The sequence below is a fragment of the Diabrotica undecimpunctata genome, chromosome 2, assembly GCF_040954645.1.
Source record: "Diabrotica undecimpunctata isolate CICGRU chromosome 2, icDiaUnde3, whole genome shotgun sequence".
Classification (NCBI taxonomy): Eukaryota; Metazoa; Arthropoda; class Insecta; order Coleoptera; family Chrysomelidae; genus Diabrotica; species Diabrotica undecimpunctata.
Window position 1 is genome coordinate 23,199,111 of NC_092804.1, and position 1,132,426 is coordinate 24,331,536.

A 1,132,426-nucleotide genomic window follows, 5' to 3' on the forward strand; every position below is an offset into this window, starting at 1 on the left:
AACAGAAACGTTATTTTACTTTCAACGATGCACCACCACAATTTGCTAGACGAATTAACGGGCAAGACAGAAATCATCATTGACCATAATAAATTCAAAGGAGGAATAGATCTAGTTGATAAACTGTGTGCCGCCGAGAATTGATAATGAGATAGATAAAATGCCTAGAAGACATTTTCTAGAAGCTCTTGGTATGGAACTAGTAAACGATCATCTGCAACGTCGATTTTTGAAAAAACGTATTCCTAGACCAATTAGGTCAAGAATAAAAAAAAACTGCCGTATTAAAGAAAAAATTCTTCCAGTCCCAAATCCACAACCTAATCGTCGAGGTCGTTGTTTTTACTATAGTAAACAAAAAAATAGGCGAACCAGATCTACTTGTCAAAAATGCCAAACATTTGTATGCTTAGAACACGCAAAATGCATTTGCTTCGACTGCCTACACGATGGTATTTCCGAAGACAGCAGCAAAGATTGACTTATTTCCATGTATCTACTTTGCGCATCTTAAACATTTGTTTTTTATTTAGTCTTTGTTTAATTTCTTAAAAATAGTTGTTTTGTATTTGTTTAATTTGGGTTTTTGTGTTTTATAATACTCAAATTTTGAAAAAGATATATCTGTTAACTTTTATTTTTAAAGCATGAGTTTAAATACAAGTTATAATAAATTTGTGTGCAACTGTTTTCTTGTCTATTTTAATTAGATATATATATATATATATATATATATATATATATATATATATATATATATATATATATATATATATATATATATTTAAAGAATCGACCGTTCTCAGACCGTTTTTCCGAAAATATTTGTTTTTTGGACCTTTTCTAGATTTACGGACTGCTAGTCCGACGTTACATTTTGTGTAACATCATGTCACGTTATGCCTGAAAGGTTAATATCTACTCCGAATTTATTTTCAAAGAAGCGTTAGATGAAGAATCAGGCATTAGAATCAACGGAATTAATGTCAACAATCTCAGAGACGCTGACGACACGGTACTGATTGCTTCCATTGAAAAAGAGTTGCAACGACTTATAAACAAGGTGACCAAACCATTTGTTGAATATGGGTTAAAACTTAATACTTTTAAGAGAAAACTTATGATTGCAAGCAAAATAGAGTTATAACCAATGAACATCAGAGTGTATGTAATAAAGAGAGGAAGAGTCCACAATATCACCTATTTGGGCGCCAATGTTTATGTATCATGTTGGGATATGAGCAAAGAAATAGAAATACGCATTGAAACAGCGAGAACCGCCTTCTATAAACTAAAAAAATTCTCATTAATAGAGATTTTACATTAAACCTTAAAATATGTATCATTATGCACGCCGTTTTTCCAAGCTCCAGGAATAATATTACCAGTATCTTTGGCTTTCCAGTTTGTATATTTTCTCAAATAATTATGTAAACAATGTTACATTAAAAAATATCTTTACGATATACAATGAGTTGCCTAGCCATAAGGCCTCTGTTAATTTTCGCTAACGAAAGAATTTCCCTATCTTTGCTGGGTGACGGGGCAAGGTCGCTTTAGTCAAGGTTTCGAATCGAAGAAATTTTATAATTTTGAAGTGAGCATTTATAGACCACTGACCGATCGACCATATTTGTTGAGATTATATTATTGGATTATTTGAGAATTATTTTATGGATCACATTAAGTGATTAAGTTATGCTATTAAATTATGTGATTATATTATGGAATATTAGTCAAAGCCTTAGTTAGCTGTAGTCGTTTTTTGTATGGAGCAATAAAACAACGAGTCTCTTCTACAGGAATCTTCAGAAGTATATAGAGTAACTGGATATGGCCGTAAGTTTTTTAAAATATAAAAAGGTGGATTTCCAGGTAAGTAACTTTTTATATTGATCCAGAGTTTGAGCGTTACGTGGAACTCCAGGTTAGTGACTTTTATATTGATCCAGATATGGAGTGTTCGATGGAATAAGTTCAAAATTGTGTTTTTTTTTCTTCTGACAGACAATTTAATTTTACGAGATCTCTAGGGACCTAATTTTTATTTAAACCTCTTCAAGGTTATTTTTTATATTATTTTTCCTTTAATAAAACCTTTAGTGATAATTACAGGATTATATTTATTTTGTACCACATATATTTCTTTTCGTATTTCGTTAAGAATACATGGTTCTTGTTTTACATTTATTTTGGTTTATTTAAAACTTTCACATATTCTGCATGGCGCCCATTGCATTCCTAAAATCTACTTAGAAAAGATCATTGCAGGCAAGCACTTTGCATTCTAAGCCACCTCAGAGAAGTCTAAAATTTCTATTTAGTCTGATTTGTTAGTGTTAGAATGGGCTAAAGCCTGGAGTTATTACAACAAATACAGGCAGTTACAATCATCTGCGCTTTCGATGGGTCAAGTTCCATTATTTTCCTAAAAACTAGCTCATATTATTTCGAACACGTTTTGTGACATTCTTGGTGCCCTTGAGAGACTATAATTAAATATTCTCTCGTGTGCTTCTCTCCGGATAAGGTTTCATCAAATGCGCTAAAAGTGGAAAAGCGTTTTAACCGAGAAATACATAAGGCATTGGTGTGGTTCTACCTGGAAGCTTTCGATTATTAAAATTTAAATTCGGACATCTTTTTAAAGTCAGTATTTTTGAAAACACCGCCTCATGATATGCGTTCCTGGCAGCCAACAGATATACCTCTAACACTTCATAATAAGCCTTGGCGACAATATAAAGAACTATGCTCAAAAACTATTTATAATAAAAAAATTCTGTTGTGTTGTGTTCTGGTGATTGAATCATAACATGTTTTCCATCCATTACTCCTTTGGATTGTGAAAAATTTCAAATATTACTTAAGTGTGTTGCCATTACTTTCCACTCTTGTGTACTTTCGAGCATCTGTAATAAAGCAATAGACAAAACTAAGTTATAAGTAAAAAGCAATTCATAGAAAAAAAGTTTTCAAAGAAAAAAAAAATAAAATATTTCATTAATTTTAGGACTCTTATACAGAAAAAAAGCATTGAAGTAGGAGTCATTCAAAATCAATCAATAAATAAAAAAAAAATAGAGGATACAACAACCCAACCATCACCGGTTCCAACACGATTAGATCAACAAACAGGGTATTCAACAATATTGCAAACTATAAAAAAATGGGCAAGGCTCAAAAAGAAAGCAGACAGTTTCTGACCAAAGGCAAGAGGAAGCCTAAGAATCCTCGCAAGAGATTCACTTTTTTTAGGAGTTTGTTTGAAGCTTTCAATTCAAGATATGCTCAAAATATGGCAAAGCATGTGTTATCCAATATTTTCCTATAGGCAAACATCGGAAAATATGACTCTCCTGCTACTAGAGAAATGATTTCATCTTTTGCGATTCAAGTGTATCCACACACGCATATTCATCGTTAAAATACTCAATATCATCACAAGCAGAATACACAACCTTCCATCCACAACAAACACACGGTGCAATATTCACACAATCACAAATAATACATGAACCACTTACGCCACAATATCTATCATCAGTGTCTTCACCCTCATCAAACTTGCAAGATATATCAGAGCAAAGAGAATAAGGTGCATCAAATATTCTATTTGAGGCTATTAATGATTATATAAATACATTTGGATAATTTTTTATCACATTAATTATTCTCATTTTTTGTAAACGAATTGTTTGGTTGACAAAACTCGTAAGTTTATAATAAACATTTATCATAATAATAAAATCCAGTTACCTTTTATTTGATCTCCTAGAGCTTCGCATAGTGAGAGATAAACTTGTGGCACGATTTTTTAAATCGCCTTATATTAACATAATTAAAAATTTATACAATTAAGAATACAAAAAAATATAGTACAGAAAATATCGTCTCATCAGCCTTTAAAATAACAAAATTGGTCCAAAAGACATGATATCAATTGTCCATTACATTTAATATATTCGTAAATGAAGCCAGGAAATAAAGGAAACAATAAAATGGCTTAAAATAGGTAAAAGCGCAGGGGAGAATGGAATCCCGGCGGAAATTTTAAAGGAAGGAAGGGTCACACTGCAAAACAGCTATGTAATTTGATACGGAGAGTGTGGAGAGAGGAGAAAATGCCAGAAAGATGGAGTAATGCCGTAATTTGCCCAATAAATAAGAAAGGTGAAAATTACAGAGGGATAGCGCTACTGGATGTTGTGCACAAAATATTAGCAAAGATCATTTCGATCATACGTAATAGATTAAAAAAAATACGAGAATGGCATAGTAGGTGAATACCAAGTATTGTTTAAAGCAGGAAGATCGACAGTGGATCAAATATTTACCTTAAAATTTATACAAAATAGCAGTTACGAACAAAACTTAGGACTCCACACGCTCTTCATTGACTTTAAACAGGCGTATGATTGATTATTAAAAATGTCGCTAACAAGTACAAACAATAGAGTGGTCATAGAAGGAAGCATGTCAAATCTGTTTTCTGTTACAAGAGGATTAAGACAAGGGGACCCACTTTCTACTGATCTGTTTAACTTTGTCTTGGAGGCAATAATGAGAGAAAGTAAGATCCAAACTACGGATACCATTTTCCACTATAAACAGCAATGTATAGTCTACGCAGATGATGTAGTCTTCTTAACCTCTTAACAAGAACAAAAAAGAACTTGAACACATATTTAAGAACTTTGAAGATGAAGCAAGAAAGTTTGGGTTGTATATGAATGAAGCGAAAACAAAGTATATGGAAATGCGTGGTGAGATAACAGAACACAATAAATTCGTCACACTTAAAACAAAAGGAAAGGGTTACAAAATTGAAAATGTCATCCAGTTCGAGTATTTGGTTGTAACAATAACGAATAAAGTGGAAGAAGAAAAAGAAATAGAAAAGAGACTATTAAAAAGAAGTAGAGCAAAGGGCGCATTAAACAATATTAAAAAAAAATGTATGTAGGGCAGCAAAAATTCGAATATATGAAACAGTCATTCGGCCAGTGGCAGTATATGCCTGTGAGACCTGGACTATGAATAAGAAAGATGAAATGAAAATCGAGATCTGGGAAAGGAAGGTGTTGCGGAAGTGTTTTTGGTGGTATTAGGGTGGCGAAGTATTGTGTGAATATATAAAAGAAAGGTAAGCTTTGAACGATACATTTTACATATATTAAGCAGAAAAAGCCACTAAGGATATTGTTATGGAGAACAGCTGTGATTTATATTGCAATGAAAAAATCAATAAATGGAAATAAGATTACACTGAGTTTTTGACAAATGTTTATAATACCATATACATTTATAATAATTTTAACAATAATTTAACATGGAATACTATAATTATATTTACATTTTATTCTAAAAATATAGACTCTGGGGTATCACAATGACGGCACTGCAAGAGATCCAAAATGATCTCGAAAAGTGTCGTCCATAGGATTTCAAACTGTTAACTTATATCCCATGTTGTCATTTGCAAGACCCCAGTTGCGCACATAAAGTAAATAACGAGAATAGGCCTTAATTACTTTTGTGAGGTGGAAAGTCAGTGTATGTAGAAGTACTTGAAATTGGTATAAAAGCTTTTTCTTGTTGTTAACATGCTGGTATTCAAATGTGCAATATATACAGGTAAAGTGCATTCTCACTTATATTAGAACCTTAAAGATTAGTTGAAATAAGTTTTGAGATGTGAATTTTGGTAACATGCTTTATAATGTACAAAAAAATGCCACTTAAATGCGCTGTAAACCAAACAACACAATTGTGTAAAATAATGACTATAACTAAATTAACATTACAAACAATCCCATTGAACCATACTAAACAACTAACTATAATCAATCTACATCGTAATATTTTCAAACTTATATGTGCATCAAAAAAACTGATCAGCAGCCACCGGGATTCTTACTAACACGTTCAATGTTTTCGTGTGAAAGTCGCAAATTGCTGTCGTCCAAACATAACCTCAAAGCTTAAACTTCTAGTTACGTCTACGTGTGTCACTCTTTGAATCCATGATATTCGTAGAATTATTCTGTAACACCAAAATTCAAATGCAGCTGATTTATTCATATGTACTTGTTTTAGTATCCACGCGTAGCGTAAAAAAGAATAGACATCGTTACACCAAAGCATTTTTGGACGTATCTGTAATCTTATATCCCGACTACAAAGGACCTTTTTAAGTTTAATTAATGCTGTACCTACTATATACAATATGTGTCTTGATTTTTTCAGTTTGACCTCTTTTTCATTTCTAAAAGTACCGTTTTGATTTCGTATGGAGGTATTTCTGGCATTAATTCTGGTCCCTTATTTATTTCATACTGTTCAATTATTATGTCTTTATGGCCTATGGGTCTTTGGAAATTATTATAGTTTTAGTTTCTTCGATGGTAATTATTGTTTTATTGTTAAGCGGTGGTGTAAAATTGGCGCAGCAGTATCTGAAGGTCGTCCACTGAAAACCCACGAAGCACTTTTCCTAAATATATATAGCTACGAAGCAACATTTTTGACATTCTTTAGTATTGTTCATCACTATAAAATAAAAATTCTGTTCCTTATTTTATTTGCTGTTTAACACTTATATTTCCGCTTAAATTAACTTGAAGCTTAAATATTATCATTTTTTTTTTGAAACAATTGATTTCAGCGTATTTAATTGGCATATGTTTACAGCGATATAAAAAAAGTAACAAGCTAAGCTTCTTTTTCTTTCCTGAACAATCCCAAAACACATGCAGTTCGTCTACCTCTTTTCAGAAAAGAACAGATGACAACTTTTATTATTTTACATAGTGAAAATCGTTAAAAGTGAGAAGAATAGAAAGATACAAAAAAACCAAAGCGTGGGTATATTTAGATGCAGAACACCATGCATTTAAAATTTAGGGAGCACTACAAATGTAAGATGTCCATTTATTTCGATTTACATTTAAAATTCTCCCCGTACAGAAAATCCATAAGGAATATTTTATTAATGGATTATATTATATAGCCACCCTGTATTTACATCTGTGAAAGTAAAGCTGTAACTATGGCATTGACTGAAAAATTTTAATATATCTATGAACATATATTAGGCGATACTAATAGCACCTTGTTTAATGCCTAGAATATATTCGGCTGAAACTGTTTGGGGTTATTGTAGTGCATATAATATTAGCCATAGACATATAATACAAGAAACACTGATCATTGCAATATCTTTGCGTTCCTTCAGTGCGACAGGGAAAACTAACGCAAAGCGGTCCCTGCATATCTTTCCAATGGGCCTAGTTTATAGACCACGTGACATTCTCATTGGTCGTTTAGGTCACGTGGTCGATAAACCCGGTAAATAAGAAAGATACAGGAACGGCTTTGCGTCAGTTGTCTCTATCGCACTGGGGGAATGGGCTTCTATTGCAACGCTCAGTCTGTCTTCTATTATATATCTATGATATTTATATATTTATGTTTATTCACAGTACTAATTTAGATATAAAATTGAGCGCTTTTACCTCTAAGAACCCGTTCGCACAAGCGTTTTATCAATGTCCTTTAAAAACGGTTGTAATAAAATAAGTGGATATCAGAGGATGTGGACTTCGGTTGAAATGTCGGTTAGATTTCCTGAAATTTTGATTGTAATTGTGGTTGAATCTAGACTTTTGCTATATTCAAAATTATTTATTCGCGCACAAACAAATTTCTGAGGAATTATCTCTTGGATGAAGTAGCAAAAAAGATCAGAGAACTGGGAAACACTCAACAACGAATAAGTATATTTTTCATTTTAATTAAAATAATATAATTTTCTTCATTCTCTATTTTTATCAAATGCATGTAGATTCAACCATAAATTTTTTATTTGGAATTCTATCTGTAAAATATTTTGCCAAATTATTTTCAACGTCCGAACCACTATGGCCATTTTTAGGCCTATCAAATAAGGTGTTATCAAATAATGTATCATCGAATTAAAATTGCCTATGGTAGAACAGACGTTAATTGCGGAGATTGTGAGATCGGAGATCGGAAAATATTACATCCTTATTTAAAACTCTCCACTTTTTGAATGTATATCAAACCTGCATTCTATTACTTTGCCCTCCACTTCTAATAACTCTCCTTCATCTCACATAGTTCTTGTTTCTACATTGGACGTGACCAAACTATTGTAGTCTTTGTTCTTGAACTATCCTGATCTTGTTCCTTCTAATCTTATTCAATATCCAACATCCACTATAACATTTTAATTTCAGCTACCCTTATCTTTGTTTTCACAACCTTATTGCCATCCCACACTTTATTGCCGTACACCAACGCAGGTCTCACCACACTCTTGTATATCTTTGCTTTTAGCCCTTCCCCGATTTTTCGATCACAAAGTATACCGTTTAGTTAAACCAACCAGCCTGTATCCTGTGGACAATTTCTCGATCTAGTATGCCATAAGTCTTCTCTCTTTAATAGCCCTTCTCCAACCCTCCAGCTTCCCCTCCAAGATTTCTTTGCTCTCCTCCACTGACATGATATCATCACCAAATAGCATTAACCAATGAGGCCGTTTTCTTACCTTCTCTGTCACTATATCAATAACAGAAAGATTAAGTAGGTAGGAACTCAGTGAATCTAGATGATTGAGTGAGTAGATAAAAATCAACCGTCACTCGAAAACTTTAGATGAATCCGACATATGTCTTTACTTTGGTGTAAGCTCTGTCATACATATCCTTCACGAGCCTTACATACTTCTCGGGAACCCATTTCTCTCTCATACATCTCCATAGCTCTTATCTAGGAACTCTTTCGTACGCCTTCTTAAGATCTATAAATACCAAATGTAACTCTCTTTTCTTCTCGCCTTATTTCTCTATCAACTGCCTCAAAGCAAACAAGGCACCCGTAATCGTCCTTCCTGACATAAACCTAAACTGTTCTTCTTCTATCGATATCTCTCTTCTTAACCATCGCTCTACAGTTTTATCCCAAATTTTCGTGCGACATTAACTTTATCCTTCTATAGTTCTTATACTCCTGAATGTCCCCTTTATTTTTATACAGTGATATCATCAAGCTCTCTCTCCATGCAGTAGGCATCTTTTCTTCGTCATACATCCTACTCATCATTTACCACAACACATCAATCCGTTTTTCTCCAAGAGCATCTAAATATCCACAGGTATTCCATTAGGTCCTACTGCGTTACAGTAGCGCACCTAGAATTTGCCTCTGGGGGGGGGGTTTTGGTTGGTCACCAAAATTTTTTTTATGATGTTACCTCCATTTTGAGTCCTTAAAATGTGTAAGTAACAGTGTCGGAATAGGGTCCTGGGGGGGGTTTTAACCCCCAAAACCCCCCCCTCGGTGCGCCACTGCTGCGTTACCATTCTTCAACCTATTTAAAGCCTCGAGAGACTCGAGAGCATTATCATCAATACAAGAGGCATTAGTTGTCCGTTTGAATAATTTTTTTTTAAATTGTGATTCATTTCTTCTAGCAATAAATATTGCTGTTACTAGTTATTTAGAAGAGTACATTTCACTTCTTTATGCAGCAAAAAACGTTATAGACATGATTGTAGGACGCTGATACGAACAAAGATCCCGACAATGCCAACGTTTTAAAAGCGCCGTCAAGTTTTATCGCCACATTTTTTAAATTCTGTGCGAACGAGGCCTAAATCTCTGTGCGAACTCTAACAGGATCATTAAAAATTGGTCATATCACAATTTGCAGTTTTCTTTAAATGTGCAAATCGTGCAAACATGCTTGAAACTGATTACTATAATATTCTCTAAAATGAGAATTACATATACTCTCTATATTACTACGAATATTGTACTCAAACACATGGTCTGTAAAGACTGCTTATATATATATATATATATATATATATATATATATATATATATATATATATATATATATATATATATATGTTCAAATATAATAGATACTTACTATATAGTGTCATACAATGCTAAAACCTCATGGTAGAGGCAGTTTTCTAAGATCATGTACTCTTGTACAATATTTGCAGCAGTATAAAAGGAACAACTAGAACAACGTATGCAAGAAAACTAAATGCTCAAAAATACAGGGTGTTTAAATATCATTGCAAATAATAATATTTGACTACTCGTATATAAAGAAAATAAATTTTAGAACTAGTGAGCATTTATTTTTTTACAGTAGTACGAGCTACTACTGAGCTTTTTTGAAAATACGTTAGTCATAACGTTAACTTGAAGACTGAAGTTATTTTCAAAAAAAATGAACACTAAAATGATATGAGAAATGTTTTAGGTATGACAGTTTCTTGATATGCTACAAGTGAAGGGTCTAAAAATGAGAAACTAACTCTTATATTAAAGGAATGAAAAATATATCAGATGATTCTTTCGATATTTAAAAGTTTTTTTTTTATTCTCAAAAACATTTAATGTCAATAAAATTTTAATTCAATATGGAGTATTGTACAGCTATACCCAATATTGAAGGCCACACTAGGTGTTTGGAGGAAGTTTTCGGAACTAAACAGATGAATTGTTAGTGCTATGTCAGTAAGGATTTAAACAAGAATAAACAATATTCTCTTTTATTATAATTAAACACGTATTAGTGTATAAAATTCACATCCTATATTTAAACAAAAATCGAGTCTATCTTTTTCTTTCGGTGGAAAGAATTAAAAAAAGCATTTCTCAAATATCGAAGAAAAAAACAGTTTTCGCACTGCGCCTGAAACAGGTGAGACCTGAAGAAGGCTAACGCCAACAACCCATGAGTAAGATGTTTGATACATGCCTAGAAAGCTGATCGAAGAGTACACAAAATGGAGTTTAAAAATAAATACAAATAACTGAACATCTCTTCTCAATTCACTGTTTACCGTTTTTATATTCGTCCTTGACCATGACGACGTGATCAAACAATATCGTGTACATATATGTAAGCAAGGATTACATTGGATTACCTGCAACTATGCAAAAATGATGTGTTTGCTAAAGTTTTGTATTTACTAAACTGCACCCAGTTAGGGCGTCCCCGATTCTTGATTAAAAACAATTCTAATTGCACAATGAGAAATGTAACAATATGACTAACATTATTTAAGAATTTTAATATATTAGAAATAATATCACATTCAATTTCAAAATAAATATCATCTGTTTAACCTGCACACAAGAAAGTTAAAGAACTGACAGGACTAAGAAATCAAAATTCCACTGGTGCACTTCTGGATATGCACGGGACTACTATAAGACAGACGTACGAGAAAGTACAAAGATAAGTAGAATATATCGACGAACTGTTCGATGATGAAAGAGGAGAACTGGAGCACATAGAATTTACGTCAGAAGAAATAGGTCCATATATTACAAAAGAAGAAATATTACATGTATTAAAAACAATGAAGAGTGGGTAAAGCCCTGGACCTGACATGCTTCCTATAGAAATTATAAAAATTCTAGATGAGAAGCACATTCATATTTTAGTAACACTCTTGAACCAAAATTATAGTTCAGGCGTATTACCCAAAGAGTGGTTAACGTCGATTTTTATTTGTCTCCCCAAAAAGAAAAACGCAAGATAATGCAGCGATTATCGCACCATTAGCTTGATGTCTCATGTGCTAAAGTTACTACTAAAAGTCATCCATAACCGAATATATCACAAACTGGACATACACGTTAATGATACACAATTTGGTTTTTGCAAAGGACTAGGAACGCGTGAAGCTCTTTTTTCACTTAATATACTGATACAAAGATGCCTGAACGTCAATCAAGATATATACGCATGTTTTATTGACTATAATAAAGCATTCGATAAAGTACGACATCAATTAATAAACAATTAATAAATGTCCTGAAATCAAAGAAGATTGACTACAACGACCTCAAGATCATATCAAATTTATACTATAAACAGCGAGCAAAAGTACGTGTTAACGAACAGCTGTCAGAAGAAATTGAAATTAGACGTGGAGTGAGACAGGGATGCGTATTGTCGCCAATTCTTTTTAATGCCTACTCCGAAGAGATCCTGAAATAAGGGTGAAACAGCTGGAATAAAGGTAAATGGAGTTTCCATTAACAAGATTAGAGATGCGGACGACACTGTGATCTTAGCCGAAAATATTGAAGATCTTCAGCAGATTAGCGAAGTATGAAAAAGATTACGGTCTTACAATGAACGTCAAGAAGACGAAATTTATGAGAATATCGAAAACTCAGAAATAACGAGAATCTTCTAATAAACGGAACCAACGTCGAACAAGTGGACAAATATGCATATCTGGGAACAATGATTAACTCCACAAATGATTACATTCAGGAGATCAAAATCAGAATAGAAAAGGATAGAGCAAATTTCAACAAAATGAGAAGAGTGTTATGTACAAGGGATTTAAAATTGGAACTAAGAGTTAGGTTGGCGAGGTGCTATGTTTTTTCGACTTTGTTTTATGGAATGGAATTTTGGACCTTGAATGCGACATCAATGAAAAAACTGGAATCATTCGAGCTATGGGTGTATAGAAGAATTTTGAAAATATCGTGTACAGAACACGTCACAAACAAAGAGGTTGTGAGAAGGATGAACAAGAAATAGAAATTTTAAATACAATTAAAACAAGAAAAGTGGAATATCTCGGACATATTATACGTTGAGAGAAATACACCTTGCTCCAACTGATTACGCAGGGAAAGATCCAAGGAAATAGAAGCATAGGGAGGCGTAGAAAGTCATGGCTGCGCAACCTGAGAGAGTGGTACGGATGTACATCAAATGAACTTTTCAGAGCAGCCGTCTCAAAAGTCCGAATAGCTATGATGATTGTCGACCTCCGCCGCGGAGATGGCACTTAAAGTAGAAGAAGCCCAATATATTATTACACATTTCGATACAATAGCTCTTGAGAATTCTCTCAATATAAGGTTATACTACTTTACACCGAGTGTTTTACGAGATATGGCCAATTTTGTTATGAAACAGTGTCCGATGTGACACCTTCTATCTTAATAAAAGCACGAGTTTTGAATCACCTTGTATATTATTTTATCGAGTTTCATCAAAAGAGACGATACTTTAAAAAATTTAAACCTAACAAAATGTTGGAAATTTTATCATTTATAATACAGTGTGTCAAATCTGACACTGTTTCAAAATTAAATTGGTCACATCTCATAAGTTCGCATAACCTTATAATAGGAGAATTTGTAAGAGCTGTTCTATCGAAATCAGTAATTATATACAGGGCATTTCCCCTGTCAAATTTAGTCAAATCAGGAATCACCCTGTATAAAAAATACTGCAGTACGAAGTTAAGTTTGTTTCAATACCAATACAGTAGTTATTTTAGGAAATGGAAAAACAGATAGAGCAATAAAATCAGCTTGTTTGTCTTGTGGCAGACAGGAACTAAAAAATCTAATACCCTGACTTATATATCTAATATCTAATCGAATACCCTGACTAATATCAATTAGACTATATACAAAAAAATGCTAAAACGTGGAAGCCGCAATTTCAAAACATAACTATTACAACAATTAAACAGTGAAATATCTTCAGTAATGTTAAGTGAACTTAATTCGTAAGTAAAACGTAGTTTATACTACATCGATTGAGAATATGACATATAACGCCAAAAAGTACCAAAAAACACAGTATTATAGGCTGTTACTCGTTTGAAGCTGGAAGAGAAAATAATGATCTAACTATCAAGAGGTTCATGTAATGCCCTGGTCTCAAAAATTGGGAAAAACTTATAATATATAATGATTCTCCACTCATAACCCTGCATTGCAATTTTATTTAAGTTTTACGTCCCTTGCACAATAAAGCTAATAAATTTTAATGTTTGCCAATCTATATTAGAATCATCTAATATATTCAGGAAACCATATTAGTAACTAAAAGAGAAACCAGTTAATACTAAAACAAGCGATAAAACAAACCTACTTAGTAACTTTTAAACTATTCTTTTATTGTCTAAGGGTCAAAATGGTGTAATCGTTAAATATTTTTCTTTAGAATCAACACTGCTTATTATCTTATAAACATTTTGATTGATGATGAGCACTAGATAAAATGATTGTGATTCTTATGGGTACGTGATACATTCAACTCCGGGATAATATCTTTTATATACTACTTTATACATTTTATACAAAAGACTTGTTAGTACCCATAAAAATGTTATTTTCTAGAAAATGACTTTATTAACATTGCTTCAAAAAATTGACCGGCAGATTCTTGGATACAATAGGTATTTTAAGAGATATTTCAGTTTGGATGCGTATCTACAAGCTCAAGCTGAATAGTTTTGATTTAAAACGGAATCACTTTGATTTGACCAGAAAAACGTCTTTTTATAAAGTTTTTTAAGTCAAATTGTTGAAAATTTTGACTAACAAAACAGAAATAGAAAATAATATCGAAAGGATGTGCAACTGGTTCTAGATCATCATTATTCTCATTAGAGTCTACAATAAGTCATACAATTATCAATCACCTTCATATGTCTTGCGTTCCTACCTCCAACTAAATATTTTCTGGTTTTTCTTTCCTACTTTTTTTATGAACTGGACATTAAGTGATCCTTGAGTGATTATCATTCGGCTTGTAAAGTGCCCTAACTAGCTCAACTTATGCTCTCTCCTTTTGGCATGAATTGTTGTTATAACGACACTTCCTCTAAGCACTTTTTTTGCAAATTTATATATTTTTTTTCATTTTTCAACTGGCCAGCTTAGTGCCATACATTACCGATGGTCTTACATGGGTGTTAAATAATTTACTTGGAAGTTTTATTGGAATTTTTCAGTTACACAATTCGACTCCTTCTACTTTATCTAGTAATACCAATCCTAAAAGCCTTAAACCATTACTTTTTACAATCATTTCACCATTTAAAGTTACCATCTTATTTGTAGTAGCAATTCTGTCTTTTCTATTTTGAACCTTTTTCTTCAAAGGCAAAGAAAATATAGGGCAAATTAGACTAGAGAACGATATTGAAGTTATAAAAACCTTCATCTAGGAGACGAAATAACTATAGAGGTAACAAAAGACGCAGATATATAAAAAAAGAATATTGAAGGGCAAAAATACTTATTTTTTCAGAAGACCAAATGAAAGGCCATCGAAAACGTAAGAGAATAAAGTGGTGATTTAATAGGTAAAGTTGGAGGTCCAATTAGGGCTTCAGCACCATTAAAAGAAGCGCAGTTTTTGATTTTTTGAAGTAATATTGATATTGATCGAAGACAATGTCAGAGAAAAGTATTTGTTACAGATGTTTAGCATATTTTTAACTTCAATCATTTTGACGTCATTATTAAAATATTACGTTAATATTGTTATACAGATTATGCTGTTTTTATTCTTTTGTCCACTTTTTTGTATGAATTATCTTCTATACTAGTTTCCGAATAGTTTTTTTCAATAGGTTTATCACTTCATTTTTCTTATTTCTGTAGAATGTGAGCACTCTTTTTTTGTCTTAATCTATTTCTTTTTATTTGTATTTTTATCTTTTTTATATCCAGTAATTTCTTGCTATTTTAGCATGAGCATACCACAACAGAGGAAAAACCAATGCTTTTTATGTGTACTCTATTCTGACTTAAAATCATTCTTTCTTTGCTTTACTTGGCATACCGTTTATTCATGTGTCTACTCCATATTAGACATTTCATTTTTTTTTGGTAATATTGCTTTTATTTTCTTCTTATTCTTATTTATCACTCATACTTCCGCTACATACGACCTGAAACTTCGTACATTAGAAGTTAATGTCACACTTTATTGTATGTTCACTGTATTAACTGTAATATATTTTTTTTCAGACTATATACTGCACTGATCTTATTACCATTCGTGTTAGCTTCCGTCATCGATATCTAAATGAAATTCTCACCAAATTAAAAAAATTGACATGATAAGTACAAGAAAAAAAAGCTAAGGCACTAAAATCTTTATCGCGTTGGAGCTTACCATGTCAAAATATACATTGTCAATAAGGTTAAAAAGATTCTAAATGAGCAAGAGTAAAGTATGAGCTACACGGCATTCACCTAGTTGTAGGGTTCTCCAAATTTAACCTACCAAGACAAAGACAAGTATCTATTTATCTACTTCTTTGTCTGCATGATTAAGCAATAATGCAACTAGATGAATTAAGATGCACAAATTTTCGGGAAAAATAGAATTTTTCTATTTATGGCATTAATAAATTTAGTGCTATTATGATAAATTATATTTAGAGGAGAGGACAAATTTTGTAGCGGCACGTCTCAATACCATTTTATCAGACGCTTTATTGCTTGTGTTTTGATATGTGAGACAGATCATATTACGAATCTTATTGCTAAATTTGTCAGCTCACACTTTTTTCCATAAATAACCTTCCCATTAATTGCGATGATTTTTGTGAGTATTTTAATTTTCGATTTTTATTTAAAAAGTCGGTTCAGATGTAACCAGTGGTTTAATGGAATAAAGTATTTTAGTCGAGTGTGCCTGTTGTATCCACAAGTTGAGCAAATTAATACAGTTTTCTAAATCAAGCAGAGTAGAAACAATCATTTACCTGTGCTTAGTATTTACTTGAAAGCGATTAGTAAGAAATAAACAAAAAAAACTAAAAAACAAAATATTTGTCAGTATGTTATATTATGTAAAAATGTGACAAAAAGTGACTAGCTAATCGAGATCGCTTAATTTCACAACTTCTTGGTAACAAAACTGACATCTTAGAAGAATTGGACAAACCTAAAAGTGTTTGATACGCTGAATAAGAAATATTGACGACACAACGGCGTTAACAGATAGTGCAGATCTCCTAAACTTCTACTAAACAAACTAACTAGAGAAGGCGGCGATTTCGATCTGACAATTACCTAGAACTAAGAACAAAGATAGAAATAGCAAGAGCAACTTTTCTTAAGATGAAGATCCGGCTCAGATTTGTCAAATGATACGTGTACTCTGTCTTGTTGTATACTATAAAAGCTTGGACCAAGTCGGTACAATGAACTGCCTTGTGTTTCTCGAAATGTGGATATATCGACGTATGCTTAGAATATCCTGAGTGGATCACAGGATCTCAGAAGTTTTGACAATATGGAAGAAAACAGAGAGCTGTTAACATTATTCAAGATGAGAAAGAGCGCATACTCCGAACATATATCTCGAGACCTGAAATATAAACTCCCAAAAGTAATCATAGAAGGGCAAATGGAGGGTCGTAGAGGACCTGGCCATCTGCAGTGTTCCTGACAGCAGAACGTCCGTGATTTTACAGTAGTTAATTCAACTCAGTTCGACGAAATTGTTGCCATCCTTCACTGATAAAGATGGAACTTGAAAAAGAAGAAACGTATTGCGTACAAAAATGAGCTTGAAGGTTATAGTCAATTTCAAGACTTTGCTGATGAAGACCCTAAACAATACTTTCTCGCACTCAGAAGGTACAGAAAGTCTTTTAATGAATTGCTACATAAAATCAAATTGGTTATCCACAACAAACTCAATATAAAAATTTCAAGCGATATTATACTATGAAAATGGCGTGTTTAATGTACACGCTATAATCGATACGCTTATACTACATAAATATATCGATACGCTTATAGTCGATAAAAATATGGTGGAGGAGACCTATTCGATCCCGAATATCATGAGTTTTACTGACTTGGCTTGGCCGTTTTACTCAATCTGCCAGACAGCTCGACTAAAATGAGTTAAGTACCAAATTGCTCAATCACACGACTCAATTAGTGGTCTTGTGGGAAGCAAGTATTTTGAAAGGAACCGCTAGGAATGGGCTAAAATCCTTGCTTTAACATTTCTTGCTTTATTTGATATGTTGTAAATTTATGCGATATGTAATATAATTTTTAGTATTATTTTGCAATAATATTACTTTTGATTATATTTTAAAACTTACTATTAAATTTGATTACTATAAAATCACATTTATATAAAAAGTGTACTGAGCAGTTGACAAACAAAATAAAGTACCGATTTCTAAATACTTTTGCAGCACCGTAATCGTATGAATTTTTCCAAGCCTTATTTCGGTGACACCTTCAAGTAAGTGACTCACTTAAGCCTGTTAATTTAAGTTAATAGAGGCATCGCTTTTATTTTTCTATTGTTTATTTTATAACTCAATTTCAGAATTTTTCTGGAAGTTTTGAATTATTAAAATTTAGGTTTTTGTCTGATTTGGATTTTAGTTGTCAACGTCCTAATGGATACGAAACTTTAAGCAGAAAACCATTTGTTACCTATCGGAAGACTGCCAGCTCAGAGAAAACGTTGAGGTCACAATTAGGAAAGCATTATTTTTCTAGTAACTATGTTTGAATTGCCTTTATTTTTTAGTATTTAATGTTTTGGTGATTATTGTACTATTTCTTTAAATATATGACATTTCCTCTTAAGAATTCTCAAGATTTTTGTTTCTTATTTTTAAGGCTTCTATTAGACTACGTTATTGGTCTCGAAACTAAACTTCCACTAGTGACACATTACCTCTTGGGGCAATTAAATGAATGAAAGCAAGACTAGAGCACTGAACTGAGCACTGGTACCACCACCATAAATGTTTGCCACGCTGCCAAATGTTAATATAAGAATTTAGGGGTGGTAATACTAAAAGCGAACCTGGGGAGATGAAGGTTGGCACATGTCATACTGACGATAAGAAGGGAGGAAATTGGGGCGGATGTAGTAATAGTATCCACAACCAATAAAAAGATTACAACCAAAGGGAGATGGATTGTAGACAAGAAGCAAGACGTAGCAATCTATAACAAAAACAGAGAAATGGGAGTAAAAACATGGAGAGATTTGTGGTCCTGGACCTCGGAATGTTCGTCCTGGTGGTGACCTACATCTACCCGAATACAACACTAAGAAAATACAAGAAAGTCGTGGAAGACGTGGCTAGTCATGCAAGAGGGAAAAAGAGATTGATTATTGCGGGTGACATAAATGTGAAATCTGTACTATGGGGGCACCATAGAATGATGGCAGAGGAGATATGTGGAATGAGGTTATCCATGCAATGAACCTACCGGCCCCTAGCAATGGCAAACCAACCTTTGTTAGAGGGAATAGCTCCGGACTCATATAGATGTCACGCTAGCTACAGTGACCATGAGGAGGAAAACGGCTGAATGGGTTGTACTGGAAGGGGAAATATTAACCAATCGTAGACACATCCTATTCAAGATAAGATAAGAAGGGGATGCATTGAACTGAGAAGAAAAGTCACTAGAGACAAAAAAAAGAACCAGTTGGTGTAAGAACTCGCAAACGAAATTAACAATAAAATGCAAAGGTGCTGGAATGAAATGTACGATTACCTCGAGAATGACATCAGAAGTGGTTCGTACAAAATCGAAGAAAGCCAAAGAAGAGAGCTGGCAAAAGAGCTATTCCCACAGAGAGAGAGAGAAAGAGAGAGAGAGAGAGAGATAAAGAAACTCACACCTTTGCATGTAGAAACGCCGGCAGTAGACTTCTCTAGAGAAGAGCAGATGGAGGCGGAGAAAGTACCAAAGGCCGGAAGAGCATCTGGACCTGCCAGAGTTTTATTAGAAACTGTAAAGATAATCATAGAGAAAAAAGCACCATGAGTGAAAGAAATCATGAATGACCTCCTAAGAAAGCAAAAATTCCCAGAAGCATGGAAAACGGCAAATCTCTTACTTATTCCCAAACCCGGTAAATAATTTGCGAACCAAGACTGATCTAACTATGAAACACAAACGGCATGATCTTCGAAATATTTATAAAGACGAGACTAGAAAAAGAAGTCATAGATAACGGGGGCTTGTCTGAACGCCAGTATGGGTTTAGGAAAGGGAAATCTGCAATAAACGCAGTCAGTTGGATCACGAAATAAACTGTCACACGAAGGAGTAAGTGGTTGGTGGCCTTCTTTCTGGACATGAAAAATGCCTTCAATTGCGCGAACTGGAGAGTAATAACTGAAATACTGGAGAAATTGGAAATATCCCCATATTTACAAAACATAGTGGAACATTCTTTACAGTGACATACTAAAAGAAGATTTAGAAGAACGCACAGTCTATGGTTTACGCGGATGACCTGGTCTTTCTAGAAGAGCACAATGAAAATAGGCTTATAATAAACTCAGCCAATGCTGTAATGGAAGGAGCGAAAATGTGGTTAAAAGACCGAACGAAGTTGACACTCGTTACGCAAAAAATAGAAGCTTCGATACTAAAAAGACCTAGAAACAGAGATCACATCTCCTTCACCTCGAGGGAGAAAGAATAATGCGGTCCGAAAAGGTTAAATACCTAGGAGTAATACTGGAGAGTAAACAGATATTTGGCGAACATGTCAAATATGCTGCAAACAGCACCAGTGTGCCATAAAGTAAACAATAAACAAAAGTACAAACAAATTTTAGAGAAGGCCCAAAGAAAAGCCTTACTAAGGGCGGTATGCACCTACAATACGACCTCAAGGGTAGACAGGCAGACAAGACCTTCAAAAGGGGACAGGCGTTTCGACAGGCGTACGCCAGGTACGATTCACCTGGTACGATCTTTAGAAGATTTCCACTCTAACACAAAAAAAGGCTAGCAAATGTTTGGATTCTGGGCTCGATCTCCATCAGTGTAAGGCCGCTACTAGACTAAACCACGGGTGTTGCAAATAGTGCAGCTACCAACTTAAAGCAGCAATCAATTATTGCCCATGAGTTGTGGAGTGACCGATAACAACTATTATTATTTGGTTTTTAATGTGATAGCCCCATTAGTTGCCTCAGGAGTGGCTAAGTACTTTTTGCATGTTTTCTATTGCCAAATAAAGTTTATCAAAAGCTTTATATTTAACATTTTGTTTCGTTAACTATAAATATAGATATAAATATGAGTTATTGATATTCGTTCGAATAATCTGTTTTAAAATAAAACAGTGCTGGACTAGTATTTGTATTATATTACACAAAACATTTAAAAGCTTATTCGATTTATATTAGGATAATTTTTTTAAGCGATATAATTGACATCAATTTCGTAAATTATTACTTTGGTTTCGATTTTGAAAGCTTTATTTTTTGGGAAAGGTTATTTATGTAGCACTAAGATTTCCGCCATAAAGTTATCATATGTAAGGTTTGTTTAGCAGGTACCATTCTTCGCAGGTTATACATTTACGTATCCGTTTATCACTTTGAAGCAATGTACTTTGAAAATAGGGGAATCTGATGACATTAATTGGTTATTCTACGCATCGAAAATAATCATCACCAGCCTATTGTTTCTAAAAAAATCTCTACCTCATGCACAGGCGTGAAAGTAACAAGACTAAGGGGACGAGCAGCAGCGAAACAACCGTGTCTGTCCTTAGCGGACCAGTTTTTTGTGCTGAGTTGCACATGTCCTCCTCACAAAAGCACATGTGACCCGTTCCGCTACTTTCCATCATGCACACATGGTCGACCATGAAGAGATTGATCTGTAGTTGGGAAGTACACGTCCTTCGAACCACTTCATAGGCTAAAAAATAAATAAGTTTATTATTTTTTATTAATTTAACTTAAAATAAAGTAACAATTTGAAGGAACAGTGGTAAGTATTATGAAATAAATGATAGTTTTTTTGTTATAACTATTTTTGCTTTTGAATATTGATATGACTAACGGTGTATCGATCATCGAAAGTGAGATATGAGTGAGCATATTACAGAGATCTTGTCGATATGTTTGGTAAACCTAATTGATGATTTATAGAAATGTTATGTACACTGTTGATGATTGTTAATGATGGATTTACAAACAATTTGAAACAGGCATTAAATAGCATCCAGTAGTAGTGGAGAAAAGGGCTTAAAGTAGGTTTGAAACTAAATGGGTTAAAAAATTAAAAACTTTAGAGATGTCATCGACTGACCGGATTAGTCTTTGTCTCAAGAACATCTTCTTTCAGTGCCTATTCGTTCCGAATATTGGCAATCATTCTGGCTATAATTATTTTATTGACTGATGCTTTAAATAGATTCGTTGTTGTTGTGGAGAACCATTTCCTCAGGTTCTTCAACCATGATATTCTCCTTCTCCCAATTCCTCGCTTTCCGAATACTTTACCCTGTAGGATTACCTTCAGTAATCTGTATTTAGTGCTGTTTCTCATTATATGTCCGAGATATTCCAACTTTCTCCTTTTAATGGTATACATCACCTCTCTTTCTTTGCCCACTCTTCGTAATACGGTCTCGTTGGTTATCTTGTCTGTCCATGATATCCTTAGAATTCGCCTGTATAGCCACATCTCGAAGGCTTCAAGTTTTTTCTCCATTGTTTTAGTTAGTGTCCAGTATTCAACTCCGTAATACAATATTGAGAAGATATAACATCGTAGGAGCCTTACTTTTATCTCCAGATTAAGATTGTGGCTTTTAAAGAGTTTGGCCATGTTATTGAATGCACTCCTAGCCTTCTCTATTCTACATTTTATTTCCTGTGAGTGATCCCATTGTTCATTTACTGTTGTTCCAAGATAGTTATACTGTTTTACTCGGTCCACTGGTGTATTATTGATAAGTAGTTGAGCGTCTCTAACTTTATTTTTGCTGATGATCATAAATTTAGTTTTTGTTATATTTACTTGAAGTCCAAATCTTTCACTTACTTCATTTACTTTGTTTATCAGTTGCTGTAAACTGTTCAAACTGTCTGCAAAAATAACGGTGTCGTCTGCATAACGGATGTTGTTTAGGCGTTCTCCCTTTAGAAGTATTCCATGTTCGCATTTTTCCAAGGCTTCACTAAATATTTCCTCTGAATATAGATTAAATAATATAGGTGAAAGTATACAACCTTGTCTAACGCCTCGTAGAATCTGGATCATTTCCGTTGGTTCACCTCCAAAATTTGTTCTTATTGTGGCTGATTGGTTCCAGTATAAATTTTGTATTATACGCCGATCTTTATCATCCATTTGGGCTTTTGTTAGAATATCCATCATTTTTTGGTGTTGAACTGTATCAAATGCTTTTTGGTAGTCCACAAAGCAGGTGTAAATATCGCAAGTCATATCTCTGCATCTTTGAAATAATACTTGTAGACTAAACAGTGCATCTCTTGTACCTACGCCCTTCATGAATCCAAACTGTGTGTCTTGTATTCTCTCTTCGCATAGCTTGTATATTCTACGATGTATAATTTTAAGAAAAAGTTTTAATGTATGGCTCATTAGACTTATTAGCCTATATTCTCCGCACTTTTTTGCTCCCTGTTTCTTTGGTAAGGTAATAAATTCTGAAAGTAGCCAATCTTTTGGGATATTGCCTGTGTCATAGATATTATTGAAGATTTTACATAGTACTCTTAAAGATTCATCATCAAGAAGTTTAAGAAATTCAGATTGTACTCCGTCTGGTCCTGGAGCTCTACCTTCTTTTAGTGATATTATGGCTGCTCTTATTTCTGCCACTAGTATAGGTGGTCCTGTTTCCGTAGGTATTGGGGGCTGGTTCTCTCTCTCATCAAAAAATAAATTTCTTATGTAATTTTTCCAGGTATCATTGATACTCTCTTTGTCCACGATTATCTCTCCATTGTCATTAACAAGTTTACTTATTCTTCTGTTTTTACATTTACCTGTAATTTCTCTTACCTTCTTATGCACGTTGAAGTCGTCGTATTTACTTTGGAGAATTTCGATTTCTTGGCATTTTTTCTCCAGTTCTTTCTGTTTGGCTTCTCTGATCTTTCTCTGTATCTCTCGCTGTAATGTTTTATACATGGAGTTATCGTTCTTGTTTTTCCTTCTTTCTTCCATTAATTACTATTTAACTGGGAATAAGCCACAATTAAAGGTTAAAATACGTTTATTGACGTTTCAATTTCCACTTCGGAAATCGTTCTCAAAATACTAATATTTGTATTTTGAGAACGATTTCCGAAGTGGAAATTGAAACGTCAATAAACGTATTTTAACCTTTAATTGTGGCTTATTCCCAGTTAAATAGTAATTAATTTAAAATGCCACAAGAAAATAGCTTCAGAACAATATTTCTTCCATTAGTTGCAGAATCTCTGTCGTCATCCATGTCTTATTCTTACCTTCTTCGTTCTTCATAAAATTGTCTTTAATGTCGTCTATTGTTTTCTTAAGTGATTCTATCTTATCTTCTGTGCTTTCCGTTGTATTATCGATTTCTTTAAATTTTCTATTTAATGTTTTGCTGACTATTTCTTTTACTTCGCTACATTTCAGTTTTCTCATGTCATGTTTTTTTACAGTTTTTCCGCGTATTTTCTTTAACTTAGTTCTATACACGCCCACTAAAGGATTGTGGTCAGATTGAATATCAGCGCCTGGGTAGGTTTTAATACTGTTGAAACTATTTCGATATCTTTTGTTAACAAGCATATAGTCTATTTGATTTCTAATAATAACGTCTTCTCCGTTGTCTCTAGGTGATTTCCACGTATACAGGCGTCTAGGCGGTAGTTTGTAAAATGTGTTTAGCACGATTAAGTCATGCTCAGCTGCAAAGATACTTATTGTTTCTCCGCGTTGATTTCTCTCTCCTAATCCATGTGGACCAATATGTTGCCCTTCTTTTCCGTTACCTATTTTTGCATTGAAATCTCCCATGATTATAAGGAGTTCGTGTCTCGGTATATCTCTTATAAGGTTGCTTATTTGTTTGTAGAATTCTGATATTTCTTCATCACTATGGTCTGCTGTGGGTGCATAGACTTGTATGATGTTTGTGTTCACCGGTGACGTATTTATTTGTAACAGGAGGATTCTATCGTTCACTGGTATGAAGTTGTTGACTTGTTTGGCTATACTTTTATGCGTGATAATTCCAACCCCATTCTCATATTTACCATTTTCTGATCCTGAATAGTATACTCTGTAGTCTTCTATTTCACAATAACTTGAGTCAGGCTACCTCATTTCACTTATGCCCATTATTTCTATTTTCATGCGTTCCATTTCTTTAATTGCGCATATTTGCGCAATTTCAAGAACATAAAAATCAGAAAGGTTTTGATTTTCCTCAGATTCTGTTTACTATTGAAAGTAGTTTACGCATAAACTATATTAACGAAAGAGAAAAAGTATGTGGTGGTTTAATAAGTCACCTCTTTTACCGACTAGATAACTGCTAGTCTCAAAAAAATATTAGTTCTAGAAAGTCTAACCGTTTTTTGCTATACATGTCAAATTAGAGCACGATACAGCCATTCGTATATTTTTGACAGCTGTATAAATTCGACTTGTTTGGAAAAATGATGCATATAGAAACGATTTTCTATCTCTCATTATTATTTGAGAATTAAAACGGCGGAGAAGTCAAAAGTAAAGCTGGATTATTATTATGGAACTAATGCTCCCTCAGACTAACCTGTCAAATTTTGGTTCCGTGAAACAGTTTTAGCTAATCGGAAAGTGAGGGTGCATGAATTGGTAGAAGCCACACGAATTAGTAAAGAATATGAAAAAATTATTCTGCCGATGGGTACCGCGTCTGATTATTGAAGAAAAACCGCCGAAGCAAAATTTTTGGCATTGGTTGGTAACCGTTGATTAAATGTGGATCTACTACTATACACCAGAGAATATAATGAACGCGCGACAGTGGACTGAAGGCGGCAAAAGGGCTCCGAACCGACCGAGAGTGGCTCAATGTGTCGGAAAGTTCATAGCCATAGTATTTTGGGACTAAAAAGGCATTGTTTTAATTAAGTGTCTTGAAAAAGGTAAGTCTATCAATAGTCCATGTTACTGTGCACTATTAGATAAATTAAAGTAAATTCTAAACTTATGTCTTTAAATCAATAAAAATTTGTTCCTTGCTAATGAAACATTATTTCTTTGGTTGAAACTTGTTTAACTCTTAGAAACTACCCCTCTGCTAATAACAGTACGAATGACTTAATATTATTTGCTGTTGCCCAGATATTTATCTATAAAACTATTTTATACGTACTTTTGATATGTGAAAGCTCCAAAATACGTATATTTCGCACGCTTCAAAATTATCTCCCAAAAATATCACTGGGGTTTCTTCAATAAGTCAGTTAATTTTTAAGCTTTGATATATGTGTGCATAGATATTTGAAAAATAATTTTAACTACAAGGCTTTATTAGAAAGCTAAACTACCCTTCAATTTTGAAAAATTAAGGTTTGAAGCATTCGGAACAGAGGGTGTTCACACCAAGTCATACAATTTTAATCAGTGATAACTCCATTGATTTTTACCGATCAGAAGTTTATAAAAAACAAGAATATATATTGAACGAATAATGTCATTTTTGTACTATATTATTGTTTGTGTATATATTATAGTTTTTAAGTTATTTTGAAAAAAAGAAATTTTTTTTACAAATTTTCAAAATAGATATAAATAGATTTTTGTTTTAAAAAATAATGAAATTTAAATCAAAACCAATCCCAGCCTAGATATAATGAAGAACACTAAAATAAAATGTAGTATAGAAGAAAAACCATTCATTTTTATTCTGGTGGATATTAGTTAAATTATACTGTTTTTTTTCCATAAAATATTCAATGAATCCATTTTTAACGAGCTTTAACTTAAAGGTCCTTTTATATATATATATATATATATATATATATATATATATATATATATATATATATATATATATATATATATATATATATATATATATATATTCAGGGATTCTACAGTATTCACTGCCTTCCCTCGCTCAACCGTTTCCATCTCTCTCTGTTGTCCCATTCTCCATCGTTTAGGCCTCTCTTACTCATGGCGTCGTCTACTTCGTTCCTCCAGGATATTTTCGGGGTCGTCCTCTTTTCCTCCTTCCTATGGGGCTCCATTTGGTTATTCTCTTTATCCATCTGCTGTCGCTAGTTCTTCTTATATGACCATACCACTTTAGTCTTTTTTTGTTCTGTATATGTTAGTATGTCTGTTTCTATTGATGTTTTTTGCTTTATTTCATCATTACTTCTTCTTTTGAGGACCTTTAAGGTCCTTTTATTGACTATAAAGAACTTTAATATTATTACCCCGACAAATCAACCCTTTTCTTACAATTTTAACGTTGAATACATTGATCTAAATATCCCCAAAAAAAATGTCTCATTTCAACGACCATATCAAACTTTGTAATGTATCTAGAATAACTTGTAAACAATGAATCTCATTCTTGTTTTATAAGCTTCATTTTTGTTTTACATACTTTTTCGATCAAAGGCATATTTTTTGAGTTATTCATAAAAAACCGTTAAAAAACGTTACTTTTTTCAATGAAAATTTGCTGTTTTCAACTATAAAAAGCTCAAACAGTATTTTTAAAAAAAAAACTCTATAATACAAAAGTTGCTTAAATTTTAATCCTCTATCAATACCGTTGATTATTTCGAGCAAAAGAATTTCCACCTACGAAAAGGGGGGGGGCAACCACCGCTGGGGAGGAAGCACACATCGGCGTTAAATAACTTTTGTTATTTAAGCACTTTATCATCAACTCGCCAAAGTTTAAGTGAATCGGAAAATTGGGAGGTGACTAACCCGAGTGACTAGAGTAATGGGGCTTCTAATCAATGAAAACAAAACTAAATGTATGTATATGAGTATATATAGTGTATATGAGTATATAATGTATGTATATGAGTAAATGAGTATGTATGTATATGAGTGAATTTAAGTAATTTGGAACAACAGTAGCTGAAGACAATAACGGAACACAAGAAATAAACAAGAGCATACAAGTCGGCAAGAGATGTTTTTATGCCCTTCAAAACCTAAAAAATTGAAACAACTAACGAGACATACAAATATACAACTATATACAACAGTCATACGACCCGTAGTGATGTATGGTAGCGAAACGTGGACTAAAACAAAGGCAAACGAAGAGCGATTACGTGCTTGGGAAAGAAAAATCCTAAGAAAGATGAGTCGTGGTAAGAATCAATATGTATAAGACATACGTAGTATAACAAGACTTGTTAGGTTCTTTTAGCTTTTTTAGTAATTTATTTTTGTATATATCCCCATGTCGTAAATGTATTTCAATTAATTTTAAGATGCCGGTATTAGGAAGAAATTCATGAACAGCAAATAGCGTGTCTTTGTAATAAAGTAAACTTTTGCCCTATATTTTAAACTTTCGATTAACCTTAATCTTTGACATTAATTCTTATAAATGTCTGCTAAATTTGAAATCGTGACTGGGAATAAAGTTGGCATCAAGTTGGCCTTTGCCAAATCAATAGGATGTCAGATATAAATAGAATAAGGATTTCGTATTTTACAATTTCTTATATTTGATAATCCTTATGATCCATTAATATTAAAATGTTGAGGAATGATAAATGCAAAATTTTGTGTTATGTAACCGTTTAACGACTGATAAATATACTAAGAATATCTAGGAAGAAATAAATTATGAAAATATCAACGGAAAAACAAAAAGTTTGTCACAATTAAGTAATTGGATTCAAGTGACTAAAAACGACCACGCTATCGAATATTAAGAGCTACATAAATACAATAAAAGTAAACCTCTGAAAAGTACGTGAACTGATTCTTACGGCTAACATTTCTTCTTCTTCTTCTTCTTCTTCCTCTTTATAAGCAATTCTGCTTGTTCATTGGCGGATTAATACCTCTATGGAAGGTTGTCACTCCATCTGTTGCGCGGTCGTACGATACTTCTTCTGCCGATTGGTGACTTCTTGCTATTTTGACGACACAGGTCTCCTCCATTCTGCTTATGTAGTTATTCCATTCTTTTTTTTTCTATTTTGTGTCCATTCATTTATACACTGTGCGTTACATTTTCCTCTAATGTCTTCACTTCTCTTTCGATCTCTCAGCGTATTTCCTGTAGTTCTTCTCAGTACTCTCATCTCTGCCGTTTCTAGTAGCCTTTGCGTTGTGGCTGTGTCGGGTGTTGTTTCTGAGGCGTATGTCATTGGTCTTACACTGGCTTTATAAATTCTTGACTTCATCTCAGTGTTAATGTGTCTGTTTCGCCATATAGTGTTATTATTGCATCCTGCCAGTCTATTTGCTTTTTGTACTTGATCTCTCACTTCTTTGTCTCCATAGCTAGACAGTGTAATTCCCAGGTATTTTATTTCCATTACTTATTCAATACTGATGACATCAATTTCTATTTGACATCTGGTTGGTTCTTTACTGACTACTATTGTTTTAGTGTTCTGAGATAAGATTTTCATATTAAATTCTTTTGCTCTTATGTTAAATCTGTGGACCAGTCTTTGCAGACTATCTTCATCTTGGGCTATCAATATTGCGTCGTCTGCGTAACAGAGTATTTTGATTTCTTTGTTTCCCATTCTGTATCCTCTTCCTTTGTTAACGGTTTTGATGATTTCATCCATGATCAAATTGAAGAGCATGGGGCTCAATGAATCCCCTTGTCTTATTCCGCTGCCTATTTCTATAGGTTCTGTAAGTTGTCTATCTATTCAGACTTCCATTTTGTTATTTTGGTAGATGTTATCGATAGTTTTTATATTATTTAGAGGAACTTCTCTATTATACAAAAGATGGATTACATCTTTGAGTCTTACCCTGTCTAATGCTTTCTTTAGGTCAGTTAGACACAGAAATGCTGGTCTATTATACTCTAGTGATTTCTCAGTAATTTGCTTTGTAACGAATATTGCATTTGTACACTATCTTCCATTACGAAAACCCTGTTGTTCATCATCTGCTAAACTTATCCTCTGATTTATTAGCACTTGTAAAATTTTAGTTGTAAGTTTTAGCGTAGTATTTAACAAGTTTATACCTCTGTAGTTTTCTGGCTGTTTTTTATCTCCTTTTTTGAATAGTAGAATTATTTCGCTCGTTATCCATTCTTCCGGTATTTTAATGTGTTTTATAATTTTATTAATTAATGTTGTTAATTGTTCTGTCATTGCTGCTCCACAATATTTCAGTAACTCGTTTGGTATCCCGTCTTGACCTGCTGCTTTTCTGTTCTTCAGGTTTTTAAATGTTTTCCGAACTTCCTGTACATTTATATTAAGTTCTTCATTTGTGGTAATTTCTGGTGTTTCCGGTTCTAGCGTCGTTTTTCTTCTTCTGCATATAGCTTTTTTAGGTAGTCAATCCACGTATCTTTTTGTATGTGTTTTGGTTCTATTAGTTGCTTTACCTCCGTTCTTTGACCTCTTATGAAGCGCCATATTTCCTTTTGCAGACCGTAAAAATCATATTCCATTTCTTTCGAAAAGCGTTCCCAGTGATCATTTTTTATTTTATTGTCTTGTAATTATGGTATGCCTCTTGTATTTTGGTTGACATGTATTTCAGGTAAGCTTTTTTCTTTTCTTTACATTTTTCCTTCACTTCTGTACAAAACCATGGGGTTCTTCGCCTTGGGAACGATTTATTTTTATTTATATTTGTTTCTCCAAGAACTTCCTTGACCAAGGCTAAGATATTAGACTTAATTTTTGCCCAGCTTTCTTCGCCTCCATCACTTTCTGTGATATATGTATTTCTGCTTTTTTCGGTTGCAACACGAGCAGTGCAAGTACAAGGAGAAAGATGTCGGCAGAAATGATCTAGTGAGGTGGGCCGAAGATATACATACTTCTCTAACCATTGACCATAAATGAGAAAAAATTTAACAAGTCATCCTATCAGTAGAAAAAGAAACCCTCAAACTACTTGGAGAAAAAGAAAACAGAAAACGTAAAGCAAAAGACCTAAATAAATACAACTAAATTTAAGGAAACATCAGAAAAAAAATTTGGGATGCAAAAGAGAGGTGACTCTCCGACAGATACAAGAAAATAGAAGATTTGGATAGAAAGGATGAGAGCTTTAATTTACACAAAAAAAAAAATAAAAGGAATTACAGGTTGTAGAAATACTTGGAGATGCCAGTATGTTTTTTAGACTTAAAAGAAGGATAATAACAAGCAAAAATATTAACATTAGTAAAACTGATTATCAAGAACGCTATGACCACTATGATCCACTAAGGACTAGCTGACAAACTGGGACTTCTCCAAACCGACCATCTTCCTTATTATTAATACATCCCTGACAAAATGCTTGAAAATAATAACTACAAGCTATACTGGGACCGTACTGTGCTCACAGATCAACCAGTGGCACATAATAGACCGGATCTCATACTAAACTTAGGTAAACAACATTGATGTGGCGATACCTAACACCGATAATTTTGCGTGTTGAATACAATGAAAATTACAGAGATCTAGAAATACAAATTAAGAGACAATGGAGAATGGAATACAGTACCCATGATTATTCTATCTACTACTGGTGTTATTCCCAAAAACCTCCTAGAGAACATAAAACAACTGGATCTAAATGAACATCTCTATAAGGCCATGCAGAAAGCTGTACTCCTCGCGACGTCCAGATGTGACTGAAAATTTTTGGTAGATACTCCAACACCAAGTCACCTAGGACCCGATAACATGGAAAGAGTCCCACCAGAGCTCAATCCTTTTGATACCGTAGGTATCTGGGATGAGTGAATTTGCCCCTTAAAGGAAGTGTGAGCCATATGGCTAAATTATGGGAGCCGTATGGATAACATTACAATTACAATGGATAACATTACAACTTATTATGCAAGACAAAATTCGAGGAAAGCAGCGAATATCCTGGCTTAAGAAAACGAAGGAATTGTTTGATGCAGTAGTGCAGAACTATTTATAGGGGTAGTCAATAAGGTCCGCATAGTCATAATGATTTTTAGAAGATGAAACTTGAAGGAGAAATATTCAGAGATCTAAATAATCAAGTCTAATGTGAAACACTCTGTATAGAGTATGTGTTGACATGAAATAATAATCCGTTAACTAAATAAATGAGACATGAAAGGAAATGTTACGAGTATAATTCAAATCTAAAATTTAGCTTTCAACAATATATAAATTAGTGTTATTACTGTTAAATTCAAAAGATTTGTTAAGAGAGTAACTACTCTTTATTATCTACATTGTCCTATAGTAACATCTCTTTAGACTATTACAATCAATATGTAATTTCACATTATGACGATTGTAGTAGATATGCCTGTGCAAATAAGATCACATTTCCACGAATCACTTTATAATCCATCTTTTCCTTCTCAACGCTGGTTTTAAAAATTACACATGAAATAAAATATACAAAATATAGAACTTACGTGATTTAGCGTTTCTGACCATTTTGACACAACATCCATTACACGTCATGAGTGGCGGTTGGTCCTTTGGCAGGGCTGTGTAATTAAAAGGGTCCTTACATCTCATATCTGACCAAGAGTCGCATTCGTAACAGTAAATTTGCCTCGCTGAAATTACATTACACTTTACTCATCACCTAGAATTGATTTTTTGTGATATTGTTTAACGACAAAAAGTCTTTTAACAAAAAATATTTTTACCGCTTTTCAAATATTTAACTGATATTAACTGGTTGAATTGTAAACAAAATTATGTTTACTGTTTCAAAATTTTTTAAATACAAAAAATATAGAATGACATGTGTGACGAAATGTGTGATAAAATCAGAAAAGGAATCATTTGAGAAAGCATGTAACTGATCATGATATGAATGTGAGTTATACACTCAGGTGCAAAAAATCGATCCATGGGTATTATTTGCTGAAAAAAGAAAACGTTTGAAGATATTAGTTTTAAATCAGGTATATATGTAAAAGTATATGTTAGATTAAAATAATTTTTACAGATTATCCAAAAAAATCATTTATTTATAGAGACATACGCCAAAACTCAAAAATACAAGAATATTTAAAACTTTCTGAAACTTAAGAAAAACATTGATAATAAATCAATATCTAGTGTTTCCCCCTCGGGCCCTTATAACAGCCTGTACACGTCTGGGCATTGAGGTAATTAACCTCTGGATATCAAATTGATCCAATTGGTCCCATATTTCTTGAAGAGCCGCTGTAAGTTCAGCCAAGTTATTTGGACGGGGTACTCGTGCTCGAAGACGTCTTCCCATCATATCCTATAGATGTTTTATGAGATTGAGATCAGGACTGTGAGCTGATCAGTTCATACGGACAAGTCCTACCTCCTCTATATATTGGTTGACGATTCTAGCACGGTGAGGACGCGCGTTGTCGTCCATAAAAATATAATTAGGTCCAATGAAAGGAGCAAAAGGTACCACATGCTGATCTAAAATACTTGTTATGTATCTTGCAGCAGTCATATAACCTCTATCTACAATAACTAAATCAGTATGGGCTTCTCTTCTCGGCCGTCTGGTGACCTTAGACAAAATCTGGACTCATCTGAGAACAATACATTGCTCCAATCTGCATCACTCCAGTTTTCATGTTCTCTTGCAAAAGCAAGGCGAGCTCTGCGATGTTCTATGGATAGTATTGGAGATAGGGCTGGCCTTCTGGATAACAAATCACCTTCTACAAGTCGTCGACGAACTGTCCATCTGCTTACATCCACATATCTCACTTCGCTCAGACGATTTGCCAGTTCAACTGAAGTTAGATGCCGATTTCTCAAACATGATGAGACCAGAAATCGATCGTCTCTTTCGGATGTTACCCTTCTACGGCCTGATCCTGGTATTCTTGTGAAGTTACAGATGTCGCTAAAACTCCGAACTGCTCTTTGTACCGAAGATCGACTAACACTCAACATTTCAGCTGCATAATATTGGTTACGACCATCTTGAACTAAAGTCACCGCCCTTGCAGCATCTGTTGGAGTTAGAGACTTTTAGGAAGAATAATTAAATAAAAATATAACACGTTTTGAAAATAAAATCACTACACTGGTATGGTTGGTGAATTAAAAACAACATTCAATAAATATCTACTTGCTTCAGACCCTTTTTGACAAAAACCTGAAATACCAATTTGTTTTAAGAAATATAAAAAGCAATATTAAAAATATTATTTTATTTCTCGTATACGAGGGTACACCTAAATTTAAATACGTAATTTAATGTCTCTAAAATTATACAACCTCAAATAAATAAGAAATAATGAATGGATCGGTTTTTTTGCACCTGAGTGTATATAGATGAAATAAGTAGGGGTGTTTCAAAACTTCATGAACCTTCGAAATACGTATGCTCGAAATAAAAAAATGGATCCTAAAACTATTAACTATTTTAATTTTATAATGAATTAAATTAAACACCGTTAAAAGAAAAAAAAAAAATACATACTCCAACTATTATACTAATGAGAAAATTAATTTGATTCTGTCTTGCTACGAGAACGCACTGCCGACAATTAAATGTTTTCAGTAATGTCGGATTTTATAGTTTCGTTCGTAGATTGACGTTACCAAACAGTAAGTTAGGTTCATGAAATTTTGTAGAGCAATACAGTAAGATCTCATTTTATGCAGTGGATACGCTCCACAGAACAGCGCATATAAAAAAATCGCATGAAAAAGACATTACTTGCATTGAAAAGTAGGGATACGTCTGAAGCCTTCTAAAATTACATAAGACCAAGACAAAAACAAAAAAGTTTGCAGAAATTAAAAAAAAAGGCTGCATGATCAATGTTGCATGAATATCTGAAAAAAATTCATACAAAACCATAAAAAAACTTGTATTATAAACTTTAATAATTTCATTTTATGGGAAAGTAATAGGAACATATAGTTTTACATTTACATTTTTAATCATATCGCTATCTGATAATGGCTTGCACTCTGCGAAGTGGCTCAAAATCATCTTCATCGTCAGAAGAAACTGTCTCTGCAATAGATATTTGCGGTAAACACGATGGATTTTTAAAACTTTATTCTCGTTCCGTGTAGCTCTTCCTTTTCTGACAATTTAATCAGTAATTAAACTTTACGATGATAATGCGAGTAACTTTTTACGTAGCTCACAATATCCTGTCATGCAGTTTTGCAGCTCACGTTGTAATTTAAAGGCTCGTTTGGAATTGGTGTCATTAATAAGAAAATTATTTTCTAATTTACTGCAAAGTTGAAGACGTTCTCGAATTAATTTGGCAGTGACGGGGGTTGGTTTTTCTTCCTCATCATTATTATCTTCTAGACCCACGATGCCATCTAAAGTTAGATCCAAAGTTTGATCAATTATATCATGGTCACTTAATGCATCATCCAATTCATCTATATCCTCGTGACTGAAGGTATTAAAACCATCTCCACCAATTTCATGTGCCAAATTAATTATTTCATCTGATAGTGTCGATGTTTAAATGGTTGCATTGCTTGTTACACATGCTGGCCAAACCTTTTTTCAACAGACATTTAAAGTTCTTGGTCTTATTTGAGTCGAAGCAGATGCAACATGAATCAAACACTCTGTTTGGGAAAGTATGTAGTATTTATTTTCATATTTTACCATTTAATATTTTTCTCTTACTGTACTATAATGTGATCTAATTCAATGGCATATTCTAACGACTTTTTCGTAAATTCGCATTGTTAAACTGGCTAGCTCATTTATTCTGTTTTAAGTTCAGAGAATTTTACTTTCTCTTTTGTATTTTGTGTCGCCAATATACACAAAACGCGTAAAGTATCATATTACTGTTACCATTGAACTAGATTGTCGGTATTCAGAAGCGCCCTACGATAGGGTTGATTTATGGGATGCATTTGTCCATGAACCAACTAACGGCCAGAGGGTCTCTGACCATCTCAAGTCTCAAGACGACAGTTGATCACGAGGCAGCGTACAGTAAGTATATCGAGTGTATCGGTTAGGTCCTCTTTAAAGCCTCGGCGCCGGGCGTCCTTTAACGCCGTGACGCTAAGCTTCTGCCTGCTAAGCTCTTTAACTAGCGACCTCTAAGTTTTACACCAAACACACTCAAAAATAGAAAATTGCTTCCACACGTCTTTTACTGTTAAGGGCTCATTTTTTAGTTTACTCACAATGGATTTGTAAGTTTTTGTAACTTACGTATAAAATACTTGTAAATATTATGTAATATTTTTTAAAAGTTGCAATTATGCCTTTATCTACTGGCTGGATAAGGCTTGCTGTATTGGGCGGAAGAAATACTATTTGAACGTTTGGATGTTCTAAGTGTGGATGACTTACTGCATTGTCAATAATTAATAAAACTTTAAAATCGAGAATTTTTCCTTTATATAGGCTTCTGTGTTATGTCTTCCCGGTCGTGTTCTATGGAGCAGAGGCATGGACCACAAAGGAAGCCACCCTGAAGAAACTAGAATCCTTTGAGCTGTGGATATATCGCCGTATTCTTCGGATATCCTGGACAGACCACATCACTAACGTGGAAGTAATGCAGAGAATAGGCAAAAGCAAAGAAATAATCTTCACCGTAAAGAAACGGAAGCTTGAGTACTTCGAACATGTCATGAGGCATACTAAGTACCGGCTGCTACAGTTATTAGTCCAAGGAAGAATCGACAGTAGGAGGAGACCGGGAAGAAGACGACACTCATGGATGCATAACCTGCGACAATGGTTCGGACTAACATCGACCGAACTGTTCAGAGGTGCCGTAAACAAAGTCAAAATAGCCTTGTTAATAGCCAACGTCCGAAACGGATAGGGCAAAGGAAGAAGAAGAAGGCTTCTACTTCTGACACGAAGCAATTATTAAACCATTCTGTAAAAACAGCTGCTGTCACCCATGCTTTCTTGTTAGCCATCCAATGCACTGGCAGTTGTTTTAAATCAAAGCACGTGGTCTACGAGATTTATTTATTAAAAGCGATTTCAACATCCGATCTCCTGATGGATTGATACAAAGTGATAATGTTACTCGATCTTTACTTGCGTTATGTCTACTTGCAGTTTTTTCATCCTTTACGATGTAAGCACGGTTAGGCATTTTTTCCAATACGGTCCCTTTTTATCAGCGTTAAATACTTGACCGGCACAATAGTCCCCATATTCAACAATTTTCGTTAGCTCCAGTGGAAATATTTTTGCTGCTGCTTCATCTACTGTAGCACTCTCTCCTGTAATCTTGATATTATGAAATGCATTTCTTTTTATAAACCAGCTTGGGAAGTAAAAGTTGGTGGCTCCGACTGTTTCATTAACTCATAACACTTTCTTCTTTCTTTTGTACTAGAAATGATAGATTTTCTTATAGCAACTTTATTCTATTTAATTGCTCTTACAGTTGATTCGCCTAAATTAAAATGTTTCCCAATTGCCGTAGATCCTTTTTCTTTTCCTGAGCGATCTTAGGATGCAATTTTCGTTTACAACGAAATTGATTGTCTTTGATGTTTTTTTCTCCATTGGACCAAATAAAATATTAAAAAAAAGAAATAAAAAAATTTGAATTACGATATTGAGATGACAAAAATCTCTTCTAATGAAAAATAAAACTTTACAACACTCACTTGAATTGTTTCAATTCAAAATTGTGCTGCTTATTATACTGCAACTTGGAATCAGCAAAATTTTAAACAACTTATTATAAAACGAAGCACCGCCAAGGGAAAAATTATTTTAAAACAATAACAGGTTATACCTTTTAATGCGAAACTCGCAATGATGTAATAGGGACTTCATGTATCAAGGGAATCCCCGAATTGCAAAGCTCACTTTACTGACATCTTAAACTGTAATATTTACTGACACAACTTCAAAAACGCAAAAAAATAATCCGCATAAAAAGAGACCTTACTGTAAATAATTTAGTAAATATCTACATGAGGTATTAGTGTTTACTTCAATTGTAACACTACAAAATCAAAAATTGCTTGCTGGATTTCTATTATTTGATATGTTTTTAAAGTTAAAAGAAAAATACAATTAATAACAAAATACTTGAAAAATAGAAGAGTGGATAGTTACTAAAGACGTCAATAAAACAGCAATAAAAAATAAAAATAAAAGACAAACAAAGAAAACCATATTGCTTAACTTTAAAAAAAACCTATAAAATATGTATTATTTAGCCACAAACACTAGAAAATCTTTAGACACTGATGAATAATGTAATTAATCTACCAGAAACATAAAAAATGGTGATTTTTTAAAAAAGAATCCACCATGGAGATAAAATATGCATGTATGCTAAGACGACCGAACAGACTCGACATTAGAAATACCTTAGCACCCTAATGAAAAAATGAGTTGGATTTTGTAAGCATGCAAAGCAAGATCTTTACGCAAAATCCTCCATAAAGTCGATGGACACCCATCCAACTGCTGTGCACGATGGCAGATAGACTGATTCGGGTCTTCCTGTATGCTACGCTCTACAGCAGCCATAACTTCTTCTGTACGCACTGTACGACTTGTCTGTGGATGCATATTATCATTTAGAGTAAACGTGATGCAAAAACGTTCTATGGTCAATCGAATTACTTGCTCTGATGGAATATTATGTTGACGATAAAATGGACGTAGTACGGGATACGTATTTCGAACAGAAGTACAATTTTCAAAATAAATTTGTACTATTTGGGAGCGTTGTTCAGGCGTTAACATAAATCATTTGACAGCTGTCCAAATGGCCTACAGTTAAAAAAGTGTTACCTACTTACATTTCTATACCTCTTAAAAAACACCCTTTCCATTTGTAGCAATTTAATTAAAACAAATTTATATAATTAAGTTTTATATCATTGCACGTATAATATATTATTATCAGCAATGAATTATGGAAAAAATAAAAATATTTAGATGGATCGTATAAGATAAAAATCATAAGAGAGACCATAACTAAATGAACAGACTGGATGATGTCGAATACACAAAGTCTGACAGGCATAAAAGCTGTTATAAAGACGAAATGATAATAAGGCGTTGGATAAGGAACGAAAAGAAAGAGTAATAGAGAGAAAGTGAAGGAGAAAATGGAAAAGAAAAGGAAATAAAATAAAGAAATTCGTATTAAAATATTAATATTACTAAAAGACTTTTTGCAACCATCAATTAAACAATTTAAACTATTGTTGATTTAAAAATCTTAAATGTCAGTTACATATTTTCTTTCTAACTAAAATGTACTTATAATTTGATAATTTGTAGACACCTTCAACCTAACATATAAAAAAATAAAAACTTGGTTATTTCTCTATGTACTTGATACTATAATATAATATACTTAAAAAATGAAAAAAAAATTATATTATACTTCATCGATTAAAGCTTTTTCAATTTTCCCTGTAATAATACTAAATGCAACTGACAGTAGATGAATAAATAAATTAAAGATGTTCCACTTTTATTAAAAGAAGTTTTGACCCGATTGGATCCATATTTTAAAGTAATTTAGGTATGCTAGTGCCAATAAAGATAGTTATGTAAAAAACCATGAACGTGACATTTAAATTCAAGTAGAATATTTGGCCAATTGTTTTACTTATTCCAAATAATTAGATTCGAATCTATATATTATTAGGCAAGTAAAATGTTCGTTAAATACAAATATTTTTAGTACTGAATTAATTATTTTGAATGGCTAAATACATGCATAGCCTAAGGCCACAAAACATTAACTAAACAAACTATTAAAGTTACCTAATGAACGTTTACAATAGGCATATTTTAGAACGGCTGCTATTAGAAAAACTAAAGATGGTAAAGCTGTAGGGCCTGACAAATTTTATACAGATTTCCTGAAACTTATGGACGAACAAGGAATAAAATGGATAACGACTATATTTAACAGAATATATATAACTTGAGATATTCCCCAAAGCTGGTTAAAGTCGACCTTTCGTAACTATACCAAAAAAATTAAATGCAAAAACATGCGAAGACTACAGAATAATTAGCCTAATGAGACACTTACTTAAAACGTTTTTAAAAGTGATACATAACAGAATACATAAAAAATGTGAAGAACGTGAAGAGAAGAATGTGAAAGTGTCATGGACACAATTTGGATTCCGCGATACCTTAGGCAGCCGAGAAGCTCTATTCGCTATACAAGTGATTATTCAGAGGTACAGGGATGTCAACTGTGATGTATATATTTGTTTTATCGACTACAAAAAAGCATATCATAGAGTAAAACATGCCAAGCTCATATGCATCTTGAAAGAAGCGGGCTTGGATGATAGAGACTTGCGAATTATATATAATTTATATTACAACCAAACTGCCAACATTAAAGTGGATGACCAGTTGACAGAGACAATCTCCATAAATAGAGAAGTGATACAAGGATGCATTCTGTCTCCAGTACTATTTAAAATGTACTCGAAGCGTACTGGGACAACTACAGGAAGGCGTCTTAGTTAACAGAGTGCGTCTAAACAACATTAGATATGCTGACGACGCAGTAGTTTTTGCAAATAGCCAATAGGTTTACAAGCAATAATATCGATCATAACAGATATAAGTCGAGAATATGGGCTGGATCTCAATACAATCAAAATAAAGTACATGGTAGTTGGTAAGCGCGAAATATTAAATACACATCTTTTGGTAAACCAACAGCCAATTGACAGGGTAAACAGCTACACACATCTTAATACTAACATAAAAAACAGTCAATGGGATTACTCTACTGAAATAAAATAACGCATAAGGAAAGCAAGATCAGCGTTCGTAAAGATGAAGCCTCTTTTCAGAAGACACGATTTACCACTAAGTACCAAAATCTCTATCATCAGATGCTATGTATTTTCTAAATTACTAAATTCTAAATTATTATTATACGGAGTAGAGGCATGGACGCTCTCTGAAGATTCTTTAGGAAAGCTTGAGGCCTTCGAGATGTGGTGTAACATGCGCATCTTACGAATTTCATGGGTGTATCGTGTGACCAATATTGAGGTCCTACGTAGAATGGGCAAGGAATGTGAGATCACTAACACAATCAAAGAGCGCAAATTAGAATATCTTGGCCATTTTATGAGAAATTAATACAGATATGACTTATTGCAACTCATTCTTCGGGGTAAGGTATTTGGAAAAAGAGGACCAGGGAGAAGAATATTATCTTGCCTTCAAAACCTAAGGAAGTGGTTCAATACGTCTACAACCGAACTATTCCGAATAGCTGTAAGTAAAGTTAGAATAGCTATGCTGCTCGCCAACATCTGGAAAGGATTGGCACCGTACGAACAAGGAGAAGATATCTTAATTGACTAAGACTCAAGATGTAATTACTTCTGTATAGTTTGTATTCTATAAAAAAAGAACTAAAAAGAAAACGTACCACACCACTTTGAGATGTCCGGCCAAAAAGAAGTGTTTTATCTTCGTGAAAAATAAAGATCCTAAGAAAACTGTATGAGAGTACAAGAAATCAAGTTGATATATGCAGAAATGAAGAGCTCGATGTACGGTAAACACAAAAGATATTTTAGATCATAGTGTGGAATTGTCCGCATTGCTAGATGTAAACTATTTAATCTAAAGAGAAAAGAAATGCCTAGAAGTAAACGACCTCCAGCAGCTTGGTGTCAGCATTATATTCAAGGCCATGAGGATGAAAAGAGAAAGGAAAGTAAAGCAATAAAATCAATTAAACATTCTGTAGACGCAGGCTATGGAAATTTTTGTATTTCATTGGTGTGTGTCTAAAGCACCAGGTACATTTAGACACACAGAAAAAAAATCTGTATATCAAAAATTATGTGCAGTCACGTTTATGTTTTTTATTAATTTTATTTATAACTGGATTAAACATTTTTTGAGAAAAAATCTTTTTAGATTTACTGAAACATCATTAATTTAGTGCTTTTTTTGATCATACCACCACAATGGGAAAAAAACAGGGTCACTCATAATGTTCATGCAAACTATTCTAGTCAAATTTTAATAACTATCGTGATTAGGTGCATTGTGTACTTTAGTGAAAAAATGGTCATATTTGTTCGTAAGTTTATCAACAACACCACTTTTATATACAAATTATATCTAGGTATATATCAGTGTATATGTATCTTTCGGTTATTAAAACAACTTTTAGTCATTCGTTTATAAACTTGTGTAAGTTATCCAACAGGCGCAGACAGTAGGATTAATAATTTGCGATATTATTAGGCTTATTTCTATGCTGTGTTATTAATATACATCAGTAGCTTAATGAATTATTAAAAGTTATAATATTTATTATGAAAACAAACTGTAAATTACTTATATGATGAATGCATGAAAATCTTACGAACAAATATTTTTTAGGAAAACCGGTTGTGACAGTGAACGTCTAAGGTGAGTTTACTGAGGTGTTCAGTTGACTTACTTTATATAGAAAAAAAATATCAAATTCTTATTTTTGACTAAAAGTCTCAAATGAGATTATATTAAATACATGATAAAACTAAGTGAGTTAAACATAGCATAAAAAACTTAAAAAATCATAATAAATAACTAATAAATGTGTGGAAAGTTAAAAAACAAAAAATGAAAAAAAAATTAAATTAAAGTCAATATTAAGGATCAAAGTTACTAGAAATTTATTCTTGTATAAACCTATAAATATATCTATAATCTATAAATAAAATTGATCTAGGGTCTCAGGAAACTGAGGTCTGATCTTTGGAGCGGTATTGCAAAGTATATTTATGTATATCTTTGTGCGCATAATGTATTTGTTATTCTTTTATTATATTGCTAGCATATTTCTACCAATCTTTCACTTTTCCATAGTGTCTTACCATCAATTTTTTCAAGTGTTTTCATCCCTGCTGTTTCTAACATCCTTTTTGTCCTCTCTGTGTAAAGGCGTGTTTCTGCCGCGTATGTAATTATTGGTCTGATGACTGTTTTGTAAATTCTGCATTTCATTTCTTTTCCGATATTTTTATTTCTTCACATTGTTTAATTTAGCCGTCTACGGTTCCGTTTGCTCTATTCACTTGATCTTCCACTTCAGTTTCGAGCTTTCCATAGCTAGATAATGTGATGCCTAGATATTTAAACTCCATCACTTGTTCTATTATCTGACCTTCCAGCTCCAATTTACATATTAGTAAATTTGCTGTTGTAACCATGCATTTTGTCTTTTTTTTGGGGAAATTAACATGTTAAATTTTCTAGCGGTTATATTAAATTTGTGCAGCATACGTTGTAAATCGTCTTCACTTTGAGAGAGTAGTACTGCGTCGTCTGCATAGCAGATTATTTTAAGTTGTTTTTCTCCCATTAGGTATCCTTTTTTATTCTTTTTTTTTATTATTTCATCCATAATCAGGTTGAACGATAGAGGACTCAGGGACTCTCCCTGTCTTATCCCATTTCCAGCTTCAATAAGGTCGGCTAATTCTTCTTCTACTTTTACTTATATTCTGTTATTTTATTCAGTTCAGTTTATTTGTTATAACATTGGTTGTTATTTTTGTTTACTAAATTAATTCCTCTTTAATTTTCCGGTTTCGATTTGTCTCCCTTTTTGCAGGAAGGTTTTAAGATGCTCGATTTCCATTCTTGAGGAATTATGTTTTGTTCTATTATTTTTTGGATTAGTTTTAATAGTTGTTTGGTCAGATCTGATCCTCCGTACTTTAGGAGTTCGTTCGGTATTCTGTCCTCTCCTGGTGACTTTCTATTTTTTAATTTCCGTAATGCTTCCTTGACCTCTTCTTCCTCAATATTTATTTCTTCGTTTGTCGTCACTTCTGGTGTTGGTGGTTCATTATCGTCACCTTCAGCAAATAGGGACCGAAGGAGTCCACCCGTGTTTCCTTCTGAATGTGTTTCATTTTTATCAGTTCGTTCATCTCTTTTCTTTGTCCTCTGAATATTCTACACATTTCTTTTTGTGTTCCGTGGATGTCGTGTTCCATCTGTTTTAAGAAGCTCTGCCAGTGTTCCCTTTTTATTTGTCTAACTAAAGTATTCGTTTCATTTATGATTCGTTTATAGTGGTTATATGCCTGTTCTGTATTGTAAAAAGGCTTTCTTCTTTTCTTCACATTTTGTCTGCACTTCCTCTCTAAACCAAGGAGTTTTCTTTTTTGATATGTTAGTGTTCGTTACTTTCCTCTCTCCAAGTGATTGTGTTGCTGCGTTAATTATGTTATTTTTGAGTTTTTCCCAGCTTTCCTCGATGTTATCGTTTTCTAAAATTTTATTCCTAGCGATTTTCTCTGATATTCTTTTCTGTATAAGTATTCCGTGGATTCCGTATTTAGTCCTTAACTTTGATTTTTGTTTGTGTTGGCACCGCTCTTTTGGGCGTGAAAAATTTCATACTGATTCTTATTTTACACAATACTAGGCTATGGTCGCTACCTACATCTGCTGAGTTAAGGCATATTACGTCGATTATTTTCGATGGGTGTATATCTTTGTTGGTTATAACATAATCTATCACAGATCTTTGTCCGATTGTGTTATTAAATCCTTTTAGTTGCAGGTATATTTTAATAATGCGTTCATTGATTCTTTCCTGATTTAATTTATTGTTTATATTGTATACTATTATTAATGTTGCTGTCTTTGCGTGATATGTTTTATCTACCCCACTGAATAGTGTATATAGTTATGTTTTCACCTTTTCCCTTCTTTTTGGTTTCTTATATTATTGTTACGTCCAGCTTTCTTTATTTGATTTCCTTCAGTACTTCTTGTTGTTTAGTTCTAATGCCTTGAACATTTCATGTTTCTATATTAATATTCCGTTTTCTTTGTCGTTTTCTTTGTCCGTAAATCTGATCTATAATCTGAGGCTTTAGCTATTTTTTGCTATTTTTTTACCGAAGAAGAGATGCTGGACCTTCATTTAAACCCCCAAACTTGGAGGTCCAGGGTTTTTTATCGACTTTTTCTAGTCTAGTCTGTTTTGTCCCACAAATAGTATTTGATATCTTATCTACTCTGCCGATACAGTCGGTGCGGGCGTTATCCTATCCACCACCTGAGGACCGGCTGGGGAGACAGATATTTTCATAGCTATTCTTCAATCTTTTTTAAATTACTATCGACCAAAGTATTTCCAATTATTCTCTCCAAGAGCCGTGAGACTTTGTCGTGAAGGTGTCAATGAGGTTCGTACGACCTTAATTACGGGTATCAGGCAACACTTAGGTTTAGTTAGCCTTCTCTGGACAAACTAGTTTCTGTCTGGAGTGATTATTCATTTCCTAGCTCCATGTGGAACAAACTATGAAAGAAAAACTATTAACAGAAGTAGTCAGAAAAATCGTGATGACGTTTAGCAACGACCAAAAAAGGTCTAGTGAGCGTAGCGATACAACGATGACAAGATTTAAATACTAGTAGAAGCAGAGCCTCAACTCAAACGAAGCTAGAGGGCAGGTGATTAAAGCTATCAGAAAGCGACATATAGATGCAGGGGTTACAAAGATCTTTAAGATCGTAGTGTAAAAGGGACATGAGGCCAAACTACTCCTTTATGTTCAAAGTTAGTATTACACGATAACTCAGAAAGATTTAGAATATCAGGATCTATTAAAACTTTAGAAAAAAACTCATAAATGTCGATTTATATCTCGAACTAATTTCATACCTTAGTGGTACCAATAACCAACAAATAATTCAAATAACAAATACGATAACACGACTGGTTGATTTTCTTTGTACTCAATACAAAAAATATCTTGTCAACATAAGTATATAAACTAAATTTTGAAGAGGTTTATAAAAATATCTTTAAATAGTAACATAAAATGCAAATAGAACCCGAAAAAAGCCCGAAAAAATAACCAAAAAAGTTATATTCGACTATTAAAACTTTGTTTTTCTAAACTTGTTTTATAAACTATAATCAAATTATAGTTATATAAAAGTAAATCAACTTAACCTGTGCTGTGAAATCTATACGTGTTTTAACAACTTCCAATAGTGTCTGATATGATGTGCAATTTTTCAGTGATGTCAAGTTTCTGAGAAGTAGATTGAAAAGAAACTTGCTGGTTTATTGCAGTTAACATCTTAGTGTTGTGCTAAAATTTACTTTTATTGAAATTTAATACTTTAAAGTTTGTTTCGAGATCATTTATTTAAAATATTTATTATAACTTTTATCAGTCCAATAATTATTTTTATGTAGTTATAATTACTCCAAAAAGAAAAAAAAGCTGCTACAAGAAGAGAGGAATGAACGAAAATTGATGAACTAATAGATATCTCACATACATAGTGTGAAAATTTTAATATACCGATTTTTCTTGTGATTAGTAAGTGGGTCGTTGGTGTTCTAATGAGATTCAGAAGAAAGTGAGCAAAATCGATAAAACACATCGGTTATAAAAATCGTAAGTTCTAGATACACCACAATCAATTTGGTATATTTAAAACCGCCTAAGTGACCTCTATTCACCATTTAAGTATTTCCGTTTCCCAATGAAACATCATGTATAGTCCACCAACACAAGATACTAAATAATTAAAGATATAAATACTAAAAAATTTTGAATGTAAAGAAAATTGACAATAAAATGCCAAAAAAATACTGGAAATACGCTAAATAAGCTAAAGATACATTTATGGAAGAAAATAGATGACCACAAACTTGGTTCACAGCGACATCGACGGAACTTAAATAGAAAAGACTATTTTGAAGGAATTTAAGGGAGGTTTGCGTCCAGCAATGGATACTTTTTATATACATAATTATAGTCGAATTATAGCCGATTGGTGATGATAATAATGTCATTGCTGGGTGATGATGATGATTTTGAATTAATACGTTTTCACAGGAAACCAGCGTACCTTCTTGTCACAAGTTGCAATGATACTGTTTGTACCACACGACGAGCTTTGATTTTTAATTGTGACCTATCGTTTCGGTCCATTTACTGAAATAGTTTTAAGGTTAAGATATCACTGTTTTCTATGGAAACAGATTATGCATAATGCATTTTGTGCAATAAACATAAAGATATAATTGTCTGAGTTAATCCACTTTTGATCGGGATGTGCAAATTAGGTTATTAGTATTTTATAACTATTTTGGCCTCTACTATTTCCATTATTCGTTTTGTTTTATTTGTTTGTTTGTTTCTACGTATTATGTCGTTAAGTGTGTCTGTTACTTTATTAGATTCTGTAGTTTGCTATCTTATTTCATTTTTCGTATTGCTTAGGCTGAATATCTCTATCACCAAATAACAATTAATTCACAATTTACATCATATTATCGGCTCTTAAGAAATGGTTTATTTGCATTGTAGTAAAAATAATTATTGTTAAAGTTTGTTTTTTAATAAGTTAACGCCATAACGAAGAAGCATTAAATAATTTTTCCCCGAATTTCCGATTTATTGTGGAGTTTTGAAAAAAAACTTCAAGAACATGGAAATAATTTTGAGATACTCTCTCTAAAGCATGTAAAATATATACATTAAACTAGAATTCCGTCGGTGTCGAAATTAAAAAAGAATAACAAGTAATATGGCGAATAAAAATCCTATAAACAAAGTCAACAATGCTCAAAAACAAAAACTTAACATAAACTGTTTAGATAATTACCGAACTGTAAAAGTAATCAAATATTTCTTCAAATGTTTCATATATCTATGATTGACAGTCATTTATTAAATGATACAAACTTTAAAGACATTTTTGTTTTAAAATAAGTTTTGCTTAGATGAACATTTTAGTGTGAACTACAAAATCTTTCTAATTATACAATTTATGTTTACCAAATTATTGAATTTAATTTTGTTAGAGCAACTAATATGCAGCTCGATAATTAGTAAATTAATCGATAACTGGCAAATGATAATGAATAACTAATTGCCAACACCATTAGCTAATTAAATATTTCACATATTTGCAGAGAAATAATTAGGTAATGCAGCACTTTTAAAATGAATATTATGCAGCTGATATATTTTTAGTTATTGCTTGCATACCAACAGAAAATTTTTTACAGAGAATAAAAATCGAATTGACAGAATACGGTATATTATCTGTACATGATCGAAACAAACAAATCTAGGGAACCGAGGAATTCCTCAAACAAATTTGGCTCACTTGTCATTAATTGTCCTTTTGGTATTGCGTTATGGTATAAATGTTCGTTATTATAGTTCTTTCAACCAAAAATATAGTATTTTCTAGAGTTTTTCTTGGTGGATTTTAAACACGTTTAAGAAAAATCAAAAATAATTCAGTAGAGCAGCTCCAACTACGGGTGTAACATATTAACTAACCGTTATTATAAAAGCTATTACTTTTCGATTTATCGTACCTACGATAATAAAGGACACATTCAAATAAAGGTACCAACGATACTAAAGAAAGCATTTGATTTATCGAATAATAGTTTTTACCAACGATATTAAAAACGCACGTTGGAATAAGTTGTACAATCTCCGCAAAGTTTTGTTGAATTTATCTAAACTAAATGTTATAAAAGTTACGATAGCGTATATGGTAGCTAACATGATATCCAACGATCGATAACGGTGATGGAACTAGAAGAAAAAGAAGAAACGGTATTCAAATATTAAAATATTTATATCTTCTTCTTCTTCAAGTGCCATCTCCGCGGCGGAGGTCGGCAATCATCATAGCTATTCGGACTTTTGAGACGGCTGCTCTGAAAAGTTCATTTGATGTACATCCGTACCACTGTCTCAGGTTGCGCAGCCATGACATTCTACGCCTCCCTATGCTTCTCTTTCCTTGGATCTTTCCCTGCATAATCAGTTGGAGCAAGGTGTATTTCTCTCCACGAGTAATATGTCCGAGATATTCTAATTTTCTTGTTTTTATTGAATTTAAAATTTCCATTTCTTTGTTCATCCTTCCCAGAACCTCTTTGTTTGTGACGTGTTCTGTCCATGATATTTTCAGAATTCTTCTGTACACCCACAGCTCAAATGATTCCAGTTTTTTCATTGATGTCGCATTCAAGGTCCAAGATTCCATTCCATAAAATAAAGTCGAAAAAACATAGCACCTCGCCAACCTAACTCTTAGTTCCAGTTTTAAATCCCTGGTACATAGAACTCTTCTCATTTTGTTGAAATTTGCTCTAGCCTTTTCTATTCTTATTTTTATCTCCTGATTGTAATCATTTGTGGAGTTAATCATTGTTCCCAGGTATGCATATTTGTCCACTTGTTCGACGTTGGTTTCGTTTATTAGAAGATTCTCGTTATTTCTTTGAGTTTTCGATACTCTCATAAATTTCGTCTTCTTGACATTCATTGTTAGACCATACTCTTTTCCATACTCTGCTATTCTGGTCACCAGTCTCTGAAGATCTTCAATGTTTTCGGCTAAGATCACAGTGTCGTCCGTATATCTAATGTTGTTAATGGGAGCTCCATTTACCTTTATCCAGCTGTTTCACCCTCAAGAGCTTTTTTCAGGACCTCTTCGGAGTAGGCATTGAAAAGAATTGGCGACAATACGCATCCCTGTCTTACTCCACATCTAATTTCAATTTCTTCTGACAGCTGTTCGTTAACACGTACTTTTGCTCGCTGTTTATAGTATAAATTTGATATGATCCTGAGGTCGTTGTAGTCAATCTTCTTTGATTTCAGGACATTCATTAAATGTTTATGTCGTACTTTATCGAATGCTTTATTATAGTCAATAAAACATGCGTATATATCTTGATTGACGTCCAGGCATCTTTGTATTAGTATATTAAGTGAAAAAAGAGCTTCATGTGTTCCTAGGCCTTTGCGAAAACCAAATTGTGTATTATTAACGTCTATGTCCAGTTTGTGATATATTCGGTTATGGATGACTTTAAGTAGTAACTTTAGCGTATGAGACATTAAGCTAATGGTGCGGTAATCGCTGCATTCTCTTGCGTTTTTCTTTTTAGGGAGACAATTAAAAATAGATGTTAACCACTCTTTGGGTAATACGCCTGAACTATAAATTTGGTTCAAGAGTATCACTAAAACATCAATGTGCTTCTCATCTAGAATTTTTAGGATTTCTATAGGAAGCATATCAGGTAAAGGGCTTTTCCCGCTCTTCATTGTTTTTAATGCGTGCAATATTTCTTCTTTTGTAATATATGGACCTATTTATTCTGACGTAAGTTCTATGTGCTCCAGATCTCCTCTTTCATCATCGAACAATTCATCGATATATTCTAATATTTATATATTAGAATATATTAGAATATCTTTATTAATATTTTATATCTAAAATATTTATATAAAAAAAGCTAATCAAAAGTTCAATCGAATTTAAAAGGGCAATGACTTTGTGTTACAGACTGGTACATAAATTTGACAGTTGTGCTAAAGTTAGTTTATGGCGATGCCAATTTCTTGAGCAAAATGTGATTTTCTGCTAAAAATTTCAGCTTATCGGTTAGATGAATCGATAAACAAAAAGCATTTCTTGTATTTGAACATCCTCATCTTATTTCAGGGAAGGATTTCAACAGTGAATAATGAACACTTCTTGTGGCTGTCTAATATAATATCATTTATAATATTAGTTGGTCAGATAGCCAAGCGGGCCAGACAGACGAATCACATTCATTTCACTGTAAATTAGTTAGTGGTTGATGGTTGGGACCCTCGTCTGAAACGACAAATTCTAACGTAGTAGTGTAAATTTCAAATGGATCTGCTACTTATGCTAGAATAAATCTCCGATAAGCTGGTATAGTATTTCCGATACGCTGGCATATCGGATCGACCTATGGATGAGCAGTAAAGCAGAAAGAAGGTGTACGCTTAAAACCCAAAATATAGACAATATAATATCAGTTAAATAGAGAAAAACCCAAAAGGAGAAAAGTACTTACTTTGTTGAATTAAAAACAGTTCTTGACTTAAGCACCAAGAAAAAATTGGCTATTTTTACAAGGTTTTTATAAGGTTGTTTAGTAGGACTCATAGTAAAATATATTGTAGCATTTTATTTTCTCCATGTAAATCATACATAAGTACCGAAAACGGTTCATATCTATTTGCGTTCTAAAATTATTAATCTAAACAACTTTGGAGTCGGAATCTCTCTACTTAACACGGCGTACAAATTATTATCGAATATCGTATTAAGTAGACTTATTAGAGAATACCAAGCCGGATTCCGGGAAAATAGATCAATCATAGATCAGATTTTTACCCCAAGATAGCTACTTAAAAAGGGATAATTCAATAGAACTATCCATAATCTGTTTATAAACTTCTGACAAGCATACGACAGCATTAAAAGGAATCAGATGTGGAATGATTCCTTGGATGCGATGAAATACCAGTCGAATTTTTAAAAGTTTTTAACGAGAACAACCTGAATGTAGTATTAGAACTGTTTAATAAGATATACGATACTGGTCAAATTCCATCGGACTGGTTGAAATCTACATTTGTGCCCCTTCCCAAGAAATCGAATTCTAAGACGTGTAGTGAATATCGCTTTATAAGTTTAATGAGTCACACCCTTAAAGTATTCTTGCGTATTATCCATTCCAGAATACGAGCAAAATTAGAACACAGCATAAGTAAAACACAGTTCGGTTTTAGATGCGGTTTTGGAACTCGAGAGCCGCTCTTTGCAATACAAGTCTTAATTCAAAAATGTCTGGATCAACAGAAAGTGTTTACGCCTGTTTTAAAGACTATGAGAAAGCATTCGATACTATCAAACATGACAAACTCATAGAACTATTACATCTTACAGGACTTGACACTAAGGACATCCAGATTATAAAAATTCTATATTGGAATCAAACAGCCCCACATGAAGAATGGACATATGGTGAGTGAAAACGTAATCATTTCGAGAGGGGTTAGACAGGGCTGTATTCTTTCGCCACTGCTTTTCAACCTGTACACGGAACAAATATTTCTAGAGGCACTGGAAGAGTACAACGAGGGCATCAAGATTAATGGTGTACCAATAAGTAATTTTTGATATGCAGATGATACTGTTATACTGGCCGATAACATCGAAGATTTGCAGATGATGCTAAACAGAGTAAATACAACTGGCAACCAATTTGGCCTGAAGATCAATAGAAAGAAAACTAAATTTATGGTGATCAGTAAAAAGAACATTCAACATATCGACCTGAATATTGAAGCCGAACGTATTGAAAGAATACACCGATTTAAATATGTGGGATATACAGTAAATGATAAGTGGGACCCAGATGTAGAGATTAAGATCCGAATTGAAATAGCAAGATCTAAATTCATCAAAATGAGAAAGCTCTTAAGCAACCGCCACCTAAGCGTTAACCTCCGATGGCACGCCACGAAATGCTACGTACTCTCTACGCTACTTTACGGAGTTGAAGGGTGGACGTTAACAGCAGCAAATATAAAGAAGTTAGCGGCTTTAGAAATGTGGCTGTATCGACGCATACTGAGAATACCTTGGACATACAGAGTGACCCACACAGAGGTATTAAGACGAATGGGTAACGAGGTGGAATTGTTAACAACTGTTAAAAGGAGGAAAGCGTCATACCTGGGCCATGTGTTCCGTAATGATAAGTACAGTCTGCTACAGCTTATCGCGGAAGGCAAAATTGAAGGTAGAAGAGGTTTGGGCAGAAAGAAGAAATCCTGGCTGAGAAACTTGAGAGAATGGTTTCAAATACCAGAAGCTGCGGCACAAAACAGAGAAACCTATCGTTTGATGGTCGCCAACCTTCGGTAGAAGACGGCACATAAAGAAGAAGATGTGAAATGCAATTGCAGAACTCTCGATTCCAAAAAAAAACTTATCCAACTTGTTAAAATACGTGTAAATAAAATATGCCTGTCTGGATGGTTAAACCTTTCCATAGGAAGTATCTCAATGAAGTTAGCCTATGTTGACAATATAACATCGAATTATTGGTTAACAAATAAAGAAAAATATTTTTGTAAAAAAACCACTAATCAATCAGCTAAAAAAATCTAATATAAGCAAGATAATAATTTAATTAATTTAGACAATTTAAAAAATGGAGTAATAAAATAAGAGAAATAAAGTAAACAAAAGCAAAAAAAAATTCAAAAAAAGAATGGAGAGTTAAAAGGCATTTAAAAATAAACAGATAATACCATTATCCAACGCTGAGCGGGAAATTTTACTACACAAATATACTCAAGTCTAGACGATTATTTTTATATTTTTATTGCAAGTACGAATAATATAAATCAACACCATGATATTATAGGAATATTATTCATTCACAATGAAGGGTGATAATGTTGATTTGAAAGATATATCTGGCACGCAACATGTGGAAACGGTCAAGTTTTGGAACATAAACCTAAATATAAACCATAATATTTTAATTTGAAAGAGTTCAGTCACCTTTAGAATAAAATTGATTATTTTTCGTTGCTTTGTTGGAAACATGAGAAAATGTACGAGGAGTGGTTGAAAAGTTGTTTTATTTTTTTTTCACTATTTTTTAGCAATACCGAAAACAACGCCAAGGAATGTAAAAAACAATAAATTGAATGAGCCATTCGCTAAAATTATTTTTAAAAATTATTTTTCTTCTTCTTCTTGTGCACTGCCCGATTATTGTGCGTTGGCTGTTAAATGAAGTATCCACTAGAAAACTAAGTTCCTGTAGCTGGCTGTATACCATGTATCACAAAAAAAATTTATTTCAAATCTTTAGTAAAAGGTATAAATAAAATACCCAAACGGGCTATATCACAAATACAGAACGTTTTCGGAATGTAAATTCCATCATCAGTGTAACAAAGTGTACATGCTATGAGCCACTAAAATATATGGGGAAAATATGTTACATTATATGTTATTAAAAATTAGGTTGTTGATAACAACTCAGTTGTTATCAACAGGTCCTCGAAGACACTTTGTCTCAGGACCAAGTAACCGATGAAGAGCCATACGTTGCCATGTTTCCAATTCCAACGGTAACTTAAACATCCTAATTTTTAATAACATATAATGTAACATATTTATAAATTAATAACATTTAAAGGGTTTTCAGCCATATATTTTAGTGGCTCATAGCATATACACTTTGTTACACTGATGATGGAATTTATATTCCGAAAACGTTCTGTATTTGTGATATAGCCCATTTGGGTATTTTATTTATACCTTTTACTAAAGATTTGAAATACAAAATTTTTAGATGAAGTATATTATTTCTCTCTGGGTGATGCATAACATGGCCACAGTATTCCAGTTTAAGTGGAAAAGTTACTGAAGTGGTCAGAACAGTCAAAAATCGCAAACCAACAAAATTGCCTTAGATGTAATTACTGGGCACATGAACTATGTTCGGGAGCTGACAAGGACAGTTTTTTTGCGATTTTTGAAAATATTTTCAATTTATTAGTACTAAGTTGCTAAACTATGTTTTTTTAAGTAAAACATTTGCATGTGATTTTTCTTCGGAGTCCATATTTCTAACGCACCGAGTGATTTTAAAACTTGCACCAAATTTATATTATATTTATTATTTGGTTTTCCCAAAGATTTTTTAAATAAACAACTCTTCTGTATTATTAATACATGTTGAATCTAAGTAGATTTCCAATTTCACATAATTATCATGAAGGAGAAGAAAAATATTTTGAAAAAAAAAACAAAATGGGCCCATATTAGGACCTTCTCCTCTGTTTTTTTTAGCAAATATTCAATTTTGCGTTAGCTCACAACAAAACCACTTGTTTATATTTGGCAGAGTCACGAATCTAGTATTTTTTTCAACTAACCCTTCTACCAAAATTGGCTGCAATACAAATGATTTAAAACAAGCGGCTTCCGAAAAACCCTTGTACCTACTTAGTTAGAATTATTTCTGATTATTTTAAATTAAGTTAATGTTAATAACATTGTTTTCCTTTTTTTTTAGTTTCTTTTTTTTTACTGTTTCCTTCTACTCTTTTATCTAATATATTAAATTATAAATGATTCTGTAGTTTACCACTAAATTGTGTACATAAAACAAAACTTTCATTAGTACTCCGGTCGCCAGAGACGAAAATGTCACTGAGCCTCTAAAAATCATTAGCACTAAATTTTGCTAAAAATGTCAATTTTGGGATCCCAAAAGAGGTGCAAAAAAGTTTGCCTCTCCTTCCAACGGGTTTCCCACACAACCCCCCTCGAAGGGAGGGAAAAACAGAAAACATGTATTTACCAAGAATCTATATGCTGCAGAAAACGATGTTTCAAACAACAAATATAACTGAGATAATTTTGAACAAAAATTTTTCTTACCTTTTTTTTTTGTAGAATGAACTGTTGTCTCAGAAACAGCGCTTGAAGTGACCGACGATTTTGATCAGAGTGTCCTATCGTCAAAAATCAAAATTCGCTTTAAAAGTCAAGAGTGAAATTTTCGTACGCAATTTTTGCATTTTGCCTCAAATAAAGTCAGATTCTATAAAGTTCATTTTTTACAATTCTTATTAGACCAATCACTTCCGTCAACCTGTCACTATGGAATTTTCATTGTTTAGCCCTAATCTTTCTAATCCATAGATAAATAATATAGTATATAGAAATTTCTAATCTTTAAAACATATATCATGTAATTTCGATTCTGAGTTTTGGCAACATATATACAAATATACATATATACAAACGATTTAAAATATTTACAATTGCTTATTTTTGACTGCACAAGTACGTTTTTCAAAACTATACACCTTAGCTACAAATTACACTCAATGCCGTCAATTCTTTCACTCAATCGTGGAAGCATTTCTCGTAACATGAGATCGCTTGTAATGTGAAAGTTTGAATTCATCGTGTTTTAGGCATATTTCATGAATATATTAAAATAGGCATATTTGATGAAAAAGATTTTGTAAGTATTAAAGATTTGCTTTTCAATGTGATATCAAATTCTGATTTTGATCAAGTTGTCTTTAGTTTACATATAGTATATGAAAATTCATATAAGAAACAGAGAAATATACATTTAAATAAATTTATTATTATTTTAGAACAAAACAGTATACATACTATAGATAATCTCAATAAAAATAATGACATATTAGCGACAGCTGTTAATCTATCAAATAGACATTTAAATGCATCGGAGAGTTTAATTCTGTCAAAGGGTCTAAACTTTGCTGTTACTCATTCATCTATTCCAAAATTAGACATAGTGGAGAAAATATCTTAATATTTACCAACCCATGTAAAAGAAGAATACAGAGTACCTATTATGTAAACATAAATTGGAAAAGTCTATTAAAATTGAACAAAACATAAGCAAAGAGGAACTAAAGGTTATAAGAACTTTAAAAAATGACGACTCCATAATCATTCTACCAGCAAACACGGGGAATGCAATTATGATAATCAATAAAATTCATTATGAAAACAAAATTAAAGATCTAATAACAAATGGACCTTATACAAAATTAACAAAGGATCCAACAAAGCCTTTGGAAAACAGAATGTATAGAACTTTATTCAAGTTTAAAGATTGTTTAACAAATCATCAAAGAACATTAATTACAGTAAGACCCCTCATTTTTATGGAGTACCGAAAGTTCTTAAAACGAACATATCACTTAGACCTAATTGTAGTACAAACCATGAATTCTGAAGCTATTAAGGCCCAGAAAAACAATAAATCCCCGGGAGTTGACGAAATACCAGCAGATTTGTATAACATGGGTGGCGACCACCTAGCAAGTCACATCCATGCGCTCATCAAAGACATATGGGAAGAAGAAAAAATACCCGACGACTGGAAGAAAAGTATAGGATGCCCGATCTATAAAAAAGGAGACAAACTCCAGTGCAAAAACTACCGTCTCTACTATTTACAGCATATAAAGTACTCACGTATATTATAAACCCGCTGCTCCAACCACTAGCAGAAAATATTATTGGAGAGTATCAGACGGGCTTTCGACGGGGAAGATCGACACTCAATCAAATATTTACAGTCAAACAGATCTTGAGTAAATCATGGGAACATGACATTGATATTTACAATGTGTTTGTAGATTTCAAACAGGCATACGACTCAGTCAAAAGTAACAAACTCTACAATATATAGGCTGAATTGGCAATACCGTACAAGCTAATTAGACTCATTAAAGCCACAATGGATGGAACTTAGGCATGTGTACGAATACAAAACCTCCAAACAGAATTTTTCAAAATTTCGTAGAGATTAAATCAGGGAGATAGGCTGGCCCCAACTTTGTTTAACCTGGCACTGGAGTATGCGGTTAGGTAAATGCACACTGAACGAGAAAACATACTGACCAACCGAACGGTTCAACTGGCCGCTTATGCCGATGATATTAATATTACGAGTAGAACATCAACAGGAGCACAGGAAACATACGCAGAGTTAAAAACGCAAACAAAAATGCTAGGTCTGGAAATTAACACAGAAAAAACAACAATAATGATACAGACGAGAAGAAATATAGTCTCACAAAATAATTTTACATGAAGATGACATTGAAACGGTTGGAAAGTTTACATACCTGGGAGTAGAAATATATGCCGACGGATCAGAAGATAGAGATATACGGAAGACAATAACGCAGGCAAATAGAGTTTATTTTGCGCTCTCCCATATATTTCGGTCTAAAAATGTCCACCGAAATACAAAGATGAGAATCTATAAAACCTTAATTCGACCAATAGCATGCTATGGTAGTGAAGCATGGGTCCTGAAAGAAACATTCAAATGCAAACTCGATACATTCGAAAGGAAAGTACTGAGGAGAATACTAGGACTTGTGAGGGAAAACGGAATCTTCAGAAGTCGATACAACAACGAGCTTTATTAACTTTATAAGGAAGCACCACTGTCAGACTTCATTAGAATACAAAGATTGCAATGGGCCGGACATGTGATAAGAATGGGAGAGGATAGGTTACCAAAAAGAGCACTGAATGCTAGAATGCAGGGAAAGAGACCCGTTGGAAAGCCAAGAAAGCGCTGAGAAGAAACAGTAAACAGCGACGCACAAGCCCTTTTAGGAGTCCGTGCATGGAGAAGATCATCCACAGACAAGCATGGGTGGAGGCAAAAAATAAAGGAGGCCAATGCTCGATTTGGGTTGTAGTGCCGTAGAAGAAAAAGACCATGAATTCTCCTTGTAGTGAACTGTCAAATTTTTTTTTAGATATTATACAACCATTTGCAAATAAAAATGACACATTTATAAAAAATACACAATATTTTTTAAATAAATTATCAAATATTGAATTTAACTTAAATAATATTTTAGTTAGTTTTGACATTAATAGTTTATTTACAAATGTGCTATTAGATAAGATTTTGAATATAACCAAGACAAAATTAGAGAGTGAATTGAAGTGAGGAAATTGACACATTGGCAACTAGAACAATACTAAATATTTCAGTTATAATGGAGTTATCGACATTATGTACTGATCATCCATATTTTCAACTAAATAATGAATTCTATAAACAAAATTTTGGTCTAGCAGTAAACTCTAGTTTATCTCCATTATTAGCCGATAAATTTATGGAAGATTTTGAAACAAATATTATTTCTAAACAAAATTTAAAACCCACAGTACGGTGGAGATATGTAAATGAAGTATTCTCAATATGGTCTTAAGGATCAGAGTTGTTGGATACATTCCGGAATGATATAAAAGATAAATAAGGGACCATAACATTTACCATGGAAAGGGAATTTAATAACACTACCTTTCCTAGATGTTTTAATCTCTAAGAACGATACTGGATATGAGACTCAGGTGTACAGAAAACCAACACACATAAACAGATATTTAAATTACAAATTAAATCACAATATCAATATTAAAAAGGGAATCATTAAATCCTTATACGATAGAGCCAAAATTACTTGTTCTAACGAAAATTCGTTCTTGGAGGAAAAACAGTTGTTAACATCTGTTTTATTAAAAAATGATTATCCTTTATCGTTTTTAAATAAGGAGTTTTCAATAATCGATAAAAGAGATCAGAGCAACTTAGAACGAGATCCTACAGTGTACACAACGAATAATACGAGGAAAATAACAATACCATACATAAAAGGATTATCAGAAAAACTTAAAAGGATAGGAAATAAATTCAACATTTTAACAACAATTCAAAACAACAAACACATTGGGATCTATTTTATCTAAAACTAAACCTAACAATAAACAAGAAAGAACAAAGAATTGTATTTATAAAATACCTTGTGAATGCGATCATTTCTATTTAGGTGAAACGTCAAGGCCATTAAATGTTAGAATAAGTGAACATCAACCTTATATTAATAGTAGAGAATTTGATAGATCTCAAATATGTAAACACGCATGGGTAAATGAACATAGGATTCAATGGAATGATTCAAGTATAGTCCTAAAAGAAACAAACGGTAAAAAGGGATAAATCATAGAAGCGGCTCTAATTATGCTACGTTTTACTATGTAGTCCAAATACTTACCATATCGGCCTCAGAACAATAACAACATTAGCACAAAAACTTTCTGATGCATTATACTCATAGTGATTCGTTATTGCATTTCAACGTTTTGCATTATAACACGTAAAAAATCAAAAATTATGAAATCACAAATAGCGAATATTGATCAGACTTTAGTTTGATTTGAAATAGCACATACTAAAACAATTATTAGGACAGAAGACAAATTAATTTTAATTAGAAGCGGGAAAATTGGAGAACAGTGGTCAGTTGCTATGCTTTGTAACTGGTGATGAAAAATCTGCTTTCTCATGTCATTCTCATACAAGATGTAAAGATGATTTGATGGATTTAAAAAAATCTGTTTTGGAACGACGGGTGTCATTTTAAAAATCACATGTTAGGGCTGCGATTCTCTGGAGTTCTTCGTGAATTAATAATAAATTAATAAAATTTGTTGGATTATTACACCTGTGTTTGTCTAGAAATGTTTGTTTTCCTCCGTCTTATTAGTAGTAATATACAGGGTGAGTTTCCAGTGAGACATTGGTCGATAATTTTATAATGACACAGAATAAAATTTTTCGCCAACTAACAAAAAACAAAATTTGATTATTTATTGTTACAATAGATGATGACGCATCGTATGGCTCAGAACTGTAAACATATTTATTACTAATATCTTTTCTATTCAAGTATTTTCTAGATCACACACCGGCCGGCGGAGACGCAGGTAATAACCGATGGCTCCCCATCCGATAAAAAAACCAGCCTGAGTTCCCGTTCATTCGAGGCAATTCTTGTCAAGACCGCCACGACCGGTCTTCCCCAATGTTCGAACCAATTCATGTCTGCTTCTAGGGGATTCCGAAACTAACGGAGTTTTATATTTAAAGAGGAATTTTGTTGTAAACAAGACAGTGAGTTTTTGAAGATTGCGCCGCGTTTTAAAATGTAACGCACGTATTTTAATAAATATACATAAATTATATAATTATTGGTGTAATATAAATTAGATAGATTGTGCAAATAAAGACTTTAAAAAAACTTTTAAGTGTTATAAGTCTAGAACCTTGAATAATAAATAAAAACAATAAATTAGACTTATAATAATATAACATTATTAATGTTTGCATTTTGAGAACGATTTCCGAAGTGGAAATTAAAACGTCAATAAACTTATTTTAACCTTCAATTATGGCTTATTCCCATTAAAATAGCATCTACTTTAAAATGCCACAAGAAAATAGTTTCAGAACAATACTTCAAATGTCTCATATTTGTTGCCAAAACTCAAAATCGAAATTTCATGTTATGGGTTTTGAAAATTAGGCTCTAATGAAAATTCCATGACCGGTCAATGAAATTGACAAATTTTATTGATCTCATAATAAGCTTTATATAAACTGACTTCATTTTCGGCCAAATGCAAAAATTATATACGAAAGCTGCACTATTGACTTTTAAAGAGCATTTTAATTTTTGTTGATATAGGACACTGATAAAAAGATATCGAATTTTAACCGTTGAGTTGATACACATTTTATTTAAAAAAATGATTTCGCACGTTACTAACATTCGCTTCAAGCGTTGTTCAAGAGAACGATTCGTCGTACAGAAAAAGTGCTAATACCTAATCATTTTTATTCACAATTATTTCAGCTACATTTGGTGTTTAAAATAATTTTTTCTACGGCGTAAAAATTTTTGGTGAATCGATGTCTTCGGTTTTCCTCCCGTACGAGGGGGGTTTTGGTTGAAAGCCGGCGAACTTTTTTGGAGTCCCAAAATTGACATTTTCATTAAAATGAAGCTTGTTCGTCTCGTTTTTAGAGATCAAATCTCTGATGACTGGACTAAGTTAAACCCATTTTACTCAATAGCACTTATACAAAAACGTAACACATCACAAATTACAAATATATACAAAAAGTGTTAGCTCTGTGTAGTGTAGTGTTTTAAGTGTAAGTGTGTGTACAAACAGATAGAAACAGTGCCTTACTAAAATCTAAACAAAAAAGTCCACTAATGAAATGGGAATATATCAAAAAAAGCTTTCTATGTATATTTGTCAGAAACAATTATTATTAACACCAAAATACACATTGAACGGCAAACATCAAGACTTACTTTGGCATTCTGCTTTAGATACTGTAGCAATAGCTATCAATAATATCACTGAAAAATAAAAAGCATACGAAGTATTAATTTGTTTGATGCCGAGGGTTTAGCTGAGCTTCTTTTCAAATAATTTTTTAATCGATCGTTTCGTTTCCTTCTTAAGGCAATTCAACCACATTAAGCATGATATTTGTTCCACGTTTCGACCACAAACAAAAATTATCACTAGCGCAATGATGCTTAAAAATAAATTAAATAATTCAATAATAAAACTAGTATTTTATAAATATTGCAGACTTAAAAAAAAACAAACCTGAGAAGTTTATAAACATATAAAAAGTTTACTCTTATCTGAACCTAACCTAACCTAATCTAACTCATAGACATATAATACCTAGACTGTGCGCTGCAGTCTAAACCCATTCCCTAATGCGACAGAGAAAAAAGATACGAGCATCTCTTTCTAATGGCTGGGGTTTATCTATCACGTGAACTTTCCACTGGAGATTGTTTGGTAATGGAAAGGTCACGTATTCGGTAAACCCCGATCATTAGAAAGATATGCAAGGACTCTGGTATCTTTTTTGTTTGTCGCACTAGGGGAACGGGTTTAGATTGCAGTGCGCTCACGTCAAGGTCACGTATTCGGTAAACCCCGATCATTAGAAAGATATGCAAGGACTCTGGTATCTTTTTTGTTTGTCGCACTAGGGGAACGGGTTTAGATTGCAGTGCGCTGTCTAAATATTATATGTGTATGGTCTAACCGAAAATAACCTAAAACCGTATATTTAACGTTTAAACTAATAATTTGTAGATGCAAATTATACATATAGCAGTAGGGGATACTTAATCATACTATATTCTTTGTTATTTAACATTTACAGTGCACATACTTTGTTTGTAGAGCATGGCCATAAATTCAGCATAAATGGCAACAAAATAAAATATCTGTAAGCTTAAGATATAAAATGATAAGTAAGAGCAATGATCTAGGGATTAAATCTAAATGTTGGAATAAAATGTCAGTGCAAAGGGTTTAAAAATTGACACAAACGCAGACACTTCTGTTACAAAAAACTGATGTCAAATACTGTCAAAATATCACTTAGGGGAGAGTAACATAAGATGGGACACTTTTTTTGTTCCAACGAATTTTAAACAATCATTAAGGCAAATGAAAAAACAAAATATGGAAACAGAAACTTTATAACATTGACAAGAAACATTTTCATAGATAATATGTAAAAAAACAAAACTTTTTTTTCTAATTTAAAATGCAAAAAACTTTGCAAATGTCCCATTTTAGGCAACCTATATCCTAAAATGGGACATGGGGTTACTCAAAAAGGGACACTAAGTACAACAGTTGATACATGTGAAATAAAGTTCATCTAAAATTCCACAAGTTTCATTTGCCCAAAGGCAACAGTTTTTGCACTGATACCAGTCCTCTTTGCTAGATGCGTAAATACATTTACACACTGCACACAACTCCTTTTCTTCGCGCTCTTTTTTTTGTTCTGAGTCTAGCTTTCTTTTGCCTTTTCCACTTTTATTTTTTGTATTTTCATTCGCTTCAAGTTCATTTTTATACGGAGACTCAGTAAGAATGGTTGATGGTAGGGACCTATTAGAATTCATTTTCTTTTTTCTGCTCCGGGCTACTGGAACAGGACTTATCTGCAATATGCTGATATGCTTTTTCTGAGATTTTTCACTTTCGTCCTGGATTTTTGATGTTGAAGGTTGTGGATTATTTAAGATTCCGGCGTTTTCCTTTGATTTTTTCTTATTCGGGATATTTAGTGACTGATCTTTACCCAGAATGGACACTTCATTGGTGTTACTTTCAATAACTAGAGGGGGAGGGGCTTCAGTTCTGTCGTTTTCTTCCAAAGGTAATTCTGTCGTTTTACTTGGGGCAAATTCGTATTCCTGAAATATGTCGGGGTTGTATGGCCATATGCCAGCTGCTCTAAAACCATTCATAGCAGTTTTAACAGAGGCTGCCTGTGAAAAAGCATCAGTTACCGCTGCAGCAACCTGATATATGCCAAAAGTACGTCCAGGGTGGTTTTTCATCCATCTATTTAGCCCAGCGTCGTAGAATGTCATAAAAGGTTTAAAAAATGACACATCTAATGGCTGCATTTTGTGCGTGCAATGAGGAGGCAAGCTTAAAAGGATAAGATGGTTTTCTCTTGCAAAATTGATTACGACTAAGCTTTTGGTGTGCGAGACATGACCGTCTAATATTAATAGGACTGGTTTTTCGGCAGTAGGTCTTACATTATCCACAAAATATTTCAAATATTTCAAAAAAACGTCGCGGTCCATCCAGCCCTTATCTTGAGCAAATGCTACACTTCCATTGGGAGCATTATCCATAAGCTCAGGTTTTATCCTCTTACGAGCAAAAATAAATGCTGGTGCTAGAAAATTTCCCGTCGCACTCATTGCACAGACGAGTGTGGTGTTCACTCCTCGTTCGGCACTTGTTAGCCCTCCTACCTGTCGTTTACCTTTCTGAGCTAGTACTTTAGACAGCTTTTGTACTGTTGTTACTCCTGTCTCATCCACATTCCATATTCGATCAGGAGACAAATCATACTTGGCAAAGATGGCTTCTAAATTTTTGAAAAATGTCGAGACAGCATTTTTGTTGAAGCCCGTCGCCCTTGCGTAGGACGTTGCTTCTGGTTTTCTAAGAGAAATGTTCGAATGACGGGACAGGAAACAATAGAGCCATTTTTTGGAAGCCATTCTTGTCACTTGGTTGAAGTTGTTGGGGATGCCGTTAATTGCAGCGAAATCGAAGGCTAATCGACGAAGTTCTTTATAGGAAACTCCAAAGAATCTTGATTCCATTTCCAAAACGTATGCTATAATTTCCTGTTCTTGCTGTTCATTGAAAACGCTACGAAATCTGCCCAGATGTTTTTCGCTGTTCTGTACCGTTTTATTTTTATTTCCCGTTCTTCTTGCGAGGGTACTTTTTGGCACATTGTAACGTTCTGCCGCGTCTCTGATGGAAAGCTCTCCTTTATGGACCTTGACAATCGCCTGCGACATATCTGTTTGAGACCACTTGCCGCGATTGGTTTTTCTAACATATTTGTATTTTTCTAAGTTGGGCATCTAGAAACAAGAAAAAATGCTGTTTACTATTCACATAGTAACTCTTTAAATAACCCTACTAACCGATAACACTTTATAAAAATATGTTTTATTTTTATTGTAATGCATACCAAATATAAGAGAAGAAAATAGAATAAGTTACCTAAGATGGGACGTCTCGACTTAGGAAACTTCTTTCTGTCCCATCTTAGGAATAATGAATATACAAAAAAATTTCATAACCCTACTTATCAGCAGTCGAAAATAAAATCATGCAACCATAGCAATATGTACAGTATAAAGTACCTAATGTTATGCCAAATAAAGAAATAAAACGCACTTACATTTTCCGAGTAAAAACACGCCTCGAATAAACCAGAATATTTTAACGAATGGCACGATAACAAGCAACGGCTTCTCACAGGACACTGCGAGATCGATGATGGCCGATATTCGTAAAACTTGTTCATACTGAAGGAAGGTTTCCGCACGGGACGGTAGATGTCAGTAGCCTCACAGAATAGACGGGCAAATTACGTGTCTCATCTTAGGTTACCGTCCCGTTTTAGGTTACTCTCCCCTATTTTCAGGTTGTTATTAATATTCCGTCCACAAAATACTTTTTTCATTCGGAAGCACACTGCTTTGGCCTTTTCAATGCGGATTTTTATCTCTTTGACGCTCTCTAAATTTCTATTAAATCAAATTTAAGCTTTCGAAGTGGGGTGTATCGAAGACTGCTATGCATAAACTGGGGTAACAGAGTGACAAATAAAGATGTATTACTACCTCTGAAGATCAATCCGAAGTAGTGAAAATCATGAAAATACGAAAAATACGAGTATTTTACTCATGTCATGCGACACCAAGAACGATATAGTTCTTCATTTTATTATTCATGGGGCAAAGTATGCGAAGAAGAAGTCGAAGAAGAAGGTCGAAGAAGAACATCATGCCTTTGTAACCTACGTGAATGGTTTAATCAGTGTTCGTCGTAACTCTCCAGAGCTGCGGTGAATAAAATTATTATAGCCAACGTTCAGTAAGAAACATGATCCGGAGAGAAGAATATATTTTAAATTTTTTCTAAGTTCTATTGGCTCCATATTTAAATATAAATAAGATAATATTGTTAATGTTTCTTTATATCTATGATAAATTTGGCTTTTTTGTATTTGGTGATAGACCAAATTACCTCAAGTCTATTATTTGCATATCGACTATTACAAATAAGGAGGCCGTCAATTTCTATTCTAATTATTTAATTCTTCAGGGCTTTCTTAATTTGTTATTTGAATAGGTATAGAACAATTCAGGCAACAACACACAACCCTGCCTGACGCCTCCATTTTTTTTTATTTGATCCGGTATATTAAATGAGTACTTTAATTTCTTGCTCCTACTAGAGATTTTGTATTATTCAGATATTATGCCATTATGCTCTTATGCCAATGTTTTTACCTTTGAGTAATTGCGTCAATGGTTTATGTTTTACTGCATCAACCGCTTTTCTTAGTTTATATTAAGACATCGCTCTGATAAAAGAATAAAAGCAAGCAAGACCTGGGATAGACAATGACATTTTGCAGGGTAGTTACTGCTTTTATATAACTTTCACTTAAAGTTTATTGTTTTATTACCACTTACTGTTGCCATTTTGTATTTTACATATTTTTACTGGGTGTAATATAAAAATAAAGATTGGAGAAGTGACGTGAATTGAGGGTAGTTTTATCAACAATGTAAGTACAATGACGTGTCGTCTTTTATTACAATTTAAAACTTGTAACAATTATTGCATTATGTAGTGGAACGCTTTCGATTAACAAATTTTAAGAAATGAAAGTTTTACCCCGATGCATGACTTTTCTAATGAAAAATATAAGAATTATTTTCACTAAAGTGCAAACAGTTTTTTGAATTGCATATTTCTATCAACGAATAAAAAAATAATGAATTGGCCAATGCTCTGTTTAGCCACCAAAATCTAAACAGCAACAAACGCGACGTGAAAATATAATATCACCGCAGAACTTGTCATTACATGGTGAAACTTAGTTACTTCACCATTTGTATGGACACGCGCGAAAATATTTCTTTTTAAGTTTTACAGAAACTAACGGGGTTTCACTTCTTAATATTTCACTAAAGTGCAACTCTGCTTATGCTTTGCCTAATTATAGGCATACAAAAATACTAAAAGATCATCGTAGTTACAAAATCTTATGATAGTAGAAATACTAGATATCTTAGATTAATCGAAAGAACATATAAGTGGCAATCAAGATACACCTGAACAGACCATTCTGATAAATTCAAAAAAGATTCAGCAGTTGAAAAAAGATGAAAGCCCTAACAAATGTGAAAATAAAAAAAATTATCAGAAATTTTACAAATATTAAAAGAGATAAGATATTAATAAGAGAATTACGTTAATTTAAGCCTGGGAAACAACACCAGAAAGCTGATATAGTGATATTTTAATTGCAATATTAAAGAAAGGGTATCCGGTACTTTGTAACCAGTACCAATACCAAAGGTATGCTACTTTTGGATTAGAGTTACTAAATAATCCGATTTAAGAATATGGGAAGGGTAGGGTAGGCAATGAAAAGATCATAGAAGTATATAAAGCAGGATTTAGGAGGGAAAACTAAAGAATAGACATTAGCTTATTTTATACACAACTAATTTATTTCAGGCAAGCATATGATATAACAAAATAAATAGCTAGAAAATGTACGTAACGATGAATCAAACATATCAAAAACATTCATTAAAGAGTCAAAACTGACAACGAAAAGTGGCAGTACAAGGACAGAATTCAGAAACATCTAGAACCCATCGCACAGTACTACAATATTTACCTTAGGTACACTATATACATTAAAAAACAATGTTTGGGTTATGCAGACGACTTAATATCGATCGCGAGATCATCACGAACTTAAAGAAATCACAAGGAGGTTAGGAAGAGCAAAAAGGGAAGCAGACTTAGAAATAAATGAGGACAAAATAAGATTTACGGATTTATGAAAAATTAACTATGAAACTGACTATCTAGAAATTATTGAAATATTCAAACAACAAAGCAAACCAGTTAAAACATAGATATTTGTACTACGCGCTCCGGTAAGTACTTAGTCTCACCGACGGATGGCGCCACTATTGCAAAAGAAATTTATCACCAGATTCTTGTAGACGGCTAATGTCAAAATTTCAGCCGAATCGAACGGTAGTTCTGTTTGACCGCGTATGGAAGCAGGCGTGTCCGGTATTTGAGAAAAATCCGGTGATTCGATTCTTGTTTTTGGAAGGGAAATCAAGCAGTGAAATCAAAGAGCGTTTGGGTGCTGTATATAGTGACTCTTCTCCTTCGATGTCAATTGTCAAACGAGTTTGGTTTAAAGAGTTTTAACGTGGTCACACGTCGGTTTTTGATAAGTCACGCGGTATCCCAAAAATGGCTACCACGAAGGATAACATAAAAAAAATCCACAATCTCGTATTCACAGACCGCCGATTGAGGTTCACGAGATAGCTAAGACAATAGGCATCTTAAAAACCGAGTGTGTCATATCCTGTATAAAATTTTGGGAATAGGAAAGCTGTCAGCTGACGCGTTTAAACGCAATATAAAGGAGTTTCTGCGTTATTTTGTGACTACTGATGAAAAGTGGATCCACTGGTACTTACCAGAGACCAAGGAACAGTCGAAACAATGGACGTTACCAGCTAAATATGCCCCAAAGGAGGCGAAGGCTGTCCTATCGACTGGAAAGGTGATTGCCATCGCCTACCTGGAGAAGGGAAAAAGGTCACAGCGCCCTACTAGCCGAATTGCAGAAAAAACCGCACTGGCTCACACGTCCGCTGTCGCCACGGTCAAATTGGACGAACTGTAGCCTCAGACTTAAAAAAGTTAATCGCCGGGTAGAAATTCAAGTCAAATGAGGAGCCCATCGCTACCACAGGAGTTTACTTCGCAGACCACGAGAAAACATACTTTTAAGACTGGTTAAAGAAGTTGGAGGATCGCTGGGTAAAGTGTATGTACCTAAAAGGAGACTATGTTGAGAAATAAATCGCCAATTTTCCAAAATTTTCGTTTTTCTTGTGTAGGCTAAGTATTTATCGGACTGCCCTCTTATATTATATAAAGATAATATATGTAAATAATTATATATCAAGGAGTCTATCAAGGAAAACTAACCGACCCTATTGAAGCTGGAAATGGGATAAGACATGGAGATTCCCAAAGTCCTCTATTGTTCAACCTGATTATGGATGAAATAATAAAAAAAGCAAGAACTAAAAAAGGATACTAATGGGAGAAAAGCAACTTAAAATAATCTGCTATGCAGACGGCGCAATACTACTCTCTCAAAGTAAAGATGATTTACAACGTATGCTGCACCAATTTAGTATAACCGCGAGAAAATTTAACATGTTAATTTCCCCAAAAAAGACAAAATGCATGGTTACAACAGCAAATTTACTAAGATGTAAATTGGAGCTGGAAGGTCAAATAATAGAACAAGTGATGAAGTTTAAATCTCTAGGCATCACATTATCTAGCTACGGAAAGCCCGAAACTGAAGTGGAAGATCAAGTGAATAGAGCAAACAGAGCCGCAGGCTGCCTGAATGAAATAATTTGGAGAAATAAAAATATCGGGAAAGAAACGAAAGGCAGAATTTACAAAACAGTAATCAGACCAATAATGACATACGCGGCAGAAACAAGATCTGTCACAGAGAGGACAAAAAGGATGTTAGAAACAGCAGAGATGAAAATACTTAAAAAAGTTGATGGTAAGACACTATGGGACAGAGCTAAATGTACAGATATACGACGTAGATTCAAGGTGGAGAACATCAAGAACTGGGTTAGAAATAGAAGAGTAGAATGGAACGATCATATAAGCCGAATGACAACAAATAGAGTAGTAAAGACGGCAAGAGATGGTTCCCCAATAGGAAGACGATCAGTAGGAAGACCACGAAAACGATGGAACGACAACTTACGGGAGGTACATTGAAAAACGGATAGTCATGTCTATATAAAAAGAAGAAGAAGTTGAAGGAGTCAACAAGGAGCTTCACGACGAATTCTAAGATCAAAGGATGTCTCTAAGAAATAAAAAAGAAAAGTACTAACATAAATCTACAAAAAGGAAAAACAATAGACATATATAAAAGATGAACTCACGAAAAGCCATGGTATGCCAGAACTCTTTGGTATGCTATCATAATGGCAGAACTACGGGCACAAAGGATCTTATGACTGGGCCGTGTAAAAAACCTTCAGTAATATAGAGAGAAAAAAGTACTACTTAGAAAGTTGATAGAAAAAAAAGAAGAAACAGACAAAGAAATAAATAACTTTTCTAAGTAATATACAATCTAACCTATACATAGAAAAGTGTTTACAAGCGTTTATTATTAAGTAAACACATATACCGTGCGACATAATATACTGATGAAATCAATAATAATATATTTTTATTATTTAAAAGCTATAATGGGTTATGAGTTACAGCGAAATCGGTCACTTTAACAATAGATTATGAGTTTTAAATTGAAAAACGTAAAAATAGTCCATAAAACTGCACGAAAAAACACTTATTTTAGAGACCGAATCGTACTACAGCACAATCATTAAAGTAATAAAAAAAATATAAGGTTATAACAAAATTTACAATCAATCTGCATATAACGATTTTTTACATAACGCAAAGATAAGAAAAATTGCTATGGGGCGAGCAGAAGAGTATAGTAAAATATACACAGACACAGACATAGGTCGTACTATGAATCCAAAAACAATTCCACTCAAGAAATATCCAAAGAAAAACTAAAATTATTATATACAGAACACTGCTGAGACCGGTCATCACATAGCAGGGCGGAAACATGGACTCTAACGCAGAAGGATGAAAGACTTCAAAACATTTGAAGCTATGAAATAGCTAAACATATGAGATAAATAAGAAAAATTGCTATGTGGTGAGCCGAAGAGTATCGTAAAACATACACAGACATAGACGTAGAGTACAGATGGCCCAATTTCACTTAGCCGTATTATGCGCAAATCAAGAAGAGAGGGCATGGCGACCTAGACAGAAAATATTGTCTCTCCTCTGAGAGAAAAGAGTTACCCTATCCTGGCCCTTAAAATATTACTGCGTATCTCAAGGTCAGAGACAAAGTGAATTTGGACAGCCTTTTATATATCTTTATCTATAGATACAGATAAAACAAGGTTTTGGAGAGAGAGAGACAACGATAGCGACTGTTCTAGTTGAATATTCAAGAAGGATAACTTCTTTAGTGTAAGTATTTAGCGTAGATAGACCAAAATTAAAAAAAAACTGTCAAGGTTACCGAACACCCTAAGGATTTCAATGGCTTTCTTTAAAATATAGAGATATTTGTAGTCCCAGAGGCGAAAGTGAAATATAATGAATATGTCGACTAAAGTAGCAGACAACTAGTGGCAGTAGCATGAAATATATAACATATCCTACTCTTATCTATATGGAATAGCACTAAAGCCATAACAACAGCTAGTTGTACTATATATGTAGTTTCTGATAGCTTAAAATATTATCAGAAGCAAGTGAATAATTTTTGTTTGATTCGACTTCCATAAAATTCGTTAAAGAATCGTTAATGGTAAAAAAGCGCCAATTGTTTTTTGTATAATGCCTTGTTGTCTTTTGGAATAAAGAAAACTGTTTTTGGTATTTTCGATGTTAACAAAATTGAGAATCGTCCCTTTTCTTATTGTCGTAATAATCTAATAATTGATTCTGATGTGCAACCTCCATATACCAATTGTTCCATTATTTTTGAAACATTTTTAGTTCTTTTTAGTTAATTAAAAACTTCTTTTTTCATTGCTTTACAAGTTGTATTTTTATTGCGCAACAAAAAACCTCAATTAAAAACAAAACTTGTAAATAAGGTAGGTACAAAAAATTAAATATAACAAAAAATATGGAACGCTTGGTATATTTTTAACGACAGATTTAATAATTCTCCAATAAATTTTCATTTCTAAATACTTTTTGATAATTTACTAAAGAATTATTATATTGTCCTTATAACTGTTGTAAAGTACACAATTTTTTATTATATTTTTGAAGTGTGTTGTTCATTCATTTAGGTAAAAAATTTAATTAAACATACTGGAAAAATTGTTGTAATAATAACTTCGTGTGTAAATTAAAGGATTTGGTTGACCAAGTAGGGGATTTTTGATAGTAAGTGTCCTTATTTTTATAGTAAATAGGAAAGTTATAGTAAAAACTATCTAATAAGCTGATTATACTGACGGGGGTATTCTAAAGATTTCTTGGCTAAAAGACATAAATAAGACATTGTAAAAGGCAATCTTGTCAACCATATTCTTACAACATCCAAAGCTTCAGTAGCTAGATTATATAATAATTATTTAAATTAAATATATACTTAGCTTCCTAAGAACGGATTTTCAAGATCATCTATATGCAAAAAGTGTATAGGGATAACATCTATTAGCTTACTTATTAATTTTAAGGTGCTCACAGTGATATTAAAGTGGATATGTACTTATGGAATAGCAACTTTGCTACAAAAACAAAAAAATGTGTTTGGCATACTAAAATACCATTCAGATGATAATATATATTTGTTTTTATTTTATTATTAGGTAAATTTTGACATTGAGGGTTTAAATATAAAAATTTATTTTTTACAATAAATATAAAAATATCGACCTATCAAAAATAGAACAATATAATGTTCGTTATTTCTGGAAAATGTTATTTTTGAAATAGTAAGAATTCTTTTTTAAGATTGCTCTCTACTAATATACCGCTTAAATACTAACAATATTACAGTAAAAAGAATAGACTACGAGACCATCGGAAACATATCAAAACCAGAAAGGATTATAAAGGGACAGCTTCAGCAGTTTTCATTTAATTTTATAATCGACCGAATAATAGAAGCTCTCTTTCTTAGTGTACTGTACTTATCATTACGGAACACATGGCGCAGATATGACGCTTTCTTCCTTTTAACAGTTGGTAATAATTCCATCTCTTTACCCATTCGTCTAAATACCTCTGTGTTGGTCACTCTATCTCTCCAAGGTATTCTCAATATTCGTCGGTACATCCATATTTATAAAGACTAACATTTTTATAGTTAGTTTTGAAATTTATTTTCTTTCAGTTGATCTTTAGTCCAAATTGGTTGTCTGTACTAATTATTCAACTGAGCCATAAAAATCTTTGATGTTATCGGTCAGTATAATATCATCTGCATATCGAAGATTACTTATTGGTAAGCCATTAATTTTGATGCCTTCATTCATGTACGATATCAAAATCGAAGCAGACAAGAAAGAGAACAAAAGTATATTTGACAGAGACAAAGACTAAAATTTAGAGTGAGTATATGGGAGTGACAAAAAAACCGCTTTTTGTATAACCATATAGAAAGAATGGATAGAAATATATTGGTGTGAGTAGTACTTAAAGACAGTTATTCATATCTAATAAACGTAATATTGATTATTAAATTTGTATAAAAAAAAAACAGTGGAAGATACGAAACCCGATTATCCAGGTCCAAAACCAGAAACAATACCGCGTAGCTACACGTCTCGACTTATTACATTAAACATGTAAGATATTTAAGTTGCTGCCTCAGTTATGTTGGGTAGTGGGAAGGTCACGTTGGCAATAAATACCGCTCATTAGAAAGAGATACAGGGACTGCTTTGCGTCATTTTTCCCTGTCGCACTGGGGGAACAAGTCTATATTGCAGCGCTCGGTCTGTGTATTATATGTCTATGGTGCGTTCTAAAAATTACCTAGCCTAACCTTATTAAAACTAAAAATTATCACAAGTTTGTTCCAAAAAGGATACCCAGCAGATATCAATACCAACAAAATCAAGGCAGAAAGCACCATTAGAAGATGATTCGAGTACTTTTACATAAAACACCGAGGCAGTTAAAGTATATCGGTAGCGCTTATACGAGTAAGAAGATCAAAAAGGAAGCTCAGGAACATAAGGGAGTAGTTCTAACACCAATACGGTAGTCAACGGAAACCTTTAACTGTTTTTCGAGAGGATTAATGTGATAAGGCTGTTTAGTAAAATACCTCTACAAGACGAAATTACAAAAGATCTAGCCTATTGAAATGAATGAAATAGGGGTCTAAAAAAATTATCTAATAATGGGATCCTGGATAAAGAACACTCATGGTCCGGGGCTGTAACTTATTATATCTTAAGTACGGATTTGAAGGGACATTCACCTTCACACAACATTAATGAGCTTCTCTATTCAAAGAACACTCATGGTTGGGTACTTTGGGTTAACATATGTTAACTGAGGATCTGAAGGTGATATTAACCCATCTTGTTGGGCAAAATTAAAAATCTATAGTGGAGTGCTGAGCAATCCTGGACTCCAATATCACTGCTAATAAAGGACTTTAAATAGAAAAGTAGTCCGAGGAAGGATTATTTGCAGTATCACTAGATAACTCAATTCTGCGAGTTTTATTCAATTGGATAAAAGAAGTAAACTGAGAATACTAATATACCGAAGCCTGGACCAATTATTTTTAAGTAGCAGACCGAAGGGAAATCAATGTTGACGGAAAAAATATTGTAGGGGTAATAAACTGATGATCCAAAAAATAAGAGAAAAATTTTAGGAAAATGAAGCTGATTATGTTTATACCAGACACTAAAAATGAAATTTATATCTTTGGTTAATCCCTTAAGATCAAGAGAGCCGTAAATCTCTCACAACAAATTTAATAGCTTTAATCTAAAGCAGGAAACTTCTTTATCCAGGAAACTGGATAGGTGGAGTTCAAAGGAAGGGCATGTTTAGGCACAAGGGTCTTTTAAACAAATGCTAAAGATAAGTAGCGTCTCATCATCATCATCATCATCAACCTGTATGCGTCCACTGCTAGACGTTTTGTTAATCCGTTGTCTGACAATCTGGCGACGTACCCTGTCCATTTCCATTTTAGCGACGCAATTTTTTCGATGGCGTCTGTTGTTTTTGTTCTACGACTTAGTTCTACGTTTGGGATTCGGTCTCTCAGAGAGACACTCAACATCTGGCGCTCCATAGCCCTCTGAGTAAAGCTAATGTTTCCGCTCCATAAGTAAGTACAGGCAGCATACATTGGTCAAAGATTTTTCTTTTGAGGCCTATGAGTAGGTCAGATTTAAATACATAGTTTAATTTACCAAACACTTGGTTGTGTTTGGTAGTTGAAAGGTCACGTTGGTTAATCCTATGTGACGTGGGAGCTCACGTGTCTGGTTATCTCTGCCCAACCAAATTTCATGTCCTAAGGACTTATACGATGTAGTATGCACAATATCCCTTCCATCAACAGCAATATTTCGATCCAGCACCAGGTTACTCACTATTTGCATCTTGTTCATATTAATCATTAGTCCGACCTTCAAGGAACCGTGATTATAATTTTTCAAACATTTTTAGTGCATCATCCATACGATCGGCTATAAGAACGATGTCATCTGAAAATCTTAAATAACTGAGCTTCTCTCAATTTACGTTGATACCATGCTCGTTCAGTTGTGTCTTCTTACAAGTATGTTCTAAAAGCGTCGTGAGTAGCTTTGGAGAGACGGTATCTCCTTGCCGTACTCCTCTGTATACAGAATTTATTTTTTTCTTGTTCAGATAATCTTATGCTAGCTGTGGCATTTTGGTACATATATTTGATTATGTTAGTGTAGCGATGGTCTATTCGGCATTCTGTCAATGCTTTTAACATTTTCTGAGTGTTTATGGTATCGAATGCTTTCTCGTAGTCCACAAATATCAGTGCCAATGGTTTGTTGTATTCTGCAGACTTCTTCATCAGGTTCAAGAAGTGTCTTACCCGAAAGAAAAAGACGAAGAAAAAGGAGAAAGAATATGGAAACGATCTCATAGAAGACCACTCTTAAAACTCGAAACCGGAAAAGACATTCACTATAAACCTAGATTAGCTTATATATGATTATATGTTATATATGCATGTTCAACATTGTACCTTTTTTTAAGGAAATGTCTTTAACTTTTACTTATACATATATGCTTTTATAATGCGAATACATTATTGCAAGGAAATACAATAAGAAAATCAATGCAATTAATTCTTTTCTGAAATCCCTAAATTTTGTAAAAGTTCTCGGTAATCATAATATATTAGTTATAATAGATATTAATACAACAATCTTTCACGCAAAAATAGTTAAATAAAATAAAAAAATATACGTTTCTTTAAATATCTAAAAATGTTAATAAAAAATTTTCAGTAAAGTCGTTCAAAAATTGTTATTGTTAGGAATTAGATATAAAAACATTTTATTCGCAATTCTAACAGTAGTAAAACCTTTTTATATTAAGTAAAGCATTGTAGTATTAAATGTTTTATGTGTAAAGGTAAAAATTGTGTACCCCAAAGCAGTTCTCGTAAAATGAAATAATTTGTGCCCAAAAAATAAAAACAAAAAAACTCGTCATAATTTAATGAATCTGTTATGTTTGTACAACATTTTGTAAAATGTGGTTGAATTTATATTAATATGTTATCTAATTTAAAAAAGAATTTAATGATTTAAATTTTACAAACAATGTTAACTAGGCGTCTATCAAAAATCTAATTGAATGTTAGTACTTCAAGCAAGGTACAGGTATGTAGTGTAAATTATTTTTTTACTCACGAGCACATTCCCACTGAGCACTTCCAAAAGATATAAAACAGACTGGAATAAAGTTAACCAAATGTATTAACAAAAACGCGAAACAGGAGGAAATATTCTTAAGTAAAAATTATTTGAAACAATTTAAAGCTGAAACATCAAAACATTATTTATGCTACACAGTAATTAAACAAAAAAAAAAAACAACAAAATCAGTTATACAGTGTGTCCCAATTAACTTAAAGTTTAACGAAATTCAATAAAATTTATAGGTACTAATCTACTCTGCTCAATAACTAACCGTTCATATCAATATTAATGTTTGTCAAGTACTAAGAACGACCTTAATAAAAAATAAAAGGACAAATTATTCATTTTAAGTTTGTATCTTGTTGTTGATACATTATACAATTCATTTTATGGTCCTTCGAGCCAGATAGCAATAAAGAGAAGCAAAACTCAATCCAAACAAATAATTCCTGAGCGACAACGCCATCGAACGCAACAAGCGGCGAATGCAACAAAGGGTGAGTATGTTCTTTTTTCCTCCCATTCCTAGATTTATGTAGACAATCATCATGATTTTCCTGAGACAAACGTCAGCATCCGTAGAAGTAGAGTTAAACGATTTAAAAACTGCACGTAAGAATTTGAAGGCAGCAACAACTAGGTTTTAAACGTATTTGGATACATTTACTAACGATAAAACCCGACCAATAAAAATAAAACGTGGGATAAGGCAAGGAGATATTTTGTCACCGAAATTATTCCTTACGGAATTGCCTTGAATGCCTTGAAGATGGTCAATTGAGACCACAGAAGAGTAACAATAGACGGCGAAAAGCCTAACCTCCGTTTCGCAGATGACATTGTCCTTATCACAGATAATTTAGGAGAAGCCACAGATAGGTTTAATGAATTGGACTTTGCATGTTCGAAGGTGGGCCTCAGAATTAACTTGACCAAAACTAAGTTATGATAAATATGGTCCCCAATAACCATTTAACTATTCAAGACAAAGTGGTAGTTATGAAATTAGAATCAGCAGGGATAACCAAATATGAGAAATCCAAAGACGAATTACTTTAAGGTGGGCAGCCTTTAGAAAACTGAGAGACACACCTAGGGCCAACATACCAATTAGCCTCAAAAGAAAAGTATTTTACCAATGCGTATTACCGGTCATGACCTATGGGGCCGAAACTATGACTCTAACCAAGACTACGGCTTTGAAATTGAGAGTGACACAGAGACGAATGGAACGGTCTATGCTGGGAGTGACGTTGTGGGACCGAATAAGAAACGAAGATCTGCGAAAAAGAACGAGTATTGCTGATGTTGTGAAACGCATCTTCTTCTTAAAGTGCCTATCCGTTCCGGATGTTGGCGATCATCACGGCCATCTTTACTTTATTTATTGCAGCGCGGAACAGTTCAGTGGTAGTCGTGTTATACCACTTTCGTAAATTTTGAAGCCAGGAAATGCGTCTTCTTCCCGGTCCTCTCTTACCATTTACTTTTCCTTGGAGAATCAGCTGGTGAAACGCACAGCGGAACTAAAATGGAACTGGGCAGGTCATCTAGCGAGAATGCATACGATAGACGAGCAAAATTACACGTTGGGCTAACGACATCAGGCGTATCACCAAAAATTAGCAACAAACAGCACAAAATCGTAAAGAATGGAAAAGTTTAAGGGATGCCTATTTTCAGCAGTGGACATGATAAATGAAGGCTCATTTTTGTATGATGATGAAGATAATGATGACTAACGATAAAGTAATACAATTAGAAAAAAGTTAAAACTTCAAATAGTCTATCAAAATTATCGAAATTTATCGAAACACAAACGGGTATCGAAGATTTAGACGATTCAGAAACAGATACTAAGTAATTAAAAAACTTTGAAACAAAATATTATGACACAATACAAAGACCATTAAAATGTATTAAATCAAACGAAACTGACATTCAATGTACTCAAATCACTAATGAAAATGTATGCGAATCAAACAATAACCAAAATAAATTTCAGACCATCGAACTAAAGAAAGCTCTAGGGGGATTACGATAAGTGGCCTCAATTTAGAAACATATATCACACTCATTCATGAGAACTCATTTATACAGTTTGTGAAATTAAAAGACAATTTTTATTTTGGCTTTAGGGCTATATAATCACTAGGCAAACCTGTAGAGTCATGGGATTATTGATTCATTTATTAACTTTCAACTTGGATTCGCATACAGATAAATGTTGAAAAGAGTTGAAAAGTACTAAATATAAACAGCGTGTTCATCATTTAATGATAAAAAATCAACTAATTCAAAAGCACATAAACTTCATAAATCCTATGGCCGCGCCAAATGATATTCCAAACCGCAAACCTTCCTAACGTCTGAAATTAAATGTGATATAAAAACATTAAATATCTATCCGTTTCCTCCATATTGGATGAAATAACAAAATTAAAACTGTCAAAATTGTTTACATGCCAATTATAATGTAAGGGATTGCACCGCACAAGGGTGTAAGGTATGTTCTAAGCATCATACACATTGACACGCTATCTCAAGCTTCTATCAATATTGCCATTGCCTTAATTCTTCTTCTTTAAGTTCCATCTTCTATCGAAGGTTAGAAATCATCATGGCTATGCGGACTCTGTTGACTGCCGCTCTAAAAAGTTCTGCACTACTGCATTCAAACCATTCCCAAGTTCTTAAGCCAGGATATTCTTCGTCTTCCCACATTTCGCTTTTCTCGGATTTGCCTTACATAATAAGTTGTAATAATGCGTATTTTTGCCCTCTCATCACATGTCCTAAGTACTCAAGTTTTCGTCTTTTGATAGTTAATATAGATTTTCGCCTCATTTCCTATTATTCTAGTTACTTCCACGTTTGACATTCTTTGAATCCATGATATTAGTAGGATTCATCTGTAACACCAAAATTTAAAGGCGGCCAACCTATTTAGATGGACTTGTTTTAGTGTCTACGCTTCCAAGCCATAAAGAAGAGTAGAGAACACGTAAAATCGAAGCATTCTCAGGCGTAGTTCTAACCTTATATCCCGACAACAAGCCTTAATTGACAATTGCCTTAATAAGCTCTTCAAAAAACAGATTTAGGCAAATACTTTTATCGACTGCTATGGTATAGGCAAAATATATTAACGGAGATCTGGTACAGTGTAGAGCTCTTTTAGATAGCGGCGCACAACTTCGTAAGTCAAGATTTATTCGATAAATTGCGTCTAAAATCAGAAAAACCAAACGTACCAATAATGGTTGTTGGTAGCACATTTATTAACATAAATATACGTGCTTCTATTTCCATATCGTCTATTAATTCGACATTTAACATTAGCTTAAACTTTTTGGTAATTAAACGTGTAGCAACAAAGCTACCTAATGTTTCTTTTTCCAAAAATTCTATCGATTTTCTGAACAAAAACGTATCTCTAGCGGATCCAGATTTTATTCACATCGTCACTTCCTCAACATCGTCACTTCTTCATTCTTAGAAGAGATTTTAGAAAGATTTTGAACAACTGAAGATCTACGAATACGAAAGGTACGAAGAAAACTTCAATACCACGGTTCAACGTGGTACGTTCATGACTCTACATTCTTCTTTGGAAATTCATATTAGAATGATTTGAAACGTATGCATGCTATGGAATACCGATTTCGAACAAAATGTACACTTTAAAAGCCTTTTTACCTTTATTTACCTTTAACAATTGTGTTTTCTCACCATCTTTTAAGTGCAAGCCTACTTACAAACGCAAGACATACAAAATATCAAAGTTATTATAAATGTTTATAAGCTAAACAGCCCTTTTTCAAACAGTTTTTTAACAACAATTTTGATAAAATGTTAAAATTGTTTTAATACAGCTTAAAATTGAAGCCTCAAAGAATCGATTGCGATCTGCTAAATCATCTAGAGTCACTATTTGGGCAAGTACAGTTTTTTAAAAAATCGCTCTCCGAGATAAATAAATTGGATAGTTTGCGAACTATTTGGTCGATCTTGCTGAGATTTAGCACACTTTAATAACTTATTAATTGCCATAATTTTGAGTAAATATATTATATATCATTATTCAAAAAACAGTTATTAACATTTGTAAATTACTAAAAAAAACGGTCAAAAACGAATTTTTTCACTTTTTATGATATACCTCTCTATGATATAACTATCCCTCACCCTCATATACCTCTTAGATCCTTCAAAAACTTGTAAAAGATTGTTTTAGCTTTTTTCTTCTTTACTGAACTGTAATCCCAATCAATCCTCACGACTCTTCCTTATATTCTGTTTATGTTATGTGTTTATTCTACTCACTTCTTTATATTTAATGCAGAGTTATTAATATAACAGAGTGTAATGTTCGTACACCGATCATTTAGAATTTTCTATGGCCTATAACATTTTCTAGAGTAATATTGTCAACTAGAATTTCTTTAATAATCCGTTTCGAATTTTCTCCTATCGGGACCTTTCCTATTCTTAAAATTCTATAAGCCTTTTTTTACGTCGTAAATTTAGATAATAATATTTTCATTTATATGGAATCACCATGTATTTCAAACCACTATTTATTTATTTTGAAAAAACTTATTATTGTTGCGAAGAATAAAGGTTTTTATTGAAAATAAACAAACCAATAAAAAAATTGAACGAAAATAAATAAACTAACTTTCGCTTTCAAAAACTAAAATATGCCTCATGTGGGGTTAACGGATGTTCAAAGGGAAAAGATTATTGGTCTTGCAGAGCATGGAATGTCTCAGAGGATAAGCGTAACACAGAGCGTTGTGTCAAAAACCTATGCTAGGTATCAAGAGTGAGGAACGGTTAAGAATAGACCAAGATAAAGTCGCCAAAAAGTAAAACGGCTTGCCACGATCGTTTTATTATCCAAGTAGCTAGAAGAGACCCAACAATTTCTCACCCGCAACTCCTAAAGCAGCTTTTGGAAGGTACAGATGTAAGTGTTTCAGTTAAAACAATAAAAAGAAGACTTCGTGCCGAAGGACTATAGAGCAGTTACGGATTTCCGAGTTAACCAGGCAGCACAAGAGTGATCGCCTAAATTGGTGTCTTCAATACCAAAACTGGAACATTGGAAATTGGCAAAATGTGCTATTTTTAGACGAAACCAGGATTTGTGTAAAATCATATGACCGATGAATTCGTGAACTTAAAGGGCGAGAAAGATAAGCAAGAACGGAAACAGTCATTTCTGTTCAGAGATATAAAGGAGGAAGTGTAATGTTCCGGGAAAGTAATATGGTCGGTGAAAAAACTCTTTTAATTCCCATTCAACCAACTTTAATAGCTCGCTGGTATGTTGATTTGATTCTAGAAACTGTAGTTATACTGAAAAAGTGCAGTGGGAAAAAAATTAATTTTCATGCATAATAACGCACCTTCACATACCAGCAGTCATTACAAACTTCCTTGAAACAGAAGATATCATTATTCTGTAGTGGCCTGCTTGCTCACCCGACCTTAACCCTATAGAGCACTTGTGACATATGCTTAAAAAATGAATTATACTTCGCCGGGATAATCCACAAAATACCGTAGAGCTGGTATAAGCTGCTATTGAATAAAGGAAACAACCTACCACATTAAAATATTGACAATTTCTTTAGGAGCATGCCCACGTAAATTGGAGCTTGCATAAGGCCTAGGGTTAGTAACACCGACTACTAAAAAAGCATAAATAAATAAAAACAAAAATAAATACTTTTAGTTTTATTATTTAAGCATTTATGGGGTTCTTTGACTTCATAGGTTGATTTTTTAAATCGGCTTAAAATAATACGAAACATCAGATGATTCCATATAAGTTTATGCATATGGGTTTTTCCAACAAGCTGTAAATTACCATTCATTCTGAGTACTGTATTTTAATTTTCCAGTTTTTTGGTTTCTTGCAAAGCGCATAGTAATGTTCCTTTATTGGTGTTATACAAAGAGTGTATGTTTCGTACTTAGACATAAAGAATATCTTCATTTTTAACCTCGAAATTAATTAGTACATTGTATTCCGAGTAGTTTCTGATACAGTGAGGGTGTTTTTTCCTTAGGTACGGTGCTAACCTAGATCAACACCTTTCTGATTTATCCGGTTTGGGCTGTTCATATAAACCTTAAGTCATTTAAATAATCCAATGAGCATATAATTAATCATCAAATGAGCATTTGAAGATGCTCAATTCAAAAACTCAAATATTTCAACTACTTTCCCTTTTCTATTATGAACGAAGTTGCGAAGTCTTGATAAACTTTTAACAACTTTAGACGAATTTATGTTGGCGATAAATTATGCAAGATAGAGTGCAATATGACGAATCGCCTAGTAGCCCAAGCTGTGGATAAAAAAGGTTGATTTCATATACTAATTAAGGAATTTTTGAAACCTACTCTGAGATTATTAAGGGGACGTCAGGAACAACTCCTTAATTTGTGCAACAGAAAATTTTTGGTTAATATGAGACTTTGAAGGGATAAAATATACACTTTTGATTATTGCAAAGCAGCATGTACCTACTTGACTTTACAAAATATGGTCATTAAAACATAAAATTAAATTAAATAAGCTTTAATTTAAACCTCTACAAGTTTAATTTAAATAATTACAAAATGTAGAAAAATTGAAAAAAAAGAGAAAAGGAAGAACAACACAAATTCATAAAAAATATATCATTATTTATTGTAATAGCCCGTTTTCTAGAGGGCGCCTAGGTTAATACCTCAAAATAAGGTGTCCGATGGCGGACATTAATTCTCAGGATTTATACTTTATACATCTTAACAAAAAATTCAACAGGATTACTTAAAGAAAGTGCTCTTGCAAGACAATTAACCACTTTTAATTAAAAATAAATATCAAAAAAGAGAATCGCGGACATTTAAAGAAGAAGTTGCAAATAATCAATTATTTTAACAATTTTTGCATGTCAAAATTTTTTTTCGACTTTTTTTTTAAAAAGATAAAATTAATTTGTAAAATTTGCTGTAAAGTAGTATCAGTTTTTGTTAAGGATAATTTAATTTGGGATGCGCAGTTTAATTTTTCTAGATTGGAAACATTTATATTTTCATGTGATTTGTTTATACGTGTAATAATAATTTTCCAAGAGATTTTAACATTATATATGTATAATTGTATTAAACAAATTTGAATTTTATTTATTTCTTTCTACTCCTGTTTATTATCTCACTCTTTCACTCACAGGGAGTACAAGTGCAGACCTATTTGAATAATATAGTAATTATAATAAGAGGAAAATACGGTGATGTCGTATGCAGGACACTCCAAACAACATTAAAGATCCTTACCAGGTGGTGCGACAGGGAAAAACTATCTAGAAATTCTAGCAAAACAGTAATAGTCAGTTTCGTAGCAAAACTTCAAAACGAGACGGAACCTAGATAACATATAGATGCCAGCTCTGTATGGAAAAACTATCAAGTAGGTGTATGAGGTCAAATATCTAGGAGTAACTATCCAAAGCAAAGCTTTCTCTTTGGACATGTTGAAGAATATAGATAAAGAGATGTACTGGCTATATATGACTGTAGTCATACCAATGCTTACGTATGGCGCTATGCGTATGGTAGCCTAAATGTCCATAAAATACTACCAAAAATAAGCTGAATAAGCTTCAACGAAAAGCATGCTTAATAAGAGCGATATCGACTACCCCAATTGCCTCCATGGAGATCATTAACTCCCTCCATTACATATATGTATGGAGAAGTAAATGAAGACAGATGCATAAAGAAGGCGGATAAGATTCCAGGCAGTAGAGCGAGAGGATTGAAAGGGCGAAAACCGGGATGAAATCTGGAGAGATAATAAAAAATCGTCCAGATTTGGAAAAGGTACCAGATGCAATGCAACCTAAATATAGTTTTGAAAAGCCAATTATCGTCATCTTTTCAGGAAAGGTAGTAGGAGCCGAACAAACGAATCTCATAATGGCAGATTCATACTGTTATACAGTCGGCTCTAAATTTCATGAAAGACTCGGAGCTGGAATTCTCCTGGTGGTACAGTACACCAGGTAAACTAAGGTAAAATTTAGTTAATGCCTAAATAATCACTTCACTATCATCCAAGCGAAAATTTATGCTATAGAGATGTGCCTGCAGGAACTAAAAATGAGGAACTGCAGGGAAAGATCTATAAAAATTATATCGAGTAGCTAAGTGGCATTTAAGACACTAAAATCAAATCAAATTGACTCCAAGTTAGTTTGCTACTGTCTTCGCAATATGGTTTGAATCAGAATAAGTTTACTCTGGGTGCTTGGACAAACTGGTATTGAAGGTAACAAAAAAGCGTACCTATTTGCTCGTGAAGGGGCAAAAGAATCATTCATAGGCCTACAACCTTTTGTTGGCATAGCAAGAAGCGTAGTCAAAAGAACCATACCGGATTAATAGAACGAACGGTACAAAAAAATTGAGAAATTTTTAAAGGCTTTTATACAAAAACCTTTGAAGAAAAGAGATTCAAAAATCTATTATATATGAACAGCAATGATTTGTCAATTATCGTAGGTCTCCTATGGCAAAAAATAGTCACCAAGGGTCATAATAGACTTTGTTAAAAGGGCTGTGCTAAAAGCGCAACTTTAACCTAGATATGAGATACAATATACCTGCCAGGTCGAGTGAAAGGGTAGTTAAGGGCTCACTGATATTGACCTTGACCTATTGACTGAACTTGACCTAACCTAACTCCCTTTTAATCTTGATGAGGTTTGAAGAAGTTTTAATCTTGAAGAAGACAAAGAAAATGCTAATTTGAAAACGAAGAAAATACTAAATAACGGAGGTTCTAGCTTGTAATAGAAAATGCGCCTAGAAAATTATTATTTTTAATCTCTGAAATATAGCTTTCTACTTACTTTAAGACTTTAAAAAAAAATGAAAGGAAAGACTTCGATATGAAAAATAAAGTATCAAGTGAAAATTAAGAAGTATTAAATTTTGGAACAAACACAAAGAAAAACAAATAAAAATCAAATACAAATATTTGATTTTGATAAACATTATGTACTTAAAGAGTACCGTACTGTCATATCCCAAAATGAGCTCAGTTTCTCTTAAAATAGGGCAGGAAATGTTTTAGGACGACCTTGAATCTAAATTTATGATCTAAAATGCAGTTGAACGACGCGGAGGGGTTTCGCTTGAAGGTCACTGTCAGCTGTCACTTTAAAATTTTAAAATCTATACCTATCTCTTTACCCTATCTAATCTTAAATACCTTCTTTATATAACTATATTTTTCATCAATAAAAATTTATTATAAATAATTTTATATATTATTTAAGAATATCCGTTAATTGAAAGTAAATAATTCATTAAATTAAAAGTAACTGTATGCAAATTGTTGATATTGCAGAGGGTTTAGATATCGTACTGGTCAAACAATAGTCGGCGATGTTACATCTAACCTATGTTTACTTATTAACAAATATATTATATGTTGAATAATACAAAATAATTCAATATATCGAAATAATAGGTTTTTAAAATGCGCAAAATTTAAAATGTAGAAATTTTGACTGCTAACGATCAGTTGAAAAATTTAATATATCAAATCGTAGTTTAAATACGAACTATAGTGCAACATACCTATTTGGACACACTGTATAACATATAACAATTAAACATTTGACTTTTTAATCACATATATGAAGAACCACAATCTAACTATATTACCTAAAGTTACCAAGATTTTATACATCTTGGAAAGAAGATATTATCACAATCACATGTATCAGGTACTAATTCATTGCTTGTCTATATACACTAACTTATTCTACTTTACATTGTTACTATTTTAAACGACAATTTGGTTTTTAAACGAACTATGTGGCGGGTGCACATTTTCTAAACCACCAACGTCTATCTCTCTGCTTCTCGGTATAGTTGGAGTGTCGGAAGGTATATGGTGCTATTGATTTTAGCTTCTGTCCTTTTTCCGACGAGAAAACGCAGTGCCGTTACGTCATACAAAATTGGTCTAAGCTGTGAGAGAAAACGGAGTTTTTACGTGGTACTTTGGTGCAGTATAACTGTATACCGACTCCACAGGGGATATATTTTCAAGCCCGACAACAACTAATACAATATATTATTTTTTTTATACGTCGGCATTGAGACAAAACGAACATCAAAGGTGTGATATATTTATACGTAGAGACCTGATTGTAAGTTTAAAAAAATAAGAAGATGAATTATAGCTACAAAATATTGCCACAGTGTTTCGAAAACATGGGTTACCTCAACTAAAATTTTATTATCACTCAATAAAACTTTGATATAACAACAAACAATTTAATAAAGAATAGAATATCATAGAAAAGTCTTAACCAAGTAATAAATTGTATAAATTTTATGATATACAGTGTGGTTGCTGAAAAAGGGGTATAACGTCATAGTGTATGACAAAATATAAAGAATCATCACCGTCAGTCCCCTTAAAATTCACTCCTGAATTTATAGAAGATGAATAGGCCTTTCCTTCTTCTTGTAGTGCCTATCCGTTTCGGATGTTAGCGACCTTCATGGCAGTCTGTTTTTTGCAAACTGTTGCTCTGAAAAGATTTGTGGTTGTTGTGTTGAACCACGTACGTAGATTTTTCAACAAGGATATCCTTCACCTTCCTGGTCCTCGTTTTCTTTCTAATTTTCCTTGTATAATTAATTGCAGCAACCCATATCTTTCGCTGTTCCTCGTGATGTGACTGAGGTATTCGATTTTAGCTGTTTTTATTGTGGTTAACTACTCTTGTCCTTTTTGCATTCTTAATAAAACGTCCTGGTTAGTAACGTCATTGGTATAGGATATCTTCAGGATTCTATGATAAAGCCACATTTCGAAAGCCTCAATTTTCTTACAGGTAGCGTCTGCGAGAGTCCATGACTCAACTCCGTACAGCAGTATAGGAAATATATAACATTGTAGTAACCTGATTTTTATGGGTACTGATAAATCATGGCATTTGAATAGCTTTGCCACTTTTTAAAATGCAGAGCTTGCTTTCTCTATCATACATTTTATTTCTAGGGAATGGTCCCAATTTTCATTGACGTTCGTACCAAGGTAAGTATACGTTTTTACTCTTTCTATTGGTTGACCATTTACACTGATTCTTTTAATTTGCTGTTCCTTCTTAGAGATAATCATACATTTTGTTTTCTTAATGTTCAGTGAAAGTCTATATCTGTGACTCACTTCTGTGATTATATTCATTAACTCCTAGAGGGCTTCATAAATGGCAGCGAATACCACCGTATCATCAGTGTATTTACTGTTATTGATACATTCTCCGTTAATTCGAATTCAGGCTTCAACATTCTCTACTGCTTCTTGACAAATTTCCTCAGAGTATATGTTGAACAGCAACGGTAATTGTATACATCCCTGCCGAGTCCACGTTTAATTTTGATATCATTGAATTCTCCTGCCTCTATACGGATAGACGATGTTTGATTCCAGTAAAGTTTATTCCAATATTTGTTAATATCTCCATCAGCTTGTCGTGTTTTACTGTATTAAACGCTTTATGATAACCAATGAAACATGCATAAATATCGCAATAGACATACATCGTTGAAATAGCACTTTTATGTTAAGGACGGAGGTTATTCGGACCTATTCTGCCGTCCTCAATTAAAACGCGGTATCTTCAAAAAAATTGAATATCGAGTTTTTGCTATATATGGTGTCCTTGTGACCCTATTTATGTTTCTGCAATGTCTGAAAACCGTATAATTTTATTTACTACCAAAATAACAAATTGGAATATGCCGTATGTGCTAAATTTCAATAGTTGCTTAATTAAAATGCGGTATCTACAGAGTACTCAACTAAAAAGCGGTATGTGCTAGCGAGTATCATGTACTTGTCGCGAGTTAATTGAGCACAATGCATTTACCGTGTTTTTATCGAGCCTCATGTAAAAATCTAATATTCGTTCAGTGGTATTTGCATTGCGTTTAAGGTTTCTTAAATTTAGCTTTCAATTTGGCGCTTATTTTGTGGTATTTTGTGTTAGTTTTTATAGTTGTGGTTTTTTGCGGTTGTTTTTTGAGATTTGATTGCTCATTAGATGTGTCACGATAGAACGAAATATATATTATTTATGGCTTTGGAGATAAATGGAGATCTATCTTCTATGAGGATAGTGACTCGGTAAACGTATGCAAGACATTTTATTTAACGCCATTGGGATATAAACCAAATAACGACCGCGTGTTACATGATACGTTATAAAAAAACCTCTAAGGGCCAGCTCACACCACTTCAACATGGACGCATAGGACAACGCTCCATCAGAAAATTTGACGACTCAGAAATAAATGCTCACATTGAGTCCTTTCACCCGGAGGTTTTCCATTATTGCAGGGAGCACACGCCAAACACCTGATATCTTGGTAGCGATGTATCAATCACCCTAATGCATAAAGGCTTTCAAGAAAAGTTTCCAGATGTAAATGTTTCATATGACACTTACCGGAGAAAAGCCAAAAATATCTCGTTCACTAAGATTAGACATGAAGAATGCAATATATGTGAATCATTTAAACTTCATGGACATAACGATGAAAGTTTTCAAGAATCGTATAACAAATATGTTTTTAAATTTTTTTTTTAAATTATTGTACATATACATCACTTTATAAATGAAATATGGCAAAGAGAAAAAATGCCGATAGAATTTCGTGAAAGTCATATAGAACCTGTCCACAAAAAGGAGAAAAATATATGTAGGAACTATAAGGGAATATCATTAATTAAATACCAACAAAGTTATGTCCATTAGTTTACTGAGAAGATTCATTCCTTACGTAGAAGAAATACTAGGCGATTACCATTATGACCGGTAAGGTAAACAATAGACCAGATTTTTATCTTGCACCAAATTTTAGAAAAGAGTTAGGGATACAACAAAGATGTACATAAAATTTTTGTAGATTTTAAACAGGCGTATGACGCTATAAACAGGAATACACTCTGAAAGGTAATGGTAAAAATGAGAGTATCCAGAAAGCTGGTAGCATTAGACCAGACGTGTGTACACGATTCATAAGCACGTATCAAAATTGGTAGCAGTACATTAGATGAGTTTCAAATTAATCAAAACGGGCCTAAGATAAGGCGATCCACTTTGCCTTTTTTTATTCAACTTCGCTTTAGAGCACCCAGTTAAGAAAACAGAACCAGAATTAATAAATTGTGTTACGAAACAGATACTTAGATTTTAAGTCAAATTTTTTTATTTATTTTTATTATTTTAAAACCAATTAAATAATAAAAAAATAAAATATACTAGTATTAGTAAGGGCGGTTGTGTTAAAAATGTGCTGTGAGTTTATTAGGAGTGCAGAAATCATAGGTAACACCTACTATTAACATTTAATATTTATATTTAAATCAACATTTTCAGTGGATATAATCAGTATCCATATCCATTTCCATACTCTCAATGTCCAACTTCGAGCCAAATCAACCTCGGCAATCAAAACTTACCAAATTAACAACTAGGATATATTCCACAACAAATGCAAATGGGACGACTTCCAGCATCACAAATCCGAAAAAAATTTCTCTCCAAGCCAGCCAAACTAGTCAATGCATTCACCTCAACCTCAATACCACTATTTAGTACAAAGTACCGTAGTATCACCCATGAAGCACAACTAAAACAAACACTGCCTACTCGCATGAAACGCTACAAGGACCTTACGAAGGGAGAACTATACAATTCTACCACTAAGAACAGAAACAGAAAAATGAGCGAAAAATCCACGAGAAAAAGTCGAAAATACCTACTACAAACTTCTTATTACAAATAAGAGATTATTTCATTACTCGCAAAACCTTATCAACTAGAACTTCCTAAAACAAGATTTAAAAAAAAATGAAGTAAAAAATATTATACAATACAACATGGGACCAAAAAGGCCCCAGGATACGACCTTATTACTGGAGAAACTCTATTTAACTCTATAATGAGATTAGATCATTTCCCACCACAATGGAATTTAGCCCAGATAAGAATGATACTAAAGCCAGAAAAAGAACTAGAAAATGTACAGTCCTACCATCCTATTGGTCTTCTTCCAGTGGTTTCCAAAGTTTTTGAATAGCTGACTCTTACTAGGCTAATGCCTGTACTAGAAAACGAAAAGCTAATACCATCACACCAATTTGGGTTCATAAAACAACATTCAACAATACAGCAGGTACATAGAGTTATAGGGAGAATCAATGAAGACTTTGAAAATAATATGTAATATTTATATCATACTTGATTTGCGCATATTACTGCTAAAGTAAAACTGGACCGTCTTTAAGTTTTCTTCTAATTCAGGTAAAAGGGCCAGCTGCTAATTCTAACTTCAACTAATTGCTCAAGGGCTTTAGTGTTTTACTTTACATAATCTTTAATGTAAATTAAAGAACAGCAAACAACTGAAAAGCCTTTGAGATAACTCATTTCTCCTTCTGAATTAATAGTTAATTTCATTTGATCGGGGTCCCATTGCTTTTGTTTTGTCTTTACTCGTGGTATTTTTGTTCTGAAGTAAATATTTTTTTTATAGTAATATGGGCTTACCAATATATGTATTAATAGAGGTAATTTAGTTCCTAATGGATCCATCAAAGACACAAACCCTAAACATTCGTTGACTATTGTGACTCCCAACCTTGTAGAAAAAGCACATCAAATTCAATACAACAAGTAATAGAGATATACACCATAAATACAACTATAAAACACTTGTGCAGAAGGGAAAAAATAAATAATATTAAAAACATATGTGAACAACTAGGAAAACATGCTGACCGCTAAGAATCTAGCGAATTTTTCTCAAAAGGTAAACATCTAGCGAGAGAATTCAAAGCGCAGGCACAGATCATCAAAGATAATAGTGGAAATACCATAATAGATCCAGAAGGTATCGCAGTAGTGTAGAAAAACTATTGCAAAATACTGTTCCCTAACAAGGACGCAGACAATAATAACCACAAATATTGAAATCGGAAACTGAGAAAATCTGCAGAAGAAGATGATCGAATAACAGCTGAAACTGTCAAAGAAATTGAAGAGATAGGGATTTAAGTAACAGGTACTTGGAATCTGAAATGAAATGTGGAATACTGGAAAGTGGCCAAATGACTGGGTTAAGCTTACTTTTATTCCAATATATAGAAAAGGTTCACCGACAGATTGCAGCAATTACCATAAAATAAATAACATTAATAACCTGTGTGACCAAAGTACTCCTTACCATCATCAATGAAATACTAAAATAAATACTTCTATAACATATTACCCACGAATAATGTGGACTCGTCCCAGGTAGAGGTACAAGAGAAACACATTCTTAAGATTCGTCAAACCGCCACTCAGTGTACAAACTACTTTAAAAGACTATCATCTTGCCAACGACCTTCTGATGCCACCACTGCTTAGAAGCAGCCTTAAAAAATTGGATCCTCTAGATCTTTGCACTGCTAGGAACTAAATAGAAGTTTATTTAAATTGTTAATAGTTGTTGGTATAAAAGTGAAAAATTTGGTAATGTAAACTAAATATAGGTAAAGGGTGCTCACCACTGGGTACTCCCACTATTATATAGTTCTATTGTACAAAAATCCCGAGAATTTAAACTGGAAACACATTTGTAATTTGATGACTTCTTCAAGGCCTTTAATAATGTAAAACTGGATAAAATGTAACATCTACTTAGGGAAATGGATACGCCAGAACATCTTATCTATTTATTACAAGAATTGTATATAAATAGTGCCGCCAATATAAGAGTTAATAACGTACATTTGAAAAACTTAAAATTTAAATGTAACGTTAGATAAAGATAGATAGTTAAATAATATCCCCCATTCTATTCAATATATACATGAACACACTGTTCGTCAAATTCTTGAGAAATGACAAGATGGAGTAATAATAAAAAGACGAAAAATCAAAAACCTTAGATATCCTGACGACAGGATTATATTGGAGTCTTTAGCAGAAGAACTGGAAAAAATTAGGAATGCATTTGGCACAGTGAGTATGGAATATGGTTTGGAAATAAATATGAAAGAACACTAACATTACAAAAAACACAAAACTAAGCCTTGTCCTAAGCCTATCGTCACCTGCGCTTCAGAAAAATGTACCATCGAAAAATCCCATTCGAAGCGTATGATGGCATTTCAAATGTGGGTCTACCGTAGAATATTGCGCATACCATGAACCACATATCACAGAAATAATTCAATACTAGAAGAACTGAAATAATAATAAAACATGCTCCAAACGTTCTAGTTTGTTTTCCTAAATTCTGGGTGCTCCGATCTTTATCATTGTTCCCGTGACCTCTTCATATCTTAATATAAAATCTTGTTATATAAAACATTTTGGAATTTTAACTCTCTTTTATATATTATCAGATGTAACGCCTATGACCGCCACAGTTTTCTTTAGCAGTGACAATTTATTTCATAATTTATGAGCCATCTGTAAAAATATTTATCACACGGAAGATCGAGAACGTTGCTTTTTAGTATAGAAAAATTGGAAGATAAGTGGGAGTATTAGTTTTTTAAATATGTAATGGAAAGGCGCAATACCTCTAGCGCAGGCGCAATCCAATTGATTGGTGCAGTTCTTAAGGAACGTGCTTTTAAGTGTCATTGTCTTTTTAGATAATATGTAAGATGTAATACATTAAAATACATAAAATACATTAAAAAAAACAATATTTAAAGAGATGAATATTATAATCTTGACATAACGAAATAATAATGGCTGGTTCTTTGTTCATTTTAAAATTTTTAAACTATCAACAGCGCAATTTAACAAACTTATGTCGAATCTAATGAAATATTTAACATTTAAAAAGTCTCTCGGCTCCCACAGTCATAATAGCCATAGACATAGGTGGGGGTCACTAGATGACGAATAGATAAAAAGGTACTCGTATTTTTACCTTGCGTTTTTTTTAACTATAATTTATGGTCACAATTTGATTTTTTGTCTATAAGTTTTTTCCCTTATATTTTAAATATACGGGGAGAAAAAAAAACGGAGATATTTGCAAAAAAACAGTTTTTTTTGCACTAATTTATAAATTTTAATAATTTTTTTATTAACAAAATAAAATGTTATTAATACATTTGTACATCGAGGAATTACCGTCTTTTAAATTTGTGCGAAATTTCCCCCCGATCGGTCAAATAGTTTAAAAGTTATTTAATTTATTTATCCCTGAGGCAAATTATTTAAACTATTGAACTTGCCCTATGAATGATGCTAGACACATTTAGCAAATTTCATAGGATTCTTTAAGACTTAAACTATCTCAGAAGTTAAATGCATATTGCGTTTTCATCGAAATTATTTACAAAATAAACGTTTGAAAAAGGGGTATGTTTTTTACTTAAAAACACTTGTAATAACTTTTATATTTTTTAAGCTACATACTTGTACGTACAACCATTGGATAGCTGGTAAAAAACTCACATTAAAAAAAACCTTCTATGACCAATAGGAATGAAGTTACGGACTATTTTTAAAAAAATCATATCTCCATCGTTTATAAACTCGTATTTTTACCTCACCTTTTCATCTATTCCTCATCTAGTAACCCCCACCTATGTCTTAAAAGCTTCAGATATCTGCGAAAAATTTTGATGTGTAATCGATTGATTTTTACATAACCAGACTGGGCTATAAGGTTAACTTTACTGATAGGTATAAAAGATCATATACGGTAATAATATTCTCTATATACTAGCCAAAGAATCTACATTATTTACAAATATTTCTCTTAATAATAGCGAATTTTCGGATTTAATCAATATCGGTAAAAATATTGTTCTGACGTTTTTTTAGTATTTTAATATTATTCTCTATCTTTAATGGGAACTAGCCACAATTTCGGTGACGTTTCAATTTTACTTCGAAAATCGGCCTCAAAATAAAAATTTAACAAATTATGTAATTTTGTTAATTTCTTAAAATAAAAAATTCTAATAATTTAATTTTATTTTACTCGTTCATACGCATAATCCAGACATATAAAGGTTGTTTTTTTTAGAGGTATAGAAATGTAAGATGGTAACACTTCTTTAACTGGCGGCCATTTTGACAGCTGTTAAGTGATTTATGTTAAGTTTGGTTTGGCATTTTAGCATGAATTGTCTTGACGCCTGAACAAAGCTTTCAAATTGTACAAATTTATTTTGAAAATGGTGATTCTGTTTGAAATACATATCGCGCACTACGTCCATGTTATGGTCAACATAATAGTCCATCAGAGCAAATAATTCGATATCCATGGAACATTTGGGCACCACTTTTACTCTAAATGATACTATGCATCCACAGACACGTCGCACATTGCGTACAGAAGTTGTTGTTGCTGTAGAGTGTAGTATACAGGAAGACCAGAATCAATCTATTTGCCATCGTGCACAGCAGTTGGATACGTGTCCATCCACTTTATGAAAGATTTTGCGTAAAGATCTTGCATTGCGTGCTAACAAAAATCCAACTGATGCAAGAATTGAAGGTTCATCATCACCTAGCAAGGCCTAGATTCGGGGAGGGGGTCCAAAACGAGATTGCCGTTAATTCCGATTTTCATTAGCGAATTTTGCTTTGCGATGAAACTCACTTTTGGTTAAATAGCTACATTAAATAACAAAACTGTCCCATTTGGAGTTAAGATAATCTTCAAATGTATGTTGAGAAACCATTACATCCAGAAAACTGATTTTTGGTTGTGCTGAATCATTGGACCGTACTTCTTCAAAAACGATGCTGGCCAGAACGTTACAGTCAATGATGACGGCTATAAAGCCATGATTACTACCTTTTTCATTCCCCAATTGAACAACCATGATTTGCAGGAGCTGTCATTTTAATAAGACGACGCAACATGTCTCACAACTCGTGCCACAATTGATTAATTGAATAAAACGTTTAGGAACCGCATAGTATCACATTTTGGACCGTGAATTGGCCTCTAAGATCGTGCGAGTTAACACTGCTAGATTATTTTATGTGGGGATATGTGAAGGTGCTAGTATACGCCGATAAGCATGAAACGATTGACCACTTGAAGGACATCAGCCGCGTTATTGCCGATGTACGGCGAAAATTATTGGTAAAAGTGATCAAAAATTGGACCTCCAGATTAGACTACGTCAGAGTCAGCCATGACGGTCATATGTCAGAAATCATATTTAAATTATAATGCCAAAAGATTATATTTTGAAAAAAGCAAATCTCATGTCAATTTATAAAAATCATCTTCCTATTCTATTTCAAAGTTCTGTACCTTTAAAAAAACACCCTTTACTATACATTTTAAAATAGATAACTGAAAAAGGATACTGTCAATATTTTTAAGGTGCATTCCTGAGGTGACTTTATTGGAAGATAGTTAATTTATCTCAGTTGTCGTTCAAAAGGTAATTATACCTAATGATGACAGGAACATTTGGTCGTAGTAATTTCATTGTAAATCGTAAGCAAAAACCAGGTAAAAACTCATGATACTATCCTGGCATGGGCAGTATTTTGTCTTAAATTTAATTTACTCTCAATGTTGACATCAAACTACAATGTCTATGTTACTTTAAAACGTAAATGGTATATCCTTGATATTGAAATGATATTTATTTAACTGCTGTCTTTATTTAATTTATAATGTCTTTATTAAAAGGTTCTTATTTTAATTTATTAAAAAGCACGATAATTTATATAAGTTTATTAATTACTAAAAATACATAATTTATTTAAAGGCACACGTAACAATTAAATCGCGACCGCGAATCTTCAAAAACTAACTGCCTCTCCATATAAAATTTCTCTTTTATATAAACCTCCGTTAGTTCCGGAATTCCCTATAGCAGACTCGAACATTGTTGGTGGTGGTGACAAGAATAACGGGAACGCCATCGAATAAACTAGAAGGAGGTCAACAGCTAAAACTAGTTTTTCAACTGCTTGAAACCCTCGAGATGGATGACTCATCATAATTCGGGTCTAGAGGCTTCTGATAAACAAACGCCGAAATTTCTACAACAAAACAGAATTAGTCATAATATTTAGGGTCAGAATTTATCGTAACATTGCCCCCCTCTTAAAAGATGGTTCCTCCTGGAACCTTGTCGGGACTGGAACCGGAACGGTATGCTGGTATCGGCAACTGGACCCTCTTTTACAACTTCCAGTTGTATAAAAATGACAAGGAACGGTTTTCTCTCCGCACCAGTAACTATGCGGATTGCAACAGACTAACACCTGGACTTCGGTGTCTTTAAAGATCTCCTCCACCATATTTCGGATAACCCTCCAATCTAATTGGCGGCACTCCAACTTTGGCATGGCTAACTTTTGCACGTTGGACTCTAGTACGTGCTCTCTCAATTGAAGTAAGGCTTCGCATACATCTCGGTAGGTAGGTTGGTCACGGGCAGTGTCTTTTGTTACCAGATAGAAAAGGTAACGTGATGCATCTTGGAGTTTCAAGGTTTTACCGGGAGCTGGCACCTGGCATTGAAGTTCTGCAACTCGACCAAGCTTCCTTCGAAAGACGGATGCCAACCCTGGTGCGTCTTTGATACTGGCCGGGATGGTAAGTGCCAGCGAGTAGTCATCGGGGAGCGCGAGAAGATCTTGCTTTTCTTCAGTGGTAACACCATGTCTCGCTTTACCGGTACCTCCATAGGCACCCATGAATTCCTCAAACGTGAGGTCAGACACATCTTGGACTTGGTTTACTTCCACTTCTTCATCTATGTCGTGGTCACCTTCGAAAGACGCCAACCGGTTATGGTGTACTATCATCGGCTTTTCCCTCGGAATCTTGCTTATTCGGTAGATGACATCGTTGATCTTCTCCATAATTAAGTATGGGCCTTCCCAAAACTGCTGCAATTTGGGAGAACAACCTTTTCGCTTCTTGGGATTATATAGCCAGACTTTGTCGTTCTTCTTAAAGCAACCCTTTTCGGCTTGTGTATCGTACCGTTTCTTCATTCTGTCGCTAGCGATCTGAAGGTGGGAACGGACCAACTCATGTACATCGTCCATTCTTCTTCGTAATTCGATCACATAATTTTCACCTGCAACATCTTCTCCAGGTCGACACCCAAACTCTAGATCATAAGGTAGTCGCATTTCGCGTCCGAATAGGACTCTGGCTGGTGTCTGGCCTGTTGATTCGTTAACAGCAGATCTGTAGGCCATTGTGAAGAACGGAAGGTATTGGTCCCAGTCTCGCTGATGATCGGACACCATCTTTGTTAAATACTTGCCAACTGTCCTATTCATTCGTTCTACCATACCATCCGATTGCGGATGATACGCGGTAGTTTTTGTTTTCTTCATGCCTAGTCTATCACATATTCCTTGGAATAGATCGCTTTCGAAGTTCCTGCCTTGGTCACTAGGGATCTCCAAAGGCACTCCAAATCGGCTGATATATTCTTGGATCAACTTATCTGCAACGGTGGCGGCCTTCTGGTCTGGAAGTGCGTAAATCTCGACCCACTTAGTGAAGTAATCCATTACTACCAGCATGTACTTGCCTCCATTTTCACCTTCTGGAAATGGCCCAGCGATGTCCAAAGCTATTCTTTCAAACGGGCTTCCAACATTATATTGTCTCATAGGAGCTCTCCTTTTTCGGTAAGGCCCGTTACTCGTGGCACAAATAGTACATTTCTTACACCAGTCTTTTACATCGTCGGAACTGTTCATCCAATAAAACCGTTCCCGAATTCGCTGAAGGGTTTTCCTTACACCAAAATGCCCTCCCGATGGACTGTCGTGTAACTGACGAAGTACTTCGGCTATTCTGCTCTTTGGGATCACCAACTGTCTTCTCTTCTCTGAACCGTCATCATTTTTCAGGACTCGTTTGAGCAAGCCATCTTCCATGATAAATGAGTCCCACTGGGCCCAATACGTCTTAACTACTGAGCATAGGTTTGATATTTCTTGCCAAGGTGGTCGACGGTTTTCCTCTTTCCATTTTCGAATTTTCTGTATAACTGGATCTCTTTCTTGTTCTTCTCTGATCTTAGTAGGCGTCCAGTCGTCGTTGACCATCGTTGTTCTTAGCACTGCTGCTTCCTTGGATTCCGTTTTGTTGCAGTGGGAACACTCTGCTGGGCATGGCCTTCTAGAAAGAGAATCAGCGTTTCTGTGGCTAACTCCGGCCCGGTGCTCAATCTTGAAATCGTATTCTTGGAGTCGTTCAATCCATCTGGCTATCTGACCCTCTGGATTTTTAAACTGCATCAACCACTTAAGGGCGGCATGGTCGGTTCGGATTAAAAACTTCCTTCCATAGAGGTATTGATAGAAGTGCTCTACTGATTTCACTACTGCCAGAAGTTCTCTTCTCGTGACGCAATAATTCCGCTCAGGTTTTGAAAGAACTTTACTAAAATATCCGAGGACTCGTTCCTGTCCTCCTTGAATCTGAGATAGCACTCCTCCAATTCCCACATTACTTGCATCCGTATCTAAGATGAATTCTCCTTCTGGCAGTGGATACCCTAAAATTGGTGCTGTTATTAAATGCTTTTTCAACGTCTCAAAGGCATTATGGCAGTCTGTATCCCAGCGGTAATCTCTTGCTTCCTCCGTAAGTCGCGTTAATGGCTTAGCGATATCTGCAAACTTCTTAATAAACCTTCGGTAGTATGTACATAGTCCAAGAAAACTTCTCACTTGGTGTTTGTCAGTTGGTTTTGGCCATTCCTTAATGGAATCGATTTTTCCCTTATCCACGGCCACTCCTTCTTTACTGACTATATGACCCAGATAATTGACTTTACCTTGAAATAGCTGGCACTTCTTGGGGTTTAACATCAATTGGGCAGCTTTAAGTCGATTAAAAACGTTTTCTAAATTCCTCAAATGATCTTCGAATGTCTCCCCCAAGACGATTATGTCATCTAAATAAACCAGGCATGTTTTCCAAGATAACCCTCTCAACACATTTTCCATCAGTCTCTCAAATGTCGCAGGAGCATTACAGAGTCCAATTGGCATAACGTTGAATTGCCACAATCCAGATCCTGTGGTAAAGGCTGTCTTTTCTTTATCTACTGGGTCCATTTCTACCTGCCAGTATCCAGACTTCAAATCCAAAGTAGAAAACAATTTAGTTCCAGCCAATGTGTCCAATGTGTCATCGATCCGAGGCAGAGGATAACTATCTTTCTTGGTAACGTTGTTCAGCAAACGGTAATCCACACAGAACCTCGTCGTTCCGTCTTTCTTCTTAACCAGGACCACCGGAGAGACCCATGGGCTCGTAGAAGGTTCTATCACCCCGTCTTTCTTCATTTCCTGAACAATCGTTTCAGCTTCCTCTCTTTTCGCCTGTGGTAATCGTCGAGCTGTTTGACGAATTGGCTTAGCATTACCAGTATCAATTTTATGCTTAACAACGGTAGTTCTTCCCGTCTTTCCTCCTTTCGGTACGAAAATATCACGATACTGCCGAAGAAATTCCCTTAATTTCCTTTTCTCCATCTGATTTAGAGACTGTCCTAAAACTGCAACCATTTGGTCGAATTTGTCGTTGGAATTATCAGATGTTGTCGCCTGACGGATTATGGATGTCACAGGTACACAAGTTCCTACCTTTGTCTCTTTCTTGATGGTCACTGGGTAGTCGTTGACATTGATAAGGCTCACAGGAATTTCTTTATCCGAAGTCACCAATTCCTTTCCAATTATGATTCCACGGCCAACCTCATCGTCGTGGTTCCAAGGCTCCATCATAACAGGTGTCCCTTCGTCTACAATTCCCTGTAGTCGCGCTACTATGATCGTTTCGCTTCTCGCAGGCACGACTGTATCTTCTGTAATGGCTGCTTGCACAGTGTTGTTATTATGTGGATGAAGAAATACCTCCTCGTTGCCAACTTTGATTACCTTATTCTTAAAATCCAATTGGAATCCATGCATATTCATTACGTCCATTCCTAATATAACATCCTCTTCGATGTCAGCAACTATAACAGTATGGACGAACTTTTCTGCTCCAATTCCCAATTGTACCTGGATTTCTCCATGAATGTTGGCATTTTCACCTGTAGCGGTCCGAAGTCGCAACTTCGTTGGTAACAGTTTCTTTCGGCTGTTTATAACTGTCGGGCGTATAATGGTTCTGGTCGCTCCGGTATCCACCAACAACGTATGCTTTTTACCATTTATGTCTCCATCTACATAGACACTATCTTCACGACATTTCAAAGAAGCTATTAGTATGAGAGGGTCTTTGGAAAAGTTCTGGGTCGAAGCTGCTCCCCTAAGGCTGACCCGTTCTAGTTTTCCTGATGGTGAGTTTCTTGATTGGCGTCGTACCTAGGGTGCTTACAGGAGCTTCGTACGTGTCCTATTTCGCCACAATTCCAGCATCTGATGGTCTTCGTTTTCTTGTATGCCATGCTTTTCATCATATTAACAAGCTGGTCAAGTTTATCTTCATCTCCTTCCTCTTTTACAGTTCTAACTTTACTGTACCCGCCAGAGGCCTGCGTAGCTGACTCGTATTCGAGGGCGGCGGATAAGACATCAACCAGCGTTTTGTGCCGCGCTAATCGCAGTGTTCTCTGCATTTCATGATCACGAAGACCATCAATAAACGTCTGAACGGCCAATTTTTCCATCATGTCTTCGGGAGCTGTTGGATAAGCATATCGTACTAATCTGGCAATATCTACCTCATATTCTTGAAGAGCCTCATCTTTCTTCTGTCTACGATTTTTAAGCTCCACTCCCTTCAAATTTAGGCCGTGTCTCCAACTTACATTTCGTCTCGTCTTCTTTTATCTCCACTGTAATCGGATTGTTTCCTCTCTCTGCTGTCCCTGTTTCCTCCAGCTTCTTTTCCATCTCTTTCCATATCTTTTCTTCGAAGGCCAACATATCGGCAGCAACTTGGTTTTTTAACGACGACATTCTATCGTCGAGGGCAGACATCTCAGAAGTGACTTTAGAGATTTCCAAAGAGATGTTAGCAGAAACTTTGCTTTCCAAAGAAGAAATCTCGTTAGAAACTTTGTTCTCCAATGATGCGATGTCACCAGAAACTTTGTTCTCTAATGATGCGATGTCACCAGAAACTTTGGCTACATCACCAGAAACTTTGGCTACATCACCAGAAACTTTGGCTACATCACCAGAAACTTTGGCTACATCACCAGAAACTTTCGAAATCGACGAGAGGACAGCATCTTCAAATATATAAGTCTCTGGATCTAGTCCTTCTAGCAAAGCGTTCTTTAGTCGTTGGACTAACTCAGCCTTTTTTCCGGTAGAAGCTAATTCTCTGTCTTAAAGATGTCTTCTTAAATTAGTCACTGTCAGCTCATAAATCGTAGCCATTTTTACAATTTATTTTATATTCACTTCGCAACAATACTTGTTATGATTACTATAAGTCTAATTTACTTTTATTTCACTTCCGACACCATTGAAATGATATTTATTTAACTGCTGTCTTTATTCAATTTATGTCTTTATTAAAAGGTTCTTATTTTAATTTATTAAAAAGCACGATAATTTATATAAGTTTATTAATTACTAAAAATACATAATTCATTTAAAGGCGAACGTAACAATTAAGTCGCGACCGCGAATCTTCAAAAACTAACTGCCTCTCCATATAAAATTTCTCTTTTATATAAACCTCCGTTAGTTCCGGAATTCCCTATAGCAGACTCGAACATTGTTGGTGGTGGTGACAAGAATAACGGGAACGCCATCGAATAAACTAGAAGGAGGTCAACAGCTAAAACTAGTTTTTCAACTGCTTGAAACCCTCGAGATGGATGACTCATCATAATTCGGGTCTAGAGGCTTCTGGTAAACAAACGCCGAAATTTCTACAACAAAACAGAATTAGTCATAATATTTAGGGTCAGAATTTATCGTAACAATATATTATGACTGATTTCTAATAATGGTATTTTCTTTTTATTGATTTTTTATTTTAACATTTGTAACAAGTGTCTACTACATTCTGCCGAGAAATTTACCACATATTCTGTATCAATTACTGATATTAAACGGAATCGTGAAACATTTTTATCTCATCTCTTTAAGAACAATCACACATTTAAAATATCTTTGATAAATAAAAAAACTAATTAGTTAGTGACCCAAGATAATAAAATTGATTTTAAATTTCTTTTCATCTCTTTTATCTATTCTCTGTACTTTCAGTAGGATATGAGATACTTGGGCTACGCAGGACGAGACATTTGAACTACTCTGACGTCACTGTCGGTAAGCGTTGAACCTGCATTACTGACCGAGCATGAACCTTACCCAAGACCGGAACCATTTGGAAACTGTCAATGCTTCTTCTTTTTCTTATCTAATGTCAAATGTTAATTCTTCTTCGTCTGTCAACTGTCAATTTTTCTTCTTTTCTGTAGCTAATGTCAGAACGAAACTACCGAATAATGGGAATAAAGTCCTATCCACAACAAAGTCCCGTCAACCAACGCCACAAACGATTATGGAGGATAATATTAATAGATGTACAAGGCATTAAAAAAGAAGGCCTTACAACATATGAAACATTAAATGAAACGACGCGTGGCATATGACACAAGCATGATAGATATATTTTTCGGTACTCTGTACTCTTTTCATGAACATACCATTGTATTTTCTAAATAACCATGTAACGTAAATTGAACCTGTATGGAAAGAAATGTTATGTTCAGAAATGGAATATTATTTTGGGTAATGAAAAAATTAAGAGATGCAATGCTTCTTCTTCGGCTTTTTCCCATTATGAGTTCACCGTTTTCGTCCTCCATAGCACTCTATTTTCCCAGTCATCTTCTCTGAGGTCTCCAGACATAGCATTTCCTATGTATGTTTTCCGTCTTGTAGCAGGTCTTCCTCTCTGTCTTCTTCCCGGCGAGTCCCAGTCCATTATTCTTTTTGACCACCTCTGCTCTACATTCTTTGTAATTTGTAACTTTTTTAATTGAGCATTCTACTTCGATCATGTTCCGTATTGCCCCTTTTCTTATTCTATCCGTTCTGGAGATTTGTAGACATCTTCTCATAAAGTCCAGTTCAACCGTTCTTATTTTATCTTATTAGGTTTATTTTATTGGTAAATAATAAAGTACTTGTCTATAAAACAATCCTAAAACTTATGTGGAGTTACGGAATACAATTTTGTGGAATGGCACCAATCTGCAACATTAAAACATTGGGGAGATTTCAGTCAAAAGTTCTGTGCATTATTACAAATGCTCCATGGTATGTAACAGATCATACTATTAGATACAACCATCAAATACCAACAGTTAAAGAAGAAATTGGTAACTTCGCTAGAAGATATTAAGACAGATTAACAGAACACTCCAACATATTAGCGACAAACCTGTTAGGACAACCAGTTAGGCGCAGGCTTAGACGGAATACACCTAGTTATCTATAAGCAAGATTTTAAATAATGTATAATATATTATGTTTATTTTAAAATTGTATATTTTACGATAGAAAATTCCTATAAATTTTGAGTCTAAATTTTGGTGAAAGCGCCAAATATTCTTCCCTACGTCTGTATATCTTAGGAATGATGTAGCCAGGGATATTAGACGCTTTCACTAGTCAAATTACATTGTAATTTGTAATAATCGTAAAATATATTTATACTCGTAAAATATACCTCGAATTAAGCCTTTGTGTCAGTCGCCATTTTGATTTTAAAGGAGAACCGTTTTGCTCAATATCTCCGTCATTTTCCACTTTTCGAAAAAAATGGTACGAACTAAAATTGTTGCAAATGCGATTTCCTACAACTTCTTTTTTTTTGTGCGGTCGATATTTTCCGAGTTAAGGGAAAAAACATTTTAATGAGGGGGGGAGGCATAAGTATCGAATTATCTCGTTTATTATTAACTTTACGACATGAATGTAGATAAACAAAAAATGAAGAGAATTATATTTTATACAATTTTGATTTCCTTCATTTTTTTGCCAAAATCAATATCTAAACGCGTAGGTTTGTTCGTGTTTATGGCTTGCTGCTGACGACGTCATCGTTTAGGGTTTGTGAGACTTGTTGGTTTTTGCCATTACTGATTGTCTTCAGAATAATTATTCCTTGCGTTTTGCATCGCAGTGTCACGGCCATATAAATCATTATGTGATTGCAGCCGTGAGTGTGTGATGTCAAACCAGGTAAATATTGTTTCAAACAGCCTTGATTTAGTAATGTAGTGATTCTTTAAGTTTTTTGGTTTATTTCTCAATTTTTGGTCTTCCTAAGTTTGGTGTATTCCAAAATTTCTTTATCTTTATTCCATTTTAATTCCTTTCCTTCAAATTTTAGATTTCATATACCTAATTTTAGTGTTGTCCTTCCTTTTTCTCTTCTTCCTTTGATATTTTTCTACTCGCAGCCTATATTCCTCTTTCTATTTTTGTTATCTCCGACTCTATGTGTATGCTATACGGGACTTCTTCTTCTTCTTATGCCGTCCCTATTAACGGAGGTTGGCGACCACATTTTTTAAAGCTTCTCTGTCTTTTGCAACGTGGAATAATTCGTCTACAGTCATGTTTGTCCAGTCTCGAATATTTCGCAGCCATGACTTCCTCTTTCTACCTATTCCCTTTTTGCCATCGACTCTACCCTGCATGATGACCTGCAGAAGACTATATTTATTATTTCTTAGCATGTGTCCAAGGTATGCAGTCTTGCGTACTTTTATCGTTCTCAACAATTTTTTGTCTCGACCCATCCTTCTCAGCACTTCCTCATTGGTGACCCTGGCAGTCCATGGAATTCTTAACATTCTCCGGTATATCCAAAGTTCAAAGGCTTCAATCTTTTTAACTATTTGCGCTTTTAGTGTCCATGTTTCTACCCCGTACAATAGTTGCGACCAGACGTAACATTCAACAAACCTCAGTCTCAGCGCAGTATTCAGATTTTTGTCACAGAACAATTGTTTGAATTTTAAGAACGCTGCCCTTGCCATTTCTATTCGTACCCGGATCTCTTGGTCTGGATCTAATTCTGTGTTGATGTAAGCTCCCAGATATTTATATTTTGTCACTCTCTCTATTTGCTGTCCACCAAGAGTTAGTTGTTCATTATTTATTGGACTCCTTGATACTATCATAAATTTGGTCTTATCTGTGTTGATGACGGGACTATATTTTTAAATTTGCTTTTATTTTTCAAATTTATTTACTTTATCCGCCAAATTTTCTATTTCAGTGAGGAACAATTTGTCGCCTATTTTGCTACCTTCTTTCAATTTATTGTTGAGTTAAACATTTGTTTCTATGAATTGCTACCGTTTATCTTTAGTATCTCTTCCATTATTAGTTTTCAAATCTAAACCTTTAATAATTATATTTCTTTTTCTTTTGTATTTCTCCAGTTGTTCAATTCTCTTATCTACTCCATTAAGTCCCTTTTCTAGTTCTAAATTTTTCTCCTCCAATTCTGTAATCAAATGTCTCTTTTTGTTCTTTACGCCGCTTTTTTATTTCGGCGATCATATCGTCTGTTATAATCTCGATCTTATTTCCAGACCGCTATCGATCCAACATCCCAGATACTTAAACTTATTAACCAGTTCAAAACAAGCCCGTCTAGTGTGCACGTTTATTTTTATTTTATTTATTTATAGTCCCGAACTGGACATAATAAAGGATATATAAATTGTTATTAAGATAAAACTTTCTGAGTTCGCTCTGATGAAACCAAGAGGTAGAAATGTGCATATCAGCGAATGATGATACGCTGTAATGAAGTCAAACCTAAACAATCTATTTTGTTATTATTTTTTATTATTTTACTCTAGTATTGAGTATTAGGAAATCGTTTTCACGAAGGGATTTCTGTCTAGACAAATTGACATGACGTGGATACAATTATAAATCCCCATGATAATGCATTTGTCGTCTGTGTAACAACGTCTGTGTTTTGCAACGTGTAGAAAAAACAGATTTAGGCTGAATCCTAAATTCGATTTCCGATTTATATATTCTCACCTTGTTTTCAGTTTTTCCATGGTCTTGCGATTTGGGTGTTAATATATTTAATTTTGTGAAGCAATTTATAGTTTTATCTGTACTGATGCACCAAAAATGTTATTAATAACAGTAGTTTATATTGATTCGCAGCACTTGATGTTTATTTCATATTTTCACGTACTTTACCGCTTAATTATTGAACAGCAGGTATCATCAACAACACCTGTTCCCCTGTTAGAAACTATAATAGTATTATTCAAAATAATAAAAACCACACTACTATGAGCACAATATTTATTAGTGAATATCAAAATGTATAACATAGAATAAATTCCAAACTCGAGAATACAACAAAATCAGACATTTTTGAAGACATTCGAAAACATTTAAAATTTAACGACATTAATTTCTGTTGCATATACTTGCAACTAATATGTTTGAAAAATATATAGAACATGATCTTGTACGACTAATCACAATATTTTTAAAACTAAGGATTTAAGCAGAAGCCTAATTTAAAATTATAAAAATTTATACTCTTACAATATAACAGCGCAACGGAAATTTACAGGTACAGACTATATTTTTCAGTACTCTAAAAATATTGGAAACTATAAAGACTTCTTTTAATTAGACATAAAATCAACAAACAGAAAAACTCGCCAAATGGTATAAAAATAATAAATAATATACTGAAAGTAAGTAGCCTATGTGCATTCTAGCTTAAATTGGGCAATTTTTCCTTGTGAATATCCATAAAAAATCTAAGCTCCATTCTGATCATTGTAGCTTCAATTCAAAGTCCGAAGGTTTTCGTGCCAGACAACTTTTTAAAGGTTTAACCACTGGTTTAAAAGCACCTATGAAACGAGGTCCACGATATGTTTTATTACTTGTAGATTTTTCAGAAAGTTTCTTACTGTAACACAGCATGTTTTTTGTGACAAAGAAAAATGATGGACACTATTCCGATGAAATAAATTTACCAAATAATACCCGTAAAGAGAGATTCCCTAAGAATTCCTGGAATAATGCTGCAATCAAGGAATGGCTAGTGGAAATAGACTTTGTTTGTAGGGGTGCTATTTGAAATCCGAGCTATTAAAAGCAGCGCGAGCTTTTAAAGATCGATACGTTAAGTATAATCTTGACGAATGCATTGCACAACATAATGTTTTTATTTTAAGCGATATGTAGCTTTTGAAAACAAAGAGGTGCGCCAGTTGATCGACGACGGTTTCGTAAGCATAACAAAGCAAAATTGGCGCAATTATGTCCCTCATATAATTGAGAAAACGGAAACTGAAATGTGGACTGCGGACAACCTGCAAGATGATCTAATTGATATCTATTGATATATTGATATAATCTAGACCAATTGATGATATACGCGAACACAGGGGAAAGTAGCGAAAGCGAAACCAACATCTTGGATGTAGAGGGCGACATTAGTATAATTGAATATTTTGTAGTAAGTAATCTCGATTATTCTATAACCAATGAACTTCATTTATCCAATCAGAGTACGAGGTTTTCGGGTATTGGGCTGGGTGTACAGAAATTAAGTACAATTCTTTGTAATAGAACCCCGACGTAAAGATCTTTGTACGGTTCTGTAAGTGACCACTATTTGGACCTGTTTGTGTAACCAAGCACATGGCATGAAATCTGGCAAGTGTGCATACCTATCCTAACTGTATTAGTGTGAATTTCACTATATACTATTTTCTTCCCCACATCAAAATTATTTCTTGTTTAAATTATCATATTAAATCCGTTAACTCCATTTGCAATAATTGATAAAATCTTTTATTTGGTTTTTCTATTCAGCTTCACTGTTTTCAACTTTTTATTTAGCATCTTTCTCATATACCAAATTATCATTCAAATATTAGCCTTTTCAAATACTTTATTCATATCCAATTAAAGAAAAAATCCTTCCTTTGTTGAAATTCGATCCACTAACCTAATGTTCCAAAGTCGGGTGCGTTATCATTGCTGCACCATGGTATTTAATGAGAGGTTCAAATCTCTACAGAGAGAAGGCTTCTTCTTTAACTAAATATGAAAAGTGTGTTTCAAATGCCGAATATTTGAATAATAATTTAGAATACAAATGAGAAAGATACCAAATAAAATGATAAAGATGAATTACAAGACTTAGTTTAAATGTTGGAGTTAGCATTTAATATTCCTACAGTTCGGATGAAGAAAACTCTTTCGAGTAGGAACTTATGTTTTCTGTTGGAAATCCAATTCCATCGACATACTGCCATATAATTTAATATTTTCAAGTATGTATTAATCCATGTAAATCCAACCACTGTTTGGTTTTGAGGTTATTTTGCAAGTAATAAAAAGTTGACTAAAGATGGACTGATTAACGTTCGAAAACGTTCTGAACTTAATCTTTTGAATTTTTAAATTTAATTTTAATTACACTATTTACAAAAAAAAACTGTTTTACTTCCATGTTCAAGATTTTCAAATAATATTATTTTAAATTAAAATCGTGGCTTATTCCTTTGGACTTTGGATTTAAGGTACAAAAATGACCACAATGAGGCTTAGATTTTTCTTATGGGAATTTATATGGGAAAATGATCAACTTTAAGCTAAAACTCGCTACTCGCTAGGCTATTTACTAGTGAAAGATAAATAAAGTAGTTATTAAATTATAGATAGATGCAACATAAAGAAACTAACTCTTATTGTAAATTAACGTAAAATAAAAATATAAAAAATATAGTCCGTTTATTAACAAAATACATTGAAATATTTATCACTAACGGTGCCTTAGCAATAGAAACTCTCTTACAATGGTTTAGTGATTAATGCAATAAACTTTAATCAATCTGGAAATTAGATGTAGGATTTATAAAATATTATCTATATCTACCAGGGTTAAAGTATTTTAGATCAATTAGGTATATATAATAAAATACTGCTTTGTGACTTTCAATTTATAAACCATGAGATTCAGAAAAGGGCTATGCACATTTTGTTTTATAGATTTTGAAAAACCATTTGATAGGGTACGTTATGATAAGCTGAGAGACATACTTGGAATAAAAATATAGATAATAAATACCTGCGAATAATTTTGAATTTGTAGTATTGGAATCAGAAGGCTAATATCAAAATGAAAAACGAAACATCTCAAGAAATACAAATACCCAGAGGAGGACGACAGGGGTGTGCCTTGTCACCATCATTGCTATTGAATGTCTACGGTTAAAGCCCTGTCAGGAAACTTAAATTTAGAAAGTATCAAACTGCAAGTACTTGAGAACTGAAATAAATGATACTGGAGACCAAAACAGTGAAATAAAAAGACTTATCGAAATTTCCAGGGCAACTTACATTAACATGAAAAAATTCTTCTGCGATAAGGACATAAGTATCCATATACGATTAAGAATGCTGGGAGGCAATGTATTTAACACCCTATTACACAGAGTGGAGGCCTGAACTCTTAAACAGAAAATCATAAAAAATCTTGAAAGCTTCGAGATGTGGTGCTACCGTCGATTACTAAAGATAAGTTGGCTTGAGAAACGTGAATGTGCTATGTTGTATAGGAAAAGAGCTGGTAGTTATGTTAACTATAAAGTGAAGAAAACTCAAATATTTTGGTCACCTAATGCGAGGACAAAAATATGCATTACTTCAAAATATCATCATCATCATCATGACATGGTCGACAACCGTTTTCAGATCCAAGCTTATTCCAGGATTCTTCTCCATTCTGATCTGTGTCGTACTTTTTTCTTCATTTTTTTTTATTTTTGAGGTTGTTCTATGTATCTCAGCTTCGATCTTCCTCTTATTCTTTTTCCTACTGGCACTTGTTTGCTTAGTTTGCTTGGTATTTTGTCTTCTTTCATGGTTTCTACATGTCGCATACAACGCGGCCGTCCTATTTTAGTGAATGGTACGATATCTGGGTTATAGTTCAAAATTCTTTGCCAAATTCCATTTTCTTTGTGCCTTTTTATATGTCGCAAGATGTTTTCTTTCATAGATGGTTAATAATCTTTCCTCACTTTTAGAGAATGTTCTAGAGTGAATAATTAGAGAATGAATTAGATGTTCATGTTTCTGAAGCATATGTGAGTACCGGTCTTATTAAAGTTTTTTGCGACGTTATCTGATCTAAGATGCCTAATTAAGCCGTGGTAACATTTGTTGGTAATGAATATTCGCCTCTTTACTTCGTCTGCAACGTTGTTATCAGACGTAACTAGGGATTATCTTACGACAACGTAAGGAAAAGCAATCTAAGATCTATAACATCTAAAGAAAAGGGATCTCTTTAGATCAGCTGTAAATAAGATCAGGACAGCCTTGATGATTTCTAATCTCCAGTTGGAATTGCACAACAACAAGAAGAAGTGGAACATCATTAGGTATGAAGGCGTAACTGTGATGTAAAGGTAACATGGTTACAAGTACAATAAAATATGAGAGATACACTTAAAAGTTAGGTTAGGTTAAGTTTGATTAGGCATAGAAAGTTAATCGAATGAACAATAAGAGCGTGTTAATATATATCAGAAACAACAATAACAGATTACAACTAAATGAATGTAGAAAATACTCACCTAAATATCTAAAAAATGTCTAGAAAAACGAGTATTTCAGATAGTGTACGTGAAAGTATATACGTATATAGTTGATGTCCCAAATCACATTTTCGCATCAGAGAGAGGCATATAGATAGTATTTATTAAAAACATTATACAATGTGGTCACTCAAAATATGGAACTTGTACTACACCAAATGCTAGGATAGAGCTAATATATCATAGTGAAGATAAGCTTGTTCCAAGACATTGTAAGAAAAGCCATCACGGTATTAAAAATGACAGGGCAACTGAATCTGGACCAATATGTGGCGAATTCCTCAATAGTGACACCGAAAAACAATACAGGTCGATGACAAATTTTTTTATTTGTATAATTCGGTATCCCATTTACAACCAATGAAATGTACAACACATCTCCTCAATACATAAAAAAGATTCTAAGAAGGAACCAAAAACTAACGGTATTTCGGTAACTAAGAATGTACACTAAAACCAAATTGTTTTCGTTCATGGCCGTTAAAGTAGATGGCGCTTTTGGTAGGTTGCCCCTTGTCAAAAATCAAGTGATTGATATAATACGAAAAAGGTATATTTAGGGCAAACATGGTAAAAAATATGTACTTGGACATGAAAGGAAGGAAGTATCCTATAGAATACAATTTGGAGAAATATTGCCAGTATTATTAAAAATACTGCTATTGAAATCTTGAAAAAATCTTAGAAAAGACGTTTGAGAATAAACAGATTTGCTGGTAGTCAAAAAAAGTTTAAGAAAAAATAAAGTAGAAGAAGAAGTAGCAAAAAAATTGGTCTGATACATATCTTGCAAATCTATACGATAGCAAAAAGGATTATTACCCTTTACATATTTACATCTTACACATGCAATAAAAAGTTTGTAGTACCAAACAATAATAGTGACAAAACATCGAAGATAACCAGAAGATGCAATACATCGGTTAAATCAAGAGTGTAGGTACTAAATACAATCTCAAAATCTACTTAACAAAGAAAATCCTGTCAATGTTCCATACGGCATTATAATAAATAACTAATAACATAAATGATCAAATACAAAAATGAAATTCTATAAGACTGTGATCATACCTTTACTTATGTACGTGTATTAAGTATCGAATAAATTATACAAAAATATTAGCATACATATATACAGGATAAAAACGACAAGAAAGCTGATAATAAAAATAAATATATACATGTTTGCAGGATAGAAATAAAAGTACCTACTCCAAACATACTCAAATATAATCTAAAAGACGATGAAAGAGACGATATATAGAAAGACGACGAAAAGTTTCATGGTACTTTTGTAAAGACTAAATAAAACGAGGCTAATTTCTGTAGTAAAGAAAAGTCTGAATTAGTTAAGAAAAATAAATTTCAAGAGTGATTGGAAGACAACAAACACCTTTCACCTGCTAAACAACAAAAGGGACTCTTGCTAGGAAAGGTTTAAAGCCTCTATCTCACGAAAGTTAATGGAACCCTATTTTCAATAATATTTTCAAAAGGTCAAAAGACCTTTACAAGTGGAGATTTTTGTCCAAAAATGAATAGAATAAGAAGCAAAAAAGCTATATATGTAGGTACATATTACGAAATGTTGAGTATAACTTATAAGCATGTCTTAATTGAAAAACAACAACGATTTGAAAATAAACGAGAATTGAATTAAAGAGGTTCTGAAACTGTTTTATTATGGCTTTAGTTTTGATGTTTTGATTTCCAATCTGAAAATTGTTTCAAAAAAACTTTAAAATAAAAACTATTAATGATCTTAACCTGTACTTAAATGTTTATAAATTTAATATATATTGAATAATTAGGTTAAGGTTATTAATAGTTGAAAATTGAATTAGGTAGTTTACCAGTCGGCGATTATCATATTTAAATCAAAATTGACATATTTGAAATTATTAACCATTGCAAGAAAGTTCTTAGCTTGATGGCACCACGAACACTTTTGACATCTGACAGCTGAGTTCTAACCGGCATCTATTTTATAAAAATCTACAATTTTGGACGTAAAGCTTTACATATAGGTACAAGGCGAAAAATTTCTTAAAATATGACTACCATTGTAATGTACAATATGTTTTATTTTACAATTAAAGCTTTACAGCAAATTTTTCCCACTTTTTAAAGTGGCAGTTCACTATTTTGATATGATAATCCAGTCAAACGAGACAAGAAGGTAAATAGATTCAGAAAGAAATATATTATTACTGTTATTTATGATATTTTCATATATATATATATATATATATATATATATATATATATATAATTGTATTTATATAATATATTTATATTGGTAATAACTCTTTTATGTGACGAAATCAATTTTTTGATAACGTAATAATAACTGCTTATTTTGAAATAATCAAATCTATTTTGACTGGACTATAAAACATTGAAGGGGTCTCAAAAAACATAAAATTCTTTTTTATCACATTGTGTGTTTATGTGTATCGCAGTTTAATATGGACGTCTTTAAATATGTTTCTTTAAAATGGGTTTTTTTAAATTTTACCTGTTCCAAAAAAGTTAGTAAAAAAAGTTAGTATATTCTCTTCTACAACGTCCACCAGAATAAGATAAAAATATTCGATGTAAATGATGCCCAAATAAATAAAAATATTTTCTGTACTAGGAAATATACTATAACATAACATTTTAGAGGTAATATTATATATGACATGCAAAGAGTGCATTTTTAGGGAGTATCTAACTTGAACTAAACTTAAATATCTTTAATGGTACGTCTTTTAAATACAGACTTATAGCTCATACATTTTTTTTAAATACATTAACAGGTGTTTTATGTGCAGACAGTATGTTTGTAATAAGAATCGATTGTGGACAAATCTGTAATAGAAGTGTAACATAAACTAACCTGAGAAAAATATACAGTATCTAAGAACAACAATTAAATCCGATCCCCAATTAGTAGTACTCGGGTCCAGCTCTGATTCAAAAATCGCATAAGAAGACTATGCTAATAATAATAAGACTAGAATAATACTAATTTTTGGTTTGTAAACCAAGAAAACAGCCAAAAATATCAATACTTTTAAAATAAAGTTTGTTGTGTTACACATAACTTGAAAACAATAAAAAACTATCTAAGATCCTCTATACTGGAGAAAATAGCCAACAATTTAAAGAAGATTATTTTTCCAAGAATAGAATAGAATATTAAAGGAACTGTCCAACATTCTCATCTCTCCAGCTTTATGTGGATAATTCCATGATGATAACAAGAAATGGTGCAGATATGCACCATTTCGCGACATAGAACGGCGGTTGGATCGGAAGGACCAGTGCAGATCTAAGGGAGTTATATGGGGAGCCCAGCGTACTAGTACTCATAAGAACCCAACGAATAAGACAGCTAGGACATATACAGACGATTACAGAAGATAGATTACCGAAAATGTTACATTTTCTTCTTCTTCTTCTTCTTCTTTGACTCAGACTCTGTCTGTTTTTCAATGTGCCTCCAGCAAGTTGTGGTTCCATCGTTTTCGTGGTCTTCCTACTGATCCTCTTCCTATTGGGGAACCGTCTCTTGCCGTCTTTACTACTCTATTTGTTGTCATTCGGTTTATATGATCGTTCCATTCTACTCTTCTATCTTTTACCCAGTCCTTGATGTTCTCCACCTTGCATCTATGTCGTATATTTGTACTTCTAGCTCTGTCCCATAGTGTTTTACCATCAATTTTTCTAAGTGTCCTCATCTCTGCTGTTTTTTATATCCTTTTTGTCCTCTACCTCAGGTGGTGTCTCTGCCGCGTATATCATTATTGGTCTGATGAATGTTTTGTAAATTCTGCCTTTCATTTCTTTTTCGATATTTTTATTTCTCCATATTGTTTCATTCAGACAACCTGCGGCACTGTTCGCTTTATTCACTTGATCTTTCATTTCTGTTTCGAGCTTTCCATAGCTAGATAATATGATGCCTAGATATTTAATCTCCATCACTTGTTCTATCGTCTGACCTTCCAGCTCCAATTTACATCTTAGTAAATAAGATGGCGATTATATTGAATTGGTGCAATATGCGTTATAAATCAGTTTCACTTTGAGAGAGTAGTATTGCGTCATCTGTTTGGTATCCTTCCTTCAGGAACTCAGGGAATCTCCTTGTCTTATCCCATTGCCAGATTCAATAGGGTCAGTTAGTTTTTCTAATTTTACTTTTATTGTGTTGTTTTGGTAGATATTTTCGATCGTTTTGATTATTTTTAAAGGTATCTCTATTGTGTATATTAAGTGGATAACGTCCTTTAATTTGAGGCGGTCAAATATCTTTTTAAGGTCCACGAAACAATGATATGCCGGTTTGTTGTATTCTAATGATTTCTCTTATATTCTCTTGTTCTCTATGTTGTATTCTAATGATTTCTCTAAATATAGCGTCTCTGCATGATCTTCCCGACCTAAAACCTTGTTGTTCTTCTTCTTGTGTTATAATTTCATTCAGTTTATTTGTTATCACTTTGGTTGATAATTTTAGTGTTGTGTTTAATAAATTAATTCCTCTGTAATTTCTGTTACTGTCAAGTACAATAGGAGGACGTCAGAGAAGAGGTCGACCCAGAACAAGGTGGTAAATAGATGTAGATGATCTAAAAAGACTCCCAAACATCCCAAATTGGAGGATGAAAGCAATGGACAAGAAGAATAGTCAATCAAGCCATATGCCTACTAGGCTAGACATGCTAATTGTTATTATTAATTCCAAATGATTTATATCTTACTAGCTGACCCGGCAAATGTTGTTTTGCCAAATAAATTATTTCTCGTGGATATTTTGGTAGCCGAATAAAAAATAGTTAACTTATTGTACATATGTGGGGTTGAGGTCTATAACTGAAAGAAGAATGGAGCACTGTGAACGATGACGTCTCACAACCAACTATTCATTATTGACTAATTGCCGCATTATTGTGAACATTTTTCGGTTGCTCTGGACTATGTCATTTGAAAGTATGAATTGAATGTGCGAATTGACTTCAGAAATAGGTTTGAATCTGGATCCGTACCTCTAAGTAAGCCGTACAATGGTTCAGGTAGCGTTTCAATTTCGGGAAGTTGCACTTTTCCTGACGCCTAACACATCCCGGCTAACTAATTTTTGAATTTAAGTGCATGGCAAGGGGGACTTTCTTGTCCACAGTACTAGTCTTCACTTTCTAATGAGAGTAATACTCAATATATGGTTCATACTTAAATGCTCGACGAAACGTGTCGAACGTACTTGATGGCTTTGTCGATTATTTGCTCTGCGAGTATTAACTTGGAACTATCGTGCTTATCTTTTTTCTAATCATCGTTGTTGAATTCGTTTAGCTTATGCTTCTTCTGATTTTGAATCACGTAATTACGCCATGCTCAAACGTATATTTTCATTATCTTGTTGGATTTGTTTTTTGTACTCTTCTATTTAGCATGATTGTAACTGTATTCGTTCCACGGCCCAAATTGTCACCTTAACGTCTTGCTAGCATTATTCACTGTACATCATATACAAACATATATAAAATTGAAGCAGTGGCGGTTCCACACATTTGCATAGGGGGTGTGACTTTTAACTTGGGGGGGTTCCAATGAAACACCAACCAAAAGATATACATAAGATAAACCCAAACTACATAAAAGACATAAATATTAGGTTTTCTTTAATTTTGGACCTTCTTGGAGAAGTTCACCATTTCCCTAGTGTATCCGTCACTGTATTGAAGTACCTAATGATGAAGAACAGTATACTGTTGTTCTGAAGCTATTTTCTTGTGGCATTTTAAATTAATTACTATTTAAATGGGAATAAGCCACAATTAAAGGTTAAAATACGTTTATTGACGTTTCAATTTCCACTTCGGAAATCGTTCTCAAAATACAAACATTAGTAAATTTATTTACTAATGTTTGTATTTTGAGAACGATTTCCGAAGTGGAAATTGAAACGTCAATAAACGTATTTTAACCTTTAATTGTGGCTTATTCCCATTTAAATAGTAATTAACAGTATACTGATAATGTGTTCGTTCTTTTATTAAATTTTATTTGCCAAATCATAATTAAGTAGAAAAAACATTTAAAGAGTGCCACCCTTATCACCAAGGGATATAAAAAGTAGCCTGCGATCTATTCTCAGAGTTATCGAGTATACATAAAAAAAAATATCAAAATTGGTCAAGCCGTTTCAAAGAAGTTCGATAACAAACACTTAGTCCATGTTGTGAGGTAGCTTTCTTAGGAAAAATGTTTATGATTCGGTTTATTTGCGGATTCTTCTTAAAAAATTTCCCCTTAAGGGTGCCGGGCGAAATTTTTTTAAACAAATTACAAAAATTTTGTTTTTTGCCCTCAAAAACATTTGTCCGGGTTTTTGTGTCATTTGAAACTGATATACGAATTATATTTAATTTTAGGTAATATTTACGTTATTAATATCATGAAATAATTCTAGTTTATATAGGGCTAAAGTATTTGGAAAGCATTATACTGGTGAACTGTTGTAAGATAGAATAAATATAAAACATCTAACACGATCGAAGCATAAAGAAGCAAATTGTTAGGCAAAAATTACATTTTATAATGTAATCTAATAATGGTGTGTACGTTTATGCTTGGGTTCCTAACGCTAGCATATTTATGAGATTCTAAAAGTAAAGCATAAAATTATTTTGATAAAATCAATTTTTAAATGTAGATAGAAACCTTTTTTTTAATATTCTGTATAAAAATTATGCATAGTAATAAATCAATCAGTTACTTGTATTCTATTGTCATGCCTTCCTTAGATTTTAAGTCAATTTTTACTAATTAATGAAGATGTTCTTAGATTCATAGCTGCACTTTCAAATTAATATTTTCAATTTATTAAACCGGTGCTGGACAAGTATGTATTTCATATTTCTAGAAAAACATTAAAACTTGACAAAAGTAACAGTTCTTAATCAGACTAGTTCTTCTTCTTCTTCTACTTATTCTTCAGATTAGTTCAATTAGAATCTTTTGTTGATAGATACTCAAGAAATATTTAAGGTTGGAATAAAATGTTGTGTGAAATTTGTTTTCAACGACTACAAAACAGCCTACGACTCTGTGAATAGAAGCGAAATGTTCAAAGCAATGGAAGAGCTAGAAATCCCAAATCAGTTGGTAAATTTAACAAAACTAACTCTTGAAAAAGTTGAATATAGAGTACGAATTCAGGGGGAACTTTCTGAACCTTTTAAAACAAATAACAGACTGCGCCAGGGAGACTCTCTCTCCTGTATACTGTTCAATCTGGCTCTGGAAAAAGTAATACGTATGCCACAAATCACAACCACTGGTTCAATATATAATAAATCCGTGCAAATCCTGGCCTATGCTGATGATATCAATATTGTTGGGAGAACGGAACACGCTGTACGAGAGGCGTATGTATCATTAAAAGAATCAGCTACAAAAATGGATTTAATAATAAACATCAACAAAACGAAGTATATAAAAATAAGCACGTAACCACAAGTCATACGACCACTTGTTATAGAAAACGACTTCATCGAAGCAGTGAACGAATTTGTATACCTGCGAACGCTTCTTAACACTGAAAATAATACTACTGCAGAGATAAACCGCAGAATTTGCACAGCCAACAGATGCTATTTTGGGTTCAATCTTCTCCTTAAATCCCCAGTCCTAGCATATGGTGCAGAGACCTGGACTCTAACAAAAAATAATGAAAACATGTTAGGATGTTTCGAAAGAAAAAGGCGAATCTATGGAGCAGTAAATGACAATGGAAAAGACGATACAACTTCGAACTTTATAGAATATATTAGAAACTTAATATCGTCAAACATATTAAGATAGGATGTCTGAGGTGGATAGGTAATGCGAATGGAACAAAATAACCCAGCTAGAAAAACGCTCCTTGATAGACCCATTGGTCAGAGAAGAAGAGGAATACCCAGAACAAGGTTCCTGGACATCGATGAAGACATGAGAAATATGGGAATACGTGCTTGGTGAAAGAAAGGCGATGAATAGGGACGACTGGAGAGAATTTCTTGAGGAGGCTAGGAGCCACGCAGAGTTGTAAAACCAGAATGATGATGATGATGAAATTTGTTTTTTGTTTGAGATATTGACAAAAATGATTACCTACTACAAATATTTATCAAGTCGTTTTTTACTTTTGGAATTTATTAGCGAGTTTACAAATTAGATAGTTATAGATTTATCTTAATACTTAACAAATGTTACTTGACCAGTTTTTATTCTATTCACTGCTGCAGACTAGACAACTAAAGCAATGCAGAATACATTGCTTCTAAACATTGGTAAAAAGGTCAACAATTTAAATATAATATTCAACGAGATAAAATACAGAAATCAAACTTGGCTAGTTTCAGTCGGTAAAGGCCATCAAGATATAAGCAATGACGACATTGTTTCAAATTTTGGGATTTTCATGGTTCACTGTATTATTTTGTATACTCAAACGTCTGAAGGTTTTTGGAAGGTAAATTAGACGAGTAGTGTTTATAAATATTAAAGAAGCTTTAACACATCGTTTCAGAAAAAAAGAGCTCTTGGAATTACTTTAAATTTGGATTTATTTTTAAACGTTTTAGTCTAGAATACTGTAAGTTCAATTTTAAATTCAGCGTTTTTGAGAAGATCTTATCTTAAGAAGCGACTTCTCATCTTTGGGAAGATTATAAGTCGCGACGATTCAAGAACAGTTATATATAATAGACAGACCATGCTAATTGCAATTGACAATATATTTCTAAACATTTTTGCGGTCTATCAATTTGGCAGTTGATTTACTTAACGTTGATCATGCGGGAAAACAGCCATACTTTGAGTAAAAGTATGCTAGGTTTTGTTGTACCCTCGGATTGTTCCTGCTGATCTTGGGTATAAATCATGTATATATACTCTTTTGAAATTGAGAATGTGTCTCTGACCTTCTAAGTCATTAATGTTGGTATATTTTTATTGCTGACTTCTTCTTTCAGTATTGGTAAACAGCGCCATTTACATTCTATTGATAAGTTTGCTACACATTTTTAGGGCTGCTTCTTTGATTCACCCCTTTTTGCTGTCTGTTTCTTTCATGGCTAGTGATAAATCTTTCCAATACACTATGTGCTTATTATTACAGGCATGTTTGCGTATCTGAGATCTGTCGAAGTGTCTGTTTTTAATATATAATTGATGCTCGGGTCTCAGTGCGTTGGTTCTTGTAATGTTGTTCCATGTTGCATGTTCTTATAATTTATTTATTTCCTAACCTTATTAATTTTTCTGATAAGCTTTTTACGTATGGTACTGTTGTTATCTTCAAATCCTTTCTTGTGAGCACTTCTGGATCGTTCTTGGTGTTTTGTTGTTTCCTTTGTGAACTTTGTTATTATTGTCACAAGAGTCACAATATCCTTGTCCTAATAATTCATTTTAGCAACATTTAACATTTTTCATATAAAATATTTAATTATAAATTCTGTTCAATCACAAATTAGTCCATTAATTTTTAATTTCACATTAATCTTAATTTCCTGAATTTGCATATTTTCACCGTGTATATTTGTGAAACATATCGACTAGTAGCTTAAATACAGTTTGTTCAACTTTCTGCAAACTATAGATTGCCCAATATTTATTGAGTAAATGCCTGTAATCATTTCCTCGGTTCAAATTATATTGGCCAGCTTTCAAAAGTCAAAGGTTTTTGTTCTATGCAGTGGGCAATACACTTATTTGACGAATCGTAGTATTTTAGTGCAATTATAGATATAGCTTTGGGACTAGGTTGGGACGCAGTCTATTATAAATTTTTACCTCAACAACAACTATAGTCTAATAATTCAGTAGCTGTCAATAAAACTATATTTTATTCCAGATTTCTATTTTATCGTCGTTGATCGAGAAGAATCGGATACAGGGAATTAGAAACAATTCGAATATTCGAATTTGTCCATTGGTTCTTCGAGCCGGATATAAACCAACGAACTATGAATATACAGTTATTCAAATTGCATGTTATCCAAATTTCACGGTTCGCAGACTAAATTCTGATTTATTACTTTGCATAAATATTCAGATTATAAATATTATATCTTAGATAGGCTTTAACTGGACTTCCTGCCAGCATGTTTTTAAAGTTGATGATATCAATCTTATCATTATTTTTAGTTTTAAGCTTGTTGCTAGATTTGTAAAGCAAATCGCAAAGTTGAAGTTGCAGTTTGAAATTAAAACTCTAGAAGAACGCAAACACATTATTTATCATTTTAACAAAAAATAGTGAACATATTTCATGTTTTTAAAAAAGTCTTCATCCAGCAAGTTACATCAATTTCACAAAAATATATTCATCACATTAAAATTAACATATATTCAGCTTAAAAGTAACAGTTTACATTTAAATCTACACTACACATGTTCCTAGGTTGTCCAGTTTTCATATTTCAGTGGTATTATAATGGGATGCTCCATTTAGCAAATTCGTCCAAAATGCCCACATATTCGAAAATATTGTAGTTATATATAAAAAAAGAGTTAAATGATTAAATTTAAAAAGTACAGAAGAACAAAACGCAAAAATATCGAAATAAACGATACAACTAACGTTATTATGTCACTGAAAGGGGAATGTTGTATTATTAAGAACTTTTAGTTAAGGGAGTAAATCCAGTTAAAAATTCTCAGTTCTTCAGCAAGGGAGTTGGAACGTAACTAAAATGTCAAAAATAAATGACTTATGAATTTGGTAACTGGAAATATACAGAGGATAAGAACGAAACAATTACAAATATTTAACAAAATCAACAAAACTGGCATTAATAGCTATCTTACAAAAAAACTAACAAGGAAAACAAGAGAAATTAAAAGATAAACGAATTACTGCATTTATACAACGACGTACATAACAGCGACAAAAAAAAAAGATGAGTTTCGTTTGCAATTCATTAGTAATGGAGAAAATGTATCAAACCAGGCAAGAAATAAACGGAAGAATAATACTAATTGAAGGTATAGTCCTACAATCAATTGAAGAAAGTGGCTCTTTGGCAAGACTTAAATGTTAAGGTGCGCTTACATGGGTAACAAAAATTGCTCAATTGTTAGCGAGCAGTTCATACTGCACTCTGCAAAATCTGAAAAACGGAAGCAAACTTCATTGTGTTGTAAATTAAATGATATTTTATTCAAAAACTTTATTAGAATGTCCCAAAGTGATTTGAATTTCTATAAATAAAGTTAGCTCATTTATTACGAAACAGACGACTATTATGGAAGAACCAATTCCTGCATTAACAAAACTTACCTTAACCCTTTTATTTCTAGCCACTGGAAATTAATACAAAAGTTTAATGTACCTGTTTAAAATTTCTTATAGTTGCATTTTACTATTGCAATAACGAATTGACTTGAATTTCTATATTTACTGGATATTCGGCAATTCGTATCAGCGACATTAAGCAATATGGAATATAGGATTAATTAGTAGCAATATTGCCAAAACAATTACCGCATTTTAAAATGAAATTGCTGCATATCGTTCTACTAATTACTCCAGCTTGATCTACTCGTGTTGTCAAGCAATTATTGTTCAAAAAATTTCCCGTATAAGCGCACCGTTAGTTTTTTTAGGATTGGGATTGACATATTTTATTAGAAATTAATTTTATCGTGATGTCTCTGCAGGTATCTTTGTAGTTCGTTCTGTGAATTTCTTACTTACCTTGCTTCTTGTTTTAGGATTATTCCAGGAATATAAGTAAGTGACTTTCTACGAATAATGCTGTTCCTGAATTAATTTCCTATATTCATACATATCATTGAACAATGATTCATGTTATCTAAAAAATTGTAATATCATTTTACGCTTTTACCACCTCATCGACAAAACAATCATTGGTCCCTACTATCAAAAAGCAAATTTGTGCTACGACGACGTTTGTGAAGATCATATTACCATCGAATCTTACTTGTTTTCATATTATATTTTTGTTGATTTTTAAAAATTAAATGATCTGATATTATTTACTAATGTATTGGGATTTAAAAAGCGGTTGAAAGCCCGATTTTACAATTCAGTGTTTAACTTAAGACAAAATAATAAGTTGAAGTAAGACGGTAGAAATTGATATACCAAATGGTAGAAGTGCACGATATCTCACGTAAAAAACCCGTCTTACAAGAGGAAAACAAATTATCTAAAAGATATATAATGGACTAAAGAACAATATATTCAACGGAAGCTGTGAGTCAAAATTCCATTTCAAAGGTGAAAATGGTATCATGTTAGCAAAGTTTGCCAAGCTAAAATAGTAACAAATGATGCTCGGTCAGTCTTTCTTAAAGGTTTATCGACAGGATTGTTAGTACTCTCAGGTAAGGAACAGCGCCTAATTGTCGCCCATATTGGCAGCGATACTGTTTGTAATGTTTTCTGCAAAGTGGTGCCCTTGTTTTTATATCGAAAAAAACAGAACAGGGCACTATAATGAAGACACGAACTCCACACGATTCGAAAAGTGGTTAGAGGACATTCTTCAGCGTGCTGTTAGTAACTCTGTTATAGTGTTGGATAAACCATCTTGTCGCATTCCAACGATCGAAAATCGGTCATTATAGCTAGCTACAAGAACAATTGTCATTTACAGACGATATGTTCAAAGCAGAACCAACGGCAATAATTAAGGAGGATAGCGGTAAATATCGTCGATATGCTTTTGCAATTACATTAATGTGGATTTAAATAAAGGGATATGTGGCTCAAGAGAACGTAATATTTAGAACTGGCGATGCAAGCGCCTATTACAAACTAATATTGATCATAATATACATTTCACAAATTAGAAAAAAGTTTTCAAATGATGCAAAGGTTGCCAATTTGAGTCCATAATACTGGTGTGTAGGAGATAGTCAATTTCTCACAATCTAAGTTCTAACTCTTTTATATAATTCGTCCAAATTTGAACTTTCAATTTAAATTTTGATCTAGATTGTGTGTATACAATCGTTGTATACTACAACGAATGAACAATTTATATTGTGCATATTCTCTTATTAATTAAATTTACATTTCTTATAAAGTTGACATTTTATACATATATCAATTTTCTTACTTAATTAAGGTTGTAGTTGCTGGCATAATTTTGATTTACTTTAGTTTTGACTTTAACTTTTGCTTGTATTGTGTGTTTATTGTTTGTTTCAGGTTGTTTTTAGCTTTTTGTTTATGTTTGGGAAAGTATGTAGTATTTATTTTTAAATTTTACATTTTTTTACTTTCTTTTACTGTACTTTAATATGATCTAATTTAATGGTATATATTCTAACTTATTTGTTTTAAAATATATTGTTTCCTGTTATTCAGTAAAATCTCATTGTTAAACTGGCTCAAACACATTTAGTTTGTTCAAAGAATTTGACTTCTTTTGTTATTTGGAAATTATGTCGCCATTCAAAAGCGCATTACAATAGCGTTGGTTTATGGCATGCACTTTTCCCACGAACCGTTGACCACCTAAGCGTGGCCAGAGGGTTCTTTCTGACCATCTCAAGAGCTACCGAGACAGCGTACAGTAAGCACGGGACGTTCCTTCTTTTTGCGTCTCGGATGGCGTCGCGACGGTCAACGCTACTAATCTACTCCACTGGCTACGATTAAATATACGAATATACCAATGGGTAACTCTATGTTCTTTTAACTAACTCATTACGGTCAACAGTAATGAGTTAAAGCTAGTTAATTCTCGCAATTTATTCACAATTAAATATTTGCTATTTTCGCTACTTTTATTTACAGTCAAAATATCACATTTTTTCTTATTATTTAACATTTTCAATATTTCATTATTATTCTAATATCATTTAACCAGCGACTTCTTAAGTATTATAAAAAACAGTTTATATTAAAACTAAGAACTTTGTACTGTGCCCTGATGATGGGGCATATATTGTAAGCCTCAAAACTGATTTTAATCCTAATGAAGCCTAAAATTTAATTACAATAAAAACTACCTAAAATTGTGAGAAATTGACTGTCTCCTATACACCAGTGAAAGAAAGTTATTTTCACTTTTGGATTATTTATTCAACTATTTATTGATCTTTCTAAAATACATAAGGGGCATATTTATGCCTAGAATAAAATTGTTCAACAATCGGTATACTTTTCATGTGGCAGTTAATTATCTAAACAAATTATTTAAAAAACTTTATTAACCACCTGTTTTAATTGTTTATAATAAATTTCACAAACAATACATTTACGTGCCTTTTTGAAACGCCACTGATAGAGAATAAACAATTAAGGATACAGATAATTTGTGCCGACCAAATTTTAATTTGATAAAACGCATCCTGAATACGTGTGTTGTTACAGCTGGCTCACTGTAAAGGACCGCTTATTATATATTGAAATGTAAGGGGAGCTGCTACAATATTGTGAAGGCATAATATTTTGATTTTCTTATTAGCAAAGACGTATTTAATTTGACCCCTGTCCCGGTAGTAGATTCTCTTACATGTAGGCGCTATCCTCCTCAATTTCTTGTTGTTGTAAGAATAGTCATGGGGCCTAGGTAGCTCAAGGGTGAGTGTATTTGTTTTTGATGCTGACTGATGTAGATTCGATGCTCGCTACAAAAATCGCTTAATTGGTCGGTTCCAACGCCCAAAAAAACCATTAAGTCGTAATCTGTCTAGTACAGATCCTCTACTTAGTCGTTCGGATTCGATTGCTTCGTTAAATAGTAGGTCCTCTATCTTCTTCTTCTTCAGCCTTAAGTAATCCAACTTTGGGCATATACCTCCCACAAATCGATCCAGTGTTTTCTATTTTCCGCCACTTGCTTCCAGTTTTGTCCTCCGATCTTCTTAATATCATCAGCCCATCTTATTTGTGGTCTTCCTCTGCTTCTATTTCCTAACCATGGTCTCCATTGTTGTATTTCGTGGTTCCATCTTTTATCCTTTAGTTGGGCATTGTGTCCTGCGAAGCTCCATTTTAATTTGGCAGCATGTTCTCCTGCGTCTTTTACTTTGATTTTGTTTCTAGTCCATTTGTTTGTTTTTTTTTTGTCTATAAGTCTCACCCCGAGCATTGATCTTTCCATCGCTCTTTGTGCTTTTACTATTTCATCCATATTAGACTTGATGAGTGTCCACGTCTGTGAACCATACGTGAGTATAGGGAGGATACACTGATCGTTAGTTCTGGTTTTCAAATATTGTTCTATTTTAGTGCTTTTCAAGATCCAACTCAGTTTTCCAAATCCTGCCCATGCTAACCTTATTCTTCTGGTAATTTCGGCAGTTTGATTTTCTTTGTTAACTTTCATTATCTGTCCCAGGTAGATGTATTCGCTTACTATTTCTAAATTGATGTCGTTCAACGTTATTTCTCTAATGTTCGGTGTATTTGTCATTATTTTTGTTTTTTTTTTCAAGTTCATCTTAAGACCTACTTTTTCCGAAGTAGGTCCTCTATATATATATATATATATATATATATATATATATATATATATATATATATATATATATATATATATATATATATATATATACATATGCAGTAAAGGTACTCTACAGAGATAAACGCCACAAGGAGTTGCCTATGTTCAAATTTGGGTATGCCACCTTAAGAAGTTTTAATTGGAACTTATAGACAAATGACTCTGATGTTACAACCAAGGAGAAATTGACATTTCTAATTGGAATATATAAAAATAAGTCTGGATTGACTGAAACCGTTCTGAAACACAAACCGAAAACACAATTAACATGGAAGTAGTAGGCGGGTATAGTGATGATAGATGATACATTAAGCGACAATGAATACAGATTGAAGGCCTTTGTTAGACGCACTAGGTGTAGATATTAAATGGGTTACCATAACTTCGACCATAAACTGAACACAACTTACTATAAAGATAAAGTAAGTAAGTAATAGATTATTTTATACAACAATAAACCTCGAGAATAAAAACGTTGGACGTAAGAGTATATAGAAGACCAGAATGTGGCAGTGACCACTGTCTTGTAAAAGCAAGATTTCTATTGTCATATAAAAGAAACCAGATAAAAGAGGAAAATTTCCCGGACATAAAGCTAGCAAGTATATATAAAATATAACTTACAAAGTCTCAAACATGAAATAAGAAAATTTGCTACGTGATAATAAAGCAGAGCAAAAAAATATATAGGTAAGACCGCAAAGGAAGCATTAGGAATAACTGGCCAACAGAAACAACTAGGTAAAGCACGAATGCTGATAAAAAGGAATAGAAGAAAAAGTTTCTAAAAAGAAGTTAGTATATTACATATATACCTACAGCTATAGTTAAATGACATTAAGAATAGAAAAAAATATATGTAAGATGAAATAGGGACATAAAAAGAGGAAAACATACGTTATTACAGGCGTTATTAAAAAAAAAAAACAAGATAACATTAAAGCCAAAATGTGTCGAAAACTTACGAATGTTCAATCCTCTGTTATTAGATTGATGATGATGGCGATGAAAAACGTATTGAAAAACTACAATAGTTTCAAAAGAGTTTGCAACACGCAGACTCAATTTCAAGATGTGTATACTCAAAGTATACTTATACTTACCGAATATTTTCCAGAGAAAAATGAAACTCAAGACATCGATCTAAGATTTAAGATTTAAATGTATTTTGCATAAATTAATTGTACTTAAACTCAAATATTAAATACTTAACCATCGTAAACATAGTTTATACACAGACGCATAAGCGTATATATTATATACAAGGTGAATAAAAAATTAAAATTTGCTTCTACAAAAGTTTAAATATTTGGCAGTTATATACAAGTTATCTAATCGCTACTAGGGAAGATACGTTAAATTTCTTTATAATATATAGTTTCATTTGGAATAGTTAGTGTTTTTTAAATTTGTTTTTAATTTTTTTAATGTTACTTCTGAACATTTTTTGTCCACCTTGCATGGTTCATAAATGCCTAATTACAATAATCAACAATAGATATATAGTTTCCACAAAATTTTACTTATTATTTTCATGTTTCTACAGCTTTCAGTTCTAGAATGTTCTTATAATATATAATTTACTAAATTTCTAATATCTACTTGTACCTAAAAGTGTTTGAGAAAGTTGTATGTATATTAAATGAGGATTGACTTGGCCCCTACTTGTTAGGCAACACACGTAACATTGTTTAACGTAACATAAATTCTAGCGTGGGGTGTTATTTCAGTTTCCATTGTGGAATAAATTACTTCTTTTTTATAGGTACCTTCTAAATATAGTATACATTTACTTTGTAATACATAAAATTGTAAAAATATATGTAACTCATCGTTTTTTGTGGTGCCAATCCTTTTGTACATAAAAATTTGCATGGCAATTTTCAATATACTAGTTAATGCTGGAAACAATTCAGTAGTTGGTACATTAAACCAGATTTATGAGTTTTAAATCCATTTTCTTCTAGCTATTCTTTCAGATATATCTTCCAGACTGTAGTAGATATTAGAGATTTAATAATTTTTTATTTAGTTTAATTCCTTTAACAACACAATAAAAGCTATAATATTTAACCCCCTTTTATTTAAATGCGAGATTCATAAAGAAGATTTGTACGCGTGCATAATATTAAAAATATTTGTGTTACCTACTTAAGACTATAATTCGAGATTTTTATTTAGCATTTGGCTGTATAATCTATTCTGTACGGAATGCAATACCATTGTTGTAACGTTACAGAATATTAATGAAGCCTATGAACCTTTCCACACCAATTTTATTTTATTGAAAAATTGCTTATTAATTTTCAAACCACGATTTCACAGAAAGTAGCTAGTTATGACTTCTTAGTGCAAGATATGGCATCGAGGTATACTTACCGTTAACAGTTTAAGTTTCGAAGTTGTTCATTACAGTAATGGAACAACGTTGCCATATGATGCATCGTTAAAATAAGATACACACAAGTCCCCTGGCTTTGTCTCGCTATGACGTCATGCGCAAAGTCGATTAAAATTAGAACGGCAAGTGAGCATATCTTGTTTGTTATAGTATCATGGGCAAAGACTACCCAAAAAAAATTGCTCCCTTTTTTTTTCTCTCTTTTTGTAGCATCACAACCCTTCGTGAATGTTTTCTGTCTATGCGAATTTCCTCCCCCTAGTTCATACTTTGTCCTCATTCGGTTTATACCGGAGCATGGAGAGTTTTTATAAATATTTTACTACTTATCTCTACAATTGTGTCAATGTGTCAATGAATTGGAAGCACAGACACATAAGAATAGAATATGAACAATTCAACTTGAAATATTAACAATTGCATATAAAAAATGTAGTATATTTATGATTACTGTAAGAACGCAATACCATTTTGGCAGTAAATTCAACATAACTCCTCTTTCGCTGAACCAACTACAAGTGTTTTTTGTCGCAAGGTTTTAACTAATTGACATCCATGTTCTGTATTCACAACAGGTAGTAAAATCTACTGGTTCACAAAAAAGACTCCATACGTAATTACTCTTGAGTGACAAGTACTCTGAGGTAGTCTTATCCTAGTCCTAGGCTGACATATTAAAATATGCCGATCTATGATATGCTACACCTAACTAAAATTCAGAGATAAAATATTAAAACAACCAAACAACTCCTATCTAAAAGGTACAGATTAAGTGAAGCCGAGTGCATTATTTGCATATAGGCTTCAAACAATTTTACAAGTAATGACTTTTATTAGTTTGATTTCTTTGCTAAAACTAAAAACATAACCTAAAAATAATATTATCGACTTAAATTAGATAAGAAAGGTTTTCCAGCGAATTCAATAATTGTTTTAATATGATCATTGAGTAACAAAAACCAACCTAGTGATTAATAGAATTGCATATATGTCTTTATGGAGTTTCATATGCATTCGCAAGTATGGAAAGATTCATAAGCAATATTTCTAATGTAACGTCAGCCTTTAGCAGATCAAAGTACAAAGTAGATCATACCTACTATAACTAATAGTTTTATAATATTTTATGTAATATTTTTGTATCCAAATTTGATAGAGGGTTAAATAAATTAAAATCGCAGATCGTATGAAAATTAAGTTCCTACTCGCCTAATAATGGTGTACATTGTTTTAAAGGAATTCAGTTCAAGCAAAATATGGTCCCTATAGTTTTTCTAGACAGTATACTTAACTGTTTAATTCTTGTTTCTAACAGATATTCTATAAAAGATTTTACAGCTAAAATTGATATATTTCAAATATTTCAACATTTTGAAAACTAACTGCAAGGTCTAAAAGACTCAACATACTACTGTAAATTCTAAAAACTATTTGCAGTGGTGATTTAAGATTTAAAAAAAGCGTGTCAAATTGTAAAATATTAAATTAGACCAGACTTAATGTAATAATTGATGAAAGAAAGCATACAAAAAATAAGGTTAGGTTCAATATGAGCGGGTGCTTAATTCATAGACATATAATACAAACAGACTGAGCGCTGCAATACACTCGTGCTGCCCCAGGAAATGTGCATCCCTTTTTAATTTGCCAGGTTTATCGACCACGTGACCTAAATAACCAATCAATGTCACCTCGGGGGAAAAAATAAGGGTCTAACCACCTTCTGATATCCCCGGGTGCTCTGTAGAGGGCTTCGAATATACTGTCGAGAGCTCCTCTACTTAAGTCCATTTACGGGATATGGACTTGGAAAATATTTATCTTCGGTGTCCTGCCTTGAAAAAGACAAGATATATCTTACATGACAATTTCTTCGTCGAAATAAAACACCAAGTTAAGTTGAAACAATTCTCAGCCACAGAGTATGGAAAATAAATGCAGGAAGCAGAGCCCCGAGAGCACTAAGCTCTCGGAGAGCCCGTGAGGGACTGATCTGGCTGACCTGAAAATCGCCAATATTTATATGTGCTGTTCGAGCGATAAATAGGGATTTCCAGGTCAAGAGCCAATGGGAAAATTCGAGGCGGTGCGATGCGCATCGAAATGCGTACTAGTCCACAGACTATGGCATTCGATGACATGAAAAGATCACGTGGTCGATAAACCCGGCCCATTAGAAAAATATGCAGGGACTGCTTTGCGTCAGTTTTCTCTGTCGCACTGGGGTTATGCGTCTGTATTGCACCCCCCTTCCAGTAGGTCATAGTGTAAGATCTTCCCTGTACATTCTTAGGTTATTGTTGTCCCTTCAGCACAGCCTTTTTAACAAAGTCTATTATGGCCTTAGGTGACACTTTTACGTAGTCATAGGGCTAGAGTTTCTTTTACTATAAGCCAACACTAACTAAACATATACAGGAAGAGCGTAGAAGCTTTTCGATGTTTACAGATATTAAGTAGCTTTCTTTGGATATTACCTACCTCCTTCTTCGCATCGAAGAAGTAAGTTATTAAATTTTGGAGAAGCATTTCTACTTGATTCTCAACTATTATTACTACATGTAATAATACAAGAAAACATGTAAGGAAAAAGGGTAATAGAAGAAAAAGGCTGTCATGGCTGAGAAATTTGGAGAAGTGGTTGTGATCTAGTTAAAACAATTATTGCAAGAGCAGCAATATAGTCAGAATGCTGTATATTCTCCCATAGGAGACAACATTTAAAGAAGACAATACCCAACTATGCTATGCTTTCAAGCCTTTCAATTCTTATTAAGTTTGTTCGATTCTTGTTTATTTTGCAGTCGAATCATACAATGGCTTATTAGACAGACTTACGTAAGTAATATAAATCAACTATGACCAGTCATTAACGTGGTGTACTACCTTACATATAATTTTATTGGAGAGGAAGTTTGTTTATTGAGGTTTATTTGGAGAAATCGCATGGATCATCTTCAAACTGGCTTATAAAATAAAGCTTTTGTTTTGACAGCGTGTGGGACTGGGCTGACCACGCCAACGTGCCTCAAATACGGCTACCACGGAGGATAACGTGAAAAAAATCCAGGATCTCGTATTGGCAGGCCGCCAATTGAAGGTGCGATATAGCTGAGACAGTAAACATCTCAGAAGACCTCGTGGGTTATATCGTGTATGAAATTGTGGGCATGAGAAAGTAACCGTGAGACCACTTTAGAGCAATGTTTGATCAATCAATTAGATTCTGCGTCGTTTCGTGACCGTCGACGAAACGTGGATCCACTGGTACCCACCAGAGACCAAGGAATTTTACACGGCGAACATGCTCCGAAGAAGGTGAAGGCTGTCCTATCGGCCGGAAATGTGATCGCCACCGTTTTCTGGAATCTACAAGCTGTGATCTACATCGACTACCTGGAGAAGGGCAAAACGGTTACAGGGTTTTACTATGTCGAATTATCGGACCAATTCGAGCTAAATCGAGCGATATCGAGCTAAAAGGAGACTATGTTGAGAAATAAGTCACCACTTTTCCAAAATGTTTATTTTTCTTTTGTAGGCTACGTAGGTTGTTTTGCATATATCTATAAACACAAAAAATATATAGACTTATTATTAGTATTTTATTGATTTTCAAAATATGTTCCACCAAGATCGATACACTTTTGCGTACGTTCAAACCAATTATTGGTAAAACAGTTATTCCAGTCTTCAGTTGACACCTGCAAAACCGCTGTTTAAAGACATCGATTGCTTCTTCTGGAGACTGGAATCGCTGCTCACGTATTGAATTGTTGATCTTTGAAAACGTAAAGAAGTCGTTGGTACTTAGGTCGGGGCTATACGGTGGATCGTTTAACAATTCGATGTTTTGAAGCTACAAAAACTGTATTGTCTTTTCGGCAGTGTCAGCACTTGCATTGTCCTGATGTAAGATGATACGGCGTTGTGTGTTGCTTCGTAGGAGTTTTGCGATAACTTCTGGTAAACAAACAATTATATACTAATCAGAAGTAACAATCCTTCGATCTTCTAAAGCAAATGTAGCCAGATAACCAGATTTTGACACAAAAATTACGACCATTTTCTTTGACACACTTCCAAAAGGGATCACTTTTGTTGGTTTTTCTTCATCGTGAAAAACCCACACAGCGGATTGGCGTTTATTTTCCGGTTAGTACGAGGTTCATTGCCACTAAAAATACTATAAACGTTTTGGGTATTCTTTGCTGAGCCACTTTTTGCTCTTCTGTGAAAAACGAGGGATCCAACGGGAAACCAACTCCGTAACACCCAATTCTTCATGTAGGATCTTCTGGATCGACGTCTTTGAAATGCCCAAAGATGCCTCTATTTTCTGGTATATTATACGGCGGTATTCCTTAATTAACTGACAAACCGTATCAATGTTTTGCTGTGTGACTGTTATTTTGGATGGACCTGGCCTGTATTTGTCGCTGAGACTGGAGCGACCATGTTGAAATTCGCAACACCAGCGGAAAATAGTTGTCTGCTGTGATTCTTTATTCTCAAATACAGAAACCATTTCAGCGAGACATTGCTGTTGGAATAATCCTCTCCGAAAATTGTAAAAAAATAGTGCTCGAAAATGTTCTCGGCTCAGATCCATTTTTCGACCGACTTTTGCTAATTTCAAAAATTCACTGTATCCACACAACTTATTGTATCGCAATGAAATTCTCGATTTATGTAAACAAAACATTGAGGTTACATTTGTGTTGGAAGGTTTTATTGGTGGCGCCCTCTAAGCGGCTATATGCAAACGTATGTACTTCGGGAATATGCGCGCCGTGCCGTATTTCACCAGTGGAAAAGAAACAACTTTTATTGGAAAGTTGTGTAGGTACATTATATAGTATTATTGTATATTTTTTCATATATCAAATATAAGTTCAGTAATATTTCTATTGAACCATAAGTAATATCTTCAACCATAGCTTTCATGTTATGTATTCTTTTATAATAAGGTGATTGTTTTTGATGATATATCAATTTGGTCAAGTTATGGCAGTCTTTTTGAGTTTTACAATTTGCAGAAATAATTGGATGAAAAGTCTATTATTAGTGAAATAATTTGGAAAAATTTTGATAAAAGAAAAAAGTATATATCACTTCTATACTCTTAATGTTTTCAAAATGTTTTCAAAAGGTTGAAGTATTCAAAAACTGACCCAAGCAAAATTTTCTATGTCGTAATAATTTAATGAATCGAAAAAGCGTCAGCTACAATTATCTATCTTAACATTTAACGAAAATAAATAAGTAGAAACATCTAAGTAGTTAACACGTAAACAACAGTACATAGTCTTTTAATTTATACACTTAGAAAACACACTACTGCTACCAGTTTTCATAATGTAAACAAAACAGTTATAATTTTTTCGACTCGAATGTCCCAAAATTAAAAATTTTGGTTTTTAAATAAATATAAAAAAATTAGTCTTTAGCCACGCATATTCTACTGCATATTCATAAATGGTTAATAGTACTGTACTAGTATTGTTTGATGAATTTGTTTTTTATTGTAAATAATTTATGATTCACCAATCTGGATTTAACTTGTTTAACCTTGGATTTGTGATCAATTTGCTTCGCTGCGGAAATAAGGTAGAAGATAATTTAAGGCCGATTAATAAATAAAATATATAATAAATTAAATAAACTGTAAAAATATGGATACGGTATTACTGATAGGGATATAGAGAGCAATATTGTGGGGGTTGTGATATCCCGGACAACTTTCAGGTACATCATAATCATCATCAATCAGCCCTGAGTTGTCCATTGTTGAACATAGGCCTCCTCTAGACTTTTCCATCTGCTTCTGTTCTGCGCCTCTGCTATCCAATTGGTCACGATTCTTTTGAGGTCGTCGGTCCATCGCGTTGGGGGTCTTCCTCGGCTTCGCTTGCCAGCCCGTAGTCTCCACTTAAGCAATTTTTTTGTCCAACTGTCGTCTTTCATTCTTGCAACATGTCCTGCCCATCTCCATTTTTGCCTTGTAATATGTTCGATAATGTCTTCCACTCCGGTTCGTCTACGAACTTCCTCGTTTCTTATTCTATTTCTTAAGCTTATTCCAAGCATTGATCTCTCCATCTTTCGTTGTGTCCTTCTCAATTTTTCGGCTGATGTTTTTGTGAGAGTTAAGGTTTCTGCTTTGTATGTGAGAACTGGTAGAACGCACTGGTTAAAAGCTTTTCTTTTTAAATGGATCGGTACAAATGGATTTCAGGCACATGGAGATAGCTAAACATATCAAGTTCTCCTATCTGGCTAAGAAAGGGTACCTCCCGTTAAGATGGGCAGAATGCCTCACTCCCAGAATTCAATTGTTTTAATTTTTTTACATTCTTGATTAAAAAATAAGGCTCAGCATAATTTTAGCTCACCAACCTGTGAGCTGTTAGAAACAGCCCAGATGAAAATACTTAGAAAAATTGATGGTAAGACACTATGGAACAGAGCTAGAAGTACATACGACGTAGATGCAAGTTGGAGAACATCAAGGACTGGGTAAGAAATAGAAGAGTAGAATGGAACGATCATATAAGCCGAATGACAAAAAATAGAGTAGTATAGACGACAAGAGACGGTTCCCCTATAGGAAGACGATCAGTAGGGAGACCACGAAAACGATGGAACGACAACTTACTGGAGGCACATTGAAAAACAGACATAGTCCTGTCTATATAAAAAGAAGAAGAAGAAGATTTTATAGATAATAATACGAAAATGTTAAGAACCAAAGTAATTACTTACCAAGGATGATTCTAGATTTCTTGTTCTCACCGACTCAAAACACAAGCGACCATAAGAGCGATATTGTAAAATGAAGGTGCAAGAGTTTGCAGTTCAGATATTGTGTCCACATTTGATATCTGTTACACATTAGAGGAACTATAGGCACTTAGTCAACTAACCCCTTTAGTCAACTAGCCCCGGTTTGCCCTATATACATAACCTAAAAATGCGTATAACCTTTTTTTGGAGGTGGATGCAGGACCAATTTTTTTTTATTTTGTATATTTGATCAAAAGTTATATCTCTAATTTTTTTTTCAGATTTTTTCGTATGGTGCAACATCTTCAAAAATCCAAAAAAAATTGTTTTTGGAGGGTTTGGGGGATTTTTCTTCTTTTTATCAAAATGGATCAAATCAAGGTTTTTTTATAGGTTATATATTTTAAATTAAAATCTTTAGAACATTCAAAAATTGAGCGAAACTTCTTTGAACCCCCTAAAAACCATGTTTCCAGGATTTTTAAGGGTTTTGGCGGGGTTAATAATTTTATTTGAGAGCGAAATACACTGAATAGATTTTTTCATATTTAAACATTTTATGTGATTAAAAAATCACTGCTTGTTATAGTATCATGATAAAGTCCGTCATCTTTGGACTGGTAGAAGCCAACAAAAGCCAGCCTTTATTCTCTTAACGTCAACTTCTAACCTTCTAGAAGCATGCAGTCATTAATTATTTACTTCTTCGGCCATCATCATCATCATCAGTGGCATTACAGCTCGCTATGAGCCAAAGCCTTCTTCAGAACAATCTTCCATTCGCCCCTGTCTCTGGCAACTCTTCTCCATGCTTTAACTCCGATGGATTTTAGATCATCCTCTATGTTATCTTGATACCTAAGTTTTGGTCTTCCTCTGGCTCGTCTTCCCACTGGTCCTCTTCGGTCGAAAATTTTTCTGATCGTTGCATCTTCATCTCGCCTAATTACATGTCCTACCCATCGAAAGCGTGCTAATTTAATACATTTTACAACGTCAGGTTCCCCAAAACTTCTATATGACTCGGTTATATAACCAACTATAACTAAGTTGTAGCGACTACGCCACAAACCCTGTTCGTGGATTTCTCCATATATTTTCCTTAGAATTTTTTCGGCTTTTACTTCTTCGGCCATTAACATCAACAATGATTAATTTTGGTTACTCTCTAATTATCTAATTGCGATTTATTCGTGGTATGATTAAACTTTAGAAATCAACTGAGGTATCTACTGGGATGACCACAGTCTACTTTGACTTGATAAGCTGAACAGGATAACCTAAAGATGTAAACTGAATGTCATTAAACGGAACGTATTTGCCAAGCTCTACTGTTAACAAAAACGTTGCCTCTGAGTTCAGTCGAGTGCTTTCAGACTTGAAAAATACTAATAATGATCGAAACCTTACGAATTTTGTTAAATTTTATATACAACTAAAAAAATATAAGTATAATATAATTTTTAAATTTGAGACATCCAGTCGATAAATATGATTTGTTATTTATGTATTTGTACAACGGAAAAATAAAAATAATACTGACACCATGTATAACTTTACACAAAATATATAGCATAAATAATATTATTGTCATTTTTAAAAATTAAAAATATTCGAAGACTAGAGATTAAGGAATAATTTGAATATTTTAATATCACTTTCAGGTAAAGGTTAATAGGTTTCTACCTACGGAAGAATCTGAAGAAGCCTTTGCCTTTCTCTGTAGGAGGTGCCATCAACATCGGCACTTGGTTCTTGTGAGTGATACGTATCTAAAACATTTGTAATTTTATAATACACAAAAAATGTTAATCAATATAATATTATTTGTAATTGCATATACAACATTCAATATGTCGTCGACTGTATGCAATAGTGAACACAAAAACTGGTAATTTTTCAAAAATGGGGTTTAAAGTTTTTTTGCCAATAATTTTTTCTTATTTGTTTTGGGATTTTTGAAAAAAAAATAAATTTTGGTTTATTTGGGAGAGCCTTTAATAAATTGTAATACAGAATTTTGAATTCAACCCTTATTTTGAGTTTTGCCACTATTGAACATCAACATTTTGTCTTTCAAGACTAATTAAAACTGGCATTTTTTTGTTATTCCTATAAACTGAAATAAAGGTTCAATAAAGAATACTTCTTCTTCTTCTCGTGCCACTCCTAGCGGAGATTGGAAATCATCATGGCCACTGCGACTTTGTTAGCAGCGCGCCTAAAAAGTTCAATCGAACTACACCCGAACCATTCACGTAGATTACGAAGCCACGATATTTTTCTTCTTCCCACGCTTCTTTTGCCCTTAATTTTGCCCTGCATGATATTTCTTAAAAGTTCGTACTTTTCACCTCTCACAATGTGTCCCAAGTATATAGAATACTACAAGTTACTTATCCGAGAAAATGTGTTTATTAACAACTATAAGAAGAACGAAATAAAAAAATATATATTAATAATAATAGGAAAAGTTACGATTAACAATGCTTTAAATGTTGGTAGAAATCAGCGTGAATTGGTGGAACACTCTTGTCTTCACAAAGATAAGTAAGGTATTTTTTCTTCTTTTCAATTTTTGGCAGACTGCCATTGTTTTCTATTTTTTTCTAGTTCTATAGTATCCAAGTTTTCCAAACCTTTTCTTGTTTTTTTTTCTTGGTGGTATTAACAACTGATCTGTACTCCACTTGTGCAAATGAAGTTTTAAAATAGTAGTGAGTACCAGATGTTTTTACATGAATTTCACAATAATTGTTGAAATTAAAAGTACTTCCTTGAACATGTTCATTGAAAATTGTCGCTCTTTTAGTATTTTACTTTTTCAGGTCAAAAAAATGGTTATGACATAATTCGTTTACTTCGAATGGTTGTTTGCAACGAGCAGTTTGGATTAGCATAGCGTAATAAGTCGGTAGATAAATAGGCCCTCCTTTTAAAGCTTTAGTGATATTTCTTTCCATTAAAGAATGACAGCTGTCACCCTCATTTTAAATGTGGCCGAGAACTAAATAGCGATGAGTTATAGAAGAAATTTTGAAATAAGTTACAGCGTACTGATACATTGAAATTAGGTACTCGTTTTTTCCTTGGTCACCACAATTGTTTGAGTAAAATATGAATTTCAAATCGTCAGAATAGTTTTTTTCCAGTCCCTTTTTCAGAAGTTCACATATAGGGAAATGATATGTTGATAGCTTAGATTTATAATAGAAAGCAGAAACGTCTCCTTTTGGTGGCGATAGAGCAGCTTGTGGGTCAAAACAAGAACTTTTTGTAAGTTAGTCAGATTCTCGTGATTTTAGCTTCCGGCTTAAGTTTTTCTCCTTATGATGGTTATTATAAGCATCTTCTAGGTGCTCAAATTTTTGCAATTTTCACAATACCGACATTAATCTTTTTTTGGAGAAAAGAATGCATAGTTAAATATATAATTACAAAGTTTACGATATAAACGAATTTTTACAAATTCGTCATTGTCTCTTTGGCAATCAGCTTTATAATCATTGTACAGATCTGTCAATGTTTTGCCTTCTTCTATATATTTTTTGAGGTACTACTTCGACAATAGTGACTCTCCATTGTCAGAATTGAAGAAAGGTGAACCCTGTTCATAGTTTCGCTACAAAATGTTTTATACATGCTATGTTTACCTCTTTGATCGTTGCTATACATCTATCGTAACTCCAATGGTGGATATAAAAAATCTTTTGCACACTCTTTTTTTTCTGATCACGGTTTTTCAAATAAAATGCATGATTATAACCACGGCTTGATGTGTCACCTTGATCTGTATATCGATATGTTGGTTTAATTATAGACATGGATTTTAGAATGTAACTTCGTTGTTAATTTATATTTCCCATTGCCCAATATTTTTCAAAGATCTGTGTTCTTTCTTGTATCGTGAATTTTTTATCACATTTCAGACTACATGGATTGCAAGATGGACCTAATTTTAAGCCTATACAAGATTACCGTTAACATTGGTGTATTTTTGGCCTGACATTCTAAAAAAACTTTCTGACAGTTCTCTTTTATTGGTCTGGACAAGCCTTCTTTTTCCTACTTTTAGGTTTATTAATCGTCACGTCTTCTGGTACTTTAGCCTCCATATTTCCATCAGAGACCTCTGTAAATGTAGAAAATACATCATCATCATCATTCACGTAATGAGGGTCCGCATCAGAACTGAAATGGGTTTATTTTTTGTTTAAAGCGGTAGATGTAATCAATAAATCGTCTAAAGTTTTCTACTAAATCAATTATTTGGAATTATACATTAAAATAATATTGATATTATTACTTACGTTACTCCGGCTTGAGATAGGATTAATTCACTTCCTTTCTGATAACCCTTTTAATCTGACAATTTTAAAACAATAAATTTACTTCTTTTATTTAATGTGACACAACTCCAAAATTCTTACTGATATAATTTGAAAATATCTAAAATTATCTGCTATAGTGGCACAACCGGCAAAAAGTGCCGGTATTGCATAGAAATTTATATCGACAAGGTTCGACTTCCAGTGCACAACTAAAAAGGGCCAGTACTGCAAGAAACAATTTATCTCAACCGAAATGTAATAGCGGCACTAGTGACGTCTAGCGGAAATTTTTGCCATTATTATCGTGCCAGTTTTGTAGCTCATAAATAAGGCTTTTCAAGCCGTCTGGTGATGTTAACTCAATTTTGTCAATTTTTGAGTTATGCCACTATTGCATACAGCCAACGATGTATCTGACATAGAGTTGAGTCCATGGTTTTTACCCGTGCGTCATTAATACCTGGCGAGATAAAACATATAATTTTTATCTAGCATCATTGTCTTCCACGCATGAAACTAGCTACCACCACATCTTGAAAGACAAACCAGCTACATACCAGCTACAGTAAACACACATGTTATTTTTATGAACACTCTAGATTCAGTACATCGAAAAGAGATGGGTACAACAAAGACGATTGAAGACGTTTTCAGATTTTAAGTACAATTTGTGACGTTCCTGGTTTACTTGTGGCTGCCAGTTTGTTGGATTTTTGCAGTTTTTTGTCCTGTTTTTGCATTTAGAAGTTATTTATATTACACAAACAGTGGTTTTCACAACTAATTTTATATTGGAGTTTGAAATTTTAGGGTAAGTATATTTTATGTTGCCGTTAAATACATACAAAGTTAACTTCATTTACACAGCTAAGGAATGGTTTTGTTTAAGTTTTTAAGTTTCTGCAAAAGTGAAAGAAATGACAAAAAGAAAACATTTTATTGAATTTTTTTAGATTATGCGTGGAAAAACTCTTACCTCATAAGCACAAGAATTCGTTTTAAATTTAATCGAGGACTTTGAATTAGAAAGATCTCGTTTAAAAACGAAAACTACTGATTTACCTGAGGGCAATAAAATGACAATTCGAAATACAATATATAATATGTACCAGGATAGTAAGTAAACCAACTTTCTGTTGAGAATTACGAGTAGGACTTAACATGTTATAGTAAGTAGTAAATTAAAATAAATTGCTTTTTAGAGAAACATGTAACCCGTGAAGCGATGATTAATGAGCTGCAGGCTAAAAAAAATATTTCTACAAGTAAAATACCCTTAAGTAGAATATTAAAATATTTGGGCTTCAAAAGATTTGTTGTTTGCAGCCTTGAGAAGAAAAATGAAGGAGATACGATATCTGTGCACTTTGTTAGTGTTATGTGCCATTGGGTGTGGTGCCATATTTTAGGTTATACCACACTGTTGAAAGTTTGTAATTTTTTTGGGGCAAATTTTTTAGATATGTGTGTTTTGAATAAAAAACAAACAAGCATTAGAAGACAAATTATTTTTTATCATTTTTCTATCGTTTGACATTATATACATCTGAAGCAGTTTAGAAAAGAATTACCGTTTTGAAAATTTGGCTTGTACTGATAAGACAGATTTATTCGTATGCGATAATTTCTTGTGCACTGGTGGCACGACAGTTTTTTAGCATTTGGCAGCGAAAATGTTAAACAAATAAAGTATAACTTACTGTAGTTGGAGGTTGCATCCAAGGTTCACCATCAATTTGCATGGGGAAAGTCTTTTTTGTCTTGATCAAAACTGAGGAACATTGTGCCAATCTTCTGCCACTAGCTCTCAGTCCTGTCCGCACTTGGCCCATATGGAGACAATTTTCCAGGCCTATCACTTCTATCAACCCATCTCCGATATCTGCAATAAGCATCAAACATGTAAAGAGACACAAAAAATAAATGAATTATAAAAACAACTCAAATTAATTTTAATTGCATGGTCACAGAATAAATAACAATCAGAATGCACACTCTCCGATGCTGCCTTTGTGTTAGTGTGACTCGGATTGAGAAATTTGTGACAAGCTACGACAGAACTATAATTTAAATTTTTAGAGAATAATAATTTAGTAAATTTTAAATAATTTAATCTATTTTTCAACTAAAAGTACGACATAAAATATTGCATATTATGTCTATGGTTGCCGTAAATCAATTAAACCGGGTTAATTTTTCTATGCACACCAGATAAAATTTTATTGATCAGCACTGGTTCCGTTTAAAACATGGCTGATTTCGTCTGCGCGAATGAGATACGCGTACTTATCTTGACAAGCAGAGTGGGCATTCTGATTGTTTTGGTATTCTGTGGCATAGTGCTATATCTTGAAATAAGTTCGTAGTAATCACTATAAATCTGATCGGTTGTGACCTGTCTCTTCATATTAAACTTTTTTTTCTATAATAACTTCTACTTTTTCGCTTTTTTTTCTTTACAACAAAGCAGATTCATGATGTCATAGATCTCTTATGTACAATTTTCTTTAGATATCATCTGCGGATCAATTAAACAACAAGATATGTTTTCTTCTCCTTATAGGCTCGGTAGCGCAGTTGACAGAGCAATGATCGATTAAGTTTTAGGTCAGTCGATAGCAAGTACAAGTTCGAGCAGCGAATTTTTCTATTGAGTAAAAAGCTCTGATGACTTTGAAAATAATGCTCGTCTAGAGGAACATTTTTATTCTTATCTAATAAGTGACTCTTTGTGAAGACAATGAAACTGACTTTACTTAATAGATTTGTAAATCTGTGGATTTCAAAGATGTCGATTTGCTTCACAGACCTTTTTACAATTCGACCTGAAAGATCCTTGGTGTATATCCGACAACTATGCTTACTACACCAGATCTTCTAAGGGCTTCTAAGAGAGCAAATTATCAGTTTAGGATAAACATTTGTTATCTGGTCAGATTCTAAAAGGATATATTCTAGATTCTTCTGGCTTTGGCGAGCGATTGCTCTGCAATTAGAGACAATATATTATGTTCGCCCGTTTCCTCTGTATTTTATTAGAATTTGCACGTTGCTCTGTGTCCTTTTTTATTTTAGATGGTATTTGAGTGAGCAATGTCTAGTGAGAACACCTTTGATTACTCTAAGTACAGTCTTCCGAAGCTGTAAGAGTATTCTTGCGTAACGAGCAGAAGGTTATAATAAACTTTTTGCTTGTCTTTGGCCTGACGTATTTTCTCAGTAGGCTACACTAAGTTTCTTTTTCATTTTCGTATATCCTTTACCACGCGAGTTTTTGGTATACCGCAGAATGTCTCTAGTACGGTAAAAAAAAGTTTCCATTCAATAGCAAGAGTATAAAAATCTAACTACCAACAATTTCTTTACTCCATTGCACGCATTTGTTCTGCTAGTTATTTAAGTGGCTGCTTGCAGTTCCAAGCTAATACGACTCATAGGTTAAATATATCAGATCCTACAATGCAGCTTGGTCATTTGAGACAATAAGTATTTTGTCTGAATTGAGATGTTTTCAGGAACTCTTGTGCACAAAAATCAACAGTTCTACTTGAAAGATTCTAGTAGAGTGATTTGGAGGAATATTCTAAGTTTGGTGTTAGGACCATTAACCTGATCTTGTATTATATCATAACTGTTTTGAAATGTCATGGTGAATGGAAATCCTCACAAGCGACTGAAAGCTACACTGACAATTTCATAAACAATAAAAATGATACAACTAAAAAATCAAGCAAGTAAATAATCCTAATTATTATGCAAACAATAAAAACATTTTACAAATAATCAAAATATTAATTTAGATGTAGGTTCTATTAGTCTTATTAACCTAACAAATTATTCCAATATAACAAGTAGCTTAAAGAATTAATATTGAATTGTAATCAGTTATCAGCCGTAGGTGAGTAATTAATTAATCACCTCCGGCTCGTGTCGTAAACTTCATCCTTGTGAATAATAGCCATTATTATAAACGTATTAAATAATATTCTATTATTCTCATAAGCAACACCGACAATACAAAATAATTGTATCATCGACGACAATAAGTTTAACAATTGAGACATAAATTATGCCAGATTCTTCTTTTTTCATACTGAAACACGAGTCGATAACAGTAAACTGTGACGAACCTACTTTTTCTGAGTAAATAGTGTCAACTATAATCTACAATCTCTTATCACTACTTTTTGATCCTTAAATAGGAGGCCAGATAACGCAATTTCCTGCTAAAAAATAAACAATTAAAACAGTGCAGTTATTCTATACCTTGTATCGCCACACTAAGATCCACAGAATTGAAACTGCTCGTACTCAGTTCTTTCTGCTTCTTTTTCGGCTTTTTCCTTCTCGTGCTTGACAGGTGCTCTCCCCAAAGATTAGAACCTCCATGCGTATATGGAATATTCAGTAGGGCTATTCCCTGTAGAGGTGGACCGTTCGCCAAATCCAGACTTTGGTCGTCACACTAAAATAGAAGATTTGCTTAAAACATTAATATAATGAGAAACGTATAAAAACTTACGCTTATTTCAATATGCTCGTGCAGATTTTTGCAAGAGGCCGAAAATTGTTCCGAAGTAGCGTATTCGAAGTACCAAAGTTTATTTTTCATTCTACTGTTAAATTTTTCCGGATTCTTTTCTCGTTCTATGTGAAATTTGACACAAATAGCAGCATCCTAAAAGGACAAAAATTAAATGCCAATCTCTTTTTAAAAAATATACAATGTTGTTTGTAATTAAAAAATTTAATATCTAAAAATAAAATACCTAAAAATAAGGACAAAGTGGTCTTTTATTGAGACATCTATGTGATCAGAGTGTAACGAAAAACAGCCCAGGTGATCAAAAAGAAGATCAGATGGAAATAAGCTGATCGAAATAAGCTGAGCAAAATACGTTGTGGTCATAGGCGATATTACGCATTTTTTAAATAGTCTAGACTCACACAGGGTTGATCATATGGGAAATAAAAAATCGACGTGGCTTGGTACAGAACCGTCACAAGTTTTAAATTTCAAAAATTGAACTTTTACACAAGGAAGAGGACACACAAAATATGGAACCACCAAGACGTTATTTAGACATTTTAGTATACGTCCATATGCCGACCTAATATCCAAGCAAACAATTTAAAATATGTTTAGTCATAAGGAGAGACAGGCACATATTCCAAAGAACACTCAAACAACCAATAATTCCCATTTTTTCATTTAGGTTTGGTTTGGTTTAAGTGAGATTAAAATAAACTAAACGCAGAGAATGGGAACTTTGTTACTTACCACTCCTATAGAAAAATAGTTATTAATAATATTATATGGGATTCTGGTATCTGGTATTTTCTGATCTGGATCAGGAGGTGACGTATCAAACAAATCGATCATCCATCTGTCTAGCATAACGGCGGAAGCTCTAGCAATTTTGTGTAGCATCTTATGTATAGATTCCCCTTCGTATCCACCACCCCAACGAAGGCATCTCGCTAAGTCGTTGCCTGTTCCTAACGGAATCACTGCTACTGGTGGTTGACATTCTAGTTCGACTTTATCTGGAGATAAAATTGTTTATAAGTTCAAAAAGAGGCTCGTAACAGATATAAAATTATAATATTGATTAAAATATTGAATGATTAATTCAGTACTGTATAATAATTTTTGACTTACTTATACCCCTTTTGGGCCTCCCCTCTGCATATATCTATGCTATATATCATTAAATGAATACTCAACAACCATACGGGACCTACAGTTTAAAGCAGATAATGAATGACTAATTGTATACTACTCAGTGGTTAGTTGTTCTGTGTTTAGTGTTTAATCAAGCTCACATCATTCGGTTTCGTAGGTTACACTCAACTATAGGTTTCTACAGGCCGTACCAGGTCGTGTATTGTTAAGGATGAGCTGGCGTATGTTGGAATAAAGGTGGAAGAGCCTATCCCCACGCAGTCTCCACAGAGGACGTGCTTACAGATACACCCATAGTTTCCAGCCTATGCTGTTATTCCTAACCTAACCTACCCTAACTAATATTTTCTTGTGCTCATCTTTTCGTAGGTTTACCCGCTTCCTTTAACATCAGATGGATAGGTAATCCACCTATCCACCGCGGATAGATCCGCAATCACTTGTATGCTCACCCATAATATTGTTCTGTATGGACGTGCTACTCTTGGTAGTGCTTTTCTTTGGGCTATCTATAGTATCCTCCTATATTTCTTGATGTTAAGCACTTGTTGTCGTACAGGTGCCGCGTAGAGTACATTAGAGTGGATTACCTCCATTAAAATTCTTCTTTTGGCAGTGCCTGGTCCTCCCACGTTGGACATTATCCTTATCACACCGAAGTCCTCTACTTTGCCTTGCGAACGACGTATTTAATGTGCTAATCTATTAAAAGTCCGCCTCGTAACTAGGGCTACTCCTAAGTACCTTACGTTTTTGGCTTTACTTTTTTGCCTCCCCCAGGACAAAAACTACATGGTCTCTGGACTTCGGATTCTTAAGGATCATAACTTTAGTTTTCTCGGCAGCTAGTATAAGGTGCTTCTCATCCATACCTTCACTTTTTTGAGGGCTCGGTTCCCTCTATGCATCATTGATCAGTTTATGTTGTGCTCCACCAGCACTACCAAGTCATCCACAATAGGCCTTTGGCCTGTATTAGGATGATCTTGAAAAATGAAGAAAAAGTATATAATATATTAACTACGCGCATACCTTTTCGTTTTCCTTTAAAAATTTTCCGTTTTTTTGTCTAATTTCACTGAATTTCCATTTCTATATTCACATAATTAATTATCTAATTATCTTTTAAACAATTTTGGTTGAATTTTCTGTTTATTAACTACTAAAATTTTAATAATTATAGACAGGCGCTGAGTGTACATGCTCTAATATTTTTCATATAATATGAAATACTTACCCATAGTTTCTAATACCCATCCAACGGTACCATCTCCTCCGCAGCACACTACTTTAAAATTAGGAACGTCTTTGAACATGCTAAGACCAGCCATGGGACCACTACCACCGCCCAGGATATGTACTTGTCTCGGATTGAGTATGTATTGAAACTTTCTGAGGATTCTGGAGCCCTGTCGGCCGCCTGATTTCGGATTGATGAAGACCAACAGAGGCACGGAACTTGGGGATATCGTTATTTGGAATGACATGGCCGGTTGCTTGTTTTGTGATATGGTGCCCTTTAAAATATCAAACAAACAGTTAAAATATGCTTTATATAACGTTTATAATTACTATGTTGGATAATTTTACTCGACTTACATTATCATGTCCGTATTTGGATCCCCGTTTTTGTACAGATCTTTGTCTATCTAATACAATGGGACATATGGAGACTGGTGGTAAAATATGGACGGCATGTTCTCCAAGTCCACATTCCGCTTTAACTTGGGCCACACACTTATTGTGTAACTAGAAATTTAATAAAAGAAAGTTAGATAGGAACGTAGAAATCAATAAAAAAACAAAATTTAGTCTTTGAGAAATTCTTAGTATTAGATGGTTAACGGCTAGATGTTAAACATGCCCGAAACCTCATAACCTATGCTCACGCATTTTGGCATCAATTGGTGTCCCCCTCCTGGACTTTCCCTAATACGTATATATTCTTCTTCTTGTATTGCCTATCCGTTTCGGATGGTGGCGGCCATCATGGCAATCTGCATTTTGCAAACTGCGGCTCTGAAAAGATTTGTAGTTGTTGGGTTGAACCACGTACGTAGATTTTTCAGTCAGGACATTATTTGCCATCCTGGTCCTCGTTTTCATTCTAATTTTCCTTGTAGAATTAATTGCAGCAACCAATATCTTTCGCTGTTCCTCATGATGTGACCGAGCTATTCAATTTTGGCTGTCTTTCTTGTGGTTAACAACTCCTTTCCTTTTTGAATTCTTATTAATGCGTCCGTTGGTAACGTGGTCGATATAGCACATCTCGAAAGCCCCAATTTTCTTACAGGTAGTGTCTGTGAGAGTCCACGACTCAACTCCGTACAACATTATATGAAAGATATAACATCGTAGTAACCTGATTTTTATGGGTATTGATAACTCGTGGCATTTGAATAACTTAGCCATTTTTTGAAATGCAGATCTTGCTTTCTCTATCCTAGATTTTATTTCTAGGGAATGGTCCCAATGGTCACAACTTTATCTCTTCATATTATACAATATGAATATGAAGCTTTGGCCTTTATATTATACAATATTTTTGTACATTCTTTTGATATTCTTTGATTTTCTTCTTTCTTCCATGATCTTATTATGAGTATATATGATCAATAATACGTCATGTTCTCAAATTATTTTTGAAACTAATACATGGTCTTATAAATAAACAACTGCAAGAAGGAATAGATGATAGTCAGTTTGGGTTCAGAAACGTACTAGGAACCAGAGCGGCGTTCTTTGATTTTAATGTGATAGATTAATATGGATGTGCTAGTTTTTTATGTTAATTATATATATATATATATATATATATATATATACAAGCATAATTCAATTGTTTATTTCCATTGGCAAACGACGCGACGCTAGCCAGATCAAGTGTTATCCTTTTTCAATCCCACGTCTTTCGTGAAACTTAAAATAATTATTTAAGTTTTTCCACTAAGATATATCATGTGTCATTATAAGTTAACTTATCCAATTCACCCGCATAGCCCAGGGCATGATATCTGTCGTTGCTGAGTCTAGCTTTAAGATCATTCATGACCAGATTTCACAAGAAAGGAGATACAATTTCTTTTACTGATACTTATCCCTCCGTAATTTTACATATATCGTATCGAAACTGTTTCTCAGCATGTATTCTAGCCATCTGTTACATGATGCACAAATAGGTTAAACGACCATTCTCACTCTGTGACTGTGGATAACCACAAACCATGTTTCATATCACAGAACAGTGACTCACAAGATCCTATCACGGCAGGTCAGAGGATTTCCTAATGGCGACTCCAGAGTCAAGAGATTATACAGGGTGAGTCATGAGGAACTTTACTTTACATACATCTACCACATGTAGAGTCCCTTAGGGAGCATATCATGTGGCCACTAAAAAATGTCAACTCCTCTTCTTTATTAATTAACAGGGCGATTTGTGTAATTGACCATTTATTTCATTTTACTGTAGTGTTTATACGGCTCATTTGATTTTTTTAATTTTTGCATGATACAGTACACTACTATCAAGCATTCGACTGATATTAGCTAAACTAAAAAATTCCAGGACTGGCTTTGGAAAAATTAATTTAGGAATTCGTATTAAATATTACACCCTGTATAAATTTTTTTTAAAATGCAATAAGTGATTTTCAAACTACATAAATAGCCATAGATAGGTTGCTAATAATAGGATAAACTAACAATAGATAGGTTGGAATTTTGTAGATGGATTAACAATAATCGACCAACGCTATACAGGACACTATTTACAGATGAAGCCCAATTTACCAGAGACGGGATAAATAATTCACGAAATTCACATGTGTGGGCAGAAGAAAATCCCCATGCTATTCGAGAACGTCGTTCTCAGTTAAGGTTTTCGGTTAACGTGTGGATTGGTGTCATAAATAACCAATTAGTAGGTCCTCACTTTTTTGATGGTCCTTTAACACGGCAGGTCTATTTGAACTTTCTACAAAATCTTTTGCCGAATTTGCTTGCCAACGCGAACGTTGCTATCCGAGGGATGTATTTTCAGCATGATGGGGCACCCCCACACTTTTTACTGGCAGTGAGACAACATCTCAATAATGTTTATGGCAACAGGTGGATAGGACGTGCAGGTCCTATTTCGTGGCCTTCAAGATCCCCTGATTTCAATCCCGTTGATTACCATATTTGGGGACGATTGAAGCAACTAGTTTACGCAGTGAATATTAATAACCGACAACAATTAATTGATAGAATTATACATTGTTGTAATACTATTTATTAGAAACGATCCCCAGAGTATCCGTAATTCAATACGTCAATTAACAATTCGGCAACAAAAATGTGTACAGGCTGCAGGGTTCCATTTCGAAAATCTATTTTGAATTATTTTTATTTTGTTACAATTATTGTATCTTTTCCAGTTCTAATTTATGGGTTTATGATAACTATGTACATATTTTTAGTTTTTTTTTTTTTAAATTGTTCTTCGTTATTGTTAGTAGTTACTGTTTTTTGTTGTGCAGTGACTCAGTTTATCATTTCAATTAAAATGTTTGAAATTTATAATATTTGTTTAAATTAATTACCTTATAATTTGATACTTCATTATGGTTGTTCTATTTTTGGTAAGATTTGATCTTTCACTAAAAATTTAATAAAAGTGCGAAAACATTGTCGCATATGTCGTTTTCATTGGCTATTTATGTAGTTTGAAAATCACTTATTGCATTTTAAAAAAAATATATACAGGGTGTAATATTTAATACGAATCCCTCAATTAATTTTTCCAAAGCCAGTCCTGGAATTTTTTAGTTTAGCTAATACCAGTCGAATGCTTGATAGTAGTGTACTGTATCATGCAAAAATTAAAAAAATCAAATGAGCCGTATAAACACTACAGTAAAATGAAATAAATGGTCAATTACATAAATCACCCTGTTAATTAATAAAGAAGAGGAGTTGACATTTGAGCCACATGATATGCTCCCTGAGGGACTCTACATATGGTAGAAGTATGTAAAGTTCCTCATGACTCACCCTGTATAAATAAGTTAGAGGTTCGTTTGTAAACACATGTTTCATTTTTTATACAAAATATATGTAAATTTAAATGTAAATGTGTCAAGTGTCATACAATGAATAAATAAAATAAATTTAAAAAGCATATCAAAATAAAAATGGGTCACATTATGTTTACGGAGTTACCACATACAGGATTTTTCTTTCTAAACAAATATTTTGGACTTTAATCGCGGATGTCATTCACCACCACTGATTTTGTAAGTAGGTTTAGAGTTAATTTTTTTACCAACCATTTTTATAAATGCTAACTTTAAAAACTGACGATTTTTTAATAATTTTTGGAAGTGAATATTTAAATAATAAATACGGTAATTATTCTATACATACCTTTGACTGAAATATAACATTTTACTTTTCTCTTATTTTTTCAAATCCAGAAAGTTTATACAAACATTATATAATTTTATTTTGATCTTAAAGCCAAATGGAAATTATTCTTGTTGCTTTTGATACAAGCGGCAGCATAACTTCCTCGTTTAAAGAACTCATTTATATTTTAAATTAAATGAATGTTAATGAAAAACGTTGCTCAGATTTGTTTGATGTTTTATATTTCCTTGAACAACATTAGAATAACAGGCACGGTTGCCTTGATACAGTTGAATATTTTTTCGCAGCGAGGGAGTTTCATGATGTGGAACAAATAGATGGCAGCAGCATCGAAAAGTTGGAACTTACAAATAAGGAATTTATAATAAACTTTTAAATAATAAATACATCTTCGAAGTCTGAGAAAGATGTATTACACGAAGTCCACCGAGTATACTTCCAAACGCAACATAAATAAATAACGTACGTATATCTAAACTTGTTTTTCCACTTTCCGTACATTAGGAAAATACTAATGTAAAGAATTAGATCAGACAAATATTCTGAATATTTTCAATAAAGTGCATGAATAAATATTGAAATCATAGTATACTTTTATGATTTTTTTTTTTTTATGGCTTCGGCAGTTTGCCATACAGCCAGTTACATGATCTTTTAATCTCATTAGGTACAGTAAAGTTTTTAAGTTATTTGCAATCGAATAGACTAAAATAGATAAATTTACAACATTTAACAAAAAGAAGAGAAAAAATATAAATAATACATACACATATATATCCATAAACATATACAATTAACATGGGTCACTCGTTTCACGTCCAGGGGACTATCAGGACATTATAATATATAACATACACAGGAGAACTAGGCCACGGTAAATAGGATTAAACATATAAAGGAGAGAAAACAAAGGTAAAAAGTAAAAACCACATTACATTTGGTCAAAAAATCGATTATGCAATCGTAAATTAATCTATTTTGAGTCGCTAGGGCAGATAAAACGTTAAACGGAGATTTACCGGTAATACGAACTATATTATTATATAATAAGGTGGATTCCAAATTATATTTGGCACAACCAAAAATTACATGATCTAGGTCACCTTCTACTCCACATTCCACACAGTTTTTACTCTCGATCACATGAATCCTTGCAAGATGAGCAGGAAAGCAAGCATGTCCAAATTTAAGCATAGATATGGTTGTTATATAACGCCTAGGGACATTATAAGTTCTGTGCCAATGTGCAACAGGGACAGTTGTGTGTAAAGAAGTGTATCTATTTGGGTTGGTAAAACAAAACTCAGACCATAGGTCACTCCATTTATATTTTAAAACTGCCTTGCGTGAAGCAACCAAATCAGAAATACTGGGTAGAAATCCTGTGGTATCCACTGAATAAATACTTAATTTGGCTAGTTGGTCCACATGTTCATTATGTTTAATTCCACTGTGTGCTTTGGCCCATATAAATATCACATTTTTTTTATTTTCCTTAAAGTGTTTAACTAATTTTTTAATTAATATTATGTAGGGATTGGAGTATGAGGTTGGAACAAAAGGTTGGTTAATGGCTGTGAGAACTGACATGGAATCTGAAACAATAATAACGGAGGAATCTCTGTTACAAACAAAAAGTAGGGCTTGATATATGGCAATTGCTTCCGCACTAAATATGGAAATATTTGCTTTTAATTTGAACATTTTTTCTACCTTCTCCATGGGGATGTAAAAGGCACATCCTGTACCGTCTTCTGATTTGGAGGCATCCGTGTAGATAGTACTGTAGTAATCCCAATTTGATAAGATGCTTGTTATTATGTTGTTATTTGCTCTTCCAGTGTTAACATAATTTGGTTTAATAAATTTAACGCTATAAAAAAGAGCTTCAAAATCATTTATATCTGTGTGTGATTTTAAATTAATAGCTTCATCAGCACAAAATGTGTTTTCTCTAAGAGCTTCACATAGGGTTGGAGAATTTTTCTTAATCCAATATTTATTCGTTAAATCATAATTGTTTAAATTTGTTAATTCGGTATAAAGGAAAGTGTTCTGGTGTTTAATTTTCAGTAAAAATTTTTCGGCCAAGAAATGTCTTCTAAGAGAAATTGGAGGCTCACGTGCTTCAACATAAAGGGGCTCAATAGGAGTTGTCTTCATGGCACCAATACAGATACGCAAACACTGGTTTATAAATATGTTTAATTTGTTTAGTAAGTTCTTGCTGGCAGATCCATATAACCAACATCCATAATCTATGATAGAGCGAATGTAAGTTCTATAAAAAAGTAAGGAAGTCTGAACATCTGTTCCCCACCAAGTTTTAGTTGTCATTTTCAGAAAGTTTAGGCCTTTTTCACATCTATTTAACATATATTCTATGTGAAATTTCCATGTGAGCTTGTGATCCAGTATAATGCCCAAATATTTAATTACCTTTTTAAAAGGAATTTCTCGCTGTTTTACTATAAATGTTTCGATATTGGGAATATTATGTCTACTGAAAATGGTCACTGCTGATTTTGTGGCCGACAGCTGAAGGTGATTTTCTTCCAACCATATTTCTACAACGTTGTAGGTATCCATTAAAAATCCAAAAGCTTCATCTCTCTTCTTTGTTTCACAGTAAATGCAGAAGTCATCTGCATATTGGATGATCTTAAAAGGATATTTTTCCAACTTTAATTTATGTAGGTCAGCTGTGTATAAATTGAAAAGAAAAGGACTTAAGACAGCTCCTTGTGGAATTCCTGTGAAAACATATCTTGGGCCTAATAAATGGTTGTTAAAATCCCTGACATAAACATGTCTTTCTGAATATAATCCGATAATAGCATACACTATTGCCTTAGGAATGTTAAAATCAATAATCATTTTTTTACTCAAAATATTTAAGTTTAAGGTGTCATATGCTTTCTCAATATCAATAAAAATTGTTGGAAGAAAGTTATTTCTAGAGAAATTATTTTGAATATTTGTTACTAAGGTTGTAAGTGCATCTAGCGTACCCACTCCTCTTTTGTATGCAAATTGACAGGGCGTAAGCAGGTCTTTTTTATGTAGCCACCATTCCAGCCTATGTTTTATCATACGTTCGAAAGTTTTTTGCACACATGATAGCAGAGAAATTGGTCTATAAGAATGGGCCAAGTTAGGGTCTTTACCTTGTTTAGGAATCGGTGTGATTATAATTTTCCTAAAATCTTCAATGCACTCACCTGCAAGCATCTCATCAAAAATTTGTAGAAGAAAACTTTTTGCTATAATTGGTAGGTTCTCTAACATCGGATACTTTATTTGATCAAAACCCGGAGCAGTACTTTTTTTATTTCTTAAAGCATAATTTAGTTCATTAATGTGAAAATTATTTGCCAAAAAATGTTTTTTATCTAAGATCGTATGTTCGATATTTACAGTGAAAGGAACAGTCTGGGGAGCTACATGATTAAAAAACTCATCTATTAAATCATCATTATGTGCATGTGCATATTATAAATATCCTTTTCTTTATCACTAATGACCTGACGACTGGTTTCAGCTGTTGTCTCAGAACTTAAAGTGGTATCCATGTCTTGTACTGGGACCGATAAATAATTTTCTGACTCCGCATCACTTTTAGAGTTATTTGCACTCATTGTCTGGTTAATATATACACCTAACGGCGTCTTTCTTTTTAAAGCTTCCCCCATTTAGGGGGGAGCTATTTACACTCCGTACACGTTAACCACCGTACCACTCCGTTGGCTACCTGAATGGGAATCTTGAATACTTATTAATTGTAATATAACTATTAAATACTGTTTAATATACACACAATTATTAAAAACTAATAGGAGAACTTTTAATTATCAAGTTTAACTTTGACAGTTATTTGACGTATGTACTTTTATGATACTTATAATAATATATATTATTAGTAAACAAAAATCTGTATTGCAGTGGAATGATGTAAGAGTTCTCCGAGGAATAACATGTGGATCCGATCACTACTTAGTAAGAGCGAAAATTTTGTTCCCATTTAAGATAATACACGGAGACCAAAATCTAGAAGACAAGCAAGACTTGCAGACAGTAGATACTCCGAAGTACAACTTCAATAGTTTTATAAATGATAGTACTAAACAGCTATACCAACGACGACTGGATGAAAAACTACGAGAAATAGAGGGACAAACATTTTCAGATATTTACGAGAATATTATTGCTAGTTTACACCAGGCCTCTAAGGATACACTCGGGACACAGCAAAACCAAATTAGTAACAAAATATGGTGGAACAAAGAAATCGAATATATGGTAAAACAGAAAAAAGAACAGCATCTAAAATGCCTAAATACAAAAAATACTGAAGACCATCAAGCTTACAAAGAAGCCGATAGACAACTACGAAAAATGATAAAACAAGAAAATAATAAAAAAAAAACATGGGATCAGAAATGTCAAGAAATCAATACATACATCGGAGGGAAGCAATGTACAGAGGTATGGAATTTTATACAATCAGTAAAAAATACAGGAAAAGACAAAGCACACATACACACCATAAAACCAAGACAATGGAAAGATCACTATGAAAGCTTGCTGACAGAGACAAGACAAGAATACCTAGCGAACTCCCCAACACAGTCAGTACATATACAAGGAGAGAAAGCGAGGGTAGACATCGAAACAGTAAGGAAGGCTGTAATGACCCTAAAGAATGGTAAATCCGCTGGACCTGAGGGAATCTATGCTGAAATGCTTAAGAACTCATAAACTATTTAAAATATTAACTTATGTGATCAATCAGTGTCTAAATGGACACCCAGTACCAGAACAATGGAGAACGGCATACATGTCCTCAATACACAAAAAGGGGGACAAAAGGAATTGTAATAATTATAGAGGCATATCGGTAACCAGCACCCTGAGCAGACTGTATGGTCTTTGCTGATGACCAGGTAGTGCTAGCGACCGACAGGAAAGACATGCAGTACATGCTAAGAAAACTGATAGAAGAATATAGCGACTGGGGAATGAATGTCAATACAACAAAAACCAAATATCTTTGTATTGGAAACGAGTCAGATAACATAGACCTCGAAAACGGACAACATATTTCCTGCTGTCAGAGCTATGACTACTTGGGTGTTGCCTTTGACAATACAGGAACTGATACACGGGAAATAGAAAAACGAATCACTCAAGCAAAGAAAGTCTTAGGATGTCTCAATGGTATACTGTGGAGTAAAGAGATAACGAAAGGAAGGAAATTTAATATATATGAGACCATGATTAAAAATACTCTTCTTTATGGCGCTGTAACATGGAGAATTAGTGAAAAGAACAAAAAGCGAATAGAAGCAGTAGAGATGGATGCAATGAGAAGATCTTTAGGTATTTCCAGACGAGACCGAATCAGAAATGATGTAATAAAACAACGTATGGGAATAGAAGGAAATATAACTCAATATATAGAGAAGAAACAATTAAGGTGGTATGGGCATGTTCAACAGATGCCAGCATCAAGACTCCCCAAAAAAGTAATAGAATGGCAACCGATAGGTCGACGGAAAAGAGGAAGACCCAGATTAGAATGGCAACACGGCGTAAACAAGTCCATGAGCGAAAGAAATTTAACAACAAACGACTGCGAAGATAGGAAGAGATGGTGTTTAGGTATCGGACAACGTCGAAAGACGTTCTAAAACGATGTATATATATATATATATATATATATATATATATATATATATATATATATATATATATATATATATAAATATATATATATATATATATATAATAATCATCAAGCTACTACTTGAATTGTTTCTAATTATCTTTTAAGATATATTGTAACAAATCCACTATCCATTTAATATTTATCAAGGAGTGCAGGCTTTAGCCACTGCTGTTTTGTAAAAAAGGTAGCCGTTTTTCTTTTCTAGATTTTAATATTTCAAAAACCGAATTCATAACTTCAAATTCATAAAAGCCGCAATATCTCCGGTTCAAATTAACAAAAACTGATTTTTTTTTCTAATTTGGGGTACCTCGTTGCATATATCATAAAAATTTAATTAGTTAATTTGAGAATTGTTTAATTAACCGAGTAATTTGTTCAAACAATTTAAAATAAATATTTATTTTGCAAAATTTTACTTTTTTTTATTATTATTAGTAAAATAAATTATGAAATAATAGGCAACTTAAATATTTATATACACATTATGGGATGACAGACAAGACGGAGTAAGACTAGGTGGAGAAGTAATCAACAATATTAGATACGCTGACGATACAGCCATTCTTGCATAAAATTTACAAGATCTCCAAACATTACTAAATCTAGTCAGTGAAGCAAGTTATCGGAGAGGCCTAAAAATCAACATTTCAAAGACAAAGTGGATGGCAGTTGAAAAGATCAATATAGATCAAGGTCTGATTTCTCTTAATGGAGAGGAGATCGAAAGGGTAAATCATTTCAAATACCTTGGCAGCTGGTTAAATGTAAATTGTGACTCTGATGAAGAGATAATAACCAGGATCGAAATATCACGTAGGGCTTTTATGACTTAGAAGCCAGTTTTATGCAACAGAAACCTGTCGATGAATATTCGTGAGAAGGTCCTCAAATGTTATGTGTGGTCCATCCTATTGTATGGTTGTGAGACATGGACGTTAAAAACCACAATGTCAAACAAGTTAGAAGCATTCGAATTGTGGTGCTATAGACGAATCCTAAAGATATCGTGGGTTTCGCACACTTCCAATGAAGATGTTCTTCAAATGATCAATTCAGAACGTCTGCTCATAAACACCATAAAAAGGAGAAAAACATAATACTTCGGCCATATAATTAGAGGAAATAAATACCATCTACTTCGCCTTATAATGCAAGGAAAAGTGGAAGGAAAGAGATGGATTAGTCGAAAGAAACTTTCATGGCTGCGTAATATTAGGCAATGGTGTGGTTCCACAGTAGAAGAATTATTTCGCGCAGCAGCCGACAGAGAAAGGTTTCAGGAAATTGTAAACATGATCACGGCCAACGTCTGAATACGGACACGGCACCCAAAGAAGAAGATACACATTATAATAGTTGTAAATAATATCTTTTAACAATTAATTAAAAAAAAATAAATTTTTATTGGAGAATCAAATCTATACGTGTACATTTTTCTTGAATTATGCTTATTATTTTTAAAATTACTTTTCTTGGGCGTAAAACAATACAAATATATTTTAAACAAAGTTGTTATAAACTTTGTATGATTATAAATACAAATTGTAAAATTTGTGTGTGTAAATTGTAATATGTTAATTACACTTGAAGCAAAACAATCGGCTCAAAAGCGAGATTTGAGATTACACCTGCTGTTCAAATGTAAGAAGTATAAAAATAAAAATATCTAGTGTGCAAACAATAACTTTATTATCAAACTTACAAAAACTGTTATCGCCTTATTTGGACGACGCATTATGAAAACAATATGCAATACGAATAGAGTTTCCTAAATGTTCATTATTGGAACGAACGCAAGAAAGACGATTTGAACAAAGAAATCATCAATTACAAAAAGGAATTCCTTTATTTTTTAGTATTTGATAGTACCAATCCTACTTCTAATTACACTTTCCAACCTTTGTTTAAGCTCATCCCAAACATACTCTATTGGATTTAATATCGTATTCGATATCTGAGATCGGTATACCGATCTCAGTCAGATAGGTGGTGGTGACTTGTGCGGTATGGCATCGTGCATTATTGTGCATCAAAATAAAGGCGTCACCATAAATCCCGCATATGGAACCACACGTTTCTCCAAAATGTTTCAGATGTAACGATCCGCCGTTAAACCTCTACCACATCCCCAACCAAGCACGAAAACCAACTCCATGGAAATGCCTGTCCAAAATATACAAGAAACGCCTCCATATGAAACAGTTTTTCGTACACAATATTGAGCAGATAGATCTTCTGCCCTTCTATAGACTCGACGCCTCTTGTAGTTGCCGTGTAGGTAGATCCTACTTTCGTTGGAGAATAATACCTGACTCCTTTGATAGTCGTCCCAATCCAGATGTTCGTGAGCAAATTCTAATCGCCTTTGTTTATACGCTGCAGTTATCTTGGGACAGTAGTTGCCTTTTTGGTGGCAGAGTGGCTGTTTTCAGTTTCTTTCTGAATTTCCAAACACTCGTACCCACGCCACGCCTCGAACCTCTCTAAGCTCTTCTTTAAGATTATCGCCATTCAAATGTCGATTTCTCAGGGATTCAAGAAATCGATTATCTCCCTCCGTCGTTTTTCGTCTACGGCCTTCTCCTTGTCGGCGGACATAATCACCAGTATCTTGGTACCGACGATTCACTCGGAACACAGCTCATTGGCTTAAATTTAGTCGATTTCAGTCAATACAGGCTTCTCTCAATAATGCTACTGCTTGAGCTGCTTTGAGGGATGTGGTATCCATTTGTAATGCACTTGCGAACTTCGTAAAAAGGACTAATATATTAGTGGGTTGCTATGGAAATTGATGTGTACGATGTTAACTGAAACAAATCGCTGCGTGTCGATTTCAATGAGTCAAGTTCTGACCCTCTCTCTAAGTGTTGTAATCTCTAAGTGTTTTAAATCGAAACAGGAGACATACTTCATAAAATAATTTTTAATCGATTATTTTTCACTTAAGTGTATATGTAAAATTTATTTATTTTTTGTTTAAGAAGTCGGAAAACCTCTCTTCGATAGCGAATTAGGTGAGCCGCGAGAGTTGGCACAACTGGAAACATGTGAAGAACAATGGTGGAATTAGAATTAAAATAAAATGCAATCTTTTACTTTCAATTTAAGTGTTTTCTCTAGGTAAAGAGTGAAAAAGATAGTGTTTTCAAAGGTGAACTGTAGACGCATGTTGGCATAAAAGGTTATTCCTAGTATCGTTCAATAGCTTTTAGTAAGAGGCTTTAAATTTACGGTTTACCTAATTCGTCATCGAAGAGAGGTCCCTCGAATTCGATTTGAAATGAAATGCAATTTTTTAGCTTCATCAAAGGGTTATGAATCATGCTAATAGTTCGTTACTGTTTACATTGGTGTTACATTTTTTATTTCTTCCACCAATTCTATTTGATTATCTGAAGCCAATTTTTTTTATTTAGCTTTACGTGGCTCGACACCGTAGGTCACTGACATTACAATCGATAAAAAAATACTTTACATGTTGATACAATTATTAATTATTAACTTTTTAACTACATTTCTTCTTCTAAATTTCCTGGTAAAGCCTGGTTTCGTAGAGGAAATTAATAAGGTTTTAGAATTGATCTGGCGAGTTGAGAATATGTTGTAGGTTTCGACTTAAACGATTTTTTTTGTTGGTGTTGAAATAGAAACAGAGTAAGATAATATGTTAAACAGTTAGAATGTTACCACAGTGTGTATATGTAGTGGGGAAATCATTAAATGTTTATGAGTTAGTCTTGTATGGCCTATTCTAAATCGGCGAATTAAAATTTAGTTTTTTCGTGTCATGGAAGAAAACTCAAGTTTTTAACCATGGGATGGATATCTTGGAGCTTGGAAGGGATTTTATTTCAGTGATCTTGCCAAGACATGCTTTGCAAAGAGGTCGGCTAGTTCATTACCAGGGATTTCTACATGATACGGAATCTAGATCATGATTATAAATACTCTCAGTGCGATTAAACTATCGAAAGAATTTTGAATAGCTTGAAGCAAAGTATATACCGTATACATACTTTTGAGAGAATAGATAGACGCTAAAGAGTCGCTACATATTGCTACTTTTCCATATTCTGGTGCTAGTGAGTTTGCAGCTTGAATAAAAGAAAATAATTCAGCAGTATGTATGTAGCCGGAAGAGCGGAATATTGCAAGATATGATTAAATCTGTATTTGAAGTTTCAGCACATCCAACAGCTATAGGGCTCTTAGAAGCATATGTGTATACAATTTGGTCAAATCTGTTGTTGAAGCCAATTTGACACCTTTTATAACTGCATGATTTTTTGCGTTTTTCTGTTCTAGAATATTATTTCATTTATTGATTTCCGGAAGCCCACTTCGACCTATTATCTTAATAGACATAATATCAGGAAGAAATAATTACAGACAGCATAAGCATGGAAAATGTTGTTATTTTTATTGTGAGTGCCACCGGTATAAAAGTGATTTCGAAAACTTTAACAATAAAACAGAATATTTTTTTTAATATTAATAAAGATAATTAACTAGATGTGTAAAAGACTGACAGCATGCGATGCTTCTACTACATACACAAGCTTGAAACAATATAAATCACTCACCGTTATTTGACACCACCTACAATGCAATCCTGTGATGCCAGCTTTCACGGGTTTCCTACATCTGGCACATTTTCCGTGACAATTTCCTTCCACCCAGTGATGCTGTAACGTTTGGCAAGACTTTTTGCTTTTCACGTAGGTTGCTATGCAGCTTGCTGGAGCTCTAGCGACACATCTTTCGTGAACAGTATATTTGCAAACTGAAAATAAAGGTACGTCATATAATAAATTAAAGAATCTGTAATCGTTTTTTGAGGTTTTATTAATAGTTTTTATTAAAATATGTAGATTAGTATTGAAATATATAATGTAATTATACATTTTTTATGTTTCCATGTTGTAATTGCCATTAACGCTTTAATTATATAATGAGGCACTTTTATGGAACGATTGAATCATTTCCGAACTGTAGTAATTACTTATAAATAAGAAGTAATGTATCCTAAATTGCTATAATTCTTGCAATTAAACTGTAATAAATTTTGTATCCTATATTCTTTACAACAAAAGTCATTATCATGAAAGCTGTGCTGCAAGAATATGTAAAATTATTGACGATGTTAAAATATTTGCTTTAAATTTAAAAAAGATGATCATCGAAGAGCTTTAATTAAAATAATTCATATCGCAGCACAACGAGCGTATTTCTTACGTAAATACATGGAAAACAGAAATATTATTCTTCTAAGGGAAATAAAATGATGTTGTGACAGGATGACGATAGCAGAAGTGTACGTAAACCAGGTGGTTATGATCGAAAAAGATTTATTGTGGTTCATGACGGTTCAGCAAAAGATTTGACTTCAGACGCCAGTTTGTTATTTTGTTTCAAATCCTTGACTGCTTTAAATGATGACGCACGGGTAAAGAACCATGGACTCAACTATAGATATGGATAAAGTCCTCTTAACTAAAAGAAAACAAGAACGGAACCGGTACAGAGAAAATAAATGATTATGTACATTTATATTTAGTGGCATTTTAAAATACGAAAGAGCTTAAAGATGAGAATCAGTTTTAGTACACAGAAAATATAAACACAAAATGACTGACTTTAAGGCAATCGACGTGAATATAGTAAGAGTAAACATGAAAATAAATTAAAGAAATATTTCGATACTTGATATTTAGGCAATCACTCATAATACCGTACAACAAAAAAGATAAATTGTTAGAGAAATTTAATGACAAATTGGAAATACAACAGAGTGGTTACTTATAATTAATTGGTCAACAAAAGTCAACTTTTTTTTGTGACATGGATAGAACATGGTGTTATTTAGGTAAAATATCAACAGAAAGCCAAAAATAAACTTTTCTATCGAATTTTTTGAATTTTTGCTATCACCCACACTTTATTTGCTACTAAGAATAATTGTGAATAATAGGAGAATATATCAATTTTAATATGTTCTTCGAGGTTTAATAGGACTTCATTTACTACGGTAAAGCTTTTCCATGTCTACAGCGTCTTGGTGGAACCGTTTTTCATGTTCATTACCTAAGCACCTAAATGTTTTAAAAATAAATTCAAATTAGGTAAATTTTTAGAGACATGTTACATCTTATTTGTCCTTAGGTAATTCAGTGACAAGATCTTTGTAATTGTCAGCTTTGACATTGCGAAGAACATTGGACACAATTATTTTAAAAGCTTTGTCTTAAACCATTAAATTCAGCCTGTAAAATAAGACGGGGTTTTGAGAAATATTTTGGTTCTTGAAATACTGGATCATTGTCTATTTCCTCTTCTAATTGTATATCACCAGAAAGAACCTTAAAATTTTCAAGTTCTTCTTCGTCCACATTTAAAATGTTTGGTGGTTTTGGGATAGAAAGATGTTCGAAGGGACGGAAAAGCTGATGATAAATAAGGATACTGCACAGTATTCTTGGACTTCAGTCCTATGCACAGAATCTTCGTGAGACAAAAGTAACAATCTATAACATGGGCTGTCGGTTTTCTCCATATCATTGGTACTGCAAAGCGTATTCGACGTTTTCTAGCTTTAACCTATAATCCGTTCACAAATTGTTGAGAGCACGAAATGTGCCTTAAAGTCATAAAACGGACGTAAAATTTGTATCATCATACGCGTTCCTGAGGTGTTTATTCATTAAAATTAATGCGTTTTACATTTATTTTCCTTTCCAAAATGTTTATCAATATTATAATGTTAATACTAATATATTTAGCAAAAAACAATTAAAACTTTCACGGCTAATGTTGGTTATTATATTATATTAATAAAAATAAGAATTTAATCATTAACAATTTTGTAAATAAGAATACCTTATCTCTTTGGATATTTCAATACTAATCTTCGCGTTTAATCACTTTACTAGAAAACCTGGAATTCACATCCGAAGGTACTATTCGTGGCAAGATAATTAGGATGGAATTCCCCAGATTGTTAATAATATAATGGGTATAAAGATGCCGGCTTTGGCCACGTGCCTCCTTTGTTCAGTTTATATTCGAAACTTAACTTGAAAGGGTGAAGTTATTATGAACGAAAACAATTTTTTTGTTTAGTACGTTTTTGATCGCATGTAATTTACGGCTCGTCGGTGTTTCCGCGTCTACGGCAGTAATTAGCGTCTCGAATATTTTTTTTGCGAATTATATGCAGTGCGTGAGTGATTTTTTATTCCATATACCTACGAACATATACGTATCTTTCGCTCGTGCTCGTTTTGTTGGATTGTTTGGCTTCATCATCAACATCATCAAGTTTTACATCCGTACTGTTGCGTACAGTCAGTAAGTCTGTCTATTCACCAAGAGAGAAGACTATTGTCCTGAATGTTCACGATGCTCTGGTTTCTCAGAATCCCACAAACACTGTTCGCAACATAGTCGAAAGTTGTGCCAACAACTGGGTGTAGGGGAGTCAACTATATATAGGTTCCTATCAGAAAGAAAAAAAACACGGTATAGCTAACCCAAACATAAACGAGCACTTAAATAGAGGGAAAAAGCCTATTGAAATTGATGAATTTGCCAAAAATGGTATTCGAAGGAAAATTAATGGATTTTTTTTTTCAAAAAAGAAACACCAAACCTAAACAAAATTTTACAAGAAGTTAGAGACGACCCGGATTTGCCTCATATCGGACGAACTAAATTGTGGCAAGTTTTAAAAGAGTTAAATTTCCGGTGGGAGAAATCAGACCGAAAATCATTTTTGATTGACCGGGAGGAGATAATATGTTGGAGAAGAAATTATCTAAGATCCATACGAAAATTTCGGGCTGAAGGAAGGCCAATCTTCTACCAGGATGAAACGTGGGTAAACTCAGGTCTCACTCTAAAAAAAAATTTGGTCAGATAAAAATATATTAAGCTCCGCAAGCCTTAATGGAAGGTTGGTCTACTGGTATCTCCCCACCTTCTGGTAAAGGCAGTAGATTAATAATTTCTCACATTGGCAGTGAGAAAAAATACGTCATATAAAATACAAGCTGTACGTGAATTGTTATACGAGTCTTTACAACATATTACAGAACAAAACTGGAAAGATGCAGTAAGACATGTAATAGAAGAAGAACAAAAAATGTGGGATCTTGATAACATAATTGATGCGACCGTAGAGACACAACCGCTAATTATTAACCCTCAAGACGACTCGGATTCCGAAGTTGATCCTATTTATTTTGAATTTGAATAGTTTTCTAATCGTAATTATATAAGGTAAGTAATAGTAGTTGTAATCGTATGGTATTAAAAGGGAAAGGCGCAAAATGTCGCCTGTCAAAATGTTCAATGTGTTTTAAATGTATCCATTTATTTACAAATCCTTAGAAAACTAAAAAGCATTTTTGAAAAATTTAAAGGCAGAATGAAATATTTATTAGAATAAATAAAAAGTTTCTTTTGCATGCAATATTTTCAATTAAAAATTATACTATATTTTCTCTTTTATTTTCACCCCTGTTACATAAGATATTAAAATAAACATTGTAGAAGTTTTCAGGGACTTTATGCCCTCAGTTATAATGTAATCTTTCATTCTGCGTTTATTTTTTTCAAAAGTATTTATTAGTTTTCTCCGGATTCGAGTTGGTAGTTACCCCAATCCAACCCCCTTGTCATTCTTTTATCCACGACCCAGTTCTCCAAATAAACCCTGAGTGGCCGTTCGCCAAAGTTTAGATTTTTTTTGCTTGCCCTATCTCCATTCTAGTAATTTTTGTCTCCATTTTTTAATCCCCTATAATAATACCCTATGTGGTAGGCAAAAAGGGGCTAATGGGTTTCAGGCTGAATGAAAGAAACATGGTAAACATAATGATGAGAGGAGGGAGAGACTGGAGAGAATGGATAGAAGTACACTGTCTAATCCCTGGAGTGATTAAGAAAAAAGAGTAGTAGGAAGGAAGAGGAAATTGAACAAGGGATCTGAAATCTTGTTTCTTTGTTTTCGAGAGCCAAGAACCGGTAAGTATCAAAATTAGTTTAGTACCTCAAGAAAATATTTTTGTTCCTTTGTTTTCTTTTGGTAATAGGCAGTTCTTAAACTTTTTTTTCTGATTTATGGTGGTAGGTATCGTTAGTTTTAAGTTTACCTTAATAATATAATATAGTTATTCGTCTTTTAAGGTGACGGTTAATATATAGATTTAAGTTTCTTGTTGAGTGGTAAGATCACTACTCTGGAAAGGTGGTTAAGGTTTTAGCTGGAACACGGTTTTTCCGGCACGTCTGCTGGCCTAGTGTCATAATAGGGCCGGAAAATGCCAGGGTGTCTTGCCCCGTGACAATAGATGTTTAAAAAAGATTTATCCACCGTTGCCTGCCAGAATTCAATGGATAGCTTCGTAGGCTCTTACTGGGGTCGGACTTTAGGCTGAACATGTCCTTTTTATTCTTTCTAATTTCCAGCGCACCGTATAACAAATATTTGGAACTCCCTGTTAAAAATAAAAATTGTATATGAATTTCTATGAACAATAATTTTACAATAATTTACTATTGGATTTATAAAAAATTTCGTAATAATTGATGTTTATATATAAATTGTTTATTTGTGCAAATGAAGTAACAATAAAATATTAAAACTCATACAAATTTCATTGAAACTAAATTTTTTATCAAACTTTGTCCATGTGGAAGTTATAAATAAATAAACCACCAAATACATTTAGCATTGTATTTTAAATAAATTAAACTCATTTATTTTGAAACAGTTTTGATGTCAGCGCTTTGTTCGTATTTTTTTGTATTTGTAAATTACTTTGTGTGTATTGCTTTGTACATTTGGTACAATGAAATATTTTAGTAGTTAAATTGACTGACAGATGCATATTATTGCGTTTTGTTTAACTTAAATTGTTAATATAATCAATAGGCACGCTCAAAATTTCTCTAATGAAAATTGTAGTCCAAAATCGACAAATATTTTTAGGATATTCTTAAGATAATTTATGCAAATTTTTGAAAAAGTGACACAGACACACAAGTTGAATGGACAAAAACGTTTAGTTCGGTAACTGAGGTCTTTTGTGTCTGTTTTGTTTTTAATTTGAATTGTGTTTGTTTCTTATATTTTAATTGTGAACGGAAATTATACAACTAAATGTTACATGTCGAAGATAGCTGCAATCCACATTGTACCAACAAAATTTTTACTTGATGTTATTAAAATAAATCACACTGCCGTTAACCTCAATCAACTCTCATCTGATGATGCCAATGAAAATTGGCGAAATATAATAAACTGTTGAACAGAGTATACTTGGCTTTCAATCAGCTGTATACCCAATTAACCTCAACCCCCTTTTTCATCTACCAGATCAGCGATTTTAGAGGATATATATATATATATATATATATATATATATATATATATATATATATATATATATATATCATTTAAAAATTTAAAATGTTGGATAGCTCTTCTGTTTCGTAATTTTATACAGCATTGTGTAGAGGAATATACAATTATGGAGAGGAAGGCAGCTTGGTGTTCCATTGTACCGCTGCTTTACTGTTTTGTATAACTCTTGCCCAGCGTTTATATATACGCCACGAATACGCTCCTGTTAGTTTTTTCGTTGCAATATATCCCCTATTCTAATAATTATAAAATATTAAATAATCTAATTAGAAAATTCCTTTAAATTATCTGTAGATGTCATAATTTAATTAGTAGACTGGCCACGAAAATAGATATTCATTTTCACAAATAATGTAATATCAATTATATCGTAACATATCATCACAATTTTAATTATTTCCAGGTAAATCTCTAACTAGATTTCCAGCTTAACCCGAAATAGATACAAAAGCGACCTAAATGTGATGGATTCTCCGACGTTGCTGCTTCCCCAAAGGGCATTTTGTTGACACATTGTGGGTCAGCTTAGATTATGGATTACTATTAGGAAACATAACTTATATTAAGGATAATGTTACCCCCAGTTCCTTTGTCACGGAACTTTCATGAATACCCGGGAGATTATCCGCACGAATGTCAACACAATATAATAAATTAAAGAGATGGTTTATTAAATAAGGATCCTGGGTTTAATGGTCCTTAATTGATTATACAATTTCTAAAAGCCAATGTTATTAAGGTAATAAAATATTGTTATTTACATACTCTATAGTCTTTGGGAGACGGAGTAATAAATCAAAATTATAAGGAAATTTACAACATTTACTAAAAACGTTGTGAGTTTAAGATCTTTACCTTTGCCCACCAGTAATGACTCTTGTTAACAATAGCCGATTCTAGAGTACCCCTTTTAGTACTCTGACGGGCGCACTTTTGGGAAAATTCTGGGATGTTCGTATGAATTACTAATTCTAATTGTAATAATTTTAATTCCTGAAAATCTGAAGACAGATTGTTTATTCACTCGTTTTATATTTTTTGCATGTAAATACATTTGTTGGCTATAATGTCAAAAAACTTTTAACAGCATATTGGTTGTAAAAATAACTAAAAACAAATATTGACTTACTGTAAAAAGAATTGAAGAAATCTTAACATTATAAACTTTTTTTGTTAAAATTACTTATTAAAAGAAAAAAACTGGGTTTCATTTATAAAAATACGAATTTATTTAAGGTTTAACCTTAAATATTACTAAATAAATATTTTTACAATAAACTAGACATAATCTTCTTCTTCTTCAAGTGCCCTCTCTGCGGCGGAGGTCGGCAATCATCATAGCTATTCGGACTTTTGAGACGGCTGCTCTGAAAAGTTCATTGGATGTACATCCGTACCACTCTCTCAGGTTGCGCAGCCATGACATTCTACGCCTTCCTATGCTTCTCTTTCCTTGGATCTTTTCCTGCATAATCAGTTGGAGCAAGGTGTATTTCTCTCCACGTGTAATATGTCCAATATATTCCAATTTTCTTGTTTTAATTGTATTTAAAATTTCTATTTCTTTATTTATCCTTCTCAGAATCTTTGTTTGTGACGTTTTCTATCCACGATATTTTCAGAATTCTTCTATACACTCACAGCTCGAATGATTCCAGTTTTTTCATTGATGTCGCATTCAAGGTCCAAGATTCCATTCCATAAAACAAAGTCAAAAAAATATAGCATCTCGCCAACCTAACTCTTAGTTCTAATTTTAAATCCCTTGTATATAGTACTCTTCTCATTTTGTTGAAATTTGCTCTAACTTTTTCTATTCTGATTTTGATCTCCTGAATGTAATCATTTGTGAAGTTAATCATTATTCCCAGATATGCATATTTGTCCACTTGTTCGGCGTTGGTTCCGTTTATTAGAAGATTCTCGTTATTTCTTTGAGTTTTCGATATTCTCATAAATTTCGTCTTCTTGACGTTCATTGTTAGACCGTACTCTTTTCCATACTCCGCTATTCTGGTCACCAGTCTCTGAAGATCTTCAATATTTTTGGCTAAGATCACAGTGACGTCCGCATTATAATGTTGTTAATGGGAACTCCATTTACCTTTATTCCAGCTGTTTCACCTCGCCTCGTAAATCTTTGTTGATTGTCTCGGCCGTTAATGGATTACGTAGAGACGCTGTATATTAAAATTAAAGACCACAGATAAAGATATTAAAATAACAAATATCTTACTTTTTTCGTGCCTTTCATTGCTTGTTATCGAAACCATTGCAATGTTCCGTGCAAAACTGTTGTAACTTTGTTACATTAGAATTACAACAGTTTTGCACGGAACTTATGTACAAAAACGCAAAATAGTTAGAACTGCTGTTATTGTAATATTTAGCCGGTTAAGCATTTGAAAGTTACTAAAGTTTTACAGGGGATAGATATGCATGTTTATAATCGAATTCCATGATTACTTCATTTTCATAAAATTTTGAGTTACTGCAGTCTTGCTCTGAGGGTGCAATATAGTTACTGTGTTGTCACGTGAATTAGCTTCTGTTTTAACCTTTATTTCACTTAATTAACTTGATCTTAATATAAGAAAGTTAATATAACTCAGCTAGCTATTTAATAGACCATTCATTAATACTAAGGCGGTACGGAGTTTGCTCTACGTAGTTAATTATAAAAATGAACTTTCTGTTAAGTGCAAACAGCAAACATTATTTTTAAGACGTGTCAAATGAAATAGGCAACATGTCTGTCTTCGATATGATATCTTTACATCTAAGAAGAAATAATAAAAGGCATATGAAATATTTTGTAACCGCATAATGCCAAAGAATGAATCAACAACTAATATAACCAGTTTACTCTGCCAAAATATTTCTCAAGATTTATGATCGTTAAATAACTGGCCTAAACATATTAGTCACAGATGTATAAGTGTCGAGGTATTGGCCGGAACAGTAATTAATCTTGTGGGTGTAAACCGAGTACTACTAACCACTTAAAAGCAGTCATGTAGTTCTACTGGCATGTGGTTAGTTGGACTTAAACATTAAATAGCTATAACTACATTTCACCTACAACTGTGGGTGTTATCACGAGACTTTTTTGCCGACTGTATTACTATTTAGTTTTTGTATAGACAATACATTAGGCCAGAAGTTAAAGTTATTTGAAGAATAGAATTTACAATAATCGATATTGAATTAGCGATGCAATAAGTTTTCATGTTACGGCATATTATGGTTATTTTACAGATGGACCTGCCCTATTTTGCTTATATTTTAAAGATAAATTATTTATTAGATTAATTAAGGGAATATATTCTAGAGCGTAATAATTTATATCCTAAATAAACTTATAATGTACGTTATGACTTGTTCGCGTTAAAAGATACAAAACAGTTTCGTTATTCAAGTATTATGTTTATGAAAGCAACAGCCAGGTCCATAATGTACATCCGGTAGCATTATTGAATCTTTAATTCTGCTGTGATCTCCTTAGACGTTTTGTGTTCATGTAATTCATGTTCATTCCATCTCTGTTATTGTTGAGTCTATCCTCGAAGACATTAACATTTATAAGTATCGAAAATAAAAAGCAAAAAGAATAATAAGTTTTAAAGAATAGGAATGAGGTGAAGGCCTTAGCGCAAAATAGAACTCGATGGCGCGTTTTCACTGAAGCTCTATACTCCACTTAGGAGTTCAAGAACCTTATATATATATATATATATATATATATATATATATATATATATATATATATATATATATATATATATATATATATATATAAGAATAGTGTAGCAAAATTATAAATAAAATTTTGTTTAATTCGACATTATATATCCTTGACCAAAATAAGTTATTTGTATTTCAACAGCATTGAATAATGCCCGGTTCACATTATTCTAGTCCAGTAATCCAGTCCAGTGTTGGTCTGGATTATCGTCCACATTACTACAGTCATTCACAAGCTGTAAGATCGGAGCAATAATGCATGTTCACTGTTCAACTTATGATCAAGCACTGTAATGGCCGTTCACACTACTCCAGTGGCCTTGAATGGGCGAAAAATAGACCGTCATTCCAGCCAACTGGACTGAATGGTACATTCCAGCGCGAGTGGAATGCTGTGATGGAATGCTACTGGAATAATGTGAACCGGGCATAAAATTAAAACGTTTCTCAAATATACAACCTTTATAGATTTTTCTACGTATTCCGCTTAAATACATTTTGGTATACTTACATACACAACTCAATCCTTTCTTTCCTAAACCAACTAACATGTTGAGACAAAGGTTGCAGTAAGCTGGTCTACTGAAATGCTTTAGCCGCCACAAATGGTTGCCATCTTCTTTCACATTGGCGTCCAAACCCAATAAAACTAGAAGAGGTATTGTTGTAAGTCCTCCTCGTTTCCATTCTTCCAACGACACCGTACCATCTGCGTCGTAATCTATTTCTACCATCATATCCTGAAGAATCTGTAACATAATTAATAGAATATGAGCCAAATTCATCAAAACAACTACGGAAAATATTTGATTATATAGCACAATATATCATTAAACCTCAACTACATACAGTAAAACCCTCAAATAGCGACCACCCACGGAGAATCAAAAGTGGGTCGCTAAAGAGAAGTGGGCATTTTAAGAGGGAACATTAAGAGAGACTAGTCCGAATAATAAAAGAGTTAAGACAACAGGATCCTTTAAAAGATGGCGAGAGAGCTGAAAGTCTACGAAACAAATATGACTATAGCCTTAATATCGGACAAAAACGAGCCTAAGACCTAAGATATGAAGAAGATAAAGAGAAGAATTTTATTTCTTTTTCGCTTCTTATCTTCTCATTTTAGTTCTTATAATCCTTTTATTTTTTCTTCTTTCTTCTTCTTCTTTTTACATAGACATGACTCTGTCTGCTTTTCAATGTGCCTCAAGTAAGTTGTCGTTCCATCGACAACAAATAGAGTAGTAAAGACGGCAAGAGACGGTTCCCCAATAGGAAGACGATCAGTAGGAAGACCACGAAAACGATGCAATCCTTTTATTTCTTATCTAAAAATAGAAAGTTTAAGAGCTCTTTTATATATATTTTTTTCAAGTTTTCACATGAGATTTTGTGTGTACATAATTATAAACAATAGAGAAGGACACACAAGTGCATAAAAATGTAGACAAAGTGTATAATACAAATTTATTGTATATGTATTATTGCTTGGGAATCAAAAAATATTTGTGATACATAGAATATTTCTTTCATTATAATCGAAATAGCGTAAGTATTCTCCATTGGCCTATTAACCACTAAATATTAGTCTCTTGTTTATAGCTATATGCAACACAATGCCTTTTGGCCCGAAGCTCACAATTGCAACATATATTTCAGAGCACATTTGTATAATACTCTCCGATAATGGGCTTTTGTACAAAACAGAATAATAGTGTATTACTGAAAACTTCGATCTCATTCGGGGGATTGTTCGAAACGCGTTTAGTTAGGGTATCGGTAACTTATTATGCAAACTATTTCGGTGAATTTGATTAAAAACTATGGAATGGCTTTCTTTGATCCACAGTGGGACTATAAAGTCAGTGATTGTCTGTATATACGTATAGGGACAGTCTAGAGACATATTCATAGGGACTGTTTATATTGAAAAACAACAGAGCCCCAGGAAAATACGGCATGTGGATAGTATTAAGGAACGAGGGAAAAAATCAATTTACGCTTCCAAAGGCCATAAAATATATGCTTAGCCTGAAGTATCAAAACGTCATCCAACAATGACATGATATTCATGCATAAAAAAGACAACCCCACAGATCTTAAAAACTACCGCCCAAACAGTCTTATCTCCGACGTGTACACATTATTCTAAAGATACTAACAAAACGATTATCTCCCAAACTAGATTTATATCAACCTAAAGAAGGGCAAGGAAAATGGACCTGAGCTAACAGTAGACTTCCTTAAACTCATTGATGAAGAAAACATTAAAATTTTAGTTGACTTTTTCAATTTGATTTATTTAACTGGAACTATTCCAAAAAATTGGTTGTTATCGATATTCGTAACACTGTCCAAAAAAACTTCAAACAATGTTTCGTCCATATAATTGTCCTCATGAGCCGACTCTTAAGGTTTTTTTAGAGTTATTTACAACATAATATTTGAGAAAGTAATCTCCCTAATCAGCAAGAATCAAATAGTTGGATATAAATAAGGACCTATATCTATGATTTATAGACTTAAAGAAAAAAACATTCGGTATTTATTTATGTTTAAACTGGATCTGGTTCTCATTTTATAATTTGGTAAATATTAATGTGTCTAAATATTGTAGTTTTTAACAGTCGAGTTATTTTTGGTTCCGGTATTAAAAATTTCTATTATTAAAATCAGGTTCTTATTTTATTATTTGGTAAATATTAATACCTGTATCCATTACAGGTGTTTATTTATGTTTACACTGGATCTGGTTCTCATTTTATCATTTGGTATATAATAATGTGTCTCAATATTCTAGTTTTTAATAGTCCAGTTATTTTTGGTTCCGGTATTAAAAATTTCTATTGGGATGAGTTGCTAACTCACAGCTTTAATAAGGACAAGAACTATCGGATGTAACAAAAATAAAAAAGTGAGATAATATTGTATACTCTCAGTCCTACTCGTTAGCTTGAATTTAGAGGACATATTTAAGGAAGCCTTATTGAAGACAGCAGAAGCAATGGTGTAAGCGTGAGGACCTTTAAAATGTAATGAACGAAATAAGCCAGACCAGTGATCATAATGGATTAAAACTAGATGTTTAAAGTAAACTAAATATGATATCAAACAAGCTCAAAACGAACCCAAGCAACTTGGGTAAAAATGAGAAACATTCTTTGCAGTCACTATCTTAATACTGACCTTTGAGTTTTATATCTTTCTTTCTTTGAAATATGGTAAACAGACAACTATTAAAGATAAGATGGGAAGACAGAATCTTAGCGCTCTTACATCCAAAACTTGTAAAGGGTTTAAATCTTTGTTTGATAAAATTTAGTCTAAAAAAATTTTGTTCTTGCTCTTCTTTTATCTAGGCTTATTATTTTTTTTTCAACATTGCCTCATATTCTATTAGAGTTTTGTCATGTCACCTCTTATTATTCTCTACTTACAAGCATGAACGTTGGAAGTCGAGATATAAGAATCATATTCAATCTTTATTGGAAGCAAACAGTAAAAGTTAAAGTGACTGATGAGCTATCTGAGAAGTTAGAAAGTTTCCGTGGCGTTATACAGGGTTGTATTCTTTTTCTGATTTTATGTAATTTATGAAGACGAAGCTGCGCTAGATCGAAACTGGAGAGAGTTAGAAACGAAGAAATAAGAAACGAAATGAAAATGGAGCGAAATATCAATGATGACATAGAAAGAAAACAATTAATTTGGTTCGGACATGTTAAAAGAATGCCAGAGTACAGATGGCCTAGAAGAGTACTGGAAATGATCCCTCCTGAAAGAAGAGAGAGTGGACGACCATGGAGAAGTTGGCGCAACGATATTGATGAAGCAATGGCAGCAAGAGACTTAGAAGAGGCAACTGCATATGACAGAAAAAGATGGAAATTGGGGGCGGAGAAGCGGCGACAGCCGTAATAAATCCATTATATATATATATATATATATATATATATAATATATATATATATTATATAATTATTATATATAATGTAATTTTATATAATATTATATATAATGTAATTTATGCAGTGAATCCATTAGTAAATAACGATCGTAAATGTAACTGTTAATGGAGAGGTTTTAAAGAATATGCGATATGCGGACAACACAGTTTTGATAACATATAATCTTCACAATTTAAAAACACTTGTAGAGAGATTATACTGTTCATCTAACCTCTCCTTTATGGGTCAGTGGCCACTCAGGAAAAACTGAAACGAATAATGCTTATCAATGCTGATTTGTAGTAATGAATCGGTCTCCTCAGATTCGAATCCTCAGGTCGGATTAGAGATTGCTTTATATTGGGTTAATTCAAGTTCTTCAAGATGGAATATTTTTGTGGCAAATCGGGTAGCAGCTATACAGTCAATAGGGAAAACTTTTCTCTGGCACCATGTGAGATCTAATTGGAATCCAGCAGACTTGCCTAGCAGAGGTGTAGTAGTGAAAAAGCTGTTGGTTCCTTCATATATGTGGTGGCATAGTTCTCCAATTTGATCGTCATAAAATATAAATTACGAACAATTTAGAATGAATTTTAGTTTAGAGAATATTTCCGAAGGAAACAAGGTCGTCAAATATTCGAGTAGAAAATAGCTTTTGGTTATTAGCTTCGGAAAGATATTCTTCGTTTAAAAAGATTCAACGTATTTTCTCATACGTTTTACGATTTATAAAAAAATTTAGGCTGTTAAAAACTGATCTAATTCGACTTACGGAGGAGTTCTCCCAGAGAATTAGATAGTGCAAGAAATCTCATAGTACGGCAGCTTAAAAAAATATTTTAGTAAAGAGTTTGTTTGAGTAAAAACTTGGCTGCATTGACACTCATGTACACTGAAGAGGACGGGTTCTTACGTGTGGGTGGACGATTGGAAAATGCTGACCTCCTATATGATCAGAAACATCCTATTTTGTAGCCAGCTAATAATGGTTAATAATGGATTAAAGCAGTTAAGCTACGCTGACGATATCGTACTAATCCAGATTGAAGTCAAATGGCTTTAATCTGGATAATATCAAATAATTATTCGTTTTAAGACTTTAAGATTAAGAGGCAAATAATAGTTTGTCAAAATAAAATTAAATTAAATTTTCCATATAAATATTTCATGTTTACTTACTGGTTTAAGTTCTGAAATATCCCAACCAAGATATTCAGCCACCGTCATCATTTGATTAACGATACAATCCATTTCATTCTTGTCTAAAACACCATCTCCGTTGGTGTCGTATAATCGAAACATAACTGAAACAAAAAATACATATTTTAAATAAACGTAAACCACTCTTTTATGTATTAATACTTTTATTAACAAATATTTTGATCACTATAAAAATATTATTTATTACGAAAGAATTTATTTATATTGCACACATTCTAATATGCAAGTTTCTTTTCTTGCATTTAGCGTCTCTTGTGGAGGTTGTTGATCAACATGACTGTTTGCACTTTCGAAACTACTGTACGAAATAATTTGACTGATGTCATTCCGAACCATTCACGAAGGTCTCGCAGCCAAGAAATTCTTCTACCTCTCACGCTTCTTCATCCATCTCTATTTCCTTGCATTATAAGCTGTATCTATTATCCAAGCTTGCATTAAAAGGGTGATCCAACTGACCTCGAGAATTACGAAGTAATTCACAATGATAATAACAAGTGAACTGTAAACAAAATTAAATTTTGACCGACCTAGGAAACACGAAGGTTTTACGGATATCTTTGGTACTAACGACCCCTCCACTGCATAAAAGGGATTATGGAAAAATCCATAAATCAAACCGACCATTCATCCTGGCTTTCGCAGAGTTTCGCAAAGCATTCGATACGATACGATCGGAACTACAAACTGATAGCAAACATATATAATAATGCAACCATGACCAGAGTACCCAAAAGAGGAACCAGACAAGGAGATAAGTTATCTCTCAATCTCTCCGGCAGTTCTTGAACATGCTTTCAAACAATTGGAGTGGGACGCCAAAGGAATCAATGTCGATGCCGAAATGATCTCCCACCTACGATTTGCAGACGATATAGTTCTGATACAGGATAATTTAAAAGAGCACAAACCCTTGGATTTACCAGATATAAAGTATATTGTTTAGAATATAAGAATATTTTTTAAATATTAATTTTGGTTAAATTGATTAGACATGATTTTATGGTCACCGCAACATGTTTTTGTTTTCGCTTCATCTTCATCTTCTCGAAAATAGCAACTCTCTTTCTTTTACATCTTTGTTTGGAAGTTTCACCATCTTCTTATAATATATGTTTCTGTATTCACGGTAGTATAAAACGTATCTTCTAGTTAACATATTTCTTTTGGCAGTATCGTTCAAACCTTCTTCTTCTTTGAGTGCCTCTCCTATCGGAGATTGGATATTATTAGGGCGATTCTAATTTTATTCACTGCTGTTTTGAATAATTCGTTGGTGGTACAGCCAAACCACTCTCTTAAATTTCTCATCCAGGACATTCTTCTACGGCCTGGATTTCTGCGTCCTTGGATTTTTCCTTGCATTATATTTTGTAGGAATGTGTACTTTTGTCTTATCATCAGTTGGCCCAAGTATTCAAGTTTTATCTTTTTTATATTCAGTATAACTTCTGGATCGTTATTTATTCTGCGTATTACCTCTTCATTTGTAATTTTATCCACCCAACTTATTTTTAGTAGACGGCGGTAGCACCACATCTCAAAGCTTTCAAGATTTTTAACATTCTTCTGTTTAAGAGTCCATGCCTCAACACCGTAAAGCAAAGTACTGAATACATAACATTTTAACATGCTAGTTCGTAGCTAAATACTAATATCACGATTAAAAATAATTTTTTCATTTTTATAAAGGTAGACCTGGCAATTTCAATACGTCTTTTTATCTCGTGATTTTGGTCACCTGTTTCAGTAATGAGAGTTCCCAAGTATTTGTATTCGTTTACTTTTTCGAGTTGGGTACCGTTTATTACGATACTAGTGTCATGTATTGGATTCTTACTGAAGGTCATATATTTGGTTTTTTTGACGTTCATCCTTATGCCGTTGTTATTACATATCTCATTCATACTTTCAACTACATGTTGTAGATCTTCCGCTGTTCTTGCCATTATCACAGTATCGTCAGCATATCGAATGTTATTGATAACTTCTCCATTTACTATTATCCCTTCGTTTGCATGTGAGAGAGCTTCTTGGCATATTTGTTCGCTGTAGATATTAAACAAGGGCATGTAGAAAGAATGGAAGAAGGCGAAATACCAAACAAAATATTCAAACAGATGCCAGTAGGAAAAAGAACAAGAGGAAGACCGAAACTGAGATACTTAGAACAAATAGAAAATGATATAACAACCTTAAAAATAAAAAACTGGAGAAAAAAAGCACGAAACAGATCGGAATGGAGAAGAATCCTAGAACAGGCCAAGACCCAAAAAGGGTTGTCGAGCCAGTGATGATGATGATGAGATATTAAACAAGAGCGGTGGCAATATACAACCCTGTCGTACTCCTAAAATCAAACCTCGTTCAAACTACCTACTCCTAACTTTTGTGACGACCTCATCGTAATACTACTTCTTCCAAACACTTCTTTTCGTTTTCGCACGAGCTTTACTCTTTGTTAATATCCTTCTGTATTCAGGATACTGCTAGCTCTTTGTGTCATCTGGCCCTCAGATGCCTTATTTTGTTATTTGATTTACAAAAGTTTGTGTTATATTCTTTCAATTTTTTAATTTTTTTGTTTGTTTTATTTTACGTTCATCTTAGTCCCATGCAGAAGCAAGGCTGGTCTTCAGTGGGATTTTGCTGGTATTCCAAAGGAATCGTTTGTGACCACATGTCGTACGGCCATGCAGCTCTCGGCACGATGTCTTCCAGCTCAGCTTCCGGATTTTTTTTGCAGAAGGTGACATTTCGTGTTTTGCTCCAGGTGCAGCAGTACCTACTCCCAGTACTTTTCGCATACTAGGTCCTCCATGTACACCTACGGAATAAAAGGAATACCGGTTGGGAAGAAATTGTTTGAGTATAAGCATTTTATTTTCTATGTATTATACTTCTATATTCTACACTTTGGGTACCATAAAAATGTCTAGTAATACATATTGTTCTGTGTAAGTAGCTAAAGTATTCATCCAAGACGTCCATAACCTAATATAATAAGGATTTTTGTTGATGGCTTGCTATATATGAAAGTATCTATTATATACTAGTTCTTATTTTATTTTCAAGATAAGGAGAGATATTGGCAGTTGCCACTCAAAATAACCGTTCAGTAACTCATTTTCTCTTGACACCTAAAGTCGAAATAATTTGGAAAAGTTTGTGTCGTTTCAAACATATCAGGAAACAACTATTGGGAAATACTTCCTAATTCTGCTGCTCGAACAACTTCGAAAGTTTCATTTAGAAAATTGGGTCGCAAAAACAAAATAAACTGATAGGAAAAAGTTTGGTATCGTTGTGTGAACTAGTTTTAAAAACTTTTTCAAAGAAAAATAATCAAAATATAGGTAAAATTATATATGACAGAAAGTTTTAATTTTAAAATTGATTAGATCCCGCACATAATTTTTTATTCCAGTTTGTCATTTCGACTGTTTGACATTAGTTTTAGTAATAGGACACTCTTCCGCTACCACAATATAAAATTGGACTGAGCTGATTTATTTTTTATTTATGAGAAAGAGAGAAGTCTGCAATATTTTTATACTTATACCTAAAAATACACATTTCAGTACATGTTTTCTTGGATCACATCAGTATCCTCTTAATAGACATGTTTTGTCTAATCGTCTAATCGTCTCTCACCAGATCTTTTTTGGTGGGAAAAGGTTATCGAACTCTCCATTCTGTAGAATAGCAAATCTTTGAATATTATTTATTTATGAGACTTTGGAGGTAAAATATGTTTTTTGGTTCATATTGTTGCGAAGGCTAAGGTGGCCTTTTCTCTAATGCATGGTCATGAAAGTAAGATAACTGTTCTATTAAAGGAGATGATCTATCTTATAATATGAAATCTTTTCAGGTTGCAATTTCTAAATGAAAATTAAACTTTACATTTGCGGTTTAAATCCAGTACAGACTTTATAAAATATAGCCATTATATTATAGAAGTATATTAGACAAGCTTTAATTGACGCTTTTGCAAGTTTAATTTCGATCAACTGTGACTGTATAATTAATGCTCAAGGTTGGAAAACGGCACTTCATTAAAATAACCATATTTTTTGTAAAAATGCTTGTATAATAATTTTTAAAGTTTTATTTTAAAATCTTAAAATATATATAATTAAAAAGACCCTTTCGAGCTACATCACCGAACGTTTTCGGACTAAAAAGTTCAAATACTAGTGTATTACCAGGTGTACATGAGTCAAACCATTAATATTTGGGTAAAAACCCTTAAAATAATACAAAATTTATTCTGTTATCTGTTAAGTTTTTAACAGATACCCTGCATGGTAACGTAGGACTCCCAATGCTGCTGACCCTGAGACAATGTCTCTGTATGGGCTCTAGATGGCATCTGAGGCAAAAATTATTTTTGAATTATTCGTTTAATTTGTGACCAAAAATAATTTTTATTTTTTTTTTCATACGAGGCTATGTTTTTATACAAAAAAAAAATAAAACATCTTAACGCGTATGTTTCATGTCTTCACATCTACAAAAAAGGTTTAAAATTATTTTCCTGAAACGTGACACAAGCTGCAACTATTAGCCTTTTTCATACGAGGCTATGGTTTTATACAAAAAAAAAAAAATAAATAAAACATCTTAACGCGTATGTTTCATGTCTTCACATCTAAAAAAAAAGGTTTAACATTATTTCCCTGAAACGTGACACAAGCTGCAACTATTAGCCTTATTCGTTGTCGTATTCATGCAAATATTCCTGGTGTTTTCTTATTTACTTATGTAAAAGTGTTTCAATTAAATTAGCGGAAACTTTGCAGAGAGTTTAGATCATGCTGATCAAAAGTGCTCATTGCCAGAAGTTTATGGCTTATAGTTTGGTAAATTCAAAGCAATAAAATATTTTACGACCGGATCATAAAACCTTTTATAGAGAATAGAAGATGCAGGTGTATACATAAGGTAAATTCACTTTTTTCTGTCTTGGAGACCATGTCACTTTTAATAATAAATTTTATTTCCTTCCTAATCTAGTCAGTTGGCTGGTTCTAACTGTTGGACCAAGTTCTTCTTCTTTCGGTAAGGAAAAATGTATGTTCCCTTGAAGAGAGATCCTATAACACGACCTGGCGTCATCACAATTTTATAATATAATATCTAAAGGTTATTATACCTGGATTGGTAGCTAGTTTCAACTACTCTCAAGATCTAAGTATTTTCCACATGCTTAGTAATTTACCAGTCAAAACTTTACTTTTTTTATTATTAATTTAACGTGGAAATATTCACTTGTAGGTTTCACTGATGATGGTCCAACTGAACCGAAAACTTGTTAAGCTGTTTGTTCGGGCTGTTAGGCCGTTGTCTCCTGAGATTAGTCCTCGACGTTTCGCCAACACTAGGAGTTGGCATCTTCTGGAAATGTTACTGCTTCGCTTGTAATCTTGGTCATTTTCAGCTTACAAGCGAAGCAGTAACATCTCCAGAAGATGTTAACCCCTAGTGTTGGCAAAACGTCGAGAACTAATCTCAGGAGACAACGGCCTAACAGCCAGAACAAACAGCTTAACAAGTTAGACGATGGCCGTGAAAGCCTAACGCATTTTATCATGAACCGAAAACTTTTTGAAAATATTTGTAGTCCTAGTGAATAAATTTTAATAATAAAATATACCATCATGCATTAGAAGTTTTTACTTCTTTTTTTAAAATAATAATATTACTTAAAAATAATGTTAGTGTCATATTTTCTAATTAAAGTTACTAAAAAAGTAACCAAAAATGAAAAAAAATCAACTTTAACACATTCCATGTCTCTGCACAGTGGTATTTAATTAAAACATATGCTGGTCCAGATGCATATAAGCTAACACTTTATAGTCTGTATCCTAATTTAATAAATGTCTGTAATAAAACATAATTTTTAGCATAACAATCCATTTCATTATCTGCCAGATACTGATTTTTTTTCAATCGACATTATTAATTATACTTTATAAAAAACTGATGATTACTTTTTTTCTTCTTCCAAAACCGATATACAATGACGTCAAACATGTAATATAATAAAAACGAAGCACTGTCCTATTGTAGGAAAAGATAAAATATTTTCACATTTTCTTGCAAAAAATATCGTCAGATGGAGTTTTACTTACATTCTAATTTGTCCTCTGGTCGCCCCGCTTCCAGCAGTGACAGATAACAAACGATGTCTTTCAAAGATACCTTCACTTGATTCACATCCAGCATGCTTGCCTTCCTCACAATGTGTCTCATTTCTACAACAAAAAAGGAAAAATAAATTTTGTGTATTTGGTTATTTCACGGCAATAAACACAGAAACGGTTTTTTTGATAGGTCTTTTGTTACCCACACACATAGATACACACATATACACACTTAGATATACGGCGTGTTCTATTAAGAATCGTACATAAAATATCCAAGGGTTTCAACAATAAATGCTTAGGTAAAAGTTGCTTTTTTCGAAAAAAAAAAACAGGTTTCGCAGTTGAAAATTAAAAAAAAATAACATGGACAATATTCTTTTATTACATGGTATAATTTTTCTTAATTTGCTTAATGTGTTATAAGATACAGCTGCTAAATTTTGTTGACTTTACTATACCAGTAACGAACAGCATGCACAAGCAACCTCTTTTTCCTTCTAACGGTTACACTATTGACAGCGCAATAATTCCGACTACAGTTTTAAATTTTTCTATATATTCTACGTAAATTATTCGAAACGCATAAAATGGCAGGTTTTCGAGATATTCGCACTCAAAAGTGAATATGTTTCATTTTCATTTTTTCGATCAGGCCTAATTGAAGGGGTCAGTGCAAAAAGTAGCTAAATCCATATTTTTCTAGAATTGAATTAAGTGGCGACATCTATATAAAATTATGGGTACTATAAGCTGGCAAAGTCAGATTTCTAATAAAAAGTGTCTTACTGGGTAAAATCCCATATCTTAAAATTTTAATCAATCATAATTTCAGTGCAAGAAGTTGCTAAGTGTCAAAAAGTGTCCAAGTCCAAGGACTTGACATTTACGTGTAACTTTGATCTGTGAATTTTTTGGAATTATACGAAAGTATCGTAGAGAAAAATGTCTGATTTTGTTAAGAATATTTTACATATTATTTATGATATTATATTAAAAATAAATAAGAACTTTGAATACATGAGAAATACAATATTACACAATAAGCATAGCTTAGTAAAAATAATGATTTTAAGGTTATTTGTTTAGTAAAGTACATTTTTTATTTTAGAATCAAGTAGTTACAGTGAAGATGTAACCTCGGGAAGAGAGTATGATCCTCACGAAGGCAGTTCTCGCATTAGTAGTAGTAACCATCCTGCGATGGTTAGTGATTCACGTAGCAGCAAGAATGAAGGAGACGTTGTAGAACCAGAAAATATAACCTATAACTTTGTTCCTATTGGAGGGGATTCCGAGAATTTGTATTCTGTTTCAACAGGAAAGAAACGACTTAGAAACCCAGAAAATGAATCAGAACTTTAAAACAGAAAAATCCTTTTACTGAAAAGAATAAACGTCGTGAAATTACGGCATTAGAGTATGCCTTTAAGATGGTCAATGGACCACAAAGGAGTAACAATAGATGGCGAAAAGCTTAACCATCGCCGTTTCGCAGATGACATTGTCCTTATCACAGATAATTTAGGAGAAACCACAGATATGTTAAATGAATTGTGCTTTGCATGTCCGAAGGTGGGCTTCAGAATGAACTTGACCAAAACTAAGTTTATAACAAATATGGTCCTCAATAAGAATCAGCAGGGATAACCAAACTTCCAAAAACGAATTACTTTAGCGTGGGCAGCCTTTGGAAAACTGCGAGACCAACATACCAATTAGCCTCAAAAGAAAAGTATTTGACCAATGAATATTACCGGTCATGGCCTATGATGCGAAAATTATTTTTCTTACCAAGACTACGGCTTAGAAATTGAGAGTGGCACAGAGACGAATGGAACTGTTTATGCTGGGAGTGACGTTGAGAGACCGAATAAGAAACGAATATCTGCAAAACCAGACGAGTACTGCTGATGTTGTTGAACGAATAGCGGAACTGAAATGAACTAGGCAGGCCATGTAGCGAGAATGCACGACTCACTAAGGATGAACAAAATTACAAATTGGGGGCAGACAAAGAGCAGACAAACGTAGAAGAGGAAGACCACCTACACGTTGGATTGACGACATCAGGCATATCACTAAAAATAGGCAACAAAGAGACAAAATCGTAAAGAATGGATGAGTTTTAGGGAGGCCTATGTCCAGCATTTGACGTAATAAATGAAGGCTGGATGATGATGATGATAATGACGATTATGATGAATATATAATTTATAAGTAGTGGGTTGTCATTTTATTTATTTTCCTTGTTCCATATACCATTGTTAGTACTGCAACAATTTGGTGGGTTTGGAGTTGTAGTCTACTTTAGACGTGGGCCGTGGGGCAAATTTACCTGACGCCAAGTTAACATCAACTCAATTTAAAACAGAAATGTCAACAAATCCCCCATCTCCACTGGAGAATCTACGCCTTTGTTATCATCCGACAGCCAGTGTAACAACTTACTCTGCATTTAAATTAATATTTAAAAAGCGCACATGTATATCTTATATAGTAAGCAAATCTGTGCTAAGGATCAGTTGGTAATAAATATTATACTCTCGTAAAGTGAAAACCTAATAAATGTTCTCTTATCCAAATCCCGTGAATGGAAGAGTAACTTACTCCAGTAACTGCAGATATTCTACGTGTGCTTAGCTCGGAATCGATAGTGACTTGGCTTAAAATTTCATCTTCTATTCTTACTGACATCAATTTAGGACGCCAGGTATCAAGTTTTGAGCGAAATATACTGCTTTCACCTAATCTGTCCTAGACAGATAAAAATGTATATGTTCTAGTTGCCGTCTGTTCAGATATTCTTGCGATGAATATCTCACAAAATTACCTATGTAACACAAAAATGTTTCTGTGCGTAAATACAAACTTAATTTCTAGTTTGAAAAATTTGTTGTGGCGCGATTACATGTAGGTAATCTACTAATATAACTGATAAAAAATTTCTAAAAAACAAATACTTAATAATTTTAAAATAGCAGTGATTTTATTTATAAATTTAGTATATTCAAAGCCAATTACCCAATAACTGCTTTTAACCAGGGATGGGAAAAACCTACCGGTTTTAACCGAAAATCGGTTTTTTTTACTTCGCAATAACCGGTTTTATCGGTTGTTTTTTTGTCCCGGTTATAACCGGTTTTTTATTTTTAAAGTAAAACCCGGTTATTAGGTTTTTACGGTGATTAGGATTAGGTAAGGTATTATTTTGGATCCCAATCATAATTATTATTCTCATGTAATTGTTCCAAACAAAAACATAATTCAAATTTTATTTTATTTTATAAATACAGAAGCAAACTGAAAGTGCAAACTCACATCATCCAGAAACAATTAAGTTTTATTATAATATTTCGTTGAAAAGGTACTTGCAATCATAATAGTTACGAGTATTATCGAGTCGAATGAAGTATCGCAAACTAAAGTGCATTGTAAGTGTAACTTTGTAACCTATTGGATTAAAAAACCGAAATACGGTTTTTGAAAAAACCGGTTGTTTTTGGCCAGTTATAACCGCCTGGTTAAACGGTAAGCAAAAAAAACCGGTATAACCGAAAACCAGTGTTTTGTCAAAAACCGCCATCTTTTCTTTTAACTTTGCTACCAATGCAAAACAAAAAAAATTACAGTGCACCAATACGCATTACAGGCCTAGGGATAAAAGTTACATTTGTATAACTTTCTGTTATTTTTCACTAAAAGTTCTTGACGGTACTTCCCCCCTTTCTTCTGTTTTCTGCTTCTCTTCACAAGTCCACTTTTTAACGCATCTGGTCTTTCTCTTCTTTAACTTTCTATGTAGCTCCTACGTATGACTATCTTTGACATTTTTATACATATCTAAGCATCTATTCTTTTTGTTTTTTTTTATCAAACATTATACAACAACAACTGGAGTGCGATACATCCCCTAAACGCAAACAATGGATAACACAAGAAATAAATGAACAATAACAAGAAAAAACAGAGAATTGTACAGAGTACAGAGTTGAATTGAACAGAGGATTGAGAATTGAAATACCTTGGGAATGCATTAACATTAACATATTTCACGCGCGTATCAGCGTCGCTTTAAGAGATATTTTTGAGAGAACAGTTTTAAAGGTGGTAATAAAAATTTTTGTTTAAAGTTGTCTCAGCTACATATTTTCAAGTTCTGTATCAAGTACAGAACGGACTAATTATATTTACGGGCAAGTTAAGGGAAGTTTACAATAATTATATATAATACTGTAAAAATTGTTATACAGATCGTTTTGAAATCTGACAAATACTATAAACTTGGAAAAGTTAAATTTCAAATATCAACAACAATAACAAAATAATTCTCTTGTATCGACAATCTTTGAAAAGCGGTGAACAAATCTATAGAAATAACTGATGCCCTGCTTACCTTCTAGTTTTCCGTTATTTACTAAAAGGGAGTTATTTGACTTCTTAGATGAATTTCTAGATATCTGACTGTGGGACGGGGAGGAATCTGTGCTCTTTTTTCCGAGGACTTCGTGACAAGAATACGAAGTGTGCGTAACCGTTAACATAGGATGAACTGTTCCTGAAAAAGAGAAAACATGTTAAAAATAGGGTTTAATTCTTATATGGAGAACAGTCTATAAAGGAGTAATCATTTCAAAGAAAGTATTATGATGATTAGTAGTTTACATTTGTGTTTGATGGAGTGCATATTGTGATACGAGGTAATAATAGATTTATTAGTCATATAATGAAAGGAAATGGCGATCATGAAACAAAAAATGGAGAAAGTGGAAATAACTATAGAAGTATGCCAGAAACAAAATAAGAAAAAGAACTTAATAATAACAGGCTTACCAATAGATATATCAGATGAAGAGCAACTAAAAACGAAATAGAAAACATTAAAAACAAACAATTTGGGATAATAACAAAAATAAATAGAGCACAAAAAAATAAATGATATGATGTATGTCAATCAATTTAAAAATTCGAAGAGATATTAAAAGGCAAAGGTAATTTAACAATACCGAGTATACATTGAATGTGACCTGACAATAAAATAGATAAATAAGCAAAGAAAACTTAAGAACATAACCGCTAACGAAAGAGTAAATGGAAAAAAGGACAAAAATCAGTTATGGATTCATAATTATAAAAGACACAAGATGAAAATGGAAGTACAAAATAAACATAATAGAAAATATTACAAAGAATATAGTACCACCCAGTTCAAAAAACTCTTCTTCTTCATGTGCCGAGCTCGATTATCGAGCGTTGGCTATCAAATTGGCTGTAGTAATTTTGTTGACGGCAGCTCGGAAAAGAGATGCAGGCAGAGGATCTGTTAAACCAATCTCTCAGGTTTTCAAGCCATGACGTTCTTCTTCGACCTGGCCCTCTTCTTCCGTCTACCTTGCCTTGTATTATTAAAGGGAGTATATATTATCTCTCTGGGTGGCGTATAACATGGACAAAATATTCAAGTTTGCGATTTTTAACTGTTTTGACGACTTCCGTAACTTTTCCGATCCGATGCAAAACAACTTCGTTACGAACTCTATCCACCCAACTTATTCGTAGGATTCTCCAATACACCCAGATTTCAAAGGCTTCCAGTTTCTTGAGAAGTGTATCCGTCAAAGTCCAACCTTCGACACCATACAAAAGAGTAGAGAACACATAACATCTCACTAATCAAATTTTCAGACTTAAAGTAATATTGTTTCCACATAACAGTTTCTTCATCTTAAAGAATGCAGCTCTGGCCTTCTCTATCCGTATTCTAATTTCTTTGCTCATGTCCCAGTTCTCATTTAGATTACAACCAAGGTAAGTGATACTGTTAGTTTTCTATAGTTGTTCACCATAAGCTGTTACCACTTCCGGTTGTATTGGCGTTTTACTGACGACCATCACCTTTGTCTTTGCGGTGTTTAGCTTAAGGCCATATTCGTCACACATTGTGGTAATCCTATTAAGTAGATGTTGAAGTTCTTCGTAATTGCTTGCAATTAACACTGTGTCATCCGCATATCTCAAATTATTAATATTGACGCCATTCATTTTTATACCACATTGAACATTATCCACTGCTTTATTGAAAACGAACTCAGAATAGATGTTAAAAATGCAGCCCTGCCTTACTCCTCTTCGTATTTGAAGCTCTTCAGAAGTGTCCCGGCCAATCCTGATGTTTGGACGTTGATGCAAGTAAACATTTTTAATAATGCGTAGGTCTTTATTATCAATACCTACCTGCTGAAGAATGGCTATCATTTTAGTATGTTTTACTCGATCAAAGGCCTTCTCAAAGTCAATAAAACACATATAAACTGGATGTCCGACATCTCTGTACCATAACCTGAATACTAAATAGTGCTCTCTTGTTCCAAGGTTATTGCGGAATCCAAACTGTGTGTCACCAAGTTGTTGTTCTATTTTTTGGTACATACTAGAGTGCAAAATTCGTAGAAATATCTTTAAAACATGACTCATCAAGCTGATGGTTCGGTAGTCACTACATCTTTTTGCATTTGCTTTTTTAGGTATCGTCACAAAAGTCGACAGCCGCCAATCCGTTGGTATATAGCCAGTTTCATAAATTTTATTAAACAGATGAAGGAGAGATATTTTACCTGAACTTTCGAAGAGCTTTATTATTTCACTCGGTATTTCATTTGGTCCCATCGCTTTTCGGGTCTTTGCTAATCTTGCTTGTTCAATTTCGTCAATTTCAAAAAACTAGTGGAAGAAAACATGTGTTCGGAACCGGAAATGGAAAAAACTTAGAAAAAAGAATAAAGACGTGAGTGAATATAAAGATGATAATAGAGACAGAACTAAACCACTAAAGGGTAAGATAATGACAAACAAGGAGAAGACCATTTTAAAAATGGCAACATGAATTGTAAGAGGCGTAAATGGAAGAAAATAGCACTGGGGAAAGAAACAGAAGATAAAAAGATTAAAGTAGTAGCTATAACAAAAACAAAAAGAAAAGGAAGAGGAACCACGATATTGAAAAACGGATACTTACTAATATACGGGGTGTTTCAAAAAGGTATATCATAAATTAAATCACGCATTCCGGGGACAAAAATAAATTGATTGAATCCAACTTACCTTAGTACAAAAGGGGACACAAAAAAGTTACAGCCCTTTGAAGTTACAAAAAAAAAATTGTTCTTTTGCATTATCTCCTAAACTACTTACGTTACTTTCTTGTTCTGAAAGAATTTTTCATACAAAATAAAACAACATAATCTAAGCGCACAGACAAATTTTAATGGGGATGTGCAGTCCTAAATCCCAACTTTTCAGTACGTTCAACTCAAATGAATTTTGTGGCATCATTAGTTTAACACAATATTTTTAAAATTTTTTTGCTTTCACTTTTTTCAAAAAATAGTTTTTATTGAGTTACGGCCCTTTTCATTAACCTTTAAAAAATTACGTGCAACTAAATAAATGGTTTAAATAAATTAATAAGTATAAAAAATGTCTATAACCTTTATAAATATGATATTATAATAAATGATCAAAATGACCCACATTTTCTTCAATACACATTCGGTATCGTTTTAATAAGGAAAACCGAATGCGCTGAAAAATCATATTTTTCTGACGAAATTGATTTGCAGCTTCAATTATTCTAACCCTCAATTGTTGTTCGTCCTCTATTGTTACATAATACACTTTCTCTTTAATAAACCCCCAAAAGCAAAAGTCCATGGGGTTAAGACCTGGACTTCTGGGTGTCCAAGAAATAGGTGCGTCACGACCCCTTCCATACCACCGACCAGGGTACTGCCTGCAAATGTATTCCCGGACTTTATAACTGTGATGCAGTGGAGCGCCATCAGTGTTTTCCATTAACAACCAATTGCAAAATCCAATCCTTTTAGGATAATCTTCAACCAATAACTCTTGAACCGTTGTTAAGTGATAGGGTTTAAGCAGCTGATCGTTCAAACGCCTCCAAACCCTTACGTGAGGAACATTTAGTTGAGCAGCTATTACCCTTGTACTTATTCCAGGGACTTCTACAATGAATGTCTTCATCAGTTGCATACATTATTGGACGACCACTATTGCCAGCAACTTGCAGTTGAAATGTACCCGTTTCCCGTAAACGACGATTAATGATCAGAAATAATCGTCTATCGTGTGTACTTCGATTATGGTATTTTACTTCATAACACCTTGCAGCTGCTACACTATTTTCTTGACATTCACCTACGATATTCCCGATAGTTTATTGAAATCATAATTTAATCTGATCCAACTTACCCAAAGTTAAATGCATATCTGCCATTTCCTGAAATGTGTAGGCCATTGTAATATCAAAATTTTTAATATTAATCTTATTTACACAATAAAGGATAGCTTCAAATTATTGACTATTATTGATGGAACTGTTTGTAATTATTGTATCCGAAGAAACTAATTGTAATTTTATGGCCAACTAGGAAAAAACTAGTTTTTCGAAAAAGTGATAAAAGTCAAAAATTTTTTAAAAATAATGTGTTAAACTAATGATGTCACAAAATTCATTTGATTTGAACGTACTCAAAAGTTTGGGGGGATTTAGGACTGCACATCCCCCTTAAAATTTTTCTGTGTGCTTAGATTTTGTTGTTTCTTTTGTATGAAAAATGCTTTCAGAACAAGAAAGTAACGTGTCCATTTTTATTACAAAATGTCAAGTAGTTTAGGAGATAATGCAAAAAAACAATTTTTATTTTGTAACTTCAAAGGGCTGTAATTTTTTTTGTGTACACTTTTGTATAAAAGTAAGTTGGATTCAATCAATTTATTTTTGTCCCCGGAATGCGTGATTTAATTTATGACATACCTTTTTGAAACACCCTGTACAACAGAGTAGAAAAGACAAAAAGAGAGCGCAGGCAGAGATAGCATGCTTAGTAAAAAAAATATCATTAATTTAAGTAATTATTTAAGTAAGGAATTGGATATATTTCAATGAGCGCATATTTAGAGTAGATATAGAAATGGGCTCAAAGAAAGCAATTACTAAAATATGAAAAGAATGAGTTCTGGGACAAACTGCAAGAAGTAATAATTGATTGCAAGCAAAAATAGTAATCACAGGAGATATAAATGCTAGAGTTGAAAAAGAAGTAGAAAAATGAAACAATGTTATAGGACCATATGAAGAGGATAAAATCAACAAAAATGGAAAACTTTTACTTGAATTTTGTTTAGAGAATAACATAATGATCGTAAATACATATTTCCAACATTAAAATGTACATAAGATCACGAGGGAAGTCATATCAAGAAATGAACAATCAATAATTGATTCATTGAGTATAGTCAATAATTATTTGTGACTATACTGTGCATAGTCATAAAAAGTGCATAAAATAGAGGAACTGGATAAGAGACGAAAGGATGAAAAGAAGCTATGAAATACACAGTGAGCACTGCCTACTGCAAATTACATTTAACAGCAAAGGAATAGAAATAAAAATCACAGAAGACAAAAATAAGAAATACAAGGAAATAATTAAAATACATGAACTAAGGGAAGAAACAACAAAAATCAGATACAAGGCGGAGTTAGAGAAGAAAATTGACAAAAAAGTGGAAATGACAGAAGTAGTAAAAAATGAATGGGGAAAACTTAGAAACGCTATGACAAATGCAGCAAAAGTAGTATGTGGGACCACAAGAAATAATAGGAAAGAGAAAATGACATCGTGGTAGAATAAAGAGGTAGAAATCGAAATGAAAAGAAGAAATTGTGTAAAGAGTACTTACAAAACAAAACGCAACAAAAATATAAAATATACAAAATACGTAGATTAAAAGTTAAAGAAATAGTCAAAAACGAGACAAAGAAAAGCTGGGACAAGGACAAAAAATGGAAGAAAGAAGTAAAGAAAATATAAAATTGTTTTATATTACATTGAAAAACCTACGAAGCACCAAAGAAATAAAGCTAAAACAAATGACCAAAACCAATGACCAAAAACGGAACAATATTAACCGATGACAAGGATATAATGGAAAGATGATGATCCCCCAAAAAATCTCAATAAATTCATGTACTTCACATTTTTTTTATTAATTCCAACTAAAATTACAATCTATCCAAAAATAAAAAATAATAAGTAATTTGTTTGTTTACATAGCTTGCAAGAACCTCTTCCAGTGGAGAGTTCCTTTTCTTTATTTGGCAACTGTAAACGTTATTAATTTATTGTGAATAGTTTAATTAAAAAGTATGTAAGTTAAAAGCAATAAAATAATAAAACACAATCAATCACCTACATATCACATAATTGAGGTAGAATTTAAAATACAGTTGATTTTGGTTAAACATTAAATCTGTTTGGGATACAACTTCTTTTACTGAAGGCACTTCCAGATCTTTTTCTATAGAGGAGGATGTAAAATACCATGGAGTATTTACTATGGACGTTAACATTTTATTCTGGAAGTATTGGAGGATTGCAAGATTAGAATTGTTAGCGGTGCCCCATAGCTGAATACCATATGTTCATATGGGCATAAGGATCGCCTTGTATATGAGCAGTTTGTTATCCAAGGTTAATTTAGAGTTTCGACCAATTAACCAGTACATACGTTTACATTTAATGCCCAGCTGTTTTCTTTTGGTAAAGATGTGCTTCTGCCAAGTTAGTCGTTTATCAAGATAGATACCTAAGAATTTTGTGTCGTTCGCCTTACTTAATTGCTTGTGACCATAGGGCATTCTCTTCGTTTCATTGTGAAGGTTGCATGTGTTGATTTGGTCTCATTTACTCTAATTCGCCATTTTTTTTTGCCAAGTTTCTATTTGATTGAGGTTTTCTTGTAAATTTTCTGATGTTTTTGTGGGATGCTTTAATGGTTCATGGCCACATCGTGCTGCTTTACCAGGAAGTATCTATCTGATAGGTAGGACTTTAGAAGTGGAAAGAAAGGATATGGCAATTGTATCTTATAAAGTAGGCGTTCATGTCAAACATTATCGAAGGCTTGACTGACGTCTAGGAAGGCTGCTGAGAGGTAGGATTTAGTTGTTAGTGCGTAGGAGATTTTTTTTAATATTGGGGAGTAGTTTAATATCGTGTAGGAGATTTTTTTATAGTTATTTAACCAACAAGTGTATTAATAAGGGCGATTAACAATTGAGATAGTTTAACGCGTGAGCGAAGCGAGCAATTTCGATGTTCGAAATTGTTAATCGCCATTTTAATTCACGAGTTCGTTACAAAACTTTTCCGTCGACCGAACTTTTCAGAAATAAAAATATCTTAGTTTAAATTTTTATTTTTTATTTACTTGCCTACACCACAGGTCACTGCCAATCACAGAGCGTTAAATGTGGTTAAATTAATTTATACGAGCAATGTATGTGGTGTTGCATATAATAAAAACGTTCATTAATAGAAAATCATTCATTAATAGGGGTCATTAATCAATGATTTTGAGGGTGTTAAAATTAATCATAAATGGATGGTCGACGGAAAAATATTTTTTAAAATAAATAAATATATTTAAAATATATTTTAAATCCTGGGGCTTTTATTAATTTTGTATTTTTTATAATTGTGTTTCTTATTTTTGTCAGCGTGAAGTTTTTAATCGATAAGTCCAGTTGAAGCAGAGCTTCTAAAAAATTATAAATCTGGCTAAAATTGTCGTTGGGATCTGGTTCGTTTGGTTCAAAAACTTTTACTACGTGTTCAGCAATGGATGCTGCCTTTTCTTTGTTATTTCTGGCCTATTTACCCTACATGTTTCTTATTGGATGCTAATATTGTTGTGGTTGTTTTAGCTTTTTTTGTTGCCTTCCAAAGTGAGTAGTCTGTATCTTCAGAGGCTACAAGAGAATTAGGTAATTCTCGATACCTTTTTTTGATATTTTTTAGTAACTTTGTTAGATCTTTGGTAGCTCTGTTTAGTTTTGCTTTACAGCTTGCTCATCTCGATATCTGCCATTTTTTTCGTAGCTGTCTTTTCTCTGCTTCACATAGCATCCTAAAACTAGCATATTTTTCTCGTCGTTACTGTCATCGTAGTTTTTAATTCAATTTTAAAAATTTCAAACAGTTTGAATTTTTATTTTACGACAAAATTTTAAAAACATAACTTTATTATAAACATAACTGTTATACAAAACAACTATACAACCAATAGTAATATACTGCAGTGAGACATGGACAATGACAAAAAATGAACAACATTTACTGGAGATATGGGAAAGGAAAATCCCGAGGAAGATATATGGAGGAATAATAAGGGACGGTTTATGGATAAGAAGATCAAATGATGAGTTAAAGAAATTATATAATCAACCTAACATAATAGGAGTCATAAAGGCACAGAGACTAAGATGACGAGGTCACCTAGAAAGGATGCCGAACACGAGGACTCCAAAAAGGGTACTAAACTACACTATAACTTTAAAAAAGAGAAAAGGAAGGCCAAAAAATAGATGGAATCAGGAGGTATAAAAAGATATGGAAGAAATTGGACTAGAAGGCCAGAAAAGAAAAATGAATAACAAGAAGGAATGGAGAAAAATCACATATCGAGCCAGAGAAGATCTCAGTACATAAAGGAAAGCGGAAATGAAGAAAGAACAAACTTTTTAAGCCATGGGCCTCTAAGGCCTTTAGTGCTATTCTATATATATATATATATATATATATATATATTATAAACATTAAAGACCTTCCAAATTAAAGAAGAACTACCAGAAGATGAAGAAAAGCATTAAATTTTTAAAATCTGTCGTTTCAATAACATTTTATAATAAGAAACTAATCAGCGAACACTGAGTATAAAAACCAATTAAATTACCTGTTTTTCCTCTGGTAGAACAGTCACTATCCGATCTATGATGACCCAGTAATTTTTCTCCAATGCCATGAATCTTCTCAACAAGCATTTCTCCATATGTTGTTGCTTTTTCTTCAGTGTGTTTTGGAGGATCTCCAATCGAGTTAACGTTTGGGGTTGAACCTGCAAGCAAAATATAGCAAAAATTATTAAAACTAATAAATTGTTGTTAAGTTTGACATCTGTCAAAAAGATAGGATTTCATCAGATTAACTGCTCCTACTTCTAAACTGATATATGTTATAATAGAGAATAAAAAATTATGGTTAATTGTATTAACAGTTTTTAACTAGTATAGGAAAATTAGAATTGATATTTTGTTTCAACCATAGGCTCCAAAATATCTTTGTTTAAAAGATATTTTGGATAATATATTAATAAATATTTAATAAGCAGGGAGACAGCTATTTCTGATTCTAAATCGGACTGCATCAAAGGAATTATATTGTTATTTTTTAAATGCAAAGGTTTCATCCCTAATTCAAAATATACATATACAAAGTAAATAGCTTTATCTATTTAGGAGTCAACATCACAAAAGACAAAATTGACGGTGCAGAGCTTAGCAGAAGAATTATCCTAGCCAATACAGCTCACTTTATAAACCAGATATATAAATCACGAGACGTATTACCACTTCCACTCAAACCTAGAGATTAACTAATAATAACTCGATAGCGGCTAGGATATAGTGTGCTAAGCCATATTCACCTAAACTCCTCAATATAAACACAAGCAAAACTCTAACACGTTTAAAAAGAAGACTTCCTTAATTACTTGAACGGTATATCATGGTTGGATCAAAACCTATTCGTGCCACTTCATACATCACACTGTTTTATTAGAGTTATTTTATATATTTTCTACTATATTAAATGTGATTATTAATGATTTAAAAAGAAAATAGCTAACGCTTTTTAAGACTGACAGATTTATTTAACAATCGCGATTAACCGTTATAGATAAATAATATCGATTAATTTTTTCTGCACAAGATAACTATACGTATTGTCTAGTATAATTTCACTAAAAAAGCAGTAAAATAATTACTACAGATTTTATAAGCACACAGTTCAAGTGTGTTCTACTACCTGGCGAAAACTAACATTATTGGGCAAACTAAGAATTTGAAATTAAAATTTACGCAGCATATAGGGGCTAAAATTGTTCGCAAAAATGTAACACACGAAAAAATAATACTTATCGATAATCTTATGGACAGCACGCACGAAGCTGACTAAGTAGCAAATATACATTTATAGCCAAACATAAACTAAATCTATAATATGAAAGTTGAGTGAAGAAAATCAATAAAAAATACCAAAAAGTGTGTTTTATATTATATTTTTATTTGCTAGAAAAATACCTCGTTGCCGGTTCCAACTCCAGTTGAGAAAGGAGGATGGTGAATGGTTAGTAATGGGGTTTTTAAACTGATACTGATTGTCTCAGCCTAGGTGTATTAAACCAGTACGGTCGTAATAAAATATGTTATCTTCCCTGGCATCTAACTTTTACACGTGACTGATAGTTCACAAGAGGGTTCTGGGCATAGAGATGGTGACTTTGGTTGTTGTTTTGCCAACTTATTAACATCTACTTACTAACTTAGGTGTTTTGTAGCTTATCAAGCCTGTGAAAAGGCTTCTTCTTATGGTGCCTATCCGTTACGGATGTTGGACACTAACATGGCTATTCTGACTTTGTTGACTGCTGCCCTGAAAAGTCCGATAGTGGTTAAGTTAAACCATTTTCGCAGGTTATGCAGCCAGGATATTCTTCTTCGTCCTGGACCTCTTTTCCCATGCACTTTACCTTGAAGTATGGTCCGAAGTAGGTTGTATCGTTGTTCATTGCGCATTATATGGCCCAGGCATTCTAGTTTGCGACGTTTTATGGTTATGACTAGTTCGCGCTCTTTACCCATTCTATGTAGTACTTCTTCGTTGGTAACTCTGTCTATCCAAGAAATCCTCAACATGCGTCTATAGCACCACATCTTAAATGCTTCGAGTCTCTTTAGTAATGCTTCAGTTAAGGTCCACGACTCCACGCCATATAAAAGAACGGAGAATACGTAGCATTTTAGTAAACGAAATTTTATTTCCAATTTTATATCGTGGCTGTTAAAGATATTTTTCATTTTGACGAAAGCTATCTTATGTTGTTCAATCGTTCTCCGTTTATAAGTATTTGTAGTAATTCTCCTGCGACAGCGATGTATAATGGGGACAGTATACATCCCTGTCGCACACCTCTTTTTATCTTTATGTCGTCTGTTAACTGATCCCCAACTCTAACAGCTGCAGTTTGTTCGTAATAGATGTTGTTTATTATACGGCGATCTCTGCTGTCTAGACCAATTGAATTTAATATTTTCATCAGTGAAAAGGCAAGGGCCGATAATTTTGCTGGTCCACAAATTTGTTAAAGATGAGTATTTCATCAGAAAAATGTCAGAAATTGAAAAGAAAACAGCTTTGTTGCCGTTAAAAGACATTGCGAAATACTTTTTTGGAAATATACGATCACAGAATTACGCTGAAAATATCCAATGTCGTGGAGAGTTTTAACATAAAAATGAAATTGCATATTTAATATAGCGACCTTGCTAATTTTCAGGAGAATCTTGGTGCCATCAGTGATAAGCAGCATGATATATTCCACCAAGATTTTAAGGTCATTATTGCACGGAATTCATACATACAAGGTGTATATGATGGTTAAATATGATATTGGAGAATCAAGCAAGAATATCGAAATATATTTGGACATGCTGAAACGCACATCAGAACCTATTTACTCAGTATGTTTTGGATGGAGTATTGTTGAGATTCTAATGAATTCAAAGCTTTCTCCGTATAGTTTTAGGTAAATCAAAAGTTAGTCAAAAACAAGTTATATATTTAAAAAAAACAAACATTCCCGAAAGATCATTCAGGCACAATAGATTACATCTTGTCGTTCTTCGCTTTTTTTGGGATAATTTCTACCGCAGTTTTATACGAAATATCAAATCAAAATTGATTTCTGAAGTCTATATTTTCAAATATCATTTGATATCAATTTTTTTTAAAACAATATATAAAAAGGTAAATTTGAAAAAAATGATGATATATTTCAACGAATGTTCAAAACAATCATCTAAGAGGAAACCATAAAAGATGACATAAAACACTGCCTAAAAAATAGAAACGCGACAGGAATCAATAAAATTTCAATAAAGCTAACATTACGACACACTGATCAGAGTGATATAACGTTTTTTATTTTCGATTTACTATATTTTTACGATATACTAAACATATATTTTATTCGTACCGTCATGTGAGTGTTATACTAACATAGGTCTTAAACGATATTTCCAAAAGTAGCAATAATATTAAAAGAGCGTAAAAGAATGAAATGGAAAATGTGAAATTATGTATTTTAATGAAATATCGAAATTGGTATTAAAATACACACATTAAAATAATTTAGAGGAGAAAAACAAAATGTGAGATTACAGAAGGATTCCAAATAATTTATTTTAAACATTTTTAATAAAAAGTTATAACCAAGTGTCCCGAATATGAAATAAACATTTTTTCTTAAACCTAAAAAAAATAAAAAAACTAATTTGCTGCCTCTCAATTTCAAACAAAGTAGTCTTTACGTTAAGTTAGTATAGTCTATGACCTTCATGATTGTTGATTACTCTCTAATATCTGTAAGGCAAACTCATGATCACATGGTCAATGACTTGATGCGGTATTCTATTAAACTCCATTGAAAGGACCTCAAACAGTTGCTGTCTTGTATTGAAGGCAATATTTTGTTGTAAAATGCGTCTGCACAATATGTTCCATACATGCTCAACTGGGTTTAAATCTGTCGATTGTGCAGGCCATGGTAAAACCTCAATTTCATTATCTTCCAGGAATGTTCACACGACCCTGGCAGTTCGTGGACGCTCATAGTCGTGCATTAATTGAAATTGGAGATTAGCTTGTTGTGCAAAGGGTATAAAAATAGATTCAAGAGTAATATTGCGGTAAGCTGTTGAATTTAGAATCCGTTCTAGACAAACGAGGTTGTTCTTTCATTAAGCCTTGCTGTCTATGAACCTCCTGCACGGTGGCCAATCGTTCAGCATTGTCAGATGGTCTTCAAATTTTTGTTTGTCTTGTATTTGGTGAAAATCCAAATCGGGATTCGGATCGGATTCGGATTTCCTTTGGATAACACAAGAGCTCTCACAGATCGTCGAGCATTTAACTCTACTTCATGCAGTCTACTTCTAATGGTTTGGCTCTTACAAAAACCTGATTGGTCTCTTGTAGCATCATTTGTAATTGTGATGCAGTTACAGTGCGATCTCGCAAAGCCTGCAACCTAATAACACGGTCTCTAAAAATATTACTTTTTGTCTTATAGACAAAGGATTGATCTAACTATCTTAGCCTCCTTTCAGACGAGGATACTGTATCCGAGATACGCGTATCCGAGACGCAGATATTACATAGACTCAAATGGAGCTTTTCAGACAAGACGCGCGAGGGATACAATATGCGAGATACCGAATTCAGTATCTCGGACCCTCCTGTCGCCGACGACTGAATGCGTATCCCAGATACAGAAGAAACATTACGTTAAATGAACGCTTTCAGACACGAATACTTTTGCACCACATTCCATAGACGCGCGATTTTCTGTCGAATAATTGTGAATGAGCAACGAAAGAAAGACGGTGTTTTCTGAATATATGTAGTTATACGTTCCCTTGGTTTCTCTTAATTCTACAATAGGATGAACCCACAAATTACGTCGTCTTTTCAGTTTCTTTTTCTTTTTATTTAATATGTACCACAGCATAACATACTCTTCTACATCCATACTCCAAAAATATAACCGCACTGCACTGCTACTATTTTCATACTGACGAGCATACCCGTGAATCCGATACAGTCGCCATCGAAAATTCTGTATCTCGCATACAGTATCTCGCATACAGTATCCACGTCTGAAAACCCTCTTAGGTTACTACAGGCAAGCAAACGTGCCAACCTCCTCTCTGAGCACTACTCTCATTCTCTTGAGCTAAGCCTATTCTATTGTAGTACTTCAAGTAAATTTTATATTTTCTTTTGTATTGGTTACATTCCCTGTTATTTAACCATAAATCTTACATAATTTCTAATATTGGCTTCACCATCTCAGGCTTTTCCCTTTTAATGTGCAACAATTAGCCATCCCTTTTTTAATTCGTAACATTGGCGGTTACGGATGCCGCCGGAGTGCGCCGGAGTGCGAACCTCGGTCCAAGTTTTGTTAAATTTTTTATAGCCATTATTATCAGCATTACCGTCTAAGTTGGTACAATTATCGACACAACAAAAAATATTAAAAACATAAATTTATTTTTGTAGTTACAGCTACTAACATTGATTTAAAGGTATTAATATAGGTGTCCCTTAGATTATTTTGATGTGTGTACGATGATTGCAAATTGTATACAGGGTTACGAAAAAGTCTGGCAACAAGGTGCTATATTTTAGATGAATAGTAAAAATATGGTCTAGCCTCCTATTTCCATTAAGACGCATCAATTTTGATCTAATTTTGGAATTAACCTCTATATATTCCCATAAAAGCAAAGGACTTTCTACTCCAAATTTTAAAAATTATTTGGTCACAAAAAGCATTTCCAAAAATCTGGAAAAATGCCGTTGTTATTCCAATTATTAAACCAAATAAAAGTAAATTACAACCAGAATCATATCGTCCTATATCATTAACATGTTCTTCATGTAAACTTATGGAAAAAATAGTCAGCAAAAGAATAATGGAACCTAGAAAATAATTATCAACTTACCATCGAACAAGTTGACTTTAGACCAGGCAGATCTACAAACGACAACATTATAGATCTAGAAAACGCTATTTACAAAGCTTTTAAAAATAATCAAAAATGTATGGCAATTTACTTTGACATAACTAAAGCATTTGATACAGTATGGAAACATCGTATATTGAATACTCTAAAAAAATGAGATATCACGAAAATATTTTGGCCTACATAAACAATTTTTAAATTCAAAGAACATTTCAAGTCCGAGCGAATGGTGCTATATCCTATCTTCTTCTTCTTCTTCTGGTTCCTATCCGTTTCGGATGTTGGAAATCATATTGGCAATCATGACCTTGCTCGCTGCGGCTCGAAACAGCTCCGTTGAGGTTTTCTTAAACCATGTTCTTAAATTCCGCAGCCATGATATTCTCCTTCTACCGGGTCCTCGCTTACCTTTGACTTTACCTTGCAATATAGACTGCAGCAGGGAGTAACGGTGCTGATTTCTCATAACGTGTCCCAGATATTCCAATTTTATGCGTTTGATCGTAAACACAATCTCTGGTTCCTTCTTCATTCTTTCTAGAACTTCCTTGTTCGTGATCCTTGCTGTCCATGATATTCTCAGCATTCTTCTATAAAGCCACATCTCAAATGCTTCAAGTTTTTTAATAGTGGTGTCTGTAAGCGTCCATGCCTCCGCCCCGTACAACAACACAGAGAAAACATAGCATCTCAAATGTCTCATTTTTGTATCTAGGGATATGTTGTGACTTTTGAAGATGGCGCTCATTTTGTTAAAGACCGTTCTTGCCTTTCCTATGCGGCACTTTATTTCCTGTACATTGCTCCACTGTTCGTTTATAATAGTTCCAAGGTAGCAATACTGTTTTACTCGCTCTATCTGCGTCCCATTAATGTATAGATGAGCCCCATTTATATTCTCCTTGCTGACAATCATTTGTTTGGTTTTGTGGGTATTAATGTTTAGTCCGTACTGTTGACTGTACTCGTTTATTCTGTCCATTAGCCTCTGAAGTCCCTCTAAACTATCTGCTATCACCATGGTGTCGTCGGCATATCTAACATTGTTTACTCTTTCACCATTTAGAAGGATGCCTTCGTCTATTCCGTAAAGAGCCTCGTTAAAAATTTTTTCTGAGTACATATTAAATATCAACGGCGATAGAATACATCCCTGTCTAACTCCGCGTAGTATTTTTATGTGATCTGTTTCTTCTCCGTTAATTTTCATGTATGCGGTCTGATTCCAGTATAGTTCTGAAATTATTCTGAGGTCTTTGTCATCCAGGTCTGCTTCTTTTAAAATGTTTATCATCTTTTGATGTTGAACTCTGTCAAATGCCTTTTCATATCCTATCTTAGAGAACAACAAAACGGATTCCCACAAGGGTAATTTATCAGTCCTCTTCTATTTTTATTAGCAATAAACAATGTAATAAAAATCATTGCGAAACCAGTTCATTCAAGACTATATGGGGGGACTTATTATTTACATCAAAGGCAAGAATGTTAATCGTATAGCGTCAATATAACAAGAACACTTAAATAAATTAGTAAATTGGTCTCTAAGTACCGATTTCAGGTCTTGCTCTAATAAAACAAAATGTATAAAATTTTCAAAAAGGCAATCGAGGATAAACCGAATCTAATGCTTGAAAACTAAAATCTTTTCTATACAAATGAAATCAAATTTCTAGGATTGATATTTGATCAACAGTGAAATTGGAAAAGCCATATCCAGCAGTTAGTTCTTTCACGTCTAAGTGGCCCTAAGTTGTTAAAGTATCTAGCTAACAAAACTTGGGGCACCGATGGTAAAACACTACATGTTATACAGATCCTTAATTAGTTCCAAAATTGATACGGATGTGTTGCATATACATCTGCCATATACGTTAAAACTTTTGGATACGTTACATAACACCTCCCTAAGGTTTATACTTGCAGCGTACAGAACAACTACGGTAAACACACTACAAGCTATACTAGATACTAGACTAAATACACTATAGCGTACAAGCTAAAATAGGTGAACCAACGCTAGAGCTTCGTAGGCAGCTATTAACCCTTAATTACCCTTCTAGCATAACCCTAAAAAAAGAATTCGAATAAATAACATTTTAGACATATCAATTGCTAACGACTCTTCAAAGTTTAATCTCCCATATTCGCGCAGAATTTATCATATAATGAACCTATTTAACTGAAAGCAATTTCCACCCTTACATCAATACAAAAATATATTTTCATCTTCACCTTGGATTATAAAAATTCCAACAGTTAATTGCAGTCTATTACAATTCCAAAAAAATAGTACCAACCCTAATCTTATCATACAACTCTTCAGAGATCTAATTAACTCCCATTTCGATTACATAGTCTATTATACAGACGCGTCTAAAACTGAAAATGGGGTAGGAGTGGCAATAATTAACAGCACAGAGATTCTCAAACATAGAATTCCAGATACTGCAACTATATTAACAGAAGAACTCTATACAATTTACCAAACGATACTACATGCAAATGCAAATAAGATGAACAAAATATTAATCGTGACAGATTCTATGTCATCACTACACACAATCAGGAAAATATACACGCAGCATCCATTAGCTTTACTAATAAAGGAAGAACTAAATAAATTGCATACCAAAGATACAAGTTTCTCTGGGTCCTACTGGTTTCTCTGGGATCACATGTTGAAATAGCAGGTAACGAAGCAGCAGACAAAAATACCAAAGAAGCTATAAACGACAAAATTATCCCCATGTCACCCCAATCTATAAGTATGGATCTAAGAAGCTAGTTCATAAACACCTGTTCGAGAACTGGAACAATAAATGGAAATCCACGCCATCAAAGCTTCAGGAGTTCAAAAATAAGACTGGACCATGGTAACCATCCGAGGTATCCAGACGAGAGCAAATAAATCCCGTTTACGACTTGGACATACCCAGTTTTCTCATGAACATTTATTTAAGAAGGAAGAACGCCTAATTTGTGATGAGTGCGGTTCACCCCTTGCGGTTAAACATGTGCTAGTGGAAAAGTGCGAAAAATTCAATCGTCACAGAATTAAATACCATTTAGCAAACAATCTTAAAGACATTTTAAATTCAAAAATACTATAAATAAACTACTTCTGTTTTTAAAAGACTTTAATTTACTAAACAAAGTGTAATGAACTGTTTAATCTTATTAGGTAGAAGCGGGTTTTTTGTAAATAAAAAAATACCTCTATTTACCTTTAACTTTAAAATATATCCTGTGCCGAAGTGGGCTTTTATCTTGGGGGTAAAATTTACCCCAACTGGAAGGTTGGTATCTTTATATTGAAATTAGACTCAAAAATCGATAGAAAAATATATATCGTAATAAAAAAAAATTCTATAGAGCTTTTTCTCTATTTCAATTTTTAAAAATGGGTTTGATATTTTGTATGCTCTTCTATATGTAAAAAAAATTGAAAATATCTAGAAGTTATAGTTTTTGATCTGCATAATTTTAAAAATTATTCATTTAAAAAAATTTAGATTGCAAAATTGTTTTGCAAAAACTATTAAATCGATTTTAATTAACTTTTGTATGATGATTAAACATATTAAAGACTTTTCTTTTTCGAAATATGATGGTTCTAACTTTGATTCTAGTATAGAAAATAAACTTGCAAAAAAACCTTTTTTTAACTGATTTTTTTATGTGTTTTGGAGTATTTTTTTCAGAAAAGCCCAAAAACTACCCGAATAACGACTTTTGACTGATTTCGAATTAAAATAACATAAAACCATAGGAGAGGAGATCCACACTCTACCTGGTACCTCAAGAGCCATCTCGAAAACCACTGAGTAATGACTTTCAAATGAAAATAACATAAAACTTCAGAAGACGAGGTTCATCTTGGGCACCAGGTCACTCGAGGACCATCTTGGTTATCATATTCGTGATCAATGACATCGAAAACTCCCGAGTAAAGGCCACCAGGTATCTCGAGGATACAAATACTGAGCAACTCGAGGATACTGAGTTGCAAATTTTTTATTTTCCATGTATTTTGGAAATTTGCATTTTGCTTTCATTTTACCATTATGAATTTTCCCATTTTTGGCAACCAGCCAACTTTCCTGGTACTTTCCCGATTCAAATGTAAAAAGTTGGACAGTGATCTTGTTACGGAAAATTTGTAAGTTTAGTGTTTTGAGTGCTTCATTTCCTCGCCCTACAAACTGTCAAGATACCTACTTACTTTAAAAAGTAAATAAGTATAATGGTCAATTTGTCAGAAAAAAAACCGAATTCTAGCACCAATATTGGTTGGATATAGTGAATACTAACGTACCTTTGAGTGCTCTTTTCGACGACCGAATTAAAAATTGCAAACTTAGTGGATCTGTAGTATCTAGTTATTTTAAATAATAAAGTCAAAACATGGCTCTTTTCGAGTTTTCTCTAACTCCACTGAAGTTAATAGAAACAAAGAAAGTAGTCACACAAAATAATTGCCAACTAAATCGCGAAAAATATACGAAGTCGCGTTTTTAAGATTCATGGAATGAAAGATGAAAAAACATGCAGTTCTTTCTCGGAGACGGTGTTATTGGCTTATTTTTCCATCGACGGTGTGGTCGAATTATTCAATGATTGGAATTATGTTTAAATCCAATAATAACGTACACATTTCAAAAAATTTCAAACTAATTACGTTTCCGAAACAAAATGGAAAAGGTTACAGACCCAAGAAAGCTGCGATTTTTGTGTACACAAAAAATTTAAGTGATAACCCTGCTGTTTGCGCTCGTATTTGACAATTTTTTAGCTGTTTCTTCATTTTTTTTTTATCTTGGTACATTTAGATTTTAATTGACGATCGCAAGTGAATTAAGAGGTAGTAGGATTTTATTTTGCGTTTTTTTAAATTTTTTATTCAATAGTATAAGAGTATGCAGTTAAAATTTGAGAGTGATCGGAGCAAAATTAATGGAGTTATAGGCATTAGGAGTAAGTGAGTTGAGTGAGTAAGGTAAGTGAGTGAGGTAAATGAGTGAGGTGCGTGAGGTATGTGTGTGAATGAGGTAAGTGAGTAAGGTAAGTGGGTGAGATGAGTGAGTAGGGTGGGTGATTGAAGTTAGTGAGGTAGGTAAGTGAGGTGAGTGAGTGGGGTGAGTGATTGATTGAGTGAGTGAGTGAGGTGAGTGAGGTGAGTAATCGAGTTAAGTAAGCTTCTTTCAAAAATTCTTTTTTTTTTAATTCTAAAATTTGAAAGAATGATAAAATGAATAATCTATCGCCGTTGCGATGAGAAAAACTCGTAAACTAACAAAATCTTTTTGGTTTTTTATCAACAGATGATCCAGTTATGAGTTACGATGAACACCGTAAAGTAACTTTTTTTTTCATTTTGGAAAATTAGCTGTAATTTTATTTATAAATAATAAACCATACCCCCCTCAATAAATTTTGGATAAGAGTTGTATAAATGCTAGTGTGCTTGAGGTATATTAAAACACTGACAACATCTTCTGCCTTATAAATATTTTTAAATAAATTAACTATTTCCTTCAAGGTTAATAGGTTTAAAGCAGAAAAGTTTCTAAAGAAATTGTCGATTTTCTTGTTTTTTTTTTTCTTATTTTTGTTTCTGGATTGAAATACACTACAACTAGCTGAATTGACATAATGACATTGCTGTAAGTATTGGATATTGTGACTCCCAATAATAACGATGAAGATTTAACATATTAGATGGGAAGATTATGTCAATGAGGCGGTTTGGTGAATCTCTTCATTTTTCATACACAAACGACACCTATCTGCAGTTAATTTAGCTGTTCACCTGTTGAATGGTTCACCACGAAAGAAAACGCAATGCAAAGAGCTTAACGATTACCAACCACAACGTTGAAATGTTACCTTTTTTTAAAGAGAGACTTGACAACATTATATCCATTTTAAGTTCAGCGTTAAGTCAAAACCTGTTTATTAAAATAAAAAGAATAAAATACTGTTATGTTTCATTTTATCAATCAAAGATAGAATAAAAATTTTATTTTGTTATAGAACGCGGGCACATAAATTTGCAACGCCTTGTACATCGATTTGTAAATATTTGTTATAAGTTAGTTTTAAGCGGTGGGTTTATCCATGATGAGTTTTACCCTGAAGGACTGAAAAACATTAGTAAATACTTAAATGTGAATAGACAATTGTTTCCCGGTATTTGTATATATTATATTTTAAAAGCCTTTGGTTTTGTTTCGCTGGAAAGGCCAAAGCCATCAGGTAGTTATTGTATTTAGAAAGTATAAGATAAAATTAGCATTTGCAAAGAAAGTTGTTTAGAAGCGATGCTTGGGTTTTTCTGATGTAAAATAAGAGAAGAGATATAGAAATTTTCTGATTGGTTAGCGAGTTTGGAATGGGGATGAAAGAGAGTGAATGTTTTGAAAGTTTGGAGTAGAAAAGATTATTATGTGATGGTCATCCGAAAGAAGCATTTAAAGTTTTGTGTAGTCACTTAAGAAGCAAGTGCCAGTGGTGTTAATTAGAAGTGGGTGGCTGAAAGGTGGAACGAGAGATAGGTCAAAGTTGAGAAGTCGAATACTTCCTTGATTCTATAAAGTCCAAGTGAGTAAGTCACAAGAACTATAACTATTAAAAATATTTGCGACACCAAGTAAAAAAATACCTGGGTCTTAGGAGATTGTTAGTATATGAAAGAGAAGAGAGAATTTTGGAGTTTGTTGAACGAGTACTGGTAAAAGAGGCCTGCTCGTGTTTTGGAGAAAGAGTTGCTGGTATGCTGATAGTTTGATACGTAGAACGGAGAAGGCTTTGATTGGTAGCCTAACATAATCAACAAGAGGGAGCTATTTTGGTCGAAAGGAGACATCGTCGTGTGTGAATTAAAACTTACTTAACAGACATGTTAAGTAAGTTTTTATTATTCGATACATAGTCATCATCAACTAATTAGCCAATATTACAAAAATAGTAATGTCCGACCTCTTTGTATGGCGTACATAATTATCATATATATCAAACCGAATTAGACGCCAAACTAAATTGTAAATTAAATTGTTAAATCTTTAGAGATAAAAAGAAAAAAAGAAAAAAAATGATTTTCTTTTTTTTTCTCTTACGACAAAGCCAAAATTCTAGAGCTTACTAAGATATATATAAATATATTTTTTAAAGTAGTTGTCAGTGTTATTTACCGAATCCATTTTTATCAATTGCGGTTTGTACTTTTTATACTAAACAAAGCTTTAGTTTGAAGCATTTTGTAACTTTTATTTTGTTAGGTATTCCCTAAGGTGGTTAAAGTTCCCACAGACACATAAATTATTCAAAATAAAAAATATTCGAATATCTCATAGCAAAAAAGCGAGCAACATAACTTTGGGGCGTATCATTCGGTATATACATAATACATTCCGCTTGTTCCTCAAATACCTCGAGAAATATTCGCATAAAATCGGTATTGTGAGTTTCCGCCTTAATGCACAATCCTTGGTCGTCTCGTATATTCCGTGCATATGAAAACTCTATAAACTTGAAACAGGAGGAAGTTATTGGATGTATATATTGAGGTTTTTTCGACTTGCTTTTTCATTGTATTCGTTGTAGTGGAGACAACAGACAATTTTAAATCAAGTGGGTGTACTTTATAAGAATTGGTCGATTGTAATACAAAACAGAAGTCTGTTCTTAACTTTCTTTTAAGAAGGGAACTTTCAAAATTCTATAATATGATACGACTAGAAAGTTCCAGAATTTTATATTTTTCGATGTATTATTTATATATAAACATATTCGAAATTTAAAAAATAGTGCAATAGACTGAACTTAGAAAAAGTACAATATATGAGAGATTTAAGAGGATAAATTACTTGAATATTAATTTAGCAAGTACCGGATAAGATTCGTGCAGATAATTTAATCGCTTATTTATACAAAGATTTTATAAAATTATAAAATCCTTGTCTAGGTAACAAAAATTAGCTAGCAGATTTATGAATCCATTTAATCTTTCCCAAAAACGTATTTTAGACACTAACATCACTTAATAATTGACTGCTGTCCTAAAAAGTCTGGTAGTGGTTAAGATAAACCATTTTCGAAGGTTATGCAACTCTAATATTCTTCTTTTCCTGGACCTGTTTTTCTCATCTTGAATCTATCGTTGATAGACGAAGGGATTAAATGGTTTATCAATAGTAGTTTTTTTATATTGAATTGTAACTTTTGTTTTGTATAAAATTGTAATTTTATATTGAAATGTACTGTTAACCCCCTCTAAGTCTAGATTATTTAAACAATTTACTAATATCAAAATTGTTAAATATATTGGATTAGAAAACGGACGATTGTTTTTAAAAGTAAAAGATAAGCCTGCAACTTTTTATAAACCCAATGTTATCTACAAGTTGCCCTATTCGGATGGCTTCACAATGAGTTAAACAGAGAATAACACAACACAAAAGTGACTAACATTTAAATGAAGTGATTATCATTTAAAGACTGCGCAATATTTTGACTACTTAAATGTTAGGATTTTGAAGCAAGAAAGTAATTATGAAAAAATATTGTTTTTGGAAATGTTTCACGTTAATAAAGAAAAAGAGGAAGTAAATTACAAAGCAGACACGAGAAAATTAAGCAATATCTAATGTAATGGTCTAAATATTTTAAATTAATTTTTTTAATTTTAATTTTAATTTTTCTGTGTAAAAACCAAAATTTTAACGATCCTGTATATATATTTTTTTATTTACAAACTCGCATCAGCCTGTAAGGTTATTAGCGAAAAAAGAAAAAGTATTAACAATAATTGAACAGTGTAACAATTATATTTTGTATAAATAGTTTATTGCTTTTAGATATTGCATAATCACTTTGGCACCGCACTTTAAGCCGCGTTTACACGATGACAATTGGCGAGGCAATTGTCAGAAGACAACTGACGCATGAAATTATTGTCTTCGTCTAAACACTCCAGGTCAATTGCCTTGTCAACTGCCCTCACAATTGGCCCAAAATTCAGTTGTCTCTGGGAGTAGACTGAGGAATGAGCTGCGCCCAGTGAGCCCCCCCCCCACCACTCGGGTGGGGGGCTCAATTGTCGGGACAATTGGCGCCGTGTGAACGGTGTAGGCCAGTAGTGCTGTTTTGTTTTTTACCAGTTCCCTCACCGGACACAACAGATAACGTACAGTCGGCCATGTTTTAGCTGTCTACTGCCATGGCAATAGTTGACCCCGTATAAACATCTTCTCGTTCAACTGGACTGGCCTCCGACAATGCGCAACCACGTGATGACAATTGGCGAGACAATTGTCATCACGTGGTTGTCTCGCCAATTGTCATCGTGTAAACGCGGCTTTAAGAATAGTTCTCTCAAATTCTCCGGGATTCCGAATTTACTTATTTCAGCACTGCGTAACGGGCACTCCACTAGAAGGTGTTTTATTGTTAGCGGGGTCTCGCAAGCATGACACTCCGGTTGTGGATCCCTTGTCATCAGATGTCCATACGTAAGGCGACTATAACCAAGCCTTAGTCGTGTGATGATAACCTGAAAAAAACGATTGGTGGAACTATGAGACCATGGTTGAAATATTGGTTTTATCTCAAGTAATTTTGCCTGTTTTTTACACCATCTGCTATTCCATATGTTGACTATTTTGCTGTGGAAATATGATTTGAGATCTGTCGCTGGAGTTTTTGGATAGAATTCAATAGTTGTGTCTTCTAATTCTTCTCGTGCATATTTATCCGCCAGATCGTTTCCCGTGATTCCAACATGAGATGGCACCCACAGGAAAGCAATGTTTCTGTGGTTTAGGTTCTGCAATTCTTGTCTAATGAGTTTGGTCACAGGATGGGAAGAATAGATTTTTGAGATGATTTCTAGAGAACTTAGAACTAAGTTAGTTTCAGGACATTTTGTAACATGACATATCCTGTATATTTTGCACGTATATCAAACTGACTAATTTAAAATTATTAAAATAGGAAAGCTCATGCCTTTGAATTTTTATTATACAATACTGCTAAAAGCAATAAAGAAATGAAGCTAAAATTTAGAAGAAATTAAGAATACCGTGAACGATACACTCCATAAATACAAGAACACAAAACAGACGTAAGTATTAACGGAGAAAACACACACGAAAATATTATGACACTTAATATTACCAAGCAATAAAATAAGAAGAAGAAATTAAAAAGTTATAGGGTAAAGAAGAGATAAACCATAGACATATAATACATATACATATAATACAACTGGACTGAGCGCTGCAAAACAGGGCGGCTCCCCCAGTGCGGCAGAGAAAACTGAGGCAAGGCAGTCCCTGTATTTCTCTCTAATGGGCCGGGTTTATCGACCACGTGACTTAAATGACCTATGGACAGGTCGTCTGGTCGATAAACCCGACCCATTAAAGAGATGCACGGCCAGATTTGCGTCAGTTTTCTCTGTCGCATTGGAAGAACTTGACAGTATTGCAACATTCAGTCTATTTGTGTTATATGTCTATGGCTTTACCTATACATCTTTGGTTATGGATATTGTATAGTTCATTACATTTTTTTTTCTGTTACAACTGGTCATACCTTTTTTTAATTTTATGATAATTTGACTTTTTCTGGTAAATTTACTTTTTTTAGATTTTTCTATATTATTCAACTTTCAGTAAACCGAATATCAAGTTAGAAAGACAATGTAGATCGTTTTGAATAATCGTAATGTAAGGACGAATCGATGATATATGTGTTTGTTAAAAATAATGTGAAAACATTCAGAATACATTACAAAATATACATTTGTTATGGCATTTGTGTAATATATCCTTCTTGTCTGCTTAATTTGGACTATATCGCTATTTCCATAAATATCCGGCATTCTGCCGTGTATCCTCTTGGTGCGTGACTGGTACATACAAATCATTTGTAAATGGCGACAAACGACATCATCTCGTATTCTCTTTGGAATATATTCTGGATGAAAAATTAAATTTACTTCACTTTGAATAAAAGATATGTAAAATTGTTAAAGGAGTGCCTTATTTGAAAAAGATGGGCAATGTTCGGAGTTCAAAGTCTTTTGAAAATGAAACTGAAAGTGTAACGGTCGGCCTTAGAGTCAAATATGATGATTAAAAAACTCTTAATCAAGAAGGAGGACCTTTGAACTAAGCCCTATTACAGTTTTCAAAATACAGCTGTTTTGTAGAAAATAGTTTTCAGTCTGGAAGCCGAAAAATAAATATAATCAAGTGATATATTTGATGTTTAGTTAACGGGTGAAATTAAAAAAATGAAACAAATAAATAAATTGTTTGTAATATTATTCTAAAAACATGTTTTACAATTCTTTTTTATTTTAACACGTTTTTACAGGTGGGAAATAAGCAGAGAAATTCGCTGGCCATTCTCTGTGTAAATGTGTATCTCCTGTATGTAATAAGGCAGCTTATAAAAGAAATATGGACACAGAAATCCTTCCCCAATGATAGAAATATTGGAATACTTTGCACCATGTACAAAAAAGAAGATATCTTTGAATGCTCTAACCACAGAGGAATTACGCTTCCAAATGCAGCGTAAAAAATATTTTCCACAGTACTATGTCACCGTATAGCACCATATGCAGAACATATAGTAGAAAAATACCAGGTTGGTTTCAGAGGTGTAAAATTTACAATTCATCAGATTGCAACCCTAAAACAAATTTTGGAAAAAACACTGGAATATGACATTGATACTCATCACATATTTATAGACTACAAAGCAGCCTACGACTATGTATATAGAAGAGAAATATTCATAGCAATAAAAGAGGTAGAAACAAATCAGTTGGTAAATTTAACTAAACTAACTCTTGAAAAAGTTGAATGTAGAGTACGAATTCAGGGGGAACTGTCTGAACCTTTTAAAACAAATAATGGGATGCGCCAGGGAGACCCTCTCTCCTGTATGCTTTTCAATCTGGCTTTGGAAAAAGTAATACGTATGTCACAAATCACAACCACTGGTTCAATATATAATAAATCAGTGCAAATCCCGGCCTATGCTGATGATATCAAGATTGTTGGGAGAACGGAAAACGCTGTACGAGAGGCGTACGTACCATTAAAAAAATCAGGTACAAAAATGGGTTTATTAATAAACACCAACAAAACGAAGTATATAAAAATAAACACGCAAACCCAAAACCTACGACCACTCGTTATAGAAAACGACGTCATCGAAGCGAACTAATTTGTATTTATACCTGGGAGCGCTCCTTAACACTGACAATAATTGGACTACCGCAGAGATAAACCATGGAATTTGCACGGCCAACAGATGCTATTTAGGTCTTCATCTCCTCCTTAAATCCACAATTATATCGAGAAATACAAAAATAAAACTCTACAAAACAATAATACGCCCAGTCCTAAGATATAGTTCAGACACCTGGACTCAAAACCTGGAACAAAAAAATAATGAAAACATGTTAGGATGTTTCGAAAGAAAAGTACTAAGGCGAATCTATGGAGTAGTGAATGACAATGGAGTCTGGTGAAGACGATACAACTTCGGACTTAATAGAATATACCAGGAACCTGATATCGTAAAAAATATTAAGATAGGACGTCTGAAGTGGATAGGACATGTAATGCGGATGGAACCGAATGACCCAACTAGAAAAACGCTCAGAGAAGAAGAGGAAGACCCAGAACAAGGTTCGTTGATAACATCGATGAAGACATGAGAAATATAGGAATACGTGCTTTGCGGAGAAAGGCGATGGATAGGGACTACTGGAGAGTTTATGTGCACATGGCAGCGTAATCCGTATGCTGTCACAGCTGCTAAATCTAGAACCTGTCATCGAGACCTTCAGCAGACCGGATACCTTCTATGCGACAGAGATACTTTCAACAGACCAGGATTTGTGGAAATCAGAAGTTTTCAGAATCTATGGAAGTACTCGGAGTAACTTTCTACCCTAACAGTATGTGGTTAAAGGCTCCATGTTGGCGCCGGCGTACTGGACTACCAGTAGACAACCGGAACGCATTAGCCAAAGGAAACACGAAGACCAAGATTAAAATGAAGTCGTCAAAGTAGATTACACATTGACCGAGGACGACACCTGCGAGAGGAGATAAGAGATTACCGTCATCGGGATTTTCTGTCACCCAAACACCATCTATGTAGCAGATACCTTTGACAAAGCAGGACTGCCCAAAGTCAGAAAGTACGGGAGTCCCCGAAGTCAGAAATTACAGTCCCTGAAGCAGGTTGTGCCCCTATCGATGTGTGGTTAAAAGCCCCACGTGAGCAGAGACGCATTGAACTACAAAAACCAGAAATATTACCCAAAGGAAGCGCAAAGATCAAGAGGAAGACCAAGTTCTTCGACGGAGGTGATCGATGCTGACTGAGGACGGCACCCGCAAGAAGAAAAAATGAAGTTACCATAGAGCTGTTGTGCTATATTGTATTTTTTAGTGTTTAATTTGTTTTATCTTGTAAGTAAATTTGAGAGGGATGCCATCCAGCACTTTTGACGGCAACTGGTTATTATTATCAAAATCATTATAAATTATTGCTCCAGTCTGTTTTAAATTCATTTCAATATTTTCTAGCATCACATCATCCTTAATTCTGCAACATTAAATCCATGACTAAAAGGAATATACAAAAGTATACTTGATACAATTTTACTTCCACATAAATTTTGTTAGTGTCACCGATACCAGCTCAAGATTATGATCATTTGATTTTCTCCTTGCTGATTTTCACGTATTTGTCAATTGGCTATCGCCTATCAATTGACCCTATCTCACTGCCTAATTTGCATTGTTATTTATCTTTCGATAATTAAAAAAATTAATTTTCTTTTATACAATCATTTTATAAATTTAAAATTAACACATCGGAAATATTTACAGCAACTCCATCTCTAATATGTTCTGTACCACATGCGACCGTTCGTGACAAAGTAGAATCGAACTTAATTTCGCAGCAGTGTAGAATATATTTTTAAGGAGGAGGTGTCCTGCAAGTTAATTTTATAGTAAGAGATCTAAGAAAGGATTAGAAATCGCAGTGGGGAATTGGGATTACGATAATGAACGAAAAAGCGTGAGGGATTTGGTATAAAGTTGTGTGATACATATAAAACACCTTTTAGGTTAGTGTAATGAGAATATATGAGAGGGAATCTAGTCTGTGTATTTAAATATACTGAAGGACTGGGATTTTTATAGGAGGTAATTACAATAATTATTGTGTTAGATATAAATCAATTAAAATAAAACGGCTAAAATTTTATAATATAAATATACTATTTACTATTTACGAAGAAAGGAAAAATAAAAACTTTTGCAGATGACACAGCATCATTATAATATAAATCAGATACTTGGACAAATTTAAAGTGATTAGCTGTGTGTAAGCGAATTAAAACCTACTTTCTTGTTGGTACTTTTCAATTTTTGGTTTTCCCTGCCACATGTTCCGACATCTTTATTTTAGCCTCATTTTTAAAACTCACAAATAATGCTGTTGAAAGAAAACAACTCGTTGTGTATATTAAAAAACAACTAAAGAAGGATAACTGATACAATTAACGTACAATACATTACGGAAAAAAGGAGAACGAGATTCGCTCGAGCAACTTCATAACAATGATAAATGAACTCATAGAAGACACGCGCAAAGTGGAAAAGAAACTTAAGAACAGTCAATCACAAGTACACAAATGAAGAGCTAGGAAATTCAGTCGGAGATCTCTCATAGAAAGTCCAAGCAGTAAAAAGAATTAACAAACATAACAAAGGCTGAAACTAACAAAGACAACTATGATCCCGATCTGATTATTTACTTTCATTTCAGGGTTTTATTTTGCCAATTAATACGACTATTACTTAAATTTTAACCAAATTTATTAACTAATATAACACAAAATACGTTTTGTAGACAAAGGTGTCTGTTCCATCTGAATGTTGAATTCCGTCCGTCACCTGTCACTTCACTCCGGTTGGAAGTCAGTTCGCAACGTTCTTACGTTGTGTAAAAAGTAGAAGTGAACCAAAACATAAACAAGCATCATAAACATACGAATATTTACAGATGATTCAAAAAAACAAAAAAATCAAAACCTTGAGGAAGCCAAAACGAACATAGGAATACACATACCTGGTATAAATTATTCCTTTTCTGAAAAAATTCCTTCGCTTATTAATATCTGTACAGCTGAAATAATAGCTATTCAAAAGGGCCTAATGATTTGTGTGGAAAAAAATTCTGATAAAGCTATAATATCTACGGACTAAAAAAGCTTTGTAGACAAAATTAATAACAATATGATAACTGCAACAAAGGACTACAGAGTCTTGGAAGTTAAAAAGAAACTATACTATTAAAATAAATATGGGAAAGATATTAGATTATGTTGGATTCCTGGACATAATAATATCGAGGAAAATGAAATAGCTTACAAATTGGCAAAGGTTGGGGCTGAATTAAATATTCCTGCTAAAATTAGACTAAGTAACTTGGATATCATGCCATTACTAAAAAACAAAATATGTTCTATACATCAAAATAATTGGTTAAATTATTTTTAATATAAACGTAAGTGGTTTAACAACATACAAAAATTTTTTCCTAATAAACCATGGTTTGACAAAATCCCATTCATATTACTTCCATTATTACTACCAGGCGGCATATTACTACCATTATAAGAATGAGGACTGGTCATTGCCTGACAGGAGTACATTTATATAAAATCAAAATTCGCTATAACCCATACTGTGAATGTGGACAAATGGAAACATTAGAACACATATTTTGGGAATGCTCAATAAACAAAATTAAAGATTATGTCTATCAAGAACTGATCCAAATTAATATTAAAACTCCAATTAACATACCAATGCTTCCATGCGAAATTAACCCTTAAATTATCAAAATTCTTCTCAGATTCCTACAGATCAATAACCTTCATAATAACCTATCTAATATTAACATTTAAACCATTTGTAAGAAAACATAAATAAAATGTAGATTTCACAGATAATATTCACCGATAATAGACTTACGACAGTGGCCCAAAAATTAACAAACCAAATGTAATGGCTGATTATTGAGTAAAATAAAAGCCCAAAAGAAGAAGAAAAAGCAACATAAAAAGTCCCAAACAAACTAATACTTCAAAAAACTAATAAAGAATAAAAGAAATAGTAAAAATGGGGGATCAGAAATTGGCTATGTATTAGGACAAGAATATGAAGAACGTAAGAAAAAAACAATAAAAAATCAAAATTAAAAAACAGAGTAGGGATCGGAATGAAATATTAAGATTCTATTGAGAGCTGGAAAAATAGAAGAGCTGGTAAAAGTGATTAAAACCTTACCGTTACTAGAAACACGATGGAAAGCCATAGGGGTAATGGTAAAAAAGCAATACACAATGTTGTATTCCGGAGATATAAACAGAGTCATTTAACAGCTTTCATAAGTAACCGTAAACTAAGGCACAAGGTGATCGATTTTAAAGTAATATGTGGAGGACTGTCCTACATCAGAATAAAAAATAATCTCAAATAAACATTCAGTAATATATTATGAAAAGATACTTAAAAATGACATACTAATAATAATTATATTAGGTTAACGTAATGATAAGAAAGAAATAATTAATAAATACTAAAAAACGAGTGCATTATGGAATACTCAAAGATTATTACGTCAAACTTGTTACAGACAATTTGAAGATATTAGGGAAATGCAATAAAAATTACAAGAAGTAACAGGGTGAACAATATGAATGGCAGAATTAGAGCAAATGATTAGATATATAAAGAACGGAAAAGCATTATAGACCAGCGTGGATCTTTGCAGATTTTTGCAGAAAAACTTGTTTAATAACTAAAGTAATAATAATTAATTTATCCTAATGAAAAAATTAATATATTTAAAAATTATCATTTAAAATTAGTATCATTTAAATTTTGTAAGTGGCAGGTTGCAAAATACTGAAACTGGAAACAATTTCATTCATTGGAAGGAAACAGGATATCAGTTGATTAATAATGATGTTCAATACTTAATAAAATATGTTCATTTTAAACAAACTTTCTGTATCTTGAAAACGCTCATCTTCACAAAGTTCGTCAAAATAGCATTTCACCTGCCTCTGAGAAGTTTTAGAAGACTCAGCGTTGGTGAACCACTTTTCTGCTACAATGTTTACTTCCTTTTTGAAATTTAAATTAATCTCGAAACCTTTTCAATTCTTCCAAACTAATTTTCAAACGTTTTAAGGCATTTGAAAGATCGGTGACTTTCGAGAGACTTTCGGTGACAATTCAGCCTTTAGAGGCTGAATTGATAGTTGTTAGAATTTTGCAGTAAAAAAATCAATAACATAATAAAACTGTAGTTTTCAATCTTCTTCTTAAGTAAAATAGCTTCATTTCTTTTATCTGATTTGCAATTTAACAGAATCGTTTTCGTTAGTGCTTTTTGGACTTTACCAAACTGAACTTTTAAAGCAAAAATAGCATCATAACGTCCCATCCATCTAGTAGGGTTCAATGTTTTTAGTGTTATATAAAGTGAAAACCCTCTTTCTTTATTAGATATAAAACTTGATAAGATATTCCATCTTTTGAAACTGTGGCCAAAAAAATTATAAATTGTTTGAACCGTTTCAAAAAAATGTTTTGCATGTCAATAACCTATTTTACTGCATTATAAAGTAATAGATTTAAGCTATGAGCAGCACAGTGAACATACCGCATTAGGTTCGATTTCTTATGAGGTTTTGAACTCTACCATTTTGTGCCAAGTGCCTTTTGTTGTGTTGCACCATTATATCCTTGTCCTCGACACTTATTTTGAGGTATATTTTTGTCATTTGTAGATTTAATAATTTGGTTAGACATGGTTAAGGCTGTTTTGCTCCTTCATCATCATCCAGTCTTAAAAGTCTACTGCTGAACATAGGCCTCTTCCTCGTATTTCCAACCCAGTGTATCTTGCTCCACTCTCATCCAGTTTTTAGTTTTTCTTCTTAGATCGTCAGGCCATCGGGTGGTTGGTCGACCGACGCTTTTCTTGTCTTCCCTTGCTCTCCATTCCAATAAACTCTTTGTCCATCGCCCATCCGTCATTCTAGCTATGTGTCCTGTCCATCTCCATTTTAGTCTGACTCTTCTGGTTCTTCTCCAGATCTCTTCGTTTTTTTAATTTGCCCGTTTCGTCCTTAACTTCATGAAATTCTAGGAAGGACTTAATAAGGAGCACCTTTGGATATCTGTTTTTATCTTTCTCGATCATAGAATAACGGTAAAGATCGTAAATTTGATCTGTTTTTGAAATATCTTGTGCATTTTCTATTTATAGAACCAGAACAGACATACGCTCATTTTGTATTTTTGGGCGTTGCCGGTTGTTCTGCAAACAAGATCAGTGTCCAAGTCTCTAAGTCGAAGACATCTTCATTCAAGTTTGTGGTGCGGATGTGGTAGTGTCCTTCAGGAATGCATATTATATAAAAAATGCGGTGAGAATATTTTGTTATCTTTCATATATCATAATACCTTTCAATACAGCGGACCAGTATTGAAAGGTGTTAACTGTGATCATTTAATTATTAATTTTTGTGAATGGGTCTAAATGGAATGGTTTGGTCTTATATACTTTTAACTAAAATAAGTAGATAGTAGTAGATAAAAATCTTCTAAATTAAACCGTTCTACATAAATGTACTCCAGCAACTTTCAAAAAGAATTTTAATATGTACAATATTATGAATAAATCGAATTACAGTGAACTCCCAATGATTCTACAAAAGTCTCGAATTTTTTAGAAAAGAGTACCTTGTACCTAATCCGACACATTAGAAATTAGACAATCTATTTTGAATCATACTACATAACTAGTATAATATATATTATATATTGAATATAACAAATTAAACATTACATTCGAGAGCTTATATTTTATTATAAAAATAGCGCGATTAATTCTATAAAGGTTTTTTTCCAGTGTATCACATATCATAGTTGAAATCTTCAACAAAAAGTAGAAACATACAGGCCAAACCTTCCAAAACGTTTATACCCAATAAATTCTTGGTGACTCATGAAGTTGAGCATTTCTTTTACTTTGTGACAAATCGTAAAATAAAAAGGAGGTTCTTAAAAGTCAATTACTAAGTAGTAAAAAATTCCACCTTGTTTAAACTAACGAATTAAAATACTTGCCACGCTAGAATAATCCAGTTAATTCGTACCGCCCCCAGAATCGATGACTTTTATTGCTTCCAACTTCGAAATGTAGAACCAAATGTAATATTAAATTTAAAAATCCAAAAGTATTAACTTCAAAACGTTTTCGGACTAATCAGTCTTGCAAAGTACTTACAAAATAACCTTAAAACGAAACAGTGGTTGGGTTTAAATGGATTAAACCATATTTGAAAATGTTAAATTATATTAAGTATTTTATCTGGTTCTTTGGTTTACAATAATTCTTGTAAAAACGGATCATATTTTGCTAATAACTCAACAATATTTAAAAAGTTTCCTTGGGAACTTGGATCGTTGCTATCTGCCTTTTCTCTGTGGCCACAGAAGGCTAAATTACACGCTGAAAGAGTTAAAGTAATATCAAGGAGTCTAGAGAATACTTGGCGCCAAAAAGATTTTTCTTTCTTCATCATGTACTCTTGCTCTTCATTTAGTGTTCCATGTAACACCCATTATTGATACGTAAGTCAAGAATCCAGGTGAATTTTCAATGCCATGGTTTACAAAACGCCTTCTGAAGTATTAAAGTATAGGATAGCCATGTACATTCAAGTTTCACACTAAACTTGGAAACAATATATAATGTCTACATAGAACAATATATAATATATAATTTATAGTAATGTTTTTCTGGGTAATATCTATTATCACTGTCTTTTAAGAAAGGACCCTTAAGTTTACAATGTAACTTTTAATGCATATTCGTCTTCGCGGAATTGTCATCCGCTATCACATACCTTTTAGAACCTTTAAAAGCCCGTTTAAGATTTTTTCCCGAAATAAGCAGACGTGTAAAAATGTATGGGCAGCATTCGGAAGACCCTCATACGTACTTATACCTCAAAGACTTCGAACCAAAGTGTTTAATTCCTGTGTCCTATCTGTACTTACATATAGAGGTCAAACCTGGACATTCAATAAAATAAACATGGAGAAGATCAGAAAAACTCAGAGAGCTATGGAACGACAGATGCTTTGTATCTCACTCAAAGACCATAAAACCAATGAAGACATTCGTAATAGAACAAAAGTAAAAGATGCTGTCGAAGAGGCAGCTAAACTGAAATGGAAATGAACTGGACATAACGAACGTCTTAAGGATGGCCGATGGAATAAAGAAATCGTGAATTGGCGGCCATATGAAGCCAAAAGATCACGAGTAAGACCGCAAATGCGCTGAAGCGACGATATTAAAAGAACTGCAGGACCAATGTGGAAACATCTTACAAACAACAGAGATAAATGGCGAGAAGTAGGAAAGGCATATATTCGGCAATCCGAATAGAGAGAAGGGCTTTAAAAAAAATTTGATTTTTTCAGCTATTTTTTTTCTTCATGAATGGGGTATGAGCACCGCGAAAAAAATGAAGCAACCAATGGATGCGGTCTAAAATTGATCCTTTTCTTATGAATGGTTTTAAATCTTAATTATTTATTTGAGTTTGTATATTGGTTGTATCTAGCGGTAATTGATTTTAAGAATATAATAAAATTTATATTTTTTACTAAATTTTGTTAAAAATATTAGGTCACTTGTGAGCTCGGACCATGGTCCCCTTCAGGCATGGTGTCCATGGCACTTTGCTACTCTGCCAACCCATAGTTACGCCACTTCTCCAGTCGTCAGAGACGAAAATGTCACTTAATCTCTAAAAATCATACGAACAAGCTAAATATTGCTGGGAAGGTTAATTTTGGGTCTGTACTGATACCCCCGGCTTTCCGATAAAACCACCCCCCTAGTAGGGAAGGGAAACAGAAAAAATCGATTGATTAAGAATCTGTACGTCGCAGAAAAAAATATTTCAAATAAAAAATGTAGCTGAGATTATTTTAAACAAAAATGTTTATTAACACTTTTTCTGTAAAATGAAACACTTCCAAAAATAAGGCGCGTGAAATCAATTTTAAATCGGCAAAATTTGATATCTTTTGATCAGAATGAACTGTCAGTAAAAATAAAAAAAGCGTTTTAAGGTAAAGAGTGCAGCTTTCATATACAATTTTTGTATTATCACTTTTCCATTAACCAGTCACTACGGAATTTTCATTGTTAAAGTACAATCTAACCAAAGACTATGGCATGAAATTACGATTTTTGGCAACAAATGTGAAGCATTTGAAATATGCCTAATAAAGGCTGAATTTAAACTTTCAGATTACAAACGCTTGCACGCCACGGAAACGGTATTAAGTCTGTAAAAAAATTTGTAGCTGAAGCTGAAGTTGCGTAGTTTAGAAAAACGTACTTGAATTTTCACTGTAAAAAGATTTCGAATTTTTACAGTGGAATTGATATAAATTTTATTTAAAATTGATTTTGCGCGTGTAGCGAACATTAAAAATCGCCAGTCGCTTCAAGCGTTATTTTTGGGAGAACTGTTCATTTTACACAAAAAGTGTTGATTAACATTTTTGTTTAGAATTATCTCAGCTACATTTTTATTAAAAATATTTTTTTCTACGATGTACAAATTCTTGACAAATTAATTATTTCATTTTTTCCCTATGAGGGGGGTGGTTTGAAGAAGCAGTCGAGGGTAGGAGTAGTACATTTTTTGTGCATATTTTTTGGAATCTCTAAATTAATACTTTTAGGGAAAATTCAGCTTGTTCGTATAATTTTTAGAGGTTCAGTGGCACTTTCGTCTCTGAAAACTGGAGTATAAATACATTTATTTATAACAAAACTAGAACATCTTTGGGATATAATAATGCGTTTGTTAGGTGTCTCTATTCGAGTTATATTAAACTAAAAGAAAAATAAAGAAAGTTGCTTCATTAGAAGCCTAGAATAGTATTATACTTTATGAGGCGGAGAAGCATGACTTTTCTTGACGCGCCCGATATTACGCGCCGAACGAAGTGAGGCGCGTAATAGAGGTCAAGTCACGAAAAGTCGCTTCTTTGCCGAATAAAGTATAGTATTTTTTCTTCAAACGTAGCAATTTTCAACCATAAATAGTACAATTCATACGCTATTTTTACTCCAAATTAACTGTGACAACTATCAAAGTCGTCTAGATGTTAGAAATTAAAATATTTAAGTCGTCGGTGGGATTTGCGTCTCCCTGGTTACAGTTGTTTGACAGTTTTTTGCAATTATTAAAGACAGCTTATTGTTGTTGCAACCGCAAGCGCAAATTTAGTGCGAAAATGGAAAACTTAAACGAAATTGAGTCCGCGGCTAATGATGCAGTAGCACGTTTGGGGCCCTCCAAGTCCGATAAGAATGATAATGCTCAAAAAATTTTAAACCCTCATGATTCGTCAACATCGGGAATGATTGCTGAAAGTTGTTCTCGACCATCAGTATCATCAACAATTGCCAATGCGTATCAAGAGTCGGGAACATTTTTGCACGGTTTCAATTTTGAAAATGCCTCATTAACTAATTGTACTTTTTATATTACTATAAATAAAAATGATGTTTAATTGTTGTTAATGACATTTATATTGTTGCTTTGTGACATGTTTCATATTGTTGCCATGACAACATTTTTCCCTCCGCCGTAAAGAAATGGGAAAAAAAAACTGCTGCCGGCGGAGACACCAAACTTTGACAGGATCAAGTTAGATAAGTAATGTCATCATTATTTGACGTTTGAAGAAAAAATACATTTTTTACGTATACCGATTTTAAACTTAAAATTCAATTTTTCAACCTAATTTTTTTGTTATTTTTATCGATGGTTTTTACTATTATAGTACCTTTATTTGTAAATGTTATGACGATATGAAAATTTTTATCGAGAAAGAGCTCCGAAAGAATAAGGCAATGGGTTATAGATTGTCATCCTATTCCTTATAATTTTTTTGCGCCTTACTGCCTTACTGAGTCTATTCCACCTGCATTTTCCTAAAATAATTTAAGCTATTAATGACCGAGATGTTCTATTTGTTTATAAGCTACAAAATTGTTTATAATTTGAAAAGATTTCTGAGGCCGCCTATATAATCCGATTTTAATTCCATACAGTACGTTAAATAGGTAAGGTGCTTTTTTATAAGTAAAAAAATTGGCAAAATCTATATGGTTTAGTTTTTGTTGTGCTAAATTTTATAAAAATTAATTTTTTTTAAACATTATGACGGTATTAGATTTTTGTTTTGATACAGGGCAGCGACAGCCGCTTATTCGTATTTCGACCTCTTTAGGTCTCCTCAGAGCGGTATAGCCACTACTCTGAACCAAAACAAAAATCTTTCCCGTCCTAGACAATAGTTATCAAAATAACTATATACGGACGTTACTACGCCATCTAAAAACAAAAAGAGAAATCAAACGATTTCTACCTGGCGAAACCGAATTTAAATTTTTACCACTGCGCTTCCTAAAACTTGCGAAGCGAACAGCTTGATGAATTATTCGGCAAGGGAATCTAAAATTGCATTCCGCATGCCGTTCATCATGGTCAAAATTGGTAGTGAATTCAGTTTCTGGTATTCCAACGGAAGTAAAGTAATAAAACATAATGACGGTATTAGATTTTTGTTTTGATATAGGGCAGCGACAGCCGCTTATACGTATTTCGACCTCTTTAGGTCTCCTTAGAGCGGTATAACCACTACTCTGAACCAAAACAAAAATCTTTCCCGTCCTAGACAATAGTTATCAAAATAACTATGTGCGGACGTTACTACGCCATCTAAAAACAAAAAGAGAAATCAAACGATTTCTACCTGGCGAAACCGAATTCAAATTTTTACCACTGCGCTTTCTAAAACTTGCGAAGCAAACAGCTTGATGAATTACTCGGCAAGGGAATCTAAAATTGCATTCCACATGCCGTTCATCATGGTCAAAATTCGTAGTGAATTCAGTTTCTGGTACTAAAACCGAAGTAAAGTAATAAAACATAATGACGGTATTAGACTTTTTACTAAACTAGATTTTTTTTTAATTTTTTTTTAATTTCAGTGCCAATTGTTTATTGTACTTTGCAGACTTCTCTATCAGGTTCTTTATCACTAGTAAGTGGTCGTTAGTGGTGTTTCCCGATCTAAATCCAGCTCGTTCTCTAGGCTGATAGAAGTCTAATTTAGCGTCTAGTCTTTTTTGATAATTTTTGAGAAAAGTTTATAGGTATATGTATGAAAGGAAACTGATAGGATGGTAGTTTTTTTAAATCTGTTATATCTCCTTGCCTTGTGTAATAAAGTAATGACTGCATTATTCCATTGCGAAGAAGTTTTTCCTTGGTATATGCATTCGGTGAAAAGCTTGGCCAAAGCCTGGATAATTTTATTTCCACCTAGATCGCTTCGATCACTACTCCGTCACCGTCTCCGTCATCGTTTGTTATTTTTCATTTCTAAATATATATATTTTTATGGAGTTATTTTTGGCATAACAGGAGTAATCTCCAACAGTGGTTTCTATCCACTTTTTTAACACTACTAAAGAGAGCACAAGTGCCAAATTTTTTTACAGATTAAGATCATGGATAATGTTCATTTTACAATTTTTTGAAAACGATTTTTATCGATTTAACTCTGGAGGATAAATAATCGTACCAGTTTTCGTTTTTTTAAATAGAAGCGTTTTTGAGGTATTTAAAAAAAAACTAATTACAAGGCACCATCTTGAAACAGCTCCAGCTCCCTTAGGAAACGGTGAATTGGATTAAATTGTCTTAAAATTAACCAAGGAATTTCCGGTCTTCGTTTGTCAGCAGAGTTTTTGGACACCCTGTGTAAGCTGGCAAATACGTACTAAAACAGCAATATGAATACCAAATATAGCAATAAATTAGTTCTAAAAGCTATCATTTTGCATTGTATAACTTTTTGATATTCCCGATATAAAATAGAAAATTATCTCTATATTCTTACATATTTTAATACTATTAATAAAACAAAAGCAGAAACACAGTTTGTCGTATATACTAAAATAAAAGAAAAACAATCCAAAAAGTTACCCAACAAAATTCAAGTAAGAGAATGCAAAATGCAGTATTCACGTCGCTTTTTGCAAGCACAAAGATCCATTGCTGCAGTTGAAGCTCCTACGTCTCCACTGCACACTGCTCGTGAAGAATTTTGTGCCATTTACATATAAATGTGTTGAAAATATATGCCCGGAAAGTTAGCTCAGTTTTATCCGTTCATCCATTACCTAAACAATTTCAAAGCAAAATGCCTTCCGATTTTTTGCGCTGTAGATATTATGTAATCTTTTACAGTCAGTAATTGAAAACATTTTTCAGCATCAAAGGAACAGACCATATTTTTAAAGTATAAGGTATTAATTTATTATACACAAATTTTCAACAACAAAAAAATAAATAGAGAATAGGCTTATTGTTCTAGTAAAAAATTAATGTACAGATATTTGGAGATAAAATTTGTAACTAATCTTGTAATATCATCATTATAAGCAGTCCAAGCTATAGAAACAAAAATTAATGATTTTGAGCATATATTGGTGAATTTTTCAAAAAACGATGTTTTTTGATTAATTTTATTTTATTGTATCAAACCAACATTTTAGGGTAAATTGGTACAATATTATAAAAGTATATAAAAATAGCTTTAATTTGAGCAATGCTACATTAAACTTGGCCCAATAGTTTTTGCAAAATTAATGGTTGTTTTGTATTGTAGTAATTACTAAGGTCCAAAAATGTAAATTTTTCTCCATTTTTTGCTTTTGAAATAACTTTTTGTAAAAATTATTTTTTTCATGCAAAATATATTATATTTTAGTTCTTTTAATTATAAATGGAATGAGACTTTGTAAGATTTTTTTTGTAACTTTTTTTGTAAAAAAGATCTAATTCAAAACGTATTCTCTTCTTGGTATATTATATTTTTATGTGAAAAAATAAAAATACAAAATTTTTCAACCCCTTATTTTTTGTGTTAACTTATTGATTCTTATAGCTGAACTTAAGATAAAAATTTAAATAAACAAAAAGTTTTTGACAACCAATAGAAACAGAGCTAGCTAAATGTGTTTAAAACATCGCAGATGCTTTTTGAATAACCATTAAAAATTAAAATTAGCGCCATTTTATAGTTAACGGCCTATATTTTCTGAGGACATGAGGACAAAATGTATAAACATTTAAGAATTTTTATAAACAATTAAACGGTGCTCGAAAAGGAATAGGCCGATCGGATCTAACAAAGTCACATTGGATTTGTAATTGAAAGGGCTACAATATAATGCTTTTTACATAAATAAGAATGTTTACAAAAGTTATTTCAAAAATAAAAAAAACGGGTGTGGTAGTCCAGTGGGACTGCCGGTAGAAGTTATACTTCTATACACGCGTTCGTCGTTACAAATTTATATGGGAGTCAATCTGCACAATCATTACATATGTAAAGCTGTAGGTAAGAGAGAGCAGAAAGAGAAAAATAATTAGGTATACAGGTATATGGTGCATCGTTTGCTGTATATAAACATTTGACCTGTAATAGGAGTATAGTAAGTAAATAAAGGATTGAGTCAATATTTTGATGACAATATATATTTTTATTTTCATACATGTATAAAAGGAATGAAATTAAAAAAAAATTTTACACGTACTCTGCAGTAAAATTTATTGTTCATTTTGTTAATAATATAAAAATACAACACAATACACTGCAACATAATTCAATATAATAATACAATACAAATTAAAATGCAATATTCATAAGTATTTAAAAATGTCAATATATATAACTTACTTACGCATATGTTTAATTTACCATGATAACAATATTAATAAAAAAAATATTGTTTGGTGATACAACTGTCAATTTATGACATTGACAAATACAATATTTAATTGTTGTTTGTTGTGTATATAAGTACACATTTGAACTTTCTTGGGATATTTACAAGTTTTAATTTATAATTTAACATGCCTAACGAGACTTGTTACTCCCGGGCAAAATTTCCGATTCACTCCCGTGCAAATTTCCAAAGTCGAACGCGCGTATAGAAGTATAACTTCAAAAACCAACAACTCGGATTATGTTGTAAATTTTCATTTTATTTTAAAATTTAGCATTTTTGCGTATATTACATATATTTAATAAAATGAACGTCGGGTTTTTAAATATTTCAAAAATAAAAAAGTAAATTTATATTGGGATTCGAACTCGCATACACCAGCGTATGAACCAAACACGTAAAACATTTGCCAATTAGACATTACACAAACGTATTTCAAAATTGACAGTTCTCGGTCTTACAGTGATTTATTGAGATTATTATTTAGAAATACAAAAGACTAAAATAATTATGAACATTTAATAAATAATACAAAACATATCACATAAATAATAATATTAATAAATATTATATTATATATATATATATATATATATATATACATATAATATTATATATATAATATATATAAAATTAAATATATATACAAAAGGAACATTTTTTTTCTCGAGAGAGGAAGAGAGAGAAAATATATCTTCTGTCTCTCTCGTACTCATTATCTTACATATGTAATGATTTCACCGATTCACTCCCGTACAAATTTTCAACGTGGAGCGCGCGTATAGAAGTATAACTTCAAAAATGGCGAAAAATGTCAATTTTTGGACTTTTAATCTGTAAATTTGCATAAACTATTGGGTCAAATTTAATACAACATAGCTCAAATTAAAGCTTTTTATATGTTCTTTTGTAATATTGTACTTATTTTACCCTAAAATAATCCAAAAATATCGTTTTTTGCATCTTAAAAGTGCCATAAAAAATTATAATCAGCAGTTTGGAGTTGCAAACACTTGGAAGTTACTCCAGGCATTGTACTTCAAAACGCTGTGCTCGTTTCAAAAATTCACTACTTAATGCACGTTTTTCTCGCTACAGCTTGGGCTATAGGTGAGTAAATATTGTTGAAAACCTCTTTAGAGTATTAAATAGAGTAAGTACAAAAACGAGAACTTAATTTAAAGTTTGATTTTTTACTTATGGAAGCTATGTCAAATATAAAAATTGAAGCTTTTTGTCATCCTTTTTAAAACAACCTTGCTTCTCGGATAGTAGTAAATCGCCAATAAAAACGCCAACATAAAAGACCATTTTCCCATTATCTCACTATATAATGAGCCTTGTACAGTAAAATCTCGTCGGGGGGTCGAAAGTTCGGTTTCGTGCTTTCAACTCTTTGAAATCCGATAGCGACCATCACGAACCGAATGAGTTTGAGGTCTCAGGCCTCAAAGACCATAATCCGTTACTGTCTAAACACGCATTAAAACCTTTGAAGGCTCATTTCATACGGGTTGTCCGTAACGAGGGTGTAGATCCAGGGAATTGGGGGCGATCTGAGATGTACAAACAAGTGGGTGATTAGTGTTTGATCAAGAAAAAGTGCAATGACAGCTTAACAGGGCGATATTATATTTTAATTAATTTTAAATCTTGACAGGAACAAAACTACGGGTAAAAAAAGGAATACTATCTTTACAGTTGAAATAATTGAGTTTAATGATGGGAACAGAAAATACAAATTTAAAACACGTTATGAAGAGGGATAGAAAACACGTTCAATAATACTTGTCAGAAAAAGGATAATAAAACTAGTGCTCATTGAATATATACCATCGAAATTCCTTAAATAAATATCGACAGAAACGATACAGAAAAAAAATGTAAAACAACCATCATTAACTTTATTGGCAGCGGCGCGGAAAAGCTCTTTAGTATATGTTTGAATCCATGTCCTCAGGTTCTTTAGACAGAAGACTCTTCGTCCAAAACATCTGTTACCAACGATTGTGTAATCCATCCATCTAAGCTCTGACAAGATCCACAAATACTATAACATCAAAGTTACAAAACTGAGCATCTTAAAAATTGAATTTTTATTCTAATTCTACCAGGATTTTGGTGGTAGACAAACTTCTGTGATAGAAACTTTTTATTGTTTTTTTGGCCGCTGGTTTTTACAATCTTAGAGATACCATTAATAAACCTAATGATTAGTTCATTTTCCTTCTTTTGTTTGTTTCTAGCTTCAAGTTTATTTAAAACCTTATGTAGCTGTTCTTGCTGAAGTTTGCCGAACACCACCATTTGTAAATTAATTCTTTGACTTGAGAACTTGGCTGGAAAAATGGGAATTACTTGAAATAATTTTAAGATCTCTTGGTCTAGAACTTTGGTCTTGTCAGAACTTTCTTGATATATCATTAGAAGCATTTGGTAGAGGTTTGAGTATATCGACGAACTGTCTGTTATTATCCATTATTTTAGAAAGGTTATTTGCACTGGGCTCTTTGACATTGTATAACATAACATTACTAGCACGTCTGGAACTTTCATTGCTCTGTCTTTAAAAAGGTTATTCATATTTCTAGTACTTGACTGTTCAAGAGTTGTGTCTAATAAATATATGTCTGATAAACCATATTGCGTTTTGAGTTTTCTATTTTCCTCATCTAGTGACTCAAACTTCTGAAGAATTCAAATCTTTTGGTCAAGGGTAATTATCTTTTGTTCCAGAGTATCCATCTTTTTGATAAGCAGAGGAATTTTAGAAAAATATGATCTATTAGAATGTGGAACGTATATTCTAGAACGTATAATTTTCTAACTAAAATGCTTGTGTTTTGTCAAACCAAAAATATTCTATGCAGATTTATTTTGATATTATGAATGAATATGAAAAAGAAGCAGAATAAAACGTTTTCAGACGCACAAAATAGTACACTACAAATAAGCTATAATATCGTGTTTGCCACTTAGTAACAAACAGACTTTGGTCTAACAGTCGTCATTGTTTCTCCAAGAGTGGTAAAAACAAAAAACTGATTGATTTTTTTTATCTTAATATATTCGTTATGTCCTCCTCTTTTATTTGATATGTTAGGATTCGATCAGTTGTTTATTTTGTACTTAGCCAGAGGCCTTCTTTTAAGTCAATAAATCAAAATTTGTGTTAAAGTAAATCTTTTTGTATCCATAGCGTCCTCTGATATCTCGTATGTCGATATATGTTCATTAATAACAAAGATGGTGAGTGGTACCCTTTTGATAGTCGCTTTGTTTGTTTTTCCTATGTTAATCGCCTTGTTTGTTTTTTCTATCTTAATATAATCCACTTCCCTTTCATTTAGCGCATCACACGCACCAATCGGACTAATAACAATGGATATATTATGATGTAATGCCAGCGCTGGTGTTTTCGTAACAGACAGACAGACAGACGGAATAAGCAAATTATATATACTGATACTGTCATCTAATATATCGTATGTCGCTATACGTTCATTAATAACTAAGATAAGGTGTAGTACCCTTTTGGTAGTCGTCTTGTTTCTTTTTCTATTCTAATATAATCCCTATCCTCTCTTCCTAATCCTTATCCCTGTTATTTAACGCATCAAAAGTGTTTTAATTAGCTAATCAATTTTTTTAATCGATTTTTATTAAGATACCTGTACGAAAAGAAACAACGAAGCGGTGTCGTTATGTAGTACTGTGTGTTGCAAGATATTTCGGATTTAATCTTTTAGATATAGTTGTATACAGGGTCGGACTTATACACTGATACATTTTATCAAAATTACGGCAATCCCACAAAGTAAAAGAAAAATACATATAAGTAATACTTTTATATTAAAATATAATATATTTAACATAATGAAAAATACACAAAAAAAATAATTTTAAACTTAACTATCGTCTACATTTAAATCTGTATTACTATCATCGCTATCGTTTAAATCTATAACTGCTCTATGTATAATATTTTGGAACTGTAAGTATTTTTCTTCTAGTTTTTTGACATGCTCTATACATTTTTTCCAATTATCTGCTGTAATATTATTACATTTGGTCGTAATTGAATCTACAACTAAGTCGAAAATGATTTAGAAGAAATATTATTTTGACCCACATTACTTTTTAATTGAGACCACAACCATTCTATTGGATTCAGTACACAGTAGTAAGGAAATAATCTTAATACTTTATGGCCATAATTCTCAGCTATCCTGTCGATAACATAATTTTTTTTCAGATTTAACTAATTTTAATAATTCTGCAAGTTGTTTTTTTTTTTGTGTAAGAATACATAAAATATATTTCATGTTTTGATAAAGATTCTTAAATTTCAGCTTTGTTTGAATTATTGTTTGGAATTTTACTCTTTAGTCTACAATGATTCGGAGCATTGTCCAAAATAATTACGCTATTTCTTTTTAATTTAGGTAGTAATTGCTGCTCAAACCACTTTTCAAACAAAGTACTGTCCATATCTTGATGATAATCTAAGCGACAATCACTTACACTCTTAGCAGAGAGTAATAAAGCATCTTCTACCTATCCTGATTATCCCCAACAATGTAAAATACAAATTCTCTTCCCTCTGGAGGGAGGAACATTGATGACGCAATTTTTACTACCATCGGTCCAACATTTTTTAACTATATCGTAGGTGTCGAACCAAGTTTCATCCAAAGAATACAAGTTCTTCCGTTCACTCCTACAAGACCTTAGACCCTCTTAATAAACGAACCTCCACTTTATTTAACGGCTGGATTCCATACGTGCCTGCCGTTTATTCACTGTTTTAAACATAAAACCATTAGATTTTATAAACTTCCAAAAAGTAGTTTATGACACTCGAGGATTATTTCTTTGTTTCTTAATTCACTTAAAAGTTTATTTAAAGTTGGTAAGTTCTTCACTGAATACATATGATATATTGTTTCCCGTATAGCTGATAAATGAAAATTCGGTAATATTCGATGGGCACCAGAATCCTTTTTTTTTCTCGCAACACTGGACCGTCTTTTATAAGTTCGTGGGGGATCGTGGAACTTGTGTCAAAAAAACCGTCTTTTTGATCGCGTCTGATTTAACCATCGTCGAAAGAAGACCTAAGAAAAAATATGTAATTTTACTTTTTAAGGAATTTTGCTCAGAATTTTGTGTTTTTTATGAATTAATTAATCGGTAAATATGATTAACCCTCCTAATACCGGGTGGGGCAAATTCTCGCTCCAGGTCTAACTTTTATTAATATCTGTAATTTAGTATAATCAATCGCTTTGACGGTTTAGAACATAGGTAGTTGATGTATTAAGAGCACAAAGAAGTATTAAAACCCAAAATACCGCGAACAGAAAATTAAATATTCTCGTCGGATTTCGCGGAAATGTATGTGGGGAGAGAATTCGCCACACGTGGTATCGAGTGTTTTTACGTTCTACAAATCTAATTTTATCAGTTTAGACGAAAGTTTTGGAAAATGGTTACTAATGACTAATGTACTAATTACTTGCCATTATGTGCAGTCGCATTCTTTACATATTAGCAGTTGATTGTAATGTGTTTCGTTTATCTTTGAAATTCCATTCTTGCTATTACACAGTGGGAACTTTTATAATTCCCCTATTAGCATATTTTTGTCTAGATTCTTCGAAGCATCACTTTCCAGTTGGGATTGTCTCTCTAAGAATTTGTAAAGTGCAATTAGCCCTAAGTACGTCTGATATCTGATAACTGCTAAAATTACGTGTTTATTTGGTGAGTTTCTGATTGTGACTGTCTTCTGTCTTTGATTTTTAATTTGTTGAATTGGTACTAAACAAAGTATACAGACAATAAAGAGTTAAAAAAATAGTAAGAATAATGAGATACATAGAATCGTTGCGCTTAAAAGTGAACCAAACTACTGAGGCGAGAAGTCGCCCCACCTGGTACTGGTCGTTTTAAAATTTACCTGGTATTAGGAAGTTTAACTAAAGAGTATTTTTAACGAGTACTTCCCATTGTAAACGTTAAGCATGATTTGCTTTGCATCGTGTGTGAGATGAATATAACCAGAACGTTTTTCAGGTTCAGACTCGTCTTCACTTCTATAAAATTCCAAGAAATTTTCTAATCTCTTATAAACACTGGCTTTACGTACCTAGAAATGTGTAATTCTAAGTTCCAGGTACAAATGCAATTAACTTAGGTACACAAAATTATGCTTAAAATTTTATTTACCAATCGTTAACAACTTAAAATTGAAATACATACCTGGCTACACCTACTTTGTATCATTTAGTAAAGTACCTTTAAAATTTGGATAGAATTTAAAATTGAACCTAATGTAATGAAAGACTAAGTGAGTTTTATTCGTTACAGCACTAAGGGAGTCCAGTCATTTTGTGCTTGATATCGGCTCAGTCTGTTGATCTGGGGAATTCCATCCGAATTATCTTGCAACGGATAAGTTATTTTACTAATTTCACAAAGCCTTTACTTCTTTATAAACAACGTTATTTCTTTATAAAATAAAAAATATTTATGTAATAAGTATTTCTTTATAATAAATCAGTGACATAATTGTGTGATAGGTGGCGCTGGGGTTTTCAATACGAAAAGACAGACAGAATAAGCAAATTATAATATTAATTATTCCGATTTGATCACCAGTGATATTTATACAGTCAAAAGCAGAGATAAATAGGCATTGCCAAGTGTTCTTTATTGAACATTGCGTTACCTAGACGAATTTCGAATCACATTATTCTAAACCAATAGGATTTCTCTGTTATTTTCAGATACTTTCTTTTTAACTTTTTCGCATACGTTACATATATAAATAAAACTAAACAATATTTTATAACATACTAACGGGCGTAACAACAAACTAAGTAAATAGGTAGGTTATTAATGGTTTTGAAGTTTTCGTTGATACTTGATACAGATCAACATTTTCAATATGCTTTTACAAAGTTTCGAGTAGACATTGTGTTCGTTATTAATAAGCTTCTCAGAAGTTTTAATGCCATTATAGATCTTCCGGAGTTTTGTATGAGTTGCAGGGATTACCAATATCAAAGCAAAATTTTAATAAAATGACCTGCTTTCATGTTTTATTCTGGGTGTGGAGCTTTTTCGTTTAATTTGTCGTTTACTATAACGAATGGTGGCAAACGAAAGAACTTTTGTTTTTGACATCAAAACGTTTTGATTAAACTTTATGAAATACCCTTAATTATTAATCAGAGTAATTAGAGAATATTTTTATGCAACTTTTATAAAATACCAGGGGTAGTTAGAAAGTAACTAAATAAAGTGTAGGCAAGGAAGATTACTGGTACGTTTATTTGTGTCTGTGTTACAATTTATTTTCTTTTTATATGGCATTGCTAAAATTGATCAAGAGATTATTCTGAAAAATCGGATAAAGATCAATAATCAGGGCTCTACCACAAGTAACTACGATTTTTTTTTTTTGTATAGATAGTTAAGAGAATATCAAGGCGACACGTTCCCACGAATTAAGGCGAAACGATAGCGAGTAGAAAAGTACAGTAGAACATATTTATGTGTAACCGCGACCAAGAGAAGCGGCAGAGAGGGTTGCGACGTTGCCAAATCGATTATTATTTAAGAGGTTTGTTTTTGAACTGTAAAATTAGGTAATTGATAAAATAACATATTAGGTGAGGTAGTAGTCATAATTCATAATTATTAAAGTAAACAAAATTCTAATAAATTAGAAAGCTAATAATAAGCTATTTAGGCAAAATAAATTGTTTTCAACGGTAGTACTTATAAAAATATACTTACCAGTTTTTATTTTTTTTTTTTATTTCAAATTACATGTCTCGGCTGCTGTGGCCATTGACACGAGGAACTGTATTACAGAAAACAATAAATTAAGTTACATTGATATCTAAAAAAAAAAGAAAATAAAAAACTAGCAGATGAATACAAAATTGAAATATAGATAGGTGGTACAATTACAACAGGTGATATAATTTACAGTTTTTAAGGAACTCTATCACATTAGACATATTGTTTTTGGAATTTAAAATATCACATAAACTTCCGTGGATACCATGTTTGATCCGTGCTGCTGCGTACTGGTTACATTCCACAAGTATATGGTGTACACTTAGACGGGAGTTGCAATATTGGCAGTTTGGAGGTTCTTCTGGAACCATCAGATATCCGTGGGTTAGCCGGGTGTGCCCAATTCTAAGCCTTCTAATGATGGTCTTCGATTTTCTTTCCGTAGAAAAAATTCTAGGTCCTAAAATGTTTGGTTGGATGGACTTTAGTTGGGTAGTGCACCTGTTCCATTGATTTTGCCACATTGAGGTAGATAACTTTTTAATTTCAATTATTATATCTTGAAACAATTGGCATTTTTCATCTGTAAGGTCAGAGCGACGTGCTTCATTTGCTGCGTGGTCAGCATTCTCATTTCCTTTAATACCAACATGTGAAGGATTCCATATCATCGAAACCGAAGTGTTGGATTTAGCAAGTGCTGTACATCTTTCGTGAATCTCATTAACTAAAGGATTTGATGTGTAGATTTTTCTAATGGAATTTATGGATGATAATGAATCTGTACAGATTGCTAAGTTTTTGGTAACCTGCATTGGAACCTCTAGAGCTTTAAGTATAGCGTAGAGTTCTGCTGTGAATATACTGGTCATCTTGGGTAGTCTATACATTGCTAGTCTGTTATTTGTGGAAGTAACAGCACATCCGACACTTTCTTCGTCTTTAGATGCATCTGTGAATATTATGTTATCAAACTTGCCTCTATTAATTATGTCATTAAAAGTTTGTTTCATGAGTATCGTGGAGGTTTCCATTTTCTTATATCTGCACAAATTTACGTTAAAGCCAGGTAATATTTTTAACCAAGGTGGAGTATTGGGCTGATTAATGGGGGTGGTAAGATTTAGGTCAAAATTTTCTAAGAGTGGCAATAGAAACTGTAGTGATGAAATGGCAGTAGTTCTACTGTGTGCTCCTGTTAATTGAAAATTTTTAATAAGTTGGAATGATATATTATTTGGGTTTGCAGAGACCTTAGCAAAATAGGAGTTTAGTAGACGTTGTCCTCTAATATTTAGAGGGAGTTCACACGATTCGACATATATGCTTTCTGTAGGGCTAGATCTGAAGGCTCCAAGGCATATTCTTAATGAAGTTTTTTGAATTGTATCTAGTGATTTTAAATAAGTTTTAGGGGCAGACATATATAATATCGATCCATAGTCTAACTTAGATCTTATTAGGGCTCTGAATAAACTTAATAGGACTTCTTCTTCGGCTCCCCATTGTCGATTGGCTAGTGATTTTAAGAGATTTATATTTTTTGAGGCACTGGCTTTAGTTTTTTCTATATGTCTCTTCCATGTTAATTTTTTGTCGAAAATTACCCCTAAAAATTTGTGATTTTCAACTACTTGTAGTGGATGCTCTTTTAATTTTATGAGTGGAAGAGTTTGTTTATATTTTTTGCTAAAGTTAATCACTTTAGACTTTGTAGGCGAGAAGCTAAAACCAATGTTGATTTTTTTTAAATATCATCAAAATCGCAATTTTCGCTGTCAGAATTTGATTAAAAATCTTCGCTGTCTAAAACTTTGTCTACATTGATAACCATATTATCCACGACTACATCAATTAATGGCTCTTTTAATATTAACTCACGCTTAGTTGATATGACTTTTTCAGTTATTTTTTTCCAAAAGTCATTAGACAGCTGCTGTATTGATGTAAATATAAAATCTACATTTTTGGCTCTCACGCAGGATTTCAAAGTTGCTCAAACCATTTCAATAGAGTTCAAATCGGGATGGTATGGTGGGAGTCTAAATACAACATGTCCTTGTGCTAGTATAATTTTATCGATTGCATATTTTACATAACAAGGTTTATGCAATTCTATTATGTTAAACAGATCAGGCTTCGACATAGAAGCAGTATATGGAATATTTTTTTTCCAAGCCATTTCTGCATAACACACTTCTTCGATGAGGATATGGATATGATATATCTTCCTGTGAATTATGGTTTGGTGCATTATCCAACACTATTACACTATTTGGAGACAATTTACTTAAAAGTTGTTTTTCCAACCATTTTTTAAAATTTGTAAAGTTTATGCCATCATGATAGTTTCCAGATCCACCCTAGGGGGACGCACCACAGGTTGAGAATCACTGGATTACCACATATTAAAATTTTTTAAATCAATGCTGTAAAACAGGTGATTCTATGTCATTCTGGAAGACAACAAGAGCCGATGGAGGCAAAATAATGACCTCCTTGCTCAGGATAGCGTCCTGGTCCCCAATATCTTTAATATATACACAAATGACCAACCAACACCCGATTATACAGAACACTTTCCTTATGTCGATGACTTTTCCATCACTGCGCAAGGGAAAACCTTTTGAGAAAGTAAAAGAAAAACGAGCAGGGACCCTCTATATCATGTCGAATTACTAGAAGAAAATAGAAGACTTTAAGTCCTATGGGATATACTTAAACTCTCGAACACATGGAGAATTTAATCTACCTAATAAGTGATAAGCTAGATAGGTCGTTGACGTACATACACCACAATAAGGATACACTTTAGAAAGTGGTATCAAGAAACAGTATTCTCCAAAAACTCTCCAATAGCAGGTGGGACACTAGTTCCACCGTCTTGAGAATCAGTGCCCGCTTGATCTGCTACTCTAGGACAGAGTACGTCTGCTCGGTTTGGTTCAGATCAGCCTGTGCAAAAAAAGTTACTGTCATTCCAAACGAAACATACAGACTAACATGTATGTTGTAAGTAGCTAACTTCAATATGAAAACTTTATATGCTCTATATAACTCTTTAACTACCACAAAAAGCACACAAATTCATGGAACGATCCAAGCAGATAATTAATGAACTTTTCTTTTAGCCCCGGAGATGACTACTTACTCGTCGAGTAAGTATCTAGTGGCGAAAACTCCAAATGGCCAGTATGGAGAGCACCGATAAGAACCGACGTGGCACCAGTTGAAACCAACTAAAGAAAGTGGGATCCTAGACAAGTAAATGCGATTGCGGCTCAATACTGAATATGCATCATAATACTGACCTGCGTAATTGCTCCAGTACCTTCAACCTCGGTGATTTATGGCTTAAGAAGTAAGAAGCGTTGGATGTGGCCAGTATCGGGCCGAAATATTTGTTTGTTTTATACACTATTTTATAAACTGTTTTATTGATTTTTGTTTTTGTATTAATATCGAAACATTTCCGATTTTACACCATTTCTTTAAAATTATTTACATGAAAATCATGTATTTAAAAATTTTCCAGAGATAATTAATAAAGTCATTAAAATTCAATAGATCATCATCATCATCATCCAGCCTCAAGAGTCCACTGCTGAACATAGGCCTCTTCCTCATGTTTCCAACCCCGTCTATCTTGCGCCGCTCTCATCCAGTTTTTATCGAGTCTTCTTAAATCGTCAGTCCATCTTGTAGGTGGTCGACCGACGCTTCTCTTGTCTTCCCTTGGCCTCCATTCCAATAACCTCTTTGTCCATCGCCCATCTGTCATTCTGGCTATGTGTCCTGCCCATCTCCATTTTAGTCTGGCTATCTTCTCGATGATGTCAGTCACTCCGGTTCTTCTCCTGATGTCTTCGTTGGTTATTCTGTCTCGCAGAGTTATTCCTAACATGGACCGCTCCATTCTTCTCTGCGTGACTCTCAGTTTGGTAGCTGCTGCTTTTGTTAAGGTAAGTGTTTCTGCTCCGTACGTCAAGACTGGGAGGACGCACTGATCAAATACCTTTCTCTTTAGGCATGTGGGCAGCTCACTTTTAAAAGTTTCTCTCAGTTTTCCAAATGCTGCCCACGCAAGGCCAAAATTCAATAGATATACTAATATAAATTTTAATTACACATTATGCTCAAAATAATTTAAAATTTTACGTTACGTTGACATGCTATAAACTAAAATGCAAAGTATTTTATTCCAGGTTTAATTTTAAAACACATCGTCAATTGTATAACTTCAATTCCAGGAATAAAATGGATATGGAGATTAGGAGATTGTGTTAATTCTAGGTATTATAAAGTATAATTAAAAAGTGCAAATGCTGAAGGCGCGGTCTCATGAGTCAAATTTTGTTAAACGGTTTTAGTTGAACTGCAAAAGTTAAATACAAATAGTAGTGACGTTTATTCAAATGAACTCACTGAATCAACAAAAGTTTAGTCCAGTAAAAATAACTTTTTCTAGTCAGAATTTATATAACAAAGCTGATATTCTACCAGAAATATTCCTCTACAATATAAAATGTATAAAAGTTTAGATGTTTAGTTTTAGAAATAATAGTCCGGTCACCAGAGACGAAAATGCCACTAAACCTTTAAAAATCATACGAACAAGCTAAGCTTTGCTAAGCATGTTGATTTTGAAACCCCAAGGAAGACTGCAACTGATACTCACAAACTTCCCTCTAAAAGCCCACAAAATTTGGAAAGATAATTTTGAACAAAAATATTTATTAGCACTTTTTGTGTAGAATGAACCATTCTTTCAGAAACAACGCTTGAAGCGACCGGCCATTTTGATTGTCTGTTACGTGCACGAAATGAGTAAGGCAACAGTTGATTGTAGGAGTTACAGAGGGGTAGATATCAACAGTGACCAAATACTAGTAATAGCAAAATTAATAAGAGATTTCCCAATAATTTCAAAACCTGTTAGAGACAGATTAAATTACGAATTAGAATTAGAACTAAAAGAGCGCCATAAAGAGAAACTGGTAGTAAACAGACTAGAGGAAGAAATAAATAAAAGGTTGGAGAATTTAGTCAAGCAGAAAATAGAAGAAGAATGGCAGACCATACAGACAGCCATGTCGAAAGTAGCGGAAAAGTGTATGGACAGGGTGCACATAAAGATACGTCAAGACTAGTTCAAAGGTGAATGTAGGGATGCTTTGACAAGAATAAACAAGGCAAAAGTACAGTGAGACAGAGAGAATACCCAGATCGAAAACTATGTGGCTAGAAGAAGAGAAATTAGAAGAATTTACAGAAAGAATAAAAGAGAATAGCTAGAAAGGCAATTGAAAAACATAAAAGAAACCTACATAAATAAAGAGGTAAAAAAATTTTATAAAGAAGTTTTGTTAAATCCAAAAAATTAAAAAAAAAATAATAATAAAAATTATTGCAGAAACAAAAAAGGTTTACTTATAGAAGAAACTACATCAAAATTACACATGGGAGAAATATTTCCAAAATTTTTTAAATACAGACCAACAAGGGAAACTGGAGGGAAATGAGAATTGGCAAGAAGATGAAGAGGGGACGTGCGAGGAACCAACTGAGAATGAAGTCGAAGAAATAATAAGAGACCTAAAAAATAACAGGAGGGCATTAGAAAGTGGTATTCCAGCTGAGATTTTTAAGGAAGGCGGAGAAAAATTGAAAAGAACAATATCTTGCTTGACATTAGCAGTTTGTCAAAAGGAAGAAATGCCGAAACAATGGAATGACGCTCTTATTGCCCGATCTACAAAAATTCGACAAAACGGAGTGCGAAAATTATTAGAATATATAGCACTATTAGAAGTAGTCTATAAAATATTAGTAATACTAAAATACTACTAAATAGTCTATAAAAATAACCATTATGATTGCCAACCTCCGTAGGGAGACGGCACTCTAAGAAGAAGATAAAATACTTGCAAATATTATTTGAAAATTGGAAATTAAAATTATTAATAAAATATGAAAACAAAGTTATCTGAAAATTTTAGGGAGGGTTTAGATCAGAAAGAACAACTACTGATCAAATAAGTATGTTATTATTAATTTAAAATAATAGCTACGAACAAAATTTAAGATTCTTCTTCTTCTTCTTTTTATATAGACATGACTCTGTTTCTCAATGTGCCTTCAGTAAGTTGTCGTTCTATCGTTTTCGTGGTCTTCCTACTGATCGTCTTCTTATTGGGGAACCGTATCTTACCGTCTTTACTACTCTATTTGTTGTCATTCGGCTTATATAATCGTTCCATTCTACTCTTATATTTTTTAACCAGTTCTTGATGTTCTCCACCTTGCATCTACGTCGTATATCTGTACTTCTAGCTCTGTCCCATAGTGTCTTACCATCAATTTTTTTAAGTGCTTTCATCTCTGCTGTTTCTAACATCATTTTTGTCCTGTCTGTGTCAGGTCTTGTTTGGTCTGATGATTGTTTTGTAAATTCTGCCTTTCGTTTCTTTTCCGATATTTTTATTTCTCCATATAGTTTCAAACAGGAGGCCTGCGGCTCTGTTTGCTCTATTCACTTGATCTTCCACTTCAGTTTCGAGCTTTCCATAGCTAGATAATGTGATGCCTAGATATTTAAACTCCATCACTTGTTCTATTATTTGACTGTCCAGCTTCAATTTACATCTTAGAAAATTTGCTGTAGTAACCACGCATTTTGTCTTTTTGGGGAAATTAACATGTTAACATCTTCACTTTATTTTATACTTCAGTTTTATGACCAATTACAACAAGTAGTAGATCAAGTCAGAGGGAAGATGATAATATTGGGGGATTTTAACGCTCAAATAGGCAATCAAGTAATACTCGGAATTTAGCAAAAAAATAACGAGGATGTCAAAAACGAAAATGAAGAACAGATAAAGATGAAAATTTAAGATTATGTATGTTATTTCTCGAATTTAAACAAACATACTACTCCATAAACCGAAGGATGCTATATGAGGCCATGAGAATATTGGAAAAGCCAGAAATGGTTATAAGGCTAGTGAGAATGACGTTTAGGAACACAAAGGAATGAGGGGTGAGAAAGGGTTTAAAACAAGAGGATCCGCTATCAACGAATTTATTCAACCTAGTATTAGAACGAAGTTTTGAGGCGTATGCATAGAGAACGTGAACTCACAGAAATTGTCAAGAAGCGTAAAACGTCTTATCTTGGACACATATTTAGACACGACAGGTATAACTTCCTTCAGCTTATTATAGAAGGGAAAATAGAAGGCAGACGCGGCCCGGGTAGACGACAAATGACCTGGCTGCGTAATATCAAAGATTGGACAGGATTAGACTTTCAAAGTTTAATAAGGAAAGCCCAAAATAGGGAAGACTTTGCAGAGGTCATCGCCAACCTTCGCTAAGAAGACGGCATCTAAAGAAGAAGTATTAGAACAAATTATAAGATCAAACATGAGCATACATAGGACTATTTTCAATAACAAGAAACAGTGTATAGCGTGCGCGGATGAGGTGGTGATACTAGCGAGAAAGAAAAAACATCTAGAAAAAGTTTTTCAGAAATTTAAAGAGGAGAAAAGATACCAGTAAAACCGCAATATATGGATATGTGGTGAGACATAACATATGATAGCAAATATATCAAAATGAAAGTAGCAGAGAGTTTTGAAAAAGATACAGAATTTTATTACAATTTTAAGTAATCAGCACAAATACGGGAAAAGAAGGAAAAGAGATTCATAAATGGAAGCGGAGTGGTAGGGTCACTAAATTCTATCAGACAATTATTACGAGACAGTAATCAGACCCACGGTGATGTATGACACCGAAACATGGATTAGAAATTAGCAGGAATAAAAGAAAATAGAGATCTGGGAAAACAAGATCTTTTCTAATAAAATTTTTTGGGAGAATATAGACGCAAGAAAATAATAGGAGAAGACAAACAAATAAAGATATAATAAGGATGTATTAAAAACCAATAATTACGGCAAAAATACGAGCCTAAAAAGCTAGATGGCTTGATTACATTATACGAATGCTAGAGAACCGAAATTTTAAAACAATACCGAGGTGAGAGAAATGGAAAAGAAGAGAAGAGGACGTCCAATGAAAAAATGGTTGGAAGCAGTAAAACAAGACTTGCCAGAAATAGGCGTGAGAGATTGGAAAGAAAAAGCAAGGGATAATAATAATAAGTTTTTGGAAGCAAACGTCCTATGTGCTTGTAGAATATAGTGATTCTTTCTTCGTAATATATATAATATATAATAATAATACGTAAATTTCATCATGGCTATTATTGTGGCATTTTCTACATAACGGAATATTTGAATTGTTTTGTCACATAGTTTCTAAACTTAAAATAGACGTACTTTTTGTATTGGTTCTAACATTTCTATAATTAGTAATAATAGCAGCAAAATTGTAACTTTGAAGTGTTAAAACTGGCGTAAACTAATATAATTTGTTTTTGATTAATAAACTTATGAGTTAGTTTCAAAGTTGTCGCAGATCAATCGTTTTGATTCTGTCTCTGATTCGAGCTATGCTGACTTTGGCTGAAAATACCGTGTAAATTGCTTAATTATCGACTAAGATATTGATGAAACGTCGCAAAAGTGGATGTAAATAGGACCCTTCGAGGGTTAATTTTCCTAGAAATTTGTTCGAGCTCACGTACTTCAATTTAAGGTGAAATGACGTGAATAAATATCTACACTTCAAAGGTAACTGTGTTGGATATTGTACAGAGAATTTCGGGGAGAAAGTTAAGTCTTTTATGTAACGTACAAAGAAGATACACGTTACGGTTCATTTGGGGGTTTTTGAGTGTTAAAAGCAAATAATGTTCTAACATTAGAGGCAGTTTATATAGTGAGTTAATTATTATTCTTTTTATTGTGCATTCTCTACTACTGAAGTTGTCTGCGAGAATATTGTCGAAATTATTTCTACTTTTAAGTTCTTTTAAGTTTAGTCTCCTACGTTTTTTACTTATAAACAGTTTCTTATAAATAGTTTATATAAATGTATTTTCGCATAAAGAAAGTGAAAAAAATTAATAACAAATGAAGCAGGAATAACAGCTGAGGAAATATAAGCATGTATATAAACACTAGGGAATACTTTTGTTTCTATGCTCAGGTAAACTTTTTACAAGAATATGTGCAAAAACATGTGCATGAGTAATAATTGCACATGTTTTCATAGTCGAGTGTTGTGTTTTGTTCTCTAATGACATGTAATGTGTGTTTCCCACAATATATATATATATATATATATATATATATATATATATATATATATATATATATATATATATATATATATAGTTTCTAATGTATAGAATTAGAAACTATAGACCGATCAGCTTGCTGCCTGTGATATACAAGGTATTCACCAAAATCATTAACAACAGAATACAGAACACACTTGACGCTGCACAACCCCGAGAGCAAGCAGGCTTTAGAAGTGGCTTCAGCACAATGGATCATATTCATATAGATATATTCATATACAGTCCTAGAAGCTCTTGTCGACCAAGGAGTAGATAAACCATATGTCGAAACGCTAGCAAATATATACAAAGAGGCCACAACTAGAGTAAGCATATATGAAAATACCCCAGAATTTCCCACTCAGAAAGGAGTCCGACAAGGAGACACCATATCCCCTAAGCTCTTCACTGCAACCTCAGAAAATATCTTCCGGAAATTAGACTGGAACAACCAAGGTCTATGTATAGATGGAGAATACCTAAACCATCTTAGATTCGCTGATGACATCATTCTAATTGCTAGAAGTCCTGAAGAATTACAACTACAAATTAATGACCTTAATACAGCCAGCAATGAGGTAGGCCTAAAAATGAACCTAGCAAAGACTAAAATAATGTGCAATGATCTGATCGCCAACGTGGAAATAAAAATTAATGAAACCTCGCTAGAAGTAGTAGACGAATACATATACCTGGGACAGCTCATACATAAATCGGGATCACTACTTCCGGAAATCAACAGACGAATAAAACAAGCGTGGTCAGCATTCGGACGAAATTCCATAGTCTTCAAGTGCAAAATGCCACTATACCTCAAGAAAAGAGTATTTGATCAATGCATATTACCCGTCTTGACATATGGATGTGAAACTTGGATATCAAAGAGAGAAATAACGTCGAAACTCCAAGTAACTCAAAGAGCAATGGAAAGATGTATGCTAGGGATAACAAAGAGGGATCGTAAAAGAATTGAATGGATACGGAGGCAAACCCAGGTGACTGATGTAATCCAAAGAATAAAATCCCTGAAATGGCAATGGGCAGGACATATAGCAAGAAGAACAGACAACAGATGGGCTACTAGAACAACTATGTGGTACCCCAGAAACATTAAGAGACCAAAGAGGCGCCCGAATCTCAGATGGGATTATGATATAAGAAAATTTAACAGGAACAACGTGGTCTCGAATAGCACAAGATAGAAAAATATGGGCACAAATGAGCGCAAATTATAAGAACAACGAATAACTAAGACATCGTCGAATAATAATAAGGACATAGAATAACATTGAAATAAGGGAGGCTGCACCGTAATTGGAAACTGTTGATAAAGCTGCACATGATAATATATATATATATATATATATATATATATATATATATATATATATATATATATATATAAACCTAGAGCTAAGATTAATACTATTACAAGAATTATAATATTAAACTCAACATTCTGCCGGGTTGAACCGTGTCGATTACCATTAGGCCGAGCTTTCGACATCCTCTTTGGTGTCTTCGGCAAAGTACCTAGCCAAAACTCTACTACCTCTCGCCGACAATGCTTCATCCCTCGTCAAAAATTCTTTTCATTTCATCGAACTTCTTAAATGATACCATACCTCACCGTCAGACATCGAAACAATTATTTCTTCTTCCAAAATCAATTCTACAGACAAATAAATGGTGCCCCAATGGGCTAGCCAGTATCTCCACTAATTGCCAATATCTTTATGGAAAACGAACGAAAGACTTTTGACAGTTCGTTTTTCATTCCTTATTATTTCTTAGTTCGTTTTTTACAAATATTCTCTTCCGTCTGTATTCCTCCGAAAATTTTCCTGAACACTTTTCTTCCTTTTGTTCATTATTCATGTTTTACTGGCACACATCACCGTGGGTCTGATTACTTTATCGTAAACTCGCAGTTTAGCTATTCTTGATACATTTTTTGCTTTCGGAGTCCGGATGCCCGGAAGCTGGGGAAACCACAAGCATTTCACATCTAGATGTAAAACTTAGAATCAAGAACTTAGCAATCAATGCTTGACAGACCAAGTGGAATCAATCAACTTCCAACCTACGAGAAGTAAAATATACGATATTACCTTGGAAATCAACCTCAAATAAACATTTACATTAAACCATCCTTTTTCGTCTGAGAATAGGCCACACCGCCACCACCTATAAACATCTGCTGAAGAGTGAATTAAAATCACAATGCTGCGTATGTGATATTGTCCTCAGTGTTCGCCATATTTTACTGGAGTTTCCTTTATATTACATGGAGAGACTTCAATATAAGTTATAAGATACCTTCTGATATGAAAAATTTGTCTTTAAACTTATATTTCACAAATGTACTAAATAAATAGTAAAACTTTAAATTGCTCTAAACCAATTGACCCCTTGAAGTTAAGGCATACATAAATAAAAAAAAGTAATATATTCTTCTTCTTCTTCCTACTTTATAAATAGGCAATATGCCTGTTTTACTTCGGTTTTTAGCCTCAATTGACGCTGTCTGACCATCTTTTCCTCGGTCGTCCCAATGATCTTCTTCCATTTGGCGATTTGTCTCTTGCTATTCGTACTATTCTATTTTCTGTCATTCTTGTGCTGATTTCATTCCACTTTTTTTCTTTTGGTCCACGCGTTTATTTCCTCTATACCACATCTCGCTCGTATTTCCTCACTTCTTACTCTGTCTCTTAGAGTTTGGTTTGTTATTTTTCGTAAGACTTTCATTTCTGTTTTTTCCAGTAGTCTTTGTGTTTTCGCCGTATCTGCTCTTGTTTCCGCTGTGTACGTCATTATCGGTCTTATTGTTGATTTATATATCCTGGTTTTTGTTTCCTTTGTGAGGTATTTGTTTCTCCAGATTGTGTTGTTGAGACATCCTGCTGCTCTGTTTGCCATGTTTACTTGTTTTTGTACTTCTTCTTCCACTTTTCCGCAGCTTGACAGTTTTATTCCCAAGTATTCAATTTCCCTCACTTGTTCTATTATTTTGTTATTTACGACTAGTTTACATCTTCTCGGTTCCGCTGATATCGCTATCGCTTTAGTTTTCTCTGTTGAGATCTCCATGTTGTATATGAGCGTCGAATTCTTTAATTAATCTTTGTAGGTCATGGGCTCAGCGAATCTCCTTGTCTAATGCCAGTTTCATATTTGATAGGTTGCGATAGTTTTCCTTTACATCTTACCATATCTATGTTATCTTTATATATATTCTCAATGGTTTTTACTAAATCCAGTGATATTCCCTTTTCATATAATAAATGTATCGCGTCCCGAATTCTCACTCTATCAAACGCTTTCTTGAAATCTATCAGACACACATATGCTGGTTTGTTGTATTCCAGTGACTTTTCTTTTATTTGTCTTATTACAAAAACTGCATCCGTGCATGATCTTCCTATCCGAAATCCTTGCTGTTCCTCTTGCAAAGATATTCGTTCGTTTATTTTTGTCTCTCACCTTTAAAAGTAATATAATAATATCGTGAAATGAAAAACATAATTTATAAATTTTTATTAATTATAATTTTTTTTAAATTAAAAGTTAATTCTTTTTGCAAATACTGTTTTTCAAATACTGTTACTCATATACCTACATATTCATTATTAATACTACCACAAATACTTTATCAGGACCATGTATTGTCATCATTTTTCTGTGAAGTTTTTTCGTTAATGGCAAACTAATCTTTATAATAAAACTAATAAAAAAAATATTAAAAAGAGTACTTAAGTATTTTTGTTATAAAAAAAATTATAAAATAATTATTAAAAAAAATTAAATAATCCATTAGAGCATTGAATTTCTAAACATTTTGTAGAAAGTGAACACCCCCCCCCCCCCCAAAATTCTGGCTACGTCACTGGTTTGAGCATAGCTATGGAATATTTCATGGGTCACTATTGATATATTATGCATTGGTTTAAAGTTCAAAAATGAAGCTATTGTAATAAAAATTAAGTCATTGTGGTCAAGCTACATATAAAATATAAAGCACGCTTGACATGTATTAGACTTTTCCATGTCACGTTTTCTAGATGTAGATTAAACAAAGTCACGCCTCTGAACAGAAACCTATTATTCATTACTCATTTATTCGATTCATTCCGTATGAACGCCTAATCCAGCAGGGTTGAGTAGAGGGGAGGGCCGTATACGCTTCAAATTAAATTATGAATACTCGTTTACTTTGCTTGAACTAAATTTTCAATATGGTAGCTTAAAATAATATTACAATGTGCGGTAGTCTGCTGTAATGATGCATGTAGGGTTTTACAAAAGGGGTGTGAAACAATAAAGAATGTCGTTTAGAATGAGTAATGAACAACGAAAAGTTGGTAAATGTGACCGAGTTTTGGGTTTTTGTAATTAAAAGATTTTATTGTTAAAGGTGTTAGGACACAAAAGACAGGTTTGAATGCACTAAAATGCTTTTAAATATCATTTTAGTAAATTAACAATGCATTTAATACCTAACACAACAATTTAAATATAATTTTTGATAATAAAACCTTTTCTTAATTAGTGACTACCTGTATTATCGTGTAAGGACAAACGTTCGTAAAGGTATCGCAGCCGTGTGGAAACAATATTGCGAAATACTATTCTCTAACAATGATGCAGACAATCATACAGAGGAAAGAAGTTGTGAAGAAAACTACTGAAATCAGAAATTAAGGAGGCGATAAAAAAGCTTAAAATTCGGAAAAGCAAAAGACGAAGATGGAATAACAGCTGAAACACTCAAAGTAATGGAAGAGATAGGGATTAAATATTGCAACACTTACCGTATGTATGTACAGTGTTAACAGGCCTTTTAGGCCCATTGCTGGATGGATAATTTCCATCGTTTTCTATTCTTAGCTAACAGCTTCCAATCTCTGATTCCCATCTCTCTGACATCTTCCATCACTACATCTCTCCATTTTTTTCTTGGTCTTCCTCTTTTTTTTTCCCCTCAGGTACTCTCCAAGCAATATTCTTGACTAGTCTATTACCTTGCATTCTTTCTAGATGGCCGAGCCATTCTAGTCTACGTTTTTTCACCACTTTTGTTATTGTAGGGTTAGCATACAACTGATACACTTCTGAATTAGTTCGTCTTCTCCATTCTCCATCTACTACTTTTTCACCAAATATTCTGCGAAGTATCTTTCTTTCCCATGCTTCCAATGTGTTCTGTACGGTTTTGTTCATAGTCCATGTCTCGGCAGCGTATAGCATTGTGGGTCTAATTATAGTTTTGTATACTCTTATTTTTGTATTACGAGCTATATCTTTGGCCTTAATTATTTTGCTCATGGCTCCAGCACACCTGTTGCTCTTGGTCAGTCTCAGGTTGATTTCAGTTTCTTCCTTACATGTCTGATCAATAAGAGTACCTAAGTACATATATTCATCCACCTTCTCGAATTCTACAACTGATCCATTCTCCACCTCCAATTTAAAGGATCCCCTGGTGCTTATTTCTTTTTTGCTCGAGATCTTCATGTACTTCGATTAAACACTTACCGTACAGTAGCATTAATCTTATGCGAGCTAAATACTTCTTACCATTATCAATCAGTTCTCTTATTACAGCTTCGCGAAGAATAATACTGGTTCGTCCCAGGTAGGGAAACAAAAGTACATATTCTTAATATTCGTTAAATTATAGAAAAATCATAGGACATATAATCAAGAACTGTCGGTAAATAATATCGTTAATGCAAGAGTTAATAAGGTGATTTGGAAAAACTTTAAATTAAACTCTGGAATTCGATATAGATGTATAATACTTCCCATTCTATTCAATATATTATACAGTGAACATATTATGCATAAAGTTTTTGAGGAATAGCAAGGTGGAGCAACAATAGGAGCAAAAAAATCAAAAACTTAAGATGATGACACGTCAATGTTGGCGTCTTCAGCAGAAGAACTGGAACAAATTAAATGAAAAAGTTGGGCACGGTGAGTACGGAAAATGGTTTGAAAATAAATATAGGAAAAACCAAAGTAATGATCATCTATAAAAACAAAAACAACCAAAAAGAGATAAGAAATATGGCAGGATACGAAGTGGTCAGACAATTTAATTACTTAGGTTCCGTCATCACTAACAATGGAGGGTGCGAAGACGAGATCCGTAGACGCCGATCAAAAGTAAGTATTTTTCGAGCATTAATATTGTTATGTGACTGTAATTACGGACTTGAAATATCTCGAAAATCCTACTTGGCGTTCTATCAATGCATTATTCGCGATACTTTCCTGGAATTTCGTGTTAGAAGCGCTGGCAGCTTAATCCCTGAACTCACAAAAAAACGTAACACTATTTTCTATCGCCACTTATGCCTCACAAACATGGACGATCAAAAACGCTGATTCGAAGCAATAATGGCATTTAAAATGTGATTCCACCGTAGAATGTTGCGTATGTCATGGACTAATCATCGCACAAATAACTTAATACTAGAAGAACTTGACATAAAAACTAGACTTAGCACAACTATCAACCAAAATATACTAAGATATTTTGGACATATAACTAGAAGAAGAAAAAGCATGAAAAGAATGATAGTTGAAGGCAACGTACCGAGCAAAATATCCAAAGGAAGATCTCCAGCACGATGGTCGGACTAAATAAAGGACATGGCCGGTTACTCAGAGAAATAGTCAGAAGAAGGAGGACCTGTTTAAAACCACACAAAACACAAAGAGAATACATTAAGAATCTAAGTATAGCACGTGGGAATCTACAGTAATCTACTATAGATGAAAGAAACAACAACTATATAAAAGTTCTCAAAAAATTATACATATTACAGAGATTATTCCAAATTCAAATGAAATCAAATTTTTCTTTATGTGTTTGGTTTTTTCCTTTGTAATTAATGCAAACGAAACATTTCTACAAGTTACGCCAAGATATGTAGTTCAGTACACAAGATTATAGTACAGTGTAATTCGTAATAAAATTCAGATACCAGTAAACGGCATAGTAAACGGTACTCGATGTAGCAGCAATGTAATATTGGCAACAAATATGTAGGTTGTACTTTACCTTAATGACAGCACCAATGAGAGAATCAAAACTAACAAAAAGTCTGGTAATATTTTAGCAATGTTTGTGTATAATTGCAAAACTGCAACATCCTTTGAGACAGATGGGAATTGCACATGGGAAATGCTGCTCATGTTAGACCTATTCGCCTCCGTATTTTGTGTGTTTGATTGTCTTATTTTAATCTCCGAGTGTCCGAGATATTTTTCTAAAAGTTTATTTTTAATCCGGCTGTGTCAGAGTTATAAGAGTCATCTAGAGGATTTAATCTTCATCTCATAAACAAAATCGATACTCACCACTTTATACGATTCGACTCTATTCCTGATCCTACTAAACCTGTTCTTGATCTCACTTCCTACGGCTTTCAGTCCATAAAAAAGTGGATCTCCAATCATGATAATTATAAACTGAAGATATGTAATCCACATTAAGAGAGAATCGTTCTTTTAATAGCCATTAATTTTTGTGTTTCTGACCTTGAGGTAGAAAATTTGTCATCAAATTTTTTAGACGTTTTAAGGTCTAAAGTTTTTCGTACAGCACGAATAAACATGTGACCATGTTGCCTTTATTTTGTAAATTAGCCATTGTTAACTAAAACTAGATTGCATTTCTACGAACATTATTATCAATTTCCGAAAACAAATAAAATTTCAACGTCACAATTTATAAACAATTAGAAAATTCGATTTAAAATAGCTTTTTCAAGTAATTTTAAACTTATAATAGTGGTGTAGCAGATGGTAACTCCAAAATAAGATTTAACCTAATTAACTGTATTATTTCGTATAAATCATCTTTAAAACAAAATAGCCAATCTTCCTAATTAACCCAATTCAACCGTTGTTTTATTTTGGAACATTTACATTTCTATTAAATCAAACTGACATTTAAATGTCTCTTTTCTCGGAGATCGCTTAAATGACTGAAAAGAAAAAGCGTGTCCGATTGAATACTAAAGCAGAGCCCTTTGTTAAAGGAAAGCGTGAATTTTTCGTTGCCCTAAGAGGAAAAACCCTGTGGGATACGCTGCGAAATTGGATCACTGAAATGGGCTTTTCTTGTATTTACATCATCAATTTTTAAGTATTATTTCCCACTTTTCGCTTGTATAAGAGAAGAATTACCGAGGTTATATAATTAAATTACATAACAGTCTACACATTTATCTTGTCGACGACGTTTTCTGGCAAAAACGAAAATTAGGAGTAGAAGGAACGGTATTGCCGCATAAATCCAAAATGAAACAGGAAACATTTATTTTAATAATTAAGGAAAACTAGGGTCTTTTCTTGGCGGTGTCTGGAATAAAAATAATTCTAAAATGGCTTACAGCTTTTTACGGATTTCCCCAAATTAATTTAGGTTAAGTTTCCACAATTTCTAAAACTTTATATATATATATATATATATATATATATATATATATATATATATATATATATATATATATATATATATATATATACTTTGGAAATACTTTGTATACTTTGGAATGACCACATCACCCGAAACACAAAAATTAGGAGATACAAAAGTATCATAGGAAGCATTGCTTCCTATTCATAGCTATTCATAGGAATACTGAAATCAGAGAGCGTATGGGTATAGACATTGACGTCCTGGAAACTATAGAATGCAAAAGTCTGAAATGGTATGGCCATGTAGAAAGGATGAATGATCAACGATGGCCAAAGACAATGTTACAGTGTTAAAAGTTTAAGATGGAATGAAAAAGTGGTATCTGACTCTAAAACTCTAAATACATCTGGCAGGTACTTTAAAATACGAGTGGTTCAGAGTCGTATCTTAAATATCTGCCATGGTGTATTAAAAAAACAATTTAATTTATTAAATTATGATATATATTGGAAAGACCTTTGATGTTGGTCTTATTATCGACAGATTTTTTTTATGTGACTCATCCTCCATATGAATCTTTTGTTGTAGTTTTGTTCTTTTTACAAAATCTATACATTTTCAAAATTAAAAGAATGGTTTTTTTCTAAGTTTATGCTTAACTAAAGCGGCAGTTGGTTTGTACACTATGTTTGTGTACAATAACCATGCTATGTATATATTGGTGTGTTTGTCCAATATATGTTGAATTGCGTTCTTTTGCATTGACATATTTTGCCAACATTTTCGACAATTGTTCTGAGAATCCATTACTGATGGTAAGGATATATATATATATATATATATATATATATATATGGTTTGTTTGATTTAGTGACATTACTAATAATATTGCCAGGTATGGTTTGGATTGGTATCGGAATTGGATTGATTTCTGATAAGTCAACTTCTTTTTTTAATTAGATGGTTGTAAAATTCTGGTGGACGATTAAAAAATATAATTAAAAAAGAAGTTGCATTATCAGAAATTAATCTAATTCCGATACCAATCCCAAAACAAACCCAAACCATACCTAGCAATAATAATAGTAATGTCACCAACTCATGCAAATACATTAATGGATTCCTATCCTTCCTATCCCTATCATACATTAATGGATTCTCCGAACAAATTTCGAAAATAATCGCAAAATATGATATTAATGTTGGAAATAACTCATCAAAAAGGCCCGGAAAATATTTTTCAAAATTTAAACCCAATATTAATAAAGATCATCAGTCGGATGTTATTTATAAAATAAATTGTAAATACTACAATTCAACATATATTGGGCAAACACACCATTATCCACGTAGAAGAGTTGTTGCACACAAACATAGTGTACAAATCAACAAATTAAACACTATCGCCTTGGCCAAGCAGTCTCATAAAATGGAGCAAATAACAAAATGTGGACGACAGGACTGAATTTGTTCTCCTCTACTATATAATGTATATGCACAGTAGATATTCCAGATAGCGATTTAAAACCAAGCAAAAGAGATAAAAGCAAACAGAATGTTATGCTGATGACACTGCCGTAGTTACAAATAAGTTACATGATGTACAAGAACTTTCGCATAATGTCGACATAATAGAAAAATTAATAGATATACGTTGAATATATTTGCAGTGTTGCAGTAGAACAATTTGTAGGTCATAGATTTGCACATTAGAATTAACAGTAATAGTTCAGCACAAATATATTTATCAGAATTGTACTCCTGTTTACAATTATTATATTTGCACAGATATTGTACAGAATTCTTATGGGAGCAATCCTGCTCATTTTCTTTTTTCCCGTGCCTCTCACAGTTATCAAAATCAGGTTTGAGACATAATTTCTAACGTCTTCACTTTATCACGTGGGGTGCTTCAAAAATAAATAGAAGGCCAATAAATCTGTCAAATTCTTTCTTATAAAAAGCGAGAATTTAGTAGCAGTCTCATTAATAGGTTGGGCTTCCTTGATAGTTTCGGTAAGTGTAATGTCCATAGTTTGACAGTTAAACAATAAATAAAAGTGTCTTTTCACTATAAAAATTTGAACTCTGTTGTGTCAGTTCTGATTTTACTTTTTGAATTTTAATCTTAGTAAGTTTCACCTTTGAATTAAACGGAATTTTAGTCAATGTGGTACCATGTTTTACGACATAATTCGATGTGTCAGCTTGCTAGGGCACAAAATGCTCTGCTTTTCTAAAGGAAATCATATGATGTATTTCTTTATCTTTTGTGATAAAGTTCTTTCTTTAACGTCCCTAGAACTTCATTATAAATCATCGAAATAATCGCTTATAACTTTGTATCAGTCAATATTTTTCTATTTCTCTATTTTATATTGTTATATTGTCATCCATTATTAGTTTGATAATGCACGAACCATATACAACGGCTAAGCAGTAACGACTAACGCTAGTGGTGTGTGTCTGCACCACGGATGGCCCTTCCGTTTGGTAAAATTTTAACTGCGTTATAGACGGAGTCTGTTACATAAAAAAACCCGTCTTTAATTAAAAACTTTGTGGGAAAGTAAAAATATTTTAGGTGTGCATACGTAAGAAAATATCTTGGAAATAAAATAAGGTAAGGACGTTTCTAAAATGTAACTAAAAATTATTATGTATACTCGGTTTACTAATCTCATTCCCAACTGTCCAGTAAATTTAGTAATTATTTTTTTGCTACTTTGCTGTTTTGGTTAAATTTTGATAGACTGGAAGTGAGTGGAAATTACTATACAACCCATAGACATAAAATACTAGATATACTGATCGTTGCGATACCCGCCCGTTCCCCCAGTACGACAAAAAAAAATTGTCGTCTCCGGTGTAATTAATAAACGTAGGAAAATGTGTTTGCGTCTTGGTGCAAGTTTCCCTGTTTATTAATTGTTCTAACTATTGCGCAATATGGTGTAATAGAGTAATGGTGTAATAGAGCCGGTACGCTCTTATTGTGGCATTGTCTTGAAGAGACAATGCCTTTATGGTTTTATTGGTGGTGGAAATAAAACACAGTCTTTCTAAGAAGAAAAAAACTCAGCTTCAGAGTCTTAGAAAGTTTGCAGAGCCCTTCGAGCAAAGTGCTTTAGGGAGCTACCCTACACGGGTAAAACCATGTGTTGACACTGACTGACTTGAGATCCGAAAATGTCCGATATTTAAAGATAAATTAACTTTTATATGAAACCTTTTCATTTCTCAACCAATTAAATTTAATTATATGTTCCAGAAGGAAGGGCGATGAACATCGAAGTGCGTGATTGGTGGCACTTGATGATAAACTAACGCAAAGCAGTCCCTACATCTCTGTCTAATTTGCCAGGTCTATCGACCACGTGACCTAAATGACCAATAAGAAGGTCACGTGGTCGATAAACCCGGCCCATTAGATAGAGATGCAGTGACTGCTTTGCGTCAGTTTTCTCTGTCGCACTGGGGGAACGCAACTATATTACAGCAGTCAGTCTATCTTGTATTATATGTCTATGATACAATCAAACACATATGTGCTCATAGCCAATATTAATTTTAACCTAAAAACAAAAAAAAAAATATTTACATGCAGTTTATTAGTAGAGAAATAAAACTGAATAAGACTAAATTTTATAGTACTTTATAGATTAGTAAGTATTTACAAATAGACAGTTTTTAATAAAAATGAATGATTATACACTTTACATTCTCATCATTCAATAATTTGTTTTTTTTTTTAATGAAAAACGACTGTAACAGTAAGTTTATATAGTTTATTAATAGGACTTTTCATCAGCCGCCATCTTTTTCGTACAGACAGATTTGACAATGACGTGTAAAATACACTGGGATGCAAAATTAACCGGACACTCAGATTTTTTTGTTTTTTGTTGGTGTTTAGATCTAAACTTGTTTAATTTGTTTGAATTGTATTTTATGCCTTATTAGTGATAACGTTTTTTTCTTGTTTGAACCTGTTTAGATGTTTTGTGCGAACAAAAACATTTTTACACATACGTCTTGTTATTAATGTGAAATAGTGGCTTATTATTAATTTAAGTTTATAGTGGTACTGTACCTGATTATACATTCGGCTGTAGGTTTTTGTATGGTCTCCTGTTTAAAACTTGCATTAAAAAAATTATGACACCAGAAGTAGCACAAGCTGTTGCTTTACAGGATGATAGGCAGAGCATTCGTTACATCGCAAATGTTTTAAGAATTTCTAGAAGTACAGTACTTAATGCAATATAAAGATTTCGGGAAACAGGACAATACACCAGTGAGCCAGGTCAAGATAGATGAAGAACCACAAGTCAAGTTGAAGATTGCTTTCTTAAGTTACAAGCGTTAGGCGATCGTACATTATCAGCACCAGTACTTGTTCAACGATTAAATGATGTCCATAGAAACACAGCTTCCATTTATACCCTTCGAAGACGCTTAAATGAATATGGATTAAGGTCCAGAATACCTATCACGGGACCTGTATTAACAGCAGATCATCGGAGGAAACATTTACACTTCACTCGCGAACATCTTAACTGGGGTGTTGACGATTGGAGTGACAGATGAATCAAGATTTAACAGATACTCATCATATGGGCGGCCTAGGATATGAAGAACAGCTGGTGAACGTTATTAGCAATGTTGTTTTACTCCGAAAGTTTAATTTGGTGGAGGTGGTATAATGGTATAAGCTGGCATTTCCCTAGAACACAGAATACAGAATACAGAACTTGTTACAATTCAAGAGGGCAATTTACTACCATAGTAGGAGCATAGTACCATTCGCCCCATTTTGTTGGAGAAAACTTTCGTCTGATGCAAGATAATGCTCGTCCGCACATCGCAAGAATAACACGGGATCACTTGGATGAAATTGGGATTCGTTTATTACCATGGCTCCCAAGGAGTGCAGACTTAAATCCAATAGAGCATGAATGGGACGACGTTTTCCACGTAACCATGGTGAGTTTTAAACCATGAATGATTTGGAGCAAGCAGTTCGTGACAAATGGGAGCAGATCCCTCAAGCAGACTTTTCTCCCGTAGTCCGAAGTATGCCTGATCGAATGAGAGCTGAATTAGGGCTCGTGAAGGTAATTCATTCTACTAAATATTGTTTTCCATAAAAAAATGTTTATATTTAAAAAAATAATTTTTGTTTCTTTAATCTTTAATAATGAAATAATTTATTTAATAAAGCATTAAATAATTACATTGCTTATAAAGAAATAAAGGCTTTAAAATTTTTTTTCAATAATATATGTATTGTCTTTAAATCGTTTAAAGCGAGTATCAATCTTACATATTGTATAATAACACCGCTTCGTTGTTCCTTTTTGTACAGATATCATAATAATATTCGATTAAAAAAATTGATTTGCTGTGTGGCACTTTATTTTTTTCAATCACTAGACAGTTCTCCCCTCCTCAACCTATTTCGTTTAAGACTATAAAGTGTAAACACATACCAAAAATAGATCACTAGAGAAAGGAACTATGCCAAAACATCTGTAGTGATAAGCTATTATAATAAATTTTGTGGAAGTTTTGAAAACAAAGTTTTCAGTGTTTTATTGTTATATAAAATGAATTTCCATCAAGTAATGGTCGAATTCATCACTTAACTAGACTTTCTTTGGCATTTTTATAGTAATTATCTATATTATTTATATTAATAACCCAACCTGTTTGTTTACAAAATGTCTGTTTGAAATAAATGGCTGACACTATTTTTCGAGCTGTAACAATTATGCTTGGGACTTTTGTAGTCTCTTCGGTCTTATCAAAAGTAATATAGTAACATAAGTAACAAAATAATAAAAAAAAACACAAATAATAAAAAAATCCACTATAATAACCAAGTTATGTTGACCCAATAACCATTAATTGCTTTACATGTATCCTTTTACATTCTAGGTACGAATTTTTAAGATTGTCCAATCTATTATTACTAAGGCATAGATTTTCTTTACTTGTAAATCACATCCTTCAATTACCCCTAACGATGTTCCGGGATTTTGACCTTCCAATCCGATCCTGGCTCTCGTTCCTAGTATCGAGAGAAGACCCTTGAGACAACCGATTGAGTCATGTTTAACTGACATGTACACCGTCGGCAATATTGCATTCGCCGCGAAGCTTTGGTTTAAGCTGTGGCTGGTTAGGTATCGATGTCTAAAACAGATGAGGTGCTTTTGGGCTTTACGCAAGTATTTTCACTTTTATTTTTAAAATGAAATTTCTAAATGAATACTAAAGATAATCAGTGCGTATTGTTTAAAAAGAAGGTAGATGATTTTATAATTTTCTTTCCTGTTTAACATAAATCGTAAATGAAGAATAGACGGAATGAATAGTGTCGCTTAAACTCAAAAATGGCTTCGCCGATTTGAATATATTCTTTTTTGTTTTTTCTCTTTATTACGGGAGTAAAATAAAAATAATAAAAAAAATCCTAAAGAAAGGATTAAAATATCATAACGGTTGTTTTCTAGTTTTGTATGGAAAATCGCCAATCTGACATGCTATATAAAACTCTGACTTCGTCCACCGCCTTTTTTGATTATTTTTAATAGATGGCATTTGTGGCCTACAGTCTTTATAGTTTAGTGACCAAACTAGATCACCGTGGCCTTTTGAATTCTAATATATTTACCCAAGCTTTTTTTATGTATTTTTGGCTGCTGATAACGAACTTCCAGAGTGGATTTGGATCCGAGTAGTCAAACATTATTGTTATAAACAACTGAATTGTTTATAAGGTTCTAAATCTATACATTTCCGTCATATTTTGTTCGTTAAACGATATGGCTGATTTATTGCTAATTCATTCATTCAATACAAAAAATAATTGATGATTCAAATATTTTTTTAGTATTCGATAGTGACGAAGACAAAGAATTACACATGGCGGCATTACCAAAAGGACATTACATCATATCTACGTTGTTATCGATCTGTATGATGTGTTAAATGAAAGTCGACGATATAACGAATATATTATATAGGTTGATTTTTTACAAAACTTATAAACAATTAACGATTTTGCAAAGTTTCGTAATTTTACCTTAAATAATAAGCTTTTTAATGGTAAGCAAACATTTTTTACACCAAACTGTTAACAAAAGACGTTGTTAAAAGGAGCGGGATGGTAGAATATTTCGCGAAATAAACATCGGATCGAAAAACTGAAAAATACCTATTACATATTTTTCAACAATCTATCGAACAACACCAAACACGACTCCCCAGCCACACCCTCTAGAGAGGGGAAGAGAGCAACTGTAAAATCTTAAGCCCGCTTTAGTCTGGTGGGGTCTAATAGAGCCATTGGTTCAAATATCTAAGCACCATTTATATGTATCTGCCTACGTCTAGTCGAGACATCCATAGTCAGTGCAATTTTAATTGTCGAGCAACGCATTGGTTCTCAGACTCCACCAGACCAAACAAGAGGTATATTTTTTTGTGACTGGTAAGTTTATTTTTGAGTAATTTATATTCACCAAAAACGAATAAACCGCTATTCGAAGATTAACTTTATGCGTAAAATAAATTCTATTAATTTCGTTTCACCAACTAAAAATAGTTTTCAGGATCTGAAGCTGATGATTTTGAATTTGAAAGCCACCTATTAGAAGCAGGAGAAAATGACCTGGATTCTGAAACGGATGAAGTAGAAAGCGCACAGACAGATGAACCTAATGGTGATGGATGCGTTGAAAAGGATGCGCATTGTTCTTTGTATTATCTTGAAAGAGAAAAAAAGATCAAGAAGATCAAGATAATATGATAAGTGAAACTGTCATTTACATCAACAAGACGATTTAGGAAAAGTCCTTAGCATACTCAGAAAACAATAAATATATAGGTAGTATAAGAAACAAATCGTCAAGAATTACGTTCTTTATTTGGCCTTCTTTATTTAGTTGATTTTTACCGTTCTGGTCGACAAAATTTAAACGACCTTTGGGCAACTCATGACACTGGAGTTATGATTTTTAGAAAGGCCATGGCACCATATAGGTAGATTTCAATTTCTCTTAGCCTGCCTACGTTTTAATGACTTCGAAACTCGTGCCGAGCGAAAAAAAACAAGACAAACTAGCCCCTATTAGAGAGATATTTGATCAGTTTGTATCAAATTCCAAAGCTGCTTTTTCACCAAGTAAGTATTTGACCATCGCCAAAAAGCTTGAAAATTCTCGAGGAAAATGCCAATATATTCCGAATAAACCGGCCAAGTATCGCCTTAAAATGTTTGCATTTGTAGATGCTAGATATTTCTGTACGTTAAACAGGAAGCTTTATGTCGGTAAGCAGGCCGAGGAACCTTTCCAGCAGAGCAACACAGGTGAATACATCGTTATTCGTGTAATTGAGCCAGTAAGTAAAACTGGTCATAATATAAGCTTTGATAACTGGTTTACCAGCTAAAACCTTATGATACGCCTCTTATCTGAACACCGATTGACTTCAGTGGGAACTATTCGAAAAAACAAGAAGTTGCCGCCACGTCTACTTTTTACAAAAGATCTGAGTGTGCCATCTAGTATGTTTGGTTTCCAGAATGATTTATCAGTAGTAAGTAACATGAGCAAAAAAAACAAAAACTTCATAATTTTTTCCACGTTCCACCAAGACGATTTCCTTGATACGAATACAGAAAAACAAACAAAGCCACATATAGTTACTTTTTTTATAGTCTAACAAAGGGAGGTATAGACATATAGTCGATCAGTTGTAAACAATATATGCTGTATCCAGTAACTACTGGATAGAAAGACTACAAAACGAAAGACTACCTAAACTTACCACCAGTAGGAGTGTGCCGGTAGACAGTGAAGAAAACCCTAAGAAACAACGATGCGAAATGTGCCCACGAAGATCGGATAGAAAATCGCAATATTTTTGTATTGAATGTAAAAAATCAATATGTATTCCGCATTTCGTTATGACATGTAAATATTGTAAAAACGGACAAGCCGCAGATAATGCTACCAATTAATTTGATCTTGTTATTGATTTGTTTATTTAGAAATATAACTTTTTTTCATTGAGTATTGTTTTATCAAAGAAAACAAACATACAATTTTCAATATAACTTTGGAGCTACGGCATTTCAGATAGTTGATTCTACCAGACCCCACCAGACCTAAGTCGATAGAATTAAGTACCAGACTAACTGAGGGTTAAATAAAATCTCCCATTTTTATTGCAGATTTGGATTTCTCATAAAGAAATAACTAACTTATTTAAAATATTTTTTCGGATTGTTCACAGATAATCACAGATGCGTTATAATAAAAAAAAAACGAATTATCGCGATACCCTAGAAAAATTCTACCGAAATCCAAAATCTACTGAATGACACCAAACGCGACACCGCATTCTCACCTCCTGGAGGTGTGGCGGCATGCAACTTTGAAATATTAAATAGGGACTCTCATTTTTAATTGCAGATTCTGATTCGAAAAAACATTCTTAAAAAACTGTATCCAGTACCATAAAAACTAATTTACGGATTTCGCAGACTTCGCAGATCTGTACCTATATATATATACATATATATATATATATATATATATATATATATATATATATATATATATATATATATATATATATATATATATATATTCTTCTGTAATTACAGCGTTATCTATGGTGAATCGAAAAAAAAAATTAGATACAACTTGTTATTTTTTTCAGGGATAATTCTAATCTGTAATAAAAAATGGGGGTTCCTATTTAAGATTTCAAAGTTGCACCTCTTCCCACCCCCAGTGGATAGCGATGCGGGCTCGCGGGCTTTTAAAAACTATTAAACACGTGTTTTTTCGTTTTTAATTTCGAAGTGTATCATGATATATCTTTTTTTCCGATTTTAAAGTCATCTATCAACAATTCAAAAAAAGTGAGATATTTTTTTATGGAGAATTGAAATCTGTAATAAAAAATGGAGGTTCCCATTTAAGATTTCAAAGTTGCCACCCTCCCCGCTCCGGGGGGTGTGGCTGGGGAGTAGCGCTTGTTGTCATTAGATAGATTTTTGAAAAATAGTTTAATTCGCGAAATACTCGCTTCTTTTAACACACACTATATAATTTCTTTACTAATTTTTACTTAATCGCAGAAGCAACTCCAGATAGGAAATTAGTTTTATCTAAACCAAATCTTCCAAACATTAATATCCAATGAATTTTTAGTGAATCATAAAGTGGGGCATTTCTTATAAGACACGACAAATCGTAAAATAAAAGGAAGTATTTAAAAGACGATTAGTATAAAACAGGTTTGGGATTTCTTATGCTAGCCAATGATATGATGGTAAGCGAGAATCAGTGGGATGAAACTTTTAGTTACGCCTCTTTAATCAGTGTTTTTCATTACTGTAAAGTTAGGAATGTATGTATAACCAATTGTAAAACAGTAGTAAAATAATTTACAATTAGTTTATAATATACTAAAGTGATATTAATATACTACTATATTAATTCTAAACAAGAAAACTAGGGATATTTTTGTAACGTAAAACAAATAAAAATAAATTAAAGTAGTCATTTTATTATAGTATCGCTACAAATTTACTCTGCCTACTTTTTAGTCAACAAAAAAAAATCAAAAATGATCACGGCTATTTTATCAAGTAATAATTGAAGAATTACTAATATTTTTACATAATTACATAATTTTTATATTTCACTACTTAGCGAAGTAGTCGAGTATATCGAGTTGTTTCGGTTTCATTCATATTAGATACTTATTGTTTATCCGTGTTTTATAATGAAATGACAGGATTTCGTGAGGATTCGGGGGAACAGATTACGTCTACATTAAAATAGCTTATTGAAGCTGAGCACACGGGCATCTTGCACTATGTCATAAGTCGATAAGAGAACGTTTTTGTAATACTGGGGGTCTTGCTATAAGCAACACGCTGAACGTAGATGTGATACAGGTAATACAGATTTTGTTTTAACGGCTAAAAGGAAACAACAATTATAGCTATCTATCCTATATATACAGTGTGCGGCATTAGTGCAAAAAAGTTCAATTACTCATTTGTCGTTAGAGATACGAAAAAAAAATATATTTAGGTAAATAGGTAAATTATTTAGGTAGATAGGATCATACTATAAAAATATTTTCAAACATACAGGACCATTCATATTGACAAGGAAGAACAAACTTATTTTTTTTTAATATATAGAATACCCTGTATATTTTAATACGAGGTAATTTTAAAGAAAATTACGCTTTTTCATCAATTTTGTAGCAAAATTAACACCCTGTAGAATTGTAGAGATTTGATAAGATATATATTTATGTTTAAAAGATTTTTAATATAGCTGCTATTTTCTAAAATTATTAACATAGCAAAATATTTAATTTTGATATACAGGGTTGGTCGAAACTCGGAATGAGTATTTTCTGAGGTTTCTTAAACGGAACACCTTGTATTTTGGTATTGTAATGAAATGTTATTTTATTATACTTTATTATTTATTAAGCATTCTCCATGCCTAACTGCTTTAATTTGTGAGTAATTCGGGATTTTTTGAACCAAACATTAATTGCAACAAAAATTTGGTAAAATTTTATCAGATTAGCCGTGAAAATCTTCAATAAAAACATAATAATCTAGACTACTGATTAATTTGTTAATATTGGATGAGATATCAAAATATTTCACGTTGGTTAAAAAACAATAAGTTGACTCAATCCAAACGGCAGACAACCTCTCAGATCTTCTATATTTGCCTATCTTTAGAATCACCAATAATGAGGCTACAGTTTTAGTCATGTTGGAATGGCTGTCACCGATCATATCCTATGCACAGAAAGCATTATGGACAGGTCCGAAGAGAGCTGTTTCATAAGTGACTCAATAACTTCACACCATCTACCCTCCTAGTCAAATCTGAACTATGAACTCCCAGACCAAAAGTACCCTACATATACAAAAGAGATTCCAAAAGGGCAATTATATATATATATATATATATATATATATATATATATATATATATATATATATGTTCGGAAAGATTTCCGCGGTTAGTAGTAGTGGTTGTAGTGATGTTGAATAGTGATCAGTGTAGTAGTGTCTGGGGGCTCGGGAGACTGAGACCTCGGAAGCACTTAAGAAGACATCATAGAGGATGTCGAAAGCTCGGCGCAATGGAAATCAACGCGGCAACGCGGTTCAACCCGAAAGACTGGTGAGTTTATTATTAATTTTTATAATAGTATTAATCTTAGCTCTAGGTTTGTATTTCATCCAAAAATTTCTATTATTAACTATTTATAACGTTTGAAATTCGGGAATTCCCTTGTTACATGATGTCCCTTTTACATCGTTGCGAGTTTCACACTGAAATTTTTAATCTGTTATTGTTTTAAAATAATTTTTCTCTTAGCGGTGCCTCGTTTTATAATAGATTGTTTAAAATTTTGCTGATTCCATGTTGCAGTATAATAAGCAGCACGGTTTTCGAATTGAAAGATTTCAATTCGAATTCCTGTAAGTGGTTATTTAATTCAGGAAAAAGCTCGTCAGTTTTATAAGTTCATGAAACAGTCAGAGCCACCAACTTCCACTTCCCAAGCTGGTAAACAATTTTCAGCTAGCAAAAATTGGCTAATCGGGTTTATTAAAAGAAATGCATTTCATAATATCAAGATCACAGGAGAGAGTGCTACAGCAGATAAAGCAGCAGGAAAAATATTTCCACAGGAGCTAGTGAAAATTATTGAAGATGGGGAGTATTGTGAGGATCAAGTATTTAACGCTGAAGAAACGGAACTGTATTGAAAAAACACCCCCCATACAAGCCGCATTCATAACCCCAGAAAAAGTTAAACTTCAAACAGCGATTCCGAATAGAGACCGAGTGGAACATAGATTATCTTCTGGAAAATTCAAGCCCCTACATAGGGCCCAACCATCACCAGATACTGACCCAAGTAGAGAGTGAGCAGGTCACTTCATACACAACGCATTGATCGAAACAGCAACCATCACTTCTTATGCAATTAATAAAATAGGCAAGCTATTGACACCTTTCTAGATATAAGGACTTAGGCAGGGGACCCATTGTCACCGTTGCTGTTCAATTTTGCTGTTTAGAATATTTAATAAGTAAAATATCGTCTGAGCTGACGGGAGGATTTGCTGATCAAGGATCAACACTGTTGCTGGCCTTTGCTGATGATATAGATGCAGTCACGCATTCTACAAGTGACGTGAGAGAGGTGTTTTCACAGCTCGAGGAGGAAACAGGTAGTGTGGGTCTCCGAATAAATGAACAAAAGATGAAATACATGGTAGTAACCAAAAATCCAAGACCAAGAGTTAGGCAGAACATCAGTATTAATGATCAAAACTTCGAAGTAGTAAAGGAGTTTAAATATCTGGGGGCGATAATCACAGCGGACAAACACATAGAAAAAGAGGTCTCAGCAAGGATAGCTGCGGGAAATAGAGCATTATACTAGCTTTCAACATTATTAAGATCGAAGCTGCTAAAAAGAAAATCTAAATTAACACTGTACAAGTCGATTATTCGTCCAATTATTACATATGGTAGTAAAACATGGACTGTCAACCAGCGAGAAATCAATAAGCTTCTAGTATTTGAAAGAAAGGTTCTCAGAATAATATTTGGCCCTCAAAGAGATGAATTCACAGTGGATTGGAGAAGACGCCGCAATGCTGAATTGGTGACTCTGTATGGAACTGAAAACATAGTTAGACATATCAAGGTAAACCGAATAAGATGGGCAGGTCACGTGGTACGATCAGAGGATGACAGAGTGTTAAAGACAGTGTTTTTTGAAAGACTAGATGGTAGAAAATCAGTAGACCGACCGAGAAAAAGACAAAAGGATGATGATGAAGCTGATTTATCTAGAATTGGGGAACAACACTCGGAAATAGAAGCGCAAGATCATAGAGGATGGAGGGCGATAGTGGATGCGGTGAAGACTCACCCCAAGTTGTACAGCCAGTGAAGACGAAGAAAAAGAAGAATATTTAGTTCTAAATGCGCAATTTCTGAAATATAGAGACACAGAGATAAGATCTAGAATCAAAAGATAAAAGAAAAAAGTGAGTTCAAACACGTGGTAAGACAGAAGTACGCTTTTTACATATTTACGTTTTTACGGCATTTGATTAGGACAGAGTCTAAGATAAAATTCAATATTATATATATAAATAGAACTGTTTTAACAAAGCTGTCCCAGGTATTGTTGACTACCCATATTATTTTACTGATGTATCCAGAGAATGTAAAAATTGAATGCAAAAATTTTGCACTAAAAATAATTATCTCACATTTAATAATAGCATAACTTTTTAAATTAAAGCATTTAATTGCGCCTCAGGTGTCTGTTCTAAATATTACTCGCGTTCCCTCTGTGCAATCCGGAATGACCTTTATAATTAAATAAGCATCTACCAGCCCTACTCATTAAAAAATGATTAGTTGCCGATTGTTAGGATCTAGCTACAAAATTATTAAGCAATTAAAGCAAAGCCACCTTTGTTATGCGACGTTACGGGAGCACAAGCTGTCGTTGAACTAAGCACAGTCATCTCCTTGAAGGCTTTACCTTCGACTTTCACCCCGCGTCTGACGAAAGATAGAAATAAATGTCGACACAGTTCTTCGGGTGTTCGCACCTCCAGGAACGTGTCGAGGAATTTGTGGAAGCCTTCATAGTCGATTTCCTGAAACAAGAAAAAAGTAATTAATATAATGTCTTTTTTGTTAAAATATTAGGTAAATAATATACAAAATACCTTAATGTACATAATATTATTTATATTTATATTTTATCGGTGTCTAATGAATTTTTTTTTAAATTACATTTTGCATATGGTTTAAAAATAATAATTTCGGTATAAGTATTTCGAGTAGATATCAGTGTATTCTGTCCAAAGCCAAGCCAAACAACACACAGGAAAGATCAAAGAACTGCATCTATAAAATACTTTGTAAATGTAGCAGTTTGTATGTGGGAGAAATCGCAAGATCGCTACCTATCAGGATAAACGCGCATGAATCTAATATCAAAAACAGAGACTTCGACAGATACAAAATATACAACATGCCTGGGATAATTAGTACAGAGTACAATGGAAAGATGTATTAATAGCCATGAAAAAACAGACACCAAAAAGAGAAAGAAAAAGGAAGCAGCCCTTATCTTACTCAATGAAGAAACATGTATAACAAACCCATCAACAGAATATAGCACGCTCTGGCTATCAGTACTAAAAGAAGAAGTCAGCAACAAGAACCAACATTAATAATTAAATATAAAGTCAGAGACACATCATCTACAATTATACATAGTACATATTGCATAAACACATAATACATAAACACACAAAAAATTAGTATTTTATATCAAAACCGAGGGTATAATACCACCGTCCAAATTTCAACTCAAAACATGGCTATTTGCCAACAACATCAAGGCCAAATAAGTCATCTGTCAAATTGGTCAAACAAAGCGCCTATTATTAACATCTGCAACAAATAGCTCATTATATTTTTCTGAAGCTATTTTCTTGTGACATCTTAATGCAATTATTATTTTTATTGGAAATAAGCCACAATTTAAGTTTCAAGAAGTTTATTGACGCTTCAATTTTTACTTGGAACATCCAGAGTTGTTTTTGCCATTGGTACTGGTTTCACTTCAATTTCAAAAAAGTCCCAGAATTTTTTTTTGCCTATAGTGCCAGTATCATCTCCAGTACTACTACTACCACTATGCTGCATTAGTAAATGCTGCTGCTTTTTTCTTTTGCTGCTACTATCACAGACGGCTATAGTTTCACTGGTTTTAGTTTTGTTATTCTCGATATTAACACTGGCACTAGTAGTTGCGTTTTGGTAAATATTCTGAGCCAGAATTGGAGCCAAATAACTATATTACAGCAGCCATACTATTTACTGGAGAGTCACTCTCACTCGTGGTAAAATAAGAGATAATTTTAATATAATGTACTCTTTTATCACCAATAATCACAAACTCGCATTATAAATATAACGAAACCTGTGCAGACTACCACTTTGTAATATTAACCTTACTTAACTAAAAGGAATAAATTATGCAACTGCATATCAATTTTGCGTTCGTCAGGAAACAAATGCAGATCGCGAACTCCCCGGAGTCGGAAGCGAGTAGCAGCGGAGTCAACAGATGGCCGTGTTAGCAGGAAATGCAATAAAAAGGTCGCTGGGGAATCACCGAACCGGATAATCAAAAAATTTCAAGATTTTGATTCAAGACAAGATATAAGATGTCAAGAAAACGTCAAGATAAGATTTTTTTAAATTTCTTGTTTTTTTCTCGAGACAAAACAAGAAGTTGTTATCAAGAGAAGAATTCTTGCCTTGTCGACCCTTAGCGCTGACGAGTGATGAAGAGTATCGGAGGAGTATATGAGGAGTGAGAGGATGGTTTCACTCGGGTGCCCTAGTATGAGAAGGATAGGAAATAAGCTATAATGTACTGTTACGATAATAAATACCATGGCCTATAAAACTGTAAATATATTATGACTAATATCTTTTCTGATCTAGTCATTTCGGCGAGACTTGTTTACCGGCCGATAGAAACCTCTAGTCCCTTCTCCGAAAAACCAGCCTGAGTTCCCGTTATTCTTGTCAACACCGCCAACAACCGGTCTTCCCCAATGTTTAAGTCAATTCATGTCTGCTCTAGGGGATTCCGAAACTAACGGAGTTTTATATTTAAAGAGTAATTTTGTTGGGAAGAGGACAGTTAAGTCAAAAAAGAAGCTCGCGCTCGCGTTTAAATTGTAACGCTCGTATAGATAAATTATGTAATTATTAGTCAAATAAATTGTTGTACAGTGGTTTAATAAATTGATAATAAATTATCGTATTTTAGTAAATTAAAATAAGAACAATAAATTAGAATTATTAAAAACATTACAGTACCATTACAGCTTATTTCTTATTATGTATTCTTTTAATCCAACGCTTTTTGAAAGCAACAAAGAATAAAAATCTCTATTGTCTTCTATAGTATTTATCTAAAGTTTTCCTTAAAATAAATGTTTATGTATATTAATGTAATGTATATTAATATTAAATGTAGATCTTAGGAAAACAGACTGGTAGTTAGTATGTTTTTTTTTAATTTTTTTTCTATTTATCAGCGTCCATTGGTTTTTTAGCAAAAAAAAATGGCTTAAAATAATGTCAACGTACCTATATTAATTTTAAATTTGTAAGGATTTAGCCCTAAATTCTTATCTTATTGTACAATGAGTTCAGAAAAGCTGTCTTGTTGGCGTTATATTCAGATGTGGAATACATCAAATTTAACTTATATGGATAGTCATTTAGGATTTTTTTATTTGACTTTCTGACCGAATTTTGTAAATATCAATTGTGACGAAAGAAGTTGAAAGGGGAGGAATAAAAGTTTTTTATTTGTTTCGAGAGAGAAAAAGTTTCTGAATCTTAAAATTGAATTTATAAGTCTTTAACAACTTATTCCAAGAATTGCTTTTTTGTCTCCACTTCGATTCATTATGTAGTTTAAGATATTTCTTATTAAAAACAATTTATATAAGAGTGATAATTTCCATTAATTAAAAACATTTAGTCTTCGTTTATCAAAAAGATTAATTCGTTTAGCATGTGTTCGTATTTTTCTTTGCTTATAATTTAAGTAACTTATAAAAAAACTTATTTGAACAAATATTATTTTTTATAATAAATGTAAAAATAAATAAATTTGGATTTAGAAATAAGCATTCGACAATTGACCAGGTGCATAGAATAACTGCTATAATTGAAAGATCATTAGAGAAAAGAAAAGTCTGTTCTGCAACCTTCCTAAATGTGGCACAGGCGTTTGATAAAGTCTGGCATAAGGGTTTGGTACATAAACTTAAATCATTCATGCCTAAACAATATTCAAATATATTACAGTCATATCTAGCGAACAGACATTTTAGAGTTAAACAAGAAGATGCATACACTGATCTCAAGGATATTGAAGCAGGTGTTCCACAAGGGAGTGTATTGGGTCCAGTCCTATATCTAATATACACGTGTGATATACCTGAACTAGAAGACGACACCATAGCTACCTTCGCAGATGACACTGCTGTCTTAGCGGTAAGTGACACCGTCGAAGAAGCTACAGAAAAACTACAAAATTCAATAAATAAAATCCAAGAATGGACCAAAAAATGGAAAATTAAACTGAATGAGCATAAATCAGTCCATATAAATTTTACCAATAAGAGAATTAATAATATTCCTATTAGAATAAATGATGTCCAAGTGCCTATTGCAACATCAGCAAAGTACTTGGGGATCACTCTTGATGCGAAACTTCGCTGGAAAGCTCACGTGAAGAAGAAAAGAGAAGAACTAGGCATCCGCTACAAGAAAATGTATTGGTTAATGGGAAGACATTCCTCTCTATCCATAAATAATAAACTCCTAATCTATAAACAAATACTGAGACCAGTATGGACCTATGGCTGCCAACTCTGGGGCTGTGCCAAGCATAGTAACATCAAAGTAATCCAGATATTCCAGAATAAAGTACTGAGGAACATCGTAGATGCGCCTTGGTACGTTAGGAACAACGACTTTCACCGGGACCTCAAGATGGAAGACGTCAATCAGATAATCAAGAAATTTGCAGGGAGCCATGAACAACGACTCCATCATCATGTAAACGTCGAGGCTATCCAGCTCCTCGACAATACGAACCTAGAAAGAAGGCTCAAAAGAACAAAGCCTTTTGAACTGGTATAATGAGTGAGTGAAAAGCAGAGTAAAGTGTTGTGCGAGTATGCATGCTAAATTTAATGCTAGTTATTAGAAATAATAGGAAAGATACTAGTGAGTAGACACCTAATTTTAAGATTTCATTAGTAATTTAAGTTAGAAACAAATTGATAATTGGTCTTACTGACCAGATTTTAATGTAAGTACACTTCTGTGTCTTTAGTAAAAAAAAAAAAATGTAAAAATAAAGTAAATGAAATCTTTTTGCTATTAGTCTACATATTTATGTTCTTTGTAGATGTATTGAAAAGCATTATCTTTACAAGAATTGGAAGATATAATAAATGATCCTTATTTTATGGATGCTAAAGAGATTGATGTAATAGTGCTACCAGAGGAACCTGATTCTTTAACCTATGAAGATGAAGCCTATGTTTACAAGAAACAACCGAAGTAAATGATAAGCCTAGTACTTTGTATGTTACATTATATTGCTGAATCTGCAAGTCACTGGGTATTTTTTGATAATTTATTTACCAGCAGAGATTTAATTTTTTTTTTAAATGGCATTTAACTTTCCTACTGTCTGGATGTAGTAAAACTCGTTCGAGTAGGGACTTACGTTCCCGGTTGGCAATCTAACAGCATCGGTATTCTGCCATACAATTTAATATCTTTAAATATGGTTTCATCCATTTAAACTCAACCACTGTTTGTTTCTGAGGCTATTTAGCAAGTACTTCAAAAAAGTTCACTGAAGATGGAGTGATAAGTCCAAAAACGTTTTGAACGTAATCCTTTTGGATTTTTAAAATTTAGTTGTGTAATGTGTTAAAAAAATAATATATATTTTCGAAAATGTGAATACCAAGCAACAGGAACCTTGTGGGAAAATAGATTATCAAGTGTCCTATACAAGATACAAAAACCCTTGGTAAAGAAGCTCGTGTTTCATATGATTGTTGGTTTAATGTAAATGAAGAAATACTTGTGAAATAAACGATAATAACTATAGTATTGTTCTGAAGCTATTTTCTTGTGGCATTTTAAAGTAATTACTATTTAAATGGGAATAACCCACAATTAAAGGTTAAATTACGTTTATTGACGTTTCAATTTTCACTTCGGAAATCTTTCTCAAAATACAAACATTAGTAAATTAAACAAATTTTTGTTTTTCTGTTATTTAGTGAACAATTCTTCTAATAATTTAATTTTATCTGACTCATTTATATTGACAATTCAGACATACATTATACATTTTAAAGTAGACGACTTTAAAATGATATTGCCAATACTGTTGAGTTCCGCTCCTGGGACGACTTTACTTATAAGATAGTTCATTCGATTACATGAAATCAACTTTAACTTGAGAATATTCATCAGAAAAGGTCATAGCATGCAATTCGTCTTTAAAAAGACAAATACATGCCATGATGATAGTAAAATTCTCCTGTTAGTGATTTCATAGTAAATTATGAGGGAAAAACCAGAAAAAAAACCTCATAATACTATCCCGACATGGTAAGTATTTGGTCGTGCATTTAGTTTGTGATGGGTAGCTCTTTCGGGGCAACAGACTCAGTAAAACACAGGTTTGAAATAAAAATAAATCTATTAAGTATATATATACAATAAATAAAAACTAAAAAAAAAGGAATTCTACGTTGTATACTTATAAAACAAAAATAAAATGAATTCTACGTTTCCGTCTGGGTCCCGCGATGAATGAATTCCCCGGCAAACGTCTATAAAAGAAAAGAAATTAATTAGTACTACCAATATACTCGCTTTCGCTTCAATTCAGCGAAAGCTCCGAATATGCTCGCAAACAAAATATTTAGCTGTGCAGACCCACGGCAATGTTCAATACACAATGCCGACGGGTTCCGCTTGGCTAAGGACAGAGTATGATCCTCAATACGGAAATCTCTGTCCCGGTTGGTTCTGTGCAGATCCACGGTAATGCTCAATACGCAATACCGATGGGTTCCGCTTGGTTAGGGACAGAGTATGATCCTCAATACGGAACTATCTCTGTCCAGAATGGCCCGCTGGTTCACTACACCGGCGAGTCAGGGAGCCTAGAGCGCTAGCTACAAGACTGTCTAATTCCGCTATTCACACGCCTTAAATAGCCGTCTGAATACCACTACGCCGTCACGTTGTAGAAGTGGATGCGCAAATATTGACACTCCCACGGTTCGAACTGTTAAACGATCAGGGCATCGTTACAAGTTTACCTTCAATAAATACCAAATTCTGATTTTATATGTTTGTTATTTAAAAAACATAAATGATGTATGCTCTATATGTTACTGACTTACTAATAATGGTATTTTCCTTTTAATAACTTCCTCTTTCAATATGGGTAACCAGATCCTACTACATTCTGCCGAGGAATTTGCGACACAATTGGTCTCATTTAGCATAATTAGAGCCGCTTCTTTGATTTTCCTCTTTTTACCATCCGTTTCTTTTAGGACTATATTTTGATCATTCCATTGAATCCTATGTTCATTATCCCATACGTGTTTACATATTTGAGATCTATCAAATTCTCTATTTTTAATATAAGATTGATGTTATTGTTATTGACTTATTCTAACATTTAATGGCCTTGATGTTTCACCTAAATAAAACTGATCGCATTCACAAGGTATTTTATAAATGCAATTCTTTGTCATTTTTTGTTCATTGTTAGGTTTGGTTTTGGACAAAATAGGGAGTTTTCAACAACCGATCGAATAGAACAGAACAACTTAGAACGATATCCTACAGCATACACAAGGAATAACACGAGGAAAATAACAATACCATACATAAAATGATTATCAGAAAAACTTAAAAGGATAGGAAATAAATTCAACAACATTCAAAACAACAAACACGTTAAGATCTATATCTATCCAAAACCAAACCTAACAATGAACAAGAAATGACAAAGAATTGCATTTATAAAATACCTTGTGAATGCGATCATTTTTATTTAGGTGAAACATCAAAGCCATTAAATGTTAGAATAAGTGAACATTAATCTTATATTAAAAATAGAGAATTTAATAGATCTCAAATATGTAAACACGTATGAGATAATGAACATAGGATTCAATGGAATGATTCAAATATAGTCCTAAAAGAAACGGATGGTAAAAAGAGAAAAATCAACCAATTGTGTCGCAAATTCCTCGGCAGAATGTAGTGGGATCTGGTTACCCATATTGAAAGAGGAAGTTATTAAAAGAAAAATACCATTATTAACAAGTCAGTAACATATAGAGCATATTGCTATAGAAATTGGTATGAGTTTAATTTAGGTTATCTATCTTTTTTTTTTAATTTCGTTCTGTAGCATTTTTAATCGATGAAAAGACTAACTCATTGCCCATGATATGGTACTTAGCAGCATACTTTCGTTCGCTAATATTTTATCGTCCTATTTTTCAGGGTCCATCCAATATTCGCTAACGATCCATAGGTTGGGAAATGCCGCTATAGAAACTTCAATTATAACACCCTTTTATACTTTTCTATTTTTCAGTAGGATCTAGTTCTCGCTAGTCGGCGACTCTCCAAAGTTTAAATTTTTATCACGTTTTTCTTCCTTCTCTAACCTTGATTCAAGAGATCGTTTTGATGAAATTTAATGAATTAAAAGGAAGGAATATATCAGTAATTATCGAGTTTTTCCGACAAGAAATAATTGAAGGCGCACAAGATAAACTGATGTATTTATAGAAATCTAATTTTTGCAGACAAATCTAACAATAAAATGACGTATACTAAAATTCGATTATTCTCAACTATAAATAACCGTTCTAGGAAATATTCTCGGCCAGATTCAATTACCGCTAGGAAATTAAAAATTATAATTAACTAGGAATAGCGGCAAATTAAATAAAGTTGTTTCCGAAGTTCAAGTTCGACCGATGCAAGAGTATACGGATGCATTTGGCATTTAGCCAGCGCTGATTCGAACAATCCCCACCATTGTGCTTGGGGGCGCGCTTGTATACTCGTAATTTGTGTGTCTATCAAAAAGCAAACTGCCGACTGTTGTGATTAATTGCTCTTTTATTTTTCGCCACGTCAAAAGTTTGAAAAGCATTTGGGTATCACAGCAGAAAAAACGGGTGAGAAGGCTTGTTGGTTTAAGCAGTTTTCTTTATGATTTTCTAAGGATGCGTGAAAATAAACGAATATCAAAATTGAAATTAAAGGTTAGCAGTTTAGTAAATTTTCATCATTTGTAAATGTACATTTGCAAAAGTATACAAATATGATTTAAAACTGCTTTTACCAAAATATATGCTAAACCACTGTTTTATTCAAAAACAAAAATATATCATCTTCTACATCTCTCGCATTTAGCATTACTACAAATAAAGTATACTTAATTTACTTAATCAGTAGACCCATTTGTACCTTTCGGTGTTGGGCCGTTTATAATACAATTCATTAAATTATAATATTTTACAGTCTTCTGAGGTTTCCTAGCTCTTAACGAACTTACTCCATTCCTTCCTATTGGATGCCATCTGTGTTGCTTCCTGCCAAGTCTTACCCTTACACAAATAAAGTATAATTGTTACAAATTGGTCTTTGTTTCCTGTTATCATAAGAATAGGATATGTCTATTTCTTTGCGTTTATCAGAAAATAATAATTTTCTAACAATGATACACTGAAAACTTTTGTTTTTAACACTTCCGTAACATTTATTTTAAATTATTATCACTACAGCTATTTCGGCAAGAGTGCCTTTCTCAAGTGATCTATTTTTGGTATATGTTTACCCTCTATATTCTTAAACTGAATAAATTGAGGAGGGGAGAATTGTTTGTCTCAAGTTGGTCATTCAGAATTATGTCTGTATTTTTTAATTTCTTGATTGCCATAAATTCTAATAATGATAGCTTAAGGCCTTTATTTTGAATGTGAAGAATTTGAAATTCGACATTAAAAGAATGATTATGGCCTAGAACATGAAGTGCATACATAGAGTCTGTTTTTCTATTATTGAAAGCATTTACATTCTGCTATACGTATAGCAGACGTATATAATTTGCCTAAGTTGTTGTTTGTTGTAAAAGCTGATGTTATTCCTTTCTTTTTTATGTGTTTGGCTATTTTTTTAAAAGCTTGCCTGTATATGTAATCGAGCAGAAAGTACTCGGTTTTTCTCTGGTGATAGAAATACTAATTTAAGGTCTTTCTTATGTAGTTTTTGTTTTTAAAATTTTATTTATTGTGTGTTCGTTGTACCCATTGTGTAACGAATATTTTGCTTACCACATAGGGTATTATAATAAGGGGTTGAAAATTGGGGACATAAGTTATTCGGGTAGAGATAGGGCAAGCAAAATAAACGAAACTGTTGCGAACTGGCTCTCAGGGTTTATTTGGAGAACTGGGCCGTGGATAAATGAATGAAACAATGGGATTGGATTGGGGCAACTACAATCTCTTGGAACAAAGAAAACACAAGAAGGTCCTCTAGCTATTTAAAATGGGACCCCGCTTTGAGGAAACTTCCTGCTGGATGAAAGAAAAAGGCTCTTCCCTCCTAAAAAACACAAAAGAGGTTATAAACTTGTTTAAAATAAATAAACAAAATGGTTTGGGGAAAAAATTACACATTCATTGTTGCCTCACCACAAACAGTTACAAATATAGATGGTATAAAAAATTACAAAATATCAAAAACAGACTTACTATGTCCTATCCGTTTACAACCTCTAGAAGTTGGAGATTCTACAAAACTTACAATTGTTACTGGGCGATAATTTGTAGCAGTAATAAATTATTACAAATAAAAAAATATCTTTAAATGAAACTATACATAGAGGTTAACCTTTTTCTAAAAACAAAACAAAAACAAAGATCTCAATTTGATTATATAATTATCAACTGTCAAAAAAAATTAAGCTAGCTGTCAGATGTCAATATTAAATTTTAAAACAGAACAAATAATATGACAGCTATGGCCGGTAAATGGTAAATTTCGTCTGGTATGGCTTCATTGTTATCTTGGATTTACAAGTGATTGGTTTTGTAATGTTGTAGCAGCTAAGAAATCTTGATCTGTAAATACTTTTGGGTTGAGTGGAAAAATGCCAGCGTATTTAAAGCCAGATTCTCCTTTATTTATGGTCATCATCATCATCATCATCATCATCATCATCCAGCCCCATTTTCACATCCATTGTTGGATATAGGCCTCCTCCAAACGTCTCCAGTTCTCTCTATCTCTAGCTGCTGCAATCCAGTTTGTTTCTATTCTCCTTAGGTCGTCGGTTTATCGGGTGGGTGGTCTGCATCGACTTCGCTTGTCGGCTCTTGGTCTCCACTCCAATAATCTCTTCGTCCATCTTCCGTCTTCCATTCTAGCAACATGTCCAGTTGTTGTTCCAACGTGATTCGTCTATTTAGCTCGCAGGTTTGGTTGTCTCTGGTTATTCTAATTTCATGACCCAAGTATGTGTAATTATCGATTAATTCTACCTTGTTGTTATTGATCTGTTTATTTATGGTCGCTACTGTAGAATATGCTTTATTAAACAGACCAGCAACATCATATGGCGTGATATTTCGCATAAAATGTGTTTTAATAAACAAATTACATTCATTTCGATATTCAGCTTTAAGAGGCCCATAAACAACAATATCCAAAAGTTGGATCTTGTGAGATGAACGAGGCGGAATTGAAAGCATATAAATATTATTGGCTTTGCAATATTCATAAACTTTTATTGATATGTAGCTGGAATGGTTATCTGTAATTAGAAGAACTGGTGAGGTTTCACTGGGTTTTGAGTATTTGTGGAAGTGTTGCAACCATTCATAAAATAAACCTTCATCAATCCAACCATTATTTGAACATTTATATAATGCCTCCGGAGGTCCACCTTTTTCTAAAAGAGGTGTCAGTTGTTTTCGCGGAAAAATAAACATGAGTGGAATGTATCCCCCAGCGGCATTCATGGCACACATAACTGTGATATTTCTACCCCTCTCTCCACTGGTTGCAAAGTCCACCCTTTTCTGGCCTTTCGTAGCTAAAATTTTTCCAGGATCCTGAACTGTACTAATTCCCATCTCATCGGCATGGTATATTTGTGTTGGACCAAATTGATATTTTGTCATTAAACTTTCTAATAGCTTAAAAAACAGGTCAACTTCTTCTTTATTAAGAGCTGTTAATCTGTTTAGACTCGTGCCTTCTGCTTTGCGTATGGATACTGTTGGATTTCTGCGAAGAAAAGGTCGTAACCACTCGACACCAGCTAATCCTAAGCAGACGTTAAAATTATATTTTTTTTTTTTTTTTTTTTTTTTTTTTTTTGGCTTAGACTTATCGTCATACAGCCAGACACAAAAGGACTAAGACAGTCATCATTATAATTTTTACCTAAATGCCCTATCAAAATAAAAGATTATTACATCGATATTAGGAGAACAGGGACACACTCTTCTCGCCTAGGGACCTATCAAGGCATTTATTTATATAAGACACAACAACACTAGGTCACGGGTAGGAGGAAGTTATACAAATGGTTTAAGACAAAGGTAACAAGATTAACTAAATGATTTTTAGAGAATTATAATGATAATTTGCTGTCTTTTAAAAATTTAATTAAGGAGTTGTAAATATCTACAGAGCCAAGTGATAATAAATATAGTATATTCCAAGGAGCTGCTATTTTATATTTTAATAAATCATTTATAAGTTTGGATGAGAAGACTCTGTTTTTAGAACAACCAAAAAATATATGATCTAAATCACTTTCCTCTCCACAATGCTCACATTTGTCATCATCCAAAACCTTTATTTTAAATAAGTGCTTTGGATAACATGCGTGTCCGAAACGTATTCTAATAATGGAGGTTATGTGCCTCCTGGAAGCTCTAAAAGACTTGTACCAAGGAAATTTGGGAATATCTGGCTGAATTATAGAGTATCTATTTGGGTTCACAAAAGAGTATTCCTTCCACTGGTAGCTCCACTCTCGAAATAATGTTAACTTGCAAGAAACAATACTGTCAGAAAGCGTTACTTTATGTAGAATACCAGTATCGGTTAAAATGCTTTCTTTGGCTAATAAGTCGACATATTCATTATGTTCAAATCCTGCATGTGCTTTAATCCAGAGAAAATGTACATTGATTCCTTTAGTTAAAAGAGTTTGAATAATATGTTTAATTCTATAAATGTATGGGCAGTCTTGTAAGTTAGGTAGTCCATATTTACCAATGGATTTTAACACTGCTAAGGAGTCCGACAAAATTAGAATATGGGCAAACTCAAATTCAGCTACATATAATAAAGCTTCATATATTGCAATAGCCTCTGCTGTATAAATCGAAGTTTCCGGGTTCAGTTTGAATTTCTTTTCTATATGTTCCGATGGTATAAAAAAAGCGCATCCGGTTCCATCTGGAGATTTAGACGCATCTGTATATAGAGCTATTGCCTCTTTGTATTTGCTTGTTATAGATAGAACAATATTTTTATTTAAATATATATTTTCACTATAATTTGGTACAATAATATCTGTATGTAAAAAGAAAGAAGAGTAATTTTTGAATATGTAGTTCGTTCTATCTATATTTTTTAAAAGTGCTATATTTTGATTATACGCTTCGCAAAGTAAGGGAGATTTCTTTTTTTGCCAATATTTATTTGTCAGGTCATGGCAATTCAAAGTGACTACCTTTTCGTATAGAGATGAGTTCAGTATGTATACTTTCATTAAATATTTTTTGGACAAAAACCTTCGTCTTATATTTAAAGGAGGTTCTAAGGCTTCCAAATATAAAGCTTGTACTGGAGTGGATCTCATGGCTCCTAAACATATTCGTAAGGCTGAGTTCTGTAAAACGTTAATTTTATTTAGTAGTACATTACTTGCTGATCCATACAAAACACTTCCGTAATCCAAAATAGATCGTATGTAAGCTTTGTAAAATAATAAACTTACTTCAACATCCGATCCCCACCAAGTTTTATTAATTGATTTAAGAAAGTTTAATCCCTTATTGCATCTGTTCAACATGTCATCAATATGTAACTTCCAGGTCAATTTCTGGTCGAGTATCATTCCCAGATATTTAATTGTGTTTTTAAGGGAAAATTGGTGCCCACCTAAATTGATTGTACTAGCATTAGGAAAGTTATGTCTGGTAAATAAACAAACTTGTGATTTACTGCAGGATAATTCGAAACCATTTTTTATAAACCATTTTTTATGGAATCCGTACACTTCATTCAGGTTTTCAATAGATTGCTGATATTTTTTGTGTTCTGTATACAAACAGAAATCGTCAGCATATTGTACAATATTAAATGCAATATTAGTAATAGTGATGTTGTGTAGATCTGCTGTGTAAATGTTAAACAAAATAGGACTCAAAACGGAGCCCTGAGGTAATCCTTTGTTATTAAGTCTAGGTCCTATAAGAGTATGATTATCTTTTAAATAAATTATCCTATTTGTGTACAAGTTCACAACGTTAGAAGCAAACTGCGCTGGAATATGAAAAAATTTAATCATTTTTTCTTGGAGAATTGTAAGAGATACCGAGTCGTAAGCACCTTCGATGTCTAAAAATAAAGCAGGTACATAACTGTTCCTGGAAAAACTATTCTGAATGTCTACAACAAGTGTTGTTAAGGAATCTAAGGTTCCATAACCTTTCTTAAAGCCATGTTGGTTAGCGGGTAAGAGACTTTGATCCCTTAGCCACCAATCTAACCTAATTTTAATCATCCGTTCAAGAGTCTTCAATATACATGATAATAATGATATAGGTCGGTAAGCTTCAGCTAATTTAGGGTTTTTTCCCGGTTTGGGAATAGGGACAACTATAATACGCTTAAAATCGATTATGCCTTTACCCTCAAAAATTATCTGGTTAAATATATTTAAAAGTAATTCTTTTGCGTTATCTGGCAAATTTTGTATCATAGGATATTTGACTGCATCATATCCTGGTGAGGTACTAACGCGATTATCAAGGGCAAACTCTAATTCAGCTCTTGAAAAAGGTGTTAAGAGAAAATGATTCTGATCAGATGAGAGAGTTTCAGATGGTATTACATCTATCTGATTATTTACGTAAGGTGGAGCTATTTTATCAAAAAAGTCGTCTACCCATGTGTTACTTAGAGGCAGTGGAAAGTTAACTTTTTTCCTGTTCATTTTCCTTGCTTGGTTCCAAATAAGACTAGATGGAGTTTGTTTATTTAATTTTGAACACCATTCAACCCAACTTTGTTTGGCCTTTAATTTCAGGAATTTTTTGACACGAGCATTCACTTCTTTGCATTTACAAAAATTTTCAAGAGAAGGATTTTTTTTGTAGTTTACTAATGCTTTCTTTCTTTCCGCAACGGATTCATCACATTCCGAATCCCACCACGGAGCGGGAGTACGTTTACATTTAAATGATTTATATTGACAAATTGATTGTTTAGAAGCTTCATTAATACAGTCAATAAGGAAATTATATTTTTCTTGCGTGTCTGAGTAGGCGTGAGGGTTGTTAGTTAATAAGGTTTCAATAAACTGAGAGTATAATGACCAATTGGCTTTTTTAATGTTCCACTTACTGCTGGGATAAATGATATTCGCATCAGTTCCCAAGATATCGATTACAATCCTTATAACGAAGTGATTTGATCCCAAAGTATCAGTATCTACAGACCACGAAATTTTATCAAAGAGAGAAGGTGAGCTAAATGTGACATCAATCATGGAATCTGTGTTTCCTGGTCTCGTTTGGCAAGTTGGTTGTCCATTATTCATTACCACATAATCTAGATTCTGAATTGTCTCCACAATTTGATGGCCTGTTTTATCATTTTTAGATGAGCCCCACAGAGAATTATGTGCGTTCATATCTCCTCCAATGATACAAGGGTGTTTTAATTGAGAAAATAACTTATCCCAATCTTCGGTGTTAGTTTTAGCTTTCGGACACCTATATACAGAGAGTAAAGTTAAATGACTTTTGTTATAATTGATTTTAATACCACAAGCAAGCAATTCTTTATTATAATTTTTTTTAATTTTTATGTTTTCAAAGGGAATACCAGTTTTAATTAAAATAGCAACTCCGGAATAGCCGTCATCCCGATCTTCGCGTATTACATTATAACCTCTATAACTATAAACAACATCCCGTTTAAACCAAGTTTCACTTATTAAAGCTATATCAATATCTTCGGTTATTAAAAAGTTGAGAAGGCTGTTTTTGTTAGCAACAGCTGATCGAGCATTCCATTGTATTATTTTGAGTTTAGCTTTGAAAGTAATTAGATTAGTTATTTTTTAAAAATATTATCTAAAACATTATTAATACCTTTGGCTAACATATTGATATCAAGTGATTTTGCCTGTTCTAAACAATTAATATTTTGAATAAAATCTGAGAAAAGAATTACTAAAGAATCTACTAATTTATTTTTATCATTGTCTACAGTTGAAAAACTTTCCTTGTTTAAGGCTGGTAAAGGTTGAGATGGTCCAAATCTAAAAGGGATGTGAGGAGATGTAGGATATTCGGAAGTTGGAGATGATACTTTTCTTTTTTTATTTTCTCTATAATCAGTGCTTGATTTACTACAACTTGGTTGACTAATATTTTTGGTTTTCTGTAAATTAGGTCTCAATAGGTTGGAATAAGCAGGTTTATTAACTTCAGATGTGTTAGTTAATTTTGGAAACTCTCTATCTGAATTTGACAATATTTCAAATCTGTTATTACAAATAAGACCAGAAAAAGAAGAATCGTTTAAATTTTTGGCCTCCAAATATGAAATTTTATGTTCAATCATGATATTTTTTATTTTTTTTTGATGTTCGAAAAAAGGACAGTTTTTAGAGATCGATATATGCTTATCACTTTTACAATGTATGCAATACATTTTTTTTTCATCACATGTATGTGTATCAGTTTTTATTTCTCCACATCGTATGCAGTATTCCTGTGTACCTTTACATTGTCTAGAAATGTGTCCAAATTTGAGGCATTTATAACATTGTGTAACTTTACCTAACAATTTTTCAACTTGAAAATATACATAATTAATTACAACATAGTTTGGTAAACAATTGCCTTCAAATGTAATTATAACATTACGTCTAGGTACATATTCTGTATTTCCATCTTTTTCTATTTTCCTGTGCATTCTTTTAATATCAATAATTTCTGAACTAGAGGTCATATATTTTTTCAAATATTCAATGTTGTATTTGGTATCGACATCACGTATCAGCCCTTTGATTTCTAAGAGGTGATTGGGAATGTACGCCTTTAAATTATCGTCTTTTAAATGACTATTACTGACTAATTTATTTGCATCCAAAATAGATTTGAGGATTACTTTAACACGGTTTCTTCCTATACTTTTAATTTCCTTAATATTGTTGATTTTTAATTTTTGATGTAAAATATCACCCACAACCATAGGGTGCAATCGGCCTATATTCTGATCATTGGTCTTTTCAACATATACACAACAATTTTGAAAGTCGTAATTATTAGAATTAATATTAAAAAGTTTTACTTCCCTCGTAGCAGGAGAAACGGTGGTATTAATTCCTGTATCCATATCTTGTTCACTAACAACTTCAGCAGTATTTAGTTCGCGCATTGGCGTCTTATTGGTATTCTCCCCCATCAGGGGAGAATATTTTCACTTTTTATCACTATTTTACAATAATATGTAAATATTTTTAAACACCACGAAATTTAAATATTCTAATTGTCACAAAAACTGGGAGCTTAATGACTTTATCGATAAACACGTCTACCCGATATCAATGTATCGCTTTGACTGAAAAATTATATTTAATGCTGTTTCTTTCAGCAAACTCAAATGCTAATTTTCTCAGTTCTTGTGCTGTTACGCCATAAAAAATAGAAGCTAAATATTTTATTTGTGTGGCTATTTCAGCTTCTTGTTCGGCAGAAAATACCGATTTTCTACCTAATGACGCATCTTGAAGATTTTTTTTATTCTTTCTTGCAATGTCGAAAAAGGGATAACATATGCTTTTGCTGCTTTTCGCATAGTCATGTCACCATTTCGATAAGCTAAAATAGCTTTTTTTAAATTCTGTTGACTCCATTTTGCTTTACAAGTCGTTCTTTTTCGATTCCTTGAAATATAAAAATTCCCTTAGGATTAATAGTACAAACTGTAAATTAATATAAGTCAGCATGGGGGTAATACCGGTCAATTGGACCGGCATTTCCTCCTGTTGACATTTTTTTTCTTAGAATTTTTTACTCGTAAACATGTATTAAATTATTGATCTTTAAAAAAAGAATGGACAGCTAACATAATTATAATCAATTTTAACTAATTTTAGGATTTACAAGTGAATAAAAATGAATTAAAACCTTATATTAATAATAATAATAGTCTCCCGTTTTATACCGCTGTCGCGGCTTTGGGAGTATAGCAGGGTAGTCTGCTATATCTAGGGCCTACGGTATACAAGGAAGGTAACATGGCCAGTGCTACGCTTCAACCGTCTATTATTACCCCTGGTTTTACCCAAGGTACTCATTTTTATTCAGGCTGAGTCGACCTGGGGCCTATAGACATTTTTAAAATGTCTAGATGTTCTTGCCGGCGGTGGGATTCGAACCCCGGACCACCGGCTTGCGAGTCAAGCATCCTACCGCTTGCGCTACGCAGGCCCTAAAACCTTATATTACTCATCGTAAAAATAAGATCGAAAACACTGAAAACAGGTTAATAATATTTCTATGACAATGGTATGCGCCAACTCAATGCTCGTCGGCAATCTGAATACAGAGTTTACCCTATATATAAAAATATAATGTATATATTCAAATTATTAAAAAAAAAATCCAATTGTCAAGATTTCCGATTAAAATGTATAAAATGATGAGTTGCAACAATGAAACAAATATTAACTATAGGACTTATTATAAGAGATTGGATTTTGTTGCGAAACCTAAGCAGGAAATTATTTTTAATTTACACTGAGTACAAATTTTCCGTGAATTCGTCCCAATGAAGAAAAAGATCAGTCGAGAGCATCAATTATTATTTGTCACCTCCATAACCTCGCCCGTGTAAAGAACTAAGGTAAATGTTAAATTGTGATATTTAAACATCAGTATCAGGCAATCTCAGGACAAAATTATCTCAAGTGTATTTTTCCTGGAAATACTACAAATTACACTGGCAAGTAGAGCGTGATTTTTCTTTTTTGTGTTTTTTCTCGTATCTGAAAACTCGATTAGACTTCCCGCTAACTCGTCTGGCTTCTTTCCGCTGGTATATCTCGACAGGAATCTTACTTACTCATTTATACGATATTTGCAGAAATGAAATAAAAGTAAAATAAAATCAACCGCGTTTCATCTCGACCTTAGAATCAGAGGTAAAATTTCCACAAGGGAATAGAAGTAAGCTTTATAATAATATTGATGAGTAGTATGGTCTTGATAATTTCAGAAGACTCATACATAAATAAAATGTTATAACTTCTTCCTTTTACATATAAACAGAAGGATCTCTTTTAATTTGGTATTTGATTTACAGGCCTAGATATTTAGAGAGTTTAAATGACGCTGTAAAACATATTATTTTTTATTTATTGGCACAATTAGTTAAAAGAAAAAATATTGAAACTATTGTAATATTTAAATATTTAAAATTTTAATACAAATAGTAATATTTAATTTGATAGCAACTTCATCAAGCTGTGGTCCAAGTAACCAAACTTCGAAATGGAAAACGTATCTTACGTGTCAGAAAATTATTCATAATCAGTGTTCTAATTCAGATACTTAGTCGTAAGCCTTCCTCATGTCCATAAATACCATACGCATATAATTATTTTTGGACTTTTTGTGTGTTCTCATGTGTAAATGTGCTCTATGCATATCTAAATCTCTATTATTTTTTTTTAAATATTTATTGTACTCTGACAATAAATTGGGGAGGTTGACTCATAAATGTAACATAAATGATATACTAGGTGTACGAGGTGCAAATCAAATATGCGGTTTAATAATTAGTCATTGGTCAGCACAATTAATCCGACTTCTTAATTATTTAATCTCTATCAGCGGCGTTTCATGGAGCCATCTTAAAAGTATTGTCATTTTCAAACAATAAAATTTGAATTTGAAAAATAAAAATAGTCAGACAACAACGTTTTTTTAAATAAGTTGTTTAGATAATTAATTGCCAAATTACAAATATAACGGCTATTAGTAAAATCTATTTTATTTATAACTATTTATATTTTGGTTTTTTAAGCAAAATCACTTGACATACATTGTCATAATGGTTCAACCGGTTAAAAATCTCAATAATTATATGGATACTTCTTCTTCTTCTTCTAATGGCGCTACAACCCTTTGTGAGTCTTGGCCTGCTTAACAATGTTCTTCCATTCTGCCCTGTCGGATACTTTTCTTCGCCACTGCCTGATGTTCATGGTTTTAAGATCCCTCTCTACGTCGTCTATCCATCTTTTACGGGGCCTTCCTCTTGTTCTGTTTCCTTGGGGCTTCCATCTCTGGACTACTTTTACAGCTCGATTATCTGGCATTCTTTCTAGGTGACCAAGCCAGTTTAGTCTTTGTGATTTTACAAATCTGACAATATCTGCGCTCTGCATTAGTTCACCCAGCTCGTGGTTCATTTTAATTCTCCACGAACTATCGCTGCATTGGGTTGGTCCAAATATCTTCCTTAGTATTTTGCGCTCAAATATTCTCAGTTGATTTTCATCAGTGGTTGAGAGGGTCCACGTTTCACATCCATATGTGGCCACTGGTCTAATTACTGTTTTGTAGATTCTCAGCTTAGACTCACGATTCAGTAACTTACTTTTCATTAAGTCTTTGTATGCATAAAAACACTTATTACCGCTAAGAATCCGTGCTTGTATTTCTTGACTGATGTTGTTGTTATCATTTATTATTGAGCCTAGGTAGGGAAAAGTGGAGGCATATTTGTAGGTATGGTTGTCTACCTTCAGATTCTCATGTTCATTCGATTTTGTGCACTCCATATATTTTGTTTTGCTTTCATTTATATATAGACCAAACGTAGCAGCTTCTCGTTTCAGTTCTATGACTTTTTCGCTCAATACCCTTTTGTTGCGGCTTATTATGGCAACATCATCCGCATATGCGCATATTTGCATAGATCTTGTATTAATACAGCCGTTTACATCCAGTTTTCTAACAACAGCTTCTAAAGTTAGATTAAAAAGTGTTGTTGATAAGGCATCCCCTTGTCTAACTCCATTTTCAATATCAAAGGCCTGCGTCATATCTCCATCTATTCTCACCATAGCTTTGGAACCCTCCAGAGTCATTCGTATAAGTTTAACCAACTTATTGGGTATCCCTAACATAGATAGTTGCTTTAACATCTTTTGTCGATCTACTCCATTAAACGCCTGTTTGAAATCGATATACAAGTTGTAAATAGGTATGTTATATTCAACACATTTTTCATGTATACCTCTTAACATATGTATTTGGTCTATAGTTGACCTCTTTGGTCTGAAGCCACATTGGTATTCACCAATAATCTCCTCCGAAAACGATTACAGGCGGCTATATATAATTCCTGATAATATCTTGTAGATGACATTTAAAACTGTTATGCCCCTATAATTTTTGCAGAGTCGTTTGTCTCCCCCTTTGTACATAGGAAGTATCATTCCCACTTTCCAATCTTCTGGGATGACTTCTAGTGTCCATATGCGGTCGATTAGTTTGTGGATACGCCTCCATTGCGCATGTCCACCATTCTTTATCAGTTCTGCAGTTATTCCATCTGTGCCAGGTGCTTTGTTATTTTTTAGATGTTTTATGACGTTTATCGTTTTTTCCAATGTTGGTTGCTCAACTAGTTGTTCTGCTGTGTGGTGAATTATCTCTTCTTCTTCGTTTTGTTCTTTAATTATATGGACACAAAAAAATAAATTTTATAGTATCTGGACATCCCCATTAGATATTAACCAATACCAAGCACATATCAATAATAAGCTACTACTGCATGAAACCTCCAAAAGAACGATCTTAACGACTTAAATAATTGCACCATAAACGCTTAAAAGAAAGTCACCGACTGCACTGTCCTAAAAGAAAATCAGATAGTAAAATAAGTCGCTATACTGAAACGAAAAGAAGACAAATAAGAAGCGATAAGAATGGGAAAAGCCACACTCTAAGAGAAATGAATAAAACTGTTTCGAAGGCAATCGAAAGAGATTTAAGGAAATTTAAAACCGATAATATTAAAAATTCATAAAATAAGAAACAAGCAAAATGAAATATTATCACGTAGAGACGAGTTAATACACGTCGTCGAAGAGTTTTACGAAGAATTATATGGAAGTATACGGGAAGATCAAACAGGTATACAAACAGCCATTTCAAAGAAGATCATGAATCAAGGTTCCGAACTAATGCCGAAATAAAGATGATGAGATTCGACAAGCGTTAAGAAAAATGAAAAATAACAAAGCCCCAGAGGCGGATGGAATTGTAGTAGAAGCTATCGTAAACGGAGGCGATAGGCTATTAAATAAATTAAGGAAACTGTTTAATCTATGTTTGCAGCACAGAGAGGTGCCCAAAGAATGTAACAATGCTATAACGATCCTTTTGTATAAAACAGGCGTAGACAGGTCCTAGCAAATTATAGACCTATTAGCCTGTTGAACCACATGTACAAGCTCTTCACTAGGATAGTGACGTCAAGAATGGAGAAAAAATTAGATTTCTACCAACCGAGAGAGCAGGCAGAATTCCGGTCAAATTATGGTACCAATGATAATCTCCATATAGTAAAGACACTTATTGAAAAATCTATAGAATGCAACAAATCTCTTATCCTCACTTTCATAGATTTTCATAAAGCGTTCGACACGATCGATATAGACAGCCTTATAGAAGCAATGAATGACAGCAGGATTGGCTAGAGGTATAGTGAACTTATTTACAATATTTACAAAAATGCCACTATGACTGTTAAGGTACACGATAAAATCCAACCAATAAAAATAAAGCATGGGATAAGGCAAGGAGATACATTGTCAGTGAAATTATACATAAAGGCATTTGAGTATGCCTCTAAGATGGTCAATTGGGACCACAGAGGAGTAACAATAGAAGGCGAAAAGCTTAACCATAACCGAAAAGCCACAGATATGTTAAATGAATTGGACTTTGCATGTTCGAAGGTAGGCCGCACAATGAACTTGACCAAAACTATGTTTATAACAAATATGGTTCCAAATAACCATTAAACTATTCAAGACAAAGTGGTAGAACTGGTGGAGAAATATACGTATTTGAGTCATAAAATAAGAATCAGCAGGGATAACCAAACATGCGAAATCCAGAGACGAATTACTTTAGCGTGGGCAGCCTTTGGAAAACTGCGAGACACACCTAGTCATCATCTTGGTGCTACAGCCCTTAGAGGGCCTCGACCTTCTCAAGCTTTCTACGCCATTCTATTCTGTACCTCGCTTGCATTTTCCAGTTGCCGACTCCGATCTTCTCGGCATCTTGTGTTACCCCGTCCATCCACTTTAGCTTTGGTCTACCCCGTCTTCTCATTCCTACGGGTTGCGCTGTTAGAATCTTTTTTATCATGAGACACACCTAGGGCCATTCGAAATTGAGAGTGGTACAGAGACAAATGGAACGGTCTATGCTGGAAGTGACGTTGCGAGACCGAATAAGAAACGAAGATCTGCGAAAAAGGACAAGTATTGCTAATGTTGTCGAACGCATAACAGAACTAAAATGGAACTGGGCAGGCCACGTAGCGAGAATGCATGATTCACGATGGACGAGCAAAATTACAAATTGGAGGTCAAGAGCAGACAAAAGTGGTAGAGGAAGACCACCTACACGTTGGGCTGAGCACATTAGGCGCATCACCAAAAATTGGCAACAAAGAGCATAAAATCGCAAAGAATGGAGCCTGGAATGAAGTTTAACAGAGGCTTATATCCAGCAGTGGACGTGATAAATGAAGACTGGATGGTGATGATGATGGTAATGATGACATAAAGCAACTTTTCGTTGTTAGAGATTTTGTCTACAATTATACACATAAATAAACCAAATAAATAAAAAAATACAGAAAATAAAATAACCGCTCAATTAATTCAAAGTTATAGTTGTGTTAGAAGTAAGATTATTCATTTAAATAATATATAAACTAAAAACAAATTGTGGAGTTTTAATAGTATGATACTGAATTTGTGATGTGTATTCGGGACTATAGTGCATGAGTTGTTAATAAGTTGTTCGGTTTTCGGTACACACTAATAAATATACAGACTCACCCTTTACCTTTCCCTCTAAACTTTGATCAACTTAACATGCTCCTAATGAATATCACGGGATCAACAGATCCTATATCCACAATTCAAGAATATACCACAGACATATCAGCTTTGTCCCATATGCTCAGTCAAGTTTACCCCCATTTAAAGGAAAGATCCATAAAACGTAAATTCACGTCCATAAGTAAAAAAATCCATAATTATCTTGGCCAGTGAGGCATCGGACGCGGAAAGTGATACATCTCAATTAAGCCAACATTAAAATTCAAGTCTCTACTTCAGTGAAATATTGATGGATTTTTCCATCGCCTTGCTATGCTTTAACATCTAATTGGTGAACAATCTCCTGATGTATTATGTCTACAGGAAACAGAGTGTCGGAGTGTCGCAGCCGATCTAAAAGTTTATTTCAAAAATAAGGTGTTAAGTGTGTGGAATCGGGAGTGGAATGACTCTAGTTCGAAACTCAGAACCATCAAAAGTGACATTTTTTCATGGAAGTCCACAGCCAGAAGTAGAAAATGCCAAACTATTATTACACGTCTACGACTTGGACACTGTAGGTATACTGACGCCTATCTCTTCTCAAATAGTGAACCTCCAAAATGCGAAACATGCAATACAGTAGACAGTATAAAGCACTTCTTGATAGACTGTCCTAAATATGTAAATCAAAGACAGTCTTACAATTTGCCAAATAACCTGAAAACACTCCTCAACAAAAGTTTAGTTCCGGACAATTTATTAGGTTACTTAAAATATAAAAATATGTTACACAAAATTTAACTTAAATAATTGTTACAAATGTTCAGTTGTTCACAAATTGTAATTAATTAATTGTTACAATGATTGATTGTTGCAAATGTTAAATTTAATATTATTACAAATGTACATATACAGGAATGTCGCTAATAACCTTTGGGTGGATGCGACTTTGTCTCTTTAAATAAAAGTATCTTATATATATATATATATATATATATATATATATATATATATACAGACTGTTCAAAAACTTTGCTTGTGTTAGATTAACGATATTGTTAAAACATCGTACCGTGAAGAGCAGTTACCTGAACTTATAAAGTGGGATGAAAATTCCAGTGTATAAAAGCACTTCGGAAACAATTACAGAAACTTCTTCTCTACAATGAATAGAATACCGAAAATCTTCAGCCATCAAATAGTCCGTTAACCTCAACTATAGGCGTTATAAAAAAAAGGATGATTACCGCTAGCACAAAAAACACGATAGTTTGGATACCCTCTCCTCATCTAGTTTATTTTCTTTCCACGACTTAAAAAGTGTCTTATCTACACTAAACAGAAAACCAAAAATTTTCAGTCAGTCAGACAACAACCGAGAAGTTTTTCGTTTCTCAAAAGGTAGGAAACTGCAGAACTTATTAGAGATATAGACAAACAAGGGATCATTAAGGAACCATAATTTTGTGGAACTCAACTGTAGTTTATGTAAAGAGGAAGGATGGTTATCCCTTGTACAGATACATTGTATACTCTACCTGGGTCTCATTGATTCAAGTCAAGTCAAGTCAAATTTATTGATCACATGCGACATTATACAAAGTACATGTATGAGACAAGTTAAAGTTACAGACATACATCTTAAAAGTATATAAATATACTTAAAAGTTATTTTTAGAATATGGCTCTAGCTCACAAATGTATTGATGTACACACCTCCGAAAGTTTGGCTGATGTAAATTCATTCGTATATCTATTGGCAATTTGTTAAAGAAACTTATGGCTGCATAATATGTGCTACCTTCCAACAAAACAGAACGAGGGTGTGGAAGCATAAAGTGATTGTCTCTGAATCTTGTTGAATAAACATGGTTAAACTGAAACTTATTAAATTCATAAATTTTGCTATGTAAATACATTATACACGAAAATATATACAGACCAGGAATTGTAAGAGTATTGTTTTGTCTAAAGATGCCTCTACAAGAATCTCTAAATTTCATTTTATACATTATCCTAGTAGCTCGTTTCTGAAGTACAAATATCTGCTCTAATTCAGAGGTACAACCCCAGACTTCAATGCCATATTTGGCTATTGAGTAAAAATGGGTAGAGTATACTGTTTTTAATATTGATGTATGAAAGAGACGTGAAAGAATTCTCAATGCATAACATGCGATTCTACATCATCGACTTAACAAGTGGATATTAGGAAGTAGAAATGGAGGGAATTTGAGAGAACAGCGCTTTCGCGATAGGAGAAGATTTTTGATAATTTACAGTTATGCCTTTGGTATATCTTTTTATCTTATATGTTTTAAAAAGCAGTTATACAAATAAATAAATATTGTTAATACATAGTGTAGATAAAACGGACCACTCTTTTAATTTAACATCACGGTTCGTTTTGGAGTTGTTTATCGTTTATGGCTGTTCGAAACATTCTTTTGATTATTCGGTGTTTAAGATATTTTAAACTAACCAAAATATTTTCTACAAAATTCTAAACATTCAACATAAAATAGCCCTCGTATACTTAATAAAATCAGCTCAGCATGTAATAACACCACCAGTTAGAGATAAGTGTCGGTAATTTAAATTAGATTGTGTACATACGCTTGGATGTTAGTGAACAACCTTTAGATCTCTTCCTACTGAGTTTAATGGTGTAATGTGGGATTTTAAGAGCGATCTGGGTGTAATTTAATCAGTAAACAGTTAGACGTCGAGACGCCACTATAATGTTTGTCATAAAATCTGACTGCTCATTCAGATGGCAATGCTCGTGTAACTCATTACATATTACTTGTGATTATCCAGTTTGTTACTTGGGTTTTAGTCGTTTTTCTTTCATATATGCCACTTTGAGATTAGCGCCGTAATGAAAGCTGATCAATGTTATAAAAAATTTTGTAAAAAAAGTTTTCTTACGAAAAACATGTAGTGTAAATTCACAAAACTGGTACAAAAACAACAAAAAAGTGTTTCTTTTTATGCATCGGACTGAAATAAGTCCTCTCTCATGAGACTTACATCTTCTTTATTTTAATTCAGAACCTGAACCTGAAATGATGTAAAACTCTCGAGAGAAGACTTTTTTCAGTCCGATGCATAAAAGAAAAGACTTTTTCGTTGTTTTTGTACCAGTTTTGTAAATTTACACTACATATTTTTTGTAAGAAAACTTATACAATTTTTTACAAAATTTTTTATAACATTGATCAGCTTTCATTACGGAGCTAATCTCAAATTGTAAGTAATAGTCCAGGAAATGAAACATTTCACCTCGCAATTTTTTCGTCCTGCGTGGATTGACTTGAAATTTTAACAGAAGGTAGGTAATAGCCTAAGGATTAAAATCTATATCGAATTAAAGTGCGCCAAAGCCTTGGGGGTGGTTGCCACCCCATCTCGGGGGTGAAAATTTTTTTTACGTTTTAACCACAGGTTTCGCTTAAAAAAGTGATTCTAAACAAAAAATATTCCATACATTTTTTTTGTAAAACTGATATTTTTCAAGTTATTCGCGATTGAAAGTAACAACTTTTAGACGAAAAAATCGACGTTTTTAATCGATTTTTCGCGAATAACTCGAAAATGGTGCATTTTATCAAAAAAATTCAAGAGAACAAATTTGTAGCTTTTAAAAAGACAAATACAATTCATTTTTTAAAAAGTTTTTTCGATATAATAGGAACCGAAATACGGCCTATCAATGTTCAGCGGTTTTCTTCAAATGCCAAATTTGAAAGATTCAAAGTCAAATATCGGGAAAATGATACATTTTTGGAAGAAAACTCATAGAACCTTTTTTAAAGAGCATAAATAGACCTATCATAAAAAAAAAGACTCTAGCTCAAAAATTGAGTGGAACTGAATAAAAAATCATTTGAAGAATAGTACTATTTCGATTAAAGACTTAAAAAAGAAGAGAGACAATTTAATGTCGACATACAGAAGGTAAAAAACAAAAGTAGAGACCTACACAGACTGTCACGGACCTTAGGAAGGGCTTTTGTCTGCGGTACGTTGCCGTCCGTGCTCATCGGCTGTGCGCGATGATCTGTAGAATCGCCGATCGTGGGAAGCTGCTATAACACGCTTTCTCAAAAATCAACTGGTATCAACTTTAGTTTTTAAGAGATTTTGCAACGATTTAGATATTATGTAAATTAAATAATAAGTAGGTATGAAAAACACTCATTTGTCTTCTTCGTGCTCTAGAAATAATAATATATGTGGACTAACAGTAGTCCCAAGGATAGTGAAAAACCACACCATGCATTCCATTTATCTTTATATACATATGTTATGTCATATGTCTCCAGTTTCAGTTGCTCTGTTATTTTTCATCCTTTTAGCGCATTTCTTATTTCGTTTTGAGATATCTCTGCAACATGTGTTTGTCTGTCTCTTACTTTGTTAGTTGGGGGAGTTTATAGATACCTGTTTTTGTCGTTCATTTGTATTGGTTCCATCTTTATCCCTTTATGGGTATTCTGTCTGAAGTTCCATTACATTTTTCATGCCTCCCTAAGCTGTCTATACCTTTACATTTTTTTGCCAAAGTTGGTATTTCGTAATTTCATAAGTTACTTTTCTGTATTCTGATTTGCTGTAGTCACACATGCTTCTATTATTTCGTTTCCTTTGACCTTTTTCTTTAATTCAGTAACCGAAAATTAAATTCCAAATTATAATTGTTACAGAATTTTAAAAAAGGACAAACAGTTGCAGCTGAAAGTAATACAGGAGTAATGATTCAAAAATGTAAGACAAACGCGATGTTTATACTCTAAGTACAAAATACACTGCCGAACTCAGTTGTAACTGAACATAAAATGTACAATAAACATTAAACCTACATCGATCTTTCTGACCAAATACAAAAATATATTACTTCATTGAGAAAAGGAGTAAAGTGGTATAGAAAGTTAGCAATTTAACTGCTTGTGAGTACTAAGTTAGAACCCACTTTTCAGGCTGTGAGAATCAAACATTGGTTCACATATTTCAGAGGTCAAATATAGTTTATGTTGCTTACAGCTGTCTACTTTTAAACTGCATTAACGATACATTCATATGAGAGGCCACAACTGCTTCTCGCAACTTTTATAATTTGTGATACGTGAGAATCGATATTTGATTCTCGCGGCTGTAAAGTCATATTACCCGTGCATCACGTTATGCTTCTCATGGCAGTGAAAGTGTTAAAAGATTCTTGATATTCATAGTCTGTTCATTCCAACATCCTATATTCCTTGTCTGTCTTCACTGATGAGTTTTTTCCCGTTTATTTCCGTGCGGTATCCAAGCCTTTTTTGTAAAAACATTAATAATTATTATATTGTACCCGCATTAATTCAGTAAATTGGACGTAATCAAAAACTTCATATAGTGTATATTTATTTATATTTAATGTTATAATAATATTTTATATAAATTAAGTAATTTATATATCGAAATTCAAAAAGTTAGAAAAAAATCTCTTAACCTTCTACATTTTACAAATTACTAAATTAACCTCGTGATGGAAAAATCAGGGACCAGTTCGATACAGCAAGTTACACTCAAATTAGCATATTAAGTGTCTAATTCTCCTTGACTCCGCTTTCTTGCCATTATCCAGCCGTCTTCCTTTTGAATGGTAGTAACAATCAGAAAATTATTTAGACGTGAAGACATTGTAAAATATTTGATATACCTATTTCGCCAAATCTAGTTTTCTACTTCCCGCAAACTTAAATGGCTTTTCCCGAGGATTTCTGGAAAGGGTAATTACCCCTTTACTGTACGTCTCTCTACATCTTTGGGAGCAACTCTATTTCGTAAAGCCATTTTCGAAAAGTATACGATATCACGTTTCTCGATATTTTCACAATCTCATTTCCGTTTTATTCCGAACTGCACATATAACACTAAATTCAGTGAAAATATATGTTACCAACGCTAGATAGCATATCAAGAAAACAAAGTATGTAATTCTAAACTTTAATACCAATATAGGGTAAGGTACTTTGTATTGTCCTCCACTACATACAAAGGAGTTATCACAATGTGTAAAAGTTACCAACACACATTACACTTATTTTAGTTTATATCGCTATAGTTTAATGTTCTCGTTATATCTAGCTTTTTAAAACGTTTGGGGATTTCAATGAATTGGGAACTGATACAATACGAAATCGAGGAATATATTACCATTGGCTGACAACAATGTCGTGAGCTGATTATGTACAATTATTATGCATGAAACAATAAAAGATACAGTACAAATAGTATACAATACAATACAGTAAAGTACAAATACAGAATATACAAACACACACACAAATAATACTTCTAATTTGGACTTTCATAATCCTGTCTTTTCTAGAACGTTACAATTGTAACGATTATTTTGCCTACCACATAGGGTATGACTATAGGGGGTTGAAAATTGGGGACAGAAATTACGGGGCTAGAGATAGGACAAGCAAAATAAAACGAAACTTTGATGAACGGCCAATCAGGGTTTATTTGGAGAACTGGGTGGTGAAAAAGTGAATGACAAGATAGGATTGGATTGGGGCAACTATAAAAAGTAAAGCAAAAGGTTACTTACATAAATCTAAATATATAATAATGGATTGATTACGGCTGTCGCCGCTTCCCTGCCCCCAATTTCCTTCTTTTTCTGTCATATGCAGTTGCCTCTTCTAAGTCTCTTGCCACCAATGCTTCATCAATATCGTTGCGCTAACTTCTCCGTGGTCTTCCTCCCTTTCTTCTTTCAGGAGGGATTCATTTCAGTACTCTTCTAGGCCATCTGTACTCCAGCATTCTTTTAACATGTCCGAACCAGATTAATTGTTTTCTTTCTATGTCATCATTGATATTTCGCTCCATTTTTATTTCGTTTCTTATTTGTTCGTTTCTAACTCTCTCCAGTTTCGATCTACCGCAGCTTCGTCTCAGATAATCCATTTCTGTCGTCATAAGTTTGTTTCTATTAGCTTTGGTGACGTCTCATACTTCCGAACCGTAAAGTGTAATACTTTGGACTATACTACCGTAAATGTGTTTTTTGGTTTCTCGTCGAATTGTTTTTTGCCAGAGAAAAGAGTTTAAGGCACGGGTCGCTGCTCTGCCCTTGTTTATTCTTTCCCTGATTTCATCTGCGCTATTTCCCTTCTTGTTGAAGATGACCCCCAAATATTTGCAGGATTGCACGCCTTTTGTCGTCTTCCAAGACTAGGTCACATATTTCATCTGTTCCCACTGAGAGATATTCATATTTTGTCATATTCATGTTTAGACCTGCCACTTGATATTCTTCTTGCAGTTTTTTTACCATATAGCTAAGATCGCAGCTGTCTTCGACAATTACTACCTGGTCACCCGCAAAGAAACGTGTATATAGCGTGTTTTCTTCTACCGTTATTCCCATGTTTCTACATTTTTACTCATTTCACTAAGAATATGTCCAAATAGATTTTAAATAAGGTGGGTGACAGACAGCAGCCTTGTCTTAGTCCCTTTGTTGTTTGAAAAGGAGAGGTGATTTCTTGTCCCATTTTAATTCTTGCATAAATCTTCTGGAACAAAACACAATACAAGAAGGTTCTCAAGCTATTTAAAATAAGGACGGCGCTTTGAAGAATCTTCCTGCTGGATGAAAGAAAAGGCTGTTCTTTCCTAAAAACACAAAAAAGGGTTAGAGAGTTAGTTAAGAGAAATAAACAAAATGGTTTAGGGAAAAAATTAAATATTTATTGCTGTCTCACCACAAACAGTTATCATCATCATCATCACTGGCTCGACAACCCTTTTTGGGTCTTGGCCTGTTCCAGAATTCTTCTCCATTCTGATCTGTTTCGTGCTTTTTTTCTCCAGTTTTTTATTTTTAAGGTTGTTATATCATTTTCTATTTGTTCTAAGTATCTCAGTTTTGGTCTTCCTCTTGTTCTTTTTCCTACTGGCATCTGTTTGAATATTTTGTTTGGTATTTCGCCTTCTTCCATTCTTTCTACATGTCCTATCCAACGCAGCCGTCCTATTTTAATGAATGTCTGGACAAAAAGTTATAAATATAAATAATAACAATAAAATACAAAATATCAAAAACAAACTTACTATGTCCTATCCGTTTACAATTGTTACCGGGCGATAATTTGTAGCAGAAATAAATTATTACAAATGAAAAATTATCTTTTTAAGTGAAACTATGTATAGAGTTTAGCCTTTTTCTATAAAAAAGCAAAACAAGATCACTGCTATGACAGGTATTAAAACAATTAATATGACAGCTAAGAGCCACACCCTAACATCTATAATTTTTATTATTACAATTTCTTAAACTGTTATGAAAGCAATTATTATTAGAAAATGTTTATTTTTCCTTTAAAAATCAACACAAAAGAGTTACCTGGATTTTACTAAAATTTCTGGGGTTAGGAACTGGACTTACACTCTCTGCCATACGAGCAAATTCATCTCCAAACTGCGAAAATATTCTGAAACGGCTTCTTAGGACAAACAAATTGAGGCTTAAAGTTATTGACTGGGACGCAAATTAGACTCAGCTTCTTAAAAAACTGAAATGGGTACAACTGGACAAAATGGCAACATGTGATTACCCTGCTGATACAAATTTTATTGAACATTTTATTGAACGTTTCTAAGAGAACAGCTCACTTTACACACAAAATGCTTATAGACATTTTTGTTTAAAATAATCTCAGCTACATTTTTTATTTGAAACATTTTTTTCTACAGTGTACAGATTCTGTGTAAATCTATTTATTTGCGTTTTTACCCTCCAGTGAGGGGGGTTTTAGGGGGAAGCCCGGGGGTAGAAGGGGTAAACTTTTTTGCATCTTTTTGGGGCCCCAAAATTAATATTTTCGGTAAAATTCAGCTTGTTCGTATGATCTTTAGAGGTTCAGTGGCATTTTTGTCTCTGACGACTGGAGTATTATAGCAGCCCAGCAATAACTTTTCAAAAAATGGACCTAACTGTACGTCAGAATAGATAAGTAGGTGATCTTATGAAATGATTACGAATACTATTATGTTCTATGAGATGATAGATCGATAAAACAAACGCTATTTGGCAGTTGACAACTCTCGACTTCTGACTGAACTTGTTATTGAATATTGCAATTATTTTTAATTTTCATATGGCAAAGAAATACTTTACAATTGCAATTATTAACACAGGTTAATTTTTCTCGTTTGGTTGGTCTAATTTTTCTCCACCTTTTCGGGTGAAGAATCCCACAGCACATTTATTATGCTTCAGCTTTATTAGCTACTGACCACTATATTGTGCAGTCCTGTCCAGCGACATAAAAACAACATCTGAAGCAATACTTAAGTATCATTTACAAATATTTATGTAAAGCTTATAGGCAAGATTTGTTTTGTTTAATTTTAATTAAATATTAAAATTTCAATTTTATATTTATTTCTGTACAATAAATATGTTTAGTTAATATCATAGTTTATTTGTCCTAGCCATACTCATTTTTCATATTTACTTTTAAGATAAGACGTTATCACACTTGAGAGACAGAGCTAAACGAGGCCTAACAATTGGCTCCCAAAGAAAGTTGTGAGTTTTATTGTTCCACATTGGCTCCCAACTTTCGGAGGTTTTTGATGGGTCGTTCTTAGGTTACAAATTACAATATTCAAAACCACTATTATTAAAAATGATTAACATTAATAAAAATTAAGTTTTAACAGAAAACTGGTCAATGTCGCGAATCGCTTCTACAGTGAAAGTATCCAAATAAACAGTTTAGCGGTATTCTATCAACTGAGCGCTCTGTGTCTAAGTTTAAAATCTGCTAGTGCGCACAGAAGTTTCGCCTATTCACCTTTGCGCTTGCACCTAGTCGTATTCTCTTTGTACTTAAAGAGTAAAAGCAGCATCTATTGATGATTAACAGATAAAGAAGTGGAGTATTTTTTATAAGCAGCTGTTAATAGATAAAAACTTAAAATATCTTAATTATGATATATTATATGTCTCGTTATATTATTAAAAAAGATCTGTATTCTTGTGTATTTTTAAGTAATAATAAAGTAAATCTTTGTTTACTAAGCCCTTACCCAATATTTTCTTATATCTACCAGAAATCCCATATGGCAGTATATTTATAATAGCGATATAATATATAATAACAATAATACCTTTTCGCTTCATTTTCTTTTTCCACCTCACTAACTCAATTATTTCCAGTTGTGAAATCCACTGCTTTTCAATAACCATAAGGAACGACATTTTATTACATGGTATTTTTCATTTTTATAGGTTTGTTGACTACTTTACAGATCGTACGGGTAATGTACTTTATAAATAAGTATAATAAAATACACAGTTTAAAACTTTTAATAACATGCCACTACTAAAAGATTAAAGTTATGATTACAAATATAATTACGTATTTTAATAAAAGTAACTCGTAATCTCGTATTATTATGATATGAGAGCGGGAGCTTTTACATTAATAAAAATAAAATATACCGAAAAGGAAAAAATTGATTACAATTTTTTGTGTATACTTTTCTGCTTACAAATTTTACGGCTAAGTAGATTTTTAGATGTGGGATGTAAGGGATAGTGATGCGCAACGTATAACCTCTCCGATCCAAATGTCAACCTCACCTGCCCGTGTAATGGTTTTGATCCTGACTATTCGGTGCATCCTGCCAAACAAACGAGGCTCTGACGTCCGAGAGATTGCCGGTATAAGCAATCCCCACACTTACTGGCCAACGGCTTCGGGCGGATGAGCTGGTAAGTGGCAAAGCACTCCTTTGTCCTAGGGTTCGGAAACTGGCCCTAAAGGCGGATGAGCTAAGACATTAGCCAACGGCATAAGAATACAGAAGGCAACGGGAAACCACTGTAAAGATCGTAGGATATCTCTAGTCGAATCATCATGAAATAAGAAGACAGAGTAAGCAGATGTGCACTGATCATGGGTATCGAAGACCAAAATCCGGCAGGAAAGGAGTAAGGGCTTTTCAGGTCGTCAATCCCTACCAGAAAAAGGAAAAAAGCAGACCGTGAATTTAAAATTGGAACATGGAATGTGACCAGCATGTTGGAATCCGGAAAAACACACAATGTAAAGCAAGAAATGAAAAGAATTAACATCAATATTTTAGGAATAAGTGAAACCCGATGGATAGGAAATGGAAAATGTAAAGTTAGAGACCATACGATATACAATTGGGGTAATAATAACACACAACTTCGACATAGCGTGGCAATAATACCGAACAATAAAATCTCACAACACGTCCAGAATTTTCTACCTTTTTCCGAAAGAGTTATGCTACTACAACTAAAAACGAAAGACAGAAAAATAAACATAATTCAAGTCTATGCCCCATTGACCGAAAAAGACGACAAAAAGGAGGAATCTTTCTATAAACAAATTCAAGAGGTGTTGAGAACTACCAAAGCACGTGACGTCAAAATAATAATGGGTAACCTGAACGCCAAAATTGGAAAGGGTACCACAAGCAACGTAATGGGAAATTTTGGATTAGGTAATAGAAATCAAAGAGGAAATAGGTTGATACAATTCTGCCAAGATAATAATATGATTGTTACAAACACGTTCTTTGAATTACCTAATAGACGTTTGTACACGTGGAAATCGCCAAGAGATAATGAACATCAGATAATAAGAAATCAAATAGATTACATAATGATAAAAGAAAGATAATCTCTTAGTAGCACATATGAAAATTAAAATGAAAAGAATAGAAAAGACAGCAAAAGAAGAAAGAACTGATATAAATGCACTAAGAGATATAGAAATAAGAGAAAATATCAGTACAGATTAAAGGGGAATGCAATAAAGAAAACATCAACAAAAACTGGGAAAAAATAAAGGTTGACTTAATAGAACCTTCAAACAAGTATCTATGCAAAACCAAAGAAAAGAAAAAATATTGGGTGGCGGACGAAACACTATGGTATGGGCAAACTATATAGAACAGCTGTTTAACGATAAGACAAACGAGACAAAATAGATAACGAATATTTCGTTGAAGATACTGGACCAGAAATAACAGAAAGCAAAGTAAAACAAACAATTAAAGAAATGAAAATTGGGAAAGCAGTAGGACCAGACGAAATACCGACTGCAATATACATATTGTTGTCGAATTATTTAATATCATATACAGAACAGGTATATTACCTAAAGAATGACTTCTATCAACATAGTTGCGATCACCGTACCATCAGTCTAATGTGCCACATACTAAAAGTATTCCTAAAGATTATTCATCGTAGAATATATAAAAAGTTAGAACAATTCATTGGACAAACTCAGTTCGGATTTAGAAATACTCAAGGAACCAGAGAAGCATTATATGCAGTAAATGTGATAATACAGAGATGTTTAGATGCAAACCAGGATAGCTATGTCTGCTTCCTAGATTATAACAAGGCATTCGATACAGTGTAACATAATCCGTTGATAAAACTACTGAGAATAAAGAACATCGAGACACGGGAGACAAGAATAATAAATTATAATAATTTAAAAACTAATAAAATAAAAATCAAAAGGTGTGTTAGACAGGGCTGTGTCTTGTCGCCATAACTGTTTAATGCATACTCAGAGGGAATATTCAAAAAAGCATTAGAAGATGAAGTAGCAGGCATAAAAATAAATGGCCTACCCATACGTGAAATTAGTTATGATGATGATATATTATTAATAGCAGAAAATATTATAGATTTGCAAAGAATTTTAGATAAGGTTGTTGTAGCGAGTGAAGAATTTGGTCTGTCAGTAAACATAAAGAAAACAAAATTCATAGTTATATCAAACAAAAATTAGATACATTATTAGATACATCAATCTACACGTAAATAATTAGACGATAAAACGAGTTCAGAATTATAACTATTTAAGGGCAAACATTAATGAAACAAACGATTATACCATAGAAATTAGAGGCTAGAAGTGCATTCAATAATATGAAACAAATATTATGTTGTAGAGACATCAGCCTAAATCTTAGAAAACGCGTACTAAAGTGTTATGTATCTTCTGTTCTTTTGTATGGTGTGGAGTCATGGACTTTAAATAAACAATGTCTCAATAAATTGAAAGCATTTGAAATGTGGACATATCGAAGAATGATGAGAATCTCCTGAACAGACAGAATAACAAATGAAGAAGTACTAAGAAGAATAGAGAATATTCCATCAAAATAAGAAAACTACAATATCTGGGTCATATAACACATGGTCACAGATATGAATTCCTAAAACTAATGCAGGGAAAGATTCAAGGAAAGTGCATCATAGGTAGAAGAAGATTGTGCTGGCTGAGAAGCCTCAGAGAATGGTTTGGATGCAGCTCAACTGAATTCTTTCGGGCTGTAGTGTCAAAAGTTAAAATAGCAGTGATGATTGCTGCCAACCTTCGTCGCGAAGATGGCACGTAAAGAAGAAGAGATTTTTAGACCAGGGAGCTAACGATTTTCCCATGTATCTCACAACTGCTTTTGATAAATTTTGTAATGACGATATATAAAAAAAAATTTTTCAAAAGAATAAATGTCATTTTTTACTTATAAATAATACATAAACAAATATTAACAAAATTCTTAATAACTTTTCTAAAAATTATGTTGTAGAGACCTCAGCCTAAATCTTACCACGAGTACTAAAGTGTTATGTATTTTCTGTTCTTTTGTATAAAAAATTCAATGAAATTTTTCACATTTTTTTGAGTTTTCCACGATTTCTTTCAAATAAATTTGACAAGAAATTTTTGTAAAATATTCTCATACTATATATATTTATTATATGAATATATATATATATATATATATATATATATATATATATATATATATAGAATATATTTAACGATAATGATATGGTTATACATAATATCTGCATGCCTTATCACAGTATTTTGTACAGAATGTCCTCCACTACATTCAAGAGTTTCTGTCGGAAAAATCAAAGACTTTGGGGCAAAAGCATCAAATGTCGCTATCAAAGCAGCGCAGGAGGCAAAAGCGGCCCAGGATGCTCAACAACAAGCAGGTTTTCAAGCTGCCAAACAAGTAAAAGAGCAACTAGCAGAAAAAGCGATGGAGGCAGAAAAAGCAGCTGAAGTAGCTTTAGCAGGAAAAGAAGCATTAGTAGAGGAGATTCAAGCAGAACTTAAAGAAGCTGAGATGGTAGTCAACGAAGAAACTTTCAGTCTGCAGTAACTTCAGCAAACTCTTCAGTCTGCCAATAAAGCTGTTCAGCAGTCAAAAGCTGAGTTAAAGCTAATTCAAACCACTTTTCAGTTGGCTCAAGGTAATGCAGCAAACTCTCAACAGGTTTTAAGGGTGTTAATACGCAATTAAATGAAAAAGAACAGTTACTGGAAGCAGCCAAATCTAAACTATATCAATTAAATAAACAGTCAATGGCAGCTAAAACTGATCTGGCTAAAACTAAAAAAGCTGCAAAGAAAGCGAATACGGCTGCAGCAGAAGATAAACAAAATACCTCTAGAAATAAGAGAAAGGTAAAAAGAAACAATAAAAAGAAATAATTTATTTTTATATATACATGAAGAACTAAAGTTAGTTTAATTTTATTATTATATTGTTTAATGGAATGATTCAAATATAGTCCTAAAAGAAACGGATGGTAAAAAGAGAAAAATCAAAGAAGCGGCTCTAATTATGCTAAATGAGACCAATTGTGTCGCAAATTCCTCGGCAGAATGTAGTAGAATCTGGTTACCCATATTAAAAGAAGTTATTAAAAAGAAAATACCAGTATTAGTTAGTCAGTAACATATAGAGGATACATCATTTATATTTTTTAAATAACAAACATATAAAATCAGAATTTGGTGTTTATTGAAAGTAAACTAAATGCACGACCAAATACTTACCATGTCGGGATAGTATTATGGGGTTTTTTTCCTGGTTTTTCCCTCATAATTTACTATGGAATCACTAACAGGAGATTTTTACTGTCATCATGGCATGTGTTTGTCTTTTTAAAGACGAATTACATGCTATGATTTTTCCTGACGGATATTCTCGAGTTAAAGTTGATTGCATGTAATCGAATGAACTATCTTACAAGTAAAGTCGTCCCAGGAACGCAACTCAACAGTATTGGCAATATCATTTTAAAGTCGTCTACTTTAAAATGTATAATGCATGTCTGAATTGTCAATATAAATGAGTCAGATAAAATTAAATTATTAGAAGAATTTTTCACCAAGTAACAAAAAACAAAAATTTGGTTAATTTACTAATGTTTGTATTTTGAGAACGATTTCCGAAATGGAAATTGAAACGTCAATAAAATTAATTTAACCTTTAATTGTGGCTTATTCCCATTTAAATAGCAATTATTTTCTAAAAATGTACCAAAACTGTGATTACGCATGAGAATAAGGAAAATATGACAAATATTCAAGTTTACAAATTTCAAGAAGATTCACTTCATAGTTATTGCAAAATTGAAGTTGTTTATCCCAAAAAGCTTTTATCTAAAATGTTGTTATGCGTAAACTATTGCGTGTGTTTAAATTTTAAAAGCGCCAAATTGAAGAAAAAGACGTTTATTCTAAATTAAAAAAAGTTTATTTTAAATATTGTAAAATGGGTTTCCAGACGCAATAACACGTAGAAAGTTATTTTCTTATTCTCCATATTTGCATTTCTACACGAATTAGAGAAAACATAATGTTCTATGACTCTTAGAACCCGAGTTAGCCCTTTTTTCAAAAACTCACTGAAGATTTGCTTATAAATAATAAGCAGTTTAAAAAGAACCATTTGAAAGATTCAGAGTTCAAGTTTTGACAAAAAATTTAAAAACGTTTTTTTTTTAAATGAGCCGTCCATGATGCGCCAAAGATAAGGCTTTAAAACCGAAGTTTATTGAAAAATTACATCGAGATTACATTTTTGAGAGGACGCAATTTTATCTTTTTGATATGTGAAGGTGGTTCGTATAAGCCATGGAGTCGCCACCCTTGTCCCCCGGCCGCCATCTTTAAAAAAAGGGGACAAAAGGTTTTGTATCTCATAAATTAGGAACCCTAAAGATGATCATTAAAATGAATTATTTCTGTTCTTACTCGTGGCGAGATGGGTTTGGAGCTGTGACTTCTACATGTCTTATTAGATTTATTTTTTTATTATACAATTTTCGCATCATTTTAGTTGCAGTTGAGCTCCAACAAATCATGCAAAAATTGTATAATTTCTGTTAGGTAGTCAATATTTACTACAATTTATATTTTGTAATCAATTTACTTTCTTTAATTTGTACTTACATTTCCATCAAACATCAATATCATAAAAAGGATACCTATTATAATTATTGTTGAAAAACGTCTTAACGGCATTTGTTTAATTCTGGCCCGGATGCTATGTAAATGAAGACAAGCAGATACCTAACTTAAATGTCTGAGCCAACAATATGGTAATTCAACAACCTCACTGTTTCGAGTGTTTGCAGTAACACGATGAGATCTATAATGTCTATCGATCAATTCAAGCTCTGTCATGCCAGAATCTGAAAAAACAGTAAACCGGATTTAAAACAGTGGCAATTACGACGAAGATAACATAAAAGTAATAAAGAAACCTTTAAAAATATAAATCAATATTGAACAATTAAACATTGTATTGCGTACAGAATATATATCAAATATTATATATTCTATATTTGTAACAATAAAATTGTAAAATATTTTGTATGAAAACATCAGAAAATAACAAATTTGAAGCTGTGAACAATATCTAACATATTTTATTTATTGATAGCAAATTAGAGAGGTCTCCCGACTTTTTGTTATTTCGTATAGGTGCCACTGCTAGAGTACCAGGCTGTTATTTTAATTATAATGGCCAAATACTAGACTGTGTTTTATTTCAGTTTGACGGGAATAGCCATCCTAGACATCGAGAAGGCATATGACACGGTCTGGAAGAAGGCACTAATATACAAGATGGACAGAGCTAAGCATCTTGTATATTAGTGCCTTCAAGATTTCAAGTCTCCGCTGACCAAAAGACGTCGATGCTCCAAAATTATTACTTGGACCGATAAATTAAATGGTCATTGGAAGTTAAATTCGACAAATTTCGGATTCTATTACTAACCATATTGCACTCTCAATGTCAGTGTACTTTACACTGTGTAAATTTTTACTATAGACCTCAGTCTGCCTGCTTTGCTTGTTTCCCTCATTTTCGAAGTATTGTTGATAAGTTGGGTTCGCATTTTGTGCTTTTTGTACATGAAAATATTACATTTATTTTTACAACCATGGGTTCGAAGAACAAGATGATGTATATTAAACTAAAACGTGAAATCATTGAAAAACATGAGCAATGTGAACGAGTAACTGACTTGGCGAGGATGTACGGGCGTACCACATCAATGATATGTACTGTACTTAAACGGAAGGAGGTGATAAATGGTATAATGCCAGCTAAGGGCGTTACAAAAATGTCTAAGCTCCAAACTTCTCTCCTTGAAAAGATGGAGAAACTACTAATGGTGTGGGTGACAAAGAAGCAGCTTCGAGGAGGAACCTTAACACAAAGCATCATATGTGAGAAGGCACGAGCGATTTACGAAGATTTGCTGAAGCAGATCCCACACACTTCCACAAATGATGAATCGGAACACTCTTTTAAAGCCAGTCGGGACTGGTTTGAAAAATCTAGAAAAAGGACCGGCATTCACCCCGTCGTCAGGCATGGTGAGGCAGCAAGTTCGGATGTGAAAGCAGCTGAGGTTTACATCAAAACGTTTTCCGAACTGATAGAAGCCAAAGGATACATCTCCCAGCAAGTCTTCAACTATGACGAGACAGGGTTTTTCAAGAAAAAGATGCCAAATAGGACTTACATAACGGTAGAGGAGAAGATGATGCCAGGTCACAAACCTATAAAAGATATATTAACTCTACTACTTAGCGTCAATGCGAATGGCGACTGTAAAATCAAACCTCTTCTAGTGTACCATTCAGAAAATCCCAAAGCCTTTAAGACACATAAGATTTTAAAAGAAAAACTGCCAGTTATGTGGGGGGCAAATCCAAAGGGGTGGGCCACCAGGAAATTCTTTGTGTGTGGATAAACCTGGTGTTTGCCCCTTCTGTTAAAAAATATCTACAACAAAATAACCTATCCATGCAAATCCTGCTTATCCTCGATAATGCCCCTTATCCCCTATCAAATCTCGAAGATCATTTACTCCAATAGTTCAAGTTTATAAAGCTTCTCTACCTATTAGCCAACACCACTACTATCTTGCAGCCCATGGATCAGCAAGTGATTTCTAATTTTAAGAACTTGTATACCAAGCACATTTTTCGGCGCTGCTTTGAGGTGACGGAGAACACAAACCTTACCCTTCGAGAGTTCTGGAAGAACGACTGTAACATAGTAATATGCCTACGAATTATTGAGCAGGCCTGGCTAGGTGTTACAACAAGGATCTTAACCTCTACATGGAAGAAGCTGTGGCCTGAGGCTGTAGATGAAAGGGCCTGCGAAGGACTGGGACCCGAAGTGTCAGTGGTAGATGAGATTGTTTCTATTGGAAAATCCATGGGTCTGGAGGTGGATAAAAGAGATGTGAACGAATTTGTCAAGGAACAGTCTCAGGAGCTGACAGTCGAGGAGTTAGACGAACTACATTCGCAGAAGGGCCTACAGTGGTTCAACAAAACATTAAATTTGAAGAGGAGCTAGAATTGGAAGACGTTATCTCTACAAGAGATATAAAAGAGATTCTGGGAATGTGAGAGAAAGTTGCAGAGTTCATGGATAAAAATCACCCCGAAAAAGTTACAACTGGCCGTGCATCAGTGTTGTTCAACGAAACTTGCGTAACACATTTCCGAAATATTCTAAAATGGACGAAAAAACAAACCTCCTTGGACAGTTTATTCAAACGATCTGCAGTGAAAATGAGCAAAGTGTGACGAAAAAAGAGAAGACCACTGACGAAAAATAAACGCTGTATATATATATATATACATATATATATATATATATATATATATATATATATATATATATATATATATATATATATATATAGAGGATAGTATATCTTCAAAAAATGAGGTTTCGGAAATGCTAGCAGGCATACGTTCTGGATCTGGCTTTTGATATGCAGACAATGAAACATGAATCGACATTTACTGCTGGCAATCTATCTGCAATCTATCTATCACCGGATCTTTCCAGAATTGCCAGTTTTATGTTCTAAAGTACTCAGTATAATTCCGCTAAATAATGTTATGTAGTTATAATTTAATTCCAGATTTTGGTAATACAATAATAAATGTTAAGAAGTTACCAACATTGTTATTAAGAAGTTAGTCGGTCAGATAGCTAAGATAGCCAAGCGGGTCAGGCGGCCGACTTTCATTCGCTTCACTGTCGAATGGTTAAGTGGATGTGCGTTCAAACCCTGGCTCGGTGTACAGAAAAATAAAAAAGGCTAACGCAGCAGTTTAAAATTCTAAAAAGAATCTGCGGTTTAGACTAGAATATGGTAGTGTCTGATCGGCCTATGGTGGAGAGCAGTACGGCAAGGAATAAGAGCTTGCGGCTCGGTGATACTCCTCCATAGATCCCTACCGGAAGTGCGTGGCACATAATATACCGCCCTATTGTGTCTGTGCGGACCATAAAGTGCACTTTATGACCGCACGGGCATACAGTATACTATTTTGTGGTTGGTAACTAACCAATATTGAAGTAGTATTACATAATATGCACGGTCCTACCAATAAGATACATATCAGAAGAGGTATTCGACAGGGAGATACTATGTCGCCTAAGTTGTTCATTACTGTACTTAACATGCTTTGAAGTCACTGGAACGGGAAAGTAAAGGAATAAATATTGATGGTGAGATACTTAGTCATCTGCGATTCGCAGATGATATTGTTCTGATTTCAGATGACCTAAAGGCTGCCAGTGATATGTTGAATGAACTCAGCGATGCAGCACGTAAAGTAGGTCTAAATATTAACTACCAAACGACAAAAATGATGACAAATTTAGTTCCGAGCCATCCTTTAAGGGTAGAAGACGTCGAAATTGAAATTGTTGACAGCTACATATACCTTAGACATACGGTAAAAATTAGCAGAAGTAATCAAACTGCTGAGCTGTTAAGAAGAATAACACTGGGATGGGCAGTATATGGAAGACTGCGTGATATTTTTAAAGGTGATATACCTATCAGCTTAAAAAGAAGAGCCTTTAATCAGTGTGTCCTGCCTGTCCTTACATATGGCGCAGAGACACTTACCCTAACAAGGACATCTACGTTAGGCATAACGTTGCGAGATAGGATAAGAAACGAAGAAATCCGTAGAAAAAGTGGTGTAGAAGACATTATAAAACACATAGCCAAAATTAAATGGATGTGGGCAGGATACGTCGCTAGAATGAAGGATAATAGGTAGACCAAAAAAATCTTGGAGTGGAGACGGAGAGCGGATAGACGAAACCCGGGAAGACCACCCACAAGATGGACTCACGACATAAAGAGAATTTGTACCAACTGGATTGCAGCAGCGCAAGATAGATCTGAATGGAGGTTTTTCGAGGAGGCCTATGTTCAGCAGTAAATGACTATGGGCTGATGATGATGACGATTGCATAATATAATAAACTTGTCTTATTTCATATTCCTCAAACCCAAAAATCAATATTTTACAAATTTCATTTCATTAGGGGAAGCATCTTGAAATAAAGCTACATTGTATACTTTTACAGAATACGCTGAAAGCTACTTTGTTGTATGTATTATTATTAATTAAGTTGTATTATTAAAATATATTACGCAATATATTTTTCAAATAACACTGTTTCACAGAATAACCAGCCCTAGAAATATAACATTATGTAGCTGCAGCACAAACGCTAAACAGCTAGAGCAAATCAACAATAAGCAAAGAAGCAGTAAAACTAACTACGTTTTAAATTCAGTCCATCCCAGAAACGGACGATTTAATTTCAAAGGAATTTTCGACGTCGACTTTGTTGTTTTTAAGCCGGATGCAGGCAGTTTTATTTTCTTTTACTCTTATTTTTGATTGTGTAAACCACAGACAACAATTATTTTAAAACTTTGTTGATTCAGTTTGGACAACAAACAAAACTGAACAACAAAAAGTAATTATCTCGGATAAATATTGTTTTTTGATTTGGGTTATTTCGATTGATGTTTTGAAGCAATAAAAAATGAATAAATATTATCCCAAATGAAAACGTTAGAAAACTCTTTGCATTTTATCTTGTTTTTTTTTTTTCATAAGTTATGAGTATTTTAAGTATTACGTAACGCAATTTATGAGAGAGGGTCTCGTAAAACGTTAAAGTGCGTTACTGGGGCAAAAAGAGGGTTCAAACAATTCGTTACGTAAAATTGTTGTTTTACTTAAATAAAAAAACTATGGAATTAAAATCTACCAAGTTGGCAATCTTTTTCGTTTATATTTTACGGGACATTCATCATCATCGTTGGCTCCACAACCCATGGTTGATCTTGGCCTGCTCAAGGATAAGTCTTCATTCTCTCCTATTCTTCGCCTTGGCTTTCCAGTTTCGTACTCCCAACAATCTCAAGTCTTTCTCCACCTGATCCTTAAATCGTGCTCTGGGTCTGCCTCTCCTTCTCACTCCATCTATTCTTTGATTATAAATATGTTTAGGCGGCTCCATCTCATTCATTCTCTCTATGTGACCTAACCATCGCAGCCGGTTTATTTTGATGGATCTAATAATATCAGGTTTGTCATACAGGCGGTAAAGTTCGAAATTATGGCGTCTGCGCCATAATCCGTCCTCCTGTACTCCTCCATAGATATGCCGGAGGATTTTACGCTCAAAGCATCTTAAACGTTCTTCATCGCTCTTTGTCATCGTCCATGTTTCCAACGCGTAGGAGAGGATGGGCTTAATAAGAGTTCTGTATATCAGTTTCGTTCTTTTTGTAACTAGGCTTGTTGTTAAAATTTTTTTTAATCCATAATAGGCTCTATTTGCCAGATATATCCATCTGTTAATTTCTGCACTTAATGCATTATTCTGATTAATTTGTGAGCCTAGGTATATAAACTCTCTTACTCCTTTGAAAGTATATGTTCCGATCGTTAGATCTTCGGGTTGTGCTGCTTGTATATAATTTGATACTTTCATATACTTCGTCTTACTACTAGTGTTAACCTCTAGTCCCATTCTTTTTGTTGCTGCTTCAAGCGCCTTGAATGATTCGACCACGTCCGCCTTTCTTCTTGCAATAATGTCGATGTCATCGGCGTACGCTAATAATTGTACGCTGCGATTAATTATAGTTCCTCTGGTTGTTATTCCAGATTCTCTTATCGCTTTCTCTAGTGCAATATTAAATAGAAGGCATGATAGGCTGTCTTCTTGTCGAAGTCCTATCTGAGACTGAAACTTTCTGGAAACTCCGTTCTGCACTCTAACTTTACACTTGACTTTTGAGAGGGTCGCTTTCACCAATTTTACTAAGTGTACTGGTATTCTGAATTCTATCATGGCCTTGTACAGTGCGTTTCTTTCAATACTATCATAGGCATAACTAAAATCAACAAACAGGTGATGAGTATCAATGCCATACTCATATGTTTTTTCCAGAGCTTGCCTTAGAAGGAATATTTGATCGGTCGTTGATCTTTCTTTTACGGGACATTACTTGATTGAATTGTACACTATTGTTATTTTGTTCTTTTTGTTTATGTTTTACATGCAATCCTTCGACTGTATTGTACGTCCTTTTTATTTTGTTTTGGTTGTCAGTAATACACCTAAACACATTACTGTAGTTAATGTTGTTAAAGTGAATTCATACTGTAACGTCATAAATAAATAAATAAATAACATCACATCTACTGATCCATTAAAAATTAAAAAAGACAATAACATAAATTAACACACTGCATCCCAAGAAGAGCAAAAATTTGCTTCATTACCGTATGTCAAAGAAATCACTCCAGCTTTAACTAGAATATTTAAAACCGTAACAGATGTAAAAATTGCATATAAAATAGTTCTAACCATAAAGTGTTCTCAAAATTCAAAGATAGATATCCTAAAGAATTAAATACAAATATAATCTACAGTATCCCTTGTACAGATTGTAATAAAGAATATATATATATATATATATATATATATATATATATATATATATATTTATATATATTTATATATATATATATATATTTATATATATTTATATATATATATATATATATATATATATATATATATATTTATATATATTTATATATATATATATATATATATATATATATATATATATATATATATATATAGGACAACGTTCAGGATCCATAAAAGATCGGATTACCTACCACAAAAGTGACTGTAGATTACACCCAGAAAGATGCACTCTTACCACACATGTACGTGATTATAATCACACTATGGATTATAATTCCTTTAAAATCTTTGGTGTTGAAAATAACTATAGTAAGAGAATCTTTCTAGAGATGGCTTTCGTAGCAGAGGGTGATAATTGTATCAACAAAAAATCAGATATTAAACATTTGAGTGAATTATACTCCTATTTACATACTAGCCTTGGACAATAATAAGAAAACCAAAGTTAACATGTATGCCTAAAATCTGTCGCTTAATTATTAATAATATTGATTGCTGATAAACTACTTAAATCCGTGAAGCTATCGAAATTGAAAAAAGGCTTAACAGCTTAAATACACGCGATGACGCTAAGTGACTACCCCTGGCAACATGGCGACCCCTGCTTCAGCAACCTCCTGGCCACACCGCTCAGGCCACGTCAGCTCAGATCACGTCAGCGCATACCGTTCCCGCGCATACTAAGAGTATAAAAGCAGCCACACAGGGTAAGATCTGCCGTCACTCGACACTGAGGACTAGGCAGATTGAGACCTCAGTACCGTTTGACGGTTCTTGTATTTATACAGAACAAGATACTGGTACGTCACGAGTGAGGGGAGTAGGCAGATTGAGACCCCGAACTCGAACGGAACCGTATCACTCTTGATAATGGCTCCAAAATGATTGCTGAAACGTGGAGTTTTCAATTCTCAACGCGGTTCTTCCCGAGAACTTGAAAATTTTCATTCATCTGACCGCGGAAATTTATCCGAACATTTTATTTGCCTCTACGGGGAGGAATTTTTCATTATAACTAAATCTTTTTCTAATTTTCTAACACGAAAATACCGTCTTCTCTGTGACCTTGCTTTTCTTAAATCATGTCGTGACCATCAAGTCATTCCAAAGTCTCTTCAAATTAAACATCACACTAAATCTCCATCAATTTCCAAAATTCTTAGAGCAAGTGGTTTTTCGCTTCTTCAAAATTCAACTGATTCCACACGCATCTTAGATACAACAAACTACCAACTTTTCAAAATTTACAATGACATCCACTCATTTAATATCCATCCGTTATTATGGAACACTTTCGATCGTCTTTCTCACCAAAAAGCCCAACACATTTCTGACAATAAAACTCAAACCGAGAAACGCAAACTGGACTAACTTATTTCTCAACAAAATCCAAAGCCCATTTCGAATCAACAACCTTCTACTGTTGTTCACAATTTCTCAGATATTCACATATCCGATTCAGCTACCAAAGCTCCGTCAAATGCAGCCGTTAGAATAGAAGAACGTTAACTTGGAAAAATGATCACATAATCAATTTGATATAATTTGGGGAGTAATAATAATGTCTGTGGAATAAAGCTTTAAAAAGATTTTTTGCTCTATTTTAATCTTCACGATCTCACAGATATCTGAAAGGTATTTCAAAAGAAAATTCATGAAAAAAGTAGACATAATAAATCAGAGTTATTTCATAAAAAGAAGCGAACAATTTAGAGAAAAACCAGTAGTTGTAATTATAATAATGGTTGATCCATAACTGTTTAAGTCTATCATTTTCATGATTTAATTTCTTAGCAATTTCTTCACAATTGAAATATAAATTATTTATAAGTTTTCCATGACTTAGATATTTACATTACTTGAAATTTGTGATGTTTTATATTTACTTAGCGTGTATATTTTAGCTACATTTTTAGGAGGATATTATCGTATCAATTCATCATCGTATTAATTCATCGTTAATAACCCGTATAGGCGACGGTGTCCCATTCAGGGAATTCAAGGCCCGATACTTAAACATTGCTAAAAAATGTAAGACGTAATAAAAACTTTTCACATATTTCTTGAAACTGGCAGATTGTTAATATTTTTTAAGAAATACCGACAAGGGAATATGGTGAAACTTTTCTGTAGAACATGCTGAACTGTTATTACTTTTATCTCAGAGAGTATTCGAAACATATAAAAAGTTTCAGTATCAAACTTTTCTTCCTCTCTTCACTTTTGTAAAACGAAAATATTTGATTTATTAAAGCGCACAGGTGTTATTGCAAATGTATAAGTAAAATGGAACACAGAATGTACTAATGATAATATCTTAAAATAGTAATTACTATTTAAATGGGAATAAGCCACAATTAAAGATTAAGGTACGTTTATTGACGTTTTAATTTCCACTTAGGAAATCGTTCTTAAAATACAAACATGTGTGGAAAAAATCTCAATTTCACACACAGTAGCCACACGGCATGGAACCTTCTAAGTAAACTAGACTCTGGTACAAACAACGCTACAGCAAACTCTACAGCCCCAAAAACCGGAAGACATAGGCAAACGCATAGTCAACCTTTCAAAACCAGTAATAGAAAAAAATCATAAAAGAGAAGTTAAATTTCAGTTGAAAGAAGCCAAAATTGCTCAACAAGAAAGCCTACCAATAATGAAGTCTATCGAGCCAGAAGAACTTGCAGAAGCTCTAAAATTAATTAAATGCCGCAAAGCCGCACGAGTTGACAACATTTATCCTGAATTTATAAAACACATTGGTCCAAATACCAGTAAGTGGCTTCTTGAATTTTGCAATCAAATATTGACTAAGCAGAAGTTTCCAAAATTCTTCAAAAAAAAGTAAGATCATCGCAATATCTAAACCTGGGAAAGACCCTGCACTACCTGAGAGCTACAGACCAAACGCTCTTTTAAGCGTCTGCTATAAGATATTTGAGAGGATAATCCAAACGAGATTATTTTACCTCTCCTTAACAACATTTATTGAGAACGGATTCCAGAAGAACCTTAAAACAGTAGCAGCTTCCATAGACTTGACGTGCGCCTACGACACAGTGTGGAAGAAGGGTCTTTTATTTTAAATATACCAGATGGTACCATGCCAAGTAACAGACTTTCCCAAGTACACCTAAATGGGAAAAACAGTAAGTTCAGAAATCTGCAAAACGGCTTAACACAAGGGTCAGTTATGTCTCCTCTTCTTTTTAATATTTATACGTCAGATGTACTAACTACCACATCGCGCCTATTTATTTATGCCTATAACTTGGCTCTGGGTGCTCAAGAAGAAGATATAAAAATCGCCAAAACCACCATAGAAGCAGATCTAAACACTGTTAACAGATACTTTAAGAAATAAGGCCTACAACCAAACCCATCGAAGACTGAAGTAACAGCTTTCCATCTTAACAACCACAAGGCAAATTACAGACTAAACATAGAATGCGATGGAACCATTCTAAAGCACAGTTCGAACCCAAAATACCTCGGTGTAACTCTAGATCGTACCCTAGGTAACATTCAAACAATATTTGGAAAACACATCAGCAAAAATAAAGACCTGCAATAACATTATTCAGAAATTAGGGAAAATACATCATGGGGGTCTAATGCAGAGTTCATCAGAACGAGCGCGCTGTCCTTAGTATATCCTACTGCAGAATATTTCGCTCCTGTCTGGCTAAACAGTCATCACACAAACGTCATAGATACCCAGTTAAACCAAACAATGAGGCACATAACGGGAGCTCCATCAGCAACAAGACGACTGGCCGCACTCAACACCCTAGTTCAAAAATGCCAACAAAACCCAGCACTACCGATAAATACAGACATCGCTGAGCTAGACCAAAGAGACTTAAGACTGAAATCCAGACATCCACCTACTAGAACTGCTACAAGATTGGCTGATTTCAGTACTGAGGAGCACTGGATGGGCGAATGGAATCCAAATACCAGAAATGCTAATCTCATAGAAAACCCTACAATTAAACCAGACCGATTTTCTCTTCCTCGTCGTGAATGGTGCAACCTTAATATAATTCGAGTTGGTCATGGAGTTTATAACAAGTCTCTGAACCAGTGGCATATAAATGCCAGTCCGGGATGTGACAAATGCACCGCTGTTGAAAAAACAATTAACCACATCGTCTTCGAGTGCCCAGCCACCAAGTTCGTTGGCAGTCTTCAAGAAATCCACCAACTCTCTCCCAAGGCAAGAGATTGGCTTAGAGGCTGTAACCTTCGACTTTAATAATTTTTATTATATATGTTCTATGTTTGTAATTTCTTATTTATTATTGTTAGTATCATTATCTTTTTAATGTAAAACTGCAATGTGTAAAGTTCATACAAATATCTATATTAAAAAAAATGTAACAAAATATGCAAAACTATGAACAAGTGGTTAATGACACATATATTTATTTTATACCTAAAATTTAGCAAAGTGTTACACATTATGGAGAACACCAGTGCAGTTAACGTGCCTTTTACTACAACGAAAGGTTTTCTGCGAATTCCGTTAATCGTTTAGAGGTGTGAGTTGGTAGAAAGTACTGTATGCTTTGTTAATGCTTCGTTAACAGGCGACGTTAGGACTGAACATAATAATTTATTGAATTTGTTTAAAATATAAAAAAAAATAATAAAATTATTTTATTTAAATCGGTAAGATAGTTTCATAGCCTAGAACGGCTATGAATAACTATTCTGATGAGACTTTTTAAGTCGAAATACGTATCAATAGATACATAGACGCTTTGAACGTGAAATCAAATCTTTTCTGTCTTTTTCATTTTATTTTATTTAATTTAAAAAAATTTATTTAAATTTTTAAAATGCAGAAAATTTAGTATAAAGCTTCGCCCTAGTCTACAGTACCGCCTACTCTTCCACTTTTTTTTTATCTTGCAATGTATAAAACCGTTTGTTTAATTTAAAAATTGTATTTTCAACTTCCTGATTTTGAGTAAATTACAGAAAAATTTTCAAAAAATATATTTTAAAAGGTAATGTATGTATATATGTAACATATTAGCAAACAACTTCGAGGGAGGAGAATTAAATTAAAAATATGTTTCTGTGATTTATCGAAACCCAATCTTCGACTTTGCTTTCACTTCAGTTCAAAGGTTTATCCCTGAACCCACTTTCCCGGATCATTTTCCTAAAGAAATAAAGCTAAAGCAAATACGTCATTTCTATTCATAAAAAATCCTGACCACGCATTTTTATCTTTTATTTCGCAGAGTAAAAGAAGTCGCATCATCGCTACTGTAAAAGGATGCTTGTTCTGAATTCCGCTTTTGACTCCTACAAAAAGAGCTTTGTTTGAGGCGTTGTGTTATACATTGTCGCCTGTAAAACAATGTTTCTTTTCTCAAACACTTGAGGCAAACGCCCGTTAAATTTACAATGGTGTTTGTGAAGTAACTACTGTGATTGATCCTCTTTTTAGAGTCGTCGGGCGAAATGCAAATATTTTCTCATACGCGAAAGACACTTTTAAAAACGTAATTAAAGAAAAGAAAAAAAAATAGTAGAAGGTTTACAATATATCTTCGGCAAATGAATCAAACTTAAAAATTACTATTTGAAATTATGTATTAGATCGTTTTTCATTATTCAAAAGAAAACAAAATAAAATAAATATAAGTTAAGATATATACTTATTATTGAGCAATACATTAAATCTTACACAAACATTATCAAACCATTCATTAATCATCAGAATGTTCAGCTTAGTTAGATCCTGTAAGAATGTAGTGTTTTGCACGTATGGTATTCTTGTTAACCTTATTTTCAAATTTTTAAATAAGCATTTCAAGTATATGTTGAATAGTGGAGCTCTATGAGCTCTGTCTCACTCATCGTTTAAAGCGTCTTCCATGATCAATACCAAGATCGTCAGTATAAACAAAGATCTCAGCTTCAAGGTTTATTAGATGGTCGTTGGTATACATGTTAAATAGGGACGGGGCCAAAACGCTTCCTTGGAGTAGGCTATTTTTCTTAGTTCGCCATCTGCAATTCTTTCCATTGCGCACAACGTATAAGCGTCTATTATATAGCAATGACCTGATATAATCTCTACTAGATCGTAGTTAAGCACACAAAATATGCTTCAAGCGTAGTTCAAAAGATTGCGTGATATTTTTATGAGTACAAAGCCATGCAGGTCTAGTAGCTGATGAGAGAGTTGACCAGTTGATGAAATTACAAATAGTGAGACCTTACATATTATTTTTTTAAGAGATACACAATATTAATTAAGTTAATATTAATAAAGTATATGAAAAGCAATGGGAGAACATTGGGAGGAATTCAAAAAAACACTTTTCTTTTCATCGTCATTTTCCTTTTCCACCTGATTTTATCTTCAATTAGGGGAAAGCAGCCGAAATGGTACCGGTGCCAATATTGTATTTATCCGTTATGAGGAAGCCAGAGCGCTCTTATGTCGTTTAGTGGAACTAGTTATTATTATTACCTAGAGTTGAGTGCTGAAGTTTTACAACGTTCACCATTGGCGCACCCAAGGGGGGTTGGGAATTAATCCCCCACCCTCCAGGGCACTATTCCCACACTGTTACTCACAAATTTTAAGGAATCAAAATGGAAGTAGCATAAAAAAAATTTCGGTTCCGATCTAAAAACCGGCCAACAGCAAAATTCTAGGTGCTCTACTGACGTTCACATTTATCGATTTTGTTTTATCGATTTTTTTGTATTTCATGGTTTTTCAGTATAGTTTTCTAGTTCCATACGTAAGGTTACAGCATTTTTAAAGGTAAGTGCAAACCATTTTGATTCATAAATACAAGAAAAGCATGAATTTGGGTGTATAAAACTGAGTTGTTTCCCTTTGCCGGACCATTTTTAGGTTAGGAATCGTAGTTTATTATTTACATAAGTGCAAGTTTCCCATATTGTACCACGCCGAGTTGCCTATATGTACCGGTACAATTTTAGATACCATTGGGTATTTAAGACCTATTTATTTTTAAAAATAAACAAATAAATAAATAACAAACACAGTTCTTGTGTGTTTTAGATGCCCAAAGGAAAATATGGGACTTGGAATGTGGAAGATGAGGCGGGCTCTTTAAACATTTCTTAATGGAGACATGGGATTAAATGAATGCTGCAGGCAAATGGAGTCCCTAAGCCTAACTTGCTCCATCACCTTAAGGGCACCAATGTCAAGGCAAATGAAGAAAAGAAAGCTTTTGGCCAAGGCGGTGTGTTACCAACAGCAGTGGAGAAGGAGCTAGTTGATCACATTTTAAAACTGGAGACGTTGATGATTGACCTCACGATCAATGATGTTCGACGGCTTGCATTTCAAATCGTCGAGAGAAATCAAATGCCACATAATTTTAATAAAGAATCCCAAATGGCAGGAAAGAAGTGGTTTTATGTTTTCAAAGTTTATCATAAGGACATAATCTCTCTGAGAGAACCTCAAGCAACGTTCATGAAGGAATGTTTACGTCTTTTTTGACTTTCTGGAAAAAATTGTTGATGAGAATAATATTGATGCAACTCGCATATTTAACATTGACGAAACGGGTGTCAGCACTGTGTAGAACAAATGCCAAAAGGTTCTCGCATAAAAAGATAAAAGGCAAGTTGGGTCAGTGTCCAGTGGAAAACATGGAGTTAACACGACAGTTATTTGCTGAGCAAGTGCTTAGGAATTTATGTTCCAACTATGCTTATATTTAAGCGTATGCGAATGAACAATGATTTGAGGGCTGGTGCTCCACCAGGGGGTATGGTTGAGATATCAGAATCAGGATACATGACTAGTGATCTCTTTGTAAAATGGCTCTAGCATTTTATTTATTCTGTAAACCCAACAGTAGAAAAAAAGTTCTTTTAGTACTGAATGGGCATACAACGCACTTCAAGAATCTTGAAGCAATTTTACGTGCTAGAGAGCATGGTGTAATAATGCTACAATTTTGCAGCCTTTGGATAGATCATTCTTTAACCCTCTCAAAGGCTACTACACTCAATCAGTTGAAAAGTGGTATCGTTCTAACCCCGGATTATGTGTTACACAACTTCTCGTAGCTGGCTTGATTTCTGAAGCTTATGGGAGAGCAGCAAGCTAAATAAAATTGCAGGTAATGGTTTTCGAACTAGTGGAGTATGGCCTGTTGATTGCGTGGTCTTCAAAGATCATGACTTTTGTGCGGCTAAAAATTTAAATGGCCACGAAGGCAGTGAAACTCGGGAAGATGGTGAAAATTAAGAGTCTAATGAGGCAAACAAGGAACAACTTAGGTCTACAACAGGAACTAATGTAGATTACGAAATAATCTGACCTAAACTACCTAGTTCTAAAGAAAGTTTAGCTACTACTAATACACCCACTACTAGGCCTACTAAAAAAATTCGTGAAGCAAGTCCAAAATTTAACATTTCAATTCATTCAATTTCCGCGATACCGAAGCGGATCATCCAAAATCCAAGAAGGGAAGAGCACAAAAGGGACAGGAAGTCACTATAAAAATGAATTAGAAGTAGGTAAACAGCTACAGTTAGCGCAGGAACAGATAAAACAAATAGAAATGACCTAGGGGAAGGTTAAACCAAAATGGTCCAAGAAACTTGTAAGTGCTCTAAAAATAAAACTAGAAGGTAAAACTAGTCTTAAAAGGAACAAAGAAGCTGAGAAGAAAAACTTGCAAAAAAGAAATGTGAAAATTCTAAAGAGTCTGTTCTTCTAAATGCCGTGTCAAGCTCAAATCAACCAGACGTTGTCATAGAGATTGTGTGTGAATGAGTAGTTCTGTTCAATTTGCAAAGAAAAAAGAATTGAAACAAAGGCCGTTTATGGAGCCACGAACATTGCAGGAGTCCAACCCGTAACACAAACTTTTTCTTGCTTTGAATATAAATAAAAATATGTACATTAAAACAGAATAATTTCTGATATTGAAAAATAAACTGTATTAAACAAAACATGATTGATGCTATTTACACTAAAATTTATTTTACTATACACTGGTTACTAAGGAAACCTATGGTACAATAAAGGCAACTAGTTTTCTAAATTGTACCACTTGCAACCTACCAGGAAAACATACTTTTTTAACACTAAAATTAATGATTCAAGTTATCAAGTGTGTGTAAATGTTTATTATTTGTCCTAATACATCGTTCAGTTAAATATTGACGTATATTATTCAAATTAAAAGTCGAAATATGTTAAGTGGTACAATATTGGCAACTTTCCCCTATAATCTACCAAAATACTATATTTCTACCATTATTAGACTAAAAATAAAACAGGGAAATTATTTAGCACACCTATAGAAATTATAAATACTGAATTCTCCAGTTCCCTATAGCAATAATGCTTGCCATAAATCTGAACCATATTTTTTTGAATATTTTTTGTTAATGCGATAAAAACTAGTTCTTAGACCTCCTAAATAATGCCTTATATAAAGAACAAAAGACATAAAAGAAAACATAAAGAATAAAATCTAAATTTTTAAATATGTTGTATTAAATATTTATTAAGCTTACATGAAATAAAAAAACCTGACTTATTCATATAAATATTATATCAAACAAAGAAATATCATAGAAATTCTTAGTGAGTCATAAAGTTGGACATTGGTTTATGAGTTGTGACAAATCATAAAATAAAAAGAAAGTGCTTAGAAGTCAATTGGTAGAAAACAAGTTCCTCCTTCTTTATGATAGCTAATTAAATGATACGACATTCGAATTAGTGGGGTAAAACTTTTAGTACTGCCTCTTTAATCGATGTCGTCTACTATGAACTAAAGTCAGTAGTGGGTAACCAATTGTCAAACAGCAACAAAATAATTTTATTAAGTTTAATAAAACTTAATCTTTCACTAGAATAATTGGCTGCAGTTGAAGCAATATGCTGATTTGTATATTAGACAATAATTTTTACATATTTTTTTTTGTTGGGAATAACCGGCATCAACCATAGAAGGTTATTAGCGGTGGTACAATATAGACTAGAATATATTATAATGATTAATATAAAATATAAACTATAAAGTTTTTACAAAGTTGATTATAATTTAGAATTATTCTTGAAGTATCACTTATATTTAATTATACAATTTCGTTTTCTTTAAAAACCTAATGATTTTGTCACAATCCGCACTGTCTAAAGCGCACTTTATATCACTTGGTAGTCCAGTAACTTGTCTTTCCATTTGATATAATGGACAGTCTATAACAATGTGGCCTACAGTTATATTGGTGTTACAGGCGTAGCATATTCTGTGAGGTTCCTTTCTTAGTAGGTGTTCGTGCGTCGGTCTGGTATGTCGTATTCGGATACGATGTAGTACAACCTGGTCCCTTCGCTTTACTAAATTTGTTGTTTTTGCTGATAGATCTGGGTTTGCTTGCCGCAATTGATTATTTGGTAAAAGTTGTCATCTTCGTAACCATAAGTTTTGTGTACTTATTGATACATTTTTTCATATCTGAGTGAGGAATTTGGTTAGTTCTATCATCGGATCTCTCCATTTTACAAGCTTCTTTGGCCATTTGATCAGCTATCTCATTTCCTGGTATCCCCACATGAGATGGTATCTACACAATATGTAGTTGTTTATGATTATTTTGTACAGTCACAAGGCCTTTTTTAATCTGTTCTAAAATCGGATGAATCGGATATATTTTCTGAATTCCATTACAATGTCTAATTTTTTTAATGTTGAGTCCTTAGCTGAATTATATACAATTGATCCATAATCTAATTTACTGCGGATTAAGGATTTGTAAATATTTAGTAGCTGTGTTGTGTCTGCGCCCAAGTTATGATTTGCTAGTACTTTAAGAATATTTATGTTCTGTATACATGATTTTTTAAGTAATTGGATGTGTTTGTTCCAAGTAAGTTTTGAATCAAAAATCATACCTAGAAATCTAAGTTCCTCAACGTTTTAAGAATATTTATGTTCTGTATACATGATTTTTTAAGTAATTGGATGTGTTTGTTCCAAGTAAGTTTTGAATCAAAAATCATACCTAGAAATCTAAGTTCCTCAACGTTTTCTAAAACTTGATCATACAGTGTTAATTTTGGAAGATTTGCAACAATTTGATGTTTTCGAAGAAAAGAAAATTACTTTGGTTTCAACCGTAGAAAATTTCAGTCCTGTTGTTTTAGACCATTCTTGTAGGGAATTAATAGAAAGTTGTATAATGTTTGATGTCATATTAAGATTCTTATAAGAAATATAGATTACAAGGTCATCTGCATATAGGATTGCTTTAACAGGGTTTCGGATACTGTTCTCGATATCGTTAATTGCAACTAAAAAGAGTGTTGCGCTTAGTGTAGATCCTTGGGGTATGCCATTTTCTTGTTTATAGTGTTCTGAAAATTGCTGATTTGGTTTAACTTGGAAATTTCTGCCATCTAGAAAATTTTTAACGAATGCTAGAAAATTTCCCTCTATGCCCCAATTCTGTAATTTAACAATAACGTCATATTTTCATATTGTATCATAAGATTTAATTATATCAAAGACGACAGCTATAACTTGTCAATTAGTTGTAAATGCCTTATTAATTGCCGATTCTAGCGACACTAAATTGTCAGTTGTGTTTCTCTTTTTCCTAAAGCCGCTTTGCTGATTAACTATTAGATTTTTTGATGCTAAAAAGAATTGTAAGCGTCTATTTAAAAATTTTTCTAGTAATTTACATAAGGAAGATGTTAAGGATATTGGTCTATAAGATTCCGGGTTTGACTTGTTTTTGTTAAGTTTCAAAAGAGGAAAAATTGTTTAGTCGAAAATAAAAAAATGAATATATCTAAGAGTAGATGCTTAGCAGCTAAAGGAAGATTAATTTAAAAACAATTTGGAATTTCATCTGGTCCTGGGCTAGAGTTTTTTTCAACAAAACGACAAACAGAAGACTGTCGATGATATGACAGTTTTAGTTTATGACTTTCAAAAAGTTTTGCCTTATCTTATTGGACATTCAAATTCATTATATTACGTCTCAAAGTTAAAAGTTTTTAATTTTAGTATATTTAAATTCAAATCCGCAGAAGGAGTCTGCTATTCGTGGCACGAGGCAGAAGGTTTGCGAGGTGCGAACGAAACAGGAACATGCCCATTTAAATATCTTTCTAATAAAAGTATTGGAGCAGATTTGAACATAGTTTTTTACTCTGAAAATTATTGAGGACAAAACAAAAACAAGTATATACTTGCCCTTTATGTATACATGATCAACAAACTAAGAATCAAGTCTATCACCCACAAATTTTTCGTTAAGGGACATAGCCAAAATGAAGGAGATAACGTATATGCCAAAATCGAGAATGAGATTACAAAATATATAAAGTCCAATCACATCTTTGTTCCTGATCAATATGCTGTAATAATCAGACAGGCTAAAAAACGGGCAAAAAATATCAGCTGAACGAACTGTGTTTCACAGACATACTTGATTTAAAGAAATTGTCTTTAAATCTGTACATTAATATTTCAAATCACGTCAAATTTTCCACTCTCCGAGTTATTAAACTGCAAAAATCTGATCCCACTACCTTGTTTTATAAGTACTCTTATGGCAAAGAAAGTTTTATGGAAGCCGAAATTATTAATCACAGAAAAAATATTGAATTTGATAATATAATAGAACTTGCTTTTGGAAACAAACCAGGGGTTTCAGACACAAAGAAAAAGGGGTTACTGGAATTAACTCAAAAAAAAAATGTGTTCCGCATTATTACTTAGATTTCTTTAAAAACCTTTGAATTCTTTTGGTATTCGCTGTATGTTCAGCTTTAAAATGCCAAAAAATTATTATTTAGACAAGCATTTATTGCTTATATATATATATATATATATATATATATATATATATATATATATATATATATATATATATATATATATATATATATTTATATATATATATATATATATATATATATATATATATATATTAATGTGATATCTAGAATTTTAATTTTAAAACTTTTTAAAACTAATTTTAAAACAAAAAATATATATAAAACATTATTAAAATTTTCGATCGATGATTTATATCACACCTTTCAATTTTGTTATCTCAGGTTTTACTCGTGCTTCAATATCTATACTTTACAGCTGATGGGTTAGGTCCAAAGAATAACGGAATAAAACAACATAATATAATATGAAAATAATGTAATAAAATAAACTGATTAAAATACCTCCAAAAATTATTAGCATACAATGTTTATCAAACAAAATTCGTTCTACGTACGTGAACCTTCAATAATGCATGGATAATATAATACAAGTACAATCTAAGATACAGCTTATTATTCTACATAAACAAATCAAATAATATTCAGTGTCCTTCCTAATGCAATTTTGATATAACGATTGTACCAAGAAAAATTTGTATGAATTATACAATTCTCTCCACAGCTCCGTGTCCCCTCTCAGAACAAATTTGATCTCCTTCCACTATCGACAACTTATTCACACGTTACTAATATGATATAATATTTTTTAACCCAAAGTTCTCAAATTTAATATATTATGAATGTTTCTCCCGTTGAAACGCTTCCTCTGCCTTGAGTTGTCCAATTCCTTGTTCTATGCAAAATGAACTATCAGTTCTCAGCAGCCTCCTATGTAATTGGCAATATTAAACAAGATATTGCAATTTAGTGTCTTCAATGCTCTCCTTCGAATGCACGTACCTTTCCAATGATGCCAGCCTCTTTTCCTCTCGCCAAACTTAATCTCTCGTTCCGAAATAAACAGCGATATGTAGAATACAAGTAGGAAAAGTTTACTTACAAATTTGTACCAGATCAGCTACCGTCGGACACAATTACTTCACCAACTCACAACTTATTCTTTATCACTTACTACCCTTGGATACCACCTCGAAAGCCAACCATTCACTTTAAGAAACTGGAACTAACTAACTCTCTCATCTCCTCTATTCATCCATACAACCTCTCATTATACACACCCACATCCACTTTCCAAATTCTCAGCCAATCAGAAATTTGCATACCACTCCCACATAAAATCAGAAATACCTACAAACTTTCCTAATTCATATTATTTCTACAAGGACACTTAATTTCTACTGGGTATTTACATATTCCTAAAAATCATTTATTTATTAACTATTTTTATTGTCCTTTTCATGACGCAAATCCGGCTTACGGAACACTTTATGGCTTATGGGGAAAAACCATCGTTAACTTCTATTCATTGTACCCACTATTCACTTGTTATATTTATACAAAAGATTATTTATGACTAAGCTTATCTTTGGTTAATTCCAGGCAGCTCGGAGTATTTTTATTTTCTATAATCTCTGAAATATTGATTTCATCGTACATTTAATATTTTTACTCTTCAATTTTGAATACCACAACAATATATATATATATATATATATATATATATATATATATATATATATATATATATATAAATTAAGATAAAAATAATAACAATTAAATTTTTTATAGTTTCTAAAAATCATGAAAATTTGAGACCTTATAAAGATAATCAGACTAAAAAAACTTAAAAGTATTGACAAAGCATCTGAACAGCCATTTGAAAATGATATAAATCTCTCATCTCTCAAATGGGATAAACAAATATAATTGTTTAAAAACTACTTGACTGATTGTGCCCATCTTTTGCAAATGTGGTAACTACATAAAAACTCACATTATGAAATGTGTTTAAAATGTTTTTGTTGTTTATTTTAATAATTATAAACAATTGAAAAACATGTTTACTTTCGGGTTTAATTTGCAATAACTTATTATATAACATTAAACTATATCCCTAACTTATGCCTCGCAGTTTATATAAATTAGTTAATTATTTATGTAAAAAAACTTTTTCAATTGCACATAAACATGTTTACTAATAATTAACTAGTAAAATTCAACATGTTTACTAATAAATCGTTATTTAACAATACCCTTAAACTCAAAAGGGGTTAAAACATTGGAAAACAAATTAATTAAATAAAAACCACAGTAGTAATTAATTTTAGTGTTCGAGAAACCAGATATAAAAAAGCTGTTTCCGAAACTCTTATCAATTCCGGGTCCAAGCCGTTAGAGGTGGAGATAAAAAAGCTATTCCAAGATCGAAAAATTAGGAAAACCTGGAAGAATGTTATCAGCAAAAGAGTAAGGAGAATTAGAGGAATTAGATTGTTCGAGTTAGTTTTTTCCTTCTTTTTTTTTAAGTAACGTATTCAACAAAAATATTTACAAGAAAATTATAAAGGTATTTTAGATACTAAAATAGCATTGAGCATTGAGTATAAGTTTGTAGCAACATTACATACGAATTGTACACAATACTTCTTATAATACTGTACGGAGTGTATTAAAATATATACAGATATGGAAAAAAGTAAAAAATTTATTTATATTAAATATACTAAAAGTAATATTGTTAAAATGTATTTATCATTTTTGTTGTTTTTCAGACTGACTTTAAATGATTACAGTGTATGTGTTTTTGAAATATTCATTGATTAAGGAAGATAAAGCTTTTGCAGGGTATTAAAATAAACTCATATGTTTATTTGAAACGTGATTTTTATTTTACAACGAGTCGTCGATGTATGGATGTGGTTTTCCACTCCCATGTCGTTTAAAAGAAGTTATGATTTGACTGTCGACGAAAATACTTGCAGAAAATCTACAAAAGTAAGACCCTGTATACAATTCCGGAAATGTTATTTGGAAATTTGAAATAAATGACAATCCAATTTCCCATCTTTTCAAATTCGTTTATTTGGATTCTTTGGAGGTACATATTCCTTCTCTAATACTTCAGATATAGTTGAGTATTGATTATGTTCCATCCTACATTAAAAATATTTTAATTCAATTGTGCTTCACATCTTTGTTTAATTTTGTTTCTGTATTGTTTATAAGGGACTTCTTTATAAAAAGCGAAAATTTTAATATCAAAAGTAGTATATAAATATTTTATTCCCTTATTACCCACTTATTTAGCCACGACAAATCCAAAAGGGACACAGAGAAAGGTTTAACGTAAAGGGTCGAGTGTAGGGCCTCTTCAGACCCACTCACTTTAAACCTTATCAAAACAGTTGTCCCCGTCCTTTCATGAAACGTCATTTGCCAAAGATGTAAGGTATTATTTAGAAAGTATCTGCATTTGATGGCGTTTATTTTTTATTCATGAACTAGGACATGTAATATACATTTAAGAATCAGAGAAATACCAAAAAAATTAAAAAAAAATTTTTGGTAAAAAATTGGACCGATATATAAGTGGAACAAGGATAAAGCAAGCACGGAAGGTATTACAAAATTGAATCGGTGAGTTAAAAACGGTACACATTCCAAAAAATGCGTACTTAATTTAAACTGAGATAGCCATTTTGTTTCTAAAGTCAAGTTCCATATATGGAGCTGAAAAAGTACACATTACATTAAACAACATCACCTATGCAAGGGTCAAGTATTCCGTTGAGTTGAAGAATGGACACATTTCTGGAATGTGTACCAACACTTGCTAAAAGGAAAGCAACCGTGACAGACTTGAGGGAGTATGACAAACAGTTCATTCTATCCTTGAAGCTTTTGCAGAAAAGGCTTAAACAGGTGTACGAGTGGACTAGAAGTGTAAGTTCTCTCTACAGAATTGTAAAAGATTTGGGATTTAAATGGAAGAAAATGAAAGATAATCGACGTTTATTAATTATGTATATATATATATATATATATATATATATATATATATATATATATATATATATATATATATATATATATATATATATATAAGCGGGGATCCTACAGCTTCGGCCGCTTCTCGCATTTCGATCGCCATCTTTTTCTATCTCTCCAGGTGTCTTCATGAATGGCTCTGTCTTTCATGGTTTCCATAACATCTTGTATGAAAGACATGGCTGGTCTTCCTCGTTTCCTTCTATTACTTGGATTATATTCCATAGCTCTTTTTGGCCATCTGTTGTCGTCCATCCTCTGTACTTGTCCATACCATATTAACTGTCTAGTTTCTATTCTTTCAGAAGTTGTATGTACTCTATCTGTTTTTCTTCTAATTTCAGAATTAGGTATACGTTCTACTCTTGATATACGGCAAGCTCTTCTCAGGTAGTCCATTTCAACCGTGTCAACTTTTTTCTTTCCTGTTACTGTCATTTGCCAACATTCTGCTCCATATGTAAGAATGGGCTCTACAATTACTTTGTAGATAGTCATTTTAGTTCTCATAGTAGCTTTGTTGGACCAAAGTATCGAATTCAGAATTTGAACACTCTTCCTGCTTTGTTGCACTCTATAGTCTATATCTCGTTCCGTTGTTCCTTTACTGCAGATAATACTTCCCAAATATTTGTAATCGTAGCACCTTTTCATTTGTCTAATTTCCAAATCCGGGTCTTCGTCTTCACTGCCTATTCGCATATATTCTGTTTTAGACATATTCATACTCATCCCCTATTTTTTGTATTCATCTTTGAGATTTCTAAGCATATAATCTGCATCTTCTTCACAGCTTGCAATTAGTACTTGATCATCTGCAAAGAACAGCGTTGTCAGATAATGGTTGTTAAGCTTCAACCCCATTCCCGCACATTTTTGTCTCCACTGGTGCAGTGCTTCTTGGATATATATTTTGAATAGGGTGGGGGAAAGACAACATCCTTGTCTCAAGCCTTTCGTTACTGTAAATACCCTTGAGAAAGTATTTCCTGTTTTTACAGTGCTTTGAGGACATTTATAGATGTTCAGTATTGCTTTTAGATATGTTTTACTAAGGTCCGTTTTCGTCAAGACACTAAATAAGAGTTTTAAAGGAACTGTATCATAAGCCTTCTCCATCTATAAATACCAGATACGTAGGGAGGTTTCGAGCTGTTCGTTTTTCAATTACTTGTTGAAGGGTAAATGTGTTGTCCACGCACGATCTTCCTGCTCTGAAGCCGCTTTGTTCTTCAATTTCTTTATACTCCTCTTCTATTTTTCTTCTCAATATACGACCATATAACCTTCCCAGCGAGCTAGTTACGCTAATGCCTCTATAATTTCCGCATTCTTTTCTGTCTCCCTTTTTATAAATGGGACTAATGTGGGCCAAATTCCAATCGTCTGGAATCGTTTGGCCTTCAATTAAGCAGTTATTAAAAATATTCACTAAGCTTTCCAAAAGAGCATCCGGTCCATGTTTCACCAACTCGATATTCGTGCTATACGCATTAAATATTTGGACAAAATTAAATATTACAGAAGTGAAGGTAAGTCAATATGTCGATGAAACCTATGTACATGCACGACACACTACGCCAAATAGCTGGACAGATGACAGTGGCAAAGGATTGTTCTAAAACATTTCAAAAGGAAGTAGGTTGGTTATCGTGCATGGTGGTGGGGAGATGGGTTTCATACAGAATGCCCTTTTGATTTTTAAGTCAGGAGCTAAGACAGGAGCTAATCATGATGATATGAATTTAGAAAATTATGAAAAATGGATGAAAGAACAGTTAATTCCCAATTTGCCTATTGGATCTGTTGTTGTTACTGATAATGCGTCATATCATAATGTACAAATTAATAAAGCACAAACCAGTAATTCTATAAACATGGATATGATATCGTGGTTGACAGAAAAAAATTTACCATTTGTAACGTCAATGTTAAAACCGCAATTGTATGAAATCATCAAACGAAATAAACAAGATCATATTCAATTTAAATTTAACAAAGTGCTGCAAGAATGTGTACATGTTTCTTTAAAACTTCCGTCATATCATCCAGACTTGAACCCTACAGAAATGGTTGGAGCGCAAGTAAAAAATTAAGCTGCAAAATAAAAACGTTTATTTTAAGTTAGAAGATGTAAAAGTGTTGGTGGAACAGGAATTTGCTAGAGTAACTTAAGATAACTGGAAGAAAGTATGTGAACATGTTGTCAAGATTGAAGATAAGTATTTGGAAAGTGAACGTCGCATAGATGAAGAATTAAGGATTGATTTAAATGATTCTAGTGACGACGACAGTGCATCTGATTATGAAAGTGTACCTATGTAACCTATGTGAATATAAGTTGTCCAAACTGTCTTGTATGTATGTATTATTTTTTTACTTTATTACAATCATTTGGTATATTCTTCTATTTAACTTTGTGACGTTTAAGTGAGTAATAATATAAATAACAAAGGTTTTAAAGTTAAACAATCTTTGTAATTAATATTTATTATTACTGTAATCTGTAATACGTATCTATGGTTTCACATACAGACAATATATGTATGTAATATAATATAATAATATGTATTAAAATGTAGTACGATATTGCCAAAAATATAATCTAATATCATTGTTTAATAAATTGTGTGTACCTATCTTTAACAATTTGATTTAAATCATAAGTATTTTTTGGAACGTCACTGATTTGCTTGGTGAGGCTTTACTGTTCCTAGAAATTTCAGACACTACAGTTGAAATATACTCTACCTGACAATAGGTCATCAGACCTTTGGCTGACCAAGTGAATTTGAATGTATCATTTTTACTAGTAGTATTTGTGGTTTCTAGCTTATTACGTGTTACCTATAGTAATGCTTCTTTATTATTACAAGTAATCTCTTGAGCTCAAGCGACTCCAAATTCAAATATATGCTGAAATAAATTGGCAATAAAAATTCTCTGAATTTAAAACATGCCGAATATTTAACACATTTATGGTTTACTGATCACGTATGCTTCGATCTATACTAGTATCAATTTATAAAAGATTGGCTTTAGAATTATGTATTACCGGCACTAGGCTGCCTGGAGGGAATATATTGACGAAGCGATCGTCAATTGGAATAATATCATTTAATCCCTGGAGCGATTCTAGATTAAGATAAGCTTCAAAGTGGAGGGGCTAGATATCTATAATAATTAAATTTTATGAATGTTTGATGTGCTTGAGCGGAACTTAATTTTTGAGGTAAAAGAGCCTGTGGCTTGATTTATATTTCTTCTCATAAAAAATATAGTATATCCGAACCTAAGCAGGGAAAAGCTTCATTTATTTTATTTTTGGCAAATTAATGAAGTAATTCTCTTTTCAATAGTATTTTAGACTTTGGGAGACTTAAGAATTATTGCAGAATATTTAGAAAGCAAATATCTTTGTTTTAGTTTTTCATCTATATAAAAAATACTAGATAAATTGATAAATTTCGATGAATATTAAAATGAACCGATGTCTGCTCCAGGGTAAGTTTTGGCACACAGTATAGAATTACGAAATCTTTGTCTAATGAGGACAAAGAAAATTTGATTTCGGATTATTCTATTCGTTGTGTTACCGGGAGATTTCCATGTATACAATCTTCTTTTTGGTAGCTTAAAAAGTGTATTAGCTATTACAAAGTCTTTCTACTGGCAAAATTGTATGAAACGGACACCACGTTCATTTCTATCTTCTAGACCATATTCCCCCACATATCCATCCACTCTTCCCTAGCCAACTTTGGCATTGAAGTCGCCCATTACTATTGTAGTGTGATGTTTCTTCATTGATTTTAAGACTTGTTCCAAATCATGGTAAAATAGTTCGATATCGTTGTCATCTGTATCTGCCGTAGGAGCATAAACTTAAATAAAATTTACTATACCTTTTTTAGACTGAAGTTGTATTGATAAGATCCTATCAGAATAAGGAGTAAAACTTCTCACAGAGTAATTGACTTTTTTTTGCAACTAAGATAGCAACACCATAGCGATGATTGATCTCGTTGTTACCTGAATAATACATGGTTCCATTATTTTTAATTTGTTTGCCTGAACCTGGCCACTGTACGTCACTTATATCTAAAACATCAATTTGGAGGTTTTCCATTTCAAGCAATACGTTCGCTAATTTACCACTTGCGTATAGAGACTTCTGACATTCCAGGTTGCTTAAACTCATGTCAACCTAATCGAATTGATACTATTATAAGAAATAGATGTAAAGTGAACAAACCATAAGAGGCACTATGTTGATATAGTTATTTTTATACACAAATGCTGAACAGGATTTTAAGAATTTTATTTGTTGTTATATTCAGTAGTTAATTAGGACGAATTTTTAATATTCTTGAGACGACTATATATTTAAGAAAAAAGACCGAAGACGAAGATTTATGCTCCTCCACAGAAAAAAATACCGTCGACCCTGAGAAGGACTTAAACGAGTAGAAGTGGGAAACCGAAGCGGAAAACGAAAAAGGAGCTTTATTTATTTGTTCCTTAATGATAAGTAATTGAAGTAGGCTGTGACATCAGGGATTCCGTAGAAAACGAAGCGATTCTCGAATAAACGACTTAAATATTTTAATTTTAGTATCCGAATGCGGCTTTCTTAATTTTTGCAATAACGTGAGCACGAATAGAGATGCCAGATTTACTTTTTGTTTTAGTTAGTTTACTTAATCTTGTAAGGAAGTTATAAAAAGGAAAGGAAATATTTAAGTAGCATTTCAGCGTTTTGTAATATTATGTTTATTTTTAGAAAAGTTTGCTCGAAGTTTAAAAGTTGAAGGAAAAATAGTTCATTTATAATAATTGTTCTTTTGAAAAGTTAATATTTTGTTAAATATCTTAAATATAATAAAGTTGTTAAATATAATAAAAAAAAATAATATAGTTGGCTGTATACCATTGTTTAGAAAAACTTACAAAGAAGTAAAGACAAAATACCTAGAACGAAATGGAAACCTAATTAATGAAAACAAAAAAATTGTAGAAGAATTAACTGAAACATACAGACAAGAATCTACAAATGAAAATTACAGACATACTTTCTTACGATATTGGGAAGAAGAAGAAACAAATCCAATAGAAATTATAGCCAATAACGATGATATAAATACTCCAATTAATAAAACAGAACTATTAGAAACAATCCAAATGTTAAAAGACACATCACCAGGTCCAGATGACATACCCGCAATATTCTTAAAACAGTTACGTAACGAAGCTTTAGACTCTCTATTGAATCTTTTTAATACAATCTGGTGTAAACAAAAATTTCCTGACTTATGGAGACAAGCTATTGTCATCCCTATACTAAAACCAAACAAACCGGCTACAGCAGCAGAATCATATAGGCCAATATCACTTACATGTTCTACTTGCAAACTGCTAGAGAAAATAATAAATAATAGACTTATGTGGCATTTGCAACATCACAATTTACTTATACCGGAACAAGCTGGATTTCGTCCTTTGAGATCTACGATAGACAATGTTTTACATTTAGAAAGTCAAATTAATGAAGCCTTCTGTAACAAACAGAAATGCATAGCTATTTACTTTGACATCCACAAAGCATTTGACTTAGCATGGCGACACAGAATATTAACAAAGCTGCAGACTTGGGGAATTCAAGGAAACATGTTGGAATTTTTGAATAACTTTCTAAATGAACGCAAATTTTCAGTACGTAGTAATGGAGAACTTTCTAGTATTAAGTCTCAAGACAATGGAACACCACAAGGATCTGTAATTAGCCCTACACTTTTTTTAATAGCAATGAATGATGTTATAAAAAATCTCAAGAGACATGCACAGGCTAGATTATATGCTGATGATATGATAATGTTTATCAAAGGAAAAAATATTAACTCAAGGGTCAAACTTTTACAAGAAGAACTAAATAAAATCGAAAGTTGGTCTAATGGGAGTGGGGTCTACTTTTCAGCTGACAAGACACAATATATTATTTTTTCCAAAAAGCCTATTCACACTAACATACCTGCCTTAAAATTCGGCACAAAGTTGTTAAAACGAAGTACAGAGATAAAATATTATAACATTCGACAAAACTTTAAGTTGGAAACCACATATTAAAAAATTGGCGATATCACGTCAAAATGGTATAAATCTTCTTAAATGTTTAGCCAACAAACAATGGGGTGCTGACGAAGATACATTATTACTGTTGTATAGAAGCCTAATCCGATCAAAATTGGACTACGGATGCATTGCATATTCTTCAGCGTCGAAGTCAAATTTAAAAATCTTAGACATTATACACAACAATGCATTACGCATAATCTCTGGAGCTTATAGAACAACTCCTGTTGCTAGCCTCGAGTGGGAACTTGGAGAGCCATCATTACATGAACGACGGAAATTACTTAGTCTATCTTACGCTTCTAAACAATCATCACTACAACCTGACAACCATTTTCTTACTCAGTCATCGTTATCAAATATCAATATAAGAACACATTTACCATTTCAATTAAGGATCAAAAACATTTTAAACTCTATTGACATTTTTAACTTTCCCTCAACACATTCAGCAAACGTAAACACGCCACCTCCCTGGTTAATACCTTTGCCTACTTTAAATTTAGAACTTTCATCATATCATAAATCTGAAACTAATCCACAAATATTTATAAGCAATTATAATAGAATACTTTCTTCTTTCCCTGAATATATCCAAGTTTACACAAATGCATCTAAAACAACTTCTGGTGTAGGATCATCATTTGTTATAAGAGACATAATAAAAAGTTTCAAAGAGCTCTTATTCACATACAAACAGTCAAACCAGATAAATTCCTTATTATTACTGACTCAATCAATTCCCTCCATACACTGTCAAAAATGTACACTTGCAACCCGATTGCTAAATTAATTTAAAACAAGATGCAGCAGCTGGAAAACAAAACATTAGTCTTCGTGTGGGTACCATCACATATAGGCATTAAAGGAAACGAACTAGCTGATAAAAATGCTCGAGAAATAGCAAATTCCCCAAATATCAGACCGATAATAAAACCATTAGCAGAAGATCTCAATCCGTACTTTAAACAAAAGCTGATATGTAGTTGGACTAAATGTTGGGAAGAAAAATCCTCAAAGTTAAAAGAAATTAAACCAAATTTTGGACGATGAACTAACAACGTCCCTAGCTGTTTCCTTCAGATTGTATTAACCAGACTCCGATTAGGACACAGCAAACTCACACATGAATATCTCATGAAGAAGGAACCTCAACCAAATGTACGAGTTGTGACGTGCCGTTAACAGTGAAACACGTATTAACGGATTGTCCCAAATACAGTGCTGAAAGACTAACTAATAAAATTCCATCAGTTATAAGAGATATTTTTAGTGAGTGTACCAGTGAAAATATTGTGAAATTTTTAAGAGACTTTAACATATTGAACCACATCTAAGTATGTTATTTATTTGTTATTTGTAATCATTATTGTTTGCCATTAAATTCATCCGCTAATAACCAATATGGTTGATGCGGCTGCCTTTAAATAAAAAAAAAAGTTATTATGACACAAGGTCAATGTTATAGGATATCAGTTTCAGGGAACATACATTTTCCCTGGTCTAAAGAAGGACAACTTCGTCCAACGGTTAAAACCAGTCAACTGACTAGATCGGGGAATCCCCTCACTAGTTTAATCTGGCTTTAAAATTGCTCAATTTCTTCATTTAAATTTTCAACAGTTGGTGTATAGACTTTTATTAGGTATATTAATATTCAGTAATTTATTTTGCAGCTGTATCATCACGATGGGATTATTGAGAGGGACGAAATTTCGAATACAATTACCAATCTCTAGCTCAATTTCTAGCTGAATATTTTGTAATTTCGCAGATTCAAAAATTCAACGTACGATCCTTTATTGTGGATTTCCACGACACGAGGTTTTCATGGGTTGACGACCTAGGAGGCCCCGCGGTCTGGTTGTGATCTTCCGAACTTTATGGTCATTAAATGTATGTATAAATTTCCTTGGCTGTCATGGAAAGGTATACTGGAGATATCCATAAGGATATTTAACCCATTATTACTTAGTGTGCCACACATGGTACAGAAAATTTTACGGTATCTAAAAATTTATTTCAGATTCTCTATAAGATTTAAATGTGTGCAACCCTCATTTCACATTAATAGGTATTTTAAGTTGCCAAACTGATGGTGTACACTTAATTGAGATTTTGTAAAAGGTATAATACAGTTTAATAGCCTAAAAAGTCTTGAAACAATTGTAAAAATAAATATGGCCAGTTCTCGAACGTAAATAAATAATTTCTACATTTTTCAAAACTAACGTTTTATTTTCATTATGAGTATCAAGTGAGGTATAAAGAATGGTATGATAAATGCATTTCAGTTCAATTATATTTTGTAATTATTTTATAAGCCTTTGTTTATTAGCGCACTCTAGGCTATCGGGTGTGTTTTTTTTTTAGTTTGACTCTTTAAGTACTTACGAACATCATTGAATCTGACGAATGATGGAAAGACGATAATGTTTCTTAAGTATATATAGCTTCATCCAACGAACACAATGTGTCAGATGAAGATTCAGCTGATGAAGACTCTGGATGTTTGATAGACAATTTGTCAAGCCATCAATGACAAGCACAAGCCGAAGCTGTTTCCGTAGGCATTAGAAGGATAAGTTATAAACAGCATAAAGAAAATTTACCAACTACTTGTCAGATTAAACAGAATAAAGAAAATAATACATATTTATATATATATATATATATATATATATATATATATATATATATATATATATATATATATATATATATTTGGGCAAAAGATACAGGCTTGTACCCTGAGAAACAACAATTTTCCAGAACCGATTTATACGCAATATCGAGATATGACAGCTGTGGGTATTTTCGAACAATTTTTTGATAATGAAGTATTGAATATTTATTGAATAAAAGTAATAAATATGCTTTGTATTATAAATTGTCCGAATCCAAAGATTACGTTGGGCGAAATGAGATGTTTTCTCGGTATACTCATTGTTTCTTGATATTGTGATCTTCCTTCTCTAAAAGAATGTTTTGGGATTCAGGTGAGTAAGAAACAACATGGTCTATCAAGCTATGAAACGTGACCGTTTTGACCAAATTATGGGATTATGGGTTATATATAACCTATTATACAGGATGTCATGTCGGTCACTGTTTCAAAATAAAATTGATCACATCTCGTAAAACACTCGGTATAAGCTAGCATAGTCTTATATTTAGAGAATAGTTCGATCGAAATCTAACAATATATAATAATAATAGTAATAATACATAGGGCATTATATGTAAAATAAGGAAGTTTTAGTCAACTTTCGGTATAACCGGAAGTGGTAGGAGATTCTGAATTTTTAGAATAATTGGACATATTCAAAAACCCCATATCCTTAATTTTCAGATAATACTTATTATGCCAATTTTCTCTAAAACGTCTAATTAGAACTCCCAAAGGGTCACCCTGTATAAAGTTAGTGGATTTTGAAGCAGTATATGAGTATTTATTTTTATTTCCCTATTTTTTGAACAGATCTTCTCGAGACAGCTTTGATTGATTAATCTCTATTATACAAAAAGTTGCATTGGCTTCCAGAATTGGAGCCATATTTTATAAATTATGTTCCGGGTTTTAACCTTAGAAATAATAGCTCCCGAGAATAAGTTTTTATATGATAAATGGTAAATATTCCATAATAGTTGAATAAATTTGAATAATTAAGAGAAAACGCTGAACACAGGTGTTTCTGTTTAGTTGGTTTTCTATTTACCTAGTTTTCCAGTTTTACAAGACAGGAGCATAAACCTTTGTTCACCTTATTGTAAAGGATGAAACTTTAACGACAAATAGAAATGAATATTGAAGTAAAACTGAGAACATTATATGAGAAAAATATTCAAGAAGCAGCGTGGTTTGCTCTTCAACTTTTGAATGATTTTAATACAGAATTTGGGGAGATGCAAAAAGTGCTTTTAAAAAGATTTAAAGAAGGCACGCAAGAGTATCTACAAAGATTTTTACCAAAACAAGTAACAGATTGGGCATCAGCCACAAAAGAACTCCAAAATCATAAAATAATCTAAAAGTTAAAAAACATCACCAGTTCATGGGTTACAGATAATAAGGAAATGGCTGAAATCCCCTAGAATCACTCTAAAAAGATATTAACCATTCATATCTGAAGTATTTTTTTTATTAACATCTAAGATTTTTTACGTAAAATTTTAAGTAAAATTGTTTGTCTTTACAATGTCAGAGAGATGTAAGGTCCAGTGACCAAACCATCATAACACAAATATTAGCTTGTTTACCGGTGGGATGCGCACATACACAGATACGCGAACACGAATACCAAAAACGGCACAGATTACAATGGCTGGGCGCTGTTGAAGGTATAGCTTCCACTACTGTAGGCACTGTCAGGAACGATTTGGTAGGTCCAAGGGATCATACCGCTTTAATCTCTTTGTTTGTTGGTTGTGGAGAAGATTGTATCCCAGGGTGTTAGGATGCACGCGCAACCTGTTTTGATATTGTTCAGAAATTCTTTTGCACTCTTCAGAGACTGTTAGTACCTGAAGATCTCTATGTAAGGCGTCATTCTGGATATACCAAGGGGCACTAGCGATAGTTCTTAGAGTTTTAGATTGAAATCTTTGTATTTTCATAACATTAGATTTGCTAGCTGATCCCCAGAGCTGCGAACCATATGACCAAACGGGTTTTATTATAATTTTGTATATCAGCAGCTTGTTGTCGATCAATAGGTGTGAATGTTTTCGCAGCATCCAGTAAAGTTTTGTTTTTGTCCAGATGAATGCCTAGATATTTTACGTCAACCTTTTGCAGTAAATGATATCAACCGAGGTTAACTTGTGGACATATACCTCTTCTTAGAGTAAATGGAATGTGTGTGGACTGAGGTATTTACTTTAATTCTCCAGAGTTTAAACCATTCATTAGTTTTGTTTAGATGTAGTTGTTGTATCTCTGATGCTGTTATTGGATTACTATGAGATGTTAGGAGAGCAGTATCATCTGCAAATGTTGCAAGTGTAGGGTTATTGCTTGTTGGTAAGTCAGCCGTATATAACAAGTACAAGATCGATCTGAGCACTACCTTGAGGTACACCAAATTTGATAGGGTAGAGTTTTGTGTGGGCTTCACTATACCTTACTAGATGTCTTCATTCTGTAAGGTATGATTTAAGCAGTTTGAAGTAAGTGCAAGGCAGGTATTTCTTTATCTTGTACAGAAGTCCTATGTGCCACACCTTGACAAAAGCTTGAGAATCATCTCAGTACAGTATTTCTTGTTTTTGAGACTAGTTCTTATTGTTGTGTATAAATATCTTGTGGCTATTTTCTCATTATTTTCTCTTGTGGCTCCTCATTTCTTCTGATAATTTCTTCAAAACCTCGTTTTTGCAGCATCTTGGGTAATGCCATGAAAATGTTCTGGGCCCACATAGCTGAGCCCACTGGAGCCTTCTTTTGCCAATAAATCTGCTCGTTCATTCCCATGCATCCCTTCATGACCTGGTACCCATATTAAAAACACGTTATTATCTTTTGCCAGATTGTTAAGAAGATCTTTTTAGTTCTTTACCAGTTTTAAATTGGCGAGTGGGTTTGAATTGCCAAAATAGCCGCTTGGATATCTGTATAAATCTTGACTATCTTTTCCTTGAGGTCTCCATCCATGATTTTATTAACGCGGGCCATTAAAACAAAAGCTTCAGCCTGTAACCCAGTTGTATATTGACCTAGGTCATAAGATTTATTATAATATCTACCTAAAGTATTCTAATCCAGAGTCCTGGACAGTTTTAGATCTATCAGTGAACCATATTAAGTCTCCATCAATAGTTGGGACTTTTTGTTCTCTAGATGGTATAATTGTGATCTTTTAAGTGAAGATTTGTTCTGGTGTCATCATATCTGCGTGTATTACGAAGAGAAATTCCTCTATGGTTATTCCATACATAAGTCGGCTTCCTACAAATATATAATTACAGATGAGAAAGCCCTGTGATAGCCTCTAAAGATGCCGTTCCTGTACTGTTCAAGGCTCCTGCTGAATTTAAAAGCGCTTTGTCTTTAGTGAGAAAGCGCACAAGATTGCAAAACTGTCTTTTTTCCAAAGTACTGAACTATAAATTACATTTGCTACATTTGATTTTAACTCCCAGGTTTTACCTACAGCTCTTCTCAGTTCCAAAAGAGTCACGTAGCCCTGTTGGTTATATGGTTAATATGAGTGCTCCAATTGAGTTTATAATTCACGGTTAGTCCTAGACACTTGACCTCATTGGTTCTTTCTAGTTCCTCTCCAAATATGTAATTTCAGCTCACCAAATCCAGTAAGCTTTCTTTTATTAGTGAAGGCTACTAACTTAGTTTTGAAAGAATTCACAGAGAGGTTCTATTTCAGAGACCAATTCTATATGTAATGAAGATCATATTGCATTTGATTCGCAACAGTACTGAGAAAGTTCCCTATAGTTAGTATTAAAATATTACTTGCGAAACCCTGGACCCAGATTCCTTGACTGATAAGCCTATGAATAAGGTCGTCACCGCTGTACCTTCTATGTCTAAAAATGCAACAAGAGCGACTTCTTCTTGGTGTAAACGCCTTTCACGTTCTGGCAGAGCGACTTCATCTAATTTTCCTGCTAGTACGACCATTGCTGTTGGTGCAAGTGGGTTTTTATCAAGATTATTTTTCTGGATTTATTCATTCAAGATTTTTTTCATGAATAAAGTTAGACTTACAGGCTTGTATGATTTTGCTAGGTGTAATCTGTTTTCTTTCTTGTGTATTATTTCCACATAATTTCTTTTCAAATTCATGATTAAGAAACAATTTAGATTATTTTACTTTTAGATTCTATGAATAACAGCCATTAAGACAAACTCAGATCAAATATATGTTATGTAATGCTCGTGAAATAAGCAGAAAAAGTACTCAGTTTGTGACATTGAACCAGCTAGGCAAACGACAGTTGTTTTGAATAGTATGGACCTCTGTAACAAAAACCTATATAATAAATTAGACTTACTCACAATCAATTTAATTTAACTAATCAGACGACCGGTTTCGCTTTCTACAATATGCAAAGCATCTTCAGGTCACGATACAAAGTTGAATAAATGATGCCGGTACTCTATTAATTGATGGTTGAAAGAACATGGTTCAAACTATCTTGTATTGTTGATTGGAGAACTTAAGTCAACTATTGTAATTGTTTAACAGTAAACAGGATTTTAAAAGAACTACTGTAGTTCTTTTAAAATCCTCCCCTTTTAAATTTAATGTCTGTTTCGTCCCCCCGTTTTTTAAGTGTTTTCTGTGTGTTTTCTGTGTGTCTTAAAGTGTCTCAATTTTAATTTTTAACTTTATATATTGGACTTTACAACCATTTGCCACATATTGCAACATAACTTTATCAAAGAAATTTGATAATTACAAGCTGATATTATTGCACACCCACACAATTTGTACATCTATTCTTATTCATTGTCTCACAACTGTCACCTTCCAAAACAAAAATAAAAATCTCAATAAATAACACACATTTCATAAATATATCTCCAGAATAAATATAAATAACTTTAAAGAACTTAATGGTATAGAACATTACTTTCATCAAACAAACAATTACATTTACCTATCTCTACTTCATTGGATAAAATCTGTCTCCTCAAGAACTTCCTCGTTTACTGTTAAACAATTACAATAGTTGACTTGAGTTCTCCAATCAACAATACAAGATAGTTTGAACCATGTTCTTTCAACCATCAATTAATAAAGTACCGGCATCCTTTATTTAACTTTGTATCGTGACCTGAAGATGACCTGAAGATGCCTGAAGATTATTAACAAATTAAGGTCAAAAACGGTAAATTTTCACTTTTTGAATGAAAGACTATGATGCTACAATATTACAGTAAAAAGTTTACCCAAAGTTTACCGCGGAAATCTGCTTATTTTAAACAAGATAATAAATTGGTTTCATATAAAAATGAAATTTTTTATTTGTTGAAAAATTGTTTTAATAAACAGCTTTTCGTGATAAACTTTGGGTAAACTTTTTACTGTAATATTGCAGCATAATATTCTTTATATTAAAATAAGATTCAGCTGGTGGGTAAGAAATAAACAATGTATTTGAACGTTAAAGTTTAGATATTCGTCAAGTTTATATATTCCGAAACACAACGGTACATCGATTTGTTTATGGATATTTGAAAGTGATTTATGCCATATAAAATTAAAATAGACTGGCGCATTTTGAATCCAATGAACTTAAGCTTTCACTTCATATTTTTTGTTTTTTGAATTTAATATCCAACCTGAAAATTTTCCATTGGGAAAATTTTTCCATTGAGAAAAATTACAAATCTCAAATTTTTATTAGAGATTTTTTATTTCCAAAACCATAGGTACGTAGATGTAATTGAATAGGATAATTTGTTTTATTCATAAAATCTATTATAAATAACTTATTTACGACGTTTATTGAAGAAGTATATATTTATTATAAATATTTATGTTTTACAATAAAAATTACTTAAATGTTACTTAAAAAAATAAAAAATAAATAAAAATTATTAAAATAAATTAGATGGTATATTTAACAATTTTTTTATTTAAATAATACATATTCGTAATTTACGCACAAAGTACATACAAATTAAAAAGGGATAATATATAAGGGAAAGAACCAGAGATGCAGTTAACATGTTCTTTCAAATGATGCTAATTATGTTTCCTAATTGTTATAAACAAAGATTCTGTCAATTAAAAAAAAAGGGGACTAACTTGGTCCTAAATTGTCCCAGGATAATTTTTTTTTAATTTATAGAAAAATACAAGCTTTCTAAATACGGAAAATAATTTTCCTGCAGTCAATAGTTAAAAAGTTATTGCAATTGTTTATAAGCAAAAAATCGATATGTTTTTGAAAAAGGATTTTGCAATATTTAAAATAATTTTTCTTCGTTTTTTTTAATAATAATTTTGATATAATGATCCTTTTTTTTTCAAAAATTATCCGGAGAATTACTGTAGCTTTATAATTTTCTGACTTAAACTATTGCAAAAAAATTAATTTGGGATAAACAAATAAAATAACTTTTAAACAATTTAAATAATAGCTTTAAAATTTTGACCATATTTTAAACACTACAAGACACATTCTGTGTAATATGAAGGTTCTATGTTCATTTAAAAAAAAAGTTATTAATATTTATATAAAACCGATATTTTTGACTTATTTTGCAACTTTGTAAGCAACAAAACAAAGTAAGAATAAAAACATTTAAAAATGCAATTTTTAAGGTTTTTATATATGGCTTATAAGTTTATTTTTCTTAAATTTGTTTCAAGTGCTTCATATTTTGCCGATAGACAAAAAAAGTGGAACTTTGCCGATTTTTTACATTTATTTGTTAATAACTAATTAAGTCCAAAAAAGTAATAGACTGCAGGAAACATACTACTCAAAACAACTGTCGTCGGTTGCCTGGCCGGACGAGGGTCAAGAAAAAAATCACTTTTCCCTGGACTATATGTATTCTTATATTTTATATATTTTTTTGAAAAGCTATAATAATTTATTGCAAGCACATATTCTAGATTTTGTTGTTTGTTTGGGTTTATATGACTGCGGACACTAAATCCATTCGCCAATCTTAAAATTTTTACTCATTTTTCATTAGTCATTGTTTCTTATACAATCTTATCCTAAATCTATTACTAAGTAGTATTGATCTCTAATACATAGTCGTTTTTTTTTTGGTAATTTGTTTCTAGTTTTTTTTTTCTATCAGGTGCTTTTTAGTTATTTATATATAAAATAGATAATGAGGTCCTCAGAGTTCCACAGCAAACTCTTCTGCAGCTATCTACTTAATTCAATAGCTACTTTATTGTGGACTGTCCAAGTTCCTCATTTTTTAACTTTTTTTATTTTTTTATTTTTTTTTTATTTTTATTTATTTTATTTTATTTTTTTTAATTATTATTTATTTGTTATATTTTTTTATTTTTTATTTTTACTTTTTTATTTATATTTTAATTTTCTTTTTTTTATTATTTTTTTTTATTTTTTTTTTATTCTAACAATTTACAAAGAAATACTTACTCTATATTTACAATTACAATTTGAGTTTAATATCTAAAACATCTAAAACAGTTTAATATAAAAACTCATTGTTTTCTAATGTTAATAAATAATTTAAATTAATGGGATGGTGGACATCGGTAAAAGAATACAGCGAATTTAAAAAATTATTAATCTTATTAGATATAAGAGAACAGTCCAAAATTTTATGTTGTAGGTTACCTATCTGACCACAAGTACATTGTGGACTGTCAGCTAGGTTCATTTTAAACGATGGTGTAAGACAGTGGTTAAATCTCATTTTGCATATAGTTCTTGTCATATCCTTTGTCGACTCCATTTTAGAAAACCAAGATTTATCCGTAATATAGTTTCTGATTGCTTTGTAATGGTTTCCTGTATTTATATTCTCATTAATATACCTTTCTTTCCATTCTTTCTTAAGCTCTTTGTATATGTCTGATTCTATATCTCTAGACGTACAAAGATAATGAGTTAATACTCCTTGTGTAACCGCGTTTTTTGCCAATTCATCTACTATTTCATTTCCAGTTATTCCACAGTGGCTTTTAATCCATGCCAACTTAACAGTTTTGCCTTGTTGCTGAAGTTCTTTAATTTTATTTATTATATATAATTCAATGTAATTTACTTTTGATTTAGGATTTATGGCACCAATTTTACTTAAAGAACTTTTGCTGTCACTATAAATTATAAACTTTGAATGATTTATATTAGATAAATATTTTAGTGCTTCCACTATAGCTATTAATTCAGCTGTGTATATACTCATGATGGAATTGAGTTTAAACATTTTACTGTTTTTATTATTGTTATCCCAGTATGCACATCCCACACCTTCAATACTTTTGGATGCATCTGTATATAGCATATAATAACCTTTGAACAATTGTGAACTGTCAGATATAAACATTAATTTTATTAAAGATAAAGGTAAATTGCTGTAATCCCTTAAGAAGTATACCTGAACTTGTTCCAGAGTGTTAAAGTCAATATTGTAATTTGGGTTTAAGTCATATTTATATAGTTGTTTATCATATATTGTCATTTTTGAATAGAAATCTACTATATTTAGAGTTTTCTTTTTTATCCAATATTTTTCTGTTAAGTCTGCTAAGAAGAGCTGGTGTATTTTGGATATTAAACTTTACTTTTTCTCGTACAATCTAACTAAAAGTCTGATGCCAAGTTTTTTTCGTCTTATATCCATTGGCATTTCACAGCATTCGACTTGTAGGTTACTAATGGGTGTACTTCTTAGGGCTCCTATACACAATCTAAGGCATTTATTAACGATTTTGTCTGTTTTGTTTAAATGACACTGTGATGCGTCACTGTATAATATTGATCCATAGTCGATAATAGCTCTTATATTATTTTTAAATAATAACAAAGAAATATTTGGATCTGCTCCCCACCGTAAGTGTGACACGAATCGAAGAAGATTTATTTATTTATATTCTAGATAAAAAAAATAGTTAATACAAAGGCACTGATACTATATCAGAATATTAGATAGTTTATTTGGTTGTTTTTGAACATATTTTCCAACAAAACACGACGTCAAAAGTCTACTAATATGTTATAATATACAATTACCATATATGTCAAATTATGTGCAACTAACGTGCATCATTTTTCCTTGTTAAAGTAAAAATGTTGGCTTGGGAAGTTTTAGAAATCTTTTTGCACTTGTTATCATACATTATAATGACATTACTCGGTTACAGAACAAATAAAGGTTCAACTTTCATATCAAAAAACAATGGCAGAAAAGCGTTCTTCCTTTTCCAGACCCCTGCTCGCTGTGTAAATTCTCTTTGACGTCATAGCTGATGACCTACATTCCCTCTCCGCTTCCCGAGTCCATCGGCACGAAAATGCTACCCCTTTTGCAGCCCTCATATGACGTCACTTGGACCCCGAGACCGTCATATCGATTGCAGAAAAGCTGTCGGCAAAATTTTCTTTGCGATAAACAAGTTAAGTGGAAACTGTCGTGAGAAAATAGACGAGGGTTTAAGGAAATGGATTTTTTCAAGAAAGTTAGATGTTATTTTTTGTTAAATATTTAAGAAAACGAAGTCGATTAACTGTTTCGGATGTTTTAGTATATATTAATTTTAATAGAATGTTTCAAGTATGACGTCAAATATTTATAACCCACTATTAGAACCTTTGACACATTCTAGCAGCTGTCGAGAAGAGAAGGGCAAAAATATTTATAAACGATTATTTCCGGTCTTTATTTTTCTTTATTTTATTTTTATTTATTAAAGTACCCAATAAAATAATTTTGCAATTTCTACAAAAAAAGTTAATTCCATATTATTCTCAGATCTATTTTATGATTAAAGATAAACAAAGTTATCTAGATTTAAATTGGCTAATAGGAATAGGATTAGAAATGTAAATGATAAGTATGCCATTAGAAATATGACTTGTGATAGGAATATGGGTATGGGTAAAGGCTTACTAACAGTAGTGATAATATTATAGTTAGGGGGAATATTAAAAATGGGCATAGCATTAGTAATGAAGGTAGGGAAAAATTAAATATTAGCATTAGAAATAAAAACGGTAATAAAATAAATAACGGATATAATGTTAAATCAAAAACCAGGGAGCATGAAATCAACGTTAACACCAATAATGGAGAAGAAGAATACAGTAATAAGGAAATACATCTTAACAAGACAAATCATATAGGAATAGCGACATGGAATGTGACATCTCTGGCCGGCAAGGAAATGGAAGCTACGGAAGAAATGGAAAAAATGAACGTACAAATAATGGGAATAAGCGAGACAAAAAAGATAGGGAAAGGACACATCAATATCAATGAGAAATATAGTCTATATTATTCCGGAGTACCACAGGGTCATAGAGCAAAAGAAGGAGTCGGTATAATAGTTAATAAAAGAATAGAATCAAGAATAATAAACTACGAAGCAGTATCATCTAGAATAATCACAGCCCAAATAGAACTAAACGACAAGATAGGAATATTACAAATATACGGACCAACAGAAGGTAATGAAGAAGAGATAATGATAGAATTCTACAACGAACTCCAAAACGCATTAGACAAATTAAGAGAGACAAGAGAAAAAATAATAATCTTAGGCCATTGGAATTCAAGAGTAGGTAAGGATATTAACAGGGGATTAGGATGCATTGGACAATATGGGGAAGAAACATTAAATAGAAATGGAATTAAAATGCTGGAATTCTGCCAAACCAATGACCTGATAATAGGAAACACATTCAGTGAACAAACCATTAACGACAAATATACATTTGTGGCTGAAGAGAGAAATGCGAAAAGCTTAATCGACTATATAGTCTATACGAGAAACCTAGAACAAAATATAAAAAACATCTTAACGGAAAAGGAACCCAAACTGTCTACACAACACAGTATGGTCACTGCAAAACTGGAGGATGAAAAAATGGAGGAAGTGGAAAGAAAAGAGTACAAGAAAGTAAATGTAAACAAACTAAAGAAAAAAAATGTGCGAGAATTTACACCGAGGAAACTAACAAAAGACTGAGACAAATAGAGTGCCAAAAAGAAACATGGACAATGGAAGAAAGATGGAATACATACAGTGAAGTATTAAAGACAACAGCAACTGAAGTGTGTGGAATCAAAAAATATAATAAACAGTTGAAAAGGACAAGATGGTGGAATAAGAAGTGAAGACAGAAATAAAAAAGAAGAAAATAGCATGGAAAAATACATCGAAACGGGATTAGAAGAAGATAAAGAAAAATACTATAGGCAGAGACGATTGGCAAAAAAGACAGTCACACAAGCAAAAGCAAAAACATGGAAAGAATTTGGAGAAGAACTTCAGGAAGAATATATAACAAATAATAGAAACTTTTGGACGACAATACGACACATAAGGCAGGGAAAACGAAAGGAAATAAACGCAGTAAGAGATACTTCAAACCAAATACAAATAAGCCCAGAACAAATAGCTAGGGCATGGGAAGAATATTATGAGAAAAAATTTGATACCGAAGTGATAAAGGAAGACAATATAATCAATGAAGGCGAAGAAAACACAGAGCCAGAGCAAATAAGTAGAGAAGAAGTAATAGAAGGATTATCAAATACAAAAATAGGCAAGGCAGGTGGAGATGATGAAATTGAACCGGAAATGGTAAAATACATGGGAGAAGAAGGAATAAACTGGCTATGGAAAATATATAAAGAAGCGTGGGAAAAACAAACAATCCCTAAAGACTGGCAGAACAATATCATCGTGCCAATATACAAAAAAGGAGAACATGTAAACTGCGACAACTATAGGGCAATATGTCTGTCATCGGTGTGCTTTAAAATATATACGAAAATAATAGAGAAGAGACTGAGACAAGAAGTAGAAATGGTATTGGAAGAAGAACAAATGGCATTTAGACCGGGAAGACAGACAAATGACAACATATATATCATTAGAAACCTAAAAGAAAGAAGCATAGATACGGGGAAAAACTAGTATTAGCATTCATAGACCTAAGAGCAGCATTTGACACGATAGAAAGAAATATTATAGGGAAATGCTTGAGGAAAATAAACGTACCTAATGCATTGATAAAAATTATAGAAAGTACTTACAAAGAGGTATAGTCTCAGCCCTTTGCTATTCATAATAGTAATAAACGAATTGATAAGAAACACTAGAGTCAGAACTAATCAACTACAGACAATAATAGGTTACCGCAGATTACAACCGGTAACAATAGAGTCCGTAATGTATGCAGACGACATAGTACTAATAGCAGATTCCGAGAATAAAATGCTGAAACTAATGGATATATGGGTAGAACAAATAGAAGAACTTAAAATGGAGATAAACGAGGAAAAAAGTAAGATAATGATAATCAGCGGCAAAGGAGATAAGGAAGATAATCAAATAAAGATAAAATGTAAAAACTCAGAATTGGAAATAGTAACAACTTACGAATACCTGGGAACTATAATAACTAATGATGGAAAAATAGACTGGGAAATAACAAATAGAGCAAAGAAATCAAACAAGTTATATTATGCGTTAGCCCCAATAATGGGAAAAAGAGAACTTGCACGAGAAACAAGAATAAAAATATATAACACAATAGTGATACCGACTGTGCTCTATGCAAGTGAAAACTGGACAATTCTGGAAAAACATAAGAGCAGGATAAACGCAATGGAGATGAGACATCTAAGAGGGATAGTTGGAAAGACAAAATGGGATAGATTAAGCAACGAGACTATTAGGAGAATGGCCAACCAGGAACCGATAATGAATAAAATAGCAAAGAGACAAATGAACTGGTATGGGCATCTGATGAGGATGCAATCCAATAGAATAACAAGAAAAATTTATGAAGCAAAAAACATCGGAAAAAGAAAAAGAGGCAGACCAAGAAAAAAATGGATACAGCAAGTAGTAGAGGCGGGAAAACTTAAACAAAAATCACTCGAGGAATTGAAAATAATGGCAGGAAACAGAAAAGAATGGAAGAGGTGGGTAAATGGAAATTAAAATAGCTAGCCCAAATCCGACACCCTGTTAGGGTAAAAGGAAGGGGAGAAAGAAAGAAAGAAATTGGCTTAAAAGTGTTTACTTATCACGATAAATTAGAATATGCGCAAACAATTTAATAGTATAGTCTTAACTGTAGCGAAATGACTCGAAATATAAATCATATAGTAAGAAATTGACATAAATTGATAATTAATCATCATTCTTTTATTCTTCTTTGGTCTTTATCTCCTACTTTTTTCAGGAACTTCAGCAAATTAGCTATTGTTCAAATTCGTGATTAGCATCTCGACGCGACGTTGAACATGTCCTAATTATTGTTTACCGATTCTATCTTATTATCGTATAAATGGTTGTCATCCCTAGACTTGTCCTAATATATTATAAATTCTTTATTTTAAGTTGTCTGTCAAATTCTACATTTCATAAACTGACCAAGTATGTTTTTCAAAGCTTTTTGACATCCTTGTCGTGAAATATTATTTTATAACTTTTGTCTCGGATACATCTAATCTGAATAAAATCTTTTGTTTTCCTTGCTTCATGGTTGGCTATTTTATATATCTTTGATTATATTTTTTGATTAACATAATATAATTTATAACATTTGATTAATATAAAGATTAACATATATCTCCAATACAACAGCCTAGAAATACAATATGATAATATCAGCAGAAAAAACCAAATGTATGACAACATTTAAATACCCACTACGATATAAAATCAAAATTGATGGGAAAATAATAAAGCTGGAAGCAAGGTTTAGACATATGGGAATATATAAATATATATATATATATATATATATATATATATATATATATATATATATATAAAGAAGTAAACGTTAAATAGTGGGTTTGCAGCAATTGCTGCAAACCCACTATTTAACGTTTACTTCCTTACGTTGTCAGCAAATACTTCTGGTTCATTATATATATATATATATATATATATATATATATATATATATATATATATATATATATATATATATATTGTGATGATGTATTATTTGTGAATGATTTAATGAGCAATGAGTGTTTTTTAATAATATATATATATATATATATATATATATATATATATATATATATATATATATATAGGGTTTTTATTGTTCTCAAAGAATTAGTTTGTAAGCACTTTTTGAAATTATCTTTATTATATCTATTATGAAACACACATATATATCTAACATAGCCAATGTAAAATTAAAATAAACTTATCTTTAAATTGAAATTCTTATGAAACTAATTAAATTATATAGACAATGTAAATTTTAAACAAACTATCTTTAAAATTGAAATTGTTATGACACTAACTAAATTATATTAACAAAAGTTTGTACCTTTCTGTCACTGAATGCCTAAATGAAACTGTTCTCCAAAATAAAGATTTTAATCACCACTCAATATCTGCGTTCTCAGCCTCGGTTATCTTTCTTTTGTAAACTTGCCTTGCCAAATACTCCACAATATTTTAATTATCAGCTTCCACCAATTTAGAATATTTTTCTTCTTAATAGCATTTATATTTATTCTTCTTTTTAACCAATACATTATAACTTGATTACCTAACCATTATAATTTGATTTCTACTAATCTGCAATCAATATTCTTCTAATATACTTTCCAATACTATCAAATTTTAATACTAAATCACTGATTATTGCATACTTTATACTTTCTTCCTAATTCTGACTGACTAATGACCTACTAACTTAATGACTTTATACTGACTGCTTACTAACTGTGTCCTCTTTTCTTTATACTGACTTTACTATCTTGAAAATCTCCCCAACTGACTAACTATATACTGACTGCTTACTGACTGACTGACTGACTTCATACTGACTGCTTACTAACTGTGTCTCACTTACTAACTGTCCCCTTTTTTTCAAATCACCGAGTATTTATATCTTTTTAAATGTTCCAGAATCATCTGGAAAGAAATCATATTCGAATTGTTCTCTTTCCTAAATATATGAATTTTCTCGAATACTCTATTTCGCAAACAGGGTTAACTTCCGTGTTCTAGAAAATTCTTTACTTTTCTATCGAGAATTTTATTGACATTTAGGCTTCTCAGATCAGAATATAAACTTATATGTAAATTAAACACCTTAAATTAATAAATAACCCTACTTTATATTCGTAACTATTATTTAACTGTCTGTCACTTATTCAGAGTATATTTGGTTGCCTATGCACATGGCATATTTACAATATTATAATTATTAAAAAAAACTTTTTACACTTATTATATGCTAATTTCTTAAGAATACCCTCATATAAATAATTTTTATAATATTCTCTAGTATATAACTTATTAAAATAACCAAATACTTTTTATATCTAATATTATCTAGTGTGTAACTTATAAATTATTATTTTTTTAAACACTATTTTTCTTTCTCCTATGTTTAATATCATGTCAATATATATATATATATATATATATATATATATATATATATATATATATATATATAACTAGTTAGGGAGATGTTGAAGAAGAAGTACGACAACAAAGCTTTAAAGCAAGTAAAGCGGCGGGATCTCTTAATGACACAATCTGGAAGAACAAACACCTAAGACATGACACAAAAACAAGAATCTATCAACAGGGATGAAAATACTCCGACGAATATCAGGGAAAAGTCTGTTGGATAGGGAGAGAAGCGAAAACATCAGAAGAGCATGCAATATAGAAGACATAAATGGATGGGTGACAAAACAGAAACAGTAATGGAATGAACACATTAGTAGAATGGCAGAGGATAGGATAGTACGAATAGCACGAGATAAGTCACCAATTAGACGAAGGAGTATTGGCAGACAAAGAAAAAGTTGGTGCGATAATTTAAACAATTTAGGAGGCTAATATTGAAGAAGAAATAGGCTTTAAATCCTACATACAAGAAGAAAGAGGAAGAAGAGTATATCTTTGATACACTCTCCCTCTTATCAAGTTGATTATATAGATTTGTATACGTTTCGGCTTTAGCTTTTGCTACTGCTATTTTAGCCTTTATTTTTGAAGACCCTATTTGTCTGTCTGACCTATTTATTTGCCAGTTGTTACATAGTTTTCTTTTTTTTTTATTTACAAATAAAATCTGGTTTTTTTCAAGTAAAGCATTTAATTTTTCTATATGGTCTTCTACTTGCTCAACACATTTGTCAGTTTTATGAGTCTGAAACACTGAAGATTGTAACAGCAACCAACGACATTAAATGAATGAATAGTCAAGATATTACAACAGGTCCAAACAAAATAATATCCACCACATAGAAAGGTGAAAAATTAAAGCAACCACCCAAATATCTTACAGAACAAAGACTACACATGAAGAAGAATAACAATATAAACAAAAAATCCTCGAGAAAATAAATCAACTCACAAAGGCAATCAGAAATGACACAAAAAACTATAAAATAAAAGAAAAAACATACTAATAACATTAGTCTACCAAATCTTTCTTCCAAAAAATCATAAAGATATCATAAATATGACTAATCAATGCTCTAAATATGTCTCAGTTAGCCCGATCCTGTCTATCATCCTATCAAGATTAGGTTATTAATTTTTCTTTTTAAAATATTTAAAATTTATGATTTTTTGAATTGGTTTTTTGCGTTAACACTATACATGTTGTATATACATACAAAATGGGTTTTAGCAAGTAGTAAAATAAAGATAGATTCTTAACTGATTTTTTGTATATGTGTACGTATCGTATCGTAAGTTTTTCACAAAGTCAATATTCTTTATATTATTTATTAATAGACATTAAAATATTTTATGTGCACATTATGTATTTACTTAATAACTGAGCTAATAAGTATATAGGGTAATTCGAGGTAAGATGGCGCAGGAGGTAAAGGTGGATATCTACTTAAATATGTATTAATTTATACATATGTGATCCGGACGGTACAAAAATGTTTTTCTAAATTCCTTCTTTGTGCTGTCATCGAATGCCATAGTCTGTGGACTTGTGCGCATTTCGATGCGCATTGCCCCACCTCGAATTTTCCCATTGGCTCTTGACCTGGAAATCCCTATTTATCGCTCGAACAGCGCATATAAATATTTGCGATTTTCAGGTCAGCCAGGGCAGTCCCTCACGGGCTCCCCGAGAGCTTAGTGCTCTCGGGGCCCTGCTTCCTGCATTTATTTTCTATACTCTGAGGCTGAGAATTGTTTCAACTTAACTTGGTGTTTTATTTCGACGAAGAAATTGTCATGTAAGAAATGTCTTGCCTTTTTCAAGGCAAGACACTGAAGATAAATATTTTCCGAGTCCATAACCCGAAAATGGACTTAAGTTGAGGAGCTCTCGACAGTATATTTGAAGCCCTCTACAGAGCACCCGGGGATATCAGAAGGTGGTTAGACCCTTAATTGTTCCCCCGAGGTGACAGTGCTATTGGACTTAAATAAATTTAATAATAATTTTAAGTAAAAAAATTTAAGTTTTCATACATAACCTCAAAATTGCACATATTTCCAAACGTGTTTAATTTTTGAGGTGCATCATCTCACCTCACATGAGTTAGTTGGACAAACAACAGTTAGCCGAAGCCATTCAAGCTGTTAATGAAAATAGTATAGAAATTAATGAGGCTGCTCGAAATTTTAAGGTACCGGCAACCACTCTACGAAGAAGAAAATTGAAAGAGAATGTAAAGAAAGGTCCTCTTAGACGTTCTCTCACGTTAGGCGAAATTGGGGAAGGGAAGTTGGCCAAACATATGCTAAAGAAACGGATTTTCTCCTATTCGAACTAATGTGAGAAGTATGTCTTTTCAATTGGCCGAACAGTTGGACATTAAACATCATTTTAATAAGAAATTGTGATTAGCTGGTTTACCATGGCTGCAGTTATTTCTGCAGAGAAACCTAAGGTTTTCAGAGAGAAAGCAGAAGGGGATAGATTAATTGATCCTTGAGTATGAACAAAAAATACATTGGGACCTACTTTCAGCTGCTATAAAATACTTTGATCGAGAACGATCTCATGAATAAACCTGGACATATCTACAATATGAATGAGACGGATTTACAACTAAATAATAGGCCGGTACATGTTATTGCAAACAAAGGATCTAAAAACATTGCAAGTATCAGCTCCGGTAAAATGGGAGAAACCATCACCGTTATAGTCTGTTGTAACGTTGTAGTCTGTTGTAGATGTTTTTCTCAACTCAACCTGCGTAATGAAAGGGAAGAATAAGAAGCAAAAGTTCGAGGATGGGATGCCTCCAGCATCCTTGGTCTACATGTCGGAAAAATCGGCCTATGCCAACAGTGACACATTTTTTTAGTGGCTCAAAGATCATTTCGTTTCCAGAAAGCTGACGGGATTAGTTTTGTTAATGTTTGATGGTTATGCTTCACACTGCTATAACGTTCAGATACTAGAAACACAACATCATACCGCTTGGCTTACCAAGTCATACCACACAATTTTTATAACAGCTGAATAGATGTGTTTTCAGATCGTTAAAATTAAACTACTACTTAGCTTCCAATTTATACATTAAAAATAATCCTAAACGAAAGCTCACTAGACTACAATTTGAAGTTACTTGGTGAACGATGGAACAAGTCTGCAACTGTAAATAATGGAACTTCGGCATTCAAGGCTACGGGAATTGTGACATTTAATCCTTCTGCTATCCCAGATGACACCTATTTGACTGAAAATAGTATTGTACTTGAGGCCCCTGATGTAGGTAAAAATTTTAGACAGTGGTTCTCAAAGTTTTAACAAAGCTTGATCTGATGATGATCAACAACCTTGCTGCAGTTATCTATTTATTTGTACTATTTTTACATATTTATTATAGATTTTAATAGAATTGAAAAAGTTTACAAGTTTTATAATGGAATACCCTTGTCATGGAAATGGACTCTTCATGAATAAATGGAACAACGGGAACGAGGAAGACAGGCAACAAAATGGATAAATGGCGTCGTCAAGGCCATGTCTGAAAGAAATCTTAGGAAAGAAGACTGCCAAAATAGAAAGAAGTGGCGATTATTATTTACAAGGCGCATTTCACTTCTAATGTCAGAAAAAATTTAGACATTTTGATAAAAAAATCTAAAACAAACAGCAATTCCATCATAATAATGGATTACGTCATTTTTAACTTAAAGTCACCATTTTCAACAAATCTTAAGGCTAACAAACACTAAACAATCCAATAGTATATTATCATCGAATTTATTTACATTAGACTATACTTAAATATTTAGGACTACCAATTTTTGTAAATTTTTACATTAATATGCAAAAAAGCAATAAGCGACAATCCTCTAATTAAAATTTTGAGTGAATTTTCTGCTTGTGCAAAAGCGGTTCAAATTTATAAGTAGCACGTCTTGTATAAAAAAATATTCCCTAAGCCTGTTTTTTGCATAGTGCCGCGAAATCCTCTTAGAATTTATATCGAAGTGAATTTTTATATTTCCTTCATCTGTATTATATTATTTGATTTTTCTTTTCTGATGATTGTATTTCGACACCCACAATCGAATCTGCCCACACATTTTTTTTAGCATATTATCCGGTGACATCGACAGGACTAGGGGGAACTAATTTTCGTGGAGATTGATGACAATTCCAGTGAAAATATGCCAATAGCTAGACCATTTATCCTCGACGAAAGGTCTCGATTATTTTGTCAATAAAATTCCTAAGAATTGACTATAATAGAGAAAATATTGAGATGAAGTGATTCCTTAAATTAATGTTGTAAGAATAGATATAATAATATGTCTATTAATATAGTGGATAATATAAGTTTTATTAAAAATGTATAAAGGTTATTCATGTACATATAATTTTTTTAGAGTTGCAGAAATCCTGAAAAAAAATCCTAAGGAGAAAAATGAATAATTAAATAACTTTCATTTCTGAACATTTCTGAATAAAATTCTTTTTACTGAGGATGCAACTTAATTTGCATCACTCATCACTTATTATCACATCACATCACATCAAAGGAAATTCCTTTTGGTGCATTATAATGAGTGATAGGTTACTGAGTCCATTTAAACGAACTCCAAATTTAATTGATAATTCATAATTAAATTTTTTAACAAACGACTAATATTAATACTTTCTCTTTTATTAACCCTTGAGTAGTCAAGTGGGGCCTGTGAGACCAGCGACAATTTATTTCTAGTGTCATACTGCTTAGTTTATGTTGGAATGCGCTGCGTTTGTCAGTACCTTTCCGTCCAACAACAGTAAAAAACGAGGTTTGCATTAGTACATTATAGTTTGCTACAAATTTGGACTTTTCGTCTGTCAGACTCTACCCGACTATTCGAGTAACTTTTGTGAGTTCGACAGGTAAATTTATTTTCCTATTTTTGTGAAGTATAACCTACATGGAGTAAGTATTTTAATTCCTATGGTTATATATAAATATAATAATGTTCCAGCATTTAATTTTTTTCTCTTGTATTTCAGATTTTAGTGATGGATCCTTATCCGAAAAAGTTCAAAGATTACAACAGCTCTATGATGAAGTAGAAGAAGAAAATATTGAAATACATAAACTCTCACGTCATACATAAATGTAATGCAAATGAAAACGACCTAATTTCGGAACGAAGATTGTTTATGAAATCAATTGGCTTAGCCTTGACAAGAGAGAACTTGTCAAATGTCAAAAATGGCTATGCTTAAACCGTATTCATTTCACAAATTCCCAATGGTCAATAGAAGCACGTGAAAGCCAAACAGGGTCGTACTGATGTGTATCATATGATTTTTAAAAATATTTACTTTTGAAACTGTTAGTGTTAGAATTTCTTGAAGTTTAATCATTATATCACAATTAAACTAAACTCTAAAAAATAACACGACCAGTAAATAACTTAACAATAACTATAACATAAATATAACACAACATATTAACTTAAAAATCAACACGATACAATTTAAATTTAAACATGCTGGCAAGTTTGAATCTGTAACATAAGAATCTGTCTGGCTTAAGGAAATAAATTATATTTAATAGCCTCTTGATGAATGAGATGGCGAATATCAACACGTGCTCATATTTACAGATGGGAATTTGCTAAATGAATGTACTTTAGAGCATCTTAAACCGATTTGCGACGACTACAATGAAAATTGAAATTAGGATTAGAATTCTGTTTATTAAATGTAAGAGAAGTAGATTTTTGTTAATTTTTTTTGCATTTTCTTAAAGATGTTGTTTATTTTATCATTGGGTTTAAAATGGTTAAGATGTATTTAAAATGAAATAAAAAAATATTGTACATATATCAAATAGTTAGTTTAATCGTTTTTGATGTATTGTGTAAAATAAAAACTGGGCCTCACAGATCCCACTCCACTGTTCATATAATTTGCATGTACCCGATTACTCAAGGGTTAATGCATACAATTTTCTAGATAAATACTAGTCTCTTATACTCAGTGTATGCTACTGGACTTTCGCTATATATGAGTATATAAAGTTTTTTCGATAAGTCAATATTTTTGGAGTTGTTTGTGACTGAAAGTTCACAAATTAACATCAAAAAAGCATGTTTTTAAAAGGTTTTTGCGAATTCGTTTGTATGTAGATTATTTATTATAACTGGCAAATAGACTTTCCGGTTAACCTTTAAATAAATAAAATCATTGAACAGTGATATGCAAATATTGTATTCAATAAAATAAACAATAATTAATAAAAAAATGTATTTATTTATACATTTATATAAAGCATATTATGTTGATAAATGTTATAGAGATGTAAACAAGCTTAATAAATATTCTGAAAATCAATAAAAATATTTATAAAGAATGGTTAATGCACACATGACACTGATAATATTTTTCACTTTAATAATCCTGCAATATTTCCCGGTGCGCCAGAAAATGACCGTTTTGGAGTGTAATTTTCTTCGTCACGACAGATTTTCTTGAAAATTTGGATTTAGGTTCCTATAACCATAAAACACTGACAACTTTGTTTTCAAAACTTCCACAAAATTTATTATAATATCTTATCACTACAGATGTTTCGGAAGAGTGCCTTTCTCAAGTGATCTATTTTTGGTATGTGTTTACACAAAGTTTTCACTGTTTTATAGTTATAGAAAATGAATTTTCATCAAGTAACGGTCGAATTCATCACTTATTTAGGTTCCTCTTACCCTCTATTTCACTTTTGGGCTTTGGAATCCAGGGTTGCTTCTACTTGGGGGGGGGGATGGTGAAATAATACGTTCAAATAAGTCCAGAAACAAATAAATAAATAAATAAATAATAAATAAACTAACTAATTTTAAGCAACATTTGTTCCATAGAGTTTTTGATTAAGTCAATTCTTTTTGAGTTACTTGCAAGTGAAAATGTTTATTACGACGTTTTCAAACGCTTTTGTCTTCACTTAGGAAGTCTGTAGACCGAGTAGAAGTAGAGTTGTAGCTCATGAAAATTAGGTTCTTGTTTGTCAAATTCCAAATCGAATATTTCAACGTGAAATAACCAAAAAATGAAGCACTTTTCGGGGAAAATTCATCAAAACTTTTTGAAAGTGTTTAAAAAAAGCTTAATTTTTCTTTTTTTAAAAAAGCTTGTAGCATAAAAACTTAGCGAGTTACGCTCAAAATAAAATTGGTCCCTTTTTTGGTAAAAACATCGTGAAAATCACCCCCTTATTAGCACCCCAAATAAAATTAATCATTACCGCTTTACAATTCATTTTATTTATGTGTTGTTTATACGATCTGAAAGTTGGGCCGGTTCAAAGTGCTTAGTTTAGAAATGATTTGGTTTTAAAATGAAATTTTTTTTTTAATTAAAAAAATGCCTTTTTCCAAAACAACTTATAAAATGTTAGTGATACGTAAAATCTTGAGGAGCAAAAAAATAAAGCTTTTGCTTTTCTGAAAGTTTTAGTTATTTTTGTTTTCTGTAAGACAAAAATTAGTTAAAATATGGCTGTTTAAAGTTTGTATAGACTCGTGTTTAGTGACAAAAGCTCATCAAAAGATGATTTCAATCAAATAATCGCTTTAATTTACAATTATGTGATTTTTTTATTACAGGGGTAGTTTTCACACCCAAAAAAATAAAAAGCAACCAACGGCACAAGTCCAAAAGTAAAGTCGAGGGTAAGAAAAACCTGATTACTAATTACTAATTTTTATGTCATTCGGTGGTGACAAGAAAAATTACAAGGTATCGCGATATTTCACGTTCATTTACTGGCCTACGGTGCATTTGTCTAGCGAAATATTGAGATCTCCGGTGCTAAGGAACTATAAAAGTTTTTTAGATTAATTTTGGTTTGTTCCATTCGATGACAAAATATTGCTTTTATTTCTAAGAGTAACACAATAACCCAAGATTATTGTGTCATCATAATTCTCTTCTAAATTATCGCTGTGCGGTGTTGGATTCACTGATAACATTTCTCCTCCATAAGTTTCTATCTTGAGTCATACCAATATCAATTCCGTTTACCGACATGTCCTGCCTAAACTTCTCCCCCCGATTCTCATGAGATCAATAAAATTTATCACTTTCATTGGTCGCTGTGTAATTTCCATTGATAGAGACTAATCTTTAAAATTTATAGCATAAAATTTCGTTTTTAAGTTTTGACAACAAATATAAGGCATTTGAGGTTTTTTAGGGAAATATAAAAAACGCTGAATTTAAACTTTCTTATTACAAACGATCTTATATCACGGGAAATGTTTCCATGAAAACGACATTAGGTGTAATGTGTTGCTGAATTTGAGTAGTTTTAAAAAACGTACTTGTGCAATCGAAAGGGGTTTTACATCGTTTGAATGTGAAAGTTTGAATTCAGCGTTTTTAGGCATAGTCTCATAATTGTTGCCAAAATTCAAAATAAAAATTTTATGTTAAAGGTTCTGAAGATAAGGTTCTAACAATGAAAATTCCATACTGATCGGTCAATGGAAGTGATAAATTTTATTAATCTCATGAGAATCCAAAAAAAATTCGAATATCGCACAAGTTTATTTATTTAATAGCTTTATAAAAATTGATGCAAAAGTTGGGTATGAAAGCTTTACTCTGCACCTGTAAAACGCATTTTGATTTTTGTCGATAGGGCTCTTTGATCAAAAGATATCAAATTTTTACCGGCGTGTTGATACAAATTTTATTTAAGAAATTGATTTTACACGCGTAACTGACATTCAAAATTGTTTGTTTTGTTTGTTCAGCATTGTCTCAGCTACATTACTTGTATGTATCATTTTTTCTGTGGCGTGCAGATTCTTGGTAAATCGATGTTTTCCGTTTATCCTCCAACGAGCGGGGTTTTAGAAGGAACGCCTAAGATAAAAGTGGAAAACTTTATTACATGTTTTTTAGGGTCCCAAAATTGACATTCTCAGCCCAAAATTCGTATAATTTTTAGAGGTTCGGTGGCATTTTCGTCCCTGACGACTGGTGTATATGTAATCTAAGGGTTATTGGACTTTACTATGTGGCTAGTTTCAATTAATATTAAGATTTTTTCACTGATGATAGTCTGGTCAGGCGAAAGACCCGAGAAAACTAACGAAATCATCCCTCCTACATCACCGGAGGAGTTAAACGAGCTAATTAAAAATAGCTCACCAAAAAAAAGCACCTGGTCCAGATCAAATGACAAACAGGGCTCTAAATACCTACCAGCGAGAGCTATAGTATATTTAACAAATATTATAAATACGATGCTAAGATTTAAGAAATTCCCAAAGAGATGAAAAAAGGCCCATGTCATAATGTTACCAAAGCCAGGAAAAGACAGTACATTCCCGCAAAATGACAGGCCAATAAGCTTACTTTCTGCAATCAGCAAGATTGTAGAGGAAGTAATACTCAGCAGACTCCAAGCTGAAACAGATAGACTAGACATAATACCCGAAGCACAATTCGGTTTCAGATCAGAGCACTCCAGTGAGCTACAAGTACCAGAATACATAGCAGCTGGATTTAATGACAAACAATATACAGGAGCTGCCTTCCTAGACGTAAGCAAAGCTTTTGACGGAGTCTGGCATAAAGGGCTGATTTACAAAATGAGAAGATACGGTTACAGGGAGGGGGGATGACAAGACTTATCTCTTCGTACTTAAGCAATCGTAGTTTCAGAGTTCGAATAGGACAAGACCTGTCTGAACTCGGGAACCCGGAGGCTGGAGTGCCATAGGAAGCGGTGCTGTCACCTCTACTACACAATATACACAGCACACATACCTAGAACATCAGGTACATTACTAAGTCTATATTCCGACGACGCAGCAATAGCGGCCAAACATAGAAACGTAGACATAGCGGTAAACAATCTACAAACAGCGTTAGATTGAGATTGTTAAAGGCACCAACAATCAGAAGAATAAGTGACTATGCAAAATAACCCCATCGAGTGTAAAAGCGAAGCGAAACGATGGCTAAAGCGTCAATAAGAGGCCTACCATTAATAAATAGTATAATTATTCCTATACTAGCATATACATCTCTCGCATGGGGACACATATGCAATTTATCAAAAAAAAAATACAGACGAGCGGCACACAACAGCAGCCTAAGAGAAGCAGCCAATGTACCAAGATACGCTGCAGAAAGATTTCTCTTTAGAGAATTGCAGCAAAGTAGAGTGACTAAAATAATGAAAGACAAAGCAAGGACGAAGTTCGTAGAGATAGAGAATCATCCAAGTCACATAATGCGAGAGATAATGAGATACACTAATTATGATTTTTGTTTCAGGTGTCCTACAAAAAAAAATCCACAAAACAACAAACACACAACAAACACACAAAAAACGCCTTAGGCCAACAAAAAAATCAAAAAAATACTAACAAAAAACCGGCGCAAACCACCAAAAAAAATTAACAAAAACCACAAAAAACCCGGGCACGTAAGGCCCAACCCCTTGAGCACCAAGCCTCCGAACTGAGCCTAGCTCAGATCGGAGACTTGAGGCGCAAGCATGCAATTTTAGTTCGCGGATAAGTCACATTAAGATAACAGAATTATAGCGACAATGCACTGTCCTGAATTTGATTCGGTTAGGAAACCATGAAGAAGTTTTTACTTCATTGTAAGTTCTTTTTAAATTATGACATACAGCCAACCACTATAATTTCCCCTTTATTAATAAGTATTTTATTATTTTCATCCCATATACAACTAATCTCACGAATATTTAAAGCTACATAAGTTAAAAAGACCCTACTGGTACCATACGTTTAGTTAATTTCCCTTTTTTGTTATAAGCAGTATGTCTAGTTTATTGTAAAACCAACAAAATATCACAAAGAATACCCCTTAACATCAAGCTAAAAATCCTACCATTCATTTTAAAACCACTTTGACAAGTAAATTCAGAAATAATAAATTCGCAGAAAATACAGATATACTTTTCCAACAAAATACGACAAATATTTTTGTAACGACGAAAGCAATTTAACAAATACTATTCAGCCGTTCCCAGAGTAGAATAAGAGGATTTGGAAAGCATTAGAGGAATTTTATCAACAAAAACGATGCGGATTATAATAGAGGATTATTTTTGTATATTTTGAAAATGTTTTTTTGTAAGAAAATATTCATGAGATGAGCTCTAAATCTACAAGACTTTAATATAGTATAATATTACAATATTCAGTAACATCTTCTTTTCCTTAGGCTAGTTCTCAAATTGTTAATGAAGTTAGCAAGTTTACTATAATCCGTTTCACCGTTTTTGGTCGATTTGACATTGAAAACCATTGAAGTAAGATGAAACTGTCTATAAAATTACCAATGGCGGAAAAAAGTATTTTTTCTAAATTACGCATTAAAAGTATGACTTCAAAATTATTAAATGGCGGAAAAAAGTATGTTTTCTAAATTAAAATTAATCAATCGCAAGTTACATCGTTTGTCCAGTAATATAACGATGCCATCTACGAAAGAAATCTGAACTACCTACATTTGACATTTCAATCATATTTAGTTCTTGAAATGATACGTTTAATTATTAATACTGTATTAATTATATATTAATATGATTAATAATTAAGTTTAATAATATTTTAAGGTATAATTTAATACAAAATAATTTAAAGTTTTATGTCAGTTTAGATTTAAAATCCTAACGCCATATGAACAAAGAAATCTGAACTACTGACATTTCAAGCTATGAGTCAATTATATTTTGTTTTTAAAACGATACTTTTAAATAATAATAAAAAAATATTAATTACATATTAATATAATTAATAAATAATATTATTAATATTTTTAAGATACGATTTAATACAAAATAACTTAAAGTTTTATGTTAGTTTAGATTTAAAATTCTAGCGTCACCAAGGAAAGAAATCTGAACAGATAAACTGACATAAAATAAATTAAAATTATCTGACACATAAAATATTTATTTGCCAAATAAAGTACTGAATAAAAACTTATCTGCAAAATAAATTGTGTATTGTAGTTCGTTATTATGTTGTAGGTTATCGCGAAATCAAAAATAGAACCTAAATATTGTTGTTTAGTGTAGGTTAGAGATAAGGATATTAAAAGATTTAATAAAATCGGAGAGTATGATCAGTATGATGTTTAATGTTTGTAAACTGTTTTTCATTAACTTTGTTTAGGGATTCAATCTTTTCATATTCTTGATTATTAAAAAGTGGATTTATTAACCTTTTTCAAGAGATATTGGTGCTATTGATTCAATAATAGTAGTATCGGATTTCAAAATGAAAAATATGCACATAGTACCACAGAATAAATAACAATCAGAATGCCCACTCTCAGATGCCGCCATTGAAGTTTGTCAGCACGCGATTGCCGTATTTTAAACGGAAACACAGACTCGGATCGAGAAATTTGTGATAAGCTTGTAACAAAAGTGTGTATAACTGGGAGGTGTAGGACGCCAATATAATATAAAAATGTGTATGTGTAATATAACACCAGTATTTGGAGTAATGTAACAAAAACAAATAAATTAAAGCTGGCTAGCAGAAGGTGCCGGAGAGTGACTACTTGACACTCAAAAGAGGATTCGGCCAATTTGCATGCCCTAAAGAGACAGTAAAATGAGAAAATTAATGACAAGGTAATGAAAAAAAAAATAGAACTAATGTAAATGAAGGTGGTATACTATGGAAGTTGCTAAAAGTATTAACATATACCTTGCAAGGTATCTTGTAAAGCTGTTTGCTGAAATAAAAAAAAAGGAAAACAGGTATGAATTGAAATATTTAATTCTCACCACCAATTTAATACATAGTCAAATATATACAATATAATTTATTATGCTACCACCACCATTGTATGTACAGTTAACCTAGCTACTAAATTATTTATATACTAAAAAAAATTCCCTGGTTCTACAAAATTAATCCTGGATGATCTGAAGTTACAAATAATAAATATAAGAAAAATTTAATGACTATACCTAAAAAGGTAATTTACTTGCCTACTAGAGATGTAACTCTGTACTTCAGCTTTCAATTAAATGTCTTAACAAGTAATAAGGACACTATCCTGATGGGATAGATGTCCAAAGGTTTAAATGTATAATAATAATGAAATATCAATAAAAAACTCTCTGATTAAATGTGTACACATAAAACCGTACAACTGGGTTAAAAGGGAGGATTTAAAATCTCAACCTACTTAGTCCCTAAATATGATTTGCTATTATTTTAGAACAAAAAAATGACGTCTTTTTTTTATTATTATGTAAAAATGGTATGATTTAAAGTTTCAAAAAAAAAGTACAAACTTAATACAGGTTTACTATATTCTAAACTCTGAATAAGGCAGATACTTCCCGCTGGTTTCTTAGTTGTCCGGGAATAATAAGGTCAGATCTGGACCTCTGGTGGAACAGCTACGATAAAAAAAATCAACCCTGGAACCAGGTGTAAATCCGACTAGATACTAACTTAAACCTTCTTCTTTAAAAGTTATCCAAAAAAAAAAAATCAAAATAAATGATTTCTTCCCCTGACTTCTGCTCGACTCCTAGGCGGCTCAGAGTGGCTATAAAACAAACAGGACACTCAAAAAAAAACAAAACCAAAACTTTCTGCTACTTCTTAAAAAAAAATTTTAATATTCTAAAAAAACCTTCTAAGCCATCTCTGGCCCCTACTTTTAACCCCAGTTAAAAGTAGGGGCAAGTTTTTACTCGTCAAACGTCAGAGCAGAAGTGCGCAATGGGCACTGGTTTTGAGTTAGCTAAGCTATGGTTGTCAAAATCTCCGCTTGGTGTCGCTGTTTAATACCAACTTAAAATTTAAAAATTAAGAAAATTATTAAGAGGATATGGATTTAAAAGGTTTATTTAAAATGATTAAAGAGTTATTGAAGTGACGGACTCGTTACAAGCTACTAGAGAAACAGAATTTAAATTTTTAGAGATTAATAATTTAGTAAATTTGAAATATTCTAATCTATTTTTCAACTAAAAGTACAACATAAAATATTGCATAGTATGTCTATGGATGCCGTAAATCAACTAAACCGGGTTATTTTTTCTATGCACACCAGATAAAATTTCACTGAACAGCAATGGTTCCGTTTAAAACATGGCTGATTCCGTCAGATGCGCGTATTTATCTTGACAAGCAGAGTGGGCATTCTGATTGTTATTTATTCTGTGATAGTACCTAGATTGTCAGATATTTTAATAAGCATAAAATACATTCAATTATATATCAAAAAGACTCAGAGTAAGTATACAAAATATCCAGCGTGTAGTAGGAAATTTTTAAAACTTTCAAAAAATCTTCTTATAATATATGGAATATTGATTTTAAATTCTGGCAATTTTGTGATACCTCTTGGATATTTTTTTAGGTACCTACCAAGTAGTAATAAACAATTCGGTATTTTTGATAAGAAGTTTAAATGGAGACAATAAAAATGGGTTCTTACAAGGAGATTCTCATTATAAAGTAAAGCCATTTTTAAGAAGTCCACTGAACAATCTAATTTCTATATTGAATTTTATATTAGAATCAGATCAGAACTTTTTATGTATAGAAGAGAAGGTTTAGGTACTATTTTATCCAGTGCAAGTGGCTGTAAGGTTGAAGAGATACAACTGTTCTACTCTACAGCAACATTCTATAACCTAGCGAGAGATCAAAATAAAGCCAACAGCAAAATCAATAATCTATATGTATTATAATTTTATATAAAAAAACACTTCAGTAATAAGAATATGTAAAATTTGATTTGTTTATAATAATTAAGAGATCCTATTAACGTCATTTGAAAGAACATAATTTAAAGTTTCAATGTGCAAAATTAAAAAAAAAGCCTTTTAATGGAATCATTCACAAGGCTTTGCTAAATATAATTTTAAAGTAGATATTGGAGATTAGAGAAAACACAATAAAGCCGTCCCTCACTCCATGCATGATTTTTTATATTCGGTATGTTCACCTTCAATTCAAGTTTTGAAGTCTGATTCCAGTAACGGTTTCTAATTATTTTCAGATCTTTTGCTTTGTTAAAACTTTTAGAGCAAAGAAACTTGACTGAAAATATATTTACATTATTTCAAATCTCTACTATGTCAAACACCCGCAGTTAGATAGAAAAAAAGATATCTGAAGATATCATCATTCATCATCATCAATCAGCCCTGAGTTGTCCATTGTTGAACATAGGCCTCCTCTAGACTTTTCCATCTGCTTCTGTTTTGCGCCTCTGCTATCCAATTGGTCACGATTCTTTTGAGGTCGTCGGTCCATCGCGTTGGGGGTCTTCCTCGGCTTCGCTTGTCAGCCCGTGGTCTCCACTTAAGCAATTTTTTTGTCCAACTGTCGTCTTTTATTCTTGCCCATCTCCATTTTTGCCTTGTAATATGTTCGATAATGTCTTCCACTCCGGTTCGTCTACGAACTTCCTCGTTTCTTATTCTATTTCTTAAGCTTATTCCAAGCATTGATCTCTCCATCTTTCGTTGTGTCCTTCTCAAGTTTTCGGCTGATGTTTTTGTGAGAGTTAAGGTTTCTGCTCCGTATGTGACGACTGGTAGAACGCACTGGTTACAAGCTTTTCTTTTTAAATGGATCGGTATATTTGTTTTAAATACGTCTCTCATTTTTCCGAATGCAGCCCAACCCAGACATATTCTTCTGAGTAGCTCGCATGTTTGGTTATCTCGCGTTAACCTTATTTCGTGACCCAAATACACATATTTTTACACAAGTTCTATGGGCGACTTTTCGATTTCTATTAGAAATCTGAAGATATAGAAATAAATAAAAGAATTTTTCCGGGTTGGGTGCTTTCGCCAATCCTTTTTAATACGAATTTGGAAAATATTATGAATAAAGCATTGAATTCATGAATAAGATTGTTGTGGTTGATCTTTGTAGTAGTTTTGCACAGAACATTAATTTACGAGGTTGAATTCAATTAAATTAAGGCTTAAACTTGATATTAATTATTCACGTTATACTATATAACATATATTATATATATATATATATATATATATATATATATATATATATATATATATATATATATATATATATGTATATATATTAAACTATAAAATAATAATTTTAGTTTGTTTAAAATGATTAGGTTAACAAAATGTTATGTAGTCCATTCTGTTAAATTAGTTAATTAGTCTAAAACACGATATTGCACATTAGCCATATATTAATAAGTTGTTGCATATATGAAAATATTATATAATTAAATTATGGAGAAATATTCATTTTAAAATATTTTCATCATTCAATATTCGGACGGGATTAAAATGTATGTGAAATATAACAAAATAGGTCATTAAATACCTTGTAAATATTTATATGGGGGTAAAATTTAAATTATTATTAAAATATACATAAACATATAAATATAGCAAACCAAATGTGTGAAGCAAAGAAATCCTAACCTTTACATCATCATACTTTCCAAAAATATGGGAAAAGAGTCCAATGAAGTAACGTCTTATCGACCCATCAGCCTACTCCCAACCGTAAGCAAAGTTTTTGAAACATTGCTGCTACAAAGGACATACGGAGATCATAAATTACTAACATTACTAACAAAACATCAATTTGGTTTTCGGGAAAATCATTCCATTACTCAACAAGTCCATCGAATGATAAATGAAATATTAAAAAGTCTTGAGGGAAAGAAATACTGCAACGTTATATTTCTAGATATCTCACAAGCGATTGACAAAGTCTGGCACAGAGGTCTGCTTTACAAAGTAAAAATAGCACTATCCAGTAACTATTTCCTCCCATTTAAATCCTACATATCAATCCAACAATCCAATCTCTGTCCTATCAACTCCGGAATTCCGCAGGGTAGTGTTCTAGAGCCGCTGCTTTTTTCACACTACACAGCCGATATACCAGAGACTAATAATACTACAATCGCTTCCTTTGCTGACGACGTAGCAATACTAACTGTAAATGAAGATCTCATACAAGCCTGCAACGTCATCTCAACATACTCAGTGATTGATATACGAAATGAAGATCAACAGTAAATAAAACAAAATCAACTCAAATAACATTTAACACCCTTCACAACATGTGCCCACCTATAAGAATTGAAAATGTAAGAATATCAACAGTAATAGATGCTAGATACCTTGGCCTCCATGTTGACTAACGTCTTACTTGGAAGAAACATATCCAGACCAAAAAAAGACAGCTCGACTTAAAATCCAGGCAAATGTTTTGGCTCCTTGGACGTAAATCAAAACTTAACATCCAAAACAAAATTATTCTATACAAAGCGATACTCTCTGGTTCTATGGACTACACCTATGGGGCTGTGCAAAGCCAACGTCGCTGAATATCATTCAAAGATTTCAGTCCCAAGTGTTTAGATCGATAGTGGATGCACCATGGTACGTAAGTAATCAAACACTTTACTACGACTTAAAGATTCCTTTTATCAGAGAAGAAATCCATCGAGCTACGGAGTCACAAAATGAACGTACCATTCACCATGAAAATAAGCTAGTAAGGGAATTATTTAACAATGGTCCAGCCACAAGAAGACTAAATAGAAGCTGGCCCCAAGACCTACTTGAAAACTAAACCAAAGTAGATTAAGGTGAGACATCATTGGACGTCTTTCCTTCACGCCCAAAACCTGTAACACGTTTACTCTGTAATGATGTAAATTGTAAATAAACATAATTATAAAAAAACACCAACCTGAACCTTTTTTTGTGGGAGCTTTTGATGGGGGCGAGGGGGACGTTAGTTGCGAGTGAGTAGTTTTTTGGAGTGGTATGTGGCTATAGAACGGGGGCTTTGATAGTGGTAGTGTAGAAAAGGAGGGCTATGAGAGAGACTATAGACTAGCCAACCAAGTTATCAGCAGAAGGTACCTCCTGAAGGTGGCAAGGAGTCCTTAAAGTTTGCTTAGCTCTGTTGGACCTAGCTATTGTGCTGAGAACGAAGCTTTTATTGAGGGAGCAGACTCTGTACTACATTGATGATAGATTCGCAATTTGCTGAATGACGGATAATCTTTACGTTTCGTCCTGCACTTTCTGAGAATTTTTCTTTTTGTTGCTATAATGGTGTTGATTTGTTTAGCAACGCGTAGGCACAGTAGTAAACATTAGCATGTTATCGTGTTAAGGGGCAGCATACTAAAGGTGCTAGGTACTAATAAACAAAAAAAATTTAATAATTATTGTTTTCTTTGTGTTCATTGTGCAATTGTGCTATTCGAAATGTTTAAAATCAATCTTTCAGAATAGTTTTCTATTCCTTAGATGCATTTACTGCATGTATTTAAGCACGCGTTTATGTTTGTTTAATTAAAAAAATATATATTTTGAAAGCAGCTATATTTCGGAACAAAATATTTTAAGATGTCATTAAAAGCCAGTTAAGGCTTAAATATCTTAAGCACCTATCTGGTAAATTACCATAAATAAGAGTTGAGGAAAATAATCCGATCAATAGAAATTAATATTTTTATATAAGTAAATCCAATATCATTTTAGTTCTCATAAAAATCGAATACGACGAATAAAAGAAATTTAGAGAAAGATTAATATGTGCGCACATGGCGGCGAATAACATTTTGCTCAAAATATTCCACCGTTACTGTCGTGTTAGAGTGGGTAGTTGAACACGTTTATTCATGCTTTATTCTCAATTTTGCACCAAAATAAAGATTATAATCGGTTTCTGTTCTAACATTTTACTAACGTTAAACAGGACGAACAGGATTCTAGCTATAAAATAAGTTATTTGATCGAGGCAGTTGTAAAGTTTAACGTAGTAAAAAGATGAAACCAGATGAACATAAACACATTTCAGCTTTGCATGTAAATTACATTATTATTGCTTTGGTAGTAATATTTTTGCAAAAACAGTAGACGCACGACCTAGAAAACTTGATATAAGCAATAAACTTTAAGTTAATACTAAATATATTTAGCTGTAACAGTTAATATCAACACATTGTGTCATACTGTTAAGTCAGAGTCTTGTTTAAGTTGTTCATTACAATCTAGAAACTAAATCAAAATTGTCGACGACACTGTCGAGTCGATCTTATTATCTTTAAAAAAAAACGATCAACAAGAAGTTTTGTCAGACAGCGAGAAGGACAAGGAACCAGGCAGACAAAAATAGAGCAAATAGGCTAAACAGAGAGGTCAAAACAGCACTACAACAACACCGTAGTAAAAGCTGGGAAAACCACATAAGAGACATGGAGGAGCAAGGACCAAATATGCAAAATATTTGGAGGCTCCAGAGAATACTGAGAAACGACAGAAAGCAAATCCCTCCATTACATGGAGAAAACGGAATAGTCTACACCACAGAGGAAAAAGCAGAAGTAATGAGGAGTACTCTTGAAAGAGAGTGTACATTAAATTACCATCCAGATGAGGACATCGACTTCATAGAAGAAGTCGAAAGACAAAGAGGAAGACCCGAAAACCCGAACAAAATCATCCCTCCTACATCACCGGAGGAGTTAAACGAGCTAATTAAAAATAGCTCGCCGAAAAAAGCACCTGGTCCCGATCAAATACCGAACAGGGCTCTAAAATACTTACCAGCGAGAGCCATAGTATATCTAACAAATATTATCAACGCGATGCTAATATTCAAGAAATTCCCAAACAGATCTAAAGAGGCTCATGTCATAATGTTACCAAAGTCCGGAAAAAACAGCACATACCCGCAAAACTACAGGCCAATAAGCTTACTACCTGCAATCAGCAAGATTGTAGAGAGAATAATACTTATCAGACTCCAAGCTGAAACAGACAGATTAGATATAATACCCGAAGCCCAATTCGGTTTTAGATCAGAACACTCCAGTGAGCTACAAGTACTCAGATTAACAGAGTACATAGCAGCTGGATTTAATGACAAACAATTCACAGAAGCTGTCTTCCTAGATGTAAGCAAAGCTTTCGACAGAGTCTGGCATAAAAGACTGATCTACAAAATGAGACGATACGGTTACAGCGGAGCAATGACAAGACTAATCTCTTCGTACTTAAGCAATCGTAGTTTCAGAGTCCGGATAGGACAAGTCCTATCCGAACTCGGGAACCCGGAGGCTGGAGTGCCACAGGGAGCGGTACTGTCACCTCTACTGTACACGATATACACAGCAGATATACCTAGAACACCAGGTACACTACTAAGCCTCTATGCCGACGACACAGCGATAGCGGCCAAATACAGAAATGTAGACATAGCGGTAAACAACTTACAAACAGCGCTAGACGACATAGAAGAATGGAGTTTAAAATGGAAAATCGCTATAAACTCCGAAAAAACACAGGCTGTACCTTTCGAAAAGAGGCACCAACAACCAGAAGAACAGGTAACTGCGCAAGACAATCCCATCGAGTGGAAAAGTGAAGCAAAATACCTCGGAGTAATCATGGACAAAGGCTTAACGTTTAGCAAACATGTAGAAGCTACAGTACAAAAAGCCAACATGGCAAGAGCATCAATAAGAGGCCTAGCAGAAAGAAAAAGCAAACTTAGATTGAAAACAAAAATAAGATTAATAAATGGTATAATTCTTCCTATACTAACATATGCATCTCTCGCATGGGGACACATATGCAATACATCAAAAAAGAAAATACAAGCGGCACATAACAACAGCCTAAGAGAAGCAGTCAACGTACCGAGATACGTAGCAGAAAGATTCCTCTTTAGAGAACTACAACAAATCAGAGTGACCGACACAATGAAAGAAAAAGCTAGGATAAAGTTCGCGGAGATAGAGAACCACCCCAGCCACATATTGCGAGAGATATTGAGGTACGACGCTTTCCACAGATGGAAGCACAAAAGACCCAAACAACAAATAGTAGAATAAAATCATAATACTAGAGAGAAAATCAATAATCACACCAGAGAGAAAACAAAACACCAGAGAGAAAACACTTCAAAAAACAACAACAACGCACAATGAAGATAGTTCGTAGCTCATAACCCTTGTGGACAATCGCAACGTACAGCGTGGACCCAGTAAATTTTATGTAGATAATTTATTATAATAATATGCACTAATTTTGATTTTATGTTTCAGGCATCCTACAAAAAAAATCCAAAAAACAACAAAAAACGGCTTCGGCCACCAAAAAAATCAAAAAACTACTAACAAAAACCGGCACAAGCCCCAAAAAAATATTAACAAAAACCACTAAAAACTCGGGCATGTAGGGCCCAACCCCTTGAGCACCAAGTCGACGAACTGAGCCTAGCTCAGAGCGGAGACTTGAGGCCCAAGTAAGCCATTTTGGTTCGCGGATAAGCCACATTAAGATAACAGGAATATAGCGACAATGCGCTGTCCTGAGTTTTGAATTCGGTTAGGAAACCATGTTGGGGTTCTATTACCCAGGATCTCTACACGAAGAGCATTTGGCTGATAGTTGTGCCCCTATCGCGCATCAGAGTGCTATAGGGGGGAAAGGGATGGTCTGGAGCATTGGAGCGCGATGGAGTGACTCCTGTTTTACTCGAGTTAATACACCTCGCTCCAATGAATTGTTACACCCGAACGTAATTCTTAGGGGTAAACATTTCTCACAGGCTGGGTTTAATTAAATTGCTTGCTTGCTTGCAGAAGTTTTGTATGACATTACGGTAAACACTACTCCTTATCTTAGTTTTTGTTTTCAATAGACGCTTATAGTTCTCTTATATGGTTGATTACACAACTGATACTTGGTGATATTGTTTTATTATTTATTTAGCTCTAAATCGGGTAAAACATGAAAAGAAGTCCTAATACAATTTGATATACACGAGCCACTTGATACTATAGTCAAAGCCACAGTTGCGCAGCCACAGAATGTAGTGTTGGTCTTACGGCGCGCAGCGATGCCGCTCATGTAGGCACTGTTATAGGTGTGTGGTAGTTTGGCGATAGACTAAGAAATCAGGACCGTACGCGCTTCGTTTCAAAAATCTTTACTCAATAATTTAACTAAGTTAATAAGGGCATAAACAAAAAAAAAACAAATTAATTCTATAAAAAATGTCTGTATACATAAAATATCTAATACCTCGTAAATACCTATATATGCAAGTAGTTTACTCTATACGATACGGTAAATATATATACATAAAATACACAAGAAGATCAGAACTGAAATCTACTGTACGTATAGTACTAAAAAAACCAATGAGCATTAAATCTGAGATATCTCTCGTTAATTAATACTAATCGTAATCCATATCTAAATCATCCTCACCGTCTGAATCATCTCCTATGAGGAAGAAGAAACCAAAGACCTGTTTGTGTTGAAGCTTTCAGTCCAGTAGAGAGCCTCGTGGATTCTTGATCATTGTGTCCCTCTATTCCTTTTTGACTGAAGCACCGACGTTAGTCCAAGACTCATCGGTAACAAGGTTTACATTATCCTTCTTCCTTAATGTTTTAATTTGTCTGAGGTACTTGTGTCTCCAGGATATGATATATTTTCTTTCCATCATTATCGAATCCGATCTCTTCTATCATATTCACAACAAAAAGCTGGTAGGTCCTCATCATCCATCGTTCTGTTCATTATGCTGTCGACAGTTGGTGGTATGTTTTCCGTGAAAGAAAATTTTACTACATCTTTCGATAACCAATCGCCATTTTTCTCGGTCCGCATGTTAGAATTAATGTATCATGCATAATTTGTCGTCAAAGTCAATCTCAATTTCTTAAATATATTTCAAATTTATTTTTACCATACACAGTTCGTCCTGTCATCACCTATTAACTATCCTCTATCACGTCTATCGGAGCAATAGGTACCCCCATTCTGCGTTGTTATTAATTCTCGGCTTTTCATTTTCGAATTCAGTTGTGCTTGAACCAACGAAGGCGTTTGTAAGTATTTTAGATTTTTAGTTCTTTTTGTGGTAATGGTTGTTTTTTTTTTCTTTTGTAGAAAAAACGTAGTTACGTCCGGGCCTTTTCCTATAGGCCTTTTAAGTTGCCTAAATGTACCTATTTTATGGATTTTACCTGTTACCGGTAACTTTTGGATTTTGAGGATTTGAGGTTAAAACTCCTCTCTGAGGATACTTTTATGGCTTATTTCTAGTATTCCTGTATCGAGGCCGTGATTTTTATGGTTTGAGCAGATTATTCCGGTATTGAAGACATTTCGTAAGGTTGGCTATGACCAATCTACGTTTGGAATGTGGCAATATGGTTGGAATATGTCTTAAGTTTAAGTTATTATCTGTACTTTTTTGTTGCTTTTCATTGGTTAAGTGTTTGATTTACATTTTGCAATAAACCTTATAATTAAATTATCTAACATTTAAAACGAGCTTGTTAATTTTCGGTTAAATTGTTTGACATATTTATGTTAAAATTTGATTTTTACGTTAGGGGTTTTTAAATATAAATAATAATTATAATTTGTTAATTTTTTAAGGTTATTGTTTCATTTTTAGTTTACCTCAGGATGTATTTTGTTCAAGGGTGATCTATTAACCATAAATATTTTTTTGTGTCTTAATATTGAGTACATATTTAAATACGTGGAGGTATTCACAGGTTAATAAATGAATACCTGGCACTCATACAGAATATTTATCGGTTAGGGGATTCCTTTTTGAACCTATAAGAGAATATTACTAAGAGAATACTCCCCTTGGAGTTTAAGAGTTCTCAATAAATTTTTATTAGTCGGAGTGTTGCGTTTGAGTAAAGTTTTGATTACTACCCCAATAATTAAGGGCGAAAGTTTTCTTAGCGTAACAATATATAAAAGGTCATATAAGTTCCTCAATAGGTTTTGTTGTGGGTGTTTAAAAGCATCAAGGCTCAATATTTAGCCCTCATTAACTCTCATTAAAAAATGGACTTCCCCATGGCTCACTACTTGCACCCCTTCTGCTTAATCTATACATATGTTTCAGATCTTCCACACACTACTTCTAGTGTGGTATTGGGTCCCTTCCCCACCTAGACCAGCCGATCATCTATGTTGCACTTCGAAAAATAAAGGTTGTACCTTTTCTTCAACTATTGATAACTCAACATTACATCGTAACTCGGGTCAGTTCGACAAGGAAAACAAGAGACAGTATCTGATTTCACTACTAACAATAATGAGTAATAAATAATAATATTGTAATACCAACAGTTTACTAAAGGATTAGACGTTCGGAACGGCAGGAAGAGTTCAGCCTGGGTCCCAGAAATGCCGAAGACCAGGTCCCTATAAGCCTAGTGTATGATAGGGATGATAAAATGGACCCGTCTTAGGAGGTCTAAGTGTGTGGAGGGCTCACAAATAGGACCTGCCCCGATCTACTATAACCATAACCATAATACCAAAAGTGGTCACGCAAAGTTTTTGGTTATTACTATATTATATCCATGTTTTAATAACAAAATGCAACTAAGAAATATCAAAAAATTACTGTTGGATCTTCCACACTAGTTAGTTTTGCAATGCCGATGATATAGCACTTGCGACTAGGCAAACATCTATAGAAACTACAGAACAAACTCTAAGACTTAGCGATACACCAAGATATTTCCGATTTGGAAAGGATCAGGCTGAAATCTACAAACGCACTTTTATTAACCTCCACGCCAATTTTGATGAAAGACTATTGCAAGAATAAATGGAAAGAGAACATATAATCACTTATTCGTACAGTACTTCATTCTTATAGCTGGTCGCAGGTTTTGATTAGAGTCACAAGACATTGGTACTAAATAGAATCAGGTTTGGGTGCGTTAGATGTGCTGAACATTCTAGAGAAGTGGAGCAAAGCTCCGTCTTCAGCTTATGACTTCGACCATCCAAGATATTACCATACAACACCTTACATAAACCATAAACCAACACATTACCTCTGAATGTCCTCTCTGAACATATCCAGGTTCATGGGAGTACTTTCTTGAAGCAGCATTAGAGACAATAAACTGTTATTTTACTCGGCATTAACGTTCATATCTATATTTTGACTATATCTACCTATATCTTAACATCAATATATCCCTATACGTAAAGTTTGGTTTTAGTTTTGTATACTTGTTTTTATTTGTATTTTATATTTTCTTTATTATTATTATTATGCCACACACTAAGTAAATAGTGTTGGATCAGATAAAAAGAAAACTGCAGGGTAACATTTCCCATTATTAAAAGTTTTCTGAAGATGTAATGTTAGTAGGAAATACTAAAAAGGATTTAAAACAAAGACTAGAACAATTAAGTGTGACGTATGACGCACAGAGAGTTTGGAATTTCAAGTTAAATTCGATTTTGCATGTATTCTATTTGAATTTAGTTGAATGCCCAAACGTGATATTAAGAAAATATATTATTAAACATGCAAGTGGAACTGTTATAATAATATAGTGTATATTTAAACATAACTGACCTTGTGTAAACAACACAATTCGTGTATTTAAAGAGAAATGTAAATAGACAAAGATCAATTATTTAATATTACTGACAGCGTTCGTAATCGAGTATGCACCCCAACCTGGACTACATTTGTAATTGTTAAGTTATCCAATAATTTAAAAAAGTAAAATCTGCACTTCTTTTGGAAAGTGAACATGGAAAATCAGTTGGGCTAACGCAGCGGGAGCTCGACATCACAGAAGACAAGGTCTTGAATAAAAATTAAAAGTAGGACAAAAACAGAGTATTTGGAATGCAAATAAGATAACAGTTTTGGATGGTGATTTGGACAATTGTGAAAATTAATAGTTTTAGGTATCTAGGATCGATACTACAGAGTAATGAGAAAATTAATTTAATTAGACCATCTGAGATGAAATAGAAGGAAGGAAATGGTGTATTGTGTGACAGAAATATGCCACAGAAACTGAAAGCAAAATTCTCTAAAATTACAATAAGCTTAGCTATGATACCTATATATAACTTAATGTTGCATAGTTAAAACTAAAGCAGAACAATAAATGTAGGAAGGGAAACTAGAATGCTGAAAAGCATTCTGAATCTTGGTACAAATCTAGGAATAACACAAATTGATTCAAAAATGAGAGAGTATCACATTTAAACAAGACTTTGTGAGAGACTCTTATGCAGAATATGTCTGCGAAGGGGACTGATATTGCTATGACCCAAAAAGAAACTTATGGAGACATGAAATTAGGGAACTCGACTCGGATAAAAACAAAGAAAACGATGATGATTTGTGTAGCTGAAAATATGTAGTCAATTATTAGTTTTATTTGTTGACCTATTATTATTTCTTTATATATTTGTATTATTATTCTTAAGAATGCTACAACTTTTTAATTAGTATATTACTTTCTGTATAGATATTAAACTTCTGTCGTTTCAATATATCAATATAGATATTCATAAATAATACAATCTAAAACAAACTGATATTGTAATTTATTACACAACGATATTAATTAACAAAATGGTAGTTTTATTAGGTCATCTTTTACTGTGACACTAAGAAACCAAAACCCTTTATCTATTAATGTATTTCCACCGTAAATTCGGAACTAAAACATCCACCGCCGGATGTATCCACCTCGCTCAACAATTCTCACTCTATTCTATTTGGAACACATCTCATCCAGTTATCTCCAGCCAATCTCTTTATGTCATCAGTTTATCTCGTTTGGGTCTCCATTCTATTATACGATATATCCGTCTGTTTTCTCGGTGAGCGATGTCCTGTACACCTCAAACCCAACGTGAAGTCTATCAGTGAATATTATAGAATTTGATATATTATGATATCAATGTTTCCGGTAAAGTTATGACCAAATGCAGCAATAAATTCAATAAACTGATTTCTGAGTTTGCGTTATATATATATATATATATATATATATATATAATTTTATGTGTATTGTTTGGTCAACAAGACAACTATAAGAGGACAGAAAATAAATATTTTTTTATTCGACATATCCGGTTTTTACACAACATTATTATTTCGACATATCCGGTTTTTACACAACATCATTATTTTAGGATTATTTTATGATATAAACAATTCAACGCAAAATACCAAGATAAAAAAGGAGTAAATCAAAATTCTTAGGATTCATCTTCACCTTTTCAGTTGGCTATGTAAATAAGGAATCATAATATCTTGGATCCAGAAATGTTCTTATCCAAGTAGGGTGCAAATTTCAATATATGTTCTAATTTCTTTTTCTTAATCGGAACTCTAACTTGAGGATAGGCCAAGTTGACAGGCCTAGCCTCAAGGCATATCAAATGTATGGTTAACAATTTCATCAATAAATTCACGAGCAACAATTTGACCTTTTGCCTGCGAGTTAAATGAATTAGTTTCTTTGAGAATATGCTTACCTAGTGATCCTTATAATAAATCATTTCTTTTGTAATATCTAGTCCCCCAGGACTTATAATCTTTGATAATACTATTATCACACTCGATCAGATATACAGTGAAATTTCTTTTAGTACTAGCAGTTATGAGTTCTACATTCTCTTTTAATGTGTAAATCCTATCAGCTCTTGATATTGTTCTCTTTGCTACAGCAAAGTTACGGTCATAAGGCATAAACGAGTGGCGACGAATAAGGTAGTACTGGTTCACCATTTCAAATCTTCTGAGATACACTGACTGTCAGTTGAATCAGGTAAAATGTATCTTGGATAGGTGTTACTTGTAGAAATAGATTTTGCATATAGTCGATGCATATTCCACTTAACGATGAATCCACTTTGGTAAGGGCCTCTAACGGATCCATTTTAACAAAAAACTTTTTTGATCGACGCACCATCTTTTTAGTTATTGCTACACTCTTAGCATCATCATTCAAATATTGGGACTTTATTTTTAGATCTAGTTCTTCACATTTGCTGCATGTATCAATCTGAGGCCTACCGAAGCGTAAGTGATTAAAGACAGCTCTATAAAATCCATATTTAACGGAGACATCTGGAAATTTTTCCGCAAATAGCGAATGCATTATTTTTATATTCACTTTTTTGTATACTGGCAGGATACCTTAATAACACTGTATGGCAAAACAGACACATTAATACTGAGATAAAGTCAAGAATGTATAAAGCCTGTGTAAGACTAATAAAGACATATGCCTCAGAAACAAGACCTGACACAGCCACAACGGCCGAGATGAGAGTACTGAGAAGAATTACAAGAAATACGCTAAGAGATCCAAAGAGAAGTGAAGACATTAGAAGAAAATGTACGTTACATTCTGCATGAACGTGCATGAACAAATGGACACTAAATAGAAAAAAAGAATGGAATAACCATATAAGCAGAATAGGAGAGATCCGTATCGTCGACTTTTATACTATTCATTTTTTCTTCACGTTCTGCATTAGCTGATTTTTGTTTTTCTCTAATGTCAACAGGTACTTTTTCTAAAAGCTCTATCAACCTACCTACTATGTGTTTCGTTACAGCATGCAGACTTAAAAATGCAGATTTAAAAACAGAATAAACTTCTGTACTTGTTGTCACTATGTACTAAAATGAGTGTTCGTGTGGTTTTCTCCTGTTATCGTCGCAATATTTCAATAAGGGACTGAGTAAGCGTCTTAAACACTTTTGCTGTCTAATTTATAAAATTTGTAAAAATCTCTTCTCTACATTCATGACGAATCGCAAGACAACATTTGTTCCTGCATACACAATGTTATAATAATAAATTTAATACGAAGTAAATATTTAACCAAATTTGAGGTTATAAAACATGGCCGCATGGTTCTCCAATAGTTTTGCTTGGAATAGTACGACTTTTGTAATCACTTTTGTCCAGATTATCTTGCTTTTTACTTAATAGCAGCCTTCCAATACTCTGGATTTCGCCTTTTTTGCTATTTAATTCGAGATTCTCATCTTGTACACTTTCGATAGTAATGCGTATAGACATACGTAGTAGCTTTTGTAAAAAAAAAGTTGTCATGTCCAGGACTGATCCGGTTTTTCCGCAATATCATAGTCACTAATACATATAAAATAATTATTAGTATGAAGATAAGATAAGATTTGATTTTAGGCATCTAGAGTTTCCCGTGAGTTTGGCATTTGCAATGATAAACAAATCGCGAGGCCAATTGTTGAAGTTTGCGGAATTACCTAAGCTTGTCATATTATCATCCAGAATATCTAAGTTTTCGTAACTGTTTACTGTAACTGTTTAAGTTTTGTGGACCAAATAACAAGAAAATAATACGAAGAAGTAAGAAATTGAAAAATTAAAGCAAAAACAGAAAGAAATTAAAACTTATTGTTACATGGACCAAGACTTAGAAATTCTGTAAAACCAAACATGATAATGGTGACCAACTTAAGGCAAACATTCCCTACGAAGGGATTGTATGGTAAAGATTCGGTTAAATATATCGATGTATAGGGTGAATCCCAGGCATACAATGGTATTAATTACATTTAACACACCACAAATATTATAAATGTATATATGGCTGCATATGCCTCCGGAGATCCAGTTGGCTATTATAGTGATGGTTCAAAAATTCGTAAAAAGTAGCTTAATAACTTTTGTAACATAAAGGTAACTGACAAATTCAAGTAATCCTATTTTCTAATAATGCATGACTAATAAAAAATCAAACTTAAATGAATTATCGTCTTAACATTTCCATCGTTCGTTAAATAAATTTCGATAATTTATTTTTCGATATTCTCTCCTCTCGGTCAGTGCGCAGTGTTCTAAAATTTCATTAACGACTTTAATTCGGAGAAGCGATAAAATTTTATGAACTACTAAATCTTAGAATTAATCCATATTATTTCTCTTTGATGAACAACTTGCAAAGAACAAAGAAAATTCGTTCTGTTGTTTATAACTAAAATAGAAAGGCGAATGATTGATGCCGCAGAACGAGATTTAGTCTAGTGAAATCATAGGCCTGACAGTACTTTAAATACAGATATTCAAAATATGCGGCCCTTTATTAGACATAATATATTTAGTTTGATAGATTAAATTTGGTTATAAAATTTGGGATTTTAGTCATAAAGGTATATTAGTATAGATAATGCGTATGTTAATCTGAAAGACGCTGTAAAGATCTAAATCAATCAGTTGCTTTCATCAAGTCCTCGTACACACATCTTCTCAGGACCAGCAACTTCACGTGGAGTTATACGTCGCCATGTTACCAAATCCACTGGTAACTTTAACATCATAATATTTACCACCATATAATGTAAACTAAATTTAAAAAAAACAACTTTTAATGGGTTTTTACCCACATATTTAGTGGCTCAATACATGTATACCCACCTAGTGCACTGATGATGAAATATGGATTCCGAAAACGATTTGTGATATAGCCCGATTGGGTTTTTTAAATTATATACCTTTTATAAAGGATTTTTAATAATATTTTGATATTAATCTATTATTTGATTTTAAAATATTTGTTCATCTACAATTTTTTTAGATATACTTAAGAGGCTGTGCAGAATAACATACGTTTCACTTTGAAAGTCTTAATAGACTTTCAAAGTGAAACGTAAAATTTTTAAGAAAGTCTTAATAGACTTTCTTCAAAATTTAAAAATATGAGGATAGGCAAAATAAAATGATGAGTTAAACCTCGAAATAAATACTTTAATAAACAATTGATTAATTTGTTAAAAAATCGTAAATAGAAAAAATTGCATAATTATAAAATAAAAGGAGAAAAACTATGTACTTAACCGTTATTATTAAATTAATTGAAGGGGTTATTGCTATATAACGACAAGCCACATTTGTTCATTTTCTGGATATTTACATTACTCTGTTAAGAAATATAATGCTAAGCTACAGGGTAAGTAGTTCTGAAATCAAATCACAGATGGCAGTACAGGAACCGTATCACATTATATTGCACAGGCAGTGGTGTTTCTGTGAAATATTTTATGCAGATAGTGACAAGCCACTTTTTGTCCGCTCTACAAATCAACTCACCTCTTTCATTAGAGTTTTCATAAACTCTGAAACTAAATTCGCCGATGCACTCTCGAACGGTATTAAGATCGAGGGAGAACGATCGAAATGCGAGATTCCAAGATCAAGCAATTCTGTTCCTGTTCGACTGTTGCAAAAGCGGACACCTCAGCAACGAATGCTCCGAAAAATCATTTATTCATTCTGTGGACAACAAGACAGGTCTTCTACATGACCCACGATAGGTGATCCCAAATGTCCCAACTGTAATGAAGGTGACCCGGCATTTTCACAAAAATGCCCACACCGAAAAATCCAACCAAAAAACACAAAACACAAAACACAACCCGTACACACTCCCAAACAAATCCCCTCATACGACCTATTCTCGAACATGAAATCCCTAATCCACTTCACGTCCATGATCCTTTTTAATGTCTTCCCTGAAAAGAGGAGTGACACAATCCGTTATCTAAATTAAATGTCCAATACATTGTATAGGTACGCCATATCAAACTCCTGCTACAATAATTCCATTAACCAAACTTTCACTCAACTCCTCACATAAATACACAACACACACATTTACTATTCATATATACACTTATCATTTACCTACACACATTCATTGTACATATATACACTTATAATTTACCCATATACACATTTTACCTCCATCAAGCTCACAAATCATAAACATATAAACACCAAAAAGAAACAAACCAATAACTACGCAAATCCGCACATCCACACACATCAAACACCAAACAGTGAGCACTCCGTACACTCCTTAGGAGTCGCATTCAAAATCATAAGGACAGGAAGACATTGGTTTTCTGTCCACGCGTTTAAACGGAACAAAACAAAAAGGCCAATAATCTGAAAAGGATCGTTTTTCCCAATGGAACTTATACTTAGTGGCAGGCTAAACAAGGTTTAAACGTTGGTCATTATCAAGCCACTTTCTAATATAGCCGCCGGCTACTCGCCTTTGACAACCTGTGATGATAAAAACGGTGTTTTTTATGATCACAGGTTGTTTTTATCATCATATTTTTGTGAAAATATGAAGCAACTAGATAGCACAAATAGCAATAATGATGGACATAGTGATCCACCATTAGATGATAGTGATCAAGATCCAAATTATGATCCAGATTTAACGGTAAGCGTATTTTTTGAAGAGTGGCTTATCATATTCTACCTTTTAAATATTTTAATAACTATTTTACGACAACATTTTCCGTTTTTATTGTGCGAATTTGTAAAAATAATGAGAATGACAACAACCATTATTATAACAAGTTATTATGATTTTTACTTGTTTATAGTATATTGTTCTTTGTTAACCGTATCTTGTAGAATTTAGTGTGGCTTGTCATTATATAGCATATCAAAAATAATCTGTTTTTTTTTTCAGGACGATTCGGAAAATGTTTCGAGTGGGAACATTTCCAAAGGCAATAATCTAGAAAACGAAAATCATCTGAATACAAAAGAAACCAAAGAAAAGTAAAACGTAATAAGGGACAGGAATATTAGAGTGAAAGTACAAATAAAGTGATGGGAGCTCGAGAAATTGGACTACCTTGCCTTTGTTTAAGGCAATCTGCAACAAAACTTAACGAAAATCAAGAAATTATTTTTACGCATTTCTGGAATCTTGGGTCCTTTAATATTCAAAATTCGTACCTATTTAGATGCATTAAAATTTGTAATAAAAAACGACATTATCCAAAAATAACTAAACGGGCAGTGTCTGGAAGAAAACACAGTGTGAAATACTATGTAACTGTCAATATAGAAACCATCAAAATATGTAAATCCGAATTTGTGTCCATTCATGGTCTTCACGATCTAAAGGTAGAATAATTATTATTGTATCGCAATTGGTTTCAGGTACTCCTGTGCCCAAAATGGATGGTCGTGAAAAACAATATAATAAACCAAACAGAATCAGCGATGAAGCTATTCAATATGTTAAAGACCATATTAACCTTATTCCTGAGTATCAGAGTCACTATAGTCGATCTGATAATCTGGGAAAGACTTATTTATAGTGATATGTCAGTAACTCGTTTATATGAAGAGTTTTATGTTCCATGGTCTGAACGTAAGGGTATACCATCTGTTTCTGCATCGACATATAGGAAAATCTTTTGTAACAATTTTAATATAAGTTTTAAGTTGCCAAAATCCGACACCTGCAAGACATGTGATGAATATATATATATATATATATATATATATATATTTAGGGATTCTACAGTATTCACTGCCTTCCCTCGCTCAACCGTTTCCATCTCTCTCTGTTGTTCCATTCTCCATCGTTTAGTCCTCTCTTACTCATGGCGTCGTCTACTTCGTTCCTCCAGGATTTTCGGGGTCGTCCTCTTTTCCTCCTTCCTATGGGGCTCCATTCGGTTATTCTTTTTATCCATCTGCTGTCGCTAGCTCTTCTTACATGTCCATACCACTTTAGTCTTTTTTGTTCTATATATGTTAGTATGTCTGTTTCTATTGATGTTCTTTGCTTTATTTCGTCATTACTTCTCCTATCCATTCTTGTTACTCTGCAGCATCTTCGCAGGCATTCCATCTCTGTTGCTATTATCTTACTGCTGTTTTTCTTGTTTATGATCCAATTTTCGGCCCCATATGTCATAATACTTCGCACTAATGTTTTATAAATCTGCGTTTTTGTCTTCATATTTAGGTGTCTATCCCACCATACTGAGTTAAGTTGTCGGATTGCTGTTCTTGTTTGTCCTAATCTTTGTGTAATTTCTTCCTCTGTTGTTGCCTTTTTCGTGATTATAAACCCCAGGTATTTGAATTTATCCTTTCCTTTGATTGTTACGTTGTCATCAATCTGTAGATCTTCTATGTCTTCTTCACTTGTAGATAGGTACTCTGTTTTCGCGAGGTTAATATCTAGGCCAGCCTTGGTATATTCTTCTTGTAGTTTCTTCATCATGTAGCGGAGGTCGTCTTGGTCTTACTCCCATGCCTTCGCATTTTCTTTTCCATGTAGTCAAGGCTTTCTCTAAGTATATTTTGAATAGGGTTGGAGATGTGGAACAACCCTGCAGGAGCCCTTTTGTTGTGGTGAAGTCTCCTATGATTCTTGTTCCCATTTTAATGGACACTTTATTTTCTTTATACAGAGCTTTTGTAGCTTCTATGAGTTCCGTCTGTATTTCTAATTTGTACATTGCCTCCCATAGTTCTGACCTTGGTACATGTGATGAAACGCTGATTAAAATAGAAGCAGCAAAACTTGAGAGTAATGACGAATTAACAGCTTCTTTGACGACAAATTTAAATGTTCACAAAGCACGGGCAAAAGCAATGCAGGACTTGCTAAAAACGGTAACTGCTAATACAAAAACTAATGATAAAAAATAAGTTGTAACATTTGACAGGCCCTACCAGTACCGAAACTGACTACAGGAGTAGCTTTTTACTGCAAAAAGGTATTGCTTTATAATAATGGTATACATGACTGTGGTTCGGGAAAGGGGTACATATTTGTATGGACGGAAGACACAGCTAAATAAGGTAATGATGAAATTGGAAGTGCTATTTTAAAGTTTTTATCTAATAAGTCAGGCATTGATGGACTGGTGCTGTTCACTGACAACTGTCCGGGAAAAAATAAAAACTGGACGTTAATGACCTTGTGGTTGCAAATGGAAAAAAAAAGAAATTTTAAAAAAGTACCCACCACTTCCTGGTTAGCGGCCACACGCACCTACCATCAAATCGGGACTTTGCTCTCATAGAAAAACACCATTGGAAATATGCTCCATTAATATATGCCCCATCAGACAGGTATAATATTATTTAAAAAAAATAAAAAAATCGTTTTGAGGTCACAATAATGGAACAAAATGGCTTTAAACACATCAGTATACTACAAGAGAATAACAAAAAGAGCGACCAAAACTGATGACAGTAACAAACTTAATTTTTAGGTGTGTTTTTATTTAGGTTCGACATTAATACTCCCAATGCTTGTTTTGTTAAGTAAGGGAAAGTAGCCTAATTTCGGATACCATTTACAATTAGTGTCATATTTTTCACCTAATAACACATTTTAAACTTTTATCTACTCAAGAGTACTTGCAGAGTAATATAGAAACTAATTTTATTATCATAGACAATTTATTGAAAATCTTTTTTACAAAAAATATTGTTCAATAAAATTAGTGCTTTTGTATGTCAAAAATTTTAGGGCTCCTAATTTCGGATACCCTATCCGAAATTAAGACACCATTTTGTTCATCATAAGAATAGTTACACATCTTGACAAAAGTCGCAAATATAGGTTTTCTTCTTATCAGCATTGGCGCACATCTCATGACACCACTTGAAGCACTTTATACACCTTATCCACTTCTCACCGTGTGTATCTTCGGAATATAAACTGTCACAAAACATACATTCTGTGTCTCCATCTTCATCGTCTACATCCATATCAGAATCATCATCCAAAATAAGGTCATCACCAGGATGTGAAGTGTCACTACTACTCGATTCAATTTTTTTCTTTTGCTTTTTTTGGCGTGGAGTTTTTTTTCTGTTGACTTGATTTAATTCGTTGCTTATTTTTGGTTTCTTTTCTTTCAAAGACTTTTTTCTTTCTTGTTCGGCTACACTTCGTTCAAGTTCATCTTTATAAGGTGTACTAGTTATTATCCAACTAGAACCTTTTCGAGGATTTTTTTGTTTGTTTGTTTGTGAGGTATAACTGCAAGAAGGCAGTGGACTAATATCCTCAGCTCTTATCATAGTTGCCGTAGTTTCAGTTGCATTTCCATTGGATGATTTATTTGTTAAGTTATGTTTTGGAGGTGTTCTTTCGATAATGCTTTGTGGTTCTGGTCTTGACTGACCTCTTGTTGGTAATACTTCCCCATGATTTTGATTTATGGGTGGTGGTGTTCTTTCTCTTTGTCTCTCCATTATAAAATCGTGATCAGAAAAGTTATTTTTATTAAAAGGATATATTCCAGATTTGCGAAAACCATTCGCGGAAATTTCTGCAGTAGCACTTTTCAAATATGCCGGGCACATAAGCTTACAAATTTGATACGAGTTTATGGTGCGTCCAGGATTTTGCCTTAACCACATCTCAATTTGTTGCGAATAATATGTTTTAAATGGTGACATAAAAGACAAATCTAGAGGTTGTAGTTTGTGTGAACTGTGCGGCGGGATACACAAAATTGTAACGAAATTTGCACGTCCTGCTTCTATCACATCTATATTTCTTGTGTGGCTGTAGTGACCATCAAGAATAAGCAGCACTGGGTCTTCACGGGATGGTTTCACGTGAGCTACGAAATGCTGTAGCCATTGGGAAAAAATGTGCTGCTGAATCCAACCTGATGGATGGCAAGCTGCAATAGAGCCAGGCGGCGATCCATCTAATAATTCCACTTTCATGTTCTTTCTTGGAAACACGAATAATGGAGGGACAAACCCACCAGCAGCATTCATACAAAATACAACAGTAACTAATGCGCCTCTTTCAGTCGCGGTAACAGATCCAACCTGTTTTTTTCCTTTTAATGTTATAACACGAGTATTCTTGGACTGAACCGTTGTTATGCCGCTTTCATCAACGTTATAAACTCTTGCGGGGTTGAAGTTAACTTTTTCCATTGACGTTTCTAAAAGATCATAGAATCTGCTGACATTTTCTGGGGTAAATCCCTTAATTCGGGCTTTCGAGATTCCTTGTGGTTTTCTAAGGGACAAAACTGCGTTTCGCCTCATAAATCCCCTTAACCATTTTTTACCGGCAGATTCGGCATGGGCAAATGGATGACGAAGACCATTTCGTAAAGCTATTTGATATGCAAGTCTCTTGATATCAGCGGTCCCAATTCCGTAAAATCGCCGGTCCATTTCTAGGCAATACGAGACTAAATCTGCTTCCATTTCTGCAGAAAGTACTGGTCTTCTTCCAATTTTAACAGCAACCAACTGCTCCGGAGTTTTATTTTCTTGCTTAACATAATCTTCCAGAGTTGATTTCGGAACAGCAAATAACTTCGAGGCTTTAAGATACCCCATTTCCTTTCCCCTGACGGCACGGATAGCACGTATCATTCGGTCTGGATCCCATTGTTTATGTTTTTTACTTGTTTTTGGCATTTTCTTCTGAAAAGAAACAAAAGTTTTTATGCTAACATGATCATCAATTTAAGGTTCCTAATTTCGGATATCCGAAATTATGGGACTTGTACTATCCGAAATTAGGAATTTTATATTTTTAAGGTTAGGGCTCTCTAATTTATATGTGATTAAAATCTGCTTTAAATTAGTAGCAAAATCAAATAAAACAGGTTTCTAGCTTACCCCTGCCAAAAGATCAAACTTCAAACAGGAATAAAAACACGAAAAAATAGGCTTTGAAATACGACCGAAAAAAAACTGCACAATAACGTTTGGTGGTTTCGGCACTGCCATCTAACGGGGAGCAGCTCTACTACCTAAACAATTTAAGATAATGTTCTCTGTGGTATTCAGCGTGACATACGTATAGGTTTCTGTTCGCAAATAAAGAAACTTTTTTAGATACACCGCTATCCGAAATTAAGACACTATCCGAAATTAGGCTACTTTCCTCTACGCTGTTAATGGTGCATACCAGGAAGTTAATTTATTAAAAAAAGGAAGACCCGCACTGCTACCGCTCGATTCTTTAACACTTAAATACAAAGAACTTGTAAATTATGAAAAAAAAAAAGATAGAAAACATACAATCTTTATTGCCTATATACCGCCCCTATAACACAATTATTATGAATCCCTTCAGCCTGACCAAAATGAAGATGGTGAAGCAGAATTGCTGGAGTAACATAATTCTAGTTGGTTCATGTATATCAAAAAGTGTTTTCTTCTTTTTGTTACAGTATGACAAGCCACATAAAAAATGTTAATTCGTGTTTGTGGGCATGCCAATGCAAATTTTAAGTTTCTTTCTTAAGTTTTTTAAATTTCGACATAGTCAAATGTAGAATAAATATGTTTCTGATCTTATACAGTCGGAAAAATGAAATATTACCCATGAACGATCACTTCAATTACTTATTTTGTATTTGCTGTCTTTTTCTATAACAAATGTTTGTTATTTGTATAAAAGGCGGCAAATTATACAAAATAAATGATTGATATGATCGTTCATGGGTAATCTTTCATTTTTCGGACTGTAATTTTTATTTAAACTTTAACACTGATTTACTCCCGATCACCATATTGTGGCTTATCATTATATAACAATAAGCCGTTCAATTCGATTTTTATTAGATCGTAGGAAATGTTGAATTTTGAATGTTTGTACTGTCAGTAGTTGATGCTGCATATATTATTATGTAAAAGAGTCCAAAAAGAACCCACATACTATGTTCGTCATATTTCATGTGTTTAAAAATTTATTGTAATGTTATAAACTTTAACACAGTAATTATCAATATTTTATTTAGAAGCTTTATAGTGGGCACGTATTTCTGTCGCTGTAAAGATATTTATTAAGGGAAAAAAGCATTTTGATATTTTCTACCACCTTTTTTAAAATTTAGAACTCGGTATTTCTTTATTAACCAAACCCCTTACGTAATTAACAAGAAAAAACTCCATATTTTAACATTCCACATCCCTGGTTAGAGCTTTCCCAGTTAATAAGGATCAAATTCTGATACCAAACACCCAAATTGTGAAAGGGAAATGAATACAGTTGAATAACCCTGTAATATAGAGGGAAGCTGCTAATTAATATCCGCTGTCAAGGCTGGCAAAAGAGTAATCTACAACTTCAGATTGTAACATTATCCCTTCAATTAATTTTGCGGTTGCTTTTGTTTCTTCTAAAGCAGAAATTGCATGCAGGGCAATTAGTTACCCATCGAGTGGCGTGCTATACGATACAATACAACAGAGATTGCTGTATAAATATACACTGCTCAACCCTCATCAAAAGTAATTTATAATTAAAAATTCATAAATTTCCCGAAATTGTCAACAGGAGATTCTTGTTTGAGGACAGTTTTTATGTGTATATTTATTGAATATTGCAATAAAGTAACTAGACTTCAGTTTAAAAGTTTGACAGAAATAAAATTCTAATCAAAACAATAAACTTTCTTTGAATATTGTTATTAACAAATTATAAAGATAGTGAATATACAGAATCTTCATTTGAGATTGTATTTACCAATCAAAACACGGAAGTAACTTTCAAAGTTTGAAAGAAAAAGAAAGTATTTATTGAGGGGTTAAATGTTAATGTATTTGTAATAGTAAGTGTACGCGATTATTATCAATTTAACCGTAAATATCTTGCATTGTTATTTAGAGAACCGATCTTTTTTATGTAATAATAGGAAAGTTTGATGTCTTGCTTACTTGGTATTTAATGCATGTTGATAATATACTAGTAGTAGTTCTTCTTCTTGTAGTGCCTATCTGTTTCGGATGTTGGCGACCATCATGACAATATGTATTTTGTAAACTGCGGCTCTGAAAAGATTTGTGGTTGTTGTTTTGAAACACGTACGTAGATACATGTGACCGAGGTATTTAAGTTTGGCTGTTTTGATTTTTTTTGGTAACTAATTTGATTTGAAAACCTTATTTTTATGGGTACTGATAAATCGTGGTTAGGTTTATGTTTTTACTCTTTCTATTGGTTGACCATTCACACTAATTCTTTTAATTTGCTGTTCCTTCTTATAGATCATCATACATTTCGGTTTCTTAAGGCACAGTGAATGTCCATATATCTGACTCACTTCTGCGATTCTATTCATTAACTCCTGGAGGGCTTCATAACTGTCAGCGAATACCACCGTGTCATCAACGTATCTGATGTTATTGATATATTCTCCGTTAATTCGAATTCCGGCTTTAACATCTTCTACTGCTTCTTGAAAGATTTCCTCAGAATATATGTAAAACAGCAAGGGTGATAGTATACATCCCTGTCGGACCGCACGTTTGATTTTGATATCATCGGATTCTTCTGCCTCTGCATGGATAGACGATGTTTGATTCTAGTAAAGATTCTTATCCAGTAAAGATGCTAAAAATTCTTAAATCACAGGTATTTATTCCAATATTTGTTAATATCTCCAGCAGCTTCTTGTGTTTTACTGTATCAAATTCTTTATGGTAATCAATGAAGCATGCATAAATATCGCAATTCACGTTTCTACATCATTAAAATAGTACATGTATGCTAAATAGTCTCTCTGCCATTAAAAAAACTCATCAGCATGATGATAATACAGGCTGGACGTTAATTCCAAATAAGAAGCGTCAGCCATCAGAAGATAGCCCTCCGCATAGAATTAAAAAGCAAACTACTATTCAGGATTATTGGTTGCAGAAACCTACGCCAACGACCAATAGATATAGCCCTTTAGCTATTGATGATATACAAGAAGAAAATAAAAATGCCGAATCCAAAAAACCTATACCAATATTCATTCAGAATGTCGAATATATAAAACCGCTACGCGAACTGCTTGATGAAAAAATACCAAATCTATATACCATTAAATGTCTTAGGAATAACCAAATTAAACTCCAAGTAGATTCACCTGAAAACTATTCGGATATTATTAAAAGTTTAACAGCAAAAAAAAAACGCAGTTTCACACATATTAGATAAAACAGGAACGTGGATTTCGAGTGGTTATCCGCAATATTCACCCCTCAACAGAAATTAATGATATTAAAAGGACACTCGAAGAACTAGGACATTCAGTCAAAAATATCTCCAACATAAAACGAAAAGAGGATAAAAAGCAACTACCACTTTTCCACGTAGAATTGGTTGCTAATGCAAACAATAAAGACATTTATAAAGTCAATAAACTACTTAACTCAATAGTTGAAGTTGAACCACCACATCCCAAAAGAGAAATTCCGCAATGCCACAGGTGTCCACATTTCGGACTCACTCACAAATATTGCAATAGAATGCCACGATGCGTAAAATGTACAGCCAATCACTTATCATCCGAATGTCCAAACCCAACACGAATTAAAGATGTGAAGTGTACAAATTGCCAAGAGAATCATCCTGCCAACTACAGAGGCTGTTTGGTCTACAAAGAGCTCCAAAGAAAACAATTTCCAAAGTTGAGGGAGAAAATACAATCTCATTGCCCTCCAAGTTCCTCAAATACTCGTCGTCCATCTGTTACATATGCAAACGCTGTGGAGGGACCAAATCATACTACCGCATCTGTCTCAAATACTACACAGGAAAAACTGAATACATCGTTGAAATAGCACTTGTTTGCTAAAGAGACACTCTTTCGTACCCACTACGTTCCGAAAACCAAACCGTGTACGGCTGATTTTTTCTTCGCATAGTCTATATATCCTTTGATGTATGATTTTCAGTAATAACTTAATGTGGCTCATTAAGCTGATGGTTTGGAAATCATGCAGGATACGGATTTTGTTTTCTTTGGTAGAGCAATAAACGTTGACTTCAGCCATGATCTTGGTATTACTCCATTTAAATATATATGTCATTGAATATTTTTGTTAGTCGTTGAGTACCGTCGGTGTTAAATAGCTTTATAAGTTCAGCATATGCATTGTCAGGTCCAGGAGCTTTGCCATCTTGTAGATGTGATATTGCTTTTTCTATTTCGTCTGATGTGATTGGTGTGTGGCCATTACATATGTAGGACGGAAGTTTTTCGGACCTATTATCATCAAAGAGTTCTTGTATGTATTTGGCTTGTATACATATTTCTTTATTTTTATCTGTGATGATATTCCCCTTTTGATCTTGCTATCTATTTTGGATTTTTGAAGACCAGCTGCTTGTTTTACCTTTTTAATCATATTAAATGTATCGTATTTTTGTTCCAACAACTCTTATCTCTTCACACTGTGTTTTTAACCAATTTTCTTTAGACTTTTGTATTTCGGTTCCCTTTTGTCTCTGAATATTGTTGTACATTCTTTTGTTATTCTTTGATTTTCTTCTTTTTTCCATGAGTTGCAGTATAGTGTCAGTCATCCAACTTTTCCTCCTCTTTTTATTTTCTATTAGATGTTATTCTCTGATCTTGTTAAAGGTTTTACATATATTCTGGAGTGATTCTTCTGGATCATTTGTTTGCTCCATGTCACTTAGCTTTTTTGAAAGAATACGTGCGACTGTCTCCTTTGTTTCCTTATCTTTTAGTCTTCTCATATCACATTTTTGGTTACTACTCTTTTTTGTAACCTTTTTAAATCTAAACCTAAATTTATCAATAACAGGAATATGATCTGACGATACGTCAGCACCGGGGTAACTTTTAACTGATAGGCATCCATTACGGAATCTCTTGTTCACCATTATTAGTAGTAGTTACTGAAAAGGAATTGCTCTTAACAAAAAAGTTTAAACCTTAATACGATTCAATCATAATATCAACCAAAAATAGAGTTAAAACTCGTTATTTTTGGTATTCTTAACAATATTATTTCATTTTGCTTAATCAACTACTTCTCGACTCCATAACCTGATTCTTGTAACTTCTCTCTCTTCTTGTAAGTTCTCCTACACATCATCTATCTATCTTTAGCGGGATACTCATGTGATTTCTTCTTCTTCCATCCTATTATCATTTTTACCCTGAAACTGCCATTATATTCTTTGTAAATTTCCAATCCAGTTTAGCCTTTTTGACGTCACAAATCTAACGATATCTCCGCTTCGTATTAGTTCGTATATGTCAACGTCTATCTTTTTTGCAATAAGTTAGATCATATCTATCTATATAAAAGGCTAAGACGACAAGTCACACTGTTTGTCCGGTAGGGTAACTACGCCATCTAGGAAAAAAATCTGAACTACCAACACCTGACATTTTAATCATATTTTGTTCTTCAAACGATACGTTTGATTTATTGCTTTATTCTACAAAAATTATTTATTTATTCTACAAAATTGATGATTCAAATATCCTTACTCGGAAATTTTACTGCTTCATCAGTAATTAAGTTTTTCGCCAAATTGCTAAAAATATTTGTTACTGTTTGGAGACGTTTGCATCTTGCTTACGGTTTGCGTAAATATGTGCAGCACAGTTGCTTGTGATGACGCTTACTGTTTTCAGTTTGACGGATGAGAAATTTGACTTCGAGATGTGCTATGTTTAGCTGCAAGTTTGTACAAGTTTTCATAACAATATCATGAGACAATAATGGTTTGCTAGCATCTTACATCTTGTTTTCTTGTAGCAAAATCAGGAAAATATCATAATATCGGAGAACAACTCATTTTGCCAGCTGTTAAAAAGGTATTAAAAACTGTTCTAAATCCAGCCTGCACACGATATTCTCAGAAGAACTCCTTTTGGTCACAATACAGTTCCAAGACATATTGATAAACTTATTTGCAAACAAACCATTTTTCAATTCAGTCGGAATTCTCAAAGTTACCTACTCGTAGTAATGAAGCACTCTAATGGGTATATGCTTGTTTTGTTATAGATCAAAAAAGACAAGAAAAACTTTTTTTACAATTACTTTGAAATCAAAACATTAAACGACGGAAATTTTGCCAGGCATTACGTCTGAACTTGTAATTTGTCATTGTTAAATGTACAGAATGATGACGTTTTAGTGTAGGTTCAACATTTAAACGCCCTTCACGTAGATTTTACTAGCACATTTGAAGAAGTTTTGACTATATAAATACGTTAAAGTTAATAAGTTTTTTTTAGAGTTGAGCACATCAAAAAATTCAACTCTGGGAAGTCTATAGAAACCAAAAATATCGTTAGGTCGTCTACGGAGCAAAAATATTAATAGCAAAAATAGTAATGGGTATTACAATACTTTAAGACGGAAAAATGAAGATATCAGAAAAGATCCAAATATCTACTCGTTCATAAAAAATGCCGTGAATGAAAAAGAAGAAGAGAAGGAATAAAATAGTAATACTTCCCGAAAAACAGAAGTATTTCGGTTACAAGAAGCAATGGTATTTTGCTATATTTATATATATTTATATTTATGATTAATATTCAATTAAAAACAGTAAATCGTCTTGATATCCTTACCCAGAACTATCCGCTTTTCTAGAAAATGATTTTCTTCACTTCACTTACCTAAAAAAAAAACATAAATTTTTATATAATTCTCGAAAATTAATTCAGTATTGTGTTTATATTTTAACAAAAAAAAAAGATTTTTAAAATATTTCGAAGAAAGTTATTATAAAGACAAATACTTAAAAACTTATTTCTATGCTGCCAAATAAAATGCTGAAAAATATATTTTAAAATCTGTTTTCTTTAAAATAAAAATTTAAAGAAAACAAGTGGATTTAAGTGTTCCTACCTATTATTCTGCTTTCAAAAAATTCAAAGATATTGAATTTTTTTTTTTTTTTTTTTAGTTGTGTGTTGTTAAATATATAATTTGTATTACCCATTTTGTAATTTTTATTCATTAAGTTAATTTATGAATGAATTAACGATATGGTAACGGTAGACAACCCCATTTTAGAAGTGGCAACTTCACAACTTCACGCAACGTTGTGAACACGCTTTTAGTAACTGCAAGAACTTGTTATTGCTGACATTGGGTCGACGTTAACTCTTTTTGAAGGTTTTACTCAAATTTTAAAAATTATAGTAAGAGTTACAAGCCTTTGATCCGTCTAGAGTCTCTCTCTCTCTCTCTCGTCAATTCTGACCCCCCGGAGGGAGTGTAGTGGTCATCGTGATGTCATATATTGTCCGTTTACAAAGATCGTCTCTGGTCATTTCTTTTAACTCATGTATAGGTCTTTTGCATATGCCTGTAATTTGATCGATCCACCTTGTTGGAGAAGAAGGGTGAATTCATTAGCGATATGGACGAAATTAAGAGAACCTGGATGACATATTTTCAGGAATCACTAAACAAAGGGACACAACCACCATTACAACAACAGAGACAGCAACAGGCACGGCAGGAGGTACAACAACAAGAACTGGGGGAAGATGGAGAATAAAATGAATTAACTAGACCTCCAACGCTAGAGGAGGAGGTCGTATTAGCTGGTACAGATGTACCAGCTAATACGAGAGATATGGATAGAAGAAGAAATCCCCCAACAATGGAAGAAAAGTATAATCTGCCCTATTCATGAAAAAGGAGACAAACTGTTGTGTAAGAATTATAGAGGCATCTCTTTACTTTGTTCGGGATACAAAATACTCACAAACATCACTAATCGAAGACTCTAACCTCTCACGGAAAAAATCATCGGGGAATATCAAGCAGGGTTTAGGCAAACTAGATCTACCATTGACCAACTATTTACAGTTAAACAAATACTAGCCAAAGCATGGGAATATGACATGGACGTTTACAATCTCTTTGTAGATTTTAAAAAAGTCTATGATTCAATAGATAGAACAACTCTACCTAATATATTGGAAGAATTTGGCATACCATCAAAATTAATACAACTAGTGCAAATGACAATGACAGAAACAAAAGCATAGGTGTGTATTCGGGGACAGATCACTGATGCGTTTACGATAACGCAAGGACTGAAACAAGGCGACGGACTGGCCCCAACGCTCTTTAATCTTGTTCTTGAATATGTAATTAGACGGTTGACGGTGAGCGGAAATAACACACTTACAAACAAATCTACCCAATTAGCAGCATACGCAGATGATATAAACATAATGAGCAGAACAGTGAATGCAGCGGACGAAACCCACGTTGAGTTGAAACAGAGTGCAGAAGCAGTAGGGCTATAATATTAATAATAATAAAAACAAAACTACTCATACAAACCAGATCAAATAGACCAGCGCAACAACACTCTATTGACGATATAGAACATGTGAATAGATTCACATACCTAGGAATGGATCTGGTCGCAAGCAATGAAGAAGAACCGGAAATAAATAGAAGGCTTATGCTGGCAAATAAAGCCTATTTCGCGATGGGCCACATATTCAAATCGCGAGACGTACACCGGAAAACAAAACTCCGGGTCTATAAAACAATAATCAGGCCCATAGTAAGTTATGGTTGTGAAACATGGGTGGTGACACAGAAATCTGCCAATGCATTAGATGCGTTTAAAAGAAAAATATTACGTAGGATACTGGGCCCAATAAGTGAAAACATGAACTGGCGAATTAGGATTAATAGAGAAATATACGAGCAATATAGCGAACCAACCGTATCACAATACACTAAACTGCAGAGATTACGGTGGGCAGGACACGTGGTCCGCATACATGAGAATAGAATCCCCAGAAAATTACTAAATGCAAGAATGCAGGGAAAAAGACCTGTTGCAAGATCTAAAAAGAGATGGGAAGACGAAGTCGATGAGGATGCCAGGAACTGCCTGGGAACGTGTTCATGGAAAAGAACAGCGGTCAATCAAAATGACTGGAGAAGCCTGTTGAAGGAGGCCAAGGCCCGATTTGGGCTGTAGTGCCATTGGATGGATGGATCTTGTTGAAGATCCAGTATTATTAAAACTTGGTTTTTAAATTGTTATGAAAAATACTTACAAAAGGGTATTTATAGATACTTATTCTTTAGTTCTAGACCACATTTTGTAATAAAAGTATTTCCAGTTTTGTAATATAACCTCATAAATATTGGTGTTACCGTATGGTATCACTAGCTGGTCCAAGAAAGCCAAAACACGTCTTGACCGACGAGGATTCTGGTGATGAAGATGGTGGAGGATTTCTAGATAATTTAAGCGGTCGATAGTTGACACCAGCAGCTGAATTAGTCTCTCCTTGTGGTGTCAGAGCTTTTATCGACATACCTGAATCACAGCCAGTTTTAAATATCGTACGCCCTGGGTTAGAAAAAATATCCTGGATATGTGACTTTGTAACTTTTAAAGTGTGAGCAGAAATTTTCCTAAACCAGCTTATAGTAAATATAGTGATATGGACTATTTAGATATCTTCGAGATGTTTCTTGATAGAGAAGTAATAATTAAACTACTTGTGGACGAATCACAAAAATACGAACTTTTCTGCAATAAATCGTATTCAAAAATGTTTAACGAAGAAATAAAATGTGTAATTGGGATTATGATTGTTACAGAATATAATGAGTTACCTAGAAGAGTTTTTTACTGGGATTTCAAACAAGATATAAAAAATATTGGAGTCACTGACACTGACATCTCTTATCACTCTATGATAAGAGATCGGACAACTGGATACCTGAATAGAAGTTAAATTACGATGAGGCTATGGTCAAATGTAAACAGTTTATTCGGAACAAGCCCATCAGAATTGGGTATAAAATGTGGTCTCTAAACTCTGCTTCTGGTTCTTTGGTAAACTTTGGTATATATGACAAAAAAACACAAAGGCAAACCCTAATATATACACTCATGGACAAAAGTATCGAATATTTTGGAATTTTCCAATTTTTTGGTTCCAATATTTGGTTCTTAATTATTCTACACGAAATCGCTCATTCACATGAGGCTAAACAAAAGAAAAAGCAAATTAAAAGAAGCAAACTTAAAGACCAGACGCCCTGCTCAAGTTCCACGTCTTCTCCAAAATCATAAAACTCGTCGTTTAGAATTTGCAAGAACACATATTCAGTGGAATATCGGCAACTGGAAAAATGTTCTGTTCCCTGATGATGCCAGAATCCTATTATGGTAGCCAGATGGTCAAAACCACGTCTACAGAAGAGTTAGAGAACGATTCGCCATCTGCAATCTCGCCCAGACCATTAGTTTTGGAGCTGGTGGCATAATGCTTTGGGAGCTTTGGCAAAGTATTAGTTGGGAGTTACGTACTGCACTTATGAAAGTGATTGGACGGATTATTGGTGACTCTTACGGTCAAAACATGTTTGCCTGCAAGATCATGTTTTACCATATGTTAGTCACATAGGATATGACAGATTCATGATAATGCACGATAATGCTAGACCACATGCCTCGGCCATAGTGAGTAATTATCTTAATGAGGTCCAAATTCGAAGATTGTATTGGACACCGTTTAGCCAAATTTAAATTCTATAGAGCACATTTGGGATTAGCTTAACCGCCGCATGTGACAAAGAAATCCTGTTCCAAATACGATACATCAGCTTCAACTTGCTAGAGAGGGAAGTACTTATTACTGATCATGTATATCTTTCAGTTAAAAAGACTTGTGTAGGCAATTTAAATCAGCATTTAAGTTTAGAGGAAAATAACCTTATTTACCTAATATTAAGCAGTAGTTTTTCGCAATTTTCTCCGCATAAAAACTTAAAATTGTTCATGAGACATTGTTAAAATAAACTCTTCGTTACAATAAACGACTTGATTGACCAGAATTTATTTTGAAACAACAAAAATTAGAAAATTCCAAAATATTCAAAGTATGTATGTCTTTCAGTAACTATTTCCTCTAACAACAACAAAAAAAAGGCAAAAACGTGTTAACATAAACAGTGTCAATTCTAGATAGATAGGAAATCAAATCAGTTCTGTTAAATGGACCGAACGAAGAAGAGTTCGTTGTTGATTTTCTGATCTGTACAGTTCATCGGTGCAAGTTAAATTTTCAGTTTGATAAATTATAACGAACACATCTGCTTTTACTAATGAAGCAGACTCAATTCAACAACTGGAACTGATTACCTAGTTTTGAATAATTCAAAACAATGTAGATGGAAAGTTGTGCGTTTTACTGCGGTGGCATAAGCCTCAAACATTCCGTAAAGCTTTTTGGGATGTGGGGGATATTGTTGAAAGATACATTAGACGCATTCGGTAATCCGAGAAATTCTAATGTTGGTTTAGCTATAGCACTATCGTACAGGGTAGTTAAAATGTATGAGCTTATTCTGTTGAATTTATGAGTTTTTTACAGTAGGTAATAATACTATGTGAATAGTAAACGTTCAACCATGTAGCGTTTAATGTAATTTAAAAAATAAATTAAACATTACTGGATTGGATGGTGCATAGTAAATTCCAATTTTTCAGCAAAATTATGCGGTTATAAATTTAAAATTGTGATTATTAGTATGCCTTATTTAAAAACAATAAACATTTTTTTTTAAACCAGAGGGCACAAGAAGCAGAGGACGACCACGAATGAGATGGATTGATGATGTGGAAGAAGACCTACAGATTCTAGGGGTTAGAAGATGGAGGGAAGTTGCCAGGAATCGACAGGAGTGGCGACTTCTTTGTGAGCAGGCCAAGATCCACAACGGATTGTCGAGCCACTTATGATGATGATGAAACATTTTTTTAAGGAAACAAAAGTAACGTAGCCTACTAAACAATGTTTTGCAAAACAAATGTATTTTCCTATCATTATAGAAACATTGAAAGAAAGATGCTACAATTTCTTAAGCGAATAAAACGTCTTAGTCTTAAATCAGAACAGTTCAGTCCGACCATGCCTATTCATGTAAATTTCCCTCCCTGGATGATTAAATCTCCAAAAATAGATACGTCTCTTAAGGCCCGTTTTCACACTACGTCTTGTTGTACGTTTTGTGGGTCATATAAAACGTACGACAAACTGTACGTTTTGTCCAGTGTATACACTCTACGTTTTTCCTTCCGTTTTCTACCTCATTTCTAATTCAGAGTCTTGAGTTGTGTGAAGTTTCTTTAGTGTTTTTTTTTATTATGGAGGAAACACGGCTGCATTCTTTTATTTTTTCAACTATAAAGATACTACGACTGAGGAAAAAGGAGATGAAGAGGGAAAAGACAAGATGGTCAAGAGAGTGGGCTTCTAAAAAGAAGCCAGTATTCCCACGTCTCGTTACTAAAAGAGGCGAACCAGATGACTGGCGCAATTATTTGCGAATGGACACCTCAGCCTATTGTCAATTGCTAGAGTTGGTAACACCATACATATTGAAATAAGACACCTCATGAAAAAAGCCATTACACCCCATAAAAGACTCACAGCAACTCTCAGATATCTTACAACAGGACGCAGCGTCAAGGACTTGGAGTTCACAATCATAATATCCAAACCAGCGTTAAGCTAAATAATTCCTGAAACCTGTAATGCAATCTACTTGGTTTTAAAACATAACTACTTAAAAACTTTTATACAATTCAATAAATTCCCCGAGAAAATCGTGGGTGCATTGCCGCAAATCTGACATTATTAGGCTTTTTTTGGGAAAAATGAAACGAACTGCAGTGGAACTAGTCGTCAAATAAGTCAAGATCGGACGACTTGTCTGAACATGTATTTTCACGTAACGTTTTATTCTATAAGTTCTCGCAAAACTATGCTGCTCCCATCACTTCTACGATCTGACCTTGGATTTCATTTCGATTCGACAAGACGTACGTTTTGCTGTTTACATGCCACGTTTTATTGTATAGGATTTGTCCTATCCAACAAAACGTACAATAAGACGTAGCATGTTGCATGACAAAAAAAACAGGTAATGGATAATGCTCCTTATCATAGCAGGAAATTGAAGAAAGTTCCTACCACTGCTTCAAATAAAGAAGAAATAAAAACATGGCTTCTATCGAAAGATATATTTTTTGAAGACAATTATTTAGAAACTGTACTGTTTGAAGTTGTCAACAGTTATAGGACAAACTACGATCGATATATATTTGAAGATATTGCACAACTACACAATTTGAAAATGTTGCTTCTTCTGCCCTATCACTGTGAGCTTAACCCCATAGAGTTGGTATGAAGCGCAGTAAAAAGATATATTGCCGCACACAACAAAGATTTTAAAGAAGAAAAAGTCAGGAATTTAATTACAGAGGCAAGTGTTTGTAGTCACAAGTTACCCAAAAAAAATTATATTAAACACGTAATATCTATATTTCTAAAGCTAAGTTTTAGATTCATCATACAATCTTCGTAGGATTTATTGAATTATTTTACATTTTTCATCCATCAAGCCATGAAGATCTGCCGTATAAACATTAAATAATAAAGGACTTAGAATTGAACCTTGTGGGAGACCGTTATATAATATTCTTGGACTGTGTAATACATTCTATGGTCACGTACATATATTTTTCTGTTCACATACAAATTTAATATAATAAAATAACGAATAGAAGATTACGTTAAAAATATTATTCAGAAGCAGAAAATAAAATAATTACTGCATTTACTATAATTATTATATTTAAATTATTCCTGTAGCTATACCGCATATTCTCGATTTTATTGTTATTGTTACTTTTAAAAGGGCCTCTCTAAAAGAGTGCATAAGATCATGCTTAATAGCTCGGCTAATAAAACGCTGTTTTAACTTTCCTTTTACCATTAAATTCCTAAAAGTGAGCATTTTGTCGCATTAATTTAAAAAAGCCATAAAAGCACTTTCTGTGGCATGAATAGGGTAAAATGTTGGCGCATTCAAAAGGTTAAGGGAATTATAAGGATTGCCATAAATGGATGATATTAATGTGTTATAATCACTGTTTGTTTAAGTTGGTCGGTATTTTATTAGTATCTCCTATAGTCTAAAAAAAGTGATTACTCAGAAATTGAATTATTTATACAATATTCAATAAACCATAAAACACATAGAATCGCCTATTTTTGTTTATTATTAATATTTATAATTACTCTGTTTATAAAAAATAGAAGACATGGTAAATAAAACAAATATAGACAACATAGTAGTCGTGCCACATAGGATACCGGAACACCAATATCACGGGTTCTTTGCCATCAAAAACACAAAAGAGGGCAAAGTTACTAGAGCAGATTATGTGCCCATCGAATTATTAAAACTCATTGATGAAGATGTTATTGATGTAATAGTTGAACTCTTTAATCTAATATATAAGACTTCCACAATCCCCAGACAATGGCCGCAATAGACCTTTGTGGCAATACCCAAAAAGTCAAGTGCAACATCCTGCTCAGATCACAGAACAAAATCTTTATTGAGTCACACACTTAGAACATTTTTAAAATAATACACAGTAGAATTGTTAAAATACTTAAATATGAAATTACTAACATACAATTTGGCTTTAGAAATGGTATGAGCACAAAAGAAATGCATGATCATAACTAAATCAGCAGATGCAAACATCCAACTTACTATTCACTATTCTTCTTTATGGATTGGAAGCAAAGAATGTCAAACGCAGAAGTTTAGAAGAATAGGAAATGAAGCAGAAATGATATTGACTATCAAAAGAAGAAAACTTAAGTACTTACGCCATGTGATGAGAGGGCAAAAATACTCATTATTGCTAATTATGCAAGGCAAAATTCGAGAAAAGCGAAATTTCCAACCTTCATGGATAACAGAAAATGGAACTTAAAGAAGTAGTCGTGCCAAACAATTCTCGCATGGAAACCATACAAAGAACCATGTTTTGATATAAGTTATAAACATAGCTTAAAAATTAAATTAAAATAGTAATAAACAAACCAAATCAAAATAAAATATAAAGTAGACGACTGAAAAATGAACGTAAAAACGAAACACAAAAATTCTAATTATATAGCAGATGCATAAACAGACCAACATTTATTCTTCTTTTCTCTAGCACTACAGGCCGGATTGGGTCTTCGCTGACTTAACAATCTGCCTCTATTTGCAAGGATCCATCATTATTTCCTCTACTTGTTTAACATTTAGAGCGCGAATACATCTCTCCACCATATCCTTGGTCTTGCTAGAGGTTGCTTTCCTTTTGGATTCTTTTCTCAGAAAAGCTTCACAGTACGGAGATCTTGTCTCTTGACATGACTTTTCTGCCTTTATTGTTTTTACCATTTCTGGCTGGTTATATAGTGCTTCCAATTTTCGCTTAGTTCTCAATCTGTACTGCTGTGTGATGTTATATTTAACTAATCCAAATAATTCTTTAAGAATTAAAAAAAAAAAAAAGAGGTTAGTCTTTGTATGTGGGTATATTTTATTTTATAAAAACCCTTAAAAGGGCAACATTACAAGCACGAACGTTTTCGGAACAACTGTTCCATCATCAGGTTAAAATACCTAAAATAAGTATAAACCATTTAATTACAGCAAACGTGGTTTAAAATTTTGACTAAGGTTAAAAAACAATAAAATGGTTATACTTACAGGTTACCATGCCTGAGCCACCAAAATATTTGGGTAAAAACCCTTTAAAATGTAATGTGTTACCAAAGATTGTACATGTTGTTAATTATATTATATGATGTTTAATATTTTAATTAGATTTTACTTCAGGTAACATACACCCATGCTTAAGTGAGTTCCCGTGTCCGGAGAGTAAACCTCTTCAAACGGACTACGGTTGGCAACTGATTGATAAAATACCAATGAATGGTGTCAAAAACAAAATGTCAATGAACCATGAAACAGTGTTAGTTAAACATTATATTACTACAGCCAATTAATATTAATATTAATAAGAGACAACTCAAACTATTGAGAGAGGCTGCGTTCCCCAGAGACTTGACCATTAAACCTCATTATGCTTCCTTACCTTACCTTCAAGAACGTCTTTCTGGAGATATCAGATATATCCTAAAAAGATCTGTTGAGAATACCCACATTTCTTTTAAAGTCCTGAACAATCTAGGACAATGTTTAACCAATTCAAAAGATTGCATCAACTACATGGATCGTAGTGGTGTTTACAAATTACAGTGCTCTGATTGTGATGCTACATATATAGGTAGAACCTGTAGATCACTAACTTCCCGTTCCCTAGAACACACTAAAAAAGAGAACACTTCAACCTTCTCACAACATCTTGCACAACATAAACATACCCTAAACATACCAGAAGACGTCTCTTTGTTACATAATATACCCCAAAAAAAAATTTTCTAAAATTAGATCTATATGAAGACTTGGAAATAGTCAAGGAAAAGCAAAGAAGCCCCAACTGCGTTAATCGCCATGTATCTTTCAACCGTGACTTTCAACCCTTACACCGACAACTCTTCTCATAACCCACACTTCTCAAATTTACCCCATCTTCTTTATCTGACCTTCCTCTATAAACATCAACACCTTAATTCTTCTCAACAATCGTTGCTTTTTAAAACAACCATTCTCTCTACACTACTGTCATAACACTCCCTCCAAAAAAATTTTTTTCAGCCCCCTATTGTTAACATCATATCTTTTATACCTCACTATTTCATTATTTCACAATCTTCACGTTTACATCATATTCCTGTCCATTCTTTTTTCTTTTGCTAGTTCTCTGTCTTTTCATATATCTACCATCCACTCATTAGTTCTAAACACAGTAAACATTTAAACACAATCCAGCAATTCATCAGAATACACTCTCTCCCACTTTACCTAAACCCTTAATCAACCATTGCTCCCCCCTCTCTTAGTCAACAACTTAGTACACCATACTCACAGATAAAATTTCAAGCTTTTATGTGTCGAATTTAATATAACCAACATATATTTTGTTCAGGGTGCTAGATGCTTTAAGCATGAAGGACCTCTATCATCTCTAATTTTGTTGATTAACTCATTCATTTCCCTTTGACCCACTCTCCTTTTATTCTTTAGTCATTTCATTTACTTTTATTCCTGCCAAGTCTCTGAGGATCTCAGTCTTTCCAATAAAATTTTTAAAATTTAATCACATATATTATAACTTTAATTCCTTCAGCCGGAAGATTTTCAATCCCTTTTTTCAATCTATTGGACTCACTTATATTAAAAAAATTTTTACGATACAAGCAGTATTAAACAATTTCATCTACATATGAAGTCTTACATTAGCTACAAATATATACTATTTATTTTTCCTTGTCCTAGATGTAAGCAACATAAAAGGACATTTCCATATATTTCAGCTAATTCTTCACAAATTACACCTTTTAGACCACACTCCATACGATAAAGAGTAACATAAGCTGCCTAATGCATACGTCATCCTCTTAAACATGCACTCAAACAACACCAGTAATTTACATTTTATATCCAATATTAAATAATTATAGAAAAATTTTTTAAATCCCAACACCTGGATTGCTGTTATCATTTTAACATCATCAAAGTTTTTTAATCTTTTGGCTGTAGTAATATAATGTTTAACTAACACTGTTTCATGGTTCATTGACATTTTGTTTTTGACACCATTCATTGGTATTTTATCAATCAGTTGCCAACCGTAGTCCGTTTGAAGAGGTTTACTCTCCGGACACGGGAACTCACTTAAGCATGGGTGTATGTTACCTGAAGTAAAATCTAATTAAAATATTAAACATCATATAATATAATTAACAACATGTACAATCTTTGGTAACACATTACATTTTAAAGGGTTTTTACCCAAATATTTTGGTGGCTCAGGCATGGTAACCTGTAAGTATAACCATTTTATTGTCTTTTAACCTTAGTCAAAATTTTAAACCACGTTTGCTGTAATTAAATGGTTTATACTTATTTTAGGTATTTTAACCTGATGATGGAACAGTTGTTCCGAAAACGTTCGTGCTTGTAATGTTGCCCTTTTAAGGGTTTTTATAAAATAAAATATACCCACATACAAAGACTAACCTCTTTTGTTATACGTGGTATACAGCCAGCTACAGGAATTATTTTCCTTGTGGATTTTCTTTAAGAATTCTTTTTTCTACAATTCTAAATCGGTTCTCATTTTGTTTTATCATCGTCCATGTTTCATATGCATACATTATTACAGGTCTTATGACTAAATGGTAAATTCTTATTTTTCTACTGCGAGATACATTTTTGGATTTCATTATTTTTTGTAACGCAAACCAGTAGCAATTTTTATTTTTGTATTCTATTAACAAATATAATCATTTCAATCATCAAACAATCAATTCTATTGGACATAATCTCTTGAAATGTTGTTGTCACAGTCAATCATAGCTCATAAATATTTAAACTGTTAAATCCTTTCAAAATTGTACTGGTTAATTGTCGTTCGGTTCTTTTTGTAGCCATATATTTTATATTATCTTCAATGATTTAGAGACGAATTTCTTTTGCAGTATTTCCCAGTTTAATGAAAAGTCTTTGTTGATACTAATAGTTGTATTTCCAACTATATCTATAGTCGATAGTATAGAGATTTTCTGGGTGTATTTTTGTTGGAGGACACTATTTATTGTAAAGAAGGTGGACAGTTTTCCTTCAGGTCTTACTACACTTCTAGATCACTCTACGCAAGCTTTTGTGACACTAATTAATTTTTTAGGTGTGCTTTTTCCTCTATATCATTCCCTAGGTCCACTCGTATGATGCTTACTCGTACAGCGGAGGAAAAATTTTTGTCGGATGATCTTTTTTATCTGGGCAGCGAGATGGCCGGTTGGACCTTCGAAATGGGTCGATGTAGCGGCGTTTTACACCACAGATATAGGCTGGAGACCACAGGCTTTTCACCGAATGCATTTACCGGGGAAAAACCAGTTCTTAATGGAACAATGCATTTATTGTTTTATTAAACAAGAAACGAGACATGGCTTAAAAAAATAACCGTCCCATTAGTTTGCTATCAAACATAAATCTAACTATCTATTCGTCTATTCTTAAATGACATAACGAAATAGTTTTAGAACAAAAGACACAGTGAATCAATAAAGTAAAAAAACAAAAGTTTCTTAACTTGAGTTATACCGTTCTTGAGATGAATTTTAATTCCAAAAATTATTTAAAAAAAAAGTACATGATTGTAATATTATAATGTAGGAACAAGTCGTTGACAAAATCTTAACTTAATCATAACTCAAAAATTTATGTAACCATTTATGTCAATTTATTATACAATTTTTAAACGTAAAAAAATGTTAACTCAAATATTTTCAATTTTTAATTTTCTTAATGGAAATTTAATCCGGATACGGGATTGTGGTGGGAATTAAATTCAACCCTTCAGATTCGGGTTATCGCCACTTTATTCTCGACTGTATTAAATTTTTACACTAACCTTTTTCAATTCACTAATCTAGATTAATTAAAAAAGTGCAACCATGCTTGCTGCTCTGCCCGTTCAAAAACTGGAACGGTAAAGAATAGAAGTAATTTAGTATTTTTACGCTAAGAGCAAAACGTTTAATATATATACAGTTTAAAACGTAAATGAGTTGTGGTTTCTTTAGAAATAAAATTAAGTGTTATAAAACGCTTGGATAAAGGTGAGTCAGTAAAGAAGGTTACTGCTGACCTAGGTGTTGGAGAAGTGACTGTGGGAGATTGGAGACATAAACGAAAAGATATTGAACAATGGGTTAATAAAAGTGTAAGTGGTGGAAGTGATTTGTAGCGGAAAACTATGAAGAAAGGAGGGTACGTACAGACTTCTGAAACCTTATTTCTATGGTTTTCTAATCTTCGAGAGTTGGGAAGTACAATTAGTGGCCCCATGCTTCAAGCTAAGGCTGTCGAGTTTCACAAACGGTTTAAAGATGACGGGGAACATTTTACTGCAAGTGATGGTTGACTCGACAGATGAAAGAAGACAGCTGAATCTTTCGGGTGAAACACTTTTGGCCGATTCATTTGAAATTGAGCAGTTTAATTTAAAATTAAAAGATCTCATTTTAGAACATAGCCTCACGTCAGACCTAATCTTCAATTGTAACGAAACGGGCCTCAATTTGAGAATGCTTCCAACCAAAACATTCAACCTGTGAGGATCTTTGGCAGCCTCAATTCTGGCATGATAATAACCAAGGCATGGTAATCTTTTGTAACATGCTATTTTGTTTTATGTATTGGTAAGTTTGCTTGCAAGTAACACTAAAATGGCCATTTTACCACCACTATTTCCTAATAATTATATGTCCTTTTTTCTTGTTATAGGCAATCTCTTTAAACTTAAGGTGTTAGTTTTTCTTTTGATTACCTACTTCAAGCGTTTCGTCACATTCACTTCTTTAGCTTCTTTTAATTTGTTTTATTATAATCTTAACTTCTTGTCATATTTCTATTATTTTTACATTCAGAATATAAAACACTCGGTCAGATAGCCAAGCGGGCTAGGCGGCCGGCTTCTCATTCGCTTCACTGCGAGTGGTTTAGTGGATGTGGGTTCGGTCCCCAGCTCGGTGTGCAGAAAAAACAAAAAGTCTAACGCAGCAGTTTAAAATTCTAGATGAATCTGCGGCTTAGACTAGAATATGCTGGTGTCTGATCGGCCTATGGTGGAGCAGTACGGCAAGAGATAAGGGCTTGCGTCTCGGTGATACTCCTCCATAGATCCCTACCGGAAGGGCGTGATGCCTAAAATACCGGGTATATATATATATATATATATATATATATATATATATATATATATAACACTAAAGTGTGTTTGTATCTACGTATTTTTTTTATTTTTGACTAGACTTGAGTTGTAGAAAGTTTTCTACAATAAACGCATTGCAGAAGAACTTTATCTTTATGTTTAGTATAACTGCTTTTTGAGTATTATTGTTAACTTATGTAATGAGATAAATTTACAAAATAATTTTTGTTAAAATTAAAATATACATAGGAAATTTTGATGGGACAACTTCTTGCATGCTACTCGTAAAATAATTATACAATTTACTTATTGTAATATTATTCGAGATTGTAAATAAATGGTCAGTTAAAAAAATATTATAATATACTGACTGAACATGAATTATCTACCAGGAATAAAAACGAATAACGAACTAGCAGCATACTCATAAAACAACGGTTGGTATGCATGCTATACATATGTAGATAATTACTTTTCTGTCAAGCCTTCATGACTTCCTCACATTGTTTTGAATAACATTCCTCACATTGTTTGTAAGTACAATTTTTTAGTTCATTAGGTTTGCTAGTAGGTACTGATATAACAATAAACCATAGTTAATCTCTTCAAATCGATTCGTTACAGTAAGCATAAAACGTGTTCATATATTATAACAATTTTCCCAATCGTTGAGCTAAATTGTTTCTGAGAAAATACCGCATAATTATTAATAACTTTGTTTTCAGATTTATCAGATTGGAACTCAGTTTTCAAAAGCTTTTAACAATTTGCTAAAGCTATTAAATCTGCAGCTGAAAGCAGCTGAAATAACATTATAATCCGAAATAATATTTTTCCCAACATTAATTTTTGACTTTTAACGACTTTTTCAGTATAATTATCCTGACAATGTAAATTGCAGAATTTTAGTTTTCGAAATTTTAGGATAATTATCCTGGAAATGTATGGTACTAAATTATAGTTGTCTTTTAATTACTATTACTGATTTTAAAGTTTAATTTAGACGCTTTCCATGCCTCTTCTTTTTCAGTGCCCATGGTAGTTAACTTAAACCATTTTTATAGGTTGTGAAGCCAGGATATGATTTTACTTCTTGAAAACTCTTCTTCCGTACATCTTACCCCGTATTACGATTTGACGCAGGTTAAATAGTTGTTGGAAGCCTTGACAGACTGCCGAATTGACTATCGGTATATAAATATAATTAAACACATATACCAAAACGCAACAGCCAGTGTTATAGTGGGTGATCGTCAAACGCAGAAATTCCCGATACAACGTGGAGTACGCCAGAGGGACACCATATCGCCGAAACTGTTCACTACGCTTTTGGAATATATATGTAAAAGGGCAAAACTGACCGACAAGGGCATAAACATAAACGGAGAAAAGCTTAGCGATCTAAGGTTTGCAGATGATATTGTACTAATAGCTGATAGGATAGATGAGGCCAAAGAACTTTTAAATCAGCTCTAACTTTCCTCGCTAGAAGGGGGATTGAAAATAAATATATCTAAAACCCAGATGATGACAAATCTTGTAGTCAGCGAAGATATATGCGTAGGAACAAGATCCATAGACCAGGTAATGGCCTATAAATACCTAGATCATGAGATTCGCATAGGAAAAGATAACCAAACCGTTGAGCTTCTCCGTCGTATAAGACTGACTTGGGCAGCCTTCGGCAAGCTGAACCATATTTTCAAATCGTCTGATATACCAATATGCCTTAAAAGAAAAACGTTTAATCAGTGTGTTTTGCCAGTGTTAACTTACGGTGCGGAAACGTTGACCATGACAAGGAGAACAGTTCAAAAGATCCGTGTGTGTCAAAGGGCGATGGAGCGTGCTATGTTGGGCGTTTCACTAAGAGACAAGATCCCAAATCGCCAGCTACGATAAAGAACAGGAGTGGCTGATGCAGTAGAGAGAGTAGCAACACTGAAATGAAACTAGACAGGTCACGTGGCTCGAATGACAGATAATAGATGGACAAAACGGATACTGGAATGGAGACCAAGAGATGATGCCTACCGAAGCAGAGGTCGTCCACCAACACGTTGGACTGACGATCTAAAACGTTGTCATAGGAATTGGATGCAAGAGGCACAAGATCGAAATAGATGGAAAATTATGAGGGAGATCTATGTCCAGCAGTGGATAAGCGAAGATTGAATAATGAAATAGTTGTTGTTATAACGAAATATGCATGAGTATTAAGCTGTAGTAGAACGACAAAGTTGGTTGGGTCGTAAATTTGATCGTCTGTATTGTGACAACGACAAAATAGTACGACTGCAAAAAAATCATTTGCGGGTAAATTTCGAAAATGGCTTATACCGACAAGTTTTTGAGAGATTTTTTTGACATTTTTAAAGAACAATAGAGTGTTTTTGGAAAATAAAATCGACATGATATCATGATAAAACCGCTAGAAAAAAAGCTATGAATATTTTGGTTGCTAAATTTCAAGAAGTGAAAGCGGATGCTAATGAAAAGTTAGTAAAAAGAAAAAATGATAATTTTCAAACATTTTACAAAGGAGAATTAAGATTAGTAAAGAACTGTAGTAGATCCGGTGCAAGATCGGAGAAAATTTATAAGCCAAAGTTATGGTATTTTCAATTGTTATCTTTTTTGGGCGATCAAGATTTACCAAAAACACCTGTCTCTAATATGTCTGATGAGGAAGACGTAAGTAAATAAAAGAAATATATTTATATTATAGCTTTATTTTGCCAGATTACAGCTCCTTTTATTATTAAAATACTCCACAAAATTGTTTCTTGTGATCTTTCCAATCTGTGACAAGCTTCTGTTGCGTGAACTTTGTTGTAGATCGATAAAATCATTTTAGGTAGCTTGAGGACCTATTGTAACTGTTCCAGATTTATGACGTTCGGAAATTCTTCCATTTGTCCCAAAACTTGTAGTAAATAATTTCATTATTGGCATTTGCTATAGCCATAAGCATCAAACTGTAAAATCCTTTATAATTATGAAAATAGGAGTCTGAATTAGCTGGTGGAACTATCTCAACATGCTTTCCGTCAATGACCCAAACAGCGAAGAAAGTTCTATTTTTCCTTGAAATTATTTGCAATATGCTTCCATTTGCTTTCAGTTTTTGGAAACTAGACAAAAGATATTCTATCAGAACCTGTGCAAGAATATAGCACTGTCATCAGTAATATTTTTGAGTAATTACACACGTCTGGTTGCTTATTATAGTGGTTAATTGATTGATGAAATATAATCATGTGTTAAATTTTTAGATAACTGATCACGAAAGCAGTCGCACTGAATCAGTACTTTCACTGTCAGGTGAAGAAAACGAAACTGAAACTTCCAAATATCTGAACCTTCTGTCCTACTAGCAGATACTTCCACTTATAGTAAAACTCCAACTGGTTGCAGAAAACGTGGGCGAAAATCAAATCCTAGGAATGATCTTTTGCTTACAATGAATGAGAAGGTAAACCTCTCAAAAGCAGATGGGTATGAAAGGGATAGATTTACGGTTTATGGAAAAAAAATTGCTATGAAATCAAGGGTTCTTCCAACAGATCAAAGGAATATGGGTAAAAAATTAATTAATGGCGTTTTATTTGAAGCAGAGTGCAACAACTTAAACAGGCAATGGAGATTACAACCACCTTCAACTGCTGCTAGTTTACCTAGTATTTCCCAGAGAACATTCAACGACAATCGCACAGTTACTGCTGATTTATTTGGCATATGTCGAAGTACATCTAATGATATAAACACAGCTAATATTGTTCTGCTCTCAAGCTATTTTCTTGTGGCATGTGGCTACATTACTATTTAAATAGGAATAAGCCACAATTAAAGGTTAAAGTACGTTTATTGGCGTTTCAATTTCCACTTCGGAAAACGAAAACGATTTCCGAAGGGAAAATCGAAACGTCAATAAACGTACTTTAACCTTTAATTGTGGCTTATTCCCATTTAAATAGTAAACACAGCTAATAGTTACAGCAGCTTTACATTTAGGCCATGCAAGTCTCATGCTGTGCAAGTCCGTCTTGCATAGAATATATCTTACATATCATATCTATTTTCGTGCTATTTTAAGACACCACTCACTGTTGCCAATAGAAGAAATATATCAAAACATTAACTTTAGATATTTCACTTAGAATTTTCAGTCCAGCATTAAGTATATTAAAATACAAATCACAAATTATTACATCCAGTAATTAACATTTATCATACGTTTACACTTACCTACACAATAAGGTTAAGTTTTATTCTAAACTATACATTTTGTTATATTGGCAACATGAATTTTGAGAAAAAAATGCATCAAAATAGCATGAAAAATAGCATCTTGCATAATAGCATGACAATTGCATAATCAAAAGTCGACTTTACACAGATCTCCGACAGACTCAGTGCGATAGCAGTTATTTACGCAGTTTTGTGCATCCGAATTCTTGCAAATCTTGGCTGACAATGATAATAATTGGTTCTTTAATTTACAATATTGTTACCAAACATTTACCTAGGTCATGTTTTAAAATGTTTTTACAGCTATAGTAGGTTTTTGTTGTTTTCTGTATTTTTTTAAGTAGACTTTCTTCAGTTTGTATTTATTATAAGATACTGTTTTATCTGGTATTAAACGTCATTTCATAGTTTTTATCTGCCTCTCATATATTTTATTGCCTTTAGATAATCCTTTGCAAAAAACTATGTAAATTGCAGCACACGTTTCGAGTATTATTCTGCCCAAAGATTGAGGAGAGATGAAAGAGGAAAACTCGTAGCTTCTTCCCATTGCTAAAAATCTAAAATTGTAATAAAATTCTTAATACAATTTTTTAAAAGTAAACCCCAGTTACATTATGCAATTTTTATATATATATATATATATATATATATATATATATATATATATATATATATATATATATATATATATATATATATATAAATATAAATATATACATATACGCATATATATATACATATTTCTAAAGTATTCAACTAGTGAATGCAGAGGTTTAATCGGTCATTCAGGTAAATCTTTGGATTTACTCAAATCCATTCTCATTGATAACCATATCCATCATCAACAGATATCTTTTCTCTAAAAGCTATGGTCATTCTATTTCGGAAGCACCTAACGGTGCAATACTAGCCTCCAGATCCAATAGCATACAGACGAACATTTCCCCGTTAACCCCAAAACCAGCCACAAAATATGCTTTTCTTCCCTATTTCCCACAAATTACGAACAAGCTTACTAAACTATTCAAAAACTTACCCTTCAAAATATCCCTAAAAAATACTAAAACCATTGGAAAGTTATTCTCCAAGTCTAAAACTCCACTAAGCTCGTTAGAGCACACTAATGTTGTCTATCAGATACCCTGTTCAGAATGCAACTCCTGCTACATTGGCCAGACCAGTCGATCTCTTCTAGGGCGTAAAACTTCACACAAAAGCGACGTCAGACTTTCCAAACCCTCTTGTGCCCTTGCACAACACGCCATTTCCACTAAACATCACATTGATTTCACAAATACCAAAATACTGGCGAAACAAAATAACCATCAGAAACGCTCCTTTATTGAAATGTATGAGATCCTCAAGAACTCATCGGCAATAAACAAAAGAACAGACATCGGCAATTTGAGCCAGGTTTACCACTCTCTCATCTTACGAAATAAATGATACCAATTATTCTTCAGTTAAAAGTTGGCGTATTTTCCATTCAAAATAATAACAAAATCATCCCCTATTTCTAAGTTTCATTAAAACATAAATTAAAAATAATATATCAAATATTTCCGCCATACAAATCCACCCGTCCAACTAATTATGCAATTTCCCCTGTAGAAGTTCATAATTGTCTCAAACCTTGGAATTTGGTGACACATGGCCCTTAAAAAAAATTTTCGGTATCGCGGTTAAGTTGTTTGCTTAGACATAGAATAACCGAACACCGTTGTGTGTTCGGTTATTCTATGGCTTAGATTGCAATAAATCAGAGCTTTGTTGGTATTCAGTGGAGAACCATCTAAATGAAGCCAAATGTTCGTTTAAAAATTTTTAAATCTTCATATCTACGAATATGAACATTATTTTCTGTAGAGTTTGTGTGTTTTTTGTTTTTTTTTTTGTTTTCCTTTTTTGGTTAGTTTTAAATAATGAATAAAGTTTACAGTAGATATATGATAACATCGATAATATACTACATATTGAGTTGTAAGTTATGAACTATAAACATCTGTACCTATTTCTTATAAACTCTATGTCATTTGTTATATTTTAGAGAACTGATGAAGCTTTAGAAATATAAAGCGAAACGTCTTCGATAAACTTATGAAATAATACTAGTTGAATACTTTAGAAATATAGATTGACGGTCGTAGTCTTTACAATATATATATATATATATATATATATATATATATATATATATATATATATATATATATAATTATATTAAATATATAGTTGGTAATTACCTTAAAGTTGTTGACAGTCTTTCATGTGGTGTGTTATTGAAGAACGCATAACGGTGTCCTGTCCGGTAAGAGTTGTTAGTACTGATAACAATTCAACGTAAGTGGATTCATCCATTCGAAGATAAATTCTCCAATCATCTGAATATAATCGCAATTCTCCTTATAAATGTACGTGAATGTATTTATGTCTTCTCAGCAACCAATCTTTGCACCACCGCCTACGTTTCTTGTATTTTTTCGGTTATATAAAGAGCATTTCGATTGTATTGCAATTGCATTCGATAAAATCGTACTGAGATTGGGCTTGCGTACACTCGGTATAAGCTTAAAAACCAGAATATAGATAGATATATCGTTGTTTCTTATGCATTATATAATCTATTCCAGTTTGCGTGCTTAAAACAACAACTTATCCTAACTAGCTCAAAATAGTGGGTTCTATTATGGCAAACAGTTCTAAGATAATTTCAGTATATGTAATTTCCTTTAGGACAGTTATGTTGTTGTTTTTCTTGTATCGGCCGTCTTTATTCGTTCTTTTACCTTTATTGGCTGGCTGAAGTACTGCGTTTAAAAACTCCATTCCCTTCTCAAAACTCCGATTATATATCCCAAAAACTTTTTATTTATTTTATCTTTTTATTAAAATATTTCATAGTTATTTTTAAGATTAAGAAATTATTAGCTTATTTGGTTCATTTTAATATACTGCTACATATTTTCGGCAATCCAATATGAAAAAACATGCATTCAGATTTTCAATTTCAGCCGGCACAGTCATCAACATAAAGTTTTTCGCTTTGAAATGTCAGTCACTAACTTTCCAAATCTTTATAAAATAGCTGTTAATAAAAAGCTTATCGTCGCCTTAACGCAGGCAATGAGGTGGAAAAGATACGAAAAGCGTTGATAGGTCTTCTCTTTTCGCTCTTTTGCTCGACAGACATCAAAGTTAAAAATAAAAACTCGTCTCTGACTCCCAATTCACACTTCATTGCTTCATTAATTTTGGATTTTAGTATTTTTATCCTTTGTTTCAAGAAAAGAGTAGGTTTTCGTGAAAAGTTGGTATTCGGTAGGAATTTAAATTCAGCTTTTACTTTTAGCTTCATAGTGGTGGCTTTTATCTAATATAGAGGAGTCTATAAAGGAGAGAGATATAAAGCTATAGTATTTGAACAATACTTTTTGTAACTAATAGATAATCATTAGAAAAAACACAAATTTTACTTAACTGTGTTTGTTTTCTGATCGGACAATCGTGTAAAAACACATTTGTCAAAAGAAACGAAATAGTAGTTTTACTATGGATTTTATTACATAAACAAAGCAATATTTTTGATGACATAATGACCGAGTACAATATATTTTTTTTTAAATTTAGTGTAATATTATAACAACATACCAACTTATGCAACAAAACTGTAGTAATTCAATTTTTGTAACTTGAACTACCTTACCTGTAACATAGAATATTGTGGTAACTCTAGCGGCTGTATAGGCAACTTAAAATACACAATTCATTTTTATAGTATCTCAAATAACCTACCACATTTTCAACGATAACTGCATTAAGATTAAGTTGAGTTACTGTAATCTTCGTTGCATAATTATCATATTTTTTAAACAATATTTGTCGTTTGTTGAGTTACTACAGTTTTCTTTGCAAAATGTTTAGATAGTGCTGTGTCTTCTTTGAGTTACTATTGACTTATTTGCATTTTCGTGAATAACTTTTTGAGGTTATGCACCTACATAAATATTTGCTTGAGCTTTGTGTGAAAAGTGTTTGAAGTTTAAAATATGAATAGAATTAAACGTATATTGGAATTATTTAAGGCACGATTTTCACATTTGGTCCCATTGAAGATAGCTACAAAGGAGCTGTCAATTAAATTCACAGAATAAATTTTTGACGTTTGACTGTGTTGTCATGTCTTTATAATGTATATGTTGTAGGCTTCAATTACAAATAGAGAAGCTTTAAAAAATACATTTTTATTATATTATTATATGAATTATGCAATTTTTTTTATATACAACACGAACGAATAAATACTCGTTTATTCTCATATTAATCGCAGTTAATTATTACAACATTTTTTTGGCATTTGCCTTTGATAATAAGCTGATAGATTTGGCAATCCTCAAACCACCAGTTGCCAGATTGTTACAGATGGTCACCAGATGTCTGTGGAAAGTACCTGAATACTATTCTTATTAATTTTTGAAAGAATTTCTTTTTTACTGTTAGTTTGTTAACGTTCTATTGGATTTTTATTAATTATAAATCACATGCTCTTTCCTCTTTCCCGATTTATTAAAAAAACATGGCAACACAGTCAAACACCAACATTTCTATGAACTTTAATTGACAGCTCAATTATAGCTATCTTCAATGGGACCAAATGTGAAAATAGTCCTATTTAAGAAAATTATTGAACAATCTGACCCTGGTAAATATAGATACAAAAGCAATAATATTATGACTTTGGTAACACTTCAAATTTCCTTTTGCATTCATAAAAGCTATTAATACCTAGTAGGTACTGCTTATATCTGAATTCTTATGACTATCAGAAATATCATAAGATATAGTTTAGAAGCCATATAGTTTTAACTCTTCTTTCCGTGATATCCGTGAAACCAACAGAAAAGTTAGAAAGTGATTTTATCGTAATAACCTAGGTGACAAATAAAATTATTAAATATGCAGAGAAGCAATGTCCTTTCAACTATCAAGATATCGAAAATTCCGACTGTTCTGATGAGGATCCACATTATGTTACTACTGATGATAATGCTGAATCAGAAGGTGAAAAACAATATAGTAGTAATAAACCTAAACTAAAAAAAAATGGCAATGACAAACACAAAAGGAAGAAAGCGTGTAAGAAATCAACAGGAGAGGAAAGACAAGAAAAGGCTAAAAAAACTTAATGTAGGAAATAAACATGAAAATAGACCAGGCAAAGTAACTCCATCTAGGATCATGAAAACACCATGCAACGAGAAATGGATGCACGGAAAAATATTCGGAAAATAAGAGACAAAGAAAATTATTGGAGACTAGCAGATCATACCAGACAATGGGATTTCATCACAAAATGTGTTCATCAAAGAGAAATGAAACAGGTAATAAAGAAAACTGAGTCAAGGCGCAATTTTTCCCGAGAATATAATTTTCTGCTTTATAATAAAAGAATAAAAATTTTTAAAACGATGTTTTTAAACACGCTGGGTATATCGGAAACCTGGGTTACAACTGCCTAGAAAAAAATTTGAGAAGGTGGCACTTTGCAAGAGGATATGCGGGGACGCCGTACTGTAAGACCCAATAAAATTGCAGAAGATATTATGGAATGTGTGAGAACTCATATTAAATTATTTCCATTTGAAATTTGAAGATGGTTTAAATATTATTAAAATGTACAGAATGTACAAAAAGCATACTGGAACCAATTCAGTACAGATTGCAAGTTAACGGCAATATCGTGAAATTTTCAACTCAGAATTCAATATAGCATACTTTAAACCAAAAAAAGGATCAGTGTCAACTATGCACAGGTTATACAGATGCTGATAATGACATAAAATTAAAATTGCAAGAAAAATATGATTAACACTAACAAAGTTGCAGTCCGAAAATTGAAAGATCTGGATAAAGAACTAGCTACTGAGGATAAAACTTTATGTGTTGCGTGTTTTGATCTGCAAAAGATATTAGTTATCCCTCAATCAGAAGTAAGTACATTTTATTATAAAAGTAAAATTGCAACCTATGTATGAAGAGGTGGCGAAACGGGTATCAAATGAAATTAGTAGTTGCTTGTTAGACTTTCAGAGGACCCAAAAAACTAAAGGGATTAAAAGTGTCATCTTATACTCCGACAATTGTGGGGGGCAAAATAGAAACCGTTTTATTTTCTCCATGTTTGCATAGCTTCTAAAATTCTCAACATATAGATAACACACAGGTTTTTATATAGTATGCATGCAGTAATAGAGATAGCTAAAAAGCAACAGGGTGCTGTCTATACCCCCAGTCAATGGATCACATTAATAAAAATGGCGAAAGTAACTGGCCAACCCTACACAGTAAAAGAAATAGTAAGTAAAATTTTCTGAAATGGTAAAAAATCAGAACTGGAGAATGGACGAAAATTTTAATCCAGTAAAAATTAATAAAATGCGGGAATTGTCGTGGCTACCAGAAGAACCTAATACTGTTCAATTCAAATACGATTTTGCAGAAATCCCAAGAATTCTATGTCTGAAAAAAAGTAGGCGTAGTCAACTTCAAACTCATTCCACTGAGTTGCCGAAATTTTATAATTCTCCTCTACCTGTTGATAGTAATAAATTGAAAGGTTTATTAGAGCTTTGCAGAGGCGATCCACCTTCAATACCGAGTTTGTACCATAACTTATTTTTTTTTCTTTACGGTCAAAGGAGGAAACACAGACGGAGAATGATATAAATCAAGACTCTAAAAGTTCTAGTAGCAGCGAATCTGAAGAAAATGACTTTGAGTAGAAATAAATCTAACCTATTTTGTGAAATTTAAGATAAAATTATGAGGTTTGTATTAAAATGTTTCTTTTAAAATGATAGTGTCATTTTTTTCCTAAATTGTTCCGACGAAAAATGTAGTAACTCATATAAAAAAACAGAATATATTAAGAAAAAATATAATTTTTTCGTGATAAATTTTGGGAACTGCATTTAATTAAACATACTTACAAAAGTTTTGTTTTCAACAGTTTATTTTTGGATATTTTAAAAACTCCTAACCAGTATTTATACTTGTAAATTAATTTTCTTAAAACTATCTAAAATGACTTACTACAGTCTTCGCTGCATGAGTCGATATGTTGTTATAATACTGAGGTCATAACCTTGTCAACAACTTTGGCGATTATACACTCTTTTTTTCAAAACATTTTGAAAAAGTCTAATTTATTTAGTTAAAAATGTAATTATTATAATCAATTGTGGCTTAGTCCCATATAAACACAATACTTAACATATTTTAAGTTATTTTTATCTACAGATTCCGTAATGCACTGTTCAGAAAGACATCAACGACTTTTTTAATATCTTTCCTTGCCAAACCAATAAATTTATATGGACTGAAAAATGAATATATTATGGTGACGGTCTTCATGTTTTTCCATAACAAGTGTTTGTGACAGAGGACGCAACATAAATATAGGTTCATGAGTGATGGGGGTAATAATGGCAGAATATGTTGCAAATAAATTTTGATATAACTGAAATAAATATGTCTTGACCCACGCCATTCACAAACAGGGTTTTTAGGGTCAGGTCAACCTGCATTGTGTGTTATTTTTAAAAAAGTATCCACTGAACGTATCTCTAATAATAGTTGTTTAATGAGTATTGTAACTTTTTCTAGATATTATCTCCAATACTACAATAAATAATAACAATAATATTTATTTAGGAAGCTTACATTATAATATGGATTACAAGTAACAAAAAGCATATTAAATACTACATAAATAAACATAAAACTCACTTAAATAGAGCTACTATAAAAGAAGCACCCCTTGTGCGTGAGACATAAAATATATGTTCAAACAAAGAAATACTTAACAATTGCATAAATATAAATAGTACTTAACTAACATATGCGCACTTACATTAATACATTAATTTTAATTTTAATCTAGCATGTGACACATGTAAGTACACAAACGTGAGTACATCATATTCACTGCAGTAAATTCAAGAAATGTTGTAGTTGGTAATCAAAGTCTATTTAGATATTTATTATTTATTACTATTGTCATTAATCAGGTTTTCATAGAATTGTGTTGTTTTGTTGTCAATCCATGTTTAATCTTATATTTAGAAATTTTATAATTTCTAATTTGTTTTAAATTCTCTGGTAGACAATTGTATAATTTGGGCCCTATGTAAGCAGTATATCACTGCAGTATATAAATTGCATTATTTTTTGAATATCTAGTTTGACAGGCATGATTGTTTAAGTTTAAAATTATATTTGTTTCATGTATATGTATAAGGGCTTTGGAAAAGAATAATTTAAGTTTTGTAACAGTTAAAAAGACTTTCATTATATAACAGCTCGTTACAATATCTTAAATTTTTCCCATAAATAATTCTAATTAGCAACTTCTGAATAATGTTTATAATAATACAAGTAATTATTTCTAGACATAATAACAGATAAATTATATGCCATAGGAATTCCAGAAGATGTTATTGCGAACCTACTGAAATTGTACCGAGATAGAAAAGTGCATCTAAAAATTAATGGAATGATAGGTATGCCTAAATCAACATCAGTTGGATTGCTACAAGGAAGCATCCTAAGTTCATTATTATTTATGTTATACACTACGGTGAACAATTAATCAATGTCCTGAAATCAAAGAAGATTGACTACAACGACCTCAAGATCATATCAAATTTATACTATAAACAGAGAGCAAAAGTACGTGTTAACGAACAGCTGTCAGAAGAAATTGAAATTAGATGTGGAGTGAGACAGGGATGCGTATTGTCGCCAATTCTTTTTAATGCCTACTCCGAAGAGGTCCTGAAAAAAGCTCTTGAGGGTGAAACAGCTGGAATAAAGGTAAATGGAGTTCCCATTAACAACATTAGATATGCGGACGACACTGTGATCTTAGCCGAAAACATTGAAGATCTTCAGAAACTGGTGACCAGAATAGCAGAGTATGGAAAAGAGTATGGTCTAACAATGAATGCCAAGAAGACGAAATTTATGAGAATATCGAAAATTAAAATAAATAACGAGAATCTTCTAATAAACGGAACCAACGTCGAACAAGTGGACAAATATGCATACCTGGGAACAATGATTAACTCCCCAAATGATTACAATCAGGAGATCAAAATAAGAATAGAAAAGGCTAGAGCAAATTTCAACAAAATGAGAAGAATGCTGTATACCAGGGATTTAAAACTGGAACTAAGAGTTAGGTTGGCGAGGTGCTATGATTTTTCGACTTTATTTTATGGAATGGAATCTTGGACCTTGAATGCGACATCAATGAAAAAACTGGAATCATTCGAGCTGTGGGTGTACAGAATAATTCTGAAAATATCATGGACAGAACACGTCACAAACAAAGAGGTTCTGGGAAGGATGAACAAAGAAATGGAAATTTTAAATACAATAAAAACAAGAAAATTAGAATATCTCGGACATATTACACGTGGATAGAAATACACCTTGCTCCAACTGATTATGCAGGGAAAGATCCAAGGAAAGAGAAGCATAGGAAGGCGTAGAATGTCATGGCTGCGCAACCTGAGAGAGTGGTACGGATGTACATCAAATGAACTTTTCAGAGCCGCCGTCTCAAAAGTCCGAATAGCTATGATGATTGCCGACCTCCGCCGCGGAGATGGCACTTGAAGAAGAAGAAGAATACACTACGGATGTTACCAGTTCTATAACTGAAGAAACCAGATTACTTTAATAGGCAGATGACTTTTGCATTTATATGAAAATAAGTCGATCGAAGCTTCCATCAATGCATTTAAAACCCCACGGAAAAAATTTTCGAATGGTCGCAAAGAAATGGATTCTATCTCTCAAGAAAAATCAGTCTGTGTTCATTTACAAGAAGACGATATTATCCATCAAACCAAATTAATATAGAACCATTGACATTTCCATACAAAACATCAGTTAAATACCTTGGCATAATTTTAAATCAGAAGCTCTCTTGGAAAGAACATATTCATCACTTTTTAAAAAAATGGGAAAACGCAATAAATGTACTAAGAGCTTTTAGTCACACAAAAAGGGGAGCAGACCCAAATATATAACTAATCTTCTACAGAGCGCTAATACGTTCAGTAATAGACTATGGATGTATCTTATATGGAAGTGCAAGTTTGACTCAACTGGAGATATTGGAAAAAATAAAAAAATCCTCGATGTTTAAAAAGCACACCAACAAATATTTTAGAAATCGAAGCAGCAGAGCCTCCTTTGTATCGTAGACGACAATTGTTGTTTGATGTTTTTATGTCAAAACTTCTAGCACAAAAAAGATCTGACAAAATGGAGGATCTCAATTCCATAATAAATAGTTTTTTCTGGCAACGTAAAAATCATCAAAAAGTGATAAACAGTTATCAGCACCTAATTCAATTTAGTAGCGAGTTTTACAGAAACGACATTCTTCGATCCTATAATTGTGATTATAACCTATTAGAATTACATATCCCTTACTATTATCTAAATATTGAATCACATGTAAATACATTTAATATAAATGCGTTTATTAACCAAGCAATTCTAAAAAAAATGGCCAGAGTCAGATTGTATTTATACAGATGGGTCCAAATTTCACGAATCCACTTCCAAGTCAAATGTCTATTTACACTGTAGAGCTCATCGCAATTCTTTAGGATTTGAGGTATATTATTGCCCATCACAAGAGTAAGTTTGTTATATTAACAGATAGCCAAAGTTCGGTAGACACAATAATACAAACTAAATTATCAAGCTCTTCATCAGTAGTGATTATAAGAATTTTAGAAGAGGTCCAGTCACTTACGAATGAAGGTAAACAAATTTCTTTGGTTTGGATTAAGGCCCATTATGGAATTAACGCAAATAAAATCCACAAGGAAACAAAGTTCCTGTATTTGGCTGTATACCATATATTAAAAAATTTTGAATAAAATCCTTTATAAAAAGGTATATAAAAAACCCAGTTGGGCTATGTTGAATTGACAAAACGTTTTCGGAATAAGTATTCCATCATCAGTGTCCTAAAATAGTATTTAACCACTTAATTAAAAAGAACATGAAATAATTTAAGTTTTAAATAAATATAAGGTTGAATGCTCGAATAAATGAACTTTGATCAGATAAAAGGCATATATCGAGCACAGTTTAATTAAATCTTGCCCAAGTACTTTCGATCCCTAGATCATCTTCAGGGGCATTTCGTCAATTGACCTGTACTAGTGTTAATGTACCTAGTGTTGCTTTATAACAGATAGGGCCTTTTCTCAAGTTATAAGTTGAGTACTTTACGACCAATATATTACAAAACCACTTTCAACCATCAAATTTTGTCCATTTCATACTTGTCAACACACAAAATATAACTACTTCACTCAGTTTGTCAACATCCAATCAGATATTCATATTCATGAACTTGCAACTCAAGAAGTTTTACATTTTCCAGGTACCAAATGTTGTTTTTTGACATACAGGGCCTAATATAATTGAGTTACAAGTCAATTTTTACATGAACTTTATATCATAATAGTTTTATTTCATTCATTGAACAACATCCTCACATATTAAATATATCAATTCCTATACTTTTTCAAGAACCCAACTTTCCACCAGTGTCTAGTTTCCATTTTCCAGGTACCAAATGTTATTAAAACATAAAGGGCCTTATATTAGAATCTTTTCATCACACCACTTGACACTGTATAGTTGGTTGCCTAACTATAATCACATAATTTTCTCACCACAATTTCATTTCACATACATAATTTAAAACAATAACATTGATGGTTGATACTGTTATAATTTTATTTTATTTCAACTTTCACAATTTTAAACAACGCTGGCTTCTGTCTTAAATAGACATATACAGTTACACTGACTGCTCTGTCATAAGTATTAACCACATTTTACATTAACCTTAGTCAAAACTTAAATTATTTCATGTTCTATTTAATTAAGTGGTTAAATACTATTTTAGGACACTGATGATGGAATACTTATTCCGAAAACGTTTTGTCAATTCAACATAGCCCAACTGGGTTTTTTATATACCTTTTTATAAAGGATTTTATTCAAAATTTTTGCAAATAAAATAGTGTATAAACTAGCAAAGGATGTTACTACAACAGGGGAAACGATAGAAGAACCATTAATGCCAGTCACTGATCTACGACAATGGTTTAAGAAAAAACAAATGGAACAGTGGCAACAGGAATATGACATCTCATTAAAAGGTATAAGATTTCATGACCATGAACCAAATATTCATAGAAAACCGTGGTTTACGGTATTACAAATCGACACTTCATTAAGATCTTAAACAGAGCAAGGAACAAATATGGTTTATATCCATCCCACAAAAATAAACTAGGGTTAGCCAATTCTCAAAATTGCACTTGCGGAGAGTTGTGTACATTAGAACATGTGATTTTCGATTGTGCAAACTTCCAGATACTAAACCAAAGGTTATACAAAAATCTACAAACAGCAGGAGCTACTCTACCCAACAATTTAAATTCCATTCTATGTACAAGTAATATAAATTTCTAAAAAAATTAATTCGAATACGAATACGAATTTGGTTTCGAAAACTTAGTTTACGGATTTATTATCAGATGTCGCTATTTGCGTCCATACGAAGCCATATTAGAGTTGCTTCTCAAGACAGGAAAGATTTATTTTCACGTTCAGAGCGTCTGTGAATAGCCGTTCTGATAATCCCTTTTAGGGTGAAATAGGTATAAGCGGATTTACAGACGCACTATACGTGAAATCAAATCTTAACTGTCTTTTTCCTTCTACAAAATTATTTATAACCATCTTCAAAATATGAAAATTGATAAAAAAATATTAAAAAAAGAATAAGAATAAAATAATTATATAAAATAAAAAAAATAAATAAAAAAAATAATACATATATGAAAAACAAAACACAAAGCGGGCCTAAACCTCCGAGGTGTTGAATCGCGTTTAGGTCTTAGCGCTGTGGAAAAAATAGTTAGTATTTAGTATTTAGTTTTAGCATTTAGTATTAGTTATTATTAGTATTTATTAAAATATAATGCATCCCAGCTAAAGCTAGGAGATTGTATCTATGGAAATGATAATTTTAATAAAATTTTGAGCTGAACAATTGGTCTAAACCAAGGTCATTAACTGCTCATAGATTGTGCCAATTTGATCCACATATTTTTCATTTATACAATAACTATAATTTTTGTCTGTAACTATATATCTTAACTTATTCCAATAAGAAATATAATAGGATATTACATTTAAAAATTTAAATACGTCACTTCGTATACAGAGCAAGTTATTTCATAAGAATATTCAATGTCAAAAAATTATGTGCAAAGAGCTTGGTGGAGGCAGTCAAATCGATTACAGAACGCGCTGTGCTAGAAGTGTGAAACATATTAGGAATGCCAAATTTGTTTTGATAGTTCCACTTTAAATTCGCTACCTTTTTTACTTCTTAAAAATTCAAGCATGAATTGGCTTCGAAATTTTCATTTTTTGTGATTTATAGAACTAACGAAAAGTATATTTTGCGTAAACTTGACATTTTTTAACTAACAAAGAAATATATCTGATGTAAAAACAGAAAACGTTAGTAACATATTATCAGATTGTATTAAAGAATTTTAAACATTATTTCTTAGCTATAAAACTTTATATAAATTTGCTATTTTATGGTTTGATATGTTAATTGATATCAATATATCCATTTATCCTTTATATACTTTTTTTGTACATTAGTTTTATGACCTGTGTTTATATGTTAATTGATATCAATATATCCATTTATCCTTTATATACTTTTTTTGTACATTAGTTTTATGACCTGTGTTTATAGGTAATGTTTAAAGACCAGATGTTTTGTTATCTTTTTGGTGATCCTCTTAGGAACCTTCTTTAATTTGGTTCCCCATCTCTTACAATTTTTGCAATTCTATTTGAATGACATATTTCAGAAATCTTGTAAGTTATACTATAACGGAAATTTAGGTTATGTTGGGTATGAGTTGTAAAAGATCATGTAATGCAGAAATCCTGTAAGTACCGCATTTGAGGGGTTTCTGTACTACTTGGTGTTAAACTATAAATACTAAATTTCTTATTAGTGTTCTTCAAACAGTGCAAATGAAAAAAGGAAAAAAAATGAAGAATATTAGTGATTGTCAACAAAACAATGAAAATGTTGTGAAGAATTGAAAGAATACCAAAATTTTTACCCACAGCTCCAAGCCATAATCTCTCTAAAGGTTCGAAAATCTATGTGATGTACCTTTGTCTTGTTAAAGTTTCGTCAATAACCACCAATTCCGTGCATCCAACTGTCAGAATACTTGCCCAAACATAAAACTGCCACCAGAGAAAAGAAGCATGGGACGGGCATGTAATAGTTGTGCAGCTTTTGATGACTCTCGCCAAACAGGAGTTCTCCGGCTATCACTATTTAAACAGATTCTGGTCTCATCTGAACAAGCACAAAATTCCAAAACTAATGAGGAAGCTGTATGTGTTCTTAACTCTTAACTACAAACATTCCATTATTACCACGTAACAACAGAGCCCCGGTATTTTTTACCGGTCATTATAAAATGGAGTCAAATATAAAGTCAAATACAAAGTTAATAAAAAAATGCATTATGTATTTTTCTGTAGTGTCTAGATATGGGAGAAATAGTGAAATGAGTAATTTTAATAATAAAATACAAGATTTTTAAAGAATAATCTATTAAAGGATAATTTTAGTAACATTTTTGGTATATTGAAACAAACAGCCATAAATGCTATGAACAAAAATTCAGATTTTTTTTATACAAATAAACCTAATATAGAATCATAAAAGAAACATAAAATAGCATTTTAATTTAGCATTTAAATTTTCTTTTATGATTCTTTATTAGGTTTATTTATAAAATAGTATGAAAATCTATACATCCATGAGAAAAAATCTGCAAGATGTAAAATTGTCAAAAAAATTAAGTGGCACATTCCTTGCAAACTCTTGCCATGAATTGCAAACATATCGGAGTCTTGCACATTATGCAAATACAAGTGGTTTTTTTTCTTCAGTGATTCAATATCATGGTCTGTTGGTAAATACCCTGTATCTAAGTCCACATCACTTGCACCAGAATCAATTTCCTCATTCCATTTTTTGCAAAATTTCTTCAAAATTTTTATCACCAAATTTTAACACTCTTTAAAGGTCCATGATGACTTCCAGCCCATTTCTTTACTCTTTTTCTAAAAGCACAAAAATATAAAAATATAAGACTAATTAAAAATACTTATCACTGTTATACAAAATACTTATCACGAAATCCGCGTTTTGGGACCGCTCACCGGTAAGAAATACCGGATCTCTGTAGTTAAAGGTTAAGCAAACTGGAGGCAAAAAATAAAAATATAAAACGTGCACTAAAGCTTAATATATACAGAACCTTAATAAGAACAGTTTTGATATATGGGGCTGAAACGTGGATCTTATCTCAAAATGATAAAAGACTTCTTGGTATTTTTGAGAGAAAAATTCTTAGAAAGATTTTTGGGGCCGTAAATGAAAATGGGCTATGGCGTCGAAGATACAACTTTGAACTGTATCAGTTATACACCGATCCAGATATTGTGAAATTCGTTAAAGTGCAGAGATTTAGATGGGCTGGACACATTGCTAGGATGTCAGATCACGAATACACGAAGAGATTAACATTTTCAAAACCAGAGGGCATAAGAAGCAGAGGACGACCACGAATGAGATGGATTGATGATGTGGAAGAAGACCTACAGATTCTAGGGGTTAGAAGATGGAGGGAAGTTGCCAGGAATCGACAGGAGTGGCGACTTCTTTGTGAGCAGGCCAAGATCCACAACGGATTGTCGAGCCACTTATGATGATGAAACTGGAGGCAGTACAAAACTTGTCTAGGTTGTAGCTGAGGAATTCTCGTTATAGTAATCAACGGTACTTTGACTCCTGTAGCATTCTTGAAGTCTCTTTGGAAGGCTGCTACAGACAGAAGAATTTCTCCAAATGGAAATTCCAATATATCTATTCTATTACTCATTACTAACTCGGGGTCTACCAGAGCGAACCCTATTCTATATCGAATTTGTCTCCAGAAACTTATTCCATATCCGTGACACATCACTCTAAAAAACACCCACTCTTTCCGCCACGAATCGCTGTGAATTGCATTCTTCAACTAAAGCGATAATTCTTGCACGGTTAACTTACAAATTAAACTACGATTTATTATAAATCCCGTTTTCACAAATTTTACCAGAATAAATATTTCAAATGTTTACACCTTAGCAAAACTAGATCAATTAAATGGGTATTCAAATAAAATAATAAAAAACAAAAAACGTGTATTTTATATGAAAAAGCCCTATCCCAAGTATGTGATAAGGATTCGAATTTATGAAAGTGTAAAAATCGTGGATACAAGGAGTAATGCTTAACATTGTGATTGAAACGATATGTATTTTAATGGGTGTCAAAATACATATTATAAAATATTATTGACTAGTATAACGGAGTATCTAAGGACCAAACAGCCAAACGTGTATAATATGTTAACGTAAGAAAACTACAATTTTGATATGGGAGAAACCTCAAGACCATTAAGTGTTAGGATAAGCGAGCATGAACCATACATGAAAAACAGACTTCGACAGACCTCAGATATGCAAACATGCTTGTGACAATGAGCACAGAGTACAATGTAAAGATGCATCAATAGTCAATAAAGAAAGAGTCTGCAAAAAAATAAAAATCAAAGAAGTAGCCTTCAACTTACTTAATGAAGAGAAATGTATAGCACACCCAACGGAATGTAGTAGACTCTGGTTATCACCACTAAAAGAAAACGACAGCAACAAGAATATACCAACATTATTGAATTAATAGGAGGCCAGAGATACATCATCTACAATTAACTGTATAAACACACAAAAGTCAGAAATCTTCCCACTTTCAGTGGTTCGCTGTTTTCTAAACGCTGTTTAGGCATGTGGTTTTTGAATTTTGCAAGTATATGCTTTACTAATTAATTATCTTTATTGTATATAAATTGAAATTAAGAATTTTTATGATTCTACAAACGCAAGGGAAGAATGTTTTCAATTATTGCTCAAATTAAAATTGGTTACTTCAATGTATAGTTCTTTCAGAGACTTAAATTAGTTCCAATAAAATCGACAGCTTGTAACGATAAGACTACCAAAGAGAATTGAAGTACTATTGTAAAAATAATACCTCAATCAACCTTGGGAGCTTATCGTCTATACCTTGCCTAGCTCAGTATCTCAAGGGTGAGTTCGTCTTGTCTTAAACTAGGGATTGAACCTGAGTTCTCAGTTGATAGCAAATAAGACAAATTTTAACCAAACCTCTAGGGCAATCCTCTAAGCCCATTGCTATGAGATATTTTTATAGATCATCTAGAGACAAAGATTTCAAAACATCCCATATTCAAACAGTTTTTATATTGGTGGAGATACGTAGACGACGTACTGGTATGTTTCACAGGAACTAACAGGCCATTCGACCAATTTTTATCGTATATTAATTCACTGAATTTACAATAGAAACAAAACAAAATCAATCCATAAATTTTTTAGATTTAAAAATTATTAGACTTAAAAACAAACATGACTTCTCCATATTTCATAAACCTACCCATACTGACACGACTATTCACAATTCATCATCCCATCCCACACAACATAAACTGGCAGCCTATCATAGTATGTTACATAGATTAACAGAAATTCCGATGTCAAAATACAATTTTGAGACAGAATTAAATATCATTAAGCAAATAGCAGTAAACAATGGATACAACGAACAAACAATTAATAAAATGTTAAATCAAAAACTACACAAGAAAGCCCTGAACTTGGTATTTCCACCATCAGAGAAAAAAACGGTAAAAAAATCGGTAAAACTGGTAGAAATTTTAATAAACGAATAGCAGAACATAAAAGGACTTTCAATAATAGAAAAACAGATTCTACATACGCACTTCACCTTCTAGATCATAATCATTCTTTTAATAACGAATTTAAAATTATTCACATTCAAAATAAAGGCCTTAAGCTATCTTTGTTAGAATCTATGGAAATCAACAAATTAAAAAACACAGATATAATTCTGAATGGCCAACTTGAGACAAACAGTTCTCCCCTCCTCAACCTATTTCATTAGAGACTATAAAGTGTAAACGCATGCCAAAAATAGATCACTTGAGAAAGGCAATCAGCCGAAACAGTTGTAGTGATAAGAGTTTAGAATAAATTTTATGGAAGTGTTGAAAACAAAGTTTTTAGTGTTTTATTGTTATATAAAATTAATTTCCATCAAGTAACGGTCGAATCCATCAATTATTTTAGATACAGTTCACGATATTTTTTTATAGCCATTTTTGTGTATCCCTTAGATTACCGCATACAAGTTAGTTTGTTATTAAAGGAATTCCACTATAAATGCAATAAATATAATAAAATTTTTAAATTTATTGCAAAATGTTGAAAAAATATATTAATAGTAAATTTTGTTAGTGACTAAAACTAATAAATAAATTGACAAAACATATATTAATTACCTAGTATGTGTTTACTTTAAGGAATTTACAACGGTTAATAAAAAACCTAATAAAAACAAGTCAAATCATTATTATCTGTTATACCATTTATCACCCGCTAGCTAAAACCAAAAAAACGGATAACCAGAAAGCCATCTACTACGTATCGGCAGGCAAAAGCGTGCATAAAACTGCAAATTTAGCGGTTAGCGCGTAGGAGTAGGTCGACTTCGTCATTCGTCAAGTTCCCAAAATCCCAATATTGGAAGATAACGACCAAATGGCCCGCCTTGGTGGTCCATCAGCATCCGGATCGGGAATGACGTTCCATTTTCTCGCCAATCAATTGTTTCACCACACAGCAGATTAATGCAGAAGTTGACCTGTGACCTTAACTCGGTAGAGAGAAAGAGAGCGATATACTGATACTGCGGAACTCGCGCGAGGCATAAAAAGGGAACTATTTTAGGTTGCAACTTTCAACGGATTATTATAATTACTATTTTTGTGTTTCCAAGTTTGCAATTCATATGTTACGAAAAATTACAACGAATTTATAGTTGGATTAATAACGAGGGCGAAACGTGGGAATTGTGTAATTAGTGGATTAACACCTACGTAGAGTTTTAAGCTTTTTTAATTTATTATACTTTTGTTATGTGTTCCTGTAATTTGTATAGTTCACCATAATTTACTCATTAAATGGAAGGACTCAAAAAAGGATTTTAAAAGTTACATAATTCCAAAAGTTACATATTTCCTAGTATTTTAACGTTCCTCTTGCCTGTTATTTTTATCTATATAATAAATAAGAATTTTTCTTTTTTCTTTAAAGTATTTTTATTTTTTTTTAAAGCCTATTTTTAAAGTAAAATAACTTTCTAAACTAAGTACTGGCGGGCTTAATCGGTCTGATATTCTTGGCAAGCACGGTTGCCAATTCCTAAATTTATACATAACAGAATCCTTATAGACTACAAGCCCATGGGACATTCATTTTTAAAGGGTCATTTGACACACCATGAATTACATATAAATCAATACTACATAATAATGTAATAACAACTTTAGAAACTAAATGCCGTAATTTTTTATCGCTACGGATGACTACACATCCATCCAATGGCGCTACAGCCCAAATCGGGCCTTGGCCTCCTTCAACAGGCTTCTCCAACCATCTCTATTTACCGCTGTTCTTTTGCGGATGACTACACAGGTAAGGTAAATTTTCCACTCAAGGGGGGTGGGGGGCATTTTAGCCAAACACATTATTCTACGGCATTTATAACTCTTAGGTAGGTAATACAAAAATAATGACCTGCGACCGAAAAAAGTTATGCGACCAAATATATAACTAAATAAACATTTTTGAAAACATCTTCTTTTAGGCCTTATAACTGTTTTAACCATTTTGCGATAAAATGACATCAAAGCAATATTATAGAGGGTTTTTCAAAGAATAGTTTTCACTACAAATAATTTCATTGTGCAAAATCCATCAGTTAAAAATGTATGGCATTGTTTTTTTTTTATTTGTCGACTTTTAAATAACTAATAACAGATAGTAGTAGAGATAAAAACAGCCAGAAAACTACAGAGGTATAAACTTGTTAAATACTACGCTAAAACTTACAACTAAAATTTGTCCTACAAATGTAGGACAAGTGCTAATAAATCAGAGGATAAATTTAGCAGATGAACAACAGGGTTTTCGAAGATCGTGTACAGATGCAATATTCGTTATAAAGCAAATTACTGAGAAATCACTAGAGCGTAATAGACTTGCATTTCTGTGTCTGAATGGCCTAAAGATAGCGTTTGACAGAGTAAGACTCAAAGATGTAATCCATCCTCTGTATATTAGGGAAGTTGTCCTAAATAATATATAAACTATCTAAAACATCTGCCAAAACAACAAAATGGAAGTCAAAACAACTTACAGAACCTATAGAAATGGGCAGCGGAATAACACAAGGGGATTCATTGAGCCTAATGCTCTTTAATTGATCATGGATGAAATTATTAGAAGCGTTAACAAAGGAAGAGGATACAAAGAAATGAAAATACTCTGTTACGCAGACAGCGCTATGTTGATAGCCCAAGATGAAGATAGTCTGCAAAGATTGGTTCAAAGATTTAACATAAGAGCAAAGAATTTAATATGACAATCTCATCTCAGAAAACTAAAACAATAGTAGTCAGCAAAGAATCAACCAGATGTTAAATAGAAATTGATGGCATCAGTATTGAACAAGTCATGGAAATAAAATACCTGGGAATTACACTATCTAGCTATAGAGACATGGACAAAGAAGTGAGAGATCAAGTACAAAAAGCAAATAGACTGACAGGATGCCTAAATAACACTATATTGCGAAACAGACACATTAACACTGAGATGAAGTCAAGAATTTATAGAGCCAGTGTACAAGACCCGACACAGTCACAACGCAAAGGCTACTGGAAACGGCAGAGATGAGAGTACTGAGAAGAATTACAGGAAATACGCTGACAGATCGAAAGATAAGTGAAGACATTAGAAGAAAATGTAACGTACACTATATAAATGAATGGACACAAAATAGAAAAAAGAATGGAATAACCACATAAGCAGAAGGAGGCGACCCGTATCGTCAAAATAGCAAGAGATAAGTCACCAATCGGCAGAAGAAGTATCGGACGAACGCGCAAAAGATGGAGTGAATACCTTCCATAGAGGTATTAATCCACCAACCATCCACCATAATACCACCAGGTATTAAGCAGAATTGCTTATAAAGATGAAGGAGAAGAAGAAGAAAAAGAATAACAGCCACAGTTTTTAAAATATAACATAACATACATCACAGGGTGTTTTAAGATTTGTTCAACTTTTAGATTTTTATTTTTTGTTTTTTTTTTTAATTTAAATTTTTAATTTGTACCATTTATTATAACCGGCTATAAATTAGTTTTATAGCTTTTAGTTATATTTTGTCAAAAAAGTGATTACCGTACAATAAATAACTATCTTACCGAAAAAAACATTTATAAACATTTGCAAGAATCATAACTTTTAGACGGCATAATTGCCACAAATTCTTTTACGCATCAAGTAATAATTTGGAATTAATGCCGTAATGCCTAGATTTCTCACCGGTGTACCAGTCGATATGTACGGCATTTAATAACCTAAAAAGTAACCTAAATAACGATCCGAAACTATGTGTACCTACGAATGCTGTACTGTATCAAATTGCCGAAAATGGGGTCAAAATTTTCTGAAAATAAAAGATTGTTCCTGCTACTATTAATATTTTTGTACGGCATTAGGTCGCAGGTCGTTATTTTTGTAAAACCTACGTAAGTCATAAATGCCGTACAAATATGTTTGGCCAAAACGCCCCTTCCCCCTTGAATGGTAAGTTTCCCACACCTGTGTAGTCACCTGTACCGATAAAAATTGACGACATCGTTTCTAAAGTTATTGCATATTGTCGTATTGATTTATGCTGGGTGAAATGCTTCAATGTTCGTTTTACATTTTATTTACAATGTCAACCCTGACAGTTTATATAACGAAGTGAAGAATACATAACATTTTAAGGCGCTTAAGACTTAAGGCTCCTGAAACTTAAGGCTCTTAACTTAAGTAACGTCACGGATAACAGTACTTGTGAAGCTGCTTTAATTATTACGCTTCTTTTATAATCAATTTAAATAAGATAATGATTTGAAATTAAATTTTGGAAACAGTAAACTTTTTAGCTATGTAAAAATCAGTAGAAGCAAATTACTGCACAACTACAGACCTAGGTCTCTAAATAGGGTTTGTTGATGCAGCCAGATGAAGTTCTGCTGTATAATAATACTGGAACTGACAGCATATACAGTATCTGTTGTGGATGAATAAAAACCTTAATTATTATTAAGGGCTGCTGCCGGAATAAAGAAAAAATACTAGTTCGTGGAAATATAACAATATTACTGATGAGGAAGGTTTTATTGACATGAGAAACTTACTTAACCCTTTATTGGAAACGTATGTTATAATATAAATAATATATTAAAAAATTTTTATATAACAATTAATAGTATTTGAAACATAGTTCTTGGCACTGTATAGTTGAGTATACACTACCGTAAGTAGCCGAAAGTTATTAACAATCTATATTCTTTGTTATTAATTTCGCACATTTAGTTCTGACGGCATGGATACAATCTCGACAAAATGGCTGGGCAAGCGTGTTGTTCCAACCAAGTGGTAAGTGTGTATATTAGTTTATTGTTTTTTATTATACAGTGCTAATTTTTTGGGAACTTTTTGAAGCATTATACTGATAATGTATAAACAAATTTTTGGTAAACTGTAAATATTTTTTCAGCAAATCGAATCAAAACTTTTTGTATTGTATAATATACACCGCCCGATCTGGCCTATTTGACATTAATTTTTTTTAGACTAAAAAAGGAGAATTGATAAAATAATGGCTCTTTTGCCTCCAGTTGGTGCTAAAGGCGACTTAAAAAGTAGTAGTGATGACTAACAAGAGGTATTATCTCGTAATTTTTTGAAAGAATTCACAGAAGACACAGATGATGTTAAAGAAAATATAACTTCTGAAGAAGATATAGAAGAAACTGTAGGAATATTACCTGTTTCAGTCAGTAAACCAAGACTAGCAGCAGCTACTCCCTGAGTAGTGTCACAATTTTCTTCAGTAGTCCAAAAATAAGCAACTTCTTCAATAAAACGGAAGTCGACCTTCATTCAACTGGATGACTGATGGTTTTGAATATAAGGAAACAACAAAACAAAGTAATGATTTTACAAAACCCCAAAATATTAAAACACCTTTGCAATATTTTAAAACCTTTTTTAGTCCACATATTTCTGACTATTTCTGACCATTAATCGTCGTTTATGGGAAACTGGCACATTTCAACCGCAAGTTACTGGCAATAGTGGTCGTCCAATAATGGATGCAACTGATGAAGACATTTTTGAAATCATTGAAGAAGTCCCTGGAACAAGTACAAGGGTAATAGCTGCTCAACTAAATGTTCCTCACGTAAGTGATTGGAGGCGTTTGGAGGATTAGCTGTTTAAACCCAATCACTTAACAACGGTTCAATAGTTATTGGTTGAAGATTATCCTAAAAGGATTGGATTTTGCGATTGGTTGTTAATGGAAAACACTCGAAATGTTAATTTTATTAGAAATATTTTGTTTACCGACGAGGCTACCTTTAGTAGAAATGGAATAACAAACCATCATAACGAGCACATTTGGGCCGACGAAAATCCTCACGCCAAACAACGACTCATCACCAAAGGACTTTCAAAGTTAATGTTTAGGCAGGAATTGTGGATAACAATCTAATAAGCCCAGTATTTCTTCCCAACAATTTAAATGGTGATAATTATTTGCAGTTCTTGGCAAACGATTTACAACAGTATTTGGAAGAAGTGAATATTGCAATAAGATAAAATATGTGGTTTCTTCAAGATGGCGTTCCACCACATTACAGTAATGAAGTCCGGGAATACCTTTGCAGGCAGTATCCTGGTCGGTGGATCGGAAGGGGTCGTGACGCACCTATTTCTTGGCCACCCAGAAGTCCAAGTCTTAACCCCATGGACTTTTGCTTTTGGGGTTTATGAAAGAGAAAGTGTATTCTGTAACAATAGAGGACGAACAACAATTGAGGGTTAGAATAATTGAAGCTGCAAATCAATTTCGTCAGAAAAATAGGATTTTTCAGCTCATTCGGTGTTCCTTATTGAAACGATACCGAATGTGTATTGAAGAAAATGGTCATTTTGAACATTTATTGTAATATCGTATTTATAGAGGTTATAAACATTTTTTTTACTTGTTAATTCATTTAAGCCATTTATTTAGTTGCACGTAATTTTTTAAAGGTTAATGAAAAGGTCCGTAACTCAATAAAAACTGTTTTTTGAAAAAAGTGATTAGAGCCAAAAAAATTTTAAAAATAATGTGTTAAACTAATGATGCCACAAAATTCATTTCATTTGAACGTACTTAAAAGTGTGGGGATATTTAGGGCTGCACACCCCCGTTAAAGTTTTTCTGTGTGCTTAGATTTTGTTGTTTCTTTTGTATGAAAAATGCTTTGTGATGTTATGTTACCATTTTTGAGTTGTTTTTGTAATAAAAAACCAATATATATGCTTATTTACAGGTATTCAAAACTTTACCATACAAATATCATAACTAAGAATTATTATGCAGCTGATTTATAAAATCCGATTATCTTGAAAACCGTTAAGTTTTAAAGGCATTAACAAGTATACCTTTTTTTTTGTTGAAATAATTTATCTTAAATATTTTCTGACAAAAGGGCGCTCTAACTTAAAGGGCAAAAAAGTTAAGCGTAAATATATGCCAGACATGTGGCATATGTGGCGCCCTCTATTATCTACTTAAGAGTGTGGTTCAGAATATAATTTTTCATACTCAATAGCACCCAGTTGTAAATTTTTACACATAAATGTTCAAAAACATGAAAGTTATAACGAAAAATAAAATTTTAAATTTCCACTTTTTTTTTTAATTCCAAAGTTGGCTAAAATCGTAATATTTGTACCACCCTGTATATACCTACAGCTCAACAGGCCATAGAGGCCATGGCTAATACACTGGACTAAGATTATTTAAATGCGATTAAGTTCGAAAAATTTTTTTGTCTCGTTTAGTTTTTTTGATATGATTTTTTGTATACATTTTCTTGATACATACAGGATTTATAAGAATTCTTTCATAACTTGGCAGGAAAATTCATTATCTGAAAACAAATAAAACTAATGAGATTTTGGCTGACTTTATCCACAAACTAATTTTTGGACCCATTGATTTAGTTGGTATTGCGGATCTTCAACAAAATAGGAATTTCATTAATAGCTACAGGCGATGTTTTTGTTTCAGAACACAAGTTTGTCACACGAAAACAATATTAAAAGTCGGCTCTTATTTGTGGAGTACGTCCTTGATCTCTTTGTCCTTTCAATGCGTCCTGCTCTCTACTGTGTTACAAATGACTCGGTAATATTTTTCTATTGTCAGGAATGTAATTGATTTTTGCATGGGCAAGAGGAAGAGGGTAAGTGACGAATGGTGAATGGCGAGTTGGAAATTTTATTGCTTCAATTATGTGCCGTGAATGGAAAAACAATTGATAGCCATGGGCGGAGGTTCCACTGCATAGTCAATATTATATATGCTAGAGAATTCCTGAATATGCACCGTTGGATCAACTAAACATAATAGACTAAATATTACATTTAGAAGATTTTCAATTTGTTTAAAAAATGAGTATTCTATCTTAAAACTATTTACAGTATGACAAGCGAGAAGTGACTGATCATTTCCGCGGCAATAGAAAAGTCATGCTTGTTCCAAATGGTGGTGTTGCCGTGTCAAAAATTTAGCTGTATTTTGAATATTACGAAAACAATGTATATTAAATATTATTATTTAAAAAAATATTTTACCAAAGGTTGTGGTTGATATTAAATTTAGTTATAGAAGAGAAAAGAAATAGAAATTTAAAACCTTACTTCAAACTGAAAAATTGATATTCTTGGTCCCATAATCCATCCTAGTCAATTATCAGAATGAGCTTGTTTTGTACAAGAAACAAAATAAAAAAAACTTAAGATCTACTTAAAGTATGTCTGATTTAGCTTGTTCTGTAGTAAACTTAAACACGTAATTATCACATACAATATCTTCTTCTTCTTCTTGATGTGCCTATCCGTTACGAATGTTGGCGATCATCATGGCAATCTTTATCTTATCTACAGCAGCGCGAAAAAGCTGCACAGATGTTGTATTGAACCAGATTCTGAGGTTTTTTAACCAAGATGTTCTTCTTCTTCCTGGACCTCGTTTTCCAAACATTTTTCCTCACAGGATGGCTTAAAGGAAAGCATATCTGGATTCATTTCGCATAATATGTCCAAAGAACTGTAACTTTCGAGATTTGGTGGTGGTCAGTACCTCTCGGTACTTCAGTAAAAAGTAAGAAGCAAACCATATTGCAGTGACAGTACAGGTTAATATGTATGTAACAAATTGTTAGAGTCTAAAGGATATCTAAAATACGCGTGATCATAATTAGGAATATTTGAAGTTTAAACATTCGACAAGCTGTATGTCTTCGTGCTTTATTGTGACAATGAAATCGAAAGAGAAAAATAAAAAACACTTGAGAAAAAATATTTTTGACGAAAGATAATTTTTTAGATAAAAAATTGCAAAAATTGGTTTGCATACTGCGGTATGTTTCCAGAAGTGAGATGAAAAATTTCTTCCCGGTAAAATAAAAACAGTCAGTCAGGCTTCCTTGAAAAAAATTGCAATCAAATCGCAGCCAACTTTAAGTGAGGAAGTGGTTATTAAACAACAATTAAAAATATTGATTGCAAAAGATCTTCGTCGACAGAATATAGCAGAAGGTAATTTTTATTTACATTTTTTATAACCTATTTTCAACTTAATTTATGCACTTTATATGACGTGGATTATGATTCAATTTAGACATACGAGCGTGAAGAGACCTGAGTGAAATTAAGTCGCCGTGAGCGTGCGTGAACGGGAATGAAAAATTACTCACGCGCTCATCCCCAATAGATACCAATGATTTTGTGCTGAGTTTTAAGATCAGACTGTAATGTTTATATTGTGATCGCACAAGACGAGGATGACCTCAGTTTTATAATGAGAAAACTGGAGCAGAAATATACAAAGAATGGGATGGAAATAAACCTAAAGAAAACTGAATACCTAACAACGGAGAATACAGAAATAAAACAGCTGGAAATAGACGAAAAGGAACAGACAAGTATAAGTATTTAGGCTTCATAATATCAAACAAAGGAACAACGGAGGAAGATATAAAACATAGACTAGGACAAACAAGAGACTGCATACGAAAATTGAACCCGGTACTATGGGATAAGAGATAGAATAAATAACATGGAGATTAAGAGGAGAATGGAATGAACTCCGACATAATAGACTACATTGAACAGAAGAGGTTAACCTGGTACGGACATGTCAGAAGAGCAAACCAAAATCGGTGGATAAATAGAATAACAGAGTGGAGCCCGATAGGAAGAAGAAAGAGAGGCAGACCCCGAAGATCTTTCAGAGATGAAGTGGACGAAGCAATGAGTAGAAGAAACCTACAGGAAGGGGACTGGCTAAACAGGAAAAATTGGAGAAAACGGTTGAGTGAAGGAATACAGTGAAAACTGTGGAAATTCTTGTATATATATATATATATACTGTAATGTTTATAAACGTCGTACTCGGTGTTTATAGTTAAATAAAATAACTCATTTTTATCCACATTTTATGAATGGTAGTTTATTTGCTTCTAATCAAAAAATATTTTCATTAGCAGAAGTAATTTTAATTATATCATAGTTTAAATAAATGTAACTGTTTATTTATTTTTTGCACAGTTGGGTTTTATGTCAAATATCCTCCTTTATGCATATTAAAACATCTCTAAAAGGTAGTTATTTAATCTCTTTTTGCATGATTAATTTTATATTTTCCCCTTTATCTTTTATATTCATCAAGATAGAAATTCATCTTCTCTCGATATATAATTAACGTTGCCCTGATCTGACAATTTTCAAGTCTTTCTGAAATAATGACACAAAGAAAATTTAAACAAAATTAATTGAGATTATTAATTATTTTGTGTATAAAATTCGAAAGTTTCAGGGTCTGCTTAAAATCGAGGAACATATAATGCTGAAGCCACTGTTTCTGCTACCGCACACAAAATTTGATTTTTGTTTTAAATTGTACTGCCTTTATACAATTTTCAATATAGGAAAAGTAAAATTTGTTTTACATTGTCAGTTAAAACAGGTATGTTTGTTTATCGTGACAGAAGTATACTGGAACGTTTTGATACTGCGCAATAAATACATATTTCTCTAGACGCAGCAACGTACCAATCAATAAAACTATATATCTAGTACATTTTAGATATAAAGATAAGGATATTATGGTTAAGAATGTAGAATAATACGCTAAGTTTTTAATACGCTAAGTTTTTAATACGCTAAGTAACTGTTCCAAACAATAGAACCAGAGAAGTACTATTTAGTATTCAGGTTATGGTGCAGAGATGTAGAGATGTCAGCAATCTAGTTTTATTTACTTTGAGAAGGCATTTAATCGAATAAAACATACTGAAATAATAGACATTCTTCAGCAGCGAGGTATTATGATAAAGACCTACGTATCATTAAAAATCTATTACTGGCATCAACGTGCAAAGTCTTGAGTCTATCCACGAATGTTTTTGATCTAAAAATCCTGTTTTCTTCCTACACCTTTACGGCCTATTTTGTCATTAACGGTCAGTTTTAGTATTCCATATCAATTTTCTCTCACTACATCCCGAATAAGACATTTTTTGGTCTTTAGCAGACTTTAGCTTTATCTTTGTTGATCCTCCTTAGTATTTCCTAATTAGTTTTTGTTGCTGTCCAAGGTATCTTCAGCATTATTCTATGAATCAACATTTCAAATACTTCAATTATGTTCATGCTTGGTACTTTTTGTGTCCACACTTCTGTTCCATACATAATTACAGACCAAATATAGCACTTAACCATTCTTTGTCTTAGTTCTAAACTGGGATGATTTTTATAAAACAATGTTTTTATTTTAAATTTAGTAAATTTTTTTAACTTGGACTCCATTTAATTGAAGCTTTGAAAAATGTGTTCTTGTTTAGTTTATTTTAATGCCCATTTCCTCCCCTACTTCGTGAATACGACCGCGGAAAATTTGTAGTTCCCCATTGATTTTTACGCCATATTTCTGTCTCTCTAGTGCCTTTTTAAATAACTGGTTCTAGTAAACATTGAACAATGTTGGAGACAAAATGACAACCTTCTATGAGTCCTCGTAGTATTGAGATTTCGTCGCTGTAGTTATCTCCATTTTTTAAAATAGCAGTTTGATTCAAATACAGATTTTTAAAAACACGAATATCTTTGTTATATATATCTCTATTTTTTAGCATCTGCATTAATTTTACTTTATCGAATGTCTTTTCGAAGTCCACATACATATACATATACAAAATACATATTTTCATTGATCACGGCATTTTTGTAATGGGATATTTAGCGCAAAATGTGTCTCCCTAGTTCCCATAGCATTTAAAAAAAAAACACATTGGATATATTCGAGATCTTCGCATTTGTTTATAATTCTGTTGTGAAGTATTCTTAGAGCTTGTGTGGCTTATTAGTCTATAAGTAATCGATATAACGACAAAGATCAAGCCAGTCTGTAAGAATTTTTTCAGTGTTATATATTGCCTCATAAAGTTTTACTACTACTGTTGTGTTTTCTTCAACTATTAGCTTCAGCAACTCAGTTGGTGTATCATCTGGACCACAAGTTTTCCTAATTTTAGCATTTTTTATAGCATGTTATCTCTCTGATTTCATAATTTCTGAGCCAGCAGTACAATTTTGGTAGAATTCGGTAATATTATTTCTGTCATCATCAAACAACTTTACTATCCAGCTTAAATAACTTTTGAACTTCTAATTTTTAGGAAAAGCGCAAAAATACATCAATTAATATTTGAAGGGAGAGATATTATGTCATATTCAAGCTTGCTGGGAAAGGCATCCCCTCACCCCAGGTATAGACGCTTTATTTTGTTTAAATTATTTTCTCCTTTTTTAAGAAACAAAAAAAAAGATGTGTTAAGCAATGTCAGGGAAGAATTTCAAAATAGATTGTGCTATTATATGGAAGTGAATGGCTGTAATTTTGAATAATTATTGTAAACATTGTTGGTAGTGAAATGTTCATTCTAAATATTTGTAATTTTTGTTGTTATTGTCAACTAGTACAAAGCAAAGTCGTTTTTTTAAATATTTTGCCTATTTTGTTTACTTTTTTGTGCACATTAAATGAATATTTCTAGTCAAATTCATAACCAGGTTATACCTAATCAAAGTTTTTAAAGTAATTATGCAGATTTCACACTTTGAAGTTTTATTTAGGTCATAAAGAGCAACAAATTTATGCAGTAAAAAGTCTTGATAGTAATATTTGGTATAGTTTAATTAATTTTAAAAAATTCTCTCTTTAAACGAAGCATTTAAAACTAGGCATTGGCCGAATATTTCACAGCAACTCATCAACGAAAAGCAAAATATTTCGTCAAATACAAACATCACATTTCGCCTCTTCTCCCATTAAAATAATATTATGATTCCTGTTTATATTTCATTTGAAATCTAAACGAAACGTATGAAAATGAAAAACACATTTCATAAATCATCCCGACGATTCGTCTCTAGTCCTTTAACACATTCTGCCACATGCTCGAATACGGATTCCCGAATCCAGAATGCCGTTGCTCTCCTCTTCTTTCTTCTATTTCCGTCTAACCATTGACGTCATATCGTTTGCTTTTGTGACGTCACTCCATAACGCTAACGATATATTTGTAGAAGGACGAACTATTAGAGAAAGAGGCAAGGTCGGAGTCGGTATTTTTTGTCGGAGGTTTATGGAGAAATTTTATATCGAAAACAGTCTAATTTAGACGCATAACATATATTTCATTATATACAGGGTGTATTTCTTATACTCATATCTAAAATAAACTTCTCAATTGTTATTAGTACTTATGTATTACGTTATTCATTATTATTTATCTAATATACAACAAATTAAAAGACTGATATGTTTTTGTACACACTTATGAGAAATCAAAAGTTAGAAGTATTTTTAAAGTGTGTAAAAGATTTTAATTCCTAGCTGAGGGTTTTCGACTTACAAAGACATCTTTGGAGCGATGCTACAAGAGAGAAATGTAATTTACTAATTTTAATTTAACAATGATTGACTTACCTAATAAATGTTTGCACACGTGGAAATCGCCAATTGATAATAAACATCAGATAATAAAAAATCAAATAGATTACATAATGATCAAAGAAATATATCGGAATAGTATTACTGCAGTCAAAAGACAACCTGGAGCAGATATAGCATCTAACCATAATCTCTTAGTAGCGCATATGAAAATTAAAATGAAAAGAATAGAGAAGACAGCAAAAGAAGAAAGAACTAAGAGATCCAGATAGAGAAAATATCAAAGAAAAAATAAATGAACGTCTAAACACCGTACAGATTGAAGGGGAATACAATGAAAAAAACATCAACAAAAACTGGGAAAACATAAAGGCCGACTTATTAGAAGCTGATGGGATTATCAGATGATGACCTGTGCAGATTCTGTCACCTCGAAGAAGAAACAGCAAAGCACATTTTATGTCAGTGTGACAGTCTGGCAAATGCGCTGTTCTTTGCATTAGGAGAAGAAAATCCACTGGCAAATAGCTACATGGAAGGTACAGTCTCGAAGCTACTAGACTTTATAAAAAGGGTCAGGTTAGAGAATGTTATCTAGGACTAGAGGACCACAATAGATCTGAAAAGGTCGCAGTTGAATAGGCCGAAAGGCCACCTCTTTTAATCTAATCTAATATAATAAAACCTTCAAAAAAGTATCTACGCAAAACCAAAGAAAAGAAAAAAGATTGGATGACGGACGAAATACTAAACTTGATGAACAAAAGAAGAGTATATAAGGACAAAAATAAATCATTGTACTAGCAAACACAAAACGAAATACTGAGACAAATTCGAATAGCAAAAGAAAATTAGTTAAAAGAAAAATGTGATGAAATAGAAATGCCACAGAATAAACATGACATCTTTAATTTACACAGGAAAATAAAAGAATTAATAAGAAGGCCAGAATATAAACAAAATATACTAGTTGATGAAAAGGGAGACGCAGTAATGAAGGCCAATAGACACAGATGGGCAGGGCATGTGATACGCAGTAACGACAATCGCCTTATAAACAATGTGTTCTGGGAAAGGCCAGAGAGAAGAAGGTCTGTAGAGCGGCCTAGAAAAAGGTGGAAAGATGCAGTCAAAGAAGATCTAGAAAAAATGGGAGTGCGACAATGGGAATTACTGGCACAGGACCGACAAATATGGAAGGCAATAGTAAACGCGGCAAAGACTCACGAAGAGTTGTAGCGCCATTGATGCTGATGATGGTGAATAATGGATACAGAAAATAAATTGATGGTATGGGCAAACTATATAGAACAGCTGTTTAACGACAAACGAGACAAAATAGATAACGAATATTTCGTTGAAGAGACTGGACCACAGATAACAGAAAGTGAAGTAAAACACACAATTTAAGAAATGAAAACTGGGAAAGCAGTAGGACCGGACGAAATACCGACAGAAATATTGCAACTTATCGCCGACTGCAATATACATGTTATTGTCGAATTATTTAATATCATATACAGAACAGGAATATTACCTAAAGAATGGCTTCTATCAACATTCGTGACTATACCGAAAAAGAAAAACGCCAGTCAATGTTGCGATCACGGTACCATCAGTCTAATGTGACACATACTAAAAGTATTCTTAAAGATTATTTATCGTAGAATATATAAAAAGTTAGAACAAGACATTGGACAAACTCAGTTCGGATTTAGAAATGCTCTAGGAACCAGAGAAGCATTATATGCAGTAAATGTGCTAATACAGAGATGTTTAGCTGTAAACCAGGACATCTATGTCTGCTTCCTAGATTATAACAAGGTCGATACAGTGAAACATAATCCGTTATTAAAACTACTGAGAATAAAGAACATCATCACACGGGATATAAGAAAAATAAATAATCTGTAATATGAACAAGAAGCTGTCATAAGAATAAATAATTTAAAAACTAATAAAATAAAAATCAAAAGAGGTGTTAGACCTGGCTGTATTTTATCGCCATCACTGTTTAATGCATACTTAGAGGAAATATTCAAAAAAACATTAGAAGATGAAGTAGCCGACATAAAAATTAATGGCATACTCATACGTGAAATTAGATATGATGCCATTACTACTATTATCCAATGAAATGTAAAGTGTAGGGTTTGATAATAAAACCTGATTAATAGTAGCTTATATTACCAAATTTGAAATATGGTAGCAACAACGGAAATATGACGTATTATTTAATTTAACCCGTGACTGGTGATGAGGGGTCATACGAGCCCAACAGATTAGTAAAGTGACATACGTCCTAGCTTATTTAGCGCGACTACTTGACCGCCTTAGTACCTTTCCGTCAGTGTGTTGTGTGATATCGAGCAAGATAGTCGTGAGCAAATAGGTAAATGTTTACAAATTATACGGAAATAACTGCGCCGTGGGGACACTATAACCCCACCTCATCGGTTACGTTTTTTTTTTAATAATTAGTTTCTTTTATTTTCAGTTGAAAATGGACCTGTCACGATATAATAAAATGGATTCCGATGATCCTAGGTTTGAACAATGGGCTCAAAGTATTATAGATGCGGATGAGAGTGATTTCAACGGTAACGATGACTCAGACAATGATCCCGACTATGTCAGCGAACACGAAACTGATTCAGAAATTGAATGGGAGCCGGAAACCGTGGAACCTCTATTGGATGTTGAAGATAATATCCCACAAAATGCAGCACCTTTGGAGGTTAATTCGGACTCGGATCCACATGAACAGCAACAAACTCCAGGCCCTTCGAGAACGTACTATGGCAAAAATCGATACAAGTGCACTGCAGAAGCTCCACCTTCAAATGTAAGAACAAGAAGTTTCAACATTATCTCTCATCTTCCTGGGGTTATTGGGCCAGCCAAGTCTCTTAGGAAATTGTGTCTCCAGAAAAGTGCTTGGGAATGTATAATAACTAACGATATTTTAGAAGAGATTGTTCTTAGAACAAATGAAAAACTTGCCAGAATCTTGCCAGGATTAAAACGAAATGTATCGATAGTAATAGAACGGATCTAAAAGATTTAGACAATATTGAACTTAGAGTGTTTATCGGTTTGTTATTTTACTCAACCATATTTAAATCCAATCCGGAAGACTTGAGTTCGATATTCGCCACCGACGGTACTGGTAGAGAAATTTTTAGATGCACCATATCAGTAAAACGATTCTTAGTACTTTTGACAGCGCTTAGGTTTGATGACGAAACTACGAGGGAAGAACGTAAAAAAACCGAAAAACTTGCCCCCATTTCATCAATTTTCAATAAGTTTGTAGAAAACAGCAAAAAAAATTATTGCATAGGGCAGTATACTTCTTTTGATGAAATGCTCATTGGTTTTCGGGGAAGATGTTTATTTCGCATGTACATGACTCAAAAACCCCGAAAATATGGCTTAAAGATAATGGCACTAACTGACGCCCGAACCTATTACTTTTTGGATGGGTATGTATATACAGGTGCTGAAAGTGATGGCCAAACATTGTCACAATCACATCTAGTAAAATGTATTAAGGGTTCTAACAGTAACGTAACAGCAGACAACTGGTTTACATCCTTAGAAGTGATAACTGAGTTGAGGAACCGAGGCCTAACTTACGTGGGTACTGTTAAAAAAAATAAAAGGGAGATACCTATTTCTTTTTTGCCAACTGAAACGAGGCTCATGGGATCATCTCTATTTGGATTTGGCGATAGAGTTACATTAGTTTTGTATGTACCTAAACCACGAAAAGCGAAAAGGTACTTTTGATGTCTTCAATGCACTACAGTAATGCAGTAAACGATGAAACAAACAAACCCGAAATTATCGAGTTTTATAATCAAACAAAAGGAAGCGCCGATACATTAGATGAAAAATGTAGAGTGTATTCTACACACCGTAGAAGTGGAAGATGGCCTCTTACTTGTTTTTATACAATTTTGAATATTTCTTCAGTCAATGCGTTCATAATATACTCATCGCTCCTGGATTCCCCCAAAAGTCGAGGTATGAATTCATCAAATTTTTGGCACGGCAGCTTGTGCAGGATCATATCGAAAGAAAACTAACTATTTCTCAAATTCCAAGGCAACTGAGACATAATATCGCTTCCATTTTAAAAACAGTCGTTCCTGAACAGAAAAATGCTATTTTAGAAAAAAGAGTAAGGTGCTCAAAATGACCACGATCATTGGATAGAAAAACGAAGATAGTTTGCGTTAGTTGCAAAGCGCCAATATGCCACATGTGTGAAACACACATTTGCAAAGATTGCCTCTAAGAATGGATTGTAGTTTTTATGATGTTTTTTGTTTTTGGTTATTTTTTGTGTTGGTAGGTTAGATTGAATGTTTAAGTTTATGTTTTAAGAAAAAAAAAATTTTTTTTCCTCAGTTTTTTGTTACATGATAATGTTTAGTCTAGTTACAAAATAACTCTTTTGCAAAACAAATTGGGGCCAGTGTGACCCAAACTCACCATACACGTAACAAAAAATGGACCTCACCAGTTACGGGTTAAATATAGTCAAAAATATTTACGAATATTATAAAAGTTTAAAGTTGGAAATTAAAAAAAAAACATACTATTCATAAAGCAGTGTGTAATGACATTCGTTTTTATGTTATACCTTTCTCAGCCATTATTTAATAAACTTAAAATAACCAAACAACCTGTGTTGATTTTGTGATAGCTATTAAAAACAAAAACTGCAGTAAGTACGTCACAAAATTAAAAGTTGCGGTCTTTTTCTTGCGTAAATTCGTGTAGAACCCGGCTGGATCGACAATTTTAGAACGTGTATGTTTATGGATTTCGAAAGAAAACGGAAAACAGTTTACGTGCTATAAATTCATTTAAGTGTAGTAGAAAAATTGCCGTGTGATTATTAAAATCTTTTGGAAAAATATACTCTCCGACAGGCTGTTTATATATAGTGATTTGCTACCGCTGTAATGGTTTTACTGTTCAAAAGATTGAGGTTAATAATAAAAAACGCTATATCTATGATAATATATAAAAAAATTATTGATATACGCTAAGTTCTAGTAGAAAATCGCATTTAAATTACTATTTATTGGGAAAATGCAGTTTCTTACTTTTTCTCCTCATATTCGTCTGTACGGCATAGTCCTACTTATTCTGTCATTTGATTATTTCTTCTTCTTCCTTTGCCCTATCCGTTTCGGACGTTGGCTATTAACAAGGCTATTTTGACTTTGTTTACGGCACCTCTGAACAGTTCGGTCGATGTTAGTCCGAACCATTGTCGCAGGTTTTGCATCCATGAGTGTCGTCTTCTTCCCGGTCCCCTCCTACTGTCGATTCTTCCTTGGACTATTAACTGTAGCAGCCTGTACTTAGTATGCCTCATGGCATGTCCGAAGTACTCAAGCTTCCGTTTCTTTACGGTAAAGCTAATTTCTTTGCTTTTGCCTATTCTCTGCATTACTTCCACGTTAGTGATGTGGTCTGTCCAGGATATCCGAAGAATACGGCGATATATCCACAGCTCAAAGGATTCTAGTTTCTTCAGGGTGGCTTCCGTTGTGGTCCATGAATCTGCTCCATAGAACAAGACCGGGAAGACATAACACTTGAACAGTCTTAATTTTAGTTCCATTGAGATTTTGCTTGTAAACCACTTTTCCATATTGTTGAATGCGTTTCGCGCTTTTTCAATTCGTGATCTTATTTCTGTTGACTGGTCCCATTTTGTGTTGACTGTGGTTCCAAGGTATGTGTATGTCTCCACTTGTTCTATTTTTCGGTTGTTTAATGTCAATTGCATCGGAGGTTGTTGTGTTCTGCTGATGAGCATGCATTTAGTTTTGGTTGTATTGAGTTCTAAACCATATTCTTGACTTGCTGTGTGTATGCTTTGCATGAGTCTTTGAAGCTCGTTGCAGTCATTTGCGATAATAGCTGTGTTGTCATAGCATATCTAATATTATTGATTGCCTCTCCGTTTACTTTGATACCCTCCGAAACTTCTCCCAGTGCTTCTCTGAAGATTTGTTGAGAGTATATATTGAACAGGAGCGGCGAGAGGACGCATCCCTGTCGTACACCCTTTTTAATATCTATCTTCCCACTGTGTAAGTTGCCCATCTTTATCTCAGCACTTTGGTTCCAATAGAGACTGGTTATTATGCGCAGATCCTTGCCATCAATATGCATCTTCCTGAGCATTTCCATGAGTTTATCATGTTTGACCTTGTCAAACGCCTTGGAGAAGTCGATGAAGCACAAGTGGACGTCCTTGTGCATGTCTCTGCATCTTTGAATTAAAACTTGTAGACTGAAGATCGCCTCTCTTGTGCCCAATGCGCTTCGGAATCCGAACTGTGACTCCGATATATTTGCTTCGCATTTGTTATATATTCTATTGTGTATGATTTTGGTGAAAACTTTGGTAATGTGATTTATCAAGCTTATTAAGCGGTGTTGATCACAGTATTTTGCACTTGGTGTTTTAGGTATGGCTACAAAGGTCGATCGAAGCCATTCCTCCGGAATCTCCCCTTTGTCGTAAAAGGTGTTAAAAAGGCCTGTCAGAAAATTGAGGAAGTGGTCATCCGTTTCGCATAGGAGTTTTATGATCTCGCTCTGTATGTTGTTGGGACCTGGTGTTTTGTCGTTTTTTAGCGATGAAATGGCTTTTTCCACTTCAGACCTTAGTATTTCGGGTCTAGTCATGTCGCCATCTTGGTCCACTGTCGCTCTGCGTTTATCGTTAAAAAGTCGTTCAACGTAATCTTTCCATGTGTCAATGAGCTTCAAGTCGTCTGATATAAGATTACCGTCTGCGTCTATTAGTGTCGGGTGGGGATTATTGGTTTTCTTTTTAGTTGTTAATTCTTTGATCTTTTTGTGCATGTTGTGGTAGTCATATCTTCTGTCGCACTCTTCGATTTCATCGCATTTCTCCTTCAGCCAGCGATCCTTCGCTTCCTTTATCTTTGTTTTTATATTGTGACTTGTTTCTTGATACTTCACTTGATTTTTGCATTTGTGTTGTCTTCTTTCTTCCATCATATCAAGGATTTCATCCGTCATCCATTCTTTTTTCTTTACGCGCTCCTGTAACAGAAGTGTCTTGTTTGTCATTTCAACAGCTCTTTTTATTTCGATTTCGATTTTGATTATTTACGATGATGATACCTAGCTATATCTTCTAGTTATCAAACGAATGTAAACTTTCGCAGCTGATGTTTTGTAAAGGTACATTGTTATCGGGATTTATTGACTGTGTTATTGTTGTTTCGTTTGAAGCTGCGGTAGACATTATCAAAAATGATGCGAGATCCAACGTAAAGGTGACCTCGATCATTCCCCTTCTTAATTAATGATCTTTTCCGAGTTTTTGCATTATCTGTAGTTGTCGTGTGCCTCCCGGATCTGTCGTTTGATCTAAATCGGTATCAAAAAGTTCGGTGCATCTGTGTTTTTATATATGTTTATTTCCTACTCTTCAAGAGTAATATTAATTAAGTTTCGAATTTTGATAGCCTCTTTGACCAGCCGATAATAGTAGTGGAATGTTTTATTAAGTCGAGGCAAGAGGGAAAATGAACCACCAACGATTCTTAAAGTTAAAGATGCAGTTAAAAAACTAGCCAGAAACAAATCACCCAGAATAATTAATATCCCAGCTGAACTATATAAAGAAGGTGGCCATGATACCATTATGGCATTACAGCAGCTTAGAAAAGAAATACGGACACAGGAATCCCTCCACAATGATTGGAATATTGGAATATTTTGCATCATACACAAAAAAGAGGATATCTTTGAATGCTAACCACAGCTTATACTAGACACTAAGCTTATAAATGCAGCGTATAAAATATTTTTCAACAAGACTAACATCTGCTAATTTGTTAATTCTTCTGTTTTCTTGTAAGCAGAATAAGTTCCTTTGTAATAAAATGTTTCGAGGTATATTTCTGTTTCTATGAGCTCTATGGTTTTAAAGTCTATCAGTAGCGTGCTAACCTGGCTGTAGATCCCCTCCTTCTTTATCCGGGATTGGAACCGGCAACAGTTCTGTCAAGCTACTCGATCCATCCAATAAAACTGCAGGCGGGGTAAGAAAAATAAAAAATGATTACTGGGAAGGCTTTTCGGAAGAAATGAAACGTGATTTTTACGGTCTGCAAAAGGAAATATGACGCTTCATAAGAGGTCAAAGAACGGAGGTAAAGGAACTAAAACAGAGGAAGAACAAATGACGCTAGAACCGTAAACACTAGAAATGACCACAAATTAAGAACTTAATATAAATATACAGAAAGTTCGGAAAATACTTGAAAACCTGAAGAACAAAAAAGCAGCAGGTAAAGATGGGATACCCTACGAATTACTGAAATATTGTGGAGCAGAAATGACAGAAGAATTAACAACATTAATTAATAAAATTATAAAACACAATAAAATACCGGAAGAAGGTAGAACGAGGTAACTAATTCTACTATTCAAAAAGCAGATAAAAACAGCCAGAAAACTACAGAGGTATAAACTTGTTAAATACTATCCTAAAACTTACAACTAAAATTTTACGTGCTAATAAATCAGAGGATAAGTTTAGCAGAGGAACAACAAGGTTTTCGTAGTGGAAGATCGTGTACAGATGCAATATTCGTTATAAAGCAAATTAGTGAAAAATCACTAGAGTATAATAGACCAGCTTCTGTGTCTGATTAACCTAAAGAAAGCGTTTGACAGAGTAAGACTTTAAGATGTAATCCATCTCCTGTATAATAGAGAAGTTCCCCTAAACATTATAAACTATCGAAAACATCTACCAAAACAACAAAATAGAAGTCAGAATAGATGGACAACTTACAGAACCTATAAAAATAGGCAGCGGAATATGATAAGGGCGTTCATCAAGCTCCATGTCATCAATTCAATCATGGATAAAATCATCAAAAGCGTTAACGAAGGAAGAGGATACAAAATGGGAAATAAAGAAATAAAAATACTCTGTTACACAGACGACGCAATATTAATAGCTAAAGATGAAGATAGTCTGCAAAGACTGGTCCACTGATTTAACAAGAGCAAAAAAATTAATTATGACAATCTCATCTAAGAAAAATAAAACAATAGTAGTCAGCAAAGAACCAACCAGATGTTAAATAGAAATTGATGGCATCAGTATTGAACAAGTAATGGAAATAAAATACCTGGGATTTACACTGTCCAGCTATGGAGACCTGGACGAAGAAGTGAGAGATCAAGTACAAAAAGCAAATACACTGGCAGGATGCCCTAATAACACTAAATGACGAAACAGACACATTAACACTAAGATGAAGTCAAGAATTTATAAAGCCAGTGTAAGACCAATAATGATGCCTCCGAAACAAGACCCGACATAACCACAACGCAAAGGCTACTGGGAATGTCAGAGATGAGAGTACTGAGAAGAATTACAGGAAATACGCTGAGAGATCGAAAGAGAAGTGAAGACATTAGAAGAAAATGTAACATACAATGTATAAATTAATGGACACACAATAGGAAAAAAGAATGGAATAACCACATAAGCAGAATAAAGGAGACCCATGTCGTTAAAATAGCAAGAGATAAGTCACCAATTGGAAAAAGAAGTGTTGGACGCCCGCGCAAAAGATGGAGTGACAACCTTCCATAGGGGTATTAATCCGTCAATGAACAAGCAGAATTGCTTAAAAGGAACAAGAAGAAGAAGTTATAAAATGTCAGAGTAATAGTAAACAATTTTTTTTTATTGAATTGCATTATTACAATTGGCATTGGTAAAACTTTCATATTCTTTCCATTCCATCTTATTACCCCGACATTCGCGACCTGATCTACCTAACTTATTTTCAAGATTCTTTTATAGATCCGTAGTTAAAGAGCTCCAATTTCTTTTTAATTTCCTTCTTTATTGGCCAATAGTCCTTTACATAGAATAGTTTGCACATAATACAAGCACACAAAGATTGCGAACGCTAGAAGCTCTTTTTTCTTCAAAAGCACTTACACAACTATGTAGAGAAATAAATTTAGATGGCACACTTATCGTCGGTATACCAGCTGTTATAAAAACAAAACTAAGATGTTTACTAATAACAGGTTTTACGATGTTTTCAATCTAGATAGATGATTGTTAAATATATATTTGTTTAGTTAAAATAGATCTGTATGATGTATTGTATTACAGAATTTATTTGCATAAAATTTTTTCCAAAAAAAAATATAAAAGAATGGTCCATTTGCAAGCAATAACAGATTTTCTGTAGAGAAATATAATACTTTTTACTTGTGGTAGGCATGACGGAAATCAATCATCTTACTATATTGTCTTTACTAGTAAAGCAGCACAGCGGTACAGAAAGAGATAAAAAATTCCGTGAATAGTATAGCAGGCTACAATAAAATGTTTTTGTACGGTTTTTTCGCAATTACGAACTCCATTAGGATCGAAATTCTCCGATGAACTAGAACAAATCCCTTTATAACTTTGGATGACATTTCAAACCTCGGAATTCGAAAATATCGCTATACGATCAGAAGTTGGAAACGCCATTAAAAAACACGATACGTATAACATGGAAACACGCTCAGGATTTGCAACTCTTTCGGTAACTAATTTAAAAGTTTGGTGAATGCGCCGGCATAAAAACAGGTGTTAGATAAAAAGTTGTTAGTTTTTCTGGTGCGTAGGTTAATATCTAATATGCTTTAGATTGGATGGGGTTTTACTCTGCAAGTGTCACAAGAATAAACGTTATATACATAGTTTATTAAACTCATACCTGGACTAGTTATATTTTGAAAAAAATAAACATTTTAAAGGTATACTGTATCCAGAAATTTAGTGTCTCATTATAAAAGTTATTTTAATAACAGCTGTAAAACTGAATAATCCCTTGTAAGTACTCTATTGTTGTATAATTATCACAGCTATCCAAGCTGACAGGACCGGCATATAGCCAAGTCAACTGTAGGTTAGTACATATAATCAGATCAAATATTATCATTCAAGCGTAATCTCAAAAAAACTCTTTTTATAAACATACAAATTTCCCATAATTATTGTATTCTTTTATTAATCATTATTTTAAGTCTCAACGAAATAAAAGCGCCCAAAATTATGAAGATCTCAATTTAGTTAAATTGACTGGACCGGTGGTGGAAATTAATAAGTTTTGGGAAAACGGGTAATATCCCAAACACATTAGAAATGACAAACCCGTATATACAGTTATAATGAGTAAACGTTTAACTTAATTGACCTATTAACAAATTACTTGCAATTTATATAACTTTCTACCTGTTAGTTATCGTTAATTGTTTTTTAATTTGAAGAGAGTTGTACGATGACAAACTAACACTTAAAAGTCTGCTTCGACGGAATTGGTTGTAAAGTCGTTTGAGTGTTCAGTTTGTGCAAAAAATTAGTTGAGTATTGTAATAAAAGTGTTTATTTTTTTAGAGTGTGTACACTTGCCGGTGAATCCACGTAGTCAAATTTACCTTTATTGTATGAAACAATGTGGCGTCCCTGGAGTCCAGAGGATAATAGGGCAATTCTGCCAGTTAATGAACCGGAAGCAAATCGACAAGGAGGTGATCTCATTCAAGTATTAGAACCTGAACAGCGCCAACGAATACATGTATCTACTGATGCAAAACAAATTATTGCTAATGTTTTTCAAACTCTTGTCGAAAAAAATATGGACAGTAACGAAGCCTTACATGAAACGGCAACTTTGACTAAAAAACCATTATCCACAGTCAGAAAAATTGTAACTAATCCTATTATCCCAAGATTAATAAGACGGGATAACAGTATTTCTCGGAAGCTCGATCGTGCAGATGAAGATCTTATTCGTCGCAAAGTGTATGCCTTGTATGAAGAACAAATTGTACCCACACTAGATATATTAGTTGACAGGCTTCACGTCGACAACACTGAAATTAAGTGCGGTAGAACAACTGTTTGGAAGTGTTTGCAACGTATAGGGTTTAAATACAAAAAAGTAGATAAAAGACACGTACTTATGGAATCCAATCGTTTACGGATATGGCGAATGGAATATTTAAACAAAATTAAACAGTGTCGTCGAGAGAATCGACCGAGATTTATTTAGATGAAACGTGGTTTGATACACACGATACACAATCTAAAGGTTGGGTAGATAATAGTCAATCTTGTTCAACAAAAGCGCCTTCTAATAGAGGAAAAAGAATAACAATATTCCATGCTGGATCAGTCGATGGATGGGTTCCAAATGCCTTATCTCTATCAGCTAAAAACATCAGTGATTCATGTCTCGATTACCATGACAACACAACTTCAGATATATTTGAAGACTGGTTCAAAAATAAGTTAATGCCCAACATACCCCCTAATAGTGTTGTAGTTATGGACAATGCAACATATCATAGCAGGCAATTAAATAAAATTCCCAGTTCAAGCGATACGAAAATAACAATACAGAATTACTTGTATGACAAAGATATTTATTTTCACATAGATAATACTAAGAAGGATATATTGGACATTTTAAAAAGTTTCGCATTGAAAAAAGAATACTTTTGTGATAATTATGCCGAAAACATGGGTCATACGATTTTAAGACTTCCACCATATTACTGTGTATTTAACCCAATCGAACATATGTGGCATCAACTTAAGTCAAGAGTTCGAAGAAATAATACTTCGCCACATTTAAATGCATCTGTCCTGCATTTAATTGAAAAGGAAGTACTCAAAATTAATGCGAATAGTTGGAAAAATGCAGTCTCATATGTTATGAAAGCTGAGAATTCATATTTTCCTATATATAATATACAAAATATTATCATCAATTTAAAAGACAACAGTGATAGTGACACAGATTTAACATAATATATATGTGATGTAATATTTATACTCGTTTTGTGTGTGTGTGTGTGTGTGTGTGTGTGTGTGTGTGTGTGTGTTTTGTGTTTTATTGGCACTGGTTTTCACAACCAACTGGCCAGTCAATTTCATAATGATTTTTTTAGACTATAACTTATCACTAACTCAGGGGAGTAATGTGTAGTCTCTGTGTTAAGTAAATGTCTTGTTACTTTAGTAAAGTCGACGTCATTGTCTTTACAAAGGGACCCTAATTGTATCCGAACGTTTGCGGTCCCTCACGTGAGTACCGATTTACTCGTTTTAAAAGGTTCATATTTATTCATGTTGACATTTTATGTTTAACTTTTCCGTTTCATGTCTGAAAAAGTTGGCAAAAAATGATAAATTTCTTTATTAATAATTTCACGAAAAAAAAATTATTCTTCACTAAAGGTTGTGCATCACATAAAATTATTAATCAATAATCTTATAAAATATTAAGTGGTAGATAGGGAAACTCATAATTATTAATTAATACTGAAGTAATTTTAAATTTAGATATACAAGAAAATGTTATTTTAAAATGTTTGTAGGTATTAAAAATTATGTCCAAGTTTAGATTCATGGCCTTCTAATAATTAAATAATACATTTAAAGTAAAAAGTAAATAAAAAAATACTTTTGCATTTGTTGATTTTGTATATTGAATAAGTTATCAGTTTATGTATTTTCCCTTAATTATCTAGATATTTATTTAAATTAAATATGTAATGTAAATGCCAAATAAAATATAAAATTCGTTAAGCCGGTCCTTTTTACTATTTACCTGAAGAGGCAAATCTATTTATGGCGTCGACTTTATCAGCGGGATACTTTTAAATTCTACATAAGTCAGTTCTTATAATTGTAAATGAACTATAAATACAAATTTTGCAATCAACGAAAAAATAGTCAAAGAATTTAGTAAAATAGATTATATTAAATTAGATCAGTATTTTAGCAAAGTAATTTGGAAAATATTTGGAAAAAAATATTTGAAAAAGGAGGTCCAGGAAGAAGAAGAACATCTTGGTTAAAGAACCTCAGAATCTGGTTCAATACAACATATGTGCAGCTTTTCCGTGCTGCTGCAGATAAGATAAAGATTGCCATGATGATCGCTAACATTCGTAACGGATAGGCACGTCAAGAAGAAGAATTTGGCTGGATTTAGATAGTTATATAATGACTAGTGATTTTGCCCGTCACCATGCGACGGGGGATCCAATAAATTGCATTTACAATGACTCCACTTAATTTCTCTTCCTATTTAATAATGTCTTCCTCCTATTTAAGGCTAGGACGACAACAGAATAATATTTTAACTTTAACTTTTGAACTTACGTACTCAACGTATAAAACAAGTGTAATTCTAGTTTGGCAATGTATTTGTTTTGTATTATATTTTTTACCGATCACCAAATTCCCAGCCAATTTTTTAGGATCAAAAAACATTTTCAAAAGAATTAAAAATTAAATTTTTAAATAATAAACTTCTTGCATGAAATGGCCAGTCTTTTCACTTCCAGATAAATATTGTCCTATCTGACAGATAGTTATCTGAAGGATAAACATTTATTTATAAAATAAAATGTAATAATAAAATGACTTTTCACGTCAAATCATGTTGCGGTTACTTATCTGTAAAATAAATGTAAAATTTATTTCGGAACACACTAATACTTAATTAATTATCAAAGAAATTATAATAATGTTTTAATATCTCTTAATTATACAATTTTTGGTGCTAGAAATAAATTAAATTATGTAAAAAAAAATTAATAACAAATAAAAAAATAATACATGTTTAATGATCCTTCTCAGGTTTTTCCATATCACTAAAATATTATATAAGGTTAGCTCTTCTTCTTTGAGTGCCTCTCCTATAGGAGATTGGATATCATTAGGGCGATTCTAATTTTATTTATTGCTGTTTTGAATAATTCGTTAATGGTACAGCCAAACCACTCTCTTAAATTTCTCATCCAGGACATTCTTCTACGGCCTGGATTTCTGCGTCCTTGGATTTTTCCTTGTATTATATTTTGTAGGAATGTAGGAATAGAATACATAATGAGGAACGCACTCGATGGATGGAGAGGCGGCATCTCCATTGCAGGAAAAAAGATCTCAAACTTAAGATTCGCAGACGATACAACACTGATAGCAACATCTGAAGAGGAGATGTCGAGACTGATAAAGAGAGTAGAAACCGGAAGCAACAAGTGTGGGCTCAAGATTAATAATCAGAAAACAAAAATCATGATTGTGGACCACGCGAATATCCTCCAAACAACAGGCGCCCTAAATCAATTCAAGAAAGTAGACGAGTTCACGTATCTAGGATCTTCCTTAAGCAATGCAGCCTCCTCCCATACGGAAATTCGCAGAAGAATAGGGATGGCCAAGAACGCGATGAGTCGCCTGTCAAAAATATGGAAGGACCGCTCTTTATCCAAAAAACTCAAAATGAGACTGGTACGGACACTCATTTTTTCAATCTTCAGTTACGGCGCCGAAACATGGACAATAAAATCAGAGGATAGGAAAAGGATTGACGCATTCGAAATGTGGTGCTGGAGACGAATGCTACGCGTCTCGTGGACGGAGCACAGATCCAATCAGTCGATTCTCGAAGAGCTAAACATTCAGACCAGACTCTCCTCTCAGTGTCTTGCAAATGTTTTAAAGTTTTTTGGCCACATTGCGAGAAGAGACAATGGCAACTTAGAAAGACTAATTGTATGCGGAAACGTAGAAGGACGTAGAGGCAGAGGACGCTCACCTATCCGATGGTCAGATCAAGTACAGAAAGCCACTGGAGAGACGTTTTCTGAGTCCATGAGAGCAGCCCAAAATCGCAAGAGATGGAGAGAATTGACAGCCCGCATTGTAGGAAATCACGATCCTCAGCAATGAGGAAACGACAAGAGAGAGTACTTTTGTCCTCTCATCAGGTGGCCTAAGTATTCAAGTTTTCACTTTTTTATATTCAGTATAACTTCTGGATCGTTATTTATTCAGCTCTTTATTTGTAATTTTATCCACCCAACTTATTTTTAATATACCGCGGTACCACATCTCAAAGTTTTCAAGATTTTTAACATTCCTCTGTTTAAGAGTCCATGCCTTAACACCGTAAAGCAAAGTATTGAATACATAGCATTTTAACATTCTAGTTCGTAGCTGAATACTAATATCATGATTACAAAATAATTTTTTCATTTTTATAAAGGTAGTTCAAGGTTAGCTCAAACATCTTCAACTTCAAAAATTTCAGTAAGATCTTCATTTAGCAATTTGTCTTCAAAATTGTCTTAATTTTGATCTCTCGCTAGGTTATACTCGTAGAATGTTGCTGTAGATTAGAACGGTTTAATCTTTTCAACCTTACAGCCACTTCCACCGGATGAAATAATACCTACACCTTCTCTTCTATACATAAAAAGTTATGTTGCATATCTTGTTCTAATATTAAATTCATTTTAGAAATTGGATTGTTTAATGGACTTCTTAAAAATGGCTTTACTTTATAATTGAATCGGTCATTTTAAAAACCACATATATCCAGTAGTAGTGCTTTTGAGAAAAACGAGAAAAACTGTTTTAACGCAGAGACCAATTATTGTGGCTTGGTACTAATGTACATAATATATGCAATGCTTTCTAATATGTTGCAGATTTTAACATAATACTTTTTTCATAAAAAAAAAGAGGTTATTCTTTGTATGTGGGTATATTTTATTTTATAAAAACCCTTAAAAGGGCAACATTACAAGCACGAACGTTTTCGGAACAACTGTTCCATCATCAGGTTAAAATGCAGGTTAACATGCCTGAGCCACCAAAATATTTGGGTAAAAACCCTTTAAATTGAAAAATGTTACCGAAGAATGTACATGATGTTTATAATATTATATGATGTTTAATATTTTAATTAGATTTTACTTCAGGTAACATACACCCATGCTTAAGTGAGTTCCAGTGTCCGGAGAGTAAACCTCTTCAAACGGACTACGGTTGCCAACCGTAGTCCGTTTGAAGAGGTTTACTCTCCGGACACTGGAACTCACTTAAGCATGGGTGTATGTTACCTGAAGTAAAATCTAATTAAAATATTAAACATCATATAATATTATAAACATCATGTACATTCTTCGGTAACATTTTTCAATTTAAAGGGTTTTTACCCAAATATTTTGGTGGCTCAGGCATGTTAACCTGCATTTTAACCTGATGATGGAACAGTTGTTCCGAAAACGTTCGTGCTTGTAATGTTGCCCTTTTAAGGGTTTTTATAAAATAAAATATACCCACATACAAAGAATAACCTCTTTTGTTATACGTGGTATACAGCCAGCTACAGGAATTATTTTCCTTGTGGATTTTTTCATAAAACACCATTTAAGTCGATGGATATATGTGGTTTTTAAAATGACTGCTATTTTTCGAAAAATTTTCAAAATAAAACTACTTTTTCGCAATATCAACTTAATAATATATTTTACATATTAAACTAATGTATACAAAAAATAATAATTTTACTAATCGTCTTTGTACTCTACTGTTGTTGTAGGCCAGTCAAAAATTTCGGACTAAAACTCTTTACAGTCTTCTACTTCTTCATTTTCTACGTAAGGCTTAAACTTGCATAAATTTATCATTTTCTTGGCTTTAATACAAATTTTTTGGTCAGGGTAAGCTTTCTCTACAGGAAAACCAGAAACAGTATCTGTTATTGAAAGTTTAAACGAATGTTGTGTAAAACCATCTATGAAGTCACGTGCGATCACATATCCTTTTGTTTTATTAGAATTGTAACGTTATAAACGTCACATCTCTATTAATTTATATTTAAATAATTATTTCATTTTAATTTGTTTATTAATTTATTAATTTCTTTATCTTCAGTTTAATTTTTACCATTTTTTATTTATAAAAGTAGTTGGCACCCTATGTTTTTTCTTTTCTTCCTCTGTCTTTATTTTCTCTCTTTCTGTTCCGTAGAATAAATATTCGCCCTCTCTCTTTTTGTTCGGCAGACTATTCTGTTCCGTGTTGACAGACAAGCTAGTTTCATGATATCTATAGCAACATCCTATGACATATGTGCTAACTTCATTCAGTCTCCCACTTTCTGTCAAAACAACTTTTCTGTAGTGGGATTATTTTTTGCCTCTTTTTGAAATTTATAAAAGAAGACAAAAATTATTATAAGACTCATTTTTATGGTCTACAAATTCTCTTGGGGTAAGTACTTTCATTGTGATATTTATTTTATAATTCTGACCACATTTCCAATATTTGTAACCTTACTTTCTTTCGAAAGCACATTTTTTTTCTGATATATGCATTAGGACTCTTTAACAGAATTTAACTAAGTAGTAACATTCATATTTAATTTTATCCTTGCCATACGCTATTTGTTTAAGTGTAATTTTGTAAGATGGCAAGGAAGTTAAACCTTTCTTTTTGATGTGTTTCTAATGCAAGTTGTTCCTTATCCTTTTAGTTTATTGGTTTACTGGACAGTTTATTGGTTTACTGGACATTTTATTGGTTTATTGGATTTATTGGCTTAATATCAACCACCTTATTTGGAATTCAACAATTGGTCACGACATAAAGCCACGTGTGAATGCAGCTTTCCAGAAGCCACAAATTCTAATTGGAGGACCCAACAGCTAGAACACACAAGCAGCCCATCGAAGCAATAAGTAACACTTATTAACTGTTAAGCTTTGGCAGGGTTAATTATTGTTTTTTTTTTATTCATTTAAATAAATATGTTTGGTTAAAATTTGTCTTATTTGCTATCAACTGAGAACTCAGGTTCAATCCCTAGTTTAAGACAAGACGAACTCACCCTTGAGATACTGAGCTAGGCAAGGTATAGACGATAAGCTCCCATGGTTGATTGAGGTATTATTTTTACAATAGTACTTCAATTCTCTTTGGTAGTCTTATCGTTACAGAATAAGAAAAGTGATTGAACGATGCAATGGTGAATGCTTGCTTTGGATCTTTTGGTACATCTCTGCTAGAAGTTTCCACGGATAAGTACGTTTTTTTTATAATATTTAGGCCACCATCGTTTAAAATCCTTTGTGAGGCTGTTATTTTCAATCAAAAATACGGTAAAATTATTTTTCTGACTCGATGACAATACTAGTTCCACATACTGAACCTACAGTAAGAAACAATATTTAGGTTATATTTTTGATTTCGCTATAACTTACAACATAATAACGAACAACAATAAACACAATTTATTTTCCAGAAAACTTTTTATTCAGTATATTATTTGGCAAATAAATATTTTATATGTCAGATAATTTTAATTTATTTTATCTGTCAGTTTATTTGTTCAGATTCCTAGGTGACGCTAGAATTTTAAATCTAAACTAACATAAAACTTTAAATTACTTTGTATTAAATCGTACCTTAAAAATATTAATATTATTTATTAATTAATGTTTATTATATTATTAATTAAACGTATCGTTTTAAGAACAAAATATGATTGAAAGGTCAAATGGTGGTGGTTCAGATTTCTTTCTTAGATGACGTCGTTAGTTTACTGGACACACGGTATGACTTGTCATCATAGCCTTTTATATAGATAGATTCTTGGAATTATACATAATATACAAATTATGTATAAAGGAATAGATACATATTCTTTATCGGCTGATCGCAATGGGCAAAGAAAAAAACCTTTTATGGAAAAGGACAAGGAAAAATCTATCTAAGGAGAATATACGTATTCATAGACAATTTTCCAATGTTCTGACAAAAGAGTTAAAATTGTCGAGAAGTAATTATGAAAACAGAGTTAATTCCAGAGGTCCCAAAGTGTTTTAAAAGCACGTAAGATCAAAATTTTGTTCAAAAATTGGTATATCGTTATTAGAAAAATCTAATCGTGACATATGTTTAAAAGAAGAGGTTTGTAAATTATTTGCCGAAACATTTTCCAGTGCATTTATAGTTGACACGGATTCTATGTTTTAAGATGTTATTCCTACTGACAGAAAAATGGAACGTTTATCAACAATTGACATCTCTACTGAATTGGTTAAAGAGGTATTAAGTTCTTTACAGACTACTGTCCATCACCATTACTATAACTGTTTAGTTATAATTGTGTAGATAGTTTAGCGGCTTCAATGGCATCTTTACTGGTTAAATCTTTGCAAACAAATTAAATCCCATCTTCATGGAAATATGGTATAGTAACACCGATATATAAAATTTTACAGATTAAAAATTAAATGGAACGTTTATTAAAAAAAAACAAATAAAAAAATGTCAATGATAACAAATGAACGACTATTACATTAATAAGAATAATTGTTCGAAAATTGCATACTCCATTGCATTTTCTTCATTTGACAAATATTAATATTAGTTTTCTTGAGGTTTGAGATTTATTGTACCTACTGTGCACATCGTATTTTTAATTTAATATTTTTAATTTCTTTAGGCATCCTTTATTATCTTTTTTATTGAATTAATTACCAAAAAAGTATTCAGGTCAAGTACTTTTAATTATGAACCAGGCGTGAGTGGATGAAGAACGAAAATAGCGCAGTTGCGGTGAGCGGAACGTCACAGGGATTACATTTAACGATAGGGCCGATGAGCAGGAATCTGTTGGAAAGTATTTTATGAGTTTATGAGTGAAAAATTCTCATTGAATTCGCTTTAATGTAACCAGTTAAACGAATGGCCACCGGTTTGTGGACACTGTCAGTAAACGAGCCAGTTTCCAGAATAAGCTTTTTAACGTTGAGTGAGAAATAATCTTATAGTAATATAATTAGGGAGCTAACGATAATATTATATTCTTTATTTGATTTAAGAAATATTGATAAAATAAGTTGCAAACTGATATGATTTGAAATAGGTAAAAGAAATAAAATTAGACTTACTCACAATCAATTTAATTTTACTACCAAAACGACCGGTTTCGCTTTCTAAACTTTGCAAAGCGTCTTTAGGTCAAACGGTACAAAGTAAATTAAATGCTGAAATTATAAAAAGCCCATATTAGGGTGCTGTCTTATAAAGATATAGATCAAAAAAGGTTATAGTAATTATGTAAATATTACATGTCTGTGTTTATTAATATGCATAAAATTGATTTAGCAGACAAAGTGAAAACCCACAAATTGGTAAGAGATAATCTATTGAATTTTAATAAATTAGAAATAAACAAAATACTACTTACATGCCGGTACAAGAATTTTTAGATAATGATTCATGATACATAGTTCAAACTATCCTGTATTGCTGATAATGGGTGATCTTCGGTTAATGTTGTAACTGTCTGACAATTAACGAGGAATTTTCTTGAGGGGAGAGATGTTAACAAATGAAATAGGAGTAAGGTATATGTGATTGTTTGTTAAATGAAAGTGAAGTTTTATATTATTTAAATTATTAAAGTTATTTATATTTATTTAAGAGATATATTTTAGAAATGTGTGTTATTTTATTGAAATTTTTTACAGTAAGAGGACAGTTATATGACAATAAATGAAATTAGTTGTACTATTTTGAGGGTGTGTAATTTCTTTGACTTGTAATTATCAATTTTTTTTTTTTTTGATAAAACGCATTTTATTTCTATTTTGGCAGAAAATTGTGATGTCAAATGTTAAAATTATAAAACTAAAAACAATTAGGGACAAACAGAACACAATTAAAAGGACAAAACAGACATAAAACTTAAAAAAGGTGGCTTATTGGCACTACATCACTTGATAGAAGAGGAACTGGTAAAATTGAGTTTTTGTTGTTGTCTACTAGTATTTTAAGAGGTTAATTTGACAAGCTAATGTAGGTTAAAGTGTGACAGTTCTTCTTCTATTTCTTAGTGTTGTAACTAAAGAAGTTAACTAGTTTGCTTCAAAAACTAGTTAACTTTAGTTACAACACTAAGAAATAGAAGAAAAACTGTCAAACTTTAACCTACATTAGCTCGTCAAATTTACCTCTTAAAGTGATCTACTTTAAAATGTATAATATATGTCTGAATTGTCAATATTAGTGAGTCAGATAAAATTGAATTATTAGAAGAATGTTTTACCAAGTAACACAAAATTTGTTTTAATTTATAAATGTTTTGTATTTTAAGAATAATTTCCGAAGTAGAAATCGAAACGTCATATAAACTTATTTTGAAGTAAAACTGTGGATTCTTCCAAACAAAAATAGTAAATTGTATTAAGAAACCACAAGAAAATAGCTTCAGAACAGTATACCTAAAATAGTTTTAAATGATTTAGCAACAGCACTTAAAAGGAGAATAGAAAAAGCTCAAATAAGAAACAAATAACAGGTGAAATATGAAATCTAGGAGAGCTATCTTTTTGAAATGGGTGGTGAGATTTGGGGTTGTGTGGCAGTTTCTGGGTTAGGATGTTTGAATTTATTAAGAGTACCGTAAAGTCTTCAAAATATCAACAAATACTTCAAAATAGCCTAATACTAAGCATTGTGAAATTAAATGTTTGCGAGAATTATATTTTTCAGCAGGAGTGTCATACTAGAACCACAAAAAATCTGATTTGTAAACCATAATATAAACGTCATTTCTTGGCCTTCTAACAGTGCTGATCTTAAAGTCAATGAAACAGTATGACACAAAATAAAACAGACACTAAGGAATAACCCAAAACGGGCATTAAACGAAAATAGAGCAGATTCTAGTGGTCACAAAGTCGAAGGGCGATGCTATTCTTTTTTAAAAATTATTCGTTTTGTCTCGATATTTAGTTGCCAACAAAATAAACAATTAGTTCTGTTAGAGTAATTATACAGTGCTAGTCAAAAGTCCGTTCCCCCACTCGTATCTTTTGACCGGTTATTGTTATAATAGTGAAATTTGCAGGGAGGTAATAAACAGATATAGGCTTCTTAATTAGTCATAACAGGTTACGTAATAGTGACAGATAACGTTACAGCGTCACTGTGACAGATAATTTTAAAAGGGACCTTATGGCAAATGACACCTCGTTTGAAAGGTATTGAAAATACCTATTCAATCATAATAATTTTGTTTTAAGTTTAAACTCATTTTGCCGAATAAATTAAATAAATACTAAAATTGTAGCTTCTCATTTCATTAATAAATATTTAACAACCAGCTCTTATAGTAAGTGTTCAAAATGTGCTCCATCTACTTCCTGACAGTAATGCATCCTATTTCTAAACTCTTGCCGTACACGTTCAAATGTGTAGGGGGAAATTGTTTCAAAATGTCAATATTGTCGGGTGCTGTAGCGTAAACTTTAGATTTCAAGTATCCCCACAGAAAAAGTCTAATGGTGTGAGGTCCGGTGACTCAGCTGGCCATTTTATCGTACCTCGTCGACCAATCTATCTACCATGATATTCCTCATCTAGGTAACGTCTTCCTGCACCATAATGGTGTACAGGAGCACCATCTTGTTGAAACGTGATTTCCAAGTTGCCGAATTCATCTGGATTATCCTCCAGAATTTCAAGTATTAACGGTTCAATTGCATTTTGTAACATCTCCAGCTTAGCTTGATCAAGGCACGAAAGATTGGATACCTGGGCCACATCCTGAGAGGGGAAAAATACGCAATCCCTCAACTAATTATACAAGGAAAGATTGAGGGCAAGAGAGGAGTAGGTCGCAAACAAATGTCGTGGCTGCGAAATATAAAGAACTGGACAGGCGTAACTAACACTGGCGAACTTTTGCATGCCGCAAAAGACACACGTCTGACCTTAAGATAATTCGCCAACGCACTATAGGTGCACGGCACCATAAGAAGAAGAACATCTCCAGATACACTTCACCGGTTAAGTTAGTATTGAGACGAAAAGGCATAACCATCTGGTTTCCCAAAATACCTGCCCAAACATTTTTTTTTTTTTTGAAAATTGATTATGTGTTTCACGAAAGACGTGAGGATTTGTGTCGCTCCAATACCTAACATTGTGTGTGTTAATCATTAAGAGAGAAAGTACTTTCGTCACTAAAACAAATTGTTTTTATGTAATCGGGCTGTTGGTTAATTTTATTGGACATATTTTCACAGAATTCTAGTCTTCGCTCGGGGTCATCATCTAAAAATTGGTGCACAATTTTTAATTTGTATGGATGAAAGTTGTTTTCAGCCAACACTCGATGTACTGTCTTTTGACTGATTTTATAGATAGATGCAACTTGGGCTGTAGAAGAAGTAGGGTTCACTACCATTTCTGAAATTATGTTAATTTTTTGTCATCACGAATTGTTGGTCGACCAGATCGTTTGACATATTAAACACTACCTGTTTGTTTAAACTTCCGAAGAAGCTTCCTCAAATAAGCTCTCGATGTAGGGCGATCGGGGTATCTCTCATTAAAGAGACGTTCCGCTGCATGGAAATTATTTCCACATTTACCAATTATTAACACAGCTGCTACTTTTTCGGCTACAGTACGTACCATTCTGCCTTTGTAAAAATGTAAACGTCTAAATTGAATTGACTAAACTAAGCAGAAACAGAAACTAAATATTCAGGTATAAACTCGTTTACAAACTAAAAATAACTAGAAAATTGACTAAACTAAGATAAAACAGAAAATAAATATTTAGCTATAAAGGCTTTTGCAAACTAAAAACAACTAGAGAATTGATAAACGTCAACTTTTTTGACAAATAATCAAAGGCGGACGTTAGAATTTTTATTAATTCAATGCCAAACTAGAATTTTAGTATTTATTTAATTTATTCGTCAAAATTATCTTAAATCCAAACAAAATTAGTACGATTAAATAGATATATTAAAATAATTGTAGTTTCGCATTTAATTCATAAATATTCTAACGTTCGCCTCTGGTTAATTATCAAGGAAGTTGACGTTGACGTAAATGAAATTAGAGAATTGAAAAACGTCAACTTTTTGACAAGTAATAAGGGGAGGAGGTTTTAATATTTAATTTATTTATCAAAATGAGCTTAAACTCAAATAAAATTAGTATAATTGAATAAGTATTTTCAATACCTTTCAAACGAGGTATCACTTGTCATAAGGTCTGTCACTTGTCATTTAAAATTATCTGCCACAGTGGCGCTGTAACGTCATCTGTCACTATTACGTCACTTGTTAGGACTAGTTAAGAATCATACGTCTGTTTATTACTTCCCTCCAAATTTCACTATTACAAGTATTTTTCTTCTTTAGGTGCCGTCTTCTTAGCGAAGATTGGCGATGACCTCTGCAAAGTCTTCCCTATTTTGGGCTTTCCTTATTAAACTTTGAAAGTCTACTCCTGTCCAATCTTTGATGTTGCGCAGCCAGGTCATTTGTCGTCTACCCGGGCCGCGTCTGCCTTCTATTTTTTCTTCTATATTAAGCTAAAGGAAGTTATACCTGTCGTGTCTAAATATGTGTCCAAGATAAGACGTTTTACGCTTCTTGACAATTTACAAGTATAACCGTTCAAAAGATACGAGGGGGATAACGGACTTTTGACTAGCACTGTATTTGGTTTTGTGTTGCTGATTGGACCTATATTATTAGTAGTTAACTAATTACATAGTATTAAAATATTATTAGAAAAAAAATAAACTGTAAACTATCTGAGTTACGTGTGTATTTTAGTCTGCTCCAATATATAGCTGTTCGGGCTCGTATATTTTTTATCCTTTATATTTTGTATCCTCAACAGTTTCCTTTTATTTGATTACGCTGTGAACGTTGGCATATTATTGTTGGCAAAGTTCCTGACTAATTTTAATTTGACCGGTAAAATCCCTTACACTTTTATTAATTATTTTTTAAAAGCCCTTGTGGTTATATCTCAAATATAACCCTAAGATTTCTTTAACGAGTATAAATTTCCTCGGGCGGTCCATCTATCACTACCCATGTTATTTGTCTTTTATTATACTTACGTTTCACGGGTTTCATGCATTTTCGACAGAACTAACAAAAGATATATCTATCTGAAGCGGATATGAAAGTGTTGGGAATATCCTTTTGAAGCTATCTCCCTTTATGGCCCGAAAGCTATAGACTTCGTGCCATTTATAGAATTTAGTTGACGGCGATATGAAATTTCAATACTTCGGTCGATTTCCAGATCTGTAAACAATGTATAAACGTGGGATTGATTGACACGATATCGACAGTACTTTGTAAAGTAATACCATATTTCCTTTTAAATTATTAATCATGGTTAAGTGGAAAAATGTTTAAACATTTTCAAAGTAAAATAGTTTTTATCTATAAAAAAATATTTGTTCTACAAAATAAAGTTTCATCAACGAACACGAACAAATTTTTAAATAGGAAAAAAATACCTGTCAAAAATGAAAATGTAAAAATAGATCTAGGCTATCAAATATGAAGCCTTTAAAGAAATTCCGTCTTTTAAAATGACAGATTTTTTCAAAATATCTTTTTGCCGCTGTAATAAATTTATTATACTTATTAATTTATTGGTTTCCCTGCTTTGTCCCCGGATGCGTTTATATGACCCTAGGTGAAAAAACTAAAGTCTTGACACCTTAAAATCAAAAGATTAGAAACGTGTACGATACACTACCAATCTCATCCCATGGAAAATGTAAACTTCGCAAATTTCAACAACACATCAAAGAAATTCACATGTCTACAGCTAAACAATCAACTTCAATGTTTATAAAAGATGCTCAGTCAACTCTTTAGGACATATCGTTTACCTCCAAACAAAATATTCTCAGATAGGTATATAAACGGTTTATACATTGCAAGATCTTTATAACTGAATGATGACTCCATCATACAACAAGAACTGGCAATAATAAATTATACCCACAGGAAAAATTGCTGCAAGATCAACATTATCCAAAAAACAGAAAAAAACTGGATGTGGCCTCAGGGAGTGACCGACGAGGGGAATTTAAGCTTTCTTATCGTGGTCTACACACGCAATATATCTATATGCAAACGCTCAGCAATAGCTTAGATATAGAGCGATATAACTGTTATTTCTGTGTCCCCATCTCTTCAGTTAGCAGAGCCAGAGTCACTCAGCCCGAGTGACTGAAGAGATGACGACACCGATACCGACATAACAGTTGCTTCTATTGACTCCAATTCAAACGCGAAAGGTTTAACAAATGTGTGCTCCAAATTACTTAATTAAAATTAAGGAAAATTTAATAAAAAATAAAATATATAATCGTACTATCTTGTATGGATAAAAAGAATAGTAAAAAACATTTTTCTCTGAAGTAGATACATCACTATCATTATTAACCATGATTTTATCAAAATGATATACACAATTATAACTTTAAGAGAGCATGTGTCTACAACAACTAATAAGAAACACGCATGGGACTGCGTTTACTACTTCACGTAGTATGTGAGCATGACAGAGAGATGCGATGAAAGAGACTGAGTGGGTCATGAGGGGACTGATTCTGTAACTATACATAGAGCGTTGTATATATAATGTATATATCTATAGGGTATACAATCTGTGGTTCGTGCGATCTGTCATCAGAGTCGTTTGAGTCGAGTCGTTCATCTTTTTCCTATCATATCTGCACGATTTACCGTCCAAGAAAGCTATGTTTCCAAAAAAAAAGATTCCATAGAAATTAAATCAAAACTATTCTTATCCTAAATAAGAGGAAATATCGTCATCATTAGACAAGACAAATCTCCGTCGATTAGAAATTAAGGGTAAAAAATAAGCAAGAGGTATCAGCCTTATTCGCCGATAAACTTACCTCTTCTTCTGTTTACAATATGGCTGAAGCTCAAATTGAGCCTTGACCACCTGTAATTTCTGCCTTCAATAAACTGTGCACGTCCGCTGCTACTTCGTTTTCTCATCTGTTACGTAGCCTTCTAGGTTTTTCTGGATTTTCAGTGGCTCAATATTACTTAGGTAGGTATTTGGATTACAGCTTCCTCAGCAACCCGAGATAAATAATAAAGAACCAAGATCCGAGTGATCGAGACATTGGTATTTTATTGTGTTTATTCGTATTCCTAAAATCTACTAAGAATAACTCATCCTAGGCCAGACTTGTGTAAGTCCTCGTTATGCCTTCTTACCTACCCCAGAGTCTCTAGTCTCTAGTCTCTAGTCTAGTTCCTAGTCTCTATAATATAATCTGATTTTGTTCGATTTTTGTTTTGTGTGCTTATAGCCACAATATTTATTATAAATCAAGGCTTTAATATATAGTTCGTCACAGTATTTTGGCGTCCAACGTGGGGCCAGATCTTGTATTTTTTGTCGGTCGGACTATTAGTAGTAGTAGAAATAAACTGTTTTGGGAGCACAAATGGATTTTAGATTCGAGGTCTTTTTTAACTTTAGTTGTGTTTATGTGGTTTCAGAGGGCTCTTGAGGTAGACATAATGTAGGACACCACTTGGATCATTGTTACTATTTTGGTTTGGAAATGACTTCTATCGTAATGGAAATAAAAATCTCTTTTGAATTTTTGGAATATAAAACAGCTTGAAATTTATAAACGTAATTCCATTAAATAAACAACCGTAGCATTGAACCCAATTTACTATATAGTATTTTTGTTTATTTAGTATTTGCATGAAAATTGGGTTCTTAAAATGTTCAACAATCTTGATAACTTTAAAAATAAAAAATACTTTTTTAGAGCTTCTGTACCAGTTGCTCTGATGAATCCTGGTAGGATGAAATAGGTATAAGCGAATATAGAGAGGCACCATACGTGAAATCAAATCTTAACTGCCTTTTCTTTTCCAGTTGACCAAAGACTTTTGCTTAGATGAGGAGATACGTTGTGGAATGTAATTTTTAGATTCGCCATGTCTTTCTTACATCTTTTTTCGTCGTCTGTTTGCCTTGCAATTCATAGAAGGCACAGATTAAATCAAAAATCTGAAAATTTGTTTCGTCTACCAAAAAATCTTCGCATTTCTACTTTGGTGTTTTACTTTTAATTATCTTTGTTAAATTTATTAGAAAAAGTGCTAGTTTACCTGATCCTCTATGCATAAATACAATTGTGCTAACATCAGGAAATCGCAGAAAATCTCATTTTTATTCAAAAATATTTACCACGCTAGAGTTTTACTACACTAAATAATCTCATACAATATATAAACACAAGATGAGGAATCATAAAACCGCAAAATTATGTAATACCTTCTCCTATATTAGAAACTATCAACTATGTATACACATATTTCAGAAAGCGCCATACGGCTCATCGTTGACAAAGAGAATTTCTTTCTAAGATTTATGCCTCACATAATTTCGTTAATTTAAGAAGATGATGATTAATAATAAACGAAAACAGTTCCCTAGAGAGAGTAAGATAGAAACAGAGAAGTTATAATCTCGATCTTAACGTTGCCAGAACGAGCTACAGGATATAAGGCAGCGGCGGGTGGGGGTTCACGAAGTTTGTATGTACATAAAAAATCTTTTGCAACATTTAAATGATTAAGGACGGAACGTCTTTTACGAAGAATATCTCCTGTAATTAGCTTGTGATGAATTGAACAAGACTTTAACTTCTACGAAGTTTCATCATCAGAGATAACTTTGAACACAAAAAAATCAAATAAAAAATGTATGAATTACTTTATTTTTAACTGTAAAGTGTCTAATATAATTTGTATAAGTGGAATTAAATAAAAAAAGTAACGCTATATTTTCTTTTTAAACATTTTGCAACTTTTTTATAATAATCAGTTTTATTCATATCCATAATGAATTTATCTTCTTCTTATGGTGCCGTGCACCTATAGTGCGTTGGCGAATTATCTTAAGGTCAGACGTCTGTCTTTTGCGGCATGCAAAAGTTCGCCAGTGTTAGTTACGCCTGTCCAGTTCTTTATATTTCGCAGCCACGACATTTGTTTGCGACCTACTCCTCTCTTGCCCTCAATCTTTCCTTGGATAATTAGTTGAGGGATTGCGTATTTTTCCCCTCTCAGGATATGGCCCAGGTATCCAATCTTTCGTGCCTTGATCAAGCTGAGCAATTCTCTCTCAGTATTTGCTCTTCTTAGGACTTCCTCGTTTCTCACCCTATCTGTCCATGGTATGCGGAACATTCTTCGCAAGGGCCACATTTCGAAGGCTTCCAAGGAAGATATTTTCAACGTCCATGTCTCCATGCCGTATAACAATATGGACCATACATAGCACTTAACCATTCTGTAACGGAGATTGAAGGAAAGATTGCGGTTACAAAGTAGCGGTTTAAATTTAAGAAAAGCTTGTCTTGCTTGTTCGGTACGGCATTTTATTTCTTGTTGAGGATCCCATTGGTCATTCACCATCATTCCCAAGTATTTGAATGTTTTCACTTGCTCGATTGGAGCATTATCTACGTGCAGTTGTACTCTGAAAAATGCGCCCTTTCTTATTGTCATGCATTTTGTTTTTCCAGCATTTATCTTCAGGCCATATGTTTTTCCTGTGGTGTTTATTTTATTTAGTATCAACTGCATATCATGTTCGTTATCTGTGATTATTGCGGTATTGCGGTGCAATTTATAGTTGTATTCATCTATGTATGTTACCAAATGCCTTTCGAAGTGTACGAAGCAAATATCTATGTCTTTCTCTATTATATTATCAGCTCTTTTCTATTCTCTGTTGTTAGTCCAGGCGGTATCTGTTTAAGTTGTGTGTGAAGCGTTTAAATGCAGTTGTTTGTATAAATCGCTCCAAAATATCATTGCAAATACTAATTGCACTATGCGTGAGTTGTATATTGTGAGCTTAACTTTTTATTAAACAAAATATGAACTAAATTTAAAAAATTCGATATTTTTCTTCCTTTTTTCGCATATATCTCTTTTTATTCGCATAACTTTTGGTTTTAGAATAACTTTGAATAAAACATAAAAGTTTTGTAATTATATTTTACATAAGATAAAAACTACAAAAAAATATTACAAAATATAAAACGGATATTAAAAGTGTTTCAAAAGACGCTTCAAAAGAAAGAAAAAATAAGATGATCGATTTTTTAGTTCCGGAGTTATGATTGGTTAAATTTGACTGCGATTTGCAATAAAGTATAAGGTTCTAAGACCTGTTTTTTAAATAAAAAAACCTTTAACATACAAAGCACTAATTAAGTACAAATTTACATTGGCTACAGACTACTACAAGTTGGTGAAAATGTCAATTAAAAGTAATCTGTCCGTCAAAACGTTGATGGGAGAGCTGCTGTCGCAGCTAAATCGAAATTGATTTTACGCGTTCAAAATCGCGCGTCGCGCTTAAAAATTTCACTTATCTCCGCTTCTATTAAACGAATTTTGATGTTTTTTTAATCGAGGTCTCGCGAGTTAAAAAATTAAATATCGCATTTGCAAATACGTGTTAATTAAATTAATAAATTTTATAATAAAAAAAATAAAAATAAAAAAATTAAATATCAATAAAATAGTTGCAATGATGCTTTGAACAGGCGCAGATAATTCTCAGAAGATCCCCACAGGAGTGTCTTAAAATAAATTTTTCAAAAAAAAACAATTTATGACCAATTTATTCCACGGCAAAAATATTTCAGGTGAGTACAAGGATATCGAGCCAGGTGACTGCTATAAATATTTGGGTCATATAAGTCGAGATATTCAAACAATCGGAAAGATCAATTCTCGGCATGATAAAAAAGACAAAATAAGGAACCAAGACTTAAGGAAAAGAACAGATATCAGTGATGTCGTCGAACGTATAGCCAAGCTGAAATGGAATTGGGCAGGTCACATAGCGAGACTGAAAGACACAAGATGGACCAGAAAACTAATTGACTGGCGCCCACGAGCAGACAAACGCAGCAGAGGACGACCACCAACACGCTGGATGGACGACATTAGACGAATATCCAAGAAATGGCAACAAGAAGCACAGAACCGTGAAGAGTGGCAAAAAATGGGAGAGACCTATGTCCAGCAGTGGACAGAAGAGGTTGCATGATGATGATGATGAACCAAACAATCGAGCTAAAGAAAAGAATAAACCTAACTGGGGCTAATTGAGGCTGAATTTGGAAAGATGAAGGATATTTTTAAGTCAAAGATTCCAATGTGACTGAAAAGATTGGTAGTTAATCAGTGCGTTCGGCCAGTATTGACCTGTGGTGTAGAAACTCTCTAACACTCGCAAGACCAACAGTGAGTAGACTATAAGTTGCGGAAAGGGCAATGGAGAGAATAATGTTAGGAGTTTCTGTACATGGTAGAATACATAATGCTACTATACGCAAAAGATCAGGAGTACCAGACGTTATTGAAATAATAACAACACTAAAATAGAACTAGGCAGGTCATGTAGCAAGAGCAGTTGATGATGGGTGGACAAAAAGAATTTTTAAATGGTGACCCCGAATACAAGCCAACAGAAATAAACTTTAACCCCCGACTGATTTTAAAGATGGCATAAAAATAGTGGCTATAAATTGGATTTAAATTTCCCAAAATTGGAACAAGTGGAAAAGCATACGACAGGCATATGTTCAAAAGTAGACGTTGCAGCCTAGATGATGATAATGAATCAGAAAAAACCAGAAAAAAATATCATCTTAATGCTGTCTTTAATTTGTAAAGTTTCGTAGTTATAAATGTCAAGGAATAATCAAGATCTCATCTAAAAAAGCATTTTGTTTTGAATAAGAAATTTCAAGCTTAACACATCTAGAAAAAGTTATAAAACTATTTTATCATACGTCATTTATCTTCTTCTGTATCAGTTGTATTCGACAGGAATGTGTTATGTGTCTATAACATATGGGACAATATGTATACACAGGCAGTCCAGAAACTCTCCAGACAAACGAAGACCAGAGATTCCACAGATAATTTTAGAAAATTTAACCCAATTCACCTAGTCTGACTCAACTCGAGGCCCAGTTCTTTTAAGATGACTCTTGTAATTAGTTTTTTTAACTACCTCCAGAACGCTGCTATTTAGGAAAACGAAAAATGGTACGATTATTTATCCAAATGTAACTCCAGAGTTGAATCGATTCCGATTGCGAATTTGTAGTACTGTCATAGGCGTCCGATTTTGGTTTCTAACTTTTAAGCATTCATAAAAGTAGGTTATTAAATTTTCAGGTATATTAGTACGAAAAGGTACTCTTACTTAAGTTGGTGGCATACACCGTTTTCTATAAATAGATTGAAAAATTTTTCGTTTTTCGTCATGAAAGTTTAATTTATAGGTACCTTAATTAATTTTAGAAATTATCTTTTGCTTAGTTTAATAAATGTAGCACACAATTCGTAAAAAAAGTTTGGAAAAAGAAGCAAAAAATCAAACACAATAATCGTAAGGATAGAAATCCGGCGACCTTACTGGCCAAGCAAGTGGACCGCCTTTTCCAATCCAGTCTTCGTAGTTTGTATTAAGAACGTCTCGTACATTCCTACGGAATTGGGCCGAACAGCCATCATGTAGAAACCATAAATGTAAGTAATCAGCACTATTATCAGCTACTCCTATCCAGACGTTTATGTCAAACCTATGCTGATGCTAAAATTCTTGAAAGACGTATGGATTGTCACCAACTTACGAATAATAATGTACATTATATACATTAAAAATTAAACTTTTTGAAAATTTAGCTTCGTCGCAAAACAAAATGTATCTGAAAAAAAATCTTCATTTTGATTTTTCTGATTTTGTAACCAACTAGAATTTTTTACGGACAGGAAAATCTCCTTGTAGCACTGCTTGTACATTTGTAAAATGAAAAGAATATAATTTATGTGATACATGGCAGATAAAAGTTAATTTCTGGATTTTTCCCAACCTCCATTAAAATAATATCTTCATGTGCTGCTGTTACATCAATATGTCGCCCTGTTTCACTATTTTTAGGACCACTGTTTCTCCTAATTGTTGATGAAGAGCTGTAAATGTTGAGTGAGTGGGATGTTCACGATTACGAAATTTTTCAGCGTATCTACATTGTGCTGCTCGAGCTATACACCTCATTTTGCCATAAACTAAATGCATCATATAAGCGTAATCCTCATTAGTAAAAACCATTTTTCTTGAATTGAAATTGTTGTGTTTGAATGCCACAAAGTAAAAAACTAAAAGATAAACATCGCGATCTGACAAAAATTTGACAATGAAAAACGTAGGTTATACTACTGTTGACAGTTCAAAGCCAACTAGTGCAAAAAATATTAATTTAACTTTAATGACGAAAAAACGAAAAATTTTCAATTCGATTTTTCTAGAAAACTATGTATCATCCTACCGACTTAAAATAACAGTATCCTTTATTACTAGAATACCTGAAAATTTAATATTCTAGTATAACGAATGCTTAAAAAAGGACAAAAAAGTTATACGTTAAAATAACCGTTGACTTACCCAAAACGGATGAATATGACCGGTAATAGAAATTGGAAACTGATGGAATCGATTCAACTATGGAAAACAAATAATCGTACCAGTTTTTGTTTTTATAAATAAAAGCGTTCTGGAGGTATTTAAAGAAATCTAATTACAAGCGGCCATCTTCAAAAAGCTCTAGCTTCCTTAGGAAGCATTTTCGGACTATGTGAATTGGGTTAAATTTTCTTAATATTATCTGAGAAATTTCTGGTATTTATTTGTCAGAAATCTTTTTGGACACCCTGTATAAAAATAAATGTTGTCGGAACATAATTTTCAATTAATCGTCATTTTATAATTTGATGTTTATTATTTTTAAAATTTTTTTTAATAGCACATTAGTGAACTTGTTTTAAACTATTTATAGTAAACCTTACCAAAATATTATTACGCTTGAAATGTATTTTGATAATATTTCTAGAAAATATTTTTTATGGATGTATCATATTTTCAAATAGTTACAAATAGTAACTTCGGAAATGATTTTTGAATCGTTGAGAAAGATAAAACGCCAAAATTATGCGTTGAAAAACTTATAATGGGTTCTTCTTCTTCTTCTTGAGCCCATGTTCGTCCACTACTGGACGTATGCATCTTCCATTTGTTTCTATCGATGTCTACTCTTGGCAATTCTCATCCATTGCTTGCATACGATATGTCTGATGTCGTTTGTCCTCTTCTGCAGCCTGCCTTCTTCTCTCCTATTCTCTTTTGGTCTCCAGTTTGTTATTCTTTAACTCAATTTTCATAGAAGGGCTGCAAAAACTTAATGAACAAAATAACGGAAACCAGTAGAGCATATGGACTGGATATAAACACCAGCAACACCAAGCTAATGATCATCAGCAAGGAAAACATAACTGGAGCAAAGCTGTATGTGAACCAAATGAGAATTGAACGTGTCTCACAGTACAACTACTTGAGAACTATAGTTAATGAGTCGTGGAACAATACCCAAGAGATCAAATGTCGCGTCGGAAAGGCAAAAAGTGCATTCTTGACTATGAGCTCTGTGTTCAAGAGCCATGACCTCACCCTAAAAACAAAAATAAGGCTCCTTAAATGTTACATGTACTCAGTGCTTCTGTACGGAGTAGAAACGTAGACATTGAAGGCGGAAATTGTATCAAAACTTCACGGTTTTGAGCTTATATATACAGAAGGATCCTGAAGATACCGTGGACAGACAAAGTCACTAATGAAGAAGTAATAGAAGGATGAACACAACCGCGGATTGGGTCAACATCATGAAAGGCCATAAGCTGCAGTACTTGGGACATATAATGAAAAATCAAGGCAGATAAGAGCTACTCCAATGCATTTTGCAAGGTAAAATTGAAGGAAAAGGAGCCCATAACGAAGAAGAATATCCTGGCTTGCTAACCTGAGACCATGGTATAGAAAAACCTCAACACAGCTATTCCATATAGCAATCAACAAAGTCATCATAGCCAGAATAATCGCCAACGCTCGGAACGGACAGGCACCCTAAGAAGAAGAAAAATGTAGGTATGGTGTATGGTGAGTAAGGTAAAGTACCTTAGTTTAATACCTAACTCTAGCCTTACTTGAAATTAGCAGATATAAAGAAAAACCTAGAGAGTGGTGACTACTTTCGTAGAAGCTAAATATATTCATCGTAAAACCGTATAATCCAAATAGGTTAGATTGGATTTATAACGTGGATTGGATTTATAACATTTAATATTAATTTTTGATATTTAAATCTCTAAGTCGATGATAATTTATTATTTCTAAAGCTCAGCAGGGTTTGTAGGCCTAGAACTAAAAATATCTTTAGTTTTAATTATTTTTGATCCAATTATTCAACACTTTTTTTTACAATGTTACTTTTTGTTAATCTTCCCATGTGCTGCTCTTCAACTTATTTATTTATCTACCTTCGTTTCTTTTGTATATTGGCTTTCTCGAGAGTTCCACTTTCGACATACTTTTTTACCCATTCTTTCGATGTATCTTAAATTTCGTATTCTCTGTGCTTTTATTATAGTCCCTTATTTCGTTTACTATTTCTTGTTGTGTAGGTATTTCTATTAATATGTGATCATCTGTTTTTTGGGAGGTAAGAATCTTCAAAAGACCTCTGGATTCGGACGACTACGCCTCACTTTAGTTAACCGCCTACCAACTAAACTCACCCACTCTTTCTCCAACCGACGGACCCGGACCGCTCTTAGCCAGCATTACCATCTGACCCGTCAGCTTTGCTGATATCTCCCATGTGTTGCTCTCCGTCTTCGCTCCGTCATTGTCATAGCATTCCAGTCGCGCCACCCCTCCCACGTCTGCACCGGAGAGTCTTTGTGCAGAGTCTCTACTCTCTCCACTGTTCCATCTTGAACTTACCGAGAATGGTCAGACAATAGGTACAAGCAACTCCAGACAATCATACTCCACCCTACTATGTGATCATCTACAATTTCATGATTTGTTTCCAATACTACTTCGTTTTTATTTACCAGTTCTGTAAAATAATTTTGCCAATTGGTCATTATTGCCCTGGTTCAGGTCATATGTAGATCTCTCTTATTTATTTTTTTGAAATTTTCTTCTATCGCTTTCAGTTTTGTCTCAATGTATTTTCTTTTTTGTTTCTATTTATTGTCTGTTCAAAATTTTACCAATCATTTTCAATTACTATTTAATAGTACGATTTAGAATTTCTAATTTAAAAATCCATTTTATTAAATTGATCTAACTTTAGTTTTATCTGACTGAACGTTTTTCAAATTTTTACTATATTGAAAAGTAAAAAATTACCTTTATTCAATATATGTTTTAGCTGTATCTAGTAAATAGTACACGCCACTTTCAATTACCTATCACCGACTTTAAAGGCGGTTCTTATACAATTGCTAGATGCGCCAGAATATGCAAATTAGGGGATATCTGAAATGACGAAACCTATACATCGTTGTTTTTCAAAATGTAGCTTAACTTGTCAATTACACAGGTCTACAAAAAATAACTCTTCGAAAGATGTTTTAAATTTGACAAGTGATTTTGTATAATTTTGGTGCGCTGATTCCAAACCTGCAAATCAATTTTTTCTATCACGTAAAATATTTTAGCAAATTAAAAAATAAAAAAAAAACACTGAATGTACTTATAAATACATTTATTAATATATTTTAAAAATAAGAGTAATGCTCAAAATAAAGAAAACTACATATTTTGTATAGTTGTGCATACAAAATGAAATCTTTTTTTTTTGTCAAAAAAAAGCGATTGGTAAAAATTTTTCTATAAATTTTGTCAGGATTATCACGTTGTAGCATCCAACAGTAGTCTGCCATCATGGATACGCTCCATTTACCCTAATAACGTCTTTTCATCTGCTTAATGTCTTGGTGGAAACGTTCCCCTTGCTCTTCGCTAATAGCTCCAAGATTTCCTGGAAATTGGCCTAGATGAGCGAATAAAAAATGTACTTTTAAACTTATATTGCATCCTAAAATACGAAAATTTTATAGCATCTGTGTGACAATGTTCTCATAGTCTGGAACTTTCTTATTTCCCAAGAACTTTTCGATAACTTCTTTAAATGAAGTCCACGCTTTCTTTTCGATAAGCGTCATAGAAGTTTTCGTCTCTGCATAAAAATCTAATGTCGGGACCAATAAAAACTCCTTTTAATTTTGTATCGGACAACTTGGGAAATTTTGAACAAATATTTTTAAAACATTCTCCGTTTTTGTCAATAGCTTTAACAAACTGTTTCATCAAACCCAATTTTATATGCAGAGGGGGTAATAAAATTCTTTCACGATCAACTAAGGCATTGTGTTTTATGTTTTTACTTCCTAGCGTAAGATTTTCTCTTGTAGGCCATTCTTTTTGGGTCCAATGTTTATCTCGTGCTCGGCTGTCCCATTCACAAATGAAGCAAGGATATTAAGTATAACCTGACTGTTGCCCAAGTAGCATACCCAGAACTTTTAGATCTCCACAAAGCATCCAGTTATGGTCTCGGTATTTAATTTTTTCTAAGAGAAGTTCCAAGTTTTCGTATACTTCTTTAAGGTGAACAAAATGAGCGACCGGAACAAAAGTCAGTGTATTACCATTGTGCAGTAAAACACATTTTAGACTACTTTTGCTAGAGTCAATAAATAGTCGCCATTCTTCCTTTTCATAAGAGGCAGCTTCTAGCTTAATAACTAAGTCGGAGATATTGTTACAATATACTAAAGAATTATCTCGATTTCTGTAGAAACTGGTTGATGTACCTGAAGCCAGCAAATTTTTATCACGAAGTCTAGAGGCTAGAAGTTCTGAGGCATCTTTCGGAAGATTTAAGTCTCTTATTAAATCGTTTAATTCCATTTGATTAAATAGTTGTGGTCCTTTTTCTGCTTCAACAGTAACGTCGGGATCTGTGGTCAAATGCAGACTGTTCCGAATCAGAAGATAACGCATTCTCTAACTCCTTTGGTGGAATAGGTATGGGTACATCAGGTCCATGAGAAATAAGCCTAATAGCAGATTTTAGGTTCGGATATAAAATACTTTTTTTATTCTTAAAATTAAATCCCTTTAAATCGCAGGAGCAAAAGTAGCAATCATCAGTATGGTTTTGTGGCTCACGCCACACCATGAAAACTCCAAAACTCAATTACTTCTTTCTTCCTTTTGTCCAACTTCTTAAAGCTTCTATACAAACTTTACATACAATATGTGGTGCCCAAGATTTGTCTTGTTCTCTTATTTTCACTCCAAAATAGGGGTGATACGCATTACGAATAAATAAGGTTATGCAACCACAAAACTGACACAAATATAACAAAAGCAGTCTGCATTATTAACACAATGTCTCCTTTCCATAGCTCGAAAAAAGAATATAATAACAAATAAATAGCACTAATTCGAAACACAGCGATAAACCTCCTCGAACTGCTAAAAACAAACAACTGATTTTGATGCATTTTTAGAGTGTTGCCACATTTCAGAACTTTATTAAAACTTTTTTTGGACAACTGTTTGAGCCATATATATTTACACTAAAAACCGTTTTTCTAATTTTATATGTAAACTTTTCGTATAATAAAGGAATTTTTATAAGATCTCGATTTGCGAAAAATTGGAAGGTGATAGAAAAAAACTAATATCAGTTTCGGATTCAGGAAGTCAAAATTACCTAACAAAGCATGTTTATTTTAAAACATCAAATTCATTGTTGGCCTGTGTAATGAGATAGTTTGTAGATTCCTCATTATTTTGGATTTTTGAAGGTTCATTTGAAACCTATTTTATTTGGCTGTTCATTTAATTATTTTAACATTTGTTCTAGTTTCTTAATAAGTGTACTAAATAATACTATGTCATTTGCAAATCTCAAATGACTCAGATATGCTTCATCAATGTTTAAACCTTTTCCATCCCAATCCAATTATTTAAATATATTTTCCAATGTGGAATAAAATATACCATTTTTTCATAATTAAAACATAACCCCCTTAAACTTATTAAGCTTACACCGTTACCGATTTAATCAAATTTAATTTTCCATTATTCCACCCTTAACTCCCTGTTACACCGTAACTTTTGCCAGATATTGTCTCAGGGTATCATAAGATCAAACATCGAATTCCGTATGCCGGGATAAAGGCAAACAAACTAGAAGCTATATAGCGAGAACTTGGTTACCTTTGTGGGATATAAGGCAATGTACCCCTATGTACATGCAGTATTTAACTAGATAAAGCAAGCCACTGTTCTGCTTGTGCTTGTACTTATGTGTATGTTGTGTTGTCGTGAGTGTTTAAACAAGCAAAAACTACTGTTTCGGTAGAATAAGGAGAGAGTACTATGTAAACAGTGTGATTAGGTATAAAATTTAATATACAAAAAGCGAGATACTTCCTTTAATGCGCCATATCACAAATGATTTAGAGTGCAAAGAAAGCAAAAGTCAAATGTATGTATGTGTATATGTCTTCCCTTTTAATGAATAGCTGACCATAAACTGAATACTTTTTCAAAAAAAATCTGCAGTAGAATTTATAGAAAAAATTTAATAAGAGATTTACATATCGGATTTTAGGAACTGGTCTGCGAATCAGCTAATTACTAACAGGTGGGGCAAAAGCAATCACCATATTGGAAAACGATATACCCTTTGAGAATGAAGCCAAATGTGAGTTCAGGATTGACATTTGTGAAGTAAACAAATGCAGAAGACAAATCGACAAACCATGAATCTGTTTACTCCGCAAGAACGCGGAATAATTATTTCCATTTTTTTTGCAACAATTTGTCAGTTGTGTTGGCGTAGCGTGGTCCAACACCAACTGGACAAACTCTGAAGTAGCCGTTGTGCTAAAATATCGCTGCTATTATCCAAGATGTCGAATAGGAGCCCGGAAGATCGACAATACGATATGCCACGCAATTGGACATTAGCCGACGATCCATACGCAGAATTTTGGTAACATATTCGACGATGTTTCCTTACAAAATGCAGACAGAGCATGAGCTGTTAAATGTTGATCGTTAAACTCGTCTAACCTACGCTCGAACCATCCTAAATCTCAACTAAGAGGACGATTTTTCATCGAAAATTATCATGACCGATGAGACTCATTTCCATCTTAGCGGTTACGTGAATAACCAAAGTTATTATTTATGAGGCACCAAAAATACGTGTATCACCCACAAAGAGTCATTACATCTGCTCAAGGTTACTGCGTTTTATGCTGTTTACGCAGGAGGACTCATTGGACCATTTCTCTTTAAGAACGCAGCAGGCAAAACGACGACTATGGACAGCGCGCGCTACAGAGCCATGATTACCGAATTTTTTCTTCCTCAATTGAATGAATTGGAACTGGAGATAATGTAGTTCCAACAAAACGGTGCAATGGCGCACACTTCTCAAGCCATAACCGATATTTTAAAGGAAGCATTTCCGAGTCTAAGCGATATATCGTTTTGGTGATTTGCACTGGCCGGCCAGATTACCTCATTTAACCGTTCCAAACTGGTTTTTATTGGGTTTTTGAAGTCACAGGTTTAGATCTACAATTTACAGAGTCTTAAAGCCCTTAAGGAGAATATTCTCTAGAAATGCGAGAACCTGCGCCCAAAGTTATAGCAAAACTGATCGAAAATGCGATCTCCTGGCGACCAAGCGATCTAAAACATTTAAAACCGCTGCGTTTCTATTGTACAAGTACGTTTTTCGAAACTATATAACTTCAGCTACAAAGTTCACTTAATGCCGTGTTCGTGAAAGTATTTCCCGTGACTTGAGATTGTTTGTAACGTGCATGTTTAAATTCAGCGTTTTTTGGGCATATTTCAATTGCTTCATATTTGTTGAGAAAACTTAAAATCGAAATTTCATATGATAGATTCTTGCCGTACAGATTCTTGGAAGGAAATTTCGAAAATTTCAGGTATTAAGCTCTAGCAATGGAAATTATACTACGACTGGTCAATGAAAGTGATAAATTTTATTGATCTGACTTCCTTTGCGGTAAAATACAAAAAGTGCATAAGAAAAGCTTCACTCCTCAACTTTAAAACGCATTTTAAAAATACACTTACCAAAAGATATCGAATTTTTACCGTTGAATTGATACAAATTTTATTTGTACCAATTGATATTCTCAGCAAATTTTAGCTTGTTCGTATGAGTTTTAGAGGTCAAATCTCTGATGACTGGACTAGTAAAGTTTGTCAAACAAAATAAAGGACAAAAGTAATATTAGACAAAAGAAATTCAATCTACACCTAATAATATTAATCTGAAAAGGAACTTTCATTAGAAGTCCGAATACTTTTAAATTATTACCACACTTTTGTCTGTTGTAGAAAATTGAGTTTTATAAGCTTTTATTTGTAGCTAAAATAACAAAGGTAAAGGCTACAAACCCTGCGTAATGTATCAATAGGAGAAATTACTGTAAATTGGGCTAGAGTGTAGAAAATGAATCTCTCTACAAAGAGATCCAAAATACGAAACATTTGCAGATTGTCGAGCAGCAACAATGATGGTTATTTCTCCAGTTAAAAATTTAATAAAACTCTTTTGAAGAGATAGAGCAAACACTACGGCGACTTGTCGGTTCGAGAATTCAATGCACATTGCATTTAATTAAGATTGTATTAAAATACATTGATTTAATACACTATACATTTTTTTGTGTATACAATATGTCCCACTTGAGTTGAAACAATTTATGGAAATCTTTTTTATTAAGAATATTACGAAAAAAAATATTCTTCATAAAAAGTTCTGCATGTTTTAAAATTTAAAATACAATCATCAGATATTACAATCATCAACTACATACATTTACATTAAAAAAATGTATTGGGAATTTGTCTTGCAAAAATAGTCCAACCTAACCTAGACTTTGGAGCTGTCGGTTGAAGTTCTAGACCTTCCTTCACTCGAAGTGGTAACGCCAAGTCCCAGTTATCTAAGCCTATCAAGATCTGAGGAACAGCGTTCTTATATGATTTGAAAGGCAAGTTTTTTAGATAGGGAAAGCTTTCTTTAATTGCCTTTGCAGCGAGAGTTACTTTTGGAAGGCCTAATTTTCTTACTGTTCTGGTTAGTCGGTGGTAAAATTCTTTGGCCCTATTATAATCACCAGCAATAGAAAAGAATACTTTTTCTGACGCATCTTCTAAGCGTTGTTGGTTTCCAGTCCATTTTAAGAAAAGTTGTTCTGGGTTTCCCATTATATATAGCATTTTAGCAATACTTTCTTCTAACAAAGTAACGGAATACCCTTCATCTAGAAAGGCAAATGTAGTGACCTTCCTACTTCAATTTCTTAAAACAACGGGAAGTATTCGAAAGCGTGTTCCTTGATGTGCATTACTTTCTTCATCTGCAGATAATAGGTGTGATTCTACTGTTTGCATATCGCTTTCCTTTTTGTTATGCTTTGTACTTTTATTAGGTACTGTGAAAATTCATAATGAAGAGGATGATGCTTCCTTTGGCATTCTTCTTTGTTGCATTTTACAGGATACTTACAGGGAAATCTGTGTTTCTTTAAGCAAAGCCTACATAACTTTAAGGCTTTAACAGCCTCCTATCTTTGAGATAATGAATACCTCTGAAATTCTGGACCACCTGCAATCTTTTTACAATCTCTCTGATTACACAGTTTAAAATTATGTGTTTCACTGGGGGTATTTGGTTCATGTATATTAGCATGCGCATTATTATTAAATTGCCTTTTTTTATTACTTTGGTCATTAAGGGCTAGTGTATGTAGAGCAGAACAAATATTTGTTGCTAGATTATACAACCAATCAGCAAGTTCACTTAATCCCTGAAAATTTTGAAAAGCACTGCGATATATCGCCCAACTTTAATTTGTTAAGGTAGTGTCTCTAATCGTTTATGCATAAGGATAGGATTATTAAGGTAGTCTTTTAAATTAGATGCTTCCAATAAAACACATAAATTTTTAACTGCTAAAGCCAATTCTACCAGAATTTCGATTTTTTCTGGTATAGGAGGTGGTATTTAGGTATTTAGGTGGTGATATTAGGAGTGGTAATTTGAAGCACTGACTCTTGCTGGACCTTTTAAATATTTTTGCAATCTTAATAAATTCTCATGATTATCTACTTGACATAGCTCAGTAGATCTTTCAAAACTACTAATAAAAACAGGCCAGTCATGTGGATTGCCATTAAAAATAGGGAGGTCTCCAGGATCCCTTCTTTTATATAATATACCTAAACTTTTATCGTTATAAGTTGGCAGAAGTTTACCAAGTGTTAGAGTTAAAGGGGCAACATTATCGATAAAGGGCTTACCTATATTTGAAGAAAGGAATTTTTTGACTAAAGCGTTAGTTTCAATTGTTTCCTCTTCACTATCATTCGAGCACTCATCTTCTATAATTCTCCTAGACTCCTTGGTTAACTCTCTTTCTTGACGTAATAGATCTCGTTCTTCCTGCAGATTCTTCTTCTCGTTATTGATGAGGAACTTTTTAAGGAGGTTGCGAAACAAGATTTCTTGGTTTTGGAACGTTTTGGGTGAGACTTCTTAGTGGCTGCGTCTACACAAAAAGGGCACTTCCACCTGTCATCGCCAATTACTTCGGAATCATCCTGTACATTTACGCATTCAAAACAGCACCATTTTTTACATTCTGCACATTCTACCATCCGTTTTTTACGATATGGTTTGTCGCACAAGGGACATAGATCAATTTTAGTTCGTCCAGCAACTGATGGACCCATATTTGTAGACCTTGTAAGATTGTGCGATTAAGCAATCGCGTGTGATGAACAGAACCTGAGCTTGTTGAGAATTTGTCTTTATTGTACAGCCAGCAATTGACGGATTTGTAGTAAACTGTTTTTATTTGCGAAAAAACAACTCAAATTCCTGCAATATATAAAATTAACAATATTAAAAACTAATTTAATTCCCATTACTCACTATTCTCTTGATGTCTGCAAAATTATTTAAATTTTTCCCTAATCGGTGACAGTTTGTTTTCTACAGTTTTAATATTATACCTGACGTAGTCTTTAGAACAGAAGCAACGGGAAATTTTGGGTAGCATGATAAAACTAAAAAAAATTAACCAAAGTACAGGGTGTTTAAATAAATATTCCATACAAATAATAAATATTCGTAACAATCAGTTTTCTTATTTTTTACTAATCTTTTTATTTTGAATGAACATTTTTGTCTCTTGTGATCAAGAAACACATGATAACCTTATCGTTTCTAAATGTTTTCTAACTATTTTGCAATTTAATCACGTAATTAATGCATGTGCATTTATTTTACAAATAGGAACATACATAGCTTGTGTAACTAGCAGAATATTATTATTGGAAATAAATAGATATTTATTTTCCGCTCATTTTACTAATGCCTCGACATATCCACCTTCTCGTTTAATACATTTAATCATTTTATTCACGCAAATTTACGTAATACATTTCTTATCATTTGTAGAGAAATTTCCTGGCATGTTTCTAAAATTATTTTCTACAAATGGTTAACATCTTAAAACGGCGCTTTCTGGCAGACATTTTGTTTCGTTTCAACCCCATAAGAAAAAACCAAAGGGGCTTGGTCAGGGGATTTAGCAGGCCAAAAAAAATCAGAATATTTGTGAATAACTTTTCCATGAAACATATTTTAAGATATTTTTTAACATTCAATGTACTGTGGCATGTGGCACCATCATGTTGGAAATAATTACATATTAACACGTAGTTAATGCATGTGCATTTATTTTACAAATAGGAACATACATAGCTTGTGTAACTAGCAAAATATTATTATTGGAAATAAATAGATATTTATTTTCCGCTCATTTTACTAATGCCTCGACATATTCACCTTCTCGTTTAATACATTTAATCATGTTATTCACGCAAATTTACGTAATACATTTCTTATCATTTGTAGAGAAATTTTCTGGCATGTTTCTAAAATTATTTTCTACAAATGGTTAACATCTTAAAACGGCGCTTTCTGACAGACATTTTGTTTTAAGTAACCCCATAAGAAATAACCAAAGGGGGTTGGTCAGGAGATTTAGCAGGCCAAAAAGATCAGAATATTTGTGAATAACTTTTCCATGATACATATTTTAAGATATTCCCTAACATTCAATGTACTGTTGCATGTGGCACCATCATGTTGGAATTAATTACATCGGCGTTCTTGTAAGGTTAGTTCGTACATGAAATCATTGATATGAGTTAGTAAAAGCTGCAAATAACCTTCGGCGTTCATAGCTTGGTGGAAAAAAAAGGTCCTATTAACCTGTTATTATAAATGCCATACCACACGTTCGTCTTAACTGAATGTTGGTCACCAGATTTAATACTATAATTTGGATTTTCGTCAGACCACCAGCGATAATTGTGTGACGAGACCGACCCATTTGATGAAAATGTTGCTTCATCGGAAAAAACTATATGCCTTGTAAAAAAAGGTCTTCTTCTAACTCCTCTTGGACGTGATAGCAAAAATCAAAGCGCCTATCAAAATCCCTTTCTTTCAATGTGTGAATGATTTTTGGTCTAAATGGTTATTTATTTAGTTAGGAAATTCTTGCTATTTTATTTTTATTTACAGTTTGTTGCATCAACGATTTACTCTTGCATTGATATTGTAAACAAAAAAGTGGATATGTCAAAGTATTAGTAGAATGACGAAATATAACTATGTATTTCCAGTAATAATGTTACGTTAGTTACACTAGTTATGTAGGTTCCTATTTGCAAAATAAATGCACGTGCATTAATTAGATATGTGTTTAAATTGCAAAATTGTTAGAAAACATTTAGAAACGATAAGGTTATCATGTGTTTCTTGATCACAAGAGATAAAAGTGTTCATTCAAAATAAAAAGATAAGTAAAAATTAAGAAAACTGATTTTTTTAATGTTAATGTATGAAATTGTATATTTGAACGTAGTTTTTAGTTTTGATCAACATTTCTTAATAACAATTTTCGATATTGTTAAATATAACGGTACTTTACTCTTTAACGAAATTCATATTTTTTGACATACCCTGTACACTATTGATAAAATTTAGTATCTGATGATTGTAATTTAAATTTTAGAACATGCAGAACTTTTTATGAAGAATAATTTTTTTTCGTCAAATTAATAATAAAAAAGTTTTCTATATGGATCCAACTTAGTGGGACATACTATATACCAGAGTCAAGAATTAGCTACCAATTCCACATTGAAAAGATTACCTTATTCTCACGTAGACATTACCATTGTGACACCACTCTAATTTAAATTATCAAGTATTGCCACAAAAGCAACATTACTTGATAAAGCCCTAATTTTTATCACAGTAAACTTTCAACTTTGACGCTAACACTATATTACTAGAGGAAAGAAGCCACATTGGCTCGAAATTAATATCTTTCGTTTTTAGTTCTGTACTTCAATATTTCTTTTCTAAAAATAATTTATATTTTACTTTACTAAAATTTAAAGTATGCATTTTATATATTCAAATCATTTTCTTATCATAATTTGCATTTGTTGAACTTATAAATTGCACTTAAATACCGGCAATGTTATACATTTCTTTAATTTATCTACGTGATTTTAATGTAAATCAAGAAAACAAAGCAATGTTTTGATAAACCATCAAACTGTCAAATAATTAATGCGTTACAAAATGTTGCAGTCGCTAGGTGGCGTCAATGTCATGCAAACTGCCAATTCCTTTATACAATTCGGCTCGAAGTAGTAGTAGTAGTCACACACGTTCCTAAAAGTTTCAACAAAGATATTTTTTACCTCTTGACTTTTATTTTTTGACAGTATATCTTGAAAGATTAGCTGCAGTAGCAAGTAGTAAGTCATAAGTAGTTTTGTAGTATGATATTTTTGATAAGATATAGTCTTGTCGTTGTTGTGTGAAAGGGTCCATTTTTGGCTCCAAAATATGGACTTCTTTGGATTTGTATTTAGTCTTGCAACGTGATTCCATTCATCGTTTATTGCAGTGCTGAGATAGATTTATATATCTCGGTTCTTTGGAGTCATGGCCAATTTGTTCCTATTTTTATTGTTCTTATTATTCTTCGTGTTCCTATTCTTATATTTTTGTCGTTTATCAATTAGGTCCAGAATTTCCTGTGTCATCCAAATTTTTTTATCAATTTGTGATGATCAAGCAAAAAATAATTATTCTTAGGCGGAGAGCTATGAGTCCCTTAAATAACTACTAAATGAATTTTAATATCATGTGTACGAACGTAATAAATATGTCTACTAGACCAGGGCGGATCTGTTCTGAGGTGGATGTGAGAGGTGGCATTCGGATTTTTGCAGAAAAAGTTGTGTAATAACTTCAGTAGGTAGTATTATTATTTAGTCGGTTACGTATTTAAAAATTACTAAAAATTTCGATTCTTTTCTACTTTCTTTGCGCATAACTTTAAAGCAGTTTATTTAGGAGCAAAGTCGTAATGAACTTGAATAGCGGCAAATGAATTTTCAATAGGATACGGCTTGTGTTAAAAAGGTTTTAATTTATTACCGTTGCAACAAAATAGCAATAAATACAAAAAAAAGAGGGGGGAAACAAACCTTTTCTTATTCAATGTTTTTCAACCACGTAAATTATACTTAGGAGCTTCACAATTCGTCTATTTTAGATAAACTTTAACATAGTAAAACAGTTTTTCAAATTTCATTAAAATCGATTTACACAATTCAAAGCACAACAAAAACTAGACCGCATAGAAGTTTGCCAATTTTTTTACTTATAACACAGAATACACCACAAAACAAGAAGGGAAAGCTTTTTCGGTACCTTTGATGTTCGTATCACAAAAATTTCGGAGGGAGAATGACAGTTAGACTACTTAATACACTAAGAAAAGTAATGAGGAAGTGGTTCAAAACAGTAGTAAAGTTATAGTTACACTGAGAAACAAAGTAATTATTAAAACTAATGTTTCTAAGTAGATCTGTTTTGTATGAATTGTATTTTTTTATGTAAAATTTAATATAACCCCTATATTAATTCTGTACTGATAAGTAAAAAGATCTTTAAGTCGAAAATATTGATTTGTTTTTTTTTTAACAAAACGTACTAAAAGAATCTTAGTACGTTAATAAACTGATAAAAAGCGATTGAATTTGAGAGTCAATTTTAACTTTTAACTCAGTCGATTTCTATTACTTTTTATCGATTTTTTTAAGGTATTAAAATATGTGTATACAAAAATATGTATACCAGTATTATTCTTTTTTAATATTAAACAACACACACGAAACAACACTTCTCAATATGTAAACAAACTTCAGTTTTTATAGGTTGACAGATAAACTATTTAGAACATGCCGGATTCTCACAGAAATTTGGATTGCAAAAAGCCCTTCGTTTCGCTTCTTGTTGAATGGTGTATTCTGAGCTTATAAAAACATACTTCACCTTCTAACGTACTTTATGGAATTAAAATCGGATTATTTGGACAGTCCACGAATTGTTTTAAAATTATAAACAACTTTTTGGTTTATAAACAAATAGAATATCTCGTTAACTATTAGATTAAATTAAATTCAAGAAACGGTATTGGAAACCACTTGGCAAGACGTTTTTTATAAAAGATGAATTACGAGCAGTAGGTCTTGAGATACAACTGGTCAAATTTGACAGGCATTTGCCACGAAGTTATAAACAATAGGATAATAATCTTTAAATCATTACCGTTCTCTTTTGGTGATCTTTCTCGATAAACATTTTATCTTTATGTTTATTATATTATTTTATTATTTAAAATATTTAAGATATATTTATATCATATATTATAATAATAAAAGCCATCGGCAACTTTAGCCATCTAAAAAACGTATTACCAAATGTGGGAGATGCTGTAGTTTTGCTAGAAATAGCTTTCTATTCCTAACCCCCTTAAAACCACCACCATCGTAGTGGAAACGGAAAAAATCGATTCACCAAGAATCTGCGTCGTAGAAAAAATACTTCAAATAAAAAATGTAGCTGAGGCAATTTTGAATAAAAATTTTTATTGGCACTTTGTGTGTAAAATAAACGGTTATCTCAAAAATATTTCTTGAAGAGACGCGGCTACGCGCGCGAAATCAATTTTATATAAAATGTGTATCAGAGTGATGAAAAAGACATGTTCTATGAGGCACTAGACTAAGAAAACGATGAGTGCCCGAAAAATGACATCAAAATAATAGCAGGAGACCTTTCCAAAGTCGGAAGAGAGAGCCTACACGTAGACTCTAATGATAACCGTCTCAGAATCATAAGCGTTGCGATGTCTAAAAACACGGTAATAGCTGGAACACGATTTCCGCATAGAGATATACATAAGGGAACTTGGAAATCTCCTGATATTAAAACGATTAACCAAATAGATCATATAATCATCATCGATGCAAGACAGTACTCTAACTTATTAGATGTTAGTTCTTTTAGAGGAGCAAACATAGATAGTGATCACTATTTAGTTAAAGCACTATTTAAAGAGAGAATATCCAATTTAAAAAAGGAGATCGGGAGAAGGAAAGAAAAAATCGACATTAAAAAACTAAAAGAAAGAGAAGAAGAAGACGTTAACCAACTATGGTCAAATATACGAGATATTGTGTTATTGTTTGATCATGAGTGCATGTCAAAAAACCATCGACGCAGGTTGTACACGGAGAAAAAAAGAAGAGTATAGACGTCTTAGAAGAACGGAAAAATGTATCCATCGACGTAAGAAGAGGGAATACGAAAAGAACACTCTCAATGAGATACAGAGTTTATTCGATAAAAATAAAACGAGGAAATACTACAAATCCCTAAATAATAGCCGTCGAGAATTTAAACCACGATTAAAAATTTGTAAAGACACTAACGATGAAATTCTACATGATAAAAAGTCAGTTCTTAATAGGTGGGCACAACATTTGAGCGAATATCTAAATATAAACGATATTGAAGGAGGTTATAACATAGAAAACCAACAAAATCTACAACGTCAACTACACAGTGAAGACCCAACAAAAGAAGAAGCGTCAAGTGCCATCCCAAAACTCAAAGACAACAAAGCCCCAGGAATCGATAAAAAATCTATTCGGAAATGTATAAAAAAGGTGGTGATAAACTTTTTGCAGCAATCCATAAACTAATAGTACTTATATGGAAGAATGAATTGCTACCAGAAGAGTGACTAAAGGGAATAATATGTGGGAATAAAGTTTGCGGACGCGGCAAGTGAATTAGGACTTGTGGTAAACGAGTAAAAAATCAAATATATGATGGTTTCTAAAAACCCCCGAAATATCAACAGAGAATTCAAATTAACAACCATACCTTTGAGCAAGTCAAAGAATTCACATATTTTGGATCGCTAGTAAACGCAACAAACACGACAAGCGACGAAATAAAAAGACGCATAGCAATAGCAAACAGAACTGTTCACGGTCTCCAGAAACATTTAGAAAATAAAAATATAAAACGTGCAATAAAGCTGAATATATACAAGACCTTAATAAGACCGGTTTTGATACATGGGGCTGAAACGTGGACCTTATCTCAAAATGATGAAAGACTTCTTGGTATTTTTGAGAGAAAAATTCTTAGAAAAATTTTTGGGGTCGTAAATGAAAAGCATTAAGGTTATTTTAAATACCTCACATTTCTTGCTAAAACTCAAAACTAAAATTTGATGCCATAGGTTTTGAAGATTGAGCTTTATCAATGGAAATTCCGTAGTGACCGGTTAATGGAAAAGTGATAAATTTTAATGATGTCATGAGAATCGTAAAAAATTGCAAAAATCGCGCATCGTTATTTATTTAACACTTTTATAGAAACTGATTTTAATTGCAGCAAAATACAAAAATTGCATAAGAAAGATACGCTATTCACCTTTAAAACACTTTTTGATTTGTGTCGATAGGACACTCTGATCAAAAGATATCGAATTATACCGTCGAATTGATACATATTTAAAATTGATTTCGAGCGCGTAGTCGCGTCGCTTCAAGCGATATTTTTGAGAGAACGGGTTTTATTTTACTCAAAAAGTGCAAATAACGATTTTTGTTCAAAATTGTCACATTTTTTATTTGAAATATTTTTTCCGTTTTTTTCCCATACAGGGGGTGGTGTTAGGAGGGAAAAGCCGAGGAGTAGAAACAGTAAGCTTCTTGCATATTTTTTTGGGTTCCAAAATTAACATTTTCAGAAAAATTCAGCTTCTTCGTAAGATTTTTAGAGGTTTAGTGGCATTTTCGTCTCTTGCGACTGAAGTGTAAATAAATTAATTTATTTATAACAAAATTAAGCCATCTCCGGCATTTGGTAATGTGTTATTTAAATGGTTCTATTCGAGTTACGTCGGATTAAAAATATGGTAATTTGTAGAACAATTTTAATATTTGTTACCAATTAAGATTTCGGTCCTCTAGAAATAATTCCTCATGACTTTTGATGTAAAATAATTAGGGAATCAGGAATTCAACTGATTATAATTTACCATTGAGTGTCTTATGGCCCGTCTGACGATTCACCACCCGGTATATATTTAAATATTCAGATATTTAATATTCCCAAGATATATACACGTATAAACGCTTAATGATATTAATAAAACTTGCAAAGTGCAATTAAACCAATATTTATTGCATGTTTTGTTTCGTTTAAAATACTCCCGCTGTTTTAGATTATTTACCATTACAGTTACAAAATAAACTGAAATGTCTTCAATACGATCATTGGTAAATATCAATTATTTCTTTTGAAACGTTTCTATTTTTATAGCACTCAACATGTCGAGATGAACGTACTAATCTATATCAATTTATAAATAAATCCTTCCGACTGTAATTGGGTTCGGGATCTACAGAACGTTCTGAATTATACGACTAAATGGTTAACCAATTGACTAAAAGAAATAATTTTAGTTTTATTAAAACATCGAAACCTATAGGTCAGTATTACCACTACTTCCAAAATATTTTTTTTTTTATTTAAAACACTTATTACATACCAACCACGCAAGGTTATTAGTGGGATAATTTTTCGACTGTTCTAACTGGAAGAGCGTGTGTGAAAGATTTTGAGAATTTCCCGTATAAATTTATTAAATAAACACTATAAACAACAAACTAACTGTATAATATAATAATTTAAATATAATTTAAATATGTCTTCATTGAAGCGGGGGTGTAGTCATTCTCCTGTTCATCTCGGCGTAAGCAACCCTCTCCGATGGAGCGTGTTCGGTTCGATCGGGGTGTATCGTGACGCAGGCGCACAATTAGTAGGGTTTAAACTACGATGTGCGCGAGCAGGTCCGTACTTAACATATACTCCCCCACCTTGAAACCCCAAAGACCGGGTTTCAATATTAAATAAATAGTGTTTTTTTAAAAAAAGTGTCTAAGATCATGTTACTTATAGTCATAGAGAATTTATTGCTCTTGGTTTGGTAGAACACAAATTTTCACAACCGGTCGTTTAATGTCACCAGTGTTTGTTTTTATTATAAACGACCGCACAATATTGTCACTATCGGTGTAAGTTTTCAAAATTCTACCTAACTGCCACTTTAAGGGAGGACGTCCATCATCCTTAACAAGAACCATGCGTCCAGGCTTGATCAGCTGTTGGCAATTCTCCTTCCACTTGACCCGCTGCTGAAGGTGGGATATGTATTCTTTGGACCATCTTGTCCAAAAGTGCTGCAATAACTGTTGCACCCTTTGAAATCTTGAAAGACGATTTTCATTCATGTCGATTAAGTTTTCTTGTGGTATACTCGTCAATGAAGATCCGATTAACAAGTGTGCAGGAGTAAGAGGATTAGGGTCATTTGGGTCATTAGAAAGAGGATAGAGTGGTCTGGAGTTGAGGCAAGCCTCTATTTGATATAAAACTGTAGAAAATTCTTCATATGTTAGGATTGCTTTACCTACTACACGTTTCATGTGGTGCTTAACTGATTTAATATTTGACTCCCATAACCCACCAAAGTGGGGAGCGCGTGGAGTAATAAAGTGCCATTGAATACCGTCGATTGACAGGTCTGTCGTAATGGCATGAGAGTTTTTGTCAAAAAATTGTCTAAGTTCGTTATTTGCTCCCACGAAAGTGCTGCCGTTATCTGAAAATATTTCGGAGCATTTACCGCGTAAAGAAGGACGTAAGTAATGAAACTTTTGAACATTTGAAAGTGAAGTATTATCATTAATAATGGAATTAAAACTGTCGCGAAAGAAAAGCCATTGATCAAACGTTCCATCAAATGTAGGTAAATTTAATGAAGGTAATTTAATGTTGCTTGTATTTGTAGGACTAGCTGTTATTGAACCAATGACACTGCGTGAATCAGGCGAAACAGTAGGTTGTCTAGATAAGATAAGTTTTTTAGTGTCAGATATTATTTTAAAATATTTGTCTTCAAAAGACTGTCTTTCAATAGGATGTATTGTATCATAGTTTATCTCACAGTCAGGGTCATTAGTTTCAATAAGCAGTTGAGCCTCATTAAAAACCTCTAAAAGCTCTTCGGCTTTGGATAACCGATTTTCCAAGTCTACGAGGTCGATAGTTTCATTATGTTCTATGTTTCTAAAGTATGTTGTAAAGCGAGTAAGAGCACCTTTAGCGGCTATTCTCTTAATTTTGTTTTGATCAGACATGATAAATATGTGAAGATGTAAATAATAAAATAAATATGTATGTTACTATAAGGGATAAAGTGTAATGTGTGTAATGTAATTATACTATATTATACAGGTTTAAATTACGAAAATGTGTTTGTTGTTTAAGAAATAAATATCTAGGCATCTAGGTAAGCTTCTATAAAATTGTGATGAACTATGATTGTAAAAGTGAATAAAAATATGTTTAATTCAAGTAGAGACAATAGCGATAAATGTTTTAGTTATTAAAAATATTATGTATGTATTAACGATTGTATCAGTTAAAATTTGGGATAATAAAATCAGTTTAGCACATTCACAATGAATACGAGAGTAGGTAAGATATTTAATGTAAATTATATCACTATTCCAAATAATAAAATCTATTAATTTGGTTTGAAAACCATGTAAAATAAATCAAACAGAGACCGTAAATGTTTTGAAAATGGTAAAAGGAATGGACTGACCTTGTTTTTATCCAGTTTTAGTGTACCCAACCAATTTTTAGGTAAAATGAAGCGTCGTGGGGTTGTTAGTCGGCAAATATGGCGTCGTATCTTGAAGAATAAAGATGTTGTTTTCTTTATAACTGCTGGTAATAGTTATTTATTCGTGCTGGAAGGACCATGGAAGAGCGTGTGTGAAAGATTTTGAGAATTTCACGTATAAATTTATTAAATAAACACTATAAACAACAAACTAACTGTATAATATAATAACTTAAATATAATTTAAATATGTCTTCATTGAAGCGGGGGTGTAGTCATTCTCCTGTTCATCTCGGCGTAAGCAACCCTCTCCGATGGAGCGTGTTCGGTTCGATCGGGGTGTATCGTGACGCAGGCGCACAATTAGTAGGGTTTAAACTACGATGTGCGCGAGCAGGTCCGTACTTAACACTAACAACCATTCAAATTTCGTCATTTTGTGTCATGTGGAACAATTTCACCCAATCATGTCAACATTAGACTGATAATTGCATTCAGTGCAATTTTCAATCCCTATGACAACACGATCGAGTTTGACAACTTCATCCAAATAAATTTCAAAATGTCACGTTTTGAAAAGGACACCACAACAAGATTATAAATATTATGCGTGGTAATAGATCTTCTATAGTAGAGAACAGCAACGAATCTAATGTTAACTTAAATTTTAATAATTGTACTTTCACTAACTGTACTTTTAATAAATAAATGTTTCGTTATGATTTTTTTTTTCAAAAAATTATCCGCCGAATATCCCTCGGACATTGATGAATGCCTCATAATTTCATGACAAATTTCTCAAGCTCGTTGCTTGGTAACATCACTCAGCCTTCGGCTTCGTGCTGTTACCAAGGAACGAGCTTTCGATTGTCATGAAATTATCTCGTCTGTTATCAATGTCCTAGGGATATTACTACTGATAACAAACACAATAGTTTGAATATGATTATGTGCATTAAATAGTATAATACAAATTTATATCTCTTAAATAATTTAATACATTTAAATTTTTATCTGTCAGGATGGATGTCATTCTTATTTGATTTTGGCAAGATGGGCAGTCAAGTAGGAAGTGTTTCATTGTCAATGAAGTGGAGCAGTTGTTGCAAAATGGTGGTGGATCTTCACTGATTAAAAATTTATGTGTGATAGCAGTATGATCAATTTTTAAACGGTTTATAATTACTTGATCTCTTTTACTTGTGGGGTTATTCAAAGAGCTGTTCACCTTTGTGCATATTGGTTTTAATTTGGTTGCTGAATTTTCCTAGTAGTTTTGCCAAATGTTTTTGCAATGAACTTTAATCAGATGTTTCATGTCACTATAAGGATATTTTGTAATTTTTGTTGTAACTTCTACATTGATACGGCTTGTAGTTGCTAGTTGATCTAAATGATCTGCTTTTTCATTTCCCCAGATTCCAGTGTGTAATGGTACCCAAATGAAAACTGTGTTCTTTCCCATGGAATGAAGTATTTCTGATTTATTTTTGATTGCTTGTATATTGAGATTTGTTGCATAAATTTGATTTAATTTCAATAATGCATTAAGTGAATCTGTAATGATGAAGCACTTCATCGTTTTAGTCGTTTTGAAAAAAGTTAAGGCTTTTAATATAGCTGTGGTCTCGCCTGTGAGTATACTACAATTTGTAGGTAAGTGTATGCTGTAGGAGTTTTCTTTATCACGGGTTTCTCTCTATCATCTGGGGTTTTAGATGCGTCGATAAACTCACGACGTGTATTTTAGGATAAACGCAGTGAATTATTTCAAGTGAATTATTTCAGCGTGTCTAAGATTACTTATCGATAGGGGGTAAATAGATTTATAAGAAAAAAAAACATTTTTCTTAAAATTGTACAAACTAGTTATTCCTAATATTATATTTTCTGGAATAGAAGTAAGGATTTTTGAAAAGCATGTGGTTTTAAAAGTTTTTTTTAATGTAGAACTTGGATTTCTTGACAGTGTCGAACACCAAGGGTCGTATTTTCGAATTCAATCGAATTGTTCCGTATACTACTTAACTGTATGAATAATTTCGTATACGAATTTGAATGTGTATTTTTGAACGACCTTTGAAAAAATATACGTATACTAGAAGAATTTGCGCCGCCAGCACTGCAAATTCGAACAACTAAAACTCGAATTAAAAAAAGTAAAACAATTGACAGTTTTACTTAACCTATTTTATGGTGATTTTGTCATCTAAAATAATTCGTTTCTTGTAAACAAGCTGAAAGGAGTAAAAAAAGGGCATGAAACATGGTGGTTCAGTGTCGGCTAAACAAAAAAAAAAGATATAAGCAATATACCAAGCTTCATCATATTAATGTCAACCTTAAAATTACTTAATAATTACTTAAAATTACTTAATAATTACTTATAAATTAAAATGTGATGATTGTGATGCCTCTTATGTAAATAGAATCATTCGAAAGTTATCCACTAGAATCACAGAACATTTGAAAAGACCAAACTCTTCAATTTTTGGTCACCAGTTATCATCCAGTAAACAATATTTCAATATCAATACTGGTTCATCTATTTTACATGACATTAGTAGAAAGAGAAACTACTTCTAGTTGGATTTATTGGAAGATTTCTTTTATAGGAAGGAATATCGGGTTTGCAAATTTATTAGAGAGAATTAGAGATTGTTTTATGTCAACAGAAAGAGAGGTTTTATTGATAATGGCTTTTGTTGTTTTCTCCAGATAGGTTGTAGGATTATTAGGAATTGGTCTATAGTGTGAGTATTATTGAGATTTGAGGGTTTACTAATGTAAGACGAAGTGTTTAGGACGACTATGCCATTGCCTTTATCGGCGGGAAGAATGACTAGATTTGGATTTGACTGAAGTTCTTTCATGGCTTTTTTCTCGGATTGGCTAGTGTTCGGAGTAAGAGGCTTTGAGTTTCTAAGAACTCTAGAACTCTATACAATACTATATATATATATATATATATATATATATATATATATATATATATATATATATATATTGGTTTAGTTTAAATAAAAGATTCATATTTGTTTGTCCTTTTCATGATTGCCAAATCCAGTAATTGAAGTAATTGTTTCAGTTCGAACGTAAATTCTTATTAATTCAATCGTCAATTAGTTGTTTTTAAATTTTTGCAAATTAAAATAGAAATATGGCAAATATTGAGGTCATAGGGGAACAAACATTTGATCGCCAATGCAAACATGTAAAAAATAACTAAAAAATATACGTATATTTTATTAGATATGTCTACAAAAGACAAGCAACTATTAGAACAAACCTTATAGATATTTATTTTTTGTACTGACAACTTATATGCAATAATACTGACAACAAATATACACTGTACTATATGCAATATTGTCTTTGCATATTTTGGTTGTACTCGAACTGAATGTGTTTATGTAATCCTAATACTAATCCCGAGCATTATTGGTTTTATCTGTTATAAGCCATTGTTAATCCTTACCGTACGTAAACCTCATGAATTAGAAGGAATAGTAAATTAATTAGGTGGACCTAATAATGTCAGTGATAATTCAGATTCAGTGGCCCTTTAAGTAGATATTCCGTCTGTGTCAAATATACAATCTACTTCAATAATTCTCCATTGCATAGCGAACACACAAGATATTATACTGGTACATACCACTTATTAATTAATGGAAATAGGTTGAAGTAATTTCAAATTATATTTCTTTATGGGGCAAAATGCATAAAACTATTAAATCTTACCCTGAAAAATACAAAAAAAAAACAAAGTACAGAAGATCTGAAGCTTTTGAAGTAATTATAATTAATAAAGCTTACAAATTAGGAAATCTTTTTAAATAGTCCAAAAATGAAGCGAGATAGGTGTATAAAATAGTAATGGGCTAAACTGTAATTCTGCAATCACAGGTATAACTGTGATCGTAATTTTTAATGCAATGTGATTTTTACCTGTGATTGTGATTTAACAGAGTAACGGAATAGTCGATATGTTAAACTCCGAATAAAAATTGTTGCCATTTTGAACCATCACAAAATTCTACACGTGATATTATTTCGGTATATTCGATATGGTCGGATGTTTTAGTTGCATGTGTTTAATTAAATTAGATGTGCTCGTTTTACATAAGACAACTTGTCCTTAGAGATATTGCATTACGCATAATTATCATCCCTTTCTATAAAAAAATTCCATAAATTACTAATTTTTCTTTTTTTATTTGGCACTGGTGGCAATTTTAAACTGTATGAGAATAAAAATTAGGTACTGAATATCAATACAAACACGAGGAGTTACACAAATTCTATAAACTGAAACTCTAACTACCGTTTTTCATTTTCTTCAAATAATATTTGTTTACGTGCTAATATTACACTAAACTCCAAAGATAATAAAATATTGTCTTTGCTTTTGCATTTCTCATTAGAAATAGACTTCACAATACCGCCGACTACCTCTATCTCGTTCCTTATTATCCTGTTACACGTCTCTCATTTCACAACTTTGCGACTGAAACGAGAACGTGAAATATTCACGTTTTGGCGATCAAGGACTACAGACATAAAAGGGAGAATAAGACCGAAATCACGACAGTATGTTTTGTTGATATTCACAGATCGTGATTGTTATTTTCTAATCACAGCTGTTTAATCACAGGATAGTGATATTTAGCCCACCTCTAGTATAAAACCCTATTATAGATTGGAAGCTAAGTGAATTTTCCACATGATATAAAAATAAAATACAGGGTTTTTAAATTAAAATAAGTACGTTATTACAGTTCGAATTTAATAATAGAACCATCTATTTTGAACACCCTATAAAAATTTTTGTTACAATAAATATCTATTTAAGTGTGACAAATAGTCTATTATCAAATAGTCTATTATTATTAATTTTAATAAAAATGGAAATAAATCAAAACACCCTCTATTTAGCTATGAGGATCCCCTATAAAAGTATAGCTTATTTTTTAAGGATAATTCAAAAATGTCATTAAATACAGAGTGTTTTTTTGGAGGTGTATTTTTGGAGCACCCTGTATAATTCACATTATTTTTAAATTGCAGTGTTAATGGCCCTGTATATTTGCATGAAGATAAAAACTTGGATATTAAGTCGTTTTCCTTACAGAGACTGAGGCGTAGAGGATGGGCCACACTGTATATATAGATTTTGCTCTTTATTTTAATTTCTAAAACTTTTAAGACTTTTTCGATTATATTTTAAAAAAATGAGTATTTTAAATATATTATTTTAATTATTTACTCTTATATGCATGTGTAAAATTAGACATAATTATTAACAAAACTGGTCATGGTGTTCAATCGATGCTTTTAGTACAAACCCAAATAAAAACTGTATTCTAGACATTTTGATTTGATGCCTCCGTACGTATCAAGGTATAAATAAATCTGGTATATCTATTGCAAAACAGGGACTACGACGGTGAGTCACAAATTTACATCATGTAATAAGATGTTTACAGTTTTTTTATGAAAAACACGATATAATCTAAGTTTCTTGCCCCTCATATTTTGAATATATTTTTAGCAAGCGGGCTTTTTTATCATCCCACATTTTATTTAAATTAGGACGACGAATTGTCCGTGTCAATGTGTAGAAAATTTATATACCATTAGCGCTACTAAAACGTTTATGACGAAAAATTAGGTAAATAGTGATTTTATTCATTCCTTAAAAGCATTTGTATTAATACCATTCATAAAAGCGGCTTAAGGATCTATAAAAGTCAGAACTCTAATCTAGACCTACCCCAATGTTTAGAAAACTGAGATTCCTTATTTGTACATACACTATCTAATGTTGTTAAGGTGTAATATTTTTCTTCTTGCAGGACCTCTACTTTCCATAATTGTTTATTGCCTCACTCGATATACCAAGCTGTACTTTTCTACATGCTTCACTCTCTGCGCCAAATGAATTAATTTTCGGTATTAATGGTATTCTTTCATTTCTTAATTATTTCCTTATATTTCTTCATTATAATTGTCAACTTTTGTCAACCCAACCACTGCCAAATATTTTTCGAAAACTTCCTGAGTTTTTTTAAGCATGGCATTTGCTACAGCCTATGCTTCTAGTCTGTAGACTAGCACAAAAAACATATATATATATATATATATATATATATATATATATATATATATATATATATATATATATATATCAGTTTACCTATATTCTAATCTTCAGTTCCATATTTATAGGACGCGCACAAAAAATTATGTTACCATTGAAAGTCGATTTCTATTTTGCAAAGATTGGCCAAGAGTTTTATCCAAGAATAAGCTTAACATGTGCGGAAAATGCATTATGTAATTTTCTTGTAATATCAACTGAAATTCAAAGTCAACTCCGGACTTTTTTATCAATGACTATAGTTTTCTTTATTTTATGTCTTACTTTTTAATTTTTGAAGAATAATTATGCCTTGAATTATTCAAAGAAAAGAAAAACTTTAACAATATGTATCATTAGATTAATAGCTTTATATTCTTTCTACTCTTTGCTCTTTAGTTTTTTGTGTAGGAAAGAAGGTGTACATTTAAACATTAAGACTCATGCCAGTGTCATATATTGTATTGTAGATGATAATCAGCAGCACTGCTATTTTACTCTTTTAAAGCATTGTTATTACTTTTGTCAGTATGTATATTCTTTTTTGCAAAAATAAGTAAATACCCACGTACGGCTGATCGCAGTCGATGATGTATCAAACATTTCCTGACAGAGTCCAATAGATTTAAATGCGATCTCCTTAATCACTATGACAATTCGTATTAAGGCTTTGTAAAATAGTTTATAAACACATTGCAGCTATCATAATTTACGAGCAAATGTTTTTTGTTCTTCTTTATGTTCCTTTCCAATCGGAGATAGGATATCTTTAAGGCTATTAATTCTGTTTACAGCCATTTGAAACAGTTATTTTGTGGTGTCACTCTATAAGTTAGGCTATCCGGGAGAGGTTATTACTGTTGTCTACAAATATTTTAAGTATGTCTTTAACCCATATTTTTGATTAATTTTTATACATCTAAAAATATTTTTTTTATTTAGAAAGATCGATCGAATGGATAGATAGATCAGATAGATCGAATGGATCGTAGTGATATATTATATGTGTACGACTTTTTGCAGCACGCGCATTTTTAAAATTGGTTCGGGTATCAGGTAAACGCTCAGTGGGCAGCACGCAGTCCATGGCCTAAAATGAGCTATTGGTCAACAGTTGTCAAATCCATAGTTACTTATACAGAAGTGGTTAGGAAAAAAACAGCAGAAAAGCGATGATAAAGTTGTAGTTGCGAAAATACTCACTTAGAAATCACGGATGTAATACGTTCGTGTGCCATTTACAGTCTTAAAGGTAATGTGAACCTTTCTCCTTTGCATACACATATTAGGAGGATCGCTCTAGAAAGTGCCTTTACGCTAGTATGGGGTACGAGCTCAGTATCTAAAACTTGCCAACCTGACTGGGCATCTAAGGATTTTAAGGGTTGGAATAAGACTTCAAAAAAATTCCCATAGATACTATATCTGCAAAGATTTCGATACATAGATCTCATACAAATAATTCTAAAAAATCAATAGCAAGTAGGGATCGGTAGCAACTTGCAAGTGCAAAGAGATCTTTAGGTAACTGAGATGAGAGGGCTCATAGGTTTGCTAAAGAAACAGCTAATTATTAGACCTTTTATTGGACCAGAGCCATTCTGAGATATACTAAAAACCCACCATAGTAGAGGATATTCAAAAATACGAAAAGGAACTTGAGGAGCCTACTAGCAAAACATTTCAAGCCAAATGCAAACAAAAAGGTTATTACATCTGCTAGATATATAAAAAAATAATCTTGGAACTTTGAAAGACCGAAGTCAATGTAATCATAGGTGTTCTCACTGGATATATTCGATATTGCACACTGAGATAAAAATCATCTCTAAAAAATGGGTAAAATAGACAGAGTAACTTAAAGATTCTTCAAAAATAGAGTGTAAAAGACAAATGCCAACGCCCAATGCCAAGTACCCAAAGCAGGTGTTTTTAGAACCTGAATAGGTAACAAATATTTTTTTATACCGGGAACCCGCTAGCGGAACGTCAAAAAGTCGGGCCCTGGCAAGAGCGTTCGTTGGGATAACCCAAAAAGGACCTGGAGACGCAGGATATCCAGATAGAGTTTTCTTTTCCGTATAAGCTTTCGAGTTCCTTTGAATTCTCTAGCAGGGAGATATGGTTTGGAACGCGAAGAGCACCACAGTTGCAGCGGTGTTCGGATCTTCCCCTCGGATCTTAAAATTTCAGGAGCGGACATAGTGGAGGCTGGCACCGGTTTGTACCCATATCCGCAGCAGGTCTCCAAGGTGAAGAGCCTCTAGTCGTTAGAATATTGTACGCAAGGATAGTTAGCAAAGTGAATCCGTAACTTCGGGATAAGGATTGGCTCTGAGGATCGAGGCGTATCGGGCTTGGCGTGGAAGCGGGTCACGGCTGAGGTGCCGGCCCTAGGCGAGGTGAAGTGGGCGTAATTCTTACGATTTGGGTTTCATGAATCCGAGTCGGTCCCGTGTCTTGGCCTTTCGCTGAATTATCTTGCTGCGAGGCTCGGAGTTACTTTTGGGTGCTTGAATGTCCTCTTCGGCCGCCATTTAACGGTCAGCTCACACCTATTATATATTTTTCCTAGGCCTTCGAATAATAGGCCTTTCTAGAACTGTTGGACCAATTACATATGTAGGGATTAGACAAAAGATCATCAATTAAAAAAACAATTAATTTGATATATGTAAATTAATAAAAAAAAAACATCTTATTTATTAAGTATAGTTTTATTTTCCAACTTCCATGTACGTTTCCTCCTTTTGATAATACGTCTGTTCCATTTTTGTAATAACCGTAACTTCAAAAGTTTAATATTTCATATTATCCCTTTATATTCTATTACATCTTATTATAAACTAAGCCTTTAACTTACCTTCTGTGGCGTTTAAAAATAAAAAAGAAATATCCATTAGTGAAGCTGAAATTTTTATGAGGAAGAAATTAGGCATATGGAAATTTTATTCATTCTCAGAACACACTGCTACTCTCATTATCTAATAATAAAGGGATTCTCTATTTAGCTCTCCGTCTGAAAGGCTTCCCTTCCACATTTAAATAACTTGACGGGAAAAAGGGGAAAAGTTCAAAAGAATGTATATTTTACGGTGAACAATGAAACGTTCAAGAGAAAACGAGAAAAAAGATTTTAAAACGTTACTGATTCGAAACAGGTCTAAATAAATTGCATCGATATTTGTTTGAAAGGGAAGTCACTATAAATTGTTTTCCCGAGGGAATGGTAGAGGAAAAAACCACCAATATACTGGGACCGAAAACAATGCTATAAAGTCGTTGATATAAGAAAGACTACATAGATATAAATAGAATATATCTTGAGTATTTTAAAACAGTTTCTTGATGAAGACTTAATATGATATTCTTTTACATTTAAAAATAAATAAAGTAGTTTAAAAAAGTTTTCTGCTGAATTTATTTACAAGCTATTTACTAAAACAAGTTATTAATGAGAATCGCTAATAAAACAACTAAAAGTTAAGTTACATCTGGTCTACAAAAATATTTATCATAAAATATCTATTACTTATACTGCACCAAAGTGACACACATACAAGATGGCACATTTTCTTACACAAAAAGGTCGATCTAACAGATCTCAAGAATCACTGACCCACAAGCCTGTTAGACCACCCCTACAAGTTATTCACAAGAATAATAACAAATAGACTGGAAACAAAATTAGATTTTTACCAACCTAGGGAACAGCCGGGTTTTAGGAAAAACTTTGGCACCAACAACCACCTCCACTGCATAAAAGGGATTATAAAAAAATCCATCGAATACCACCGACCATTATTCCTGGCTTTTAGACTTTCGCAAAGCATTCAATACGATAGAAATTAACAGCGTAATCAGACTGTTAGAGAAAAGTCGTAAAGACTATCGGTACTCCAAACTGATTACGAATATATACAATAATGCAACCATGACCGTAAGACTACACAAAGACTACAAAATGTGTAAAAATCAAAAGAGGAATCAGACAAGGAGACACGTTATCTCCCAAACTCTTTACTGGAACTCAAACTAGAACTTTATACAAACTCTCTAGAACATGCTTTTAAAAAATTGGAGTGGGAAGCCAAAGGAATCAATGTCGAAATGATTTCCCATCTACGATTTGCGGACGACATTGTTCTGATAAGAGACAACTTAAAAGAGATTGGAACTATGCTTATTGAGTTAAAAGCCGCAAAAATCCTCTGCATTGTAAACTGGTTGGTTTTATAGTTATAAATTGAGTTTGTAAACTAGGGATGGGAAAAACCTACCGGTTTTAACCGAAATTTTTTTACTTTGCAATAACCGGTTTTATCGGTTGTTTTTTTGTCCAGGTTATAACCGGTTTTTTATTTTTAAAGTAAAAACCGGTTATTAGGTTTTTACAGTGATTAGGATTAGGTTAGGTATTAGTTTGGATCAAAATCATAATTATTATTCTCAAGTAATTATTCCAAACACAACCATAATTAAAATTTTATTTTATTTTATAAATACAGAAGCAAACTGAAAGTGCAAACTTCTAACCTATTGGATTAAAAAAACCGAAAACCGGTTTTTGGAAAAACCGGTTTTTTTGTCCGGTTATAACCGCCAGGTTAAACCGTAAGCAAAAATAACCGGTATAACCGAAAACCGATGTTTTGTCAAAAACCGCCATCCCTATTGTAAACTGACTGACCCTGTTTTTAGAAAGATGAATCTCAACATCCTTTTACAATTATTCCTAGATAATTCTTACTCCGAATCCTTACTCAAAAAAATCATCTTCTACACATTCTCTGTTATACTTAACACAAAAGAGAACCCTCCCCAATATACAGGTGCTATGAAAGTTAGCTCTGATTTCCATTCACTGACTAACAATATTCCTAAAATCTCTTTCGTATCACTTCAATTTATTAAAGATGTCACTTCTAAATTGAGCAGAATTTTTGCTCAATACTTACCAAATGTAAAAATTGCTTATAAAAGCACTCTAGTTGTGGGATCTGTGTACAAGTCATTTACAGAAAAAAGTATCAAGCTTGGGTAAAAGTGATGTTGTATACAAACTTAGTTGTTTAGGCTGTGAAGGTTCTTATATAGGTCACACCTCCGAAAAAGTTTCCAGCCGTTTGACTCTTCACAAGAGTGACATTAGGTTACACTCTGATAGATGTTCCTTAACCACACATGCTAACACAACAGGACACTCTTTCGATTAAACGGCTGTAAAAATCCTATCCACGGAGAGTAATATTTATTCAAAAAGGTTGTTTCTCGAGATTGCATTCGTTTTTCAAGAGAAAGAAACCATTAGTAAAAAGACAGATACCAACAATTTGAGCAACTTATACTCATTATTGTTAACTTTAGATAACTACATATCTATTAATAAAGGCAATTCATCGTTAATAAGTTTCATTATATATGTGATATATAATATACTTATTACCCTGATTAAGTATATATATATATATATATATATATATATATATATATATATATATATATATATATATATATATAATCTAGAATTTTTATAACATGACTATATTTTCTGTGATGATTTTGTAACATAATTTTACTTAAATGTTTGTCCTCTTTTTCTTCTTCCCTGGGGATTCCACTCTAGTGCAGTTTTTGCAATACTGGATTTATATTTTCTGAGAGTGTGACCAATCCAACCCCACTTTCTGGACTTTATTTGATGTTCTATCCTTTTTTGTTCGGTCAGGTGTAGCAGATCTTCATTTCTGATGATGTTAGGCCAGAAAATACGAACAATTAGTCGTAGACATTTATTAATAAAGACCTGCAGTTTATCTGTAAGGATTTTTGTCACTTTCCAGGTTTCACATCCGTAGAGTAGAACAGACATGACATTTGACTGGAATATGTGGATCTTTGTCTTTGTAGTATACTCGACAGATCTCCTAACAGGGTTGAGCATGCTGAATGCTTGTTTAGCTTTTCGTATCCTCATACGAATATCGTCCTCTGTACCTCCGCTTTCTGTTATGACACTTCCAAGATACGTAAAGTTTTCCACATTTTCAATCTGCATGTTGTTGATAGTATATAGCGTGTTGGTTTTTGAATTTGTGAGATAAGACAATTAGTTGAACTAAACCTGTATGAGTTTCTTGTGTTATTTTTTTGTGTCAATGCTATATAATTTAGATAAATATTTATTTACTTATTTTTAAGGGATTTTTTTATTTATACGAAAATTTTTTTATTACACTTGTAGCATTTTTATATTCTTTCGTATGTATTGAAATCACCCCGTATATGTTAAAACACCGAAAAAGCATTTTTAATCCTTTTTGCGTCGACGAGTTGTTAATAAACACATTTTAAAGTTTGTTTATATATCACAGATGCATATTTCCTTAGTATTTTCTTTGATCGTTAAGCCGCTCAATATTGCGCCTGAAATAAACATCCACTTAGATCGCTTAGAAAGTTTTGCGGGGAAGAGAATTACATGACTCTCGCTAAGGCCGCTGTCAGGGGCAGTTGGTTTCAGTGTTAGTCCAAATTTTTCTTCAAATTTGTAATGTTTTGTGTTTTTTGTCTTCTATCATTGGAAAATGTGTACTGTGGTAACAGTGTTTTATGTGAAGTTAAAATAAGGTTTGAAAGAATCTTTGAAAAGTCAAGACGCTCCGAGTATTTGTTGATGAAGTTGACGTATTTGTGTGACGCTCCAAATTTGTTGAAAAAAGTGATTTATACTCAATGTAATGTGTCAGTTCTGATAGTAGTAATCACTGTTTTTGTTTTATGTCGTCTCTCACCTAAGAGATTTGTATCTAAGAGATTTGCGGCGTTTTCAACAAATTTGAAAAGTACTCACATGTGTTCCAGTTTTTAAAGAAGCAGATTGTCAAAGTTTGCGTCCAGTGCCCAACTTCCAGTCTCATTTTTCGCAGTTTGGAGATGAATTAGTTCGTATGGCAGAGAGTGTAAGTCCAGTTTCTAACCCCAGAAATTTTAAAGAAATTTTAGTGAAATCCAGGTAACTCTTTTGTGTTGATCTATTAAAGGAAAAATAAACATTTTCTAATAATAGTTGCTTTCATAACAGTTTAAGAAATTGTAATAATTAAAATTATAAATGTTAGGGTGTGGCTTAGATGTCATATTAATTGTTCTCAGTTTTCAAATTTAATATTGACATCTGACAGCTAGCTTTATTTTTTTGACATTTGGTAAATACCTGATCATAACAGAACTTGTTTTGCTTTGTTTTTTTTTAGAAAAAGGTTAACCTCTATGCATAGTTTTACTTAAAAAGATATTTTTTCATTTGTAATAATTTATTTTTGCTACAAATTATCGCCCATTAACAATTGTAAGTTTTGTAGTATCTCCAACTTCAAGAGTTTGTAAACTGATAGAACATCATAAGTTTGTTTTTGATATTTTGTATTTTATTGTTATTATCTATATTTGTAACTGTTTGTGATGAGACAGCAATAAATATTAAATTTTTTTCCTAAACCATTTTGTTTATTTCTCTTAACTTACTCTCTAACCTTTTTTTGTGTTTTTAGGAAGGAAGAACCTTTTCTTTTATCCAGTAAGAAGATTATTCAAAGCGGCGTCCATTTTAAATAGCTTGAGAATCTTCTTGTATTGTGTTTTGTTCCAGAAGATTTATGTAAGTGCCCTTTTGCTTTACTTTTAGTAGTTACCCCATTTCAGTCCCCTTGTCATTCACTTATCCACGACCCAGTCCTCCAAATAAACCCTGAGTAGCCGTTCGCAAAAGTTTCGATTTGTTTTGCTTATCCTATCTCCACCCCAATAATTTATGTCTCCAATTTTCAACCCCCTATAGTAATACCCTAGGTGGTAGGCAAAATAATCGTTACACACTTTAAATGTATTGGACAAATTTGAATTCCGTTATTTATTCCTTTTTACTCCTATCGTTATCGAACACTATAAAAGGTAAAAATATTTTTGAACTTAAATAAGAACCCTGAGATAAGAAAACATATTATTATTAATTTGGCATCTGTAATAAAAATTAATCACATAATCCTAATAAAATTCATTAATTTCTTTTCTCTTTTTGGTTTGCGAATTATATGTTAATTAATCAGTTAATTTGTTATTTGATTGCAAAATTACACTATCAATGTAATAGTGCTTCAAAAATATCTACATTAGTTAAATTCTCCATCTTTTATTTCTAGGATACATATTTTAAAAAATATTTAAAATTTTAAACGGGTAACATTGTATAAATTTTAACTAATATTCAACACAATATCAGTGACACTCTAATAAAACAGTTTTTATTTTCCTACAAAATTTATGAACTACTTCGGCTATATTTCATATTATTTTAGAAGAGTTTCTAATCGAGTTAGGGCTACAGCGAATCTTAAAAGTCAAAACAAAAGAAAAGTGCTATTCGTTTGCCAGATTTTAGTTTGTCTTCCAGCTGGAGTGTGGAAATACCGCCTCGTCGATGTAGACATTCGTGAAATATCTGACAAAAAATTTTATTGACCTTTCACTTTTACTAACTTTGGGATCCAGAGCACATAAAAAAAGTAATGGCAGAACGGATATAAAACGGAGTAACCCTCTGTTTGACGGAAAAGGGGTGAACAGACAAATTTAAGATCGAATTCGCAGAGCAGAAAGTTACGTAAAGAAAGCATAGTAAAAAGTTGCGTAAAGAAACTCAATGTTTCCTTAGTCAGTGCTTCCATTTGAGAGATTAGTTTTTTAGCTAAGCCTAAATGTATTTGCTTATATTCTTCTTTTTAATGATTTTTGGAAAAGTATTTAATATTTACTTAAATATTTTTCTTTAATATTTTAACTTTATTTAAAAAAGCTAATTTTATGTTTTTAAATTCCTCTCTGTAAAACTGGCCAACTCATAATGTATGTCAAGTTCAGACAATCCCTTGTCCTTAATTGTCCCGAAAGCATAAAATCTTTTAAAAGCTCAAATTACTTGATGAAATGTATACACAATCTTTGACTGCCGAAGATGACAGTTTTAAAACCTAATTTATTACAGTACGTTAGAGATAGTGCAAGCACTCCTGACCACGGCGCAGTAGACGAAATTTGGTTTCGTCCCTACTTCCATGCGAAACGCATTGTACTGTGCATTGTATAATTCCACTTACAATAGAACCTTTCTGCCTTTACGTGAATTTGACTCCGCCTTCGCGCAGCTCCATGGTCAGGAGTGTTTGTTTTACCTATACCCTAACTATTCCCAGGACTACCCTACACGTTTTAGCGACGTAAATGGAAATTCTACCCTGTAAGGCAGAACCACACTAGCTTTCGCGTCGTAAGCATCTCCGTTGAACGCGTCTACAATGATCATCCTCTGTCTAGAGTATCGCGGTGCATAAATTTTAACCAGACGCTGCTTTTCATCTTTCTGCTATATACAGTATTCAAAAAGTAAGTTTTTTACGAATTGAGAACAATTTATGAGTTATGCCAATGAACTGCTAATTTTATTTAAAATAACATATTTTATTTGCGTTTGCCGTTTGAATTAATTGACCAGCAATTGCAATACGTTCTATTTAAACATATAATAATTGGATGCAAGAAAAGGGTGAAATTGTAACTAACACGTATATCATAATAAATCCCGGACTTGACAAATACAACAACTTTTAAGCAAAATATTGATACTGATACTGTAACATTGATATATTCATTCCAATGATTCTCAAATAATTCAAAGCTGTCTTTATAGAACGATTTATTTATGTGCTCAAAATCGCCTCAGCTACTACAGAAATCAGCTTACTGGACCTAAATCTCTTTCCCTAGAGCATTCTGTTAAGATATGTAAACAGCAAATAATCGTTGGGTGCCACATTTTAGGAATACGAATACAATTCGAAGCACAGTTCATATATTGTTTTCATAGTTGTAATTTAATGAAAAAGCACAGTTTCTACCTCATTTGTGGTCCATTCTTTGCCGTCTCTTCTTTTTAACAGACCAATAATGATAATAATATTTGTTATTTCTAGTTTTTCCTTTCTCAAAATAATCATTAAACAAAAATCCATGAAATTGCCAAAATTCGAATTCCAAAATCTTGTTAGTTCCATTCACTAAGCTTACTTTAAATGGTGGATCAATCCTTTGTCATAATATGTTGTTCTCCTGTTTGTTCTCATATTTTAGAATATTCTTAATAAGAACTGGAATTACTTTTAAATTCATTTGTCATTTCCTTTCACAACTGTGAAATCAAATCAGCAAGCTATCGTCTGTAAGTCTATTAAGGCTATATGAGTTTCTCTATTTCCCTGTACTCTTTTTTCTACGGCAATTTTCAATGTAGGTAAATTATCTATGGTGAATAGTCCAGCTTTGAACCCTGGTTGTTCTTGAGATTGTTTGTTTTTAATATCTGCTTCTGCTGGAGACACTAGTATACATACACTAGTAATGCATTAGTTAGTGATCAGTGCAGTAGTGTCTGGGGGCTCGAAAGACTGAGACCTCGGAAGCCCTGAAGAAGACATCAAAGAAGATGTCGAAAGCTCGGCGCAATGAAAATTGATGCGGTTCAACCCGGAAGACTGTTGAGTTTAATATTAATTCATGTAAGAGTAATAATCTTAGCTCTAGGTTTATATATATATATATATATATATATTGTTATGATGTGTTTTTTGTTTGAATGATGAGCAATGAGTATTTTTAATAATATAGGGTTTTTATCGCGGTTCTCAAAGAATTAGCTTGTAAGTACTTTTTTAAATTATCTTTATTATAACTATTATGAAACACACATATATATCTAACCTAGTCAATGTAAATTTAAAATAAACTATCTTTAAACTGATATACTTATAAAACTAATTAAATTCTATAGACAATCTAAAATTTAAACAAACTATCTTCAAAATTGAAATTGTTATGACACTAACTAAATTATATTAACAAAATTTTGTACCTTTCTTTCACTGAATGCCTAAATGAACTATTTTCCACTAAGTATATAGATTCTAATCACCACTGAATGTCTTCGTACTTCAGTTATCCTTGTTTTTTGTGAAATTACTTTTTTCAATTATCAGTTTCTACCAATTTAAGATATATTTTTCTTCACCAGCATCTATACACCACCAACCAAACCAGCAAACAGCATTTATATTTATTCTTCTTTTCAATATGCCAATATCCAATTATTATAAGTTGATTTATACTAATCTCCAACCATAATATAATTTAATTTCTTCCAATATACCTTTTTTTATCTTCAATGATTATTTGTGTATAATTATAAATGTGCATTAAATTATATGCATAATTTTTAATCTTCATTTAACTCACTATATTAAACATTTTGACTATTTGTACTTGATTCACTGACTCCAACTAACTTTCATAATAAACTGCTTGACTTCTGACTAAAAAACTTCCAAAAACTCTTCTGACTGCACTATCTAAAACTTTTCTGACTAAAAACTTTCAAAAACTGCCCTAAAAACTTCTTAAAACTCTTCTGACTGCACTATCTAAAACTTTTCTGACTAAAAACTTTCAAAAACTGCCATCTTGAATCCAAATCACGGGTATTTATATCTTTTGGACATTCTAGAACCATCTCGTCAGATATCATGTTCTATTCAGTTCTATTTAATACATGTCTGAATTTTCTGGAACAAACCATTTCGCAAACATGGCCATCTCCGGAGATCCAGAGAATTCCATTCTTTTCTATTAATAATTTTGTTGACATTTAGGCTTTTCAGATCAGAATATATAATTAAATTAGTAACTAACACTCTAATTTAATAAAATACACATTTCAAACAATATATTATTATAATAACCCCACTTATATTCGTATTATGATTCTTAATTTGACACTTGGAGTATGTATAGTTGGTTGCCTAGGCACATGGCTCACTTAAATCTATTTACAATATTAAAATACAACTTTTACAATTATTATATGCTAATTTATTAAAAATGCCCTCACATAAATATATTTTTATTAAATTCTCTAGTATATAACTTATTTAAAACAACCAAATATCTTTTTTATATCTAATATTATGTAGTATATAACTTATAAATTATTTTCTATAAACCCCAATTGTCACAATACCCCAAAATTTAAATTTAAAATAAATAATTTACTTATTATTTTTTTAAATATTAATTTTCTTATCCACATACCTTAGTAATTATAATAAATGAAATAATTTAATTTCCTATTTTAATTGTTCTATCAAATACATCCCTGTTCGCTGTCTATGTCAAAACAGAGAACAATCGTAGCACAGTTCGGCTATTCTATGGTCAAACTGTCATGTCAAATAAAATATAACCTTAATTAAAAATATAATGGATATTGTGTTCTGTTTATTTATAGACAAAATCTAGGAATTATTTCCATTCAACAGGCTTTCATCCATATGAATTGGTAAGTTTTACACTTTTTATAAAGACATTTACACAATCAATTCTGTATCTAACCCCAAATTATGATTTTTAGGGTACAAATTAATTTCCATATATACAAAATTCAACAAGTATGATGTCAAATTGATTCAAAATAATGAAATCTACCATCTATTTAACAAATCAAGTCTATTGAATAAAATGGATATATCAGTAAGTTGGTATTGTTGTTATTATTTGTGTTATACTTAGATCTGGTATCATCCTTTTATAATAATTAATTATTCCAATGAAACCTCTTAAAGTTCTTAAATTGTGTGGTGTTTTATATTCCTGAATGACTTGTGTCCGTTCTGGATCCATTTCGATTCCCTTAGTGTTAAGTTTATAACCTAGATATATGACTTCTTTTTGAAAAAATGTACATTTTTCTTGATTTATTTTAAGTCCAACTTTATCTAATCTGTTTATTATAATTTTTAGGTGTTTCTCATGATCTTCAGCCGTTTTAGAAAAAATTAATATATCATCAATGTAGTGAATTACAAAATGTTCATATTGATCCAAAATATCATGAAGACATCTACATAGAGCACTGCAAGATGATTGAAGTCCAAATGGTACTAGTTTGAATTGATATACTACTCCATCTATCTGAAATCCTGTATACTGTCTACTTTTTCTTTCTAGAGGTATTAACCAAAAACTATGCTGTAAATCGATTTTAGTGAAAAATGACATTCCTGTAATTCTTCCTAATATTCCATCTATACTCATTGGTGCTTCAAATTGCTTTTCAGTAATCTTGTTAATATTCCTTGCATCCAAACATAACCTGATTTCACCTGATCTTTTTCGTACTACTACTATGGGGTTAATAAAACGTGTGTCTGCCTTCTCAATGATCCCATCTTCTAACATATTATTAATTGTTTTGTTTACTTCTTCTCTGTATTTATATGGTATTGGGTATGATTTTGTTTTAAAATCTTTTTCCTCCTTAACTCTTATACTATGGATATAATTCTGTGCAATTCTATTTTCTTTATTGACAAGTCCCTTGTGTTGCTGCAATATGGAAATGACTATTGATTTATATTCTTCAGGGCAATTTAAAACTTTCATCATATCTTCTTCTTTACAAATAACATTATTCTTCATTATGTACTCATTATTCCTTGCTTCCAATTTTACGCACTCCGCCTCGTAGGCATCCATCTGCTTAAAATTTCCATTCCTTAAATATTCACTACAATAATTATTCTTTACATTCTTTTGGGACATATCCCTATCATCAAAATACATTTCTTCTTCATAAACATCACTATTTTCTTTTAATAATATCCTATCAACTCTTATTCCTTCTTCTACCTCATCTTTCTGCATAAATTTAATTATTTGCCCTTCCAAAGTTACCATTTTTTCTTCAAAATCTATCTTTACTTTCTTCTTTTCCAATTCATCATTTCCCATTAATATATCAACACATAAATCCTTGACAATAAATCCTTGCATATTAATTTCTTTATTAAGAATATTAATTTTAAAATTGGCTAGTTTATCAATTTCACCCAACTTCTTATTATTTGCACCAATAATTTTAATTTTTGGAATCTTTATTATATCTGATAGTTTTAATGTATTAAAAATAAAATTCTCCGAGACTAATGTACTTTCTGAACCAGTATCTATCATAATTTTAATCATTTTATTTTTGGCCAAAGCATTTATATAAATTAAATTAATAGATTCAATAATTTTCTCTTCATCTAAAGAAATAAATTCAGAAGGTTTTTCATAATAGCAATGGCCTAACTTGTAATTCAGAAAGTTTACTGCACAAAATTTTGATTATTAGAATTGTCAGATTGTATCTGACCACTTGGATCTGATGTCCTATGTCTTTCCCTACTATGACTTCTACTCACATTTTCCTGCCTTGTACTATTTTGTTCCCTGTCTTCGCAGCTTCTATTCCTTCGAACACAATTTACCTGTCTGTTATAGTTAGGTCGCTCTGTATTTCTTCTATTATTAAAATCTTGTCTATTATTATTAGTACTGTTATTAAAATGTTGTCTATTATAATTACTGTTATTATTATTAAAATTTTGTAAATTATTACCATATCTATTATATGATTGCCTATATTGTTGATTATCATTTTTATTATATTGAAAGTTATTATTGTTTTTTCTGTTGTTATTATTACTTGTCATATTGCCTCTTTGTATTCTTTGAATAAAATTAATAAAACTATCAATTGTTTGAATATTTTGTACAGTTACGGTTTGCACAACATCAGCATCAAAATGTCTAGATACATTTAAGACTGTTTCATCCTCTCTAAGTGGTGGTTCTAAATATTTTGCAACTGTTATCAATTTCAATGCATAATCTACCATATTTGATTTTAAATTTTGATTATACTTTCCAAAATATAGAATTTCTCTAAACTTGGCTTGCTCTAATTCACCCCAATAATAATTTAAAAATTTATTTTCAAATGTTTGAAAATTATCTAAATCATTCTCAATACTAGCAAACCAAGTTGCTGCATTGTCATTTAATGTCACTCTAATATAATCTTTAATATCATTAATATTATTCACAAATCTTAATTTATGTTTTAAACTATTTATGTATACTCTAGGATGCAAATTTTTTATATTACCAGAGAATTTAATCCCAGTCTCATTTGTTAAATTTAAGTAAGGTCTCCCTATGTCTCTCATTTGTGAAATATCATCTATTCTCTGTTCCACATTTCTTATTTGATTACAATTTATTTGGATATTTTGTTGTATATCGTCTAATTTTTCTTCTGTGTTTCTCCTGTCTTCGTTAATTTTTACTTCTAAGTTACATTTTTGTAACTCTATTTTCTGTTCTATATCTATCTTATTATCTTGAATAATCCTCTTTACTTCTGTCCTCTCATTGTCTATCCTTTTCTTGTAGTCATTCCGTATACTTTTTATTTCATTTGCTACTTTTTTCTCTGCAGCTTCAAGTTTTTTATCCATTTGTTTTACAATTTTATTATTATTATCTTCTATTTTCTTTTCTAATTTTCTATAATTCTCTTCCAATTTCTGTTCCATTTTTTTCATGTCTTCTTTGACTTCTTTTGAATTCTCTTCCAATTTTTTTATGTCTTCTTTGATTTCTTTTGAATTCTCTTCCATTTTCTGTTCCATTTTTTTCATGTCTTCTTTGACTTCTTGTGAATTCTGTTCCATTTTGTGTTCTATTTTTTTCGTATTCTCTTCCATTGTCTTGTTCATCTGCATCAATAATGACATCAAAGCTGCCATATTGACATTTTCCTCTCTTTCTGGATTCATTTCTGCAGTATCTTGTGGAGCTTGAACTAAACTCTCCTCTTGTATAGGTTGTGTTTCTACTTCCACATCTTCTTCATTCTTTTTGCTTCTTGTACCTTTCTTTCCTTGAGACATTTTGAGACTTTACTTGTTCAAATATAATTAAAAATAAAATCTATAATTTTTTCTTTCTACTGATAATTAATTTAATTATATGAGAGCACTTATCTTCCCAAACTAATTCTTTTAAATAGAGAGCCACTGCGTTGGGCGCCAAATTGTTATGATGTGTTTTTTGTTTGAATGATGAGCAATGAGTATTTTTAATAATATAGGGTTTTTATCGCGGTTCTCAAAGAATTAGCTTGTAAGTACTTTTTTAAATTATCTTTATTATAACTATTATGAAACACACATATATATCTAACCTAGTCAATGTAAATTTAAAATAAACTATCTTTAAACTGATATACTTATAAAACTAATTAAATTCTATAGACAATCTAAAATTTAAACAAACTATCTTCAAAATTGAAATTGTTATGACACTAACTAAATTATATTAACAAAATTTTGTACCTTTCTTTCACTGAATGCCTAAATGAACTATTTTCCACTAAGTATATAGATTCTAATCACCACTGAATGTCTTCGTACTTCAGTTATCCTTGTTTTTTGTGAAATTACTTTTTTCAATTATCAGTTTCTACCAATTTAAGATATATTTTTCTTCACCAGCATCTATACACCACCAACCAAACCAGCAAACAGCATTTATATTTATTCTTCTTTTCAATATGCCAATATCCAATTATTATAAGTTGATTTATACTAATCTCCAACCATAATATAATTTAATTTCTTCCAATATACCTTTTTTTATCTTCAATGATTATTTGTGTATAATTATAAATGTGCATTAAATTATATGCATAATTTTTAATCTTCATTTAACTCACTATATTAAACATTTTGACTATTTGTACTTGATTCACTGACTCCAACTAACTTTCATAATAAACTGCTTGACTTCTGACTAAAAAACTTCCAAAAACTCTTCTGACTGCACTATCTAAAACTTTTCTGACTAAAAACTTTCAAAAACTGCCCTAAAAACTTCTTAAAACTCTTCTGACTGCACTATCTAAAACTTTTCTGACTAAAAACTTTCAAAAACTGCCATCTTGAATCCAAATCACGGGTATTTATATCTTTTGGACATTCTAGAACCATCTCGTCAGATATCATGTTCTATTCAGTTCTATTTAATACATGTCTGAATTTTCTGGAACAAACCATTTCGCAAACATGGCCATCTCCGGAGATCCAGAGAATTCCATTCTTTTCTATTAATAATTTTGTTGACATTTAGGCTTTTCAGATCAGAATATATAATTAAATTAGTAACTAACACTCTAATTTAATAAAATACACATTTCAAACAATATATTATTATAATAACCCCACTTATATTCGTATTATGATTCTTAATTTGACACTTGGAGTATGTATAGTTGGTTGCCTAGGCACATGGCTCACTTAAATCTATTTACAATATTAAAATACAACTTTTACAATTATTATATGCTAATTTATTAAAAATGCCCTCACATAAATATATTTTTATTAAATTCTCTAGTATATAACTTATTTAAAACAACCAAATATCTTTTTTATATCTAATATTATGTAGTATATAACTTATAAATTATTTTCTATAAACCCCAATTGTCACAATATATATATATATATAATTTATATAAACCTAGAGCTAAGATTATTACTCTTACATGAATTAATATTAAACTAAACAGTCTTCCGGGTTGAACCGCATCAATTTTCATTGCGCCGAGCTTTCGACATCTTATATATATATATATATATATATATATATATATATATATATATATATATATATATATATATATATATATATATATATATATATATATATGCTTGTTATCTATATATATATATATATATATATATATATATATATATATATATATGCTTGTTAATTTACTATCCAAATACGCAAAAGCATTTTTGGCTATCACGAAAACAAACAAACAAATAAACAATACCAAATAAGTGGTGTACATATTTCGCAATGTAATTTTAATTTTTTGTTTTTCATAAAAGAACAAACATTTATTAATTATGCCCGGTATACTCGTGCATCGTATATCAAAAATATGAATGATAGAAATATACCAGATATGAATAATTTGCTTTGATGCTCTGCATGCATATAAATTCATGGAATTCTGACGATTTCTTTTTTAATTATTTTGAATTAAAGTATTCTTCTTTTGGTGCCTATTCGTTTTGAATATGCGCGATCATTCTGGCTATAATTATTTTATTAACTGATACTTTAAATAGATTAGTTGTTACTGTGGAGAACCATTTCCTCAGATTTTTTAACCATGATATTCTTCTGCCAATTCATCGCTTTCCGAATACTTTCCTTAAACGATTATTTTCAGTAATCTGTATTTAGCGCCGTTTCTCATTATGTATCCGAGATATCGAGATATTCTAACTTTCTCCTTTTAATCGTATACATCACTTCTCTTTCTTTCCTTATTCTTCGTAGTATAGTCGTTGGTTATCTTGTCCGTCCATGATATGACAACATCTAATTACCCACTACGTTGTAAAATCGAAATTGATGGGAAGATAATAAAGCAGGAAGCAAGGTTTATGACACAATCTGGAAGAACAAACACCTAAGATAAGACACAAAAACAAGAATCTATAAAGCAGCAATTAGACCTATATTAACATATACAGCGGAGACAAGACCTGAAACATCTAAAACGAGACGACTACTAGAAACAACAGAGATGAAAATACTCCGACGAATATCAGGGAAAAGTCTGTTGGATAGGGAGAGAAGCGAAAACATAAGAAGAGCATGCAATATAGAAGACATAAATGGATGGATGAAAAAGCAGAAACAGGAGTGGAACGAACACATTAGTAAAATGGCAGAGGATAGGATAGTACGAATAGTACGAGTTAAGTCACCAAATGGACAAAGAAGTATTGGCAGACCAAGAAAAAGATGGTGCGACAATTTAAACAATTTAGGAGGCTAATATTGAAAAAGAAACAGGCTTTAAAGCCTGTTGTAAAGGACGAAAAAGGTGATAAAAGAGAAACATAAAGGAGTAGTCGTTTATTCAGTATAATATATTTTGTAATGTCGTGTAGTTGTTCCTTTTATATACAACGTTTGATTATGAACTAGTCAATATATTGAAAATTAACAATTTTAGGAAGTTATTTCCTTTTCCTTGTGCTCTTCAAATATTAATGAAATATTTCTAATAATAAAATTTTATCATAAAATTGCCGCATTGCCAGCGAACATAATAAATATACCCTAAATAAAAGCAGTTATGGGAACCTCCTCATGAAAAAATAACTCGAAAATCCTCCTCGAGAGGCGGATAATTGTCCCTGTCCTTTATTGCCTGCTTCGTCGGAGTTGTACGCCGCTGAAGCCTTGGCATTTACGACCAGAAATGCGGCAAATAAAGCACTTTTTCATTCTGTAATGAATAGCTTCTTCTGGCGGTGATGCGCCCAACGTGGTTTTTCGTCGGCCTCTAAAAAAAGTGGATCACACTACGGGAAGATGAATGATCTTGTGAAAATTACAAGGTGGAAGAGCTTTGCCTAAAAACCTAACGGTGAGCCGTAAATAAATTATTTTTATACTGATGCAGTTTTGTAAAACTTCTGAATAACTTTTTTAGATTAGTTTACTTGGAAGTTTTGTTCAAGCTCTAATTATAGGAAAAAGTACGAAATCTACGAGTATAAAATCGAAAGACCAAAAAACAGTAAAAACGGTAATTGCAATTGAAAAGAGAGGTTCATTCATTGCATTTTTAAAGCTTTATTTGGGATTTGAAGCCATAAAAGTAAATTAATTATCTAAGTTTTTATCAGAACATTAGAGTTGTTCAGGATCCAATAAATAAGTTATCGAATGCGAACAGAATTTATTAACTTCAGTAACATTAAAACCTATGAGGTCTGGCGATTAAGCTCTGAGACTGGTTTTTTTTTAACAAACACCTCTATCTCGTTGTAATCGACAAATAACAAAGGTCAACAAATTGCTCGCGTAGAAAAACGAGAGAAAAATTAGCAAAAAGTGAATTTAAGGTTTTGGTTAAAACTCATTTTGTCATTTTGTCATTTTGATAGCTATGAAACTTTGCAAAAAGTTTACAATGACAATTGCCTATCCAGTACCAGAGTTTTGATAGGAAAAACCGTTTTAAGAAGGAAATGGGATGCCAAAGATAACGAGGGCCTAGGCGATCTGTGACTTGAATGTTTAAAGAGTTACTGAAATGGTTGGAAAAGACCGTCGATTAAGTTGTAGCTATTAAGGAACATGTTAACATTAATAAAAAAACTATAAGACAAGTTTTATTGATGAGTTTTATCTTGAAATAAATCTACATAAAGAACTAAATATAAAGAAAGTTTGTGCTAAACTTGTGCCCAGACTACCAATGATGAAAAGGAAGATAAACCATAAAGACATTTATTCTTGCAGCCTGGAATGCATCGAAAAAGACTGAGTTCTCGTTGAGGATCACAAATTGTAAGGAAAATGGATTTTTTAATGTAACCCTGAAGTTAAGCGGTACTCCACGCAGTGGGAGACTCTCTGAGAGTCATCACAGCGCAGTTGAGCAATTCCGAATTGAAGGAGGTGTTCACTATTTTCTTCAATAACATACGGTGTAGTTATATGGAATACTACATACCACGAAGTTCAAGAGTTACTTTTTAGAGGTTTTATGAAGATTTCGAGAAAAAATTAAATAAAATTAAATAAAATTAAATAAAATTAAATAAAAATAAATAAAATTAAATAAAATTAAATAAAATTACATAAAATTAAATAAAATTAAATAAAGGTAAATAGAATTAAATAAAATTTAAAAAAAAACAGGTTAAACAGAATTACATTAATTAATAAAATTAAGTGGTTCATAAATAAGTGAATTTATAAAATTAAGCTTTGCCTGTAAAAATCTGCGATACTGTTTCTGCTTCTATTAAATTATATCTTCTTTGTAATTGGTCCGATTAAAAAAAAGGGAAGGATATTAAGAATATATTAAGAAAGAAAAAACAAAGAAAGTGACTACCAAAAAGGCACTAGACAGTGTCGTCATTATTAATAAACGTATAGTTGCACCAATTTTTATTTATTGACTTAAAGAAGGCCTCTGGCTGAGTACAAACGGACACTACACAGTATCTTCATTATTACTGAACGTATAGCGACATATGAAATATCATAGTGCACTATGGATAAAAATAGATTTACCATAAAACAAATTTTGATTTATTGACTTAAAGAAAGCATCAGGCTAAGTACAAAATAAACAACTGATCGAATCCTAACATGCGGCATAGCAAATGAAAGGGAAGGATATAAAAAATATATTCAGATAGAAAAAAACAAACAAAGAGACTACCAAAAGGACACTACACATCATCTTCGTTATTACTTTAATTACATTTATGATGCTATTAAAAGCCACTAAAAATTGGGTCGGACTTAAAATGGACCCTTAAAGGATTCCATTATCAAGCATTTTTGAAGAACTTGTGATTCCATTAATTCAAACTTATATAATTACTTTTTTATTTGTTTTCTTGTATATATGTTTTAAATTTATGTTTCACATAGTTATTATTAGATATTTAATTTATAAAATGGGGATTTTGCTACATAGAAAAAAAATTTTATAATTAAAACTATTATAAATAAATATGAGCTCTCTAACCAAATAAGCATCTTATGACAAGAACTAGGTATTAGTATTCTTGGTATGATCTTAGGTACAATACCGTTAATAAATATAGACAATATTATTCAATGGGAGACTTCGAATATATTTTAGAATAAAATTCAATAAACAATAATGTTAAGATAGTATCCTGAAGGAATTTATGAAGCGTACGATAATTTGCGCCAATTTTCTGCAACGTAACCTGTAAAATTTACTGTTTGGTTAGGTGAAAAGAATTTGCAAATACCTACTTTCTACATAGTTGAGAGAAAAGGGTAAAAATATATTTTCGTTGAATAATATTTAAATTGGTTAATTATTCTTAGGATTTTTCTATTATATACAAAAGTTATTATTGTTTTACATATTACCAAACACATTCCTGAAAAATGAAACCATTGTACTATCTTAACAGATTTAATAAGATATCTCCTCCAAGGTCTGACTACTCACTACTCACGTCTATTAGTAGGCCAACCATGACCTTCACACCTTTGTTTCACATCTAGATCATGCATCATACGCTTAATAAGCCGCTTTAGATTGTTTACAGAATTATATGTAGTTATAGGAAACACAGGGTGACACATTCAGTCTAATGAATAAAACTTAGCAATTGCTTTTTCTTAGAATTCAATAGTTAAACATAATTTCGAATAAATCAAATATTGTCAAGTATGTAACACATAAAAAGAAATCAGGAGTTATTTACATACGTTTGTTTAAAACCGTATGAATGGTTGGAACCGACGGCTTTACGTGCCCTCCGAAGCACGATGAAAGCGCAATTAAATAAAAAATTAAAATAATTGTCAGTGCTGGAAATCGAATCCAAGCCTTCCAGCTTGTTAAGCCAGCAACACAGTCGCTGAGCTACGACCGTCACATTGTATAAATAAAAGTAGTATTCGTTTTGTCTGTTATTAGTATAGATTTACACAGTTTTGATTCTATTAATTCTCTCAAACTTTTCCTCCAACTTTCCATTCTGCAAATGTTCATCATGCAGGTTTTTTTTTTCAATTAATTCGTTTACTTCATGTCTAAACGATCTTCGAGGTTTTGCTCCCTTTCCTTTTGTAAAATGGTATAAAATTTTATTATTAAAATTTTTAAACATTATACAAAATGGATTTATAAGTTTTAAGAACGTTTTCGTTCCTATCAGATCATTATCAGTGAAAAATGTTTATATCGTAGTTGGAACTAGCCACATGGTGAGGTCATATGACTCTTAAATTACATAATTTGAATAACTAACATTGTAATTATTAATAAGACACTAGATCGATGATAAAGGAATACGTTTTTTAAGGTAACGTACAATTTCCCAGCTCGAAAAACAGTACCTTATGCCCTGAGAGGTAACAACTAACTCAATTGGTTGTTACCTCTGAATAATGTTAAAAAACAAAAACAAATCAAAATCAGATGTACGTATTCACAGATTTTTCATTAGCTACCCCTCATATACCTTTTAGAACCTTCGAATACCTGTATAGTATTTCTCAGATAGACTGGTGTACATATAGTCCGGTCAATATAAATATTTCAAATTACAAAAATTGGAGGCATTACAGGGCTAAAATTTGGTAGAGACCTTGGGTACATCATTAAAAATAACAAACAAAGTTTCATATCGATCCCAGGTCTGCTAAAAAAGTTATTCAAAGTCCAATGTAAAATTCTCGGTTTTTTGTATTTTTCTCGTAAACGCTAAGCTATATCACAAAAATTGTAGATCATAAAGTTTTTCATGTACTTTTTTTTCTAAGACTCGCAAATTCTGACATATACTGATTATAAAAGTTGTAGGATATATTTCTATATGATATGCAAGCATTTCCACACGAACTGTATAATATATATTACGGTACTCAAATTTTCACAATAAAAATATTGTAAATTAGAAAATATCGCACTCACCCCATCAGGATTGTGTTTGTACGGTGGTCCTGCTCCACAAAATTCGACCAATACATCTTGTAGCTTTTTAGTAGAGTCTGAAATTTAAAAAGTATTGTGAGACACATAAAAATTGCAAACTTGCAAAAGTGAATTCGGAGCCTATTTTGACCTTTCGCTACAATTATATGTACAGTATCGGCAAACAAAATCTTTACATTGCTAAATAAATCACTAAATTCGAAGAACAATTGCATGCGTTCTATCTTCACTTGTTTATCATTTAGGGTTGTCTACTAAGGGACGTGTACGAACTCATCACTATATAGCCCCTCATAAAATTATTAGACCCTCGGAGATATAGTAAACTGATCACCGGCATCCTTTGGAGATTGGTAAACTCATCACCGCAGATAGGTAAACTCATCACCGGGATTTTTGCCTGGTTTCTAATGCGAAAGATTGTCTTTTACCTGTTATACTTCTCGTTTAGGTGATAATTTAATAAATTCAGAAATTATTTTAAGTAAGTTGCTTTAAAATTTAACTGAGATATTAATATGTCTCACGGTGTGGCCTATTAGACGTATGTGCCAATCTAAATGGTTTTGAGATCTAAAAATTTAGAAGTTTATTTTGGAAGTAGTCCCATCTTCGTTATTTGATTTTCATTGCATTTTTATATTTCTCATTGAATTCTCGGGATAATTTTAAGCATACATTCGGTCTAAGTCTTACCGTTTTGACGTTATTTGACTATTTTGAGAGTAATACACGATTTTGGACAGTTAGTAAATATAAAATATCTGAAAAATAGGAGAAGCTAAAAACTTGAGTGTGCTATTAGTGCATTGAAGTCGAAGGAAACCTAATTTTTTACACGTGCAAAGCTTTACATTTTATGGCATCATTGGCGAAAATTTTTAAATTTGAAGTAATCAGCAATGCATTTATTATGACAGAATGTATCAAAATGCTTAAGTACAGATTCCTGTACTTTATCTTTCAATGACTTGTACAAAGATCCCACAATTAGAGTGCTTTTAAAAGCAATATTTTTACATTTTTGGTTAGTTTTCGCCATTATTTATAGGAGTCAGATGAGTTGTTCATTTCATTTCATAAACATCATGACAGCTAACCTCAATTAGTGTAAGATACAAAATAATTTTTATTCTGTAATTTGTACTAATTTTGTTTATTGTAGCACCCTGATGATGCAAATAGAGATTTGCGAAAGCTTGGTAGTTTAAAAAAAATACTTCTTTGTCCTATCTTCGGCTGCACACCCAAATATATAGTTGTGTTTGTAGTCTAACTGATCAGCGTTGACTACAAGCGTTTATCGCTTTTTCAGTATATGTATATAAGGAGTCCAATTAAGTTGGTACCATATGGAAAATTTTTTTATTTTTAGTTTTATGTAAAAAAAATATTCTCTAGTTCTGAATGATCTAGAATTTCAGTCATCAGAATCAGATATTAGTATTCTTCAGTCATTTACGCGGTTCGTTAAACAACATGAATTTTATTAAGACTTGAGAATATCCACAATTCATTTTTTTTTTTGACAAACCGCGTATACAACTAAAAAAAATTTTATATCTGATCATTGTATTCTAGGTTTTAGATCATTCAAAACTTTTTATGTAACATAATTATTTTATATAACAAAATTCATAGAACTAAAAATAAAAAGGTTTCACATATGGTGCCGACTTTATATATATATATATATATATATATATATATATATATATATATATATATATATATATATATATATAACAATGTGACTTTAACAATTTAATTAGAAATCTCAAAATATAATATCAGAAAAGGTAATCTACAGCAACAAAGTAATATTATGCCTTGACTACAATCTTATACAGTTAACTTAAAGAACTTAATTACACTGATTTTTTTCTGTTTGATCAGGATTATTCGCGAAAACCAGTGCGAAATAACTAAACAAAAACGATATAATATTTCTACTCACCAGTTGTATGACATTTAGCCTTACACCCTTTCGTCGCACAAGTCCACAAAAGGCAATTCGATTTTTTTAGAGTCTTTCGCAATCAATTGAAATTTGAAATTATTAATAACCATCATTTTTTGTCCGCGTTGGCTCAGGACGTAATAAATTAGCAGTTCACTATACATGTTGAAGAAACAAGGGCAAATGAAGAGAAATTTTTCTTTTCGCATGATTTTAGGTAGCTATCAATAGAATTTTGTGGAATTCCCAAATAAAAACCAATAAATTGCAGTTGCATTTAAGACATCTGGATTTGGATTATTCTGTGAAATTACCAAAAACTAGCCGTTTGCTGGGATTTTATGGTCCATACCTGATCCAGGCTGCAGGTAGGCCAGTGATCAGTTTACCAATCTCTTAGGGTTTATTTTGAAAACCCTACTTTTATGGCGGTGATGAGTTTGTACTATGTACGAGGGTATTTATGGTAATTGGTGATGAGTTTACGTGTACCCCTACTAAGAATGTCTTGATGGGCCCCTAGACGAGAAGCAAGTGACCCTGTAAGTTTCCTTGCCGTATATTCTTCTATTAATTATCCGTTAGTTTTCTATTAGGGATAGAGTTGTGTATTTGTCTGATTGGAGAATCTATTGCAACTGGCTGAATGACTAATTTCTATGCCATTTAAAAAAAGAAAAAAAATCATTTAGGGGGAAGGGATAACGTACTTGCGACGGCGGCTGTCTGTAGTTGACCGCTTAGTTTCTTTAATTTATTCTGCGTGTTTGTATTGTACACAGTTGGCTTTGTGCGAGTAGTCAGTGTAAAACATCTTTTTATTTACTCAGTAAAGTTTGGGATCGTTAAATTTTAAATTGAAGTGAAAAATAGGGGTCGACAGAAACTCACACAATAGGAGTTCGTGCTTTAACGTTACTCGGGAAAAGGGACTCTGTAATTACTATATCACGTGATATTGGTGTTTCAAGAGAGGCAATTTATCAATTGAAACGGTCGGCTGCGTGGTTGCCTTCGGGGACTGTTCCGGAAAAAAACCTGGTTCTGGAGCTCCTACAAAAACATCATCTAGGACTGACACAATTATCAGGCGTGAAGTAATGTTGAACCCTTTCATAACTCCCATAGAACTTAAAAATAAACATCCTGATCTCATTTAGGACGTTTCAACAAGAACGATTCGTTACCGGCTTCAGAAAGATCTAGCATTAGCATTACCAAGTCGACGTACTGCAAAGAAGACCTTGCTTACAAAAGCAATGAAAAAAAAAAGATAAGATTTCTTAGAAAGTCATGTTCAGTGACGAAAGTACGTTCAGGTTAATAAGAGAAAGCTCCATATTTGTTTGTCGTCCACACACCGCGTCAAGGTACGATCCAAAGTTCACAGTTAAAACTGTCAAACATCCTGAAAGTGTAATGGTATGGGGTGCGTTTAGTGGAAATAAAGGAAGGGCGGGGTTGTATTTCTTGCCAAAGAATGTTACAATCAGGGCAAGCAACTATGTGACTGTTCTAGAACAACATTTATTCAACTTGTACGAAATTCACAAATGCGACTACTTTATGCACGATGGTGCCCCTGCTCACAAGGTCAAGACAGTGTCAAAGTTCTTGAATGATCGCAATATCAACGTATTGGAATGGCCAGGTAACTCGCCCGACCTTAATCCTATCGATAACGCCTGGAATATGATGAAAAATTAGGTTCAAGAGTGTCGACCGAGCAACATAAATCAGCTGAAAGAGAAGTTGAAGAGGTTGTGGGTGATCATGGAAGAATATTTCTTGGACCTTGCTCAATTATGCCCAAGAGAATCCAGCTTGTCATCAAATACAAGGGTGATATGACCAAGTATTTATTTGTAAAATTAAAATAACAATTATCCCGATTTATGTGTTTTATTCACTGTATAAAGATTTTTTGTCGGCACTGTACATTGCAACAAAATAGAGAAACTTTAAAACAATTAGAAGAGGCCTATGTCCGACAATGGACATAGCTAACTAGATAATGATATATTTTCTGACTTGTTATGATTAATAAAAGTTTTACAAAAAGTATCAATTTAAGCAAAATCCAAAATATTGAATATTTACAATTATTTGTTTTATCATTGCCTTGTTATATTTTTGCAATACTCAACAAACAATAAACAAACTCAAGAAACATCTAAAATGTTCCCAATAAATTATTCATCAACTGGACTTAACCTAAAGGAGAAGCAGCCGCCACTGTCTTTTTCAAACGGAATGGATGAGTCGCATAAAAGCATAGATGTAATATTAAAACAAATATAACTCAGGAAGTTAAGGGCTAGAAGCTGGAACCGAGTGATCTTTTAGTCAATATTTGATCCGCTTGTAACGGCCAACACAAACCGTAAAATTTTAATGCATAACTGTAGTACATAGATCTTCAAAGGGAAAAAGGAAGCTTTAAATATAATTTATGGAACTTTTAATATTGTATGATAGAAAATGGTATAAAAGTTGAAACTTTTTGTTCGTGTGGACTACATGACTAAATACTTTTAGACATTTTTATATAAAAACTTTTAAATAAAATATCATAATGGACCCATCAATTCAATGATTTTATTAAGATTTCTTGAAGTGCACGCCATTAGGACCCTTTAACATCAACGATTTACATAATTGCCTTTTCACTAACATTCTGCAACATTTTTTGTATTCGGTTTGTTAGTTTTTTACTTTTAAAACAAGTCAATTTTCTTATATGCACATGTTTAGGAGAAAGTGATAAGCATTAAATTATGGTTTATAAAATAAAAATAAAAACGTTTATTGCCCTAAATTAACATTTCACACTTAAGATATTTGAACTTAAGATATCATAGTCTTCTTTCTTGACGCCTCGCTTCTGCACCGCCTACTGGTTGAACTCCGTCCTCTCGGACCTTGGATTTTTCTGTTATGGAAATAATCCTATCTAGCTCTCGCGGAAGTTTCAAATCCAATATAATTAACCTCTACGGGGAGAAAATTCTACGAGATCTTAGAAAATATGAAAAACTACGGTCAAAGCAAAGTAAGTTACTCTGTAACCTTACTTTTTGAGAACGTTGCCGCGATAAAACCATAATACCCACTTGTATGAAGCTAAGTTTCCACAAAAACAACTATAAAACTAAAAATATTTTAAAAAGGGCAAGTCTAGCACTTATTAGAGAAGCGATTCAATACACCAGGCGACACATCGATAAAGTAAATTCAGAGATATTAAAGCTATTCCTTACACTTAGTAACAAAGTACATTCGACTCTGTGGAACATCTTTGACAAACTGACAAACTTTCGATCGGTGACAGATGCTGCCTCGCCAAGAAAAAACAAATCAAAGCGTTTGAGAAATGAACGCTTCGCAACAGCAGAATCCTGTAATTTAGTTTACAACTTCTCAAATCTTACTTTGAATGAAGCTACAAATGGTGTAATTTCCAAAGGGTTCAATTTTGCTACTGCACCGAAACGGATTCCTGTCGAAAATATCATTAGCCAAGTAGAACCCACTATCACTAAACTACCATCAGAAATAGTTGAAATCATTCGACAAGATGTATCACAAATATTAAGAACAGCCAAACCACTGAAAAAGAATTTAAGTTACTAAGAAAAGAAAGCCTTGCAAAATATACAAAGAAACAGATATATCATTGTACTTCCAGCCGTCAAGGGCAACGTATCGGTCAAAATGAACTTTGAAGATAATAAAAATAAAGAACATTCCAAATGATAGTGCATATCAAAAAACCGCATCAGACCCAACAACGTATCTAAAAAAAACTACGAAAGCCAAACTATAAGCGTCAAATATCAAGAAAGAACAGAATTCCCAGCTCACTTCACGAGAAACCTCGTCAAGATGTCCAAAATTTTACGGTTGACCAAAGGTACACAAGGCAGGGTTACCATTACGACCAATAGTCAGCTCTATCGGATCACCGTTAAAACCACTAGCAAAATTTTTGGCTGACCAGCTACAACTCTACGCAGAGGAAGCGGACTTTTACGTCAAGAACGCAAACCACTGTCAACCAAATAAAAAGCGTTATTCTTAAACCTGAACACTTGTTAGTGAGCTTTGATGTAGTCTCATTATTCACCAATGTTCCAGTAGAAGAATCGGTAAAAATTATACGCAGAAAGTATTTAATACCACAGGATACTGTTACGATAAATATCATGACGTATAAAACTGTACATATATTATGACTAATTCTTTTCTGTTCTAGTTATTTCGGCGCTCAGTTAAAAAACTAGTTTCAGCCGTCGACCGCCTTCTAGTTCCTTCGCCGAAATACCAGTCTATTTGATGGGATCCCGTTCTAATGGGGAAGGTCATCGACTCATTGCCAGACCCTTCTAGATAACGGCGTTTTATATAAAAGGGACATTTTATTTGGAAAACAGTTAGTTTTCTGAAGATTCGCGCCGCGTTTTAAATTGTAACGCACGAATTATAATAAATTATATAAGTGTAAAATAAATTAGTACAAATAAAGACTTTAAATAAACTTTTAAGTGTTATAAATAGAACCTTTAATAAATAAATGAAAACAATAAATTAGAAGAATTAATAAAAATATTACAATACACTAAACTTGACGAGGCATTGCTCAAATAACACCTATTTTATCCACAAGGACCAGAGGTACAAACAAGTTGAAGGAGCACCGATGGTCACCCGTAATAGCCAACCTTTTTATGCAAGATATGGAATTAAAAGCAATACAAACAGCAGAGCATAAACCCAAACTGTCGCTGAGGTATATTGACGACGGATTTATTATCTGGACGCATGGAGAAGAAAAGCTTATATATTCCCGCCACACATCAACAATATCCATCCAAAAATACAATTTACCATATAACGGGAGAATAACCAACAACCATAGGATATACAGTATACCGAAAACCAACACATAATGACAGATATTTACAAGCAAATTCACACCATCATCCTGCACAATTAAATTCTGTAACAAAAATCTTAATCACAAGATTTGAAGAACTAACAGGTGAACTACATAAGAAGGACGAGAAAATGAGCAAAGTCAAAACAGCTTGAAGAAAAAATGGCTTCTTCGCGTCTGCGCTTAAAAATTCACAGAAATCTCGAAACAAAAGTCAAGATCCAGAAAAAGAAGAAAAACCAATCGGAAAAACTATCCTGCCGTAAACTGTTGCGACTGGCAATAAAAATTATGTTACGTAAAAGGATTGCTTAATGATACTTTAATTAAGAAACTTACGTACACTAGATCTGTTATTAGACAGCCGTAGATAACTACTATAAAATTGCTTCAGTGCATCTTATTCATAATCAACTTATTTTCGTATCGAAAAATCATGCTGTGAAGACAGCACCCTTTTGTTTTTCTTGTCTGTATTCGTGCAAATCAGATGAGGACTTCTTGTTTATTCAATTTCGTTGGGATAAATTGCAACGTTTGTCAAATTCTGCTGTTTCGCTGTTCATTACTCCGTTCTTTCATTTTACTTTTGTCAATATTTACAAACGCTACGTTCTCGTTTTGTCTAAGTAATTGCATTTGTAGATCGACAGCTTGTAATTGCATTTGTGGCTCTCTAGTCTATACAGGCTTTGAAAATTTATCTATCGTAGACGCTTGATGTCGGTTCTTTTTTTGAAAACTACTTGAAACGTGAAAAAGATATTTTGCAACACTTTCAGTATTTAGAATGGACCATTTGTTATCACATTGCATTTGTTAGTGAAAATTATGATGTTATATCTAACAAAATGTTTTTAAAAAATGTATTTAAAGATTTTTAATAAATAAAAATTAGAAAAAAGTACGATAAAATTGAATACATTAGTTTTAAATTTTTAAGTTCAATAATTTGTTGCGTCGGTATTAGTTTGTGTGATAAAAAGACAATACTGTGTGATTTTTTTAATAGTTTTTCAATTTTTTGAATTTTTCAAACTCTTTCATGATTGTGGGGAAATATCTGTCCAGCCAACGAGTTTCAAAAATTCTGATGATATTTATCTGTTCCAAAAGCACATATTATTTGAACGCATCCTTAATTTTAGATATTATCTATTAGACCAGAACTATTAGCAGAAAAACAACAAGGTTTCAGGTCGGGAAGATCGTGCACCGACGCTATATTTATAATCACCATAACAGAAATCATGAGAATACACCAAACCGGCATATCTGTATTTCGTGGATCTTAAAAAGGCAAGAGAGGTACCTCTAGGAATAATCAAAACGATCGAAAATACTTACCAAAACAACACAATAAAAGTAAAAGTGGAAGAAGAACTAACCGACCCTATTGAAGTTGAAAATGGGATAAGAGAGGGAGATTCCCTGAGTCCTCTATTGTTCAACCTGATTATGGATGAAATAATAAAAAAAGGTAAGAACTAAAAAAGGATACCAAATGGGAGAAAAACAACTTAAAATAATTTGCTATGCAAACGACGCAATACTACTCTCTCAAAGTGAAGACGATTTACAACGTATGCTGCACCAATTTAATATAACCGCCAGAAAATTTAACATGTTAATTTCCCCAAAAAAGAATTAAGTGTGTAAAGTTAATTTACTAAGATGTAAATTGGAGCTGGAAGGTCAGATAATAGAACAAGTGATTGAGTTTAAATATCTAGGCATCACATTATCTAGGTACAAAAAGCTCGAAACTGAAGTAAAAGAAATGTCGAGAAAGAAATGAAAGGCAGAGTTTACAAAACAGTCATCAGACCAATAATGACATTCTTCTTATGGTGCCTATCCGTTACGGATATTGGACACTAACATGGCTATTTTGACTTTGTTGACTGCTGCCCTGAAAAGTCCGGTAGTGGTTAAGTTAAACCATTTTCGCAGGTTATGCAGCCAGGATATTCTTCTTCGTCCTGGACCTCTTTTCCCATGCACTTTACCTTGAAATATGGTCCGAAGTAGGTTGTATCGTTGTTTATTGCGCATTATATGGCCCAGGTATTCTAGTTTGCGACGTTTTATGGTTATGACTAGTTCGCGCTCTTTACCCATTCTATGTAGTACTTCTTCGTTGGTAACTCTGTCTATCCAGGAAATCCTCAACATGCGTCTATAGCACCACATGTCAAATGCTTCGAGTCTCTTCAGTGACGCTTCAGTTAAGGTCCATGACTCCACACCATATAAAAGAACGGAGAATACGTAGCATTGTAGTAAACGAACTTTTATTGTCAATTTTATATCGTGGCTGTTAAAGATTTTTTTCATTGTGACGAAAGCTGATTTTGCCTTCTCGATCCTTATCTTAATTTCCGTCGATTGGTCCTACTGTTCATTTAAGTTTGCACTCAGATAACAAAAGTTGGTGATTTGTGTTATAGGTTGTTGGTTAACTAGTAATTGAACAGGTGGTATCCTATTTTTGCTTGTAACCATGTATTTGGTTTTTTTGATGTTAAAATCAAGCCCAAACCTGCTACTTACTTCTGCCACCCTGGAGACAAGTGTCTGCAGACCTTTAAGACTGTCTGAAAAAATGACAGTATCATGTCATCATTCCCTCGTCTATGTCCGTTAGCGCTAGGTTCATAATGACAATAGGCGCAATAATGACACACGCGACAGAAACACGGCCTGACACAGAGAGGACAAAAAGGATGTTAAAAACAGCAGAGATGAAAACACTTAAAAACATTGATGGCAAGACACTATGGGACAGAGCTACAAGTACAGATATACGACGTAGATGCAACGTGGAGAACATCAAGAACTGCGTAAGAAATAGAAGAGTATAATGGAAAATGGAACGATTATATAAGCCGAATGACAACAAAGAGAGTAGTAAAGACGGCAAGAGACGGTTCCCTAATAGGAAGACGGTCAGTAGGAAGATCACGAAACCGAGGGAACGACAACTTACTAGAGGCACATTGAAAAGCAGACAGCCATATCTACATAAAAAGAAGAAGAAGAAGAACTATAAGACCAGGGCTGATTTGTAAAAAATTGACTAAATTTGGATGTGAGAAGTGGTATTCGGATTTTTGCAGAAATAGTTGGGTGATAAACTCGTAAGTCCTCCTTACCGTTTTTGATATTTGAATTTCAATTTGCTTCAACCTATTTTTTTTTTCGCATTTTTCACGCGCAATACCGATGGTTTTTATTATTATAATATATGTTATAAATATCTTGAAGAAATTAAAATGTTTATCGAGACAGAGCTTCGAAAGAAAAAGGTAATGGTTTAAAGATTATCATCCTATTGTTTATGCCGGTCCACTTTGACTGGTTGTATATCAGGAACCACTGCTTATAATTTAACTTTATTTCTTTCTTGCCAATTCTTTTCAAAAGTCGTTTCCTGAATTTAATTTAAACTAATAATTACCGAGATATTTTATTTGTTTATAAGCCAAAAAATTGTTCATAATTTTAAGACATTCCTGAGACTGCCCAAATAATCCGATTTTAATTCCATAAAGTACGTTAGATAGGATAAGTACGTTTTTGTGCAAGATTTTTAAAAAATTCAAATATTTAAAAAAATTTAGATTGCATAATTATTATGCGAAATATGTTGAATCGATTGTCATGAAATTTGGAGGACTGTTTTATTATGTTATACAGATTTTCAAGAAAAATTATAAAGGTCCTCAGTGTTATTTAAATGGTTCAAGTACATTAAATAAGAAAAGGCTTGTCTCCTCCTCTTTTTTTGTATTATTGCTATTTTCCAGCAACGTTAATAAATTAAAACATATTTAACCAGCAATATCTTATAGAAAATTTAATTGTCTCTATTTTATTTTTTACAGCTATGCTCCAAAATGAATTGTTTAAAAGTTAGCAAGAAAAGTAGAAAAAAACCAATGTATTTAGTAATTCTTAAATATTTATTTATTTTTAATAATGTCCCCGGCCTATTTAAGGCGAGGATAAGTCAATAATTATTACTGAAGTTATCACCAACTATTTCTGCAAAAATCCGAATGCCACCTCTCATATCCACCTTAAAACAGATCCGCCCTGGTCTATATTGATTGACTATTAATATGCAACCAGCATATCGCGTCTATAGCCTATAATTGCCGTTATTCTAACTAAATCACTGCATCAGTACATCGTAAAAAATATAATTTTAGTACAGAAAAAGTGTATTCTGTTTTTTAATAAATTATATACAATTAACACAGGTAAGTGACATGGTATTATTTATTTTAATGCAGTTTTTATCGACTTGATCATAATTTCCAAACGGGGCTCTTGTCACAGTACTAAAGGGTGATTCATTTAGAGGTACTTTTTTCAACAAGAAAAAGCAACGAAAAAAAAATAAATTTTATTTGAAAATATTTATTATCATACAAAAGAACCATTCTTTACAATTACTTCTTAAAGATAATTTCTTTTAAATGTTGGCCATGACTACGAGTAAGTTGGTTCATTCTGAAGTTCCATTTCTCGATGACTCGTTCCAGCATTTCTTGTAGATGTAGACTATGAACTTAGTAGCTCCAAAAGAAAGAGTCTAGAGGTAAGATGTCCCAGGATCTAAGCGGCCAAGTCACTGGTCCAAATCGTGAAATACTTTGTTCACCGAATCGTTCTCGCAGTAAGATATGCTTTCACGGGCTGTATGGCAAGTGGCGCCATCTTGTTGGAACCAAGCCGAGACCACGAGCTTCAATTTCAGGTACAAAAAAATCCGTTATCATTCACACCAACGTTCTGGCCGGCCTCTGTTTTAAAGAAATATGGACCAACGATTCCAATAGCCCATAAATCACACCAAACAGTTGATTTTTCAGGGTGTAATGGCAACCCTTGAACCTCTGTGGGTTGTTCATCACCCCAAATACGGGCATTTTGTTTATTAACGTACCCATTAAGCCAAAAATGGGCCTCATCTGAAAACAAAATTTTTCTCGAAACCAGTGGATCTTCTGAAAGCTTATCAAGAGCCCATCGACTGAAACGCTCTTGCACTAATTGAATTTGGTATGCTTTTAAATCAAGATCCTTACGTAAAATACGCTGTAATGTAAACATAGCAAGGAAGTAAAGAAGGAAAAATTAAGAGGTAATTAGTAAAGAGTAATAATTATTTAATTAATTATTATATATTCTAAATTAATAAAGAATAAATTCGACACAGTTTAACGTATACATTTCAAATTAAAAACAAAACAATTGACCCAGTTTAACACAAGCCTGAATGTTTAAAAAATTACGACACTTAGACCTTGTTGGAAATTAATACAAGGTACGAATTGTTAAACAAGTGATAAGAATTGAGCTGACTAAGAAGTTTTACATAGCGTGATCCAGTTTAACACATGGAATAGATGGCATAATCAGCGAAAACGTAAAAACAAATCTCCACTTTGGACGTGACAAAAAGAATCTAAGGTACGAGTTGGCAATAGATAAAAACTGAACAAAGCGGGCCAGCGTGCAGTAAGAGCGCGGCGCCCGAGAGTGGCCCCACGCCAGCGGGGACTAGTGGGAAGTTGGCACTCTAGAGCGCTCCACGCCAGAAGTGTGGAGATCGGACGATACGCAGCCAGTGAACGCGCTATTTAACTCGACGGGATAGTGTGACGTATAAGTGCCGGCAACTGGAGATTCGAAAGTTCGCGATCTCGAATCCCTGTAGGACTGGAGGCGTATTCATTAGCTAGAGCCTAAATACGCTAAGGTAACTAAGATCTATATACTAACCCAAGGTATATTCTAATGATACGGAATTGTCCGACCTTTAATTCCTTGCCTTGTCTCTTCTCGTCTCCCTTCGCGCCTGATCGAACATTATTGGTCATAACTGATATTTTGTAGTGTACAGTCTATTTAATACATTGTAAACTCGAAATTTGTTTTTGTTATTCCTGGCCGTTACAGGTAGAGACTAGAAGAGATACACATTTCGCTTATGCAGTGCTCCGGCTTCTAACGTAAGCCCATAGCCTCTCACTCTTTTCAGGACCTGAGACCGAGAAGTTCTTAATCCCCTTCCTTCCAAAAATTTCCCTACCCTCTTGTAAATCCGCGAGGGCGGAACCAGTCAGTCCAGACTAGTGGAACCAGTAAGCCTTGCCCCGCTCGCAGGGATAAGTATCCCCTAAGAATTGTAGATGCATTGATAAGGATATTGAGATAGACGTCTTCTACAATGGTGACAGCCTTTATTAGAGTGGAGACAATCAATTAGAGGGGTTTATTAGATTTATTTACAGCTTCAATCCTAAATTATTACAGCTAGCCACCCCAATTTATTACAACGCCAAGTTGTTGCATATGACAAGCCAAGCTGTTGAGAACGGCGACGAATCGATTCTTCATTATTTTCGAGTAGACTATCCGTTACCGCCGCTATATTTTCTCCAATAATAAAAACTGGTAGGCCAGTTCGGTAGGCCGATTATGTGGACCATAAATTGCTCTAAGAGCACGAAACACATTCCTCACAGAACTCCCATTTTCAAAATACAACTTAATAATTTCTTAATAAGTCTTTCCATCATGAAATGTCAAACAATACTGAACAAAAGCGAAATGTCAGTTTGACAGTATTCATGCACGATCTCCAATCAAATACCCACCAAAAAAGTACCTCTAAATGAATCACCCTTTAGTTACACCGGGTCGTATTTTACCTATTTGTATTAATTCGTTGCATACTTACTATAAAAAGAAAAACATTTCTTCTACAATGAAATCAGTACTGAAAGGGTTAACTGAATGATACCGTGATATTGCACTGTTTTTATTATCTTTTACTTATTTATTTAGTATTTAATTTATATACACTTATTTTAATTTATTACAGTATTTCTATTTTACTAAAAACATAATAATTTATATTAATGGTCTACAAAGTGAAATACTGCACTTTATAAGAAATAGACTATTTTCTAAACAAAAAAAATATGTCACATCAATAAACAACGTAACAACTAGCAGTAATCATCGCATAGTTAGAACAAAAATAAATATTACCATTAAAGAAGAGAGAAAAGGGTCTTTAAAAACAACGTGGATAGATGCCTTCAAAGTAAAAACAGATGACAAGAATTTCCAGCAGTCTTAGCGAGTAAGTTCGGATCAGATCCTCCACATAGCCAGGACCAAATTAACAAAGACTAAGAACAACACTGGGTATTCAGAAGTTTATCAATAATAAATATACCAATATCAACGAAGAGAAGGACAAATATAAAATAAGAAAGATAGTTAAAGAGTTCTACAGAACAGCTCACAAAGCCAGCCTAATCAATTGACTAAAAAAAAGTCAAAAGGAAGATATATTCGAAATCAAAAAACGTAACGGATTCGAAGCAGAAAGAGCTTTAAACAGCTAAAAAATATACAGCTTAGGACACGACAGTATAATTATCAAGCTTTTGAAAATAAACAAGACAATAACAATCACAATACTAACAGAACTATTTAATAGATGTCTCTATAGTAGCAAAAGCCTTAAAGAAATTCAAACAAAAAAGTGTATAAATGATGCAAACGAATCCTTTAAAGACGAGTAAAGACGATGGGTAAAATTTCCCTCAAGTCAAAAGATCATCAAATTACCCATAAAACAGTTGTTTTTATGATATTCCATCTCTTCTTTCTGTGGGGTATCGGGTAGTACTGTTTTACAGTTCCCACTAAAGGCCAGACTACTTCAGGGCTTGGCAACCTTGTCCCTAAGAAAAACCGAGGTAAGCCCATTATTCAAGAAGGGCTAGAAAACAACCAGAAAACTATAAAGGTATCAATTTACTAAATACTGCCCTAAAACTTACAACTAAAATTTTGCAAGAATGAATAAATCAGCTCATAAACTTCAGATCAGCAGATCAGCAAGAAGTTTTCTTTACGGGAAGAAAGCATTTGATAGATGTAGACTCAAAGATGTATTACATATACCTATATATGCGGGCAATGGAATAAGACAGGATTCACTAATATATATGCTATTCAATCTAATCATGGATGAAGTCATAAAGTGCGTCATCAAAGGAAACAATGAAATTAGAAATATTATTACACCAATTTGATATAGTTTTCAAGGAGTAGTTCACACGTTTAACACAAGAGCAAAAGAATTTAACATGACGATTTCAACTAAGGAAACTAGAACAATAGTAATGACTTAAGAACAAATAAGATTTAAACTGGAAGTCGGTGGAGTTTGCATTGAACAGGTAATCGAAATAAAGTTCCTAGGGATTACAATGTCATTAACAATGTTAATAATTACATTAACATGAGACGAAATCAAGAATTCATAAGGCCAGTATAAGACCAATAATTACGTACGAATCAGAAACAAGACCGACACAGCCAAAGCATAGACGATGCTGCACAAACAGCAGAGATGAAAATACTCAGAAAAATTACAGGAAACACACTGAGGGACCGAATAACGAGTGACTAGATGAGAACAAAATATAATGTAGAACGTATAAACGAGTGGACACTAAAAAAAAAAGAATGGCGGACACAAGAGTTGTTCAAATAGCAAGAGACAAATCACCAAGTAGTAGAAGAAGTATCGGCCGACCGCGCAAGAGGATGGCAATCGTCCATAGAGGCAACAATTATCCAAGGAACAAGCAAAGTTGCTTACATAAACAGAGAAAATGAAGAAAGATTGTTAGTGTCTACTAAGAAACAAAAAGATATTCCCAGAAGTGAATCAGTGCCGATGAAGTTATTAGTGACCTATTGAATGTGTAGATTAAATCCTTTTGAAATTAAAGCTCTTGAGCTTGTTTTATATAAAAGAATGGGGATATCCATACTCTTTTCCCATGTAAAACTGTTGCACTGTTTTCTAATTACACTAATTGCACATTACATTCTTTAATTAATCTGTTAATGGACTTTCCATCGCTGAGAAAATACGCAACAAACGATTTAATCTCGAAATGAAATTGTTTCCAACTAAACATAATCCAAGGCAAGGCGCTTCGTTTAAATATAAACTTCAATTTAATGTTGTGTGTTTAAGAGTATTCCAAGTTTAAACCTATAAGAAAAAATAATGAACATACGAGTATATTAATTTAAAAAGTTGTGAAAAAATAAAGTTGTAGATAAAAATAGTAAACAAAACATATTGACAAAACGATAAACCACTAATTAAAATTTGGAAATGAGAATCAAAAGCATCATATAAGGAACATAGCCATCAGATTGGTTTCTCGTATTATGTGGCATTGAATACAATATACTGATCTATCATTAATTCTGTTGTGTCTTCACTCAATGATATGGAACAATACTCTAACCAAAGAAAACAAAATAATCTTAAAGAGCATAGTGATGAATATTACCCTATATGAAGCGGAAATGTGGCCAATGACAACATCAATACGAAATAAAATAAGAACAGTTGAACTGGACTTTATAATAAGATGTCTATAAATCACCAGAGCGGATATATTAGGAATAGAGGAAATATCGAACAGAATGAAAGTAGAATGCTCAATTACAAAAAAGTTCGGAAACAGAGCCCTGCAATGGTACGGGCATATACAAAGAATGATAGAGACCTCAGAGAAGGTGACTGGGAAAATAGAGTGCTTTGGAAGACGAAAACGGCGAACTGAGAATTGGAAAAAGCCGAAGAAAAAGAAGAAGAAGGTTCCTATTGGTCATAGAAGGTTTTTTTAAGATTGAGTTTTTTGAGCATATTTTCAGTGAGTCTACTTACAAGCGTGTGTGCTAAAGAGTGAGGCCCTTTTGAATAACAATTTTGTTTTAATAACAGTTTTTTAATAACAATTTTGATATTTTTTTTTAATATATCTTGAAATTTAATCCTCAAAGAATAGATTACGATCTGCTTAACATCTCATAGAGTCACTGTTTTGACAATAACATTTAAATTTATATTTAAATTGATTAAATCGCCCTCCGAAAAAAAGTTGAATAACTCACAAATTTCAAGTAGTTTTGTTACGTATCATAATTAAAAAAAATTATTACATTTATAACCTACTGCAAAAATAAAAGTTTTTTGCAATTATCTCGGTCAATTGTTTATATATTTTTCACTAAAATGTATAAGAAAAGTTTTATTGATAAAAAATATTTTTTCAGTCTTTATGATTTAAAAAAAAAAACACAGCAAAATCATCTAGCTGTACGTCTTCAAGGATATGTCATCAGCTATCCCTTATATATCTGTTAGAACCTTCAAAAGCCTGTATAAGATTTTTCAGCTGTTTTTTTTTCCTTACTCGGCTAATCACATAAACTTCGACTTTTGGTCTTTTCTGAACTGACATAAAGGTTGGTAGGAGCTTGGCTGTTTATCATTTTGGCCTGGTTTTTGTATGAGGACTTATCTTCCTCGATTTCATTCGTCTGTGAAAACTCCGTTTCTGATGGCCTTTATACCATAGCGATTTCTCTGATGAACTTCTCAGCTTAAACTTTTATTTCTTCAGCAGTTATTTGATATCCCCAGAAATATTAGAGGCGTAGGCTTAATTTTTCCCATCGCAATTATATAGGCTTTTCTCCTACATCTTCTTCCGCTGTCTGGCAAATCAGATTTAATTAATTTCCTTGTTTTTAATTATCTGTTTCCTTAGATTCTTTTCGGCAGACTTTATATTCCTTTCTTTTTCTGCTAGATCATAACAGTGGTATTGATTTTTCTCAAGGACAACCTCTAATTATCTGTGTTCCTATTTTTTTGCCATGGAAGCAAGTTTTAAAAGTTTTTGCCGCATGTCATAAAATTCTTTTAACGAACTTTTATATAAAGTCAAACCGATTCAAGAACCTTAACTAAAACTATGATTAAGAAAACTATAAAACAATAAACTAAGAATAAAATAAACTAAATAACTAAATAACCTAATAAAATAATAAACTAACTAGGTAAAATATCCAAATAATACCCAATCAAAACATTGCTAGTGGCGTTGTATCAATTTTAATTAATAATTCATATGACTTGACAAGAATAGCTCTCTAAATACTAAATAATATAAACTTTTGCAATATATATCTGCCTTCTGGAGCAATAATATCCAGAAATTAACTAGAGGACCTTTTCAACCAAATTCCTACTCCACGAATCATTTGGAGAGACCTAAACGCACATAATCAGATCTGGGGATCCACATATAAAGACCAACGGGGTACTGTAATTGAAGAAATTATAGATCATCTTAACTTGTCCCTCTTAAATGACTAGATTTAATATAAGAACTGGAGAAACTACTTCACTTGATCTAACAATATGTGAGAATGATCTTTACCCTTATTAGCCGATTGGAAGCGTTTCGCCGAACATATAGAGTTGGATATAACCAAGTACTCGACAAAAATAATTAATGTCGAAGAATATGTAGATAACTTGACCAAAATAATTATTAAGGCAGCTGAAAACTCAGTCGGTAAAACAGCTCTAACGAAACATACCACACCAGTTCCATGATGGAAGGAGTCTTGTAAAAAGGTTATTAAAAAAAGTAAAACTGCTTTTAACAAATACAAAAAAAAGAAATCACTAGAAACCAACTAGAATATAAAAGAACTAGATTGACAATAAAGACAGCTAACCATAAATCCTGGATTGATTATGTTTCTAAAATAAACAGATCTACTCCTATGGGTGAGGTATGGAAGAAGATAAAACGAATATCAGGAAAAAATTTGAATTTAAAAATCAACTTTATAAACATTCAAGATAAGGTTATTACCTCCGACAACGAAATCGCAGAAGAAGTAGCTAACACTTAGCTACATAGACATAGATCTAGTGATACCCAGTAGGTATAACCAGAGTTTTATCACACTTAAGCAACATAAAACACATAATCGACGAAATAGATAAAAGTCGAAAAAACCTTATCGAAACCGATCTTTTCGTGCCTCTTTGTACAGTTTCCTTCTTAGTATATACATATATATATATATATATATATATATATATATATATATATATACAACGCAAAAGTCTAAGGATATTTTAATAATTTGACAATACCAATGACAGAAATTTCATGACCATATAAATTTGCTTGTACTATAATTGTTGATACAGACACTCACTTCTTATCAAAAAAAAATTGTAAAACTGATAGCAATAGGCGTTTTAGAATGTTTTTTATAAGGGACAAAAAAGTCGACATTTTTATGTTTTGTTTGTTTTTAATTTTAGTCACTTTATACCATTCTTGCTTAATAGGTGAGTTAAAGATATTGTCTTTTTACCATGCAACGACAACATTTAACGTTGGATGAGATGAATAGAGCCGTGAGACTCTTTAAATGCCAGAAGGAGACCAAAAATTACAGCACCCGAAATGGTTAATGAATTACAGCTTGCACATAATGTAACAATTAGCAGCAGTACAGTGAGGAATCGTCTCCATGAAGCCAATCTTCGTAGTCGGTGACCACTGAGATGTCTACCTTTATCTAGAGGTAATCGCGCTGCAAAATTAACCTGATTTCAAGAGTTTCAGAATTGGACTGACAATGACTGGGCCACAGTTTTGTTTAGTGACGAGTCTAGATAGAGATTTCATCCAAATTATCGTCGGACAAGAGTTTGGAGACGACTCGGAAATGGAGAACGATCACGACTTATTCAAGAAGTGTATACATACAGAGGTGGTACATTAATGGTATGGGGCGGAATCATGGTTGAGGATAGAACTGACCTCATTTTCTTACGTGGCGTTCTCACAAGTCAGCAATATTTGGACACTATTCTTGAACCTGTTGTGCGCCCGTTTGCTGCTGCTGTTGAAGAAAATTTTTACTTTATGCATGATAACGCTCGGCCACATGTTGCGCATATTGTAACAAACTGGTTGAATAACGAGGGTATTGATGTATTGCTGTGGCCAGCACAATCACCGGACTTGAATCCCATTGAGCATGTATGGGACATGCTCCAACGAAGAATTACTCCACATATGGGCAATATCTACACTGAATTTCAATTAAAAGAGCTTCTGATAGAACAATGGACACAACTACCTCAAGCAGACAGTAAAAATGTGATTCAAAGCATGAACAGTAGATCTAGAGCTGTGATAAAACAACGTGGTGGCCATACTTTATTTTAAGTTTATATTTCGTATTTTTAACACTTTATGATGGTATGTGAAAGATGGATGATTTGCAATATATTTTTTTTTTTGCTCCAATTTTCTGTTTTTTGCAATTTATGGTTTTTGACATATTAAACAACAATTTAAACTACAAATTGTGTATTTCTTTTTTTTCAGTTGATTACAGATAAACAAAATACGTCTATTTATAAAAATATCCCTAGACTTTTGTGTTGTGTGTATATAATATATATATATATATATATATATATATATATATATATATATATATATATATATATATAAAATGTTCGGAAAGATTTCCGCGGTTAGTACAATTAAACTTAGAGCTAAGATTAATATTATTATAAAAATTAATATTAAACTCACCAGTCTTCCGGGTTGAACCGCGTCGATATCCATTTTGCCAAGCTTTCGACATCCTCTCTGATGTCTTCTTCAGGGCTTCCGAGGTCTCAGTCTCCCGAGCCCCCAGACACTACTACACTCACTAGTCACTTCTAGTTCACTCACTAGAGTAGTGAACTAGTGAGTGAACTAGAAGTGACTAGTGAGTGTAGTAGTGTCTGGGGGCTCGGGAGACTGAGACCTCGGAAGCCCTGAAGAAGACATCAGAGAGGATGTCGAAAGCTTGGCAAAATGGATATCGACGCGGTTCAACCCGGAAGACTGGTGAGTTTAATATTAATTTTTATAATAATATTAATCTTAGCTCTAAGTTTAATATATATATATATATATATATATATATATATATATATATATATATATTTATATATATATATATATATATATATATATATATATATATATATATATTTATATAATAGTATTAAAATAGCAAACATGCCATAATGAATATAATATCCGAGTACTTCTGTACCTATACACCTTTATCAGAGCGATATTTTTAATTATACTAATTATTACGTTGTATATTCCCAAATTAATACGAGTATATTAATGAACTTCCTGTTAATCGCTATCCAGGCAAAATAATTTATCGCAAAATGAAATTGTTTACGACTGGAGAATAAACTGCGGCACGGCGTTGTTTGTATAATACAAACTTCGTTCAATGTCATGGGTGCGTTCTAAATTGTAGAGTTATTTTCTATAGAATTCTTATACATATTTACCTATATTGTGGGTTATTTTTATCGAATAACGATAAGGCGTTTTTTTATCAATTAGTTTTGTCTTACATTTTTTATCTGTTGTTTATGGGTTTTGTCGTATTGGTAAATTCGCGATAAAGTTTTTACTAGTGAAATGGAACTTATCGTTTATATGGGACACACGTTTACATATAGTATATATATATATATATATATATATATATATATATATATATATATATATATATATAGAGTATAGAAGAGTAGAGTATAAAAGCAGCCACACAGGGTAAGACCGGTTGTCACTCGACACTGAGGAGTAGGCAGATTGAGACCTCAGTGCCGAGAGACAGTTCTTGCAATATAGAACACGATACTGGTCGAGTGAGGGGAGTAGGCAGATTGAGACCCCGAACTCGAACCGAATCACTCTTGATAATGGCTCCAAAATGGGTGCCGAAACGTCGAGTTTTAAATTCTCAACGCGGTTCTTCCCGAGAACTCAGTAATTTTCATATATATATATATATATATATATATATATATATATATATATATATATATATATATATATATATATATATACAGTAAAATCTCGTTTTATGCGGTGGATAAGTTCCAAAGAAAACGCACATAATAACTAATACGTCCCGTAGCATTCTATAATTACAAGACAAAAACAAAAAACTTTCCAGAAATTAAAAGAAATAGGCTGCATGATAAATTACTTCGAATATCTGACAGAAATTCCTAAGTTGTCTCGTTCTGAAACGTGTTTAAAATAGCTTAATTCTTCAATACCGTTCCAGGTTAAATCATAATGTTTTTCTATCAATTTTCTAACATCAACTGCTTTTTTTTTTTACGTATAAAGTAAATATCTGCCTTTTAAAGCAGGTGGTCTAAGAGATTTATTTATTAAGAGCGGTTTCGACATCCCATCTCCTGATGCTTTGCTACAAGGAATGTAACAATGTTACTCGATCTTTACTTGCGTTATGTCTACTTGCAGTTTTTTCATCCTTTGCAATGTAAGTACGGTTAGGCATTTTTTCAAATACAGTCCCGTTTCATCAGCGTTAAATACTTGATCGGCACAATTGTCCCCATCCAATAATTTTCGCTGGAGTTCGGTTATGCATCGATAACTATAATGTTATATTCAATGTGGGCTCCGTATATTTTTAACATTAACAAAATTTAATGTAAATTATAAATTGTGAATCTTAGTGATATATTGAAATAAACTGTAAGTGTACAAAACTCTTTACATAATATCCAGTTAAATTAGCATTAAAGTCAGCAAATTGCAATTATTTGTTATTGTTGTCAATAAACAAATCCAGTTTTACCAGCAAATAACCGCTTTTAGTAAAGACCAATATACCTGTTTTAGGGTCGGACTTACTTTTCACAAACGTTTATCGAAATGAATTTAAACATGGAATCACACAACAGTTCTATAATACAAGACCATCAAAATCAAATAAACACATCACAGTCATACTCTTCGGCAGCGTCGAGAGTGCAATTTCCGTTAAAGTCCCAAGCAATTATCTTTAGTGCCTTAGAAAACACCAAACTTCAAGACTACCTTCTCCCACTTAGAAATATAATTCAACCGAAAAATATAATCTTCTCTTCTAGATTATCTAATAATCGCATATGTATGTATTTATCCAATAAACAAATAGTGGACGATTTTATGAATAATCATGGTCAAATAGAAATCAAAGATGAAATTGTCAGAGCAAGAAGGTTAGTTACACCAGCGGAACGACTTGTGCTTTCCGGCGTATGTCCTTCAATACCGCACGACTTGCTAATCAATGAGTTACAAAAAATCGGCATAGTTCCTGTCTCCCCCATGACCTTCCTCAAAATAAGTGCTTCTATGCCTGAGTACAATCACATTAGTTTTCGAAGACAAATCTATATCAGTCCTCACAATCTAACACTACCATAGTCATTTACTCCAATTGCCGTAGATCCTTCTTCTTTTCCTAAGCGATCTAAAATTGCAATTTTTTGTTTCCAACGAAATTGATTGTCTTTGATGATTTTTTTTTCTCCATTGGGCCAAATAAAATTTTAAAAAAGGAAATAAAAAAATTAGACTTACGATATTGAGATGGCAAAAACCACTTTTAATGAAAAATAAACTTTACGACACTCACTTGAAATCTTTCAATTCGAAAACCGTGCTGCCTATTATACTGGAACTTGAAATCAGCAAAAGTTTAAACAACTAAGTATAAAACCAAGCACCGCTGAGAGAAAAATCATTTTAAAGCAATAACAGGCTGTACCTTTCAATGCGAATGGTGTAATAGGGACCCCGAATTGCAAAGGCTCACATCGGGTTACAAAATTCCACCACTTATAATTAAAAAAAAAAAAAAAGATCTGGTATCAATGGTGCTCCACGTCACAGAGAACACTGGCTTTTCTTGAAGCACAATAGCTGCAACTGCCAACGGTTGGATGGAAACAACCGTTTTTGAAAATTATTTCGAAAAACAATTTTTGAAATCAATTGTCGTTATTATTTCTATTTTTAGTGCTATTACCTTAAAACGGTAGGAAAATGAAAACGTCCAAGATTCTACCAAAACAGATAGCGGACTATCGATTATTAAAGAAGCTGTTTGCCATCCACTCATATTCATTAACTCCCCGTTTGGCAATATGGTTAATCCTGAAGTTTTAATTGAGAACAATCTCCTCAAATGTTGAAGTAATCTTTAAGAAACAGTTCTTTGGTGATAACCTGTAATAGTCTCCAACTTTCAACATTATCGCTCAGAGTCAGTGACATTTGAAAATTTGCTGTTGAAAACTGTAAAGACAAACTGTAAACCAAATATCTAAAATAAAAAAGAGTTGCTAAAGGAGCTGAAGTAAAGAATAAGATTCATGACGAAAAACAAATGACACAGTCGATCACCTCTTCTGAAAAAGATGATAACTTATGTACAATTTGTAAATGTGATTTTCAAAATTATATTGATTAGAAAGAATGGATCCAACGCATGACTTGCATGAACTGAATGTGTGGAATATGTAATATGTGGTCAAAGAAGAGGCAATATGAATGTGAAAGATGCGTTGATGATGATTAAAATGCTAACAATAAGAGTAATTACTTTATTAACATTATCAATATTTTTTTGCTTATTAATTTAAGATTTTATATTTGAATAATTTCAATGAATTTTAAACGGTTGTTTAATTTTCAGTTGTAATTTCCAATGTAAATTGGTGTTTTAGGAAATACGTTATTCCAATACGACGTTGTTGTATGTTTAAGTTAAATATTATTTTAGACGGGATTAAACCACAACTGATTTTCATGAAGATGATTTCCGTATTAGAAATCGAAACATCAAAACAAATGTAAAATTTAATATATATATATATATATATATATATATATATATATACATCGATTTAGAACGTCTTTCGACGTTGTCCGATACCTAAACACCATCTCTTCCTATCTTCGCAGTCGTTTGTTGTTAAATTTCTTTCGCTCATGGACTTGTTTACGCCGTGTTGCCATTCTAATCTGAGTCTTCCTCTTTTCCGTCGACCTATCGGTTGCCATTCTACTACTTTTTTGGGGAGTCTTGTTGCTAGCATCCGTTGAACATGCTCATACCACCTTAATTGTTTCTTCTCTATATCTTGAGTTATATTTCCTTCTATTCCCATACGTTGTTTTATTACATCATTTCTGATTCGGTCTCGTCTGGAAATACCTAAAGATCTTCTCATTGCATCCATCTCTACTGCTTCTATTCGCTTTTTGTTCTTTTCACTAATTCTCCATGTTTCAGCGCCATAAAGAAGAGAAGTTTTAATCATGTTCTCATATATATTCAATTTTCTTCCTTTCGTTATCTCTTTACTCCACAGTATACCATTGAGACATCCTAAGACTTTCTTTGCTTGAGTGATTCGTTTTTCTATTTCCCGTGTATCAGTTCCTGTATTGTCAAAGGCAACACCCAAGTAGTCATAGCTCTGACAGCAGGAAATATGTTGTCCGTTTTCGAGGCCTATGTTATCTGACTCGTTTCCAATACAAAGATATTTGGTTTTTGTTGTATTGACATTCATTTCCCAGTCGTTATATTCTTCTATCAGTTTTCTAAGCATGTACTGCATGTGTTCCCTGTCAGTCGCTAGTACTACCTGGTCATCAGCAAACTGAAGTGTATATATACATTCATTGCTAAGCTCTATACCCATCCTATGCACCTTTCTTTTCCATCTTTCCAATGCTGCTGCAACATATATCTTGAATAAGGTTGGTAAGATACAGCATCCCTGTCGCAAGCCTTTTGTAACCAGGAATTCTTCCGTTAGATATTTTCCTGTTTTTATCTGTGCCTTTGAGTCTCTATATAGTTCTTGTACAGCATTTATCAATGTGTGGTTGATGTTAGATCTTTTCAACGTTGTCTACAATTTTGTTAAGGGGATGTTGTCATATGCTTTTTGCAGGTCTACAAAAGTAATATGAGTTTCTAGATTCTTGGCCGATCTTTTTTCTATTATTTGTTTAAGACAAAATACGTTATCGGTGCCCGATCTTCCTGCACGGAACTCGCTTTGTTCTTCCTCTTCATTGTGCTTATATTCTTCCTCGATCATATTTCTCAAAATTCGTCCATACAGTCTGCTCAGGGTGCTGGTTACCGATATGCCTCTATAATTATTACAATTCCTTTTGTCCCCCTTTTTGTGTATTGAGGACATGTATGCCGTTCTCCATTGTTCTGGTACTGGGTGTCCATTTAGGCACTGATTGATCACATAAGTTAATTTTTCAGATAGTTTATGAGTTCCATTCTTAAGCATTTCAGCATAGATTCCCTCAGGTCCAGCGGATTTACCATTCTTTAGGGTCATTACAGCCTTCCTTACTGTTTCGATGTCTACCCTCGCTTCCTCTCCTTGTATATGTACTGACTGTGTTGGGAAGTTCGCTAGGTATTCTTGTCTTGTCTCTGTCAGCAAGCTTTCATAGTGATCTTTCCATTGTCTTGGTTTTATGGTGTGTATGTAAAACACATACACACCATGTAAAATTTAATTCTCATTACAATTAATTGTAGTCTAGTCCCATATAAAATAATACGTAACTTTTAAAAAACGCAATAAAGCACTGAAACAAAAACAATAATATTTACTGTTTCTATTTAAAAAAACATGATTGAACATTTCCCGAGAAATATGTTATTTGAGCTAATCTTGACATTATACAATATCGAAATCTCTCATTTTATATTCACTCCAATTTTTCCAAGGTCATTCCGAATATTTAATTTATGGGTTATTTGCAAAAACGCCGTATAAATTTTAAACACTGATTCGATAAAATGGGTCACGATTTTTGTGTTGTATATATTAATTGAAACAAATTTATAAAAAGCTATAAAACCCACACGCTATTGCAATCAACAGTCGCGTCGGTCCCTCGGATTTTAGAGTGGGCCAGAAATTAGGGACCTTTGTAAACATCCTCGTGTTGTTTTGTTTTCAATTGATGTTGCATAACATTGTTCGTTTTGCTAGGAAGTAATTCAATGGAAAACAGGTGCATTTTAACAATTATAAAAGGATTAAAAAACAAACATTGGTAATTCAACCTGGTTTTTGTAAATTTCTGTTTACGTAAATAATTCAGTTCAGAGTGCCATACACATTTCAAACACACATCAATATTAAAAACAAATGTATGATTGAAAATAAGTCATTATTTTTGGTATTATTTTTGAAATGCATTCCTGGAACAATTTTATCTTATGATAGTTCATTTGAATAAATAAAATCAACTGACATTGCTAACGTTGCTTCTAATACTATTTTCTTGTATTTTTTGGAGAAACCTGGAAATATTAAATGAAGAGAATGATCGATAATAGGACAAAGAAGAGAGAGAAATCCAATTATGAAAGATATTAAGGAAGAATAATTAAAAATCAAAATATTAAAAATTGAATTATAATTAAAACGAAAATATGCTCAAGAAAGCTTACTGAGATATAAGCATCATAATATCCTAGAAAATTTATCTTGATAAAGGTCAAAGTAAGTTTAAAAAACGTATATTGTAAATTACCTCAGAAACAAAACAATTGGTTTAATAGAAAATATTTTTTAGAAACTGTGAATCGAGTTCTGCAAAATGTTAAATAATTCACAATAATGTTCTCCTAACTTCACCTTAAAATGAAAGGAAATTGTCTTCTTTTTTTCCTTTTTATGGTTTCAATCAAATGGTTTTCTTGTTGATCTAGATTATGATCTACAGGAAACAAAACTCCATGTTCTACGGTGATATTATGAAATACTGATGTTGCTACTATCACTTTCAAATTTAATCTCATTCGATTGTTAAAAATTGGTAATCATCGTTTCCATACCCTACAACCTTTCCACGACATTCCTAGTTCGTATGGGAAATTCATTATAAAGATCCTCTGCTTCTGTTTTAACATCCTATCTAGCTGTGTCATCAAATATGATTTCTAACTTTAACAACACCGATCAACTATAAAAAATAGTACAAACCTAATAAAGTGTCCAGCTTTAAATCTTTGTATGCCACTATCACTAAATCTTGTTTGATCATGTACAGAACCCAGTCCTTTTGCAAAAATATGTCTAAATTTTTAAACTAGTGACTGATTTTTTGGACATTTAACGCAAAAAACTCTTTTTCTGAACGATATATTTCTGCATTTGCACAACCATAAGAATCAATTCGTATTAAAGTACAAATAACCGTAGAAATGCATCTTGGAAATCATATAATGACATAAAACTCTTCTTCAACTTGGACCATTTTATCATTTGTTTGATATATTTTTAATTCTTAAAGCTGTTGCCCAAATGCTTACCATGTCGGGATAGTACTATGAGGTTTTTTTCCTGTTTTTTTACTGTCACCATTGCATGAGGTTGTGTTTTTAAAGATAACTCACATTCTATGAGTTTTTCTGACGGATATTTTCAAGTTATTTGATTTCATGTAATCGAATGAACTGTCTTACAATAAAATCGTCCCAGGAACGCAATTCAGCAATATTGGCAACATCATTTGAAAGTCGTCTACTTTAAAATATATAATATATGTCTGAATTGTCAATATGAATGAGTCAGATAAAATTAAATTAGTAGTTAGTAGTAATTTTTCACCAAGTAACAATAAAAAACAAAATTTCTGTAATTTATCAATGTTTTTAAAACGTCAAAAATATACTTATTTTAAACTTAAATTGTAGCGCTTATTCCCATTAAAAGTAGTAATTACCTTAAGATGCCACAAGAAAATAGCTTCAAGAGAATATTACCAAAGAAGACTGGCAGAAAAAAACCGCCAAAGTAGTTAAAGTAGTTAAAGTTTAAGAATACTAGAAGAAGATTAGGCACTTCCGTTTCCATATGTTAATGGAAACAAATAATGAATAGTGAAAATAAATTTATTATTGAATTGAATGATAATGGTGACGCTGAGAATTGAACGTGTCTCACAGTACAACTACTTGGGAACTATAATCAATGAGTCGTGGGACAATTCCCAAAAGATTAAATGTCGCATCGGAAAGGCAAAAAGTGCATTCTTGACTATCAGCTGTGTGTTCAAGAGCCATGACCTCACCCTAGAAATAAAAATAAGGCTCCTTAAATGTTAGGTGTACTCAGTGCTTCTGTACGGAGTAGAAACGTGGACATTGAAGGCAGAAACTCTATCAAAACTTCATACTTTTGAGCTATGGTTATACAGAAGGATCCTGAAGATACCATGGACAGAAAAAGTCACCAATGAAAAAGTACTGTGGAGGATGAACACAACCGCGGATTTAGTCATCATCGTGAAGGGCTATAAGCTGTAGTACTTGGAACATATATTGAGAAATCAAGGCAGATATGAGCTACTCCTATGCATTTTGCAAGGTAAAATTGAAGGAAAAAGGGCCCCAGGATGAAGAAGAATATCCTGTCTTGTTAACTTGAGAGCATGGTATAGAAAGACCTCAACACAGCTATTTCGTATAGCAACCAACAAAGTCATCAGAGCCATAATGATCGCCAACGTTCAGAACGGACAGGCATCTTATGAAGAAGTGACGCAGAAAATAAGAAAGAAGGAGAAAATTAATTAAGTGTATAATCTTGTGTGGATTTGTCCGGCATACCTTGATCTGTAAGTAAATCTACATGAAAAAAATCTAATGGCGTAAGATCCGGTGATCTTGTTGACCATTATGTAGGTCCATGTCATCAAATCCATCGTCCGAAAAAAACTGTGTAAATAATTTCGGATCCTGCGTGAATAATGAGACGAAATTCGGTATTGCTGTAAAATAATGTCTTGGTGGAAATCTTGTGGATGATTTATGAATTACTCGGCTACTGCGGCTATTATTTCATTCTTCAACATATTGAGGTATTTTTCGCCATTTAAATGTCCGTCAAAGAATCGTAGGGGACCCCCACGTAGGGGAAGAAAAACGGAAAATATCGATTTACCAAGAATCTATACACCGTAGAAAAAGGTGTTTCAAATAAAAAATGTATATGAGATAATTTTAAACAAAAACGTTAATTAACTTTTTTTGTATAAAATGAACCATTCTCTCAGAAACAAGGCTTGAAGTGGGAATTTGTATCAACTCGACGGTAAAAATTCGATATCTTTTGATCAGAGTGTCCTATCGATAAAAGTAACAATTCCTTTTAAAGGTGAAGAATGCAGCTTTCGTATGCAGTATTTGTATTCTGTCGCAAATTAAGAGAATTTTTATAGAGGCGTTAAATAAACAAACATTGCGCAATTTTTGCCATTTTTTTTTATTCTCATGAGATCAATAAAATTTATCACTTTCATTGACCGGTTACTATGGAATTTACATTTTTGAGTTTTGGCAACAGATGTGATACATTTGAAATATGCCTAAAAATCGCTGAATTTTCACTATACAATGCTAAAGATATGTTAAATTAAAATCCGTTAATAAAAAAAAGTTATTGCAAAATGAACAACAAAATCGCTGTTTTTGAATATTGTTAATAACTTTGTTATTACATATAAAAATTTGTTTAAATATACCTGAACTTGAGGATCTTATCGTGTTTGAATTGTGTGCAAAAAATGGGTTAGATCGGTTGAATAGTTTGCAAAATTTAATTTATTTATAAGATGTTTGAAAAATGAGCTAATTTTTAAGGCTGGTCCAGATAATTTGACGAAATGGATCTCAAAAATCTGGGGCTTATTTTTTTTGTTTAACCCTTTCAGTAACATTAAAAGAAATACTACAAATAAAAATCTGAAACTTGGGAGCTTTTTTCTATATATTTTTTTTAATTTTTAAACCAGAAAATTTGGCTCTAGCCCTTTTGGTTTTTGATTTATTGAATGTCCTCCTACAAGGACAAAGTTACTTTAGGTGACCACAGTAAAACTGCAAGAATAAAATTAATATCTGAAATATATTGAATGATCACAAAAAGAAAAGAAAATACACAATTATATTATTGTTTAAGATATATATGAAAAAAGCTGTTTCGCAGAACGTACGATCTATATATACTAAGCAAAAAACCAAGCGTATCAACTCCTCACATGTTTTTTATACAACCTAACAGCCTCAGGTTATTGGACATTATTAAATGTATTTTTTATTATTTTTATACCATCTTTAGAAATTACTCAGTTGTATTATACCATCAAAGTTAGATGCAACAATCACTGATTTATTATCAATCCATTCTTCGTACTTTTTAACATCTGCTTAAATTTTTAAAAATAGTCTAATATGAAGTATGCCCAGATAATAATGACAAAGTAAATTAAAAATAAATCAAAATTAGAATAAACTAAAATCGAAAAATTTTACTCTCACAATTCTTAATTTGTCCTTCCTGAAGCACGTCAATGTCTACAAAAATATACAGAGTTCACAAGTTTATATTTAAATAAAAAAGCATAAATTATTAAGCTGTTAGTATCAAACCAATTGTTTAGATATTTCAGCTTTTAATTATACATGTAGATCAATCACAACACGTGTATGGAGGTTGGACAGTTCACGCGAAACTGACGTAATCAACTTTAGACCATTGGTACTGCGCTCGCTCCTAGGTAGCACCATCATTCATAAATAAGTACCTAACTACATTGTCCTTCTATAGAAAACATGAAAGGGTAAGACGTATACTACGAACATATGGAAAAAAGTTCTGAGAAAGTTGTCTGTTGACGTCAAATCTCTAAATAGACAAGTTTTCAAATCAATTTTAACTGTCTAACCCGTCGATACACCCAATAAAAATTGCATTTAATTAAAAGAATTTAAAAATTTAAGATTTATTTAAATTATGTTGGTAGTTAAGCAGTTTTTAAGGATCACTTTATTAAAAATATTATTTAAATATATTTTATCGTTTTCTTTAAATTCTTCGTTAATAATTTTACGAAAGCGTTTGTTATATACTTTAGTTGACATTATAAATAATAAGTAAAAGTTCGACTTGTTATTAATATGAATTCCTCTTTTAAATTTCACTAATTGGATTCAAACAAAAACCATAATTTATAAATTTTTAAATAACTATGAAATGAAGCAGAAAACCGTCCGATTGTTGCTTGTATTGTTTTCGTGTTGTCCGTACTCTTTCACATCAACTACACTTTGAATATTTTACTTTGAATTAAATTTCATCGTTTGCTTAAATGAATATTCGTGATAGTCTTCTTTTTCGTGAAAATCTCTAGTTTTAGTTGTGGCATATTACTGTATTACAAAATATTTTTATTCATTTACTATTTAAATGTAATATTGATAGTTACTTAAGCACTATATTTATTTAGTTATATATTTCTGTTGCAGTTGGCTACATTATCTGATTATCTTAGCATTATTCTGTAAATTTGCAGATTGTTTTGTGGTCTGTTCAAACATTTGTTAAGCAACATATAAATAGCTACCAGAATTCAAAATTATCACATTTTACAGATATGGTATAATTGTTTATAATGGTAATTCAAATACGGTATGCACATCAATCAATATCTATAAAAAGACGGGTTATTAATAGCATGATTTCCACTATTCATTTATTTGCTTAGTATTTTTAGTCACACTTTGTATTTAATATCCATTTGATAGGTATTCCTCGAGAAGAAGTTTTGTATTTATATTATACTATTCTTTTAGTATACGGGTAGGTTTCAACACGAGTGGTGACAAATTATTTCTTCGTGGGCACATTTTTTGTCTTTTTGTATTGAGATAGGCCCATATTTATTATTCTTCTGCGTGTGCCTCATACTTTAAGGACATTGGAGATCATCACGGTGCATTTTCTCTATCTGTAGCAGTTCTGAAGAGTTATATTGTTGTTTTTCCAGTCCACTGCTTCAAATTTTTCAACCAGGATGTGCGTCGGCTTTCCGGTCCTCTGTTTCCTTCCATCTTCCCTTGTATAATCAATCGCTTACTTAAAACGAATTTCTTATTCATTTCCTTTAACTTTGTGTATTATATTTTAAAGACCATCAGAAGTAGTTACAGCTAATATGACCGTATCATCTGCACACCTGATGGTAAATTTCTTCCCGTTTATATTCATCTATGACTTATGACAACCTATAAAACATCTATGACAACCTCTATCTAAAACATCTATGACAACCTATAAAAATTGACTATATTCAATATCGGCAGTAGCTACTAATACTGACTTCGTTCGAGGTCTTCATAAGAGTTTGATCACAGAGTAGAAAAGTATGCAAATACACCTATTTCACATTCTAGCTATAAGTACGTTTTTATTCAAACTTTCCAGCCGCATTTTCGCTCGTGAGGAACATTTTAAATAAGCGGATAGTGAGTAATAACGAAAGGCAATTTTACCGAACTTTTATTTATTTCTGGAAATGACTAACGAATGAATTCTTAAATATTATACTTGGGAATATAGTTGGCTTAATTATAGGTAGCAGTTAGAATATCCTTAAACAATTTAGGGGTGTCAACTTTGTATTTACGCAAGTTTCTTAATATAAACTTTACAGTTTTATTAATTTTTCAATAAAGCTAGACTGATAACGGTTTCTTATTATTATTCTGAACCTATTTTCTGGTTACATTTTAGTTATAAACTTTATAAGAATTTGTATCGTTCGATGAATAAGGGAATATGCCTAATTAAAAAAGAATTTAAAAGCTATAAAATAAAACACTTATTATATTAATATCATTTTAAATAAAATATTAAAAAATATAATTATATCCGAAAACAATGTAGTACAGTTTTCTTTGTGGGAAGTAGATATCAACACTCTTGAATCAGTATTAATCAACCTATTAATAAAAAAATTATAGAAGAAATTTAAAGAGCAGACAGGATAAACCTGGGCAGAAAATAAATAAAAATGTATTCAGGCGACACAATCCGGATCGCACATAACGAAGATTACCAATATGAACAAACGACCAAATATTTTGTGATGACAAAAGAACCCAAACGATGGAAAATAGTAATTAACTACAAAATATCTCAAAAAGTCTCGAGACTCGACTATCTGACAATAAAAATACCCAGCTATAGTGTTATGTGACAGAAAGATTCCTATAAAATTCAAGGGCTAATTCTATAAAACTGCCATCATAGGACCAGCTATATATATATATATATATATATATATATATATATATATATATATATATATATATATATATATATATATATATATATATATATATATATATATATATATATATATATATATATATATTTATTTACGGTAACAATTGACTTCCCACATGTAAAGTTGTAGGTTCAATTGGCTTCCGCTGGTCAATTGGCATCCGGTATTCGGATGCCAATTGACCTCTTCAAAATAATATCAGAAACGCATAGTGGATGATATTATAAGGCTCTTTACGCGATATGAACCCGGAATCCAATTGGATCGTTTTTTGATTCGTAAATAAATCGTAGTTCGAGGCAAAAAATAAGCAGCGCCACCATCGATTTGTGTATATTGAGTTGAAGCGATATTCATGTCGTTACAGCTTAGCGGTTCAATTGGCATCTACAGGATGTGATACGATTTTGGAAGCCAGTTAGTCACTTAGATTGTCTTAGATTCCAGGTTTATAAAGGTTCGAGTAACATCTGGTCGATTCGCGTTTGAGTTTAATTCTTAGAATGGATATTTTTTGTTTAGTTTTTGGATTTACAATATATTATTGGTTTTATCTTACTTTCTTGTTATCTGCAGTCTTTTATTCTTTTTGAAAGGTTTTATAACCTTATTTCTCAGCGCCATGTGTATAATTTTTTGAAGCACATTGCTAAAACGTTGTGTATTAAAAAGCATTTAATGTTAGGGGTTGTAAATGCATTAAAAATGTTGTGAATTTTGAAAATGTGGTTTGGCGCTGTGTTAATAAGATTCTTTCGTTAAGATGCTTAGTTTTTATCTATCTCTGGTTATGCTTTGTCTTTTTTTCTGTGAAAATATTAACTAATATTATAAATGTGAGTGTAAGGTGTTTGTCGGCTTGTTTTTTTTTTCGCATTCCCTGTTTAACTTTTTAACCGATCATATTGATTATTTTTGCAATTTTGACAGGGACACAAATAAGCACAGATGATACATTTTATTAAAAAAAGTTGTATTTTCAAGGGATACTTCTCGGCAGAAGACGCCATCACAATCGAATCGAGGATAAAAGCTAGTATTTTATATGTAAATAAGAATGCAATCCACTCTTAACTGATCAACATTTAATATGTCATCACAGGTGTTCCGTGTGCAATGCTGCCAGGTCACCCATGTACAGCTTGGAACAACAAGAGCCATTTGCTGATCGGTTTAGGTCACCGAAACCCAACCAATTATGTTTGGATCAACAAAAACCACTACTCCGAGGGGTAATACACCTACTGGCATTGAATTATACTATTGATCCAATGGTCGCAGATCAACACAACCCATCAAGTGTGAAACGCCAAACAGCAGTTTCGGTCCGCCAGACCTCATCAGTGACGCTTGGCTTCTCCATTGGAAAGTTGTCCGTTCTGCTTAAGGGGACAAGGTCCTCTGAATCTCAAATGTAAATGAGAATGCAATCCACTCTTAACTGATCACATAGGTGACCTAGCAGCATTGCACACGGAACACCTGTGATGACATATTAAATGTTGATCAGTTAAGAGGGGATTGCATTCTCATTTACATTTGAGATTCAGAGGACCTTGTCCCCTTAAGCAGAACGAACACATTTCAATGGAGAAGCCAAGCGTCACTGATCAGGTCTGGCGGACCGAAACAGCTGTTTGGCGTTTCACACTTGATGGGTTGTGTTGTTCTGCGACTATAGGATCAATAGTATAATTCAATGCCGGTAGGGTTATTAGCCCTCTGAGTAGTTGTTTCTGTTGATCTAAATATAATTAATTGGGTTTCGGTGACCTAAACCGATCAGCAAATGGCTCTTGTTGTTCCAAGCTGTACATGGGTGACCTGGCGGCATTGCACACGGAACACCTGTGATGACATATTAAATGTTGATCAGTTAAGAGTGGATTGCATTCTCATTTACATTTGAGATTCAGAGGACCTTGTACCCTTAAGCAGAACGAACAACTTTCCAATGGAGAAGCCAAGCGTCACTGATGAGGTCTGGCGGACCGAAACAGCTGTTTGGCGTTTCACACTTGATGGGTTGTGTTGTTCTGCGACTATAGGATCAATAGTATAATTCAATGCCGGTAGGGGTATTAGCCCTCGGAGTAGTTGTTTCTGTTGATCCAAACATAACTAGTATTTTATAGTATAGCAAAGTAATACATTTTCGGGTAGATCAGATATGTAGGATTTAGTGCTCGCTCTTCTACCTATATTTTATTAAAGTGTCTTATGAAATTTCAATTTCTGGATCATTTTTTGTCTTTAACTGGGATATTATTACTCTCCTGCCTTCTACTATTCTTTGCTTTTCCCACCACTCCTGCTGATATCTCTATATTTGTGTTTCGTTTATTTATTCGTTCATAGTTTGTTATTAATTTTGCCTCACACATATTTGCGTCTTAATAATTTTAATAATATAGAAATCTTATTACCTGAATAAAGGAATCATGTTTTGTTCAAATAAATTTAATAAATTAAAACCATTTCTACATACCATTTTGAAGATAATCATAACAACTTGAAAACACTACAACAAATGAAATGGAATAAGCAGTTGTTCCACATCTCTAACGTAAGGATATGAAGAAAAATTGATTCTTAATATCGTGTGTATTTTTCACCAGCGCGAATTAGTGCTTGAAATCTACGTGGCATGCTGCGTATAAGCCTGTCGATATCTTGTCGAGGTACCTATATTTTCCCATTCTTCGATTAGAGTTTCTTTTAGTTGTTGAAGGATTTGAGGTGGATGTGGGCGCCTCGGGACACATCTATCTAACATATCCCAAAGATGTTCAATTAGTATAAGCGAATAAATGCAATACACTCTTAACTGCTCAACACATCAAGGTGTTATAGCAGGTGTTCCGCGTGCAATGCTGCCATGTTCACTATTGGAGTCACTGGAGTAGTTGTTGCTATTGATCCAAAAAGTTAAGCTTTGCTTGGGTTTTCGGTAACCTTAACCGACAGCAAATGACTCTTGTTTTCCACGCTGTACATGTGAACATGGCAGCATTGCACGCGGAACACCTGCTATAACACCTTGATATGTTGAGCAGTTAAGAGTGTATTGCAATTTTTCGCTTATATTTTATAGTCAGAGGACACAGTCCCCAAAGCAGAACGGACAACTTTCCAATGGTGAACCCAAACGTCACTAATGATAGTCTGGGTGGACCGAAATAGCTGTCTAGTGTTTCACACTTGGTGAGTTGTGTTGTTCTGCAACCATTTGGATCAATAGTGTAATTCAACACCGGGAGAGGCATTAGCCATCGGAGTAGTTGTTGCTATTGATCCAAAAAGTTAAGCTATGTTCAATTAGATTTAGATCGAGACTCAGGGGTGGCCAATCCATGGTTTGAATCCCGTGCTTCTGAAGGAAGTTCTTGGATTTGATTTCCTTTTACGACCCTGTCCAATGCGTCTTTTATATCGACCGGTTTCTACATATCGATTCCAAGCATGATGGATGACGGAAGAACTGACGATAAAATTCCTTGCCACCTGTCGAATACTGGTACCATTTTCATTAGTAACAACAAGAACGATTTCTTGCTTATTTGTATATCATTCTGTCATCTCTCATTTTGAAAAACTAGTGTGAAACTTAACAATTTATGATGAAATGTAAAATTTCTAGAATAAAACAACTGAAAACTTTTGTTTTCTGTACTTCCACAAAATTTATTTAGTAATTGTCACTACAGCTGTTTCGGCAACTTGCCTTTCTTAAGTGATGGTTAACCTACTGTGCGTTCAGGTTATATAGTTTCACTGAACAGGTTGAGGAGGGGGGGAGTTGTTAGTCTCAAGTTCGTCATTCAGAATTGGTGTCTTTTAATTTTCATAGATTCTAATAAAGATAGCTTAAGGCTTTTATTTTGGACGTGAAGAATTTGAAATTGGTCGTTAAAAGAATGATTATGATCTAGAAGGTGAAGTGCATATGTGGATTCTGTTTTCCTATTATTGAAAGCCCTTTTATGTTCTGTTATACGTTTGTTGAAGGCTCTACCGGTTTGACCGATGTAAGCTTTTGGACAGTCTCCACAGGTGAGTTTATAAACCCCAGTGTGTAAGTGCATGTTTTTCGTTTGGCTCTTGTTGTTCTTAATATATTTAAATGCTGGTGTTATTCTTTTCTTTTGATCTGTCTGGCTATTTTAGTTAATATATTACCTGTATATGACGTGATCGAGCAATATATTGTATTGGGCTTTTTCTCTTGTGGTGGGAAGATTGATTTAAGGGCTTTCTTGAGTAGTTTTTGCTGTAACATTTTGTTTATTATGTGTTCGTTGTATCCAATATTTATTGCTATAAGTTTAATGATATTCAATTCTACTTCGAAGTTATTATTTGACATTGGGATTTCTGTCAATCTGTGGAACATACTATAGTAGGCTGCTAATTTATGTTGTGCAGGATGGGATGAAGTACTGTGTATGGTTGTGTCAGTATGTATAGGTTTATGAAATACAGAGAACTCGTGTTTGTTTTCAATTCTTATAATTTTTAAGTCTAGAAAATTTATTGACTGGTTTTGTTTTATTTCTCTTGTAAATTTAATATTACTATGGATTGAATTAACGTATGATAAGATTTGGCCAAATTCATGAAACATAAAATAATGCAATGTCAAAACATGTAGCATGTTATTAATTATTCATACTTTATAGTACATTCTTAACTTTTGTTAAAGGTATTTCATACCGAAATTAAGAAGTATTCATGGTTTAGCCTATTTCTCCTTCGTGGCTATGAGTAATTGCATTAAATCAGAGTTGTGCAGCTGATTTGTAAAATGGGATTATTTCGTAAACTGTTAAGTTTTGAAGTTATTAACAATTATACCTTTTTTTGTTAAAATCATGTAACTCTAATATTTTTTTACCCAAATAGTGCTAACTTAAAGAGCAAAAAAGTTAAACGCAAATGTATGCCGCCTATGTGGCGTATGTGGCGTCCTCAATCAGCTACATCAGTCATCAAAGTATGCATCAAATTATAATTCCTCGTACTCAAAAGCCCTCAGTCATAAATTTTAATTCGTAAAAATGTCTACAAACATGAAAGTTGTAGCGAAAAATAAAATTTTAAATTTCAACTTTAACACCCTGTATCTTTCTTAATACATATTTACATTTTAAGCAAACTGGCTTAAATGGGAATATTTTGAAGTTTAGAGTCTACTGTTTCTTTTTGTACAATTACTTACGGATCACCCTGTATAAAAATATGAACAAAAATGGAGCAAAAATAATATTTATTTAATACTTAGGTATAATTTATTTCATGAGAAGATAAAAATATAAAAGTTAAATTTTTAAACATCCGTTTCAACAACAAAATATTACAATGACTGAACAGATGAATTGACTCAGGTAGAATTCCACCGAAACCTTTGGGTATTATTGTCGACTTGAGTCATAAACCAATGGATGCTAAAGGTCCAAAGCCAATCGATGCCAAAGAAACCGCAACAGCGATTGATGCCAATTGGTACCGCAACAGAATTCGCTGTATATTGTGGCCCGTGAATATTCACGGATGCCAAATGGGAATACTTTTCGTCCAGAAGTCAATTGGTACTACAAAGAAATATATATATATATATATATATATATATATATATATATATATATATATATAATATATATATATATATAATATATATATATATATATATATATATATATATATATATATATATATATATATATAATCTATGGTACTGAATTTTGGGTCAGTTAAAAAGAAAGACAAATTCATATGGTGGAAAAGAAAATGAGCAGATGGATAAGTGGAGTGACAAAAAAAAAGAACAAAACTAAGAATTTATTTTAAAGTATTTCTAAATTAAGAAGTATTTTAGGTAAACCCTAGGGGTGGTACCAATTGATGTTAAAGTAAGGGAGCATAGGTTAAGATGGTTCGGGCAAGTTCAACGTCGAGACATTAATCACCCAATACGAAGAATTGCTGATTTGCAAGTACGAGAGGAAGATCAAAGAAGACCTAGGGAGTGATGCTTACGTAGAATATGTCGGTAAATTTGTATGACCTAAGATAGAAAATTATGAAGAAAAAATGTAATTAACCCATTAATGACCATTGCCAAGAGAGTAACTGAAAATACCTAAATCCTAGTAGTTGCTTTTAATTATGATCATAATCATATCAAAAATATTTTGTACATTTTTTAAATTTGGTTTTTGAAAATAAAAATGGTTTACCCAACCAGGTACACTGGGGCAATTAGTATAAAATATATAAAACAAATTTGTATATATATAATCAATAGCAATATTGAACATACAAATGCATACAGACAAGGGAAACATTGAATAAAAAGAGCGAAATATTTTTTTAAACACTCTCTCTGCTCAGTGCAAAGGGTTACATTGCATTTTTCACACATCCATCTAACTCTAATGCGGCATTGGCGACACCTTCGAGGGTTCGTGTTTCTTTTAGGAAAATGGCCATCAAGAGTATCCAGTATACTCTTTGGCAGCGAACCAGATGGTTGGATAGATGTGGATCATCTTTGTATGGCTTTATTGAAAGCTCTGCAGTAATTGCATACAATATGGGAATATATTCTTTGGAATAGTAGCAAATCTATTTTATCATTTTCATTTATAATCATATATAGTTTTCACGCATTGATAACTGTCACATTTATCATATCGGTAAAGCGTACCCACCACCATTTTTGTCCTGGATGCCGATTCTGTAATTATTTACCCCTTAATCAAGTAAAATCAAGTAAATCCACACCCCCATTGATAAATTGTAGAGGTTGTGACACTGCTACTTTTTCTTTCTGTTTTGCACACCAACACTTCACTTGGGTAAGGGCTCTATGGTATCGTAATTGGTACCCATAGTTACAGTACTGTTGTCGTTCCATCGTACAAATAATATAGCACTTTCTTGATCGTAGCAATGATCATAATATCCTTGTATAAGAGGACATTTTTTGATACGATAATCACGAACTGTGCCCGTAGGTCTGATATTTTTTTGTTTCAATGTCATTAAAAGTTCATAAATTGCAAAATAATTATCAAAAAACATTATGTGATCAGTTGGAACTGTAATAATACTGCCCAAAATCCACTCCTTGTAGCCAAAACATACAGGCTTTGATTTGATGAGTTGCTTCGCCGAATGGTGGTCAAAGTATTTGACCATTGCCTCATCGATAGATAAGTTTTCATGAAAAATGCCCCCTTATTGAAACTTAGTATTTAGTTAATCCATAAGCGTTTGTACTTAGACGTTTTATCAATTTTGTTAATTTTGGTATATTGTCTGCCAAATGAATGTACTTTATAATTTTTGTAAGCCTATTTCTGCTTATTGCGTTATAAATAAATAGAACAATAAGATCTTCATTCAAATACCAATACATCTTTTTCCAGAGTAATTTATAATACCCGGTAAAAAAAGAATTGCAACAAAAATTTTGATCTCATCTTTTGTAATTTTAAAATTATGATTATTGGTAGCTGTTGCATACAGATTGGTTTGCTCTACAATCATATTTACAACTTCATTATAAAATAACTTTTCAAAAATTTTTTAAAGTAGTTAATTCTGCAAGCTCCGCTTTTACCCTTTCCATTCGTTTATAGTTTCCATTGGTAGCATACATGCACGTATACACTGTTTTACGAGCCCATTTGGGATCTCCGGGATTCTTCAGTAAGTTCTTTTAAAAACGTGTTAGCTGTTAATTCCCTCTTTGATGATTTTAGTCGTTTGGGTAGTGGAATGTCATCATCTGTTTCATCCGGGTCATCACTATTATCAAATTTATCATAGTTAGGATCATTCACCGTTCTATAGTCATCCTCATCTTCAGACTCTTCGGTCTTCGGTAAATAATGACTTCAAGTTCTCCAGGAACATCGTTAGGAATTTGGGCTATTATCAAGTCATCTTCATCAAACTCCTCCTCATCCGTTTGGTAGTGAACATTTGGTGTAATTATCATCAAATATATTTCTACACTATTGGTAATCTCTACACTTTCAATGTCATTTACAGATGCTGCAAGCGTTTGATACCTTATTCCATAACATGGAGACGTGGTTATCTCAGAAAGACTCATCGTAGAATTTCAGACCTAAAAAAAATATATTTTTTTGTACCTTTTTGCCCAATGTGCCCAAGCAAGTACAGGGAAGTTTAGGTTGTTATATAAAACAAATTTCAGGCATGCAACAAAATAAATTCATGAATACAGAACGTTATTGATAAAAATGTCGCTTACCACATTTAACATCTAAATCACAACTGCAATGGCTATTTCAAAATGTCGTATCTTAAAAATACGTGAAAAAATACAGTAATCTGTTACCCAGGTACGTAGGGTATTAATGGGTTAAGGAAGCCGACCACGCATAGGGATAAAAGCAAACAGAATAATGATAATGATGATAATATCTATCACCAGTCTAAAATTTTTACTATACGAAGACTTGAACATATAATAAACTAGAAAATCACAATAATAATCTACTCAAATCTCTTCTTAAAACATACGTCATACTATATAATTACCCAGTAATAAATTAATTCTCTTCTTTATAATAATCATGTTAATATTGGTCAGTATTTACCAATATTCGAATTTTTAATATACACTATACAATACTAACGTTAAACCGGTTGAGGAAACTCCTTATCGTATTTATCTCAAATATATTTAACCGGCGACTAGGTATATTATTTAATATCAAATGGAATTTTAAATTACAATTTTCCGTTAATAAACAAATACTTGCTGCTACTAAAGCACTTTATGAACTCAGTTTCGCTTAGTTATTTTGTAGCTCTCTAATTTACAAATCCATCTATATCATCAAATAAGAACATTACACACAAACTAAATTTGATCCAAGTATATGCGCCAACGACGAATACAATAGAAGATGAAGTAGAAACATTCTATCAACAAATTGAATGCACTGAAAATGACAAAGAACAGGGAAATCACGGTAGTTATGGGCGATTTCAATGCAAAAGTCGGCAAGGGAAGAGCTGGAACAATAATGGGAGATCAAGGACTAGGGAAACGTAACGATAGAGGAGATCGTCTAATACAATTCTGCCAAGAACAAAGTCTAATAATCACAAACACGTTCTTTTAATTTTCTCTGAGACGGTTATATACATGGCGCTCCGGAAAAAGTGGTAAGAAACCAAAATGATTATATAATGGTTAATGAGAGATATCGTAACACCATCAAATCAGTTCAAACATATCCAGAAGCAGATGTCAAGAACAAAGACAGTCACAATTACAAAATCATTAACAATGAAATCAGAAAAATGATAAGAGAGGCAAAACAAACTTACTATGAGGAAAAATGTAAAGTGATAGAAGATCTTCAGAACAAATACGACCTATTCAACCTACATAAAAAGGTTAAAGAAATGGATGGGCTGCAAAAAAGAAACCACAATACAACTCTTTTAGATAAAAATGGAAATACTATGATGACGACTAACGAAAAGCTAAAACGATGGAAAGAATATATGGAAGAGCTCTTCGATGACGAAAGAGAAAACCTACAAGATATATCTTTCGAGGACAGAGAAACAAGTATAGAAATTACAGAAGAAAAAGAAAAATGCTAGAGAATGCACCGACCACCGCACCATAAGCCTGATGTCTCACACACTTAAAATGTTTTTATAGATCATCCATAAACGCATTTACCAAATACTTGATATGGATATTGAAGAAACCCAATTTGGATTCCGTAGGTACCCGTGGAGCTCTCTTCGCATTCAACGTACTTATTCAGAGATGCTTGGATGTGAACCAAGATATGTACGTCTGTTTCATAGATTACAACAAAGCTTTCGATAAAGTCCGCCACAAAGAGCTAATGGGCGTCCTTAAAGCAAAATAATTACAATACCATGATCTTCGAATTATAATAAATCTATATTATAAACAGCATGCACACATACGCATTAATAAACACACATCAGAAGAGTTTTAAATTAAAAGAGGAGTGCGACAGGGGTGTGTATTGTCACCACTACTATTCAAGGCATACTCTGAAGAAATTATGAAAAGAGCTCTTGAGGGAGAAACACCAGGAATAAAGGTCAACGGAACACCAATTAACAACATTAGACATGCGGACGATACTATCATAATAGCAGACAGCCTCCAAGACCACCAAAAGCTAATGAACAAGATAGTTGAGTATGGAGAAAAAGATGGATTATCAATAAACATCATGAAAACTAAATTTATGAGGATATGAAAAATCCAAAATAATGATAAAAGCCTGACAAATAACGGTAAAACTTTAGAACAAGTTGAAAACTACAATTATTTTGGCACAATAATTAATCACACAAACGATTACTCCAAAGAAATCAAAGTTCGAGTACAGAAAGCACGAACAAACTTCAATAAAATGGGAAAGGTAATTTGTGCAAGAGAACTGAAATTAGACTTAAGAGTTAGGCTGGCAAGGTGTTATATTATGTTCTTGACTCTGGTTTACGGGATAGAAGCATGGACACTTAACGCATCTATTTCTAAAAAGTTGGAAGCATTTGAACTGTGGGTGTATAGAAGAATCCTGAAGATATCAGGGATCAAGCATGTAACAAACAACGAAGTCATGAGAAGAGTCAACAAAAGAATGGAAATATTGGAAATCATCAAGACATTAATGGAAGATACAACATACTTCAATTGAATATACAAGGGAAAATCCAGGGCAAGAGAAGTGTAGGAAGGAGAAGAATCTCATGGTTGCGTAACTTGAGGGAATGGTACGGATGCACATCAATCTAACTATTCAGAGCGACAGCATCTAAGATCAGAATAGCCATGATGATTGCCATAACCTCTGTCGCGGAGATGGCACGTAAAGAAGAAGATCTATATCATCATCCATATCATATCATAGCAGTTGAAGCTGATGATCTAAGCAGTTTCTGTCACCTAGAGGAAGAAACAGCAGAGCGTATTTTGTCAGTGTGGCAATCTGGCAAATGTGCGGTTCTTTGCATTATGCGAAGAAAAACCACCGGCAAAGAGCTATATGGAAGGTTTATTCTCGAAGCTATTAGACATTTTAAAACGGGTCAGGCTAGAGAATGTAATCTAGGGCTAGAGGACCACAATAGATCTGAAAAGGTCGCAGTGGACTGGGCCAAAAGCCACCTCATTAAATATATCTATTTATATCATTTTTAATAAAAAAAGTAGTATAAATTTTCAATGTAACAATAGTAGTCAATTATCATTATACACTAATTAAACTCCGCAATATAATTTTAATTGGTATATGTTTAATCGAGCTTGAAATTAACAGTATTCTAAGAATTTGGTACTTTAAAGTTTTGGTTAATGGGAGGTAAATTTCAGAGTAATCGGAACAAAATTAATGGAGGCATTTAGGAGTGAGTAAGTTGAGTGAATGAGGTGAGTTAGTTCGGTGAGTGAGTGGGGTTAGTGAGTTAGTAAGATGAGTGAGTGAGGTGAGTCATTGAGGTGAGTGATTAATGTGAGAAAGCAAGTGAGGCGAGTGAGCGAATGAGGTGAGTGAGTTTGCTCAGTGAGTGAGATGGGTGAGTGAGGTGGGTGAGTACTCACATAGAAATTGGAATAAGTACAGTGTCAAGTTCTCATAGTTATGCACTCGGGGCAGATGACAATCGGATTACTAGAGCGGATAAAATGGCTGCAGATGCAAGAAAAAAAGGCAAAAGATGCTCTAGATATTTTAGCAGTAAGCACGTTGCTGTAAGGGCCTGGAATAGACGATACTGTGTAAGTATAAAAAAAATAAGTTTTTTTATACGTGTTTGTCTAGAAATATTTTTTTCAAATCGGTATTCACTGTATCTCAAAATCTACTTGATCGATCCTCAAATTTTGCAAACTTCTTTTATAGATAAATTACCAGGTCGCAACGTCGAAATATTGCCCATATTGTTGTTATAATTAATTTTCCAACATCAAATTATTCAAATTTTAACAATAAAATTTCCAAAATTAAAAAAAATTGTCTTTATTTATTTTTAATATTTAAAAAAAAACGTCAAAATGAACAATATTTCGAGGTTGCGACCTAGGAAAACTCATAAACTAACAAAATCTTTTTGATTTTTTGTCAACAGATGATCAACTGTTAAGTTAAGATGAACACCGCAAAGTAACTTTTTTTCGTCTTGGAAAATTAGCTATTTTTTTGATTTTTAATATTTTTATACCAAAATTTCAGATAATACTCATGAAATATTGTACTCTAATATACTAATGTTATAAATACATTTATAATAAGCAATTTTTCAAAAAAAAATCTCAAAAATATGTTTAAAATATTGAAAATAAACCCTACCCCTCTTAAATAAAGAAACAACTAAATTAGTCAAAGGAAGGTTAATCCATAATATTAATTTAAAATAATGGTAACCGTGACGTACCTCTTTTGGCAACTAACATATTTACCACGGTTAATCCTCAAAATGATGCACTCTATATACTAAAACAGATCGTTTCTTTACACACTGTACAGCAACGTAACACCCCTTTAATTATTAAAATTGGCACACATGGTACATAGTGTATACAACAGTAACGAATTTAAATTTCGGTATCGACAAAACGGACACTGCAAACTAATTATCAAATTATTACAAATGTGACGCACCAGAGAAACTTTTAACGTCCGGAAAATAGCGAGTTATTCTTTTCATGTAAAACAATTGAAAATTTTAATTGAAAAGGTTAAGCGAAATACCGGTATCACGAATTAAGTCGAGGAAGTTAACGCGACCGAATTCAGTTAAGTACTGTTGTGTTCTGTGTTGTGATGACGAAATTCGAAACGCCGGTACCCGATTCGCCAAAGGTAGACAGACGTGGTGCAGTACCACGCATCGTAAGCACATTATTTTGTGTAGCGGAACATTCCACAAGCGCACGTTTATGACATTATGCTTGGGTTCATTGTTTATAATTTATTATTTAACTTAAAATTAAAACCAAAGTTACAATCAAAGTTAAAAAATTTAAAATCAAAGATTCATCGCTTGCAATAAGAATCCTAGGCAACAATTTTGGCAAATTCTTATCTGTTTTGGATCTTTCTCACCGTATAATTATAGCCCAAGCATGTCTAATCTCGTATGTTTTTTACGACACTTTTTGACGCTATACTTCTGCTCATGCGCCAATTTGTGACGGGTAGCTCTTCTAGATAACAGACTCAGTAAAATGCAGGTTAAAATTAAAATAAAAATATATTTGGAACAAATAAATAACAAAATAAAGTTTTATTCAAATCGATAAAGGTAAACTGCCAATCCTGCGGTTATGGCATGGGTGCACGGTTCGGCAACTCACTGTTTAATACCTGCGAAATAAACTACAATTATTAATGTTATAAAATAAAACGGCACTTACGGCGTGTTAATACACACTCGACCAAGACGGGAAAGGACGAGTCAGAGCAATAGAGATGGAATGGACGGATCAACACTCGGTCCGACGAGGAAACAGCGACTAATCAATACTTAGCCACGGGAACAACTAAGTCTGTCTCAGATCAATCTTTAAGACCGGGTAGGGAACTGCCACTAGATCAACACTCTAGAAGAAGCGATTGGCCTGCAGCCAATACCCTAGGGCCAGTGTAGTTGGTTATCAGATCAACACTCTAACGGAACTCCAGACGGTTGGTCTTCAGTCAACACCCAGAGGCTTGGTGGAGTTCCCACTAGATCAGCACTCTAGCGGAACTCGACTTTCTCTTGTAGCGTATGCTGTTTTATATAGTCGTCGGATCTCCTCTAACGCGTATCGATGGAAGAGGAACTTGAGGTCGGTGTGCGTGTATACGGAGCGCTAACGGAACATGGCGATGCACATCGGTACAGAGCTACCACGTCATATATGATTAACCTGGGCAGCGTTTGGTAAATTTAAACTATGTATTTAAATCTAACCTATCCATATGCCTCAAACCATTAACACTCAAAAAGGTAATAGGCAAGATTACTTAAAGATAGAATACTAAATGAAGAAATACGTCGTAGAACAAAAACAACGGACGATATGGAAAGAACCACATCGCTAAAGTGGAATAGAGCAAGAAACATCGCCAGATTATCTGACAACCGATGGACAAGACATATTGTCGAGTGAAGGCCAAGACATGAAGCACTACATCAACCAGATGGACTGACGATCAATGAGTGACGGGATGCAAATTGCACAAGACAGAGACATAGTTGAGGGAGGCCTATGTCGAGCAGTGGACGCATCCAGGTTGATGATGAAATTCCATAAATATTGTGATGGCGGTTCTAGCTAACCTAATTTTTTCGAAAAAAAATACGTGAAAAAAACTTGATGGTAATTAAGGAACAATATGTAGGTAAAAATTTAATAAATAGAGTTATTATTTATGTAATTAGGCCTTGCAATAAATGACAAAAAGCCACAAATAAAATGAACCTGAACAAACCCAAACGTGATTGTCAAAAATGAGGTAGATTTCATAAAAAAAAATAATTGTTTTCAAGATATGACAGTTTTAAATAAACTTACAATTGGTATCAACTACAGATTGATTTAGATAAAGATACATTTTGAGATTTCACAAAAATTATCAAAAAAAGACTGGACGCTAAATTAGACTTCTATCAGCCTAGAGAACAAGATGGCGATCAATTTAGATCGGCATACAGCACTAACGACCACTTACTAGTGATAAAGAACCTGATAGAGAAGTCTGCAGAATACAACAAATAATTTTCATTGATATTTGTCGACTACGAGAAAGCATTCGATACCATAAGCCATCAGAAAATGTTAAAAGCTGGGTGTCACTCTGAGACACCGAATCCCAAACGAAGAAATACGTCGTAGAACAAAAACAACAGACGCTATCGAAAAAAAAAACGGGTGTGGCAGTCCAGTGGGACTGCCGGTAGAAGTTACACTTCTATACATGCATTCGCCGTTACAAATTTATTTGGGAGTCAAATCTGCACAATCATTACATATGTAATGCTATAGGTAAGACGTAGCAGAAACAGAATTTATAATGGCTTACTAACAATTAATAAACAACATTTGACCTGTAATAGGAGTATAGTAAATGAAGGATTGAATCAATATTTTGATGAAAATGTATATTTTTATTTTCATATATGCATGAAAGGAGTTGAATGCAAAAAATTTTTTATACATACTCTGCAGTAAAATTTATTGTTTATTTTGTTATTAATATAAAAATACAATACAATACACTGCAACATAATTCAATATAATAATACAATACAAATTAAAATGCAATATTCATAAGTATTTAAAAATGACAATAATATACATAACTTTTCTAATTACCCATATGTTTGATTTACCATGTAATAATATTAATAAAAAAGTCCTCCTCGACTGGGAATCGAACCCCGGTCTCCCGCGTGACAGGCGGGGATACTGACTACTATACTACCGAGGACATGACACAAATTTATTTTAAAATTGACAGTTCTGGGTCATACAGTGATTTATTGAGATTATTATTTTGAAATACAAAAGACTAATATAATTATGAACATTTAATAAATAATACAAAACATATCAGATAAATAATAATATTAATAAATATTTTATTATATATATATATATATATATATAATATTATATGTATATATATAATATATATATAATATTAAATATATACCTACAAAAGGAACATTTTTATATTCGAGAGAGGAAGAGAGGAAAATATATCTTCTGTCTCTCTCTTACTCATTGTCTTACATATGTAATGATTTCACTGATTCACTCCCATACAAATTTCCAACGTGGAGCTCGCGTATAGAAGTATAACTTCAAAAATCGCGTCATTACAATGGAATTGGGTAGAACACGTCGCCAGATTATCAGGCAACCGATGGACAAAACGTATTTTAGAGTGGAGACCAAGGCAAGAAGCAATACGGAGCAGAGGACGCCCACCAACTAGATGGACTGACGACCTGAAGCCGCACAAGACAGAGACAGATAGAAAGAGCTGAGGGAGACCTATGTCCAGCAGTGGACACATACAAGTTGATGATGATGACATTACAAGGGACTGCTTTGCGTCAGTTTTCTCTGTCGCACCGGGGGGGGACGCGACTGTATGGCAGCAGTCAGTCTATTTGTATCATAAGTCTATAATCAAAACCGTTTCTTCTGCACCTAAAAAAATATTCATTACATTCTCCAAACTTAAAATCATAACTTTAAATATTACCTGCCAGGCTCTCTTAGTCTTTCAGTTGCAACAACCACTCGTTTTAGCTTTTTTAATTTTATTTCCTTGATAATTTTTAAGTTTTTCCGTTTTTTCTTGGATTATCACTGATATTTTTAAGACGTAACGTAACAGCTTACAACCAATACGTCAACTACACGTCAAAACACTAACTATGAAGCGCTAGAATCACTTTGCTGTATAAGACAATCACGGAAATTTTATGCCGAATAGACATAAGTTATTGACTTCTGTCTGTTCTGTATAAAACTTCGTAAAATAATAACTAAGTTTAAATGGTACTTCTTTCCTTTCTAGATCAATCCCTGTAATTGATATTTAAAACGGATTTGTGTCAAAAACACAATTTTATTAAAAATTTACTTAACCCCTTCGTATAAAAAATGGTTCATTTACTCTTTAGAGTTAATAATAATATATAGAAATGTCATAAAAATGTGTGACAATTCTAATCTGCGTCTATGAAATTTGTTGATTTTATGACAATCTAAATATTTGATGTAAATTAGATCTTCATGGTATGAATAAATTGTGTCAGTTATATTGTCTCACTGATTTACAATGTAAACGTTTAATCGCATTGTTAATTCTGATTTAGAATATTTCAGTTCGTTTATATTATTTCAACTATAACACCCATTTAACGATATCCGTATCCATATTGTCAATGTGGAGAATTAGAATGAAATATTACGTAATGCACGTAGAATTAAATAGATTTAAAGGTAAATTATGGTGGTGAATTATGATAACGTTAGTCCGAAACTTTTGCGTAGTAGGCTATGAGTTGCAAATTGGATAAAAAATGTGGTCCTCGTAATTTTCCATATTCTGACATTAAAATTATTTACTGGAAACGTATGTAAAAGCTTTGAGCCATTTTTTATGCAACTAATTTAAAAAATCTCCATTAATACTTATTTATTTATTTATTTATTAACGGGAGAACTCATTTTTATAATTTTTTTTCTCTACAGACGGTATGTTGTTTGTTATTGTAGCAAATACCAATATATTCATTGACATATCTGCACCAGATCCAGGAAATAAAAGTCCTACCTTTGAGAAATAAAGGCACTTTTGGGTTTTTTGTATATAGCTGCAATGACAAAAAATAACAGTGAAAATGCAGAAGATTTATTTAGGTTAAATGGGACATCAATGGAACTTTTTCGCCTACTAATGTCTTTATCAAGGTTTAAATTCCTGCTTATAAATAAATAAAGACATATACGTTTCGATGATAAGCTCAAACACCGGAAATACAAATTGACAAATTGACCCTAAACAGACAATTTTTCGAAACCTCTAACTCTAAGTTACCAAAACATTCTAGTTTATCTGAGTTTACTACACTTGATGAAAAATTAGAAGCCTTTAGAGGAAGGTGTAATTTTAAAGTATGCATGCCCCAAAAGCCAAATAAATATGGGATAACGATAAATGCTCTAGTTGATGCTAAGACGTTCTATACAGCTAAAATAGAAATAAATGTCGGCAAACAACCACCTGACCTGCGCCTTATTAACTCGACAATACCAACATTTCCCTTGTTCCCAGAATGTGTATGCCAATATCTAAAACAGGAAAAAATGTAACTATGAACAATTTTTTCACGAGCACTCAAGTTTAGAAAAGACAAACTTGCCAAAGATAAACTAACTATTCTTGGAAGAATCAGAAAAAATAAAAATGTACTTGCAGTTGAATTTACCCATCCTAAGAAATCAGAAAAATCAAGCATGTTTAAGAAAGACCACAATTGTTTCATATATACTAAAAAATGAAAGAATCTGATCGCTTTATCAACTTTCCATCACGATGATGCGGTAGATGAAGTGACAGGAAAACCAGAGATAATCATGACATATTTATAACAAAACCAAATGTGGTGGTCGATAAGATGTGTGCCTCTTATAATTCTGCCAGAGCAACACGTCGCTGACCAATGGAAATAAATATATATATATATATATATATATATATATATATATATATATATATATATATATATATATATATATATATATATATATATATATATATATATATATATATATATATATATTCATAACAGCGCTACAGGACATGGGGGCCCTTGGCTTCTACTTTCTTCGTTAATTTACTACCACTTCTTCCGGTCGTTTGCGCTCTCTCTCTCTCTCCAATTTTGCACTCCTATACCATTTAAATCACCTTTAACTGCCTCTAACCACTTTTTCCGAGGAATTCCTCTCTTTATTTTACCCCCGCCTACTCCAAAAAGCACATTTTTTAGTGATGTGACCTAACCACCTGACTCTCTGTGCCTTGACTTTTTGTACAATTAGGGGTTTTCCATACATTCCATTACCTCTTTATTTGTTATTCTTCGCCAGTTTCGGCGAAAAATTTTCCGCAACACCTTCCTTTCCCAGATTTCGATTTTTATTTTATCTTTCTTATTCATAGTCCAGGTCTCACAAGGATACACTGCCACTGACCGAATGACTGTTTCGTATATTTGAATTTTTGCTGCCCTGCATACATTTTTTGCTTTAAGAATATTGTTTAATGAGCTCATTGCTCTAGCTCTACTTCCTTTTAATAGTTTCTTTTCTATGTCTTTTTCTTCTTCCCCTTTATTCGTTATTGTTACACCCAAATACTTGAACTAGCTGAAATTTTAAATTTTGTAATCCTTTTTTCCTGATTTTAGTGTGACGAATTTATTGTGTTCTGTTATCTCACCACGCATTTCCATATACTTTGTTTTCGCTTCATTTATATACAACCCAAATTTTCTTGCTTCATCTTCAAAGTTCTTAAACATATGTTCAAGTTCTTATTTGTTCTTGTTAAGAGGATTACATCATCTGCGTACGCTATACATTGCTGTTTATAGTGGAAAATGGTACCCGTAGTTTGGATCTTACTTTCTCTCATTATTGCCTCATATTTGCCTATAACCAAAAACAGATTTGACATACTTTCTTCTATGACTACTCTATTATTTGTGCTTGTTAGCGACATTTTCAATAATTTTATTAACTTTTTTGATATTCCTAAATTTTGTAGAGCTTTATACAACTTTTCCCGATCGATAGAGTCATACGCCTGCTTAAAATCAATGAAGAGCATGTAAAGAGCAAAATTACCCTCTTTGGTATACACATACTATGCCATTCTCGTATTTTTTCAAACTATTACGTATGATCTTTGCTAATATTTTGTACACAACATCCAGTAGCGCTATCCTTCTGTAATTTTCACAAAGGGTTCTGTAACCTTTCTTATGTATTGGGCAAGTTACAGCATTACTCCATCCCTCTGGCATTTTCTCCCCTCTCCACACTCTCAGTATCAAATTATATAGCTTTCTTTGCAGTGTGACACCTCCTTCCTTTAAAATTTTCACCGAGATTCCATTCTCTCTTGCGCTTTTACGGTTTTTAAGCCATTTTATTGTTTCCTTTATTTCCTGTTTTGTTGGTTCCCCTACGTACTCCTCATCATTATCCTCTGATTGGCCCATTGCCTCATCTATTTGCATCTGTTCTTCATTATTTAGCAGTTCTTCAAAATATTGTGCCCATCTGTTTAATCTATCTGCAGTGTTTCCAAGGAGCAGTCCTTCTTTATTCATACAAAAAATTGTTTGCGTGATATTTGTTTGTCTGTTTCTCTTCACTTCTTGATAGAAAGTTGTTATTTCTGTGCTAATGTAATGCTCCTCTATTGTTTTTAACTTTCTTTCCAAATATTCTCTCTTTTTTTGGCCTGCAGTTTCTTTTAGCTTCTTTTCTTTTCGGCTGATGTTGTGTAATTGTTTCTTGGGTTCTATTATTGTATTTTTCCAACTTTGCATTATTTCTTAGCATTGGTGCTCTTTTTCATTCCTCGTCGAACCAGTCTTCTTCTCTCTTCACTCCCGTATTGACTAAACAAACATTAGCTGCTTCTGTCATTGATGTTTCGGTTTTACTCCATTCTTCTTCCAATGTATCAGACATTAAGATCTTCCTCTAATCTTGCGTTAATCTTATTTTCTAACCTCTTTGCCACTTGTTGGTCGTTAAGTAAGGCCACGTTATATCTCTTTCTGTCTTTAGAAACATTTAGTTTTACAGGTAGATCTTGTTTAAGTTTGGCCATTACCAATATATGATCACTACTGACATCTGCACATCTATAACTTCTGCAATCTCTGATAACGCTGGCATGTTTATTTTCTATTACTATGCGATCGATTTGGTTTTTACTCTGCCCATCTGGGGATATCCACGTTACTTGCATTTAATGTTACAGGTATCAATGTCTTTGTTTTACACAAGTGTAACTCAGAGACCGAAATGACTTTAAGTCGAAGATTTTTTTTTGGAGATACTTGGCATGGAATTGTTAGATCCGCATATACGTCGCAGTACAATAAATTTGCGTCTACCTAGATCTATAAGAGTTCGAATTAGAGAAATTTGTAGCAAAGAAGATGAAATCCCGGTTCCTGTTCAAGATAATGGTCACAAAGGTCGCTGCTTCTATTGTGATAGAAAAAGAAACCCGTCAACCAAACACAGTTATGGAAAATGTGGAAAATGTTTGTGTCTCGAACATGTAAATGTTAAATATAATTGTGTACATTGTTAACAAAACATCGACGACTCTTCCTAAATTTTACAAAAATAAGAAATTTATTGTCAGTGTTAGTAGATTTTTTTTTAATTTTAGAATTAAAAAAATAAATACATATAAGCTTCTTTTACTTCATTTATGAGTGCGGAATTTCATTCGGCACGTTCACCATTATGTCATACCTGCTCAGGTTGACTCCGAAAGGTTAATATGAATTGTACTTTAAAATAAACTTATGGTTATATATTACCGTAGTGTATTACGAAATAAACAATCAAAAATTAATAAAAGAATCGTCAATTCAAAAAAAATATATAAAGTTTCCTTTATTTTTTATGTAAACATAAACTAGCAATAAAATCTATATGGACGATATAACGTTTTATTGTTATGAGTAATATCAAAGTTAAAATGAAAAATATTGATCGCAGATATGCAAATCCACATGAACCAATAAACACAGCAAATTCAATTAGTCATCAAATCTATATTTTAAACCGTCTGTGAAATGTTATAGAATAACTTTGTTTAAGTGTATAAAAGAAAAAACAACAAAACCGTTTGGCAAAAATAATACCACGGCTTTGTTTTATCTTTATAGATAGATACTAACGAGAGAGATTATAGAACAAATCTATTTTCATGTTACTTTACAATCTAAAAAAAGTGGAAATCCGGTTCTACACTAATATCCTAAACTTATTATAACTGACTTGTCAAATGAGCTATAAGAGCAACAATAGGGAGCCATTAAAATCACATGATGTACCTGAAATACCTTGGCAAAAAATTGGTATTGATTTCATGACAGTAGCCTCACAAGATTTTTTAGTTGTGGTTGATTATTTTTCGAAGTTTGCAATTGTTAATAAACTAATGAACAAAACGGCTAGCAGTGTTGTAACACAATTAAAAAATGTGTTTGCTATTAATGGACTGCCTTGTGAAATATTTTCTGATAATGGTCCTCCATTCAGCTCTCATGAATTTTTAAATTTTATCCGTATATATAATATTGAAGTAACAACATCAAGTCCACAATATCCTCGTAGCAATGGCATGGTGGAAAGAACAATACAAACAATAAAAGACTTGTTTTTAAAATCTGTACAAACTAAGAAAGATCCATTTCTAGCTGTATTAGATTATAATACAACTCCAAAACAAAATTTACCTGCTCCTTGTGTGTTGCTAACTGGAAGAAATTTCAGAACCAACTTACCAGTCAGTATGGAATTTCTAAAGCCCAGACATTCTAATAAAAGATATTTTACACAATTGAGAGAAAATCAAAGAAAACAAAAACACTATTATGACAAAGGAACAAATAGGTTACCAGAATTAAAATCAGGACAACAAATTTTACTTCAAGAAAAGAAAAGGAAATGGAACCCTGGAGTGGTTGTGGCAAAGAAAGGATCAAGGGATTACATGGTTAAAATAAATGATACTGATTATAGACGTAATAGACACTATCTTAGACCTGTACGGTCAGAAGCACAGCAACATGCAAATGCAAATTGTGAGCAAGCATATGTGAAAACTAGTCATGAAAATGATATTGTGACTACTGGAAGGACAAGTATGGGAAATATGAGAACAGTTCTTTGTCCAGATGTACCTGATGATACAAGAGACTGTAAAACAAATAAGACTATCAAAGATATTGATGTACCTTCAACATCTAATAGAACATCACCCATCAATGACATTAATGTACCTTCTACATCATACAGTACTTCACCTGGTTTGAAAACCTCCAGAAGTGGTAGAGTCATTCGCCCTCCTGATAGATTTACCTATTGAAATATTTGTGAATTATTGTTTTGTTATTTATGTACTTATGATATATTATGTGAATTAATTTTTGTTTATTTTGTTTTTATTAAAGGGGACGTGTTATGTATGGTTTTCATGTACGGATATACTTGGCAACGTTGCACTTGGCAAACGGAACCTCAAGTGACAGCGGTGACATGACAACCACACATGACAAGGGACTTAGGTTATGGACTACATGTGAACTGAAATAATGTTAATTTATACAATACATATAAAGCTTAATAAATTAATAAAACCTATCGTAAGTAGCTTTATGTTATGTCCAACAGTCCTAAAGAGGAATACATTACACCTAGGATCATCATTGTGCAATGAGATTGGGAAACCACAGAAAACCAATCTCCCCCTGCCCTTGTTAAATTTATTCGACTCTTAAGAAGTGTGTGTAGTGCTCACTTGTGTGGTGTATGTGTTTGGTTTGGGTGTAGTATGTTGGGTGAATTTCTTTGTTTATGAATTGTGTTGGTGTGAGCGTGTTGGTAAAGTGTAATGTGTAAATGATAAGTGTATGTATTTCTGTTTGTGTATATAGGTGACATAGGTGTGCGTGTGTATTAGGTACGGAGATGGGTAAATGTTTGGATTATGCGGTTATTGAAATGGGAGGTGGTGATGGCATATCCATATAGTGAATTGGAAATTTGGTTAATTACTCGGATAGTTGCGCTTCTCTTTTCAGGGAAGACGTTAAATAGGGTCATGGATATGAAGTGGATTAGGGATTTCATATCAGAGGAAAGGTCGTATGAAGGAATTTGTTTTGGAGTATATAGTGGTTGGGTTTGATTGTAGTTGTTGGGAAATATGTTTCGATGTGGGCATCTTGGTGAGAAGGCGGGATGGGGGCCGCTACAGTTCGGGCATTTTGGTTCGGATATCTTGGGGCATGCAGATGACCTGTGATTTTGTTCCGCAATATGGACATGTGTAGGATTTTTCGGGGCATTCGTTATTGAAATGTCCGCTTTTACAACATTTCGAGCAGTATTTCGACCAAATCGGGACGGAGTTGCCAGATCTTGGGATCTCACAATTTAACCGTTCACCCTCGATCTTAATACGTCACGAAAGTGCTTCGGCGAACTTAAGTTCAGAGTTTGTGAAAACTCTGATATAGGAGGTGGGTTGGATGGTGGAGCGGGCTATTATGCGAATCACTTTTGTGTATGGAAATTGAATTTCGGATAGATTTTCCTCGATGTTTTTCAGAGATAGGTTTTTTCCTTTAATAAATTAGTTGTGGCACGAGCTGTGTGACATGTTGAGCCGCCTTGTTGAAACCATAGCTCTTATATATCGTGGTTGTTCAATTGAGGAATGAATGAAAGAGTCAGTATATATGGCTTTATAGCGATCATCATCGATTATATCGTTTTGGTCAGCATCGTTTTTGAAGAAGTACGGGCCAATGATTCCACCAGGCCGAAAAGCATACCAAAGAGTCAGTTTTTCTAAATTTAATGATTTCTCAACATACACTTGAGGATAATATTCACTTCAAATACAGCAGTTTTGTTTTTTGACCAACCATCCAACCAAAAGTGAGCTTCGTCGCTAAACAAAATTCGCTTATGAAAATTGGGATCAACAGCTATCTCGTTTTCGATCCATTCATCGCATCTACGCATTGCTAGATGATCGCGTAGCTTCAATCCTGCACGAGTTGGATTTTTTAAGCACGTAAATCAAGATCTTTTTACAAAATCTTCCATAAAGGGGATGAACACATATCTATGCACGATGATGGATAGACTGATTCGGGTATTCCTCGATACTACGCTCTACAGCAGGGTTTCTTAATCTTCTTGATAAATGGAATTTTAGTAGTCATTTTTATTGTGGAACCCCTAGTTTGTCTCAATCTCTCTCTTTAATCGAGTCCTGACCCCCCGGGAGGGAGTGTAGTGGCTGACGTGATGTCGTGTATTGTCCGTCTCCAAAGATCTCAGTCTCTGGTCATTTCTTTTAATTCATGCATAGTGTCTTTTGCATATTCCTGTAATTTGATCGATCCATCTTGTTGGGGATCTTCCTCGCTATTTGGGTCTTCCACCTTTTCTTGCATAATGAGTCTTTCCATGTTTTCTGTGTTTGCTCTCAAACATGTTCAAAGTACTTTAATTGTTGGAGATGTACTTTACTGGAAAGTCTTTGGCTAAATTTTAGCTCTCTTAAAATTGAATTATTTATTCTGCGGTCGGTCCAATCCAAGGAATTCGTAATATTCGTTTCCCACAGAACATTTCAGTGGCGTCTATCTTTCTTCTTTATCATTGTCTCAGGGTCCAGGATCCACATCCGTAGGTCAGTATTGGGAATATTAAACAGTTGATCAACCTCATCTGTAGATTAATTATACGCTACAAAAATGACAATTATTTCAAAAAATATTTATTTTCTTCAAAAAGTAATTAATTAACATAAAATTTCTTAAAATAACTTAAATTTACATTTACAGGACTTATAAATTTTAATTTTAAGGGGATAAGTGACATTGCTTTTTATTACCACAAATATACTTAATATTAAGCTTAATTGATGAAAATTGAATTCTTATGTCAGGTTCGGCATTAAGCCTGTTCCGGTATTTCGTTTTTGTCGACAAATAAGCTAAGAACCCCGTTTCGCACATATATGTGGTTACAAATAGTAAAAGCACCAACACTGCCTTTTGCGACAATTGAGGATATTCATCTTTTATACTGCACCAGAATTCCGTTAATGGCATTAATTTAAATTTATTTTGCAATGATGAATCAGATGTCATTTCAATAAAAGTTTCGAATTCTCCCGTTGACATGGTGGAAGGTCGTGCATTAAAAATAAATGGGTTTTTGTCCACAATTCTGTTTGATATTTAATCTGCTGTTCTTTTGCAAAATACTTATCAAAAGCTTCACTCGATCCTTTCAGATGTTGAATAATTTCTTCAATAAATGCCTCTGGAATTTCAACCCCTTCTTCTTTTAAAAAGCCTTTTATTGTTGGGAAACAATAGAACTCGTTGGAACGCATACATATTGTCCAAAAATCAATTTTTTTCTTGAAAGCAAGAATTTTTTCGTGGGCAATAAATAAATTTACTTGTTTGCCCTGGAGGGTTAAATTAAGTTCAGTTATTTTTGCAAAAATGCCGCTTAAATAGGCAATTTTAAGTACCCAATTAGTATCGAATAATCGACATTTCAGTTCAAAATTGTGTTCTAAAAAAAGCACGCACTTCATCCCTTAACTCAAGAAAACGGGTTAGTATATTTTCTCGAGATAACCATCTGACTTCAGTATGTAAAAGAAGAGATGTATGTACACTTCCAATCTCCTCACAGAGTATTTTAAATAAACGATTATAACTGGGGAATAATTTTTTAGCAGCAAGTGCCTGCCTCTAGATCATGCAGTGACTACTAGAACAGTATTTAGCTAAATTTTTAATAAGCTGTACAGTCCCATTAATTACGTCACTCATGGCCTTTGCTCCATCGGTACAGATATCAACACAGTTGCCCCATGGTATTTTATTTTCTTCAAGAAAAATTTTTAAAATACCAAATATTTCGACTCCAGTAGTACGTGTTGGTAGAGATTTACATAAAAGAAGATCTCCCAATAATTCGTTTTCGTGCTGATATCTAACGATTACAATTAATATTGCGAGTCCAGCTACATCGGTTGATTCATCCATTTGTAACGAAAATTTGCATGATTTGAAGCGAAAAGTAAGTTCATTCTTAATAGTGGCTGCTAAATCTCTAATGCGCTGAGCTACCATGTCATTTGAAAGTGGAATCTTTTAAAGTCATTTCTTTTAAAGATTTTTCACATAACACACATTTTACCATCTCCATACATGAAGGTTTAATAATATTTTCCGCAATTGAGTATGCTTCAACGCTTCTGACTAAGAAAGAAGCTTCAGTTGCTTTTTCGTTTCACTTCGGAAATCGTTGAACGATTTCCGAAGTGGAAATTGAAACGTCAATAAACGTATTTTAACCTTTAATTGTGGCTTATTCCCATTTAAATAGTAATTAAATTGGTTGGAAGTATTACAGGAAATACGCTGAGAGATCGAAAGAGAAGTGAAGGCATTAGAAGAAAATGTAATACAGTGTATAAATGAATGGACACAAAATAGAAAAAAAGAATGGAATAACTATAGCAGCAGAATAGAGGAGACCCGTGTCGTCAAAATAGCAAGAGATAAGTCACCAATCGCCAGAAGTATTGGACGACCTCGCAAAAGATGGAGTGACAACCTTCCATAGAGGTATTAATCCGCCAATAAACAAGCAGAATTGCTTATAAAGAAGAAGAAGAAGAAGAAATTGTAATAGGTAAATGTTTTTCAAGGTAATTGAAAAGTATTTTCTTCGCATCTTCACGCCATCCCTTCATCTTAATCCTGGTTTACCTCTTTGGCCAATATCCTCGAGTTTCACCATTTGAATATGTCTTGCGGCTTAGCTTATAATTGCTTTGGTTAGATTATCTTTTTTGCGAAGTTTAAGGCTTTATTCTCTAACAGTAATTAAAATGTGTGAGAGTAAGTGATTAATTTAGATAAATAATGTAGAAAACATACAGTAGTAAAATGGTACTTACATGCTGCTAAATCTTGTAGCTGTTGAAATTCTTGTGGGGATAATTTATCCCATTGTAAAGTCATTTTCAGAAAACGGAAGACAAATTAGCTTATAAATGCTCGTAGGCTCATCTGCAAAAAAAGAAAAAATAGTATTATTACCACACTTCAAATTCGTATATCATGTAACTAAAACATAGAAAACTGCTCTTCTTGATAAAAACATATTTTTTAGAGATCTTTCAATATGTTTACTATGATTTAAATAGAAGAAAATTTTTTAGACACGATAGAAGAGCAATAGTAGAACACAACAACAATTTTAAGAATCAAACAAAATCATAATAAGAAGAGTATAAGTATCGAGGCATATCCTAGATGAAAAATTCTTATATTCCAGCCATATTAAGTATGTAAAACAAAAGTGCGAGCGTGGAATTAACCTTCTGCGTTTCGTTTCCAAAAAAAAGATGGGGTGCAGATTAACATGTCTCTTTGTTTTATAGATCCTGTATATCATCCATTCTGGATTATGGTTGTATTTTGTACGTTTCAACATGCAAAACAAATCTATTAACACGTGACAGAATACAATTTAAATCAATAAAAATGTCTTCACCAAACCAAGCAGTTCTAGCAGAAGCCCAAAAACCATCTTTACACATACGTCGGCAAATGTTAGCCAACAAACGTCTAATAACATACAGATCGTTTAAAACAAATACGGTTCACAAAATAGGTTTATTTTTACAGAAAATTTAACAAATTCTTACTGGGGAATAAAAAATTCTCCTCCTCTTGCAGAATCTTTTATTAATACGAATTCATTTCAATCTTAATACGATACGATACGATAATATCTTACGATAATTCAAAAATATCTAAAATTTCTGAATGTTGTTTAATTTTTAAAGCCGAGGCTGCTGCTATACAGAAGGCACTAACTTGGTGTGTTACTAAGTATTGTGAGAACATCGTAATAGTATCAGATTCTCAGGCAGTATTACAAGCTATTCGTAAAACTCTTATACATATATTTGTCCTTTCAAAGGATCCTAAAATCTCTCATTTGACCACATCGAAGACCGAGCCAATGAAAAAAGTTGTAAAGTCGACGATGTGTAAAGACACATCTAGAGTAGTAGCACTACTGATATTATGATGATGATGATAAATCACATGTTATTATAATTAATTTTGCTTCTGTTACGATAGATAATGACGCATCATATGACTCAAAAGTGTAAACATATTTATTACTAATATCTTTTCTATTCAAGTATTATCTAGATCATACACCAGCCGGCAGAGACCGCAGGTAATATCCGATGGGTCCCCTCCGATAAAAAACCAGCCTGAGGTCCCGTTCATTCGAGGCAATTCAGGTCAACACCGCTGCGATCGGTCTTCTCAAATGTTCGAACCAATTCAAGTCTGCTTCTAGGGGATTCCGGAACTAACGGCATTTTATATTTAAAGAAGGAATTTTGTTGTAAACAGTTAGTTAGGTTTTGAACATCGCGTCGAGTTTTTAAAATGTAACGCACGTAGATAAATTATATAATTATAAGTGTAAAAATAAATTAGTTATATTGTACAAATAAAGACTTTAAATAAACTTGTAAGTGTTATAAGTGTAGAACCTTTGATAATAAATAAAAACAATACATTAGATTAATAAAAAAATACTACACTTCTTTAAATTTACCCCATAGAATATAATTTATTTAACTGTATTATTGTTATTAAGCCAATCAGTCCCTGGTGTTCTCGGCAGACCTTTATCGGATAAGCTGGCAACAGCGAAGCGCAACTTCCATTTAAAATACATGTTAATAAGCTTGTTTCATTGCCAACTCATTATGCAAAATATCTATAGTTTCAATAGATTGTAAACAAAGACTGAAGTGACATATCGACTTAAAATCTTGTTTATACAATGGATAAATGGCTTTAATGCAGTTCCACTACAGCTATTGCTCCGTGAAAATTTTAACCAGTCATATATGTTATGTTCGTTTCTCGCGAGGACAGTGCAATAAAAAGTTTTGTTACTGTACTTTACAGAAATGTGTGTTCACTGCGTAGTAAAAAACGTTTTATTATACTATTCTAGCGATAAACGAAAATACCTGTATTGTTCGTGACCATTTACAAAAGTGGTATGGGACAGACTGGTAAATTTTATGTGGAATTGGGATTGCATCAGGATCAGTGCTTAGTCCTTATTTATTCTCATTAGTGTCGGATAAGGTAATAGGAAAACTGCAGGATAACACTCCCTGGTGCTTAATGTATGCTGATGAATTAGTGTTAGTGGGAAATACTCAAAGGGATTTAAAACAAAACTCGAACAACACTTTTAATTTTTTTTTAACTCAACATTTTTTTTAAACAGCCCATATTCCCATTATTGTTAATTTATTATAATGTAATCTCTTTTCATTCAAAGCATTTATTGTTGATCTTATCATATGAATTCGTACTACAATAATCTTATAATATTCTTAATAAAACCTTAAAGCAAATATTTAAAAAAATGTTTTAAAATATTTTTCCTAGAGTTTCTTAATTATTCTCTACTTAAAACCAGGGCAATTAGCTGGAGGCAAGCGACCAAGCTTCAAAGTCTAAGTTGAGATTAAAAATTAATTGGTGATTTGAAAATGCCTTAATTGGAATAGAGGTACTGGATAGAGGTAAAAGAATCAATTAAGCCTGGGAATAACTTTTAAGGATAGAACCTATGTTTTTATATTTAATTAATGTTGAAAAGCTTTTTTGTGTAGTGACTAAGGAGGAAACTAAAAAATATAATAAATATGTATGTATAGACGGTTGCGTTTCAATTCAATTCGAGTCTCTCCCCATTCTCTTAAACGTGAACGTACAGAAATATAACTATATTTTTAATTTTTTTACCACTTTTGGGTCTTATGCATGAAATGATTACATTATAGCAATTTAAAAATGTCGCATAATCCATAAAAATATTCAAACTGCACATATTACAATGCGAATGAAAATCGGTAGAAAAAACTTATTATGCTACCACAATAAACTGCGTAAAAGTTGTCGTATCGTATATATATATATATATATATATATATATATATATATATATATATATATATATATATATATATATATATATATATATATATATATATATGTTCGGATAAGTTTCCGCGGTCAGATGAATGAAAATTACTGAGTTCTCGGGAAGAACCGCGTTGAGAATTTAAAACTCGACGTTTCGGCACCCATTTTGGAGCCATTATCAAGAGGGATACGGTTCGGTTCGAGTTCGGGGTCTCAATCTGCCTACTCCCCTCACTCGATACGTACCAGTATCGTGTTCTATATTGCAAGAACTGTCTCTCGGCACTGAGGTCTCAATCTGCCTACTCCCCAGTGTCGAGTGACAACCGGTCTTACCCTGTGTGGCTGCTTTTATACTCGCTGTATGCGCGGGAACGGTATGCGCTGACGTGTTCTGAACTGACGTGGCCTGAGCGGTGTGGGCGGGAGGTCGCTGAAGAAGGGGTCGCCATGTTGCCGGCAATCGTTTCGCGTCATCGCGCGTGTTCAAGCTGTGAGGCCGTTTTTCGATTTCGATAGCTTCACGAATGATTCTCGCTTTTAATGAGCGGATGGGAGCGATGGTTTTGGATTAAAAAAATGAAAAAACTTACGAAACTGGACATTCAGAGTTAACGTTGTATAAAATACAGATAACGTTGTATAGAATACGTTGGTACAGGAAACCAATGGCCTCTAATAGGTTTCTCAACTACCACTCTTGTCATCCCTTTAAATATAAATTAAACCTTATTAAAGCTTTAAGCTGCAGGCTAAATAGACTGATACATCCGATTAATCGAAGGGAATCCTTTCAATTACTTAAAAATATTCTGATTGAGAATTCCTATCCATCCTCCCTTATTAATAAATACCTTTATACTCAAAGTTATGGTTCTTCTTTAAATGACATACCCAATGGTGACCAACTTAGAACAATATCAAATAATTCAATTAATAACACTGTTCTGCCTAATACTGTACTTGGAAATCAAACTACCCATTACTCATCTTTACCTTATTTTCCTCAAGTTACTGAGAAACTCGTTAAACTGTACAAACATAACAACGTACCGGTTAAAATTGCTATTAAGAATGCTAAGACTGTCAGGAATTTGTTTTCTAAAACTAAAACACCTCTGTCCCTTCTGGAACAAGTTAATGTAATATATCATATACCTTGTGCTGAGTGTGACTCATGTTACATCGGTCAGACAGGGAGATCACTGAGAGGGCGTCTCACGACTCACCGCAGTGATATTAATTTATCTAAGCATACTTGTGCTCTTGCCCAACATGCTATCAACACTAAGCACGAAGTAAACTTTAATGAAGTTAAAATTCTTGGCACTGAACGCAATCTCGTAAAAAGACAGTTTTTAGAAATGTGTTCAATATTAAAACATCCTAATACCCTTAATAAGAGAACCGACATTAGTAATTTGAGTCAAATTTATCATGCATTGATTTTACAGAATTAGGCTTGATATGTTGTTTACTTAAATTTTGTCCCACATTGGGGTTTTGTTATTACATTTTCATATAATAAATTTAAATAAAAATAAAATAAAATAAATTATTCCTTCCTTAACTTAGTTTTATCAACTTATATTTTATTAATATTTGTCAATATCACTTTTACATAATTAAGTAATTGTTCTTTTTGATAAACTTGTTTGATAAAATTAAACTGAAATTGATTCATAGAATCTTTCTCATTACGGTCCTAAATGTTTGAACCTTTGGACTGTGGAAGTTGTATTAATCTTCACCTGTTAGCTGGCTAACTAGTGACGTCATAATATTATAATATATGATATTTTGGATTGACTTCGCATGCTTTGTTCTTTGTTGACAGATCAATCACTGTTGGGGTGAGTGGTGATTTTAACCACCTTTTCCTTTCATTGTTTGGTTTTTTAACGACAAGCTGTCAACCAAATTTATCACAAATTTTGAATATACCGCCTTATATATAGAAGTTGGTAGGTTGCCTTGCTGTTTATGTCACTCTGACCTCAAGGCCATCTATTTTCACGTGTTTTCGTGGGTGTTAAACTTGTAAATTCATTTATCGGCGAGTCTCAGTAAGCTAAAGACTGGTAACTTCATTTTATCTTATTACTATTATTCTAAATAACTTATAATGTTACCTAAAGTTAAAATTAAAATCTAATTTATTAAATAAATTTGTTGGAAGTGCATTCGTATGATCTTTTTAGTTCTTTACACTTTAAAATAAACCTTAATGTTTTTTACTTAAGTTTTTATAATAACTTTTTAATACATGTATTTTTATCACATGTTCTTTTTCTGTGCTAATTTTGTTAAATTGCAAACTATACCTAGTTTCAATTAATTATTTTATACAACGTTAACTCTGAATGTCCAGTTTCGTAAGTTTTTTCATTTTTTTAACATCATTGACTGCTACATGTCCTTGTAAGGTAACACACTTTTGTTGTAACTTCTCTATGGATGTTTGGTTTCATATTGTTCTTTTTAGATGAACTGATGATGCTTTCTGAGCAGAAAGCGAAACGTCTTCAATAAATAGATGAAGTAGCCACCTTCTTTGTCTTTTATTTCTCCACTTTAACCGAAAAACCCACCACTCTTCGAGTGTACCTTAGTTTATATATATATATATATATATATATATATATATATATATATATATATATATATATATATATATATATATATATACGACATTGGTCGCGAGAAAGCCACCTTACTTCCGTATGAAGGAGTAAAGACGAATGTATATTGCCTATGTCATCGCACATTACTCTAAACAGCCTTGTATGTAGTGATCGTGATTTGATAAAATTAATTATATTAACGTTTTCGTCCAAGACTACTTTTAAGGAAGACAAAATTTTTTTCACAGCGAGGCTATGGCGGTGGAGGATACAGTGGCTACTGCTGAATTCCTTGGCTAGATTATGATTACAAATCAAGTATTATTCCAATGATCAACAAAAGCCAAATATAAAACACTGTTTGGATTATCTATAATATTCATAAATCGGATAATGAATATTGTTTAATAATCTTTCAGATTTAGATTAGTTCGCATTGAAATTAACCAAATGCTCTACATATTTAGCAACATCATAAATCCCTCTTAACGAAATAGTTTAGAACTTAATAAGCCCTTTAAACCGCTTTAAAATTTTAATGTAGCCTTGAATAAACCAAATTGAAGTAGTTTTGGATATTACCGCTCGTCGAGAGGACCAATTACCGCTTCCTCCCCCATTCAGCCGGGATCGCCTTACGAACATCCACGGCGGAGTTCCTATGATCTTGGAACGCTTATCATAACCGAGTTAATAAGTTTCGACTCAATTAGCATGTAACCCCTACGTTAAAAGATTCTGTGCACTGATTTGCTTCATTAAATTCATATTAAGTGGTAATGGAAGAAGTACGCGGATTTTAGCGAATGATTTGTTTTTGTAGTATGTACGACATCGTACGTAATAGAAAATAAGCAGTTCTTAAAAAACATTAAAATACATATAATAAAGAAATATGCAAAAATGTCATATCAAGATTTGTTAAAGAATGTTAAATAAAACAACATTTGCCTCTAAAACAGTTTGAGAAGAAGTAACAACCTAAAAATAAGTAATTTTTCTTCTCTTCTACGCTCTCGTGTGATGGTCAAATCTTTAATACCACATTAGTCCAGGAGCCTACACTAAATTTCCCACTTATTAAAGATTTGACAAGTATAAAAACAAATAGACTTTATACAAATTAACAAATTCATAGTTTAAATTGGCAAATCCAACATATTTATTTAATAAATCTTTAAAAAAAATGTCTCTGACAAAGCTTTGGTAAACAAATCAGCTAATTGATTGCTTGAATTTACATAGATTATACAAATATTCTTGTTGTCATACTCATCTCGAACAAAGTGAACCTTATTATCAATATGTTTTGTGCTATGAAATTATTTTGCTTGTGTAAGCTTAATTGCAGATTGATTATCTGCATATTGTAGATTTTCTTGAGTCTCGACAGCCAGCATAGTCTGCATCCGTGTAGCCTATTAAGTCAATTGGTATAGTTTCGCTGTACATAATTGTATAATGAGCAGTAATCTGGGTGACTGGTGGTTACTAGAAAGATTAATGAGCCAACAGCCTCACGATACGGTAAATATTTATTACAATTTAAAGTATTTCCTTTAGACAAAGGTAGGTTGGGCTCTGCAGGAATCTTTAACATTAGTCATATTAAATTTACTAAGTACTTTTTCTATATAATTATCTTCATAAAAAGAGACTGTACCCACACTACGATCTTGTTCAATCTGAAGTTTAACAAAATGTCTTCTTCTTCTTCTTTTTGTATAGGCATGACTCTATCTGTTTTTCAATGTGCCTCCAGTAAGTTGTCGTTCGTCTTCCTATTGGGGAACCGTCTCTCACCGTCTTTACAACTCTATTTGTTGTCATTCAGCTTATATGACCGTTTCATTCTACTCTTCTATTTCTTACTCAATTCTTTATGTTCTCCACCTTGCATCTACGTATGTACTTCTAGTTCTGTCCCATAGTGTCTTACCATAAATTTTTCATCTCTGCTGTTTCTAACATCCTTGTTGTCCTCTGTGTGTTTTGTAAATTATGCCTTTCGTTCCTTTCTTGATATTTTTATTTCTCCATATTGTTTCATTCAGGCAGCCTGCGGCTCTGTTTGCTCTATTCACTTGATCTTCCACTTCAGTTTCGAGCTTTCCGTAGCTAGATAATGTGATGCCTAGATATTTAAATTCCATCACTTGCTCTATTATCTGACCTTCCAGCTCTAATTTACATCTTAGTAAATTTGCTGTTGTAACCATGCATTTTGTCTTTTTTGGGGAAATTTACATGTTAAATTTACTGGCGGTTATATTAGGTTGGTGCAGCATACGTTGTAAATCATCTTCACTTTGAGGGAGTAGTATTGCGTCGTCTGCATAGCAGATTATTTTAAGTTGTTTTTCTCCCATTTGGTATTCTTTTTTAATCCGTACTTTTTTTATTATTTCATCCACAATCAAGTTGAACAACAGAGGACTCAGAGAGTTTTCCTGTCTTATCTCATTGTCAGTTTCAATAGGGTCGGTTAGTTCTTCTTCTACTTTTACTTTTAAAAACAAAAAGAGAAATCAAACGATTTCTACCTAGCGAAACCGAATTCAAATTTTTCCCACTATGCTTTCTAAAACTTACTCGGCAAGGGGATCTAAAATTGCATTCCACATGCCGTTCATCATGGTCAAAATTCGTAGTGAATTCAGTTAGTAATAAAACATAATGACGGTATTAGATTTTTGTTTTGATACAGAGCAGCGACAGCCGCTTATACGTATTTCGACCTCTTTAGGTCTCCTCAGAGCGGTATAGCCACTACTCTCAACACAATAAAACTTTTACTTTTATTGTGTTGTTTGGTAGATATTTTCGATCGTTTTGATTATTCCTAGAGGTATCTCTCTTGCATACAGTAAGTGGATAACGTCTTTTAATTTGACCCGGTCAAATGCCTTCTTAAGGTCCACGAAACATAGATATGCCGGTTTGTTGTATTACAATGATTTCTCTTGCACTTGCCCCATTATAAATATAGCGTCGGTGCATGATCTTCCCGACCTAAAACCTTGTTCTTCTGCTAGTGTTATAATTTCATTCAGTTTATTTGTTATCACTTTGGTTGTTAATTTTAGTGTTGTGTTTAATAAATTAAGTCCTCTGTAATTTTCCGGATCCGAAAACTTAAGCCTGTTGGCATATTACCTCCTCATTTATTTTACACCAAATATTATATGCTAAATCTCACTAGTATTCTTTGAAAATTCAAAGATCTACAAATGTAGTTATTAGGAAGAGTCAAATGATCGTTAAAATAGTTTTGAATTTCCTCCCCATAACGGCATGTAGTGTTTGTCGCATGTTTAAATATACTTCATACATATTACTGCATTATTTCATTAGATAAGCGTTCCCCTTTCAGTTTAATTATCTAGGCAACTAGAATGCTATTGGGAGTCGTTTTACTTTATTACAATATTGATTGTCATACTTTAGCTAATAAGCTCATGGGAATCAGATAAATGTTATTAAAATTTTGATTATCTAATTCCATCGGTATTTCATTATTTAATTAGATATATTAAGGTAAATATTTACTAGCTAATTTGGTTTTCGCTTGGTATGACTTTGATCGCCCTGACGGAGAAAAATATCTACGATGCGATTAAAAGCGTGCAGTTAAAAATATTAGTACTTTTTAATGTTTTAGAGAATAAAATTTTATGAACAATTACGTAAAGAAACTTAGAGTGAAGTTAAAAAACTGTAGTGTAAAATGATATATATTTAATTTAATTTTTTTTTAACTTAAGTGCCTTAACAACTAAGGCCATTGGTATGGTACAGTTAATTTATCTTAGAAATTACATAATAAGTAATAAATTGTATTAAAAAGATTAGTGTCTTTAAGAAACTGTAGTACTTTGATGTATTCACTTGGAGAGTTAAGAATATCTGCAAGCGATGTCTTCAAGTTATTTTTCCGAGCCTGGCTGGCGTACTGTTGGCAGTACGTTAATATATGGTTTACGGTAAGGGCGCAATTGCACTGTTGACATGTTGAACGTTCATCGGTGGATATTAAGTTGCCATGTGTCAATCTTGTATAGCCGATTCATAGTCTTTATATTATCTGTGATTCGTTGCGAGGTTTGTAACATTTGGCCGGGTCGGGTAATTTTAGGTTGAATTCTGCGTAGAGCTGAATCACAGTTATTCCAACGAGCTTGTCAAGATTCTAGTATTGACTTTTTAAACTTAGCAAGGTCTTTCCTCAGTTGGATCGTTCTTTGGCTAATTGATGAAGTAACCGCTTCTTTAGCATGGCGATCTGTTTCTCAAGTGTGAAGACTCCTACTCCGCAAGAATTTTTGGAAGCATCAGTGTAAAAAACTAAACCAAAAGGTATTGGGTCTAGTATTTCTATGAAGGCTTCCTTTATAATAGGGGTGTGTCATATTCGTTGTAAATGGTAAGGGAGGTCTTAAATAAAGGGAGGTGTTTGGTCCAGGGAAGGGTGACTGAAGAAGGATTGGCAGGGTGAGGGACAGATCTGTGTTCTTTAATAGACGGACCAGTAATAGTGGAAAAGGCTCTATAATTGTGCGAGAGAGGTTGCTAATGGAGTAATCAGGTACCAAAATGGTAAATGGAGTTGGAAGGATTACTTGATGTAGTGGTTGCATATGATAGAAGCAGATGTCTTCTAAGGGATAGAGGGGCTCGTACTTTCGCAGTAAGGACTTTCCTGTAAGCTGGAGCGAAAAGCTCCGAAGCATAGTCGTAGAGCAGTATTTTGGATTAAATCTAATAGTTTCAGAGGTCAGATTTGAAGACGGACATGTAAATAAACATCAGTAATCCATTTTAAATCGTATTAGAGCTCTGTAGACTGTAATTTTATAATCTATGCAACGAGGTACCTAATTAAAAAAAAAACATTAATTTTCGCTAATTACAAAAGTTATTAATAATTTTCAAAAAATCGACTTTTGAAGCTATTTTTGTAAGAATTCAGCAAAAATTAATAAAAATAACTTTACAAATCCTTATTTTAAACGATTTTCTATGCTGTTTTTCTATTATTACTATTGTCTTATGCGGTCTTCACCATTAATATTTAAAATCAAATAGCGTTCTTACAACACCCAACAAGAAGCGAAACGAAGGGTTTCTTCCCAATCCAAATTTCTTTCTGCATGTGCGAATCTGCCAAGTTCTAAATAGTTTTATCTGTCAGCCTATAGAGAAGGCTACAGAGAAGGTGTTGTTTTGTGTGTGTGTGAGTGTGTGTGTGTGTGTGTGTGTGTGTGTGTGTGTGTGTGTGTGTGTGTTGTTTAATAGTAAAAAAGAGAATAATATAATAATAATTATAATAATAATAATAATGTTACTGTAATGTAAGCTGTGTTACTTTCGACTTCCAGATGCGTACGAAAATTTTTGGGAGATACACCGACATGCCAAGTCACCTAGGACTCGATAACATGGAAAGAGTCCCACCAGAGCTCAATCCTTTTGATACCGTAGGTATCTGGGATGAGTGAATTTTCCCCTTAGAGAGAGTGTGAGCCGTATGGCTAAATCTGGATAATAATAACAACAACACTAATTGATGTGGCGATACCCAACAACAATAATCTTCGTGTTAAACAAAACGAAAAGATCGCCAAGTACAGGGATCTGGAAATTCAAATACGAAGACAGTGGAGAATGGAAAGTACCCAGACAATATCTATTATTCTCTCTACTACTGGAGTCATTCCGAAAAACCTCCTAGAAAACATAAGAAAGCTAGGTCTGAATGAACATCTCTACAAGACCATGCAGAAAGCTGTACTTCTCTCAACGTCCAGATGTGTACGAAAATTTTTGGGAGATACTCCAGCATACCAAGTCACCTAGGGCTCGATAACACGGAAAGAGTCCCATCAGAGCTCAATCCTTTTGATTCCGTAGGTATCTGGGATGAGTGAATTTTCCCCTTAGAGGGAGTGAGAGCCGTATGGCTAAATGTGGGATAATAATAATATATGAATACATATTTTTGTAATACACTTATTGTGATGACAATACGAAAAGGAAGGTTTTATTGTGTTGTTCGTGGGTGCCACGTTTAATAATTACTTTGTTGCTCAGTATAACTACTCGTATAATTTTACTACTGTATTGAACGACTTCCTCATTACTTTCCTTAGTGTACTAAGTAGTGCAACTGTCATTCTCCCTCCGAAATTTCTGTCCTACGAATATCAAAGGTACTGACAAAGCTTTCACTTCTTGTTGGGTGGTGTATTCTGCGGTTCTTACGTTGTTTGTACAGAGATGGGTGCTTTAAGATTCGGCAAAATAACGCAAAAGATAGAAAACATAATAGGTTGTGAAATAAAAAGAGATGAAATGAGTAGAGATGGAAAATTATCGATAGAAACCTCACGTAGAGGTTTCTCTACTTCTGAAGTCTCACATCATAGTAACAAATTATTATTAATCAATGATTTTATTTTGGATTAAAAAATTACTACTAATTAAACTGTTTTTATTTACATTTCCTTTATTGCTTTCAATCAGTTTTTACTTATTGTTGTTCGTTACTCTTTCTAGTGTAGATTTTCCAGCTGAACGTCTCCAGAAATCCATTTCCGTTGCCTCAAGTTTTCTCTTGTATCTTTCCTTTATTTGCCATAATTCACTAATGTAGGTAATTATACTTTTATTGATTGTGTTATATATCTTGTGCTTGTTATTATTAGAGATTGATTGATCCCAAAGGATTCTATTGAGAAGGGAAATTGCTTTTCTTGCTTGGTTGTTTTTCTCCTCAATTGTATCGTCTACGCTGCCTTCTTTTGTAATGATCATACCTGAATATTTATATGTGTTGCAATGTTTGATAACTTCCCCATCTTCCAATATGAGGTCCTGTTGTTTCCCGCCGATACACATATACTCGGTTTTTGGATATTGATTTCAAGTCCCCATTTTTTATACTCCTCGATTAATTTTCGAGTCATATACTCAACATCTCCATAATCTTGTGCTATCACTAGTTGATCATCTGCAAATGACAAAATGTATATGCTATTGATGTTAATCGGCATTCCCATATTTCTACATTTGCGCTTCCACAGCTTTAGAGCTTGTTCTAGATAAATTTTAAATAATGTCGGGGAGAGACAGCAGCCCTGCTTAAGGCCTTTATATTTATTTGGAATCCCCTTGACAGATTATTTCCAACCTTTACCTTTGAGTTAGCATTAGCGTACAGTTAATTCGTCGCATTTATTAAATTCATGCTTAGGATTGTTTTCTCTAACGCTTCCCATAATTTATAATGTGGTACGCTATCATAAGCCTTTCGTAGGTCTACATACAATAATTGTATTTTTTGATTAACGGCTATTTTCTTTTCAATAATCTGTGTAATACAAAACAAATGATCAACAGTAGATCTACCTTCCTCAAATCCTGCCTGTTCCTCAGCCTCTAAGTCTTTATATTTACTTTCTATTTTGTTTTTAATTACTTTTGTAAATTGTAATTGTCACATTCATCCCTTCTGCCTCTGTAATTGTCACATTCATCCATTCTGCCTTAATTGTGTATAGTGGATATGAATGATGTCTTCCACTCCTCTGAGGTTGTCATTCCGTTAACGCAGTTTTGGAACAGTTTGGCCAAACTTGTATATAGTTTGGTTGTACCGTGTTTAATTAACTCTGCAGGGATGTTACCTGGACCCGGTGCTTTGTTATCTTTTAGATCCTTGTAGATTATTTTATCCGTTATATTCTTTGTATTTAAAAATTTTTGATATTGGTCTCTTTTCTTCTTTATTTCTTGTTCTATTTCTTCGTCAAACCAATATGAAAGTTTTCTTTGATTCTGGATTTGGTATCCAATGGCTTCTGTTGCTGCCTCCTGGAGACACCTTTTTATGTGAATGTAATGTTCCTCATTATTATTAAATTATTTAATTTCCAACTTTTGATTTAATCTTATGATTTTACTTTATGCGAACTTAAAAAAATGGTAATGTTCGACGTCATACTCATAATTATGACTGAAGTCAACTTGCGCATAAGCTAAGGTCTGAAGGTGGGAAACTATCGATAGTCCTAATATAGTGTAATGTAAATTATAGGTTTATATCGATAATTACCCACCTCTACTAGTTTCATCTCTTTTTATTTTACAACTTATGTTTTCTATCTTTTGCGTTTTTTTTTGCCTGTTCTTAAGGCACTCATTCCTGTATATTACTTATAAGTAAAGAATGGCGTTTTTGCATATTTTGTCTATTACATACTGTTATCACCAAAATTTATCAATAGCAGTTGTTAGATACCTGTATCAAAGAGTGTCACAAAAATACTTTTTATTTGCTAATTTATCTGGTTTATTTGGAATTTGATGTCTTTAGTTTATAGTGGTAATTAAGAAAAGATTTTCTAAGCTGTTTAAGAAGTAATAATAACTTAATTAAAAAGATACATGAATAAAAAACTTTAAATTTGTTAATAAAATTGAAAGATGAAAGAGAGAAAAAGTAACAACTCTCAGGAGCAATAATAAAATTGTGATACTTGATTGTTGATGTTCTTTAATCTCTTGATAGGTATTAAAATAACGCTATAAGATTCTTTGTACCCTTTTCTTATTCCTAACCACATTTATGTTTTAATATCAGCAATGTAATCAACTTTCGGGTTAACTACAAAAATTCCTGAAAGTCATTCCAAGTCCGACAATTTCATTTGTTAACGAAATTTAATAAAAGTCAAAAACTTGTTTACAAACAACTATGCCTCTGCTGCGCTGTTACTTTCATCAACTTTTATAGAATTTCTCATTTAATTCCGGGCGACAAATAACCTGGAAATGGGCTATATAAATGCATGAACCGCCATCATTACGAGCTGTATCTTTTACAGTGTGGTCATTTTTACCAATAACATAACAGCTTCTCATTGTCGACTATTATTATCTACTTTTATGGTTTGCAGCTCGTCCACTTTTTTTCTTCGAGCGAAAATACGAAAATAGCTATAATATTGTTACGACAGCCAGTAAAAACAAGAAACTCATGCAACCTTTCTGAAATGGAGTAGAAAAGCGGGAGGAACATAGTTATTTATATACAGGAAATTGCTGAAAAAAGCGTTAGTCGTTATCATTCCATTAGTTTTTTCCAATTTCTCTCAATAACTGTATTCTTTAATTTATAACAAAATTAATAATTCACCATTAAGATTATAATCTATTGTTCCTTGGTGCTATATTTTAAATATTTTAATAAGGACAGTTGGAACAACTAAGGGAACTTTATTAAGTGCGAATGTGCATTATTACACAAAAATGACGAAAGTAATATTAACCTATATATAATGTCTGGTCCATACCGTCCTACGCCCTCCGGTACTCAAGCTCCATTCAGTCTTTCAGCTCAGTCTCCTGGTCCTAGATCTCTCTCTGGAATTGCTTTAGAAATGTTCGGTTTAGGGTTGTGTTATAGAGGTAGTACCTGTTATCAGAAATGCCACATCAAGCTTCATAGACGGTTTTTGATAACTGGTCCTCATAAGACACCTAACTCTCACTTATAACTCCACGTGCCACACCCCGGATAATTGCATTGGTCTGCAGGCTAAACGGAGTAAAGGTAGCCAAATATGGTCAAATCTCTGAAGGACCATCGGTATAAATGGTCCCCTTTAAATCTACCAACAGCTTTCTTGAGAAGATGGAAGAGTGGTCTGAAGTAGGAGCATCCTGTTACTCTTGAATTGAGAAATCAACTCTAAAGGTCGAAGAACCAATAAGATCAACAGCATCAGGATGCAGAAAGTAAGAATAAACTACTGCATTAATGGTCTTTTATGGATATCTTAAGAGAATCATTCATCATGGCAAGTAACATGAATAATGGCTGTGAGTACTAGAGCTTCTTAAATGAAGCAGGGGTTCGAAGAATCTCTGGACTTGCTATAATATAAAAAATTAGAACATAAAATATTCGAAGCCTACTAAGAGTAGGAAAGGTCCATAATGTAATTCAAGAAATGAGCAGAAATACTGTTGAAATATTAGGATTGAGCGAAGTAAGATGGCACGGTACAGGAAGATTAGGAATTGATGACCATGTTATCTACTTTTCTGGAGGAGAAAATAACTTAAATGTAAAAACACTATACTTATTCTAATACAAGTACATGCACCCACAGCAGACAAAGAGAATGAAGTAGAAGAATTTTATGCAGAAATAACGGACAAAAAGCCTCAAGAAACAGCACATCAACATTATATTAGGCGACTTTATTGCAAAAAACTGCATAGAAAAAGCTGCCAATATCACTGGAGGATACGGATTAAACACACGCAATGACAGGGGTGATTATCTGATATAATTTTGTAAAGAAGAAGAATATATGATATCAAACACCTGGTTTAAACTACGTCCCAGGCAAATCTATACATGGAAATCACCTTAAGACAATACTCAAAAGATTGTAAGGAAATAAGTTGATTTTGCTTTAATTAATCATAGATTTAAATCCAGTATCCAGAGTGCAAAAACCCAGGTATGGACGTAAGATCAGACTACAAATCAGCCGTGATCAATGTTTCAGATCAAAAATATAAACAATACGCCGAAACAAACCAAGTGCAATATTGAAATACTTCCAAACGAAGCTAATAAGAAAAAGTAGCAATCAAACTTATTGAAAACTTGAAAAGAACAATCATAACAGGAAGACGAAGAAATAGAAAATATATGGCAAACCATAAAAAATACCATAGTTGGAGTACAAAGAGAAAAACTTAAGAATACAAAAAGTAAAAAACAGAACAAATGGATGACGGAAGATATTTTGGAACCCATGGAAGAAAGAAGAAAACACAGAAAACCTACATCTATATAAAGAAATCCAATGAACCATAGATTCAAAAATCAAAGAAGCCAAAGAAAAGTGGATAAATGAAATGTGCGAAGGAATAGAAAACCTAGATAACAAACAACCTCCAATAATAACAAGCAACAAAATACACCCACTCCAGCTGACAACAAAGGAAGAATAATTATAAAAAGAAGCAAACAAATTCAAGTATGGGAGGAATTTATCGAAAAATCCTTTGCGGATGGCAGACCTGAATTGCAACAAACGTCTACCTGGGAGATCTTGGGAGGATTGGGGGAGAGGAACCCCAATCCTAGACGTAGAGGGTCGTGCGACATCATGTAATAGTATTATTGGTCTGTAGTTTTGAAGCTTGATGATATCACCTTTTTAATGGCGTTGTTTCACTTGATATTTTCTAGACATAAATAAATATTTAATCTGTTTTAATAATGTTTTTACTTCAAGTTTTACAACCACTATCACTACGCCGTCTTCGCCCGGCTTTGTTATTTTTCATTTCTCTTCACGAGTTTCTGATTTCTTCGTGAGTTATATCCTGCATAAGCTTTGATCCTTGGTTGATTATTTTTTTCGCTGATGCTGTTGACTGTCCTGTATTTATTGACTACTTGTAAATAGTTCAGTATAGAATTTTTCAGTTATTTTCATCAGTTTTTATGTATTTGTTATTGGGAGACCTTGGTTGTCTTTGACAGCTTTCTCCTCAACACCTTCGTACTTTTGTTCTCTTCTATAACTTATCTTATGCTTTGTGTATTGATTCTTACGTCTTTTCTGATTTCTTTATAAACTCTTTTGTTTGGCTTTTTTAGGTCTTCAGATTTTTTGTCATTATGTTGTATTTATTTCTCTTTGTACAGGATAGTTTTCATTTCTAAGAGTTTCTGTTGATCTTCTTTGTTTTGTTTGCAGTGTTGTTTTTACGCTTCTTTTCTGGCTTTAAGTATGTTGGCATTTATAGTTTTGATATCAATTTGGTTATACAAAGTAATTTCTACTAAATCAACTGTAACGGAGTTAGCGAGTTAAATGAGTAGATGGGGGGAAGAAATCCTCCATTTATTATTCAAGTTTTTTCGGACCATCTTTGATCTTTCTCTTTTCAAGTTTATCCTAACTGTTGTCGAAGCCATTCTGTGGTCACTTCCTATTATGCAATTATTTAACACTGTTACGTTGATTACTACTTTTTTATTGGAAATAATGAAGACTACTTCGTTTTTTGTTTGACCTGGCTTAGCCAAGTCCATTTTTTGTATTCTTTCTTCTGGAACAAATTATTCATTAGTTATAGTCGATGTTCTTCTTTTTCTTTTTTTATATAGACAATACTCTGTCTGTTGTTCAATGTGCCTCCAGTAAGTTGTCGTTCCATCGTTTTCGTGGTCGTTCTACTGATTGTCTTCCTATTGGGGAACCATATCTTGCCGTCTTTACTACTCTATTTGTCATTCGGCTTATATGATTGATCTATTTTACTCTTCTATTTCTTACCCAGTTCTTTATGTTTTCATACCTTGCATCTACGTCGTATATCTGTAATTCTAGCTCTGTCCCATAGTGTCTTACCATCAATTTTTCTAAGGGTTTTTTCAAATCTGCTGTTTCTAACATCCTTTTTGTCCTCTCTTTATCAGGTCAGGTTTCTGCCGCCTGTCATTATTGGTCTGATGACTGTCTTGTAAATTCTACCTTTCATTTCTTTCCCGATCAATTTTTTTCTCCATTTTGTTTCATTCAGAAAGCCTGCGGCTCTGTTTGTTCTATTTACTTGATCTTCCACTTCAGTTTCGAGCTTTCCGTAGCTAGATAATGTGATGCCTAGATATTTAAACTCCATCGTCGTTGTAAATCGTCTTCACTTTGAGAGATAAGTATTGCGTGGTCTGCATAGCAGATTATTTTACGTTGTTTTCATCGATGTTATCAAGGAACCTTGTTCTAGGTCTGCATCTTCTTCTCTGACCAATGGGTCTATCTAGGAACGTTTTTCTTATCCCATTCGATAGGGTGGGTTAGTTCTTGTTCTACTTTTGCTTTTATTTTGTTGTTTTGGTAGATATTTTTGATCGTTTTAGTTTTAGTATAGACATAGTCGTTGTTGGGAGAAAAAATTAATTAGAGTACTGCCTCTATTGATTCTGAGGCCTAATTCCAAAGACTTCATCCAGTCGTTTAGACACTTTGGAGTTGAAGTCTCCTAAAGAGGAAAGTTTGACTGCATCCAGTAACTGCAAGGGTCGAGTTGACTTCCTCGTAAAATTGTTTTATTTCTTCTTTACCTGCTGCAGCTGTAGATGCATATACTTCGATAATGTTACGCCAGAGATATACGACGCTAGAATTGAAGCAAAAGAAGGTCATTATAAGTACTGGCTATTAAAGTATTTCACATTTCGAATAGTTAGTGTTGAAAATAAACAACGAATTTAAAATCAAGCAAAATAGTTTACACTAATATCCCCATTATGGTAAACAGTTGTAATAAAAAATTCTTTCATTCGATCTAACTTTGATATCCTAATCCATTTAATTTTTATTAATTGGTGACGTTACAACGCCTATGATGACGTCGTATATCTAAAATGATGGTATGACAGATCCAATTGAGATTTCTCAATTTTTAGTTAGAAATATTCAGTACTTCTTCAGTTAAAAACATCATGGAACACCCCGTATAATATATTTTCGGTTCGATTTTCTAAAATCTAGGATTTTCTGTGTCGTAAAACAATGTCATTCTGGAATGCTTGATGCTTCCGAATTTAAAATTTATTTTAAATTCAGAATGTTCGACGAAGTAAAATCTGAAGCTACATTGAAAAACATCCAGACTATGTACATATATACCAAAGAGAATAAATAATATAACATTTTAAAACATTTTGTCTGTATGATCCTAAATATTCACGTATTTTGTCAAACGTATGCTAAAACTACAGTATGAAACAGCGCTACATTATTATATATAATGTTCAGAAATATTTAAACGTTTAATAAAAAGTATGTTCATTCATATGAACAATGCAGCAATCAAATGTAACGATTTTGCGCTAGCTCTGAACGTTACGTCAATCAGGCAAATCCTTTTGTGACACGATGCTTTTAGTTCTATGCCCAAAGTAAAACAGTATCCGGCATTTAAATAGCTATTCATTGCGTTCGAATATCAGTTAATACTACAACCTTTTACACATAATGTTCTATAAAAAATTGAAATAAGTATTCTATATTTCTCCGTTTCAGCTTTTTATTTTAGAAATTTTTGAATAAAGGAAAAACAATAAAAGCGTTATAAATAGTTTAAAAATGTTTGTAATTTTAGATAATTTATTTTTAAGTTATGATCTCTTCTTTTTTGGTAAATTGATTAATATTACTGCTTTCTAATAGATAAATATATTCTGCTTGATTTTGATTTTAAAACAATTAAAAATTAGTTTATTTTTAAACTTTGTATATGCCCAAAGAAAATATGGAGATCATAAATAACAATTGCTGCTGAAAATATAAACACAAGCACACTATTTCACCAAGTGTTTATACCCTTAATGCCTCTCGGGCCAGAATTGCGTCGAAGTCAAGTTTACCACCCTCAAAAACATGTTAAGATTAGAGTTAGTAATCCAGGAAAACGCTCTACAGTAGAGTGTAAATATTTATTACTGCATTAGACGCTTTTATTTTTCCTTCTCCTGCGGAAAACAGAAGCATATAAAAAAATTGCATAAAAAAAGACATTACTGGCCTTGAAACAGTAGGGATACGTCCCATAGCCTTCTAAAATTACATAAAACCAAGACACAAACAAAAAAAGTTTCCAGAAATTAAAAGAAATAAGCTGCAAAATTAATTATTTCGAATATCTCAAAGAAATTCATACAAAAGCCTAAAAAAACTGGTCCATATTTCTATTTTTTGGGACTATTTATATTTATTCATATCGTGTCAATAAACAGAAAAACAGGGGAACCTGTTTATTTTACTAGTATTGTTGTTGAAAGCATGTAACGATAAGACTACCAAAGAGAATTGAAATACTATTATAAAAATAATACCTCAATCAACCATAGGAGCTTATCGTCTATGCTTCGCCTAGCTCAGTATCTCAAGTGTGAATTCGTCTTGTCTTAAACTAAGAATTAAACCATGAACCCTTAGCTGATAGCAAATAAAACAATTATTTAACTAATGATATTTATTAAAAAAAATTAAAAAAACAATCAACCCTGCCAGTGCTTTACAATAAATAAATTTGGCGATACTTATGGCATCGATGGGTGATTGTGTGGCCTCCCAATTAGATGGTTAGGTCCTCCTGAGCTGCAGTTGTTCCATTTTATACTTGTGTGGTTCCAATTGGTCCCAATAGGGAGTTCACAAATTTTTAAATATAGTTCAATTCGTTAAATAAAATTAAAAATAGAAAAACGGCTCCTCGCAGCGAGGCTACGGTGTGTGACGTCAGCAGTCGTATCGACAACTTGTTGTGTATACGTATTTACGAAGTGTAACCAGTTCTTTAAGTATTTATACAGTGATAATGAAGCCAAATAAGTGGTGTTTGCTACAAAGAGAGGGAAAAACTAGAAAAGGCAGTTATTATGCAAGTTAGAAAAAAAATAAATGCAAATATCTGTACCTCGGAAGAAATTAACACTATGTTCATTTTTAAAACTTTACAGGAGAGCAGTTTTAAACTTTTTTTCACCAAAAAGTATTATTGCTGCAGCTCTTTATTAAGATATTGAAACAATATTTTACTAGAACATTCTGTTTATTGTTATTTACATAATACATTTGTTATAATTAAAAACAAATTTGTTCCTGTGTTTTTTAACCCTTTTAACGGACATGGTGTTGTATCCATCTAATAAAGTTATTGTACTGTAAGAATTAGTATGAGGTATTCAATAACAACTACAATCCTATTTGACTTTTACTGACAAAATTTATTTAACCATACAATTTACCTTTACAAATACAAATATGTATGTAAAAATGGCATTTTAGGTACAAACCACTCAGTCATCCTCAAGTAAGTCTCCTTCTGGATAGTCACTATTAGTATTACTAGTAGGTATGCTTTAAGTTTAGATAAAAATCATGGCAAAATGTAGGAACATTTGACAGTAATGCCAATAGATCGTTATACTTTTGTTGTGATATAAGTATTGGTCTTTGTGATACTAGTTGCAAATCTTCTGGCAATGTAAGGTGTCGCCTTCGAAACCTAACAAAGTCAATTTCCTGGTTTTCGTCATGAAAATTACTTTTTAAAAACATAGTTCCAATGCTGTTTTGTTTAACTTGCAGTTAAACACAGTTTGACAGAAGAACTTGTTGTTTGTTAATGTCTCCTTTCTATTAATCAAAGGCGGATTTTAAGATGTTTTGACATCATACAAAGACCTTAAATTTTTCAATTCTTCTAGTTCCATAGTATGTACGGTATATTTCATTGAGGTTTGTCTGACTAACGGCTGCTAGTCCCAGGGCGTGTAAATAGAAATGTTAAGTTTTTTCTCTTTCGCTCTATCAGCGCATGGACCGTGTCCGCTTCCATGTGGGTATTGCTCTTTAGTAGAAACTTCTGGATTATAATTTTTACTTTTTTAAACAAGTATTAATGCTAACATTATTCTGGCCGTAACATTTGTAAGACCGTAGTATGATTTCTTCTATGTTACTGTCCGGAATGACGGTATCTGCCCATTTTAGTAATGCAGATCTTATTTCATTTCCACTACGTTTATCAGAACTTTTCTCTATATCAGACTGATCTTCTTTATCACAACTCAAGGCATCTCTAATAATATGCTCTTCATTTAAAACATCATTGCTTGGTGTATTATTTGATTCTGAAATTAAACAAGGCGTATAACCTATTGGTTGTAAAAGATTTAATAATATTGCTAATCTTAGGTTGGTATCAAATCACTACATTATCCTTTTGAGGTTATGTTTTTTAATAATTTAAAAATAATGAGCAAAAAGGTAGCTTACCTGTAAATGCAGTAGAAGAATTCGCAGAACTTTTTAGTAGGTAGGTACTTCAAGAATCTTTCTCCTACGAGAATTATGGTTCATTGTTCTTATTATTAGTAACAAACCACTGTAAACACACCATAAATAGCAAAAGTATTATTATTAGATCATTAACAGTCTACCTCTCATCATAGAGATATGCGCGGCGGTAATTTACATGCGTAGAGGGACAAAACATTAAGTCCACATGGTGTTTTATCCCTCTAAGTAAAAATGGACTTGGTGTTCTTTTAAAGGTCACTTTCTTTATCAGCAAATGGTTTAGGACCTAGTGCCCTATTCCTTTAAATAAAGTTATAAAAGTTAATTATTAGTCTGTAAAATGGTCAAAATTGAAAAAATGGACATAGTGTTGTAGAGTATCCCTCCGAGGTACAGATATAAAAACCTGTGGTTTGACAATTTTATGTGAATATGGTGTTAAATTGTTTGGAACCGTAATAAAAATCTTCTCATAATTGTTTTTAGATGTATTTAGACACCCAGGAACAAAACACCACTTAATTGGCTTCATTATCAGTGATTAAATATTTAAAGAACTGGTCACACTTCGTAAATACGTATACAAAACAAGTTGTCGATACAACTGCTGACGTCACACACCGTAGCCTCGCTGCGAGGAGCCGTTTTTCTAGCCTCCATCAGAATTGAAATTAAGAATTGATTTATCTTAAGAAATATATATTTTTAAACAATTTTATGTTTGCTATGTTTTTATATATGTTATAACCTATTGAATTTAACAGTATTTAAAAATTAGTAAACATCCCTAAGATGTGGGATGATAAGATAAGAGAGAATAATAAAATGGGAAAATTTCAGACTTTACTCATTTCTTATACATCAATTTAACATTAAACTTAATTAAAATATACTCCATCCAAAGTATATCCAGAAGATACAAAATACTCATTTAATAATAATTAGTTTCCTAGCATATTTTAGTAACTAACATAGAATAAAATTTGAATTAAAACAGACTGTACTCATTTCCGTTTAGGAAAACTAAAACGGATTTAAAGATCTTCAAATTAAGATTGACAGAACCTCTTTACGGACAAACGAATTTATAGTCGGCGAAACCTACATAAACGTAAATGATTTTGGGATAAAACAAACAAACAAACAAAGCATGTAGTTATCTAGGACGGAAAATAAACTGCCGAAACAACCTACAAGCTAATTTACCAGAACGGATTTCATTAGAGTGAACTATACAGCGAAAGGAAGTTACACTTTGGGACTGTACTCGAGAGGCTGATTCAAATAGGAGCGATCGCTAATCTTTACTCTTCCTTTTTGTCAATGTGAATACGCAAATAGGGTGTAACGTTATAAACGTCACAAGTTTCTTATTTTGCTGTAAATAATTAATTTATTTCAGTTTCTGTCGATCTTATTCATTGGTTAACTTTATGTTTTATATTACTATTTTTCATCTAAAAATAGTTGGCGCTCAAACATGTCAGTTTAGGTACTTTACTGGCCAAAATAAGAGAAAGACAAGTTTCTGAAATTAAGAGGACTAGCCTTTGGAAAGTGTTGAGAGATTTACGATTTAAATTCAAAAAAAAAATAATAGGTTTCTTTTATGCGAAAGTGTGGTTCACAAACGAATTAAATTTCTGAGAGAATATACTAGACTTAAATCTGAAAATGCAACATTCGTATACATAGATGAGACATGGATATTTGCAAAGGGTGGAATTAAAAGAATTTGGCAAAACGACAGCATAAAATCAATAAAACACACAAATAGTGAAGTCAAAAGACACATCATTCTTCATGCAGGAGGGAAAGAAGGCATCATAGAAAACGCAGATTTGATTTTTTCTTCAAAATCGAAATCTGATGATTACCATGAAAACATGAATGCAGATATGTTTGTTAAATGGCTTGAGGAGCAACTGTGACCTAGTCTGAGTGAACCATCAGTTATAGTTATAATGCACCTTACCATTCGGAAATTTTGGAGAAACAACCAAAACAGTCGTGGAAAGTACCGAGCATAAAAAATTGGTTAGTAAAAAATAATATCAATTTTCCGGAATACGCCTTCAAATTAGAGTTACTGGAAATTTCGAAACGTAATGAAAAAGCAACAGTTTATATAGTTGACCAAATTGTATCAAGTTATGGACATCAAGTACTACGGTTACCGCCGTATCACTGCCAGTTTAATCCCATCGAACACATCTGGGGTATATGTAAAACATATGATAATCACGTTGTTGCAGTGGATACAGTGACGATGCAGTTAGGGAAATGTGGCAAGAAGCTCTTAAAACTGAAACTCCAAAAATATGGGCCAAAACTGTAAATAAATGTGAAAAATTAATAGAAGAGTGGTGGATCCGGGAAAATAAAATTAGTGAAATTAATCCAGTGATTATAGATTTACATAATGTTAGCAGTAGTAAATTTAGTGACGATGATGATGATTTATAAATTTATTTTACACAAATCAACTCTAACTGATAACACAGGCAAAATATTCTAAAGAAAGTAAGTAATTAAAAAGACTATGGAGAACTTCGGTGCAGTTTACCGTGCCTTTTACTACAACGAAAGATTTTCTGCGAATTCCATTAATCGTTTAGATGTGTAAGTTGGTTGAATGTACTGTATATGTAACATGTATCTTTTATTATTTTAACTTATTTATTTTAATATTTAAATTTATTTAGTCCTGGTCATTTGCTATTTGTTCTTCTTCTTATTTAAGTGCCGATCCATCATCACGATCTTTAATTTTACTACCGCTGCTCTGAAGAGTTCTATTGAACTACATCTAAACCAGTAAAATAATGGGGGTTATCTGCACTCCACATCCTCATATTCTGAGAATTTGTGTTTTCAGAAAGATGAAACCAACATTCGTCAGTAAAAAAGGTTTTGCCTAATACATTGTCATTATTATTGAGATTGTTCAGAAACTAATTACAGAAGGCTAGCCTTTGGGATAGTCGTTTAGGATGATTTCATGGAAGGATTGTAAACGATACGGTTGAAAAGTTAAATCTTGCTTAAGAATACGCTGGCAAGTTTAATATGAAAATTCGATGTTTTCTTCAGTTTGCACTTTAGGCCTTTGACTTGTGAGTTACGCTTCCCGTTTTTCTATAAACATCTATAAAGCGACGAACAGTTCTGTAAAAGACGTCATAATGAACCGCAACATTGGGACATTCTTCAATAAAATCTTCAAAAGCATCTCGGTTAGAGCAAACCCATTCTCCATTAATCCTGTGGCCATTTCTAAAATATATTTTGAGGATAGATCGCTTTTGTTCATCTGTAATTGCCGAATTTTGCCAAGAATATTAATTTTGGGGCCCCAAAAAAGATGCAAAGAAGTTTACCCCTTTTACTCCCGGGTTTTTCCCTAAAACCTTCCTTTAAAGGTAAAGAGTTTAGCTTTCGTATGCAGTTTTTGTATTTTGTTGCAAATAAACTCAAATTTTATACAGGTGCTAAATAAATAAACGTGGCGCTATTTTTGCCATTTTTATGATTCTCACGAGATCAATACAATATATCCCTTTCATTGACTGGTCACTATGATTCTATCGATTACTAGAGCCTAACTTTTAAAACCTATAGCACGAAATTTTAGTTTTGAGTTTTGACAACAAATTTGAGGGATTTGAAATATGCTTAACCCTCCGTTAGGCACGTGGTCTACAATCGTAGGCCACCTCTTTTCAAACACTTGTATATCTCTGTGATTTTCTCTTACATGCGCGTGCATCTCAGTAGCTGTTGCTAACGGGCGTCTTATTCTAATTTATGGTTTTATTTGTGTTCGGCACTTCAGTTGAGTATTTTGTCAAGCATAGAATAGTACTGGTCTACGATTGTAGACCACGTGTCCACTGACGTTACAACATCTGGCTACATTGCAGATATTTGATTCTATTGTTTTCAAAATTCAAGGTAACTTTATTTATTACCATTTGGTACACTTGCAATTACTGTGATATATTTTAGATAATACTATGTCTGATAATAAAAGAAGACTGGTGGAACGAAGCAACGACCCGGACGTTTGGTCTCGATGGTTTGAGGAGATATCAAGTGGGAAAGAAGAAGACTGTGATGATGAGTCCGAAGATGATCTCGATGTGAATGTGAATTTTGCTGAAAGGAGTGATCACGAAACAGACTATGAATTAGAAACATCGGAGCAAGAGGAATTGACAAGGTGACTAAATGGAAAAAGAATAGATCCAATTTAAAAGTTCGTATCCGTTCTCAAAATCTCATCAAACTTATGCCTGGTACAAAAGGAAACGCACGCACTATTGAAACTGAAATTGATTGGCTGAAGTTATTTTTGGATAAAACAGTTATTAGAGTACTAACTGTCTCGACAAATAATTTTATTGAAAAGATACGGAGCAATTACCAAAGAAATCAAGATTGTAGACAAACTAATGAAACTGAAATTCGTGCATGTATTGGGATATTGTTCTTGATTGGTATTCTTAGAAGTTCCAGAAAAAATTTACATAAAATATGGGATAATTCTCAAGGATTCTAAGTTAAGTCATGCTACCTGGCAATGAGCGAGAAAAGGTTTCGATTTCTCATAAGATGTCTATGGTTCGATGATGTGGAGACAAGAACAGAGCGAAGAGAAATTGATAAACTTGCACCCATTAGAAAACTTCTGGAAATATTTTTGGTGAATTTTCAAAATAACTTCATTTCTAGTGAGTATCTTACAGTAGATGAACAACTATTAGCATTTAGATAGACGTAGATACTTTACAAGAATTTAGGCAAGTGGTTGTAAAGTTTCTGCTATAATATTGTTCCTATGGTTATATTTATAGATGGATTATTATGTCTTATGTTCAGTCTTAGTTGAGAATTCAATGAATTTAGACAAGCTTTTGATAAACGATTTTGAAAACGAAAATATAGTAGTGTACCTGTTTCTTTTGCACCGTAGGTACTGTATTTCGAAGTAACGTCGAGATCAGAGCAATTTTATTCGTATACGCGTTACGGCTACATATTATTTGGACAACTTATTTGCAGTGTTTTTGGATTTATTTTGTTAAATTCGCCCGGCTTCGTTCTTAAGTGATAATTTCAAAATGTCCGAAAGAAAAAGAAAACGACTTTCAGGTTTTTAATATAAAAAAATAAAAGAGGCACAAACTGAGGAGAAAAAAAACTTAGCGGTGCACTGGAATCATTTTTGATGAAAAACATACATGAAAATGTAGAAGACTCGGATATAAATTTAGGACCTTCAACTTCAAGCGAAGTCCAAACCATAGAAAAAAGTACCAAACAATTGAATATGCCTGCGGATAGAGACGGATGATTTGATAACAATAATAGCGATAGTGCGAGTACTGATGCTGAAACGCCTGAACCTGAAACCACTAACCAAGACAGAACAATTAATGTTCCAGTTAATCTGGATTGCAGTGTAGGAAGCTCCAGCATATACTTGGTTTCAGATGATCTCGGAAAATGGCCTGCAAATATGAATCCAAGTGAAGTTCAATTTGTTGTTGAAAATTTTCTTCAGCAAATTACAAAAATTAACTTCCCCAGAGATACAAATAATAGGAAATTTTCAGAAACTTATTATTATCGCACAGTACCTAATCAAGACCAAATTCGTCGCCCGTAGTTCCTTTACTCATTATCACTAAATAGTATTTTTTGTGCACCTTGTAAACTGTTTTGATGTGATGAAAGCAGCCGACAATTACTTAGTGGAATTAATGGGGTAAGTGACTGACAACATTTAGCTATTATTTTAAAAAGACATGAATCCGGTGTAGCTCATATAAAATATTCTCAAAAACTGTTTGAACTATCTACAACATTAAAAAACGGATTAACAGTTGACTCTGCTCATCAAAAATTATATGAAATGGAGAAAAAACATTGGGGCGCACGTAGAACAAAATAATAATTGTAGTAAGATGTGTTTGTGCTTTCTGCAATGTTATCTATAGAACATGAAGTGTGTGCGACATTGGACATTAAAGATATTGTCAAAAAGTTTTCCGAGACGAAAGCCCGAAAAGTGCGGTTTTTAATTTTTTCATGTGTTTATGTTTCTATTCACGGTTTATTTTAATTAAATGGACGTTTAAATTAGGATATTAGGATGGGATATTAGGATATTAGGATGGGATATTAGGATATTAGGATATACATTAGGATAATATATGGACGTTGGATCATGGAGATTAGTCTAAATGTTCAAGTAAGTATTTATCTATTTACAAATTATTATTGTTATATTCTGCATCTTCTGCACATTTCTTTAAATAATAGTATGTATGTCTAAAGTGTTGGAAGGGGGGCGGCAAACATTAGGTCGGACACGGGCGGCCAATACATTAGTGGCAGCCCTGCCTGCAAAATTCAGCTTGTTCGTATGATTTTTGGGGGTCAACTCTCTGACGACTGGACTAAAAGTTAAAGTTGACGTAAACTGACAAATATATGAATTAATGATAGACATGCCCTGTATAGCTATCTCTGTCCCATAGGGCCCACGACAATAATATTGGATCAGTGGATATAAATGACAAAATACTAGTAGTAATAACTTAATGACAGTCCTGATATACTCAGCATAATCAGCAACTATAAGACACATTATTTCATAAAATTCCGTTCCTTCAAAGTTTCCGGCGTCTGTATATCAGTCAGTCTTAAACACAATTTTTGCTCTGCCGGTAAAAATAAAAATAAGAATACCGGATAATCGCAAATCTATCATCGCAGGTAATTCACGTTTCCTCCTCATATTCACAGTCACCATTACGTAAACTTTTAAACTAGGTAAATTCAACTCAACCGCAAACGAAAAACTTTATCTGTAAAATACTACCTACTGAATTTAGAGTTTAATGCTTACAGAAAAGTTTTATAGAAGTTTCAGCAAGCCAAGTATTTTTAAATCATTTTAAAAAGAAATTTCCTGTCGAATCTAAACGATGGGGAAACGGGGTTTTTCAACTATAGTCTGCTATAAATCTCCAAAGAGAATGCCAAAAAAGGCTTTTATGTAATGTAAATTGAATCTTAAAAAGTACAGGATGAATCTCTCTTTACAGAAGGAAACATATACATAATTGTAAAGATCGTTTTATGCTCTTTATTTTTCTTATTATTCTTGTTCTGGCTCTTATCTTTTCCAGTAAAATTACACGCGGCAGCATCGTCGGATACAATATTTATCTAGTGAATACTCGTTATCATAATGACACTTTTTTATATCAATAATATTTTGGTTTTATCAGTAAAAGATATATCTTCTGTTTATTTGTACATTCCTTCCTCTTTCACTTACAATACATACCTGTCCATCGCCAAATTTTTAACTTTCACGTTTGCTTTAATTAAAGTGGTAATACTTATTTTAGGAAAGCACTGATGATGTAGCCCGATAAGGTTTTACATTAATATACATTTTATAAAAAAAAATAAATAGAACTGTTTGTGATTCATGATGATTTCAAAGAAACGAATATGTCACCATTATTTGCACAACCTTCGTTAACCATTACGTCACTATTCGGTATTATATTTAAAATATGCATTACGTTGACAAATTAATTCTTTTTTTAGTGCCTATTCGTTTAGGACATTAGTGACCATTATGACAGTTTTGATAAATATCAATTTACAAAGTTTTGATAAATATCAATTTATAATAAAATAAAATAAAACGAATTGATAAAGAATTAACCTTTATATACCGGCACAGCTTAGACAGACTGGAGAATACTCGTACTTTACCCATAACGTACCTTTTTATTTGGGATATTAGGGATTTATTTTTATACATTGTGCCGTGAAGACTACGACGCCGCGTCGTCGATTAGACTATTAGATTTATTTATTCACTGCAGTACTTTCCTTACTTGTCCTCTACTAAATACTTTAATTGCCAAATCGTCTGTCTCCGGAACTTACTCAATTTATTTGTGAGTATTTACAATACGTCTGACTGGATACGTAGAAATGAAATAAATGTAATGGATTTCGAAGCTGTTGTTAGAAATTTCTCTTGTAGTAATTTGACATTGTTATTGCGGCGCATGCATTGCATTTGAATTTATTTTCATCCTTTGTATATTTATTACTGTTTTTTTTTTATTTTATGTTATTTTTATTATTAAATCTTGTGTTATGATACGATGAAATCCCAAAAAACTGACGGTGTGCGTATATATAATACAAAGATATATAATAGTGAATTAGTAAATAAGGTTTTCATCAAATATCGTGGTATTTTACACTATACTCGTATTGTGACTTGCCATGAAGCTGTATATTTTTAATTGAATACATAAAATTCACAGAAAGCTTAGTATTGGTATAACTCTCAGTATCTGATTTTTTTTTGCTTTTTTCAAGCAACACATAGAAGAAAACTCAACAACACCAACTGAAGAGAATAAAATCCTAATGATAATGAAAAATGGACGAGTTTCTGAACCTACAGATCTCTCCACTGAACTTTTAAAGTATGAACTGGACTCGCTACTACAATCACTCTTTTCTGTAAATAGCTGTCGTATCAGAACATCCATAAAAAATGTGACAGCAGAAAATACTGTAGCTATAGAGGTTTAAGTGTTAGGCAGGGCAACGAAGCACTAGACTAGACCTACCAATTTTCCGCTGAACACGATGATAACGACAATGGTCCTAGAGCTACCAGGTGGATGGTCCAGCTAAGTGTGGACCTTCTGAATTTCATGTTATTTTCATTCGAAATCAGTCAAAAGTCGTTGTTCGGGGGTTTTGGGATTGCTAAACACGAATATTATTACGGTGATGGTCTCCAACGTACCTGATTCTTATAGTGAACCTTGTCTCCTGAAATTTTCTATTAATTTGTTATTTAAGATTTTTATGAAAGAGTGGTATCAAATAAGATTTAAAATAATTATTTCTTGAATATAAATCTAAAATTTTGTTTTATTAAGTACAAAAGATAATTAATAAATATAGGTATCATTCAAATATATTTCTTCCTCATCTTCTTCTGTATCTAATTATTGATTTTCTTCATAGTTCTTCATATTCGTACAATTATACGAATTGTACAATAAGGATAATTTCATATTCAGGAAGTAGTGAAGCCTCATCTTATTCCATACATAAACACCATCCAAAACTTGATTTTTCAGCAGGACAATACCAAACCGCATATTGCCAGAAAATCGTTAGCCTTTTTGGATCAACATCACATCAACCATTTACCTTGGCCATCATGATCGCTAGATCTGTATCAAATTGAACACGTCTGGAATATGATAGGTCGCAGGCTCTTAATTTTGCAACACCCTCCGCAAACTTTAGCAGCTCTTATTCACGAAATTACAGTAGCCTGGAATGAGATACCTCAACAGGATATTGGCCACCTCATCAGAATGATGCCCAGGTGTGTAAATAAGTATATAAAAGATCATGGACATTCAACTTTTAAAAAAACTGTCTTACTGTTTTTATATTTTTATATACAAAATGATGATTTTCATAATAATTTGAAATAGAGCGAGGAAAAAAAACGCATGGTAACTATATAACTTGGTGGATATTTGTGTACTACTACGTGTGAGAAAATAAGTATAAGAGCACATGTGAAAGTAAATGGTACTTCATCAGTGCTACCAACTTCATAAAAGCGCCAAATTTAAGAAATACTGCTTTGGATAATTTTTTGAAATTTTATATAAAGTTACATGGGGTATTCTGAGGTTATTTATCAATGAAATATTCATGTTCAGCTACCTCGAAAACCCCCGAGTATTGGCTGTCGACTGATAATAAAATTAATATGAAACTCCAGGATACGTGCGCACCCTGGACACCAGATAGCTCGAGGACCATTGTCGTTTTCCTATTTGTATTCAGCGACCTCTAAAACACACAAGGTATGACTGTCGACTCATTTAGGATAAAACTCGAGGAGACGAGGGCATCCTGGGCACCAGGTAGCTCAAGGACAATCGTCGTTATCATATTTGTCTTCAGCGACCTTAGAAACCCCCGAATAATAATACTAAACTCATTCTTGTCCATATATTTTTAGTTGCAAATGATTCATTTTCTTTTGAAATGCATTTTTCTTATGCACAAAAAATTGATAGGTGTAGTGGGTTTTAATGCCTCATTGCCTCGCCTATGTAACAAACTCCGTTTCTAGACTTTACTTCAAAATTATAAAAGAAAGAATGGACTACCTAAGATCTGACGTCACAATGGACGGTTATTTTAAAAACCTTTCCAAACAGTTGTAATTTATGTGTATTTGTCCCGTAAGAAGTTGGAAATATTGGTTTTTTAATTGTTTGAAGAATAAATAAGGACTTTTGGTTATGAACATTCATTATATGCGATTGTAATTATTTGTTGTTCGTGAATTTGTGAGGTAAGAATATCAAAGTATTAAGATATTTACTGTCAAAGTTCAGATTTTAAAGTTATATTATGTTTGATTAAAGCTTTAATTATTGTTTACTGTATTTCAAGGTACTTTGTTGTTGTTTTTATCGGGGTTATTTCAAAATTAATTAATAAATCATTGAATTTATTTACGAAGTTAAAAAATATATAAATTAACGTTTTATTCTTTTTTAAGTGCTATCAATTTTATTTCCTAAAAGACTAAATATATTCGTTTTCTCGTAGTTTAAATAGTTAATAGTAGTTTTGTTGTCGTTGCTGAATAATTTAGTAATGCTGGATATCTTCAACACATATTTACTAGCCATTATATGCCCAGATCTAAACAATAAACTCAAAAACTATTACAACATGCAAAAAACATTTTTTAAACACTCATTAAGGCAATTATTAAGGCAATTTGATAGAAAGGTTTCCACAGAATATTATATTACAACTTAAAATACAAGAAAACCAATATCTTCAGTATTTAACAGGATAAAATCACTGGCAACGAAAAAAGAATAAAACATGAATTTAAATATAGTTCAACTTCGTAAATAAATTCAATGATTTATTGATTTGTTTTAACATAACCTTAAAATACGAACATTTATAGTAAATATCTGAATACCTTGATATACTTACCTCACAAATTCACAAACAACAATTAATACCAATAGCACCGAATAAATGTTCTTAACCAAAAGTCCTTATTTATTCTTCAAACAATTAAAAAACAATATTGCCAACTTCTTATGGGACAAATACACACAAATTAGAAATGTTTGGAAAGGTTTTTAAAATCTCCGCCCATCCCGACGTCAGACTTAGGTAGTCTATAGAGAACCAAGTTACGGATTGAGAAGAGCAAAGTGGTTTACGTGCAGGAAAGTCTTGTACTGAAAACCTGTTTTGCAGAAAGCAGCTTTTGGAAAAAAGAATAGCCAGAAACTTATATAAACAGATATGATATTCGTAGATCTAAAAAAAGCCTATGATAGTATACCCTCACTGTATGAGGTTAAATATATATATTTATATATATTTACATCTGAATAGAAGTATATTTCACACCGAACCTGCTAATTAGGATTTTTTCGATGGCTCCATACTTTTTGCTTAGGTAATTTAAAACATTAGCAACGTAATGACAACAATACCATTATCCTAAAGTGTTCCTACTACTTTTGATACAACTTCAGGCTTTATTTTACGCAAGCAAAAACTAAAACCTAAAATTAATTTACCAAAATTAACAATAATGACAATAGAAGAGATCCATTTAAATTCACAACTATAGTAATAAGATGCTTTGGCATGATATACGAAAGAGGTTTAGTCAAGAACGCTGAAATACACCATGCCATGCTTTGAAAAATCAATAAAGCTATTTTTATAAAAAAAAAAGGTTTCGTTACAGAACTGTCATTTTATTTAAATGTATGCAATATTTTTGTTAGTGGCTGTATATCGGCTATTCTTTTCTCCGATAAAGTTTGGTAGTTTGAAAATTTCGCCGTATAATAAGAGATTGCTATTAAGTATGAACGATCCGCTCCATTAAGTTCTCGGAAATTACTAAAATGGCTCAATATTTTCTCGGAAGCGCTCTTCACTTTCCGCGAATGCTCCAACTTTGAATATTATTATCTGGTTATAATATTTCATTGTTGAGGTGATTATTTAAATAACGTCAGGAGATTGTATGTATGCAATATGGTGGCAATGAGAGGAATTATTATCTACAATATTTTTTGTTTTAAGAAAAAATTTAAGTTTTAGTATGTTCTTATATTTAGAATTGTGCATCTTATTGCACACTGCAATAAAGTGTGCAATGTTCTTATATTTAAATAAGTGATGGATTCGACCGTTACTTGATGGAAATACATTTTATCTACCAATAAAACACTGAAAACTTTTACTTTCAAAACTTTCACAAAATTTATTACACAGCTGTTTCGGTAGAGTGTCTTTCTCAAGTTCTTATATTTCCCTGGTGTTTTACTACTTAATCCGTTGTACGTTAACTCTTCTGTCCCAATTTACTTTGTCAATTTCGCACAGCGTTGCCGTACTCTCAGATAGTAGAGAATATAGGGAATTAGGATATACTGAAAATGTAAGTTTATTGATATTATTATTATCGGTGAATTCTTCTGTAAAGGAAGGCGATAAGCAACGTCAATCAGTTCTTTTTAGTGCTTTCCTTTTTTGGTGGTTTCCTTTAGTGTTTTTCTTTTTGATTTGGTCAGTATTCACGCATTAATTGTACAAAACGATTTGCACTTTTGAGGTCTTCTTTAATATATTATTGTCATATATGTATTGTACCATCCCTACTGCTTTTTTGTTCTTTTGTAGTCAGTAATTTTGCGATGTCCCTTCTCTCTCTGTAGGATAAATAAATGTAAAATTTAAACGTATTTAAAATGCTGCAGTCTGTTAATTTCTTCATTATTATATTTTGCTTCTAATTTATTGGTATCAATCCTATTGTTAATAAATTTAGTTTTGTCGAAGGATATTTGAAGGCCCACTTTTTCCGCGGAATCTTTTAGTGTCTCAATCTGTATGATTACTGTGTATTCGTCTTCTGTTATTAGTGCTAAATCATCTGCAAACGCGAGGTAAAGTATATGAAGTATATGTCATTATTGCATTTACCATTGTCCAACACAATGGTAAACGCAATGATAACAGTCCATCTCCTTGTCTAACTCCCGTATTTATGACGAACGGTTTTGAGAGTTTTCCTATGAATTCCACCTTGGATTTTGTGTTTGTTAGTGTTTTCTCTATAAGTCTTGAAATTTTATGGTGCTACAGTTTTTTCTATATTTATATTATTAATGGCTCGTTTTACTTCTACTGGTTTATCCTCAGCCTTTATAGAACATGGTCAGACAAGATATTGCCATAAAGGGGATTAATGTTGGTAACGCCCAACATAAAAATATGCGAAAAAGTGTAATTATGAAAACTGACTATGCAAAAAGATAAAATAAAGAGAGTAATATTGTACCACCAAAAATGTGGATAGACAACTTGCTGTGTACCTCATATATTATTATATAATATCTGAATATCTCTAATAAATCAGAAAATAAATAAATTATGAGGAGATTAACAGATTTTCACTTATTTATTTTCTTTCGAATGGTGAGACCTTTGGAACATATTCAAAAACTTTTTACAATTTCACTTAACATTAACACGAGTAGGATTTCTAAAGAAGTAGGATACGATGTCTACCTTCTCTTCAAGCACAGAAGATCTACATAACAACGGGTTGGTAATATATAAAGTCCATATAGCAATTTAAGTAGCTTTGTGCAGCAGTCAACCTCCGTTTATTCCCGTGTCACTCCAGATAGACCCCATTAACTTCTATTCTACAAAAAATATATATAAACGCTATTACAAAACGGCCTTAGTACCAAATATATTTAAAAAAAGACTAATAAAAACGGCATCGACAAAAAAAATCTACCAACAGAACCGCAAGAAAGCTATAGAGACTCACTCACACCGAACGCCGAGTCCTAACAAAAGGCTCGGACTATGGTGCTCAGGCACGCTCCTCACATTCTCATATATAAAGCAAAGATGTCACGCGCGAATGTTCCATTACCGGTGATATTAATTTTAGATGACTACGGTAGAATGACGCGTGTGGTGGAATGGTAAACTGGGAAGAATTGGGGTGGAAGAATTCGTCTCTAACTAGTGCAGGTACCTTCCTGACTGCAAGTCATGGATGTCCGGAAGTTATTTCCACGCATGCATGCATTTGGCAACCATAACAGAAGAGTCCCTGGCTCTCCATTTTAGGTGTTGAGCTTGAGGGCCAACACCCTCTTCCTGTAAAAAAACTTAAGTAGCGGAACCTCAGGAACTATTAGCTGGACGTAACTTACGACGACGACTTTGCACATGAAAAATATAATTGAAATTAGGAACATGGAATATACGAACCCTGTACCGAGCTAAAGCACTCACATATTTACTAGACATAGTAAACACGTACAACGTAGATGTTTTAGCACTGGAGGAAATGCAGTGGACCGGAACCGGCACTCTTGACAAGAGAACCCATTCCATATACAGTACGTTAACTTTTGGACTAGATATTATACACCACATAAAGCTCTAAAATCCGTAACATTGCCTCGTTAAAGGTAATTATAATTCCCGATCTCCGACACTACGACAGAAAATCATTTAGTAGCACATAACAACGGATGTGATGCACATCTCCGTTATTCGAATTCTGTGTTTGTTTTTATTGCGTATGCACGGTTCATGCCCGGAGTACATAAACTCGATAAAAATACACTGACCTGTAAAGCGGTGCATTTGTATCGGTTTTCAATAATGTGAACAATTTTATATCGTTGAATTAAAAATAAAAGCTTTTCTTTAAAAAGATAAAACAAAAAATATACTCTTATTGAAAATAAAAAATAATTCCTAATAAAATAAGAAATAATTCAGAAATAAAAGAAATGATTCAAATATTTGACCTTCTACGGCTGAACAGTATACCAATCTGTCACTTTTCTGGTGAAACTTCTTGAGCGTGACATATTCTGCAATTTTTGAGGCAATAACAACTCTCAAAATTTTTAACAATAGTATGAATTGACTATAGCAAGAATGAAGGAAGGAAGAGTTCCCAATGAATTAATAAACACGGAGGCTGGTACAAAAAGAAAAAGAGGCCGCCCCCGAAGAAAATGGCTGGAGTCGGCAAAAGAAGATCTGAAGTCGCTGCGGGTACAAGATTGGAAAAACTTAGCACAAGATAGAAAGAACTGGAAGAAAACCGTTGAAGCCTTGGGCCTTTGAGGCCTGTTGAGCTGAACTATATATATATGAATTGACTATACGCAAAGAATTGGTCTTCTGTCAAAAAAAATACAGAAAATAAATCTACACACTTTTGTCCAGAATTGCTACAATAAAACCATTTTACTATTTGAACTTTTTCTGTGGGGGTATAAACAGACATGTTGTTTACAAAAATAAATTAAAGATCTACGCTGTTAACGCTTTAAACAACCACTGTATAATGACAAATTATTGACGACGGCCCGACGGGTCAACGAAGAAGATTCGTAGAAAGTTGATGGCGCGCAGTGTTGCCATTTATAGGGTGTATATCTAATTTAAAACTTAACGTACTGTATTATAGCTGAAATGCAAGTCAACACATAGATGGAGTGGGATTTATTGTAAACTAAAGAACAAAATACCTTAGTATTGACTTTAATGTACAAAGAATATACTATTTACGCTTAAAAGTGAAATTACAGTTTAATCAATGCACATTTCTGAACTGATGGCAAACCAGACGAAATAAACGAACAGTTTTTCGAAGACCTAGAGCAAGCCTTGATAAATGTTCCTGAAATGACACTAAGATTGTGTTAGGTGACATAAATGCAAGAATAGGATAAGAGAGAGTTTTCATGCACACTATTGAAAAGCACAGTCTACACCAGGGATCCTCACCAGGATTTCTTTGAGAGCCTAATAGTTTGAATGAAATTTTCCTTAGGGCCGCAAGTACAAGTGGTGGTATGAAAAGTATATGACTATAACATAAGTTTATTACAAGTTACGTAGAAACAATATAATTATAAATTATATAAACTGTTTTGCATGTAAAAAGTAGGAAAATGTCTTTTACTTGACTCCAGGAATGTCAAGTCCTGATTCTGTTAATTCCTTGAAGTCGACGGGCGAAATCTTTCACAGCTCTCTAGAATGGTATCTATGTTAGCAGGTTGGGAAGAAACTGAAATTCTCAAAATGTTTTCAATGTTCTCACTAGTTAGCCTAGATCTGTACTTGTTTTTTATGAACTTCAGCTTACTGAATGTAAATTCACAGACATATAGATGCAAAAATACACAAAATTTTCTGAGCACAGTCAATTAAGTTAGGAAGTTTGTCATTTTCAACTACTTCTCAAAACTTATACTGAGCTTTTTCCTTTCTCTTTTTCTTCAAAAATAATTATGAGCTTTGTATCATTCTGAAGATCAATTAACTCATTTTTCAAATCCCTAGCTTCGTATCCAAAAATAGAAAGATGAGCTACATTTGCTGTTGTTATTGCCCATGGATTTTATATATAACTCGCAAATTTTCTTTTACTGCCGAGCAGTCTGAGAGCCGCGAAAAATCGCTCTCCGAGGGCCGCATGCGGCCCACGGGCCGCGTAGTGAGTATGGCTGGTCTACACATATTAGTGGCGATAATGGATTACGACTGATATACCTAGCAGTGGCACCCAACATATGGTTCAGAGACCTGGACTCTAATAAAAAGTAATAAAACATGTTATATTTTGAAAAAAAAGTACTAAGGAGAATCAATGGATCGGTGAATGACAATGAAGTGTGGAAAATACGATACAACTTCTAACTTTAGAGAATATACCAGCAACCAGATATCGTAAAATATATTAAGATAGGACGTTCAAGGTGGTTAGCAAGGAAAATGTTCCCTGATAGACCCATAGGTCAGAGAAGAAGAGGAAGAAGTAGAACAAAGTTCTTTGATAACATCGATTAAGACATGAGAAATATGGGAATACGTACTGGGCAAAGGAAGGTGATGGATAGGGACAACTGGAGAAAAATTCTTGAGGAGGCTAGGATCCATGCAGGGTTGTAAAGCCAGAATGATGTGTCCGTAATTTCTAACGAAAATCATCTGGAAGATGAAGAATGGCGAGAATAACCAATTAGATAATGGAGAAATACATCCCCCTCCTCTATCCTTTATCCTTCGTAAGGATGTGGTGACGTTATGGTATTTGACGAATTTTTGCTATCCATTCTTCTCTCTCCTGGGCGCGGCGTGCTGCCTCAGACAGAGAGTAACCGGTAGCGCACTTTATTTGGTCTGACCGTCAGAGGGGCGATCTTCCTCAGGTTCTTTTACTATCTACCTTGCCTTCAACCACCAACCTCTCCAGGAAGAAATACATACAACTTCGTGAATTAATATTAAATTGAAAATTTTAAAAATAGAAAGAAGAAGATGAAAAAATTCAATGTTATTGAATTAAGTGAAAAAATTATTAAGTGAAGAAATTAAATACAAACGGTGGGTGGAAAAGGATTACAAAGTATTACAATATATTTCTAAACTCTCTCCTTAGTCCCACATTTTCTTTTACTTGAATAAAATCTGGTTATTTAGAATATCTGATAAAAAATGTAACTACTACATAACTTATGACCAATTGTTAACATATTACAACAAAAGACCGCACGCAATATCTTTGTTAGTGACTGTACAAGGCCTAAATACTAAGAAAGCTCAGACCCTCGCTTCAAAGAAAAAATAATATTCAGCACCCTCAAAGTTCCGTAATGAATCAAAGTGTTGTGTCAGCGTCTTTTCTTAAGGGTCTGTGTAAAAAAAGGAAGTTGTTTAATACGTTCACATGGAGAGTAGCAAACTTTTATAGCAAAATAGGTCGATATTTTCATAAAAGAAATAACAGCTAACAATGCGAGATTAAAATACAGAAATTAGTTACTCTAGTGTAAACAACAATTAGCGTATGGGACATATGTTTTTTGTTTACCATAAAATTTATACCCGATTTTTATATATGTTCTAATTACTATAAAGCATGTAAATAACTAGGGGATTATTCTTAATAATAAATAAGGATTGTTTCAATATTTAGGTTCCTAATGTTATGAAGACTGAAAATTTGCCAAAATATCATACTGACGTTTCGGTTAATAATGTAATATGATAAATTCTAAGATAGTATATAAACCATTCTACTGCAGGGAAATAAGCAAAAAGATACCCTTTTCGGGACTAATCCACATATCTGACAATCTTTTTAGGTATTATAGGTTTATATAAAGACAATCTATATGTTTTCCGCATTTATGTATCCAAATTTGGGCGTCTTTTTTTAATTATAGTATTGTTACGATAAATAATGACGCATATTATGACTCAAAACTGTAAACATGTTTTTCTAATAAATATTTTTCTAGTAGGCAATATCCAAGGGACCCTTACGCTAAAACCAGTTCCATGGCGTTCGAGATCATTCAGCAATGGCGCCGACCGAATTCTAGTAAGTTCGCCGCTCAGTTGAAAGACCAGTCCGAGTGACCTTCTCGTCTAGTCGAAGGGAATCGCCGGAATTCTCGATTAACGCCATTTTATATTTAAAGAGGGAATTTTGTTGAAAACAGTTAGTCTGAAAAATAATATCGCGTCGAGTTTTTAAAATGTAACGCGCGTATTGTAATAAATGTAAATAAATTATATAATTATTAGTGTGAAATAAATAAGTTATATTGTACAAATAAAGACTTTAAACTTGTAAGTGTTATAAATGTAGAAACTTTGATAATAAATAAAGACAATAAATTAGATTAATAAAAATATAACAGTATACTCCCTCTACACACAACTACCCTCTACTAACACAATTATTACGAGGTTTCGCTTATAACGAGGTACATTAGATGTCCCGTGAAATTTCTATTGAACTATATTTCTATAGCGAGGCAAATTTGGTTACAACGAGAGAAAATCAGATCAAAAAACATGTTTTTTTACGTTTTTGACCCGGCCATAGCTATACCTAAATTAGTACCTTTTTTAACTGTCGCCCACAATAAACTTCTTTTGTTTAATCTACCGACCGATATTGTGTTGTCAGAAATTTACAATTTATGATTCGCAAGTGTCAGTATAGGGGTTTGACCATTCGCACCTAATAATAAGAAGGTCCTAATAGACACGATGTGGAAAGTGCTTTAAACGTTGTAAGAAACTCCAAGAATGTTGTAAGAAGCCAAAGACAAAACGAAAATGAAGAAGCATACAACTGTTTCACGTCTTTAGAAAATATGACAGATAGAATGATACTGGACGATTTAAAGCAGTCAAAAATGACAGACCTTCCAATTGTAGAAGCAATAGCTTATCTTATCCTTGAAAATACGCTTTATATAGATTTACAGAATACAGATTTTTTGTTTTAACGTATATCATTGACAATAAAAATAAACAACTCTTTTTTGTTTTAATGTATTTCATTTACAATAAAAGTAAACAACTTTTTTTCAAAAACGCCATTCAAACAATATTTAGCATCTTATATTGCTCCGAATGGCTTCACGATAGGAAGTTAATGTTTTAGAAAACTGCATATTCATATGTATGCACAATATTATTGTTATTTAATATAACGAGATTGGCTTATAACGAGGTAATTAATCTGCCATTTCAGTTCTCGTTATAGAGGGACCTACTATATTAACAATTTAATGTAAAAAATGGCATTTTTTCGATTTTTTGCTTATTATTGAAAATCTTAATATTTAAAAGGAAAAATTACAAAACTTTATCTTAAAACATAAAAAAGCTGTTAAATGGCGATTTCTAAAAGTTGTAAAATTAATTTGTTTCTTCAAAAACTGCAAAATAAGGCAAGAGCGTTATTTGTTTATAACTATTGTAAAATTTAACCTAAGCATTTGTTATTTTGTCCAAAGTTGAGTACTGTGGTCCTTAAAAAACCCTCCAAATTTCAGATCGATCCATTAATTAGTTTAAAAGCTATTCTATTTGTTTATCCCAGAGACCTTTTTTTGCACTAACATTAGTTAGAAAAGAATGAAGATATAGTAATTCTACGCATAGCAAATGAAAGTTTTAGAGTTTAAACTATCAATATACATCAAAAAAATTGAAAAAAATAATTTTTTACAATGCAAAATCCTTTCACAAGATTACGGTGCTTTTTTTTATTTATAAACATTTAGAATAACTTTTAAATACTATTGATCATAGATAAAATCTTTTTCATATTCGAAAAGCTGACATTTTTACACGAATTAAAAAAAAGTTGTTCTGCGATAATTTGGGGCAAAGTTAGTTTTTTTTTTTAAACACTGCTAGTTTGTTTATAACAATTAAGGAAACGCAATTTTCGGCATTTGAAAGAAACGAATTCGTAGTAATCCATATCAATTTTTTTCTAAATAAACCTTCTTTCTCATCTTTTATCCTTCACCACTTGATTTGTTGTCATCCTCTCTGATATTTTGGTTTCGTTTCGCTTCTTACTTCGATGTTCAGCACAAGCAATTTACGTTGTTGGCTCACAGTCTCACTAACCGTTGCCTTGCAGTCCCCTTACATTCACGTATCTTATTTTCGATTGTACCAACCCCATTCCTAGTGTTATTTCTCCCTACACACGACAATTTATATTCTTCACCTAGTTCTTTCATTCTTTGTCTTTTGAATCTCTTGAATGTAAACAATATCTACTCTTCTTTCTAATCCATCTACCAACGATGAATTTATCCATCAAGATAAATTTTTATCTTTATCTTTATAAGACAGCACCCTAATATGGGCTTTTTATAATTTCAGCATTTAATGTACTTTGTACCGTTTGACCTGAAGATGCTTTGCAAAGTGTAGAAAGCGAAACCGGTCGTTTTGGTAGTAAAATTAAATTGATTGTAAGTCTTATTTTATTTCTTTTACCTATTTCACTCTAGTGGTTGCAAACGAAGCCCAAAGATGGAGCCGCCTGTAAGTCCGGCATCATGTACTTTTCTAATTGATCTGTAAGTGCCAGGATATAGATTGACGTGTTGTCAATAGAATCGATTATTATTGTATACGTATTTGCGTTTTAAATGGATTTTAGTGCGTTTGGCGACAAAAAGAATACGAAATCAATAAGGAAAAAACAGGGTGAAGCTAGATTGAATGTGTTACACAAAAATGTAAGCTGCAAAAACCTGGAAACGCCGTTCCAAAATATGAGGTTAGTAAGGGATTTTTAACAGATATTTCGCTTGAAATTTTAGGCCGTTCGATAGTCTAACTTGTGAATAGCTACCATTGCTATGCGATATTACAACCTAAAACTCTTTTTATTGTTACTTTGGCTTTGTTGATATGATATTATCATGAAACTTTTCTATTTTAGATCACATGCAAATGTAAATTTAGCTGTAGGGACGTGGTTGATATGAAGATTAAGCTTTTCGACTTCAATCATGGTTTTGAACTCAACGAGCAATTCAGCTATCTCATGGGACTATAGCAAGTTTTACCAGTTCAACGTCGCCGCCATGGTAGTTATGATGATTCATCAGAAAGTAGACGACAGTGTACCGTAGCTTTTGCAGTTTTGCAAATATTTGCTATAAGTTCGCAAAAGATTACTACGCTTGTTAGGATCACATAAATAGCCTCCTGAGGGGCCAGAACCACTACAGCGGATCAAAAAGTGAAAAAGAATATCTCAGTCGCAGTCTGGACCTCAATGTTAATAAGCTGTTCAACGCTTTTAAAAATAAAACATCCTAACTGTACCACAACATACAAATTTTATAGGACAGCTTTTACGAAGGATTTTCCGAATCTTTCTTTTAGAAGACCTAGAGTTAACATCTGCAAGACTTGTGATTTCCTTTTTTTAAGATGCAAGGACAAAGGCCGTAATGTATCCAGAAAAGCTAAAACTGAGTTGGAATAACATCATAGAAAAACAGGTAAAGCTCTTAATGTTATTCAAGAAGACAGTACGAGAAGTACTCTTTCAGATAACGATACCTTTACCCTTACCATGGATCTACAAAAAGTAGTTTCGCTTCCTAAATTGACTCATAGTAGTATGTACTACAGACGCCAATTGTCATGCTACAATTTTGGAATATACGTATAAGATACGTCAGATGGGATAATGTGCATCTGGCATGAAGGACAGTCGGATCGTGGTGGGAACCAAATGGCATCATGACTTGTACAAGCCTTGAACACAGGCAGCTTTCATCAATCTATAAGCGAAAACTAAGTATATGGAGCGACAACTGTGCAGGGCAAATAAAAACCGAATGTATATTTTTTTATATATTTTCTTTGGTAGCCAAGGGACATTTTGATATCATCGATCATCAATTTTTAGTTTTCGGTCATAACTTTTCATCTTCAAATAGAGATTCTCTTATCGAGAAATGTGCAAAACGTTCCAAGCTTCAAACAGTAAACGATGTAAAAGCCATAATTGCTGATGCTAGACCTTTCAAGCATTAAAAGTGTTAGATATGGAAGAATGTACTTTTTTTTGATTTCGATAAAATATCATCAAAATGTATAGATACATCTAAATTTGACATTACTCAAGGATCGTGGTAACGTATGATGAAAGAAGATCCAGGAACAGTATTGCACAAGAAAAGTTTCAGCTACTTAATGGGGTGGGAGAAGTGTCGTGTATTGAAAAAAGGTGTCAATGTCCAAAAGTTAAAGTCAACGGAGCTCTTCAATTCGGCAAATAAACGAAAGTAAGAAAAAAGACCTCCGCGCCATGCTAGAATTCAGTAACTAGGAAAATACACATTTTTCACCTCTATTTTAGATTTTTAATCATATATCATTTCTGTGGACTTAGATCATTTCCATTTTTTCTTTATTTATTGTAAATTACTAAGTTTCTTCAGTGTATTAACACTAAAAATTTGATATATGTTAATTCCGTACTTGTTAATAAAGTGGAATTTCGATAAAGAATTATATATTTGTTTTATTTTTTTGCATGTTCAAGTTTTTTTTTTATTTCTGGCAAATTTTAATTTTGGTACCTAGATCACTTAGCTCGACCACTCTTCAATTTTCTTTAGTTTAAATTATTATACATTTTACATAGAAAATTTTCGCATATATATTCACCAACGGACGGCACATGTCAAAATGCAAATGAGATTATACAAAAGCCGTATAACTATGCATATAAAATGATCATCACAGTATCAGTGTACTTATGAATAAAATATTTACTTATGTTTATTATGTGGATTTATATGAATATTTACACTCAGTTAATTTCATTTCGATCCAGCAGAGCAGCTGAAACTCCTGGCAAACACGTGACTTTTAAATAATAAAGGCGCTAAATGAGTGTTTTTAAAACTTATTAAAATTTTATTTGCTCGTAACAAAACTAATTATTCGCCTTGCTTATTTGTTCAATAGTAATGTTTTATTCATATGATCATATTGTCACATAAAAGTTTTAAAAAAGCAATTAAAGCGGCGATTAGATTGTGGGCGAGTTGGAAAAAACTAATGTTCGCATTATTTATTTACTTTTTTTTAAGGTGATATCTCCTGATAATAACATTTTTTTTTCTTTATTTTTAGCTGTTATTAGTTTTTTAGTTTTTGAAAGTCTAATTAGGTACATTCTTTAATGTTAAGTAGCCAGGTCCATTGTCTTCTGCCATAACCACTCTGTCTTATATCTTGTCCTACATTACAAGCTGACGGAAGTTATATCTGTCTTGTTTAAATATATATTTAAGGTAAGATGTTTTTTTCGTTTTTTGATAAATTATATGAGTTCATGATCGTTATTTATACGCCTTAAAATTCCATCATTTAGAGCATAGTCAGTCTATGAGAATTTTTATGTGAAATATTACATCTCAAAGGTCTCTAAACGCCGCGCGCCTTAGCGAGCTGATTTTTACGGTCCAATTCCATACCGCTGTTTTGTTCTACATCAGATTTCTTGTTCTACATCTAACGTCTTATGTATCCAACAGTCTATATACAGTATACTCCCTCTATAACGAACACGGTTATTACGAGGTTTCGCTTATAACGAGGTACATTAGATGTCCCGTAAAATTTCTATTAAACTATCATCCTCTATAGCAAGGCAAATTTGGTTATAACGAGAGAAAATAAAATTGAAAAACGTGTTTTTTTACGTTTTTGGCCCGGACGTGGCTATAAATAAATACCTTTTTAAACGGCCCCGCAATAAATATAACTCAATAACTGCCGCCCTCAATAAATTTCTTTACAATAAATACAACTGTTTCACATATTTAGAAAATATGATAGATAGAATAATACTGAACAATTTAAAGCAGTCAAAAATGAGAGAATTCTTCCAATTGCAGAAGCAATATGTAGTTTATGTTATCCTTGAAAATGGGCTTTATACATTATGTAGTTGGGAAAAATTCAAGTACAGCTTTTTTGTTTTAACCTATATCATTGACAATAAAAAAAAACTCTTTCATTGTATTTCATTGACAATAAAAGTAAACAACTTTTTTTCAAAAACGCTATTCAAACAATATGTATTTGCATCTTATATTGCTCCGAATGGCTTCACTATAGAAAGTTAATGTTTTAGAAAACTACATATCCATATGTGTGCACAGTAATATTATTGTTCTCTGATATAACGAGATCGGCTTATAACGAGGTAATTATTCTGCCATTTCAGTTCTCGTTATAGAGGGAGTTTACTGTAACTTGTTCAATGTTTACTAATATATTTATAATTTCTCTTGTTTTTCAAAATTACCATGATTTATTTTTCTTTGTTTTACCATTAAAATCTTATTGTTCACCATTCCTCACTACTTTGCTTTAACAGAGTATGTAGTTCTTGTTCACTTCCAGTAAAGAACACTATTTCGTCGGCGTATCGATGTTATCAATTTTTTCATTGACTTTTATACCCCCCATTATATCCAGAGCTCGTACAAAAATTTCTTCGAGTATAAATGTTGAGAAGAAAATAATAGTGAGAGTATACAACCCTGTCCTACGTCACTAACTGTTTGTAGTTGCAGTATGTTCCTTTTCTATTTTAACAAAGGCGTTTTAATTCCAGTAGAGATCATGCAATATGTTAGTATCATTTGAATTCAGGGTTTTCCTTGAAAAGGTTTTATTAGTTTTTGATGTTTGAATTCGTCAAAAGCTTTTTCCTTATCAAAAAATTACAAATAAACAATTGTACTATGGTTAATGGACTACGAGAAAGCATTCGATACCATAAGCCATCAGCAATTTTAAAAAAATAGACCATCGCTACACTAACATGATCAAATATATCTACCAAAATGTCACAGCTAGCGTAAGACTATCTGAACAAGAAACAAATAAATTCTGTATACAGCGAGGAGTACGACATGGAGACACCGTCTCTCCAAAGCTATTCACGATGCTTTTAGAATATACTTGTAAAAAAGCAGACCTGAACAGGCATGGTATCAACATAAATGGAAAGAAGCTCAGTCGTTTGAGATTTGCAGATGACATCGTTGTTAAAGCCGATCATATGGATGATTCAATAACAATGTTTGAAAAATTATATCACGCTTCTTTGGAGGTCGGGCTAAAGATTAATATCATCAAGACGCAAATAATGACTTACCTGATGCTGAATCGAAATATTGCTGTTGATGGAAGGGATATCGTGCAGACTGCATCGTATAAGTACTTCTTCTCCTTCTTCTTCTTCTTGTTATATAGACATGACTCTGTCTGTTTTTCAATGTGCCTCCAGTAAGTTGTCATTCCATCGTTTGCGTGGTCTTCCTACTGATCGTCTTCCTATTGGGGAACCGTCTCTTGCCGTCTTTACTACTCTATTTGTTGTCATTCGGCTTATATGATCGTTCCATTCTACTCTTCTATTTCTTACCCAGTTTTTGATGTTCTCCACCTTGCATCTATGTCGTATATCTGTACTTCTAGCTCTGTCCCATAGTGTCTTACCATCAATTTTTCTGAGTGTTTTCATCTCTGCTGTTTCTAACATCCTTTTTGTTCTCTCTGTGTCAGGTCTTGTTTCTGCTTCTGTCAGGTATAAGTACTTAGGACATGAAATTCGGTTGGGCAGAGATAACCAGACATGTAAGCTCCAACGTCGCATAGGATTAGCCTGGGTAGCGTTTGATAAATTAAACTATGTATTTAAATCGGATCTACCCATATGCCTTAAAAGAAAAATCTTTCACCAACGTGTGTTACCTGTACTCACTTATGGTGCGGAAACATTAACACTCACAAAAAAGGTAGTGAATAAGAACAAAAACAATCGAAGCCAAATAATCGTGTCACTAAAATGAAATTGGGAAGGACAAGTCGCCAGATTATCAAACAACCGATGAACAAAACGTATTGTCGAGTGGAGACCAAGACAAAAAGCAATACGGAGCAGAGGACGCCACCAACCAGATGGACTGCCGACCTGAAGCGTGTTAGCAAAAACTAGATGCAAGCCGCACAACACAGATACATATGGACAGAGCTGAGGGAGACCTATGTCCAGCAGTGGACGCATACAGATTGATGATGATATAAATCAATATCAAGAAATGCCTAAATATGGTGAGGATAATATGAACGTGTTTGAGAAACTAACGGAACATTCAAAGGATGATGAAGACATTGTCATTCAGGTAAGGTCAAATATCTACGAGCTTAAAGTTTCGACGGGTACATTTCTTCAATTCTGGAATTGAAAAGACTAATAAAATTTCCAATTTCAGACATAAGTCAAGAATAGAAAATATTGTATAATAATTATGTAATTATTTTTTTATTAATATTTGACACTATATCATTATATCTTGAATATCGTTTTAGCATCTTGCATTTTGCATAATTTTTACGTAGAAATTCCAGACAAAGGTGTACTAAACTTTGAACTTTAGTATACCTTTGTCTGGAATTTCTACGTAAAAAATTATGCAAAATGCAAGATGCTAAAACGATGTCTTCAATGATGTACGAAAAATTCGAAAACTTGTAGTTTATTTTTGAAATGGATTTTCTATTATTCTCCTTGCACAGCTTAGACGATAATTAAAAATGAGTTCTTAAATTGTTTGTAGAAAAAGGTTTCACTATGTTGGTTGACAAGAAAAAAGCATATTCTGCCACAATGAGATACGGAATCTGAGTTTTATCGCTGCATTCAAGTAATAGTTGTACAGTTGGAAAACTGAGTTGGACTGATCGTAGTTTTCTGTTAAATGCAGTGTTTTCCATAACACCACCATCAGACACTCTGCCGTTTGTTGCTATATGTACCATAATAAATTCATAATAAGCATTGTCTATGGCTAACATGACAATGCTGTGAAGTTCTTTATAATTAAAGAAATAACTACCGCACCCAGGTTGCGGAACAATTTGTATGTGTTTTCCATCTAATGTTCCGTAAAAGTTCCAGGAAAATTCCAGGATTGTTGAAAATTTATATATAGTTGTAATTCACTATTATTGGCATGCTGGAAACTGAAAAAAAAATCTTTTAAGATGTTGTTCAAAAGCCATAGCAAACATCAATGACAAAAAAAAGAAAAATAGAATCGAAGAAACAAGTTTCGTTTTTGCATAGGACCTGAGAAATGATGAACCAAGTTAATGACGAGTAAACTGCATTTGGAAACACCATCACCGCGCATCAGTTAAGATCTATGGCTACAGCAAACCATGGCAAAAAAATTATTGACGGAACTTTGTTTTTTGGAGAATTTAATTAAATTACTATAGACGCAACCACAGAACTTAGCACTTTTATGCAGACAGGGAATTTGTTTGAACTCACTTCATCGTTATACTGCACAACCACCTTGTTCAGCTACAACTCTTGCAAGTGAAGATAGTTCTAATATTTATATTAGACCACGCTCTGTCACTCATGGTTATGAAATTACAACTCTGCCAAGTGAACACGATACCCATTTATTTTAATTATATTTTTTTCGTTTGTTTATCTTAATTATAGTCTACTTTATTTTCTTATCATTTGCAATAAATACAACCAATATAGTATCTTTGAAAATTACCTGTAAATATTCACTTTTCAGTGACTGGTAAATTGCTCGACATGTTTACAGAATAATTATTCTTAACGACTGGGGAGATATAGCATAGCTAAATTTTAAATCCTCGTAAGATCTTCGTGTTGCAAGAAAACGTAGCGCAACTGTTAATCTTTCCTCAGCAGTGATCGCTGTCTCATTATAGTATTTTGTTTTGTGATTCGGTATTCGATTGATTCCAAAATAAATCTAAATTGATGATCATCCATACGTAAATAATTTTTTAAATGAGGTGTTTCTAAAACCCTTTATCTGTCTAACAAACTCAAATACGAAAACTGACTCCTTTTTTGATATCACTCTTTTGACCACAATTGTTTTCTTTTTTTTTTGTCAGCTGGTCTATAATTATAACGGTCGCACATTTTCTTATAATATAAGTATAACATATTTTGTGATAGGATACTAGAACAATATAATATTTTCACGATTGCACGTATCTTGTCACCATACACTTACGCGTATGCCTTCGATTACTTCGTAATCATTACACGTAAACCTTCGATTTATTTTTTCAACAATTATATGTAGTATTTATCCTTACACGTTCAAACTTTGTTTATACACAACATGTTGCAAATACATTTTTTATAGCAAAATAAATTGTGTACAGGACCAACTTGCAACTATGGAAACTGCAAGTTCGGGAGAGCGACACCTAGTGTCATGTATATAAACTGCAAATAAAATTACTTAAACTTGTTTATGTAATACAATCATTATTTTATTTATATTAGAAATCCACTTTTCTCTTTGCACTAATTTTTGCGTATAATTTGGAAACGAATAGAACTTGGATTGACTATTTCTTGTTGAATTTTTACAATTTATAATACATTTGCGAAATCCTATTTTCTTCAATGACAATACTGAGGAAATGTGCTAAAAGTTTCATTTGCGGTACGAGTACTGGACTAGTTCAGAATTATTTGGCATGCGCAGTGTAAAAAAGAGCGTTCGCGGTGATCAAGTTCTGAACTGATAGGGACTGCTAGTACGGAATCTTGTCGTTCGCGGTAACTTAGTCCGTAGTTACTTCAGAACCAGTTCAATCGGTACTTGGAATCTGAAGAGAACTTAGAGTTAGTACATGCGCAATAGGAATTTCAAAATACTTAAAAACATTTTTCTGTGCTCTGTGCTTTAAGCTTTAAACCAAATCCAAACAGGAACAGGTGATTCGAATAAAGTTTGTTATACGATACAAGATGTCTGACCATTACAGTTCCAGTGATGATGATTTGAAGAACCTACTGGAACTTGTCGAAGTTTCCAAAAACGTTGGGTACTTTGAAACCATTGTACCACAATTTGACAATGAGCTGTATTTCGAGTATTTTAGGATGAGCCAAAGATTATCCAACGAATTGACTGAACGATTTGCTTCATCCTAATACTACAGTGAACAAGAAGGCGGTTCAGAAAAAATAACTCCTTTAAAGTTTATTATAGTGTCCCTTTGGTTTATTGGGAATAAGGCAGAATCATTCAGAAATGTTGCTGATAGATTCAACCTTAGTTTCGATGCTTCACGTGCACGATCGTTTCTTGTATCCCCTCCAAGTACTTGCGCACAGCGAATACCATACTTGACTGTACAAACTATAAGTTTATAAGTTTATAAGTTTATAAGTTTATAAGTTTATAAGTTTATAAGTTTATAAGTTTATAAGTTTATAAGTTTATAAGTTTATAAGTTTATAAGTTTATAAGTTTATAAGTTTATAAGTTTATAAGTTTATAAGTTTATAAGTTTATAAGTTTATAAGTTTATAAGTTTATAAGTTTATAAGTTTATAAGTTTATAAGTTTATAAGTTTATAAGTTTATAAGTTTATAAGTTTAACTATACTATAAGTTATAGTTGAACAAATATGTTACTACGTTTAGGGTCCGCTTAGACAAGAGCCTAGTATAAGGTGTGGTAATGATACACAACACGAATATAGGCAGAGGGGTTGCTTACGTTTAAAATTGGGTATGGTCCATTACGAATAAAAAGAAAATTATAAAACCACTTGTTCATTACACAATTTAAAAAGTTTACAACCGAATGTAACTTTTATCATAGTGTTTGTTGTTTTTTTGTACCATTTAATATCTGTAATTGTTCAGTGGGACTATTAAAGTTAATGAACACGATTTTAAAACACATCAAAATAGTGTATTTTAAAATTTGTTCCAAGAATGTTGTGGTTATGAGGTTTTATGCTTGCTTTATAAGGTTTATAATGTGGATTTATGTGAATACTTACACTCTGTTAATTTCATTTCCATCCAGCACAGCAGCCGTACGAAACTTCTCGCAAACACGTGACCTTTAAATAATAGAGAAATTAAATTAGAATATAATCTTTATCAAAGAATTCTTTGCTTCATAATTTTGAAAATAATAACGATAGGTTATATAATCAATATAATCATTACAAATTATAATGATATCTTCAAATTTTATGTGTTCAGAAAGTGGAATAATAAATATTATTTTTTAATTAGCTACAGACATCATAAAATGAAAACCGTGACAAATACAGATGAAATCAATCAACAAATACAACATATATATATATATATATATATATATATATATATATATATATATATATATATATATATATATGTATATATATATATATATATATATATATATATATATATATATATATATATATATGGCAAATAAAATTAAAGATAAAAAAATAGTAGGCTAGGGCGAGGTAATGGCGTAATCTTAAGAGATCATCATTTTCTGTGACTTAATCTTGAGATGAAAGAAATATGTAACTATGCTAGCGATCTAAGAACTAAGTTTTTAACTTAAATTAGTTTTCAGAAATTTTTCATTCGCCTTGATTAAGCGACAATAAACGCAACACTTTTTTGTGTAACGGACGGCATTGACCCAGGCCTAGGCAGTAATGGCGCCATCTACTGAACTGAAATGATGGATAAGACTTCTCTATAAAACATGTTCTAAGCAAATATCTTTATTGAAATTTTATTGGGAAACATAAAGAATAACAGTATAATGGATGATAAATGAAAACATAATCTAAAAAAACCTACTATTCTATTCACAGAAGTCACAAACATAATTTTTGGCACTGTCTTTTCTACTACATTGAGAATGAGCCAATTTCGAGCAAAGTGTACAGCGATACCAAAGTTCAGTGTCTCCAAATTCTCCACAAATTATACATTTCTCCTCATCAGCAAACACAGTGGGTAGGGTGATATCATTTGAATCATCATCACAAAGTTTGTCATCATCAAAATCTTCTGACGATGTTTCATCAAAATCGAATTTTGGTCTGATAGTTTTCTTCATTTTCTTTGTTTTTTTTATTCTTAGAAAGCTCGTCTTCAGATATAAACGTCCTTGTGTTTTGTTTCAATTTTTTTTCAATATATTTGTTATTTTCGCAATCTGTAAAATTTTGTTTCATTGCTTTCGCTTTTTGCTTCAACTCCCTTTTTTCTTTATCATCTTGCAGGATATCTTTTATTGGTGTCGAAGTCAGGACTGAATAGAATGCTTTCTATCCTGACCTTTTTGTTTAGGATGTCCCCGGTTGACTACAATTAATAATCTCGATAGCAGTAGCAGTAGCAGGACTTTCAGGAGGATTTTCATTAATAGGTGCCTCATTAGTAGAGGTATCATTGAGTTTTTCAGAATTTTCCTCCTTGTCCTCAACAATTATTTCTTCTATGACTGAATGAGCAGGAGCAAAATCTTCTTCACTGAATTTATCTTATCTGGTTGAAACGGAAAAATTCCACATGCTTTAAATCCTGCCACTGCCTTTTTAACGGTAGCAATCCTCAAGTAAGCTTTGCTGAATATCGGAGCAATATCGTATAAAGTGATTTTTTGATGTAAATTTGTTTTCATAAAATTATCACACTCCTTATTGAACGCATTCTTAAGAGGCCCGTAGAAAAATACATCTAAGGGGTGTGCGAGGAATGGGGTGGAAGCGACACAACGTGAATGTGGTTTAAACGGCAAAAGTCATAACATGGCAAAGAAATATGGGTTTCATGATTATCCATTAACAGAATGACAGGGTCCTCTTCACTTGACAGTGGTTCTCTGGAAATGTTTCAGCCAATCTTAAAATAAATCTTGGACTACCCATTGTGTGAACATCTATAAATGGCTCCAGGAGGTCCTCCTCGCTGCAACAAAGGTGACATCTGTTTCCTTGGATAAATAAACATTGGGGGCGTATATATTCCTGAAGCGCTCATGGCACACACTACAGTGATATTCTTGCCACTCTCCCAACTCGTAACTCCTCCCACTTGCTTCTGTCCTCTTGGTGAAAGAATTTTTCCCGGTTTTTGTACTGTGGAAATTCCAGTTTCATCCATATTATGGATACGGTTCGGTGGAAAGTTATACTTAGTCATTACAGTGTCTAAATTGTTGTAAAACAAATCAACTTCGTCTTTATTAAATGGTCTATTTGCTAAAGTTGTGTTTGATGTGATGTTTTTCCGGCAATTCGAAAGCCAGTCGCCTTAGTTCATTTGTAGTGATGCCATAAAATAGTTTTGATAGGCTAGCCACATGCTCTGCTAAGTTTTGTTCTTGCTCTACAGAAAAAACGCACTTCCAACCCAATCTCGGCTTACTACCATCGTTTGCCTTTAGCCTATCCCTTAATGTTGTTCGGGGTATGCCAAACATTGTAGCTGCTTTTTTTACGAGACAGCATTTTGGCGAACTGCTTCAATAGCATTTTTTAGGTTTTCCTCCTTCCACATAGCCTTTTCTGTTGTTCTTTTACGTAACCGTACCATCTGAAAATCACAAAAAAAAATGCGTTGTTAACCTTTCATTTCAATAAGAAAATACGAGGCAACACCGTCATGGCGGCATTAACCTGAAGTAAAGTAACGGAATTACCCCTCGAGAACAACATGGTGGATATATCACTACATACTACAAACAATAACCAAACATTTAAAAGCAATCTCACCGAAAAGTATCTAGGGTATCATATTATTAAAGGACATATTCAACAAACCAGTTAAGAACCTTATTATCACACTTACCTCGAGTTATAAATACGGCAGAAGTAAGTAGAAATATGAAACTATAACGGTTTTACTGATATTCGCACGAACTAACCATGAAAGCGGCAATAGATGTACTGATCAAAGCACGCTCAATCGGAAGCTATGTCTCAGCGTTAGTCAGGTGCGTGCAGGACTAATATTTTGTGATAAATACTCGGTGACCGAATTGCCCCGTATCACGGCATTACCCCGTCCTCCCCTACACACGAATCTTAAAAACAAAAAAATCAACTCAATACTATTATAAAAATAATATTCATAATACCATATAGCAATACAGCCAAATTTTTGATTATTTGTCGCTAAAAAAACTATTAACTATTATGATGAGAGTTCACCCTATTAATCTACAATAAAATATTCTTGTGTAAACAATTACTAAACCCTATATATACATACAACATCCAGCTATGAGGCTCTGTCAGTACAAACAATTTATAACTCATTCGGGACTTAAAAATTGTCAACTTCAGGACCAGTGAACTCCATATAAACTTTCAAATATGTAGATACTGTTAACAAGACTATTAAAAAATTTGCCAAGAGTCGCAAGCAATCACGTATTTAAAAAGTAAATGTTTAAATTATCTCTAAACTCGTTGACTCGTTTGGAAAAAAATTTGAAAAAATGAAATATAAATCTAATGGATGTTTCCCTGGATAATATGTTACAAATAGCCTTGTTAATGTTAATTCCCTTTTACATCATCGCACTGGGAATATTCACCATGATGCTCGGAGATTATGTGACAGGTTTGGAAGAAATATTATTAATTTGGAAATTAAAATCACTTTTGCTGATATTAACTTTTTTTAAAAGCAATTACATGAGTTACGTACCAAAGCTTATAATGTCTTAAATTTCCATACATTTAATGAATTTAATCATAGACAGAGAATCAAATATAATACAGAATTTCATAAAATCAAAAGAATACAAATTAATAAGTTTAATAAATTAAAAATAGAAGCTTTTAATAAGATAAAATATCAAGAAAAATGATTTAAAAATCTAACATCTATTCATTTTCCTTTTGAAATAAAAAAAACTTTAGTACTGGGACCTAAATTTTGTCCTTCTAAATCAGATGTTAGAGTTCCAAATTTACTTTCTGATATTGAATCAATCATCTGACCACTTAATGATGGTCAAAAGGATTTTGTTAGATCTAAATGTACAAATACTACCAACTTTTTACATAAAAAAGATCATTTTTCAAATAAATACATGTACATACTATGTAAAATACACATTGTTGTATCTAAGGATTTATTGAGTTATCAGAGCTATGTTCACCACGACATTTGGAATAGATTTTTGTCACTTTCAGGTGGATTTTTTACTTCTCAGGTAGATGCTTGAAGTAGACTGACTCGTTCTAGTAGTCGCAGAGGCAGAGTAAACGAGCCTTTTTTTGCAAGGACATCGGTCCGTTCGTTCTCCTCTACACATAACTGCTCGCTGGTCAACACAGCAACAGTTAGCACTCTTTTGCTTTTGTAAACCAGCTTGGAGCTAACTTTGGATGATTTCAGAGCCTTCAAGTCTGACAAGTCTGTCAAGTCTGACAAGTCTGATCGCACCTCCGTGTACTCCAGCGCCTGCTCGCTCATTTATCCGAGAACTATTTGTAAACCAGACAAGTCCACTTTAACGGAGCAGTGTCGTGGTACTCCCCATTCATTACGATCATTCTTCTTTTATGTGAACTCAAAGTAAGGGACCATGCTGTCCTACCCGCTAGCAGTAATCATGGATTCGTGCTCTTTAATCACATCTAGAGACAGTAGACCCAGAAGAACCTCAAGGGTTATTGTAGATGCGGTTCTCATTGCTCCTAGCACCGCTGGAGTAGAGTGAACTAGGCCTCGGCCGAGATGAGCCTATCTAAGAGCAACAGCATACGTCATATACGTCATATTAATAATATAAAGTTAGTATATTAATATAGTACAACAATTTAATTTTCATTATAAATTCAATTATTAACTAAGAACATTACACGACATCATTACCAACACACACTTTAACACAGTATACTCTAGATGAACTAGCAAAGGAACATGGAGTTACGGTGTTACGATTACCACCTTACCATTCCGGACTTATCCCCATTGAACTAATATAGGCTCAAATGAAGGGATATGTCACGAGAAACAATACCTCATATAAACTTGAAGCTATTCGTCAACTACTAAATAATTCAATGTTAAAAATTCCATCTAAAAATTGGCAAAAAATCTATAAGACAATATTTATACTTGTTCACGGGTACTTATTCTTGTTCAATTGTGGAATACCTGCTTCTTAAACCGAATTGGTAGAAGAAAATTAGATCTATGTATCTATTATTAAATAGCATCTTAGGATACGAACAATTTTTGTTAGCTCAAAAATGTTCAAAAGGGGTACCCTTGGATTTTTTCAAAATTTAATAATCGGGTATATTGGCGTCTATTTAGGGTAGAGAGGTAAACCGTTGCACTTTTTTTACATAAAATTGGTCGCTCGTTCTGCTTCCATGTTCAGAATTTTCCTACATTGAATGGTTCGTTAGAAAAAATGCCAGTTGTATGCATATATGTTCTGAAAATTTCGTGGAAATAAAAACTGAATATTTTATATCAAATTTTACTTATTTCGATTAAGCCTGACCTGCGTAATAAAAAAAAAAAAAAAATATATATATATATATATATATATATATATATATATATATATATATATATATATATATATATATATATATATATATATATATATATTTATATATATATACATATATATGCTTATGAGAAAATGCACCGTTTTGCCGGAAATTGGAAAAAACCATAACGTTGATCATCATTTAAAAATCCGTTAATCGGATATATTGGCGTCAACTTAGGTCAAAGAGGTGAACAGTTGCACTTTTCTTACATAAAATTGGCCTCTCGTTCTTCTCCCATGCTCAGATTTTTTCTACATCTAACGATTCGTGGGAAAAAAATGCCAGTTGGATGCCTATATGTCCTGTTACAACGCTACTGTACTTACATTTGACGTAACGCAACGTATTGGCAATTTTTTGACGTATTTACAACATGAAACAAATAATTAACTTCTACGCATGTCCTTATTGCCACTGACGTCAATTTATTATTGTTGTGAAAGCATAGAGAACGGAGCTTTTTATAGTTTTTATTAATGTTGTATTTCCATAGTCGATCAAAAAAAATATTTTTAAAAACTCGGGAAGCCTTAGTAGCTTCAACAAAAGTATAAGAGCACTGATAAAGCAATTAAAGGAGTTTTCCTTCAGTATGATTCAAACGAATGAATGAATGTTTACACCCGTTTCATAAACAAAATATTTTTGTTCTATTCCCAGAATGTTTGCAACGTCTGGTAATTTCAGTTTTAATTTTTCGAATCTGCTTGAAGTTGTTCCGTAAGATTTCCGATGATGTTGGTAAATAACCGAATTTCTGAAAAAAATTATATGTTTATACAAAAATGATATAACATCTAAATATTTTCTTTTTCTTCCAATTAGTGGTAAATGAATTCTTGTCAAGGTACTTTACCTCGATATTGGTAGCATCCCATGTACTAATAATTTTATAATATAGGGCTATATAGGACTAAACATTCTACTATACATCTTTCAATCCAGCTCTCACTGAATTATTTTTCCTCACTTCTAATTTATAATATTCCCATGCTTCTTCATTAGCAAGAACACCCATTTTAACCAAACTCTAATGGTAAGAGGCAAACAAATCGAAAGTTTAAAAATGAAAAAGGTTCTTAATAGCAGAGATTTGACATTAATCGTAAAAACTCGATTAACAAAATGTTACAGTACACTATATTATACAATTAAATCTAGGGCGTCGAACCGAAAGGCGAGAACAAGACAACTGCTTAGGTGTGCACGTATAGAAGAATTCTGAAGATCTTATGGGTGGATCATGTTACGAAAATTAAAATAGTCAGAAAAATACAAAAAATCAAAAAGTTAAAAGGATAATAAAAGAAAGAAAACTATAATAACTCATAACATAACATAACATCATTATCATTGCTTTTATACCTTAAGCCCCACTTATACGAGTATACCACATTTTATGTGTGGTCAGCTTCCCTAACTACATGTTTCCTTGTTTTATATCATAGGTCATATTAATATCCATTACAAACCACTCTTGTTTAAGCGTCTCTCATTAAGTCTTAGTTGGCCTCCCCTTCCCACTGCTTGAAAGAACTTACAACTCAGCAATTCTTTATATTGGGTGTTTATTATGTCAACGTTAAACATAGCCTATCTTAATATGTTTTCTCCTTTTAACACTGCTCTTGAAGTGATCCTTTTCCTAAATTTTATGCAGATTACACAGCCGTATCTCTTCTCGTGAAGACCCAGTCGTAGCATCACACAAAGTACATGCTAAAATGTCATATAAACTTAGCTAAAAATGTGACGTCTACGAACCAACGAAATAAAATCTGTGCAGGTAATATGTACAAACCGCAAGGGAAACTGCCCTCCGGTATCGTTAAACGATCAACCTCTGCTACAGGAAGACTACATAAAATACTTGGGAATCCATTTGGATCGCAGGCTTACATGGAAAAAACACATATTTACCAAGCGAAAACAGCTGGGCGTTAAACTCATTGCAACTCATTGCAAACTATATTGGTTAATAGGTCGGAAGTCAAAACTGTCAATCAACAATAAAATTTTAACATATTAAGTTATTTTAAAACCGATTTGGAGCAATGGGAAATAGCAGCTAGATTTAGTATTGACATTCTTGAAATATTCCAATCGAAAGTACTCCGGATGATAACTAATGCTCCATTGTACGTTCCAAACAAGACGATCGGACGAGACCTCAAAATGTCAGCTATCAACGAAGAAGTCACTAAACTCTACCAACAATAAAATCAGACTAATAGACCGCCCCAATCATCTAGCCCAAAATTTAATGTCACAACCAATCGGACGAAGGTTCAAACAAAAGATCCCAGCCGATCTGTTAAATATAAACTAGTCACATAGAATCTAGAAGCAGAAGCCCAACCAAACCCTACACTATTCTAGAGCCAATAATACACAGGATATTGTCAATGGGCAATTTTCTATAAGACATTTTTTCTTTAATTCAGACAATTTAGTTAATGTAATTATATTACAGATTGTAAATATATTGGTATGTTAAATAAAAAAATAATAATATTACTGCAAAATAGAGGGCAACAGGATTGTCGGAAGAAAACAAATGTTCCTTCGAATTTGCCGAGGAACCTAAGATAATTCTATAGTTTCAGCTCTAAACAACACTTTAGAACAGCTGCTTCGAAAGTTAGAGTATCTGTGATGATTACCAACATCCATCGCTTAGACGGTAGAGAATTTTTGCCGTTTGCCGAGAAGTTTGTCCATTAGCAACAGATCATATTAATGACATATTACTAACTTAGAATTAAATGGAAGGTAATACCTAATCTACTTTTAAAAAGTAGGTACTTTTTCCATTGAATTTAAGTGACTACCTCCATTTTTATAAGGTATTTAGTTTTATGTTAAATGTTAATTTCTGTTTTCCTAAGAAATTCAATCAATAGATTGTTAATTTGTTGAATGAGATAATTAACAATGATATATTAACTGGACCCACAATGTTTAGTTTGTACAATTTGGATAATAACTCTTTGGATGAATCCCTGTGTTTGGTACATTCGAAAAATATGTGGTTTAAGTCTCCCACTGAATTGTCGTTACATGGCATAGAATTTTTACTCTATAATACTAAAGCAAACCGCAAACTTGGGAAGAATACTTTAAAGATTTACTGACAGCGACAAGAGAGTCCTTCAAACAGATAGAGAACTATGGTTTACAAGGCGTCAGGCTGATAGGATCACCAATCAGAATAAATGAGAGAGAAGTCGAAACCGTATGCAGCCATCTAAAGAATGGCAAATCACCTGGCCCAGGAAATGTAGCTCCGGAACTCATTAAACATGGACCCAAAATACTAATTCAACGACTACGACAACTTTTCCAGGAATGCATAAATAAACATGAAATACCTGAGGAATGGAAAGAATCGCATATGAATCCCATCCATAAAACGGGAGATAAATCGAAACCTGAAAACTATAGAGGAATTGCAGTTACTAGTAGTATTAGCAGAATATATGGGAAAATAATAAAAAATCGAATAGAAGAAGAATACCAAGATATGGAAGCCGAAGAACAGGCTGGTTTTTGTGCAGGTCGATCTACAATAGACCATGTCTTCTCTATTACTCAGATAATTGAAAAGAAAGTTGCTCGTGGCCAAGAAGTCCATCTGACGTTTGTAGACATTAGGAAAGCATATGAGAGTATCCCGCTTGATAAATTATGTGAGGCACTGGGGAAAACAAATATAAATATAGAATTGATTGAAGCAGTAAAAACGTTGTACTACCAACAGGAAATCTCATAACATCGGGATTCAAAGTGACTAAAGGACTAAGACAAGGATGCTGTATATCCCCAACATTATTCAAAATATACCTCGAAGCAGCACTCAACAAATGGAAGAAAAAATGTACGAATATGGGCATACCACTAATAGACTTAACTTTGTACACTCTGTGCTTTGCGGATGACCAGGTCATCATCGCACAGGACTCTGAAGACCTTAGTTACATGATGCGAAAACTATTAGAAGAGTTTACAGAGTGGGGTTTGGAAGTGAATATGGAAAAAACTGAGTACATGAGTATCGGAGGAGATCAACATAACCTTCTCGTAGAGGAAAATCAAGAGATCAAACTATGTGATGACTACAAATACCTAGGAGTAAAGATCACTCAGGACGGAAAATTAGATGCAGCCATTAAGGAACGAAATACACAGGGAAGAAAAGGCATAGCCTTACTGAACAGCGTACTGTGGGATAAAAACATCTCTAAAGAAAATAAAAGAAGAATCTACATCATAATAAAAAGTATCACAACATATGGATGCGAAGTGTGGCCCCTAAAAGACAGAACAGAGAAAATGCTTAGAGCAACATAAATGGACTTCTGGCGCTGCTCGGCGGGAATCTCCAGACGCGACAGAATAACAAACGAGAGAGTCCGAGAAATCATGGGGGTTACACATAATATTGTTGATGACATCAAAACGACACAACTCAGATGGTACGGACACGTAAGGAGAACGCCGGAGAATAAAATACCAAGACAAATTCTTGAATGGCAACCAAGAGGTAGGCGGAGACCAGGAAGGCCTAGAAGAAGTTGGAGAGAAGGAGATGATAAAGAAATCAGAGAAAGAGAACTGGAGGACGATCTATGGAACGATAGAATGAGATGGAGATTGGAAATCGGAAGACGTCGAAGAACGTTGTAAACCGACATTATATATATATATATATATATATAATACTAAAGCTTATGATTTGGAAGGAGGAAAGGTCAGATGAGGAATATTACTGGGCAGAGTTGGATGAATTTAATAATAGTGATTCTTATGAGCCTCAGTTACACTTTTATATAAAGTTTCCCAATTTTTCCTAATATATTTCTTTATTAATGGCAAGAAATCGTTACTACTTGCAATCGTTGCTTCTATTCTAGTCTCACAAGCATTTTTTTTCTTTTATATCTACGTCTGCATTACCAGTTGTATCTACATGTCTTTTAAACCAAACGAATTTGACATTTTTTGTGTACGCTTAAAGACCATCGTTTATATCCCCATATTGTAACTAAAAATTAATTCTAAATATGAAATCAAAATCATCCAATTATAGCAGCGGAAAACATTCATCTAAAAATTGAATACCATTTGAATTATCATTGCAAATTCAAGAAGTTTCTTCCCTACGTTTAGAAGAAGTTCTAAACGAGAAATTTAGAATATCTCAATGATCTGCTGAATTGCTTAACTATTTAAATTACATGTTTTCTAGTCATAATCGTTGCACCTACGCGGTTTATGGTTTTTGCACAATAGTTATTCAAAGCAGTGTCGTTGTCATTTTTTTGCCCCTAACACTTTTAACATACTCACTTATTCTCGATTATGCCAGTACAAATAAAAAAAATCAAATATCGAAAACGTAAATGAACAACTATCGAAAAGTGATGATTTTTTGAGATTTTTAATAACTCCCTGAAGCAGATCGTAAGTTCAACATACCCTGTAAACAGCAACTTCACAATAAAAATGGAAGATTATCAGATACCACAATATGCAATAAATTTTAACATATACAGTGTGTAAAAGCCAAATGGAATAAATTCATTATTTAGGTTACTGTACATATTTATAAAAAATCCCGCAACACGTCAAATTTAAATTGTAACTTGACATTCTTTAACGTGAAAATGCAACCCCTACCTTCAACCCCCTTAGAATGACAGGTACAACATCCAATTTTTAAAATAGGGAGTATAGGCTTGTGATATATCGTTTGAAAGGTCTTTTCATTTTCCATTCAAAAATGTTGTCGCTTTCAAGTTTATTAAGATTAATTAAGATAAAATAAATTAAAATCATGTGGTTACCGAAATTCGCTACAATACAATCAAAAACTAAAATGTAATGCAAAACGTAATAAAATGTAGAACACGAAAAAGAACTATGAATGTTAATGAAGTAGATGTTCAAAATGTTCACCGCGAACGTCTTGGCAACATCCTAATCTCAAATAAAACTGTCTTCTAACATTATTTAACATAACAGGCGTGATCGACCTAATCGCAAGCGTTATTCGTTCTTTTAAGTCATTTAAATCAGAAGGTTTAGTTTTGTACACATGGCTCTTCACATATCCCCATAAAAAGAAATCTAATAATGTAAGATCAGGTGATCGCGCTGGCCATTCAATCGATCCTCGCCTCCCTATCCACCGATTGGGAAATATTGTATCGAGGTACTGCTGGACATTAAGTTGGTAATGTGGTGGTGCTCCATCCTGCTGAAACCATATCGTATTCGCTGGAACTTGAGGGTTTCCTGGATCAGGATATAAATTTGCCAACGTTGGAATGACATCATTTTGAAGTAGTGCCAAATAATTGTTGCCATTCAAGTTGCCCTCAATGAAAAAGGGACCAATGATATTGTTTCCTACTATCCCTGCCCAAACATTAACCTTTTGAGGGTATTGAGTGTGTTCTTCTCTCATCCAGTGAGGATTCTCCGTGGCCCAGTAGCGGCAATTTTGCCGATTAGCATGACCGTTAAGTGAAAAAGTACACTCATCAGAAAACATAACGTCTTCTAATTGGATAATATTGTTATCCAACATGTCCATCATTTGCTCACAAAAAAAAAGTTCTCCTATCAAAATCGTCTTCCATGAGCTCCTGAGTAGGTATCATCTTATAGGGATGCAATTTATTTTCTTTTAATATGTTTACTATCGATGTATGGCTAGCATTGAATGTAGTGGATGCCTGTCTACTCAATGTATGTGGATTTTCCTGAAACTCAAGCAACACATCTAATTTGAGTTCATCACTCAGTGCATTGGCAGCTGCTTTTTTTATATGCCTTACATGACCAAACTCGCGAAACTTCTTCTCTATTTTACTTATTGTTCCTAATTTCTCATGAAATAGGCGAGTTACTTCCTGTTGTGTTCGGGTGTTATCTCTGTAACCAATCATTTGTAAAACTGTTATTTTATGAATTTCCGTTAATCTAACCATTTTTCAGAATTGAATTGAACGAACTTTTTACTTAAATTAAAATACTGACAACTTAATAAAACAATTTACTAATGCGTGTTAAAATAACGTTGCCACGGAAATTCTTTAAAGTTTTTTAATGGTTACCATCTAAAAACCACATTGCTCTGGTTTTTGTTCACTTTCTCGTTATCAAGACCTAAACGGGAAATAAGTATATTTTAGCAAATTTCGGTAACCACATGATTTTAATTTATTTTACCTTAATTAATCTTAATAAACTTGAAAGCGACAACATTTTTGAATGGAGAATGAAAAGACATTTCAAACGATATATCACAAGCCTATACTTCCTATTTTAAAAATTGGGGGTTGTACCTGTCATTCTAAGGGGGTTGAAAGTAGCGGTTGCATTTTCACGTTAAAGAATGTCAAGTTATAATTTAAATTTGACGTGTTTCGGGATTTTTTATAAATATGTACAGTAACCTAAATAATGAATTTATTTGGGTTTTACACACTGTAGATTGTTTCACTAATAATAAAGGTTATGATCTAGAAACTACCAATCTTTAAATGTCGTCAAAATTTGAGCTCAGCAGTATAATTAATGTTTAAGTTACAGTTGTTATTTAAATGACACACTTTTACCTTAATTTCTTTTTTAATTTTCGAAACTGACGGGAAAATCTATAAGCAAAGCCATAGCTTTATAATTGTTCTGCCAAACACTACTGTACCAAAAACAAGAATTAAGAGATTGTATGATATTTTGAAACGTGGTTCTATAGACACAAATAATGCTCAACGGTCTAATCGCCCAAATTCGGCAATTGTTCCAAAAAACCTACACAATTTTTTTGGTCGATCGGAAATTTAAGTTCCGATAGCAAAGTTGTTGAAGATATCAAAAAGCAGTGTATTGAACATTTCTGAATGGGAAAGCTGTAATCAAAGTAGGTGCAACGTGTGTTTGCATTCCCAGTCTATCAAAAACAATAATGCGTTCATGAATCAGATTGTTGTTTGCACTGTTTTGGCGCAATAAAAAGAACTTTTTGTATCAATATATACCAATGAATGATATAGGGATCATCAACTTGGGATTTTGTCTGTCAATTGTATTGAGAAAGAACATGTATATGTAAATTAAATAATAAAATTGTAGTAAGAAATCCCAACAACGGTTTTGTAAACCTAACATGATTAATTCAATAACGATCTTAAAGATAATGAAATAGACTAGAAAAATTACAAAGATATATTGAAAAAACATGGGACAAGACATGTGGAAATAAAAGTGTAGAAAGATTTGAGAACGTCTGTATTCAAAATAGAAGGATGAAAAAATAAAAGGTGTAAACCGGATAAAATGATAAAAGGCCGATAAAACAAAACAAAAATGTAGAAAATCAAGTTAAAACGCACCAAAGAAACGTAGTTAAACTAGAACTTGTTCATTCGGTATTAATACCAATATGAATTCACTTTTTATAATGAAATAAATTACAAATGAAATTCACCACCTAAGGTAATATTATTCTGTATTTTTAAGGAAACTACATTAAAGAAACTTTTCAAATTGCGCGTAAAGGGGTGTGTCCAGACACTTGAGAAGAAACAACCCTCAAATTTCACAATATGACAACAGGTTGTCTTTATACAATTAAAATAAAAAACTATTTATGACATCTAACATATTGACATTGTTATTGAAAAAAAATACGGATATTTTGTGTAAAACCTCTATTTTTGCGAATATTCTAAGAAAAATAAGTTCCTGTCGATATTAAAAATGTGGTAGGCGTGAAATATAAAGGAATTTGAAGTAAAATTAAGAAAAATTATGTAAATATTTATTCCAACTGTTTTTAAATTATTATGTTTGGTTAAATCATAAAACAGCCAGCTGATCGTAAGCTGGTGCATTTCAAATTCGGATTTTATAGCGCTTTTGCCTTTCCTAAAAATATTCTTTCGCATCTGTTTGAATAACTCACGCCTTTGGCAAAAACATAGTTGTGCTATAAATTTTCAAAACAGTAAAATTTTATATAAATACAACTAAAAACAAGGAAACTTATGTACACATGGGATAAAAATATTATCGTTTGAAGCTTTTTCAAAATGTGTTAAAACGCACAAAGTTGGCTTACTTTTGGTGACATCCCGCCTTAACAGAAAAACACAATCTAAAGTTTTTTTATATTTGAAAATTTTCGAGTTCGTAGCCCGATAACGAGTCACTAATCGCGGACTGATCGTCCTTCCCACTCGCCAAAGTTTTTGCTTGACTGCGGAACACAGGAACAAACCAAACCGCCTGCCGCCGGCAACTTATGAGTTCGACGTGTGCTGCCTTTGGAAGCTGTCGTTGCTATGGATACAGCCGGGTGTTCTGACGTCTAGCCATCTAGCGGACACTAGTCGAATTGGGAGTGCGTGTCGCGGATGAGACTGCGATTCGCACTAAAGAAGTTTTTCGTTTATTTCTTGCCGTTGTATTTATCGGCTGTAAAAAAAGTTTGCATTGTTTATGTTCTTGAGGTTTTATTATTGTTTCATTTGCCAGCACTAAAAAAATACACGTCCGGACTCAGAAAAGGTTTGATAAAACGTTTATTTCGTAATATACGTTTTTTATAGCACTATCAAGGCTTTCGTGGTCGGTATATTGTAATGGTACATTATTTTTGGAATTTATTGGTCGCGTGGCCTGGAATTATTTCTTCATAACGGTTTTTTTTTACAACTGCGGTATAAGTAATCAAAGCCGGTGCGCCAATAGTCGTAAAGTTTGTTTAGCAGAAAATGGTTGACTTCAATTAGTGCGGTCGTAAATATTATGAAATTTATCTGACCTGGCCCATTGTTAAGACCTTGTACCTCAGGTAAACCATTGTTACCTGAAACTGGGCCTTTTATACTATTATCGGTTAACCCAGGATGTTTATATTCGGTACTAAATTGAAGTCAACCATTTACTGCTAAACAAACTTCTTTTTTGAGTTGACTGATCAGATCTGTCGGATGGGATCTGTCGGTAGATGCTAATCTGTGGTGTCTTTGGGTGAGGTTTTGTATATCGTAGCGCTAATATTCACAACCTGTTTATTGTACATGCAGACATTGATATACACGAAAATCTCTTTAAATATCATTGGATAGTAGTAGATGTTAGGTAGTAGGATGCACAACAAGCCAAATTTTTCTACAAATAAAATTTGGTGCTTTTCTTCTGTGATGGTGTGTTCTCCAACGGCAGATTTTTAAGAATCATCAAGGTTACAGTTCCAGTTACACTGAACCACAACTATAAGCAATGCGGTAAATTCCAACGGTCTTTTTTGCGTTACTTTGTAAATCTTAGACTTTCTTCATTCGAGTTGATGTCATTTTTGCTTAGATTTTGCTAATTTGAATGAACTTGACCGTCACAGTTTTTTAATGTGACAGCGAAATTCTTTTTTTAATTAGGGTTTTGAAATTTTACACATACAGATGTATCCAATAGTAAAGATGCAGTTTATCTGTCACAACAACATCCACGTCTATAAAAAAAACAGGATGTGGCACTCCAGGAGTGACCGAGAAGAGAAAACATAGCTTTTTTATCGTCTACGCACGAAGCGATGGTTTTTAATTTAATTTAATTAAATTGATTAGATTCGATTCCAATCGATTCGATTCGATTTAAGCCCAACAGATTCGATTTAATTCCAATTGATTCAATTCAATCACATTCGACTCAATTCGATTCGAATATAATCGATTCGATTCGATTTAATTAGATCCCACTTGATTAGATTCGATTCCAGTTAATTAGATTTGATTAAATTTCAATCGATTCGATTTCAATTAATTCGATTCCATTTGATTCGATTCTATTCGATACCAATCGATTCGATTAGATTCAATTCGATTCGATTTGATTCAAATCGATTTGATTCGGTTTAATTAAATTCGATTCGATTACCATCGATTCAATTCGATTTGATACAAATCGATTTGATTCGGTTTAATTAAATTCGATTTGATTACCATCGATTCAATTCGATTTGATTCCAATCAATTCGATTTGATTCCAATCAATTCGATTCGATTCAAATCGATTCAAATCGATTCAATTCCAATGGATCTTATTCGATTCAATTTTATTTTATTTTTGATTTTATTTTATTCTATTCCATTCTGTTCTGTTCTATTCTATTCTATCCTATCCTATTCTATTGTATTCTATTCTATTCTATTCTATTCTATTCTATTCTATTCTGTTCTATTCTATTCTATTCTATTCTATTCTATTCTACTCCACTCTACTCTTCCATTCTATTCTATTCTATTCTATTCTATTCTATTCTATTCTATTCTATTCTATTCTATTCTATTCTATTCTATTCTATTCTATTCTATTCTATTCTATTCTATTCTATTCTATTCTATTCTATTCTATTCTATTCTATTCTATTCTATTCTATTCTATTCTATTCTATTCTATTCTATTCTATTCTATTCTATTCTATTCTATTCTATTCTATTCTATTCTATTCTATTCTATTCTACTCCACTCTACTCTTCCATTCTATTCTATTCTATTCTATTCTATTCTATTCTATTCTATTCTATTCTATTCTATTCTATTCTATTCTATTCTATTCTATTCTATTCTATTCTATTCTATTCTATTCTATTCTATTCTATTCTATTCTATTCTATTCTATTCTATTCTATTCTATTCTATTCTATTCTATTCTATTCTATTCTATTCTATTCTATTCTATTCTATTCTATTCTATTCTATTCTATTCTATTCTATTCTATTCTATTTTATTTTATTTTATTTTATTTTATTTTATTTTATTTTATTTTATTTTATTTTATTTTATTTTATTTTATTTTATTTTATTTTATTTTATTTTATTTTAGTTTAGTTTAGTTTAGTTTAGTTTAGTTTAGTTTATTTTATTTTATTTTATTTTATTTTATTTTATTTTATTTTATTTTATTTTATTTTATTTTATTTTATTTTATTTTATTTTATTTTATTTTATTTTATTTTATTTTATTTTAGTTTAGTTTAGTTTATTTTATTTTATTTTATTTTATTTTATTTTATTTTATTTTATTTTATTTTATTTTATTTTATTTTATTTTATTTTATTTTATTTTATTTTAATAAACAGGTTCTGACTTATCGCTGAATTTAAAATCTACCTGACAATATATTATGTTGTCAAGCCTCCTTTTAAGGAAAGGTAACATTTCAAAGTTATCGTTGGTGATTGTTCAGCTTTTTAAGTTGCGTTCAACAGGTGAACAGCTAAATTAACTACAGTGCGAAGCCGTGTATGGAAAATGAAGAGATTCTTCAAACCGCCCCATTGTCATATCTTCCCATGTGATATGTTGAAACTTCATAGTATTTCAAGCCGCAATACCAAATATAGCAATGTAGTTATGCTAATCTATCTATTATAAAATAAGCTTTTCGTGACACTCGTCCGGCCAGGAAACCAACAGTTGTTTTGAGTAGTATGGACCTCTATAAAAAGAACCTATATGTTTCCTGTAGTCGATTTTTTTGGACTTAATTATTAACAAATTAACGTTAAAAGAACGGTAAATTTTCGCTTTTTTCGTCTATCAGCAAAAAGTAAAGCGTTTGAAACAAATTTGAGAAGAGAAGAAACTTATAAATCATATAAAAACCTTCAAAATGGCGTTTTCTAAATGTTCCTATCCTTATTTGTTGCTTAGAGAGTTGCAAAATAAGTCAAAAATTTCGGCTTTTTATAATGTTAATAACTTTTTTTTAAATAAATTTATAACCTTTTTATTACACAACACAACACAACCCAACACAATGTTGGGTCTTGTGGTGCTTAAAATGATCTCAAAATTTTAAGTTGATCGGTCAAAAAGTTTAAATGTTATTTAATTTGTTTATCCCAAATTAAATTTTTTTGCAACAATACAAGTCAGAAAATTAAATAGGTATATTAAATATAAGGATAGATTCTAAAAGAAAACGATTTATTCTGCTAATAGTATTAAAAAAAAAATGAGAAAAAATTATTTTAAATATTGCTAAATAATTTGGCAAATACATGTAAATTTTTTTGCTTATAAACAATTAGAATAACTTTTTAACGATTGCCGGCAATAAACTGATTTTTTGATATTTTTACAGCCTGAATTTTTTTACAAATATGAAAGGAAAAAGTTGACCTAGGACACTTTGGGACAAAGTTAGTGCCTTTTTTTATAAATTGATAGCAGTTTTGTTTATAACAATTAAGAGACCTTATTAGGATCATCTGAAAGAACATACTTTAAAGTTTTAATGTAAAAAATTCGATAAAGATTGCATTTAAATGGAATCGTTCACAAAAGCTTCAAAATTGTGGGCCTCAAATTTGGTCGGCTTTGAAACTAGTGAGAGCGCAGGAGGAGGAAGGAGCTGTTAACTGTATCTCTGTTTGTTGTTTATAGATTTCGACGTTTTTTTTTTTAATTTGTATGTACTTTTTGCGTTCATTACGAATATGTATTATTTAAATAATTAGGTTGTTAAATAAACCATCTAATTTGTTTAAACAATTTTTATTTTAGTTTTTCTTTTTTTTTTAGGAATATTTGAGGTAATTTTTATTGTAAAAAATAGGTATTTATGCTTAACATATACTTCTTCAATAAACTTTGTAAATATTTTATTTATAATAGATTTTATAAAAAAAGGAATATATATTTTAAACCCAAATGGAATTCTTTATTTGTTGAAAAATTGTTATAAAAAAACAGCTTCGCGTTAAACCCTTCCCGGTAAACTTTGGGTTAACTTTTTGCTGTAATGTTATTCTTTCGATTAAAATAAGATTCGGCTAATGGATAAACAATAAACAATGTGTTTTAAACAATAACAAAGTTTAGATGTTTGTCAAGTCTATATATCCTGAAACGCAAAGGTATATTAATTTGTTCATGAATATTTTAAACTGACTTATGCTGTATCAAATCACAATGGACTTGCGTATCTTCGATTCCATGCCCAAAATATTTAAATTTTTCAACTTACTGTAATTGTAATTTCTATCGATAACTAAGAATAAATGCTTCAAGTTTGTTTTTTACTTTACTTTACCTACTCTATTGTTGATGTAGTTTTTGGTTATTCCTCCAGTGAGGTGCTCCCAAATAGCAGACGTTAAGAGTGTCACACTGTAATTAACGACGGACCTTTCGCCGTTCCAAACTTTATAATTAACTCTGCAAAATTCTCCACGACTTCGGCATTCAATACCGCAAATGCCTTTTCTTGTGGACTAGAACAATTAGTAAAGAAAATAACTTCTCGGCTTATTCATGCCTTGGTCTCCATTGTGGTGAGCAACAAAACAACACATAGAATAGCTGAAAGAATTATGGAAGGGAAATTTAAACTTTAGGTGGAACGTCTTTTTTATTTTTGTAGGTTGATGAATTAATTAAGAGTTTAAAATAGTCGAAACTCGAAAACTACAAAATCTGTTGAATAAATATTTCAACAGGTGTGACTGGCATCATTTTAACGTTCTCTAATTACGATTTTTTGTCAACAACCTGGTTAAAATAATATTATATTGTATTATATAATATATTATATATTATAATATATAATAATAGTATATTATATTATAATTAAACAAAGAAAAAAAGGAGGCAACAACATGCGGTGTTCCCAAGCGGTCACCCATCCAAGTACCTACTAACCGCACCCGACACTGCTTGACTTCGGTGATCGGACGAGAACCGGTATATTCAGTGTGGTATGGCCGTTGCCGATTATAAGTGAAAAAAATTGATACCAAAATGAAGTAGGTGACCAAGTTTTCGGAGCCTGTTATCTTATGCTTTTTACGTCTATATTTCTTTAGGTTACATTTGTCCCCTTTTTTGTGTTATAGTTCTTGTTCCAATCTTTAGAGATTTTGCAATTATGGAGACATCTATTAAATAGCTCCTGGTTAAAATAATATTGTATATTATAATAATTAAACAAAGAAAAAAAAGAAAGTAACAACATGCGGTGTTCCCAAGCGGTCACCCATCCAAGAACTAACCGCACCCGACACTGCTTGACTTCGGTGATCGGACGAGAACCGGTATATTCAGTGTGGTATGGCCGTTGCCGATTATAAGTGAAAAAAATTGATACCAAAATGAAGTAGGTGACCAAGTTTTAGAAGCCCGTTATCTTATGCTTTTTACGTCTATATTTCTTTAGGTTACATTTGTCCCCTTTGTTGTGTTATAGTTCTTGTTCCAATCTTTAGGGATTTTGCAATTATGGATACATCTATTAAATAGCTCCTGGTTAAAATAATATTATATTGTATATTATAATAATTAAACAAAGAAAAAAAAGAAGGCAACAACATGCGGTGTTCCCAAGCGGTCACCCATCCAAGTACTAACCGCACCCGACACTGCTTGACTTCGGTGATCGGACGAGAACCGGTATATTCAGTGTGGTATGGCCGTTGCCGATTATAAGTGAAAAAAATTGATACCAAAATGAAGTAGGTGACCAAGTTTTAGAAGCCTGTTATGCTGTTTACGTCTATATTTCTTTAGGGTACATTTGTCCTCTTTTTTGTGTTATAGTTCTTGTTCCAATCTTTAGGGATTTTGCAATTATGGATACATCCATTAAATAGCTCCTGGTTAAAATAGTATTATATTGTATATTATAATAATTAAACAAAGAAAAAAAGGAGGAAACAACATGCGGTGTTCCCAAGCGGTCACCCATCCAAGTACTAACCGCACCCGACACTGCTTGACTTCGGTGATCGGACGAGAACCGGTATATTCAGTGTGGTATGGCCGTTGCCGATTATAAGTGAAAAAAATTGATACCAAAATGAAGTAGGTGACCAAGTTTTAGAAGCCTGTTATGCTGTTTACGTCTATATTTCTTTAGGTTACATTTGTCCCCTTTTTTGTGTTATAGTTCTTGTTCCAATCTTTAGGGATTTTTCAATTATGGATACATCTATTAAATAGCTCCTGGTTAAAATAATATTATATTGTATATTATAATAATTAAACAAAGAAAAAAAAGGAGGCAATAATATGCGGTGATCCCAAGCGGTCACCCATCCAAGTACTAACCGCACCCGACACTGCTTGACTTCGGTGATCGGACGAGAACCGGTATATTCAGTGTGGTATGGCCGTTGCCGATAATAAATGAAAAAAAATTATACCAAAATGAAGTAGGTGACCAAGTTTTACAAGCATGTCATCTTATGCTTTTTAAGTCTATATTTCTTTAGGTCACATTTGTCCCCTTTTTTGTGTTAGAGTTCTTGTTCCAATCTTTAGGGATTTATTAATTCTGGAGACATCTATTAAATAGCTCCTATTATTATTACTATATAACTATTATTTTTATCTTCTTGCATCAAATTCGCGGTGATACGTTTTATATCATCCGTCTGTCTAGTCGGAGGGTATCTGCTTCGATATGCCTCTTGTCTTGGTCGGTATTCCAAAATCTTTCTCGTCCATCTTTCATCCATAAGTTCTCTTCTTCTTTTTATGTAGACATGACTGTTTGTTTTTCAATGTGCCTCCAGTAAGTTGTCGTTCCATCGTTTTCGTGGTCTTCCTAATGCTGAACCGTCTTACGCCGTCATTACTACTCTATTTGTTGTCATTCGACTTATATGATCGTTCCATTCTACTCTTCCATTTTTTACCCAGTCCTTGATGTTCTCCACCTTGTATCTGTACTTCTAGCTCTGTCCCATACGGTCTTACCAGCAATTTTCCTAAGAGTTTTCAACTCTGCTGTTTCTATCATTATTTTTGTCCTCTTAGTGCCAGGTCATGTTTCTGCAGTGTATGTCATTATTGGTCTGATGACTGTTTTGTAAATTCTGCATTCATTTCTTTCCCGATATTTTTAGTTAGTTTAGTTTCTGTTTCGAGCTTTCCGTAGCTAGATAGTGTGATGCCCAGATATTTAAACTCCATCCCTTGTGCTATCTGAACTTACAACTCCAATTTACATCTTAGTAAATTTGCTGTTATACCGTGCAGTTGCTTTCCTTCCAGTTGGTGTTTTTTTTAAATTCTTACTTTTTTTATTATTTCATCCATGATCAGGTAGAAAACAATAAAGGATTCAGTAAATCTCCTTGTCTTACTCCATTTCTAGCTTCAATTGGGTCAGTTATTTCTTCTACTTTTACTTCCGTAACTCCTCTTCTTATTTCTAGGTTTGGTACTTCTCTGCTGATAATGCTCAACTTTAAATCGTGTGTTGTGTAACTCTTATTTTATTAATTTTTCTTTTCGTCAAACTTAGTGTTTCTGCACCATATGTGAAAACTGTGACGGGTAGCTCTTTTAGAAAGCAGACTCAGTAAAACTCAGGTTTAAATTAAATAAAAATATATTCGAAATAAATAAATAACAACATAAAATTATATCCTAGGTAATAAATATATACAAAAATTAAGAGCGTCAATCCTGCTGACGCCGGCATCTACGGCGGTATGATCCACTGTTTAATATCTGCGAAAAATAAAATACAATTAATGATATAAAATCTAAACAGCAGTTACGCTGTGTTAATACACTTACACACAGGACACAGACGGTAGGGAACGGATCGAAGGAGTAGAGATGTAGAGGGCCAATCCATACTCGGTCCGATGAGGAGCGGACGGTGTCCAATCAGTACTTGGACACAGGAGAGAATAGGTATGTCTCAGATCCATATTCCAAGACCGGGTACGGAACTGCCACTAAATCAATACTCTAGTAGAACCGGTGTGCCTTTAGTCAATACCCTAGGTCCAGTGGAGTTGTTGTCAGATCAATACTCCGACATAACTCTGATTTCTCTTGCGGCGGCGGCGGCTACTCTTTTATACGGTCCAAGGCCTTCCATCTCCTCTAGCGCACATCGATGGAGGAGGAACTTCTGGTAGGGATGCGCGACTACGAAGCGCTGACAGTATCGAGGCGATGCAAATGGTTACAAAACATTTGTTAAAAACCATTCTTTTCAAATAGGTTGGAATATTGGACATAAAAATTTTGTTTAATCTGCCTAAGGCACACTTTTGAATGATGAATTGAATAACACATTTGATTTAAAAAGATTTATTATACAATGAAAATACAAACATTCTTCAAAAAAGCGTTTTTCCAAATTTGGATATAAGTTAAATTAGCTGTTTGATCCAAAGACATCCCAAACTAAGTGTTTGAACCAAAATTTGTTCTAAAAACAATGTGTATTAAGCTACACCAACTAGCTATTATATACGACTTGTAAGCTAATCTACATTTGATAACTAAAATTCAAACATAACAAAAATCTAGCTTAAAACTCCTATCCTATATACGTGAAATATAAACGAAATATTAAATAACATTAAAGGATAATACGTAATACTTATCACAGATAAATAAAAATGCAATCAACCTATACGTGAGTATTCTTAAAGATATTACGCTACTTATAAGTAAAAGGTATTTTTAACGTTTAATTGTATTACTGCGAAATATAAACGTATAATTTTAATCAGGTAAAATATCAGTGTCGGATTTTATCTAAGAGTTTGTCTTTAATTTATTTTACTTTTTGGTTTTTGTTTTGTACTTGGTGTATATTTCTTGAGAAAGTCGATGTAGGAAAGATACAACACAAAAATTTCTGCCACACCTTATTAATAATTGAAATATATTTACTGTTGCAAACTTCTTATTTGAAAAAAAAAGAAGAATTGAAAAATCATCAGTAATCGAAGTGTATATTCATTAAAATTGATTAAAAACTTTTTATTTGTAAATACTAATCTATAAATGACTAAAAAACTCCAAATAACCTAACATTTATGCCTTTATTTTATTTGATGTAGTTTTATTTTGTTGATTAACCTTCAATCGAAGTTAAAGTTTATTCAACGTAACAAAAATTTATTTACTAAATTTACTAGACAGTTGGGACTGGGATCAGTGAACTGATTATACCACTAATTTACAGCGGCTTTCATAAAAGTACTTAAATGTAATAAGGGTAAAAAACAAGTGATGCGTCGAATATTTGGGGTGGGCACACCTCTAGAGTTATGACCTCGTAAGCGAAATCAAACATCAAAAAATAAAGCGTCAGTTATATCGGGAGGCCCGAGTAAAATGGTCTGGAGAAATAAATATGTGACAACATAGAGTAAAACGAAAAGTATAAAACATGTGTATGCGTCGTTCATATCTTTGATATCTCATAAAAGTGATTTAACAAATCTTCTGCATCCCTTTTCCGAGTCAACAAAATTAGTATTGCCAATTTGATAGCCAACACACGATAATCGAGCAGGGCACAAGAAGAAGAAGAAGAAAAGTTATTCCGGTGACAGCAATAAACTCTTATAAATATTCTATTGTTTTGGAATTCTCGCAGTAATCCAAGCTACCAGGATCGGCTTAACAGAATAATTGGCATATATATATATATATATATATATATATATATATATATATATATATATATATATATATATATATATATATATATATATATATATATATATATATATAACTTTTTTACCTGTTATGGATAGTTAATTGTTTATTTCGTTTGTATAAAGTTGTTCACTTAAAGATTTGCCTTTGAGTGAACTGTGTGTAGTCGTTTGAGTGAAGTCGTTTACCTGAAGTTGGTAAATTCCTTTATCGCTTCTACTTTATTAGGTGGTTAAATCCTGCAAGCCGTTTACTATTATTGTGAATTAACTCTAAGACAAATGCAAATGGACGATAGATCTGAAATAAAAAATGCGCTAAAACAGATGAAAAATAACAGAGTAACCGGCCGTGGAGAAATACCTGCAGAACTGCTAAAACACGCCCCTTCGCCAAATATTTAGAAAATGCTTATTTGAGAAAAATACTGAAGGAATGGAAAATGGGCTACTTAAGCTCCATGCATAAAAAGGGTAGCAAAAAAGACCGCAATAATTATAGGGTAATATGCATTAATCGTCTGTGGGTGGGTTGTAGGGGAAAATCGGACGTCCTAGATTACTGTGGACCAGACAAATAAAAACAGCAATGGAAAAAAGAGACTTCACTGAAGAAGCTATATATGACAAGAAGACAAGTTGATTGGGATGTAGAAAACGGCAAACAGAATATATTGTGTAAAGACACGAATAAGTAATCCCACGATCGGCGATATTGCGGGCGGACGCGGACCAGCTCGCACCGACACACCGTGGGAAATATCTCGTCCGTGGTAGCACAGGCACGTCTATGCTGGTGCGCCGTATCCATCGAGAGTCGGTAACATCAAAGGTGCGGTACATACCCGTGCGACGTGATCCGAGCGTGTCCGTGTTTTAACAGACAAGTGCAAGTCAGAAGTTGTTCATTCGCTGACACGAGTAGTTGTCTGTAGTATCGTCAAAGTTGTTTTGCACTTTTTTTGCTAAAAAATGGAATGGACAAAGTTATTTTTGATTTTTTAAGTTTGTATCAAAATGAACCAAGTTTATGGAATTCTACGGCGCCAGAGCATAAGAACCAGAACGATATACGATGCATAAAACCGAATAAAAAATCAATTGAAGAATAGTGCTATTTCGATTAAAGACTTAAAAAAGAAGAGATACAATTTAATGTCGACATACAAAACAAAAACAAAAGTAGAGACCTTCATAGACTGTCACTGACCGAAGGAAGAGCTCTGTTTGCGGTACGTTGCCGTCTGCGCTCATCGGCTGTGTGCGATGATCTGTAGCATGCCCGGGTATCTCTTATGGGAGTGACAGTCCTCTGAAATTTGTATTTCCTAAGGACACCAGAGGGCGTAGCATTCATAGGAAAGCTTCGTGACTGCGCAATACCGCAACCAACAAAACAAGTATGCCATTTTTATTGTGGTTTCGACACAGTGTTTCGAGTTGTATTATTTGCGATTAAATAATTGTTTGCTTTTTGCCATCATATTTAAATAATTACGGTTTTTAACTGTTGCGTTAATGGTTGTAATAATTACAATAAGGATGCTCAAATGCATATTTTTCCAAAAGATATGGCGGTAAGTAGAAAATGCTGATATAATATTTTCTTTATTTTTTAATAATTGCCTTAAAATGTCCGATGTTGTCCGAAACTTCTTTCCTTTCACGTTATGATGTGTATTAGAATTGTTGCCGATATAGAATTAGGTAAAAGTTTTTTAGGAATTAAAATTATCGCCATTAAAAATGTGGCAATTCTTCAATGTTTTAAGAACTTTTTCTACAAAACTTTTATTTGTCCTTTTGTAAAGCACCTCTAGAAATATACTATGTAACATTATTTCACAGAAAATATTAAAAACAAACTAATTATTTTTTAGCTTTATATTTGGATTAATAAAATTGGCAGAAAAGACTTGAAGGTGAAGCCTATGGACAGGGTTCGAAAGTGTGAAAGCATTTGCCAGCGGCGGCTCGCCAGGTGAAGTAGGTGAAGGTGAGGTTCACCAAAAAAATATAATTAAATTGAGACAAATAAATAAAAAATAAAAGCAACATTAATATATCTAAATTCTGAAATCAATTATTTATTCTCTTTTAATTAATCTAAAAATTAAAAAAGGCAGCTAACTTTATTATCGGTGCGGTAGGTACTTGACGGTCAAGTCCTGACCTGTGTCACTTGCTGTGTAGTGCGTATGATTCAGGAATAGGACGGTGAAGATTATTTTTGAAATGCGAAATTCATCTGCATTAGCGTTCACGGTTGCCATGGCAACGTGACGTCAGCTTGTCCCTAGTGATAGTTGAGAAAAATAGCAAGTGAAGTGCCGTTGAAAAATATCTTATTCGTCTTCACGCACTGGCCACTAGTTGCATGGATACCTATTTAGTATTTGCAGCGACAATATTTTGAAATTTAGTCTATTATATAGATATTTTTTATATAGTATAGTGTATAGTATAGTATTTATAAGTTTAGTTTAGTCACAGTATTAAGTTTATTTGTTTAGTGCACTTTATTAATACATTTCTCTGTGGTTTGTTTCGGATTTCGGATATAAAGTGTTCTCGTGGATTTCGTTTGGACAAAAATAATTTTAGATAGACATGAATCCCATTAATGACTTGGTGTGTAATATATTAGAGACTCCGTTTAGCAGGCGAGGTGTTTTAATCGCCAAAAAACCCCCAATGAAATGTCAAGGTTCAGAACTAAAATACCCCAAGCAAGTAGAACATATCGTATCTAGTATAAGTGCCCTAAAAAACTGTTTTCAAGTTATTAGGGCCCTAAACTCTATTTTTTTAACGAATTTTTAATGAGATTTGGACGCGACTTAGGTACCAAAACTCCTTTTGGCTCCGGCAAGCTTTCCTCATCTTCACCACTTTTTTAGGCCACGAGCCGCCGCTGGCATTTGCACAATTCATTTTGGACCAGAAGTCCGCTATGTTGGATTGAGATATAAGTCCACCTTGAAATGTGATGCTATTCCTTCTCTGTTTCTGTGTTGTAATTTATAGAAACTACAGAATAGCCACTGTTTAACCAACTACATTTAAATACATGTAATTAATGTTTATAAAAAAAATAAAGTAGAAAAAGAACCGTTTGTTTTATTTTTGTAATCAAACCCTCAATATTAATCTTTATATTTGAAGAATTACGAGGAGATTTTAAAAAGATGTTGCTTTCCTAAGGCCGCCAGATGGCGCATTGTCCAGAAATAACGTACACAGTTTCCTATCTATTCAGTAATATATATTCCTTATCTATGTTCTGTAGAATCACCGATCGTGGGAAGCCGCTATAACACATATAGTCAAGTACAGTTTCGACATCAGAGCCAATAAGCATCAAAACAAAAGTATATTAAGATCGGGCAAACGAAAACTTTATAGATTTATATCCTGAAGACTTTTTGGTGTAGAGTAAGAAACAAAAAGTCAGAAATACAAGCGTAATTGACGATACAGACAGATTATTGAGACTATACGTCCTTTCTAATATGATCATATAAAACTAATTGATAGAATATCTAGCAATCGGTAATTACTTACATTAGTAAGGTTAGTTAGATTAGTCTGAATTTTGAACAGTGGATTGTGGATTGTCTAATATATTAGACAAAGTGCCATGTTGCTTGTGGTAGCATTGAGGACATTTGATGATGGACGGTGTTTTCAAACTTAACTCAAAAATTAACAACTTTAAACTATTTATTTTCTTTTTTATATCTTATTTTCTTTAATAAAATTATCGTCAGGTACTTAGATCAGCAGCCAGAAAAAAGCCTCTAAAATTTTAGATTCAATCGGAAACATTTTCCGTAGAAAATAAACAAATAAATATTTTTCAATGTAAAGCGGCTCGTGTATCGACCGTTTTATGAAGGGTCTATACACGAGTTTTTTCTAAAATGAATCAGGTACTCTTATGATCAGTTTAAATAAATAAAATTAATTAAAATAACACGTAGCTAACATAGTAAGCGTTTGCAAAAGCAAAATTAAATATTATATTTTACCTAACATTTAAATTGTCATTTTAACATTTATGAAAACATATAAGTGACATTATAAGTAGTATATTAACAGAAATTTAAATTGTTCTGAACTTAGAAAAACCAGTCTGGCAATACAGCGCGGCAAAAGGCTATACCTGACAACATAGAGAGAAAAATCCGATACTAATATTTTTAAAATAAAAAATTGCATAAACGAAATATCCAGTAAAAACATTAAGAAAACTAATTATATTAATAATTTAGGATAGTTAACATTTAACACGGTACCTATTATTTGTTAAATAACAAGGATTTCCTGCAATACGCTAGCAGTATTGTAGATCACTAGAGAAATTGCATATTACCAAAAAAATTCTAGTTAAAATACCTCACCGGCACAATAATTATCAGCCCACCTCTATCATGCGTCAACCTGTTTGTTTACATTAACTATGGCTTATCAACTGTTTCGTGTTCTGTCAAGAGGGTGCGCTGGCAAAAATGAAACACTATTCAGTCTGTTTCCTAAATTTGTGTCACCGAAGGGGTCTTGGAATGTAATCGTTGTACAACATTGTTGCAAGATTTCGGAAGACAGGTTCATACACCTGCAGGCCAGGTCGAGGCCAGACATCTATGCACTGCAATTTAAGATTGAGAAATCGCTTTTGCACCGAACCTGAAGTTCGTACGCATCTTTTTGTGGCGAGAAACGTTAGTGTGAGTGAACGTACGATTAAAAGAAGACGGGTAGAAAAATTTGGAGGTTTTCCGTCCAGCTCGCGCCCCAAAACTGCTCCTACAACACCGCAGAGTAGACTTTGATTTGAGCGAGAATATGCTGACTGGACTGTGGCGGGATGGAACAACATACTCTTCTCAGATGAGAGTAAAATAGCCCTAAGAGGTCCAGATGGACGCCAGCGTATCTACAGGCGTCAAAATGAAAGGTTTACTCCATGCACTATAACCGAAACAGTGGCTTGCCGAGGAGAGTCAATAATGATTTTAGGAGGTATCTCTTATTAAACTCGTACTGATCTTGTTCTGTTCGATGGAGGCAGTGAATGCTCAAAGATACGTGGAAGAAGTTCTCCAGAAGACCATGTCATGCCTTTCGCACCGTTCATAGGTAAACACTTTAGATTAATGCATAACAATGCACGTTGCAATACCTCAAGATCCACCCGTGAGTACCATAATGAGGTCGTGATTCAAGTTTTACCATGACCGACACGCAGTCCGGATCTTACATCAATTGAACACATTTGTGACGACGGGTAAAAGCAAAGTACCATCCCCTACAGCCCCTAAATATCTGAAGATATTTAAACATTGGATTTTTACTAAGTTGACCAGCATCCCATGATAAACGACTTTTTTTTCAATAATTTTATTGTTTTCTTCTCCTCAAAGGCAGTTTTCACCGTACCTTTCATAAAATGTGGTCCAAGATTGGCAATTTCTGCAAATTGAAAGAAATACAAGGTGGGCGGTTAATTGTGCTGGTGAGTATAAAAAAAATAGACCGAAAACGATAAAATTAGTTATTTCTAATAACCATATATTAGAAGAAACACTAGTAAACTAGAAAGAGAAAAAACAAATAATATATAATAATCATGGTAATATTTTACTTCAAAGTAAAATATATAGTAGAGAAAAAGCAAAAGTACAATTGCGCTAAATAAAAAATTAAACGACTTCTCCGATGTCTCAGCGCAAACAAGTAGGTGACAGGATTACAGTGAATGTGCTGGTGGAATTGATTGATGCTCCGTAACGGGAAAGATTGGAAACTTGTAAATGCTCTACTATTGTATAAACTTTCCACCATGCTCCTCTTAACATGTGGAGGTTTCTAATGAGTATAAATTCCACACTTTCATCCGGCACAGGCCGAATAGTATAAAACCATAAAACAATAGGTGAAAAGGAATAAATACCTCCATGGCTTCAAGATTTAATGAAAAAATGCATTTAAAGAAGAGGAAGAAGTAGGAAGCAATAAATCCTACATTGTGAACCTCAAAAGAAACTTGGTTGGCACTTTTGCTTCTCTGAATGGATTTTTTTTTTATTCCAAGAAAAGTTCATTACGGTGGATAGTTTGTTTATTTGTGCGAAATTTGCGAAATCTTAGGAAATTAATGAAGTGTTTAAGATGTAAATAGACTTAATAGAAGCTGTTTTCACTTCTACTAAAAACCAAAACAATAATTATCTTACAGGTACTTACACTAAGTGGATTAGTTATATGAGATGCAATTTAGCATTTAAACTGAACTAATGTTCTGGAACAACACAAAATAATGTTAATTATAATTTTTCGTTAAAAACTCCCAAATATGTAGCGTTAAATCTTTTAAAATAACTGTCTTTTTGTTGTGAATATGAAAGGAATGTGACTTCTTTATATAGAAACATCGCCATATTGTAACGACCACTTCTCATAAGCTACAAGGCTCTGCGGTGACACGCTACGTCTAATACGTTTTAGCGAATCTAAAAAGTCGTTTATTGTTATGCTTCTGACAGCGTTTGGATCCATTTGTTTAACTTGTTCCGGCTGTAATTCTGAAAACAAAAAGTAATAATTAGGATACAATTTTATAGAAAAATCAAAATACAAATAAATACATAGATAACAAAAATTAATGCATCATCATCATCTTTGGCTCTACAACTCTGTGTGGGTCTTGGCCTGTTCAAGAATTAGTCTCCATTCCCCCCTATCTTTCACCCTGGCTTTCCAACTTCTGACCCCTAGATTCCTCAAGTCATCTTCGACTTGAGTTTTAAATCTAGATCTTGGCCTGCCTCTCTTCCTGGTTCCTACTGGCTCTTGATATAATATCTATCTTTGGGGGTCTCCAGTGTCCATTCTTTCAAGGTGTCCTAGCCACCTTAGTCTATTAATTTTAATAGACCGGACGATGTTGCATTTTTCATAGCATTGATACAACTCAAAATTGTAGCGCCTGCGCCATATCCCGCTTTCTTGTACTCCTCCGTATATGTACCTAAGGATCCTTCTTTCAAAGCGGTCTAACAGTTCTTCGTCGCTTTTTACTATAGTCCATGTCTCTGACGCGTATGTAAGGATAGGTTTAATAATAGTTTCATATATTAGCATCTTGGTTTTTCTGCTAATTATGTGTGATGTTAAGAGCTGCTAGTCCAAAGTATAAGTATTGGAAACCATCAAGACACGAAAGCTGCAATACCTGGGGCATGTTATGCGTAATAAGAGATACAACCTACTTCAATTGATTATACAAGGGAAAATCCAGGGCAAGAGAAGTGTAGGAAGAAGAAGAATCTCATGGTTGCGTAACTTGAGGGAATGGTACGGATGCACATCAATTGAACTATTCAGAGCAGCAGCATCTAAGATCGGAATAGCCATGATGATTGCCAACCTCCGTCGCGGAGATGGCACGTGAAGAAGAAGAAGTCCAAAGTAAGCTCTGTTCGCCAGATATATTCTTCTCTTAATTTCTACGCTTACTAGGTTGCTGTTATTTAGTTGTGTTCCAAGATATATAAACTCCGAGATCCCTTAGAATGTGTGTGATTCTGTTACCAGATCTTGTGGTGCCGCTATTTGTGTGCAGTTCGTGTCCTTCGTATCAGGTCTCTTTTTGTCCGTGTTACTATGTCAATGTCAATGTAAAATTAATGCATATTTAGAAAAAAAAACGACACAGAGGGTCTGTGTCGTTTTAACTAACAAGAACCACGTGTTCAAGTCCAGCAAATAAACATGTTGCTCTTTAAGTATTAAAATCTTCAACCATTGTCATCGACCTAGGGTCGCATTATAATTTAAATTTAAATATGTAAAACCATATATTGATGTCTCCGCTGCAATTTTAGTGTTAGCTACAAGTACCAAAAGAAGGAACTGAGGATGATCTGAGCTAAATCGAAAACGTTATGCATCTGCATCTATAAATTTTGGCCGACACTTTTAACTCTTTCTTTCTTTCTCCCCTTCCTTTTACCCTAACAGGGTGTCGGATTTGGGCTAGCTATTTTAATTTCCATTTACCCACCTCTTCCATTCTTTTCTGTTTCCTGCCATTATTTTCAATTCCTCGAGTGATTTTTGTTTAAGTTTTCCCGCCTCTACTACTTGCTGTATCCATTTTTTTCTTGGTCTGCCTCTTTTTCTTTTTCCGATGTTTTTTGCTTCATAAATTTTTCTTGTTATTCTATTGGATTGCATCCTCATCAGATGCCCATACCAGTTCATTTGTCTCTTTGCTATTTTGTTCATTATCGGTTCCTGGTTGGCCATTCTCCTAATAGTCTCGTTGCTTAATCTATCCCATTTTGTCTTTCCAACTATCCTTCTTAGATGTCTCATCTCCATTGTGTTTATCCTGCTCTTATGTTTTTCCAGAATTGTCCAGTTTTCACTTGCATAGAGCACAGTCGGTATCACTATTGTGTTATATATTTTTATTCTTGTTTCTCGTGCAAGTTCTCTTTTTCCCATTATTGGGGCTAACGCATAATATAACTTGTTTGATTTCTTTGCTCTATTTGTTATTTCCCAGTCTATTATTCCATCATTAGTTATTATACTTCCCAGGTATTCGTAAGTTGTTACTATTTCCAATTCTGAGTTTTTACATTTTATCTTTATTTGATTATCTTCCTTATCTCCTTTGCCGCTGATTATCATTATCTTACTTTTTTCCTCATTTATCTCCATTTTAAGTTCTTCTATTTGTTCTACCCATATATCCATTAGTTTCTGCATTTTATTCTCGGAATCTGCTATTAGTACTATGTCGTCTGCATACATTAAGGACTCTATTGTTACCGGTTGTAATCTGCGGTATCCTATTATTGTCTGTAGTTGATTAGTTCTGACTCTAGTGTTTCTTATCAATTCGTTCATTACTATTATGAATAGCAAAGGGCTGAGACTATCTCCTTGTTTAATACCTCTCTTCCAATTAAATGCTTCCGATCTTTCCCCTGTTATTTGTACCCTTCCTTTTACCTCTTTGTAAGTACTTTCTATAATTTTTATCAATGCGTTTGGTACGTTAATTTTCCTCAAGCATTTCCCTATAATATGTCTTTCTATCGTGTCAAATGCTGCTCTTAGGTCTATGAATGCTAATACTAGTTTTGTCCCCGTATCTATGCTTCTTTCTATTAGGTTTCTAATGATATATATGTTGTCATTTGTCTGTCTTCCCGGTCTAAATGCCATTTGTTCTTCTCCCAATACCATTTCTACTTCTTGTCTCAGTCTCTTCTCTATTATTTTCGTATATATTTTAAAGCACGCCGATGACAGACATATTGCCCTATAGTTGTCGCAGTTTACATGTTCTCCTTTTTTGTATATTGGCACGATGATATTGTTCTGCCAGTCTTTAGGGATTGTTTTTTTTCCCACGCCTCTTTATATATTTTCCATAGCCAGTTTATTCCTTCTTCTCCCATGTATTTTACCATTTCCGGTTCAATTTCATCATCTCCACCTGCCTTGCCTATTTTTATATTTGATAATCCTTCTATTACTTCTTCTCTACTTATTTGCTCTGGCTCTGTGTTTTCTTCGCCTTCATTGATTATATTGTCTTCCTTTATCACTTCGGTATCAAATTTTTTCTCATAATATTCTTTCCATACCCTAGCTATTTGTTCTGGGCTTATTTGTATTTGGTTTGAAGTATCTCTTACTGCGTTTATTTCCTTTCGTTTTCCCTGCCTTATGTGTCGTATTGTCGTCCAAAAGTTTCTATTATTTGTTATATATTCTTCCTGAAGTTCTTCTCCAAATTCTTTCCATGTTTTTGTTTTTGCTTGTGTGACTGTCTTTTTTGCCAATCGTCTCTGCCTATAGTATTTTTCTTTATCTTCTTCTAATCCCGTTTCGAGGTATTTTTTCCATGCTATTTTCTTCTTTTTTATTTCTGTCTTCACTTCTTTATTCCACCACCTTGTCCTTTTTAACTGTTTATTATATTTTTTGATTCCACACACTTCAGTTGCTGTTGTCTTTAATACTTCACTGTATGTATTCCATCTTTCTTCCATTGTCCATGTTTCTTTTTGGCGCTCTATTTGTCTCAGTCTTTTGTTAGTTTCCTCCGTGTAAAATTCTCGCACACTTTTTATCTTTAGTTTGTTTACATTTACTTTCTTGTACTCTTTTCTTTCCACTTCCTCCATTTTTTCATCCTCCAGTTTTGCAGTGACCATCCTGTGTTGTGTAGACAGTTCGAGTTCCTTTTCCGTTAAGATGTTTTTTATATTTTGTTCTAGGTTTCTCGTATAGACTATATAGTCGATTAAGCTTTTCGCATTTCTCTCTTCAGCCACAAATGTATATTTGTCGTTAATGGTTTGTTCACTGAATGTGTTTCCTATTATCAGGTCATTGGTTTGGCAGAATTCCAGCATTTTAATTCCATTTCTATTTAATGTTTCTTCCCCATATTGTCCAATGCATCCTAATCCCCTGTTAATATCCTTACCTACTCTTGAATTCCAATCGCCTAAGATTACTATTTTTTCTCTTGTCTCTCTTAATTTGTCTAATGCGTTTTGGAGTTCGTTGTAGAATTCTATCATTATCTCTTCTTCATTACCTTCTGTTGGTCGACACTTTTAACAAGTTTTAAATTAAATGTTTTTATACCAATACAAATTGTGAAGTTTTTTACTTCTGTATAAGTGTTTTAAATAACGTTCTCAATAGTCAACTGCACAAATGATCGGAAAGTATGCAATTTCCGTTTATTCCGGCAAAGTATTACCGTTTGATTTCAGCGAACGTGTTTAAAAGAGATTTTCGGCTGTGACTGAAATTAACGTAGGAACAAGAAATCCAAAATATTAATAACCAAAAAAAGCAAACCAATTCCCCTAATTATACAAAGTATGTAGATATAAAATGTTTAAGAGTGGCCGGTTTTATGTGCTGATCAGTTAAAAATAGTTTTGTGTGATTTTGGTAACAACAAAGCGTTATTTGAATCCAATATCGATTGAGCTTTGTATACTCATATTTTAAACGTCTTTGCCGTATTTTTATAAATTATAATTTTTATTTTTATAAACTTACCCCTAATGGGACCGAGGGCGGCATCTTTGGCAAGAGCAGTCAGATCACTACCAGAGTAACCTTCAGTCAATGTCGCCAACCTTTTTAATTCTTGTTGCGTTAACGTACAGCCCTGTTTTGCCAATAATTTCTTAAGCAGCTTAGCTCTTGTTTCTAAATTGGGCAAACTCACATAGACCCTCTTCGGAAATCGCCGAAGGGCGGCTTCGTCTAACTCTTGCGGTCTGTTTGTTGCTGCCATCACTAGAACCTGTAAATCGAAAAATTATATAATCCAATGAAAAATACAGATTTAAAAACGTAGAAAATTACCAAAAAAAATTAGAGAGGAATCACAAAATTGATAGGACGAATTATTAAAAAAAATAAATCATTCAACAATGAATACACTAACATGGTTTCCATTACTAGAAGGACTCTGAGAACTTTTTTTTGTTTGGACCGCTGTTAAGCTCCTGTAGCGATGTTTCTTTAATGCTTTAAATTGGGCCAAACCTTTGTAGATTAAAAGATCACTTCAGTTTTGAAAACAAAAACAAAGTCCAGATGGATTATTTGTAAGTGGGCTTAGATATGACAAACATGTCATTATTTTTGCTCTCAGTCAACAGTCTCGGCACTCATTTGCAGTCACACATGTTTAGTTTTTCGAGTTAAAAATACTTGGCATGAGAAACGTTGCAACACGACGATTGAATCTTTTCAAAGCTCTTTAAAAAAACAGCAGAATTTGAGGTAAGTCACGATAAACAATGCTTTCAACTACACTACGCCCTGATGTTGCCATGAATGATCAGTTCTTGTATTTTTAGAAATTTCAGACATTCTATTAAAGATTAAATGCCATTAAAGTGAGCCTAATCTTATTTACACGTATGGTTCAAACAAAAATAATTTCCAATAATTTCGAGGCAATTTCATTCTTCTACGTGAGTTCATCGAGCTTAACAAAAAGGTACATGCATATATTTACCACCTCTGGTGGTGATTTTCAAGACCCAGATGCATCAACGCACAACAACATCAGCCGATGTGTTCCTCAGTGTTAAAAGTGGCGCAAAAGAGCAATCATGCGGGATTACATACTTACTGAAAAAGCAGTTATCCCCAAAAGAAATTCATGCCAATTTAACACTGACAGAAGACTGTTGTGTGTCTTAAGAAGTAGTGAAAAGGTGATATCGCGATTTTAAGTATGGATGTCTTAGATTAAGATAATGTCTTCAGATGACCAGAAGCATGCCACAGAGGACATTTGTCAACAGCTTTTGACCGGTACATGACAATGTACAATGAGCAAGCATGGTTCAGTATTCTGGGATGACAAGGTGTATTGTTGATTGATTATTCAGAAAAAGCAGACTATAGCAGACTCTTATTATGCGCAACTAATAACAAAATTGCGTGAAGTCACAAAATAAAATAGATGGAGAAAATTAAGAAAATGTGTGCTCTTCCCTCAGGAGTAGCACACAAGTCCTTGGTTGCAATGGCTGCCATTCGTGACGAAGGTTTCTAGTACACCCATCATATTCTCCAGATTTGACCCCGAGTGACTACAGGCTGTTCAAAAAATAAGGAAAGACCTTACAAAAAAAAATTTCTACCAATGATGAAAATTTCTTCCAGGAGGCTATCGAAGTTTTGGAGCGCTGATGGGAAAAGTTTAATAAACTGAGCTGAAAACTAAAGGCGCCAAAATTTTCTTGTGAGTATTATTTCTAGATCAAAGTTTAATCATATACTTCAACCATCGTATATTAGCATTCTTTAGTAAATTTCCCTAAGTAGATATCTAAGTATGGTCGACTCCAGAAACTTATAAATATAAATTTAAATTTCCTAACACGTCAACATTTTTACCCATCTCCAACCAATTCCAACCATGTCATTTTTGTTAATTTCATTAATATTTAGAGAATATCACATTTTTAAGTCGGTGCACGCTGTAAAAGTACCCTTAAACTACCTTATTTATAAGTTTTGCATTATTAATTGGATGAAGTGTAACAGTAAAAACAACTAAAATAAAGCTACTATTGTCGTATGATCACGATTACATACCTTTTCACTTTCTGGATTACTAGGTAATCCATCAAACTCCACCAAAAATTCCGTTTTCAATCTCCTACTAGCTTCATGTTCATTATTTGATCTTTCCGATAACAAAGAATCTACTTCATCTATAAAAATAATGGAAGGCTGGAGTTCTCTAGCGATCGCAAATAACGCCCGCACCATTTTTTCTCCGTCTCCGACGTATTTTGATGTCAAACTCGCTGCACTAATTGAGAAAAATGTGGCCTAAAACAGATCAAATTCATAAATTCTACAACAGACGTGGTTTAAATTCATATTTCAGCGACCAGACAAAAAAGTAAAAGATAAAAAGACTAGAGATAGCGTTTATTATTACGCATTAAGTTTCATAACGCGTATAATATTAGTAATCAATAGCAAAGTAAATCATTGAAATCAAATGTTTCTTTATGGTTTTTAACCAAACCATGATGGTAAATGGAAGCTAAGGTCAAAGGAAGAAGGGATCTGCGCACAAGATAATGTTCATTGATGAAAAATGTCAGTTACTGGACCCGTTTAAATTCGCACACAGTTTTATGAATTATTGTTCAAAATTGGGAACGATTTTCCGAACTTGTAGCTAAACTTCTGAGAAGAAGATGGTACCACAAAAAAAAAGATGTTTTGCAGAAAAAGTAACAAAAATTATCATTCGAAATGCGAAAACTATTCACGGATGTTGTATTGTCTATATTTATTACATATTAACTCCGTCTGCTGTGTCACTGTTTGAGGTGATAAAGTAGGAGGATTCAGGGGTGAGCTAGCCATCTATTCGTCACAAAAAAATTTGTAACGATCCACTGGAGAAAAACGAATTGGCAAGCGAAAAATATACGCGTTAAGGTGGAATATAGTAAATTTAATCTTTACCATTATCAATAAGTATTTTAATTATATAAACATAACTTAATACAATTTATATTTGTCTGCACTGTTTGCTACTTTGTGATGGAATGTAAAGTGATATTTTACCCTAAAAACACATAGCAGACACTTGAAATCACAACTGGTTCAGCGTCGTATTTAAAATATCTATCAATGGTGTATTTTACGAACAACTCAATTTATTAAGTTATAAGTTAAGTTATAAGTTAAGTTATAAGTTAAATTATATGTTAAGTTATAAGTTAAGTTATTAAGTTATTTATATAAGTTAAGTTATTATATAAAGAGAGACCTTTTATCAGGGTCTTATTATTAATACACTTTTGATCTTTTTTATGTGAATCATGTCCAATATACATCTTTTGTTGTAGTTCTGTTCTTTTTCCAAAATCTGTATATTTTCAAAAAAATAGCTGTGGTGTTTAATTTTTTGGTTTGTACACTATGTTTGTGTGCAACAACCCTTCTATGTAGATATTGGTGTGTTTCCCAATTTATGTTGAATTGCAGTCTTTACAATTTACTTGATAATAAACATTCGGATGTTGTTCGTACACTGCTTAAACGTCGAAAATGTCGTTTTATTGTTAAAAAGTAACAGTAAGTAGCAAAATTGTCTCAAAAAATATTTTATTAAATACGCTGAAAATTTCGCATTAAAAAAATCAATCACAAAATATTTGCATTATCTTACCTGACACTCAGTAGCTACCGCTCTGGCGAGCAACGTTTTTCCATTGCCTGGAGGTCCAAACAGTAACAAACCTCTCGCGGGTGTTCTTAGTCCTGTAAATAATTCGGGTCGTAAAGAAGGCAAGATTACCATTTCTTGAAGAGCCTGTTTGGCATTATCTTGGCCGACAATATCTTCCCACTGGATTGCCGGTCCTCCTTCTACTATTTCATCTAGAATGGCATGAGCTAACTTCGGATCCACCCCGCGAAGCGATGGTGATCTGACTCGTTGTCCTTGCTTACTTGTACCGGCAGCTGAGATATAAAAGATCAATATTAAAAATGACAACAAATGTAATGCATGTAAGACAATAACAAAAACACCAATACTCTACAATTTTAACTGCCATCAATGACAAACAAATAGATATATAAAACGTCGTCATAAAACTAATAACTTCTGGTTATAGTTCCAAGACCTAAACTATTGTTACGATAAATAATGACGTGTCATATGACTCAAAACTGTAAACATATTTATTGCTAATATCTTTTCTATTCTAGTTATTTCGGCGCTCAGTTGAAAAACCAGAGATACAGTTAATTTTTGAAGATCGCGCCGCGTTTTTTAAAATGTAACGCCCGTATTATAATAAATTGTATAATTGTTCGTGTAAGATAAATTAGTAATAAAGACTTTAATAAATTTGTAAGTGTTATAAATAGAACCTTTAATAAATAAATGAAAACAATAAATTAGAAGAATAATAAAAACATAACAAGTGGTGTTAAAAGTGGAATATAGTAAATAAATTGCGAAAATGACGACAATTTATGAGTTCACAGTTACGAATTTAAGAAGAGATCTCGAGGACAGAGAATTAGCTTCTACCGGGAAAAAGGCCGAGTTAGTCCAATGACTAAAGAACGCTTTGCAGGGAGAAGGGTTGGACCCAGAGACTTATATATTTGAAGATGCTGTCCTCTCGTCGATTTCGAAAGTTTCTGGTGACATCGCATCATTAAAGAACAAAGTTCCTGGCGATATTTCAAAAGTTTCTGGTGACATCGCATCATTAGAGAACAAAGTTTCTGGTGACATCGCATCATTGGAGAACAAAGTTTCTGGCGATATTTCGAAAGTTTCCGGCGACATCGCTTCATTAGAAAACAAAGTTTCTAACGAGATTTTTTCTCTGGAAAGTAAAGTTTCTGCTAACATCTCTAAAGTAACTTCTGAGATGTCTGCCCTCGACGATAGAATATCTTCGTTAAAAAACCAAGTTGCTGCCGATATGTCGGCCTTCGAAGAAAAGATGAAAGTGATGGAAAGGAAGATGGAAGAAACAGGGACAGCAGAGAGAGGAAACAATCCAATTACAGTAGAGACAAAAGAAGACGAGACGAAATGTAAGTTGGAAATACGGCCGAAATTTGAAGGAAGTGGAGGTTCTGTTCATGTTAAAGTCCCAACTATCAACGGAAAATCATCATGGAACAACTACATGAAACAGTTCGAATCAGCCGCAAGAGCGAATGGATGGTCTGAAAAAGAAAAGGCTGTAAACCTGACTATCGCTCTTCGAGGAGATGCCTTAGATGTGCTTCAGACCATAGCCGTAGAGGAGACGGATGATTTCGAACAACTGAAGAAGAGTTTAAATATGCGATATGGCCACGAACATTTGGAGCATGTATATCAGTCGCAGCTTAAAAATTGAAGACAAAAGAAAGATGAGGCTCTTCAAGAATATGAGGTAGATATTGCCAGATTAGTACGATATGCTTATCCAACAGCCCCCGAAGACATGATGGAAAAATTGGCCGTTCAAACGTTTATTGATGGTCTTCGTGATCATGAAATGCAGAGAACACCGCGATTAGCTCGTCACAAGACGCTGGTTAATGTCTTATCCGCCGCCCTCGAATACGAGTCAGCGACGCAGGCCTCTGGCGGGTACAGTAAAGTTAGGACTATAAAAGAGTATATATAACTATAAACAGTTGGAAAACTCAGTTGGATACTGAAGAACCGCAAAATACCTCAATACTTGAGGAGCAAAGTGTTCAACCAGTGCATCTTTTCTATCATGACATATAGATGTCAAACCTCAACTCTAACCAAGGAAAATATGAATAAACTAGCCACAACACAAAGGGCAATGGAAAGAGCAATGTTAGATATACTACTGTCAGATAAAAAGAGGAACGAGTGGGTAAGATCAAAAACAAAAGTTGAGGATATCACAACAAAAATGTCCAAACTCAAATGGAGCTTCGCAGGTCATACTGCTAGACAAAAAGACCAACGTTGGAACGCCACATTACAACATTGGAGACCTTATAAGGAGATACGACCAAAAGGAAGACCACAGATGAGATGGGTAGACGACATCAAAAAATAGCCGGAACAAATTGGAAGTATGTTGCTCAGGATAGAGATCGATGGAAAGAGTTGGGATGGAAGGGGCCTATGTCCAAAAATGGACGAGAGAAGGCTAAGAAGAAGAAAAATAAGAGAAGTGAAGAAGTAATGGAACGAATACCAGCAGGCAACAAAACATACTGGAGATACCATAGGTTAATGAAGAACAAGAACCTGTCCAGAAATACAAAACCCAAATTAAACACAGTTGCAATCAGACCAATAGTTACATTCGCAGCTGAGACAATGTGCCTCACAGATGAAGAAGTATAAAGATTAAGAATACTTTAAAGGATAATCCTAAGAAGAATTATAGGCCCAACAGGAAAGGAAAACGAAGAAATGGAAAGAAGAATGAACCATAAAATAATAGATACAATGAAGGGAGAAGATATAGTTGGATTTATTAAATCTCAGAGACTGAGATGGTCTGGGACACATCTTATAGAGAAGAAAAAACGACCTACTGATTAAGTAGATCACCATACGGAAGCTAGTAACTGATCGACCAAGGAAAGACACAGAGAGAGACTGGAAGGACCAGACCATGAGACATCAAAATCCTGAAAGTAAGAAACTGAAGGGACCTATGGTCAGATCGAAATGAATGGAAGAAAATTGTAACGAAAGCTAGGTGATACAACAAACTTTAACAATAAACAAGAAGAATGCGAAGTGGTTTACCGCGATAAGCGAATCAAAGAGCTCTAAGTAAGAGCGGCAAACATTTCACCAGGAATGAAAGGCCTCGATGTTGATGATAAAAAAGGTATTAATAAGCTTATTTAGTGTTGTTTATACATAAAAAAATGCTAAAATAACTAATTATTGCTATTTTTTAACTAGAACAAGAGTTTAAAATTATCAACTAACATTTTAACCTAAAGTTAAACCTATTACATGCTACTTTAAAAATTCTTTACTTTAATTGAGTTAAAAGTCGTATTTTCATAGCTTTCATCTACTATTTGGAAGATTTAGCAACACTTTACATTTACGTGCAATGAAAATCGTAGAAAAACTTCTATAGTCATGTGTAACTTACCTCCATTGATGTTGTTTCCACTGTTGACTTTTCTGGCCGGAGATCCTGCGTTTCCTGGAACAGACAACTGTTTTTTGACGGCCGGCGGCGTTGATGATATCTTGTTGAATGGACGCACTGGTTGAACTGGAGTGTTACGAGAACCCATCGATCGCGGTAATGTTAAACTTTTCGATAATGGAGAATTTGCGGGACGTTTGCTAGCTACCGTTAGTTTTTTTCCTGAAGCTGAAACATAAGGTACTTCATGTTATAAATGTTAACAGCCTATGTTGCCTATAATTTTGTATATATACTTCTCGATTTACGGAATGTAACAATTATAATTAAGAATTAAAATTTGGTAAAAACAAGTTAGTTTAAAAAATAGAGGAAGAAAAAGAAAATAGAATAAAAATAAATTATATTACTGAGAATACTTTACACCACGTTAAATAAGTATATGTAGCATTAAAAAGTGTAGCGGAAAAAAAAGAAATGCTGATATAGGATATATACAGTATTGTGCGAATTAATGGAATCATTGTGACATTTTTCAGTATTCACAGTTGGCAAAGCTGTTCACACATTTACAACTGACCAAGTATTAAAAATATAACCTTACTTTTCTCTGCCTTTTATTTGAGGGTGCTTTAGGACATTTCCCACTAAGTTTGTGTTGTTTTCTACTATTTTGAGTTGTTTTCGGTATTTAGTGAGTTTGTTTCGTTTAATTCCATCATGGATATTACACCTAGGAAGCGTGAAATAATTATCACGATAAGTGAACAAACTTCTACGTCACAAAGAGAAATCTCAAGAACGTGTTGAATGAGACAGGAGGTAGCAAGCAAGATTTTGAAGCGTAAACGAGAAACGGGATCAATGGATGTGAAAACTTTAGGCAAATGCGGAAGAAAGAGAAAAACAACACCAGCAGATGAAAGATTTTTACTTCGAAAGAGCAAATTGGACCCAAGAAAAACAAGCCAAGAGCTCCAACAAAATCTAGCAGCATCATATGTAGTGATTCATGACTCAACTGTTCGGAAAAGACTTTTGGAGAATGGTAGAAGGACAATGCGTCCACAGAAAAAACGGCTTCTTACTGAACGAATGAAGAAACAAAGGCTATTGTCGGCCAAATAATACTCTATTAAACTGTTGACGACTGGAGAAAATTCCTATTTACAGATGAAACTCACTTTATAGTTCAGGAACAGCGGTCGAAAATCGACAGGAAGTATGACAATGAAAACCTTACACTATCTCATATTGATCAAACCGTAAAACATCCAGTCAAAAAAAGGTTTTGGGGATGTTTTTCATACATGGGGGTTGAATCTTTGGTACCAATCGAAGGCATGATAAACAGCCAAAAATACAAACCCGTGTTGGAGCAGCGTTTGGACACAGAACTCCAAAAATGTCAGCCTCAAGGAGAAGCGATTTTTCAACAATAAGAAGATTAATGTTTTAGATTGGCCTGGTAATTCGCCAGACCTCAAGCCCATTGAAAATTTATGGCCATTTGCAAAGCTAGACTGCGCAAATTCGACCGTACTGTAACGATGTGCTGGACGTTCAACAGATCGAACCGTGGGAGTGTCGATAATCGCGCACCCATTTCCACGACGACACGACGAGGTGGGATCCGGAGCGGCTATTTAAGGCGAGAGACTGGCGGAATTAGATTAGTCTTGTGGCTAACGCTCTAGGCTCCCTGGCTCGCTGGTGTATTGAATCTGCGAGCCGACCCGGACAGAGAGACTTTCGTACTGAGGATTATACTCTGTCCTCAATCAAGCAGAACCCGTGGGTATCGTGCATTGAACGTTACCGTATAGCGTGGATCTGCACAACCGAATATTGCGATTGCGAGTGCGTTTGGCGCTTCCGCTGGATTGAAGTGGAAGCGAGTACAAGTCTGCGTGCGATTGAATTCGCGTATTCCATTTTGTTTGTTAGTAATAATAATTTTTCTTTTACAGGCGTCCGCCGGGGAATTCACTCTCGCGGGATCCAGACGGGGACATTTTATTTTTTATTTTTGTATATACGTTGAAACTAATAGATTTATTTTTATTTCAACCTGTGTTTTACTGAGTCTGTCGCTTCGAAAGAGCTACTCGTTACAGTACTACAAAAATAAAAATGATAGAAGCGATCATTCAGGTTTGGTTTCGAGATGAAAGGATATCTGGGAACTGTCAGAAGCTCGTAAAATCTATGCCAAAACGGGTAAAAGCAGTAATTGCAGCCAAAGGGAGACACATTTCCTACTAAATGATGTAAGTTTACCTTTATTGTTTTGCCAAAATATAATTTTTTTCTATATAAACTGTTTTTTCATTAAAACAGCCTATGATTCCATTAATTCGCACGGTACTGTATTATTTATTTATACAAAAGCAACAGAATAATAACAGGTAGATTAGTCTCACGATGAAAATAGACAATGTCATTTTCCTGGCCCAAAATTTTTCATCGACTTTAAGTAATCTCTCATTAAGTGGACTAGCGATTACTGTTGCAAAACTTTCCATTTTTTTTAATGTTCGTATAAGTTCTTCGAAGCCTAATCACTGTCTGATATTTCTCAACCAGAATATCTTTTTCTTCCAATGCAGTGTAATTCATTTTTCTTGAGTTTGACATTGAGTCTTGAGTATAACACTGATAACAGTTCTCATCATTAGTTTGAAATTAATTAATTGGAAAATAAACCCATATCTCGAAAGCTTCTAATTTATTTTTAAGTACTTTATCTTGACTACATAAAGTAATATTGACATATGTAATATCTTACAAGTTTTAGTCTCAGTTGCAAACTGAGATGGGAATCCGAAAGAAACACATTAGTCTGTGTCATTGTATTATCTGATGCTTAATATTTCGATGCCATTAAGTTTTACTCTCACAGTGACTACTTCTAGTTACTGCAGTGTTGTGTTTAGCAACACAATAAACTGTTTTCATTAGGGAATGTTGAAAAAACATATGCATCGATACATATCTTCAAAAAATTGGTCACTGACATCAGAGGTATATCAAAACAAAGTTTAAATTTGTAACAACTTCAACTGTACTTGATAATAAGAGATTTAGTAATGAGTATGATGTTTTATAATATTTTATTTAATAAATATAAGATTAGAATTAGAATTAGATTAGAAGAATAAAAATAAATGAAATTTAACTTGTTCGGTACACAATTGAGTCACTCATCTGAATATCTTCGAGTGATAATTTATCATGCTTTAAGCCTTATTATACATACATGTATATATATATATATATATATATATATATATATATATATATACTATATACAAGCAAGTCTTCTTCTTCTAGTGCCAACTCCACTAGTTGGCTATAACCATTGCAAATTCGTCTCTATCTTCTGCTTTTCTTAAAAGCGTTTGTGTTTAACCCGGTTCAGTCGCGAATGTTTTTCAGCCAGGACATTTGTCGTCTACCAGGATCAATTTTTCCTTCGATATTACGCTTTATAGTCAGCTGCAAAAACTCGTTGTTCTTATTCCTACGTATGTGCCCCAAATATGCTGTCTTTCTCCTTTTAATGATGGTCAAAAGTTCTCTGTATTTTCCCATTCTGTGCAACACCATTTCGTTCTTAATATGATCGGTCTCTTCTAATAGAGTGGATATAACATTTTACCATCCGATATCGGATTTGCAGATTGAGTCTTTGGTCACTCAGAAATTTCCTCATCTTCAAAAACTAAACTGTTCCCCAGCATTACAAACTGTGTTAAGTAGCATCTACTGGCCTTTCTCACGTTCTGCGATAATGACTATATCGTCGGCATACCGAATGTTATTTATATTTTCACCATTTATATAACTCTTCGGAGTATATATTAAATAGTAATGGTGAAAGTACACAGCCTTGTCTCGCACCCCTACTTATCTGTGTCTATGTGGTAATGTTGACATTCTCAGTATTTTTCGTTTCTAATGTTATCTTTTCATTTCTTGATTTATATAAGTTGAAGCTTCATCACGTATGTCGTTTATCTTGAGCAACTGAATCTTCACCTTAGAAATTTTGAATCTTTTTTGCCCTTAGTTTCATTTTTGAGACAAGGAGGTTATGGTCTGATAGGACATCTGCGTATAATCGAATTTCTAATTCGAGATTGGTTAGTATAACGTCGATCTGATTTCTAATGCAATTTTGTTTATTATCCTGTGGTGACCTCCATGAATACAGTCTACAGGGTGGTAATCGAAACCATGTGTTCATAATTGCCAGGTTTTCTTCTTGACAAGAAAGTCAGGATAATATAATTCAATTAAAAGAATATGTCAAAAAGCTGTCCCATTTTGTTCTATTAATTAACAATATATACAGGGAGAAATTATTAGTATGAGTCTCAGGGTCATCTACCTTGTCGAAGAGTGGGTGGCACTCAAACTCTGTGAAATGATGATATCTGCATACACACTGACGACTATGTTACATGGAGATTAAGAACCAATAACGACTTTAGTGAATTGAATAAGGGCAAGATGTTGTACAATTTGTAAAAAGTCACAGGCTGGCATGGCTGAGACATGTCCAGAGGTTAGATCAATGTGAATACTACTGATCGTGATAGTTGTTCATCATCCAATGAGTTTGCTTGAAACAATAATTAATGTTTTGACTTCCTGTGGATGTCACATCACAACTATTTTATAAAGATCGCTGTAGTATATACAAACATGTTTATTTTGTTTACAGACATTTTCAAATTAATTTTTTTTTTCTAATTGGAATATACTTTATTCTATTTAAAAAGCCAAACTAGTCAGCCAACCTATAGATCAGCATTAATTTTTAGAGTACACTCCAAAATTGTAAGTGATACACTGATCAATGTTAAATGAGCAGTGCCAATCAGTGATAAATCTATATCTAACTTAAGATGATGTTGATATACTGGTCATTTGTACTTGTCACAAGAACTGTATGAATTGTGACTAGAATAATATTTTAACAATAATGTCATCATTGTAAATCATTAGCTTTTCTGGGAACTTAATGCCTACTATATTAAAATTATAATATTGCAATTTTTTATTTAAAAAAAAACTAACAACTACGATTTGGATATATGTATCATTATCACTTGAAAACTTAGGATCTCAATGAAAAAAATGATTTTGTTAATATAGTATGGAGATTGTTTGACAACATCAAGGTTAGTACATACTTGTGTTATCCAGCAAAGCAGTTAAAGAGCCAAAAAGCTTGCTAAATTGTGAAGGATTTGTACCTGGTTTAGAGACATTAGTTTTGGGTGCAGGGATATTGCATGAGTATTTAGGGGTGTCCTGGGGTTGATTTACTTCCAAATTATGTAACCTATCCATGCTTTCTATAAATAAAATAATAATGTAAAATTAAGTGCTAAAAGGAAGAAACAAATAAACATACAAGCCTAAAATATAAACAAATGTGGTATGAGTAAGTAAGTGTTTTAAGTTTTTTATTGTTTTTTACACAAGAAAATTCTAATTCATTAAAAATGTGCCATTGGTGCAAAAGAGAATATAACTACTTCTTAAAAGCAAATATTTTCCTACATGTTTTTAACTATACTTTAAGAATAGAGGTCAATAAAGCCCCATCTAAAAAATGGTATGTGCAAATGAATTTAGAAATTTCCTTTCAATACATTCAGTTCTGTTTGAATTTTGTAAGAATTTGGCATATTTATAGAATAAATATGAAAATAAGTTATTGGCAGTAACATTAACTTTCCTACAGTTGGTACAGTATATATCTTGATGCACATAATCTGCGTCATAGTAAGTGACATCACATGATACCACCACAAAATATTTAAGTCGAGGTCTGTTCCTTCTTAGAATCTTTTAGCAAAGTTCATTGAAATAACAGCTACTAGACATATTTTATTCCTTACATGTAGAAATAATATTTGAAGATTTCTATTAATATACTTACAAAAATAAGCAATAACTCATTTCATTTAATTTATATAAGCGAATTATAAAGCGTTTTTATAAAGCACACTTGTCCAGATCACACTTTAACTGCGATCAAATGAAGGTAACATTTTGGCATAAATTGGTAATACTTATTTGACAGTTGCGGTGTTGACAATTCAGATTTGTTTTTATTATTTACTATTAATAATTAAACTCTGTTCTTTTAAGAACAAAATTAATGTGATTTAATTCCAAAATGTCACATAAGAATTTAAATAGTTGTTGTAAAGAGATGGTAGCTTCTTTGATTCATTATTTTGAACAGGATCGTGAAAATAACGGCCTCATTCTACAGTTGATTGCTGTTAGGGAAGTATGTAATATATTTTTTATGTTTATGTAGATTCTTAAAATATACATTCTTGTTTTAGCATGTAGCTACAGCTTTAAATTTACATATGTCAACTGTGAGTTCTATCTCTCAGGTCATAAAAACTAATACCACTCTAACATCACCGCCCAAAAAATGTACTAGGCCTAAGAAAGTTACCAATACTAAAATAATAAATACAAATAAATTCGTAATACAATTTACAATATGTATGATTGAAGGAAGTATACTTTTCATTAGATATCATAGTGTATTAAGTTAAACAGATTTCTTTAATATGAAATAAAATTAAATTATTTTCAGAAGAACATGTGACTTTCCCTCTTTATGGCTTCAATTGAAGGAAAGAGAATTCAACATGTGTACTAAAAGACATTGGTTTTAAATGGCTAATAGATAATACAAGGGGAGGACTGATGAAATAGTCTCACACTGCTGTAAAGAGGGCAGAATTTTTGAGATTATATCAAAAATATAATCATGAAGAACTATATAAGTTTGTTGTTATAGATGAAACTTGGATTTTTCATAAAAGATCTATCTATATATCGCTGATGGCAAGATGAGAATAAAAGAAGTGTAAAACCTATTAAAACTGATGGAAAACGGTAATATATTTAATCATATTGAAAACATAAAGGAATTGAAATAAAAATTTTTTGTAGATACATTATTCTGCATGCTGATAATGAAAATAGTAGTTTCGTTGAGGATGCAGAGGCTATATTTTCCTCTAAATTGGCTTTAATGGACTACCATGGGGAAACGAATCAAACAAATTTTATATCGTGGTTTGAAAATCAACTATTAAAAAGTTTGTCTGAACTATCCCTAATTATAATAGATAACGCTCCATACCATAGCATGTTGTTAGAGAAAACACCAAACATGCCTTCAGCTAAGACTGAAATAAAAGATTGGTTAACTAACAATAAACTACCTTTTAATGAGACAATATTGAAAAACAAGCTTTTGCAGATTGTTGCAAAGTAAGTACACCTAATGAGAGTTTAGTTCAGGTCATCAATATTTATTTTTTCAAACAAGCTACCTCCAAAATACATTGTTGATGATTTAGCAGAACAATATGGCCATAAGGTATTATATCTGTCACCATACTACTATATTTTCAATGCTATAGAATTAATATGGGGAATTGCCAAAAACTATCATACCGACATATTGGTAGAGATAGCTATAATGAATGTGATGCTTTAAATATGTGGAAATAAGCTCTACAAACTGTTACATCCCAGATAAGGAAAAATTCTATTAGTCATATACAAAATATAATTAAAAAGTGGTATGATCAAGAGCATATACTGGATAGACAGGAAATTCTACCTATTATATATACATGGTGACAGTGATAATTAATATACATGGTGACAGTGATTCCAGTAACAGCTGTGACATAAACAGTGATTAGTAAGTAAAGTATCTTATGGCTCTTTGAGCATTAACCTTAAGCTTAATTTTTATAGGTTAAAACTGATGATGAAACAAAGTTTTTCTGAAAAACCATAAGATGGATGAAAAAAGTATAAGAAAGACTAAAATCTGGAAACAGAAGCATGTACTAGTGTGTAACCTTTAAGGACCACACTTTTTTTACACATTCACAAACTATATAAAACCATCATATGCATAATTATAATGTATCAATCAGAAAACTAAGACTTAAATAAAGCTGAAGGAGAAAGGTTAATTAACATTTGAAAATCTAGTTGTAACAAAGCATTTCAAAGTAAATAAGTAATGAAAAGTGTTGTTTTCTGAATCTATTTTACTTCTTTATACTACAAAAACGGCTCAAATTATTTTTTAACAGACCTCTGACGTAGATAATGATGTGCATTGGGAGTTATATGGTATAAACTGTATCTAGTAATACAAAGGCTATATGGTTTGTTTTTGTTTACTTTGATTTTGTTAAAAAAATACTCAGAGAAAAATACATAACTTGTCTTATAAGTATATTATGTAACAAAAGTACAGCCACAAACAAATGCCAGAATTCTTCCTTTTTTATTCATCATTCCTTTTGATTAAGTCCCATGTCATTGGAACTTCATATTATATCATAAAAAATTAATAATTAAATTATTAAATATAATTATTTTTATGCATTTTTAAAACAAATACAAAAAATATCCATACCACATCAAACCTGTTTAGTAACTATATTTTATCTAATGTATAGTAAACTATATTCTAATAAAACTAAAACTTGCACAAAAAGTTTAAAAAATTTTAGAGTAAACAATAGAATAGTTACCTAAAAACTGTAATCTGTCCTTGGCCATGGCTAGGTTGGTCTTCATTTTTTCATGCAATCTTTGAGCTCTCTCCCAAACTTCTCCCCTGCCACCCCAACATTGTACTGCAATACCCAGCTCTAGTTCTGTGATTCCCTTACGGTACAAATCAATAGCAAGCTCTTTCTGACCTGAAACAATTCCATTAATTGTTTTATTAAATACAAACAATGAATTTATAATATTTAAATAATTTTAATGTATATCCTTATAATGGTGCCTACATAAAGAAGTAAAATTTGAAACTGGTAAAATTAAAAATTTGAATGAAATATATTTCACTTTTACAGAAAAGAAATTATAAAACAGTTTGTGTAAAATTGGAAAATGAAAATTATATTAAAAATTAATTAAATAATTGCTTAATTCATAATAAATTAATTTATTTAATAAAAGTATTTTAATTTAATATTCTTTATTTAATTAATTTAGTAGTTCATAAAATTTAAATTGTACAGAAACTATAAAAAGGCACATAGCTTTTTTCTTTTAGTAGGTTTTCTAGCTTTACTAGTATGTATATGTACATAAAAGTTATTGATACAATTTGGTCAAACTTTTGTGTGCCAAATTAGAAGAACAATACCTATATATTTTTATATTTCGTAATGAATTAAAGTGTAATTTATTTTGGTTTTTGCACATTATGCAAATTATCTAAGGTGCAATACTTGTTTCTACAAATGAAATTATTCTTGATATTATTAACCTAGCAAACCTCAAACTGTATCAGTATTTTTTTGTACTTGAACAAAATGTACTTTTGAACAATGTACTTTTGAACATTTTTCCATTTATTACTGTTTTAATTAGAAAAATCTAGTGAAAGTCTAATAAAAGTTTCCAATCTAAGCCAATTTAAAATGTTTAATGTTTAAACATGTTTCTAAGACGAGGACGAACTTGTTAAACAAAAAACCCTGTATACATTAATTCATTTGATGTAACAATATGACAACAATAAAGATAATTATATAATAAGATAAATTAATCTAACCTTCGTTTTCCTCGTCGATTTTCAAGGCTCTAGAAATATATTCAAAGGCTCTTCTGTGATGGTGTTTTTGTTTAGCTAACAAAGGATCACCTGGACCCGGACCTGTACTTTTTGCTTGTGCCATTTCAGAAACTTCTTCGATAACTACACAATTATTCCTTTCACCATTCTCACAATCAGCTATCTGATGACGAACAAAATAAGTGGAAGAACTGCAGTAAACAAAACGTAAGATAACAAAAATTTGATAAAGAAGAGAACGTAAAACGTTAAATAAAAATATTATGGGAAAAGAAACTATACACAAATTTCGTTTATGAACAGATGTTGTTGAGTAAGAAGTAAACATCACATTACTGTGGGACGCATCAGGGTCACTTTTACGTGATTTTTTTGGCGATTTTCCACTTTGATTCTTACGGACCATCCGGAGGCCATGACACACTGTCAAATTAAATGTCAGTGTCAATAAAAATTTAAAAACTAATGCTAGCTGTCATATGTCTGACAAGACCAAATACAATTATTAAAATGTTTTATATACAAATATAAAATGAATGTATTAATACAATTTGTATCAACACTATTACTAGATAAAAAGTACAATATATAAATTCATTTTAAAAGTAAAAACCCTTTAAAGTTGATAGATTTTTAAAAGAAGATTGTCTTATCAAACCTCAATTGTCGTTGTCAATACTGTCAAATTTTTGATTTCGGTAAGCTCATAGGTAGCGATGCTCTAAACATGTTACTGATATTCAGTAATTTAAAAAATTAAGGGATACAGGATTATTTAAAGTCTAGTAAAGGATGACCCACCATTATGTTGTTACGGCTCATAAGCCGACTGCAGTTACAGCCTGCGTAACGGGTATTTATGGATAATTAGATCAATATTTCTGATACTTTACTGGCGTCTTTTGTAGGTAACTTCACATCACCCTCGGACTTGAATCTAATTGTAGCAAAAAACACAAGATTGGAAATTTATTTAGTAACACCAGAAGGTCTGAGACCTATCAAAGAGATCGGATTATACGGAAAAGTAGCTGTGATGAAACTGTTTAGACCACAAGTAAATACTGACAATGTGACTTCCTAATGAAATATCCTTTTTCAAGTGTTGAAAAATCTTAAATTCTCGATGTTTGTTGATCTATTTAGACATTTTTTAAAAATTATTTACTAACTGCAGTACTTATGAAACATTGCCAAGTCTTTTGTTAAGTTGTGTAAGAAATTGAGATCTGACTTTATGAAAACTGCTTCTTCTGTAAATAAACTAGAGCTGTAAATTCTATTTTAAGTTGAATAAACTACCTATATAATCATGTATTGTAAATATTTACAATACATTTATTATTTCCCATTCTCTGTGAACTGCATAATAAATAGAAAATAACTATTATTTCGCTGATCCAAAACATTTGCTTTCTGCCTATTCCATGTTTGCCCTCAAGCTTCTCCTTTTTAGTTTATTAAGCACCATTGCCTTCACAGTCTAAATCGTCTTATGGATTATGTATAGTATTTTATATATCTTAAATACAAGATCCACATTTATATTTCTACTTGTAAAGCCTTTTCTATCCTGCATATTATTTGTTTACCTGGATCCTACTTTTCATATAACCAACTTCCCAGTTTTATTTATTTTTTTTCAACCAGGATTTATTTATGAGAGTATGTGTCATATTTTTGTTGTAGTACTGAGTCAGGTTATGCTTTGCTTACAGGATTTATTACTTGCAGTTGTTTTTAATGTTTTTACATATTAATATTGTAATGTAATGCTGTCAATATTGAACAAAAATGGAGAGAAAATACATTTTTGACTTATTCCCCAACAGTAATACATAAATTACTGGATTCAATAAAATCTTTTATTGTGAAGTATTGTCAATCTAGTTCTCTGATATCTTTCAAAGTGTTTGCAAAGTATTTATAATTTGTATATTTAAGGTGTTTGCAAAATCTTTTGAAAAGTTGTAAGAACAAAAATATTGTAAACACATACAAACATAAAACAGTCTAACTCAAGTTCAGTAAAGAAACATAATGAGAAAGATACTGTGAAAGACTACTGTGCAACAGGTGTCAAATAGACATCATGATAAGCTACTTTGTGTGCTTTCCATACAGTTTATTTTTGTATACAGAGAAGCAACAAACTTATTATCACATCATTTAGTAAATAAAACAATTATTTTTGTTATGTTGTATGGGAAATAAATGAATTTGCATCATTCTATTGGACCAAGTTCCCATTACGAAGATCTTTGTAGTACTGCTACTCTACAGCAGCATTTTTTTATTCAATTGCAATTGTTGATGTATTCTGATTGGATTAAAATTGAAAAACATACAATATGCTCAATAAGTCTTTGGACTAAATGAGATTTGAAGCATTAAAACTATTGTAGATTCTATAGAAATGAATCAATTAGAAAATTACTAATATTCCATTTTATATAATTTACCATTTTTATTGGGAATTAACCACAATTATGAAAATATGTTTATTTTGATGTTTCAGTTTCCACTTCAGAAATTGTTTTCAAAATACAAATTTTAGATATGGAAACATCAAAATAAACATTTTAAACTAAATTTGAGATGAATTCCCAATAAAAGTTCAAATTATATTAAAATGTCACAAGAAAATAGCTTCAGAACACCATTTTCTAATTATTGTACTAAACTTGCATGCATAGAAATCTGCTCACATTAAACTTTTGACTTTAACTATATTTTTTTCAAAAACTATTATATATATATATATATATATATATATATATATAATGGCTATACACCCCAGTGTGGGGTTAAACCGCAAATGCTTTCTAGATCCGATTTCTTAAGTGGATCAGTCTTTTTTGTTTATCTTATCTTCTTGACAATATCTCTCCATTTTTTCCTGTCTCTAGTTCTTCCTCTCCATTCTCTGACTCCTGCCCTTTGGAGGTCTTCTTCAACTTCTTGCAGCCACTTTGATCTCGGTCTTCCCCTTCTCTTTTTTCCTCCTGGATTCCATTCTATCAATGCGTATGTCACTGCCTCATCGCCTGCTCGCCAAATGTGACCTAACCATCTAACTCTGCATTGCTTTATTTTAGTTACGATGTCTTCCTTAAGTTCTGCATTTGTTCTGCTTCTATATTCATTTTGCTCTGTTCTGATTGGTCCTAGTATGGTTCTCATAATCTTTCTCTCTGCTATTCTTAAGTCTTCTTCATCTTTTTTAACCATCGTCATTGTTTCTCCTGCATATAATAATATTGGCCTAATTATGGTGTTATAAATGCTCATCTTACTTTTTTTAGTCAGTGTTTTGCTTTTAAGTAATGTTTTGTTTGCAAAATAAGCTTTATTCGCTGCTAATATTTTTTCTTTTATTTCGGATTTCCTTTCTCCGGATTTACTTATTGTAACTCCTAGGTATTTGAAGTATTCTACTTCTTCAAACTCAGAACTTCCTATTTTGATTTTTTCTTTCATTGGTTTTTTCCCTAATCTTAATATTTTTGTCTTTTCTTGATTTAATCTTAGCCCCATTACCTCCCCTTTCTCTCTTATTTCTTCTAGCATTTCTGTCATTATTTTTCTGTTCTTTGCAATAATAGCAATATCGTCTGCATATGCAATTATTTGACCACCTCTTGTTCTGAGATTTCCTTTATTTATATTTCGTAGTACATATTCTAATGCTAGATTAAATAGCGTTGTTGATAATGCATCTCCTTGTTTCATCCCTTTATTTATAATGAATTACTCTGTCTCTCCTCTTTGTGTCTTTATGCTTATTTTTGTAGTTCTCATTGTCATTTCTATTAATTTTCTGAGTTTATGTGGAATTTTTAATTTTTTAAGTGCTATCATTAACCCGTTCCTTTTAATTGAATCAAATGCCTGTTTGAAGTCTATGAATAACATTTCCAATTCTAATTTATACTCGTTTGCTTTTTCCATTATTTGTTTTATTGTGTGTATTGCATCTATTGTAGATCTTCCTTCTGTGAATCCACATTGGTACTGTCCTACTGTCTTCTTTGTGATCTTTGATAACCTGTTTTTTATTATTGATGTCAATATTTTATATGTTGTATTTAGTAACGTTATTCCTCTATAATTTTCACAGATTTGTTGGTCTCCCTTTTTATGTACTGTTATGATCTGCCCTACCTCCCAGTCCCCTGGCATTTTCTCTTCTTTCCATATATTTTTCAATAGTGCCAGTATTTTTCCTCTTCTATTTATCTATTTATCAAAAACTATTACTGGGATTAAAAAAAGGGATATACTGTTTGAAAGATAATTTAATATGCTTTAATATGAGTATACATTTATGAAAAGTTATTTTGACTTCTATGTTTAACATTGTAAAATTAATGCATCAAGCAAATTAACTTTTTTTATTGGTAACACACAAGGGGTATTTGACAATTAAAGATTTAACAATTAATGTTTTAATAATGGGTATGACCTCCTCTTGCATTAATAACTTTTCTCATATGATTAGGCATAGATCTAATCAAGTTCGCTATTGTTTCTTGTGGGATGTTAAGCCACTCTTCTTCTACTGCGACAATATGCTCTGGGATCGAGTTTGGGGTATAAAGTCTAACTCGAATTCTTTGTTTTAGCTCATCCCATAAATGTTCTATGGGATTCAGGTCTGGACTGCACGTTGGCCATTCCTTGACCCGAAAACTGTTGTCGGTAATGTAATCTTGCTTGATTCTTGAATTATGCTGCCTTGCATTGTCCTGAATAAACATAAATTTGTCTCCAATCAAAAGGTACCACATGCATTGCTAAAATCTCCTCGATATCTAGCACCTGTTTAACTTCCTTGCTTGTGAAGACAGTTACCTTTACGAATGAAAACAATGTCAGTTTGTGCCTCATAGAAATTGCACACCAGATCATGCAGGAACTACGTCCATAAGGATTATGCTCTTCAATGCAGCATTCTGCAAATTGCTCTCCTCATATTCGATACAGATTCCTTCTTTGATTGCTACCATAGAGGTATATTCTGGTCTCATCTGAGAACAGAACAGATTCCCATTGTTCCAATGTCCAGTTCAGATGATGCCATGCAAGACATAGGCATGCTTAACGATGGGCTGAAGTAAGTTTTTGATTAATATCAGATGACGGGTCAGATTATTTTCTTCCAGTCTTCGTCTTACTAATAACCACTCCTCCTACTTCACAGAGCTGGCACTTAAACGGCAATAAGATGATGATTTTCTGATATTGTTGACACAATAACGCGATAATCATAGGCAGTTGTAATTCACTGTCTACCTATTTCAGGTCATCTGCAAAAGGGTCCAGTCTCCTCATAATGTTAAAACACACTTCAAACCGCTGCGTGTGTCATATCCAGTTGTACAGCAATAGCTCGTTGGCTATTGTCTGTATAAGTCCATTTTCTATTAACACAATAACTTGGGCGGCTCTCTCTGGTGTAGTATCCATTAAACTTACACACACTTGAACACTAATTGATTGTGAATAACGAACAATGTGCAATTTTTTGTTGCAAAGGAAATATAACAAATTTCTTATTTTCATTATAAACATCAAATAAACACTTTTCTATTTTTATCAGTTGGTAGGCATATAAATGATGAACAATCCATGACAAATTTATACTAATATTAAAGTGTATTAAAATATCTTTCAAACAGTATATCTCTTTTTTGATCCAAGTAATTAATTTAGAAAAACTTGATGAAAATTGATTTTTCCTTATCAAGATTTTTTATTGTTGTGACTTACTTTACAGCAGTATTGGTTGCTGGAGTAACTAAATTGAATTAAAACATAAAAACAAACTAGAATGAAAAAAGTCATTGAATTAAGTAAGATGTGGAGCATTGAAACTACTGTAGGTAGATAGAAATTAATCAATTAGAAAATTTCTAATTATCAGCATACAAAAATCATTCTTAACACTAACAGCTAACAACATCTATAACAATTTAAAAAAAGATCACTTGAGAAAGGTAATTTTCTGTATTCATCATTTTAGATCATTCATGATTGAAAATTCATTTTTTTTTATTAAATTATTACACAACAAATCTCTTGTAGAATGAATGGAAAGATTTATTATTTATTGTTACATTAAGATACAATGCTATGATTTTGGAATGTGTTACTGACGGTGAAAACATAGATATTGTTACAAAGGCTCATGGAAATGTTGCTGACAGAATTGGTAAACCATCAGAAACTGGAATATTGGCTGTAATCGATCCAAAAGCTAGAGTAATTGGTCTCAGACTTTATGAAGGACTTTTCAAAGTTATTCCTTTGGATAAGGATAACTATGAATTGAAGGCAACTAATTTTAGGTGAGTATATTAAAAGCTACTTTATTTCTGTGTTCTGCTATATACTTTTGCATTATATATATATATATATATATATATATATATATATATATATATATATATATATATATATATATATATATATATGAACATAATCTAGAGATGATATAGAAAACATAGTGGTGAAGTTAAGATAGTATTAATTAAAAAACAAAACATAATGACGTTATAATTACTGGTTTTAATTTCCACAAAATATGTTCATGTGTTTTCTATACAACAGCTTCCTCAGAAGAGAAATATTAAAATAACAGTTGACTTTATGTTTATGTATATGTTTCCATAACATATGTCCATTATTTTTATCAGTTCTGTGGTTATTTCGTCTGTGAAGACAAAATAACCACAATGTCAATGTCACTGTATCTAGGTGAGCTCCTTCACACGATTCGAATTTTGTCTAGCTAGTTGAATACCAAAAAAGCATACATACATTATAAAAAGGGATTTCTTATTATTTGTTTACTGTCTCTAATGTAGTGTAGTAGAAACGAGATGGATAAAGTGGATGTGGGAACGTTGATAAGTTTATATAGCAGTTTTTCGCAGATGTTTACAATACCTTCTGTTTTGTCGTTTTCTATATATTGTTATATACCAGTAAATTGTATCAACCGTATTGACATCCAATATTCACCATTACCACAAACTAACTAGGGCTGTGGGCCCAAATTATTTGATTCGATAATATTTCGTTATGAATAAATTACCATATCATGCATGTTGTCTGAGGGGGTTGTAAATTATACATATATTTTTTTTTGTTTTTAATAACAATACATTGTATAGTTTAACATAATATATAAACTGGTGAATTTTATGAAATAAGAGCTTGTTTTCAAAGCTTCCCAGCTCCCATTGTGAAATACAAGCATTAACTCGCGCGAACTTGCCTTATACCGCAGTTACTAACTTAAATCGTATAGTTTGTAATACCATACTTTTGTTAACATTATCTTTATTGCTTTCTTCCGTTTTTGTTATCGCTAAAAATTACAGAGAGAGATGCAAGCAAATAATTTGCTTCTAATTATCCTTTTAACACAATGTTACTTACAAACTATTATTTCTTTCTCCCCTTGCTTTTACCCTATCAGAGTGTCGGATTTGGGTTAGCTATTTTAATTTCCATTCTTCCATCTCTTCTCTCTTGACTCTATTGTTACCGGCTGTAATCTATGGTCATTGTTGTCTGTAATTCGTTCATTACTATTATGAATAGCTAAGGGCTGAGACTATCTCCTTGTTTAATACCTCTCTTCCAATTAAATTCTTCTCTTTGTAAGTACTTTCTATAATTTTTATCAATGTATTTGGTACATTTAATTTCCTCAAACATAAACTATTTAAATGATGCAAAAATCGTTTGGAGGTACCAGTGCCTTATAGGTCTCTCTTAGATTTCCTTTTAAAAATAAATAACACACATTCTTTAACTAGCTGTTAAAGTCAATAATAAGGCGTGTTGTTTTTTGATATACAACAATTCCCCTTTCCTCTGTGTGTTGACTTTCATTGCAGCTATATGTGGAATGGGTTCTCTTGTTAAGAGTGTCGGCTCCAGTCCACTGCATTTTCTACAGTGCCAAAATAACAACTTTAAACATGCTCGCTACGTCTAGTAAAGATGTGAGTACTCCAGCTCGGTACAGGGTCCGGATATTCCATGCTCCTAGTCTCAATTACATTTTTCGTTTGCAGAGTCGTCCTCGTAAGTTCGTCCAGCTAGTAGTTCGTGAGATTGTCTGTTTTGGTTCGCGGGTGGTATTTTATTTCTCAACTACCCGCCGGTCCTAGGACCAATTATGCCCTTTCCTTATCCACCATCTAGGGACGCGTCTGATGGGAGACACATAACGCCATACACACAACCCGGGTTGTTTTTAAAACAGTTTTACGTAATCATATAGTACTTTGTCGAAGTTTAGATATATAATATATAATATAAAAAAAATGGTCTCCACTGGACACGCGGAAGATATGAAACATCACCGTAATGTTCTTTTGAAAATAATAGAAAAAAAATTGTACCTACATATTAAAATTAACAAACACTAAATCCACATCTAGCGATTGAAAATGGTTTATTAATCGTGTATTAATTTTGACTTTAACATGGATTTACGTTAACTGTAGCTAAGGCTATTATTTAGATATTTCAATTGATTCATTATTTAGTTGTTATTTATTCTTTTTTTTTTTTTTTTCGTCATTGTTGAGTTTTTTTAGGATGGAGGAGCTTCAAGTATACGATGTAGAGTTCTTACATGGTTGCGTCAACCCGACATTAATATTAATTCACCAAGATGGCAATGGCCGCCATGTAAAAACTCGTGAAATATCTCTCAGAGAGAAAGAATTCGTTAAAATCCCATGGAGACAAGACAATGTAGAAACCGAAGCATCAATTATTATCCCAGTACCTTCACCTCTTGGAGGAGCTATTATAATAGGCCAAGAGAGTATTTTGTACCATGATGGTATTACTCCTGTTGTGATTGCACCACCAGTAATAAAAGTAAGTACATATTGGGCTTAAAGGTGGTCTAGTCTTAAATTGAGTAGTGGTAATAGTACTGATCTTAAGTATCTGCTTAGAATAGTTGCTTATATATAACTTTTCAAATATCACACTATCATTTTAAATCCTTTTCAGTATTTGAAGAGTTTGTGAAATTTAAGAGTTAGAAGTTGGTTAATGGTTTTAAAGACAGATTGTTCCGATCAAAATCCTGTTATAAGATCATCTGAATATGTTTTTTGTATCTTAATTGTAAATTTAATATTTATGCATTTATTTGTTTCTTTTTTTCAGCAAAGTACAATAATATGTTATGCTAAAGTCGATCCAGGAGGTCTCAGATACCTTCTTGGTGATATGGCGGGCCATTTGTTCATGTTGTTCATAGAAACCGAATCCAGAGGTGACGGTAACGATGCAGTTAAGGATTTAAAGGTTGAGTTATTAGGCGAAATCGCAACTCCTGAATGTATAACATATCTTGACAATGGCGTGCTTTTCATTGGATCGAGAATTGGGGATTCGCAATTAGTAAAATTAAACACGAAAGCAGACGAGAATGGTTCTTATGTAACTGTCATGGAGTCTTTTACCAATCTGGCACCGATATTGGATATGTGTGTTGTAGATTTAGAGAGACAAGGCCAAGGACAGCTGGTTACTTGTTCTGGAGCGTTTAAAGAAGGATCTCTTAGGATTATAAGGAATGGTATTGGTATTCAAGAGCATGCTTCTATAGATTTACCAGGAATTAAAGGAATGTGGTCTCTCCAGATAGGAGGTAAGCATTTAGTTAATATTTTTTATACAATCTGTAAAAAATTTAATTCGGGATGTTTTTTATTAGGAATATATTTGTTTAATTAATAAAAAAACTTTATTAACGTTTTGGTTTACAGGTCTAATGCTAAAACAGAAATAATTATTTATGTAATTAAAATATTGTAAAATTAAAATGTTCAGAAATACTCGTATATATAATCTAACGGGGTCAAGTCTGACAATTTATTTTTAAAAAGATCTAATTGTTCTGAAATAGTTCTATTAAACGATAAATTTTATCATAAGTGGCTCGACAATCCGTTGTGGATCTTGGTCACAAAGAAGTCGCCACTCCTGTCTATTCCTGGCAACTTCCCTTCATTTTCTGTCCTTAGAATCTGTAGGTCTTCTTCCACGTCATCAATCCATCTCCTTCGTGGCTGTCCTCTACTTCTTGTGCCCTCTAGTTTTGAAAATGTTAATCTCTTCGTGTATTCGTGACCTGACATCGTAGCAACGTGTCCAGCCCATCTAAGTCTCTGCACTTTCAAGAATTTCAAAATATCTGGATCAGTGTATAACTGATATACATAGTTCCTAGTTGTATCTTCGACGCCATAGCCCATTTTCATTTACGGCCCCAAAAATCTTTCTAAGAATTTTTCTCTCAAAAATACCAAGAAGTCTTTAATAATTTTGAGATACAGTCCACGTTTCAGCCCCATACATCAAAACCGGTCTTATTAAGGTCTTGTATATATTGAGCTTTACTGCACGTTTTATATTTTTATTTTTTAAATGTTTCTGGAGACCGTGAACAGTTCTGTTTGCTATTGCTATGCATCTTTTTATTTCGTCACTTGTCGTGTTTGTTGCGTTTACTAGCGATCGAAGATATGTGAACACTTGCTAATGGTTGTTAATTTGAATTCTCTGTTGGATATTTCGGGTGTTTTTAGAAACCAACATATATTTGGTTTTTTCCTCATTTACCACAAGTCCTAATTCACTTGCCGCGTCCAAGAGCCTTGTAAAGCACTGCATCATGTCTCTAAAACACTGCACCATGTCTCCCATAGTGCAGTCAAAAGATAAATTTACACACTCATAATTAAAATGATTTAGAATGCGTGTCTTATGTGTATGGGTTAGGTAAAGATGTTTCAAAACCTCGTGGACCTCGTAAATACGAATGCCCTAAAAAATAGATGGACCCTAAAAACATTTACCATTTTAATTTCATAGAAAATTAGGCGACAGGGTAGGATTTGCACGTGCTAATGATGTCGAATATTTCCAATAAACATGACATTTATTATGTTTCTCTAATCTTAAACATTCCAGTTAGTCATCGCATTTTTATTTTATCTCACATTGAAAGATGTAATAAAAATTTACGACTTCCCGTCTTCACTGCCGATAAGAATTGCTGCGTAAAAATGTAAAATATTTACATTACACTAATTTGGCTTATAAATCAACCTTTTAAGAACTGAAAAAAAATCTAGAGGACAAATAAATAAATAACAAATCAATGTATGATAAAAAAATAATAGGATTTTGGTTTTAAATTCAGCAAAATATATTTATACGAGACGAAAACCTCGAATTCCTTGGGAATTATATTCCCATGAGATTGTTTGAATAATCACTTTCATAAAATACCGCAGAATAATGTTCAAGAGGTAGCTCATACAAAAAGTGGTCCTAATTTATTAAAGAGTTTTGTATAAATCCATTGTTAGGTTGTGATAAGGGCCTCAAACAACTAAAAACAATGTTTTTAAATTAAATAAGCCCAAACTAAAGTATCAGAAACTGATAAAACAAGGTTTGGTGAATTCAAAAATAATTGTCTGTTTTTGAGCCGCAATCATCATTTTTCGTTTTTTTTTTCAGTTTTAGATTGTTTATAAGTTGAAAACGATCAACTAGAGAAAAATTACAATTAACCTTTTTTATTCAGAATGATCCAAAAAATGATAAAATATTAAAAACGATTGTTCACAAAAAAAAACTAAAAATATTAAAGCTATTTCACTAACGCAAAAACTAGTTCGGCTCTGTCTCGCTACGATAACGCAGTGAAGAGAACTGCATGTTTTAGCAATGCCTGATAAAATTGTTTCGTTCGTAGATCGACTTCACTAAATGATTACGTCAGGTCCACATTACGAATTATCTTTACCTAAGTATTATTGAATCATCTTTGTAATTAAGGAGCTACCATACGAACGAAAACGTATTTTTTCGTTATATTATTCGTAATGCCAGGCAATCTTGATGAAATGCTCATCAAGATTAAATAACCTCAAAAATTAAAAAAAAAACCAAAAAAATTGCTGTATAAAAATAGAATATGTTATATAAACTTTTGTAACAAAAAATTGTTATTTGTACTTTTAAACAATTTTGAAAACAACAAAAAATTGAAAGGTACTGCAACAAACTAGTTTTTTCGGAAATTCATATTATTTATGATAGATAATGAATAATGACACTACGCTCACCAATGTGTGTTTAGAGAATGTTGCTTCGAGCAACATCATATGTTAGTACCTTTTCTTTATTTGTGTATTTTGTAAAGCGATTTTGTTCTTTTAGGCAGTAAGCAGGATAATACTCTCGTTTTGTCTTTCGTCGGCCAGACTCGAATTCTAAGTCTAAACGGTGAAGAAGTCGAAGAAACGGAGTTGCCGGGATTTGCTTCTGACCAACAGACATTTACTTGCAGCAATGTGGTTCACGATCAGTTGGTTCAAATTACGCCGCTATCAGTTAGATTGGTGTCGGCACAGAACAAAACGTTATTGGCGGAATGGAAACCACCAACGGAGAAGAATATAAGCGTGGTGTCCGCTAATACATCTCAGGTTATAGTCTCGACCGGTTCGGCATTATACTATTTGGAGATACATCCGAACGATTTAATATTAAAAGGGTGAGTATTCCATTGTATAGTTTATTGTGTTTATATTATAGGGGGAGGTACTGGGTTCTCGGGATACATCTTCATATTTAAGCCCAAAAATAAACTGATGCATCAATATGGTTACAAATAATTTGATATTATATTATAGTGAATCATTATTAACTTAATAATCTAAAAAAATTCTAAATTAAATTTTTACTGACGCTAAAAGCGAAATGCCGAAAAAAGTGTTTTGAAGTGTAGCATGATCAAAAAAGGTACTACAGTCTGGTTTTGCCTCAATACATATTCCCCATTTGTCCTGATACCTACCAAGAATGTGCCCCGTGCTCTAAAATTTTTGGAGCAAAGTTAGAATATATTATTATAAATTATAACTGAGGAGTTTGAGACTGTAAAACACCATACTTCCCAGACTGTTGAACAACTTCAAATTGAACTATACCTGCTTATATTTTTATATCACACTTTTATGGAAAATATTTGTCTTTAAAATGTATATTGATTTAAGATAATGTTTAATAACACATATTATTTTACAGCAATACTGTGTTAGATGTAGAAATAGCATGTCTTGATGTAAGTGCGTTGGGTGAAAATCAGACGTCAGATTTTGTCGCTGTGGGCCTATGGACTGATATATCCGTACGATTATTAAGGTTACCAGATTTAGTTGAATCAACTAAGGAACTCTTAGGGGGAGGTATGTATAGATATTCAAGAACATTATTCATTACTTTAAAAGCTATCTTGCTGGTCTAAATGTAAATAAGAAAATACTTTATTTCGTTAGTGAAAATTGAATTTATAATCTTTTTATAATTGAGAATATCTGGTGATATTTTTACTCTTAATTTTATCTCCAGTCTTCTCCATTTTTTACCATGCTCTTATAGAGATGTTATTTTTGTATTTACTATTTCTGATGTTTAACATTCTTTTGTGATATTGATATTACAGCCTCCTCCAATATGTGTACAGTACCTGGCCAAATTATTAGGTCAAGCAAGGAAAAATTTACTATATGAAGTTATTTCTCTCATGATTATGAATATATTTGAAAAAAATTACTGCTTTGTTCTTTTTTGTAAATATTAACTCTTAGGTAATTAAACTGTACTAAAAAAGTTAAAAAAAAAATTTTATTTATTAAAAAAGTATAATTTTTACAAAGTAGGGATAAGTTTAATATTTTGTATGTCCGCCTGTGGTTCTAACGGCCGGTTTCACAAAGTAAAGTTACCTTGCGGTTAAGAGATAACCAGCGGTTACCCTGAAATATAGGTTTCACAATATAAGATCAACAGCTCCGGTTGTGGTTAACCTTCAAAAATTTTAACCCAAAGTAAAAGCGGTGGTTTAGAGCTTGACCAGGATATCCTAACCTAATTTCGAATTTCGTTTTGTTGACATTGACAGAGTGTAGACAGACATGTAAATTATTAATTATTCAGATATGGATTTATCTGATGTAAATGCTTCTAGCAGTGAATAGGAAGCTGGCAGACCAAGAATCATTAGGCACAGAACAAATCATTTTGAAGAACTAGACTATGAAGATTTTTTCTGTCTGTTTAGATTCTCAAAGAACACAGTTGAAAATATTTTGTAGCAAATTGAAGATACATCTCTGAAGATAGATCTCTTGAACAATTTTGTGGGTTCCATTTTATAATTTTAATTTTAACTTAGAAGAACAAACAACCACTACTTAGAACAAACTACCACACTAGAACAGAACTTGAAAATGAGAATATTATTTGTATGTTGTTTTCGATCTAACGAGACAAATGTGTCATAACTCATTTATACTGCTCAATGTCCATAATATTTACTGACAATATTCCATAAAAATCTGATTATTGCCCATAAATTCCTACCAATATAAGAAAAATAAAACGAAACCTAAGGTTAAGAGACCATAATCGAATCTGTGAATGTGAAACGGCATCTGTCAGTTAAACTAGGGGTAAAGGTTACTTAACTCCTAGGGTTAACCACTGATTGTGAAACTGGCCGTAAAAGAGCTTGAATACATTGAGGCCTACTCTCGATACAGGCTTGAATAGTTTCCTAGAGGTGAGGATTATGATTCCACTCATATATGAGCGTTTCAAGTAACTCCCTTTTATTAGTAATGTTTTTTTTTTCGCAATCTCCCTTTTCAATAGTTGTCACCCATTCTCAATAGCGTTCATATCAGGCGAGTTGCCTGGTCAGTCAAGAACTTTTTTTTTCAGCAGACCTGAAATCAACAAAATTTTTAGAAATGCTCATGTTTTTTTAGTTTTTAATATTGATATTCAAGCAAAACAACACAAATATACCTTATTCCAGTCTTCCACTGTCCAGTGTTTGTATTTTTGTGCCCATTCGAAACGTTTCTTTATCATAGCCGGAGTAAGCCTTCGCTTTCGAGCTGGTGTCCTAGATTAGATTAGATTAAGAGAGGTGGCCTTTCGGCTTATTCCACTGCGACCTTTTCAGATCTATTGTGGTCCTCTAGTCCTAGATAACATTCTCTAGCCTGACCCTTTTTATAAAGTCTAGTAGCTTCGAGACTGTACCTTCCATGTAGCTATTTGCCGGTGGATTTTCTTCCCCTAATGCAAAGAACCGCACATTTGCCAGACTGTCACACTGACATAAAATGTGCTCTGCTGTTTTTTCTCCTAGGTGACAGAATCTGCACAGGTCATCATCTGATAATCCCATCAGCTTCAAGTGCCTATTCAGCTTACAGTGCCCTGTTAGAAGACCTACTATGGCTTTGACTGTTTTCCTGTCTTTGCTTATTAGGTCTGCCGTAAATTTTGGCAAATGTTCTGTAATGAACTGTTTCGCCTGTCTTTGTCCTGGTTAGTTCCTCCACCATTCCAGAGATTTGTGAGCTACCCACTTCCTTGTAGCCGTTCTTGTTGCTGATTTTGCAACGCCGCAGAAGGGTTCCGGTCCAATGAATGGCAGTGATGAGCCTTGTTTGGCCATTTCATCTGCTTTTTCATTGCCCTTATGACCCTCGTGCCCTGGTACCCAGGCTATCGTAACCTTGCTACGGTCTCCTAGTTTATTTAGGGCACACACGCAATCCCATACTAGCTTAGAATTGACCTCTACAGAATTGAGTGCCTTAAGCGTCTGACTATCTGTGAAGATGGCAACTGAACAGAACGTTCTTTCCTGCCTTTCTATTTCTTCCACGCAGTGATGGATTGCAGTTATTTCCGCCTGGAAAACTGTCACATCCTTAGATAGACTGACCGCGAAATGTATCCCTTGGTTTGCCCCTACTATGCCGGCTCCCACACCCTCCGATGTTTTTGAGCCATCCGTGTACCAGGTTTCAGGAGCTTGTATGTTTACACCTTTATTCCAGTCTTCCCTGCCTGGTGTCCTAGCTTCCATTTTTTTTTTCGATAAGTTTCCGACGAACTGTTCTTTCTGAAACACAAATTCCTTCATCTCTTATCTCCTGAGTAAGCATTCGCAGTGGTTTTTTCTGTGTACTAGGCAAATATCTCTTATTTTGCGATCAGTCCTAGGAGTAGTCACACAATGTCTTCCGCTGTGACCCTTACGCTTTGGATCCAAACTGACTCCAGAAGCAATTTTCTGTTTTATATTCCTCACAGAACTTCTTGATACTCATACCATTGCTGCTATTTCATTTTGAGATATTTGTCCAGCTTTTAGGAGTCCAAATACCTGGCCTACTCGTTTTGGTGAAAGATAAGCGTTTTTCCCCATATAAAAATGTATGATACCCTTAATTATACCAATAACTTCACTGCATATGTTTATAATCTAAAAAATAATAAAAAGAAGGATAAATCACTCACCTCTGCAATAAAATTTCAGGTCAAAACCGTTTAGAAATCAAATATTCACATATAGTATTTGAGGTTATAAAATGCACACTAGCTGACAGGACGCAATGCTGTCTAGAAATGGCGGATAGGGCGGTGTTGTCAACGTTAAAATAGTACAATAATGTTACCATACTATATTAAATGTTGCTATGCGAAAAAATATCATTCCTGTTGATAAAAATTATTAATTTAAAAAAATGGAAATGTTTAATGCTTTTCCTAATAATTTGGCCAGATACTGTATAAGCAGTAATCCTTGTGGTTGGGCTAGTGTTATTTTCTTTGAATTGTTTTATACATTCTGCAGTTTAATACTCTGCAGAATATGTGTATCACAAAAGATAAATAAATCATAAAAACCATTCAAATCAAAAAATTAACTTATTTTGTGCATATAATGAGACCGCCGGCAAAGTACAGCTTGTTATATCTAGCGATGTAAAGAGAAATAATCTAAAGAAGACCCCCTTAAAGAACAACAACATTGGACTTAAAATATAAGACAGTTGAGTGCACAAACAACAGAATCTCTTTTGTGGATAATAATTATTAAGATCGCCAAGATGATAGCTAATGTCCCCTAAACGGATACAACACTTCAATAAGAGGATCACAAGATTTATGTTAAAGTTTTTTCCTCTGGAAGTCGTCTGGCACCTGTCAGTCTGCAGTTAATTTTTTTTATACCCAGGGTTTTGCATTGAAATTTATCATAAACTATAAATAGAGTGTTTTATATAATATTTTATATTTCGTTTTAGAAATAATTCCTCGTTCATTATTAATGGCGAGCTTCGAAGGTCAAAACTACTTACTCTGCGCATTAGGAGATGGATCCATGTACTACTTTAGTCTTCATAAAGATTCGGGATCGCTAACCGAGAAGAAAAAAGTAACGTTGGGTACTCAGCCCACAGCTTTAAAAACTTTTAAATCTCTTAGTACAACAAATGTCTTCGCCTGTTCTGATAGACCGACTGTAATATATTCTTCTAACCATAAATTAGTATTTTCCAACGTGAATATGAAAGAAGTCAATCATATGTGTTCGCTGAACGCGGAAGCCTATCCTGACAGGTCAGTATCATCCTTTTAATTTTTTTCTCGGGTATTTTAAGTATGCTGTTTGGGATTAAAATCCCCAGTTGGCATGAATAAATGAAAAGATTAAAAGGAAAATCCCAGTGGTTGGCTGTATATCATATTTAAAAAAACTTACAATGAAGTGAAAACTTGTGATGCATCTTCATCTAATTTACATTCCGTTGCACGTCATCGGCGTCATAGCCCGTGACGTCACATGATACCAACATGAAATATTTAGGCGGTAGGTGTGTTCTTTTTTAGAATCACTTTGCCGAGTACACTAGCATTACAGCCACTAGACATATTTTATTATATACGCGTAGAAATAATATTTAAAGATTTCTATTTATGTTCATTTAATTTGTATAAATGCATTATAAAGCGTTTTTATGAAGAACATTATTTGTTCGGAACACACTGTAACTGTAATCGAACGAAGGTGAAATTTTGGCATAAATTGGTAACACTTATTTGACAGTTGCGGTGTTGACACTTTAGTTTTGTTTTTATTATTTACTATTAATTAAACTATGTTGTTTTTTAAACAAGCTGCTCAAATTGTTTTTAACAAGATTATTTTTTAACTTTTGTTTTGTTTCTATTTATTTACATTAAATAATAATTTATTTTGTTGTATAATCTACTTTTGCAATAATTATGTGACCTATTTGATTTAAAATGGATTCAACTATGTCAACTTCGATCTCTGACGTAGATAATGACGTGCAACGGTTTGCAAATTAGATGGACTGTAATGGTATATATTTATTAAAATTTTAAATTATCCAAAAGGATTAAAAATGTCAGAACGTTTTCTCGATCCTATCAGATCATTATCAAGGAAAACGTCTTAAAAAGTAGTTGAAACTAGCCACATGAGGTCAGATGACCCTTAAATCACTAGGCAATGATCCGAGTCTATGTTTGCGCCTCTATAACTTCTGCAGTTTATTACGTCTGGTCCATGCGTTGAATATTAAGATGTGATAAATCTGATTCGTTGTTGTTCCATCGGGAGAGGTCCAGGTTACCTTGTATATTCTTAAGACATTAGATCGTTGATAAAATATTACATTTTTTAAGGGAACGTACAATTTCCCAGCTAAAAAAAGGAGACCTTACGCTCTGTGAGTTAACAACCAATTGATTAAATTTTTGTTATAATTTTTTTTAATACATATTTTTGTACAATTGTTTAATTTTTTGTTTTGAGGGTAAAAATAGATAAGTTGTAGGGTATTGTTTCAATATTCAAATGATATTCGGTAAAAAAATAATATTGAAAAAGGTTTACAAAAAAACCTAAAATTTCAACCACTAATGTCGGAGGTATATGAATAAGCATTACAAATTACAATATCGTAATACTTTAACTATTGCTATGTGATATTCCTAAATGGTTATCTAATCGTGTCATATCAATAAAATTTGAATTATTGTTTATAGTAAAATTTTATGGCTTCTCATGAATGTTTTGTTTTGGATACTTTGGCGTGATTCATGAATGAATAATAAATTTTTTTATTATCTTAACATAAAAAAGCAAGTTAGATATTGGTTGGAGCTTTTATTCAGTTTAGTAGTATTGTGATTGTGTCCCAGCAAGTTCTTAGTATTGAAATATTTTGTGTGCTAAATGAAAATGTCTAAAAAAGGAAAAGGTAATGTAAAGTCTAATATTTATACAGATATGGAGAATATGTTTCAATTTCAGCTTTTCTGAATATGATATGAAAACACCACTTTGTATTCAAGAACTTCAAGCAATATTAGAAGAGGATTTTGACTTAGGGGAAGCAGATGAAATAGATGCTTCTGTTGGTTCGCTAAGCAGTCTGTTCATATATTTTTTAGAGAATCTACAAACAACTAAGTCGAAAATCTACTAAAAACTACCACATGATACTACGCATGCGCCATTGCAAAAAAAGTAGTGTATGCTTTAATATATCTTACTTGAGAACTAATAGTAGCGCCCTCTATTACAAATACGCGGTTTAAATCTTAAATTGGTATTATAGATTATAGATGTGAATGTTTATTACTTATTTTGCGTTTTTTTTTTTTATACTATTTTTACTCTTGGCAATTTTAGATTCACTAATACACTAAGTACCTTACTTAAGTGGTCTATTATCCTAAAAGGTATATTATGCTCTAAAACTACTTCATCCATTTTTATTACAGCTTTTTTTACTTCGTTTCAAAGAAGTGTTACATGTACCATAATTAGGTGTCGGTTTTTATAAATCAACGTTTTTTTATTAGCATATATAACATGATCACATTGATTTTATTTAAAATAAACTAAATAGATTAGGCAGCAAAAATTTTAATTTTTACGAATAACTACTCATGAATCGCCAGAAAAACGTTCTGAAATTTTTAATCTTTTTAGATAATTTAAAGTTTTAATAAATATATAGCATTATACATCAGAAATGTTGTACTTCATTATAAGTTTTTTTTAATCACTTACTATACTGTGAATATCCCAAAAGTCTCCCACTCACCAAGTGAAAACCAGAATTTTTCCCCTCTAAGCTCTACTATCAGTGAAATCTTCAGTCTGTCCATCTTCTTGTCGTGATTGCTGAACGGGAAGTTACCCATTAGGATTTCTATTATCATTTGCAGTTTGCTGCAAATGATAGAATATATCAAGAAATAATATCATACCAGATAAAAAGACTTAGTTGATTTCCATTTGTACAGGCTTAAAATTTTATAATATTTAATAGGATACAAGATTCTAGTGCAAAATTTATGTGCACTAGAATGATAAATCGACAATTTCGGTGTGATTAATGGAAATGTATTGCAAACTATTTTTTAATTTGTAATTGTGATAATGTAAATTTCAATTCAAAAATTCTCTTTTAGTTTGGCGTTAGCGACGGATACCTCAGTAACGATAGGAACAATTGATGAAATTCAGAAGTTGCACATAAGAACAGTACCGTTACAAGAATCTGCTAGAAGAATTGCGTACCAAGAACAAACGCAGGTAACTATACTTAAGGATATAAACAATTAAATGTAATTTAAAGGTACGTTGATATCGGGATTTATAATTTTTAGTGTGAAATTGTTTGTTTGTGACTTTTCAACTGTAATTGGGGCAGACATTATCGAAGACAATGAGAGAGCGATCCTAGACGTGTTCTCCTATCGTTTCCGTCACTCCTTGATAATCTTCTTTAAATAACTACGCTATTGGTAGCCTTCGTGTGTCCACCGAGATTTTTCAGTGGGTATCAATCGGGATTATAATTTTCGGTTCGTCTAGAGTCTAGGAAATGCTTTTATATTACGTAGTGTTGAGATGCACATCCTGTGTTTGTCGATTTAATAACATCGCAACAAATGAAACTTGTACAACAATGTATCTTTACCAAACACCGGCCACGAAAACCTAAATTCCTTGATAATTAGAAGTAATGTAGTTCTTACATGATGTTGTTGAGTAGGGCATAGTATCGTAAGATACTTTAAGGGATTTCCACACCAAGTGTGTCAAAGCAACATTTTCTATTTTAAATATATATAGACGGTTGCGTTTCTTCTCAATTCGAGTCTCATCATACGTATTTCTAGGTCTATGTGTGAAGGTCTAAGATTTGTGAAGACTGAACTGATCTAAAAGGCCGTGTAGCTGGAAATATAATAAAATATACCATTATGGATATGCTAATGACGACCTCTATCGAGGAAATATGAAATCAAGATCGAAGGCGACTTAAGTAAACTGTAAATCCAAGCTTATGAGAAAGCTAATGGGCTTTATTATACCAATAGATTAACAATTTACCCATGTAATTTTCTATTTTATCTTATAAAAGATAGGTATAGTTAACCGGAATCACAAATTAAACAAGAAATAGAAATGTGCATCAACTTTTATACAGCATCCATCACAGTTACATATTTCTATAAACATACGAAAAATCATTTTCGAAACCTTCTCGTATATTTTGTAGCTTGATTATCTTTTTATTTTATGGCTAACTTCCAATATTTTTGCTATTTGATTCTCTACTACCCTAGCAAGTCTATTATTCTAATTTTCAAAGGAAAAGGTTAATGCAAGTGAATAATAAAAGTAAAATGTTATGGCATGTCTCGCAAAACATGAAATACTTAGTCATATATAGTCAGTCTACCCTGAGTTTGGCCCTGCTTATTTTACAAAAGTAGCAAAGTTTACAATGGTAGTAGAATTGGCAACGCTGTTATCCTATATCCGTATACTGCAATGAGAATGTGATTTCCACTACATAAGTCAATAACATATCGAGGATACATCATTTATATTTTAAAATAACATACATATAAAATCAGACTTTGGTGTTTATATTGAGTGAGACCAAATACTTACCATGTCGGCATAGTATCATGAGGTTTTTTTCCTTATGATTTACTATGGGATCGCTAACAGGAGAATTTTACTGTCATCATTGCATGTGATTGTCTTTTTAAAGACAGATCGGATGCTACGATTTTTTTGACGGATGTTTTTAAATTAAAGTTGATTTTATGTAGTCGAATGAACTATCTTCCAATAAAGTCATCCCAGGAACGCAACTCAAAATAATATATGTCTGAATTATTGTCAATATGAATGAGTCAGATAAAATTAAATTATTACAAGAATTTTCTACCAAGTAACAAAAACAAAATGTGTTTAATTTAATAATGTTTTGTATTTTGAAAACGATTTCCCAATTGGGAAATCGAAACGTCAAATAAACTTATTTCAAAGTAAAATTGTGGCTTATTCCAAATACAAAATAGTAAATTATACTATGTCAAAGCTTACGCCATAGTAATACATTATTTCTTTATGCTCCATGTCCTGTTTGCATTCTCTTCACATACAAATATTAATAAATAATAATTGTTTTCTTGTATTTTTAGACTTTCGGTGTTGTGACAGCCCGCATCGATATCCAAGATTCCACTGGCTTGAATCCGGCACGACAAAGTGCCTCGACGATGGCCCAGTCAGTCACAATTTCCAGCAGTGTGGGATCTCTAGGAATCAGTAAATCTGGTAGCAGTAGTTTATTGTCGAGTCAGGCACCCGACTATGGACAAGAAGTTGAAGTACATAATTTACTTATTATAGACCAAAATACATTTGAAATATTACACGCCCATCAACTAATGCAACAGGAGTATGCTATGTCATTGGTTTCGTGTACTTTAGGAAATGATCCGAATCCATACTTTATTGTCGGTAAGTTTTTTTTTTTTCGTCTTTTATGAGGGGGGTGGTCCAAATGTTCGAAACATACCTCGGTCCTAGAAGGTGGGCAGAACCGCCTTCCAGTCTCGGTTATGCAGGATTCCTCCAGCCTGGCCTATTGCCGTCAATGCCAGAGACCTATCTGCTGAAAAAACACCCTCCTCAGCGGTGAATTACCGGCCGGATCGTCCTAATCACCCGAATTCTGACGCATTCTAGCACTTTCTCACTACCACTGAATTCTCTACCTGTATTCCTCCCTGTCCATGTTCAATCTCGCCCCTTCTCGTTCTGCCTTATCTTCTTGCTTGCTCCTGGGCACCCTGCCTCCCTTCGGGTCGCCTTTCTTCTTGTTCTTTTCTCTCCAACGTTCTCCCCACATATTCTTGAACTGCTCTCCACCGATGTGACGACCTAAGCATCTCCTCCACCAGTTCCGTGACTGATTGCACCCTTCTTCCTAGCTGTCTCTCTCAAGCAGGTTTCTCTCATTTATCCATCCATCGCATACCAATAGAGTGTGTGAGACTGTATCCGATATTTCACAGTACAGGCATTTGTCATTTTCTGCCTTTCCAAATCTGTGGGTAAGTAGATATTTTAAAATATTTATGAATGGATTATTAAATATTGGTATGAACTGTCTCATTTGTAGATTATATCCTGAAATAAGAATTGATTTTGTGGCAATCAGACCGCGAATAAGTCAAATTTCATATTCAAATCAATGAAAAATTATAGGAAATGTTTATCTCTTATTTAAAATCCATCTTGGATGGATCTGTTAAGATGTGGTCTCCCAAGCTGTGATATCATTTATGTTTATTACATAAGTTATATGGCAATAAACTAATTCTGAGCTTCTTTACGAGCAGTGTTGTATTTAGAAATGTAATTTTTTAATTCCGATATTGTACCGTTCTTTTCGTATAAGGTCGTTGGCCAGCTATTTTTCAAATTTTCTTCGAGGACCCTCTTTTTGATTCTGATAATGCTGCGTTGTGAGATCAATTCTGGCTACAACGTGAAAAATGCATATATTATTCAGTTGTTTTAATATGTAGTTTTTAAATCAAACGCAAATTTATTGAATCAGTGGTTAGCAAAAATATTAGTGGGGAATGATGAATCACATCCGAACAAGTAAGAATGTTTAGAAAAGTCTTTTTACATAATTTTGTTGGAATATTTTTTTATTTGCAATTGACATGTCTCTACTACTTGAGGCCTTTGACACGAACACAGTTTTTAACAATTGTTACATGCAAATAAGGTATATAAATATGCAAACAGTTTACAAAAAATAAACAATCAGATCACTGGTGTAATCCAATTTGATTAAACATATTTCTTTTAAAAACTGTAAAGGATATAAATTTAAAACTACTGGATGCTTCGTTGCTACCTGTTGTATATTGTTCTTTAGGGAATTGTAGCACTAAGATAGGTTCCCTTCTTCTACATACGCCGTCTACATCATTGAAGGTTAGCGGATATGGTGGCACACAGTTCTATCTTCAACTGTAAGCATAATTTCTTCAAAGTTGTCCAGTTTCTAACTTTATGCACCCAGAACAATTTTTTTCTTCCAATACCTGGTTTCTGCTCTGTTTTACCCTTAATGATCAATTGAGGAATGAAGTACTTCGCGTTACATAGCAAATGACCCAAATAAGTGGTTTTTCTATTTTTAATCGTTCTCAATAGTTGTTTTTCGTGTAGTCCAAGAAATTTTTAAAATTCTCCGCTACACTCACATTTCAAATACTTCTTACTTATTCAGACTTTTTTCTTTAGAATCCATGTTTCGACTCCATAGAGAACAAACAAAAAAATTTACAAAGTTCAATCTTAGTTTGATATCAATATGTGTAGACCACGCATCTTAAGGAGGCTATGTCTAGCTTAAGTAATTCTCGCTTTAATTTCTTGTTTTGGGTCACGCTTGTAGTTGTTACAATTAATTGCCAAGGTATTTGTAATTAACCTGTTCTAATATGTTCCCATTTATCATTATAGGTAAAGGGGCATTCTGCTTCTTTTGGATTACCATTATCTTGGTTTTTTTTCTCGTTAATCATCATTCGAAATTCTTGACAATCATTGTTAAGTTGATCTAAGACTTTCTGTAAGTTCATGACTATATCAGTTGGTAGGACAGTATTATCTGCATATCTTAAATTAGAAATTTGTTCTTCATTAATTTTTATTCCTGTAGAGAGGTTTTCCAAGGCTTTCTTGTATAGCAGTTCCGAATAGCCCTGGAAACTTTCTTCTAATAGCCTTGGAAAACCTCTCTACAGGAATAAAAATTCATGGAGACCAAATTTCTAATGTAAGATATTCAGATGACACTGTCCTAGTAACTGACATAGACATGAATTTACAGAAGGTCTTAGACTGAAATAGGTAAATCTAAATAAATTGGCTGCCTGTGAATTTTGATGTTACAGAAGGTGGAACTTGAAGAAGAGTCACAACAAAGATATCCCTGTTGGTTATAAAAATAAATTGCGGATTTAACGTACCTGTAACATGAAGTTTTTGCCTCGTTTTGATGGCATTTCTTTTAGAGTTAAGTCTGTCTGTAAAAGAAAAACATTGGCTAAATAGAAATGTATGAATTTGTTACGAGTTATTCCGCATATTTCCACAGAGCAGAAAAAATCTTTAAAAGGTTTCACGTTCTGTGTACTAAGACCGTTGGTCCCGAAATTATTATATATAAATTAAATTATAAAAATGGCATATATGTACGCAAAATACACGTTGATCTCTGATGTCTTAATAAGAAGACATCGGAAAAGGGTCTAGACTCTAGATGTTCAGTCTAGAACCCAGCTACTGTCCATACCCTTCGGCATCAAAGTAGTACACATACAAAAATTAGCGAAATGGACTAATTTAAAAATAAAAAAAGAAACCAGCCAAATTCGCAATTTATATTAACTGACTATTCTAAAAAAAATACACGAATCGGAAAATGACACTACAATTAAATTTGAGATTAATTAAGATAAAATGAATAGGTATAAAAAGATAAAAAACAAATGAATATAATATTTAATTATCAAATATAATATAAACGTATAGAATATTTTACGATCAAGTATAATATAAAGTCTGTAAGAATAAGAAACAAGGAATACTATTCAGCACTTGGTATAATAACCGCTTTCACTAGCTGACTGTTGAATAAATGTCGCTCGCATTTGGGTCTTACTACGGCATCTATTATGCATTATCAAATTGCAACCGGTGTCAGAAAATAAAGATTGTCTTGTTGTAAATGTATTTTTCTGTTAATTTCAGGTACTGCTAATGTCAATCCCGAAGAAGCGGAACCAAAACAAGGCCGTCTTCTCGTTTTCCACTGGAACGACAACAAACTCACGCATGTCTCAGAAAAAGAAATAAAGGGTGCATGCTACTCCTTATCAGAATTCAACGGAAAACTACTAGCTAGCATTAACAGCACCGTTCGGCTTTTCGAATGGACAGCGGAGAAAGAATTAAGACTGGAATGTTCACAATTTAACAATATCATTTCACTGTTTTTAAAAACGAAAGGGGACTTCATATTAATTGGAGATTTGATGAGGAGCATGACACTTTTACAATACAAAACAATGGAAGGTAAGTTGGCAGCCGCCACCGTAGTATGACCATTTTATTACTATTGATTGCCATTCCATTAATTCCACTGCATTCTATTAATGAACTGGACATCTAATAGTCCTGACCTGAAGCCATTTAGTATTTATGAAATTATCTTAAAGGAACGGCTCGAGGCTCCTACCTACCAGCTATAATTATTGAGCGTTTGTTGAATCAGTAAATAAAGAATGAGAGAGTATCCTTTCAATGTTTTTTTTTTGCTTTAAGCTCTTTTAATTTAGGTTTATGTGACTATTTACTTGTTTGTGTATAATACAGGATTACTTCGTAGGTAGTTTCGAAGAAATAGCAAGAGATTACAATCCCAACTGGATGACCGCTGTCGAAATACTCGACGATGACACATTCTTGGGTGCCGAAAACAGTTTCAACATGTTCGTATGTCAAAAGGATAGTGCGGCGACGACTGACGAAGAGAGGTCTCAAATGCAAGAAGTGGGACAATTCCATGTCGGTGACATGATCAATGTTTTCAGGCACGGTTCTTTGGTTATGCAGAATATTGCCGAATCATCGACGCCCACAAGAGGGTGCGTTTTATTTGGTACTGTGGGAGGAGCAATAGGTAAATATGTTTCTTAGATTTCTAATGGTTGCTATGAATTATTCAGGTCTATAAAAGCTTAAAATAAATGTTATCGTCACTTGTTTGAAGCCACAACTTATCTGGTTATGAAGAAATGGAGATTTTTAAAAATAATATTTTATGATTTATTGTTTAAGAGGTTATAGACCTACTTCTTTATCGAAATGATATTTTTTTTTTACTAAATGTATTCGATAAACTTTCAGAAAATAATTTTTCTCAGTTGTCGTGGCGTGGATATTTTATTTCCACTATTTTGAGCAATGTTGCTTTACTATTGTATTCTACCTGATCATCTAACGATCGACCTTTTATGTTCAATTTTTCCAGATATATTTATTTATTTTTAAGGTTTGGTAACTCAAATACCCCAAGATTTTTACGAATTCTTGCAAGAGCTTCAAGACAAACTTTCCTCGACGATAAAATCCGTCGGCAAGATCGATCATTCGTTCTGGAGAGCTTTTCACACGGATATAAAGACGGAAAATAGCGAAGGTTTCATAGATGGTGATTTAATAGAGAGCTTTTTAGATTTACAGCAGGATAAGATGAAAGAAGTAGCGGATGGAGTTTCGGTAAGTGAATTAATATATATATTTTCATCTAATCTTCGATTATACTGTTAATTCACTATAAATAGATAACATATTTAGCGCTACAGACCATAGTTATGTTGTTGTATCTTATAGAATGTGAGGTTTACCTTTTATTATATTTTCTCACAGTCCGTGAATTACTGGGGGGATGTCGGTTTGATAAATATGACTAAATTTCTTTGATACATTCCTAAACTCCTCTTTTAAGACTTAAGTGAATGCCTGGCTTATTTAGGCCATGAAGTATAAAGAAAAACCCAAAATTTAAAGTGAAAAAAAATTAACTGTTAATTGCCCTAGACAGTCAATTCTGATCAACAAAACGGAAAATAGCATCCAGAAAATGAATTGTTTCTGCAGCTGTATTACATTTTGTTATAACTACATGTTTTTCACGTCCATAACTTTCACTTTAGGTGCAAAAGACTGAGTTAATGTCATTAATGTATCATTGAACAGTTAATAATATTAATACTATTATCTGTTCAATAATACTTCAAATCCAAAATCTGTATCAGCTAGTGGCATAAACCAAACATTGAAGAATCAGTTATTGGCTTAGTTTTTGAATTAAACTTTATAAGCATGAATACGTCAGAATACCCTGCAGAGAACTTCTGAATGTGTCTCGTTCTTCACCAGGATGCAAATTGAAGATCTTAGATGCCCAACAGTTTTGCTTTGTATCATTTAGATAACTGTAAGTATTTGGAGCGAGGATTGGATCATTTGAAGAAGGATTTGTCGTGTGTGGCCAAATTTGGTTTTTATGGATGATAACGTAAGACCTCATCAGGCAACAATTGGGAATTTACCTCTAGAAGAGATCAGTATTACCAGTATGTGAGCCAGACTGTAAACTTGATCAAAAAAGCCTGGGATCGTCACCAAAAATCTTAATCCTTTAGATCCCCACCCATGGACACTTAAAGGGTTTTCTGAGAAGAAGAAGAGTGACAAGCCTTACCTTACAATCACTAATTCTGAGCATGACTAGAATAGTACAGGATTCCCAGCCAGGTACACTTAAAGAGCTGTCTCAGACGTTAAGAGAAGCGTGGCAATTATATATGGCTTATTATGTAGATATAATAGCAACACTGTACTATTATATCATTTCGACCTCGTTTTAGTCTCTTTTGGTAACGGATAGCTGAATACGAACTGCAGAACACCATGCCAACAAACGTCTCCAGAATGTTTCCCACATCAGTGGTAAGCGTACAAAGATCCCATTCTACTTTGATGGCTATGAACGAAAACAGTTTATTAAATATAGTTTTCTGTCCTTTGCGCTACGAAATTTACATTAGTTTAATATTTACATATAAATGTGCAAATATTTACATTATTTTAATTTTTTCAATTGTCTTTCTTTTTCAGATGACTGTGGAGAATTTGGTAAAAATGGTTGAAGATTTATGTAGGTTACACTAGATAGATGAAGATGATTCTATTATGTTTTCAGAGTGTACTTTTTTCTTGTAAAATAATATTCAGGTGTTTTTATAGTCCACCTTACAATTACGTTTGAAATAAAGTTTCTTAAAAAAAACATTGCTTGTTTTATTAACTAAAAATTAATATAAAACAACAGTGTTGGTTTATTTTAGAAAATCTCGTATCTCCACTAGAAGCTATATACAGAATGGACCAAAAGTATGAAAATGCCTAATTATCTATTAAAAGTAATAATATTTAATTATCTCTTAAATGGATGGTCCGAATTATACAAAAAAACACGTATACACCTATTTTACAAAATGTAGATTTGAAATTTGTAATGTTGCCAGATTTACCATTTTTCTGATAGCATGAGTCACTTTGGTGTTTTAAATACAACCCCCTGTATATTATACCTGCATCGAAACCTTCACTTCAATACCAGTTTAACCGTATACAATACTTTCGATTGTATGTAGTCAGGAGCATTTTAAAAAGTTAAAACAAATGCCTAGAAAGACCTAAACCTCTCCATAATTTTTTTTATTCAAACTATGTACTATACTGTAGCTAAATTTGAACATAATAATTAAAGTTTACTACATTGCTAATTTAATGTCTACCTAATCAAGTATTCAAAATGTCCTCCGTTGTTAATTTGACAGTATCCTTAACGATGGTAGAACGTTGTATTACATTTCTCCATGTTTCTCTATAAATTAATATGGATTGATCGATAATTCGTGCAACACTTGCGAGTTTAATTTTATAAATTCTATTTTTCAAGTATCCCCAATAAAATAATCTTTGGGTTCAAATAGGGTGAATCAAGAGGCCATCCAATACTAACCAATCCATCGTCAGGGAAATGTGTGATCTACACATAACGCCGAACATTTACACCAAAATGAGCTTGAGCTCCGTCTTGCTGACACACTATCTCATTAAAATTAGCTCAAAACTTGTTTTTCAGGGCAGGTACAATTTCATTTCTAAGTAGCATTTCATAATTATCGCTTGTATAATTTCTGTCTATGAAAAACGGTCCAATTAACTGAGTTCCCACTATAGTCGACCATACATTTAGTTTTTATACCTTAAATTTTGGGATTTATATTCCCACAACACAGTATAGATATTGCTTCGTCGAAGAAACATATCTTATTAACAAAGTTCTCGTCAATTTTATTCATCATTATCTCTCTAAGCTGTAATCTACGATCGTAGTTATCTTTATTTAATTATTGCAATAACTGGATTGTTGCAGGGTTTTAATTAACTAAACTAACTTTTGGTCTAACTGTTCAAATGCCATCTTTTATTCATCCAGTTTGCTCAAAACACTTTACAATTAAAGACTTTGGGACCAGAAGGGGACAACCACAATTTCGTCAAAAATGAGTAGAAATCGCACACTTTAAAACCATATTAATGTTCCAAACAGAAAATTTCAGCTGTTTTCTCATAGATGGCGCCGCTATAGTAAGTCACGTTGTGTCACCATTACGTTATATAGCAACAAAGGGAGATAAGTCACAGTAGTAATCAAAATGGCGGCGGAACATTCTTGTGCATGTAAACGGAAAATAGACTTTTCTGAGTTTGATTCTAAACACAGTGACCAAGATCCGTGTTTAAATGAAAGCGAAGATGACAAAGACTACACAGTGTCCGGAAGAAGCAGCGATTCGGAAAATATAAACATAGGAACGGTAAGTTTATTAAATATCTGGTTTGTCACCTTATGTTATATTTTTCGAACATAAAAATATTAGGATTGTGCTAATGGTTTTTTGTGGCTTATCCCTTTTTAGTAAAATTCAGACACAGACTTCTCAAGGTGTCTTGCCAACTCCAGAAAAGAAGGCGCCTTCTAGATGGAGACACAAGAATACCCAACGACATAAAAAAATTAAGCGCAAAATTAAAAGAAATCTAGGTTGTGAATATATAAATACAAAAAGGAAGAAAATGGAACCAAAAAAATTAGGAAGTTGAAATTTGTAAGAAAGAGTTTCTTGCTATACACGGCATTTCAAAAAACGTATTGAAAGACTTCTTCTTCTTCTAGTTCCATGACCGTTATCGATCGTTGGATATCATGTCGGCTACCATATTCGCTATCGTGACTTTATTGACAGCAGCTATAAATAACGATGTAGTTGATTTTCCATACCATTGTCTTAGATTTTTCAGCCATGATGTTCTTCTTCTACCAGGACCACGATTACCTTGGATCTTTCCCTGAATGATCAAATGTAAAAGATCATATTTTTCAAGGTGTTTCATAATGTGACCGAAGTATTCCAGCCTGCGTTTCTTTATTCTTTTGACCAGTTGTGTTGTTTGGTTCAGCCGTCTAAGGACCTCCTCATTTCTAACTCTGTCGACCCAGCTTATTTTCAGTAGTCGTCTGTATACCCACATCTCGAAGGCTGTCAAGCGTCTAAGGATAGCCTCAGTTAAAGTCCACGCTTCCACTCCATACAGCAGGACAGGAAAGATGTAGCAAGATGTCATTCGAACTCTAAGGTCAATGCTAAGATCGTGACTGCAAAGTACGTTTCTCATTTTTACAAAGGCAGCTCGGGCTTGTTCTATTTGGCGTTTAATTTCTGCTGTTGGATCCCAGCTCTCATTGATATTACTGCCGAGATACATGAGTTTCTCTACTCTGTCCAGTGTGGCATCTCCCGACTTTTATACCGTCATCCTGTATATAATTTTGTTTGCTAAACATTGAAAGACTGGTTGACCAAAATAAAGCAGTTGCTTCTATCCCAAAGTTAGATGAAAGAGCATGACAACAACAAGAAAATACCAGAAGAACACTGAGAATGTTAGACAGCATATTACTTTAATACCAAAATACACAAGTCATTACAGCAGGCAAAAAAACCCAACAAATGTCTACCTAGATTCCGATCTGTCAATTTCCAGTATAGCATGATTATTATCTTGAGTGGTGGCAATTTTGTGACAGTAATCCAAGATAAATATAGGCGCATATTGTGCTCTGAGTTTAATATAAGCTTAAGCTGACAATGAAATTGCAAAGACATTGAAAATTGATTTGGAGTTATATCAAAGACGTGCCCAGGCCATGCAGGATCTAACGAAACAGGTCATAGAGGAATCCAAACCTACGGGAAATGCAATGGTTACAAGCTTTAACCTACAACAGGCTATGCCAGTGCCAAATTTAATAGTGGGAGCAGCGTTCTATTCAAGAAAGGCATGGGTTTATAACCTCTTCATCCATGACTGTATTAGTGGAAAGGCCTAAATGTACATGTGACCAGAAAATATTGCCAAGCGAGGTAGCGATGAAATTGCCAGGATTTTATATAAGATAAACTTATAGCGTGAACAGATAACTGCAGCGGCTAAAACAAATATTGGTCTCTAATTTGTTTAATGGTTTATGGCAACAGCTTACTATAGAAGGCATTTTCACATCTATTGAGCATAAATATTTGGTAGTAGGATATACAAGATTACCATGTGACCGTGATTTCGCAGCAATTAAAAAGTATAAGCGTCATCGATTAAAACAAGGTGTACTCCAGACGATTGGTACGAAGCAGTGAGAAAACATAAAAGAAAAAACTGCTTTGAGGTGATTGTATTGAAACAATCTGATTTTTTTTCTTTTAAAGAATTACAAAGCGAGATTAAGAAAAAAAAGCCATACAGATGCCAAAGAAAAAGTTAACTTTTCGAAAATATCAAGCCTCAAGTTTTCATCTGCACAACCTAACATAATGTATATCAAACATCTTGTAAATAAAGGCTATAATGCAGTTTATATTGGGAAGAAAATCAATTTTACTTTCAAGGGATTTGAAGTCAAAATACAGTGGGCCTATTCCACTAAACAGAAAAAAAATTGAAAATATTTCCCAGCTCTTACAGTTTATTCCGCCAGCTTTCCTAAAATTTTATGAAGAAATTGGTGCTTGCCAACAATTCTACCAGATTGAACCATTGGAAGACATTGAACATTTTGACGACTTTTCAGATATTGAAAATATTGACAACTGAATTTTTTATTGTTACATTTTATGTTCATTTTTTAGAATATATTTTTTTTATACAAAAGGGGATAAGCCTCATATTTTTTTTTAAATGGTCGAAAACTCAAAAACCGTTAACTAAAAATTTGTGTTACTTTTATTGTGTATTTAATAACAAAACGATTGTGGACCTTACTTCCCTTACTTCTAAAATTGACTTTCAGGATTTGAAAATAAGTTTAAAATGATGTTTTCTCCAAAATATTGTTTGGTGGCATGTACCCTTCTGGTCCCAAGGTCTTTAATTGTTTATACTGTCATCTTATAGATAGGAGAATAGTTTGGGAAAGTATCGTTGAACAAATTGGCTACTTCACTATAAGATCTTTTTCTATTGCCATAGGCCTATATCATTAAATCGGAAATTGGCTCTTTTTCATTAAAAACCATATTGTAGAGCTTTTAAAAACACATAAAACAATTATGAATTGAGAATTCAAATAATAATAAAATATATAGAGTTTTGTATTTAAAAACCAAAGTGACTAGTGATATAGAAAAAAAAACGACGAATGCAGTTGGGGAGTGCCGATAGAAGTGAATATTTCTTATAGCGCATACTGTGGATTAATTACATTTTATGTCTGCTTATTACTGAATTGTTAATAGTTTTTTATAATAACACTTATAGTGTTATTTTTTTATAGTTCTTTAAAATTTAAAAAATCTTAATTTTTTCTTTAAAAAATTTGTTTAATGATTTTTTGTAAAATGTAATGAACAAAATTTGTTCAATGTAACATAGAATTTATTCATCATTTACATTTTCTTTACTATCTTCTTCATTTTATTTTTACAACAAGTGTATATGTATGTATATTACTGTATACCGCAAGGTTACTACGTCTCGACATTTCCAGTCACGCTAAATATTATTTCGGGTCCGGGCAAAAACATACATACCGAGCAATAAGAAGTATTCATAACATTACAAGCATCAAATTTGAAATCTCCATATACCTGGACCTGTTGATTTCATAATCAATCCACCAAATTAGAATTCAGTATTTTTGTATCTCACTTGAAATAAAATTTGTCATAAAAATGAAATATCTTTTATTATCTAGAAATACAAAAAGTTTTATACTTAATCTAAAATCTGTGTGCGATTTATGTATTCGTACGCTGTTTTTATCAAAAACTGAAAGTTGGGGTTGTCTTTTAAGCGCTGTAACTCTGGACCTTCCAAAAGTATGCTCATTGGCGGAAGTAGGATTTGAGGATTAACACCTAAAAAAAAAAGATCTATTTTACACCAATCTTCTTGAAACATTTACTTTACAACTACAATTATTGCTATTGGTAGGTAATTCCCTCTTAAATTAAGTTATATCAGTTACAAGTTAACAATAATAAGTATTTCAATTTTATTCATAAAAGTCAGTAACAAAATAATAGAGTTAACTGTTTATAACCACAAAATCGAACAAGTTATTATGCCAACTTTGACATTCATAAATTACTCAACTGAATAAGCGTTGGCAACCGCGCTTAATGTCTCGCACTCCGTCGGAGACCGCAATATCGCAATAAACATGTGTTAGTCGCTCGTTGTTCGCTGTACTGTGTGTGCGTTGTTGATTCCTGCTTAGACAAGTTCACGTGTTAAATTTGTGAAAGCTCCATTTGTTGTGTGTGTATGTGATTTGTTATTGCAAAAGTACTACATACATAATGGCTGATTCAGTGAGCAGGAAAAGAAAACATCAACTCTAACGATTGAAAAACAAATGAGATTTTAAATCGACTGGAAAAGGAAAAATCTGGAGCAAATCTGGCAAGGTTTTATGGAGTAGGGAAGGCGACAATTACCGATATTAAAAACAAACGGGAATCTATACTACATTATACGACAAAACTCGATTCGGATGATGGTCCAAAACGTAGGAAAACGCTAAAAACTTCACAAAACACAAAGTTGGAAGATTCTGTTTATGTATTTATGATTTTACTCAGAGGCGTAGTTTGGGCGAACCAATATCTGGCCCACTCCTCTGTGAAAAAGCCCTGCAATTAAATAAAAAGCTGAATGGGCCCACCGACTTCAAAGCAAGTACCGGATGGTTAAAAAATTTTAAAATGCGGCACGGCATTAGAGAACTTCAAATAGAAGGAGAAATTCTGTCGGGTGACAGTGCTGCAGCAGAAGCATTTAAAATAAAATTGAGCGAGCTCGTAATATCTCAAAATTATTCAAGGGATTACGTTTATAACGCAGACGAAACAGGTATAAATTGGCGTGCGCTTCCAAGCAAATCCCTCGCATCTCGTCGAGAAAAAAAGCTCCTGGTTATAAAGTAAGCAAGGACAGAATTACAGCCATGGTATGTTCAAACGCAAGTGGCACGCATGCTCTTCCTTTGCTGGTAATAGGCAAAAGCAAGAAACCGCGTTGCTTCAAAAACATCGCATGTCTTCCTGTCACATATAGAGGACAAAAAAGTGCTTGGATGGATTCGGAAATCTTCATGGAGTGGTTTTCTCAATGCGCCGACTCATCCTGGATTAGACCGTTTAAACACAGTTGACGAAGATTTTGTGGTAATGTTTTCCCCCCCAATATAACGGCTCTTTTGCAACCCATGGATCAGGGAATCATTGTTAAATGTAAGAAACTGTATAGAAAGCAAGTGTTACAAAGTTTGGTTATCGCTGAACGAGAAGAAGATAGAGTGATCACTTTTTCGAAACAGTTAAATTTAAAAGACTGCTGTCATATGTTAGCGGACTCGTGGGACAGTTTGACTAATGAAAATTTTAAAAATGGATGGAATAAATTATGGAAAATACAAGATGACAAACAAATCGAAAGCGTTCATGGCGAAAATATGACAGATATCGCTGAAATATGTCAAAATATACCTGAGTTCTCAGATTATATTCATGTAGCAAATTAAACTTATTACATATGTATCTATTGATCTCTCACATATTATTATGTACTATATGAGTATGTATGTGCTTATTTTTTTTAGAGGTTAAATTTTTGTTTTGTTTATGCAGAAATACATACAATATATTTGTTTATTATGCAGGTGTTTTATTCCTTGTAACTAAAACGTATGTACATATGTACTACGTTTATGAACTTTGTATTTTGAGCATATATTCGATAATCCGAACAATTTATATCATTTCTTGATTCTACATCATGAATAATAGTTTCCCTAATAACTATTTGATCTTCAAGCTAAGATTGTTTTGAATATTCAAATTAACCGCCTGAGAAGTCACCTGTCATTTGACCAGTTTACACGTGACTTTAAATACCTCTAAAGAAAAAAAAATCCAACGGGTTAAGATCCGGAGAACGGGCAGGCCAACTCCATAAATCTTTTACGTTTAATCGATCGATTTGAAAAAATTTGCATACCAAACTTTTTCTGTATGAATTAGGAATGACAAGTTCTTTTAAAATCTGCAAAAATATATAGGGTGTCCTACTTAAATTAAATAAGTTGACGGTATTTCCGATGAAACCGGAAGTAGGTCTTTTCATTTTTTTTTTATAATTTGATTATCTTTCTAAAATCTGAATGTCTTTAACATCTCATCATATAGTGTACAAACACATCAACTTTTACATAGGCGAATTCTTTGGAAAATAACCATTCTTTTGATTTGGAACAACAATAAAGTATGTAACTATAAAAAACTTACGCAAGTAAACAAAACACTTACCCAAATCCAACAATAAATCTACAATCTTGTAAAATAGGGTTGTATTTAAAACTTCCATAGGAGAGTCCAAATTTCTGAAATTCCAAGAATCCCTCAAAATGGCACTTCTCCATATATTTAAATGCAACTCATCTCTAGTCTCATCATCATCGACAAAATTCAATATGTCCAAAGCTTTTTTGAACTCGAATTCACTAGCATCTGAATACTCTTTACAAATATGTAAAGCTATTAAATCTTTTGGAGGAATCACACTTGGTTTCATAGTATCATAACCGAATTGTTGTAGGACGTAATCTGGCAGTTCTTCTTGGTAATTAATTAGTCCTAGACGATTATTAACTTTCTCTACGTAGAAGTCCAAATCGCTCGTTGTAGGTCCGGCCAATTTTGCAAGTTTGCTAAGACTTAGCATCGTTTTTTGTCTTGTTAGTGAGTCCTTTTCTGTATTAGCTAGATTAACTAGAAGTAAAAACAAACTTTGAAATAAAATGAGTTTTTTACACATACATGAAAGCTATGACAAGACTATTTTAATAACGATTCATTGATACTAATAAGATATAACTAATAAATCATGAATTGCAATAATAGAAGTTGGCGCGGTAAGTAGGATTTAAGTAAGACGCAATTACATTCATGGTAATGAAAAACGACCGCTTTGAAATGTTAAAATAACTATTTTATTATGCAATAAATTGAAAGTTTTCCTTCTTGAAAAATTTTGCATTTTAAAATCAATTGGATATGCACTTTATTTTATGATATACATCCAGGAGCATGAAAAATGCCACTTTAAAATGTTAACGAACTTTGATCTTAAATAACTGTTTTACTTATTTGCCAATTGTGATAATTTTTTGGACAAGCAAAAGCAAAATTATCCCAGATTAATTTATACAAATTATACAAAGAAAAATAAAGTTTTGTTTCTTCTTTACAATAGATAAAGACAGCAGAATAACAATAAAATTAAAAACGTACATAATGTATTAGCAGCCACAGGAAACTTATGCTCAAATATTTGCTGCATCCAAGATAACGAAGGATGATCTGACAAAAAGTGTGTTAGTGTCTGCAGATTTTTGCTTTTTCCGCTCTTCCTATATTTATCTAATAATTTTCCTTGCTTGTTTTCTTTCAGAAACCAATTGTAGACGTATTCTGAAAAACCATTATTACTGAATCTGTCCATGTATTCGTCCAATCGTGCTTGGTTGTCTGTGGCTTCACATATTATTACTAATGTTTCAAAATCTAAATATTTTTCTGCTAACAGCATGGCTTTTTCATATTCTTTTTCACTCACTGAAATAAAAAATAAACAGATTACTCTATAATTACATAAAATATCATTCAATGGAATCAGATAAGTTAATATGGATAGAAATTAACAGTCAAAATTTTATCTGTTTTAATTTTGAACGTGGTGATACTTATTTCTAGGTTTTTCACTAATGATGGTCCGATAGGACTAAAAACGTCCTGAAACTTTATAAATCCATTTGGATATTTTTAAGAATTTTAATAAATTTATATCATTTTACACAAGAAGTTTTTACTTCATAGTAAGTAATTTAATATACTTACACAAAGGTTTGATAAGTTTGTGTCTATCATTACAGTATTGCCTGTATAGAACATTTTCTCTTGCCGTGTTTTGAATACTTTCCAAATGACTTTTTCTTCCGTCCAATATTACATCAGTCAAACCCACAAAATGGTCTAATAGAGAGTGCCTCAACTGTCCGTGTGTAACCAACTTTAAGCCATAGCTGTAGGTCAGAATATGCTAAAAAAAAACATGTGTGTTATGTTATGTGCTAAATGATTGTGTTACTGTTTAAATAAATAAAGATCAGAGAGTTGATGTTGTTCAATATGCACACTAAAATGTAAATATAATTTTTAATACAACAGATAATTGTAAAAACATTGCTACCTAATCGAACTAAATCGATAAATATATCAAATAAAAATTAACCATGTAATGCAAGAATAGATAAAAAGGTCAAAGAAATAAAAGCAGAGAGGATAAGATGGTACGTCATAAAATAGTCAGAACAAATCGGAACCAAAGAGAAGCAAACGCATATGAAGAAAATTACCAAAAATTGATAGGAAGGTTTTCACTACTAACGACATTCTAGTCTGATGGAGCAGATGAGAGGTGAAAACAGTTAGAGACGGTAACTAGACGCTTTCAACCGAGAAACCAACTCTACAATATAAGTAAAGTGAATGAAAATAGTGCAGGAAATTGAAGAAAAAACATAGTGACATGACGTGGTCCAAAGTTTTTGATAAAAACGTTTTAAAGAGGGGAGGGAGGATGTTGAAGATGACTAGCAGCCAGAACGGCCTGCGACTTCAAAAAGTGACTTGAACGTACAAAAAGTGACCGAAATTTTTCGAAAAGACCATCGATTAAATATTAGGACCATTCTTGATCATATGGTCATTAATAAAGAAACTGTGAGAAAAATTTTGCATGAGAAACTAAACATTAGGAACTAAACATTGGAATGCATTGAAATGACCGTGAAAATAAGAAGAAAACCATGCCATGGAAGATTCCAAACTCTCCGAGAGTCCGAAGGTTTTGTTCACTGTTTTCTTCGATATACAGGGTTTAGTTCACATGGAATGTGTACCGCAAGGTTTGACAGTTAATCAATATTACAATTTCCCAAAATGTGGAAAAAGAACTCCTCGATCCTCCATCATGACAACGCGCCGATTCACAATGCTCATCCTGTTTGGCTCATTTCATTTTGCCCAAAACCAGGTCACGGTAAGGAACTACCGCCCTATTTGCCAGATTTAGCACGCTGTAACTTATACTTGTTCCCAAAAAAACGCAGCTCTTCAACAACTTGTCGGAAGATGATGTGCAGCACTACTTCGAACGATGGAAACTTCGCATGAAGCGGTGTAGGGATGCAGAAGAGAGTATATTGAATGGGGAAATGAGAAATTATAAAAAATTGCTACATAAAGTTATACAAACAATCTCGGAACTTAATTGCCAGACCTCGTACATATTTCTATCTAAGTCGGGAATATCTTGATGTTTAGGTAAAGCAGCGTTTTTATTAATCTTTTTATGTTGTCTTTCTAGCGCACTCTTTCTATTAGGTGTGTGTTGGAGTGGGGTGCATCTTAACGATGCAGTTATCGTGCGCATAGTACTGCGAAGAAGGGTATCGACATACCATGTGTAAAGGTACAGGAGCACAATATTCCGCTACACAATACACCAGGACCATGTACATCGCAGAGTAACAACTGAAGATCACTATGTTGTGTCATAAATATTTATATTATTTCTTGTTTTCAATTTTCGAGATGTTTCTTGAAGAGGATATGGTCTAGTGGAATTCCTAGGTATTTAGGATACTGATTATTTGGTAGTATTTTGTCTTGGAACCGGATCTTTAATTTTATGTGTGCCATTTTATTTTTGAGCAGCATATTTCAGTTTTGCTAGCACTAGGAGAGTCTGTTTTTTAAATATTCCTTCATGTTGATAAATGAAAAGAAACTGCAGCTGGCTACGCACGTTAAATACGTTAAAATAGGAGGTGCGATATTGGACGTCCTGGTTAAACTGACTGCGAATGTGGCAGACCCAGGGCCAGTGCAAGGACACTGTAATGTGCGGTCTGACCACACTTCTATATGGACTACAAGTATGGAATTTTTAAAATAGAAAATAGATTTTTAAAATAGAAAAGTACGCCTCCAAAGTTAGAGGGATTCATAGAAATGCGCTTTTCAGGATGCGTAGTGTCAACAATACGGTGTTTGTGTCGGCTGAGGCGTTTATAGTACTGATAACAACTGAAGAACGTGTAAACAATTGCTTTTTTTCTATCTGAAATGGATTGGCAAAGTGGAGACTAATTAATGTATACCTTGCAAAGAAGAGTATTTAGACACTACGAAGCATACCCTGTATATGGGCGTGAAGAGACTAAACCTCGTGAATGCTATGATTTCGGAAGTTAATAAAGAGAAATTGAGACTTGAAAAAGCAAAATCAAACAGAAAGAATCTAGTAGTAGTATGGTAATAGATGAAAAAGAGAACCGCCGTGGAAATGAAGGGGGCACAGTAAAGTATTACTGAATATATGTTTCAAAATGAGGCCTCTATTTGTGGAAGCTTTTACTGAGCAGGAATATATGTGTACCTTACTAAAAAGGGTATTTACAGTTAAGTCCATGATTCTTTACCCGTGCGTCATTAATACCTAGCGAGACAAAACACATACTTTTTATCTAACATCATTGTCTTCCACGCATGAAACTAATGACAAGCCAGCTACCGCATGTTATTAAATAAAGATACATGTTATTGTTATGAACGCTCTAGACTCCCTACATCGAAAAGAGATAGGTACAAAAATAACGATTGAGGACGTTTTCAGATTTTAAGTACAATTTATGACGTTTATGGTTTGTTTACTTGTGACTGTCAGTTTGTTGGATTTTTTGCTGTATTTTGTTGTCCTGTTTTTATATATTAAACAAACAGTTGTTTTCACAACTAATTTTATACTGGAGTTTGAAATTTTATGATAAGTGTATTTTATTTTGCCATTAATTTACATACAAAGTTAACCTCATTCACACAGTTAAGGAATGGTTTTGTTTAAGTTTCCGCAAAAGTGAAAGAAATGACAAAAAGAAAATATTTTATTGAAGTTTTTTCGATTATGCCTGGAAAAACTATTACTTTACAATCACAAGAACTCGTTTTAAATTTAATCGAGTACTTTAAATTAGAAAAAAAAAAGGAATGGGGGACCATTGGAACCGTTGCCATCTGTTCAATAGGTACAAAAAGTAAAATTTTCAAATTTGCACTATTATAAAGCTTTAATGATGACAAGCATATATATATATATATATATATATATATATATATATATATATATATATATATATATATATACATATATAAATGTGCACTCGTAAGTGAATGGGATATTTTCGGTCAATTTGGAGATAAAAAAGACAAGAGTTGTGCTACTTTATCTATTTATTGAAGACGTTTCGCCCAATGTTCATTGGGCATCATCAGTTCATCTAAAAGAGTATTATAAGCGATACATCTATATGAAAAACAAATAAGTAAATGATCTTACCTTTAAAAGATCACAGAACGCCGGAAGATTCCCAATTAAAGTAATTTTATATTAATTTTTTAATTTAACTTTTGAAAACATTGATTGATTGATAATATATATATATATATATATATATATATATATATATATATATATATATATATATGAAGTAACAAGAAGTTCAGAGACCTCCCTCTGATAGTAAATATAGTAAATTAGGTGAACCTACAGCTAGCGTACCTGGCTGTTATTTTGGTTATAATAACCAAATACTAGACTGCATCTCATTTCAGTTGAACTTCCACAAGTGCTCCTGATGATGAGTTGAATAACTCAAAACACATGTAGAGCAATGGTGGAGTTCCGATTGAAATGAAATGCAATCTTTTACTTTCATTTAAACGTCTTTCTCTACGTAGAGAGCGAAAAAAAGATAGTAATTTTTAAAGGTGAATCGTAGATGCATGTTGAAGTAAAAGGACTTCTAGCGTCGTTAAAAGTCTCTAGTAAGAGGCTTTGAATTTGCGGTTCACCTAATTTACTATCAGAGGGAGGTCTCTGAACTTCTTGTTACTTCGTATAGATGTCGCTGCTAGCGTACCTGGCTGTTATTTTGGTTATAATAACCAAATACTAGACTGCATCTCATTTCAGTTGAACTTCCACAAGTGCTCCTGATGATGAGTTGAATAACTCGAAACACGTGTAGAGCAATGGTGGAGTTCCGATTGAAATGAAATGCAATCTTTTACTTTCATATATATATATATATATATATATATATATATATATATATATATATATATATATATATATATTATTATTATTATTTATTTGCCAACTTTATTACATAACAAAATATTTATAATTAGGACTATTTATAAACCAAATTTTTGGTTTTTTTTTCAATTTCAATTGAAAGTAATAATATTATTTTAACTTTGTTATAGAGGGTAGCAAGTGCAATTAAATTGGCGAGAAAAACAGTATACAATATACGAAAAAGAAAAGAAAAAAATCCTATTTTATCTTCTCAAAGAAAAAGCAGGCCTCGCTTAAAAACGAAAACTACTGATTTACCTAAGGGCAATAATAGGGCAATTCGAAATACAATATATAAAATGTACCAGGATAGTGAGTAAACCAACTTTCTGTTGAGAATTAGGAGTAGAACTTAACATGTTATAGTTATATATTAAAATAAATAACTTTTTAGAGTAACTCGTGAAGGGTTGATCAATGAGCTGCAGGCTAAAGAAATTGTTTCTACAAGTAAAACATCCTTGAGTAGAATATTAAAATATGTGGGCTTTAAATTTAAAAAAGATGATCATTGAGGAGCTTTAATTGAAAGAACTCATATCGCAGCACAACGAGCGTATTTCTTACGGAAATACATGGAAAACAGAAGTAGTACAGATCTACAAGAAATTGTATTTTTCGACGAAACATGGATTTTTTTGTAGGGGAAATAAAATGATGTAGCCGGATGACAACAGCAGAAGTGTACGTAAACCAGGTGGTTATGATGGAAAAAGATTTATTGTGGTTCATGCCGGTTCAGCAAAAGGTTCTATTTCAGACGCCAGTTTGTTATTTTGTTGCAAATCCTTGACTGCAGATTATCACAGTGAAATGAATAGTACAATTACTATAATAAAATCATGAATAAACAACCTTCCGCTAAATGCTAGATTATGCAAAAAAGTAGTTATGGTTTCATATATGTTTCAGTTATTAAATTGATTCGTATAGATTTCAGAATTTTATTTATTATATAGCATTATGATTTATTTATATATTATTAATTATGATTATGATTTATATATTAACAACCAAGATCTGAAAATAATTAGAAGTCTCTACTGGAATCAGACAGCAAATCTCAGAGTTGAAGGTGAACACACTGACTATGTGAAAATCATGCGTGGAGTGAGGCAAGGCTGTATTTTGTCTCCTCTAATCTTCACTCTGTACTCTGAAAGAATATTTATCGAAGCTTTGCACGAAACTGAAAAAGGTATTCTACTAAATGGTTACCGGCTAAACAACATCAGATATGCAGATGACACCATAGTATTTGCGGAAAACTTAGAAGACCTACAAGTTCTTATGAACAAAATCACGTATTACAGTCAACAATATGGACTCAATATAAACGGTAAGAAGACAAAGCTTATGATAATTAGCAAGAAAAGAATAACAGAAGGTCAACTCTACGTCAACCAATCCCCTGTAGAAAGAGTGACGCACTACAACTACCTCGGCACCATAATAAATGAAGAATGGACCAACAACCAGGAGATTAGAGTACGCATCAGAAAAGTTAGATCCACCTTCAATCGTATGGGGGCCTTCTTCAAGAGTCACAACCTCTCTCTTGATATAAAAGTAAGAATGCTGCGATGCTACGTCTTCTCTGTCCTTTTTTATGGTGCTGAATCGTGAACCTTGAACGAAGATATGTCAGAAAACTGGAAGCATTTGAGATGTGGCTATATCGGAGAATGCTTAAGATCCCGTGGACTGACCGAGTCACAAATGAGGAGATCCTCAGAAGAATGAATCAGAACCGAGAGGTACTGATCACCATCAAATTTTGAAAGTTACAGTTCTTCGGACATATTATGCGAAATAATTCCAGATATGCTCTCCTTCAAGCTATCCTGCAAGAAAAAATATTTGGAAAACGAGGTCCAGGAAGAAGAAGAACATCTTGGTTAAAGAACCTCAGAATCTGGTTCAATACAACATCTGTGTAGCTTTTCCGCGCTGCTGCAGATAAGATAAAGATTGCCATGATGATCGCCAACATTCGTAACGGATAGGCACATCAAGAAGAAGAACTTATGATTTATACTTGGAACGTGATTAATGTATAAAAGAATACAGAGCGAATTGCACACTGTATTTACTTACCTGTTGCAATAAAGCATCCGTGAGACCTTCTTCACCATTGGCAGCTGTCCAAGGAACATACTCAAGCTCTAAAGTCTTTGTTTCTTCGGATGGTAGAAAATTGTTGATATTTTGGTTTCTAAATTGTATAACTTCATTAATGACCGTCTGGAAATAATTAACAAAAAAAAGTAAGGTTAAAAATTGTGTTTTATATATTTAAATCAAAGATTGGCGAAGTCATTTTATTGAAGGCTTGTTGGAAAAATTTAAATGAATATTTACAATTTAAAAGAATTTATAAAATATTGCGTGTGGGGAAAATTATATTTGTGTGAAAATAAAAGTGAATTAAATGAGTAAATGATAATGGTACATTGTTTTCTTAGCTTATAGACTGTGGTGTGAAATTATTTCCTGATGATTTTTCATCAGCGATTGCGACATAAGATATTTTTTGACTGTTGTTACAAATAATATTGATAAAACCCTTTCGTTTCAAAACTTACCAATATTATTTCGTTAGTATCGTGTACATTTTGTGCGATCTGCGCCGGGCTTAAATCCGAATGCGCAGCATCCTCACAACAATTTGCCAATTCCTGGATGACAGTGTATACCTTACTGACTTCTCTATAAAACACGTCTTGGTTTGTAAGACTGTTGCACGGTTCCGTTTCGTAATTATCGAGAGCCTTCTCGATTGCGTTTTCGAGTAAAAGGTTATTCGGTAGACTTTTTAATATAATGGCAGCGGAGATCTTTTCAACGTATTCTCCTAAAAAATAATCTTGTAATTAAACTATTATCTAAAAATATACAATAATTATTTCTTTAATTGTTCTTAATAGTGCTCAACCCCTTCAAAAAACAAAAAAATGATTTATATTTGCTTTATTCATTAAGTAATTTATTTACTAACGCGTAAAATAACCAAAAGCTTATTTTCTTATTATCTTCACAAAATAAATACTGACCGAAACATTGAAACTTTTAGAAAATATCTTTATATAATGTAAAAACGTATTAAATATGTTCACAGCCAGTGAAAAACCCGCAAAATGCATGAACACAAACGGCCATCATCTTTCTGGCGGCATATTCATTAGCCGAAGGATGGTAGTACACTAGCTGTAGAGAAAGTCGGAGGCCAATCATGTGTAATTTTTTAAGCGGACTTTTTCTTGGCACTAAATAAAATTTCATAAAAAAAGTAAAATAAACTTACCCAGAACATGAACTGTAGCCATTGCTGTATTTCTAATAGTACAACCAGACAATTTTTTCCATAATCCAGAATCTTTAATAAACTTCAAATACAGACTAATAGCTTTTTGTTTGTCTTCTAGTTGGTGCAACACCTGCATTGAATACGAACTTCCGATTCCAGGTGGATTATCTCTCGTCCAACGAGGGTCCCCTGCTGGTATATCATCTATTAACTCTTTACACATTCTGATTACTACTTTGTCCAAAGCGCTGTTTATGCTTGGCAGTGTATAGCTATCGACCGGGAATAGTTCACTAAGTATTTCTTGATATGCAGACTGAAACAATAAAATCATTGGAGGTTTTTTCTACGAAATATAGTTATAATGAAAGTTGTAGCATTTTTGAATTCCGTTCGATTCAGTTTTAATTCACGTATTTCAAATTCCATTCTGTATAAGGTTTTGATCTACTTATTACAAATCTTCTAAAAATAAACACTTGAATTTCGAACAGGAAGACATACTATGGGTGTTTGTTTATACAGTGCACCGAATAATGCTTTTAGAACTACGTCTCACAGCTAAGCACAATAAGTGTTCAGAAGGAATTTTTTCCGAGAGTCACTTTTCGTCTGATCAACGAGGAACCGATCGGCGAAACTATATGTGCTCACCGGTTCTTACTGGCTTTTTTAATTTGAAAACATCTTTGGAGATCAAATATATCTTTGGCAGTAATGTTATTTGGTGATAGTATGCAGTCAATGAAATATCTAACGTTTCATCCAGTGCTTGAGTGAATTATTTCTTAAAAATTGAACATTGTATGAAAATATTACATAAAATCAGGACTTACTTGTTGGTTGCGAATATGGAAGATAAACGCTGCTTTCATTTGTCCTATAGTATCTTTGTATGCACTGTGTAATTCTTCCGGGTCAATAGTGTACACGGATAAATTATTCACCACTGCCGTTTCATTAAAAGAACTTTCAAGAAGGTTATGCGACGTCAAACTTGGATTCATTAAATCCTGATCGTTGCCACAAACTGCAATAAGTCCATTGATTCTGGAAAAGAACACTGGAGTGTTGATACACACGGAGCCACCTGTAAAAAAAATAATTTCATATGAGAGGAATATGAATTAAAAAGGTTACGAAAATTACATTTTATAATTGTTATTTGACGTTTCGATTTCCACTCCAGGAACCTTGTTGTACAAGTAATAAATAAAGAGGGTAACTAAATCAACCATGAGTTTAATTCCTGTTATACCTTCTTAAATTGTTCAAAATGGTCTGTTCTTCTAATAGATATAATTCATGTAATACTCAGCTGGGATCCATAATTTTAACAAATATAACAAATTTGTTGTCCTGAATGTTGTCATAGCAAACCAATTTGACTTTATTAATATAATTTTTTTCAATAAACATTATTGAATATTTTTAATTAAAATATATCCCATATGTTATAATACGAACCTAATAAGACATCTTGGGAAGAAGTGAATTCCAATACATCTGGTTCCTCTTGAGGCCGAATAACGGTAATAGTTTTTGAATTATACAAGTATGCACTGGTACCACATATTAAAAATCTGTAAGATAGCGAATCTGAGGGATTATCGTCCCTGTATAGTCCAGTCATCATCAAAAGAACAAAGTCTTTAATTTCGGGAGTACCATCGTTTGTAGAAAATGAGATCATTGCATAATGAACCTACAAAAAAATAGTAACCATATTAGTAGTATTAGTAATATAATAATAATCATTTACATACTCTTGGTGACATCTGCATGTTGACTGCAGCTGCTAGAATAATAATATTGTCTTTGTCAGTTTGTATATCCAACAACCAAGTATCGATGTTCTGACTATCCATTAACCACGTATCCATCTCAGTTTGATCCCAGGGTACTTCTCTAAACTTTTCCCTTAGAGTTATTCTAAATTTTTCTCTCACAGTTCTGTTCAAATCAGACATAAAGATGAGTTGTTCATTCTCACTGCTAGAAAGCGTCCATTTTTGCAGTGAATGACCCGCAAGTACATACACTGTCCATGTGCTGTCCTTGTTTGGGATGCTCAATACACGAACCAAGCGCTAAAATAAATGACTATTGATATTCTAGTATGTACACCTATTAAAAACTAGTTATTGTTGTAAACAATATGTTAAAAAATATTTATTTATTTAAATGATGATTAATAATACTTTAATACACATACAATATTCTGAGTAACAAAGTTAATCATTCAGAAAACACGTGAAATAAAAATAATTTAAGAATTTATATTTTGTATCATCAATTTTGGTTGGGAGCTATTTATCATTTATTGTCTCATGTAACATATGAATCGTTTCATAAATAACTGGATAGCTTGTTTGTAACATACTGGTGACTCCCTCTTAAATCTGTACTATTGGTTGTACAGTTGAAAAAGCGTTAGAAGAAGAACAGACAGTTATACAATTAAGAACCATCCTGTATAAGAAAATTCGCCTAACATGTTTCGAGTTGATTGATAGACAAATATTCGTATGTTGGTATCTTTATGTTGAGTTAGGAAATAAGTGTTTTATATTGTTCCAACTCTTACTATATATAAAATTGACATTTGGACTTTTAAATAAATTCTCAAATATTTATATATATATATATATATAATTATATATAGTGTGCAATTATCACTAAAATCAATATTTGATCTTCTACCATATGACCCAAAAAATTAACATAATAAACTAACCGTTTCATTTGATTGTTCACTGGAAATAGGTCCAAAAATAAGGGAAGACATCCTTCTACTAATTCCTCCTAGCCAGCCGCTTGGAGTTTTCAGTGGCTTACAGTGCAGCAAATGTCTTCCACTAATAATTTGGGGTTGAACTAAAACAACAGTACATGTGGTTGTGGCAAGAACACAACCTAAACCTTCAGCATTTGTTAAGCTATCACATTCTTGACCCTGAAGATCTACAGTTTGCTCAACTGTTATTCCTTCATGAGCAATTGCAGGCCAATATCTGAGAACACCTGTGAAATCAAAGAAACTAGATAATATTGTCCATGCAAATGTGTGTGTATCCAACAGAATAGAGCTTAAAATTGATATCAGATCATAAATACACAAACTAAACAAAAATAACCTAGTTATTTTATTTACAAATTTTTATTTAGAATTTATATAAATTATATAGAACTTGGTATAAGATAACTATTGCTAGCACTCTTTATTAATAGCTGAAGTAAAATTAGTTTGCAAACTTTTCTAACTGAAAAAAAGAAGAATTATCATGAATAATGGGTGTATTTTCATTAATTTTAATTAAAAACTTTTTATTTTTAAATACTAATTATAAATCGCTATGAAATTTAAAAAATAAACATTTAAACCTTTGTTTTATTGCTTTAATTGAAGCAGTTTTACTGTACAAAATAAATTACTAAATTAAACACAAAATTTAGATTTACCTTCAGGAGATACAGCAATACACGAAGGATTATTTGATCCAGAATTGATAAAAACTGAAACCAATTCAGCTCTATGAGCCAAATCACTTTGAGGTAGTTGAAGCTCAAAACATTGGTTTACAATACCATGTTTTCTTTGTGGAGTTCCAGGAGCCGAAATACTCTGACGATACTGCCATATCAATAGTCTTCTTCCACAAACGACCCATGCATAACCACATTCTGATATCCGAGCAGACACAATAGTGTTTCCTAGAAAATAGTGGCACATTAATGAATCATTACAAAGTCGAGTAATTGGTTTTGAACTTAAATACTATTATACTTACTATCCGCAAATGTTAGAGCTTCTGTTATAAGAACAGGTAAGGATTGCCCAAACCTTTCAACATAATTATTTGTAGATTTTAATACTACCTGTACCGATTGTGTGGACTTTCCTGATATACTCAATCGTCTAAAACAATATTAGCATTAAATGGTATCAATAAACGTGGAAATCAGCTACGCTTAAACTTATTTTGCTTAAAATATAAACTTACGATGATTTTCTAAAGGAAGCCGGCAAAATACGTTTTGAACTAAGACTAGTTCTTGATCTGGGACTAAATGGACTTTTCACAGAAATGGAGCTTTGAAAACTTTTATCCATTTTAAACTTATTAAACTTTAAACATTTAAAATAAAAACTGGCAAACAGATTAAATTCGTTATAGAATTACTAAGGTTATGTTATTTTGATGTCAAACATAATGTCAAAATGATGTCAAATATGTCAAATAAGATGCATGCTGTTGCTCGTAGATACCGCCAATTCATTTTTGTAATTTTATATTATTTTTTTTATATATAATTTATTGAAAATACATGTATTTTATATTATATTATTATTCGAGTATTATTAAGTTCAAGTTATTATAATAAAATCATAGCTCCATTTTTTTGTTACAAATTAAAAAATATTAAAAAATAATAGAAGGGGAGTATTTTTATATATTTTTGACGTATAACATATTTATACTATTGGGCTTAGCAGGTAATCAAGACTGCTATTCGAGGAGATAAAATCCAAACAGCCACACAAAAATCAAAGTTGAGTTGCCAATGTATTGTTCTGTTGTAGCCAAAGTGGTTTATTCTATCTATTTGATGTTAAAAACCACCTTTACATGCAAGACAACTTATTTCCGCTGTACTGGTCCATGCAAACCAGATTATTTCCAACCAATCAATAGAAGTGCTGCAACTGCCAATCAGCTGACCCAGTGACTCACTATGAGTCAGTGGCAGTGAGTCTTACAAAGAGGTTATGTAAGGGACAGTAAGGGTTTTGTATAGTTTTGTATTTAAGTTTTTGTGACTACTATTTACATTGTCAACGTATTTAGAAACAATTAGTAATTACGTTATTATTTAAAGGAGAATGGATGGTGCAGATGGAAGTGTAAGTGTTGGTGAACGAAATAAAGGGACTAGACTAGAAAAAAGTTACAGTAGGAAAAAGAAAAAGTGAACAAATTACCATGCAGCTCATGAAAGAGCCCTAGTTTTTGTACCGTGTAAACACAACAATAAACGTTTCACGTGCGTAAAAATAAGGCTTAATTACATCAAAGCTTTCAAAGAATAGTTTTATAAAGTTCTAGACAAGAAAAGACAAGACAATATAATTGCCAGTCCGATTCATACAACAATAATTAAAAGACATAGACATAGGCCGGTAAACAGAAACAAAAAGAAAAAACCTGGACCTGAGCGAAAGTATTCAATACAATACTTCTTTCTAACTGTTTCTGGTGTTAAAACTTCTGTATGTTTAAAATTTTTCGCACTGTTATTGGTGTTAGAGAAACTAAGATAAAAAAACATAGCCTAAAAAGTGCATTTTGGGTTTGCTGTTGAAGAGAAAATAGGAGGTGACACTACTAAAAATAAGAACTATCTGAAGAAGGAAAATGTTAGAGTACATAAAGGAGCTCTAATGAACTGAATCACATTACAACAGAATGAAATCCAAAAGGTTGTATCTAAGTAGTGACTTAAGTATTAGTAAACTAAGTAAAATGTATAATGATCAATGTGAAGAGGAGTTAAAAGTGAAATGCAGCATCTTTTGGAGAATTTTTATAAAAGAGTTTAACGTAGGTTTTAAGTCTCTTGCCTTAAATACTTGTAGTACGTGCTGCCTTCTCAAAGAACAAATTAAAAGTGCGCCAGGACGGTCTGCTAAAAAGGCGCAGCTAATGGTTGAAAAGCGAATTCATTCAAGAAGAGCAAAGGCGTTTTATGAGTACATGAAAATGGATGTTCCTTATTCTGTTAGCCTTTGCTTTGATCTTCAACAAATTCAGCCACTACCGAAAAGTCCAATTCAAGAAGCTTATTCCGCAAGACAAATTGGGTTTTATAACTTTTGTATTACTGATCTAAAAGCTCAAAACTCCATGTTCTATACTTGGACAGAGGAGCAGGCAGGAAAAGGCAGTGTGAAAATATCATCAGCTCTCTTTAACTATTTGGCAGAAGCTGATTTTCAGAGCTGTTCTGTACTAAGGTTGTTTAGTGATGGTTGTGTTTCTCAAAATAAAAATAATATTGTCCTTATTAATTTTTTGGAAACACACAAAATATCAATTCAAAAGATTTTATTGTATTTCCCTGTACGCAGACATAGTTTTTTACCCGCCGACCGTGTTTTTGGAAGAGTAGAAAAGCAGTTGCGAAAAAAACCCATAATTTTAATTAAACAGGAATACCATGACATCTACAGTGGCATAGGCAAGATAAAAGCACTAGGAGAAGATTGGCCACTACTTGATACTAAGGAGCTAAGTGCCTATAAATTAGTGAACTGAAGAGAATTGAAATACGCTACCGAACACAATAAGAAATTAAACACTTCCGAAAAAAAGGAAAAGGAAAGTCTACAAAAATATTGTGTTAGTAAGGGACTTGAAAAACTACAGGTATGAAGGAGAAGTCTTTTGTATCTTTGAGAAAGAATGGGAAAAAGAATCTAAGACAAGTGAGACTAGAAGAACTACCGCTTCATCATGTGTTTACCAAAGAAAAGACCAAAGGCGTTGACAAACTTTTGAAAAAAATGTTTGGAGACGACTGGTCTACTTCTTCTTTGTCTTGGACAAAAGTTTGATTTTTGATGCGTTTGTTTGTTTATACAACATACTTAAAGCGTTCACAGCTTGTATATGTTCATAGTGTTACGTAAAAATATGAGTCATATTAAAAACCTGTAAACATGTTTTTTATTCACTAATATGTTGTAGATTGTACGAGATCCTTCGAGCAGCTGGCAGAAATTTACCTGAAAGAAAACGGTCGAAACGATGACCCGGATTGACCTTCTAGTATAATCAGGCTGAATTCTCGAAAGGAGCTTTCATGGAAGGGACAGTTAATAAAGAAGATTCGCGCCCGCGATTTAAATGTTACGTTCGGATATATAAATTATTGTAAGACAAATTAATATAAATAAAAAAATAAATTAAATTCGTAAGTGTTATAAATATTGAACCTTTTAATAAATTCACAACAATAGTAATTGTCTTTCTTCTTGATATTATAATTTATGTTTCATATCTGCCGAATCTTGTGACAGCTCATTTTCTTATTTGCATGCATTGTTAAATTGACGATTATATTTATTTAATTTCATATTCTATTTCATTATTTAAAAATTTTAAACAAAATAAATCGTAATCTGCATGCATAATTTACTGAATATTTATTATTTACTTGTTACCTTTTTGAAATTAAACGTTTCAACCGCTAATATTTATTTATTATGGTAATAATAATAGATACAATATATTTCTTTAGAAAATAGTTTAATGTCTCAAAAAAATATTGATTTTCTTTCAATATTTTAAATTGACACTACTTTAATTTGTTATTCCTCTTTACGGTAGGATATTAAATTTGATATTTTACAATATTTTTTTTTTATTTTTGGCAAAATTGTTGGTGTTTGTCACGAAAAATCTCCTTGTGTCAATGTCAATTAAGTGACGTCATATCCTTATCTACCTACTTCATCCCTACCAAAATATTTTCCCCTCCATAATCTAGTGTACTTCACAATGTTGTCTGTTGTTATGGTTTTATAAGAATTGTCAGAAAAATGAATTTGAAAGCACACGTCATCTAAAAGTATCAGCGATCATTTTTATTTATCTTATTCATAATTTATTTTGATAAAAAATATATAGAGTACTACATTTGTGACAAAAATAATTAAAATCTGAAATAAAGTCTCATCCATATTAAAACTGTAGCAATGTACTAAAATCTCAAGTTCATGTTGCTTACATTATTCTGCATTGCTATAACGAAACTATATTTTGCAAAACATATTTTAGGAAGTAAATCTATAAGGAAAGGAGGAGCAGTTAGAAAAACAATTTAAGTGTATAAAAGTAAAGAAAATGTTGATATTCTAATTAATATATTTTTTTAGGATTACTAAAAGGCTACAAGGTGGTTAGATGGAGTTGAGACCGACTTAGGGATGCTAGAGACACAGTTTAATGCTAAAAGAATTCTTTAACAATATACTGTGCTATAGATCAGAAGATGGTCACACGTTGCCGACGAATCTTAGAGCAAGCCAGAATCCACAGAGGATTGTCGAGCCAAAGATGATGATGAAAAGACTACAAATTTACAAAGAAGTGAAAATTGAAGTTTTAAAGGAAACAAATTTTGGGATGTCTGAAGAACACTTCAAAGACAGCGATAAATTGTTGCCAGTCTTAATGAACCCATGTCAGATATTAAACCATGGATTAAGAATTAAATAAAAATCCACATAAAAGCAAAAAGGAAGGAAATATCAATTACAAAAGGCTATAATTAGTGGACTAGTGTTTACTAAAAATATAAAATATGAGAAATAATATGATAACATTTTTATAACTTTATTATGTCATTCCAGGCATAAGGCATAATAAAATTGATATTTAAATTCATAAAGATAATTGTCAAATTATCTTCTCATTTGGTAGCACTATTTTATGATGGTCAAAGTCTATCAAAATTTAATATTTTTAATTTTACAACATTAAAAGATATTTGACCGAACAGAATTTTCTGGGGAAGTCACTAATTACAACAAAAGTAAGCTTGGCAACATGGACCACAGAAATAAAATTTGGAGTTTAGTTGAAATAAACGTATATAAAATAATATGTAATTTTACTGTTGTTAATTAACGACAGTAGTTATTTTTTGTATATATTTAGGTTTTTAAGTAAATTATTTATAAATAAGAGAAATTTTGCCTTTTTACTGGTGTCATTTTTGACTAAAAATTATATAATTGTGTATGTTCCCACCTCTAGTTTGATACATTAGTAAATGTCAAATTTATTAAGAAAATGTCACTGATGCGATAGTTCTTTAGTTTTATTGTAGAAAAAAATTAAAAACTTAAAAATTAAAATTAGTTAAGACAGTTGTATATGGACATGAATGAAGCTTTCTCCCTAACATGTGAACGTGCGTAAACGGTTCCCGCGCACTGCGTGCTCCTAGTATTTTCATGGCTCCATGGCATATCCGCCATGATGGCTTTATGCTCAACACGCTCAACATGGAAAGTTTCAAAGTTGTTTTATCGTATTTGTGACTGAGTGCGTGTAAATAAAAACAATGGGAACGTACTAAAGTAAACGAAGAATTGTTTAGTGCCCTCCTCGAACGGCCCGAGGGAAAGGGAGCTAGTTTTTAGGAGGTTTTATGTTGGCCTTGTCGAGTGTTTTGTGCTGTCAACAAATATGTCGAAGCTTTCATTTAGGGCGAGGGCCCTGGATGCTAGCAAACCCATGCCTATATACATGGCTGAGGAGCTCCCGGATCTTCCTGATTATTCAGCGATCAATCGGGCAGTTCCTCAAATGCCATCAGGAATGCAAAAGGAGGAGGAATGTGTAAGTTTTCTAAGATAGACTTCAGGCATTTGTTAACATAGTTGGCGGCCATGTTGATGGTATTCGCGCTCCCATGCGCAACCGGCGAAATATTATTTTTCTAATGGGACATCACACTGTACACACATTTTTATTAGATAAAATCACTTTTTATGTGTACTTATTAAAGTTAAAAATAATAGCACTATGTTCCAAAGTTGACATTTGACTACAAACACTATCGAATTTTTGGCAAAACATGTTACTACTATTGCGGATACTAGATAAACAATACAGAATTAGAGAATTAAAACTTAATTATTTCTCTTTTTAATTAGAGTCTTAGTTATGATTAATTTATGAAATTATTTTCATCCACTATAATGACATTTGACAGTTAATTCTGATAGAAAATTTAGATTTAATACTTATTTTTTGGGTTTTATTCCAACTAGACCTAGAGACATAATTCTAGTAATATCACCTAATCAGTACAATGATTCCTTGAGTTAGTACAAATAGCAGGTTTACATGAATTACTTCCTAAGGGCTAAATATTATGTTAAACATTACTAAAAACAATGTTTATAAAGAGTAACTTGTGTGGGATAGAATTTTAACTTTGGTTAAAATGATTTCTATTTCAAAACAACCTGTCATAATATTCCTTTTATTGAAATTACATATATGTATAACAATTAAAATGGTACAATGGGGGTTTTAGTTCCATATTCACTAGTGCTTTCTAGATGCACTATATTGAATAAAAGTTTTAAAATTAATACATTTCACCACAATGATCTAATAATTTTTACATGAAAATTGTACAGAAACCAGAAAAAAAATGTAAATAGTGACAGAATATTGATAAAATTGAAAAAATATGTTTATAAGAAAATACATACTTGTCAGTGTACTATATGCTGTATGACAATATAGAGGATATAAATTGCTAAAATCTTAATTGTTGGAAACTAGTTGACTTTCAGAAAAATCTAAAAAATTCATCGAATACTCTTGATTTAATGTCTACATAAGTTCTTCCAATTTTATGAGGTTTATATAGATGGATTCAATGAGGTGGTTTTTGGCCTATTCCACTGCAACGGTTTCAGATCTTTTGTGGCCTTCTAGTCATAGATTACATTCTCTTGTCTGACCCTTTTTAAAAGGTCTAATAACTTCGAGATTGAACCTTCCATATAGCTCTTTGCCGAGGCTTTTCTTAGACTAATGCGAAGAAGTGCACATTTGCCAGGTTGTCACACTGACATAAAATTAGGTTTATTATAGAAATAACATAAAAGATGTATAAAAAAATGGACAAAGTCTAGAGAACATTCCGAATGAAGGTAGCTACAAATGAAAGAAATTTTGTATTGTGACAGTGTTGCCATGTCCTTGTAATAAATCACAAAAGAGCATGCGATATAATATTAATTTAATTAAACATGGAATACATGAAGTGATAAAATAATGAGAAAAATAATATATATTTTATTTCACTATAAATACTAAAGTTAGAAAGTGAACAATAAGTTAAATTCTGCTGTAAAGATTTTAATATATATTTTTACTTTCTTATTATCTATATAAAAAATAAGCCACAATCCTTAACAAAATTATTCAGTCTAACGTTTCAACCATCTGAATGACTGCTGCCACGAAAATAAATATAAGTTTTACAAATTCACATTTTATGGATTAAATTGTCAATAATGATAGTTTAATCTCTGCAATGTAAATTTGAAAAAATGTAATTATTTTAATGACTGCAGATCTGATGGTCATAAAATTGATATCTGTTGCAATCTGTCAACTAGTGTTTTGAAGGTTCTGACACTATTACCAAATTTATCTGCTAATCTTTCAATGGGCAATTGCAATTTTTTTTTCTAATAACTAAGTGCAACTAATATTGAAAGAAACATATTCATTCATTCGTGTTTTATATAAATTAAAAAAGACCAGATTCCATAAAATAATATCATAAAAATGTACTGTTTCAAACCTTTCTCTGTGTATTTTTCTCTATTTAGTTTTTTGTACTAATATAGAAAATTATATTATCAAGGAAGCATTCACACACTGCAAAATTGCATATTTTTATATTACATACAATAAGTGTGTACTGTGTAATATTATCTAGACTAGCTTTAAGTTTTGTTAGAATCAGTAGGATTTGCTTTAGGTAAGGAACTATTTTGTTTGTATTTCAAATAATTGCTAATTTTTAAAATAAAAAAAAAAGATTAAGTGCATTTAAAAATATATGGGAAGCAGTCTTTTCAATATTTTCTAGAAGTCATTTCCCATTTAAAAAACTGCCCAAAACAGATTTTTGTTAAAAATATTTCCAATTTGTGAAATTTAAACTCATATACATAATTGTATATTGTTCTAATCTTTATACAGGTTATAAAGTGGAAAATTATTTCACAAATAAAAAAACAAAGGGACCAATTTTTAGAAAATATATAAATGATGAATGATGGAAAACATTTACCATAATTCACAAATAGCTTTGATAAACAAGAGTTCATTAGTGAAATAATGGAAATTTTATATTTTCGATTATTATTAGTTTTAGATAAACATGATAAAATTATTCTTGATATTTTCTACACTAATACCACAATCCTTGAAACTTTTAGAAAGTGCATGAAATACAGCTCATAGAAAAATTTTGAGATAATTTACATTTAATAAAAATGATTGTACATAGTTGAAATTGATGATTCAATAATTATCTAAGGTTATCTATTATGAAAACTATTTTAACACATTTACTAATTATAGTAAATCTATAGTTTCACTATAATTAAAATATTTTTACAGTTTTGCAAAATTTAGTACTGGAAAACATTTTTTATATATTATAATATGTAAATTGGAATATTTTATTTACTAATTCACGCCATAACATCCATTAAGTACTTGTAGTTTTCCTATTATGTCTGCCATTGTAACATTCATTCTAATTTAATCTATGTCTATTTTAACTATTAGCTCTTGGTGAAAAACTAAAAAATTACAAATAAGAAGAAGTCAAATAAAGCTTAGAAATCAATGTAAAAACATATTATTATACTCTAGCTGAGATAAATGATTATATATTTTTTATTTATAAAAAAGTAAAAGTATAAAAAAGTTGTAGTTAAATCTAATAAATAAAATAGGTAAGAAATATATGTATACATCTTTGCTGTGTTTTTTTCTGATTTTTGAGTCAATACCCAAGTTTCACACCCATAGCTCATTATTGGTCAGATTATGGTTTTGTAGATTCGTATCTTAGTTCTTTGATATACTTATGTCTCATGATTTACATATCTGGTTCATAGCAAAGTATGCTCTATTGGCTAGGATGAATCTTCTGCTAAGCTCTGCATTGTCAGTGTTGTCCTTTGTAATGTTGACTTCTAAATAGTTAAAGCTATCTAGTCTAAATAACGCTAGTCAAAAAATGTGGTGCAAACTAATTCTAACTGTACTTGAATAATTTTGGCCTATAACTTTTGGGATCTTTCTTTCATAATTTTTATACTTGGGTGAAATCATTCACTGTGGTTCTCACCAAACCGTTCAATATTTGCAGGAAATCTAAAGTATTGTGAAGGCAATGGATCTTAATGCTCATATCTCTCTATCTCTCTCTCTCTCTCTCTTTATCTGTAGCTTCACAACATAATGTTTTTAGGGCAAACCAAAATTTTAGAAGGTATTAAGCTTCCACTAGTTGTAAGTTTTAGACTTGTTATTGCCAAGAAAATTTTGTACAACTTTAACAAAATAAGACCATGCATTGGTTTCAAGTTCATTGATTCTAAATATTGTGGATCTTTATGAATTGGTTTATCTGAGGTACTCAAGTGTTGAGTTTATCAGATATTTCTGCTTTTAATTTTTCTATACTGATCGCAGGGAATTTATTTGTCAGGTATTAAAAATAAAAACCATTTTAATCTAAAACTTTCACAAATTGTTTATTAGTCCTAGTTTAATGTACAAGGTGGAAAATTTGTTTTCTCATTCTACTAAATGTTGATTAATAACATTGGCTTTTCCCTCTACTAGAGCTCTGTATAGCCAATTTTTCCCAGTGTTGACCTTCCACTCTTGTGTACCAAAGAAACAAAAGTCATAGTATTTTGTATATCCACTTTGTTGAAAATTTTACCATTTTTAAATCATCTACCCATTTTTATTATAGTTGAATGCTTTTCAAAACTAAAAATATCTATTTATCTTTGTGAAATGGCCAAATCAAAATTTTGTAAAGCTCTATAATAGTTAAAACAATTAAATCAGTAGAAAAATAATTGCTAGGACTGAGAAATTAATAAAATAAAAATTGCTCATTTGTCAAAATTATGAAATTAATAATATACTTAATGGAAAAATTAAATGCACTAATGGTAATTAAGGTAATGAGAATTAAATAGTAAGGACATAAATATGCAATAGTGTTGAAACCATTACAAATATTACAGTGTTGGATTGTATATTACAGCAAAACTAGGAAACAATCAATATTGATTGTAATAACAAAGTCAGGGATGATATCAAAGAGATTAAAAAGAAAAATTGGAGCATTTTATTTGTATAAAAAATGCAGAAATGTAGCATTAATACTACATTTTGTGAACAACTATAATAGAATAACAAAATAAGTAACATCCATCCAATACTAACTGGTCTTATCTATTTCAGCCTTCAAAATATATTGGGAAACCCTATATTTATGAGATATAATGTAAATTAATATATTAAATCTTTCAAATAGATAATGAATAAATATTTCATGGATATAACAATGAAAATGACAACAGTTTTAAGTTCATGTATATACATTACAAATAGAATGCAAAAGATTTTTATTACAAATAAATAATATAATGAAACAGTAAGAAATTTTTACAAAATTACTTACAAATTGATCCAAGAGTGGATTGAAACAAAATATTAGATTTCTCTTATGTACTTCAAATTATTCAATGAATTAATCATCAATTTAATGATGTTTATGTTGAACTTTTCGTATAAAATTTAGTTACAGTCCATGAAATTGCATTAATTAAAAAACAATCACTAAATGCAAGATCAATTGGATGGTGTTATTCGCGATAGCCAATTCCGATAGGGGGCGCTCAAGATTTCAAAGATGGACGATAACTTCAGGAAAACAAATAATTTTGTCATTTGATCTTGAAGCTATAAAACGTTTAATATAAATCATTTTCACGTGTGTTTTGCCAAAGTAAAAGTTGAAGTTGGTTCTTCAAAGTTTATTTGTTTGTGATTCGAGTTTATACATACGGCAATTGACGCCCAAACCTGAATAAAAATAAAATTAAATGTTTGTTTTTTTACAGTATGTCTGAAACACGGAAAGTAAAATTTACATTGTCTCAATTATTTTTGTGGCTTGCAAGGTCGTCAGAGATCTTTAGTTGAGGGTGAGGCAGTTTTTGGAGCTGGCCACGTTATATTTTGTAAATTACGCCTTACGTTTTCTACTAATAACTTCATGAGACCTTTGGGGCAATTTAGCTGATGGAACAGGATCTTTCTTCAGTCTTCTCAATTTAGTTTCAGGTGTTACTATAAAGTAAATTAAATATAAATATATTAAAATATAAATGATATTTTAATCAACACTTACTTGGAAAGTAATTGTTCTCAGTAAAATGTAAACTGCACACAGTCATGTACTTGGTTATAGGTTTGCTAATTCACAAAATGCATTGCCAAAATTTTATGTATGGAATTTTTTTTGTGAATTATAATAGGATGAACATTGAGGAAAACTGCAATAGTTTTTTGAAGTCGATGTCATTGTTAATTGTAATATAAACCAGTCGCTAATATGTATACAAATTAATGACAATTTCAAGGTTTTCCCGAAGTGGATGCTTTTGAAATCTACCATCGCCCACTTTGCGGTTCCTCGCGAATACAAAAAAGAGTCAATCCACACAAGTCTTACTTTGAGATAAATAGTTTCAGAGTCTATAATCTGTCATTATATCAGTAAAATATCAGTAACATTTGGAATTATTTTCTCAATAAAATTAAAAAAAAAAATACTTATTTCTGTGTAAAAAAAATAAAATGTTGGAGAAATCCTTTTTGCTTTTTAGGTTATACAAGAAATTAAGTTATTTTTTAAACACAATAACTCACATACTAATTATAAAACATGTTTTATTAATACAAAATATAGAACAAAATATTTGATAATAAATAATTAAAAAAATTTAATATTGTTTAAAAGCGTTTCAAATAATTTTAATCCTGATAATTAAGTCCACATTTTCTACTTCAAAACCATCAACATCATCAATAAAGTCACCCTGTTCAGCTGTTTTTAAGAAATTATAAAATGGTTTTAGATCTTGTGGAAAACTAATTTTAATATTTCTTTTGAGATCCTTAATTTGTTTCTTTGGATAGTGGTTTACCTGTTGACCATAATGGTTTACCTGTTGGCTGTAACTGCTGATCCAACTCCATATCTTTGAATGATTTCTGCAGGCGATCTTTTTTCTACATCTGCTATCTGTATGTTTTCTTCTGTTGTGTCTGGCTTCATGTAGAGCAAGAAAAACTCACTCTTTAAAACATTGATTTCATGAGTCTTGAGCCAATTTATTCCAATAGTTTGTCTATTGAAACCATTTCTAATCTTTCTATTTTGTTATCAACAAATTTGTTTTTTCTCCTACATTCTTTCATAACCTTAATGTAGTCTATATCCATGTATAAGCACTGTTGGATATTTAGAGAGTACTCAACATCCCCAAACTCTTAATCGTTGGGCAGAAAGATATGTCCTGGTAGTAAGAATCGTCAATTGATACAATTGAGAGACAGATGGTTATGCAATGTGCACATCATTAAGAGTACAATATTAATTAATACTGCTCTTTTGACCACTACAATAGTCTGACCACAGAAGTTTTTAACAGGGGGATTAATATGATCTTTTATGTAGTTTCTTAAATAGGATCCCACCTTTTGCGTTCCTCTCCCGGTTTTGTTTACTTTAAAGTACAGTAAATAAAATGTTGGACTTTTTATTATTAGGTATGTTTTACTACTTTCCATCTGGTTTAGGATCTTTTTAATATATCAAATTTAATATTATAAAACTATATATGTATTAACAAATAATAGAAGATAATGATTCTCTAATCTGCTGTTTAACTTTTATGGAGCCAATGTGGGTTGATACAGGATTGAGTGTTTATTACAAAATAAACTTAAAATAGCTGATTGTGCATTGAGTGGTTTTTAGCTTGAATTGGGGGTTAAATGTTTTTTGTGTAATTGCACTCTTTTAATTACTAATGTGGCTTAAATCATTTTTGCATAATTTAAATAACAATGAAATCTACGATGTGATTAGGATAACTAATTTTTAATGTTATGTGGTTTAACTGCTTTTTGCGTAACACCATCCAATTAGTACAAAAAAAATATTCTCATTTACTAAAAATGTTATAAAAAGTTGCAAATTCTGTTAATTTTCACAAAAACTGCTACCTGAGTTTATAATGAATTTTATTAAGGCAAGTTTTTGTTTTATTGTTAGATAAATGAATTTTATCATGTAACAGTCAATTCACCTCTCAAATTTTTTTAACAACTTTTTTTTGTAAATCTTTTCTTTCCAAAATAGTCAAGCTTCTAAAACATATTATTATGGCATAAATAAACTGATTTATTCAAGTATTATGATAAGTTTTAGTTTTACTTGTAATGTCACTTTTATTGCTAATTTTTCTTAAAAAAATTGTGAGGCCTATCTTATTTTCAACTTTTTCAATTTTTATCTTAAAGGCTTTTATAAAAGCCCATGTTAAAGGTATGTTTCAGCACTTTTAAAAAAAATTTGGTTTTAAAGAAGTGGTAGTAGAAATTGTTAATGTCACTGGACTATAGGGAAACCTTACATTTTTCTGCCCTTTATGTGATGAATCATTTTTCATACTTTAAGATTTTATCAGAGAGATATAATTTAGCCTAATCATAAGTGATGATAATTCAGTTCCATACCATTTTCACATTAACTACTAAAAGTACTACTAGGATATGCATATGACACTGACATTGTTGGAAACACTGCCACCACTGTAAAGGAAACTTCCAACAAAATAGAGATGGAGCCAAAAAAACTGGTCTTCGCCAGTTCAATGTTCAATGAAGAGAAAACCAAATATATGTGCATTAACAGATTAAAGAGACAAGATAGAATAGGGCAAAATGTAACAATAGACCCGTATAACTTAAAAAAGTGGAACATTTTAAATATCTAAGCTGCAATCACCACAGATAACATCACAGAAGAGATAACAGGAAGAATTTAGGCAGCAAACAAATGTATGTATATCCCCACAGCACTATTATATCTAAAAGCCTAACATGAACCTCAAAAATCAGAATATATAAAACAATGATTAGATTGGTGCTCATATATGGGTGTGAGATGTGGACACTGACAAAAGCAATGGAAATAAAACCCAGATGTTTGGAAAGAAAAAACCACAGAAGGATCTTCAGATCCTATCATGAACCAAATACTAACCTGAGTGAAAACAAATGCTGGGGTCAAACATATATAACACTAGTGATGTCATTCAAGAAATTAAATTCCATTGTCTAAAATGGGCTGTCCATAGGTTCCCTGATAACCACCTTGCAAAGTTAATCTGGGAAAAGGCACTTAGGATGCCCACAAGTGATGGATAGATAACAAACATATCGTCAGATTTAGAAACAGTGGAGCTACCCTCCGACACAATTATCATAGACAACCATGTGAGATGGAAGCAAGTTGTGCAGTCAGCCAAGACCCACCCTGGGTTGTAGTGCTACAAGAAGAAGAAGAAGCTACTCCCATGTCAAAAAGAGTAAATGGACTGTAGTGACCAACAAGGGATAAATGGCTTTAAGCACCAAGACTGATATCAGCACAGTTGTGGTGAAAAAGATTTTTAATAAAACAACAATGAATCTTGGCATTATTAATTTTACTGACACATGTTTTTGTTTTTTTTTAATTCCAGTTATGCTTTCTAGTAAAACAATACCCCTACTAAAAAATCTTAAAATAATACAATGAATCATGTATTGTTTTGAAATTAATAATTATTCAACTTGAAATGTAAACAGTTTTTGAATTAAAGATGGTATGAGTTGATTAATACTGATTCATAGCAACTTTATGGTAGGGCTAATATAATTAATATAAAAGTTAAATTACAGTAATAAAGGCTGACATGGTGCACAAATCAAGACAGAAAAATAAATTAAAATATTTTCCAATTAGGAATTGTTATTTAAATTTTATATTATTTAAATTTTGAATTCTACAAAAAAATATAGCATTACCAATATTTACTTTTTATATATGTAAATTATATTAATAATTTGCTGAAAACTTAGTTTTCTTGAAAGCAGTATTTATAGTTTTTACATTAACTTAAAACAATTCTTTGTGCTTATTATTTAATCTATTTTATAAGAATTGGAAATTAATTTATTCTATAGTGGGTTTAAGGTTTTAATGTAATTATTTATAATTTATATTTACATCATTTCGATTTAATGTCATTACTATAGGAAATTAAACAAGTTTAACTTGAATTATGTTTTAATTTGTGTAGACCAATGACTTATGAAGTAACACATTAGTCTAACAATTTCAAGAGTATTTCACTACTTTATATATTGATACTAGTATACTGCATACATTGCACTATTATGAGGGCTATTTTCGGTAGTAAAGAAAAGTCCATCAAAAAGAATAAGTGCTGGCATTCTTCTAAAATTAAACAGTTACATTTTTTATTACATGGTGAAATGAACATCATACAAAAAAGGTTCAATTATGCTAATTTCATCAAAAAAGAGAAAGTAGAAAATCTTTTAAAGTGCCTAAAAAAATCCAATGTTTAAAAACAGAGGGTCAGCTCCTGACATTGTTAAATTATTAGTACTCGTGTATACAAAATCAAGTGTTTGGCAGGTTCCTCCAAAAAATTATAAAAAAATTGAAATTTTTTTTAAATTGCTAGAAAACACTGTTAAAATCATATAGAATTAGTACCAAAGGCCCGCGCGACCTTGAGGTAGGTAGAAAAGAGGGAAGAATGGAGTGTTCCAAGCGGTTAATCCTGCCACTCAAGCGTACTATAATGGGTTTTTCCTGAAACCCCTTTTTTTACAACTGTGTGTCTCTCATACTTCGAAACTATTGAGGAAAACATATCAAGATGTACCAAACAGCATTTTAATCTTTAAATGTCTCCCTATGGCCGGTACTACAACCAAAAATATTCATAAGCAATTAAGTGCAAACATAGGGTCAAAAAATTAAAAAGTCAGCTATTTTTTTCTGTGAAAATGTTTCATTGTTGTTCCGACCATAGTCAAATCTATACAGAATACAAGACCATTTTGTTTTTTGTTTTCGGATGATTCGTTTCCAAGAATTGATTACACTAACCAACAAATTGGATGAGTTTGTGCAACCATTTTCAGACCCACCATTTTGAAAAAAAGAAAAATATATTCAAGTATTTTAATGTTTACTTTCACCTGTAAAAAGTTTGACTTTCAAATATCTTTTGTACCATAAATAAAATTTATTTTCAAAAAGCATGGTTTTTGCAGGAACCTTGACACTTTCACGATCGGAGTCAAAGTGGTCCTTTGCTAGGTGCGCATGACTCCAATCGGGGACAGCAACCAGTTGATTTTTAAGACGGTATATTTTATTAAGTATGACGCCGACGTTAGTTAATGTTTGTCAAGGTGTGAGTGAGGACTTAAAGTGTTCAAAATTTTTACCAGATCTTTGCTGTGGTAGTTTCGCGATTCAAAATGGCGGAAAGTATGCTGTGCTCTTCAAACTGTGAAAAACAAGAAATATTCCTGCCTCCATAGCATAACTATAGCTCCAGAGCCTGCTATAGTTAATAAGGGACGAGCAAAGAGAAAGCGTTGCAAAATATGCTCCAAAAACAAAATTAGAAAGCAGACAATGTATCAATGCGAAAAATGTCCTGATAAACCCAGATTTTGTGTTGAATGCTTTGAAATTGCTGAATGCGAATTAAAATCAAATCAGTGTGTGAATCTTTCTGTATTTTACAGAATAAATAAACTTATTTTTTCTAAAATTCTGTTATATCATTATTTTTCTAGAAAAACGTTCTAATTTGCCTTGTGCCGATCGAAGTCAGTCAGCGATACACTAGAAATTCTTAGCCAGGTGCACATGACTCCCATCGGAGTCAAAAATTCAAATCACATTTTGTAAATAAATATACACTTTATTTAATTAATTTAATGTATTATATTTTAATATCAATTACAATGATATTTTAGTAAAAAGTTATTGTCTCTCCTATGTAACACCTCTCGAAAAAAGTCAGCTGCGAATGTGTTAAACTGGTACTTGATAGCCATGTAAAATATCTTCACAAAAATTAAATACTTGAGTATACGAAGGGTTTTCAACAGTCACTACAGGGGCATGTGGCTGCCTTGAGATATTTTACTGCTTTAAATGAAAAGCAAGAGGTTATTGGTTCATTATTTGACTTCAGAAAGACATTTAACATTACGAGTCATGGGCTCAGCATAAGCTCAGATACATGGACATGGAGGAAGAGTTAGGAGAAATTCTAGAGGGGATAGAGGAAGACATGCACTTGACAGTCTATTAAACCTAGGGCTCCCAATACACAGAATTGAGCCGTTCTTCATAAGCTTCATAAGTGGTTCATACAAAATCTGACTGAAATCTGTTATCCTGAGATTTCAGCAACGGCACAGACACTCATACGACGATTTTTGCATATCAATTTACCAATTTTCCAGATGTCTGTTGTTAATGAGAAGAGTTATCCAGGGCGCAGATCTTCGTCGTTAGTTCTTGTCCCTCCTTTAACGGACTCTATTCCTTTCCTTTGACATTACATGAGTTTTTGTTGCGATTTTTAAGTTTAATACAGTTAATAATAGTAAGACAGTTTAATAATAAACTTAAGGTTGCGTTAACGTGCGTTTTTTCGGCGAATTTAGAATGACTTAAACGGGCGATTGCTACAGCGAGACTGAGTGATATATTATAATCGTGCTCAACGAGATCAGGATCGGGGAAGCATCAACAGGTACAGAAATGTTCAATTCTACCACGGTGTGCTGTTTGCCGGTAGCTGCACCAGTCCGGTTATTTAATTACCGCGCCCCTTATCTATTTAGCTCAGCTCCTATTACCTCATTTCTTATCCTATAAGGGTGTTACAACCTTTAACACTTCTTAGAGATTACTGTTATTGTGCTTTTATTCGACTTTCTTGTCTTTTTACGATTGTGCAATTCTCGCTTAAACATCAATAAGTGAAAAACAGTGACATCATTCTTGGGCTACTAGGGAAGCTTCGTGTAGATCATGGTCAATAATTCTCTTACTTGATCCACTAAACGTATTGAGGACTTATCTCTCGCGGTCGTTGCCAATTAATTTTATTCTCGGCGATTAGTTCATTAAAAGTCTTCTGTTCTCGCTATGTGTCCGAAATTTATTTTTGCTGACAATTTTGTGTTGACATGTAGTTGCTTTATAATTGAAGTAAAGCTGTGCTCCCTCTACGGTATTCGCAACATTCTTTATAAAGCTACATCTTGCAGACATCTCAAATATTAGAAATATATATATATATATATATATATATATATATATATATATATATATATATATATATATATATATATATATATATATATATATATATATATATATATATATATAAGCGAGGATCCTACAGCTTCTGCCGCTTCCCGCATTTCGATCGCCATCTTTTTCTATCTCTCCAGGTGTCTTCATCAATGGCTCTGTCTTTCATGGTTTCCATAACACCTTGTATCCAAGACTTGGCTGGTCTTCCTCGTTGAGATATTAGAAATAACTGGTTAATTAATTGAAATCGTAAAGAATTAAATGAAATATATAATATTGTAAATAGGAAAAAAATCGATTGGCATAACTCATAAATTATTATCAACACAAAAGAAACATACTTACCGTTTTTTTATATTGTAGTCGAAAGTCGCCGTCTGCGTCGGGCAGTAATGAGGTCTTCGACGAACGTTGACGGGAAGTTATGATATTTCGACGCTTCTCTTAACTGTAGATATTCGCGTCACGAATGCCTGCTCAGTTCTTCCGGTTTTGTAGGAACGAACCCCTATTTACGTAGACGTACGTGGGACGAATCCCTGTGGGAATATTTTCGAACGTCGAGGCCACCGTTTAAGAATCGTAATAAATTAGATAATTTTCAATCTGTAAAGCCGTTAAGTCGAATGTGTTACGGTAAATTGATTATTTTCCCACAGACGTGTGCGTAATTTGTAGACAAGTGGTTCTCAAATTTGATAGAAAATAGGAATATAGCCAATTTTAACGTGGGAAATTTATAGAGGATAAACAATGAAATAAGTAATTAAAATAAATATTAAATAAGGTCATATGTTAGTTTCAATTTATTTTATTGGGATATTGCTTTCCTTATACAAGTCAGTTTTATAGTTGTGTTACTTGTTATTGCTAGTCTATATTTGATTTCTCCTTTTCTATATGTACTGCGAGATCAGTATAGCGAAGTGCTATGTTTTCCTTCCTGCCTTAGGTAGCAGAAATATGGATCAAAACAGATGCATTGCTTAGAAAAATCAAAGCTTTCGTGATGTTATAGTACAATATTATGCATTACACACGGTTGGATGAACAGACTATCCAAGGAGATCTTGTTAATTAAGATAAAGATAAAGAAATCGTCAAAAACCCGTTGAAACCACAAAAGTAAACACCCGGTGAAGTACAGCGTGTTACATCTGCATCATAGTGATGAAAGAAAAAAAATCGGAAGACGTTCAGAAGAACATCATACTTTAAAAACCTGAGATACTGGTATGCACTAACTTTTTATTGCGCCGTTCCTTTCGAAGGTTGGCGATCCAAATGGCAATTGTAGTTTTGGAAACTGCTGCACGAAAGATTTCTATGGATGAGCGGTTAAACGACCTCCTCAGGTCTTTCAGCCACGAGTTCTGGCGTCTTCCAACTGATCTTTTGCCCTGCACTTTACCTTCTAATACGATTTGGAGTAATTCATATCTTTAACCTCTCAACACATGACTAAAGTATTGTCTTTTTCTCTCTTTGATTATACTGAGTAATTCTTTTTGTTTACCCATGCGACGAAGTACCTCACCATTAGTAACTTTGTATCTGTGGAATTCTCAGCATCCGTCAGTATATATACATTTCAAAGGCATCTATTCTTTTTTCTGTTTCAGAGTTCATTGTCCAACTTTCACAGCCATACAGGAAAACAGAGAAAACATAACATCTGGTTATTCGAATTCTGAGCTCTAGACTAAGGTCTGGTCTTGTAAAAAATGTTTTTATGTTCATAAGTGTTTTCCTCGCTTGTTCTATTATTTGTCCCTTGGCATAATGTACGTTTGTTGGTATCTTTCAAAATACTAGAATTTTAGTTTTGGAAACATTTAGATGTAAACCGAACATTTCGCTATGACGAACAACCGCATCTATTATATTTTGTAGTTCTGGTGCGTTGCTGGCTATTAGGACGGTATCATCAGCGTACCTGATGTTGTCTATGCCGGTTCCGTTAATCTTGATTCCACCTTGAATATAGATTCTGCTTCGTGCTTTTCTAAATATAGATTCCGAATACAGATTAAATAATAGCGGAAATAAGACGCAACCTTGTATTCCTCGTCGGATTTGTATATCTCCGGATGTCGTGTTCAGTATTTCAATTGTTGCTGTTTGTTGCCAATATAGTTCTGAGATAATTCGAAAGTTTTGTTCGTCAATTCCTCAGAATTGACTGAGGAATTTGTTCTCAGAATTTCGATCATCTTTTAATGGTTAATGCAGTCAAATGCTTTTCGATAATCGATAAAACATGCATATACATCTATATTCATGTCTCCGCATCGTTGTGTTAACATATTTAAGGCAAAAAGAGCTTCTCGTGTTCCCATTAAGACAAAAAGAGCTTCTCGTGTTCCCAATCCATTTCAAAATCCGAATTGAGTCATTCATCTGAAACTCACACTTCTTGTAAATTCGTGTATGAATGATCTGAGAAAAGTTGCAAGGACATGAGACTACATCATGCAGTAACTACTGAATATATATTCCGGATAGCAGTTAGTAAGGCGATGTTCGCCAATAAGATTGCTCCTCTCCGTTAAGCAGTTTTTATACAACACCCTAAGAAGATTTCACTTGCGTATGTCAGTGTTGGTAAATTGTTTTATAAAATTTGATCTGTTTCATTTCTTGTTTTATTTCCTAGGCATCTGTCGATAATCTCTACCAAAAGATAATGAAATTACTAATTGAAGGTGTGTCTGATCGGGTCAAGTGAATGTAATTGTATTAACATTTGGAAAGAGATGTAGCTGAGCACTTTATATTAATGAGGAGTAAAGCTTTAAATATAACCAGTGCGAGTAAATTTTTTACTCATTTATAATTGTAGAAATACTTAATTTGATTAAAATAAAAATTCTAATTTTATCCGGCAACATTAATAACATAATTACCAAAAAAATTACTTTTAAACTTTTAAATAAATAAAATATGTTTATGAGTGTCAATATCGAAAAGGGTTAATGTTAATAGTGTTATCATCTACAATATCACAAGTTATTTAATATACAATACAAAACAGATAATAAAACCAAATATTTCCGTAGGAACACCATCTTCAACGTGCAATTGTTGCTGGACTCATCATTCCGACTCCCGAAGTTTCCGAATTGCCAGACAAGGATTTCTATGAAAAGGTCTATCCAGCAAACTATAAGCAACCCCGACAGCTTATCCATATGCAACGTAAGCATTTTTTACATACCTACCAAAAATAAAAAATATTTATATAGAGTGATTTTTATGTATAGAACGACTCAATTATCTCGAAAACGACTTGCCGGATTTTTATAGATTTTAGTGTGTAAGTGTCTTGTGATGCGACCGAAATTATGGCGGTATTTGCATTGTTGTCAGATCTTCCGCTTTTCTGGAAATCTAATGAACTTTTTTTATTTCAAATAGAACACCCTGTATGTTTTTTGTCTTCTGAAGTCCTTAAGAAGTACTGATTGGTTTTCATGTAATATTCCCTATATTAATCTAGTCATCATAGATTTTACCCCTAAAAATCATACGAACAACCTGAATTTTGCCGAGAATATCAATTTTGGGCCCCTAAAAAAGTTGTAAGAAAGTTTACCACTTTAACCCCCGGACTCCCCTCGTAAACCACCCTCGTAGGGGGTAATAACTCAAAAAAATCGATTTACCAAGAATCTGTACGCCGTAGAGAAAACTGTTTCAAATCAAAAATGTAGCTAATGTAGAGATAATTGAATGAACCGTTTTTCGAACCGAAAAATCGCGCTACGTTTTTTTAACACCTTTATAAAAACTGAGTTCATTTGCGGCAAAATACAAAAATGTATGCGAAAGCTGCACTCTACCTTTAAAACGCATCTTGATCTTTTTTCGATAGGGCACTCGGATCAAAAAATATTGAATTTTTACCGTCGAGCTGATACAAATTTTATTGAGCATTGATTTCGCGCGCATAACTGACATTCAAAATCGCCGTCCGCTTCAATCGTTGTTTATGAGGAAACACAAAAAATGCTAATAAATGTTATTGTTCAAAATTATCTTAGCTACATTTTTCATTTGAAACATTTTTTTTTTTCTATGGCGACAGATTCTTGGGAAATCGATTTTTTTCAGACAGACAAAAATTAATATAACGCCAGTACCGAAGCTTGGCTTCAAAAACAAGATCTGACAACAATGTAAATACCACCATAATATCGGCCGCATCACAAGACCCTTACACACCAAAATCTATAAAAATCGTGCGAGATGTTTCGAGAAAATTGAGACATTCTTTACATAAAACTCACCCTGTACATTACTGAAGTAGTTTAAAAGAATAAAATTTCAATAATCTCCTCATTTTGAAAATGGTTAAGGGGTAAGTGTACTGTAGAAGTCTAAAATAAAAAATGTGATGTTCCTTTTGCATTAAGGGAAAACTAAGGATAAGAATAATCTGTTCCTGGTCTCATGGTATTGGCGAACAATTGCCCTGCAGATAATATGTTCAGTATTTGGACCTTCAAGAGTATTTTTGCGAAGCGAGGATAAAATTGTAATCAGTGCATTTTTCCAGGCACTCTGGAGTACAAAAATCGATTGCCAGCAGTGTTGCTTCAAATATTGTAGTATTGAATATTTTTGACAGACACTAACAGTCTATTATTGTCTGTAAAGTTTAGGCATAAGTAATTTATCTTCGGAATGTTGTTTAAGATAATTTGGAGTGAATGGATTGGAAAGATGTCTTAGGGACATATTTTGGACTGTCGCTTTACTAACATTTTCTTTTCGAAATGCTTCAAAATGTTTAAAAAAGACTCAACACATGCTCCAATCCAAACACATACATCTGTCAGTCTATTAAAGAAGTTGGGAATCAAAAGGAAACACATTAGGTTTATACCCTTTCTGTGGGGTAAGCATCGCAGGAAAGAACTTGGAATTTCAAAGAAAAAAATTGTAGAGGTATAAGATCTGTCACCCTTATTCTACGAGGCGTACAATAAAAGTTTTGCATAGAGCCATCTAGAGGAAGTTGCTCGGCTTTGTAAATATGATTTCCGTGAATTTTGATGAATTTTTTACCGTAAACATTTTCGTGTGATGATTTTAAATGATTTCAAAGTGGGGTTAACTCAAAAACAATGCCTCAATCCACCTAGTCTTGGTTTTCGTGATAAGCACCAGACTTATCAACTGTTCACAGGTGATTTGAAGAATTGAAGCGTGGACGCACCAGCCTCTGACGAAAACCTGACCTCAACTGTTTTCACGTATGAATGAATCGTATAATTTTATTGCAGGTAAAAGGGTTTCGACTAGCGTGATCGACACCCAGCTTCAGTAATAACTAAGAATAACGCTCTGGAGCGTAATCGGGACCAAAAGGATTTAGCCATTTTTAACAAAAAAATATTTTTTATGAGAATTCAATACAGTACAGTAGTTTTACCCCGTAAGATGAAGAAAACAAATTATGTCCGCAGTCGATCTAACTGACTATTTTAAGATAAATAAAGTAATGTAACAGTATTACTAACCTTTCTAATATATATGCAAAAATATTTATGCCAGATGTATTTTTTTCTGTGTAGCATTCACAATGGAACAGGATATTCCCGATTATGATATGGATTCTGATGACGAGAGATGGCTTCAAGCACAGACGCAAAAATTGGACTTAAGTCCAGTCAAGTTTGAAGAGATGATGGATAGGTTAGAAAAGAGCAGTGGTCAAACTGTTGTCACCTTAAACGAGGCCAAGGCGCTTCTCAAAGAAGACGATGATCTCATAATAGCAGTATTTGATTATTGGCTGAATAAACGCCTGAAAACGGTAAGTATTTTCTCTAACCCATATCGATTTAACTGTTAAAACTTGATTTTATATTTGATATTAACTTCGTAAACATCTAAAAACCTAATAAAGCGATTGTTGTTTTTTCTTCACACTGCTGCGTGTTCTTATATCCTTAGAAAGGGAATATGTATGTCCCATTACTATTTAATGGCGTGATAAATAATAAATTGGTAAATAAATCCATCAGTAAATTAAAACAAGTATTCAAAAATTAAAAAAAGAACATTATATACTTATTAATGGTTTATAAAAGAACAGTTTTCACATAAAGACACATTACAAACTGTGTTTATGTTTGCAAAGTTTCGTCACTATTAATGTCTGCCAAAAGTTTCTTTTATATATAGATGTACTTTTCTTCGAATTGTTTATTTTATAACATCGTCTTTTTGCTAGTGTACAACAACGTCAGCGAACAAATAAAAAAAATAGTCCTTGCCAATAAGTGTTACTATGGCCTGGGAAGACAAATGGCCTCAAAACTTCCAAGAAAAATTAAACTGATCGTGTATAGAACCTATAAGACCACTTTTAACCTACAGAGCTGAAACATGGTCACTCACACATAATTACACCAAGAATTGCTTAACGGAGGACTAACTGAGCAGAGTTTGTGGCGGTTATATAGAAGCTTCAGGAAAGCTGACGTGAAATTCATTAAGGTAGTATGTCTCAGATGGAATGGGGCATATAATCAGAAAGGAAAGTATTTAAACGAGGAGGACCAGTGGAATGACATACTAAAGATATACTGAAACGTAGGTACCTGGGCAAATTGGAAGACTAATTAAAATCCATCAGGGTTATAGGATGGAGGAGAGTTGCTAGAGATAGGACCGAATGGGAGAATGTTCTAAAGAAAGCTTTGGTACATAAAGGGCTGTAGAGTCCAATGATAATGATGATGATTAAAATAGGCCTTATGCATATATACTTTATGTCCAGCAGTAATAACAAAAGTTACTTTGTTGTTTTCGCCAGTTTCTTAAGGGACAGTCTGCAGCTCCAAGTTGCTATGGACTTTAGTCTTTAGTGTGACTTGGTGTCGTTACCGACTTTGATTTTTATTTTATTTCAATTAATGTAATTCATCAAGTACTCAAATCAAATCACTTATACACTTGTATTTAAAAATTATAATCAAATTTAGTAGACATCAAATACAGTATGTACCGAGATAAAAACTAATGTTAAACTTTTTTTTAGCAACATCCTTTGATTTTGACCGTAAAAACGGAAATAAGATCTGGTACTGCAGCTAACAACCCATATCTGGCATTTAGGCGACGAACAGAGAAGATGCAGACAAGGAAAAACCGCAAAAACGATGAAGCTTCCTATGAAAAGATGCTAAAACTGAGAAGGGATTTATACAGGTAAAGATATTTGACCAGTTATTTTATCAATTCACTAATATATTATGCCTAAAACTAAGATTAATATTATTACAACAATTATATCAAACTCACCAGGCTTCCGGGTTGTCATATCCTTTCTAATGTCTTCTGCAGGACTTCAGCTCAGGCTTCAGCAGAGTTTAGTCTTTCTGAGTCCCCAGAACCTACTCTGTTCACTACTTACTGCACTGTGTATAGTGTAGTGTCTGGGGGCTGAGGAGACTGAGAACTCGGAAGCCCTGAAGAAGGCTTCAGAAAGGATTTCGAAAGCTCGGTGCAGTTTTAAGTTTAATTGTAATAACCGCGGAAACTTTTCCGAACATTTTCTATTTAAATGTGTATAATCTGTGATGCATCTACTCTCACAATCTAATATTGAGTACATATTTGAAGCACCACAGTTGAATTTCTGTGCTAATTTTTTACACCAATTAATAATAGACTTGTTGATCTAAAATTCTGAAAAGGTATTTAATGGAGTATTGAATTGAGTTCACTGTTGACCACATCTGTAGGCTTAGAATTATCTTGTATCATGGCAAAAAGAGATAATGAGTTTGGTTTACTAAGCGAGAGCAAATATAAAGAATCTTGCGGCAATATGGGAAACCAGCAAAATAAATAACTTATCAATCTAGTCTGTGAAGGATATACAGCCTGACTTTAACTCTCAGGAGAGGTCACAAAAGAAATAGCATAGAAAGCAGAGTAAAACTGTCTTCTACAACGTTTCTAATCGTGGTATACTAGATAATGAGGAAAGTAACTGATAATCGCAGAACTATTACATAAAACCAGTACAACCAATTAGAAATATTGAATGGAAAGAACTTGTTCAAAGATTATCCAGACAATAAAACAGATGTGCTGACTAGGTCAATCTCACATTACTGATCTAAAAACGCAGAAGCCCCCAATACCCTCTAAGGAGTGATGGAATTAGAGAGAGAGACAGAGAGAGGGAGAGAGAGAGATACAGGTTAAGTTATAGTGCCTTGAGTTGGACACGAAGCAGTATTTTAATATACATTTGTGTACATTCACCTAAAAATTTCATAAATTTATAGTTAATTAGATAGATATCTTAATTTTAAAACATAGATTTTATAAATTCAAATATATTTTTAGGGCTGTGACACTGTTAGAACTTGTAAAGAGGCGAGAAAAAATCAAGCGAGAGTATGTGCATCTTACTGTCGAGGTTTTTGAGAAACGCTTCCAGGCCAAGGACTTCAGTGGTGCTGTAATGGCAGAAGCTTCGGCTATTAAATCATCCAGACCTGCATTTACACCAATATTTCACAATCACTATCCAAATCAGAGTTGGGCGAACAAGTCTATACTTAAAGATGAGGTAAGCATATACCCTTACACAGCATATAATTAACGCATAATAATTCAGTAAAATACGTCACTTAAAAACAAATGTTGTAGACGTAATATCGTTTTCATCTTGATCATAAAATGAAACAGGAAGATTAACATAATAGGAAGATATTTAACCTTTATTATTCTAATCAATGTAATTTTGTACCCACCGTTTGTGCGTTTGTGATTCTTTTTATCGTGTTTAACTCTAATGTTTTTTCCACCGCACTTGTGCTTGTATATGTTCTATAGTTATATCTGCGCCTCCATGTTCGGATTTGGTTAGAATCCATGCCTTTGATTCACCAAGGCTAGCAGTATATCGAACAGTCTTAATCTGATTTTTGCTGCATTTTGCCCGAAAAAATTTAACTCTTAACAAAAATATAATTTTTTAACCAAATAATCTTTCAAATACATTGAGGCAATTGAGGATTTGCTTCCTTTAAAGAATCTATTACTACTTGGGATGTGAATATGTTACTTCATTCAAATTTTCATTATTATTTAGTATATGTATTTAGTGCAATTTAACGTCGTCCCAGGAACGCAACTCAGCAATATTGGCAATATCATTTTAAAGTTGTCTACTATAAAATGTATAATATATGTCTGAATTGTCAATATAAATGAGTCAGATAAAATTAAATTAGAAGAATTTTTCACCAAGTAACAAAAAACAAAATTTGTTTAAATTATTACTGTTTGTATTTTGAGAACTATTTCCGAGGTGGAAATTGAAACGTCAATAAACTTATTTTAACCTTCAATTGTGGCTTATTCCCATTAAAATAGTAATTAATTTAAAATGCCACAAGAAAATAGCTTCAGAACAATACAAAAAAGAAACTATGAATATCTCAGATTATAAAAAATTTGTAGTTGAAATTTTATACATTTACATTGAAATAAAAAAAGGTATTGGTGGAAATGATTGAATAAAATTTTGTTGAGAAAATATGTTTATAAGTATAATTATTATTTTTAGGTTATACCACGAAGAGAAAAACGACAGTACAAAAAACGCAAACACAAATCGCTGGGTGGTAATCGATCTGGAAGCTATGGAGTTGATTCTTTGGGTGGTATGTCTTCTGATGATGAGGTGACCATGTCCCAGTTGTCTCCAGAAGCAGATGAGGCTGAAGATGAAAGTCAGTTTGCATTCAAAAGGAACAAGCTATGTACTTATCATAGGGTAAGATTTAATACACCATTTTTTAAATCCATTGTATTCAATGACAACTTGGTAATTCAATTTATATATTTGTGAATCAACTGTATTGGGAGTTCTGTTTCTCTTGTTGTCCAAATATGGAAATATGTACTAAAATTCTGTGTTACAAAAAAAAACAAATATTTTTAGAATAAAATAAAGCCATCTTCTTATTATCATTCATTAAACCAAAGTTACTATGGTCTTTTGAGAGATTAAATTCATCATTCAACATCCATTTAGTACTACTGAACTTGTAGTGAATCCCCACTAATTTTTTTGATAAATGTTTCTAGATTTACCAGTCCAATTTCAAATATAAAAATGCGGAAGATTATCGTTTTTTGTCATAATATGTGGTTTCAATACCTAGTTGATTACTTTATTAGCTTGCGGGAATTATTCAGTGCTCAATTTTCAGACTGCAAATCGTCCATGGCAATTTTGCATAATTTTTAGTAGATTTCTCTTTCGGAAGTTTCCAGTTTAACCAGCCTAATTTTACACAGCAGTTTCATAAAGTCCAAATTCTTTATAAATATTAGTTTATTTGCATGGACCTAAATAGTATTCTTTTGTGGTGATTTTTACATAAGTAATAAACTTTTTTGCAACAACTAAATGTTACAGACTTTTTCCGGATGATGCACCCACTATCGAGTTCTTGTGGTGACGCAAATGACAATTATGTTATCGCGCAGATTTTAAAATGATCTATTTCAGCGGCAATGGAACGATGATGGAAGCTAGTCTCTTCTATACAAAAATATTTCTTCCGATCGGGTCATCTGTCGAGGAATTCCGGTAATTTGAGGCTAAAATATGTAATTTTGTCCATAAAAGATTTTTTATGTGTTTTATGACAACTTCGAACTTTATAGGATTATACCAGGAACCAGATATCATCAAATACATTAGGATATCTGGGGTGTTTAAGGCATGTAATGCGGATGGAACAAACTGACCCAGTTAGAAAAACCCTCCTTGATGGACCCATTTGCCAGAGAAGAAGAGGAAGACCCAGAACAAAGTTCCTTGATAACATCGCATTGATGAAAACATGAGAAATATGGGAATACATGCTTGGCGAAGGAAGGTGATGAGTAGGGACGACTGGAGAGAAATTCTTAAGGATGCTAAAATCCACACAGGGTTGTAGGAATTGGTTTTATGTTGGAATGAAAAATTTGGGGATGATTTCTAGTACTCATATAAAAACTGTTTTAAAAAATGATTTTTTTTTAATATCATCAACATAGATCTTATTCTCCAAATGCTAAGCCAACTTGTATTCTAATTTTATGATTAAGTAGCTTCTGTACTTGATGTATCAAACTATGAGTTTTTTTACATGGATTGTAGATTTCCCCAATTTCTAAATGGTCCTATTCTAAAAAAAAAATGTTTTATACAATATGTATAAAACTATATGTTCAGTGGAAAAGTAATTTGCCTGAAAAATCTTTTCCAAAAGGTTTAGAAATTTATATATTATAGTTCTATATTTTACTAAAAAATAAACTAAAATGTTAATATCATTTAGTATCTTTGTCTTCAAATATTGTTAGTTTTATATTTTAATTCTAATTTTTAAATTTTAGCCACTTCCACATGAAGGCAACTGGCGGTGGGCGTCAAAAGAAGAGAATGGTTTAGCAGACAAACGGTTCCGATTTACGTTAACATCCCTCTCGAATCCGCGTCGGTGTATAGGCTTCGCTCGAAGGAGGGTTGGTAGAGGCGGTAGAATAATTCTCGATCGAATTTCAACAAATTATGACGATTTCTGGAGGACATTAGATTTCTCTATAACGGAACCGGATAGAGAGGCTGGTACTAGTAGAGTTGTCGAGGAGGAGCCAGTCCTTATTCAAGAAACTGATATTAAAAGTGAAGTTAGTGTTAGTAACAGTGCACGGATAAGTGATAGTAGTGTGATTAGTGATAGTATTAAGGTGGAAATTAAGAAGGAGCCGGAGGATGTGCAAGAGGAGGGTGTTACACAACTGGAACCTGTGTATACTAAAGAAGAGAATGATGATATGGTTGATTTTCTTCGATCACTTAGGAGGGATTGGTAAGAATTAAAATATTCGTATACATTTATCAGGGCAATATTGAAAACATGGTTTCTTAAATATTTTTAGTTAATATTAATCACATTTAGTTCTATTAAACATTTTTTTGTGCTGTGAGAGAGATCCATGTATATATGATATAAAAAGGGCAGGTTAACAACTATGAGTTTAGTAAGACTCACTTCATAAGTAACAGATTTTGAGTTAAAATCACTGTAAGGTTGGATCAGTTTAAAAATTCATATTTGCTGTTGTTATGCCTTGACTGACTGAGTTAGGCTCTAGAAGGTTCTATATTTGTAGAAATAAATTAATGGAGATTAATTAAATATTTACAAAAAGCATTAAAACAGATAAGAACAATCATGTTCTTTTCCGTATAATGTAATAAAGCCAAATTTATAAATATTATAACTATCTGAGCCAATGCAACATCTACCAAGCCCTTACAATATATGTTTAAGAAAGAATTTAGAAAAAAAATTAAATGATATAAAAATGTTTTCTGTATTTTTCATATTGTATTTTATTGAAGATTACCATGTTAATATTTATTTTTAGGTTACATTTTCGACCTAAAACGCCACCACCTGACTATGAAGTTCCCTGTGATATGCTTCATTCTGAGGAGACATTCTTCGATCCCAGTGCCAACACCTTCTCGATGGAGATACAGACATTGGATGCACCTAGTTCTACCTTTCTGGATACCTCTACATTTGTCTCAGATCCTTTCACGCTCGACCAGCTGGACTTGGATACAAGGCAGCTCTTACCTGCTGCATCCACTCTCAATACGCTTATACCTAGTGTTAGTAGTGATAGTAACGAAAACGACAATTTCTTGTCAAGTGATTCTTCTAGTAGTGATAGTGACTTTAGAACTATTGGTTGTTCGAATTTTAAAGTAAATGATCTAGGTTTGAATGACAGTAATGTTACTACAAGTACTACAATGACGAAAAGTCAGCAAACAAAAGTTCAATATTCCAGTACCTCTGCTAGTCCTAAAGTAAATAGTGTGAATACAACATCCTCTTCGAGTGGGGAAGATTTTAAACCAACCAGAGGCAACTCTGACTCTTCTTTACTTGGGAATACCAATGGATTGTTGAGTCAGTTTTGCTTTGATGGTAAGAAAAGTATATTATTTAATTTACTCATTGTCTTGTGAATATAAGATATTGTACTTAAAATTACCAGTATATAAAGACAGTAATATATTCAATAAATCAAGCATTATGACGGATACAATGCAGGCAAGTATGACAATAGAGTAAATGAAAACAGTAATATTGTTGAAGTAATAGGCAGATCTTTTTAATCTTATATAAAAATTTTCATAATTATTTTCATATGTGGCGAGTTTTTACAACAAAGTCTATTCTCGCATCCCAGATGCCATTGTTTTCTGTCATTCCAGTTTCCTTCATGGAGACATCCAGTTTTCAGTTTGACGCAAATGTTTAATTCCATTTTTTTAGCGGCCTCCCTATTTCTTTGTTTTTCTATTATTTTTATATCTATTAAATATACTTCAAAATTATTAATACTAGCAAATAAAACAATACATTTTGTCATCGATCAGCTGATAATCTAAAATTCAGAAAGTGAGCTACAGAGAGCTACCTACAAACTATATCTAATGTGTAAGAACAAAAAATACGAAAGTTCTGCCATTAAAGAACATAGAGCTTAAGAATAGTGCCTGACGATCGGCCACTAGAACAAGTGAGTCATTTTATTTACCTAAGGTAAAATACGAGTTTCTAGTAAAGATACAGATATTGATCACAAAATTGTCTGGTTTCAGTAAATATGCCGAACAAGACAAGAAATGATACAATGATAAATATTCATAAGATAAATGGGCATATCTATTCTGATATATAGCAAGTCGAATGGAATTTCTTATAAGAGTGAAAGGCAACAGAGAAATTAAGACAAGGAACTAAATATCCACTTGATTAATGAGAAAAGAATATAGAACAAAATGGAAACAACTTATAAACAATAAACAGAGTGGTTGAAAATCGACTGGAATGAGTAAGAAGAAAACTTTCATATGTATGTTAAAGGAAAAATGCTACTGTTGATCCAAAACATGATTTTCACATGAAAATCTAAATCATAAAAAATACTTGTTGGGTTGTTCTAGTACCTTCCAGTTAAATCTGATAGATCCATAACCGCTCAGTAGATTTGGATACCCTAGGATATTGCATATCTAAAGGAATTAAACTATGCTTTCTATCACACTAGTGTTATCAGATCAAACAGTTGGGCAAATAAATTTCTTAGTGATGTTTACATGTAAAAATGATTTATATAGAGACTATTAATGTTTACATATTGTAGCTTATTACGTGTACAAAAATATTTCTAAACAAATTATTGGTCAAGTTAAAGCAGCTGCACATTTCCTGCTAGTTCTGGGTACTAGTTGTAGACACAGTCTGTGAATGTAAAAATGTGAATATTATAAAATGTAGAATGGTATTGAGTATTATGCTTTCAAGTGGAACAGACATGGAGATCTGTTGATATTGACTACACAGTTACATTCCCTCCTTAGAAGTAGTGAGGACAAGTTCCCACTGATTTTTATAAGTGGAAGCCGGTTTTTATTTAGTTCGGTTCAGTTAAGAACACTATATAAATATATTCTTGATTAAAAATGTCATTATCCCATCATCGATTATAAAATGAGGAAAGAGTATTTATTTTAGAGTATGAGTAGTAGAGTAGAGTAAATTTTTATTTGCATAAATTTGTTAACATAATTTAGCAAATAACGTCACATTATTAATCGCAGATTAAAAAAATATATATTGACATCACTAAAATATATTAACATTACAAATTAAATATGCTGATCAGGGAGAAGGATAGGCCAGGCATTTCGCCACAGTATAGGGCTCAATGTTAACTAGTTGTTGAAAAACCTTTCTTTTAAAAGCTCTATAGTGTGTTTCCTGTTGAATGTCAGATGGTATTGTAAAATTTAACACATGCATACAAAGGACTTCTCTCTGCTATAGACAATCTGTGAAGTAGGAAATTCAAATTAAGGCTTCTTGTATTATATTCATGATTGGGAAGCAGGTGATAAAACCAAGTAAATTTTTTAAAAAGGAACACAAAGTGAGTATATTAAATGATTTGAATCAGCCTCTACAGGATTCTTCCATCTTTAGTCCTAAGATCACCCAGACTGTCTTTTTTTATACTATAAAGACATTTGAGCTATCTACTGCAGCACCCCAGAAGATTACTCCATATCGCATAACTGAATAAAAGTTTGCATAATATACTGATAGTAAAATCCCCTAGTCTAAATAGCTCTTCAACACTCCTAATGAGTAACAGACTCTATTCAGTTTTTTTGTTGTATTTTGTATTTGTTTCCTCCAATTAAAAGTTCTGGTCAATATGAAGACCAAGAAATTTAACTGATCTAACAGGTTCCGTGTTTTGTGATAGAAAATTCTGTTCTCGTGACTGGCTGGTTCTAAAGTAAATAAAAACTGTCTTATCAGTATTAAGCAACAACCGATTTTCACTGAAACACTGTTCAGCCTTGCTTAAAGTTTGCTCTGCCAGTGAGAAGTGTTTCTAAGGTTTTTTCCCAGGAAAGCACATTTAAGTCAACAGCGAAATTTACTAGGTGTCAGGAACTACTAACCACGGCATTTGGAAGGTCGTTTATGTAGACCAAAAAGAGAAAAGGCCCCAAGATGCTCCCCTGTGGTATGTCTACTTTTAAATTGATAGGTTCAGAGTAAACCTTACATCCCTTTTTCTCCAAGCACACTTTTTTTGACCTATCTATGAGAAATGATTTTATCTATTTTAATGCCGGATCCTGTATTCCATAACGATGTAATTTTTCTAATAAGATAACATGATGTAGGCTATCAAAAGCCATAGATAGGTCCAAAAAAGCACTAGTGTTTTCATCTTTGCCTCTACTTTTTCTAAAATTTTTGATATAAAATCATAGGGTAGCTGTCTCAACAGATCTCCCTGCAAGAAAACTATGCTGCGAACTACTAAATAAATTGTTTGTAGTAAAGTTTTGTAGTCTGGAATATATCGCTTTTTCGAATATTTTTGAGAATGATGGAAGAAGATTTTAGTAACATCACCTTTTTTATGTAGTGGCGTGACAATTGCCAGTTTTAAACTTTGAGGAAATTTACCTTGTCTGAAAGAAGCATTAACTATAAAAGAAAGAGGAAGAGAAATCTCTCATAAACATATTTAATTAAGTTGGTTGATATTTCGTCATAACGAGAGCTATGCCTGTTTTTTAAGTTATTTATTATGTGACTTATTTCTTTCTCTGAAACGGGAGTTAAAAACATGCAATGATTAGATACTATTTTAATGGGAATAAGCCACAATTGAAGGTTAAAATAAGTTTATTGACATTTCAATTTCCACTTCGGAAATCATTCTCAAAATACAAACATTAGTAAATTAATGATATTAATTAATAAATTAATTTGAAAAAATGATAGTCCTTGTCAACTAAATCACAAAGTACTTGGTCTAATTTGTTTATCAAAACTTGTGGGTCTTCTGTTTGGTAGATGGATAGGATTACAATCTTATCAATTCGCACCTCTGCAGCGGAACACTCAAACACCGTTCTTTTTAATAAAATAGAAATATCTTCTCGGGCTTTTGCAATAAACGTGTCTTTGATGTATACCGCACTGCCACGATGCTCCTGAGAACTGCTTCTACAATATGAAGAGATCAGTTTAAAATTCCTCACATTTTAGTCCCTCAGTTGTTCTTCTGTTTTCGAGTGCTCAGTTAAACAAAGAGCAAAGCATTCATCATGATCTTCTAAGATAAAATTAATGGCATCAATACTTGTTCTAATTGATTGCGTATTTAAGTGGATTACTGATAATTTCTTTTGGTGTGTGCTGTAGACTGTCTTTTGACACTGGGGTGTTTCTGTACATTCTGAAAACAGTTAAAAGTTACACCGTTCAGCCATAATTCTTGCTGCATTAAATGAGGTATTTTTAGTTCTGGAACAGTAATTTTATATGAATTTTATTTTGTTTACATTTATGTTTGTGACTTTCGTATGGACTTTAGTGCCTGTTGTTATCTCTTATTTGGACAGATACTTTACTCAACAGGTACTTAGAAAATCTTTTTGTTATGCTCTTAGTAACCATGACTGAGTATGAAAAGACCTTCCATCTCAAGATCTCACGATTATCGGAGGGCAGCTCCGCCCGAAAAATGTACAAGAGCACATAAAATTACCTATCTTATTCACATTTCAAGGATATTTATAAACGTAACATTCTAGAGATGATCCAGAAAAACAAATAGAAAACACCACCTAAAGATATATGCATTTCAATTGTCCCCTTCAACAGCTAACATAAGAGCATGACGTTGAAACTTAAAACAGCTTATCCAATAGACCTGATACATGAAGGAAGGGGACTTTTTTTTAGAGAAACCTCATCATGCCAGAGAAGAAGCTATCAATAATTAATTCCTATGCCAGTAGAATAGCTTAAATCCGGAAATCTTCGGCTGTTTTAATAATATATTAAAAAAGAAATTTAGGCTGCAACCGTTTTTAAATAATAACTTTACATTCTAAATATATTACGATTTGTTAAAAATCTCCATACAATCAATCTGTCTACAAAAGATCATATAACTGTAATATCAGATTTCATGTGATATTTTTCTTATTTTTATAATAATTGCTTTCGTTTTTTACAGTACCTCCTTCTAGAACAAAAAATAATAAATTACAATACGCTTACTCCGGAGCAATGGGATATCCAAATGCTTCTTCAGGTACCCTAAGTCTTCACACTTCTGCGCATACCCTTACGCTTAATAGTCATAGGTAAGTATAAAAACCTAACGATTTTTTATATAATCGCAGTATATTTCTCTGAATCTTAAAATACTTAACTTTAAATTTTTAAGTAAAAATTTTGTGTCAAGTAAGGATACGGTTAAAAATAAATATATCAAGGCGGATTTGTCGATTTTTGTGTAAAAAATAACAGGTACATGTATAATATCAAACAAGTTTTGAGAATAAAAAAGGTAAATATTATTTTTTCTCGTGGTAGTTATAAAAGCAAGGTTTTTTGACTAAATGCGACAACACATAACACATGTGGTGTCCATTATCAAACTTTACACCAGTAGCTTAACCAAAAACTCTTTCCAAAATCAAATTAATTAGGTTTATAAATTCAATTCAATGGTGATGGTCGCTGTATATATTTTGTTTTTGCTTGATTGAAGAAGTTCAGGAATGATATTCGCACGTAATTCTTAAAGCTGTAGGAACTTGTTGTATTCAGAGAAATCATTTTAATAATTTGCCTTTGTGTCACGCGTACGTCTTCGTACAATGAATACATTTATGGCAGCCATAATTAGAAAATGATGAAAATGACCACTTTTGATTGTGGAGATAAATTAAACCTAGATTACTTATGCTCTGGATGAAAGGTGAAACCGCTGTTTTCAGAATTTTTTAACCTTTTATCATAACTTGTTGCATGTGTATAAACGATAAAATCATCAGCATACTGAATGTCTTTTGGATTAAGTTCAATATCGTGTAAGTCATAAGTATATATATTAAAAAGTAATGGCGACATAACCGATCCTTGCGGTAAACCCTTTGTTATCAAACTATATTCAGATATGATGTCGTTATCTTTTTTGATTGCTACTGATCTATTTATGTAGAGTTGAGTATGGTGTCTGCTACTTCATCTAAAATTTGTAAGTTGATCATTTTATTTCGTAGTATAGACTAGTCTACACAATAAAATAAACAATACTCCATGAAATGAATTTTTTCGAAATGGAACGAAATTTTGACGAAACTTTCGTTCTTAAGGATACAAACTTGGGTGAATCTCGGACATAGTGTTTCCAAAGAATGGAAGGACCTCTCAGTGACAGCCAGGGATGCGTTTCTTAAGGGGTTGTCAACAGGCTTAAAACAGCCGACACAACGAGGCTCCCGATTTGTTATAGTGCATGCAGGTAGTCATTTGGGCTTTGTGGAATGTGCTGCTATTTTTATCAGGTCTATAATAATTACATTCCTATATCTGTCTATTAAAGAAAAAAATATTTATAATGCCTTATTCTGGATTCAACTGTATGTATCCGCTTATTAGTGAAATTAACAGACAGTGCTGAATACTGCTCTATATCGGCAGTCTAGTAGCAACACGTGCCTAAGAGTTTTGACAACACTGATCTGCATAAGCCAAACGTTCCGTTCTTAACGTGAAATAAAGTATAGGAGCCTTATATATTTGCTATTTGATCTTTTAAAAGTACATAAAATAAATTCGGATATCGTTGCCTACAAAAAAATCAATAATATATGTGTACCTATGATTTTTTTATATTTAGGTTTTTGTAACGTTGTATAAAAATAGTGTAATATAAAAATAAAATGGTATAATAAAAGTAAAAAGAATCGATCGATCGAAAAAAACCGAGAACAGCGTCTCCATGAGCGTTAATCTTATATGAGCGTCTATATTCGTTGGGTTTATTTACTTTACGCAAAAAATCAAGTATGAAAAATCAAAAATCAAGTTAAATTGTAACCAGCTCTTCATAAATCGGTTAAAAGTTAATGTTTTCTGTATATTATGATCATTTCACTTCGTCATATATATCTATATATATTAACCAATGCATTTTTGTTTGTTTCAGTGCCAACATATTGGATATACCATTGACTAATGACACAGAAACAAATAAAATAGATTCAGAAGCCACTGGGGGGCCTGTATCAAGTAACAATAAGTCAAAAAGTATAGTACGAAAAAATAACATCATAATGGAGGTAACGTGATGATCATTTTGGCGCCTGCTGTCCTCTTGGATTGCGGGATGAGGAATCAGTTTTTGAGTACAGGGTGTTGTATTACACAAAACATAAAAAACTCAGCATATATGCCTGCATGATTTCGGTGTTAAGTTATTGATTTATATAATATAGAAACTAGAACTCATGTATCACATGCTAAGAGGAGTTGAGAAGAAATATTTAAATGGATTTTCTCTGCTTTCAAATGATTTTTATTGTTACAAAGTATAGTACAAAAATATTAGTATATAATGCAAATGTATAATAAAATATATTATAAAAAAAAATCAAAGGCATCATATATTTCAGGTGTTTATCAAATATTCAGTATTTCTCGAAAGTACAGATAATAAAACCGTAAGAGTAGCTGATGCACAAATTAACATCATAGTGGAATTAATTAATTGATTGAATGATACATAATGTTTAATAAGTTGTCTAATAACTAGTTGTCTTTTTGCAAATACACATAGCAGCAATTTAAGTTGCAACTTAAGATACAACTTTGAAAAGATAAATAATACTCTGTACTTGTAAAAACGATGATTCTAGCAGTACAGCTCATTTGTAAGTGTTTGTTTATGATGCATTTTCAAACAAATTAAAAACTGAGAATTTTGCACAGTAAACATTCGCCTTTGTGTAGATTAAACAGTTTGATCAAATATTCGTGCAACATTATCAACCGATTGCAAAATTTCATGTTTGATTTTATCAAATTTGTAACGTGTTGTAGTATTTGATCTTTACTGTTGACTTTATTTATAGGACGTTTATTCCCTGGCCTTCTAAAAAGGAACAGAAAAAAACATTGTTCTGAACAGGAACTCGATAATACTCAACTCAACATGCTATATGCGTTATAGATGGCAAACAGGAATCCTTCTTACCCTCGACTGTAAGTCTAGTTCACCACATTGTCGATAAGTCGTATGTAACGGACATAGCCTAACTCAGCACAACACGCTATAAGTTACATCTCCTAACTGACAAGTTCGTTATCAATCAGTCACAAGTCACTGTGAGATTTATACTGACACTAGACTAGAGTGGAAGAAGAGATGGTCGGTTTAGTGGGAAAGTAGTTGCACGAACCTGTCTCTGAAATCGTCGCTAATTCTTGAACGATTAGTCACAAATTATATATCAGTTACTACTATTTTTAGGAAGGGGTAGAGTTCAAAATGAGACCATAATATGCATAAACTAAGTGTTTACGTAATGATTTCATAATAATAAGGCATGGCCTACTTCAGAGAATTAGTTCGTGTTGCAGCTTTATTATTATTATTATAAAAGAACAGGTTGCAAAAAAGTAGATTATTCATAGCAAACACCTAATGCACGTGATGGGGCAAAATAGAAATGATTACAAAGGACTTATTACATAGGTGCAAAACTCATCTCATCTCACCTCACCTCATCTCACCTCATCTTTTGAAGGCCTCCCCCACTTTCTTCTTGTCTTGGAAATGTCATTACCCTGCTTGATGAGCTCCTTCTCTACCTCTAATAAGTCTTGCTGTTTATTCGTTGGACGACCAAGTAATTGGTAATCTTTTCTGTACTCTGACCAAGAATTTATAAGTGCCATATCCACCACATAATGGTGTAATAATATAAGGGCCTCAGTTTTGTCAACTCCGCCCATTGAAGTATTATATTCCTTCATTATTTGAGGTCGGTTCACTTCAATTCGTTCTTTTGTAGTGTTTTCCCTACATTTTTGAAATAGTTTGAAGCCATTGTACTTACTTATTATCCAGCCAGTTGACCAAATCAATTCCACCATTTGATATCTTTTCTCAGAAAATCCCCTCTGCTTCTTTCGGAATTCTTTTTCGTTCGTGATAGGTCTAAAAAAATTGTTTTAGTGACACTACCCGTCATATAAATAGATTTTTGATTCGGGACCTCGATTAAATTGTGAGAAGTAAAATAATTATCACAAAATAATGTTTTCGTGGCACCAAATTTTCGGAAAGATGTAACACTACTGCGTCTCCTTGGCCAAATTTTTTAGCCGTTTTAGGATTTATTTCCATTGTCTTCACTTGGTAGATAATAAAATTGTATGTTAGACCAGTTGCACCACAAAGAAGAAATAATTGTAAGCCTCGTGGATGCAATTTATTTTTTATGTACTGTTTTAAATTTGATTGGCCTTTGAAAGGAACAATTTGTTCGTCCACGCAAACATTATTCTCGATTTCTAGCACTTTGCATCTATTCAGTACTGAATCGAAGACTGGTATCACCTTCCACAGCTGGTCGTTCTGATTTTGGTCCTCCAAATTGTTAACACAATGTAGATTGGTTCGAAGTTTGTAGAATATATTTATAGACATTGTGTCGTGAAATGTTACTATTCTCAATGATTTATTCCAGTACATACTTGGGCGTGGAAAATTCAAACAACCAATAATTATGTGTAATCCAAAGAAAGCTTTCAGCTCTTTCAAATTGGTTGATAAGAAATGATTGTCATTATTCTGAAGCGCATAACTTTTTTTGAATAAGTTTTCTCTAAAATATTTCGTGAAGTAGTCTATTGGATAAATTTCATTCTCTAGCGAAAGGTTTTGAACTGATTGTTCTTCCAAGAACAAACTTCTGGTTTGGAACTTGGCATCTTGCATCCATATGATTTTATTTGTTTGAGATAAAGGCACATTTCAATAAGCATCTTCGTAATCTTCAGAATTTGGAGTTGGATGTTCCGCATCCATAATTCTTTCATCGATAACATCAAGGAACTCGTCTAGTTGTTCAAGTATATTCTTCATGTCGTTAGGTAAAGGATCTCAAATTTCTCTTGGCATTATAATATCTTCATCGCTATAAGGCCCTTTTCTGACTGTTACGTCTACAAAACTGATTAATTTAACAAGTTTCATAACGTAAATCACAAATGATGAATCAAACATGAATATTTTGCAAAAAAATATAACTTCAAAATAAATTATAGAGCCTACACAAACCCGATCTTATAAGTTTTATAATAATTTACTTATTTTTCAAGTCAAATATGAAGAATTACATCTTTTTAATAGCTTAAATACCTCCCCGAATGGTACAAAATTGAAGTCACATGGTGACAGGTCTAAGCTGTAGCTAATCCACTTTATACAAGTCTTTTCGTATTATAAATATCGTTTCCTAAACAAACGGTTTGATTTTTTTTATATTTAAATTCTTAAGCTTTTCAGAATGTTTAAAACCGCACTTTTTGTTGATCTTTATATAACATATGAGTGAACTAAATGAACCCATACTTCTTAAAATCCTTAACAATATATTAAAAATGATTTTTGCATGGTTATAGGCAACAGATATACATGATGTGCAATTTATAACGTGTTTTAAGAACAGTTAAGTTTTCAATTATTGCTTTATCTCATAAAACTAATAAATGATGTTTCCATGTCTGGTTGATGGCTTTCGTAAGAGTCCACACAAAAATATAATTTAGGTACCGCATAAATCATTTTATAAAGCAGAGAAAAATCCACTTCTTGATGTGTTCATGATGGTGATCATTAATAAGAAATTACTCATTTGTGGCTTTATTTCTATTCCTAGATTCATAAGCCGATTGATATCAATTTTCGGTATATCCTTTTTTCAGTTGTAAATTCCAGAAGTTTAACAATAATAGCCAATCTGTCTCAAATTTTGAAAGTGTACGAACTTTGATTCTGTTTTTATCGTTTAGTTGGAGATAAAACACACCTGTGGTAATGTATAGTAAATTAATAATACTGTTAATGTCATTAGAGAGAAATTTGGTCAATTATTGCAAAGTGCGCTAAGGAGAAAACCGGATACACACATCAATTATCCCTTACTATATTTGGTTTTACGCAAGAGCGTTACTTTAGAATCAGCCTGGGGATTATGAGTATTTTCAAAAATACCTTCGATGTTGTTTCCTGTACCGGAAATCGAACCTGAGTCTTACACTCAGTAATTAAACAATTTTTATTTTAACAAGTTTTTATTGTTGTCCAGACTTACAGATATATTAAGGTCAAGTGTTATTTTAACATGTAAAAAGAATAAGTTGTATAAATTTAAAATATATTGACCCTTATGTAGGATTGAATACTTTAGCTTGGTGGGATGGATTTCTTCTCTAATTATTCTACATAGTCGGTTTAATAATGTATCCCACAGTTGTTATTGAAACGCCAATTAGAAGTAATTACAGACTACCGCTGATAAACCTTTGAAACGAAAACGTGAAATATTGAATTTATCATTTGTTATTTTCAAGAATATGTGGTTCGAAATATATGGAAAGGTCTTGGAGATCTTTTGTATCTGTCTTTATCGTAATGAATAGAAAGGATTGCAAAAATTATTATAATAGATAAAATCTAATCCTGTCAAGAAAGACATTCAAGGTTACAACAATTACCATCGAACTAAAAATTGGTATGAATGTTCAGGGCACCGTTATAAATGAAATATGAAAAGTCCCCGTTAATCCTACATCTGAAAAAATCTATTCATGATGAATTTTATCATTGTAGATGATGCATTTATCTACAGTGTTTTTCATAATACGCACTCGTTTTCACGCCTTCTGTGGGAGAGTTATTTGGCACGTTTTTTTAACGTGTGGAAATTTAAAAGAGAGAGAGAGAGAGAGGAGAGAAATTTATTGTTTCTAAAATGAGTTAAATTTATAAAACATGACACAGTACAAAGTACACATTAAAAAATTAATGTTAAAATTTTCACAATAACAAAGCTATCAATTAGCGCAATTGTCCCCAAAAAAATACTCTATAGTAACACTTATCTTGACCTTGTTAAAACTTTTAAATGCAACGAACCAGTAGAGTATACAGTTAAGACTGACTTTATTTTTCTTCCAAAAGTAAATACAATTGACAGTTTACATTGTACCAACCTTAACTTACTGTAAATGACATATAGCCCTAATATTTAAATTTTGTTCAGTTGATATCAATATTTCAACAGACCTTGTATAAATATCTGAGTGCTCTCTTTTGTAGCATTAAAAAGTCTGCTGAAATGCAGAAGAGAACAGCTACCCAGATAGTAAACCGGCCATTAATGTCGAGGTTAATTATGTCATTAAAATATAGCAAGAAAAAGATAGGACCCAAGACAGAGCCTTGAGGTAGAACTAATGAAGATATTACTAGAGTAGCGCTTACAGACTGGCATCTGTCTTCCAAGCAAGAACTGAACCGCTTTAGAGCAGTGCCTCTAAAACCATATCTTTCCAGTTTATTAAGAAGTATTTTATAATGGACACATCTGATTGAATTGAATGTTTATATTAATTTTCGATGTTTTTATTTTCTGGGTCATTAAGTTTAATTGGTATTTTATTTTTATCTTTAATATGATAGTTTTTTAACTCAGCCTTCAATAAATCGACTTTTTCTTGCAGCAAATAGTTATTAGATTCTTCCTTTTTTCCTCCAATAAGTGCCTTAGCATTTTATTTTCAAAGTGCAAAAGATTCATCAAAAATTCAACAGAACATCAGATTGTTTATCGCACAACCGACCATGCGCGTGTTACATATTTTAGTGCATTTTAACTTGCTTTTAATGGCACAGGAAATATGATAACTTTTTCTGCACACCACACATACTATCGTTTTATTTGGCTTAGTATTACAACATTAAAATGTTTTACCATCAAAAGTTCCCTCATGTATCTGAGAGAAAAGTGACGACACATTCGCTCTATCCGCCATAATTGATCTTGAAGATGCTAAAGGAAGCATGACTGACCTTGACAACTGGTACTTGCTAATGAGCAAAATATTTTAGCTTGTTTGCAGCCGCATTTTGCATTACATCCCTCTTTGCAATTGCAAAAAATTGTATTGAGGACTTTTTCTAGTGCAAGTGAATTCCATTGGTTATTATATCTTCTGGGGTTTTTTTATAAACTTCAATGAACTAAATTTTATTTCTGAAACATCTTAAAAGTTATTGTTTTACACCTTAGAAAACGTATCATAGCCAGTTATTGCGTGTAAAAACAGTATAATGATTTTGACATTTTGCAAAAGCAGATATACTTTTGGATGAATATATTTTTGACTGATATTGAGCTTTCCTGACTGAAGTTTCACAAAATAAATATTTATTCGGTTGTAGTTTGAGCACTAAGTAATACCAGTAAATCAACGTCTTCGCCAACAATAACAGTTGTACTTGACAAGGTAATCTGTTCTATTGCTGTTTCAGTTATCATCACTGTTGTTTGACAAAAATATTTTCAGTGGTAAATGTTTCATTTAACATTGAAATGAACCGAGACTATTTGCAAGAAATTTTTGTTGAGTGGTGGGAACTGCCATACTTTCATGAAATAAGATATCAGAAGATGGAGATGTTGTAGTTTGTCGATGTTATTCTGCAGCCTTAATATTTTTCGTACAATCGGTATAGTTTCCATAATATCGACATGCATATTATGAAGAACACATATTTTTAAGCTTTTTTAATCGTTATATCTCCGAAACGGTGACTCTTATGAGAAAAGATACACAGGCCATTCTAATAGATAATTGCATGATCTACAATTTTTTCCTGATTTTTTCTCATAAAACTTACCGTTTGGCTGAAAAACGCATATTTGTAACCTTTGACCTTGAGTAACTTCTTTTGCTGGTGTGGTCTTTTGATTGATAGGGACTTCTTCGATTTCATTTATAACGGTATCACGAACATTCGTACCAATTCTTAGCTCTATGTGAATTTTTGTAACCCTACCCCTATTTTTTAGGTTAACTTAACAGTGGTTAATCTTTCATTCTTGCGCTAAAGAATTTTATGTCAAAATTAAATATAAAAAATAGTATTGTAAAAAGGGTATATCGACAATTGATTCATGGTATATGGTACGCTGATTAATTCCAATTGACAAGATACACAAAAAAAGAGATAAACAAAAATAAACACAAAAAAATACATAAAACTATACTTATTAAAAATTCTTAATAAATTATTTTCATTTTGTAGTTATTGTAATTATAAGTAAAACTAGTTATATCTGTACGAGGCTGTTGATATATTATTAGTAACTTATTATCATTTTTGTAAAGAAATTTTGTTGAATGTACTTACTTCATTGAAACATTTTTGTATATCGAAATTTATTATTGTATATTTTTTGTTAACATTGAATTACATATATGCATTTTTTATTTTTGTAATTGGTTCTCCTGTTAACTTGTCCGTGTTGATTTATTCTCTGAAAGAAAACCTGAAATATACTTCCTATTTTTAACAACAGTCGTATTATTTTATAGCTTTTATTGATATTACAGATTTTTTGGAATATTCATTCTTTTGTGTATTAGCGAGAAGCCCAAAGATATCTGTATAAGTAAATTCTTTTTTATTTTGATTATGAACGTATTATGGTGTTTTGCAGAAAATACAAGAGAAAAAAAATTAAACAATTGATTCGGGTCAAAACAAACATCTAATTACCTAAGCAAAGTACAAAATTCAAAGTATTCTTGTGTTTAAATAAGATATTTTTCAGTGGTTTCACTTTACTGGTAAAATATTAAAAAATAGCACCTTTATTAACTACTGTATTCTAATAAATTTGAACCTTTATAAAAATAACTACCAAAAATATAAATATTTTCACCTAATTCCTTTTGGTTTAATATTTTGTACCATACGACTTTGTAGAAATGTCACCAAATAATAAACTTTTTTTAAAAAACTGACAGGACAACATTAAAGTAGGGATGAGCCACAATAGACTTCTTACCTCATATTGAACCGAACCTAACCTAACCTAATATTTTGTGTGGAATATTTCTGTCTTATACCTGCGTGTGTATTCAGTGATATCAATTGTATGTACAATTGCGGTATCAATTGTTTATACATGGTGTGGCTAATAAGTAACGAGAATGGCGCTTAAAGAAATTTTATTTGGTTTTACCATCAATATTTGTCCCTCATCTATTGATCAGGGCAGAAGTATTGGTGGAATTAACCGATGCAGGTTTTTTTATACAATATATTAACTGTTATTCAAGTCCTTGGTACTTTGATAAGTAAACTCTTTTCCAACAACTGATATAATATACTTTTTATGTGGTCCTGTATCAAGGCGGCATCGAATCTGTTAATACCAACAGTAACTTGTGTCGCTGATAGGGTTATTGATATACATTTGGGTCCGCGACCAGGGACGCGTTTCTTCTCGTTCCCTTTGTGTTTTTATATGTAGATTCACAAAAGTCACTTATTGCCACTTTTCTGAACCATGTTTTTTGTCTCCATGTCCATTTTATTCGTTAGCTCTTTGGAGCTTCCGTTAAACAACACTTTTTCCCCTGTGCCATGCATCACTTGGGCACGATGGTGTTAGACTTCGGTATTGGGAAGCGCAGTGATCGCAGCACAATTCCTACCGAATGATGAGTCGGTTGTATGGTGTATATTATATTACTATATATAGTGTGTATGTGTTTTTTGTATTTGTGCGTGGATGTGGTTTCTCAAAGGTATACCGGTATACAGTCAGTTGTTTTTAGTTTTCAAGTTTGCTCCCTTCATTAGCATATATTTGGTTTTTCCTTATTAATAATGTGCCCTGTCCTTTCCGATTCCTCTTCATTCCATTAATTCCTACACCCGCCTTTCTAACAAGTCCATATCATCCGCCAGACAAGTAAGGGTAAATTTTGGGTATAGATAGAGTTAAGAAAGCTATTCAAGACTTTATATGTCACAATTGGACATTGTAAGCCACCGAGTTTGTTTTTAAAATAATAAGACAATGTGAAATTTCTTCAACCAAAACATTTGTTAGACTTATAAATTACCTGGAAAATTAGAAGAAATAGGTAATTTTTTGGAAGCTTCATATTTTGATACTAGTTATAAAAATGAAAAATGCGTAAACTTTGTCCTATTAAATTGTTTTTAAATAAAGCCTTTGTCAAATTCACTTGGAAAATGTAAATAATTCTTTACTCCTTTTGTAAATACATACATGTAAATGTATAAAACAGTATTTTTTGTACAAATTTATCGTAACTGTTCAGTTCCGTAGGTCTAGACTTTCAGTTGTTATAAAGGCCTTATTTGAAAATAAAAAAATAATTAGAATCGATGGTGCAAATAGAAATTAAGAAAACTATTTGGGGCGAATTAAGAAATTTGAACGAATCTTTGGTGCTTTCATCAAGCGACTTTCGTGGTGTGATATGATACCGAATATTCTACAACATAATCACATTTTACTTATATCTACAGGCCTATTAGATTGGATAATGCAATCAAATCATATTTATTTTTGAAATTTTAATTTGTATTATACTGGAACATACGTAACCACCAATTCAACTAGATGATTTCTGTTTTTGATAAATTTAATTATTTTTCTGATATTATTAAAAATTTTAAGTGTCACTAACTCTTGCGTATACAGGATGTGGGGCGATAAGTTTTGATTAAAAATAATGAAGAATACAGTTATATTAAATATCTGAAATTACGAAGCCGTAGGTTGTGGATGACATTGAGTTGACATATAATGTTGTCCTGAATGTAGCACTTCCGGTTATACCGGAAGTAGACGTCAACTTCGTTGTTTTAAATAGAACCTAAAACGTTTTATTTTATTTTCGAATTCTACATGAAATTTGAGATTAAATTTGTACACAATACCAAAAATGAAGAATTTTCATGAAGTAAATATTAATAAGATTTAAAAAATCATCATTAACGAGTCAATTCCACATTTGCCATTATTTGCTATGAAATAAAAACTGGCAAAGAAAACTGTCAAAACAAGACATATAAACAATTAACGTTCTAACTATCAAATCTTTGACAACCATGGCCTATCCTTTACTAAAGTTGAAATAATTAAGTGTTATGTTTTACTTAGGATTTATTTGTAGGGATACTGATATTAAATGAATTAGCTTAAAAAATACAGCAGAAAATGTAATAAAATACAGAGTGTTCTTTTTAAAGTAAGTGACTTAAAGTGATTTAAATTGTGCCTGTTGGCGGCTAAGTTTTAAATACCCTGTATGAAATATCAATGAGTTGGACATATGGAGTTAACCTTAGACAAGGAAAGAGAGAGGACAGGTAACGCTCATTTAATAAACCTTCGAAAAGTGAAGCCAGTTTCAATGTGACTGCCATATTTTGGTGCCTGTACGTTGCCTATTACTACCTCTCGCAGGGTTACCGGGTCTACTGATTTGAACTTCAATTTACTAATTTACTGAAACACTATATCGATCTACTAAAAAATATGTAATGATAAAATCATGTTCAAAAATGATCATTATGTCAGTGTTCAATTGTAAAATTTGAAAAAATCTATTGATATATATCCATTATTCTCAATCTACTGAAGAAATAAAATATTACCTGGCAACCTTTCTGGTGCCGGTTTAGGCCTTAGTCAATTCCATACGATTACGCGTCCTCTCTCTTTCCTTGACTAAGGAGTTAACGGACAAGCGCTTGTTGTTTTTTTGTTATACAATTTCACGTCACTAGTCTCATTATTCTTTATCTATATCTTTATTCCATTTTTTGAAAAAAATCGAAATATCTCGAAAATACTTCATTTTTGGTATAGGACATTGTGCACATCTAAATTTTTATGTTGAATTCGAAATTAAAATAAAAAATATTTGGTTCTATTTAAAATAATGAAAGTTTACTAGACATAGTCTACTTCCGGTATAATCGGAAGTGTCACGTTCAATATTATATTTCAACTCAGCGTCATCACAAACCAACAGCTTCGCAATTTCAGATTTTTAACAAATCTGTATCCACCATTATTTTTAATCAAAACTTATCACGCCACACCTTATATATGTTGAGTAGATTTCAGGGTAGGTGTCATGTGAAATCTACAGTAGTTATTTAGTCGAAAGTATGTGAGGTTATGCTCTAAAAAATATTTAGCATGATAATTTCAAACAACCAAAATATTATAGTTTGTTTTTTTCTAATCTAGTGACAATATCCTTTCCAATATTGTAAGTGTTTTTAAGAAGTCTGTTAATTTTTTGAATATACCTGTAGAATATTGAGTTTCTGTGAATATGTCTAGATAGAATATTGTATTTGGACTTTATCTATATAATGTAAAATCTAAAAATGTGATCCTTTTTAAACTTAACATTGTCTTTAGACGTTTTAAAACTTTGAAATTACGCCCCACAAAACATTCCTCGATTACTCTATTTGAATTGTATCAAAAAAGGTGATTCAACAGCTTAATCTGACGTCATCCTGTTATATCCGGCAATTTAAAAAAAATTCAATGTAACCTCACATTAAGGTAACTGATTAACTCTCTTCTACTAACTGTCCTTTTGGGATCTACAGGGTGATATCAAGATTGGTATATTACATGAAAAGGTAAACTTGTACTAGCTGATAATTCACTGTATTCGATGTAATAAATAACAAGATAACCATTTAAGTAACTTACACTGTTGACTCACTGTGACGTCTTTTATATGAGGTGATTTTTGATAAGTTCTGCAAATCAGGTAGATAAAAAGTTAAATTTGCTATTTTTTCATTGAAGCTGCAAATAATAATGTTTGAGCAGTTAAATATTTCTTCTTTGTCTGAATAAGGTCATCTTTTCGTTAATAAATTAAAAGTTTTAATTATTTCGTGGAAACGGAGCATAACAGACTGTTATGCCATATTTTTGTTTTACAAATATATTGAAACATTTATACAAAAAAATTAAGAACAAATTTGTTTAATGGTTATAGATTGTACAAGAGATCAACCTTCTTGTAAAGATGAAACGTATATGTATACCTAAGTGCAAGTGGATTTTGTCTATGTATATAATATTTGATTGGTCTAAATCTCAAATAAGGTGAGAGTACCCGCTGAGTTTAATCATATAATTAGGCTAGCCCTCGTCTTGCGATTTTTAGTCGCGCGATTGTTCAGACGCAAAGATTGAATACATTGTTTCAAATAGAAGTCAATCCATTTGCGACTAAATAATCACAGCGATTAAGAAAACGCAACTTGTCTTATTTTTACCGCGACGCGAGGGTCGCCTACCACAATGAATCATACGGACAAGCATATATATGCATCCACTTATGATTGCTTAGTCGTGATTCTGAAGCCAGCTAAGCCTGGTGTGTCTTCAAGAATATTTGATTTTCAATTTTTTTAAAATGTCAGACGAGGAATATGCTGGAAATGTTGGGCATTTGGAGTACTATTGATTCTGATTTTAAGTACTATTGATTTTGAGTACTATTGTTCAAATAACATGTAAAGCTGTCCTTAGCGCATGAATCCAATAACGATGCTTTCGTTGTTTAGTTCTGCCCGACGCAAAAGAGCGATCACATAAGTAGTTTCGATGTCATCCATTGGAAAACTGATGTAATTCAGCGATTTATAAATCGCAGTGGAGGCACCCTCTAGATTTTCTACGACAGCAATTTTTTTGTCGCCGCCCTGATTACCTGATGCCTTTCGTACCCGTCTTCGATGTGTATTTAGTATTTATGATGTACATGATCTAAAGCCACTTTGTTCTTTTATTAAGTTTTTCGTCTATTCTGGATGAAATTCTTTTAAGGATCATGAAATTCAAGTATTCTGAATAAGGCAAAGATAGCTTTTGGGGTCGTTGGAATCTTTGCTAGGTTTAAGCAAAACAACGATTTTGGCTTGTCTCCAGACTTTGGATATCTGCATAGTTTTGACACAGCTGTTCATCATCTTCAGGAGCCATTTTGGTGTTTTTGGTCCAAACTTCTTTATTTGCTATGTGCCCAGACGGTTAATGCCCGGAGCCTTATTATTTTTCATTATGTGGAGGGCGGATCTAAGATCAGTATCATTGAAAGGTTCGTTCGGCTGACCATTATTCCATTCCATGACCATTTTTCTTTGCATATTTTCCAGGTGCTGTGATTTTTAAGGAGTTGTGAGGCCACTTGATTTGCTGTGACATTTGGGAAATTGTTCGATATTTCACTAGAGTCCTGGTTAAGATTCTTCAGTAGTTTCCAAGCAGGTCTATTCTGTGTCATGTTCATATTTTCCATTCATATTCCGTATTTGAATCTTCATACGTCTGATACGGCAGCAAGTAATATTTGTTCAGCTTGGTGATTATCATCACTGAAATGGTCGTCATCATATAGTTTTTGATATCGGTTGAATAATGAAACACTAGGTTATGACCTAGTCAACAACTTTGGCAGTTATACACTCTTTTCAACAAAATTCTTATTTAGTCATTTTTAAGAACGATTTCCAGAATGGCAAAAAATAGACCAGTACACATGGCATTCATAGATTTAAAAAAGGCATATGACACGGTCCCCAGAAAACAACTATGGAACACGATGAAGGAAATCGGAATAACTCAGAGGTTAATAGAAGCCGTAAAAAACCTTTACAACAACAACAAGGTAAGAGTTAAAACCGGCAATAAATACTCCAACGAATTTAATACTACAAAAGGCTTATTGCAGGGATGCTCTACATCTACATCTCCGACACTGTTCAAGATATTCCTCGAACAAATATTAAAACCATGGAAAAGGAAATGTGAAGGGATGGGAATCCCAATCCGGGACAACTTCTTGTACACATTAAGCTTTGCAGATGACCAAGTGGTAACGGCTCAAGATGAAGAAGATCTATGCTATATGCTCCTAAAATTAGAAAAGGAATACACAAAAAATGGACTGGAAATAAATCTAGAAAAGACCGAATATTTAACAACAGAGCAAGAACCAGTGAGAAACTTGGAAATGGACGATAATAGGTAAATTAACGGCACTGACAAATTCAAATATTTAGGATTCATACTCTCAAAAAATGGAACCACCGAGCAAGAGATAACCAGCAGATTAGCACAGACAAGAACATGTATTAAACAAATGAATGGGGTACTGTGGGATAGACAGATTACCAGAAATACAAAGAAGAGAATTTATAACACCTTGGTACGCAGTATAATGACCTATGGAGCAGAGAATTGGGTAATAAATAAACGAAACAGATCCAAAATCACAGCAACTGAAATGGAGTTCATCTGAAGAAGCTGCAGAGTGACAAAAATGGATCGCATCAGAAATGAGGAGATAAAACGAAGAATGGCAGTAGAACAAGACATACTCAGCTACATCAAAGAAAAACATTTAATTTGGTATGGACATGTGAGAAGAACAGATCATACAAGGTGGATAGCAAAGATTTTGGATTGGAGCCCAATAGGAAGGAGGAAAAGAGGTAGACCCCGAAGATCATGGAGGGATGAAGTGGACGAGGCCATGGAAAGACGAGACCTTAGAGATGGAGAATGGCAGAACAGAAAGGACTGGAGACGTTGGCTGAAAGAAGGAAGGCGGCGACAGCTGTAAAAATCCTTATATAGATAGATAGATTTCCAGAATGGAAATCGAAACTTCAAATTTTTATAGTTAAAATGTAATTATCGTTACAATCAATTGTGCCTTAATTCCATATAAATACAACATTTAACTGAGATCTTAGTTGTAGCTTGATATTTTTCTGATAAAATAAGTAAAACACTCGGCATATAATATACTATTTTATTAATGAAGTCTGTGTTTACAGTGTGACAAAATGACGACATATAGTAAAAGAGAATTGGTTGAGTTTATTACAAGTTAAATTATAAGCTGATTATAGCCGCAAATGTCAAACATTGAACAAAAAACTTCGGTTTAGCAGTGTTGGCATGGTTTTGTAATGTAAATGCTGTATGCTTCAAATATAAAGAGATAAAGCTTTAGAAAAGTACATTTTAATTATATTTTGTTATGAATTCTGCAATTTTTTATTTATATAAAACAAGAATGAGTAAATATTTGTTTCTTTGGAGATTAATTGCAGTTAATTATTATAATTTTTTTTTTGGCAATTGCCCTTTGATAGATTAGGGTATAGATTTGGCAATCGTCAAATCAGCAGTTGCCAGATTGCAATTAATCTCGAAGGAGACAAATATTTACTCGTTATTGTTTCATATAAATTACAAATTGTAGAGTTCATAAAATAGTATAATCAAAATGTACTTTTTAAAAGCTTTATCTCTTTATATTTGAAGTATACAACATATGCATTATAAAAACATTCAGACACTGCCAAACCTAAATATTTTATTTCATGGTTGCCATTTGCGGCTATATTCAGCTTGTACTCTCGGTACACTCAACCAGAGAATTATACACTGGAGACCCTGGAATCAAGATAACAAGAGCAGATGACCAAAGCGGACATGGCTAATAATTATATTGACAGATAGAATGATGAAGTAAAAATTTAAGAAATGAATTTGGTAATACAATATTTTAAAAGTGTTTGTTTCCAAAAATTATAACATGTACAGCTCCTTCCAATGGCAAATATATGAAAGTATTTACGTAAAAACATTATTTGCAGCTCCAACTTTTAAAATGTTCGTCTAAAAAAATATTGTGAAAATTGTTCACCTCGTATAATACAAATTCTTCAATCATGTCATGTATAACTGTCGCGACATAGCTTACGAAAGAATCATACATTTTGTAAAAGTTTACTGTTAAGTCGCTTAGCTGTCCGTAATCCTAACACATATTCATATTTTTAAGTAAGTTTACGAGGATAGTCCCTACTATAAATATTGTGTTTTGCCGACATGATTGCGGACTGCTTCATTAGGATGTGGTATTTGTGGAAAGTAGCTATTTGTCCAACATTAGATAAACGTCTTCCAATGACGACATAAAAAATATAAATAAGGTATTTTAAAAACAAAATTATTAACAGCAAGTCACAAGAAGGTGTCAAAGTAAATGCGGAATTTGTCGATTTGACCTTAATATACATTATTCAATTATTTTTTGATTACAAACTGTTCACTATTCGTTTTTAATTTTAATCGTCCAAATCGTTAGATAGTGATGTAGTACTTGTTTAAGAGTGACAATTCAAGTACTATCTATGCTTATGGCGTTTCACTAAATCGAAACATGTTTCAAGATCATCTTGAGATTATAACCCTTTTAGAGTAGCATAATGGTTATCTCTCTTATGGTTGTTGATTGAACATAATTGCTATCAACACCTTAATGTTGGTTTCATATTCGTTAAAATATATCCTTTAAAACGCTTCCAAATTAGGGTACCAATCTCCCAAAATCCATATTTTCGTAACAAATGTCCAATCTTTACGACAAAAATCTTTTCGATTGGGGTTTTTTTATTCTATGCACTTCTTATGATTATGCCCAATGCTTTAAATCAGTTTTGACACATATGTGAACATTCTAAGAGAATTATAAATCTTGAAGTAAAGCTACTCGGACGTATACAATTTTGTTTTTTGATTATACCAATATCAATCCCTTTCGCAGAGATGTATCGCCTAAACGTCTCTGATCAGGTCTTCTTGGTTTTCCTGCCCTACTGCTGCCAGCAGACCTGTCGCCATTCTCCTCCATGATCGACTGCCAAGAAGATTTCTAGCGTCCTCATTCACATCATCCTTCTATCGCTTTCTCGGTCTTCCAATAGAAGAGACCCATTCAACAGTTTTTTTGGAAGCCTGTTTTCTTCCATCATAAATATATGGCCTGTCCATTGAAGACGCTGTAGGTGGACATACTGAGATAAAGGCTAAATACTTTAAATATCGGACTCATAAGGCACTCTTGTAGCATTTTAATGTTATTTATTATCTTTAATTGCTTTAGAATTTTTCATAAAACACACAGTACCATATTAAAATAAGGTATTTACTTTTACGTGTTTTCTCTTATTTTTTGTAGTTTGTTTGTTTGTATTTTTAGTATTTCTTAGATTCACATTTTTCTGTTCCTTCCACCATTCTGTAAAAGTTTTTATGTTCCATGAAATGTGTGCATTGCTTGGCAAATTACATTCTGTCTCAGACCTGGTGCACGTTAACTAAGCGATTAGTAGTGGAAGACTTGTTGTTTTTAATGCTGTTTCATGTTTTGTTTGCGCATCTTAGAGACAAAATTAATTTGTCCAAACACAAGTCCCTCTTCTAGCTTACGAACTGTTGCCTCATTCCTTATAATCACATTTTCGGAATCCTTTGAGACAATTCTCATTTTTGCGTATGAGTTTCTGTTTGAAAGACATTTAGTTATTTGGATAGAGAGGTGTTTTGTTTAATTCTAGATCTATGTGTTTTTATTCTAGTTCATTTTTCCATTTTTGGTTTATTTATGTACACTTATTATTGTCTCTTCTGGCGATTTGCACAAAGATTAATATGCCAGGGTCAAATCGACAATAATGTATGATTGATTCCTTGTGTGACCATTCATTATATCTTTAATATTTATGATCTTTAATATGTCTACGAAATGTACTGAGTTTAAAGATTATTCCAGATTACTGGGAGAGAACTCAGAAGTTAAAATAATGCGTTCTCTATGTTTTTTAATATTGTGGATATTAACTTAATCGGATATAGTCTCAAAGTAAGAGATAGAACTGAATTTAAATCATTCTAGCGGTCTTCTCGGATTAAAAGTTTACTGTACTGATGTAACTTGAGAGAAATGGATCTAATTGTTGGATAAATAGTAACTTGCTTATTTTTATAAACCGATTTCTGTATTACGGGTCTATGAATGTTCTGGGTTTTTCTCAATTAGGACATCTGAATGTGAATATTTGTAAATATGTGATTAGATATGTGTAAGTAAATTAAAAAAATAAAATCTGATAGCAGCAGGTTTTAGAATCAATAAAATGTTTTCTTCTTCCTTCATTAGGTCAGTTTAGCTGATTTAAGATGCAGAATCATTCAATTACCAATTATTTCTCCAGAAATGCCCGTTCTGCAGACGATATCTGCCAACAGAACGAACAGGTGGTGCAAGCTGGTCACGAGTCTAGACATGAAACAAAATAGCACAGCTACGATCCTGCCACCCCGACACCCAATCTGACAAAAGTCACACCCGATCAAATAGCCCATCGTCTCCTGACAAATGGTAAGACGACATCAAGGAAGAACAAAGTGAGAGTACAACGAAATATCGACGAAGAAGAGGATGTTCTAGGTACCTCCTTTTGTCTGGAGGAGATGAGAAGTACGTTCCACCAAATGAAAGATAATAAAGCGGCTGGCCTAGACGATATACGAACAGAACAAATAAAGCACTTTGAACCAAAAACCCTAGAGTGGCTCGTAAAAATAATGAACTGTTGCGTCCGTACATTCCAAATCCCCAAAATCTGGAGGAAAACTAGACTGGTGACCCTCTTAAAACCAGGAAATGATCTGGCGGATACAAAGAGTTTTAGACCTGTCTTTTTTTTGTGTCACCTTTTCAAGGCGTTCGAAAGAATGATACTGAACCGGATTGATGAATCTGTGGACACTAAAATTATTCCTGAACAAGCAGGATTTGGACCCGGAAAATGCTGCTGCAGTCAAACTCTTAATCTCAGCAAACACATTAAAGATGGATTTGAACGGAAAGAAATAACAGGAGTAGCGTTCATAGACCTGACTGCCGCCTATGACACAGTTAACCATCAACGGCTGCTGGTAAAACTCTACGAAATTAGAATTAAGGATTTCCGACTAACAAGGTTAATGAAATGTCTTTTCCAGAATAGACGCTTCTACGTAACTCTCCAGTTCAAGAACAGTCGGTGGAGGGATCAAAAAAATGGACTCCCATAGGGAAGTGTCCTCGTGTCATTGCTATACAACATTTACACCAACGACCAACCCAAAAACCACCAAACAAGACAGTTTATTTACGCGGATGATACAGCTGTGGCAGCTCAGGGAAGTACCTTCAATGAAGTCGAAGTAAAACTGACAGATGCCCTAGAAGACTTAGCACTATACTATGACGAAAACCATCTGAAACCTAATCCTACAAAAACCCAGGTGTGTGCTTTTCACCTTAGAAACAAGCATGCCCGAAGGACACTGGAGGTGCAATGGCATGGTCAGATGCTGGAACACAATAAGACGCCAAAATACCTCGGCGTACGTCTAGATAGAACTCTGTCTTATCGATATCACTGTCAAGATATCAAGATAAAGTAAGCGCCAGAAATAATGTCATCCCCAAACTAACAAACACAAAATGAGCACAACCACACACTCTCCGTACTTCTGCCTTAGCATTATGTTTTTCTGCCGCCGAGTTTGGAGCACCAGTGTGGGAAAACTCTGCTCACGCTAAAAACGTCGATGTTGCGTTAAATGAAACGGTTCGTATAATATCTGGTTGCCTGAAACCGACACCTATCGAAGAGGTCTACCCTATAGTTGGAATCGCTCCACCTGCTATCAGAAGACAGGTCACGTCAGAGATAGAACGAAAGAAACAGGAGACGGATCGAAGACACCCCTTGTATGACCACCAAGTTCAGCCAAGTAGATTAAGGTCTCGGAAAAGCTATCCATCTATGTGGCCAACCATTGGAAACACAAAATTTAAAGCTGTTGGTGTTCGGACACAGAAAGTAAGTCTCTAGAAATATGAAGGAATACTATTATTCCATTTTTTTTTTGGTATCAGTGAAGATAATTCAGAAGCATATCAATATTTTTGAACAGTGTTAACCGATTAATATGAAAAAGATATATAAAGGGTACAGGTCCATAAAGAGCTAAGTCACCAAATGTTTATTTCCTACAAAACGAAGTTTAAATTTTAAAACCAGTTATAAATTGTTGATGGTTATCATGAACCCTTTTGATTAGATCAGTTAGTTTGGTAATTAATGAGACACAGACAAGAAATTAAACTTATATTGATATTATGCAAAATAGAACATAACCTTTATTTGGTAAAACCACCAAACATTGGCCTAAAGGGGCCAAGTAAAAAAAAACAAGTTAAAATGAAAAGTAGACAAAGTTATTCTTCTCTTCTCATTGCGCCGTCTCCTTTCGAAGGTTGGCGATCCAAATGGCAATTGTAGTTTTGGAAACTGCTGCGCGAAAGATCTCTGCGGATGAGCGGTCGAACCATCTCCTCAGGTCTTTCAGCCACGAGTTCTGGCGTCTTCCTACTGATCTTTTGCCCTGTACTTTTCCTTCCAGTATAACTTGAAGTAATTCATATCTTTCGCCTCTCAGCACATGACCCAAGTATTGCATTTTCCTCTCTTTGAGGAGAAGGAGGAGAAGAAACAAAGTTATTGTTTTGTGTAAAACTAGAGAGGTCGCTGGTTAAATAAAATTATAATAATAGCAAAGAAAAAATGCATTATTTTAACTGTAAATAAATTAGCGAAAATAGCAAATATTAATTGTGAATAAATTACGAAAATTAGCTGGCTTTAACTCATTACTGTTATCTGTACAAAGAAAAAGACTTACCTCTGAAATATTGGTGTATTGATTGTAGCAGGCAGTAGAAGAGTACCACGTCGCGACGCTCCGCGGCGAGGCTCGATAAGACGTAACCGATAAACTGGATGTTTTCAGTACGCTGTCTCAATAAGAAGTGTCTTGAGCAGGCCAGAAAAACCCTCTGGCCGTTCCTAGGTGGTCTATGGGACTTTTGAATGGCGATAATCTAACTTAATAGTCACTGAAATATGATACTTTACAGCGGTTTCTGTGTGCTGGCGACATAATTTCCAAAAATAACAAGAAGTCAAATTCTTTGAACTTAAAAACAGACACATGTGCTAGCCAGTTTGACAATGAGATTTTACTGAATAGCAGAAAATAATATCTTTTGAAGCAAATAAGTAGTTTAAATATGCCATTAAATAAGATCACATTATAGTGCAGTAATAAAAGTTAAAAAAATGTAAAATATGAAAATATCGCTAAATACTTTCCCAAACAGTTATTAATATGAAATAATTCTAATTCTTGGGCAAGTTATCAAAAAATTGTTTTGTTTCGTCACCACAGAATCGTTTTAAATCTTGCAGGCATTGAAATTTTCTAACCGAGATTGGTATCAAAACTAAAAATATTGTTTAATAATATCATTCCAAGATATAAATATTTTTTTTATACCTGAATAAAAATACGGATCAAGTTCAAATTCATTTTGTTGTAGCACAGGTCTTCACTATTGCTGACTCTCAGTGATATATTAGTCTACGATGTTCTTGATGTATTTATAATTCTCGAATTGGACAGGAACTGAAAGGACATTTCTTCAAATAATCTGTTTTAGTATTAAAAAAATTCGTACATGCTCGAGAGTAGGATTAATCTATTTCCATGGCGATGGTTTTGCACGAGCACTTCTAAAAATTTCAACCCAATCTGAAGGAATCTCAGGCTCGTTGTTTGGGAGTTTATTTAGCCCATATTTTTGTCCGGTTCCATGTAGGAATGCCCACGAATAGGGAAAGTAACTTTAAATAATCAAGTCTACGTGTATTGTGGGCAATATAAAGTAAAGAACGAAACATGGTGAAATTTTTATTTTGCTCTTGCTCCCCACACGAGTCGCAGAATATTTCAAGCGATCTTACTTGTATATCGAGAAAATTCTATAGAAAGTCATTCAGCATGGAGCATACATCGTCGCTTCCCTTTTTGCCAAGTGTTTCCGGGTAAATGTAAAACAAACTTTTTGCTGTATATAGAATGTGGACATTAAAGGCATAGACGTTCAGCTGGCTCTTATAGTAAACATCTTTTGTTATGTTTGGGACACTGAGATTGTTTCCAAAATCGAGACAAATAGCTTCGTGCATCACAGAGGTTCGACTTTTGTTCTTCGCAGCCCTTTTTCTACTGTAAAATAACTCGGCCTTTCTTTTGTGTACATCATTTTGTATCGTAAGCTGGCGTATTTCCTTTTACAAGCGTTCATTTTGAGCAAGATCGAAACTGTTTAAAACATCAGACTGAAGAGATTTTATTTTTATAAGAAACTCCTCACAGGAACTACATGTATCAGTTCTGGGATATCCAAATGCTATGTTAACTTTTTTATAAAGACTGTTCTGTAAGACTCGTAAGATATTTTCATAGAAGGGTTCAACTCGCAAAACATTTTGAACATCTTTTTTAAGTCTTCAGGTAAGTATAATTTTTTACTTTCATTCACACTGTAGTGGCTTTTCCTGCCTTTAAATGACTTTACATGTTCGTATATTGCTGCAAGAATGTGGGATCCAATTTTCTAGGATGGTTTTTATTTTATCCCGTTTTATCTTTAGGGGCGACTCCAGTCATTTTTAGTGAATTTTGTAATATCTCTAATTTTTTTTTCTTTATTTCATGAATAGACATAAAAGCTTGTCTACAAATATTTATTTCTTATAAGCTATTATCAGTGCTAAAACGTACCCTGTAGGAATATGCAGCACTTCTCAAATTTGCGTCGTCTTCATCTTTCCTAGGCTTTCATCGGCGAATAGGGAGTACTGTAATCAATCCACATAAGTATGAGTTCTGCTCATTAATAGAAGTAATTGTATTAAAATTGTTGAGTACAGTTTTTCTTGTTTCTTCAGGCACATTTTGAAAAAATTGTTTACAATTACAGGTTGCACCTACCTCGTGACTCTGCAGTCTAATTTTTTTCATGACATCTCTCATTCTGCCGTGCTTTTTCCTCTTTTTTGATTCATTCTTCTAGGCACTACTTCAGTCTCGTTTCCACTAGTATTGTTTTCTATATTCATTGTTATTTACTTTAAATCACTTGAAAAACAATGAAAACACTAGCTTAACCGACGAACCTAACTAAGCTGCGCGTATTAGATCAGCGTCTATCGGCTGTTTATATGGACTTTATTCTTTTAGGACCTCTCTGATGAGGACTTGCCCCCTATTAGCGTCGTATGCGTAAATTATAATTAGCATTTCACGGAAACTAGGCGCTTTTATGACGTGTAACAAGCAGCTGACCACTTCTATGTTAAAATTGCTACAAAATGGCACCACTAGATCCCTTTATGAAAATTGCCCCCTTTTGGACCTGTACCCTTCATTCTGACTAATTCTAAGCAATTTTTATTAGTTTTCGAGTTTTCTTAATAGTAATAATTTCAAAAGTCAATACTTTTTGAGCTATTTGCGAATGAATATGTTAATTTTTTAAAAATAACATTTTGATAACGTTTTCATGAATTTTCACGTTTTTAGACGGTTTTTCAAAAATAAGTGAACAAGTAAGTATTTATAGAAAAAAAATATTCTTAGCAAAAATGTAGCTTATGAAAAAAAAATGGTGTACTTATGAAGTCTGCAGTAGAAGCAGAGTTGTAGCTCATGAAAAGTAGGTTCTTATTTGTCAAATTGAAAATTTTAACGTGAAATAACCAAAAAATTAAACACTTGTCGGGAAAAACTCATCATAAACTTTTGAAAATGTTTAAAAAAGCTCAAAATAAATTTGGTCTCCTTTTTTTTGTAAAAACAGCGTAAATCACCCCCTAATTAGCAGCCCAAATAAAGTTAATCGTTACCGCTTTCCAATGTACTTTATTTTATGTATTGTGAATTGTTTATATGATGTAAGTTTGACCGGTTCCAAGTTCTTATTTTTGAAAGAATTTGGTTTTAAAGAAAACGCAAAAATTTTGTTCTGAAGCTATTTTCTTGTGGCATTTTAAAGTAATTACTATTTAAATTTTAAATGTGGCTTATTCCCATTTAAATGAAAATTTTTTGAAATAAATGCCTTTTTTTTAAATAACTTAAAAAGTATTAGTGATACGTACTTAAAATCTATATAGATTTTGCTTTTCTGAACATTTTAGTTGTTTTGTTTTTCTGTAAGACAAAAATTAGTTAAGATATGGCTGTTGACCCACACCTTTATAGATATTATAGATTTTTTTTAATATTTAATTTAATCAGTATTTCAATAATTAATTGTGGCAGGTAATCAGTTGATGTCATTTGTTTCTGTGAAATAAAAAAATATCTGTGAGATAATAAAGACTAAATTTTATTCATGGTTTTTAAAAGAATTCGACCAGACTAAATTTTATTCATGACTTTTAAAAGAATTCGTCCAATCTGAGCGTTACGTGATCCCTGCGTAAGGCACTTTTCAAATTAATGATCCGAAATCGGAGACATCCATCCGCCTGTGAATTCTTAAAAAGACACGCTTCGAGGTTTCGGCAAGCCGATCCCAAGCTTGACGATTTACATGTAAAAATCAACGGTATATTAGTTGATGAGCAACCAAACATACATTTCTTTCCATATGAATTTAATTACCAAGTACGGCAAATTTAAATTTGCCGATGCTTCATTTGGATTGGTGATTGGTCGCGAACTGTACCTTGCGAGCGTGAAATGAAATGTTATTTCGGAATGGAATAAGTACTAAAGAACTTAAGTAGTGAAGTGAAATTGAGTGCACGAACTAGTTTTTTTTTGTGATTTATTTTTATTTTCTAAAGTAATACTATGATACGTTACGTCTGCCGTAAATACACTGCGCTCCAATATTAACGCATAATTTTAAAAACCCTGGTAAATCAAATAATTTTAATATTCCGATTTTTGTGCTAATATATTATTGTTACCCCTGGCATATGTTGATGTTTTTCCATTTTTTTGCAAAAAAATTAAAAACATGCTAATTGTGCTACATTTTATTTCGAATTTAGTTGGGTTGTATTACGTTGTGCTGGACGTTTAAAGGGGGTTTTCAAGTTTATTAAGTGTTTTTTCTTTGAAATGAACCACCAGCAGCAAGACAATCGAAATTTGTTAGAAAGTGACTGTTTTAGAATCGTTACTCTTCGCGAAGAAGGATACACTCAAGTAAAACTCGCTGAATGTTTTAACATCACCCAGTCAACCATTCCAAGAGTGTTAACAGGTTTTTCTTTCACTGGAAGTAACTCGAGAAGATGTGGTCAAGGCCGTAGAAGGGTTACAACTCCTAATCAAGACCGGTTTTTGACACTTCGTACACCGAGACAAAGGTTTGTTACCAGTACTTCTCTACAAAATGAATTTTTGGATCTGTCTAGATTACTGTCTTTTTTCTGATGACAGGAGAAACCGAGTGTATAAAAGGCCTGGGGAACGCTACGCACAGTGTAACACCGTAGGGACTGTACACTATGGGGGTGGCTCGGTAATGGTGTGGGGTGGGATTAATTTAGGGCTTGTACAGAATTAGTTAGAATATATCTACATATGTACATATCTACATATGCATACAGCTTGTATGTATATCAAAATATTTTTTTACTCTCTCTAACCTACATCCTCACATCTATTGTGCATTATTGGTTAAGTATATAAAAATGTAAAAGCCTTTTTAACAAAACAAGTGAAAAGAATTTTATTAAAACAATAAAAATTTATTAACAAAAACTTTACACTGTAAATATTTTAAACCTTATCTAATAGTAGCACCCAATTCTTTAACACCATCAGCTATACTTTTATGTATAACACCAACTTCTTCCTGTGTTAAAGTCTTCTCCATGTGTCTGTAGGTAATCCTATAACAGTGACTAACTTTTCCAGTCTTTGGATGTTTAAATTCATCAATCAACTCAATCTGTTCTATTAGATCTCCACCTATAGTTCGGGCTAAATCATAAAAATCATTTGCAGAAAACTCCCCTGGTGGTAGCCAAAAGCTTAGGTCATTTTTACATTGAGGATATTGGCTGATGGGGGTATAAACAATATCATCATTAACATTTTTGTTTTTAAATTGGTTTAGGAAGCCTGAATCACATGACCAGAACAAACGAATATCTGGGATTTGATATAGACACATAGCAATCCTTTCTAACCCTAGACCAAAGGCCCAACCAATTTTATCGTGGACTCCAGCGTTATTTAAAATAGCTTGTTGCATAATACCACATCCTAGAACCTAGAACAATATATAAATATTTCAAACAAAATATTACATAGATTTTGACAAAGTTTTATTTTACCAAAGTGGCATCTTATGGCAAAAGTATTTTTTTAATTAATGAATTATTTTGGGATAATTTTTATATATAAATATTCATTTACCTCGATCCATTGATCATTATGAAAGACCTCCAACTCCCAAGATGGTTGTGTAAACGGAAAAGTTGTGTCTACCCAACGGTACTTGGTGTTTTCTTTAAAAAGTGCTTTAGCAAGGCCAACTAACGTATCCTTGAGTTCAAATTCTACAACTTTCACTGCCTCTAAGGTATGACATGCTTGTTTTTCTTGATTGCCTGAAATAAACATTGCTAGTAAAAAATTAACAAAACATACATAAACACCCTTTTCTGATGAGTTAATTCTTATCTTTGTACTTTTTCATTAATATACCATTGTTTTGTCCAGAGTTAGCTCAAAGGTTTTAATACCCAATTTTGGTACAATAATTGATTTGTTATATATACTCTTAAAATGTTCAATTAATGAATACACTACAACCAATGTCAATTTTATTGCTTTTACCTGTAAAAGCAGTGTTGGTTCCTTCTTCAAATATATGTAAATTATCATCAGAAAAAATTTGAGTCTTAGATCGCAGTCTAACAGCATCTACTTGATGAAAAACAGGATAATGTGTTCTATCAATTTCGTCTCTTCTGTACACATCTCCTATAATTAAAAAGTTATTTAATCCTGACTGAATTAGCTCACTTTGATGAGCTGTCATGTGTGCTCGAAGTAAGAACTTCTTGTTTATATAATAACAGTCACTTTTATTTCTTGAAGGATGATCTTTGAGGATAAGTAAACTATCAAAATTTTGGGTAACATTGACAATAGGGGGTAAATTATCATGGATAGAAAAGATAGGGTTTCCTCGTCTGTTTACATATTTTTTGTAAAAGTAGTTCACTATTCTTTGTCTCACTAAATTCAAAGGATTAGAGGGTTGTAAGTAAATATTTCTTCCAATATATCCTGATACTTTATCAGTGATATTTGTATACTCGTCTTTCAAGTAATTTTGATTCAGAAGGATAAAGTCATTTGTTTTAAGTTGCGCTTTTGATAAAAGTCTTTTGAATAATTTAAAATGTGTTTGTTTAATCAAACTAATACTTGAAAATTTCAACATTTTTGTTTAAATTTGTAACATTTTAATATATTAATATTTTGACATAATCGTGTCCGTAATCTGTCATATGCACACTGCCACCTAGCAGTGCCAGTTCCGTGTTAACAAGTAAAACAACGATTGGCGTATCGTCTAGTGCCAGGGTGCGTAACTATATATGTATGGCGGTAAATTCAAAAGGCACGTAAACTTAACCAGGATTACACTCATTTTAAAGTAAGGAAAATTCAATATAATCCTAAAATAACAAAAAACCCTTATTCTACTCCATAATATGTATATATTTTTTCGGATTTCTTGTTATGATTTATAGATGATAAATACCAAAATTGTTAAAAAAATTACAGAATAAAATCTTTATAGATCTTTATTTATAAAAATCTTACAAGAAATGTTATACGTGTTACAAGAAATAGTAATAATACAACCCAAGTGTAGTACAATTTAGTGTTCTGTTGTGACAAGAACTTATCAGTATTTAAATAATTGTTTTGTTATTTTAATGCCAATTTTTATTTTAAAATATTTAAAAATATTTCATTTAATGACACGTTTAAAAGAAACCTCTACCACAGAATAATAAACAATCAGAATGCTTGTATCTGCAGAATCTGCTTGTCAAGATCTAGTTCGCGCAGACGGAATTAGCCATGTTTTAAACGGAACCAGTGCCGTTCAGTGAAATTTAATCTGGTGTGCATAGAAAGATTAACCCAGTTTAATTAATTTATGGCAACCATAGACATAATATGCACTATTTTATTCGTACTTTTAGTTGATGAATAGATTAAATTATTTCAAATGTACTAAATTATTAATCTCCAAAAATTTAAATTACAGTTCTGTCGTAGCTTGTCACAAATTTCTCAATCGGAGTCTATGTTTCCGTTTAAAATATGGCGATCGCCTGCTGACAAACTTCAAAGGCGGCATCTGAGAGTGGGCGAGTGGGCATTCTGATTGTTATTTATTCTGTGACAAAATATTGATTTTTTTAAATACACCCTGAAACCATGGTACAATGAACACACACATGTGTACACATATGTATTCATTGTACAACAAATCTTTTCAAAGTGGACTTTTGACATCAGACATAGTCAATGTTTTTTTGTGCGTCAGCACAGATAATCTAAGATCACAGAATAAATAACAATCAGAATGCCCACTATCAGATGCAGCCGTTGAAGTGTGTCAGCACGCGATCGCCATATTTTAAACGGAAACACAGGCTCGAGTCGAGAAATTTGTGACAAGCTACGACAGAACCATACTTTAAATTTTTAGAAATTAATAATTTAGTAAATTTAAAATAACTTAATCTATTCTTCAACTAAAAGTACGGCATAAAGGATTGCATATTATGTCTATGGTTGCCGTAAATCAATCAAACAGGGTTAATTTTTCTATACACACCAAATAAAATTTCACTGAACTGAACAGCACTGGTTCCGTTTAAAACATGGCTGATTCCGTCTGCGCTAACGAGATGCGCGTACTTATCTTGACAAGCAGAGTGGGCGTTCTGACTGTTTTATTATTATGTGCCAAGGTCAACGACTTTTTTATTTGTGCATCCTTCCGTTTGGTGCATTATAAAGATTTTATTCTTTAAATTTTTTAACCATTGGCATTTTAACGTAATGGAAAATAAATATGGCCTTAACATAACAAGAAATATATACGTATTATCGTATAGAATAAGGATTTGTTTGTTTTAGATTTATTCTGATTTTCTCTTACTTTAAAATGAGTTTACAATCCATCCTAGCTAATTTTACGTGCCTTTGGAATTTACAGCATGTATTTATATATATAGTTACGCACCCTGGCATTAGCAAATGCGCCAATCGTCGTTTTACTAAATAACACGGGACTGGCATTGATAGATGGAAGTGTGCTGCGATTAATAGTGTGTGACGTGTGACAGTAATTATTTTGAAGTTTGTGAGTTTTCTCCTTCTAGTCCTCCTTTATAGATTACTACAAGTTGTAATTTGTAATTGTAAATAGCAGTCACGTAGCATACCATACATATTTGTCTTAAAATCGAAAACATAGTGATTAAATCATAAAATGGATTCGTTGGAAGATCTGACTGCAACACATGAGATTTTAGTTTTACAAGGACTTGATGAAACAGATGAATTTAAAAGTCTAAAAAATCGTTTCAAGAAGTCACGAGTTTGTTCAAAGGAAGAAATTTGCAACTTAAAGCAAGAATCAGTTCATTCTATATGTTGCGGAAACTCCGATGATGATTTAATTAGTTTAATATTCAAATTTTTGGTTCCAGGTGGGCATATTGTAATTACACAAATTTCAAACAAAGAAGAGACAAAATTGAATCTAATTATGAAAGGGTTTATGAATGTCAAGATATATGACAATTGTGTAGTAGCTAGCAAACCGAGTTTTAAGTCTCGTTCTTCGGCTCAAATTAAACTTCCTCCAAAAGCCAACCAAGCAGTGTGGAAATTGGATGATGCAGATGATGAAACAATAGATCCAGATGATTTGTTAGATGAGGATGACTTGCAAAAACCAGATTTAGCCTCATTAAGAGTTTGTGGAACTACTGGAAAAAGAAAAGCATGTAAAGATTGTTCATGTGGATTAGCTGATGAATTAGTCCAAGAAGCAAGTGAAAAGAAAATAATAGATACAAAGGATGCACCTAAATCATCATGTGGTAGTTGTTACCTGGGAGATGCCTTCCGTTGTGCTACTTGTCCATATTTGGGAATGCCAGCATTCAAGCCAGGTGAAAAAATTCAATTAGTTGGAAATCAACTAAGTGATGATATTTAAAATGTGTATATTTTTAAAAATAAAATGATTAATGCCTGTTTTATTTTTTTTTTAAATACTTATTCCTCTTAAAGTATATGATTTGGCACAAGTATACAATTTATGGCCTTTGTATGCAATATTTATATTCTTTATAGTGTTTAAATATTTTGAAAACTTTAGAAAATGTTATTCCACAGATATTTAAGTGGTGAGGCCTTTGTAAAGTCTAAAAAGCATTTTTTGATTTTTTTTTTTAATAAGGTTAATCAGAGAATAATTATATAGTTCATATCATGTTTGTAGCCATAAAAAATGCCTTGTTCGATAATACTTAAATGATTAAGTGAATAACACTTCCTAGTATTTGAAACATATGGTCGAAATTTGGAGTTTCATCATGTTAATAATTGGCTTGAAAATCCTTTGTGGATCTTGGTGTGCTCTCAGAAAAGTCACCACTCCTGTCGATTCCTAGCAACTTCCCTCCATCTAACGACCCTTGAATCTTAAGGTCTTCTTCCATATAATCAATTGATTTTCTGTTTGGCTGTCTTATACTTTTCTATCCTCCGAGTTTGAGAATGTCAATCTCTTTGTGTACTCATTACATGACATTCTAGCAATGTGTCCAGCCAATCTTAGTATCTGCACCTTAATAAGTTTCACAATATCTGAATCTATATATAGCTAGTATAATTGAAATCAAAATTATATCTTTGGCACTATAGACCATTTTCCTTTATGGTTCCAAAATCTTTTGAAATATTTTTTTCTCAAAGATACCAAGTAGTCTATGTCGTTTTGGGATAAAGTTCCTGTTTCAGTCCTGTGTATCAAAACCAGTCTTATTAATAGACCGAAAATTATTGGGTTGTTGCAGCATGCGTTATAAAAATGGTGTTATAGGAAAACAGATTTTTAAGTTGTGAGATGTATTTTGGACTATCTTTTGTTGATAAACAGATTTTTACTAAACAATCAAGGATGCTCTTTGCCAAATTTTTAAGGTCCAATAAAAGCCTAGGCAAACTGCATATAGGGTGAAACATCTACACTGTATGGAATGTTGAATATATATTGTTTTCTTTAGCACATTCAAATTTGACAATGATTAGATGTTGCAGACAAATGTGCAAGTTTACTATGGCCGAGTTTTCAGCATGGAGTACAAAGATAATTTCTTGAAAAATGTATTGTTTTCAGATGAAAGTCAGATTCATCCAAGCCTGGACTGTCTCCGGGCCAAATTTAATTTTTTTCAACTTCCTCCCGATTTCGCCATTTGATTGATTCATATGGTCTTTTTTGAAAATTTCTACTTGTATCAAGTATTAGACAATCAAAGGCCCGAGCACATGGCATCCAGGACTTAGAATTTGCCTCTGGGGGGGGGGGGGGGTTTGGTTGGTCACCTAAATAACCCCCAAAACTCCCCCCTGGGTGCGCCACTGCCAGGACTTTGTGCTGCGACGTACTATTTACGATTCGGGCGCCGTTATTATCGCAGTTGCCGCTGATTCTGTTATAATTTAATTTATTTTATTTAATTTTATATAATTATATTTAATTTTATTTATAATCCTATTTAATTTTTATATATTTTTTTAAATTTGTTATAATTGTTTATCATTTTTAATAATTTTATTTATTTAATTTTATAGTTTTTTATATTTTTTATGATTTTTATAATTTCTTACGAAACATTAATAAAATAAACAAATTTTGTTTTTTGTTACTTGGTGAAAAATAGTTCTAATAATTTAATTTTATCTGAATCATTCATATTGACAATTTAGACATACCTATTATACATTTTAAAGTAGACGACTTTAAAATGATATTGCGGAGTTGCGTTCCAGGGACGACTTTATTGTATAATAGTTCATTCGATTACATAAAATCAACTTTAACTTGAGAATATCTGTCAAAAATGATGATAGTTAAATTCACCTGTTAGTGAATCCATAGTAAATCATGAGGAAAAAAACACATTATACCTACTATCCCGACATGGTAAGTATTTAGTTTACTTTCAATAAACACCAAACTCTGAGTTTATATCAGTATATGTTATTTGAAATCATAAATACGATGTATCCTCGATACGTTATTGACTTAATAATAGTGATATTTTCCTTTTATTAACTTTTTAATATGGGTAACCAGATCCTACTGCATTTTGCCAAGGAATTTGCGACACAATTGGTCTCATTTAGTATAATTACCTATTAGAGTTGCTTCTTTGATTTTTCTCTTTTTACCATATTTTTCTTTTAGGACTATACTCGAATCGTTCGAATCCTATGCGTATTTACATATTTGAGATCTATCAACTTCTCTATTTTTATATAAGATTGATGTTCACTTATTTTAAAATTTAATGGTCTTGATGTGTCAGCTAAATAAAAATGATCTCATTCACAAGCTATTTTATAAATATTATTCTTTGTTATTTCTTGTTCATTGTTAGGTTTAGTTTTAGATAAAATCAATGGCGGACCAAGACTAAAGCGGGCCCTAGACAACATTGTAATTCCGGGCCTATTTTTCAGTCATGACACATACTTTGCGTTTGGTAGTTTAGTTTCAAAGCATATAGTATGTAGTTCCGAACCCAAAAAAAATAATATACAATTAAAAAAATTAAATAAACACAGTTTATTAAAACAAACAATACCTAGTACTTAAACAAATATACTAAGATTGATTTGATATAGGTATTGTCTTTTTTCTTACTTTTAATTCTGCAAAACTATTTATAATAATACTATTTTCCTGAATATATGACAACAAGGAAACTGGTACAGGTTAAATAATATTTTCTTTACTTTTAAAAGTCTTAAATTGTAATATATACTTAATTTTTCAGTTCTGCTAGGTTTAAATCTTGTTCTTATCCTTTTAATTCTTCTATTAAAGAGTCTCTAACATCACTTTCACGAAAAATTCTTTTGAATGTATTGTTAATAGTTTTATATATCTCAGATCTTTATGCGATCAGTAAAGAATAATATAATATAAGAATAAATATGCAATATCTTTAACTTTTTCTGCTTCATTTGGATGAATCTTACTCAATAAATCATATATTAAAACTGCTGTATTCAGGTATACGTCTTTTTGCTGAAAGTCTTGTTTGAGGCATTTATTTTATCTAAAATTTTTTCCCACATAGTAAGTAACAGTACATACTCAAATGTATCAAGTTTTTTTATGTGATTTGGCATTTTATGACCTTTTTAATGGTTTTTCATTTTTGTTTGAGGAACACAATGTTTAATTTCTTCATAATTTTCCTTTAAAGATTTCACAGCATTAAAACAGCAGACCACCTGGTGTCATAAATAGGTTTAATACTCAAGTGTTTGCTCGTACAAAATTTTTGTAATACCTATGTGTAGAACTTGAAAAAAAAATACTTACAACTTCTGAGCGATATTGAAAAAAGTTCAAATTTTCATTTTCCATCAAAATTTCCGCAGTAGCGTTTCCAATTAAATTTAAGAATGATTTGTGTATGGTATGAAATGGGCAGAAAAATACGTTTTATTTTGGATTGAAGTCCCTTATATTTACCTGACATATTTAACGCATTATCATAACGCTGTCCCCGAGAGTTAGTGTGGTCACTGGAGTTTTCATACTGTGACAATTTTTTGTGTACATTTTTCCAATCATGATAATCACGGGAACGCTTGTCCAACTTTGTCGACTTTATCAATCAACGATTCGGTATAATTTAGACACGTTTCAGCAATAATTATGAGTATTACGTTTTTCTGTTAAATTCTTTCTTTCTCCCCTTCCTTTTACTCTATCAGGGTGTCGGATTTGGGCTAGCTATTTTAATTTCCATTTACCCACCTCTTCCATTCTTTTCTGTTTCCTGACATTATTTTCAATTCCTCGAGTGATTTTTGTTTAAGTTTTCCCGCCTCTACTACTTGCTGTATCCATTTTTTTTCTTGGTCTGCCTCTTTTTCTTTTTCCGATGTTTTTTGCTTCATAAATTTTTCTTGTTATTCTATTGGATTGCATCCTCATCAGATGCCCATACCAGTTCATTTGTCTCTTTGCTATTTTGTTCATAAATTTTGTTAAATAAAAACAAAAATTAATTATAAAAATTAAAAATTAAAAACCTAATTTTCGGGCCCCAAAAATTACGGGCCCTAGGCACTTGCCTAGGTTGCCTAGGACTTAATTCGCCCCTAGATAAAATAGATATCAATGTGTTTGTTGTTTGAATGTCGTTGAAATGTTGAATTTCTTTCCTATCATTTTAAATTTTTCGAATAATACTTTTATGTATGGTATTGTTATTTTCCTCGTATTATTCCTCGTGTATGCTATAGAATCTCGTTTTAAGTTGTTCTGTTCCATTTGGTCGATTAATAATATCCTATAATTTTAATAAATTTTATTTAATTTTTATAATTTGATTTAATTTTTTATAATTTTGTTTAGGTTTATTTTTATAATTTTGTATAATGGTTTTATTTAATTTTTTAATAATTTTTTATAATTTCTTAAAAATGTTTATAATTTCTTACGATTTTTTGTAATTTGTTATAATTTATTATATTTTTTATGATTTTTTCCTTCCTTTATGATCATTTGAAAGGAAAATCAAACAAGAAAATTCTATAAAAATCTAAATAAAGCAAGAAAAGAATTTAAACCAAGGATCGGACTATGTAAGGATAAGGAGGGGCATATACTCAATACAAAAGAAGAAGTATTGAAAAGGTGGGTGGAACACTATAAAGAACTGCTTACTATCGAAGTAGAAGATCCAAATCAACCACCCCAGGAGCAAACAACAATACACCATTGGAGCCTCCATCAATTCAGGAAGTACGGGATGCAATAAAACACCTAAAAAATAATAAATCTCCAGGAAGTGATGGTATACCCGCGGAACTTATTAAATGTGGAGGTGCTACTCTGACTAATCATATATATAAAATCATACTGAGAGCCTGGAATGAGGAACAAATCCCAGAAGAGTGGTGTATTGGGATCGTTTGCCCGCTACACAAAAAGGGCGATGAATTAGAATGTAGAAACTATAGGGGAATAACCCTCCTTAATACAGCATACAAAATATTTTCGAGTATTTTATATGGTCGCCTGAGTGAATATTCAGAGGAGCTTCTTGGAGAATATCAAAGTGGTTTAGGCCTGGTCGATCAACAACAGACCAGATTTTTGTGCTAAGGCAAATACTGGAAGAAACCAATGAATTTAATATCGACACATACCATCTTTTCGTAGATTTTAAATCGGCCTATGATAGTGTCCTAAGAAATAAATTGTATGAAGCCATGGATGAATTCCACATCCCCGATAAACTGATAAGATTGGTTAAGGCTACAATGCGTAAAGTTGTTTGCAAAGTCCAAATACAGGGCGAACAATCACAGGCATTTGAAACGCATGTTGGGCTGCGACAGGGAGATGCGCTGGCGTGTCTCCTTTTCAACATAGCTTTGGAAAAGGCGGTCAGGGATGCCCAAATAGACAGCAGAGGAAACATTTTTAATAAATCATCCCAAATTTTGGCATATGCAGATGATGTTGATCTAGTTGCCCGCACAACACGCAAGCTAGAAGAAATGTATACCACCTTGTCACACGCCTCAAAAAATATGGGCCTGCAATTAAATGAAAATAAAACTAAGGTAATGGCATCAACACCCAACAATAGATCCAGAAACATCGGCCACCAACTCACGGTTGATAATTCTACCTTTGAAGTGGTGGACAAATTCACATACTTGGGCTCCCTGATCACCAAGGAGAACGTCATGACGGAAGAAATCAAGCGAAGAATAATCCTAGCAAACAAATGCTATTTTGGACTGAGTAGACATATGAGAAGCAGAAACTTAAGCCAAAAAACAAAAATAACCATATACAAAACCCTTATACAACCAGTGTTGACATATGGGTCGGAGGCATGGACCATTTCCAAGGCAGATGAAAATCTCCTGCTTATATTTGAACGAAGGATCCTGAGAAGAATATTTGGTGGCATCTGTGAAAATGGTGTTTGGAGAAGGAGGTACAACTACGAGATATATCACAGATATAAACATATATTTGGTGGTAAAGACGTAGTATCCTTTATAAAAATAGGAAGACTAAGATGGGCAGGACATCTGGCAAGATCACAGCAGAACAACCGTCCTAGAAGAATCCTTATGTCACAACCTGTGGGAAGTAGAAAAAGGACCAAAACTCAGATGGAGGGATGGTGTAGATGAGGATGGTAGACAAATAGGCGCAGCAAACTGGCAACAGTTGGCAATGGATAGAACTGACTGGCGTAATAGACTTGGGAAGGTCGAGGCTCTTTTATAGGGCTGTAGCACCAATGATGATGATGATGATGATTTTTTATAATTTTTTTCAATTTTTTATAATTTTTTAAACTTTTTTATTATTTTGTAGTAAAACATCATACCGAGCGATAATAAGTATTCACTTCAATAGAATTAAATATCATTTGATAGTAAATTTAATTATTGTATAAACTAAATAAGATGTTTAAAAATAATAATTGTATCTATATGAAATTTGTTTAAAACATGAAATGTTTAAAACTGAATGACATTTATGATTGAGAGTAGTGAATCGATGTGAAGAACCACAATTTTGTGACGCTACCTGTGACTACGCCATCTGGTGGCACTAGTTCCGTAACGTTCGCCTTAGTATTTTACTATAGAGAAGAAAAAGTAATACAACGTCAGTATAGAAGCTTCGCTTCAAAAAGTCAAAAAGTAGCGTACAGGTACAACCTCCTTAGAAAACTAACAGGGAATCGAGGGGGCGCAAACCCTACAGTTCTTAAAAGAACAACACAAGCCCTATGCTTCTCGGCAGGCGAATATGCATGCCCGGTGTGGAGCAAATCTGTACATGCAAGGCAGGTAGATAGAGCCTTAAACGAAATGTGCCCAATAAATACGTCGAAAGACCGCAGAATACATTGAAAGATTCAAACAAGTGTTCGACGATACTCACTTACTATATATGGAGCACGATTATATAAGTAGTCTAGACTAAGACCAAGTAAATGCTTCCTGAAGACAATCCCACTAGAGCTATCTGATGACTACCCGCCACGCAAAGATAATTCTGGCGAAACATGGTTCGATTGGAAAACATGGAAATCACTGAACAGAATTACAACAGATTTTGCTCTTGTCGAGACAAATCAAATCAGATGGATCAGTTATATTTTAACATATACGTATATACGTCTATGGATACATCATCAAAGAATTGTGTCATGCCAGCGACAATGTCATTTTAACTTTAGAAAGAGAAATTTTAAACATTCGGATCCTGACACAAAAAAGTAAAGTAGGTAAAGTAAGCTGGTTGTGATTCTTCTCACTGCTTTTTTCTGTCTCTGATAAGAGCACCTTATGGTTTATGGAGTCGTAAGCTGCCAACAAATCAAACCAATGCCACATCCGTAATCCGATTTTGTTCGTAGCCACTCTCTATGTACTCAGTGAGGGTAAGTGCAGTGCATAATAGTCTCTTCGGCGTGTTGCACTATCATTCTTTCAAACAGCTTAAATAAGTGGCACGATAGTGAGGTCGATCTGTAATTGCTTAATTCTATTGGATCTTTTCCCGGTTTCAGCAAGGCGATCACTTGAGATCTCCGCCAGGGCTTTGCTATCTTCTTGGTTCTCATGTCGTTTACACCAGCAGTCTTTCCATTTTTAACTGATTTATACTTTTTTTAGTTCCTTTAAGATAAAAACTTAGCCCATAATAAAATTTTGTTATAATGTGCTAGAAAAGTTGGTTGTTTAAAAAGTTTATTGAAGACTATGATAAGCCGTTCTCAACGCAACGGTGTTTTGATGAAGTGTGTTTTTGCCAATTATTTTTTTTCTATTTGTAAATTCGTGTCGCCTACTACATCCTTGATATCATTTCTCGGGAAATTGTCATATATTTTTTCTAATTGTCCGTAGAACCACAGTATACAGCTAAAGATATTTTTTAAGCATTAAACTGTGATAGAATTAAATATTGTACTTTTCTTTTGGACTGTGTTGTTGATGATTTAGAACTTAAAAAAATTGTTGTATAAAAATTGTTAATATACATAGTCTCCCATTTATTATTTTAAAATATAAGATACTGTGCTTGATCTTATTACCACTACAAAGATCACTCCAAATTCTTTATTTCTGCTTTCTTTTCCATTGTCTAGTATTGTGTATATCTTATTCCGTTTCCTAACCATTTAGTTTCTTATATTGCGATTAGTACTATTTTGTATCTGAATGTCTAATCTGCATTTTTTGTCTGAGTTTTCGACGATAAGGCTGTCCAATTAGAGATTTATTTTTAAAAGCCTAGTGATTGTATTTTTAGATGACTAGCCGATTATTCAACATTCCAATTTTGTTTGGGCTTGAAATGGTCTTATTTAGATATCGAAAGAGAATAAAAAATAATATATAAAATATGTTGCTCGACCTGTGGTCAAAGGAATAAAAAAATATTTTAATACAAAACTAGCTAACTGCTCAAAGGCAAAGGTCTACTGACAGTAAAGAAGGAAGAAGAATCAATTTTCTGTCATGGTTCACCTATTACCTATTTAGCACCGAACATGGTACAATGAATACACAAGGTATGATACATAATGTTCCAAAATCGGTTCGCTTTCGCGCATGACGTAGTCAAGATCGCTTATTCCCGCAACATTTGAATGTAGTTGTATAGGAAAGACTTTTAATTTTAAGTTTTTTTTATATAATTTGGCTAATTTAATTATAGTAATTATAAAGAGGTGATAAAATTATGTTATTATAATATTTATCCTTTATAAAACATAGATATCCTTTATAAGACAAGTTTTAATTATCTTTTATTATACGTAGGTACAGGTTAATTAACTTATACTCCAGAGTTCGATATTTCAGATGTTTAAAAAGATACAGAAAAGTGGTAATGGAGGTACACAAAATTTGTACGTATATATACCTACTGAACTAAACACAAAATCAAAATAAATAATGACAAAGTCAACTTTATTTATATCGAATGAGCTAGCTGGCCATCGAATATGAGTGTAGTGAGGGCACACAATATTGCACAACATTTAAAATGACATTCTTGTAATATTCACACATAAAATTATCTTGGTATTGTTTATAATAATGATAACATTGTATATTTTAATAATGATAACATGATTTAACAAAGAAAAATATGTTATTTTGGAAGATCCTAAATTGATTTCCTCCGAAACAGTTCTTATTGCAAATTGCATAGCAGGCTGAGGCTAATTTCTTACTTAACAAATCGATATGAAAAAACCATTTAAGGTTTCATGACTAATAATTAATAAAAATAAAGAAATAGACTTACGTCGTTGACCTAGAAGTAGTAAGAAGCTGCTCAACATACTTTTTGGACTCTCTGTGTTCGCCTCCTTGTACGCGTTTCTTTTGGTTGGTTAGAAGGGTAGCCGATGTTGATTTAGGCAAATAAAGACTAGGTACTGCCTCAGGTTTGAGTTTTAGACCCTTTTTAGAAACGTAATTTAAAAGTTCCTGTTGTAGATTTCTTTGGTAATCTTCAGTTTTAAGATGTGTATAACAAATTCTTGCAGTATTACAATTAAAATTATCCTAGCTACAACAAGATACAATCCACAGTTTTCTGGTCACGCTATCTTTAGGAAATGTATGAAACCTAAAGATTTTATCTTCATTGTCACTATTGCAACAAGCAATTGCACAGCGTACTTTGAAAAAGGTACAAAACCAGATATACAATGGCAAATAAAAACTTTCAGTTTTACAAAAAAATACTATACAGTATAAATAAATAGTAACTAAACACCATTTGTATAAAGTATAAGCATATATCTAAATTATTTTTCTATTATAAAATAGATGACTCAGTCAGTATTGAGATATTTTATAATATATTTATTATCTCATAACTTGCAATTTGCAATAGTCACCATTGATAACCGATATTATTGTTGAACTTTTGTTTTTATACAAGCTTTCTGTCTTGCCGGTGTAAAGTCGTCTGAAGTCGATATTTATTGTGTTTTGCGTTTGAACTAATTCGTGTTTTATTTTCATATTATTATATTGTTTGATAAGTAAATTTTGCATATAATAATCGGTAGGTTATAGTAATGTGTATATTTTTTATTTTACTAAATTTCATTATAACTCATCTAAAATACCATATTGAATTGTAAAACAGATTTTTCTCTATTGTACTCTATTTTGTTTTTATTTCAGTAAAACTGCTTGGAAGTGAGTGACAGTGAATCAGAATAAGCACATTTACTACTATTTACCTATTCACAGTATTTCCTCTGCAGAAAATTTTTAAATTTTAAGGGATTTGCATACAAAAAGAGTACTTATATTATTAGTATATGTATGAAAACAAAAATAAATATTTTGCCTGAATCTCTAGGAGAAGTAAAGGTTTTACGCTACTGAAAATATATTTTTTATTCAATTATAACCAAAACAAAACATTTAAAAAAAAATTAGATCACTTTTTAACCATAATTTCAAAATTAATGTGTACGTTAAGCTGTAATAATGGGTTCGAGGTGGTTCAGGCGATCTTAACTACGTCACACTCCTGGGCCAGCTGTCAAATGTCATGCGCAATATCATACCTTGTATATTCATTGTACCATGAGCACCGAACATGGAACAACGAACACGAACAACTATTTAGTGCGATTGCGTTTACCTTGTTCTGTTCTGTTTAGTGCCGAGTGCCCTAGTGTAATATGGCGGAAAGCTTTTATCAATTTCTTTTGTTACAGTTGTTCTGTCTTTGCTTTTAAAACTTTGTAGTTTAAATTTCATGTTCTGAAATTATTGCAAACATTCTTAATTAACTTTCTTGCAAAATTTGCAATATTTATTTATCTACTAGTCGTATCTACAAGGTCATATGGTTATGACAAATGTAGTTACAAAGATTGTTTTTCGGAATCAATATTTTTTCGGTGTAAAATAAATCAGAAATTAAGAATGGCGGAGAGTCGACTGATCATAAAACGTCCTAGTTCCTCAAGTCCTCCTCCAAATTGTGCAATCTGCTTGGGTTCATTCTCAAATAAATGTGTTTCTGATACTTGTTTGCATCAATTTTGTTTCAAATGTCTTTTGGAATGGTCAAAGGTAAGTAAAAAAATACCTGGTAATTAACCAATATTGTTGATTAAAAAATATTGCTCATCTAATATAGATGTCATAGAGTCTTCTAGAACGTTTTAGAGGAGGTAATGTATTAACAAAAACCATATAAGTGTACCACTTAGAGGTAGGATAGTAAGGAGTAAAAATATTGCAGCAAAATTGTGGTAAAAATAATGTATATTTACTTTAATTTACATTTACTTCTCTTTTATATACCATTTTTTTTGTAGTTCTTATGTATAAGGGATCATGACTATAATACATCTGATATCTGGGAATCCCTGTTCTGACATATTTTTCATATCCTTCTCATATTTGTATATCATACTTTATTTTTTTTAACTTGATGTGTTCTTTCTTATTTTGTCCATATTATTATGAATATTGGACCTTATATCAGACTTTCTTTTGTGAAAAATTCTTTTGATTTTTTTTGATGATTAACCATTTGTTTTGAATGAAAATAGAAAATTAACCATTTGTTTTCTTGTTATTTTTCTAATATTTTTACTATAAATATGCGCTGTGGGATTAGTCATGAGCCCATCCTTATCTCCATTATTAGCAGATATTTTCAAGAAGGAATTCAAATGAAACATTTTTTTGCATAAACATGACCCACAACCCTTAGTATGGTGGAGACATGTAGATGATGGATGATGCAGCCTCCATTTGGCAGCATGGACCAGAAGTATTGAATAAATTTCTAATGGCCATCAACAATACAGAAGAATCAATCAAATTCATCATGGAAAGAGAAAAGAACAACTCACTTCCTTTTCTGGATGTGTTAACCACAAAAGAAGATAGGATATGCAACCAAAGTTTACAGTATCAACAAATATTTATCAACCCACACCAAAAAATATTTTAATTATCACTCTAAACCACATTTACCCTTGGCCATTTATAAATAATGAGTTTCACAAGATTGAGGAAACGAAACAACATCACAGCACAAGCAATCCATAAATGCCTACAAGAAAGGATTTAAAGATTATAACAATACCATATGTAAAGGGCTTATCAAAAAAATTAAAAATGATAAGAAATAAATATTACATGACAAGATTCAAAACAACCAATACACTGAAATCCATTCTGTGTAAAAACAAACCTAGCAACATAGAAGAGAGATAAAAAACTTCATCTATTAAATAGCCTGTGAATGCAATAATTTTTATCTGGGAGAAACTGCAAGGCCACTAAGTGTCAGGATAAACAAACATGAAACATACATCAAAAACAAAGACATCAACAAATCACAGGTATGCAAACATGCCTGGGAGATAGTTCTCAAATAATCAGCATTGTCTCATTTAAGTGTGTTCATGTTTGACACATGAAAGTGCACTGAGGTCGTGATGACTGTTTAATCAATCTAATATTTCTAACAACGTTATGCAAAATAGCTATATTTTTGTTTCTATTTATTCTAAAGTATTTTTATTTGGTAGAACTAAACAAAACGTGTTAAACAAGCTACAGTTGAGTTTAAAATTGAATGTGTTGATTAAACTCTCATTCGATTCAAATAAAATTCATGTTTTTGTTAGTTAAGTTGAACTTTATTACAGACTAGTGTATATATTCTTTATAAAAAGCATCAATCTCTTTTTCAGTTATTGTCTTGCAATGTATGGTATTTTTGAAAAAAATTGCTGGGTTGTAAAGTTCAACATCCTGGCACATCTTACAGAAGTGGATAGGTGGAAAACTTTTAAATCTCAATTGATTATCCTCCCATGGTTCCCAAAAGTCAACATCTTCTGTAATGCTTATATCTTTAGCTGAACCATCCGATTCTAAAATTTCCTCAAGAACATCTCTTCAAATAAGTCTGAATCTACTTCATTTTCTATAATATTTGTATCTGTATCCAAGTTGTTACCTATGTCAAATACTAAGCCTCTAACTCTGTGTGAGTTAAATATTTTTTTACTCATGTTAAAATACTTACACAATCTTTATAAAATCAACAGAACTCCAAATAAACACTTTTTCATTGAAATGGAAGCATATGTAGCATTCGCAAGGTTAAATATAAATGCATTTAAAACAATTACTACGATTTGCTGAAAAACTGGTATGGGTGATTCTCAACTGAAATCTACCAAACAATTCAAATATCCCTTTAATATTTTCATCTATTGAATGGTTAACAATATATAAGACTTTATATTTATAGCATGTTAGAGATTCCAACAACTAAATCTGTCCTGTACGATTTTCATGTATGACATGCCAAGCGACCTGTGGGCAAAATTTTTTGTAAATTTATATGAGTTGTAATGGTGTCATGTATTTCATGACAATGACCACAAAGAGTTAATTTCATCCATTGATTTCACCTCTTATATATCTTATCTTCTTATATACCATTGTTATCTTCTTATATATTCTTATATACTATTTTGTATGGAGTGAACCAGATCTTCTACTTCTTCTTCTTCTTCAAGTGCCATCTCCGCGGCGGAGGTCGGCAATCATCATAGCTATTCGAACTTTTGAGACGGCTGCTCTGAAAAGTTCATTTGATGTACATCCGTACCACTCTCTCAGGTTGCGCAGCCATGACATTCTACGCCTCCCTATGCTTCTCTTTCCTTGGATCTTTCCCTGCATGATCAGTTGGAGCAAGGTGTATTTCTCTCCACGTGTAATATGTCCGAGATATTCCAATTTTTTTGTTTTTATTGAATTTAAAATTTCCATTTCTTTGTTCATCCTTCTCAGAACCTCTTTGTTTGTGACGTGTTCTGTCCATGATATTTTCAGAATTCTTCTGTACACCCACAGCTCAAATGATTCCAGTTTTTTCGTTGATGTAGCATTCAAGGTCCAAGATTCCATTCCATAAAATAAGGTCGAAAAAACATAGCACCTCGCCAACCTAACTCTTAGTTCCAGTTTTAAATCCCTGGTACATAGAACTCTTCTCATTTTGTTGAAATTTGCTCTAGCCTTTTCTATTCTTATTTTTATCTCCTGATTGTAATCATTTGTGGAGTTAATTATTGTTCCCAGGTATGCATATTTGTCCACTTGTTCGACGTTGGTACTTCTACTTCTAGTGTACTTGTATTTTCTGGTACAGTCTTGCTAAAATTATTAAACTCCCTATCATCAGTATCATATTCTTCTTCAGTTTAGATTATCTGGTATATTCTCAAACAAGAAATGATCAACAATATTTAATATCTCTGCATCACTTAGAGGTTTTTTGCTAGTCCATTCTATTCTTTGTTCCATATAAAAGAAGAAATGGGTTAGAATATAACAAGAAGTGAGCCACTAAACAAATTTATGACCAATAGTAAATTACTTCCAAATGCCTGACTGTACTGAAAGTCCATAACGAAAAGTAGCATTTTTCTTAAAAACCAGTAATTATTTGTCAAAAGTAAATACTAAAGTTTGTAGTCAAAAGCTTAGTCTAGTATATTATAACCAATTATACTCAAATTGGATGATAATTTTTAATTTATTGGTACACATGTTATAGATAACAAATCACAACTCTGCAATTAGGTTATGTACTATTATGGTCATGGTTTTTGTTTTAAAACATTCTTACTTTGATTATGTTGAAACCGGTTGAAATTAATGTATATTATTCTCTAAAATGTACTTTAAAGTACCTACAGGAAAAAATTAAGTGAAATATAAAGACATGTCTTGAACATATTTTTAAATAAGTGGTACTTTAAAAGTAACATCTGTCAACTAAGGGTTAAAAAAATGTTTAAAACAAAAAAAAAACATGTATTTTGTTTAAAATTAAAAAATACATGTTCTTTTTCAACCCTATTAGTTATATGTTCAAAATATCTTAGTATATTCTGGTTGATAGTTGTGGTCTGTGGTGAGTCTAGTGTTTGTTAAATTAAGGTTTAATTAGGTAGAAATATCTATTGCACTGATATTTCTTTTTTATTTATGTTTGAATTCAGTTTTGCCCAGAATGATTTATTTTTAAATACATTATTGGATATAACTTAAAAGGTTCTTCAAGATGTGCTAACAAAATACAAACAAAACAAATTTTGTACAAATTTATTCTGCACAGTTTTCATTATGAAAAATGGCATATGTATTTGTGTAGTTATTGTTGGTAATATTTTTATAATTTTTTTTTCAGATAAAAGCAGAATGCCCTCTTTGCAAGCAGCCGTTTACCAGAATACTCCATAATATTAAAAACAATGGCGAATATGATGAACATGCTGTGGACATACTTGCTAATGACCTACCTGCTGAGGAAATACATGTTGAGGAAATTAGGGAATATAATACTTTTTTACCCAATGCTCTACCACCCACCAGACATCACTTTCATTTTAGGTAGGTTTAGCTGTCTCTATTAATTCAAATGGATGTTGGTAAGTGTTGATAATTACTTGCACTAATTACATCTTAAAAACTGTATTTATTTCATATCAGTTTACTGACTTATTTGACCAGTAATGCACCATATGTATAAACAATAATATAATATTGACCTACACTAATGTGAAACAATATTCTGATATGTATATTATTTATTTATTATTTATTAATATACGGATTACCCCCCTTACAAAAAAATATATACCTATCAATGTTAACATACAGTATAAAAATCAATATCTGCAATAGCTTACAAACTAAGTGAAATTAAAATCTTCACTATAAGTAAAACAAGATATTAATTATATATGAAACAAGATGAATTAAAATAAACAAAAAAGTACCTATAACTTGTCAAGCTCTTTTTATCTGATTTTTAAATGAAACCAAGGAGACAATAAATATTTATAGATTGTTTCTATTTATAATTTTCAGTATTCACTCAATGGGTGAGGTCATATCATAATTTGTATGGTGAAAAGGTATATAAAATAGATCAATATACTTATCTGAGACTTCTGGAGGGAACATATAAACTAATTTGAGAAGTTCAAGATAACACATTAAAATATTTATATTAGAGTTCTCTCGTCGGGTTTTTAATAAATTCATATGAGTGTTTTTAAAATACCTGTATAATCATGATTAATAATGTGCATGTTTAATTTATATGCACAATATCTTAAAAATTTGTTCTGCAATCTCTCCAATGTAGTGGAATGAACTTGGTATTGTGGAGACCATACAATAGATGCATATTCCACCTTGGATATATGACCAAAGCATAATAAACAGTTCGTAAAGCCCAAACAGATAGTCTCAGACAGTTGCGAATGGTAAAGCCTAAATGAATTTTAATGAATTAACTGTTTCATCATTTACTTATATGTTATATGTGACTCACTAAGTCTTTTATGTTTTGACATAAGACAATTCATTATCATTATCAAGTATTATATTTTTTAAAACCTCTATAAAAACTTATATTAGCATTTAGCAACATTTAAATGCAAAATATTATTCTCACACCAAATACTCAACCAGTCTAAATTGTCCTGAATTAAAGTTATGTCATTATTTGAATCTATGGATTTAAATAATTTCAAATCATCTGCAAACATCTGGAAATTGCATTTCTAAAACATTCTGATAGGTCATTTACAAACATATTAAATAACAAGGGTGAACAGTGAGCTCCTTGGGGTACTCCTGATCTCACATGAATTATATTTGAATTAAAACAACCTATTCTCACTTGTTGTGTTCGATCTCTTAAAAAGCTGCTAAATCATTGTAAGGATTGATGACTGAAGCCAAAGGCATTTAATTTTTCTACTAGGATGTTATGATCTACTCTGTCAAATGCATTGGAAAAGCCAGTATAAATAGTATCTATCTGACTGTTATTCTCCAAGGTGTTTAATATTTTTTGTTCAAAGAGTACTAAATTTGTTATTGTTGATTTATTCTGAGAAAACCCATGTTGATTGTGTATTAGGCACTCTTTACAATAAAATTTTAATTGATTATGCATTAGTCTATCAAAAAGTTTTGGTATAGACAATTGTTTGCACATGCTTCGATAATTTGTTATATCTTGTTTATGACCTGATTTAAAAATTGGCAAATATAAGAATGCTTCCATAAAGTTGGGAAAATTGATGTCTTTAATGATGACTAAAATAGATGTAAAGGAATAGTTAGTGAATAAATACAATTATTTAGAAAATAATCAGGAATACCATCTGGACTATTGCTTAATTTATTAGGAAAGGATAAAATGTTGTTAAAAATATCTTTAACTGATATTGAAAAATTAGGTATAAAAAGATTGCTGTTTTCCTTTACTTCCAAGATATTAATATTTGATTGTGGTGAATAAGTTGTTGAAAAAAAATGACTGAAACAGTTTGCAATATGTTGTCCAGTTGTTGCTATAAAATTACCATAATATACTATCTGGTAAATCATTGGATGCTCTCTTACTATCTACAAACTACCAAAAGTACTTAGGATTACTGCATAAATTATGGTTTACTTGATGCAGATAAGTGTAAATCAACATTGATTTGATAAATCTTTACACAATCTTCTAAGTTCTGAGAAAATCACATAATCCTCTTGATTACAGGAAGCCAAATTATTTTTATAAGAAATTTTTTCTGTACAACTAAATAACGTAAGCTGGCATTATACCATTTTGGATAACTAGAAGTTCTAAATCTTTTCACTGGTACAAACAATGATAATCACATATTAAGTATGTTGTAAAATTCTGTTAGAACATTATCAACATTTGACAAATTCGTTGAAGGTATCATTGAAAGATAGTTATTGAGAGCTTCATAGTCTGCATTTACAAAATCATGATAAAATTCAGTATATTCTAATGACTTACCTTGATGTTCACATAAACTAATATTGTAAGTGTAACTTATGTGATGATAACTATTTTAAAAAATCGGATCTGAAGCTTTTGTTACTTGTAAATCACAAACATTTGTAAATACTAAGTCTAAAAATACATTTCTTTCATATCTAACGAAGGTAAACAATGGAGGAGACAAACAAATGCAGAGATCAGAGAGCTGTATGGGAAACCAGAAATTAGCCATATCGTCATTACAAAGACACTTGATGGTTAGGCCATCTTGCGAGAATGGCAAGAAGAGAAGAGGACAATCACGAAAAAAGTGGCTAGAAGCGTGTAAGGAAGACCTACAAACAATGGGGATAAAAAATTGGAGAATTGCAGCCATAGACAGAAGAAAGTGGAGAAAAACAATGGAAAAATTCTAAGCCATGGGCCTTTTGATATTTAAGGGTTGAATCCCTACTACATTGTGTTTTTTTTGTAGTTCATTTATGTATTTATTATTTGTTGCATTTTCTCAAATTATTATTTACTATCTTCAATTGGAATTAACCAAAATTTTAGTTGAAAATACATTTGGATGTTTCAATTTCTCATAGGAAATCATTGTGAAAATACAAATTAAACAATTTATTTTGATTTGTAACTTGGTAATACAAAAATACTTCTAGTAATTTAATTGTGAATGTGTCATATGAAATTAATTGTGGTTAATTCCATTTGAAAATAGTTAGTAATATTAAAACACAACAAGAAAATTGCTTCAGAACAATATTTCTTCCAGTATCTTTCTCATAACGAATCAAAATGGTATGTTGTCAGTACTGTTTATTCATGTTAAAAATATAAAATCGTACACACATCAAATATGTACAAAACCTCAATTAAAATTAAAATTATGTTGTACGACATATTCATGAATTGTACAAAAGGAATTTTTTATCAATTTTTTTAATTTTGTTTATAAATTCCTTTTCAGGTAAATTTCTGATATTCTTAGACAGAACATTTAAACATTTTATTTCCAAATACTCTAGTCCATTTTCACACCTTTTCAAACACCTATATGCTGGTATCATATTCTGCTTGTGCGTAGTATTATAACTGCGCTGATCTTCGTGACTTCTATAAAGATTGATATTCCTCTTCATGAATCAAAGGTTTTCTAGAATATACTGTGCTGGTACAGTAAGAATTGCCAATCTTTCATAAGCCTGATGGCAGACAGTCCTCCTTAATCCTAAACCAGCAAATACCCTCACTGCCTTTCTCTGCATACCAAATACTCTATGAGTGTCAGCTGCATGACCCCAGACAAGGATAGAATGTGTTTTCCATTTAATAATTTTACAATATACAAGTTTAATTCAAATACACATTAATAATCCAAGAACCATAGGTATGTTGGTTTTATGAATATTACATTAACAATGGTTTTACAAAGTTTAAATAAGATATTTTTAAAACATAATGACGGTATTATGTCTTATTTCTTTACTTTTTTTGGAGTACCAGAAACTTATAAATTTAGCAATTCTTCCTAGCATGCCCACTGCTGGAGCTATTTTATGACATATCTGTAATAAGTGTTGTTCCCAAGTTTATCTATATACAATCCAAGATACTTGATCATCTGCTTTTTATTAAATTTGAATTTTCCAAAGTTCAACTGCATCTCGCTATGTGCATCTACATTTGAAATGATCATATCACTGCACTTATTCATATTAAGTGAGAGTTTGTGATACTTAAGCCACTCATCTATTTTTATTAAGTCCCTTTCTACACCAGTTTCTAATTTTCCGGGATCTTTATTGGCATACAGAAGACCACTGTCATCAGCATACAGATACAACATGGACTGCAGTGATAAATTGAATAATGAATTCATATAAATCAGGTTGGTCCCAATATAGATCCTTAAGGAACTCCACATGTAATATCTTCTGCTGCACACATGTTATCAGTTATATATATATATATATTGTGTGTTAAAGAATTTGAGTGAACAATGGATTTTATTCTATGAAATGCCATATCACATTTACAAGAAACTGATCAAAAACATAAATTCTCATGGTATATTGAAAGTGAAGACTAATAAACTCATATATGTCTAATTTAACCATCATATGGATAATACCAATCACAAATAGCTTCATCCCCTTACAGACTGCTTAACAGGGCTTTTAAATGTTTTTCAACTGCCATGCCATGGCGCCATGCCTTCATCCAACAAAAGATCTGCAACTAAAAATATATTATTTAAACTTTGTAAAACCATTGATAATCAAAATAGCCACGGCTCTTTAAACAGACTGTTTCATTTAAAAATCTTATCTTTAATGCAGTATAGTTATATATTGTAGATAGTTATATACAGTTATATATAAGGAAGATCTTGTATAATTGTAACCAATTTTACCTCCCGTTTTTCTAAATAACTTTTTGTGGTATCTTCTATAACAACATATATAACTGACTTTGTTGCAAAAGTTGACTTCCCTGTATGTTTTTCTTTTAACTTAACTAGACAATTGGAACTGGGATCAGTCAGCCAAGTATATCTTCTTTTAATACCATTATTTTTCCCTAGATATAAATGAAAGGTTACTTCAGTAATTTACTACTTATAAATTGAATAATCAAGCAAATTTTAAGGGAAGAATATGTTTCAGGACAACATTTACTGTGGATACTCATGGAGAACATGCGATACAACAAATGCTTTTGACACATCCCCAAATTTCAGTCAGTACAAGTGGATATCCTGAAAGGTGTGTATACATAAATTATTTTGATACATGTTTCATCAAGATAAAAACAATATTTTTGATTGCTGTATAAATAATATAAAAATGTTCTATAATGTTAAATTTCTTTCAAAAGACGTACAACAACGAATAATCAAACAAAAATCTGAATTTGTCCCACGAAAATGGATCGTGTCCATGTCCAGCAATGAACAATTCGGACTTACATTTACAAGAAGATGACTCCAATGCCAATTCATAAAGATTTGGTGAATACGTTACGGGATTTCATGTAATATAGTGAAGTGGTGAGGAATGTTGGCAAGAATGTGAACAGATGCATACAAGCAAACTCGAAAAAACATTTGCAGTTATCTTTTATCGCAGTATAGACAAGACAAAGAAAATGTTTTTGTAACATTAGTGACAATGGATGAGTTCTAGATCCATCTGTATGATGTAGAGACCAAAATACAGACAAATGTGATTCATCACCGCTGAAAAATTCAGCAAAGAAAGTCTTGCTAACCATATTTTAAGAACTGACACTCCTATTGTCTTCAAATGTTGTTGTCACTTCAACTATTAGATTTCCTTGAGTGTTTGTTAAGTGTCCCTGACTTTTTGATTTATAGAGCCCTTCTGCTTCTTTGGTCTTTTTGTTAAGGTTGAATGAATCAGGTTCACTTTCTAATATCTTAGTTTCTTCACACTTTCTGCTAGAATTCTGTTTTCAGATTCTCAGACAGCTTGTCTTATTTATCTCTCTCTCTAGACGCTGATATGCAGCATAGTCTTTCCCCTTGGATTCTCTACTTCTGGCCATTATTTGTAATATACTGTCGGTTATCTATGGTTTTTCTTTTCTGTCATCTGTCAAACCAGTGGTGTGTAGAAATCAACAGCCTTTCTTTGTGGAAACATTAGAAACGCTGGAGCATGGATGCAAAATATGTGTCAATCATAATGGAGACTCTGTTGAAATATAAAAGCCAGATATTTACCAATTGTTTATTGTAAGTGAGTCAGGAATGGAGCGAAGGTATCAGCTCTATATCTTTTTAATTTGAACTCCTATATTTTTATCTCAGTCAAATTGAAAATTGGTTTGTTCAGATAAAATTTTACTTCCAATTTTGTTTTGTTTGTAATTGTTTATTTTTGTAGGCATTCGGCATACCATAGAAGACGACGTGAGACTCCAAGACGTGAGTTTTCAAGACGCGAGATTCCAACTACAACTGCTTTCCGCAGATCTGTTTATACACGAAATTTATGGGCTATTGCACCTTTAGATGTTGATGGAAATTTCATGGCATGTACTCCAGAGTATTTCAGGTATATATTTTGTTATTGTTTTATTGCTTTAACTAGATAAATAACTATATTGTTTAATAAAACATCTCAACTTTTAAATACTTATTTTCAGTATTAATTTTAATTACCAACATGTTTATTTTTTCTCAGTCCTCTTTAAGTAGCGCATCACTCAATAAGTCCTGGACTTTAATACTTGAATAAAATAAAAATGGTGTTCGGTATAATTGTAATTTGAGAAAAGTTTGCAAATTGTACAATTAGAAGGATGTGATTGTATATTAAAACAGTTTATAATTACAACTTTTCATAATAGAAATTTCCGATTTTCTGAAATATAAAGGTACTGTAGTCATAAGCGAAATTCATATATATATTTTTTTTTGATATCTGATGGTTGCATTAGGTATAGGTTTTAAACCATGCCGAGCTTTTTATGAAGAATAACTAATATACATGTGCAAATCCCCATTATTTTTCATTTTCAAAAAAAAACTTTGTATATAAGTATACAAAGCAAATGCAAATATATATGTATATATATATATTTGGATGTGCATCTAACATATTGTTATTGTTCATTTTTAATTTTAGGCAAGCACCATTAACCCGCAATAGACTGGTACCCTGGCTGAACAGAGAACTCAATGCGCTGCTGTATGATAACACCCAGTTAGTTATGAGACTTGTAGATACAATCCTGGATATGTTGTTGCAGCGTCATATTTGCAGCAGGACATTCCGAAATGTACTTTTGGAACACCTCAATATCAGAACAGACCACTTTATTCACGAATTTTTCAGTTTCATGAAATCTCGGTTCGATATGATTGGGTATGATAGACAGGTGGTATACAGTGAACGACCACTATCCCCTTTATCTGTGGTTACCCTTCCAGGTTAGTATATACATTTTTGTTTATTTCTTTGCTTATTTATAAAAATACCTCTTACAAATTAATATTGTCCAAGTTTGATATAAATTGTTATAAAATACATTAGGTACTTATTTTTTTTAATCACCTGCAAATATAAAGAAAAATTTTGTATATGTGTACAACAAACATATATGTAGAAGAGTTGCATACAATCAAAAGTGGTGTATGTAATGTTAAGAAGACAGTTTCTGTGATTTATATTAGTAGATATTATTCACTGTTGTTTGTTTTTCGCGGTAACATTTAATTGGAAAATACAACATTAATTAATTTTAAATATGAATATAATGACACAAAATAATATCACTTCAGTACCTAGTACTTCCTCTTCTGGCTCTAATGATAGCATGTATCCTCCTATGCTGCTCAAAAGATCTTTGATGAGTTACGAGCTGAATTTAGTGCTCATATATTTCTTTTTGACTAAAGATATCTGAATCACTGTTGTTGCTGCATGGACTCAAACATTATCATGCATTTCATCCTTGATAATATGTTCATCTGTATATGTACCAGTCAGCATTCATTGTTAAATTTACCTCAATCAGCTCTTTGTGACTCTTCCAATTAACATCTCCCCAAAGCGAAGTTTGTGTGCAAGATTACATGTAGTGAGACATGTAAACACAACAAAAATGAAACGAAAAGGGTACTTACATGAGTCTCCTGGGCAAACAAAAACACAAGAAAGTTCTCAAAGCTATTTAAAATGGACGCTGCTTTGAAGAATCTTCCTGTTGGATGAAAGAAAAGGTTCTTCCTTCCTAAAAACACAAAAGAGGTTAGAAACTTTTTTTAAAATAAATAAACAAAATGGTTTAGGGAAAAAATTACACGTTTATTGTTGTCTCACCACAAACAATTACAAATGTAGATAATAACAATAAAATACAAAATATCAAAAACAAACTTATTATGTCCTATCCATTTACAAACTCTAGAAGTTGGATATACTACAAAACTTACAATTGTTAATGGGTGACAATTTGTAGCAGAAATAAATTATTACAAATAAAATATCTTTTTTTAAGTGAAACTATGCATAGAGGTTAACCTTTTTTAAAAAACGAAATCTCTATAGGTATTTACCAAATGTCAAAAAAATAAAGCTAGCTGTCAGATGTCAATATTAAGTTTTAAAACAGAACAAATAATATAACAGTTAGATCTAGACCTCACCCTAGCATCTACAATTTTAATTATTACAATTTCTTAAATTGTTATGAAAGCAATTATTATTAGAAAATGTTTATTTTTCCTTTAAAAATCAAACACAAAAATTACCTGGATTTCACTAAAATTTCTGGGGTTAGGAACTGGACTTACTAAAATTTCTGGGGGTGGAAACTGGACTTACACTCTCTGCCACACAAACAAATTCATCCCCAAACTGCGATGACAACCAGGGACAAACAAAACGAGGATGGAAGCTGCTGGGCAAAATGGAAACATGTGGTTATCCTTCAAAGTTGTTGTAAACGCCGTTTTACAAATATCTCGCATGAGAGACGGCATGGAAAATAAAACACAGTGATAACTCGTTCAAAATTGACACATTACATTGAGAATAATTCACTTTTTTCAACAAATTTGTCGGTTTTTATCGCCGACACTCACAGCATCTTGACTGTTCAACGATTCTTCCAAATCTCACTTAAACTGTAACTATTAACTGCTCAGTACTACACTTTTAACTGCTACTGTCACTTTATACTATATTTCCATGACAAAAAAAGGAAAAACGAAAAGATATTTACGAATCAGGAGAAAGATTCGGACTACAACGAAACCAACTGCCTTGACCAAGGCTTTACGGAGAGTGATGTAATTATCTTTAAAATTCATTCGCCCAACTTGATACAGTAGACTCCCTCTATAACGAGAACTGAAATGGCAAACTAATTACCTCGTTATAAGCCGATCTCTTTATATCAGACAACAATAATACTGTGCATACATATGAATATGTAGTTTTTAAAACATTAACTTCCTATAGTGAAGCCATTCGAAGCAATATAAGATTCTAATAAATATTGTTTGAATGGCGTTTTTGAAAAAAAGTTGTTTACTTTTATTGTCAATGAAATACGTTAAAACAAAAAACAGTTGTTTACTTTTATTGTCAGTGATATACGTTAAAACAAAAAATCTGTATTCTGTAAATCTGTATAAGGCGTGTTTTCAAGGATAACATAAACGATTGCTTCTGCAGTTGGAAGAAGTCTGTCATTTTTGACTGCTTTAAATTGTCCAGTATCATTCTATCTATCATATTTTCTACAGATGTGAAACAGTTGTATTTATTGTAAAGAAGTTTATTGTGGGAGGCAGTTAAGTTTATTGCGGTGCAGTTAAAAAGGATATTTAGGATTTATAACCCCGGCCGGGTCAAAAACGTAAAAAAACACGTTTCTCGATCTTATTTTCTCTCGTTATAACCAAATTGGCCTCGCTATAGAGAGTTATAGTTCAATAGCAATTTCACGGGACATCTAATGTACCTTGTTATAAGCGAAACCTCGTAATAACCGTGTTCGTTATAGAGGGAGTATACTGTATAAACAAAACATAAACGGGAATATTTATTTAACGCGCAATAGTAAGTGGCTTAGCGATCAAAGAAAATACCAAGGAAATGTGCATCTGTGATATATAAAGAAACAAGAAAGTGTCTTGAAACAAGAATTTGAACCTGCGAATTGCATGGCTGATTCTATTCCAAAGTAACTTTTAATTATATTCTTAAACGTTTTCGTTCCTGAAAAATTTACTTTTTTGACTTAAGACCTTTTGGAATCCACCTCTTCAATTTTATTTTTTTTTTGCGTCATCTAGAACGTTATTCTGAAACGATTAAACATGACAGGCATTTGGGTTTGTCATGTATAAGATGCCAGGCTAGTTAGGACTGTAAATTTAGTTCTTTAACTATGCTTTTTTAACCTATTACATTCTTTTTTCAGATGAGATTTCAGACAGCGGTCATGATAGCGACGTCATTATAGTAGGTTCGACGGGTCCTCAAGAACCTGTCGTTATAGATCTTTTGAACACAGATTCTGACGACGAGCCTATTTTAATATCTCACGAAGAACCTCCACCACCAGAACTCATCCCTATATCTGATAGCAGTCCGGAAGCACCGCCAAGAGATAACAGATCCCCAGTATTACCCCTTAAGTTACGCCTTAAGCACAAAAGAAGATCCAGGGAAGAGGAAAGGTGAGTAACTTATAGCCTAACAACTATATATTGTGATAAACTCAAATACATGCGTAATTCAGATAGTTGACAGTTCATTTTTTTTTCTAATGTTTTTTAATGTAATACTACGTACTTAGTTAATTACTAATAATATATGTTCAATCAACATTTCAACATAAAACAAAATATACTTACTCCTAACAGAACTAAACTAAATATTAGGACATAGATAAAATATTTATTTTAAAAACTGAGTAGCATCGCCCTTAGACTTTATTACTGCTCGAATTCGGTTCGACTAAGGACCTGCACTATTCTATGGTAAATTCATTCCAACTATTCTCTATTTTGGCTTTAAGTTTGTTAAATATTTGTTGTTGGTTGTTCTTTAGTGTCTGTTTCATTTTATGCTATACTGTTTCAGTGACATTTAGGTCAGGACTGTTAGAAGGTCTAGAAAGGACGTTTTTATTGTGGTTTCCAAACCAGTTGTTTGTGGTTCTGGCCGTAAGCTGAAAAGTCTAATTCTAACCAACATTTAATTTCACAATGGTTGGTAATAGGCTGTTTTGAAGTATTTGTTGATATTTAGCAAAGTTTACAGTGCCCTCAATAAATTCAATACATACTAACCCTGAAACTACCATAAAATCCCAAATCAACACACCTTTAGGAAATTTTACGGTCCGTTTTAAACAGTTCTTGTGAAAAGCCTCGTAATCACCAACACATACGTCCACAACCTGATCTACCTCCAGACGAAATAAATCAATTTTTAACTACAATTGCAGATAATATAATTACATCTCTTCCCTATTAATGTCGATGTCCTCTTCAATTATAGTCACTATCCTCCGGGCAAGTCTTTTTTTTTTATCCCGTTGTGGAAGAAGAGGTCTCTCAAATAAAAAGTCTCTTAGTAATTTTAATTGTAGGGACGTTCACGACATTAATAGCAAAATTTTAAAAGAAACTTACCAAATAGTTTTTTAACACCTTTCACTCATCTTATTAATTTAATTCTATCAACTGGAGTATTTCCAGAAGTACTAAAATACTCAAAAATTACAAACTGACAATTACAGACCCATAAGCATTGTTTCTACTTTTGGCAAAGCGATTGAAAAGTTTTTTTATGTTTTGAGCGAGGTGATTGAGAGGCTTGAACGCGATAATGGCATAGCAATTTCCCTTTGCGACTTGTCGAAGGCTTTTGATTGAGTTTCACACGACATTTTGCTCCACAAATTAAATTACTATAGAATCAGAGATATCAATCTTAAGCTTATAGCTTCTTATCTATGTGGCAGACAACAGGCGGTAGTGTCTAAAGGTCATCTCTCCGATTTTCTATCCATAAAACATGGGGTCCCACAAGCTTCGGTTTTAGGACCTCTTTTGTTTATTATTTATGTCAATGATTTGCCTAAATTCATATTTAGGCAAATCTATTGGCTAGCTCATGGTTTGCTTCGAACAAACTAAAACTTAACTCTGATAAAACGCAAAATTTGGTTATATTTGCAAGTAATTTACACAATGATCCAAATAACAAAGAGACTGTTAAACTATTGGGAATAACCATAGATAATCGACTAAACTGGTCAGCTCATATCCCACAACTTCAGAAAAAACTATCAAGTCCATTATTTGTTATTCGCCAACTAGCAAGGGTTGTCAACTTTGAAACATTAAAAATGACATATTTTTCTTTATTCCACTCTCACCTAAACTATGGATTACTCATATCGGGCAATTCAATAAATGCACTTCAAATTTTTAGAACGCAAAAGAAAGCTATCAGGATTTTAGCAGGGGTTAGTTATCTAGAACACTGCCGACCTTTCTTTATCAAATTCAAAATTATGCCACTACCTACTCTGTTAATATTTCAAGTTCTAACTGAAATTCACAGAAAACGTGCCCATTTAATAAAGTAGTCTGATGTCCACGTTCACAATTTGCGAAACTGTCACTACCTACGAACAAATCGTTTTAGATTAAGTCTTTCAGAAAAAATATCTTAATTATAACTATTACAATATTTTACCAATGTTTTACTAATGTTTGTATTTTGAGAACGATTTCCGAAGTGAAAATTGAAACGTCAATAAACGTACTTTAACCTTTACTTGTGACTTATTCCCATTTAAATAGTAATTACTTTTAACCTTTTTAGTACCAAAAAGTATTAAACAGCTAGCTGTTATAGTTTCGATAAAGTTATAAAAAAATATCTTCTAAAACATTGTTTTTACGAGGGTGGATTGATATAAAACTAGCCTTTGATAGAAAAAACAAGTTTTTTGGAATTAAATCGATTTATTTCTCAACATAGTCCCCTTTTAGCTCGATACACTTAGTAAGACGATGTTCCAATTTTTTTATCCCATCCGAATAGTACATCGCTGGCGGCAAGATCTGAGGAATACGCTGGGTGTTCAAACCAATTCATAGCCCAATTCATGTAATTTTGCCATGGCGACGACCGATCGGTGAGCCGGTGCATTGTCTTGGTGAAAGAGCACTTTTTTGCGTTTCAAACCGGGGCGTTTTCGACGCAATTCGGCTTCGAATCGATCCAATAATGCTGCGTAGTACTCACCATTGATTGTTTTTCCTTTTTCCAAGTAGTCGGTGTGGATGATGCCCTTCGCATCCCAGAAAACAGTCACCATCACTTTGCCGGCCGAATGTGCACTCTTTGCCTTCTTCGGCGGACCTTCGCCGCGTTTGCGCCACTGTTTCGACTGTTATTTGGTTTCCGGTGTGTAATAATGCACCCAGTTTTCATCAACGGTGATAAATCGGCGAAAAAATCCTTCGAATCGCGCCGTATCATCGCCAAAAGCGTCTCCGAAGTGGTCACACGTTTTCGCATTTGATCGATTGTCAGCAAACGCGGCACCCATCGCGCGGATAGCTTTTTCACGTCCAAATGATGGTGAATGATGTTGTGTACGCGTTCGTAGGAAATGTTTAGGGCCTCTATTAACTCGCGGAGCTTAATTCGACGATCTGCCATAATCATGTCATGGACTTTGTTGATCATTTTCGGCGTGGTGACTTCAAAGGGAGATTTGTTGGAATGTAAAAATTATAGGGGTATAACTCTTCTGAATACAATGTACAAAATATTCTCCAACACCCTGTACAGCCGTTTAAGTACGTACGTGGAAGAAATCCTTGGTGAGTATCAAAGCGGTTTTAGGCCAGGTAGGTCAACAATTGACCAGATTTTCGTGCTACGTCAAATCTTAGAAAAAAAAAATGAATTTAATATTGACACGTTCCATCTCTTTGTGGACTTTAAGTCAGCGTATGATAGCGTCCTAAGAGGTAAATTATACGAAGCCATGAATGAACTTAACATTCCCCATAAATTAATAAGGCTCGTAAAAACAACTATGAGTAAAGTGATCTGCAGAGTGCAAATACAAGGCGATATGTCACAAGCGTTTGAAACATATGCAGGGTTACGGCAGGGAGACGCGCTGGCGTGCCTTCTCTTTAATATAGCGTTAGAAAAGACTATAAGAGATGTCGAGTTACACAATAGGGGAACAATATTTAATAAATCAACGCAGATTATGACTTACGCTGACGATCTGGATTTGATCGCACGTACTACACGAGGACTTAAAGAGATGACTTCCACCTTCTTGACAGCCGCACAAAATATGGGCCTTAAAATAAACGAGGAAAAAACCAAAATGTTAGCATCTATTCCAAATAACAGAGATAGAGCTAGAAACGCCGAAGAAAACTTCAGTATAGACCAATATAATTTTGAGGTAGTAAATAAGTTTACATATTTGGGTTCTCTCATAACAAACGATAATGACACATCTGAAGAAGTAAAACGGAGGGTACTGCTAGCAAACAAATGTTATTTTGGACTAAGCAAGCAGCTAAAAAACAGAAATTTAAGCCAGAAAACCAAACTAATAATATATAGAACACTCATCCTACCAGTGCTGACATATGGGTCAGAAACATGGACCATCTCCAAAACAGACGCAAATCTTCTGCTCGTCTTCGAAAGGAAGATACTAAGAAGAATAATGGGCGCATTCTGTGAGAATGGTATTTGGAAAAGGCGATATAATTTCGAATTGTACGAGAAGTATAAAAAAATAGTAAATGGTAGAGATGTAATATCCTTCATAAAAATAGGTAGGCTTAGATGGGCTGGACATGTGTCAAGAGCAAATGAAAATTACCCACCCAGACGAACTCTATTATCGGTCCCAGTGGGAAATAGGAGTAGAGGCAGACCACGACTGAGATGGAGGGACGGTGTGGACGAGGACGCAAGGAAAATCGGCGCGGCAAATTGGCAACGGTTGGCGATGAACAGAAACGACTGGCGAAATAGACTGGGGAAGGTCAAGGCTCAACTAGAGCTGTAGCACCACTGATGATGATGATGATGATGACTTCATTTGGCGTCCCGGGACGCTTGTCATCAAAAACACTCGTACGACCACGAACAAATTCAGCTTTCCAAATTTTTACTGTTGCTAACGAAGGTGCAACCTCACCATAAACTTCGTCCAGGTCGGCTTTGATTTGCACATTCGTTTTACTCTTTTTGTGGAGGAACTTAATCACTGAACGATACTCGACTTTTTCCATTTCTCCGAAAACACAAAATTTGCTTGCTTTTGACGGCTGTAAAAACCAAACTAATTGTTTTTAAAACTTAAAATTTTGACAGACGTGATGTCATGAATGGCAAATGTCAACACCGAAACCAATTCAGTATCAAGTTGCGCCATCTATGAAAGGCTAGTTTAATATCAATCTATCCTCGTACTGCTCAGAAGAATATATGACTCATTGCAGAACAGCCACTGAACTGCTTTTCGTAACTTTGTTATAAATCTTCTTCTATTTAATGTATGTTCTTGTTTGTATATATTTAAGTTGCGTTTTAAATTCCTTTTTGATATGCTATGTATTTTTTTTTATTTGCTACAAACAATATTTGAATTTGTTGTGTAGTTAAATAAATACTCTACTCTAAGTCGAATTTTGATTCTTCTCTAAAAATAACTCGACACCAATCTTCTACTTACCAACACAGTTTAGATTTTATCCCCATGAGCCTGGCTTGCTTTTGATTTACTGTTAACAGTGGCTTGTCTTACAAGAAAATAAAAAAATTTAAACTACGAGTACACTTTTAAGTTGCTAACTCTAATTCAACCTTATAAAACTTGAATCCAGATTTATATATCTACTTTACAAATTTAATTCAATTTTATGATTTCATTCAGCTCTAATTTGCCTCGGAATATTTCTTCGACCTTTTTTGCAAACTTTTAGCAATATTCTCGAGAGTCCTATCAGAAACTATTTTTAGGCGCCCCGGGCTTTTATCTTTTTTATTTAAGATACTTCCCGTTTCCCCATAATGCCTGAATTATATTTTCTGTGACTGTTTCTGTGTTACGTTTACTCCAGTCACTGTGGAGGAAAAGAGGTCAATACCTCTAAATTTTTTATAACTGAATCGATTTTGCTAATAATTTGGAATTAGGCTTATCTTACCGCCCTCTTCAAAAGTTATATATGCACTAGGTGAGCTTTTTATTTTTAAGGGGTGAAATCTTCCTTATTGAAAATAATGAAAAAAATTTATACTAAAGCATTTTATGGATTTAAATCGTGTTAAATTAGGTAATTGAAATATTGTCAATTATATTAATGGATATTGTGTACATTCTCAACCCTTAAACAATCTTAAAAACCACCCCTTTTAATAAAAATAATTGTAAAAAATCGTTTAACAGGTTCAAACGCTTTTGTAGTGCATTTATATCATCTACAATGTAATTCTCTGCTTATATAAAATAATTTTGGTTGATTGCAACACTTCAACCCTTAAAAACTACCCCCTATGTCAAAATATATAAAAAAATCTTTTTAAACAACTTCAAAAGTTTTTAATGTACATTTAAATTCAAAAATTCCTTTCTTATCAATAAAATATTTTTTGATTGGTTGCTTATTTTCAACCCTTAAAAACCACCCCTATGCTCACGAAACAAATTCCCCTTTGGTAAATATCTAAATAAAAAAATTAAGTATATTCATGCTGTTTTTATTGTAAAAAATTATGCATGAAAATACTTTACATTAGAAAGTATACAAAATATATTTACAAAAATAAAAATTATTTACAATATATCAAATTATTCATTGTCTGAAGCGTCATTCTCGTCGTGTTCTAACTCCACCTCTTCGTCTATTGCAGGACAGTTTTGACAATTGTCGCCGGAGCATGTTCCACACGTAGCATTGCAAAATAGACCTAGTGTACGACAGCCACACGCTGAGCCGTAACCCTTTTTGCAATTGCAAAAAATCAGTTTCAATAGTTCTTCTGGTGCAGGTGAACTTGTCATTTTTATTGGTTGTAAAATATCATCACTCTTGAACCATCCCCAATCCGTTATATCAATCTCTTTGTCTCCAAGCCATATCTGAGTTTGTAAATAAACTCTTTTGATATGCTCATTCAGGGCACTTACAGTTGGTACAAGAGATGATAATTTAACTGCACTATTTTTAGTTGTGGCTTTAATAAACGATTCATATCGCATTTGTTCAAGTAATGATGAATAATCTTCGACCTTATTCATTTTGTTCATGTGGGTGTCTTTGGCAAGGCCATACAGCAAAATTTAACAGTATCTCCCAGCTTCTAAAATGTCTTCGAGATCTGAAGTACTCCTATCATTGGCACTCATTGGCGGCTTGCCCACGCAACTTCAAAGGAGTGTCGGTTCTCTGTGTTCGTTAGTTCTCTGAAGCAAATGTTCAGTTTAGAGGTGCCTATATTATATACATAACATGTATATGTATGTATGTATGTATTATATACATATTTGTGTGAGTATTAGTGTGTCTGTTACCAGTTTTTCGAATATACTTGAATAAAGCATTTATATATACAGAAAATAAGTTGATGCTCCAAAATATAAATAACATACTCCAAATTTTTTTTAGAATAACTCCGTTAATTTTTAAGCTACAGTGTCCATTAAAAAAATATTTTGAAGGTAATTTCAAAAGCTACAAGACTAAGTAGATTAAAATGTTAAAATTCTTTTTTTAAATATTAAAGGGCCAAAGTGCTGATTACAGGTGTGTCAGCCGCTGTATCTCAAACTTCGATTGGCTATATCTCTATTATTTTTCGAGCTACAACAAAAATAAAAAAATCAAAATTTTTGTTAAGAAAAAAACCACATTTTGGTATAGAATCATTTTTCACGTATCTCTTATAGTTTTAGATTTATTTTGAAAAAATGTAAATTTTTAGATAATTAAAAAAAAAGATTTTTTAATTTAAACATGATTTTTTCAAAAAATACGCATTTTAAACAGGCTAAACTTTTAAAACTTATAAATAACACTAAAATAAAATGAATTGTAGAAGATATACGTTTAATTTCAATTCTGATCGGAATAGTGTTACTTATACTGCTCGTTTTTTTTTTAAAACGCTAGAGTAATTCAAATTCTTTCCTTCGTATTTCGCTTTGTTTTAATCGAAATGGCTTTTAACATAGCTCATTTTAAAGGTTTTTTCTAGCTCTTTTAAAAGTGTTGTATGAGTTTTTATCAAAAAAGATGTCCATTTTCCGATATTTGATGTTAAATGCATCGATTATAGTATCCCAAAAACAAAAAGTCATCTTCAAACAATTATAAATCTCTTAGTATTGTACTTATAAAACTTAATAAAAAAACATTCTCTTTGTTTTTTTATAAGCTTTTTTTTTTGCTCATTATAGATTTTTCAATAAAACGCTTTGTTTTTAAGTTATTCGTACAAAATCATTGGAAAACATGTTCTTTTTTTTGTGCGAAAAGTTTACTTTTTCAAGTGCGTATAACTCAAAAAGTATTAATTTAGAAAAAAAAAAATTATATGACATTTTTTGTTTAAAATTTGATTCTATATCAATTCCCGGGATTATTTTGAGTGTAAAAAGTTCAACCTCCTAGATGGGGTGCCAACCACCCCAGGGGTAGAAGCACACATCGACACCATATAACTTATGTTTTTTGAGTAATTTACTACCCACTGTAAAAATTTCAGATAAATCGGTGCAGTTATAAAAAATTTAAAGGGAAAATGCCACAGTAACTGGACTAGTTATAATTAATTGGATTATACTTTACTATAATATAAATATCCTGGGGTCCATATTTATTTCATATCAGATTCTGCTTGAATTCAACCTGTATATCAAATGTAAGTTTGGTTGAAATCGGCTATATACTTTGTGAGATTTGATTTTTCTCTGATAGACGACGGACGTCACTTTTAATTTCTGTTATAGGATACAAAATATCTGAAAGTGGAAATTTTTTTTTATTTATTTAATGAAGAATTTTACCAAATTAACAATCTTTCTATTTATTTCAGATTCAGAAAACGTTTCCGAAGATATCGCTCTTCGAGTTCTAGCTCTTCAAGTGATAGTAGTGTTAGGAGATCAGTTGAAAGGTATGTACATTTTTTATTTTCAGCTGTTACAAAACTTCACAAAATACGTCCCGAATTCTAACTGATAAAACAATAAAAACATTTAAGCATTATTCGAATTTTTCAACAGTAACTTCTTCTATGTTAATACACTGATTTAAACGCTTATATAACAATTCGAAGCCGACATTGCAGAAAAAAATGTCTTGCCATAAAATATGTTTCATTTTCTGCAATAAACCCCATTTGATTCAAATCTCTCTCTCCTGAGAACCATTATATATATATATATATATATATATATATATATATATATATATATATATATATATATATATATATATATATACCCGGTATTTAGGCGTTCGACGCCCTTCCGGTAGGGATCTATGGAGGAGTATCACCTAGCCGCAAGCCCTTATCTCTTGCCGTACTGCTCCACCATAGGCCGATCAGATACCAGCATATTCTAGACTAAGCCGCAGATTCATTTTAGAATTTTAAACTGCTGCGTTAGCCTTTTTGTTTTTCTGTACACCGAGCCGGGGATTGAACTGACATCTCTCGCATTGAAGCGAAGGAGAAGCCAGCCGCCCAGCCCGCTTGGCTAATCCGATCGACCATTTTTTAGTATGCAAATATTTGTTGTCAGGAAGGTGCAGAATCAACTCGAAATGCAATGAACTACATAAGTCTAACGTCACAATGGGCGGGGATTTTAATAACAGGTAAACTTGTGTACTGCATGGGCATGACTCATAGCTCTTGTTAAAATCCATTACCTCTATCTCACAAATTCACGAACAATAAATAATATGAATGTTCATAATCGAAAATCCTTATTATCAAATGCACACAAATTAGAAATGTTTGGAAAGGTTTTTAAAATACCCCGCCCATTGTGACGCCAGAGTTTAGGTAGTCCATTCATATTAGAGAGTTTTTGTGCAAGCAAATACGTATACGTAACGCATTTTTTTTTTGACATATAAGCATGCGCATTAATGGTTGAACTAACGTATCTAGATACGTATTACTTAACGTAACGGGCTGGTACGTTACGTTCATATGCATCCCAATCGAGCCGAAAGTAACCGAATGCACAAGGGGATCTTACCCAATTACCAAAATATCAACATTCAACATCCACATTTCATTAGTACACGTGGCACTTGTTTTTTCACATTTGTGGTTAAATATATTTGTTTTGATTTTTATAAATAATGGAAAGCAGTAGAAAACGACTTCACTTCAGCAATGAAGATGATTTGTTTTTGTTGAAGGAAGTCATAGGTCAGAACCCTTACGATCATCCAGAAAGGTGGAATTTAATCCAAAAGCTAAAAAGATTTTTACATTGTATATCAGACATGGTATCTAAATTAAAGCGGCCGTATAGTCGTGCAAGATGTGAAGAAGCGCATTTTATATTTCCTCGTCTTCTTCATCATCAATAAAGGCACCTACATTTAATATTGCGTCCATCTCCAAAATTAAAAATTGTTCAAAAAAATATTTATTTATTTTGAATATCAAAAATAGGTTTAAGTGACAAGGACAAAACTGACACTGACAACTTATTAGTTTATCACTAATTCGATGAGGGCGTTATCCTCGTAGAGGGCGTACGCATCGTTACGTTACGTGCAGAACTCTCAATTTAACATTCATCTTCTTCGATACGTTAGTTCTTTACGTATAGGGAGATACTTTACATTAGGTAGTTACAGAAACTCCCTATTCATATACTTTAACCCTCCTTACGATGAATGTTGTGACACTGGTCCTTGTCTGGACGAAAGAGAACTTTCTTAATTTGTGAGTTTTTTGCAGAGATTTGTATAGATCTATTATTTTTTCCTTTTTACCTCCACCTGGAGCACAAACTGTTACTACATTTATATAGTATATAAAAAGGCGGATCATAATTACTAGTAGGTGTTCTCATTGTCTATCAAAGTACTTTGCTAACACATGTTTGTCTCAAAAAACTCATATAAGACTGTACAGAACACTGATAGTCCCCTTTCTGACAAAATTCTATTCTATTCCGTTTTGTTTCACTTATGAAGGCTGTGTTCAGCTTACGATTTTTCTGGTAGTTTTTTTTTACCACAATCCTCTACAATTACAAGGACCTCTTTTATTATTATTATTCCAGCTTGTGTACCATTTACTTGCCTGGTTCGTCGTAATTTTGATCCGTCTTCCCTTTTAGTTTGACGCTTCTAAGTATTTGTAATGTCTCTAGTCAGGATTACCAATCTGTAGGTAGATCAGTCGGATGGTGATGTTGCCATCTCGGGGTCTTCCAATCTTTCTAAACCATATGAATTCATTATTAATAGGACCATCTTTATGTGAATGCCGGGACTTATTGAGTGATGTGTTACCACTTTCTGTTTTAATTATGTTTGTTTTTCTAGATTTAGAAGAAAGAGGAAACAGAGGAAACCTAAACGAAGAGTTCCTTCGTCATCTGAGAGTGTCGCAACAACTAGTTCTGATTCCTCCGATTCTTGTTCACACTCACGACGTATAAAGAAATTAATATCTAGTTTCAAAAGAAACAACAAGACTGCAGCCAAAGAACGCACTGAACAAAAACCTGAGAGTGATAATAAATTCCACAATTTACCGAGCTGCTCTAGAGATTCGGGACCTAGCAGTAGTAGCGATTTTATCAATACCAATAATTTATTAGATCTTAGAACCAATGTTAAACGGGAACCTAGCGCTGCTGTTGAGTTGGCAACGCCAGATTGTTCTAACCCGAATGCACGAGACCGTTTTGTAATTAAGACGTTAAAAACAGAGCCAAATTCCAATAATTTATTAGACCTTAGAACAATTTTTAAACGAGAACCTGCTATTGATCTGGCAACACCTAGTTGTTCTGTAGCATCTGAACAGAACGAGTATGTGCCAGATCAGAATACTCGAGATCATCATTATGTACTCAGGAAAATGAGAAAAGAGCCAAATGATACACTACTTAAGAGAGACCGCATATGAAATATGATTAAAATATTAATTCCTGGTAATTCTTGGTTTTTCTGATTGTTTTGCAGATGCTGAACCTAAAGTTGTATAATACTATATTGTATATTCAATTTTATTATCTTTGCGGTTTTTTTAAGTTGTATAGTTATGTATCCATAAGTTAAATTTATTTTATATATTGTTAATTACTCTTTTATAATTGTATATTGTCAATAAATATGACAAACCCACTTCCAGCAAGTTTGTTTTTTATTGAAATTCCACAAAACTATAATTTTACCCAGTGGCGTAACTAGGGGGGCAGTCCGCCCCGGGCCTCTGATATGTGGGGCCTCCAAATTGGCATAAAAATTATAAAAAAAATTAAGAAATAACGAAAAAAAAAAATATTTAAAACTACACTCTGGTACATAACATAAAATAGTTTTAATGTTTACTTTATGTTTTCTTTTATAAAAAATTAGTACGCATTGTAATACACATTGCAGTCACATAAAAAGCTTATTCAAATATTGAATAAGCAATGATATTATAAATGCACTGGAAAATTATGTATTTGATCTACAATTGTGTAGGAGTCAAGGCTATGATATTGAAATTAACTATGTCGGGCATCCATCCAAGCGCTAGGCGAACTACAAGAAGGCGTATTAGTCAACGGAATACGTCTAAACAACATTAGATATGCCGACGACGTAGTAGTTTTTGCAGATAGTCTGAACGGTTTGCAAAGAATAATGTCGCGTATATCAGATATAAGTAGAGAACACGGACTTAATCTTAATACGAAGAAAACAAAGTACATGGTAATCAGTAAGCGCGAAATATTAAATACACAGCTTTTGGTTAACCAACATCCAATTGACAGAGTGGACAGCTACACATACCTTGGTACCAACATTAATAGCAAATGGGATCACTCCAGTGAAATAAAACAAGGCATAGGAAAAGCGAGATCGGCGTTCATAATGATGAAGTCTCTTTTCAGAAGTCACGATTTACCACTTGTTACCAAAATCTCTCTCATTAGATGCTGTGTATTTTCTACGTTATTATACGGAGTAGAGGCCTGGACACTTTCCGAAGCTTCTTTAAGAAAACTCGAGGCATTCGAGATGTGGTGTTACAGACATATTTTAAGAATTTCATGGGTGGATCGTGTGACTAGTTCTACGTAGAATAGGCAAGGAATGCGAGATTATTAACACCATCAAAGAGCGCAAACTAGAATATCTTGGCCATGTTATGAGGAATGAACAGAGATACGGCTTGTTGCAACTCATTCTTCAGGGCAAGGTATTTGGAAAGAGAGGACCAGGGAGAAGAAGAATATCTTGGCTTCAAAACCTGAGAAAGTGGTTTAATACATCGACAACCGGACTATTCAGAATAGCAGCAAGCAAAGTTAGGATAGCCATGTTGATCGCCAACTTCCGGAACGGATAGGCATCGTAAGAAGAAGAAGGCATCCATACTGGTGTCCAAGCAAGGATCAAGGAAAAAAAAGTAAAATGTTTGTGCCTTGTGCAAACTATTCTCTAAATTTGTGTGGAGTTCATGCATTTGCAATCAACCCTAGCTGTGTAACGTTTTTTGCAATTTTAGAAAGTGTATATCATTTCTTCTCGCCCTCTCCACATAGATGGGGGATTTTAATGGAAGTTATAGGTGTATCTGAAAATCAGCTATCTGGTAGTAGATAGAGTGCCAATCACTAAGCTGTGAAACATATTTTGGAACATTTTGATCAATTAGTTCAAGTTACAGAAACATTGTGTAACGCCAAGGAAAATATAACACGGGGCTTTGCTGAAACTTTACTCTCGAATATTTATGATTTAAAATTTCTTGGATTCCTTCATTTGTGGGGGTACATTTTACAAGAAATAAACAGTCCAGAGAGGTATTTACAGATGAAGTGTTTAAGTCTTTAAAACGTCGTAATAAAACTTCGAAGTTTGAAAGTCTTTTTGGAAGACGGTCGATATGAGTTGGTCACGAAGGTACTCCCACTCCAGTTTGCTTTGGAGAAATATTTCTGAAAAAAAAAGTAGGAGACGTTTAAAAAAGATAATGCCTGGAGAAACAGCCGAAGATGCTGGACTATCTCTCGAAGATGAAACTAAAAGATGTGTGCTTGAATGTTAAAACAAGCTACAGCAAGAGCTTTAAACTAGAATGTAAAGAATGGAGACTGCATTCGAAAAATTCAAAATCGTTCAGGTCGAGTATTTACTCAATGATTGTGACACAGAAATCAAAAAACTTGGACACCATATAAAAGTTGCAAGAAAAAAAGAAGAGGCCAGAAATTAGACTACATTGAAGATGGCACATGGAATCTGTTCCAAATGTGTTTGGAACAGTATGTGTTTCTATCGCTTCTAATAAAAGGAGTTTTTCAAAATTGTAGCTCATAAAAGGCTATTTACGAGCCACGATGAGCCAGACCCGGCTAAATAATATGGCAGTGCTCTCAATTAAACGTGAAGTAGCAAGCATCAACTTCGACAACGTAATCAAACAATTTTCAGAAATAAAAATAAAAAAAATGTTTGTCAAGTAAAAACCCTGAAATAAATGAAAGTATGAATATTAACAAAACAATCTTGTGTTATCAATGTTAACCTTAGACCATTGAAACTTGTAGACACGCTTTGTATCGAATCGTTGAAGCAAACACCTTCTGCGCAACTGACGTCACAATACGACAAGAACTCTAACGTTAGATTGGATTTTTCGAAAAGCCCTAATAAAATTACCTAATTTTAAATGAATTTTAATAAAACTGCAATATTTTGTAAAAGATATGGAAGATAAATAATTTAGCAAAGGAATTAATGAATATTTTTGAATTAAAGTAATTTTGTAAAAATAAATGTTTAATTTGAAAGTGTACCTACCTCTTCTATTCTGTATGATTTTTTTTACGCATTAAATGATATATCTGTCCACTTTTTGTATCGCTGCGTACAATTAAATGCACTGAAAGATAATATGATAATTAAAAAAAAAATTTATTGAAAAGTTTTAAATTGGAACTTAACCTTATAAAAAGTTTGCAAATACCTATAAGCACTTCTAGTTTTTAACGTTCTCTGACATAAACTCACTAAACCAGACTAATTCAATTAAAAGTAATTTTTAGCATAGCATAGGTATCAATTTTATTATATTTTATCTTTAAATTTCAAACATGTTGTGTTTAGGTAGTTACCTCCTATATGGAGGTAAGTCTTAGCTTTTTCTTATATTGAGGAAAGGGGTATCTTCGGTTACTTCCGCCCCGGGCCTCCTAAATTGTAGTTACGGCACTGATTTTACCTCACGATTTCATTCCCACTATTGGTCATGAGTTATCCCGGAGAATAAATTTTAACCGGAAGTCAAAGCAAAAACGATGTTTGAAACAATATCACTTGTTTTTAATCATTGAATAGATTGAAGTATAGATAGATAGATTGTTACTAAGCGTATTTTATTTCCGCTGGATGAACACACAGTGGTTGCTTGGGCATGCGTGGTACGCAATAATGAGTTTTAATTTTTTTCAGAGATTTTAATTAAAAATTTCAATTGATCTAAAAAAAAACGGATTTACAATGGAATAATAAAAGTACAGATTGGTACTGAACGAGAATATTTATGTAAATATTAAGGTAGATTCGTCGAAACGTCAAACATGAAATCAAATGTCGAGAAAATGCATTCAGAAGTTTTTACAGCTGGATCTTGTAACGATAATATTTTGCCTACCATAGGGGTATTACTATTAGGGGTAGAAGATTGGGGAATAGAAACTATGGGGGTAGAGATAGGGTAAGCAAAATAAAACGCTACTTGTGCGAACGGCACTCAGGGGGTTGCTGGAGATCTGGGGTCGTGGATAAGTAAAAGACAAGGGGGTTTGGATTGGGGCAACTACAGAAAAATGAAATAAAGGGTCATAAATCTCTTGGGACAAACAGAATGAAAATAAACCGGAAACACCTCAAGAAATTTAATATAGGGCGCCACTTGAGGTGCCTAATTATACCTATTACAACCAGCTAGTTGTAACTGGAGATATAATTATTAAACATAAAAAACATATCTTTTTCTAATAAAACTCAAAAAAAGGGTTAGTTAAAAAAAGAATAAACAAAATGTTAAGAAACAAAATTTAACATTTATTTTTGTGTCACCACAAACAGTTACAAAACATAGAGAACACAAGAATGCTCAAAAAGACAATACAAAATATTACCACAATAGTCGCAAAATACAAAAAAAACTTACATGTGTCATCTGTTTACAATTTCCAGGAGTTGGAGATACTACAAAAACTTACAAAATAAGTTAACCTTTCTTTTAAAGAAAACAAAACAAATCAAAAATGCTAAAACGGGCTGTCATAAATTAACATTAAATTTAAAAAAAACTGAACAAATAAATTGACAGCTAAAGGCAAACCCCAAAATTTTACAATTTATTAATTATTACAAATCCTTTTAAATTTTAATGAAAGCAATTATTAAAAAAAATGTCTGTCTTTACTTTAAATTGGACACAAAAAAAAAGTTACCTGGATTTCACAAAAACACTTTAAGTTCCTGAGGTTGTAAACTGGCACTTTCAAATACAAAACTGCTCCAGGAACAAAACGATGTTGAAGGGGGCATTTATGCAAATCTTGAAAACTTTAACCATCTTATTTACTTTTCAGATGTTAACACAAATCTTTCAGAACATCGAAACGAGTGGTTACTCTTCTAAATTCGACATATTACATAAGAGTAAAATTCCACTTATTTTAAACAAATTATCTCATAACAACGAACTGTCCCCTTTGATCGACTCTTCAAACCTAACCTCTGTAACTACACATTGAATTGCTACATACTAAAAAACTTCATTAATTCCGATAAAAAAAACAATAAGGAAAAACCATTACAAACTAGATGAAAATTCGGACCAACACCGAAACCACTGCCTCTAACAGCGGCTCCACTGAGAGTGACGAAATTATCTTAAAAAATTGATGGCATAAACTAGAATAAGCAAAACGCTAAAATAAACAAAACACAACGAAAATTAAGACGTAGATTAATTTGAAAACGCGGTTTGACAAAGAAATATCGAAGAATTTGCGCCTGTGACATAAATAAACAATAAAATAATTTATTATCGACGGCGGTGACCTAAAAAGAACGAAAGATTATATTGGTTTTAAATCGAAGGATACGAACTAAGAAACATTGAAAAAATTCTTCGTTATTTTAATGCATATATAAGGGGATTTCAATTAACACATATACGAGGGGATTCCAATAAATTTCAAATGCTACAATCTAAGCCGTTGGTTACAACCACTAAGCTGCTGTGTACTTAAAGTCAACCGCTAAGGTCGTCTGAACGAACCCATTGTCTATAGTGTATAGAAAGTAATTTTATTATTTTTTGTGAAAATGCCTAAAGTAGCAAGGGAAAATCAAGTCTTCTAAGAAGTTGGACTAGAAGCAACAATCAACTAAAAGTTATCAACAGTGAAAATATGGCACATATTATCACAAATATGGCACTATTTGTGATAAAAAGGTAAGTTTTCTATTTCAATAGATTTTTAAACTTTCAAACTTCTTTATACATCTATGTATCTGTCGTTATTCAAAGATGAGAAACAGTAGGTACCGTAACATCCAGACTTTTCTGTTTTCTCAATGATACTTCCACCATTTAATATTGTTTTTCAAAATAATTAATAAAAGTAAATTGTTTCCAAATCATGAATGTGTTGCTTGTGTGAGTCCATTTCAAATAGGTAAAAGAAATCAATCAGTCAAATCAAGAAGTAGACTTACAATCAATTTAATTTTACTACCAAAACGACCGGTTTCGCTTTCTACACTTTGCAAAGCATCTTCAGGTCAAACAGTACAAAGTAAATTAAATGCTGAAATTATAAAAAGCCCATATTAGGGTGCTGTCTTATAAAGATCAAAAAAGGTTATAGTAATTATGCCAATATTACATGTCTGTGTTTATTAATATGCATAAAATAATTGATTTAACAGACAAAGTGAAAACCCACAAATTGGTAAGAGATAATCTATTGAATTGTAATAAATTAGAAACAAACAAAATACTACTTACATGCCGGTACAAGAATTTTTAGATAATGATTCATGATACATAGTTCCTGTAATTGCTGATGATGGGTGATCTTCCATTAATGTTGTAACTGTCTGACAATTAAAGAGGAAGTTTCTTGACGGGAGAGATGTTAACAAATGAAATAGGACTAAGGTATATGTGATTGTTTGTTAAATAAAAGTGATGTTTTACATTATTTAAATTATTAAAGTTATTTATATTTATTCAAGAGATATATTTTAGAAATGTGTGTTAATTTATTGAAATTTTTTACAGTATGAGGACAGTTATATGACAATGAATGAAATTAGATGTACTATTTTGTGGGTGTGCAATTTCTTTGACTTGTAATTACAAGTGTTACAAGTTAGGTGCCCAGCCAGCTAATTATAAAGGGCTGCTATAGTTCTTCAAAAATTACATGACAAACAAAAACCTACAACCACACTACAAAGCAAGGCATCAGACACGGAGAATTCGATACAAAACCATCCAAGAGGTTAAACAAATCCAAACATATGCCCAAATAGCCTCTAACGAGTGAAAACAAGTAGTAGAGAATGATCCCAATTCGATATCAAACATGCTATCAAATAAGAAGAATTCAATAAAAAAGTCCTAGAAAGATTAATTAGCATAGAACTAGTAGAAGATAAAATGGCGAAAGAGTTGAGAATATTACATTGGAACGCAAATGGTTTCTTGCAACATCAGCAGGAGATACTGTTTACCTTAAACAACCAAAGAATCGATATATGTTTAATATCAGAGACACACTTCACTAAGCGCAAGATCGTAGAGGATGGAGGGCGATAGTGGATGCTGCGAAGACTCACCCCGAGTTGTAAAGCCAGTGAAGAAGAAGACTTCGCAAAACAAACATACAATAAACTGGGAGGATATCAAATCTATCAACCTCTTCACTCTAGAAACACAGCTAGTGGAGGAACAGCAGTAATACTAAAAAATAATCTAATTACTTCGAAAGAGAAAATATAGAGACTGAAGCCATCCAGGCAGCTAGAATTGTTAAAAATATGACCAAACAATAGCAGCTGCATATTTTACACCAAAATATAATCTAAAAAAAGAAACTTAGGTTTGTTTGCTAACACGCTTAGATAAAAATTTATCATTGATGTAGAGTTTAATGCTAAAAACACTATAAGGTTAACCAACACAAAGGGTAAGGAATTACAGGCAGCAATAGAAAAAATAAATGGAAAATGGCTCTCAACTGGAAAATTCACATATTGACCCACTGATTAAAATAAAATACCTGATTTAATTGACTTTTTCATTTCAAGAAAAGTTGTAACAGATTTTATGAAAATAGAAGAAACTGAGGGTCCCAGTTCTGATCACTCTCAAATACTACTAAAAATCAGTGAACATATACGAGTACTAAGAGAAAATAACCTTAACTTAACCAATAACAGAACGAACTGGGTTAGCTTTAGACAGGAGTTAAGTCACAGGATTGAGCCAATCAAAATAATGAAGAAGCAGCGAAACTAGCCAGAAGTATACAACAAGAAGCATGGAACAATACCGAACAAATTATAAGAAAAACCAAAGGTCAAAACTATCCCACAGAAATTCCAGAACTTGTACACAGAAAAAGAAAAGCCAGTAAAACATGACAAAAAACCAGAACTGGTTTAACTTTGGGAGTTGGATGAATTACATTTAAAAAATGAAGACAATTGCTCCATTACAAGCCGAGAAAATAAATTGTTTTTACGTATACTGATTTTGAACTTTGAAATTCAATTTTCTTCAACCTAGTTTTTTGCGCAATACCGATTGTTTTTATTATTAATACACTCGCGATCATAAAATACGGGTCACCTTGAAAATCACCGATATTTCATTTTTAACGAGCTTTATCGTAAATAATAATAACACAAATACAAACTAATGCATGTTTCTGAGAATTGTTGTCTGCTTAGCGGTTTCCTTTGCAACAAAGAATTTCAATAGTGCCAATTTCGCGGAAAAGCGCCCACTTCCCAAAATGAACGGTACCTGTAACTGCCGCTTGTTTTAAATGTCTCATTTGTGCTTCGACTTTCTGTTCAAACTCAACGAACAAACATTTATTATTGCCACCATTAGTGTTTATTAGTGCCATTATTAGTGTTTATTATTGTTTATTTTTTGCCAAAAATACTCTTGACTGTTGATGAAACGGCACAAATTGTTGCGCTTGTGAAAGACGGTCACACTCAACGGCAAGTCGCAAGAACTGTTGGCGTAAGCCTTTCTACGGTTCAACGAGTGCTTCAACGCTTTCAGGAGAAGGGTTTGTTGTCCAGATGACCTGGCTCTGGACGAAGAAGAATGACCACGGTACGAGATGACCGTTTTCTTGTGTTTCAGGCTTTACGAAACCGGACCTCAACTACGATTATGCATCGAAATCGTCTACAGGAAGTACGAAATCGCAATGTTTGCGTTGCAACAGTCAGGAGATTTCGTTCTTTTGGACTATCTTCTCGGGCAATAGCTACAGGACCGACACGTTGCCTGACGCATCGAGTTGCACGACTAGCTTTTGCTCGACAATACGCGCATTGGGAATTAACGATTGTAGCAAAGAGTTATTCTCAGATGAATCCCGTTTCTGCCTAACTGGATCCGATGGACGTGTAAGAGTTTGGAGGAGAACCGGTGAATGATTTTCACAAGCTTGCATTGCTCCAAGAATGCCATTTGGTGGAGGCTCGGTCATGGCTTGGGGAGGTGTATCTTCCGACTTCCGCACAGAGTTACCCTTCATCGAAAATGGGTCCTTAACTGCACGAAGGAACATTACGGAGATTCTGGAAGAACATGTTATGCACACCATGGCAAGGCTTGGAGAAAACGTCGTTTTTATGCAGAACAACGCGCGAACGCACGTTGCCATGATCAGTATGCAATACTTGGACGACGTTGGAATTACGAGGTTACCCTGGCCAGCTAGGTCTCCGGACCTGAATCCCATCGAACATATCTGGTACGATTTGAAAAAACGCATTCAACCTCTAACACCTCCTCCTAACAACGGACAGGAGCTTAAGGATCTGTTAGTGAGAGAGTGGAATAACATACCACAACATGTCATCCGGAGAAAAATTGAGAGTATGCCCCGTCGTCTGCAAGAGGTCATTAGAGCAAGTGGAGGCAATACACGATATTAGTCATTGAAATTTCACTGACATTTTACCACGTTCTGTATTTTCCATTATTTTCGCATGCCTGTTTTATCAAAAATTTGGTTTGTTTTCTGCTTTTTCAATAAAAACAATAAAAACCCGTTCTTTTTTTTTTCTTTCAAAACAAACATTGATGACAAATAAAAAATACGTAAGCCTAAAAAAAGGTTATTACTGCACCAGAGGCAAAAATATTCCAGAAACTTGAAATTTTCAAGGTGACCCGGATTTTATGATCGCGAGTGTATATGATATTAATATCTTGAATACTGGTTTAAAGATTACAATCCTATTGTTTATAAATTCGTCGCAAATTGCTGGTCAACTTTGACCGGTTGTATCTCAGGAATCAGCTTTTCTACCGAGAACATCGTTTTCTGAATTTAATTTAAACTAATAATTACCGAGAAATTCTAGTTGTTTATAAGTCAAAAAATGGTTTTATAATTTTAAAACATTTCTGAGGCCGCCCAAATGATCTGATTTCAATTCTATAAAGTACGTTAGATATGTAGGTAGGTAGAGTATTTTTTATTTGTAAAAAAAATTAGCAAATTTCTATAACTTTCCGTTTTTGTTGTGCAGGACAGAGGTCCGAAAGAAGAAGAATATGCTTACTAACTTGTTTAAGCGGTTTGGAATAACGTTAAGGTCGGTACACATGTACGAGCCAAACGGTATGCGTACGGTATGCGAACGCTATATTCGGTAATGTGTACGGCAGAAAAAACCGCTTGCGTACTGTTTCATCGTGACTCGTCGCGAACCAAATTGTTGCGGTTTATTTCACGACTTCAAAGGAAGCTCGTCTTTCAGTCTGGACGGCGCTTACTAGACGCAGCGAACATTTTTATTGTGTCATCAAATCGACATTGTGTGAATGACGTGTTCCTTCCTAGAGAGACGTGAGAAAACAGTAAACTGATTATTGTACATATTTTTGTTAATCAAGCAAAAACAGGAACATAAATCAGTACCCAAATTATAAATAAAATGAATACTTTCGCACATGTGTGTTCGTTGTTGGTTTGTCGCTTTCCATGGATCGAGATAAGTATGCGATCAGTACGATGTAGAATATTTTTCAAGGATCTGTACGCGTACGGTACTTATACCGTTCGGCTCGCATATGTGTACCCACCTTTAGAGAACGTAACGAACAAAATCCTTATTGCACCGATGATCGCCAACGTCAGGAACGGATAGGGCGCATGGAAAGAAAGGAGGATAAAAATTAGGTAGATTAGGTAGAATGAAAAGACAAGAATAGGTAGTAAAAAATATTAGGACATTGTGAACTAGCAAAAAATCACATGTTTTCGCAAGACTTAAAGCATTTCAGTACCTCGAATACGAGTCTGAAACGCATGAAAAGGAGTCTTGTATTTCTAGTAGTGACTTACTACTTATGATGATACATATAATAGTAAAATACTCATTAAATCGGAATTTATTTCGTATAAATTTACTAGACGTACGTACATCTTAGTAATATTTCTTAAAAACAAATGATAAATAGATACCATTGTTTACTCAAGTTTGTCATGATCTTTTATTGCCTTCAACGGTACTAAGAAAATAGAATTTTTATTGGAGGGCATTGAAGCCAAAACAGAATCTTATCAGTAAAGATAAACTGATTATCTCTATTGACTCACCTCATTTTAGACGTAGCAGGTGAAAATACACCATCGTAGTGAAAATTAATATTAGTTAAAACTAAAAGTTCGATTTTTTACGAAAATGACAAGTATCGAGACTGTGGGGACCATTGTCCTGAAATTGCTCAAATTGGTAAGTAGAACAAACGATAATTTGTTGGGTAAATATGAGCATTTTATTGTTTATAACAGATCTTTTGTCTATTTCGTCAATCTAGGGCGGGTACCATTATTTTCGTCATATTAGGTATTAGAGATCGTGCTTTTAAAATTAATAAGAAAGTTCTTGAAGCTTTTAAATTTATCTTAAGTACTGGATAATACAGTGAATAATAAATAATTCTTCTTGTTTTGCTTATTGCAAAGCACTTAGTTTTTCATTAATGACTGGTTGACTGGTTTCCATGCTCTACAGAGTTAAATTGAAAATATGTAGATGATTTTTATGTTGCATTCAGAACGGTTTTGCTGTTGCTACACGTTCTTTTGTCTTAACAGAATTGTTTAAGACTCAATAATTAGTGTTTTTCATTGATGAACACTTTTTTATATTTGTATTTTTGTTAATAACTCTCTAAATCATCACCTAACAGTTTACAATATACAGGGCAATTGTTGACTGGACAAAGTTGTTTGAAAACAATTTACAACAATAGACAAAATCTTCATCGCAACGCAACATCACAACATCAGTCTAATGAGACATATTTTATAAATATTTTTGAGAAGAGTTATCATTCGGTTTGTATGATCGCTCCATTCTACTCTTCTATTTCTTACCCAGATCTTGATGTTCTCCACCTTGAATCTACTTCGTATATCCGTACTTCTAGCTCTGTCCCATAGTGTTATCTACTGTCTTACCATCAATTTTTTTAAGTGTTTTCATCTCTGCTGTTTCTAACATCCTTTTTGCCCTCTCTTTGCTCTATTCATTTGATCTTCCACTTCAGTTTCGAGTTTCTAGTAGCTAGATAATGTGATGCCTAGATATTTAAACTCCATCACTTGTTCTATTATCTGACCTTCCAGCTTCAATTAACATCTTAGTAAATTTGCTGTTATAACCATGCATTCTGTATTTTTTGGGGAAATTAACACGTTAAATTTTCTGGCGGTTATATTAAATTGGTGCAGCATACTTTGTAAATCATCTTCACTTAGAAAGAGTAGTATTGCGTTGACTGCATAGCAGATTATTTTGAGTTGTTTTTCTCCCATTTGGTATTCTTTTTTAGTTCTTACTTTTTTATTATTTCATCTATAATCAATTTGAACAATAGATGATTCATGGGATATCCCTGTCTTATCCCATTGCCAGCTTCAATAGGGTCGGTTAGTTCTTCTTCTACTTTTACTTTTATTGTGTTGTTTCGGTAGATATTTTCGATCGTTTTAATTATTCCTAGAGGTATCTCTCTTGCGAAGTAGCGAAGTGGATAACGTCCTTTAATTTAACCCGTTCAAATGCCTTCTTAAGGTCCACGAAACATAGATATGCCGGTTTGTTGTATTGTAATGATTTCTCTTGCATCTGCCTCATTATAAATATAGCGTCAGTGCATGATCTTCCCGACCTAAAACCTTGTTCGTCTGTTAGTGTTATAATTCCATTCAGTTTATTTGTTATCACTTTGGTTGTTAATTTTAGTATTTAATAAATTAATTCCTCTGTAATTCTCTGGGTCCGATTTGTCTCCCTTTTTAAAGAGAGGTAGTAGGATGCTTGACCTCCATTCTTGAGGAACTCTGTTTTGTTCTATTATTTTTTGGATTAGGTTTAATAGTTGTTTGGTCAGATCTGGTCCTCCGTACTTTAGGAGTTCGTTCGGTATTCTGTCCTCTCCTGATAATTTTCTATTTTTGGTATGACTCGATATTGATACTTAACAGAGAATATCACTGATCTTCAAAGAATTTTGGATAAGGTATTACAGCATATGAGGAGTTTATATCAGTATTATGAATAATATAGTAGGGTGAAATTTTGAAATTATGTATACAGTGTGAAAACCACTTATGGAATACAATTGTTTGTGTTCGGATTTTAGAAAATTATACGCTGGGATCCGTCAATTTTTAAATTCAAATGTGCGCTTTATAAATATAAATTTAAATGTACAGTGTGATTCACGCAAGTTTAGCATAATCCATTATCTTTATTTTTAATGAAACCTTTGTATATTTTTATTTTTTTTTAAAAGCTCCTTAACAAACTAATCTCAACAAACTGTATTATATAGAGTTTATTATGAATAATACAAAGTGAAATTTCGAAATTCGATGTCTTTATTTAACTAATTAAAAAAAATACTATTAATTTATTTATAATAATTAATATTAATTTCAAAATTTCACCATGTATTATTCATAATACACCATAAGTGATGTAGTTCGTTGAAAACAGGTTGTTAGGGAGCTTTTAAAAACATAAAAATATACAGGGCATTCGATTAAAAATAAAGATTATGAACTTTGCCAGACTTACGTGAATCACCCCGCACATTTAAATTTATGTTTAAAAAGCTCAAATTTGAATTTAACAGTTGATTTTTTATAATTTTCTAAAATAATGACATAAACAATTTTATTCCATAAATAGTTCTTCCTTGAAAGAAATAGTCATTATCATCCAGACTCAAGAGTCCACTGCTGAACATAGGCCTCTTCCTCATGTTTCCAACCCCGTCTATCTTGCGCCGCTCTCATCCAGTTTTTATCGAGTCTTCTTAAATCGTAGGTGGTCGACCGACGCTTCTCTTGTCTTCCCTTGGCCTCCATTCCAATAACCTCTTTGTGTATCGCCCATCTGTCATTCTGGCTATGTGTCCTGCCCATCTCCATTTTAGTCTGGCTATCTTCTCGATGATGTCAGTCACTCCGGTTCTTCTCCTGATGTCTTCGTTGGTTATTCTGTCTCGCAGAGTTATTCCTAACATGGACCGCTCCATTCTTCTCTGGGTGACTCTCAGTTTGGTAGCTGCTGCTTTTGTTAAGGTAAGTGTTTCTGCTCCGTACGTCAAGACTGGGAGGACGCACTGATCAAATACCTTTCTCTTTAGGCATGTGGGCAGCTCACTTTTAAAAGTTTCTCTCAGTTTTCCAAATGCTGCCCACCCAAGGCCGATTCTTCTCTTCAGTTCATGAGTCTGGTTATCCCTGCCAATCATAATTTCATGTCCCAAGTATTTATATCTATCTACGAGTTCTATTTCTTTTCCACCAATACTGATGTTCTGGTTGGGTACCAAATTGGTCATGATTTTTGTTTTCGAGATATTTATATTTAAACCTACACTTTCTGTAGCCACAACGAGTTCCTGTACCATCTCTCTTGCCATACCTAGATCTTCAGCTATTATAAGTATATCATCGGCGAAACGTAAGTTGTTTAGATATTCTCCATCTATTTTTATTCCCTTTGTCATCCAATCCAAATTCTTAAAAGCATGTTCTAGCACCGTATTAAAAAGTTTAGGTGACATTGGGTCTCCTTGTCTAACCCCCCGATCTATTTTTATGCGATTACTGTTAGTATGTAATCTGACTGTGGTTGTTGCCTGCAGGTATATTTTGTATAATAATTTAGTATATCTATAATCTAGCCTGCATTCTTTAAGCGCCTGTAATATTTTGCTTAGCTCAACTGTGTCAAAGGCTTTGTGAAAATCGATAAATATTAGAACTAGAGGTTTATTGTATTCCACTGCTTTCTCTATTAGGGTTTAATATTTATATAGTTACAACACAAAATTTTCACATGTAGCAAGTACTTAATGTATAAATTTGCTTTTTTTGGTATGAATCAGTCTCTAAAAAAATAATTCAACTTGTTTAAGCGTAGGGACCTACCTACAGCAATAAACCATGATTTAACTGTTGTGAAAGATAAATTCGGTTGAGAAATATTTATCTATGCTATGTTTAACGCTGATATCAATTTGTGGCAAGTGAATAAAATATTTACTAAGTAAATAAATGAAACAAGATAAAAATGCCTCAAGATAATTAATTGTAGTATCGATAAACAGATCTATATACCTAGAATATTTTTTAAAGATTAAATATAAACAAATTAGAGTGTATTATGTTCTAACGTTTCGATACCAAGCTTGGAAAATCAATTTCTTCTGGCAGCATTATTTATATTAAGAAGACAACAATTGGGAAAAAAATTTAATTCACTGCTTTACGAAGAACAAGGCGAAGCTGATGAAGGAATGGTTGAAACCGCCTTGCGAAATGAGTCACAGTTCCAAAAGATTATTGTAGCAGAAGATGTGGACATATTGATCATTTTGACAGCAAGGGTCTAAGTTAAAAAAATTTTCTTTCTAAAATTAGGAAAACAAACCGTCCCCTTATTGCTCTATACATCAAAAAGTTTCGAAGCTAATTATTCTAACAGTGCAAAATCGGTAGGATTTTCGCATGCTTTTACTAGCTGCGATTTAACATCGGAATGCTTCGGCAATGGCAAAAAAATCGTCGATCAGGTAGAAAATAGGATAGATTTAAGACAACAAACGCAGATATTCTGCAGAACCAACAACAAACTAGAAGAAATTCTAAAAGCTGGGAGATACTGCGCAATAATTTTATATGGAGCAGCTAAAGATACTAAAGAAAATAAAATTAACAGGCTTACAAGAGTTACTCGAGACAATACCATTTATTAAAGCCACAAAGAAAAGCACTGCGGTAAAATTGGAGTCGCTTGTACCTACATTACCTGCTTTGGAAGAGCACGTTAAGAGAGTTAATTGCCAAATTCAAATTTGGCTAGGCCATAAAGCTCTCAATCTAATTGATTGGAGATGGAATAATGCTAATGAATATTTGCAGCCCACAAAAATGCATAAATCACATGCGCAGCAGGAATTACTAGAAATAATTTAAAAGGAAACACTGCTCCAATCTTTGACAAAGATGAGGAAAAAACAGTGATTTTCTACTTTCATATTTTCCATCATGAGGGGTACCTAGCTAGTTTTAACGGATATAAAATTACAAAAAGATATTTTTATTGTAAATGACAAACTAGTATTAATATCATGTAAATAAAGAGATAAATAAATGATATGTTTAAATTGATTTTTTATTTTATTTTTAGTTTATAAAAATTGTTGAGAGTTGTTTTTAAGGGTTGAAAATTGGAAAAATAACATTGAACCAAAATACCGACGTAAATTGATTTAAATTAGATATTAAATTGATTAAAAATATTAATAAATCTATTTAACTTCATCAAATGCTATTAAAGCCTAAAAAGTACTTTGATTTACGTTACAACTAGTTTTATTCAATTTTAGCAATAGGGGTAGTTTTCACCCCTACAAAATAATAAGCATATATCAGTATAGAGTAGGCTTTGAATTAAGAGGTAAGTAATTCCATCAGAATTGATGCATTAGGATAAAAATCTGAGGTAATATCCTATCTTTGCTCTCATTGACTGGACTACTAATAAAACATAAAAAAATTAAACAATTGTCAGATTTGATCATTGGAAACTCAAGTTGCAATTCCTAAGTGCATATTGGTCGATTATGTAGGTGTCTGCTATATTTCCACGGTCGACACAAAGGGTATAGGAAAGAAAAAAGGTAGAGTATCCATTATCCGAATTAAATATTCTGTCTGCTGTTCGACCGATTCCTTACTTTGAACAAATTCCAGTTTTGGTATTTCAAGGTTTTGACCCATCTATTGATAATGACGCAGAAATTACTAGAAAAATAGGAAATGAAGCTGAAATAATATTGACTATTAAAAGAAGAAAACTTGAGTACTTAGGCCATGTTATGAGAGGGCAAAGATGCTCATTATTGCTGCTTATTATGCAAGGAAAATTCGAGGAAAGCGAAATGTGGGAAGACGAAAAATATCGTGGCTTAAGAACTTAAGGGAATGGTTTGAATGCAGCAGTGCAGAACTTTTTAGAGCGGCAGTCAACAGAGTCCGCATAGCCATGATGATTTTCAACCTTCGATAGAAGTTGGAACTTAAAGAAGAAGTTGATAATGACAACAATGATATTGAGATTACGGTGAACGTTTCAACAAGGGAAGATTTCCTCATCGTGTGATGAAATATAGTCAGCTTCTCAACAGATCAATCAAGCTAAATTGAATAAACCTGTGCGCAATTGGCTCTCTCTAAGACAAGCTACTGAGTTATTAGTCTTAAGATTATATGAAAAAATCAACTTGAAGAAAAGTGTTTACTTTTATCGTGATTGTGTCAACTATTGACAATTTCAAGATGTCTTTGAGAGCAGAAGTTGTTGCATCTATTGTTGCTCTTATTCAGGACGGAAGAAGTCAAGTTTACGTAGCTGACAAATACGGCGTTTTACGCAGCAGAGTTCAAGGTGTCTTTACTCGTTTTTTAGAGACAGGAGTTTACACCGACGTCTTAGAACAGATCCCCAAAGAAGAACTACTCATCGGGACGACCGTTTTATTGTGTCTTCAGTACTAAGAAATCGTCATTCAACTGCTATAGAGGTTAGAAAGAGCCCCCAACATGTCAGAGACATAAATGTTAGTGAAAAAACCATTAGAAGACGGTTAAATAAGGCTAATCTGAATGCTCGAACACCCGTTACAGGACCTAAACTTTCTAAAGAACACCATGTAGCCAGACTACATTTTATTAGGGAGCAAAAGAAGAAATATTGCACGCATTAAAAACAATGAAGAGCGGGAAAAGCCCTTTACCTGATATGCTTCCTATAGAAATCCTAAAAATTCTAGATGAGAAGCACATTGATGTTTTAGTGACACTTTTGAACCAAATTTATAGTTCAGGCGTATTACCCAAAGAGTGGTTAGCATCTATTTTTATTTGTCTCCCTAAAAAGAAAAACGCAAGAGAATGCAGCGATTACCGCATCATTAGCTTAATGTCTCATACGCTAAAGTTACTACTTAAAGTCATCCATAACCGAATATATCACAAACTGGACATAGACGTTAATAATACACAATTTGGTTTCCGCAAAGGCCTAGGAACACGTGAAGCTCTTTTTTCACTTAATATACTAATACAAAGATGCCTGGACGTCAATCAAGATATATACGCATGTTTTATTGACTATAATAAAGCATTCGATAAAGTACAACATGAACATTTAATGAATGTCCTGAAATCAAAGAAGATTGACTACAACGACCTCAGGATCATATCAAATTTATACTATAAACAGCGAGCAACAGTACGTGTTAACGAACAGCTGTCAGAAGAAATTGAAATTAGATGTGGAGTAAGACAGGGATGCGTATTGTCGCCAATTCTTTTCAACGCCTACTCCGAAGAGGTCCTGAAAAAATCTCTTGAGGGTGAAACAGCTGGAATAAAGGTAAATGGAGTTCCCATTAACAACATTAGATATGCGGACGACACTGTGATTTTAGCCGAAAACATTGAAGATCTTCAGAGACTGGTGACCAGAATAGCAGAGTATGGAAAAGAGTATGGTCTAACAATGAATGTCAAGAAGACGAAATTTATGAGAATATCAAAAACTCAAAGAAATAACGAGAGTCTTCTAATAAACGAAACCAACGTCGAACAAGTGGACAAATATGCATACCTGGGAACAATGATTAACTCCACAAATGATTACAATCAGGAGATAAAAATAAGAATAGAAAAGGCTAGAGCAAATTTCAACAAAATGAGAAGAGTTCTATGTACCAGGGATTTAAAACTGGAACTAAGAGTTAGGTTGGCGAGGTGCTATGTTTTTTCGACCTTATTTTATGGAATGGAATCTTGGACCTTGAATGCTACATCAATGAAAAAACTGGAATCATTTGAGCTGTGGGTGTACAGAAGAATTCTGAAAATATCATGGACAGAACACGTCACAAACAAAGAGGTTCTGAGAAGGATGAACAAAGAAATGGAAATTTTAAATTCAATAAAAACAAAAAAATTGGAATATCTCGGACATATTACACGTGGAGAGAAATACACCTTGCTCCAACTGATCATGCAGGGAAAGATCCAAGGAAAGAGAAGCATAGGGAGGCGTAGAATGTCATGGCTGCGCAACCTGAGAGAGTGGTACGGATGTACATCAAATGAACTTTTCAGAGCAGCCGTCTCAAAAGTTCGAATAGCTATGATGATTGCCGACCTCCGCCGCGGAGATGGCACTTGAAGAAGAAGATATGGCATGGCAAGCGCACAGTCCCGAGTTAAATCCCATCGAGCATGTTTGGGAGAAGCTTGCTATAAGTATTCGAAGCCGGGTACCCGTTCCTCTTACCTTAGATCAACTCAAAGTGGCTCTTTTAGAGGAATGAAAAATAATTCCACAGAATGAAGTTTTAAATAAATAACAGATCTAATTAACAGTATGTCCAGAAGAATGTAGAAGAATCGAGAAGTAATTTTACAAAATAATAATGAATTGATTGCTCGTGTGAGTCCATTTCAAACTAGGTAGTAGAAATAAATGACAGACTTACAAGAAAGTTCCTCTTCCTCGCTTAAAAAACATCCAATCTGTCCCATGTAGTGAATTATAATCAATCTACAATTTGTATTTGTGCAGTGTCTTGTGTGACTGTACTTTTTCTATATTTTGTTATTCTTTTTTTGGATTAATCTGTAAGTTTGTATAGTTCTCTTTAAATAAAAGTATCTTATAACTTATAAATATCTTAAAATCCTGTATCAGAGTATACCAATCGTCGATAAAAGTTACCATAAGAAATAAAGTGTGTTTCGACAATTTGATCAAAAATTCAAAGAGTGTCCGTTTTTCGTGTGAGTGTATATGACAATAGACCATTGAAGTGTAGCTCTGATCCGTTACCTTTGTTGTAAAAAATATGCTTAATTACAGTGAATCTTATTTATACATCTTACAGCCTATTTATGAATACAATGTCTTAAATATTTTTTCAGGTGATCAATTTGATATGTCTCATCTTGTACCGAACCGGTTATCAGGGCTACTTTTTAGGAGTAGGAGGAACCTGGAATCTAAACGAAGAAAAAAATCCCGATGCAGAAATCGTCGCCTCCGGAGTATTCGTAGGATTCATGATTTATACATTCGTCTCCTTGATCAGCCTTTGCTTCGCTAGTGGAGATCACAAAACGTAAGAAAATAATTGTTCTACACATCTACTTCATTTAACGATAGTGTTCTTCCTTGTCTAACCAAACCATTATTAAAAATTACCTACAAACTTTTACACTATATACATATAAGGCAATTTTGAAGCGAAACTTCTGTACTAGCATTTTATTACTTGTTTTCTCTGTAGTAAAATGCTGAGGCGAGCGTCACGGAACTAGCGTCACAAGATGGCGTCGTCACGGGTAGCGTCACAAAATAGCGGTTATTCACATCGATTCACTACTCTCGATCAATTTGTTTCTAGTCATCCTATATTTATTCGCAGCAGGTTTAAATTAAAAACGGCATGAAAAATAATTACCAAAATGCAGACATTAAATGAGAAAGAAAAAATTAAAGAATATTTGTCTATAAAAGATATGATTCGCAACGATTGTCAAAATTTAAAATTCATAAATGTTATCGGATTAATCACAATATTAAATTATCTGTTTAAATTTTTAACACACTTCTCATTTTAAAATATTTTCATATAAATACAATTATTATTTTTAAACACATTATTTAGTTTATATAATAATTAAATTTAATATCAAATGATATTTAATTATATTTTAATTAATTTAGTATTTCGTTTGAATTTGACAAGTCTGTCAGAAGTAAACAGCGTATGCTTTGTTAATACGTCAACAGATGGCGCTAGGATCAAACATAATAATTCATTGAATTATTTAAATTATAATATATTTTGTTTAGAATATAAATAATAAATAAATAATAAAATTACCTTATTCAATTTTTAAAATATTATTTATATTTTAAAAATATAGAAAACACAGTATAAAGCTTAGCTAGTAACTAGTCACGCTATAGTCTACTGTACCGCCTACTGTAAAATCTTTTTTTAATATATGCTGACTTTTTAGGACATTCACTGATATCCTGATGAATATAGTTGGAATTTTCATGTGGATAGCTGTTGGAGCTACAGCTCTTCATTATTGGCTTGGGTACTTATCCGAATACAAATACACAACAGTAGATTCTGAACGACAGGTAAGTTTCTTTTTTTATATAGTAGTGTATTTTAAAACTAATGTTGAATAATCAGGTCCACTAGTATAAACTTTACAGGCTAAAATGATATATTAGATGAATATGTAAAATAATAATCAAAGAATATGTTAGCCAGTTAGTGTCAATGGTCCAGCTTATTCTAATATAAACTGTATTAGAATAATTACAAAGTAAATTATCAAAATAAGTATTATTGTTAACACCAATCTTTCAGGAGAAACAACCTTTATTGGTGGGACAACTTCCGAATACATGAAAATTAAAAAAAATAGAAGTACCTAAATTTTATCGCCCCTCTTATTAACAACAATTGAAAATTAATTTGAATTACGAGTACTAGTTTCTATTTTGGCAAAGATATAGTCAATATGTACTCACATCAATATAGATATACTAATATATATATATATATATATATATATATATATATATATATATATATATATATATATATAATAATATATATATATATATATATATATATATATATATATATATATATATATATATATATAATAACACATATATAATAGGTACATATAATAAAAAAATCTTTCTAGATCTCATGGATTTTGACAAGAGCTATGACATTGTAAATACTTGCGCGGCACTAACTGGCAACAGTGTACTGGGGACCCTAAAATAAAGACTGAACACGTCGGGCTTGCTCGTTCCGAAAAATAAAATTATTCTAGAGCCTAGGCGAAGTAGTTCATTTCGCCGGATAGAAAATAGATCTTTCACTTTCATGAAATATTTGGAATGGGTTCTAAGAGCGTGTTATGATGAGAGGCATTGTCTAGCACCAATACGCATGTTTTCGGAGCATTGGGAATAAAATTTTCTTTTAACCACTTGACAAAATATGCATTATTCATTTCATCGTGATAGTCTACGGTTTTCATGCACGATTTAAAAATAGTAAGTGCCTGAGGTACGAATCCTGTTTCACCTCCAGCATGTACGATGATAAGCCGTTTACCTTTAGCTACGGGTGCTTTTACTTTAGACATTTGTTTTTGCTATCGTCACATGCTTTTGGTACGGTGTGTAAACTATGAACATATGTTTCATCACAATATATAATTGGCTGTCCCTCAACTTTGTAGTTTTTTAACTTTCTTAAATAATCTATTCTTTTCGTCTAGTCTCGCTCAAAATTTTCCTATTATCTTCAGTTTTTCTCCATCTTAATCCCATTCTTTTAACTGATTTTTTAAAAGAGTCTATTTAACTTTTAAAGAGTCTATTAAACTGTTTTTCTTTCTTTTTTGTACCGGTTTCAGTTCGCCCTGCTGGGCCTCTTCACGGATGTCATAAATTTTGGGAACACTCACACCACACATTTTCTAAACTTTTTCCACGGTAATAGTCAAGCTGTCACCATTTTTTAAGTTTAGATGATAGTTCAATACATTTAACACCACACGTTTTACTTACACACTAAGAGTCATACCCTGTTTGAAATTCACGATAGATACTGGAAACGGCTCCATGATGTAGGTACTTTCATCCGCTTGCGAAAATGAAATAGAACTGAGCTTTCGTAGTTTTTGCCAACAAATTTTTGGTCTAATGGCCAGTACCCAAATCGAGAAAATGACATGTTTGTTTTGCGTGAACTATGAGGATTAAAACTGATTCGCTTCTCCTAATGACTTTATTATGATCTTAATTTCCCAAAGAATGTGTTTACAATGGAAGCTATTGAAAATTAATAAATATAGATAAGCTAGCGACAATGAGTTTTTAATATATTTTACTTTTTTCATAGTATTTTTCTTCATGTTATTGTTTAGTCCGACAATGTAACTCTCTTATTTATACATCCATAATAGAATCATGCTTTAGTTGAAACAATTTTGATAGTCTTTTATACAACCGCAGGCAATTGTTGTGTGCGTCTATATTCCAATGCAATGATTCTTAAATCCGGTCCACATGCGCCGCTTGGGGCAAACCGGCAACGTGGTCGGCCGTTCTCCCGTAAGAATTACATTACCTATCTTACCTGCACTACGTTCTAACTCTGGCTTCTACTATAGCACGTATATGGGGATGTGTTTGGAGCATATTACGCACGAAAAGGAGACCTATAAAATATTGCTTCTTTATTATTATATTAATGAAACATTTTTTGTTTCAGGTTGGTTTGGCGTTAGGATCGATGTGTATAGTAAATGGAGCGGTCTATCTTGTAGACGGAGTACTTTCCGCAATCTTCATCCTCAAAGCCAAAATGCAATAAATTTCATCGTAATATAAATATATTTATTTAGTTTCTATATTTTACTTTAAGCAGCTCAAGTGTACCGTGACATCCAACACATAAATCAATATCCATAATTGTTTCATGACAAATCATTTAATAATATTTTAAAGCATTCATTCATTCAACACCTTTTTTATATTTCCAAGTAAGTGTTACATTAATTTTTTTTTAAAGAATTATTTGGCTATTAACCGGATTCAATCCAGATAGTTGAGTTAAATTAATTAGGTACTTTAATAATTGTAATTAAAGATAGTTTATATAATATTAGTTTAATTTTAAAATAAAACAACTGCCGTTATAATAAAAATATTCCTTGTGACCCCTGTAGTTGTATTTGTTATCCAAAGTTCGATTCAGTCGTTTCAATTCAATACATTTTTTTTTTCATAACACGTCAAATAGTCTTTTTTACCTACTAAATTTCTAGTTATGCCTTATGGTTAGTAGCGGCTACAACAGGTGCGCTTTATATTTTTCATGAAAATTCAATTCGCGTTCTTTTCCTTCTTTTAATATATTATCCTGCTGTATCTTTTTACTTTATAATTATTTCTTTTTATATTTTTTGTACCGTATATCTTGTCCTTTGTATGTGTTTTCCACCTACCTTTGGTATTATTCTTAGTTTTTTCTGTATATTTTGTAACAGTAACTATTGTTTTTTGTTTAATTTCATTTGAAAGTATTGCAAGTTATTGTGTTCTTGTGAAGAATTTTCGACATACAAGTGATATAAATTTGAATTACGCATGTCACTCGGGACCCGAGAAATGTTAAATTTTCAACTATTAGCCTCTTTATTAGTTTGTTACTACTTCAAAAATGTGACCAACGAACATATTTCGTGTTCGTTTCGTTCGAAATTATTAAAATAATTTCAGAGTTATTAGGACTGTATCATAGGTGTGGTTTAAAATAATTAAGAGAGGTAATTAAATGTTATGCAGGCAATAGCTAAATCAAGTTTACAAAAAAGCTTATTAATACACTCGCGATCATAAAATCCGGGTCACCTTAAAAATGTCAAGTCTATTGAATATTTTTGCCTCTGGTGCAGTAATAACCTTTTTTTAGGCTAATGTATTTTTATTTGTCATTAATGTTTGTTTTAAAAGAAAAAAACAACGGTTTTTTATCGTTTTTATTGAAAAAGCAGAAAACAAACCAAATTGTTGATAAAACAGACATACGAAAAAAAATTGAAAATACAGAACGTGGTGAAACATCAGTGAAGTTTCAGTGACTAATATCGTGTATTGCCTCCCCTTGCTCTAATAACCTTTTGCAGACGACAGAGCATACTCTCAATTCTTCTCCGGATTACATGTTGTGGTAAGTTATTCCACTCTCTCACTAACAGATGTTTAAGCTCCTTTGCGTTGTTAGGAGGTGGTGTATGGGTTTGAATACGTTTTTTCAAATCGTCCCAGAGATGTTCGATGGGATTCAGGTCCGGAGACCTAGCTGGCCGGGGTAACCTCGTAATTCCAACCCGTCTAAGTATTGCATGCTGATCCTGGCAACGTGCGGTCGCGCATTGTCCTGCATAAAAACGGCGTCTTCTCCAAGTCTCGCCATGGTGGGCATAACATGTTCTTCCAGAATCTCCGTAATGTACCTTCGTGTAGTTAAGGACCCATTTTCGATGAAGGGTAATTCTGTGCGGAAGTCGGAAGATACACCTCCCCAAGCCATGGACGAGCCTCCACCAAATTACATTCTTGGAGCAATGCAAGCTTGTGAAAATCGTTCACCGGTTCTCCTCCAAACTCTTACACGTCCATCGGATCCAGTTAGGCAGAAACGGGATTCATCTGAAAATAACACTTTGCTCCAATCATTAATTCTCCAATGCGCGTATTGTGGAGCAAAAGCTAGTCGTGCAACTCGATGCGCCCGGCGAAGTGGCGGTCCTGTAGCCATTACCCGAGAAGATAGTCCAGAAGAACAAAGTCTTCTCCTGACTGTTGCAACGCTAACATTGCAATTTCGTACTTCCTGTAGACGATTTCGATGCACAACCGCAGTTGAGATCCGGTTTCGTAAAGCCTGAAACATAAGTAAACGGTCATCTCGTGCCGTGGTCGTTCTTCTTCGCCCAGATCCAGGTCGTCTGGTTAGCAAACCAGTCTCCTGAAAGCGTTGAAGCACTCGTTGAATCGTAGAAAGGCTTACGCCAACAGTTCTTGCGACTTGCCGTTGAGTGTGACCGTCTTCCACAAGCGCAACAATGCGTGCCGTTTCAACAACAGTCAAAGGCATTTTTGGCAAAAATAAACAATAATAAACACTAATAATGGCACTAATACACACAAATGGTGGCAATAATAAACGTTTGTTTGTTGCGTTTGAACAGAAAGTCGAAGCACAAATGAGACATTTAAAACAAGCGGCAGTTACAGGTACCGTTCATTTTGGGAAGTGTATAGTTTTCCGCGAAATTGGCATTATTGGAATTCTTTGCTACAAAGGAAACCACTAAGGCAACAACAATTCTCAGAAACATGCATTAGTTTGTATTTGTGTTATTATTATTTACGATAAAGCTCGATAAAAATGAAATAACGGTGATTTTCAAGGTGACCCGGATTTTATGATCGCGAGTGTATTACTGTTATAATAAAATCGTGGTATTCATATAAGTAGGTTTCGGTTATCACAGCAGGTTTTCATTCGCGGTTGTTTCTCGCACTACGTTTTAATTCTGCCGAAATAATATCAGAGAGAGGTGTGAAGAAAGCGTCTGTTGTCTACGGGAGTCAACAGTCAAGAAGAGAGACCGAAAAAGCACGTCTATTCGGTACGAACACCAAGATCACAGACTTGAGTATTATAGATACAAGAAGCTTTATTTAATTGTCTACTATGGTAAGACACATTGTCCATCACAATTACACTGTTTGGTGGTATATTTGGTATTAATCATTTTTAACTCAGTTTTCAAATACCTCCGCGGTTGTATCTTGATAATCGACACAAGATTCACTAATATTTACTATAATATTCGGCGTGGAATATCGTTACTCGTTTTCCTTTATTGAAAGCACAGTATATTACTTTCTATTAAACAATAAACTGTGATTGGAAGGTGCTTTTGAAGAAAATAACAAGATCTCTTGCGGTTATTCGATCTGTCTCTCTCTCTAGTCCAATGAAACTTCTCACTCTCTCTATCTCTCTCTCCGACCAAAAAGAAACGCTGCTATACTTACTTGATGTAATTAAGGGATCTGTCATACTAGTGGTAATGCCGTCATTACGACGCGGAAAGCAGGGCATATAATTTCCAAGTATACGTGACTGTAGTTACGTCGCGTTGAGATCACTTTGTCCGCATTGTCACCGCTACGTATAACCTGATGCGCACTATAGGCAACGCGTGAACTGCGCTCTACTAAAGACCACTTTACAGCTCGCAAGAAAACTTCCTTGTAACTCTTGCATGACTAACTTTCATGCGAATCTATTGCAAAGTCTTTATGTGCGATTTTACAGCTTGCGTGAATAGCACAATAATGTGATGCAAAATAAAAATCTAATTTACTCACCTACCCAGTTTTGCATGGCATTGTTGTTTGAAGAAAATTATAAGAAAAACTGGATAATCAACAAATCAATCTAGAAATGTATGGGAAAAATTGTTCAAAAACAGAAAACAGCTGTCAGATCGGCATGTATCCGTGAATCCCATGTGAATCCGTGTCAATCAGTGGCTTCTCCTAGGCTTGCATGAAAACTTCCAGAGAAAATGACACCAAACCGATTATCGCGCAATTGCAAGAAGTTGCAGGAAATAATCAGTTGACGACATATTACGCATGCCTTTAGGCAACTTTCTTAGCAACGCTTGCCGTCGGGATAACACGGACTCGCTGACGGCAATATCGTTTGTATAATTTACTCCATGGTAGTACCATTGTCTAGCTCTACAGACTGCTCATTTTATGTTAATATATACGTTTTTGGAAGTATTAAATTATTAATAATTTTTCGAACGGTTGAAATTGGTGTCCGAGTCAGAGCGGCAGTTTTTCTATAGCTGCAGTTTAACTATTTCTTTTGCATTAAATGATAGATAGGTTGTTTGACGCCTTTCTGATTCTTGTCCTTGAATGTGAGTAGCCTCTTCTAAATGACAATTTCCAACGGTGAGTTTAAGAGGAGCTTCTTCTGTGTTATCGTTATCACGATTCCACGGACGCCACATTGTAACAATATTTTGCTAAATATCACTGACAACTTATTTAATTCGAAATAAAAATTATTTAATTCGGATTTAAGTCGGTCCTGATAACTTACAAATTTTCAACAATAGAAGATTTATAAGGGGAGATTATTAATTAGCCAAAATATACCAGCTAAAAGTTGTTCATGAGAAGCTACCGACAAAAATCAAAAAGTAACTCGGCATCTATTTTTAATTTAAAGAAACAGAAAGTATATACACAGAAAAAGAGATTTGAATTTAAACGGCGAAAGTTGAAAACATCGACTAGATTCAAACCTGTAAAGAATGTTAAGGGAAACAAAGTACCAAGCAAATGTATTCATATTATATTTTTGTATTCGTTAATATATTTTTGGGTGTCAAGTCAAACCCGGTAAATATATGAAGTAACTCAAACTAAAATATGTTATTGAGGGTACTGCCTGGCTTGACGAGCTTTGTCTGCAGTTAAAATAAAACAAACTACAATAAAAACGGATAGTTGTACAATATTGTTGTAAAATTCGGAATATTAGATGTTGAAATATTTTTAAGAGTTTGCATTTATGTTATTTGTAGTATAAAGTTTTTATAAAAATGTAGTAGTTGTGAGAAATAAAATAAGTAAAAGGGTTGAACGTTTTTTATCTTGTTTTGTATAAAATTTTCGAAAAGTATATACAATTATAAAAAAAACTATAGAAGTCCTGGATTATTGCAGCAGTACAGCAACTGTACAAACAAGCCACATCAAAAATTAAAGTAGGAAATAACCTAACGAAAGAATTCCTTTTAACTAAAGGATTGCAGCAGAGAGGTTCTCTTTCTCCAGTTCTGTTTAAAATATATCCAAACGAATCCCTGAGAAGATGAAGCAGATCCTGCTCTATAATGGGGTACAACTGAATGGGACGAATATGTCATTTATCTGTCTTTCAAGTGTAAAAATCATTTGTTTTTTTCCCTCTATTTTGTCTCTGTACTCTCATTAACATTTTTCCTAATGTTTTGTATATTTTTTGTAGCAGATTTGGACAAATTTATTAATAATTGCCTAATTAAAGCCAAAATCACTAAGCTAGAAATTCAATATGTTACATCAAAAAATATAATCTTAGCATAAGCTGATAACATTGACATAATATGGCCTAGGCAGCAAGATGATGAGCAATATTTCGTAGCCTTAGAAACAGCGTCGAGACAGGTCGGTCTAGTCATCAACGAAGACAAAACCAAGGACATGTTGTTTACTAAGGATTCTGTAGCAACTAAGGAACGGGAAACGGTCTTTGAGGAAATTAAAAGATGAATAAACCTTACAAATAGAGACAATGGACTAAAAAAACAATTCCACGCAAGAAACTCACAAAAAGAACTAAAATTATTATGAAAAAGACAGAAAAGATTTTATTTCACGTTCAAAGCGTCTATGTATCTATTGATACGTATTTCGACTTAAAAAGTCTCATCAGAATATCTGATGAGACATCTATTCTGATGAGACTTTTTAAGTCGAAATACGTATCAATAGATACATAGACGCTTTGAACGTGAAATAAAATCTTTTCTGTCTTTTTCATTTTATTCGGATCTACTCTGTATGAGTACGAGAAACAAATTCGTTAGGATTTCTGCCTAGATGAATAGACATGTCGTGGAATGCAAATTTTAGATTCCCCATGTCTTCTTTAACATCTTTATCATCGTCTGGTCATGTCTTGCAATTTTTAGAAGGCTCCAGATTAAAGCAGAAATCTGAATTTGTTTCGAAACTATCTTACTAAAATTATTATATACAAAACATTGCTGAGGCCAGTCCTCAAATATGAGGTAGAAATATGGACTCTAACGAAATAGGATGAAAGATTTAGCAATATTCTAACATAAAATATTTGTAGCTATTGTTATGTTATTATAAGTCTAATTTATTGTTTTTATTTATTATTCAAGGTTCTACACTTATAACACTTAAAAGTTTATTTAAAGTCTTTATTTGTACTAATTTATTTTACACTTAATAATTATATAATTTATCTACATTTATTATAATACGTGCGTTACATTTTAAAACGCGACGCGATGTTCAAAAACTAACTGTTCTCCTTTCAACAAAATTCCTCTTTAAATATAAAATACTGTTATTCAAGAATGCGGCGATCCCCCATCGAAGACCCGAGAAAGTCGCTCATACTGATTTTTATTCGGCCTGCCTGGAAATTTCGAGTCATGGGCGACTCATCATAATTCAGGTGAACAGGTCTTTCAACTGAGCGCCGAAACAACTAGAACAGAAAAGAATTAGTCATAATATATTTACAGTTTTATAGGCCATGATATTTATCGTAACACTATATACAACAACGGGCAGTGGCACAAAAGATGTAACTTCGAATTATACCAACTCTTTAATGAACCAGACGTTATAACGTTCGTTAAAACATAGCGACTCAGATGGGCTGGACACATAATACGAATGCGAGACTAAATGATGCTAAAATGCTAACCACAGGCACACCTGTAGGAAGAAGAAGTAGAGGCTGACTACAAATTAGTGCGGTTAAATGGAGTTGAGACCAGTTATCGTACAGAATGGCGACGAATCTTGGAGCAGGCCAGGATCGACAGAGGATTGTCGAGCCAAAGATGACGATGGTGACATAAAAAATATTCCTTTTTCCTAGAACTTTCTTTAACTTTACTGCATATATAGAAAGAAGATTCTGTAACCATCCCGTAACTATGCAGTATAGGTTAGACTAAGTTATCTTTGACATTAAACAAATCGCCATAGCAACAATGACATATTGATCAAACGAGAGATGTTTAAAACTCTTGAGTTATTTATTTAATTACGATGTCTTCTAAACAAGCAGATATTTATAGAGAGTTGCAATCGTCCATACAGGACGATAAAATGTATTGGTTAAAAAACGATGCCAAATTAAGAGCTGTAGTAACTTCTAAAAGTTACGACGAGTTCAAGTAAGTATATTCCATTATTAAAATCATAAAAACTATAATTTTGTTTAGCTATTATTTATTTACCTCATTTTTCATACTACCTTCGACTACAGTTATATTACTGCCGTAATATATATTGCGATAGTTTATTTATAGATAATGTAGATTAGTTGTAGACTCTGATTATTCAATAAACAATCAATCTATAAAATATAATTAGGTAATTCCCACTTATATTATTACATAATATTATATACTTCTTCAAGTTCCATCTTGTATTGAAGGTTGGAAACCATCATGGCTATGGGACCTTGTTGATCGTCGCTATAAACAATACTGCTAATGTCAGGTCGTGAGTAAAAAAAGTCGATATTTTACCCCTTATTTATTACATTAAAAATATTATAAATTTTTTTATAAACATTTAGAGCTGGAGTAGGTACATACAGGAAATCGGTTTATTTTTTTACCGAGATATTACAAATCTTCCCCAGCTCCACCGTTTTGAAGTTCCGAATTCAATTTCCTTGATTTCCCCCACCACCATGCCTACGTCGTCACTCCGCAGAAACTTAAATATATTTATTAACAAAATCGTGTTAAAAACATTATAAATGTATCTTAATATAGGTCAATGAGTATCGAATGCCGCCGAATAAAGTGACAAAAATTTTTTTCGGCTCCTATTGGTCGTATACATTTTTTTAAAATGCAAGTCTTGAAGACAGAAATCATAATCTGTGAGTTACAAACTGCTACGACGTTTAGGAGGCACTCCAGCTCTAAATGTTTTAAAAAAAAATCGTACATCGTCGACACATTTGTTTCTTACAAGTGTGATCTGTGCACTTATAAGAAACAAAAATAACAGTTGGAGAACTAGAACAGGTCGACATAGAAGGGCAATCTTTCACATGTAAGAAGTGTAAGAAGAAAAGCAAAGCTCCTGTAGTTACTGTTAACATAACGTCCTCTAGGGGAGTTCATACCTGATACATTGATAGTCCATAAAGATCGTTTTTGACTGATACGGCTGTAACAAGAACTATGGCAAGACCAGAAAAAAATAAGAGACAATCTTAAATTATCACCAGATAATTATAGATACAAATTACAGATACAACTTAGAACAGCAACTGACGAAATAATTAAAAATTACAACGAAGTTAACATGGCAATATACAGTGTGGCGCACCGAAAACGAAACATAGGCATTTACTGGCAGATGATTCCTTTTTTGAAAAAACGCTCGGACCCGTCGATTTTGTTTTCGAGGGGGACACAAAATTGGCATAAAATCACTTTAACATTTGCAGCCCCTTAAGCGGGGGTGGCATCATCCCTAAAATCTTAAATGAAAAGGGGGGTCGAATGATCCATTATTTGAAAGGTCTTTCAACTCCCTTTATAATGATGTAAAATTCATGTATTCAATTCAGTAGTTTTGGAGATTTATTGATTTAAAGTTTAAAGTAGACTTTAATAGGTACATCAAATTAGTTTGTACTTCTTTCATAAGAAATTTGAGTAAAAGCATTTTCTTGATAAGTAAATGCTTTTATTTACTACGCCCATGGTTTATTAATAATAAAAATAGCAATTGAAGTGTCCTTTGTGACAAAAAAGTTGTTTCTTGAAGAAAGATAAGTAGAGAATGCCGCGTACTTATTTTAAATAGGAAATAGTACATTAGTTTGCGATTGATTTGACCAATCTTTGTTGTTAAAATATCATTTATTGCTTTATACATAAATTAACCATGGTATATTCCACGGCAGAAAGGGTTGAAATTATTGAAATATTTTTCGGAAATAATCAGTGTGCTAATAGAACAGCACAAATTTTTAATGAGCGACATGAGAACAATAATGTGCACCGAAAATATGTTCTAGAACTTATAGCTAAATTTCGGGAAACTGGATCAGTCGCCAATAAAAAACGTAATATTGAAAATCCTATAAGGAACGAAGCAACAGAAGTGGGGGTTTTAGGGCAAGTTATTGTAGATCCTACATTAAGTACCCGCAAATTGCAAACTTCGTGTGGTGTTAGTCGACGTACTATCCAACGGATTCTAAAGGCCCATAATTTTCATCCGTATAAAATTCACCTTGTACAAGAACTTAATGAAGACGATTTTGATAAGCGATTAGAATTTTGTGAAGTTATGAGTGAACGAATTACAAACGATGAACAATTTTTATTTAACATTTGCTTTTCCGACGAATGTTCCTTTTTTTTAAATGGCGAAGTAAATCGTCATAATTGTCGATATTGGTCGAACTTTAATCCCAGAATTTACCATGAGGTACACACACAGCAGCCACAAAAATTAAATGTTTGGGCTGGCATTTTTGGCGATCATTTGGTTGGTCCTTTTTTCTTACCTGGAAATTTGACTGGTAAAATGTATTTGGAATTACTGCAAAATGCCATAGATCCTGCGCTAACAGATATAATTGAAAATCAGAATGATGGTCGATACGTGGAGAATATGTTGATGTTCCAACAGGATGGTGCCCCACCACATTACGCATTAAGAGTTCGGCATTATTTAGATCAGACCTTTCCAGGTCAATGGATTGGTAGAAGAGGTGCCGTTGAATGGCCCCCAAGATCGCCAGATTTATCACATTTGGATTTCTTTTTGTAAGGTTACTTAAAAAGCAAAATCTATGCTACTCAGCCAACATCCTTAGAAGATTTACGACAAAGAATTGTGAATGAGTGCCATCAAATTACTCCTCAAATATTAAATTGAATTGAATTGAAGTACATGAATTTTACCTCATTGTAAAGGGAGTTGAAAGACCTTTTAAATGATGGATCATTCGACCCCCCTTTCCATTTAAGATTTTAGGGATGGTGCCACCCCCGCTTAGGGGGCTGCAAATGTTAATGTGATTTTATGCCAATTTTGTTTCCCCCTCAATAACAAAATCGGGTCCAAGCGTTTTTTTTTAAAGGAATCATCTGCCAGTAAATGCATCTGTTTCGTTTTCGGTGCGCCACCCTGTATAATGCGCGGCATAAGTTAGGGATATTGCCAATATAATGGTAATGGTACTTCATTGTGCATCAATTATTTTTATGTAAACAATTAAAAATTATTATAGTTTTTAAAAACATGAAAATTTGAGACCTTATAAAGAGAATCAGAGCAAAAAAAACATTCTAAGTATTGACAAAGCACCTGTACAGTCATTTAAAAATGACCTTTGTTTTTTCAAATGGTATAAACAAATATAATTGTTAAAAAACTACTTGGTCGATTGTGCCCATCTTTCGCAAATGTAGTAACTACAAAAAAACTCATATTATGAAATGTATTTTAAATGTTGTTATTGTTTATTTTAATAATTACAAACAATTGAAAAACACGCTTACTTTCCGGATTAATTTGCAATAACTGTTTTGTTTATAAACCACGAGATAATATGGCCTTTCTATTGACTTACCCCAGATATTCCAGAAAAAAATAACGCCCAGTAATTTTTAAATTTTTCAAGTGACTTTTCGGCTTTGTTTCATGGGATAATAAACTATTAACAACTTATAAATTTAATTTAATTTAATTATCTATTTCTCTGAATAAAAAAATCAAAAAATAGTGTTAATTGTTGATGTAAATAAGTGACTTAATTGATTTATACAGTTGTATAATTGTTGTATTGTTATTTATTTAATATTTAGCTATATCCCTAACTTATGTCTCGCAGTTTGTATTGGCCAGACGAGACAACATTCAACCACAAAATGTTAATTTTATATTGGTGATGGACTTTTGAAAAAACTTGGGGTTGTATTAGATATAGAGATGGAGTCATCTAGGTCTACAGTAAAAAGTTTTCTCTAGTGAACGAATTTGGGATGGATACTGTTGATGAAGGAAAATGTAAAGATGGTCGAAGATATGAATGATAAAAAGTTTTTAATGATAAAAGCTCATAAAGGAGTTCGAGACATCGTTCTTGTAACATTCATCAACTTGAAGGAAACTGCTATCATTTTGAGTAAATCTTTGGTAGGACAAAGTGTTCTTGTAGTTTTGATTTGTTCTGTGATACTAGTTGACAACTCTTCGAAGTCAAAGTATCCGAAAAAGTTTATTGATAAAGTCATAATATATACAAAGATCTTGATAATGAACAGACACAAAAATTAAAGGCTATACTGGCAAACTTTCAAAATATTTTTACCACGGATGAAAAGAATAGGGATACATAAGCATAATTAACCATAAAATCAATATCGGAGATACTCAGTCAATTAGACAATAGCTGAGCAGACTTTGATTCGCAAAACGAGACGAAATTGAAGAAATTATTGGAGATATGAGCACACAAGAGATTATCGATTCATCAAATAGTCCGTGGATTACTAGTTACGGAGTCCGGTAAATAAAAAGAATGGTTCCTTGTTATTTTGTATCGATCACCGCCAGCTCAACTCGGTAACAAAAAAGGATAGTACCTTTTGTCCAGAATAGACGATACATTGCATGTTCTCCCAAGGTGTCAGCTGATCGAGTAAAAACTGCCTTCTCGATAGTATTTACCAATTTACAATTATGCCTTTTGGTCTATGTCTCCGGCTAAATTTGAGAGGTTAATGGAGCAGCAGAATATATTGATAATACTGTGATATTTGCAGATACGCTGAAAGGCTTATAATAATTGCTAAATTAAGTTGCAACTAAAAACATTAATTTCAGGTTTATTATAAATATTGGAAAAAGTTTATGGTGATATCAAAAATATACGGGCAGATTGGATGTGAATTGTCAATAGATAGGACAGAATGAATCATACAAATATCTATATTACCAACTCATTGAAAACCGGGATAATATTCAAGAGATTTCTGCAAGGATCACAAAAAGCAACAGCAGAATTTATCACAATTAAACAAGTTTTGTATAGTCTTTAAATTATTTCCTAGCTTAAGGAATCTTCGTCAATGGTTTAGAGTTTAGAGAGTGTCAAGAACACTTAAAAAAAGCAGTAGAATAAATTGAAATTGCATTGAAGATAAATTTCTAAATTACGAGCATTAATTTTGGTAAAATTTATATATTCCAAATTTTAAACTCTAAATGTAAATTTTTTTGTAGAGATTACGTAGCTGCAGCCCATCTATCACCTTTAACAAGAAAGGAAATGACAGAAAAGAAGTCTGTGAGCTGGAATAAATCAATGAGATAGCTTTAAATGTATAAAACAATAAATAACATTTACATAATAAATAGTTTTGAATTTGGTTTTTGATTTTTATTTTCTCTAATCTAGTCTCTATATTTCTGTAACCTGTCTATCTTTCATTTCATTATCTGGAATGACCAATGAAGGTATCTATCTATCTATCTATACAGCCCTTGCTGTTCAATTTTGGACATAGGCCTCCTCTTCCTTCTTCCACGTCTCTCTATTGTAGGCAGTTTGTACCCACTTCGGGCCTGCGTGTTTCTTCAAGTCATCTGACCATCGCATTTGTGGCATTCCTCTTTTTCGTTTGTAACTATATGGTCTTCAGTGTATAATCATCTAATTTCATCTGTCGTCTTTCTGTCTTATGGTATGTCCAGCGAACTTCCACTTAAGTTTTGCTATCTGCGTTAATACATCGGTCACTTTTGTTTTGTTGCGGATCCAAGTATTTCTTTTCTTGTCTGATAGCCTGATGTTCAGCATTTCGTCACCTGAGAATTATGTTGAACCATGTCCCAAAATGTTAAATGCGTAGAATTTGAATTAGAAGGTTTATGTACTTTTCTTTATTTCGTGTAAGGGACTACAATTGTTTACAATGTTTTGTAGGATGTTGTTACGGGTAAATAATAATGTGCTTGTATTTTCCAGGAAAAAAATATGTAATTTGACTTTTGAAAGATGAACATGGTTTAAGATGATTTCCAGTTTTTTTTACAAATTTATCTGCAATCAAAATTATTAAACCATGTCCACATGACTAATACTGATAATACTGATAATACAGACTTTTAACGAATGTACAGTTCATAGAATTGTTTATCCACCTGTGGCATATACTTTAACATTGAGATGATGTCGGCCTTCTTCTTCGCTTCCAGTGATGGCTGTTGGGTGATCTGCTTTACATTAACCATGTATTCAAGAGTATTATTACTGCTTCTATCGGGATGGGTCCGCTGATTTCTAGTAGTTCCATCCACTCTTACTTTGCTCAGATTGCCCGTAAAGGAAGTTTTATAGCTAACATACATACTAGAATCAACTTCAATAAATTTAACTTTTGTGTATGGGATTTTACTGTATCCTAATTTCTTTGCCAGTATCTGAAAATTTAAAAAATCTGTCGGCTTCATTTGCAATACAATAATTTTTTTTGAATGACTTGCAATCTGCACTAGGGTTCTGAACAAAGACACTGGACTGTATAATTCTGAATAGCGCATTTTTCTCTCAAGCAAGCTATGTACAGCATCTACTTCCTGTACATTGCTGTGCCCGGGCTCTGAAAATTTTTGTTGGATCAACTGTATTTGAGGATGTTTCTTGATGAAATGCTGTAATCCAAAAGTCATGATGCTATTCCTATTTTGGGGGATACAGGAATCCGACCAAATTACCAATTTTGTTAACTCAGGGAAATCTGACACAATTTGATCCAAAATTTTTAGAAGACTACTGCAAATGTAATTTCCAGTTCTTCCGGATATCATTTCATGCCATACTCCGCAGTATGTCTTCTTATTCTTTGAACAATATCCCGTTAAGTTGTAAACACTGAATTTACGTTTATAAAAAAAATTTGATACATTTGCTTTTGGTAGTGAATACACATTCTGCAAATCAAATGATATAAACGCAGTGTTTTCTTCTACTGTTTCCCTATCCCGGTTCTTTTCCATTTTGCTTTCTTCTTTTCCTTTCACATGGTTCTGGAATTCTTCACGCCTTTTATCTGTCACATCAGTAGAATTTTTTATTTCTTCGCAGAAATCCCATCTATCTTTTTTAGGTTTAAAGAACGAAATGTTGAAAGATGTATTAAAAACATTTCGATATACATTTATTTTGATCTCAGAATCGGGGTGTTTTTCCTTATAGAGGTCAAACATTTTTTGTAGGGTTAAATCTTGTTCTAAATATTCTTTACTTGTATTTGCTCGGCAGTAATGACTTTCCATTCTCGGAAACGAATTAATATGCTCTTTAATTTTGTTAATTTGATCCCCACTGGTTACTCTTTTCACATGTTTTCCATGTACGTTGCTTTTCGGTGTGCCTGTTATTTGGTACTTATTTTCAAAAAAAATAGAAAATCCGCCGAGAGCTAATATGCAGGGTATTTAAAAAAAAAGTTTTGCAAACTTGTACTCTGTTATTATTTAATTCGAAAAAATATTTCAGAGTATACTTTTTGTAGGCGTCTTTTGACTGTGGCTGTGGAAAAACTCTCGGTCTGCTTCTATTTTTTTCAGTTTTTTGTACAAACTTACTGTAAAAATGTGATTTCTCTTGGTCTTCTAGTTGCCAAAAATGTTTATGTATCTTCTGGTCTTCAATGCTTATTTTAAGTTTACATTTTAAACGACAATCACACTGTCCCTTCACTGATTTCATTTCCACAGGTTCTCCTTTGGTATTAATATAATCCAACCCAGCTTGTCTACGCCTTTTTCTTACATTTTGTTTCCATTCATTAATATCCTTTTTTCGCTTTCGAGAACGCTCTTTATTTATTCTGTTAGGCTCCGCACTATAACAAAAACACACTATTACTTATCGAATGTGTAATAATGTGTGTGACTTGTGCTAACTAAACTCGTTTCCCTCAAAAATACAAAAAACACTTACCTCTGATTGCTTTCGGCATCTGCAGTATCATCCTGTAACACATTATCTGACATCATGTCATCGTCATGAATGTGCTGATCCAAATTAACTAGATCACTTAACTCTTCAAGTAGACTATAAAATAAAGGTTATGTTGTATTTTTAATACTCAATCAACATCATTTCTAAAATCAAACAACACTAACAACTACTATTTAATCATTATACTTACGTCAATTGTGATGGATTCATATATTAAGAACTGTTTTTCACAATTTTTAAAACCTTTAAACACCTTTAAAATGTAGATTAAAACATTCACTAACGAACACGTTCGTTGTTTTGTTTAAATACGTTGGAATCATGCTCGAATGCGATATTCGATTATTATTATTGTGTACCATGTCCTATGACACGTGTTAAAATAGCCCTTTATTATTGGCTGTGGACTTGATACAGAATAATTCTCAAAAGTAGTACACTTTGGGACTTGGTTTAATATAATTGTTCGATTTTGTCAATGAAAGAGCTTTATTGAGTACATCTGAGAGCTGGACGTGGTACATTTTAATACCTAAAGTGTGTTGTGATTAAATCTCACATTTTCAAAAAAGTGGACTTGGTTCAACATAATTCTCAGGTGACGATTTGCCTTTCCATGGCTCTTTGGGCCTTTGCTATTTTTTCCATGTTTTTCTTTGTAAACGTCCAACTTTGAGAACCGTAGGTGAGAACAGGAAGTATACATTGGTTGAAGACTCTTGTTTTTAAATATCGGGGGTATTTTCTATTTTTTAGTATATAGGAAAGTTTTCCGAAGGATACCCAAGCCAACCGTATCCTTCTCCGGTCTGATTTTCTTTATTTAATTTAATTAGTTGTCCCAAATATACATATTCTTTTACTTGTTCTATAGTTGTTTGTGCAATTATAATTATTAATTCTTCTGGTTGGTTGGTCATAATTTTCGTTTTATTATAATTCATTTGTAGACCTATTTTTGTTGATTCGCTATGTAATTCGTCCATCATATTTTGCAATTCTTCCCTTTTATCTGTTATTAATACAATGTCGTCTGCATATCTTAAGTGATTCAAGTATTGGCCATTTATGTTAATACCCCGTTTTTTCCATTGTAATTTCCTCATAACGTCTTCCAAAGCTTGATTGAATAGTTTGGGTGATATAGTGTCACCCTGTCTGACTCCTAGCCGTATCTTAATGGGCTCCGTTTGTTCAACTATTTTGATGGATGTTGTTGCTGGATCATATATTGGAAATTAAGTCCGTATATCTATAGGCTATTCTCCCATTTTGTAAAGACTTCTTTACTGCCCAATGTTCCACCTTATCGAATGCTTTTTCAAAGTCTACAAATGCCATATACATTGGGATTTGATATTCGTTGGCCTTTTCAATTAATATTTTTATCGTAAGCAGATGGTCGCTTGTACTGAATCCTTTTCTAAAACCGGCTTGCTCTCTTGACTGGTAATTATCTTAGTTGTTAATTTGTTTGTTAGTAGTTTAGTTAACAGTTTGTACATTACATTCAGTAGCGTTATGGGTCTATAGTTTTTCAGATTTTTTCTATCACCTTTCTTAAACAATAATAGTGTTATTGCCTCGTTCCATGTGGTGGGTATTTGTTTTGTGTTCAATATTTTATTCATTAGTACATAAACAACTTCCACTGTAGTTTTCCCCCCATTTTTTAGCATTTCCACAGTTATTCCATCTTTCCCAGGAGATTTGTTATTCTTTATTTCTTTGAGTGTTTCATTTTTACTGATTTCTGGTTGTAGGTCAGAGTTAACGTTCTTTATTTTCAGTTGTAACTGATTACGCATTTCTTGGGTTCTTTTTTGTTCTGTTTTATAGAGATTTGTATAATATTCGTGCGTTATCTGTAAAATTTCTTTTATATTGTTGGTCTCCACTCCTTCTTTGTTCTTTATGCTATTAATTTTTATGTTTCCCAGGTTCTGCTTTAAGCACTTCATGTTTCTATTTTTTTCAATTGTTTTCTATATCTTTTCTTCCTGTACTCTCCGTTTACACTCCTTGATATTTTTTTATATAGTTTTGTTTATTTCTTTGTATTCCATTTTATTTCTGTCCCCTTGTTCTAGTAATGTTCTTTTGTGTTCATAAGAATCTTTGTTTCCTGGGATATGAAACTTTCTTCTTTTGTTGTTGTCTGTGCTATTTCTTTACCCACTTTCATTAGAGTTTCAGTAAATATCATGTTTATTTTATCGATATGTTTGTGTTCTATATCTTCCTTGGTCGGCAATATTTCCTTTATTCTCTCTTCGTACGTCTATTTTTCTTGTTTTAGTTTTTCCATGTCTAATTTCTGATTATTTTCCATTTTCTTGTCTCAAATCTACTATCAATGATCAGCTTGGCTTGGACTAGTCTATGGTCGCTACCAGTTGACAAGCGATTTAGGGCTGTTACGTCTTTAACCATGGATTTTTGCGTTGAAAGAATATAATCAATTTCGTTTTTAGTTTCACCATTGGAACTAATCCATGTCCACTTTCTTTGGGGTTTTTTCTTAAAGAATGTATTCATTGCATATGGTTGCTTCTCCTCCAAGTAATTTATCAATGTGTGCCCTCTATTATTTCTTTTGCCGTATCCGTGGTGTCCTACTTTGTCTTCTTCTTTATATAGTTGTTCTCCTATTTTGGCTGAAGGTATCAGTAGATCTAATTTTGGATTCAACTTTGATGAAAGTAACTATTGACCAAAGAAGTGTTTAAGAATGTTCTTTACCATGAGGCCAAAGAACAAAGGTGTCATCAACGTACCTTAACATCAAGTGGGTTTGAGATTTGATGAGGACAGGGCTGTTGTTTCGAAATGTTCCATGTCGATATCACCTATTAGGGAGAGAGGGGGGATCTCATTGTGGCACCTTTGATTTGAAAATAGAAATGATTTTGGAATGAAAAGTATGTATTAGACAATATTATCTAGACATACAGTATTTTATAAGAGATAATGCGTCTAGGGGGATTTGATGTTTAGGGTCCAAGATGGAAATGGTTTCATCAAGAGGAATGATGGTGAATAGATACAATGTCAAAACTAGCTAGTATATCTGAGGGTGAAATAGAAATGTTTTTCAGAAGATTAATTAAATGGAAAGAATTTTTGGAAAGGACAAGGCGTTTTTGGCTAATGGTTGTAAGGAAAAGGTGAGATGTTCAGGCCGTATATTCTTGAAATTCGGGAAGATTTTTCTCTGAGTATAAGAAATTTTTTGACGTCAGGAGATAGAGTAGACTTATTTATGATGGATTTGGTCTTTTCTAGATAGGTGGTGGGATCGGTTGGGACGCGTTTGTATTCTGTGGGGAATTGAGAAGTTCTAACATTTTGTCGAAATAAAAGAGTTGAGAATGATGGTGTAATTACCTTTGTCGGCTGGAAGGATGACAATGTCAGGGTTGTTATAAAGTTCTTTGAGGGCATGTCTTTCTGAAAGACTGATATTTGACGGTGGGGTTTGGAAATACGGAAAATTCTGGCGGCATCTTGTCTGGTAACTTCGGATTGGTCACAAATTCCCAATGAAGACTATGGTGTCTACGAGATAGCTTGTTCCAGTTACCCACGTACATACATAGGACAAACAAACCGACAAATCCACAACCGTATTTACGAACATTCTATATCTGTAAAACATTCCGATAGAACTTCAGATCTAACTCTACATCATATTCAGACAGGTCACAAAATATATTTCGAAAAAGCAAAAACTCAGTGCCGTTTGACGGTTCTTGTATTTCTACAGAACAAGATACTGGTACGTCACGAGTGAGGGGAGTAAGCAGATTGAGTGAAACTCAAACGGAACCATATCTCTCTTGATAATGTCTCCAAAATGGGTGCGGAAACATAGAGTTTTAAATTCTCAACGCGGTTCTTCCATAGAACTTAGTAATTTACGGCCTTTCTTATAATAATATCTCTTGTCGGCTCGTTGGTTCAACGGGCTGACAGACTCACTTCGATGTGAGTTGTTTATTAGGTTCATTGTCTAAACTACACGCTTGCCAGAAATGCTTCAAACCAATATACATATAAAATCCAAAATGAATCTGCGGCTTTGAATTGGAATTCGCGACTGAATCAGGTCGGTCGATAGATAGTAGTACAGTGAGCTTGGTGACGCTCATTCATTGATCCTTCCCGGAAGGCATTAGATGGTAGAATACAAATACAAATAATCAATCAGTACTAAATCTCTGTTCACAATAAAACCATTAATAAAAAACATGTATAATAAAAACTATTTATTTTGACATCAAATAAAACTTTTCTTTACATTTTAGACTTAAATTAAAAACCCAAACCGCTTAACATAAAATTTAAATTGAAAAACAAATAGCTATGTTAATTATTACAAAAGCAATAAAAAATATAACAACTTTTAAACACTCACTGAATATGATCTTTAAAAAAGTGAAAATTCAAAGTCTTTGACTGGAATGATGCATAAGTCACTACTTGATGAAGATTAAACATAATTTAGCTGTATTCATCGATATACATTTAAAAACATGGTAAAATATTCGATATAAGTGGTCGAAGTACTGGAAAAGATGTACCAAGTACAGATCTTGTGTCAGTTCTATTTTAGAATTATAAATCCATTTTTTATGTAATTGATCTGAATTTTTAGTTAATACAAGACAAATTTTGAAATCCGAATTGAAATGTTCTTTTATATTGTTTTTATTTAGAGGACTCTTCAATCCCGAACTATTTTTATTTCCTTAAGAGGTAAATCTATAAAAACCCATGCAAAATTCCACATCTAATTATTACATAATAAAATCAATTGCACATTTTATAAAAACTTAAAAAACTTTTTCTGCCTTCGAGACATATTTTATAAAATCAATTATTTTTGGAAAATGTTCAATGAAATCAAAAATATATGGGAATACAGAACACACTGATTGACAAACACTGGCTACCATTATAAAAATCATTCAAGAAATATGGATCTAGTTAGGCATTTTATCTGGAGAAGTTTCCTTTGTGGTGAAGGATTTAGATTATTTCAATCCTCTTTCAAGTTTGCCACGCAATCTTAGTAGCATCTCTTGCAGAGATATAGTTGCAAAAACTTTTTAAAATAAAAGTTTCAATGGTTGATAATCTGTAATAAAATTTGACAGTTTATAAATTTTTCAAAATGCAGTACATTATATCCTAGCACGTACCCTTTTAGATTGCCAGTAATGATACCTGGAACCTGCAGTTTCATTAAAATAGCAAGATATGAGCGAAAGAAAAACAAGTGGAAATTTTGTTGAAGAAACAAAATCTCTATCCACCTTTTCTTGAGGTCTTAAAAACTCAAGGCAAGGAGGAGGTACGGAAAATGAGAAGATCTTCCCAATGTAAAGTCAAATAAAATAATAAAGTGGCCGAGAAGAAATAATAGGGTTATAAAAGAACTACTATCAGTATTATCACTGAGGATTTCTCTAAGAAGTACCAAGGTTAGAGTTTAGATCATATAATTTTTCATAAAACATAAAAAACAGACTCTTTATTTTCAGCCAATACCATATTTAAAAAATAAACCTATATTCGGTGTTAAATGCATTGAAATTGGTGTATCTGAATACCTGAATCAAATGGATACTAACAGAATGGTCTGCCTTAACTACAGATTTTAATCCAATTGAACATTTTTATGGTAATTTCAAACTCTGATAATGTCGTTTATTGAAGAAAACTCAACGAATTAATAGTTACAAAGGGTAGCATTTTAAAAACTTTTATCTAAGTTGCCCTTTTTTTTATCAGTGTGTCTAATGAAATCTTAATTAATCATTTTAAGTACCTCAAGTTTTAAAATTTTACCAAAACTTATACAGTTTCCTCTAGTTACAGCAAGTAAGTTGTTACAGCATTCATTGTATATTACTGCTTACTCAGGAACGAAAATATCTTATGCAAAAAAACAAGTTCCATTAAAAAATATATGTTTAAACAAAAATCTGGTGAAAAGTGAAAAACTTTTTCACTTTTAAAGTGAAAAACAAAAATTTCGCTCAGAGTCAGCAATGGTATAAAATATCACACATTGTTAGGTCAATGGTCAAATACTTCTTTGAAGCAGCCACGATGTCTCGCCAATATTTAAACTCGAGGTCCAAAATCTCAATTTTGACTAATAAGGCTTAATTTGGAGTGTCAAATGTGCTGAATATTGAAAGACTCAATCATAAGAATATTAAGAATAAAAAATGCATTTTAAAGTACTCAAGTACTAAAGTTTCATAACGACATTTCATTTTAAAAAATAATTTAAGAATTCATTTTTTTTTAAACTTGATAATATAGACATTTAACAAGTGAAATAGATTATATCTTATCGAATTTACATACTAAATTAACAACAATAGACATAATTTGTGAGTTAGTCTATATTATTTGTCAAAAAAAGACTGAAAGTATATAAAGACAAAGAAAACATCAGTAACTACGTATTACGTAAACAAAAAATATATTTTTAAATATATTACGCATCTACTTTTTCTTCGTAAATATAAACTCCTTATGACTGACTATATGTACATAAAAATAATAATTATAAAATATTGAAGTACGTGTAAAATTTTCAACAAACTATGACTTAACTTATCGTTAAGTACATTAATTAAAACAAATATTAATAGACTATGTCGTTATGAAAATCTTGGATCTTACATAAGTTCTTTTAGAAATCATTTGGCAAATATATAATCTATTTCCTGGGTTGTTGGATGTGAGCCAATGGCTTGGCGGGATGGTTTACTGGGGGCTTTTCTTTGTGAAAACTTTGCACTGCTTCCGCAGGAAAATCGGCGTGTCCCTTGACGACCGCACCAGAAACGGTAGTCGTTTTCGGTGGACTGCCAGAGACTGTGATACCGGTGACATCTTCAGCTATGCCTCCGGAATCTTTTCTTGTTTTGTGTTGAGTTATCCTCATACCGCCAGCTTTAACTAAAATAAAAAATAATTTATACTTTATTTATTATAAACATATTTATTTTATTTACAGGTACAATTCTACTACATTGCATTACTAAAATGTAGTTCCATTACAATGAAAAAAGAAAACTATATTAAATATCGACACGATTAATAGTTAAAATAATGAAAATCTAAATAACATTTCTTCTTCTAAATTTGCTGATAAAGCCTGGTTTCACATAAGTAATTTATGCAACTTTGGAATTAATCTGGCCAGCTGATATGCTGTAGATTTGAACTCAGAAATTCATTTTTTTTTGTTACTGAAATAAGGGAAGTATACAAGTATATTATGTTAGCACAGTCTGCACATGAAGGGGAATCTTGAGGAGAATACTTTGAAGAAAACCTAAATGCAGACAATGGAAATTATCAAAACGAGGCAATATATTCTAAAGCGGAGCAGCACATTGAAAATCTGAGTTATGAAGAAGTAGTTCAAATAATAAAGAAACTAATAAACAGTACAGCGCCAGGAACGGACGGAGTTTTGGCAGAATTGTTGAAATATGGAGGACCCGAACTCTGGGGAAGAATCCATTACCTGATAAAGTTAGTATAGCCCAAGGAGCAAATGCCGGAAGAATTACAGACCAATTACATTGCTGAATGTAATATACAAAATCCTTTGTGGCGTTATCTACACTAGATTGTCATAATACCCCGAAAATATAATTGATGATTATCAAAATGGATTCAGACCAAATAGAGCCACTACAGACAACATATTTATACTTAGAACAATACAAGAGAAAGCTTATGAATACGACACATATAATATTATTATGTATATAGACTTTAAACAAGCTTTTGATAGTGTGAATAGAGACAAAATGCTGGAAGACCTCCGAAATCTAGGTATACCAAAAATATATATCAGCCTCATAAAAATGATGTTGCAAGGTTCACAAGCCGCAGTAAGAGTAGATGAAGAACTGTCTCCCCTGTTTGACATCAACATGGGGGTGAAACACTTTCAACCATGCTGTTCAACCTAGTTCTTGAAGCAGTCATCAGAAAAACTAATGTAACCAGCCATATAAACACCAAAACAGTACAAATTACTGCATATGCAGACGATGTCGCCATTATTAGTAGAAGCAAGATACGATTAATGGAAACGTTCAAGGAAATTGATCCTGAAGAAAAAGGGAGCATAAAGTATATGAAACAAAAACTAAGTACATGACCCTCAAAAGAACACCTGAGAATGAAAATAATATAGCAATAGACAACTATACTATTGAATGTGTGGATGTCTTCACATATCCGGGCACAGAAATCAATCAGAAGAATTCCATTAAGTAGCGAAATTAATGCACGTATTTCCAGTGAAAATCGTACATACTATGCTAATAAAAGATTGATGACATCGAAATTATTAGGCAAAAGAACCAAAATGGCTATCTACAGAACTTTGATTAGACCCGTAATAATCTATGGTTGTGAAACCTGGGTAATGACGAAAAAAGAGGAAGCCCAACTCAGGACATTCGAAAGAAAGATACTCAGAAAAGTATATGGCCCGGAGCGGGAAGACGGCACGTGGAGAATCAGGAGAAACGACGAGGTTAATGAACTGAATGAAGGGTACGACATTGTAAGATTTGTGCAAAGTCAAAGACTGTCATGGCGACAAGAAGACACGAAAACGACAAAGATGTTACAGTGGAAGCCGGTAGGAAGGCAGAAAAAAAGGAAGGCCCAGAACGAGATGGTTGGATGACGTGGAAGACGACCTAAAAACCATGAATATAAGACAATGGAGGAGAAGGGCCAAAGAGAGATCTAAATGGAAGGACATAGCCAGACAGGCAAAGACCCATCCAAGGTTATGAGGCCAAAAGAAGAAAAAGATCTGGCCAAGACTACGACCAAGATATTATTTTTCACAAATGACTGTATCTATATAATTGCACGTTTTTAGTCTTAATATTAGAAGAAGCAAATTGTTTTGTAGAAAGGTCAGCCACTTTTGTAACATCCAAATGGTGGGACGACCAGGGGGGTTAAGCAACATCATATTGTTGGGTGAACGAGGGGAGGACTTATATGAATATCTCTACGGATATTCAAAAGAAACGCCCATTGTTCTACCCATCAGCATCATGTTCTGCCCAACTGTTCAGAACTGGGTTCATTCCCTGCTTATTTTCCTCTCATGTCCATTTCAGAAATGTGCAGGAAATAAAAATGCATTCATAGTTAATTACAACATTGCAGTGAACATAACTACAGCTGACGGTAGATTTAGATTACAAGGTGCCATTGGCTCTGTTCTTGTCCCTGCTACTTTACAGAACATCATTACTAACATTTTTAGTTGTTTTATATAAAATTGCATAAAATTATCCTGGGTATGGACTTTATTCATCTTTTTGATTTATCTTTGCCAGGAATTTCCATTTGAGATAGAATCCAGATCATGGTAATGGACACTTCCAGTGAAATTAAAGTATGGAAAGAGTTTTGGATAACTTGAATTAAAGGATATGCAATATGCTTGCTTTTAAGAGCAATGGATAGATACTAAAAAGTCATTTAACAATTGGGAATAATTTACCATATTACCATTTGGGAATAAATATTACCATAATTAGGTAAACACCTTTGCTATGATCACAAAAGAGATGTAAGTTATATTGTTTGCCTACTAGTCCTAAATGATTAGTATTACAGATATGTATATTTATACACACTGTATACACACTTTACTTTTCATTGTTTCCCTCAGCTTTTTATAGCATTCTGTACAATTTCGCCTTTTTTAAAACCTGATGCTTTGAGTTTGGTCAGTACATGTTTTCTCTTAGAACTTATTAGAAAGTTGTAATTGCTCTCCCTCTGAATAGCTCAAAGTATTATAACAAAGCTGTGGCTAAGATACAATTCGACAATATCAGACATTTACTTTAGCAAATTCTGTACCTTTTTACCCCAATATTGAAATACCGTGTCTTAAAAGGAAATATATACAGTTTCACAGAGAAAGTCCATACTTTCTCCCTATCCGGAGTTATCTGTAACTTCGATAACCCCAAATTCAATAGATTTCTTCCTTGGACTAAGAGAAAACTATGTACCAAGTTTCAAGACTGTCAGACTTTTCCTTCAAGAATTATCACATAGATATATACATGTAAACAAATCACAAAAATATGGCAGAGAATAATACAAAAAGTTTATATGAGATGTAACACAAAACTTTAGATATCAACCTTCAAATACACATGCTAAGATAAGTAAGACTAATAATTATGCATTTAATATCATTATATAAGATATAAAAGCAGTCACTCTTCACTATAACGATGATGAGAAAGGTAGAAAGAGGTTTTCAAGCTACAGCTTTACAGATAAATATTGAAAATATCTTAAGTAGTGAGAATTACAAATGAAAAAGTTTAAATCAGACTTTCAAAACAAATAAAAATGAATGATGAACTAAATGGGAAAACTACAATACCTTAGGTCATATAATGAGAGACAAAATACCAGTTTCTACAAGTTATTATGCAGGGAAACACCCTAGGAAAACTAAGCATTGGACAAAGATAAATATAATTGCTCTGTAATCTCAGAGTTTAACTTCTTATCAAACAACAGTAAAAGTAATAGAAATAATCATAATGATCAACAATCATTGAAAGAAGACAAGAGAATAACTTCTACAAAAAGGCAGGTAATTGAATAGTATTTACTCTTTTGTTGTGATCCCTCCAAAAATATGTTTCTATAAGATGATACCACGAATTGGTAAGTGACATGAAAATTCAAGGTCATGATACACTCTGACAATCACCTCACATTTGGATTTTTTTTAGAATTACCTCGATGTTTTTGCCATTATAACTTCTATATTTTGAACAATTCATTTTTTCTTTTATTAATAATTTAGAAAATTATACTTAAAGAATGGTATCTTTCAGAATACATGTTTTGGTACCATAAGATAACTATATCCTCTTCAATTCAAATTTGCTTCACTAGCAATATCCACATTTGATAACAATTATAACAAGATCAGCTTGTGACCTATAAATTTCTTGGTCTTGACATCGCTTTGCTAATTATCAATCAAGTTCAATGATACAACAAATTAATCTCGCTTAATAACATGCAGTATTTAAAATAATCTTTACTGATAACAGTTAGCAATGAACTATAAATAATGGAAAAACTTTTAATATTCTCACGAATCCAATAATATTTGTGATAAATAGTAATTTATAGGATATTTTATGTCAGTTTTATGATTTTTTTTTTGTTTCTTAATAATAGAAATTTATTCCGTGAACAATTTCAAATATTTGCAGTAAAAATTTTATTATTAAACGCCCAAGTAGAAAAAATTTCAAATAATGAAATAAACAATAATAATTATTATGGAATAATTTTATAAAGAAAATCTGATTCTTTGAGAATTTTTAATTGTGCTCACAGTTGGAATGTCTAATATAAACTGCAAGGCATAAGTTAGGGATATAGCTAAATATTAAATAAACAATAATACAACAATCATACAACTGTATAAATCAATTAAGTCACTTATCTACATCGACAATTCACTATTTTTTTTGATTTTTTTTATTCAGAGAAATAAATAATTAAATTAAATTTATAAGTTGTTTATAGTTTATTACTCCATGAACCAAAGCCGAAAAATCACTTGAAAATTTACTGGGCGCTATTTTTTATCTTTAATATCTAGGGGAAGTCAATAGAAAGGCTGTATTATCTCGTGATTATCAAAACTTTTACTGCGTCATGACATTTAAACAAAAAAAAGGGACTTTTTTCATTTATTTCAATATTGTGACAAAACTATGCATTCTAGATAAAAACATTTAACAGTTCTTGAAAATACTTTCTCTTTAAAATGAGATTTTCTAAATTAAAAAATGTTTATAAACAAAAAAGTTATTGCAAATTAAACCCGAAAGTAAGCATGTTTTTCAATTGTTTATAATTATTAAAATAAACAATAAAAACATTTAAAGCATATTTCATAATGTGAGTTTTTATGTAGTTACTACATTTGCAAAAGATGGGTACTATCAGTCAAGTAGTTTTTTAACAATTATATAGTACACTCCCTCTATAACGAACACGGTTATTACGAGGTTTCGCTTATAACGAGATACATTAGATGTCCCGTGAAATTTCTATTGAACTATAACCCTCTATAGCGAGGCAAATTTGGTTATAACGAAAGAAAATAAGATCCAAAAACGTGTTTTTTTTTACGTTTTGGCCCGGTCGTGGCTATAAATAAATACCTTTTTAAACGGCCCCTCAATAAACGTAACTGCCGCCCGCAATAAACTTCTTTACAATGAATAAATACAACTGTTTCACATCTTTAGAAAATATGATAGAATGAAACTGGACCATTTAAAGCAGTTAAAAATGACAGAGTTCTTAAAATTGCAGAAGCAATAGTTTATGATATCCTTGAAAGTACGCTTTATACATTATGTAGTTGGAAAAAAATGTAAGTACAGATTTTTTGTTTTAACATATATCATTGACAATAAAAGTAAACAACTCTTTTTTTGTTTTAATGTATTTCATTGACAATAAAAGTAAATAACTTTTTTTCAAAAACGCCATTCAAACAATATTTATTAGCATCTTATATTGCTCTGAATGGCTTAACTACAGGAAGTTAATGGTTTAGAAAACTACATATTCATATGTATGCACAGTAATATTGTTGTCTGATATAACGAGATCGGTTTATAACGAGGTAATTAGTCTGCCATTTCAGTTCTCGTTATAGAGAGAGTCTACTGTATTTGTTTATCCTGTTTGAGAGAACAAAGGTAATTTTCAAATGGTTGTACAGGTGCTTTGTCAATACTTATAATGTTTTTTTTTAGTCTGATTATCTTTGTAAGGTCTCAAGTTTCCATGTTTTCTAAAAACTATAATAATTTTTAATTGTTTACTTACAAATAATTGATGCAGAATGAAGTACCATTACCATTATATTGACAATATCCCTAACTTATGCTGCACAGTATATATTGGTGCATGGAAAGACTCCACCTGATTGCCTCATAGGAAGAAATTTATGTACCAGTTGTGGTTACTAGTTACTTAGCTATTAAACAGATTTTTGAGAATAGGATACAATAAGAAGTTACTGTTTCTTTTTAACAACAGAATGTTAGATTCTTAGAGAAATAGATGAGGAAATGCCCAAGCAGGGAATAAGGCATAGGAGAAAACATGTACCCAAGTCCTTTTTAGATTTCGGAAAAGAAAATATATAAAAAGGGCTAAATGTTGTGAATCTGGTGGATGGTTTATTAATTCATATACAACTTGGTGTAATAGTACATGAGCAACAACAGCTATCTTGTGAGCAAATTCATTATTTTAAAGGGATTTTTTGCAAGACAATGCAGGACATTTTTGCAAGTTAAGCTGCATAGTTTTCAATATACCTACCCTTTTTCATGTAATAATTTGAATAATATGTTCCACATAAGAAAAAAAAATAACAGTTTTTTATCATTTTTCAGGCTTTCTTTGGTGGGCTTCATATTTATACAGTCACATGTCAGTAAAAAAATCCTTCGGATTGTGTTTTATAGTAATTGCCAAATATGGTTCATTGACTCTATATAATATGCAATCACCTATTTTACTTATACTTATAGTGTAGTGTCTGTTGTGTATGTGGTTATGAAGTGTAGCAGCTGTGAACCTAGGAAAACCACACCACACCAGACAATACACACACAATCAATTTTATTCAGTGGATCCCAAAAACAAAATAATGTAACAAGTTAATGCTTAAATGAAACAAAATGTGATTAAAAATTAAAAATAAAATCTTTGAAGTTTTGGAAACCAGTCTTGAATATTGATAATAGTAATAAATGGGTATAAAATAATAAAAATTCCAACTGCAGAAATTCAAAACTGTTCAACAGCGGCAAGTTCAAATTTTAAGAAAATAACAAATCTATGTAAAATATAATTTAAATAATTTCGATTATAATACATCTTGAAAGAATATTATATAATAAGTATAATATATTCTAAAATCAAATCATGTACTTTTTTTAAGAATTGCAACATGCTAATAGTTTGTCAATTCCTATTTTTACGTTAATAATCTTTCCTAGCAACAAAAGTTTAGAAACAATCTGATAAAAAACTGCCTTTATTAAAAATGTTGCCAAAATTAGATACAATTTAAATAAACAGTAACATATTTTACCTGCAGGAGGGTGACCTGCTTTTAGGGCAGATTCTTGCTTTGGACTCGACATATTTTTTGTTAAAATCACACGAAAGTGTACCAGATGGTTAAACTTATACCGCTCTCACGTTGAACAAGTAATAAATTATTTAAATATTTGTTGAATTGGCCACTTTTAATACAAACAATAACACGTACGCAGTTTTACATAACCTTTAAAATGAAATTATATCCGTGCCGTGCTTGTGGTAAATTTCACAAACTTCTTAGTTCGTGTTGGTTCGTGTGTTTCAGGAAATGTATACAGTCCAACAAGTCGTGTACAAAAGATAAATTAATACATGAAACAAAAATGTTTCTCACATTTAGTATTTTTTTCTTTTACGTTTATAAATTGGAAAAACTTGTTCTGAAGCTATTTTCTTGTGTCATATTAACGCAATTTACTATTTTTATTGGGATTAAGCCACAATTTTACTTAAGAATTTTACAATTTTACTTTTAAATTGTGGCTTTATCTCAATAAAAATAGTAGTTTAGAAAACTTGTTTAAAAAATTAAAAACTACCATTTTTACATGGCTCTGAAGATCTTTTCTTTTGGAGTATTTTACGGTAGCTACTATATATTATATTTTTTCAGAAAATAAAGCACAATCATTTTAATTAAAATTACAAATAAACTAATCAATAAATACAAGATAAATCCGCCTATATGACTTGCCTTGTCTGATTAAAGGTCTTAAAAAGAACGTCTAATCAATATATGCGTTATTAGTATAATATATAGTAAATATATAGGTATATAACATCGAGTTAGAATCTATCGAGAAGCTATGAGCATATTAACGTGTGTAACGGCGTCAGTAGGTGTGGCTAACGATCATACCAATATGGCGGTATATGACGGCTTGAGTATTCTCAAGAATAGCACGATCCCTTACTTATAAGATTTTTTATGAATATTATTAATTTATTTTCTGAAGTACGGGCCATTACTTTGTTTACATATTTGTATACTAACCTGTGGAACGTTATTATACGTTGAGAACAAGAAACCATTATTATGCACTATCACAATATAATATTACAGTTTTTATAAAAGTATTATAAAACTAAAAATATTCGAAAAACGAGGCCGTTTTTAGTCACGTGATGCCCTCTCCATAGATTCTAACTCGATGGTATATAATTACAATTACCTACCCAGGAGATCAGACAACCAATTCAAAATCAATTAAAGTTTGTTCTCAAGCAAGAATCTCTGCTGTGGTCGAGAGTCGTTTACAATCTTTTACCAAACCTCTAAAGAAGGGTTTCGTGCTCTGAGCTAAATAGACGATATAGTTAAAGTGGTTAGACGTAAGCATGACAACTATTTCTTATTCGAACGAAGAACTTTCAGAAAATCTTAATCAAAAGTTACTTGTTTCATTAACTATTGCAAACAGTTCCTTAAGCAATTGGTGAAGCACAACAACGTAATTTTGTTATAGGTGTTAGGGCACAAATCTACTGCTAATAAGTAAATTATGATAGTCTTACTAAATAATGAGTTCTTCTTGGATATAAGACCTTGGTACCATAAATAATGAGTTAGTATCTACTCCTTTTATCGGACCAGAACCATTCGGCACTATACCAAAAAGCTCTATAGTGAAACTGTGTCAAGAACTTTAGTGCATCCTACTGAGAATATTTTCCAAGCGAAAGGCGAGAAAAAAGGTTAGTATAATATTTTGCTCGCAACGCAAAAATACTTTTAGGGTACGCTCATAACAGAGACCATCGCATCGTATCCTCGCCTAGAGCATAGCAGTGACAGTGAACGCTTGCATTTAAAATAATGCATTTATTTTACCTGGCGATCGATAATATGGTACGATCCTATGATCGGAGCGGGGGTCGGTGCCTCCTTGTGGATCGTACCTTAGAGATTCCGCTAATTGAACTCAGAGTAATCACAGGTAGCCTCACTGGACACTCCTCATTTAGATATCAGCTCTCTAAAATAGGCAAAGTATACATATGCAGATTCTATTGTTTGTCAATGTCAATAAATATCTACAATAGATCTTTTTAGAATATTGATGGTAACAAAAGTGTTTTCGAAAGGGATAATAAACTTTTTAGAAACGTAGATCTTTTCTAAGAAATCTTATATTCTTAGCTTACAAGATAAAATAGAGTGAAGAAAACCCTTTTTATGCCTTAAAAAGGACTACTTATTTTTTAACAAAAAGTAATTCATTCACGAGCATTGTAGTTTTATACACTACACGACTACACATTTCTGAAGTTTGCTCTTTACCATCGAGTTCTTTTGAGTTCTTTACACATGCTGATTGACAAGAGACAAGAATACGAACCAAAGAATATAGACGCATTCTTTGTACGAACTTTAATGATGACGTATGTCATTTATTTATATATGCTAAAAAATTTGCAGGTTAGGAATAAACTGCATGTTTTTGCGTTTTTTAACTTTTTAAGAGGTAATTTTAAAAGAGCTAATTTAATGTTCAAACTTTAATTAGGGAAATTTATTTATTTTAGATTAGTAAAACAAAATGGAATCAAATTCATCTGAGAATTCTCAAAAGAGAAATAACAGAAAAAGAAAGAAGTCTTTTCTAAAAAATGCAAGAAAATATGCCAAGAAAGGACACTTTGGAAGAGGCTCACAATTGGATTCTGATACATATCATTACTTCGTAAAAATATTAGAAACTTTTAAAGAAGGTTTTGATACAGATGAGGATAAACAAGTTTTTGCTAATAATGTATTTGCACAAACTGAAGACCAAGAAGTTAATTGTTCTTGTAATCAAGTGGGATGCAGAGTTGTGGAATTACTGTTACCTTTTGCCAATGATGACATATTGAAGAAATTCATGGTTGCCTTTAGTGAAGATATGAGACCTCTAATCAGTGATAGATTTGCAAGCCATGTATTAGAATGTCTTGTTTCTGAAAGTTGTAAAAGAACTTTAAATAACAAAGTGCCAGAAGCATCAAGAACAGAGTATCAGAATTTTGCTATTAAAGTTAGTAAGTTCTTGTTAAACAATCTAGAGGATTATATATGGGATACGTGTGGGAATCATGTCATAAGAAGTTGTCTTAGACATTTAATACAGATGCCTGTTGATAAAAAGAATGAAACAGTGGTAAAAGTTGAAGTTCCAAATGAATTTTCTGAGATTGTTAAAGAATGTGGTCAAAGAATTATTAGTTGGCCTCAATTTAAAGAAATGTGTATGTCTGATTTAACATCAGGGTTCTTACAAGTCTTGATGAAATGCTTAAAAATAGTGGATTCTAAAATGTTAAAATTGTATTTAAAAAAGCTAACCAAAGAAGTTTTTGTTAATAATAGTGAACAAATAGAACAAACTAATATATTACCTCCTGCATTTGGTTCACAATCTATAATCATGCTTACAGAAACTGCATTACAACTATCAAATACAAAGTTATTCACACAACTATATACTTCTTGTTTTGCTGGTCACCTTTCTAAACTAGCTACTAAGAGGATTACAAATTTTGCTGTACAAAAATTAATACAACATAGTGAGCAAAAGGAGGAATTTGAGTCTATTTTTGATGAACTTGTAGATCATTTTCCTGAAATTATAAAAGTAGGCCATTCTGGAGTGATCCTAGCTTTGGCAGAAGCATGTAAAAGACTTTGTACCAAACAAGGAAGTTTTGTCCAAAATTTAATGAAAGCATTTGACTGTTTTGAGCCAGAGGAAAGACAAAATAGTTTCATTTTGTGTTTAAGTAGATTTGTAATGTATGAAGTTAATCTTAATATGAGTGTGGACAATCTACAAAAAGAAAAATTGAATTTACATGGAACCTTGATTCTACAGAAACTCCTGGATTTTAACAAACCAATCAAAATAGTAAATGCCTTGTTAAGTTTAGAACAAAATACTCTCAAAGATTTATTTTCGAATACTATGGGAAGCCATATTGTAGATGCTTATGTCAAGGGTTTGTTTGTTGGGGAGAAAAGCAGAGAAAAGTTGGTTAGAAAAATGATGGGTATGTACAAAGACTTAGCTGTTAGTAAATTTGGTTCTAGGAGTTTTGAGGCATTATGGAATGCTGCCAGTCTAAAATTCAAATTGCAAATTATGGAAGAACTATCACACAAAGATGGCATCTGGGTACACTCAGATTTTGGAAAAATTATATCTCAAAAAGTTAATTTTGTAACTTTTAAAAGAAACAAAGAAGAATGGAAGAACTCTCTAAACAAAAATAAAGGGAATAAGGATGAAGAGATGTTAGCAGAAATCCTCAAATAATGTTTAAGCTACATAAGTGTTATTATTTTACATAAATGTTAAAAATGTGTTATAACATTCAGTATATTGTTAAATATATGTATTTTAAAACAAATTTTATTTTTTTCCTAAATATTTAAAACCATTCACCCAGTGGCGTCTGGTGTGGTAAAATTTTGGGTAGGCCAAGCCAGGAAATTACATATAGCTATGTGTAATCAGGTGGCTGAATGGATCAATAATCCAAAGCCATTAAAAAAATATGTGTAATCAGTGGCGGATCCAGAGGGAGGGGTCATGCCCCCCCCTTAAAAATATTTGAACACTCACCTATCCTATTGGTGATAAGACTAAAAGTGACCTTGCATCAGAGAAATTGCAATTGTGTTGTTTGTTTAAAAATATGTTACAATTATAGATTATGTTACATATTTTTTATCATAATTTAAAAGAAAATTTATATTACAATTCGATAATTACGTTACAAGTGACAACGATGGTCGGCATATGCCCGATCGTCTGGTGCCTAAACAGCAAGCATAAACACGACAATATAAATCGTTGTCCGGCAAGCTGCTTAACTTCAAACGCTTTTTGTACGGGGATCTTATGTGAGCTGGGTCGGCCAGTTCCGATCGGGCCTATTAATGATATTTAAAATGCCTGAATATGATTCGATGCTTTCTATGGTAATATAATAACATAGTTGTTTTAACGGAGGCTAATGTATTAAGTGATTTAGTACATTTAAAAATTATTTACATGCATTAGCATAATTTTTGAATGTATGTTTTTCAATGTTAAAGCTCTTAAAATTATTGGGTAGGCCCGGCCTATCCTGCCTACCCACAAAAGCCGCCACTGCATTCACCTAAATTTAAGTGACCATTATAACATTAATTCGAGGTTGTACTTCATAAACTGTACTAAATGTCAATCATGTGACAATTTTATAACACTAGAAAATAAGACAAAGTTACTGGTTTATTTTCCCTGTTCTAGAGTTATCATTGCTGATGAATAAACCTAGGCATATGAATTTCTAATTCTCTACACTAAAATTATCTTTAGCTGTGCTCTTCGGAATTGATGTGACTACTTTGATTTTTCATTTGTTTATTGTGAGATCCATATTTCCCACAGCAGCTGAAAAGAAGGCAAAAGTTTCAACGTTTTTGGTCAGTGTTTTGGCATCACTGATTTCTTAAGTGCTATATTAAAAAGAAGATATGCTCTAGACATCTACCTATCGTTACTTCACACCTATACTATACTATGCTTGCAAAACTCAGCTTGTAGGTATTTATACTCAACAGACTACTTCACTAGTCCCACTATACTTTTATAAAGGATTTTTTAAATAAAATTTTACTTCTTATTAGTTATAAGCGTTTTTTTGTTGGATTGTAGGTACTGTGTTATTTGAATAGATCATCTAGGGCAGGGGTTCTCAGACTGGTAGTGTTTGTGATCTATCACAAATTTTTTTGGGACAAGCGATCAACTACCGACTACTACCACTAGACTGGAGCCTAGATATTAAAAGAAGTAGATTTCTGAAAATACTTGTATTGTAAATGCTTATAAATAATCTGTAAGCCTAATGTGAGATATTCTTCCCTACTCATTTCGTGTTTTAAATATTTCTATTTTACTTCTTCAACTTCTACTTTTCGTAATTTGATATATACTGACATAATGCTCCGTCGCCGCAGCTTGTTATACAAGAAACAGACACTCGAGAATGATCGGTAACATTCGCAAACGTCGCGCGGTCAGATTGCCTCAGAAGCCTGGAATATTTCGATTAGGACCTGAATATTTTAAAATTCTTTTGCGATCGACTCCAGAAGCTGTCGTGATCGACCGGTCGATCGCGATCGACTGTTTGGGCACCGCTGGTCTAGGGGAAATTATCAATTTGATGGTATACTAAATCTCTGTCAATCTTTGTGGAAACTAAGGTAAAAAGAAATTAAACAAGTTTTTATAGACTGCACACTTTTATTACAATTTACAATTTTAGTGAAATAAATAATTTAATTTTGTAACTTTAAGCTAAGATAAATACAAAACACATTAAAAGTTCTAGATGTTTTAACAACTGGTTTTTAGACTCTCTCCGTTAACTATATATTATGTGAAGTTATTGCTTATTAAGGCTTGAAATATATATTATTTTTACTGAATAATTCTGAAATGCCCCTCCATTGCAGTTTTTCTATATTTACATGACTATTGTGTTCCTCAAAAAGTTGTATACAAATGGAGGATAAGTTTATCTTACATGTCACAAAAATATTATTCTTTATAAAATGTTCTGCTTGACCTGAAAATCCATAATAAGTACTTATAAAAATTTCAAAGCATTGGCTCCAATAAAGGGAAAATAAAAAATAATGATTTGTACTGAAGAATCAAATATGTTCCAGTACAAATGAAGAACAGTTCATTGAAATTATGTACCTACTTATACACGTTCATATTCGTAGCTTAGCAAAACACATCAAAAATTATTGTTACATGTTACATTCTAATTATTAAATTATGTGGAAGTTAGGGAAACGAATCAGCAGTGTTTCTAAGAACTGTCAATGCCAAATAAAAATTAGCGTGTATTAGAAATGGCAGTAATATTGAAATTGCTCTCATTGTTGGAGATAATTATTATAAAATAGAAAAGATTCACTTAAAAAAAGATCAAATTTATTGAATGTGAATAAAAAGTACAGTTGCAAGAATCTTGAAATCAAATGCATTTTGAACAGAGAAAGAAATGTTGTAGCTAATCAGAGGTATTTGGAAACTATATAACAAAAAAAACACCACAATTTTCACATTGTAACTATTCAAACAAAATAACCAACGAACGTGGATGCAACTAGAACAATGAGACTTTTTTTTATTAAATATCAAAAAAGACGAATTTTATATATTTCATTTTGTGACGCAATGAGTTAACAGATTTATTCAGTGAAAATAATTTATTACAATTTTTTACATTTGTGAAATTATCAATTCATGTTTATTCCACAATCTCTAGAAATCATAACAGTTCTTACCATTATAAATAATACAGATGCAAAAATATTCGATACATTAAAATAGTGACGAAGCTTTATAAGCAAATTCTATAGGGTGTTTAATACTTTTCTTGGACATAAAAATAAAATAACAGGTTTTGATGTTAAAAGAATAATGCCATTTTATGAAATATCTCTATGGCAAGGAGAACGCAAATAATTAAGAATCATTGCACAAAATACTTCAGTTATTGGCATTTCTAAAAAACCGCAGCACAACTTAAGATTAGTAAGGTCCCTCATTATTCAAACAAGTAACTTACATTTTAGCAGACTTTGATAGTGACATCATTATTTGCATTAGCTGTACTGTTGGCAGCAATTATTTATTATTTTTTTAAACTACGATGTGCAATGATTTTTATTTCGTGTGTCCCCTAGGTGTAGTAAAACACCTTTAGAAATATACCTCTTATTTTAAGTATGTATTATAAAAGCAATAAGCAGAAATACAGCTCGAAGACATAGGAGACGAAACAAAAAAATCCCAACCCAATAGAGGAATGAATGATTAAGGCGATTAAAAAACTAAAGAGCACAAGTCGCTTGAACAACTATATTGCTCCCGAGCTTCTAAAGCATTTCTCAAAAAAAAGCGGACGCGCCATATAAATAGGTTAACAGAATTGATTTTTGGTTATGTTAAACTACCAAAGGGCTGGAATATAGGTAGATGTATAATATCTATCCACAAAAAAGGAGATCAAACAATTTGTGACAACTACAAGATAATTAAATTACAATCAGATCAGATCTCCAAAAAATTAACATTCCACCTACACATTGATGGAAGACTGAACTAATTGGAAAAATGTTGTAGTCAGCCAAGACCAATCCTGGTTTGTAGCGCTACACGATGATTATGATAACAGGGGAATTATTTTCCTAAACGAGACGTAAAAAATATTGACCTACATTCTTTATGATCAGTTCTCTGGGTACTATGAAAATCTAATAGGCTAAAACCAGAGTATATTCCGCAAGGAAACATTAATTACCGATTTCTTCTAAATTCTTTGTAGCCTTCAATATCCCAGTCTTCTTCTTTGTGTACTGTGCTTGTTTTCATCGTCGTATTAACAAGCTGATGAAATGTTTCTCGGTCGGCAGCTAGATGAAACAGTTCCTCGACCGTTCGACTTCTACTGCACAATACAGAACGCCAGTTAATGTAAGTTTAAGTTTTTCGTGCAAGTTCTATTCTAGTCAAATTTTCTCGTCACTTTCAACCTTGCAGTCAATCCAACTACCTAGATATCTAAAGTGTCCTACCCTTGTGTCCTAAACCTAATAAAAGGACTAAAAGCAAGTCTCACAACAGACGAGTGTAAGGTTAGAAGGCAGAAGAGCATTCCAAGATAGGATTAGAACAGCTTTTTTACGCATGTGGTCATGTCATCATTAATAAGACTAGGTATACAAATATTAGTATACTAGGTACCGCAGTCTTTCAGATACAATAAGCAATAAGATATAAGAAATAAGATAATGAAACCAACTTTATTTAGTAATGGGACTATTACTCAACACACACTACAACATACACAATGCACAATAAATCGATCACCGGTGGTGAGCCAGGGAATTTTCATGATGGAAGAGTATTTTTTTCTTGGTCGAATGGGGCCTTTTTTCTGCAATTCGGCATGGAATCGGCCCAATAATTCGGCATAGCCCTGTAACCATTTTGTCCTTCTCCAGGCTGTCGATGTCACGTTTTGAGTCCCAGATCAACGGTGGCCACCACCTTTTCGATCGATAGGACAGTCTTCGACTTTTTCGGAGCACGTTCGTGGATGAAATCCACTCTTTCAACTGTTACTTGGTCTCTGGTGTGTACCAGTGGATCCATGTTTCGTCGACGGTTACGAAGCGATGCGGAAACTGCTTCGAATTTCGGTTAAATAGCATCAAACACTGATCTGAAGTGGTTTCACGGTTGCCCTTATGGCCACAATTTCATGCAGAATATGACACAGGCGGTCTTTTGAGATGCCTACTGCCTCAGCTATGTCTCGCACATTTAATTGGAATTTAAATAGATTTTAATATGTCTCTGGCCTTATTTTTCGCAGTGGTGGGCTGTGGCATCAATATGAACAATTCAGTGATTGCTAACTGGATGGATGCATGGAGATTGTTAACGTGCAACTTTGCCTCGACACGTGAAAGAATTAGTTCATTGAAATGACGTCCATTAAAGATTCTAGTGTTATCTTATGGAAATCGTAGCTTAAGGTTAACGTAGGCACAATTGGAGCTTACAATATTGTTATGTGTTATTCACAGATAAAACTAGTTTTTTCCTATATCCTTATTAATTCATTCAAGAAGTGTGAATGCCTAGAGGGAACCTGGTTGACAAGAGACTCAGACAGTACTGGATGTTCTTCCCTACGGTAGTCTATAGGTTATGATTTGGAATAGAATATTTTTTCGCCATAGAACTGTTTTTGTAGACAGAACTTTGAATGAATATATTTTAGAAACTCTCCCATTTGCCATTGTTTGCAGGTTCTAATTTAAGCTACATGTAGGATAATGCAAGACCACATACAGCGACAATTAGTTATTAGTTTGGTAATGAAGATATTATTTTTCTGCCGTAAATAGCATTGTCGCTGGGCATTAATCTTATAAGAGTGTACAGGATATGTTACAGGCAGGGATTGTTGCTCTTCTAGAGAACGACCATGACAAGTTCTTCGAGATCTGTTTACACAAGACTGAAATATATTACCAAGCTGAAATTAATGCTGCTGGAAGAAGATACATTGTTAAAAACATTTTTTACATTCTGTTTTTAAATTTGGCTTGAATTAATGACTTTTGAACGCTTGTTTAATTATTTGTACAAAGGCAAAACATATTAGATGATTAATACATAAACATATTAGATCATTTGAGATGATTTTTAAATCTGCTATTGTCAAATGTGATTTTCTTTTTGTGAAAAAATACTTTATTTTTAAACCAGTTTTATTAGGTAGCCAATTTAAGCTACAATTGTTCACATTTTTTAAGAATAAGTTGATGATTATTTAAATTTTTATATACTAAGTATTTAATAAGTATTAATTTACAAATGTATTCTTGGATATTACTATTAATAGTTATTTATTGTGATTATTTTTGTATTGGTTAAGAGAACAAACAAAAACTGTATTCCTTAGACATTTTTGACTTGGTTATGTTGGACGATATCGAAAGTAGACTTCTGAAATATAGGAATTCTAAAAAAATTATATATAATATACAATGTAATGCATATGCAAGGAAATGGAAAACAAACAATGTAAAAGTGATCATAAGTTGAAAATTAAGAGTCATATCAGTAGTGTCTATCATACATACAGATTTTTAAGCGATTAAGAATTCTAGGGGCCGGTTGTTCGACCGCTAATCAAAACTTGATTGTAATCAAATATTTAATTACAAGCAAATACGTCACAGCAGCTGTCAAAATTATTAAAAATTGCTTATTATTATTGATTTGTAAATAAAAACATGAAATTAACTTCAGAAAGAGTTTAATTATGGTTTATTTTAAATTAAAACGCAAAATAATAAAATTGAATAAAATAAATCAGTCAACATAACCTCAAAATGTGACGTATTTGATTTTAATTAAATATTTGATTTCAATCAAGTTTTGATTAGCGTTCGAACAACCGGCCCTAGACTTGTTAGAAGGATAAGAGATAGAATAAAAGAAGACCACAGATATTATGTAATAGTGATGATTGAAATGATGTCTTCTGAGGATTATGGGAAACATACTTGCAATAAAAGGTATCTAATCAACACTAACAACTTTATTTAAAAAACAGTGTTACATTTACTGACTTTTCTTTAAAAAAATGTACATAATATTATTATTATATAATATAATATATATATTAATTGTATATAAGATTATATTACATAATGTGCAAATGCAAGTATTGTAAATAGAATTCAATTATAAAATAAACCTACACATAACAAAATTTTGTAGACGTAAAAAACATACTATATTTATATTAATTTTTTTTTTGTATTTATTTTTTTCTACATTCAAATAACGAATGTAAATCCTATGTACAATATTTAAGACGCTAAAAATTTAAAGATCTTGGTTTTAAACCAGACGTTTTAAGAAACTTATGTGCTTGTTCAGTAAGCTCGAGCTGGTCTTTCGTTTGGCCGCAAGCTATCATGACCCAGAGATAGTCCAACTGAAATAAAAAAAAATCAATTATATTTCTTTCTTTACATTTAAATGCCTAACACTGTAAACATCTGACATGTGGTCCAGAAATCAGTAAAGAATTTGGTCCACAATCTGGATTGTTATCGTGGTGCTTTGTATAAATACTATCGATATTCCAACGCCTGGAACCTTCAAAACCATTTTTTATAAATAAAATCAGATTTTTAAAATCAGTTTTGTTAAAATTGTACTAAAACAATTTTTACTTAGTAAATATAATCAAAAAACAAATAATATATTGGTAATTTCTATAATTTTTGACTATGTGTCCTGTGTCTACTGAAGAGTACTTGCTGTGAAAATGAATTAAGAGATGCTGTCTATAATATGCCCCATATATCTCACACACTTAACCGGCCAGGCAAACGACAGTTGGGACTGTCACAAAAACCTATATGTTCACTTCTTTTTACTTAATTGGTTCTTAACCATGACGTCTTTTAAATGTTTTTATCCTGATTTGTTGCAAAATAAGAGAGAAATTTAGGTTTTTTATAAATGTTAATAACTTTTTTAAAAACGAAATAAAATTTATCCCAAAATAAATTATTTTAAGTCAGAAAATGATGCAAGTTAAAGTAATTCTATAGATAGATGCTATATATAAGATAATAGCATATCTATATAGATAGATAGATAATTCCTTTATAATAGGGATCACATCAATATCTGCAATTATTTCTTTTAAACATTAAGAAAAAATGTGCATTCGTCAAAATTGGACTTGTTCAAAATTCTTTCACCCACAATAAAATCCTATACAGCGATCTGAATCGTCTCCATGCCTCCTCTGATACAAGTTAAACCTTACAGGGATGCAATTTATGTTTTTCAATATTCTCTGACGATCAATACGTGGAAATTGTTTCTAATTTTCTGTTTTTGTTAAGTGAGAACATACTTAAATACAACTTTCCTGAACGTTGGATTGTACGTGGTAGTCATATTAATTGGTCATATGGTGAGATATTAATATAATTATTTAATTCATAAAAATAATAATAAAATAATAATTAAGTATGATAATATTTATTATCATACTTATAATAAATACTACGGCAGTTTATTTAGAACCAATGATGCTATTTAAAATGAGACGATCTTTTATGGAATCTACTGACAAATGAAATAAAGAAAATGGTGGACATATCGAACACTTACTTTGACAAAAAGTTTAATGTTATTTTAGTTTAACTATTTTTTAATTTGATTTGTAAATAACATGTTTTGATTATGACTTTAATTTAATATAAAACGTAAAATGTTTGATATAAAATCATATTATTTTGTTATTTTGTCAAATCCTATTATTAATTATCCTGCTCATATATTTATTTTATTTAATATTTTGTTAACTATTAACTCTATTAAAGGTATTTTATAACAAAATTGAGAAGTATTTGATATTTTTGTCTATTTTTCTTTCGTTGCCTGGAGTAATTGCGAGTAATCAGAATTATGCAGTTCATTTGTAAAATGCTATTATCTTGAAAACGGTTAAGTTTTGAAGTTATTAACAGGTATACCCTTTTTTTGTTAAAATAATGTATCTTCAATATTTTTTATCACAAATAGCGGTAACTTAAAGTGCAAATTTATGCCACATATGTGGCATATGTGGCGCCCTCTATCAGTTACATCAAAGTATGCATCAGATTATAATTTCTTATATTTAATAGTATCCAGTTGTAAATTTTTATCCATAAATGTTAACAAACATAAAAGTATCATTCTTATTATCAACATTTTATTAAAGCAATTTGGCTTAAATCGTAATATTTTAATGTGTAGAATCTGCGGTTTCTTTTTGTACAATTACTTAAGGACCACCCTGTATATGCTTATAGTGTAAATGATGGGGTTGATTCACCTTTACGATGAAAGTCATTATTAAATGACCTATTGCAAAAATATGAAGTTATTCTGCTTTTACAATAAACGACACACATAATAAACAGAATGGGACTTATTATGCAGCCTTGGTTTTCTCCTATAGTAAACCTAAAACCGGTTTCAGATCTCCTTTCATTCTGACATGTACGTTCTTATTATTTTGTACATTTCTTTTAAATAATTCACTAAATACAAAGCAATTGCACTGAATATAGAATCGTTCACCAAAATTATATTTGTTACAAATATTTATAAAAATAGCTGATTAGGAAAAACTATATTTTATATGTTTGTTAGTATTAAACCTATTAGACCCACACAAATTTCGGTGGTTAAACCAAATATTCAAAAATATACAGTGTTCTTTCACTGGGTAAGTAATATAATACAAAATATATTATATACACACCTTTCCCGAAGTTACCAAATAAAATTAGTGTTATAGAATATAATTTTTAATGTAAAATAAACTGAAAATTCCCAAAACCGTTTTATTCCCTACTTTTTTATCAATATTTTATGATGCAGTTTCAGTTGTGAGTGGGTAAATTGCCTGCAACTCATTAGGTAAATTTTCTACTGTTTGGGGTAGGTAGTGTATCTGGTATGACCCGACATTTCAGACCAAACGTGTTCAGTACAATTCATGTCTGGCAAGTAAAATGGCTACGCCAACTTTCGCCTTTTGCCAAAAAGCGAAAACTACGACAATCCGTTTATGTAGCTGCGGTCATAAAAACATATTCCTCTCCCTATACAAACAATAAATCCATCACCAAAAAGCGTGCTTGTGTCAAATTTTGCAAATTTCCGTTACTGTGTTCTTCTGATCACTGAAATTTGCACGCACGGTGAGTACACTATTTGAAGCATGTTTCTTCTCATTACATTCACTTCAAGTAAACGCAGAAGTCAGGCAGCAACAAAATCTAACAATAGGAGAATCAAACATTAAGGGGGTAAAATATGTAAATAATTCGATCAGGGTCAATAGTCCGATAAAAACGTTGCAGAGGAACTGAAGAGGCAAATACTCATTGCCAATAAAGTTTAATTAGATGCTGTTTAATGTTGGTACATGACCGATACCCATATTTGGTTCAAAAACCTGGACACTTTCTAAAAGTGAGGAAAGATTATTAGCTACATTTGAAAGAAAAATCTTTAGATACACATATACAAAGAGACAAAATAAAATGGAATTTGTAGAAGAAGATACAACTTTGAATTATACACAATATACCAGGATCCGGATATCGTACCATTTACTAAAATAGGACGGCAGAGTTGGATGGTACATATGGAACAAATAGAAAATAATATAACAATAACAATAGAAAACATTAAGATTTCCTACTCAGCGAAACTAAATTCAAATTTTTACCAGTGCTTTTTAAAACTTGCAAAGCAGACAGATTGATAAATTAGTCGATAAGAAAATCAATAATTGCATTCTACATGCCGTTCATCGCTCGAATTTAGTTTCTCGTACACAAAACCGAGTAAAGAACGTAAACAGAAAGACGATATTAGATTTATTACGTATTTCAACCTCATTAGGTATCATTAGAGCGACATATGCAGAGGCTCTGAATAATGAGGTTGAAATACGTATAAACGGCTGGCGGATGTCCTGCATTGAAATTAAATCTAATACCGTCTTTCTGTAATATAACAATCTTAAAAATAAAGAATTGCAGAAAAAAGCACGAAACAAATCAGAATGGAGAAGAATCCTGGAAGAGGACCACGATCCAAAAATGGTTGTCACCTTCTGACAGGGGCTTTCCCGAAAAAGATGTTTATTCTTGAAATAGTATATAATGCTTTGATTTTTTTTGCAACCACGATGCATGTCTATGAAACGGTTTTCAGCATGAGGTATAGCTTGTTCTCGTTCTCTCATGAATGTAGGTTAGTCTCTGTTGGTACAAACCCATTCGATGCTCTAGTCACGACAATTTATGATGCATTCAGCAGGGAGTATTTTCTTATTGACTGCATGATTTTGAAACACATGAATATTTTTGTTTAAGAGACGGGAAACGTCCTATACAACGCATTATTTGAGAGTACTTTTAAATTAAAGTAAGACTAATTAACACAAAAATATATATAATTACTGGAATCATCTATCCAATTGTTGAGGAGTATATACCTAGTATTTATGTATATATCACTTCTTCTTCGTAATCTGCCACATCTAATTTTGAGCGTAGGCATATATTTGTGTTGTGTATCATTCAGTGTACACAGATATACGGGACCTATAATCTAAGGTCGCCCCCAAAACACCTCATAACGTCAAAAGGGTAGAGGAAGTGTACTAGACAGATTACAACTTCGTGCTATCTTTGAGCTAGCTAAGCCGCATATATTATATAGTTTTTCTAAATTGAAACTAACAAATAATAAATTTTACTTAACGTAGGCATTAGTTTGCTTTTTCTTTTGTTATTTTACTGTTTCAGCCTTTATAAATAATTATTTTGCTTTTTTTTAATCAAATCCAATTCTGGTGACATTTATGAGGTCTTGATTCTTATATTCATGGAAATGGTTCTATCTATTCTATTTATCTATCTATTTCTTGATTTCCAATGAAACGTCAAAGTTCTTTTTTGTGTAGAAATGACTCTGTTTTTTAAGGTGCCTCCAATAAGTTGTCGTTCCATCGTTTATGTGGTCTTCCCACTGATCGTCTTCCTATTGGCGAATCGCCTCTCGCCGTCTTTACTAATTTGTTGTCATTCTTAGATGTTTTCTACCTTGTATATTCGTCGTGTATCTGTACTTCTAGCCCTGTCTCACAGTATCTTAACATCGATTTTTGCAACGTCAAAGTTATAATTGAAAATTTTTCGATTATCCTCCATACTCGTTACACCGGGAATGCAATTATCTTTGGTCAATCCGCATGCAATACAAATATTGCGTTTTCAACAAGAATTTTTCGTAGATATTTGGACTGGTCTCATATACGGTTACAACTTGGTTCCTAATTCTTGCCCTACCGTTAACTGAGTAAAATTAACCGGACGACTTGCCATCACTTTGAAGTTTTGTTTCATTGCTTAGGAATGGTGTACTGCCAAATTTCCGAGTTGACTCTGAAATTTTGTTTGGTTCTAGAACTGTTTTCTTGCAGATATTGGTTTGTGTGAATCGAGGACAAAATTCCCTCTGGGTTGTGAAAGTTACCTGCAATAACTTTGTTCACCATTGGCTCTACCATTCTGCGAGTAAATTTACGTGGGATTTGATATGATAAGATGCATCTACCGCGCTTTCACTAGATAATAATGCAGCTATATCAATTGAGAAAAATTAAATTATGATATTCCGAGTACATCTATTGTAAAGATTAGGAAAAGCAGTGGTCTCAGGAGGCTACCTTATGCAGCACCTGATTCAATGGTGTAAATATTGGATTTAGTGTTAAAATGTCTAACAAAAACACACCATTTCTTTTTCGTCAAAGGCTATTCGCAATTCAGTAGAATATCCTATGTTTGACGTGCTGTTTGTTGAGTGGTTTTCACGAAGGTCGAATTGGCGTTAATTTTAGTTCGACATCTATATGAACAAAAACGTCAGTTAATAGTTGTAGAGACAATTGTATAGTTGTTGAATCTAAACTTCTTTATAAAAAAATCTCATTCCTAAACTTAAGACTTTTGATCGTTTATTAATTTGAACAGGCAATATGGATGAGATTGTAGAGTGTTTTGCTCAGATTTCTTCCTATATTTTTGCTTACAAACTCCTTAGATATGTGTGTTAAATTCCTAGAGCAATTTATTTGCTATCAAGAACGAGATTACGATCAAGAAATACCATATTTTATATTTAATCTATATTCGCTTAAAAACAATTAAATTGAACTGGCTCCGACTAATTAGGATAATAAAAATGAGTGGAGCCTACTCCACTTGCTTACTCTCTTTGTAAAGGTACAATAATCAGCCAGTTTTGTGGCTCTCACCTTTGGTACAGGTCTGCTCGGTTCATCGAAGGTGATCCGCTTCGCAGCCGAACTTCGCGGAACTGTTTGGCCGGACGGAACTGCTCGGGTTGTTGTTGGAACACTGACAGGAAGCGGGCGCTGCCGGGACAAGGACATTATGCTACATTATACCACCACACATACCATTTATAACTACAACCCAAGCCTTGCAAATGTCACGACGACGAGTCACAGGAAACATTTCGACGTGTGTATTTCTTGAGATGCATCAAAACTTTTTAAGCCATTATAATACCCACCATGTATTCTTTCAGATCTAGAAGGTACCGGTGATTTTAGATAAAAATGTTTGGTCCTTCTGAGCCGGTCATGATTTTTTTTTAATTTTGACCTAAAAAACTCTTTGGAAAATAGTACTATATTAATCAAGTAAAACAAGTTTTTTTAAGATAGTTTCCAATTTAGAATATTTTTCCTAACCTCCAATGCTACGGATATTTCTTTTGAGAAGCGTATAGTGTATGTTATATTGTTTTAATCTTATCGATAGTTTACAGATTTGAAAATCGGCTACAATATTGAAACATTGCGATAAATTTCTCAAATATACCTCACTTTCAATAGAAAAATTCTTCTGGTTTCTCTCCTATTCCCGGAAATATTAAGGCATAGATAAAGAATGAGTTTTATAGAAATTTTAAAAAAGTTAGAAACGTAGAAATTTGGAAAAACTAATTCTCTTTTTTTATTATTCTCAGCTGGAACTGTTGCTGTTCTTATGTCACTTCCAGTCTACTTCGTCAAATAAACTTAGTATATATCATAAAGAGGGTTATACAATTATCTGACCATGAATATGCAAGATGGATGAAGAAAACATTCCACAATTTTTTACTATCTTTCTTTCAGTTAGTAGTATTGTCTTTCATCCCGACATGACTGGCAGCCAAGTCTGCTGCGAACGTTCTTAGAAATGGTGGGTATTTAAAATGATGCACATTTGTGTTATTCAGATTTTATTCAAGGTTTTTCATAACACAGTGTTTGGTATGTAAATTCAAATTATATTAAAACAAAACTTTCTCAAAAATGCAGCACACTTAAGATTCTGACAACCTAAATCTTCATTACTTACCAATATGCTATTTTTAAGATTTCTATGACCAATTCTAAAGAATAAATAATAAAAAATTATAAAAATATAAAAGTTAAAACTAATTACTATATCAAAATCACTGATCATTCTTTAGTAAAAGTCCAATCTGCTAAAAATAGCATAAATGGATATTTTATTTAGTAATTTTTAAACGTGAACTCACAAAATTCTATAAAAGCGTTAATTTTAAACACACTTACATTTAATTTGTTTAGTTACAACATATATACACACAGAAATGTTTCCTGTTAATTTGAAAAGCAAATCATTTGTGGTAACTTAAAAACTAGTGCAAGAACATGAAAAAATGTAATTCTTGTGCAACAAAAAAGAGAACTACAAAATAAAACACCTAAAAGAATAAAGTGCTATATACTACAAATAAAAAATAAACAACAAATGTAGCCTGTGCTAATTTTTGGCTCGCGGAAAATAATTCCATCATTCTACTGCTCTAGAAGTACATCAACGGTTAAAATTACGAAATAAATAAACTTAAACGCTAATTTTTACGAATCTGAGACTCAGGTGATATATTTTTGACTCAGTCACAATATTAATAAATAATAAAGGCTTTGCCAACTAGATTGAATTGACTATCTACTGATTCAATAGATTTTGTTCTCGAATAACAGCGTTACTGTGTTATAAACTTTGCACCATGTAGTAAGAGAAAATGTCAGATAAAGACATAAAATTCAGTAATGTTTCTTCTTTGAGTTCGACATGTAATCAGGATAACTGCTCCTATCAAGGCAAGTTGTTTATATCGAAATATCATCAACAGTATTCGAAGTAAAAGATGCAAATAGCGCTTATAGTTATATCTAATTACTAAGCCTGAATATATCATACTGCAGCATTTTTTCCACTTTGTACATCATACAAATTTCCTAGCTTCTATTTATAAATACTTAAAGAATTGCGTCTTAAAATTTAGAACTTGAATAAACATAATCTCACTGCTTATTTATATAGTCCGTGAAGACCCAATGTCGAAGAAAATTGAGTTTGAATTAAATTTTTAGCGGCCAGAAAGAGGGTCCCGTGTCGTTTCAGTGAGATTGGGAGATTGATTCTAATTTTGGCGGTATCGAAGGCCAGTGGGTTGTCGTACCTGCAAGAACAGTTTATGGTTTTCACAATTTCCGCTTTATCTGTTATTATCAAGATGATGAAACATGTCGAGCTGACATAGGGTCCTTCAATTCTATGGCTTCCTACGAAGGAAGTTCGTCCATTTATTCGTCATTAAATGGACCCGTGTAGAATACAACCAAGTGTATGGTGAAACAACCATTAAGTTATTTTTATTATTTTTGTTCTCTACTAAATATTGACATAACCTGAAATTGTTTTAATGTGCCCTTTAAAGTATCCAGGGACCAGTGAAGCGTTAAACATCTATTATAGTTTTCACAATTTCTGCTTTGTCTGTTGTTATTAAGATGATGAAACATGTCGAGCTGATATAGTGTCTTTCAATTTCATGGCTTCCTACGAAGACAGTTCGTCCATTTATTCATCATTATTTTTTTCATTTTATCATTTGGCTGTACAATACAGCCAAATGTATGGTGAAACAACCATTACTGTAAGTTATTTTTATTCTCTACTAAAGATAGGCTGACACAGGCTGAAATTTTTTTAACGTGCCCTTAAAAGTATCCAGTGAGCAGTGAAGAGTTAAACACCTTTAAGTGTATCAGGGGTATATAATTTTTTATTTTTTATTTTCTTGTAATAATCAATGCATATAGATTGTATTTAGATGTAAATTCTACTACAATAGAGATTTAACAATTTACACTAGAAATTTATTAGTAAATGTATATATATTATATTTAGATGTAAATTCTACTACATACATATCAAAATATGATAATGACCAATTATTTTTTATTCATTTTCATTTTTTTTTTATTTTAAATAACATTTATTCTTGAAAGCATTTGGAAAATCAAGATTTTACCAGGTCATCTAGAAATATTTATATAGATACATATTTCAAAAATATAATGTTTTATATGGACAATTTCTATTTCCATACTATCCAACTTATTATATATCCAATTTATTAGCATACAAAGTTTCTGATTTAGCCAGCAATAAACATAGCTAGTAGGTAACCACTTTGTATTTTCTTTATTTCTCTCAACAATCTTACCTTCTCTTGGACAATAAATAAATAATTCTAATAATTTTTATTAAAGACCAAATAAGGTAACTGCGATTGTTTATTTTTGCTTTGGACATATATTGGTTTAGGGAAAGATTTGTTGTATTTTTTTATATTTATTACTTTTACATGAATCCTCTAACATCTAGAATCTTGAGTTTTCCTTGTCACTCAGACAAAAGATAAGATGACGCCCTTATTTACTTCAATTTTTTTTTACTTCCTCTTTAGTTAGTACGATTCCCTCCATTTACTTTCTTTCTGACTTGGTTTTAAATAAACATTTTCAGTATCTTCATTATCACTTAGTGAAGTCTGCGATCCCACAGATGGCATCCTACATCCTGATTTTGTAATCGTCCAGTTTAAAGCATATATCGTTCTAAGATCCTTTGACAAGCTACATATTTTTAAGCTGTCTGTCATATTTTCTATTTCCCAGTAGTGATGTATTGATTGTCTACACTTAATCCAATCTACAATTGGAGCCACAGGACCTGTCTAGATCAATTATGTTAACTTAACTTTACACGTTTTTGCATTTATAAGAATAATAATTTAATGTTTTAAACACATAGTTTGACTTTTTGTTAACTGAATTAGAAATTCACTACTGCAAACAGGGCAACATAATGTATGAGCAAAAATTCTACCTGTGGAAATGAATTGATTATTGATCTGTAGACATATTGAATTGAAACTAAAAAGACACCATACATCCAATGACAAAGTCTACATTCATTTCTGCTGTTCTAGTATAGAATGCTTTAATGCTGCTCTAGAAAAATTTTCTTGAGCTAAATCAGAATCATTCTCTAAAAATATGAAAGTATATTGAGAGACACGTAGGCACATAATTCAAATTGTTTGGATATTGTTAAATTACTGACTCATCGAACCATATAAAAACTTAATAACTGAAAATACCATTTGGTATTGTTGTTTCTCTTTAAAATGATGTAAGTTTCTGTACAGTAACGCCATCTTAATGTTTCATATAAAAATATGTACGTATATCTTTTTTAAAACAAAATAATCATAACCTAAACTTACTTTAATACTTAAATAAAATGTTCCATGAGCAGTAGAATGTTTATAAACTAATAAATCTGTTAACAACACAAATAACAAAAATAAAATATATTAGACGTTCTTGCAGTTATATAAAAAGATTGTTATTTAAAAAAAGCACATAATGGTATACTTGCGTTTCTGTGCGTTGGCATAAGCTGCAGGGGATACAGGGGTAAGAAAAAGGTAAGGTTTACTTTGGTTCTGGCGTTTCTTATCGGACTAGACCGGGGATACATAAAAGGTACACAAAAATATACTGTCCAAGCTCAGAAATGTTATTTTCAACATCTGGGAAGTAGATTAAGTGGTTCTTTGTAACTAGCAAACTTGAAAAACTTTTTAAACTATCAAATTTTTTAGTTTTCATGAAAATTTCATCAATAAGTTAGTATAATCTGTTATATGTAGTCTGATACTCGCATAGACAGGTAAGATACGTCTCGCCTCCTACTCCCTCTAGCGCTATTTTACCATATTTCAGCCAATGAATCGACCGTCAGAGATCACGCGATGTTAATGCATTTTGCGAGCCTTTACTTGACCTTAAAAATATTATTAAGTACCGTTATTTTTATTACATCATTTTCAAGATGAATTAATTAAGAATAGGATGATAATTAGTGCAAGTTGTAAAAACAAACAAAGGTAGAAAGTTCTTCACCTGGCTCATAGATGGTATTGATACAAATTGGTGATGTATCATGTTACTGTAAACGCCACATAGGCAGATCCAACCTCGCACATGTGACGTATGCCGACTGTATCCGAAGAGATGGACAGTGGCGTGATTATGCTTTTTATATAATTAACGGCGCCGAATAATTACCGCTGCGCTACTGACAGCGTGGATAAATATAAAAGCAAGGCGCTCGTATCGAATCCTTACGAAAATAAGGATTTGCGCTGGATCTTCGTAACTGGCGCCTACTGTAGCAGGCTTGTTGTAAAAGTAAATAGCTAATTTGATAACAAAAACAGTTGCATATAGATATTTACAGTAAGCGCACTACATTTCTGACTAAATGAATGCTCTTTAACCGTAAAACTCTCTGTTCTGTACGGTTATCACAAACAAAAATTCATTCAAAGTTACCGAAGATATATCAGAAGTTTATACTTTCGTTATTGACGATAAAAATACTAGGATTTAAACAAGGCTATACATCGATTGAATATAACCCAAATGATGGGCGACCAAAAACAGAAACTGCCAACGAAAAAATAGATAAGGTATAAAAATAGATAGATATAGCTAATAGCTATCTATAGATATAGATAGATAAATCTAAAAATAGATAGATATAGCTTTAGATAATACCAAGTTAAAGAATTTTTTGTGGCAGATAGGTGCTGCATTATAAAATTAATTTCATGTTTGCTTAAATGAATACCTTAAATCATAAAATTCACGATTTTTCACGGTTTTTTACGATTATCACCAACATAGATGCATCAAAATGCGGATAGTGCGAAAAGGAGTACCTTCATTATTAACAGTAAAAAATAGAAGGAAATAGATTATCCAACTGGATGGTAAAACAGAAATTACCGAAGAAAAAGTCTATAACATATACAAAATAAACAGTTTTGGAATAAAAGAAAGGACATTTAAGATTTGATTTTACGTATAGTGCCTCTGTATATCCGCTTATACGTATTTCATCCTAGCAGGAATCATCAGAGCGACTGGTACAGAAGATCTAAACGTAAAAACAAATCTTTTCCATCAAAAGAAGCAACTATAGAATGACTTCTATTTGGACCCTATAGCGACATCTGATAATAAATCTCGAAAGTAGAAAACCGAAGATTTCTATTGACGAAACCAAACTTAACTGTCCTTTCTTTTGTTTCGGTATACTCTTTATGAGTAAAAGAAACCAATTCGCCAAAGATTTTTGTTTAGATGTGGAGATATGTTATGGGGTGCAACTTTTGATCCTCCATATCTCTCTTACATCTCTAGCAACGTCTGTTTTGCCTTGCAAATTTATAGAAGGCACAGATGAAAGCAACAATCTGAATTTTGGTTTCGTCAATAGAAATCTTCGGATTTATACTTTCGAGTTTTGGAATACTTTCACGTATATTTTTTAAATACTCTTCCTCTGAATCAAGATCATTTTACTGATTAAAATATACACAATGGAATACAAAAGATAATATAAATTTTGTTCTAATATTAAAAAAAACTTACTAGATCGTCTTTTGAACATTCAATGAACACTCTTTATACGCTATTCATTTGATTGAAGTAACTAAACTGCTTGTTCATTTTTTTTCTTGACATTGTGAGAACTTGTTGATAGTATTTAAACGTAGCCGCACAAGACAGAGGCAGATGGAAAGAGCTGAGGGAGACCTATGTCCAGCAGTGGACTCATACAGGTTGATGATGATGATTTAAATGTAACTCCACCTGATTGGTGATACCAAATCACTATGTTTAGTTGTGGTCGTGATTATAAACCGAATTACCGACGTTATTTTCGTAACAGTACATTTTTACCATTTTCGGAAGAAAATTTTATGGCAAAGCTAAAAAAATTCGATATTGAAAATAAAAGCACAAATTTTTTGTCAGGTTAATGTCTTGAATGTCTTAAGAATTTGATTTGAATAGAATCCTTATAGGTTAGGAAATAACCTCAAAAATTATAGTTTGACAAATCACTATTGGCGTCAACATGTTTTTCTAGAGATAATTTTTGTTTAAGCAATGAACCAAACATCTACTCATCAGATGTTCATACCCGCCCAATTTGTGCGAATGTACGTAATCAGAAGTGGGATTTGTGTTGTTTCAGTTTTGCCGAAATTCCATTTTTGAGCAGTACACACGCTCAAATTGCTTACTAACCTAAAAGTATTTGAATACGGCCTGAGCTTGGATGAAAAATAAATTACACAAATAAGCAAGCACATGTAATTATTTGTTTTTAACTGCAATATTGTTAGAAATACAAAGATGCACCATAATCTACATTGTGAGACACCCAGTAAGTAATTCGGTTTTTTTTCATATTTAGATAATGGTCAAGCTATTTAGTAGAAAAAGTTAAAGCTACATTTTTTACTTAGATGTTAATAGTGCTTATGTAGAATATTGGAACAATTTAATACCTACTTGTATAATTCAATTGAAATTGCTAAAAAATTGCTAACAAAACGGGAGAAAATAAAGAAAATATGGTTCTTAGACGTACATTATTATTAAAAAACATCTATAAAGAAAATAATAATTGTGAAGTTAGAAACAAAACAAAAAAAAAAAAAAAGAAATACTAAAGAATAAAAAACTAACTTAAGAAGTACAATAAATTGACTGCGAGCGGTAATATCGCCACAGGTAGGCTTGATAGTGGACGAATAAATTAGTTATTAAGGCGGTCTAAGAAGTTCTAGGCCTCGCTTAGAGATCGCAGCACTACTTGTGTTAATTCTTCCTTTTACACCTGTTAGTAGACATAATGTACAATAACAAGTCAATCCAGGTAGCCCTCGGAACAAACCGAGTACCGTAGAGTGAAAAAATAATTATTCGTGAAAGGTTTCGAGAAGAATCAATCGAAATTTATTTTTGGTTTGTAAATGTATGTGGTGACTCTTTATATTCAATTTTTACCGAGAAGAATCAGATGGCTGAGTTTAAATGTGATCATAAAAGCATTTGAGATGATTCGCGCGAAGCACATCCAAAAATCGTCATGTCGGAAGTTACCGGCAAAATACAGATTTAGTTTTAGTTTTAGGACGAACGTAAACTTGCTAATGCTCTAAAGATATCGAAGAAACATGGTCACATCTTACACCAGGAAATTGACATGAAAAGGCTTTGCGCAAGAAGGGGTGCGCAAAACAAAGACAAGATGAGCTTGCTGCGTTTTAAGAAAAACAAGTGACTTTATCGATAGGGTACAATGAATGAAACATTTATTCACCAATCCAGACTCAAAAATCACATAAGCAAATGTACAGAGCAGGTAAAACAGGTTCTTTTAGCTTCGCAGAATGCGAGGTCGGTGCCATCGGCGTGAAATGACATGACGTGTTGTGTTTTTGAAAATTTAATAAATTTTATTAATTGACACAAATTTAAACCTTGAGAAAGGTAAAACCACAACTAAATCATACTATTCTGTGAACTTAAAACGAAACAAAACGCAAGCATTCGTGGAAAGAAGAACCAGCTTAAAGAAGAAAAAATATTTTTCCTCAGGACAATGTAAATGCTCACAAAAGTGTCTTGAGTAATCTGTAATATGAAGTGATGAAACTCCTTCTAATCTCCAGATTTGCCATTCTAGTACTTTCAACTATTCTTACAACTCAATACTTTCCTCGCTATTCAGCGATTTTTGGAATATATTTATATTAGAGAATAGGTTAAGTCATATAAAACTTCTTTGAAAGCGTAAATTGCCGTTTTCACTATTAGGCCAAGAACTTTTCAGATCACCAACAAATTTAATTCTGTTTAAAGCTTTGCCACGTCTTATCGCGTAATAATATTCGGTGGACTGAAACAAAATGAAAATATAGCACGATAAAAAATTTCACACTGGACTTTAGGCAACTCTAAAATAACAGTGAAATTTCATAATAAAGTCAAAAGAAGTGTAAGTTATAGAAGAAATAAAGTTAGTGGCAAAGACATAAAAGCATAGATGAAAGCTTGAAAAAGTGTATAAAAAGGAATTAAAACAATTTAAAAATACACAATCAATAGAGAAAAGAAACGGAAACCTGATTTAGTTTGTAATAAATATAATTTTTGTCGCAATTGTAATTATAAAAGTAAGACATTCGTTGTGTTAATTTTTTCCCACCACATATTAGTTTCCAATAAAAAAATATCCTTAGTTTTTTATAATGTTAATAAGTACACGCAAAAATTATTTGTTAAAAACGATAGTGTCAATATTCTACTAAATATGTCACGATTATTCTTATATTAGCTTCAGACTTATATTTTTATGGCATTCCTCTCAATTAACTATAATTTTATTTGTCATGCAGACTATGAATAATAATTCTAGATGAAATACGTTCAGAGCCAGTTTCTTTCCAAGTTAACCTTAATTAGTAAATGTGAGAATAAGTAAGAGCTTCAAGAAAAACAGCGAACTTAGAATATGCAAATATTCTTGTTAATTTTTGACAAGATCGCTTACAAACTTTGTCCAGATTTGGGATATATGTCTAAACCGTATGGCTGAACACCGACGTTTAGCTTCATTTACTTTTTTAAAAAACTTTGCTACAATTGAACGCAATAAATCTATTTTTAAGACAATTCTATAGTTTCGCATCTACACTTCTTGAGAGCAAAAAAATCGATTCACTCAATGAATAAATTGTAGTTTATGCTTAGTAATTTTATGCAGTCTATTTTTAGTAAATTTCTTACTGAAAACAGCTTAGGAGCTAACTACAATATCGCTCCTCTTTCGCTTCTATATAATACCCTCCTCGTGTTCACATTTAAGAACAAGTATCTTCATTATTTTTTTTTATTCGTAGACACATCACTTTTACAAATTTTAAAAAAAATTTCACTGTTAAACGGTATTTTAAAAATAATGACAGTTTGGTGGCCACAGTTCGGAATATTGATTTAATTACCACAACTGTGAAGCAAGTAATTGAAAAATTCAGGTAGACGACAAGAACTGCAAATTTGTGTCTACTCACTGAAGAGCTGCTTCTCCATGCTTACAAAGTTCAATTGACAAAGAACTGAAGCCTAATGGTCATGCACAGCGAAGAGAGTTCGTTGAATGTATTATTGAACATCAACAAGAGGATGCTGATTTTTCGAGCAAAATCATCTAAAGGGATAAAGCACATTTTCACCTTGATGGCTTTATTAATCGTCAAAATTGCCGCATTTGGGGGTCTGAAAACCCGCTTGTAACTATTGATGAAAAAATACATCCTCAACTTGTCACTGCTTGGTGCGGATTTTGGGTTGGAGGCATTATTGGACCACACTTATTTGAAAATGAGACTGGCCAAGCAGTGACTATTACTGGCGCTCGATACTTTGTATTTTATACTTTGGCCAAAAAAATTCATCAATAAACTATTTTGCTCTTGTCATACACAAAAAGAACTCCATAAACCCTGGTGTTCGACTGCAACAATACTTATTTGCTTCTATTTTAACTGTATCCAAATTTTAACTATTTTCATACAATTAAGTTAAATATGTGACTTGCATTCATAAAAAAAATAGGTTAGAATAATTAAAATGACTGCTTTTCTGGAAGTTTGTTTCTGTTAGAAATATATAGTAAATCAGAGAATTTAAAATTTTACACAGAATAAAAAATGAATATCAAAAATTGTTTCAACACTGGCCCCGAAATATCGCGCAAGTATCTCTTTAATATATTATCGTAAATACGACTTCAAGCTAGAGAGAGACCAAAAACCGAAACTACGGTACCCCAAAACAAATTAAAAAAGGTAACAAAAAAGGGAATCGGTGTGACATTGTAGGGTAGCAGGATTAGGAAAGGAAATTATCTCCAAAATGAAACCATCCAAGTACCTTGGAGGATCCTGCCTGAGGGTGATAGTCCATCATTCCTGTCACTCCCAAGGAGTCTTTCATTATCGATGACGGAGTTGAGAATAATATCGAAGTGTCCCCTCCCAACGACTTACTCTGGAAGTAAAATAGAATTTTTATAGTAACCTCCACGTTGATTTTACTAAATATATTTTGAAAGGATAATCTGTATATGCCTTGTAATAACTAACTACGTTTCTAACTAGAATATTTTTTAATAAAAATAATAAATAATAGTGAAAAATGTAATACACAACGTTAACAGTACATACTGGAAAATGCTTTTACTCAATTTTAGACACGAGGATTTCTGTTTTTAATAGAAAAATCCCCGTACCTAGACGGATTGGGACCAGAAAATCGTTATGAAAATTTATTTCATTCCAGTAACACTTATGATTATTTCATAATTAATAAGTAGTGCTGTAAAAAAAGTAACTATTCGTTACTAGAGTACTCGGTACTTATTCGGATCCGAAGTAACGATTACTTACAAATGTTTCGAATCGTATTAATAATAAGCAATGTAAGAAAATTACTATATTTTATAATAATTATCTGAACAGTGCCGTAGAATGTTAAAAATACACATGGTAACGTTGTCATTTTGTGTTTTAAAATACCAATTATGTTTCAGTATGCGTCTTTTAGAAGGTGTCCTGTTTGTCATATATTTTCGAGCAATATCTGGAGTTAATGTGTAAAGTACTTTTACGTTTTAACTTTTTATATATCAACGTACATTATGATTTGTATCAAACCTCGTGTTAACTATTTCTTTCGTATACGTGAAGGCATCTTAATTTTTCAGAAAAGAAAGAATTTAATATGAACAACAAGTGAAGCACAAAAATTAAAAATAACAAAACATAATAGTACGAGACCCCACTGAAATATCACTATGTTCATAAAATCAACTATTTACATACATTGATAACAGGTTGCCAGACAAAAAGTGACTGCAAAGAGTTTTAATTAATCTCAATAAATTTTTAAACAAAAATTTCGATCATTTATTTTTTAAATAAAACACGCTGCTCATGACGTATATTCATGTTTTTTTTATATCTAAAGCTATTTTTTTAATATGGTGATATAAGGTTTCCTGAGAAAAATGGTCGCAAATTAGGGTTGTCAGCTGTTAAAAATGCGACGTATAAAAAATAAAGTAAAAGAGAGCTAGCGCGTAACGCCACTGGTTTGACATGGCTAGTGTCAGTTGTCAGTTATATGCTTCAATATAATGACGATCGTTTTAAGGCATGCGTGGTGATAATATACATATCACTTGCCAAACAAGTGTCGATGCGCGCTTACTCTATTTTACTTTATCTTTGACATCTCGCGTTTTTAACAGCTGGCAACCCTAACTGCTACTATTTTTTCTCAGGCAACTTATCATTGTATTAAAAAAATTAGCTTTAATTTGACATAAAAAGGATGCATATACGTCATGAGCAGCGCGGCCGCTTTTTGACTGACAACCTGTTATCAATGTATTCTCCTATTCCTAAACTAAGTTATGAGCGTAGTGATCTTGCAGTGAGATCTTAGATTTATAACTAAAAAGTATACATATACTCCAGTTGTCAGAGAAGAAAATGCCACTGAACTTCTAAAAATCATAAGAACACGCTGAATTTTGCCGAGAATGTCAATTTTGGGACCCAAATAATACGCAAAAAAGTTTATCACCCCTACCCTCCGGCTTCCTCCTATAATGCACCATCGTAGGGAGGGGGGGACCGGAAAAAATCGATTTACCAAGAATCTGTACGCCGTAGAAAAAAATGTTTCAAATAAAAAATGTAGATGAGATAATTTTGAACAAAAATCTTTATTAGCACTTTTTCTGTAGAATGAATCGTTCTTTTTCAAAAACAATGATTGAAGCGACCGGCGATTTTAAATGTCAGCTACGCTAACGAAATCAATTTTAAAATTTGATTTTTGTATTAACTCGACGGAAATTTGTATTAACTCGACGGTAAAAATCTGAAATCCGTTCCTCACCCCCTTGGAGGGGGAATTTTAGGGGGAAGCCGGGTGATAGGCGTGGTAAACTTTTTTGCATCTTTTTTGGGGTCCCAAAATTGTCATTCTCAACAAAATTCAGCTTGTTGAATGATTTTTAGAGGTCAAAATCTCCAACGATTGGACTAATAAAATGAGTATAAAAAAATCCAAAAGCTTAAATTGATTTTTTATTAAATATCAATAAACTTCATTAGATATGTAAACTAAAATAGATACTATCAAGCTACGTCATCAATAAGATTATCCTTTCAAAATAAAGCACTGCCAAATAAGTCATCTAATATTTGTGTACATTATTATATAAAGCTAATGATTATGGTAAATAAAAAATATGGTAAATGAAATTTGAAGCTTACACGGCCAGACTCAGAACTAATTAATCGTCTTCCGCGTTTGGATCGTGTCATTTCGGACGACTCGCACATGGATCTATCTCAACAGTTCGCTATATTTGTAGATAGTTTCTTGAAGAGCAGGGGTTGGCTGTTGGCCACGATAACTCAAGTAACTAGAGACGAAAACTAGTCATGTAAAAGATTTACGCACAAGGATCGACATATCCAGAGGTGAAACGTGAATCTGTTGAAATGAATGAATGAGACGATGGTAATTTTTCTTGGATGGTATGTGGTGTGGTTTTCCGAGAAGATCATTGCTTTAGGCTCCTGTAGCGTATCCAAAAGGTGGGATATCTAGGTTTGCCGAGAGCGTGATAAGGTGGTGGAGGATTCGAAACTGTAGCTGGCGGTCTTCTTGTTGGCTATTGTTCTATATCTCAAGGAGGTGTCGTGTGGGCTGAGATGGGACGGTCAGGTGGTCAATTAATATTTGTTTTCAGAAACGGTTCTACAGAATAATTTGGAATATTTCGTTTAACAACCGCATGCAAGGCAGATGCGGATATCAATTCACCAAGGGTGGGTAGCATTGTGCAATGAGATTGGAACCACGGAAAACCAATCCTCCCTGTCCTATTTGTTATTGAATAGTTCGGTACTCATAAGAAGAATATTTTCGCGGATATCGAAGTATTCGTTAGGGAGTTCGTTGCCTATGAAGATCAGCAAGACGCTAAATATGCAGAGACTCTTAAATGGGTTATCGTTCGCGTCACCCACCATTTCCATCTTCATTATAGCGGTGGAAAATCATGTTACCAAGCAACGGATCTGCTGAGGTGTCAACGAAAACAGTGCAGAGTTGGGTTCCAGACTAGTGATAAGAAATATATTATGTCCTCCCTGCTTATGTTTCTAGGATGTCCCGGAATTTGTACCGCTGTGTAAAAAAGCAAGTTTTTTTGAAAGATATGGAGTTTTACAAACAATAGAAAATGTCCGGTATATTGGTAGGATTTTGTCATTGTAGAATGAGAGAAAACACCAGATCTAATGCATATTTGATGCTTTTGGATTAGCAAATATTTATATACGCAAAAAAAGTCAACAGATGTAGGAGAAGTGTGTAGTCTTTTGAATTGTGAACTTAACCGCTCAATATAAGGATCTCTTGAAGATAATGAAGTTCGTCTTTGAGATTGTATGGTTACCAATGGCCCAATGGATAAGAGATTTATGATTGGATGATGGTGAGATGATGCTTTTAAATAACTATTTCTGAGTCGGTTATTTGTACGCTGAATGACGCAACTGAATATTCAGCCTACAAGAATCAACACACCGAGAAAGGGAAGAAACCGATTATTTTCTATCTTGTTTGTAAATCTTGGATGTTCAGAATATTCAGATTTTCGAGACAAGAAGGAAGACTGTTTTGATCGTGAGGCTAAACAAGAGTATCATCAACGTATAGGAACCAAAATTTCGGTTTAAAGAGACATGATTCGAGAGGTAAGGACTCAAAAGATAGATTAGTAGGTACAGAGGAAGGAGCCCATTGGGGTTTCATATACTTGTCTAAAAAATTGCATCTAAAATAATAAGTAGCAATTCTTTTCCTGTAACCACTTCCCAGGATCAATAATTATTGATCAGCACACTGGAAATCCTCTGTAAAAAACATCAAACTAGAGAATGTAAAGTAGGTCATAATCCCACTTTGCTCCACTTAAATCTCCAGGGGAAGATGAAGTATTTCCTGCTCTACCTACTACAATAAGGAGAAAATAAGGTGAAAAAATAAGGTGAAAATGTTCTATCCAGCATACTCGAACGAACATTAAATATCCTTATTAAGTGGTGTAACGGGAGAACACTCTTTATTAATCCTAATAAGACAGTAGTAGTCAGTTTCGCAACTGACTCTACTTGACCTCCCTCCATTACATATATGGATGTACAAGAAGGCGAAGGTAGGGAGGGGCATAGAGAAGCCAGATAAGAGGCCAGGAAGCAGAGAGAAAGAAAGCATCAAATCTGTAGAGATAATAAAATATCATCCAGAATTGTAAATAATACCAGATGCAATGCAACCTAGTCGTCTTTCCAGGAAGAGACGAATGGCAAATCAATGCTGGTATACAGATAGCTCTAAAACCGATGAAGGAGTTGGAGCTGGAGTATATGGGCAGAAGCCAAGGCTAAACCTTAGTGATAGTACCGCTATCTTCCAAGTAGAAATGTATGCCATAAATTTGTTTGCGAGAACTAATAAATTAGAAGCACTGGACTAGAATTGACTCCAAGTTAGTTTGGAACCGTCTTCAGAAACTGATTCGGATCGGTAAAGTATATCTGGGTGTCTGGATATACTGGTATTGAAGGCAACGAAAAAGTGGACATACTTGGCAGGGAGGGGCAAAACTGTCGTTGGAATAGCAAGAAGCACAGATCAAAGAACGATATAGGACTGGATGAAACGGATGCAATATAACCACTGGTACGAACAAATGAGTCTCAAACATTGGAAGACTTTTATACATGAACCTTCGAAGAAGACATTCAGATCTACTAGGAGTGATCTGCGAATTATCGTAGCTCTCCTAACAGGACACTGTCACCTCAAGGGACACATGAGTAAAATCGGACTGACAGAAAGTTCTGATTGCAGATTTTCAGGCGAAAGACAAGACAGCGACACTTTCTCTGTCCAGAGTTGGACAGATAAGACAGTACATTTGAGCATTATCGACGTTCAAATGTGGTGTTGCCAAAGGCATTCACTATGGCGATACCGCTAACTTTAATTATCAACGTTTTTTAATTTTGCTAACAAATCAAAATGTATCAAATTTGTTGACATTTTTTTAATGAAGCGTTTTCTATTGTCGCTAGCAAATGTATTGCGTCATCTATACTCTATGTCTTAATAATTATTTTTACAGAACTTGTTTAAAGTATAAACTACGTTAAAATTGAAATAACATATTTCGTTCCTATTAAAGAATTATCAAAGAATTTAAATACAGTTGAGTCAATAATGATAAAATAGTATTATTTTAAATGTCTAATAACAGCAAATATGTTTCATGAAATCTAAGAAATTCTAATAAATTTGGCAACATTGCTACATATCACCTATACATATCACTTCATTGTTAACGTAAATATACTTTAATGAAAATGTATTTCAACGTACACAAATATCAGATATCTGTCTACTTATTTAAATATTGTTTGATAAGCATGCGATTCTATTTTACTTACAGGAGTCTCGACTGCGAACGAGATATCCGAAGAGCTCATTTGGGAGGAAGACGATGCCCATGAAGGGGCCAACGCTTTACGCACCCTCTTGCTAGGAAGTACGTTTTCTTTGCCGGCTGCAGAAGACGCAGTTCCTTTTCGTTTGCCGGTCATATAGCCACTATCGTTCTAAACAAAAAAAGATGGTAACTAGCTCATTAACGATGGTTTGCTCCAATTTATTTGTCTGCTACAGTGCTAACACTTAATTTACTTATAAATGTGTATATGATCATAACAATATAATTATAATACCCCAAACGTTAAATTTCGATTTAAAAAATTTATTGGATTTTAACATTTATATTAAATTTGTTGAAAAAACCACTAAATGTCAAATATTAAATGATTGTTTATTGTAACTATTTTAAAATAATGGTCCATTATTCCATTCTATTAAATTACGATAGTACTAACAATCCGTAGTGTAAAAAGATGAGTAATTGAATGTTATTAAGTAGTCTTTGATAGGAAATAATCATAAGTCGTCTCCTGATCGGTGTCAACATTATTCGCATTGCAATGGTAGGGTACGAAAATAAGAATCTGCATCAGTTCTTAGCTGGCGCGTACTATACTCTACTTAGAGTGTTCTCTGTTTTAGAATTTCAGATTGAATTTAGAATTAACTTCTGATACGAACTTTAGCTTGAGATAAAATATAAACAAAGTAAAACCTTTTTCTTCGGTGATGGACCATTACAGATCCTGGCACTTTGAATTGGCCTAGATTGGTATTTTGTAAACAGCAACATAGTATAGGGCTTTAAGAGTGGATTCCAACTAAGTGATTTGAAATTACCATCCATGTTCTTCTTCGGTCGAATATATTGCCAAAAACAATTAGTGGCAGTATCTAGTTGTTGCAGTTTCGCAACGTTTCCCATAATATTTGAAATATTGGAAATACTAAATGGAAATTATTTCTAAGTCGTACCTCTCTCTTCAATCCTGACCCCCCGGAGGGGGTGTAGTGGTGATCTCTGGTCTCTGGTCATTTCTTTTAATTCATGCATAGGTCTTTTGCAGATTTCTGTAATTTGATCGACCCATCTTATTGGGGATCTTTCTCGTGATCTTCGGTCTTCTACCTTTCCTTGGATAATAAGTCTTTTCAAGTTTTCTATGTCTGCTCTTATAAAATGTCCAAAGTATTTTAATTGTTGGAGATGGACTTTGCTAGATAGCCGTTTGGTAACTTGTAGCTCATTTAGAATTGAATTATTTGTCCTATGCTTGTCCCACAGAATTTGTAACATTCTTCTTCAACAGAACATTTCAGTGGCGTTCATCTTTTATCATTTGGCCAAACACATAAAAAAGAACGGAATAACGCCGGCTTACCAGCCAGAATGGAATAACAACAACTTAAGCAAATATATTAAGAACAAGTGCCAAAAAAAGCACTTACACATTGGTGTATACAAACTTACATGTGGTGACTGTCCAAAAACTTACATCGGTCAAACGGGTAGAACCTTTAATAAATGGATAGCAGAACACAAGCGGGCTTTCAATAATAGAAAAAGGGATTCAACTTACGCACTTCACCTCCTACATCACATTAATTATTCTTTTAATAACAAATTTCAAAATAGAGTTTTCTTGCTTATTTCTTTTGAATCTTTTTCTTCTTCCTCTTTATAAGTAATTCTGCTTGTTCATTGGCGGATTAATACCTCTACGGAAGGTTGTCACTTCCTCTTTTGCGCGTTCGTCCGAAACTGCTTCTGCCGATTGGTGATTTATCTCTTGCTATTTTGACGACACAGGTCTCCCCAAATTCTGCTTATGTGGTTATCCCAATCTTTTTTTCTATTTAGTGTCCATTCGATTATGCACTGTACGTTACATTTCCTTCTAATGTCTTCACTTCTCTTTCGATCTTTCAGCGTATTTCCTGTAATTCTTCTGAGTACTCTCATCTCTGCGGTTCCAGTAGCCTTTGTGTTGTGGCTGTGTCGTGTCTTGTTTCTGAGGCATATGTCATTATTGGTCTTACACTGGCTTTATAAATTCTTGACTTCATCTCAGTGTTAATGTATGTTTCACCATATAGTGTTATTAAGGCATCCTGCCAGTCTATTTGCTTTTTGTACTTGATCTCTCACTTCTTTGTCCAGGCTCCACAGCTGGACAGTGTAATTCCAATGTATTTTATTTCCATTACTTGTTCAATACTGATGCCATCAATTTCTATTTTACATCTGGTTGGTTCTTTGCTGATTACTATTGTTTTAGTTTTCTGAAATGAGATTGTCATATTAAAATCTTTTTCTCTTATGTGAAATCTGTGGACCAGTCTTTGCAGACTATCTTCATCCTGGACTATCAATATTGCGTCGTCTGCGTAACAGGTATTTTCACTTCTTTCTTTCCCATTCAGTATCCTCTTCATTTGTTAACGCTTTTGATGATTTCATCCATGATCAAATTGAAGAGCACGGGGCTCAATGAATCCCCTGGTCTTATTCCGCTGCCTATTTCTATAGGTTCTGTAAGTTGTCCATCTATTCTGACCATTTTGTTGTTTTAGTTGTAAGTTTTAGGGTAGTATTTAAAAACTTTATCCCTCTGTAGTTTTCTGGCTGTTTTTTATCTCCTTTTTTGAATTGCAGAATTAATTCGCTCGTTCTCCATTCTTCCGGTATTTTATTGTGTTTTATAATGTTATTAATTAATGTTGTTAATTGTTCTACTCAAGTCCAAGTTGATAATTATATGTCATCATACAATTATATAGAAGAAATCACATGTGCAGAAAGCTAAACACACGTTGGTTCTCATCATATCACCAAAATAACACTGCTTATTGAAAATAACTTATAATGCTCCGTATTTGATTTTTGTATTAAGATTAGTAACAATATAGAAAGAATTCAGTTCGCAAAAATAATTTGGTATTTAACTAAATCTTAATATTTAATGAAATCAAATATATAATGAATATTTGCAAAACGTAATAAAAATCAACGACAGATTTAATCAATTTCGTAGATTAGTTTTAAACTGACAAAAATAAAAACAAAATGAAATGTTTATCTGTATAAAATCTTAATATTTACTATAAATAATAAAAAACCCATATATCTTTTGGTTTAACCACCCGTGTTTTAGTAAGACACACATACACACAAAAATCATTGAAAAACTTACAGTGACCATGACGCTGGTGTCCGTTTCGTAATGGGAACTGTCCTGATCCTTCTTCATGATCTCCGTGATATCTTCCAATCTTGAGGATGGAGTGTCGGGAAGGTTTTTGATCGGACCGGATTTCATTTCCAAATCCGCTAGGGCTTTCTTGAAGGGTGTGGGTGTACGAGGTGTATCACTGGTGAAGCGTTTGTTTGGCGTAGCGGTGACATCCGTCGTCGAGCAGGATGCGGTGGCTTCGACCTTTATAATCGATGGTAGACCACGCGGCGTGCTGAGAGGACTGTAATCTCGATCCTGTAACAACGATAAATATGGTTAACAAATATAGCATATATATTTTTTTGGTCCTTCGCGGACTTTTCACGGGAAACTAACATAAAATACATCAACTAGTTTGTTGAATAATTCAAGATTTACTTACAGGTCTAGTTCTATCCTTCACCGGTGTCGAAACTATCGCATTCTGAGGTCCTTTGGGAGTCGACGACATCGTTACGTCAAAAGTGAGGTTCTGGATGTTAGGACTATTTAAAAACTGCGAAGGGCTGAAAGGTAGCTGCTTAATAGGGGAAGCTCCATTCCTTAACGGACTGAAGAATGAAGATTTCGCGGTGTCGAGGAAATCCACTTCGAATTTCTGAGGATTAGGTTGGTCGACAATGTTTTCTTCGGTATCAGAGCTGTCTCTTCGTTTGCGAGATTTTCCTCTTCTCAAAATGGGAGGCGTTGTAGAACGTGTGACGCTCACGGTGCTGGTTACAGGTACAATTGTATTTTGGGTTAAAGTTGAAACAGGTCCCCCTAAAAAAATAAACATTAGAAATTGAAAGGAAAGCGTATAGAATATCACATTATCATTACAGTGGTACTTTGACATACGAGTTTAATTCGTTCCACAACCTTGCTCGTATGTTAAATTGCTCGTGTCTCAAAGAAATTGTCCCCATTGAAATGCACTTAATCAGTTCCAGCTCCCAAAACACCACCTCAGTTGTTTTTATTAAGTGTTTTTGAATAAGAAAAATGTATTTACAAGAAGAAACATTTATTTATAAATAATAAATACATTTTCTCATTTTCACCTGCAGATCGTATGAAAAACTGTCCATGGAGGTTTATTTCTTCCTCCCTTTCAGGACGTTGCGGAAATGGGTTAGGCAAGTTTCCTTAAATAACTGCGATGCACGAACAATTGCAAGTTTTTGGGACGATTTTTATCTACTAACTCTACAACTTTCCCCCAATTTCCCAAGATCTCTTTTATATTTCTTGTAGAGATAACCTCCTTCTTATATGGCACCTCTTCAAAACCAATTTTTTGTTGAACAGTTCGTTTACATCTCTCTCATCCACCTCCAGACCCATGGATTTTCTCAGAGAATCAATCTTCTCTACCACTGACACTTCGGGTTCCACTCATTCGAAGGTCCTTCCAGCTACAGTCTCAGACCACAGCTTCCATGCAGAGGTTAAGGTCCTCGTTGTAATACCCAGCCAGGCATGATCAATAATTATGTTCTCGTTGTAACACCCAGCCAGTCCTGATCAATAATTCTTAGGCATATCACGATGTTAAAGTGGTCCTTCGAGATCTCTCGAAGGGTAAGGTTTGTGTTCTTCGTCACCTCAAAGTAGCGCCGAAAAATTTGCTTGGTGTACAACTTCTTAAAATTAAACATCACCGGCTGATAATTGACTGCAAGATAGGAGTGGTAGAAAACCTTTATAAACTTTATTTTTTCCAGTAAATCATCTTCGAGCTATTTGGAAGGTGAGCAGGGGCATTGTCGAGGACGAGAAGGGCTTGTATGGATAGATTATTTTCCTGTAGATATGTTTTAACAGAAGGGCCAAACCACTCCATCGCCTTCGGATTTGTCCTCCACATAACTAAGCAGTTTTTCTTATGTGACTAAAAGGCTCTGGGATTTTCCAAATTGTATACTAGCAGAGGCTTGATTTTGCAGTCCCCACTCGCATTGGTGCAAAGTGCTAGAGTTAATCTAGAGTTTGTGACCTGGCATCGTGTTCCTATCGCCGTTATATAAGTCCTATTCGACATCCTTTTCCAGAAAAGCCCTGTCTCGTCACAGTTGCAAGACATGTTGGGGGGGGGACGTATCCCTTGGCTTTTATCACTTCGGAAAACGTTTTGATGTATCTCAGCTGCCTTCACGTCCGAACTGGCTGCCTCCATCTGTTTTATTCTAATTTTCATTACAAATTAAAATCCAAAAAAGGTAGTTCTACTTGTAATGTAATATAGCCCCGCCGTAAAGATCTTTGTACGGTTCTGTACGTGACCACTACTTGGACACTACTAATCCGGAAAATGCGCATTCCTATCTTAAACGTACTGCACTCTCAGTGTGAATTGAGATCGAGTCAGTCGATCTCAGAAGCTGAGAAGATCGAGTAAGTCACCTGTCAATTTGCAAAACAGTAACCGCCAAACAATGTTTGGAGATAATAAGAGCTCACTATTTTAAAATAATCTTTTTTGAAAATGATTTCCGGATTGGAAATCGAAATGTCAAATAACAATATTAGAAAATGTAATTTTCACGTAAACATAATGTTTAACTTCAATATGTCACAACAAAATAGTTTCAGAAGCATAAAACGGTTAATATCAAATTGAAATACAGGTATAGTTTATGGAGAACATCCTCATTCCCTTTAAAGTTTGTAAATAAGCTGGCGTCGATACGACGCGACACATGAAACATTTCTTCGGTGTATGGAGAGGTTTAAATGTTTACTCGCCTGGTAAAATGATTTTTATTGCTTTCTAATTTTATTTTGTACTCCTATTTTATTGTCTCACATAAAGTAAGTAAATAAAGCTGATATTTATAATGTATAATTGTGTGGTGCATACTCCTTTTGAATCTACAATTGAACATTTTATAATTAATTTATAGTGTTGGTCTAACTAATAAAATATTGCTGATGGAAACTACCCAACCATAGCGAATGTGTTTGTTATCACACAAAAGTTATTTATTTTAGGTCTTTTCCTCGTGTATATAAATATCACTTAATAATAATCACGAAAATGGTGAAAATAGTGTCTTCCAAGATCTTTTGTTATTTATTCAAGCAATAAAACTCTTAAAAATCATTAATTTAAGAATATACTTACTTGATTTGATAAAGTGCCTATTCGTCGTTTTCAACGGACTGACACCAGGTGATTGGTAGAAGCCCATATCGAAGTCTGACAAAGCATCGTCGTTCATGGGCGTCAATTTGACAGGTGAAGTTTGGTTTCCATACATACTGATGAAGTTGAAAGACATGGGCTCGTTGGAATTTTGTGCTTGTTGAGGTGGGGAAGGGTTGATTCTTTCGTAGACACTAGCCATTTGTGGCGTAGGGCTAGGTGTTGGAGCTCCTGTCGAATAACTCGACTGGCTGCTGGCATGGTCAAACATTTCAACCGTCCAATCCTAAAAACAGAGCATTAAAAATAAGACTGTGATCCATATATAACATGAAAAAATAGTAAATGTCAATCTACTACGTATACCATGCAAGTAATTGTCAATATACACCTATATATAAAAAAGGAGATTGCTTACACGTTAAAAGTAAAGCATTGAAAAAATGAAATTAGAATAGAATATCTGTTAAGATATATCGAAAACCAAACTAATGAAATACAGCTAGACAACCATATACAGTGAAGTAGAAAATTTACATCGAGAACTATAGTACTCAAAAGTTAAAATTAAAAAATTAACAAAATGAAGGGAATTATGGGAGGATAACCAATTTAGGCATATAGCAACCAAAATAATAGAACAAAAAAAAATATTCTTAAAGAAACAGATTTAAAACTGACATGTTTATTTGAAAATGATGCTGCTGGTATCAGTACAACAAAGTAATGAGCTAATATGTAGTAACATCAGCAACAGAGCTAGAGAAGAGTGGACGCAGTGGAAAATAGCCACTAGTGTATGTTTGGTTATAGAAAAAGTGCAGACAAACTGAAAGTTAGTTAAATTCTGTTAAGGTCGTCATAGGAACAACTGTGAATGAATGTATATTGCAGCAATAAAGTTGACGCATGCAATGACAAAAGAAGAGAAAATATGTAAAGAAATTTAGGGGCATACGAACACAGAAATGGTAATCACGCGATACAAAGAATTGCTGAATATCAAATTCGTGGAAGGATTAAGGGAGAAGAATTGCATAACAGATTTGGTTGGAGGGAGTTAAGGTACGCGCGCACTTGGTCGAAACGGTCGGCAACGAAACGCACCACTATGATCGGCAATTTAAAGTATTTATGTATTCAAATCCATTCACACAGAACCGCGCCGAAGGAGGCTGTTTGTTGCAGTAGGCGACACTTTAATGAGCCTTTTTGCTTGCATTTGTCCTGGTGTGTTAGACTCCTAACACACCTGATTCGAGTTCCCAGGTCCGAAGTTCATCTATGATGTGACTTTTCAATAGTCCACAGAAGAGTTCTGGACGCTGGAATGGGGAATTCTTGTGTGAGGCTGTCAGCTTCCTCATTTCGCCGTGTGATTATGCCGCGTTTACTGTATTCAATTCCGGGATGCAGTGGTGCGTTCTGTTGCCCAATGTGCGCGCGTACCTTTAGACGACAAATATATGTAAAAGGTATTAATAGTGTCATGAAGCAAGTTAGAAACATGTGAAGAATAGAAATAACATAAAGAGAAGGAAAACCCATTGATTTGTTTGTCACTACATGAAATTTTCAACAACTTATAAGTAAAATAAAATAAGTCATATAATAAACTATTGATAAAGTTTATTGATCTGATTTGCACCAGATAAAATTTTATTGCCAATTTGGTTCTTAAAAATTTTAAGACAATACCCATTTGTGGAGGTATTTATAAGCAGTTAAGAATTTTTAACAAAAACCTGGTTTTTATTGTAAAATAATGCTAATAATGCTAAATACATTCATGCTTTTTAGAATTCAATCCACAAAGAATGTTCAAAAACCAGTAACATAATGGAATTTGAATAAAATCAAAAATAAATTATCAATCAAGCAGTGAAATATGGAAATGATACTGCCGTCAACAGTTGTGTAACTGGGTAATCAGGTTATATATTATTTGAAGACATGACTAAGGCTTTAATTTTAAATTAAAAGTATTCCTTACAATTGTTCTTAGGATGTAGAAGCAAAAAAAATTAGTGAATTGTAGTACTGGATACTTTATTTTTGCAATATTTACTTAAGAGAGTATAAACATTAGCCAATTCTTTCCATATTCTTCCTATAATTTCTTAAATTCTCTCTAAAAACCTTCTTACTCGTGAACAAGTTATGATACGTATTTGCTTATTCATTAGTTAAAATTAATTTAATAAATAATGACTTACTGCCTCGAAATACGAAGTAATTTCTAAAGTATCAGACATTCGTTCATTCATGCTTTATTCTTTGTCATCCAGCTCGTGGCACCCTTGGAAGTAATTTTCATTTAACTTGGAACACGCTCCCATCGGTTTTTAAGTCCCAACGGCATTTAAGTTAATGTCGTTGAAACGATGTCTTTTAAGCGAAATTTTCAGTTTTTTAAACATAGAAAATCGCAAAGCCGGGACTGTACAAAGACTAGTGGAGTTGTGCAATCTTGTGTATTGCCAAAACTGAGTACAGATAATGTGCTAGCACATTATTGTGATGAATAAACCTCGACGAAAAAGGCCGTTTTCTGTTGATTATGTCACATCTTTTTGGAAATTTAACGTAAAATTCGTTGTTGATTGTCTGACCTCTTGAAGCATATTCATAACACCCCCATAATCGGGACAAAAAAAAACTGCATGATCGAATGAAAACTTCACTTTAACTGTGAAGATTTTTGTTGTGTTTCGGGATGAAAACCGTAAATCTGCGACACCGGTAATGATATTTTCGTCATTACCGACCATTTCAAAGTCACCCAGTTAAGCGAATCTTTTTCTGGTATTTTTCTCTTCAAATGCAAGTCTCGCACGTTCAATATTTTCAATACTTCGCATGGGAATCAAATTGAATCGAGTCGCATCGAATCGAGTCGCGTCGAATCGAATCTAGTCGAATCGAGTCAAGTCGAATCGAGTCAAGTCGAATCGAGTCAAGTCGAATCGTGCCGAGTCGAATCGAATTTAGTCGAGCCGAGTCTAGTCGATTCGAGTCAAGTCGAATCGAAATAAAATGTTGCCAGCTTAATGGTTTTTGGTCCAGTCCTGGAGGACCAGTCCAGTGAAATTATAATTGTTTTGTATTTTATACGGGGCTTTTAGTTACGTCGCAAAAGGGTTGTAGGCCAAGAAAGGATAGTTTGCTTCCTGTTTTATCGACTTGTCAGAATTTTTATTTCCACTTATATCCCTTTATGAGCTTACACCCACGTCGAAGTTACCTTATTGTTTGCTGCCAGTTTTTAACAGACCTAATAGTACACCTATGTGTGTACTGATGTCTATGGTGTGTACTGATGTCTATGGCGTGTACTTCCGCCAAAACATAGTTGGGGCGCTTCTAGGGGATTTTGAGTCTGAAATTTGTTCTAGTTACTCACAGGCTATTCCTCCAGTCGTTACTGCTTACCGCTAGCAGTTGCCAGTTTGCTGGACCTGCTGTTGCCTCAAATAGGGTGCGTCTGTATGGGAGGGTAGTTTTTCTTTGCTCTTGACACATACCCAGCCCATCTAAGCCTACCTATATTTATGAAAGATATTAACCATTTGCTAGTCATGTTCTCGTACAGCTGGAAATTATATCGCCACACGTTAGTAATTTCATTGTAAATCAGGATATAGTAAGTAATTGGTCTAGTACTTATTTTTCTTCTAATATTAACTCAAAATGTCGATTAAAGAACTTATTTTTTGATATATGAGAGCGGCTTATCAACTGTTACTTTTTATTTAAATTGTTAATATATTAATAAATACATTCTCATGTTAAGGATCTATGTTTGCATAATTATTCTGAGATAATTATGTTTCTTTGTAGACTTCATCATAAACAACTTAGCGCTATATAAATTAGATATTGTCTAAATGGTTATTAATTTTAAATTAACGTTTTGTTGATTAATGGCAACAACAGTATTTTCTATACGTGTATCATTAATTTATAGCGATATAAAACACGATATATCTCTTTATATTCACATATTTTAATGACTAGTACATTTTTAATCAGATCTCAATAATTATATTTAAATAGGTAGTTTAAATTTTGTATTTGAAGTTTATTTTCCCCTTAAAATCACTAATTAAATGAATGAACAGTTTTAAGCATTGTTATTTAGAGAGAAGCAGGTTATTTAGAGAGAAAGGTAAATGCTTTCGACTTTTTGATAGAGGGCACTGCAAAAAATATGTTTACAAAATATATTGGATTTAATCGATTAGCGAAGAAGCAACAATTATATAATTTGTTTCTACCAGGCATCTAATACTTCCATATCAAGTATTCACCACACATTTCTGAACTACTTATAAATACCTCGTCCTTTAGTTTCAGCATTAAATTTTCCTTCTTTATAGGAAAGCCTTCGTGGCCCACCTGCGTCTCTTGTGTCCTTTGGTGGCCGTAATGAGAATAGAAGTTCTCTGAGGGCCTCATATTCCTCCGTTGTCTCCCACGCTTGGACTCCCCATGATCGCGGTTCTCCGACTCGTATTTCCGCCTCATCGTTGAATTCCAATGATTTTTGATGGCGTTGTCGGTCCGACCGGGCAATAGCTTCGCTATTCGTGCCCATTGGTTACCTAAGACTTGATGTGCCTTGTAGATGATATCGTCTTCTTGTTCGGTCCAGGCGCTCTTCTTTATTTTCGGGTTTAGGTGGTTGTGCCATCGTTCTCGACATTGTTTGCCGATTCGGCCTTTTAGATGCCGGGCAATAAGCGTCCATTTTTTGGCTCCGTATTTATTTACTAATTCGATGACCTTTTCGTCCTCCTGAAATAAATAAAAAAACAATATTAATAAAGTGTTTTCACAGAATACAAATAAAACATTATATTTTGTTATAATTATTCAATATATCTGGTTAGTATAAATTTATTTATATAGAAGTCCATGTCGATTTGGGAACACTCACTGAAACGTGGATCGATGTACAAATACTTAGGGAAGACAATAACACAAGAGGGACCATTCAAAAAAGCAATATTGGATAGGAACGCGGACGCCAGAACAGCAATATCAGTGTTAAATGTGATCTATGGGATACGTATACGTACGAGTCCGACGTCCGACTGCAATCCGAACTTGTTGGGAATTTTTAGAAGCATTCGTACGTTCAACACTCGAAATCGATGTAGAAAAATTTATCAACTTGGTTTACAGGCACAAATGTTTATGGGATCAAAGTGATTCTAGTTATCACTTACGTGATGTTCAACGCAAGGCATGGCAAGAAATAGCTTAAGAAATGAAAATATCTGATAATTAAATTTGTTGTTTAGACAGACACAGATGTTGTATTGAACCAGATTCTGAGGTTCTTTAACCAATATGTTCTTCTTCATCCTGGACCTCGTGTTCCAAATATTTTTCCTTGCAGGATGGCTTGAAGGAGAGCATATCTTGATTTATTTCGCAATATGTCCGAAGAATTGTAACTTTCGAGATTTGATGCTGGTAAGTACCTCTCGGTTTTTATTCATTCTTCTGAGGACCTCCTCATTTGTGACTCGGTCAGTAGATAGAGGTATTAATCCGCCAATGACAACCTTCGATAGAGGTATTAATCCACCAATGAACAAGCAGAATTGCTTATAAAGAGGAAGAAGAAGAAGATAGATCATCTTATGTTATGTGCTTCCGATGCACTTCTATCCTCTCCTGCAGTCATAAGTCTTCCATAATATGATGGAATTCGCCGAATTCTTCTCTTTTTAAATATACATATTTCGGGCGCCAATTCGGTTCTACGATAGCGACGACGCTAACGCAGTCTGCTAATAAGAAAGTTATCTTGAAGATATAAATTGTTCACCACGCACCAAAGAGGGCTTCACGAAAGCGAAATCACCAGAACACTGCTTGTTTGACGGAGAAAAACGTATTCAGTTTCCGCACTAAGAGTCACAGCCATGGAATACTGCATAAGAACAGCAGAAAAATTAAGACGAAAAAGGAACAATAATAAAAGAATTCATGACATGACAGACGAAATATGAATTAAACAATTAATATATTACAGATAACGCCTAAACACAGAAACCCAAAAAAAGTGGTACGAGTACAATCCAAAAGGAATGAAAAGAAGATAAAGACCACGAATGAGCTTGAGAGAAGAAATCGAAAAAGAAATAGAGGAAGATCCGAAATATGACACAGACAAAGAGAGACGAATGTAGATTAGAAAAGGCAAAATTCACGTATCAGATTTCGGTACAGGTTTTAATACTTTCTGAAAGTTAAGAACTAATGGATAACACACAATAAACACTGTGAAGTTAAAAGAAAGCATCAAGGAAAGGAGGTATAATAATTATCATGTCAAAATGTAGCGTGAGTACTAAAAATGCATAAATATAAAAACACAATGTGTTTATTACTCGGCCAAACACGAGGAAGAAAAAATATGCTTAAAATAATAATTGTATTCGATATGTGAAATAATACATCGGTGATGCTTTTTAATAAGCAGTTGACAATATAGTGAATGGTGTCGCGTATGCTTGATATAATGATAAATTTTCAAATTTGGCCGCAATTGGTTTAATTTTAATTTTATCTCTGCATATTGACGCACGCACATAAACTGGTTACCAACGACCATTAAACAGGTTTCGAGTAAATCGTTAAGCTAAGTTTATTAACCATTCTTGCGAAACCTCATACTCCAACGTTAAAAATAACTACTAGACATTCTAAACCCTTTATCTTTGGTATCTATTGATGCGAGCTTTACATAATAAAAATATCGAACTTATAGTAGTGGTAGAAAGAGGTCGCGGTAATTTCCGGTGCTCTATTTAATACACTCTTCCCATTGATGCGTTTTCCATGTAAGGAATCTATAATCTAATTCTATTGAATATTTTCGTCTATTTGATATTCTCCTTGAAGAAGTTTTCGTCGACCGGAAACCAGGTGGACTAGTAATCGATAGATTTGCATAAAATGTTTACATGTTTTATTCTTTCATATCTATTCATAGTCAGGTCGAATTTGTCTTGGAGGAAGAACAATATTGACGACTTATAGTATTTTTGTTGTTGGTTATACAGTATGTCACAAAGGTTTTGACAAAGATTTGATCAATATAAAATTAACAATAATTACCGTAAGTTCTTAAAATAAATACAGCTTTCTTTATTTATGTTGACAAGTGTCAAAAATCGGATCCCTTGGACTGCAACAGTTTATAAATTAGAAATTAGTAATATTTATCGTCTTCTTGGAAAACTGTCTAAACGTTAAATTGTGAATCTTTTTCGTGGTGGAATATCTCCTGCGACCATTTAGGTAGGACAAATTATGTACTCCACTGAAATCTTACACTGTTTATGCGTGCATTTCTTAGAGGCGGCAATTTTTTTTATGTGGTGGGAGAATAAGTATAAGCTTAAGTTTAATTTTGTATTGTCGCCACCCTTGTTCCCCGGCCGCCATCTTGTAAAAAGGGGGGGAAAGAGTTTTCGCGCTGTATCTCGTAAACTAGCAACCCTACAAAAAGTTTTATCAGATATTTTTTGTAACAAATAAATTGTATACAACTTTATTTCTATTACTTTTAATCGTAAAATGGAAAATAAAAAAGTTATAAACAAAAATAACTAAAAATTGTTGAACAAATTTTCTTTTCGGGCCTTAACTTTTTTTCTACTCATTTTACAAGAAAATTATGTCAGAGCAATATTATAGAGGGTTTTGCAACGAATCATTTTTATTGCAAATTTGTATAATTTCATTAATTTTTCTGGCTTTTACAGCGCTCCGAAGTTAACCGGATTCTTGATTACTCGTAAGAATAAGATAAAAACGAACCATTAGACTTACCGTCAAATGACTTACCTGCGCTTGCGTCAAATGAAAAAGCACCTTTGCGACATTGACATTCTTGTCTTGCTCACGGCATTAGGAAGGGAGCAGTCCAATGTCGTATGTCAAAAGTCTCCAATTTGTTTAAACCTTCAAAAGAAAGTCGCATCGATTATACTGCCCTTCAAGTTTTATATATGGCGACGTCATTGCAAGGAATTTGCTGTTTCTCTTATTTGCAGAAACATCTTGAGTTAGCTAGTGGAACAACATTATTTCTCATTGAGAAAGCCGAGCCATCTTTGCTCACTGTCGTTGGTGAACGTTTTTTCGTCTCTTTATATGATGAAAATAAAGATAATTCTCGGGCAGCATGAAATACAAACGATTCTCCAAGATAATGACCAAAATTACATTTAAATTATCGCTTCCGCCAACACAAGATGTAGCTTGTTTCCACAGTGCTAGAGTTTATCACCAGGAAATACTACGATCCTGAAGATTGAGGCAGGAAAAAGGATAGAAAAATTTGGATACCAATCAAAACTTTCAAAACTCCAGTACCCCCGAACTTCTGAAATTAATTTTCAGCAGATGCAAGGGAAACTGTGAAAGTAGGCCTCAAACACTCTGCAGTGTGCCTCAATTGTTCTGGTGAAACCTACACAAACATCATGGAAATATTAACATTATTCGAAAAATTCGAAGAATTCTAAGATCAATTACCTACAATGATGAGCTCCAAAGATTAACAAATATCTTCAATTCAACAGCCAAGAAATACAATATAATATCAGTAGAAAAAAAACCAAATGTATGACAACATCTAAATACCCACTACGATGTAAAATCGAAATTGATGGGAAAATAATAAAGCAGGAAGTAAGGTTTAGATATCTGGGAATAGATATAACTAGTTACGGAGATAGTGAAGAAGAAGTACGACAACAAAGTAAAGCGGCGGGATCTCTTAATAACACAATCTGCAAGAACAAACACCTAAGACAAGACACAAAAACAAGAATCTATAAAACAGCAATTAGACCTATATTAACATACACGTCGGAGACAAGACCTGACACATCTAAAACTAGACGACTACTAGAAACAACAGAGATGAAAATACTCCGACGAATATCAGGGAAAAATCTGTTGATAGGGAGAGAAGCGAAAATATAAGAAGAGCATGCAATGCAAATTGTCAATGAATTAGGCCTCCAGACTACGTCATAGGTGGTCGGAAAAAGGTCGATAATAAACTAATAATACCATAGGAATGATAACAAAATAATAAATTATATGAATACAACAATATATTTATAATAAAAAACTAAGTCTAATTGTTCGTTTTTATCGAATTCTTATAAAGTATTCAAGAAGCAGGTCAACTTCGGAGTACTGTAAAACCCAGAGAAATTAATGAAATTAGACACATTTGTAGTGAAAATTATTCGTCGAAAACCCTCTATAATATTGCTCTGATGTCTTTTTATTGTAAAACGACCGGAAAACAAATTATAAGATAAAAGAAATTTGTTCAAAAATATTTAGTTATTTTTGTTATAACTTTTATATAACAGTAATAGAGATAAAAATGTCGACAATTTAATTTGCTATAAATAATGTTCGATAAAATTTTCTGTAGGGTTACTAATTTACGAGATACAGCTCGAAAACTCGTTGCTCCCTTTTTCCAAGATGGCGGCCGAGGGACAAGGGGACGACCCCACAAACTTGAACTTATACTAACTACCCCCACACAACAAAAAAATAAAATTGCGTCCTCTCAAAAATGTAATTTCAATGTAACTTCAAAGGACATTGGAACTGCAAAGACAATGTTGGTGCGTCATACAGTAAAATAGCTCAAAGATTTCGTATGTTATATGAAACTGTTAGGGCAGGAAATAAAACAATTAGGACTTCAATGGCCCTATGTAGTATACATCAAAGGAGAAGCAATTCCCGTTAACACATCGTTAGATGTTGCTTTAAATAAGATTTTTATAAGCTGTGGTACATTAGGGATATTGCTGATTTGACACATTGGAGGGATTACACGTTCGCGACGCATACTTTAAGTAAAGACGAAAATCCCCTAAATGTACCTAAGCTATTGAACGGTATTGAAGAATGCTGGAACGGTATTGAAGAATGCTGGTCTTTGATATGGTTATAGCCAACGTTTGAAGTCAGGCACATGGTGAAACAGCTTTTTCAGATTCAACACACTTGTAGAAACAAAACGTAAGCTCGCAAGTAACAGAACAAATATAATAGGTAAAAGATTTGGTTCGCTAATGATTTTGGTCATAGATAAAAGAGGTAGAGGACAAAAATCTCCCACAATATAGAGACTCTATTGTCCCAACAGTTTAAGGACTTACAAGAAGGGACAGCGTCGTGAATTTTTTTTATATGAAACACGCAGCTGGAAAATAGTCACTAAATATTAGATCAATGAAAAATTAAAAAGCTTTGATATGTGAACTGTTTTTAACATTATAGAAAGTGTTTGCGTTGATCACGTAACCAACGAAGAGATACTTGATATAACTAATATTGAAAATTAACTCCTGATGATAAAATAAATCTAAAATTCCATTTTTGCTATAACTAAGCCTTTGTGATAAATGCGAAATTTTAACACTAATTCTAATGGACAAACTTCAAAGTATTTTATGCTTTTAGAAAAGTATTTTGGTCTAGATCGCAAACAATATTCACGGCTGAGACAAATCCCAAGTTTTCCACAATGAAAAAACATTTTGTGGTCAAAGTAACTGATTTAGTAGGACCACTGCATGATACATTGATGGTAAATGAATCATCTATATGCTGTTAATGCATGTCAGTGTAAGGAATGTATCCATCTTCTCGTTTCTTCAGGTAATACACGTCTCCGCTACTTGGTCGTAGGATCTTGTACAAAACAATGCCCTTTTATTAAACTCAAGCAAGAAGGTTTGTGCTCTTGATAAAAGTCAGCAACTTTATTACAGAGAGTTTAATAATGTGTCCGTTTTAGATATTTCTTTACCGATTTTACATATATTGTTTGACTGTTGCATTTTCACCGCATCATAAAATGACCTTTGCAAATAATTTGTTACCTGACAAAGTTCTTAGAATCTCTTAAGATCTACACTTAATCGATATACCAAGAACTATATCTAAAATTAACTGGACTATGTTTACAGCTTAGTCAGAGATATATTATTATAAATGGACATATTAAAATTCAACTTGCTTATCTAACTCGAGAAAAATAACTTACCGATATTACATTATAAAACGCGGCATTCATCTTAATTCTGATCTAATAATATATATGAATTAACTTATTTACAAGGGCAAAAAGTCGACGGCCACTTATTTTCAGGTAACAAAAATAGCTTTGTTATTCAACTTGGTAAAGCTTAATCTTAATATTAATTTAAAATTCAGCTATTATAATATCAAAAGGTATAAAAGATAAAACGACTTTATGCACGATTTCGAATTTTTACAAAACAATAGTCGCTTTAACCACGACCACCAAGATGTATCGTTTAAAAAGCTAAAAGTTTTTGGTATTTAAAGGTTCACCTAATACTGTTTTTAAGTCATTGGAAATATTGTTATTTTATCTGTTCACTGTATATTTTCCACATTCTCTTAGGAGGAATTTAACAGTGATGTTGACTTGATAATATTCACACGCTGGAATGTCTTCCTTAGTCATTAGGTACTTATAAGTAATATTGGTATGACCTAATCGAAGTCGAGATATTTTGAGTTAATGAGCTCCTTTTAGGTTTACTAGCGCCACGGTTTCACTATTGATTTAATTTCTTTTAATTTAGATTCCGTAAGTCTCTCTCTCTCTAGACATAATAAATATAGAGTACTACAACTGATCGTTCAAGGGAAAATAGACAGCAGAAGGGGTCCAGGGAGTAGAAGACACTCGTGGCTCCAAAACTTGCGGCAATGGTTCGGATTATCATCTGCTGAACTATTCAGATCTGCCGTAAACAAAGTCAGAATAGCCATGTTGATTGCCAACGTTCGGAACGGACAAGGCACATGAAGAAGAAGAAGTCTCACTTATTTTGCCACGCACTACTCACTTCTTCTTTGACGAACTGTTTTATACCACTGAAGATAGCCTTCGACACTATTATAGCAAGATAATTTTTGGTAATTTATTTTGTTTAGTCTGCTTTTTCATTACTTTGTATTCTCATGTGGCTATGGGGTTCTTAGTGTATAGTTGACCGATTGTTGTTAATGAGTTCAGAGAATCTGTGATAATGACGTAAGAAGAATGGTTTGTACTTTTGATGTAACGTCGAAAACTAAGAATGTGTTTGTATTCAGGGTTGGTTACTCCAAGTCTAAGAAAATTTAAAGGAGATACTAAGTTATAGACTTGTTCTCTGAGTTCTTGTTCTATACAATCATGTGGAATAGATGGGCACACATTAGATAATAATAAGCGTTGGCTTGGAGTAATAATCTGTGAGTTTGAATTTGTTCTGAATTTTTATCTGACTCTTGTTTGCTTCCAATGAAGATTTGTTATAATATCCAGAATGTCGAGGCACTAGTAAGAATTTCCATGAGTTTTGATACTGAACCTTGTCAAATGTTTTCTCAAAGTCTATAAAGCATACATCTTGATTCATACCTATAACTTTTACCTTTACACAATTTTAAATCATATTTCGAACGTTTGTATCACCGCATTTTGCACAGCTTACGATAGATTATATCCTAAAACTGATCTATATTATTATTATTGTTTAACTAAAGATCGAATAGTTCTTGTCGGTAAATTTATATTGCCGTTTTGTAAATCGTATCGTTATCGATTTAAAGTAATTTTTTTGTCTCATAATATTTTATGACCAAGTGCAATATTTCTTATAGAATTGAGTAGTTTGATCACAGTTTTACGATATTACTTCCCCAAGTTTATACCCATCCTTCAATTGAAATAAAATTACAGTCTTAATCGACAACTACATCCTTTTTAAAATAAGCGCATCCTGCTGCATAAGCTCACGTGTTAACTCCTTTAAAGAGGTCAAAGCCCTTTCTCGGTGCATTGAAAAGACGAAAATTAAACTAGATGGTACAGTAAAGTAGTGGTTTTTAACATAGAAAGATGACAAAGAGCTCAAATTTCGATCTTATGCGCCGATACGGTAAGGTCTTCACGTTCCGTGCTTCTTACGCGCTCATTTAACGGGGTGAACTCAAGAAGGGTTTGATGAAGTCTTTGTCTATGTACCTACATGCTTGGCTAGGTAAAAATACGAGGGGAAGATGGAAAGGGAAGATTAAATTGCGAGGAATTCATGCATGGGTGATTACCGGTGGGTATTGTCTTAATACTGAAGGGAGCTCGAATGATGTAAGAAGGGGATACTATTGTCTAACACTGTTGCAAAAGTATACAACCAAGTCATAACTTTTATTTTTATACTTGAGTGGATTGGTAGAATAGTAAAATATTTTTAAATGAATTAATGAATACTGTATACGATGCAGAGTCAAAGAAAACGTAAAATATTTATGTTGTTCAATCAAGTAGACCCGGCACAATTAAACAATGTTTTGACTCTTTGTGTCCTATCGTGCCCATGTGCCATACAATTAAATTAAGCAAAAAATATTTTAAAGCACCGGCTCACTTCAGTAAAGTGAAACAGAACATATAAAATGAAATAAGCTAATGTACTTTACACTTATTAATTATTATTCTCCATCTAACAAGTTGCTTTGGCGGTGACATTCTTGTGTATATCACGTACCAACTTATGAATGACAAACGCTCCGGAATAACCCAAGGCTTTCGCTTCGACTCTGACACTCCACAAGCTTATTAAGATTTACGACCATGAAATGTTATATAATTTCTAAGTTGTTTGTGTAGTCCAGTCGACCACCATCTGTGAGCAAATATCTGCAGGGTCTATTTCAAATTTAACTGCTTTTAACAAAAACTTTTTGTAATGTGCGCTAAAAAAATATAGTTCTAAATATATTAACAATATAATATATATTTTTAATGTGTTCTTTTGTATAGTTGTCCTTGAGTATGGACAAACTCAAGTTATTTTCTGTACACTTTCGCTAAATGCATATGTATATTCTAATACTTTTTATAAGGTGACGCCCTAGCGCCTGTACTTTCGCTCTATGTGACTTGCGAAGTGTGCCAACCTAACCTTACCGATTAAACACCTTTATCTCCTACGGCATACTCGGGAGTACTGTTATCGACTGTAACTTCGAGTATATCGCTTTTGTCTCTGTGCTATTTGTTTTTGTTCTTTTAGTTTTGCCTATTTTGTAGTATCCTCTCATATTTTCATTCTTTTTTATAATTTCCGTGATAGTCATTACAGTTATGTTACAAGTATTCTTTGCTACCTATGGCTTTCTTTATTTAGATTTTTTTATTTATGTAGCAATGTTTTCTGCTGTAATCCTTCCTATTTTTTACCAGGTCGTCGCTTTCTTGGCTGAATTGACCGCATGCAAAAACACAATGTTCTGCGTCATCCTCCGCCCCGACATTTATGCACCGATCATCATTTTCCTTTTTAATTTTATAGGTATACATCCTAAACAATCCACGGTCCGTCAAAAATTGTGTGAAATAAAAATTGGTACGTCTAAATCTGCAGTTTATCCAGGGATCTAGGTTAGGGATGAGCGTCCTCGTCCAATTTGCTTTTGTTCTTTCTTCAAACGACTCTATGCCACTGTCTCACACTATTTTTTCTGCTTTCCTCCCTGATCTTCTTCATATCCCTCTTTTTTCATTGTACATAGTCTGAATTGGTACTTACAACTCCTGTTATCACTTTTACAGCAATTATTGAGGTTGTCCTATATGAGCTTACCACTCTTATAGAGCGTTCCACGTTAAGAAAATAACATTGCGGAGATAGGGCCATGTATTTCTTATGAACTATAGAAGTGCGGCGATGCCACGACGAACACAAGCACGATTCAGGGTTGTATTATTTGTATTTTCGTTTCCACGGACATGAATTAAAATTAATGTTTTTTAACGTAATTGAACAAAAGTGCCCATTCGAAACAAGAGATGAAAAGTAGGGAAAATGATTTTAATTAAATAAATAGTATTTACAAAAGATAATTTTATTTTATATTATTTTAATTATAGTAACAGTAACAGTTTATTTGTTTTTCGGTGAAAATACCATATGCCATGAATCATGGAAATCAGTAGAACATTTTGCTTAGCTAAATCATTCATTTGGCCGGCTATTAAAGATAAGCAAGTAAACGGACCGCTTTGTGTAGCGCGGTTGTCCAGCTATCCATTGGAATTCATATATCTAATATATAATTACTAATTGCAACTTAAAATAATACAGTGTATGTCAGCGATTTTATGTCGTTATCTGACTACATAATGATAATAAGGCTTTGTGGTTCTTTAGTAGTTATTCTAATTTTACAGTTAAATGTTAATTGAAAATGGAAATTAAAAAATTAAGCCAAGGGAATATCTTAGACATCCGTGCAAAACAAATTGTTTTAAATGTATTTAAATATCACCTAAATTTAAGAAGTGGTGAAAGTGTTTAAGGCCCATAAAAAAAACAAGAAAACGTACCAAATGTAGAGTGAACAGCAGAAAGTTCACTTACGATGCAGTAGTTCATACGCGGCTACGTGCCATCGTGCATAGTTTTTTCTTTAAAAATTTACCGCCGACATTGAACAAAGTTTTTGCACTGGTTAAAAAAGACAAAGATTTAGCAAACATGTCACGCACAGCAATGTGGGGAATACTCCATGAAATGAACTTTGTTTTTTGCAAAGGAGGAGTAAAGTCAAGCATGATTGAACGGCCCGAAATTCTAAAATGGAGGCATCAGTATTTACGTGAGAAAAAAAAATTTCGTTCTCAAGGATACACCGTCATTTATTTGGACGAAACTTGGGTGAATGTTGGACATAGTGTTTCCAAATAATGGAAGGGCCTCTCAGTGACTTTAACCAGGGATGCGTTTGTTAAGGGGTTGTCAACAGGCCTAAAACAGCCGACACAATGAGGCCCCCGATTTGTTAATAGTGCATGCGGGTATCGAATTGGGCTTTGTAGAAGGTGTTGCTTTTTGGTTTTTAGCTAAAAAAACTCAACGGACTATCATCATGAGATGGATGGTCCTATATTTGAACAATGGTTTAAGGAAAATCTGCTTTCTAATCTTCCAGAGAAAACTTGTGGTGATGGACAACGCTTCATACCATTCGAGGAGAGAAGAAGTGATTCCGACATCCTTCAATAAAGATCAAATTAAGACATGGTTGCTGAAGATATCTTTTTTGAGAAGATTATTTAAAATTAGAGCTCATGGAAGTCGTAAACACATACAAAGAAAAATACATAAAATATAAAATCGACGAGATGTGCAAAGAGAAAAATGTTGCCATTCTGAGACTACCTCCATACCATTGTGAGTTAAATCAAATTGAAATGATATGGAGTCAAGTCAAAAGACATATTGCCCCACACAACACAGAGTTTAAGACCGCCGCTATGAAACAATTAATAAGAAATGCATTTGGTGTAGTAACCGTGGAAAACTGGAAAAACTATTTTAAACTTGCTATTAAGGAAGAGCAACAATTTTGGGTTATTGTCGGGTTGATGGACGATATTGATCCTGTGGTAATAAATGTGACGGTTGACAGTGACAGTAATGAAAGTGATAGCGATGATAGAGAAGATGAGGATGATGTTAATATGTGAGTAAATTATGTGATAGTGTGCAACTCGGCAGACACAAATTGCCAAGTCCGAAAAGTCTGTAAATAATAGTCCGGTAAAAGTGAAAGTCGGTCTTCTCCGCCGGTGATATCAATTTATCTTTTTAAACTCATATGGATATTTTGTTCAGAGCCTTGTTTCCCTTTTCTATTATACCCCAATTGGTATTATCTTTAGCTCTAGTACCCCCTTATACATGATGTTCCACGGTATCGGTCTCAACACAGACCACTGAGGAACTCCAGACGTTGTATTTAACAATTTTTTACTGGTTACTTTTATTTTTCTGTTTCTTAGATGTTTCTATATATTCATGTCTTTTGATTATCTATATTCGTCAGGAAAACATTCACTATTATCACTGTCATTCTTAATAGTGGAATATTTCAATATGAAGTTATCGACTCACTTCCGATTTTTCCATCGAAATCAAACATCATTTGGTTTCGTAAATTGTCTCGAGACCAGGGAACCTTTTTGCGCTAAATATCTTTTTACAAAACTTGCTTGATCAGACGGAAACGATTTTGTAAGTGCTTCGTGGAACCTTGTAAAATAAATGGAGAGAGTACATATATTTATACGGAGTCATTAAGAATTAGACCTCGGAACCTGGTCTAGAACGGGATGGATTGAAATGAAATTTGAACCACAAAAAGAACATATTTGTTTTTACGCTTCATATTTCAAGTAAATGGTGTTTGCATTTGATCTTCGGTTTCTCGTCAAATGCTTTATTTTGATGTCCTATGCCATCGATTAACATTACTAAATTAGTTGACCTCTGACCAGGCTCTGTCCAAAATCGTTTGAATTTAGTTTTATTGTTATATTAACCTGTTCACCAAGCTTGGTTGGATGTACTGTTTCTGAGCTATGATTTATCGGCCTCAGACGGCCTGGCAGACAACAAATATATTTAAGATTCTGTTTTTTTGAATTTTGCTCTGATATAATTATGAAAATGTATAGATTTGGATAATTATTTGTTGATGAATCACTTTGGTTTTTTGTCTACGTAGTGTGGGGATCTCATAGTTTCTACAGACCTTGTTAATTATAAATATTTTATATTTCGCAACTTTGTCTTCAAATCAAAGAATTTGCTATAGACATATACATGCTTAAAACCCCAACGTGATAGAGAAAATATGCTATTTTATATAATATAATAACGTCCGTTACAGATTAGTGTTATATTTATAAACAAGCAGATTATAAAGTGCTATCAACAACACCATTTTAAGATACATATTGCAATTATATATTTGCTTTAAAATATAACATTAGGGATCATAATAGAATAAGAACTAATCTTAAATATTACCTCATGTTTACACAACTAAGATCAATATTTGAACAAACTAGTTACATCATCTATTTAGATGGAGATTTGAGTTGAAGAGTTATTTTCCAAGAAAACAAACTATTTCTGAATATGTATATAAATAGGGTTTTGCATAACAGATGGTTTATAATTTATTGTTTGCTTTAGGTATGGGATCTACCTACTTTGCTATTTTTTGGTTCACTGGTTAAACACACTGCTTTTTAATCTAAATCTAGACTATATCTCTCATACTCTCATCTTTATTCCGCCAGTTGTAATCCTGTAAAGAAGACGGCTATTTCTCAATCTCTTCTAAATTGTTCTTTTTGTTTTTACTTCAAATTGCTCGTATGGTTCTGTCAGTTGTGAGGTATTGTTGTCTTTTAGGCATATCCAGAATGATTACGTGCAATTTGGGACAAATTTGATAGCTGCTAGGTTAAGTGAGGTTAGCCAAATATGCACTTGTTATAAAATTGAAGTGGTATTTTATTGCAATTTGAATTAAAAACCAAAACTATTGTTATTACTTTTATATAAATTAGTGTAAACTAGCAGGCCAACTCGACATCGAGTTTTGATGTAAGTTTTTCTGATATTTAAGAGGGGCGGAGTCTAACGATCCATCGTTTCAGTCGCCTGGTGTAAATGTTCCAAAAATCCTAAAAATAAACTTTATCGACGCCAATTTTTTTAAATTGAAAATCGATACAGTAGTTTTTTAGGATTTTCAGGAAGATTTACATTAGGAAACGGAAACAATATGATTGTTAGACTCCGCCCCTCGTAAATAAAAAAACGGAAGTAAACCCGGAAGTAACTTTTTTTTTGCATATTTTAGATTGTAAAATGCCACGTTTAAGAAAAAGAAGTCGGTTTGAGAACTCTAACTAACTAAATTTATATTTAAATATTATTTAAATTTAAAAAATTCAGAAAACAGTATGATGCTCCGCGCTAGTCTACACTACCGCCTACTGTTCCACTTTTTTGAGAATACGCCACAATTTTACTTTATAATAAGTTTATTTTTTATTTATTTATTTAAAATAAACCTAATTTAAAGTAAAATTAAATTTTGAAGAATGAAACCTGTAAAATTCCTATACTTTACTATAGGAAAAATTCATTTTATGGCCGCCATTTTTAAACCGGTTCGAATTTTTTAAATTTTAAACCTTAGGGGGAATCTACTCAACAATCTGTTTAATTATTCGAAAAAATTATTCTCCTATCTATCACCGTTTAGGAGGAGTATTGCGCACAAGAAAAGGGCTTTGCCTTTTAGTATATAAGATTGGTTTCCCAAAATAAAAAATAATTACTCCAACAATAGTTATATAAAGGAATATCAACTTAGGAGACAGTTTATACAGCTTCGGATATATAAAAGCTCAGGAAAGAGTCAGTGTTGACTAAAATAGACCCGTTTACAAGTTTCCATTTTGCCAGTGACGTACTGTTTTTACTGGAATGTGTATAGAAAGCATAAAGACAAAATTTTGGTCTTTTTGACCTAAAACTGAAACTACATTTCAATAGTAAATAGCTTTTTTAGCACTCGTATTATCATAGTTCATGTTTTCACACCATTCATTAAGAGCGTAGGTGCAAAATTTCGGGCCAATGCTTTTTAAATGCATTCATTTTTTTCGAATCCTAAAAAAACTAATAAGTATTTTTGAAAAATTTAAACGCAGAATGAAAGAATACATTATTACTGAGGGTGGAAAGTCCCTGAAAACTTCTATAATGTTTATTTTAATAAGTTACAGGGGTGAAAAAAAAAGAGAAAATTTAGTGTGATTTTTAATTTCAAATATCTCATTAGAAAAAACTTTTTGTTTATTCTAAGGGAGTTTCGGATCTCGGTAATAATGAAATCTTTCATTCTGCGTTTAAAATTTTCAAAAATATTTGTTAGTTTTCTCAGGATTCGAAAAAAATGATTGCATTTAAAAAGCATTGGCCCGAAATTTTGCGCCTACACTCTTAATAGTTTTTTTGGTAGTAAAAAATTATGAAATATAATATGCCTCAACTTGATAAAACCTGACCTCGCCTTTTCAATTCTGGACCGAATATCTGTTGTCATGTTTCATTGATTCTAATCGATCACAATCAATGGGACATGGCAAACAACTGAGATAAACCACTGGGTATGTATGTATACAAAAAACAGAAATAAACTGGAAAACAACTAAAAACAATAGAAGAAACGTTAGAAGCAAAGAAAATAAAAAAGACAAGAGGGGAATTATACGAATCTTTGTAAACATAAAAAATAATTATTTGTGGAGATATAGCAGATGAATTAAACAAATTAGTTCATAGTTATCATACCAACAAACTGAATTTTGCTGAAAATGTCAAAGAGATGCAAAAAAGTTTGCCCACTCTAACCTCCGGGCTTCTCCCTTCGTAGAGGTAGGTGTGGTAGGTAAAAACGCTTCGTAGGGTGGGGGTGAACATCGATTTACCAAGAATCTGTACGCCATAGCTGAGATCATTTTGAATTTATATGTTTATTAGCACTTTTTATGTAGAATGAACCGATCGTTCTCTCGGAAACAATGCTTGAAGCGACCGGCGATTTTAAGTGTCAGATTTTTGCCATTTTTTACATCTCATGAGATCAATAAAATTTATCACTTCTATTGACCGGTCGCTATAGAATTTCCATTATTAGAGTCTAATATTCAAAACCTATATGATTTTGAGCTTTGGCAAAAAATATAAGGGATTTGAAATATGGCTAAAAACGCTGAATTTAAACTTTCACATTACAAAATATTGCAAGTCACGGGAAATGCTTCCACGAATTAGATGGAATTTGTAGCTAAAGTTGTGTAGTATAGAAAAACGTACTTGTGTAATCGAAACGAAGGAATTTAAAACGTTTTAGATGGTTTATAATATGAAAGTTTTAATTTAGCGTTTTTTAGGCATCTTTCAAGTGCCCCATATTTTTGTCTTGCTATGGTCTTCTGAAGTACACTCACGGTTATCACTCATCATCAAAATTTGGAAAGTATCGCGTCTTAGGACTAGTTACCTATGCTGTGATAAAATACTGCTTAATTTTAGCATAATTTTGAACCCTTTGCATGAGGAGCTTTAACAGGCCGTAAAGTTTAGCCAAATTCTTTTTCGGTTCAAATGCGAACTATTTTAAAAATAAATTTTTCCAGGTTAAAATTACCACGCCTGTAATGAACAACTACACGAACGACTTTATTTCGAAATTAGATAGCATTAAGATTGTTCGTTCACGGAACGACAGATCGTTCTTTAATATCCGAAAATTAGCATGATTCGATTGGTTAGACCCAATCACTTTAGGTGTAGCTGATGCAGTATCATTGACAAGAGTACGCAGAGCCTACTGTGAGAAGGAGCAAGCAAGGCTGGGACATAACATCAACGAAGCAAAAACCAAGAATATAAAATAGATTATAATATATACAAACATAAAGAAAATTTTACAATAGAACCCGACGAAAGAAAAAATAGAAATTAGATTGGATGACGTGGAGGACTACCTTAAAGCAATTAGCATAGAGGGCGGATAGGTCTAAATGGAAGCAAATAGTCAGGCAGATAGAGTCCCCCAAAGCTTTGAAGTAAAAAAAAAGAAGAATAAAAATTGTAATATAAGAATTTCTATAGAAATCAAAAGCTACTGCATTTTAAGGCATCTAATACGAACTAAAAAAACATGAATTAAAAATCTACTATGGTAACAGGTGAGTAAATTTAATTATCGACTTGGAATATGATATAACGATCGTGATCAAACAATTAACAAGTACTAATATGTTCGCGGAACAATTCTCATTCACTTAACTAAATAAACGACACTTAGAAAATGTGCAATGTTGGCATTTTAGAAGATAGTCGCAACAACAGCTGTATTATATAAAGTAAAAAATGTATCTACACAAACAGTAATTCAGGAACTGTAGCCACCCACATAGAATCCTAAAGACAGTTGAATAGACAAGAAGCAAAAGGCAAACTTGTAAAAAATGCATTTTTATTTTATAAAAAACGAATATAACACAAATACAGTGTGGAAATCACTTATGGAACAAAATTGTTTGTGTTCGTATTTGAGAAAATAAAAAAAAACGCTGTGACCACCTTGAAACACCTTGTATATTTTTGATTTTAAAAGCTGCAATATATCTCAACAAACTAAATATGTAGGGTCATTATGAATAATACAAGGTGAAATTTTGAAATTATGTTTACTTCTCTTCGTCAAGAAATTAAATAAAAAACTCAATATATTGATACTCAGTTTAGAAAATTGATGTCTATATTTGGCTAATTAAAAAAATACCATTATTTAAAGCGTGATAAATTATTAATTTCAAAATGTCCATGCTGTTTTCTTATCACTTTCATTTATTTTGCATCTTATTTCATTAACCAATGTTTGGTTTAGTATTTCATTGATACCGTTTGAAAATGCTGCATCAACAGCAGTGAATATCATGTTAAATAAATTGTTCCGTAGAAAATTTTTGAATTCCTTTAACAAAGGACATTGATCAGTGAACAAAGTTTTAATTTCGTGATCATGAGTCACCTTTTTTATTATTTTTATAAAGTCGTTAAAATGTTGTGTTCTCGATGCCAAAAAAGTGTGTTTTTAGAAAAGGTCTACTTAAAAATTGTCAATATTTTTTTGTTGATCGAGATCTGTGATCGAGATCCTCCAAAACCACCAACGGTATCGATGAAAACAATTTCAAATGTATATGTCGCTGGTCCTAACTGCGACATTAAACCATATTTAGATTTCTTTCTTAACCCGTAAGTGGTATAATGCGGTCCCAGTGGACCCAGGACAAAGAATATGCGTTGTAGTTTTGCTACTAATTAATAGATAGCATTGTGACATTATGTACTTCAATTACTATTATTTCTATGGTTTGATATGCAGCATGTGTTAAAACAAACTCTAATTTAGAGAAACAGTAACGAGAAATCTTAAAAGACTCCACTGTACCGTTAATTAAGTATTTTTATCCACTTAAATTTTGATTTTTTGATATAATTTTATGACTAATTATTTTGAATAACGAAATAATAGTTTAATCGTCAATTTGAGGTTAGTACATTTATTTTAGAAAAGGCGCTATTTATTTTAGAAAAATGATAATTTGCGCGCTATAGTAGAAGATTCAGAATTTTATCTACATTTAGTCTACGTCTCTGACGTAGACAGTAATGCAGATATGGACGAATTTATATTATAGTTACCACGACACATCGTCGCTGAAATTCATAAAATGAAATCGATAAAAAATGATGATAGACGGGACTGTATGTATTCAACTGGTAAATATTATTTTGGTAAGAAAAACTGTTATATGTGGTCAAAAGAATCATCTAAAGTAACTCATACAAGGGCTCATAATATAGTTTTTATTACCTGGCACAAAAATGAGGCAAAAATATTAATCCATCCGATATACTCTTATCATGGCAATTATTTGTCACACACGAATTTTTACAAATAATTTTGATGCATAACCAACAATAAAATAGAAATTTCGAGACTTCAGTATAAATCTCCTCAACCAGAGTTTACCAAATCCCTGGATATGATCAAATTAAGAGCTTTTATTGGATTACTTTATTTTTTGCTGTAATGAAGTCCAACCACGAAAATATTTTGAAACATTTTTGCTGAAGATCGCACAGGTCGTGACATTTTCCGTGCCACTATTGGTCTATTTGTGTTTATATTGTCTTCTTTGAGTTTTGATTGTATTACTACCACAGAAGACGGTTTAGCTGCAGTGAAGGAGCTATATAGCACGGAGAAGTATTTTAAAAAATCTTGGAATGGCTTTAGTGAAACCACATATTGAGCGTCGTGATGTTAGACCACTTAATTCTGAATTAAGAGATATAATAATAAAACTCGGTCACTCGGTGGTACTCCAGTTCCTGCACCCTCTGTTGAACCTAAACCGGTCAGAAAATTAAGACGCCACCATTGTCCAAGACAAACTTACAAAAAAACTAAGGAAGTGTGTGTTGAAACTGCCGAAATCACATATTCACCATTCACAGAAATATAGTTTGCTACAAATGTTTCTAAATAATTCTGTACTATATGTAATATATATGTTTGATCAAGTTGCAATATCCATTTTTGGATTATTATTAACCATGATAGAAATAGGTACTCTTATAACATAAATACAGACACCACGAAGAGAGGAAGTGGAGAAGGGTTTCACTATTAACCAGAAATAATTGTAGGTGCGATTCTTTCTACGTAGCCTCGATGGTTATTTACACATGTACAGGTAATTCACAAGAAAGAAGAGAACAAAATAAAAGATTAATAGATGGAGAAGATGACGACTAGATACGTGATAAGCTACGAATAAAATAGACATCACAGAAGTGTGTAGTAGGATAAATAGATAGATATAGGCTGTTTTCAGGCATATTAGCCGTGAGATTTTTTTTATTTTCCTCGGATAAATTACTTGGCTTTTGAAATTCTTCATTTTTCTGTGCCTGATACCTTGTATATCGGTTTTTGATGACCGTTGTAGTCTTCTAGCATAAAAACTGTACTATCACTACATTTAAGTCGAGTGTAATCTGTTAATTATTTTGGTTCCAAGTCGTACGCTGCATTGTAATCGATAGCAGGACAATGATGCCGTTAAACAGCTTTAATTTTACCAACACCTTCTTCTTCTTCTTAGAGTGCCATATCTCTACGGAACGTCGGCGACTACCATGCTTATAATATTGTTATACTGATCTCGGTCTTGCGCTACGTGTAGCAATTGGTCCGCTGTCAAACCTGTCCACTGCCGCAAATTCCTCAACCAAGAGAGTTTCTTCCGTCCTATCCATTTCTTTCCTTCGATTTTACCGTTGAGAATTAGCCGAAGGAACTCATATCTTGGTCCTCTGATTATATGTCCAAGATATTCTAGTTTACGCCTCTTAATAATATTTAATAGAGTTCGTTGATGTCCCATTCTTCGAAGAACTTCTTCGTTTCTGGTTCTGCTAGTCCATGGAATTTTTAGTATCCTTCGATACAACCACATCTCAAACGCCTCGATTTTATTCATGATATCGGCGTTTAAAGTCCAAGTTTCACATCCATACAAAACTACAGACCACACATAACATCTTGTAAACTTTTCACGGATTTCCAAATTTAATGAGTTATTGGATAATAGAGGCTTGAATTTTTGAAATGAGTTTCTTGCCTGTTCAATTCTACATCGAATTTCGAAGGATGGATCCAGATTTTGGGTAATCCAACATCCAAGGCATTTGAATCTCTGAACTCTCTGCAGCGGTTGTTGGTTTAATATCAGTTGGGTTGCGCCGATATCCACTTTACTGGTCACCATGTATTTAGTTTTATCGATTATCAACACCAAAGATCCAAAATTATGGTGTTAGCTATGTGGAACGTAAACGATTATAATCAGCCGTGTGTATGTACTTTACCTAATATTCATATTTGTTTTTATTGTCTATGAGGATCGATATTTGTGATGAAATTTCAAAAATATCTTGTTATTATTGCTATTATTTTAACTGTTTTGTATCCAAATACTTTCTTGCATTCAAATGTAAATACAGTATTCAATATTCAGTAGAATATAATTTTATTCGATAATATATTTACCTTCCTTTAATTTTTAATGGGTATATAGTTACAGTTTTAATATCTACAGTAAAATTTAACTAAAACAACTATAACCTTTTAGAATAAACCAATTAATTATTTAGTCCAATTTATGTACCGAATATTTTCATAAATATGCATTGAACAAATTTCCCAAACATCTACACATTCCCAGGCCAGTTCTACCTTACTTAGACACGCTAGTTAACTAACAAAACTTTTTCTAATAAAAATTGCAGCATATTGTTCACGAATCCAGAAAAACAAAGAACAGTTGCAGCGATGCTTGTTTTTACCTAGGGAAGAGACACAGAGTTGATTTGGTTGAACGCCTTATTCCCACAAGCTACGTTTCGTATACCGGAAGTATTCATTAAGGATGCAGAGCGGCATAAGTCACGAGCATATGGTCTTTGTAAACAGGTTAGTGAAATATTTCCATGTAGAGTTTGTCGCCAACATCCAAAGATTTCAAGATAAGCAATGAAACGTTTATCTATGCAAATGCAAAAATATTCTCATGATCACAAAAATATATAGCTCGGTATTTTTTACTATTTATCCGAGTTTTTCATTATTTTGTGTTCGTTTGTTGTTACCATTGCGTAAACTACAAATAGTTCTGATGAGTATCACTGTTTGTCTATCAGTGTTATCGCAGTTTCTTCTTTTCGTTCTACACTGTTGATGTTTTTTTAGAAGAAACTTATAAATTGTTATTGGTAGTCATTAACAATCTTCACAGTATACCTGCAATTTTATTTTTATTTACGGGTGATACGGATCATCTGAAAAGAATACTGAAAGTTTATCCTATCTGCATAGATACTCACAGTTAATATTAATTAGCCTGATGAGCCATTTTCTGAAAATTTTACTCAAAATTGTACATCAACGTATACACAGAGAAAGCGAAAGAAATTTGAGCGACAATCAATTTGGATTTCGTATGGGCTTGGTACGAGCGGGGCATTATTTGGCCTCCAGATATTACTACAAAAATACCGAGATAAACTAAAATACGCATTTCTCTGTTTTATCGACTACGAAAAAGCGTTTGATCGAATAAAACACACAGAACAATCTTCAGAGAGAAATGATATTTCACAGGTAGGATAAATAGGAGGTAGTTCAATATTAAAATCTAATAAGTATCTATTTGCTCGTTCATAGAAAAGTACAGGACCCCTATTAAATATCTATTATGTATGATACGGATATCACCTTAACGCAAGACAAAGAATTTTTGTTATATTTGATTTGAAAAACCATGAAAGCACAGACTGTTCACAGCAGAACAATTATCATGAATATCACAATATAAAATGCAAATGAACAATCCTTAAGATTTAGCCTGAATTTTGCACGCCTCAGTGGTGGAGAACGTCAGTTTACTTTAGCATAGAGAAATAATAGATAAAAAATATTAATGCCTACTGTTCTTTGTTTTCGAATTTCTATTATATATCGTGCGTCTTCTAAGAAATTATTTCTTCTGTATCTATAAGAAACAATTACATTAACAGCAAGAGAAGAAGAGCAATTTAAAGTTTTTGAGAGGAAGATTATCAGGAAAATACTGGGACCAAGGAGGGAAAACGAAGAGGATACAGAAGACAATAGATAAATCACTAAATACAAGAATGGATGGGTCAAGAGAACATAGAACAACAAAAGCACAAAGAATTAGATGGTATGGACCCATATTGAGAAGAGAGAAGAGCAATCCGTTAAGAGTTATAGAAACCGTAAAACTAAACCCACAATGGGATGATACCCCACACCAAAAGGATCTTTAAGTGAAAACAGATAGCTTCCGAAGAAGCTATATGTTTCGTCGATATTAATGCCGGCTACAAATTTGCTTTTAGCGGACGATTAGGTATCTCAGTTTGAAAATAAAATAAAGCAAACCGACAAGCAAAGAGAGCTGGCAAACTCTGGAGATTATAGCCCTAGATTATGCGCCTGATAGTATTTTATCCTAACTGCGTGTATAAAATAGGCACGTAGAAAAAAGGAAAAAAGAAAAGATCGCTAAAGGGACTCAAAGCCCAGTGAATAACTCCTCTTATTACAAAAGATATTGTAGCAACCCTTTATTTAATTTTTAAACTAGTTTTTTGCTTCATATAGATGATAAAACTCTTCCATCCCATTATTGCTTATCGGTATAATTTGCAAAACTTTCAATAATAAGGAAATCTCATTTTTGGTTTTAATTTTTAAGATAATTAAATTCCCTTAGAGGTAGAGAAAGTCTTAACATTGGATGTTCAGACAATTTTGGGATTTTCATACAGATAGATTAAAAAAATACGAGAGACATAAAAATTTGTATTAAGGGACGTATCCCATATTGAACGCAATATTATACGATAAGGTAGTAATACAGAAAAAATATCAATAATATAAACCATCAAAAGTAGGAATTAGATCAGTTTCAGAGCCTGAAAATTAGAGCATTTTATTAATTGATTTTATTTTTAATTGAAGCAAAGCACAAAAATTATATTTTTATTAATGTAAACAAAATGGAATGTCCGGTGGTGTCTAATCGGTATTTACAATCAAAAACTAATCCACACGAACTAGGTGCTCTATATTTTCGTACCACAATCAATAATTTATCAAAATCAGCCTACTATTTTGAAGATAACCTATTTGCTAAAAAAGAAACCATTCAAAACTAGCCGATAACACTCAATCAGACGTCATTATTACGCAATTGTTGTGGTTTTGGAAAATGTCTATAAATAATAGTTTGATAGACAATATAATAAATGTCAAGATATACAATGAATTTGTACAGAACACTTTTTGTTTTAATTTTACACTCATATGGAACATTGTAAACAAGGTAGAGGATCGGAAAGTTGGGGAAAATATGATCGTTTCTATAATGGAGTTCATAGAGAGAATAGAACAAACACAACAAGGAGTATCAATTATCATACACAGAAGGTTTAGAAAATACGTAACAACTTAGGAACAAAAATTATAAAAATTAGCCCTTCAATACAGGGATACAGAGATAGTTTATCGGTGTACATTATAGATATACGGAGTACAAATCCTAGAAGTACAACTAATAATAGGTCAACAGACAAGTCCTACAAATAATAGAAGTAACTGACAAATAAGTCAGAACAAAAGAGCTAAGAGAAAACAAATACAATAGCTTAGAAAAAGAAAACATAAGGAAATTATATCAAATCAGGTTAGATGATAAATTAAAAAGAACAGAATTTGGGAGTATAGAAGAACAATACAAATACATCAAAAATTGCATACATACATACAACAGACGAGGTCGTAGGTCAAAAGGAGAAAAAAAAATACAACAATAAGCCATATTGGTGGGATAGAGAAATTGAAAAGAAAATAGAACAATTAAGGAAAACAATAAAACAAGCTCGCAAACGGTGGCCAACAAAATAAAATTTAAAAAAGCCCAAGCTAAAGTCAGAAAACTTATTTGTAAGACAAAAAAAATGACAAATATGACACAATAAATATATATCCCGGAGCTAGAAGAAGTATAGAAAATTGGAAAGTATTAAAAAACATGAGGAAAGAAAAGACATAAGATCACCAATAACGGCCCAAACATGGAAAATCTACTTTGCAAATATGCTAATAAAAAACAGAGAATTTAAAACCAGCGAAAACATAAATGACCAGATTATAATTCAAGACTCACCCTCAGACTAAATCTTAAAGAAGTAAAGGACGTTTGCGAATCACTAAAGAACGGGAAAGCGTCAGGTCCAGGAAATCTAGTGGGAGAACTAATCAAAAAATTGAACGGATAAGCTACTCTTTCTATTGAAAGATCTGTTTCATAATTGTATCAATAAATCTGAAGTCCGAGAAGAATGGAAAATATCCTATAATATCGACAATACCCAAAAACGGGTACAATCTTCGTCAAGATAAAAAAAGAATTGAAAATGAATACAACGAAATGGAAACAGAAGAAAAAGCCAGATATATGTAGAGTAGGATGATCAACAATAATTCGATATTTGTCTACACTGACACAAATAATAGAAAAAAAATTAGCACATATTCAAGAAATGCATATACGTTGATTTAAAAAAAAGCGTACGATAGCGTCCATTTAGATATGAATCTAAAAAGAATGAGAAAACGAGGAGCACTACGTAAAAGTTGGGGAGAAGGCGTTGACAAAGAGATACGAGAGACTGGCTTAGAAGATGACATGTGTAAAAACAGAGGAATGGAGATTAGGAATCGCAAGACGTCGGTGCACCTTTTAATGAGATATGTATCAATATAACAATTCACAGCACAGTTCTAATATGCTGCGTAATTTCTGTTGCTATCGTATCGTATCCCAATCAGTAAATTCCCAGAAAAAATGAGAAATGCCGATAAATACTGCTAAATACCAAAACCAACGATTTATTAAAACCCATTATCAAAACAAGATTTTTTAAATTCTTACCCCGGATCAAATATCAAAAGAGCATACAACATAAACTTGTTTTTTATGTAATGGTAGTTAATACTATTTACTACAAAAAGGTTATCATCTAATAGTGTTACCCAAGAGTCTAAAAAACTGGTTTTGCACAGAACTCACCTCTTTCGTCCAAGGGCCCTTCACTAAATCAGGATTGACGACTTTCGTCCATCTCTGTTGACACTGCACGTCAGACCTGTCAGGGAAATGTTCGGCTATGACATCCCACTTTTCACTGTATTCTTCCACTAATTGCTTCAACCTTGCGTCCTGGAAAGAAAAACCGGATTATTAGAGGAGTCAGCCTGAATTACTGCTCGAGTGTAGCAAATAGAGAAAAGATTTAAAAAACGTAGGGAAGCAAATTTACAGAAACCTCAATTGCAATACAAATTAAGTACTGTAGAGAGCAAATATTACAAAGCAATATCATGGAAATCATTAATAACAAAACAAAGCATTTGGGTATTTTTTTTCATATTATGATTATAAAAAATCAATAATAATTAATCAAACAATATATAACTTACTTATAAGTAATGACAATGACGAAAAGAAAATAGAATAAAATACTTACCCTAGAAAAACAATAATATTATTATTTGATACGATCATTTAATTGTTTTCCTTTGGAATGTATGCTTCCAAGTAATTTTTTGTTGTAGATAACGTGCTATATCTTCGGTTGTTCATCTTGAATCACATATCGTCAGTAGTATGGATCAGTTGGTTTTCACTCATTTGGTTAATACGCTGATTTCTTTCCACTTCTTTAGCAGAACCCAGTCGTTATAATGTAAGTTTTTCACTTTTGTTGCATTACATCAGCTATTTCCAATATCTTTCTTCTTATTCTTGACTGGCTTTACAATGAGGGGTAAGTCTTCGCCGCATCCACTATAGCTTATATATCTTTTACTATCTTGCGCTTCCATTTCCCATTGTTATACCCCAATCCTAGATAAATCAGCTTCAACAGCATCCTTCCATTTTTTTCTGGGACGGTCTACTGATCTACCGTCTGGTCTCTCAAAAAACAGTATTCCTCTGATCTTACCACATAACCTGCCCATCTTAGGTTAGCTTTTATGTTTTTTTTCTTTTGAAAATCCGCATTTCCTCCTGTTATATTGCTATATTTTTGTTGCGCTTCTCAGTTTTATTTTACTGTAATTTCATTATCTAGGTATACCCCAGTCGATCTGTGAAAAATCATCGATTTCACGTAAAAATATTTTACGCGTTTTCGAAGGTTCTAGAAGGTAAATGAAAAAAATCATTTTTTTTTCCTATTAAACGTTTTTTATACATTTTACGAGAAAAATGGTTCAAATAAAAGTTGAAGACCTTAAAAAGCTATTTAATTTGCGAGTTTCAAAATTAAAATACATAAACAATTGACCTAGATAATTAGAAAAACCCCTTATTTTTGCAATAATTTATACTTTTGTTTTTTGAATAATGACATGTAATACAACTAATTGAAATTATGGCAATTAATGAGTTATTGTTTAGTTTGTAAGTTACATGCTCAATTTTCTCCCGGAGAGCGATTATTTAAACAACTCTACTTGCCCAAACAGTGATCGCAATCGCAAATTGCGGTAAGTCGATAAAAATAATAAGAACTGTGCTATTTTCACCTCCCGGAATAATCGGAAAATCCCGATAAAACAATTAGTTAAATTTTTATATAAAAAAGTTGAATTTTACTATTATTTTGTAAGAAATATTTAAATTTTATTGATTTTGTTGTTGGTTTCTTTTGACTGTGGATTTAATCCATTAGCCGAATTTTATTGATTAATGTATATTATTTATGTAAACATATAATATTTACTATTAATTCCCGTGATTTTCCGATTTTTACGGGAGGTGAAAGTATATTAGTTCTTATTATTTTCTCGAGCTACCACAGTTAAAAAAAATGAATATTCTGCGTGCCATAGTAAGCGAGATATTACAAATTTTTCCAATGCGCTTCAATTTGAAGTTCCATTCTAAAAAAAAAAACGGAGCTTGGAAAGTTCTCCCCTCCACTTTAAGAAGCTCTTAATGTTAAGAAACAATGGAATTAGGATTATAAGAAAAAAATCCCATCTAGGTTCCTATTGGTCATAAAAGGATCTTTTTTAAATAATGCGTTTTTTGACCATCTTTTAAATAAAAATAGCAAAGTTGTTATAAATGAAGACTAACGGGGAAAAATGCTGTAAGTCAATTTTTAAAATTTTTGGAAAACGCGATTTTTAGATTCAAAACTTCATAATTCATAAATAAACATGCTAAAACACTGTTGTATTAAGTATTTGACAACTCATATATACAGAGTATATTATAAAACTGAAATTGTCATGTACAGCAGGTAACAAGAGAAATTAAAAAAAACAAGCAAAGGTCTGGAGGAAAAAGGCAACACTGTAATTGACAAAATATGCCTAATATTAATTCAACGAAAGAAACAAATAAACAGAACTAGAATTGTTTAACTTAACTAAAGCTAAAAAAATTTTTATTAAAAATCCTTTAAAAGGTATATAATTTAAAAACCCAATCGGGCTATATCACAAAACGTTTTAGGAATCCATATTCCATCATCAGTGCACTAGGTGGGTCATATTCCATCATCAGTGCACTAGGTGGGTATACATGTATTGAGCCACTAAATATGTGGGTAAAAACCCGTTAAATATTGTTTTTTAAATTTGGTTTACATTATATGGTGATACATTCTATGATGTTAAAGTTACCAAATCCACTGGTAACTCTTTTTCAAACGTTTTTTTAAATAAAAATTTTGATAAAAGGTTGAATTTTTTTTAATATGTCTATTTTAAAATTGAAATCTTAAAGAATCGATTGCGATCTGCTAGAGTCACTATTTGGGCAAGTACAGTTGTTTAAATAATGCTCTCCGAGAAATGCTCTCCGAGAAAAACGTGAATAACTAAGTGAGATTTAGCAAACTTCAGTAACTCATTATTTACCGTAATTTCAAGTTTTCAATTTAGAAACTCGTAAATTAAAGAACTGTTTAAGATCTGCAACTTTTATTTGAACCATTTTTTATTTAAAATGTATAAGAAATTAAAACGTATAGACAAAAAAATGAATTTTTTCATTTTTTACGATTGTTTAAAAAAACAAAGCAAAATACCAAAAAAACTGGCTCTGTACATTTCTTGTTGCACCACTTCTAGATCGGGATTTGAAGCCATGCCTCTTCCCGGATTTGCTGACTTGATCGAATTACGGTATCTCTTGTTGATCAGTATATAATTATAATTTGGTTTCTTATAGTTCTCCCTTTAGTATCTACAGGTGACTTCTGGGTAGACAGGAGCTGGTAATTGGAAAAAGAGATTTGTCACTACCATCTCAAATTACTGACAGAATTCCGCCAGTGTGTCTCCTTTTTCGTTCCTACTTCCCAGCTCTAAATCACCAATAACATCTTGGAATTTACCTACCTTTTCCTAGTTTAGCATTAAAATTCCCCATTATTCTCGTTATGTCTCTGTTGCTAGAAATAACTAGCGCTTTTTTTATGTCATTATAGAATGTTTCTATATTTTCTTTATCAAAAAATTATTATGCCTCGTAAAGATTTAACTTCATCAAAATGTACGTTTTTCTAGTCGATATTGTAAAAATTTGTGAAGAAAATATTTGTAATTTTGCGTTACTTAACGCTCATATCTTTGCTCTAACTTCCAAAAAGATTGTTAAGATGATTTTAGCGGTATTTATTTTTATGTTTGCCATAATTTATAACTTCACCATGTAATTTTTGTATACCCAGACTTACTATATTCTGTTTCTACTGCGAGTTCTAATAAGTTTTAATAATTTTGATGGGGTGCATAATTCCAACCCCTGTAACTTTTTATACTTGTTACCCTCTTTTTAATTCGTGAGGTATCAAAAATCCCTTCTGTGTAATGTGATAATACCTCATACTTTTTAAAATAACCCGGAATTCAATTCGGCTTACCTCTTCTTTGCTCCACCGGCCTTTATTAATAGATTTGATCAATCTGGTGGGTTCGGCTCCCGCAGAATCGTCAGAGTCTTCGTTACCGCTAATATCTATGTCCGAGTCTAATTCTTGTTTATATCTGTAACAAAAAAAGCTATTTAGAGAAAGTATGTACAAAAAGTATAACATCAATGTCAAATACTGATCAGATTATAGTAAACTACTTGGCACGGAAACTAACGAGAAATAAGACGAAAAAAATTATTCTCAATACTCAATATTAAGTTCCTTCGATTTACTTGTAATGTAGAATTAAATAGCATATTCATGTGAACATACATGTATGTTTTCAAATATTAAAGTCTAAAAGACCTACATTAATTTGCAATTATAAAGAAAACAATTAAATATTCATCCTTGTAATGCCTTATCTAAATGCACCATTTACAGCGTAGATTACTTATAAATTTTTCAACCCTTTTTGATCTAAGTGCCGGATGTAAGAACTAACTCACAGGAAGTGACCTCTTATGAGGGTTCATCAAGCATATATTATCAAGCAGCGATGTTAACACTAACTTAACAAATAAGTATACTGCCGATAATCAATACTCCAGTCTTGTGAATTAACCACATGAAATATCATTAAATAAGATTCCATTAGTGAATATATAATCAGTATAATATATGTATAATAACCCATAAATATGTAATTACAAACATTTCGAAATGAAGCAGTACAGTCAAATTTGGGTAGCCCTCCAAGCAAGTTGAGATTGCAAAATATGAGGACCAGTAACTATACTAGATTCTTATGCCTAAGACACAGATTACAAAGAAAGAGAGAGACCAAGAAGAGAGAGAGCATGGCAACAAATAAAGAAAATATTGTCTAGTGTCCATCAAAGAACACTGCACATCTCAAGTTCAGAGACAAAATGGATTTGGGCAACCAGTACATTTGTTGGTATGTTTCTCGTCTCATCTCCTTTTCATACCATGCTAAGCATACCTAGCCATATTACGGTTTTGTGCAGCACTAGAACAATAGTTACCAGTAAAGAACCAATAAGATGTAAACTCGGAAGTCGACCTATAAGATGTAAACTGTCGATGGAGTGAGCATTGAACAAGTAATGGAAATAAAATACCTAGGATTGCACTGTCCAGCTTAGAAGACGTTGAAAAAGAAGTAAGATATCAAGTACAAAGAGCAAATAAATTAGCAGGATACCTTAATAACACTATATGGCGTAACTGACACATTAACTGTGTAAGGATCCAAAGAACTTATTTTTTTCTATTCTATTTATTTCAGGGCGCAATAATTTTTATGTGACTCTGTATAACTTATTTCGTTTTAAAAGTATGTCTGGTAATTAAAATTGTTTTGATTGTCGATTCTTGAGAGTTGACACAAGCGGCTTACATTTTTTTTCTATTGGCCAGATCTGATCATATGGTCACAAGGCATTTGACTTAATTTCGATGGGCAAGGAACATCGTTCTCGAAAAATGGCGCATGATTCCATTTCTGACCACAGAGAGAGAATCAATTGTGTTGTGTTTTCCCGAAACTGTCTATCAGGTAAGCCATTATAATTTTTCTATAGCCTATGTTCTACAGGTTTTCATATACTATTGGTCGCCCAATTTTTTTGTTTATGTGGTACTAAAACTGTCGCAAGAACCATCCCCACATTTTTTCCGACTCTGATATGACATGAAGAGAATGAGACAACGCCGTCTCATTCATTTTGTGTACTTCAAACACTGTCCATTGTTTGTTGTGCAACAACTGTGAGATGAAATCAAGAATCTATAAGGCCATTTTAAGGCAATCGTGACGTAGGCGTTAGAAACAAGACTCGACACACCAAAAACACAGAGTCCTAGAAACAGCAGAAATGAAAATACACTGAAGAATTACAGGAAACACGCTGAGAGACCGAATGAGGGGTGAAGAGATCAGAACAAAATGTAATATACAGGGTATAAACAAGAGGACACTAAATAGAAAAAAATAATGGAACAATCATATCAGTGGAATGGTGGACACGAGTAGTTAAAATAGCAAGGGACAAATCACCAAATGGTAGAATAAGTATGGCGCTAGAGATGTAGTGACAATCTTCCATAGAAGCAAAACCCCGCAATGGACAAGCTAAATTGCTTAATATATAAAGGTAGAAGAAAAAAAAAAGAACTATTTTTATACCGGTTTTAAAACCAGCAGGATATAATGGATGAAGAACTTTTCATTCCCGACACGGCTAGGCGCGTTGGCTAAAGTGGAACACCCTATGAATAAATAGGGCAATATGCAAGGTAAATAAGGTATAACCAAATAAAAACAAGGTATAACATTGAACATGGCAAACACACGCTCACGCCGAATATACATACACCATGGTCAATCTTCAAATCACCAGGCATCCGCACCACAACCGGCTCATGGGCTCATTCTATAACGAGATCTTTCTAAGTCTCGATAGCTTGTGTAATAGATCACGGAAAATGTAATATATCACGGAAGTTTTGCGAATGACAATGGCATACACAATGTTTACATGCAGCATATACAATTTTTTCGCTTTATTACCTTTTATTAGCTTTTAAGTATATAAAAAATAAATAAAACATACTTTTATTGTAATTATTTTGAAAGATAAGTTCTTAAATATATATTTTATTGTCTTTCATTGTCTCAATGTAAATGGAATTGGCAAGACACCACGAAGTACCTCTCAGAAATAATTGCATGGCATTGCCGCAGTGTAAAGTAGCTTTTATATAATTTAAATTTACCTACACAGATTGCTAAGTTAATAAAAATAAATGAGTAAGTTTTAAAATATGCAAATTTAACACAATAAATTTCTCATAAAAAACAAAATTATTCGTATTCGAAAATTATACCCCATTGTAATGATTTTGTATTACTTCTAGCGACAAGTATTCAACACGCCACCATCACACCTGGAGCCGTTTTTGCATTTTTCTACGACTTTTTATTGTAGCATAAAGGTTTTGTCGTAAAGGCAAAGGCTACCGGCCAGAGACCCCACAATTATTGTTATATTCCAGAATTACGTGCGGTTATCGGAAACACACTCATGATGGTAGTAGAATGCGCCGAATGCGTTTAGTCTTCGTGGGAACAAACTACGATTTCAGTTCTCAAATTAGTTAAGACGAGCAAATCGGGAAAACATCGCAGTAACAGAAGGATCAGTGAACGTAAAGTGATATTAAGAATCTATTTTATACTTTTATTTCATTCAATAATATAAATCAGCTGTTTTTATGGAGTCATATGACTTTGTGATAGAATACCGGAAAAGATACAATTTCCAATGTTATATTTAAAGAACCATTGAAGAACTATTGATCAGCTGGTCAATATTATATTATCATGACTGGACAATGTTTTATATTTAGTGTACTAAAGGAAGTGATGGGGAAATTTAAAATTATGAAAATGTAATTATTAGCCTAAAATTTTATCAGAATTCACGAAAAATCATCTTCTAACATTATATAGCGTACTAAGTCGACTGCTTTAAAAATTAATGTATTCTCTATCTTATTTTTTGTGATACATATATGGTAAAGAAGTTCTTTTAAGACATAAATGAGAAGTCACAAAGTTTAAAAAATTATATCCTGCATTTTTACTTGCATTTTCCTTTGTTAATGACGACTATTGGTCATTTACGATTATTGTCATAATATCGTCATGATCTTAGAAACATGAAAATCCTACATAGAAAAATTATTGGCATTCTACAGCACTGATGATGCAGAAGGAGAAACAGGAACTTAAATAAAATATAGAAGATGCCAGCACTAAAAAACAACAAGGCAGTAGGTCTGGACAATGTACACTACGAAATAATAAAGATCTTATGTAACCTCCACCTATGTAAATCAGATAAACAATTCCTTAACAATCTTCTTGCACTTTTTAACAATATTATAACAGCTGAAACATCCCGGAGGACTGGCTGCAATCGACATTACAACACGGCTTACAATCTGGAGGAAACCAAATGCCCAACTCTGTGATAACAACCCACTATAAACTTGATCCAATCATATCAGTAAAGCATTCACCAAGATCATTTATAGAAGAACATATGGATCAATTTGAGTCAAATATTGATAGATCTCAGTTTGGATTTCGGAAAGCATTTGGAATTAGAGAAGCAGTTCTCCAGGTGCTTGTACAGCGGTGTAGAGACGATAAGAAGGATATAGATAGACAATAAGAATGCAAATGGTTTACTTTTTCATTCTGTTTGCTATCTTTCTTTATTTTCTTTATGTGCTGAGTTTTTCCATAGCTTCATAGGGATTTTTTTCCAATCCTTTATGTCATTAATTTTTCCTTTCCGACCTTTAGACCCATTCTTTCCATATCTTTTTCGATCTTTTGTTTTCCATCTATGTCTCGGTCTTTCTTTTTTCCACCCCTATTATATTAGCTCGATTGTATACTTCCTTCAACTCGTCGTTTGATCTTCTCACCCATAGGCTGTCTTTTATGATTCTCCCATATACCTTCCGCAGAACTTTCCTTTCCCAAATCTCCTTTCTTTTTTACCTTCCTTGATAAATACTTGCTTTTCAACATATGTCCATTCCATATATTTTATATTGGTTTCTTTGGTACACAAGTCCTGCCCTATTTATTTTTGGGTCTCGCATTACTTTTCCTAGACAGGTTGAAGAATAATAATGGTAGAGGTCTTCCTCCTTTGTTTACTATTTTTAATTTGTCCGATACTTTGGTTGATTTTTGAGTTTTCTGTAGTCTTTATAGTAATGTGTATCATCTCGCGTACCTTTCCGCTATTTCAAATTTCCAAAGCTTGGATACCTACCGCACGCACGCCTTCCGTAATGTACTGTGAAAGAGTTTCTGCATTTATTAATATTTACAAAGGTAGTCTCTGCTTGTGGGATACTATTTTTAGTAGATACGTGAACCGAAATGCGCGAAAACAGCCCAGCAAAACCTGCTGAATGTGATGTTGAAGTACGAAAACTCTGCCAATGTAGCATTCGGCGGTAGTTTTTGTTATTATCCTGTTCAATGACCTTGAGCAATTTTGTGTCAAAATAGTTCACACGATCGATCAACGAATAATTTCTTCATTCAACATTTTTTTCAAAATGGAAGTCAGAATAGATGGACAACTTACAGAACCTACAGAAATAGGTAGCGGAATAAGACAAGGGGATTCATTGAGCCCCATGCTCTTCAATTTGATCATGGATGAAATCATCAAAACCATTAACAAAGGAAGAGGGTACAGAATGGGAAACAAAGAAATCAAGATCCTCTGTTACGCAGACGACGCAATATTGATAGCCCAAGATGAAGATAGTCTGCAAAGACTGGTCTACAGATTTAATATAAGAGCAAAAGAATTTATTATGATAATCTCATCTCAAAAAACTAAAACAATAGTATTTAGCAAAGAAGCAACCAGATGTAAAATAGAAATTGATGGCATCAGTATGGAACAAGTAATGGAAATAAAATACCTGGGAATTACACTGTCTAGCTATGGAGACCTGGACAACAGAAGTGAGAAATCAAGTACAAAAAGCAAATAGACTGGCAGGATGCCTTAATAACACTATATGGCGAAACAGACACATTGACACTGAGATGAAGTCAAGAATTTATAAAGCCAGTGCATAATGACATAAAATATGCCTCAGAAACTGCTGCCTCAACACTAGTTGCCAGATTGCAACAGATATTCAGCAGATTTCAATTTTATTACCATTTCTAACTTTAGTATTTATAGTAATTTTAGTTTTCTCGTTACTTTACCATTTTATGTTTTCCATGTTTAATTAAATTAATTAATATTATATCGCATGCTTTTTCGCGATTTATTATAAGGACATGGCAACACTGCCAAGTACAAAATTCCCTTCATTTGTAGCTAACTTAATCGAAACGTTGTCTAGACTTTAACCATATTTTGCATAGACTTTACTCGATACATTTTTTGACTGAGTGATGTACACCACCGTGAAAATAGACTATAGAATCAAAGTTGGAGCGCTAGTTTGATAGCAAGTCGTGAGCGTGAGTGAAGTTGACTTCTTAATATTTATACTAAGTGGTATTCCAAATCGGAACGTGAAAGCCCCATTTTAAAAATATACTGATATACTTTCTGAGATACCTGTTTTTAATTTTATAATCCATAAACAAATTCCAACACTTAAATATTTAACAAAGAAAATATTTTTAAGTTTACCTGAACATTTTTGTTTCACCAACACCTAAATGTTTAAAGATATGCACATTCTGTTTTACTTCACCATTATTGGACAGTTTAAGATTCAAATAAATGTATCCAAAACGAAGAGAACTCAAACAACCACTTTACACAGTAACCAAACAATTTAGAGAAACTAATCAACCACTTATTAAGCCATGTGTTAGCACATTTATATTACCCAACATTTATCAATCATGATTTGATGAAAAACGCGGTAAGAAACTCTATAAAAACAACATATGTATGTCAGCCAGTTAAGTTCATGCTTAAATTATCACCAACACCAGCCACCCAACGGAACAGCCGGTCTACAGGGAACTGAAAACGAAACACTTGAATGACTTTATCGTCTAAAATATTACGCGTAGAATCCAGTCCTACAAGGCCAGATATTTGATATTTATAGGAAGGAACGAAAAATATTACTTTCGTAATCAACAACTTATCTGCTGAATGTTGATATTTACGCCCATTTCTTATTTGCAGTAATTTAATAGACAATCTTTTTTAAGTCATCCATAAACATATAATATACCCGGTATTAATAATCAATCATTTTGAATTTACAGGATCTCCTATCGGAAATAACAAATATAAAAAGCAATAAATAAAATGTCATAAAAAAACAATTGTAATTACCCATACTATAATAGATACCCATATAGTTTTCTTCCTTCTGAAATGCTTGTAGAATCCGTTTTGATATTTTTGTTGAATATTTCTCTTGCAAGAAATTCCAATATACTTTTTCTCGGTGCCCTGTATGTATGTATGTATGTATACTCTCTTGCATTGGGTATGTACATAATTCCTTCTTCTTCTTGTAGTGTTTATCCGTTTCGGATGTTGGCGACCATCATAGCAAATTGTATTTTGCAAACTGCGGCTCTGAAAAGATTTGTGGTTGTTGTGTTGAACCACGTACGTAGATTTTTCAGCCAGGAAATTCTTCGCCTTTCTGGTTCTCGTTTTCCTTCTACTATTCCTTGAAGAATCAATTGCAGCAACCCATATCTTTCGCTGTTCCTCGTGACGTTACCGAGGTATTCAATTTTGGCTGTTTTTATTGTGGTTAACAACTCTTTTCCTTTTTGCATTCTTAATAAAACTTCCCGGTTAGTAACGTAACATAATTCCAGTTTGGTTAATTTATATTATTCCATCTTCTTAAGCTACGGCTAGATCATTTAGATTATTCCAGGATACATGAGATGGAGATTCGAAGATTTAAATTATTCCTTTACACTTCTGTAATTGCCGTGTCCCAATAGGTTAGATATTATCACTATATTCACTCTAGGTACCGCTGATCGGAAAAGTTCTACTGAACTACATTTACACCAGTACCTTGAATTTTTCAACCATGGCATTCTGCTACTTTCAATACTCCTTCCTCCACTTATCTTTCCCTATATTATCAATATAAGCATTTCACACCGCTTTCCTTTCAGTATATATCCCAGATATTGTAATTCTCTTATTCTTATTGTTTTAATAGTTCATATTCTTTGACAATCTCCCGTAATACGTCCGTGTTTATTTTCTTCTGCGTCCCTACTAGACATGATAGACATCAACCGAAAATGTCTACATGTTGGGAACACGTCACGAAAAGTCCTCTACTGGAAGTCACACTCACCCAAGTAGAGCAACTCAGAGACACAGCTGGCCAGGCTCCAACATTTGCACTCCCAACCGTACGGGAGATCCTGCAGGGGTACTAAGATATCTTCGACGGTAAGTTAAAACAACCTACTACCCGAGACACGTGTCGATCAAGCGAAGAGACATTAATACGAAGCCATTCAAATGTCCTCCAGCCAAAAAAAAGTCATGTTCGATTAAGTCCAGAAGATGCTAGCAGCGGGTGTCATCCTATCCAGCCGACCACTCTACAATAGCCCCATAGTGATCGTCAAGAAGAAAGATGACACCCCTCGATTCTGTATTGATTATCATAAACTCAACAAGATTACGGTCTTCAACTATCTAAGGTCTTTGTTGCAGATACCTCCAGATTTAACCTCTGTAAAACCTCTAGTAGAATTTGGGAACGTGTACTGAAAAAGCGGCTTATAAGACCTTGGACAAGAAAAAGAAAACTAAAGAACAGGAAAGGATTACGACAATAGAATCAACAAGTAATACACTATGCATTAATAAAAAAGAAACGGGATATCACAAATAGTTGCAAACAAAGACAGACGAAAGAAAACGAAGAAATATACAGAGGCCACAACCGTCGAAATTTTAATTGCTCAGACTCCAATAATTGCATTTTTTTCGATAGCTACTTAAATTGCTGCATTTACTATTTTATAACTGACAGAGCTCTCCTAATTTATTATTTACAACTCTTATATATCGAGTTTACATGTTGGTGGTCCTATGATCTGGTAATAATTCATATTTCTTCCAGTCTTCTGGTTTTCCACTTGTTCATTCAAGCATCAATGCACCCAGGAAACTTGTGAGACTTCTTTTAATTTAGACCGTGCAAGGTTGTCAAGTCCACACGAATATCTTAATACAAAGACACAATATAGTTGAATGTATATTTGTTCTTAAGATTTCAAGATTATTCTACTTTTGTTTTAATTATACATATCAATCATGCAAGTTTTTAACGGAGTAGTATATTTGTGTAGTGTGTGTTACTGCCATGTTACTACACAAAGTCGACTTCATTGTATTTATAAAGAACCGCTTATTACCTCCGAACAACTACGACACTTCCGTAATTGTTCTATTGTACATATAAACATGAAAATTTCTGTAATTTAACCACAAAAAATTGTCATATACGGCCGCATATTCGCCGATCCCACTACGTACAGAATGGGCAAATAAATACGGCCCTGGGATTGGTGATAAATATAGCAAGGGAATATTATGATTTGGCGCCAAATACAATTGGGCTATGCCACAGTAAGTAGTTTCTTGATTTCTAATGGTAATTTGTTTAAAATCTTTCAGTTCTACAATTTTTTACGTAGAATTAAATTGTATGGGTTAGATTTTTTCCAAATATGATATTTTTTTTTTATAAACGGAGCCGTTTGAAGAGAATACCATGTTCATTGTTTATCAAACTGTCTAATACTAACTCGAGACTAATCATGTGTAATGGTAATATGTAAAACTGTTTTTTTTGTTAGTTTGGCCATTTTGTTATAAGGAAAAATATCAAGTTTGGAAAAAATATAGGTGTCTTAACCACTGGATTTTAGGGGAAAACCATTGTTTTTTTTTTGTTAGTTAGTTTTGTTAGTTAAAAAATAAGTGAAACCAACCCCCTTGGTTCCAACAACAAAAAAAAATCAATTTAGCCCAGTTACAACTGAAGCGGACTAGGAAATAGCCCTAGACCACCTACATCAGAGGATTGGTCCATCCCGGCATAACCGAGCAGTATATACGCAGTAGTTAACAACACCTTGAGCACCGAGAGACCCGATCATAAACAAATAAATCGTTAATTTGTAACTTTACAATCAAAATACAATTCGATATTATTTTGTGAACACACGAAACTAAGTTTTTTGTCGGAAAAATCACAATCCAGATGTGCAAAAAATTGTCGCCGTCGATTTGCGAATCCACTGGTGACATCAAATCGCTTAAATTCCTGCTTCCTTGCCGTCTTCACGACGTGACGTTTCATGTTCTATCTCTTGCACGATTAGACACGATATCTACAGATTGTCGATATGATCAAGAAATCAAGATATATTATGATCGTATTTGTGCAGTTATGTATGTCACTGCGTAACTGCAATAATTGTTGATTACTACTTGTGCTTTGTTGCGTGGCGTCATATTATTGTTCTGATTTTTTCCTTTGTTGTTTTGATAGTGTTCAGCGGAAAACTTGCCATTTGTATTTTTATTGTTACACTGTGCAGAGAGGTGCTTGGGACCAAATATACAAGCGTTGATCAATCAGCGACCAAAATAGGGGTACTTCGTCGTTACATTGAAGAAAACCGTGGTCGTATTATAGATGAAGCAATAGATTTTGCCACCAAAAAATGTGAGGACTAAGACATTCCAATCGAAAGACGAATTCGACGTCAAAAAAGAATGGATAGTGAGTTAGCTAGCGATACAGGACTCACACTTCGAGCCGAACTTCAAAAGGTATGTTGGAATGTTTTGACCGATTCAATGTTGAACTCGAAACCAGATCAAAGTCCATTTATGATGTGGCTTTATTGTTCAAGGTTGTACAGACACGCACTTTGCTTTCCGTAAACAGTGAACAGTTGAAATTAGCTGTTTTTAACATTTTGCGACTTTAACCATGAAGAGGTATCAGAATCAGACCTCCTACTAGAAATACCAAGGCTCCGAAGACATTTACAAGCAGCCAATATTACAACCTCTAAATGGTTAGCTGTAGACTTTTTAAAATCCATTGTGGAATGGGATTTCATGGAATTCTTCCCAAACTTAATGATCGCATTAAAATTGTTTATGACAAGTTGTGTATCGGTTGTTTCATGTGAGAGAAGTTTTAGTAAGCTAAAATTAATCAAGAATAACTTGCGAGCAACAATGACGCAAACAAGGCTAAATAACCTCGGTTTAATAACTATCGAACAGGAAGCGACACAAAACATAATTATACAAAAAAATGTGATTTCAAAGTTTGCCGCTATTAAAGCTAGAAAAAAAATATTTTAATTCATTTACATAATTTAAAACAAAAAAAAAATAAACTGTTATAATATACTATTTACTCCAATTTCATGAACTATAATTCTTATCGGATTTTCGTTGATTTTAACAATCTTTATTTTTAGGATTTGGGGTAACACCATCGATTACCACCCAGGTGTCACCCATGCTAGCCACACCAGTGGTAGTATTATAGAATAATTATTACTCGTAATATGTCAAATTATTGATAAATTATAATTAATTAACATGTTTTAATGTACATGCATGAAATTGAGTAATAATAAAAATATTCCCTGAACCTTTAGTAACATTTAAAGTGCGATCTAAATCACCATGTGTGATATTTACATCCGCCAAAGTATAATTCCAAACACCAGGAATCAACATAACGAGTTGAGAACAAACGAGACTGGCATACAAATAGAAATAATTCATACATTCATAAAATACCTAAGCCGCTTAATATGCGTAGGCCGGTTAGCACAACTTCTTCGGGGTTCAAGGATAAGAATTATGTCTGAGGTGATTAGTATCAGATAATAAATTTCTACCACTGCTACATTATCTTAAAATTTAAAATATATAGCTTTCTGGGAACGATTTGGCTATATTTGGAGACAAAAACTTAAAGTAGATACGTAAAGTTCATTGCCGTAAGTTTATATCTTTTTATAATCTTCGTTTTTTAACAAGTTCTATGAGCTAAACAAACTGTAAAAGTAAATTGGTATTTTTTATTTCAAATTAACGGAGAGTATCGAGACTAATTAAAATCTTCTTCTTTCACTGCCATACATGTTTTCAAGCGTCGGCTGAATTGATGCATGTTCACTGCTGGGCAGAACAACTGCTCTACTCTTTGTCCGGTCCAATGTCATGTGTTTCGCAACAATGCGAGCTTTTTACTCTATTTTTTACCCTCAACTTTGCCTTGGATAACATCGATTGCTTTTTATTATATGACCAAAGTACCAAAGTAGCTAACCTTTCTGGTCTTGACAATATTCAGGAGTTTTCGATCTTTGTTTAGCTGTTTGGGGACTTCCTCATTACTCGTATGGTTGGTCCAGCAAATTTTGAGAATTCGTCGGTAACACCACATTTTAAAGTCTTATATTTTATTCATGGCATCAGTTCTAAGCATCCATGACTCACACCAGAAAAGAAGCATGCTCCATATGTAACATTACAGTGTTCGTAATCGTGTTGGAACCGAGAGCGTTTTCTCTTCATCGCATGTATTTTCACTGCTCAACAACTTCCCAAATATCCGTAATGATGCATCCGTTGATTGTGGGATCGGTTGTATATTTATTTTACCTACAGCTAGCTATCCACTTCGTTTTTTTTTTGGTGTTAATATTAATGCTCCATCTGCGACCAGCCTCATGCACTCTTTCCAACAGTATTAGCATGGTTTCTGCGATGATGGCAGTGTCATCGTCGTTTCGTATATTGTTTATAATCTCGTCTATATTTGGATAGACTTTTACGTCGCCTTTTAAGTCGCGACTTTACCTTATTTTTAGAGAATAAGTAGAATTTATAGTGTTGAGATAGAACTAACAAAAAAAACTCGTGTAGAATTTAATATCAAAATTTATGTAAACGTAGAAAATTAGGACGTGACCGAGTTCTGCCAAAAATTGTTTTTGGGACGGAGCAGGGATGTGTATTAACGGATTAAGTACAATGGCATTAAAGGATCAGGCAGGTAGGTAGGTACTTTAGGTACTACAGGTAGGTAGGTAATTTATTCTTTGATTGGTTGATTGTTTATAATTGCAGTAAATATGTATATATCTTTCGGAAAAATATTATTAGTTGTAAGTTGACTATTTTGTAGTAAACTTGTATCATAAAGTGTGCTCAAACAATGTTAAGTGAGAAGGGTAATAAGTTACTTATATACAAGAACTATAAATTTTCGAAGGCAAACAAAAGAAATCGGCAAAATAAGGTGGAAGTGTTGTACCGCTAAATGTTGGACAAGAATATACACCAGTATTGAAGTAGAGGACATTATGACAAGAGGGAGAAAGAGAATCACAATCATTTCTTTAAGAGAAAAGCTGTGAAGGATATCATGGAAAGACCTTCTGAAATCATTCGAGGGGAATTAAAAGCAACTCATTTGGCGGAAGAAATAACAATAGAAGATATACAACCGGTCACAAAAAATATGTATTGTGTTCGGAGGAAAAATATGCCTAGGGTACCGAAAAGTAAAGAAGTGTTTGAGTGCCTCAAGAAATTAAGTTTATATACACAAATATTTTCTTTTGAGTACTGATAAAAGTACAGCAATTGTATTTTTTTCTTGCTTTAGTAACTGACATTTTTTATGTGCAGTGAAAAAAATCTATATGGAGGGCTTTTGAATTTTGTACTCATTTTTTACCAAATGTTCATTATAAACGCATTTAAAAATTGCCATTACGTGCCAGTAGTATTTGCTCTATTGACTTCAGTTTTAAAATTTAATTGTAATTAAAAGTATGCATATAAAACTGACTGAATTGAACCCTACAAAGGTGGTTGTCGAATTCGAATTGGCAGTCCACAACCCCGTAAAAACAATGTGACCCAATGTTAGTGTGACTGGTTGTCGATTTCATTTAAGTCAGGCATGATTCAGGAAAATTCGAACCCTAGGACTTGTTCCAGGGTATACAAATAAAAATTCAAAAGTTGGTGAATATTTAAAAATGTATTTTGGCTTAGTTTTAAATCTTTCTGAAGTACTACATTTTGACGTGACAACGTCTTAAATTAGGTTGTGGCTCGGAGTCATTTAAGAAAAAGTGTAACGCCCGCTCACGTCTGTTACAGTGAGTCACCGAACGAGAGAGAGGCCCGCCGGACCGGCGAATGCCTTGCGTCTCTCTCCCACTCAAACATGATCGGTCCGCTGCGCGCGGCACTAGAGAATTAGGCGCGTTGAATCACTAAAGTTGAAAATCGTTGAAAGTATCGTCAGCTGTGTCTGTAGTGAAAATGTGGAGTGCTTACAGTGTCCTATTTTAGGGGGAACCACCAGTATCAGATATAATTTTAGGAAATTACCTAGGGACCTATATTCTTTTATAATATTGCTATGGATTTATCCATTTAATATTGAGCAATGATTGTAAACATTCTTTATAGTTTAAACTTCAATGAAAATTATTAACTGTGTCTAAAGACATATATGATATGAGGTATTTTACCCAAGAATATTAAGTATAATGAATATACATAAAAACATAATTTTGTTTTCTTACGATTTAACATTTTGTCAGCACATTATCTCAAATTCACACTTAAATCAATATGTTTTTACTATTAGGTCTGTTGAATGTTTGTTCTTTACACAAAATTTAGTTTATACTTCATATTTATTAAAGGCGGTAAAATATACATTACAATTCAGTTGTTTATAAACCACTTTCAAAGCATAAAGAACCTTTTAAGCTTTGTTTATATTATTTTGTGTATATTAATTGAGTTAATTGGAGTAGCCCACTTTGATACAAAAATACAGTCAATTTATGGATATTTCAAGGTGACAATCTAAAAAAAGCTGATTTCCTCCCATGCATTTTATTAGAAACACTTGAAATTTAAAAAAAATTTAAAAATCGTAAGATGTAAGACCTTAATCGTGAGATTTGTCTTCAATTCGTGAGTAGATTCGTCATTTACAACAACTACAACAATAAAGGTAAATAATTGTACACTAATATTTCATTATCGTAAACTATGATTGATTGTTAGATTGACACAAAAGTTGAGAAACTGAGTTTATAGCGGCAATTCCTTGTTCCTATTGTGCAATTTAATAATATTCATATCAATAAATATTCTACCGAGAAAAAGACGTTGTCACGTAAAATCTTCGCCCGTAAAACCGACTTTACAGGCAACCGATTTTTTTTTTAATAATTGTTAATGCCCGACAACCATTCTGGCATTAAAGAATTTTAAAATTACATATTTTTGAATTATATAAACAGTAAAGCTAAATTCCCTCCAATAATGTGAGCATGTAACGCTAATTTTGAAGGTAGGACAACAAATCCATGTAAATCTTTTTGTGTGAAATTTAACAATTCATCGTACAGCAGTATAACAAATATAGTTATTTTTATTCGTATGTTGCTAGAATTACAAATTGAAATGTTAAAATTAGGACAGAAAATTTGTATATTAAAAAAAACGGGATGTGGTACTCCGGGGAAGGGAAGCATAGCTTTCTTGTCGTCTACGCACGGACCGATGCAATTCAATATTGCGTTCGATTTGATTTGATTCGAGACGATTCCATTCCATTCGATTTAATTCAATTTATTATATTATTTTATTTATTTTATATTAATTTATTTATTTTATTTTAGTTTATTATATTTTATTAAGAAATACACATGGGAGTGCGTTTCCTACTCCAGGTAGTATGTGATCGCGCGATCTTTCGTTATATTACGATTCCGTTTATTTTGTTTTTATTTTTTCACACCTCTGCGCGATTCATTGTACTGTAATGCGATCAATGCATTCCGTCCGTAGCCCGCGATAAGAATGCTATGCTTTCAAAAATCTATAAAAAATGTTAGTAATAAAATAAAATTTACTCGTAAAGATACAGCCGACTGCGAGGCAAAAGTAATACCTAGATGGACTTTTGTTAAAAACGTTTCTTTTAAAAATCTGTAATAATGAATAGGTAATAGTTGTTTGTATTTTAAAATAAATTCTTGGAAAATATAGAAACGAATTTTTATAATCCTAATCTCCCTCGATAAAACGCCGTGGTAGAACTCAGCTATGATTTTTCTACCTGATATATTTGTGGCAGAACTCGAACCGACTCTTCTCGTTAATCCAGCACAATTTATCAGTAACATGTCGAATGGTGTATTATTTTTTAGCTATAAGTTTTGACCAACGCTATCAATATCTCTGAATAATTATTGGACATAATTCCTCAAAACATGTAACGTCTAAAATATATCGCTCTACATCTTCCACCTTGTTTGTATTCTTGTAAAATTTAGCCTCATTTTAGAGGCATATTTTTTTAGTTTTAAGAGACCCGTTTTGCTTAATTTGATCAAATATTGACTATATCGTTGCCATTAGACGCTATCCATATTTCATCCATCCGAAGTATATATTCTTCTGACACATGCATCAACAAGATCTATTGTAAAATTGAGAACAACGGGAAAACGGAGAGGAAGACAAGAAGAACTTGGTTAGATCAAGTTAAGAATGCAGTTGAGGAAAAAAGTAAAAGGACACGAAACAAATAAACAAGGATAAGAGAGAGCAACGTCCCCTAGAAAAATGTAGGTTTTTCTGAGTCCTGTTTTGATTCTTGTTTTTGATCTTATGTTAAGCCTACCCATTAAAAATAATAAGAATTTTGCTAATCTAATCAAGACAGCATGCTTATAGTGTTAATATTACGTTTTCGTTACATCGCGTCTAGTAAATATTAGATAAGTGTTACAGGCTTGTATTGTAACGATCCAAAGAACGCATATTTTTTTCTTTAGTCTATTTTAATTCAGAACTCAACAACTTTTATGCGCTCCCTGTACAACGATATTGGGTTCAAAACATTAAAATTGTTTTGATTATCGATTCTTGACAGATGAAACAAGCGTCTTATAGAACCTCTTTTTTGCTTGGTCGGATTGGATCATGCGATTTAAGCTGTGGCGTAATTACAGCGGGGATATTCGAGGTTTTCAACAAAACCGCACCTCGCATCTCATTCTATTTCTGACCACTTAGTTAAATCATATAATGTGCTATATCTGAAATTGTCCATCAGGTGGGTTGTTATAATTTTTCTATAGACTATTCTAGCAGTTTTAGTCTACCAGTTTCTTCTTTCGCTTCTTTACAGAGGGAAAAAATAGAGATCCACCCTTCCAAATATTCTACTGCTCCATTCGTCTTCATGTACTATTACTTGTCCAATATTTTTTTTATCCGTCCTGTAATAAATATAACCAGTTAGGTACTTTTAATTGATGTTCCTTCTGATGGACTTTTTGAACACTGATGTAGACTAAGTAGGACACTAACTAGGACTTAGTACGGTCGAGGCGGTCTTATCCATAATCCACCTTGTTTATTCATAATTGATGATGATTGGAGGCCTTTGACTGGGACTATATCTCTCTTTTCTCCAATTCTAAGAAGCTATAAAAAAGAATTCGGTGGCCGCCTTTTTGGCAAATTGTTAACAATTTTTCTTTGTTTTATTGATTCAATCTTCCGGTTTAACTTTAGTAGCTATCACCTCCTAATTTTTCTTCTCCCCAATTCTTTTGCTATGTGGTAATAAGATTCGCAAGAACCACACCCACATCTCTTCAGACTCTGAGCAACGCGGCCTCGTTTATTTTGTGTGCCTCAAACATTGTCCATCGTTTGTTGTGTTACAGTATTGGTATTAAAAATATATGTAAAACGTTGACCATTTTAGTTTGAGCAACATCATTTTGGTGATAAATGGACGCGAACGGAAAAAAGACGACTCCCAAGACAAACCTGACAACAAAGGATAGCTAAGATCAGACAGATCTGATAGAGGGCGACCACATTCGCTGTAAATCTATAGTATTGTATCGTTATAATATTTACATTGTAGTCTTATAACTTTGTCCACAAAACTGTTTTTTAGATCTGCAAAGTTATCTTCAAGAACAAAGAACATAGATGTATTTGAGATGTACTGCTGGAGACGAATGCTGAGAATACCATGGGTGGCCCGAAGAACAAATGAATCCATACTGAACCAGCTAAACATAAAGAAAAGACTAAGAACACAAATATCAGAACAAATAATAAGCTATTTTGGACATGTCCTTCGAAGAAATGGTCTTGAAAAACTTACCATCCAGGGAAAAGTAGAAGGCAAAAGAAATAGAGGTAGATCTCCCACACGATACACGGACCATATTGTTGCTACCATTGGCGCTCCATTGGTAGGAGGAGGAGGAGGAGGTGGAGGAACATTGGGAAATTTAGCTAATAACTTCAGGATATCACGATACCTGCATCAGGTTAACGACTAAGAAGAAGAAAGTTATCTTCATCACTATTTTTATCAAACGTATAAAATAAGAGTGTCTAAATTAGAAACATTTTGGTTTTCTTCTATTTAGAATTTTAAGGAAGAATAATAGCGTTATAGTTTGTGTTGTAAAAGTAACATTAAATGCATTTCATGACTTTAAGAGTATTTAAAGACCACAACGAAAGAACTTGATAAGTCAAATTTTTGACATTTTTAAGGTTAACACAATACAGAGTAATAACTTGATAAGTCAAAAGATATAAATGTTTGAAAATCCCTGTAGAGAACTTGACATGTCTTGCAAACAGGGGAAAACGTTGATAAGTTCAGGTAATCCTAGTAGTTGGCAACAATGCCATGCGACATGGAAAACTGAAATTATATTGTAAATTTTTTTATGACAATGTTTCATTTGATACTTTTTGCGTTAAAAATATATTTACTCTATTTTTGGCAAAAATACACAGCCAATGATTTTATAGGGCAATAATGTAATAAGTCCTTCTATACAGAAACAAAACCAAAAATGTGACTTGTCAAGTTATTTTCCTATTCTTTCCTAGTCCTCATTTATTATATTGTGGCACAGGTGACCTAACTTGTAATGTATAAATTAGAAAAATATGAAAAAACACATAAAGGCGCCATTAATTATTTATTATAATAATATTGTTAGCAAACCATGATTAGTTCTGCTGCCGTTCTTCACAAAGTGTCAGTATTGTATTATCGTTACTATATATCAGCAAATATAAATCAAAAATTTGTTCCAGCTAGTGCTTAGTTTCAAAAGTTTGATTCTACCCCGAAAAATTATCGACATTTGTCACAGACTTGTGCAAGCCTGCCGAAGAGGCAGCTGCAAAGGGGCAGAGCTCTCGATGCACTCCCCCTCTATCCGATTAGAGTAGTACAGCCAACGCGGTGAGTGCAACAATGAGAGGGTAAATGTCATGCACTTTGTGTTCCGATCGTGGAAATAATTATTATTTTATGCATATTGGCTAGAGTAATCCTTAATTTGCATTCCCAGTTTCTCATTGAACTGGCTAGTTCATTATCAAAGGTATTGTGCGAATTTACAAAGGGTAAACTCGAAGTGATGCTTGGTTTGAATTTATTATTAATCCTATACGTAATACAAAGTGTAGTGTAGTAAATGTTTCATCATTCTATAGAATTACAGTGTCTTAAAGTTGTTCTAATCAATAAGTCCTTGCGCATTAATAAATTTTACTATGTCTTCCTATGCGGTCATATTTCTTATTTCATGGTTCATTAGTCTTCTATATTCTCCTTGTTCTGTCTTTATTGGGCCGTGTATTCTAATAATGTTCCTTTCAATAATTCTTAGTTTTTCTTCATTTTTTTTTTCGTAAGACACATTACTTCCGCTCCGTATGGACACCGGTCTAATTTCTTCTTTATATATTTTTGTCTTTGTTTTTTTTTTCGCTCAGGTTTTTGTCTTTTAGTGGGTGATATTTCCAAAACACCCCGTTCCCCGCTTTAATTCCTTCCATTTTCGCCCTCCATTAACACCCCCAAGTATTTAAAGTAATTGACCTTCAGTTTTCACCTATTATTTCTGTTGGTGTCTCTTGTACTTATTATGTATTTTGTTTTATTCTGATTATCAACGTTAGGACTGTTTTTTTTTAGTTCTCAATGCTAGAGCTATCAATGCTAGATCGTCCGCGTATCCTATGCTTTGTGTTGAACTTTGAATATTGTCATTTTTTTCAGCGCTGGGTTTCTGATTAATTCTTCTAGTAAGATATTAAATAATGCTGTTGGCAGACTATCTCTTTATCTTACGCCACGTTTTATATTGATGTCATTTGTATCTCCTTCGGTTGTTTTAACTCTTGCTGATGAGTCATTCACTGTCATCCTAGTCAGTTATATTAACTTTGCTGGTATTTCCATCCTTTTCATTTCTTTTAATAACTGTTGTCTGTATATGCTGTCGAATGCCTGTTGGAAGTCGATAAGCAATATGTGTAAGTTCTATGTCATGTTCGTAGCTTTTTTCGATAGTTTGTGTTAGTACGTATATCCACAAATGATTAAATTTTCTTTTTCACTCCTACATTTTTCAATAAATTCACACATTGATTTGGTGAGAGTAAAAGAAATGTTTGGTTTATAGATGACAAGAAGGTGCATAACAACTTCATTAGGAAAGATAATTTTAAATGGACTACAGTACTTATCTTAGATTTTTTAAAGAAGACATTATGAAATTAAACACATACTCCTAGTTTCCTAAAATTCGCATTATTCTGAGCCTTCTTTCCGTAGAACTCTTCTTGAAGCAATCATTTTTTTCGCCAAACTTTACGCAATATTGTCTTTTTTCGGATATATGGAGATTAGTTTTCTACAGAACTTTTCGATAAAATTGATACGAACGATTGATAATAATTTTTTATTACTAGCTGATTCTTTAGCCATTTCATGAAAATGTTTGGTAATATTTTTTGTTAAATGATTGGCACATTCGATTTTTCTTATTTTACGGCAATAAGGAATCTTTTCAATAATTTTTGAGTGGACGCTGGAATCACCATTACCAATGAAGGTTGCATATTGAAGGTTGTGAATGCTTTCACTTTTTAAAAAACCTTCAATAAGTATATCAGCCTCCATTGCTGGTGATGATCCAGTCCAATTTTTGTAATATGACTAGGTTTCATAGATTTTTTTCGTTCATTAATTGCTCATATACCACAATACACTGCGAATTTCTATAAAAAGTAGTTTTTTTTGTATGAACTCCAATAATGCACGCTATGCCGGATTTTGACGTGTATTTATGTCCATACGAACGGTGACTCCATCCATCAACAACCATTGCACGTTCACCAATTCCTCCTGGTGTCACGTTTTGGATTTCTAAAGCTTTCTGGTATTCTTCCTGCGCTGCTACTTGAATTGCATCAGTTAAACATTGCTGCCACGTTTCTCCTAGTTCTTGCTGGTATTTATAAATGTGTGAAGACTCATTGGCGGAACATCCAACACTGATAAACATTCCTCTACTGAATGATGTCCTTTTCCAATATCCAATGTATCCCACGTCGCTAGAAGATTCACATTGTGTTTATCCCTGTTCGTATGAATCGATTTTTTCATTCCACATGCAGCACACTTGAAAGCGACTTCTTTGCAAATGCCAAGTACCCAGTTTTTTTACATGGCATTCATGACTCTATGATATCGACTATTCTTCTTCCAGAAAGATTATTTAGTTTATTATCGTAAGCACCCGGTACTCGCACTACTTCAATTTCCATATCTTTTGTATTGGAATATGTTAGGATTGTCTGACCACTGAATGATGCAACGGATTCTCTGAAAAATGTGTAGAATATAAAACTAAAACAATCTAAAAAAAAAAGCTTGAAAATGAAAGCATGAAGTTTGCTCAAAATTTGTCAAAATACTTCTAGTGATCACATATACTTTCTCAATTTTTTTCAAATTTTTTGAATGTGTAGTTTATTTTTTGGGGGGTGCAAATCAACCTTAAGTTAGATTACCTAGGTCACATAATGAGAAATCAACAGTAATGAATTTTTCCGTTCAAATTAAGCTGCAGAAAAATTTAATTTCTGGAATTTCCTGGCTCTAAAATTTTAGCAAATTGTGTTCGCTGACTACCACTTGATTATTTAGAGATCAGCAGTAAATAAAGTTAAAATAGCCATGTTTGTGGTCAACAGACATGGCAGATAGGCACCTTAAGAAGAAGATACATTTGATATCACATAACAATATAAATATATTGTCTTAATTCAGTTTAGATAACACGTAAGTAGCCTTTTTATCTATTAACTATTCTATATAAATATACCTAGGTAGTTAAGGGGACAGACAGGATTCTTTCTTCCTTGACGTGAACGAGATCCGTATTGGAATACCACCGGTGTGAAAATGTTAGAATTTAAATCATTTCTGAATAACACATAAATCTTAATCATAATATAATATATCGAATCTTTTAAGATAGCTAAATAGATACCTATTGTTAGAAAAAAATTCATCAAATACTATTCTGCTAATTAAACTTAGGAAACAATAATTTATTATGGCCCTTGTCAAATCTTAATGTATCAAACTAATCCCTGCTAATAAATTTTCATATCCATTTGAAATAACATCCTTATACAACTTAATCAACAACTTCTGCAGCACGTGCCTCTCTCTGACGACCTACGACTGTTCGATAAGATCGAGGCATTTCTCGCATTCTATTATCGCAAAATATCTTGGATACCTATCCGGTATCAGGTGCACCTTTCGCAAGCGTTCATTAATCCCGAGATCTAACAGTACTACTAGTTCAACGTCCAGACCGGGGTAGGAAAAAAACGAAAGAATAATAGACGGCTCCCACATCCCTCGCAAAGACAGGTGCTCCTTAATATCGAACTGCATATGTCGTGAGTATAGTAAAATAAGTAGTTTCCTACACGTGCTGTGAATTAGACAAGGACGTTGCCGAAAGGGTACAAAAGGGATATTTTTATATATAGACGAATAAGTTAATGGTGTTTTGATAAGGGTTGATTTGAGATATTTGACCAGTTTCTGCTAATGACAAGTATACAGAAACTAAATAAATTACTTATTTAACCCATACCTTTTTGATGCATGAAAACTGAAGATCCACTTTTCCATTTTTTTGGAATTCCACTTCGGAGATCAAAGCTTGAAACTAAAATCATGGTTAATTCCCACAAGGAAATAGTTTCAGAACCAAACTAAGCATTTCAATTCAATAATATTTAAAACAACAAACACATTGAGATAGGAGATTGCGTTAAATCTAACAACCCGCGTTAAAGACATAAAGAGCCATTGGGATTTAATAAGTAAAAAAAAGAGCTAGTTACACACATATAAATATGAATTCATGCAGTTTCTACTCATCTTTAATTACAAAATAGAAATTAATCCTTTCTGGAAAATATAACTACCTACGGTCATACACCTTCCTTATTCGAAAATAATTATCCTTCCTTGTTTAGATAGACGCTACTTTTTAATACCGTCCCCAACAAGTTCCTTGACACGACAGTTGTTGGCACTAGAACGTTTATACAAGACTTAACTTTTACAGCTACCGACATAGACGGACGAAAGATAAAAGAATTTTTGACCTATATATAACCCATATACTTTTTGTTTTATAAGAAATCTTAAACCCATGATTTACACAAGAAAAAACATTTTTTTCCAACACAAATTTATATACAGTACAAAATCTTCATAAACTATTTTTTAGACTATCTTTTGTCTATCATATTAAACTTGTTAAGCAATAATTAAGTCAACCAAAAATTCATAATTACTGGTTTATTAACCAGTAAACATTAAAATATATTTGTTAAATATAAAAGTCACATGAACCAATTTCATTGTTTTCTTCAATCAGAGTCATTTACACTTTCACTAGCTGCTGAAAAACATTTTTTTCTTCTTCATGTGTCAATTCTTCTCTATCTTGTGCTAATCAATTGTGCTGGCTTCCCTGCTGTCAAATCATTGGCGAAAATTCCGCAGCCAAGAAAACTTCTTTCATTCGATGCCTCATGTTCCACCAATCAACGATCACCTACAGAAAACCATACTTACCGTTTTTAGAGATATGACCAAAATAAGCCGCTTTTCTTTGCTTAACAGTTGTCAATATTTCCTTATCTTTATTCATTCTTTCTAACACTGGATCAATTTAGACTCTCCCGATCCATGGTATTTTTAATAATGACCGGTACAACCACATCTCAAAAGAATAATCTAGACGTGATATGGATCTTGCCTTTAACGTCCATTCCTCAAGTACGTACAGAAGTGTAGACAGTACGTAGGGTGTAATGGCACTCCATCGAGTAGTTAGACTCAGGTCTCTATTGCAAAATAGTGCTTTCATTTTGAAGAACGTACTGCTGGCTATTTTGCTTCTAATTTTGACTTCATCATCAGATTCCCATTCATCGTTTAGCAAGCATCCCAAGTATATAAATCTCTTTAATCTTTCTATGTCCTGATTTACTATCTCTACTCTCGACATTCTGTTTATCACTATTGCTGATGATCATTAATTTTTTTTGTTTATATTTATTTTAAGAGCATATTTTTGACTGTTATTGACTTTGTTTATTATTAGGAACTGTAACTCTCCATTGTCAAAGAGAGGCGTCTCGTCGGCATATCGGATATTAAATGTTTTCCATTTATCTGCATTCCTATTTCTATATCTTCTAAGGCCTCCTGGAAAATGGATTCAGAATGTAAATTGAAAAAGAAGTGACGGCAGTATAAGTCTGATTTCTTTGAGAATTTGAATATCCGATTTTTTCATATTTCCTACTTTTTTGTGAGGTGACTGATTCCAATACAAGTTCTTGATAATCATCACGTCTTTATCATCTAACCCAATTTGTTTGAGCAGTTTGTCGTGCTTCACCTTATCGAATGCCTTCTCATGATGGAACATATCGATGAAACACATTAATAAGCTCCTTTTCAGTTTATTTGTATAACATTTTACATATTCTTACATAATCGTTCGCAATTTCTGTTCACGATGTCTGTTATTTGCTTCTTTGAGCCAATGGTCCCTTCATGTCTCTTGGATACCACAATGTAATTCTAGTGAACCACTTATGGTTCACTGCCATTTTAGATATTTGACTACCGTTTCGTAGGTTTCAGTTTGAACTATTCTATTGCAATCTATTTTAGGTATTCCTAATGTTACATGTCCAAACGTGAACATTAAAGCAAGATGACACCAAAAGACTAAACGCGTTCGAAATGTGGATGTATCGACGGTTGTTACGAATAAGTTAAGATGTATTAAACAGGATGAACACATACCACAATTAGTAGTCTCCGTTAAAATTAGGAAAACGTCATAACTTGTGCATCTAATGGAACAGAGAGTTTGAAGAACTTCAATTCATATTAGAACGAAAAATCGAAGAACAAAGAAGCATAGGGAGAATCAAAAAATCATAGCTACGTAACATACGGAGAATGTATCCATACAACAGGAAACCAATTAATTCATCATCAATGTCAGGCCAGACTGTAACTTACCATATTGATCGCCAATCTCAATCGAGAGGGCACTTAAAAGGAACATTGACCGTTGACCTTTGCGTAATTTGTCGTTTCGTTATTTTTTTTGTTGTTCAGATTTCTTAGCCACCTGTTATAATTGGTAGTAGGCATTAATCGAATACTCTTTTCTTCGGATATATTGCCATTCTAGAGTTTCTGTTAAATGCTACGTACGTTAGTTTCATCCTTCTATTAGTTTCTGACTAGTTTCCTCCTTTAATTTTCCCAGGTAGACATCTTCGTTTACTGTGTCAAGGCTGGCGTGTATTATTCGACATCGGCACTCACTAAACGGTCATAGATATTGCAGGAAATAGATCCCTGAAGAAATGTGAAAAAAAAAACGAGAGGAACGATGTAAAAAATACGGGCCTAACGCAGTGACGATCAATAAAGATCGTTTAAAATAAAGATCAAAATGGGGAATATATGGATCCAAGAACTCATCCTTTCATATTTAGTTCATACTTATTTTAACAATATATTTTTTACAAGCATGGTGAAATATGAAGAAGACGATAATAACGTTTGTGAACGTAGAAACATCACCGGAAGTCAATAAAACTCGATAAAAAATTCGAAAATATGTAATAATTTATTTTACAAAATGTTTTCAAATCAAATAAAATAGTTTCAAGGATTCGAATCATTGTAAAGGTGGTAGTGATATTGACAGACAGCTGAAACATAAATATAGCTATGACGCAATAAGCGAGATGGTTTTCTTTATTCGTTATATTCTTTAATTACCTTAATTAATTAAAAGTCTTGTTAATAAAATTTTTTTAATAAATTGTTTCAATTACTGACAATGCAATTTAGGAATATTTTTTGCTTAAATACCGCCCCTATGTATGGTTGTTCATGAATCATGTAGGGAATCAATATTGCATTTGCATTTATTATTATATAATAATTTATATATGTATATGTGTATATATATATATATATATATATATATATATATATATATATATATATATATATATATATATGAACTGACAAACTGAACGCAGCTAAAACTTGGTGACATTTACACTATAAATACTCCAAAACATTCCAATCTAGTTTGAGCCAATCCGATAGAGTTGACAGACAAAGAGAACCATATTGCTGTCATTGTTCTTCATAAGAAAAAGCTCGTATTTTTGAATTACTAAAACCGTAAAATATTACAAGTCAAAGTCAAAAATTAACAAAAGTACTGCGGGAAAATACAAAATTATTCTCGGGAAATGGATATTGCACGGAAAGCCATGAGTTACATTATCAAACAAGAATTGAGACTTAAGGTTATCAATTTTCAATCGATAAACAACACCTTAGCGTTGTATTAAAACAAAATAGGAAAAAAAATCAAGACGCCTGTTGTCGTTGTATGGTAAAGCGGTGTACAAAGAAATCCTCTTGTCCGCGAACTGGTACCAAGGATCAAATAAGAACATTTTCCTGTCCCAGTGATGGTTTGGTAGGGAATGTCCTATGACGGTATTACTTCTTTACATTTTTGTGAAAAGGGCGTTAAACCAGCAGCCAGAAATTATCAGCGGGGCATTTTAACCAATGTAGTGGAGCTTCTAAACCACACGTATTCCAAAATAGACCATGGATATCCCAACAAGACACTGCACCTGCGCATAAGGCGAAAACAACTTACAGTGGTTTGAAAATCATATACCCGAATTTATCAGTAGTGAATATTGGACGTCAGCCAGCCCAGACTTTAATCTACTCTACTACTAATGGTTATTTTAAGAGGGCATGGACTGTATAAGATGTAACCATAATCAAGAGTCATTGAAACAGGCTCTGGTAGAAGTTGTGGACAATGTGCCTATGGAAGTCGTCCGTACAGCGATCGATGAATGGCGGAACAGACTTCTGCGCTGTAGTTAGGCAAATGGTGGTCATTTTGAATAATTTTTTGTAGCTTCTGGTTCATTATAATATTAGTAATCATTTTTTGAAATCAACTCAGTAGTATAAATTTTTTATTTTAATACCTTGTATCAATATTTATGGCAAGACTAAAATATAGGTATATAATCGAACCCCTTTTCCAATTGGTCACGCCACAACTTCAGAACGATTTTACGGATTTCATTCATCTTTTTTTTCAAGTTTTCTAGAACTGTGCAGAAATTTGAAAAAATTCAGAAAACTTAGTTGTTATTTAAATTTTTTGTTTAATAATTGGCATGATGCAAATGTTTTACCAGCTAAATTGGTCGGTCGAATTTACTGAGAGCTGACCACAATCAAATCTCAAGCTATAATACTTCGGGCACATTATGTGAAATGAATCCAGATATGCCCTCCTACAAGCCATCCTGCAAGGAAAAATATTTGGAAAGCGGGATCCAGGAAGAAGAAAATCCTGATTAAAAACTTCGGAACCTGGTTCAACACAACATCTGTGCAGCTTTTATAGCCCATTTACTGAGTGGTACGCTTGGTACAGATAGATGATAAAAATGTATATCGGAGTGAAATTATCAGCATCCCTTTGGCACATATTAACCTCTCATTCATTTAATTGCTAAAAAAATAAAAAGTTGTATACAGTTGAAGTTTTAATGTTACATTATTTATCAAAATACCATGACCCAATTTTTTATATCTAAATTGCTTCATAGATATGAACGAATAGAATGTTTTAACAAATTCATTTTTATTAATAGTTGCCAATTCCCATTAATGGCATAAACAATATTAAGTTCAAATGATGCGAGAAAGATAGATGTAGTTATCTACACTGTTGCACAAGTGACAACATTTTTTCAGACTATTATAGTTGAACCCTATTAAACGATTTATTATATTTTTAAGAAGAAAAGTAAAAAAAAGTAAAAGCGTAAAAATGTACACTTTGTCAAAAATAAGAATGAATTTGAAAACCATACAATTGGCACCGCCCACTTATGCGCACCAAAATTACCGGAAATTATTAGTAGAAGTAAACTCGACCTGCAAACTACATATAAAAAATGACTATTATAGCCGAGTCTCAGCGTGTACCAACTTTTTCTCTCCGAATACTGTCTGTGTCTGCTGTCTGCGTCGACGGGCAAAATTTCGAAAGTCCTGAAAGAATATCTTGTATTGCTGTAGACTGAATACTTTTTTCAAAGGTGATATATTCTTAGTAGTAATATTTCATCGTGCAGGAACCAGTGACCTATTAAAACTAATCCAAAAAATAATAGAACAGAACAGAATTCCTCAAGAATGGAGATCAAGCATCCTAATACCTCTCTTCAAAAATGCAGACAAATCGGACCCGGGAAAATTACAGAGGAATTAATTTATTAAACACAACACTAAACTTAACAACCAAAATGATAACAAATAAACTGAATGAAATTATAACACTAGCAAAAGAACAACAAGGTTATAGGTCGGGAAGATCATGACCAACGTTATATTTATAATGAGGCAAGTGCATTAGAATACAACAAACCGGCATATCTAGCACTTGACCGGGTCAACTTAAAGGAAGTTATCCACTTAGTACACGTAAGAGAGATAACTCTAGCAATAATCAAAAGAATCGATAAATTCTACCAAAACAACACAATAAAAGTAAAACTAGAAGAACAACTAACCAACCCTATTTAAGCTGGCAATGGGATAAGACAGGGAGATTCCCTGAGTCCTCTATTGTTCAACCTGATTATGGATGAAATAATAAAAAAAGTAAGAACTAAAAAAGGATACCAGAGAAAAATATCGGGAAAGAAATGAAAGGCAGAATTTACAAAACAGTCATCAGATTAATAATGACATACGCGGCGGAAACACGACCTGGCACAGAGAGGACAAAAAGGATGTTAGGAAAAATTGATGATAAGCCACTATGGGACAGAGCTAGAAGTACAGATATACCACGTAGATGCAATGTGGAGAAAATCAAGAACTGGGTAAGAAATAGAAGAGTAGAATAGAACGATCATATAAGCCGAATGACAACAAATAGAGTAGTAAAGAAGGCAAGAGACGGTTCCCCAATAGGAAGACGATCAGTCGGAAAACCTCGAAAACGATGGAACAACTTACTGGAGGCACACTGAAAAACAGACCGAGTCATGTCTACATAAAAAGAAGAAGGAAACAGTGGAGAAGGGTAGTGTCTATGTGATATTCTCCTTAAAATATCATTAATGGCAGCAAATGCTTTTTAAGGCAGGGTTTACTCGACAATATGTATGCATAATAATGTTTGGGGATAGTATATTTTTCATTCTAGTTTTTTTGCCTCCTTTGATCCTGCGCTTTAATAAATAACTATTTTTCAAAGTATATGAGAAAACCAATATGTGACTATTTTACTTCGATACTGTTGATCATTTTGTATTTAAAATGAATCTGCTAGTCGCGGTAAATTTTTAGTCTTCACACCATTTTTTTTTCTCTCGTTCTTTGTTTATAAATTTTGAATTTGTTACTAGTTTGTTGACAACACTATCGAAACGAGTTATCCACAGCAACAAATAAATAAGTCAAAGAAGCTATTAAAAATACAAATACATTACTTTTTTAAAAGGCACCAAAAAAATTGTTTTAAGTGTAACCTACGGAAGACAAATTTAAGCAAATAAAAAGAACATGGATGCAAGATATTGGAGACTTGCATATCACGTGCATAAAGGAGAAGATAGAATAGAATAGAAATATGCTCTATTGTCACTGAAAATTGTACAATTTTATCGACAAAGTTTACAAAATTACATAATAACACCTTACGAACTATTAAGTTTTAAGTTGCTGCATGTGATACCCAAATATATATAAAAATACTTTAGTTGCTTGTACCTAAACGTGCTGTAATTTCTTAGTTATTCGTTAAGAAACTCTTCCACTGAATAATATAGTCTTTCAGATAGATATGCTTTTGTCAATTTACGGAACTTAAGGAAAGAAGTTGTAGATTTAAATTGCAAAGGAAGATGGTTGTATAAGTTTTTTGCCGAATATAATATAGATTTCTTTACTAACTCAGCGTACGGGATCGGTAATTACACTCAAAGGTTGGATTTCTGGTGGAGTAGTCATGATTAGGTCTTGCTGGAAAAACATGTAGGTGTTTACAAATTAAGCAAACAGTTAATAAAATATATAAAGTGGGAAGACTTAAAATCCCGTGATTTTTGAAGTAACTTCTGCAATGTGTTAATCTATTGAGGCCAAAAACATACTCTATTGCTCTTTTTTGTAATTTAAAAATAACATCAGATTGGGCAGCTGTACTAGAACCCCAAAAAGGAAGACCATATCGATAATGAGTCTCGAACAAAGAAAAATATGTTATTTTGGAAGGTGCTAAATTGATTTTCTTTGAAAATGTTAAGAGAGATTATTGCATAGCAGGCTGAGGCTAGTTTCTTACTTAACAAATCGATATGAAGGGACCATTTAAGGTCGCTGTCTATAAAAATACTAAGAAATTTTACAGAATCAACGATACTGATAGCTGTTATTAAGAAGCAAGGGTTGAAGAGCTCCTTTATAGGATAATGCTACTGTCTTATCCACGTTAAAAGAGAGTACATTAGAATCGGACCAGGTTTGTAGTAGATCAGATATGTTTGATGAAACAGCTACCATAACTGCGGCTGCTTATTACACCTAAAACAACAATAACAAGATATACCAAAATTTATTAAAAATATATCGAACCAGTGTGACCACATTTCTTTCTACCCTACGTTTTGTTAGTTGGTGTTTTGTGTAAACATCAATGATCTATTTAATTATACATACAATAAATCTGAAATATAATATTAAAATAGATCTTAGCAGATAATATAGAGATAATAAAGAAGAGCATTGTATTTTTGTCTCTACGAATGTGTGACCACGATTTAAAACTAATTTAAATACCTTCCATCCATTAACCCAGCGCGTCTAGATTAGATAACTTTCTTTTCAAACAAAACTAAGCGAATGCATTTTCTAGCCACTAGCACATAGGGTAGGTAGCCTCACCCTTTTTTCGTAAAGGGACGAGAAGAATGATTAAATATTTTAAGTAGGGTCTCGCCTTATGCAATAGATTCGGATTCTTGTCCTGTTCTTTCGTGGGAAATCTAAGCTCAAAACTGCGATGTTTGCCGTAGATTTTCGACTAGGCAAGAGGGGACTGGTTTGCAAATGACAGTACTTACGTGTGGGAATTTTTTAAGAAGGGGCCAAACTACGCGATTTGTTTCATTGTACAAAAGGTAATTTATAAGCGATACCTAATTTACAATTACCTGTTCGAGGGGCGGGGAGTGGGGGAAACGTCGGTGGTGTTTTGATTGGAGCACGGTGAGAACTATTGTCGGAGAAATTAGATCGGAATGGGGGAAGAAGTGAGGACAGGTCCAGGTGAAATTTTCAATGACGACTTTTGTCCATCTATGAAAACTAAATAAGGTGTTACTTATTTCCTACATAAATTGAGAGGGTGGGAAAGAAACATAGCGAAAGAACGAAGATGATTCGAATATTAAAAAAATATTAATAAAAAAGAAATATAAGAAAAAAGCAAAAAATCCTATAAAATAATAAAAAAAAACATTAGACTACACAGAGGTTAAATAGAGTAGTTTATATTAGAATTAAACCCTTTTTGCATCAAATGGTGCATCTATAAAGAAATGGCTCGAAACAAATTTTGATAGGTGTCCTTAATCTGGAATAAAACAATGGATCCTTTTATTTTTGTCAAAGTTTAGTTTTGCTAAGGAAATAACTATAGTAGTTTACTGAACCAGAAGCATTCTGTGGAATCCCGAAAAGCAGCATTAGAGAAAATGGAAGAAGGACTTACTGCAGCCTACTGGGAAAATATTTTAGGTCAAAGGCAAGCAAAAATGTTATTACAACCTTCTGCTCGGTACGCAAAAATACTCTCAGAGCTTCAGAAGATTAAGTAACCGTGTACACTCTCACTCCTATATCATTTCTGTAAAATAGGAAAAGTGAACACCAAAATGCAGATTCTGCAAAAATATGGAAGAAATTATAGAACATATTGTCTGCGGCTACAGAGTAATTGTTCGCCAACATAATAAATATTTAAAACATGTCTTCTTTTAATCGGATCAGTTAACGACCTAGCACCGAAAAGGTTAATAGGCTTTCTTATAACTCTAAAACTTTTGGATTATAACCGAGAAATAGGGAATACACAAACGATCTTTCAGGTAGCAATGTTGAAAGGTTTACCAGACCAAACGATTATTCTATATTTATAAGACGATCAACTTTATTTCTATATTTATAAGACGATCATAATTCGACAAGTGATTAAACTTGATTACTGATTATAATTTCTCTCTATTTGGTCATATTCTACCCATTTTTGGACATAGACTTCCCCTTGTCTTGCACTGTCTCTATCCAGTTCTATCGACATCTATATAGTTTCCTCTTTTATATTCCCATGGTCATCATCAATGGAGTTACAACGCTTCATGAGTCTTTGCTTTACTATTGCCTTCCAGTCTTGTCGGTCCTGTGCCACTATTTCCTATTGTCTCACTCCCATTTTCTCCATATCCTCCCTGACTGCATCTTTCCACCTTTTTCTAGACCATCCTACAGATCTTCGCCCATCTGGTCTTTCTTAAAACAAATTGTTTGTCATTACTGCATATCCCATTTTCCTTTCTGAAGAAGAGTGACTCTAACTCGTTGTTGTGTCTGCCCCTCCATTCTTTTGTCACGCTATCTTCTGCGAGGGTCATATATTAATCGAAAGATTTTACGTTCTTCGAAGGATTCCCACTTTTGTCACTTAACCCATCCATTTATTGATCCTTCGATCATATTGCGCCTTTATAGGCACCTACTTACATTTTCATTATATATGTAAGAACTTAAAAAGAGGATTCTCCTCAGGTTTTTTAATTATATACGTAGATCAAATTTCTGGTTATCCCATTAGTCTTTTGGACTGACCGAGTTAGCTATCTGGAATTTATTTATGTTTTTATGTTGAAATTATGTGTATAAGTATATGAATATTTACATTATACATTACATTTAAAGTTTAGTTATTTAATAATTATATTTATATATCGAGGAACACGGTACATTTAATGTCTTTGCTACGGAAAAATACCATCTCTAAGATCCCTTGTACTGATTGCCTTGGTTACCCCTTCTTTCCATGTCTTTTTGGGACTTCCTCATTTTTTACGGTTTGGTGATACCCACTGCATAATCTTTTTGGCCAATCTTGTGTCTTTCATTCTTTGAACATGACCATACCAAATTAACTGTTTCCTCTCAATATCTGTTGTTAGGTAGCCGTCTACTCCAATTAGTCGTCTTATTTCCTCATTTCGAACTCTTTCCCTGTGGGATATACCTAACGATCTTCTAAACACATCCATTTCTACAGCTTCTAATTTTTTTCTGTTGTTCTCGGTTATTCGCCAAGTTTCTGCTTCGTAAAATAGGCTGCTTTTAATTAGTGTTTCATATATAATGTATTTTCGCTTTATTCCTATTTCGGAGCTCCAAAGTATTCCATTTAGGCAGCCAATTGTTCTTCTAGCTTGTGTTACCCTTTTCTTTATTTCCTCATCGTCTTTTCCCGTTCTATCGAAGATTACTCCCAGGTACGTGTTTATTTAGTTTGTTCCACATTAACTTCTAAGCCCCACTGTTCATACTCCTTTAGTTTCCTTGCCATATACTCTAGATCGTCTTTTATCATTAGCTATGATGACATGGTCATCAGCAAATTGTAAGGTATATAAACAAACCTCTCCGAGGTCTATACCCATACCGTGACATTTACGTTTCCACTGATTTAGTGCTTTTGCTACATATATCTTGAACAACGTATGCAACAATTTCTACGTGGAAGAAACCGCAAGACCACTAAGTGTCAGGATAAACGAGCATGAAACATACATCAAGAACAGAGACTTCGACAGATCCCAGATATGCAAACATGCGTGGGACAACGAACAAATAGTACAATGAAAAGATACAATAATCATGAAAAAAACAGACATGAAAAAGAGAAAAGTCAAAGAAGCAGCTCTTATCCTACTTAATCAAGAAAAATGTGTGGCAAAATCATCAGCAGAATGTAGAAGGCTTTGGTTGCCAATAGTAAAAGAAGTCAATAGCAAGAACAAAAATGCGGATTATTAAAAAGTCGACGATATACCATCTACAATCTATACACAATACACATATAATCTACGTTAACACACAAAACAGTCAGAATTTGATATTCCGGGGGTAAAAACACCAGCCTCAGATTTTTTCAACCACAACCATGCTATTGTCTACAAGATCGAGCCAATGTAAGTCAAACATCAATTTTGAAAAACATAACCTACAAACAACAACTTGTTGGTTACACATTTTCTCAGAATTTTTATAATAAACTTTTTTTTTTAAACAATTTCCGGGAGCGGAAATCGAAACGTCAAACATCAGTTAAAAATATAATTTTCATTACAATCAATTATGGCTTAATCCCATATGAACATAATATTTATAATCTATTTCTAATGAGTGTAGAGTAATAAAATCTCATGAAGTATTCAAAAGCTCTACAGGGTAATCCGTCAATAATCCGTCAATAAATTCCGTCCGCATTGCAAAATTCTGTCGTTTCATAAAGAGCAGGTAGGTATCACCCTGTTTTAAGGGATTAGTCCATTGTTATCGACAGATAAACACTGAGCCAGAGGCGCGCTAGTGGGTTAATTGACAAAAGAATATGCATTCTTAAAAATCATATTAAAGGAAATAAAAATGTAATACAGCAGAACAGTGTTATTAAAAAAATATAAAATGTAACAATAAAATATATACGAACCGAAATCGGGAAATACTCACAAACACACACGAATGAACTTTACATATTGAAACACTTGTGGGGAGTTTAAATCAATTTATTCACAAAAACTACAAAAACTTTACTGGATACGTTATTACAATTCTACATCACTATAGTCTTCATCCGAAGAACTGTCATCATCCCCTGGTGTTATAATTATAGGGTCAACCACCTGATCGACCAAGTTGTCCAGTTCCCACATTTTATCTTCCTCTTTTAAAACATGCTGGATTGCTTTTTGCCAGTTTTCTGATGTGATTTCCATAATGGCTTGATCAAACAATACCTTGACATCTTTCATTTTAAATGTGGTATTGTGCCTTGCAACATATCCTTTAACTTGTGCCCATATAAGTTCTATGGGATTTAATTCGCAATGATATGGCGGTAGGCGTAGCACAGTTACTTTATACTTTTCTGCTACATCTTCTACGGCATATTTAATGAAGCGAGATTTATGTTGTTTTACTACGGCTAGTAGTTCCTTCTTTATTGAATTCATCTCAAACTGAATACCTTTATTTGACAGCCAGTTAATAATTTCTTGCTTTCTCCAAGCTGAAGTTGGTACCTTCTCTATGCGCCTTGAATGGTAGCTTGCATTATCCATAACCACGACCGAATCAGCTGGAAGAAATTTTAACATTTCCCCGAAGTAGTCTTCGAAGACATCCGAATTCATGTCCTCATGATAATCTCCCGTCCGACACGACTCAAAGCTTAACAAACCTTCTTTTAAAAATCCTTCTTCGCTTCCAATGTGAGCAATTATAAGCCTCTTCCCTTTTCCCGAAGGCACTTTAATACCCGTCGAAAGGCCTTCTATGAAAGCTTGGCGAGCACTTGTTACATTTTTATCTTGCCACATTTTTTGGACTATATAACCTTCGTTTATCCACGTCTCATCAAGATAAAAAAATTTCTTGTGCTCTCTGCGGTACTGTTTTATAGTTCTCAAATATTTTCGTCTCCAGCAAATGATTTCATCACTTTCCAGTAATAGTGCCTTTCGATTGTGCTTTTCCCAGGAAAAGTTCATACTTTTTAAAGTTTTCCATAAAAGTTTTCTGGATATCAAAGGAATATCGTTATCTTGGCTTATCTCCATTAGTATTTTGTCAAGGGTGGGTATTTCCTTTTTAAAATAAAACGAATGAACTTTTCTTCGAATGTCACGTTTGGTGTCTTCACCTAAGATTTTTATTGGTCTTCCTGATTTTCTCTTGCATGGACTTAACTGGCCTGATATCTTTCTTTCTCGCAATAATTTAAAAATCGTGGACTGTCCAATTCCAGTCATTCGGGCACATCGCTCAACACTTTCTTGCACAGACAAACTAGGGTGATCGTGTTTTATGCAATCATATACATTTAAAATTATAACTTTTTCACTAACAGATAGCGGAGAATTTTTTACACCTCTTTTCTTTGGAGTAAATGTCGCCATTTTATAACTTTTTCACTATTTCTATATCACAATATTACTGTACGTTTAATTGGTGTAGTAACAATTACTAACTCGAATGTCGAATGATAATAATAAAATAAAAGAGGGATTATAATGAAAGTGTAAGTAACACCTCATTACGCGTTATTAGTCTTCATGTTGATTTATTTTAGTTCTTAGTAATATTAGGAGGTGCGTCATACCCTTATCAGTTTCTTCTAATGCTTTTATTCGTTCAGTAAGGAAGTGAATTTGTTTTTATAAATAAAAATGTAATTAGCTTTAATGACCATATAATGGAATACGAGTTTGAAAAATAAGTTAATCGAAAAATTAAATAAAATTGGTTATCACAAAATATCCAAAATATGATATTTTGAGGTACATCAATTTTTGACGACGAAGTTGACATCCGTCCATTTGCCTACGCCCATGACGACACCGAAATTCAGGCAAATTTTATGACACTTCATGATTTATTACTCTACACTCATTTGAAACCAATTATAACTAAAATTAAAGTTGTCCTTTCAGCTTTATTTGTTAATAATGAAGGATCAACGATCTGCTAAGAAGAATTCAATATAAACAGTTTCATTAAGAAAAGTGGCAATAAAAAGATGCGTGTAAAAAAAATTAAAAGAACCTGTTCTCAGTTTATTCACCGTTAAGTGTGTGTGCTAAAAGTGCGTTAATAAATGAAGTACAATTTAGTAAAATCCCCATAATTAATTCCACATAATACAAATCAATTTTTACAGTTATTCATTGCCTTTCAATTTGCTAATAGACTTAAGGCTAATAAAAATTCAAAATTTTTAAGAAACATTGTTTATCATCCAAACAAGATTCCTATCTCATGATATGTTTGTACAAGAGACGTTTAACCGAAGTCACTAACCTTTAAGGCTTCATCTCAATGTAGAAATTCGTCTTGAAATTATTTGGCATCAAAGGGATTACTCGAGGACTTGTTAAGATCGATCAGATCGATTTTTTATCTTGAACAAACAGCTATTACCTAATTTTAGGTCAATATTGGAAATATCGAAACTAATTCAAGTAGAAGTATTCACTTCCGATTAATATCTGCTGTATAGATCGTATATAAAAGTTAATAAAATCAGTATTTCATCATAGGGAAAAGATTATCTGGTAAAATATTTATGATATTGATACCATTTTATGACCAAAGTAGTTTAAAAAAAATCGTAAAATTTTTTTATAATCTAATCATTTAATTGATCAGTTTATCTGACCAGTTTATATTATTAACAATGTTAGAAGGAATAAAACCTGTTAAAACGTGTGTTTTCTGTTTAAAAAAATCAATATACAAAAATATCACACCATAGTTTAATAATCATCGAACAAGCTAAAACCATATCCATTTTAAAGTTCAAGTTAGCTAGCAACCAAAAAAAAATAAGAACGCCCAATTAAAAATGTAAGAAAATAAAAGAAGAGCTAATAGCTAGCTAGCTAGCTAGAGCTAGCATAATAGCTAAACAAAAGCTAATCAATTTGTAGGTTGCGTCACCGATAATTCGAAAAGAAAAAGGACATACAATTATCATCGTCACGATTTTCATGTTTCTATATTTTGGTCTCTGACAATATGCTTTATAACCTCAAACAGATCAAATCACAAGAAACTATCTAGGTTTTAAGACACGGCAAAAACTAATCGAACTAAAAGTAAACCACGAAAAAACCAAATTATACCAAGCAAAAATGCAATGCTGGCGAAATAAAGAACCGTGAGGGATAACCGATGAAGAAAAAATAGTATTCGTTGAAGGAAATTAGAGAAAAGAAATCGAAACTACTATCAAAAAGTTTGTGCATGTATGTAGAATAGTGGTGGAACATATTGATAGGAAGAATTTGAAAACCTTTAATTAACAACATACTGAAACGAGTGGCAACAGCTGAAACGAGTGGAAGTAATGGTTTCGTAAAAGGATGCATGATTATTATAAAATATTTCTGTTTATCAAATTCTCTTTAGACTTTTCAAAGACATCTAGTCTCCTCATGTTATTTATTCCAAAATTAGTATGTTAGCTGTGGTTATTAACACCTGAACTCATATATTTTGATCAATTGAATCATAAATGCAATAAAATTAAAAAAGCTGATGTAATTGCAACAAAATAAACTGAAATAAAATATATGACCTCTTTAGAGCAGCGGTATCGAAAGTGCGAATTGCCATGATGGTTTCCAACCTTCTTAGAGGAGATGACCTCAGGAAACCCATGCTACTAATCACAGAACTCAGAATTTGAAATTCACACCTAGATCTTTTTCTTATTATTACTGCGCAGTCTCATTTTAAAGGTTGGCGATCCAAATCGCAATTGAAGCTTTGGAAACTACTGCATCTTCTCACGTCCTTCAGCCATGAGTTCTGGCATCTTCCCATTGATATTTTCCCCTATACTTCACCTTCTAATATGGTAATCTGTCTCATCGTTTTTATGAACAACATTGGTATGGTGATCAAATTATTAGAGCCACCTAGTAAAATACAATTTTTTTTCAAGAAGGGTAATTGAGCTGTATAATAGATTAATGCGTTTGTTTCCATTTGATTATTTTGTAACACTTTATTTAAAAACAATAAATGGTATGTCAACACAGCGGGCGTGGCAATAAGTGACTCAGATATCATTGTCTGTCAGTGCTGTCCAGCCTAGCTTGCAACTCGTGTGCATATTACTTTGTATTCCTGGTGTTTAGAGTTATAATAAATAGTTCCCATTGCTCTCTAGTGATATTCTGACCGCCTTATACTATTTTTTGTGAATTTAGCAAACATTGCATGTTCGTTACACCAGTGGTACCAGAACACCATGGGAAAAGCCAAAAATATCTCACCAAGGAAAATAGCGGAAATAAAAACTTTATTATTGAACACAAATGAACACAGATTAAAGAAAAATTCAAGATACTGTCTTGGCAAACAGAAAACAACCTCGAAGGATTTTAACGAAAATGGAGGAGGCAGGAGTCTGGCATCAATATTTCACCAATGACAGCTCGTCGGCAAATAAAGGATCTGGGGTTTTCAACCTGTCGTCCTGCAAAAAAGCTGCTACTCACATCAGCCATGAAGAAAAAAAGATTCAATGGGCTCAAGATCATAAAGATTGGACCATTGATGATTGGAATCAGGTAAATAACGTTACTTAACATCGTTTTTCTTTGATGTAGTGTACAGTTGATCCATTTGTCTACGATTCTAAAATAATAATAATATTCTAGGTTTGTTTTAACACCATCAAAGAGCGCAAACTAGAATATCTTGGCCATGTTATGAGGAATGAACAGAGATACGGCTTGTTGCAACTCATTCTTCAGGGCAAGGTATTTGGAAAGAGAGGACCAGGGAGAAGAAGAATATCTTGGCTTCAAAACCTGAGAAAGTGGTTTAATACATCGACAACCGGACTATTCAGAATAGCAGCAAGCAAAGTTAGGATAGCCATGTTGATCGCCAACATCCGGAACGGATAGGCATCGTAAGAAGAAGAAGGTTTGTTTTTCGGACGAATCTACCGTGCAGATCCTCATGGATAGAGCTGAATTTGTGAGGAAAAGACCTGGGGAAAAATGTAAAACGGATTGTATTGTAAGGACGGTAAAGCACCACTGAGCATCATAGTATGGTCTATCATAAACAGTCAAGGAACTGGTAGACTCTACATTGTCGAAGAAACAATGCAACAGGACCGGTACTTAAGAGAACTGCAAACAAAAATGCTTCCCATGTCCAGGAGTGGCTACCGAATAAGAGTTTCACGTTTATGCATGACTCGGATATCTTCGGATGTTGTGTGCTCTATTTCAATTGTTGCCGTTTGGTGCCAATATAGTTCTGAGATAATTCGCAAGTCTTGCTCGTCAACTCCAGTTAGATGGTTAACGCAGTTAAATGCTTTTAGATAATCTATAGCATACATGTACACCTACATTCATGTCTATATTCATGTTATTCAGGTTTATATAGCTTACATATACACCTACATCGTTGGATTAACACATTTAATGCAAAAAGAGCTTTTTGTGTTCCCAGTCCGTTTCAAAATCGGAATTGAATGTCACTTATCTTCAGATTCTACTTCTTCTTTTAATTTCTTGTTTTAATTATTTTTAAAACAAAATTTAAGGATTTGAGACATCAGGTTTAATATTCGGTAGTCTGTGTATATCGCACTGTTAGGAATTGGTTTTTTTAGAAATATTACGAATGTTGATCTTAGCCAATTTAATGGTATTTTACCTGAGTCATATATCTTATTGAATAGTGCTGTATCAAGTCTAGGTTTTTACCTCCGTTGCGCGTCTACGACATTGATATTGTCTGGACCGGTAGCTTTTGAGTCTACGAGAAAAGGACGCGGAAAACAGGACGCGAGACCAAAGGACGCGCGAAAAAAGGACGCGCGAAAAAAGGACGCGTGGAAAAAAGGACGCATATTATTAATGAATTACTATAAATAGTTTATTTTAATTGACATTAGCGGTTCCCACTGAGCATTGAGTTCCCAAATGTGAGAATCCGCGGATGTTTTTTTCATTTCTCGCAGTGTATGTGGCGCCATATTCAAAGTGCCGGATTGCAACGTAGATATATTGAGAATCCTGACTTCGCCCTTCACCTAAGACAATTGACAGCTCTTGCGTTTGTTCCAGACAACCATGTAGTCAGAGTGTACGAGGAGTTGCTCAATAGCGATTTTTATACACAAAATGGAGAACTACTAGTGCCGCTGATTAATTACTTTGAAGACACTTGGATAGGGAGATTAGCTAGAAGAGGAAATCGAAGACAACCCCTTTTTCCAGCAAATGTATGGAATTGTTACGATTTGGCAGACCAAGATATACCTCGAACTAATAATGCTGTCGAAGGATGGCACAACAGCTTTTCTTCTCTTCTCAATAGTGCACATCCGAATATTTGGAAATTTATTAATTCTCTAAAAAAAGAATATGATTTAAATGTTTTGAAAATAGAGCAGTACATTTCGGGCAATGTACCTCCACGCAAAAGAAAATATCAAGATACAGCAAACAGGATAAGGGCTATTGTTGCCGATTATGCTGACAGGCCAACTTTAGAATATTTGAGAGGCATTGCTCACAATTTTCAGTTGCAAACATAAAAAGAATACAAAAAAAAAATAATATCAAAAATAAAACAAAAAAAAAAAATAAAATGACAAAAAAATTCCAAAAAAAGCAAAAAGTTAAAAAAAACTTGTAAACACGCCAGCTTCTGCTGCCAGTCCTAAGCCTGGATAAAGTGTGAAGGCAAGTTTTTTTCATATAAATATTTTTCACTTTTTACTTTTACCGTAACCGATTTTAGGTTAGGTAGAATCATTTTCTGTAATTATATATAGGGGATAAACGGGGGTAATTGCTATTGTCAATTAAAATAAACTATTTATAGTGTTTCATTAATAATATGCGTCCTTTTTTCCACGCGTCCTTTTTTCGCGCGACCTTTTTTCCGCGTCCTTTTGTCGGTATACCGTAGCTTTTACGTCTTTCCGAGCTTTTTTCTTTTACTGCATTAGTAACTTCTTTAGTTATCTCTGGAACCTTTTTTTAAGACATTTTGAAGATCTTTTAAACTTTAGAGAAATATCGGGAACAGAAAAATAATAGAGAATCGGGAAAATCCAAGAGAAGAACTTAAAAAATTAGGCAATTTTAAATATTGCTTACTTAAGTTAAACTTGCCAAAGTAACACAGATTAACACAAAACACTGAATGGTTGTGAATGATTTAGTTTTTTATTGCTTTCTGTACATATTTAAAATCCACCTGCTAAGTTTTTACAGTAAACAGAACAATAAAATTTTTACTGTGCATAATATGAATGTATTCATCAACATCAATACTAGGAATCTTAGTCAGAAATTGTACAGTGAACAAATAAAACGAATATTTATTTGTTCTTTTTCGAGACAGGAAGTTTTTCGCATATCTCGCTAATGAGTAAATGATTAAATAATATCAAACAAATTTATTAAGTAAGAAAAGGAAGTGATTCGATAAAAGGAGTATATTTAATTTGCTAATCTTCTGTGCCATTTAAGTAAACACAATAAACAGAAAAAGAACCGCGATTTTTGTGTCTTGTATCTCTAGGAGACACCGAATTTATCTGAAATAGTGCCTGTTTACGTAGAAAAATTCGATTATGAAATTAACATTCATGGGAAGAAGTGATTTAATATCTCTAAATATATTTTTAAAAGGTTGCATGTAATTTAAATCCATATGAATCAAACCATCCATAAATGAAAAGATATATAGTAGTCATGGAGGAATAGTAAAAGACAATGTAAGTGGCGGATAATGTAGCAAAAAAGAGCAGCTACATCAGTCATGGGACCTAAATCGTTTGGTGAGAGCAAAAATGAAATGTTAAAATAAACAGAAAATATTTGACACAAAAGGGACAGTCAATGAGTCAATAATTATCCTTGGAAACAATCGCAGCTGGAAAAGATTGCATAATTCCAAGTAAAAGATGCTACCTACACATGATAGCAGTGCTCAATAGCTAATACATAAAGGCGATTTGACTCAGGATTTTTGAAGTGGAAAATGTATATGCCTATCCTCAAGTTGACACACCTTATGGAGTCTTATAATAGATCTCCAAAGTGAATAAGACTCCAATTTACAAATTAATACCTTTTGTGAAATTAGCAACAAGAAATTGTTGAAATAAATACTGTGGTTCATAAGAAACAAGTAATAGGAAGATATACAACTTTTAAAACTGGTTAAGTTAACAGCCGAAATAATGAAAGTTCTGCGGTAAGGTAAGGATCGGATCTTCGTGACCGATAAAGGATGGGGAATATGTGCCATTTGCAGTTTTAAATTCTTTATTTTTTTGTTTACAAAAAGAACAGACAATTTATGCCGAACTATACCTAAAATGTTCACACAATTAAAACCTTAATAAGGTCACCTGTCTCTGTGTGAAAAAGCTAGTAAAACGAGATATTTTTGAAAAAGATCATTGAAGCAGAAAGAATCAAAATATTGCACGGAGTCATTGGTAAATAAGTTAATAATACCTCCAATGTTAGGGTAAATATCGATGATTCCAATAATGTACATATACCGTAAAATTTGCTGTAGTGAGTGACCTTGGAAAAAGTACATACTAGTATAAATCTTATGTCGCACCCACACCATAAACGAATGTTTGTGGTTTTAGAATGTAATTGCTCCTTTGGGATGTTTGGTATTATACCAAGTTAAAAGCTTTCATAGTAATATGGACCATCAAAACTACAAGATAAGGATCAAACTACAATTTCTTAGTCAATCAAAGTTAGGCAAGGCGTTTATCGACGTATATATATCTCAACGAAAGTTTGGATACGTCATTAGATTTTATACTTAATACAAAATGTCCTTGATGTAATTAAAAAGGGGATATCGTCTTTCCAATATAAAGTGGACTAAATACATGAAAGTGCATTGTTAATCTCATCATGTCCCGTATGTTCTCTACGGGGGCATTTTTGTTGAGCAGTTAACAGTTGGCTGCTTCAGTTGGCGGAGGCATGGTAAGAATAGTGGGATACAGACATGCTAAGATGCGGATAGCAAGACCAAACGGCTGATAGCTCAGCCTGTGAATAATGACAAATATCCTCAAGGGTCACTATCCAGATAGAAGATTTCAATTGATTGTGCTGCCTGAAGAAATACAACTCCGCGTTCAGCATCTTTCTTGAGTGAGGTTTTTTAGTTGTCCAGGTTTCACACAATTCGTTGTTTTTAAACAATGGTATACAGCCAACTACTGGGATTTTCCCATTAATTTTTAGTTTCACATAATGTCACGGTGATCACGATATATCGCGGAAGAACTGTGCTGATAGGCGAATTGTCTATCTTCCTCAAGGTATGTTATGTATGTTAGTTTAGTTTCGAAATTGAAGACACTAAATTCCAACAAATGGTGATTGTTGAAGTTATTCTTGGCCTTTCAGTGGCGTACAAAATGTTTTTGTAAGAGTAAGAGGCTACTTATATTGAAGAATTTTTACAAATTATATGAACTACTACTCTCTTTATAGCGCTATAGTATCGGCTATAACGCAACTGAATAATTTAGACATCGAATTATGTGGAGTAACAGAAGGGCAAAATATGCATATATGCTCAAATTAAATAAAATAATTAAATTTATCAAAATCAAATTTACATGAAGATGTGTAAGAGTAAGAGGTCAAATTTTTACACCTCTTGTGCAAGCTGCCTCTGGGTTTTAGATTGTTAAAGTGTGTATCTTTCCATCATCCATTATTTCGTTAAGATACTTTTTTTCAAACGTCTTTGCAAATATTAATTTATTATGCCCTTTTAACATATTTATACTTTTTTTGTTGTTACTTTTCGATATTTTTAATTATACTAAAGCTTACTAGAGCTTAAAATAGAATCATGCTCATTTTTCATGTGCTTTTAAACAGAACAATGCTACAATATTTTTTCTTTTATATCTTCAAATGATAAAAGTAGACTTTTGCATACAATATAATATACCGTGATTTCGATTTCGTGTGTCAAGCACAGATTCAAGGTTTCTAAATCATTTTTTGTTTATTTAATACTGTTGGATATTCATAAATAAATCAACTATGTTTAAAATTTTAAGTATTTAAACCTGTGGTGTGATTTCTATACCTTTTAAGAGATAATTTTATTACTCATTCACTTCCCAAGTTCAAGAATACCGATATGCCGAATGTAGAATAAATCGACAATTTCTTTTATAGTCCTAACCAAATCTTGAAAAATAAAGTTGATGAAACATGAATATGTATAAGAAATCTGTATTTTGGTCAAAACTTGGCAGTTCGGAGGGCTTTTTTACATAGGAATCACGCTTCAATGCGCAAGTAGGCTTGCTGTACACCCTCCTCCTAATTATTTTTCAAGGGTTTTATTACAATTGTAGTGAGAGACGTAATTTTATATTGCTGCCGGATGTCAGACAATCTTCGTGACGATCAGACAATGCATTATTTTATTATCGTTTCGTCTGCGCCGTAATTTGTTAAGGTTGAGTCGAAAAGTGGAGGAAATACTCAATCTTCTTTTACCGATCGATGAAATGTCAAGTTTTCGTATTGTTTATGTTAAATGGGAAAATATGTAGGATGAGTGATAGAAGATTAAAATCATAATATCAAGATTATCTTCACGGAACTATAACATTTATAATTTCTTTTGCAGCATATTTTTGGTTGAAACAAATAGGAGGAAAGATTGAGGTAAAACTTTTAAAGTATTGAAGTTGATTGGGGAAACAAGTTTTTTTCCTTCTATTTGTTTCAATCAAAAATATGCTGCAAAAGAAATTATAAATATAGGCAGATTTGCTATATTCCATTAATTTCTCACTGATTTGTCTGGCTATGAATGTAGCATCTATTTTGTCGAAAGGCTTGTTATTCTTCACTGATTTTTTTCAGTAACCTTATGTAAAATATCCTTGTTAGAAGTTGTATTGAACAAGGTGATTATACGTGTGTAGGTGAAAATTGGATTAAAGTAGATCTCTTTAATATTTTTACAAAAAATATTTATGTGAAACGTAAGGAAAGAACGCGAAGAACTAATAATTGATTAAATAAACTAAAATTGCAGATAGAGTAAAAATTTATGAAGAGTAAACGCAAAACACATTAGAATATGTTTACCCACATTCTGGACGTCGCGTTGTCTTCATTAAAGTTTTTCCCCAATCTTTCCTTCTATTGGTTTCAATCAAAAATATGTTTCAAAAGAAATTATAAATGTTATAGTTCCGTGAATATAATCTTGATATTATGACTTTAATCTTTCATCAGCCATCCTACATATTTCCCCCATTTAACATAAACAATATGAAAACTTGACATTTCATCGATCGGTAAAAGAAGATTGAATATTTCCTTCACTTTTCGACTTAACAAATTACGGAGCAGACGGAATGATAATAAAATAATGCATTGTCTTGAGTATCGACGCATGCTTTAAAAACTCACAAAACTGGTACTTCAAACTAGTAGCGTTGCGCGCTAGCTGTCTTTTACTGTATCTTTGATACCTCGCGCTTTTAATAGCTGGCAACCCTAATCTGCGACCATTTTTTTCTCAGGCAACTTTATAATAAGAAAAAAATTAGCTTTAATTCGATATCAAAAACATGCATATACGTCATAAGCAGCGGATTTTATTTAACAAATAAATGAACGAAATACAATTTTTGTTAAAAATTAATTACTATTAATTGAATTAAAAATATTTGCGACCCCTTTTTGACTGGCAACCTATTATCAATGTATTCTCCTAATGTTAAATGTATGTAAAAATGTGAGTTTGATTAACTACGTTATGAACGTAGTGATCCTTCAGTGGGATCTTAGACTAATAAGGAAGTAAAGTTAAAAATATATGAAACCATCATACAACCAATAGCAACATACGGCGCAGAAACATGGATCATGACAGAAAAGACAATAACCATTAGCAACATACGGCGCAGGAACATGGATCATGACAGAAAAGACAATAAACTTTATTAATACTTTTGAAAAAAAAGTGTTGAGAATGACAGCGCAAAAATAAAAAGATTGGGAAGTGGGAAGACCAAGGAAGAGGCGGATAGATGAAGTGAGAACCGATCTTCTTCTTCTTGTAGTGCCTATTCGTTTCGGATGTTGGCGACCATAATGGCAATTTGTATTTTGCAAACTGCGGCTCTGAAAAGATTTGTGATTGTTGTGTTGAACCACGTACGTAGATTTTTCAGCCACGAAATTCTTCGCCTTCCTGGTCCACGTTTTCCTTCTACTTTTCCTTGAAGAACTAATTGCAACAACCCATATCTTTCGCTGTTCCTCATGATGTGACCGAGCTATTCAATTTTGGCTGTTTTTCTTGTGGTTAACAACTCTTGTTCTTCTTGCATTCTTACTAAAACGTCCTGGTTAGTTACGTGGTCGGTATAGGATATCTTCAGGATTCTACGATAAAGCCACATTTCGAAAGCCTCCATTTTCTTATAGGTAGCGTCTGTGAGAATCCACGACTCAACTCCGTACAACAGTATAGGAAAGATATAACACCGTAGTAACCTGATTTTTATGGGTACTGATAAATCGAGGCATTGAAATAGCTTAGCCATTTTTTGAAATGCAGATCTTGCTTTCTCTACCCAAGATTTTATTTCTAGGGAATGGTCCCAATTTTCATATACGTTCGTACCAAGGTAGGTGTATGTTTTGCTCTTTCTATTGGTTGACCATTCACACTGATTCTTTCAATTTGCTGTTCCTTATTAGAGATCATCATACATTTTGTTTTCTTAATGTTCAGTGAAAGTCAATATCTCTGATTCACTTCTGTAATTCTAACCTGAGAACCGATGCTAAAGAGATATTGAGGAGGATATAACTGAAGGAGAGAAGGAAAGGGATGCTTGGAGGCGGATGCTTGGAGGCGGATGCTGGAGGAGACCAGGGCCTGACTTGGGCTGTAGCGTCATAGGAGAGAGGATAATGTAATTCCTAGAGAGTCCGTATCCATCATCTGCTTAATTATCTTGTCTTCAATTGCAACCAATAGGTTCCTTCGCAATTACTATAGTTTTCGTTTTTTTTTTTATCTATATTCTCATGTTATACTCTAAGGCAGTGATATAAAATTGATGCAGCATCTGGAGAGCATCTTCGTTTTCTGCCATAAGAAATGCATCATCCGCATAGCAAATAATTTTGAGTTCCGTGGTTCCCATCCCGTGTCCTATTTATGCCTTAACTTTCTTTATGATTTCATCCATTATAAAATTGAACAGAAGAGTCCCTCTGTCTTATTATATCTGTCTTGTTATATCCATTCTATTCTATAATTTGGCCCCTTAGCTTTGGAATTTCTTTATTGTCTTTATATGTTTTACACTGTCTTAATGATGTCTATTGATATGGTTCTGTTTATAAAATTTGCGTAAAAATACGATTAAATTAAGTGTGCAAAACTCATTTAGCTCCTTATAATACTCCATTTTCACTTTTTTTCGATTAAAATGCAGCCACATCGTGTAAAAAATAGCAGGTGCAAAAATTAGTCACGCTACAATAACACAATCGATCTTAAATACAATCACCAGACGCACTATTATAATGCAGCGAGATCCACTTTACGTCGTTTTTGTAATAATTATATTTATTAGGTCGGGAGGAGCTCAATTTAGTACGTATTGAATATTAATGAAAATGAAAATAAAAATTATTTTTTAATGTATGACGAATGGCTTGCAATGACATGGAATTATACGAGGTTTTTACTTAAACTTCGTAGGGAAGGTCCATCATCTTTGAAGTACATTAAAAGATATTAATTTTATAGATAGTTAGCTAGTCTGAAATACTTACACAAAAGATATTGTTATTATATGGTTTTTTGTAGCTAATTTTCGAAATGTTGGACGTGGACGTGCTAAAAAGGAATAGACGTGGGAGGAATTGCATGTAGATTGTAGATATAGACTATGTAACGTAAAAAGTGAAGAGAGTGATAGTGCTAGAAGGTTAAGTCAATTGAGATTATACAAAGACGTCAACTGAATTGGTATGGGTACATTAAGAGAAAGGCTACTAAGAAAAACTTTGATTGTATTCCTTCAGATCGTCGGAAAACAGTTACAGATATATGCCACAGTCTTTATTTTCCACTTAAAATATGTTATTTGTAAAGGTATGACTTAAAAGTGTTTTTTATTTCCCTATTATTTTCGGTGGAAAGTTTGAAATGTTCATTACTAGCAAAATAAATAGCTGTATCACATAACTACCAAACAGAATGACGTTTACCTGGCCTTTTTATGATATTTAATACAAAACAAGTTTCAAGAAGCCATCTACTGAAGAGATTACGGTAGATTATACTTGAATACACAAGAATGAGAACCTACAGCCTACAGTGTTAGACATTACAAAAATTTAAGATTAAAAACTAGGAAATGTGGTTGCTTTACAAGTGCTAACACAGTGATCTCGTAATCAGCGTAACCTAAGAATAAAAGCTTGATTTATATATTTCGAAAAAATATTTGACACTGTGATAAACTTAAAAAAGTATAAATGGTACTCGAATCAGAGAAGAAACAATAATGATAAATATTTTGGACTGTAATTTACAGATGATCAAATAATAAAATAAAAATATCAACACTATTACATTGACTGAATGCATGAATGCTTAGGCTATTATTGGGAATTCAGATTTGGCACGTTCACATGAGAATAATGAATAAAAATGTCGTTAGAAACTTGAAAGTACAGTATTAAGCGAATTAATATGAACATTCAAGGCAAAGAGAAAAGAGAAACGTGGAAGAAAGGGAAAACAACAGCTGAATAAGACTCTTTTAATAAAAGAACCTATATTATACCGTACGAAAATGAGTCAAGAACTTTAGCACCGATTAAGTGACTTCACTGTACGAAAACGACTTATACATAGTACTATAAAAAGATAATCAGATTGTAAAAAAATGCAACTGACTGCTGTCATGACGGAGAAACAATACGATTGGAAAAAAATATGTGAGGTAGACTGTTGATTATTGGAAAAGAGCGGAACCAATTAAATATTGGATCCAATTAAATATCCTACTCCAGTCGTCAGAGACGAACATATCACTAAACCTCTAAAAATCATACGAACAAGAAGAATTTTGCTCAAAGTGTCAATTTTGGGACCACAAAAAAGATAAGTTTACCAGTTTTACCCCCCGGCTTCTCCTTAAAACGCCTCCTCGTAGGGGGAAGGAAACGGAAAAAATCGATTTACAAATAAAAAATGTAGTTGAGATAATTTGAATGTCCAGCGCTGTCCTAGTCAAGCACTGGCATGGTGTAAACCTGCCTTTAATCGGATTGGGAATCTGTCGGCTACTGCCGATAAAATATATTGCTTAACAAAAACAAAACTGATTGAGGCTGTAATCCAGATATGGTTTCCAGACCAGTAAATATTAGAAAACTGAGAAAAAGTGTTGATTATACGAGGTATGTTCAAAAAATAGCTGGAATTTTCGTTTTTGAAAAAAATATTTCTTTATTCGTCTAAATCAATGTTGTCTCCTTCAAAGTAGTCCAAAATCAAATATTATAAACTTGTGCGAACGCATCTACCAATCTGTGAAACACTTCTCAAACTCGATCTTTAGAATAGCCTTTAGTTCTATTAGCGATGCGCTTTTAATGTCATCAATGGTTGTGAAACGATGTCCTTTTATATGTAGTTTTATTTATTTTTGGAAATAGGAACACGTTATACGGAGCCATGTCTGGCGAAAATGGAGGCTGGGGCATCATTACAATATTTTTTTGTCCAAAAATTCACCAACATGCAATGAAGTGTGAACTGGTGCATTATCGTGATGCAAAAGCCATGAGTTGTTTTTCCACAAATCCGGTCTTTTTTTCGGATTGCTTCACGCAAACGGCGTTGAACTTGTAGTACTCTTTATTGATCGTTTGACCTCGTGGCAAAGATCCATGGTGCACTATACCATTAAAATCAAAGAACACAGTGTGCATAACCTTCACGTTCGACCGCGAACCAGAATACCTCCACTGGGAGAATTGAACCTTAGTTTTAACGTCAAATCCATAAACCCATGTTTCATCACTTGTTATAAACCTTTCGAGTAAATTTGGGTTGTCGTTTACGTCATTTAGTGACTCCTAAGCAACTTCCATTCGCAGCTGTTTTTGTTTAAAATTCAACAATTTGCAACAAATTTTGCCGACACGCGTTTCATACCCAAAACGTTTGAAAAAATGTCATGGCATGAGCCAATTGATATGCCGACTTCTCTAAGTGTGATTCGACGGTCGTTTATATCCATTGCTGTCACTTTTTTTACGTTTTCATCGATTCTTGATGTGCTGGGACGTTCATCATCTTCAACGTCTTCACGGTCATCGTGGAAACGCTTATACCACTCGTAAACACTTGTTTTTCATAGCATGTTTACCATAGGCCTTTAACATTTCACACACTTTGTTACAGTTTATTTCATTTTTTAAGCAAAATTTAATACACATTCTTTGATCCATTTTTTTAAATAAATGAAAATCGCCTAGCTCATAAAAACCGTCGAACCTTAGCGGCTGTCACAGACAAGGGAAATGAATGTAGCTACAATTTTTTTATACTTTAGGAGCATGTATAACAACAATAACAAAATGTTTAAAGATTAGACTCTCCAAACCCGCGAAATTTAAAAATTTCGGGTATTTTTTGAACACACCTCGTATGCCAAAATACGTTCAAGAAGTTATAAAAGTCAAAAGGACATACTTCCAATTAAAACAATTTTAATCATATTTTCTCCGTTTTCTTTGTATATAATTAATACATGTGTATTTCAAATTCACTTTAATTTGCGATAGAAACAAGTATGATTTAAATTGTCGCAAAATAAGCAAATATGACATAATTGAAAGAAGAAATCTGATAGAGAAATCGATTCAATAAAATGAACAGACAACTGATATAGTAGCAGAAAAATTGATGATTAGAACACCCAATTAGGAAGATGTAGTAGCTACACCGCAAATTTAAAACGATTCTATTATTGCCCTGGTTTATAATTGGATCAAACCATTTGATGCAATGAGAAATGTAGTTTTTTTTTATATTGAGGTGTATCAGTTGAACATTGCTTTTAGTTTATGAAAGTATAAATTGTCATAAAGCATTTTTTCTTATCAATAGTCTACAACAATTTAACTAAATTTAAATCTAAGCGTGCAATGCGACATATGATCGTTTTATTCAACAGATACATAGTTACATAATTTTAAGATACACGCGAGATAAAAATAAATATAATAAAGCATCTGCCTGTCGTACGATTTCATCAGATGAAGTACAACAATCAATACGAATACAATGTCATAAAAAACAATGGCGCAATATACAAAAAGTCTTATCAAAAATGGCCCAAATTAAAGTACTCGACGAACCATATGCTCAGGGCAGGGTAATCAAGAATCAAGTCGAGGGCAACACCCCGTATCGACGATATACCGCCGTAAGATGTTACGATGTCGGGATGAGAAGTAATGCATCAATGGATTTACCTCATAAAATATACAAGAAGATAGGGAAGGAAGGCAAAAAGCGCGTGCCATTGGAAGACAGCTGCTAAGAACGAACAACAGCCTTCTGGGCTATTGTCTACGCCAGACGATCGCAGTTCACAAAAGGGAAAAGAAAGAAAAACGACTTGGGAGAAATTGTTTACAATAGAAATCGGGGTTTCGGAAATATAATTGTACCTATGTATAAAGTTCGGGAGATGGTATGGATCTGAACCGAGCAAACAATATACAATTGCAAATTTATGAGACATTGTTGACGTAGACTGACAGTCAGCTGTTTTAGGGGACATTTTTGATTAGGACCAGTGAAAATAGCGGCGAATTTTTATGAATACAAGGTAACCTTCGATGCGGATTAGACATCGTGGCAAATTGGCTGCATATATAATCATATGCTTAGCAACAAAAAACATACAACTTGTGCAGACATTGTGTCAATGACTGTTACGCAAATTTTACTATAAAATGAAAGATTTATGGTAAAATATTTTGTAATATTTTATGTCGTTTTTAAATTTATTTTGTACTTGTTCCATACTATTGGTAAATTCACAAAAAAAACTGAACACTAAAAGAAGTAATATGACTACCAGGATGTCTGAATGATTAAATGGAACACCAACCACCTGCCACTAAAAACAAATGCCAGAATACGTCAAATTAGTGTGACATTACGCTCTCAATTTTGGATTGTTATCTTGGTTCAAAATGAACAAATTATTTATGTATTCCAGCTCCAGTTAACTTTAAACTCTTTAGGAGGATTTATGTAGGATAGTTGTTTTTTTTATTTACTATTGTATGACAATTTTATCATGGACTTCAAACCAATAAGCCCATGAATATAATATCCAAGAGTAAGAGGTAAATTCTTTAACATCATAACAAAACAGTATTTTCCTACTTCGTCAATAATTAATTTTTTCGCGAAATTGACAAAAATATTGGTTACTGGAATTTTAAGGTAGGATTTATGAAGCAAAATAATTTAAAGTTTTATGTTACTTTATATTTACTTGGTTTATATGCAAGTTTATTTTAAAAATTTAAATTTTAATTCTTTTGAAACTTTTGACGTCGTGAAGAACAGAGTTCTGAAGCTAGATTAAGTAGGCAGCAGAGAGAATTCGCGTGACGGAGGACACGAAGATCATTGAAAGATGACGTTGAAAGACAAGGTCGACTAGACCGAGATTCAGTACTTCGGCAGGCACGACAATGTCAGGAAACTCCATAGGAAGCCGTCAGTAAAAGGGAGGGTGTCTTGGTGCGGCTTCATCGACATCGAGATTTGGAGAATGAAGAAGAACGACACGCAAAGTTGGCACAAGAAGCCGTAATTCACCAAGCTCACCGAATTGTGCATTCATGACGAAGCCACCAGTAGAAGGGACCGTGTCGCTGAGTGGTAATGTCTTCATCGAACTCAGGAGACTGATGAGGATCGGCAAGCTAGATTGGCTCGAGAGGCATAGATACGAAAGAAGCGATCGCAACGAGAGACACCTGAACAGCGACAAGAACGACAACAAGAACAACTTGCTTACCAAACAAATATACTTAACCAAAGGGTGCGTGTTTTGGAAAGTATGTAGTATTTATTTTCATATTTTACATTTAATATGTTTCTTTTACTGTACTAATATGATCTAATTTAATGGTATATTCTAACTAGTTATTTGCTTTAAAAGATATTATTTCCTGTTATTCAGTAAAATCTCGGATGGCGTCGCGACGATCAACACTACCAATCTACTCCACTGGCTATGATTAATACCTACACCAATATTTCAAAAGGTAAGTCCTATTCTTTGTACAGATAACAGTAATGAGTTAAAGCCAGCTAATTTTCGTAATTTATTCACAATTAATATTTGCTATTTTCGCTAATTTATTTACAGTCAAAATATTGCATTTTGTCTTCCATTATTATTCTAACTCATTTAACCAGCAACCTCTCTAGTTTTACAAAAAACAGTGAGTGTTGCACATAATCGCTTGCAGGAAAAAATTAAATGAAAAATGACATTTTTTGGGTTTTTTCTCCCGAATTCAGAAATTATTAAGGAAGTATATGAGGAAATTACTCCCATTCACTACAAAAATTAGAGGAAGACACGATAAAATATGAGTGAATCAGGAAAAATTAGAGGGAGATACGAAAAAATTGGAGGGAGTCAGAAAAAATTGGAGGAAGTCAGAAAAAATTAAGTGAAGTGACTGTAGATGTCACTTGATTGGATCTTCCGTCTCATGGCGACGGGCAAAACCACTAGTATAATATAATTTCGAATGTCCTATGTCCGAAGTTCACGACCAACGATGTGAAATAAGTCGTGAAGTAAATGATTTATTGGTAGCTTCAAAATAAGTACATTCGACGTAACTTCATAAAATGACAAAGTACTTCACTGAGGTAAATATTCTAATACAATACGAACTCACAAGACCAACCACAATTTATAAGCTCACATATAAAACTACAATTCATCATAAAGACCATTGCCTTGTACCTCGTAAATTGGACCTTTTTACCTAGATGCTTACACAAATATAATTCGTACTAGGAAATTATTGTCAGAATTTATTCTCTTATTCTGTATACCAATACCAATGTATTTCTTTCTAGAAATACAATATTTCTCATTACTCTTTTTGTTTGTTCTATCTATCGACGTTTTGCTTGTAATTCTGCTTAGGATTTTCATTTCAATTTGTTTTCTAAGTTGTCTTATCTAAAAAGTTGTGTTTCTCTGTAGAATATGCATGTTCTGCGTGGAGTAGGCTTAAACGTTTAGCAAGTAACCTTGTTAAACATAACACTGCATGGAACAAGAAGACACAGATACATTTCTCAATGTGGAGAAATTCAGACAAATTTTCGATGCAAGCCATTTATTATACCGTGTTAAAGAACCACCAAGAACAGTGGAATTAAGAAGGAGATTTATGAGAAGCGTAGCTTCGAACTTCCGGAATTGTTCCTCCTATCCTCCTCCGAATCGGCACACAGACTAGGCCGGGATTGGAGAAACTAACAGCTATTCTTTTATATAGGAATAAATAATACTAATAATGGGAGACTTTAATGCCAAAGTTGGCAAAGGACAAAGTGGAAATTTAGTGGGATCCTTTGGTCTAGGGGAACGTAATGAACGCGGAGACCGTTTGATTGAATTTGCAACTGAAGAACAGCTCGTAGTGACAAACACCTTCTATGATCTTCCTCCAAGACGACTATATACGTGGAAATCTCCCCAGGATACTCCAGATCACACAGTACGAAATCAAATAGACTATATTCTTATTAACAAACGATTTAGAAACTCTATAACATCTGTTAAAGCGTACCCGGGATCCGACATAAATTCGGACCACAATCCACTTATCGCCAAAATGAAACTTAGTTTAAAGAAAGTTCAAAGACCAAAAATTATGAAGTACGATATTAACCAACTGAAAAATAAAACAGTAAAGGAAAAGGTACAAAAACGCCTAAAAGAAAAAACGTGGGCTCGTACAGAAAAACCATGGGCCCGTATAGAAACAGATAACACAGATGTAGAACTAGAAAATTTGCACAAAGTAAGTCAAGAAATAACAGAGAAATACTTAAAACCTGAAAGAACAAATAAAAAGGAATGGATGACGGAGGAGATTCTATGTATGATGGAAGACAGAAGAAACGCTAAAGATAATAAGAATTACTACAACATAAATAACGAAATAAAAAGGGCTATTAAAATAGCAAAAGAAAATTGGTTTAGCTCGAAGTGTACAGAGATAGAGTCATTACAACAAAAACATGATTCATTTAACCTCTATAAAAAGATTAAAGAAGCGGCAGGCTTATATAAACACAAGAACACTGGATTCCTGACAGATAATCAGGGAAACATAGTACTGGAAATAGAACATAAAAGAGATATTTGGATTAAATACGTAGAAACAACTTTTGAAGATATACGAAGTAACACTGGTATTACAACAAACACCAATTGCGAATCTGGACCACCATTTACAGTCGAAGAAGTAAAATATGCCATCAAAAGCACCAAAGATGGTAAAGCAGTAGGCCCTGATAATTTTCACTCAGAATTCTTAAAACTTATGGACTATGATGGCATAAAATGGTTGACAAATATATTCAACAGTATATATGATACGGGCGTGGTTCCCCAAGAGTGGTTAGTGTCAACTTTTATAAATCTTCCAAAAAAACCCAATGCGAGAAAGTGCGAAGACTATAGAATTATAAGCCTTATGAGCCATTTACTTAAAACATTTCTAAAGGTCATTCACAAAAGAATATATACAAAATGTGAGGAACAACTAACAAGAACACAATTCGGATTTCGTGATGCTCTGGGAACACGGGAGGCCCTTTTTGCTGTACAGGTGCTATTTCAGAGATGCAGGGATGTGAATTGTGACATATACGTATGCTTTATAGATTACCAGAAGGCATTTGACAGAGTAAAACATGACAAATTAATGACTCTAATGCAAGAAATTGGAATTGACAACAAAGATCTTAGAATTATCAGAAACATTTACTACAATCAAACGGCCAAAATCAAAATAGAAGACCAGTTAACTGATAAAATTGCAATAGAACGTGGAGTACGACAGGGCTGTATTTTGTCTCCATTGTTGTTCAACATTTATTCTGAATGGGTATTTAAGGAAGCTTTAGACGGTTGTGCGAAAGGAATACTAATAAACGGTGAATGGTTGAATAACATCAGATATGCAGATGACACTATAGTTTTTGCCGATAATCTGAATGACTTACAGATATTAATAAATCGCATAACAGAAGTCAGCAACAGATACGGACTAGCTCTTAACATAAAGAAAACCAAATTTATGACAATTAGTAAAAAACCAATACTAAACGCTCATCTTACAATCAACCAACAGAATATCGAAAGAGTCGAGCAATATACATATCTAGGCACCAATTTAAATAGCCAATGGGACCACTCAACAGAAATTAAACAGCGAATAATAAAAGCAAAAGCAGCATTCGTTAGAATGAGAACCATTTTCAGCAGTCGAGACATATCATTAAAAACAAAATGCCGTCTATTGAACTGCTACGTATTCACAGTTCTGCTCTACGGAATGGAAGCATGGACACTGACTGTTGCATCTATGAATCGGCTCGAAGCTTTCGAAATGTGGTGTTATAGGCGCATCTTACGTATATCCTGGGTTGACAGAGTTACTAATGTGGAGGTCCTGCGTAGAATGGGGAAAGAATGTGAAATTCTCATGACCGTCAAAACTAAAAAGTTGGAATATCTAGGACATGTAATGAGAAATCAAGAACGTTACGGCCTTCTCCAGCTGATTCTCCAAGGGAAAGTAAATGGTAAGAGAGGACCAGGAAGAAGACGCATTTCCTGGCTTCAAAATTTACGAAAGTGGTATAACACGACTACCACTGAACTGTTCCGCGCTGCAATAAATAAAGTAAAGATAGCCGTGATGATCGCCAACATCCGGAACGGATAGGCACTTTAAGAAGAAGATTCTTTTATAATGAAATAATGTACCTTAGGAAGTAATAAACAAATAATAGACAAATCAGTAAGCGAGTGAGGTATTAGGAGGGCAGTTAGAAGGAGGTATTAACTATGAATTATTAATGTAATATGTGGTTCTTTTTGTTCAAAATATCTAATAATATTCGTTGTTTCTCGTTAATATAGACCTTTAGAATTTTTTAATATCCTTAATTCAAATTAAATGCTAATATATATTCTTTTATATAAACGTATATGTGTATGGGTAAAAAATAAAATTTTAATTGAGGTAATTAATCGGAAGTACAGGAAATGCCGACTGACCCATCATCTTCCTATATCCTAACCCGCCAGTTATGTCATTGCGTTCACCGATTCACCGATGGCGAAGAAGTAGACTCCATACCGCGATAGTTGTAGCGGCTCTGGTGTATATGCGTTATCGATCAAAAACTCCGGCGAGAACCATCTGCTAGAAAGAGGGGATCCACAGGGACACCTGCCGTAGCCCGCATGACCCCTCACACTAACATCACACATGTTTAAGTACTCTACCTTTCTTTTTCTAACCCAATAAGCGACCGGCCAAGGGGTTGGATGGTGTTTAATTTCAAGAGGAATTGAAAAAATGGTTGATTGAAATTCTATGTTGACTTTCTCCTGTCTAGGTATATAATGTATTTCATACCATTCGAACAATTTAATAAAAACAAACTAAAAGTTTTCGAAACCTTTAAAACCGATTTACCTATAAAGTAATGAATATTTTATATATTTTTTTATCATATTCTGTGTGATGTCATGGTGGAAAATATAGTAAACAATGTATTAATAATATTTGTTCAATGTTTTAATGTGTTAATAATGTTGTACAATGTTTTGATATATCAAAAAAAAAAATCGTACAATTCAATACAATTCAATTTACATCTTAAAATCCTTCCTTTACTGCAAAATCAAAATATTGAATGAACTTCCGGAATAAGAAAGAATCTGAAAACAATCAAAAATTCAAATAATATCACTAATCGATTGTAAATCGTAAAGAAAAACCATTATTGAAATATATAAAGGAACTACTAATGAGACAGTGTTACTTGCATGACTTGGTGTTGTCTTTTTAAAGGCAAATCACATGCTATGATTTTTCTGACTATCTAACTAGTCCCGAATAACTGAACTAGTCCCCAATAAAGTCGTCCCAGGAAAGCACCACAAAAATATTGATATACAATACAATATCAAGTCATCTACCTTAAAATGGATAATATGTCTTAATTGTCAAAATGAATGAAGCAGATAAAATTAATTTATTAGAAGAATTTTCTTGTCGTACAGTCGTACGAGTTTGACCTCTAAAAATCATACGAACAAGCTGAATTTTGTCGAGAATGTCAATTTTGCAACCCCAACAAAGATGCAAAAAAGTTTACCACCCCTACACCCCGGCTTTTTCCTAAAACGACCACTCGTAAAGAAAAAAACAGAAAAAATCGATTTACCAAGAATCTGTTAGTCGTAAAAAAATGTTTCAAAGAAAAAATAAAGCTGAGATAATTTTGAACAAAAATGTTTATTAGCACTTTTTGTGTAAAATGAACCGTTCTCTCAGACACAACGCTTGAAGCGACCGGCGATTTTGAATGTCAATTACGCGCGCGAAATCAATTTTAAATAAAAAATTTTTTACATTACAAACGATCGCGCGTCACGGGAAATAACTCCACGAAGACGTTATTGAATGAAATTTGTAGCTGAAGTTGTGTAGTTTGAAGAATGTACTTGTGTAATTGAAAATAAGCTGTTGTAAACGTTTTAGATCGTTTGTAATTTCAAAGTTTAAGTTCAGCGTTTTTTAGACATATTTCAAATGTCTTACATTTGTTATCAAAATTCAAAACCGAAATTTCATGCTATAGGTTTAAAAGATTAGGCTCTAACAATATAAATTCCATAGTGACTGTTCAACGAAAGAGATAAATTTTATTGATCTCGTGAGAATCATAAAAAATGGCAAAAAGCGCGCAACATTTATTTATGTAATATCTTTATAAAAACTGACTTCATTTGCGACAAAACACAAAAATTGCATACGAAAGCAATACCCTTCACCTTTAAAACACACTTTAAATTTTGTCGATAGATGTAAAAAAGAAAAGAAAAAAAAAGATTTAGTTTTTAGTGTTCGTATATGGGATAATTAAAAAATACGAAATCCAGTTCCTAACCCAATTACAAAATTAAGATTTGGAAAGCACAGGAGAAATGAAATAAAATTCTCTAAGCACGTTGGCTATTATTACAGCTAAAAGAGAAAAATATTTTTTTAGGTTAGGTTAGGTTAGAGGTTTTAGAAAAAAAGGCGCATCCATGACCACATGTTTAGAGTCAAACAAATAATGGAACAAATCAATAAAAAAGAAATATTTGTACCTACATAGTTATTTTAATATTATTATCCTAACTATAATAACTAGTTAGCTATTTATTTCAAATAAATCAACAGTAAATTTCACTCTGATTTATCAAGAGCCATTAAGAAGTCCAATATAAGAGGTAAATATTAATATCTGCGGAAACCATAAAAGAATAAAGATAAAAGTATAGCCAAAGATCTTTTTAAAAGTAGGATCTTTGCTTTTTTGTGAAATTCGATCTAATTACAACGTCCTTTGATTTATGAGAAGTTCCTGTCAGACACGAAATTCCTCTTACTGGCCTAAAATGCCATAAAGTCGTTGAAGGAAGGACGTGGCGAGACCTCTTACGAAATATTTAATTGTAGGGCAGACCAGTTTTTATACAGCGCCTCGAGACATTTACCTGATAGCGAGTTTTTAAAAGACTATCAAACGTAAGGAGATTAATAATGTTCAAAGATGTAATGTATTTCCAATTATAATTTCCAACTGAAAAGGTACATAATAATAAAATGTAATTAAGGGTACATGTCAGAATGTCAAATAAAAACCTATGAAAACTGGTTACCGTTGGGCTTTGCTGTAAATATTTATTTATTTATTTTCGAGGGGCTGCTGCCCAATAAGATTAACAATATTTACAATGGATACAATAAAACAAAATAAAGTATAAATATCACAAACTTAATCACGTAATTTAGTTTTACGCATCAAAATGATGATTACCTATTCCACAGCCACTCAAATAAACACATGCCTGAGACCAGAAATGAATTCGGCCTTCGGTGCAAAAAAATCTATATCTGGGTGAATATTTGCCCATCTTAGTTCTCGACATAAAAAATTATGCAGACCAACCTGCTTCAGTAGCTGAGGACACAAGACTGTAGAATTAATTATGCCATAAAGCATCTTTGCATCTTTAATTAATCGTCGGTCATACAATGAAAAAATACCAAGTTGGGTTTTAATTTGATCATAATTTACTTGATTTAATTCGAAAGGTATATCCTGTTTATATGTTACATATTTCCAGTTCCAGTTCTAGGTCATCAATTATTATTCGTACTGGAAGGTGTTGACACCTTCATATACTTAGGGTCGCTGCTAACCAAAGATAACAACGTCAGTGAAAAAATCAAAAGAAGAATAGTGCTCGCCAATAAGTGTTACTATCGCTTAAGAAGACAGATGGCCTCAAAAATGCCTAGAAAAATTAAACTGACTGTATACAAAACACTAATAAGACCAGTGCCAACATATGGTTCAAGAAACTTGGACACTAACACAGAATGACCAAGAATTGCTCAAACGTTTTGAGCGAAAAATACTAAGGCGAATATATGGAGGCATAAAAGAACAAGGTTTGTGGCGCAGGTGTTACAATTTTGAGTTGTATAGAAGATTTGGAGAACCTGACGTTGTAAAATTCATTAAGGTAGCACGCCTCAGATGGATAGGTCATGTAATCAGACGAGAGGAAGATGCCATAGTCAGAAAAGTTTTTGACTGAAGAGGGCCATCGGACAACGAAGAAGAGGAAGACCGAGACTTAGGTACCAAGACAACCTAGAAAATGATTTGAAGTCTATTGGAATTAGAGCATGGAGAAGAGTTGCTAGAGACAGGGGCGAATGGAGGATTGTTCTGAAGAAGGCTTTGGCTCATAAAGAGCTGTAACGCAACTGATGATGAAGATGCTACATATTTCAAGAACTTGTGTTGAACTGTCTCAATTTTTGATATGTAAATATTATAAGATGGAGACCATACACAAGAACAATACTCTAGATGGGGTCTGACTAAAAAACAATATATTAATTTAATCGCTTCAATATTCTGAAAGTCTCTAGTGAATCTTTTTATAAAACCAAGCATTTGTAAAGACTTGGAAATTATTGACATACAATGCGATTCAAATAAAAGTTTTGAGTCTAAATTAATTCCCAGATGAAGAATTTCGATAAAAAAATCAACAAGAATGTTCTGCATATTATAATTATATTTCATTGGGTCTCTTGATCCTCCAAAAGAACCAGCATGACACTTGGATGCGTTCAGGGCCATGGCATTCAACACACACCACTCACTCAACTGATCGAGATCATGTTGAAGAATAACACAACCTTGTATTATTGATAATTGCATTGATGAATATGTTAAATAACAGGGTCCCAACTGAGAACCCTGGGGTACTCCTGAATGAACCTTAATCTCACTGAAAACAAAATCCCTGATACATACTAAATGAACTCAGTCAATTAAGTATTTTCTCAGCCATCAACACCCATTTTTAAGTTTAACTATTAAAATATTATGGTTAACCTGATCAAAGGCCTTGGAGAAATATATATATGACATAAATATATTTATATGGTGGAGCAGTACGGCAAGAGATAAATGTTTGCGTCTTGGTGATACTTCTCCCTAGATCCCTACCGGAAGAGCCCGACTCCTAATCTACCGATTAATATTATATAATTATTTATATATATTGATGTACTTTTAGCAACCGTAACTTTGTCAACCTTAAACTTGTAATGGTGCAAGGTGTGGCGATTCACAATTCACATTACATATTATGATTTCTCACACTTGTAAGATCGATCCGAATATTTTTTATCTTATACAAATAACTATTACCAAATTTTTATGTCAATACTAAAAAAATACACAGTTCCGGGAATTATCATTATGTAAGTTTATTACTAAAATATGTTATATGCAGATATACGTACAACACTGGAATGCAAAATTAACCAGACACTCAGATTGTCATGTATTTTTAATATGGAATACAAAATTAACCAGACACTCACGATTTTCACATATTTTTGAATTTTTTTGAATTTTCTTTTATGCCTTAACGTTTTTTTCTTGTTTGAACCTGTTTAGATCATTTTTGTGAACAACACAACTACACAAACTTTTTGTTATTAATGTGAAATAGTGTCTTAAATTAAATAGCATCATTTTAAGTTTATTTTGGTATTTTAAGTGTTTGCAAGTTTGGCTTTAGTTTTTTTGTTTTCTCCTTTTCAAAAATTGTACTAAAAAAATGATACCGGAAGAAGTAGCATAAACTGTTACCTTACAGCTTTACAGGATCATGGGTGGAGCATTCGTTATATCGTTTGGGAATTTGTCGAGGTACAGTTTTTGATGCAATACAAAGATTTTGGAAAACAGGACAATACACCAGGAGGCCAGGTCAAGATAGATGAAGCACTACAAGTCAAGTTCGTTTTACTATTATCAGCACTAGTACTTGTTCAACAATTAAAAATGATGTCCATAGAAACACTTTCCATTTATAATGAACATCTTCATAACGTGTTAAAGAATGGGGTGTGGTGCTTTTCACAGTCAGTCTAGGATTTTGAGAAGAGCTGGTGAATGTTATCATCAATGTTGTTTTACTCCCAGAGTTCAATTTAGTGAACTATATAACGGTATAACGGTGTGGACAGGCATTCCCCAAGAAGTTCATACAGAACTTGTTAGTTCTAGAGGGCAATTTAAACGCTGAAAGGTATATTGAACAATGTTTGAAAGATCATGTAGTGCCATTTGCCCCATTTCTTGAGAGAAAACTTTTGTCTGATGCTGATGCAAGATAATGCTCGTCCACACATCACAAGGATAACACAGGATTACTTGGATGAAATTGGGATTTCTTTATTACCATGGCTCCCAAGGAGTTAAGACTTAAATCCAATACAGCATGCATGCGATATTCTGGGATGACATATTTGACATAATGTTAATTTTCAAATTCTTAATGACTTGAGGCAAGCAGTTCATGACGAATCCCTCAGGAAGAATTTGCTGCCTTAATCCAAAGTATGTCTGATCAAATGAGAGACGTAATTAGGGCTTGCTGAGGTAAAACACCCTACTAAATATCGTTTTTTATTAAAAAATGTTTAAAATTAAAAAATTGAATTTTTGTTTCTTGTACTTAAATTTTCTAATTTTTTATTCTTCTTTTTTTGTTAATAATTGTTTTGTAATAAATTTTACTTTTAAATTTTGTATATTATCTATTAAATACTCAATTAGGAACACTTTAAATTTTTAAGGCCAGTTTGTAGGAAAAATCTGGGGTGTCCAGGTAATTTTGCACTCCAGTGTATATGAAAAAAATAGAATATCTGAAGATGATAAAAATGTGACAAAGCATAAAAGTTTTCTTAACTATACCCAATTCACCCTTGTTCAGGGGTTCACACTAACAAATTATTTCTTCTTTCTCTATAAGCACAGATTTTCTATTGAGCTCCTCCCAAAAGAAGTCTAATTAGTGACAAATTTTCCACAACTTGTCTCTTATTATGTTTTGCAAATTTCCCCACTATTAATGTCTGCTAAAAGATTTTCTAGAGTAGGTATCTTATTTTGAAAATAAAATGAATGAACTTCTTTAATTATTTTGTTTTGCCATATGGCCTATGTATTTGCTGAGCTTTTTTTCCGGTGTGTAGAAACTATGCTCCGAAACATAATATGGGGTTGTTCATGTAGAAGATCATTATATAATAAAGAGCATCTTAAAGACAAGAGCAACATTGAAGACAGGAAAATTTTGAATAATTTTTATATTCACTTTTTATAATACTGTGTATCTGCTATATTACAAAAACTATGCTATGGATAATATCCAAATGAAGTATAGTGAAAGATGTAAACAAAGTAATATCCCAACACTAAAAAAAGAAGACATCTGGCCCCAGAACTGTATAATTTTTAAAATATTTAATACAATCATATACTCTTTAGTTTTATTTTTATTTTATCACATTCCTTCCTAGATCTTTACATACTTTATGATGAACAATATTTTCATTTCTAAAAAGTAAATGTCCTAGTATGATTTAAAATTGCCCTCCAACAGATTGACTATATCGGTATTGAAGAAATATCAAATATTTGATTTACTTCACCAAAATGAGCAATTGGTCCTAATCTTTAAGATAAGACTACAGGTTTCTTACTAGGAAATAGAAGGGTAAAATCAAAAAACTCTTTGTGATATACCAAAGTAATATTTGATTGATTATCTCCAGTGCAACCTCATAACAAGCCAATATCTATTCTGGGTAAAGCATTTCCTTCCACAGGAAATACATACCCATTTCATTATGCAATAACTTTCATCAATATTTATTATTTAGATTATTATAGTAGATATAAAAGTAATTCTTTTTAATGAAGGAATGCTTATCAGCAGTGTTTTGAACTATGATTGGAATTTAAAAATAAAATAAGACAAAGACAAGCTTGTTCTTTTCAATCATGTCTCTTTAGCCTGAAATGTAGTGCTGTATATGTTGAATAATTTATTAATGTGTGATCTACTACTACTACTAAATATGTGATCACAGACATGTTACAATCAGTTTTTTAATTTTATTTTTGTTTCTGTTTATATTAAATAGAGTTTATAATTAAATTATATTGTTGTGACTTAATATAAATACATGTCATATTACAGTATGAAAGTATTTTACAAAAAAAGTATTGAAAGTATTAAAGTATATTGGTTTTCTGATAAAAATGATGTATTGTTCTATATAATTACCCAAGAAATGGCTTATTTTGTTTCAGGGTTATCAATTAAGTTAAGAATAACTTTTTAGTAAAAATTATAATAAATGAGTCCAATTATATATATAAATATTATAAACCTCCAAGATAGTCTAAGAATTATCTACTGTAATAAATATACAAAGAAAATTTAATTGCAGTACCTGCTTTGATACATATTCTACAATAATTTCAGTCTTCAGAGCTTTTTAGATTTTGATAATTTTATGATATCATCAATTATTGTGATAAAAAGATTCTGAAACTGTTTTCTTGTGGCATTAAATATTATGTTTATATGGAATTAAGTCATAAAAAAGATCAAATTTTTTTAAAATGATTTCTGGAGTGAAATTGAAATGCCAAACAATTATAAAATATAATTTTCATTACAATCAATTGTGGCTTAATTCCATATAGCATAATATTTAAATCAATTGTTCAATTGTTAAAAATTGTTTACAGTTTATACATGCACTGCACATGTTTAGTCCAAACCATTTCTCACAGAACATGCAGTCCCTATTTTATACAACTCAATTGGCTCCCTAAAATATACCACCAAAGAATATATAGACACATATGCATCTATAATATTCTTTAATACCCCCATTATCAGTTATACATATTGAAAAATGTTTAAAGTTTGATATATTTTAACTTGGACACCTTAGTATTTTGTGGCCTTCAATATATTTTTCCTATTATAGTACTTAGCACTTATACATGTACATATATTTTTTTAAAAAGGTATTATAGTTTTATATTTATAGTTTGTTGTTGTTCTATTTTAATAATTATAAGCCTATCAAAGTTAATAATTCTTTCCCTAGTTATCAAATCTAAAGGAAAGTATGAATTTAATTCATGACTGTTGGTACTTGCAAATCAGTTGGTATTTTCCATTTCCGTATTATCAATGATAAACAATGATGTCAGAATACTGTAAATTAGCAATATTTTAAGTTATAGATATAAAAGAATGTATCTATCCAATGGCATAGGTTCACCACCGGCGAGAAGAATGTTTGACAAAATATTTAGAAAATCCTAGTGATTCACATATCACAGAAAGAAAAAAATAATGTACAAAATGGACAAACTATTATCCTATAATCAATAGAAAATTCAGGATTCTAAACTTCATTGAGTTTAGGCTAAATATAGTTCAATGGATCATAAACACTACAAAGGATTCTCCTAAATTTAACCACTTTTATAAACAGAAATTATAGTAAGTTTATTTACATTATTTGTATTTATTGAGTGTGTTAATTAAAACAGACACGTGAATACATGTTACTCCTATTATCTAACACAATTAAAATTTAGGCGCCATTTTTGTGAAGAAGTAAATAACTAAGTCTTCCTGGAAAGGTCCCAAATACCTGTTTCTGAGAAAATGGTATATGGGATATAGATAAAACATGCAATATTAGTCAAAAGAAATTAATAAAAGTGTTGTCAATTATTTAAAATATTCTATTTATCTGCCGAAAATCAGATATGCTTTGATGAACCCTCCTGGACTGCATATTCCTATTGCTTTCGACCCCCACTGATACATTGAAACAAAACACACTGGATAAATATAAATCATATGTAAAAGTACTTACATGTGATCGTTTGTGTTAAGGTAATATTCTGCCATATCCTTGTAGGACCCCTAGGGGGCCAAAACACCCACGAAAAACACACGCCGTGTTTCTAGCTTGTTTTAAAAAAGTCTCGTTTATGTTATTCTCTCTAGAGCGACTACACAACTCTTCTCACGACCGACTGACAATTGACAACCGCCTTTTTGCGTCCCTCCGAAAGGACAAGGACTGTTCTCAACTCGCTGTGGTATGTGACCATGCGCAGAAAATTTTATCTCTATATCTAGCAGTGGCGTAGATGAATAATTATTAATCAACCAAATAGCAGAGTATATACCACAAAGGCTATGTACTCTGACCATATAGGTATAATCTCTAGAAGAATAAAGTTTTCATCTAAAATGTTTCAGATCTTTAATCAGACATAGAAACTTTCGAAGCAAACTCAGAAGAACCAAAGTTATCAAACGAACACTAAGTAAGACTCTGAATGAACTGAAAAAATAAAATAATACCAAGGAGCACATTATATAGGAACATAATAGGAAGGAAGGAAACCAATTTGTAAGAATCATAACAGACTTAGCCACTATTAAAATATCGAGGGCAAATCGAAGATTACGTAAGATCGATGAAGATGAGAAGCATTGGGTATAATAAAGAATCGAATGGAGAAAATAATCGAAAATAGAGACAGACTTATAACGGGCTGACATTTTACATAAAATGCATTTTAAATGAAAAGAGCTACATAATTGCAAAAACCTAGAGCTTTTGTTAATTTATTGGATATGGTAATAGTATGGCATCAGTATTGAACAAGTAATGGAAATAAAATACCTGGGAATTACACTGTCTAGCTGTGGAGACCTGGACAAAGAAGTGAAAGATTAAGTATAAAAAGCAAATAGACTGGCAGGATGCCTTAATAACACTATATGACGAAACAGACACATTAACACTGAAATGAAGTCTAGAAGCCAGTGATAAATTTATAAAGCCAGTGTAAGACCAATAATAACATATGCCTCAGAAACAAGACCCAACACAGTCACAACGCAAAGGCTACTGGAAACGGCAGAGATGAGAGTACTAAGAAGAATTATAGGAAATACGCTGAGAGATCGAAAGAGTAGTGAAGACATTAGAAGAAAATGTAACGTACAGTGTATAAATGAATGGATACAAAATAGAAAAAAGGAATGGAATAACCACATAAGCAGAATGGAGGAGACCCATGTCGTCAAAATAGCAATAAGTCACCAATCGGCAGAAGAAGTATAGGACGAACGCGCAAAAGATGGAGTGATAACCTTCCATAGAGGTATTAATCCGCCAATGAACAAGCAGAAGTGTTTATAAAGAGGAAGAAGAAGAAGAAGATATGGTAATACTATCGAACAAGTATTATTTCTTTTCACTTCGATTTATTTTGTAACATGAATTATCTCATAGGAGTTGAGCGTCTAGTTTTTGAAAGCCGATATAGTTATCACTTTTATATTGCTATTAAGGTATAAATACTAGTTCCTTGACTCCTATTAGATTACCAATATTAAATAAATACAGTTCATTTTTATACACAATTGTGTTTAATGAACGTGAATGTTTAATACACAATTAATTATCTATAGGTACGCACTTACCACTTCTGTGCACTACTTTATGGTATATCCTACACCTGACTGCTTATAGTGTTAACTGTTTAAAAAGAAAAATAAATGACAAAAAATAAAACAAATTGAAGTAGACAAGTATTTAATTAAAAGAAATTTAAAAAAATATATTATTTATTCATCTTCGGAATCTAGGTACTTCTCTTAAAACATGGGTATTTGAAGGCACAGAATGATTAACATTTTCGGAGAGGGTAATATTTAGGACATTCGATGATTTAAAAATATTATATAGAGGATTGTAAACATTGTAGTGTTACAATAAAGAATGAACGTTTTCAACTGATAAAAGACTTATTAAAATATTTGTTATCTATACCATCGATATGTAAGCAGAAAGCTGGCATTCGAACAGACTGGTGATCACCCCGCTCTTCGTCATCGACCATACAGTTTTCGTGTTACTATATTTTTTATGGTATTATTCTGTAGTGAGATGTGGCCGACGGATTTAATAAAAAATTGTATAACAGCGGCTTTTCAAATGTGATGTAAAGTTCATAATTCTTGATTATTAGCACTGTACAGGGGCGGACTAAGGCCTAGGCAACCTAGGCACGTGCCTAGGGCCCTTAAGTTTTGGCCCCCGAAAATTAGGTTTTTATTTTTTATAATTAATTATGCTGAATCGTTGTTTGATAAAGTCTACAAGTGTGGACGAGCGTTCCCGTGCTTATGCATCCACACCCGCAAGTGTCGATGTCGGTGTATGTAAATAGGATAGAGCAAATGTAGCTATTTAAATCAGTCTCCTGAACGTTACGTATTGCACCTTATGTCAGTTTGATTGAAAATTGTGCAATTAAGACTTAAATCCTAGAATTGATTGTAAATAGATTGTTTTGGATTCATAGTTAATACTTTGTGAAATTATCATTATTATATTATTCGGCTAAGTCGGAATCTGGAACGCCACAAACACCTTCGCCATTCAAAAATGAAAAAAAGGCAAACAATCCAAAAAGAGGTGGCTCTTATCTTCAAGCTATCAAGAAATATATCGCTGCAAATTACAAATTATCGTTGATGTAAACAAAGGGAAAAAGAGCGTCAGGATCTTCAAGTTAGCTCTATCTCATTGTGTTCTGGATCTACAAAGCCGAGTTCAGAAGAAAAATGAAAGCTGGGGGAACAACTAAACCGAAATAAACTGTCACCGCCTCCAAACGTTTTGCTACCAGCGAAAAGGCAAAATCTGTAAAGAAAGTGACGAAGGCTAAAGAAGCGGCAAAAAGGCAAAATCTGTAAAGAAAATGACTAAGGCTAAAGAATCAGCATCAAAGACACAGAAAAAGCCGGCCAAGCGAAGAAAGTTGAAAAGAAGTCAGTTCCTAAAACTGCGTCATCTTCATCCTCAGTTCCGACTTCCACAGAGGCGAAAGTAAAAACACCAACCAAAGCGAAGAAATCAAATAAAGGCAGTCCTACGAAAAAACCAAAGGCCACCTAAGCCAAAAACCGTTAAGGCTACTGCCGTTAAAATTTAAGTGGGTGTTAAAATATAAAACGAAAAGCAGATCAAGATAAAGTGGCAAAACAAATAAAAAGGACGTTGGAAAATTTTTTAACTGGAGATGGAGAAAAATTATAACAATCGTCATCATTTTCACAAATTTCACCTGTTTAAACTCCAGAAACATCATTTGTATCTGAAACTATTCTGCAAAAAAGCCAGCAGGACAAATCAAGCAATTCCGATTGTGAAGATGAAATAAAAGAAGAAAATACAAATTTAAAATCATCTCAAAGTAATGATGAAACTAAGAGTTTTGCAAAGTACATTGCATTATGGCCAGTTAACAGACGCCATGGGAGAGTCTTCTTCTTCTTCTTCTAATGGCGCTAAAACCCTTTGTGAGTCTTGGCCTGCTTAACAATGTTCTTCCATTCTGCCCTGTCGGATACTTTCCTTCGCCACTGCCTGATGTTCATGGTTTTAAGATCCCTCTCTACGTCGTCTATCCATCTTTTACGGGGCCTTCCTCTTGTTCTGTTTCCTTGGGGCTTCCATCTCTGGACTACTTTTACAGCTCGATTATCTGGCATTCTTTCTAGGTGACCAAGCCAGTTTAGTCTTTGTGATTTTACAAATCTAACAATATCTGCGCTCTGCATTAGTTCATCCAGCTCGTGGTTCATTTTAATTCTCCACGAACTATCGCTGCATTGGGTTGGTCCAAATATCTTCCTTAGTAGCCATGGGAGAGTATTATATAAAAAATTCACTAAAATCAATAAATGAATCTTTGGAATCATCTCCTATTCGATGTAACGAAGGGTCAAAACAAATAACAAGAAAATTAACTATTGCCTTCTTCTTCTGAACAATGAATAGCGGGGAAAAATTTAAATGAGATTATTTAGATTATATTGAAATCAACAACTTACTGTACTATTCTGTAATTTATTTTTCAAGCAAACAACGCTAATGGCAAAACGGCCAATGATTTGAAAAATGTACATAAACAAATTGTCAAAACATGGAAACTGGGATGTTCACTGACTGTGATTAACATTAAATTTAAAACAGTTTATGAACAAGATTTAAACCTATCAGAAATGAAAAATGAAGTATTTCAATTTAAGACTGTTATACGTAGAGAGAGATTTTTATAAGAAAATATTATTTTGCCTGTATCCATGTGGTCATTTATTAAGAAAAATAATACCACATTCCTAAATTTAAACACAATACTGAGAATTCATTTAACCATTCCAATTTTCGCTTGGAATCCGATAATTAAATAGAACTACCTACTATATGCTTTGAAACCAAAATAACAAAAGCAAAATATGTGTCATGACTGAAAAACATTCCCGGAATTACCTACAATGTTGCCTAGGACCCGATTTAGTTGCAGTCTGCCACAGGCACTGTAAAACATGCAGCAGCCCAAAAGAATTTTAAAGATGCTGCTAACATCACAAAGACTAAATTTTTAGTTCCTTTTGCCTAGGATGCTATAGTAAAAATTAGATATTCGCCATTTATGAATCAGTTCCTTTTATTAGGTTTCTATACTATTATACCTACATTAGTTTTATATTGTAGATTTTCGATAAAGGGTCGTTTTGTCCTTGTATATATTTCCACACTGCGACCTGAACTTGCGACTTTTTTCTCCTTTGGAAGCTGTTTGTTGTACACCTGTTATAAGCAGCTAATTAACTATTATGCAAGTCCTCGGAACTTTTCCAGATCTGTTGTATATCTATAAGCTCTCATTTAACACTCGATGAACCTTTCTTTTATTTGGACCCGGTATACACAACGCACTTGTATCCAGCTGACATAGAATCTTCTCAAAGCAGCAGTAAGTTTTGCCGAAGCTACCTTGGACCAGAATCATGTTTCTACTGGCTCCCTTTGTATATTTTATTTGTAGATTCAGAACAATCACTCATGCCTGGGTCCTCTTTTGAACCATCTCTTTTTCTTTGGTTTTCTAAGTTATTTTACTAGTTGAGACAAATTCTGTCAGGCACGGCAGTTCGCCAATACCGTGGCAAGATTATAATCCCTTATAGATCACCATCTCTCTGGAATATCACATCTCTTTTCAGTCTTTATCCCCTGGAGCGAGTGTAGTGGTCGCCGTGATATCGTTTATGGTCCGTCTCCATAGATTTCTGTCTCTGGTCATTTTTATAACGTCATGCATAGGTCTTTTGCAACTTCCTGTAATCTGGTCAATCCATCTCGTTGGAGATCTTCCTCGTGGCCTTCGGCCTTCTACCTCCCCTAAATTATGAATGTTTCCATATTACTCACGCAATACTTTTGTCCTCTGAGCACAATATGTAGCTCTGCGATAGGTTTTAGTACCTACTGTGGAGCCTTTTTTGGAATGAGCTGTTGTTTAACAGATACTTTTTCTAACTAACCATTTTCCCGCTGCTCCACTCATGTTTGTTAGCAGGATCTATTGCTCTATATCTTCATAAATGTGGACTGTAACGGGATCCAGTGCCATAGTTTCTGGAAAACTGAGTCTGCGTTGTTCCTTTTCCTTGTTTGATTTGTCTGTTTATTCCTGGTCCATTATTGTTCTACAAGAAGCTGAGGAACGAATGGTTACTCCCACTAAGCCCCCATGACGGGAAAAAGCTAATGAAACCTGAGTTTTCTCTGACACTCAGAGTTAAGCCATATTTAGCTTTTAGTAGGTAGTGCTCACTTCATAAAATTAGCAACCACGACTGAACATGAAGTCCCTCTCCACCACGACAAGGTCTCACTGCTTCAAAAAGGAATCAATAACCATAATTTCTCATACTTCTTAGTTGGTAAACCATATTATTTTCTTTTGAATCACTTGGATATGTTATAAGCAACCCTATTATAGAAATTTTATAATATAAAATGTTACTAAATCGGCTATACCTACTTAAAAACCATATTTTTTAAGTAAATCTTTAATAAATGACAAAATATATGAGAATGAGAATATATAAAGAAAAAGAACACAAAATGTGTTGAAACTCTCTAAAACAACTTTAGTCAATGACTTAATCACTCAGAGGTCGTGAAAACTATAATCCATAATGGACCTAGCATACCATACCTACTCAGGAATGGAGTGTTTGGGAGGCATCGAAAAAATCGTAAGTACGTAGGACGTAGACGTAGGTACAAATTCCTCTGGATCAGGTAGTATGTGCTAGTGGACTATGACACTTTATTTCTATAATACTTAATGTTAAACGGTCAAAATTATAACAACAACAACTACAAAAACCAAACAACAGGTTACAATAAATATAATAGGAGTGCCTAAAAGTAAGCTAACTAAGCTCGTATGTATTTTCCATGCTTCTCTATGGATTTAAGGCCTTAACCTAAAAGAAGGAAATCCAGGATATTTTTAAGATATTAATTTTTAATACCTAATAAGTATTATACAGAAAGACAACCAGAACCAGTAAAATAGCCAATATCTAGACTATAAAAAAGTACTTTTACTGCTAAAATAAATTTGGATTTCATTGTCCAAATCCCATTTTAATTCTACTCCCATGGATATTGGTGTTTCGTTACAGAGTTGTCAATTGTAAGGAAAATATTGTAAAGTTAAGAATTTTTAATCAATAACAACAGATGTTCATTTACATTCTGTATGATAAAATATTTTTTCTTTAAAACAGATATTACAAATGCTTGTAATTATTTATATATTGTAGACCATAAGAAAAATAAAACTTGGTTCTTTGGTATTACTACTCGTTTATTTCTACCAAATTTTTAAAACATATACATTTTCTATAACGGCAACTCTGCTGAAATTATGAATTGTGACAATGACACTGAACAAGGATATCCAACTGTATTTATAGACTTACAATTGGGGAAAAATTACAGAAAATAAAACAAATACGACTCTTGGATTAAATTAATGTACTTACCATCAATTATTGTAAGTGAGTTTTAGGATTCTCAAAAAGCATCAGAAGAAGTATTGAAGATTTTCTGTTTACCGATTTGTCATTGACGGAGACAAATATAATTAAATTGGGGCTTCAAGTAACATCGAGTTTTAATTAATTTGGAAGAAATGTAAATAATAATACGTACTAAAATAACTTTCACTTATACTTTTTGCTTATGATTACTAGAGATTTGATTGTTTTTAATAATTAAAATAAATAACATTTATATCAGGGATTATTTCTTTTGAAATTTAATCAAACGTCGCCCATGAATGTGCGTATGTGTTTATAAAACCAAATCGGTTTTACTTACATTGGAGATTATTTTTTCCTGCTTTGGCTCCACTGTGATCATGTTTATTGCTAACTTCAGTGGTAGGTGTAACTACACTTTGTATTAGGTAAATTTGAGTATCCTATTTGCACAATTTATATTTTAGTTGGTAGAAAAAGAGTTCGTAACAAAAATGTCTAAAATTAACGATAGAGATCGAGTTCCTAATTACCAAACTTACAAATTGGTAATAGTTGGTGGAGGTGGTGTAGGAAAATCAGCTATAACTCTACAATTCATTCAGGTATTTTAAAAAATATGTTTAATTTACATTATTTTAGGAGTATAACACTATTTTTAAACCGAATAAAATTTGAAATATATTTATTTTTATCAAAAAATCGAAAATGTGTTACATCTCCTTATTTATATTGACGAATTTAGTTCATAACCTTGTAAGATTGCCTACACTCAAAAATATTATTTTTCTTTTTTAGAGTTACTTTGCAGCTGACTATGATCCTACCATTGAAGACTCTTATACCAAACAATGTGTCATTGACGATATTCCAGCTAAATTAGACAGTAAGTAAGATTCATTTCATCATCAAACATGTGTACCATCAGACATATAAAAATATATTTAATATAAACCTCACCACCTGAAGTCCAGCATGTTGTTTCATAAATATAAACATTAACTATATTTCATAACTAATGAGTCATTGTTCTGGTATTTGAACTATTGCAAATTTGATATTATCTACTGTTTATGGTAAATTATTTGTTGTCAAAGTGATAAGAAACTATAGTAAACTTATTGTTCTTTTGTTGTCAAATATGTAAAGAATATTAGAATCTCAACAATAATGCTGGCTTTTGTAGCCATAGTTACATCTAAATTGAATGATATTCATTGTTGATATTGATGATATTGTTTTTATCTCCGTATATGATTTGTTAAATTTACTACTAAGCTTTACAATAGTTGTTATTTATTAATAACATATTGGATCTGCCCAAGTTTTTGCAAAAAGTAATAAAAACCAATTACAAATAATTTTCATTTAGGATAAATACAATCGAAATAATTTAAAATTCTAAAATTTAATGTAGATTAACATTAAGAAACTAGCTTTATTTCAGTATTTAGATGCAATAATAATAATTACTATGTACTTTAAACTGAAATATTATAATTCCTTTGCTATTTTTTTGTGGGAAGTTTAACTATTTATTACACATTCAATTAAGACCAAAGATCTTAAGGAATAACTGCCAATCCAATCCCAACATCACCAAACATAATTAACTACTAAAAGAAATTATGAAATTTAAATACAAATTTGAATTCATTCATTTCCCTTTTTCTAGTTTGGTAAGGTTGATTTGCTTACATAGACAACATGACAATATCTAACACAATATAATCAGGCTTGGCAGCACTGTGTGATATCTTTAACCCTACAATGCGCAATTTTTTATTATCAAATAAAAAAAATATAGGAGGATAGATTAACTGATTATAAGTAAGGGAAAAATAGTAAAAAAAATCAATCATCAAAATTTTGTTTATAATTTGATATTTTATTGGCGATGCATATATGCATCATTGCGCACAAAGGAGCACAGCATAAAGTAGTAAGGTGAAAGTAACTAAGATTTATGAAAGGTTTTAAAACAGTTTTTTTTGTTTAAACACAAAGCTGTATTACACTTTTCACACACTACAAAAGTTTGATTCTCACACAGAGGATTCTTACAACGTAGCTGTGTATTGTTCCAAATGGGAAGATGGTTTTGGTTGTCCAATCTGACATCCTGATGTGGCAAGGGAGCAACATTAGCTTTTTTTCTTTTAAAATCGATTTGTTGTTGCAAGTCAGATGGTCGTCTTCTTTTCGTCGCATTTTTTGAGCCAATAGTAGATAGTGTATATGCTAAGTCAACTCTAAATTGTGCAAGTTTTAAAAGGTTTGGCTTGCCTTCATTACATCGTCGATAAAGAAGCCAAACATTTATTACAGTTACGTCAATGAGGTGATAAAATAACCTCATGTCATAGAAAAACTATTAGTAGAAGTCTTGTTGGATTTGATAGCAGCTTCTTCCACTTCATCTCCACTGTCATCTGAGTTATCCACGTTACAGTATTCGTTTGATTGATTATGTTCGACATCAGATACCATAATCTTCATTTCATTTGTGCCTCGCTGATTTATATATTTATCCAACAGATCCGCAGAAATAGATACAGGCATATTTGTAGATTGTTCAGTTTCATCTTCGTCGTCACTAAAATCATCTAATACATCTTCACTGCCACTGCGTATGTTTACTAGTAAATCAAGTAAGCCATCGTTGTCTAATTCATCCAACCGAATTGTTTTATGTCTATCTTTATATAAAAGAGACATCTGCAACAAAAAATGATAATATCAATGAAACTATCATTTTTGCGAACGTATTATAGAATGTTACAATTCTTATATTTTTAGGTGCAATAATTTATCCGAAAGCGCAGTGATTCAAATATGAATCGACTGTTATTTTTCCAATTACAAAATAAGTAAATATATTCTTCAATTATTATATCAACTAACATTATTTTATTAAAGTTACAAATAGCTCCGTAAGTTTTTTGTACTCACCCTGGTAATAATTAACAAGTTATTAGCAAAATAAAACACCACAAAAGCACAAATAGTGCAACCACGTGAACAAATCCGTTTACACTGAATAACTAATATTATTGTGCAGCCCACGATATTCTAGGTCTGTTTGCCAGATGGACGGGTAGAACATAATTGAATCAAGTCATTTTCTAAGCTTAAAATATATTAGAGGGTACCGTGGAAGCGGTGAAAAACCAGGGTGATGCAAATATGCATCGCATAGGGTTAAAGGATAAAATACAATATTAGCTGAATATAGATACATTATAATACTTGGTACAGAGTAGATAATATTTGCGGAAATACTCTATTTATAAACATTTCTTGCTTTCAATTTTTTAATGATTGTTATTGCATTTAAAATAAACTTTTATGAGTAATGTTTTGTTACAGTTTTGGATACTGCTGGACAAGAGGAATTTAGTGCTATGAGGGAACAATATATGAGATCTGGGGAAGGATTCTTGCTTGTGTTTTCAGTAACTGAAAGATCTAGTTTTGAAGAAATATATAAATTCCATAGGCAAATACTTCGAGTGAAAGACAGGGACGAGTTTCCCATGCTTATGGTGGGAAATAAGGTAAGTACTTTAATTATTATGTACTATTCCACAAATGGGGGTAAAGAATCTGAAACAGATGAAGAAGATAAATGCGGCAAATGTAGCATTAGCAGATATTGTTTCCATGCTATGGAGACATTAAGCGTTTTTTGTCTATAGATCAATCTTCACCTTGATTTTGTAATTTCAGAGCAAACAGTGATGTTCTCAAAATATCAAACTAGTGGGTCACTGTGTATTCAGTCCTGACTTGTCTGTAAATATTTTTATTCTCCCAACCATTAATAAGTTGTTTTATTGGCATTTCTGTACCCTTGAAGAAATAGTTAATGTATTTAAATCACAAATCAAGCTTCAAAGTTGAAAAAGTACTTCAAACTTTAGAGTTCAAATGTGTTCAAAATTGTATTGGTCCTCATAGAGTATTTTTAAAAGCAATAAATCCATTTTTGATGATAAATACTTGTCTTTGTATATCTCAAAACTCAATCACCAATCTCATATAAATATAGGGTTGTGAAAACATTTGGCAACATGGTACTATCTTTGAAATGAATAAACTGATAATGAAATTGTGGGATACAAAATGAAGTTGTGTTATACCTGTTTTAGAGAGTCCTGTAAGTATAGTGATATATCATAGAAAAGTTTATTTCTTAAACTTTTCAAAAATGCTAGTTACGTGACATATTATGGTACAAAGGTGTTATGGCCAGGTGTTAGAGATTAAAGGTGTAATTTTAAATAAATATTATTTTACAGCACATAAAACTGAACAATATAAATAAATGGCAATTTCTTCGTTACAATAAATGCTCCTAGTGCTGTACATTTCTGTGTTGACAATGATACAATCTATCATGAATAGGGATCACAATGATGTATCACCACAAAGGATTAATATATATTATATTGGCACATAATATGGCAGGGCACATAATATAGCACATATTCTGTAATGTAAGACAGAACAAAATATTCAAAAAAAAGAAATAAATAGATGATTTCTAATTTTGTAAAGCTCTGTCAAGAAAATAATAAATAAGTATAATAATAAATAATGCATGTGATATATAAGAGGCATAGAAGAAGAATATTGATGATGATGATGGTATACGACATGAAATGAAACTCTTAGATGAATCAAAAACTTCTTCTGACACAGATCTGAAAAAATAGCTCACACGAAGAAAAAGGGTAGCTCCTAGAGTCAAGGGATGAGCTAACTCAATATCTCAATCTTCCTAGAAGAAACATAAAAGACAATCTGCTCGGTTTATGGGAAGAAATGAAGGAAATTTACTTAAAGTAAACAAATTGAGAAAATTTTATATCAAAGAATAAAACCTGATTTGTTAAACAATACAACAAAATTGCATTAATTTAAATTAAGCAAGAAATGAATAAAAGTCATTAAAAAAAATAATAATTGAAATATTCGTAAATACAATGATATATTAAAAAAAAAAAGCCTGTGATTATAATTTTTAATGACTTTTTGAATACTAAAAAAATGAAACAAAAGAGGAATCTAATGACCCGGCAGTGTATTAAGTGTGAAACAGCATGTTTTAACTTGAATAATACAAACAATTTACATGTCTGTGGATCTGATGCAATTTGATGATTTTAGATGTACATTTTTACAAATTCTATTCTTTTGGATTTTAAATTTGACACAATTTTTAAATACATGCATTTACATCAAATATAATCAAATAACATTATCAAATATCAATTAAATAAGTATGTAGTGAAGATTTATAGCATACATCCATTGAGTTTCATGGTTAAAACTTATCGAACATATCTCTACTGTCATCACCCTTAATGTGTTAAGCATCTTTTTAACACCAGGTTCATGTACAAGTAATGTGGACAAAAACTTTACCCAGTTTCTAAAACTTTGAAGTTGCATGCAATTGGCAAGAATATCATTTTACCAGCATCCAGGGTATTGTGAAAATTATGTTTAGTAAGTAGGAGGCAGATAAGCTAAAAAGGATGCCATTATCTGAAATACTATCAGACTCATAATAATTTTCAATATCAATAGTGACAGTCAAGAATAAATAGCTGACAAGTTAAAAAATAGCCCATAATTTGCTTTGCAGTTTGATCAGCCTATAATGTTAGAGTTTGTGCGTAATTTGTTGTATTTTTTGCTTTGAAGCAGATGAAAGCATCAAAGAAAACAATTTATTTTACAAAGCTTTGTTGTAAACACTACTGGTCAGTGTAGTTCTACTTTATACCTCGTATTTGCGATTTTTTGTATTTCCTCATCCCTGTGGATATTGTCTTTTTGTCGTCTTCCTGTGTATACGAATTTCCATAGTACTAATCAGTGGTTACTTGTGCATTCTGCTTGTCTGTATATGTATATCTGATCTTTCCAACGACCTAAATAGTTTAAGTAAAAGCCTTTTGAAGGAAAAAAGAAAAGAGACGAAGAAATTGAAAGAGACCAATCATTGATAGCAGGTTCTCCCATTCCTTGTATGGTCGAAAGCTTGCAAAATTTGGAAGAACCGCTATTTGATTTCCTAGAAGAAAACTATCAAGCTAATAACGGGCATAAGTGTATATCGTTCAACGAAGAAAAAAGAAAATCTTACAGATTTGGCTGCTGACAGCTTGCAGAGAAACATTCTTTTTAACAGTTAACATATAAACTAAGAAAATGATGTAAACATTTGCGTGTCAAACATAGAACCGAGATTAGAAAATATATTAAACAATAAACAGGAATATTTTTCCTATTGGATTTGTTGTGTATAGAAGCTGTAAACGTTACTTTTTTACTTTAAAATAGCTTGCTACCGCAAACCCGAGTGAGACACCCCCATTGGGAATCGCGGCTTGTAGATTGAAAAACACCAGACGGAACTATATACAATATAATTTAATAGGGTTCTCCGTTGGATCAAGACGAATCTATGTACCAGGTCTCAAGACTTTAGGACTTTTCCTTTAAGAGCTATCGTACAGACAGATAGACAACAACACGATTTCAAGAAGGACCTGAAAGACAATTGAAGAATGTATATAAGATTAAAAATAAAGAAAGCCCCAGAAACGTATCAGCTAAAAAGAGAACAACATTGCAGTTATTTTTAATATCAAGTAATTATCAAAGTTTGATAATACCAAGAAGATATAATATCAAATAAAATAATTCTATATCCCCATAAGGATTTCAATTTATGGCAATGTACACGATTATATCGAATTCATGTAATACATTACATTAATGCATCCGACTGTGACGCTAATAACATCGCATATCAATTAGACTTTATCTAACATATGTTATTAAATTATGTGACGATCAATACACTCGATACGACAATGTATAATAATAAGTATGGCTTTATAGACGAGAAATTTTTGAAGTATATTAGCAAAGAATATTTTTGTAAATATCTTTTCTAAAAAGATATGTTCTAAAAATTGTGTTCATCATTCAACTTAGAAGACACAAAGCAAAAGATGCCACATTAATGAAGAATGTCGGGAATTTAAAAATAGAAATACTCAGGACATGTAAAATATAAATTATGAATTTGAAAAGGCAACACAAGAATAAAGATAACAATAAATATATCACCAACAAATAAGAAGAAAGATAGTGGAGGCAAAGGAGGAGTGGCTTACATAAGCACGTGAAGAGCTAGACGACTTAAGCTAAGCGCGCACTGGGTCGGGACGGTACGGTGTACGTACGCTCCGCACATTTCTAGGGGACTGCGCGCACTGATGCGGTCTCGGTCAGTACAGGGCGGACGGACGGTCCGGTCGGTCGGTAGGAACAGATCTCTTTCTAGCTTTTGTGATAAGCTTTGTTGGGAGAACTGTTGTTGAGTGTTGTTGCTGAGTATTGGCAAAAAATGTTAAGTTAATAAGAAATTATTTTAAGGTTTCTGTTAGTCGGAGAAGAAAAAGAAATGGAAAAAAGTCAAATGAAGGTTAGATTTTGGATTCACAAAATAAATAGGAAGGTATTGGAGCTAGGGGAGTTTCATACCCTATTTCCTGACTTGATCGAAGATGATTGCAAGTTTTTCCAGTATTTTCGGATGACCCACATGCAATTTGAAGAACTTTTAAGTGTTCTGAATATGGAACTTCAAAGAAAAACGACAAATATCAGAGAAGCAATAGGCCCTAAGGAGACATTAAAGTATTCCGGATGCCGCAAATTGTACAGTTCAGGGTAGTTTTGCACCAACATAACTAGTTTACAGACATCCACCATTGTCAATCACTTAAACAATTCAACTGAAACGGCAGAATTCGTACACCATCACTGCGCGCTCTGCGAAAACAGATGATGAGTTATTAGTTTCGTTCGCGGTACGAATCTTGGACGTGTTCAGGATTACTTCGCATGCGCAGTGTAAAAATTCACGGTGATCAAGTTATGTACTGAAAGGGACTGCTAGTCCAGAATCTTGTCGTTCGCGGTCACTTAGTCTGTAGTTCTGAACCGGTTCAACCGATCCTTGAAGATTTGAAGAGAACTCGGACTTCGTACATGCGCAATAGGAATAGTTACAAACATTTTTATATATATTTATATTTATTTATATAAATATATATTTCATATGATTTTATATTTTTGTAACCCTTTTCGTAGTAATTTCCTATTTTTTTACGAATTTTTCTCCATTTTTATGGTTTTTTTGAAATATTTTAGTTTCCGAAACGTCAATTACAAAAAATCCTTTTTTTCATTGTTTTGATTAGGTCCAAAAAAATTGCAAAAACGTTTTCCCGTTTTCTTTAATTTTTAGCGGTTGTTTTTGTTATTCCACCTAAATATGGCATCTTCGCCATTACCCACGTAGCCACAGGTAGATGGTCCTGGTTGGAAATATAAAAACTCGTTCAAATCTATAAAGCAAACATTATCATACGATAGATTCGATAGAGAACAATCTTTACGTACCAAGCTGGAACTTGCCCATTTCATAGGACATAAGTAAATCTATCCAAAAATCAAAATATCTACAAAAAAGCTCTTCGACAAATCAGGCTAGGCTGTAAAATAAAACAAACCAGGCACTAAAGACTGAATTGAAGGTTGTTCGAAATTCGTTCGCGGTGTAAATCAATCCTGAACTGATTATTAACCGCGCTTGCATACAACCTGATTACTAAGAGGATTCTGAACTGATCCTGAACGCGTCCATAACTCGTACCGCGAACGAAACTATTGGTACGCCATATCGGGTTGTCCTGAGAATATTTCTTTCGGACTTTTCGAGGACGGCGGAGAGTGCGGATCGTCCTGTCCTGACCGTGACGTCCAAGTGTGGGCATCACGAGGGAAATCAGTGCTAATGTTTTTTGAAAAATTCCGTGCGTACCGCCCGACCGTGCCGTCCCCACCCAGTGCGTGTGAGTGCTAAGCTTTACAGAAAAAACACGATGACCAATTTCCCACAAGAAAATAAAGGAAATGACTACATAGAAATAGAAATAATAGACAATGTTGCACACTAGCAAGTATGGCTGATAGGTTTCCGACAACCATGGGAGAAATAAACTACGAATGGAAAACATTATATACAAAATCTATTCAGGGAACAGGGAACAACGTGTCTCGACGACGAGGACATTGACAATATGATATTATAGTACAACATAAGAACATTACGAATACAGTTTTACATTCGGCATAATATACATTATATAATTTTTACAAATTTGTCTTTTATACATCATTACACTTCAGAGTTTAGAAAGCAGTTAAGTGTCTTTTAAATACTTAAACACACTTGCGGATTTCTCAGTTTCAATTCTTGTATATCGTCTCCCAACTGGTGTTGTTTTAGTAGAAATATGTTGACAATTTTTAAGGAAATGCTACCATGGCCGCTGTGTATCCAATTTTTAATCTTCTTATAAAAACTGCGTGTCTTTTGTGCATAGGTGGTAGTTCTAAGGAAAGTAGGTATCTTCTTCTTAGCCTTCTGTCGTCCATTTTTTTTGGACATAGGCCTCTCCCACTTTGGTTATCTGGTTATCTTTGTCAAGTTTCAGAATTTTACCTAGGTAGATATATTCCTGGACTTGTTCTATCTCACTGCCATTTATAGTTATACGTCTGGGATCTTCTGTGTTTGTCATTGTTTTTGTTTTTGCCATATTCATTTTAAGCCTGACGCATTGGGAGCTGTCTGCGAGTTCTTTCATCATAATTTGTAATTCCTGAAATGTGCTCGCTATAATCACGATTTTGTCAGCGAATCTGAGGTAGTTTAACTTGTTGCCATTAATGTTGATGCCATATGTTGATCAATTTCTAGTTTTGAAAACGTCTTCTAGGGCTAGATTAAAAAGCTTTGGAGATAATACGTTGCCTTCTCTAACTCCTCTCGTAATGGGGATGGAATTTGTATTTTCGTCTAGTTGCGTTTTCATATATATTATGTATAAGTTGCCTATATATCGAATCTATTCTACAATTATTAATAGCTTGTTCTATAGCCTACATCTCAATGATATCAAATACATTGTCATATCCTACGAAGGCAAGAAATACGGGTAGTCGGTACGCATTTGTCTTTTCTATCACTGTTCTCATTGTCAGCAGATGGTCTGATATACTTCCTTTGCGAAAGCCAGCCGATTGAACCGGTTGGTCTGAATCGATTGTTAATAATTCTCATAAACAGTTTGTATACTTGTCCCCACTTGTCCCCTTTTTTGTGGAGACATCTATTAAATAGCTCTGTTAGTATAGGAATTGTTACTGTCTTGCTTGTTTCCAAGAGTTCGGCAATTATTATACCTCTTTTAAAGCTCTTTCTATTTCGAATATTCTTTTTTTTTTTTGAGAGAAAATAGTAAAAGTCTATTTCATTTTTTGTAGTTCCGTTATGTGCGATCCATGTCCACGTTCTGTTGTTTTTTTTTGTAAAGCATAGCGTAGCATACATGTCAAGTCAAGAGCTTTTAGATGTGACTTGGTGGCAGATATAGAGAAAAACTATTATACTCAATTTTGGAGCGAATAGTGGATCTGTAAACTGTAAACAATACCTCTTCGTCAGCTCCCCATTGGAAATGTGCTAGACTTTTTAAAATATCTTTAGTTTTAAACAGTTGCATTTCGTTTTCTGCATGTGTGTATTCAAAGTAAGTCTGTAGTTGAAAGTCAGTCCTAAGACTCTATGATAATTAATAACATCTAGTAATCTCCGTTGTATGTTATAGTTGGATTATATTTAGTCACTTTTCTACTAAATTTCATAATTTTAGTTTTTTGAGTTAAGGGCGATATGTCTTGACCATCTTTCCATATGATCAATGGATGTTTGCATTATTCGGCAGGTTGTTTCGATATTCTTTCCTTTGCCAAAGTGTACAAGGTCATCAGCATATAATTCGTATTTTACAGTGAGATGAATGATTTTGCCTACATCATTAAATGCCAAAATGAACAAAGTTGTGCTTAAAACACAGCCTTGTGGTACTCTATTGTGTTGAATGCGAGTAGATGATAGCTTTCCATTTAAAATAACTTTAAAAGTTCTATCATTTAAGAAATTCTTCAGAAGTAGTATGTATATGTTTCTACCACGTCCATATTGTTGAAGCTTTTTTCACAAGCTATTGTTTAAACTCTCAAACATGTTTTAATTTTGATTTTTTAATTTTTATCTCCGCTTAAAGTGTTGTGTATCGAAAAAGTCGTTTTTTAAGGTACGATTAATTGTTAATTTTTTATTGCAAACTCGATAAGATATCGCGATAGATAAGAAATAATATAAGTAAACAAAACTAAAAAATATTTATAAAAATATAAATTCACCTACAACATTAAAGAAATGGAGTTAATTTTTATAACACGAAAGGAATTTGTGTTGTGTAGTCGAACCCTGCCATTAAATTTTTACTGTTATTATTGCTTCGTTTGTATATTTTAATAAAGTCAGTTAATATCAAAATCGAAGTCAACATATAAACAGTATAAAAAGGATATATAATTAAGGGAATTTAGACAGCTAACGACACATTTCCACGCCTAGTCGCCATCTTTGCCTGTCTTGAACGTACTTTTCCTCCATATTCCTTCTGTGATGATATATTGAGATATTAAGATATTAAAGATTCATAATTCATAATCCCAAAGTAATATTATACATTGCGGTATTGTTTTAATTGGAATTGTTTGCAATCAGAATCTGGGACATACGCAGTGTGTCAAGTTTAACAAAATACTCGAGTTTGCATTGTTGCAAATAATCCAAGCATGGTCTTGTTTACTGTTTCCACAACAAAGCTGACTTACTGTGCGATTCCATCTAAACACTTTATTGGGTCATTTACTTTTTTTCCATTATTTATGGTTTTAAAATGAGCAATACCCAACCTTCAAGTTGATATCTATAAAAATGGATAATTTATGAACAGAAATATATTTTAAATCTTGCAAATTTAACACCTTACAGCTCAAAAACGAACTATCTCACACCATTAAACTTGATTCACATCAACAGTCACGGGACGATCAGGTCATAGTCAGAGGATACAGTCAACGTTGTTTCTGTAGTTTTCCAATGAGGTAATTTTCACTCACGGGCACAAGCGTCGGTACAGTCAATATCACTGCCCGTCAGGTCGCTCCGCCAGTGATCTAGACCAGCGGTTCTCAACCACCGTGTCGCGACACACTGGTGTGCCGGAAAAACCTATCAGATTGTCGCGAGATTTACGAATACGCTATTTTTATTTATATTTTTTATTTGTTATAATATACCAATCATGCATTCAACCATTTTTTTTAACTATTAGGTATATACCACGTTATACCAATCAATAAAGTGCCAATCCGTAATTATTTCCTCTCTGTTTTTAAAATTTAACCGACATAACTTGCGTTATGAATAGTTGAGCAAAGCGAGATATCTTGTTTCTTATCTTTAAGACGGAGCAACACGTGACGTAAGCCGTGCATTTTCTGCGATGAAAAATATAAAATCTAGCTACCGGTCTTCTCGGCACAAGCGTCGGTACAGTCAATATCACTCCCCGTCAGGTAGCTCCGCCAGTGATCTAGACCAGCGGTTCTCAACCATCGTGTCGCGACACACTGATGTGCCGGAAGAACCTATCAGGTGTGTCGCGAGATTTACGAATACGCTATTTTTATTTATATTTTTTTATTTGTTATAATATACCAATCATGCATTCAATCATTTTTTTTAACTATTAGGTATATACCACGTTATACCAATCAATAAAGTGTTAATCCGTAATTATTTCCTCTCTGTTTTTAAAATTTAACCGACATAACTTGCGTTATGAATAGTTGAGCAAAGCGAGATATCTTGTTTCTTATCTTTAAGACGGAGCAACACGTGACGTAAGCCGTGCATTTTCTGCGATGAAAAATATAAAATCTAGCTACCGGTCTCGACTACTTGATGTGGACAGCGAGATGAGAGTGTGTCTGTCTACAATTCGTCCCCCGAAAAATATACTTTGAAAAAGTCATCAGGGTCGAATTTCACACTAATTTTATGTATTCTTTCTGTTTTGTTTTTTGCTTGTTATGTTTTTACGAAATAAAAAATAATATGTTTAATATATTCATCTGTACTTACCTACCACTAGCAAAAATTTGTACATATAAGGGTGTCGCGAATCTGTAAGGAGTACGTTAGTGCGTCGCTGAGTAAAAAAGGTTGAGAACCGCTGATCTAGACTGTGACTTGATCTTGACTGGACCTGAATGTCGAGGTGGTGTGTGTGTGAATATGACACAGTCAGTCAGCCACCTGTCTTCAGTTGTTTGTTGTACCACATTTTCGTCACTTGCTTCGTCGCTTTCATTCAGATTTTCAATGAAGGAAGAAAAATTAATTGAGTGAGTTCGTAAAGAGAGATTACTTTACGATTTATCGCATCCATTGTAATTGATTCTCAGCGAAAATTAAAACCGTGACAGGAAATTAGGAAAATTCTAAAACAAGGTAACTATTAATATGTTAATTAAAAAAATCGTTTTACATTACAAGTGAAAACATTTTTACATTACGAGTTCATAGCTTGGCTAAAGGTTCCAAACCAAGATAAAACAAAACAAAAAAAAAAGTTCATAGCTGTCGGTATATGTTGGGCCCTTTTACTACAGGTAAATTATGGTACCTAATTCTCTTCCGAACAGACGAACGCTCTTCGTTTGTTGCAAACCTATTCAGAAGGAATTGATAACAAACAACCTATTCACAATGCGCCATCCCAGTACTCTTTAATCTCTAATCTCTCTAATCTTTAAGCTCTAATCAAACTACAGGTTCCCACTTAGAAGCTTTTTTGCTAGAAAATTTTGCGTACAACTTTTCTGTGATAACTATTTATTTTATTACCTCAAACTTACAGCAAGCTTTTCGCTGGAGTTACTGCTCGTCTATAGTGAGTGCCCATCTTCATTTAATCAGAGACAGCAAATTAAGGAAATCGCAATGCGATATGTGAAAGTACTGTACGAATTTTGTCTCGTCGTCTTCGTCGCCTACAAAAATATTTTATGTATCCACTTTCGACGAGGCCTCACTTCTTCTTTTTCTTCTTCCTCCAAAAGTTAGATATTTCGTAGAGTGTTTTCCTCTTAGGCATCTTGATCTTGTTCAACTTGTAGAGTTAATCGACCTGAATGCTGAAGTAGACTGACGGTGATCTGCCCGGACTGTGTGTGTGAATGGATTGCCCCTTGAATTGACGGAGGCTTGACTGTGATCTGATCGTCCCGTGACTGTTGGTTTGAATCATTTACTGTTACGTAAAATACTATTATTTTGCCTTATGAACATAGTTACAATTTGACCCATTCATTATGGCTCACCCTACATATAAAATGATTGTTTGTTTACTGTTAATTTAATATGCATGTTTATAGGTTGATCTTGAACACCAAAGGGGTGTTTGGCAAGAAGAAGCCCAGCAACTTGCTAGACAACTAAAAATCCCGTACATAGAATGTAGTGCGAAAATGCGGATGAACGTCGACAATGCCTTCTACGAATTAGTACGAGTCGTTCGAAAATTTCAATTGTCCGAAAGGCCGCCTTTGAAGCCGAATTACATCAAGCGAAACAAAAAGAACTGTTGTCTTCTTTAATCATTCGGTTTTATTCGTTTTGCCATCACATTTTATCTTAGATTTTAAACAACGATCGGAGTTCCATCACAACAAATGGAAAAAATGTAATTGCCAAAAAATTTCCATATTTTACGGTTCTTCTGTAAAGAACGTTTAGTGATTTAAAAAAGGTGTCACTTACTTATCGATTGATCGTTGTAGATCAATATATCCGTAGAGATCATCGAGAAAACATTAGTTAGTAACAGTTATAGCAAGAAAATTAAAATAACTATTTATGCCTCACATAATCAATGTATTTTAGTTAAAAAGTTGCACAAGGCGACAAAAAGGAGTGCAGGTTTCAAATTTAAACACACACTAATTATATTAGCGTCAAAATGATCTGGTTTTTACTAATTAACGTTTTTTTTTCTCTAAGATTCTTTCCCCTTTTTATTTTTCCATTTCTCTCCGATCAATCCAACGTGCGAGAAAATACTCATTCATAATCTCTCGAACCTGAACAGCATAATGAGGAGGTGCACCATCTTGATAAAACGTTATCAGATTCTCTAACAGGTTATTAGACCAGGGATTTTCTCTGATCTATATGTCGTTTTCTAAAATTTCTGTGGTCATAGTGTACACCGTGTATATGATTTAACACAGTATTATTTCTTCGCTATTGTAGATTTACACTTTTGATATTTTGATATTTACTCATTGTTCTTCCTTTTCAATAATTCGTCCATCTACTTTATTAAGTGTGTTCTCCTGTAGCACCGTATCTTAAAGGAATTTCTGTTCTTTATATTCACTAGTTTTATTGTCGCAAGTTTCAAATCTATAAAAACTGTGGGGAAGCATGACAAGGTTACACACGTTTCGTGGTTATTTTGAGAATATCATTTACGAACAATAATCTCGACGCATTTATATTTTAATTTCCTAATAAAATACGGTGGTTCTCGTGGAACTGTTATTGGCCTCATTAATAAATAAACGTGTATATTTTTTGTTAAAGTCGTTGTCCTTATAAGCGATAAACGTTCCGAAATAGCTGTCACATGTTGTCAAAATCCATACAACACAAAATGTAATACAAAAATTCAATTTTTACCAGCTCAGAATGAACATGATAACTTCATTACTAATAAATATACAGTAATGTAGAGTGTGTGACGTCTGATATGCAAATATATGAAATTTCTTCATTTTGTAAATATGGACCAGTACATAATTGTACGGAAAAAATTATATAATGCGAGCTATGAACTATAACTATATCGTGGTCCTTTTATTGCTATTTTTCTGATGAAATATCATTGATTTTAGTAGCTTTTCTTGGCCTATTCTTTTCAGATAATAATTATGGTTGTTGAGTAGAAAAGATTCTCTTCATTATTCAAGACATTATTTGTTAGAACGACATCAATTAGAGCTTGTGTTTAATTTTAAAACAACTTACCCTTACCTTAACGAACTTACTCATCGTCGAAAACAGTATAAATATAAAATTGCTAAACTTAATTTCAAGTTTTAATTTTATTCTTTGATCATTGTTGTATATTTTATATTTCATAGATCTTTTAAGAGGTATTTGTTCTGAAAACAGATGTGTTGATCGTTTTCTATCAATCGATATGTAAAATATGTAAAGCTGGATGGATTAATATAAATATACATTTTAAAATATTCATTTGTGTGATGAGACATTTCACAAATCGTAGACCAGGAAAAAAGCGAACAATTAATCGTCAAATTGTGATGTTTATTTTCATATATTGTTCTTTTTATTGTTTTTTTAGTAAATTTAGGTATATTATACTTAATACGGTTAATTACGAAGAGAAATCTTCAAGCATAGATAAATCATGAAATAGGCTTATAAAAGATAAACGGGATAATACGAAGAATAGATCCCGAAGAAAGCAACATACATAGCGAAGGAGTAGAGTTTGTATATTAAAAATTATATGAGTTGAAAGTCTTGTAAGGTAAATCAAGTATGGTAAAAAAGATTGATGCTATCGCAAAGATCATTGGAAGGCAATTTTTATATATAAAACATAAATATTGAAACATAAATTCATGTATTCCATAAATTAGAGACATTTTAGAGCATGCGTTAAAATTTAAGCAGGTGCACATTATCGCGAAGCGGAATAGAATGAAAGTTCTGAATTTTCGCACATTATAGCGCGGGATTCCGCGGCAAATTCTATTTGTGTATGCGAAAATCGGCGAAATCGCGCCAATTTGATGATTTTTAAATAAAATAAGTGTATACACGTTGCGTTTAGTATACAATTAGCGACCTCTAACGAGGAAAAATGAAGTGGATGTCGATAGCGAATAAAGTATGCAGTAAATCAAGCTATTGTGCGATGTTAGGAATATTTATATTCCACTAATACCTCAACAATTTACCCATGTAAATCACCATAATCTTTGTAGTTTTTCCGTCGAGTTACAACGATAAACAAAATATATATAGACGGTTTCGTTTCGATTCAATTCCAGTCTCCCATCATTCTTATAGATTTTTTAAAGCTTATTTTGTTTATGTGCATTAAATTTGTTGTTTGCCGTAAGTTTTACGATTTTTTAAATAAAGATGTGGGTAAACTGGAATTATATTGATAATAGTTTTTCATTTATTCAAATTAATCAACAAACAGTTTAACATCAGTATATTACTTGCTATATAAATAGTTCTAGATAGTTGCTCAAAATATGATACGGAGGACAGGATAAAGATACAAAATAATATCTGACAATATAAAAAGTAAGTTCTCAGTTTAATTTCAACATCATCATCGGCTCTACAACTGTATGTAAGTCTTGACCGCGTTTATTATTTTTCTCCTCTGTTGCGGGTCTTGTGCAGTTATCTTCAATTGTTGCATTCCAATTTTGCGTAGATCGGTTGTTACTGCATCCTTCCATCTTGCTCTTGGGCTACCAACTGACCTTGTATCATCGGTCCTTTTTCATAATGTTGTATTGGGGAGTCTTTCATCACTCAATATTTGATGTTATTTGCCTTGATGTAGCGTACTATTTTTTCATCTCCATAGAGAGTTACTGATTATATCTTCTCCATTCCCCTGTTGTCTCGTCTCTACAATGCCCAAGAGAATATTCTTGATTTAAGCACCATTGCTAGGAAATAATATGCCGTGTTTCCTGAAATGGTCCTAGCTTCCTCGCCCTTTTCATAGCTGTTTTAGTTTGTTATAATCGGTCCTAGGTCTTTGAATTCTTTAATGACTTTGAAGTTATATTCCCTTATAAATACATTTTGTCTGGGTTCTTCGTAACCACCATGTACTTGGTCTTATCCTCGTTGACCTTAAGACCGATCTCCTTGGTCCCGTTTTCGAAGAGAGTGAAGACTTCCTTTACACCTCTGGTGCACAATTAATTGTGTCCATATCGTCAGCAAAAGCCAGTAGTATTTTTGATCCCTGGACAACAAAGGCGTTTGTCAGCTCTGGATATGCTTTTCTTACTGCATATTCCAAGACGAAGTTGAACAACAAAGGGGCAAGAGGATCTTTGCTAAGGTGTGTGTTAATAAGGAATGATTTCTCTATACACTCCTGAGAGATAAGTTCACTATGTACACCTGTACTAATCGTACTTACTAGGGACTTACATTTCCTCCACAACCTTCCACAAAATATCTCTGCTTACAGAATTCACAGTGCTTTTCCAAATTCTGGCGTAGAACAAAGAACTGGTCTATGTCACACTGGTAATCGCCTATTATATCTTCTGCGTAAGGAATTAATCTTCTCGGCAAAATTATATACAGCACTTTAGATGTTGTATTATATATATATATATATATATATAAGCGGGGATCCTACAGCTTCTGCCGCTTCCCGCATTTCGATCGCCATCTTTTTCTATCTCTCCAGGTGTCTTCATCAATGGCTCTATCTTTCATGGTTTCCATAACACCTTGTATCCAAGACTTGGCTGGTCTTCCTCGTTTCCTTCTATTACTTGGATTGTATTCCATAGCTCTTTTTGGCCATCTGTTGTCGTCCATCCTCTGTAAGTGTCCATACCATATTAACTGTCTAGTTTCTATTCTTTCACAAGTTGTATGTACTCTATCTCTAGTAATGTAAGAGTAGAGATGTTGTATTAACTAAATAAATTTCTCTATAATTCCTACATATGGGTTTAACTCCCTTTTGGGTGGATGGGTAATTTATGGCTTTTATCTCACTATTTTTGGCACTGTTATTTCTTCTCTTTGACAGACTTCTGAGACGATATATTTCTAGATGAAGTTTTTCTCTATTTTTTCGAAGTAATTCTGCCTGATTGCCGTCTGAGCTAGGAGCTTTATCATTTTTTAGACAAAATTGCTCTGTACTTCGGCCACCGTTGGTATTGCTATTTGAGGTTCAGCTGATTGGTAATGTCTTTATAAATCTTGAGCTAATAATAATAAACACCTGGGTCTAACTGAACACCTGTATAAGATCATGCAGAAAGCTGTGCCATTCTCGATGTTCAGATGCGTACGAGAATTTTTTGGAAATACCACGTGTAAAGTCACCTAGGGCTCGATAACATGGAAAGAGTATCACCAGAGCTCAATCCTTTTGATACCGTAACCGTAGGTATCTGGGATTAATGGATTTTCCCCTAAGAGTGAGTGTGAGCCGTATGGCTAAATCTGGATAATAATAATATCGTATGACATTTTTAACTGGGAGATCCTTTTCAGATTATTCCGGCGTCAATTGCATCTTTAATTCTGTTTCAGGTAATTAGTCTCTATAGCCCAGTGGAAACAACGGCTTTACGTACCTTCCGAAGCACGGTGACGGCTCGTATTTTTAGAAATAAAAATGTTGATGTCGAAAATCGAACCAGTTTGACAGTATCATAGCCGCTGAGCTACGTCCGCCACAAATTTTGTGTTATTGCCCTAGTCTAATTTATTAATACATATAGGTGTCTTAGATTTAACGTTATTCGATCTTTAAACGAATATCAGATATTTATTTTTCACCATACTTCATTTGTTTAGTTTTTCTCGCTTGATAATTGTAAAATTTGGTTTTAAAATGAACTCTATTTTTATCACAATGCACAATCATCAAAAGAGTTCAAAAATACATCGATGACAGCATCATAAACAGTCGATATAGATAAAAATCAAAGAACATTTACTTATCTGCACAAATACAATGGTTTCAAAGTAAAAAAAAAGAGAATATAATATGTAGATTTTTATAATGTAAGAGTTATTTTTATCGAGAGTGCAGTAATTAGGAGTGTTCGGATCAATTAAGCCAATGTCAACTTCGTTAATTTGAGAGCACAGCACGTTAGGGTAATAGTTGTTTGGTATAACAAATTAATTAAGTTACAGACTCACGTTTTTCAAAATGCCATGAAATAAATTACACGAGTGGTATAAGTGCTTGAAAATAAGCTGATTGTATTTAACTTTTAATAATCCGTCAAATTAGTCTGAAAGATTTATTTGATTTGTATCTAAATACTGTAGGTACTTCTGATAATTTAACTAAAATATAAAAAACACGTGTCAAGTAAACATAATTTGCTGATTCTTCGTATAAATAATGTGCAAAGAATATAAAAATCTTCGTTAAGTGCCGTGTCCGTGTTCGGACGTTTGGCCTTCATTTATACAATTTTCTGAAACCTTTCTCTACCGGCTGCTGCGCAAAATAATTCCTCTACTGTTGAACCACACAATTGCCTATATTACGCACCCATGAAAGTTTCTTTCGACCAATCCATCTCTTCCCCACCACTTTCCTTGTATTACTCGTAGATGGTAACTGGATCCCAGCCCCCACAGTGTATTTTTCGATGCTGTTCCGCTTTACCATAACAACAGGTAAAGCTAACCTGAAGAGGATTGCAAGATCCTAAATGGGACACACATGTTCATCCTATCGAAATCAAGAAACCTTACCTATCCCTCTAAATGAACATTGGAAGAGATTTGGGTCCTCTAATTATATGGCCGAAGTATTCTGCTTCTCTCCTCTTTATGATGTTTATAAGCAGACGTTCTGAATTCATCACTTTATAAACATCTTCATTGGAAGCGCCTATCAGAGAGATTACTGTTTACTACATACACCAACGTTACAATAAAATTTCTTACATTTTAAATCAAATTATTCAATTGAACAAAGCTAAATATCAAAAGAAAATACATCAGCTAATATCTATAACTTCTTGGCCTTGTCTAAAGCGTTAAATTGCCAAAACGGTCGTAAAATATATTTTTAATGATAACAAAAAAAAATGCGATCAGGAAATCCAGAAATATCCATTATTCATTACCAAATGTAGTTTGCTATAACAAAAATATGATGTAATGGGGTAAAAAATTGCGATATTTGTAATGTAGACTCCATTTCTAATTTCCGGATTCGCTTCGGCGGCTAATTTTAGAAAATTGATTTTTGGATAATTGCTCCGTGAAGTTTTCATCACATAAACTCCGGTCTATTTTTAGAAACTGACCTGATTTTTAACAAAAAGTTCACGACAAAACGCACAATTATTTATATTCAATCCATCCAGTTGGTACAACTCGACTAAATAAGAGAAATTACTTTGGATTATGCTCATTTCGTTTTTAATTGAGGAATAGTTTTCTGTTCTAAGTCAAGTTTGTGTCGATTTTTTTTAAATAGGGATTGTTGGCAACTAAAATTGAAAGAGAGTGGACAACTTTTTACAAAATTACTAACCACCTAACAATATCTAATATAAAATTAAATCGGGGTGTATACTTGTACGCATATTGCTTATATGTATTTGGTGTACCTTTAATATTTTTTTTATCATTTAATCACTATACGTCCATATTTTTACGTGGTGTGTGTCAGTTAAACTAAAAATGCAATTCTGATCATAACCATAATTGTTACTCATTTTTATTATGTTACTAACAAAAATACTAAATCTCTATATAGTATACGACGATTCGGCAGCTGTTGTGCTACAAACAACACCAACTTTATACTTTTGGTTGCCATCGATCCGTTGAAAAAATCGAAATTAAAAATAGATAAACGCAAGCTTATTTTATTTTAGAATCTATTGTACATAAAATCTACAAAGATATAAATTTGTAAAAACACCAATTTTATTTTTATATAAATTATATTTTTCTAGATGTTAGGCTATTGCTATCATAAAATTATAAAAAAGACTTTATTTATATACTGTAGAATGCATCACTTGAATTTTATAAAAATAATACGATGTTCTATGTCAAACTCGCCTCGAGATACAAGCTAGAATATGTCAACTAGCAGTCCAGATATATGGTGACTAATATAAGAAAACTTTGGAGAATGTTTAAAAGGGTTATTCGCATTTTTTGTTGTACTGAATAAGAATTTCAACTTTGCTACAAAATATCTGTTCTAGACACATAAATGTCACTATTTTCGGCATTCCAGTTTTGTAAATGTCTTGTGACGAGATAAAGTAGAATCTTCTACTGTTTTATTAAGCTTTCGTCACTCAGCCCTTTGCGTCCATTGATGGACATAAGCCTCCCTCATTTTTGTCCATTGTGACTTTTCATCAAATTTCTTGACATTTTCTTGAGATCGTCAGTCCAACGAGTAGGGGGTTTTCCTCTACTTCTTTTGTCTAACCTCGGTCTCCACTCAAGCAATCTCTTCGTCCACCTTTCATCACTGATTCGGGCGACGTGTCCGGCCTAGTTTCATTTCAGTGTGGTAATTCGGGAAATTACATCGGTAACTCCTGTTCTTCGTCTTAAGTATTTATTTCTAACTCGGTTACGAAGCGATATACTCAGCATTGACCTTTCCATTTGCCTCTGAGCTATTTGCAGCGTTTTGGAAGTTGTAACTGTTTTACGTTTTAAAGAAATTGGTATATCGTTTTTAAAGATGTCTTTGAGTTTTCCCTAGGCTGCCCATGCTAGGTTTATCCTTCTTCGTAGTTCGCATGTTTGGTTGTCTCTTGTGATCTTTATTTCGTGTCCAAGGTATATGTATTTTTCCATCAGCTCTACTTCGTTGTCTCCAATATTGATATTTCCGCTAGGTACTAGGTTTGTCATGAATATTGTTTTGGAGATGTTTATTTTAAGAGCCACATTGGCACACACTAACTGAAGTTCACGTAGCATTGTACATATCTCCTTGTATGTCGTCTGCGAATTTCAAATTGGTTAATCTTCTTCCGTTAATGTTCAGGCCTTTCTCTTCCCAGTTAAGTTTTTTACAAGCATATTCTAGTACTGCCTAAACAGTTTAAGCGATAAGGTATCACCCTGTCGGACTCTGCCGATTGCTCCCTTACCTCAGGATATTTCTTACTTCTGGGTTTCTCGGTCGTTTTATGTCTTTCTGTTTTACCTTTTCTTCCTCTACCGATTTTCCATTTCCCCAAAATAAGTTATTGGTTCTTTGCAGTAAAAAAGCCTATGGGTATAAATTTTACTAAGGTAGGCAACATTTTAGTGGGCATACGAACAGGTTTATGTATATCCACTAATGCTGTAGTAAAAGCAATCTAACATCTATGCATTCTTGTACGACGACGATCCAAGAATTACTTAGAGTAAAAAGAAAAACGAAAATTTTGGAAAAGTGACGATTTATTTCTCAACCTGTTGCCTTTTAGCTCGATACACGTGATCCAGTTCCTCTTTCGACTATTTCTTGTTCTCTGGTGTGTACTATTGGATCTATGTACGATTGCACTTGTTGTTGGGAATAACAAAACACATCAAGAGCTTTCTCATGCCGAAAATTTCATGCAGGATATTACTCACACGTTCTTTTGAGATCTCTACTGTCTCAGCCATCTCGCGCACCTTATCGCGTTATCTGAAACCTGACGCATCAAAACCTGACGTGCAACCACGTTGGAACTCGTTGAACCAATTTTTGACGGTCGCCTTCCAAGGAAAAGAGTCACCGTACACAGCATCCAAGCTCTCTTTGATTTCGGTTTGCGATTTTCCTTCAAAAAGCAATAACCGAATCACCGAGTCATATATACGTTTTTCCCATATATTAATTTGCTCTAAAGCAATGCGACTATTTTGATCAAAATCAATTTAGAATTCCCCAATTATTTGGATTAAATTGTGTATATTTCTTTGCTTAAAAAACCTTTTTAAGCAAAGAAAATATTTCCGGTTCAAAGGACCAATGTGTTCTAATATAATTTGAACTAAATTGGGCAAAACAATTTATGTCCTTATTAAAGTGATTTTGTAGGAAATTTGGCTTAACTAACCAATAAATAAGTACAGTGAAGCTTGAATAATCGTGACCCTCCCGTAATACGTAATCCTATATATCACGAACAGTTTGGTGGTCACCTGTATATTGTAATATAAAAACTCTTTATTTGGGATACTTGGTTAATGCTGCCTATTTAATTCTGTCTATACTCGAAAATTAACCTATAGGTAGGTGATTAAAAGTAAATTTGAAGATAAGAAAGATAAAAATGCAATATTTAAGTAAGATTGCTCTTTTTTTGTAACATCATAAAAATTACGAACTTATAAATATTCTCCAATGTTTTTCGCTAAAACCCCCTTCTATTCCCCTTATCTAAACTGGATTGAACATCTCGAGGTGAGTCCTAATTCAGCCATAGGTGATGTTGGACTAGCGTCTTATCCGTTATTAGCTAATTTAAGTTTGTTGAACGACTTTTTTAATGTGTTAAATTAGACGTGTTTTCCAGCAGGTAGGGCCTATGGCTACAATGTATAGTTAGATAGATCTCAGTGAAAATTTGAACATCTTTATTATCAACGTTTTTATCAGTACGTTCGAAAAAATTATCGTCTATGAATTTTATATCTGTTAGTATGAAGTATTTAATCTCTTTTAATAAAAAAATGTTTTTTTTGGATAATCTCTGTTGCGTATATAAAATAAAATTTTGACAAATTTAATTAGATTACTTATTATGTGAAGTAGATGAAGTAGAAAAGTTTAGTTAATGATTTATCGATGGGATATTGATGCCACAGAATCAAAAGTATATTCTGGGAGGTTAAGGACAACCTAACTAATTTTACTACTTCATCCTATATTAACCTCATTATACCTCAAAATACATTGGCATTATAATTCACATTTTTTAATTTATTTACATTACAAGCGAGAAGTGGCTGGTCATCTGCGTGTAAATAGAAAAGAAAGTTTCGTAAGAGAGATATAATAGGAAAAGGTTATTTAAAATTCTTTATAAAAGGTATATAATTTAAAATCCCTTTCGGGTTATATCACAGAACGTTTTCGGACTACAAAGCTCATCATCAGTGTTTTGTTATTCGGTGCACATGAGTTAAGCCACTAAATACCTGGGTATAGATCCTTTAGATGGTGCAAAATTTAATATGTCTTACATTTTATTTAAAATAATTTTGTGATGTTTGAATATTTCTCAGATAACCTACATGGCAAAGTATGACTCACACTAGGGGTTGCTGCTGACCCTCAGACATCATCATTTAATGTTATATGCCTTTTATAAAGGATTTAAAATAATCTTTTGTGATTGATGGTATACAGCCAACTACAGGAATTTGCTTGTTCCGAATGCGGTGTTGTCGTGTCAACAATTTAGTTGCGATATTAATATTACGAAAACATTGTTTATTAAATATTATTATTTTAGACAATATTTACGCAAAGGTTGTGGTTGTTTGAAAATTGTTTATTTTTGGTTGTTACATAGTCCATTCGAGCTATAAATATCTTCATCAGAATCAATGTTCGTGCGTCGATTATAATTTGATCAAAAACTACATCATGTAAAGGTACATTTGACACAAAGGTATCCTCAATTGAAACGACTTTATCACAAATGTTTTCCATCCTTCAATAGGGAATGTATCACAAACTCAACAGAAAACTCCATAACGTTATTTAACTTGGCTGGCGTTGCTTTATTGACTTATTAAGTCCTCGCCAAAGGATATCTCCCCCTTAATATAGGTAAAAAGTCCTCAATCCCATAATTCAATTTCTTTTATTTTTTCACGATATTTTAATTAATTTAAAAATTTCAAAGAATTCACCCGTATAATTGAGGCTTTTACAAAATTTTATCGTCCCGTAGGTTAAGTGTGCCTAACCTAAAAATTCTTTTTTTTTTCAAAAAAAGTGTATAATGTTTATTACAATTTGAACTACCTGAGTCCTTTAGGACATTTAAAAATTGGGCGAAACACGTTCAAACCCAAAAAAAAACATGCCTTTTTAAGGGTTTTTGTGGGGTTAATAATATTTCTTGATACCGATACAACCTGAGCCAATTTTTTTCATTTTTTTAAGTTTTATGTGATTAAAAAATAAGACTCAGCACAGTTTTAGCCCATCAACCCCTCCCCCATCTTCCCTAAAACGTCATTTTTTTGTTTTTATTATTTTTTTTTTTCGGTGGCTTTTTAGCCATTTTTATAGATCCGTAGGTTGAGTGTACATAACTTAAATTCAATTTTCTTTTTGAAAAAAGCAACTTTTTAGAGATGGCTGCAGGTCTAATTTTTTCTTTTGTGTATATTATCAAAAACTATATTTCTGATATTTTTCAGATTTTTCCGTAAGATGCATCACCTTCAAAAACCCGAAAAACTGTTTTTTTAGGGTTTTTTGGGATTTTCCCCATTTTATAATCTTCAAAATAATTCAAATCAAGGTTTTTTGTAGGTTCTATATATTTTGAAGTAACTGAGTTTTTTAGAACATTCAAAAAATGAGGAAACAAGTTCAAATTCCCAAAAACATGGTTTATTAAGGATTTTTACGAGTTTTTGCTGGGGTAATAATATTTTTGAGGTCTACAACCTGAATCAATGCGTCTCCAATGCATATTAAAAAATATATGAAAAAGAATATTTTCAGGCCTCCTCGTAGAAGCAAATACAACTATCGTTTATGTAAAAAACAGGTTTTCAAGGGTTATTCGTGGGTTTATACTGGATTTACATAACTTTTTTGGCTTTTTATATTATTAAACAGCACGTTTTCAAAAATTTTATAACATAACATGAGACGTTGTTTTTTTCATATTCAGAGAAGCTAGAGATTTCTTAAAACATGCTAAAACCCGTTTTTCAAGTGGTTTTTTGGATTTTACTGGATTTTTCTGGAATTTTTTTGCCATTATGCTCCATTAAATGGCACGCTTCAAAATATGTTCTTAAAAAAACATGAAATGCTGCATTTTTCAGCCGTAGAGAAATATACGCAATCTCATCTTATGCGAAAAACCCTGTTTTCATTTTTTTTATTTTACCAAATTTAAACACTATTTAGCCGCGCATTTCAAAAAACATTCTAAAATAATGTCCTAAAGCACTCAGTTACTTCAAATTATATATAACCTATAAAAAACCTTGATTTGATTAATTTTGAAGTCTATAAAATGGGGAAAATCCCCAAAAACCCTTAAAAAACCAATTTTTGGATTTTTGAAGGTGCGCATCTTACGGAAAAATCTGGTAAAAATCAGAAATATATTTTTTGGTTGAATACACACAATTAAAAAAAAAATAACCTGCAGCCATCCCAAAAAAACAATTTACGCTTTTAAAAAAATTTAGGTTATGTGTACTCAACCTACGGGTCTCTAAAAAATAGACCCGTAGGTTGAGTTTTGTAAAACATCAACTGTACCTATGATTTTTTTGAAATTTTTAAATTGATTATAACCCATCTAAAAGAAATAAAAATGAAAAAATTATGATTTGAGTCTTATTGGCGCTGAATCTTATTTTTTAATCGCATACAACGTAAAAAATGAAAAAAATTCAATTCTGGGAATGGAATCTTCCTTTATCCATTTTTAGTTTGTATACTTGGATACTCCTTGTTTTTTTCTTTTGGCGGAGAAGAGAACTTATTATTAGTTGAGCTACCATTTTCTATTTCTCGACCTTCCTTAATTATCATTTTTTTGATTGACTGAAGTTGGAAAATAATTTTTAAGAATTAAATAACAGTCAATAAAGTAAATTATAAATTCAATCATATTAAATGTATGTTAATGGTTAATTATATTTTCTAATGATGCATTATGTTTAATTTAGTATTCAAATTAATTACTCATTAAATTAGCCACTTGTTCTCGTACTTTTTTCTGATCTACTAAAAGGCATACCTGGATTAGCTTTTGTACTAAACTTGAACACATTAAAAATAATTTCCCGTGATTAGGATTCGATACATTTACTTTTCACTGAACTTTCCATTTTAGTCCCAAAATGTACCCTTTACGGTTCCAAGAAATATTTAAATAATTGACAACACTGCAGTGAGTTTAAAGTTATGAACTCGATCTCTTCGTCTTAAGGGTCAGAGAAGAAATGACACATTTGTAATAATATAAAATTTAGTCAATGCTCAACAAGCCACTTTTCGCTTACTGCACCCAAAAATACCTGATTTTCTTGAGATATAACAAAAAATATGTTTCTACATCGCATAAATGATTGCAAAACTCTTCTTGCTTCGCCATCTTCAAAAAATAATTTTTTTTCGAGAAAAAATGTTCTCTAAAAAAAATGTAAGCGTAAATATTTACAGTGTTCAAGAAACTGGAAGAGAAAGCTTAAATATACGCAAACATTACACACATTCATTTTGTAATTAGTAATATATTGTATATTATCAGAGATATATTTCATATTTAACAAAAGTCATATGTAAAACTATGTATGTCGTAATACATGTATTTATAACGAAAATTTGTAATTTTAATATAAGTATTTGAATAAAGTTAATAGTTCACCTCTTAAACAAGAGACTGAAGAAAATACTGAGTGAGAAAAAAAATGAGTGCGTCATAAACCAGCGCACAAAGATAAAATTCTGACGTTATCATCTTCAATCCCTAAATAGCTACGTCTCCTATTGGAAAAGTTACTTAATAATTTTGAATTGTTTTTCATCGGAAAATCTGACTAGCTGTTTTTGAAGAAGTTTGAACTGGTTTTTTGATTATTTGTAAACTATTTGCTACATACTCAGTTGTCATAAATAAATTTAATAGATCCACTCTATACAGAACTGGAAGTCCAGGAAATGAACATACTACCGATCTTTTTCTGAACGTTCTGACTTTTTCTGCTGTATGTAAATTTAGTACATCTTGAGATATAAAAATTTCTTTCTTAGGACTCTCATCGCTATATTCGATCTTCAAATTTAACCTGTCATGTTTGGCACGTAGCTTCACATAAAGGGTGAAAAGAAATATTAAAGTTTGTAACGAAAATATTTCAATAAACATTTCTTCAGAATATTGCATATTGCAAGAGGCTATGTATTTCTCCTCTGCGTACTCTTTGTAGAGATTATATATCTCACAACCACCACCAAAAGTTTGTATATGAACGACACAAAAAAGTTATCAGCGTCTCTATCAACCGGGTTATTAACCTTGTTAATTTACATTCCGACACTGTCTAAATCAAGGTACACTTTTTGTTAGGATTAGCGTTCTATAAACGACTATATGTGTTGTTTACACCAATATATCAGTTGTCAATGACGGGAACCAAAGATACGCGGACTTATACCACTCTTGCGCTTGCAAAAGCATACATTCCGTTTCTGTTAAAAAGATCTGCGAGCTCTCTATTGGCCATAATACAAACTAGACTTAAATCGCTTTGTCAAATGATAGTTAGTAACCTAATAAAGAGTAAAAGTGTTACAAGTCAAAATATAAATTTTTTTACCATACTACTGTCTGATCGGCTCATTTATAAATAAAATATCACGACTGAGAGGAAGTACCACTATAAGTAAGTTGAACTATGATAGTATGATAGTTGAAGTATAATAAATATACTGTTTCAAAATGAAAAAATTACAATTTTGAAACCCTCTACAATTTTCTTTCTTATTGAATAATAAATTAGAAGATATTAAAATTTCAAATACAATTCAAATTTTCTACCAGCTCTATCGACCAAAAGTTGGTCGAAAAGAACTTATTGTTTTATAAGCTTCTTCGTAAATGACGTAGCGTAGCATGGTGGCCGATGAATATGCTCTCTCCCATTTTAAAGCATAACATTCAATCCTATGTTAAATTGTATGTGATCAATTTATCAATTGATCATATACACGCTATAGAATATACAGTAAAGAGGTTTATTTTAATTAAAATAGGAAGCCTTGATAGCCCAAACGGTAGCGTTTGAGTAAAGTTAAAATTATAATCAAATAAAATGAGAATCTTAAGTAAAACCAGCGATAATAATATTCAAGTTAAAAATCCTCAAAATTTGCAATCAGTTTTAAAAATTGCAAGAAAATCTACTCAACCGCTTTGAGTGTACAAGCTCATAACAGTCTACAATAAAATTGTATAAAATAAATCTTTATTATACTTGATAAAGTGAGTGAGAAAACAATATTAGTGAATGATCCGACCGCTTTAAAGTTCTCCATGCTCGACTAAATATCTTAGTCACTATATTTTACTCCAATACAGTAGACCCGCTGGATATTTGCACATTGTCATCCGTATTATAGGAAATAAACCAAAACATGCGAGCCAAACTTATGTCGCGCATCGGTTATAAGATTAGAAAATGGTTAATATTCTCTATAAAATACTCCCAACACATTTAACACAAGATGTTGTGCTGAGAATTTGATGGTTTACCAAGCATACTTTGAAAATAAAAACCCTTAAAAAATATTTCATATCACACCATTGACGTGGTTTTAGTCATATTTAAATATCTAAATATCAATTTAGAGGTTAGAATAAATATTATATTATTCGTCATAGCTAATAAGTAAATTCTTACCCTAATGACTCGAACAGGAAGGTTACGGTTAGTCGTTATAACAACTGTTTGTTAAAAAATATGTGTATTCAAAGTACGAAAAAGGGTTAAATATTTAAATGAGACGAAAATCATTTATAAACACACTACAAAAGTTGTCAAAACAAAACTTACAATTACCAGTAGGTGACTCAATCACCAACCATCGTCCTATGACTGTCTTTATTTGACAGGCGGTTTAAGTTCATCGATTTAGTTTCTGTGAGTAGGAAAGAAACGTAATATGAAAAATAATTCGTGAATATCATACTTATGCAAAGATCCAGCGGACTGTATTCATAATAACCTACGGTATATATAAACGAAAGTAGCTGAAACGCCAAGGTCATGTGCGTAATAAATAAAAGGATAAGCCTCATTTGTAAGGTTAAATTTAAATAACTATGAATTTAGCGTTCCATTTAAAATGGTTCTGAAGCTTTTTTCTTGTGGTATTTTTACATTCCTTCCTTCAAAGATGTACATCTTAACATATGCATAGTGATTATGAATGTTGCGGTTGTTCCAGGCGTATCGCTCTTTTTACGCTTTCCATATATCCCTATCACAGGTTGGACGCCGCATTGACGAAGTTTTCAACTATATCCGTTCCTCAGATTGGTGGCCACCCTCGACTTCTTCCCTTTGTTATACTATTTTTACATTAACTATTATAAATTTAAGACGAATAAACGAATAAAATGACTTAAAGGTGAGAATCGAAACGTCAAAAATAAATTATATTTAATTAAAGTACGGTTTATTCCCATTAAAAATAATAGTGAATTCAAACGAATTGGATACTTCCAGATTTACTTCTTACCTTGTAGAATGCTGAAAGTTCTCGTAGGGAGAAAAGCTCGTCTGGCTATCCCTAAATTAGGTGGCTTACCACACAAAGTAAAACAGAGGATGTCCATCACCCATGTCATCCAAAGTAACGCTCAGTACAAAAGCCTCCTCATTCGTTATGTCCTGCGATGGGAAGTGGTGTTTGGTTATGGCAGGGGGTCAAATAGGTACCGCTCCATTAAGGAGTGTGACCGGTTTGATCTTCGGACATGTGGGTTCCACTGATCCATTGGAACACACATGTCACTCGGAGCTGGGGTTTGTACAAATTGTGTGGGTGTGTGTGTGAGAGAGAGTTCTCGTAAAGGAAAATTCTAAATACTAATTGATTTAGCAACGCGGCCTAATAAGTGATTTTCTTTGTAATTTTTATTGTTATATATGGTGTAGACAGTATCAGTATCATGATTTTAGCATATGTTTAGTATATAGAAACAAAATTTCGAAATATGATGAATATTAAGAGGTGAAAACTTCTTCAAATACTTATATCTATTGTATGATCCTATTAGACAATACCTATAAAGCACCATGTCATGTGTAAACATATGTAAAGTGATATATTTTTCAAAAATTGGGTATTTACAAAATTTTTCATTTCAATTTTGTAAGAAAAATGTTTACCACTGCCATTTTCAATTAGGTATTGTTTTCCTTTTATTTTAATCTGTGTTATAACTATTTTAATTTAAATAATATTGAAATATGGCGTCAATTAATAATTTTAGTGTAATACCCTTATATGGTTGAAACATTAATAAAATAGTTAGGTGTCTTCCAACTTTACGCACGTAATTGTTGTTTATTTTTTATTAAATTGGGAAGATATAAAAGCAACAAATAAATATAGCTTAATAGAGATGGGTAAATAACGAGTAATACTGCTCAAACAACCGTAAGTAACTGGTTAATAAAAACTTGGTATTTGTGTAATTATAAGCAGTTTTTTGTTGTTCGACGTTACAATGCTTTGTCTTTTATACAGTGATGAGTGCCTTAAGAACCGGCGAAATAACGCAAAAGATAGAAAACATAATAAGTTGTGAAATAAAAAGAGATGAAAGTAGTAGAGGTGGGAAATTATCGATAGAAACCTCTAATTTACATTACATTACATTAGGACTATCGATAGTTTCCCATCTTTAGACGTTAGCTTATGAGCTAGTTGACTTCAGTCATAATATTACAAGTATGACGTCGAACGTTAACATTTTTTAAATTTCGCATAAAGTAAAAACTGATTGAAGGCAATAAAGCAAATGTAAGTAAACAGTTTAATTAGTAGTAATTTGATAAATACAGAATAACAAGCTATGATAATTCTGTATTGAGAAGAGTGTATGCGACGTCTCAACTCATAGTTTATTTTTGATCAATACTTTAATTTTGGATAAAAACATACTCGTACTTGAACTGTTTTTACTTACATTACGTGATACGTATTACTATGACTGAAGTCAACCAGCTCATAAGCTAACGTCTAAAGGTGGGAAACTTTCGATAGATCTAATGTAATGTAAAGTAAATTATAGGTTTATATCGATAATTTCTCACCTCTACTACTTGCATCTCTTTTTATTTCACAACGTATTATGTTTTCTATCTTTTGTGTTATTTTGCCGGTTCTTAAGGCACTCATCCCTCTATAATGGTCATATACAGATTTGGAAATTTTTTAACGGAACATAGAATTTTTAATACAATAACTGAAATTCCCTGATTTGCAATTAGCCAGTGTAAATTTCAATACAACGTCGCGATGTTTTAAAATGGCTTGAAAAAAGTAGATTTATAAAAATAAAAAGGAATTCTAAAACTAACATAATAATAATATTAAAAACAAAAATTTAACGTAATAGAGGTTCAAATATTCCACCTTTTTCTGCAGAGCAAAAACCCAATCTGTTGTACAAAGATACTCTCATATCCCTGAGCAGTTCCGGTCTAATGCTTCCACAAAGATGAATTATTTTCTCCCCCAATTCCGCTAAATTTCGGGCACTTTTAAAAACATGTCGATTAACACTTGCTTTCAAATATCTCCAAAGAAAAAAATCATTTGGGGATAAGTCTGGTGATCTGGATGGCCACTTGAACGTTACAAGAGAAGAAATTAATTTATTTCCACAAATGGTTTCTAAATCATTTTGAACTGCTCGTGTATTGTGAGCAGGACGTAAAGTTGACAGGAAGTAATTGAACTGTCGGAATAATTTGATTTTGGAATAATTCTAAATATTTATTATCCGTTAAATTTCCATCAATAAAAAATGGACTGACGATATAGTCCCCCAAAATACCTGTCCAAACATTAAGTTCTTGGGGATATTGTGTTACGGGAATAGTCAATTGTTTATTATGCCGAGACCAATATCTTACGATGGAAGGATTATGTTGTCGATGTAACGAAAATGTCGATTCATCGGTAAACAAAACGTTTTTTAAAAAATATTGATTTTCATTTTGTTTATCCATCATGAGTTCACAAAATTTCACGCGTTTGAAATTGTCCTCGGCTAATAACTCTTGAGTAGTTAAAAACAACGTTCGTTCGTCTTCCCACATTTTGCTTTCCTCGAATTTTGCCTTGCATAATAAGCTGCAGTAATGAGTATCTTTGCTCTCTCATAACATGGCATAAGTACTCAAGTTTTCTTCTTTTGATAGTCAATATTATTTCAGTTTCGTTTACTATTCTTGCAGTAACTTCTGCGTGTGAAATTCTTTGAGTCCATGATATTCGTAGGATTTTTCTGTAACCCAAAATTCCAAGGCGGCCATCTTATTTAGATGCACTTGCTTTAATGTCAATGCTTCCAATCCATAAAAGAGAGTAGTGAATACGTAATTCAATTCAAATTCTTCAGCGATGGCTTTGCTTGAACAAGGATAACTAGTTTCAGCAACACTACAAACATCAATTTTGCCGAACTTCTTTGAATGATTTCTCTCGTGGTAGATCCGTACATTTTCGACAGTTTTGTATACAACTAAACGATTCAATTGTTTTAATAATACGACTAATAGTTGATTGTGTCGGTATTGGCCTAGCTTCATAGGCACAAGTAAATAAATTTATAATGTCACGGTACGAGTTGCCCCCACTTACCACTAAAATTTGTACTTTTTTTTCGTTTGTATACATGGTTAGTAACACTACTTTAATTTCAGCTTATGGCATTATAATGAGAAGCAAAGGTATTTGATTCGCTCGGCCAGTAATGAACACTGGCCGAGCGAATCTGTGGGATTCTGTGCGTAACATTTGGGATTGTTGCCAAATCAGTAGATACTTTCGGCAAAAATCGGGTAGATTTCCATATATCATATACACCCTTTGGAATTTTAAATTATAAACAATATTTGGAATAATAAATGTATTAAAGTATAAATTAACCAATTCAAATAATATCTAATGAACAGAAACAATAATGTTGTTAATAAAACAATTATTAACTGCACAAAAATCCAGAATTACGAATATCCTAAACATAGTTTCAGGAAAAATCGGTAGACGGAACAACAATGTCAGCGCGCGTTTGCCAAATACGCTGCTACGGCTACAAATCGCAAAAGAGCAGCAATCCCAATCCAGTGGAACAAACATATTCATTATCAAACATCACGACGTTGTATTGAAATTTACACTGGTTAATTGCAAATCGGGGAATCTCACTAATTGTATTTAAAATCCTATGTTCCGTTAAAAAATTTTCAAATGTGTATAGATTGTTTAAAAAGAATTCTCCACAGTGAAATATACAATTAACTTCACTGAAATGCAGTTATAAATTTATTTTTTAATAGACAACCAAAAAATACTTAAAGCATTCTGTACGAAAAAAGTTAAATCAATTTAATCCTTTCTGATAAACAATATTTTTTGTTTATTTTTTGATGTGCATAAATACACAACAATGACGGTTTTCCTATGCGCGAAACATGGAAACATACACTGGTGTGCAAAATTAACCGGACACTCAATTTTGCCTAAAAAACTAAAAAACTTCCGTGAAAAGCACAGCACTCCAATTGTTGGGTCAACACCCCAATTAATATGTTCGCGAGCGAAGTGTAAACGTTGCAGTTAATAGAGGTCTCGTGACAGGTATTCTAGACCTTAATCCATATTCATTTAAGCGTCTTCGAACGGTATAAATGGAAACTGTGTTTCTATGGACATCATTTAATCGTTGAACAAGTACTGGTGCTAATAATGTACGATGGCGTAACGCTTGTAACCTAAGAAAGCGATCTTCAACTTGACTTGTGCTTCTTCGTCTACCTTGACCTGGCCTCCTGGTGTATTGTCCTGTTTCCCGAAATCTTTGTACTGCATTAAACACTGTACTTCATCCTGTAAAGCAACAGCTTGTGCTACTTCTTCTGGTGTCATAATTTTTTTAATACAAGTTTTAAACAGGAGGCAATACAAATACTTACAGTCGAACTTATAATCAGGTACAATACCACAATAAACTTACATTAATACTAAGCCACTATTTCACATTAAACAAAACTTACATGTAAAAGTGCTGTTCGCACAAAACATCTAAACAAGTTCAAACAAGAAAAAAACGTTATCGCTAATAAGGCATAAAATACACTTCAAACAAATTAACAAGTTTAGATCTAAACACCAACAAAAAACAAAAAAATCTGAGTGTCCGGTTAATTTTGCACCCCAGTGTATGTCTCTGCATTTTAATAAATTTAATTATATCTTCCCCCTTCATAATGTCTTTTCTTTCTTCTCCTCATTTCTCCTTTTTCCGTTCTTATCAGGTCCATAATTCTTCTGAGGATTTTCCTTTCGAATATTCTTATCTTCGAGGCACATTGTCTGTACTGGTATGATTACAACTCTGTATATTTTTAGTTTTGTATTTCTGGACAAGTTCTTGTCCTTCATTAGCCTATGGTATCACCAGTATGTTTTGTTGCCTCTGTGTAAAGATATAATTATTAATATTATATCCTTTATTCATAATATTACCCATATTAAGTTTTTATTTATACATTTATGCGATAAAGACTGGTAGGCACCTAATACTAATATGGTAGTTCCTTTCATAACAAGTAGATCTGAATGAAGACCTATAAAATAATTATTCAAATGTTCAATGTATACGTCAAATTTTTTTTTTTAAATTCGCTTTCTTCGAGTCTTCGATACTCTAACTCACAGAATCAAAATTGGAAGATATTTGTTATATTTTAGGAAGGAACTACTAAACCCTTATGCATGTTTTGTATGTTAACTGTTGTGAATAAAATATAACGCTTATAAAAATTTTATAAAATATATTACGATTGTTAAATTTTTCTTAACTATATGTGTGAAATGGTTCATATCAGCCAGCTCAAAAACGGCTATTACATAACTTAATCAAAAGTTGTATAATATCAAAATTGACAAAAAAAATGCTAAATCACATGGCCCATAATTTGTTACCTTTAGTTTTGTTGATATATCATATGAGAGAAAAATGCATATCCGACGGAAAGAGTATCAATTTATCCTATTAAAATTGATAAAGCTATAAGGTGTCTTCAGGTTATTCACAGATTTTGATGTTTATCAAAAAGTGACTTAAACATATCATACTACAAACGCTGTAAAATCAGGCGAAATTTAGAGAATTTGAACAGTTATATCTTACAAATTAAATTTTAACTTTTTTTTTGTTAATCGGCAATATTTTCCTGATTTATTATAAACCGATTACAACTTCTCTTTTAATATTCTATTCTAATCGGAAAAGAAAATCTAGTCAGGTATATAAAGGCCAATAGACTCAGATGGGCAGGGCATGTGATACGCAGTAACGACAATCGCCTTATAAACAATGTGTTCTGGGAAAGGCCAGAGGGAAGAAGGTCTGTAGGGCGGCCTAGAAAAAGGTGGAAAAATGCAGTCAAAGAAGATCTAGAAAAAATGGGAGTGCGAAAATGGGAATTACTGGCACAGGACCGAAAAACATGGAAGGCAATAGTAAACGCGGCAAAGACTCACGAAGAGTTGTAGCGCCATTGATGATGATGATGATGATTACAACTTCTCCATTTGTATCCGTCTAAAGGCACTGATCAAGACGCCAGTGTATCATTGCAATACCGCGTTTTTATATAATGACGCGCTTGGCTCGTAGCTCGGCATGTTTGGCATTTTTTACTCACGTTATAGTATGTTTTCTTTTTGTATTAAAGACGCCCGGAAAGACAACAATTCATTGTATGATTCATCAGATATTCTCAGATAATTTCTACAATCAAGTCGTTCTACTAAAAATTTTTGAATTACATGGATGGGAGACAATTCTTGTATTTCTTCTAGCCAATTTTAAACCCAAACTTTAGAGCGTTTTCGCTTCTTTTTCATTATTTCGCTGTGTGCTATAGCGAGATAACATATAACTTTTGACTCCGAGCAAAACATGTTACTTCAATTCTCATTCTAAACAGGACTGTTTTGCTCGCTAGTTTAGCTCTTATTACTCGCTTAGTATTTAATTTTAATTTAAATTCTTCATCTTTTTTATATAGACATGACTGTCTGTTTTTCAACGTGCCTCCAGTAAGTTGTCGTTACATCGTCTTTGTTGTCATTCGGCTTATATGATCTTTCGATTCTACTCTTCTATTTCTTACCCAGTCCTTTATGTTCTCCACCTTGCATCTACGCCTCTAAGTGTAAGAGTGTTTTCACCTCGGCTGTTTCTAACATTCTTTTTGTCCTCTCTGTGTCACAGAGATCGTGTTTCTGCCGCGTATGATATTATTGGTCTGATGACTGTTTTGTAAATTGGGCATTTCATCTCTTTTCCGATATTTTTATTTCTCCATATTGTTTCATTCGGGCAACCTGCGGCTCTATTTGCTCTATTCACTTGATCTTCCAATTCTGTTTCGACCTTTCCGTAGCTAGATAGTGCGAGGCCTATATATTTAAACGCCATGACTTGTTCTATTATCTGACCTTCCAGCTCCAATTTACATCTGGTTTTCTATGTTTTCCTCCCATTTGGTAGTCTTTTAGTTCTTACTTTTTTTATTATTTCATCCATGATCAGGTTGAACAACAATGGACTCAGGGAATCTCCCTGTCTTATCCCATTGTCATCTTCAATTTGGTCAGTTAGGTTTTCTTCTACTTTTACTTTTATTGGTAGATATTTTTGATCGTTTTGATTACTGCTAGAAGTATCTCTCTTGCGTGCAATAAGTGGATAACGCCATTCGACTAAACAACACGCCCCCAGGAGTGTTTCAAGTCCTTTAGCGTTTTTGAAATTGTGTTTTTGTAATGATCTTCAATGTCATGGACGCATTAGTTTCAATTTTCATTATACTGTCCAAACGTTGCCCCTTAAGCGGCATCTTTAGTTTTGTTAACACGAACACGAAGTAGCAGGATGTTATATCGGTGTTATAGCGGAGTTGTGTAATCTTGTATTTTGCTAAAAAGCGTTACACGGGAATCGAAATATGTCTTCTGAGATGAAATGACGAACCAATCAGCTGCCGCTCTCCCAAAAATAAACCGTTATCTTTTAAATGCTCCAAGAAAACTTAAACGTAGAATTATTTGTTGACTGTCTGACCCCTAGGGGCATATTCAGGATATACTCGATACATTCATAATAAAAAAATCAACATACACGCTCAGATTGAAGCTTACATTTTAAAGACTGTTCTGTTGTATACTCTATTTTGATCAATTTTGGAATGAATTTAACACACACGCCAATCATTCCCAACATCTCAAACGTCAAATGGCAATCTTCTCCAGACAATTCTCACACTTTCATATTTTTCGGCCTAGTACTGGTAGGTCGACCAAAACGCAGACTACTGTCAACGCACATGCGGCGATTTTAAACTGATTAAACGTTTCTTTTACTGTTTTGCTCATATATTAAGCTCCAAGGCACTTTTGAATCATTTTAATAGCTTCCCCACAACTTTTTTCGAGTTCAAAACAAAACCTAATACAAATTCTGCTATTATCTTTCCGTCATTTGCATAAGAATATGATGTGATAAGAAAATGAGAAGAACGTAAAAAGAGGACAATGTAATTCCAGTTGGTAACTATGGTATCCGGCACGTTCGTGAAAGTTACTACTTCGTTCATACTCCACAGAGTACGCTAAAGTGTTTTGGCGTAAAGTTATGATCGAAGGTACCATACTTTTTGTCGTTTATTATGTCAATATTGTTCTATTATTTGTTGTATGTAGATTCCATAGCTCTTTATCTATAGTATCTACCGATTCTTTCATGCCCTCTGCTCTTCTGTATGTTTCCTTGGCCAGGGAAGACAATTTTCTTTATATGTTACTTTATACACCACTTCTATAAGTATTATATCACTCGAAAACTTATTAGAAAGCATATGTTATCAGCAAATGTGTTAGTTCGGTATATAATGAAAAATAACTTCAAAAGAAATATTTTTATTTTTCAAGTGCTATCTTCGTTCCAATAATTACATCTATACTTATTTTCGATAGTACTAATTTAGGTAGATGTTTGTTGATATCGTTAACCTGTAATGGCATCATCTCCCTACTAACCTCATATCATTTATTGTTCCCTGGTTTATAAGTTGGAATCATTAATAGTTCAAACTCTGGATACTTTATTTTATTAATTTAATTCTTTATTCGTCTTAAAACTTCATCTTTCTGACATAAAAATAGTTAATATGATGAATAACAAAATTGTTTGTTTTTCATATTTAAAATACATATATTGAGTTACAGTTTAAATAGGTATATATAATTTGAAGTCATTTCAATTCCTTAAAATCTCTGAGTAACCTCTAAATATGGGCTAAAGATACGTATCTTCAAAATATCAGCTAAGAAAACTGTTAAAATCTATATAAAAATTGTTATAGTTAAAATATGTTTACTGTGCTGCTTGAATGTACCCAACCATCAATGTATTTGGATATATACATACATTTAAATATATCTTTCAGCTATTATTTGTGATGTTTTAAGGAATGTTATCTCTTTAGTTGCGTATTTGTATAAAGTTAAGTATTAAGATAATAAATTTTATATTGTGAGATGATGTTAAGATCCAGAGCTTTAAATATGTCTTTATGTATCCACTAACGATTAGGACACATCAGCACCTGCTATTTTAGTTTAATTTGAAGTAAAATATATTTGTAGTTAATAATATGACAGATCAAAACAGTTTGAATTTTTAATATTTGGATTGTTGATAAAGAAACTTGTTTTATTTTAAATGCTTTAATCGTTTTACTATCAACAAAGTTGTATATTTTTCATCCTGATAAAGAAATAAATAATTTGGAGTTATCTCACAGTGCTTTCTAAGATCATGTTGGAATTCCATTTTATATGTCTGGAGGAAAAACTGAGCAGTGGACTGTATGCGGATATAAAACAAATTTTAATTTTTCAGTAGTACGTGATTCTTCTATTTATTTTTTGCTGTTCAAAAAGGGTAATAAAAAACTAAGTACCTCCGACAAAAGTCTTTTTATGTTCAAACACAAAAAGATTAAAATTAAAAGTTTAATATAGCTGTATAATATACAATTGTTTACAAATACTAATAACTAAAGATGTCTTATAACCACACCTATGAAAAGAGACATTCACATGTCGCCATCTCCCCCCGCCCAATTCCCATTCCGTTCATTGCCCGGTACGGCAACTTGTCTGCGCTCCGTGAGAGAGAATATATTTGTTTTTATACTAAAAAGAGTACTTATTATGCTTGTTTGTCTATCCTTTTGACTTACCTTTACTACATAGTTTTGTTTATTTCTAGGGTGGATTCAGAAAAACCTTTCAATTTTTATTACGTTTCCTGCATGACTGCAATAAATTATTTATCTATTTAGGTGTGCACCCAAACACAACTATCCTTAATGGTTTTTCGAAACTGATATGTGTGCAGAACTTCTTAAAACATGTCACAGATATCCTCATTATATACTTTTTTTTTTGGCATTGTATATGATTGTGATTACAGTATATTGCGATTTTAGTTCAAATTTTGTATAATAAAAATAACGATATGTCTTAAGAAAGCATTGTGGTAATACAATTCCCAATCATGTTAAATATTTCATGTTATAGCTATTAGTAAACATATTTTTTAATCACCGAGAAAAATATAAATGTTTAAATACATCTCTAGTATCAGTACAATAATCATAATTGTTTGAAGGTGCTATTTTCCATGTCGTTTTGTCACATTGAAAGGAAATAAAAGCTCCAGTGAATGTTACTTACAATTTATTAATACATGTTTTAACATATTTGCATTTTTATTCCAATCCTTATTGATTCCTTATATAATATCGTCACCCTAAAGTGTTAACCTGCTGAGTCCATTTTAACTAATTTTACAGGAGAGCAAAAAAACGTTGTAAAAATACAATTTTTTTTTAAATATTAATCTAATAACTGTATTCATTTAGAAATGTCTTTATTTACAATATGCTGATGAAATTTAAAAGATTATATTCTAGTTATTAGCTGAAAAGTGCTAATTTTGGAGATAGCAGGTTTTCGCCATTTAAAAGCGGTAATAAAAATGGACTTCACAGGATTTCAAGGATCTTTTAAAACAAAACTAGATCTTGTTGCTTTAAAATAAAATGAGTTTATTAATACAAAACGAAAACCAAGTCGTAAATCAAAGTTATTGAAAAAGTAGATTACTACTGTAAATCGGAAATAACAATGGAACGTTTTTTCACTATTCATGGGGAAGATCGTCGTTAAATGTGTGCATGTGTGTGTAATCAACGAGCAAAGTCTTCTTAATAATTTGTAGATCTTCATACTTTCGCGAGGTTATTTTACGCCTTTATAAGTGTTGATTTTCTTTGAGGAAGGATTTCTTTGTCCTTCGGGTGAATATCGAACAGCACGAACATCGGTTCGCCCTTTTGCATCGCCCTTTACCCTCCATAGTTGGATACTTTTGTAAATCTGAACTTCTCTTGCTTAGCAATTTCAGGAAGAATGTGGGTTTCCAAAAATAATATTCAAATACTTGCAAATTCTTCGGCATTTAGACCACCTTCGGCTTCATTCCAAAGACAACGAAATACATTACTATTTATTAGATTGTAGAAGCATAGGTTGTGCACTTGTAGTTTTGTTCTATGATAAAGTGTACTGCAGTTTGATTTTGGAGAAACCAACATTGCTTGTAAATCGACTGTAAACACATACTTTCTTATCTTTTTGTCCTTTTTCTTTTCTTCTCTGACTTCTGTTTTTCTTTGAATGTGTGCTTTATTTTTATCTTCCAAAATACTTCCATTCTTGAAACAAATGCATTTTTCACACTCATCCTTTTTTGGGTAGACCAAGGTAAAATTCTCATTTCTAAAGACATTTGAAAAAGTGGCTATTGATAGGTTCATTTTTTTTTAATTTGCACCACTCTTTAACATAGAACTCGTAGAGAGATTGTTGTGATTTCCATTCTGCTAATAGGTATTTCTTTAAAAATTCAGTTAAGCATTTACGACGCATATCAAATAGTTTTTCTGGTCCTAAAGAGTTTTTGTTTAAAATACTTGGAGCGCGAGCTTCAGAAATATTTTTTCAATGATGAACTGTCCATCTTCCGATTCCAAGTGATTCAAAAACATGGTTCTACACACTCTAAGATTCTGGTCTTTGATCCTGCTGCGTTTATCCCCTTTTTGTCTCCTTAGATTTTTTTCGATTTCTTGCCTTTTTTGGAGCTAGAGAAATAACATGACTGTTTATAAATGTCTTTTTCCCCCCAGCTCATTTTCCAAAATTCTTCACATATCTGACGTCTGTCCTGTTCTGTCAAGGACAGACATTTTGTAGCAGCTGTCCCTTTTTTGCATCTCTGTTTCATAGCACGAGGTTCCCTTGGTTATTCATAATTCCATTTTCCTTCTGTTTTTCTCTTGCCTATATATCTTTTCCTTTTTCCCGTAATCGTTTATTTTTTTGTACAAACCAAGTTGATTCCTGCACTTGAAAACGTGTTTTTTCTTTTCTTACTCTCTGCTGGGTATTCAATGATGCTACTTGAATCTGTATCTCTTGATTGTACTCTCGACAAAAATTTGAGACCGTGGTGTAGCGAGTCTAGACATGAAATGGCGTGACGCCGAGGACTTAGCAGTATTTACCTTTACGAATCCAGTATCTTACAGATAGCAGGTTTTTGTATCAGGTAATAGATGCTATTTCTGGCATAATTAAGAGTTGGTTGGTTAACAGCTCATGGAAAAAAGCAAAATAGCTCTCGAACCATGCAAAAATATTATTTTATATTAAAAGTGGACTTAGCAGGTTAGCACTTTAGGGTGACGATATACCTCCTTGATCGAACATAATATAGGAAATAAATCAACAAATTATATTTTGTACTAAAGCTATTAGAGAATCTGGAATAACAAGAGGATAGAAGTTTACAAATACTAGCATATGTGAATGACATCGATAATATAGTAAGAAGAAAAGCGGACCTGGTCCAATTATATCAAAATTAGTAACTGCAGAAATGAACAGCCATAAATATCTAGCAAATAGGATCAGGATATAGCAAATATGGATTAAAGAGACTTAACATCATTTTAATAGTCACAAAAAGAACGAAAATAGTGGTATTATGAACTCTTCATCAAGCCAGTCAGATACGTGGAGGATGAAGAATGTTTAGGCTGTTTTGAATGTGAAATTCTGACATATTTATAAAGGCGTGCCAGAAAACGGATTATGGCGAAGGTGCTATAATTTTGAACTTTACCGCCTTTATAGTGAAGCTAGTATTGATAGGTCCATCAAGATGAATAGGCTGCAGTGGCTAGGCCACTTAGAGAGAATGAACGAGGTGGAGCTGTTAAAAACACCTTTATAACCAAAGACTGGTTGGAGTGTGCAGAGGTTTCAACCAAATTTTAACATTAATTACTTTTGTAAACCTATCATTGATAACAAAAATAAAATCAACCTAGTAAATTCTCTTGTACACATACAAAATAAAAAACAGATATTAACAAAAACTATCAAAACTTTATTGAAAATAAATAATATTTAAGTCAACATACAACTGATTTTTTGGTATGAAAAAGACCCATCATGGCATCCTGTAGTGCTCTTAAACAAGCAATGTTTGACTTAAAGCCTCCTGCCCTTTCTTGTTCAGTCTCAGCTCTAACATGATTTAAGAAACGTTTATCTACAATATCAACTTCGCTTGGAGGTTCTGGACCATCTACAGGGAATGTAATGGGTTGGTATGAATACAGTGGGCCTTCATCTGTAGGTACTGGCAAAAAGGTGGCTTGATTTTGACGTCCAAATTGAATTCCTGTTGAAAACTGTGTGACCTTTTGTGGGACTTTCTTGACTTCTTCTTCTTTTGCCTGTTGAGCTTGCTGAGCAAATGTGTTAAGTATATTTTTAGCATCTGCATTAGAAAACATCAATTCATCAATAAGTGCTTCTTTCTCTCTTATTTTCTTTTTCTTAGTTTCTATTTCTTCTAAGTGCATCTCTTTTTTACGTTCGTCTTCCATTTGCCTTTCTATTTCCAACATTTCTTCTAACTCATACTCCTCTCTACCTAGCTTCCCTTTGCTTTTTAGAATTTGTTCTTTGTTATCCCTCTTGTACTGTTCTATCTTTTTATTTGTATTTACGATATCAATATCATTTGATAAATTATAGATAATGGTTTCAATTTCTTCTAAATAATCATTGTAATCTTGCAAACTTTGAAAGTCTTCTTCTTTCTTATTAAAGTCCTTTAAGACCCGTTTTCTTATATCTACTTCCTTTTCCACTGTTGAATCTTCGAACAACTGCACTCTAAAGTTTATTCTTCGTAGTGGGATTTTACATTCTGGACAGGAGCCCGATCCTTTAAGAAAAAGCAAATCTACACAACTCTCACATAATCCGTGTCCGCAAACATTCACCATCATTTTCATTGAAGGGTTTTGAAATTTTGAAGTTCGGCATCGTGGACATGTAAAATCTTCCATTTTAATGTTACTTCTTGTAAAAAATTAAATATTTATTCCTTTCACTTACTCGGCTTTAATAACATAACCAATAAAATTGACTGGTAAATTATTGCCAATGTCAAACTGAAATACAGTCTTCCTATTTCATGTCTTTTTCTGTTATAGCTCAACAACTATGATGTAAATCATAAGATCAGTCAAACATTATATTTTGTTTTATTTCATTCATTCATTACACAACAAAAATGAAATTGGTGTATATAATACGTTATATATATGTTAATTATATAAAAATTTGGTATATGTTCAAACAAATTTAATATATCCATAACGGTAAGTTTCGTTTGGCCAGAGGTGATTGCTGATTGGTGAGCTTCTTTAGCTGTCAAGTCTGATTGACACATTGACATCACAGTATATACCACAAATAGTAGTGTAAGTGGAATAGGAAAGATGGAGAAAGTCAATTGCATGGGCCCAGCCGTTCATAATGGCGACGGCGCTACTAGTGACGTTAGGAGGAGCATAAGGATAAGGAGTATGACGTTGATGTAACTAAAAAAAATGTATTAGCGGTTACAAAAACATTGTAATCCATGCCTTTGAAAATTGCAAATGGCGTTATAAAAACATTGTATCCCAAATTTTAGAAATAGTAGTGTCCCCCACCCACACCCTCACAAGGGCTTAAAGAGTGAGAAGGAAAAGGAAGAAGCATCGAGCAAAAAGACAAAAGAGGGAATCTAATCGTTATGAAAAGGCGACCAAAAAAGTGGCCTCTGATGGCGGACATATCCGGAAATGCGAATGCGCCAAATTTAAATTTTCCGACACTTATTAACAGTAGTTATAAAATAGTTTTCAGAATGTGTCTTAGACGAGAAAATTTTAATTAAATATTAACGATAACAGTCTAAAATGTGAAACAATTGTTAAAAAACTTCAATATAAATAAGATTTCATGTGACAGTTGGGACAAATAATAACATAACCCAACTAAATTTGATTTCTTAAACAAGGAAAGACTCTCTTTCCTTGTTTAATTTGGCCTCTCAAGATGGCACTTCTTGTCTAACAATATTTTTGCCCCCACTGCCTTTACATTCCCTCTTTTGTCTTTTTGCTCGATGGGAAGAAGATATTTGTTGCCAATACCTTATCAAAGAAAATTATACAAATAAACAAGTGTCAGGATATCTGTGTTTTACTTTGTTGTTTTCAGGAATTCGTTTTGTTAGTGTAATGGAAAACAGATATGGTCATAAAATAATAAATAAAAACTTTCCTGTACCATAATATATACTGTCAAGTCATGATACTGTATATACTCTCTCTGTCTGATATTATTATGTCATATATTTATGTATAAAAATGCGTAACTGTATACTATATTTTTGGATAGAGAGAATATATTTTTTGACTTACTTTCCATTAAAAGCATACTTTTTGAATTTTGTCGCTCAAAACTCAAAGCATATTTTTTTAATTTGTCTAAAATTCAGAACCCAAGTTTTAAATTTGCCGCCAAATAAAATTAGTTTCGGCCCGTCCGCATTTAGCGCTATAAATTCTCCCAAATCTTTGTATGGGACTTACCTTACTAGAGGGCTATGTACTGTGAACTGTGATTGACGATTGACATCACATCACATCGTTTCCCATTTCATATTTATAATTTGTTTACAATTTTGTTTAATGAAAAAAAATATAAATACAATCTTCCAAATGGATGAATTCGAATGGACTGTTGTTCATGAAGGGCAGTTATTGGATGCAATGGTTGGACACAAGCCCGTTGGTAAGTATCACCAACTTTTTTTGCGCCCATACTTTTAAATACAGTTTATACACAATTGTTATAAAGCATTATGTTCAATAGATCTTCTAGTTAGCTGGAAAGTAAAGAAGTAGATACATAATCTTCAGAAATATATAATTAATAATTCGGACAATATTCAACTGCATTCTTAACCATATTATGTGTAAAGTAATAATACACTTTCCCGCTAGAATTTCACCGCTTGTCTATGGAATAATTGGAAAATATAATTTTCTGTCCTCTAAAATGCAACTATTTCGTAAGATTAATTTTCTTCAGACATATATACGCCAAAGAATGCAACACTACTGTTACCAAAATATAAAATAAATAATACTGAGTCCACAGTGCAAATGAAATAGATGACATTTAAACACATTAGAGAAAGATGTGTCAACGATTAATATAGCTTGCAACTTTTTTTATATCTTGAATTTGATACCAAATAAAACTAAATATTTTATACATAGGGTGAGACATATCATTTAAAAGATCTGCACTAGCTCTATGACGAAAATATCAAGATAGTTTCAAAAAATTCCTCAGGTCTACTCATCCTGAATAAAGTGAGTACCTTGGGTAAAACCAGGGATTAATAATTAGAGTTTGAACTATAGTTGTAGCTCTATTACTTTTGTTGTGTATCATAGAGCCCAGAAAAGCAGTCTGCCTACTTTTCTGAAACTGTGCTTGTGGTATTAAAAGAAAACTTTTATACAAGTTGACACTCTATAAATATAACTGAGGAACACAACAGAACTTGTAGACATTTTATATACATGGGAAATTAAATAAAATCAGACATATCATAATAAAAGATAAAGCGGAACAACTAGAAACACTATCCAATTCAATTATATACTGACTTAATAATAAAACACAACAATATCAATACTTTTATAAGATCCAAAAAATTAATATTATTTATAAATACAGTATACTCCCTTTATAACAAACACGGTTATTACGAGGTTTGGCTTATAACGAGGTACATTAGATGTCCCGTGAAATTTCTATTGAACTTTAACCCTTTATAGCGAGGTAAATTTGCTTATAACGAGAGAAAATAAGATTGAAAAACGTGTTTTTTACGTTTTGGCCCGGCTGTAGCTATAAATAAATACCCTTTTTAACTGCGGGCCACCTGCAATAAACTTCATACAATTTATGATTCTTAGTCGGAAATGTAAAATTTATGATTCACAAGTGTCATTGTATTGGGTTGACCATTCACACCTAATAATATGGGTCCTAATAGACAAGATGTGGAAAGTGTTTTAAAGGTTTAAAGGGCAGAAACTTTATCCAAGGACAAAACGCAAATGAAGAAGCATAAAACTGTTTCACATCTTTAGAAAATATGATAGATAGAATACTGGACAATTTAAAGCAGTCAACAATGACAAAATAACTTTATATGCTTTATACATTATACATATTTACAGAATACAGATTTTTTGTTTTAACATATATCATTGACAGTAAAAGTAAACAACTCTTTTTTGTTTTAATGCATTTCATTGACAATAAAAGTAAACAACTTTGTTTTAAAAACGCCATTCAAACAATATTTATTAGCATCTTATATTGCTCCGAATGGCTTCACTATAGAAAGTTAATGTTTTAGAAAACTACATATTCATATGTATGCACAGTATTATTGTTGTTGGATATAACGAGATCCGCTTATAACGAGGTAATTAGTCTGCCATTTCAGTTCTCGTTATAGAGGGAGTCTACTGTATTAAGCTTTGCATCTACTTTTAATGTTTTTTCAAAGAAAAGTATCAATATTTATTATAAATTACAAACTGTAATGCCTCTTTCATAAAGACTTTTCTTTTACTCTCACTTTTAATTGTATTTTACATAAATTAAAAAAAAAAGTCTAAAGATCTGATACTTTGGATGGCCTATAAAATTGTTTAATTGTTTAAAAAATGTTTTAATCTTATGGACAAATTGAATATAACAGCAATATTTTACATATTCATTTTAAAATTTACAGAATGAAAGTTCTTCGATATTAGATCAATTGGTTCTATAGAATCAAAGTTGACCATTACCTGTGAGCATTTAATACTACTTTCTAGAGTGACAATTTTGAGCCAAAGTTTTTGTAATTACAAGTATATCTTCCACATATGTATTACATCAATGAAATTATGGAGAAAACCTTTACAAAAATCTTTCAAAATATATAAAATTAATCAAAACCAGTAGTGGAATTAACCTAGCATGGTGGCTGGAAAGCTGGCTTTAGAATTCAAATTAGTTATGCTTTTAAAACATATTATCTCTGCTTACAATGGACCAATTTTGTCCTTTTCTCCAAAAATTCTCAAAAAATGTCCTTTAGGCCTACAATTATTTATAAGCAAATAGACAGGTGGCTTTTGTCAAAAAAGATCGATTTCATACCCAATCAATGCATTATGATGCAAATATGCTATGTTTAAAAGTTTACCGAAAATTTTTAATGGCCAGCTATTTATTTATAACAAATTTTAAACAAATTATAAAAAATTGCTATTTTGGCTTTGAAATCAACCAAACCTTTTTTTTTAATAATTTGTGTTATTTTAAGATCAAGTTATTCTTATGATTTTTTTGTAAAATGTCTACTTTAATAGTAAAATGAGAATAAACAATTAAAAAATGCTGAAGAAACCTATTTTTAGCATATTTCAAGGCCATTTTTCAATAGATTGGACATATAATTTAAAAAAAACAAAAAATAAGAGCCCAAAGCTCAAGTCAAGTAGTTTTTATATTGCAAAAGTCATTATAAATAAATAGACTGCCATGGAAAATTTTCAGTTAACTTCTAAACATAGCATATTGGCTCATAATCTATCAATAAAACAAGTTTCAGCTTTGTGGGTATGAAATGAGCCTTTTTTGACAAAAGCCACCAGCCTAAAAGGTCTCCAGTTTATTATTGAATGAAACTTAACAATGTCCTCCTTTTAGTGTAATATTTGAATTGGAAATTACATTGTTTTTTAAAGTGCAGTATCCATTAATGGATATTAGCAATTACTATTACAATTTTTTCCTGTTCTCTGTCTGTCATATGTTATTTGAAGCTTAGTCTTGTCGTTTGTCCAATTTTTCTCATTCACGACAGCTTTTTTCTTCCAATGGCACATCTTTTTCTATTTTACCCTTATTAATTAATTAGGAACTGCAATTTTTTCATGTGAACAGATGTCCTAGGTAATTTCTTTTTTTGTTTTTATCATTGATAAGAGTTGGTAAGAGATCTCTTATCAATGTATTTATTTGTTGTAAAACTTTTTCTATCAATATTCTTGATGTCCAAGGTTTTTTTTTTAAATTCAATGATATTCACATCAAAGGCTTCTAGTTTATTTCAACTCACAGTTTTAAACAGCCACATTTTGACCCCATAAACTGTATATTACATCTTACAAGTTTTAGTCTTAGTTGCAGATTGAGATGTGAATAGGAAAGAAACCATTTAGTGTAATAAAAAACTATCCATAACTTGAGAAATTCTGATTTTTATTTCATGTTGAGTATTGAGCTTGTTGTTAATCCAACAGCCCATGTTCTTGTAATTAGTGATCTGCTCTACCATTGTTCCTTTTATTGGTCGAGGCAATAGAATATTTTATCAATTTTTAATTACTAATCTTTACTAGTCTTATTTCTTTGCTTATCTTCTTTTCAAACTTGTGACATATCTAGTTTAACTCTTGTTTAATATCTTTTGTAAACAGACATCTGAGTCTACAATGAGTAATGTGTCATCTCCATATTGGATGGCTGATTTTTGGATGCCATTAACTTTTATTCTCACAGTGACTCTTTCTGTGACAAAAGAGGGAATCTAATCATTATGAAAAGGAGACCAAAAAAGTGGCCTCTGATGGCGGACATATCCGGAAATGCGAATGCGCCAAATTTAAATTTCATGACACTTCACAATAATCATACAGTGGTGTAGGGGTTTTAATTTATCTATTTATTTGTTATATTACATAATATTAATAGATAATACACTTAAAATACTTATTTTAACATTAGAACACAATAAAGTTTTAATTAAATAATAACGATAATAGTCTAAAATGTGAAACAATTGTTAATAAACTTCAATACAAATACAAATAATCTTTCATGTGACAGTTGGGACAAACAATAACATCAGCAATAACATAACCCAACTAAATTTGATTTCTTAAACAAGGAAAGAGCCTCTCTTTCCTTGTTTAATGTGGCCTCTCAAGATGGCACTTCCTGTCTAACAATATTTTTGCCCCCACTACCTTTACATTCCCTCTTTTGTCTTTTTGCTCGATGGTAATTTCACATCCACCTTAATACTCTTATATATGTGTTCAGCAAGAGATTTCTATTGCATAATACATAATGCCAGTTAATGAATATTTTGCATGCTTAGATTCAGTATTTTTGTGACCAGATATCTTAAGTGTTCCACCCTGTCCAGTGTTTTGTTGTCCAATTTTAGTAATGATTGTTCAATATTAATTTTTCTGAAATCTACCTTTGTGTCAGGACCCTCCTTCGTTTCGCTTGGTAGATGGTCCTTGGCATTTCTGAAAGTAGAATCAGTGGTGCTTGCCTCTTTTAGATGTTAATTCGTGGTAGTCTTACTTAATGTCACTTAATATTTTTGCTTAATGTTTTTGCTGCATTAATCCCTCTGTGAGTTCCCATATGTGTTTCATGTTTTCATGTTTTTCACACATGTGTTTCTTCTGCTCAAAGATGTTTTGTGTCATCCACTGAATCCACTCCTGTTTACCTGTTCAATGTTTCAGAAGTTTTTCTTGAGCTTTTCACATCAGAAACAGTTGCATTCAAGAAAGGTGACGGTTAGTTTGATGTGGCATACCTGATTCGGGGATCATCTGACCCTACTTTTTTGAAGATGCTAGGGGACGCACGCTAACTGTCAACAGTGCACGATACACTGCCATATTGCGGAATTGGCTACGTCCAGAATTGAATAATTTTCCAGGGTATAATCCAGGCAATACATCGTTCCAACAAGACCATGCTACGCCACACACAGCGAACACTTCAATAAACGCTCTAACAGAAATATTTCCAGGCACACTGATTTCACAACATGGCGATATTGGTTTTCCCTCAAGATCTCCTGACCTTACACCTTAAAATTTTTTTCTTTGGGGGTATTTAAAGAATATCGTCTACGCTAGTCAACCAGCCACCATCGAAGAGCTGAAGCAAAATATTCGCAACGCAATTTGCGATCTAGATTGCAAAAGTGCTACGAACTAGATGGTCAACATTTCATATTGCTTATTTTCTTTTTATTTCCTTCCACACACTAGACTCTCTGTTACAAATCTGTTATTGTAAAGATTTTCATTTTGTCAATGAGAATAAATATAGACGTTGTTGAGTTATTAATTCTCCCTTAATTACTTAACATTAAGAAGATCCTTAACCAACTCCCAAATTTCAGTAAAGCTTTAGCTCCAGCATTCCTTCACCTGACAATCTAAGGGACATATAAAACTTTTGTACTTTTTCGATAATATCAATCAAAAAATCTTTATGTAAAAATTTTTTAGGAATAAATAAGTACTTTCAGATGGCATTTATATGTGATAAGTTTATGGATAATATACACAAAGACATAGATTCACAGAGGGTTTGGACCCATTTGGAAACTATGTATAACCTTGAAGCGTTAGATGAATGTGAATCTATTCCTTTTCCCAACTCCGAAAAAGAGTTTAATCTGCCAGAATCTGAATTTGGTAGCTGGATAACAAAGAAAGATGAAGAAAAGAAGTTGCAGTCAGGAAAAACTTCCAGTGAATCTCCAGTTAAACAGGTAAAATTTTTATATTTGATATATTTTTTTAATGAGACTATAGGTCGTGTGCTACTTCATTTAAAAGGTTATTCAGTTGTCTATTCAGTGATATAAACATTACCATAATTAAAAAATGGACTCACACAGGCAATATATTCAAAAAAATTAACATAATTATTTATACAGGCTGACCAAAAAATATTTAATTTTTGAGTAATCCCGTGTCTGATATGGAGCGGCTTGCCCGGTAAATTCGGGACTTGGCCGTTTTTGACCCATTCATGACGAATTTATTGTATATTTTATTTTTTTTATGTTATTATTTTTTCTAAGAATTAGAATTACTATTTTTTTTCTTTTCGCAGTTTATGTTGAGTTTTAGATGTAGCTGTACCTACAAATGTATTTTCGTTTCTGTCACCTAGTAGTAGATATTTTTGTGTTACAGTTGCAGTTTAGTTTATTTTCGATATTCAAACGTTTTATTGCCTTTTCTGACTCGTTTATGAGGTAATAGATATCCCTGGCGGTAGAATTACTCATTTTTTGTTCTTATCACAATTTATAATGAGTTTTAGATGTAAGTTTATTTTCGTTTCTCTCAGGTAATAGGTTTTTCCTGTGTTACATTTAAAAAGTTTACAGTTCATATTACAGGCCATTGCACAAAATATTTTTGAACTAAATTATACAATTTTATCATCAGAAATATATAAAGAAAATAAAGAAGGTAGAAGTACATACTGATATTTTTCTATTTGTTCTATCACGTTACCATTTATTGTCAATATGTGGCGTACATTTTGTGGTTTTTGTGGTCATTTAATTATACATAACTATTAAATTTTCTGAAGCAAAAATACTTAAAAAGATATATTTAATTTACTAAATTAAAAATACTGAAAAAAGTTATATTGAAGCGAAGCTTCTATACTGGCGTTGTATTACCTTTTCTCTATAGTAAAATGCTGAGGCTAACGTCACGGAACTATCGTCACGAGAAGGCGTCACGGGTAGCGTCACGAAATAGCAGTTCTTCACACAGATTCACTACTCTCGATCAATTCGTTTCTAGTCATCATATATTTATTCTAAGCAGGTTTAAATTAAAAACTGCTTGAAGAATATTTAACAAAATACTGACATTAAATGAAAAGTAAAAAATTAAAAGAATATCTGTCGATAAAAGATTCGATTCGTAACAATTGGCAAAATTTAAAAGTCATAAATATCATCCAATTAATAGCAATATTGAATCATCTGTTTAAATTTTTATGACACTTCTCATTTTAAAATGATTTCATATAAATACAATTATTATTTTTTAACATCTTATTTAGTTTATATTATTAATTTAATAGTTCGTCTGAATCTGACAGGTCCGTCAGAACTAACATCTTATGCTTTATTAATACGTTAGAGATGCCGTTAGGAGCAAACATAATAATATCGAGGAATATTCAATATTATCTTTTTTTTTTTTTTTTAATTGTATTGATAATCTTGCTGTGTTTATTTCAGGTAAAAGAAATAAAAAAGGAAGAAAAGACTCCAATCAAGAATCAAAAAGAACGGCGAGATAGCAAAGAAGGTAAAGACAATAATAAAACCCCCATTGCCAAAAAAGAAATAAAAAAGGAATCGGAAAAGGTAGTAAAACAAATTGTTAAAGGTAGAAATTCAACATCCTCTAATAGTGAGAGCAAAAGTGGAAAAACAAAGTCTGAAGACACACCTAAACCTGCCAAAAGACCCACCAGGGGTAGCTTGAAACCCAACGATGATTCTGGTTCCAGTGGAAAGTCTAGCCCTATCACTGTCACTCCAACTGCTAAAAGAGTCAGGCGTATTTAAAGACCAGTGAATATCATTATCAATATATTAAAGTTACCTTAGATACCTAGTTGAAACCAAAATGGAAGACAGGGTATAGAATGAAAAGTATATTCGGAAAAATTTTAACACTTCTAGGTACATAGCAAACACACATAGTTATTGATCTCTCTGAAATCAAAATCAATATTTAGGTCCAATTTTAACTTTCAAAATTTTTTGCTGTATTTAATTCTAACAGTGTTTTAAAAAAGGGACATTGCTTTTATTCATATTGAATAGTAATTAACTATATCGACACATTTTTGCCAAAGTATCGTAAGTCAAATTGAGTCAATTTCACAAAAGATAACCTTTTTGATGTGACATTGGACAGATACTCTTTAACTTATAATGTTTTATCTATTATTATAGGAACATACTAGTGAAAAAAAAAAAATTAATTGTATGCGCTTAACTCACACATTAGCCTTTTAATTTTATTTGTCAGCAACAAGTAAGGTAAGAATGATACATTTGCTTCAAAGCAGGGACAGTGTCTCATTACAATATATATGTTACAGTTAAACTTCGAAAATGGTTAATATGGACATTAACCGGTTAATCTTGACTTTAATCAATATGTAATGTTAATGATCTTACGAAATTTAGATATATTGACATTAACAGGTTAATGTCGAGTTTAACCATTCTCCTTGGTTAATATTGAATAATGTGTTAGAAAATAATACAACGTTGCCAATTGTATAAAAAATATCTGCTATTTAGGTATTCAAACATGACAAATTTCCGTGACACTTAGAGTTGCATAAAATATTAGCTGCCTTATAGTAGCACTTTTTTGAACCACATTTGGTTTTACACGAGCATCTTTTGTATCCTTGGCCACCACATAGAGATGAAGTCGCTTCAATCTCACGAAGAGATTTTTCAACAACTGAAACTTTTTCGGTAGCAATAAGGGGAGCCGGACATACACTGAACTGATTTCTTTATAAGAAATCAGTTCAGACTGTGGTAATGTGCCCTTTTCTATCCCGATTTTGTAATACACGTTATCTTCAACTGTAATAACAACGCCTAATATATTTCTTGCATCAGCTCGTCCTCTATCAACATCGAGGACGAGTAATCTAACAGTATCACCAATTTTTGCAGCCGGTAAATTGGAATTTAGTTTCTTTTTTTTCTTGTTGAAGCAAACCATCTTTTGCTTGAAATCTATTGTAGATAATAGATTTCTTTCTTCAACATATTAGGCACCTTAAATCATTTTTATTATTTTCGTTAATTTCAGCACAACAGTCTGTATGAACAAACATATTGCATGAGATCATACACAACCGTTCAAACATTCAAACTCATAAACACCCTAAAAAATAGGATGTTATTTGGTACAAGATTCTCATTTAACGTTTCGTTAAATTCATTTAATGTTCCTTCGACTTCTGGGTTAACTGGAGGAATAATGTTTACAGAAGAGCTAAATTTGTCATTTTCATTTGGTATGTTTGAACTGGCTATAAAAGTTGTTCCTGTAAGTCATTAAAAAAAACGAATAATTAATAACAATAATTATTTACTACCCATAACTTTACAATATACCTGTACTAGTTCTCTTATCATTGTTATGAGAATCCGATGAATATGTTCCAGCAACTTTTCTATTATTATTGCCACCTTTTGCACTATTTACTTGATCTAATAAATGTTAAAGATCTTCTGTATCTATTTCATTAATACAGTCCTTTGGAAAGATAGAATCCGATAGACCAACTTTTATTTTCGATCCAAACATTGCTTCGTAGGGAGACTGTTTTATTCCTGCATGAAAGGCCCTGTTTTTCATTAATTGAATAAATTTAAGGCCTTCAGACCATTTAAATGTATTATTTGTTTACATCCACGTTACTAGCATATCCTGAATGTCACGATTAGCCCTTTCGACGCTTCCTTGCGACTGACTATGCCGAAGCTTTCCATGAACAATTTTTAAATCCGGCTACATATTTTTCAGTTCATTTATTACTATGTTAACGAACTCACGGCCATTATCCAACTGGAAGCTACTCCAAAAATGCAGAAAATTTCTACCAAACCTGTAGCTACTTCATCTGCCTTCTTTGATGTTAAAGATCTTAATTGCACGAATTTTGTGGGTAATCCTGATATACAAAGATAAAACGAAATGGTCCATCAGCTTCGAATTGCATGTCGATCAAATCAACTCAATCCCTGGATGTCTTAGGACAAATTGGGCCTTATCATCCATAATTAGAAATGTTGCTTCATCCCTAAAGCAAATCTGCAAATGAGAATAAAAATTATAAAGTATGAAAACAAGATGATTTGTATTAACTTACTTTTTGACAATCATCAATGGTGCGGTCTTTATGCAAATTGGCCCAAGCTAATGATTGAGATACACATTTTCGTGCTATTTTTCTTTGCCTATATGTGGTATTTTCTAGAGCAGTAACAGAAGAGATTTGCTCAACAGAAAGATCTTTAAATTTACATATCTGAAAAAATTCCAATCAGAGAGTAACCGTCTTGTTTTATGATCAGAAATTAACCAAATTCAAAACTAACATAGAATAATATCAATACTCACCATGGCTAATTTTGTAAAAGTTAAAGACCAATCACTAGTTTACGTAAAAAAATAAAGTTGGGAAAAGTCCAGTTACCGCACAATTTTAGTACATTCTATTGCCACCTGCCAAGTTTTGAAAATTCAATCAAAAAAGGCCCCAGCATTTTAACTTAATTATGTAGCATGATTAGTCACTAATGGTTATGCAACCCATTCAGCAGCTCTGAATCACTGTTAAGGCGCTTGAAGACACTGTTAAGGCGCTTGAAATTCAAAAAACTGAAATTTCTAGGGTGAGTCTAATAAAATTTGAACAGGGACTGTGTATATATCCATTCATCCATACATGAACTAGATCTTCCCTAAAGTAATGGTAATTTTCATTTCCAACATAGGTTTTATTGTAGTATACTGAGACATTTTGGCTAAATTACTTTAACGGCTGAACGTAAAATAATTATCGTAACTGGACAACAGACGAGTACATGATAGAAAGTCAAATATATTCAGTTGTTTGGTAATAATGCTAAGAAAAATTATAACCATAATAGGAAATAAGTAAAAATGCAGTTCATATTACAATAGTTTTTTAACATTATTTTATTTGGAACATACGTAATTAGCATTTATTATAAAACATCTTTCATTGTACCAGCACATGTGAAGTTGAAATATTTGCCTTGGAATCAACTTTTGGTATTACTGTATTACGAGACAGTGTTTCTATATCTTTTTTTTATTGATGAAATGGCTAATTTCTCACTGTATCATCTCACTCATCTCTGATGCATTGTAAACGTCGACGCAAAGCACAATATAAACCGTATTTACTTCTTATTATAGAATTTCTAGATAATTTGATGTATTACCTTTTCTTGTATTTGTTCCCATATTTAGCAGAATGTGTTAGTTTTCACTCCTCAGTCAGTGAATCGCTCCTCCTCCTCATTCCATGAGCCTTTCTCAGGGCTTAGTGACACTTTAAATATTATTGGCTGCGATCCTGTGAAATATGGATGGATTCATGTAGGGATTTTCCCACCAGAGTCTTCATTTGGTCTTTCCATCTACCGTTCCTTCTACTACTGTAGTTCCATGGTCACCGTTATCTAGGTATCTGGCCGCAATAAATTAGGTATACTCGGTTTACTTTTTTTAATAGCCTGTCTTTTATATGAATCGGCAGGTTGGTTCTATGTTCTGTCCAGGACATGCGTAGAATTCTTCTATAGACCCACATTTCGAAGGTTTCGATCTTACTCCTATCGATTTTTTTGAGAGTCCATGTTTCAGCTGCAATATGTAGCAATGAGAAAAATAAGGGCATACATCAACCTGAGATTAGTATTCCTTATTATTGTTCGGCCTTACCATAAATCAATTTAGCTGTTGCGGTTCGTACCATTGCTAGTCTACGCTTGATTTCTGAGGATCAATCGCCATTGGTGGTTATCAGGGAGCCCAAATATAAAAATCTGTCTACCACTTCGAAATTTTCCACTTGGCGTCAATCGCTATCTTCCGCAACTTGACAGGTACCCAAAACCAATTATCAGCCGATTGGTACCCAAAATCAATTATCAGCAGATTCGGTTACGTTGGCATCTGGAACTCTACAAATATCTTCACCATCGAAAAAGGAAACAAGGCAACAATCCACGTTAAAATTTTCTTAAAAAAAAAGATCTTAGGAAGAGAGGTATTCTCTTCAAGCTATCAAAAAATATATTGCGACTAATTACAAAATAGATGTGGAAAAAGTTGCACCGTTCATTAATAAATATTAAAATGCTGGCGTTGCTACTGGATTATTGGTACAAATGAAAAAAAAAAGAAGCTGCAGGATTTTTCAAGTTAGCATCTACCACATCGTCGCCCTTTGGATCAGCAAAGCCTAGTTCAGGAGAAAAAAGGAAACTGGAGGCGCAACCAAACCGAACAAAACTGCCGGCGCTGACATATGCGCGGCCAATGCCGAGAAGGCAAAATCTCAAAAGAAAAAACATTAACCAAGACGAAGAAATCAACTATAGTCAGTCCTACAAAAAAACCAAAGGCTCCTAAGCCAAAAACCGCCAAGCCAAACCAATATTTCACCAAAACCGGTAAAACTGCTACTCCTAAGGAGAAGTAATTAGATTGATATCTTCAAAATATTAAAAACATAATCACTTGGCATGTTTCACATTTCCCATTTCTCGCCTGACACAGTATTTTTAAAACTACCTAATAAATAATTATAGGTACATTTGATATGTGTGTAATTCGTTAACATACAAATTATTGATTGATTTCTACAAACAAAAAGTCTATTTTTAGATGTTTTAAAACAAATTCTTTTCGGTATACTTGATGGACTGTACTGCCCTTATTTTCCAACGTTTTAAGTTTTTTTTGCCATTTAAGTTTGGTTTAAAACCTAGATAACTAATAATATAAATAAGTAAAGACAATATTTTCAAATTGTTTAAGCGTTTGTGTAAGCGAAATGTGTAAAAGCAATTAACTTTGAAAACAAAAATTGGATCTGCATCACTCTCTATAAATATACCACTTTCATCTCGAAATTGAATTACACAATGTGTAATGTAATATGTAAAACATGACTGATTTTGATGTAAACCTTTAGAATACATAAATATAACGAATTACTGATGTTTGAACAAAAATGGGTTTTAGAAGATACACCAAAAGCTTTTTTTTTCTGATATTATTTTTGGAAGTTGTCCAATATAAAAAAAAAACAGGAAGTAACCAGGTCTAGTGGTTTTCTCCCGTACAAAAATTTTGATTATAGAAAGATCTTACAAATTGTTTCCCACTGCGTCTTTTTCCATACTGTCCTGCGCTTTCATGATCGTGAAGCAAATTTACAAATAAGGTTGTGGCATATTATCATGCACGTTGCGTTTCCAGCACATAGCGTTTAGTTTCCGAAAAATATAATTTAAATGGTTTTAAATATGAACAACTCACACTGTCCGGAACGTAGCGTTTCAGACACTTAAGGTTTCCGTTCAGTATATTCGAAAACAATATTTTACTGATGCCGACGGCTACGTAACGAGTCGTAACCGGATGGTAAAGATAATGTGAATTAGATGTCCGTCGATTTCCCCTCGTTGTTTATTTAGGTATTTGTTTGATTTTGATACAGAGTATTTAAAAAAAATAATTTTCGAGGCTATTTTGTCATTTATGCATGTGTTTTTATTGCTTTGTGACAAATAATCACGGAAGTGATAAACAATTAGGACTTTTGTACGGAAGTGATACCTCTTCTTTTTAAAAATACTTTTTGGATTGATATGTACGGCTTCGTTAAATGTAGTATTTTGTTTTTTAACTGAAGGTGTAATTAAATTTAAAACATATTTAAACTGAATCCTGTCCATTCTAAAATATCCATAATATTTTTCATCGTCATCAATTAATTCTCTGTATAAAGTCCAGTATTCCTTCTTCCTTTCTCTTAGCATTGGATGTACTTCAAACCTTGTTTTTAACACAGTTTTTCATTCTTCATCGTTAAGTAGAAGAGCAATTGCACATCATTTTTGTCGAGAAAAGCGAGATCATATCTTCACCGAACCAAACTGAAACGTTCTATGTATGAAAATGTGAACGCGCAGTCCGATTGCTGGAGTGGAAACGCTACGTGCCGGAAACTATACGTGCACTATAATATGTCGCGACCTATATTTATAAATAAAAAAACTAGTGCGAGTGCTTTGGGTAGGTTAAAGTATGAAAGAGAGTCGTAGGTATGAAAAGTATGAAAAAAGTATGAAAATGAAGGTAATTGTTGCATCATGTTACAATAATCTCCCACAGCTGCACCTGTTGTAAGGCAAATGGTCTTGGGATATATCATATTCTACAAGACAGGCTCCCGAGTTTCTGTCCACTTCTCTTTATTCTTCTTTAGGTGCCGTACACTATGCAGCGTATAGACGTTCATGCTGGTTGTCGAATCTACAACTATGAGTGTCCAACTTTCTCAGACACCACATTTCTAAAGCCTCCAAACGCTTCAGAGGTCTGACTTTAAGTGACCAGGTCTCACTTCCATACATCAGAATAGGTCAACTGTCGCATTTTAAAACCCGGATTCTAAGAGTTAAAGGAACTTCACGGCGAAGTAAGTATTTATCAGATTTAACGAAGGAGTTTCTAGCCATTTCTACTTCTTCACCTTCATCTTCACTTCCAGGTCACACTCACACTTACTGTTTAAAGTAGCTCCAATGTATTTAAATTTGATGTTGTCTGCTGATTATCATATATTTGGTTTTTGTTATGTTGGCGTTAAGCCCATACTCTGATGATATTCACTAAATCTTGCAGCTCCTCTACATTGTTCGCTATTATAGTCGTATGGTCAGCATATCTTAGGTTATTAATACGAAGACCATTAATTTTGATGGCTTTTTCGTTCTGTTGTGCAAGCTGATATATCTTTTTTACATAAATGTTGAACAGTAGTAGGGAGAGAGTACAACCCTGTCTTACGCCTTTCCTTATTTCCATTTCTTCTGTATATAGGCCGTTGGAGTTCCGTTTTTAATTCCGATATAGTTGTTGAATCATTCTAATGGCTTCGTCATCGAGCCCAGTTTGGTTTAACTTCAGAATGAATAGTTCATGTCTGGCGCTGTCAAAGATCTTTTCAATTAAGCAAATGAAACATATTTTCTTTTTTCCTGTCATTTGGGCACTAACAACTTCATGCAAAAAATGCCTCTCTTGTTCCCAAGGCATTTTCGAAACCAAATTGAGTTTCTCCTGTGCTCTCTTTATATTTGTTAAAATATAAATTCGCTTATGTATTATTTTTAGGTACGCCTTTAAAATGCGTGACTTTAATGCCCCTGTCTTTATATATCTTTAATTTCTTCTCCATAAGCCTCTCTCCTCGGAACGTACGATAGTATTTTCTATTACCATCGTTCTTTCTATTAAATTAAATTATCAAAATAAATTTTGACAACGAATTCCAATTTGGAAGTCCTCTTGTCTATTATTTAATCCAATCCTACTGAAATTAGAATTACACTTTAGAATTTTGGTTTGGGAGTAAAGTTTTTGGCCACTTAAGTAATTAATTTTCATCTGCAGTTATTAAAATTATATTTATAAGCAAATCGCAAGTTAAAAACATCAAACAATACATGGCAGTTCAACAACTTATTGTAAGACATAGCTAAAATATGTGGGCCTCCGATAACTGATACAAATTTTCTTTTATAAATCAAAAAACTCTCTTCTATGTACCATTTTTGGTCAGACATTACAAATTAATCTAGAATTGTAATATAAAATGGTTGAAAACTATTTCATAAAAAATAAAAGATTGTTTTAAGTAAAATTTTATCAAAGATAAGGTTAAATTCATATTTTAATCAAAATCAACTATACTCTAAGGTCTTGACTATGTTTTAACTTACTATTCATTTTAATTAAACGTTTGTTTAAATTTTCGACTGTTAGGAAGAATTTTTTATCTTCTACAAAGTATCAAATCAAATTTTAATAGGAGGATGATGGGTTCAGTGCCAGACGTAAAATTTATTCCAATTTTCCCCATTTTAGCCAGCTTATCTTTAATATTTTCTCAGTGAATCCTTGCAACGACATATTAAGATAGCAGAGAAAACCAATCATCAGCTGCTTCGGCTATGTCGACATCTGGAACGCTACAAACATCATCGAAGAAAGCGAAGACGGAAAAGAATGTATGGACAAAACCGTCCTATTCACCAATATCTGGAATAGTCAATAAGCCTGTAAAATATCTTAATGTGGTTCTTCTCTTCCAGCAATCAAGAAATATATCCTGAATCGACAAAGTAGAAGCGTAACTTTCACCGTTTATTAAATAATATTTAAACAAAGCTGCCTCTGCTACTGGTACGAATGAAAGGAAAAGAAACAAACGTCAGTATCTTTCAAGATAGCGTCTACCTCATCGTCACTGTCTGGATCTGTAGTGTCCCGTTCGGAATAAAAAATGAGGCTGGAGCATTTTTTTGTCTTTTTCAGGAAAAAAACTGGACAGGGCGATGAAAGGTAAAAAGAAATCAGCACCTCATCAATCAGTTGATCGTACGCCGCAGTTTCGAGTGCTGTAGATACACCAACTTAGGTGAATAAATCAAATAAAGGCAGTCCTGCGAACAAACTAGAGGCACCTATATGCCTATATTGAAAACAATCTTTTGGCCTATTCCACTGCGACCTTCTCAGATCTATTGTGGTCTTCTGTCTTCTAGTCCTAGATAACATTCTCTGCCTGGCCCTTTTTAAAAAGTCTAATACATAGCTTCGAGACTGTACCTGCCATATAGCTATTTGCCGGTGGATTTTCTTCTCCTAATGCAAAGAACCGCACATTTGCCAGACTGTCACACTGACATAGAATGTGCTCTGCTGTTTCTTCTTCGAGGTGACAGAATCTGCACAGGTCATCATCTGATAATCCCATCAGCTTCAAGTGCCTATTCAGCTTACAGTGCCCTGTTAGAAGGCCTACTTTGGCTTTGACTGTTTTCCTGTCTTTGTGCTGGTGAATCCCTACACCATTCCAGAGATTTGTGAGCTATCCACTTCCTTGTACCACTCCCAGGCTACCTTAACCTTGTTATGGTCTCCTAGTTTATGTAGGAGCACACACACAATCCCATACTAGCTTAGAATTGACCTCTACAGAATTGAGTGCCTTAAGCGCTGCCTGACTATCTGTGAAGATGGCAACTGAACGAAACGTTCTTTTCTGCCTTTCTATTTCTTCCACGCAGTGATAGATTGCCGTTATTTCCGCCTGGAAAACTGTCACATCCTTAGATAGACTTACCGAGAAATGTATCCCTGGCTTCGCCCTGTATAAAGATATGAAGTGGTGGTAGATTCAGCAGGACTTCCAACGCTGCTGTAGGAGTTGTTTTATGGCCCCTGTTATACACAAGCATGCTAGCCTTTTGTGTATTACCCAGCAGCCTTATTGCTCCCACTTGCTGCGTCTTTGCCTACCACGTCACCGAGCCATAGGTTATCATTGGTCTAATAACCCTTGTATATAACCATAGAGTCATTTTGGGGTTAAGTCCCCAATTCTTACCGCACATTATTCTACATACACCCAGGAACATACTAGCTTTCTGTGTAGTTTTCAGAATGTGAGTATTCCATGTAAGCCTTGTTTTAATGTTTAAATTCATACAGAATTTCCAAGGTGCCAAGGTTGCCATTTGCCAAGGTGTCTTCTTTTAATCATATATGATCTTCTTTATCCCCAAAAAAAGTTTTGTTACCAATGGTTTCGGTAATTCAGATCACAATAATGCAAATCAACCATAGCAGAAACACGAATGGAATATTTTTGGGGCTACTATCTAGTCATCTAGACATCTAGATAATTTGTCAATTTGTTTGGAATGTTGCATTGCAATAAATTACGAGGGTAATTCGTAAAATAAAGTTCCCATGAATTTTAAAAATAGACTGCTTTATTTTTGTTCTTAGTGCTCCAACTTTTCTATCTCCATGTTATAGAATTCTACCGCCAGTCCATTGAGTAATCGAGTAACCTCTTCCTTGACTTCATCGTCGGTACTGAAGCATAAGACACCCGAGTGTTTCTTTAATTTTAGGAATAAGTGATAATCACTTGGAGCTAGGTCCGGAATGTAGGAGGAGGGCACAACAGTCCAGCCAAAATCTCTTAGCAGTTGTTCAGTTTGATGTGAGACATGAGGTCGAGCGTTGTCATGGAGAAGCCACACACCACTGGACATGAATTGTGGTGTGGGAAGTCTCAGGAATACGCAAAGCAAGGTTGTTAATGGTAAGCCTCTGATCTTCAAGCAATATTCTTTCAACTTTTTCGACAATTTTGTCTAAAACTGAATTCCTTGCGCTTCGATATTTATCGTGATTTCTGTTCTGCCTTCACTGAATTCTCTACACCATTTGCAACATGCTGAACATGCACTTTTCCCTATAAACTGTGATTAACTGACGATGAATGTCAATAGATGAAATCCATTCTGCATTTAAAAAACCTATCACATCTCGAATTTCGCATCTGGCGGTAACAACGATCGAAAGCTCAGTCTTCGAAGGCTGCTAGGCCGGCACGGCACTAAGCAATGCAGCGAGGCGTTAGTGGTAGAGTGAGAGAGAGGGAGAGTTGATGCCTAAAGCAGTGTTTCACGATTCCTCCCACTACGTCGCAGTCTTTCTCAGCGTCGTAGGGAACCTTTTTTTACGAATGACCCTCTTATTAAGACTTGTTTGAAAAACCAATCGACCAACTTTTTAAAACCAAATTAAAGTTAACCTAAAAATGACAACACTGCAATATGGCGGATTGTATTAACCTTTAATCTTTGATAGCAGTTTTGCTTTTTGAGATGTTTATTTAATTAGAAAAAAATTACGAAATTTGTATAGTATGTACCACCTTAGATGTCTTGCTCGACCATACAGTTCACTAAAATATCACAATAATAATGATAAAACAAAAAATTTCAATAGAATAATAGTATTTTATATTCATTGATGTTCATTGCATCTAAAAAACTTGCTCTATTATTCAAAATGTAGTTATGTTTATTCCATAAACGGGTATCTATATTTCATTCCAGAAGTAGATGCCGGAGATATAAAAGATGATCAAAATATACAATATTAGAAGTTATTTTCCGATAGTAATATTAAACCACGTTAATTTATTGGGTTATTCTATTTTTTAATAACTATTTTTGCCTTGTTTCTGTGTTGGGTCTTTTTTCTTCTACTTACATTAAGCTAGACACTACTTGTTTCTAACACTTGATCATGAGATCTTTGTAACAAATCTTTTCCTTTGATTAAGTTCCACCAAGGTTTGTTTTGTTCTCTTGATAAAACCAGCAACTTTCTTATTGGTAGCTTGTGAAGTTTTTTCTTTATTTAATTATTTTATTGAACATCTTTAGATCTCGTCTGCTAAGATCTATCAGAGTGACCGAAACTCTCCCACCGATAGTGTGTATGATCTTCTACATATGAGTTTGCCCTGTAGAGCTCTACATTTGTTGTAATAATTTTTTTCGGCCACATGTCTAACGGTATCTTTCGTGATTCCACATAATGGTTATGGAAAGATTCTTCAAAGATTCGTCTAGATCTAGAGGCTTGCTTTGCCAGTGATATTAGTTCGTTCCCTTAGACGTTGCCTACCTCGGCACTCATTTTTGTAACATGATTTATCTCGTGTCAGTTTATTAAGGAAATCTTAATATTTTTTTAGCTCTCGATAAAGATGTTTATTTTTGTAAACATTTCATTGGTAATACTTCAGTCTGGAACACTGTAGAGTGTTATCCCAAACTGTATTTGCTGAATTTGGTTGTCTGTCCTGTGAACCGTGATCCGATCAGTGCACAGTTTTTCACCCATCAGTGAATCGTGTTTAATCTCCATTAAATAGGGGAATACACGTTCAATCAATGACACGATATGGTCGTATTACTTTTCTGCGAAGGTAGTTCTGGTATCAGCATATCAAAGACTCTCTCTCATATTTTATGAATTCACAACAAATACGGTTTTGGACTATTGACATTGAATACAGCATAGAAGATATATTTCGATGTTAAATATGGTTATAACGTCTTCTGACATTCTATTTTTCCATTTTTTACTGCTGTCTTTAAGCATCGGACTTTTATTTTCTATTACTATTCGGAAGGTCTCGAAATGAAGTTCAACAGTTGTCGTTGTTGAACAAATGTTGTTGTTCAAATAGTTTTTATTTCTTAGACTCCACAAATGAATATTCGATTTACAGTACATAGGAATATAGGGTTTACCTCTATCGGAATGTCCGGAGAAGAACAACACTATGCTCAGCCCGCTGTAAATGTTTTGGATAGGACGGGATAACACTAATCCAGTTTACTACGCGATAGATTAGTCATACGTAAGGGACGAATAGTCCAGCTCAGCACATTAAAGTATCGTGTCAGGTTTAAATTCGGAAGAAAGCAATTCCAGCTCAACGCGTTGTATGGCTCTGTCAGACCATTTTGTTATTAGTCAGTTGCAGCATACAGAGCTAAGCACGCAGTAAGCATATACCTTAGTTACTAATAACATACGTTTCTCCTTTAGAGTTGCCATCCACCCAAAGATGAAATTTTAGAATCTTCCTAGAAGACAGCTTCAAATCCTCCTAGAAATCCCTAACTCAGCTGTTAATAGATAGGTGATGTCCAAGAGCAGTTCTAGAATTTCATCATGTGCATTAAAGAAATGTGAGTTTCTCTCTCTCTTTCTCTCTCTCTCTCTCTTTAGTCTTGGCTCCCTGGATTGAGTGTAGTGGTCGTCGTGATATCGTGCCTGGTCCGTCTTCATAGACTTCTATCTCTGGTCATCTCATTAGAGATCTTCAGCCTTTTATCTTCCTTTGAATGCTGAGTCTCTCCATATTGTTTTCTGACCTCATGAGAGGTCCAGAATATTTTAATTGTTGCAGTTAGATTTTGCCGGAGTATCTTACTGATTTTTAGTTCTCTTAGAATAGAATCATTTGTTCTATGGTAGGTCCACGTAACTCGCAACATTCTTCTCCAATAGAACATTTCAGTGGCGTCTATATTTCTCCTTTCTGATTACCAGTGTCCAAGATTCGCATTCGTATGTCAGTATTGGAAAGATTAAGCAGTTAACCAATCTCATTTTTAGGGTTTTTAACATGGGGTCTTTCCATATTTTGGTATCTTCTCCATAGTGATTTGATTGCGCATTTCTTTATACTGCGCGTGATCAGGACGTTCAAATAGTTTCCTCACGATAAATGAACAAACAGGATGTACCAAGAAAATTGTATTTTTTAATTGTTGTTGAGTGACAGTTGCTACGTATTTTAAAAATAGGAGTTGTATTTGGGGAAAATCCCCAGACATGGCAACTTTTGGCTCTACTATTCAATTCCTTTGAGGATTTTTTTTGACACTAAACTGGTAATTAATAAACTAAAATTTCTAGTAAATATCGAAATAGTATACGTTCATTATAACAATAAAACAGCATCTGGTTCAGGTTAGCCACCCTGCTCGCTCTGATAATTGAAGTAAAAGTATAGTTTGTGATTTGTTATGTTCACTAAATAGTATTACATCAATTGTTACAATCATATGGAACCCTTTCACCCTTCCTTCTTATATTTACTTAACTCTTTTCCTACTTTACGGTAAAAATTTGCAGCTAATTCCCTTTATTTGTAATTGGATTAAAGTAGACCATGTTAAACTACGCCATCTAAGGTCGCATGTACAAACTTTTTTAAAATTATTATTTTGATACCAAAAATTGTTAAGGTTATAAGATAAATTGGGCACATAAATGTTTTTTATAGCTAACATATCTTGCTTATTTTCTTTGTATAATTTATGTTATTGTCCAATACGTTAATATGTATGTAGTTTATAAGAAATGTGTTCAAAACTCTTTTTAGTTTTTGTTAATTTTTAGAAATAAAACGCTTGGAAACAATGTGAGGTACAATCAGAATAACTTATATGCCTTAATAAACAGCAAAACAAATGTAAGTTCGTTCAGTATTACAAGCGCAAGTGCCTCATCGATTTGTTTCTTAATTTCGATGTTTTGTTTTCATATCAAACAAATATATATCTATATTAATCCCTGATATTTTATTGATATATTTTATCTTTACCTTAACCTTTATCCCCACATAAAAAAATATAGTATCAGCACATCACTCACTTGAAAATAAAAAGAGTTTATTTTTTTGGATATGCAAACTTATCTCGGTATATGCATGTTAACGAACAGAACCACAATAAAACGATTAAATCGGTATTAGAGCAGATCAAAATATATTCCAAAAAAATTAAAATATTTTACATAAGCACCGATAGAATATTAAAGAGAAAATTTTCAAGAGCTCCTAAACCTAGAAAAGAACAAAACCAAGAAGAAGAAATACTACACTGCAGAAAAACTAGTTGAGGAACGAACATTGAACGAAACTATATAAAACATCTGAAAAATAACGAAGCGCGTGGGCCTCGCACAGATGAAATAACTGCAGAACTAATAAAGCAAGGTGGACATGTGCTATAAAAGCATATCTATAGACTAATCTGTCACATATGGACACTAAAAGTCATCGTAGAGGATTGGAAAGTAGGAATCATATTTCCTATGTACAAGGGGGAGACAAACATATATACAGCCATCTCGAATCATTTTCGAAAGAAATAATTGGTGAATAACAATGTGGTTTCAGACCAAAGAGGTCAACTATAGACCAAACACATATGTTAAGAGATATACATGAAAAATGTGCTGAATATAACATACCAATTTACAACTTGTATATTGATTTCAAACAGGCGTTTGATGGAATAGATAAACAAAAAATATTAAAATAACTATCCATGTTAGGAATACCGTAAAAGTTATACTTATACAAATAACTTTGGAGGGTTACAAGGCCATGGTGAGAATAGATGGAGATATGACAGAGGCATTTGATATCAACAACACTTTTTAATCTAACTCTGGAAGCTATTATCAGAAAACTAGATATGAACGGCTGTATTTATACAAGATCCACTTAAATATGCGCATAATCAGATAATGTTGCCATAATAAGCAGCAGTAGAAGGGTATTAACCGAAAAAGCTATATATTTGAAATGGGAAGCCGCTGCATTTGGTCTAAATATAAATGAAAGGAAAACAAAATATATGGAATGCAAAAGTCGAATCGACTTGGGAATCTGAAGGTGGACAACCGACAACAACCATTGATAGCAACAACGTCAGTCAAGAAATACAAATACAAATTCTTAGCGGTAATAAGCGCTTTTAGGCATACAAAGACAGTAAGCTTAGAATCTACAAAACAATACCATTTTCACGATCATTGTCACATAAGGATGTGAAACGTGGACCTTTCAACCACTGATGAAAATCAATTGAGAATATTTGAGCGCAAAATATTAGAAAGATATTTAGACCAACGTATTGTAGCGACGGTTCGTGGAGAATAAAAATGAACTATGGGCTGATTGAATTAATGCAGAGCGCAGATATCGTTAGATTTGTAAAGTCACAAAGACGTAACTGGCTTGGCAACTTAGAAAGAATGCCAGATAATCGAGCGTTAAAGGTGATCCAGAGATGGAAACCCTAAGGAAATAGGATAAGAGGAAAGTCCCGTAAAAGGTGCATAGATGACGTAGAGGAAGATCTTAAAACCATGAACATCAGGCAGTGTCGAAGGAAAGTATCAGACAGCACAGAATGGAAAAACGCTATTAAGCAAGCCAATACCCACAAAAGTTTGTAGCGCCATTAGAAGAAGAAAACCAATAGAATATGTCACTAGTATGTCTAAGGTTAGCTCTTATTCCATGCTCTTGATATTATAATGTAACGTGGCTTAAAATTTTGAAAGATGCTGAGTTATACAGTAAAGTAACTACCTTTATTAAATCAATGCAAATTATGGCAAATGGTAATTGTATGAACTTGATCTCTCGGGCCGACCGAAAATTTAAAGAAGCGTGTACCTTTCACAATAAACGAAGAAAAAACCAAAGTAATGATGTCGATTTCAAATTGCAGAGATAGATATGTGGTCACTTGCTAAAACTTTAGTTTTAATACTATTTTATAGAAAGTCCTATACCTAGGGTGATTGGTAACTCCACTATGGAGGAAATAAAATGGTTATTTGAGTGACAGGACACCACTCAAGGGCAACTATCAACGCTTATAAGAAATAGGACAGGTTTTTTTAGAAAATGTTTATTATAACCCGTCGTATTGCAGCCAATTGGCATTCGTGTAACCTTCTGGCTCAGGTTTTAGTTTTAACACAGGACCGACGGCTTTACGTGCCCTCCGTAGTACGGTGCTAACTGAAAAATTTCTGGTACCTGCCGGGATTGAACCAGGGTCCTCCGACTTGGTAAACTAGTATCTAGCCATTGGGCTATGGCCGCCACAGGAGTAGAGGTTGGGCAAGATAGGTGTGAGGATAGCGGTGATGAATGAGAATTCTAGGAAGATTGGCTTGGCAAATTGGCAATGGATATAGAAAACTGACGGAATCGTCAGTCGAGTATTCGGCGCCTCAATCGGAGTCGGAGAATTCGGAGTCTCAATGCGGTAAGTGCGGAGCGACGGAGCAGGCGTGTTTGTTTCATTTGCATGAAGAACGTACAGTGGCGGACCCAAAGGGGAGGCAATCGGCTAACCTCTCAAACAATTCTGGATCTGCCGCTGAGATCGTATTACGATACGACACGTAACATTTGTTCAATATTACCTAATTTGGGTTTATAGTTCTTAATTACTCATATTATGGGAATATTATGGGATTTCATACACACATACTCACACTTGTTAACCATCTCCACTGCATAAAGGGGTTATCGAAAAATCCATCGAATACAAGCTACCTTTGGTCTTGGCTTTCGTAGACTTTCGCAAAGCATTCTGTACGATAGAAATTGATCGCAAATATACACAATAATGGAACGATGACCATAAGACTACAAAAATATACAAAATTGGGAAGGAGTGATATCTCGAATAAGGAAAATTGTCCATAATTTTTTTTTTGGTACACATACTGGTATCGTATGGTGCTCACCAAGCGTCGACAGCATAATGAACAGAGAGAAAGCTTTTTCAAAAACCACAATTCGTAGGCTACTATATGACATGGGTCTTGAATATGGTAAAAGAGGTCGAGATTCGATAATGATAGAAAGAAAAAAAATCATATCCTGGAGACGCAAGTACCTCAGACAAATAAAAACAGTGAGGAAAAATAATAATGTAAACCTTATTTATACCGATGAGTCTTGGACTAACGTCGGTGCTTCAGTCAAAAAGGAATTGAGGAACACAACGATCCACGAAATGTATTCATTAAAGGCTCTCTACTAGACTGAAAGCTCCAACACCAAAGAGGTCATTGGTTTGTTCTTCTTCATGCTAGAAGCGAAACTGGTTTTGTGGCATGGGCCGAATTAACTTTCTTGGCCAAGAAGGGGATGGACGGGGATCTATATGAAGAATAGTTTTAGAAGACGTTAATTCCAAAGTTGCCGAAAGACAAAAAAACGTAGTCTTTTGGATAACGCCTCATACCACTCCTGCA

General features: G+C 32.9%; 17 protein-coding genes, 3 long non-coding RNA genes, 3 other non-coding genes and 3 pseudogenes across 36 annotated transcripts; 11 read left to right on the plus strand and 15 right to left on the minus strand.

Annotated features, from left to right (window-relative positions):
* Window positions 1–5,273: 5,273 nt before the first annotated feature.
* Window positions 5,274–86,406, minus strand: qvr (glycosylphosphatidylinositol-anchored protein quiver). Of its 4 annotated transcripts, XM_072522513.1 has the most exons (5): window positions 85,986–86,406; window positions 76,245–76,286; window positions 61,371–61,418; window positions 32,228–32,374; window positions 5,274–21,561 (listed from the first exon to the last, which is right to left on the minus strand). In XM_072522513.1, exons 1-5 carry the CDS (start codon window positions 86,008–86,010, stop codon window positions 21,338–21,340), a joined length of 486 nt encoding a protein of 161 aa, XP_072378614.1. In that variant the 5' UTR covers window positions 86,011–86,406; the 3' UTR covers window positions 5,274–21,337. The 4 variants fall into 4 exon arrangements, with proteins under 4 accessions (XP_072378614.1, XP_072378616.1, XP_072378615.1 ...); XM_072522515.1 differs by lacking the exon at window positions 61,371–61,418 and having other exon boundaries at window positions 85,986–86,404; XM_072522514.1 differs by lacking the exon at window positions 76,245–76,286 and having other exon boundaries at window positions 85,986–86,402.
* Window positions 86,407–134,639: 48,233 nt separating this feature from the next.
* Window positions 134,640–664,065, minus strand: Dgk (diacyl glycerol kinase 1). 3 transcript variants are annotated; one of them, XM_072522519.1, is made up of 18 exons: window positions 663,658–664,065; window positions 648,984–649,046; window positions 595,935–596,046; window positions 534,618–534,694; window positions 268,246–268,363; window positions 195,157–195,318; window positions 186,737–186,898; window positions 182,329–182,451; window positions 176,147–176,271; window positions 171,529–171,766; window positions 161,431–161,630; window positions 147,301–147,450; window positions 146,939–147,218; window positions 145,297–145,562; window positions 144,538–144,693; window positions 144,282–144,480; window positions 141,716–141,897; window positions 134,640–137,456 (listed from the first exon to the last, which is right to left on the minus strand). In XM_072522519.1, the coding sequence occupies exons 3-18, from the start codon at window positions 595,996–595,998 to the stop codon at window positions 137,367–137,369; spliced, it is 2,592 nt and encodes an 863-aa protein (XP_072378620.1). In that variant the 5' UTR covers window positions 595,999–596,046; window positions 648,984–649,046; window positions 663,658–664,065; the 3' UTR covers window positions 134,640–137,366. The 3 variants fall into 3 exon arrangements, with proteins under 3 accessions (XP_072378620.1, XP_072378618.1, XP_072378619.1); XM_072522517.1 differs by having other exon boundaries at window positions 268,174–268,363; XM_072522518.1 differs by lacking the exons at window positions 595,935–596,046; window positions 648,984–649,046; window positions 663,658–664,065 and adding an exon at window positions 581,032–581,387 and having other exon boundaries at window positions 268,174–268,363.
* Window positions 305,686–306,365, plus strand: LOC140433060 (uncharacterized; annotated as a pseudogene).
* Window positions 391,053–393,651, minus strand: LOC140433241 (uncharacterized). The gene is made up of 2 exons (XM_072521286.1): window positions 393,383–393,651; window positions 391,053–393,184 (listed from the first exon to the last, which is right to left on the minus strand). Exons 1-2 carry the CDS (start codon window positions 393,491–393,493, stop codon window positions 391,313–391,315), a joined length of 1,983 nt encoding a protein of 660 aa, XP_072377387.1. The 5' UTR covers window positions 393,494–393,651; the 3' UTR covers window positions 391,053–391,312.
* Window positions 664,066–669,197: 5,132 nt separating the features above from the next.
* Window positions 669,198–669,320, minus strand: LOC140435340 (5S ribosomal RNA). Its single transcript, XR_011950147.1, has one exon. It is a non-coding gene; the product is annotated as a 5S ribosomal RNA (ribosomal RNA).
* Window positions 669,321–669,551: 231 nt separating this feature from the next.
* Window positions 669,552–669,670, minus strand: LOC140435352 (5S ribosomal RNA; annotated as a pseudogene).
* Window positions 669,671–669,906: 236 nt separating this feature from the next.
* LOC140435323 (5S ribosomal RNA) lies at window positions 669,907–670,025 on the minus strand. Its single transcript, XR_011950132.1, has one exon. It is a non-coding gene; the product is annotated as a 5S ribosomal RNA (ribosomal RNA).
* Window positions 670,026–670,255: 230 nt separating this feature from the next.
* On the minus strand, window positions 670,256–670,374 carry LOC140435329 (5S ribosomal RNA). The gene has a single exon (XR_011950136.1). It is a non-coding gene; the product is annotated as a 5S ribosomal RNA (ribosomal RNA).
* A 231-nt stretch (window positions 670,375–670,605) lies between these two features.
* On the minus strand, window positions 670,606–670,724 carry LOC140435322 (5S ribosomal RNA; annotated as a pseudogene).
* Window positions 670,725–672,642: 1,918 nt separating this feature from the next.
* On the minus strand, window positions 672,643–702,349 carry spas (spastin). 3 transcript variants are annotated; one of them, XM_072522523.1, is made up of 8 exons: window positions 701,890–702,349; window positions 700,853–701,023; window positions 697,508–697,609; window positions 692,244–692,471; window positions 688,793–689,088; window positions 687,193–687,432; window positions 685,129–685,378; window positions 672,643–680,609 (listed from the first exon to the last, which is right to left on the minus strand). In XM_072522523.1, the coding sequence occupies exons 1-8, from the start codon at window positions 702,314–702,316 to the stop codon at window positions 680,446–680,448; spliced, it is 1,878 nt and encodes a 625-aa protein (XP_072378624.1). In that variant the 5' UTR covers window positions 702,317–702,349; the 3' UTR covers window positions 672,643–680,445. The 3 variants fall into 3 exon arrangements, with proteins under 3 accessions (XP_072378624.1, XP_072378623.1, XP_072378625.1); XM_072522522.1 differs by having other exon boundaries at window positions 697,445–697,609; XM_072522524.1 differs by lacking the exon at window positions 697,508–697,609.
* Window positions 702,350–702,578: 229 nt separating this feature from the next.
* Window positions 702,579–731,137, plus strand: pic (DNA damage-binding protein pic). Its single transcript, XM_072522521.1, has 14 exons — window positions 702,579–702,763; window positions 702,819–702,967; window positions 707,998–708,260; window positions 710,529–710,817; window positions 711,115–711,601; window positions 714,187–714,523; window positions 715,057–715,217; window positions 719,145–719,460; window positions 722,353–722,476; window positions 724,387–724,708; window positions 728,030–728,353; window positions 728,667–728,960; window positions 729,333–729,559; window positions 730,964–731,137. The coding sequence occupies exons 1-14, from the start codon at window positions 702,703–702,705 to the stop codon at window positions 731,015–731,017; spliced, it is 3,408 nt and encodes a 1,135-aa protein (XP_072378622.1). The 5' UTR covers window positions 702,579–702,702; the 3' UTR covers window positions 731,018–731,137.
* A 5,003-nt stretch (window positions 731,138–736,140) lies between these two features.
* On the minus strand, window positions 736,141–752,252 carry Nup133 (nuclear pore complex protein Nup133). The gene is made up of 14 exons (XM_072522525.1): window positions 752,048–752,252; window positions 751,835–751,962; window positions 751,506–751,757; window positions 750,781–751,067; window positions 749,810–750,133; window positions 749,511–749,748; window positions 748,880–749,133; window positions 748,041–748,359; window positions 747,322–747,590; window positions 746,834–746,980; window positions 740,371–740,572; window positions 739,765–740,088; window positions 738,781–739,242; window positions 736,141–736,329 (listed from the first exon to the last, which is right to left on the minus strand). The coding sequence occupies exons 1-14, from the start codon at window positions 752,155–752,157 to the stop codon at window positions 736,187–736,189; spliced, it is 3,459 nt and encodes a 1,152-aa protein (XP_072378626.1). The 5' UTR covers window positions 752,158–752,252; the 3' UTR covers window positions 736,141–736,186.
* Window positions 752,253–755,648: 3,396 nt separating this feature from the next.
* On the plus strand, window positions 755,649–794,075 carry E(Pc) (Enhancer of Polycomb). 2 transcript variants are annotated; one of them, XM_072522526.1, is made up of 11 exons: window positions 755,649–755,941; window positions 755,983–757,453; window positions 773,246–773,384; window positions 775,766–776,007; window positions 777,238–777,407; window positions 778,557–778,782; window positions 779,785–779,994; window positions 781,614–782,089; window positions 782,652–783,223; window positions 787,857–787,986; window positions 789,840–794,075. In XM_072522526.1, the coding sequence occupies exons 2-11, from the start codon at window positions 757,301–757,303 to the stop codon at window positions 789,979–789,981; spliced, it is 2,460 nt and encodes an 819-aa protein (XP_072378627.1). In that variant the 5' UTR covers window positions 755,649–755,941; window positions 755,983–757,300; the 3' UTR covers window positions 789,982–794,075. The 2 variants fall into 2 exon arrangements, 1 of the variants encoding a protein (XP_072378627.1); XR_011950042.1 differs by lacking the exon at window positions 789,840–794,075 and having other exon boundaries at window positions 782,652–783,349.
* Window positions 791,440–812,617, minus strand: LOC140434349 (uncharacterized). Its single transcript, XR_011950043.1, has 2 exons — window positions 812,548–812,617; window positions 791,440–797,244 (listed from the first exon to the last, which is right to left on the minus strand). It is a non-coding gene; the product is annotated as an uncharacterized lncRNA (long non-coding RNA).
* A 2,686-nt stretch (window positions 812,618–815,303) lies between these two features.
* Window positions 815,304–817,101, minus strand: PheRS-m (Phenylalanyl-tRNA synthetase, mitochondrial). Its single transcript, XM_072521287.1, has 3 exons — window positions 816,421–817,101; window positions 815,998–816,191; window positions 815,304–815,851 (listed from the first exon to the last, which is right to left on the minus strand). The coding sequence occupies exons 1-3, from the start codon at window positions 817,031–817,033 to the stop codon at window positions 815,363–815,365; spliced, it is 1,296 nt and encodes a 431-aa protein (XP_072377388.1). The 5' UTR covers window positions 817,034–817,101; the 3' UTR covers window positions 815,304–815,362.
* A 1,875-nt stretch (window positions 817,102–818,976) lies between these two features.
* On the plus strand, window positions 818,977–819,882 carry CIAPIN1 (cytokine induced apoptosis inhibitor 1). Its single transcript, XM_072521288.1, has one exon. It carries the CDS (start codon window positions 819,110–819,112, stop codon window positions 819,842–819,844), a length of 735 nt encoding a protein of 244 aa, XP_072377389.1. The 5' UTR covers window positions 818,977–819,109; the 3' UTR covers window positions 819,845–819,882.
* A 10,692-nt stretch (window positions 819,883–830,574) lies between these two features.
* On the plus strand, window positions 830,575–857,778 carry Topors (Topoisomerase I-interacting protein). Its single transcript, XM_072522527.1, has 8 exons — window positions 830,575–831,036; window positions 835,196–835,398; window positions 840,496–840,594; window positions 841,738–841,908; window positions 842,482–842,786; window positions 845,789–846,047; window positions 854,476–854,556; window positions 856,962–857,778. The coding sequence occupies exons 1-8, from the start codon at window positions 830,887–830,889 to the stop codon at window positions 857,548–857,550; spliced, it is 1,857 nt and encodes a 618-aa protein (XP_072378628.1). The 5' UTR covers window positions 830,575–830,886; the 3' UTR covers window positions 857,551–857,778.
* Window positions 857,779–868,506: 10,728 nt separating this feature from the next.
* Ssk (smooth septate junction protein snakeskin) lies at window positions 868,507–885,828 on the plus strand. Its single transcript, XM_072522528.1, has 4 exons — window positions 868,507–868,664; window positions 877,454–877,650; window positions 878,558–878,687; window positions 880,855–885,828. The coding sequence occupies exons 1-4, from the start codon at window positions 868,614–868,616 to the stop codon at window positions 880,954–880,956; spliced, it is 480 nt and encodes a 159-aa protein (XP_072378629.1). The 5' UTR covers window positions 868,507–868,613; the 3' UTR covers window positions 880,957–885,828.
* Window positions 885,829–887,468: 1,640 nt separating this feature from the next.
* On the plus strand, window positions 887,469–893,411 carry LOC140433245 (uncharacterized). Its single transcript, XR_011949894.1, has 2 exons — window positions 887,469–888,172; window positions 893,265–893,411. It is a non-coding gene; the product is annotated as an uncharacterized lncRNA (long non-coding RNA).
* An 8,118-nt stretch (window positions 893,412–901,529) lies between these two features.
* Window positions 901,530–910,472, minus strand: LOC140434352 (death-associated protein 1). The gene is made up of 2 exons (XM_072522529.1): window positions 910,256–910,472; window positions 901,530–902,991 (listed from the first exon to the last, which is right to left on the minus strand). The coding sequence occupies exons 1-2, from the start codon at window positions 910,305–910,307 to the stop codon at window positions 902,750–902,752; spliced, it is 294 nt and encodes a 97-aa protein (XP_072378630.1). The 5' UTR covers window positions 910,308–910,472; the 3' UTR covers window positions 901,530–902,749.
* A 2,116-nt stretch (window positions 910,473–912,588) lies between these two features.
* On the plus strand, window positions 912,589–914,651 carry LOC140434353 (nucleolar protein 9). Its single transcript, XM_072522530.1, has 2 exons — window positions 912,589–912,731; window positions 912,793–914,651. Exon 2 carries the CDS (start codon window positions 912,807–912,809, stop codon window positions 914,556–914,558), a length of 1,752 nt encoding a protein of 583 aa, XP_072378631.1. The 5' UTR covers window positions 912,589–912,731; window positions 912,793–912,806; the 3' UTR covers window positions 914,559–914,651.
* A 1,878-nt stretch (window positions 914,652–916,529) lies between these two features.
* Window positions 916,530–1,052,919, minus strand: Myb (proto-oncogene like protein Myb). Of its 5 annotated transcripts, none has more exons than XM_072522531.1 (11): window positions 1,052,711–1,052,919; window positions 984,861–984,984; window positions 980,987–981,136; window positions 955,063–955,521; window positions 950,704–951,010; window positions 947,980–948,359; window positions 947,556–947,852; window positions 944,361–944,528; window positions 938,698–938,814; window positions 927,751–927,870; window positions 916,530–921,837 (listed from the first exon to the last, which is right to left on the minus strand). In XM_072522531.1, exons 1-11 carry the CDS (start codon window positions 1,052,743–1,052,745, stop codon window positions 921,718–921,720), a joined length of 2,277 nt encoding a protein of 758 aa, XP_072378632.1. In that variant the 5' UTR covers window positions 1,052,746–1,052,919; the 3' UTR covers window positions 916,530–921,717. The 5 variants fall into 5 exon arrangements, with proteins under 5 accessions (XP_072378632.1, XP_072378634.1, XP_072378633.1 ...); XM_072522533.1 differs by having other exon boundaries at window positions 955,123–955,521; window positions 1,052,711–1,052,918; XM_072522532.1 differs by lacking the exon at window positions 1,052,711–1,052,919 and adding an exon at window positions 991,130–991,473.
* On the plus strand, window positions 972,347–987,830 carry LOC140434355 (uncharacterized). The gene is made up of 3 exons (XR_011950044.1): window positions 972,347–972,436; window positions 976,617–976,800; window positions 987,795–987,830. It is a non-coding gene; the product is annotated as an uncharacterized lncRNA (long non-coding RNA).
* A 7,237-nt stretch (window positions 1,052,920–1,060,156) lies between the features above and the next one.
* Window positions 1,060,157–1,084,381, plus strand: Ras64B (ras-like protein 2). The gene is made up of 4 exons (XM_072522536.1): window positions 1,060,157–1,060,373; window positions 1,060,567–1,060,654; window positions 1,063,138–1,063,325; window positions 1,074,220–1,084,381. The coding sequence occupies exons 1-4, from the start codon at window positions 1,060,263–1,060,265 to the stop codon at window positions 1,074,439–1,074,441; spliced, it is 609 nt and encodes a 202-aa protein (XP_072378637.1). The 5' UTR covers window positions 1,060,157–1,060,262; the 3' UTR covers window positions 1,074,442–1,084,381.
* A 19,793-nt stretch (window positions 1,084,382–1,104,174) lies between these two features.
* Window positions 1,104,175–1,105,343, minus strand: Mat1 (CDK-activating kinase assembly factor). Its single transcript, XM_072521289.1, has one exon. The coding sequence runs from the start codon at window positions 1,105,166–1,105,168 to the stop codon at window positions 1,104,221–1,104,223; it is 948 nt and encodes a 315-aa protein (XP_072377390.1). The 5' UTR covers window positions 1,105,169–1,105,343; the 3' UTR covers window positions 1,104,175–1,104,220.
* A 1,436-nt stretch (window positions 1,105,344–1,106,779) lies between these two features.
* Window positions 1,106,780–1,128,926, plus strand: MrgBP (MRG/MORF4L binding protein). 2 transcript variants are annotated; one of them, XR_011950045.1, is made up of 4 exons: window positions 1,106,780–1,106,948; window positions 1,112,561–1,112,826; window positions 1,114,330–1,124,476; window positions 1,124,597–1,128,926. XR_011950045.1 is itself a non-coding variant. In XM_072522537.1 (3 exons), exons 1-3 carry the CDS (start codon window positions 1,106,846–1,106,848, stop codon window positions 1,114,660–1,114,662), a joined length of 702 nt encoding a protein of 233 aa, XP_072378638.1. In that variant the 5' UTR covers window positions 1,106,780–1,106,845; the 3' UTR covers window positions 1,114,663–1,128,926. The 2 variants fall into 2 exon arrangements, 1 of the variants encoding a protein (XP_072378638.1); XM_072522537.1 differs by having other exon boundaries at window positions 1,114,330–1,128,926.
* The last annotated feature ends 3,500 nt before the right edge of the window (window positions 1,128,927–1,132,426 follow it).

Coding starts and splice junctions, on each gene's coding strand:
- qvr (XM_072522513.1), bottom strand. CDS start 86,010: ATGTATAAAATCTTGGTAACTTTAG. Junction 32,375..61,370: donor ATCTAAAGCAGAATGCCAAA/GTAAGTCTTGAT, acceptor ATGTAATTTCAG/CGAGGCAAATTTACTGTTAC. Junction 21,562..32,227: donor GGTCAGAAACGCTAAATCAC/GTAAGTTCTATA, acceptor TTTATTTTTTAG/CCTATGAAGTGGTTCGAAGG.
- LOC140433241 (XM_072521286.1), bottom strand. CDS start 393,493: ATGGCAGTGCCGAAACCACCAAACGTTATTGTGCAGTTTTTTTTCGGT. Junction 393,185..393,382: donor AGTTTGATCTTTTGGCAGGG/GTAAGCTAGAAA, acceptor GTTTCTTTTCAG/AAGAAAATGCCAAAAACAAG.
- Dgk (XM_072522517.1), bottom strand. CDS start 595,998: ATGACTTTACAATGGGATAAATTATCCCCACAAGAATTTCAACAGCTA. Junction 186,899..195,156: donor TTCTACCAGAGGAAAAACAG/GTAATTTAATTG, acceptor TCTCTTTTTCAG/GAACAGTTCATCCTATGTTA. Junction 137,457..141,715: donor GGATGCAACCTCCAACTACA/GTAAGTTATACT, acceptor CAAATGTTTTAG/ATACGTATCACTCACAAGAA.
- spas (XM_072522522.1), bottom strand. CDS start 702,316: ATGGTCCGTAAGAATCAAAGTGGAAAATCGCCAAAAAAATCACGTAAA. Junction 697,610..700,852: donor GGACAGATTACAGTTTTTAG/GTAACTATTCTA, acceptor TTTTATTTATAG/AAAGCATGGATAGGTTACAT. Junction 680,610..685,128: donor CGCCCTCGGTCCCATTAGGG/GTAAGTTTATAA, acceptor TTTTGTTTTCAG/AATTACAGCCGGAACAAGTT.
- pic (XM_072522521.1), top strand. CDS start 702,703: ATGACCCACCATTATGTTGTTACGGCTCATAAGCCGACTGCAGTTACA. Junction 728,354..728,666: donor ACAATACAAAACAATGGAAG/GTAAGTTGGCAG, acceptor ATTACTTCGTAG/GTAGTTTCGAAGAAATAGCA. Junction 728,961..729,332: donor TACTGTGGGAGGAGCAATAG/GTAAATATGTTT, acceptor TTTATTTTTAAG/GTTTGGTAACTCAAATACCC.
- Nup133 (XM_072522525.1), bottom strand. CDS start 752,157: ATGGATAAAAGTTTTCAAAGCTCCATTTCTGTGAAAAGTCCATTTAGT. Junction 749,134..749,510: donor TTCCCAAGATGTCTTATTAG/GTTCGTATTATA, acceptor TTTTTTTTACAG/GTGGCTCCGTGTGTATCAAC. Junction 740,089..740,370: donor CAAACTTATCAAACCTTTGT/GTAAGTATATTA, acceptor TTTTTATTTCAG/TGAGTGAAAAAGAATATGAA.
- PheRS-m (XM_072521287.1), bottom strand. CDS start 817,033: ATGTTGAAATTTTCAAGTATTAGTTTGATTAAACAAACACATTTTAAA. Junction 816,192..816,420: donor AACCAACACTGCTTTTACAG/GTAAAAGCAATA, acceptor TGTTTATTTCAG/GCAATCAAGAAAAACAAGCA. Junction 815,852..815,997: donor ATAATGATCAATGGATCGAG/GTAAATGAATAT, acceptor ATATTGTTCTAG/GTTCTAGGATGTGGTATTAT.
- CIAPIN1 (XM_072521288.1), top strand. CDS start 819,110: ATGGATTCGTTGGAAGATCTGACTGCAACACATGAGATTTTAGTTTTA.
- Topors (XM_072522527.1), top strand. CDS start 830,887: ATGGCGGAGAGTCGACTGATCATAAAACGTCCTAGTTCCTCAAGTCCT. Junction 835,399..840,495: donor AGACATCACTTTCATTTTAG/GTAGGTTTAGCT, acceptor AATATGTTTCAG/GACAACATTTACTGTGGATA. Junction 846,048..854,475: donor AGATCCAGGGAAGAGGAAAG/GTGAGTAACTTA, acceptor TATTTATTTCAG/ATTCAGAAAACGTTTCCGAA.
- Ssk (XM_072522528.1), top strand. CDS start 868,614: ATGACAAGTATCGAGACTGTGGGGACCATTGTCCTGAAATTGCTCAAA. Junction 868,665..877,453: donor TCCTGAAATTGCTCAAATTG/GTAAGTAGAACA, acceptor ATATTTTTTCAG/GTGATCAATTTGATATGTCT. Junction 877,651..878,557: donor GCTAGTGGAGATCACAAAAC/GTAAGAAAATAA, acceptor CTGACTTTTTAG/GACATTCACTGATATCCTGA.
- LOC140434352 (XM_072522529.1), bottom strand. CDS start 910,307: ATGTCGAGTCCAAAGCAAGAATCTGCCCTAAAAGCAGGTCACCCTCCT. Junction 902,992..910,255: donor AGCAGGTCACCCTCCTGCAG/GTAAAATATGTT, acceptor TTTTTATTTTAG/TTAAAGCTGGCGGTATGAGG.
- LOC140434353 (XM_072522530.1), top strand. CDS start 912,807: ATGGAATCAAATTCATCTGAGAATTCTCAAAAGAGAAATAACAGAAAA.
- Myb (XM_072522531.1), bottom strand. CDS start 1,052,745: ATGGCAGAATATTACCTTAACACAAACGATCACAT. Junction 951,011..955,062: donor TGCTGAAACTAAAGGACGAG/GTATTTATAAGT, acceptor CTCTGTTTTTAG/GATTGGACGGTTGAAATGTT. Junction 927,871..938,697: donor CTCAGGCAGGATCCTCCAAG/GTACTTGGATGG, acceptor TTGTCCCGGCAG/CGCCCGCTTCCTGTCAGTGT.
- Ras64B (XM_072522536.1), top strand. CDS start 1,060,263: ATGTCTAAAATTAACGATAGAGATCGAGTTCCTAATTACCAAACTTAC. Junction 1,060,374..1,060,566: donor TAACTCTACAATTCATTCAG/GTATTTTAAAAA, acceptor TTTCTTTTTTAG/AGTTACTTTGCAGCTGACTA. Junction 1,063,326..1,074,219: donor TGCTTATGGTGGGAAATAAG/GTAAGTACTTTA, acceptor GCATGTTTATAG/GTTGATCTTGAACACCAAAG.
- Mat1 (XM_072521289.1), bottom strand. CDS start 1,105,168: ATGGAAGATTTTACATGTCCACGATGCCGAACTTCAAAATTTCAAAAC.
- MrgBP (XM_072522537.1), top strand. CDS start 1,106,846: ATGAAAAAAAATATAAATACAATCTTCCAAATGGATGAATTCGAATGG. Junction 1,106,949..1,112,560: donor GGTTGGACACAAGCCCGTTG/GTAAGTATCACC, acceptor AAAATTTTTTAG/GAATAAATAAGTACTTTCAG. Junction 1,112,827..1,114,329: donor GTGAATCTCCAGTTAAACAG/GTAAAATTTTTA, acceptor TGTTTATTTCAG/GTAAAAGAAATAAAAAAGGA.